Source organism: Gorilla gorilla, chromosome 9, assembly GCF_029281585.2.
Source record: "Gorilla gorilla gorilla isolate KB3781 chromosome 9, NHGRI_mGorGor1-v2.1_pri, whole genome shotgun sequence".
NCBI lineage: Eukaryota > Metazoa > Chordata > Mammalia > Primates > Hominidae > Gorilla > Gorilla gorilla.
This window is the reverse complement of record NC_073233.2, coordinates 96,247,273-97,400,705: the sequence shown is the minus strand read 5'-3', so window position 1 is coordinate 97,400,705 and position 1,153,433 is coordinate 96,247,273. Positions and strand designations below refer to the sequence as shown.

General features: G+C 35.9%; 3 protein-coding genes, 2 long non-coding RNA genes and 2 pseudogenes across 12 annotated transcripts; 4 read left to right on the top strand and 3 right to left on the bottom strand.

The window, feature by feature from the left end:
- Window positions 1-38,156: 38,156 nt before the first annotated feature.
- NOX4 (NADPH oxidase 4) lies at window positions 38,157-203,543 on the top strand. Of its 5 annotated transcripts, none has more exons than XM_055356620.2 (18): window positions 38,157-38,643; window positions 39,283-39,378; window positions 77,754-77,864; window positions 80,140-80,224; window positions 85,410-85,507; window positions 88,926-88,953; window positions 97,062-97,134; window positions 107,910-107,990; window positions 127,307-127,523; window positions 129,471-129,635; window positions 129,771-129,833; window positions 156,413-156,473; window positions 174,821-174,902; window positions 187,703-187,822; window positions 189,718-189,826; window positions 192,373-192,441; window positions 193,943-194,043; window positions 203,010-203,543. In XM_055356620.2, the coding sequence occupies exons 1-18, from the start codon at window positions 38,587-38,589 to the stop codon at window positions 203,128-203,130; spliced, it is 1,737 nt and encodes a 578-aa protein (XP_055212595.2). In that variant the 5' UTR covers window positions 38,157-38,586; the 3' UTR covers window positions 203,131-203,543. The 5 variants fall into 5 exon arrangements, with proteins under 5 accessions (XP_055212595.2, XP_055212596.2, XP_055212594.2 ...); XM_055356619.2 differs by lacking the exon at window positions 38,157-38,643 and adding an exon at window positions 38,860-38,983; XM_055356621.2 differs by lacking the exon at window positions 187,703-187,822.
- Window positions 203,544-234,124: 30,581 nt separating this feature from the next.
- TYR (tyrosinase) lies at window positions 234,125-352,633 on the bottom strand. Its single transcript, XM_031006243.3, has 5 exons — window positions 351,736-352,633; window positions 339,115-339,331; window positions 301,183-301,330; window positions 244,942-245,123; window positions 234,125-234,741 (listed from the first exon to the last, which is right to left on the bottom strand). Exons 1-5 carry the CDS (start codon window positions 352,552-352,554, stop codon window positions 234,518-234,520), a joined length of 1,590 nt encoding a protein of 529 aa, XP_030862103.3. The 5' UTR covers window positions 352,555-352,633; the 3' UTR covers window positions 234,125-234,517.
- Window positions 235,585-236,147, top strand: LOC101149212 (chromobox protein homolog 3-like; annotated as a pseudogene).
- A 70,359-nt stretch (window positions 352,634-422,992) lies between the features above and the next one.
- On the bottom strand, window positions 422,993-464,247 carry LOC129525591 (uncharacterized). Its single transcript, XR_008669989.1, has 5 exons — window positions 464,145-464,247; window positions 463,432-463,567; window positions 461,034-461,237; window positions 460,127-460,297; window positions 422,993-423,166 (listed from the first exon to the last, which is right to left on the bottom strand). It is a non-coding gene; the product is annotated as an uncharacterized lncRNA (long non-coding RNA).
- Window positions 464,248-464,256: 9 nt separating this feature from the next.
- On the top strand, window positions 464,257-1,018,599 carry GRM5 (glutamate metabotropic receptor 5). Of its 4 annotated transcripts, none has more exons than XM_055356614.2 (10): window positions 464,257-464,476; window positions 482,018-482,878; window positions 673,432-673,681; window positions 869,128-869,363; window positions 915,793-916,039; window positions 923,438-923,606; window positions 930,076-930,202; window positions 952,767-953,706; window positions 995,934-996,029; window positions 1,011,793-1,018,599. In XM_055356614.2, the coding sequence occupies exons 2-10, from the start codon at window positions 482,218-482,220 to the stop codon at window positions 1,012,697-1,012,699; spliced, it is 3,633 nt and encodes a 1,210-aa protein (XP_055212589.1). In that variant the 5' UTR covers window positions 464,257-464,476; window positions 482,018-482,217; the 3' UTR covers window positions 1,012,700-1,018,599. The 4 variants fall into 4 exon arrangements, with proteins under 4 accessions (XP_055212589.1, XP_055212591.1, XP_055212593.1 ...); XM_055356615.2 differs by lacking the exon at window positions 464,257-464,476 and adding an exon at window positions 466,576-466,751; XM_055356616.2 differs by lacking the exon at window positions 995,934-996,029.
- A 79,468-nt stretch (window positions 1,018,600-1,098,067) lies between these two features.
- On the bottom strand, window positions 1,098,068-1,152,559 carry LOC134756468 (uncharacterized). Its single transcript, XR_010129172.1, has 3 exons — window positions 1,152,469-1,152,559; window positions 1,101,833-1,101,943; window positions 1,098,068-1,101,046 (listed from the first exon to the last, which is right to left on the bottom strand). It is a non-coding gene; the product is annotated as an uncharacterized lncRNA (long non-coding RNA).
- On the top strand, window positions 1,116,170-1,117,212 carry LOC101147409 (glyceraldehyde-3-phosphate dehydrogenase-like; annotated as a pseudogene).
- Window positions 1,152,560-1,153,433: the final 874 nt, after the last annotated feature.

Below are 1,153,433 nucleotides of genomic sequence, written 5' to 3'. Positions count from 1 at the left end.
TAAGAATTTGTGTATCTCCTTTGGCCACAGTTTATCTTTTTTTAAAAGTGATTGTTGGTTGATATTTCGTCTTCTGTTCTTTTGCTAGCTTCTTCAAGAATCTTTAGTTTATAAACATCTCAGGATATACCTGGAATAAAAATGAAGTAAACTATCCAAACATCATATGTATGGCTTTTTAACAAGTAACCTTGGCTTTAGGGCTGTCTAGGATCTGTTCCCAGGTATTTAACTACTTAAATATCTTCCAGTATTATTGCTTATATGGTACAGTGAAGGTCTGTGTAATCAGGCTACTTCACTGAGTTTCTCAATGCATTCCTTTCTTTGCTTACTCCAACATCCAGTTTGGTTTTAGTTAACTAGATTATGATTATAAATTGAACACATTTATATTTCCTTTTTCCTTCCTTAAAGCTAGTCTTATTACAAAGTCATATTAAAAATAAACACAAATATACCTGCAAAAACCCCTGAAAAGGAATGTAAATGATTACTGAGGTTGTCTTGAGGACACTGAGAGAGGGATTAGATGGAACATCAGACACAGAATTTTCTATCAATCCCAGTTGTCTATTCATTACTACCCCTCAAAAGTCAAATTTATGACAGCCACACACATTTCTTCCTCATCTTTTTTTTAATTCTTTCTCTTTCTACACTTTCTGGGGATTTGATTTCCTCTGTTTGTATTCTTATCTTCTACCTGTTCACAAAACAGAAGTTGTCTTTATTGGATACCACTCTTCATAGAAAAGGAGGGAGAAGGGACTTGTGAGAATTGTTGCTTAATATTTTGTCCTATCACATAATAATAGTATCCAGCATAATTCAAGTTATAGTGATAAAGATAGATAGATAAATTGATTGATTTGTCAGTCAGTCAATAGGTAGATATATTGGCTGGCAGATAGATAGATGGATAGATAGATTATATTAGTCCAATTTCATCCTGCTATAAAGAACTGCTCAAGACTGAGTAATTTATAAAGGAAAAAATTTAATTGACTCACAGTTCGGCATGGCTGGGGAGGCCTCAGGAAATTTACAGTCATGGCAGAAGGCAAGGAGGAAGCGAGGTACCTTCTTCACAAGGCAGCAAGAAGAAGTGCTGAGTAAAGAGGGGAAGTGTCCCTTATAAAACCATCAGATCTCATAAGAACTCACTTACTATTATGAGAACAGCATGGGAGAAATCAGCCCCATGATTCAATTACCTCCACCTAGTCTCTCCTTTGAAACATGGGGATTGTGAGGATTACAATTCAAGATGAGATTTAGGTGGGGACACAAATCTGAACCATATTATTCTGCTCCTGGCCCCTCCTAAATCTCATGTTCATTTCACATTTCAGAACCAATCATGCCTTCCCAACAGTCCCTCAAAGTCTTAATTCATTCCAGAAGTAACCTAAAAGTCCAAGTCCAAAGTCCTGCCTGAGACATGGCAAGCTGCTTTCACCTAGGAGCCTGTAAAATAAAAAGCAAGGTAGTTACTTCCTAGATACAAGGGGGGTACAGGCATTGGGTAAATACTCCCATTCCAAATGGAAGAAATTGGCCAAAACGAAGTGGCTACAGGCCCCATGGAAGTCCAAAATCCAGCAGGGCATTAAAATCTTAAAGCTCTGAAATGATCTCCTTTGACTCCATGTCTCACATCCAGGTCACACTGATGCAAGAGGTGAGTTCCCATGGTCTTGGGCAGCTTCATCCCTGTGGCTTTGCAGGGTACAGCCCCTCTCCCAGATGCTTTCACAGGCTGCCATTGAGTGCCTGCAGCTTTTCCAGGTGGACAGTGCAAGCTGTTGGTGGATCTACCATTCTGGGGTATGGAGGATGATGGTCCTCTTCTCAGAGCTCCACTAGGCAGTGTCCCAGTGTGGGCTCTGTGTGGGTGCTCTTACCCTCCCTTTCCCTTCCACACTACCCTAGCAGAGGTTCTTCATGAGGGCTCCATCCCTGCAGCAAATTTCTGCCTAGACATCTAGGCATTTCCATACATCCTCTGAAATCTAGGCACAGGTTCCCAAACATCAATTCTTGACTTCTGTGCACCCTCAGGCCCAAAGCCAAATGTAAGCTGCCAAGGCTTGGGGCTTTCAGTCTCTGAAGCAACAGCCTGAGCTATATGTTGGCCCCTTTTAGCCATATCTGGGACACAGGGCATCAATTCCCAAGACTGCACAAAGAAGCAAGGCCCTGTGCCCAGCCCACAAAACCAGTTTTCCCTCCTAGGCCTCTGGGTCTGTGATGTGGGGGCTGCTATAAAGACCTCTGACATGCCCTGGAGACATTATTTCTGTTGTCTTGCTGATTAGCATTTGACTCTTCATTACTTATGCACATTTCTGCAGCAGGCTTGAATTTCTCCTCAGAAAATGGGATTTTCTTTTCTATTGCATTGCTAGGCTGCAAATTTTCTGAACTTTTATGCTCTGCCTCCCTTTTAAAATTAAGTTTCAGTTCCAAACTATCTTTATGTGAATGCATAAAACCGAATGCTTTTAAGAGCCCCCAAATCATCTCTTGAATGTTTTGCTGCTTAGAAGTTTCTTCCACCAGATACCCTAAATCATCTCTCTCAAGTTCTAAGTTCCACATATTTCTAGCGTAGGGGCAAAATTTCACCAGTCTCTTTGTTAAAGCATAGCAAGAGTCACCTTTATTCCAGTTCCCAAAAAGTTCCTCATCTCCATCTGAGATCACCTCAGTCTGGACATCATTGTCATATTACTATCAGCATTTCCGTCAAAGCCATTCCACAAGTCTCTAGGAAGTTGCAAACTTTCCCACATCTTTCTGTCTTCTGTTCCAACCTCTGCCTGTTACCCACTTCCAAAGTCACTTCCACATTTTTGGGCATCTTTATAGCAACACCCCACTCTCTCCAGTCCCAATTTACTGCTATAAAGAACTGCCTGGGACTGGGTAATTTATAGAGGAAAAAGGTTTAATTGACTCACAGTTCAGCATGGCTGGGGAGGCCTCAGGAAACTTACAATCATGGTGGAAGGCAAATGGGAAGCAAGGCACTGCTTTACAAGGCAGCAGGAAAGAGAAGTGCCAGGGAAGAGCCCCTTAAAAAACCATCAGCTCTCATGAGAACTCACCCACTATCATGAGAACAGCATGAGGGACACTGATTCTATGATTCAATTACCTCCAGCTGCTCTCTCCCTCAACACGTGGGGATTATGAGGATTATGATGATTACAATTCAAGATGAGATTTGGGTGGGAACAGAAAGCCTAACCATATCGTAGACATTCCTTATATAAGACTTGAAAATTGATATTTTCATCTCTGTTTTATAAAGAAGGAGATCAAAGTTCAGGGAAACATGTTCAGTATTAGGAAGTAGCACTGCTTGTGGTGATGTTTATCCCAGTTATCCAGGTTTGATCATTACTCATTAAATGCTTGCATCAAAATATATCAGATGTACCCCATAAATGTGTACAAATATTATGTACATATAAAATTTTAAAAGTTTAAATGCAGTACGTTTTTAATTAATTGACAGATTCTAAAATGTATATGAATGTTCAAATGACCCACATTAGTCAAAAAAATTTTAAAAAGAAAAGCAAAGCTGAAGAACTTATACAAGCTGTTTTCAAGACCTACGATAAGGCTGTATTAGTTATGACAATGTGTTATTTACATAAAGATTCATGGGAAGAATAGGTGGCATCTGAAATAGACTCACATATATATGGTTAATTTTGGAAAAAGGTGTAAATGTAACTGAATGGAGAAAGAGAATCTTTTCAACAAATATTTCTATAAAACTGAATATTGATATGGGAAAAAGATGAACATCAATCTTGACCTCATACAATACAGAAAATATTAAATTGGAATAGATTATAGACATGAATATAAAATCTAAATATAGAATTTATAGAAGAAAATGTAAGACAAATTCTTGAAACCTTCAGGTGGTAAATATTGCTCATCTAGCACACAAATATTATAATCCTCCATAACGGATAAATTTAACTTTTAAAACAATTAAAACTTTGGCTCTACAATGGACATCATTAAGAAAATAAAAAGACAAGTTACAAAATGGGAGAAAAGATTTATAAAACATATATATCTGTGAAATAACCTTTATCCACAATACATAAAGAACAGTTATAACACAATAAGAAGAGAAACAACCCAAAACAAAAATGAGCAAAAGATTTTAAGAAACATTATAAAAGAAAATAAACCAATGGCCAATGAGCACAGAAAAAGTGCTCAACTTCAGGGAAATGCAAATGAGATACATTGCATTACACATTACAAATGAGATACATTACATATCCATTAGAATGGCCAAATTAAAAAAATAATAATACCAAATATTGACTAGAAGATAGAACAACGGAACTCTTATTCACTACTCCTGAAATTTAAAATGGTACAACCACTTTAGAAAACTATTTGGCAGTTTCTTATAACATTAAACATACATCTACAATATGATCAAGCTATTCCACATCTAGGCAGCTATTCCACACCTAGGAATTTAAAGAAAAGAATAAAAAGAGATGTTCACTTAGAGATTTGTATACAAATGTTCATAACAGCTTTATTTGTAATAATTCCAAACTGGAAACTGGGATGAATCTAAATATCACTCCCTAGGTGATTGCATTTTTAATCATGCATTATATTCATAAAATGGATAACTACTCAACAATTAAAAAGCAGAAATTTTAATCTGCATAACAGTTTGTATTAATCTTGAAATCATTAAGCTGAATGAAAGAAGCTATACACATAAAATATGATTCTACTCATAAAAATGCAGAAAATGGAAACTATTTTATAATCAAAGAAAACAAACTAGTTACTGACTAGGGCCAGGGTGGGAACAATTAATTGGAAATAGCACAGGGAAATGTTGTGTGGTGTTCTCACCACAAAAATGTTAATGTGAGGTAATGCATTTGGTAATTATTCAGATTAATCCATTTCACGATGTATTTATATATCAAAACATGTTGTACATGCAATTAATACACATAATTATATCTGTCAATTAAAAAATAATAGACTTTTTTTTTAAAAAAAGAAAATGTTCTGTATCTTCCTTGTAATGGTGGTTGCATTAGTGAATAAATTTATTAACTCTTCTTGGAATGTGCCCTTAAAGTGGGTGAATTTTACTTTATGTGAACCTCAATATGATAATTCAAATCTTACATAGGAGTATGAATCAATGGTCTGATATGGTTTGAAAGCCAGAGAAAATTAGGTAAGCTTTCTGAGCCTTGATGTTTCTCACTTACAATGTGGATTAATTTACAACTGTCATATTGAAATAAATGATATAACCAAAGTATTATACCTAGTAGGTACTCAGTACTTATTAGTTCCTTTTTCCTTATATTATTTTAACTAATTACATAGTTTTCCTTTGATAGGCCTTAAATTAAAAGAATCATTTCCAAAACTATTCCAGAAAGGATGCTAGCTTAAACCTACTTGACGTTTGTAGTAAGCAGGCATTAAATAGTGCTCTATGTTGTATTTAAGGTTAACACATTTTCAGAAACAACTTGTTTTATAATGGACTTTCTTGAGGGTAGAACTTATGGAGAATAAACAGCATCTACTTAAAGTGTGCATTAGAAAGATTTTGACAGATTTGTATATCCATAAACCACCACAGCTAACAAATACAGAACATTTGCATCCCACCATCTTTCCCATTTCCAAAAGTTTCCATGACCTCAGTGCAGTTCATTCTCCTTCTGCCTCTGGCCCCAGGGAACTGCTGATCTGTTTTGTTTTGTTTTATTTTTAAATCGCTATGGATTAGCTTGTAGTTTTAAATTTTTATGTAAATAAAATCATGCTATGCATATGTTTGTGTGTCTACTTTCTTTTATCCATATAATGATTTTGAGATTATTCATCCATGCTGCTGAATGTACTAGTAGTTAGTTCCTTTTAAATGATGAGTAGGTTTCCTTGCATGAGTATAGCATGTCTTGTTTATCTCTTCACTCATTGATGGAGTATTGAATTGCTTCTAATTTGAGGCTATTGAGAAGAAAGCCACCATGAACAGTCATGTGTAATTTTTTAGTGTGGACATGTTTTCATTTTCTCTCCATTAAATACCTAGGATTGGAATGTGCGATAAGAATCTCTTTTAATTCAATTTCTAGAGAGAAGAAAAACAGAGTAGGTCCAAATAATGAACAGTTAAATAACAAAGCCTGGTTATGTATCTTCTACACAGTAAAATATGGTCATTTAGATGGCAGCTTTTAATCCATCTGTTTCTGTACCAGCCTTTCACCCTCAGACTACTTTACGTTTATATATTCTCATTTATTTTTATTCTCTCATTGCTGAGCTTTCTTTTGCCCTTCCTTGAAGTTATCAATATACCTGCTATTAAGAGTTCTGTGCTTTCCAGCCAGGCACCATAGCTCACGCCTGTAATCCCAGCATTTTGGGAGGCTGAGGCGGGAGGATTACGAGGTCAAGAGATCAAGATCATCCTGGCCAACATGGTGAAATCCTGTGTCTACTAAAAATACAAAAATTAGCCGGGTTTGGTGACACGTGCCTGTAGTCCCAGCTAATCGGGAGGCTGAAGCAGGAGAATCACTTGAACCCGGAGGTGGGGGTTACAGTGATCCAAAATCGCGCCACTGCATTTCAGCCTGGCGACAGAGCAAGACTCTGTCTCAAAAAAGAAAAAAAGAAAAGAAAAAAAAAGCGTTCTGTACTTTCCCACTTACTGGGTCTAATCAGTTAGCCTGGGAGTTTGTATAGCTGAGTGAGTTAAGTTTGTTGTAAGTGATGGTGAAACACCGAATGAGACCTCTCTACCATGAGTCCTAGGAATACTTAGTTTGATTTATTAAAGGGCTTTGTTTCCCTTTTGCCTTCTGAATAACTGTGGTTGCCTGGGAAGTACTCTGCAATAAAATGTAGATAAACTCCTAAGGACTAATTCTACTTTCCTTGGTAGATACAATTTTTATATTGAAAACAATTAAGTTTACTTTTATTTTATGAATAACCTTATAAAATCATCTGAATCAACCTCAAACATTTCTCAAATTATTTTATTTTATTTTACACTTTTATTTTGGATTCAGGGGATATATGTGCAGGTATGTTATCAGGGTGTATTGTATGATGTTGAGTTTTGGGGTACAAATGATCCCATAAACCCAGTTACTATGTGTAGTATCCAATAGTTGGTTTTTCAAACCTTGGCACTCCCAGTAAACCCCAGTTTCTACTGCTACCATTTATGTTCATGAGTACCTAATGTTTAGCTCCCATCTATAAGTAAGAACATGTGGTATTTGGTTTTCTGTTCCTGTTAATTTGCTTAAGATAATGGCCTCCAGCTGCATTCTTGTTGCTACAAAGGATATAATTTCTTTTTATGGCTGCATAGTATTTGATGGTGTATCTATGTCACATTTTCTTTACCAAATCTACCTACACTGATTCCATGTCTTTGCTATTATAAACAGTGCTGCAGTGAACCTGCAAGTGCATGTTTCTTTTTGGTAGAACAATTTGTTTTCTTTTGGATATATACCTAGCAAAGAGATTGCTGGGTCAAATGGTAGTTCTGTTCTAAGTTCTTTGTGAAATCTCCAAACTGCTTTCCACAGTGGCTGAACCAATTGACATTCCCTCCAGCAGTGTATAAGCTTTCCCTTTTCTTGACAGCCTTGCCAGCATCTGCTGTTTTTGGTTTCTAACAGTAACCATTTTGACTGGTGTGAGGTGGTATCTCATTGTGGTTTTGATTTGCATTTCTCCAATGATTAGTGATGTTGAGCATTTTTCATGTTTGTTGGCTACTTATATGTCTTCTTTTGAGAAGTGCCTGTTCATATTTTTGCCTGTTTTTTTAATGGGGTTATTTGTTTTTTGCTTGTTCAGTTGTTTAAGTACCTTATAGATTCTGGATATTAGATTTTTGTTTGATGCATAGTTTGTGATTATCTTCTCCCATTCTGTAGGTTGTCTGTTTACTCTATCAGTTGTTTCTTTTGCTTTGCAGAAACTCTTTTGTTTAATTAGGTGACACTGGACAATTTTTGTTTTTGTAGCAATTGCTTTTGAGGACTTAGTCATATTTTTTTTTCCAAGGCTGATGTCCTGAATGGTTTTCCTAGGTTTTCTTCTAGGATTCTTATAGTTTGAAGTCATTATTTAAATCTTTAGTCCATCTTGAATTAATTTTGTATGTGGTAAAATGTGGGGGCCCGGTTTCATTCTTCTGCATATGACTAACCAGTTATTCCAGCACCATTTATTGAATATGGAGCCCTTTCCCTGTTGCTTATTTTTGTTGACTTTGTCAAAGATCAAATGGCTATAGGTGGGTGGCTTTATTTTAGTGTTCTCTATTCTGGTCCAGTGGTTTATGTGTCTGTTTTTCTACTGGTACTATGCCATTTTGGTTATTGCAGCCTTACACCATAGTTTGAAGTTGGATATTGTGATGCCTTTGGCTTTGTTCTTTTTGCTTAGTATTGCTTTGGCTATTCAGGGTCATTTTTTGTTTCATATGAATTTAAGAGTAGATTTTTCTAATTCTGTGAAAAATAATATTAAGAGTTTGATGTGAATAGCATTGAAACTGTTGGACAATATGGCCGTTCTAACAATACTGATTTTTGCAATCTATGGGCATGAAATGTTTTTCCATTTGTTTGTGTCATCTATTATTTCTTTTAGTAATGTTTCATAGTTCTTTTTGTAGTGATCTTTCACTTCCTTACTTAGACGTATTCCTACGTATTTTATGTGTATGGCTATTGCAAATGGAATTGTGGTCTTGATTTGGCTGTCAGCTTGAATGTTATTGGTGAATAGAAATGCCACTGATTTTTGTACAGTGATTTTGTATCCTGAAACTTTACTAAAGCCATTTATCAGTTCCAGGAGCCTTTTGGCATAGCCTTTAGAGTTTTCTAGGGATAGAATCATATCATCAGTGAAGAGAGATAGTTTGTTCCTTTTCCTATTTGGATGATTTTCTTTCTTTCTCTTGCCTGATTGCTCTAGCTAGCACTTCCGTCCTATGTTGAACAGCAGTAGTAAGAGTGGGAATCCTTGTATTGTTTCAGTTCTCCAGGGGAATGTTTCCAGTTTTTGCCCATTCAGTGTGGGGTGTTGGTTGTTGGTTTGTCATAAATGGCTCTTATTATTTTGAATTTCAAGCATTTTTAAATATCCACATTCAAAAGTTCTAATAACTTTTTATTTCTTAGCGTTTTTAAACATCTTCATACTACATTTTATTTAGAGAATTCAAACTGTTCTTTTGCTCCTTGAATGTGTGTTTGTGTGTGTGTTTGTGTTTGTGTTTGTTGATAGAGTGAGGGATATATGCTTTGAAGTATAATTCCTAATATTTTGTTTTGGCAAGGTTGTGGAAAGAAACATTATGGAATCTGGAAATTAGTGGGAATCATTAGTATATTTCTTATAAATTCAGTAAAAATGACATGACATTATACATCTTTACATATAGCAGAGGAGGAAATAAGACATTTTACCTTTTTTTTAGCCTCTTCAGGGCAATAGCTGTAGCACATGTCTCATTGTGTACCCAATATCCCTCTTCCATATTGGGGAGCTACGCCTTCCCCAACCCTTTTCAGTTCTAATGGGACTATCAAGCACTGTTTGCTCCCTGACCACAATGGTACAAACTCATGCCTAGTCAAGCAGCTTACCTCATTTTACACTTCATAGTAATTGGTCCAAGTAATGAACATAGAAATGGTAGGGCACTTTATTATATCCAATATATAAATATTATGAGAGAAAGAGAGAGAGAGAATGATGCTTTCTTATCTGTGTTGTTAAGGTTTAAAGATGTTGCCTTGGTTCTGCCTGTAGCAGAAAAGAGTTAGGTCAACATTCACAGAGGGCAGAGATAATGAAAGTCAAGAAATGAAAAGAGAATCAGACAGACCTGATATTGGTGAGACTCTGAATATAAATGTTATATATTTGAAATACACACTCTTGTACTGCTTATATATGTAAGCTAAGATAGTTCCGTTCTTCACTGCAGGATTTTAATGACTTTATTGGCTGCTCCCTATCTCTTGAAACTTTGGCTTCATTGATCTCTTCTTTCTGAACTGCTTCTTCTTATCCGATGAATACCAACTTATATACTGATAGTCTCCTTACAGATACCCTTAATTTATTTTGTTGGAAAAAATGTTCACCTCTTTTAAGATGATAAAAATTCTCATAGATCTTACAAAACAATTTTAGATACATCAATACATTACTTCTTATATATTTTTAAACTTTTTATTCAGTACCTCATTTACCTGCATTTTGTCTTCTGTTCAAAACTATAATCACCTTAAAACCTAGGGTTGTTTGGTTACATCTGAAAATTTCTCTACAGTATACAGCACAATTTCATATTCATAGGAAGCACTCAGTAAATGGAGTCAAAAATAAATAAATTAAAATTTAAAAATACAAGATATTTTCTACATGAACAACTTTCCCTAACTCCCTGAAAACCATGTGAAGTGACTTTCTTTTATGCTCTCAGACTACTTTTCATTTGCTTCAATCATAGCACTTCTCACATTGTTTAGAATTTTTCTGTTGACTCATCTTCCTTATTTCTTTATAATGTAATTGAAGACTTCACAGGTGGTGTTTATTATTTGATACCAACAACCTAACACAGTATCTAAGAACATAATGAACACCGAGTAAGTACTTTTTGACTTATGAATAAATGCAATGTAATGCAGTCCTATGTAAGGACTACAAAATATTCTTTACCATCTAATTTTTTACATTAACTCTATTGCTCATCTTTTCAGTGATTTTTTTATCATAATCACAGATAGATCTTTAAATGGAAAATTATTAAATTAGAAATTAAGAAATTTTAAAAAATAGAGTATATTTTAGGTGTCGTCCTTAGAGCACTGTGGATCAGAGGTCTGGTGAATTACTCCATGTCACATGGTTCATTAAGGACCAACCTTATTTCCTTTCCATTATTCTTTTATTATACCATACAACTTTTCTATTAGTATTGGATTATCCAATTTGGCAAAAGTGTAGAGCAGTGATTTTTCACATATTTTTCCTTAAGGGAGGAGGACCTGTTGTGGATTCAGGTTTTAGTTACCAGAATGTCAAAGGAATAGAGTTCACCCAGACCAAATGCTCCTGACATGCTCTTGCAAAGAACATGCAGATGACTATTGCAGATCATTTTTAAAAATAGGAATTACTACGATAGAATCCCTAAATAATCATATTATTTTAGTCTGAATAGATACTAATTCTGATCATGTTTTTCTTGATTTTATTGTTTTCTTTATAAGCAAGTAGCATCTTTGTCCCCCTCCCCAAGACTTTCTGCAGTCATTGTAAGAACTTTGATAATTGAATTCCTGTGGTCATTTTTTATAGCTGTCCATAAACCTTTTCCAAATTTTGGTTGGTATGAATTAAGGTCTGTTCCTGTTAAAGTACAAGCAGTTTATTTGGATTGAATGATTGTCTCTTCCAAAAATAGGTTTAATTTTTCTTTTTATTTCTATTCTTTACTTGTTACTAACTGCAAATTCTTAAGTGTGTTTCAACTTTTATGTCAATGTTTTTCAAAGTTGAAAAACCCTAGCTCTGTTTAGCCAATTTATTTAATCTTCATTATTTTGAGATTTAATTTGTGTGTTTGTTTTCCGAAGAGATTTAATGTAAAAGTGTCTATACTAACGGTGCTTTTTTGAAATTGCTTTATTAAGGCTAGATATAGAGTTTTTAAGTTAATTAAGTCTAGTTAATATAAAATTTTACAAATATTCCTCCATAGATTTCACTTTATTTATTCAGTAAACATTTATTAAGTACTTGTTGTTTTCTAGGCTACACACTGGGAGCTGGCCTTACAGTGGTACACAAGATCAACATAATCCTGATTTAATGGTGTTTATTTCCTCATGAGAAAAGTATATATTAAAGAAATCACCCAGCATTTTGGCATGCTGAGGTGGGAGGATTGCTTGAGGCCATGAGTTTGAGACCAGCATGGGTAACATAGTGAAACTTTGTTTCTACAAAAATGTTTTTAAAATTGAAAAAAAAAAACTAGCCGGCTGTGGTGTCATATACCTAGCTACTCAGAAAACAGATGGGAGAATCACTTGAGCCCAAGAATTCAAGACTGAAGTGAGCTATGATCATGCCTCTGTGCCTCTGTACTCCAGCCTGGATGACACAGCAAGATCCTGTCTCTAAAAATGAATAAATAAATAAATAATAAAGGAAATAAGCATTAACAAAGGGTACAGGGTGCTTTTGAAGCACATAGAAAAAGTAAAGGAAGGATTGCTTGGTCAAGTAATGTTTAACCAGATATCAATATATTGATGAGTGGTCAACCAAATAACTTAAAAACTTGATGAACTTAAAAACTCTATAAACCAGACCTTAAGAAATATAGCAGGACATTTTACATTACTTTTAATAATCCTGGCCAATGAAATAAAAAGTTTTTAGAAAAAGGTCCTTGTTAGAAACACATTTTTAAATATGTCTGACATATACTCTTAGATATAATACAGTTATGACTTGAATAACATCAAAGTGACAAAAGTGAGAGTATTTCTGGTAATGGTGGAGAGTGGTCATTTAAGCCCTTTGCATATTTCAATTACGCATTGAACCAAATATTAAAAATAATTATTCAACATCTTAGAAAACAGAAGAATGAGGAGGAGAAGAGCAGGAGGAGGAGGAGGAGAAGGAAGAGAGGAGGAAACTGCAGCCATCACTGCCATTGAGTTTGTTTTCGAAAAACTGTAGCTGAAAGGGCAAGCATTGCATGTTTAAGGCTTTCTGGCAGAAAGCACTCCCCAAATACCCACGATGCTATCAGGCAAGAACAGCAGACACCCCTAGACTTACTGGCTCAAAGTACCAAAGAATTGTGTTTATGACTGAAATAACAGCTGAAAGTTTAAAGGAGAAAAATCCGTCATTGAAAGAATTTCAGGAGTAAGACCCAAAATATGACTATAAACCCTGCACAAATACCACTTTGACAGCCAGACTTTCCATGCAGATAAGACCCTCAAGGATCCTAGTAAGAAATGCAGTCAGAGATCAGACAGGAACCTACACTTGAAAAATAGTGCTGAACCAGGTAAGATATGAGTTTACTACTTTTTTAACTGAGCGAATTCCTCAACAGTATGGAGTTCAGAAAGCTGAAGGCATCTTATCTTGAGATTTAAAAAAAAGCCTGAGATTGTCAAAGCAGCTGAAATTTAGAGAGGAATCTAGAATCAGGAAACCATAGTTAGTTTGATGGTAGTATACCTTGACAGTGTTTTTCTTTGTGTTCATTTGATTAGGGCTTGTGAAGCATATCGAGTCTCTAATTTCTATTGATCTATATTCAGTTTTACTAAATTTCTTAACTCTTTGAATTTCTCTTAAAAGATATAGGACTGTTTAAAACCAAAACTGTAACATTGTATTTTGAGGTTTATAATGTATGTAGATGCAATACATGTGATAGCACAGTACTAATAGGGAAGTGAATGGAAATGTATTGCTGAAAGATTCTGATTTTTTTTTTAAGGATGAAGAGGAATGACATCATATGGCAACTCAGATCTAAAGAAATTAATAAAGAACATTAGAGATGCCAAATAAAAAGTGAATATATAATACATAAGAAATATCACTGTAGAAATTAAAGGAGAACAAACAAAAAACCAATGCAAATTGTTAGGTGTAACAACAAATTTATTGGATGAACTCAACAGTGGAATGGAGATGGAAGAATATGTAGTCAATGCAATAAATGTTTTTCAAGAAATTTGGGATATTTTCAGGTAATTTTTTTGCAACAGAATAAAAAGTCTAGGAATAGCCGCACATGTATATGGTCAACTGATTTTCAACAAATTACTTTTAAGCAAATATTGCTAGAACAACAGGATTCTATCTGGAAGAAAATGAATATCTATTAATCGTCCCATGCCATACATAAAAATAGATTTGACATGAATCATAGACCTAAGTATATATGCTAAAATTATAGAATTTCTAGAATAAAAAAGATTTTTACAATCCTGGTATAGGCAAATATTTCTTAAATAGAACAGAGAAACATAACTATTAAATATATTAATTAATTGGGATTTACAAACATTACACTCTTTTAAAAATACATCATTAGGAACATGAAAAAACAAGACACAGAATGTGAAAAAAATTTGTTATGCATGTATTTGAAAAAAAATACTTGAATCCAAAATATATAAATGTATAACAGACACACTGCAATAAGAAGATTTTTTAACTAAAACAGTAAAGAGGAGAAAAATTTGAACAGATATTTTACAAAAGAAGCTATATAAGTGACATAGCCATAAACATATGAAAAAGATGTTCAGCATTATAAATACTTATTAGAACTGCTAAAAAAAACTCACGTTAAAAAAATTGGCAAAGTTGTAGAGCAAATGGAACTCTCATATACTGCTGGTGAAGATTTTAAAGGGTACAACTACTTTGAAATAGAATTTATCAGTGTCCTATTGAAGTAAATTTTTATGAACCAAATGGCTTAGCAATTGCACTCCTGGATATTTACCCAAGATAAATGAAGATAACTGTTCACACAAAGGCTTGCACATGCATATTCATAAAAATTGTGTTTATTCTAGCCAAAACTTAGAAGCAAATTAAATGTCTATTAACAAGTGAATGGATGAACAGATGTCATGTCATTTTCATTCCATGGAATAATACTCAGCAATAAAAACAAATGAGCTATTGATATATGCAGGAGCATGCATGAGTTTGAAAAATATTATGCTGACCTAAAGAACAGAAACAAAGGAGAACATATAAAATGATTAAATGTATACGACACTCAAGAATAGGCAAAATTAACATATACATTTCATCCAAGGAATGCAAGGTTAGTTTAACACACAAGAATCAATGTAATGCATCATCATAATAGAACAAAAAACATGATCATCATAGGAGACACAGAAAAAGCATTTTATAAAATTCAATACCCCTTCGTGATAAAACAAACAAACAAACAAACCCTCAACTTAAGGGCACCTATGAAAAACCCAGAGCTAACATCATAAGAAGTACTCAATGCTCTTCCCCTATGATTAGGACAAGGTTATCTGTTCTCGCTAATTTTAATAAACATTTTACTAGAGTTTGTAGTCAGAAAAACTAGTTATGAAGATAAAATAAAAATTATAAAGAAATACAAATTATAAAGAAAGAAGAAAACTATCTTTTTTGTATATTAGTTGATTACGTATATTGAAAATCCTAAGGCATCTGTGAAAAACTGTTAGAGTTAAATAAATTCAGAATTTTTAGAATAAAATATCACTTTACAAAAATTAACGGTAATTCTATACACTAGTAATGTCAATATGAAAATGAAATTAAGAACACAATTCCATTTACAACAGCATTCAAAAGAAAAAACTACTTTAGAAATAAATTTTATTTAAAAAGTGTGATATTCATGAGCTAAAACTACATAAGAATCTTGAAAAGTTAAATAAAATTTAAATAATTGAAAACTCACCCCATGATCATGAAGCAAAAGAATTAATATTGTTAAAATGACAATATTCTCTGTCTTATTTCGTTCTGTGCTGCTTTAATAGAATATCATATACTGGGTAATTTATAATGAATAGAAATTTATTTACCTTGTGTTTCTAGAGGCTGGGAAGTTCAATATCAAGTGGCTGCATCTGGTGAAGGCTTTCTTGTTGGGTCATAACGTGGTAAAATGGGTAAAGCTTATTAAACATAAATTGTAACCCCATAAATATTATTTTTAAAGATGATATTAGTAACAGGAAAAAATTGACTAGTAGAAAGAGATACGGATTTATGTTATGGTTTCCTTGCACATTCATTCAGTGATCTTCAGCAGATTACTTACCCATCTCAAACTTGTATTCTCCTCTATAAAAATAAAGATAATAATATATACATCACAGGTTTGTTCTGAGGATTAAATAAAATATAATTTTTTCAAATGCCATATTTATGTCAAATAGGAGTGTATTAGGGTTCTCTAGAGGCACAGAACTAATACGATGGATTAAAAACAGGAGTTTTTAATCTGCATTTCTTCTGGAGGCTATTTTTTTGTTTGACCCAACTGTATTGCAAAGATTATTTTGCTTATGTTTGAAAAATTATATTATAAATAAATACCTTGATTTCTGTTGCATATCATTGCACATTCTCTATAGCTAGAGATTTTTTCATTGCTTTGGATTTTTGTTATTTGGTTTTCAATGAGATTTAAAGTCAAGTATTCCATAGGATCTAGTGAGTTAAGACAAAGCTCTGTTGGAATTCCTTCTATGAATGTGATTTTTTTTTTTTTTAGACGGAGTTTCACTCTTGTTGCCCAGGCTGGAGTACAGTGGCAGGATCTTGGCTCACTGCAATCTCCACCTCCCAGGTTCAAGCAGTTCTCCTGCCTCAGCTTCCCGAGTAGCTGGGATTACAGGCATGCACCACCACACACAGCTAATTTTGTATTTTTAGTAGGGATGAGGTTTCACCATGTTGGTCAGGTTGGTCTCGAACTCCTGACTTCCGGTCATCTGCCCGCCTCAGCCTCCCAAATTGCTGGGATTATAGGAGTGAGCCACTGCACCCAGCCGAATGTGAAAATATTATAGTTTCAGAGAGTTTCACAAATATTCCTCCAAAGATTTCAGTTAAATAGCTTACTTCCTCAACATATTTTCAGAACTGAGTATGTTCTCAGAACTCTGCTAGATGCTACTCATACAGTGGTGCACAAGTCAAGATAGAATCCTACTCTGAAGTTCTTTCCCTATCTGTGTTGCTACATACAGACCAGTAACTGCAAGTATAATCAGTGGGCAAGAACCACAGGATGTTTTAGAAGTGTATGGCAAAGGTAGGGGAAGAATTTAATGGTCAAGTGATGTTTAACCTAAGATTAAGATTAATCGCAGCATTATTTACAACAGCCAAGATATGGAAACAACCTAAATGACCATAGACAGAAGAATGGAGTTAAAATATGGTAAATACATACAATGTAATATTACTCAGCCTAAAAGAAGGAAATTCTGCCATTTGTGACAACCTGGATAAGCCTAGAGTATGTTATGCTTAGTGAAATAAATCAGTCACAGAAGGATGAATACAGCACGATTCTACTTACATGAGTTACCTCAGAAGGTGAAACTCATAGAATCAGAGAATAGAATGCTAATTATCAGGGTCTAGAGTGAGGGAGGAGAAATGGGGAGTTGGTCAAATGGTATAAAGTTTCAGTTGTACAATATAAGCATATTCCAGAGATCTGCTGTAAAACATAGCACTTACAGTTAATAATATTGTATTGTACACTTGACAATTATTAAGAGAGTAGACCTATATCAAGTGTTTTATTATAAAAAAGGAAAAGGAAAAGGACACAGCAAATTTTGGCAATGATGGATATGTCTATTACCTTGATTGTGGTTCGTAGTTCCATGGGCATTTGCATATGTCCAAACTCTTTAAAATGTACACATTAAATATGTACACTTTTTTGTGTATCAGTAATACTTTCATAAATGTGTTAAAAAGATTAATGTATTGGCTTCATTAAGAGGAAATGATGCAATATATAAGGCAAGCTCATAACATATCAGGTAAAAAATTCAAATAAAAATGTTCTATTGAGCTCAGAGCCAAATTCAGCAATATAAACACCTACTAATTACATCTGTAATCTGCAAACAGAGAAGATTGATGGCCCAAGTGAGAAGTGTGTTTCTTCAATATGTTTATTATTTCAGTAAATTGTCCTCATCTTAAAAGACATAGGCCTTTTTGTAAACAAGTATTGTGTGAGGTATGTGTGGACTCCAAGAGAAATCTGGAGAGTGGCTCTTCTCTTTGGAAAACTTTACTTTGTTCAGGTAAAGGAAAGCTCCTGAAAACAAGAAGCCTGAAAAATAATTTAAGTGATTCTAAACCCTTAAATACACTCCAAAGAAGCAATTTTAGGAAGCTTCCACTTTGGCTTCAAGAGTTGGCCAAATCTGATATTATTTAAAAGAGGAAATAGACTGTTTCTGACACACAGATATTTGTAATCAGGATCCTATTTTTGTCATCGGAATTTCTGTTAGCAATTAGATGGTTCGTTGCCTTCAACAATAACCCCTAGTTATGAAATACCCCACCAGTAAAACCTTCCCCAGTACTATGCATTAATATGTGGAATCTAAAGATGCTAATCTCATAGAAATAGGGAGTGGAAAGGTGGTTACCAGAGGATAGGGGGAAGAGTAAGGGTTGAAAAAAAGAGAAACATTGACAAATGGGTATAAAATTTTAATTAGACTGGAATAATCAGTTTTAGTGATCTATTGCACTGTAATGCCCACAGTTAATAATAATGTATTGTATGTCCCAAAATTGCGAAAAGAATAGATTTTTAATGTTCTCACCAAAAAAAATGATGAGTTCATGAGGTGATGAAAATGTGAATTAGTTGATTGAATCTTTTAATGATGTATGCATAGATCAAAACATCACATTGTACTCCATAAATGTAATATTAATAATGATTATTTGTCAATCAAAATAAATAAATTTTTAAAATTCATAAGAACTCCAAAGAAACAATGGTAGCATACCTACATATATCATGACACAAAGAATTATGTTTAGAAAAAATAATGCAATTCCAAATATTTCAGAAAATGTTTATCTGGGACTTTTGAAGCAGGAGGAAAAGAGATTGTGTTAAAATTAGGAGAAAATACATTATCTGTCCTTAGATACTGAGGAGGATGTACTACAAGACCAGAGGTAGGCAGTCTTAAGTAGATTTGTTTTAGGAATGGACACAGCTGAAATGCTAGAATGTAATTTTATAAATTAAGCAATTCCTGGATCCAAACCGATATTTCTCAAGTAATATGCGTAGGTACCATGTAAGCCAGAAGCATGTTGCTGCTAAAATGGAAACATAACCCTATTTCAAAAAAATTTATCAAACATTTTAAGCTTATAAAAAGTTCTTGCTTTTTTGTTTTCTCTGAATTTTTCTTAAACTATTGGTGTCTGCTATTATTTATCTATTCTACACTCAAGTATAGAGTGTCTTCTGATTCTGTAAAAATTACATAATTTGTTAGTAATTAAAAACATAGTATTCCACATTCTTTTGCAAGAGTTTCTGTGACTTTGTCTTACTGTCCCATCTGAACAATATTGAGAACCATTGATTTGGAACTGTAGTAGTCTCACTCTATCATATTCGTAGTTAAGCCAGAGAAGATCTCAGAAATGTGGAAGAGTATTTTGTAAGTTTCATATTTTTGCCTAGGGTGTGTTCACCTATCTCAGCTAAGGCAAATAGAAGCTATGTCCTGGGGCATGTTTTAATCTCTAAATAGAAAATATAAGCTTCTTTGCTCTGCATGATTTATGAGGAATTTTCTTCACCTTCTTAATAAGTAACTCAGGCTGTCACTCTGTAAGATCTGAATGAGCAGGGTACCTTCTAGGTTACGCTTGAAAGTGCTATCACTTTGGAAAGCCTGACCATCTCCTTCCTGCCTAGATGTCTAACAGGTGCATTTCACAGTAGCCTTTTTATGACTTATAATACAACAAATATCTAACTTTTTCGAAAGAATCCACAGATTCCAAAGAAGAAAGCAGGAAGTCATCTATTTACCACTCCGTAGGTTCAAATTACCTCCATTAACGGAGGTAATTGTATAACGGAGGCTGTGTATATTCCTACTACCCATCATTACCCGGTCATTTCTTTGTCTTGCAATACCTAACAGTGCCTGGCATAGAGGAGGTAGAGAAGTTTGAGTGGACATTTTTCATCTTTATGTAGAGTGCTATCAGAGCCCTTGAGTTGATTACAATCAGTGGACACGGACACATCGTGTTTTAGTTTTCCTTCCAACCCCTGATTGTTGTGTGTTATAAGGCAGGTTATGGCACCTTGCTAAATCTAAATGGTTTACTTTCTGCCCCTGTGGTTCTTTTTTCTGTGCTTTCAAGGCTGATTAATTTCTTCTCTGATATACTCTTTCGTCAGATGTTTGGCAAAATTTAGTTTAAATTCATTAACAAATACCATTCTAAAGGTCATGATGGCTTTCCTAAGTCTTTATGTATTTATCTTACAATCACTACTCATTTTCCTAGTGTGTAACTTGTTGATGGCTCCCAACTTTTATCTCTATCTAAAGTAAGTTGAGTCTTAGAGATAGGCAGAGGCAGCACGGGACTGAAGACTTTGTCTTCTTTGTAATTTCAGACAATTGCTGCCCCTGCAAGTACCATTATAAATGGCAATTAGAGCTGGGCAGGACAGGGAGCCCAGAGAGACCCCTGACAGTATATGACATTGCCCTTTTGTTCCAATGAAGTCAATTCATATTCCAGATTGAGATTATTTTCAATTAATCGTGCTAGTTAATGTCTAAGAGACACTATCTATTATGTTAGTAATCAAGATATATTGTTTCTTTTGAACTTCCAGTATATTTTGGCCATGCAATTCTGTTGGAAGAAAAATGGTAATTAGGTTTGCTCAGAATGATTTATTATTTACAAGTATATTGGTATATTGTGCTTATTGTTTCTGATTCTATTTTTTTGAGGAACAGAATTATGATATTCATTATTTAAAAAATAAAAACATTTTAAGAGTCATATCTTCATGAAGTTCTCAGTGACATCATGATTTGAATTGAGAACTAAATTATGTTTCCTGAATAATAGGAAAACACCATTTTTTTAAAAAATCTCTGTGCTGAGTCTTTCTGACTGGACAACTGTGTGCAATGGAAACTTTGCAGCTTTACAAACCTGGATTTAAATAACAACTCTGTCACTTTGTTGCTTTGTGAACTTGACAAGTGGCTTCACCTTTCAGATCCTCAGTTTTTCAGTCTGCAAAATGGGGTTAATTATAGCTACCTGAGAAAGTGTTGTGAGTACTACGTAACACAGCATCGAGAACAGGCCTGGCCTGGTGCCGGGGAGATTGTAGGCACAGAGTTAATGTTAGTTTCTTTTTTACTCCCATCCTCTCTCCATGACTTCCTCCTCATATCCATCCTCTCCAAAAAATGTCCCTGTTTGGGCATTCTCTCACCATATCAAAAAATATGAAAAGTTATGACATGTCATTTGTCACATGATTATGTTCTATCTCATTGCTTAGAAGCTGGCACATTCAAAACACCATAAATAGTTTTTAAAGATATAACTGCCTTTATTTTCTCAACACGAGTGATCTTAGAAAGGCTCAAGAAAAGAAATAGTTCAGAGTTACTGGTGATTAAAATTACCATCAAGTGTACTGGCAAGCTCTGAACAAAAGTACACTTCTGACCTGGGCTGTCTGGCCACAGGTCAGTCAAAGAGTGACACTTGTCAGAGAGCTGGCGCTCATTTACAAGACATCACACCTGTAGTACAGACATACTGAGTGCGGTGCTTTGGGAACTTCACTTTTGAGGATGTTTGTTTTTCTACCTAATGCAAGTATGAATTAGGTAGCCTATAAACCAGTATGATATTAAGATTCTCATAGCTAACAGTATCTTGGAGGGTTACAAGAAAGTCAGTTTACATACCAATAGTTTTTGCATTATATTATTTTTAAAAGCGTGTTTATTTATTTGATCTTCCTGGTTGTATATATTACCAATGAATGGGCGCTTCGTATAAAAATAAATCTTCTATATAAACTATGAGGGCAAATATAACTTTTGAATGTGTTTAGCTGAAAGAGTGTTTGGCTATTTGGATTTTAATTCCTATTTGTTTAGATGCTTTGACCTTTAAATGAAACTTTGACTTTTCTAAGAAATTCTTACGTTTTTAAAGGCCCATCACTGCTATTCTTGGTGGTAAATAGTAATTCCCTTTAGCAGCTTACCTATCCTGAACTCAACTTTGAATTAGCTAATATTTACCATGTGCAAACTACTAGGCTGGGTACTGCAGAAACATAAGAGTAAAAGAGTCAATGAAAATAACCATAATGAAGCAGAATGTTATACAAGAGATATTCTAAAGTGGAATAACCACATTCATTTTGGATACTGAATTGCCCCATGGGATAGATTTGAGAATAGCTTTTAGCAAAAAGTCATTTATATACCTATATACACACACATAGTTTTAATCTTCATTCAATATATATGTATATATTGCAATGTATATTATGTAAGTCTGTGTGTATATGTGTATTACATTATTATATATTATTATATGACATATGCGTTATATATTATGTGTATTGTGTATTATTATATATGGTATGTATTACCTATTATGTGTATTATTATATATTATGTATAGCATATCTATACATGGACATATACACACATGTAACTTTACTGAGTCATAGTTAACATTAAAACATCTCACAAACTGCATTTATGTAAAAGGTACAATTGGATAAGTTTTGACATATGGATACACCCATGAAACCATCACCACAATCAAGATAATGCACGTATCCATCCCTACTAAAGGATTCCTCAATCTTTTTTGTAATCCCTCTATAACATCCGTTGCTATCCCAGCCCACCCCAGCCACAGAAAATCTTCATCTACTTTCTATAAATACAGAATATAGTTTTTATTCCCTAGGCATTTGTGAAAAATGGAATCATGCAGTACATATTTTTATGTCTGATTTCTTTCACCCAGAATAATTACTTTGAGATTCATACATGTTGTAGTATGTATCGAGAGTTCATTCCTTTTATTGGTGAATAGTATTGCATTGTATGAGTATACCAGTTTCCCTGACACCATTTAAATGGTATTCCCTGACACCATTTAAAGCCTTTTTAATCTTAGCCATTCTGATAGGTATGTAGTGCTATCACATTGTAGTTTTAATTTGCTTGTTCTTAATAACTAATGGTGTTTAGTTATGTTTTCCTATGCTTATTTGCAATCCATATATCTTCTTTGGTGAGGTATCCGTATTTTTCATTGGACTATTTGTTTTCTTATCATTAAGTCGTAAAGGTCTTTTATGTATTTTAGATACAAGTTCTTATCAGACATATGAGTTACAGATATTTTATTCATGTCTGTGGCTTCTGTTTTTATTCTCTTAACAGTAACTTTTGAACAACAGAAGTTATATATTTTAATGACCTCTAACATCAATTTTTCCTTTTATAGATCATTATTTTGGTATCATATTTTAGAATTTTTTGACTAATTCAAGGTTACAAAAATTTTCTCCTATATTTATTTCTAGATATTTTATAGTTGTAGGCTTTACATTTAGGTCTATGATCCATTTTGAGTTAATATTTGTGCATGGTGTAAGATATGGATGAAAATATTTTTCTTCCTTTATTTTTTTCCTTTGTTCCTTTGTTCCTTCGTTCTTTTTCTTCCTTTCCTTTCCTTTTTTCTCTTTCTTTCTCTTTCTTTCTTTCTCTCTTTCTCTCTTTCTCTTTCTTTCTTTCTTTCCTTTTCTTTCTTTCTCTTTTTTTCTTTCTTTCTCTCTCTTTCTTTCTTTCTTTCTTTCCTTCTACAAATGGACATCCAAATGTTTTAAAACTGTTATTAGGAAGACTACAGTTTCTCCACTGAATCGACATTAAACATTATCACAAATCAGTGTCCATATGTGTGTGGATCTATTTCTGCAGTCTTTAATCAGTTTCATTGGTTTATCTATACTTATTTTTATATCTATGTTTATCAATACCATAAATATACATACTGCCTCAATGTAGAAACTCTCTCAAGACAGTAGCAGGAACAATCATAAACCTCACCCTACTTGTTTTCCATTTTTCAGGGATCACTATTCTTCATCACTTCATGTCCAATGTCTTGAAAGCCATTGTTTTACATATTTTGTCTGTTTTTATAGTTAATTTAGGAGGAAGACTAAATATATTTCTGGCTTTACTATTCTTTCTGGAAGCAAAAGTCCAATTAATGGTACCATAGTATTTTATAGTAATTACAAATAATGTACTTATTTCATCGAACTGATATCAGTCAAGTTTCTTTTACATTAGCAAATTATCCAGCTTTAAGATTCCTGTTTTCTCCTCACATTACACTCCCATCAAATGCCACAAGATGTTTAGTCTCTTTGCCGCACATTTCCTCCAGTTGTCCCCTCAGTAACTGCACTCTAGCCATATCAGCATACTAAATTTCAGAGACCTCTCCCATACTAACTACTCCTCTGAGTAGTATCTGAGACTCCTCTGAGTCTCAGCTTACATATCAGGTCCTTAGAAAGGCCTTTCCTGGTCCTCACACTCTCATTAAAGTTACGCTTACTTTTAATGGCAAAAACTGCAATAACTTTTGCACCGATTAATGTTATTATTTGTACAGTTTCTAATTATATGTTAATTTATTTACTCATTTAACAACTTATCGGGCTCATTAGAACATGATCTCCTCATAGACAGTGACTTAGCTTGTCTTTCCCCACTGAAGACCAAATTCTCTTAATGTATTTTGTGTCTAGCAGGGAAGACAGACATTAATGATTTCTAACGTAAAAAGTGCTATAAAGGAGAAAATTAATAATATTTAAGAGTTTATCATGAGGGGACCTAATATTCCTGTGTTAGGGTTCTCTGGGAAAGTAGTCCTTCATCTGAGACCTAAAAGGTAAATAATAGCTAACAAAGAGTGATTAAGGCAAGAAAGCAGAAATTCCTACACTTAGCTTATAGAAAAGACGCTTGGTAAGAGAGAAAGATGGGGCTAGAAGGCAAGGTGGCAACCAAAACCCAGCTTGACATGTTTTAACTGTTGCCATACCAAAGAAGAACTAATCATATTCTCTATTGCTTTGGGGATCGGAGGTGAGACGAGAGAATTAGAACAACAATTAAAGTCAAGGAATTTTGGCACAGTATCAGGAAGATCTTTCTAACATTCAGAATTGTCCAAAAACCAATTGTCTTCTTTAAAATGCAATAAATCCTCCGAAACTGGAGGTGCTCAAAGTTTGTATGATCATTGATTAAAGATGCAGTAAAACAGATGTCTGTATTAATTCACAAAATAATATTCTACTTACAAATATCCTGATGTATAATTCACAATGGAACTTAGACTAGCAGTTGAATACAGAATCATCTTTGATTCATCACAATTTTGGTAGACCCTAGTTTCCAAATATGTAAAAAATCTATCCATTTCTTTCCATTGTAACTATAACAACTCTGATAAAGTCATTGTCTCTTATCACCTATCTACTTCAGTAGCCTCTGTTCTGTTTTCCCCATACCCTCTATTGCCACATCCTGTCTATTCATCCATGACAGAGTGATGTTTTTAAAAGAGAACTGATAACACTGCATCCCTACTTAAAACATGTCTATCTTGTCCCATATATTGTATTTTTGTATGGAGTGCAAAATGTATATTGGATTATAAAGCTCCAAGTGAAGTGACACTGTCTGTCTCCCCAGTGTCATTTTATACCACTTTCTCTGTCACCCTGTGTGTTCCAGCAACACTAGCTTGCTTTCAGCAACTTAATTGGGACAAGAGTTCTCTTCCACCACAATGAATTTGCTCATGCTATTTCCTCTGTCCGGACATCCCTTCTGCTGCCACTCCTCCTTGTCTGGCTATTGTCCTTCAGATCTCATCTTAAAAGTTTATTAATCAGATATGATTCCATAGCACTCAAGACTACGAAGGTTTTGTTATTTTGTACCCCACAGCATTGTGTACCCTTTGTGTAGAACTTTCCTCAAATACAATTAAGTGTTTTGTGTTGTAATTATTACCATAGGCTATGTCTTTCCACTTGATAGTAAGTTCCAGAAGGATAGGGATCATGTCTATGGTGGCCATTCATCTCAGCTTTGATCTAGTGTGATGTCTAACCCAAAGTGTATTGCTCAATTAATATATGTTGCATGAGATTTCAGTGTTATAGGATGGATTGGGAAATTTGTAGAATCACAAAACTCTAGAACCAGAAAATACCTTAGATATTGTCTAGCCCATCCCATTAATCTTATACATTCAGAATTTGAAGCTTAAAAGTATTAAATTACTTGTCTAAAGTTAATAAAAAGATTAATGGCAGAGCCAGGGTTCAGTGGAAGTCAGGAATTCCAACTCCGAATTCACTGCCCTGTCCAATATATCAGAATACCTCCCTAACATGGCATTTTCAATCTCACAACCTGATTTTTTTACTTATTGAGTAAAACAACAGCATGTCCAGTATTAATGAGCTGAAAAGAGGAAATGTAATTTGATCATCAATAGTAGAATGAATGGCAGTTTTTTTAACATTGTGTTGAATATTATACTACAGTCATATTATTCCAATGTTCCCCATGCGTATTTCCTGTTTGTATTCTGCTAGAGACCTTATTAATGAGTGTCATCACTCAGATAATTACCATAAATAGAATTGGACTCTTTTGTTGTTTAAATTAGTCTGTATGGGAGAGTCTAGTTGAGGACTTATCTCTCTGTGACCCCAAGATATTTGGGAGTAATATCAGTAGTATAGAATTTGCAACTGAAAATTTGGCTATGTGATTCCAAATATATAAAAAGGAATTTTAACATATTTTGCTAACAAGTGCCTGTCCACATTTATCAAACACTTAGTCTACTGTTGTTCTTCCAAATTTGCTGTTAAAATAAATGATTTAAATAGTCTAGGACAAAGAAATAAAGATCAAGGGTATTTTTCATTTATATAGGCCAGATATGATGAGTAATAATTCAACTCTTGAGGAGAAGGTACAAAGCTAGACCCTAAGGTGACAACTACAATTAATAGTACAGGGAAAAGAATTGTGTTCATTTTTGAAGTATTTGAATCATACAATCATTCTTATTTTGCTATTTTCATTTTGTGAATTATTTGACTAATTAATGAAAGAAATATGGATTCATTACAAAGTCAATTAAGTCTAGGAATATGAATATTAAGATATATTCCCTGAATTATCAATAACTTGTGATGCAAACATTTAGCATGTTAATATGGCTGTGTTTCTCAACATCAAAAATATTCTTCTGTCATCAATTCATATTGTTGTAATTCAATTATAGCATTTAGAGTATTGACTAAGTTACTGTAACATGAAAATTCCAAAAACGATGGTGGATTCATCAAAATGATAGTTTTATTCTCCCTCATATAAGAGTCAATCCATTCTTGGCTAACAGGGACCTTTGCTCCAGGAGGTCATTTAGCAATCCAGTTTCTTATTGAGTTGCTCAACTATCTCCTAGAGCATAGTCTTATTTGGTCAAAGAGAGTTCATCAGCACATTTGTGTTCCAATCTCATGAATGGGGAAAGAGAGAAAATGAAATACAAGCAATTTTCTCTTTAACCAATAAGACTAGAAAGTTTAACCCATTACTCCTACTAATGTAGTCTCATGCCCACAGCTACCTGAGTAGGTTGCAAAATGTTGCATCTAGCTGAGCAGTTCTGTGTTCAGATAAGACTCATGGGGTTCTATTAGTAAGTGGACTAGGGGATAATTAATAACAATGGATAGGTATCAGTCTGTCAGTTTGCCCTTCTAACAACCCAGGTATCCATGCACCCTCATCTTTCTTCATATATACACTCAAATCCTCTTCAAGAGGTCCCACGTAAAATCTTATTCAGTTACTGCTGCAGCTGAAAATCCAGGACTGGAGTGAAATATAGCCTTCTCTTTCAGGTCTGGAAGTGGCTCCTTGTGCTCTGGCATCAACTTACAAACTTACAAACACAAGTTACATATCTTCCTTTGTCCTGATATATAATGGTGGAGTAGGGACAGGATAACTGCAACAAAAACTCCCATTCAGAAACGTAAAAACTGAAAAGCACCCAGCTGTTTCTGGCTCACAGTAAATCTCAAATTCTCCTGGGTAGAAATCGTGAATACTCTCCATCCTGCTGGTGTATTAGTTGTTTGGGTTAACCAACCTCTTGTTCTGCTCTCAGTGAGTATTTTCTTCGTCGTCCATTGCCCCCTGCAGCTTTGACTTTACATATTTGGGAGGTTCTTCTTCATCCACTGTCCACATCAGAAGGTGGCAAGAGTGAGTTTTCTCTCCTTGGTTCAGCTTGGAAGGACAGAGGATTGTGTCAGAGAGCTAACAACAAAGGTCGTTGTATACCAGCCTTGTGGTTCTTGTGATAATAAAATTCTTTCAGACCCTTCGTAGGATTCTTGCTTATTTGCTTCCAATCACTTCCATGTGGAGTAAACACAGCAAAAACAATCTTTTGAGCAATGTCTATAGAGTCTATAGATGCTCCCCTTTTTATTATCTTCTCTTCTCTGCTCATTTTTCCTTCCCTTATCTTAATATAAGCGACCTTAATACCACCCAAAACTACCGCTCTTTACCTCTGAGCTGACTCTGAGGGACAATCTAATATCATCCTCGTTCATGCTCATTGGGATATGGAAACAGTTAGCTTTTCTACACTCTGAAGTCTCAAATTAGGGGAATTTTAATCTATTAAATTGCAGATCACAGGCAGAGAGATTTTCCATTAGCAGAGCTTTCTTTTCTTTTCCATTAGCAAATGGGCCACTTCTTGCCTAACTTTATTTCATGTCTCTTGTAACATTTTGCTGAAAGTTCCAAGTAGCAGCCAAAACATACCAAAAATATGACATTAAAAAAAATCCTGTTCCCCTAGGGCTACAGCTTGGTAATAATGCAGTATGTTTCCAAGTTGGCATATGTTTTGTAATGGCATGTCAAAGGACATCACTTTCTAGCCTGCAGGTCCTTTCTACCTGCCCCCTAATGTGCTAAACTAATGTCATGTATTTTGGTTTTTATTATGGCAATGTCCCACTTGCAGGAACCAATTTCTATAATAATAGGCTATAATAAGTTAAGCAGCTATAACCTAAAATACAGTGCCTTGAATAAAGCAGTTTATTTCTCATAACATTAAAGAAGTGAACCATATAAGTGGGTAGCTACAACTCATTTACAAGGTCATCTAAATTTTTAATATCTTATTTCTTCATTATTCTTCAGATAATATCTTTCATTATCCTTCATTGTCCTTAAATTCATGCTTAAAGCATATTTCCAGCCTGTGAAAAAGAAGAAAAAGGAAAATGTGGAAGAAATTTCCTTTGTAAAAGGACATACACATCTCTTCTGCTCACATCTCATTTGTAGAAACATGGTCAATGTCTAATCTTGACTGAAAGAGAGGCTAAAACAAGTAATGACTAGTTCACAGCTATAATCCAGCTGAAACTCAGGGTGTTTTGTTGCTAAATGAAAGAAGAGCAGAATGATGGAGAACTTGCAGGCTATGTGCTCCTCCAGTGAAATTCCACTGATATGAAGACATTTGGTTGACAAATAATTGCATCACCATACAATAATTGAACACATACAAATTTTAAGAAAGGACTATGAAAGACCACAGGAGGCATAATGCTGCTTTCTGTAGGAGACTGAATCAAAAGGGTCTCCAGGCAAAAAATTGACAGAACTGACAGAAATGGTAAAAAGGAATAAGGTACAAAACTTTCTTCTTAACCAAAAATTTCAATAGTAGAAAAGAATGCAGAACCCTAAGATGCAAGATTATTCTCCTTTTAAACATTTGATCTTACACAGTAATCTTTCAAAGATGTTGAATAGTCCTGATAAGCTAGGCAACACATAATAGAATACATTACTTAGGGGAGTGAATTCTTAGGAGGAATAGTAATGAAATATGACAGGCATAACATCTGAAGTACAGATGTTACATTCTATGCCATGTAGGTAATTTACCTTTCTAATAGAATCTTATTCCTATAATAGTTTTTCTCTCAATGTAACACAGTATTGAAGTCCAAGGTTAGAATGATAAATAATAATAAGAGAGGTGCTCAAGCATTATTTTTAAAAAATTAAATATCCACTGATTAAATAATGAACCAGGCATTGTGCTAGGCCCTGGGATTACAAAGATTAATTCCAGTTTCTTTGACCGGCAGTTGTCTGATTCCCATGGGGAAGACAGATAAACCAATGTATTTTACAGTGTGATATGCACTAACATTAGAGACATTTAAGCTATTAAATCGATATAAGTAAGAGTGATCCAATTGTGAGAATGGAAACAAAAACAAAAAATACTGTGAAATTCCCAGCCTTAAATTTTTGGAGAGTAGGAAAGTTTGGCTGAAGGCTAAATATCATGCCAGATTGTTGAGGAAGAAGACAAGACAAATGTCAAGTTTATTTGTTTATTTATTTATTTCTCTTATTCCTGAACTTCTTCTTTAACAAGTTCTAACCTAAAACCTTTGCCACACTGTTGGCAATTAGAATATTTGGTGAATGCTGAGTTTTCATTTTGAAAATAACCTAAACTGGTTTCACATGTTAGACATTAATTTATTTATTCATTTGTTCATTAAATATATTTTGAGCACTTACTATGTGCCAGGATTTATGTAATGAAGAAAAATTTCTTGCTCTAACACCAGTGCAGCCTCTAGTTCACTGAGCTGCAGCCAAAGGACAAGGGGTGTAAGTAAGGAAATCTCTATTCCATGGCTCCTACAAAGTGGACTGCTTGCAAATGACCCATAGTAAACTGCCCAGGAAGCAACTAGCTAAAAATAACTAGCTACAAATGCCTCTTGCGAGTGCACCCTCTACCGGAGGGGTAAAGAAACCTCACCGAATGCTACAAATGCCGCTTGCAAGTGCACCCTCTACTGGAGGGGTGAAGAAACCTCACCGCAAGCCTTATACTGTAGTGCTTCATGAAATTAGATATTATGAAAAGCCCATTGAACTTCTGATTCAAAAACTTCTTTCTAGCATCTGGTGTGAAAAATTTCTCAAGACTTCAAAATAGGTCTGGGCTTCCAGAGTGCAGCTATTGGTGCTTTGCAAGAGGCAAGTGAAGACCTATCTAGTTAACCTTTTTGAAGGCACAATCCTGTGTGTTATCTATGCCAAAAGTGTAACAATTATGCCAAAGGGCATTCAACTAGCATGCCACAAACATAGAAAACATGCTTAAGAATCCCCTGTGATGGGAAACATTTCATATCCCTCGGCCCTCCTGCCGAATTCTTTTCTTCCTATTATTAGTCATTCTGAACGTTATTTTTTTCCCATGGGGTCCAAAGGTACCCAAATATATGCTTGCAAGTGGAAAAATAGGGTACAGAAATCAGTTATTTGCAGTTTTTCTATTTTCATTTGTATGTGAATTTTTAATATAAACGGGATGTGAAGCATTAACGCAAGTCAACATACTTCGGTGAACAAGTTTCAGAAATTCAACTTTATAGCAATTATAAATAAACCTGTTAAGTTATTCTTGACATTTGGATTGACGTTGGGTTGGCAAGTAAATTTTTTACTGACAGCAACTAAATGATGTTTATATAATTTTTATCATATAATAGATTCTATCTTTTTACTATACTTTTCTAAGTTATCCCACATGCAAATACATGTTTCTAATGTTATCTATCTTCTGTGCTGTGCCTATAAGTTTGTTATTAAAATACATTAAACAACAACATAAACTTCTTTTCCTCAAAGTACTTCTAGTCTAGTTGGAGAAACAACCTAGAAAATGCACCAACAAATGTGGCACAATAACTACTCTGAGAGAGAGTGGCACACAGTGGACGCAAAGAAGAGGTTCCTGATGCAGCTGGGAAGAGTCTACATGGGCCTCTAGCAGGAGAAGATACTGGTCTTGAGTTTGGAGACTAAGTAAGCATCTCCAGGTAAGGTGTGCCGTGAAACAAGAAAAGCATACACATAAATGGAAATGTGAGAAAACAGGATATGTTTGGGAAATAGAAAGAATTAAAGAAGTACAGAATATCATATTAGTGTAAAAAAGAAAATGTCGGTGTGAAATAATTATTGGAAGAGAAGTCAGGAAATTTAGATTCTCCTACTGTCTTTCATTTCTTTCATTAAAACCATTACTGAGCCCCCACTGATGTTCCAAGCCCTGTGTGTGGCTCTGGGAAAATAAGAATGAACAAAACAGACATGGGATTTGCCTTTGGGAATTTCACAATTTAGTCAGATATAGACAGATATAGTCATTAATCAAAGAAGCTCATCAATAAATGTATAAATAAATACCCTCCAAGTGTGCAAAGACGCAGTAGCATGAAGGTGCTCGGTGAGCTCAAAGAGCTGAGAAAAAGGCTTTAATTTCCTTTCTGTAACTAAAAGTTATGATGCTTTCCAAAGCCTCTTCCAATTCCAATGTTTTTATGACTGTAAAACTCGTATTTTTTAATGTGGATTCTAATAGTTTGAGTTTAAGATTTTCATAATATATTCAGAAAGTGAAGTGAGACTATAGAAGTCCAATCATATTTCCTCAATACTTTAAAGCTGTTTGAAGATGCAACCAGAAAACATGGATTCGGGTATTAAGAATATTTTTTCAGACACTTCTGTTTAAAACTTTAAGAACAGTAACATTTCACACACATACAGGAATTACTGTGTTAATAGATGTGTTCAGGAAATGCCATGCAAGATAAAGCACAAATGATATCATAAACAATAGACACAACAGTCTTTGGAGAGTGTGCACTGTCTTGGCAACACAAAGGCCTGCTGGTAAATCTCTACACACCTGGGATGACTGGGGAAAGTTGCCAACCACAACTGCATTTGTGGCCTTCAGCATTAGAACTAAGAACAGGTAGAAGTCCTGGTTCAACAATGACTACATGAAGTAGAGGAAGGAGCAGGGGTATTCGCTCTGGAAATCTACTACTTAATATCATGGTTACTTTGGGCAAGGTAGTTCAAGTTAGTTACTGTACATATGCCTCAGTTCTGTCATCTATAAAATTAGAATGAAGAAAATAATGGCCTTACCTACCTTCCTACCTTATAGATTTGAGGAACAAATAAAGAAAAACAATAAGAGGGTTGCTGTGAAATGACAGAGAGAAACATAAAGAGAGGAGAGAGAGACCTTCTTTGGAAGCTGAAGGCAGTCAGTATTTCTTACATTTATTTTGTAAAAAGTGAATTTTCTTTAATAAACACAGAAGCGAATGTATTTTTGTGACTGTTGTTTTCAGTTTGCATTTTAAAAATTGCCCTAATTGCAGCAAAATTTGACTAGTCTGTGTTGGTTCGTATTTATTTTTTCTCTTTTTTTTTTTTACAGCTCTATTGATCTATCATTGGCATATAAAATTTTATATATTTAAGGTGTACAATTTGACGTTCTCATATACATATACACTGTGAAATGATTACCATGTTTTTTCTTCTTGAAATTTTATTGGTCTATGAAACCTAGAAGGTTGGAAAAGTGTTTAATGTAGGGCAATTCTAAACAAAAATTCATTATTATTCAGTTTTATTCAACAAGCTTTCATTGAACATCTTCATTTTGAAGTTCTTAAATTGCCTTCACATTTGTAAGCCTTATTTTCCAACAAAGTATCTGGTCCTTAAGGGCATAAGGACCTCTCCAACATCTTCAGAATTTCTCAAGGAGCTAACCCAGCCATGTGGGTGCACGGTAGACATTCCTAAATGACTGAATCAGATGATGGTCTACACTTGTTTTTGTATAGAAATGAGAATGAGTCACTGTCTGGAACTTGTCCCCCGACTTGGGAATGTTAAGCCTTTGGACCACTTTTCCCTGGCTCCCTGGTGGGCCTTTCATCCTTGCAAGGGCCTCAGGGACATGATGGAGTTTCCTTTTCTCTTTAATGTCCCTTTCGGTTACTCAAACCTCTAGGATTCTTTTACCCACTCTACCAGTTTATGCTGCGTACTGGGATGGAGCTTCCCTAGGTTCCTCTTTTCTCTTTCTGAAAAAACACACAGACTCTTTTTACACTGAATTTTAATACTAATCCCTCCTGGTAATTAGACATGAAATAACAAAAATGGTAAACTATATCAAATTACAATGGTTAAGAAATCTTACTGAATTCTATCAGGCATGTTTCCTGGTCTATAATTTTTGACTTCTTGAGGGAAATGCTAACTAGGAGTCCCAAACATTTAATCTTTAAGGTAAATTTCTCCAGAAGTCTTATTCTAAGGCTAGCATATCCAATCAGAGAAAGAAAATTAAGATGATCTAGGTTAATTAGGTGCTATCCTAGGCTAAATAATAGCCACCTAAAGATAACATATCCTAATCTCAGGAACTTGTAAAGTTACTTTATAAGGAAAAAGGGACTTTGCAGAAGTGATTAAATTTAAGTATCCTGCATAGGGATATTATCCTGGATTATCTGGGTGAGCCCTGAATACAATCACAAGTGTCCTGGTAAGAGAGAGGCAGAGGGTGATTTGACACACACACAGATTGAAGAGGAGGAGGCAATATGACCACCAAGGCAGAGATTAGAGTGATACAGCCACAAATCAAAGAATGTCAGCAGCCACTGGAATCTGGAAGAGACAAGGAACAGATTCTCTTTAGCACATCAGAAAAGATGGTGCATTGGTCGCGGTGGCTCATGCATGTAATTCCAGGACTTTGGGAGGCTGAGTCTGGTGGATCACTTGAGCCCAGGAGTTCGAGACCAGCCTGGGCAAAATGGCAAAATCTCATCTCTACAAAAACAAAAAACAAAACCAAACAAACAAAAAACAAACAAACTAAAAATGAACCAGGCGTGGTGGTGTGCACCTGTAGTCCCAGCTACACTGGAGGCTAAGGAGAGAAGATCACCTGAGCCTGGGTGGTCAAGGCTGCAGTGAGCCATGATTGCACCACTCCACTCCAGCTTGGGTGACACAGCGAGATCCTGTCTCAAAAGAAGAAAAGAAAAGATTGTGATCTGGTGAACACCTTGATTTTGAACCAATAATACTGATTTCAGACTTCTGACATTCAGAACTGTGAGACGATAAATTTCTGTTGTTTTAGCCCATGACATCTGTAGTGATTTGTTAGCACAGCCATAGGAAACTAATAGAAGGGCCCACTTGTCTTAAATTCCTATCGTTTAACCTGTGGGGTTGGTAACATCCATTGTACGGGGTTCTTGCCCCGTTTCTTTATCTTTTCTGGTCATTAATTGTCAAGCTGAGCAGAAACTATTTTTATATTACTGGAGAGTTATGCTTGAGAAATTGGGATTTGAGAAAGGCACGGAAAGAAAGATGATATACTTAACCACTATTCCTTCATCTAATAAACATTGTGTAAATTCCTACTATGTGTCAAGCTTTGTGCTAAGTCCTAGAATAAAAATGGAGTAAGACAGGATTTTTGTCCTTAAGAAGTTCAGTTGAGTAGGAGAATTAGACACACACATACGTATAATTAAATTAATTTGTGGAAAATGCAGTAATGATTATGTAGAAAGAGTATTGTATTTCCCCAGTGCATCTCATATTTTGAAAAACACTGTCTACAAAAAAGTTTCTGTGTTTAAGTAATATATAATAGGTCAAGAACAGTTCTAACTGCCAATAGGTTTTATAATTAACATAGGAAGATCAGTGTTATACTACTAGCTTACCATTATTTCAGCCAAAAATCAAAGGTATCTGTCATTTGAGTTTTATTGTAAAGTCTGTTCCTGGCAAAAGTGTGAATTTTCTTATAATATTTTAAATACTGTTGTAGCTACAGAACTCTCTCCCCATTACTTTCAAGAATGGCCTTTCCTAGTTTGGGAAATACAGCAACTATGTCATTAAACAATCTGGTTGGCCAGGCACAGTGGCTCACGCCTGTAATCCCAGCAGTTAGGGAGGCCTTGGCCGGTGGATCACCTGAGGTCAGGAGTTCAAAAGCAGCCTGGCCAATGTGGTGAAACCCCGTCTCTACTAAAAATACACAAATTAGCTGGGCGGGTTGGCACATGCCTTAATTCCAGCTACTCTACTTGGGAGGCTGAGGTGGGAGAATTGCTTGAACCCAGGAGATGGAGGTTACAGTCATCCGAGATTATGACATTGCACTCCAGCCTGGGCAACAAGAGCAAAACTCCATCTAAAATAATAATAATAATAATAATAATAATAATAATAATAATAAAAACAATCTGGCTTAGAGAAAATTGTATTGCAAACAATCTTATTAATGAGAGTTCCTGCGTAACAGGACACTAGCCCCCTTGGGGATGGCTTGGAGTACTGTTTCCTGGTAAAGCAACATAAACAGATCTCAGGCCCCTCTTACAGAGTTATGAAATAATAGCCATAAGTAATAACCAACATTTATATAAGCATTCTATCATTTTACAAAATAATTTTACAAAAGTACCTGATTATAGGTTGTTTTAATTGGAAGCAAACCCAGTTTCATTACCTCAAGCAAACTTCTTCATCTCTTTTAGCTTCCGTTTCTCATCTCTTTTTTTTTTTTTTTTTTTTGAGATAGAATCTTGCTCTGTCGCACAGGCTGGGTGGGGTGCAGTGGTGCGATCTTGGCTCACCGCAACCTCTGCCTCCCAGGTTCAAGCAATTCTTCTGCCTCAGCCTCCTGAATAGCTGGGACTACAGGCGCCTGCCACCACGCCCGGCTAATTTTTGTATTTTTAGTAGAGACGGGGTTTCACCATGTTGGCCAGGATGGCCTCCATCTCCTGACTTCGTGATCCACCCGCCTCGGCCTCCCAAAGTGTTGGGATTACAGGCGTGAGCCACCGCGCCCGGCAGTCCGTTTCTCATCTTTAAAGCGAGAGTGCTAACACGCACATGGAGGGCTACTATGAGAATGGAGTGAGATTTTGTATATGAAGGAGCAAAGACAGAGCCTGGGACTTAGTAGGTACATTATTAAGAGTTGGAGCCATTTTTTAAACCTTTTGTCTTTTTGTTATTTTTGCTGTTCTGAAAGTCGCTAAGCTTTTAAAAATGGTCTCTTATTTTACTATTCTTGAATTGTTTCACGCTTCTCAACTCATGACAAGAACCTATTCTGCCAATGAACCTCCTGCCCCCATCTATTGAAATTAAAGCTTAGGAGCACCAGTGCATCCCAGAATTTGACTTCCCTCCAGTGGAGAGACTCCTTGGGTTTTTCGTGTGCTCTTTCCCTGATCCTTTAGGTGTCACATGGTCAAAAAGAACATAGTATTATTTATAAATAATATGCTTTCTAACTTCAGAAAGATTTAGGACAGCTTTCTGGATTTGGTCATGCATGAAACAGGAAAAACAGGCTATTAGAAAATTGTGTGAAGTCTAGCAGGGACTTGATATGAATTCATTTTGATTTTTCAAACTGAGGACTGCAATCATTAATCAGCTCATTAAATTAATTGGAATAAGTATATTGCATGTAGTGAGAGTAGTATTACTTTTTGAAATTTTAGTTTTAATTATATCCTATGGCCTGTGTTGTAAGATTTTTTTTTTAAGAGTTTAAAAGCCATTCGATTAAGCAACTAGTAGTAAACTTTTCTGTCTCTCATTAGTGGTTAAATCTGGAAAAGTTCTTGGTTTAACAAACCTTTATTGGATATCTATTGTGCATCAGATTTTTTTCTACATGAATGACATTTTTTTCTCTCTCTTTTCCAATACTGATTTGTTGCAGTGTCGAATAGGTACCTGGGTCAACTCCACACCCTTCTCACTCTTCACTGGGCCTCTGGTACAAGATTGAGAGGATTCCTATTACTTACTAAACAGACTAGGTATTAAAACAAAAAGATTCCCGAATAGAGTGAATCTAAGTTCCCCTAGAGCCCCTAAGAATTACATCAGCTTTAACCATTAATTCCCTGGGTTCTTCTTATTCAGTAATGTCTTAAAACCTTTTTATCAGTATGGGATGGGCGGGCAAGGGGATAAAGAAACTGGCGGCTGGTGGCAAGCCTTAGGTAAGCGCTGTCAGGGGGCCTTTAGTTTGGGAGTGGGATAATTTGCTGAGGAAGGGTGGGAGAAACGTGAGCTAGTACACAAAAGGCTGTTTCCGGCTCAAATTTCGTTACCAAGGCTCTTTGAGATGAACTTTTTTGGGGGAAAACAACCAGTCTAAAAGAGCTGTGTGTGTTTGTGTGTGTGTGTGTGTGTGTGTGTGTGTGTGTGTACGAGGGGACGGCGAGGGTCCCCACTTTTAGTATGAGTAGCATTGTTCACATGTTTGCCAGTATTTTGGAGCCTGGCAGGCCTGGCTAGAGGCTGCAGGGGACGCCTCCAAGTTCCCACCGGGACATCCTGAACAGCAGCAGCCACAACAGGCTCGCCCCTAGACAAAGGGGCCGGCGCGGCGGAGCAGACTGGTGCAGCCTGGGCCGCGCACTCGGAGCGCTGGGCGTCTGGGCAGCTGAGTGGGCAGAGCTGACCCGGTGCGGGTGGGAGTCAGGGCGCCCGGAAAACCCGGCTCTGGGTAGCAGACCCCGCCCGGGCTGGCTCGGCGCCGGGCCTTCGGGCTTCCACTCAGTCTTTGACCCTCGGTCCTCGCTCAGCGGCCCGGCAGGCCACACAACTGTAACCGCTGCCCCGGCCGCCGCCCGCTCCTTCTCGGGCCGGCGGGCACAGAGCACAGCGCAGCGGGGCCGGCGGCATGGCTGTGTCCTGGAGGAGCTGGCTCGCCAACGAAGGGGTTAAACACCTCTGCCTGGTAGGATGGCGGGCTAGGCTCTCCTTGCGTTTTCTCTGTCCTGCAGTGATTTTGATTCATTCTCTGAGCGTGCACGGGTGGGAAGCTGGAAGTGGAAGTTTTGTCTTAATTCGAACATTCTCAACCTACAAAACTTTATGCTGGAGATAACAATGAACACTCCCCCTCCCACCCCCTCGCATGTCCCCCAAATGCATGAGAATTTTTCTGCACATTGATGGGAGAGGAAATGTGGAGGAAGAGGGAAGAGGTCATTTTCAGTGAATACAGCTTTTCTTTTTACCCTTTAAACATTTTTGCTCCCTTTGTTCTTTTCCCAGATTACTTCTGTTTGCGTGGGGTATGGTGATGTCATTAATTTCTTGATCTCATTTTGTACGGCAGGGGATAGCTGTAAATCATTTAGGAAACCTATTTGCAACCCAAATGCTTAGTCTCAGGTGAAAGGGCTGGGTAAAGTCAGATTTGTTTTCCTCTGAGTGGTTTTCAGCTTGCTGGTTAATTGAAAATGCTTTCTGCAGTTACTGATTTAGGTTCCATTGAAAGCACTGTGTCCAAGAATTTACCTGTGGTTTCTATTCATCAGGTAATAATTATTTTCAATTTTTGTTTTCTGTCTCTCATGTCTGATTGGTTTAGTTCATCTGGCTCTCCATGAATGTCCTGCTTTTCTGGAAAACCTTCTTGCTGTATAACCAAGGGCCAGAGTATCACTACCTCCACCAGATGTTGGGGGTAAGTAAGCTGAACTTGGATAATCTGGTGGAATGGGTTTAACACTGGCAGACATTGCTACAGGTTTGGTCAGTTCCATTCATTAAAGAAATGTGCACTCTTCACTTTGAAAACCTTTGTTGTTCTCTAAAGTGGTCACATTTTCCTGATTTATCATTTACACTTGTACAAGTTAAAAAGATTGACTCTCTCAAGAACCAAAGGTAATATCTGCTGAAGTGAAACGAATGAACCTGCCAGACCAGGTTATTGGTGCCTTAAAAAAATTGCTACTTTTTGCCAGCTGCTAAGTACCCTGAAGGATCTGATCCACTAGGAGGATCAACCAATAACAAGCTTTTAGTTTATACTTATCAGTGCTTTTAGCCTGCTCATGAGCTTATCCAGAGGATTTCTGCACTGTTTGTTTTTACTGACAACTCTCAGAAAATATGGGTCTAATGGGGTTATTCATTTCTGGGCAGTTCTCAGTGCTTGCTTTGGGTTAGTGGCTGATGATATTCCAGTGTTCTACTATAATGTGAGAAAGATACTGGGCAAAAATTTTTTCTGATTTATTTTATGTTAATATTTTTCTCTTTTCTATGATGTTTCTGATTTCATTCTTCTGTTCCATCTCCTTCTTATTTGACTGCTTAACAGAAGATAGTGTCACTGAAGGCATATTACTTTGCACAAGGAGATTGCGTTTTCTTTTTCTTTCTTTCTTTCTTTCTTTTTTTTTTTTTTTTTTGAGACACAGTCTTGCTGCAATGCCCAGGCTGGAGTGCAGTGGAGTGATCTCAGCTCACTGCAACCTCTGATTGCCTGGTTCAAGCAATTCTCCTGCCTCAGCCTTCTGAGTAGCTGGGACTTACAGGCATGCACCAGCACACCTGGCTAATTTTTGTATTTTTAGTAGACACAAGGTTTCACCATGTTGGTCAGGCTGGTCTAGAACTCCTGACCTCAAGTGATCCGCCTGCCTCAGCCTCCCACAGTGCTGAGATTACAGGCGTGAGCCACCATGCCCGGCTGAGATTGCATTTTCTAAGCAACAAGCAAAAAGTGTAAAACCCTGCAAAAACTTAGGGAACCTGAAAAAATAGATTTTGCATTTTGGTGGGTGGGTGGGTGCAGAAAAAAACACATTTTGCCTTTTTATTTTTTTTCATGGTTTAATGACTACTTAAAATTAAGACGAGCTCAGACAAATTCAGTGGAACCAGCTCTCCCTTCTATGTTTTACATGGACAGATTTTATTTATCTGTAATTCTCAGTACCCAGACTAGTGATTGGCACATATTAAGCCTGCAACAAGTTGCAGTTGAATTAATTAAATAATCTTTATACAACAAAGTAATATCATAATCTTGATCACACACTTTATAAAGTTTAACTTCTAGGTTTTAAGCCAATGGGTTGAAAAAAATAGTCTGTAAAGCTAAACCCATTTCATTTATTTATTTCATCCATCCAATCCAGGAACTGTCTTGAAACCTATACATTTCAGATGGGCACCCAGAGAGTAAGACCTCACCTTGCCCCTCAAGTTGCTTACAATATAATGGAAAAACCAACAAATAAATAATTATAATTCGATAAACAAGAAAAGGTTTCTTCTAATAAACACATGAGGTCTGATAACTTTTTGGTTTTGTTTTCTAGTATTTCCCCATTAGGTGTAAGTTAATGAATAGGACGTTTTTCAGTGGAAGCTTTATCTCATCTATTACATAACTTGATGAACAACTTGGAGAAAACTCTTTAGATATAGAATGGTAAAATTTGCTCTGGATCACGAGGTATTTGTATTAATATAAAAATCTAAGAATTGGAAATTTATTGCAATAACCTAGAAAGCCATAACTGAACTTTGGATTTTAGCTTTGTGACATAGTATAAGCTAAAATAACATCTTATTTCTTAAAAAAATAATTATTTGGAAACCAACTCATTAATTTTCATGAACTTGGATACTGTATAACTGAATTTCAAATTTAATTTGGTGGTAAGTCAGATATGATTAAGATCACATATGCACAGAAACATAAACCAACAAATTTGGAAAACATTTAAACTATGTTTCACCTCTCTACTTCCATCCCACTTCACTGCTTCTGCTTGAATAACAGACAGGCTAATGAGCTTCAAGGACTGCTGACACATAGGGCTCAATAAATATTGATCAAGGGAATGAAGAAAAAAAATGATTAAAGGACCAAATGGAAGACTAGGAGCAAAAAGGATAAGAAACAGATTCAAGAAAGGAGAGGTTGTTATAAATTAGTTTTCAAGAACACACAAGTATAATTATAGTGAGTTGATATTTGAGCTATCTGGTAAGTATTCTCCATTTTACCAAGAGTCATTGTGGACAGGAATGGTCTTTCTACATGCTGAGAGATAAAATATGACTTATAAACTTCTCAGTAATTACCTGTTATGAATTTTCCAGTCATCAATTTATCTAAGCTATTTTGGCATAGGTATTTTCAGTCTGTATATTACCTTTTATTGGAAAAGAAACTCCTTGTACAGTTTTACTATTTATGAAGTAGTGTTTAATTTTATGTCCTAGGCTTATCTTTTCTAATCTTATAATGAGTGTTGCATTATTTCATAGAGTAACAATTTGCAGGCACTTTTCAAATTGCAAAGAAATGTAGTATAACAAAGAGATAGAATTAATTTTTAAATAAATATTGCTGGTTCTGATGTTTTACATTTTTAAGAACTATATGTTATTAACTTAGCATCTTAGAGTGATGCATCTTAGAACTTAGCAAACACTTGGTCCCACTGGTATACGCATGTGGGATTCCTGAAGAGAGTCAAGGTATATTATAAGTCTCTTTTAGGTGGATTTTAGGTTTGTAAAAATCATGATGTTATTTCTGGAAATGTATTTCATTGTACCATTTAAAACACAAATAGAAACAATACTTTCATGGCTGAACATTTTGATAATAGTATTGAGTATAAAGTTGCTGTCATTCGTCTGTAAAATATAAGGTAATAACAAAGTTGTACTAGTGTTATAGGCAGGAAGGACTCACAGAATATGGTCCATTTATTGGAAGACACAGACAATGAGAAACAGTTAATTCTTAGTAATTGCTTGAAAATCTCTATTTTGTATTGAAGAATGACTTTTTATTCAAATGTTTACTTATACCTGTGATATGCCAGGAATTTTACAAATGTTTTGTTTAAGCTAGGAAACTGTTCTCTCTGTTTTACATACAAGGAAATATGGGCTGAGGAAGCTGTATGACTCACTCAAATACCTTTTAATGGTCAGTGTCAGAGCTAGGATTTGAATACAGCCCTGTCTGACCTCTGCTTTTTAGCCATACTACGTAGCTTTTCTAAACGACTTCACTGGTCCATGTCAGATACTTATACCACTGGTTAGTATTAATTTTTACCAGTGCTGCCCAACAGAAACATAAAGCAAGTCATATATATAATTTAAAGTTTTCTAGTAGCACATTAAAAAAAGGAAAAAGAACCCAGTGACATTTATTTAATAATATGTAGCCAACTAACCAGGCTGTAAAAGAGACATCAGGTCATGGGTAGTCCTCTTGCTCCTCCTCTACTAAGCAGGAATTGTCAAAGGATGGGAAGTTGTGGAACTACAAAAATTATTGGTTTGGGAGGCCAAGGTGGGAGCATTGCTTGAAGCCAGGAGTTTGAGACTAGCCAGAGCAACAAAGTGAGACCCCATCTTTACAAAAATAAAAAAAAAAATATATATATATACACATACACACACACACATATATATGTATGTGTACATATGTATATATGCACACACACACACACACACACACACACACACATATATTAGCTGGGCGTGGTGGCACATGCATGTAATTGCAGCTACTTGGAAGGCTGAGGCAGGAGGATTGCTTGGGCCCAGGAGTTTGGAGGCAGCAGTGAGCTATGATTGGGCCACTGCATTCCAGCCTGGGTGACACAGCTAGACCCTCCCTCTAAAATAAATAAATATATAAATAAAATTGGTATAGAACTATAAAAATCTCCCTGACTTCTGTCTCATCTTCTGAGTTTTCTGAAGGTGGGAATCTTTGAGAATGAAGGTGAAAGTATTTACTTCTCAGAACTAGAGTATCCACTTTTATTTCTGGGTTACTATTCTCGAAATAAAATTAAAGAGTAAAAAAAGTACATATGAATTGATAGAAAAAATAAGATCTTAATTGCTAGAAGATAAAATAACATTGGGATTAATATGTTTTATTGGGGGTTCTCATCATGATTATCCTTCCGCAGACTGGTCTGATCCAGAGTGGAGGCAACGTGGTCATGGCTGGTTTATGCCTGAGTTAATGTGCTAATCAGACTGTGCACTTCCTAGGAGATGTTTAATTGTGACATGTCATGAGTTTCGGAATCTTAAAATTAGCTAAGAGGAAAAAAAATCTATTGAGAGAAGCCAAAATGAACACCGAAACAAGCAAACCAACAAACCAAACAATAGCCTGCTCCACTCCCCCATGGCAAACTTTTAAATAAGGCACTTCATTGATTGCTTAAGATTAAATCCATTTTCATTTATTTATTTTCAAGAATGGAAAATGTAGTTGCTTGAACTTTATAGAAATTAGTAACAGGTTGTGTTCAACTCTCAGAAATGTAGTTTTCTTTTTTTTTTGGAAATATTGGAGCAGTTTAACTCAAAACACCATTTATAGGAGCTCTTGAATTCATGTTTACCTGTTTTGAGTTGCATTTTTTACATTTTAATAATTAAAGAATATCATGTAATTCCCATAAACATTTTAACTTGAAAAGAGAATGATTTTATGATATCAGATTCAATGTGTCTTAGTTATATATATTATATTTTTCCTTCCAAACTATTCAATTTCAAACTAGTTATTCACATGGTGTCAGGATGAGATTTTAATTTTTATTTTGCTTTTATTCACAAATATTGTTTTAGATCTGCTGCATGATCTTGAAGCTTTTTTTTAACTTTTATTGAAATATCTATGCTCTTGAGCATTCAGATTCTTTCTAGTGAAACACTGGGATTATCTTTCTTTAGTCAATCATTATCCATTAGAAACATTAACTAATTTACCCTCTCAAGAGTCCTAGAAGTTATATCGTAACATTTTACAGACACAGAAATCTGATGTCATGTGAATTTCTTAAGGTCAGAGACTGGAGTCTCTGGACAAATGGATCTAGGATTTTAAGTCAATGTTAGTTTCACAGCTGGCCTGGGCAGCTTCAATTCTGCTGAGAATGAATATATGATCCCTGTTACTTTCAGAAGAGATTTGGTCATTAAATCCTAATTATACAGACTGTAAAATCACTAGCTAGAGTTGCTCAGGCACATGTTACGATAACAATTCAGGGGACATTTTTAGATGAGTGTTATTTTGCTTATTTGTTTTTATTCTTAACATTCTGCTATTTAGACACAATTTTCTTGTTTATTGACAGGTGAAATGGGTTATATTTCTTTGATGAAATTATATTCTTTATCTATTTACAATAGACACTGATTCATAGAGTTTTAGACTTGGAAGGAAACTTTGATATCTTTACTTAACTTTTCATTTTCCAAAATGGAAAAATGAGATTGAGGTGATTTGTTCACTATCACCTACTGAATTAGTGACTTGGTCACTATTTAGTCTATTGTTCTCCTTAGTCCAATATTAGCCGCTATAATGAACAGCTGTATGAACACACACAAGAACATTTTAAACCCCACACTGTATGGACTACTAGATTTACATTTTAGGTGAAATGATACTTTAAAATGTCTAGCAATTTAAGAAGCTAGCGAAAATGATTGATTTACTCCCAAAATAAAATATATTTTAATATTATAGTTGTTTGAGACTTGCCAATAAATTGTGAAGGAATTATGAGAATTTTTATTTAAATTTATTCTGATTTCACAATACTTTTCAGAATTCTAAGGCTCAATATTTAACCTCGTTGTGATATATAGCTAAATGCTAGCTGCATAATTCTCCTTTATCAATATCATCCCAAACAGCATAGAATTGGAAGTTAGAATGAATCTCAAAGATAGTCAAATCTTTATTTTTTAATAAATGATATGAATAATATCAATAACAGATTGTGCTCAGTGATAACTGGCTAATACTAGACATTAGTCTAAGAGCTTTGCACTGATTAATTTATTTAATTCTCTCATCCATAGTATGGAAGGCATGATTTCAAGTTTTTGTTTTGTAGCTGAGAAACTGAGTTAGAGGGGTTCTATAACTTGCTAGTGAGGGACAGAAGCAGGACTCAAGCCCAAAGATGCTGGTTCCAGAACTTGTATTCTTGTTTTATAAAATTTTAATTGACAAATGCCAATTGTATTTATTGTGTACCACATTATATTTTGAAATATGTGTATATTGTGAAATGGCTAAGTCAAGATAATTACCATGTATATTACCTTACATGCTTATCTTTTTTTGTGATAAAAGCAGAAAATCTACTGTCTTAGCAATTTTCAAGAATATATTGTTATAAACTATAGTCACCATGTTGTACAATAGATCTCTTGAACTTATTCTTCCTGTCTATCTGAAATTTTGTATCCTTTGAATAACAGCTACCCAACCCCCTCCCACCCCCACCAGCACCTGGTAACTACCACTCTACTCTCTACTTCCATAAATTCAGTTACATTCTTTCTTAGATTACACATATAAGTAACATTATGTGGTATTTGTCTTTCTGCGCCTGGCTTATTTTACTTAACTTGATGTCCTTCAGGTCTCGTTTCATGTTGTCACAAATGGCAGGATTTCCTTCTTTTTTGTAAAGCTGAGTAGTATCCCATTATGTATATATACCATGTTTTCTTTATGCATTTATCTGTTGACCAAATTTGTATTCTGAGCCATTGTGCTCTGTTGTCTCTTTGCAACATTAATATTAGGTTGAATCATATAGATTGGTAGATCAGAAACAGTCAAATATCAGCCAGTTTATATGGCTCAACCTAATAGCAACTGTTACCATTTATTGATTATATATGATGCGTCAGACACAGTTCTTGGCCCCTTTTATAATCTCATTTAATCCTTATATTTAATTGAATCCTTGTAACAACTGTAGAATATAGGAATTATTGATTTTTACAGAATTAAGAAGCTTAGATTAGGAACTATTTGCTTTTTACAGAATTGAGAAACTGAGATTCTGAGTGGTTCGGTAACTTTCTGAGTAGTTAGGTTACATAGCTGACTAGTAGAGAAGCCCAGGTTGAGCCCACACCTGTCTGAAACTGAACACCATGCTCTCAATCACTCTGCTTTCCAGGTGAGGTTCTGAAACAGGTAGTGTTAGAACCTGCAATTCTCTGCTCTTGTCTAAGGTCCTTATACATTTTGCCATGGTGGTGCTGAATATACTGTTTGTGTTTCCCTCTGTTTGCTGTTTGCATGTTAGTGTGTTTTTTGTATCTGTTAAGAAGTATTTGATCAGAAGTAAATGCAAGCATGTATGCATTATTCTTATATATGAGGTGGACTTGTATAACTAATACCTACTCTGTTAGTTTGCTAGGGCTGCCATAACAAAGTACCACAGACTGGGTGGTTTAAAGGAAAGAAATTTCTTCATAGTTCTAGAAACTAGAAGTCCAAGATGAAGGTGTCAGCAGGGTTGGTTTCTTCTGAGGGCCTCTCTCCTTGACTTATAGAGGGCTCTCTTCTTCCAATGTCTTTGCATGGCCTTCCTTCTGTGTGTATGTCTTAATTTCTTCTTATAAGGGCACCAGTCATATTGGACTAGGGCACATCCCAATGACCTCATTTAACCTTAATTACCCCTTTAAAGATTGTGTCCAAATATAGTTACATTGTGAGTTAAATTCAACTTGGTACAAATACCAACTTTGTCAGTCTTCCTCTGGAAGCTAAGCATGCATTTTGAGAAATTAATTTGAAGTTAATGTAGTTTTTTTTTTTTCTCCTTAATTGTAGAAGCCCAGCCGAGCACTAGCATTCCAGAATGACATAGCAAAAGGGTCCTTCCCAGGCCTTTTTAGGAAGGTGTTGTAATGTTCCTCCTTAGAGGTTTGTCGAGCTTTATTCTTAGCCCTACCCTACAACTATTTTAAACATGCTCTTACACAACCCTTTATTCCCTCCATTACCTCAAAGAAGAAAATCAGATAAATTAGCACCTCTGAGGAGTAGCATCAATATTTTATTTTGATTTTTTAGATCTTGGCATCAAGAGTATGAATTCAGGGAACTGACTCCCAGAAAAGGAAGTAGGGAATATTGAGGAACTACTTTACCTTGCACACTACTGAGGCCAATAATAGTAGCAGTCGTCGTAGCCCTAGTCCTAGTCATAGTTGTGTATACTTTCTTCTGGGCAATGCTCAGCCTGGAGGGAGAGGAGCCTGTAGAACTGTGGACTGTTCTAGTCCATTTACCCTGTTTGATGGATGAATTTCATATAGTTAAATGCTTTCTTTATGGACTCAGTGCAAAGCTGAATGTGGACTGTAGGTCCTCTATTTCCTGGTCAGTGTTTCTTCATGTCTATCATGCTAAGCATGTGTTTATCATAAAACTGATTTTAAAATTGCCTAAGTAATTCTGGAGAGAAAAATAATTATAATTTCTTACTGAAAAGGTCATGGGCTTTGGAGCCATATGGATATGAATTTCAATTGTGGTTAAGCATTTCTCTCCCTTTGTGATTTTGACATACTATTCTCTCAGCCTAGGTGTAAACCCTGCTCATAAAATAGGGCTTAAGCCCTACTCTTAGTTTAGATGGAAGGACAGCATGAGAAAATGCAGGTGAAGTGCTTAGCACTTGGTACATAGGCATTCAGCAAATTGATAACTATTACAATAAATATTAAATAATGGTAATTAGCATTAATGGCATCAATATTATGAATAGAACCAAATGGTAATATTGTACTGTGTATATATATACACACACACACACATATATATATAACATATATATATATGTTAAAAAGAATTCAGAGACATAAAAATGGAAGTGATTTGCTGAGCATACAGATGCTGAGCATATGAGATGACACCTAGGACAGAGATTTATCCTTTGATCTATTATTTCAGTGCTCACAAGGGTGCTTAATAAATGGCTGTTTGATGATGAGGTTGTATCTTTGCTCGTCAGTAGGAACATGTTACCTTCAGTTGTTTGGTTAACCTTTGGCTGCCTCCCTGATCCTCTGGAGAGAGGAAGGCTATTTACTGCTATTTGCTATTGGCAAAAAGTTTGTGGCAATTTGGCTATGATTGTTGGGTGGAATTTTAGTTTGAGGTGGAGCATATTTCATTCAACAAAACATTACTTAATACTTTTTATTAATCTTCACTGAATCTTGGAATTTCAACAGATAAATAAGATAAATTACCTATCTCAGATTACTGTAAATTTTAAAGAAAATTAAAATAAATAATAATAATAGCTAGAGCTAGCTTTCATTGCAATCTTTTCATGGGCCTGACATTGTGCCAAGTTCCTGTTATGTTCTTTGCTGCAGTCTCCACTATTCTACAAGGTAGGTTCTATTCATGAGAGGAAGCTAAAGAACAGAATTTGTAAGCAATTTGCTCATTGATTATAAGCACCTAACATGAAGTCTATTCCATAATAGGAGCTGTAAAAATGTCAGTCGTCTTCTTTCCTCCCTCTGCTCTTATCCTTCACAGCCTCACAAAATAATTCACCTTTCTGTTTTATACCCCAGGAAAACATGATGGAAATATTCTACTTATCTCAGAATATTGTGCTGAGCATTATGACTTAATACATAAGAAAGTAGTTTGAAGAATTAAGTTTCACAGATGTGGAAGACTGTTGTTATGTAGTGTTTTTGTCTCCTATCATTTCACAAAGCTTTTAAGGCTCCAGTCATGGTGCCATGACATTGTTCCCCTGGACATCATTAAGGAAAGTTTGAAGAAAGGAATGAGACGTTTGTCTTCATGCCAAAAAAAATGGCAGTCAACCCTTAGCATGCAATATGCTTTACCTTTGCAGTGTGACTGTTGAAGTGGGATCGTGAAAGTCTGCGACATGTTGTACTTAATAGCAAAACAAGTATATACAGTTGACTCTTTAACAGCAAAGATTTGAACTGCGCAGGTCCAGTTACATGCAGATTGTTTTCAACCAAATGTGGATTTGCAGGATATGAAACCCGCATATACTAAGGACCGACTTTTCCTGGAGGCCAATTCCATGGGGCCCACTGGGGCACTTGAATATTCACAGATTTTGGTATATGTGGGGATCCTGGAACCAATCCCCCACATATGCCAAGGGATGACTGAAAGAGCAAATTACACAGGTAGTGAGTGAGTCTATGTGATTCCTAGAATTACATCCTAAAGCAGCTTTGTGATATAATAAAACCCGAGCAATGTAGTAAAAAGTTAGTGTCTAGTGAAAAGTAGTTTACTTTCAGTTCTGACAATGAGACTAAAGGAAAAGTAAATAAAGGAAAAGAAGGACTTTGTTCAATCAGTAGAAATTGTGTTCATCTTTAGAAATTAGAAAGTTGAATTTGACAATGGCTCTCATCTCTAAATGGAAACTATCAAAGGTTTTCATGGATATGGGAACCCATGAAAGGATTGTTCAAGGTCTCCAGACACATATCAAGACTTTCAGAGGTCTGATATATTTTAAGGGAAGAAGAGATGAGTGATATAACCAAAGTATAATAATTTTATATAGCTGAGTGTTTTTTTTCTAATGGAGGCATTTTAACAATAGGGTATAATAAAGAAAAGATTATATGGAATGCCTTTCTGACTATATCTCTTTTCTTTATGATCAAATTTTCAAATACCTGATTTCAAATTGCAAATAATCTCATTAATGTGATCATAGAAAGCTAAGGTCCGGTGGGAGGATCTGGAGTGGCAGTGATCCAAACAAGTTTCTTTTATCCCCATGCTATACTTTTGATTCTCTTTGTAAGCTTCCTTTTCTTCCAATATGTCTTCCTTTATGTGCTTTTCCTTTAGCATCTTATACTGAATAAAATCCCTGCTACTCCACCCTATATGGAAGCATAGACTTCAAGGAGGGTGAAGATCTCATAAGATGAGAAAGTTGTAGAACAAGAAAATAACCACCTATTGAGAATACTTAGGAGATAAGGTGATGAGATTACTTTTGTTTCTCACTGATTTTCCTCGGCCACATTTCATTTTTTTTTTTTTTAAGATGAAACAAAACAGGATCTCATTATGTTGCCCAGGCTGGAGTGCAGTGGCTATTCACAGGCATGATCATAGTGCACTACAGCCTTAAACTCCTTGGCTCAAATGATTATTCTCTGGGGTTGCAGATGGGCTTGGACTGTGTAAAACCCATCACTGAACTAACTTTTACTATTTTGATTTTGTACATTTTTAAAAAACATAAGAGTGAAAGAATGAGTCAAACGTAAATCTTGGAAGAGTTTAGTTTATGGGCTGAGAATGGATCTACAAGGTTTCTTTAACTTTGATCTACTTGAAGAAAATTGGTCTTAGACTTGTGCTGGGTTTAAATGAGTGTGTCATGCTTGAAGAAAATACATTTTGTTCAGTGCACAAATTTTAGGTATATGAAAGTTAATTCGTTAAAGTCCTTTATGACCGTCATTCTGATTCTTGATAAAATCAAGTGTCTGCTATCACCTTTTCCTGAGCACATAGTGTCTAACAGCTCAAATATCAACTATGGTAATATTTGTGAAAAGTCGACAATATCAGTGAGAGTGGCATGATGTCATGAAAAGAACATGGATTTTGTGGAAAATTGATTTAAGTTGAAATCTCAACTTCACCTCTTACCAAATAATACCTGTAAATGATTTATTAAAATTTTGAAAGCCTCAGTTTTCTCAGTTTTCAGTTGAGATTTATATTATTAATTGAGCTACATGAAAATTTCAATAGAGAAACATTTTGACTTACAAAAATGACAATTTAGGTTAACCTGTGTTTAGTTTAACCTAATATATCACTTATAAGATTTTTTTTGGCAGGGGAGAGGGGCAGGGAAAGAGAGGAAAAGATTAACCAAGGTGAGGAAGAAATGAGTGTAAGACTCTCAAAAAGTGTTAATTCCCTTCATCCTAACGGCAAGTTATAGTAGACCAATTTATGACAATGCTAAGACTTATCTATTTCAGAAAACATCTTTGGAATTAAGAATGTTTTGAAGTTTAAATTTATTTATAAACATTTGTTAATGATTATAAAAATTTCCAACAGTTAAGAGAAAATACCTTCTAGTTTAGAGCAAAGCATGCATTTTGAAGTGATATGAAAAAATATTTTGCCAATGACAGTATATATTATTTTCTTGGTTAGAATTTCAAAAATATTTAAGCTCACAGTTAATTGTTTTCCAGTTGGCTGTGGTTTCCACATTTTAGCTCCCAAATTCTTGGCCTTTATAAAACCTTCTGTCAAGCAGCTCATAAATTGATATACGCATGAAAAGGACCCATTTTATAGGAGAGTAACAGTGAATCATTTCCATAAAAACAAAAAGGTTTTAAAAACTTTTTTGATATCAAGTACAGGATATTTAATTAAACATATACCTCAGTTCATAACACTATCCTCATGGGTCTGTGCCAGACTTCCTTTTACTTTCTTCTTCATTCATTCATTTATTAATTTATCAATGTAATCATTCTCCATTATCCAATCCCACTCTTTCAGGGGTCCCCAGTCCCCAAGCCACAGACAGGGACCAGTTTGTGGCCTATTAGGAACCGGGCCACACAGCAGGAGGTGAGCAGCTGGCAGGCAAGCAAAGCTTCATCTGTATTTACAGCGGCTCCCCATTGCTTGTATTACCACCTGAGCTCCAACTGCTGTCAGATCAGCTGCAGCATTAGATTCTCTTAGGAGCGTGAACCTTATTGTGAACTGAGCAGGAGGGATCTAGGTTGCAAGCTCCTTATGAACATCTAATGCCTGATGATCTGTCACTGTCTCCCGTCACCCCCCAGATAGGACCATTTAGTTTCAGGCAAACAGGCTCAGGGCAATCACTGATTCTACATTGTGGTGAGTGGTATAATTATTTCATTATATATTACAATGTAATAATAATAGAAATGAAGTGCACAATAAATGTAATGCAGTTGAATCATCCCAAAACCACCACTGCCCCCTCCATCAATCTGGAAAAATTGTCTTCCCCAAAACCAGTCCCTGGTGCCAAAAAGGTTGAGGACCACTGCATTCTCCGCCTTACAGTAGCAGTCTTTCTAATGTGCTTGATGTTCATCCTTTTTTGGGTGTTTTATGTATATGTATCTTCTAATTCACAAAAATGGCATTGGATCATAGGACTTATTTAGTTTCCTAATTTTTCTTATCTGTTATTATATTTTTGAAGTCTATTTATGTGGCTGTGTGCTTCTTTTGTTTCTTGCTACCAACTGCTACATGGTATTCCATTGTTTGCATCTACCACTTTTTATATATCCATTCTTCCAGGCATGTAAACTCAGATTACCTCTAATATCCTGCTGCTTCAAATAGCATCATCATGAATATAAAGGATACTGTTGTAATATAATTATTATATGGTATTTTGTTGGATCTGCCTACTAGGTTTTCTTTTAAAAAAGGAGCACAAATAAGTTGTTCATTTTGTTAAAAAAATAGCGTTTTTTAGTTACTTGTTATAGGAGTTGGATTTAGTCAGATTAGGATAAATATGAAAATAATATCACCATGTGGAATGAGTTTACAAATATTAATATATTTGATTTTAATAACGTTTTCAGCAAGAAAACTAAAGTATATTGTGTGATGTAGGGAATGAACGTAGTGAGTATTTTAAGTATGATTTAACTTCTATATATCTTTCTTATGAACTGCACGTAATAGTAACCATTTAACCAAAAAAATGCTATATATATATAGTTACAGTAAAAACAACAAGGCTGACAAATATAACATCAAGCTTGGGAGTACTAGGCAATGGAATAAAAAATATAAAAGAGAACATTTAAAGAATAGGTGCAAATAGTGGAATGGATTTTTTTAAAAGACAGGTAAATAAAAAAGTAGAAAACAACTCACCCTAACTTCCTGAACTGCAAAGTACAGTATAGCAGATAGCTTGTACCAACCCTAATGAGCAATCGTAGGTTAGGAAGGTTGTGAGATGGAATATGAGTGGAGATGTTTTGTTTTGTACATGGCAGGATATTAGGATTTTCTTTATTAAAATTATAGTGTGTGTTAAAATACTTTTTCCAAAATTGTTTGCTAAATGTCTTAACAGCACACAAGAAAAGCAAACCATAAGAAATATAGTATGGAAATATGATATCACCAGCGAACCAGAGGTTGGATAATACTTAATGTTTGGGGCCAGTTAGTAGTGTTAAAGGGTCAGGAATTTTTGTCCCTTGTGCCCTCCCAGTGCCTCAATATTTCTTCCCTATATTACTTGGAATCCCTCTTATTTCTTAGATTGCTATAGTATAATATCAATTATTATAATTTTATCTCTTCCCTGTTCCTATTCTATTGTATTCTGTCCTGTCCTGTCCTATCCTGCTCCATCTCATCCTAACCTATTCTGTTGAAGCCTGTGCTTTACATTAATATATCCTCAGTTATCAAAAGTCTAGAAGAAAAGGGATCAGCAGCTTAATACCCTTCTGAAAGATTCCATCCTAAGCCATTAAATATTTTCAAGGTAATTTTTAGAAGTTTATCATGCATTTTCCAGTATGAACATAATGCATACCATTAGGGAAAAATGAAAAATGCACAAAAGTAGAAATGGAAAATTTTTAAATATTATCAATATTTGAAGACAATATTATTCTTCAAATTGTATTTTTAAGACTTGCCCTACCTTATTTTCTTAAGAAAATAATTTTTCTTATAACTGTTTTATATTTACTAATTGTTTTCCTATTTATTGTAGAAAATAGGGGAAAATAAAAAAATGTTATATATATCATCACTCACACATAACCACCATTAACATTTTGGTGCCTGTCCTCAGTACAAGTTTTTTATTTTTTTAAGTAGCAGTGTGATCATTCAGAATCAACAGTTTTGTTTCCTACTGTAAAATGTAGCATAAATATCACATTAGATTTATCTCTGTTATCACAAACTCGTTAAGCATATGTTGTTTATTTTTAATATTTCACTGAATAAATAAAACACAAAACTTAAACACTCCCATATTTCTGCAAATGCAATTGGCTTCTGTTATTTACTGACCTATAAACTGCAATGAAAAACATCATTGTACAGAATACCCCCTCAGTTTTCATATGTCCTTTGGATATATTATTAGATTTTCAAAGTATATTAACCCATTTAATTTCTTTTATTGTGACTTTGTACTGCTTATTTATCCATTGAATTCTTGGTACTTAATTATTAAAATATATTAAATGTCAAAAGAAATACCTGATTCTGTATATTAAACACTGATGATACAATAGAAAAAAATAGAAACTTCCCTCTACATCTTAGAAGTAACAACCTGAATCGCTTTCATTTATGTTTATGTCTATATATCAATGACTGTACATATGGATACACATATATACATGTGCATATTATTCAGTAATCTGGATGGATATTACTATTTCATTTCTATTATGTGAGGCTAATTAATTTTATCTTTAATGACTACATAGTGCACCATAATGCCATAATGTACACCATAATTTATTTTGCATTTCTCAATTGTTGGACAACTTTAATTCCTTTTTTTTGGTATTATAGATCATATGGCAGTGAATATCCTTGTAGAAATTTACTTGTACAATTAGAAAAATGTTTCTGTCTGTCATTTTACTTTTTAAAGAAATTCCAAGATGTGATGTATTGATCTTACTCAATATTAGTTTTTTAGAGAAAAAAAGATTAAATTTGAATTGCATTTCCTTTGTCTTTGTAAAAATGTGGCACTAATGCTGTAAACCTTTTTTTGTAACATTTGGAAACTATGCAGTGATTGTCAATTGGAGAAAAGAGGACTACAAATACATCATCTTATGTTTGATTTAATTTAATAGGTTGGCGCAAAAGTAATTGTGGTTTTTTCCATGGAAAGTAAAAACCGCAATTAATTTTGTACCAAACTAAACGTTATTTTCCCAACAACTGAACTAGTGTGGTCCACTGCATGTTGGCCAATTAAACTCTGTGAAGAGTTTGTCAGAAGAATCTAATGCTTTAACATGTATATATCAGGAAATTTAGGAAAATAGTCTGTACCAAATTATCCATTCATTTAGTCCCTCTTAACTGAGTACCTACTGTGTTAGGCATTTTGGCTCTTTCTTTACATACCGAGTTCTTTCTCTTTGAATTGATAGCTTATTTTGGAGGCAGTGTTTTGTTTTGTTTTTTCCCCAAGGAAAGACTGGAAGAGAATCGACTGCATTCAAAAGTTGAAAGTCACAGTTAAAAGACATGCTGAGTTAGCTAAGATTGCTAGTATTTTGAGGACAGAGATAGAATTTAAAAGCAATTTTATAGATTCAATTAGTAAAAGTTAATAAGAAATAGGATTGAGTTCAGGAGGAGTAAAATAGACAATATGTTTAAGTAGGCTATGCTTAGGAGACATGAGAAAAAAATCTTTATATTGAATATCCTATATTCACTATATGAGTTTTAATATATATCATTATGGATAGTCTGATTAAAATTCTAATAAATGAAGAGGTATCATTGTCATGTGTGTTTTCTCTCAATTTTTTTTTGTTTGTTCAGGCCACCAGTATATCTGTTTTTTCTAATTTTCAGAGGAATGTTGAAAAATTAAAAATGGTTTAAACATAAAGAGGAATGAGGCAACATTTTGGAATGATTGTTTTTGATGAGGAGTAGATGAGAGGTAACTAAACACTCAGTAATTGTGATCAGATGTGCTGAACCCATGACGCAGGAGACACAAGGCCTGTTTCAGTTATCTAGTCAACCATGATCTCTGCAAAACACCTTCAACTTCTCCATGCCTTCTCCTGTGCACAGATAATTTCTGTAGAGGGAGGAAAATGTAAGAGTGACATAAAATCAAATGCTCTGTAAGTTTTGAAACCTTGTTGTTGAGACTTAGAAAGGTGTATAGAATAAGAGATGGGTATAAATATTGATAGGAATTTAATACATGAACCAAACAATATTTCCACTTCAATAATGTCTTTCAGCCAAAGAGGTCAAACCTTTTTCACTTGATTCATTTCTATAAGGAAAAGTGAAGGCAGTGTTTACTATTGTTCAAATTCTTCAATTCTAGGTTCTGGAGACAAGTGGCCTTGGTAGAGGTCACAGGTATTAATTGTGATTAAAATTTCATAATCATTTACACCTGGTGAACTGTTCACTAGACAATATTGTCTTTAGAAACCCCTGGCTGTGTTCATATGCAACTCTGAATGCCATTTATGTTGAAGTTTAACTTTGCCAGACAGACACAGAGTCTAGAAGTGAATGTTTTCTGCCCTCTGTGCTTTTGGCACTGGAAAGACAAGGTAGACAAAATTGGGACAAAAATATGTTATAATACTGCTTTCTTCTCTCTCTGTAATAGCTATGTGTCCTTCTGACTTTTAATAGCTTTTCTAGGGAAAAACCACATTCCCACTGAAAATGGAAGAATGTCATTTTTAGAAAGCGTAGATAAAAAATGATGACATAAAACAAATAGAAAAGATTTGAGTTTAGCATAAGGAAATCTGAATATAAAGTCATGATGAACTGTATATTTTTGGTAGCCCCTTTAGTTTTATGAAAAAAAAATTACACCTTTTTTTTCTTTAGAATTGATAGCTTCTTTTGGAGACAGTATTAAGGAAAAAAAAGCAGATTATAGATGAGAAGATAGGTCAACTTGAGTCAAAAATTACGTCATAGTTAAAAGTCTCCAGGGAAGCTAGTTAACAGAAATTAGCTGGGATCATTTGGAATGAATTATAGTTTATTATGGCATTAAGGTACATACATGAGCTTTTGGTTATACCCCAAGAGCGCTGAATTGGTAGTTTATTTTCAGAATTTTTTTTAAAAGAAATGATTGCTTCAATTATTGTTCATCATTTTCTGGTTACTCATGACATGTTCTTCATCATTGTTTTCATATGAAACCTTATCAAAATAACCTTATCAAAACAGTTAGGTAATAAAGGCCAGGTGCAGTAGCTCATGCCTGTAAACCCAGCACTTAGGGAGGCCAAGGTGGGCAGATCACTTGAGGCCAGAAGTTCAAGACCAGCCACACCAACTGGTGAAACCCTGTTTCTGCTAAAAACACAAGAAATTAGCAGGGTGTGGTGCTATGCACCTGTAATCCAAGTTGCTCAGTAGGCTGAGGCAGAAGAATAGCTTGAACCCAGGAGGCGGAGGTTGCAGTGAGCTGAGATTGCACCATTGCACTCCAGTCTGGGTGACAGAGAGAGACTGTCTCAAAAACCCAAACAAACAAACAAACAAAAACAATCAAAAAAGTTAGGTAATCAGCTTTTTAACCAGTCCTTCACTGAAATGTCATTTTTTATTCTTAAGTGCAGTCTTGTTCCCATGGAATGCCTACTATATTCAAAATTTATATTCCCGTTATAATTTATTAACGATATTAACCTAATGATATTAATTAGGACTACAGTTTTGACTTATAGGCATAGGAAAAATATTTTTTTTTCCGATTTTCTGCCGTAGACCTTTTTGATTACTATATAGACCATAAAAATATGCTTACCATAGCTTTGAAAAATTGTATAGCCTACTTTATGTGGTTTCTCTTTTTGTTCATGTATCTGTCTCATGACTATTTTTTGTTGACTTTCGTTGCTCAGAACATATTTTCCCCAAAGAGTACTTATTAGAAACAATTTTATTTATTAATAACCATGCATTTTTGAGGTCCTCAAAGGTAAGAGGCAGTTTGGGCTTTGCCACTTGCCTGTGCAGCCCCTTGCTAGCTTTATGTGGGAGACAAGGAGATAAATACATAAACCATTATAATAGAAAGAATTAAGTGCTCTAGGAGAGATATGGTGAAAGGCAAAAAGGAAACACGGAGAAAGATGCTCCAGATTTGTCTAAATATATATAAAAGTGAAAATTTGGAGAGTTATAACTGAGGGTAGAGATAGGGATATGGGCCCTAGCAAGCCCTTACAGAGAAAGTGACACTGGGGCACTTTCTTCACTTTCTTCTGTGACTGAAAGATTAATAAAGAGTCCATCTGGTAGTTATCATGGGGATTGGAACAGGTACAATGCCAATACAAATAGAAGGGGTAGCAGCAGTCTGAGCTGTGGATCTGTAGTGTCAACTGAGATAGGTAGTAACAATTTGGGTTAGCTAATCTTCATAATGCATCTGGGAGCTAAACTGAGGCATATAATGTAAAAGTATATGTAGCCAAGTAGCCTAATGGTATCATCAGTTAGGCCTGTTTACCGACTTGGAATATAAGTTGGGACCAAAAAAAAGGAGGTTGGACTAGATCATCTACACAGTCTCATACAAAAGCTATAGTGGCTTTGAAACTTTTCTTTAATTGGGTGCTGTTCCAGAGGCAATCCCAGCCTCTGAAGTGGTGGAATAGAGAGTGGAGGGTGGAGGCAGAACTGCTGAGCCTGAGCAAGAGGATGGAAAGTGTATGTCCTGAGTTCTGATTCCAGATCTTAACTGGATTTCCTGGGTAATCGCTTTTGGTATTCTCTTTTTCTAAAATAAGGGCATTGAAGGATCATCTCTTAGCCTCATTCATTCATGCATTCATTCATCCACCATATATTTATAGAACACATAGTTGCCTAGAACTTTCTTTGAATTCTTTAGATCAGATGAGTGAAATAAATCTCAGTTTATATAACTACAATGAGAATGTCACTTTCCAAAGCTGTGGCTGGAAAGGCAGCCTGGAGATTTGCAGGAAGCCATGCCATAAGTTCATTTAAATTCTGAAACTAGTTTAAATGTGTGGATGACAAGGGACACTAGGATGATGATAATAACTTCTGTTGACTTCTTACTATATGTCAAGCACTGCATTAAATACTATATATGCTCACTTAATATATACAATAACCCTTTGGGGTAGGTATATTATTATTATTATTTTCATTTTGCAGATGAGGAAAATGAGACTGAAATAAGTCACATAGTTACCAAAGACCACACAGCTAGTTAAGGGGCTTCATATTCAGGTTTATGTGACTTCAAATTGTCCTCTAAATCAGTGAGTGCTGATCCTGGCTTAGAACTCCACCCGAGACCTAAGGAATAAGAACTTCAGAAGTGCAGTAGTAGAAAGTGGTTTATTTTAAAATAGCCCATCAGGTAATAACTATGTACAGTCCAATATGAGAAGCCTTTGTCAAGATTTACATAAAATGAGAGGAAAATTTGTTGATTGGGTAACAGTATAAGCAACTGAAAGAGTAAGAAAGTATAAAAATACGGAAAGAGCACTAGGCAAGGTGTCCGAATTTGCAACTCTGTTCTGGGCAGTGATGCATTGCAAGGGAAGTGACACAGATCATGAAGAGGAGACTTGGGTTCCCATTCTTGCAGCTTTATGAACTAGCAGTGTAAACAGAGGCAAAAAGAAGGTTGAACTGGATGGTTTGTAAGGCGCCATGAGAGAACTACAGATTTTTTATTCTAAAGCGCAAAAGAATTAGGCTTTGTATGGGCATCATTTGGTTTGATTAAAATTTTCCTTAGGATAGAAGAGTCAATAAAATTGATCACAATGAACACAAATTTACATATTTTTAGACAAACACCAATGCCAAATCAGAATTTTAAAATATTTTATCACTTTAAGGTTTCGTTATTTTTAATTTTGTTTTCCTAATTGTTGACTCACCAAGAAGCACCCAGAAAAATGACCAATTATTCAAACTAACCTCTCTGGCTTTTTCAACTCCCTTTGAACAATAGTTTAGTATACATATTTACATGTAGAATATCATCTTATGTTCCCTTAATTTGTTCAGAAAATTTCCAGTTGAGAACAAAATGTTCATTTGAAAGTTAATTTGCCAAAACAGGTAGTTTGTAAGTCCTCTCTAGAGTCAGCTATTTCATAGGATTTGGTACATTTTAATAGCTTTGCCAAAAATTTGGATGAAGATGTGAAAAACATAAATGTAAAGCTTTCAGGCCTTGTGTGGTGGCTCGCTCCTGTAATACTAGCACTTTGGGAGGCTGAGGCTGGAGGATCACTTGAGGCCAGGAGTTTAAGATCAGCCTAGGCAAAATAGACAAAAATAAAAGTAATTAGACAGGTGTGGTAGCATGCACCTGTAGTCCCAGCTACTCTAGAGGCTGAGGTGGGAGAATCAGCTAAGCCCAGGAGCTCCAGGCTGCAGTGAGCTGTGATTACACCATTGGACTCCAGCCTGAGTGACAGAATGAGACTGTCTCTAAAAATAAACAAATAAATGACAATCAAAATTTCTAGCTGAGGCAAAGATGAGAGGGAAAAATATAAGAATACAGAATTCACAACCAATATAATAGAATAGGTTAATTCTTGCATTTATGTACCTTCTCTCACCCGCTCCCATTTTTTTCTTTTGAGTATAGGATAAAGGGATCATTGTTTACTAGGAAATTCATGTAAAGAAAACCTATACCTTGGAAACTCAAGATAAGCCTTTATGTGACATAATTTCCATAAAAGATAACACAATCTTAAAATTAGCAGATAGCATCCATAGTAACAGAGACGATAGTCTTCAGCACTGCTCTGTGCAATGAGCTTTTGTCAAGAATGTGCTGAATATTGGTGCACAAAGATGATGGAGTCTTAAAATTATATCAAGAATTGTAGAAGCAACTAATTGTATTTAGCATGGAGAAAGCAAGATTGGGTTAGGAAGTTATACCACTTTTATCTTCAGTTTTTGAATGTCTGTCTTAGGAAAATTATTATGCAGAGTAGCTCTGTGGGTGGAAGTTACAGAGATACAGATTTCATCCTAGTGTAAGAAAACAAAATAGAACAGTGGAACAGCCTGTTATGTGGAAGAATTCAAACACAGTGTAGGTTACCTTTGGTTGGGGACTGTCAGAGAAGGGGTTTAGACAGTGGGTGGGAGGTACAGTATGAGCTAGGCCCTTTCAGATTTCCAGTTTTAGAATTATATGTTTTAGTATTTAGCAAAATAAATTTACTGATAAGTAAAATATTTAGTCACAACAGAATCCCTCCTATATGTAACTCACAGATAATTAACTTGAAATGTAGTCCTTGTCGCTAACAAAATTTTACTGATGCGATGATTAACTATACAAAGTAATGTAATTGCCAAAATTACTTCCTTACCATCTGTTGTCCACACTTCATTGAGAATAATCATCGCCAAATACGAATCTCTTCATGCCACTTCCTGACTTAAAACACAATCATTCTGTGCTATGGACTGAATATTTGTGTCCCCCCAAAATTCATATGTTGAAATCCTCACCCTTAAGGCAATAGTATTGGGAAGTGGAGCCTTTGGGTGACTTGGTGATTAGGTAATGAAGGTAAAGCCCTCATGACTGGGATTAGTGCCTTTATAAAAGAGGCTTCAGAGCGCTAGTTAGCGACCACGTGAGGATGCCAGCAGAAGGCACTGTCTATGAGGAAGTGGGCCCTAACCAGACACTGAATCTGCCTTGACTTGAACTTGTAGACTCCGGAATGGACAGAAATAAATGTTTGTTGTTTATAAGCCACCCAGTTTATGGTATTTTCTTAAAGCATCCAGAGCAGACTGAGAGAGATGCTCTGCACTAATAAAATAAAATAAAACGATAAAGACAATTTTTTTTTTTTTTTTTTTTTTGTGACGAGTCTGGCTCTGTCACCCAGGCTGGAGTGCAATGGTGCGATCTGGCCTCACTGCAAGCGCCACCTCCCGGGTTCACACCATTCTCCTGCCTCAGCCTCCCTAGTAGCTGGGACTACAGGCGCCCGCCACTAGGCCCAGCTAATTTTTTTGTATTTTTTAAGCAGAGATGGGGTTTCACCGTATTAGCCAGCATGGTCTCTATCTCCTGATCTCGTGATCCGCCCGCCTTGGCCTCTCAAAGTGCTGGGATTACAGATGTGAGCCATCGTGCCCGGCCGATAAAGACATTCTTAATGTAACCTACAAAGTCCAGCAAGTTCAGCCCGATCCGCTTCTCCAGCTTTATGTTCCATTACCCTTCATTTCCAAACGAACCATATTGGCCTACTATTTATTTATTACATATACACCATGTTTTCATTTGCTACACATCATTTCTCATGCTGCTTTTTTCCCTGCATGGATGTCCCTCTTATTTCTAGCTGACTTCTAGTTTTATTCTTCAGATCTCAGTTTCCTTTATACTTTTCATTAATCAAGGACGGCTGGCTGATCTTCCCATTTAGATCTGATTTCCTGTTACATGTATTCATACTCTGTTTCTCATTGATCACTGTTACAAATTGTATTTGCTTATCAAGTTATTTGATTAATGTATTTCCTCTACTAAAACATAAGCAGCCTAAGGGAAAGGGAATTTTATGTTTTTAGTTCACTATTGAACTCCTAGTGTCCCAAAATATGTGCTGATCACAATAAATATGTGTTCGATTAATAATATAAGTGGAACAGATAGTACTTACTTTAAAAGTACAGACCAATGTTTAGTGAAAGGATGTGATCCAGTGACCCTATGGCAATAAGTTAACTCTATATACTGCCTGCATTTTTTAGACTGTTTTTACTTTTCACAAAAGCCCTAACAGCTAGGATTATTATATTTGTTTTATAGGTAAGGAAATTATATCCCTCTCAATTAACTATTTCAAAATTAATATTTATTAAGTAGGATATTTAAGATAAGAAACTGAGATTTTAAGAAAATAACCATGTACTTGGTATACCTAGATATTATGCTCTTCAATAACTTACTTTAAATGGCATTTAAAATATTTTTCTATAGGATTGTCTTGGTTCAGGCTGGTATAACTAAATATCATAGACTAGGCAGCTTAAACAATAAACATTTTTCTGTTGCTTGGGAAGTGCAAGACTACAGTGTCAATAGATTTAGGGTTTGATGAGGGCCCTCTTCCTTGTTGACAGATGGCTGCCTTTTTGCTGTATCCTAAACTGGTGAGAGAAGGAGAGAGGGTATTCTGGTGTCCTCCTCTTCTTATAGAGGCATTAATCCTTTTGCTGTGCAGAAGTTCTTTAGTTTAATCAGATCCCATCAGAGTGAACAGGCAACCTACAGAATGGGAGAAAATTTTTGCAGTCTATCCATCTGAAAAAGGGCTAATATCCAGAATCTACAAAGAACTTAAACAAATTTACAAGAAAAAAAACCCATCAAAAAGTGAGCAAAGGATATGAACAGACACTTCTTAAAAGAAGACATTTACACAGCCAACAGACACATGAAAAAATGCTCATCATCTCTGGTCATCAGAGAAATGCAAATGAAAACCACAATAAGATACCATCTCACACCAGTTAGAATGGCAATCATTAAAAAGTCAGGAAACAACAGATGCTGGAGAGGATGTGGAGAAATAGAATGCTTTTAGACTGTTGGTGAGAGTGTAAATTAGTTCAACCATTGTGGAAGACAGTGTGGCGATTCCTCAAGGATCTAGAATAGAAATACCATTTGACCCAGCAATCACATTACTAGGCATATACCCAAAGGATTATAAATCATTCTATAAAAACACATGAACATGTATGTTTATTGCAGCAGTGTTAACAATAGCAAAGACTTGGAATCAACCCAAATGCCCATCAATGATAGACTGGATAAAGAAAATGTGGCACATATACAGCATGGAATACTATGCAGCCATAAAAAAAGGGTGAGTTCATGTCCTTTGCAGGGACATGGATGACGCTGGAAACCATCATTCACAGCAAACTAACACAAGAGCAGAAAACCAAACACTGCATGTTATCACTCATAGGTGGGAGTTGAACAATGAGAACACATGGACATAGGGCACACAAACTGGGGCTTGTTGTGGGGTGGGGGGCTAGGGGAGGGATAGCATTAGGAGAAATACCTAATGTAATTGATGGGTTGATGGGTGCAGCAAACCACCATGGTAACTGTATACCTATGTAAAAAACCTACACGTTCTGCACATGTAGCCCAGAACTTAAAGTATAACAAAAATGTTTTTTAAAAATAAAGGCATTAATCCTATCATGGGGACTCCATTCTCATGACTTCATCTACATCTAATTTTGTATCAAAGGCCGTAACTCCAATACTATCACATTGGCGACTAGGGCTTCAACAAATGAATTTTGGAGAGAAACAGCATTTAGTTCATAACAAAAACTAAACTTTGTGTTGTTTATACATCCTCATTTTAAATCTATTTGTAGTTTTAAAAATTACATATGGAATCCTCAGTTAATTATGTAGCTTAGATACCTTGACAGGTGGGACTTGTAACTTGAAAATAACACTTCCATCTAGTGACAACAAACCTGATTAAATTAAAAAAACTCTGGAGTAGCTGGGAAAGGTAAAACAAATCATTCACGTAGAATGGACTGGCCACATAACTTAGAGCAGTCATTTTTAAAAAATAAACACCTGAAGTAACTGATGCTTGTGAAGCTTATGGATTAATAATGATCAAAGAAAACAATCTGTTTAGCTAATAGAATATTGCCCATGTAGTAACTAGATAAAATGTTTTCTTATAATCTTGCCACTTAAAAATGGGTCCATCTCCATTTTCCTCACTCCACTGCTTCTGAATGAGAATGTTTTGTACTCTGAAAACCTAGTAAAAAGAAGTTTTCTTCTTAGTTTAAAAAACTAACTATATTCAGGAACAAACATGTATGAGAAAGTGGGTTCTTGGTAAAATTTCCAGTTGGGTCTTGCAGAATCGTAAAGAAGTTGATGTTAAAATAAGCTCTATTTATCCCAAGGGGACACTTAAATCCACTTTGAATTAAATTACTGTGGGATTTAATATAAACACAATAATAAAACACTTCTAGACATGCAATACATAGTTAGACAATGAAGATATATAAAAATTTTCTTTAAAGCATTGAATCTCAAAGGAAATATGGATGATTTATTTGTATCTCTTAATTCCTGAATTTTTGTAATAGATTTTAGCTGATATATTTTAAATTAACTATTGTTCAGCTACATTAAAACTACAAATGCAATTGTCATATACAATCGTTTGAGCTAAAATGTTCTTATCATATGCAAATGCAAGATCAAAAGAGATAATTATTCTATTTCTCTGGAAGCCTATATAAACAAGAAAAACCTATCACTCTCAAATGATAATTATTTTACTGATTGAGATAGAAAATCATATTTAATCTTTTTTACATTGTCCAGAGAGTATTATATCTATTTGTCCACTTACTGGTATATCCATTAAACTGTATCCCTAAGGTGTTCCAACTTAAGATGTAGAAATAACCTAACTGGACATATTAATTGCTTTTTATATCAGTCAATGAAAATTACTGCTTTCCTGAAAACACTATTTATTATCCTGTCTCCCTTTCAGGAACTATATTTCATATGCTGACAATAAACACAAAGGTGACATTTTGCCAACAGTTAAGTTGGCAATATCAAGCACGTGAACAAATTCAAGATAAGAAAAGCATCTGTCTTACACATATTCTTAGTCAGTGTCATTAAAATAGAGTTGTTTTGTGGCCTACTTCAGGAAAAATATATAGATATGACCCCATCTCTTGTTATATTTGTATACACTATTCATATAAAAAGTGTGGCTTGTACCAGACAACAGATGACAAGCTAGCAAGAATACGATTCAAACTTGTTGCCAAAACATATTGCATCAATACCAAAGGGAACTGATTCTTTGAAAATTATGTTGTGTCATGTGATTGTAATGAGCTTGTATGAAGCACAGCTGATCTGGGATGTAGAATTCAGCGGTAATCCAGAGAATAGTGTTCCTATGATCATTAATAGGAATTACTGCTATATGACAGGCATTCAATTAAATAATTTACATACATAATGATTTTTATTTGTTTTTATTAAATGGACAGAATCTGATTACTAATATTCCTCAGTTCCTATCCCAATTTGTTAATTTAAACATGATCCTCCTTTATTTATTTTATACAAATTACTTATGATATAATGAATATCCATACATACACCTAGAATTAGAACATTATGAGTAATTTACATCTATGTATTTGGTTATCTTACCATGTATCTATCTTTTTCTTCTCTCTTCCTGAAAAAGATTACCACTATGGTGAATTTTGAGTTTCTCCTTTCTCTAACATTGAAAAAAAATAGTTTTATTTTGCCTGTATATTTAATATGTTACTTGTTTTGATTCATTTCTAACTTTTTATGTCTTCAGAAATCCATACCTATGCTAATGTCCAAAAGATTAATATATTATGTTCTATTAAAAGTTTTGAATTTTGATTTTGATATTTAAGTTCTTAACTATTCAGGAACTAATGTTTTGGGGTGGTTTGAAACAAGGATGTTACATGATTTTGTTTCCGTATGATAACCAATGTTTTCCTTCATCGAATAGACTCTTGTTTTCCCATTAATCTGACATGCCATCTATATATGTATAGTTGATACGTATATAGTTGTTTATGGGTCTTTGTTTTGCTCCGTTGATCAGTTTATCTATCTATACATAAGAAACACATTCTGAATTACTGTAACTTTATAGTAAGTTCTATTATGTGAAGGCCAAATTATTTCTCCTTTTCTTTTAGTGTTTTACTTTGTTTCTGCTGTTTTGCATTTCTGCATACATTTGAAAGTCGGCTTGTCAAGTTTTATGAAGAAAACCTATTGGAGTTTGACTGGAGTTACATTGAGTTTGTAAATCAATTTTGAGAGATTGACATCTTTACAATATTAAATCTCCCTTCGTGAAACATGGTGTATTAATTATCTACTTAGCCTTTCTCTTACGTTCCTTTAGTTCCTTGTTTTTACATGTGTCTTGTGGTTTTTTTTTTGTTGTTAGGTTTTTTACTAGACAATGTACATTTTTTATCACTTTCATGAAATAAAATCTTTAAAATAGGTTTTTAAAAATATCTGTCACTGTTATATAGTAATGCAGTTAGCTAGCTTTCTTTCATGCTTCTTACCCTCCCTTGCTCCCTTTCTTCCTTTTTTTTTCTTCTTTCTTCCCAAAAGTAGAAGAATAAAACAAACGTTTACTAAGGATTGCATTTATTGAATAGAAAACATTTTAGAGTCATGTTACAAGTAGTTTGTGGCTGAATTTCCTCACATAGTGGTATTATGTTCTCTCTTGGCAGATGGGTAATGCAAACATTAGAAAATTCAAATAATTTTTCCATAACTTGAAAGAGATAATAGTGGAATTTTACTGGTCAATTTTACTTTAAGACCTGTGACTTACAAGATGTTCTGCAATGAGATTTTGTTCCCTTCATTCCACTTTCTTCTGCTCCATAATGTTAATATTGGATTTAAATATTTTCTTCTCTTTCTTATTTATTTATTTATTTATTTATTTATTTATTTATTTATTTACGTACTTACTTACTTACTTACTTACTTACTTACTTACTTACTTACTTATTTGAGACGGAGTCTCGTCCTTTCGCCCAGGCCGGAGTACAGTGGTGAGATCTCGGCTCACTGCAAGCTCCGCCTCCCGGGTTCATGCCATTCTCCTGCCTCAGCCCCCCGAGTAGCTGGGACTACAGGCGCCTGCCACCACAACCGGCTAATTTTTTTGTATTTTTAGTAGAGACGGGGTTTCACCGTGTTAGCCAGGATGGTATCGATCTCCTGACCTTGTGATCTGCTGGCCTCGGCCTCCCAAAGTGCTGAGATTACAGGCGTGAGCCACCGCGCACGGCTTTATTTATTTATTTTTTAATTAATTTATTTTTTGTTTCATATTCTTTTTTTTAATTATACTTTGAGTTTTAGGGTACATGAACACAACGTGCAGGTTTGTTACATATGTATACATGTGCCATGTTGATGTGCTGCACCCATTAACTCATCATTTAACATTAGGTATATCTCCTACTGCTATCCCTCCCCGCTCCCCCCACCCCACAACAGGCCCCGGATTGTGATGTTCCCCTTCCTGTGCCCATGTGTTCTCATTGTTCAATTCCCACCCATGAGTGAAAACATGCAGTGTTTGGTTTTTTGTCCTTGCGATAGTTTGCTGAGAATGATGGTTTCCAGCTTCATCCATGTCCCTACAAAGGACATGAACTCATCATTTTTTATGGCTGCATAGTATTCCATGGTGTATATGTGCCACATTTTCTTAATACAGTCTATCGTTGTTGGACATTTGAGTTGGTTCCAAGTCTTTGCTATTGTGAATAGTGCCACAATAAACATATGTGTGCCTGTGTCTTTATAGCAGCATGATTCATAATCCTTTGGGTATATACCCAGTAATGGGCTTGCTGGGTCAAATGGTATTTCTAGTTCTAGATCCCTGAGGAATTGCCACACTGACTTCCACAATGGTTGAACTAGTTTACAGTCCCACCAACAGTGTATAAGTGTTCCTATTTCTCCACATCCTCTCCAGCACCTGTTGTTTCCTGACTTTTTAATGATCGCCATTCTAACTGGTGTGAGATGGTGTCCCATTGTGGTTTTGATTTGCATTTCTCTGATGGCCAGTGATGATGAACATTTTTTCATGTGTCTGTTGGCTGCATAAATGTCTTCTTTTGAGAAGTGTCTGTTCATATCCTTCGCCCACTTTTTGATGGGGTTGTTTTTTTCTTGTAAATTTGTTTGAGTTTTTTGTAGATTCTGGATATTAGCCCTTTGTCAGATAGGTAGATTGCAAAAATTTTCTCCCATTCCATAGGTTGCCTGTTCACTCTGATGGTAGTTTCTTTTGCTGTGCAGAAGCTCTTAACTGTTTAGTTTAATTAGATCCCATTTGTCAATTTTGACTTTTGTTGCCATTGCTTTTGGTGTTTTAGACATGAAGTCGTTGCCCATGCCTATGTCCTCAATGGTATTGCCTGGGTTTTCTTCTAGGGTTTTTGTGATTTTTAGGTCTGACATTTAAGTCTTTAATCCATCTTGAATTAATTTTTGCATAAGGTGTCAGGAAGGGATCCAGTTTCAGCTTTCTCCATATGGCTAGCCAGTTTTCCCAGCACCATTTATTAAATAGGGAATCCTTTCCCCATTTCTTGTTTTTGTCAGGTTTGCCAAAGATCAGATGGTTGTAGATGTGTGGTATTATTTCTGAGGGCTCTGTTCTGTTCCATTGGTCTATATCTCTGTTTTGGTAGCAGTACCATGCTGTTTTGGTTACTGTAGCCTTGTAATATAGTTTGAAGTCAGGTAGCGTGATGCCTCCAGCTTTGTTCTTTTGGCTTAGGATTGACTTGGCAATGTGGGCTCTTTTTTGGTTTCAAAAGAACTTTAAAGTAGTTTTGTCCAATTCTGTGAAGAAAGTCATTGGTAGCTTGATGGGGATGGCACTGAATCTGTAAATTACCCTGGGCAGTATGGCCATTTTCACGATATTGATTCTTCCTACCCATGAGCATGGAATGTTCTTCCATTTGTTTGTGTCCTCTTTTATTTCATTGAGCAGTGGTTTGTAGTTCTCCTTGAAGAGGTCCTTCACATCCCTTGTAAGTTGGATTCCTAGGTATTTTATTCTCTTTGAAGCAATTGTGAATGGGCATTCACTCATGATTTGGCTCTCTGTTTTTCTGTTATTGGTGTATAAGAATGCTTGTGATTTTTACACATTGATTTTGTATCCTGAGTTTTTTTTAAAGTTTTATTTTAGGATCAGTGGTACATGTGCAGGTTTACTATAGGGGTAAATTGTGTTTCATGGGGATTTAGTGTACAGATTTTTTTTTCACCCAAGTAACAGGCATAGTATCACATAGTTTGTTGAATGTCACGCTCCTCCCACCCTCTACCCTCAAGTAGACCCCTGTGTCTGTTGTTCCATTCTTTCCGTTCCTGTCTACTCAGTGTTTAGTTCTCAATTTGTAAGTGAGAACATGTTCTCGGTACTTGGTTTTCTATTTTAGGATAATCATCTCCAGCCCATTCATATTTCTTGCCAAGGACATGATCTTGTTTCTTTTTATGGCTGTGCAGTCTTCCATGGTATAGGTATACAACATATTTTCTTTATCCAGTCTGTCATTAATGAGCATTTAGGTTGATTCCCTGTCTTTGCTCTTGTGAATAGTGCTGTGATGAATGTATGTGTGCATGTGTCTTTATGGTAGAATGATTTATATCCCTTTGCGTATATATTCAGTCATGGGATTGCTGGATGAAATGAAAGTTTGGTTTTAAGTTCGTTGAGAAATTGCAAAACTATTTTCCACAGGGGCTGATCTAATTCACATTCCCATGAACAGCATGTAAGTGTTCCCTTTTCTCTGCAACCTTCCCGGAATCTGTTATTTTTTAACTTTTTAATTATAGCCATTCTGACTGGTGTGAGATGGTATTTCATTGTGGTTTTGATTTGCATTTCTCTAATAATTAGTGATGTTGAATATTGTTTTCGTATGCCTGTTGGCCACCTGAATGTCTTCTTTGGAAAAGTGTCTTTTGATGTTCTTACCTCACTTTTTAATGAGATTGTTTGTTTTTTGCTTGTTAATTTGTTTAAGTTTCTCACAGAATCTGTGTACTAGGTCTTTGTCATATGCATGGTTTTCAAATATTTTTATCCATTCTGTAGGTTGTCTGTTGTAGTTTCTTTTGTTGTACAGAAGCTACTTAGTTTAATTAGATCTTATTTGTCCATTTTTGGTTTTGTTGTAATTGCTTTTGTTGTCTTCATCATGAAATCCTTGCCAAGGTCCATGTCCCAAATGGTATTTTTACCAGGTTATCTTCCAGGCTTTTTATAGTTTTAGGTTTTACATTAAGTCTTTCATTCATCTTGAATTAATTTCTATATTGCTTTATATTTAAGTCTTTCATTCATCTTGAGTTGATTTTTATATTGCTTTAAGGAAGGGGTCCAGATTAAATCTTTTGCAAATGGCTAGCCAGTTATCCTAGCACCATTTATATTATTATTGTAGTCTTGTAGTATAATTTGAAGTCAGGTAATGTGAGGCCTCCAGCTTTGTTCTTTTTGCTTGGTACTGCTTTTGCTATTTGGGTTCTTTTTTGGTTCCATATGAATTTAAAATAGTTTTTTTTCTTATTCTGTGATGACTGGCATTGGTAGTTTGATAGGAATGGTATTGAATCTGTAAATTGCTTTGGCCAGTATGGCCATTTTAACTATAATGATTCTTCCCATTTATGAACATGGAATTATTTTTTCATTTGTTTGTGTTATTTCTGATTTCTTTCAGCAGTGTTTTGTAATTCTCTTACAGAGGTCTTTTACTTACCTGGTTATTTGTATTTCTAGGTATTTTATTATTTTTGTGGATATTGTGAATGGGATTATGATCTGGATTTGGCTCTCAGCTTGAACATTGTTGGTGGACTGATGTTCCTTTAGTCTTTGAAGTTACTGTTCTTTGGATGGAGTTTTTTACAATTGTATTTTCTTTGATGCCTTTGGAAGTTTGGTTGTGGTTTGAGGTAGGTTCAGTAGACTGTCTTTATTTCTGGAAGGTTTTAGGGGGCCAAGGATCAGCTTAGCACTCCTGGACTGCCTGTTAACTCTGGATGGCTGTACTAGGCCCTCAGCTTCGGTCTCTGGCCCTTTGAGGTTAGGAATCTGATTCACTCGGGGGGCTGAGGTGTCCCAGTCTACTGGCCACAACTCTACAAAGCTGGTGCTGGCAGGGTTTACTCCTACTGGCTTGGGTGGCGCACTGGTGGGAGTGAGCCTGAAATGGTCCTGTGTATGCTCATGCCTATGGCAGTGGCAGTGTGGCTGGTGCAGGGCGGTGGCAGAGGCAGAGTTGCCAGCGTCCGTGTACGCATTTGTGCTGTTGGTGGCAGTGTAACAGGGCACTCCTGCATCAGCAAGGGTTTGGACAGTTAGCTCTGTTTGCATCATCTGTGGTGACACAGTGGGATGCATTCACACACACGTACTGGCTGGGTAAGGGAGGTGAGGTCTGCCCACATGGGGAGAGGGAGACTGTAGTGGGTCAAGGCTGCAGGTTGGCTAGTGTGCATCGTCAGGGGCTGGTCTACTGGAGCTCTTCAACAAACAGACACAGTCTTCCAGTGAAGGAGCTATGATGATAACCCCTGGGAAGCAACTTGGTTGGCCATCAGAGGCTGTGCTTCGAGCAGGTACATATAGCTGTACCCAGGAGAGGCCAGCAGACAGAGGATGTGCAATTTGGACTGGTCCCATCCCATTTGCAACACCACCATGTTCTGTCCAGGTCCAACAGTCTCTCAAAGGCTGACGTCACTTAGAAGGCCATGGAGAGTCTTTGGGGATGGGCACCCTAGTTATACTCCACTGCAACTGTTCCTGTGCCAAACCCTGTGGGCTCTGCACAGGCTGGAATACTGTTTCTTCCACCTCTCTGCCAACTCTCTCTGCCAGCTCAAGTGTCCGTGGGAGTCATGGGCTGTCTTGTTGCCAGGATTTTTGGGGATTCCTGGTGAGGACAGACCACTCCTCACCTGTTTAGCTCATTCCGCAGGAGTTGCTGGGGTCCAGGAACGAGCCCCAGTGCTCAGCAACCCCCTACAGGGCTCCCAGCTTCCTCCTCAAGTTCAGCCCACTGTCTGTCCTCACTGCATCCACTCTCAATGCTTTCCTGCTGAAGATCTGCTCAGAGTTTGCTAGTCTTCCCCATGTCCCTGTCTCTCAGTGTGAGATGTTCCTCCTGGCTGTATCTAGTCAGCCATCTTGGGTCTTGTCCTACTTTCTTTTCAGACTAAATCTTTAGTCCTTTCAAAATCTGTTAATAGAAATATTTGTGCATTTATATTTGTCAAAATATATGTATTCTAAATGTACTTATTATTTATTTCTATTCATCCATTCATTTATTCACACAAGACTTCTTTTTGAAGCTTGCTTAGATTTACCTTCTTAAACAATTTTAATTTTTAATTATTATAGTAATTGTATATATGTATAAAATACACATGATATTTTGATACAAACATGCAATGTGTCATAAGAGTAGCTGGGATATCTATCACCTCAACCATTTATCATTTCTTTATGTTGGAAAAATTGTAATTCCACTCTTTTAGTTATTTTGGAATATACAGTAAATTATTGTTAACTATAGTTGCCTTATTGTGCTATCAAACAATAGATATTATTCCTTTTAATGGGTACTGGGTTTATGTACCTGTTAACCATTGCCTCTTCATCTCCCCACTTCCCACTACTCTTCTCAGCCTATTCTCTGTCTCCATGAGTTCAATTTCTTTTTTTTAGCTCCCATATGTGTATTCACTCAAGATTTATTGATTACGAAATTTGATGGATAGAGTTGCCTACAGATTGTGGGAGTAAGAATAATGTAACTAGGAATTTTCTTGAAGTGCCTGCTTTTTGTTTCATATATATATATATATATGACTTCATCTTCTTGATAACAGTGGGGAGTTTTCAGTGACCACTTCATAATATTTTCCATGATACTGCAAGCTGTGCAATTTAAAGTTATTGGTGGACATACAAGCTTTGTGAATAAAATAACCACAAAGATTGTAAATATTTGAACAAACTTGAGAGTTGTAACCAAATAAAATGCTTATCAGAGCATGGTACCTGTGTTTAAAAATTCAGCTCAATTCAACAAAGATTTACTGAAAACTACCACTGTGTTAGGGCTGAGGATACATAGCTGTAAAAAAAGGATCCTGCTTTTGAAAAACTTAGTGCCTGGGTGCAGGAAAAGAGTAGAAAGGAGGAGTAAGCCAGATCCTAGAGTTGAGAGGCAGTTATAAGGAGAAATGAGGTACCTTTGGGGTTTCTGCTTCTCCATGGAATGTCCTTGTGATAATATATAAGAATCAAGGTAATGCATAGAAAGTCAGAAAAGTTTGAGGTATTATAAGACACAAACACATTAATTCATATACCAACTAAAGAGGAAATGGTGCTGGCTAGGACTATAGGGGTAACTCATGACTAAGTAATAAACTAATGTAGTCATGCTTGATGGAAGATGAAATGCAAGACCTGTGTTTAACTAACATACTTTACTGGCAACTAAGCATAATGTAAATGGCCTATAGGAGCCATTGGAGTAGGCTTTTCTCATGTCTCTCAATTTAATATTTATCCTTCCATATCCTTCAGTACATTTTTTGCCTTAGTTTTAACCCTGAGATGAAAAGACTCATAGATTCCAGGGTACAGAATTCCTTTTCAACTAGTTTGACTTTTGACAAGGTAAACAGCTTCTAAGATCCTTATACAAGTAATCTGTAAATTGAGTATAATAATTCTTACTTTACAAGGTTTTTGAAAATATTTTCAGTGATTCATTAAAAACACTTAGCCTAGCGACTGTTCTGTATTGGATGATAAAGAGATGGTAAACCTGTTAGTTGTACCTTACTATGTCAGCTTTCTGTAGATGAGATCTTTATTGTTCTTGCTTTGCTTTTTATTTATGCCCAGACTATTTACTTTTGTATTTTTAATATAAAAAATGCTATTTTTAAAGCTACATTTGGCCAGTAAGTTTGGAAATATGCAATTACACTTACTTATTATAATTTAATGGTTGTCATTGTTTCATAACTTGTAAACAGTACAGTTGGCTAAATAGTGTTAGGTAGTGGTGTTCAACCCAGGTGGCATGTTAGAATCATCTGGAAAGCTTTCAAAAATGTCAATGTTCAGACACTACCCAAAGTCATTGAATTCAGGATTTCTTGTGGACCTAATTATTATTATTTTGTAACAGCTCTTCATCTCCAACATGGCAATAATAACATCTACTCAGCTTGTCAGAGTAGATCTGATGATTACATTAAAAATATATTCAAAAGTGATTGATAAACAGATAATTAAAATAAAAATGTAGGGTAATACTAAAACATTTTAGAAATATTTACCCTGGTCTTGAGGTGTTTAATATTTACTTAGAGAAAAAGGTTAAAACATAAAAAATTCAAGGTAACATGTCACACACTAAATGGAAGTAACAGAATAATTATGCTAGGAATCCCATCCTAATCACACTGTGTAGGCAATCCTTAATGTATATGAGGCTGTGACCTTGTCTAGTACTTCTCAAATATTTATACCTGGGCTTTCTTTAATGGTAAAAGAACAAGAACAACAACCTTTTTGGGGCTGGAGAGGGTTACTAGGAGGGAAGTCTTATCTAGGGTGGTTGTCTAAAACCACTTACCTCAAATGTTTGTTCATTCATCAAGTCATTCAACAAAATGTTTATTACCTAATATGTGCCTTCTGGACATTTTCTTTTTAAAGGCAATTTAGCAGCACGATACAGTGGGGGTTAATAGTATAAATGCTGGAGCCAGAATATCTGGGTTTGAATTCTGGCTCCACAACTTTCTGATTATCTTATGTTGGGTAAATTCTTAACTTCACTGTGACTCAATATTCTTTATTTTTTAAGAAGGAAGACAATATCGTTAATTACTTCCTAGGGTTGCAGAAAGAGGTTTAATGTATTAATAAGTGTAAATTGATCCAAACTATGTGTGGCTAATAGTAAGACATAGGTGTGCTTTTGCTAACATCTCTGCATTTTTATTCCGTTATATTCTTCATTTGTTTTAGTATGAACATAATGTTTTCAGTGTGAACATATGAAGATAATGCTTTAAGTTAGCTTCACCAAATGAAAATGGTTCTCAAGAGAATGGATATATCCTCCTCCTAAGACAGAGTCAAATATATGAATCTCAATTGTTCAAGGCACCGTCTTATTTAAGATTGGTCATTTTCAACAACATGGATTATCTAGAGGATGTTATGCTAAGTGAAATAAGCCAGGCACAGAAAGACAAATACTGTATGATCTCACTTACATTTTGAATCTAAAAGAGTTGAAATCATAGAGGTAGAGAGTAGAATGCTGGTTACCAGCGCGTGGGGATGGGAGTGGACAGAGTGTACAAAGTTTCAGTTAGAAGAAATAGGCCCGGTAATAGGCCTGGAAATATGCCTGTTGTTGCACAACAGGGTGACTATAGTTAATAATAGTGTATTGTAATTTTCAAAATAGCTAAGAGTGTATTTTAATTTTAATTTTTTTATTTTTTGAGACAGAGTCTCGCCCTTTCACCCAGGCTGTACTCCAGTGGCATGAACATGACTCACTGCAGCCTCAAGCTCCTGGGTTCAAGCAATTCTCCTGCCCCAGTCTCCAGAGTAACTGGGACTACGGGTGCATTACACCATGCCTGACTAAGAGTGGATTTTAAATATTCTCACCGCATGGCATGCATCTGTAGTCCTAGCTACTCAGAAGGCTAAGGCAGGAGGACAGCTTGAACCTAGGAGGAAGGGGCTGAAGTGAGCTCTGATGGTACCACTGCACTCAGCCTGGGAGAAAAAGTGAGACGCTGCCTCAAAAAAATTAAAAAATAAATATAAATAAATATATTTACCACAAAGAAATGATAAGTGTTTTGGGGGATGGGTATGTAAAATAGCTTGATTTGGTCATTTCATGACGCATACATGTATTAAAACATCATATTGTACCCATACATATATACAATTATTATTTGTCAATTTAAAATAAAATAAAAATTTTAAAAAACATTAGAAAGGAGGTTAGAGACATAATCAGGGAAGTACAGAAAGCAATGAATGCTTGTATAGCAGTGGGTTCTCTCCTAGTTTCCAATCAGGGAGGAACTCTAGAAGAATCGTGCTTACTATGTGACCAGAAAGATGAGTAGAGTTAATGATAAGCAGAGCTTGCAGAAAAGCTGTGGTGTGTAAATGGGTGGGTTGTGTGGAGACTGAGAGTGTTCCAGAGAGAGAGAACATACGAGAAAAATGTCATTTAAAACTGTGACCTTATCAGTGAATAAAGGGTCCAACACCACATAAATGTGGAGGTGCAGTATATATAGAAACTCTTAAGGCTCTTAACAGCCAGAATAATGGGGTAGGGGCAGAACAAGAAATGGAGTTTCTGTGGAAACATTGTTTTCAGGTGACTGTAACATCAGCATTAATGAGAGGAGTAATAAGTTTTGCAGCAGTGCAGAACAGAAAGAAGTCGTTCAAAGGGGGTTTTAGTGAGAGGAAAAGGGAAAACTATTCAAGCCTCTTGAAGGAGCTGGTATTTGGCATGATTCTTAAAAGAGCAATAGGGTGAGACCTGTAGCTTCTAGAGCCAGGACAGGGCTTTACTGCTGTCCTTAACTGTGTGCTGACCTTGCCTTATTTGTTCAGCTAGGATTGTGTCTAAGCAGAGCCTCGGCATCTGTTCTTAACCTCAACTGCAGCCTTATCCTTTTACCCATGTGCCGAACACTCTTGGCTTACCTCCGAGGATCACAGAAGGTAAGAAAAAACAGTCCTACTTTCAAATTCCAGCATAAAAATCAAGTGTAACAGTCGCATGTTAGTTTGTTTACTTTTCATAGTCTGACTTTTGGCTGGAGTGATTTCTTGTAAGATGATGGTAAAAGACATGTCACCTGCCAAGATGATCTGTGAGTTATTCTGCAATACCAGATAAGGGCAGAGGATAATAGTAATATTATTAACAGGGATTTCCAGCACTATGCTTAGTGTTTCACATACGTGCTGGAGAATTCTTACAGGGATTCTACAATCAGGTATTGTTAGTTTCATTTCACACACAAGAAACCTCAGGCATAGAGGCTTTGAGTAACTTCGAGACCAGTGAATGACAGAGCTAAGGTGAATCCTAACTTGAGTTCTTTCCATTATGTCTTGTCTCACTGAGATTCTGTATTTTCACTTAGCTAAATCCAGGTGAGCAAACTAGAGTCCTTTAGATTCTGAGCAATACATGAAATGATTGCTGGTGTTGGCCACAACTTATCTCTGCTTAACACATAGACTCATTTTGAAGTGTGTAATAGGCTTGAGAAACATGTCTTTTTTTATTATACTTTAAGTTCTAGGGTACATGTGCACAACATGCAGGTTTGTTACATATGTATACATGTGCCATGTTGGTGTGCTGCACCCATTAACTCGTCATTTAACATTAGGTATATCTCCTAATGCTATCCCTCCCCGCTCCCCCCACCCCACAACAGGCCCAGGATTGTGATGTTCCCCTTCCTGTGTCCCTGTGTTCTCCCTGTTCAATTCCCACCTATGAGTGAGAACATGCGGTGTTTGGTTTTTTGTCCTTGCAATAGTTTGCTGAGAATGATGATTTCCAATTTCATCCATGTCCCTGCAAAGGACATGAACTCATCATCTTTTATGGCTGCATAGTATTCCATGGTGTATATGTGCCACATTTTCTTAATCCAGTCTATCATTGTTGGACATTTGGGTTGGTTCCAAGTCTTTACTATTGTGAATAGTGCCACAATAAACATACGTGTGCAGAGAAATATGTCTTGATTAAATAGTGATGTCGGGGGCAGGGGGGAGGCATAGCATTAGAAGATATACCTAATGCTAGATGACGAGTTAATGGGTGCAGCACACCAGCATGGCACATGTATACATATGTAACTAACCTGCACATTGTGCACATGTACCCTAAAACTTAAAGTATAATAATAATAATAAAAAAATAGTGATGTCATGTGTTATATGCAGTGTTGTAAAATGAAGTATGTAAGAAAACAGAAAAACACTTAGTCATTCTGCTAAAACTCAACAAAAATTCTTTTTAGTCTTTGACTATTTTTGTGTATATGTGTGACTATGTGTGTGCGTGTTGATTCTTCTTCCCTAAGATTCACTAAGCAAAGCACCGCTGGATAGATATTGATATTTTAAAAGGAGTTGTTAACTTGAGATCACTTTGATGTTCTACGAATTTAATGTGTGCAGATTTACTCTAGGAAAACTTCTCAACCCTTTCTACATAATTATATTTAGAAACTCTTTCCTTTTAATGCAGTAATCTGTGAAAATAACTCTCTCTAGGTTGCCTACCATTTAAACTGCTAGGTTTTGATCCCTGTGGTTGGCTATTGGTTTGGCTTGGAGAAAGAGAAGATAAGTGGCAGGGAATAAAAAGTTCCCACCTAAGTCTCTCAGTATTTAATCATTCTTAAAGATTTGCCCTGAGTGTGAAACAGTGATTCAGAGGTGCTTGACATTTTATTTTGTTATAATATCAAACAGGCATTTCAAACTATAGATGAGATTGCTTCATTTTAAAATAATCTTATTTTTTTGACTGTAAAAGGAAATCATATATATTTTAAAACTTAAACATTCCAGAAATATGCAAAATGATCAGAGAAAGTTTACCCTAATCTTATTCTGCCAGAACAGCCACTGATGACAATTTGTGGTAAGTGCCTGCAGATACATTAACATCTAATGCCATTAGTGTTGATCAATATAAGATCACAGTGTAGTTTTTTTGTAACTTTTTTTTTAACCTAACAATGTGTCTTGAACATCTTTCTATATCAATATTATGGATTTCTCACATATATTTTTTAATGGTTTAGGTGTCCCATTAACTAGATAGATCATAATTCATCTCACCAATTTTTGATTAATAGGCTTCCGCCATATTTTAAAAATTTTGACATAATGAACAATGCTATACTGAAAAACTTTTATCACATTTGTTGCATTATTTTTACCATATTAAATGATTTTTGTTTAGGTTCCAAGCAGGAGAACCAGGAGATTGTTGGATAAAAGCAGAACATTCCATATTACCTGTGGTGTTACTATCTGTATTTTCTCAGGTGAGAAAGCCACAAGATATTAAATAATTTGTTAGAATTACACATTTAAATGTAAACATTCCAGACATACACAGAATGATCAGAGAAAGTTTTCCCTAATCTTATTCTTCCAGAACAACCACTGATGACAATTTGGGGTAATTGCCTGCAGACATATTAACATATAATGTCATTAATGGTGAACAATGTAAGATTGTTGTGTGGTTTGTGTTTTAAACCACACGTAAAATTACACATGGAAAATGTGTGATTTTATTGTTCTGTATGTTATCTGCTGTCAGCAACTTAAGATTTTCTTATTAAATAGCTTAGTAGTTCTTTTCCATGTTTTTAAAAAGGGTTGTCTACAGGGAACTACAGAAAATGGATGTGTCTTGTGATTTTTACATTATGATATCCAAAAGTTGGCCCCCAAGCTGATAATGACTATTTCCTGAAAGTAAGTAATTTCATTCCAGTAAGAAATACTGGAAGAAACAGACTAAAAGTTTTCAAGCTCTGAAAGTGATGATGTGATATGAGTTTAAATGCATGAACATTTTATTTTTTATTTTTTTGAAACAGGGCCTGGCACTGTTGCCCAGGCTGGAGTGCAGCGGTACAATCTTGGCTGACTGCAACCTCTACTTCCCAGGCTTAAGCCATCCTCCCACCTCAGCCTCCCAAGTAGCTGGGACTACAGGCGTGTGCCACCATGCCTGGCTAGTTTTTGTATTTTTTTGTAGAGACGGGCTTTCACCATGTTGCCCAGGCTGATCTCGAACTTCTGAGCTCAAGCAATTTGCTTGCCTCAGCCTCCCAAAGCTCTGTGATTATAGGCGGGTGCCACTGTACCTGGCCAAATGAATGAAAATTAGAATGTGAAATACTCATTAGTAGATTAGGATTCCATCCCAAATTATATGTGATCAATATTTCTTTGATATTAATATTTGGTAGAAAAACCAATGTCAAAATTTCTAAAGCTTTATCTTGCTCTTTTCCAAATTAAGAAATAAAGCAATGATCTTTGTGCTATTATAAGCCTTTTTAAAATACATTTTGATCCTGAGCTTTTAGATGATACTTTTCAAATTTTTGGAACAGAAGGTAAGAAACATAGTGATGAAGTACATGGATTCCGAGGAGTCCATGAGTAGGTTCTATCCTCAGTTGACCTTCTATTTTAATGTGTGATGTTACCTCTCTGATCCTCAATTTGCTGTTGTTGTTGTTGTTGTTGTTTTTAACTGTAAAATGGATTGACAGCAGGACTTACCTCATAGATTTAAGGCTAAAATGAGAAAATGAATAGAAATTTTTAGGATAGAATTCGTAATTGTAATTTACAGTTGCAAGGGTTAATTATTCCAGTGGCATAGCACCTGGTATTTTCACCTGGCCGTTATTTGATGACATAGCTGTTTTGATAGCAGGGCCATTTTCACTAATGAATGTTTTGACACAGCTATTGCCAAGAAATTATTTTACTTTTAACTTGGTAAAAAAATTGCCAAGCATTGTCGAAATGGGTAACTTCATTGTTTTATCTCTGAATGTCTTCCAATTGGTAGTCCCACCTCTGCAGGTGTTAGATGGGGAGAGGCTCAGGGATAGGATTAGCAGTTCAGTGAGGATGAGATAAGGACCAAGGGTGTAGTAAGGGTTAGAGATAGATTAGGGAGAGGGAGAGTGAAAGGTCAGAAATGGAGGAGGATCAGGAAACCAGCATATTCATGACTCAATTTGTTCTAAACTATAATCATGTCCAAGTATTCTGGTTCAACTGGAGAGCAACCAAGCAACTGAGCTAGCATGAGCTTGTGTTCCAGAGGGTTTGCATTCTGCCAGTCACTAGTCTTCTGACTTTGGCTACATTACCCTTCTTTAACTTCAGTTGTCTGTAAAATAGGGATGACTCTATCTACCACATTGTTTTGTTTTGAGAATCAAATGAGAAAATCTATGTAAAGTGCTTGGTTTAGCTGCTTCCTTGCTGCCTAAAATTAGAAGCCCTGAATTCTTTTGACCTAAGAGGTCCTTTAAAAAGGTGAATATATCCCTTAATTATGTATTTTCTATAGCTGTTACCTACAACTTTTTTTTCAGAGAAATTCAGAAAGAATAGTAATTCTTCTATAGATGACTTTGCATTTTTTAGCCATAGAGTATGTAGTTAATATATAAGCTTTTAATTTTATATCAAAGGATTATTTTACTATACATTTGGGTATTGATGAAGCTATATGACACAGAGTTTTGTGTAAATAACATTTTATACCTGTGCCATAGCTGTGTCACACCTAGACCCCCTTTGTTTTACTACTTTGGAAACTTGTCCTTGCTTGTTATTTAACTCATTTTAGCTTCCTGTCCATTTTTTTTCTCTTAAAAATTTTTAAAGACTATTTTTCTGTAGGGCAGATTTACGTTCACAGCAAAATTGAGAGGAAGGTATAGAGAGTTTTCATATATCATTTGTCCTCATGCATGTATAGCCTCCCCCATTATCAACATCCCCTGCCAGAGTGGTACAAGTTTTTACAATTGATAAATTTACATTAATTGACATATCATTATGACCTAAAGTCCATACTTTACATCAGGGTTCACACTTGATGCTATATATTCTATGGGTTTGCACAAATGTGTAATGACCTGTACCCACCATTATTGTATCATGCAGAATAGTTCATTGCCCTAAAAATCCTCTGTGCTCTGCCTATTTATCTTTCCTTTCCCACTAACGCCAGACCACCACTGATTTGTTTTTACAGTCTCCATAATTCTGCCTTTTCTAGAATGTAATATAGTTGGAATCATGCTATATGTAGTCTTTTCAGATTGGCTTCTTTCACTTAGTAATATGAATTTAAGTTTCCTTTGTGTCTTTTCATGGCTTGAGAGTTCATCTTTTTATAGTGGTAAGTAATATTCCCTTATCTGGATGTAACACAGTTTTTTTTTATCTATTCACCTATTGAAAGACATGTTGGTTGCTTCCAGATTTTGACAATAATGAATAAAGCTGCTGTAAACATTAATGTGCCTGTTTTTGTGTGGGCATACATTTTTAGTTCCTTTGGGTAAATATCCAAGAGTATGAGTGCGAGATCATGTGGTAAGAGTATGTGTAGTTTTTAAGAAACCACCAAACTCACTTCCAATATGGCTGTACCATTTTTTGCATCCCCCACCTGCAATGAATGACAGTTTCTGTTGCTGTGCAATCTTACCAATATTTGATGTTGTCAGTATTCTGGATTTTGGTCATTCTAACAGGTACGTAGTGGTAACTTGTCATTTTAATTTGCATTTCTCTGATGTTATATAATGTGGTTCATCTTTTCGTGCTTGTTTGCCATCTGTATATCTTCTTTGGCGAGGTATCTATTGAGATGTTTGGCACATTTTTTTAATTGGGTTGTTTGTTTTCTTGTTATTGAATTTTAAGTGTTCTTTGTATATTTTGATAATAATCCTTTATCGATATGTCTTTTGCAAATGCTTTTTCCCAGTCTGTGGCTTATCTTCTCATGGTGTTCACAACGTCTTTTGCAGAGCTGAAATTTTAATTTTAATGAAGGCCAGCTTATTAATTCTTTCTTTCATGGATCATGTCTCTGACATTGTGTCTAAAAAGCCATCACCAAACCCAAGCTCATATAGACTTTTTCCCGTGTTTCCTTTGAGGAGTTTTATAGTTTTGCATTTTACATTTGGGTCTCTGATTCATTTTCAGTTAATTTTTGTGAAGGGTGTAAAGTCTATGACTAGATTTATTTATTTAAATGTGAATGCTTCCTTGTTTCAGGTCCATTTGTGACAAAGGCATTTTCTTCTTTGTATTGCTTTTGCTCTTTTGCCAAAGATCAATTGACTGTATTAATGTGGGTGGACTTCTGGGATCTCTATTCTGTTCCATTAATCTATTTGTCTTTTCTTTTGCTAATACCATACATTCTTGATTACTGTAACTTCATAGTAAGTCCTGACTCTTCCCCTACCTCTAATTTGATTACTTGAAGGGCCTTATAAATCCTTTAAGTAACTTTCAGGCATTTTAGCATTCTAGTCCTCTCTCACTTTCATTATTATTTTTTTTGTGTGTGTGTGTGAGTACCTTAGAACTCTAAGCCCTCTACATCTTACATTATGGGTTGTGGGAAATTATAGACTTTTCTAGATTCCAGGCTATGTCTTCTTTTGAACCATTGCACGACACATACTGTGAACTATAATGGTTTACTAAGCAATTTCAGATCACTTATCTCATTAAGCCTTTCGTTTCTGTCACCATCATTGTACAGAGAAGTAAATTAAGGCCCCTGAAAGGCAAATAATATGGCCAAGATCACAAATTTTCCAGCGAGTTACCTGTTGTATTTTCAATACGTTAAAATGTGGTGTTAATTCACACCTTATTTTGCCTACAAGCAAAGCTTAAGCAAGGGGGGAGGTGTGATGGGCCCGTGCACATCTCAATTTCTCCTTCCTTACCCAACCTCCTCAAAATAATTTTTATTACCCTAGCTTTGCCAAAATGAGTTCATCTTCACATCTCTAGTAACTTCCTAACACTGCTATTATTTATGTGAGCTCTAAGTCAGTCGAGCCCTTTGTTTATTGTGATTATTGTTTTCCTGAATTTTGTCCCATGAAGTGATTCCCAACACTTTTTCTGTTGGGTTAAGAATATTATGATTTAAATCTGTGGATTGTGAAAAATTTCTACTAGTTGAAAGTCTTTCAGTGGCCTATAATTTACGTTATGGGGTAGGGAAGTATGCAAGATATATATTAATAGCAGATTTGGAACTATGGAAGAGGTGAAAGATGTTGGAATACCTAAAATATCAGGGAGGTGCTCAAGTAAATAAATACTCATATCATTAGATGCATATTTATGTGTGCGTGTGTGTGTGTGTGTGTGTGTTACGGGGAGGATGTGTGTGTGTGTGTGTGTGTGTGTTTCTCTTATCCCTGACTTACTAGGGTTGTTTCATTACAGCCTTTGAAAATTTGGTACACTGTCTATAGTTCAGTTTTTTGTGTCTTTAAAACTTCACCTTTTAATGTAATATTTCACTGTCCACATAGCTGTCAAAGTTTGGCCCTGTATTTACTTAGGGAGAGGAAGAACTGAGTCCTTGACATAGAGCATATATGAAAATCCCACTAACTTGCCCCTGGTGTAATTCTGTAGGCGTGCATGTGGCTGCCCATCTGGTGAATGCCCTCAACTTCTCAGTGAATTACAGTGAAGATTTTGTTGAACTGAATGCAGCAAGATACCGAGATGAGGTGGGTGGTTTCTGTCTTCCCATTTTTCTTTCACTTGTCATGAGATGACTAATGAGGGTCTGTGATTTTTCCCTGAAAATTTGTACCTTACTGCTCCTTTTGAGTGCTTTTAAAATGCAGTTGTCAAGTTGAGCTTGATTCCTTTTCAATAGAAAATATAAGTAATTACTATTTCATAGTGTCTCCTGCTGAAAGTGAGAGTTGGTAGAATGTCTACTTTTTTATACTGCAATGTTCAGATGGTTGCCACTCAGGTCTGCCTCTGACTCTCAGCAGCTTTTGTCTAATTCCTATCATTCAGCTGAGAGTGTTGACAGTGCTGTTACAGGGTAAAAATACTTTATAACTCACATATTGGGTTTTGGGGAAAAGGGAAGAAAAGTAGATTGATTTTTTGTGAATCCTGGACAAATCAATTTATTTGACTTAAAAAATGTTAGTGAGTTTTCATGATTCATTCATTTAAAAACATTCCTCGAATTAAGTGATGTTGAATTCAATTCTGTAGCAGGCAATATCTGACGTAGAGTGCTTTTCTCCATGTGAAGCCATCCATGAAATGAAATTATATGTGCAAGGTGCAGGCCAGAGCCTGATGAACAGCACATGCTCAGCCAGTTAGGTCTCTGTTGGTTAATGCTTTCATACAGTCCTCAGGCTGCCTTTGCTTCACCATGCCAAGACTACATCAAAAACAAACTGTTCTGTCCCATTTAATCAGCATCCCCCCACCCTCATTTTCCTATTCTGCAGACTAAGTTTGGTAGTGACTTATTAACTTTTTTTTCCATCTTCCCCACTTCTTTTTCTCCTCCACATATCACCAGAGTTTTCTAGGTTTAATACTGTTGTGTTCATGTGTTTGACCTCCCTCTCAAAACAAAACTGAGGGAAAAGTAACAACAAATTCAGAAACAAATCACAAAACCAAAATAGCCAGCAACTTTTGATATAGCCCTTGTCTCTACTGGTATTTTAAAAAATACCAACATGATCTAATTGGTCTTGGATGGGAGGCAGGCATTGATAATTTGTAAAAGTTTACCAGGCTTGTAGAGTGCATCCAGCACTGAGAACCACTGAAAAATTCCAGCTCCTTAGCAGGCCAGTGACAGCTCTTCACATGTAATTTCAGACCCAGCCTCCACTTCTGCTCATCTCACTTCCACCTGCTTCCCTTTCTCCTGCTGCCCTCTGCTCAAATCACTAGCTACTTGTTTCCTGCCCCTGTTACGACATTTCCTTTGTTTCTCTTTTCCTTCTTTTCTTCTCTTTTCAGAATTCATGTCTTTAATAACTTTAATGGTTTTCTCATTTTAATGGAATAAACTTTTGCTTAAGTTCCAATATTTTTAGTGATTTCAAAATTTTCAGTTATTAAATTTATTTTCTTTGAAAAGTTATACATGCTCAATATAAAATATTTTAAAACTCTCAAGTAAATGAAGTTAAAAGTGAAAGCTTATCCTCCAAAACAAGCCACAGTTTATTATATTTTTTTCTGATATTTTGAGTGGCACTTGATGGTATATATTCCTTGGCAATTTACTTGTTTCCATAAATATACTTTTATAGCTTATTGTATCAACATATCTTAATCTATCTCATTCTCTCCATATGACTATGCCATAATTTATTTTTAGTCTTTTTCTTATTCAGACATTTAGGTTGATTCTAGGGTTTTGTTCTGAACCACACTCCAGTAAATGTATTTCTTTGTCCTCTTCTACACAGATCTGTAGTTGTAGAATTTTGGTTTAAAAGGTTGCACATTTTTAGTTTTGATGGACAGTGCCAAATTCCTTTTTAAAAAGTCTTCTCCTGTTTTCACACTTCTAACTAATATTAGAATGCCTATTTCTACAACTCATCTCTGTTTTTTTTCCCCAATCTAAGGGATGAAAATGGCAACTCAATGTTTTAAGTTAGTATTTCCCCTGCCTTTATTTCTTCTTGTATTCCTTCTTTCATGTCTCTCTTTATGCTTTTTTCTCTCTTTTTAATAAATATGTATTTAGCATCTAATAGGTACAAGGCAATGCATTAGATGTAGATGAAAATAAGTGTATATATACTTACATATTTAAATATTATATAAATAAATATATGGCATATCTATTATATATAGATTATATTTTATACATTGATGTATTTATATATTGATTATAAATATATATATATATATAATCAACACATATGTTATTTTGTGAAGCACTTTTGAAAAAGATGGTTTTGTGCCAATATACCCTATTGCTCTTCTTTTATGCTTTTACTCTGCGTGCAAGGACTCACCCTCCAGCTTGTGACTGCTGCACTTCCTTGATAGCCCGGCTAAATCTGCCTCATCTTGCCACTGTGAAAACATCTCTCACTCTCATGTTTCATTTTCTTTCTCTAGCAATATTAATTGTTCCATCTTCTGGGTTTTCTTAGGTATTTATTCACATTTCTATTCTTACCACTTTGTTCAGCCCATACGATATTTTTATGGGTTGTTTATATATTCAGTTTTCTTAGATCACCCTATAGCCATGTTTCTAATAGTTGGAATAGAAGTGAATTGAATTAAGCCAGGTGATTAGCTATTCCTAAGCAAGTGGTCCTTATTCAAAGACCCCCAGATAACACTATATCAGTTGTTTCCTTCGTAGTACATAGTCTGGCCTGACCCCAGATTCAATGGAGGAACACAGAAAGGAATTCAAAAGCTTGTGAAATATTAAGCACCATGGGGATAAAAAATAAATCCACAAATCTAGTGGGGATTGGTTTTCCAGAAGGTAGAAGGGTGCTGACTATAACCATTAGAGCATAAGAGATGTAGTTTAAAGGAAATCATACAATATTATAGCAATATTAATGTTTCATATTTCTAAGTAGCAGAAACTGGTCTTTATTTGAGTATCCTCACCACTTTTCACTATATTTGAAACACAGAAAGCTCTCAATTAGTCTTCTTCGTACTGAGCTTACAATGCGCAAATCCCCTACATATTTTATTGGTTTTTAATTCTGTCTTCACATCTTGTGATGCAGTTTCACAGTTTTGGTAGACAGAGTATATAATAATACTTTAACATCATGGCTAAGATATTGAGTTTCAAAATGGTCAAAGATGGGCTTAAAACCAGTGCCACCAGCTTGTAGGTAACCATTAAGAATAATTTCTGGACCTTTTGAGTCATCCAGTATTTTGCCTCAGATGGATAGATTTCTCTGAATTGGGTTTTTACTTGTTGTAATCTCCTCTAGCATTGTGAAAATGTTATGAAACTTAATCGAGTCTTTGTCACTTCCGTTGGATGAACAGTATTTTACATGACAAGTATGTGGTTTGTAGATCCTGCATACTCTTTATAGAATTATATATCATCAGTGCTTTAGTTTTTAATCATTTATTTTTTTTACTTTTTCTCAGGATCCTAGAAAACTTCTCTTCACAACTGGTAAGTTGTTATTCTTAGCCTTTTCTTTAGGTTTAGGAACATCTTTAAAAGTAGGCATTATCGGACTGCGCGCAGTGGCTCATGCCTGTAATCCCAGCACTTTGGGAGGCCGAGGCAGGCGGATCACCTGAGGTCAGGAGCTCGAAACCAGCCTGATCAACATGATGAAACCCCATCTCTACCAAAAACACAAAAAATTAGCCGGGCATGGTGGGTGGCAAGTGCCTGTAATCCCAGCTACTTAGGAGGCTGAGGCAGGAGAATCACTTGAACCCAGGAGGCAGAAACTGCAGTGAGCTGAGATCGCGCCACTGCACTCCAGCCTGGGCGTGACAGAGTAAGACTCCGTCTAAAAAATAAAAATAAAAAAAAATAAAATAAAACTAAGCATTATCAAATTACACAACAATTAGATATATGTTACAAATATAACATATGGACAATTTGCATGTAAGAATAAATATTTGGAGTTAAAGGATAAGGTTGCAATGAGAACAGACAATGCAAACATTGGGGTGTGAATAAATGGAGAGTAAAAATAAGCAAATACATTTCACTGTCGTATATTCTTCCAATCAAAACAATGTAACCGCATTCTTATTGAGGGCCTGCTTTGTGCCTGCTGCTGTGGCAAGTGCTGTAGGAGATAATGCATGTTTAACAGGCTCCTGCCCTCAATGTATGGGAAAGGAACACCAAGCACTGTGGGTATCCATGGAGTTCTTATAATTCAGTAATTTAGTGCAACTTTTTTTAATCTTAAAATATACAACAAAGAGGAGAAACAGTCATTAAAATAAGTTATTTCTTTGAAATGTGTCTCCTATTTCATTTGTAATTTATTTTTCCTTTTCAAGCTTATTGTCCATGAAATCTCAGTCTAGACTATTAATTTGTCAAAGCACGTTTGAACATCTCAAAATTTCCCCTGATGTTAAACAATTTTTGCTAAAAGTCTTCTTTTTCCCAACCTTAGATTTATAAAGATGAAAGAATAAAGATGCATTTGGGGAATTTTTAGCACATATTTCAGGGACAAGGATGATTGCATAGTTGAGATGCTCTATCATAAATTGTTGGGTGTAATACCCAAATAAGTATTGGAATTGCACGTGGGACTGAGGCACATTACCCTGGCAAATGCATTGTTTTTCTTTTGAATCAATTTTATGATGAAACATCACAATAATTCTAGTGCTTTCCCCATCCATGTCACAGCTATATATTTAGATTTATAAGATACATTTTACTTTTGTCTATAGAGTTATAATACTTACCACTTGCAAAGTATTTCACAGTTTTCTCTTTAGGAACACAATTTAGTTTTGCTTTCAACTTTGCTCATTGAAAACATGTTTTCATTTAGGCCTGAAGAATTGGATGAGAACAAAAAGTACAGAAAAAGAAAACCTTACGTATGAACCAATGTATTTTTTGGTTTACAGTTAATTCATATAAGAGAGAGAAACAAAAGCTTTGTTTAATATTATTTTCTAAAACATAAAGTTTAATTGAAGCTTTGGAACCTTTAAAATGCTTTGAAAAGTTTAGTTTACAAAGACACAAAGAGATTTGTTATGTGACTAAGATATCACATTAAGGCACTAATATTATTATACTATTAGTATTATTATTATTAGTATTGTTACTATTAGCACTATTATTATACTAATATTACTAATATATTAATAATATAATAATAATATATAATTATATATTATATATTATTATATTATATATAGTATAATATATAGTATATATAATATGTATTATATATAATATATTATTATATATATTATATATTATACACTATATATTATATTATATATAGTATTATATATATAATATACTATATATAGTATACTATATATAGTATTATATATATAATATACTATATATATAGTATTATATATACTATATATAATATAATAATATATAGTGTATAATATGTATTATATATAGTATTTATATAGTATATTATATATATTATATATAGTATTATATATAGTACATAATATATAATATATAGTATTATATATAGTATATAATATATATTATATATAGTATTATATATAGTATATAATATATATTATATATAGTATTATATATAGTATATAATATATAGTATATATTATATTATATATAGTATATTATTATATATAGTGTGTAATATATAGTATATATAGTATATATTATATATGCTATAGATTATATAATACATATAGTATATATTATAATTATATATATTATATAATATATAGTATATAATTATATATACTATATATAAGCAAGTTTAACTTCTCAAAATATTTTATATATAGTATATATTACTATATATTATTATATATAGTAATAATATATTACTATGTTATACTAATATACTAATAATACTAATATTATTATACTAATAACTAATACTTCTTATAAGCAGGTAATCTCACTACCTAGCATGCAACCCCATCATCCTATGTCCTTTCCCAGAGGTCCCCATGAGTGGTGTTGGACTTAGTAGAGAAGACACTTAATACAAATTTCCTGGGTCTACCTTAGTGTGTCTCTGGGAGAGACTTGGCAAAGTGTTTTACTAACCTTCCCAGGTACTTTGGGAGCTGCTGTCCTGTCACTACTGAACATCTCATCACACTCTTGAGCATACCGTCTCGCTACTACCTGCCTTTTGTATTAGGTGTTTATTGTAAGTAACCGAGAGATAATTTAAAGTATGTCAGAGGATGTGCACAGGTTATGTATAAATACTGGAGCATTCTCAAACTTGGTATCTGTGAGGGGTCCTGGAACCAATCGCATGGATATTGAAGGATGACTGTAAAAATACTGTGTTGTAGAATAATTTATTTCCTTACATATACTGTCTTTTCCACTTGTAGGTGAGCTTCTCTTGGGTTGGGAAGGGCTGCTTCTAGAGTATGCAGGGTCGTAGATAAACATTTTTTTATGGCCTCTGGCAATAAAAACAATTTGACTCACCCAATTCAGCAGATTAGCACCATTTTGGTGGCCCATTCTCACATAATTTCAAGAAAAGAAATACTATGCTGGCCAGCAGGAGGCATCCACTTCCCAGGTCATCAGTCTGGAACTGGACTCAGACACAGGGCTCCCTAAGCATGAGTCTGGAGCTCCTAAGGCATCTGTTTGTCCCCACTGAAGACTAGCAGGTGACAGTGCAAAGTAGAGTCTAAGGAGGGTAATGGCATGAAAGACACCTTTTTCTATCAGTGAACTTAATCCAACTTTGTATCACTAATGTTGACTAAAACTATTCCACAGCCATCTCTGAATGTTCTCAGGCACAGCATCTAGGAAACATTGCCTCAACCTCCCAAGCAGCTGGGATTACAGGTACCCGTCACCGCGCCCGGCTAAGTTTTTTGTATTTTTTTTTTAGTAGAGATGGAGTTTCACTATGTTGGCCAGGCTGGTCTTGAACTCTTGACCTCATGATCCGCTCGCCTCAGCCTCCCAAAGTGCTCAGATTACAGGCGTGAGCCACTGCGCCCAGCTGATAAGGAATATTTTTATTAGTTAATAGATTTCATGGATTTTTGTTTGTTTAATGTTACATAGAGTCTTCTATCTCTGTGTATTGGAATTTTTTTCAATGGAATCTAGTATTGACAAATTAAGATTGTCTTGTAAAAAATAAAGTCTTTGGTTATACAAGTGACATAAAATATAGTGGCTAAACTTACTACATAAGAAATGTTATAAACATTCCAATTAAGGATTTCTAAGGTAAGATTAATAGATTGAATTATTTAAATGTTCATTTAAAAATGCTTACTATATATCTCCAAATTTGGTAGTAGCTTTTATGGTGAGAATAAAATGGATAATATCTAACTTTACTTTTAAAAACCCTCAGAAACAAATATAATTATGTTTCCAATTATGTTAGGAAAATAGGATAATGAATAGATAATGGTATATTTCTGACCACATCTGGGTATGGATGAAAATAATCTCTCAGGTTCATCTAGAAATTACAATGTCATGCAATTATTCATTTTAAAAGCTACTAATTAATAAATTTAAAATGCATAAATATAAAGCCATAAGAATAAACATGTAAACATGTATTTTGCTAAGGAAACTAGTATAGGTTTGGCTTCCTAACTTGAAGGACCAAAAAAATTCACAGGAGAATCAAGGTACTTCACTTGGACAAGCAACTTTGCGCAGTGAGCTTAGACTAGCCCAGTGATTTCCAGCCGTTGTTTTCAGACTCTTGGACTGTGTTGTAATAAGACTAATATATTGGGATTTAGCTGAGCTGTCAACCAAGGCTAGCTTAGGGTGCCCTTTGATATGCCCTGAAAGCACTCAGTGCTTAGCTCTCTTTACAGCACTTAATGCCCTGTGTTGCAATTTCCTGCTTAACTTGTCTGTCTCCACCAGTGGACTGGGAATTTTTGTAGAGCAGAATTTATTTTATCTCTAGCATTTAACATCTAACAGTACACTGTATATGCCTACAAACTGTTCACTGAATGAATAAAAGTCATTTGTTTAACTCTTTTATTTGATGCATAGATCTTCTTGTAATATCCCAGATAACAGGTTAGCCAGCCTCTGCTTGTTTGCTTCCAGTGGGCTTCTTAAGGTAGTTACCCCTGACTTTTTGATCACTCTGATTATAGTATGCTTTTCTGCCCTTGCTAATTGTAAGTTCTTCTTCATTGATCTGAAATCTATTACTTTATTAATTGTACACTTTGGTCTTTTTTACTTTTGAGAAATAAGAAGGAAAAACAAATTCTTTAGATAAAAGAGATAACTTTATAAATCTGAAGGAACATGGAAAATCTTCAGATTTATTCTCCTTAGTTTGCAGATGATATTCAGTGAGATTGGAGTTTTGTCTAAGGGACAGTAACAAGAGAATAATCCCAGACCATACACATCATTGGCTGGGTCGTCTGGCCCTTCTACTTTATCCTCAAATGACTGAAGTAAACTATTTTACTTCCTCTAAGTCTTTCCAATATGTTTTCATGTTCTGACCTAAAAGCAGTACTCTGATCTAATAAGTTTAAGAAAATGTTTAAGTTTAATCAGGTTTCTTGAATTTAATACTTCTCAGAGACTTTTATACATTAATGTACCCTGTGACTTTTTAAGGAATGGTTATAGTATTTTTAGTAATAGAAACTAATATTTCAAGGAATTAATTTTCAAATAATACACTTTGGAAATTGTGTCTCTATTCTAAACATACTCCATTTTTCCAGGTGTTCTTTCGATGAAGTAATTTGCAGACATCTCATGACTAATCTTGGCATGTTCAAAACTATATAGGAAACTGTATGCAGACATAGAAGAACACTAATAAAGGCCCAATAAAATATTGGAAAGGCCCCTCTAACTATAATTTCACACTATGTAGCCATCTGGGATTCTATCATTTAGTTATTCATTTGGACAAATAAAGGTTTTCTTTTTTAATACTTTAAAACAGTGAGACTGACCTCTTCTTTTTTCTCTCAAATTTATGAAATTAAAATTGAAGTACACTAATTATGCACATGTATACAATTTGGTTGGTTTTGATACATCCATATATACACATACATACACAATAGTGGAACCATCATCAAAAGTTAGATGATCAATATTTTTATTATCACAGAAGATTTTTGTGCTTTTATAATGCATCTTGCCCTCTACCCCTCCTAGCAACTGATCTGCTTTCTATCACTGAAGAATAGTGTGAATTTTCTGGAATGTTATATACAAGGAATCATAGAATTTGTACTTTTTCAGGACTGGAGTGGTTTAGCTTGTTTTATTCAGTCTAACAATTTTGTGATTCATGTATATTGTTGCTTATCTATCAACACTTTATGTTTTTTTTTTTTTTTTTTTTTTTTTTTTTTTTTTTTTTTTTTTTTTTTTTTTTTTTGAGACGGAGTCTCGCTCTGTCGCCCAGGCTGGAGTGCAGTGGCGCGATCTCGGCTCACTGCAAGCTCCGCCTCCCAGGTTCACGCCATTCTCCTGCCTCAGCCTCCCGCGTAGCTGGGACTACAGGCGCCCGCCACCACGCCCGGCTAATTTTTTGTATTTTTTAGTAGAGACGGGGTTTCACTGTGTTAGCCAGGATGGTCTCGATCTCCTGACCTCGTGATCCGCCCGCCTCGGCCTCCCAAAGTGAACACTTTATGTTTTTTTATTGCTGATTAATTTTCCAGGTACAGATAAGTACCACAATTGTTTATCCATTAATCTGTTGATGAATATCAGAGTTGTTTATAGACTTTGACTGTTAAAAATAAGTAGCTATGAACATTCTTAAACAAGTCTTTGCATGGATATATGTTTGTTTCTTTTGGGTAAACACTTGGAAGTGCAATGGCTGGGTTACTTTGCAGGCATGCTATTTTTCCAAAATAGTGTATTTTTTCATGCTGCTAGTTCTTTAGAGTGAACTAGGCTAGTTATCTTGCCATCTCTTACAACTGGGAAGTAAGCACTCACTGTAGGAAATGGAAAAATCATGAAAAAGGAAGTACTCTTCCTCTAGGAAGGAAGCGTAGAGAAGAAATGATTTGGATTAGGTACATTAGGGAAGGGCACCTTTTGTTAGGCTTCTAAAACTGTCTACTAGTAAAGTGAGGAGGTGCGAGTACTCAAGTGCTGAGAACCCATAGACTAATTCTCTTATTTTTCATGTGGTGCTTTATAAGTGAAATTTGTTTCTACTGTACTGAGATTTCGAATGTTGTTATTTTCCAGTGATTCTAACTCTGGAATCCTAATGATACACACCTGTGTTGCTCTTACATCGTACACAAGGTGTCTGCTTCTGCTGGTGGCTCATGGTCCATGACAGCCCTTCTATTTCATAGTAGTTTTCTTGACAAGGAAAGAAGCAGAGGAATGTCACTTTTCCAGATGGAATTGTCCCAATAGCTTTTCTTTGTAGTCTGATTTAAGATTATCTCAGATGGGATATTCAGGACTTACTGTTGCTTGTGAGAGTAAACAAATGTAACTTATTGATAGGATATTTAATTTTGTAATAACACAATACTAAAGGAAACCATTGACACTTTAGCTGTTTAGGATATTGTTTTTCAGTTAGCTATTCATTTTGGACATGCTATATGTGCTGATGTTGGATTTGTAGCAATCTATCCTGCCATTATAATTTTGACAATATATTTGCACATTTTCTTATTTTTAAAAAACAAATGTTATGCCATAACTGAAGCACTTCATTTCAACATATTTTTCATACTAAGGAGAAATATGTCTGCAAGTATTTTTAAAACATCAACATTGTAGGTTATTCTAGAAATCTACAATTTTTGTTCTGAGTTTTGTGGTTTTTGAAAACACTTTAGGCTTTATTTTTTGTTTAAAATTATTCTAGTTAGTGAAGCCTAAAAGCAGTTAATTGAAATTGAAACTGAAGGCACTGCTTAGTTTCATAAGAGGAAGGAGAGCAAAAGGGAGATTTAGTACTATGGTGGTTAAAACCAAAACAGAAAGCGTGCTGAAAGTTAACCCTGTCCTGTTGCATTAATTACTGATGTGTAGTGTATACCTTTAGAAGTAAGTACCTATTTACCATTCTGAGTAGAATATTTGGGAATTAAAAAAAATGGAATCTTCTGTAAAATAGATAAAAGATCCTGATTGGTCTAAAAGACTTTGAAACTGTACTGATTTTAATAAGTTCTGGTGTTCTGTACCACTGTAGAATGACTATAGTAAGCAATAATATATTATGTGCTTTCAAATAGCTAGAAGAAGGATATTGAATGTTCCCAACACAAAGTGATAATAAATGTTTGAGATGATGGATGGATATGCTAATTACTCTGATCTGATCACTTTTACTTTATATGTATGGAAACATCACTATGTACTCCATAACTATGTACAATTATTATCTGACAATCAAAAATTAATTTAAAAAATAAAAAAGTAAAGGGCTTGTTTGAGGGAGAACATACATGTAGATATGGGATTTGAATTAGGCTTCCCACAGACCAGCACAGTATTTTGGATTCTAATGTAATCATTTTTTGTACTTTTTTCTCACTATGATTTAAGTAAAAACCTACTTGTGTACATTTTTATAGTTCCTGGCCTGACAGGGGTCTGCATGGTGGTGGTGCTATTCCTCATGATCACAGCCTCTACATATGCAATAAGGTAAGTGTCAGAGTCAATTATTTTGATGTGTATCTGTCAGGTTATTTAGAAAAAGTCTTGAGTAATCAAAATGTTTAACCATTGTAGTGTCCTGGTTAATGGACTTTTCTGGGTAAGTAAGAGTGAAGTATAGCTGTTTCTATACATGACTTCTTGTTTCTGAAAATTCTCTTGTATTAGCAAATTTTCTGGATTGGTAAGAAATTGTGTATGGAGACTGCATTTGATGATCAAAAGAATTAAGAGTTCTTCAGAATTTGAGTATCTTTCTGAAGCATAGTGTATCTCTATGGGACACGGGATTGAAATCAATGTGTACATATGGGGACCTTAGAAATTCCTAGGAATATGTGACTTAAAATTATTTTATTTTATTATTTTATTATTTTTAAGATTTAACATTGTGATTTTATTTTATTTTTTATTATTATACTTTAAGTTCTAGGGTACATATGCAAAATGTGCAGGTTTGTTACATATTTATACATGTGCCATGTTGGTGTGCTGCACCCATTAACTCGTCATTTACATTAGGTATGTCTCCTAATGCTATCCCTCCCCCTCCCCCAACCCCACAAAAGGCCCTGGTGTGTGATGTTCCCCTTCCTGTGTCCAAGTGTTCTCATTGTTCAGTTCTCACCTATGAGTGAGAACATACGGTGTTTAGTTTTTTGTCCTTGTGATAGTTTGCTGAGAATGATGGTTTCCAGCTTCATCCATGTCCCTAAAAAGACATGAACTCATCCTTTTTTATGGCTGCATAGTAATCCATGGTGTATATGTGCCACATATTGTTAATCCAGTGTATCATTGATGGACATTTGGGTTGGTTCCAAGTCTTTGCTATTGTGAATAGTGCCGCAATAAACATACGTGTGCATGTGTCTTTATAGCAGCATGATTTATAATCCTTTGGGTATATACCCAGTAATGGGATGGCTGGGTCAAATGGTATTTCTAGTTCTAGATCCGTGAGGAATTGCCACACTGCCTTCCACAATGATTGAATTAGTTTACAGTCCCACCAACAGTTTAAAAGTGTTCCTTTTTCTCCACATCCTCTCCAGCACCTGTTGTTTCCTGACTATTTAATAATCACCATTCTAATTGGTGTGAAATGGTATCTCATTGTGGTTTTGATTTGCATTCCTCTGATGGCCAGTGATGATGAGCATTTTTTCATGTGTCTTTTGGCCACATAAATGTCTTCTTTTGAGAAGTGTCTGTTCATATCCTTTGCCCACTTTTTGATGGGGTTGTCTGTTTTTTTCTTGTAAGTTTGAGTTCTTTCTAGATTCTGGATATTAGCCCTTTGTCAGATAGGTAGACTGAAAAAATTTTCTCCCATTCTGTAGGTTGCCTGTTCACTCTGATGGTAGTTTCTTTTGCTGTGCAGAAGCTCTTTAGTTTAATTAGATCCCATTTTCAGTTTTGGCTTTTGTTGCCATTACTTTTGGTGTTTTAGACATGAAGTCCTTGCTCATGTCTATGTCCTGAATGGTATTGCCTAGGTTTTCTTCTAGGGTTTTGATGGTTTTAGGTCTAACATTTAAGTCTTTAATCCATCTTGAATTAATTTTTGTATAAGGGATCCAGTTTCAGCTTTCTACATACAACTAGCCAGCTTTCCCAGCACCATTTATTAAATAGGGAATTCTTTCCCCATTTCTTGTTTTTGTCAGGTTTGTCAAAGATCAGATGATTGTAGATGTGTGGTATTATTTCTGAGGGCTCTGTTCTGTTCCATTGGTCTATATCTCTGTTTTGGTAGCAGTACCATGCTGTTTTGGTTACTGCAGCCTTGTAGTATAGTTTGAAGTCAGGTAGCGTGATGCCTCCAGCTTTGTTCTTTTGGCTTAGGATTGTCTTGGCAATGCAGGCTCTTTTTTGGTTCCATATGAACTTTAAAGTAGTTTTTTCCAATTCTGTGAAGAAAGTCATTGGTAGCTTGATGAGGATGCAACTGAATCTATAAATTACCTTGGGCAGTATGGCCATTTTCACGATATTGATTCTTCCTATCCCTGAGCATGGAATGTTCTTCCATTTGTTTGTGTCCTCTTTTATTTCGTTGAGCAGTGGTATGTAGTTCTCCTTGAAGAAGTCCTTCACATCCCTCGTAATTTGGATTCCTAGGTATTTTATTCTCTTTGAAGCAATTGTGAATGGGAGTTCACTCATGATTTGGCTCTCTGTTTGTCTGTTATTGGTGTATAAGAATGCTTGTGATTTTTGCACATTGATTTTGTATCCTGAGACTTTGCTGAAGTTGCTTATCAGCTTAAGGAGATTTTGGGCTGAGATGATAGGGTTTTCTAAATGTACAATCCTGTCATCTGCAAACAGGGACGATCTGACTTCCTTTTTTCCTAATTGAATATCCTTTATTTCTTTCTCCTGCCTGATTGCCCTGGCCAGAACTTCCAACACTATGTTGGATAGGAGGGGTGAGAGAGGGCATCCCTGTCTTGTGCCAGTTTTCAAAGGGAATGCTTCCAGTTTTTGCCCATTCAGTATGATATTGGCTGTGGGTTTGTCATAAATAGCTCTTCTTATTTTGAGATATGTCCCATCAATACCTAATTTATTGAGAGTTTTTAGCATGAAGGGTTGTTGAATTTTGTCAAAGGCCTTTTCTGCATCTATTGAGATAATCATGTGGTTTTTGTCTTTGGTTCTGTTTATATGCTGGATTACATGTATTGATTGCATGTGTTGAACCAGCTTTGCATCCCAGGGATGAAGCCCGCTTCATCATGTTGGATAAGCTTTTTGATGTGCTGCTGGATTCAGTTTGCCAGTATTTTATTGAGGATTTTTGCATCGATGTTCATCAAGGATATTGGTCAAAAGTTCTCTTTTTTGTTGTGTCTCTGCCAGGCTTTGGTATTAGGATGATGCTGGCCTCATAAAATGAGTTAGGGAGGATTCCCTCTTTTTCTATTGATTGGAATAGTTTCAGAAGGAATGGTACCAGCTCCTCCTTGTACCTCTGGTAGAATTCGGCTGTGAATCTGTCTGCTCCTGGACTTTTTTTGTTGGTAGGCTATTAATTATTGCCTCAATTTCAGAGCCTGTTATTGGTCTATTCAGGGATTCATCTTCTTCCTGGTTTAGTCTTGGGAGGGTGTATGTTTCCAGGAGTTTATCCATTTCTTCTAGATTTTCTAGTTGATTTGCGTAGAGGTGTTTATAGTATTCTCTGATGGTAGTTTATATTTCTGTGCGATCGGTAGTGATATCCCCTTTATCATTTTTTATTGCATCTATTTGATTCTTCTCTCTTTTCTTCTTTATTAGTCTTGCTAGCGGTCTATCAATTTTGTTGATCTTTTCAAAAAACCAGCTTCTGGATTCATTGATTTTTTGAAGGGTTTTTTGTGTCTCTGTCTCCTTCAGTTGTGCTCTGATCTTAGTTATTTCTTGCCTTCTGCTAGCTTTTGAATGTGTTTGCTCTTGCTTCTCTAGTTCTTTTAATTGTGATGTTAGGGTGTCAATTTTAGATCTTTCCTGCTTTCTCTTGTGGACGTTTAGTGCTATAAATTTCCCTCTACACACTGCTTTAAATGTGTCCCAGAGATTCTGGTATGTTGTGTCTTTGTTCTCATTGGTTTCAAAGAACATCTTTATTTCTGCCTTCATTTCGTTATGTACCCACTAGTCATTCAGGAGCAGGTTGTTCAGTTTCCATGTAGTTGAGAGGTTTTGAGTGAGTTTCTTAATCCTGAGTTCTAGTTTGATTGCACTGTAGTGTGAGAGATAGTTATAATTTCTGTTCTTATACATTTCCTGAGGAGTGCTTTACTTCCAGCTATGTGGTCAATTTTGGAATAAGTGTGATGTGGTTCTGAGAAGAATGTGTGTTCTGCTGATTTGGAGTGGAGAGTTCTGTAGGTGTCTATTAGGGCCACTTAGTGCAGAGCTGAGTTCAATTCCTGGATATCCTTGTTAACTTTCTGTCTCGTTGATCTGTCTAATGTTGACAGTGGGTTGTTAAAGTCTCCCATTATTATTGTGTGGTTGTCTAAGTCTCTTTGTAGGTCTCTGAGGACTTGCTTTATGAATCTGGGTGCTCCTGTATTGGGTGCATATATATTTAGGATAGTTAGCTCTTCTTGTTGAATTGATCCCTTTACCATTATGTAATGGCCTTCTTTGTCTCTTTTGATCTTTGTTGGTTTAAAGTCTGTTTTATCAGAGACTAGGATTGCAACCCCTGCCTTTTTTTTGTTTTACATTTGCTTGGTAGATCTTCCTCCATCCCTTTATTTTGAGCCTATGTGTGTCTCTGCATGTGAGATAGGTTTCCTGAATACAGCACACTGATGGGTCTTGACTCTATCCAGTTTGCCAGTCTGTGCATTTTAATTGGAGCATTTAGTCTATTTCCATTTAAGGTTAATATTGTTATGTTTGAATTTGATCCTGTCATTATGATCTTAGCTGGTTATTTTGCTCATTAGTTGATGCAGTTTCTTCCTAGCATCGATGGTCTTTACAATTTGGTGTGTTTCTGCTGTGGCTGGTACGAGTTGTTCCTTTCCATGTTTAGTGCTTCCTTCAGGAGCTCTTTTAGGGCAGGCCTGGTGGTGCCAAAATCTCTCAGCATTTGCTTGTCTGTAAAGGATTTTGTTTCTCCTTCACTTATGAAGCTTAGTTTGGCTAGATATGAAATTCTGGGTTGAAATTATTTTCTTTAAGAATGTTGGATATTGGCCCCCACTTTCTTCTGGCTTGTAGAGTTTCTGCCGAGAGATCAGCTGTTAATCTGATGGGCTTCCGTTTGTGGGTAATCCAAGCTTTCTCTCTGGCTGCCCTTAACATTTTTTCCTTTATTTCAACTTTGGTGAATCTGACAATTATGTGTCTTCGAGTTGGTCTTCTCGAGGAGTATCTCTGTGGCGTTCTCTGTATTTCCTGAATTTGAATGTTGGCCTGCCTTACTAGGTTGGGGAAGTTCTCCTGGATAATATCCTGCACAGTGTTTTCCAACTTGGTTCCATTCTCACCGTCACTTTCAGGTACGCCAATCAGACGTAGTTTTGGTCTTCTCACATAGTCCCATAATTCTTGGAGGCTTTGTTCATTTCTTTTTACTCTTTTCTCTCTAAACTCTTCTCGCTTCATTTCTTTCATTTGATCTTCAATCACTGATACCCTTTCTTCCAGTTGATCAAATCGGCTACTGAAGCTTGTCATTCGTCACGTAGTTCTCGTGCCATGGTTTTCAGCTCCATCAGGTCATTTAAGGACTTCTCTACACTGATTATTCTAGTTAGCCATTCATCTAATTTTTTTCAAGGTTTTTAGCTTCTTTGCAATGGGTTCAAACTTCCTCCTTTAGCTCAGAGAATTTTGATCGTCTGAAGCCTTCTTCTCTCAGCTCATCAAAATCATTCTTTGTGCAGCTTTGTGCTATTGCTAGTGAGGAGCTGCATTCCTTTGGAGGGGGAGAGGTGCTCTGATTTTTAGAAATTTCAGCTTTTCTGCTCTGTTTTTTCCCCATCTTTGTGGTTTTATCTATCTTTGGTCTTTGATGATGGTTACATACAGATGGGGTTTTGGTGTGGATGTCTTTTCTGTTTGTTAGTTTTCCTTCTAACAGTCAGGACCCTCAGCTGCAGGTCTGTTGGAGTTTGCGGCAGGTCCACTGCAGACGCCGTTTGCCTGGGTATCAGCACTGTAGGCTGCAGAACAGTGAATATTGCTGAATAGCAAATGTTGCTGCCTGATCATTCCTCTGGAAGCTTTGTCTCAGAGGAGTACTCAGCTGTGTGGGGTATCAGTCTGCCCCTACTGGGGAGTGCCTCCCAGTTAGGCTACTTGGGGGTCAGGGACCTGCTTGAGGAGGCAGTCTGTCCGTTCTCAGATCTCAAATTCCATGCTGGGAGAACCACTACTCTCTTCAAAGCTGTCAGACAGGGATATTTAAGTCTGCAGAGGTTTCTGCTGCCTTTTGTTCGGCTATGCCCTGCCCCCCGAGGTGGAGTCTACAGAGGCAGGCAGTCCTCCTTGAGCTATGGTGGGCTCCACCCAGTTTGAGCTTCCAGGCCACTTTGTTTACCTACTCAAGCTTCAGCAATGGTGGGCGCCCCTCCCCAAGCCTTCCTGCTGCATTGCATTTCGATCTCAGACTGCTGTGCTAGCAACGAGTGAGGTTCCGTGGGTGTGGGACCCTCCGAGCCCTGCGTGGGATATAATCTCCTAGTGTGCTGTTTGCTAAGACCATTGGAAAAGCACAGTATTAGGGTAGGAGTGACCCGATTTTCCAGGTGCCCTCTGTCACAGCTTCCCTTGGCTAGCCAAGGGAATTCCTTGACCCCTTGCGCTTCCCAGGTGAGGCGATGCCTCACCCTGCTTCAGCTCATGCTCGGTGGGCTGTACCCACTGTCCTGCACCCACTGTCTGACAAGCCCTAGTGAGATGAACCTAGTACCTCAGTTGGAAATGCAGAAATCACCCTTCTCTGCATTGCTCACACTGAGAGCTGTAGACTGGAGCTGTTCCTATTCGGTCATTTTGGAACCTTTGTTAAAATTATTTTAAAGCTATTTTCCTGATATGAGTTTATCTTGCTGTAAATTAACATGATGTTCTATACAAAACTTTGGAGAAATTGTTGGTTTGCATCTGCTAAAATAACAAATTATCTGCATTCATATTGATTCTTATAGTTAAGAGATTTTGAGCAAAATCAGATACACATTATCAGGAGCACTTTCACACGTCCTTTCTAATGGACACATTCAGTTTTTCAGAATATTTATAGTGTTGATGCTTCTGAATAAACTTTTTAGTTAAAGAAAACAAAAAAAGAAATGTAAGACATATTTCCTCTAATCTTCAAGAATCTCCAATTGTTCTACTTGTTCAGATGTGAAATTTAACAGAAACACAGATATATATATGTATATAAGCTTTGAAAGTAATTGCCAAGTAATATACTTAAATGAAACTGTCTTTATACTTTTTAACCTTTGTGCACACACATACATACACCCTAAAATTTCACAAGTCTACTCACTACCCAAAGATTAATACTGTGCATATGTAGTGTATTTTTATAGATTAAATCCTTCTTGCTCTTCTTCACTAATTCCCCTCCTCCTACCCCCAAATCATTTTTTCTCTGTTATATACGTATGTTTTTTACCAAAAATAGGACCATATAGAGTATTACTTTTAATTCACTTTTTGCCTAAATTTATATTATGAACATTTTTACATTAATAAATATTCTGTTATTATTCTCTTTACTGATGGCACAGCACATCGCAATATAGGTTTTTATACATTATTTCCCCAGACCCATATTACTAAATGTTTTGGGTAGATTTTTTTTTTTTTTTTTTTTTTGGTATTTGAATTTTGAAACAAACACCCCCATCCATATGTCTTTGCATGCTTTTTCAATGATGTCCTAAGGAAAAATTCTTAGATGTAGAATAGCTGAGTCAAATTGTAAGAACACTTTTAAAGCTTTTCATAAGAATGAAAAATTGGTGTACAGAAAGGCAACTCACTAACATTAGTACATGAGGGTGCCAATTTTGTGGGAAGCAATTTTATTTTATTTAGATAGAGGAATCATTAAAAAACCTCACTTTTTCAATTTTAGGAATTCTTGAAGGAAAATTAGAGCATCTGACATACTTATTTTAAAATCCTTGAGGTACACTTTTGTCAAATGGAATAAAAGGATCAGCTTCAATCCCGAGCTGAGCTTTTATATTTGCTCTCATAAACAATTTAAGCACTTCCTAATCTTCAGTGTTTTTTATTATTTGTTTAAAATTTGTTTAAACAAGATTATAACACCTGGTTTGCTTTTCTGTTTTATTGTTAGAATCATGAAATTCTTAAATGAATCATGGAGACAGATATCTCTTTTATTTTACCTTTTATTTTTACCAGTAAGAAACTAAAGCATTAGACAAATGAAGTGAATAAATAAGTCCCCAATGTTTGATTTCTGATAGTGAAATGTAGCCTCCTAATTCAAGGAGAGTTCAATATGGGTCAATCTATTAAAATAATTAATGTATCCCATTATCAGATGACAGGAATAAATTTTCTCATCTCAATTGATTTTAAAATGGCACTTACTAATATGAACTCAAATTTTGACTTAAAATAATCAGAGTAAATAAGCTAAAAATTAAAATTATTTACATTGTAGAATTAAAAAATATAAAAGCCAGAATTGGGGTTATACTCAACAGTGAAACATTAGATGTATTCCTAAGAAAATCAGGAAAAAAGCAAAAGTATTTTTAATTCTACCAATATTTACATATAGTAAAAAATGAAACATTTGGAATTATTAGAAAAAGTGCAACAATAAAATACCATTATTTCCAGAAAATACTTTTTCTGGAAATAATGGTAATTATTAGGTTTCTAAGAGAATCCAGGAGAATTACGGAAAAATTTGGTGTTAACACCAAGTAAAAGAGTTGAAAAGGTAATTGAATATAAATCAAATATAAAAATAATCCTTTTATTAACTATAATTAGTTTGAAAAATTGAATAAAATAAAAATATACCACTTATGATTGCAGCAAAACATATAATATCTGGAGACAAAAGAAATATGTTCACTGAGAGAAATATGTAGAGATTTGAATAAAGACTGTGTATGTAAAGATATAGTTCTTCCTTAATTATTATATATATATATTTTTTGAGACAGGGTCTTTCTCTCTCATCCAGGCTGGAATACAGTGATAAGATTACAGCTCACTGCAGCCGCAACCTTGACCTCCCAGGCTCAAGTGATCCTCCCACTTCAGCCTCCCTAGTAGCTAGGATCACGAGCACACACCACCATGCCTAATTTTATTTTTTTAATTTTATTTTTTTTTTGTAAATTCAAGGTTTCAATATGTTGTCCAGGCTGGTCTCAGACTCCTGGGCTCAAGTACTCCTTCCACCTCTGCCTTTCAAAGTGTTGGATTACAGGCATTAGCCATCATGCCTGACCCCTCAATATATATATATTTTTAAGGAGTGTTGCAATTTCAACAACATTCTCAGACAGGTTATTTTGTTTGTTTTTTTTAATTTAGCAAAGTGATTCCAAAGTTTGTCTGGGGTACATCCAAGTACATATTTCAAAAGAGGAGTAAAAGGAGGGATGTGCCTTACTAAACATTAAATTAATTAAACTTCAGTAACTTAAAAGAGAATGGGACTTACTTGCAGAAATGACTAACACATTGAACCAAGGGACAAAGTCAGTAAAAAGCCCTGTAAATGACCTTGCAATATATAAGAACCTGCAGATAATAAAGGTGGCATTACAAGCTTATGAGGAAAGTAAAGTTTAAGCAAATGTAGGTCTAGCTAAATTACACATATTAATTAAAAATACTCTATAGAAATGGGTAATGATTATAAACAGAAAGGTCACAGAAGAATTAAAAGTGAGTAACACACATATGAAATAATAGCCCATCCTACTTATAAAAAATAATGAAAATTTACAAAATTTAGTCTGAGTTTTTGGGAAACAGGCACTTCTAGCCTACAGTTGGGTTTGTAATTAATAAATATATTTTTAGAGGGCAATTGGCAGTGTGTATTAAAAGCATTAAAAAGATGTATCCCTTAATTTTGCAGCTCAAATTCTAATGGTTTTGATTTAAAGAAGGGTCAGAGGGCCAAGCATGGTGGCTCGCACCTGTAATCCCAGCACTTTGGGAGACTGACGCAGGTGGATCACGAGGTCAGGAGTTTGAGACCAGCCTGGCCAACATGGTGAAACCCCATCTCTACCAAGAATGCAAATATTAGCTGGGCATGGTGGCGAGTGCCTGTAATCCCAGCTGCTCAGGAGGCTGAGGCAGGAGAATCACTTGAAACTGGAAGGTGGAGGTTGCAGTGAGCTGAGATTGCACCACTGCACTCCAGCCTGGGCGATAGAGCAAGACTGCATCTCAAAAAAAAAAAAAAAAAAAAATCAGAACTTTGTATATGTTACAAGAGATGGTAATGATACTGTTTATGATACCAAATACTATGAGTGGAGTAAATGTAAAGCAATTGCTTGCTGCTTAAGTAAGGGTTTCTCTAAGAGTCTATGGGAAGCATCAGATTAATCTAGGAAGCTTTTGTAAATATCTGCCCTCTAATTCTAATATTCTAATATATAAAATCCACCCTGGATATATGAAATAAAATAACTGTTTCTCTTTTACTTCTCTCAAACATTCTGTAGATTATGCTTATCATTCCCCGTCTTTTCAGTGTCTTTGTCCTCCCCCAGAGCAATAACATTGACGTATCATTCTTGTTACACTGTCCAGGAAAAAATATAACACTTTGGTCGTCATCTATTTCATTTATCTCTTTTTGAGTTTCCCTTGAACTACTCTCAAAATATGTATTGAAAGAGGAGCTTTGGTTGTTTTGGAAATTATTTGAAAACTGAGAATATTGATAAAATAATAGCCAAAGTACATATTAGCAGACTACTCTCTGCTTCTTAGACTTATATCATAATAACTTGAAAATAAACAACTTATTTTTATTATTTCCATGTGTCTTTATTTGAAATACAAAGAACTTACAAAATGATAAAATCTTACTCATAATTTTTGTCAGTTCTCTCTATATATTGTGTTAATACTTTGGTATTAGTAGATTAATATTATGTACTCATGTTTTAGCTTTCTTAAATTGTGAGATGTTTGAAATGATACATGGTATTTTTGATATTTTTAGTAAGACGGAATGTAAAGTAGCATTAAAATGAGTGTATTTGTTTTTGCAGAGTTTCTAACTATGATATCTTCTGGTATACTCATAACCTCTTCTTTGTCTTCTACATGCTGCTGATGTTGCATGTTTCAGGGTAAGTTTACAAATATGTGTATTAAAAACCATTTGTGCCCCAAAATGGGGTAATGAAAGAAAACTCTATAGGAAATTTCATAGGAGGTGGTAAAAGTGTCAAGAGTGAAAGAAATAGTTTCTCCACTATTGAGGATAGTGTCAAGAATGGAAGAAATACTTCTATTTTTAGCATAGCATATTGTAATGAAACCAGTATAAAGTATACTAAATTTAAAAGCTAGAGTTACCTCTCCAACAACCTTTTAGTTTCTAAATCTTCCTATGGATATATCCTAATATCTTCTAAATGAAAAAATTTAAGAATGAAGAACATGAGGAATATATTTTAGTATTTGTATTTCCTGAAACTGTCCTGCTAAAGCAAGATTTATAAGAATGGAATTTCCAGTTTTTCATTTTAAAAGTTCTACAGGAAGTAATACTTGCAGACAGAGCCAAAGATTTAAAATAACCAAAGAAAAGGATCTGTCAAAATCACTAAAGGAAAAAAAACCATAAAGTGAAAAAATAATGTATCCTAAGCTTATTACAAAGACTATACCTAAAGTATTCCGAAAGTATGTGTACCCAAGCAGTATACTCAAAAGCATGGTGCTTAAAACAATACATGAAGATAGATGAAGAAAATAATGTATTTTTGTACATGCATATGTCTGTATGGCCACCAGCAGTGAACTTGATGGCTTTGGCATGACATTCACACCTGCATGACATAGTAAGTCTGGCAGCAGTTTTACCTGGTTTAGCAAGATACAGGGCAGGACACACAGAATGTCAACAGGATAATGTCAGGTGCTTATTAAGTAGGAGTCCCTATATTTGCTCAGAAGCATTTACCCCACTCCTTCATGTAGCAACTCTAAGATAAGAAACCCATGTGGGTAAGCATGGTCTACCTTGCATTGGGTAAGGCTCATTCGTACTCCACAGGAACCTGTATCTTGGGAACAGCATAGGTCCCCTCAAGGGATGCCCTTGGGCTCAAGAACACACTGTACACAAGGAGGCTGAGGTCTGGGAGGTCCAAAATGATTTCATAGTTCAATCACAGTCCTTTCTGTCCAGATGCATTTCACCGATAATAAACAATGTTGCTGGTAACACAGCTGACAACCCCTATTTTTCTTAACCTGAAATATTTCCAGGGAAACAGTTTGAAGAAAGGTTCAGACCTTTGTTTAGTTCTTTCTTCAGAATGTTTTATAATGTAATTTATCAGTACAGTGGGTCATTTACATTGATCATATATTTATTTCAGGGTACATATTCAAACTGTTTCTTTGGCTTTTTTTCCCCTGATTTTGGAGACTGCTGGTTAAGACAGCAGTATCAAATATCCCATAAGTCCTGGTTAGCTTTGTTCAGTAACAAGGTTCTAGAACACATAGTTGTAGAGCACTGGAAACATGGCCACACATTATAACTAATTCTCTGGAGCCTCAGGGCACTGAGAAAGCCCTTGGTAGAGAAAAGTCTGCTTTACATTCTGCTCTTTAAATGGGATTGGTTACCTGTCCAGGGCTATGCTCCTGAAGAGGACTATGAATAACCAGATACAACTAATGATAATAACAGTAATCTAAAATGCTTCACATACTTTATGTTATTAAATGCTCAGAATGTTATGAGAATAAATACTGTTGTTAAACCTCTTTCAGAAGTGGGAACACTGATGTTTAGAAAGATTAAGTAGCTTGTTGAAGTTTACTTAACTGATGGATCCTAGATTCAAACCTAGGCATTCTGATTCAGAAACTCCTAAGTTTTTACTACAAGGCTTTATTTTTTTGGAGAGGTCTGTACTTCTGAGAATTTGATCTTAGTATTTGTTTAAATGCCTTTATCTTTACTGCTTTGAGATTGTGATCTGTCTATTCATCTATGTCCGTATATCAGATAGATATAGAAAATAAAAATGCAATCATTTATTAGTATAATTATATATTATTTTGCCTTTATGTTTTACTAAATTAAAACTCTGAAAAAAAAACTATTTCTTTGTAAGTCAAAATAGTGTCTTTTTTTTTAAAGGATCAGCAGTTCAAACAGTCTTCTTTTTAAAGAGGAGGATTTCATTGAGAGTTCTTTACTTTTTTGGAAGTAAAAGGAATGCATATTTAAATTTTGATTTTTACTTTTATAGAACAAGTGTCATAGGAAGTGACTTTAATTTATACAGAGAAATAGTAGGCATCTATAGGATGAATTATATATAATCAATTATTAAACTAAATATGTATTTATTTATTGTGGGTAGAAATGAAGAAAGCAATTATTCTAATTTTGAAACATGTCATGCAACCCATACGTAATACAATAAGCATTCTACAGTGCACATTTTTTCCAGGATATTTAATTTTTAAAAAAGCAACATAGATATGCTTCTGGTATGAGAAATGTTACTACTGATAACATTTTACCATTTTCTCAAAATTAAAAAAAAACTGTATTGATGAAGGATTGGCTTATAATTAAGTCTATTTAAGTTATTTGTGCAAATGTTGGAAACAGACATATTTTAACTTCTGAAATACCTAGATAACTTTGTTCTTCAACTTTTGGTTATACAAATAAAGTACAATTGTTCAAAGTAAATTTCTTGGATTTATATTGAAATTTCTGTTCAACAGTATGCTTTAGGTCTGAACAGAAAATCACTATTTGCTTAGCATTAGCTTCTCTGTCCATCAATGTGGTAAGTACCATAAGGTAAAGAAGAGCAATATATTGCATGATGTCTAGTCATCCAGCATTGATCATTGATTTGGAATTTTGAAAAATCAATTGGAAAAGCTAGACATATTATAAAACTGCATATTTTTAAAATGTAAACATTCATGTGTTATTTACATGAATGCTAGCAATTCAGAGAATTATCAGTGTGGGCTAGAAATTCTAGAAAATATTAGGCTTCAAAGATGAGGTGATGAGACATTGTTGACTGGTTTTTCTACCTAAGCAGACTTTTACAGTAAGAGAATTTGCTTCATATGATTTTCTAAGGTCATTTTTTTCATAGAATCTTAAATTTTAAAGGAAGCTGAAAAGATATCTTGACCAAGCCTCTTTTAAGCTCCTCTACAATTTATCTACTAAGTCAATGCCTAATCCTGAAGATGTCTATTCTGTCTTAGGGGAAGTTCTAATTCTCACAATGTTCTTTCGTTTTTGGTTGGAATTATTTTACTGTAATTTCTGTCTAGCTATTTAAAAGTCTGTGATTCTGGAGGCCATGGAAGTTAAGTCGCCCACTTTTCTAAATTCTATTCATCTGTTTCTCACGTTGTGATATTTCAGATCTCAATTTTCTGAACTGTCTCTTCGAATATATTAACAATTAATATTAATTGAATGCTTCTCTTTTACTAACATTTGCTCTCATTAAATCCTCCTAACAACCCTGTAAATTTTTTATTACTATTATTATTATTATTGTTATTCTCAATGTTCAGCTGAGAGAATAGGAGCAGTGAGAGATAAGTTGCTGAGGGCCATGGCTAGTAAGTAGATTTCCAGTTTGAACCCAGGTATCAGGTACCAAAATTAACATTCTTAACCACTAAGTTATGCTGGCCCCCGTTTGGCAACACTTCTCTGTATCCCTTTTAAAACTTACACCAAACTAAATGTTCTTGGAGCATGTGATCTGATTTTGGCAGAGTGAAAGTCTCACTTTCTTCACTACAAACATTGCAATCGGTATTATTTAGGACCCAAATTTTTTGTTCTGTGATTATCTGTGCCTTTGGCTTAACCTGGTTTTCATTCTTGTTGTATATTTTAGCGATTTTCTTCATTTTTTATAAATAAATCTGTTGCATGCCACCCTAAAAAGATGACATTTCATGTACACTAAACTAGATGTTTCTTTTTAGTGTTAAAATACATCTTTAAAATACATTAATTTTCTTCTCCAAGATGTTAGTATAGCATAGAAGTTAAAAGATACATCACTTAATACCCATATGAGCTTGTCAGATAATTTCTCCTTGCTTTTTGTTAGCAATTAAATGGGATTAATAAAATCACTTATATCATAGTGTTGTCTTGGGTTTAAAGTAATGCAGCAAAGTAGGCAGAATATAGACATACTCAATAAATGTTAGTAAGAACAAATTATACTAGTACCAATACTTATAGCTTTGTAAGAATGACACTCCACATTTAACTTTGAAAAATCAGATTTTTTGATAAAGACACCACACTTTTGAAAAACCCAGATTTTCTTATCAACAAAGTAATTTGATGAACGTAGTGAAAACTGCTTAGCAGCTCAAAGGAATATTCCTTGATATGGCAACAATTATAATATTCTAAGATCTCTAAAATTCTATTGATTTTTAGCAATAAAGGTTTATCTTTGCAAAACAAACCTTCCTCCTGAGGAATTTTTTGTTTTGATTTTTAATATACCTTTTTGGGAGGTTGCTATTGGTGTGCTACGTTAAAGGTATTCAATTCCTAAGATACCTGGTGAAAACGAAACAAAACAAAACCATTTCCTCTTTACAAACATGTATAGAACTGGGTATCTCTTTCCTCATTTTCTTTTGAAAAACTCAGAAGGAGATGCATACTGCTATTCTCACTTACTGATAAAAAGGATATAGGAGGGAAAATAAATTACGAATGTCACAGCCTCTGCTTAAGAGCCTAACCCAGCTCCTTTCGAAGAAATGTGGAGGGAATGCATTGTAAATGAGATTTGGCACCTTAACTTCTGCAGTCTTACCATAGTCAACACTCCCACTGGCTTTAGCTTGGAGAGTGCTGTGTGGGTGGTGATTGTATTTTATGTCTTTATTTAAGTTAGTGAGAGAGACTATAATGTGATAATTCTGGAAATGATAGAGGGGAAGGTCCTCCTCAAATGTTTAGATGGCAATGACAGCACATTAAAAGTGTAAATTTTTTTTGTGCTAGCTCTGCTGCACTTCTCAGATCTTTTTATTATATGAATGATACCTGAATTATTCTTTTAAGCAGAGCTCTTTGCCATTTGGTACTACTTGTTAGCAAGAGTTAATCATAGAGCATAATTTATATTCTACTTGAATCATTTTTTTTCTAGGAAATCTAAAAGGAGTATTTTTATGTGCATGTTTTTAAAAACATTTATTCTTTATGCCAGGGGAACACAGTGTGCAGGCTTTGTCAACAGTGACATTAATGAACCCCCGGCAGTGTCATAGGTGGATAGTTTAACAGGGAGCATCACAGGAGTTTAGACTCAAGATGTTAACCAGAGTTAGACAGATATTGTGGGGGTCGGCTTATTGTGCTGACTGGAAAATAACCTCCCTCTATTATGTCCTCGGGCCTCAGGAGGAGGACATTAAGGATATACTGTTAGAGGATAGAGATATTTGTGCAATGTAGTGAAGTGTTAAGGACTGCTGATACCCAAGCATCTTCTCTTCTAGAAGCCACTTTCGTGGAAGTCTTCCTTCACCCACACTGATGTGGGAGAGGGAAAAGCTTGGTCATCTTGCTACTGGTGGGAGGCACTTGCTCCTCTTAGAAAGTCAAATTGCATTTTGAATGGAAGGCCCACAAGTTGTATTTTAAACAATCCTATTCTAGTACTGAGGGAGAAAATTTTTACTTTCCTCTACGTTCTTTTCAGTTTCCCATTTCTTGCCTGTACATTTGCAGTGACTTTGTAATTTATTGTCCAAACCAGATACTTTTGAGAATGAATGGGGATGCTATTGATAATTCAGCAGTGGCTATAGAAAAACCAGGTCATACAGGTATTCTACCTATTCCTAGGCAGTGGGGAAAGTTTTAAGAGAGGCTAATGCACTGTTTTAATGTAGACTTTGAGTTAGAGCCACAAAAGGAGTCCTTACCTTGAATAGGGGCTCTGTGTGTGTATTTGAGAAACAGAACCTTCAAATAATACACACTGTAGGTTTGCCTAGCTTTGTCTCACTTTAGAGATTGTAATTAGATGTCCACTACCATGGTCATTAGAAGGCTGAGGATTTGGGTGTTCATGACAGTGGGTAAAATCTTTTATAAACTCTCTGTCACTGATATAGATGACCTGTTCTAATACTTCCTAGATGCCTAGTTTCTAATGAGTCTGGCATACTTTTTATCAGCTTGGTGCCCATTACTTCTATCACAAAATTCTACTTCTCTTTCCATAGGATAGGGGTTTTTAACATGGCTCCATAATCCCTAGGACTCATTGAATGGATTCAGGGATTCATTAATTCCTGAAATACATACACTCATATATCTGCATATTTATGTATAAGTTTAATTTTGAGACACATATGTATATTTTTGTATAAAACAAGTTTCTCAACTTTCATTAGATACCGTAAAGTTTGTGTGGTCAAAAATGTTTCAAAAAATATGGAACTGAAGTTTTTAAAGCTAGATTTTAACCAAAGAGCTATAATATCTAATATCACATTGACACATTTTATATAGCCTACTTCAGTTTTATTTAGAGTTAGAAACACTGCATTGTGGGAAAAATAAAAGCCACTGGGGCATTTTTTTTCTTCCATGAAGGCTACTGGAAAGAGAACTTGACAAATATAATGAACAACTTAACAATTGCATTATCATTTTAGAGGATAATAATTATACTGTTCATAATAATTCCCTAGTTTTAGATAATGTTGAATATGTGACAGGGACTATTCTTAGCACTTTACACACACACACACGTTAATTTTTTGTTTGTTTTTAATATGCACAGTACTATAAGTTCTTCTATCATTTCTATTTTACAGATGGGGAATTGAAGCATGAAAGATTAAATTAAGTAACTGTCCAAAGTCACACAGCTAATAACTGAAAAAACTAAGATTGAGCCCATGAAGTTTGACCCCTGAATTTAACTTCTACCCTTTTCTTGAATTATTGAATTATTTATTTGTCATTTAGAAAGTACCCTTGCTTATGAATGAAAAACATTTATGTATTGTAAAAATCTAGGATATATTTTTCTATTTGTCCATGTAAGTTGGTGAGTATATATACATATATGTTTGCCTGTTTTGAATCAGAAGTTCAATTTTGATTCAGGGTACATAGAGTTCAAGGTTTTGAAAGTGAAATCTAACTAGCTCCCAGAAAATGGAGTAAGAAGAAAATGGCTTCTTTATGGTGCTGCCTGATAAATGTTTCCTAAAATGTTTGACCTTGTTAAGATACATAATAATATGATAATTCTATAATATAATGTAATCATTTTATAATAAATCTAATAATAAAATTATATTTATGTGATACTTTACTTGCCAGAATTCTTCCATGTAACCTGAAAATAACAATGAAGAAGACTAGGATTTAGACTGGAGCAGATAAAAATGCTGTGGAAGAGATATTCTTACCAGTATTTTATTGCCAGTGTGTCTTTATAAAAGGATTAAGTCAAAACATAGCAAAGAAAGCAATGGGGAAAAGATATTATTCATCATATAGAAAAATCAATTAAGTCCACAGATTTCCAAAACCCATACCTTTTAGAATTTTGCTATGAATTTTCTCTAAATATTAGATTACCCATCCAGTTATTATTCAAATGTGAGGGATGAATTTGATAATGGAATTCCAAAGTAAATACATAAACGAACCCAAGTAAGCATGCAATTTGTGAATTACCATAGTTTTGCTATCCCACACATTTTGGTATTTTGACTTTAAAAATAGTGAAACAAATGCCCTGAGTTATAATAGTGAAGAAACAGGATTGATTCCTAGAAGATCACTAATCTTAGACAAATCAGTTTTCTATAGAGCTTCCTGATTTGTGCAATAAAGAAAAATAATTGTATCTCCCAGACCTATTAGAAGAGAAATATTAGCTATCATACGTAAAATTGACACTATACACACACATATATATATACACATATATTTTTATTGTTGTCTATGTAATGTTCTTCATTTAAAAAACTTTTCTATTTTTAATTTTTATGAATACATAGTAGGCATATATGTTTATGGGATACATGAGATATTTTGATACAGGCATACAATGTGTAATGATCACATTTGCATAAATGAGATATTCATAATCTCAAATATTTATCTTTTCTTTGTGTTACATACAAATTGTACTGTTTTCATTATTTTTTAATGTACATTATTGTTGACTCTAGTCATCTAATTATATTTTTATAACCAATACTCATCTCCACTTCTCCCCATCTCATTTGCAGCCTCTGGTAATTGTCATTCTACTCTCTATCTTCACGAGTTCAGTTTTCATTTTTAGCTCCCACAAATAAGTGAGAACGTGTGAAATTTGTCTTTCTGTGCCTTGCTTATTTCACTTAACACAATGACTCAGTTCCACCCACGTAGTTGAAAATGAGAGGATCTCCTTCTTTTTGTGGCTGAATAGTACACCGTTGTTATATGTAGCACATTTTCTTTATCCATTCATCGGTTGATCGACACTTAGGTTGCTTCAAAATCTTAGCTATTGTGAATAGTGCTACAATAAACATGCAAGTGCAGGTATCTCTTCAATATACTGATTTCTTTTCTTTTGGGTATATACCTAGCAATAGGATTGCTGGGTCATATGGTAGTTCTGTTTTTAGTCTTTTGAGGAACCTCCAAAGTTTTCTCCATAAGGGTTATGCTAACTTACATTCCCACCAACCGTGTATATGAGGGTTCCCTTTTCTCCACATTCTCACCAGTATTGGTTGTTGCCTGTGTTTTCAATATAAGCCATTTTAACTGTGGTGAGATAATATCACATTGTAGTTTTACTTTGCATTTATCTGATGATGTGATGTTGAGCACCTTTTCATATACCTGTTTGCTATTTGTATGTCTTTTGAGAAATTTCAATTTAGATATTGTGCCCATTTTTAAATTTGATTGTTAGATTTTTGTCTTACAGAACTATTTGAGTTATTTATATATTTTGGTTACTAATCTCTTGTCAGATGGATAGTTTGCAAATATTTTCCCCCATTCTTTGGGTTAGATCTTTACTTTGTTGATGTATCCTTTGCTGTGCAGAAGCTCTTTAATTTGATGTAATTCCATTTGTCTATTTTTGCTTTGATTGTCTTTGCTTGTGGGATATTACTCAAGAAATCTTTGCCCAGTCCAATGTCCTGGAGAGTTTCCCCAGTGTTTTCTTTTAGAGGTTTCATAGTTTCAGGTCTTAGATTAAGTCTTCAATCAATTTTGATTTTTTTAATTTAGGAAGAGATAGACATCTAGTTTTATTCTTCTGGTATGTTGTATTTCCATTATCATGCATTTCAAAAAGTTTTAAAATTTCCTCAATAATTTCATCATTGACTCACTGGTTATCAGGAGTATATTGCAAAATTTCTGTGTATTTGTATAGTTTCCAAAATTCCTCTTATTGATTTCTAGTTCTATTCCATTGTGGTCAGGAAAGGTGCTTGATATTATTTCAAGTTTTTGAATGTTTTGAGACTTTTTTGTTACCTAACATATGATCGTTGAGAATGACCCATGTGCTGAGGAGAAGAATCTGTGTTCTGCAGCCATTGGATAAAATGTTCTGTAAATATTTATTAGGTCCATTTGGTCTATAGCGCAGATTAAGTCTGATGTTTATTTCTTGATTTTCTGTCTGAAAGATCGGTCCAATGCTAAAAGTGGAATGTTGAAATCTCCAACTATTGTTGTATTTAAGTCTCTCTCTCTCTTTAGCCCTAATAATATTTGCTTTACATTTTTGTGTGCTGCAATTTTGGGTGTATATATATTTACAATTGTTATATCATCTTGCTGAATTGACCCCTTTATCACGTTATGATTTTTTTGGTCTCTTCTTATGGTTTTTGTCTTGAAATCTATTTTGTCTGATATTAAGTATAGCTTCTCCTCTTCCTTTTTGGTTTCCATTGGCATGGAATATGTTTTTCCATCTGTTTATTTTCAGTCTATGTGTATCTTCATAGGTGAAGTGTGTTTCTTGTAACCAGCAGATCATTGGGTCTTTTTGTTTCTCCATTCAACCACTGTAAGTCTTCTGATTGGACAGTTTATTTCATTGACATTCTATGTTATTGCTGATAAGTATGGCCTTTCTTGTACCATTTTCTTATTTGCTTTCTGCTTGTTTTGTGGTCTTCTCTTTCTTCTTTCCTTCCATCCTGTCTTCCTTTTGGTGAAGGTGATTTTCTCTGGGGGTATGTTTTAATTTCTTCTTTTTCTATTTTTTATGTATCTGTTGTATGTTTTCTGATTTGTGGTTACAATGAGGCTTGCAACCAATATAACCCACCTCAGGCCCACAGTGAGGTACTGCGTAGCTACTGCCTATGTTCATTCAAGGCCCAAGGGCTCCTCAGTCAGCTTGTAGTGAATGCTTCCTGGCCTGGGACTTTTACTTCAGGATAATGCATTCCCCTCTGGCCCAGGGAGTGTCAAGAAATGTCATCTGAGAGCCAGTGCCTGGAATCAGGGAACCTTGCTTGGTGCTCTATCCCACTGTGGCCGAATTGGTATGTAACCTGCAAGACAAAGTCCCATTCACTCTTCCCTTTCCTTTTCTTATGCAGAAGGAGTCCCTCTCCATAACAACCACAGTTGGGAATTTGCTGGGTCACACCTAAAGCCAGAACATCTCTCAGTCTCACCCAAGGCCCATGGCGAGTACTGCGTGGGTACCACTGCTGGTTATTCAAGGGCCAATGGCTCTTTAGTCAGAAGATGATTAATCTTGCCAGAACTGGGTCCTTCTCTTCAAGGCAGCAAGTTTTTTGTTTGCCCAGGGTGTGTCTAGAAATGTCATTCGACAGTTAGTGCCTGGAATCAGGGCCTCAGGCCTCTGCCCAGGGCCCTATCCTACTGTGGCTGAGCTGGCATCCCAGAGGCAGGACAAAGTCCTCTTTATTCATCCCTCTCCTCTCTTCAAACAGAAGGAAGAGGTCTCTCCCAGAACTGTGAGCTGTGTTGCCTGAGCTTGGTAGAGAGGTGGTGCAAGCACTCTCTTGGCTGCTCTGGCTAGTGTCTCACTGGGGTGTGTGCCCCCCACGTCACTGGCTGTGAGTCCTGCACAGCACCAGGACTTGCAGGGAATTTCAGTCCTTTAAACCTAGACTGCCTTTCAAGTTTTTTTACAATCCCAGAGCACTTTAGCCCAAAATGGCAAGGCTTGCTGAGACTTAGGTTTTGACTGCTAGAATGGGCAATTCCTTTTTGGCTAGTACTGGGTCTAAATGCTCCCTCTGTGGGCTCTGGCTGAGTTCTTCCTGGTGTTGCTTTTCATTGTGACAGGGCAACACTGAGTTCTCTTCTCCCTAACCTCCTTATGTATCTGTGAGTTCCAACCCAAAAAAGGAAAATAAAATAGAACATTGTGCCATATTCTAGGTAAACTATAGTGATTCTGGGGATAGGAGTGTTTATTACCCATCTTTATGCAGGGAATCCCTTTCACATATCACTCACTCAGTATTTACTGGATGAAGCTGAATTGCATTAATTAGTTTAAGCTAGGAATGTGTTGTCCTTCTAGGCTCTTCCAATTTTCCTCAAGTATCAAGGCATTACAGATGACAATAAAGGATAATCTCTAAATTTGTTTAACTATAACTTGGACTGTCATTTTGTAACTATCATTTATATTTAGTCTTATCTAGGTAATTAGTTATTATGGCAACTAGTATATTGATTCCTATGCCAAAGGAATTAGCTTTTAAATCTTAACTATTTTGATTATATTGTAGACTGGCACATTTTTGTTCAGGGTCTTTATGCATCTCTGTGGCTAAAAAATCTGAAAGAAAAGAAAACCCATGCCTCTTATTTTATTTTATTTTATTTTATTTTGAGACATGGTCTTTCTGTGTTGCTCAGGCTGGTCTCAAAAGTCTGGCCTCAAGTAATCCTCCCAGCTCAGCCCCTAAGTGCTGGGTTTACAGGCATAATCCAGCATGCTCAGACCCAGCTCTCCTGATTGGTTTTATTTCACTTTTTAGTTCTTCAATTTTTCACTTAAATACATGGGGTGAAAAATATTATTGAATAATTAGATCTCTCTTAGATGGAATCCAAATTCTTCTTCTCCATAATATTTACATATTTTCAATATGTTAATAAATATAATGTCCTATGTAACTATGATCTTTAAGTTATAAAGTTTTTTTACCTTTATATCTTTTGTTTGCCAACTTCCAATTTTGTTTGCCAACTTCCAACTTTTTATTCATTGGATTTTTAAATTTTATGTAAAAAGTAGCATTTGTCTATAGTAATTATGGACTAAGATCTTATGGTTTATTCACATTTGTTGATATTTTATGCTGTAAGCCAGTTGGCAGTAGGGATTGAGGTCATGTGATATTTTCCCCATTAAAGATGCCTTATATTTCTATAGTTTATATGTATATATGTCTGCGTATATACATAGATATAGTATATACAGAACATTTTATGTACATGAAGTCATTTATGCTGTAAGTTGTATATATTAATGGATTTTCTTAAACTTACAAACTGCGAGTTTATTTTTTCCCCAGTTTTGGAGATAGACCAAATACTTTTTCACATAATTTTTATCTCAGTTTGTCTGCAGGGAACTTTTTTATATTAGCCAGTGTTCACAGCTGGTATTACAAGATGAGAAAGTTGGGGGAAAGGAGGAGGAAAAAGCACTGTATTTATTTAAGAAACATTTTCAGTATAGTACTGTCTTTCTGAAACATGAAATATTTTATCCTCCACTGTCATTTTAGTGAAGCATGAAAGCTGAGGAAATACTAAGAAGTAATGGATGCTTACATTTTTTTTTCTTTGCAAGGGGTCAAAGCTCTTCCCTTTTTATACCCGTGAAGTACAGAGGAACAGGTACTATTTCTCTTTTTCAGTTAAGGAAACTTAGGGAAATGACCTATTTTACTTCAGGTACTCAAGGAAGTTGTAAATGTTGATCCTAAGCCCTTAAGACCCTAGGCTATACATTAGTCAGCTGCACAGAGATTGTGGCAGAATCAGCTACCTAATTTGCAGGGCCCACTGCAAAATGAAATGTGGGATTCCTTGATCAAAAAATTATTAAGCATTTGGAGATGATGACAACAGAGCAGTAAACCAATAGCAGGGTCTTTCTAAAGAACAAGGTCCAGTACACCTGCACAGATTACAAACACATGATGTTATTCCTATCTTGTAAGCTTGGACCACCCCACCAGTAAGAGCTAGACACAATTCCTGCTGTGGTTAAGCTGCAGATGACAGTACTCTTAGCTACCAAAGGCAAGAGCCAGGAAAGAATGCAGAGGCAAGAACTCTATTAGGCCAGAGAAACAAAGTGGGGGTGGGAGTAAAAGCTTTGGTAGGGTGGGTACCCAGATACTTAGGATTTCCTGAGGCACACTGGATCTGTAGTTTAGGAAAGCACTCTACTTCTAAATGCACCTAGCAAGTAGACTTTACTCTCTTGATAACTGTCTGTTACTTAATGTTACTGTCTGTTACTTAATAACTGTCATGTTACTGCATGCCGTTTGCTAAAATATAGACCTCCTTTTTGAAGGTTGAAAATGAGCTCAAATATCTATTAAAACCAGATGACTCCCCAGTCAAGTGTTTCAACAACAATCACAACAAAAGTTGTTTATACACTTCTGGTCACTAAGTTAATCAATGAATATTTATTGAGCACTTATTATAAGTCATAAGCACTATTTTAGGCAGTAGAAAAATAGCAGTGGAGCAGGATAAACCCTTGACTTTAAGAAGTGCACGTTCTAGTGGATTCTACAGAAGTTAGAGAACTGCAATAAATTTTAAAATATACAATTTGGTTTTATTTTTTGAATTAAACTCTTTTTCTTTGTACTTGAAGCAAAATAAAAATAACTGTCAGGATCAAGATATATTTTTACCATAAAGAAAAAAATCATATTATAAAATATTAGGAAAAAAAGTAGGTTCCTAAGGGATAAGAACTTTTTTTCTCCTCCTTCAAAATAGATTAAAATACCACAAATATAAAGGTCACATAAGTGACACTGCATTTGTGGGATATTTTTAACATGAAATTAAAGTAGGGATGATTCTGGCATTGTCCTTTTGTCAGGTGTGGTATTTTGTAATATTTATCTTTTGCCATAAAATCATGTTTTGATTGCCATAAAATCATGTTATTACTTAGTAGGATTCATTTAATGTATTATATTATTTTATAAGACTTTGTCACAGCCGGGTATTAAAAAGAAAGAAACAAACAGAAAGCAAAACAAACAACAAAAAAACCCAGATAGGATAATTATAATGCCTTTTGAGGGAAACAAGGGAAAAAAAAAGAAACCCACAACTTTGAAACATGGTTGAAAGTTTGATAGCACGTGTTAAGATCCTTTTGAATGCAGAAACAATTTTGAAACTCCATAAAATCCTTTAATTCTCATGATAGGAGAACACTAGACATTCCACAGATACTTCAAAATTTCTCCTTGGAACTTCATACAATGAAACTTAAAAAATTAATAATAAACACTTATATTTCCACATAGTCTGTGCACCTCCTTTCCTCATCCCTCACCATGTCATTATAACTTGGCAAGACTCTCTGTTTACCATTCACTAATGTCTTTTTCCCTTCTTGTTTTTTGCTTTAAAATTATTTAGCATTTATTTATGAAAGCTACAACAATACATACAAGAATGCTGTCTTTTTGATTCCTACATGATTTTCTATATTAAAACAAATTATGTGTTTATTGTTTGCTTTTAAAATCAATTCACTAGAAATGCATTCGAGATCTATTATGTGCAAGAAAAGTATTAGAGGGATGCTGAGGTTTGGCAGTGGGTATGAATGTATAAGGGATAAATGTATAAGACATGATCCCTTCTACTTATTCAGGAATAAACCAAGTACCTTTGTGCATATGGCTTCCTCATATTGGAATGTCATTCTCCTATTCTCTAACCCCTGGAATCTCTACATCCTTCAGCTGCCTTCTTCTCTGTGAAGTCTTTCTGGAATTTTATAATCAAAGTTCATTACCCATCTCTACTCTCAAGAGTTTATCGTATGTTTATATGGCATTAATCATTTTGCCCTTTTTAATTTATCATTTTTGGTTTTATGTTTGATTTGACCCATTATATCTGTGCTGTGGCTATTCAATTTAAATTAAAGTGAAATAGTATTAAGAATTCAGTTCTTCACCTGTACTAGCCAAATTTAATTGCTCAATAGCCACTTTTCTCTAATAGTTACTATGTTGGTCATCAGAGACTTAGACCATTTCCACTATCACAGAAAGCTCTATTGGACAGTGCTGCTCTAGACTGTGCATGCCTTTGAAGGCAGTGACCATAATATTGAAACTAATAAGGTTCCAAAATTAATAAAATAATATGTCTAAATGAGGTATATCACAGTGGCGATATGGGGCAAGAAGCAGGGGCAGTATTGTTTGGCAAATAGACACAGAGCTTTGTGTTATCTTCAGTGGGTTCTGTTACATTTGAGAAGATTTCATTCTACTTTAAAGAAAGGCATGCATCTAAAATAAATAAAGGTACCAGGAATTTAAAACACCATAAAAATCATATAGAACATGTGCCTCAAATTTTAATAAATGTGGCCACAGTGAAGTAAATGGATTAGAGAGATAATATCAGATTTTTTCTATCAATCCAAATATCTTTAATATCTAGTCTACATTCCTTTTCAATATTATTTAGAAAAAAATGTTATAATGGCCTTCAAATATAAGAATTCTAAGAAATTCTGCACTAATACCAAAGAAATGAGCACTTTTACTCTTTACTCATACAATGAAAAAGTAAGTTATTGCATTCAATTGAGCTTGAAAAATAACACATAAAATTATTGGTTTGATAAAACATGCTCCCTCCGTTTCTAAGTCTATAGCCATATAAAGCCATCAAATTTTGCTCAATGTATACATTGGTCTTCAATTTAAAGATTGTCCATAAAGTAGTGTGGATATTCTGCAAGGGGAATAGGCCTGGTACAGAGGAAGGAGCACGGACTTTGGAATCAGACTAACTGGGCTTTCAGTCCCAGCTCTGCAGACTGACATTATTGTGTTGGGAGATACTTAAGTACTCCCAATCTAAGGCCACTGATCTTTACCATACAAGTTTTTTTTTTTTTTTTTTTTTTAACCAGTAGGTGGCCTTTCAATACTGAGTTAAAAACCTGCCTTCCAGTGAACTTTCAGTACCTTCACCACCTAATTACAGCCAAATGACCTGGGATGTCATACTTGAGTTTTTTTGATGAATGATTTTATCATTGTCTGTCTTTAGATCTTATCCATATTTCTTTGGTGGCAAGAGTTACAACTAAGACAAAGTAATCTGAGCTCTCTATTCTGTTTGTTTTTTTGTGGTTTTATGCATATACCATATTGTTTTTATTACTATAGTCTTGAAATAAAGCTTGAAATCTGAAAGTAAAAAAGAAGACAAAGTAAGGACAGTTTTAATGGGATTTTAGGACAGAGATGGCCTATGCTATTTAGCTTGAGTGTAGCTGAACATAATACAAAGCTCTCAAAATTAAAAGGAATTTTAGAATAATACGTGCCACTTTATGTGCCAAGAACAGCACAAGTGTTTGATTGGGCTGGCCTGAAGAACTTTACTGTATAGTAACAACATTCACTACTCTAAGGACCTAGAGCATGGTAGAGTTATGTCCACTTGAATGTTATGACAGGAGAAGGGATTAACGACATTTATTTGCCTGGTGTTAAGACCCTAAATTATAAGCAGCCCCATTCCAACACACACACACACACACACACACACACACACACACACAATCTGACTTTTGTTTATTTTGAACCCCTTTTACAATGCCTACCTATTTAACCATCTGATTTGCTTTGCGTGACATAGGGGCATGGAGTGAGCTAGGTAGGTTTCTGAACCCTATGCTTTGACTGTACTTAGTTAATCTCTTACCTGAATGAAAGCCTTAGGTTTCTCATCTGTGTAATATAAATAAAAACACTTACCTTGTATGATTATTTTGTTTTGAAGTTTAAATGAGAAATAGATGTTCTAAAAATTACTGATATGATACTTTCTTAGCAAGTATTAATCTTCCCCCTTCCTTACATTTCTCAGAGTTATGTTGTGAGGATTCAGTGAATTAATGTGATATATCATGAGAGGTGAAGAGCATAGAATTTGAATCAGATCTGAATTCAAATCTTGGCCCTGGTACTTATCAACTATGTGACACTGGGGTATTATTTCATCTTTTAAAATACTTTTATTTTTAAATTTTAAAATGGGAATAATGATCCTAGTTCATGCAGTTTTGTGAGGATAATGTAAAATGCATATAAATTTCTCTGGGCTAGACCTGGTGTTTTCCATACATTACTAAGCTATTATTAAAACACTACTCCAGTTACTATCTGTAGTCTCACTTATGTTCAGCTTCTTTGAAGATATCTTCCAAACTAGATCATGAGTTTCTGGAGTGTTAGGAGCCGGATTTGACTCTGTTGAATTCTGAAGAACCATTGGAGTAGTGCTAAGTGCATTATGCTCATGTCTGTTCAAATTTTGGCCAGTAGAATAAATGCTTGGGGTTTTTTACCTACTTAGCTATCAGTCACTATCCTTCCAATGGCCAATAGGAGCAAAAAGGTTTGGGTAAATTATTAATGTAAAGGAAGCTGAATCAAATTCCTAGGTTGTCTAAGTATAATATCCCAGCAATTGTATTGTGTGACTAGAAACTTATAAATGATTAGTGACAAAAATTTGGCTCAATTTTGTATAATATTTATCAATTTATCTCATACATAGGCTATATCTACTGTATTACTTTAAAAAATGTATGTTTGTGTGTGGTCTACTATGATGTCATGTAATGCATGCCCCTGACATGTACTGAATGCTCCCTAATGACTTCATGATGACTAGTTTTAAGGAAGAAAATAAAATTTAAGAAAGGAAGTGAGCATAAGCAAAGAGGGAAGAAAGGACAGTGATCAGGACGAGGAGATGGTGAATACAACCAGAGACTGGCCTGGTCATTGCTTTCCTAACCTTCATATATGGATCTCTTAGTATCATTATACAGTTTTTGTTTAAAAATATTATTTTTGTAAAAGCATCATAGCTGTTATTTATTTATTTTTGAGATGGAGTTTCGCTCTTATTGTCCAGGCTGGAGTGCAATGGTGCGATCTCAGGCTCACTGCAACCTCCGCCTCCCGGGTTCAAGCAATTCTCCTGCCTCAGCCTCCCAAGTAGCTGGGATTACAGGCATGCACCACCACACCTGGCTAATTTTGTATGTTTTTTAGTAGAGACGGGGCTTCTCCATGTTGGTCAGGCTGGTCTCGAACTCCTGACCTCAGGCAATTAAACTACTAAAATTAAGTATTTGGGAGCATGAAAGATAATTTAAAAAGCATGTACTGTAAGCCAACCAAAAACATATAATCTTGGAAATAAATTTTTCCTTAGTATTCTTTAAAATAATAAAATATACTGCAAAATTTTCAAGCATTTCCAAATCTTACTTTGTCATGCAATACTTGCTTATGCAGCAGTGACCTTGTTGATGCTGTGTACAATCTGTCATTTTATGGATTATCCCTGCGAGGTAGATGTTAACCACTTCTTGACAAGAAAGGCAGGACACAGAAAGTTGAATGGTTTGTCTTGGTTTCTCACAAAATAAGAAATAATCAGAATGAGATTTTTATGGTGTGGGCTCTCCTGCCTGATTTATTATTTTGAACTTTTTATGTGGTTCTGTCTATGGAGAAATTGAAAAGTAAACAGATTTAGGGACTGATTGCTGTATATACATTGTTTTCAGACCATAGGAGAGACAAACTTCCATTTCCAGTTATTTCTGTTTAACATTTCTCTGCAAATCAGCAAGGCTTGTTTTATCCAGGCTTGGCCAAGTTAAATATGTTCCCTGTATTTTTCCCTTATGTTTGGAGATCTAGCAAAATATTCCTCATTATACTGTTTATTGAAGTGAAAACTTGTATGTGATTGTATGAATGCCTAATAGTCTTGAAGTAAAGGCCATCAAATTCAATAATGCCTGGAGAGATTGCATGTATTCTTCTCTACCACATATTTATAGCATTTGTTTGGAGTGCCAAAATTTTTGTTTTAGTCCTATAGATAAGAATTTCTCAAAATTTTTTAAGATGTTTCAATTTCTCCTAAACATAATACATAACGAACACTTTTTGGATAAATGCTGTGTAAAGTTAGCAAACAAAAACAAAAACAAAAACATTATTTTCTTTTACCGTGTCCCCTGATCTCAAATCTTTTCATTTCTCTGTTTGTTTGTTTTAAATGTAATTTTAGAGGACTGCTGAAGTATCAAACTAATTTAGATACCCACCCTCCCGGCTGCATCAGTCTTAACCGAACCAGCTCTCAGAATATTTCCTTACCAGAGTATTTCTCAGAACATTTTCATGAACCTTTCCCTGAAGGATTTTCAAAACCGGCAGAGTTTACCCAGCACAAATTTGTGAAGATTTGTGTGGAAGAGCCCAGATTCCAAGCTAATTTTCCACAGGTCAGATTAATTTTGTGTTTGATTTCCACAAAGTTTGTTTCCATTTGACTGATCAACATCACATATAAATGTGTTTTTCAAGCTATATATTCATACATAATAGGATATTTCAGGATGTTTCAACAGTAAGTTAGTACCTATTATTCCATTACAGGTACCTGACAGTTCAATGCAAAAGGTCTGTGATATTAGAGGATATATAACATTTCTACTTAACTGATCATATGACCTTTGCATACAACAGCATTGGTGCTTGCAGCCAAGAGATGACAAATATTTTTCCCATCATTTGAGAAAAGCTGATTGAATAATAAAAATAGTAGTAAAAAAAAAACCTGCCACCAATACCACAAATTATTATTTTATTGTATTATATTATTATGTATAATATTGTAAATAGTAAATAGCAAAATCAGTTTATTGAATGCTTAATATTATCTGCCAGGCATTGTGCTAAAATGTCCTGTATGCCTAATACAGAACACTTATTAGACATACAGAATGTTTCTTGCAATATTCGCAATGACTATTTGAAGTAATTAATATCACCCTCGATTTTCTGACAAAGAAATTGTACTTACCTTGATCAAAATCTCCAAACCAGTAAGTGGCAGAGGAAGCATGTAAACCCAGGTCTTTGACTAATATGCTTGCTCCTGGTAAACGTCCATAAGTATTCAGCAATTAGTTCAATAAGGGCCCTTATCTTCCTCTGTGCCTGTGAGAACTGCCCCTGTGCAAATTACACCTTTTATTCCTCACCTATAAAAAGTGGAAGTAGGAAATAGTGATGTCAAATGTCTCTATTGGAAGAGAAGAAAGAGAAGTCAAAAGCTAGAATGAATTTGTAGATGACTTTGGAATAGTGTATTAGTCATGTGTTTATTATTATTAATAATAATCCTCTAGATCCCTATTAGCCTCTATAGTTTTCAGAACTTTTCTGAGTTTCACATAATATTCACAAATATTAGGGCAGGTATGGCGACTCCCATTTTGCTCATGTGGGACCTGACACTCAAAGAGTAAGTGATTGTCTCAAAGGTGCGAGGCTGCTACATTGCAGACCTTGTCTTGCAATGCTACTCATAACACAGCGTGGGGCTAAATGTTATTATATGCAGAAGAGGCATGATCTGTCTGCAGGAAAGAAGGAAGATTTGAAACAACTAAAGTGAGGCTTTAAAAAGTGACCATTAAGACAAGTTTTAGTTGGAGGCCTCAAAGGGATGTGAAAGATAAAGTGTGTAATTTTAGGAGAACAGTAAGCCACATAGGCTTCTACACTTCCCAAAGTTTGCATGTATCCTGGGATCAGGGTTAACCATGCAACACATATTCAAAATTGTCATGGTTTCCAAATTATAAATATTATTTTATGTGCTTATTATATTATATAAAAGTAAGTGGTAAACAACATGCCTAGCATATTGCATCTTTAAACATATGTGCTATACATATTTAACATATATATATACATATTATATGTATGTATATTATGCATATACATTATGTATATTAAAAATCTAGGGTTTTCTTATTTAATAAACATTAGACTGTTACTTTATTTCTAAAATTATCCCCAGATTTATCAGAGATTGTTAACTCCCCTTTATTCTTTTATTAAATATATTGTGTATATACATTACATATCCGTAGGCATAGAAAGGTGTATGAAACAATATACACTTGTTTGTTCATGGATAGTTACACCCAGAGCATGAGATTGAGGGTAGGGTCTTGATATTACTTTCTGTTTTATTTTATACTTTTGTTTGTTTGAATGATAGTAAGCATCTATTATTTTTTACTCATTTATTATGTTTTCTTGTTTAAAATACAAATTAAAATACTATTACTGTAATGTATGCAATAAGCAGTTGGGCAGGGTGTAGATTTCTACAATATGAGTATTTCTTGAAGTACATTTTCAAAAATTTGTCTTAGACTTGGCTTTGGATTTCTGGACCTTTGTGCCTGTACTGTGCCGAAAGACTTTACAGGTATATCCGGAGCAATAAGCCAGTCACCATCATTTCGGTCATAAGTCATCCCTCAGATGTCATGGAAATCCGAATGGTCAAAGAAAATTTTAAAGCAAGACCTGGTCAGGTGAGTCAGTGGTCAGCAACTTTTTAAATAGCCATTATCCTTATGTAATTTTTGGAATTTAGCAAACATAGCATCATTGAAATAGCTGAAATTCTTAATTGGTCATTTAAAACTTATCTGTTTGTTGCTTTTTAGTATATTACTCTACATTGTCCCAGTGTATCTGCATTAGAAAATCATCCATTTACCCTCACAATGGTAAGAAACATATCTCTTGCTTTTTCACATTTGTAGAGTGCTATGCATATTTTTCTTTTTTTGTGTCCTGTCTCATTCTAAAAGGTATTCAAGGCTGTCATAATATTCTTGATGTTTAAGTAAGCTATCTTTTTACAAGGAAAATAGTTATCTGCTCAAGAACTTTGTAACTACGCTTTATTATTTTTTGACACCTTGCAATTCAGGAAGTAATGAATTAAAACGTATTAAAGCTTGTTGATTCAAAATATAGGCCAAGCACAGTGACTCAGGCCTGTAATCCCAGCACTTTTGGAGGTCAAGGTAGGAAGACCACTTGAGCCCAGGATTTCAAGATCAGCCTGAGAAACATAAGGAGACACTGTTTCTACAGTAAATAAAAAAAAAAAAAGCCAGATGTGGTGGTACACACCTGTAGTCCCAGCTACTAGGAAGGCTGAGGCAGGAGGATTGCTTGAGCCCCAGTGTTTGAAGTTTCATTGAGCCTTGATCCCACCACTGCTCTCCAGCCTGGGCAAGAGAGTGAGACCTTGTCTCAAAAAAGAAATATATATATATATATATATATATATATATATATATATATATATATTTAATTTCTTGAATATTTACTTTTCTCCTTTTATGGAGTATTTTAATGTATATGGAAATCTTATATATGCACAATTTTCTTTGGAGATGGAATTTAGGGGAAATACGGATACTCTGGGTTGAGGTGGAAGCATTAAACAAAACAGGCAATGTTTAGAAAAGGTAAAATCCAGTGTAATGGGAGAGAGAATGGAAATAAAATTAGAAAAATCAAATGGAGTAAATAATGGCATGGGAGGGCATCTAGCTAAATAATGGACACCATCAAATATGATTAGCTAGTCAGCATATCACTTAATATTATTATAATTATAAAAATAGCATGAGTTCATTATAAACATTTAGACAATTCACAGATATAAAATAAAATAGAAACTTAAAAAAATTTTTCCCCACTTTCGAATCCTTTTCTCTACTGTTTGACATTTGTCTTTCCAGATATTTTCCCATATGCTTCTGCATACATGAGTTTCTAACATTTATTTGCTGGATCATATTGTTTTGTAACTGGCTCCTTTCACTCAACTACATGTGATGGACATCTTTCCATATTACTGTATGTGCCTCATTCATGTTAATGACCGTATAATATTTCACAGTAGGAAAGTACTGTAATTTATTTAATATTCTCATTGATGTTGGATATTTGGACTTTATTCATTTTCTAAGAAAGATAATTGAGAACAGAGACCACATGTTTAAATGTATACTTAAGAAAGATAGCAAAACTATTTTATATATATGGTATGTATACATGCAGACAGATGGGAACATGTTGTAAAGCATGTTGTAAAACATGTTCCCATCTGTCTAAATCTATACATCCCATATACATGAAATTGGTAACATGAAAATAGAAGGGAATAATTGAAAAGGGAGAAAATACACAAGTCAGTTTGTCTTTACTTAAATAACTTAAGAAGTTTTGCCTAATCCTGAGTTCATAAGAAATTTACTTCAGATTGCCCTGGCCAGAACTTCCAACACTATGGTGAATAGGAGCGGTGAGAGAGGGCATCACTGTCTTGCGCCAGTTTTCAAAGGGAATGCTTCCAGTTTTTGCCCATTCAGTATGATATTGGCTGTGGGTTTGTTATAAATAGCTCTTATTATTTTGAGATACGTTCCATCAATACTTAGTTTATTGAGAATTTTTAGCATGAAGGGCTGTTGAATTTTGTTGAAGGCCTTTTCTGCATCTATTGAGATAATCAAGTGGTTTTTGTCTTTGGTTCTGTTTATGTGATGGATTACATTTGTTGATTTGCATATGTTGAACCAGCCTTGCATCCCAGGGATTAAGCCAACTTGATCTTGGTGGATAAGCTTTTTGATGTGCTGTTGGATTCGGTTTGCCAGTATTTTATTGAGGATTTTTGCATCAATGTTCATCAGGGATATTGGTCTAAAATTCTCTTTATTTGTTGTGTCTCTGCCAGGCTTTGGTATCAGGATGGTGCTGGCCTCATAAAATGAGTTAGGGAGGATTCCCTCTTTTTCTATTGATTGGAATAGTTTCAGAAGGAATGGTACCAGCTCCTCTTTGTACCTCTGGTAGAATTTGGCTGTGAATCTGTCTGATCCTAGACTTTTTTTTGGTTGGGAAGCTGTTAATTACTGCCTCAATTTCAGAGCCTGTTATTGGTCTTTTCAGGGATTCAACTTCTTCCTGGTTTAGTCTCGGGAGGGTGTATGTGTCGAGGAATTTATCTATTTCTTCTAGATTTTCTAGTTTATTTGTGTAGAGGTGTTTATAGCATTCTTTGATGGTAGTTTGTATTTCTGTGGGATCAGTGGTCATATCCCTTTTATTATTTTTATTACATCTATTTGATCCTTCTCTCTTTTCTTCTTTATTATTCTTGCTAGCAGTCTATCAGCTTTGCTGATCTTTTCAAAAAACCAGCTTCTGCATTCATTGATTTTTTGAAGTGTTTTTTGTGTCTCTGTCTCCTTCAGTTCAGCTCTGATCTTAGTTATTTCTTGCCTTCTGCTAGCTTTTGTATTCGTTTGCTCTTGCTTCTCTAGTTCATTTAATTGTGATATTAGGGTGTCAATTTTAGACCTTTCCTCCTTTCTCTTGTGGGCATTTAGTGCTATAAATTTCTCTCTACACACTGCTTTGAATGTGTCCCAGAGATTCTGGTATATTGTGTCTTTGTTCTCATTGGTTTCAAAGAACATCTTTATTTCTGCCTTCATTTCATTATTTACCCAGTAGTCATTCAGGAGCAGTTTGTTCAGTTTCCATGTAGTTGAGCAGTTTTGAGTGAGTTTCTTAATCCTGAGTTCTAACTTGATTGCACTGTGGTCTGAGAGACAGTTTGTTGTGATTTCTCTTCTTATACATTTCCTGAGGGTGCTTTACTTCCAGCTATGTGGTCAATTTTGGAATAAGTGTGATGTGGTGCTGAGAAGAATGTATATGCTGTTGATTTGGGGTGGAGAGTTCTGTAGATATCTATTAGGTCCACTTGGGGCAGAGCTGAGTTCAAGTCCAGGATATCCTTGTTAACCTTCTGTCTCATTGATCTGTCTAATATTGAAAGTGGGGTGTTAAAAGTTCCCATTATTATTGAGTGGGAGTCTAAGTCTCTTTGTAGGTTTCTAAGGACTTGCTTTATGAATCCGGGTGCTCCTATATTGGATGCATGTATATTTAGTATAGTTAGCTCTTCTTGCTGAATTGATCCCTTTACCGTTATGTAATGGCCTTCTTTGTCTCTTTTGATCTTTGTTGGTTTAAAGTCTGTTTTATCAGAGACTAGGATTGCAATCCCTGCTTTTTTTTTGTTTTCCATTTGCTTGGTAGATCTTCCTCCCTCCCTTTATTTTGAGCCTATGTGCATCTCTGCACGTGAGATGGGTTTCCTGAATACAGCACACAGATAGGTCTTGACTCTTTATCCAATTTGCCAGTCTATGTCTCTTAATTGGGGCACTTAAAGGGTATTCAATTGGGAAAAGAGGAAGTCAAATTTTCCCCGTTTGCAGATAACATGATTGTATATTTAGAAAACCCCATCGTCTTAGCCCAAAATCTCCTTAAGCTGATAAGCAACTTCAGCGAAGTCTCAGGATACAAAATCAATGTGCAAAAATCATAAGCATTCCTATACACCAATAACAGACAAACAGAGAGCCAAATCATGAGTGAACTCCCATTCACAATTGCTTCAAAGAGAATAAAATACCTAGGAATCCAACTTACAAGGGATCTGAAGGACCTCTTCAAGGAGAACTACAAACCACTGCTCAACAAAATAAAAGAGGACACAAACAAATGGAAGAACATTTCATGCTCATGGACAGGAAGAATCAATATCGTGAAAATAGCCATACTTCCCATGGTAATTTATAGATTCAATGCCATCCCCATCAAGCTACCTATGACTTTCTTCACAGAATTGGAAAAAACTAGTTTAAAGTTCCTATGGCACCATAAAAGAGACCGTATTGCCAAGACAATCCTAAGCCAAAAGAACAAAGCTGGAGGCCTCATGCTACCTGACTTCAAACTATGCTACAAGGCTACAGTAACCAAAACAGCATGGTACTGCTACCAAAACAGAGATATAGACCAATGGAACAGAACAGAGCCCTCAGAAATAACACCGCACATCTACAACCATGTGATCTTTGGCAAACTTGACAAAAGCAAGAAATGGGGAAAGGATTCCCTATTTAATAAATGGAGCTGGGAAAACTGGCTAGTTGTATATAGAAAGCTGAAACTGGATCCCTTCCTTACACCTTATACAAAAATTAATTCAAGATGTATTGAAGACTTAAATGTTAGACCTAAAACCATAAAAACCCTAGAAGAAAACCTAGGCAATACCATTCAGGACACAGGCATGGGCAAGGACTTCATGACTAAAACAGCAAAAGCAAAAGCAAAAAAAAGCCAAAATAGGCAAATGGGATCTAATTAAACTAAAGAGCTTCTGCACAGCAAAAGAAACTACCTTCAGAGTGAACAGGCGACCTACAGAATGGGAGAAAATTTTTGCAATCTACCAATCTGGCAAAGAGCTAATATCCAGAATCTACAAAGAACTTAGACACATTTACAAGAAAAAAGCAAACAACCCCATCATAAAGTGGGCAAAGGATATGAACAGACACTTCTCAAAAGAAGACATTTATGCAGCCAACAGACACATGAAAAAATGCTCATCATTACTGGCCATCACAGAAATGCAAATCAAAACCACAATGAGATACCATCTCACACCAGTTAGAAAGATGATCATTAAAAAGTCAGGAAACAACAGATGCTGGAGAGGATGTGGAGAAATAGGAATGCTTTTACAGTGTTGATGGAAGTGTAAACTAGTTCAACCATTGTGGGAGACAGTGTGGCAATTCCTCAGGGGTCTAGAACTTGAAACACCATTTGACCCTGTGATCCCATTAGTGGGTATATACCCAAAGGATTACAAATCATGCTACTATAAAGACACATGCACACGTATGTTTATTGCGGCATTATTCACAATAGCAAAGACTTGGAACCAACCCAAATGTCCATCAATGATAGAGTGGATTAAGAATATATGGCACATATACACCATGGAATGCTATGCAGCCATAAAAACAGATGAGTTCATGTCCTTTTTAGGGACATGGATGAAGCTGGAAACCATCATTCTGAGCAAACTATCACAAGGACAGAGAAGCAAACACCACATGTTCTCACTCATAGTTGGGAATTGAACAATGAGAACACTTGTACACACGGCGGGGAACATCACAAACCAGGGCCTGTCATGGGGTGGGGGGCTAGGGGAGGGATAGCGTTAGGAGAAATACGTAATGTAAATACGAGTTAATGGGTGCAGCAAACCAACATGGCACATGTATACATATGTAACAAACCTGCACGTTGTGCACATGTACCCTAGAATTTAAAATATAATAATAATAAAAAATTACTTCAGAAATTAACCTTCCCTTGTGTTGGCAACTTTATTTTGAAAATCATTTCTTCACCATAGCATTAAATAGAAAATATGCAATAAGAAAAGAAATCAGTTGCTGAGTGTCAAGTACAGAGCAGCAAGAGTTTTGTGTTGTTGTTTTTTAAACTATTTTTCAACATAAACAAAAGTAGAGAGAATAGTATAATGAATCCTTGTATTCATAACAAATATAGAGGTTAGTTTACTTTTTAGTATATACTCAATCACTGAAAACTTTTTTGCTTTCTTAAAACAGTGTATCAAAGAATTTTTCACCTATGTTCACACTGAAGAGAGGCTTCTAGATCAATTTCTTTCAGCAGGCCTAGGCCCTTTTCACAAGGCAAAGGGAAAACACAAAAGAAGTAGTGTGTAGAGCTGGAAGGGCTTTAAGTAAGTCCCTTCTATGGCCTGGCCTGCTTCTTAAGATGTGATTATGGTAACAGATGTGATAGCCCTGTGGCCAGCTTGAGGCAAAGATGGGAAGAAAAGGAAGAGGAGAGAAGGGAATGTAGGTACAGACAGAAGAAAAGGAACTGGAGGTAGAAGATGGTTGAGAAAGGAAAACTGAATTATATGTGAAATAAAATAGTAGTAACTATTCAGACAAAGGGCAAGGATTTTAGAACTCAATTCCAGATCCCTCACTTGTTACTTCTGTGTCTGTGACTGTATCTCTCAACCTTGCTAATGCTCAGTTTCATCATCTGCAAAACAGTGCTAGTGATACTTACCTGGAAGGGCATCTTTGATATTGTCAATATTAGTTTATAAAATAATGTGTATAAAACCCTTGGCACATCATTAGTGGTCAATACTTGGTAATACAGATATTATTATTACTTTCATAATCTTAAAATACCTGGTTTTAACTTGGATTATTACTTTCATTTCTGAAATTATGCTTTTTTTGAGAAGCAAGTACAAGACATGAGCATGTGGCTTTTTAACTTGAAAATGAGAAACTGGGAATGTGAAAGTAGTCTCAGGTACTGAAAATCTGTCATGTGGGTGAAAGATTTGATTTTTTTTTCCTTTGGGATCCCAATAGGCAGAAAGTTTTAGGAAAATACATTTTTATTTAACATAATAAAGACATTTCTAACAATGAGACTAGTCTAGAAATTACAAAGAGCTGTCTCACAGAAGTGTTTGCAAGGATTATTGCACTAGATCAGGATTTTTCAATCATGGCAGTATTGACATTGGATCAGATAATTCTTCAATAGGATGTGTTGTTCTGTGTATTATAGGATGTTTTGCAGCATCTTTAGCCTTGACCCACTAGAAGCCAATAGTATCCCCCACTGTAACTTCCAAAAGTGTCTCCAAATGTAGCCAGATGCCTTTTGAAGGGCAAAATCACCTACAGTTGACAACCACAGCATTAGATCGATAGTTGTCCAACATAGCTTCCAGTGCTAAAGGGCTTCAGCACTTTAAAGGCCACTGTGAGAAAGGAGAATTTAAGCACAATAGAGAATTTGAGGGATGGGAGTGCTTATCTTGTGTTCTGGGGACACCAATCATGTCAGTGAGAACAGCTCACTTCCAAATGGTCTCTGTTATGAGGATTCTGCTAAAGTACTCATATAAACATCATCAACTAAAAACATATTTTGCTTACTCAACTTGAATCCTTTTTGGAATTCCATGAAAATTATTTTGGTTACCATGAGCTCCTGAATACTTTCATGTCATGTAGACCTTTGAAAGATAATTTGATTACTTTTAAAATTCAGAATTCTCTTTTTTCATATTCACTGTCATCAATGCCCAAATAACAGTTTGGATATGAATCAAAAGGAAAAGTGGGATAGCAGTATAAAACTCTAACAAGTTCATCAATAATTAAAATGACATGAGGATAGCCTCATGTACTTGATATTTTTGTCATATAAATGAAAGGTTTGTTCTTTCCCCCTGTGGAATCTCAAAGTGTGGAAATAAGAACAGTACATTGTTCTTGGAGAACAAATATTGGTTTAGTGACCACTTTGGGAAATAATGTGTTTGGGTTGGTGAAAAAAGACAAGAGAGCTTTTCCTCACCTCACGGAAGCTCCATTAGTTATATGAGGCTCTGGAGCCTCCCCATGGGTTGCCTTCTACAGCAAAGGACATCTCACCCTGGGCCTTCACTCTTGAGGTGGCCGAGGGAGCCCTCAGTACGAAGGCTCTGAGTCCATTGCAGGCTTGTTTCAGAAGATTCAGGTTCAGAAGTGCAAGAGATGAAGATAAAGAGGTTGGATGTGTACAGTCTATATCCATCATAGTTTTTCTTTTCTTTTTCATTTAAGAAGAAAAATTGTCTTATGTCTTCTGGTTCTGTAAGAATATTTTACCAAAATGACAGAGAGGAGAAAAAAGGATAATTGTAGTAAAGCAGGTTATTGGAGACCACTTCTTCCATTCTTTTAAAGAAAGATTGTTCTCTGGAAATTATCCCAGGTCGGGAGAGGGGGCACAGGAGGAAGGAAGGAAAGAAGGAAGGAAGGAAGGAAGGAGAAGGGGAAGGGGAAGGGGAAGGGGAAGGGAAAAGGAAAAAGGAAGGAGAGAATGAAATAAAATACATTTTTCAATGGCCTAGTTTGGAAAATGCTGATTAATATGTATTTTAAAGTGCATAGTGCCTACTAATGTATTAATGGTTTTGAGGAGTTCTTTAATATATAATCTCATTAATTTTTTTTCTTTCCTTCTTTTTTTTTTTTTTTTTTTTTTTCAGACAAGGTCTGCCTCTGTCACCCAGGCTGGGCAGCAGTGGTGTGATCATGGCTCACTCCAACTTTGACACCTGGGCTTAGCCTCCTGAGTAGTTGGGACTACAGGCACATGGCACCATGCCTGGCTAAACTTTTTAAAAAATTGTGTAGAGATAGGGCCTCGCTATGTTGCCCAGGCTAATCTCAACCTCCTAGCCTCAAGCAATACTCCTGCCTCAGCCTCCCAAAGTGCTGGGATTATAGGCATGAGCCACCCCATGCCGCCAATCCCATTAAATTTTGTTCACTCATTTAGTTAATGCTTTCTCATTTTCCCACTTTTGGGTCTCACCCTGGGAACCAACCTCATTTTATTCCATGTATTCACACCTTAAACTCCACCCATTCTCTTTGTCTGGGAACTCTTACTCATTCTTCACATCTCATCTTCATATCACTTCTGCTGAGGAGCCTTCACTGACCCTTTCCTATTAGATTAAGTTTCCTGACCTTTCCTTTTATGAGCATCCCATGTACACTCTTCAACACCAGTCATTAAATTATTTGTTTAATTAATATCTGTTCTCCTCATAGACCATAAGCTCCATGAGCCCTTTGAAAGATGAATTCATAGCACAGTATGTGGTGCATAATCAATGCATATCTGTTGAAAGAGTAAAAACCACCTAATATATAGAGTTCAGGACCTAGCTTGAGAAATGCTTTGTAGACAGAGCCTCCTTCCCCCATCTCTTTATAGCACAGTCTTCCTTAGAGGGTGCAACTACAGAAAAGGAAATGTTGGAGGGATAAAGAAGAAAGGAGAAATATTTATTTCCAAAGTGGCTCTCATTTGGAGTAGACTGAGTCAGAATAGAGTATTTAATTAAAGTCTAATATTTGAGATCATGGTGCTTATTTCTCTCTAACAAAAGAGGAGGGGAAAATGTACCTATGGCAAAGGTCTTTAGAAAGAACCACCAAAGACAAATAGATGCAATTTGTGGATTATATCTGGTCTATGATGAAGTCATTTTTCACCTCACCTCCCTTATTCTCAGCACAAATAATAACAGAAAATTACTTGCTCCTAATTCTGTGCTTATCTGACAAATGCCATCAATATTTCTTGGATTCACCTAGCACCTTGTAGGCTGAAATAGAACTTGACTCTACAAGGTTAGGTTTTTCATTCACATTCATTCATATTTTAAACATCAGTTTCTGTATGTTTTACTTATGCTTTATTAAATCTCAATTATAAATACTGTTTTCTTAAAACCACTCTATCTCATTGATATTTTAAATTAACAATAGTTGGCTTTAAATAAAATTTTAAGGCAAAGGAATTATTTTTATCAGACCATCTGTTTATCATGTAGGCTTAGGAAATGGTTTATAGCTTCCCCAGATTTGGGGGGTTACAAGCTCGCTCATTTGTACTATCCCCCAAGGAAGTTTTTGTTTTCGTAAGTGGAAAATAGGCAAACTTGCTGCTACCTAGAAATGAATTTGAGTAGGGCAAATATTTCTAAGCTAAATTTTACATTATGCTATTATGCTAATTTACAGTCTCTTCCTGCCATTTCCTTCTCTGTGCAATTACTTCTATTTGGCACTTAGAAATGTAAAATGCATGCTTTCAAACATTTTCACTGCATCGTTGTCTTAAGAGTTCCCTTGAAGTAAAACAAAGCAATTTCCCATATGGTGATTCCCACTAAACAGTGAGTATCACATCTTTGTCAAAGATAATTGTACCTACTAATTAAGTGCCTAAGAGGTTCTTTCATAGCTTTTGCAAATATTATATTATTTAATTCTTATTATATTCCTATGAGACATGTATTGTTAACTCGGTGACGCAGATAAGAATGTGGCTCAGCGGGACTAAATAGCATGCCCAAAGTCACACATTTAGTTGAGGTAGAGGTGAGATACAAACACAGACCTGTCTGGCTGAAGGCATGTTATTAACTGTTCTGCACTGTCTCTCTCCTGCCACACTATCCGTCCATGCTGAGGGCTTTCATATTGCTAACACTGCTCTTACTTTTGGACATCTATGTTGCTGGAGTCAGAAAACAAAAATAAGTCTAAAATTACCATTTAGAACAGAGGTTTATTGAAAACACAAATATGTGTTTTCTATAGTAATGTGAAAGCTTTCGATTGTCCATACTACTAAGCTCTTCTAATAGTGTGAAGTGGTGAAATTTGAATAAATCCCGCTGTTTTTAAAAAGTCTAATACTTATTTTCATATACTGTGCCAGTTAGAAACAATCAAATCAATAATATATACAGCTATTACAAATTCAGTAGTTTGAGTTTTAGCTCACTTTTTAAGATGGAGATGAAGCTTTTCACACTGAAAGTATAACTTCAAAGTACAAAAGACAGGGCACAGAAATACTATTTTGGTGAAGGTAAAGCTAAGCTTTAGCACTAATTTATTAGGAGGGCAAAGGTTGGAGTTTTGATTATTTAAAATGCTTCACTATTTTTCATACATGTCATTGACTTCCCTACACAAGAAGGATATCCTGATTTGATGGGTTTTCCAAGGAAATTGTGATTGTTTCTTGCTGTGGTACACCTATATTTTCTCATGGTAAAATCTCACACACATGTTTGCTGACAAGATTGATGGAAATTACAGGACCTTGTGTAGTATCAGATCGTGGAGTTTGGAATACTACAGCTTGGGATGGAGACCTGTATGCTCTACTTCCTAGTATTATGACTGTGGACATGAAAATTAACATAATCTTTTGTTTACTTCTTTATAAAAGTGCAGTTAATGATAGCAACTTCTCCATGGAGTTACTCTGAATATTAATCCAAAACATATAATTAAGTGGTATGTGTGGTGCTTGGAATATAGTAAACTCTCCATAAGTGGATTTAGTTATGGTTGTTTCAGATAGTGACTAAGGGACCAAAGACATGGATTAAATTAAGATTTTTTGCCTCGTTCTTCAGTATGTAGTAACTGACTAAGCTGTGGCCACATATTGGTTTAGAAACAGTCATTTGGGGGGGAACTGATGACTTATTTGCCTTTTATGGTCTTCTAGCCTTAAGGATGAATGACGTTTTAGGTTAGGTTTCCTTGAAAACAGGCTGGCAGGCATATTGCATGCAGCAGATTTGTTGGGAACTATGCTTAGGACAACAATCAATAACGATTGACTAAAAAGGCAAGGCAGAACTTGAACTATGTGATACAGGTCCATAGAGGTCTCAGAAGATCTGACAGGAGCTCTGCAGATGAAATGATAGCTTACAGTGGTCCTGTCTTGAAGTCAGGGGGCCAAATCTTTGTAACCCCCAATTGACCAATCATTGGATTTGAGATACCTCCATGGTGAGGCACTTAGACATAGGCAAGGAAGCTTTGTTCTGTGGATAGCTATTCCTGGGGCAGGTCTCAGTGGTGAGCCCTCCCAGGCAACCTTTTCAGAAGCTGGAAGAATGGTGAATGAGTGTGTTGATCCTGGAAGTTGGGCAGAGGTTGGGAAGGGAAAGGGTCTGAGCAGTGCAGCACAGTGTCCATTAAGTAGCTTTTAAAAACATAGATCTTTTATGAGATAATTCTCCATTTTTAAAACTAGAAATTAAATTTGAGGTACATATAAATTCTAGTTTATCTATACTAATTGAACTTTAAAAATCTGTTGTCCAAACTACAAATTTATTTACATTTGAGAAGTCTAAAGCATAGACTGTTGAAGTGACCAAAGTAATCAAAATGATACAATCAATAGCTGGAACCCATTTGTTGACTCTTCTCCTGCTTCACACCTTTACTGATTTAAGACCTGTGTAGAATGTAACGTTTTGTTCTTCAAGTATGTAATGGATGTCTGCAAGTATTTTCCAGCTGTGCTCTGTGATTACCAAATTTAAGACTTTCTACCAAATCAAATCCTTTATTAAGGTATGCTCTCACCTAATTTACCTGTATAAATTAGAGATGATTGGAAAAAGCCCTAACGTAAGAGAGCAAGAAACCTAGTGCTTCCTACAAAATGTAGCATCTTTTCATATTTAGCTGAGGTAGACATTATTTTCATACTAATTTCATGGATTCTCAATTATGGAAATAATGCAGAATCTGCCTTTTAAATAGAAGTAATGAATTGATGTTTACATGAATACCTCTTTATTCTTCTGTTATTATTTTTATTCAGGAACAAACTGTCACAAGCATCCCTGTGAAGAGACCACCAAACAGGCTTTGTGAGAGCAATAAAGCTTTTTAATCACCTGGGTACAGACAGGCTGAGTCTGAAAAGAGAGTCAGTGAAGGGAGACAGGGGTGGGGCCATTTTATAGGATTTGGGTAGGTAATGGAAAATTACAGTCAAAGGTGGTTGTTCTCCGGCGGGCAAGGGTGGGGGTCACAAGGGGCTCAGTGGGGGAGCTTCTGAGCCAGGAGAAGGAATTTCACAAGGTAATGTCATCAGTTAAAGCAGGAACTGGCCATTTTCACTTAGTTTGTGACTCTTCAGTTACTTCAGGCCATCTGGATGTATACACGCAGTCTTGGGCTCAGAGGCCTGACATTCCTGTCTTCTTATATTAATAAGAAAAATAAAACGAAACAGTGGTAAAGTGTTGGGGTGGCGAAAATTTTTGGGGGTGGTATGGAGAGATAATCAGCGATGTTTCTCAGGGCTGCTTCAAGCAGGATTAGGGGCGGCTCGGGAATCTAGAGTGGGAGAGATTAAGCTGAAGGAAGATTTTGTGGTAAGGGGTGATATTGTGGGATTGTTAGAAGAAATATTTGTCGTATAAAATGATTGGTGAGGGCCTGGATATGGTTTTGTATTAATTGAGAAACTAAACAGAAGACACAAGGTCCGAATAAGAGAAGGAGAAAAACAAGTATTAAAGGACTAAGAATTGGGAGGACCCAGGACATCCAATTAGAGAGTGTCCAAGGGGGTTCAGCATAATTACTTGCTTGGTTGGAGAGTTTTTGGGGCTCTATCCTTGAGTTTTTTTATGTTGTCATACAGCAGGCCAGATTGATTTAGGTAAAAACAACACTCTTCATTTAAAAATAGAGTCCTCTTTTTTTAGCAGTGAGTAAGTCGAGGCCTCCACGATTTTGGAGGAAAGAGAAATGCAAAGTCAGCAATTGTTTAAGAAGGATTAGAAATGGCTAGGAGAGAGTGAGGGAGACTGATAGTGTGGTGGGGACAGTTGGGGAGAGGTAGAGTGTGGCATAAGAATGGGAACAAGAATAACAGTGCGTATAAAAGTAAAGAATAGGACTTCATCAGGGTGAAAGTATTGGAGGGTACCCTGTCAGCAAAGATCATCTATCCTCTTTAAGAGAGAGTTAAGGGTGGCGGTTTGAGGTAAAACCAGGAGATATCAGTTATGATGGTTTGAAGGAAAATTGTAAACTGGCAGTGTAAACAAGGGCAGGATATTTACGAGTAGTTGAGAATGATGAATAGGAGTGTGACTAGACAGAAGATAGTAGGGATGACAAGTTTTTGGGGTGCGGTTCAAGTTGGGCTGGTGTCTAGAATGAGACTGGGGCCTAATAAAAAGGAGCATCCATACAGGAGCTCAAATGGGCTATACCCTGTAGCATCCTGAGGACAGGCCATAATTCTGAGAAGGGCAAGTGGTAAAAGTATTGTCCATTCCTTTTTAAGTTGGAGGCTGAGCTTGATGATTTGTGTTTTTAAAAGACCATTAGTCCATTTTACCTTTCCTGAAGATTGAGGACAGTAAGCGGTATGAAGGTTCCACTGAATACCAAGAGCCTGAGAAACTGCTTGGGTGATTTGACTAATAAAGGCCGGTCCATTATTGGACTATATAGAGGTGGGAAGGCCAAACCAAGGAATTATGTCTGACAGAAGGGAAGAAATGACCACGGTTACCTTCTCAGACCCTGTGGGAAAGGCCTCTACCCATCCAATGAAAGTGTCTACCCAGACCAAGAGGTATTTTAGTTTCCTGACTCGGGTCATGTGAGTAAAGTCAATTTGCCAGTCCTGGTCAGGGGCAAATTCTCGAGCTTGACTTGTAGGGAAGGGAGTGGGCCTGAAAAATCCCTGAGGAGTAGTGGAATAGCAGATGGAGCACTAAGAATTGATTTCCTTGAGGATAGATTTCCATGATGGAAAGAAAATGAGAGGTTTTAAGAGGCAGGCTACCAGCTTGTAACCTACATGAAAGAGGTTATGAAATGACGACAGAATAGAATGAGCCTATGAGGCTGGAAGGAGATCCTTGGTCCAAGAACAATTTGCCTTGTTTGGGAAGAGATTGATAGTTGGAAGTTTCAGTGGGGGAGTAGGTGGGAGTGACTGATGAGAAGGAGAAAAACTTCCATGAGGAACAGAAGTTCGAATGCTAGCTGCTTTTTTAGCTACCTTAACAGCATAAGCATTACCCTGAGTGATGGGATCTGATGCCTTTTGATGACCCTTGCAGTGAATGACTCCAGCTTCCTTTGGAAGTAAAGTGGCCTTTAGAAGTGTTTTTATTAAAAAGGCATTAATGATGGAGGACCCTTGCATAGTGAGGAAACTTATTTCTGCCCATATAACAGCATGGTGGTGAAGGATATGGAAGGCATATTTAGAATCAGTATAAATATTGATGCATAGTCACTTTGCAAGAGTGAGGGCTCCAGTTAAGGTAATGAGTTTGGCTTGCTGAGAGGTAGTGAAGGGGACAGAGCGGTAGCCTCAAGGATAGATGTGGAAGATACTATAGCATAGCCTGCGTTTGCTAATGAGTGGCAATTAGGCCTGGTGGAACTGCCATCGATAAACCAAGTGTGATCAGCGTGAGGAACAGGAAAGAAGAAAATATGGGGAAATGGAGTGAATGTCAGGTGGATCAGAGAGATACAGTCATGGGGGTCAGGTGTGGTATCTGAAATAATGTGGGGGCCAGCCTAAAACAGTAAGGTCAAGTTGTTTGGACAGAAAGGCTACAGGGTGCGGTCCCAGCTCTTGTGTAAGAATTCTGACTGCACAGCCCTGTACTTTGGCTGTGTGTAATGAAAAATGGTTGGGATGAGTTAGGGAGAGCTAGTGTGGGAGCAGCTTTAGGGATGTTTTTTAAGGAATGGAAAGGGGAGTGGGGAAAGGATTTAGGATCTGTGGGGTCACCTAGATTTGCTTTGGTGAGTTTATATAATGGTTTAGTCAGGATGGTAAAAGTAGGTATCCAAAGGCAGAAGTAGCTAACCATGCCTAGGAAGGAAAGGAGTTGTTGTTTTGTAGAAGTGGTTGGGGTTTGGGAGATTAGCCAGACATCATCAGCTGGGAGAGCATGTGTGTTTCATGAAGAATTATGCTGAGATAGGTAATGGATGAGGAAGAAATTTGGGCTTGACGGAAGTAATGGGGGCTGTCCGTGAAGCCTTGTGGCAGTACATCCCAGGTAATTTGCTGAGCCTGATGGGTGTCAGGGTCAGTCCAAGTGAAAACGAAGAGAGGCTGGGATGAAGGGTGCAAAGGAATAGTAAAGAAAGCATGTTTGAGATCCAAAACAGAATAATGGGTTGTAGAGGGGTTGTGAAGGGAGGTATTGCAGATAGGAGAGTATATGGGTTTGGCACCATGGGGTGGATAGGCAAAACAATTTGGTTGATAAGGCACAGATCCTGAACTAACTTGTAAGACTTGTCTGGTTTTTGGACAGGTAAAATGGGGAATTGTAAGGAGAGTTTATAGGCTTTAAAAGGCCATGCTGTAACAGGCGAGTGATTACAGGCCTTAATCCTTTTAAAGCCTGCTGTGGGATGGGATATTGGTGTTGAGTGGGTTAAAGGTGATTAGGTTTTAATGGGATGGTAAGGGGTGCGTGATCAGTCCCCAAGGAGGGAGTAGAGTTATCCTATACTTGTGGATTAAGGTGGAGAGATACAAGGGGAGGATGTAAAGGAGGCTTTGAGCTGGAGAAAAGGGTGGCAATGAGGTGTGGCTATAGCCTAGGAATAGTCAGGGAAGCAGATAATTTAGTAAAAATGTCTCATCCTAATAAGGGAGCTGGGCAGGTGGGGATAACTTAAAAGGAGTGCATAAAAGAATGTTGTCCAAGTTGGCATCAGAGTTGGGGAGTTTTAAGAGGTTTCGAAGCCTGGCCGTCAATACCCACAACAGTTATGGAGGCAAGGGAAACGTGTCCTTGAAAAGAAGGTAATTTGGAGTGGGTAGCCTCCATATTGATTAAGAAGGGGATGGACTCACTTTCCACTGTAAGAGTTACCCAAAGTGTCTGTGATGGTCCAGGAGGCTTCAGAGGCGATCAGGCAGCATCAGTCTTCAGTCACTAAGCTGAGAAGACCTGGGAAGGAGTCAGTCAGAGAGCCTTGGGCCAGAGTTCCAGGGGCTCTGGGAGTAGCTGCCGGGCAAGTTGGACAGTTCAATTTCCAATGGGGTCCCGCATAGATGGGACATGGCTTAGGAGGAATCCTGGGCTGCGGGCATTCCTTGGCCTAGTGGCCAGATTTCTGGCACTTGAAGCAAGATCCTGAGGGAGGAGGTCCTTAAGGAATGCCAGACCGCTGTGGCTTAGGCGTTTTGAAGTTTTTGTGTGCTACAAATGTGGCTGGGGTTTCTCTTACAGCAGAGGCAAGTAATTGCAACTCCTCTGTTATTGTACATCTTGAAGGCGAGGTTGATTAATTCCTGTTGTGGGGTTTGAGGGCCTGATTCTAATTTTTGAAGCTTTTTTTTTTAATGTCAGGAGCTGACTGGGTGATAAAATGCATATTGAGAATAAGATGACCTTCTGGCCCCTCTGGGTCTACGGTGGTAAAGGGTCTAAGAATTGTGGTCAAGTGGGCCATGAACTGGGCTGGGTTTTTATATTTGATAAAAAAGAGCCTAAACACTAACTGATTTGGGAGAGGTTGGATAAAGAAAAAGGAGCATTAACCTTGACTATGCCTTTAGCTCCAGCCACCTCTTTACGAGGAAATTATTGGGCAGGTGGGGGAGGGCTAGTCACAGAACGAAACTGTAAACCACACTGGGTGTGAGCAGGGGAGGTGATAGAAGAATTATAGGGTGGGGGAGTGGAGTCTGATGAAGAATTGGAGCCTGATTCAGCCTCGCAGGGAGTGACCTGAGGAGGAGCAGTCTTGGGAGGAGGGGAGAAGTCAGATGGGTCGATAGAAAAGGAAGATTGAAAAGACTCAGCGACGCTTGGGGTTGGGACTGAGGGGACAGGTGGGAGGGAAGGAAGGATTTGGGACGAGTCGCATTGGGAACAGAGACTAGGGAGGGACCAATGTGTAAAAGAATGCCTGGATGTCAGGCACCTCAGACCATTTGCCCATTTTACAACAAAAATTATCTAGATCTTGTACAATGGAGAAATTGAAAGTGTTTTCTGGCTATTTGGAACTATTGTTGAGTTTGTATTGGGGTCAAGTGGCATTGCAGAAGAAAATAAGGCATTTAGGTTTTAGGTCAGGTGTGAGTTGAAGAGGCTTTAAGTTCTTGGAACACAGGCCAAGGGAGAAGAAGGAGGAATGAAGGGTGGAAGGTTGCCTATAGTGAAGAAGGCAAGCCCAAAGGAAAGAAAGGGTAGGGACATGGAGAGAAGGGGTGGGGGGTACCTGCCCTTCCCCCCCCCCCCAGGAAAGTGGTACTTGCCACTAAGGTGAAGGATCAAGGCAGGCGTCCCTGCGGTGATCAGACACCTCTGAAACGTGGGTGAATAATCAGGCAGGTGTCCCCACAGTGATTAAACACCAAGGGAAAACTGTCTTCCCGAGTCCGTGACTGGTGCCGGAGTTTTGGGTTCACGGATAAAATGCATCTCTTCTGTCTCTACCAGAAAAGGAAAGGAACTGAAATTAAGAGAAGGGAGAGATTCAAGGGTGGCACCAAGATTGAAAGGAGAAAGAGGTTGAGGGATAGTGAGAGAGGCTGGAGAAGAGTAAAAAGAGCCTGCTTACCCGATTTAAAATTGGTGATGTTCCTTGGGCTGGTTGGTCTGAGGACCAGAGGTTGTAGGTGGATCTTTCTCATGGAGGAAAGAGCAGGAGGACAGGGGATTGATCTCCCAAGGGAGGTCCCCCGATCCGAATCACAGCACCAAATTTCACTCATGTCAGCATGAAAAGACCACCAAACAGGCTTTGCTTAAGCTAAGCAATAAAGCTTTTTAATCACCTGGGTGCAGATGCGCTGAGTCTGAAAAGAGAGTCAAGGAAGGGAGATAGGTTTGGATCCATTTTATAGGATTTGTGTAGGTAATGGAAAATTACAGTCAAAGGGGGTTGTTCCCTGGCAGGCAGGGATGGGGGTCACGAGGTGCTCAGTGGGGGAGCTTTTGAGCCGGGAGAAGGAATTTCACAAGGTAATGTCATCAAAGGCAGGAACCAGCCATTTTCTTTTCTTTTGTGACTCTTCAGTTACTTCAGGCCATCTGGATGTATACGTGCAAGCTTGGGCTCAGAGGCCTGACACAAACATGCTTTCCTGACATCTGTATTCTAACTTGTGTGATTCATTGTTTTTAAGCTTGAATAACCTGATTTCACATATTTTTCCATGAGTCAGAGGCATGTCTAGCTGTTAGTTTGTTATTGTCTGTACTTTTACATAGCATGCCTGCACTAGCCATCATTTTTCTACTTTGTGTTTTTAATCTTTTAACCAGTCACTTTGGGAAGAGTTTTTCCAGGAATAGTTTTTCCCGTTTTCAAAGAAAACCAGGCAAGAATGGCTATGGATCTCACAAAGACTGGCAACATTTTATTGCTATTGTTTATTTAATTTAGTGGGTTTAAATAAAACCAGGACATCTGCAGCAGTTTTGATCTCTGGTCTTGCTCTCAACTATTTAAATCTTAAAAATTGTTTTGCTCTATGTTTTCATAATTTTATTTCTTGTCAAAAATCAGCTGGGATACATGACAGGTTAGCATGGTGACAATGTTATCTCAACCATAGATGAAGCAAAGTGGTGAAAATTTCCTGAGAAGATGATTAATGTTCATGAAAAATTAATAGGACATCTGAGTTTCTTGAGATGCAAACATCATCTAACTGCTCTAGTTTGGCTTTTTTCCAAGGGAAATAAAAATATTCCCTTAGTGTCTAATAAGAGTCTGCATGATAAGTATGAACTTTAGAAGGTTAGTGTATTTAGGGTAAATCTATTGAATATTGAGCTTAATTTATTCAATCCTTATTTTTGGGTGCCTCTTTTTACCTAAGTACCAAAAGGAAACGATCAATGAAAGTTTCTTTCCTGACTCACATCCCTTCTAGCTACTGCTCCCTCTCTCAGCAATCCAGTTCGTTTCCTCTCATTCTCTTAAATCAACCATCTTTTGCCCACAGCACACTACTAAAAATGTCCAGGTTCAGCAGTGACCATGTTATTGTTCAGTTCTCACTCTTCAATGGTTTTGACCAATAAGCAGCTCTTAATACAGCTGATCATTCACTTTACTGAAACACTTTTTTCCACTTACCTGTTTTTCTCCACATTTTCTGGCTATTTTTACTGTCTATTTTTGTTGTTCCTTATCATCCCCACAAGCTCTAAGTATTACAACATACCAGTGTTCATTTCTTCAACCTCTCTTTCTCTCTAGCTGTACACATTTCTCTGGTAGTCTCTCTCATCTTATTGATACATCCATATGCTTCATGTCCCAAGTTTATATTCCTAGCCCAGATTTTAACTCTGTAATTCAGGCTCATATATCCAGAACATTTAGGCCTTTGGCTTTTACTTTGATTGACACAGGAGCTGTGGGAGAGTGTGAATGGAGAAATGACGTGATATGGCTTACTTTTCAACAGGATCACTCTGGCTGCTGTGTTAAGAGTAGATGAGGGAAGCAAGTGCAGAAACAGGGAGTCCAGTTAGGAGCTGTTGCAGTCATCTAGTCGAAGTATGATGATGATTTTGACCAGGGTGGTGATAGTGGAAGTGGTGAGAAGTGGTCATATTCTGAATATATTTTAAAGTTAGAGTTAACAAAATGTATTCCATGGGTTGTATATAATGTGAAAGGAAGTGAAGTCAAGGCTGACCCCAGAGTTTTTGGTCCGAGCAACTGGAATTTCATTAACTGAGATAGGGAAGGATGGGGTTGGAGAGGAGCTTCTGATGGAAATTTGTGCAACTCCACTTAGGAAGTGTTATTTTGAGATGACACTTAGAGTACTTTCATTAAATATTTATTGAGCAAATGACTGGCATCTCAGCCCTGCCTTCCACGACCAGTTATTTCTATACATAGAGGCTTTGTGTTTCACCTCTCCTTGTCTTTGGGTTTGTGGAGTAGTAGTTACGTGGCTGGTGATCAGAGCAAAGTGAGTCTGGAGACAAAATTACCCCATATACAGACACAAACAGATTTTTTTTTTTTAATGATGAGCCCCAACTCTAACTTCCTCCTATTACACTGAGACCTGGGTTTTTCCAGTGTTGTGATCAAAAGATGGGCTTACTTCTCAAGGTAATCTCTGTTTGAAGGCAATGAGACTTTGGTTTCATATGTTTTGTTTAGTCAGTTCCTAAACGGCTACCTCATCCACTTGTCACTTTTCAAAAATGTGTTGACATCTCTTTATTGTTCTTATCACTCCCCATATTATTTTTGCCATTGTGGCATCTATTTTTATATCTCTAAATTGTTATTTTAGTATTCTGTTTGCCTAAGGGACCTGAGATAAATGCACACGTTCAATCCAAGTTAATAAAAATTCCACTTGCATATTCTTCCAGAATCTTTCTTTTTAATATTGAATATATTTTTCATTCAAATATACAATTAAACACTTTTTTCTTTCATACAAATGCAAAAGCATTAAAGTTTTAATTTGTCAAAATGTTTACTGTCATGAAGTTGCATTAATTGTGGGAGATTCGGTGCTCCGCGTGATCTCCTCTCAGACATTTAGAACAATCTTCACTTGTGAAATTGCATGAGCTCCTAGCATAATAGTCTCTGGAGTATTTTGGACACTAAATAAATATTTCTTGAGTGAATAAATAAATTCTTGAAGAGCTGCCCACCTTTGACGTTTTTATTCTCCTATATTTTTATAGGAGGTTAATTCTCCTGTATTTTTCTTCCTATATTTTTCTCCTGTATTTTTCTTCCAGTATTTACTATTCAATTGATATTATAATATTTATTCAACTGATACCTTCTATGTGTAAGGTGCTGTGGAATATATAATACTGATTTAGAAATAGTTCTTGATCTCAAGACATTTACAGTTTATTAATACAGAAAAATCATGTAAAAATAAAGAGCTAGACTGTAATAAGGAGCATAAGAGTCATACTAATAATTTAAGGGTTCAGGGGAGTGAGAATTTTCTTGGCAAGAAAAATTAGGATATCTTTATGAAATGATGGCTTTAAGATAAACCTTGAACAGTTACTGGGATTCAACCTAAGAAATGGAAAGGAAGTCACTCTAAATGAGGAGGCTAGCATGTGTGAAGATGAAGGCACGAGAAAATGTATTAGTTGGTAAGTATTCGTTTAGCTCGATTAGAGTAAAAAAAGGAGAAACATGGAATATAAAGCCAGAAAGAATTTGAAACAGATGTGCTTGGCCATAGGCAATAGGACAGAAAGAATATGGGTGTTTTTTCACAGGGTGACACAAAAGGTTAATCCATAGGAGATTGCTGTGATCAGACATTTTCTTTGGGAAGCCTGTTGGAAAGAAATGAAAGGTGATTGAATGCTGGCAAGAGAAATAAGTGGTATCAGAGAGATCTGAGTCTCTGAGAAGGATGTAGGTTCTATTTCCAGATATATGGGAATTAGGAGAAGATAGTTTTATGTAGGTTCTATTTCCAGATATATGGGAATTAGGAGAAGATAGTTTTGGAAGTATTAATAGGATAATAGTAATTTTAGATATAGTAAATTTAGAGTGAATTTCAGGTATAAATGTCTAACATGCAGTAGAAAATATGAAACTAAGAACTTGGGAAGAAAGGGTTAAAATAAAGACTTAACAAAAATGATTAAAGAACATCATATTATGTGATCACTTTCTCAGGTTTAACACATTTAGTTATTGAAAAGTTGCTATTTTGGAATCATTTTTGATTTTTATTAAAAGGTGCTTCTTTACAAACAAAAAATGCAGCTTATAATTTTTTATATTGAATAAATTCATATTTATTTAAAAATAATGTGCAGTTACATCATTTTTACATTGAATTCCCAAACATATGACAAGTTACAATATCTTTTTATATTTTGTGGGACTGTTATAAAATTATTAGTCATTTGTGCACATTAAAAACCCAATGCCATATTGAAGAAATAATTGGAAGGTAAAGGTTACATTTTCTCCAGGATATTAAAATACATATTTCTCCAGATCTGTTGTTACAGTCAGATTGTCACTTTTTATTTTTCTTATGCTTAGACTTAGGTGAATGTGTATTCTAGAATTTATATTAAGGTCGACATGATCCAAACTTTATTTTTATGTCAAAGGAACTAGATAGATTCAGCAACATTTTAATGTTTACAGTTAAATTAAAATTTCAAAATACTTAAAATTATTATCATAGCAAAGGCTTGTGATAAATTTTAAAGCATAGATGTGTATGAAATGATTATAAGAGTTCTTGTTTTCTCTGTCTTCAATTATACTTCCCAAGTTAGTATTCCTAAAATTTGATTATATAATCTCTTCAATGAGAAAAAAAGCACAAATATCTGTCTTTTTATTTTATATGTGTGTATTTATTTATTTATTTTGAGACAGAATCTCACTGTGTCGCCCAGGCTGGACTGCAGTGGTGCGATCTCAGCTCACTGCAACCTCTGCCGCCTGAATTCAAGCGATTCTCCTGCCTCAGCTTCCCAAGTAGCTGGGATTACAGGCACCTGCCACCATGCCCAGCTAATTTTTGAATTTTTTATTTTTATTTTTTGAGATGGAGTCTCGCTCTGTCACCCAGGCTGGAGTGCAGTGGCGTGATCTCAGCTCACTGCAACCTCCACCTCCTGGGTTCACACCATTCTCCTGCCTCAGCCTCCCGAGTATCTGGGACCACAGGCACCTACCAGCATGCCTGGCTAATTTTTTGTATTTTTAGTAGAGACAGGGTTTCACCATCTTGGTCAGGCAGGTCTTGAACTCATGACCTTGTGATCCACCTGCCCCAGCCTCCCAAAGTGCTAGGATTACAGGCGTGAGCCACCGCGGCCAGCCATGTTTTTATTCTAATATTAATATGTGCTTAACTACACATATTATACTGTAACTTTTTAACTGAAAAATTGCCATAAGCATATCTTTTAATTCTTGTTTTAGGAGGAACGATAGAGCTGTAGATATCAATACTTGTATTATTTCTTCCCTTTGAGATGTTTTCTAAAACAAAAAGACAGTGAGAAAACAATGAATCACCACAATGTGATCTAGGCAATATTAGTGAATCTGGATATTTTTTATGCAAAGATACTAAAATGTGATTCTAAGATCTTCATTCACGTTTTCAAACCACATATACTGAATTCATTCTTTATGTTATTCTGTGAAGCCTCCTTGCAAATATGAGGTTACATGCTTAAAGACTGTTAAAGTCTGTCTTAGTTTGGAGAAGTATCAGTGACTTATAAAGACCTCATTTCCAAGAGGTTGAGAGAAACAATATTTTGTTTTATCCATTCAAAACCAGACTGGCATTCGAAGATATATTGATACCTTGGACTGGTACTTAGAAGGGAGAAGTTTACAGTTTCCTATGAGACCCAATGAGGTATTAAACATTGTGTGTAATTACCTTTTACAGTATCTGCTTTGAAAGAATTGAATAGAGATATGAATATTTGGCAAAATATGTATTTTATTTTAGAATGCATTATGAGATTAACTCAAGCCACATTTACTCTCAGGCACACAAGGACAAACATTCTTTGCCTTCCATTCTGATATCTTCTTGGCTATAGGTCATCTTTTCATAACCTGAGATCTAGTTCACAGTGAAGGACATCCAGTGACATGTGGACAATCAGATTGGTAGCTCAGATCTCTGTTGGGTATCTTGCGTTCTGAGAGCTACAACTTTTATTATACAGAGACTCTGGTCAGCCTTCAGTAGTATATAGTTAAATCGTGGGTGGTTTTTGCAGATAATATTTTATTTGGAGATTTACTGATGACAAAACTGTTTGCTTTCAGAGTTATTAAAAATCACAGTGTGGGCTGGGTGTGGTAGCTCATGCCTGTAATCTCAGCAGTTTGGGAGGGTGAGGTGGATGGATAATATGAGGCCAAGAGTTTGAGATCAGCCTGGGCAACATTGTGAAACCCAAACTCTACTAAAAACACAAGAAAAATAGCTGGGCATGGTGGCACACACCTGTAATCCCAGCTGCTTGGGAAGCTGAAGCAGGAGAATCGCTTGAACCTGGGAGGCAGAGGTTGCATTGAGCCGAGATCATGCCACTGCACTCCAGCCTGGGTGACAGAGTAAGACTCAACTATCAACAACAACAACAACAACAACAAAAGTTACAATGTAAATAAAACAATTAAGTACAGAATCACACTTATAAATAAAATAATTTTAATAATACAAATGTTTAAGCAATGTTATTTAAAAATATTTCAATTTTAATATTTTATACTCTGTTAGCAGTAAAAATCCTATAAGAAACACTGATTGTAAAGTAGTAGCTTGGACATTCCATGGTACATTAATTCCAAACCTTGGACATAGATTATGTGCTTTTAGTTTGTTCATAATTTATTATGAATCAATGACAAATACCTACCTCTATATTTAGTGTTTTCACTGATTTTTCAGGCTACCATTCCTTTTTGCCTAATGAGTTGTTAACATAAGATATGGTACTTTTATCTTCATTTATTTCTCTCCTTATAGCAGCCCTACAAGACCTACATTAACTAGTCAACACAGTGAGCTCTGAAGTCTTGGACTTGCTTTATGTAACCCAATCGCTAATCACAGGGCCCTTCCACTGCCGTTTTCTTTCACCTGTGCCATAACTTCAGCCCCTATTTCCTTTTAATTCATATTGTGGCATACCAATTCTACTAATGATCAACACATGCCTTTTTCCCTCCTATTTCATTTGATTTCTTATGCAACTCTCACCCATTTTATGTATCTTTGCTTTAATAGAGACAGTGACCTGCAATAATTAAGAATTAAGAGACCTGGATCCAAATTTTGTCTTGTCTTTTTATTGGGCAAGTCAATATTTTAAGCCTTAATTACTCAATTTTCTTATCTATAAAAGACAACTCTGTAAAGTTATTGTAGATTTTGAAAATAAATCACTTAACACTTCCCGTGACACATGGTACTTGATAAAAGCTGGGTAGTCACAGGCAGATGGTCCCTTACCCATAGCCCTTAGTTTAGATGCATTTTTAGAATTCAGAATTTATGGACTTTAAAAGGTATGCATATTTCATATCGCACTTAATATATCCAACAGGATATTAGTCAGCATCTCAAACAAGTTGATAATTCTGTAGGACAATGCTTATGTGTGAATTTTTACACAGAAATATTAGCCTCCCATTAATTCAAGTCAGGTATTGGTTACCAAATGAGTTATGAAAAAACCATTATTCAAATTTTGGAATTGAGGGTAAGTGAGTAGGAATCCAGAAAACTAGAAGAAATTTTTCATTTTTCTTAAACTAAATTTTATTCTTTCATTTTGACTACCTGGATGTTTTCTAGGTTTCCTAAATATGGGACCATAAGCAATTTTTTTACCTACACTTCCACAACTCATCCCTTTCCCCAGCTACCCTCACCACTCCAGATGTCTTCTGAGAATTAAGGGAGGGAATGAAATAGAGTTATTTCTGTAGGAGCATAATTGTTGGGCATGGAAAATTAATGTCACATTAAGAATTTTTTTCTCCCTGGAATTTGTTAGGGTAAGTATATATTATCTAGGGAGAAAATGACACAAAAAAGCATTAGTTTTTGTTTCTTCCTTTGTGATTAAAAGCTGGCTTTTCTTATATATATTTTAACTTAGAAGATGTTTTAGCAAAATTTGTAGTTGAATGAAATACACTAGCAATTTTAACGTGTGTAATTTATTGTTTTACATAAGTATTTTTGGGTTTTAGAGAAATGTAGATTGTCTTACTGACCTGTTGACATTGATTTTTTTTTTCTTCCACTAATAAGGATCTGTATAGATTTTAGTCTGTTCCTTCCTGGTATCTATTGATATGGGGGACTTACTATCAGGATAAAAGTTGTAATTGAATTATAATTTCATATTATGTAATTATTAATCACAATTGATTCTAGTATTTTTTTTTAGTGTCCAACTGAAACCAAAGCAACATTTGGGGTTCATCTTAAAATAGTAGGAGACTGGACAGGTATGTAGAACATACAGTTTTAAGATACATTCTTTGAAAATAGTGGAATGTAATAATTTGAATGTGTTTTAATATAACTACTGTTTTAATATAACTACCAGCATGTATAGAGATGTGTATGTGTTTCAAGCTGTTCTGGGTTTTTTTTTTTTTTTTTTGCTTGTACAGTTTTGACATCTGTGTTTTCTCTTTTAAGATGCATTTTTGCAATCAGAATACCTTTGATATCAGTAATTATTAATAACATATTGTTCAGTGTGCTTGCAAATCATAGGTTTCTACCTACTTGTCAGGTGTGCTGGCAATAGTGGGAATGCTGAAATGTGTTTCTTAGAAAACATGAGTCAAAATAATCAACACCTGATATTGAGATCACACAAATCTTCCAGTTCTTGCATGACATTTTTTGTGGTGTTCCAGTATATAAGGCAACTTCACAGTAACTTTGGAATAGATATTTTTAACAGCAGGCCTGTTGGTGATACTTTACTTGTCTTCAGTAAATACTTTTTATTACCTGAGAGATGCATTGTAGTAAGAGCTTTGAGTAAATAAAAGAAACATTATTCTCTCTTATATTAATATTTCCTTGACCCGCCAGAGTAACTGACAAGTGAGTACTCAGTAAATGTTGGCTTGTTAGTTGGTTGGTTATGTTGTTGTTGCAGGAAAGAATGCAGATATAAACATGAATGCAAAAGTAAATTTAAATATTCTTATACTTAGGTGCTAAATGAGGAGTTGGTAAGTAAAATCTGTAGGGAACCAGAAAAGTGTAGATTAAATGTGGTCTAGGGCTGTAAGAGAAGCTTCACAGAAAAGACAGAATTTGAACCGAAGCTTAGAAGTCAGGCAAATGAAGAAAGATGTAGGTAATTTAAGTGAAAGTCACAGTGTTGTCAAAAATCAGGAAAGGCAATGATTAACTCTCTTTGGAAAGGATGAATCCAATCAGTCTTTAATCAATTAAACAAAAGCAAAGTCAATCAAACAAAATGAAACAAAGACAAAGTCAATCAAACAAAAGCAAAGATTTTGTTCTGGGTGGTAGCATAGAAAAGCCATTTAGGGCCAGCTTGGTGAAGATTATGAATGCCTCAGCAAAATATTAGAGTAACCAAGGGACTTTAGGGAATTTTTGAAGCATTTGAAGCACTATCATGAAAATGGTATTAATTAAGTTGCTAGTTGGACAGATTAAAATCAAGGGAAGACTTGAAGGTACTTAAAGGCAGAGGGGAAGGAGGCAGTGGAGGGGTGGGGATGGAAATTGGAAGTAATGGATTTGTGAACACAAGTTAAGAAGGTAGCATTAGAAGGAAGAACCTAATATCTGTAAAAACCAGGGAAGGATAAGATGTTGGATAATAAGAAAGATGTGTTTTGAAATGAGGAGAACAATAGTTTATATAAGGAGGTTATTTCATAGAGTAAAAAAATAATATTGGTATGTATAAAATGTAATGTCTTTAGAAAGGGTAGCCAGCTTGGAATTGGAGACTTAAAAAAAAGGAAGGAAATCTGCAACATAGGATTTAATTGGCAAACATCTAAGTGAATTAAAAAGATCTTTGAGCAGTAATAACTCATTCAGAGTCATGAAAAACTAGGCTTACATGGATAATTTTCAGATGGTAGCATTCAAAAGAGATCATGGTCGTCCTCTGATAGGTATACACTGGTGGAGTATGAACATATGAATAATCACAATATGCCCAATATAAGTTGATATTATCACAGTGTTTTTTTTTTCTACTGTTTTGGAAATAAAGAATAAGGAAAGTTCTTTTCTGGTGAGAATCCCAATATAGTAGGAATTAAATTCAGTCATGAATGGTAAATTGATAGAATTCTATATCTGAAAGAAAACATGCAATGAAAACATAATTTAATTCATAAGATTAAGCAGAAACTCCTGATGGTTTATTATTAGCTATTGTTACCGAGTTGTTTCACAAAGTTATTTTCTATTACCAGTAGCTCATTAAAATAAATGATGTCTTACTATTTTAATCATCTCTATTAGGAACACTTAATAGTGTTAATTTTATTCTCCCTTTTTAATGTACTATGTCACTGAGAGAAACAAGATCATTCTATTCAGAGAGTTCAGTTCCAGTCAGATGCTTTTCAATTAATAGACCTTCTTTGTTGTTGACTTGAAATATTTGTTGACTTGGAAAAAAATATAAGCAGTCATGCAGAGAACACCTAAATAGTCATGTCATTTATCTGACACTTTATTTCAAAGAGATTTAGCTGCCTTACAACAATGAGATTACAACTATTGAAGGAAAAGTAGGAGCATTACCTTCGAAATCAAGAATCATTGGTTTTTATTCTAAAAGAATTGATTAAAACTCGGTATTAAGAGCAGTAGGTATAGGAAATACCAAAGAGATACCTAAGAGGTTGAATATCAAAGGTTTATTTTTTTTAAACTGACTTAGAGATATTTAATATGACTTTTTATTTGCTGAAATATGTTCTGCATTGGCAGCATACAGGGACTAAATAGCAGGTTTAAAATAGCTCCATAAATGATCTCTCCAAGACTAATCAACTATACCTAGCTATAGAGTGCTGGAGGATCAAGGGAAGCAGCTATGTGGCACAAGACAAAGAAGCACCAAGTCTCATATTTGTTGTCTAGATTTTCATTTTCACCAGACCTCTAATTGCATCTCCTAGATACGTGGAAGACCTGTTAAAGTTTAGAAGACCCTTAAAACATTTTAGACATGATTCAGCGTTTTTTCTTGAAATGATGCTAGTACAGTAGATGGAGTGGATTACCCAAGTAGATTTCTCTTTTAATTGAATGAACACCTTATTGCTCTTCTAGAAGCAGCCATTCTTTCCAGTTTCAAACATATGGTCAGAGATTATTGACTTGATTATCATTTTAAGTGTACGAAAATGTTTTGTTAATTTCATTACATATGATTAGTATTGATTAATGTCTGAGATAATGCTATACCCTTGCTTATTTTGGTGGTCTAAAAAGCCACTTATTCCACAGGTGTTTGTGTTGTGCCACAACAGAATTAAATATATAACATCCACATGTAATTAATGTAAACTTTCTGCCGTTGATCCCTTCAGCAGTTAATGAATTAGCAATAATTGTGAGTAAATATTCAATAAAGGACTTGTAGCATGTATCACATGATGTTTCTATGAATCTTGGGTATAAATTCCCATGTTGTCTACTGGAAAAGTTTTCTACAGTGAGAAGATATGGTTATCTTTTAGGATTAAAAATGAGAAGACAGGGCCATATATTATTGTGGATTTGCCTCAGTCACATAATATATTGGCTTCTCACAGTGCAAGTAATCTTAAATATAGGTTTAGTTAAGGACTGGGCCACAAAAGAGTTGATAACTCTCTTATTTGTTTCTATATCACTGTAGGAGCCAGTCGTGTTATAGGCTTTATTCAGATTTTTCATGAAAAGATTTAAACAGAACATGTGTTACGTATTTAAAGTATTTTTTTTTCATTTTTGGAAACTCCTTGTAAGTCAGATTATAACCACACTAATTTATATTAATGTTATTACTTTATTATGACAACATATTTTAGGCCAATTACATCAACCACCTTGCACTAGATATCACTGTGAATGGCTTTTGGTTGCTGCAAGAAGCCAATAAATAAATAAATAAATAAATAAATAAATAAATAAATAAATCATATTTGGATATATGGAATCTCACAGATTTTACATAATTCATATTCGTACGATGTAAACTTTAAGCTTATAACAAATATTCATTATCAACTGCTGTATACCCAAAGGAGTGCCTCGAAGTACTCTTTTTGTTGTTACTGTTGCCATGACTAGTGAATTACAACGATTAGTCATTTGTGGAAGATAATATTTAAACTATTAACTTTGGCTAATAATCAAATGTATGTTAAACAGCTACTGTGTTCCAGACTGTTTATTAATCACTGGAGATACAGCATTGAACAAAAGTTACAAAGTCTCCGCTCTTATAGAGATTGTGTTTTGGTCCATGGGGAGTTTATCATTTTTTTTGGAGATGTTTTGGTGTGACTCTGTCTCCTGCCACTTAGCCATGGTTTATAGATTGTAGTAGCCTCACCTATACCCTATGTCCTACCAGCCCCTGTGGATGGTAGTAATTTTCTTCCACTCTTTGTATTTTTTCACCATCTTCAATTTGGCTTCTCACTTCTTCCCTCACGTGAGTCATTAGTTCCCTCTAATGAACTTCTTCCACTTAACTTATGCAGTCATGTTTCTGCCTGGATCTGCACTGTTACACAAGGTTGGAAAAGCTCTCTGAACAGAGCCCTGAATAAAGAGGAGAAATATATAGGGGAATTGCATTTGCAGCATACAAGGACTAAAGAACAGGTTTAAAATAGCTCCATAAATGAGTTATTTTAAAAATATATATCTTAAAAAAGTTTAAGAGATAATAAAAGTAAGAGAGTATTTTATATCTATAAAAATATATCTTTAAAAAGTTTAAGAGGCAATAAAGTAAGAGAGGATGTGGAGTTGGTAAGTATAGACCAATCTGGCAGTATGCTTGGGTTACCTCCTAGGGCTTGAGAGAAGTGCTTCTCTTCCCACCTCCATAGTCAGTGAAGTCATGTCTGATAGCTTCCCATCGCTCACAGTGATAGCAGTTATTCCACAGAAATTGACCAACATCATTCCCATGGTGTGAATGTGTCCCCTGTAATTCATATATTGAAATTTAATCACCAATATGATAATATTAAGAGGTAGGACTTTTAGGAGATGATTAAATCATGAGAATAAAGCCCTCATGGATTAGATTAGTGCCTTATGAAAGGGATTGAGGGAGTTGATTGACTCTCTTCTGCTCTTCTACCATGTGTGTTCCTCCCCCTTTGCTCTTTTGCTCTTCTGTTATGTAAGGACACAGCAGTAAGGCACCAGCTTAGAAGTGGAGAGCAGACTTTACCAGGCATCAAAGCTGCTGGTGCCTTGATCTTGTACTTCCCAGCCTTTTGAACTGTGATAAATAAATTTCTGTTGTTTATAAATTAACTAATTTGTGGTATTTTGTTATAGCCGCTCTCTAACAAAGACAACCATAAAGTAGGTCTTATGTATTTATCTATCGTTAGACCTGGCTATTAAACATTTGCCAGAATACCACTGGACAAATTCTAAGAAGTTTGTATGTAAAGTGAAATAAAGAAATAAGTCAGCAGCTGAAAGGAGGAAATAAGGACAAAGAAGATATAAGTTAAAGATATATGATTATTTTATAATAATTATAACAATATACTAATTATGTTATAATATATTAATACACTTATTTGAATGATGGGAATGAAGTGGAGAGAGGAAGTTTTATATTGCTGGAGAGATTTAGGATATAGTTCCAGGAGCAAATGGAAGATGTACAAGTTTCTGGGAAGAAAACTTGGGAGGCTTTCTGGGTCAAACTGAGTGTTGGAGATATATAGAACTTGCCTAGAGTGGGGGATTATTCCACGGAGAAAAAATAGCTTGAATGGCTCAGAAGGGTGAACTAGCTTGGAATGTCAGGAAAATGTCATGCTATTGGGAGGCCTGGCTGGGGTGGCATCCAAATATTAGGCCAAGGAAGAGCTTGTAGATCTTGCTATGAAACTTGGTCTTGTCCCAAAAGATGCTGGTGAAATACTGAGGAGTTTTAAACAGGAACTGAAATCAAATTTGCCTTTATATGGGTCTCCCTGCCAATGTTATATCAAATAGAAAGGAAGAAGACTAGGCTGGAGGCAAATACATCACATTAAAGATTTTTTAGTGTCAAGCAAATGGAAGACTTTATCTTTTGAGTTTTGAGAAAGGAGTGATCTATGATTGCTGCAAAAAGCCAATAAGTAAATAAATAAATAGGACTGAGCAATATCACTGTTAGCCTCATAAAAATCATGTCATTAGGGAGATGCAAAGGAAAGGTCTGGCGATGGTACATATTGCTGTGAGTTACTGAGGGCATTGGAGACCAGTAAGTGGAGAGAGTTAGTGTACAAAAAGAGGCACATAGCAAATGGGCCTATTGCTAAATTCTTCCTGTTTCTACATTTCCCCAGAACTATGAGAATGATTGATTTTATACTGATCTGGCTTGTGATTAGCAGCAGAAGATGAATGGCAAATACAGATGTAACTACCTGTGTATATATCTAGATGGATCTGTGTCAGGGTGAGGATTAACCTATTATATCTTAAAGTATATATGCTTTGTATAATGAAACACTGTAGTTCTGGCCTCTTGTGAGTCTATGTGGAAATCATTTAGGATAATGATGAAACTTAACATGGCTTATTTACTATCACAATATAATAAATCATTCAATGAATGTGAACTGGGCATAAATTCTACAGCCTCAGAAATCAAGGAAATTTTTTTATCAGGAAAATGAGAGGCATATTATATGTGTACTACAATTTAAGTGCCCATCCGTTCTCAGGAAAGAGGATAAATTGTTTTTCCCTTGGTTTCTCATTTTATGAATGTTAAATACATGCTGACATGTTTTTTAGTAGGTGACAGGTCACTTAAAATACTACAGAAATATAAAAATTGCTTAGTAAATAAAGAATTCACCAGTCATTAAGTTTTATTCATTCCAGCCATTTTACAAACCCAAACATAGGAGTAAATACCAATTTTTTGTTTTCTATCCAATTTTCACAATGTTCCTTTTTTTTTTTTTTTTCTTTTCAGTTTTTAGAGACAGGTCTTGCTGTGTCTCCCAGGCTAGAGTGCAGTGATATTGTCATGGATTACTGCAGCCTGGACCTTCCAGGATCTATGGAAGGATCTATGGATCCTCACATGTCAGCCTCCTGAGTAACTGGGACCACAGGCTCAGACCACCATGCCTGGCTAATTTTTATATTTTTTGTAGAGGCAGGGTTTTGCCATGTTGCTCAGGCCAATCAAACTCCTGGGCTCGAGTGATCAGCCCACCTCGGCCTCCCAAAGTGCTGTGACTACAGGAGTGATCTACTGTGCCTGGCCAAAATGTTACTTTTTAGTTTTGAAAATAAACAAATCATACAATTACTGGACCTGGAAGTAGAGTTATTATGGTGAAGTGGTTTCTTTTTATGGATTGTTATATTTTTATTAGAATTGTTCTGTTCCTAAAAGTTGCTTAGAGTCTCTGTTATCCAGTATTTTCTACTTGATTTTACTATGTAACATGGAAGAAAATAAGAATTATGAGGGATTTTCTTGGTAACATAATGTATTAATCAATGTCAAAAACACCACATAATGTACTGAATGGCTAAGAAGGCATATGTCAGTTTGCCAAATGAGCCTAGCGTTAATGGACTAAGTAATTTCAAAGGAAGCAAAAGGACAGGGGTTTTGTGCCATTATCGTTATTATCAGGAACATTTTTAAGTACTCATTTTCTTGATACACTTGCTAATCATTTTATGTATTTGCTTGTTGTTTTTCCCTGATCCATAGTCTTGGTCTTCGGCCAAGCCATCTTCTATTTAAGAACAGAGAAGACTCACTACATGGCTGTTTTCTATTGGCTTTAAAGGCCCATATATTGCATGACATTGATTTTATTTGCTCGGTTCTTTAGATTTGAACTTCATAAAACATAAAAGAAAATCTCCTGTTTTTTTTTTTTTTGTGGGGGTGGTCTTGGTCTTGAATAAAATGGCGTGTTTTTTCTTGAATATACATCTAAGATATGTTCAGTTTCTGCAGAAGCCAGGAACTGAATTAGTATGGAGCTGAGTCTTGATCAGTCTGAGGTGTTTCTTTTGATGAAAGCCAACATTGTTAAAAAAAAAATGCATTTGATGTGACAAATGAAAATATAACATTTTTCTTAAAAGGTGGATTGTAGAAAGCTTAGTAGCAATAATGTGTTTACCCAACAATGTCTGTTATTTGCCTTCACTTTCTTTGAAACTGTTTTTTTTTCCCCATCCTCTTTCATTTTTTGTTATAGTTTAACCTCTGTGGCAGTAAAAGACAATTTATATTTTATAAAAAATCCAGTTCTAGGCGTTGATTCATTGATGTATTTAGGGGCCAAGAAGTCTGTCTGTAGTTCTTTCAAAAACTGCTTTTGATTTTTTTAAAATAGTGTGTTAAACAAATAAGAAGCAAAATAATGAGTATCACAGAAATAGACTTTTATCATTCTGCTCCCCCTGGAAATAAAAGGATCCATTAAATAATCTTCCTTTGTGTAATACTGCATTGTCTACCTTCAGACCTTACAGTATTTAAAAGTACCAGATGTTGAGGCATGCAGATGGCATATGACCCTGCTAAGCTTTCTCTTATCCTGTAATCCTTAGGCAAGAAGAAAGTAAAAGGAGGGAGGGGAGAAAAGGGAGTACTGTATATTCTCGGGAGAGAATAAGGCAGTATGACGGCAGTGGAAAGAACCCTGGACTGCGTGTGTTTTTGTTTTGTTTTTGTCTTTTCTTTAAGTATCTTTACCTCTTTCTAGCCATGTGACCTTGAGACAATCAGCCAGCTGGTTGGTTTTTAGTTTCCTTGTCTACAACATACCAAATTGAGGGAGTTGTTTCCTAATTTCTCAGTTCATTATTGCTGTAAAGTGGTATAATTATTTTGAAAGAAAGAAATTCTAAGATACAGATAATTCAATTCCACATAATGTGTGAATGATAGTAGATAAATTTTGGTATAGTTCAGAAAATATTACAGGAATACTATGGAGAATACATGTCAAGTAGAGGATTTTTATGTTGCTTATTTTGTTTTCCTATTAGTGTTCTTATTCATTCATTAGCTCTGGTTGTACATACATCTCATCTTCTGAAAATTACATGTATGGGTTTAGGGATTTTTTTCCCCTTATGTAAGACAGTATAAAGTTCTGTTTTTTATATTGCTTTGACATGGCCTTAATATTTGCAAAAAAGATAGTTTTATATAACCAGAGCATGCAAGTGATAGGGTTTTTTCTTCTGGAATTGTAAATCATTTTATTTTCTTCTAGAATTATAAATCATTTTCATTTGAATCCTAGAATCTTATGACACAAGATTTGTCTACATACGTAATATATATAGGCAAATATATATGTGTGTGTATATATGTATGTGTGTATGTAAACATATATATACACACATACAGAGAGAGAGAAAGAGAGAGAGAGACAGGGTCTCACTCTGTCACCTAGGCTGGTGTGCAGTAGCATAATCATAGCTCACTGCAGCCTCAAAATCCTGGGCTTGAGCAATCCTCTTGTCTCAGCTTCCCAAGTAGCGAGGACTACAGGTGTATACCACCACATCTGGCTAATTTTTTAAACTTTGTTGAAGAGCAAGGGTCTTGCTGTGTTGCTCAGGCTGGTCTCAAATCCCTGGCCTCAAGCTTTCAAATATTGGGAATGTAGCCATGAGCCACCACACCTGGCCTGCCTATATCTTTAATAAGTTGCAACTTGATTTCCTGGTTTATGTAAAGTAGTACTAATTTGAGAGCCTCTCATGTTTATCTGAAACCAATAGTTTAAATAGCAACATTGTTACTATTATATTGTTACTATTCAGTTACCATGTATTACTATGCATTACCATGTATTATTATTGAGTTACCATGGTAATAAAGGACATTCGCTTGATTTAAACAAACTTTTCAGTAGGGAGATGTATGCTCCATATCTTTCTAGTTGGTATGGATATACTCTAAGTTTGCCCTTTAATTCTTCTTTTTAGAAGGAATTTGTTTTTCTAAGATTAATATGCATATTTCTAAGGAAAATAAACACCAAATTTTGACAAACCATTAATTTCTTTAAATCCCTAGAAATAATGTGCTTCTTTCCCTTTTTAAATAATTTTGTAATTACATTCTAAATTCTTTTCAAGTAGCTATAATGGCATTGAAGTTCTTTTGTTGTCCTGGCATTTTTTGTGTGTGCTTAATAAACAGAGCTGCCTTGGTGATAATAATTTGTTTTATTCACAGTATGTGACAGATGATAGGTACTCAATAAAAGTTTGTTAGATGAGTGAAAAAGTGAATAAAACATGCTTTAACTGATGAAATTCTGATTATCCAAAATATTGATTTTATTTTCAATTCTAAATTTTCTATCATTATAGATTATTTATATATATGTAACAGAGCAAAAATATTCACCTTATCTAGTACCATGGCTCAAAAGGACTTCCTTTGTTGGTTTGTTTTATTTTTTATAAAACCTCTCCGCTTCTTTTGCTTTTTATTACCAGCATATCCAGGCTAAGTTGACTGTTCTATTCCAAACTCTCAGAGCATACCTTTAGCACTTATTTACTTGTAGCGTTTGTATATTTTGATAAAGAATTTAGAATGTAATTACAAAATTATTTAAAAAAGGAAAGAAGCACATTATTTAGACCTCTTCTCTGCTAAACCTTTAGCCCATGAAGAACCTCAGTTGGTGCCTGACTTACAGTGCATGCTCAGAAATGTTACTGAGAAATTACTTATTTTAGGTGTTCACATTTTGTGTCTACATATTTAAATAGTAATTCCTACATGTTGTGAGAAAACTCATTTGTACCTTCTATTTCAAGCATCATGTGTGTGTTTGTGTGTATTGTGTGTCTGCGTTGGTGTGGTGTTTTCCTTGGTAGGTGGAGGAGGGGTAATACTCCAAGATCTATAATATGGGGAGTATGAATGAATGACAACTACTCTTGAAGATATGTTCATGTGTGGTAGTGTGCACATCCATGCCCTACATCTACTCTTTAAATATATATCTATATATACACACACACAGGTATAGATAGATGATTGATCGATTACTTTTAGATAAGTACTGAAAACTAAAATTCAAACAAATCTAAAAATTAAAAATTCAAACAAGATATAGATAAAATAAAAAGCTATTATATATGATCAGGAGCCAACAGGCAATACTTAACTGATAGAGTCAAGGTGGGCATGATCAAGATACTGGACAGCATGGCTGGAAGAGTAATCAAAATGGATTGACAGTGACCGCCTGCACATGCCACAGAGGTGTTATTTATGTAACATCTGGAAGGTTCTGGAAAAAGAGAAATGATTTCTTGCTGATCTTTATTCTACTTAAACACATGCACATGCATCACACCCCACAGTAGCCGAGAACTTGGTAGAAGTTCTCAGTACAAAGTGGAGATCTATGAAGCACCTGTGTTTCAGGTTGGATTAGCTAGAAGGTGTGTGTGTGTGTGTGTGTGTGTAATGTAAAATGCTTATTAGGGATCAATACCCATGACAGGAAAGAGAACAAAGAGGGTTTGGGGGAAGGAAGAATTTGAAACAAGGCAGGTTCAACAAAGCCCAGCCAAATTGGTGGGAAGATCTAGAGCAAATATTGCCCATCAGAGTTGCCTGTGTAGTGCAGAAATATCCTTGCCTTGTTGAGTCACTGGATGTGAGCTGCTCTGTGAGAGGTATTTGCTTTGCATCTGAGGCCGACCCTGATGGAACTGACAGATGGAGATTGCCTGCCAACTGCGCTCTCCACAGCTGGGCAACAAGTTCTTCACTGAAGAGGCACTTGGGGGATACTTCTCTGTATCAACTACATGACCCCTAGCTTATTTTCTTATTAATATTTAATTAAAAATAAAATCTCCTGTAAATATGAAATGGAGCAGGATGCTAGGACAGCAGGTATAAACCAGAATAGTCTCAGTCAAACAAAGACATGTGGCCCCACACCCTTTCAGTGACTTTAATTAAGATTTCTTTTCATTCCTTAAGCAAATATTCTTTTTTGTTTTGTTTTGTTTCAATAGTTTTTGGGGTACAGGTAGATTTTGGTTCCATGTATAAATTCTTTAGTGGTGATTTTTGAGATTTTAGTGCACCCATCACCCAAGCAATGTACACTGTACCCAATATGTAGTTTTTTATCCCTCACCCGACTTCTAACATTCCCGCTCCAGAGTTCTTAAGGTTCATTATATCTTTCTTATGTCTTTGAGTCCTCAAAGGTTAGCTTAGCTCTCACTTATAAGTGAGAACACAGGATATTTAGTTTTCCATTCCTGAGTTACTTCACTTACAATAATGGCCTCCAGCTCCATCCAAGTTGCTGCAAAAGACATTATTTTGTTCCTTTTTATGGCTGAGTAGTATTCCATGTTGTATATATACCACGTTTTCTTTATCTACTTGTTAGTTGATGGGCGCTTAGATTGGTTCCATATCTTTATTGTTGTGAATTGTGCTGCTGTAAACATGCATGTGCATGTGTCTTTTTCATGTAATGACTTCTTTTCCTTTGGGTAGATACCTAGTAGTGAGATTGCTGGACTGAATGGTTGTTTTACTTTAGGTTCTTTAAGGAATCTCCATGTATTGCCTATAGTCATTTGCACTAATTTACATTCCCATCAGCAGTGTAAAAGTGTTCCCTTTTTACCACATCCACACCAACATCTATTGTTTTTAGACTTTTTAATTATGGCCATTCTTGCAGTAGTAAGGTAGCATCTCATTGTGATTTTAATTTGCATTTCCCTGATGATTAGTGATGTTGACCATTTTTTCATGTTTGTTAGCTGTTGTATGTCTTCTTTTGAGAAATGTCTACTCATGTCCTTTGTCCACTTTTTGATGGGATTATTTGTCTTTTTCTTGCTGATTTGTTTTAATTCCTTGTAGATTCTGGAAACTAGTCCTTTGTCAGATGCAAAGTTTGAGAATATAAGCAAATATTTTTTAAGCAACTCAAAGTTAAAAGGTGGCTTAAAGATCACTGAACTCATCTGACTCAGTTGTGAGTTCAGAAAAGGAATTAAGAATAGAGGCAGACTAAGGTCAAGAACTCAGGCTCTCTGACAACCAGTTGAGTGTTGTTTCTTTTATTTTTTCTTTTTCCAAGAGAATTTCTTTTCTGCTTTATTTAGGTATAATTGACAAGTAAAATTATGTATTTTCAGGGAGTACATATCTGTGGTATACATATGCATTGTGAAGTGATTACCACACTCAAGCTAATTAACGTATTTATCACCTCAAATAGTTACCTTTGTTGTGTGTGGTAAGAATACTTAAGATCTACTTGGCAACAGTGTCTTTTCTCTTATGACCTGTTGCTGCTAAATACTGCAGACTGTATGAGTGAAGAAAGATTTGTCCTTTGGTATCTCCTTTCTCATGTATACTCTCTGATAATATTTCCTGCATTAAGAAGTAATCCTCAGCCTATATTGCCAAAAAAATGTGAAATAATATTGATATTATGGTGCATTCATCTTATTGACCCTTTTTGGGGTATGAAGTACTGTCTGATTCCTTGCAATATAACTTCTAATACTATTAATAGGTTACAATATACTAGGTGTTCTTAAAACTAAGGTAAAGACTTTAATAGAGTCTTAATCTTTAATGTCCCTTAAGGATTTCGTTCTGATGACATTTAAAAAAAATTAAAACTGGCAAATTAGTATAATGTGAGCATTAACAGAAAGGTAAAAAAATTAACCTATTAATAAAAATGCAAAGAACTTCTGTTCAAGTACCTTTTGTTTAGGGAAATACTGTCTCTCTTGGAAATATTTCATATGACTTTTTTTATTACCCTGAAAAATCTAATACTCAAAACAGTTAAAATATTCATTTTTATAGAGGAGGTTATAGAGAGGCAGTTAGGGAAGGGGGATTACCTGAAGGAAAACGATGATTTGGAATTGGCAAAACCTGTCTGGGTCTCTCTAGCAAACAATAGCTCTTTCTTAGGTTGCTGTTAAAAAAACTAATTATGTGACAGTGATCACATCTCTAGATGCAAAGGATCTTTAGGTTATACAAGAATAGCATTAATCATTGTTACTTTTGTTTTTTTTATATTTTTTTCTTTCTTTTTTTTGTAGTGGTAAGAGGTTTTATTTTCTTCTCATCCCAGGAATAGGTTTGCATACTGCTAAGTTGCAGTGAGCTGAGATCATGCCACTGCACTCCATCCAGGGTGACAGAGCAAGACTCCATCTCAAAAAAAAAAAAAAAAAAATGCCTACTGCTTTTTATTGTTATGTAAATCCTTATTGCATTTGGTATATTCTGCATATTGGGGTGGATTAGAGATTGGTCATTTTCTGCAAAGGAGAAAATGAAACATCTTGGTCACAAAAAGATGTAGAAAAAGTTTCAATTAGAAATGGAAAGAGGATTTTAATTTTCTCATCTTTGTTTGCAAATAATTAAGTATATTGCGTCACAGTTGATTAACCAGAGAATGCAAATTAATGTAATTGTGGCAGTATGTCATCCAGGTCTAAGGGCCTCATAATCTTTTTGTTGATTGAATGGGAGAAAGAAAGAGTGGATGAAGGTCTACAAAAGCTTGTGTTAATTAAGATATATCTCCTACTGGTAGAAAATCACGTTCAGACATTATCACATCGTTAGTCAGCTCATCACAGTATCACTTCCCAGAAAATCCTGTTTTTTTTTTTTTTCCCAGTGGCTTTAATGAATTTCTTCTAAGAAGTCCTGTGAAAGGACTGAGCTGTAGTATTTGGATAACTGTGCCATTTTCTTAAGAAACAGTTTGAGCCTGCTGAGAAAGTAGATCATCTGGTTTGACATTTTGCTGCAAAAGAAGTAGCATTAATATATCTTTTTTTTTTTACTTAACAAATAAAACATCAAATTATTATGGCCTTTTCCTCATAATCAAATAGACAATAGGATGCTAATTAAATAACTGATAGGCAAAAATCTGTGAGACTAAAGAACTAAATAATTATAAATAATTTTTCCATTTACTTGAACTCTTCTAAGGATAATTGTTATCATTTATCTATTTTTATAAAGAAATAAATGAATAATCAGTATGCCTTTATAAGATAAAATTAATTGTTCACATTTAAGAATTTATTAATATAATGATAAAAATAAAATTTTTTTAAAAGACATGCTTTTAAAGTTCTGTGTTTACTTTCTGTTTATGTATATATGAACCCTTTCTTTTCTTTTCTTTTCTTTTTTGAGATTAAGTTACACTCTTCTTGCCCAGGCTGGAGTGTAATGGCATGATCTCGGCTCACTGCAACCTCTGCCTCCTGGGTTCAAGTGATTCTCCTGCCTCAGCCTTCTGAGTAGCTGGGATTACAGGCACCCACCACTATGCCCGACTAATTTTTTGTATTTTTAGTAGAGACAGGGTTTCACCATGTTGGTCAGGCTGGTCTCAAACTCCTGAACTCAGGTGATCCACATGCCTCAGCCTCCCAAAGTGCTGGGATTATGGGTGTGAGCCACCATGCCCTGCCTATGAACTCTTTTTGACAACCACGATAGCTATTCAAGATGTTTGCTTGGTATTCTTTGTATTTATGATAATCTGATTAAAGGATGTTCCAAATATAGGAACATTAGTTATAGATTTCCTTATAGCTTTATAAGTGGTGTCTTTTTTGCTGCTTTTGCTCTATGTGTGTGTGTGTGTATGCACACACACGTGTGCATCTGTGTATGTGTTTTTAGTCCTGTCAATATGTCATCTGCAGAGATTCTTTTCTCTGGAATTATTGTCATATGTCCTTTCTGGTTATGTAAAAAGAGAAAAACTTATTGCTGTGAAAAGGATGTATTATAGTTGTGTGCATTAAGAATTCCGATTTTTGTTTGCTTTTAACAAGTTTGGGAGAAATTCACTAAACTTTAATTTATACTATTACCTTTCAAGGAATATCATAACACATATAGCTGTTTGATTTAACAGTTCTTTACTTGATATGTAAAGTTCTTGTTTGCTGTTGGGTTTTGGCTTGATTTTTCAAGACTCATTTTAGGAAAAGGCTAAGTGGGAAAAAAATTGAAAAGATAGAGCATTACACGTTACTCATTTAATGAGTACTGCATAAATTGGCAAGTAGACTGAAAACCAAGGGTTATTTATCATCAGAAAGTTTACTAGTCATTTGATTGAAAGAAATGTTAATTTTATAAATTAAACAGAGTAATATCAGCCCAAATATCAGCCAATAATATAATATTTAAAAATGTGAACTAATATTAAAGAGTATAATTCGAGAAAAACACAGAGTATTTTTTTGGATTTCTAGACTTCAGAGTGTAAGCACATCTGTGTTTGGATCTCATTAGTTCCTCCTCACCTGTGTTGTAAGAAATGTCAGAATTTTGAGAGAAAAAAAAACAGTAGAAGCCAGTTATGTATCTCTGATTCAGTATGTTTTAATAAATATGAAGATAAAATATACATTCTGCTTCTCAGGAAGCACTGGCCACTTTGTGACTGCCATATTCCAAATAATTTAACATCTAGTTATTCATAAACTAGGAAATGGCAATTGTCATCAAGTGTATATTTTCATCATTTTGTGGAAATGCTCACCTTCAGTTAGTGAAGGATTTACTGCAGCTGGGGAGTGTTAGCTTTGCATACTCTCTAAGCCTGACTGTGCGACCGTGTCAAGACAGGAGTATGGGTCCACTTGCTGTTCATGGTTGATATATGACCGTTTGGTCTCTGCTGGGAGTTATTATGATTAACCTTAACAAACAGTTTTCTCCAGTAAAAATAGATATTGGAAATATTTCTTCAACAAATATTTATCCAACACCTTAATTATGTATCAGATAATGTTCTGTATCTTGGTGGCACAATACTCGTCTGCTAGAAGAAGAAAGAGGGATAGAGAGATAAATACATATAACAATAAAACATAGTGTGATAAACTCTGTGAAGGTGGAAGCACAAGTTGTACTGGGAATATACAGTAGGTCCAGCCTATTCCAAATTGGGCAGGAGGAGAGAACAAAAAAGTAATGGAGGGATCAAGGAAGCCTTTCCATAGGTATGACTTTAGAGGTAATGCATACCTATTCCTGAAAATGTGCATACTCTATGCCATGCAGATAGCTATGCAACGTAAGTATTTCCAAGGTAACATCTAGGATTTTTTCCTTTGTCCTTTTTTTTCCCCCTTCCTCTTCCCCTCCCCCTCCTATTTTCTCTCTTTTCTTCATTATGAATTCATATGCACTGAAGTTTACTAAATCAATTCTTAGCTCATGATATGCAGTCATTATTTGTCTTTTCCTGGCCGTCATTCACTTATTTATTTATTCATTCATGATATTACAATTAATACATATGAAACACCAACAATTACTTACATTTACCCTTTTGCTTCTCTCCTATTTCATCCCCCTACCTTTCCTAAAAGATAGTCATTATTCTGAATTGTGCATGTCTTTCCTTTTTAATTGGTTTGCTTTATTTCATATATATCATACTTAAATAATACATTGCTTAGTTTTTTAAGTCAATAAAAATTATGTTCTGTTACATGCAATCTGCTGAGATTTTATTTCACTCAACATTATATTAATATGATTCATTAGGTTTTTATTTGTAAATAAAATCATTCAGTTTCACTTCAGTTAGTACTTCATTTTGTGAATAAGCACAAATGTCCATTCTCTCATGTCAATGAGCAACTGAGCTGCTTCCATTCATGTTGTTCTATGAGTGGTGCTACTGTGAACATTCTCATACTTGCTGTCTAAGACACATGTGAAAGTTTCTGCAGGGTGTATCCCTGAGAATGGAAATATTGGGCCACAGACTTTGCAAAAGTAAAACTTAAATGATAATGCCAACTTGTCTTCAATAGCTATTATACCAGTTTGGACTCCCACCAGCAGTGCATAAGAGCTTAGGTTGATCAACATCCTCTCCAACAGTTGGTCTTGGGAGACTAATTTCTGTCAACTGAATGCTACATGATGTAAATGCTAGTTAATTGTGTCTGGTTTTGATTCACATTGCATGGGTTACTAAAGAGACTGTGCATCTCTTAGTATGTTTATTGGTCATGTATATTTTCTCTAACCTTTCAATGATAAGATTTGATCATAAAGATATATGTTACCATTAAGGAAAAAAATATATTTTTATATTTATATATGAGAAATATGTATATGTAGAAATGTATATATTATGTATATTTATAGGATAAATATAACTATTTCAAATATTAATCCAGGCTTAATTTTATATATTTAAAATAAATATATATATATGAATATATATTATTTATATATTTATACCTATTTATCCTTAATGGCTACATATATATTTATGATTAAAATATTATAATCCATCCATATATATATATATACACACACACATACATACACTATATATATATATTAGTAATACATAAAATGGTGGGTAAATTTCTAATAAAGGATGGATATACAGTCAAAATGTCTTACAAAATAAACCAATAGGAAATACTACCATTTTGAAATTATTTTCATGACTTTTATCTTTTCACAGCTTGATGTTTATTTTTCTTTTGACAGAACGATTTCGAGATTTACTACTGCCTCCATCTAGTCAAGACTCCGAAATTCTGCCCTTCATTCAATCTAGAAATTATCCCAAGTAAGCAAAAGGAGTTCACTGGGTTTTGATGAGGCAATGGGCATAGTGCTGGGAGAGATTTGGGCAGGCAAAAACAAAATGTAATCTTTCTTAAGATTTCTGAAAATCTTGAATAACTTACCCTAACTAACTAAGACATCTTCTGCAATATAACGTCTCAGGCTCCTTGCAGCTGGGTCATAGAAGAAATACTTACTTGTAATTGCAACCCAGCTTTGACTGAGGAGCTGCCGCACAGTGCAGACAACATGCTGTGTGCATCTGTGTCTGGTTCTTTTTGCTTGATGTCATATCAACAGGGACAGTATTTTGTCAGTGATACCTCATCTGGTTTTCTATTTACTGTCCTTTAAATGCAAGGGTTCATTTATATTGTAGCAAGTCATTTTCAAAATAGCCATGGGCTAGATATGATTTTTGACAATCTCTATATATTCTTATTTATCATATTGAAAACTGGGGAAGTGAAATCTTCTGACGCTTTGTTATGTGAAGCAGACCTTTCCTTCTCATAGATGCCCCAAGCGTATGTCCTTGTTGAAGGAATATGCCTTCATCTTCCCGAAGGTTAAGGAAATACCACGACTCTTATAACACATCTCCTTCCCTAAAGACTGATGCATGCTGAATCTTGATCATTCCTGTGGCGTCTTGGGGCCTCCTGTATGAGTGTTTAACTCTCTTTAATTGTTAGTGTGCAACAGGCTAAAGAATAAATAAACTAATATCTGAAATAGAAAAGAAAGACCATCAACTTAAAGGAATAGAATTTGGTTTATACATATTTCATCTAATCACTATGCCAAATTCTTTCATTGCTTTGAGAGTTTTTTCAAGTATTCATAAACTTTGCTTTCCGGGGAAATTATTTTCCCTCTAATACTTAGCTTTGATAATACTCACTTAATTATGATCACAAAAATAAATGCAGAATCCTAATTATATTGCTTGTGCATTGTTTCAAATTTTAATCCAGGCTTAATTTTTAGCAATAAACTTGCAATCCCCTGATAACACACACAAAGACATACACGTGCCTATACAGCCTTGAATGCATACTTTGCTCTATATGTACATGTTGACCAGGAGCATGAATGTGCCTAAAAGGATTGGTGCACACCTATTTGTATTTTTACTTACAGTGGCTGTTGGCAGAGGCTGATGATGCCTGCTTTTCTGCCTCTTAGGCTTACAGTTTGCCTAATGCCTTTGCTTGAAGAGGGTAGTCATAGTAGTTTCTCAGGTGGTTATCTATTTGCAGCTACAGGAATACCTCAGAGATATTGTGGGTTTGATTCTAGGCCACTTCAATAAAGTCAATACTGCAATAAAGCTGTCACACTTTTTTTTAAGTTTCTCAGTGCATATAAAAGTAATTTTAACAGTATTCTGTAGTCTTTTAAGTGTGCAGTAGCCTAGATATGTTTAGAAATAATATGTACATCCCTTAATTAAAATATACTTTATTGTTAAAAATGCTAACAATCATCTAAGCCTTCAGCAAGTCATAAACTTTTTGCTGGTAGAGGATCTTTCCTCGATGTTGATGGTTGCTGACTGATTAGGAAGGTGGTTGTTAAAGGTAGGGGCACCTGCGGCAATTTCTTAGCATAAAACCATGAAGTTTGCTGCATCAGTTGGCTCTTCCTTTTACAAAAGACTTCTCTGTAGCATGTGATGCTGTTTGATAGCATTTTACCCACAGCTTAACTTCTCTAAAAATTGTACTCAATCCTCTCAAACCCTGCTGTTGCTTTATCAAGTAAATTGTCATTTCAGCATTTTCATAGCCTCTTAACCAGGAGTAGATTTTATCTCAAAAAAACCACTTTCTTCCTGTAATCCCAGCACTTTGGGAAGCCGAGGCAGGTGGATCGCCTGAGGGCAGGAGTTTGAGACCAGCTTGGCCAACATGGTGAAACCCCATCTCTACTAAAAATACAAAAATTAGCCAGCTGTGGTGGCACACGCCTGTATTTCCAGCTACTTGGGAGGCTGAGGCGGGAGAATTGCTTGAACCGAGGAGGTGGAGGTTGCAGTGAGCTGAGATTGTGCCACTGCGCTCCAGCCTGGGCAACAGAGTGAAACTCCATCTCCAAAAACAAAACAACAACAAAAAAAACAACAAACAGGCAACAAAACCAAAACTACTTTATTTGCTCATCCATAGTAAGCAACTTTTCATTTATTAACATTATATCATGAGATTGCAGCAGTTCAATCATATATTCAGGCTCCACTTGTAATTCTAGTTCTCTATTTATACTATGTTTGTAGTTACTTCCTCCTCTGAAGTCACGGACCCCTCAAAGTTATCCATGAGGGCTCAAATCACTTCTTCCAAACTCCTATTAATGTTGATATTATGACTTCCTCCCATGAATCATGAATGTTCTTAATAGCATCTAGAAGGTGAATAATTTTCAGGATGTTTTTAAATTTACATTGCCCAGATCTACCAGAGGCATCACTGTCTATGGTAGCTATAGCCTTATGAAAAGTATTTCTTAAATAATATCAGTTGAAAGTCAGAATTTCTCTTTGATCCATGGATTGCAAAATGGATGTAATGTTAGCAGGCCTGCAAACAACATTCATCTCCTTGTACATCTACATCATAGCTGTTGGTTGACTAGGTGCATTGTCAATGAGCAGTAATTTTAAAAATTTATTTGTATAAATTTTTGTGGTATGTATGTAATTTTGATACATGGATAGATTGTGTAGTAGCCAAGTCAGGGCTTTTAGGGTATCCATCACCAGAATAACATACATTGTATGCAGTAAGTAATTTCTCATTATTCACCCACTTCCTAGCCCCCCTGCAACCTTTCAAGTCTCCACTGTCTATCATTCCATACTCTACATCCATGTGTACACATCATCTAGCTCCCACTTTTAAGTGAGAACATGAAGTATTTGACTTTCTGTGTCTGAGTTATTTCATTCAGGGTAATGGTCTCCAGTTTTATCCATATTGCTGCAAAAGTCATTATTTTGTTCTTTTTTTGTTCCTGAACAGTATTTGATTATGTGTATATGCAGTATTTTCTTTATCCAGTCATCCATTGATGGACACTTAGGTTGAATCCATTTCATTGTTATTGTTCTGGTGTGAGCTTTGCTTACTGCCTATGTGAGTAGTAACACTTTGGATAGAATCTTCTTTTTTTTTCTCTGGTGGGCTTAAAATATTCAGTAAACCATGCTATCTATAAACAGATGTGTTTTCGTCTGGACTTTGTTCTTTTATTTATAGAGTGCAAACAGAGTAGATTTAGCATAATTCTTATGGGCCTTAAGTTTTTCAGAATGGTAAATGAGCATTGGCTTCAACTTAAAGTGACCAGCTACATTAGTCCATAGACAAGAGTTAGTCTATCCTTTGAAGCTTTGAAGCCAGGCATTGACTGCTCTTTTCCAGCTGTGAATACCGTAGATGGCGTCTACCACTTGATGGCTGTCTTGTCTACATTGAAAATCTGTTGTTTAGTGTAGTCACCTTCATCTATTATGTCAGCTAGATCTTCTGGATAATATACTGCAGCTTCTCCATCAGCACTTGCTGCTTTGCTTTGAACTTTTATATTATAGAGATGGCTTCTTTTCTTAAACCTCATGAACCACTTCTTCTAGCTTCAGACTTTTCTTCTGCAGCTTCCACATCTCTGTCAGCCTTCATGGAATAGAAGAGAGTTAAGGCCTTGTTCTGGATTAGTCTTTGGCTGAAGAGAATGTTGTGTTGTGGCTGGTTTAATCATCCAGACCACTAAAACTTTCTCTGTATCAGCAATAAGGCTGTTTTGCTTTCTTATTATTCATATGTTCACTGAGGTAGCACTTTAAATTTTCTTCAGAAACTTTTTCCCTTGCATTAGCAATTTGGCTCACTGTTTGGCACAAGAAGCCTAACTTTATGCCTATCTCAGCTTTCAACATGCCTTCCTCACTAAGTTTAATCATGTCCAATTTTTGATTGAACTAAGAGACATGCAACTCTCCTTTCACTTGAAACTTAGAGGCCATTTTAGAGTTGTTAATTGGCCTAAATTCAATATTGTTTTGTCTCAGGGAAGAGGATGGTCCCAGGTAAGGGAATAAGAAGGAGAAATGGTTGGTAGTTGCAGTCAGAACACACACATTTATTCATCATTGCAGATTACTGAAAGTCAAAGAATTTGTAGCTTTGTAACATAAAAAAAGTTCTGTAAAGTTGAAAAATGAGTCAAACAATTAGAATGTATTTCATTCACAACCACTGTTGTAGGTATCTACATTGAGATTTTTTCCTCATTTTTCTGATTGAAATATGTTTTAAGACCTAAAATATGGGTTACAAAGCAACTTCCTTGCCCTATAAAATTATACCATATCACAGAGTATTTACAGATCATTGCATAACCAACATAGATCATAACATCACTAACATGGACTCATTGTGCACTGGTTAGTGTGAGCTGTGGTAGTTTGGATTTGGACTTGGGTTTCTATTCAGTCAACACAGTGTCCGTATAATCTTTAACTTCCTGTTACCAAGAGACATCTAACAAATAATGAAATATGGAAATGTATGTCCTTTATATAGGTGAAAAATATTCATGAAGAGAACTGACTAGTTCTGAAATGTATATGTGTATGTATGTATATGTTTAAAGGAAAGGCATTTAAAAAATATCACCTGCAATGGTGCTTGGGAACACTCTTCTAAAATACAAGAATGTTCATTAATCAATTTTTACATGTGTGAGCTCTTATTTGACCCACTGCCAAAGCCAGGGCATCCATTCTCATCAGGATGTAATTGTAGACATTGCTCCATGAAAATTCTCAGAACGTGAATAGGTGTGACAGTCGTCAGAAAGAGATAGATGAGTGGAAAGGAATAAAAAAAGAATGTGCATCTAATACAAAATGCATATTGTTGATTTATAGGTTGGAGGAAACAAATGGAGATAAAGAAACAAGTTTTATTGCTAATAAACTCTGAAGGATTTAGGTTCATAACATATGTAGACTAGAGAGTAGTTATAATATATTTTTATCCTTGTAAATACAGCTTGGACATGTAAAATGGTTAAGTACATCTGGTATAATTTTATCCACAAATTACTTGCAGCCATTTTGGCAATTAAACCAGCAAAACATGACCCATTGGCTCTGGAAGTTTTAACCACAATATATGTAAAAATATTGTGAAAATACAAGAATAAACTGTTTCTACTTGGTTCTCATAAAGATCAAGTTCTCTGAGCTTCCTAATATCGGAACTGTTTAGAGAGAGGCATATCATTTATGACAAATTTTAGAGCTGTTCTTTTTTGACTTGGTTTGCTGCCAAAGAACAACCTTGATTGTTTGGACAATAAAAGCAATGTCCTACCTCAATCTCATTTCTAATGGGCTACGTAAAAATGACTTCAAATGGTGATTTTGGGTAATACCCTTAAACTGCAAAGCCTCAGATGACCTTTCCATAGTCTGTTCTCCAGCTTATCCTCCTTTCTCTTTCCTAGCCAAGTTTTGAGTTCTTCTTCAAGACATCATCTATCTTTAATAATTTCTGTTCAATCTGCATGTCTGTAATGTACTTGTCATCTGATCCTGAGCCAAGTTATTTTATTTTATTTTATTTTATTTTATTTTATTTTATTTTATTTTATTTTTTAGACAGAGTCTCGCTCTGTTGCCTAGGCTGGCGTGCAGTGGTGAGATTTCGGCTCACTGCAAGCTCCGCCTCCCGGGTTCAAGCGATTCTTCTGCCTCAGCCTCCTGAGTAGAAGGGTTTACAGGTGCTCGCCACCACGCCGGGCTAATTTTTGTATTTTTAATAGAGACAAAGTTTCACCATAGTGACCAGGCTGGTCTCAAACTCCTGACCTGGTGATCTACCTGTCTTGGTCTCCCAAAATGCTGGGATTACAGGTATGAGCCACTGTGCCTGGCCCAAGTTATTTTTGTTTATAATAGTAACACATAATGAACACTACACATCCAGGAATTGTGCATTATATGCATTATTAATTTAATTCTTACTATTCCTCTATAAGTTAGGTAGTACTGTTTCCCTAATTTTACAGATAAGAGGACTGAGATTCAAAGAGGTAAATGCCCTACCCAAAGTCACATGGCAGAGCTGGGTCTCCAATCCAGATTTGTTTGGCCCCTCAAATTATACTTAACTTAGAAGTGGTGGGTCATTGAGGGATTACTCCCAGGTGGCTGAAAACTGTGTATGTGTGGAGCACATGTGTGCATGCATGTGCAAGCACACATACACTTGGAGTCAAGGTATAAGGAGAAATGTGGACAGGGCCTAGAATACCCTTTGTTTTCTGAGGCAAGGTCTCACTCTGTCACCCACGCTGTAGTGCAGTGGTGCCAGCACAGCCCACTGCAGCTTCAACATCTTGGGCTTAAGTGAACCTCCTGCCTTGGCCTCCAGTGTAGCTGGGACCACAGGTGTGTGCCACCAGGCCTGGCATATATATATATATATATATATATATATATATATATATATAATTTTTTTTTTAGAGACATAGGTTTTTTTTTGTTTTTTTGAGATGGGGTCTTACTCTGTTACCCAGGTTGGAGTGCAATGGTATGATCTCTGCTCACTGCAGCTTCTGCCTACCAGATTCAAGAAGTTTTCGTGCCTCAGCCTCCCAAGTAGCTGGGCTTACAGGCATGTGCTACCATGCCCAGCTAATTTTTGTGTTTTTAGTAGAGACAAGGTTTCACCATATTGGCCAGGCTAGTCTTGAACTCCTGATTCTGGTGATCCGCCTGCCTTGACCTCCCAAAGTGCTGGGATTACAGGCATGAGCCACCACACCTGACCAGAGACACAGGTCTTCTCACTTTGTTATCACAGGCCTGGTCTTTGTTGCACAGGCTGCTCTTGAACTCCTCGCCTCAAGCAATCATCCCACCTCAGCCTCCCAAAATATTGGGATTACAGATATGAGCCACTGCATCTGGCCTGGACTGCCACTTAAATGACCTTGGACTTTGTTGTAAAGACAATGAAGACCCATGAAAGGATTTTAAGCCAAGGAGAAAGATAATTAGACTTACATTTTTATAGATTTCTCATGAAACTAGAGAGGTACATGAGCTACCGCATGGGGCCAGCACACTAGCTAGTTGGCAATTTCATATTCAGGCAGGAAATGATAATGGTTCGTACTGTGGTAATAGTAATATGGAAGATCAGATAGATGTCTAAGGGTGTTTGGAGGCATAATTAACAGAATGTGATGACTATTATGCAAGAAGGAGAGGAGGAGAGAGAGGGAGAAGGAAAGAGCTTTGGGTGGCTTCAAGCTTTTTCCCTTGAGTCACATTCTGGTTTAAGTCCTCATGATTGAGGGAGAGTGGCAATCTGAGCATCTTTATGTTGACTTTTTGTTCTGTATTACAAATGATGATAATGGAGATACCTTCCTTCTAATGTTGCTTTGAGGAATGCCCAATGCATGACACAATTCTTTCTTGTAAGTCTTTGTGATATTTAAATAAAATTATAGGAAGCACCTGGCCTCTTGCAAAAGTGAATTCTCATCACCATTCTTGTTGTCAGCTCTGTTCTGCCATTTCTCAAAGCAATTGCTTGCCTCAGGGCAGGGGGAAAGGCTCTGCCATGTGGGCTGCTTTTATATCTTCAATCCTTTCTAAATCCTGTCAGAAGAGATACATTGTCCTGTCTGGTAGAGGTGGCTCTGGGTGATATGCTCTGCTTAGATTAGTCAGGAAGGAGCCCTTTCCCTTGTGTGTCTGCCTATTTGTGGTAGTGGTTATTCCAGTACAGTTTCTACAAGCACAGTAATTCATAAGATTTTCCACAGTATACATAATGTCTTTCATTAAAGAATTACTGCCTTTCATCTTCTAATCCTTAAATTTAGGCTTTCTTTTATATAGTATGTGAAATTCGAATACCTGGATGGCAAGAGATCTAAAAGGTAGTATTCTGACTAGAGTGTGGAATGTAGATATAAGAATGCCTAATGCTACTGATGTTTGCAAAACTAGGCAAGTAGGACGTCCGAAGGACACTGGTCTATCAGCAGGTAGTGGATCCCAACCCCTGGGCTGGGATTCACAAGGCTAAACCCTGTCATCAGGACTGTAAAACTGAGGCACTGCTTAAATTGTAAAGATTTTGGCTCAGAGATCTAAGTCAAGAAGCTGTGTTAGCGCAAGACTAATGAGCAAGCAATAAACAAGCCTTAGTGCTGACTGAGAGCACAACTCATTCCCGACTCAGATAAGAATTGGTTGAAGGATAGGGCCAAGCCGAGTCTATAGCTGGAGGTTAGGTGGCTAAAATTTCAGAACAAGTTGGGGATGTAGCCACTTTCTGGAGATAGATTAAGCACAGGTAATTCTCCATCTAGTGCCTTTGAGACCCATTTTCTTTCTTTGTTACCCCATCCTGCATTCAGCTGCCATACATCTTTTCAGACTCTTTAGTTTTTAGGTTTGAGGGATTTTTGTTGTTTATTTGGGTTTTTTTTTTTTTATTTTTAGGCAGAAATTGTCAGTCGACAAAGTAGCCTGAAGTCCTTTCTTTCTTAAAAATCTTATATTAAATGTATCCATTCCTAATGGTTATTGGAGCATAATTTTGTTAGCATGATTATTTTATGGGGACTCCTTGCCAAAGAACTTTTATCCTTACAGACTTTAAATTAATTAATTTGTAAGGCCTTGACTGAATCATTCAGAATTCCAAGAGATAAACATCAAATTGTTTTTTTTTTTCAAACCATGTTCCTTTTAACATGAGATTGCATTAGATAATAGTTACAAATTATTGTAAGTGGGCTTGAGTTCTTGATTTGGCTCTCAGCTTGAACATTACTGGTACATGGAAATGCTGCTGATTTTTGTGCATTGACTTTGTATACTGAAACTACTGAAGTCATTTATCAGTTCTCTTGGCAGAGTAGGTTTTTCTAGGTATAGAAGCAAATCATCAGCAAAGAGAGATAGTATGACTTCATTTCTTATTTGGATGCCTTTCCTTTCTTTCTCCTGCTTGATTGCTCTGGCTAGGACTTCCAGTGCTATGTTGAATAAGAGTGGTGAGAGTGGGCATCCTTGTCTTGTTCTGGTTCTCAAAGGAAACACATCCACCTTTTGCCAATTCAGGATCATGTTGGTTGTGGGTTTGTCATAGATGGCTCTTATTATTTTGAGGTATGTTCCTTATATGCCTAGTTTATTGAGGGTTTTTACCATAAAGGGATATTGGATTTTATCAAAAACTTTTTCTGCATCTATTGAGATGAAAATAGGTTATTTGTTTTTATTTATGTTTACTGCAAAAACAGAAAACTAAACACTGGGTACACATAGACATGAAGATGGAAACAATAGACACTGGGGAATACAAGATGTGGGAGGGAAAGGTGCAGGGATTGAAAAAATTACCAACCTGTATTGAATGCTGCTGTACACTGTAGAGTACAGTATTGGTTGTTTAAGCTCATGGTCATGTGTCTGGCTGGAAGCTGTGGCAGCTGCCCAGCATCATGAGAGAATATTGTACCAAATACTACTGGTACAGGAAAAGGTCAAAATTCAAAATTTTAAGTACAGTCTCTATTGAATACATATTGCTTTCACTCCGTCATAAAGTCAAAAACATTTAAATTGAACCATCCTAAGTTGGGGACCCTCTGTAAAATCACCACCTGTACCAGCTCACTCCTGATCCTCCTTACCTGCTCTATCAGCAAAATCAGCAGCTCCTGGGGGAATGGTGAAAACTACAAATGCTCAGACTTCTGACTCAGCAAGTCTCGGGGTAGGGCCTAGCATTCTGTGTTTTAAGAAGCCCTACAGGAAATTCTGATACACAGTAAAATTTGAAAGCTATCAAGGGAGAACCATAATGGGCTTTTTAAACTCACTCCTTTTGTTTATTGTTTCTATTGATATGATTATCTCCTGAGACTAGAATGGTCTACAACTGCCATACCATCCTCTCCTGAGGAATAGTTTATCACACTCACTTTTTTCCTACATGAAGAGAGAATTGTTAGATGATAATTGTCCTGGAAACTTTTTTTGTTTTTACCTTTATATAATACCCCTCACCAAAATAATTGGTAATTGTAAAGATTATTATCTGATTATTAACAAACTAAGCTTTGGAGTTAGACTCAGAATGAATTTAGTAAAAGTCATCCCCCTTAATATAAGTGTGACCTTAAGAAAATTATTTAACCTCTTTGAGTTTTAGTTCCCAGTGCAATAAAATGGGCATTATACTTTCCTATGAAAGTTGTTGTGTGGATTAACAGTGAAGGTATACGTAGAACATTCAGTACCAACCTTGGATTAAATGTTCGGTGAAGAGTATCCATTGTTAATATAGCTTATTTTAGGTTTCTGAGGTAAGAGTCTCAGGCATGTCTTGAAAAAGAAAAAAGTTTTGGACACTGAGTTTTACTCTGTCACCCAGGCAGGAGTGCAGTGGTGTGATCATAGCTCATTGCAGTCTCAACCTCCTGGACTCAAGCCATCCTCCTGCCTCAGCCTCCCTAGTACCTGGGATTACAAGCATGTGCCACCATGCCCAGCTAATACTTAAGACAAGGGTCTCATTTTGTTGCTCAGGCTGGGCCCAAAATTCTGGCCCTAAGCCATCCTCCTGCCTCAGCCTCCCTAAGTGCTGGGATTACAGGTGTGAGCCACTGCACCAGACCCTTGAAATTTTTTATTAATTAAAAGAACTGTTTAAAGTGACAGATGATCAGAGAAGATTTTAAAAGGCAAATATTTTTCAAAAATTTACACTTATATGAACATTAAATGTTGTAAATTACAAACCTTTACTTTTAATAATAATATAATATTTATTATATTATTAAATATCTAATATTTATCAGGTTCTTACTATGTTCAGGCACCATGTTAAAAGCTTTAACAAGGATATTCACATTCAGCCACATAAAACAGAAATGTAGCTTGAAACTCATTAACCTTAATAAAAGATTTAAATCAGTTTTTTTAATGTAAATAAATTCTACTTTCAAAGGAAAAACTTAAATGTCAAAAAATGTTTATATACTTTTGAGTGGGTCAGGGAGGAAGATATCTCTTATTCTTAGAATTATCTTAGATACACAATCCTTCATAAAGGATCTTTTCATTAGTTATCAACAGAAATTTAAAAATATATGAAGTTGATTTCATCTCTACTATGTTATAGCAAGACTTTAAAGAGTTGCCTTTAATTTCTACAGTCTGGTTACATATATTATCATAATAGCAACATAACATTCTTTTAAAGAACATGTACTATGATAGGGAGAAAGTCACTGCTCATAAGTGAAATGCAGTGTATTTCACACATATTAATCAGATTAAATATGTAAAAAAAGTGATTTAAGTAGTTTCCGTTTCCATCTCCCTCAAAAAAGTAGATGTCATGAAGTAATCAAATACTAGTAATTTTATCTTCTTATTTTTTCCAAGAAAAGCAAAATTTTCTCTCTCCTGGTACAAAAAAAAAAAAAAAATCAAATGAAAAACAACTGATTCTCTAAGGGCCTTGAAATCAAATTCCCACCTACATTTCCCAGCTCATACTGGACTTAGCCCATTTCTTGCATCAATACTGGGCCTCCCAGAAGGCCTGTCAGTATACTGTAGGCACTCATTGATACCGTTAACAAAATGTATTTCTGATATTTGTGTGGCCCTCTACAATTCTTAGCACACTTTTTTTCTGTAGCATCCCAACTTATTGACCCTTTTATAGATGAAAGAAATCCAGTTTAGAGAGGAAAAGTTATTTGTCTGGAATCCCAGCCTTAGTAAATGACTAGAACGCTGAGTTCTAGTCGTCCTGTCCAAAGTTATTTCAAAACACCAAAGAGTAGCTTTGTGGGGAGTGGGGAGGGTGTGTGTGTGGGTGTGTAGCTCAGAAAGCAGACATGTAGGAAGGAGGGGGCAGTGGCCAAAATATAGTCACACAGCCAAAACAGATGCAGGGAGTCTGAGAAATGTAGTATTTTGGCTGGACTTTTTGCTTCCCTGAATAAAATTAATTGTCTGTTACTAAGAAAGAATGGGAGGATGAATATTATATGAACAATTAGCATTTCTATTGCAGTTAAGAAGGATTTCTCTATGCTCTCTCTCTCTCTGTCTCACACACACACACTTGAATATATAAACATGAGCAGAGTAATTAGAGCTGCAGAGCTTCCTTTGTGATTGTCCTTTACAGCTAAAGAACTATCAGTTTGTAAGTAAAGTTCTATACTTATGAACAACCAGGGCAAGAGGAGGGACAGTGTTAGATTCTTTTCCTTACTCCTACTATTTTTCTGTTCGCATAGTAAATGTTTAAATAAGTATTTCCAGTACTGATCTAGCCATTGAAAAAATGTTTATTGAATTTAGACACAGTAAAGCAATTGTTACTTTAATTTAGTCATATATAGTCTAATATATGACTATATTAGACATATAGTCTAATATGATCAGAGCTTTAACTTGTCCTTAGCTACCTGGCATGATCGTATTTACATTACCCTATACTTTTAATTAATGGTTCCCTCAAAAAAGGCACACTTAGAAACAGATGTATTTATTTTAATCTTGACACTTCATAAACAACATTTGCTACTCCTTTAGGCTAATCACTATGAGAAACCATGAAATAAGGCCTGACCCATCACAAAATCTAGAGATTGCATTCAGCATGTTTGCTATATGGTACAGAAAATTAATTTCACTTATTTTCATTTTTTTCCCACCTTTTTCTGACTGCTCTACAGGCTGTATATTGATGGTCCTTTTGGAAGTCCATTTGAGGAATCACTGAACTATGAGGTCAGCCTCTGCGTGGCTGGAGGCATTGGAGTAACTCCATTTGCATCAATACTCAACACCCTGTTGTATGTCATTTTGATCTATTTTGTTAATCCAAATAGAGAACTGCCAATATTTCCGATATCTCTCTTTTTAGTATAAAATAATTCCTTATTGAATTATTCTACTTGTTGATCAAGGACCTCCATTTCCTGATTGGTGAGGGGAATAATTCAGTGATTCTCAACATGTGGTCTGTGGCTGCTAGCACATTCTCTTGTAGAAAGATGTCATATCACAGTTATGCACTTCTCTGTCCTTTTCCTCTGTTAAAAGTCATTCGCCTCCATCCTTCATTTTCTATGTCCTCATCAGCGGTAAGTGGTTCTACTCATTCATTCAGTCAACAAATATTTTTGAACACCCATGTGCCAATAGGTCTTACAGGTACTGGGAAGACAGCAATGAATGAAAACAGAGTCCCTGCCCTTAAAAAGCTTACATTCAAATGGGGCAAGTAAAAAAGAAAGCAATGAGAAATGTAAATAAAATTATTTCAGAAAATATTAGAATTATGACAAAAGGTAGACATTAATGGATATGGAAATAAAGGGCTGGGTTTATTGTTGAAGTATGGTCAGGCTTTTCTGAGATGACAACTGAACACATCATTCCTTCATTTATTACTTAGCAAATTTACAACAGACTAAAGAAAGTAACTTCAAAGGTGAAATTGTGGCCGGGCACATTGGCTAACACCTGTAATCCCAGCACTGTGGGAGGCCGAGGTGGGTGGATCGCTTGAGGCCAGGAGTTCAAGACCAGCCTGGCCAACATGGTGAAACCCTGTCTCTACTAACAATATAAAAATCAACCAGGCATGGTTTTGCATGCCTGTAATCCCAGCTACTCCAGAGGCTGAGGCATGAGAATCTCTTGAACCTGGGAGGTGGGGGTTGCAGTGAGGGGAGATGGCGCCACTGCACTCCAGTCTCGGTGACGGAGCGAGACTCTGCCAAAAAAAAAAAAAAAAAAAGGTGAAATTGTCTGACCAGGAAATACTAAACTAAAACTTATTTTAGTTTCAGGATTATAAGCAAAAGTTAATTGATTGATATTCTTATGAAAACAGAAAGCAAAATGAAAGTAGAAAGTTATTCTCAAATCTATTCCATTTACTATTTTTTTTGCAGAACCCAAAAAGCAATAATAAATTTAAGTGATGTGTTTGAATGATATTTTATTTCAGTTTTAAATACTAGATGTAAATTTGGTACTTTCTGGCGGTTCTTACAAAAATGATCATGCTCTAAGCCAGAAATAGTTTGTTTCTGACAACACATTACAAGTTATTTGGACACCTAATGTTATGAAAAAGGAAGAAAATTTTCTTAACCTCAAGCCTACTTTATAAATGGGGATCCAGACTTGGAATTATGAGTTGCTGGAATGCATTACATCGTACATGATTGTGAAATCTCTTTCTTTAATGATTTTTAAGAGGGGATAAACAACCAAGTTTCTGGAATGGTTTTGGCTCATTTTGCCAAAAAGCCAGGGAAAGACTGAATGACCTTTGGAGCCCTACTCAGTCTGTGATAGAATTCACTGAAAGTTGAAAACTTGTTTTTTTCTGAGATGCAGAGCCCAATATTATTCTGGTCCAGTTCAGTTATGGCCTTCAACTGGAAATGGATGATACGCATACTTGTGAATATTATTCACACTTAAATTCATTTAACACTTAAACACCTAAATTCATGAAGTATGTCGTATCCTTGAGTCAGTATATTGCATATTAAATTCATTTAGGTCTCGTACTATCAGACGCTAGAATGTAAATGACTGATTTTTCTGTTGGTTTCTATTGGATATTTCTATTGGTTGCTTACTAATGAAAAGGAAACTTTCAAAAATATACAAATTCTTTAATATTTGTGTTTGCCATCCTAATCACTATCATGTTATTTTCATTTTAAAGGGATGACTGGAAACCATACAAGCTTAGAAGACTATACTTTATTTGGGTATGCAGAGATATCCAGTCCTTCCGTTGGTTTGCAGATTTACTCTGTATGTTGCATAACAAGGTAACATTAGGGTTGGTTCTAGTTTTGCAATTTTTCAAATTAAAAATGTTATAGCTTTTATATTACAAAAGCAATAAATGCTTGCCATAGAATAAACCATAGAAATTATGCAGGTAAGTAGCAAGGAAAGAAATAAGCCTCTTAAACATAAAAAATCAGAGATAATATCTGTTAGCAATTAGGCACACATCTTTTCAGATATGGATATTTGTGAGTATGCATATATATCTAATATATTTTAACGTAGAAACATTCATTTCTATGTTTTAACATAGGGTGTTTCACATAGAAATGTATGCATATGGCTAAAGGTGGTGAGGGAAGACAATAGAGGGAAATACCAGAAGGCTGTAACACCTTCCATCCTTTGTTCTGATAGCACTTACCCTTGATTGCCATCTTTAATACTGCAAATCACCAGACTTTTTGGTATACTATACAAATCTCAACAATCCCAAATTTTGTGTTTTATTTTTTGCAGAGATAAAGCAGGAATCTTTTCCTACCCTACCTGTGACATTTGACCTATTTATCTTTATTCACATTATACAAGTGATACACATATGTATCCTTGCTACAAATATTTCAAACAATTCTGATAAAGTAAAATCCTCTCTTACTACCTTCCCTACCTAATCTATGTAAACAGAGGTAACTCTTAAGTGTTCTATAAATTATATCATACTATTTATATTGTTTATGCAAATTCCTTTATTAATTGATTACTATATCTTGACTATTTTTTGGTATTAGTGCATCTAGAACTACCTCATTGTTTTTCCCTGTGCCAACAATTAGAGATGATAGACCCACCTGATTCTTTTAGAGTATTTCATTGTATAGATATATCTAGTTTACTGAACAATTCTCTAATGTTAGATACTTTTTTTATTACAAAGAATGCTGAAATGGATATCATTATATATACCTCTTTGTGCATGCATTCACTCATTCAGTCAGTCATTCTATCATTCAGTGTATATTTATTAACTGCTTACTATCAATCTGAAACTATTATAGGATCTGAAAACTCATCAGGTGGCAAAATAAAACCAAGTGTCTGAACTCATGTGGTTTACATTCTAAGGGGGCAAGATAGACAACAACCAATAAATACATCAAGCATCAGGTTCTGAGATTCGGGTTAGGACAAAGAAGGAAGGGAAAGTAGCAGTAAAGCAGCGTAAACAGTAGAGAGTGTGTTAATTTATATTGCATGTTCAGGAACAACCATCAAACAAAATGCTATAATGCCATTTAAGCAGACTTGACTGAAGTGAACGAGCAGACTAGACACATATTTTGGAGAAAAAAATCAAGATAGAGAAACCTAACTTTATAGGCAAGGGCTCTGAGGCAGCAGTATGCTTGGTGTCCTGAAAGAAGAGAAAGGAGATCTGTGTGGATGAAGCAGAGTAAGCAAGAGAAAGAATAGTAGGACAGGCAATTAGAGAGGTAGTGTCTGTGCTTTTCTGGGAAGAGGTGGATTATGTAAGTCCTCCAGACTTTATGCAAAATAAATAAATAAAAATAAATGAAAACATTGGTTCTGGGTATGTACCTAGAAGAATTAAAAGCAGGGAATTGGACAGATATTTGTATGCCAATGCCCATAGAAGCATTATTCACAACAGCCAAAGGATGGAAACAACCCAAATATTCATCAGTAGTTGAATGGATAAACAAATTATGATATACACATACAATGCAAAACTATTCAGCCTTAAAAAGGAAGGAAATTATGACACATAGTACATGGATGAACTTTGAAGACATAATGCTAAATGAAATATGCCAGACACGAAAGCACAAATATATTATGCTGTCACTTATAGGAGGTCCCTAGAGTAGTTTAATTTGCAGAGGCAGGAAGTAGAATAGTCTCTACATGTGCATCCTTGCTAAAAATATTTCAAACAATTCAGATACAGTAAAATCCTCTCAGGTTGCCAAAGCCTTCGGGGAGGGGGAAATGAGGGGTTGTAGTTCCATATTTTTTTCTAGACTATTTATTTTTGCAGGTATATTTTTGCCTCGTGCATTTTTGTACAAGAGAAATCAGAGCCCATTGCTGAATAAGCGGAAGGCAGGAACAGGAAAAAGTGTCTATTTGTTTTGTTTTATATTTGCTAGCATGCATAAATTAAATCACTATTGTCTTTTTTTCTCAAGAAAATCATGTTCTTGATGAGTAAACTGGTATAATTTTGAGACTCTTAAGGAATAAAATAAGGAGTATTTCAGAAGGACTAATATTTGTATAGCATTTAGCATGCTAAATTTTGTATCTATAAAGATAACAGAAAATTATTCCCTACCACTACCACCATCAGAATTAATTAATACCAAGAGGCCAGATTATTAATGTTAGAATCTGTTATATATATTTTTGTGTACGTATGTGTGTGTGTATTCATTTTCTTATAGATATTGACTATGATAAGCTAGGTTGTGTTAAATTCTAGAATCACATATGTTAGAATAGGAGAAAATCTGAGTATACCCACAGAATTGTAATAAGTCTATGCCTTTTTCTGTCCTCTCAGTTTTGGCAAGAGAACAGACCTGACTATGTCAACATCCAGCTGTACCTCAGTCAAACAGATGGGATACAGGTATGTGGTTGATGTTATCGTAAATTAAACAAGCCTCTTGATAATAGATTTACTGTAGGAGCTGTGGTGGAAGAAAATTCCTGCAGGTGGTTCGAACAGAAGTTTCCTAGAGGAAAGCCTCCTTTGGAATATGTCCAGGAAAGTCATAGCTTGTCCTTGAAGTCAACCACATTATGCCTTCCATTTGTCCTTCTCACAGGGAGCTTTTGAGTCTGCCCCTCCCCTCTTCACTATCGCCTCAAGTTCTTCTAAAATTCAGACTACACATGAACAGCCTTGTGATTTCTTTTTATTGAGGGAATGTTTTATGTGGAGAGAGAAGATGAGTTCGTATACAGTTAAGCTTATTTCTAGACAAAGAAAACTAAAAAATAATGATAGCCATCATGCATTATTTATTTACTGTTCTAGGAACTATGCTAATAATTTCACATATATTAGTTTATGTAATTAAAACAGAGTCAAGCAGTAAATGTTATTCCCATTTTGCAAGTGATGAAACTAATATTTGAAGACAACATTGAAGAGCTGGACTGGTGTATAAATCTAGGCATGAATGCATTCACAAATTTTATTTTAGTACTTTTTGTCATACATTTTCACAATACTTGGAATACAACATTTGAATGTGTTCAGTTACCTCAAAACTAATCTAACTCTAAGTTTTCCAGTCGTATTTCTACCCTACTTCGTATGTAAAAAGTATTTCATTTTACCAGTCTCACGAAGTAAGTCAATATCACTTTTCCTCCTGGTATTGCGATAATTAAGGTATGAAGCATAATTTGCATTTTGTTCTCAGTTTGCCTGCCTGGGACTCAGATACTTCCTCCTTTCTCCGCAGTTCACTCTGACTCTTCACATTGATTTAGATCTAATGCTCTGTTAATTGCAAACAGGAGCCTGTTCACAGCCATTTGTTGATAGACCCAATTTTGGAGTTCTGCTGTCTTGAGCTGTCTTGTCTAGGATTATTTCCCCAAATTTACGATGACAATTTGTAGTATTTTACTTATATAATGAGCCAAATATGACAACTGTATTTGTGGTGCCAAAATACTTCAATGTTGAAGTCTATGTGCTGAGCCTTTTTGAGACTGACCAATTAGAATTCATTCTTTGTCTTACACTGCAGTTCTTTAAAGATGAAACAACTAACTGAAGTCTAAGAAAATTAGCCATTTGTCAGAATGGCATTCAAGGAGATTAGTGCTAACAATTGATTCATTTAAAAATCAAATTTTTCTACCTTTTTACCAGAATAGATTTTGTTTGTTTGTTTAAAAACAAACAAATGGAATTCAAGGAGATAATGAATTTTAAAAGAAAGAAGAAAGGAAATGATATTTTGAAATAATTGTACGTAATAGGTTGCCATTTGATATTTACACTCTTTATATCACAGCAATTTAGTGGGAAGCCGCAGCACCAGCAGAAATGATGTTAGAGAACTGGGTTACTTAACTAAATATCGAATAATGTAGTGCTTTCTTTTTGGCAGAAGATAATTGGAGAAAAATATCATGCACTGAATTCAAGACTGTTTATTGGACGTCCTCGGTGGAAACTTTTGTTTGATGAAATAGCAAAATATAACAGAGGGTAAGTACTATACCTCAAACATTTGATATGTGGCTAATAAATTAATTAAAATATTTTCAAATAATTACATGAAGTTTGAAAATGAATTGGCGATGAGTTTACCAATGACAAATTCACTGAAACACTCTTTCACTATCAAAGGAAGAAGTAAGGCAGGTATCATCCTACATTTTTGTAATTCCAAATAATTAAAGTTTGGCTTAGAAATAGTCTACAGTGTATTTATGAACTAAACTCTCCTATCTGATTATAAATTTGTATAGGCCTATATTAAAAATGGGTATTCGCTCCCACAGCATATATCAGGTGATCCTAGGAAAAGTTTTCAAAATCATGTTTCCAAACAAAGAATTTTACAATTAGTTCTAACAATGAATTCATTTAAAAATCACATTTTTTGTACCTTTTTATACCAGAATGAATGTTTTTTGTCTGTTTGTTTTTCAAAAAACTCTCTGCATTGTAATATGCAGTCTTTAAACCTAGAATATTTCCAAAAATATTATTTAGAAACTATAATTTTATAAAGAATCTTGTTCTTATGGACTACGTGTCTATGATCTGAAGAAATTACTAAGAAGGAAAGCTTCCATTTCAGGGCACAGACCAGCCAGCCCATTTGTCTTTTGTAAATTTATCATAGTGCAGAGCACTGATCTATAAGAATTCTAAGAAGATTTTGAAAACTATATAACCACTCACGTATTTTTAGGTTTACATCTAAATAGTTCCATCATAAGTTTACACAGTTGTAAAAGATGTGATTTCTAACATATTGCAGATATTGACATTTTGTAATTAACATAATTTCTTTAAACATATCCACTGGAATATAAATACAGCTAGATGATACTGTCATTTATTACAAAAATACATAAACTCTTCTTTTAGCAGTTGGATGTTTTACATCATTCTTTTTCTTTCATTTAAGTTGTATTTCTGTCCCATTAACCCATATAATTTTATCAAAATTCAATTTATTTTTACATTTGAACTAATCATATTTTTATTGCTAACCTAATCCTAATCATACTTCTGCAAAAAGAATGGACATAAATTAAATATTTATTTTAAAATTGCCTGTAATCATAAGACTCTAGTGTTAATTTTTACTTCTGGCTTGAGTTATCATTTCGATTACTTTATATAGTTGAACACTTCATAATTTTTAAAATATATTTTTATAAACATCAAAAGGATATTTGATTATAAATGTACAGGCCAGCTTATTAAATGGATATTTTTTTAAAAATCCAATTTAGGAAATCATGGATGAATATTATTTATTGAAGAAATCACTGATTCAAGATGATCCCTATCTCTACCTTCAAAGATTTTGTTTTAGAAGTTACAGAATGGAGGCTGGGAAGCAAAATTTATGAAGGAATAACGTTACCCATGTGATTCAGATTACAGTCATGTTTAAAACACTTTTGTAGTATTACCCTTCCCTTGATGAAGTAGTTTTGGGATGAAGATGTAAGCATGATTTACAAAGCAGAACTTTTTTGTAATATTCAGAGTTGAAATTTAGAAAAAAATGATTTCAACCCACTTTTGGCTATCTTCCTTTCCCATCTTTCTCCAGTATCACCCATCTTAGATGTGCTAATCTTGTCATACTCATCTGTCTCTTGCTATGCATTGCAGACATGTTCCTCTTTAGTGCCATTTACTGACTTCTGACAAGAATTTTTTTGTTGATTTTCACTGTATATTGCTGAAAACTGATAGTTCTTTGGCTGAATTCAGAAACCAAATCCCTAAAGAGCAGATTATTTACAGGGAAATAGATTGAGGCTGTTGGTTCCTATAGTTAGTTCTCAAGAAGTCTCATTTGTTAGGCTGTTTGTGTTTTAGAGCGATTTGTGTGTGTGTGTATATATTTGGTAGTTTGTTCTTTTTCTGGAAACAATGGAAAACTGGTTTAAGAAGAGCAAATGTGCACCATCTGCTGTTGACATTTTGTACAACACTTTGACTTTGTGTATTGGTTCTCAGGCAGGTGCCTGAAATGTGTTTACATTTTCTGAAGGATTTTTATGTAGCATACTTAGGAAAAGAATGGATCAACATTCTTCAGGTCTCATTAACTGGACAAAGGCACTGTGTAAATGGATGGTTTCATTTACAATGTAGCATTTTGATTAACCTCATGCACACAAATTGCTGAAAACATATAGAGATAACAGTAGGGAAGACAGGCATATAAGTTAAGATTTTAAAATATCATGGGTTGGGCAGCACTTTTTATCTTTCAGAAAGTGATTACTTATTAAACCAGTAGGCATTAGGTTAGTATACTATGTAGAATACAAATTTAAATTGCATTAAGCCCTTCTGGCCCAGAGGTAATGATTGGTAACTCTTCGTTATGTATTCTTACAGAAGCTTCTGTAAGTTTGTGTGAGAGTGTGTATGTGTACTTATGAAAGTATATGTAAACATATGTTTGTATGTGTGTGTGTGTGATATATATTTAAAATCAAAACCTTAGTTTTTTCACAAAAATTGAATCTATGAAAAGTAATTATTCAGCTTACTTTGTTGTTTTTGTTGTTTTATTTTTGCTTGGCTTTGCTAGGAAGAACCAACTAACTTTTTAATGATGTGCTTCTTTTGATCATGGACAATTTCTGTGTAATTGTACCTCAAAGTATTCTAGAGTATGAATAACATGACTCCTACTACCCTAATTCTTTATATTTAGATTACTTATATTTCTTTACAGTTAAAAATAGTGCTGTGGTAATTATCTTTGTACATACTTTCTCATGTGAGAGTATTGCAGTAGATTAAGATCTTTGAGTTGGAATTGCTGGCTCAACAGGTATACACATTTAGGTACTGTTCTACAAAAACTAAAAGTCAGAATTAATTTACTTTCCACATGTGTGTGACAGTCATTCCTTTCTTTTGTTGTTTTTTTTTAAATTCAGAAATTGAATTATATGATGGTATTATATGATCATGGAAATTGAAGGAGCTTTGGGAGTCAACCTGCCTTCATTTTTATTTTACAAATGAAGAAGCTAGGACCTCAAAATATAATGACTTATCAAAAGCCATGGTTAATGAGCCAGAATGCAGATATGAACACAAGTCTCCTGACTGCAAGTTCATTGTGCTTTACAGCAGGGCATAGTCAGCTTGTCACAGATAAAGAGTGGCAATCTTATTTTACCATGTTCCACTTAGATGGGAGGTAGGGAGGTGCTGCAAGAAATTCCCATGTTTACTATGAATGCTGTAGCAGAATGTTAACTGTAACACTAAAAGAATTAATAACTAATTTTTTTGAAATAGAGATATTCTAAATATTACATTGTAAACCATTTAGTATTTAATAAACTATTAGAAAATTATTTATTATATCTAACCCAAACTTGGTTTCCTATTGTTTGTAATTAAAATGTATATCCTGTTTTGAGCTGTGAAGTTTATGCATGATGCAAAGAGAGAAAGAAAAGTTGAACTTTGTTTGGCTTTTTGAGTAGAGAATTACTACTCTGGGATTGGGTGAAATCTTTGAGATTATATCTTTATTTTACTGCCGTGTAGTGTTTTCAAACAATACAATTTAAGAATAACCAGGTTTAGTCTCTCACATTTACTCCTGTGACCCTGAGTCAAGTGACTCAGTTCTCCTGGATCTGTAATACAACGAGTGAATAAGCTCTCCGGGGTGATTAAGTTCTCATTATGTAAGATCCTGCGTTTACAAATCTACATGAAAAAGCAAGTATGAACATTTATAGAACTAGTTTCTAATGTCTACCCCCAAACCACATTTTCTACTTAGTACCCGAATCTACCTCCACTCATTCCATCAAAGGTCTTGTAGACAGGTCTCCAGATAATTGTTGGATTGCAGCATTCTAATGCAAATTTAGTACAAATGAATTGCAAAGATTCCTTGTAGAATTCGAAAAAGAAAAAAAAAAAAGTAAGATTTCATTAAGTTAGTGAGAGTGACATTAGGGAATCCTCAAATCGCACACACACAGAAAGGATATCAGAGAGTTAAGCTAGTTAATAATTGCAAAAGAAAATGTTAAAGAAACACAAAAATCATAATATCCTGTGTGATTTAAAAATAATGATTTTTATTATTATTTATTTTATAATTAATACTTGATTTTATTATCAAGTATTTAAGAAGGGCCTTTAGGAAATCTGAAAGACTTGCCAAACTAACTCTATAATTGCCCTGTCAAAGCCAAGCAAGAAAATAATGGTATCTTATTGCCATCATATGGTGTTGACAGAAAGTTTATACAAAGAAACAAAATGACTCAATTCTCTTTTCATTTTAATGGAAGGTACATTATGTTTCAATAGTAATTTAAATTTTATTAAGTATAACATCATTTATTTTCATATATTTTTATTTCTTTTGCTCACTTTGGGTTTAATTAGCTTTTTAAAATTTTTACTAGTTTCTTAAAACGGAAACGTAGGTCATTGATTTCAGACTGTTTTTCTTAATAGAAGTGTTTAATGCTATACATTTTCCTCCAAACACCACTTTTGCTAAATCTTATACATTTTGATTTGTTTTCATTTTCATCTCATTCAAATATTTTTTATTTTTTATGTTTTTTCTTTGACCCATGGGTTATTTTAAAATGTTGTTTAATTTCCAAAAATGAGGAAATTTTCCAGATATCTTTTTGTTCTTAATTTCTAGTTCAATTGGGATTTGATCTAAAAATGAACTCCTTGTGATTCTAATCCCTTAAAATTTATTGACACCTCTTTTATTGCCCAGGATATGTTCAATCTTGGTGAATGTTCCATATGCACTTAAAAAGAATTTGTATTCCATTATTGTTAGATAGAACATTCTACAAATGCCAATTAGTTCCAATAGGTTGATAGTGATGTTCAAGTTTTCAATATGCTTACTGAATTTCTGTCTGCTTGTATTAATTACTCAGAGTATTGAAATAATTAACTATAATTATGAAATTGTCTTCACAGTTCCATCAGTGTTTGCTTTATGTTGAAGCTTTTTAGTTTCAGTGTTTAAATCATTTACATTTAATTTAATGAAAATACAGTTGGCTTTAAATCTAGCAGTTCACCATTGCTTTGTACTTATCTATTTGTTCTTTCTTTGTTTTATTTTCTTTTTTTACCTTGATTTGGGTTGAATTTTTTTTATAATTCCACTTTTTTCTCTAATGTTAGCCATGCCTCTGTATTTTTTTTTTTCTTTTTAGTAATTGCTTTAGGTTGTTGGTTCCTGAACTGGATTCCTCGGACCAGCATCAATTGGAATCTTGTTAGAAAAGCAAATTCTTGAGCCCTATCCAAGATCTGCCAAATCAGAAACTAGGGATGGGGAGACCTAGCTATTTGTGTTCTATGAAGTCTCTAAAATGATTCTGATGAAGCCAAAATTAAAGAAACATTGTTCTAAGTTTACAGTATACATCATTAGCTTATCACAGCCTATTTTATTTTTTATGTTTATGTTTATGTTTATTTTTTGGAGACAGAGTATTGCTCTGTTGCCCAGGCCAGAGTGCAGTGACATGATCTAGATTCACTGCAACCTTGAATTCCTGGGCTCAAGAGCTCTTCCCACCTCAGTCTCCTGAGTAGCTGGAACTACAGTTGCATACCACCATGCTTAGCTAATTTTTAAAATTTTTTGTAGGAATGGGATCTCACTCTGTTGGCCAGGCTGGTACTTTGAATAATATTGTAACACTTCATGTACTTCCACTTCTTCCGTCCGTTTTGCTATTTTTGCATTCATCTTACATATCCATATGTTATAGTTCTCATTACTAGTATTTTTTGTTTTAGACATCTAGCATATATTAAAAATATTAGAAATTAGACAAAATAAATATTTTATATTTACTGACAGATTTTACTATTTTGGTGTCCTTCTTTCCTTTGGTTGATTCAAATTTCTATCTAATTTTATTTTCCTACTTCTTGAGTAGTTTTCTTTAGTGTCCTTTATAGTGCTGGTTTGCTGACAATTCTTTCAGCTTTTGTTTGTATACAGTTTTTATTCCATCTTCATTTCTGAAACATTTGTTTGGCATCAAATTTGCTTGATATATAATAGTTGATGTCTTGATTTATATTTTAGTACTTTGAAGATATCACTTCATTGCCTTCTGACTTGCATAGTTTATGACAAAAAGTTCACTTTCATTCTTATATTTCATTCTTATATTTTCTGTTGATGATTTGTAATGTGTCTTTTCCCCCAGTCTGTTTGGTTTTATGTTTTTCTTTTTGTCACTTGTTTTTAGTATTTTATTATCAATTGCCTAGGTATAGTTTCCTTTGTGTTTATTCTTCTTGAGATTTAATGAGATCTTTTATTTTTTTTCTTCTCCCTTGGTCTTCTCTCATGTTGGACTGCAGTTACATGTATTTTTGACTAGTTGTTTTGACTAGTTGGTATTGTCCCACAGGCCACTTATGCTCTGTTGTTCTTCTTCTTTTTTTTTTTTTTCAGTTTTTTTTCTCTGTGGGCTTCAATTTGGATAGTTTCTAATGCTTTTTCTTCAAGTTTACTTTTTCTTCAGCAATGCCTATTCTTTTATTAACTCATCTAGTATATTTATCATTTCAAATATTGCATTCCATCTCTAGAATTTATGTTTGGGCCTTATAAAATATTCCATTTATCATCTCATCATGATTATGCTTTTCTTTGAATATATGAAGCCTGTGTATCATCACTGTTTCAGTGACCACGTCTGTCATCTCTATCATTCTGAGCCTGTTTCTGTTGAATGCTCTTTCTCCTTGTATTAGTTTGCTAGGGCTACCATAGCAATATACCACAGACTGGTGGATTAAACAACAGCAATTTATTTTTTCATAGTTCTGGGGGCTGGAAGTTTAAGATCGAAATGCAGGCAGGACTGGTTTCCTGAGATCTCTCTCCTTGACTTGCAGATGGCTATGTTCTTGATGCCTCTTCGGGTGGCTTTTTCTCTGTGCATGCACTTCCCTGGTGTCTCTTTTTGTGTTCAGATTACTTCTTATAAGTACACCATTCAGATTGAATTAGGGCCTACCCTAGTACCTTCATTTTAACTTAAATTGCCTCCTTTAAAGCCTTATCTCCAAATGCAGTCACATCCTGAAGCACTGAGGATTAGGACTTCAACCTATGGGCTTTGGATGGGCAGACTTCAGCCCATAACACTCTTAGTTATATAGTTCATACTTTCTTGCTTTTTGAATTCCTGGTACTTTTTTGTTGATTTCTGTACATTTTAAAGTTTAAATGTTAGGTGCCAAATTTTGATTTATTTATTTTAATAGCGTTGGACTTGTTCTGACATGCAGTTAAGTTACTCGGGTTCAGTTTGATCTTTACAAGTCTCACTTTTAAGATTTGTTAGTGGAAGTCCAGAGCAGCCTTCAGTCCAAGGCTAATTTTACCAATATCCCCTCTACTCCTTGCAAATAAGGTGATACATTTCTGAGAATACAACCCATTGCCCTGTATTTATAGGACTTTCTATTCTGGTGTGTGTGAATACAAATTATTTGCAGTCCTGTGTAAACTCTGGCAATTATTTGTCCTGTTGATCTCTGATAGCTCTTTACTCACATTCATGAAGTTTCTTATCATATATGAACTGATTATTAATCAAAGACTTGAGGATTCTCCTCTACCAATCTCTGAGGCGTCTTTCTGTGGATCTCCCTTCCCTTCCATATTCTGCTCCACAAATTCCAGCTGTTTGGGCCTTAATGAACTCCGTTCTTTGTCTCCTCAGTGTAATCACCAATCTTTGCTGGAGTTTCCCCTGTCTGCTGCAGCCAGTAGATTGCCTCCAGGCAATAAGCAAAGAGAGTGACTGTGCTTAGCTTGTTTTCTTCCCTTTTCTCAGGGATCATAGTTCCATGCTACCTATTATTCAGTGTCCGAAAATACTTATTTCATCTATTTTGTTTGCTTTTTTTCTAGATTTTTAATGTAAGAGGGTAGATCTACTCCCTATTACCCCATCATGGCTGCAAGTAAAATTCTATTTTCACAGCTTTTAGTTTCGTTTTTCAAGGTAAAAAGTTTTAATAACTTTTTTTCAGTATTTACTATTAATTTTTGGTACCAATTTTAATGGATTCAATGTCTTTTGTTCAGTGCGAGTTATTCTGACATAATTAAGACATACTGGATTTTCCCAAGATATGAGATGAAATATTAATCATTTTGACATCCTAGGAAGAATCAAATGCAAATCAAACTTGGAAAGAAGGTCAATTTGAAATATTATTTATTTCCTGGGATTTATTTAGTCTATTTGTTAGAGATACGTATTATTTAACTACTAAAATTTTATATTAGAGAATAATAAAAACTGCTTGAAATTTGTTACCATTATTGCAGTGCATAAATAATAAAGAACTAGATGAATATGTTTTTTGTTTTACTGTGAATATAAATTAGCCACTTAAAATTATTATTTCAAATTGGTAATATCTTTTTTCTTTCCTTCCTTATTCATCACTGCTTTTGCAAATCCACGTAGGAATTTTAGATAACTATGTGTAAAGTGTCTAATAAAAGAAGAATGTACATAGTCCAGTGTGGACTGAATATCTATTCAGAAGTCACCTGTTTAGCAATTGACATCTATCAACTGCTGCTCTTAATGAGGTTGCTGGTTTCACCAATGACAAGTCATGAAAAGACTAAGGCAAACTGTTAAATCTCTACCTGATAATAAGCATATTTGTGCTCATAGGTACATTCTTTGAATTATCCTAAATTCTAGAATGAAAAGTATGAGGTAAATAAAATATTTTCCTGGTTGACATTTACATTTGGAAATAATTAGAAAATTGTTTTCAATATGTAAAATAGCAAGAAATCGACTTTGTTAATACTTTAAACCATGCTCATAAAGCATACTTCTTGTCATGTTCTGCCTAATTTTACACCTGATTTTCCATTTTCTCTGCTCTTGTTCTAGGAAAACAGTTGGTGTTTTCTGTTGTGGACCCAATTCACTATCCAAGACTCTTCATAAACTGAGTAACCAGAACAACTCGTATGGGACAAGATTTGAATACAATAAAGAGTCTTTCAGCTGAAAACTTTTGCCATGAAGCAGGACTCTAAAGAAGGAATGAGTGCAATTTCTAAGACTTTGAAACTCAGCGGAATCAATCAGCTGTGTTATGCCAAAGAATAGTAAGGTTTTCTTATTTATGATTATTTAAAATGGAAATGTGAGAATGTGGCAAGATGACCGGTCACATTACATGTTTAATCTGGAAACCAAAGAGACCCTGAAGAATATTTGATGTGATGATTCACTTTTCAGTTCTCAAGTTAAAAGAAAACTGTTAGATGCACACTGTTGATTTTTATGGTGGATTCAAGAACTCCCTAGTGAGGAGCTGAACTTGCTCAATCTAAGGCTGATTGTCGTGTTCCTCTTTAAATTGTTTTTGGTTGAACAAATGCAAGATTGAACAAAATTAAAAATTCATTGAAGCTCAAATTCCATTTTCTATGTTGTGTATAAACAGAGTAGCTTTAATTTGCAAGCACTCCAGGCAAATATATTAGATGTTTGAAAACACAGCACAAGACTCTGTATTGATACGGGTACTTTGTGTCAATATCTAATCGTCTCCACTACTTATGCTAATACCTCTATTTGATATCTGAAGACTATATGCTAACTGAACCTTCCTCAAATGTTGTTATAGTATCTATTTTTATATATTTTTTTCTTTTTATTCCTCTCTCTAGGGAAATATGCCTTTCCTTAGCATGTAATAGACATAATGATTTAATAGGTCCCTTTCATCTTCATTTAAATCTATCACTATTGCATGGTAATGAAAATATTCCTACTATAAATTATAAAGGGATATATATATATACACATATATATACATATATACTAATAACTTTTTCCTTTTTTCAGCATTTTTGTCTCTATTATTATTATTGTTTTTTTCCCACGTAGGGTTTGTCTTAGGCTGTAGCCTCTAAGGATAGTTAGTTAATTTGCACTTTGAGACCAAAGGACATCATGTGTGTCAGTAGGGACTGAATATAAGATTTATCTCCTTTGCCACACATTGGTTTATGATGGAGATATTGAAAGTCTAGTCATATTCCTGAATAGTAAAACCTGTATTTTACCTTTTAAGTAAGAGGAAATATGATATTCAAACTTAAGTTTAGAATCCAGAATATTACTGTCGCACTTTTTGGTATCCTGAGTTTCCATAGGGAACTATTGGGTTTAAAGTCACCGTTGGAACTACACTGTGTGATCTCATAAACTTATGTTCCCTGGCTATCATATTCTTGGCTCAGAACAATATTTCCCATTACTATCTTAAGAATTAAGGCATTCATGGCTCACGCCTGTAATCCCAGCACTTTGGGAGGCCAAGGCAGGTGGATCATGAGGTCAGAGTTCAAGACCAGTCTGACCAAGTTGGTGAAACCCCATTGCTACTAAAAATACAAAAATTAGGCGGGTGTGGTGGCGGGTGCCTATAATCCCAGCTACTCGGGAGACTGAGGCAAATAATCGCTTGAACCCGGTGGGCGGAGGTTGCAGTGAGCCAAGATTGCACCACTGCACTCCAGCCTGGGTGACAGAGCAAGATTCCATCTCAAAAAAAAAAAAAAAAAAAGAATTAAAGCATTCATACAGTTTAGTGATTTTGTTTAGTAGTCAGCTATCAATTGCTATCAAATATAACACTGCTGAAATCAGCAGTGTGACTTACCTTGCCATTGTTAAAATGTTACATAAAACATAACATGATAGATGCTAAGGCCTTTTTTTGCTATAATTCACCAATAGCAATCAAGCATGCTAACCCATACTGAATGATATTTACTTGTAGATATTTCTTCCTTTCCTTGAAATTCTCCTTTCTGTGGAAAGAAGATGAACCCAAAAAAGTGATAGGAAATGTGGAATGCTCATGCAGATTTAGCTCTGAAGGCATATTTAATAACTAGTATGTCTTGACAACAGTCTTTAGATTAAAAAGAATTTTCATGGAAACATTTAACAGAAAGAACTAGTAAAAAGACACTTTGAGTTAGTCCAGGCTTAATGTGCAATACTGACTCTATACTGATCATAATTTATTTATGCGATTATATTAATAGACCTAATTTCATTAAAACAGGTAGAAGATTTTTCAAAAGAAAGATGATGTTTCAAAGCTGGTCTGCCATTCTAGATGAGCCTCCTTGCTTATTTAAGTTCCAGTAGGTGTTCAAATGTTAAATGTTAAACATAGGTCATCTTTGCTTCTGCAGGGCTTCATCTTGCATGTTTAAGAGAACTTTGTTTTATTTTGAGGGATTATTTCTCTGGGGATCATTCTTATAATACAAGCCTTAAATCACTAATTTTAGTAGCAATAAATGTTAAAATTGAAATGGTGTCCTTGAAATTTCTATAAGCTCACTATAACTTTGGAAGAAATAAAGCAGCAACATTTGTTCACAAGATGATGCAAGTTTAGGAAACACACTCTGCTTGTCAGGAATTAGCATTTGCACCGGCCATGGTGGCCCACACCTGTAATCCCAGCACTTTGGGAGGCCGAGGCAGGTAGATCACTTGAGGTCAGGAGTTGAAGACCAACCTGGCTAACATGGTGAAACCCCATCTCTACTAAAAATACAAAAATTAGCCAGACATGGTGGTGGGTGCCTATAGTCCCAGCTACTCGGGAGGCTGAGGCATGAGAATCACTTGAACCGGGGAGGCAAGGCCGAGGTTGCAGTGAGCCGAGATTGTGCCACTGCACTCCAACCCTGCCCTGGCAACAGAGTGAGACTCTGTCTCAAAAAAAAAAAAAAAAAAAAAAAAAAAGGAATTGGCACTAGCATGAGAAGCCTTAGGAATCTGAGTTCTGGAACTATCAATGTTGTCGCAGGCTAATGGTGTAACTAAGTCAAATTACTTCTCATACATAGACTAAAATGTATCATTTTATTAATTTTTGGATAGTGTATCCTTTTGAGAATCTGATTAAAATGCTTAGCATGACATACAGCACATCCCTACAATTTTGGGGAACCTACAAACACACTCCAGAAAGAAGCACACCTGTTTAAGAACCTCTAAACAAAATGGCTATTGCTATAGGTCTTTCTACTCATACACCTCTTTTCTTTTTCTTGTCTTTTTTTTTTTTTTTTTTTTTTTCTGAGACAGGGTCTTCCAGCCACACTGGCATGCAGTGACGTGATCTCAGTTCACTGCAACCTCCACCTCCTGAACTGAGGTGATCCTTCCATCTCAGCCTACCAAGTAACTGGGACTACAGGCACACGCCACCACACCTAGCCAATTTTTGTATTTTTAGTAGAGACAGGGGTTTCACAATGTTGACCAGGCTGGTCTCAAACTCCTGGGCTTAAGTGATTCTCCCACCTTGGCCTCTCAAAGTGCTGGGATTACAGGTGTGAGCCACCACGCCTGCCCCAAACTACCAATTTCTATAGGATTATACCAAGATATTTATTTTGTGGACAAGGGCATTCTCTTTATATGTTCCCAAACAGAGAATTCAATAGGACTTTCCATCGGTTTTTAATCTTGCTGTATCACCTGATTTATGCAAGGGAAGGCTATAATTTTTAAATATAAATAATTCTTAAAAACTATGATTCATACACACACACTCATACATATATACTACATAAATCCTTACATATACATACATACAATTGGGACTTCATTTGCTTTTTTAAAAATTTCAAGTTAAAAGTGAAATGCTTGATAGTTCTTCATTCAGTGATGTTAAAATGCCAGTTGGGTGACTGTGGTAGTATAGGCATTTAAAACAACAGCATAAAAGCAATGTAGACAAGGAACAGGCTGAATCAATTTAATCTACACAGCCATGTGATTGATAAACCCACAAATCAGTGTTTACTTGGAGCATTCACAGCGGGTGATGGATTTAAATTATGAGCCATTGTTAAAGAGATTCACTGGAGGCAAATGGACTGTTGTCATTAACAGATAATGCTAGTGATGCAGAATACTCATTATATAAAAGAGAAGAAATTTTAAGAAAAAATGTTTTGATTCTTAAGGATGGTTATACTAGCCAAAAAGTGAGTTGTCTAAACAAACCAAGGGGAACATTTTTAAGTTGCTATTCACTTTAAGAAGTTTCCTTTTCTTATGCTAGCTAGGACTTTTTCCATATACAGTTATATTGTTGAATATAAAATACTGAAGGTAAGAGTAGTCTTATTTTACGATTGGGAAAACTGAAGTCCAAAATTGCTACAAGTCATCTATTGAGTTTGTAGCAGAGCTGAGACTGGAATTCAGTTATTTTTATTTATTTATTTATTTATTTATTTTTATTTATCTATTTTTTTTTTTTTTTTTTTTTTTTTGAGGCAGAGTCTCGCAGTGTCGCCCAGGCTGGAGTGCAGTGGCGCGATGATCTCGGCTCACTGCAAGCTCTGCCTCCCAGGTCCACGCCATTCTCCTGCCTCAGCCTCCAGAGTAGCTGGGACTACAGGCTCCCACCAGCACGCCCGGCTAATTTTTTGTACTTTTTTTAGTAGAGATGGGGTTTCACCGTGTTAGCCAGGATAGTCTCCATCTCCTGACCTTGTGATCCGCCCGTCTTGGCCTCCCAAAGTTCTGGGATTACTGGCGTGAGCCACTGCGCCCGGCCTGGAGTTCAGTTTTTTTAATCTCTTCTACCGAAAGGCTCTTCACCTCCCCATGAAATCTTCATCTAATAAAAATATCTTGCGCTGTGAGTTTGAATCTCCCTGTTAAACCCTATTTAGTGCCATGTGGAAAACATGATACTGAGTGTTAATTCCAGATTCAGATTCAGAAAATTATACTCTTCCTACGAATCTATCTTCTTATTCTAAATTTGTTAGTCTTGTATGTTTTGCCTATTAAAAACCATTTTCATATACCTGTTTTTAAGTATGATAATTGTGGTAAAGAGATTGTGATCTCCAGAGTTTTGCATTGGAGAAATCTGTAATAGTGTAGTTTCTAGGAAATGCTAATAATATAATTTTAAATTCAAGTTCATAGATGAAAATTATAACTTCGCCAGCTTTCTAACCACCCAGGAAAAACTGGTGTCAAAACAAATGTCTATTGTTCACTACTCACATGACCATAACTCACTTTTTGTCCAGGAGAAAAGAGTCAGCATTTTGTAAACTAGTGAGACAGGAAATAAATGAAATCAAATGTAATGAGATTGGCATTTACTTCAGCCACCTCAGGACAATGAGAACTCACTGTTATTTCTCTTCTAAATATCCTCTCTATTGCGCTAACTTTATTATTCTATTCTGTAAGACTCTTTATTCTATTCTTTACTATTATATTCTTTATTCTCAAAGGACAGAATTGCAAAGACTAGCTAAACTAAGTTTTCTAAAGAGAAAAAGCAGAAAGCATCTAATTAGGAAAGAGGGGTTTATTACAAGAGAAAAAAAAAGGCCATGTGGATCTTTTATAAAAATTAGCAGAAAGTTTAATGTTACTTTAGAACGGAGACCAACAACCTGATGCAAAGTGTTAAAATTCACATTTTGGAACTAGGAAGGGCAAGAAATATCTCATAGGAGGAATAAAAATTGTCAGAGAAAGCAAAATCATTTAACACATCAGGACGTAATAATGTTTTTCCTTTTATAACTCAAAAGATGCTTAAATACATGGTAAACTGGCTATTTCTCTGGTTTGGAAGAATGTGAAAGAATGTGATGTTTGGCTAGATTTTAGGGAACTTTTCACATTTTCACTGACATTAGAATTTTAGCAAGAAACTTTATCTTAGATTAAAATTACATCTAGATTCTTTAAGAAATAAAGCATTGACGAGCTGCTATTTCACCTAGAGAAGACCCCGACACTTAGATGAGAGCCAGCACTGCAAAATACTCGAATATACATAGCAATAAAGAAGGCCAGGATGCCATGCATTGCTTTAGTCACATACACAATGCATTAAAATTCTGTGATTGCAAGGTCATATTTCACAACCGTTATCCTTTCACCCAGGGAATGAAAACCTTCTTAACAATTGTAGACATTGAGATACACACATTGTCTCTGTTGTAACATAAAAGCATATATATTTACTTATAACAGCATATTCACTTGAACCTAGTATCAATTTAATATGACTATGTAATTCATTTTAGTGGTGAGAAATATCCACAGTGCATAAAATGGGAGCTTTGCTTACTGGCTTAAAAATTTACTGCAGCCAACACATTGGCTAAAGACAAAGCTGTTAAATTTTCTAGGTTTTTATCTGCAGCTGAACCTCAAAGGAATGTAAAATACCTTACCGCATGTATGTTGGAACATGACCTGGGACTTACCCTACACTCTGTGATTAGATGTGCTGCACAGTTTATTCTTTAGATTCCCAGGGACTAACAGGTTTAGGAAAATACAATCTCTTCAGTCAGTGTGGCATGTTTAATGGCAGAACTGGGTGCCCACCAGGTGCAATTACACCTTTATTTAAATATGACAATTATCTGCTTACCAAAAGGCGTTAGCAGGAGATTATCTTGTTTTCTCTCTCTCTTTTCATTAAAATTTATTTTAAGGCCAGGCACTGTGGCTCACGCCTGCAGTCCTAGCACTTTGGGAGGCTGAGGCGGGCAGATCATCTGAGGTCAGGAGTTCGAGATCAGCCTGGCCAACATGGTGAAACCCTGTCTCTACCAAAAATACAAAAATTAGCTTGGCATGGTGGCAGGCAGCCGTAATCCCAGCTACTTGGTAGGCTGAGGCAAGAGAATCACTTGAACCTGGGAGGCCGAGGTTGCGGTGAGCCAAGCTTGGCCATTGCACTCCAGCCTGGGGGACAGGAGCGAGACTGGGTCTCATAAATAAATAAATAAATAAATAAATAAATAAATAAATAAATAAATAAATAAAAATAAAAAAATTAAATTAGAGGTGGGAAAAGTAGAAATCACTTTAAAAATTAAGCATACAATTGGATGACATGCTGTTCTACCCTGAGAGCGTGCCAGTGTTACCATTCTATTCAGCCACATTCAATGGTTATGGAGTAAATAGGCTTCTGAGAGAGAAATCAGAAAATTTGGAGCCTTCATCCCTGAAATATATTAGACCACTTACAAAAAATGGGAATAATATCTACCAGGGATGTAGTGTGGCAAAAATGTGGAAGAGGGAGGAGAAGTGTGGTGAAGAGAGAGATTTCCTAGGCAAATCTCCCTTAGTAGACTTTTGATGACAGAGTAAAAATCAAACACTGTTGTAAGAAAGTAAAACTCAAGCTTTTATGAGTTGCAGTCCATTGTACCTGAAAGATTGATTATTTAATTTTATTTTCTGGGCGAGTAGAGAAACACACACAGCAAACCAGCACCACTGTCTGTCTTCGTTCTGCTCCCCACAAAGAAAGTCTTTTGTTAAATCTAGTATATGCTTTCTGAATTCCTCTTAGCTAGTTTTGGTCGGGCCCAATATGGCTAGAGATAGTTGTACTGACTTATGAAAATTAAGTTAGGAATTGCAGAGGGTAGCATAAGTTATCCCACTTATTTAAGATTTAATGGAGGAAAATTTAGATGTTTATGAGATGTTCTACTGAATTAAATTCAAGACCTATGTCTTATCACTAGAAATCCTTCTATTTACAAAAATGCAAGACGTTTTATCTGCTTTTTTTTTTAGATGGGAATAAAGTAAATGTATAGCTTTCTTACTCTTACTGGAGGTATTTTACATTATGGGTTTTCATCAAATCTCATGTTATTTTGTAGATTTTTATATTTAAATAATGTGTGTGTGCATGTGTGTATTTTTATGGTGGATTATAAAAAAAACTCGAGTGAAAATGAAATTCTAGAATAATGCTTAGTAACACCCTCCAGCTTTCATAGCATTCAACAATTTCGGGTTTGCAATTAGAGAAAGTGTAGTCCTCCCACCCAAGTGTGAGATGCTCAGCATTCATTGTATAATGTGTGGCATTATACAATGCTGAAGAGAAAGCACTAAATCAAATTCAATATTCATAAATAATTGAAAATATGCATATATTTATATATAATCTTATTCCTATAAAGTCATAGTATGTATAAAGTCATAGTATGTAGGAAAACCTTTATTGCTTTAGAACATGACACAGTGCTTACAACTGAAACAAATAAAATTTGTTCAAACATACTTAAAATCTCTTTTCATTGGGAATTACGCACTTTTGGCAATAATAATCAAGAATTTTCTCTAGGATTTTGAGAACAGCATAGTGTTGTTTTCATCCTAAAGAAGGATCAGTCTTACATGTGAAGATAATAAAAAAGTAGTATTTAAGAACTGCTCCTTTGAAACACTTTGAAAGTGTTCTAATTTCTAAGCCACTCAATGCTTCTGTAATTTTCCTTACAGCAGGATATGTAATTGGGAATGATAGGATTCTGATATTTAAATTTAACATGCTGGGTTTGGGATTTTGGTTTTATTTTTGGTTTGTTTTTTGTTATTATTTTTAAATCTCATAATTGTGCCCAGTAAGATAGGAACATTAAATATTTATATAATTTTAAAATATTAAATATATATATATTTGCACAGAAAATTAATAAAACGTACTATGTTCATTATGAAGTTTAAATGTTGAGTGTTTATGTTTGACCATTGAGGAGTCAATTTTACCTAAACATTGAGTATACCGTACATATTTACACACATGTAAAAACTCCTGCTTACAGATTTTTGTTTATTTTATCCAGCACATCATAATCTCCCTTTTTTGAAATCTTCAAATTACGTAAAATAAAGAATAATAGTAGAGTTACTGTCAAGTAACATTTACCTGACATTTACCAAGGTGGGATATGAACCATTTGCCATAAGCCCTGTCCTAGAGACCAGTGTTCTGATACCATCTGAAAACTACTTTTCCTGTCAGTAAAATGCATATCAGACTTTTTTCTAAAAATGCTCTCTGAGAATCATTATAGCCTGTGTTTCTATGTTGACTTTGACTCTCAGTAGAATTGATAATTTTATAGTGGATAGGATGAGTAAAAATGCTTCAGTATATAGGACTGTGGGCACCTTTAGGTCCTAAGATATGCCTAGGCTATACCAAGTTGAAATGCATTCCTGCATCAGCAGCATGAACATATATTTGCTGGTTGGGCATGGTGGCTCACACCTATAATCTCAGCACTTTGGGAGGCCAAAGTGGGTGGATCACCTAAGGTCAGGCATTCAAGACCAGCCTGGCCAACATGGTGAAACCCCATCTCTACTAAAAATACAAAATTAGCCGGGCGTGGTGGTTCACGCTTGTAATGCTAGCTACTCAGGAGGCTGAGACAGGAGAATCACTTGAACCAGGCAGGTAGAGGTTGCAGTGAGCTGAGATTGTGCCATTGCACTCCAGCCTGGGCGACAAGAGTGAAACTCCATATGAAAAAAAAAAAAAAAAAGAAAAAGAAAAAAGAAAATATATTTGCTTCAGAATACAAGACATTATATTATTGATGTTTCTAAATATATGCTCTTTACATTAAATTATTAGCCATTATTTTCTTTTAGAGTCATTTATGGATTAAATTAGATGCCACTGAGCTCTAACTTACAGAGCTTTTAGAAGTAGTGACTTGTTTTGTAGGGTTTAAGCAGGTTACTTCACTATGTGGTACTGCATTTTTCTCAATCAATTCCTACCATATTGCAGTCTTTCAAGTGATTTATTTTCAAAGAGTCTGCTTTCCTGAGATGGTGTCTTGCCCCATGTATTTCGCCAAGCTGTCATACATTCTGTAATGGGTATTTCAATAGGTCAAGTTCAAATGCATTTAAAAGGCAAGATTAGCAGTTATGTGCTTGCATTCGCTATGTGCACTATTTGCTTTGTGTCACAATGGGGTCATGAGTGCATGCTTTAATAGCACAAGTGTTGTAAAATTACTCGTCAGCAGCAGCCAGCGAGAGAATAACACAAAGGATAATTGGGGAAAAAATATTTGAAGGATGCACAAATCAGAGAGGCATTGATGCAAATCTCAATTCTGAAGACTAACAGTTTCTCTGTAATGTCTTCCCTTATTCGTATTGATTCACCTGTCAGGAATGTGTCTGCTAGGGCTAAAAAATATGAAAATATGTGACAGTAAAAGTTTCTCATCAGACTTTTTATTAGGCAAGAAAATCTCTGAGAAATCTTTACAAGTGGCTTGTATTGCAGAGGCCAAGTTTTCAGCTTGCTGATAAATGTGTAATCAACTGGGAGATGTAAGCATACATGCCAGAATTGGCTTTGCATTTCAGATATAGACCCAAATATAGTGTGAAAAAATACACTTAGAGTAACTGCTAATTATGACAGATTCCAAATGCACATGCATTTTGACAAGGTGATTTCTGAAATTAAATTTGTGTTTTATTTGGATAAAAGACTTTAATGGAGGTTTTGACTGGTAAATAAACTCAGATTTCAAGATTTCTAAATAGCAGCCTCTGTGCCTTGGTTTTCTCTTACAGTGATCATAGGAAGTGGTTTGTTTAGTTATTTATTTTAAATATCTAATGGGACACTTGGGAAATATTGAGGGCATAGTTACCTTATACCTGTTTTCCAAAGCAGATTGAAACAAAATATCTAGTAATATATATTATGACCTTGTGGGCATTGTTAAGCCTTGTCTTTTGGGGCAGTTGCCCCTTCCCTTTAACCCTTATCTACCAGTAACAGGAAGAGTGCTTCAAATTAGAACTAACAGACAGACAGAGCCCTGAGAGCCACAGCTATACCGTGAAGTTGTACTATGACTACATCTTTTGTTTTGTTTTCTAATATAAACTCTTTTCCTCACCTATTTCCTGGAACCTAACTTTAACCTTGAACCTTGTTTTTCCCTGTTGGTTAATAACCCAGCTACAGACTTTAAGACCCAAAGTTCACTGCCACAATTGGCAAAAACCTATTTGTTTGGGTTTTTGAATTAATCCAAGCTCTGAGTTTGTCTGTTCCCAATTCAGCGCTTGAATTAGCCTATTATCCTTGATTCTGAGTTTTTCTCTGCCCCAGGGCTCAGAGGAGTCATTGAGGCACTGGCCCTGCCCAGTCACAGCCCCTTCTGTGCCCATGGTTGCTATAGCTCCCTGACGTGCACAATGTGCTGCAGAACCCGGTGACTTTATGGTAGATAGTGGTTCTTTGTGTATGAAGTGATGTTTGAAGTGGAGTCAGTTCTCATTATTTATGGTAGTTTTGTTCTATAAAGTTGCCACACAGACTGAATTAGTGAATAACAAACCATTACTCTCAGATAGGCTCCCGTGAACCTATGATCAAATTTCCATCAACCTTTTAATATATAACCTTGTGTATGTGTGATTCTTTTTAAAGACACCTTATTTAATATATATTGTTGATTAATTAACATTGAACTCATCCCTGGACAAAGTTTATCTACCATATATATATATATATACCATTATATATATATACCTATATATATATATATATACCTATATATATATATAGGTATATATATATATATATAATCCACAAGACAAGGAGATAGACTTTTTGTTTTATTCTGACAAAAGACTTTAATGGGAGGTCCTTAGGAACACTAAACAAAACTTCACTACACTTGGGGCTCAGCTGGGAATGTCAACCTGGAGAGACAAATGTTTGGCTGCTCTGCTCATGGCTGCAAATAACCATGAAAGTGCAGCAGGTATTAATTTGGGGGGGTCACAAAAATTTTTAGCAAGCAGGTGATTTGCAAATATGGAATCTGCATGTAATGAGGCTTGACAGTATCTATTTTTTCTAGATGTGGTAAATGGGAAGGAAGATTCTGTGACTTTTTATATCTTTAGTTTTTATTCTTCACTTACTGGTTTTGAACGAACTTTGGCATTTCTGTAGGAGACAGAGATGCTTTTCTATTTTGATTTGTCGGCCTTTCCTCTCGTCCCTTTCTTTCTTCTTCCTTCAAGAATAGAGAACAATAATTTGGACAGGGTGTGAAATTTTTATTGGTCCACATTTATTAATAGCTATGATTCTTGTGTGTAAAGGATTACACATATATCTGTGTGCAGAAAAAAATTAATACACCAGGCCTGAGCCTGATATCCTCCTTAGAAAAGTGTGCTTGCAAGCTTGTCTCTTGGCTGGCATTTGGGAACTTGAAATTTCAGGACAATTCTGATTACCCTAAATGATAACAATGACTGAATGTTACAAAACTTTTGTGCAAACAATAAGGTTTATACTGAACACCTGCTTTTTTTCTGGGACTCTGGAACTTTGATAAGTGCTGGGCAAGATGCCTATGTGATGAACCTCCAATAAAAACCTTGGGCACTGAGTGTCTAAAAGAACTTCCTTTATAGACAACACTTCATGCATGTCACAACTTGTTGCTGGAGGAATTAAGTGTCTCCTGTGCGACTCTACTGAAGAGGACTCTTGGAAGCTTGTGCCTGATTTCCCCTGGACTTCACCCCACACACTTTATCCCTTTGCTGATTTCACTTTGTATTCTTTCATTGTAGTAAATCATAGCTGTGAGTAAAACTATACTGAGATCTTGAGTATCCTTAGAGAATTAGTAAACCCAGGTGATACTGGGCACCCCGACACAGTTTGCATGCCTCTTAGTACCTTCATCTCTCATTGTCTTTTGTCCCTGGGAGAAAAGTGGATGCAGGACCTTATCCCATATTCTCATTCTCTCTTCCATTTCTTCTATGCCATACATATGCTAGACTGTCAATGAGGTTGCTTTCATCTTTGCTGTACTTCTTTTCTCTCTTTGCCTTCCTTTCACAATTTGATAGACTAAGGGTGGTAAGTGCCCCAGATTTGGAGTCATTCTTTTCTAACCATTGAAAGTTTCACTTGAGACTATTGCTTAAGTCTTGTGCACCAACCTAGCTTTAGCAGAGAACACCAAACTAAAGTTAGTCACTGACATCGCTGTTAATAGAACCTTCTCTCCCCTTTGCATATTGTTTACTGTGTATTCCTCTGTCAGTTCCCTAACACAAAACAGAGGTGATTGGCAGGGCAGAGTTAAAACATTATAATATCACCAAAGCCCTAATATTCCTTGCTTTTTTCTCTGCTCATTTTTCTACTCAATCCATCTCCTCCCATCTTTTTCCAAAGTGGATTGTGGTAGATGTCATCTGTGTTGGTAGAATTAGCTTTTCCAAAGTCTTCTTTCTTGTCTTAGTAATCTTTCCTGCATTCTCCAATCTATCTCATTTCACTGAATCTCATAATTCCAACCTTAACCTAGACAACAGGTTATATTCCTAGGAAAAATAGAATATACCTCATCAGCTGTTCTTTATGATGGTTTTATATACTACCAGTGATGAGTTTTTCTTCCAGTCTTTATTTTTTTAAATTCAGAATAAACAGTTTACCGGAGACAGCAATTTTAAGGTCAATACATGACACAATGATGCTGCTTCAATTGCTTGTCCAGGAGCTTTTAGGTTTCTGTCAAGATGATGGCTGATGATTTCTTTTAATTGACTTTATAGATTGATATCTTTCTGGACTTATTGAATTCCAGAACTGACCATATAATGTGGTGGTTACAGTTTCTTCTGAGACAAACTCTCTAAAATGTAAAGTCATACTGCTTGAGTTAAAATCCTGCCTGCATCAGTGTGAGCTCTGTTACCTTGGACGATGTTTTAAAAATGATTATCAGCTTTAGTTTTTTTATGTGTAGAATGAGGGTTACATGAGTCAATAAGATGTAAGGTGTCTAGGGTCACAAAGTAAATTCTAAATGCTATTAATAATGATAATTTTACTAATTAGACAAAGATGAATTTGAAAGTCAAGGAAACAGTATGGATAGCACGAAGGATGAGGATGTAAAATCAGGAATGTATGATTAAAAGTCCTGGTCTCTCCATTTTACTAGTTGTGTGACTTTGGGAAGTTCTCTGTTCTTCAAGTGTCCTCCTTATTAAAATTGAAATAATATACTCATGTCCAGTGTGTATATGACAACTATATGTCAATTATATAGTAATAGTGATTGAATTATGTCTAACATAGAAAAGATAGAAAGGCATCTATTATAATAATTATGAAAGAAATTGGGCCAACCTGAGGAAATAATGTAGTGAACTATGGATAGTTTATTTTTTCTATATTATGAACTTATTTACAAAAGTGTGTTTTTAAAATATTTTTCAGAAGTGATTACATTTTCATTATAATTTCATAGGTATTTATCAGCTTGCCTGTCACCTCCAGTAAGTGTGCGTTTCTTCAAAGTAGTACATGGTTTTAGAGTCTTAATCATCTTTTCACCCCTGAGTTCTAGCAAAATTTCTGATTTTCAATAAGTTCTCAGTAACTGGTAAATTAAATGTAATTCTCGTTGTGTTGTTATACCTAAAAGCCATGCCTAATAGGAAATATTGAGTATTGTTAGGGGTACTTAGAACGATAAAAAAGAATCTTAATAGTTTTCCTTAAAAATATTATAAAGAAAAACTAAATAGAAACAGTTAATTATGTATATGATCAACACGTTACTTTTTAGTACTTAAAAATTAGGTAATAGTCTATTTAGAGAAAAGACTAGTTATTGGTCTAGTTAAAAAAAAAAGAAAACTTAGGGAAAAAACAGACTTTCAAGTTGAATGTGAATTTTGATTTTTCCTCTCTATTATTTATGTCACTAAGTCCTCTTAATTTTCTCATTTTGAGGTTTCTCACATCTGTCCTTTTCTCCTTCGATGGCCACCATCCTAGTTTTAGAGATAATTTAACACCAGCTAGTTAATTCATTTCCTAATATAGAGCAGCATTAAATTCAAGACTACTAACATTAGACTACTAGCAATAAAAAACGTTTTTTCCATGGGTACTTGTAAATGTTTTTCATAAAAATTTTAATATCTATAGCTCCTGGTCTTCTTTTTTACTTAATGTCTGTGCCTACACTCAAAATATTTTTAGGCATCAGCTAAGTATGTACCTTAATGAAATTTTACAAGATGCACACCCCGGTGACCTGTAGTTGTTTGACGGGCAGGAGAGCAGGGTTTCTTTTCTAGAAAAGCTACATTATTATCAAAGGACACAAACTTAAAATTCTCAACACACTCTTTTGGTGTTGGCCTTCAAACCTGGATTTAAGATACACCAGTCATTTGAATAACTAGAAAGATCAGTTTAAATGTAATTATTTCCTTGATTTTTCCTTGATGCTACTACCAGATACATATACACACATTAAACAATCACACACACCTGGCGGTAATCTATACCAACACGGTATATTGGAAAATCTATGAACTATGAATTAAGCCGTAGGTTTGGATCTCAATTTCATAGTGGCAGCATGACTTTGGGCATGCTACTAAGCCTCTTAGCATATCAGTTTCTTTATCTTGCAAGTGACGATAATAATAAATTCACAAAATTTTAGTGACAATGCAATGAGATCAAATATGTAAAATACCCAGATCTTGATACATATTATAAAATCCTCCCTAAGTATTAAGTCCATAAAATCTTTCATCTTTCATAACTCTTCTTCTATAGCCCTAAGCCAAATCTATCATATTTTTATAGGTTGGGAGTATAAATATTTCTTATATTTCTTCCTAGGCTGAAACCATCTTAAGGGCCAGAACTTCTTTCTAGTTACTTCTGTAGCCCCACATATCTTAGCCTGGTATTCTAATTTCAACTCATGTTTTGTCCATTGATATCTGAAAATAATTTTTTTGAACCAAACTATTTTTATGAATTATTCCAGTATTGCCTATTATTAATAACTTTTCTTTATGATCTAACATGCTATGGAAGCTCTGATGGAAATGTTCACCATCTCCATCTAAGAACATTGTCTTTTAGAGTCACTGAAAGATTTATCACATCAGCATGCCTTCAACTCGTACTGAGGATTTTTCTATAAGTAGTTCCCACTTCTCAGTGTCACCATGTTTACCAGTTTGGGTTCTGTATTTCCTTTTAGTTGAAGTATTACCTAGTTTAATGCAACCTGGACTTCTTTCAGAGCTATCAGCAATCTTCACTTTTTGGAAGTCCTTGACTTACTGAAGTGAGGGCTAGATCTTATTGTTTGTTAAGCATAAAATATGTTTATTCTGTTTTTACTTTTCTCTATTTGCTTAGATTTAATTTTTGATGAGTTTCACTGTCATTCTTCTGTTTAATATTTATCCTATTCTTACTATGGACCAGACATTGGGAATATAATTTCTCAAAATTAATGCAGAATTTATCTTCATGAAATTTATTTTCTAGTGGAAACGGATTCATTGAATTTACTTGCCAAAGTACTGAAAGTAAGTTGCAGAATAGCATGAAATAAAACTGGAAAGGCAGGCAGGGGCTAAAACAGGAGGTCTTTGTTGAGGATTTGGAATTTAACTGGAGAGAAATATTAAGCTTCTGAAGTGTTATAAGCATCTTTTTAAATGGTCACTTTAATTGCTCTGTGGATTAGAAGAAGGCAAGTGGGGGGGAGTTAGAATTAAGTTAAGTGGCTATTGCAGTAGCTTCAACAACAGAAGATTATGACTTAGTCTAGAACTGAAATAGAGAGATTGCTGTGATGTGACAGTGAGGGCACGTTAGAATGAAGTAGAGACATGCCAAAGTCATTGCATATTGCAGGCAGAAATAGGACTACTGCAAATAGATTAGATGTGTGGGAAACTATATCTGAGAAGACTTCCAAGTTTATTGCATGAGAAATAACCTGGGTACAGGTGCCATTTATTAAGTTGTGGAAGTTTGGATGAGAAAGTAATTTTTTTCAATAATTTTTAGGGGTACAAGTAGTTTTTGGTTACATGGATAAATTGTATAATGGTGAAGTCTGGGTTTTAAGTGTACCCCTCACCCAAATAGTATACATTATACCCAACAGGTAACTTTTTTATCCCTCACCCTGTTCCCATCCTCCCACCTTCTGAGTTTCAAATGTCCATTACACCACTCTATATGCCTTTGCATAGCATATGGCTTATCTGTCATTTATTAGTGAGAGCATATGGTATTTGGTTTGTTCCTGAGTTATTTCACTTAGAATAATAACCTCCATCCATGTTGCTACAAAAGACATTACTTCACTGAGAATTGATATTTAGGATGATAGTAAGAGTTCACTTTTAGATGTGTTCAGTTTTAATTCATGTAAAATATTTAAGTAAATTTTTAAATAAGCAATTGGATATGTCAATCAGAAGCTCTAAGATGAAGCTTGGACTAGAAATATAAACTTGGGAGTCATCAACAATTCTGGAATTTTAGAAAAGAATACTTTAGCAGGAAGTAGAATGGAAAGATGAGAGTGATAAGATCATCCACGTGTAGTGGATGCTCTGCTATACTGAACAGATTGTTCCTTAAGGACCAAAGCATTCATTTCCCCCAGCTACTGTTACTGTTGGCTGCTGATTGCTCATAGCTGAGTCCCTCTTCAAGAACTGTGCTCACAGAAGGGAGTCTCTGGCCTGAGTCTCTTGCCTGGGGCAGCTCAAATGCAATGGCTAGACAATGTGGGAAAACAAATACTGAAGCTCCTGGCTTTGATGTGGGACAGTTCTAAAAGACCATCCCAACTGCAGATAGCTGTTGGATCACCTGAGACTTCTGGGGAACCTGAAGACTACTGGTGCCAAAAGTAGTATTAGGAAGCATTCTCTGAAATAGGATTTTGCTGCTGGATAATCCACCAGTTAATTGGCAATGAAAACTCCATCACTAGTAGTAGTTGGAATACGGATAGCTCCTAGCATGACATAGTGGGCAATTGTTAAAAACTTTATCAGTATTAACTAGAATGGGCTTATAGAAGAATTGAATGCACCTGTAACTAAAGCATAATTTAGGGATTTGGGAAGTTCAAAGGAAGTGACTTTTGTTGAGTGCTATTGATACATTGATGCTGAAAAATGACAATGAAAGTTTAGGGGTGACTAAAACGAATTGTGAACCCAAGGGATCTACAATTTAAGCTGAAATGTGGAGCTTAATCCATTGGAAAGTCTTTTAAAAAGGGGTTTGACCTTTCTTTGTCAAAGAAACTCTCACCTGTGCATTAGCTCATGTCCTTGAGGTTCTAGTTTCAGTCAGCTTATCTTCCCTTCCTGTTTGTTCTACAAAATTCAGACTGGTTTAGTCAACCCCTATAATTATGTGAGACAAATTTCTTATAAAAAGTTTATACATATGCTTATATGTATGTTTATATGTTTGTATATATATTCATATTTCTCGTAGCTGCAGAGCTCCCCATAGGGTGGGCTGAAGCCTCTACTACATTGCTTTTTCTCTTCCTTTCACTCCATACTTCTCTTACGCCATTAGAGATATTAGTTCTGCAAGCATTTTTCTTTTTCTTCTTTTATTATTTCCTTTATTTGAATTTTTATTTATTTATAATCATGGAATAGAAGTGCAATTTTTGCTACATTGACATAGTTCATTGTGGTGAAGTCAGAGCCTTCAGTGCATTCATTACTGGAGCAATGTGCATTGTACCCACCAAGAAACCTGCCATTGTCCATCCTCCTCCCACTCCTGAACCCCGTGGATTCCTCATTGTCCATCATTCCAAACTCTGCGTCCATATGTACACATTATTTAGCTCCTACTTATGAGTGAGAACAAATTTTACAAACACTTTCTAAAAACTACCTGCATGCAAACATCTGCCTTAGAGAACCCAAACTGAAAAACCTTCAACATCTAGAGATAGAAGAGTTGAACCTTTTGGAAATGCCAAGAAGGAAAAAGCAGACAGGAAGAAAATGCCTACAGGTGAGTTACTGCTCAGAAACCATAAGGAAAGAGTGTTTATATAGAAGAGAGAATCAAGTTAAATGAGTACCAAAAATGTCATCTAATTTGTCAGTATAGACACCTTTGGTGACCATGGTAAGGAAAGTTTCCATAGAGAGGCAGAACAGAAAACAAATTGAAGTGTGTTAAGTAGTCAGTAAAAGACATAGCAGTAAAGACCACAAATATAATCATCCTTATTAAGAAGCTTGGCTATAGAAAGAAATAGGGCAAAAGCTGAGTGGAAACTCAGCTTTTTTTTATTTTGGCCTTTCTTGGCCAAAGAAACTCTCACCTGTGCATAACTTATTTTAGCTCATGTGCTATTAATGGAGAGTGATTTTTCTTTTTTAAGTTAAGCATATCTGAATGTTGAAGCATTAAGGACCCTACAGTATGGGAAGGGTTGAAGACACAGGGAAGAATGAGGAAAATTAGTGAAATAAAAACTCAGGAATTTCAGAAGGGTTGGGTTCCTGAGCTTACAAAGAGATGGGTGTTCCATAGGAAGGACACTTAATGGCAACAGTGAGTGATATGGTTTGGCTGTGTCCCCACCCAAATCTCATCTTGAATTCCCACGTGTTGTGGGAGGGACCAGTGGAGGTAATTGAATCATGGGAGAAGGTCTTTCCCATCCTGTTCTCGTGATACTGAATAAGTCTCATGAGATCTGATGGCTTCATAAGGTGGAGTTTCACTGCACGAATTCTCTCTCTTCCTGCCACCATCCATGTAAGATGTGATTTGTTCTCCTTGCCTTCCTCCAAGATTGTGAGGCCTCCCCAGCCACGTGCAGCTGTGAGTCCAATTAAACCTCTTTCTTTTGTAAGTTGCCAACTCTCAGGTATGTCTATATCAGCAGCGTGAAAATTGACTGATACAGTAGGGAATAAAAAGAAGATCAATAAAACAAAAATCTAGGAAATTTGTAGATTTTCTGGCAGAAAAAATATTTAAAATTCCACATACCTTATTCATATAATTCAGTGTGTGTCTGTGTGTGTATGTATGTCTGTTACTATATCTATATCTACATATCTGCACCAAAGCACTTTATATCTTTAAAATAAACTGGCAAAACAGTAGAATAACAAAAACCCTAATCAACTATTGTTTTCTCAGTTGTTAAGGTGAAGCTTTTTTTCATGATTTTTTATCTACATTGATCTATCTTCACCTAATCTGAATTTTTCTGATTTGGTTTATGCCAGGTGTCAGCAGACTTTTTCAATCAAAGGCAAGATAGTAAATACTGTAGGCTTTGGGCCATATGGTTGCCATTGCAACTACTTAGCTCTACCATTGTAGCATTAAAACATCAATAGACGATATGTAATGTAAATGAATGAGTTTGGCTGTGTTTCAATAAAGCTTCATTTACAAAAACAACTGCCAGGCAGGATTTAGCCCATTAGCCATAGCTTGTCGGCACTTACCTTTGCTCATGTTATCATTTTGCTCAGATTATCGATCACCTCATCTACCTTGTGAACTTCCGGGAATACCATTCAATTATTAGCTTTTCTTTGAAATCTTCTATAGCTCCCCTGATGATACTGTACCCCTGCAGTATTAATTATATTACTTCTATAAGACATGGAATATTCCTTTATGATGGTATTTATAATTTTGCAATGATTTGCTCATAGGCTTTTTTCTCAGAGTACTGTGATTTCACTGTGAATAGAAACTAAATCTTATTAACATTTGTATCTCTAGCAAAGTGCCAAGACAGAGTAGGTGTTCTATAAAGACTTGTTCCTTGAATGAATGAGTGAATGATTAAAAGTGAACCAACACTCTCTAGTTCAGAGGAGTTTATCCTGATAGGGACTCTTGGCCAAGGATGTGCATTGGGTTCAAGCCCTGTACCACATCATAGGTGCTTTAATAGCCAACTTTTGTTTATGAGCTAGAAGTCTATGTACTTGCATGATTAATACTTCTAGTCCCCAAATGTTTCTCTGTCTTAAAAGTACATTTATCATAATATCATTTTATTAAATAGGTACATTACTATTCATGGTTTGCAAAATTATTATTGAAAAACAAAATGTGTGGTTATATTTTTATCTTTCTTTCTTAAAACAGGTAACATGTTGAGTTAACATACTCTATGAGAACTTGCAAAATAATAATGAATATTTATGCACTACTGTAAAGGCTTTAGATTTACTCTTCAGGACATGCTGAGGAAAGTACTATTATTACATGCATTTTAACAATGATAAAACTGGGGCACACAGAGGTAGGATAACTCACAGAAGGTTATACAGCTAGTGAGAGATTGAACCAGGAATCAAATTCATAGAGTCTGACTTGAGATCCCACATATGTTAAAAATTTTCTCAAATCCTTAATGCACTTAATATCACAGCCTATGCCATGTTAAATTCACATGAAGTTAAGGCTCTAACTTAAATAAGGCTCTTCAGTTCCCCTCAAAGATAATTGCAGCATGTCTTCTTTCTTCTAAGTTCTTTACCTTTTAATTTTCTCATTTATTCTTTCTGATGTCCTGTTTTTTAGACTCTTTTCTTTGCATTTTTAAGTCCACACAACCCTTTTCAAAAGCTCTGTGGCAGTCCATTAGAAAAGTTATAAAAGTATTCATGTGCTTTTACCCAGAGAACCTACTCCTGGAAAATAACTTCAGATAAATAAAATGGTATATGAACCAAGGTATGCATTACAATATTAAACAAAATGATGACAACAGCTAAATCAAAACTATTGAGTAGCAAGGAGTTGGTTATTACACTTCAACATAATTGAGTAAAATATAACAATTAAATTTATAATAAGAAGCACCTAGGAATAACTAAACTCAAATCCAAGATAAATTGCCTAAACTACTGAGCAGACATGTAAACTTGGGAAGGTGTTTACCCTATTTCAGCCAGTTTCCTCCCTTGACAATATGAATAGTGCTTATTCTCATGTTGGTAACATGTCGATTGTTAAATGAGTTAAAATACATGAAAGTGCCTAGCACAGTTCTTTGAATATCACAACTACTGACTAAATTGTAACATCTTTGTTACTTATTTCTAATTGAAAAACTAGAAATCATAAGAATATGCCTTATAATCATGATTATGAAACATAAAAATAGGAAGATGAACATGAAGTCATAAGAGTAATTTCTTACATTGCTATTAAGAAAACTCATAAAACAATAAGATAAACATGAACAATATAGAATTTTGGCAAGCCTTTCTTTAAAAAAATACTTAAATTCTTCCCATATTGTTTTAAATAGGTGAACAATTTGAAAGCTCTTGAGGTCTAAGTGGTTTCCATAGCCAATTTTAATTTTCATTACATTGTACAAAATGGCAAATGATTTTGAAAATAAGCAATAAAAAGTTTATTAGAAAATCAAAACTCTTTTCACATTTGCATTTCAGCAGCTTTCGGAAGGCATCTAATCAGAGGGGGAGTGGAACTTTGTTTTACTGACATGTCCTCCAAAACAAGCTCACAATAGGTGGCCCCAGTTAGGCCGTTTTTATGATGACAAAGAAATCCCACAAAATCAAAGCCTACACAAACAAGGAAAAAGCTAAAAACATCTGCCACTAATGCCAGTTGTTAGCCTGCTGGAGACACTGGCTGAAATGACTTGTGCCAATTGCAAATGTGATTTCTACAGATGGAGAATTATATATTTGACGTGTTGGAAAGGTTGGATACTAAAAATACTTTTTTTTTTTTTTTTACAAAACACAGAAAGATTAAAAAAAGAGTAGCAGCTGCTTATTTCTCTTTTTTTTCAACAGAATGTGGCTTATAATGTAGCAATGGAAAATAATCAGAGCAGAAGCATAAAATGAAGCAATTTGTAAAGGTCTCAGTAAAAAACAAAGCCATAGAATATAATGTTGATTATAATTTAATGGAACTGTCAGTTTGAAATATCAGTCATGTAATTTCTGTGCCATATTGGGAAAACCATGGAATTAAAGTGATGATGGTTTCATCATAGATGCTGCTTTTATACAAATAGACACCTCAAGCCTCTAGAGAAACAAAATGATGTTCTATATTGAGGTGCGGTGATGGAGGGAATTGCCTGTGACAAAGGAAAAAAATGACTTTATATGGCTCCCTCTCAGTAACAACGACAATTTCTTAGGTGTACTTTTATTCAAAATGTGTTGCAAAAATGATTGAAACATACCACCCTGGACTAAAATCTTGCCTTCAAATCATTCCTAGATAAGTGACCCACACGTAGTTGTTTTGCAGTGTCCACAACACCTTGGCCCCTGTTAGGTAAGCCAGACCCACCCACACGTGTGATCTGTGACTAAAGGTGCCCCCAATCACCGTTATTCCTTCTTCAGGGTCTTCTACAGACTATTGTGCAAATTTCTTTTCCCATTCCTTCTTGCTCTTCATTTAACTAGCTTCAATTCCCATCTATAATTGACTCTAATCCTCAGACACCATTGTTAATGATCTGCTTGAAATCTTTTTTGCTGGTTATGTACTAAGTTGAGGATATACTCCCTGGTATTTATCGTTTCCTCCCACAGACTTCCACTGTGTCCATGTGTGCTACTCCCCACTTTTTGCCAGATTTTCCTGCAGTCAGTATCAGAAATCAGACATGCTGGCTTAAGTCTGACAACTAATGAGAGTCAGAAGATGACTGCTGCTCTATTACCAAGTTTAGTAACTGTTAGGAATTTCTGATAATTAATAAGATAACTTCAGAAATAATCGTAAATTTTTCCTTATTGTAGATTTTATTTTTTTATTTTTATTTTTTTTATTATACTTTAAGTTTTAGGGTACATGTGCACATTGTGCAGGTTAGTTACATATGTATACATGTGTCATGCTGGTGTGCTGCACCCACTAACTCGTCATCTAGCATTAGGTATATCTCCCAATGCTATCCCTCCCCCCTCCCCCCACCCCACAACAGTCCCCAGAGTGTGATATTCCCCTTCCTGTGTCCATGTGATCTCATTGTTCAATTCCCACCTATGAGTGAGAATATGCGGTGTTTGGTTTTTTGTTCTTGCGATAGTTTACTGAGAATGATGGTTTCCAATTTCATCCATGTCCCTACAAAGGACATGAACTCATCATTTTTTATGGCTGCATAGTATTCCATGGTGTATATGTGCCACATTTCCTTAATCCAGTCTATCATTGTTGGACATTTGGGTTGGTTCCAAGTCTTTGCTATTGTGAATAATGCTGCAATAAACATACGTGTGCATGTGTCTTTATAGCAGCATGATTTATAGTCCTTTGGGTATATACCCAGTAAAGGGATGGCTGGGTCAAATGGTATTTCTAGTTCTAGATCCCTGAGGAATCGCCACACTGACTTCCACAATGGTTGAACTAGTTTACAGTCCCACCAACAGTGTAAAAGTGTTCCTATTTCTCCACATCCTCTCCAGCACCTGTTGTTTCCTGACTTTTTAATGATTGCCATTCTAACTGGTGTGAGATGATATCTCATAGTGGTTTTGATTTGCATTTCTCTGATGGCCAGTGATGATGAGCATTTTTTCATGTGTTTTTTGGCTGCATAAATGTCTTCTTTTGAGAAGTGTCTGTTCATATCCTTCGCCCACTTTTTGATGGGGTTGTTTGTTTTTTTCTTGTAAATTTGTTTGAGTTCATTGTAGATTCTGGATATTAGCCCTTTGTCAGATGAGTAGGTTGCGAAAATTTTCTCCCATGTTGTAGGTTGCCTGTTCACTCTGATGGTAGTTTCTTTTGCTGTGCAGAAGCTCTTTAGTTTAATTAGATCCCATTTGTCAATTTTGTCTTTTGTTGCCGTTGCTTTTGGTGTTTTAGACATGAAGTCCTTGCCCACGCCTATGTCCTGAATGGTAATGCCTAGGTTTTCTTCTAGGGTTTTTATGGTTTTAGGTCTAACGTTTAAATCTTTAATCCATCTTGAATTGATTTTTGTATAAGGTGTAAGGAAGGGATCCAGTTTCAGCTTTCTACATATGGCTAGCCAGTTTTCCCAGCACCATTTATTAAATAGGGAATCCTTTCCCCATTGCTTGTTTTTCTCAGGTTTGTCAAAGATCAGATAGTTGTAGGTATGCGGCATTATTTCTGAGGGCTCTGTTCTGTTCCATTGATCTATATCTCTGTTTTGGTACCAGTACCATGCTGTTTTTGTTACTGTAGCCTTGTAGTATAGTTTGAAGTCAGGTAGTGTGATGCCTCCAGCTTTGTTCTTTTGGCTTAGGATTGACTTGGCATTGCGGGCTCTTTTTTGGTTCCATATGAACTTTAAAGTAGTTTTTTCCAATTCTGTGAAGAAAGTCATTGGTAGCTTGATGGGGATGGCATTGAATCTGTAAATGACCTTGGGCAGTATGGCCATTTTCACGATATTGATTCTTCCTACCCATGAGCATGGAATGTTCTTCCATTTGTTTGTATCCTCTTTTATTTCCTTGAGCAGTGGTTTGTAGTTCTCCTTGAAGAGGTCCTTCACATCCCTTGTAAGTTGGATTCCTAGGTATTTTATTCTCTTTGAAGCAATTGTGAATGGGAGTTCACTCATGATTTGGCTCTCTGTTTGTCTGTTGTTGGTGTATAAGAATGCTTGTGATTTTTGTACATTGATTTTGTATCCTGAGACTTTGCTGAAGTTGCTTATCAGCTTAAGGAGATTTTGGGCTGAGACAATGGGGTTTTTTAGATAAACAATCATGTCGTCTGCAAACAGGGACAATTTGACTTCCTCTTTTCCTAATTGAATACCCTTTATTTCCTTCTCCTGCCTGATTGCCCTGGCCAGAACTTCCAACACTATGTTGAATAGGAGCGGTGAGAGAGGGCATCCCTGTCTTCTGCCAGTTTTCAAAGGGAATGCTTCCAGTTTTTGCCCATTCAGTATGATATTGGCTGTGGGTTTGTCATAGATAGCTCTTATTATTTTGAAATACGTCCCATCAATACCTAATTTATTGAGAGTTTTTAGCATGAAGGGTTGTTGAATTTTGTCAAAGGCTTTTTCTGCATCTATTGAGATAATCATGTGGTTTTTGTCTTTGGCTCTGTTTATATGCTGGATTACATTTATTGATTTGCGTATATTGAACCAGCCTTGCATCCCAGGGATGAAGCCCACTTGATCATGGTGGATAAGCTTTTTGATGTGCTGCTGGATTCGGTTTGCCAGTATTTTATTGAGGATTTTTGCATCAATGTTCATCAAGGATATTGGTCTAAAATTCTCTTTTTTGGTTGTGTCTCTGCCCGGCTTTGGTATCAGAATGATGCTGGCCTCATAAAATGAGTTAGGGAGGATTCCCTCTTTTTCTATTGATTGGAATACTTTCAGAAGGAATGGTACCAGTTCCTCCTTGTACCTCTGGTAGAATTCGGCTGTGAATCCATCTGGTCCTGGACTCTTTTTGGTTGGTAAACTATTGATTATTGCCACAATTTCAGCTCCTGTTATTGGTCTATTCAGAGATTCAACTTCTTCCTGGTTTAGTCTTGGGAGAGTGTATGTGTCGAGGAATGTATCCATTTCTTCTAGATTTTCTAGTTTATTTGCGTAGAGGTGTTTGTAGTATTCTCTGATGGTAGTTTGTATTTCTGTGGGATCGGTGGTGATATCCCCTTTATCATTTTTTATTGTGTCTATTTGATTCTTATCTCTTTTTTTCTTTATTAGTCTTGCTAGCGGTCTATCAATTTTGTTGATCCTTTCAAAAAACCAGCTCCTGGATTCATTGATTTTTTGAAGGGTTTTTTGTGTCTCTATTTCCTTCAGTTCTGCTCTGATTTTAGTTATTTCTTGCCTTCTGCTAGCTTTTGAATGTGTTTGCTCTTGCTTTTCTAGTTCTTTTAATTGTGATGTTAGGGTGTCAATTTTGGATCTTTCCTGCTTTCTCTTGTGGGCATTTAGTGCTATAAATTTCCCTCTACACACTGCTTTGAATGCATCCCAGAGATTCTGGTATGTTGTGTCTTTGTTCTCGTTGGTTTCAAAGAACATCTTTATTTCTGCCTTCATTTCGATATGTACCCAGTAGTCATTCAGGAGCAGGTTGTTCAGTTTCCATGTAGTTGAGCGGTTTTGAGTGAGATTTTTAATCCTGAGTTCTAGTTTGATTGCACTGTGGTCTGAGAGATAGTTTGTTATAATTTCTGTTCTTTTACATTTGCTGAGGAGAGCTTTACTTCCAACTATGTGGTCAATTTTGGAATAGGTGTGGTGTGGTGCTGAAAAAAATGTATATTCTGTTGATTTGGGGTGGAGAGTTCTGTAGATGTCTATTAGGTCCGCTTGGTGCAGAGCTGAGTTCAATTCCTGGGTATCCTTGTTGACTTTCTGTCTCATTGATCTGTCTAATGTTGACAGTGGGGTGTTAAAGTCTCCCATTATTAATGTGTGGGAGTCTAAGTCTCTTTGTAGGTCACTCAGGACTTGCTTTATGAATCTGGGTGCTCCTGTATTGGGTGCATATATATTTAGGATAGTTAGCTCCTCTTGTTGAATTGATCCTTTTACCATTATGTAATGGCCTTCTTTGTCTCTTTTGATCTTTGTTGGTTTAAAGTCTGTTTTATCAGAGACTAGGATTGCAACCCCTGCCTTTTTTTGTTTTCCATTTGCTTGGTAGATCTTCCTCCATCCTTTTATTTTGAGCCTATGTGTGTCTCTGCACGTGAGATGGGTTTCCTGAATACAGCACACTGATGGGTCTTGACTCTTTATCCAGCTTGCCAGTCTGTGTCTTTTAATTGGAGAATTTAGTCCATTTACATTTAAAGTCAATATTGTTATGTGTGAATTTGATCCTGTCATTATGATGTTAGCTGGTGATTTTGCTCATTAGTTGATGCAGTTTCTTCCTAGTCTCGATGGTCTTTACATTTTGGCATGATTTTGCAGCGGCTGGTACCGGTTGTTCCTTTCCATGTTTAGCGCTTCCTTCAGGAGCTCTTTTAGGGCAGGCCTGGTGGTGACAAAATCTCTCAGCATTTGCTTGTCTGTAAAGTATTTTATTCCTCCTTCACTTATGAAGCTTAGTTTGGCTGGATATGAAATTCTGGGTTGAAAATTCTTTTCTTTAAGAATGTTGAATATTGGCCCCCACTCTCTTCTGGCTTGTAGGGTTTCTGCTGAGAAATCCGCCGTTAGTCTGATGGGCTTCCCTTTGAGGGTAACCCGACCTTTCTCTCTGGCTGCCCTTAACATTTTTTCCTTCATTTCAACTTTGGTGAATCTGACAATTATGTGTCTTGGAGTTGCTCTTCTCGAGGAGTATCTTTGTGGCGTTCTCTGTATTTCCTGAATCTGAATGTTGGCCTGCCTTGCTAGATTGGGGAAGTTCTCCTGGATAATATCCTGCAGAGTGTTTTCCAACTTGGTTCCATTCTCCGCATCACTTTCAGGTACACCAATCAGACGTAGATTTGGTCTTTTCACATAGTCCCATATTTCTTGGAGGCTTTGCTCATTTCTTTTTATTCTTTTTTCTCTATACTTCCCTTCTTGCTTCATTTCATTCATTTCATCTTCCATTGCTGATACCCTTTCTTCCAGTTGATCGCATCGGCTCCTGAGGCTTCTGCATTCTTCACGTAGTTCTCGAGCCTTGGTTTTCAGCTCCATCAGCTCCTTTAAGCACTTCTCTGTATTGGTTATTCTAGTTACACATTCTTCTAAATTTTTTTCAAAGTTTTCAACTTCTTTGCCTTTGGTTTGAATGTCCTCCCATAGCTCAGAGTAATTTGATCGTCTGAAGCCTTCTTCTCTCAGCTCGTCAAAATCATTCTCCATCCAGCTTTGTTCCGTTGCTGGTGAGGAACTGCGTTCCTTTGGAGGAGGAGAGGTGCTCTCCGTTTTACAGTTTCCAGTTTTTCTGTTCTGTTTTTTCCCCATCTTTGTGGTTTTATCTACTTTTGGTCTTTGATGATGGTGATGTACAGATGGGTTTTCGGTGTGGATGTCCTTTCTGTTTGTTAGTTTTCCTTCTAACAGACAGGACCCTCAGCTGCAGGTCTGTTGGAATACCCTGCCGTGTGAGGTGTCAGTGTGCCCCTGCTGGGGGATGCCTCCCAGTTAGGCTGCTTGGGGGTCAGGGGTCAGGGACCCACTTGAGGAGGCAGTCTGCCCGTTCTCAGATCTCCAGCTGCGTGCTGGGAGAACCACTGCTCTCTTCAAAGCTGTCAGACAGGGACATTTAAGTCTGCAGAGGTTACTGCTGTCTTTTTGTTTGTCTGTGCCCTGCCCCCAGAGGTGGAGCCTACAGAGGCAGGCAAGCCTCCTTGAGCTGTGGTGGGCTCCACCCAGTTCGAGCTTCCCGGCTGCTTTGTTTACCTGAGCAAGCCTGGGCAATGGCGGGCACCCCTCCCCCAGCCTCGCTGCCGCCTTGCAGTTTGATCTCAGACTGCTGTGCTAGCAATCAGCGAGATTCCATGGGCGTAGGACCCTCCGAGTCAGGTGTGGGATATAGTCTCGTGGTGCGCCGTTTTTTAAGCCGGTCTGAAAAGCGCAATATTCGGGTGGGAGTGACCCGATTTTCCAGGTGCGTCCGTCACCCCTTTCTTTGACTCGGAAAGGGAACTCCCTGACCTCTTGCGCTTCCCAGGTGAGGCAATGCCTCACCCTGCTTCGGCTCGCGCACGGTGTGCGCACCCACTGGCCTGCTCCCACTGTCTGGCACTCCCTAGTGAGATGAACCCGGTACCTCAGATGGAAATGCAGAAATCACCCGTCTTCTGCGTCGCTCACGCTGGGAGCTGTAGACCGGAGCTGTTCCTATTCGGCCATCTTCGAGTGTCCTCGTAGATTTTAAAATTAACCAAAATGTGTGGTTAGGACATGTGTGTGGTTAGGACATGTGTAAAGTAGGATGATATTTGCCTCTCTTTGAAATCTAAAATGGGACTAAATAAAAAGTAATCATTTGAAAATTATGTGGTCTTGATTTTTAGGTCAGTCTTATACAGATAAAGGTGTTTCCAAGAGCTCAAATTTTTCAGCCAATTTATTTTTAAATGCATTTATAAACTATCAGAATGCTATGCTGCAGAACTTTTAGTAGTTATAGAATCTTGTGACTGAAAGGTACCTCAGAAAAACCTGTGTGTCTCGTCTTAGCTACCTTCCCAGAGATGTAGGGCTCAGATGCCAGACCCAGAGAGGTTTCTAGGAGCCTGGATTGAGTAGGTCTGCCTTTAATATACCACCAAGGGACAGAGAAAGTATGGTATTCAAAGAGGACACTGGAAACAAAAGTAGTCAAACTGAGATACTATTTGAAAATCCTAAGCAGACAAGCACAACTAGGTATAAGGAAACTGAAGAGACTGGGAACACCTGGACAAAGTAAATTAATTTGGTTGGAGGCTGAAAGAAAGAATGGTGAAAACCCCTAAAATAATGTGGAAGAGTAATAGGGACTTTTTATAGAGCATGGTTAACTTTGCTTTACAGTGGGGAGAGTTGGTAAGAACCCTGAGCCAATTTAAATAAAGATAATATAGACTCACTGCTTAAATTTTCTCTATAGATTCCAAATCAAATTAGCCACCCAATCCAGTATGTTAAGACTTCCAGTGATAACCACTTATTATTGTCCAAAGGTGTCCATTTTGATTTTGTAACTCTGAATATTGAACAATGTTTCCCCTTATTGAACTAAAATGGGCCCACTATAACTTCTTCCCACTGATCCTAGTCTTTTATGCTATGCATAGCCGTAATACAAATGCAATATCAATTGTACTTTTTTTGGAAATCAATAGGGCCCCAAAATTTAAGTAGTAGGATTATCTGAACATTCTAATTTGAAATCTTAATAGGCGAGGAAAATGGAAATGAGTTATTTTACTAGAACTACAGAAAGGCTAATATTCAGATAATTGTTCAAACTTCAAATGTTTGATTGCATTTTAAACTTTCTCTAATAAGATACTTTTTAGAAGGTGAAAAGATGTTAATGTAGTTATCATCATTAAAATATTTAATGGACACATCTTGAGACAGGCACTTAGCTGGATATGTTATAGACGCTGGGCCCTTGTTCTCAGTGACCTTAAAAAATATCATCAGAGCTATGACAGGAAAGAGCTAAAGGTTGTTTTCTATTTGAAGTCCATAATGTGTTTTGGAGCAGAAATGTAAAATATAGGGGAATATCATCCTTTCTGAAGAAAATAAAAATGTGTTTCTGAAGCCTAAAGGAGTCAGTTAATGTAGATTTCTCACTGTTTTATTAAAATAAAGAAGGGCCCAATAAAACATATATATATCTTTAAATAATCAGAAGGCAAAAATCAAAATTATTTCAATTTTTTAAAATAAGAGCACTTTAATTCACATACAAATAACAGTTCCTCATTACCAAATAGCATCCTTTCCTTAGACATATGGGCTTAGGGGAAAATGTTAAAAGGGCTGAGTGAAAACAGCAAGACAAAGACAGGTGTGTTCTACCTGAGTTGGAAGAAGGCTACACTTTGTATTAGGTTACAATTTTGCAAATGGTCTTTACAGAAAAATACCAGCAGATATTCTCTGGGAACCTGGACATTACTTTGAGTTAGAGTGAGGTCAGGCTTTTTGGCCCTACTCTATTGCCTAAGCCTTTTATAAATGGCTCTGATACAAGCTGTGGTAATCCTCTTTCTCCATGAGGAGTGGCTGCGTTTCTTCAGGAAGCTGCTTTCTCTTGTGACGACACAGCAAGCTCACAAGCCCTGCCAGCAGGGCAGTGAGGACGGCCCCTACCATCGCCGCCCCAAGGAGCCATGACCAGATCCGACTTGCTTGTTCCAAATAGGACTTAATGTAGTCTTGAAAAGAGTCTGGGTCTGAAATAAAAAGACATCCCATTGGTTTTATTGTTACCACCATTGTTTCGATCACCATCATCTTCATCCTTTCACAGTCCTTTGGAGTAGACACCTGGGTTTGAAGGCCAGCTCTACTACTTATTAGCTGTAAGAGCTTGGGAAAGTTACACCTAATACTCCAAAGCCTCAGTTTCTTCATCAGAAAAATGGGAAAATAATACCCCCTTGTTGGAACGTTTGAATTTTATAGATAACATCCGTAAGTGATTCAGAGCCTGGTATATAGTGTGTACTCAATTAAATGTTAGCTGTGATTTTTCCATCTTTTTCTGTGAAAGGATGTTGTAACTATTCCGATTATCAATAGAACACTGTTATATCATTAACCATTCACTAATCCAGTCTTTTAATTATTTGACAAACATTAATAGTAATGTTGGCAAATGCTCAGCAGTCTTAGTAGCCTCCCAAGAACCCTAGGGCATTTGAACAATCTCTGTATTCACAGAGGTCACAGTCTTAAATCTTGAAACAGATTTTGGCGCATAGGCACCGTCCCTCTGTCCTAAGGCTTCGGGGGTGGGGGGCGCTCTTGGTTACCGGGCCGCAGTGGCATAGGAGTGGGCCCTGTGCCGCGGTACCCTGGAGCGTCCGCACTCTGGGCCTTTGTTTCTCCTCAGAGACGTACTCCCTGCTGGAGGGCAGGGGCCTGGCCTTTATAGGCCTCAGGACTCTGAAAGTAAAGCCTGGAGGGGCGGGGCTTAGGGGAGCCGATATATGTAAGAATAATAGCCCTTCAGGTCTGCCAAAATCAAACAACAGCAACCAAAACAAACAAACAAAAAAACCCCAAAAGCCTGAAATGAAACTACAGTGCAAAAAATAAAAATAAATAATTTTAAAAAGGGAGGAAAAAAGAAAACAGAATGAAAAGGGTAAAAAAAAGTCGAAGAGGCAGAGCCTGAAGAATTTGTGGAAAAACTACTGGATCGAATTACAGCAAAAGGGAAGGTGGAGCATTTCCTGAAGTTTAAGGGACGTCAGATGTTGACAGTACTTGGGAACCCGCAGAAAATTTAGATTGTCCAGAGTTAATTGAAACATTCCTTAATTCTCAAAAACCTGGTAAAAAAAAATTACAAAAAGAAAGAAAGTCTTTATCTGACAATGAATCTAATGACAGCAAATCAAAGAAAAGAGATGCTGCCGACAAACCAAGAGGCTTCACCAGAGATCTTGATCCTGAAAGAATAATTGGTGCCACAGGCAGCAGTGGAGAATGGATGTTTCTCCTGAAATGGGAATATTCACATCAGGCCGACTTGGTGCTGGCAAAAGCGGCAAATATGAAGTGTCTTGAAATTGTAATTGTTTTTTACAAAGAGAGACTAAGTTGACATTCTTGTCCAGATGATGAAGCTTAATTGTTTGCATTCTGATATATGTATCTGGGTCTTGGCTTTTAATTAACTAGTGTGGAAAAATAACTACATTCTAATGAAAATCAGTTTTGATATGTTCATTTTAAAAGTAGTATTGGGAGAGTTGGGTTTTTTTGGTGTGTGTTTTTTTTTTTCAATACCACTGGTTACTTTGAACAAATAAAAGCTTTCTGTAGTTGCTTCCTTTATCATAAAAGAACATTTGATATCTTATTCTTCTATGAATGTATTCATAAAATGATGTATTATTTCCTCTGCATTAGAGAACAGCATTTCTAAATGTCGGGGAAAATTTCCATAGTCATTACTCAATCAGGACTTGCGTTTATCCTAAGGACCATTCTGGGTTTTGTGTGTGTGTGTGTGTGTGTGTGTGTGTGTGTGTATGCATAAAATGTGTACATAAATGGCTTTTTGTGTTGTTTTTAAACATTCACCAAACAAAAATCATGGGTAAGCCCATGTTTTTGAGATGCCATCATTCTGAGCAACCTAAGAAATAAATCACATCAAATTAAATTCAAAATTTTCCTGAAGCCATACATTTCAAATAAAACAGATGATTCTATAATTAGTTGGACAATTTAAATGTATCATTTAATAGTAGCCATATAAGAATCCCTATCTACACCTTTAGTCATATAAATGAACAGTTTGTTTGTAAAATTCCTAAAAGGAATAATTTTATTACTACCAACAACCTCCCCAACCAGATGAGGGAACTAGACAGATCCTGCTGTGTTTTAATTATCTAAACAAGACTTAATTTAATGGACATTTAAAGATTCCTCTAGCAGGCCATTCCTTTACAAAAAGTTGAAATCCCTGTGCTATACTGACTAAAAGGTAATGATTCATGGGATGTCTAAGACTTGGCTTTAGGAACCCAATCAGATGGTTGGAGATTTGGCAGTTTAGAATCTGCTGCCATAAATGGATGAACAACTTTTGTAATGTATTGACTTGCGTATTTTTTCTTTACCTTAACTCATTCCTTACAGGTAGACTCAGTCTTTTCAATATTCGATTTTCTGGTTCAGCAGAAACCAGGGAAAACAATAACTTGGTAGTAATCAGAATGTTATCCAATTGTATATTGATTCCTTTATTGTAAATAAAGGTGAATAGTGGTCAATCGTTTTACATTACTTTAAAAAGCAACAACAGATTTTGACCACATATATTGAAACAATAATTCTGAACAAGGAAAAGTCTTTAGCCTCCTGATTATTTATATTCCTTCAAACCACATAAGAACATGGCACTGGGGAGAGACAGCATCCAATATGTTACTGGCTTAGCATTTCCTCTATTATCATACCCGTCACATTATATTCCAGTTATCTATTATATGAATATTTTTTCTATTAAAATGACTCATTGAAGGCCAATAGTATATTGTCATCATTGATATAATTCTAGAATCTGGTATAGTGTCTGAAACACATATGAGAGAATGAACATGTTTACTGAATGACTGAATGTGTTATTGGACCCAGAAGATATGGTGAAGGAATGTCCCTGAATGGCAGCTGTGGAATGAGAAGGGCAGACATATACAAAAGGATGTCACCCAGGGAAAAAATTTATAAATTACTCATATTTCACTATGTTATGAGGTAGTATTTACAGTTCCTTTTAAAATTTGGTATAAACAGTGATGGGTGCTTTAAAATGAAAAAAAAAAGTCTTAATTCCAATAGAAAAGTAATGCAGGAAAACAAATGTAATCATAGCATACTATTTGGTTGAACTGTAGATAATATTGTAGTAGTAGTAAAAACAATAAAATTCCTAGATGTGGATTTGCCCCCAAATATGATAATACTATACTGAGAAGATGAATGAAAGAGCAGGGAAGCTGTAAGAGAGTTAAAATCATTATTTAAATATGAGGAACTCCAAAGATAAACTTGATGAATTAACAGATAGTAATATTTCCCTATTATTTAGAAATACAGGGCAATATAGCAGAATAAATAGGTAAAAGGGTTACAGTAGCTGATATAGGGGCATAAACCTTTTGTTATAAGACTTGCAGCACTCTTTGGCTTGTAAAATAACATGCTTATAATATTTGATAAAACAAAATTAATTAAAAGATATGCTTAACAACTTATGTGTATATGGAAAAAAGTATAAGAAAAAGTACAAAGGAGACTAAAATAGCACAAGTGATCAATCTAACAATAAGATTACAGTTGATTTTTATTTTTGGTTTATTCTATTAATTTTCCAAAATAAAAAAAAAGTCTTTTTACTGATACAATTAGAAAGCATGCTACTAAAAGTACCTGATGCAATTAATAGATGATATAACTATATATTTAGGAAATCCATAATCAGATAATGCATAGTAAAAAAATAAAATATGGCTAGATAAGTATTACATAAATTAAACTTCCCTATACATCAACAATTAACCTATTGTTTCTATTAAAATGGCTCCTTGAAGGCCAATAGTGTGCTTTCATCATTGATATAATTCTAGAATCTGGTACAGTGTCTGAAACACATATGAGAGAATGAACATGTTTACTGAATGACTGAATGTGTTATTGGACCCAGAAGATATGTTGAAGGAATGTCTCTGAATGGCAGCTGTGGAAATGGGAAGGAAAGATTTGTTTTAATGAAAAACAAATCTCATTCTCACAATCAACTACATATTTAAGGCACGTAGCAGTTAAGGAGAGATGTTTAAATTTTATGTAAATATAACTATAGAATCTATTTAGGAGACTATTAAGATTTGAGTAAATGAGGAAGTCCGTACTGAATATCTGTTCAGTAAGAGCAAATGGATTCTTTGTAACAAAACAATTCCTTTATAGAAGATGCTCTCTATAATGCATATAGAAGATATGTATGTAGAACATACACAGAAGATACTATAAATTTACTTTTTGACATAGCAGAAAGAAGAGAGTGCATCCTGGGCTTACCTTGCAGCAAGTCATGGCTATGTGACTCAAGTCTAGAGCAAAGATATATGTATAACTTTGGGGGAAGTTCCCTTAAAAAGAAAAGAATATATCTTTGACCATTTACCTTTTCCTTTCTGACTAGCTAGAATACAGACAGGTTGTTGGTGAGCCATCATGGACTATATAATCCAGGGTAAACTCTAGACCTTGAAAGTTACTGTTTTTAATATGTATTAAAATTATTTTGAAAATGGGACTACAATACTTAGCTTAAATTGCTGTTAGTGGCTTCAATACATAGTACATTTAAAATGTCCAAAAAAAGGCAGGATACATAGAGGCTACATAATAAATATTTTCTTTTTTGTTAAAGGCTTGGCTGAAGTGCTTTCACAGCTTTTAAATACTATTTCTATGTCAGTCCTGTTCTCCAGCTTCTCTTACTATTGCTCCACTTCAATTCATTCCAAGTGGTCTCAATTTTTATGTCACCAAGGGACTGTCTTTGAGATACTTTTATTTCTCAACATCCTTCAAATTCAGACTTTCTTTCTAAGCCATCTGCGTTTGAGCCCCAATAGTGCACCTTTTTGTTCTGTCCCAATATCGTAATTTTTTGATCATCTTTCCCTCTGTGAAGTCCTATTTTTCTTGTCATCCATTCTTTTCAGAATAATTATGTAGATTTTTGTTTTATGCTCTATCATTTCCAAAGTGCATTAACATGCCCATTTATTCACAAAACAAACACATGAAGTAGTTAGGGGCCATTACTCAAATGAATTAGGAGTCTGCCTGGAGCGATTAAACTAGACAATGTATGTATAGCCCTTGGTACAATGTCTACCATATAGAAAACAATTTACAACTGCTGTTGATTCTTATCATGATAGAATGATAATTTCATCAATATTTCAACTAAATCAGCTTACGATATGAGTTTTTCTTTCCAAACTTGCTTCAGCTGCTGACTCAGCTCCATTCTCTTCCGGATTCTCGAACTAGTTTCTTTGCTGCCTTGTGACATTTGGCACAAATCTCCATTTATTATAATTATATCTATTTATATATGTCTTATTTTTCAAGCTTGTCAGAAACTCTCAAGAGCAAGTATTATGTCTTACTTGTTTTATCTTTCTTCAATTCATTTATTAAAATATCACTTATTCATTGAGATACACTACCTGTCGGCGGGGAGTTGGGGGGCACTCTGTCTCATTTACCTTTTCACCCTCAGCACCTGGCAGGTAAACAAATCATTTCGAGAGTAATGTTGTTCTGATGAAGATACAAAGGGATCATGGAGAAAAGACTTCCTACATCTCTGTGAAGTCAGGGAAGGCACCCCAGAAGACTGTCCCACTGAGTAAAAGAATGAATTAGACTCTGAGCATATAATGTTGATGGCAATCCATCCTAGGCAGAAAGGAACAGCATGCACACAGGTATACACAGCCAAACAGAGCTATTGAACAAATTCATGAATGATAGAAGTGTCATCAAATTCCATTGGCAGAATGGGGCACTGCAGTTACTGTGAACAGTGTTTCCCCTTCTCATTTTTGAAACCAAATTTCCAGGTCTTTTGTAATGTATGGGGAGAAGGAAGCTCTCAACAGAGTTTTTCTGCTACGTAGAAAGTAAGATTACATTTATCAACAACATTGAAGACATAACCCTTCTTTGCCAAAGATTTTTGGCCTCCCGTTGTAAATTAGTTATACATATGAGAAAATCACCTGCTACTCAATTTTCTAAAGAATCACTAAATTCAATTATAAGAGAAAAAGTTTGATAAATGGCAGACATCAGCTGCCTTTTTACAGAAACCACTTAAGTAATTATAAACATGAGTACCTTGTTGATGAATAATAATCCCCTTGAACAAAATTATATCAAGAAATCTTAAATAATTTTTTAGTAAGCTTAAAATTTAGCTATGAATAGAGATAAATTTTAAACTCCTTGAAAGTACAACAGAGGCAACAATATGGAAAAATTCATAAAATAGAAAATAGGCAATTGGTGTTACTTAGTTTAGCTGTTTTGTTTTGCTTTGTTTTTAGAGATGAGTCTTGCTGTGTTGCCCAAACTGGCCTCACACTCCTGGGCTTAAGAGAACCTCCTGCCTCAGCCTCCCAAGTATCTGCTGTTGCTTATTTTAAAGTCAAACTTCTCTAAAATTAACTTTGTAAATTCAAAGCTGTGTGAAAATTACTCTAAAGCATTTCAAATAAATTGTTTCTTTAAATTTAATTGGAAATAAATACCTTCAAGCCTCTAATATGACTCATTGAGCCTCTTCTCCCCTGGCTCATCCAGGAAATTTTGTTGCCTTTGTAGTAAAAAGTATCCATTCGGACACTAGGGAAGGAACAAAGAGGTGGAGCATATGCGTAGAAGACAATGTAGGGGTTAAAGGGAACCCTCTTCTCTGTGCAGTGATGGAGTGATGAAGTTTTGGATTCAGTATTTGACACTTACTAGCTTTGTAGTTTAAAATTAATCACTTTATCTTTCTGAGTCTCAATTTACTTACCTGTAAAACAGAATAAAAATCACCCTTCCATGGGGTTTTAAAAATTAGCTGAGTCAATAATTTATATGCTGATGTCTCTCGCATTAGGATCTGAGGGCCAGACACCGCTTTTGAGTTTCAGGCTGTGTATCCAACTTCTCAAGAGACATTCACCTTGTCGTCCCATATAACTTCATTTCACTGTATAACAAAACCATAAGCTTTCCTCCATGTCTTTCTTTGCTCCTCTTGTTATTATATGAGTGAATTATACTACCATTCATCAGTTTCACAGGCCAGAAAGGGTAAAGCCATTCCTAATCTCCTTCATCCGGTATATAAATAATTTTCCAAGTTCTGTAAATTTTGCCTTCAAAATAATATCAAATTAATCATGCTTTCTGTCTCCCTTCCTGCCACCACCACTGCAACTTAAACTACCTTTACCTCTTCCTCAGACTCTTATAATAGCATTTTCACTGCCTTTCTGCATGTGCTTACCAACTACTAAAATTTTTCTGCATACTGAAGCTGCAATAATCTTTTGAAAATTCAAATTTGATTATAACCTGCTTAAAATTTATCAGTGGCTTGCATTTTTCTAACAATATGGCCCAAATTCATAACCATGTCCTCCTTTTCAACTAGTTAATTCTACCTGTCATATTGATGTCATCTGAAATATCACTTCATTGACCCCTGGAGTTAGACACATCTCTATATAAATGAGTTTTTCAGCAAGCAGTTATGATCTTTCTCTTCCATGGTAAACTTTGTGAAGATAGAGACTATGTTGTTTACCATTGTATCCATAGTATCTAAGGCAATGTGTTATTCAAAGTACTTATTCAATAAATGTGTGTGTAAAGAATAAACAACTCAGTACAGACACATAAAAAAAAACCTGGCGTGATAGAATACTTACAGTGTTTTAAAATATATATCCCAAAGTGACCAGAGTATTAAGAGGTGTGGCATTTTTCTAGAAAACTTCACTTATATTAGTTAAGAGAAATGACACTTCATGATAAATATCACTTGTACTCAAACTGATTTATTGATTTCAGTCCATACCAGATACAATGTGATGCTTAGAATGGAGAAGCTTGCAAGATAAATTCTGATCTTGGGGGTTTGGGGAAGAATAAAACCCAGGACAGATTCATACATAGAAAGAAATGCTATGTAACTATGAGAAAGGCATGAGTAAACATCACTATAAGTATAAAATGATTTTTATATCTGAGAGTTTGACAAATGGAGAAAGAGAGTCAGAATTCAGGCAGAAACAATAGCATATTTAAAAGCATGAACCCATGAAAGTCTAGCATGTTTTGGAAATGGAAACAGACACTAAATCATAAAATCCTAAATGGAAAATCTTTGAAAAATAGTTACCAATAAGTTCCCTTTTTTATGTACTGTGGTTTTCATAGAAGAAAGAGAAGACATGTCACTTGAGACTTACAGGAAACCCCTCCTCTTACCACACCTCCACCCTTTGCAAATTTCTCTGTTCTTAGTGATCTTAAGATTTTCCAAAAACTGATCTCCTTTGTCAGCTGTGTTAGCATTTTGTGCATTGACTACAGTCTTCAGATAAAGCAGAAAAGTTCAATTAAACCCATATCTTTTCAATTAATCATCCCTCAAAGGGCAGAACAAGGTTGATGACCTATAGCCTCTCCTGTTAGCCCCAAATTGTGTATATATTATACCATATACTAGTTAAGTGGCCTGGGAAAATCAATTTATACTCTTTATGACTCTGTTTCCTCATCTATGAAAAAGCAAAAGAAATAATGATACCTACTTCATAGAGTAATTATGAAGATTTAAGGAAGTAATGCATAGGGCACATTGAGAAGAGTTCCTGGCTAATAAAAAATACTTAGTATGTGTGAACTATTATAAACTGGGTCAACTTATTTTCTTCATGTCCTTTTCCACTGTTCATACTACTCAAATAGAATAATTGAGCATTTCATAAATATGCTGTACATTTTCCACCTCTACTGTTCTTGCTATTCTCTTTGCCTAGCATATCCCCTGCCCTTTTCTATCTGCCACCTGCTTACTCATTCTCAAGGCCTTGTTTTCTCTTTTTAGGTTGAACCCTTCAAAAGTCATGGCTTTCTCTTCAGCACTGCTGTGGGATTTTCTTTATGACTCTTTTACTGCACATAACACAGCCTGATGTTTTTTACTTCCTTGCACAATTGTCTTACTTCCACACTGGAGCTTCTTCAGGTATGAAACTATGCTAGTCATGTATCACTGGATTTGAGCACAAGAGTGAGAGGGTTGAGTTTCATTCGTTTATTTTATATATTTATTTATTTATGTATTTATGTGTCATTATCAATGATGCAATGAAACATCGATGCTTGTTAAATACCTCCTACCCATAAGCCACACTGTTTTTGATAATTAACCCTCATGCGTTAGGTGAATTACAGTGTGGTGAGATGAGGAGGACCTCCTAGAATTGAAATCTTGCTTCTCCACATTATTGGTATTTGATTTTGAGAAAGTCACTTAAATTCTCTGGGTATCAGTGTCCTCACCTTTATCTTAGAAGAATAAAACTTACCTCCTATATGGTTTATTAATAATACATGTAAAGAATATGCATGTAGTGGACTTTCAGGTAGAAGGAAACACTACTATCTGTTCCTCATTTTGTCAAGAAGATACTGACATGGTTCTATGCAGGAAGATTATTTAGAGCTCAAATCTAATTCTAATCCTGGGGTTTTATATTACTATCATCATCATAGAGCAATAAACATTATAATAGCTATTATTATTAACTACACTTAAGTTCAAGATTTCTACAAATTTTCTTGGTAACCCTAGCAAGAAACTTCCAAAAATGATTCCAAAACTGCTGGATGTTTACCCTGTGTTACACTGTACTAGGCTCATTAATGTATCATTCTAAATAATTCTTTAATGTGTTCTGGTCCCAGTATTTCAGGTGAATAAACTGAGATTCAGGGATGCAGAGCGAATTTCCCAGGTCACGTTACAGTCAGTTGATAGAGTCATGTCTCAAAACATTTTTTTTTCTTCTTCTTCTGATTCTACTGCTCTTCACATGGTTGCCATGTACAAAATGGCCTATGTTAAGCAAAATGACCATGACTTTAAAGATCCTCAGAATTTGATTCCTGTGATAATAAACTGGTAATAAATTAAGGATTATAATGCACTTTCAGGATTTAAAGCGTTCAGGAATAACATTGTCGAAGCATAAAGTTTTGTGTTATCTCAAAGTAAATTGGTAACACTAGATTCAGCAATTCCTCTGAAAGAAAGTAAACTTTACCTGAATCTTGTAGATAGCTATAGTCATAGCCCAGATCTTTGGATGAAATAAAGAAATCACCATTTCTGTACAGTGGTATAAAAGGAACCATGTAGGATTCCCGGTTATGTCCAATGGGTGCATTGGCTTCTGGATAAACTTCTTGAAGAGGACGGTGCCTTCGGAGCCACTGCTCAAAAATACTGAAGAGGAAAAGGTTATTCAGACTAAGAAACATATTGTGTATAAAAGAAACATTTGAAAATTTTTAAAGTAAAATAAGGCATATATTAAAATCTGGAGACATGGAAAGATGTTGAATATATTCTTTATACTTCAAAAATATTTCGTAAAGTATCAGTTTATTCTTTCAGGCCTTGAAGTTCACTCATTTAAAATAAATATTGAGGCTAGCTTTGAGAAAATAATTTCTTAGCAGGTGAATAAAACTTACACATTGAGTTTTGAACCTCCAGAATGCTGCAAAATAAAGGTAACTATTGGTTGAGTGACAATTGAGTCATAGTTGTAAATTAAATATATTCCCAAAGAAAGACCAGAGAAAGAACGTATAAAACTAAATTGGAAACAGTGCTAGAATTTGGTCATTTTTTTGGTTCTGGTGGGAGGCTTTCAATGATTTAAACATTCATGTTGTGATAGGTGAAGTGTGGGCTTAATGAGTCTTGATGGGAGACAGAGCTTATCTCCAATGACAATGGTTTAGATACCTAAACTTTGTTTCTCGGCTTTTTCTAAAGTTAGAGTATGACCATATGATAAATATTCTGCCAATCTGACATACTCATTCATGACTTCGAAACAGGAGATAGTGACACAAATAAGCAGGGACAATCAGAAACCATCCTAGAAATGGGCAGTGGCAGTTGATATAACAATATTTAGTTTTCAGGGGCAGCAAAGCCAGATGTACCAGCAAAGGAATCCATTGCCCAGCAAGTGCCCTGTGTTCTATAGCATGGTTTTGGCAGCCGTCTTAGCTGATGCCCTTCTTGCTTATTCTCACCTATTTCTGAACCTGCTGCTCCATGATTTTGTGAGCTACTCAGTAGCCTCTCAGCAAATTCTTTTCCTACTTAAATCAGGCAGAGTTAGTTTCTATTTCATGCAACTAAAAACTTTGACTGGAAAAAAACTAAAAAATTAAAGGATTGAAAAAAGTCCAGTAAGAATGGAGTAGAAACTCAAGTTGTAGAGTAATTTATAGAGAGCCATTAACAATATGACAAAGAGAATGGCTTTGCATTATCGAGTCATATGACATAGAAGAACACAAGAGCTGGAGTTGGGGAACTCTTCTTGAGGCCTAGCTCTGTGTTTTCATCTGGCTGTATAACTTTAAGAAAATCACTGAACTTGGAGAATTAGCCTCCTCATCCTTAAATAAGAGTAATAATATCTGTCCTACCTGTTTCCAATATGATAGGTTTTGTGAAAGTACTAAATAATAAGCTATCGTTACTTAGCTGTACATTTTAAGCTAGCAGGTCAAAGGTTGGTACATGGTAGAAAAGGTGGTATTGAAAAAGAAGTGATAATGCTTCAAACAAAATGAATACAATTTTAGAAAACCATTTTCAACATTTTGAAGCACAATAATGAAGGGAACAAGGAAGCCAAATGGAAGAAATGGTGATCATTTTTTCCATGACAGAAAACAATTCTGTTTATTAGAGGATCTGAACTTGAACACACTACTTGTGGTCAAAGTTGGTTTTCAGTTGTGAATTTAGTGAGGAATTGGCAGTCCACTGATAAACACTAAAAATCTGGTCCATGCATACCAAATGCTTTCTAAATTAGTTCAATTATTAAACGAATATTTACTGAGTATCTACTGTAGGTCAAGTTACACAAAGAACTGTGTAAAAATCTGAGTTCTATAGGTTGCGACAGGGAAGATTTGTAAAATTGTATCTGTTTGATCTTCTTTATTCTACAAAATGGGAATTATATTTATGTCATGAAGGTAATGTAAGGATTAATTAAAATAACACAAAATACACAGTTAAGTGGTACATAAAAGCTATTATCTTTCTCACAGCTCCTCTCTTCTCTTCTTCCCCCTCCTAAGTATTATGACTATACTGGAAAAACTTTAAAATTGATGAGACATAACATATGCTGTTTTAGAAATGCCAAAGCCTTGCATATGTGAGCAGTGCCTTTAGTGATGGTTATTATTCTGATAGGCAAAAATGAGAAATTAGAAGATTTAAGAAGATGAGTTTTTCTGTGCTTCAGTTTCCTCAACAGAAGAAATTAGAAACTGGCTTGACAATAAACCCCAAATTTTATTAAAGTCCTATGATTTTATAAACTAGTCCTTTTGTTTTAACTTTTATGGTTTTCTTCTCTTTACAAAAGCAGTACTTGTTTGTTATGTAAAATAGAGAAAATACAAACAAAAAGGAGAAAAGAAAAAATCACATGTAATTGCTGTATGCTTTTGTTATATTTAGTTTTTAAAATATGCATCCACAACACTCTACCTGTATTTTACCAAAAAAGGAAATCACATTATAGATAATTTTTAGTAGGCATTTTATTCGTACTAACCATGTGTTTTCAATTGGTAAATTAATTTTTTAAAATGAGAAGGAAGCTGTCTGATAATCCCTCCACCACCCCTGTCAAATTTTGACTGATTTTGGAACAGCCTGATATACAATGAGCCACTAAATAAGGGCTTGAGGCAAAAATTGTACCTTTTGTCAATTGAGAAAAATTACTTCTATAGTTCAATTTATAAATAATCTTGTTTCTGCCATGAAATAAAAATTCTTTACCTAAGTAGGACAAGGACATCAATTCTCAGCACCAAAAGATTTAATGGATGAAACCATTAATGTGCTCACCCACCTCATCAACCTTTTCAAATGAAGGTATTAATCTTGATTAAGTTCTTCACTAGTGATTCTCAACTTCAGTTAATTTCACCAAACCATGACTAGAATAGCTCACATGGGAATATTAATGTTTAACTCAGATAATTACATTGACATTTGGGGAGGAGGGGGTAGTCATCTTTTTAGCAAAACTTAATTTGAACTGAATCTAGATAGTTTTTCTGAAAATCTGAGTGACAGTGAAATTCACAACAGAAAAATTAGAAAAATGTAAAGATGACCACAGATGGAAATATGGAAAGATGTGTTTTATAAATAAAAGCTGGCATGGGACCTCTGATTTCAGGTCAGACCTGTAAAGACTCTGGTCACCCTTATCCTTAAAATAAGAAAAAAATAGACAAATTAATAATCAACAAATTTTCTTGGACCCATGAGAGAATTGAAGTTGCGGGGCAAACTGCCATCCTCAAAAGTGGAGAGATGGGTTCATCCAGAGGCACATAGCTGAGATCTGCTTACCAGGGGCAGGAGCAGCTGAATTCCTAAAGTGGTAGGAACACTGAAACACTTCGATGAATGGCTGGAGACTGAGTCTAGACTAGTGATGATAGTGGGAAATTCCTGGGTGCTGCTGTCTTAGGGGAACTTCCACATGTTTGGGGCTTTACCTCCAGGAACTCCACCAGGTTTTTATGGTGAAGACCTCAGAAAGATACTCTCCTTACTCTGTTACAGGGAGGAGGAGAGTGACCGTTGTGAAATATGCCCAGGACATTCTCCATATCAAAGCCCTATGATCCAGGGGAAATTGTTAGAGCCTTATCCCAGTTTCAGGAAGAGAATTCCTTTCAGTCCAGCCTCTTTCAGTCTTCCTGTCTCACCTAAAGGGAAGTAAATATAAGCCACGGGGGTCAGAGTTTCAAGGAAATAAATAGAAATACTGCAACCAGGGAAGCAAATAGAGGGGCAGAGGCAAAAGAAGAAAAAGCTGTATTGTGAAGCCCCAATGCACTGGCCTACTAAAGCACTAAGATTTAATTAGAATATTTTGAACACTCCCCTCTCTCATACTTTACCAGCATCCAACAAATCTCCAGTATAACAACAGTGGATTACAGCTAAAAGAGCTGAAATACATGAACTATCTCTGAAGAAGAGTATGTAGGGAAACCCAAAACCAAGAATAGAGACAAAAACAAATACACTAGAGAAACTTGAGGCCTCTCATCTCAAAACTGTAACAACTAGGACAAACATTTAAACATTGTGCAACTCCTTGCCAGAGTAACATAAATTTGTACACTAAAAGCCCATTTACCTCAGTTTATCTTACCTAATAAAACATATGGCTTTTAATAAAAAATTACAAGTCATGGCAACAGAGAAGAAAAAAAATCTGAAGAGATAAAGCAATCATTAGAATCATTTATATCATATTAGATATGATATAAATTTTGGAACTATGAGACATGGAATCTGAAATAATTGTGAATAATATCAATTTTTTAAAAACTATACATAATATAAAATTAATAGAATAACATTTCTAATAGAAAAAGTAAATAATATGCAAAAAATCATGAATAATGAAAGCAGAAAGACGGAAACCCTAAGAAAAAATTGAAAGAAAGCCTAGAAATCAAAAACACTCCAACAGTGTTGTATATATCACTAACATTGATATGGCCAAGAAAAGAATCAGTGAGCTTGAGGCTAGGTTAGGAGAAACTTCCCAAACTGAAATGTAAAGAGAAAGAATAAAAAATAATTAAGAATTATGGGATAATTTCCAAAAAATGTAACATATGCATAATTGGAATGCCAGAAGAAGAAAAAGTAGGCAGAACAGAAGAAATATTCTCCAATAAAGGGAACTGGGGTTCCTCGAAGGAGCGGCAGGTTCTAGGGCTGGGGTAAGAAATATACAAGATGAATGTCGAGCATCTTTTAGTGCCATAAACTAAGGATATGTTCAAAGAAACGACAACCACCCACAATGTTAGAGATATTTCAAAGGAACAGAGTAGTCAACTGAAATCACTCCTAAAGGCTAAAGCTGGAAGAGTTTGAGCCACAAAATAAAGTCGTATAAAATAAATATAGAGGAGTCTGTACAGATATAATCTATAAATATACAAATTAATAAATGGAGAGAAATATATAAATCTATCATGTAAAAGAATTCAAATAATTATGTAGATACTCTGTCTTGAAGGTACTATATATAACTCCCCACTCACTAAGTATGGGATGCACACAGTGACTTCTTTTCAAAGAGTACAGTATAAAAACATGGTGAAATCATTTAACAGTTTGAGAAACTTGACCAACACTACCTCTGCCAGGTGATCAAGGTTAACATTCACAATGGTAAGTTACGTTAATAGCATGGCCCTTTTTGGGTGATAGAGGTGTGATAATTGCTCTCTACCCATCATAAGGGTCATGGCCAACACTCCTATAACAAAAGACAGATTAACAAAGAAAAGCATAATAATTTAATCAAAGTTTTATATGACATGGGAAACTTCAGAAAAGAAGAGCCAAAGACCCAGGGAAAATTGTTTATTTTATGCTTAGATTTTATGCTTATGGCCAGTGTTGCAGAAATTTGGACAAAAGAGTATGATCTAATGTAATAGACTGAGAGAAACAACCCAGTAAGCCCTGTCTGTTTGTATTCTTCTTGACCTCTCTGTGCAGCAGTCCCTCCTCCTACGTATAGGGCAGGGCCTTAGCAATGAAGGTTTTATGACCTACTATCAAATAATGTAGGTCAGAGTATTTCTTTATGGCCAGCTGCTACAAAGAAAGGTGGGAGAAGATGATAGTAATATTTTTAGGGTTTATGGCTTGTTTTGGAAAAGAAAGGTTCTAGTTTTTATGATCTTGGGGAAGAGGGAGTCTAGTTTCTATGGTTTATTTCACAGGAGAAAGAGGGGCCAGAGACTTTGCTTCTGAGGCCTTCCAATCTCCTTTACTTCAAAATACTCAGCATCACAAGGCACCATACTTTGGGGTACATTTTTGAGTCCCTATACACCTTTGATATGATGTGAAGAGAATGGTGCTTTACCTCTAGGGTTGTCCATCCCAAAACACATATCCCAGTTTAATCATGAGAAAAAAATCAGACAAATATCAACTGTGGGACATTTTACAAAATACCTGAGCAGTACTCCTCAAAGTTGTGAAGGTCATCAAAAAACAAAGAAAGTCTGAAAAACTATCACAGGCAAGAGGAACCTAAGGAGACAGAATGATTAAATGTAATATAGTATCCTGGGTGGGATCCTGGAGCAGAAGATATTAGGTACTAAGTAATCTAAAGTATTGACTGTGGTTGATAATAATTATATCAACATGGTTCATTAATGTCCACTAATGTCCCATACCAAGGGAAGATGTTAATAATAGGGGAATTGGGTATGGAAAATGTAGGAACTCTCCGTTCTATCTTCACAACATTTTTACAAATAAAATAATTATAAAATATTTATTTAAAAAAAGAACAAACAAGGAAGCCTTAAGATAGTTGGATATTTGGGAACTGATTCGTTGTAACACATCTACCACCACCATGACCACACACAAAAAACTTACATACACGTATGCAATAGAAGACCTTTTTATTTATTTATTCATTCATATATTTAAAAAATGAATGAATATATTCTAAATATCTATAATAAACTGGCTCTGGGCCCAGCATTGGTGAAGTTTTCTGCCCTATAGTATTTGGAGTCTAGTGGTGGAGATAGACAGTAACTAGCAATTTCAGAAATCAACCTATAGTTATGGACTGGCAAATATGGAAGAATGTAACATGGTAACAGGATTTAATGGGGAAGCCTCATCTTGTCTGTGGCCTGAGGAAAAGTCTTTGATGGTGCATTCTTCAAGAGTTGAAGAATGACTGTTTAGAGAAATGGTAGAAGAATATTTCTGAAGGACAGAATGGAATTTGGAAAGAATCTTTGATTGGAAGTATGCGACAAATTCAAGGAACTAAAAATTGACCAATATGTCTATAGGGATCAAGGAGCAAATAGCTCCAGATGAGGCTAGGAAGGTGAACTGAGGCCAAATCATGAAGGGTAGCAAAGGCCATGTTAGGGAGATTTGTGTTTTTTTCCTAACAGAAAGTCACTGTTTGTATCTGGGAAGGTGAGTGATAACATGAACAGATTATCATTTGTAAAAGACCACACAGATTTCATTGCAGAGAAGGGACTGAGGAAGAGTAGGAGTTGGTGGATATGCAGGCATCAAGGGGGATAAAGAAATCAGTGAGAAAATTATGTCCAGGAAAATAGATGATGTCCAGAAATCCAAGCAGTACAACTGAGGGGCCAGGTACCACGGAAAATGCCTAGTTTTCTGGCTTATGCTACTGAGCAAAGTGTTTGTATTACCAGATACAGAAACCCCTGAAGAAGTGGAATATTAGGGGAGGATGTTGATGTCATGATTCTAGATGAGATGTGCTGTAAGATGTTTTTGAGACATTTCAGTGGGGATGTCAGGTCATTCGCTAGATATCTGGGTCTGGATTTCAGAGTAAGATTAACTTTGGAAACACAAATTGAGAAGTCACCAACCTCTAGCTAATAACTGAAGCCATGGGAATAATGAGATAATGAAAATACAAGAGAATCTGGAGTTATTTTTCTTGGATATCATCTTTCTGAAAGGCCAGGACAGATGACGTGACAATCACACTCTCTTTGAGAACTGCAGCTTGAGATGCCTCCAGCCACTCGAATTTCTAGTCACTCAAAATTTATTGAATTGCAGTTGTATAATAGCAAGGCCAGTGCATTCCTATATTTTTTATTCTTTTATTATTATTTATTTCTTCATGTAGTACTTGTTTTGAAGCAGTTACTTGTTAAAACAAACTTGTAATTTTTAAACGATAGTAAACATTTCCATTTAAACTTAATCCAATAAAACTCTCTAAGCCTCAGTGTGCTCATTTATAGAAAAGGGATGGTACTATCTATTTTAATGTATTTATGAGAACAAAAATAAAATAAGGAAGTGAAATGTCAAGTAACAATAGTTAAGGATAAAATGAGACAATATAAATGATTGGCTTAGTTCTGAAAAAGCAGTAATTTGTTTTCTTCCCTTCTAAACCCCTCATTTTACAGAGGCAAAATAGAATTTGAATCCAAAGGTCACAGTTAACGGTACAACCAATATTGGAATCAAGGGGTCTTGGCTACCACTCTGTTACTAATAATAGTAAATACCCTGTTCTCTGTGTGTTTACACAGGATGACAGGGGTGTTTCTGCAGTTGCAAGTATGCATATGCTTCTACCAAAGTCTGATGTGTAGATTTTCTTTCTCTTGGAAGACGCTCTGCTTGACCTTCATCTTGAAATGTAAGCTGTTTATCCAACAGACACCTGCATTAATTAGCATTAAACACCTTAAGTGTTCCTTTTCTCAGAGGACTCAGGACTCACACACTTTATACTCAAGAAGCAGCAATGAATACATTACAAGATCAGGAAAAGATATGTATTAGCATAAGAAATACAACGAAGGGGATAATGTGAAATCATACTTTAAAAAAAAAAAGGCAGAGAGAGAGAGAAAGTAGTGAACAAAGTTGGTAAGGGACTGAGTTAAGATGAGAACCCAGTTCTTCTGCTTCTTTCTCTGACACTTTAGTGTTCCCTATCTAGGTTTCTGTTCTTTCCTTCCTTTCTCTCCGTGCGGAGGTTTCTGTTACTTTCTGACTAAGCTTTAAGCGATGCAGATGGAGGAGAATTTGTCAACAGGGTGGGAAAGGTACAGAAAACAGATGCTAGATTGTCAGTTAAACATGCTCCTTATTTCAGAAATTCAGGATCACAATCACTCTTTTTTCTTTCACTGTGAGGGAACAAATCCAAATAGAGGCAGAGGCATTGTTGTTTTCAAAGCAGGCACAAGTACATTGGAGGAATATCAATGCTGCCAACCAGCTGAAGAACAACAGCTTTTTATCTTTTGTTTCTCAGTGCCTTGCACACAGATTAGGTGCCAACTATCTACCCAATAATCTTGAGTTTATAATCTAACCCAGATGACAAAGTTAGCAATAAAGCAATTTCTATAAAATAAACTCTTAATATATTGTTAAATCAAGTTTAGCTGAAAGTTGTCTCCTACATATTTTAAGTTCAGCCTAAAGGTTTCTCTGTACATTGTGAACTGTAACCTAAATGGAGCTGTAAACAGACTATAGTCTATTCTTGTGCCAATCACCGAGTTTTGTCTAATCAAAGGTGGCCAGCTGTTCAAACCATGTTCAAATAAGTCAAACACCAAGCTATAACCAATCCGACTGTTTCTGTACCTCACTTCCATTTTTTTAACGTTATTTTTCTTTTTCTGTACATTAATCTTCTTCCACCAAGTGGCTGTGCTAGAGAATCTGAGCCTACTGTAGCTCAGGAAGCTACCTGGTTCATAAATTGTTCTTTGCTCAATTAAACTCTTAAATTTAATTTGGCTAAAGTTTTCCTTTGAACAATATCTTGCTTAATATTTTATTGATTCCATTTTACACAAGAAAAAATTGAGTCAAAGAGTTTAAGAATTTGCCAATAGTAACTCAACTAGAAAGCAGTAGAAGATCTGGGGTTCCATTTTAGATTCCTGTGACTTTTATTATAACACCCAGCTGGCAGAGCTAGGACCAGAATCAAGGTGCTCTGTTCCAAGTTTAATGCTTTTCCACTAACATGCAAGAAATTAGTAATTAGGAATTAAAACAGAAAGGTGGACAAGGCTTTCATGTTTTGTTCCAAGCATTAGCAGGCCTTTCAAAGCTATACACAGAAGTGAGAACTAGGCATCTTCTGATTTCACCTTACGTGACAGAATTTGATTACAAAATCTCTCAGAGTATGTAAGAAAGGGTGACGGCACAGTTGTGAAACACTAATAACAGTAGTCTAAAGACATATGATTTATCCCTGTAGAATTGAAACCCTTTTTTATTCACAGGCTATGAGGAGCCAAAGACCATCACTGGCTTAGTAGGGTATGAGGCGGCAACAGATAAGTAGGTCAAAGAGGATGCCATGAACATGAGATTCTGGATCTGGGCCTAGATGTATCTATGATGACTAACTTAGAATACCCTCCTGAGGAGGGCCACAGAGTACTTTGGAGGTGACTTTAAGAGTGCTGAAAGGGACCTAAACAGCTCACATTGACAACAGGCAGTGAAAGTGAGGGGAATTGGGGAAAGCCGTACAATATATCTTGTTATGAACATAGGAAGAACCTGCCAGATGAACACACAAGAGGGGAAAGTCCAATTTCCACAAGCACAAAGGCTTATACAAGGCATCCTAACTTTGGCCTTGGGATGTGGGAGCAAGAAGAGAAGTCAGAAATACAAAACCTCCTCATAAGAAAACTTGTTTCAAATTCCTGTTATTGATTTTTGTGAGGAGAGAGAAGATAATCTCTGGAAGTCTCAGTTTATTCATCTGTAAAATGTGGATAATAACAAACTTCAAAGAGCTGTAAGACATAAATGAGATCAGGTACACTAAGGACAGTGCTTAACATGCAGTGAGTTTAGTTGTGGCCATTATACTTGCACAGAGCAGAAACCATTAGTTCTACAGCTTAATATAGGAGCCAATTTAATTTCCTTAGAAAAGACATTTTAAATATTTTCTATTTGGTCTCTCATCCAAGTACTAACCAGACTAGACCCTGCTTTTCTTTCAAGAAATTGGTATGCCTATGGTATAGACATAGGCAAATTTTTGCTATTTGTGAATTATGGTGTACCACAAATTAAAGAGTTGTCCTAAAAATTAATTCAATAGGTCTATGAATTTTATTTCTTATTTTAAAATATAAAAAGAGAATCATACAATCTAAAGGTTAGCCTCACAGATTCTGGAGCTAGATGATTGTGATACTTAATAATTCTGCAAACTGTGGCAAGCTACTTAACTTCATGTGCTCCACTCTTCTTTTCAGTGAAGTGGGGATTATAACATATTATGAGCTAAACTGTGTCTCTGTAAAATTCAAATGTTTAAGTCCTAACTCTTAATACTTCAGAATGTTACTTTATTTGGAGATAAGATCTTTAAAGAGATAATTAAGTTGAAATGAAGACATTAGTAGGCCAGAATCCAATATGAATGAAGTCCTTAGAAGAAGAGGAAATTTGAGCATGGGCAGGGATAGAGAGGAGACTATGTGAAGACACAGGAAAAAGATGACCATTTACAAGTCAAGGGAAGAAGCCTTAAAAGAAACCAACCCTGGTGACACTTTGATCTCAGACTTTAATTTTCCAGAATTGTGAGAAAAAAAAATTATGTTGTTTAAGCTACCCAGTCTGTGGAACAGGTATACCACATTTTATTGCAATTCGATTTATTGTTTTATGCGGATATTACATTGTTTACGAATTGAAGGTTTGTGGCAGCCCCACATTGCAGAAGTCTCTCAGTGACATTTTTCCAACAGCATGTGTTCGTGTCATATCTCTCTCACAGTTTGGTAATTCTCGCAATATTTCAAACTTTTTCAATATTACTAAATCTCTTATTATGATCTGTGATCAGTGATTTTTGATGTCACTCTTGTAATTGTTTTGGGGTGCCACAAACCACATCCATATAAGATGGTGAAGTTTTGTGTATGTTCTGACTGCTCCACCTGCCAGCCATCCTCCTTTCCTCACGCCCCCATCACCAACAGTCCTCCTCCCTCTCTTCAGGCCTCCCTATTCTCTGACACATAGCAATATTGAAATTAGGTCAATTAATAACCCTACAGTGGCCTATAAATGCTCAATTGAAAGGAAGAGTCACTTTAAATCAAGAGGTAGGAATAATTACCTAGAGGTAGGAATAATATTAGATAAGTATTAGAGGTAAGAATAATAATGAGGAAAGCATGTCCAAAGCCAACATAGCTAGGCCTTTTATGTGAAATACAGTCAAGCTGTAAATGCAAAAGAAAAATTCTTGAAGGAAATTAAAAGTGCTACTCCAGTGAACACATAAATGATAAGAAAGTGAAACAGCCTTATTGCCGATATGGAGAAAGTTTTAGTGGTTTGGATAGAAGATCAAACCAGCTACAAACTTCCCTTAAGCTAAAGCCTAATCCAGAGCAAGGCCCCAGCTCTCTTCAATTTTATGAGTCCTGAGAGCAGTGAGGAAGTTGAAGAAGAAAAGTTTGAATCTGGCAGTTGTTCAAGAGTTTTAAGAAAAGAGCCCATCTTCATAAAATAAAAGTGCCAGGTGAAGCAATAAGTTCTGATGGAAAAGCTGCAGAAAATTAACCAGAAGATCTTGCTAAGATAAAAGATGAAAGCCATTACACTAAACAAACAATTTTCAAGGTAGACAAATTGCCTTCTATTGGAAGATGCCATCTAGGACTTTCTTAGCTAGAAAGAACTCAATGCCTGGCTTTAAAGCTTCAAAGGATGGGCTAACTCTCTTGTTAGGAGCTAATGCAGCTGGTGAGTTTAAGTTGAAGCCAGTGCTTATTTAGTTGAAGCCATTCCAAAAGTCCAAAGGCCATCAAAAACACTAAATCTACCCTGCCTGTGCTCTGTAAATAGAACAATGTTTAGATGACAGCACATCTGTTTATACCATGATTTACTGAATATTTCAAGTCCACTGTTGAGACCCACTCCTTCAAAAAAAAAAGATTTCATTCAAAATATTACTGCACATTGACAAGGTCACCCAAGAGCTCTCATGGAGATACACAAGGAGATGAATATTGCTTTCATTACTGCCTACACAACATCCATTCAGCAGCTCATGGATTAAGGAGTAATTTTGACTTTCAATTGTTATTATTTAAGAAATACATGCCATAAGGGTATAGCCGACATACAGTGATTCCTCTGATGAATTTGAGCAAAATAAATAGAAAAACTTTTGGAAGGGATTAACTATTTAGATACAATTAAGAACATTAATTTTCATGGGAGGTGGCCAAAATATCAACATTCATAGAGTGTGGAAGAAGTTGAATCCAAACCACATGGATGACTTTGAGGGGGTTCAAGACTTCAGTGGAGAAAGTGACTGCAGATGTGGGGGAAATTGCATGAGAACTGGAGTACAAGTAGAGCCTGAAGATGGAAACAAATTATTCAATCCCATAATAAAATTTGAACGAATGAGGGGTTGCATCTTATGGATGAGCAAAGAAAATAGTTTCTTGAGATGAAACTTATTTCTGGTGAAGATGCTGTGAACACTGTTGAACTGACAACAAAGTACTTAGAATATTCTATAAACTTATCTAATAAGGTACCAGTAGGGTTTGAGGAGATTGACTCCATATTTGCAAGAAGTTCTACTGTGGGCAAAATGCTATCAAACGGCATCACATGCTACAAGAATATATTTTTTGAAAGGAAGAGTCAATCAATGTAGCAAACTCTATTTTTTTCTTGTTTTAAGAAATTGTTGCATCCACTCCAAACTTCAGCAGCCATCACCCTGATCAGTCAGCAACCATCAACCTGCTAGACCTACCAGAGGTCTGACCTACCAGAAAAAAGATCACAACTTGCTGAAGGTTCAGAATATTCCTAGCATTTTTCAGCATAAACTATTTTTAACATAAGGTATGTACATTTTATTTTTAGGCATAATGTTATTGCACCATAAATATACTACAATATAGTGTAAATATAACTTTTTATATGCACTGCGAAATCAAAATATTAATGTGACTAACTTTATTAGAATGTTTGTTTTATTGTGGTGGTCCGAAGCCAAACCTTCCATATCTTAGAGTTATGCTTGCACTGTATTATGGAAGCCCTAAGAAACCAATAGGTAATAGTACTTACTACAAGGGATTGTTTTTAGCATTAACTGAATTAATGTATGTAAAATCAATTAGAGTAACGTGTAGCATAGAGTAAGTATCGATGTTATTATTATTGTTATTAAAATTATAAATACTTTGTTTTGGGATTTTTCTTCCATAGGGGCTCTTTAAACTTTTATATTCTCCTACATCTTTTGCCCCTTTAAGATTAGCTCAATGGCTACATCTATGAAAACTTTTAAGAGTTGACATATTCCTCCTTTGATTATCACATTTGTCATATTGCATTGCAGTTATTTGATCATGTGTAATTTTTTGCCTATATGGGAAATTCACTGAAAGCAATGATATTGCCTTATTGGTCATTACATGTCCTGTGTCCATTACAGTGCCTGCCAGTTAAAAACAATATGAATTCAACCAGGAGACTGAATTCATATTATTATATTTATAAAGTCTCGTAAACCATATATAAAATACATAGGAATTGTATATTTTGCCCTTGAGAGTCCAAAATTTTTTCAAATTGTTTGATTAAATTATTTAAGATTAAATTCTTTAAATTATTCAAATTATTTAAGTATTTTATGAATCACTAATTTAGTGTTTAGATATCAGAACTTGGAGAAGAAAGGATCTAAGAAATGTTGATGACTTTGGGTTGAATCTTGGTAGATTTTACCATTCATTAATCCCCATCAGTTAGGACAGTGCCTGGCACATAATAAGCATCGCACTGAGTGCTGGAAATAGAAAGCCAAATGAGGAAAGGTGCTTGTCTTACAAAGAGCTAAAAGCTGGTCAGTAATTCAGCACAGTACAGTGTGAATGCCAGCAGAGAAGGGCCCTTCATGCTTTGGGAAAAAAGAGAAAGAGGAGTTAGTATCCTCTTGGATGAGGGTTGAGGGGTGTCGGTCACGGTGCCCCTTTGGTGACACTTGAACTTAAGTTTTAAAAAATGAATAGCAGAGATCTAGGTAAAGTAATAAGAGGGAAAAAAGCATTCTAGTAGGAGTAAAGCACAAGCATGAAGGAAAAGAATTATGCTTCTGGGACCCTGCAAGTAGATCAGATGGATTGAAAGGAAGGACATTATGTGGATATCTGTAGGTATCTGTGGTTTAACACAGATACTGTAGGGTTTGCATGAAAGGTAATTAGTCAATATTAGTTTAAAAGCTGTGAGGAGCCATTGGAGGATTTTAAGCCATGCAGTGACATAATCGTGCCTAGTTACTGTATAATTCAATGGACCAACAGCTGAGTTTGGGAGCTCAAAGGGAGCAACACGGTAGTAGATAGACAGCCTACTTTTACTGAGACCACTGGGAAAAACTTGGAGCATCTACCTGGGTTTGAAATAATAGCATCCCAGGAGCTCTATTTCCTCCTGATTCCTGGCTAATGTTGAAACACATTTGAGGAGTATCTGGAAATTTTCACTGAAAAACAGCCCCTTTAAGAGAACTCCACACTTGAGTAGAGATTGTCAGGAATAAATAGCTTCAAATGAAAAGCCTGTTATATAGCTAAGAAATTCAACTGTGGCCAATCTCAATTAACTACAATTTTAAGTATATAGTCTAGAAGTTCTTAACTTAGTTGAAAAAAAGGGGAAACAAACCCTTGGGGAATCAGTAAGGCAGTTAAAATCAGATTAAAATACTTAAACTAATGATGAAACTTGGAGAAACTTAGTATAAGAACCAAAAAGGCCTAAATAATTAAAAGTTTAAGAAAGAAAGGCAGTTTCAGTGTTTTTTTTCTCTCCTTTTCCAAAAAACATTTAATATCATTAAGTAGCAGGCACCCTGCTATGAATAATTCAATGTGCACTCAGGATTGAGAGACACTGCATTAGGCAGAAATTGCACTCAAATAAAATGAGCCAGGCCACACTGGCCACAGTAGTCAAGATGAATCTAGAAAATGTCTCCTAACAGACCTGCAGACAATGCTGGGTGTAAATGGGAGGTCTGCTATTCACTTGGCTTTCAATAGGAATTACTGATGGGCCTTCAAAGCCTCACCCCTCTTACCTGTGAAGTGGTGATAACAAAACTTACCTTACTCACTTCACTGAGTTGTCCATTTATTTATTCAATAAATATTCTATCATGTTAAGAATCATGACATGTCAAGCTCCAGTGATGTAGAAGCATAGTCCCTATCCTCATTGATCTCCCTCCATGTTGTGATAAAAGCATACATATAGTGTTAAGGTAATGTAAATGATGCTTTTAAAGATGTGTATAAAGCCTATGGGATTACAGCAGAAGCAGCTAACCAGATGGGGAAACAAGAAAGTGGTATTTAAATTGGATGAGTAAATTATGGGAAAGCTATCACATAGAATGTGTAGACTGACAGGGACCCTGGGCACTGATGTAATTGAAAAAATAAAAGTGATCTGGTGTGGGATGCAATGTAGAGCAGTGCGGGATCAACAACAAGTGAGCCCAGAGAGGTGGAGGTGGGTCACACTGTGAAAGGCCTTATGCATATCAGGGTGGGGAGTCTGGGCTTGATCCCAAGGGTTAACTTGAACCTAAGTGCTTTAGATAAGAAGTAACCGTTCCTGGATTTTAATTTTAGAACTATGATTATAATGGATGTGTGTATTATATTAAATTATAATAAATCAAAATGTAATACTTCTGTTTAGTGGAGATCATAGTATGCCAGGGGAGCAATAGTGACTAAGACAACTTCTACATATGACAAATAGCTATTACTTTTCTTAAGATGGCTATGCTACCTCTCTTTCTTCCAAAATTTCTCTTCATTTAACATAAATTATTGTTCTACTATTCTTCACTAGAGTGATGCTTCTGAGGCTCTTAGAATAATAAAAAATGACTGATTGCTTCAGTAATAATTTCAATTTATTGGATGACAGTCATGCATCCAGTGCTATGCTGAGAATTTTGATATATATATATATATATATCATATTTATTTCTCCAACAAAACTGCAAGAAATGTAGTATGGTAGCAGTAGTGAGAGTTAGCTCATATACCACTGTATGCCAGGTATTATTCAAAGTACGTCACATACAGGAACTCGTTTGAACCTCAGAACAACCCTATGAGGTATGTTATACTTGTATTTTACAGATGAGAAAACTGGAGGACAAAAGGGATATAAAACTTGCCTAAGGTTACACAGCCAGTAAGTGTGAAGTGGCAGAATCAACATTTGAAACCTGCAGTCTAAATATGATAAGTGTTCTTAGCCTTAATGAGGTATTTGTACAAAAGTACTCCCATTAAAATACATATAAAAATAGGCAAACAAACAAAAAGTGAGGGTTTAGGCAACTTTCCTCTATTTAGTTAGTAAATGGAGCAGTAGGAATCAAACCTGAGTCTTTTGTACTTGGCACTTTCCAGGACACCAAGTGCTTCCAATTGTGTATTCTGCACACACACACACACACACACACACACACACACACACACACGAGTAAGCCTATATGACTTGCCCATTTTCTAAGTTAATCAGGAAAAAGAAAAACATTGAAAAAGATCTTTGAGTGGAAAACTATGTGACATTTTACATTACAAATAAAAACTTCATCTGTTCACTGCTATGTCCATACGAAAAGAGAATCGTGCCTGTACACAGTTGATAATAAATATTTGATAAGTAACTATCCCAGAGGGTTTTCAGAAGTATCCCCTGGGAATGAGGAGAATATATTATATGTTTCTTCAAAACATATATTCAGAAAATAGATACTAACAAGCTATTACCTACAGGCAAGTACAGGAAATGTATGTAGTAAAATGGGAGATGAAAAGCTTCAGAAAGCAGAGTCCTTCCCTTAAGGAATTTTCAGGGAAGAAAGCCACTTAAACCATTTATATCTATTTATCTCTTTTTATATCTTTAATCATTTATATGATTTTTATATCTTCAGTCAAAGACCAAGAACCTGTATCTAATGGAGAAAGGCGTCCTCAAGTGCTATAAAGTAAAAGTCATTATTCAAGGTAATAACAGTTAAGTAAGTTCAAAGTGAACATATGTAGTACAGGCACACTTTCACATACCCAACACTCTTGTCATAGCAGACAATACTTTCTGGTTTCCAACATCCTCACTGAAATATTCCCAGTACTATATCCCTAAGCCCTAAGCATCAACTTTCATGTGACATTAATAGCCTTACTGCTCTCCCCAACTGTGGTAGATTTCACTTGATTCTGAGAATTACAGTGGAAAAGTTTATCATATATCTACTATCTGTACAGATATAGAACTCCTTTATTTTGAATGACAAGTCTTTCCCCCAGATAAAAGGATATCATTCCTATTGTGCATAAGGCCCTTCAGACACAAACTCTAACACTTGTAGCCTCCCCAATAATTGACATGGTTTGGTAGGAATCCAGAGGAATTATTCTTTATGTAATAATCTACATGATAATCTTCATGTAATAACCTACATGATAATCTGCATATGAACAGGCAAGGTTTCCACCTCCGCTTCAGCAAATGAGAAAAATTAGTGCTTAGTTTGGTGCTTATAGACTAAAACAATAGTAGAAAAGTGGGCAGCAAGAACAAAATAGCAAAAATCTGTGGGTATCATCCCAAAGTGTTTGAATTTATTCTGTATGTAACATACATGCAGTGGAAGACTATTGCCCTTTGAAGAGTGGAATTGTGTGAAAAAATAGTGCATAGAAAGAATTATATGGAGGTGTTACGCAGATTGGAGTTTGTTGTTGTTGTTGTTGTTGGAGAGATTAGAGGCAGGGGACCAATACATGTGATGGGGCTAAGTACCTATGGCCCATACTAAATGTAAGAAAAATCAGAGGTAATATCTGTAGATAAGACAAGAAAGCAAAGAAAGTAAAAAATATGTGAACACAGAGATGCCATCTAAAAGAAGCAAAATTCTCTATGAATTATCTATGAACTCAAATGCTTCTTTCCAAAGAACAGCAAATATTCTATGCATGACTAAGAGTATTTATGGTTTACAATTATAGAAATATACAGAACACCAATACACAAATAATTTATGCAAGAATAACACTAATATCATTGGCAATTTAGATAAGAAAAAGCATGATGTGTTAAAGTCTAGTCTAATGAACAAAGAAGATAATGTAAAACATTCTTCAGAGAGCAAATTCAACTGAAGCTGACAACCTGACATCTTAATCACAACAAATGATCTGGACTTCTGGAAAAAGGAGCCCAAGAAAAGATCGATCAAATGCTAAAAAACAGACTATTTTCTTTGTGTTTTGCCCAAAAATAGTAGTTAGGTATCCTCCCATGTACTTACCATTTATTTCCTTCTCCAGCCAAAATTTTTATTTACATAATATTTCTTAGTTTTTTTCCTTTTCTACTCTTCTAATCCTCTGTTCCAACTGGAAAAATTGACAAACTAAAGTATGTCTTAAAAAAGCTAGTGATCTGAGCATCATTCGATCTGGAGTTAAAAATATTAATTGCCACTTTCAAGAAAGGAAAAACTGATTATTTTATTTTTATTAAATCTCCACTATGGAAAGGGAGATAACATGAAGGAAAGAATTCCTATTTCTTCTGCTAACAAACAATTTGTGGAAGAGTGAGAGACTAGTGAAACCCCCTCTGAGAACGAACAAATAACAGAGGGTAGAACATCAAAGGAGAAAACTCAGAAACATATCAAGAAGACTCCAGAATATAAACCAAATGGACTTGTGATAGTGAACATTTTGAAATTTCTATTAAAATCCCTAGTTGATAACTTATTATCTATTTTCTCCAAGTGATTAGCAGTAAAATTCATGAAATGAGAAAGGCCCAGTTAAGAAAAATCAAGGGTAATAGGAGCTATGAAGACATATTTCACTCCACAGCCAAGTGGCGAAGGCAGAGGAATTCTGAGGGGTGGAGTGGTTGTGACAACTCTTAACAGCAAGCTCCTCTTTGGGCCCGTCTGACAAAGCTTATCCTTTTATCAAAGGTCAAAGGAGTAAACTCCTTGTTTGAAGGCTTTCCCCTACCCACTTATATATCCTTGGACAGTGAGAATCATTGTTTTTATCTCCCATATCCCTGAGTTCTTATGATTTGCTTATTTACTTTTAAAAGCATCAGTGAGGGTCCAATTTATCATTTTTTGTTGTTGTGCCCAAAACATTTGAGAATCTGTAGTTGTCTAGAAGTTGTTATTAGGTATACTCATTGAAAAAATATGAGCTTCTCAGAGGCCTGATTACCTAATGGGCTTAGACTCAAAACTGATGTAACTGTCAATAAAGCTTAAAAGAATTAAGTATGCACTAAATACTTAGATATCATTTACTGAGAAGATAAGGAAAAGTGAACAGATTTCCTTGAAGGAGTGGAAGAGAAGTGGCACTTAAGAAAAGCAGTTTTCCTTACAAAGGAGAGAGGAGAGTTCTTAGATATATAAATAACATATTAGACACTTCACAAATATTAGGGCTTGAGAGAACACTGCTCATCCATGTCCCTGCAAAGGACATGATCTCGTTTTTTTTTTTGTTTGTTTGTTTGGCTGCATAGTATTCCACGGTGTATGTGTACCACATTTTCTTTATTCAGTCTATCATTGATGAACATTTAGGTTGATTCCATGTCTTTGCTATTGTGAATAGTGCTACAATGAACATATGCATGCATGTTTCTTTATAATAGAATGATTTATATTTCTTTGGGTATATACTCAGTAATAGAATTGCTGGGTCTTATGGTATTTCCATCTTTAGGTCTTCAAGAGATTGCCACACTCTCTTCCACAAGGGTTGAACTAATTTATACTTCAACCAACAGTGTACAACAAACTCCCATGACGTTAGTTTACCTATGTAATCAACCTGCACATGTACCCCTGAACTTAAAAGTTAAAAAAAAAAGAAAGAATACTGTCATCTAATCCAAGGGTTGATAAATAAGTCATCTAGAGTCCGTGAAATATTTGAGAACTTGCCACCCAAATGGACTTCAGAGACTTTACCCCAATCACAATTAGAACAGTTCTATTTGTATCTGTTTTACATGCTGAAATTACATTCAGTGTAGGAATTTTTTTAAAAAAAGGGTTTCTGGATTTCCATTTCTGGATTGGCAGTGGGAGAAGCTTCACGGATCTTCTCCTTTGCAAAACAAGCGTAACTAGTAACAATTATGAAAAAATAATACTCCGCCACTTAAAGTCTCTAGAAGTTATTCTAAGGGTACACAGCAAATGCTGAAACATTTATTCAAGAAAATCTACTACAACATTAAGAGCAGTGAGGCTCTGTGACATTTGAATCATGATCTTTTAACTTCCTCTCATTTGACAGAGACTGTGTTGAATTTATAGACTTAGAAAGTATTGTCATGTTAATGATAGTTAAGTCTTCCAATCTGTGAACAAGGGGGGTCTTCCTGTTATTTTATTCAGATCTTTATTAATTTCTTTCAATAGTGTTTTATAGTTTTCAGTATATAAGTCTTGCCCTGATTTGGTTAAAATTATTCCTAAGTATTCTATTCTTTCTGATATTACTAAAATTGTTTTCTTAATTTCCTTTTCAGTTTGTTTATTGCTAATGTTTAGAAATACAACTGATTTTTATATATTGATTTTGTATCTTGCAATTTTTCTAAACTCGTTCAAACTGTTTATTTGTAGCTTCTTTATGATTTAAGACACTATTATCTGCAGAAATAGTTTTTATTTTTCCTTTCCAGTGTGGACAATTTTTATTCTTCTTCATGCCTAATGGCCCTGGCTTAAACCTTCAATACAATGTGAAACAGAAATAGTCTAAGCAAACATCTTTGCCTTGTTCTTTACATTAGGAAAATTATTTGAGTTTTTTTTTTCAGTTTTTAATAAGTGAGTATGATGTGTTAGCTGTGGCTTTTTCATAGGTGTTATTTATCAAAATGAGAAAGCTCTTTTTTATTCCTAGCTTGATGCATGTTTGTTTTTTTAAATCATGAAAGGTACTGTCTTTTTCTGCACCTATTGAGATGACCATGGGATTTTATTTTCTCTTTATTATATTGATGTGGTATAATAAATTTATTGATTTTAATATGTTGAGCCACCTTTGTATTCCTCAAATAAATCCAATTTGGCTTTGACATAAACATTTTTATATGCTGCTGGGCAGTTTTTCAGTATTTTGCTTAGAATTTTTTTTCCATTTGTATTTGCAAGTGTTATTGTTCTGTAGTTTTCTCTTGTGATAGTTTTGTCTGACTTTGCTCACAGGATAATACTGGCCCCATAGAGTAAGTCAGGAAGTGTTCCCTCCTACTCTACTTTTTTTGGAAGACTTTAATTGATGTTCTTTAAACATGTGAGAAAATCAATTAATTAAGCTATCTTGTCCTGAGATTTTCTTTGTTGATTCTTTTTTTTTTTTTTTTTTTTTTTTTTGGATGAGTAGCTTGTATCTTTACTTACTACAGGTCTGTTTAGATTTCTATTTCTTCTTGAGTCTGTTTTGGTAATTTGTGTGTTTCTAGGAATTTATTTTATCTACTTTATCTAGTATCAGTTGCTGCCATACAATTGTTTATAGTATTCCTTTGTAATTTTTTTCTCCTGTAAAGACAATAGTAATGTCCCCTCTTTCATTCCTGATTTTAGTAATTTGAATCTTCTTTTTTTTTTTTTTCTTGGCCAGTCTAGCTAAATGTTTGTCATTTTTGTTGATCTTTTCAAAGAATCAACTTTTGGTTTCATTGATTTTCTCTACTGTGTTCTTATTTTCTATTTTGCTTATTTCTACTCGAGTCTTTACTATTTTTTTCTTCTTATTTGAGTTTAGTTTGATCTTTTATTTTCTTGTTTCTAAGGCTGGTGGTTATGTTATTAATTTGTGATATTTCCTTTTTTAATGTAGTCATTAATAACCATAAATTTCAGGCCAGGCACAGTGGCTCATGCCTGTAATCCCAGCACTTTGGGAGGCCAAGGCGGGCAGATTACCTGAGGTCAGGAGTTCAAGATCAGCCTGACCAACATGGTGAAACCCTGTCTCTACTAAAAATACAAAAATTAGCTGGGCCTAGTGGCAGGTGCCTATAATCCTAGCTACTCAGGAGGCTGAGGCAGGAGAATCACTTGAACCCAGGAGGCGGAGGTTGCAATAAGCTGAGATGGTGCCGTTGCACTCCAGCCTGGACAACAAGAGTGAGACTCCATCTCAAAAAAAAAAAAAAAAAAATTCCGTCATTGCCACTTTTGCTATTCTCCATGGCTTTGGTATATTTTGTTTTTAATTTATCTCAAAGCATTTTCTAAATCTCTTGTGATTCTTTCTTTAATTCAACTATTATTTAGCAGTATGTTGCTTAATTTCCCCATATATTCATAAATGTTTCAAATTTCTTTTTATTATTAGTTTCTATTTTTTTTCCATTGTGGTTGGAGAATATACCTTGTATGATTTTAATCTTTTCAAAGTTTTGAGACTTGTTTTATGGTCTCACATGTAATTAATCCTGGAAAATACTCCATGTGCACTTGAAAAGAATGTGCATTCTGTTGTTGGGTAGAGTGTTCTATAAATATCTGTTAGGTCTCATTGGCATATAGTATTGCACAAGTTTTTTCTTGCTGATTTTTGGTCTAGTCCTATCCCTTACTGAAAGTGGGGTATTAAAAAGTCTCTATTATAGTTGACTTGCAAATGTTTCCCTTCAGTTTTGTCAGTTTTTGCTTCATGTATTGTGTGGCTCTGTTGATAAGTGCATACATATTTATAATTCTTGTATCTTCTTCAGCAATTGACCTTTTTATTGTTATATTATGTCTTCTTTTGTCACGCTAAAATTTTTGTCTTAAAGTCTGTTTTGTCTGGTATTAGTATACCTATTCAAGCTCTCTTTTGAATATTTTTTACATAAAATATCTTTTTCTTTTCAACCTATCTGTGCATCTAATGTGAGTCTCTTGTAGACAACATATATTGAGGTCATTTTTAAAAATCCAGTTAGCCAATTTGTGTCCTTTTATTGCAGAACTTAATCTACTTATATGTCATGTAATGGCTGATAAAATGTCATTATTCTTGACATTTTTCTATTTGTTTTCTATACATGTTATGTCTTTCTTTATTGTTCCTCAGTTCTTCCATTACTGCCTTCTTTTGTGTTGAATACATAATTCCTAGCTGTTCCCAACCTTTTTGGTGCCAGGGGCTGGTTTCATAGAAGATAATATTTTCATGGATGGAGGTTGAAGGGATGGTTTTGGGATGAAACTGTTCCATCTCAGATCATCAGGCGTTAGATTCTCATAAGGAATGTGCAACCTAGATCCCTCACATGCCCAGTTCACCTGCCGCTTAGCTGACATGAGGCAGAGCTCAGGTTATACTCACTTCACCACTCACCTCCTGCTGTGTGGCCTGGTTCTTAACAGGCCACAGACAAGTAGCAGCCCATGGCCCAGGGGTTGGGGACCCCTGTTATATGGAGCATGCTCTCATTTTTATGCTGTTATTGTCCCACATTTTATCTGTATACACTATATGCCCACCAACCTGGATTTATAGCCTTATATATTTTCTTTTAAATCAGATAGAAAAAATAAGTTACAAACTCAAAGAGCATTTTTGTAGTCTTTTAAATTTATCTATGCAGTTATCTTTCACAGTGCTCTTTACTTTTCCTGGTGGATGAGTCACTGTTTAGTGTCCTTTCTTTTCAGCTTGAACTGCTTCCTTTAGCATGGTTGGAGGAAGTCTACCAGCAATGCAATCTCTCAGTTTTTCATTTATTGGGAAATTTCTTTATTTCTCTTTCATATTTGAAGAATAACGTTGCCAGATATAGAAATCTGGGGTCACGGTATTCTATGAGGGATCCAGGGTCTAAACATGAACATTCGAGGAATTTTATGAACTGTGGTTTGACTTTGGCTTACTATTTTATTTCTTGGTCCTATTTTTTCCAACTTCTGATAAATTTTTTTAACCTAACTACATTAGCTACTTCAGAGTAGTAATATTTGATGTTATTTCCAAAGGGACCTAATTTAGTGTGAGATCTATTGTTCAGAAACAGGTGGTTGAGGTTTTAGCTTTGGGTAGTCTGCCTGCTTGGCATTACTTTCTCAGTGATAGAAGTTTAAATAGTGTCAACCTTCTTGAGAAAAAGACTAAAAAGAATAAGGCCAAATACTAATGTTCTAGCCAAATATTCTACACAACAGGGCAGAATTTGATTCTCAGTATGAGGAGGAAAGTGCTAAGCTTGCAAGGAGGATGTCTTGGCTGTGTAAAAAAAGAGATTAGGAGAGTGCTATAGTCATCGTGTTCTTAGAATTCATTTTTAGCACATCTGTGGTTACGTAAATGTTACGAATTCTAGACTCATTCATTTTGGGCATGAATGCAATGGTTCTCAACCCATTATAATACTGATGCCCAGACTTCCATATCTGTTAATTCAGAATTTCTGTGTTTGGGGCTTGCATATGGGTATTAAAAAAAGACACCCACTGATTCGTGCAGCAAGGATTGAGAAATACTTTTGCAATAGATTACCTATTCCGGTAGGTATGACTTAGAAAATGGATGAAACAGACATAATAACAATGTATTGAGTAACTCCAGCTGAGTGAGGGTGGCAAAGGCACTGGCTGCTCCCCACTCTGCTCTGAAGGAATGGTGTTTTATCAGAGCCTCATAGTTGGTCTCTGGTATTAGATTTGGCCCTGTATAGTGGGAATAGATAGGTCAGTCTTTGGAAGGAAGAAAGCCGTATTGTTGAACCTATGCAAAGGCTTAGAAAACAGGCCAGTGCCTATTTACATTGTTTACAATTAAATGTACAATAAAAATACTTTGTTTTTCTTAAATTCACCCAATATCTGTCCACTTATCGTATTTGTTTCTTCATAATTTCATGGGAATTTTTTCTCATATATTCTGTGATGCACATTATAAAAAGTGTCAAAGAAGACAATCATAAATCCTCATTTTTTCCAATCTAACACCTAACTTTAAAATCTTTTCATACTTCACACTGAGCCAGAAACAGCCCCAACTTATTTCACTTTTTTTTTTTTTTGCACATTTTCATTTGGCCAGATGTTGCCATATAGGTAATAAGAGATTTCCTTTATTTTTCCTTTGAGGAAAAGTTGTTACATCCATCAGGCTTCTAGCAAAAAAAAATCTATTTTCTTTTTTGTTCTTGCCTGATTTGATATAGATAGCTAATATGGAAATACAATTTTTTTCCTTCACTACTTTCAAGGTATCAGGTATCATAATTCCTCAAATTATAAATAGTTAAAAGAAACATAAAAAAAGTTTCTCATCTGTGTTCAGATAGAATCCATTTGAGAAGAAAATTTTTCGTCTTTCACCATAGCAATCAATATACACTCCATTGTCATAATGCCACACCTTCAACATGAATTTAAAGGCATAAAAATAAGTGTTGTGGAATCAATTAGCACAATCTTTTGGGACTTTGCACCAAAACACAATTGCACATTGTTAAGTTTTATGAAGAACATGCTTTTTTTAAAAAAATCCATATTCTCAAGATACATTTGGGGTGTTGCTACATAGTAGTGCGGGAAAGACTATATGCATGAAATTCAAGGCCTTCTTTGAGGAATTTTTAGCATTTCTGTGTTCAATAATTTAATGGAAGACTACAGTAACCAAAGAAAGGTGAAAATCACTCAGAATTCAAATTCTCTGGGAAAGAAAGTTTGAGTCATTTGATAGGTAGAGAGCGTTGGCTAGCTGAAATGCTGGCTGAGTGCAAATATAACATTTAATGGGTAGTAAAAAAAATACATAAATAAAATGAGGTCTGCAGCAGCTATGCATCTTTTCTTTCCTGGTCCTTCTGTGTTTTCACGTATAACCTAATTTGTGTCTGTCTGTGTGTATACATATACAGTATTTTTATATATTAACATTTCATGTCTCATTATTTCATATGTGTGATCAACGGTATTTAATCTTATAATTCCCTCTTTAGAGTACAGAATGTTTATATAAACCATGACAAAATTTGAAGTTTATATAACATCTCCCAGAGACGGATAATATGGCTATTAATCAGGAAGGAATAATTAATCAGAAATGGCTTTTGGGACATTAGTTACCTCTTCATGGAGATAGAATGAAATAATCTTCATTTGAAAAAAGTACCTTAAGTTTGTTATTGTTATTGTGTGAAATTTACCTATGTATGGGAGGGTAAATGTGTATCAATGCCTGATAGACAAGAGGTGGACTGTGCCAGTTTTTAAGCTGTTGTTTCCAGCACCAACGATGTCCTACTATATTCTACTTTGGGATACTGGGGCTGAGAATGTGTAAGCTGCATTTGTCTTTTGCTAGTTGAACCCCTGATAGACACTACATATAGGCTAGAACAGCAAAGGACTTGTTCCTTCTTGTTTATTTCAGTGACTGTTCTTGACCCTAGGCAGAGCAGTAGAGTCTAGCTTCTAGCTTTCTTATCAGCACACAAAGAATCAGCATTATCATTCCTCTTAAGAAGTTTCAACATGCTTTAGGCCGTATTCCCCATTCCCTCACACCCCTACCTCCCTCTCTGCTCAAAAATCTGAGATCTAGTTCTGTAAAGCACTAGTATACTCATGAGCTATCAGTACCAGTTGACTAAAGCCTCCTACTCAGGAGTTTGAATTCCTGCCCTGTGAGGCTCCTCCTTCAATGTCAGGTGATATGAGATATCACTACTAAATAAACAGTGTCCCCTCTTCAGAAATCTGAGTTCAGGTTTTTGAAGCCCTTCCCAAACTATTAGATTCTAATATCTCTTACTACTTTGTTATTTTTCCCCAGTCCTAGGAGTGGTACTGCTTCCTCCAATGCCTATCTCTGTAATTTTTCAGTTTCTTTTCCACTTTTGAATTTTCAAATATCTATTTAAGCTATTATTTATTATTATATAAACAACTGACATTATTAAAACAACTAGCATTGTTTCTGTTTTTTCTCATTGAATCTTGACTAATATGAAACATGAACACACACATATACACACACACACACACATACACAAGTACCCACACATACCTCTATCATTTTGTATAAAACTATAGAAAACAAAGTTCTTTATAGCTAGTCGAATGTGGGTTAATGTGATTTTTTTCAATACAAAGTTAAGAAAAACCTAGTAATTATAGAGTATACATTGAAGGCATATGACATAGGACAGTATCAGAAATACTTGGTGTGTATTTAGAATTCATACATTTTACAGGCAATAACTTACATTCACACATCCAAGTTGCTCTAAAAATATTTGTAAGTTTTTCAATAACAAACAAATACCTGATTTTAAATTAAAGTTTAAAATTGTATTCTTGAGTTTTATTAACAATATTTTAAGTGCTCATTAGCCACATGTGCAGATATAGGTCATTGTCTTTATTACTCATATTTCACCCTGATTCTATAGCAAACCATATGTAAAATTTTTGAACAATATATGGCAGTTTAATGATGTCAAAGATGAGAACAGAAGTAAAATGCCACTGTTTAATTAAAATATGTGACTTATTTTGTCAGAAGATACTAGACCAGCAAGTAATAACAATAATAAATATCAAAAATTACTGAAATGTATAATGGAAAAACAATAGAGACAATCAAGTAAACTAAAGCTGCCTCTTAAAAAAAGACAAATAAAATGAACAAAGGTCTAATTAGGCTGGTTATAAAAAATTAGAAGAGATAGAAATTACCACCAACAAGAATGAATTAGCGGCATCACTACAGAACATACAGATATAAAAAGGATAAGAAGTAGACATTATGAATTATTGTATGCCACTAATTTGACAATTTAAACAAAATGAACTACTTCTTTGAAAACCACAAACTACTAATGTTCATTCAAGAAGAAATAGATTGGTTGGGTAATATTAAATTTATTAAACCAATTGAGTTTTAATTTTAAATCTTTTCTACAAGGAAAATTTCTAATCTAGCTGACTTTATTGGTGAATTCTGCCAAACATTTAAGAAAGGAATATTGCCAATTTAATACAAACCCTTCCTAAAACTAAAAGAGGAAAGAACATTCATTTTATTTTATTTTATTTATTTAATTTATTTTTCACTAGACAGATCATCAAGACAGAAAGTCAACGAAAAAACAATGGATTTAAACTATACCCTAGAACAGATGGGCTTAAGAGATACTTACAGAACTTTCAACCCAACAACCAGAGAATATACATTCTATTCATCAGCACATGGAACTTTCTCCAAGATAGATCATATGATGGGCCACAAAACAAATCTTAATAAATTTAAGAAAATTGAAATTATATCAAGTACTCTCTCAGACCACAGTGGAATAAAATTGGAAATCAACTCCAAAAGGAACCTTCAAAACCAGGCAAATACATACAAATTAAATAACCTGATCCTGAATGATCATTGTATCAACAGTGAAATGAAGATGGAAATTTAAAATATTTTTTGAACTGAACAATAATAGTGACACGACCTATCAAAACCTCTGGAATTCAGCAAAGATGATGCTAAGAGGAAGGTTTACAACCTTTAACATCAAAAAGTCTGAAAAAGCACAAATAGACAATCTAAGGTCACACCTCAAGAAACTAGAGAAACAAGAACAAACCAAACCCAAACCCAGCAAAAGAAATAACCAATATCACAGCAGGACTAAATGAAATTGAAACAAAAGAAATACAAAAGATAAATGAAACAAAAAGCTTATTCTTTGAAAAGATAAATAAAATTGATAGAGCATTAGCAAGGTTAACCAAGAAAATAAGATAGAAAATCCAAATAAGCTCAATTGGAAATGAAATGGGAGATATTACAACCGATGCTACAGAAATACAAAAGATCATTCAAGGCTACTATGAGCATCTTTATGCACATAAATTAGAAAACCTAGAGTAGATGGATAAATTCCTGGAAATACCAACCCTCCTAGACTAAATCAGGAAGAATTAGAAAGCCTGAACAGACCAATAACAAGCAGCGACATTGAAATGGTAAGGAAATTACCAACAACAACAAAAAAAGGTCCTGGACCAGACGCAGTCACAGCTGAATTCTATCCGATGTTCAAAGAATTGTTACGAATCCTACTGACACTATTCCACAAGATAGAGTGAATTCTCCCTAAATCATTCTATGAAGACAGTATCACCCTAACACCAAAACCGGAAAAGAACATAACAATAACAACAAAAAACTACAGACCAATATCCCTGGTGAACATAGATACAAAAATGCTTAACAAAATACTAGCTAACTGAATCAAACAGCATATCAAAAAGATAATCCACCGTGATCAAGTGGGTTTCATACTAGGGATGCAGGGATAGTTTAATGAACACAAGTCAGTAAATGTGATATATCACATAAACACAAGTAAAAGCAAAAATCACGTGATCATCTCAGTAGATGCAGAAAACGTACTTGACAAAATCCAGCATCCCTTTATGATTAAAACCTTCATCAAAATTGGCATACAAGAGACATACCTCAATGTAATAAAAGCCTATCTATGACAAGCCCACAGTCAATATAATACTGAAAGAGGAAAAGAGGAAAGCATTCCCTCTGAGAACTGGAACAAGACAAGGATGCCCACTCTCACCCTTCCATTCAACATAATACTGGAAGTCCTAGCCAGAGCAATCAGACAAGAGAAATAAATAAAGGGCATACAAATTGGTAAAGAGGAAGTCAAACTGTTGCTGTTTGCTGATAATATGATCATACACCTAGAAAACCCTGAATACTCTTCCAAAAAGCTCCTAGAATTGATAAATGAATTCAGCAAAGTTTCGTTATACAAAATTAATGTACACAAATCAGTAGCTCTGCTATACACCAACAGCAACCAAGCTGAGAATCAAATCAAGAATTCAGCCCCTTTTAAAATAGCTGCAAAAATAAAATGAAATAAATTACTTAGAAATATACCTAACCAACGAGATGAAAGACCTCTAGAAGGAAAACTGCAAAACACTGATGAAAGAAATCATAGACAACACAAACAAATGGAAACACATTCCATGCTCGTGATTGGGTAGACTCAATATTGAAACGTTCATTTAAAATGGTCAGCATTACCTAGATACCAATACTTGGCAGGGCTGTGTGTTACCTGGAAACGAAGTATTATGTAAGAGCAGAACTCAACAATACTAAATAAATACCTCAATAAAAACAGATATTTGAAAAAAATCTTCAAGCAGTTAACATTTGTAGTTGGCAAATTCTTGTCACCTGTATGCAATGCTTATAGGCTAAGAAGTCTACTTTTGCAATAGGTACTGACTTAACTATAAAGGAAGAAAGTGAAAGGATCTTTCATTGACAAGTAAAGAAAGAGAGCATAAGAATTAAGAGAAATTCTAATCCAGCTGAAATGAGTTAGAATTCTGAAGTTTAAATTTGGAGGTATGACTAATTTGCTTGCTATGTGAAAGAAGAAATAAAGTCATGTAATATAGAGAAATTAACCTGGATTTGGGATCAGAAGATTGTGATTCAATTTACCACTTAACCACGTTGTACTTCAGAAGCACTTTTTCAAAATACTCTATTTATTTATTTTAAAAACAAATGGCTGTATGAGACTGTTTCTATAATTAAATGACATAACAAAGGAGTATTTCCTGAATGTTGCTTTCCTTTTCATGTTGAAGCATGAAACTCCTTAAAATGATCCTCAAGGAGCCTCATTACGCCCCCAATCTTATTCTCCTGTACAGTCTCCCTAGTTTACAATGGTCCAGTTATTCTAATCAATCTGTTCCTTGAAATTCTTAGTTTGTTTTAATTTCAGAGGTTTTGCACTTGCTTTTTCTGAATCAGTACTTTGTTTAATTTCAAAACACAAAACTTATGTGGAGTGCAAGCACCAGGTTTCTAATTTTTCAGGGAATTATTTTACTATCCAGGTCTTGAAGGCTAAAATCTTCCTTTGACTTGTAGTGGATTTTGTTTTTCTACTATACTCATTCATGAATGATGCAGATTTCTAGGGTCTTTGATTTATGTGGACATTTTGATCCTAGCCTTGGGTGGGCTCAAGTCTTTCATTTCTGCCCCATTATGGGCTTTAAAATCTTATGCCCTAGGTTATTGAGACCAAAACCCCAACAGCCAAGGTAAGGTACAGGCTAGCTTCCTAGATCAGTACTCCTGTTTTAATTTATTTTTTCTTTCTGAATCTTATTAGCCTTACTGTTCTGAGAGATAGATATGCATGTAAAATAAATTTTCCTATTATATTTTTCTGGCTTGGTACTGATCGTCTCAAGGGAATTTTCAGATTCTCATAGTCTAATATCTCACTAGAACAGAAAGCCATATATCAACTTTAAGAATTGCACATAAAATATCTTAAAAATAAATCAAATATCTTCCTTACTCATAGAACATGAAAAAATAGAAGGACATTGGAAATCAGAAAAGCCAATGTCCTCATTTTGTAGTGAGGATAAAAGGAAATATATGGGGATGGCATAACTGAAGGCGACACAACTTAAGAGTGACACTACTACAATAAGGGCTTTTCTCAAGGCCTGCTTCCCTCACCTCCATACCTCAACACTGAGTACTAGAGGTAATTACATTTCAATGATTTAACTGATATGAGCAACTGTCTGATTAGCATCAAGGCACCTCACAGAACAGGGATCATTGGTGTTAAGGGATTTCAAAGATGTTATTTCCGTTCTCAAAAGGAATTGATTCCTGGTTTGGTAAAAGAATACCCCATCATGTGAATCTTGAAGCTTTTTCTCCTGACTTTTTTTACCTGACGTACATGAGCTGTGCTGCTTCTTTTTCTCTTGGGAAAGCACTTTTTCTAAAAAAACAGAAACAAAACTTTTTTCCTTTCAATAAATATGCTTTGTATAAGGACACAGCTACAGAAAACTTTCAGCTGCCACTTCCTCTTTGACTTTTTGAATTTAGTAATATTTCTTCCCTGAGTATTCAACAGATTCTTATCCTTATTGTTATTCTAGATTGTTGGGACATTTTGTACTTGACAAGATATATCTTGGGCATGCTTTACTTTAGGATAAAAATAGCATTTGTATTGTCCATGCATGTTATTATTTGTTTTCTGCTGTGGCAATCCGACAAGCAGAAATTTGTTTTGATACTTCAGGAAACCCTTATGTCATCAAAATTACATTAATAAACAGTCATATGATAAACAGATATGTTATGAATAATTTGGTAAAGGAGGTTTTCAAAATAGCATTTCTTATAGATATTTTATACATTAGTTATTGTTCTTTAATTCATTTTTCCTTTGAGGAAAATCTGAGATAGTTTCCCTACAGAATATCTTTTGGAATTAAACCCATATGTTTTATAGTACCTGTTTAAACATTTCAACATGCTTTAATGTTTTCTCTCTCATTTCTTCAGCAAATTTCACTTAAACTATAGATTCAGTCACCTGTATCTTAAAATAAAAAAACATTCTAAAATACTATTTTCTTAATTCTTGCTCCCTTCAAATGATTTGTTTTCTTATTTCTCTATTTTATCATCACAATTTTAAAAGCTAGGTCTGATTTAACATTTTCAACTTCAAGTCTGTCATTATTCCACTACAGTTTGACTTTCATTCTCACTACTTGTAACAGGCTGAATTGCTTCCCTGCAACATTTGTATGTTGAAGTCCTAATCCCAAGTACCTCAGAATGTGAGTGTATTTTAAGATAAAGTTTTTAAAGACCTTATTAGGGTGAACCCTAATGCAATATGACTGGTATCTTTATATGAAGAGAAGTTTAGGACACAGACACACAGACAAGGAAGACCCTATGAAGACATAGCAAGAAGATGGCCATCTACAAGTCAAAGAGAGAGGCCTTAGAAGAAATTAATTGTGCAGACACCTTGATCTGGGATTTCTAGTCCCCAGAATTGTGAGAAAATAAATTTATGTTTTTTAAGCCACCTAGTCTGTGGTATTTTGTTATGCTAGCCCTAGAAAACTAATATACCACCCTATAAATAATGTTTTTGATATGATTATCAGTTACTTCCTAATTGATATAATGACAGAATCAAAACACAGGGAATTTCAAGTAAGACAGAAGTGAGTCAAAGTCCTAATTTTAGTCAATTAATAGTGCTAAAACTTCGGGCAAATTATTTAATCTTTCTTTGCCTCCGCCTTCAGACTTTAAAAAAGGAAACAATTAATATTCATTTTTAAGGATTAAAGAGTATGGTTACATGGAAATGCCTTGTGTAATATCAAGCAGATAATAATGAAACTCATGACACTATAGTTCTTTCCTGTTGTCCAGACCAGCATGCTTCCTAAATTCAGACCACTGATTTATTTAATGACATAAATAATGGATGATTTGTCTAATATTGTTTTCTCTAACTTACACAAACTCTTCCTTTCTAATTTTCATTCTCCTAGTCAGCCCCCAGCCCCTTAAGAACTGATGACCTCCCTTCACACTTGAATCAGAAAATAGAAATAACTAGATCAGTACACCCTAATTTGTCCAAGAACAATACATGCATCTATACTCTATCTTGTGTCTCCATTCAGGCATAAAGGAAGCTTCCTTCCAACTCATGGCAAAGGCTCCTCTCTCCATTGGGCTTTAGATTTCACATCTCCAGTACTTTGCTGTGGCAGTTTTTTCCTTTTTCTCCTATGTCTTTTTCTCTGAATGTTTTCATTTTCAACAACATATAATCATTCTCTAATACATATCCTCTCTCTTAAAAAGAAAATCTCAAATCCTCCTTTCTTGTTCATATCCCCTTTCCTGCTTCCCACTTAAAAATGCTCCTTTTTTTGTGAAAACTTTTCAAAAGATTTGTTTAGAATCTGCTCCAGTCTGGCTCCCGAAGCTTCCATTCTACTGAAACTTTTCTGTTGCCAAGGGCATGATCATCCTTGTATTTTCAGACCCAATAGGTACTTTTCTCTCCTCATTTTATGGATCTCTTAAGAGTACCTGATTTTTCCACTTTTTTTTTTTTTTTTTTTTTTTTGGCTACATGGCTTTTGTGGCTTAATGTCCTTTTTTTCCTTCTTCCTCGCTGGTCAATGACCCTCTGTCTTCTTTGCTTTTGCTGACTCATCTGTATTGGCTCATCCTTTTAATGATGGGGTATGCCAGACTGCTTCCTTTTCTTCTGTGTTTATACTCAATTCCTGTGACCTCATTCACTCCATTTATTTTAAATAATGCTAAATAATTAAGTTTTAAAACTTAAATGATTAAATAACACGAAGTGATTAATGCTAAATAGATAAGGCTAAAACTACCAAATACATGTATCTAACCTGGTTCTCTCTTTTGAGCTTGATAATCCAAGATTCAACTGACTACTTGGCAGCCTCTTTCAGGTATCTATTTGCCCTATCCTAAAAAGACCCAAAGATGTTCAAAGAGAACTTTAGTTCATTTTCTTTGCTAAATTTATTACTTACCCATCCTTTCTACTTCAGTAAACATCTCCACTCTTCTCTCTAATGCTTCTAATTATTGGAGTAATCTTTGATTACTCTTTTTTCTTTATTTTTAAAATTACTAACTACATCTATATTATGACATAGTCCATTAACAAGCCCTGTTGCTTTTACCTCTTAAATACACATGGTTCAGTTTTCTTTTTCCTAATAGCTCCATTGTCACCTCTGTGGTTGAAATCACCATCATTTCTCATTTAGACCAATGCAATAGAGTAATCCATGTCACTTTTGAAGTTTTCACTCTAACAGTCTATTTGTCACAATAGCCAAGACATCTTTTAAAAATGTCAATCTAAAAATTATTTCAACACCTGGATTAAAATAATTTAAACTCTTTCCTCTGTACTGTACTTAGGGCTCTATTGATCTCTGCTGATCTCTTCAATCTCATATTGCACCAAGTTCGTCTTGTTTACTGTATTTAGCTTTTCTAGTCTCCTTTCCAAACCTGAAGCAAGACAAGCTGTTTTTTGCCATGGGACCTTTAAATGTGTGCCTTCTGCTTCCTAAAAATCTTGTCCCAGAGGGATTTCTATGGCTACCTCTTTTCTGTGGTCTCAGTGTCAAATTATAGGTCATTTCCTCAGAGAAGCCAGCTATAAGTAGCCTATCTCAACTGGAACCTTCTCCCAAGTAATTCTTTCTAAAATATATAGATATTATATCACATCATAGTGCTTAACTGAATTTTGTGCTTATTTATTTCTTTTCTGGTTTGCTTATGTTTCTCCTCACTAGAATGCAAATATTTTAATAGCAAGTTCCTTGTCTATCTAGTAATTGTGTGCTAAGAACATTGTTACATATATATTTTTACAATATCATACTAAAAATCAAAGCTGTAACTTTAGATGGCTACAAATATTAGCACCATTTTATGGCTGAGAAAAAGAAGGCTTAGGGAAGAATAAGCAGCTTGCCAGAGATTATGTAGCTAGATGTAGCAGCTTTGGGATTCAAAATGATGCATGTCTGATGCTAAAATCTATGATCTTAATCACGTGATTTACTGCCTCTTAGTCTCCTGATTTCTGGGCTTTTGATTTACGTTAGAGCTCTGTTCATCCCTTGGATCTGATATTTGGTGCTATTTCAGTGGGTCTGACATTTGGCTCTCGAAATAATTATAGTAAAGATCTATCCTACAGTCATGCTGCTTCTGTCTGCCTAAATATCCTCCTGCTATGTTGAGTATATTCCACATTGCCCCCAGGATCTCCTAATCTGCAGGGCAAGAGGTTGACACACTTCCCTCCGCTTTGCAGAAAACTGTGTGCCTTTGGGCACATCATCTTCTCTGGGCCCCAATTTCCTTATTTGTAAAATAAACAATTTGAATTATGATCTTGAAATTCTCTTTAAGATTTCAGCAATAATGACAAGTCATGTTTCTTTTTCCCCCTTCCTTTAAGCTTTTTAAGTTATCAATATTTTAATTTAAGCAATTTAACTTTCCTAGTACTAGAATATATTAATCCTACAAAGAGCAGCTACATTGTTGTAGGAACATTCTTTAGGTTGTTAGTTATAGTACATGATGTCTTCATCACTTGATAGAAAGCAATTCAACTCTCTTAGATTAATATTTCACTCCCCAACAAAATGCTACTGATAACCCAGTCGATGGCTGCCTGCCTCAGAGTTATCAATTATACAACAACTTAGTCTAATAAGTATGTAATGAATGTCTCCTATGTACTAGGTTCCGTGCTAGGTGCTAAAAATGATCGATACATAGATGCTGTCTGCCACGAACCCATGATTTAGTGGGAGAGATGGACAAACCATGAATCAATCTAACAAGCGCAGAGTGGTATAAGAGCTAAATCTAACAATATCAAAAAGAAAAACAACTGTCAGAATATAGACAGGTATGACTATAATGGTATAACTGCTCTTTGTTCTAGGGCATTGATTCTGCTTTAGAGAACAAATCAGGGAGCAGTTTTTAAAGCTGGTCACAATCCAACAGTGTGAAAAGAAACCCAGAAACAGACAGGTCCCCCTCTGCCATCCCATCTGATTGCTAGAATAGACTTTAAGACATTTTTCTGGTTTCCAAGCTTACCTACCCCCATAACCCTGAGATTTCTGCCTTTCTGAGCAAGCTTCAGCCTTGCAGTCACCAGCAGGGAAGCAATCTGCTGTTCATTCCTGAAGCCCCAGGGACCTTTCTTACTGCCACCCTTCTGGTTGGACTGTTTCTGGGCTGCCAAGTTGGCAAGGCCTCTGGTTTGAAGGCATGTGGGTTAGGACAGTCTTCTTAGCAGGATGGCCCAGGGGAGGCTTGGGGAATAGAGTAGAAGGGAAGCCTCACTGGAAAATACAGCCAAAATGTCACTCCAGAAGATGTAATTAATCTGTAGCTAAGGAGGGAGGCAGGCTGGCCATCCCTGGAATGTATTGTTTCAGGTTTGCACCTAAACTAGATTCCTACACATTTAAGAGACACGCTAAGGGAGAATCAGTGAGGTGATGCCAATACTGGAGAGCATTTAGAGTACAGTGAGTAAAGAACAAAAGCATTGAATATTTTTTTAAGCCCCTTATACTTTAGCTCTTTACAGGAGCTAGTCTTTGTTAATGTGTTATAGTTTATAAAGTATGAAGTCAGGTTCTTATGAGGAAAGTAGTATTATTACTGCCTTTTTGTAAGTGAGAAAAATTAGGCTTGGAGATCTGCAACTTTCCTAAGATCACACAAAAGAAGCAGGAAGTAGACCCAGGACATAATCACAGAACTTCTGACTTCAGGTTTCATGATCCTTCCACTACAGGATTCCTCTTCACAGTTAGAATTTAGTATCTAGACTGTGAGCTCCTAGTGGTGGATGTCATGTCCTGCCTTTTATACCTCGGTCTCAGTTCCTAAGCTAGTGCCTGTCCAGTCAGGTTGACTCCTATGAGCCCCAGCCACATAGGAGTATTTAAGAATCAGTTAAAACTGCTGGCCCAAGCTTCTGAGCATGCTAAATGGCACATCTCCCCACCATTAAATTTTGGCCCACTGTTTGTTCCTCTTCAGATTCTGTTTTTTTTTTTGTTTTTGTTTTTGTTTTTTTGAGATGGAGTCTTGCTCTGTCGCCCGGGCTGGAGTGCAGTAGCGCGATCTTGGCTCACTGCAAGCTCCGCCTCCAGGTTCACTCCATTCTCCTGCCTCAGCCTCCCAAGTAGCTGGGACTACAGGTGCCCGCCACCACGCCCGGCTAATTTTTTGTATTTTTAGTAGAGACGGAGTTTCACCATGTTAGCCAGGATGGTCTTGATCTCCTGACCTCATAATCCGCCTGCCTTGGCCTCCCAAAGTGCTGGGATTACAGGCGTGAGCCACCACGCCCAGCCTGTTCCTCCAGATTCTTCTTAATCCTCATTTCCCTGTCTGCCTGACCCAACTGAGCATGCTAAATTTTTTATCAACTTGCTTTGCTTGGAATGCCTCCTGCAGCAGTAACTGCAGTGCTTGACTAGTGTTCAAAATAATCACTTATCCTGATAGTTCCTGCTCCCTTGTTGGAGGAAGAGTATACTTTCTTTGTCTATATCCAATATACACTTTCCTTCTATTAAGCCTCCATCTAAACCCTTTATGAAGCAGCATTTAGTACCGGTTACTTAACCTCTCGGAATTTCAGTCTATTCTTCTGTAAGTATTGATTGAATGAGTCAATTCATGTGATGCGCTTAGAATTTGGTGTATAGTAAGCACACAATAAACCTTAGTTTTGTTTTTAGTATTTTTGTAATGTTGTAACTATTGACTGTTTTCTGAAGTTTCTTTCAACCACATATTTCTATACCTTTTTGTTTTGTTCTCTATATATTGACTGTTTTTACACGCAAATGTCACAAGTAAAAAATCTACTCATTCTTCATAGAACCACCAGTCATAAAATTGTATTCCAAACAATAGTATCAAACAGCTATTCATTGACTATCTTATGCTAGGCATGGTGATAGGTGCTGCAGATTCAGGGGTTAAAGAGGACTACTCCTGTGGTCCCCGTTCTTTGGTGCTCTTTTTCTCACTTCCAAATATCCTGTCCTATTGAGCCACTATTACTGCAGAGTTATGTTTTGCTTTACATTACTTAGTTGTTGACATATCTGCCCTGGAGGAAACTAGTTGGAGAATAATAGTATTTAGTAATCACTTCATCCCCATGGTCTAATACAACACATGACACATAAAGGGTACTTAATGTTAGCTGAATTAACAGATGAAGGAATGCATATGTGCAGAGGTGTGCTTGTTTTTTTTTCTGTATAAGCCATTCTTGAATGGGAATGTGCAAAGAAGGAAATATTTCTAAAGCCCCTTTTTTGCTGTTCTGACATTTATCGAAGGTGCACCATCTAGCACCAACCCTTTACTTTCCTCCTGGGAAAGCTATGCACATAAAAGCTTCCAATCTACTGCTAAAACATGGACAATGTGTAGCATAAGACAAAATAGGTCACACAAAAGTGAGACATGGATTTGCAAGAGTTAATTCCATGAAGAGAATTACCAAAAGGAGAATTTGAAGACTTGCAGAAATAAGGAGGAGCCATTGAATACATGGTTCTCGCCATAAGCAGGCCATGCTAAGCTGAAAGGGCATTTCAGAAGCTGGAGCTGGACAGAGAGAAATACAGAGTGTGTCAGGAAAAATGCAGAACCTGGAGCTCAACTGCCTAGTAGATCTCTTTATTCAATCAATCTATGAGAGAGATAATTCTGGAAAATATGAGTCACCAGTAATTACTTTAATAAAAATAGATAAAAGGAAACAAACACAAGTTTAAGCAACTTTAAGAGTATAGGCAAATGATAAAACATCCCTCTCTACCCTTTTGTATGTTTGTTTGCTTATTTATCTGTACAGTTTTGGAAATAGCCTCTATTTTTGATATTATTGCAAAAATGTACATATCCATTGCAAAAAAATTTTAAAATTTGTAAAACACAAAGGAAATAAAATATATGCATAATTCTACCAACCAGAGGTCCATTACCAACATTTTTATACCCTTCTCACCTCTATTAATAGATATATTTGCATTTGAATATACATGCATATGCTTTTGAAATGGAATATTGTTAAATATCCTATTCTATAACCTTCCTTATTTAATAATAAATAATAAATATTTTAAAACCCAACAATTATAAATACACATAATTTTAATGGTTACTGAATTTTCCATTGTATGCAAGAATTCACTAAATGTATTTATAGAGTGCTTTGAGAAACGACAGCAGAGAGTATATTTCAACTACATTTCTTAGCCAGTTTGCTAGTTAACACACTGCAGTTGGACATTGTTATACTTTATTAATTCAACTAAACATTGTGTGCTGGGAATTACCCTGAGCACAGAAAACTACAGATACAAAGATGTGATAGATAAAATGAGAATTGAAATTATAATTCAAGATCTTGCTAGGTAAACTGGACAATTATAATATAATTCATAATAATACAATTCTAATACAATGTCTTAAGCTTGACATAAAAGGTCAGCCCCCAAATTCTTGGAGACTCAAAAGACTGGAGTAAGGACCTTGGGGAAGTGGAGAAAGCTGCACTGACAAGGTGATGCTTGAACTACCTCTTGACTTATAAATATAGGTGGAATCCCCATTTGCATGTACATTAACATGCCTGTTTAGGAAGAATGCAGAAGCTGAAGTGTCCAGTGAGTGGCCCACACATGCTAAATAAGTATTTATTGAATGAATGTAGAATGAATAGATAAAACAATAAAACGGAATCTTCTAAAACATTAATACTACCCTGTAACATTTATATCAACTTATTGGGACCTCTAAACCCCAATAAAGCACTGTATTCCTTTGCCATGCCCACTCTGGAATAATGCAAAACCTATAAACTTTTGAGAATAACAAATTTTTGAAGAATAGGCATTCAAATTGTTGGAGAATGATAATTATTGTAGCATCTTATTATTCAGTATCACCTAAGTGTTATTTAAAATACTTCCAACACCCTGACAAAGGTGGAATTATGTGATTTCCATTATATAGAGCAGAGGCTCCGTGATTGAGTGGTTAACTGACTCATATCTCAGTCGAGGTCTCTCTGACTCTTTAATTCATTACCACACTATGCTCCCTACTCTTTATAGAGAGCATTTTAGATACATACCTTCTTTGATTTCTATAACTTCTGAGTTGGTCAAGACCTCTTTAGAGATTCCCATTTTAGTGATGAAGAAAATAAGTCTCAAAAAAGCTACATTATTTATCTGAACTCCCAGGGATACTAATTAACAGATTCTAAATGTAAAGAAGTTTTCTTCCATTGGCCTACACTGCCATTAGCCACTCCTGACACAATGTTCTATATGGAAAAATTTCTGAAACGCTAGTTGTCAGAATAGAGCCCTCCAGTTTATCTCCAAGATCCAAATGACCACCTTCACCAAAGTCCTTCCACACTAGCAGGTCTATGTGCTATAAAGTCAATAAAGAAGCCAGGCACGGTGGCTCATGCCTGTAATCCCAGCACTTTGGAAGGCCGAGATGGGTGATCACCTGAGGTCAGGAGTTTGAGACCAGCCTGGCCAAATGGTGAAACCCTGCCTCTACTAAAAAAAATGCCCAAATTAGCTGGGCGTGGTGGTGGGTGCCTGCAATCCCAGCTGCTCAGGAGGCTGGGGAAGAAGAATCACTTGAACCTGGGAGGTAGAAGTTGCAGTGAGCTGAGATTGCACCACTGCACCCCAGCCTGGGCAACAGAGAAAGACCCCATCTCAAAAAACACAACAAACAAACAAAGATAACCCAAAAAACAAAGTTAATAAAGAGCCAGAGAAGTCCCTTCTGAAATTTTATCCTGGACACTCATCTTTCTCTGAAATAATAACATATCTTTATCTTCTTCAGAAGTGTATCCACACCTGGCTCTTTCCATGCTCTTCACTATGCCAAAATATTTATGATATAATCTATGGTGGGAAACAGTATAATGGGATTTAAATTGCTCAAAAAATCTGGGTTCAAAACGTGGTATCATCTTTTAGTATCCATTTAAAGAAAAGTGAATTATTTTTTCTTTATCTTCAGTTTTCTCATCTATAAAAATGGACTGCAATACATTACCTAATTGTAGTGAGATAATTTCACTATTATATTAATATGAAATATATATATTATATGTATAGTATATATTATATAGTATATAAAATGTACTATGTAATATCTATTATAGTAATATATAATATAAAATATATTAATATATTAAATTATATTAACATCTATACAAATGGACTGCAATACTTTATATAATTGTAGTGATACAATTTTAGTTAATTGTAAGAATTAACTGAAATAATATTGATAATAACTTAAGCTTTTGAGGTTTTTGTTCACTGCTATAACCTATTGCCTAGTATAGTGTCAGGAGCTCAATCAGTATTTTCTAAATGAATTAATGAGTGAATAGATTCATTGAATTAATAAATATGAATGAATGATTGAATATAATATTTAAAGGGCTTAAATATTTATCGGACACATATCATATTTGTTGACATTTTGTTAGGTCCTAGCAATAAAACTATGAACAAACTAGATATGATCCATGCAGAACTATTGGTGAACACTGTTAAGAAAACAGGCAAGTAAGCAGAGTACAGCATGATGAGGATCCACAGGGTAGACAAGAGTACATACGAGGGTAAATTTAAGTGTATGAGGCAGACATTTCTTCCTGAGGCAGGTCACATCTATAGAAGTAACATATGAAAAATTTCTGTCACAAGACCTGGAACTTAGTATGTTCTTAAATAGTTCTTCATGCTTTCTACACCCTCTCCCACCATCCAAGTTGAAGAGCATTTACAGACACCATCAGCTTTGCTTGATGGCTGTTGTAGTGTTAGGCTGATTTAATGACCCAGATGCCCTTGTCTTTAGTTTTTCCCAAATCTGATATTTGTGTAGAAACAGAATAAACAACTCTTCAACCAATTCTTTCTTTTGGAGTCTTCAACTTCCTCAAACTTTTCAACCCCATCTCCACGCCAGAAAGTTTTTTGTTTGTTTGTTTGTTTTTACAAACCTGAGAACAGCTTAGAGTCCCTTGTCAAACCTTAAACTGAATAGAGGAGAAAAATAATTTTAACTATAAATTGAACTTCTCTATTTGTAACTTACCTATTAATCATAACTAAAAGCATGATTAAGCTGTAACTAAAAATCCCAGTAAAGACCTGCAACTGTACTAATGTATTACTGTCATTTCTTCAAAAAGAGATTATCCAGTTGTAAAGTCCAGAAAGGAAATTAGAGATTTAGAGCAATTCACTCTTTTTACAGATAGTACTACTGTATAAGAAACAAATGTTCATGACCTTAAAGCCATGAACAAACGACTGAATTAAAAAGAAACCATATGAAAAGGAATAACTTCTGAATAGCAAAAAAGTACCATTAAAACATTAAAAGATAATAACCAAAAAATATTTATAATGTTTATGACAAAAAGAACTAATTTTTAAAAATTGTGAACAACCTATACAATGCAATAATAAAACCAAAATGTAATATAAAATAGCAAAGGAAGTAAATAGAAATTTCACAAAAAGAAAATGTAATTAATTTTGTTATTTTGTTTCTTTCTCCACTTTTTGTATTTTCTGAATTTTTTTAGGTGATAGGATAGGTTTTAGATAGTTTTTACCAATTGGATCCTTTATGTTTTATTTTTATTTTTATTTTTTGATTTCCAGCTTTCATTTTAAGTTCAGGGTACATGTGCAGGATGTACATGTTTGTTATGTAGGTAAACGTGTGCCATGGTGGTTTGCTTCACAGATCAACCCATCAACCCGGTATTAAGACCAGCACCCATTAGCTATTCATCCTGATGCTCTCCCTCCACCCCACCCTACTCAATAGAGAAACATAGGGCTTACACCACATTTTAGATCAAATGGACCCAACAGATATATACAGAACATTCTAACAGCAACAGAAAATGTGCATTATTGTCACACACATGGTTTATCATAAGGATACATCATATGGTTAGACACAAAACAAGTCTTAACAAATTTAAGAAGACTGAAATAATCAAGTATCTTTTCTGACCAAAATGGTATACAACTAGAAATCAACAATAGAAAGAATTTCAAAAAATTCACAAATACATGGAAACTTAAAAATATGTTTCTGAACAACAAATAGATCAATGAAAACATTAAAAAGGAAATTTAAAACCTTTAGAGAAGAGAAAATGGAAACACAAACTACTAAAACTTATGGGATGCAGCAAAAGCAGTTTTAAGAAGGATATTTATAACAATAAATGCCTACATTAACAAAAAATATTTCAAATACATAATCCAATGCTGTACTTCAAAAAACTGAAAATAAAGGTCAAACTATGCCTAAAGTTAACAGAAGGAAGGAAATAATAAACATCAGAGAAGAAGTAAATGAAAATAGCACAAAAGATAAATGAAGCTAAGAGTTGGTTTTTAACAAGGTAAACAAAATTGACATACCTTTATCCAGAATAAGAAAAAAAAGAAGATGCAAATAAATAAAGTCAGAAATGAAAGAGGAGACATTACAACAGATACCATAGAAATACAAAAATCATAAGAGACTACTAAGAACAACGAATTGGGTAGACTAGAAGAAAATAGATAAATTCCAAGAAACACACAATGTCCAAAACTGAATCATGAAAAAATAGAAAATCTTAATAGACCAATAATGAGTACACAGAGTGAATTAGTAATAAAAATTATTCCATCAAAGAAAAGCTTAGGACTTGATGGCTTCAGAGATAAGTTCTACCAACATTTAAAGAACTAATACAAATCCATCAAAAACTCTTCCAAAATATTTAAGTGGCGAGAATACTTTCAAACTCATTTCAGAAGGCCAGCTTTACCTTGATACCAAAGCCAGACTAGGAGAGTATGACAAAACAAAATTACAGGCCAATATTCCTAATGAACATAGATGCAAAAATCTTCAAAGAATACTAAAACACTGAATTTGACAGTGAATTCAACAGAAGGCTGGTTCACTATCATCAAGAGGGATTATCGCAAAGATGCAAGGATAGTTAATATACAAATTTCACAGTTATATTTGTGAAAAATCACATGATCATATGATCATTTTAATAGCTGTATTAATAGAAAAAAGTATTCAACAAATTTAACATCCTTTTGTGATAATACTCTCAAAAAATTAGGTATAGATGGAACGTACCTCAATACAATAAAGTTCGCATTTATGACAAACCCAATGCTAACATCATACTTCATGGCAAAAAGTAGAACTTCTTTTGTCTCATATCAGGAAGAAGACAAGGATACCCACTCTCACCATGACTAATCAACAAATACTGTAAGTCCTAGCTAGAACAATTAGCTAAGAAAAAGAAATGAAATGTATCCAAATTAGAAAGGAAGAAATTAAATGGTCCCGGTTTGCAGACATGATTGTATATACTGAAAACCCTAAGAAATCTGCTAAAATTCTATTAAAAATTAAAAAATGACTTCAGTAAGGTTACAGGATACAAAAACAAGATACAGAAATCAGTAGCATTTCCATACACTAACAATGAACTATCCAAAAAAGTGAAGGAAACAATCAATTTACAATAGCATCACAAAAATGTATAGATCAAAACATCACATTGTACTTACTAAATATATACCATTAGTTGTTAATTAAAAATAAAAATTTTAAAAATTCTTAGGAATAAATTTAAACAAGGAAGTAAAATAGCTATACACTGAAAACTATAAAACATTGATGAAAGGAATTTAAGGAGATACAAATAAATGGAAATATAACTCTTGTTCAGAAATTGGAAGAATTGGCTGGGCGCAGTGGCTCAGGACTGTAATCCCAGCAATCTGAAGTCTGAGATGAGTGGATCACTTGAGGTCAGGAGTTCGAGACCAGCCTGGCCAACATGGTGAAACCCCATCTCTACTAAAAATACAAAAATTAGCCAGATATGGTGGTGTGTGCCTGTAATCCCAGCAACTCAGGAGGCTGAGGCACGAGACTCGCTTGGACCTGGGAGGTGGAGGTGGGAGTGAGCCGAGATCACGTCACTGCACTCCAGTCTGGGTGACAGAGCGAGACTCTGTCTCAAAAATAAATAAATAAATAAATAAAAATAATAAAACACAAAATTTGGAAGAAAGAATATTATTAAAATGTTGATACTACCTGAAGCAATCTGCAGTTTCATTGCAATCCCTACCAAAATTCTAATGATGTTTTTCACAGAAATGAAATAAACAATTCTAAAATATTTATGCAACCACAAATGATCCTGAATAGCCAAAGCAATCTTGAGTAATAAAAACAAAGCAGGAGAATCACAGTATCTGACTGCAAAATATACTACAAAGCTGTAGTAATTATCACAGAATAGTACTGGCATAGAAACAGACATATTGACCAATGGAAAAGAATAGACATCCCAGAAATAAAGTCAAGCATTTATGATTGATTTTCAACAAAGATGCCACAAATACACAATGGATAGGCTCATCAATATATTGTGATGAGACCACTGGATAGTCACATTCAGAATAATGAAATTAGACACTTATCTCACACCATATATAAAAATCAAATCAAAATGGGTTAAAGACTTAAGTGTAAGACCTGAAACTGTGAAACTGCTAGAAGAAAATGGGGGGAACGCTCCATGACATTGGTCTGGGCAATATTTTTGGAAATGATCCTCAAAGCACAGGCAACAAAAACAAAAATAGACAAACAGGATTGCCTTAAACAAAAAAGCTTCCTGCAGCCAAGAAAACAGTTAACAGATGAGGAGATAAAAATAAAAAGATAATTGATGTGTCCAAAATAAGGGACATAAAAGAATGTGCTGTGAGTTAATAGATTAGAGCAGTGGTGTGTTGGCCATTATTTTAACAACTAGGTCTTTTGGAATAAAAGCCCTGATGTGTACCATTTGCCAATTTCATGGTGTAAATACTCTCACCATGGCTGATTTCAGGCTACCGACTTGAGGTCACTGAATGCCAAGTTGGGAAATGGTATTCATAATTAGATTTTGGAGTGATAGTTATAGACAGACATGACCTGGGCATAGTTTATGGAGGAGGTCAAAACTGAAACTAGTCTTGAAGATTGTGTACAAACTAGATAGGTCAAGAAAAGTAGGCTACAGATTTGAGGAATGGTCTAAGCAGAGCCCAGAAATAGGAATAAATGTGGAATGTTTAAGAAAATACACTCAGTACATAGTTTGCCAATAAATATATTTGTGCATAATTGAATGGCAGTCAATAGACCTGTCTGATGGGAAAAATGAGTCTTCATAGGTAGCAACTTGAGAGGATTGCTCAGGTGCCACACAATGTTCTGTGGTAACCCACAGTTCTCTAGCTTTCTGTATAATGATAATTGAATCATCAGAATCTTCATCAGCTTTGTTACAAAGGCTCAGAAATTACCTTGATCTTTGCTTATTATTTTTGAGTTATTTTAATAATTATGCAAATGTCTAATAGTAAAATAGAATTAATAGAGAATTCTAAGGGAGCAGAAAATTCTAATTTTCAAAGGTTGCGGAGTGGCTTTTCACAGCTACATATCTACAGAATGACATTCTCTCTACTAAACAAACATGCCTACAGACATTGAATTTAATGATAGTACTTTCTTTAAATATAGGTGGGCTACAGAAAAAACCTCTTTCTCTTGTCTGGTGTGTGTGTGTGTGTGTGTGTGTGTGTGTGTGTGTGAGTGTGTATGGAATTTTGTGGTTTGGCAGGGATCCCCAAACTTTTTCTGCAAACGGCTAACTATTAAATATTTTCCGCATTGCAAACAAGGTGGTCTTGGTCACAGCTACTCGACTCTGACATTGTAGCCCGAAAGCATCCATTGACAATATGTAAATGAATATCATGGCTGTGTTCCAATAAAACCTTATTTATAAAAACAAGTGGGAAACATCAAGGCATCTAGACAAATTGACACTTTTAAAAATTTTATTTTTAATTGACAAATAATAATTGCATGTATGTATGGGGCATAATGTGATGCTGATATATGTATATATTGTGGAATGATTAAATCAAGCTAAAATAGCAATCACCTCACATATTTATCATTTTATTGTGGTAAGAACATTTAAAATCTACTCTCAGCAATCTTAAAAGATACAATATATCATTATTTACTGTAATCATCATGCTGTGCAGAAGACCAGTAGAACTTACTTCTCATGTCTAACTAAAACTTTGTACCCTTCAATTAACATTTTCATTGACCCTATTCATCCCCTTCCACTCCTGCACATCACCTTGTGATACTATGATTCTATTTCCTACTCCTACGAGTTCAAAGTTTTTAGATTCTGCATCTAAACAGATTATGTGGTTACTTGTCTTTCTGTGCATGGCTTATTTCACTTAATGTAATGTCCTCCAGGTTCATCTATATTATGATAGATGACAGAATTTCTTTTTAAATAGTAAATAGTATTTCATTGTGTACATATACTGTATTTTCTTTACCCATTTGCCCAATTATGGACACTTAGTTTGATTGTATATCTTGCCTATTGTGAATTATGTTACAACAAACATGGAAGTACAAATAACTCTTTGACATACTGATTTCACTTCCTTTTGATATATAGTCAGAAGTGGAATGAATGGATCATATGATGATTCTATCTTTAGTTTATTGAGGAAGCTCCATGCTGTTTTCCATGGACTAATTTACATTCCCACCCAAAAATGTGCATGTGTTCCATGTTCTCCACACCCTCTCCAACATTTGTCTTTTATCTTTTTGATAAGAGGTATTTGAACAAGTCAGAGGTGATATCCCATTGTGGTTTCAGTTAATATTTCACAGGTTATTAGTGATACTGAGCATTTTTTCATCTGCTTATAAGCCATTTATGTTTGGAAATATAAATGTTATCATTTTATTGTGGTTTGCTTTATTGTGCTTCACAGATACTGCATTTTTTTTTTTTTTTTTTTTACAAATTGAAGGTTTCTGACAACCCTGTGTTTAGCAAGTGTATCACTCCCATTTTTCCAACATGTGTTCACTTTATGTCTGTCACATTTTGGTAATTCTTGCGATGTTACAAAGTTTTAAATTATTATTGTATGTGTTATGCTGATCTGTGACCAGAAATCTTTGATATGACCATGGTAATTGTTTTGGGACACCACAAGCAGTGACAATGTTAAAAAGGGGACTTTAATTAATAAATGCATGTGTTCTAACTGCCCCACTGACCAGCCACTCCTCTGAATCTCTCCCTCTCCTTGGGCCTCCCTATTCCCCAAGACACAAAAATATTGAGATTGGGCCAATTAATAACCCTAAAATGGCCTCTAAGTGTTCAAATGAAAGAAAGAGTTGCATGTCTCTCACTTTAAATAAAAAACTAAGGATGATTGAGCTTAGTGAGGAAGGCATGTTGAAAGCTCACATAGGCTGAAAGCTAGGCCTCTTGTGCAAAAGTTAGTCAAGTTGCAATTGCAAAAGAAAAGTTCTTGAAGGAAATGCAAAGTGGTACTCCAGTAAACACACACAATAAGAAAGAAAAACAGTCTCACTGCTGATATGAAGAAAATTTTAGTGGTCTGGATAGAAAATCAAACCAGCAACAGCATTTCCTTAAACTAAAGCCTAATTGAGAGCAAGGCCCTGACTCTCTTAATCCTATGGAGGGTCAAAGAGGTGAGGAAGCTGCAGAAACAATGTTTGAGGTGGCAAAGCTTGGTTTACAAGATTTAAGGAAAGAGCAGTCTTCATAACATAAAACTGCAAGGTGAAGCAACAAGTGCAATGGAAAGCTGCAGCAAGTTATCCAGAAGATTTAGATATTAGATGAAGGTGGCTATACTAAACAACAGATTTTCAGTGTAGACAAAACAGCCTTCTATTAGAAGAAGATGCCATCTAGAACTTTCACAGCTACTAAGGAGAAATTAATGCTCAAAGGATAATAAAGGATTAAGCTTCAAAGGATAGTCTGATACTCTTGCTAGGGGCTAATGCAGCTGGTAACTTTAAGTAGAAGCCAGTGCTCATTTAATAGTTTGAAACTCCCAGGACCATTATGAAATACTCTAAATCTACTCTGCCTTTGTTGTTTAAATGAAACAACAAAGCCTGCATGATAGCACATCCGTTTACAGCATGGTTTACTGAACACTTTAAGCCCATTGTTGAGACCTACTCCCTGGAAAAACAATTCCATTCAAAATATTACTGCTCATTTATAATGTACCTGGTCACCCAAAAGCTCTGAGGGAGATATACTAGGAGATGAATGCTGTTTTCATGCCTGCTAACACATATCTATGTTGCAGCCCATGGATCAGAGAGTAATCTGGACTTTCAAATCTTATTTAAGAAGTGCATTTTGTAAGGCTATATATTCCATAGATAGTCATTCCTCTGATGGATCTGGGCATAATAAATTGAAAACCTTTTGGAAAGGAGTCACCATTCTAGATGCCATTAAGAACATTTCTGATTCATGGAAGGAGAACAAAATATTAACGTTAACAGGAGTATGGAAGAAGTTGATTCCAATTCTAATAGATGACTTCGAGGGGATCAGGGTATCAGTGGTGGAGATAACTGCAGATATCATGGAAATAGCAAGGGAACTAGAATTACAAGTGCAGCCTAAAGGTATGAGTGAATTGTGGCAATCTCATGATAAAACTTGAACACGTGAGGATTTGATTTTTATGGTTAAAAAAAGAAAGTAGTTTCCTGAGATGGAATCTACTCCTGGTGAAGATCCTGTGAATGTTTTGATATTGTAACAAAGTATTTAGTATATTAGATAAACTTAGTTGATAAAGCAGCAGCAGGCTTTCAGAAGATTGAGTCCAATTTTGTAAGAAGTTTTACTATAGGTAAAATGCTATCAAACAGCATAGTATGCTACAGAGAAATCTTTTGTGAAAGGAAGTATCAATTGATGCAACAAATTTCATTTTTGTCTTATTTTAAAAAATTGCTGCAGCCACCCCAGCTTTCAGCAGCCATCACCCTCATCATTCAGCAGCCATCAAAATCAAGGCAAGACCCTCCCCCAGGAAAACTTTGACTTGATGAAGGCTCAGATGATTGTTAGCATTTTCTAGCAGTAAAGTATTTTTAAATTAAGGTATATAAATTGCTTTTTAGGCATAATGAGATTATACCCTTAATAGTCTACAGTAAAGTATAAACATAATTTTAATTTTTATTATTTTTTTTCAACTTTTATTTTAGAATCGGGGGGCATGTGTAGGTTAGCTACAAAGGTATATTGCATGAGGCTGAGGTTTGGGTATGATTGAACCCATCAACGAGGTTATGAGCATAGTATACATTATACATTAGGTAGTTTTTCACCTGTTATGCCCCTCCTTCTCTCTTCACTCTAGTAGTTCCCAATATCTATGGCTCCCATCTTTATGTTCATATGTAGCCAATGTTTACCGCTCACTTATAAGAGAAAACATGCAGTGCTTGGTTTTCTGTTCCTGTGTTAATTTACTTCAGATTATGGCCTACAGCTACATCCATGATGCTGCGAAGGACATCATTTTGTTCTTTCTTATAGTATTCCATGGTGTAAATGTACCACATTTTCTTTGTCCAATACACCATTGACGAGCACCTGGGTTGATTCCATAAACATAACTTTTAGATGCACTGGGAAACCCAAAATTTTGTGTCTCTCTTTACTGAGATATTCACTTTATTGTAGTGGCCTGGAACTAAGCCCACAGTATTTTGATGTGTGCCTGTATACATACATTGTGAATGACTAATTCAAACTAATTAACATTGCATTACTTCACGTACTTACTTTTTACTTTTCATGTGCTAAGAACAGTTAAAATCTACTTTCTTAGCAATTTTCAAGAATGCAATATATTGTCATTAACTTTAGTCATCACGCTGTACAACAGATCTCTTAATTTACTTTTTTTTTTTTTTTTTTTGAGATGGAATCTCACTGTGTTGCCCAGGCTGGAGTGCAGGGGCACAATCTCAGCTCACTGCAACCTTGGTCTCCCAGGTTCAAGCGATTCTGTTACCTCAGCCTCCTGAGCAGCTGTGATCACAAGCGCACACCACCATGCCTGGCGAAATTTTTGTATTTTTAGTAGAAATGGGGTTTTATTGTATTGCCTAGCATGGCCTCGAACTCCTGAGCTCAGGCAATCCACCCATCCCAGCCTCCCAAAGTGCTATGAGTACAGGCAATGATCAACTGCGCCCAGCCTACTTCTTATACTTAACTGAAATTTTGTACCATTTGTCCAACTTCCCTCCAACCCACACCAGCTCCAGCCCCCAGTAACCATCCTCTACTCTCTAATTCTAGGAGTTTAAATTTTCTTTTGACTCCACAAATAAGTGACACCACGCAGTTTCTGTCTTTGTGTGCTTGACTCATTTTATTTCACATACTAAACTCCAGGTTCATCCGTGTTGTTGCAAATGAGAGGGTTTTCCTTTTTTATGGCAGAATAGTGTTCCATCGTGTATATATACCACATTTTCTTAATCTATCCATCGTTATCAATATTTGGGTTGGTTTTGTATCTTGCCTTATATGAATAATGTTGCAATGAACTTGGAAGTTCAGATATATTTCCCTTTGGATATTTGCCCAGGAGTGGAACTGCTGAATCATATGATAGTTTTATTTTTAATTTTTTAAGAAACTGCTATGTTTTCCCAAATGACTATATTAATTTACATTCCCATGAACAGTGCACAACAATTCCTTCCATTTTTTTTTTTTTTTTTTTTTTTTGGGGACAGAGTCTCACCCTGTCACTCAGGCTGAAATGCAATGGCATGATCTTGGCTCACTGCAAACTCTCCCTCCCAGGTTCAAGCAATTCTCATGCCTCAGCCTCCCGAGTAGCTGGGATTACATGCATCTGCCACCACGCATGGCTAATTTTTCTATGTTTAGTAGAGAAGGGGTATCCTCATGTTGGCCAGGCTGGTGTCAAACTCCTGACCTCATGATCTGCCTGCCTTGGGCTCCCAAAGTCCCTCTTTTTTTTTTCTTTTTAACATAGTCTCTAATACTTCTTGTCCTTGTCTTTTTATTAATAGCTGTTCTAAAAGGTGTGAAGTAACATTAATATTATCTCATTGTGATTTTGATTTGTGTGTCCTGATGATTAGTGATGTTGAGCATCTTTTCATGTACCTGTTGGACATTTGCATATCTTCTTTTGAGAAATGTCTATTTACATCCTTTGCCCAATTTTTAAAATTAGTTTTTCTATTTTCTAACTATTGAATAGACTTTTTAATATAGTTTGAATATTAACCCCTTATCAGAGGTATGGTTTGCAAATAAATTCTCCTATTGTGTAGGTTGTCTGTCTATCATGTTAATTGTTTTCTTGGTCGCTTGGAGATTTTTAATTTGAAGTAATCCTATTTGTCTATTTTTGTGTTTGTTGCCTTTGCTTTGGGGCTCCTCTCCGAAAAAATCATTGCCCAGACCAAAGTCTTGGAACTTTTACCATATGCTTTCTTCTAGCAGTTTCACAATTTCTAATCCCTATATTTAAGTCTTCAATTCATTTTGAATTGGTTTTGGATATGGTGTTAGATATGGGTCCAATTTCATTCTGCTGAATGTGGATATCCAATTGTCCCCAAACGACTAATTGCAGACACTGTCCTTTCCCCATTGTTTTTGGCATCTTTGTCAAAAGTTAATTGAATGTAAATTATTGGATTGACTTATGGGCTCTCAATTCTGCTTCAATGAACACTAAATCTGCTTTTATGCCATTACCATGCCATTATAATTACTATAGTTTTGTAGTATATTTTGAAATCAGGAAGTGTGATGCTTTGTTCCTTTTGCTCAAAATTGTTTTGGCTATTCAGGCTCTTTTGTAGTTCCATATGAATTTGAAGACTGTTTTTCTATTTTTGTGAAGAATGTCTTGGTATTTTGATAGGATTACATTGAATATGTAGATTTCTTTGGGTAGTGTAGTAATTTTAACGACATTAATTTTTCTAATCTATGAATACAGGATATCTTTTTATTTATTTTTGTGGTCTACAGTTACTTTTATCAATATTGTATAGTTTCAGTGTACACGTCTTTCATTTTCTTGGATAAACTTACTCCTAAGTATTTTATTTTTTGATGCTGTCGTACATGGGGTTGTTTTCTTAGTTTCTTTTTCAGATAGTTCATTCTTAGTGTACAGAAACACTACTAATTTTTTGTACGTTGCATTTGTATCTTGCAAGTTTACTTAATTTATCAGTTTTAACAGTTTTCCAGTGAATTCTCAAGCTTTTCTGTGTGTAAGGTCAGATCATCAGTAAACAGAAACAATATCCTCTTCCTTTCATATTTTGATAGTTTTTCTTTTTTTTTTTTTGCCTAATTGCTAATTGGGTAGACCTTTTAATACTATATTGAATGGAGGTGGCAAGAGTGGTCATACTTAAATCTTTAGAGTTCACTGGGTAGTTCTAGATATTAAAAATGGCAAAAATTTACACCAAAAAGTGATATAAAAATGATTCTTTAAAAAGCGTTCAATTTATCTTTTCTGATAACATTTTATTCCAGCACTATGCTTTTCTCTCTTATGTATGGGTATAGGTGGTTGTGATGTTGGTATTGACACCAACACTTTGGTGTTCATACATGTTCTTATACACTGATTTCTGAATAAAACTTAACACAGACTGTTACTTAATTCTCATTATATGAGAGTTGCCATGAAGCCAATAAAAATCTGCCTAATGATTTTCCTGGATAATGGTCACTTTCTTATGTGATTTTATGTCCATGTTCCTGTGGACATGAATGAAGAGAAGATTTTGGTAAATTAAGTAAAATCTTTAATTCTCAGTTTCAGTTTCCTTATCTTTAAAACACGAAAAATAACTCCTCTTATTTTTACCCAAGAGGATGATAGTATTATCTTAATGGCAGGTATAAATCTGTGCCCTTTATTCATTAACTGTGGTGAGAAAATTACTGTAGAGGGGACAAAGAACACTCCACAGCATTTGTCAGTCATGATTTGATGCTTTATTTTCTCCTTTCTTCTTGAAAATTTCAAGAGTAGACAGCTGACCTTCCTCTGAATACTTTCTTTTCTGCTATCATCACCTACAATTAAGTCTAAAACCTAATATGTCTAAGACATTACACATGTAATGGAAGAAGGCTAATAAGGGAAATAAAAGCTCCAAGAGAATTAAATCACATTAAATAGGACAGTTGGGCCATAGTGCACTCTGTCTGGAGAATTAATCATATACCGTTCAGGCCAGTGGAAGAGATCAGTTTGTACTTTCTTATATGAAAGTGTGTTAGGTTCAAAAAGAGAAGAAATAACAATACAATTTCCAGAAGGAAAGATATATTGATGACAGATGTAGTAGGTTAGTGCCAGGCCCACATGGCCTTAAATTCCTGTAGCAGTTCTGTGTGTCCATCCTCCTGCTTTTTCATTCTTTGCTCTTAACAACTTTCTCCTGAAGCCTTTAGAAGGCTGCCCTTGGGTACTGGGGCCACAAAGCCTATCTGGACTCAAGCTCCTGGGAGTTTTACATCCCCTACCTCAGGGCAACCTGTAGCCAATGGCTATTTAGCATGGAAGTACAAAGACTCATCTGTTTTTTTTCTTAAGGTAGGACAAACTAGGGTATACTTTACCTTCTACCAGGATCTAGTGGAGTCTTGGATTTCAACTGACATTGTACCCTTATTTTACTTTTCTTTCTTTTGTATCCTGTCTAATCCACCTTCTTATTAATTTATCTTTATAAACACTTTCTTTATTATACATTTGCATGCAAATTCTTAGCCTAAGGTCTGTTTTGGGGACAACCTGATCACAGACAATAGACTACCATAACTTCTTAGCTTTTATTTAATAACTTAAATCACATTTGATAGGCACCCTCTATTTAAATCCAATGAGCACATAATTTATAAAGAAATATTAACCAACCTGTCAACAAATGCATGGTGAAGAAGGAAGATGGGATCGTTGGCAGATCCCTGTACCTGGGACATTGTTCCATTCATATAGATGTGCAAGGCATTGTGCATGCTGCTTTGAGAGGCATCTGCTATCCCAGTAAGTGGACTAGCAAATCCTGTTCATTAAAAAAAAATGAAAAAAATATGTTTAATGACTGAAAACATAAGTGATTATCCCATTTGATTTATAACTATAACTTGAAGACTGTTTCAAAATATAAAATCAAAAATAAAATTCATTCCGTATTGAGACTCTTTACATTCTGGATACCCAGTGTGTATTCAATAAATATTTGTGGAATTAAATGGCCTAAATTTGGGTACAATGGACAGCTTAACCAGGTAAAAGAGGCTGAGCCAATTTGTGTTCCCTCCTGTTCATTCTGCCTATAATTTCTGTTTCAATATGGACAAGTCGTAGGAACATTTTATAATAACCAGCAGTCACTTTCACTTCAGTCTGTAACAACACTCATAGCAGATCTTTTCAGCCTGTTATGTGTCCCTTTGCTTTCCAGTTCTGGAGAACACTTTAAGTTTGGTTTCTGGTTCCAGAGAAAGCGTAAAATTTGTGACTCTTCACATTTCAATTCCTCTTTCACAGGAACATCTTTCATATCAGTTTGTAATGTGTCGATTTTACAAAACATTCATTTCAAAAATAATCAGAACTCCAATAAATATTTCCATTTATTGCATCAGCAACAGTAATAATGGGAAAAATTTTAATAAGAGCAATTATTTTCTAAATGTTGAGTATGCTAAATGTTTATTGTGACATATGTTCTTCAATCTTTACAGTAACTCTGTTGGTTAGAAATTATTATCCCTATTCAAAGAAAACTGAGGTTCGGAGAAGTTCTGAGTTTACCAAGCTACCCAGGTAGAGTTGGGATTTTAATCCGTATCAATTAGACGCTAAGATATGAGCTCTTGGAATTTTGTGTTCTCTCTCATGTGCCCATTAAGAAGAGGAAGAGGAAGATAACTTTTTAGTGCCCACTCAGGCAAAACTGAGAGTTAGGACCAGAAAAAGAAGTTTGAATAACAAAATTGAATTGTAAGCAGGAACGAAGTTGGGGGAACACGACGAAGGGCATATTATTAAATTTCAGAATTAAGAAATATCAAGCAAGCAGAAATTGTGAATAAGATCATAATGTAAACCAGAGTTATAACAGAAACAGTGAAAAAAATAGAATTTAGGCAGGGAAGTTCTAGCTTTATTTCATACAAGTAGAACTATTTTATTGGCAATATCTTCCTTATTAAAGGTGCAGTTCTTAATTTTTGCGTCACATGCCTTGTGCTCTCCCACTATTGTGACTGATAGTATTTCTGCCCCTTCAGGTAGTGATGTTTTTTCCCCCTTTTACCTCCTTTTGAACTTATTTTATTCATTCTGGGAGACCATACCAATCCCTGATCCCTCTGGAAGATTAGCCTAAGAACATGCACATCCCTCTCCTTTACACAGTTTTGTCTATGACAACTTCTGTGAATATACATACATGACAGTTAATCTGTGTAGAAATTTTTCTAGATCTTGACATAATTTTATGTGACATTTAGAAGGATCTGACCAATTAAGTACCTACATTATTATAGAAATGGAAAAAAGGGGCTTAGAGGGGACAAAGAACTTGTCTAAGGTAAAATAACAAATTGGACATTAAGGTTAGAGCAGATGCCTGTTTTAGTGTAGAACTTATGCTCCTAAATACAATGGTTTACTTCCTTTGCTATGTAGCAATAAATCATGTAACTGAGGACAATGTTCTTCATAGAAGTTGTTTTCAAGATTTTATCTTTGAGTAGCACCAAATGAAAAATTTAAAACTCTCACACTTTTTAAAGTGTATACTCTCACACTTTTTAAAGTAGGTCCCAAACTGATTTTTTTAATTTAAAAGAATTTTTAAAGTTTTATATTTTTCATTGATATGTAACAATTGTACATATCTTTGGGGTACATGTGATATTTTGATGCCTATAATGTACAAGGTGTAATGATCAAATCAGAGTAATTGGAATATCAATCACCTCAATCATTTATCTTTTCTTTGTGTTGGGAATCTTACAAATCTTCTATTCTAGCTATTTAAAAATATACAATAGAATAAATTGTTGTTAACTATAATTTTCCTACTGTACTATCAAATTGTTTTAATCATAATCATAAATAGTTTCAGAGGATATAATAAAAGGATATTGCAAATAGTGTCAATTTAAAAATGAACATATAATATTACTTTCAAAAAATGTATCCACCATAATTATTTGATTCCATCATCCATATCAAAAACAACTTAAACTCTTCTTTGATAGTCTGTAACTTTCTGGAGTTACCTTTTTATACTTGAACTTGTATTTGTATACTATTTTTCTACACAATTATATCTAAATGTTATGTATGTTATGCTTAAAATATTTGAAAAATATTAGTGAGGATTAAGGAGATGTTAGTCTAAGGATACAAATTTTTTGTTAGATAGGAGGAATAAGTTCAGGAGATCTATGTCTAAGGATACAAATTTTTTGTTAGGAGGAATAAGTTCAGGAGATCTATGATACAACATGGTGATTATAGTTAATAATAATGTATGGTATACTTGAAAATTGCTAAGAGAGTAGATTTTAAATGTTCTTACTACTCAAGTAAGTATGTGAGGTAACAGATATTTTAAGTAGCTTGATTTAGCCATTTCCCAATGTATACATACATCAAAGCATCATGTGATGCACCATAAATATATACAATTTTTATTTATAAATTTTAAAAAGGGAAAAGAATAAGTAGCCTACCAAAATTCTCTGTAACAAAAATAGGTATATCCATTTTATTCTAAATTTTAAAAAAATAAATAACTGCCAAGAAGCTTTGTTCCCATAAATAACTAGATAAGGGTAAAGACATTTTTATTTAAATTTTACTTACCTTTTTGAACTCATTTGAGCTAAATATGCTAATAATGATACAATCCGGCAAAAAAAAAAAAATAGTTTTTACAATTTGATCCATCAACTGACAACTCAAGCAAGAATTATTTGATAAAAGCAATTTCACAAATGATGAATTTATTTATAAACTACCCAACTTGTAAGAAGTTTGTTGCCTAGTAATTAAAGTTATACATGTTGGCAACACTAGCACCAATGTTTTGGATTCCCCACTTGTTAAACACTCTGGAAGTTTTTCCCATTCTGGGAGCAGACTGTATTGAGAATGAATTCAGGATATGTGGAAGATAGGCTCTTCTGAAACATCGGAGAAGGGAGATTTTGAAAGGAGAGTTGGTGAAGAAGAATCTTCAGGAGTCTTCTCAATCAGATTCATTTAGAAAAGAAGTATGCTTGGAAGGATGAGCTAAAAATAAATTTTCTTAAAACTCTCTGCACCATGTACCCCTTAGAAAGTCTTAGTGAACCTGCAGTAGTGTATCTATGCCACTTTGAAGATACTGCTGTAAAAAAGATTTTTGAACTGAGTAGAACTTGGCTTAAATTCTGTGTTACATACTGGAAGTATAATTCTTGTCAAGTTATTTATATTTTTTGGGCTTCAATGATAAGAGAGGAAGCAAATAATGTCCACTTATCAGTTGGTGGCAAGGATTAATTTTGATAGCAGGTATAAAATCACCTAGTACAGATCTGGTGCAAAGTGAATACTTCCTGAGTAGTAACTAGTATTTCTATAATCATGTTGCATGTGATAAATGGTTGCTGCTAACCAAGAATATGGTGCACTCTCAATGCAAAAGTATCTCTTTTGCTGCAACCATTAGGTACCAACCTAGCATCACGCATCTCCCTCCTTCCTAAACTTCATTGTTCTGTAGAAACCTGCCTGCTGCCTGCTCTCGTCCTATATCAGGTGTTCTTAGGTGTCTTAGGAAGTAGAATGGACTGACATTTTAAGAGCGTTTTCAGCCAGGCTGGTATTTCATTACTCACTACTATACTGACCTGACAGATGTTGCATCTAGAAAAGCCTCTAATATTACTAAGAAAAAAAAAAACAGCTAAAGAAAAAGCACAAGGAGTTTGTCAGAATACATTGTGATATGTGCTTAGAAATAATGTAAAGGCCCAAGTTGAACCAAGATTCTTTGTAATACATACCAGATTAATATAAACAGTTGTAAACAGTTTTATTATAGTAACAATTTTAAATAATGTATATATTGTCTCTTCAAATAGACTAGAGACACCTCAGAATTAGAGATCAAATTGTTTGTTTTGATTTCCGATAATCAAAATCAGAGACTTGAACACCTTCATATTTAAAAGATAAACAAATATAAAATACTCTCAATCTTTCACTTATATATCCTACAGAGATTGGGAATAAGAGAGACAATTTCCAAAAAACCTGCGAGGGAATTTTAGAGAGCTCTACTCTGGCACCTGTCAAGTGACAAAACAGAGAAAATGTTATGAATGACAAATAATATAAAAATGTGAACAGACTATTTTCTATTTTATCTTTTCATAGAGTTTATTTTCTTGGTTGGTGAAGTCAACTTGAAAAAAAATAGAAATAATTACTCCAACATCAGTAGCTTCTCTGGCTGAGATTTGACTCTGTTATGGAAGAATAAGTCAAAGAGGAAATTCTAAGTACCCCAAAATAGTGCCCATATATATCCAGCTTTTCAAATATCTTTCATGTAAATAATCTCATTTGAATCTCAGGGCTACTTGTGATATGAATATTATCATTACCTCAATTTTACAAATGTGAAAACTGCAGCTTATAGAAGTTAAATAACACATACATTAAAGCTAGTAGTTGGGGAATCAATGAACTGAATAATTGATTCCAATTCCTGTGCTCCTTTTTGCATATACAGTTGGGTAGTGTGTGTACTGACTTACCCTTGGAAATTTCTTTGCACTATACCCCTGCAATGAATTTGTGGACTTGTCATTTTTAGCTACCAAATTACAGCAAGGTGCAGAATGTGTTATTATCCCAACCTTGTCCAGGAATTCCTCATGGAAAGAAATTTTACTGAGCCAGTAGAGACATGTTAGTCACAGATGCCAAAATAGCTCAATGTTCTTTGTGAAAGGCAGTAAGAGTTCCCCCAAGTTAAGCTATGCCTTAATATTTGCAAGCTACATTCCTATAGGAAATTAATAAACCCAGTTTCAGGTCAATGGCAACAATAGAATTTTTTTTTTTTTTAAGATGGAGTCTCACTCTGTTGCCCAGGCTGGAGTGCAGTGGTGCGATCTCAGCTTTCTGCAACCTCCACCTCCTGGGTTCAAGTGATTCTCCTGCCTCAGACTCCAGAGTAGCTGGGATTACAGGCACAAGCCAGCATGCCTGGCTAATTTTTGTATTTTTCGTAGAGATGGGGATTCCCCATGTTGGCCACACTAATCTCAAACTACTGACCTCAGGTGATCCACCTGCCCTGGCCTCCCAAAGTGCTGGGATTACAGGCGTGAGCCACCGTGCCCGGCACTCAACAATAGAAAATTGCAACTAGTTGATCTCTTTTTGCTGTTTTCTTCCCTAATAATACTCTGAAAAGTTTATGTTTGTTTCTTTTTAATATTGATGCTTATCTCTCATACCTAGAGATTCAGATATAACTGGTTTAGAATGGGACTCAGGCACTTGGAGTTTGAAAACCACTCTGGGTCGTTCTAACATGTGCAGGGTTGCACTGCACTGAATTAAGCTGGATTGATCTCCATTCTCTAAACCTGAGCTCATGCTTCAAAAACTTTACCTGTGAATATATGATTTCCTTGATGTGAAATTTTCACCTTCTATATTCTGACAGTCCAAAAATCCTTCTGCCTTTAAAATCTTACACTATAAACCTATGCCTTGACATATTTTCTTCCTGGTAACTGTTGCATGTTCCTTTGAAAATTATGATTTAAGAAATTGAGCAACTACTATGTAACAGTCACTGGCTAGGCATTGGCACATATATCATCTCATATAATTCCGTATCTTTCCTTTTAGGAAGATGAGTTACAGATGTTGCACTTTAATCATACCTGCTAAGAGTCTGAAATATGAAAAGGTGTGTAGTTAAATCTTCAGAAGAATAGAGCACATTTAATTTATTGAATTTCATTTAAGTGCATTTTTAACCTATTTTAACATTTCATAGTGTTTCAGAGATGGAATTGGAGAAGAGGAAATAAAAAGAAGATAGAAAATGTACATTAGTGCATCTGAAGATTTTTTAAAAAGTGACTTAAGACCCACTGACTTATATTCCTCCAATTTACTCTCCTAATGTGCAACTTGATTGAGGAATTAAGTACACAGCTTCAAAAGGTTATGCACAATGGTTTTAGGAGGCTGTATTTGATGGCTGAATACTTTGAAAAGGCTTGTAATTTAAACTACTTACAGAAGAAATACAGAATTGCAGATCAAAAAACATTTTTGGATCTAAGCAAGTCCCTAGATACACGAAAAGCATTAACTTTCAACCAACTCCCAAACGAAGCAACAGTTACCAGGAAGAAAATATGTCAAGGCATAAGTTTATAGTGTAAGATTTTAAAGGCAGAAGGATTTTTGGACTGTCAGAATATAGAAGGTGAAAATTTCACATCAAGGAAATCATATATTCACAGGTAAAGTTTTTGAAGCATGAGCTCAGGTTTAGAGAATGGAGATCAATCCAGCTTAATTCAGTGCAGTGCAACCCTGGTCACATGTCAGAACGACCCAGAGTGGTTTTCAAACTCCAAGTGCCTGAGTCCCATTCCAGTTTGCTCAAAGTGCTAGCTCTACAGCCATAAATGTAATTAATTAGCATTTATGTTTATTAGAAAATACTTTTAATTTGACTCAGGAGATTTCTTTGATTATGAGGAATAGAGTAATGAAGCAAATGAAGTGGTGCATGAGTGTTTCATACGATGTAATTATTACAGCAGAGCCCAGGGCACAAACAGTCCACATATTTTGTGTTTTTCAAAAATGTGGTCCCAGAGTTAGCAGCATCACCTGTAAACTTGTTACAAACACAAATCCTCTAACCCTAACAGTGAATCACTGAACAGAAAGTCAGGTGGGGACCCATCGTGTGTGTTAACGAGTTCTACAGGTGATTCTAATGCACAATAAGGTTTGAAAACAGCTGCTCTCATTCTTTTCATTGTTTGCACAAAGACGATGACAAATCACAATGAATTATAAGTCATTTCCATAAATTCAAGAAAGTTTTTTGTGTTATTAAAGTGTTTATTATTTTAAGTGGGCTTCTCTACTTGTTAACCTCGGTGTTTGTGTTTTCTCTTCTCTACTACTTAATTGCCTCTCTACAACAAATATTACTGCTATTACTACACCTTCTATTCCTATGTGGTAGGTGCTAGGCTGCATTTCCTTAAGTTTTTATGGAACTTCATCTTCATAGTAACTCTGTTTTTGTTTTGTTTTGTTTCTGAGTTTTGTCTTTTTGAGACGGAGTTTCGCTCTTGTTGCCCAGGCGCTGGAGTGCAGTGGTGTGATCTCCGCTCACTGCAACCTCCGCCTCCCAGGTTCAAGCGATTTTTCTGCCTCAACCTTCTGAGTAGCTGGGATTGCAGGCACCTGCCACGCCCGGCTAGCTTTGTAGTAACTCTGTAAAGAAGATATTATTTAGCAAACTTTCAGGTGTTGAAACTAAGTCTCAAAGAGGATAGGTGGTTTATCTAAGGTCATTCAGTAATGATATAGTTTGGATATGTGTCCTAGCCCAAATGTCATGTTGAAATGTAATCCACACTTTTGGAGGTGGGGCCTGGTGGAAGGTGATTTGATCATGGGGCAAATTTCTCATGAATAGTTTAGTACCATCCGTTTGGTGCTGTTCTCACAATAGGGAGTGAGTTCTCGCAAGATCTGATGATTTAAAAGTGTGTGGCACCTGCTGCCCTGCACTCTGGCTCCTGCTCTGGCCATATAATGTGCGTGCTCTCTCTTTGCCTTCTACCATAATTGTAAGTTTCAGCCTCCCCAGAAGCCAGGCAGATGTCAGCACTGTGCTTCTGGTACGGCCTACAGAACTGTGAGTAAATAAAACCATTTTTTTTTTTAAATTACCCAGTCTAAGGTATTTCTTTAAAGCAATGTGATAACAGCCTAATACAAGCAGATAAGTGGCAGGGTCAGAATTTTGACCAATTATCTGCCAAACTTCCAAGCTTTGCTCTCAATTATTCTGTTACATTCTTTCAGTTAATATAAAGCCATTAGTTGCAATAAAATTTAAAACAGACAATAGATGTTCTGTTGCAGTTATGATAGTTCCTTTATTTCCTTTAATTCTTGTCATATCCATTGGAATAAAAAGCTGAAACCCAGCTTTTTCACAAAGTACTCTCTTGGGGTAGAAAAGGCCCTATCATGCTGGTTCTTACTCTCTGGATGAAAACCTCATCAGCTTCCTATCACAGGACTTTAGGGCACATAGTCAACTGGATCAGAGAAGGCAAGAATTTTTGGTAGTGTCACCAAGATATTGTATAAGAACCAATACCCACATACTTACGGCTAATTTTTGTTCTTATCAAATTTAATTTTTTTACTAGATTGTAAGAATTTGTGGAAGGACATAATTTCATCCTAAGAGTTGCTTTTAAAAGCATTCTATCAAGCCAGGCACGGTGGGTCATGCCTGTACTCCTAGCACTTTGGGAGGCCGAGACGGGTGGATCACTTGACATCAGGGTTTCAAAACCAGCCTGGCCAACATGGTGTCTCTACTAAAAATACAAAAATTAGCCAGGGGTGGTGGTGCATGTCTGTAGTCCCAGCTACTCAAGAGGCTGAGGCAGGAGAATCGTTTGAACCTGGGAGACAGAGGTTGCGGAGAGCCAAGATCGCTCCACTGCACTCCAGCCTGGGCAATAGAGTGGGACTCTGTCTCCGCAAAAAAAAAAAAAGTCATTCTATCATTCTGCTGCTCTTTACACTTTGGATATAAGTTTAATTTAGGACTAATATTTTCCTGAAACAATTTTTGTCCAGTTTGAGTCTCAAGTCCTAGTCTATTGTTTGGAATTTGGCTTCTATATAGGGCTTGAAAATTACAGTGTGTGCATCAGCATGCAAGACAGTAACTTTAAGGAACTTTCATTATTGCAGTAAAAGGGTAGTTCTGAGTAATTTGCAAATACTGACTTATGTAATCTTCACAATAACATATGAGGTAGGTATTGTGATTATTATCACTTTGTAAGTGAGGGACCTCAGGCAAGGGCAGGTTAAATTTACAAAAGTCATTTAACTAATAAGTGATAGTACTGGAATTTAAACCCAGGTAGTCCACCTCTTAACTGCTTTTCTCTAGCTGCATCTAAAACTTGGCTTTTCTATTTGGAACACTTGAGGACATGATCTCCCTTGCTAATGATCCAAGTTTTCTACCTGTTAGCTCTGTAACATTGTCAGTTGGAGAAATTATCAGAATCTCAGTTTCCTCATTTATAAAGTGTGCATAATAATAAATATGGTATAAGGCATTTAAGAGGAATAATTAAGATAATGGATGTGAAAGGTTTTTAGAAAAGTAGGATTGTAGTGATGTTAACTGTTGTTATTAATTACAGAGGCTATCTGCTAATTTGTAAGGTTATTTTGTAAAGATGTAGGAAAGAATTTGTCAATTTTCCTCCTTTTCTTCTTTGTACTTTACTGAAATTATTCCAGCTCATTCTTGGTGATATCAGATCATCCATAAAAATTTCTTTGACAAGAAATATTTGGTTAGCTTCCTTCATTTAATGACACTTAAATTTGCCTCTTTTAATCATTTATTTTCTTTGGATTATAATTAGTTTTTCACAGTCTAGTTCTTAATTATATTAAGTTTCAAGAGGGCAGAATCTGTCATTATTTATTCCTAGTATATTGCAAAGTATCTATAAATGTTTTTTAATCAATAAACATGAGGCATATATTTCTCTTTCTAAAACATGTAGCTTTAGTTGCTGGCATAATTTTAAAATCAATTAAGCTAACTTTTTTGAAGATTCCTATAATGTTCTAAGGTTTATGTCTTTGGGTAAGATTGATGATGGCTTTGAATTTAACCCTGATGTTTTTATGTTATAGGCCTTTCTCTCAATAGTCTCCTGATGGAATAATTAAGTGAATAGAGAGAAAGCCCTGAACAACCTACATGAAAAATAGTTTTGGTGTTGTTCAGCATGGAGGGGATAACAGTAGATGTTAAGATAGAAGAGGTAGGTGATTCTTCACTCTAAAAAAGTAGTTAATAGAAATAACTATTCACCCATAAAACATGGAATAATAAATTTTTGGTTAATACCATGGGGAAAAAAGAATATATAATGATTATGGAAAACAGAATAGCATGATCTTTTTCCATGTGGTAGAAAATGGGATAACATGGGAAACTATTTCAGAAAGAGTACGGCAGCAAGCAATGGTAAGAAAGAGAAAATTATCTATTCTTTCACAGTTAAGAATTGAGGCTTCAGTGAAAATGAGGCAGGCCAGCCCAGGCCAGAACTAAAGTTCAGGAATTACTGGATCCTAGAAGGAAGAATAAAACAACGAAGAGACTCAAACAGAAACACCCAAGACACATCCATTCACTGTGTTCAAAAAACCACTTTCCCTTAACTCCTGGATGCACAACGAACCTCACATTTATATGTGGCCCTGTGAATAAGTAGTGGTCAATGACATGTGGGCAGAAGGTATGTGGGCCACTTCAAGGCTTGGCCCATGTATTTCTCATGTACAATTCTCCATACATCCTCATACTCAGTCTCCCAGGAAGTTGGAGAAGATACATCAGATAAGTGGGGGACAGTAGACTCACTAACATAGCCATAGGGAAGGTCATTCCCCAACCAGAAACATCCAAATTGGATTTTGGATGAGCAAGAAATTCATTTTTATTGGATTACGTCACTAAGATTTTGGCATACGTTTGTTAACACTGCATAGCATTACTTACTCCAATATTCTCTACTTCCTAAGTTAGATAATAAATGTTCACAATTTTCATAACTTGAAAGGTCTGGAGTTGAAGAGAGACTTTAACACTTCATTTACCACTACAGAACTAATGTTGTTTTAAATGAAATTTAAAACAACACTGTGACAGAATATTATGGTAAGAGTGCTTGATTTTTGTTTTAAATATTTTACAAAACACGGGTAAAAGATTGTGACAGAGACTACTACTTTTTTCACAAATACTAATTTTTTCTCTTTTTCCTAATAATAATCTAAATGTTGTTGGACACATGGCCACTAGCGGGAGATAACATCTTCCAGTTTAAGCTAAATGTTACCATGTCTGTTTGATCATGATAAGAAACACTTCTAAATAATTCCTTTAAAGAAAAATAGTCATACACTATTCTTCCCACTTTCACCCTTTCGATTAGGGTGAAAACATTAGGATGAAGATCAAGAGATGGAAGCTGTGAGTTAAGGATGACAGAATTGCACTACCAGATCTTGAAGATCTAACTTCATATTGTTTCATAAGAGCAAAATCAACTTCTTTTTCTTAAAAGGCATATTATCAACTTCTTTTTCTTAAAAGGCATATTATTTGGGTTTACCTTTTTTTTTTTTTTTTTTTGGAGATGGAAGTCTCCTTCTGTCATCCAGGCTGGAGTGCAGTGGCGCGATCTCGGCTCACTGCGACCTCCGCCTCCTGGGTTCAAGCGATTCTCCAGCCTCAGCGTACTGAGTAGCTGAGACTACAGGGGTGCATCACCATGCCTGGCTAATTTTTTGTATTTTTAGTAGAGATGGGGTTTCACCATGTTGCCCGGGCTCGTGTCAAACTCCGGAGCTGAGGCAATCAGTCCAACTCAGCCTTGAGTTTTCTTATGATACCATAAAGTGGGCCCCATTTAATAGAAGGTGAAATAGGCTAATTCCACAATATTCCATGAAATGAATGGCAGATAGAACCTCAGAAGGAATAATCTGAGCCACAGTTGCTTTTAGTATACATACAAGTCATATTTCTTACTCTGCTTAAGTGCCATCCTTTAAGTATTTCACCTATAAATCTGATGCTTTTTCTTACTGCATTTTCTTCTGTTTATTTATACACTAAAGTCACAATTCCAGGTTCATAAGCTTTCACCAGGTTCATAAGCTTTCACACCTTCTATTGGTAAGTGAAGTCACTCACTGCACAAAATGTGAATTTACTGCAGGATGAAAAAGAAAAATAAATATGGTTTCAATTAAAATTATTGATTAAAGATACCAAAATCCTAGTATGTTGTATAAATCCTAAAAATTATTTTCTTCATTATAACAATATAGTAACAGAGGTTTTCTATATTTAACAAACATTATCTTAGTTGATAATTACATAAACAGATAGAACAGAAATATTATCTTCACTTTATAAATAAAAAACATAAGCTGTATGAAGTTAAATGACTTACGGAGGGTCTTGCGTCTTTAGTATTAATGATCTCTCTCCAAAAATGGTGGGATTCTTATGACATTTCTAAACATTTCTTAGTAACAGTATGAACACTATTTGATTGACAGGTGCACTCAAAGCCCAGACTTCACCACTGTGCAATATATCTGTGCAACACAATCGTGATTGTACCCCTAAATCTATAAAAAATTTTAAGTTAAAATAGATTATTTTAATGGATTGCTTAGACTCAAATTTTTAAAGCCAATGGGATATAGCCATTTATTTTTTGCCAAAGCAATAATTTTTATTTTATTTTATTTTTTATTATTATACTTTAAGTTCTAGGGTAGATGTACACAATGAGCATGTTTGTTACATAGGTGTACATGTGCCATGTTGGTGTGCTGCACCCATCAACTCGTTATTTACATTAGATATTTCTCCTAACACTATCCCTCCCCCAGCCCCCCACCCCCAAACAGGGATGTTCCCCATCCTGTGTCCATGTGTTCTCATTGTTTAACTCCCACTTATGAGTGAGAACATATGGTGATTGGTTTTGTGTCCTTGTGATATTTTGCTGAGAGTGATGGTTTTCAGCTTCATCAGAGAAGTCAGCTATAAGTAGCCTATCTCAACTGGAACCTTCTCCCAAGTAATTCTTTATAAAATATATAGATATTATATCACGTCATAGTGCTTAACTGAATTTTGTGCTTATTTATTTCTTTTCTGGTTTGCTTATGCTTCTCCTCACTAGAATGCAAATATTTTAATAGCAAGTTCCTTGTCTATCTAGTAATTGTGTGCTAAGAACATTGTTACATATATATCTTTACAATATCATACTAAAAATCAAGGCTGTAACTTTAGATGGCTACAAATATTAGCACCATTTTATGGCTGAGGAAAACAAGGCTTAGGGAAGAATAAGCAGCTTGCCAAAGATTATGTGGCTAGATGTAGCAGCTTTAGGATTCAAAATGAGGCATGTCTGATGCTAAAATCTATGATCTTAATCACATGATTTACTGCCTCTTAGTCTCCTGATTTCTGGCCTTTTGATTTACTTTAGAGCTCTGTTCATCCCTTGGATCTGCTATTTGGTGCTATTTCAGTGGGTCTGACCTGTGAGTTCATCCATTTTTATGGCTGCATAGTATTCCATGGTGTATATGTGCCATATTTTCTTTATCCTGTCCATTATTGATGGACATTTGGGTTGGTTCCAAGTCTTTGCTATTGTAAATAGTTCCGCAATAAACATACGTGTGCATGTGTCTTTACAATAGCATGATATATAATCCTTTGGGTATACCCAGTAATGGGATCGCTGGGTGAAATGGTATTTCTAGTTCTAGATCCTTGAGGAATCGTCACACTGTCTTCCACAATTGTTGAACTAATTTACACTCCCACCAACAGTGTAAAAGTGTCTCTACATCCTCTCTAGCATCTGTTGTTTCCTGACCTTTTAATGATCGCCATTCTAACAGGCATGAGATGGTATGGCATTGTGGTTTTGACTTGCATTTCTCTGATGACCAGGGATGATGAGGATTTTTTCATATGTCTATTTGCTGCATGAATGTCTTATTTTGAGAAGTGTCTGTTCATATCCTTTGTCCACGTTTCGATGGGTTTTTTTTTTTTCCTCGTAAATTCAAGTTCTTTGTAGATTCTGGATATTAGCCCTTTGTCAGATGGATGGATGGCAAAAATTTTCTCCAATTCTGTAGGTTGCCTGTTCACTCTGATATTTCTTTTGCTGTGCAGAACCTCTTTAGTTTAATTGGATCTCATTTGTCAATTTTGGCTTTTGTTGCCATTGCTTTGGGTGTTTTAGTCATGAAGTCTTTGCCCATGCCTATGTTCTGAACGGTATTGCCTAGGTTTCCTTCCAGGGATTTTATGGTTTTAGGTCTAACATTTAAGTCTTTAATCCATCTTGAGTTAATTTTTGTGTAAAGTGAAAGGAAGGGATCCGGTTTCAGATTTCTACATATGGCTAGCCAGTTTTCCCAACACCATTTATTAAATAGGGAATCCTTTCTCCATTACTTGTTTTTGTCAGGTTTGTGAAAGATCTGTTGTTTGTAGATGTGTGGTGTTATTTCTGAGGCCTCTGTTCTGTTCCATTAGTCTATATATTTGTTTTGGTACCAGTGTCATGCTGTTTTGGTTAGTGTAGCCTTGTAGTATAGCTTGAAGTCAGGTAGCATGATGCCTCCAGCTTTGATCTTTTTTGCTTAGAATTGTCTTGGATATGCAGACTCTTTTTTGGTTCCATATGATCTTTAAAGTAGTTTTTTCCAGTTCTGTGAAGAAAGTCAGTGGTATCCTGATGGGGATAGCATTGAATCTGTAAATTATCTTGGGCAGTATGACCATTTTCACAATATTGATTCTTCCTATCCATGAGCATTCAATCTTCTTCCATTTGTTAGTGCCCTCTTTTATTTCCTTGAACCATGGTTTGTAGTCCTCTTTGAAGAGGTCCTTAACATCCCTTGTAAGTTGGATTCCTAGGTATTTTATTCTCTTTATAGTAATTATGAATGGGAGTTCACTCATGATTTGGCTCTCTTTTTGTCTATTATTGGTGTATAGGAATGCTTGTGATTTTTGCACATTGATTTTGTATCCTGAGACTTTGCTGAAGTTGCTTATCAGCTTAAGGAGATTTTGGGCTGAGACAATGGGGTTTTCTAAATATACAATCATATCATCTGCAAACAGACAATTGGACTTCCTCCCTTCCTATTTCAATATCCTTTTTTCCTTTCTCTTGCCTGATTGTCCTAGCCGGAACTTCCAATACTATGTGAATAGGAGTGGTGAGAGAGGGCATCCTTGTCTTGTGCTTGTTTTCAAAGGGAATGCTTCCAGTTTTTGCCCATTCAGTATAATATTGGCTGTGGGTTTGTCATAAATACCTCTTATTATTTTGAGATACGTTCCATCAATACCTAGTTGATTGAGAGTTTTTAGCATGAAAAGCTGTTGAATTTTGTTGAAGGCCTTTTCTGCATCTATGGAGATAATCAAGTGGTTTTTGTGGTTGGTTCTGTTTATGTGATGGATTTACATTTATTGATTTGTGTATGTTGAACCAGCCTTGCATCCCGGGGATGAAGCCAACTTGATTGTGGTGGATAAGCTTTTCAATGTGCTGTTGGACTCAGTTTGCCAGTATTTTATTGAGGATTTTCACATCGATGTTCATCAGGGATATTGGCCTAAAATTCTCTTTTTTTGGTTCTATCTGTGCCAGGCTTTGGTATCAGGATGATGCTGGCCTCATAAAATGAATTAAGAAGGATTCCCTGTTTTTCTATTGATTGGAATATTTTCAGAAGGAATGGTACCAGCTCCTCTTTGTAACTCTGGTGGAATTCGGCTGTGAATCCATCTGATCCTGGACTTTTTTTAGTTGGTAGGCTATTAATTATTGCTTCAATTTCAGCACCTGTTGTTGGTCTATTCAGAGATTCAACTTCTTCCTGGTTTAGTCTTGGGAGGGTGTATGTGTTGAGGAATTTATCCATTTCTTCTAGATTTTCTAGATTATTTGCATAGAGGTGTTTATAGTATTCTCTGATGGTAGTTTGTATTTCTGGGGGATCAGTGGCGATAACCTCTTTATCATTTCTTATTGCATCTATTTGATTCTTCTCTCTTTTATTAGTCTTGCTAATGTTCTATCTATTTTGTTGATCTTTTCAAAAAACCAGCTCGTGGATTCATTGACTTTTTTGAAGGGATTTTCGTGTCTCTGTCTCCTTCATTTCTGCTCTGATCTTAGTTATTTCTTCTGCTAGCTTTTAAATGTGTTTGCTCTTGCTTCTCTACTTCTTTTACTTGTGATGTCAGGGTGTCAATTTTAGATATTTCCTGCTTTCTCTTGTGGGCATTTAGTGCTATAAATTTCTCCCGACACGCTGCTTTAAATGTGTCCCAGAGATTCTGGTACGTTGTGTCTTTGTTATAATTGGTTTTAAAGAACAACTTTATTTCTGCCTTCATTTTGTTATTTACCCAGCAGTCATTTAGGAGCACGTTGTTCAGTTTCCATGTAGTTGTGCGGTTTTGAGTGAATTTCTTAATCCTGAGTTCTAACTTGATTGCACTGTGGTCTGAGAGACAGTTTGTTGTGATTCTGTTCTTTTACATTTGCTGTGGAGTGTTTTACTTCCAATTATGTGGTCAATTTTACAGTGTGATGTGGTGCCGAGAAGAACGTATATTCTGTTGATTTGGGTTGGAGAGTTCTGTAGATGTCTATTAGGTCCATTTGGTCCAGAGCTGAGTTCAATTCCTGGATAACCTTGTTAATTTTCTGTCTCATTGATCTGTCTAATATTGACGGTGGGGTGTTAAAGTCTCCCACTATTATTGTATGGGAGTCTAACTCTCTTTGTAGGTCTCTAAGAACTTGCTTTATGAATCTAGGTGCCCCTATATTGGGTGCATGTATATTTAGGATAGTTAGTTCTTCTTGTTGAATTGATCCCATTACCATTATGTAATGGCCTTCTTTTTTTCTTTTGATTTTTGTTAGTTTAAAGACCAGTATTGCAACCCCTGCTTTTTTGTTTTGTTTTGTTTTCCATTTGCTTGGTAGGTCTTCTTCAATCCCTTTATTTTGAGCCTATGTGTGTCTTTGCACGTGAGATGGGTCTGCTGAATACAGCACATCGATGAGTCTTGACTATGCAATTTGCCAGTCTGTGTCTTTTAATTGGGGCATTTAGTCCATTTACATTTAAGGTTAATATAGTTATATGTGAATTTGATCCTGCCATTATGATGCTAACTGGTTATTTTGCCCATTAATTGATGCAGTTTCTTCATAGCATTGATGGTCTTTACAATTTGGTGTGTTTTTGCAGTGTCTGGTACCCGTTGTTCCTTTTCATGTTTAGTGCTTCCTTCAGGAGCTCTTGTAAGGCAGGCCTGATGGTGACAAAATCTCTCAGCATTTGCCTGTCTGTAAAGGATTTTATTTCTCCTTCACTTAGTAATCTTAGTGTAGCTGGATATGAAATTCTGGATTGAAAATTCTTTAAGAATGTTGAATATTGACCCCCACTTTCCTATGGCTTGTAGGGTTTCTGCTGAGAGATCTGCTGTTAGTCTGATGGGCTTCCCTCTGTGGGTAACCCAACTTTTCTCTCTGGCTGCCTTTAACAATTTTTCCTTCATTTCAGCCTTGGTGAATCTGACAATTATGTGTCTTGGGGTTGCTCTTCTCGAGGAGTATCTCTATGGTGTTCTCTGTATTTCCTGAATTTGAATGTTGGCCTGCCTTGCTAGGTTGGGGAAGTTCTCCTGGATAATATCCTGAAGAGTGTTTTGTAACTTGGTTCCATTCTCCTCATCACTTTCAGGTACACCAATCAAATGTAGGTTTGGTCTTTTCACATAGTCCCATATTTATTGGAGGCTTTGTTTCTTTTCATTCTTTTTTCTCTAATCTTGTCTTCTGACTTTATTTCATTAATTTGATCTTCAATCACTGATATCCTTTCTTCCTCTTGATTGAATCTGCTATTGAAGCTTGCATATGTTTCACGAAGTTCTCGTACTGTGGTTTTCAGCTCCATCAGGTCATTTAAGCTCTTCTCTACACTGGTTATTCTAGTTAGCCATTCATCTAACCTTTTTTCAAAGTTTTTAGCTTTCTTGTGATGGGTTCGAACATCCCCTTTTAGCTCAGAGATGTTTGTTATTACCCACCTTCTGAAGCCTACTTCAGTCAACTTGTCAAACTCATTCTCCATCCAGTTTTGTTGCCTTGCTGACGAGGAGCTGTGTTCCTTTGGAGGAGAAGAGGCATTCTAGTTTTTGGAATTTTCAGTCTTTCTACTCTGGTTTCTCCCCATCTTTGTGGTTTTATCTACTTTTGGTCTTTGATGTATGTGACCTACAGATGGGGTTTTGCTTTGGATGTCCTGTTTGTTTGATGTTGATGGTATTCCTTTCTGTTAGTTAGTTTTCCTTGTAACAGACAGGCCCCTGAGCTGCAGGTCTGTTGGAGTTTGCTTGAGGTCTGCTCCAGACCCTGTTTGCCTGGGTATCACCAATGGAGGCTGCAGAACAGCAAATATTGCTGCCCAATCCTTCCTCTGGAAGCTTCGTCCCAGAGGGGCATCTGCCTGTATGAGGTGTCTGTCGGCCTCTACTGGGTAGTGTCTCCCAGTCAGGCTACACGGGGTCAGGGACCCACTTGAGGAGGCCGTCTGTCCATTATCGGAGCTCAAATGCTGTGCTCCAAGAGCCACTGCTCTCGTCAGAGCTGTCAGACAGGGACGTTTAATTCTGCATAAGCTGTCTGATGCCTTTTGTTCAGATATGCCCTGCCCCCAGAGGTGGAATCTAAAGAGGCAGTAGGCCTTGCTGAGCTGCGGTGGGCTCCACCCAGTTCTAGTTTCCCTCCTGCTTTGTTTACACTGTGAGCATAGAATCGCCTACTCAAGCCTCAGCAATGGCAGATGCCCCTCTCCCTGCCAAGCTCCAGCATGCCAGGTCTATCTCAGACTGCTGCACTAGCAGTGAGCAAGGCTCTGTGGGCACGGGACCTGCTGAGCCAGGCATGCGAGGGAATCTCCTGGTCTGCTGGTTGCAAAGAGCATGGGAAAAACATAGTATTTGGGCAAGAGTGTACTGTTCCTCCAGGTACAGTCACTCACAGCTTCCTTGGGCTAGGAAAGGGAAATCCCCCAACCCCTTGTGCTTCCCAGGTGAGGTGATGCCCCATCCTGCTTTGGCTCACCTTCCATGGGCTGCACCCACTGTCCGACCAGTCCCAATGACATGAATCAGATACCTCAGTTGGAAATGCAGAAATCACCCATCTTCTGCATTGATCTCCCTGGGAGCTGTAGACCAGAGCTCTTCCTGTTCAGTCATCTTGGAAGCTCTCCCAAAGCAAGAATTTAAACTCAACTGAAAGTTGAGCAAAAGGTCTTACCTTTGTTCTTACTTTACAATAACATAAATAGTGGCCATAAAAATTGATTGATATGGAAAATCTTTTTTTATAAAGTAAGCAACAAAAATAAAAAGCAATTGCTAATGCTGGTGGATAAATACAAACAAAGTAAATACGTCTAAGAAGAATGATTACAAAGATCATTAGATATGTTTTAGAAGTACTTACAAAATTAGGGATTTGGGTATATGTTAGTGATTAAAGTTATGATGCATATTTTAAGGAGATTCTCTGTAAATGATCCATAGATTCAGATGAATTGCATACTCACTGAGCAATTATTTTATTCTCTGGCACAATAATTATTCATCTCAAATTGGCAGAAAACAAAGTGATAATAGCTGCTTGTATAATGTAAAATTTAGAATAAAATATATATTGGAAGTCCTCCCTAAGTCTTTTCTCACATATATTGATAACTGTTGATATTATCTTGGATGATGTTACACATTGGTTCTCTTGATGTTTATGCATCAAGAAAGGTCAATAAATAAAAGTAAGTATTGCTCCTTGCTTGACTGAAATAGGGTTCCGAATACTGTCTTTTATCTCATCTATCTATTTAAATGTAAATTTCAAATATTTGCCTTAAAGAACTTTGTCTTTTTAAAAACTTTTTTTTTTCTTGAGACGGAGTCTCACTCTGTTGCCCAGGCTGGAGTGCCGTGGCGCGATCTCCACTTACTGCAAGCTCCGCCTCCTGGATTCACACCATTCTCCTGCCTCAGCCTCCCGAGTAGCTAGTACTACAGGTGCCCGCCACCACATCTGGCTAATTTTTTTTGTATTTTTAGTAGAGACGGGGTTTCACTGTGTTAGCCAGGATGGTCTTGATCTCCTGACCTCGTGATCCTCCCGCCTCGGCCTCCCAAAGTGCTGGGATTACAGGCGTGAGCCACCACCCCTGGCCTTAAAAACTTTTTATTTTGAGCTAATTATAGAATTATATGCAGCTGTAAGAAATAATAGAGAGAAATCTGATGTGCTCCTTATTCAATTTCCCTCAATGGTAACCTTGAAAAAATATTATGTAGTATAGTAGAATATCACAGCTAGGATATTGGCATTGAAAAGGTCAAGATACAGCATATTTACATATTGAAGCAGTTTTGTATTTTTGGAATAAATTTCATTTGTTTCAATGCATAAAACTCTTTTTATATGCAGCTGAATTATATTCGTCAATATTTTAAGAATTTTTACATGTATGTACATGAGGGATATTGATCTGTCTCATTTTCTTGGCATTCTTTTATCTGGTTTCAATATCAAGGTAATACTAGATTTATAAAATGACTCAAAAATGTTCCCTTCTACGTTCTGGAACAGATTGTATAGAATTTATGTTAATTTGTTAAATTCCTGGTTGATTCTCAAGGAAAACATTCTGTGCCTTAGGATTTCTATTTTGGTAGTTTTAAAATTACCAATTCAATTTCCTTTACATTTATAGGGCTATTCAAGTTGTCTATTTCTTATTGGGTGAGTGGTATAGTTTGCGCTTTTTTAGGAATTAGTTCATTTCATCTAAGTTGTCAAATGTTATGTACATAAAGTGCTCATAGTACGCTTTTATTACCCTTTTGATGTCTGCAAGATCTGTAGTGATATCCCTTGTTTGATTCTTGATATTGGTAATTTGTGTCTTTTCTCTTTTTCCCTTTTCAATCTTGCTAATTCGTCAATTCTATTAATATTTCCCAAAAACCAGCTGCTTGTTATATTCATATCCTGTATTGATTCCTGTTTTTAATTTCACTGCTTTCTGCTCCTATCTTTATTATTTCCTTCATTCTCAGTGCTTTGGTTTTATTTTGCTCTTCTATTTCTAGGTTCTGGAGTTTGAGTTTGTATTACTGACTTGAGACTTTACCTCTTTCCACATGTGTGCATTTAGTACTATACTTCCCCCTCTCAGCACAATTTTATAGTATGTCCGACAAATTTTGGTAAGTTTGGTTTTTAATTTTATTTATTTAAATGTATTTTATTTTCCTTAAGTCTTTCTCTTTACTCCTTGGGTTATTTAGAAGGGCTTTGTTTAGTTTCTAAGTGTTTGAAGATCTTTCCCTCATGTTATTGATTTCTAGTTTGATTCCATTGGGGTAGGAGAACACAATCTGTATAATTCCAATCTTTTTAAATTTGTTGATATTTGCTTTATGGCTCAAGGGGCAGTCATAAGTTTAGCATATGTTTTATCAGCACTTCAAATAAATGAGTATTTTTTGTTGTTGTTGTTGAATGGAATGTTCTATCAATGTTGATTAGATTCTTCTGGCTGATGGTGTTGTTAAGTTCTTTATCACTGCAGATGTTTTGCCTAGTCCTGTTGGTTAAACAGCAGTATTGAATTCTCCAACTGTAATTGTGAATTTGTCTATTTCTTCCTTTTAGCTCTACCAGCTTTTGCTTCACAAATTTTAAGCTTGTTTGGTGCATACACATTTAGGACTGTGATGTCTTCTTAGTGGATTGACTCATTAATCTTGATAAAATGTGCCTCTCTTACTCCAATAATTGTTTTTTCTCTGAAGTCTATTTTATTAGATATTAATATAGCCACTTTAACTTTGTTTTGATTAATGTTTTATGATATTTTTTCCATCCTTTAACTTTCACAAATATTGTTATATCTAAAGTGAATTTCCTCTAGGCTGAATATAGGTCATTTTTTAATAAAATCTAGTCTCCCAATCTCTTAATTGGTATTTTTAGGCTATTCACATTTAATATAAGTATTATATAATGTTACGGCTTAAACCCATTTTTTTCTTGTTTGTTACTTTTCTGAATTTTTTGGTTCATTTTTCCTGTCTTCATTTGAGTTGCTTGAAAATGTTTACAAATTCCATTTTTATTTATCAAGTTTTTTGAATGTATTTCTTTGTATCACTTTATTGGTGATTTATCTAAGTATTACATTATTTTTACATAATTTATCTCTGCTGGCATCATCCTTCAACTAGTTCAAATTAAGTGTAAAACCTTATTTGTCTTAAATATTTATCTTATGTTCATTTAGATGAATGACATAAAATTTTATTTTTGTTTCAACCGTTAAACCACAATTTAGAAAACTCAACAGAAGTCTATTTGAATTCCCTATATTTTTGCTTAAGAAAGTTTATCATTTCCCTTCTTCTTAAGAAACTTCTATTAACCATTTTTTTTTTCAGGGCAGGTCTGCTTGGTAGTGACAAAATCTTTTCATTTTACTTCATCTGAGGAGATCTTGAGTTCTTCTTCATTCCTGAATATTCTCCCTGGGCATAGAACACTGGGTTAACAGTTCATTTTTTTCAGCATTTGAAAAATGCAGTGCCACCTTCTGGCCTCTATAGTGTCAAAGGAAAGATCTGTCATTCATTTTTTTCCACAATAGATAAGATATAATTAATTTCTCACTACTTTCAATATTTGTTTTAGTTTTTAGAAGTTTAATAGTGATATATTTTGATGTGGATTGCTATGGGATTTATTAAATTGGGTTTAACTCAGATTCTTTAATTTGTGGTTTCTTTTGCTAAATTTGGGAAGTTTTCAGTCATTATTTCATTGAGTTCTTAGAACTGATTTTTCTCCTCTCTTTCTAGGACACTAATAACACAAAAGTTCAATCATTTTCATGTAGTTATTCTACTCTTTGAGCCTTTTTAATTTTTTTTCCAGTGTGTTTTCTGTTTTTCAGATTTGGTAATTTCTATTTTTCTATCTTCCAGTTCACTTATTCTTTCTTCTTTCCTCTCCATTCTGCTGTTGAACTTAGTATTGAGACTTTTACTTTGGTAACTGTGTTTTTTAGTTCTAATTTTATTTTGTTCTTTGTGATATCTTCCATTTTCTTGCGAAGTCATTCTATTTTTTTCATTTGTTTCAACTATGTTTATAATTATTCATTGAGGAATTCAAAAATGACTGTTTTAAATCTATTAAATTGGTACAAAAGTAATTGCGGTTTTCACCATTCTGTTCAATGGCAAAAACCACAATTACTTTTGCTTCAACCTATTATTTGAGATAATTTTAACATATCTGTTACTTCAGTGTTACCGTCTGCTGTCTTTTTTTTTTTTTAATTCAAGGATTTAACTTTTCTTGGTATGATAAGGGATTATTTTCTGTTTTCATCCTGGACATTTTGGGTATTTTATGAGACTACAGATCTTATTAAATCTTCTGTTTTATAAAAGTTTATAATCTCAGCTGGGCGCAGTAGCTCACACCTGTAATCCCAGCACTTTGGGAGGCCAAAGTGGGTGGATCCCTTGAAGCTAGGAGTTGGGAGCTAGCCAGACCAACATAGTGAAATCCTGTCTCTACTAAAAATATAAAATAATTAGCCGGGCTTGTTGGTGGGCACCTGCAATCTGAGCTACTCGGGAAACTGAGGCAGGGGAATCCCAGCTACTCTGGGAGGTTGAGGTTGCAGTGGGCTGAGATCACGCCACTGCACACCAGCCTGGGCAACACAGCAAAGACTCCATCTCAAAAAAAACAACAAAAAAATGTATAGTCTCCTGGATTTCTCTGACTCAGCTCCGGCAGAAGGGAAACACTGCATTATTACTTTTAAGTAGCAATAGAAGTCCAAGTTCCACACTGACCTGGCTCCCCACTAGGCCTCTACTGATGTCTTCCTTGCTAGGAGAGGTAAGAATACCCCTCATTACTGCTCCTCAACTACTTTCCCCTAATGCCATGGATTGGGTGGCCTAATTACCACTAGACAGTGCTAGAAGACCTAACTCTCCAGTAGGCCTCCTCTGACAACAATCCAGAAGGGAAGAAAAGATTCCTCTTTTTACTGCCTGGTGGGGATAGAATTGCAGGTCCTCCACATTTCCTCCGTGTAAAGTAGGAAGAGTGGTTAATTCCTCCCTGGTTGGAATGCAGACTGAGCCTTCTCTTACATCAGCCTGGAAGGGAATTGAGGAGGCACCTTGTTATAGCCTAGTAAGGGTAGAAGTCTAGTCTCCCCAATCAACTTTTGCTGACTTGGGTGGGGATTGTGCCTCAGTTTTTCTGTTTTTGAATTTGAATGAAATAGAGTAGTTACTGTTTAAAACTTTTCTGCACCTTTCTTTGTCATTTGACTAGAGAGAGAAGGCTTTTGTTGGTGTTTTTTTCTTTCTGTTGTGTTTTGTTTTACTTTTGTTTGTACCTCTGGGTGTTTCTAGGTTACAAGCTTCTTCAGCTCCAAATCTTGAATATATGAGGAAAATCAAACCCAGGGGACTCACCATCATACCGTGAGATCCCAATATTCCTAGCTGACCTGCCTTCTTCTCTTCACTATTTACATTCTTTCTGTTTCTTTTATATACCATGTCCAGAGATTGTGGTTGTATTTAGAGGGACTAATAGAGAAAAGTGTACCTACTTTACCTTCCCAGAAGTAGAAGTCTGTGTTGTATACTTTTGTTATTGACAATCATGTTTCTGTTTTCCCACCAAAATTTCATTGTTTCACACAAGAATTTCTTTTGGATACCTACTCTGAGCAGAGTGGTTAGTGTTGGGTCATATACCAGAGGCAGGGTTGGGAGTTTATCAGAGTCCTCAGCTTTACTTTAGCAGTCTGAAGAAGGCTTTGTAGTGAAGTGGAATTTGTATCAGCCTTGGAGTCAGATGAATTTGGAATAGTAGACTTAACTGTGGTTGTTATCAACCATGTGACTATCAGGTTCCCTATCTGTAAAATCAAGGGAAAACCTGTCTCATGGTGTAATTGCAAATTTTAAGTGATTTATTTGAAAATGTACAAGGTATCAGGTGCTCAACAAGTGCTAATTTTGTTTTCTCTGTTGCTCACTTGTAATGTGGAAATGCAAGTATCTATTACTTTCTTACTTTAATATAGCCAAGCTTTTTAGATGTCAAAGAAGTCTATTTATGTTATATGAATCAAAGGCTAATGATCAGACTTGCAAATTGAAAATAGGCCACTCCTTTTACACTAGAGATTTTACTAAACAGAAAAATCTTTTCATAGACACAGCATCATTTTTTTCTGTTCTTGAGGTAAGAGGAGCTTGCAATGAAGAGAAGTATAAGCCATGAAATAGTGAGTTTTTATAACCATATTTCTACAGTTGATTATAAAATCTGCTCCCCCTCCATTAATTATTATGTCTTAAGAAAAGAAATGTGAATATAGTAACCAGCTATAGAGCAGAGCTGCCCTGTATGCCTGATCATAAAAATCACCTGAGGCATTTACTAAAATTAAAGTTTCCTAGGATCCAGCTATAGAGTGTGTGTGTGTGTGTGTGTGTGTGTGTGTGTGTGTGTGTGTGTATTATGAAAATACATTCTAGTTTTGGCCATGAAACATTATCAACATCAACACGTTAGGACTGCCAAATTGGCATATATGTAAAACCCTAAAACCAAGTGAACACTAATCACCTCTGGAATCAATATATGTGCCAGATAATTTGTAATAGCCAATTAGATCACGTTTGGGAAACACAATGACCTACTATTTACTATAAAAAAAAACTGCTTCATTTTCATAGCTCAACAGTGTGTGCTTTTACTGTGCGATTTTCATGCTGTCCCTCAACTTTCCAAATACTAGAAGGTTGTGTGTGGACCTCATTCTGTTGAGGGCCCTCAGGATGCACCCAATCCACTGTAGACAACCTCAACAGCCACCAGAGAGAGAAGCAAGGTGACTAATGTACCATTGCAGGAAAACACCTTTTACCCTGCCCCCACAAAAATAAGTGTGTGGGTGTGTGCTCTTTGTATCGATAATAAGGTTTAATATATAAATACAAATATTATGTGATATATCTATATCTCCACACACACACATATATATAACATTATTATATAAGTCACTGTGGCTCACTGGAGGTCATAAACACCCCCACTTCCACTGCCAGACCTACTGAACCAAAATCTCTAGAGGAAAGTCCTGATAATGTATGTTGTTAGCCACCATCTCTTTGGATTTCGCAAATGTGCCTTTAGATGTCAACATTCTTTGACATTTCATCCTGAAAATGCAGAATTGTATTTGAAATTAATAAGGTCTTCCCAGATGCCCTTATTTTTAAAAAAGAAATTATTCTACAATCCCAAGATTTTATTGCTTAACAAAATGTGGCCAACAGACCCCTTGAAGCCCCTGAAACTCTTTCAGAGGATTTGCAATGTCAAAACTATTTTCCTAATGATACTATGATGTGATTTTGCCTTTTTCTGTGTTCACATTTGCACTGATGGTGCAAAAGCAATGATGGGCAAATCTTCTGGTGTCTTAGCACAAATCAAGTTAGTGGCAACCAAGTGTACTATAATTATTATATTCTTCACCAGCCACAGACTTGCAGTAAAAATGAATAAATGCTAGTTTCACTTAATGTCCTTAATGAAGCAAAACAATTTTTCAAACTATCTTTTTTTTACATGCCTTTTTAATTTTCTGTTTCACAGAATGGAACCTACATATGCACTATTTATGCTGCATTCTGAAATATGTTCATCTAGGGAAAAAACATTTGTGCCATTATTTGTGTTGAGAGCTGAAATAATCATGTTTCCCACAGGAAATCATTTTCACTTGAATGTAGGATTCAGAGATAAACTAGCTATTTAGACAGGCATTTGGCAGACTTCTTCTTATGCGAACAAAGCAAGTCTGTCACTTAAACAGAAAAAAAAAGCTAATGGTATTTTTTCTTTTTTGCCAATGCTACAATTTGAGTTTTCAAGCAAAAATTTAAATTAAGAAAAATTGATAACATCATTATGAGCTTGACAATGTCTTCATACTTAAAGATATTTCTGATGAGATTGGTGGTGATATTAATAATGTGATTTTGAATATTGTATAATGAGATATTTTAACATTTCGAAGATCACTTAACTGAGTATTTTACAAATGACCAATGCATGCTATTATAAAATCACTAATGGGTAAAATACTCATTCATGATGCTAGACAGATCAACGGACTTTAATGTAGCAAGGACAAAAAGTTCATTGATATGATTTCAGATTTGACAGTGTAATTAAACTCTGAGGAAATTACCACTTGTGAAGTTTTAGTATCAAAAAGAAAGGATCTACAATTATCTGAAAATGTTTTTGAAAATACTTCTCTCTATTCTGATTACATAGTTGTGTGAGGCTAGATTTTCATCAAGTTCTTCAACCAAACAAATTATAATATATTGAATGTAGAAGTAGTCAGATGTAGTGATTTTAAAAAATATAAAGTAGTCTCATTCCACTTAGTATTTTTGAAATCATTAAAATTACATTATTTATACTATCACATAACAAATTAATTTTTAAAATAAATTAATACAAATATGCAAGATCTTTTTATTTCAGTTTTACAAATGAGAAGTAGTCATAAATATAACCCACATAAATAAAAGCTGGCAGAAATTTTTCATATATTGTAAGAGTTATAAATGGATTCTGAAACCAAAATACTACAAATCATTAGTGTAGAAGATTACAAAGCAGTCCTATGTATGCATCAGACATTGTTAATTTGTCTTTGATACCTTGAAGTTAGGCCAGGTGTGGTGGCTCAAGCCTGTAATCCCAGCATTTTGGGAGGCTAAGGTGGTGGATCTCTTGAGGTCAGGAGTTTGAGACCAGCCCAGCCAATATGGAGAAATCCCATCTCTACTAAAAATACAAAAAAATTAGCGAGGCATGGTGGCACACAGCTATAGTCCCAGACACTCGGGAGACTATGGCTTGAGAATCCTTTGAACCCGGGAGGCAGAGGTTTCAGTGAGCCAAGATTGCACCGTTGCATTCCAGCCTGGGCTACAGACCAAAACTCCTGAAGTCTTTTAACTCATATTTGTTTAATAAATGCATAAAATAGAGTTATAAATTTTATTTGCAATATGTATTGCTAATGTGTAGTGATATTTTTCCCAAGACTTATCCCAAGGAAGTGAAATGTCTATATGTCTTAATGCCTGACTCTATACTTAGAAAAGGTGTATTATTATTTTGCTCCATAAAGATCTTCTAGGACCCTCAATTGAATTCTTGGAAAATGACATTATCCCTTTTAAATAGTCATTTTCCACAGCAGTGAGTTCAAATCGTGAAAAATTAAACAAAAGCTCTTTAGCTTGGATAAATACACATCACGAAGACTGATAGCCTATGCTAAATTATAAGAGAAGTTGAGAAGACTATTGAAGATTACAGAGAAGGTGGCAGGAGAAAAAGGGAAACATTTTTTGTGTATGTAATAGGAGCTAGATGTACATAAATTCTCATAATAACCTGAGCATGTAATTATTGAAGAAATTTTATAAATGAGGAAGTAGATGCCCAGAATTTTAGAACTGATACTGAAATCCAGTTCTATATGTCTTCAATATCAGTGTTTTCATTGACCCTAAAGGACTCTGCACTAATCTGGGAAGTTTCTCTCTTTCTCTCTTTCCAGTGAATCTTCCTAAGACAGTACTTGCCATAAGATAATACCTGCACCTTTTAATTCAGAGTGAAGATGACACAAGGCTTACATAAATTCTCTTTACTTTGTCAATATTCATATTTGGCAAGAACAATAAATTGCATATGCCAGTACAACTAGAGGAGTAGAAGAAGGAATAGGTAGAAGAGTCATTTTAAAATGCATAAATGTATGGGGACGAATGTTTTTTATTTTTGTTTACAGAGAGAGCCCCAGCAATATCATTATTGCACTTACTGCTTGAAAGTTACTGAGTATCAAGCAATAATACCTTCAAACTTTAAACTATTCTAAGTCCTCTCTGAAAGAAATTAGAAAACAGTGACTTTCAACCACTCAGATGTCTCAACAATGTTACCGGTTATAAAGAACTCTGTCTCTGCAAAAATTAAAATACCCCCTAATCCTCAAATAGTCATTATTTCTAGTAGGCTATTACTGCATGCTAACTAGAGAATTTCTGTAATAACCAGATGTGATAAACACATTCTTGTCCTCCCAACCTTCTGCTTTGGGAAATAAGACATTGATTAAGAATTTGACGGGGATTTTCATATGTAGTAATTACACTTGACTTGTGTGTGTGTGTGTGTGTTATATGTGTGTGCACATGTGTGTGGGTGTAGATGGGTGTGTGAAACTATTAAATATTAACTCTTCCCTGAGAGCAGCTTCTGCCTTTGATAATTTAAAATATACATAAATATCTACAAAGCTCTTATTCACAATAGAACATTTCCTATTTTCAGAATTTTAAAAACAGTAATGTTATTTTCTGATTAAATAACTACATTTAAAGCAAATACACTTGGAAAACAGTATAATTGTCACTTGTTGAATTCCCTACATGTTATAGGAAGGATTCTATTTGCTCTGAGAACTTGAAGAAAGAGAAAAAATTTGGTATCTCATTGTGGTTTTGATTTGCATTTCTCTGATGGCCAGTCATGATACCATCTCACACCAGTTAGAATGGCAGTCATTAAAAAGTCAGGAAAGAACAGGTGCTAGAGACGATGTGGAGAAATAGGAACAGTTTTACACTGTTGGTGGGACTGTAAACTACTTCAACCACTGTGGAAGACAGTGTGGCGATTCCTCAGGGATCTAGAACTAGAAATACCATTTGACCCAGCAAGCCCATTACTGGGTATATACCCAAAGGATTATAAATCATGCTGCTATAAAGATGCACACGTATGTTTATTGTGGCACTATTCACAATAGCAAAGACTTGGAACCAACCCAAATGTACAACAATGATAGATTGGATTAAGAAAATGTGGCACATATACACCATGGAATACCATGCAGCCATAAAAAAGGATGAGTTCATGTCCTTTGTAGGGACATGGAAAAAGCTGGAAACCATCATTCTCAGCAAACTATCACAAGGACAAAAAACCAAACACCGCATTTTCTCACTCATAGGGGGGAACTGAACAATGAGAACACTTGGACACATGGTGGGGAACATTACACATCGGGGCCTGTTGTGGGGTTGGGGCAGCGGGGAGGGATAGCATTAGGAGATATACCTAATGTAAATGATGAGTTAATGGGTGCAGCACACACCAACATGGCACATGTATACATATGTAACAAACCTGCACGTTGTGCACATGTACCCTAGAACTTAAAGTATAATAAAATATATATATATATAGAAAAGAGAAAAAAGTTACCTTTTGAGTAAAATGAGTGGAATGAGCTTATAATGTAAGGACAGAGACTGTCTCCTAAATTTATTGGAATAATTACTTTGCTGAGAATGGTGTTTTAGTTTAATCAATGAAATGTCCTAGGACTGTTGTGAGGACTAAATAAGATAACATGTGAGAAGTATTAATGTCTGGCACATAGGAATTCTTATTGTTATTATCAGGATTATTGCCTGATCAGAATACCAATGTAGTTATCAAGGTGGTAAATCTGGGGGATTAATTAAAACAGACCCAGAAAGGTTTTCCTGGTCTGGCAATCATTTTTCAAAACCTTCTGCCTCTCTCGGAGTCAGGGTACACCAAACTACTGAGTTTCTGATTCCCTCAGAATTAGTGAGGAAGATACTAGGGAAATAGTTTAGCCTTCCAATTACTAGAATGTGTCACTCCATGTTAACTATCTCCTTGGCTATCTAGTTTATACAATTAGTGTCAAATGAATTTATTTTTTGAATCTGTGTGACCTTTTTTTTGTTGTTGTTGTTGCATGAACTAAGGAAGTCCATTTCTCAGGCAGGAAGACTGAAAACTAGATTACCTATGGAGGCTTCATTGTAGTTTTCCAGCTGGCTTTTCTCTGCAAATACACACACTATTCTTGTTTAAATGTCATTAAAAATTTCAAAACTTCCATTGTTTCTCATTAAAGCCCACAGCTCATTTACCACTCTGTAGATTGCGCCTTAAAAAATCCTTGCATGTGAAGTGGTGAAATAGTTCCTAGTGAAGTGTTTGACAGTGACATTGAAACAAAAAGGGCTGAAGGGCTGCGGAAAAAAAGTTAATGTTCTAGAGAAGCATAATATCAGGTTTATAAGTGCTGTTAAATGAAGAGAAATTACATTTTTAAAATGACATATAGCTTACTAGCACAAAAACAAGGACCAATTGTTAGAAATCAATCACAGATGTGTCAGAATCATCCTGAACTTGTTGCTTTCCTTGCTGCCTTACAGTCAGTCACCGAGAGCTTCTGATTCTGTACACTAACCAACTCATCTTCATACTCATTCTCACTACTTTAGATCAAGCTCTCATCCATGACTCCCCCCAATAGCTCACTGATTATCTTTCTGCATTCTACTAATGCCACTAGCATCATATCTTTTGAAGTGTAGGTAGGATAATATCAATTCCCTGTTTAATAACCTATCACAACTACCCTTGTCAATGGCATGTTTTCAAGGCAAATTTTTCAGACATACTTTTGAACATAAGAATGTTATGGTTTTTAAACATTGGGTTTTTATGGTGATGACAGCTAACGTTTAATGTATTACGAATGAATTTATAACTCTTTAAAAGTGAAGATTTGAAAGAATCTTAGAATAAACTTCAGTTTCTTAATTCTCTAGGGATTTGTGAACATATTCCCAGAGGCCTATAATGTGTTTTTTTCCTTCGAGAAGATTGAGAGACACTGGTATACACGGATTTTTCTAAACTCCTTACATCTCTTGTTATTTCCCACTACAAACTCAATATTCTAGCCACGTAGAACTTCTCATTTTTTGGTAACTCGTCTCACACTTTCACACCTCTGTGTCATTGCATATGTTGTTCCCTCTGCTGGAAATGCCTCTCCTCCTCTTCTCTGCTCAGTGAGCAGTTACTGATATTTCAAGATCCAATTCTATTTTCACCTCCTTGGGAAATATTTCTGGTGTATCTGGGTTCCTACCTCATTTTATGTCAATTACCATTTTGTGTATTTATGTGGAGTTTCTTCACTTGATGGTGAGCTTTTCAGTGAGATAAACTGTGTAAGTCATCTTTATATTTTTTTGTACTTCCATAGTATACCATAATACCAGGTTCATGGATGGCTCTATTTAAGTTGAATGGAATTAGATTTTGGTTTAGCCTAAAGAACTTCATGTTTTCCCTTGTGGGGTAGGTTTTCCCTTGATGGGTCACATGGTGGTGTTATCCCAATGGGCATCTTAGCATAGTGTGGGATGTTGGACTGAATATACTGAGAAGTCTCCTCCAATAGTAAGTTTCCATAGTCATAAACTGCATTTGTTAGAAGGGGGTGGTTTGAAACAATATATGATCAACCAAGATTGACTTGGTCATACCTATGATTAATTTGATTTTACACTATTCTTGGTATATGTAAGTTTTTACAATGAAGGTAGTTTTCTTTTATTCATTGATTTTTCAGTCTGTCAGCCAATACTTAATGAGCACCTACTATAGGCAGCCACTGTGCTGAGTTGGAAACACACCATTAAACACCAAGAAGTTGTTCCTTGTTCCTGTCTCCTTCTTCCCTTTTGGGTAACAGAAGATACCTTTGTTCCTGCTGTCACCTCATTTTTGAAACTTGCCCTGAAATCCTATCTGTCTCCAGAAACATTATTTATTTTTGGGTCTATCTTCATGAATTTTCTTTTCCATCCTCCCCTTTCCCTTATTTTTCCACTAAATGTAGGCCATTATAATATATTTTCTCAGAACTCACTGTAAACTTACTTTGTTAAGCTAATTGCCAGAGAAGTTAATGATTGCTAAGTTGTCAGTAACTAACCACAGCTTAACACAATACTGTTGTGCCCTTTGTTGAAAAAATGTTCTAACTACCTTACATGTATTACATCATTTAATTCTTTGAAACTTATATATTATTATTGTTATCCACATTTTACAGATGGTAAAACTAAGACCCAGAGAAGTTAAATAATATACCCAAGGTCACACATCTAGGAAGTGGTTGAGCTAGGATGTAATCCTAGTCAGTTTGATTACTTTTAAACAATTCATTGAACTTTCAGTCCCCATGTCCCATTCTCCAACAGTGCTATTAAAAAAATAAATAAAAGAAAAAGCAAACAAAAAAATCTCTTGTAAACTCTGAAATACAGGACATAATGGATAGAGAGTTTCATGAGAGAAAATTTCTGTTTTAATGTGACAACTGACACTGCACAGGGTCCCCTATTTAACCTAATCAGAAAACTGCTTATAATACAGACTTATTTTTCTTTGCTTTATCTAGAAACATGAGGTTTTTATTTTATTTTTATTTATTTATTTATTTATGGGAAGAGTCTCACTCAGGCTGGAGTGCAGTGGCATGATCTGGGCTTACTGCAGCCTCTGCCTCCTGGGTTCAAGCGATTCTCCTGCCTCAGCCTCCCAAGTAGCTGGGATTACAGACATGTGCCACCATGCCTGGCTAATTTTTGTATTTTTAGTAGAGACGGGGTTTCTCTATGTTGGCCAGGCTGGTCTCGAGCTCCTGACCTCAGGTGATCCACCTGCCTTGGCCTTCCAAATTGCTGGGATTACAGACGTGAGCCACCGCACCAGGCCATGAGTTCTCTCTTACACAATTCACAAATTACACATCTTCACTATTTCAGCAATGAAATCTAAGAGGAAAGCTGAGTTTACTTAAATAACTTCAGTAGACAAAAATACAACAGTTCCTTTGTCCTAGCAATGACTATGAATATTTTGTTCCATGGGAAGTGCATTATACACTTCTCACGAGACCAAGAAAGAAAAGGAAGCAATAACTTTGAGGTATAATCAAAAGTAACAATTCCATTTCATATGCATTTATTGAGAGAGCAGAGTACAATTTTGACATTTGCTCTCCTCTCAATTCCTACTGTCCTCATTGCTATATTCACTTGTGTACTCCTTATAGACCAAGACACCCGACATCCCTGTCCTATTCATGATGTGAGATAAAATGTGTCTCTCTGGTGAGAAAAACTTGCTTCCGAATCTTGATCTTGAATTTCCTTCCCAATGAAAGAAAAGATTACTCCTTGGAGTCATGGCTAATTTCAGGCCTGGAGCATTGTAGGTACACGATGCTCTAGAATAATTTGCTTACCAGAGAGACAGTGTGTTTTAAAAAATGTGTATATGAAATGGAGACATAAGAACCAGCTTGAAGGTGTACCATGGGCAAATTCTGGAACCATTGGAACACAAAGATAATTAAGCACATCAATGAGTTATACACTATCAAACAGTGGAAAGCCTTTACTCTATACCATTAATTAGATAGATAGATAGATAGATAGATAGATAGATAGATAGATAGATAGATAGAAAAAATGGAGGATTTTTGCTAATAGTAGAATCCTGAATATTGGCTAATAAATTTAAAAGCAGTGCTGAAGTTGAAAAATCATAAATTTGTAACCATCGATGATGCCAACTGTAGAAGAAATTGTGATAAGAGGTGATGTATTTGCATAGTCTTAAAATGTCTCCATGTAGACAGTTTATTAAACAGGGGGAAGAAATAATTATACAGTGGGAAAATTGGACCACATCTGGAGTAGGTGATTAACATCACCAATGTGAGACAGATGGTCATGATGTGCCTCCAGATGTGACACCATCTCAGAAAGATGCATAATCACCTATGTGGAATTTTGGCTAAAACTGCATTACCTGGATCTAGTCATAAAGAAATATTAGATACACTCAAAATGAAGAATATTCTATTAAAAAAATGAGGAGGAAGAGGAGAAACTATATCCTCCAGAGCTGTCAAGCACATAAAGACACATATGTACAAGGTTATGGAAATATTTCAGACTAAAGAACCATGAAAACTAAATGCTATTTGATCCTAGACTAGATTCTATTTTGGAGAGGAAAAATACTGAAAAGGATATTATTATATCTATTTTTAAAAACTGATATACAGTAGATTTGATAAAAGCATTATATCAATATAGAGTTTACTGAAGTTGAAAACTGTTCTGTGGCTATGTGAGTCTATTCCTATTCTTAGGAAATACACACTAAAATATTCAGGGGTAAAGAGTTACAGTCTATGCAATTTACCCTTAAAATGGCTCAGACTGGGAGAGAGAGAGAGAGAAACAGGATACAATATAAGTAAGTTTGGGTAAAATATATATTCATGTTTTTTGTATTGCTTTTATTTTCACAACATCTCTGTAAGCTTAAAATTATTGCTGAATACAAATTTAAGAAAAAATAATTTTAACATGTGTACCTGGTAAAGAAAAGTTCTTCTTAGCAGCTGAGCTTAATGGTTTCTCACATTTTCTCTCATGACATGGACTTCATACAACAGGCATGGATAAGGTAAGTGGTGGTTTCGATGCAATTTGAAGGATTCTAGCTATTATTTACATACTTGGTTATCAGATACTTACTGAACGACTGTGTGCCAGACAATATGCTATGTTGCATCTGTTTGCTTCTCACACACTTTGCGTACTAAAGTGTGTAAGAATGAGAATAAATTATGGGAAAAAATAATTTACAAACATAAATTATTTGTAGTAGCAAATTATTTGCAGTAAATCTGCTGTTCCCTCCTCGCCTGTGTGTATTAGACTCTCACTTGAAAACCACTGGCTGAGTTGAAACATCTTGAGCCACTTTTTTTCTTTGACTTGAGACCCTAGACGAGTGATGTTCCCCTGCCTTATTTCTGCAACCAACTCGTGCTTCTTAATAATAAAATATATGCTTTCTCACTTATGGCTGAAAAAACAGCAAAATGCTCCAGTTTCCTTAAAGATGTAGCTTCGCTTTGCAATGTCATTAATATCAGCATTCTGAGTACTGTTGTTAATCCCTGAAGAGTCCAGTGGGTCACCCAATCCTCCCAGATGGTGACTTTGAAATTGTGTACCTTAGATTTGTTATATAGGCTCTGAGATTGCCTGGCATTATGTCTTGCCTTCTTATGTCAAAAGACCAAACTGGTATTGTCCACTTTAAAGAAACTCTCAACCCACTCTTGATTATCAGAGTGCAATGGAAAGAACTTGGACTTTGGTACTTGATAAAGCTGGGGGCAGATTATCTCTGCCACTTTTCAATGGGAATCAATAACCAAAAGATGAATATCTCTGATAATGTTTCCTCCCTTAAAAGTGGGAATAATAAATACAATCTTCCTCAGGGGATAGTTATTAGAATTGAGTGAGTTAATGCCATACAAAGTGTTTGACATGGTGTTTTGGATACGGTGATTACTTTAAAAAGTTAATCATGAATATTGCTATAGAAGAATAAACCTAATTTCTATTTTCATAGCTGGAAAACAGAATTCATCTTTAGGATGAGACTCTCCTTGCTTCAATTGATTCTGGATGTAAGACCCTGAGATTATGGTTTTGAATAAAACAGGGAAATGAATGAAACAGTAAAACCACTCTGCATAGTACAGTAGTAAAAGTTGGGGTGTAAAACAATGACAAAAAGGAAAAAAAAGAACAAGTCAAGGAGAAAGGATTACAAAAGAGAGGAAAGTTTTTCTACATGTTAAAGTGTCACAGGCCTTTTACGAGCTGTGATGTCTAGTGTTAAATTTTGAGTTGTCTGCCTTGCCACAAGTCAGTGCCTATGTCTTCCCCAAACTCCTGTTAAATTTGTGACTTGAATGAGTTTTTTTTTGTTTGTTTTTGTTTTGTTGTGTTTGTTTGTGATTTTGTTTTCCTAATGCAAATTTATGTGAGTGAAATGGGTTTCATGATTGGGTCAGCTATAAGCAGAAAAGAATGAATCGATGTTTGAATGCAAAATGCAAGCAAGATGAAAACATTTGTAGGAGAAATATTTAGGAGTTAGAGAAGATCATGAGATGTAATCTCTGATGAAGAACAGAAAACTTAAGGGATAATGAGAGGGAGGCTTGACCTATGTGCTGCGTCCTTATTACAGTTAAATGAATGAACTTACCTCAAAGAACCCACTGCCTAGAATATTTTAAACAGGAGAAAACTGAAACACTAAAACGTAGGAAAATACTATCAGTCCATAGACTTATATCTGAAATTCCACAATACAAAATGTTCTGGAAATGAAATTACTTTTTCTCTTTTAATGGAAAAAACTGACTTTACTCACCATTAGGTTGCCTATTGCCTGTATTTATTACCATGATGAATATATTCATATATTTCACTAAAGCTGCTACTGCTGCTGCTTCTGCTTCTACTGCTGCTGCTTCTTTCCTCAGAGTCTCTCACTTTGTTACCGAGGCTGGAATGCAGTGACACAATCATAGCTCACTGCAGCCTGAAACTTCTGAGTTCAAGTGATCCACCTGTCACAGCCTCCCAAGTAAACTGGGATTACAGGCATGAGCCACCACGCCTGGCTCCTGAAGCTAACATGTTGAATTATAACTTGCTGACCAGTGTCAGCTAGGGTCATTGTCGATATAAGTATATACAACACATATTCTTGGTCAACTCAGAAAATTCTGAATTCTCAAACACCTCCTAGGACTTTGGATAAGAGACTGTAAATATGAATTCAGAAAAAAAATTAAAAGTGAAAAGAAAGAGATTACCTTCCAGTGTATTTCTGAAGCTGAAATTGGCAGCTTTATCCATGGAACCAGATTCATATTGGGTCAAACTCAGGCAAAATTCTACATCAGCTGAAGAGGGGAGCCTTGGGGTTCTGGATTTGTCATGGTTTCCAGGATTACGCTGCAAAGGTCCCTCGGGCGTTCCATTGCATAAAGACTGATGGCTGTTGTACTCCTCCAATCGGCTACAGACAATCTGTACAAAACACCCTCATGTTAAAGAAATTGTCACCACCACTGAGTCAGTAGGAGAAGGCAGAAATGTTGGAATTCCTAATTATCATTGTTAGACCTCTCCTGAGGAGATTACTACAATCATGTGTCTTTAATGACAGGGATATGTTCTGAGAAATCCATCATTAGGTGATTTTGTCATTGCGTAAACATCATAGTCAGTGTACTTGCACAAACCTAGAATGGTATAGCCTACTAAACATCTTGGCTGTTTGGTAAAACCTACTGCTCCTAGGCTACAAATCTGTCCAGCACATTACTGTACTGAATACTATAGGCAATTGTAAGATAATGGCAAGTATCTATACATCTAAACCCATCTAAACATATAAAAGATACAGTAAAAATACAGTATAAAAAATTTTTTTAAATGGCATACTTGTATATACAGGACACTTACCATAAATGGACCTTGCAGGACTAGAAGTTGCGTTGGGTAAGTCAGTGAGGGAATAAGGAGTGAATATAAAGGCCTAAGATACTACTCTACACTACAGTAGATTTTATAAACACTATATATGTATAGGCTACATTAAATTTATAAAAATATTTTTCTTTTTTTAATGATAAATTCACCTTAGCTTCCTGTAATTTTTTAATTAATTTTTTAAAACTTTTTGAGTCTTTTGATAATAGCACTTAGCTTAAAACACATATTGTACAACTGTAGGAAATATTTATTATATCCTTAGCCTATAAGCTTTATGCTATTTAATTTTTACTTGTTATAAACATAATTGAAATTTCGTTAAAAACTAAGACACAAGCATACACACTAGCATAGGCCTACACAGAGTCAAGATTGTCAATATCATTGTCTTCCACCTCCACATCTTGTCCCACTGGAAAATCTTCAGGGGCAATAGTACACATGGAGCTATCATCTCTATAACAATCTCTATAAAACATCCAGGCGTTTTCTGGAACACCTCCTGGAGAGCCTGCCTGAGGCTGTTTTACAGTTAACTTACTTTTTTATAAGAGGAAGAAGTGCATTAGAAAATAATGATAAAATATAGATAGTAAATACATAAACCAGTAACATAGTTGTTTATTATCATTATCAAGTATTATGTAATGTACATAATGGTATGTACTAGACTTTTATACAAGTGGGATTTCAGTAGGTTTACACCAGCATCACCACGAAGACATGAGTAGTGCATTGTGTATAATATTATGACTGCTATGATGTCACTGGGTGACAGGAATTTTTCAGCTCCATTATAGTAGTGTGGGACCTCTGTCATATATGTGGTCCATCCTTGACAGAAATGCCATTGTGCGGCATATGACTGTATTTTAGAATTAGCTTTTTGAAGGTTACAGAATGAGCCATAAAAGTTAAAACCTGGAACAGGATTCTAGTGTTGCATCTACCACTTAAGAAAATGATTTAACTGTCTAGGCCTCATCTATCAAATGAAGATAATAACAACTACCTCACATAGTTATAGAAAATAAAATATTTATTAAACACCTATTATATATTAAGCACTGTGCCAAGTGCTGAGGCTGGGGTTGGTAACAATAGAGATAGGCATCTTTCTGTATATAAAGCCCATAGCACATGGCATGACCAACAGAAAACACTCAATAAACAGTAGCTTTAAAAACATTAATCTATATTATATTCAGAATGTCAAGGACTAGAAATAGTTTCACTTTGTGCTTTTCGTTCATAAAATATCCTATTATTGTCCCTTTTTTTTGATGTGCAGTACAATACTCGTGGTTGATTATGTTTTTTAAGAAAAGAAATTTCTCTGATCCTTTAGCTAGAACCAAGGTGATTTTCACTGTACAAATACCATCTTAAAAATAAGAATTTCTCACCTTTCTATAAGCAAAACTTTTTAAGAAAACATGGCACATGCATTGTTTCATTTACACCACAAAACAATACATTTCGCTTCACAAATAGGGAAAATGAGGCTCAGAGAGGGTAAGTGGCATTTCTCAGGTTATACGGCAAATAAATGGCAGTGTTGTGATGGCAACCCAAGTTTTCCAACTTCATCTTTAGTGTATTTTGTGCTTTTATAACTAGTCTAGCAGAACTCAACATTAAAAAATTTTTAAAAGTAGGTTCTAGGTTAAAATAAAATAGAGAGTTCTAGTCCTGTATCTCAGTTGTGGCTGACAACAGGATGTTGTTCTTTGTTGGTTTCCCTAAAGCTTGATCAAATTTTTCTAAATAAACTGTCTTAATATAACTTGGTTTGGGTATCTATTTCCTACTGAGATCCTGAATGATGCAAACATTATTTCCTACTGATCTTTCCCTTTCCCTCTCTTCTATAACTTCACTGGCCTCTTTGCACTTCCCAAAACTCACCAATCACTCTTATGCAACATGTTCCTGTACTGGTTATTTTTTCTGGGTAGACTGTTTTCCCTTGATACCTGCTTGGGTTATTCATATCTTCATTATCTTAATGAAATCTACACTAAACATCTATTTAACATCATATTCAGCCTTACTCGCCCACTTTAGCAGTGTTGTAGAGCTGGTTAGCACTAGCTAGCAAAAGTTCAAAGTGTGTAACCCTTCTCAATATTAGAATGTTCAGCAGTATCCCATCGTTAGATGGAAATCTACCATTGTCAGTATTTACACCACAGCAACTGGCAAATCAGAATCATCTCTCCCTACTTTCCCACTCCTCCATTGAGAACAAGTTATTAAACATTTACTGTACACCACTAATTTCTGCTTTATCTGTGCACTTAGCACCTTCTAACAAACTATATAATCAAAAGAACTCTCATAGAATAATTGATTTATTGTTGCTGCATTTCAAACCGAAGTTTTAAAATGTCTATGTGTCAGGCATTATACCAGAACACAAGAATACATATTGAACACGATAAACATAGTTTTTATTTTTATAGAGTTTACAGTCTAATAAGTATGGTCATGAAGATTTAATGTCTATACCATATTGCCTTATTCATTGACTTAAACATTTTTAATAAGTATTAGCATTTTAAGTATTGAGTACTTTATGTAACTTACCTTCTAGTGGAGTAGGTCTAGGAAGTGTGAGTGGGTGAGACAGTAAAACAATATATATAACTTATTATATTTTTTAACTCCTTTAACTTTTTTAAATAAAATATTATATATAATGTTTTACTGTCTCACCACACACACTTACTAGACCTACTCCACTAGAAGATAAGTTACATAAAATACTCAATACTTAAAGTGCTAATATTTTTGTAAATGAATTTTTAAATCAATGAATAAGGCAATATGGTGTATATATTTAATCTTTATAAACATACCTGTTAGGTGATAAACTCTATCAAAATATAAACTGTATCCTGTTCACTATGTATTATTGTGTAATGGTATGGTGCCTGACACAAAGACATTTGAAAACTTTGGTTTGAAATTCAATAACAGTAAATCAATTATTCTATGAGAGGAGTTCTTTTGATATTTCCATCTCATCAATGAGAAAACAGGCTTATAGAGGTTAAGTGACTTCATCAAACACATATAGTTTATAAAATGGGGGGAGTTAATATTTGAATATAGACTACATGATTTAAAGCTTAAATCTTAACAAGTATCTTAAATGAAAATTCCATTTCCTGGCTACCCATTCCCACATAAAGGCACTCTAGTCATCTTCCCCTGTCATCTCTTGACCAATGAATTTGTTATGAACCTTCAAAGACTCCATATTATAAAATCCAATTATCCCTGCAAGTCCCCATGTTAAGATAGCATTGGGCACAGTTGACCACTTTCATTTTCACAAAACACATTCCTCTATGTACTGATTTCTATAATCACATCCCCTTTGATTTTTGCCTTTCTCTCTTGCTGTTACTACTTGGGTGTGTCCTACTAGCTCTTCCTCGTCTGTCTTACCTGTAAATATTGTGGTGCTCTAGGCAGGACTGGCTATGCAATTTGCAGCACCAGATAAATGTTGAGGCCTTGGCTGGGGGTAGGGAAATCAATATTCACTTTCTCAATCTACAGGGAATAGGTATCCCACAGTCTCAGTCTATAGTGAATAGGTGACTCCCTAGGGATTGAAACCTCCATGCTAAGACTTGTTTGAGTAGGTGGGTAGAATAGTTCGGGCTGCCATAAGAAAATACTACAGACTGGGTGGCTTAAATAGCAGACATTTATTTTCTCAAAGTTCATGAGTTTGGAAGTCCAAGATCAAGGTATCTGCTGAGGCCTCTCTTATGTCTTGCAGAGGAAACCTTTTCTCTGTCTTCACATTGCCGTTTCTCTACGCATACACAAAGAAAGAGATGGCTCTGTCTTTTTTGTCTTCTTATGAGGACATCAGTACTGTTGGATTAGGACCCCACTGTTAATGACCTCACTTAACCTTAATTACTTCCTTAAAGCCCTACCTCCAAATAGTCACACTGGAAATTAGGGATTCAACACACACGTTTTTGGGAGACACAGTTCAGTCCATGATACTGGGTGAGAGGTCTATATGTAATCACCTGTGCACCATGCTAAGGTGCAGCCAGCCTCGGTAGAGAAGGCCTCTGTTTTACTCTGAACCAACAAATCATGGGATCAACACCCAACCTCACGCCTCTTTTTGCTTGCACCAAGGACCCCACCAGGGATGGAGAGTGACAGTGAAATGTTGACCTCTTTCCTCCCACCAGTGGCCTTGGGCAGAGGGTGAGGAGGTGGAAACTAGATAGGGCTGGTGGATGGGTAGTGGTAGCCAAGACCCATCCCAGGAAAACAAAGAACAAAAGGTCTGCAGGATGCATATGAACCAAGCATATGCTCCATTGTCCCTATAACTTCACTTATAAAGCACAAACCCAAAGATAAGATTAATAAGAATTTCAACACCAAGACCACAGATCATTAAACCTCAAATGTAGGGTCTGCTTCTGAGCATGGAGCATTGTGCGATGGCACTGCTTTTATATTGTCAATTCTACCTCCAAAAAATATCTCGAGTCAGGCAACCATTCTCCATGTGCTCACATCCTGTGTGATCCTGCTGCTAAAGTCAGATGGCCTACTTTCTCTGGACACTGCTTGTGTTTCTCCATTCCATGACTCTGATTGTGGCTAAGCATGCCCACTCTTTGCCATGCATCTAATATCCTACCCATTCTTTAAGGCCAAGGCAAATAATTAGTAAAAACAGGCATTGTTGACTCTGACTTAAAAAGTAACTCAAAAGGGGCTGACTCTGAATGTAAAAACATTTCAAGAATCCTTCACCAAATTATTTTTCTTGTAGTTTCATTTATATGTAGGCAAAAGAATAAACTATGATAAAAATATGTGACTACATAAGCCAAAAAGGGCTTTTAAGATAAATATATTTTTTTATTTTTCTTAGTGGTACATAAATTAATGCATCACTTAAATTCATTGATACCTTAGATTTAATAAAATAGAGTAATTAGGTAGTGAGAGATAAATTCGAAGCAAAAGGTGAAATTCAGGAGAGTCCACCCTGCCATCATTGACTGTTCACAACAGGTGCACGCTTCCGTGGGAGGCTTGGGGCCACTAGGGAGATAACATTGTTCTTTACCCAACTTACACTTACTCATTTTCGTCTCTAATAAACAATGATTGTTACATCCCTTATAAAAACGCATCCTTCATGAAGACACATTTATTTTTACATTGTTGTTTATTTCTTTTCTCTCAGAATCTAGTACAGCTTCTAGCACCCTGTAGATGTGCAATAAGTATTTGTTGGATGAATGAACAGAGTCAGTGGATGAGCCAAAGAATCTCCTACAAAAAGTATGTGTTGAGTGCTCATTTTTCTTGGTCATGTTGTTGGTACCACCTCTACCATAGAATATATTTCTAGAACTTATTTTTTTAAACCTATATTGAGTCACTACTCTGTCCTAGGCCATAAGGGAGATATCTCCATATACATTAAAATTAGAAATTCTCGCAACTACCCTGTGGATTTTTATGATTTTATCTCTATTTTCATGATGAGGATACTAAGCCAGACTGTGGAAGACTACAAAAGGCTAACGGGATATAAAGACCCATGTAATGATTTATAATTTTGTGAACAGTAGGCGAGACGTATAGAATAATAATTTAAAGGTAAAGTGTCTTCCCGGTCAACTGTTTGCATCACATTTGAAAATAATCAAGACTATTTTATTGGTCCTCCTATCCCACTGAATTTGCTATCTATAAGCATGTATAAACAAATTTAGTCATCTCAGATAGAATTGAACGGGCAGTCCCCCACCATAGATGGCTGCTACTGTGTTAGATAAGAAATGCTTAGAGAACCTACTCTTAATTTTTGGTCACTAAGACATAACTTAAGAATTTCTGCATTGTGTGGTAGAGAAAAAATTGGGCTCCGTAATACAGGTAGATGCAACTTCAATTCTGGCTAATTTTCTTACTGGCAATGAACATGTTTTTTAGACTTGCTAAATCTCAATTTTTTTAAACTGTACTATGACATAATATACGAAAAGAAACTATTCAACAAATAATTTCTGTTTCAACAAATGCCAGTTTCTAGTTTGCCTTATACCTCACAACATTCCTAAATCCTTTTATCCATATATAATTGAGAACTAGAACTGTTGAGTGACTTGTCTTAGGGTCATATGATATTTAGAGTCAAAACCAAAGCACTGAAACACAAGTTTCCTTATTCTGAAGCAATACCCACTACATTAATTATGACGTGTTAATGGCTTACGAATGGTTGAATAAAACTAACCTAACTTTTACATTGAAGGTAATACGTTGGATGCTTTTATAATTTGGGTTAACTGGACGCTACAAGTATATAGACTAAATTATTTTTATTCCTCTTTGAGTAATCTCAGGATATTTTCAAAAGATCCTGCTGCCTTAAAGACTCCTACAGCCAACTCAGTTAAATTAGAGAGGCTTGAATGAAACTATTTTTGCTGAAATGCCAACTGCCAAGTGACTAAGTGTTCGGATGACTGGAGGTATTACTAACTAGGAGAAAATCTACCCTGGTTCCAGAAATAATTTGAAAAACTCCAAACCTTAGTCTTTACACTGCATACAGGAGAGGAGGCAGGCTAGGAGAAATTATATTAGTATTGTGCTTATGATCATGAAGATTCTAGTCAGAAAGACCTGGTTTCCAATACTGACCCTATTAGATACATGGCCTTGGGCAAGTTACTTAAGCTCTCTGGGTATTAAGTTTTTTCATCTGTAAATGGGAATTATACGTTTCTGTCAATGATCAAATAATCTAACATGTATAAAGCACTTAGCATAGTGCCAGGTGTAAAGTGTTTAATAATGACAACTATCATAATTATTTTTGAAAACAAGACCATTGGGCAGGTCACCAAATTGTTTTTAACTTTGGGTGTATAACACTGTTTGAATATTCATTATTATAATATCTAACTTTGATGTATCATTTAAAAATATATTATTTCCACACATGAAACTCAAACAATAGGTCAGATCCTAAACAAACCATATAAACACATCTTATTGAATCCCTTCACAGTAATGCTTTAACCTATATTATTCTAATTTTAGGGACAAAAATCGTCTCAGAATAATTAAGTAACTTAGGGTCTTGTAGCTAAGTAAGTATGAAAGTTCACTCAAATTCATGCTGATGTGACTGAAAAGACTATACTCTTTCCACTACATTATTCTGTTTTCCATTCCATTTAATCCTCCTATTAACACACACAAAAAAATATATAGATGGTAATTCTACCTCATTTTTTTTCTCCTTGGAAAAAACAAAGGTCAAAGATTTTAAATAACTGGTCCAATGTCATCTACTAAATGGCAGGGGTAGAATTTGAGCCTGGATGTTCTGATGATGACTCTGTTCTTTTTCTATTTCAACACGAGTGATTTATAACATATGCTGGGGGGAAGATCAAGTGTTCCAAGTCAAAGAAAAAAGGGGAGATAGAAGAAATAGATATATTAATGAGGAAGGTGAACCTAAATACTGTTCTCTTAAATTTAAAGAAATAGCAATAAACTGCCAGCTATTAAAAGCTTTTGGGAGCAAAGATTTTGTTATAGCAGTAGAGGTTTATCTGGGGAAAAAATGTAAACCATATGACATTCCACAAAATCTTTTTCATAAAGAAAAAAGAGAAGCTGTTATTTCACTGAGCTGTCGTCATGGTTACCTAAAACCCATGACTCTCTGCTGAAATGTGACTTTTTTCTTCTGTTTGCTTCCATGTGATGTGCTTTTCACCTGATGAGTGAATTCCCTGGTCACAATTCACTCGTGTCTATCAGCTAGGAAATGTTTTTCCTCTTTGTTTCTGTTCATGATGACACCTATTCCTGATACCCCTTTTATTTTTGTGGCTAGCTGATCTGTTGGTTGCATAACATTAGATCTAATTATATTCAGCATGGGTAGTTTGTACTTAAATGTTATTAAGCAACCCTCCACCTCCAAATATAATGAACTATTTTAATTGATGATAAACATGGCCCCTACTTTAAAGCTTTGGGCGTTAAACAAATGAGCAAACAACAGACATGAATTAGGAACACAATATTTCCAAATAAATTAATTGCCTGATTTTAACATATTTAACAGAAAACTCTGACCAATAAATATTAACTTCATTTAAATCACACTCAGCTATGTTGCAACTTGCCTCATCTTCTCTCTTGTATTGTCTTTCTTTGCATGCACACACAGACATACATATGGAACTACCAGAGAGAACGACACAAGATATATTATACCCAAATTTGAGTAAGTGGCTACTGTTGACATTGTTGTATCCTTGGCATTGGGAATCCAGTGCTATAAAAAACTGCAGTGAATGGTCCTAGAAATCTACCCATGCAGAATTTAATATTTTATGTATGTTAGCATTGGAGCTAATGTTTCTTTGATGTTAAATTCAGCATGTATTTATAAAGCCTGTTCCATGTGTATATTATAGTCCTGTGCTCTGTGAATACAAAAATATTTAGAAATGATCACCACCTTGGAGCGGCTGACAGGCTGGCAGATACAGACAGGCTGGAAAACCATTACATGTAATGAAAAGTTACAAGTGCTATGATACAAATCTGTATAAAGTACAATGACAGCACAAAGGGGAGAGGGTCAACTCTACCTGAGTAACAGAGGTGGATCAGTAAAAGTCTCAGAATATTTTCATTATGATATAAATTAAAAGGACTACATCACTGTGTCTGCCTATGTTGTCTGGGGCAGGACAATTTTAAGGGAGTCAACGTGATTACATGTCAAATTATACCCCCAGAAATTAGCGGGTTACTTGACCCCTTCTGAACCTAAATGGATCCTTATAAACAAGAAATAACATTGTTGACTTAAAAAGCACTGCAGTCAGAGCCGCTTGATTTTAGTCCTCAGATGTGTGACTTTGGACAATCATCCTACCATTTTAGACTTTTCTATAGTTTTCTAATAAAATGCACAGGTTACCCTAAATAAAATTGAAGATCTCTCAGCTCAGAGTTAATAAATGATATCAAATCTCTAAAATCTCAATTTTGGGGTCAAGTAAAATGATATCTGAAACCAATAAAAAAAGAAGGCTTTATGTGAAAGGTGCATCAGCCTAGCTAATTTGGAAGGTCTTAATTAACTCAATCTAGAAAGTATTTGATCTCATCTCACACAAATAGTCTAGTTCTTAATTTAAGCATTCAATTTGGGCAAAGGCATTCAAATTAATGGTGTGTTTATTACAGAACCTGCGTTTTTGTAAAGTGAAAGTAAAAAGATATCAAAACAATCTCCATTAACTCAATGATTCTCAGTGCTGGCTGCACATTAGAATCACAAAATGAGGGTTTAAAAATGCAAACACTTGAAGGCCCAGCTTGATGGCTTTGAGGTCAAGAGTTCAAGACCAGCCTGCCCAATAGGGTGAAACCCCATCTTTACTAAAAGTACAAAAAATTAGCTGGGAGTGGTGGCGGGCCCCTGTAGTCCCAGCTACTAGGGAGACTGAGGTAGAAGAATCACTTGAACCTGGGAGACAGAAGTTGCAGTGTATGGAGATTGCACCACTGCCAAAAAAAAAAAAAAAAAAAAAAAAAAAACACACACACACTTGAACTTTACAACCTCACAGGAGACCACCTGAATCTGAATTTCTGGCAAGAAATTAGGTGCATAAAAACCTTGCAACAGTTTTTTATTTTTATTTTTTAAATGGTTTTTTGGAAGCTTCCTAGGTGATTTTGACATTGAGAACTCTGAATTAAAGCAATGTAAGCAATCAATCTCAACTATTTTAAGGACTTTGTAACCAGAGAGGCTGTGTGAAGGAATGGAAACAGCCAATGCGAGTGGGGTTTGACTGTCACCTTTGCCACTAATAAGCCCTTGACACTACTAAAACACAGTAGGTGAGCAGCAAATGTTCATTTCACCTTTCTTTAACTGTGATTGGCTTGTTTCTCTTCAGTCATCTTCCTTCCACTCTGTTTTCTAATTTTATTTTTGAAACATGTTTCTACACAGCAATTTAATCATAGAACAAGGTTGAAGTTGATAATTGTAACAATTTCAGTTCAGGGCTTACTGACTTGACACACTTTTTTTTTTCTAGAGAGTATTAAAATTGCACACATTCATGAAGAGAGAAAAAGGGAAAAGTTCCACTCGACAATTAATAAGTAATTAGGAAAATAATACTCATATAGTTGTGGATAGCATCTGGTATTACACATCTCAAGTAATTAAAAATCAATGTGTATCTATCTATTAAGATTTCCTGTGGATGTTGCAGCTTATTTTGGTAATTTAGACAGTCCTCCAACCTTTCTGGGTCAAGTTAAGCCACATAGTTAAATAAAGCATCATAACTGACTGAAAATCCCATGTCCAATCCTGGCAGTTTTTTTAAACAGGAACAGAGGATATGAGAGCTAGATGAGAGTTTGCACATTATAGATTAAGGTAGGAGGTCTGAAAGCTTATTGAAATAGGTTTTTTTCCAAGCACATTTTTTTCTAGCCTTTCCTGCACAAAACCCATTACATTTGGTGAATAGCTGACTAATAACACCAGAAATTATACAGTGGCTATTTTTTTAATGAACTTCAGTAGACTCCATGGGGATGGGGTACAAACTTGGTTGGGCGGAGAAGGCCATCTACATTTCAAAACTGCAGATTGTGGGAAATTGAGTGCAAGATTCTTCCCATCCCATTCACATATTGGGCTTAATTTCATAGAGCGTTGCTAGTCAAAAGTGCTGTATTAGAAATTTTTGAAAGACAGGCAGAAAAGCATTCCTTTAACATATGGTTTTAAAATGATAAATAATTAAGCACATATTTCTTTGGTTACCATTTGCCCCTAATTCAGAATGAAAAATTCAGAATAGATGAAATAGGAATTCAATTCCAGATAGTAATCCTTCATATTTTATCTAAAGTTTTCAAGGACTGAGAAAGAAAGCTAACTTCTAATGCAGCCTAAAGAAAAAGTAAGAATGAACCAGATCCTTTAGCTAAAGATATCACAGCAGTCACATCCTTGGAAATAGGATACAGTAGTCATACAGCTGGACTATTAGAGAATAAATGTGATGTTTTTTTTTGCTGCTTATTAGCTGTATGATCTTATGCAACTTACCTGATACCTTTATAACCTCTAAAATAGGGAAAGACTGATAAGAGCATGAAATGAACGAATGCACAAAAATACTTGCCACGGGGTTTGCACATGCTAGATGTTCAATGAATATTAGCCATCTTCATTATTTACCTGTTTAAGCCTCAGGATCTTCATACTTTCAAAAATGAAGATCTAATCCAATAATTATTTCTCAAACATTCCTGATTAAAAGAATCACCATAGACATTTAGTAAATTGTGCCTTCTCAGGACTCTCTCCTGAAGATTCTGACCAATTAGTCTGGGATAGGGCCAGGAATTTGCATTTTTAATTTGTACACCATATGAATCCTGTTGTGAATAATAATTTTATTTTTCAGAGACATTAGTGTATATCATTTGTTTTTTTAATCATCCAGATATGCATTCATTCACTCGTTTATTCAATTCACAAAATACATAATGCACTATTGCCATTTTTAAAGGTACCATACTATGTTCTGGGAAATGCAATAATGAATCAAGTACTCTGTTCATTGCAGTTTAGAAACCTAGTAGAAGTCATTAAACAAATAATTACACAAATATCTAAAGTGTGCTATAAAGGAAAAATACAAGATACACTGAGAGTTCTTAACAGGGCACCATTTCTGTCCTTGATGGGGGCTGCAGTGAGTGTTCAGGTGAGAAGTTTATACCCTGCCTGAAGAAGTGATTGTTAAGGTTCCTTCCTACTCTGACATCGTATATCTAGCATATCTTACCTGCCAAGAGGAGAAGAATGATGCTGGGCTGAGTAAGTTAGGATTTGTGGGGTGCTGACCTCCCATGTACTCATCTGTGCAAATGTCACACTTTTCTGCATCCCGCCAGTCCCAATATGGAATAGTGAAGTTTTCATCTCCTGTCAGCTTCTGGATTTCTTGTTCCCACCGCAACAAGAAGAGTCTATGCCAAGGCAGAAAAGCTGGTGCTTCATGGGCAAAATCAATGTCTCTCCAGATTTCAGATCCCCCAAGCAGTGCATCCATTGACACATAATAATGCATCCAGACAAAGAGGTCATAAATATTGATGTCGTTAAACATGGGTGTTGATCCATTTTTCATTTGGCCATAGGTCCCTATGGGGATGACGTAGTCTGAGCTGATGGTATGCTTTGCTAAAGTGAGGTAGGCAAAAAATTTGTCCTTCTCTGGGGCACTCAAATCGAAGATGTTTCTTCTCACCAAGAGTCGTCTCTCTGTGCAGTTTGGTCCCCAAAAGCCAAACTTGCAGTTTCCACAGTTGAATCCCATGAAGTTGCCAGAGCACTGGCAGGTCCTATTATAAAAGACGGAAGGCCACGACTCCCGGTCATCCACCCCTGTGAAGGGAAATTGAGGCCCAAGTGGTGCATTGGACAGAAGGATATTCTGACAGGAACCTCTGCCTGAAAGCTGGCCACAGGGACTCCTGTCCCCGCTCCACGGTGGACAGCATTCCTTCTCCATCAGGTTCTTAGAGGAGACACAGGCTCTAGGGAAATGGCCAGCGGAGGTCTGGAAACTCCACAGCAGGCAGTACAAAATAGCCAGGAGCATTCTTCCTCTAGTCCTCACAAGGTCTGCTGGAACTGGCTAATTGGAGTCACAGACTTCTCTTTCCAGCTACTACTGCAGTGATTATCACATGTCTTGGCTGAGACCTATATAATACCACTCCCACCTCCAGCATCAAACACTTTTAGTCTTTATCTTAAGCTTTCATCCTCTGAAAAGCACATGACTGACTTTTCTTTGGAATTGGCTCGTATCCCACCAGTGGGATAGGCCTATGTTAAAGTGAAAAACTCTATTCACCATTAATAGTTTAATTCTTATGGTTAGAATATTAACAATAAGATTAGTAATAATAATGCCTGACCTAAGCAAACCCAGTTAATAGACTACAAAACTAATGATGATTTGACCTTGCAAATGAGAGGTAGTGTCAGGAATAGAGCTTCTCTTATTAAGAAAGTTTAGGAAGTATTAAAGATTATGGGTTTAAGGTAGTTACTTCTCAGAGACCATAAACAGGCTACAATGTTTGAAGAACTCAATATGCAGAGAGAGATTGTCTTCAGAGCCCAGAGAGAATTCCTTATATGTTATTGAATTTCAGTTTGTTTATTTTATACAAAGTATCAGGAAAAAAAAATCTTTCTGATACTTTTCTCTGATAATCCTGATGCATTTTCTGACAACTCCTAAGGATAGCTCACTTTGATAACTGGGCGATTTGCTTCATTGTGGGGATATCTCACGTAAAAGAGCTTTCTCTCTCTCTCTCTCTCTCTCTCTCTCTCTCTCTCTCTCTCTCTCTCCCTCCCTCTCCCTCTCTCTTCCCTCTGTCCTCTCTCTCTCTCTCCTTTCTCTCTCCTCTCTCATTTCTCTCTCTCTCCTCTCTCTCTCTCCAATGCTGTAGCCATATTGTTTTTCCTATCAATTCTAGAAATTAGGAATTTTTTTGAAAATGTTTTTGCAATGTGTTTTGTGCAAAGACATTCTCAATTAGTGAGTGAATGAAAAAGGAGAAATATATTTCTTCCGCAAATATTTTTTGATCATCTCAATTATTTCAAAAGTTCCTTCTCTGTGTATAGTGAGCTAGGGAAACTGAAATTCATGGCTAAAAATACAACTTAACTATGTTAGTTTTCAAATGAGTAGTATAGATAATTAAGTCAAACTTTTAATGGAAGAGATGTATTTGTGGGCTGATATTAGAATTGCATAATTTTGGATAATAATATGCAAGTGTTATCAAGGGAGTGCCTTGATTAATATCTCAAAGAGTGGGCATAAGTTGGACAGACAACTGAGAATATATACAACACCTGAGACAGGGGAAATGTGTAGAGGTGGGAACTGTGTTTCATCTATCAAGTTGGAGCATTAAACTGAGGCCTCCACACATCATAGAAAATTAAACCTGGGACCAATCTATGGAGGGGCTTAAAGACTTTGTGTTTTGAACTAAAGTGAGCTCTTTTGTGAACTGAAGAGTGACAAAAAGAGTAGTCAAATCAAAGTTGCCCCTCTGAAGCTTCCTTCTTTGTCCTCCTCCATACTTAAAGTTGGGGGGTCCACTGAAATTAATGAAAAAGTAAAAGAAAGTGAAAGCTTTGAGGAGATCATTAGTATTTGGGTCCTTAGCTGAAGCATTCTAGGAAAAGCCATCACTATTTCGATGATGCCAGAATGTCAGACTGCTCTGCTTTTTTCTCTTTTTCTGGAGTTTGTCTCATTATTTAAGAAAAAAAAAAAAAGTCACGGCTCCTCCAAACAACTTTTTTGAGACAGAGCAGGCTTTGCAGGTACATGGAGCAGTGTGTGGGTGAAGAGGAAGAGAAGTTTCCATGGAAATGCTGCCTCTGGCTGGAATCAGGAAGTCATCACATGATCTCCACAAGGAGGCTTAATCTTTTCTCTCTCTCTTTCTTTCAGAGCCACAAAGAGATTAACACAAGACTTCTTGTCCCTGGGGAGCCTTGGGTCTGCATTACTTGTAACCACATGTGGCATTTCATAATTCTTTTCTATGTACTCGCAGACAGAATTTAACTTCTCATGTTCAATTTAATTAGGAATTTTGCCTTACACTTGCCCCACTATCAGGCTTCCAGTGAAATAACTTAGAAAGTCTTCATCGTGCTCTTTAAGGGCTTTTGTGTCTGCTGTCCCGTCTATTTTTCATAATCTTTAGAGCCTGCTTAGAGGAATTACTAAAATGTACTTAGTCCTATTAATTTCCTTTACAGGGTTGATTTTCTTAAATAGGACAGACCTCTTTATTTGTCCCCAGTATAGGCCACTGTCTCCTCTGGCCTACATGTGTTGTAGTCTTCAGTCTTATTGCCAGTCTTGGGTTCCTAAATATTAAATCCCATTTAGAGTGCTTTCTTCCTGACTCTAGATGTACATTCTTTAGGTATCTTCAGTTGTGGGATTTGAAAGGGTCGTATCCTATTTTGGGAGATTATTGTATGACCTGACATGAAATTACTTCAATGCTCTATAAAGTAGAATTAGGGGTTCAGTAAATACTCTGCAAGTATTTACTTGCAGACATGGGGAGAGATGGGAATGTGATGGTAAGCACAACAAAAATCTCTATCATCAGGAAGGATATTGCCTCTTAAAATACTATTTTAATTTTAGTAATTTTAAATAATAATTTTAACTACATTACTTTAAATAACTTTTTTTCTGGATTAAATTACTTTTTAGGTTGCTATAAGAGAAAATTAAAGAGAGAAATTAGGGAACATGACAGAAGGGCCTTTCTAGTCTCACAAGAGAAGGGATAGTCAGGGATAATTTTATGGGAGAAGTGACATTTCAAGTGACACTTGAGGGATCACTAGAAGTCTGTTTGATGAAAGGGAGAACAGTAGGAGTGTGAGCTTTCCAGGCAGAGAGAATAGCATGTGCAAAGTCTCCAAAGTGGAAGTAGGTTGGTATATTCAAGGGATTTAAGGACAGTTAAGGTGGCTGCAACCCCCAATATGGTAGAGGCATGATATAAGAATGAAGGTGTGTGTATGGACCAGCTCATAGTCCATAAAGGCTTTGTAGCAAAATTTTGGATAACGATACATGAATTTAAAACTTTTCACTCAAGCTACTGAGGTGAGAACAGATGTGGGGTGGGAGCTAAATTAAATGTGGAAATTACTGTTAGGATATTATTGATGTAAGTCAGGCAAACATGACATTGCTTAGACTAGAGTAATGATCTCTGAGATGGACATAAGTTAATGAATTTGAGAGATACATAGGTGATAAATTCAAGAGCAGTAAGAAGTGAAGGGAAAGAAGATTTAGGGCTATGTGCTAGGTTTTTGGCTTGTGCCATTAACTAAAATAAGAAACAATAGAGGATAAATGTTTATGGGAATTGAATATAGGCTCAATTTTAGATAAGTTGAGTTTGAGTATAAACTAGCCACAATCACTGGTCCTCTATTTCTGGTATTTGTATAGATTATTCAGCCACTCACTTGTGTTAACCTGGTCAATTTTCCTCATTTTCCTCACTCAGATCACTGGTATTTGCTCTTTTATTTGGTAGTAGTTTGAATCCATTTTCTGTCTTTGTTTCTCAGCCCTCCTTTAAATTATAATAGTAGCTACCATTTATTAAACACAACTAATATAATTATCTCAGTATCAGTAGCTACCATTTAAAGAAAAAAATTTACTGTGGAAAGAAGTATGCTCAAATCAGTAAAAAATAATATAATAAACTAGCATTTACTTACCTCCAAGTTTCAACATCCAGCATTTTTCTGTTTTGTTTCTACTAGTTTAAAAATTCTGGAATGTTTTAAAACAAACTCAGATAGCATATTCTACCTCTAATTTTGGTATATATAGCTAACAATTAAGAACATAAAAACAAAACCACGTATCTCACACAAACACATCTCAAACAAAAAGAGAGAACAATAATTCTTTAATATCAGGTATCAAATTTATGGTTAATTTACTTTAATTATCTCAAAAGTATTTTTGTCAAGATTCAAACAGGTATATACACTGCATTTTGGTTGATCTATTTTATCAATTTCTATTAATTTATAAGTTTCCTTTTTTTAAAAAAAAATGCAATTTATTTTTAGAGGAAACTGAGTTTTTGCCCTACAGGATTTCTCACATTTCGGGGTTAACAACTTTTATCTCTATGAATTTAACATGCTCATTATCCAGTATTTTCTATCATTTTATACATTTTCAATAATAATATCTTGCATTTTCTACAATCAGGGAGTTAGATCTAGAGATTTTATTATATACAGGTTGAATTTTGTTATTGCTTTTCTTAACAATTACTTCACAGGCATTGTTAAGTAATACTTATTTTGATATACTAGAGGACCATATTATCTGGTTTTCTCAGTATTTGTTTTTAAAATTTATCAGCAGCTTGAAGTGATGTCAGACTGTCCTTTCAATTACATAATTCTCTAGCAAACTTTTATATGGTTTTATTTTCACTGATAAGTATATCCTACATTTGGTATTTTATTAAAGGTTGCAAGAATGGTTATCCCCTTTTTTTTGTAAAGAATAACTTTCTTCATGAACTATTTAGTTACCCTGTACAAGAAAAGCGGGGCAAATGTTTGATTCTTGTCCTTCATTTTTCAATTTTCAGAATAATAATGTGGCTACCTAACAACCTCTAAACATGATATATTTTTAACTGTAGTGAAGACTTCTAAAGTTTTGTGTATTTAGTGCATTTCTTTTGGGAGACAAATTGATGCATTTGTGTTCAATATTTTGCTAATTAGTGGATATTAGTCAACCTACATTATGATTTGTGAGTCAATGATCATTATGATTATGTTTGTGTGTGCATGTTTGGAGTTCAAGAAAAAAATATGTAGCCATCAACTCTTTATATTTGAAGTTTACACTTACTCATTTGTTCAATACATATTGAACATCTATTATTCCTAACACCTTATAGTAAATACCTGGGGCATAAACAAATTGTATAAGTCACTGACCCTTAATTTGATGTTATGAAGTCAGAATCTCTGATGTAATATCCAAGGACTGCCAGTTATTAGTCTCAGGCCCCATGGCAAGAGAAAAGGAGGAAGAGAATTAGCATATACTTAAGATTTGTTCAGTAATTTCACTTATCACAACCTGAGTGTGCTCAACTCTACTAGACAGGACTATTTGGAGTTTTAAATAATTTAATAGATATTAAACACTCAATATAAGGTCTGACACATATTAAGTACTTAATAAATGTTCACCATTTTCGTTAAAGACCATAAATTGGTGCTGTTAGTGTTTATCACTATAATGCTTTCAATACTTTTAGGCTATTTTTGGTCTAGAGAGCTAGGGAATAAGTATTTTATTGGATATAATTAAATATCATTGTTTTAAATTGGTCTCTCCTTCTCACGTTAGCAACCTCAATTGCCTTTTTTTCTCCAATTAAAACCTTGTTCCTTAGGATACTGAACTTCTGCAATAACACTGAGATATCATACTTCTATAGAATTTAGAAATTAGCACATATTCTTTCTCTTAACAAACAATGTTTTTCTCTTTTATTCACTTGCATAATTTCTACACATACTGTAAGATACATCTCAGGTGTCATAGCTTCAAGAAAGCATTTTCTGATCTACAGACCTTCTCTGAGGATAAGCTGGAGGACTATCTTGCATTTTCTCATTCTACCCTCAATTCACCTTTGTCATTGCACTCACCACAATGCATAAAATCTACTGATATTTCTCATGCCCTTTCTATATCATGAATCCTTTAAGAGTAAAAATGTGTTTCACACCAAATGCCTAGAACATTGCATGTTAAAAATATCTTAGGAGATGGAGAATGGATGGATGAGTGAATTAACAGTTCAATTTCTTCTTTTGTTTTCTTTATTTTGTAAAATACATGTTCTAAAATATTTCAAACATGCAGAAAAACATAAACAATAAGCACTCATGAATTCATTACTTATTTAATAAATTTTAAAATTTTAGACGAATGGATGCACTTTTAAGATCACATAGTATCATTTCGGACACACAAAAAACAGAGCTAGAGGAGGAAGGGTAAAAGTATGAATGAGACTAGCTCTTATATTGAATGAAGTGTCATGCAGGGCAGAACCCATCCATACATTCAGCATAGAGCAGAGAAGATGAGAAGGCCTAATATGAGAAGAGACTCACAGAACAGAATTAGGGACGCATTATACCAGGACCTTGGTGGAAGTCTAGCTAGAAGGAGGAGACAAGTGTTTACCTAGAATTTATTCAACTATCATTTTCATTCCACATTATTTATTGGATGTCTACTTTGAGATAGGCATTTTGCATGCATTTTTTTCTGATTCAGTCTTCAAAACAAGACTGTGAGGTACATATTGTATCCCTTTATAGTTAAATAACCTGATGTTTATGCTTAAGATTAAGCAACTACTAAACTGCAGAGCCATGTCTTTCTGCATACTTCCATGTCTCACAGATATTTTCATTGTGTTATCTTCCATGCTAATGTTAGTTTTACTTGCTGATTGCATTTGACTATATTAATCCTGCTTCTAGTTTTAGACTTCATACTTTTCATGTTCTATATTCTCATATCTGTTCTGAATGTCAGCTTTAGTTACTTGGCTACATTTTTTGATAGGCTTCTAGAATACAGATGTGTCTTTAGCCACCCTCTGCTCCAGTTTCAAAGTGTTCTTTGTAAGTGACACAACGTCAATCATGCGCTAAAGCCCCTCCTAAAACTGATCCTCATAGGTTGTTGAAGTGTTAAGAAAATTGTGGTCACCACAATGTTGAATGACTTATATATATTTTTTTTGCTTCAGTTGAACTGTCTATAATTATTTTAATGGCAGAGGGTATTGATCTCTGGGAAGCCAATTTCCTGATTACATATATTCTACTACATGCAGAACTAGTTTTGCTATCACTTAATGCCTATACCACTTGTAATTAAAATCTATTAAAATTATTTAAATAGCATTACCAAAGAGCAAAATATGCTTTATAAGAACAGAAAGAATAATCTAAGACACATTATGGAGAAAATGGGCTAGCAGGAAAATATAACTGTAGAGTTGAAGAATGGCTGCTGAGAGACAGCACAACCTCGGATGAATTCAGAACAGAACTAGCTGATGAACCAAAATGTAGAACTAAAATGTACAACCTTCACAAGTTTAAAAAACCCACTCATTTTAATGTCAATAAACTGTGCAGATCCTCTAGGAGAAAGCACATGGCTTTCAATATTTATTGAATATAAATAATGACACAAACTGTCAGTAAAGTAATTCTCTTATCTCAGAGCTCAGAACATGATACCCCCAAAGGATGACTTCCTGGTGTGCTGAGTATTTTCAGCTGAAGGAGATTGGGAGTGCCACGGAAACAAGAAGGTCTCTCTGCCCTTCCCCTGGCCTCTTTTCTCCCTTGAAGTGGGTCATAGAATCCGGAACTCCCCAAAGCAAGCCATAAAACCTGGGAAGGTCATTCTCTGACCTGCTTCCTTTTCCCCAGAAGACCTTCATGTGACAGGTGGGTCTTCAGGGGGAGAAGGCCTTGCTTGTTTAGATTCTTCTTTACCCCAGGGGCCTAATTCTGAGCATTACAATCTCTGTATCATAGAGATAATTAGACATTCAGGCACAGTAGGAGTTGCTTAGGCATAGACAAAGGACAACAGGTTTTGAGTAGACAATCAGAAATTGTGAATTGTGATAGGGACTCAGATTTGAGAAGAAGTAGTTTCAACTCTCAAAAGTTTAAAATTTCTACCAAATTAGCAAAATTAACATACCTCCTATGATGAAAAGAAAATAATCTCAGTGATTAAGCTTCAAGTGATATCTTTTCAAATAGATGCACCAAATATTGTTACGCAAGTCAGTGGTTGAAAAGCATATTTACCTAAATTATCAATATCATGCTTATTTCTCACTCACCTTTCTCCAAATACTTACATAAATTACCAAACTAAGTCTGGGTTTACAGAGATATTTGCCTGTTAAATTAAGTTTAGCTTAAAGCTGCCTCCTTACATATTTTAAGTTCAGCCTAAAGGTATCTCCCTACAGGTAAACTGAAACCTAACTGGATGTGTAAACAGACTGTAATCTACTCTTATGCTAAACACCATGTTTTGGCCAATCAAAGGTGGCCAACTGTTCAAACCGTGTTCAAATAAGGCAAATGCCAAGCTATAACCAACTGAGCTGTTTCTGTATCTCACTTCCATTTCCCATACTTCACTTTCCATTTTCTGTGGCTGTACTGGAGTCTCTCTGAGCCTTCTCTGGCTCAGGAGGCTACCTGATTTACAAATTCATTCTTTGCTCAATAAAACTCTTAAGTATAATTTGCCTAAAATTTGTCTTTTAACATACCTGATGTCAACTTGTGTGCCTCCCTTAGAGTTCAACCTGCCCTGCCTATCCTCCTAAGCTTATTTAATGTGGCACTTAACCTGATGGCCTGTTGATTGCTCACAAGATTAATTTGCCCTGAAACATTCCTTTTCATCATCTCACACTCTTATTTCTTAACAAATTTACATCCATTATAGAAAATATTTATTTAGACACCCAGTATGAAGTACCACATCCAGAGTTCAGATAAAATATAAGGCAGTGACTATTTTAAGGTGTCAGAACAATATGCATTACTTCCCTTCCTTCATTTAATCAAACAATTGTTTATTTAATGTTAATTTTTGTGCCAAGCCATGTGCACGACAACAGACGATAACAGTGACAGATGAGCATGGTCCTTGTCCTGGAGTGGTTCACAGCCTGGTAAGGAAGTCAGAGAAATCAAGAGACAATTTCAGGACAGTTTATTAAGTGCATATTGTTCAAAATATGGAATGTGGTATCAGTCAGGGCCCTGGCAGGAAACAGCTGACACACTGAAGCTGCTTTTTTGAGAAGGGCTTAACAAAGAGACTATTTACAATTTTGGGAGTAGGGTTTAAGGAATCAAACAAGTAATCATGCAGTACACTGGGAATGAAGGGCAAGGGCAATGAACAATTGAACTGAAACACAGAGAAGATCACTGTATCGACTGAGCCAGCTGGCAGGAACTATGGCCTTACAGAAGGATGCAGGCAACCACTGTCTACATGGCAAAGAGAGATTTGAGAACTAAATATCCTGACCACAGAAGTCACTTTCTTCTGCCCTCTGATCTTCTAGTCATGCACCTCTGGGGATGAAGCCAAGCTCAAGCCAGAGGAGCAAGAAGCCTATTGATGCAATTCTTACAAGTCAGCCTCATGGGGCACAGAACAAGGTGGAGAAGGGAAAAGAATAGGTCCAGGGGGCCAGAGGAATAATATCTAACACAAATGCCTACTCTATGCTTTTTATATAATGTTATTCATCTTTGCAACTACCCTGTAGGAAATGGTTATTTTAATTTTGCAAATGAAGAAAATGAGGTTCACAAAGTTTAAGCGACTTACTCGAGGGCATGCAACTAGTAACTGGTGGATTCAGGGTTTGAACTCACCAGTGTGGCTACATCTCCAGGTCTGTGTATTGAGATTTATGTGCAGGAAATGATGGGACCACAAGAGAAACATGTAGCCCATACTATCTGCAAATGGGCCAAGGGAGGCAAGATTGCCATGAAAGGCTTCCTAGAGAGAGATGATGCCTGAACTGAGCTTGAAAGAAGATTGGTGTAAGAAAATAGGAAAAAAGGGACAGAAACTGTTGCCCAGGTAAAGGGGGCAGCCAAATATAGAGATGACAAATTCTTTTAGGACTTCAAGTAGTTGATTATGTTTGAAACAGAGAGGGCAGAAGTAATGAGAAAATATGATCTCTATGGTAGCATTGTGAAAAATTAACATAATTTAGGGACATTTAGATGAGTTAAAGATTGTATGGTTTATGTCTCACTGTGTGTACATATTAAGGTTCATAGGAACAAATGAATAGGATTATTTTAGGTGAAAATAAGGGAGATAGAAAGATTTTTACAACAAAGACATAATGTGCTTGCTTATTACTGAAACCCATCTTTTTCACCGTTGGCCCTCAATTTATCACTTTTGAGGTCTATGCCAACAATTTACAGAAGTTTTATTATAAAATGTATAACTGTTACTGCTGCATACAATATAATTTGTGCCATTGATGTGGCTCACAGCTTCATCATAAATCCTGCATATGTAAAAATGTCGATCAATAATGCAAGGCTACAAAGATATTATGAAGACTTCTAGAAATTCTATAATAGTACATTTGTTATAGTGTGGTCCCCATATCACTTACCTATAAACTCTACTGTTTTTGTCAAACATGCCTCTTTTATCCTACGGCCAAAAATACAGCCTTTTATCTAGGGACAATCATGATACATAGAAATATCAAGGAAACAAACATACACAAAAATGGCCCTTGAAACAAAATAGATCATCATACAAAACTAAAGTTTTGTCTTATATAAACCATCAACTTCATTTGTTCCTCAGTTTCTCTTTAAGTAAAATAGGGACAGTAAAATCACCTCATAGCATTACTGTTAGAATTAGATAATGTCTTCATAAAAGAAAGCTTCTACTTCCCAGATCCCCAAATAGTCTATATACTTCACTTCATATTTTATACATCTCCTTTCTGGAGGACATGTCATTACTTGACTTAGGAAGGACAGGGAAAACAAACAGATGTGGAATCCTATTTCTTTGAAGAATGCCATTGGTATTTTTATGGGATTGGTAGTATTGACATTTTAATGATATTAATTGGAATATTATTCTAATCCATGACATGGAATATCTTTCCAGCTTTTTGTGTTCTCTTCAATTCCGTTCGTTGGTGTTTTACAGTTTTTTTTGCAGAGCTCTTTTAACTTCATAGATTAAATTTGTTTCTAAATATTTTATATTTTTGAAGTTATTGTTAATGAAGTTGATATCTTGATTGTTTTTCAGATGTTCGCCATTGACATATATAAATGATACTGATTTTTGTATGTTGATTTGGTATATAGTCACTGTTGTGAATTAGTTTATAAGGTCTAACAGTTTTTTAGTGGAGTCCTTAGGTTTTTCTAAATCTAAGATCCTGTCATCTTCAAACAACAGTCATTGATTAATGGATTAAAAAAACAGGTAGAAGAAATAAAATCTAGTGTTCCATAGTTCAGTGTGGTGAATAGAGTTAACAATAACTATTATATATGTTAAAATAGCTGGAAGAGAAAAATTTGAATGTTCCCAGCATAAAGATAAATGTTTGGGGTGACATATATCCCAATTTACCTGATATGATCATTACACATTATATGAACCTATAAAAAGGTCACATGTACCCTGAAAACATGTACATCTATTATATATTAAAACAATTGAATTTTAAAGATATAGAATCAAACTATATCCAGTTTTCTTCTTATAGTAGCATTTCTAAAAAAAGTTAGGTAATGAATATAAAAGAATATACAGAATTTTGAATTATGAACTCTTTTTCCATCACCCATTGTATCAATTTATTAATTAGTAATCTATATTTGTGCTACTAAGATTCTATATTATTTTTATTTTATATGCTAGGTAAACAGGCTGAGGGATTAAGAAACTTTTTCTTGATGCTTTGAGAGTTTCATAGTTGTAACGAAATTCCCAGGCCTAGAATTCTCAATTCATTTTGATCCCTTAATCCCCTAAGGATCTCACAGTTGTAAAGTCTTTTATATCATCAGATGAAAATTGCTACTGTACAGGAAGACATATTTATGTCGTATGATCAATGGCACTGAGAAATAGAGAAAACATGTTTCATACCATAAGAAAGCAACTCTGATGTAGTATGAACTTTTTGCCTTGTGTCAGTGTAGAAGAAGCTGGAGAGCAGGCAAATGCCCTCACATCTCATTTATTTTATGATGGAGGTCTGGGTAAAGAGAAACTGGGGAAAAATCCAGGTTTCAACATCTACATTCACTGTCCATCTGTCCAGAGAAGCAAGAACTCCTACCCACATCATGTTATATACAACTTCAGTTCCTCCCAATAACTATAAAACCAACCTGCTTCCCATCTTTTCCTCTGTCAAGAGATGATAGTTTATTATAAAATAGGAATATATGAAGCACTGATATACTTCTATGCATTCAGATATACTTTTATGCTAACTGTATGACTCAGTTTCACTTTGTTGAGGTATAATGATTAAATACAAAGCTTTAAAAAAGGCTAAAGTGTACATAGGGTGAACTAAGGAAATCAGGGCTATTTCAGAATGACACAAAGGGAGGCTTTTCTTTGATTTGACAGCCTAGGCCCTACCTCAAAATTAGGCTACCTTGTCAAAGCTGTTATTTAATGCTTTTGAATTTTTCCATCCAAGAGCTGGCTAGCAGACTTATTTTCTTCATAAAAGTTATACAATCTTCTTTTAGCAGCTACATTATGAATGCGTAAGAGAAGCTATCAGATATAAGCTTATGGTTATTAAACTCCTTGGAATTCATGTGATTCTTTCTTGTTCTAGATTATAAATATAATATATATTTACAGAAACATGATCCAGAGAGAAAACTGGTCCAGACTCTCACCATTTAAAATAAATTTAGCTTCTGGAAAAATAGTTAAATATTAACTATTGAAAATCAAATAAGAAAAAAATTCTTGGTTCTGGAAATGAATTAAATTAAAGCCAGTGCATTAATCTTCCAATCAATCTGATGCACTTAGTTTCTAGGAGGTTAATAATCCAGATATAGACTCTTGATGTTGGGATATGAGACTTTAACGCTCATCAGGAGATTTGGTCCTAGGCGTGTAAGAAAAGGAGAGCTGAAATAGAAAACCTTGCATAAACTTGGCAATGTAAAAAGGCTGCTCTTACAGGAAGAGTTAGATGGGAAAAACATCCACCAGAAGAGGAAAGTTACAGCTGCAAATGATATGAACTTTTATAGAGTCATAGAACCTGAGCTCACAATTTAAGACATGGTGAAACCCTGTCTCTACTAAAAATACAAAAAGTAGCTGGGCATGGTGGCTCATGCCTGTAGTCCCAGCTACTCGGGAGATGGAGGTTGACATATATATATATATATATATATATATATATATATATATATATATATATATACACACACACACACACACATATATATATATGTGTGTATATATGTGTGTATATATATATATGGTTTTACTATAATGTTTTAGCAGTATATACATACTGCTAAATGATATATATACTGCTAAAACATTGTAGTAATATATTACTATATTATATTATAATTAAATATTATAGTAATATTATAGTAAAACCAAAATAAAACACAAATCTTAGAAACCTCACAGAAAAAACAGATTATTCCTCCCCACCCCCAAATTAGACAATTAAAAATATAATAAAGGAATATATCCAATGTACTAAGAAAAAGTAGCATCAAAACATAGAATTTCAGTTTAATGTATTATGATTTAAGAATGGAGTTAAATAAAGGTATTTTGAGGGGAAAGGCTGCAAATATTTACCATTCACAGCTTTTCAATGAGAGAATGACTAAACCATGTACGTGATTGTGGAGGAAAGAATTCAGAAACAATAGTGAGCAAAAATAACTAGTTAAAAACAACCTGTTTCCCCTTCCCTCATCTCCTAGCAACGAATCACTCTAATTTCTGTTTCTGTGAGGGTTTGAATATTTTAGGTACCTTATAAGTGGAATCATGCAACATTTTTCTTTCAGAGGCTATTGGCTGGTTTGTTTCATTTAGCATAATGTTTTTCAAGTTCATCCATGTTGTTGCAATTGGCAGGATTTGTTTCATTTTTAAGACTCAGTGGTATGCCACTGTGTATATATACCACATTTTCTTTATCCATGCATGTCAATGGACACATCAGTTGATTTTATATCTTAGCTATTATGGATAGTGCTGCAGTAAACATGGGAGTACATGTGTGTCTTTAAGATACAAATTTCATTTCCTTCGTATATATAGGATTGTTAGTAGCAGGATTGCTAGATTGTATGGTAGTTCTATTTTAACTTTTTGAGGAACCTCCATACTGTTTTTTCATAATGGCAGTATCTTTCTACATTCTCAATGTTTCAGTTATGCAATATGAAACAGTTTTAAAGATCTGCTATACAACGTAGTGCCTACAGTTAATAATACAGTATTATACAGTTAAACATATATTAAGAGAGCATATCTTAGATTAAGAATTTCTACCACAATAACAAAACAAACACACACATACACACAAAGGGACATCAAGAAACTTCTGAAAGTGATGGATTTTTTTTTTTACCCCCATTGTGGTGATGGTATCCTGAGTGTATATAAATATCTATCATCTTAAAATTGTATACATTAAACATGTGCAAGTTTTTATTTTATATAAATAATATCTCAAAAAACTGTTTAAAAAGCAATTTATAGTTTCACTGTCAGGAAAATGGTGTGTCCACCAGGCCTTCTTCAATTCTATGGTTTATCTATTTAAAATTCCTTGAAAGAACTGGAATGGTTCTCTTTGTAGTTTCCAGCATTCATCTGTTTTTTCCTATTTTTAATTTGATGTTCATGTCCATGGAAACTAATAGGAAACTTCACATTTATATTAAATTTTCTTGTATAAATTTTAAAAATAACTAGATAAAAATGTGAGAAATACACTGACCATAAAAACAAGAGTGATCACAAATAATTTCAATGGTTTAAAAATGATGTGAAACTAGAATATTATACATAACACAAAATGACTTTAAGCTAACATTGTTATTAAGGATTAAAAAAAGCTGTTATTACAGATGGAAGAACCAATTCATTTACCAGATAGCTAAACATTTTCTAAATTTGCGTATACCTATTTATTGCCCCAATCTAGAATACAAACGTGAATATACCAAAAGGTTAAAAGTATAGGGATAGAAAAAGAAAACCAGGAAATTATTAGCCGAGCTAAAGCTGTTATAACTTTGATTATCACATAAAATAGTCTTTAAGCCAAAAATATTTTTTAAAGATAAAATCATTTCTTGACAAGAAAAGCAATAATTCTCTACCATACAAATTAAATGCTCTTAAGATTCAGTAGCATTTTATTTTTATGCAAAATTTTAATTATAGTTTCTGTTGTTTGATTCTAAGTATTTTACAATTTTGTACCAGAAATATACAATTCCCTAAATATTTTTGCTCCTATCAATAAAGCTACAAAATTGGACATTGATATAGAAGTATCCTTAACTGTAACACAAAATTTTAATGAATCTCTCAGAAAGTGATACATCAAACTTTGTTTAGTAAAATATGAAATGTTTTAATAAACAGCCATCAACCTAGCCAAAAACTAAATATTAAAAAATACTGAATAAGCAAAATTATCCAGATGTGTTTTCTGGCCATATCGTAATAAAAATATAAATTAATTGCAAAAAGCCAAAAACCACAAATGACATATTTGTAAATGTATAAATTATAGAAGAAGTAAAAATATATCTCACCTTATATTTATTTATTTATTTATTTTATTATACTTTAAGTTCTAGGGTACATGTTCACAACGTGCAGTTTTGTTACATATGTAAGACTTGGAACCAACCCAAATGTCCATCAATGATAGACTGGATTAAGAAAACGTGGTACATACACACCATGGAATACTATGCAGCCATAAAAAGGATGATTTCATGTCCTTTGTAGGGACATGGATGAAGCTGGAAACCATAATTCTCAGCAAACTATTGCAAGGACAATAAACCAAACACCGCATGTTTTCACTCATAGGTGGGAATTGAACAATGAGAACACTTGGACACAGGGTGGGGAACATCACACATCAGGGCCTGTTATGGGGTGTGGGAGAGCGGGGAGGGATAGCATTAGGAGATATACCTAATGTAAATGACCATATATTTATAATTGAAAAATATAAGCTTTATATATCAGAACTTGGAAGATGAAGAAAAAAATGGCTTTTTGATAGGAACTCATAGCTCAAATAACATATATTACAATAGAGGTAAAACTGTAAAATTTATTTTTTTAGATGTTAAATACAAAATGTTAGAGAAAAAAGAAAAATAGAACAAAATAAAAATAAATGTAAGATTAGTAATTTTTAAAATATTTTAAAGAGAATATATTTTTGAGAACTAATAAAATAGGTTTCTGAGAAATTTAATCAAGAAAACCAAGAGAAAGCACAAATTAACTCTTAACTTGTAAAAGCATTATAACTATAGATGCAGTGGTCATTAAATAAAATCATAATTCGACCAAAAATTTTATGAATAAAATTATAAATCTGGGATAAAATGTATATATTTAAGGGAAAATACAATTCACAATGTTGACTTATAAGAAATAGAAAATCTAAGTAAACCAAAATTACTAAGGAAATTTAGTCAGTATTAAAATGTCTATTTGAAAAAGTAACATTTCCTGATGGTTTTACAATTGTGTTTTGTCAAAATACCTAGGAACATATATCCTCTATATTAATCTGTTACGGACAATAAAAATGGAAGACATCTCTGTAACTAATTATATGAATCCAGTTTACTTTATTGCAAAACCAAATCAAGACAACAAGATAAAACCATAGGGGACTATCACTAATGGACATGATGCAAAAATCTCAATAAAATTTTAGCAAACAAAACTAGCAAAGAAATTAAAAACCTACATGACCAACTAAGATTCATCTGTCACTCTTCTAGTTATGATATAAAATTGGAAAATTCATTAATAGATTTTGGTTAAACCACTTAATGTTACTTTCTGCTAAAGTTAAACAAAAACACATGATAAAGGTGATTCTTAAATGAATAAACTCACAAGGACATGCCTAAAAGAAGAGGAGATCATACCCATCTGGGAAGGTGGGATGAAAAGAGTGAATAGTAATGATAGCCGTACTGATCAAGCTGAACCCTGCACTGGAAGAGTGGACAGCAACAAAGCTATGCAACGTGCACTGCAGAAATTCTGAAAGGCTCAGGAATTGAACAATGTACCTCTGGAATGGGTGTGGAGGGAAAACCAAAAACAATGTGCTTATTTTAAAGTCTTTTTAAGATGCAGTTTCCTTCCGGATCAAACATCCCAGTTTCTGCAAAGGTAGAGGTTGTCTCCATTGCAATAAATTGCCGTCAGAAGCACAGACATATTCTCTAAGGAGTACCTCTGCAGTTTCTGCATTGAAAGACACAAGACACAGTGTAAGGCTTTGAAAACAGAGGAACTGGAAAACCCTCCATTGACAGTTGAGCTGCCAAACGTCAATCTTCATCCTCAACTTAGTTCCTAGATTTCCGGAAGCTGTTATTTATTTATTTATTTATTTATTTATTTATTTATTTATTTTCCTGTTAGGGAAGAGATTGGAAGTTTTTTTTCTGAGAAGTCTGACCAGCCCTAGAAAACAAGTAACTATACAAATTAGGAGTGGGGGTTCCCAGTGAAATCACTTCTTCAGACCTCTCCTTGATTAAGCTTGTAGATTACAGTCTACAAGACTCTTCCTTACCAATAAACTTTATAGTGATTCAAGTTTAAGTATGAGCAAACATCACCCAATTCCTGAAGAAATTTCCAACATTAAAAAAAAAAAAAGCAAAGATGTGCCAGAAACTGTAAACCCTAGCTGTTACAAACAATAATCTATTTGGACAGAAACTCTTAAGTCAGAATCTTTCTCCATCAAAATCTAAAGAGCAATATCCACTGACTTCAGACATTTGGTTCTACAGGGAAATATGAGGCCAACCTCATTTTTATTTATTTACAGATAACTTATTTTATCTGTTTGGATTCTTATAATTCTTCTTCTCTTTATAGGAAGGATACGAATTTCATAAAGATGTTGCAGGGGAGGGGAGGGGCCAAGATGTCCAATTAGGAGCAGCTGCGGTCTGCCGCACTCTTGGAGAGGAACGAAAGGGGCGAGTGAATAACAAAACATCTTTTTAAAAAGTATTATTTATCTTTTCTAAAAAATATTTTTGATACATAAAAAATTATAATGAAGCTATATAATAATTTTGAGATTATTAGGTTGAAAATGTGATTTTGTCTTTTAGTGAATTAACTATTTGTATTTCCTTTATTCTTTTTTATGGAATTATATATTTATATCCTCTGATCCCATTGCTTTAGAGAAATTAATATTTTTAACAGTAATTAATTATATATATCAATTTACTTACTTTGCTTTTATTAATACAGGGTTATTTTCTAAACTAGGGCCAATAAAATTCACATATACTTGCTTTTGACTTTTTGTTATTTGTTAATGTTTTGTTATTTGTTATTTGACTTTTTGTTATTTATTATTTGTTGTTATACTTGCTTTTGACTTTTTGTTATTTGTTATTTGTGTATTGTTAACTTGCTTTTGACTTTTTGTTATTTGTAATTTGTTATTTGTTAATTCAAATAACAAAAAGTCAAAAGCAAGTATATGTGAATTTTATTGGCCCTAGTTTAGAAAATAACCCTGTATTAATAAAAGCAAAGTAAGTAAATTGATATATACAATTAATTACTGTTAAAAATATTAATTTCTCTAAAGCAATGGGGTCAGAGGATATAAACATATAATTCCATAAAAAAGAAAAGAAGAAATAAAGGAAATATAATGTCACTAAAAGACAAAATCACATTTTCAACCTAACTAATAATCTCAAAATTATGTAGCTTCATTATAATTTTTTATGTATCAAAAATATTTTTTAGAAAAGATAAATAATACTTTTAAAAAAGGTGTTTATGAGACGGTTGTGAAACAAGCTGCCTTAAATACTGCCTGGGGAAAGATATAAATTGTCTGAACTTACTGAAAACAATCTGTCAATTAGTATGACAATTAGTATGTCAAACAAATACTGTTAAAGTCTCTGTAAAGGTATTAGTCATTTTTAGAAATACATTCTAGGAAAATAAGAGATGAAACTTATTTTAAATTTTTGGTATTTCCTGAGACATGATGATGAGGCAATTCTGGTGACCACACTTTTAGGAATAACTGCTTTAGAGAAACTTTGTATTTCTACCTAAAGACACATACAAGCTTCTTTACTACAATACTGTTTGTTACAGATGTAAAAATTGTAATTAAAAATAAAATACCAACCATAAAAAGATGGGTACTAGGTTGGAGTATAATTATAAAATATAACTCAGCTGTTAAGAAGAATGGACTAGGTCCTGAAACAACGTTGTGGGATCTTGAAAGTGCACTGTGAAATAAGCAAGTTTCAGAGGGATACATATAGTATGCTATTTATCTAGCTTTAAAAAGCTTAAGATACTGTATATGATTTACAGGTACACAGCAGCAAATGTAAAATAAAATGACTGAAAGATAAGAATAAAATTCATGGCAACTTTGCCCCAGAGAAGGATTTCACATTAAGACTGGAAATGGAGGCAAAGGTACTTAAACTTTATCCATAAATACTTCCTATTATAAAATAGGATTTGAAGCAGATATATAAAATGAGCATTTTCAAGACTTGGTGTTGGGAATAGGACATTAATTTATCATTACAAGTAATATTTAGCATCCATCTACTACAAGCAGGCAGTTTTCCAGGTTCTGGGGATATATAAATAAATACAATTCAGTTTAGATTCTAGCAGACAGAGACAGTCAATAAACAAGTGAGTGTAGTAACTAAACATCAGATGAGGATTAAGTACTATGGAGATAAAAGCAGAATAACAGAAACAGAAAATTTAGAAAGAGGAGGATAGGAAAAGAGTTAATGTATTATTTAGGAGAATTAGGCAGTGACAGGGATATTTGAGAAAGGGAGAGAGAGAGCACAGGATCACTATGTAGAGGAATAGCACTTGCAAAGGGTTTGAGACTTGTATGTCTGAGGAAGAGCAAGGAGCCTTATATAATTTGGGTGGACCTATAGAGCGAGCGAGGAGAAGGAGATGAGGTCAGGAAAGTAATAAGTCATCAAGTTATTTTTATAATTAACTTTTAATCAAAATGTAGCACATATGGATATAAGTGAACAAATTATAAGTGTTTGAATAGATGAGTTTTCCAAAGAAGGACATGGCTATAGGGACAATATGGCCAACTAGACATAGCAAGGAAGTGCCACTCCCACTGAGATAGACCAAAATATCAAGTGAACCAACATACTTTGAGCAGACCTCAAAGAGAAAACACCAAGAGTGGATAAAGAGGTACAGACTCTGAGGCTGAAGAGCAAGGAAGTTGGGAACACTGCATAGGATATCAGAATGGCTCCTAAGGAAGTGGTGAGTGAAGGGACTGACAGACTAATTTTATCATGACCCTCTAGGATCCTAGCTTTAAGGAGACCCTATGTCTCCCATGGACCCATGGACATTTGAGCTGGCAGTGGAATTAATGGCTAAATTAACTGGGGAGTAGTCAGAATCAGGGTTTCAGCTGCCCTGGAGTCCAGGGGCTTTTAAAATTTTTTTGGTGTGGAGCATCTCTGATGGAGCATAGCCATAAGTGCCCATCCCCCAGGACTCTTCATGTCTTTCTGAGACACTCTAGCCCCAACTGACTGCCAGTTTGGAGATTTCTCAAAGAACTTTAAACAGAGCTACCATTCAACCTAGCAATCCCATTACTAGGTATATACCCCAAAGAAAATAAATTGTTCTACCAAAAAGACACTTATATGTTTATTGCAGCACTATTCACAGTAGCAAAAACATGGAACCAACCACCTAGGTGCCTATCAGTAGTGGACTGGATAAAGAAATGTGGTATATACTACATAGCCATAAAAAGGAATAAAATCATGTCCTTTGCAGCAACATGGATGTAGCTGGAGGCCATAATCCGAAACAAACTAATGTAAAAACAGAAAACCAAGCACTGTATGTTATCACTTTTACATGGTAGCTAAACACAGTACACATGGACATAAAGATGAGAACAATAGACACTACAGGCCTACTGGGGGGAAGTAGAAGAGTGGAGCATAGATTGAAAAACTACCTATTGGGTACTGTACTCACTACCTGGGTGACAAGATCTGTACCACAAACCTCAGCATTATGCCGTATTCCCATGTAACAAACCTGCATATATATGTGTGTACATATATGTATATATGTGTATATATTGTATATATGTGTATATATATCTGTGTGTGTGTATGTATATATGTATATATGTGTATATATGTATATATGTGTATATATGTATATATGTGTATATATACATATATATGTGTATATATATGTATATATGTGTATATATATACGTATATATGTGTATATATACGTATATATGTGTATACGTATATATATACATATATATGTGTGTGTGTGTGTGTGTGTGTATATATATATATATATATATATATATATATATATTTACCCTGTCTGTAAACTAAAAGTTGGAATTATTTTTTTAATGAAAACTCATCAGTGTACCACTGGTAAAAGAGAGAGGGGAAAGAGGAGAGGGGGATGGTGTGGTGGTTAATACCAAGTGTCAACTTGATTGGATTGAAGGATGCAATATGGATCCTGGGTGTGTCTGTGAGGGTGTTGCCGAAGGAGATTAACATTTGAGTCAGTGGACAGGGGAAGGCAGACCCACCCTTTACAGGTGGGCACCATCTAATCAGCTGCCAGTGACTATAAAGCAGGCATAAAAACTTGAAGCTAGGAGACAATGGGCCTAGCCTCCCAGCCTACCTCTTTCTCCTGTGCTGGATACTTCCTAAGCTCTAACATTGCACTCCAAGTTCTTCCGTTTTGGGACTCTGACTGCCTGTCCTTATTCATCAGCTTGCAGACAGCCTATGGTAGGACCTTGTGATTGCATAAGTTAGTACTTAATAAATTCTTTCTTTTTTTCTTTTCTTTTTCTTTCCTTTCTTTTTCTCTTTCTTTCCTTCTTTCTTTCTTTTTCCTTCTTTCCTTTCTTCCTTCCACCCTCCCTCCATTCCTTCCTTCCACCCTCCCTCCCTCCCTCCCATTCATCCATCCATCCATCCATCCATCTATCCATTCTATTAGTTCTGTCCTTCTAAGAGAACCCTGACTAATACAGATGGGGAGGGAGAAAGGGAAAAAAAGAGAAAGCGAGATTGAGAACAGTGCAACACCCAAAATCTCCTTCTATGCCTCTTACCAGTCATTTGTTACTAACCTTAGAACAGGTAACCACTATCCAAACACCATCAATTCATTTCGGCAGTTTCTGATGTGGTAGCTCTAGTTCATTCATTTTCATGATGCATAGTAATCAAAGACACACACACACACACACAGTTTTTTCATTCTGCTCTTGCGGCTTTTATGTTCATTGTTCATCTGAGGAGGAGAACCTTTTCTAGTTTTTTACCACCGTGAATAGTGCTGTGATAAACATGATTTTTGTGAACAAAAGGGGCACATTTCTGTTGGGACTATACCTGGGATTTACATTGCTGCAGCATACTGTTTACATGTTTCAGTCCCACTTACTACTACTTTTTTTTTTTTAATTATACTTTAAGTTTTAGGGTACATGTGCACAATGTGCAGGTTAGTTACATATGTATACATGTGCCATGTTGGTGTGCTGCACCCATTAACTCGTCATTTAACATTAGGTATATCTCCTAATGCTCTCCCTCGCCCCTGCCCCCACCCCACAACAGGCCCCGGTGTGTGATGTTCCCTTTCCTGTGTCCATGTGTTCTCATTGTTCAATTCCCACCTGTGAATGAGAACATGCGGTGTTTGGTATTTTGTCCTTGAGATAGTTTGCTGAGAATGATGGTTTCCAGCTTCATGCATGTCCCCACAAAGGACATGAACTCATCATTTTTTATGGCTGCATAGTATTCCACGGTGTATATGTGCCATATTTTCTTAATCCAGTCTATCGTTGTTGGACATTTGGGTTGGTTCCAAGTCTTTGCTATTGTGAATAGTGCCGCAATAAATATACGTGTGCATGTGTCTTTCTAGCAGCATGATTTATAATCCTTTGGGTATATACCCAGTAATGGGCTTGCTGGGTCAAATGGTATTTCTAGTTCTAGATCCCTGAGGAATTGCCACACTGACTTCCACAATGGTTGAACTAGTTTACAGTCCCACCAACAGTGTAAAAGTGTTCCTGTTTCTCCACATCCTGTCCAGCACCTGTTGTTTCCTGACTTTTTAATGATCACCATTCTAACTGGTGTGAGATGGTATCTCATTGTGGTTTTGATTTGCATTTCTCTGATGGCCAGTGATGATGAGCATTTTTTCATGTGTCTGTTGCTGCATAAATGTCTTCTTTTGAGAAGAGTCTGTTCATATCCTTTGCCCACTTGTTGATGGGGTTGTTTGTTTTTTTCTTGTGAACTTGAGTTCATTGTAGATTCTGGATATTAGCCCTTTGTCAGATGAGTCAATTGCAAAAATTTTCTCCCATTCTGTAGGTTGCCTGTTCACTCTGATCATAGTTTCTTTTGCCGTGCAGAAGCTCTTTAGTTTAATTAGATCCATTTGTCAATTTTGACTTTTGTTGCCATTGCTTTTGGTGTTTTAGACATGAAGTCCTTGCCCATGCCTATGTCCTGAATAATGCCGCATATCTGCAACCATCTGATCTTTGACAAACGTGACAAAAACAAGAAATGGGGAAAGGATTCCCTATTTAATAAATGGTGCTGGGAAAACTGGCTAGCCATATGTAGAAAGCTGAAACTGGATCCCTTCCTTACACCTTATACAAAAATTAATTCAAGATGGATTAAAGACTTAAATGTTAGACCTAAAACCATAAAAACCCTAGAGGAAAACCTAGGCAATACCACCCAGTTACTACTTCTACCAGCAGAATATGAGACTCCCAATAGCTTTACATTTTGACTTACACTGGAATTATTAATATTATTAATTTAAGCCATGCTGGTGGGTATATAGTGGTATCTCATTGTGATTTTAATTTGCTTCCTTCTGATGGATGAAATTGAGCACTATTTTACATTTATTGATAATTATGACATCTTCTCTTAAAAAGTAGATAGGCAAATCATTTCCTTTTTTTTTCCTTATTTGGTTTGTAGCTATTCTTTGTATATCTTAAATGTGTTATTTGTCAGATACATGTGTAAGAAATATAGTCTCCTATCCTTCTACTTGTCCTTTTTACTCTCATAGGAATAATTTGTTGACCAGATAACTTTAATGTATTACAATATATTGCTCGTTTTCTTTATTAGTAGTACAGTTTGTGACCCTTTAATAGATTGTTGCTTAACTCAAGACAATACTAATATTCTCCTATATCATCATCTAGAAGCTTTGCTGTTTTACATTTCACTTTGAAATTTAAAATCCACTTGGAATTGTAGTAAAGTAGGAATCAAAGTCTATTTTCTCTCATATAGTTATTTAGTTGGACCCATATAATTCATTTAAAATGTCCTCTTTTCTTTTAATCATTTGCAGTTTATCTTTATCAAATATCAAGTGACCGTCCCAGTAAATCTTTTTCTGGACTTTTTAGTAAGTGCTAGGGATCTATTTAGCTTTTCTTGCACCAATGTCACACTGTCATAATTAAAGTGTCTTTTTAGTAAGTTTAGCAAGTAAAGTGTCTTTTTAGTAAGTTTAGATATCAACAAGAATTAAAATTTTTTTTCTTCACATATGTCCTGGCTGTTCTTTGGGCTTTATATTCTCATATAAATTTTGGAATAATTTTGACATTTTCTATAAGAAAAGCAGCTGGGATGCTTTCCTGGGGATTATTTCAAATCTAGAGAACATTTGTAAATTGATAAATTTACAATTCTAAGTGTTTCTATCTATACACAGGGCACATTCATTGAAATACTCAATCTTAGTTATCTCAATCATATGTTGTAGTTTTGTGTGTATGGAGCTTTGATTTATTCTGTAAGTATATGTGGCCTTTTTACACTAATGTAAGTGTATTATTAAAAATAGTTTGCTCTATAGTCTTAAGTTGTGTGTCCCCCTAAAATTAGTATGTTGAAACGTAATCACCAATGCAATAGTATTAAGAGTAGGGTCCTTTGGGGAGTGATTAAATCATTAGGTCTCTGTCTTCATGAATGGGATTAGTGCCTTTATTTTTTTATTTTTTTATTTTTATTTTTTGAGACGGAGTCTTGCTCTGTCCCCCATGCTGGAGTGCAGTGGCGTGATCTTGGCTCACTGCAAGCTCTGCCTCTTGGGTTCACACCATTCTCCTGCCTCAGCCTCCCTAGTGCCTTTATTTTTTAAAAAATATATATATCCTTGTAAATGAGAGCAATCTTGCTCCTTCACCATGTGAGGACTAAGAAACAGGCCCTCACCAGACACCAAGTTTGCTAGTGCCTTCTCCTTAGACTTCCCAGTCTCCAGAATTGTGAGAAATAAATTTCTAATTTTTTAAATAAATTACCCAGTCTCAGGTATTTAGTTATAGCAGCCTGAATAGACGATGACAACATATTATTTTAATATTGATCTTATATCCACTGATATTGGTAAATTCAGTTATTGTAATTGTTTATATGTGTACTTTTTTGTAGTTTTCTAAATAATGGTTTTTCTATGAATAATGACGTTTACACTACTTCTCATACAATTTTTATATTTCTTTTTATTTAATGTGCTGGCAAAGACTTTATGCAGAATGCAACCTATAAGCATTCAAAATGGGTCTCCTTCACAGGGGAAAAGTTTTTACTGTATCACCATTAATTATGTTCTTCAATTTGATTAGACAGTCTTCATCAGATTGGAGACATTTCCTTCTCATTCTAGTTTGTTAAGAGGTTTTGGGTTTCCTTTCTTAAAATGAATGCAGTTGTTACCCATTTTATCAAAATACTTTTCTGCTTCTATTGACTTGAATGTTTTTCTCTTTTTTCTATTATTGTGATAAATGACATAGTTTACTTTTTAAAGTACAGATTATTGGGAGGCCAAGGTGGGCAAATCACCTGAGGTCAGGAGTTCAAGACCAGCCTGACCAACATGGAGAAACCCCATCTCTACTAAAAATACAAAAATTAGCCAGGAATGGTGGCACATGCCTGTAATCCCAGCTACTCAGGAGGCTGAGGCAGGAGAATCACTTGAACCCAGGAGGCGAAGGTTGCGGTGAGCCAAGATTGCGCCATTGCACTCCAGCCTGGGCAACAAGAGCGAAACTCCTTCTCAAAAATAAATAAATAAATAAATAAAGATTACTTACATAGAAAAAAAATTACGTTTTAAAGGTATGTAATTTGCTGAATTTTTAAAAACATTCACAGCCATGTAATCATCACTATAAACAAGATTATTTTTATTACTGCTGGAAGTTCCCTCACATCCCTTTGTAGTGAGTACCCTCCATCACCCCACTAACCTTTAGGAATGGCTGCTTGTTTCATTATAGTTTGTCTTTTCCAGAATGCCATATAATTGAATCGTATAATAATTGTACATTAATCCATTCAAACCTGGCTTTTCCACATAATATATTTTCAAGATCCATTTATGTTATGTCATGTATCAGCAATTCCTTATGATGTAGAAAAATTGTTTTTTACTGGTTGATGAATATGGGGTTGTTATTTTCTGACTATTATGAATAAAATTGCTATAAACATTGAGGTACAGGTCTTTGTGTGGACACAAATTTTTATTACTCTTGGATAAAACAAGATTGGGATTGCTGGGCCATATGTTAAGTATTTGATTAAACTGGTTAAACTACTAACCTGTTCTCAAAACTGGCTGCGTGACTTTCCATTCCAACCAGAAGTATATGAGATCTTTACAACTAGACGATCTATTCTGTTCCATGGAAATCTATATCTATGCTATGCCCATGCCACACTGCTTTAATTGCTCTTTTCAAATGATGCCATGAAGTTATATGAGTTCTCCATATTTATTTGTATTTTGAAATTATTTTGACTATTTGAGGTCCTTTGTTTTCCCACATAGTTTTTAAATTGCCATTTTCTAAAAAGTCTAATGTAGTTTTGATTAAAATTATGTTGTATCTATAGATAGATTTTGTGGGAATTGATATATCACCTATATTGGGACTTTCAATTTGTGAACATGGCGCATTGTTCATCATCACTATAAACAAACAAACAAAACAAAAATTTTTGTTTTTGATTTCTCCCTTCAATGTCTTATAGTTTTCAGCACAAAAATTTTGTACATGTTTCTGTACATATTTTGTTAGATTTATCCTTAAGGATTTTATGCATTTTAATACTATTTTGCAAATGATATTTTTATTATCCAAGTAATTTTTGTATGTTTACTTTGTATTCTTTTTATTTATTTATTTATTTATTTTTATTTATTTATTTATTTTTTTTTTAAGATGGAGTGTCACTCTGTTGCCCAGGTGGAACTGCAGTAGCGTAATCTTGGCTCACTGAAATCTCTGCCTCTTGGGTTCAAGCAATTCTCCTGCCTTAGCCTCCCAAGTAGCTGGGATTACAGGCACCTACCACCATGCCTGGCTAATTTTTGTGTTTTTAGTAGAGACAGGATTTCAGCATGTTGGCAGGGCTGGTCTCGAGCTCCTGACCCCAAGTGATCTGCCCACCTTGGCCTCCCAGTGTGTTGGGACTACAGGTGTGAGCCACCACTTCCAGACAAATTTTTAATTAATATTTATAATTTTTGTGGTTCTTTGGAATTTCTGGTATGTTGTATCACGTCATCTGGTAAAAAAAAAGAGAAATTTTATGACTTCCTTTCTAACCGTATGTCTTTACTCTCTGTGCTGTACTGGCTATAATACCTGGCACAATCTTGAATATGAGTGGTGAGAGAAGAAATCATTGTCTTGTCCCTGATATTAGGGGCAAAACATTCCACCTTTGAAAATTAATTATGATGTTAGTTATAGGATTTTTGTAGATACAATTGATCATTTTTTGGAAGTTTTCTTCTATTCATTGTTTTTTAAAAGTTTTCTTTCCTTATTGTGGTTATCATAACTGGATGTTAATTTTTGTGAAATATTTAATTCTGCACTGAGATAATCATATGATTTGTCCTTTTCAGTCAATGAGTGTGGTGAATTATAATGTTTAATTTTTAAATTGTTTTCAGACCATATATTCCTGGGATAAATTCCACTTTATGATGAGGTATTATACTTTTTGTATGTTGCTGTATCTGATATGTTTATGTTTGTTAGAAATTTTTGCATCCCTGTGATCTAAATATGATCATATGCTTTATAGGCTCAATATTTTAAAATAAGATAAAGATAGAATCCTGGGCTAAATTTTGGCTCAGAATCTGGTATATGATTCTGAGCCCTTCTGGTATATGATTCTGGTATAAGCCATCACTTGACTTTAACAATATTAATAAAATATATGTATTATCAATTTACAGTTTAAAATTTTTTCATAAGCATTATTTTATAATATCATTACAATAATCCTGCAGAAAAATATAATTTTCTTCATTGTTTAGATAAAGCAACTGAAATGGGGGAAGATAAAATGCCTTGCCCAATTTCTCACAATTTATTAAGTTCATTATTAGCACTTAGAGGTCTGCACTTTAATATAGCTATTATCCTGAAATATAAAATTTCTACCTCCAGATCAATTTTCTGATAACTCCTTGCAAACAGCTTGACTTTTAAGCTCCACTAGATATTGTGGAGTTTATAAGTTATTTTTATGCTCCTACTCACCCTGTTCTGTACCCTCCTTTTTGTCACTTCTTATCTCCGGTCCTGCAACCCTGGCTGTTTAGGGTCTGCATAATCTGCATACCAAGTCCTCCACACATACCCCAACACATCTCAATCATCACAACTGTTAGGCTTTCATTCACAGCATCATGAAGAATTATATTTTATTGAATCTGAGATACCATTAATTATTAGATGTACTGATTATAAATCGAACCATTAATTTATGTACTGTTAAGAGAGAAAAATGTTATTGCAAATGACACTGAAATATCTTCTTACCACAGTCATTGTAATTCCACTAGTAGAAAATTCAAAATATGAAAAGGTTGTTTCAATTATCTATTACTGTATAACAACCCACCCACAACTGAGTGTCTTAATACAAAAAAATATATATATCTTTCATGGTTCTATAGGTTGACTTGGCTAAACCAAGCCATTCTTTCTTGAGTTTTCTTAAGCATGTTTTTTCATTGATAGAAGTGATAGCAGGAATTGGAGGACACCAGGATAGGCATCCCATAGATGGCAATTGATGCTACCACTGAAGGGGAGCTTAGCTGGAGCTGTTGAAGACATTGCTACACAAGACATTGCTATATGTATAGACTTCATACAACATGAAAACTGAGTTCAGAGAGGGAGCTTCCAAAGCACGTTCTGAGAAAGAGGAAGTAGAAGTTGTCAGTATAATGAAGGGCTGGACCTGTAACCAGCATAGCGTTTTTTCGTTTAACATCTTTTAATCAAAGAAGTTACAGGGTCTCCTGATTCAAGTGAATAGAGAAACAGACTGCATTTTGATGGAAGTCTGACAAGTGCAAATATGTTAAGAATAGAAATATGCCTCTGTGAGTTCACAAAAAATTGAAGTATACATATTAACGTTGTTACTTGTGATTGCCTCTGGTTCTAGAGTATTGAAAGAGCTAAAATTCTTTGTAGGATTAAAATTTAAAGGTTGGAATTGAAACAGATTTTTACTTTTTACAGTTTTCTCCATATTTTTGAGTACATTTTAAAGGGTATTAAAGAAGTATGTTTTGAATCAAAATTGACTAACTGCCCTTTCCCAATTTTACCAAGGCTCCTCAAAGGATAACAAAAGGGAATAACTACTATTGGCATAATTTATCTGGACATTCCTCAATTCTTTCTGTTTTTCTAAAAATATTTCCTTTAGAACACCACTGCTGTATTTTCTTCTTCACTCCTACACAGGAAAAACTCTTGTAATAAGAGGTTGCTTCTCTAAATTATAGTCCTCAAATTTTTGGTAAAGGAATAATTCTTGCAAAGATAAAGGAAGGCAATGGGACAAGTTAGGTTTAAACATTTTTTAATCTTTTGTATTATGTGGGATGATGAGAAGAGGCAGGAACTGTGGGATACTGGTTGTAGTATTTTGCTATTTCAATGTTAACTCTTAAGCAGTGAAATCTCTCCTTACAAAGCAAGGTCATGCATCAGTAAAAGTTCCTAAGATCTGCCAGACAAATGGCTTCCACTTCTTTCTGTATTATATTTTCACGTAAGAATACCTTGATCCCTCAAAAGGCCACATCCATTAAAAAGGGAAAGGATGGTGTGGGTAACTATAACAGGAACACTATTGATTCCTAATTAGTGGAAAACATAGTGATGATTATTTCTGTGTGGACACTATAGGCATCAATAACTACTATTAAATTTACTTTAACTCCTCATCACATTTTTAGCAAAACTCCATGGGGTGAAGAACAGTAAATTGCAATTGAGACTTTTGCAGACTTCAAAATGAAGTCTCTGAGAGTTTGAATATTGACATGCTCCAAATCTGTCATTGAGGACTTTGTAATTACTCCACCTATGGGAGTAATTTCATCTAAATGCTCTCTCCTTGGGCTACACTACCTTTTGAACTTCTATTCAAACATGCTATAACAGTAGACACTGGACAAATAAGAAATGGATTTTGCAATGTTTACATTTAACTTCTTTCCTGATTTCCTCTGTGTCTATAAAACTTCAGGAGTGCCACTTATCTTTTTATAGATCAGATTGACACTGAGTAAGGTATACCTAGGGTTTGAGCCTGAATCTGTTATGACAGGCAATAAATCACCTAAAACATCTTTTTGTATTTGTTGAGCAGTCAAAATCACTTATAGGAAGCTGATGACAGAGATTATTTTTTTCCCTCAGTTGGCCCAAGTTTTCACACTCACACCAATTTTAGAGTTGTTACTAGACTAATGACCCAATTCAGTCAGAAGCTTATGATATTTTTTGTCATCAGTTTTGTGATCATGAAGAGGATGAAATGTTAATAGTTCTGACATTTGTTTTTTCATATCTTTTAGTACACTGCTAAAGAAAAAAATTCTCACTAATATTATAGAGACTTCTTTTACACTGTTTTCTATTCAAAATAAGTGAGAAATTCAGTAATATTTTTTAATAACATTTTTCTCCTAAATTCCCAGAATGTCACCACTAGGAAAAGGACATCTTAGGTAAATATAAGACAAATTTGTTAAACTTCAACTGGACCTTCGGTACTTCTATTGAGTTTTTTCCACAGTAGATGCTCGACACCTATCTCACATGCTTTCTTCTTCTTGGCAGATAATCTGGTGTATTAGTTAAGGTTCTTCAGAGAAAGAGAACCAATATGATGTATATGTATGTGTTTTTATACACAGATCTGTATATATGTGTACCTGTATATACATATGTGTGTGTGTGTGTGTGTGTGTGTGTGTGTTTATACAGAGAGAGAGAAAGAGATTTTTTTTTTTTACTTTAAGAAATTGGCTCATATGATTATGGAGGCTTGGCTCATCCAAAATCTGGTAAGAGTAGGCCAGAAGGCTGAAGACTCAGGAATTAGTCACAGTTAAAGTCCAAAGGCAGTCTACTGGTTGAATTCCTTCTTGCTCTGGTAGAATTCTAGATCAGTCTTTGTTCTACTAAGGCCTTCAACTGATTGTATGAGATTATGTAGGGTAAACTGCATATTTAAAATTTACCAATTTAAATGTTAATCTCGTCTCAAAAGCACCTTAACAGAAACATCCAGGATAATGTTTGACCAAATATATGGACACCATGGGCCAGGCAAATTAATATATTAAATTAGCCATCATACTTGGTGTCTTACTTTTCTAAAAACTTTCTGCTGCTTCAGAAGGAGACTTTCTACCCTTCAGAAGCTAATACTCTCTCTACCCTTACCCTTATTTTTTGATTTCTCTTATAACTTGTTCTTTCATCTGTCCTCCCAATCCCCACCTCCATCCCCTTATGACACCCTACTTCAGTCCTTTCAGTCTTCCCAGAAACTGGTCAGGTCTCTCCATTGATAAACTTTCTCTTGACCTTTTCAGGGTTGCTGTTCCTTGCCCTCATTTCACAGCCCAACTCCCAATTTCCCATACTTCCATTCAGCATAGGAAACACAACTCTCACAGGTCAGCAGTAGGTTCCTAGTGGCTAGAACAATGAGTTTTTCTTTCTTCTCGTTCTTTGACATTTCTCTGTACCCCGGTCCTGTTATCTTCCTCTTCCCCATTGAATATCTCCCCATTTTGGTTTTCTGTGGTTTTGTCATTCTCTAATCATTTTATCTGTTTCTCCTTCACTTGCTTTTCTTCTGCTTGTCATCCCTTATGTAGATGTTTCTCAAGTTCTATTCTCTGTCTTTTCCTTTAATTTCTTTATTTTTTCTGCCTGGATAAATATCTAAATTTTAATAGTTTTAAATATCTACTTTAAAAAAAACACGATTCTAAATGTATGTCTTCTAAATTATTTCATTCTCCTGTATTTTAGCTTCCTGAACTAAAAATCTGGAAGCTATATGTAAAAATTTTCATTTTGTCATTTTTCTCACTTATACCAATAAGCATTCTAAGCATTCCAGCAAGATCCTAACAAAGAAATACTTCTTCTACTTGAGTCATTTCCTTCATCCTTAGTGCCCAGCCATAATTTGAAGCTTCATAATCACTTCTCTGGTTATTTGGTAAGTCCTGCTGACCATTCCCACCTCTAGTCTCTCTTTTTTGTATCTATTTCTGTAATTTGCTGGAGCCTTCTTTCTAAATATGTGCCTAAACATGTCTCTCCTTGGTCTGTAGTGATTTTTGTTATGTCTCTTCAAAATGTGCTCCATCCAACATAATATCTATTTCTCTTTCAATTTATTATTGCCATGTGATAAACCAATGCGTACTTAGTCATTTCTTAAATTAGAAAAATGAAACTTGAAAGACATGAGTCTGTAGTTGCTCTAATATCTGAAGATAGACCTGCAAATATGATTATAGTCCTGATTTTAATTTTTTGCTTATCATGCTGTTATACTAATTCAAACTAAGACAGCTTCTAAATAAATAAATAAACAAATAAACAAATTCCATTGGCATCTGTCATGAGAAATGAGTGCCTATTGAGTAAAGGCAGTGATAATTCAAAGCAGTAGTTGTCAACCTGGCTAGATTATTAAAATCCCCAAGGGAGTTTAAAAAACGCTGATGCATAGGCATCACCAGAATCTCTGGAGGTGGGAATCTTACGCCAGAATTTTTTTGTTTTTTAAAAGATCCCTAGTTGAGTCTAATCAAAAGCAAATTTGAGAACCAGCAGTTTCCCTTGCTATTTGAAGTGTACATATTTGAAAGTGGTCTATAGGATGTTATAAACACATATGTTTTTTAAAATCAAATTACTTAAAGCATAACAGAAGTGTTTAATTCTTTACCTATGCAAATGTATGAATTTCTCTTAGGAGGAAGTATAGTATTCAGAATTGGCAAACTAACTTATTGCAGAACAGTATCTTTGTTTCCCTCCCAGCTTTTTTGTAGTATGATTGACAAATAAAAATTACATGCATTCATGGTGTACAAACTGATGTTTTGAGATGCATATACATTGTGAAATAATTACCACAATACAGATAATTAACATATTCATTATCTCACATAGTTACCGTTTGTGTGTATGTGGTGAGAATACCTAGATCTACTCTCAGCAAATTACAAACATACAACACATTATTATTAGCTCTAGTAATCATGATGTACATTAGGTCCATGAAATTTATTTATCTTTAAATGAAACTTTGTGTCCTTTAACTAATATGCCCCCTTTTTCCTCAACACCCCCCCCAGCCACTAATAATTACCAATCTACTCTCCGTTACTATGAGTTTGACTTCTTTATAAATTCCACATATAAGTGAGAGCATGCAATGTTTTTCTTTCTGTCTGGCTTATTTTACTTGACATGGTGTCCTCCAGTTCCTCCATGTTGTCACAAAAATAGAGTTTCCTTTTTTCAAGCTGAATAATATTCAATTGAACAATATATACCATACTTTATCCATTCAGTTGTAGATGGGCTTTTGTCAATAATGCTGCTATGAACATTATAGTGCAAATATCTCTTTGATACAGTTATTTTAGTCCCATGGCTATGAACTCAGAATTGGGATTGCTAAACCATATAGTAGTTCTAATTTTAGTTTTTTGAGGAAACCCCATACTGTTTTCCATTATGGCTCTAAACAATTTACATTCTCACCAACAGTGTTAAAGGATTCCCCTTTCTCCACATTCACCAACACTTGTCTTTCATTTTTAAAAATAATAGCCATCATAACAGGTGTGAAGTAATAGCTCATTGCTGTTTTGATATGCATTTTCTTGATGATTAGTGATTTTGAACATTTTTATATATACCTGTTGGTCATTTATATGTCTTCTTTGAAAAATCTTATCAGGTCCTTTGCCTATTTTAAAATTGTGTTTATTATTATTCTTGATATTGAGTTGCATGTGTTCTTAATATTTTGAATATTGGCTTTTTATCAGATATATGATTTGCATTTTTTTCTCCCATTCTTTTGATTGCCTTTTTGTTTTGTTGATTGTTTCCTTGGCTGTGAAAAGACTTTTAGTTTGCTGTAATTCCACTTATTCATTTTGGTGTTTGTCCCCTGTACATTTGGTGTAAAATTGAAAAAAGCATTGCCAAGACTCATGTTAAAGAGTTTTTCCTTATGTTTTCTTTTAGAAACTTTATTGTTTCAGTTCTTACTTTTAAGTCTTTAATTTATTATGAGTTGATTTTGTGTGAGATGTATTATAAGGGTCCAGTTTCATTCTTTTTCATTTCAAGGTATAATTTATTGAAGAGGCTATTCTTTCCTTGTTGTGTATTCTTAGCACCTTTGTCAAAAATTAGTTGACTATATATATGTGGGTTTATTTCTGGGTACTGGTTTGTTTTTCAAAGAATTCCTTGGGACTAAAATGCTCCCCAGAACACTTTGGTAAATATTGATGTAACAATTTGTCTCATAGGAGCACTGTTGGCATTTTGAATGGGATTGTTATGATGCTAGTTATTGCTAAGGACCTTCCCTACATGTTTCAGGAAGGTTAGCATTTCTGAACCCCGTTTAGTAAAATGCAGCAGCACTCCCCAGTGATTTCAGTAATTATACACACTCCCATAAATTACCTAGCACTTTCAAGTCAGTGATGCCATCCAAGGTTGAGAACTATTTTGTAGCTGGTCACTAGGCACAAAGAACAGGATGATTAAGTTTGTCAATTGGGAATGTTATTCACTGCAACTCTCTGAGTCTAGATCTTCCCCATTGTCTTTGGCCTATTACATAAAGCCTTGAACTCGGCTGGTATCATAGCTAGATTTGTCAAAGACTCATTCAGAGCATTACCAAAAGCTACAGAGGCCCAAAGTTGTCAGAGAGGTTCTGTCTCGTGAAAATATAAAACCTCATACCTCATGGGGACCATTGTACCAGTGATGTAGATGAAATTGCCTGGGCCAGAAAGACTCTGTGATCACCTCAACTTTAGTTTTTCTTTGTCACATTTGAAATGGCCACCAAAGATATTTTTTCTTAAATCACTCATCATATTCTGTCATTCCTCTACTGAACATTCCTTTATTGGTTTTCCATTGCTGAAGATTAAGATATAAATTCTTAGTATGACATTTAAAATAACCACATCATAATAACAAGTAGCCTTCTTTACATACCTCGGCACACTCACAGGCATACACCACCTCTCCATTTCTCCTTCTCTATCAATTCCAGTCACATGACCATTTTCTGACTGAATCTCGTTATTTGCTAAACAAGACATATAGTTTATATCCCTAGGTTTTTGCTCTTATTACCTAGAATGGTCTTTTTCATTTGACAACCTGATGAAAATCCTACTTAATTTTTATAGCTTCTTACAATTGTTACCTCCTCTGCATAAAGTTCTCCAACATTTCTATTTTTCAGTCACTTTTCTGTTCATGGCTGCAGACACTGTTATACAACCTGTCATAGAAATCCACCTTAAAATCTGCAAAGTGCTGTGTATGGTGGATGAAATCTTTTTCCTTTTCCTACATTCCTATCTGGGCTCTCAGAGGAGAGCACTTCTCTAGACCGTGTGTCCTCTGGCATTATGCTAAGAAGGCAGTTTCCATCTTCTAGGAATCTTTATTGTCCCTGCTCATAAGATAAAGAGTAGTTAATATAATTTGTGAAACACAGATGTAGAGTGAGCAACATTGGAAATATACTTTACCATTCTCCTTGCTCTGACCACCTCATAGATGAGGAGGAAGATCAATGTAAGGACTCTTCTCTGTTTTCTGCTTCCATGTGGTACGAACACTTGGGTCAAAGTCCTACAGTTGCTTTCTAAAGGCAGGCCAAATATCCTCAATTACCCACCCCTCATCTCTCTCTCTGTCTCTCTTTTTACCTGTCTCTATCCCTTCATCTGTTCTGTGTTTCTCTTTGTCTCCTTTCTCTTTCCCTATCTTTGGATGGGTTTTCTGTCAGTTTCTCTCATTGTCTTCCTCTCTCCTTTTCCTGTAAGTAACTGGTAAATGTGGAAGATCTGAATTATTTGTACCTGGCAAATTCAGCTCCTTCCTTAGGTTGAGTGTTCCAGACTATAAACATGGGTGAATATATAAGGATCCTGTTTGATGTCTATCTAAACCACATTCTTAAATCCACTTTTACCATGAACACCATGTGCTTTGGGGTTAGTAGGCATATGCTTTGCTGATTAAAAGGTTTTCACTTTGTTTTTATTTTCTTGTTTCTAGTTTTCCCATCAAATAGAACCAGTAGGACACCCTCCCTCCTACCTGATCTCCAGCATATTTGGTGTATTGGAGGGAGGTGGTTGCAGAGTATTGGGAAAAAGGCGGTAGCAGCCATTTTGTGGTTATATTGATTCAGATTCTTCTAAAAATGCAGAATAAATGAGAAAGTTTGAGTCTTCCAGAGGGCAACTATTACAAAGGAAACCAGATTCCATTTAAATAAGACTCTTTTTGGATTAGACCAAAAAAATTAAATATTGATGGGCGAAGTACACCGTGGGGAGGAAGGAGGCCTCAGTAAGACTTGGTGTCTAGATGTGACATATTTGCAAATGTTTAAGTTTTGAAAGAATATAAGTGCATTTCAGATTCTTTACATGCCTTTGTTTTTTTCTAATTCCCATTTTTCCAAAATACCATCCAGATGTCTTTGCTATGGTTTTTTTTAAAATGACGATCTAAACTCTTTTAAGTCCTAGTTTCTGAAAACAAAATCCTGCTTAGCATAATTTTTTAAAGTACTATAATTATTTTTGCATTTTTTACAGAGAAAAAGCGTGTGTAGTTGAAGAGATAATTTGTGATATCCATCTAAAGATGCTGAAGGAGTCAGAGTTGTGCAGAGAAACTCGGATATTATTTGAGAGAAATTCTTTGGGTGGAGACTGAGCATACTAAGATATTAAATAGTTAAAAACGTCTGATTTGAATGTCTTTTAACTATAGTCAGTCATTTAATTTTTTCAGACTTAAATTTTCTTATTGAGAGGTTTGATTTTTTTCCCTATGTACTTTTTATATTACAAAAGTTATATTATTTTAAATCCTATTTTTTTTATGGATTTGGGTTGGGGGGTGGTCTCACTTTTTTGCCCAGGCTAGTCTCTAACTCCTGGCTTCAAGCAATCCTCCCACTTCAGCCTCCCAGTGTGCTAGAATTATAGGCATGAGCCACTGCACCTGGCCGTGGAATACTTTCATTCCACCTCATAGTATTGGTTGTCCTATATCCTCTGACCAGACACACTGGACTACATGACAAGGAAAATTTAAGACAAAAAATAAAATAATATATAACTAAAATCCCTTTATTGTCAATTTTAGACTTATCTTATTATAAACACTGAACCACCCATGCCTCATCCTAGGATAACACAAAGGCTTACTGGTAGTAGAGATTAGGGGACAACATGATAAAGGGAACTTCAGAACAACCATGATTTGTTGTAGGTCTTTTCGCCAATGTATGTGTACACACACACACACACACACACACACACACTCCTGGTTGACCATAGGTGTTGTCATTGTCTGTTGGGATAAAAGAACAATATTTGAGGAATGTTGAAGGTAAACTTTTGTCTAATAGTCTCACTTTAGCTTGTCTGAAGAAATACTTAAGGAAATTTCTGTAATATCTTGCTATCCCACCTTTCCCCTTACTTTTCCTTTTAGCAATAAGAACAAATAATTGGACTGGTGAGAACTTGTCAATAGGCCATGTTTCTCCTACTGGTGGGTGCGCTGTATTCAGAAAGTCACTGCTCATGTAAGACATAGTCTCTTGTTTGAATTATGTTATATTCACTCTCCAGTGGGTACACATATTATCTTATCTTCTCCAATATACATTGCATCCATGCAGTTAACACACCATCAGAAAAAGACAGATCAATTCCCTGACCTGCCATAATGTAACCTGTCATTCCCTCTCAGAATTTCACTTGGCATTCTTGAGCTGTCCACTTTGCAGGCAATTTGGTGCATGAGCAGGTGCCTGGCAAAGTAGATGAAACTTGTGATATCAAACCGTGGTCCCCATCAGTATGCTTCAAGGTTTAGATTCAAGGAGAGAGTAAGATGGTCCATTGTAATACCAATTTAAATCCATACTCTCTAATTCATCATTCCAGAAATCCTAAATTTAGGGATAATTGAACATTTTCTTAGCTGTTAGTAAACGTATTCTTTGATCTCTCTTTAGACTGCATTTGTGTTTATTGTCTTCATTATCTGGAAACTAGATGAGAAGATGATTGAAGACAGGCTCTTGCTGTTCTGTCTGTCTGTAATGATTATGTCCCAGATATTACTCATTCTGTCCTTTATTCAGATGTCCATTATTCAGAATATCTGTATCTGACAATCCCATCTCAATTTATATAATTATTTCTCTCTGGCTCCTTCTTTTGTTCTAATTTTTCTCATAGCACCAATCATACTACCTAAAATTGTATTTTATATTTATTTGATTATTATGTCTTCATTTTTAAAATATGAATTTCAGGAATTCAGAATCTTGTATTTATAGCTGTATCCACAAAGCCTAGACAAAAGCATGACACATAGAAAACACCATATACATATTAACTGAATGATCAAAAAAAAACCTTTTGATTATGTATCTGTGTGATACATCATCAATACTTAATATTTTGAATTTAAGTGCAAAATGCTAATGCTCTCATTCATTTCAGGGAAATTTATTTAACAAAATTTGTGGTTTAAAAATAATTCTAATTATTGAGTTTTTTTTTTTCCACGCATCTGATATAAGGAGAGCTACTGACTCATTTAACATGTTTTAACCTGTACTTTGTAATGGTGTGCTAAATCAGAAAACCAGATGTGGTCCCTACTCTCATAAATTTTACATTCTAGCAAAATAGTAGCTCAAATAACTGTACTATAAAATCAACTTATGTTTTCTTAGTGTGATTCTATGTAGGTGTGATTCTATGTAGATTAAAAAAATTTTGATCACTTACCAAATTATACAATTGATAATATTTTTTTAAATTCAAGGACAAAAATAAATAGCAAATATTATATTCTGCATACTTGAGAGAGATGATCCTTGTCATTTTCCTTTAAATATAGAATGATTTTCAGTCTAACTTATTTAAATGTTATCAGAATGTTTTCTGAGGCAGAGAAGAATCATATTACTAAAATATGTTAAATCTATACATCCTTTTGTTCAAGAAACAAACATTTTCAGAGAATTACATTACCCTCATTGTTAATTATATTGAGTATGTTAACAATAATGGGACTAGAGAATTTAGTGTGATTACATGTCTGTCTTTCCACCTGTTCAGTCTCACATGTGGTGGCTAGTGACAAACCTTAGACATAGTCAAAATAAACTTTGAAAGTCCCTAAGAAAGGTATATTCAAGGAGATGATTATCTTGTATCTCAACCCCAACAAAACTAGTACTTTCCAAATATTAGATGTCTCTTTTGTGAGTAATGAATGATGTAGTTAATTTATGTTCAGGGTTGTGCAGCAGATTTAAATTTCATTATATTACCCTTGCATTATCAACGTCATTATCTGGTCTTTGAAAAATGGTCATCCTTCAAGTCTCTTTAAGTTCTACCCAGAACCGAGCTATCACCACTAGATTGTTCTATCACTTTGTATGTTTTATCTTTTTGTTCCCCTCAGACTGTCCAATTTCTACACTCAAATTTTGTTTCTGGCTTAGGCTTTTTCTTGGATAGCTTATTTAGAGTCCCTCTCTGCTTTAGGAACCTTGCCTGATACCTCACCCAATTGACTCTCATCCCTCTCTACCCCCTTGGTTTTGATATCACTCATATCTACAGTCAACAATACTTATCTTCTGATCTTTCTCTCTCCCATTGCTTCTCCTGCCCTGTTTTCCAAGAAAGGGATTGGACACACATTGTCACATTGTAATTGTTTTCATAAACATTCTGAATTTGAGTCTCTATCTCCCCACTGTTGCCTCAAAGGAAGGTCACGATCAACACAGAAAAGACAACTTCTTATTCCTGAGATTAATCTTTAAAAGTTAAGATGGGCAATGATTTGAACTGGGATTTAACAAGCTGGGAGCCCAATTTGAAGCGTCATGTTGCTTACCATTAGGGAATTCAGAGTAACTGACCTGTCCAGACAGCTGGTATAGCCGAACTGCCAAGGATCTATTTGTAAAATGCACTCAGGAAATTTATGGAAAATAACTCATTCCAAGAGCAAAGAGGTAATCTGATAAGCTAAATTCATGGACAATGAGGAAGGTAGTTATAATTATGAGAATATGAGCTGCTCAGATTCCTCAAAGGCAGTATAAATAACAAGATATGTGTAGGTCTAATGATACCTTAAATATGCTTGTCCTAAAAAGTCTTTGGCCATTGCATCATTGTCCTTGGCTTTCTCTCCTCTCCTTCTATTAAATTTTCCTCGAATCCTATCTTTCTGTTCATTTCTAATGTATGCAGTTTAACTGTCTTTTTTGACGTCTTGTCACTTACTGTCTACCGATGCCTTCAATGTCTCATCATACATGCCAAGTGATTTTGAAAATGATTTCTTAACACAAGTATAATTAATTCCTTAAGAGGAAATATGTTGTGAGCTGTTAAGATCATAACTCTTTTTCAGCCTGATGAATAACCCTCTGAAGTTTTTACCCTGTGTATTCTCTACAATACCAGACATGCTGAACAGTCAATGCAGAGACCTCATCATTATCACTCCAGGTTGACATGGTCTGTTGAAATGCAAGTACATATTTTATGGTGACTATGCTGTCTGTTTGCCTGAGTGAAAAGATGTCCATGGTAATAGCTATTTAAGATTATTGCTGGATGTCTATAATTCATTTATTATAATTATTATAATTCCTCAGGGAAACATTACTTATAATTCAGCAATTCACTTTATCATCTGAATGTTTCTAGGCTTGATTAATGGGCCAATTTTGTATAGTTATAGTATGGCATTTTCTTTATTTTGTTCACATAAGTATATAAAACATATAGCCTTATATACCCATATATATGTGTATATATGTGTGTATATATAAATATATGCTCAAATGTGTGTGTGTGTGTGTGTGTGTAATAATCTCTTTAAAGTTAGTGATACTGCCATGAGATCATCAGATCATCAGATAATCATTTTGGAAATTATAACAATTCATGCCCAAAGCAGGATCTACATAATGTCTTTGGGCATAGTTCTCAACTAAAGTCTAATTGTCATATTTATATTTGCATTTGTATTGATATTTGTAGGTAGATTGCAACATTTTTAGGTATTATATATTATATAATGTACTATATTACATTTCTTATATGTTTACTTTATCAGATATATAATAATGTATCTGATATAAATTAGTCTTCATCATAGGTCACTTTTTTAGATGTAATGCTAAATATTTTAAAGGTTTATGTTATTCTCATCAATTTTTAATTTTTATTTGTCATCTCCCTCTGTGTCTTAGCTAGTTCTTTTGGTTTTATAAGAAATTATAGAATTTTAGAGCTGGAAACCCTTACTGAACATCAAAAGACTAGAGCCACTTATCTTTGAAGCAGTCACATGTTTTCTGACTTGACCACAGGCTCTGTTCACTCAACCTGAGTTGTCTGACTGAATCATGGGGAAGGCTTTAATTCACTTTTCTGCCCTACTACCCTCCAAAGACTGTTACCTCCTCTATATTCTGGAGATGGAAAACAGAAATAAAATAAAATAAATGGAATACAAATTCTTATTTGTGTAAATTGTGATGCCAAGCACTCATATTTTCTCAACCAAGTTGTCTTTGCTTTGCCGACTTTTAGCAGCTATTTCCTAGTGACAGCTCAAAATTTCTGTATAGCTTGATTTTGGGAGCAGCAGTCTGGTGGAAGGGTCAGTCAAGGCAGTTTTAAATCTGGATGTGCCTAGAAGGCACTCTCTTTTTATTTAAGTTATATAATACAAATAAAAAGAGCAAGTACACCTTCTAAAATGCTTCTTTTTGGTTTTATGTAAAATTTTAAAAATGTCAATGTGTTTATGAAATAGTACTACTTTATGAAACTATTTGATTTCACCTTTGGATTTTATGTAGATTATTTAGGGGCAGGTGCTAAAGCTCCCCACAGACTATTTCTAGGCCTTATCAATAACCAAGCAACTTAGTTTATTTGAAAATAGTTTGTTTTATGTACAACAAATATTATATGTACATATATGCTGTTTTTAACAAATACATGTTTTAACATGTATATGCTGTTTTTAAGTGGTATTTTTAAATAAATATGTACATATATACTGTTTTTTAATGACTTTTTTTTTTGCAGTACCAACTATCAAGGCTTGAAAGCTAAGGGTATTCAAGATTAACATTATTTTTAAGTAACATTTTGTTAATGGGAAAGTCATTCTTCCATTATACCAATGATTCTTTTATTTTCCTCCCTCCCTCCCTTCCTTCCTTCTTTTGTTCTTTTATTTTTGATTGAAAAATAATAGTTGTGTACATTTATGAAGTACAATGTGATGTTTTGATCTATGTATATGTCGTAGATAAGATTCAATAAAGCTAATTAACTTACCTATCAGCTCACTAACAGCACCATTTATCTGGGGTGAGAATGTTAGAAATCTATTTCTTTAACAATTTAAAATTTACAATACATAATTACTAACTGCAGTCACTGTGCAGTACAATAGATCACTAAAAGTTATTCTCTAGTCTAACTACAACTTTGTATTCTTTTATCAGCATCTCCACTTTCCCTATCCCTTGGCTTCCCCTAACCCCTCCTCAGTCTCTGTTTTTATGATACCAACTTTTTTAGATTCTACGTACATGGGAGACTATAAGTAGTTATCTTTCTCTGCCTGCCTTATTTCTCTTAACATAATGTCCTCCAGTTCTATACGTGTTGTTACAAATGACAGCATTTCATTCTCTTTTAAGGTTTATTATATTCCATTGTGTGTATACCAAATTTTCTTTATCCTTTCAATTGTTGATGGACACTTACGTTAGTCTCAAATCTTGGCTATTTTAAATAATGCTGAAATGAAAATGGAAGTGCAAATATCTTTTTACCATACTGATTTCAATCTCCTTGGAAACATATTCAGACATGGGATTGCTGGATCATATGGTAATTATATTTTTAGTTTTTTGAGGAACCTACATGTATTCTCCAAAATGATTGTACTGATTTACATTTCCACCAATAGTGTACAAGAGTTCCTTTTCTCCACATCCTCATCAACACTTATACATCTTTTTTATAGTAGCCATTCTAGCAGGTATGAGGTGATATCTCATTTTGTTTTTAATTTGCATTTCCAAAATAGAGATGTTGAGCATTTTTTCATGAATCTGTTGGCCATTTGTATGTCCTCTATTGATAAATGTATATTCAGATCCTTTGCCCATTATTAATAGTTTTTTTTCAATTGAGTTATTTGAGTTCTTTATACATTTTGGATATTAGCTCCTTATCAGATATGTGGTCTGCAAATATTTTCTTCCAATCCATTTGTTGTCACTCCACTCTGTTGTTTACTCTGCTATGCAGAAATATTTTAATTTGATACCATCACATTTGTCTATTTTTGCTTTAGTTGCCTGTATTTTTCATGTTGTATCTATGAAGTCAGTGCCAAAACCAATGTCATGGAGATTTTCTCTATGTTTACTTCTAGTAGCTGTGAAATTTCAGATCTTATGTTTAAGCATTTAAAAAAATTTTTTCCATAAGTTATTGGGGTAGAGGTGGCATTTGGTTACATTAGTAAGTTTTTTCTTTGTTAACATTAAATTTTTAATGTTTCTTTAAACATACCTCTGATAAAGGTCAAACATTAAGAAAGAACTGTAAAAAGGTAAAATGAGCCTTGGTACTGTGTTCAGAAATGCCTCCTGTTAACACAGATAATGGATTTATAGGTTGGAAGTAAAATTTTTTCCAAATGCATTAGCACAAATTGTTAAAATGGTGAGGACTTGGGTATACCCCAACAATTTATTAAATTGAGTGTAACTAAAACAAGGGTGGGAGGCAGCCAATAAATGACTGACATGGTGCTTCCGCCAACAATACAAGAATAATTATGATGTAAATGTTGCTATCAAGTCAAAAGATAAAATTAACAGTAAATAACTACATTTCCAGAAAGAAATCACTTGGGGAAGTACTGCTTTTGTACCTTTAAGGCAATAATATTACTATTATTAATAAAAATGACTGAGCACTATGTGCTGTGTTTTTCTGAAAATAAAATTATAAACAATGAGGTATGTTTGTAAGGATCAGCATTTTATTTTATGAGTCATTTTAAATGTTAAATTTAGATACATTCTTCAGTGACCCATAAATGTAACATTATTTTTATATTTTCAGGAGTTTTTGTAACCACATACCAAAGCTGCTTCATTAGCATATGAATAATTACCTTTGTATAGAGGAAATTAAATAGATAGTGAGATCCTTTCTTTACATTAGTAAGTTCTTTAGCAGTGATTTGTGAGATTTTGGTGCACCCATCACCTGAGCGGTATACACTGCACCATATTTGTAGTTTTTTATCCCTCCCCGCCTCTCACCATTCCCCCCAAGTCCACAAATCCATTGTATCACTTTATGCCTTTGTATCCTCATAGCGTAGCTCCCACATATTAGTGAGAACATACGGTGTTTGGTTTTCCATTCCTGGGTTACTTCACTTAGAATAATAGTCTCTAGTCTCATCCAGGTTGCTGCAAATGCCGTTAAGTCATTCCTTTTTATGGCTGAGTAGTATTCCATGGTATAAATACACTACAGTTTCTTTATTCACTCATTGATTGATGGGCATTTGGATTGGTTCCATGATTTTGCAATCGTGAATTGTGCTGCTATAAACGTGTGTGCAAGTATCCTTTTCATATAATGACTTCTTTTCCTCTGGGTAGATACCCAGAAGTGAGACTGCTGGATCAAATTTAAAATCCATTTTAAGTTTATTTTTGCATATAGTGTAATAGAAGGGCCCAATTTCATTTTTCTGTGTGTGGATATCCAGTTGTCCCAACATACTTTATTGAAAAGACTGTCCTTTCTCCACTGTGTGTTCTTGACATCTTTGTCAAAAATCACTTGGCTATAAATACTTGAGTTTATTTCCAGGCTGTCTATCCTGCTTCATTGGTTGATGTCTCTACTTTTATGGCAGTACCATGTGTTTTGATTATAATATATTATAATGTCTTAAAATAGCTTTATAATATATTTTGAAAAAAGAGATTGTGATGCCTACAGCTTTGCTCCTTTTGTTCAAAATTTCTTTGGCTATTCGTGGTTTTTCTGGTTCCATACAAATTGTAGGATTTTTTTCTTTATTTCTGTGAAAAATGACATTGGAATTTTAATAGGAATTTCATTGACTCTGTAGATAGCTTAGTTTGCATGGACATTTTAAGACTTTCTCCACTTTTATTCAACATAATACTAAAAGCTCTAGCCAGAATATTAGGGAAGAAAAAAAATAAAAATAATTCATTCAGGAAGGGAAGAAGTAAAATTGTCTCTGTTTGCTGATGACATGACCTGATACATAGAACATTTTCAAGACTCCACCAAAAAACTGTTAGAACTAATAAATTTAAGTAAAGTTGCAGGTTACAAAATCAATATACAGAAATCAGTAGCATTTCTGTAACAAGTTGTCTGAAAAGGAAATTTTTAAAAATTTGATTTACGATAGCATCAAAAAATAAAATAGGAGAAAATTTAACCAAGGAGGTGAAGATTTATACACTGAAAACTATAAAATATTGATAAAAGGAAGTGAAGAAGATACAAGTAAATGCAAAATATCCTGTTCATGAATTAAAATAATTAATATTGTTAAAATGTCCATAGTACCCAAGGCAATTTACAGATTCATTAAATCAATGATTTCTAACCTCAGATTCAAATGCAAGTGAATGGACTTCAGCAAGGAGAAGAATACCCAAAAATTTAAACAAAATTCACATGGATACACACTTTATTGTAGAAAAGGCCTATAATTCATAGAGGCATACTGGATTATACTAGTACGTATGAACTACATATGCTTAACCGAAACCCCCAATTCTGAAATCTTACTGTGATAGCAATTTATTTCTTCCTGACATAAAATTTCAGGGTAATATGTAGCCTTACTTTCTGAAATGGTCTCATGTTCAGTTTTCTAAAATTTTTTTCCCACTATCTTATGATATTTATTGCTAGGTGGCACATAAAAAGATCAGCATTTCAGCCAACATAGAGATGCCACTCCTTTAAAGGCAAGTCCGAAAATTGTACCACGTTTTCAATGAACTCCCTATTAATTAGAACTTAGAAATGAAATCCTCATTCTGTGTGGCCATGTGTTGAGGATAAAGGATTCTATTACAGTAGAGGAAGTAATTAATAGATATTAGGGAAAACCAGCACTTCCTGGCACAAACATACATTGTAAAGTGCTTACAGGAATACCTGGTAGATAATAAGTACATATTAAATTTTAGCTATTTTAACTGTGGGTCTTTGGTATAAAAACTGGAAAAATTTGGTAGTAGCAGAGAAGTCAAGGTAATATGATTTATAAATTAATTGCCTCATGTAATATTGTCTTAGTTGTTTTATATGTAATTTGTTTATATTTCGAGTGGATTAAAATAAGCAAATCTAATAGATATAAATTCATGAGTATTTTTCCCTCAGTGCTTGGTATACAATAATAGAATTGTTAGTTTACATAATTCCTGTGAGATAACTTTGATTTGTGATCATCGAAACAACATTTTATCTGGTATGAGACTTTAGCCTTAGGTATTATTTCCCTACACAGGAATACATATTCTAGATTTGAACTAAAAGAACAATTGTTCTGTAGTGATTATCTTGTGCCACTCACACCCCACATTGTTCTATTCAATGCAAGAAAAAGGGTTTTGAATATTAAAAAGAAATCTTATGCCAAGTGAAATGTATTTTTGTATACCTGAAAGCACAAGTCTGGGATATAATATGTCAATATTTCTAAGCTGTCATAAGAGTGAATGTTATTACATAGATATTATTATTGATGTTAACTATTTCTACGTGACAAATTTGGTAGCCAGCCATCCAATCAAGACTATGGAGCATCTTTGATTTTGAACTTTGTAAAATCTATTTATAAACTCCATAGGAAACTAGATCCATTACTTTATACAACTGCCGCATGCCTAGAACAAAACAGCATTACTATTTTCCTCATTTGGAATATTTAGAATTAAATATCATTTATTTTTTCCATCAAGATGGAAGGCAAGGTGTTATAGTAAATATGACATATTAATTTAATATTTTTTATCAAGAGGATTCAAATATTAGACTGGGAATTAGAATATGTGAGTTTTATTTCTCCCTTTTACTCCAAGAGGTAATTTATATGTTTTTTTAAACTAATTTATAAGGGTTGGTTTCTAATTCTAATTCTATTTATAACTGTGTGGTCATGGAAGGGTGATCCAGATTTCCAATTCTATAATGTCAAATAATCCAGTTCTAAAAATATCTAAGATTTATAACCACACTTAATCTTTGTGGATATTACTATGAAGGAAAAATTTTTTTTTTAAGAAAAGGTATTGACCAAGACTTTTACATTTCAGTTGTAAGTTATAGGAAAACAATTTGAAATAAATAATTATTAATTGATTTGAAATAAATTTATTATTTATTTGAAATAAATAGATTATTAAAATTGGGAGAAGTTTTTTGGAAGGCAAAAAAAGCATCTATCTTGAAGACATTTCATGACCAGATGAATCATAGTGCTAGGTGCAGGAGATAACATGATCAGTCAGTCTTTGGCATATGTCCACTCATGTGCTTGCAGTTCAAGGGGAAGCAGAAAATAAGAGTCATTAGACAGATGCCAACAGTAAAACTAAAATTAGTTTCTAAAATGGTTTTGATCAACAACTGCATCATTGGTGTGAGTTATCTCCTCTTACAAGGATAAACTGAGTGAACATTTGCAAATAGAAATATTTATGATATAATACAAATACATTAAGATTTTATATAGTATTTGTGAATTTTGTGTTTTTGTAAGTCTAGATAATTGTCCAAATAAAAAGTCACACATTCATTTGCTAGGGCTGCCATAATAAAATTCTAAAAATTGAGTGGCTTAAAACAACAGAAATTTATCTTGTGGTCCTGGTGGTAGAAGAAGTCTGAAACCAAGATGTTGATGTGGTTGGCTCTTTCTGAGGCCTGTGAGGAAAGGCTCTGTTCAAGGTCTTTCTCCTTAGCTTGTTATGGCTGCCTTCATACTCACATGTCATTCTCCCTATACACATTTATGTGTCAAAATTTCCCTTTTATTATAAGGACATCAATTATTTTGGATTAGGGTTCACTCAAATAATCTCATTTTAACATAATTACCTCTATAAAGACCTTATCTCCAAATAAAGTCATATTTTGAGGCACTGCAATTTAGTTCAACATATTAATTTGGAGGGGGGAACAATTCTACTCATAACAACTGGAATGAGACCATATAACCACAGGCTTAATGGATTTGATCTATTCTAGTAGTAGCCTTTTTATTCCTGGTGCCATTTCTTCCATCACTGACATATGTCATTGTTGTAAGAAGAACGCCCCTGCCCACCCCCCCCCCCCCCCCCACACACACACACACACATATAGTGAGGATGTTCACATTGTCCACTACTCCAGTAGCTCCTCTACTAGTCAGGCAGGACTTACTCAGGTTATGGAAGGTAGGGCCAAAAAAAAAAAAGTCTTCCCCAAAGTGTTATGCTTGGTGGCCATATGGACAGTTAGTATTAGTGGCCATATGGACAGTTTGGTCTATCAAACTGATTGTCCCTGAGCAACTCATGCTGATGCACATCCCTCCACAGTCTGTGGCAACTCTTATTTGGAAAATGTCCAGAGGTGCCCTCTCTGTGGTTTCCAAAATCACTGTTGTTTTTTTTCGGCATTATATGCTAAATGACTATTTCCATATCAGCCCCTCAAGACCAAAGTAACGAGAAACAGAGATTTTCAGCCTTTTCCACACATTTTTTTGGATACTTCTTTCTCCATGACCACACAGCTCTGGAAGTAAGCCTGATTCACCTGCCCAGACTATTCCAAGTGAGTATCCCTTGGATGACCTTGATTTACTTTCTGCCAGCATTCCTCAGCCTAGTTGACTTCAAGCCATGAGATCAGAGAGATTTTACTGAAACTGAGTCTCAAAAAGAGAAAGGTTGACCATAAATATATATACCTACAATATACCTGCAAAAACCAAGTATAAAACAAATTAAAGAAAGGTTGGAATCTAGGACCTGTATTTTTCTCTGAGGCCACTTGGTTTCTATGTAGATATTTTGACCCACTCATCAATGATATTAAGTAAATACACATTATCAATTAACCACCACCACTTACCAAATATAATCTATTCCACACTTTTTTGCTAGAGTACCAAGGACCATCTTTCCTTATATGACCTTAGCTAGATAGAAACAATCAAGAGATTTTTCCTAGAACAATAAGATGAAAAGGCCCACTCCATCAAAATATAATTTAAAAAATATTTATACAGATGGCTTTCATACAAGTATATATTGAACACATTTCAAAATGTATTTAATTCTCTGAGGGAGCCAGCAAGATGGTAAAGTAGGTTCAAAAAACATTTGTACAGATTTTTGCCATCAGCCAGAAAAGAAATGTATAAATACATTTGTCAAGTTAAAATACAAAACTGGCTAATATCCTACATGCCAATTATACTATAACCTTTGGGGTTATCTTTTCTACTATACAAAAATAATCTCCATTTTTTTCTAAAAAAATTTGCAAGTTCAGAATGTTTTTTTAGTTTAATGAATTCACAATATTTATAGAATCTATGAGTAGGGTCCTAATCAATAGCAAGAGAAATTTACTTATGAGTACATTCACCTTAAAAACAAGATAACCTTTAATTATGTGTTTTATTTAGCAAACCATTTTCACGTTACTTTTTTTAGTGGTTACATAACTTTGCATTTTTAAATACTCTTGGAAAATTTGGATAGGCTTATTAGTGCTTGAGTGTGGCACAGAAAAACATAAAATCATCTTTTTGTGTTGTTTCCATATTTTAGATATTTTTTTCTTAACTACTCTAAAGTTGTATGCCTGTCATAGCTTCATGAGAAAAATCAATCTTTAAAATTGTTTTCTTATAAAAAATTAAATTTTTTTCATCACCTGGCATTCAGCTATATGTTAATTATTATAAGCAACTAAGGTCTTACAATTTATTATCCACTTGTATGACCACTTTATTTTAGCAACGTAGTGGACTACAAAAAAATAACAAATAAAAAGAGGAAAAGTGACATCGAGATGACACAGTAGAAGGCAATGTGCTCAAATTCCCCAACAACAAGAATTCTGTAGCCATTCACAGGTAAAAGTCTCTCTGCAGTGGCCTTGGTATTTAGGTAGGAGTTCTGTGAAACCCTGGTAAAGCACAGGAACCAGGAAGACTGTTTTGAGAATGCAGAACAGCAACCAGGTTGCGGATCCACTGATGATGTTCTCAGGTTCAAACCCAGAATCAGTTCCATTCCCCAAAGGCTTTGGCTACAGCACCATTTGGCCTTGAGCCTACAACTAAAACCATTTGCCAAGGGAGCCAGAAGGAATCATGAACACCAGTGTCTCAGCAAGAAAAGATCATTTTCCTGCTGACATTGATCTCTGCAATGGAACTGAAACTTGTCCTGTGGCTCAATTCCAGTCCAGCCCAGTTGAAGTTCCAGCTTAGAACTGCTCACACAAGGACCACAGAGAGACTTTCCCATATGTTGCACACAGAATCTGAGCCAAAATTAGGGGCTTACCAGCCTTCATCCCATAGCAGATCTTGAGCAAGCCCAGTCTCACCTCTGGGACCTCTTGTTGCAATCAGAAAACTATCCCACCTGTGCAGGGACCCACAAGGATATGTGCATCCAGCTGAGCTAATGAAACAGAGGCTCACCAGCCTCTGTCTCACATCATATTCTGAGGGTGCCCTATTTTCTCTCCAGCTCCTCGCACTATAGTCCATGAACTATTCTGCCTGTGCAGGATCCTGCTGGGAAACACATGCCTGCCTTATTACTCAGTGAGATGGGCTTGACAGCCACCGTCTTACAGGAGGGCCAAAAAGCCCTTTTATCAGCTCCATTTTCTCCTGCTGCAGTCAGAGACCTATCTTACCTGTGCCAAGACCTCCTGAGAGACACACACCCATCTGAACCAAGGAGATGGACTCCCAACCTCCATTTCACAACAGATCACCAGGAGGCCCAGCTCACCTCCAGCCACACATGCTGTAGTCAGGAACCTCTCCTGCCTGTTTGAGGTGCTGCTGAGATACATGCACCCATCTGAGCCAAAGAGAAAGGGTCACAGTTAGCCATCCCACAGCAGATCCCAAAGGGGCCCTGTCTCAGCTCTGACCCTTTGTGCTGCAGTTGGAGACCACTCTCACTGGTGGAGAGACATGCTAGGAGATACATACCTATCTGAGCCAAGGAGATGGGTGCACCAACCTCTACCCGACAGCAGATTCTGAATGGGCCCTCATTCAGTTCCAAGCCCTTTCACTGCAGCTGGTGAACTATCCCACTTCTGCAGGGAGCTTCAGTGAGATGTATGCCTGGCACAGCCCATGAAACAAGTCACCGGCCTCTGTCTCATAACAGATCCTGAGGGGGCCCAATCCCTGCTCCAACCCGTTTCACTGCCGCTGAGGGACCATTCTGCCTCTAAAGGAGTAGTGCTTGGGGGGTGTACCTGTCTGGGCCACTGGGAAAATCTCTGGCTCAAGTTTCTGGCCAGCTTTCCCACAAAGCCAAGGTACCCCCACCTTGAGTTTTCCCCAGGTCCATTTGGGCCAGAAAAATCATGCTGACCACAGAGCCCTTGCAAGACTTGTGGCAAACCTGTGCTTAGAGCACCAGAGCACCCTCTAGGGTTTAGATGGCTGCAGTGGTGACAGGCTCTGGCAACACAACAATCTGGTTAAAACCTCTAGAAGGCCCAATGAGGAGAATGAGCACAGGCAAAACCTGATTCAAGAAAACACAAAGAAATAGTCCAGAAACTCATCAGAGAAATTCAGTAGAGACAATAAAAAACAGGATATTGGAGCTGAGAAAAACAATGAGCTAAATGTAAAATACAATAGAAACAATCAACAGTAGAGTCAAAAAAAACAGAAGAAAGAATCATTTAACTTGAACATAAGCTATTTGAAAATACATACATGTTATAATCAGACTCTCAAAGGTCAAAGACAAAGAGGATTCTGAAAGATGTGAAAGAAAAGAGGCAAACATATAAGAGTGTTCAAATACCCTTGGCAACAGACTTCTCAGCAGAAACCTTGCAGGCCAGGAGGGAGTGGGGACATATAGTTAGGGTGCTGAAACAAAGAAACAGAAAACACTGTCAACCTCTAGTATAGCACCTGGGAAAGCTGTCTTCAGAAATAAAGTAGCAATAAATACCTTCCCACTCAAACAAACTAAAGGAATTTATTACTATCAGACCTGTCCTACAAGTAATGCAAAAAAAAAAAAAAAAAAAAAAAAGGGTTGGGGGAGTTCTCTAAACTGAAAAAAACGATGCTATCATGTAATAAGAAAACCTGAAGGTATAAAAGTATACCTGAAGACATAAAAGCCATTGGTAAAATAAGGTATATAGACAAAATATATTTACTTTAATACTTTACTATTGCAATCATTGTTTGTAAAGCATATCTTTAGTATAAAGACTAAATACAAAACTGCTAAAGTATTTACATTAATTTGTTATGAAATAAATAAGAAAATATAAAATGTAATATCAAAAATTTTAAAGGACAAAATGAAGTTCAATATACATTTTTTTTTGTTATTTGCTTTTCTTTGCACTCAAAGTTGTTACCAGTTTAAAATAAGTTGCTATGACAATAGAATACTTTTTGTAAGCCTGATGATAACCATAAAACAAACACCTACAAAAGACACTAAAAATAAAAAGGGAGGAAATGAAACATACCATGTGAGAAAAAAACACTTATGCACAAGGAAAGACAATAAGAGAGAAAGGAAGAAAGGGTTTACAAAAGTACTAGAAGACAAGTAACAAAATGGCTGTAGTGAGAGTTCTTACCCATCAGTAGTTACCTTGAATAGAAATAGATTAAATTCTCCAATTAGAGGACATACAATAGCTAAATTGATTTTTTAAAAATTACATGCTGTCTACAAAAAACTTACTTCATCTGTTAAAAACTTTGAGACTAAAAGTGAAGAAATGGAATAAGATATTCCATGCAAACAGAAACCAAAAGAAGGTAGAAGTAGCTGTACTTATATCAGGTAAAATAGACTTTAAGTCAAAAACTGTAAAAAGAAACAAAGAAGGCCATTATGTAATGATGAAGGGGACATTATAGGGAAAGGATTTAGCAATTATAAATATGTATGCAGTCCATATGAGAACACTTAAATATATATAGAAAATATTAATAGATCTAATGACAGAGTCAGACCACAATAAATAGGGGATTTTAACACCCCATTTTTAGCAATAGATCATTCAGAAAAAATGTCAACAAAGAAAGATTAGTGTTAAACTACACTCTAAACACAATAGAACTAATAGACATTTAAAGAACATTCCATCCAAGAGCCTCAGAATGCACATTACTCTCAACAGCACATGGAACATTCTGCAGAATAGACCATGTTAGACCACAAAACAAGTCATAAGGAAGTTTAAAAAATCAAGTTGTATTAAGTATCCTCTCTGACCCCAGTGGACTAAAGTTAGAAATTAATAACAGGAGGAACTTTAGAATCTGTACAATACGTGGAAATAAACAACATGCTCTGCAATAACCAATAGCTCAATGAATAAATTAAGAAAATTGACAAAAATTTTTTGAGACAAAAAGGGAAACACAAGATAACAAAACCTATGGGATATAGCAAAAGCTCTAAATGTATAAATGACTAAAAATGTACAATGATATGGTTTGTGTCCCCACCCAAATCTCGTCTTCAGTTCCCACATGTTGTGGGAGGGACCCAGTGGGAGGTAACTGAATCATGGGGGCAGGTCTTTCCTGTGCTGTTCTTGTGAAAGTGAGTAAGTCTCACAAGATCTGATGGTTGCTGTAACAGGGAGTTTTCCAGCACAAGCTCTCTTCGCCTTATCCACGTAAGATGTGACTTGCTCCTCCTTGCGTTCTGCCATGATTCTGAGGTTTCCCCAGCCATGTGGAACTGTGAGTTCTCCACTAAACCTCTTTCCTTTGCAATGTGCCCAGTCTTGGATGTGTCTTTATCAACAGCATGAAAATGGACTAATACGATCAATGAAGCAACAAGTTTGTTGTTTGAAAAGATAAACAAAATTTACCAGCCTTCTGCTAAACTAAGGAAAAAAGAGAGAATACCCAAATAAATAAAATCAGGAATGACAAAGGAGTCATTATAAATTATACCATGGAAATATAAAGAATCATGAGGGACTACTATGAATATATATCAACAAATTGGAAAACCTGAATGAAGAAGGCAAATTCCTGGACACAAACAACTTACTAAGATTGTTATGAGGAATTGAATACCTGAACAAACCAATAAAGAGTGCCAAGATTGAATCAGTAATAGAAAAGTCTCCAAAGGAAAGCTCAAGACCTAATTAATGGCTTTCCTGCTGCATTCCAGCACACACCTAAAGAAGAACTAATACCAATTCTTCTCAAACTATTCCAAAAAACTGAAGGAGAGGGAATCATTTGAAATTAATTCTAAGAGCCTAGCATTGTCCTGATACCCAAACCAGAAAAGAACACAACACAAAAAGAAAAATATAGGCCAATATCACAATCCTCAACAAAATACCAGCAAACCAAATCTAACAGCATATCAAAAAGATTACTCCCCTCGTAAAGTGGGATTCATCCCAGGGATGCAAAGATGGTTCAACAAATGCAAGTTAATAACTGTAATACATCACATTTACAGAATGAAGGACAAAAATCATATGACTAATAGACAGAAAAGGCATTTGATAACATTAAACATCCATTTCATGATAAACACTCTCAACAAATTATGTATAGAAGGAACATACCTCAGCATAATAAAGCACATATATAACAAATCCACAGCTAATATTATATAAGAACAGGGAAAAGTTGAAAACTTTTCCTGTCAAATCTGAAACAAGAAAATGTTGCCTACTTTTACCACATTTATTTAACAGAATAATGGAAAGCCCAGCCAGACTGTTAAGCAAGAGAAATAAATAAAGGACATCCAAATTGGAAAGGAGGAAATCAAATTGTCCCTGTTTGCAGATGACATAATTTTATATAGAGAAAAACCTAAAGACTACACCAAAAAACTGTTAGAATGAGTAAACAAATTTAGTAATGTAGAAGGATATAAAACCAACATATGAATTTCAGTAGCTCTTCTGTATGCTAATAGTGAACAATCTGACAAAAAAATAAAGCAATCCCATTATGATAGATATCAACAAAAATAAAACATATATAAAAATTTAATCAAGGAAGTAAAAGATCTTTGTGATGGAAAGCTACAAAATATTGATGAAAGAAGTTGAGGACACAAATACATGAAAAAGATACCATGTTCATGAATTGGAAGAATTAATGTAGCTAAACTGTCCATAATTTCCAAAGCAATCTACAGTCACAAAACACCCAAGACATTCTTCACAGACACATAAAAAATCCTAAAATTTGTATGAAACAAAAAGTAACCTTGAATAGCATAAGCAATTTTGAGAAAAAGGAACAAATCTGTAAGCATCACATGATCTGACTTCAAAATATAGTACAAAGCTATAGTAACCAAAACAAAACAGCATGATACCGGCATAAAGACAGCAGCATAGAGAACCCAGAAAATCCATGGATTTACAGCCAATTGATTTTTGACAAGAACAAGGATGGGAAAAGTACAGTCTCTTCAATAAACGGTGCTGAGAAAACTACATATCCACACACAGAAGGATGAAACTAGATACCTATTACTCGGTACTTACAAAAATCATCTCAGAAAGGAATAGACTTAAATGTAAGATCCTAAAGTATGAAACTCTTAGAAAAAAAATATACACAAAACATTTATTTTGTGATATTTGTCTAGGCAAGTTTTTTTGATAAAACCTCAAAAGCACAGACAACAAAATAAAAACAGACAAATGGAATAATATCAAATTAAAAACCTCTGCACAGAAAAGGAAAAAATAAACAGAGTGAAGAAATAATCTACATTATCTACATAATGTGATAAAATATGCTCAAACTATAAATCTGGAAAGGGTTAATATCTAGAATATATAAGGAACTCAAACATTTCAATAGCAAAAAAATCAAATAATGACTTAAAAAAGGCCAAAACATATGGATAGACATTTCACAAAAGAAGACATACAAATGGCCTACAAGTATATTAAAAAACGCTCAACATTAATAATAATTAGGGAAATATAAAAGCCACTATGAGACATAATCTCAGTCCAGTTAGAATGATTGTTATTAAAATGACAAAAAAAGTGACATGAATGTGGAGAAAGGGGAACTCTTGTATACTATTCGTGGGAATGTAAATTCATACAGCCATTATGAAAAATAGTATGGAGGTTTGCCCCCAAATTAAAAATGGAACTAACATTTGATCTTGCAATCCCACTACTGGGCGTACAAATGAAATGAAATTGGTTTGTCAAAGAGATATCTGCTCATTTATATTCATTGCAACAGTATTAACAAGAGTCAAAATATGAAATCAACCCAAGTGTCCATAAATGAATGAAAGGATAAATAAAATATGGTATATTTACACAATGAAATACTATTTAGCCATAAAAATAATGAAATGCTGCCATTTGCAGCAACGTGGATGAGCCTGGAAGACATTACATTAAATGAAATAAACTAGGCACAGAAAAACAAATACCTCATTATCTCACTCATATGTGAAATCAAAAAAAGTAGAGAGTAGAATAATGGTGACCGGAGGCTGAAGAAGTAAAGGATATGGAAGGATAAGGAGAGGTTGGTTAATGGGTATAAAGTTACAGTTACAAAGGAGGAATAAGTTCTAGTGTTGCATTACACATTAGAGTGACTATAGTTAACAATAAAACATATATTTCAAAATAGCTACAAAAGGATTTTGAATGTTCTCACCAAAAAGAAATGATAAATGTCTGAGTTGATGTGTAATTAGAATATTTTTATGGGGTACAGTGTGATGTTTTATTACATGTGTACATTGCACAGCATCAGCAATATGTAATGTATGCATGTATTAAAACATACTGTACCCCACAAAATGTACAAGTATTATGTGTAAATTTAACCTGAAGTATGTGCTGAACACAAAAATATGCCTATTTATCGTGGTAGGAGTTTTATACAACAAGTTGGCAAGGTTGTTATTTAATGCCACCACTAATGCACTGAAGTATTAAGTGATTGGTCCTAATCACTAGACCTGTAGGTGATGGAACAGGACCATTAGCCCTGCTATCTAGGCTCCTAAGTCCACAGTCTTTTCCCAATACCATCTCAAAAATACCTTCTTGACAATTCTCAGGGGAACTTATTAGAAGAGTTAAATTTAATGAGGTAATTATCAGGAGTTTGGTCAAAAACTCTAATAGGATGAAAGTAAGTCTGTTTGAAATGACTAAATGAGCATGAAAGAATGCCAACTATTCTAATTCCATGTAATGGAAAAGGATTGTCAGCTTCTTTTGTGTTTTAAACTGCACAATAGATATGACAAATTTGAAAAACAAAAGAAAGAAGGAGATGCCCTTAGGGTCAGAGTTAGAGTCATTGCAACTGGTTTGAACAGATGATTGAAATTAAAAAAAAAAAGCTGGGAAGAGAGTGTTAGTGAAAGAAGTACAGCATAAAGATGCAGGATAAATCTGGAGTCCTTGATTATAATCATACTCTACCACCAAATCTGTATGGCCTTAGCAGATTAATGTGCTTCTATAAGCTCCAATTCCTTAATGTGTAGGTTTAAATTGTTGAGCTAGATGGTCTCTAAGGCCCATTATAGCTTTAATATTCTTTGAACTCGTTTAGGAGTCAATAATAGAGGACTAACAATATACACACAGTAACATCATTTTCTTGCTTAAAAATTTGCAGTCAGTCTCTATTGTAGTATAGCACTGTCATTAAGAATTTGCTTAATTTCCCTGAGTTGTAATTTTCTTCAATTTTGTGAATATTTAAGATATTTATAAAAGTATATCACAATATTCAGGAAATGGTAAGCATTCAATAAACATTGTCTGTCACCATTTCTTGCCCTATATATCATACTGAAGAAACACAAATTGCTTATAGTTATATTCTGTCCTTTATATATATATATATATATATTTTTTTTTTTTATTATACTTTAAGTTCTAGGGTACATGTGCACAATGTGCAGGTTTGTTACATATATATACATGTGCCAGGTTGGTGTGCTGCACCCATTAACTCATCATTTACATTAGGTGTATCTCCTAATCCCCTCCCCCTACCCCACAACAGGCCCCAGTGTGTGAGGTTCCCTTTCCTGTGTCCAAGTGTTCTCAATGTTCAATTCCCACCTACGAGTGAAAACACGTGGTGTTTGGTTTTTGTCCTTGAGATAGTTTGCTGAGAATGATGGTTTCCACCTTCTTCCATGTCCCTACAAAGGACATGAACTCACCCTTTTATGTGGCTGCATAGTATTCCATGGTGTATATGTGCCACATTTTCTTAATCCAGTCTATCATTGTTGGACATTTGGGTTGGTTCCAAGTCTTTGCTATTGTGAGTAGTGCTGCAATAAACATATGTGTGCATGTGTCTTTATAGCAGCATGATTTATATTCCTTTGGGTATTTACTAAATAATGGGATGGCTGGGTCAAATGGTATTTCTAGTTCTAGATCCCTGAGGAATCGCCACACTGTCTTCCACAATGGTTGAACTAGTTTACGGTCCCACCAACAGTGTGAAAGTGCTCCTATTTCTCCACATCTTCTCCAGCACCTGTTGTTTCCTGACTTTTTAATGATTGCCATTCTAACTGGTGTGAGATGGTATCTCATTGTGGTTTTGATTTGCATTTCTCTGATGGCCAGTGATGATGAGTATTTTTTCATGTGTCTTTTGGCCACATAAATGTCTTCTTCTGAGAAGTGTCTGTTCATATCCTTTGCCCAGTTTTTGATGGGGTTGTTTGTTTTTTTCTTGTAAATTTGTTTGAGTTCTTTGTAGATTCTGGTTATTAGCCCTTTGTCAGATGAGTAGATTGCAAAAATTTTCTCCCATTTTGTAGGTTGCCTGTTCACTCTGATGGTGGTTTCTTTTGCTGTGCAGAAGCTCTTTAGTTTAATGAGATCCCATTTGTCAATTTTGGCTTTTGTTGCCATTGCTTTTGGTGTTTTAGACATGAAGTCCTTGTCCATGCCTATGTCCTGAATGGTAATGCCTAGGTTTTCTTCTAGGATTTTTATGGTTTTAGGTCTAACATTTAAGTCTTTAATCCATCTTGAATTAATTTTTGTATAAGGTATAAGGAAGGGATCCAGTTTCAGCTTACTACATATGGCTAGCCAGTTTTCCCAGCACCATTCATTAAATAGGGAATCCTTTCCCCATTTCTTGTTTTTGTCCGATTTGTCAAAGATCAGATAGTTGTAGATGTGTGGTATTATTTCTGAGGGCTCTGTTCTGTTCCATTGGTCTATATCTCTGTTTTGGTAGCAGTACCATGCTGTTTTGGTTACTGTAGCCTTGTAGTATAGTTTGAAGTCAGGTAGCATGATGCCTCCAGCTTTGTTCTATTGGGTTAGGATTGACTTGGCAATGCAGGCTCTTTTTTGTTTCCATATGAACTTTAAAGTAGTTTTTCCCAATTCTTTGAAGAAAGAACATTCCATGCTCATGGATAGGAAGAATCAATATTGTGAAAATGACCATACTGCCCATGGTAATTTATAGATTCAATGCCATCCCCATCAAGCTACCAATGACTTTCTTCTGTTCCTTCTTATGCTTTCATGAAATAAAGGGCATAGAAAATATATAAAATACATATATAAAAGCAAGAATAAAGCTTTCATGAAATAAAGGGCATAGAAAATATATAAAAATGACCATTCAAAGGCCCAAAGTGATCCTGGGTCTTTGTTTCTCATTCTTGACAAGTTAACATAAAATTTCTTACACTGGTTTTCCTCTTTAGTCTAAAAATTTGGCCCATGAAGTTGTGTTGAGATGCGTTATTGTAAATATTTATGTGGCATTAAATAAAATCTTCGTAGCAAATACACGTTATTTAATGACACCATTTGCATGGAAAAATCAACAAATCTTACAGTAATAATCTCTTTACACAAATTTTACAAATATTCTTGACTTCACTGACACTTTAATTATCAAGTGGTATGTCTAGTCCCAAAGTAGAGAGTATGCATAATCAGTCAATTCACTTCATGTGTTGTCACTAATCTTAATACTGTACTCCACAACTTCAAAATCTGTCCTCTACCATTGTGGAGAGCAAGATAAAAGGTTTAATATACTTATCATTTAACATTTTGACTAATTTATTTTCTGGTGAATTTAAAACTTAAGGCAAATTTTTTGAAGAAGGATTTTTCATTTGTTTTAACAGAGGTATCGATATCAGCATTTAGATATCTTTGACTTCTTCCTGTCAGAATAATCAATTAGCTTGATTTTACCTTTCATGGTCCATTTAATTTCATATTGAAATATTTCTTTTCTTGCCCCCCTACTATGCTGCTCCTTGCAGTGATTATGTCAAGCAAGCATCTATTTTTCTATTTCTGGACACCATAAGACTACAAAGTTATTTATTTGGTTGATTGTTTGATGCTCCATCCCCCTTCAAGCCCCGCCGAAATGATATGATGTAGCTTATGAGATTATTTAGGTGTAGTGGATCTAGCCTTGGAAACAGCATTTTTTCCCCATAGAACTAAATTTCAAGAGGAATTTAATACATGGTCCATTTGAAATGAACAACAAAATAGAAAATACAGACATACCTTGGAGATACTGCAGGTTTGGCTCCAGACAACCACAATAAAGAAAAAGTCATATGAAAGTAAGTCACACACATTTTCTGGTTTTTCATTGCATATACATTTATCTTTATATGATACTGTAGTCTATTAAGTGTTAAAGTCTTTAAAAAGTACGTACGTTCATTAAAAATACTTCATAGCTAAAAATGCTAGTGATTAGCTGGGCCTTTAGTGAGTCATAATTTTTTGCTGGTGAGAAGTTTTGCCTCAATATTGATGGCTGCTGACTAATCATGGCAGTAGTTGCTGAAGGCTGGGGTAGCTGTGGCAATTTCTTAAAATAAGACAAGGAACTTTGCGACATTGATTGACTCTTCCTTTAACAAAAGAGTTCTCTGTAGCATGTGGTGCTGATTGATAGCATTTTACCCACAATAGAACATCCTTCAAAATTGGACTCAATCCTCTCAAATCCTGTCCTTGCTTTACTAAGTTTATGTAATTCTCTAAATCCTTAGTTCTCATTTCAACAGTTTTCACAGTATCTTCACTGGGACTGAATTCCATCTCAAGAAACCACTTTGTTTGCTCATTCACAAGAAGCAACTCCTTATCCATTCAAGTTTTGTCATGACATTGTAGCAATTTAGTCACATCTTTAGACTCCACTTTTAATTCTAGTTTTCTTCCTATTTCCATAACACATGCAGTCACTTCCTTCATTGAAGTCTTGAATCCCTCAAAGTCATCTATAAGGGCTGGAGTTAATTTCTTCTGAACTCCTGTTAATAACGATATTTTAACATTTGCCCATGAATCACAGATGTTCTTAATGGCATCTAGAATGATGAATCCTTTTAGAAGGTTTCCAATTTACATTGCTTGGATCCATCAGTGGAATAACTGCTATCTATGGCAGCTATAGCCTTATACTATTTATTTCTTAAATAATGACTTGTAGGTTAAAATTACTTCTTGATCCATGGGCTGAAAAATGGATGTTGTTTAGCAGGCATGAAAACATTAATCTCCCTGTACATCTCCATCAGAGCTCTTGCTTGGCTAGGTGCATTATTGATGAGTAGTAATATTTTAAAATAAAATTATTTTTTTCTGAGAAGTAGGTTCCAATGGTGGGTTAAAAATATTCAGTAAACTATGCTGTAAACAGATACGTTGTGATCTAGGCTTTGTTGTTCCACTTATAGGCACGGGCAGAGTAGATTTAGCATAATTCTTAAGGGCTTATAAGGGCCCTAGAATTTTTGGAATGTTAGCAGGGCATTGGCTTCAACTTAAAGTCATCAGCTGTGTTAGCCCCTAACAAGAGAATCAGCCTATCCTTTTAGCCTTTTAAATCAGGCATTGAATTTCATCTATTCTCTTAGAGCTTCTGAATGTCTGAATAACTTGCTGCAGCTTCTACATCAGCACTTTCTTCTTCACCTTACAATTCTATGTTATGGAGACAGCTTCTTTCCTTAAACCTCATGAACCAACTTCTAATAACTTCACACTTTTCTTCTGCAGCTTCTTCACCTCTCTCAGCCTTTGTAGAACTGAAGAAAGTTGGGACCTTTCTCTTGATTCGTCTTTAGCTTGAGAGAATGTGGCTGGTTTGGTCTTCTATTCAGATTACTAAAACTTTCTCCATATCAGCAATAAGGCTGTTTTACTTTCTTATAATTCATATGTTCACTGGAGTAACACTTTCAATTTCTTTCAAGAACTTTTCCTTTGTTAACAGTTTGAAATAAGAGGCCGTTCTTTCATTATTTATTGGCTTTCTTCATGCTTTCCTCACTAAGCTTAATCATTTGTAGCTTTTGATTTAAAGTGAGAGACGTCCAACTCTTTCTTTCATCTGAACACTTAGAGGCCCTTGTAGGGTTATTAATTGGCTTAGTTTCAATACTATTTTGTCTCAGGGAATAAGAAGTCCAAAGGGGAGGGACAGTCGGGGGAAGGGCTGGCTGGTGGAGCAGGCGGAACATACATACACAGCATTTATCAATTGAGTTCATGGTTTATATTTGGGCGTGATTTGTGATTCTCTAAAACAATAATAGTAGCATCAATATCACTGATCACAGATCACTGTAACAGATTCAATATTAATGAAAATGTGTGAAATATTGTAAGGATTACCAAAACGTGACATGAGATGGGAAATAAGTATCTGCTGTTGGAAAAATGCTGCCAATAGACTTGCTCTTTGCAGGGTTGTCACAAATCTTCAACTTGTTAAAAAATATATACACACACAGTATATATATCTATATAGATATAGATATATGGTGCAATAAAGCAAAGAAAATGAGGCATGCCTGTACCAAACACCTTAATCTAAACAACCTATGTTTCTGCCATGACACGTGTGAAACAAACCAATATTGCAGGAATGAATATCTCAAATTTCTTCTTTGCCTATCATTTGGCTGACTTATCCACTCCATTTTTTGGTTGTTGTCAACTGAACAAGCAATTGTATCTACCATCAATGAAGAAGTAAGTAAAAGTTATTTTGAGAGACAAATGTTTAGATGTTCATACTCCTTCCATTTACACACCCCAAGAAATGATAGGTTCCATGCTCCAAATTTTGTCTTAGTATTAAAGCACAGCCTTGAATTTCATGTGCTGGATGCTCTTGCTGGATAAAGCTGAACCCCTGACAGCCATGCAATGATGTACAGAATAAAATAGTATTCAGGAAGTACTTCAGTACTGACAGGACCATCAAACTTAAGATGAGTATTTATTTTGTGTCAAATTATTTTATTGTAAAGTAATGAAATCACTTGATTGCTATTTCTCAGTATTTCTAAGAGGATATCAGAGGACTCACATGGAGTGGAGTGAAGTGAAGGGAACAGGTAAGATGTTAAATTTTGGGCAAACTTTATAGCAGTGTTCCAGGAGCAAATATAAACTTGCAGAAGACATTTCTCTAGGTTGGTGATAAGAAGGGAAATCTTAGACACATGAGATGTATGAAAGTATGTGTTAATCTAAGTTGACAGAAAGTTCACAAGAATAGAAAAACAGGCAGAATAGAGTAGAATGCATAAAAATAGACCCAAATTAATATGGAAGTCTATCGAGTACAAAAAAGCGGCACCTCAGATCACTGAGTCACAATTGACTTTTTAATAGACGGTACTGGGACAATTAGTCATTTGGAATATAATTTTGATCCATCCTTTGGCCCGTCCTTAAGAATGCACTCTGAAAAGATCGGCAATGTAATAGTAAGACATCACACCATGAAGGTAATGGAAGACAGCAACATTTGTAAATGTTTTATTCACCTTTAAATAAAACAGGTTAAATTGCAGTGCATTCTTCTTTACATAGGTGTAGAGAATGACGTTCTAACTGTAAATCAAATTCCAGATACAATTAAAAAATTGATAAATTTGAATACATGTAATTTCTAAAAACAGTTTTCATGAACAAAAACAAAACCCACTACAAATGAAGTTAGTTAAAAGACTGACAAACTGGGAGAATACATTTGCAACATAGATATATATATATATATGTATGTATGTGTATATATACACACATATATGTATATATACACACATATATGTATATACACACACATATATACATATACATATATACATATACATATATAGATACACACATATATACATATATACATATATACACACACATATATACTTATACATATATATGTATATACACATATATGTATATATACACACATATATGTGTATATATGTATGTATGTATATATATGTGTATATATATGTATATATGTATATATGTGTGTATATATATGTATGTATATATATACACACATTTATATATATACACATACATACAGGTGACAATTGAATAACACAGGTTTGAGCTGTGCAGGTCCACTTATATGTGTATTTTCTTCTGCCTCTGCCATCACCTAGACAACAAAACCAACCTCTCCTCTTCCTCTCCTCAGCCTACTTTATGTTGATAACATTTGTATTAGAAAAAGAGACGTCAGAACACAAACACACATCTGTTCATTTGCATGGAAACAAATACAGGAAAAGTAAACAGAGTTTGATAATTTGGTTGTTTCTATGTTTTGGTTAATAAGAATAAAACTGCTGTGAAATTTTATATACAAATCTTTGGGTGTTTGCTTTTATTTATTTTTTTTTTAGGTGAATCCTACTAATCCAATGGCTAGAATGCATAGGATGCTTATGTTTAACTTTTGGAAAAATAGAAAAACTTTTTCTAAGGGCTTATATCATTTTATATTCCAATTTGCAGTGTATTAAAGTTCCAGCCTGTCACCAACTCTTGTCACCATTCAACTGTAGGTACGTTAGCAGTTTGTGAAGCATTAACTTGTTGCGGTTTTAATTTGCATTTTCCTAATGGCTGATGTTGAGTGAATTTTTACATACTTATTTGCCATCTTAATATCTCCTTTTATAAGGTGTCTGTTGAAATATTTTTCCAGTTTTAATATTGGCCTTTTTTTACTTATTATTGAGTTGAAGTGTTCTATTTAATATACTACAAATGTAAGTTCTTTGTGAAATGCGTGTTTTGCAAATATGTTTTTTCCAGTCAATGGGTTTCTTCTTTCTCTTATCTAATGGAGTCTCCTAAAGGGCAAAACTTTTACATTTTTGTAAAGACCTATTTATTCTTTTATGTCCTATTAAAACACCTTTGCCAAATCCAAAATCTTCTGTTGTTTAAATCTAGGTGTTTGATGGTTTTAGCTTTAGGTCTGTAATCTATTTTCAGTTAATTTTCATACATTTTATGAGGAAAGGTTCAAGAGTTACTTTTTTATATATAGTTACTCAATAGTTTTGGGGCAACTTATTGAAAAGGTTATCTTTTCCCACATTGAATCACTTTAGTACTTTTGAACAAAAATCAGTTGACCACCAGGCCTGCTTTGCAAGAGCTCCTGAAGGAAGCACTAAATATGGAAAGGAAAAACCATTATCAGCTACTACAAAAGCTCACTGAAGTACACAGACCAACGACACTATGAAGCAACAACATAAACAACTCTGCATCATAACAAACCAGCATCATGATGATAGGATGAAATTCACACGTAACAATAATAATCTTAAATGTAATTGGGCTAAATGCCCCAATTAAAAAATTCAGAATGGCAAACTGGATAAAGTGTAAAGTCCCATCAGTGTGCTGTCTTCAAGAGACCCATCTCACATGCAAAGACACTCATAGGCTCAAAATAAAGGGATAGAGGAAAATTTATGAGCAAATGAAAAAGAGAAAAAAGGAGGGGTTGCAATCCTAGTCTCTGACAAAACAGACTACTCGCTTTCCAAGACTTGGTCAAATCTTGAAGCATGGATTTTTATGCTACAGGAATAAACAAACATATCTTGCTGGCAAAAATGTGTTGATTATAATCCTTCCTATTTTGATTAATAAAGATGTGTTTGAGCCTAGTTATAATGATTTGAAATTCATGGTTTGAAACCTCAATTATGTTTGCACCAACCTAATATAATCAGTATTTTCCCCTTAAATGTTAAATAGAATTCACTAATGAAGCCCCCTGTTTTCTTTGTGGGAAATTTACACACACACACTTAAGTTATTCCTTTACTAAAATTTGAATTTGATTTTTTTCAAAGTGGTTGAAATTAATAAATGACATGAAATTTTTACCTTTCAAAATATTTTCCTATTATTCCTTTAATGTTGATTTTTTTTTCTCTCTCTCTCTCTCTGCAGTCTGGCTAGGGGTTTATTAATTTTATTTATTTTCTCAAAAAACTAGCTTTTGGTTTCTTTGATTTTCTATATTGTATAACTGTTCTTTATTTTAATGATTTCTGCTTTTCATTGTTTCCTTTTCTCTACTTATTATAGGTTTAATTTGCTCAACTTTCCAAGTGTCCTGAGGCAAAAATTAAAAAGTCATTTTCTGAGACTTTCCTTCTTATTTAACATAGACTTTTAGTGCTCTAATTTTTCTCTGATTACTGCTTTAGCTGCATCTACAATTTTTGTAATGCCATGTTTTTATTTTTGTTCACTTAAAAATACTTTCTAATCTCTATTTTTTTATTTTTCTTCAAACCATGTGTAAGTGTGCAATTTAGTTTCCAAGTATTTGGTAATTTTCCAGCTGTCTTTCTATTATTGATTATGGTTTAATTTCATTGTAGTCAGAATATACACATTTAATAAGGTTTGTTTAATGAACCAGAAGATGGTCTAATTTTGTAATGTTTCTTATGTACTTGTATGATACACATATTATGATGTTGGATGAAGAGTTGCATAAATATCAAATAAATCAGGTAAGTTGATAGTGAGGTTAAAGTTATATATATCTTTGCTAATTGTCTGTCTACTTGTTCTGTGAAATGTTGAAAGATATGCTCAAATACATTTTGAATTTATTCCTCCTTTTATTAGTATAAGATTATGCTTTCTGTCCTGTGAAGTTCTGCTATTAGATGCATTATTATCTTCTTGATGAATTAATTCTTTTTAATTATAAAATTATTCAGTTATTCTTTCTAATAATTTTTACTCTGAATTATACTGTGATATTAAGTTTGCCATTCTACCTTTCTTTTGATAGTGTTAGCATGATATAGTATTTCCTATCATTTGATTTGTCTTTATAATTAAGATGAATTTATTTTAGGCAGCACAGAGCCTTGATAACATTCAATCTGATTTTTCTGCTTTTTGATTGGTGTTTACATCATTTACATTTGATATGATTACAAATATAGTTTGGATTACATCTTCCATCTTGCTATTTATTCCCATTTGTCTCATTTTTACTTTATCAATATTTTTCTCATTTTCTGACTTATTTTAGATTAATTCAACATTTTTAACTATTTTGCTTTATCTTCTTTCTTAGTTTATTAGTTTTACCTATGTATTAATAAAATATGAATAGTTATTCTTTAGGATTTATAGTTCTTTTAGGATTTATAGCATACATTTTTAAATTATTTAGTGATATACTCTCTGTACAATGGTAACACCAGAGCACTTTATTCTGAAATTCTTTGTAATGTTGTTAATATAAATTTTATTTGTACATATTTCATAAACTCTATATAATACATTGTTATTGTTTTTGTATTGTCAATTATCTTCAAACATATTTTTAAAAGAGAAAATATATTCATTCACGTATTTGCCATCTATTATTTTTTTCTGTCTGAAGGACTTTCTTTAAAATTTGTTTTAGTGAAAACCTGTTGTTGAATTATTTCAACATTTTATATTTGAAAAACACTTTATTTTATCTTCATTTTTGTTAGACCTATTCATTGGTCACAGAATTCTTAGTTGACTGTTTTGTTTGTTTCCAGAAGTTTCAGGATACTGCCTCATTGTCTTCTGACAAGCCTTGTTTCTAACAATAAATAATTTCCTTGTCATTTTTACCTCTGATTCTCTGCACAAAATATCTCTGTTTTATCTCTGGATACCCTTAATATTTCTCTTTACCAATTTTTAATCAATTTCATTATGATGTGTATTGGCAATTATTTTTTCATGTATTTTAATGCCTTTCTATGGCCCCAGTTATGCATAATATGAGGCAGAGTTAGTTTTTTTCCATAACTCTCTGATGCTATGATTTTTTAACTACTTTTACCTATGTGTTTCATTTTAGACAGTTTCTTTTATTATGCATCAATTTCACCAATATTTTTTCCCAGTGTGTCTATTCTGCTCCTTACCCTCTTTAGGATAGTTTTCATCTCATTCAATTAGTTTTTATCTCTGGAAATTCAATTTTGCATTTTTCTGTCTTCTATGCTTCTCTTTAAAGTGGTCATGGTTTTGCCTACTTTCTTTACCATATGGAATGTATTTTAACTCTTTTATGTTCTTGTTTACTAATTGTCACCTGCGTCTTTTTGTTTTTTATTGATTTATTTTTCTCCTTATTAGTGGTCATATATTTTCTGCTTCCTTCACATCTGTCAATATTTTATTAGATGTCAGGCATTGTGAACTTTAGCTTGATGAGTACTAGGTATTAGTTTCCTTAAATATTCTTGAGCTTTATTCTGTGGTTCTGTGGTGCAGTTCAATTTCTTAGGATCAGCTTTTTCCTTTGAAGCCTGCTTTCTTAGCTTTCTTAAGTTGGTCTGGAACAGTGCCGTTTTTTTCCACCCTATTCAGGTGATAGCCTCCTGAGTCCTCTACCTGATGCTTCATGAATTATGGTGACATTTTTCACCCTGTTTAGTGGGAACACAAACTGTTTCTGGCCATTTGTGAGCTTCACAGCTTCTTCCTCTCGCCTCTTTGTGGTGTTTCTTTCCTTGGTCTTGATTAATTCATCACACTCATGCACAGCCATTACTCAGTGGAAGATTCACGTGGAACTCTATATAGATCTCGCCTGCTTTTTATGTAGGCTGTAGTGAATTCTTGTAATTTTATGTCACCTTGGTATCCATTTTGAATATATGTTTAACTTTCTCATACCAGAAGCAAGGCTTAGCTACTCTTAACACAACTTACACTTTTCTGCTTCCTCCCAGTTTTTCATTATAAAAGACAGATATGTGCCTTATACAACTACAGCTGGTGATCACCTCCCTGTGGGATTTAGAGATACATTCTACTTGACTTGCCCTACTGACTCCCACACTCCACATGGACTGCATAGATATCTCTTAACGATTACCTCTTAGTCACAGTATGGCCCCACTGAATGCTTGTTTTAAACCCATGAATTAGAACTCTCCACAGGAAAGTTCCTTGGATAACACCCCGGATCCCTGTAAAGGCCTTGGCCCATAGGTCCGTCTGTCTCTCCGGCTCCTCACTTTCAGGTTGAACACATGTCCCCTGCGATCTTTCCATTGGCCCTTGTTGGTACTTCTCTTTTGATGACCTGTAAATAATAAATGGCTTCTGTTATTTTATGTGTTTTTGTTCTGTTGACTCCTCTGTGTCTCACCTGACTTACCCACATGGACCTAACTTTTCTCCTGGTCAAGGCTCTCCTTAAGAGTAGATATGATGGTAGAAATAAACTGGACAAGGGTAAGAAAAGATATACACGGGTATATGTGAGTATAAACAACACATTTTGAGAGGAACACCTGGTCATGGGTCAGATACTTAGGCATTAGGTTATTCGCCAGGATAAAAAAAGTATCCCCCAAAAGGCAAACTGCAAACATTCAAAACCACATCCCTTGGATCCCCATGAGAGTAAAGCTGCTGATTATAGTCACGATCCAGAAAAACACCTCGAGGCCAAATTAGAGCAAACAACGTAGTTCCCTCCACTGTATGCCACTCTCTGCTCTGGTACCTGACCCCAAAATTGTAGCCACCACAACCTCTTCATATTGCAATCCTGTCACTTTGATAGAGAGAAAGAGTGCCAGGCTTTCTCAGGACTCCAATTCCCATGCTAAAACCTGGACATTATCCAGAAAGCAACCTGGCATAATAGTAGGGCTCACCTTGAAATTTCCCATATCTTGGTAATTACTTGTCCTAAATAGTGGTTGTGAAATAACTGAAAACTATTTTTGCATATATTACGCCCATTTTTTAAGTTCAACAACTTAAGATGAAAAGGAAAACCAGTCCCTATTATTCTATAATGGTTGTAAATGAAAAGTTAGCTGTATGGTTTAAACTAAGTTTCTCAAATTTTCATCGCTCTATTTTCTGGAAGTGTAAAATGAGGGATATTATCATTACCTTACAGTGTTATGGTAAGGATTAAATAATATTGACCTTGATACAGACATGGTACAATGTCTCTACTTTTTAAGAGTTTTATCAAATTGTTAGTTTCTCTCTTCCACTCATTCTCCTTAATCAAAAATAAATTCCATAATTTGAATATGCACTTTAGCCCATAAGGTAACATAATTTCTTATTTTATGAGGAAGAAATAGAGGATAATCTATCCCCTTAAAAGAATTGTCTGAAATGTGTTACAGCAGAAAATACTTTTTACTATGTTTTATCAGATTAGACTCGCAGCTCCCGCCCTTCCCCCTCCAAATTTTATAGAAATCAAACAGAATTAACCTGCTGAATTAATTACCTGTGTTTTCCACAACAGATATAAAACCGCTTCTTTCACATATGAAAGCACTGAAGGTAGAGACTGTGACTATACCCACGCATAGTTGCCAGCCTCTAAGATGGACCTCATAGATCTTCCTTCTGATGCTCATTCCTTTGCTTTGTTGCCTCCAAAAATATATCAGGGCTGGTCTGTGTGTCCAATAGAATAAAGTAGAAACAAAGAAATGCCAGCTTGTGATTCTGGAGACCTTTCTAAAATAACTTACTCTGGGAAAAGCCAACTGCCATTGTATGAGCAGTCATATGGAGAGGTCCATGTCACAGGGAGCTGAGGCCTCCCACCAACTGCCATGCAAGTGACTTGGATTGGCTCCTCCAGCCCCAGTCAACCTTCCGGATGACTACAGCTTCAGCATATATTTGGCTGCAACCTTCTGAGTGATCTTGAGCCAGAATCACTAGCTACACTACTCAGTTTCCTAATATTTAGAAATTATGTTAGATATTAAATGTTTAATCACTGAATTTTGGAGTAATACTTTATGCAGGCTAGATAAGTAATACTGATTCTGCTACTGCAATGTGGGTATGCTATCATAACAAATATCTAAAAACTTGAAAACTAGGAAGTGGTTACAAGCTGAAATGATATTAAGAAGAGTGTTCATTGAAATGTTGAGCATGTGTTCTTTTTTTTCCTGCTACTTATAGTAAATGAGAAATGAGAGAAGTAAATAAAACGAAAGGCTAATATATGTGTAAAAAGTTGAGATTTCATAGTTTTAAATTTTTAAGCTTCCACAGGTAGCAAAAGATTTTAAAATTAAGACATGGCCTCTGAACAAAGAGCAAGGAAAACAAGGTCCAAAGATGCAGTAAATACCATGTTTAAAAATTATGTTTATCTTAGATAATTTGAAGATGGTACTTCCACATACACCATTCTGTCAGGTAAAAGTCCTTCCAGACAGACTGGGCTTCTAGGAGTGTTATCTGTAGAGATCCAAGGTAAAGAAGGGCTTATTTTGGAGAAATTTGTGGGTGTGGATTTTACCTAACGGAATGAACTGCAAGAAGATTCACAAGAGATTTAAAAAGTTTTTAAGATAATATATCAATAGAAACAGTGCCAGCTTGGATGAAAAGGGACAGAAGGAGTACAAAATGAAAGGCCTTTGGGCCTGCCAAATTTCTCCTAGCAGGAAATAGGCTGAAAGGACTACTTACCTGGAAATACATACTACATCTCCTATAAAAGGAAGAGTGGTTCAGTGGAAACAAGAATCCAGAAGGGAAAGCCAAGGGCTATGACTTCTGGGCAGAAGCAAACTGAGACTTAATCAAAGAACTTGCTACATTTTCCCAGTTGGATCTCAGAATTGCTAGAAACCAAGACTAGTATGTGCCACTCATTTCTCTCTTTTATTGAAAACGAATTGTAAATGTATATAGAAGTGTGTGTTTCACATGTGGGAGGTATGCATATCATTACAGCCACAGGGCACACTGTGGTAATAATCCTGTAAGATACCCCCAACTAATCCCCACCTCCTAGTACTCATGTCCTTGTGTATTTCTGTCCCACATTCTATTATGGAAGGTCTGTGTGTCTGATAGAATAAAACAGAAGAGATAGGGTGACACTTTGGAATCTATAGGACATAAAAGATATTGAAAATTCTCTCTCTCTCTCTCTCTTTCTCTCATTATAAACCTATACAATTGATATTTGAATCACATTCTGTAGCCCATGTCAACCCTCCAGATGATTGCAGCCCCAGCTGACAGCTTGACTGCCACCTTGTGTGAGACCTTGAGTTCAAACCCTTCACAAATCTGCTCCAGGATCCCTGATTCTCATAAACTATTAATATGAATAAAATGTTGATTTAAGCTGATAAGTGTTGGGGGTATTCTACTCATCAAAAATAGATAACTAATACACCACATGTCCAGAATAATGGTATGTGGTGAAACTGATCTGAGCATCACCCTGTCTTATTGTCTCACCTGATAAAAATTGAAGTGGAAGGCCGAGAGTATGGCTCACACCTGTAATCCCATCACTTTGGGAGGTAGAGGTGGGTGGATCACTTGAGGTTAGCAGTTCAAGACCAGCCTGACCAACATGGTGAAACCCCGTCTCTACTACAAATACAAAAATTAGCCGGGTGTGGTGGTGTGCGCTTGTGGTCCCAGCTACTTTCTGGGCAGGAGAATTGCCTGAACCTGGGAGGCGGGAGGTTGCAGTGAGTCAAGATCGTGCCACTGCACTCCAGACTGGGTGAGAGCCAGACTCTATCTCAAAAAAAAAAAAAAAAAAAAAAAAAGGTAGAATCCATATGATCGCTAAACAACAGTAGTATCTAGACATGGTTTCTGCTACTTAATTTTCCCTGAGCTCTTGTCTGCAGAAGGACTGAAAGCACCTTGAACTGGTATGTTGTACAATGACTTATTGAAAACTTACTGTGTTAACTTGGCTTTTACACTCCTTTGTTGCCATTCATACTTAGCACACATATGATTATTTACATTTCCCCAAAGTGTCACATTTTTTAACATCTTTATATCTAATTTTTCCTTCATCCTATTACCTCCTTGTCTATCTGATAACATTCTTATCCTCCTTCAAGATGTTGTTCACATAATTTCTATAATGCCTTCCATACCACCCTAATGAACATCAACTCCTTCCTTTGCCTGTTAATGTGCCTTGAATATGATTCTTCTTAATAGTTATATTGAAATATTTTTATATTCCCAGTGTCTTATACAGTGACATACACAGAATATGTTATTAAATACTTTATGGGTAAAGGAAATAATTAACAGATGAGACAGCACCGTGAAGACACCTGATGAATATTAGATATATAAGAATGGCTCTAGAGTAAGGAGATGTCATGTGCAACGAGATAGGGACAATTATTATTACATTGATTCTAAAAGGATCAGTACCTTATAAATTACAAATACTTCGTGTACCACAAAGACAGACTACTTACTTGTTTTATAGAATTCTCAGATTCAATTCTAAGAAGCTAGTGGGCAGGATCCATGTCCATTATTAAGCACCAGCATGCCATAGGTGTTTAGTAAATGTGTGCTGAGAAGTCATGAAGGGGGAAAAAAGGCTGTGTTTTTTACTTTATAGATTATTAGTGAGAACAGCTGAGTATAACAGTCATTGACTTACTGTATTCCTATTTATATTTCCAAAAATCATAAATTATGTTTAATGACTAGCGTATCTAGTCAAAAAAGAAGCCAAGCAATAGGACTTAGCCAAAGGAAATCCCAGCTTCAGCATACTTTTTAAAATGGCACTGAGAGAGTTTAGGTAGCAAGTAGCAGGACCAGAGGAGAGGGGTTTCAGCTGACTTCTCAACACACATTTACTAAACACCTGCGGCATGCTGGAGCTTAATAATGGACATGGATCCTGCCTACTAGGTTCTTAGAACTGAATCTGAGAAATAAGAAAGTGTGGTAAATGACTAATAGAATAAAGAATACAGTGCTGTAAAAGATGTGACAAATACATAGCAAATGAAAAGAGGGGAAAGGGAATTTGAAAGTGTGGTGGGTTATGAAGGGATTGATGTAGAAGGAGACACCTCAAATAGGCTCTAAAGGTTAGATGCATAACCATATATTCAAGCCCTTATCTACTGATTGTAAGAATCAGCATAGCACAGGATTAAAAACACCACATTTAGAGCCAGAAAGAACAGAGCTGCATTCTTGCTTTTCATTATTACTAATTATAGGACCTTGACTATATGACATTACTTTTCTGTGTCTCAATTTTATAATATGTAAAATGAGGATAGTAATAGTGCCATCTCATTTTATTATAAGAGTTATGTGAAAAACTATAGAAAAATATTACACAACCTGGCAAACAGGCAGCAACAAATGCATTGAAGTTATTATTATGGTTATTATTGTTGTGATTTTAGCTACCTGGAGACCCACAGAGATGAACTGATCCCTTTACTCATTCTTACTGCCATGAAAATATGATACTTGAAATTGGGGCAGCATTCAGGTCACCATGGGAAACAGCAAAGAGAACAATATAATGTTGGCTCAGCTTTCACTGAACCTTTCAACCACACTGGCAGCATCTTACTGCCAGACTGCTTGTTATGTGAGAGCTGTAATCCATGTATCTTAAGTCATCGTTTAACAGGTTTTCTTTACCTGCATCGCCAAACACTCCTAACTGATACATTAATAATCCAACAAGGCAATTTTAGAGTGAATAAGACATAGCAGGCACTGTAAGACATTATATGATTTTGATAGGTGGAAGTAATTTCATATTTGTTCTAGACGATAATATTTCAAAGACCCACTGGATCCCAGATTGAAAGGAAGCCAAGAACTTCATACACTCAAACTGAAAGCCCATACCTTTCATTCCCAAAATATCCATGACCATGACAGAATCTGGGTTTCCTCATTCATAAGATGAAAGTAAAGAATAAATACTTTATAGAACAGTTGTGAGGATTAAATACAATAGTCTATGAAAACTTTCTTTCATCATGCCTGGCAGTAGAAATCACTGAGGAATTGGTATCCATTTACATTATGAAAGCAGCATATTATCATTCCCTAGTGAATTTTCTTGAAAAAATTCTGTTATTTAATATGTAATAAATTAGTCTCTTCATTCGAAGCATACATTCTTCCTGGATAGGGTTCAAATGTAACCTTTATTTTTAGTCCTTTCTCCTCATCCCCAGTGCCACAACCAATCACAGCCCAACTCAGAGAACATACTTATTTTTTGTTTTGTTTTATAGAAACAAGATCTCACTATGCTGCCTGGGTTAGTCTGGAACTCCTGGCCTCAAATGATCCTCCCGCCTCAGCTCCCAAAGTTCTGGGATTACAGGTGTGAGACACCACAGCCAGTCACAGAGGACATGCTTATTGAAATGAACATTTTCAAACTAGCTGTAGGTACAGAACCATCATTATCTCTTTGCATATGGAGGCTGCTTCACACTTCCATTATATAGATGCAAATAACCTGAGCGTTGTTAAACAATTCTATAATACCAATTTGTCCTTGGAAGTCAACATTTCTAAAAGCTAAATAGGAAAGCCTCACCTAAGCTTTTCCTTGACATATGCATTTGGTTCCTGGGTATAATGAAGAGAAACTTGCAAACTGTGAGATAATTTCATTGAAATAGCTCATTTTGATTATAATTTAAGTGGTGATAATAAGGAAGCATCCTAAGCAATGGCTTTATTAGCATAATTTTTGGAAGTCTTGTTAACTCTATGTGACAGAGTTGAATATAAATCAATGAATAATTTAGAGATAAAAAGTTTCTGCTATAAATTATATTTCCAGGTTCTTGAAGTTATGAAGAACAATAATTAAGGTCACAGGCACTTGGATCAGATAGACCTAACTATTCCCAGCCTGATTCTATTTCCTGTGGGATTTTGAGAAAAAATTAAAATCTCTAAGCCTCATTGTTCATTTATACAGTGTTGATGATCATTGTATTTACTTAATAGAATTGTGATAATTAAAAATGTATGGAAAATGCATTAAATAAGGCTGGCATACAATAATTGCTCAATAAAAATTGACTAGTCATCTTGCGATTTTCAAGTATAATCTATATCTCAGTTAGGCTCTCCCTACTTCTTAATTTCTGCATTGCATTAGCTTGAACCCCACGTTCCATACTTGAGTTTCTCTCTGATATTGCTGACATTATGAGGAAGGTCAGTTCTCATAGTCATGTTTCAATTTGGATTTCAGGTCTGTCAAAGGATCATTCTTTGCTATTGTGGGAATTTCCCTTTATTACCTCCTGGTATTAATTCAGGTAAAACCAAATGTATCCCCCTAATTTTCTTATGTAACTAATTTAATCCTTATAAGACCCTATTGCCAAAGTAAGCACTAACGTTTACTTTTTTTTTTTTTTTTTAAACAACCCAAAACTCATTAATTCACTCTGCCAAACAACTGGGCCAATTCCACCTGGTCTGTATTCTTCCTCTACTTATCTGATAATAATGATACTAATGCTATCCACAACCTCCCTCCCCAACACAAATACATGAGAGAGCAGTGGGGACTGTGATTAAATGATAATGTTGATTTTTGCTTCCTTTTCTGCATTTTGAATAAAGAAAATGCAATTTTTGTATAAGTTTTTACTGCCTTATATATGCACAAGTTTGAGTTGCAGTTAAGCACCCATGTAAGACTAAAAGCACAGATTTCACCTTGCAAAGACCTGCTTTTGGCCTATTCTTAGGTTATAATTTAAGCAGACTGAATCGTTTTGCAAGGGGGGCCCATTTGTTCAAGGAAGACCATATTTATAGTCAAAATTCATGTGTTCTTGTTATGACTTCAGTATCCTTATCTGTCCAAAGATAGAACTAGTATTTTATCTGTACAATAGGGTACTTATGATGGATAAGTTAGAAAATCAATGTTAGCACACTTTGTAAATTATAAAACACAATACATGAGTTACACTAAATTGAATTGAGGCAACATGGCAGAAGAGAAGCAAACAAACAAACCTGGGCTCTGAAATGAAAAGACCTCAGTGGCTGACCCAAACAAGCCTTTTTACGTCCCTTTATTTCACTGCCTCTCAGAAATGAGGAAAATGATAATAATTAAAATAATACATTTTTACAGGTATCTTATAAAGGTTAAGAAAGATAAATGCTTTGTCTTATTTTGTTCATTTTTACAACATTGTCGGAAAGGAAAAAAAAAAAAACCTCAATCCTTATTCCTTTCTCTGTTTTATTTTTTCGGCTTTAGATGGTAAGAATATTGTGTGGCTTTTAAACCAGAATTCCTGTTAGTTTTGTTGTGAGAGAGATGCCGGCAAATCTGCTGCAGTTGACAGGTGGCAGTGTCCTGGCCCTGAGGAACACAAGGGACAAGGATGACCTCTGGGTTGGTTTGAACCAAGGGTCATGGGTGATGATCATTTTAAGAAACTACTGCTTCCCTCTAATACATTTTCAACTTTATCTGCTTGATATCACTGTTAGGGGACTGCTCAAAGCATTCAATATGTGGGAGGCTTCCTGCTAGGTATGCCTCACAGAGGAGGTATTATTATCTGGTTTCTGCAGAGCACAAGGTAGAAATAAAATTTGTCATCCTGCTGCCCTTTTAAGAAAGAAGAACTGTAATAATTCCCATTTGTGTTAATTACCTCATATAATAAACTGATTAATTTTTGCAATAAAAATTATTGAGTGTTTATAAGGTACCAGGTACTGTGCTAGTCCCTGGAATTGCAGCGATAAACCCCAGAGGTGGTCTTGGGTCCCACCTTCATGTTATTCCCAAATAAGGGAATGATCCGAGGCTTCAGTTTTACATACCCAGTTTAAGCAAGGGACTTGAGATTAATAAATGTTTACTTTGGAAAGAAAGAAAAGTACGGTCTGAATCTTGAGATCTCATGGTATGCTTAGAAGCCATTGTGTTCTTCATTGGGTGGAACTTAACAGGGGCTGAATGGGTAGGAATGACAGGAGAGGAACCTGAAGAATAGACAGAGGCCATAGTAGAGTAGACATTCATGTTATGGGATATACTTTAGGGATCTATATTATCTAAGGGCACTAGAATCGTCTCTGATACACTATACTCCCTATTTCTTCGAAGGCATGTGAAATTCAAGACCAGTCCCAGCTCTTATAAATAACATTCTTCTCAGGCCATTGCTTTAGCCAGTGAACTCACCTCTTGACTGACTATATTAGTCATTTGTTGGAAGACAACTTCATTCTTCAGTAGGGGAAGACCTAGGCCAGCAGCAGCTCTTACTCTGCAACCCTCTGCTACCCTCTTCTGGTGGTAGCCTGTCACTGCAATTAACCCTTCAAATCCAGGTGAATCTATTCTAAGTGTGGTTGGTAATGGCCAATTTAGGAAAAGTGACATGGGGCAGAAAACATAGCCAGACCCAGCTCCTGGCTCTAGAAAACCAAGTCCATTCACGGAATCTGACATCTTAAGGCTATGGCAAGAGACTTCATGTGGTGGGCCAGGCAAGCAGGCTGTATGAGGCCAGGGACATGCTAAATTACTGTCATGCTTCCAATAAGAGGGTAGGCATGTCAATAACAATGAAAATATTACTTTTCATTCAGCAATATTAGAAAGCACAAGCAGCAGCAGGTAAACCAGCACCTCCTCGTGTGGCCTTTCCTTGTCATCTTGCTTAAAATATCTTCAAATTTCTATGTCCATCCTTGTTTCCCTTTTCTCTTTAATGCATTTTTACCATCTAACATGCTATGTTTATTCAATTTTCTTAGTTGACTGTCTATATTATTAAAAACTAAGCTCCAGGAAAACATGTTTTGTTTGTTTTTTCTTTTGTCACTGCTATATCCTCGCTTATATTAGGACCTGACACCCACTAGTTGACCAATCAATACTTTTAGAATTAAGAGATATCAGTAGGAAACAACCCTCATCATGGGGCTGCAGGTTTGAGACAAAATCTGCATAGTAAAAATACAATGAGGTCTCCCAGTCCTGCTGCTTAGATAGTGAGGATCAGGAACAGGACAGTAGGTATGAATTGGGTTGCCAGAACTGAGCCCAAATATCATCAGAGTTTTGGAAAGTGTGATTGTTGGGTTTGGCTAAAGTTCTCAAATGTTAACAGAGCATAAGAATAACCTGGGAGGCTTATTTAGATGAAGATTCCTGAATTCCTACCTCCCCAAATTATAGTTCAGTGGGTCTGGATGGACGTTCAAAATCTGAATTCTTAAGCACCCTCAAAATAATACAGAAGGCCCTCTGATGACACTTTTAGGAAAATAAAACCCATCATAGTTCAAGGTTAAAATTGTTTTTGGAGGTTAAGGGAGATTGTGCAGGTGGGAATTTTGCTTGTGGAAAAAAAAAAAAAAGAATGGAGGCAGAAGGTGAAAACAAGTGAAGCCTAGGGGCGTCAGATGATCATTGCATGCCCAATTTCAATGCTTAATAAATTGTACTTTCTGCAATTATATTCTCAAAGATTAGATTTTAATATATAGCAAGTGATTCTGACACCAAAAGCACAGAAGTCATACCGTAGAAATGCTGGCATAAAGGGAAGGGAAGGGAAAATATCTTACTTTCTATTATGTATATGTGCCAGACACTGTGCCAAGAGAACTTTACAAAGAGGTGAATATTATTAACCTTATTTTACAGATGAAAAAACATGAGAATCACACATGATATACCACAGAATCACTGTGCCAAGACAACTTTACATGGAGGTAAATATTAACATTATTTTACAGATGAAAAAACATGAGCATCACACATAATATAACTCCCTGAGGTCACACTGATAAAATAGAGGTGAACTGTGACTCAGATAAAAGGACCCCTGAATCTATTCCCTTAGGTTATTCTATTACGTACAATGATTGTCCTGCAGCACATACATTAAGATTTGTTGAACAGATAAATGTGAGGATGATTTAGTGAACAAATGAATAAGTGATAGCATAGTGAGTGTTAAAATAGGTGAATGTGAGAAAGCTGATAGTGACCACGTGGTATCATTCTAAACCAAGACATTCATTTGAATCACTAATATAGTAATCTGATGTGATTAATCAATACTAGGTTTTATGCAATTCATATTTCTTCATTGACATATTTTGCAGATGAGGTCAAGTTTATTGATGTTCAATGTGCACAGAGTATATACTCTTTTAAATAATTTAGTTACATAAATTTGGCCAGCTGTATGAGGTTTTGTAACCCCTACCATAGTCAAGACATAGAATCTTCCCTGGTTTAATTTTGGAATTACTCTTCCCCAACCACTAGCTCTTACCAAAACAAAACAAAAAAAATCTGATTCTACCCTTATAATTTCAACTTTGTATCTTATCTTACAGATTCATCACTAATTATTTTAGGGTTTTGATGGTACTGCAAACATTTTTAAAATTTTAATTTAAAATTGTTCCTTGCTAGTACTGCAGCCTTGAAAGTGATTGCCATCCTAAATTTTGTGTGCTAAGCACCTCTTTTGACTTCTCTTAATAACACCATGGATAGTGTAAAAAAATACAACTACATTTTGCATGTAAACTTTCTGTTCTGTGATTTTGTTAAACTGATTAGTTCTAGTAGCTTTTGAGGGGTGTATTTTGTGGGAATTTTTACATAGACTATCATGACATCTATAAATACTCATTTATTCCTTTCAAATTCATATACATTGTCTTTATCTTGTCATATTGTTTTAGTAATGATCTATCTCCAGTACAATATTAAAGAGATTTTAGAAAGAAAAAATATTTTTGACTTGTTTCTGATTTTCAAGAGAGAAAACATTTAATTCTTCACTCTTACGTGAGTTTTTTCAAAGATACACTTTAATAGTTTGAGAAAATTCTCTTCAATTCTTACTGTCATGCAAGTTTTTATTACGAATAAATTTTGAATATTTGTCAAATATTTGTGTAGGTCAGTTGAGATAATTATTACTTTTTTGTATTTTGTTTATATACTTAATTAAATTACTCTCCAGTAATTTAGTCTCCACTGACATAATGCTGGATTTATAAAATTAAACTTGTTTAATAATGATATCTTACACTTTTGAAAATATATGGCTGGATTCAATTTGCAATGACATACCAGGCAAATATTAGCCAAATTATAATCAAATTGACTTCGGAATAAGAGACAAAGGTGGTTATGTGGTTATGATGGGTTAAATTCAATAAGAATATGTGATAATCCAAAATGGGTATGCGAAGAATAACAAGGTTCAAAATACAAAAAGAAATAGCTAATAGAATAAATAGAAAATACACAATTATATTTGTAGAGTTCTATGCTTCTCTCAAAATAATTGATAAAATAATTAGAAAAACATTTGTAAGGATATAGGAGATCTGCACTAAGCTATCAGCCAACTTGACCTAATTGTTATTTATAGAACATTATAGCCAACAAAACATATAAAGCATTATTTCACATGTGCACAGAACACATCAAGATATATATCCTGGACCTATAAAATATTAATAAAATGATTATAATCATGTATGCACATCAAGCACAATGGAACTAAACTGAAATAAAGGAAGAAATGAGAAAATCTTCAAATATTTGGAAATGTAAGTAACACATGGATAAGAAAGAAATCTCAAGGGAAATTTTAAAATATAAATGAAATAAGTGGAAAGAAAAGTACAATATATTAAAATGCTAGATATAACTTAAAGATAAATTTATAGCACTAAATATTAATATTAGAGGGGAATAAAGCAATGAATCAATGGTCTAAGCCTTCAACTTAAGGAACTAGAATAAGAAGAGTAAGCGCTAAATAAAGAGAGAAAAAATATAAGGGAATAAATTAATGAAATAGAAATCAGTACAATAAGAATAGGAAACTAAAAACAATCGAGAAAAGGTGACACTGAAAGCTGTTTCTTCAAAAAGATCAATAAAATTAATCTCTGTTCAAAAGGATCAATAAATACAAATTACTAATATTAGGAAAAAAAGACACTGCATATATTAAAGGTACAATATATTATATGAAAAGACAAAAAATCTAAATAGCCAAACAATTTTAATAATTTTTATTATAGTAAAACACATGACTGAATTCAACATTGCAACCATTTTTAAGTGTATAGTACAGCAGCGTTAACTATATGCACACTGTTGTGCAACATATTTCTAGAATTTATTTTTATTTTGCAAAACTGAAAATATATACCCATTGAACAACTCTTCCTTTCCCCTCCCCCAGCTTCTGGCGAACACCATTATACTTTCTGTTTTTAAGAGTTTTACTACGTTAGATATGTCTTGTAAATTGAAACAGGAAATATTTGTCTTTTGTGACTGGTTTATTTTGCTTGGCATAATGTTCTCAAGCTTTATTCCTGTTGTAGTATGTGACAGGATTTCCTTATTTTAATGCTGAATATTCCATTGTTGATGAACACTGAGACAACTTCCACCTCTTGGCTAATGTGAACACTGCAGAGTAAACATTGGTGTGAAAATATTTCTTCCAGACCCAGTTATTAATTATTTTGGGTACATACCCAGAAGTGAGATTGCTGGATTGTATGGTAGTTTTATTTTTAATTTTTTGAGGAACTTTTATACTGTTTTCCGAAGTGCTGTACCATTTTACATGCCTACCAGTACTATAAAAGAATCCAATTTCTCTGCATCCTTTTTGATCCTTGTTATTTTCTGGTTTCTGTTTCTGTTTTTTATAGTTACCATTCTAATTGGTATAAGGTGGTAACTCATTGTGGTTTTGATTTGCATTTCCCTGATGATTCGTGATGTTGAGCATCCTTTCCTATAGTGATTGGCCATTTCTACATCTTTGGATAAATTTATATTTAAGTCCTTTGCCTATTTTTCCATCAAGTTATTTGTTTTGTTGCTGTCATTGTTACTGAATTGTAGGTGTTGTTTTTATATTCTGAATATTAATGCCTTATCAGATATATGCTTTGTAAATATTTTTACAGATTCCATAGGCTGCTTTTTTAGTTAGCTGATTGTTTTCTTTTTGGTAGAGAAGTTTTAAAATTTGATGTAGTTCAGTTTGTTAATTTGTTCATTGTTGCTGTGCTTTTAATGTAATTTCCAAGAAATCATGCCAAGTCCAACGTAATAAAGTTTTTTCCTAAATTTTATTCTAGGAGTTTTATAGTTTCAAGTCTTATGTTTAGGTTTTTAATCCATTTTGAGTTAATTTTGGTACATTATATAAGGTAAGGGTTCAACTTCATTCTTTCATATGTAGATACCCAGTTTTCTGATACCATTTGAAAAAGAGACTCTCCTTTTCACATTGTGTAACCCTGGCATCCTTTTCAAAGATCAATTGACCATATATGTGTGGGTTTATTTTGGGGCTCTCTATTCTGTTCCATTGGTCTATATGTCAGTCTTTATAGCAGTACCACATTTTTGTTACTGTAGATTTATGATATGTTTTGAAACCAGAAAGTATGAGATCTCTAGCTTTGTTTTTCTTTCTCAAGATTGTATTGGGTATTTGGGGTCCTTGGAATTCTATCTGAATTTTAGGATTTCTATTCTAAGAAAAAGGTGCCATAGAGATTTTAATAGGAATTGTATTGAACCTGTAGATCACTTTGGGTAGTATGAATATTTTAACAATAATGATTATTCTAATTCATGAACATTTCATTGTATTTATTTACATCTTTAATTTTTTCATCAATATTTTGTAGTCTGTAGTGTGCAAGTCTTTCACCTTCTTGGTTAGTTTATTCCTAAGTAATTTACTCTTTTTGATACTATTGTGAACCAAATTGCTTTCTCAATATCCTTTTGTGAATTGTTCCTCATGAGTATATGAAATTGATTTTGTATCCTTCAACTTTGCTGAATTTATTAATTTTACTAAGTTTTTTGTGGAATCTTTAGTATTTTCTACAAGTAAGATTATTTCAACTATAAAGAGATATAATTTTGCTTTTTCCTTTCCAATTTGGATGGCTTTAATTTCATTTTCTTGCCTGATTGTTTCAGCTAGGACTTCCAGTACCATGTTGAACAGAAGTCACAAAAGTAGGTATTCTTGCCTTCTTTCTCATCTTGGAGCAATAGCTTTTTGTTTTAACTGTTGAAAATTATGTTAATTGTGGGTTTTTCCTATATGGCCTTTACTGAGAAAATTTCCTTCTATTTTTAGTTTTTTGAGTGTTTTTATTATGAAAGTATGCTGCACTTTGTAAAATGCTATTTTTTAACATCAGTAAGATGATCATGTGGTTCTTCCCCCCATTGTTATGTCTCTTTTTACAGTTTTTGTAACAGCCTATTTTATCTAATTTAAGCATTGTTGGTCCTGCTCACTTTTGGTCTCCATTTATTTGGAATATCTTTTTCCATCCCTTTACTTTCAGTCTACATGTATCTTCAAGGATAAAGTGAGTCTCCTATAAGCAGCATATAGTTGTGTCTTATTATATCCATTTAATCTATATCTTTTAATTGAAGAACTTAATCAATTTACTTCAATGTTATTATTGATCAGTAAAAACATATTCCTGCCATTTTGTTAATTATTTTCTGGTTCTTTCATAGATTATTTATTCCACTCTTCCTCTCTTATTGTTTTTGTCTGTGGTTTGGTGGTTATTTGTTGTGCTAAACTTTATTTTCCTTATATGTATATCTGTTGTAATTTTTTTCTTTATACTTATCATGAAGCTAAAGTCTTGTAGTTACAATAGACTATTTTTAACTAATAAAAATTTTACTTTGGCCACATAAAAATACCATTTAAATTTTCTTCCTCACACTCCACAATTTGTATTTTTGTTGCCTTCATTTACATCTTTATCTACTATGGGTTCCTTAGCCACTAATTGTAGCTATTGTTTTTGATCATTTTGACTATAAACCATGATACTAGAGGAATACAAGATTTACATGGCTCATTACAGCACTAGGGTGTTCTGAGTTTGATTTTTGAACTTATCTCTACTTGTGAGCTTTATACTTTCACATGTTTTCATGATAGTAATTACCATCCTTTCATTTTTGGTTGTAGCACTCCCTTAAGCATTTTGTGTAAGACCAGTATAGTGGTAATGAATTTCCTAAGATTTTGCTTGTCTAGGAAGGTGTTTATTTCCCTTTCATTTTTGAAGACTAGCTTTGCTGAATATAGGTTCTTGAGTACCATGCATTTTCTTTTACCAATTTGAATATATCTCTCTATTCTTTACCAGCCTGCAATTTTATGCTTGCAGAAATCTGCTGACAGAGTAATAAGAATTTGCTGATATGTAACTAGATGCTTTTCTCTTGCAGCTTCTAGAATTCTTTGTTTATAACTTTTTTAAAAAGTTGTTTTTAATTGAAACATAATAGTTATATGTATTTATGGGGTAGAGAGTAATATTTTGATACATGAATACAATAGGTAGCGATCAAGTCAGGGTAATTAGTATATCCATCATCTCAAACATTGTGTGTGTGTGTATGTTGAGAACGTTCAACAACCTCTCTTTCAGCTATTTGACAAATATAATACATCATTATTAACTATAGTTACCTTATGGTGCTATAGAACCTGAGAATGTATTTCTCCTATCTACGTGTAACTTTATATGTATTAATCACCTCTCCCTATCCTCCCCTTTCTTTTACTTTTCTCAGCCTTTAATAAACATAAATCTATTTTCTACTTCTATGAGCACAACTTGACTGCAGCACTATTCACAATAGCCATGACATCAAATCAACCTAAGTGTCCATCAACAAACGAATATACAAAGAAAATGTTACACACACACACAATGGAACACTATATCTGGAGATATATACACACACACCCACACAAACACACACACACAATGGAACACTATCCACCATAAGATGAATTAAATGCTGTACTTTGCAGCAAAATAAATGAGCCTGGTTGATATTATGCTAAGTGAAATAAGACACAGAAAGAAAAATACTGCATGTTTCACTCATATGTGGGAGCTAAAATTTGTCTTTGAAAAATGACATTTTGATTATAACATGGCTTAAAGAGAATCTTTTTACATTGAGTCTAATTGGGGAATTTTTAGCTTCCTGGATTTGGATGTCCATATCTCGCTCAAGTATTGGGAAGCTTTCAGTCATTATTGTGTAAAATAGGTTTTCTGTGCCTCCTTCAATAATATGATGCTCCAAATATTTGTTCATGTAATGATGTTTCATAAGTCCTGTAGTATCTCTTTATTCTCTTTTATTTCTATATTTTTCTGACTTTGTTATTTCAAGGGACTTGTTTCCAAGTTCAGAAATTCCTTCTTTTGTTTGAGCTAGTCTTTTGTTGAAACTCTCAATTGTGTTTTTTATTTCATTCATTGAATTATTCAGCTCTAAGATTTCTGCTTGGTTCTTTTATATGATGCTTATCTTATTGTTGAACTTCTCATTCATATCATGAATTATTTTCTTGAATTCATTGAATTGTTTGTCTGTATTTTGTTGTATCCTGAGTTCCTGTAAGATCATTATTTTTATTTCCTGTTAAGGCATTTCATAAATACTTTTTTTTTGGAATCTGTTTCTGAAGACTTATGTTCCTTTGGGGTGTCAAATTTCCTTGTCTTTTTATGTGTCTGGTGCCCATGTGTTGATATCTGCAAATCTAGTAGAACATTCATTTTTCCCCTATTTTATGAGTACTTTTGTAAGAAAAGACTTTTCCCTGAAGATGGATCCTAGGATGTCAGTTGGGTATGGTGCATTGCCTTTAGCTGTGGATGGATTCTGTAGTATGATCTCCATGCAGTTACTTCAGTTGAAATCCTTGTCCATGATATCTGTCATTGCCTCTGTGGTCTAGGCTATAGGAGTCTGTGATGGTGGTGGTGTGGTATTGCTTGAGGTTTTTTCTCTGGGCTGGTCATGTTGGGTGCATATGAGCACAATGTGCCAACAGGCTGTGTGGTGGGCTCTCTGGAGGACTGGGCTGTCACCACATTGGCTGTTGGATTAGGCACAGGCATAGGCACAAGCATTTTTCTTGAAATGGAGAGAAAAGTGAGGTGTTGCCTGTAATCCCAGCACTTTGGGAGGCCGAGGCAGTCAGATCACAAGGTCAAGAGATCGAGACCATCCTGGCCAACACGGTGAAACGCCGTCTCTACTAAAAATACAAAAATTAACTGGGCATGGTGGCATGTGTCTGTAGTCCCAGCTACTCAGGAGGCTGAGGCAGGAGAATCGCTTGAACCCAGGAGGTGGAGGTTGCAGTGAGCCGAGATCACACCATTCTACTTTGGCCTGGTGACACAGCGAGACTCCATCTCAAAAAAAAAAGAAGAAAAAGAAAAGTGAGATGTTATCTTCCTTCAGATCTAGTAAAGAGTGTCCCAGGAGAATCTCTAATTAAGAATGGGTTGGTTTATGAAAAGAGGATATTGGTATCTTATTAACTACCTGAGTAGTGGTGATTGAAAAACAAATTATCTGGCCTGTCAGTCTGGGGCATGGTGACATTATTTTTGAGGGAGCTTGACCTAAAGTGTAGGTATACATATGAAGATAGATATATTTGGTATCTATTTTTAGTATAGGCATATCTTAAATCTAGAGCCTTCTAGAGCAAGCTAGGCCAGCAGAACTCTAAGATAAAATATGGTGTCTGAAGAAAATATGGTGGTGACCCTACAACATTTTAATTCTCTGATGATCTTGGAAGTGCAGAAGCAGGCTCCAGTGTTCCAATAGCTCCACATAAAGTTAATGAAAGTTAGCTGGGAGACGTAATTTAGGAAGCATCCTAGCCAGCTGACTGGTCAAGCAATAAATTGCCCAACCTAGAGAAGTGGTTGACAGCTATATCTTTGGTGACATTGTTGAGGAGCTTGGCTGTATTGTATGAGTGGGTTCTTGAAGAGACATAACTAAATGAATCTGGATACCATCGGAAAACTAGGCTCATCAATAATACAGAATCCAACATATCCCTGGAGCATCTGAGCATCAAATTGAGTAAGGTCAGGGGTACCTTCTCTATGCTACCATATCAGCAGCCACAAAAGAGGATTATTTTTCTCTCAATTCTTCTTCTTTGCCTCAGTGGTAAAGTAACAAGAAACTAGGATAGTGAGAAAACATGAAGGACGTTTAAAGGCAAAGTCATCTACTTCTGTTCCAGGTGCTAAATCAGGGAAAAATGTTCAAAGAATAAATCAACCATCTTTGTCCTCTACTATTCTTCAAATTTCAAGTCTTTTCTGAATAGAATGGAGAGAATGAGGATTCTGATAAGAAAACTATGTTTTAAACTGAAAAGAAATGTCTTAAGAACCCAGTGTAAACAAAGTAATTATGTATTTAACATAAGCTTCCTTGAAGGGTTCTGCCACCTTATTGGGAAGCAATAATTTTAATAAATAACACAACACATTGGGAAACATAACACATTAAGAAGCAATAATTTTAATAAATATGTGTTTATGTTAATACTTCAAATATTGGAAGTTCTCCAAGAAACCAGTGGCACTATTTGTATGTTATTGTTCTCTGAGAAAAGTATGACCTTGAAGCTAAACTTTTGGATATGTATACTGAGAACTTTGAGGAGAAATAATTTATATGCAACTTAGCTAAGCAGTTTAAACATGAAAAATGTATTAACCATAGTTCACTTAAATGGTTAAACCATAAAGGAGGACACAGAATACCTTGATTATACTTCCAAGGTGTTGGTATTAGATTGTTTCAGATAATTGTACCTGCATCTTATTTGTCCTGACAGGGCACAGATTATTCTTTTGCCTAGGTTGATAAACTGAACTGCACCTTTATTCACAGTATGACCTATTCCTTCAGCAGAGTCTAGACATTTTGTGGCAATATTTCAGTGCTGCTTACTTATACATATTTGGTAGTTTCCTTGAGTGGACTAAATCTCCCTTTTTAGTCCTTGCACTCATACTCCTTATCTGAAAAAGGAACAAAATACTTGTTGAAATCTACTTGGTCACCTTATTCTGAGGGTCTAGTCGTATGACCTGTCTTTCCATCTTCTCTCAGTAATTTAGAGGAAAGTCCCTATCCATATAATCTGTCAGATAATTCTTAGACAAAATTTAGACATTTCATCTCTGATGACCACTAGGTAGAAGCTCCCCTGCCGTCATGTTGGTTTCATAAATATCAGTGTTCATGCTGTGTGTGGGCCGATTCAGAGCTTCCATACACCTACAGTTCTATGCTAAAAATAAGAGGAAATCATTTGTTTCCTAGGCAACAATTTCATGGAACATGTATAGTTCTCCTTTGAAGGTGTCCTAAATGGTGAAGTTTAGTATTTGCAATATTAACATGTTCAGTTTTTTAAAAAACTATTAATAATTTGCTTTAACAATCATAGATTGCTAAATTAGGCAACTATTAATAAATGTTGACTAAGTTCAAACTTGTGCACAAGGAGGGCTAGGTGTTCTCTCTGTATAAACTCTACATACAATATATAAAAGGGGATAGGGAGTAAGAACAGAAGGAAGGAAGAAAGGTAGGAAGGGAGAGAGAGAAAACAAGAGAGAAAGAATCTACAAATAAACACCAAACCCACAGGAAGATTTTCAGATTAAAACAAAATGCTTAGTATGATGATTGGTAGGTATTATATGTTCAGTCCATGGTAGCTTTTAAATTTTGGTAAAATAAAAACAATCATTTCTGTGTAAAATACTTAGGAAAGCACTGGAGTGTTAAATGTATCATGAAATATAAGTTCAGTGTTTATTATAATCAGGCCAAAGATAACAATGAAGGCAAGACATTGATAGATCAGGAAAGGCAAGTTCTTCTTTTGTTGGCTTAAATTTATATTAATATGTACAGATATACAGCCTATGTAAATTATACCCACATTTGCAAACTATTTAGCACCTCCTATGTAGAAGGTTTTATATAGAGTATTCATATGCATTAGCTCTTTAAATTCTGAGAACTCTAAAAGAAAGCTATCATTGTTGATATTTTAAAGATACGAAACAGATGCTCAGAGATTTTAAGTGATCATCTCAAGCTTGCGCAACCAGTAAATCTAGGATCTGGAATTCAAATTAGGTCAGATCCTTGATGTTCAACCACACACTAATCCAGAGGTCTTTGTTCTTTCCCTAGGAAAGTAGATCTAATATTTCCATAAAAGGAAAAAGTAGCTAACAGAACTTGACAAAAAGATGTTTAGATAAATCAAGCTATAATTTATCTAATAGAGAAAGGAATCAAAAACATCTGATGCCCCAGGCTATGAGTAGCACATAAGTCAAAATTATAAATTATTTTGTTACTGCTTTTTCTCCAGAGAAATTTAGAGCTAGGTTAAAAACACAGTTTGATAAATACATCTAATAGTGATTCATAGTATTATTATTTCAAACCTGAAACTTTCCTGGACTCATACAGATGCCTAAGAAACACAGCTGCTATAGAATAAGTTCATTGAGTACTCCTGGGGAAAGCCATATCCTGTCCCTTTTATTTCTTCCTTCATCTCAAGTCTCTTTAAAAATAAGCCCCAGGAAATGATCCATTAAAACAAGACATGAAAAATAGCTCTTAAGTGAATTAAAACTTAACATTCAGTTAGTTGTATAAAACTGTAAAATTATTTCATTACATTTACAATAGGCTTTCTTATTTTGATATACTTGCAAATTTTACAGGAAAAAGCTTATAATAAATTTTAGCTGTTGTCTTGATTTATTTTTAAGGTGTCAAAACCTAATTGTTCTTGTCAATTAAAAGTATATTTTCTTTTATTTTTCTAGAGTTGGGTGTCCTCCTCCTACAGGTTGGTGACATTGTGAATGTTTTCTGTTAACAACTGGCTTGGACACAGGCATTCAACTGGTTCAACTTCTCCAGCTTACTCTCTTAGATAACAGAAGTAAATGTCTCAGTTTCCTTTGTCAGTTTATACACAGATGATTAGGGTCATGCTGACAAATAAGATGCTCTGCGAGTTTCAGTTGATTTGATTCTGAGACTGAAAATACTTTTGCTGAAATTGATTGAATATTTATGCCCTGTTAACAGTGGTTTGGCCACATTACTTTGTGTGAGGTATTGTGAGGGCAAACACAGATCAAGAGAGATAAACTTGAAAGAGTTATAGAGTTTTGTTGCTCATAGTTCCCTAGGGAGAACACAGCATGCCATGCAGTGTCACTCAAGAGGACATACCGGGACTGGTGTAAAATACACACACACACACACACATACACACAAATATACACACATACATACAAAAATATATACACACATATGTGTACATACATATACATGTAAACATGTATGTGTGTATGTATATACACATACACATATGTATACATATACACATGCATGCATATATACATATACACATATATGTATATATGTATATATGTACGTAAATAAAATATGTAAAATTATATAAAGTTTTCTTTGTTTCTATTTAAATTCTTTAGACCTCCTTCTTCATTATTGTGAGAAATAATTCATTTTGTTAAGGGAACAAAGACAACCAGTTCCATTCTTCATTTTTCCTGCTACTGAGACTGAGCCAGCCAAACCAATATCCTTGCCATCTCTCACAAAGAGCTTATGCTTTCTCCGTGCACATACAAATATCTCTCTGCTCTTTCCAAGTCACATTTTGCTGCTCCTTCAGAAGGTAAAGAATAATTTTATGAAAAATTTTATGTCACTCTGATCTAGTAATTAGATCTGTAATTTATTACTCTGTACCATTTGGATGCTTGTGTAGGCTTCACAATCCCCAGATTGGAGCTTACTCAGAGTAGACATGTAATAAGTATTTGTTGAATGGTTTCAACTCTACTTCACGCAAGTGCCCTGTGGATACCCAATCATGAATATTTTGAGGGTAAAACCCTAACTGTGTGGTTTGTCTCACATGCCTTAGTCCAAAACTGTATAGTTGATGGCTACCTCATTTGTTTAACTCTATATTGGATTGTGACAGATATAATAATATATTGATACTATGATATATTAACCAGGGTCATGTCTAGCAAGAGAAACATATATAAAGAAATGACAATAAACATTCTTATTTTATTTCAATTGAAAGAGTTGCAGAAGTAACAAATAGAATGTAATTAGTGTATATTAACATGGAGATCTAACTTGGCCTGAAGAGCTATGGTTTCCCTGATAAAGTAATCATTTAAGCTGAGATCTGAAGGATAAGGAGGAAGGAGTCAGTAAATATTTTCACTTTACTTCAGTATTGTTCACCAAATTTCTAAATGTGATTTCAATTTATGGACATTCACATGATTATTTATTAGGTAAATCCACCTGGGGCATCAGATGGTTTTTAAATTTAAAAATGTGACTCTAGAATGAAAACTAGAATGCTATGCAGGAACACAATGTTTGTATTCTAAATTTCTTATTATTTCCAAAAAACTTTCATCCAAAGACTACATGTAATTATTTATTTGCCTTGTTTTGTAGGCAATAGAAAAGAATTTTGGAAAAGTTAGCAACATCCATAGTAGTGTTACATTGATGACTATGATATGCTAGTCCTGAAGTTGTTAAGCTTATAAATTTACAGTTGGTTTTCAAAGAAGTAGTTAAGTAATAAATATTTATTTTATTGCACACTGTCTAAATATGAACATCTGCATTGTAATCAGTTACATCATATGTACTAATAGGGACTGCTGTTTATGATAGTCATTGAATATGTCCTATGGGTACTCTCTGGAGATTCACATAAGATAATGAACGTGAAAGAGCCATGGAAAGGATAAAGCATTAGGCAAATAACATGTTATATATGTGACATTCTTTTCCAATTTTCCTGTTGTTTAAATGTAAAAACATAAGAATTTTAAAGTGTTTCAAGAGAATACTTTAATGATGGATCAAAGTTAACAAGAAGGAAAGAAAGAAAGAAGATAAAAGATAAAACTCCAAATAAGATAGTTTGAAAAAATTATCAGCAATGCACAGCTTAAAGATTCTATTAAAGTTATGAGTAGCAGAGTAAAATTGTTTGGATAACTCAAAAATGTAAATGTAACCAATATCACTGAACATTTAAAAATGGTGAAAATGATACATTTTATGTTATGCATACCTTACCACAATATAAAAAGATAAAATGTCAATAATATTTTATTACTGCATTAAAATGCATTAATATTTTTATCGTTATGCATACTTTACCACAAAACATTTTTAAAAAGCTTAATAAACAGATTCTAGAAACATATTAGAAGTATAATAAATCATTACCAGCTACAGTTTTCCAGGAATAAAACAATGTTTTATTATTGGGTAACCTATTAACAAATTTCCCTAGGAATGACAAATCACAATAATCTCAAAAAAGTTTATAAAAATTGTCAGAATTTAACATTTATTTTGTACAAAATAGCAACAGTTAGAGATATATTACGCTTGTTGGAAAACAGCATTCTCATTAAAGCCAGAAACAAAACAAGGAAACTCTTTATTACCACCACTATATAGTATTGTCTGTGAGTTATAAGACAGTACAATTAGATAAAGGAAAATAAGAGGTATAAAAATTAGAAAGGATATGAAATTATTCTCTGGAAATCTTGTAATTGTTTACTGTAAAACAAAATTTTTTCAAAACTTAGTAGAGTCAAAAATATTTATAAAGGATAAAATAATTAAGCTGAAAATTAATTTATAAAAACCAATTAGTTTAAAACAAAGAACACTACAAAAATATCATGAAGGTGAATTCCCATTTCAAATGAATGTTAAAAGGTAGTAAATATAACGAGCACAGGAGGACTCAATAAAGAAAATTTTAGAGGACAAAAGGGATACAAAAGAAGGTGTTGAGTGCAAATAATGATTTGAAATAAGAGGTGTTAAAATATAAAGACAGCGATTCTCCCTAAATTGTTCAACATTTAACACCATGTCAACAAAAATGCTTTGAGATTTACTTAGTAGCTTGGGGTGTAGGGAAACATTTTTTTTCTTTTTTTTTTTTTTGGTAAAGTAAACAATCAGTAAAAACCAGGATTTTTTTTTTTAAATAAAAAGATACATACTGAGGAGAGAATAGCCTTATTAGATGTTGTATTAGTCAGGGTTCTCTAGAGGACAGAATTAATGGAATATATATATATATATATATATGTATACACATTCTATTTATATATATATTCTATTATATATATACTTAATAAATTCCTATTTTTTCTATTTCCCACAAAATTCTTTTCTATTTCCTACAAAACAAGACAAATAATTACATGTAGTCTATATATATTATAGGAGTTTATTAAGTATTAACTCATATGATCTATATATATTATAGGAGTTTATTAAGTATTAACTCATATGATCACAGGGTCCCACGATAGGCCATCTGTAGGCTGAGGAGCAAGGAGAGGCATTCCAAGTTCCAAAACTAAAGAACAGGGTCTGATGTTCAAGGGCAGGAAGCATCCAGCACAAGAGAAATGTAGGCCAGGAGGCTAGGCAGTCTCTCATTTCACACTTTTCTGCCTGTTTATATTCTAGCCATTCTGACAGCTGATTAGATGGTGCCCACCCAGATTAAGGGTGGGTCTGCCTTTCCCAGCCCACTGACTCAAATATCAATTTCCTTTGGCAACACCCTCACAAACACACCCAGGATCAATAGTTTGTATCCTTCAGTCCGATCAAGTTGACACTCAGTATTAACCATCACAGATATTATATCAGAAAACTGTAATAGTTTATACTGTATGATATAAACAAACAGATCAATGGACCAGAATATAAAGTCTAGAAGAGTAGTGAGTAACTAGAACATTAGTAAAGTCTTAGCACTTTAGGGATGGATAATTCTTTTTTGTCAGATGCTGTCTGGTACATTGTAGGATTTAACAACATCCATGGCCTTTACCCAAAAATGACAATATCTCTCCCTAGTTGTGACAATCAAAAACATCTCCAGAGACTGCCAAATGTCCCCAATGGTGCAAAGTTGCCGTTATTTAAAACCTACTGATATAAAAATATATCCAAATATAATTGGCTATTTATATACAATAAACACGATCTTCAAATTAGTAGAGAAAAAATAGATTATTTAATTTTATGGTTGGTAAAAGTGGATAGAATTCTGGAATAAATCAAAATAGATCTATACCTCACACTTTAGAACAAAATAAATTTTGATAACTCACACAATGAAGTGGAAATAGACATGAAATATAAACTATAAAAGTCTTAGAAGAAAATAAACAATTTGATTATTCAAAATAATATTTCTAAATAGGAACAAAACTCAGAAGTCATTAGAAAAGATTGACAAGTTTGATCCCTGAAAAATTTTTTTAAATCTCATTTTATCAACAAGATAAAGTCAAGAGATAAATGGGAAACTAGAAAAATAATTTCAACTTGAATCACAAGGAGTTACTTTCCTTGTTAAGAAAAGATTACAAATCAATAAAGAAAACAGGATGAACTCAAAACAAAAAGTAGTAAAGATTAGGAGTGGTTGACAGAAAAATTATAGCTGTTTCTTAAGCATATGAAATAATATTTTCACATATTCATAAAAAAGAAATGCAAATTAAGATCATATTGATATATAATCTTTCTTATGTCCTGTTTGCCAAGATCACATGTGTGATGACATGCTGCATTGGTGGGTGTATGAGGAAGTAGCTGATCTTGAAAGATGGATATGTAGTTATTAGGAAAAGAAGGAGATAAAATTATGAGCATTTCAAAACCAAGTAATTCCTGTTATGTGTAAATTAAAACAACTACAAAGGAAGGAATTTTGAAAATATACTTCAAAACAACAACTGAAAATACCATTTGGACATATTCTAGAACATATTCACAGTTGTGCAAAATGATATATTTAATAACGATATTTGTTATATTATTGATAATACAAAAATTCTGGAATCACCTTGTTTATAGGCACTGGTAAAACATTACAGTACATCACTTCAAAGGAATGCTGTACATTCATGAAACCACTATAGTTGTACTGAAAAATAAGGTGTAGAACAGTGTGCTTAATATGCTATACTCAATTTATATAAAAATGAACACATAAACATTTCAGATACATCTGAAAGGACATAAGAAAACAGGAGGTATACTTACTTTTACTCATTAATGTATTATATATTTTAAATGATATATCATGTGCATTTATAAGATATTCACAATGAGTAAATACAATTTTTAAATGCATTAAGGACATAGTGACAAAGCATCCACAGTCAGCACACAGGTATATCCTACGTGACTGCCTCTGTTGACTATTGAATGGAATTACCTATCACAGAATCATATGTTACCAATGGAGGTGTCACAATTTTAGCCTGGGTTCAGCAGTAGGAAGGGACTGGCTAGAATTAGTTTTGGCATCTTACACCTACTACTGGGCTACTTAAAGGGCAAACTAATCACAAGTGTTGCAAGAGCATGAAAAACATGCACTACTTTAAAAAAGATTTGCTGTTTTATTCTTGCTATTTGAAAATAAATATCGAAGCATCTATCATGGGGATAAATCAAAACATTGTAACACTTTTTGGAACATTTTAAAAGATAATTTTAAATTTTCTTTGAATTTTTATGGGGGTGAACCTTAAGCATTTTCTTTCTTTCTTTTGTTTGTTTGTTTGTTTTGAGTGGGGAGATTTAGGACCATTATTCATCCTAAAATAAATCTGTCCTGGTGTCCAATAGATCTCATTCACTATATAACATTATTTTCCTACACCTTTATGTCACACTAACCATATACTATCCACACTGCCATTTCTTGCTAGGATTGAATGTTACGAACCTCAGCAGACCTTTCTCATAATGAAAATGGCATAACCTGGGCCTGATCATTTCCACTAGGGGAAAACAGGTGTTTGCTACTCTTTAGGGCCCTGGCAGGTCACACACTAGAATGCCTCCATCTATCTGACTTCAAGGATCATCAGCCACCTCGATGCCATTGTTATGTATGTACCAGCCTGCTTCTCAGAGATGGTGATGCCCATTTGAACCCAGTATAACTTTGCTACCGTGTTTTGCATACTGTGAGCAGAGATTCTGGTTGCATTTCTTCCTTGAAGGAAGCTCTACGACTTAAGTTATTTTCCATAGTCCCTGTAAGTTTGAGTCTTAACTGAGATAATCTCCAGTAGACCAACCGTTAGACAAAGTGAATTTGAAGCAGAGAGGATAAAGAATAACTAAGGGGGTGAGGAGTTATTCACTCATTTATTCTAAAAATATTATTACATACTAACTCAGTATCAGGCATTGTGCTAAGTGCTAGAAATACTGAGATGTGTAAGGCTGAGTTGCTGTTCTTAGATACTCAAATATTATTAGGGTAACTTTCATCAAAATTACTTTCAAAATTTCATAGAAACTGCCGGAGGCTTCATGTACTAATGCTTTCATGCATCTTAAAAAATTCATCAATAGCTACGTTGTATTAGTCTGGGTGTTGCTTTTTGATGGTGCTTCTTTGATATCTACTGTAATTAATTACCACAGGATGTAGGCTCTTTGATTTCACAATTCAGCTTAAAGAGGAAAAAGGGCGTTTTCAAAACACCTGAAAGAATTTTACCATGGCCCTCCACTATAATCCCACTCTTGTATGCCAGTTGTATGTTTTTGACTTCAGTATATGTAGCTTCATATTGTACTATGGCTTTCTAACATTTGACCTCGAGATCTTAAATTTGTGTCTTGTGAATGCGTCCAAAGTGCTTGTAATCTGCTCTCATGTAGCAACTGGACATAATCTTGGCACCCATCAGATCATATTACCACTGTTTTCCCCGCAAAGACTCGCAGTTAAATTTGAATTTCAATAAAACAGCCTTATTTTTAGTGTAAGAATGTCCCATGAAATCTTTGGGGCACAGAGTTATGCAATTTTCATTATGAATGTATCCTTTAAAAAATTCGTTAATCTGAAATTCAAATTTAACAGCTTCCTGTATTTTATCTGAAAACTCTACTCTAAAGATGTATCATAGCCTGAAGATTCTATAATTTTATCTTTAAATAGCACTTAATAATAAAGGACATGATTTAGTCCATAGCAATCAGAATTTAAAAAAATTAATCAACCCTTTTATCAAGTACTGTAGTCTGGGTTATATTCTTATATCTATATCTACATACATATGTATTTTATATGTATATTATGTATGTATAAATGTAATGTGCTGCTAATTTTTTTCTGTTAGCTAAAAGTTTTTCTTTTTTTAAAATTATACTTTAAGTTCTAGGGCACATGTGCACAACATGAAGGTTTCTTACATATGTATACATGTGCCATGTTGGTGTGCTGCACCCATTAACTCGTCATTTACATTAGGTATGTCTCCTAATGCTATCCCTCCCCACTCCCCTCACCCCATGACATGCCCCGGTGTGTGATGTTCCCCACCCTGCGTCCAAGTGTTCTCATTGTTCAGTTCCCACCTATGAGTGAGAATATGCGGTGTTTGGTTTTCTGTCCTTGTGATAGTTTTCTCAGAATCATGGTTTCCAGCTTCATCCATGTCCCTACAAAGGACATGAACTCATCCTTTTTTATGGCTGCATAGTATTCCATGGTGTATATGTGCCACATTTTCTTAATCCAGTCTGTCATTGATGGTCATTTGGGTTGGTTCCAAGTCTTTGCTATTGCAAATAGTGCCGCAATAAACATACATGTGCATATGTCTTCATAGCAGCCTCATTTATACTCCTTTGGGTATATACCCAGTAATGGGATGGCTGGGTCAAATGGTATTTCTAGTTCTAGATCCTTGAGGAATCACCACACTGTTTTCCACAATGGTTGAACTAGTTTACAGTCCCACCAACAGTGTAAAAGTGTTTCTATTTCTCCACATCTTCTCCAGCATCTGTTGTTTCCTGACTTTTTAATGATTGCCATTCTAGCTGGTGTGAGATGGTATCTCATTGTGGTTTTGATTTGCATTTCTCTGATGGCCAGTGATGATGAGCATTTTTTCATGTGTCTGTTTTGAGAAGTGTCTGTTCATATCCTTCGCCCAATTTTTGATGGGGTTGTTTGATTTTGTCTTGTAAATTTGTTTAAGTTCTTTGTAGATTCTGGATATTAGCCCTTTGTCAGATGGGTAGATTGCAAAAATTTTCTCCCATTATGTAGGTTGCCTGTTCACTCTGAATGACTTTGATGAGTTGAGAGAAGAAGGCTTCAGAAGATTGATAATAACAAACTTCTCTGGGCTAAAGGAGGATGTTCAAACCCATCACAAAGAAGTTAAAAACCTTGAAAAAAGATTAGATGAATGGCTAACTAGAATAGACAGCATAGAGAAGACCCTAAATGACCTGATGGAGCTGAAAACCATGGCACGAGAACTATGTGACGAATGCACAAGCTTCAGTAGCTGATTCGATCAACTGGAAGAAAAGGTATCAGTGATTGAAGATCAAATGAATGAAATGAAGCAAGAAGAGAAGTTTAGAGAAAAAAGAGTAAAAAGAAATGAACAAAGCCTCCAAGAAATATGGGACTATGTGAAAAGACCAAATGTACATCTTATTGGTGTACCTGAAAGTGATGGGGAGAATGGAACCAAGTTGGAAGACACTCTTCAGGATGTTATCCAGGAGAACTTCTCCAACCTAGGAAGACAGGCCAACATTCAAATTCACTACAAAACACTACAAGCCAGAAGAGAGAGGGGGCGAATATTCAACCTTCTTAAAGAAAAGAATTTTCAACCCAGAATTTCATATCTAGCCAAACTAAGCTTCATAAGTGAAGGAGAAATAAAATCCTTTATGGACAAGCAAATGCTGAGAGATTTTGTCACCACCAGGCCTGCCTTACAAGAGCTCCTGAAGGAAGCACTAAACATGGAAAGGAACAACTGGTACCGGCCACTGCAAAAACATGCCAAATTGTAAAGACCATCGATGCTAGGAAAAACTGCATCAACTAACGAGCAAAATAACCAGCTAACATCATAATGACAGGATCAAATTCACACATAACAATATTAACCTTAAATGTAAATGGGCTAAATGCTCCAATTAAAAGACACAGACTGGCAAATTGGATAAAGAGTCAAGACCCATCAGTATGCTGTATTCAGGAGACCCATCTCATGTGCTGAGACACACATAGGCTCAAAATAAAGGGATGGAGGAGGATCTACCAAGCAAATGGAAAACAAAAAAAAAAAAGCAGGGGTTGCAATCCTAGTCTCTGCTGTTAATTTTTTTAACCATAAATCTGAATAGGTCTTCATTTCAATTTTTTTCTCGTGAATTAATGAGTCATTGAAGTAAATGAAAGGCAACTTTAAGGATGTCAATTCATGTATTCATTCAGTAAATATTTATTAAGTGGCTAAAATGTGGCAGACATGTTCTAAGCAGAGACGATGACATGATAGAAAAAAATGAACTTTCATAAAGATAAAATTGGCCATATGTTCATAGAAATAAAATGAAATCATTAAAATAAATAGTAAATGACTATATACTGTGAAATTGTGTGATTATAGAAATTTGTGGGACTTTGGGACAAAATCGACCTGATTCATACTTTAAGGAAGGGAATTTGTCAAGATGTATGAGTGAGGTGGAGATTATTAAGCTTATATCAGGAAGCCACTAGTGTTTACTGTTATACATTAATTCAATGTATTATTTACTTTTGCTAATTGGAAATTGATTACTGTGATACAAGATATATAATGATCAAATAGAAAAATAATAAGGTTAAAATTTTGAACTAATAATTATGGATCTGACAAAATTGAATGCTCACGTTTAGATAGCACATGTTTCTGGTTGAATAGGCCAAGGTTTCTAGGGAACTTTCTGAATTGTATTTTTCAGATTATTTAATGAAGGAGAGTAATATTTAGACTTTGTTTCATATAAAAATCAAAAGCAGTTATTGGTTATTAACTTATCCCCCAATAGCAAAACTTATGCTCCAAATATGTTTCTGTTTTCTTGCTAGCTCTTGATTAGTTTACAAAGTCCATGTTTCCATGAAAGATGGAAATCTAAGTTTATAACCATTTACTCAGGAATAAATACAAGGCTATATTATTCTATCTATATATCTCTAAATATTTAATTTATGGTGCTCAATACCTCTTGTTCATTTCTCTTCCTTCTAATGAGCCATTGATAGTTTATACCTAACTTAAAGGTATTTAAGTTAAAGACAATTTTCTTTGGATTGCTTCAGGAATGGAGGAAAGATTCGGAAAACAAGTGTTGAGAGAAAATCAATTTTTCTCATTTAAAAGGCTCATGAAAACGGTCACTATGGAAACAAGGCATGAGTCCATGGAACATCAAGAGATCAGAAGAGAGGTCTTGAGCTGAGACTCTCAGTCTTAAATTTGGAAATTTGACATAAATTTTAATCCTCATTTGATGATAACTTCTTTATAAATTCTGAGGTTTATTTTAGATTACATAGCCCTTGGATTTTTAAATTTCTGCATAATTCTCTGTGGCATTTGTTTTCTCTTCTTCTTCCTTCTTACCTTCCTTCCTGTCTTCTTCCCACACTTTATTCTCACACTCTCTCTTTTTTCTTCTTTCCTTCCTCCCTCCCTCCCTTTCTTCCATATCTCCTATTTAAATGTTTTTTTCTCCTCTTTCTTCTTTTCCTGCCATTGTTCTTCATTGTTCTGAGTGACAATGTGACATTCAAAAAGAAAGGAGATGACAGAAAACTTTCTTGGCTTTTCCTTTTTTATTTTTCCAACTTCTTATTTTTTATTTTTATTTATTTAATTTTTGAAATTTCGTATTTCTTGACCTAAAATTTTATAGTATTCTGTCTCTGTTTGCATACAATGAAGATGCTTATGAAATACTGTCTAAAGATTTCCATTCATAGTAACAGTGGTCAGCTTCTGGATATGTGCAGAAACCAGTGTTAATGAGAGAAAAAAGTTAGAAAGGTTTTTTTGTTTGTTTGTTTATATTAACAAAAATACATTTAACAACTTGGTCTTTGGAGGATGTAGGATGGAGGGAGGCCATCTATTAGTATTCAGGGAAAAGGACAGGTGTATTGCTTCTAATTTTTCCTTTGAGGTTGTCTGCCAGACTAATTAATGTTAGAGGTAGCAAGGGGGTAATAGCCCTAATAGAGAACTCCCCATAATGGATGGGGGCTACCACCATTACTGACCTCAGTCAACTGACCTAGGCCTCTAGTCATTTCCCTAGAAATGAGATAATATACACCCTCTCTCAAAATCACATTCAGAAAGGTTTTTTATAGCAATCTAGTTATTGTCATTCTTTAGAAATAAAGCACTTTCAGTTCAATTCACAGGGTGACTTGGCTAGTAGAGAGTTCCAGCCACATTCCCTTCCAGAGTTCTATGATCTACAGATAAGCCTACAAATATCTTGGCTTTTCTACACTCAAAATATTACTAAGAAGTGGGGAAAGCAATAAATTCTATTAAAAATAGAAGTGTGAGCAATAATTGGAAAATGGATTGCTTAAATATTCTAGGTAGTTCAGAGTAAACTCATAAATAGGTATGAGCTTAAATGTACATTTTTTTAATTTTAACACTTGCTTGAGGATATCCTTATATATGAATAAAATCAAAAAATATGTAGTTGAAAATAATCATTAGCCACTGTATTTACAAATATAGGAAATAATTTAGAAAACAATTTCAAGTAAAACAAAAGCTAGGATTTTGTGTATAATGTATATGCAACTAGACTTTCAGAACCTTGAGGTTATTGCTCTTTGTAACCTCTATACATAGCACAGGGTGTAGCATATAACAACTGCTCAATTAATATTTGCTTAAGAAGTACATGGATGCACAGAAGTACAAATATATATTAACAGTTGAAAACAAAATGCAAAAAATATTCACTTAATTTTGAATTTACTGGACAATAAATATTTGTCATCCTATTTGTTTTCACATAAAATATTGAATAAATTATCTTGTAATATTTTGAACATTTTAATTCCCAATATATTTTTATATCATGAATTGCTAATATGACTTTTCTTTTAAAAATTTTTCTAGAAATGCTGTAATGTCTACTTGAGATTTTATAACAAAAATATTTTACTCTGGTACATGTGAATTAAGTATGTCAATATTCAAGATTTACACAGTTTAAGAGTCAATGGGGAAGAGTGTTTACAGAGTTAGGATGCAGCATAAGATAACTGGAAATAGCACAAGTTTGGGGTTCTAGGATATGATTGTACATATTAGAGTTGCTATTTTAAAATTGTATGGTAGGCGGGGTGTGGTGCCTCATATCTGTAATCTCAGCATTTTGGGAGGCTGTGGTAGGAGAATCACTTGAGGCCAAGCGTTCAAGAACAGCGTGGGCAACATAGCAAGACACCATTGTTACAAAAAAATAAATAAAATTAGCCAGGTGTGGGGATTCACATATGTAGTCCTAGCTACTGGAGAGGCTGAGACAGGAGGATTTCTTAATCCCAGGATTTCGAGGTTACAGTGAGCTGTGATTGCCACTGCATAGCCTAAGCAACAGAACAAGAACCTGCCTCTTAAAAAAAATATGATAAGTGCTAACAACTTCACCTCTTTGGGTCTCATCAGTTACTTCCCATAGTTGATACGAAGAATATTTGAGAGATATGTCTATTTTTGACATAAAGTATGCCTTAAAATTTTTACAAATCTGAAATGGGGGTATCCATTGGAAAAAAAATTCTCATTCTCAGAAGGGGTAAACAGGGCATTAATCATATAGAAGCTCATTTATTCTCATGTTGACAAATTGTGCTTTACTTGATAAAATGGCAACTACACTCATATCTATGTCATTTGTACCAAATTAATTTAAAATAAACACAAAGGATGTAAAAAACACTGAAGAGTGGTTCTGAATCTTGGCAGTACATTAGCAACATCTGTGAAACTCTTTAAACATTCCTTGAGGCCTCACCTGATAGCAAGTAAGTCAGTGGTTTTAAAAGATCTCCCACGTGATTCTAACATGTAGCCAAAGTTCAGAATCCTTGCACTAAAAAGTCTATGTATCTGAATTACTTTATGCTACTTTAGAATCTAGCTTGTGAAAATCTGGATTAATTGCTAGAACACATTAATTTATTTGTTAAAAGTGTGTTTGGTAACCACTACATGCTAGACACAATAGCCAGTACAGAGAATGCATAAAATAAAATGCCTAAGAAGAGTTTGCATTATATAAGGCAACCTGATGAGGCAGGAACCTAATGAATAATCGCCATATAATATGATACGCTAGGGCTTTTTAGCAAAGTTTTATGGTAGCTGAAAGACATGGTGTCCAGTCTTTCAAGGGAGTTGGGCAGGCAGGGTTTCACTGGAGTTAATCTTGAAGGGTAAACATGCATTCATTAGAGGGAAAAAAAGGAGATTAATATTAAATGTCTTTCAAAACAATAAAGAGTCATGATAAAAGGGAAAAAGGGGAATTAGAGATTAGTGAGAACTTCTACTCTTTCTGAATATTCTGAAGATATTCATTCCAATATAAGGTTTAGAAAGCCCAGTGTTTCCTAGTTCCTGGGACTTGAATTATCAGGTTCAATTTGATTATAGGACTCATTTAAGTTGAATGATGCCTGGATCTAAAGTGCTGACTAAATTATTATAAGCTAATAATAACTAACATTGTATGATTACTATTAGCAAGGCACTGTTCTGATGGCTTAGCAGGAGTTAACAGTTAATACTAACAATGGCTTTATGAAGTAGTTGTCACTAATCTTTCTATCTACTTATAAATAAATAAACTAAGGTACAGCAAGCTTAAATAGTCAATACACAACTAGTAAGCAACACAGCCAAGTGTCAAATCCATGCAGATTGTCTTCAGAGATCATGCTTTTACTCATGTGCTACAGTGTGTTAAATGCTCACCATGTACCAAGCTCTGCACTTTGCAAGTGAAACTAATTTAGTCTTCACAATAAGTTAATAAGTTACGGAACTAGCATTTTTTCCCATTTTACAGATAAAAACACTGAGAAAGAGAACTGAATGATTTACTGCTTCAACAAGCACATGGGCTCTTGGTCTATCCATCAACGTTTCTGATAGATCTGTGTGTCTAGCCAAGCTCAACATTCTTACTTAATCTTAAAGAGGTATAAAAAGCAAATATTTAGTAACATAAATAAGCTCTCACCTCATCAATTTTCAAAATTCTGGCTTTCATTGCTTACTACATAATTTAAAATAATTACTGGCTTTAGCTCAATGAATTGCTTCTAGGAAATGTAACACTGAAAAACAACATAAATTTCCAAAGTCACTAGAGTTATAGTGTGTTAAACATAATGTTAGATTTCAGGTGGCTTAGAGTCCTCAAGACTAAATGTATTATAAATAGTTGCAACTGCTATATCTAAGCCATTAAGAGCATAATTGTCTCTTATATATATAGTGAAACATTCCCAGCAATTCTATTAAGCAATGAGTCTGAAGTTCTGTTTGGAATGACAAAAACTTCTGTATACCCTTGGTCATTTACATGCAGTTCAGAATACTGCTGCCATTTTACTTAACCTATTTTTTATTGTAAGTGAAAAATTTTACTATCTTTGCCAAAAGTATTGATGAAGAATTACTACAAGACCTGGTCTTATAATTTAAATATATTTACAAAGAGATGAGCTCTACTAGACTAGAAAGTAGTTTTCAAATTTCCAAGTATCTTAAAAAGTGGACTTTATGTCCCAGGCTATGTTTAGTGTCTTGGTCATGCTAATGTGGGATGTAAATAACTGGAAATTAAAATAAACCAATCCTCATTCCCATCATCATCATCATCACCACCAAATACCCTGTACCTGCCACATTTCAAGGACTGTACAATTGCTTCACATCTATTATTGTTTATCTTAGCAACCTCTACATAGGTACTATTATTCACATTTTACAGAAAAAACAAAACAAGAAATTTCCTGTCAACATAAAAACAGAATTTAGAAAAGGATTTTCTTTTGTTATACATGACCCTTCCTAGTAATCCAACACCGTTATTGAAATTCTTGCCTATACATCACATTGTACTGGAACAAAGAGAGCCATATTGTGAGGAAGTGTGAGGGAAAAAAGGACCACGATTTGCTGAGACTTTATAGCACTTTTGATTTCCAGAGTGACTTTATGTATAACAAAGGAAGTTAGGTATTTTTTACATTACCTTTTTGATTTTCCCATTTCCAGATAAGGAAAGGAAGTTCCAAGGTTCAGCAGCTTGTCCAAGTCCCCTACTCAAGAAACAGCCAAAATTCGATTTCCAAATGCAATCAGTTAGGACTGAAATCCAGTGGACATTCTGCCTCACCCTTGGATAAGGGCTCTGTGTCTTCACCTGGGATATAAAGGAAGTCCTTTGCCCCTTGTGATGAGACAGTTACACACACACACACACACACACACACACACACTATATTTTGTGCACCCAGAGTGAAGATGAATATCTCTGTGTTTGCCATACATGTGTCAAGAGTCTGCTTGGACAGAGGACTTCATCTTGGAAAACACTGTCTAAAGGAGTTGTAGTTCCAAAGCACTAAAAGACTAAATACATTTCTTACTGTATTTTTTACCAAGTATCATAACAAAAATTAATTCACAGGGCTATATTTATAGGTCTGTCCTCCCTGAAAAATAGAGAGATGAATAAACATAGATTCATAAATAACAGCTTCTTTGAATTAAATTTCCATGGTTTGTCTAGATCTTAAATTGAAGCTTTATATAAGAGTGCGTAATATAAAAAAGGTTCCTTTTTTGCTATAAAATCCCTGTTGAAGACATTGAGTTTTTAGGGACCATGTATATAAGGGTCTATATAATAGTACTAGCATTTAGTAACAGCAGCAATAATAAAATTCTTTCTATGAACAGATTAAATTTCTTATATTAGATAATGATATAACTAAATATTTTCTGGTAAACCACTTTAGTCAATATGATAGGAGTATTTGTCATTTCCTTTTTCTGCATGGCTTTCATTTTCCATTCTTAATAACATATATAATTGACTCATTCACATCTAGAAAGTTTGCAGATTAAATTTAGTAAATAAAATTAGATAAAATTACCTTCATTTGGGAGTTGAACAAGCTGAGCTATAGTTAAGGTTTGTCAAGCTCTACTTCATCTAGCCCGATGTCTTTTCAGTTTCTAAAGCACAGCAACCGTTGTTCTGCCTCAGAGCTTCCACATATTGTTCCCTCTGCCTGTAAACCCCCTTAATTTTCTTCCCACTCTTTGATCAGCCACCCCTTGTTGATCACATCTCTTAACTCAAACAGAAACATAGACACATGTCACATTTTTTGCATAATAATACACTTTTTTAGGTCTTGATTTAATATTTGTCTTAGAATTATTTTTAATGTCCAATTAAAACAAGATACCAGGCCCCCTCCTCATGTCCTGCTATTCTTTATAACTGTACCTTGTTCTTCATTGTATTTCCCATAAATTGTGACACATCAGTGAGTTTATTCACGTGCTCCTTACTTTAAGCCTCACAGGACAGGAGATGAATTCTATTTCATCCATCATTTTATCTACAACACCTAGCCATTCCTGGTACATGATAGTTTAATAAATATTTAATAAATGGTATGAATGAATAAATTTAAACACATATGCACTCACACACATGTATGTAATAACTTTAAGTTTTCTAAGGCCAAGTAAGTATATGTTAATATTTTGTGTATCATTCTATTATAGTGTTTTGTACAGTAACTGGCAAAAAACAATAGCAATAATAAATGTTTAATGAGTGTTCATTAAATTGATAAAAACATTCAAAAATTTTTAAGCCACTTACAACCTTTTATTTAATGAGCTCAGATAACCACATACTTGCAAAACGTTTAGAATTTGTATAACCTCCTTGAAGTCTAGAACATGAGCCAGCTAAGTCTGAGAATCACAAATGCAAAAACACAATTTAAGAAGTGGGTAAGTGTGCCCATATTCGGAAAAGGTGCTGTCACTCAGTAGTCTTTCAGACCTCCTGCAAACATTCACATGATTTACCATCAGTGTTGCCAACTTGTACAATGAAGGGCAGCATATAACAGGTATACCTCTATTTTCATAAATATTCATTTAAATATTCTAAATATTTATTGAGAGGACTTAGGCTTTTACTCAGTGAAATCAGTTGTTACTGGAGAGATTCAATTTAAGATAAATTCTTTAAAAGATCACTCTGGATGCTGTGCTGAATGTAGCCTGTACTAGTTTGGAATTTATTCCCGTAAGGCAGGTAAAAGATGATAGTTGATGGATTCAACAGGTTCTCTTTGAAGGTGGTTAGAAGTGGTAAGATTCTAGGATATATTTTAAAGGCAGAGCTAACAGGATTTCATGACAAATTCTCACATATAAGAAAGGACAGAAATAAATGGAGATTTCGAGTTTTAAGCTTGATCAATTCTGAGAATGACTGTGTTTTCCATTCTTTTTTTCTACTGTTCTACATAAGAATTAAAATATTTTGTTCATTAATAGCTCATCCTAAGGCAAAATTTATACCCTTGAGCAATTTATAATCAGAACTTACTATTGGAATGTAAAACATTGTTTCTATATTCCTTTTAATTTTAATTTTGCCTAATTCAGCACTTTACAATTATGAGATGAAGCTATATTTTAAAATGTCACTGAGCAATTTTAAGATTATATAATCACGTTTTCCTTCTCATCTGAAAATTTTACTATTGTTCAACATGGAGAATGTCGTTCACATTTTAGCCTTTAGAGCATAGGAAGTCGATATTTATTGGTAAGTAGGTATTACATTTGTGGAGTGCTTTGTCATTTTCTTTGACATGCTTTGACATGTCTTATGTCATCCCACTCTCATCATAACACTGGAAGACAGGAGAGAAGGAAATTTGTGTAGGAAATTGAAAAGTTTAAGTCACTGAGTGGCCAACATGATATCTCCTCCTTTCCCATTCACTAATGTATTTTGATCCAGCTCCAACTGATGGAGAAAAACTGGGAGCTTGGAGTGCCCTATGCTCACTCAAAGCTAAATGTCTCATACAAAAACCCAAATTTGACCTTATCTTTATTGTTAACGCCTCAGAAAATTGGATAAACAAATCACTGTATTCATCAGACTTAATCACATCACCAGAGTCATCTAGTCATGTCACCCTCCATTTTCTTGCGAACTCACTATTTTTTGTATTTTCTCACCTATGCCATCTTTCTATTTTCTCATCTATGCCATCTTCCTTTCTTTCTTTTTCAATTAAGGAAGCTCACCCACAGCTTTCCTGGCCTCTCTCCAAAGTACTAAAACTTGTTTTGTGAATTGCAGTCAAAGAAATACAAAAAGTAACGATGATCCCATCAGTAGATGTGAAAATGCGAGAAGAAAGATGCCATTGTAAAACTCAACAAGGTGTGGTAGATACATCTCTTTTTCTTGTTGTTAAATCCTGAAGCTATCAAACAATAACTTACCTTATTGACAAGGGTCTGGTGGAAAATCTAATGAGCATTAGTAATGAATGCATCAGCATCAATCCCCTTGACTTTAGTGCACCCATCTTTTAATATTTGACCCAGCTGGTGCAAGCACCTGGTTCCCAAAATTCAGCTAGGGAAATACAATGGGAATAATAATCATATTACTGCAATGTCTTTCTTTTCTTTAAGCTATGCAAGTAATTTATACCAATCTCCTTTTCAGAGGCAGAAATGAAGTCTGCTTTTGTATTTAAAGATAACCTCAGCATAGCTGACAATCCTGGGCAGTTATGGGGGTGGTAAAGGAAGGGAAGCAAAGTCATTTGAGAAAGTAATTCAACTGCCAACGAAGAATAAATTTTAACGGATGTAGGAAGAATCGTTTGTAAGAAGTGCAGAAAATGCAAAATGGTATTATTAATAAGTGACATCATTAGAGGCCGTTCTTTCTAACCAGTCACACCTCTGAATCATCTCGGGCTTCCCTGACTTCCTAGCTTTCTGTACCCTCCAGCAGTGACGCCCCTTCTCCCAATCATTGTCAGGGGTTTCAGTGCCATCGTCAAAAAGAACCTTATTATCTACCTGCTCCCCCAGCTTCTCTCTGAGTGACACACCACCCACGCCTCCTCCGCACAGCTTTCCTCCTCCCATGGCTCCCAGAGGGAACGTGAGGAGCAGGAGAGAGAGACCAAGGCTACCCTCACCTGAACCCCGAAACGACGAGGCTTTAAGACCCTTATTCACCCACTGAGTCTATGCCCTGGCCGTTCTGCCAACCCCCGCCGCGCGCTGCGGGAGTATAAGCCAGCCCTGCGCTGCGCTTCCAGCTGCGTCTGCCCGAGCGCGGCACGTGCTCCCGGCGCTGGCGCGAGAGAGCGAGCGCCACCGCCGCGGGCCCCGCAGCCGTTCTGCCTGCTGTCACCGCTGCCTCCATCGCCGACACTAGCGCTCCAGCTGCAGCCAAGGCCGCTACGAGAGCGCAGGAAGCCCTCGAGGAGCGGCTGCCTGGGGGCGCAAGGCTCAGGGCGCGCACCTGGTAAGCACAGCGCCTTTTTCTTTCTCTTGGCTGTAGTTACCACGGTTATAGGATACCGCTGGAGCCCCTCCCCCAGTGCAGGGATGGAGAGCAATCAAGCAAGGGGCGGGAGCTGGGGCTAAAAAGACCCAAGAGGGCAAGTGGTGGGCAGGTGGAGGGCTGGTAGAGCCAGGAACGCTACGAGGTCCTGCAAGTTTAGAAAAGTCACCCTGCAAGGACGTGTGCTGTGTGAATCAGACATAAATTTAAGTCAGGAGCCTGGGCTACCGCGGTATCGCTCCAATGGGAGGTTTATGAAGATCATTTTGCTTTTATTTGCATAAGTGAGGGATTTAAGTGGGCTTGTTTCCATAGAAAACGAACTAAAAAAAAAATCAGAGGAGGAAAAGATAAAGATCCGAGCCAAAGGATACGTTTGGATCTCTCTCTGTGTGTGTCTGTCTCTCTCTCTCTCCCTCTGTGTGTGTGTGTGTGTGTGTGTGTGTGTGTGTGTGATGCCAATACATGTGCACGAAAAGCAAGGATTTAGGAAGGGAGATGGGCTCTTCTATCTTTGAGCCCATTAGGTGTTTGGGGGAGCTAATAGCAGTTGCTGGTGCTTCACCCCAAAAAGAGGCAGCGAAGAAGGGACCCGATTGGGTGTAAATGTCAGTTTTCCATTTCTAAAAGGACTACAGTACTAGGAGGGAGAGGTTTTTTGGAACTGTGGGTCATGTAAAGATGGTACACCTGCAACTCTGGACCTATAAACTCAAGTTCATATACTCCCAGTGGAGCTTGGAAGACATGTTTACTCTTGGTTCCTTTATGGAACTTTGGCAAAAATAATATCTCTCTCTCTCTCTCTCTCTCTCTCTCTCTCTCTCTCTCTCTCACACACACACACACACACACACAGAGAATATGAAAAACGAATACAGGGAAGAGAAGGGAGCTGAATATGCCTGAATAAGCTGAGTGGGGTAGTAGAAGGAACAAGAACAGGGTGATCGGGTTTGGCATCACTGCGTTCATTCAGTTCTACCCTAGGTAGTTCCTGGGCAGATCTCTAGAGAAACATGACCTTGAACAAGCCCCTTAACCTTCATGTACTCAGTTTCTCTATTGAACAATGTAGAGGATCTTCTGCATTTGGGGACATGAAGGTCCCATGCAGTAGTGTCTATGTATGTGTTTGAAGATCTGCATACTAAGAAGTAAGAACACTCATAAAATATGGATAAAGGAAGCTTCAGGGGATTCTTCCTCAAAGTACTAAAGGCAGTTGGCAAGATCCTGACTGTGCTGTTGGGATAATGCATGCTGAGAGGTCTGTGGAAATGAGTGAGGAAAATCCAACCTCCAGCCTGTAGCTCAGTGAACTTGGAGTTCTGAGAGCTGTTTAGAAATGTTCAGATCCAGAGAGCCTAAAGTCATATGCTATTTTTTTAGTGTTTTATTGTTTATTTATTTTTATTATACTTTAAGTTCTAGGGTACAAACCTGCACGTTGTGAACAAGTCATATGCTATTTTTAAGGTTAGTATTGAGGAAGAAGGTTTGGTGGCAAGGAAAATAAGTGCCAATCCAGTTTAAAGATTAGGTAGTCAGGGCAGCAAGAAGAAGGTTTTAGAGTGAAACATAAATGCAATGTAATCTGGGCAGAGGGGTAAGGAAGAAGAAGATAATGGATATTCCCCCTGAGACAAGGATGTCTACACTCCTAGGAGACAACTGGGACCTACCATGTCCTTGACACTCCTTCCACCTGTCTGAGGAAGGCACAGGTGCCCTTTCTCACTCAATACAGGTTTATTCTTAGAATTTAGGGATTTGTATCCCAGGTGCTGAGATATGATGGTAAACATGTGAAAAGTAAGTCCTGGGAGTGCCTCCACCTCCCTTGCCATGTGAGCATCTGTTTGCAGAGCTGGTCTACCCATCCAGATTCACCCAGCAGTCTATGTTCCTAAAGGAACTCACTGTGCCACTTGGTGGCACCAAAAAGTTGCGCAAAGAACTCTGTTCTCTATAAATACAAACTACCACCCCTCCCTCCTCCGCTCTCTCCCCTTCCCCCCATCCCCCCTTTCTCAGTAGTGGGGAGATTGCTGCACACGCCGCCCTCAGCTCGGCTGTTCTGCGCACGCTGAGCGGAGGGAATGAGCTTGAGATCATCTTGGGGGGGAAGCCGGGGACTGGAGAGGCCGGCTCTGCCCTGCTGATCCCCGTGGCCCAACTTTTCGGGGGGCTAGCTAGACCGAGTCTCACTGCTCGCTGCGCAGCCAACAGGGGGGTAAGCTTGCTAAGTGTCTGTGTGCCCAAGTGTCCCCTGGCCAGAGAAGGATTTAGGATCTATAGGCTTGCTGAGTAGCTCATAGTGTGGTTTGGGGGAGGGGGACGCGGGTGGAGCAGGGGTGGCCAAAGCCGACAAGATTCAAGTCTGTTCCATTTGCGAACAGCCTTAATTAAACCTGTTGGGGAAAAAGGCGCGAGCAATGGGGTGAAGGAGGGAAGAGCTGCAAGGTTTGAAAAGGAGATTCTGCATGCCTTCGCATCCGAGTTCCCGCTCTCTAAGGCCAGGTGCGCGTGGTTTCGAATGCAGAGTGTGCTCCCACAAACCACCCGAGGGCTCGGAATTGTGAGAAGCAAAGGTGGAGAGGAAAAGAGGACGGAGAATTGCTTTTCAATAGATCTGTTAGGGGCAGCTTCGTGGCGCCTGCTGCAGGAAGAGGGGGGACAGCGGGTGGTGCTGAAAGCACATCTCTTTCACTCAGGCTATATTGCCTCTCTTTGAACACCAGCCTGAGCCCTCCCGCTCTTTCCTCTTCCATGGATTTTTCTTTCCCCTCGAACACAAAGCCTGCTAGTTATCCCACGGCGGGAGCATGAGCGGCATGCCAAGGAGGAAGCCCAGGCTACAGCGACTTAGGGAAGAAAACCCAGGGCAGGCCCATGAGTGCGGAGGCTAGCCGGTGGCCCGAGCCCAACGTGCATTAGGACCTCTCCAGGGAAGTGACAGGTCCACCTGGAGGGCTCTTTCACTTGGTACTCAAATTTACAGCTGCCCTCATTTCCTTTCAGAGGAGTTGCTGTGTGGAAGGGAAATTTAGGAGAGGATAACAAGCGCTTGTGCTTATTTAGACACAATCTTGATGCTTCCTTAGCTGGACTGTTAACATCGAGTAACCAGGGAGATAGGGTCTCCAATACTTTACTTTTTCAATAAGAAATTGATAAAGACCAGTGAGAAGGCAGCTTCTCCTTTTCACCTTCTTCTCCATTCGCTACATGGGATTTTATTGTTCAGAGTTTCTCAGGACAAAGCTAGAGCTAATTTGTGTCTAATCCTGGGCACTGGCCGTTTGAAGCAGCCAAAGGTGCATTGACCAGGACTACGTGCAGCCCTTCCTCCAGTGGGACATAAGCAGGGGTTTTCTGTGGAAGTCTTAGTTGCATGACATTCTACTGTCAGCTGTGGAGTGTTCAGGTATGCTGCCTCTTGTTAGGTGTGCTTTATGCTGTTTTCTTTATGGAGTGCGGGGAGTTTCCTCCTTTAATTTCTCAGTTACCTCAATGTAATTACACATGTAAGAATCAATTGTGGCTATTTCTGTCCTTTATGCATGTTTATTTCCATTTAAACATGCCATTGGTTTAGGACTTGAAAATACTGCGTCCTGAACTCATTGGGTTAGTAGTGTGCATCCCATCAAATTTCCAGCCTTCTCCCCGTGAAATCTTGTCAGCACTCTGGACAGATCTTTCAAGTTTCTTAGGAGAAAAATGTACATAGCACTTCCTAAATAACAGCTTCTCTTAAGAGAAAAAGCTTTCCCTAGTCATTTACACTCCACATGACAAAATATACAATCTAGATATTTTAATTGCACCCCCTAGAGGTTTGTGCTATCACATGGGAATGTTTTGGCTGCGGGCTACACACTCACAAAAAGCCCAAACTCTTCAATGTTCACTTATGAAAGGATGTGTCGAGATTATTTGGGAGAGGGAGTTGGTATCTGAATAATCCAAGTTTTTCACTTTACTTCCATAGGTAGACACAGGCCTTTACTATCACTTTATAGTATACCTTATGGACATGATGACAAACACCCAGGGGGAAATTGAAAAATTCACTCATATCTATTATATCCAACCAGCAAAAACTATCCAGACTTTGGGAATACTTGATTAACTACATACCATTTTTAATTTTGGCTCTGATTATTAACATTGTTGTGTTTCACGTTAAAATGACTTACCTCATCAAAGGTGCTCACTTTTGTGACTAAAGCATTTTAATAATTCTACTTTTCTTATTTCTTTCTAAAACTCATTTAATATTTTATAGGAGTCTTACTATATTGTCTTTTACAGAATGATCATTTTGGTTAGAGAAACTAAATTGTGTCAATAAAATGTAGGTGGTACTACAAGTAGAAAATGTGAGATGAGGTTGATCATTAAAAATATTGTGTTTATTTGTATACCAATTTTATCCCAGGTTTTCTATCCTCATGGGATGAAGACAGAACTATATACAAATGTTTTATCTTACACATTCTTATTGTATTATGTATACATACATGTGAGGTACTTTTATGTGTATCTCGATATAGATAGATAGATCATGTATAAACCAACTTTATAAAATATTAGGTACTACTTTTTATATATGTTGATATATATATGTTATATGATAAAGCTGATTTGGCTGGCTTAGAGGTTGGATATATTGAAGATGTATTATTACAAAGCAGGAAGATTCTGCACTTTAGAAATATGTGTTATGTGTTATATTCATATTCAGAGAAATATTAATTCTAGTCATTTTAGTCAGTGAGTGAAGCTTAGGAGAACATAAGAAGACAGGAGCATCAAAAGAAATATTTTTAGTGCATGATGTATTTATATAACCCAAGAAAAGAAACTTCAATTTTTAGTTTTGAATTTTCAATTATTTGTAAATGAGATAGTATCTTGGTATTCCTTTATCTTAGTTGTTTAAAATGTGTTTCTAAAAAACATTAAGGCATAGGTTTGCTTTCATTTCCTTTAAATTCATAGGAGATGAAAATCTATATTTTACCTTTCTGAATCATCTTTTAACTATATATAACTTTTGTCAGAAGGGCCATCAGGCAAAAGTCTTGGTGCAGACTCATCCCTGCTCCAGTAACTACTATTTATTAAGCACATCAGGCATCATGCTAAACAGTAGGTATGTTATTTTATTTAATTATCATATCAACAATACAAGGCATTATTTGTTTTTCCTTTTCAGTTATAAAAACTATGTTTTTTATTCTACTGTCAAAGAACAGTGCATAGTTTATGCAGTGTTCACTGTGGGTCACTTTATTTTTATTTGTGCAATTAATTCATTATACTTATTCAATAACATGTACTGCCATAACCCATCCCCCATTTTGAAAATAAGGAAACATATATTTCATTCATATATGTGTGTGTGTGTGTGTGTGTGTATACCATTTACCATATATGTAAAAGACAAAAATAATGGAAATATATATACATACATATGCAAAAGAGAGAGATTTGATTTGTTTGGCACTAAAATTTACCCTGTTTCCTTTGTATTGAGCTGCTTTACTCTGTGGTGTGGCTAAACAATAAACATTATGGGATTATTTTATTATGGTTTCCAGTGAGTTGTAGTATGATTGGAAGTACAGGCTCTGGCTTCAAATTGCCTGGGTTTGAATCTCAACTTTGTGGCTTACTACTTGTGTGACCTTAGGCAAGTTACTTAAATTTATGTACCTCAGTTTCACTATTTTCAAATTGGGGGATGGGTTATAGCAGTACATGGCATGGAGTGAATATGATGAATAAATTGCACAAATTAGAAAAAAACAATAGGTGCAGAAGGAAAACCACCATGGCACACATAGACATATGTAACAAACCTGCACATTCTGCACATGTATCCCTTTTTTTTAGAAGACATAAAAAGAAAAATAAATTTAAAAAATAAAGTATCTGACCCATAGTGAACAGAGCGCAAACTATCAATCCTACCCAGGCCTTTGGATGTCGAGTTTTCTGCGTTTCCTATGTTATTACATTTAATGTTCAACTGCCCTATGGATTGTGTCTTATTTTTATTTTATGACTTTAATGATAAAACATAATACTAACATAGATTAAATACCTTGTCCAATGTCCCACAGTACAAACAAAGGTGACAGAGCAGGTATTTAAATCTAGGATCATCTGATTTCCAAACTTTTATGATACTGACCTACAGCTTACACACATATATCAATTTTTTTGAATTCTACTAATTTTGAGTCAGCAGCCCTTCCTCTGCAAGGGAATGTGCAAATATCTACTTTTCTCATATATTCAAGAATATTTTAAAATAAACATGCAAATGCTTGAAGATAATCAGAAATCAAAGTAATACATAATTGCTATCTCAAATATCTCCTTTTTTAGTCAGACTGTAGAAGAAGTGTAAAAGAAAGACTTAGATGCAAAATATATGTTTTCTGTATATATGATTCTATTGGTCTTGCAAATATATCAGATTCAAGAAAAATTCTCTAATGATTAGTTGTTCACAATAATGCTGGTTCAGGCCATGGGTTTTAAAATTTTGAGTATAAATGTTCTGAGGAAAATGAAAACTTGTAATCACGGTGATAATAGTGAGCACTTTAATAATGCAACCTTCTTACATTCATTATATTTTACAGAAGAATAATCAAAAATATTTTTTGAAAAACAATTTGTCTAAATGCATAGTAATGTAGAATTATTCAAAGACATAGAAGTAAATAATACACTATTATATCATTTGTTTAAAAATAAATAAAATGAAAAATCAACGTGTAAATTAATTTATAAAGTTATCGTTATTGTTGTAGTCTTGTTAAAATTATAATAAACTTTGCATTTCCTATCAAGAGCAGCCTTTGAATTTGGGAAGTATATCGTAGGATACTCTCCTCACATTCATTTCTTGTAATTGGTGATACTTAGAACTATGCATATTTAATGTAAGGTAATATCAACCTTGACTCTTAAAGCTTAAATTTGTCTTTCTCAAATTGAAATTTCTACCTTTTCAACAAGATAATACAGACAAATAACTACATAAACATTGAGTGAGGCAAGCCTACTTCAACCGTCTCTCCTTAGCATTATTTGGAAGTTTCAGGTAGAGAATTTCTAAGACTGATGGGTCCAGATGATTGGCTCTTAGGTATGCTCTTCTTTCATGATTATGTCGACCTTGCCAGGATTAACTTTCACGTAAATTAGTGTTTTTCAACTGGAAGTGACTTTGACATACAGGCGACATTTGCTAATATCTGAGGACATATTTGTTTATCAGAGCTGGGAGGGGATGGCATTGTCGTCTAGTGAACAGAAGCCAGGGGTGCTGCTAAATAACCAACAGTGCACAGACAACATCCGCCCACAACAAAAGATTATCCACTCCAAAATGACAATAGTGCTCAGGTTGAGAAACCCTTATCTAAATGATGCTAGGAAACAGAGTTTCCTATATTTACTTGATTTGTTTGTATGCTCTCTGATGAATTTATGTACGTTACATAAGAATTTAATGGAAAGCAGAATCTCCAAAATGCTTTGCAATCAATGCATGAGGTTTGAATAACCAATTCACTTGTTTTTTTGTGGGGAGACCTCATTATTTGTTTATTAAGTTTGGGCTTTGGAGCCAAATATAGTTGGATTCATGTCCTGGTTCTGCCATTTATTGTAGGTTTGATACTTTGGAGAAGATTCTTGACCTCTAAACTTCGATTTCTAGAGGTAGTAACATAGGTAGTAATTATACCTACCTTACAGGGTTATTGTGAGTCTTACATTAAATAATTATTATACATTATTTAACAGAAAGAAGGCACTTTATAAATATTATGTATTAATAAGTAAGTGGAGATCATGTTATGGAAATGTAAAATCACAGTCTCAAGCATTTAATGGTGTGTAATGTAATATATAAATAATGCTTTACAGTCTTCAGAGGTATACCCTTAATAACAAGAAATCAGCTGAAGGCTACAGGATGGGTAAAAGTCTAAAATCCCTGCTTTATAATTAAACTGAGACTAGTTAACAGTGGACTGCATCATGTTGATTGCTTTGCTGCAGAAGGCTGTTCCAGGTCTTCATAGACTGCTAAACCACTTGTTTAAATGATTTACAATGATTTAGTGAGCTCTATTGAACTGCCAGAACTTTTTAATTAATGGATAAAATTACAGATTTCATCTTTGTACAATAGTGTTTTATGGCCCTTTTTTTGTTGAGGGGGTTTCAGTTAAAATATGGCCTATACTTTGTGGGGCTAAACAGTGGAGATGCTGCATTTTCTTGTTTACAAGGTCACAAATGTGTGATTGAGATAGTAATGACAATGGAGCTTTCCTCAGACTACAGGGTTCTCTGTATCATTGCACCTCAGACTGTCTCTTATCTGTGGTATGCACTTGTTTTCAGAAAAATATATCAGATGCATTGATGGCATGTGCAATATTGACACCCCTGACTGTTTGTGATGGGGCCACTGATCAGGCAGAAGAAATCATTTTAGTGTTTATGTCCTGAGCTGTGTGATTTGCTTGTGTGGAGATTAAGTTATATAAGAGACATCTGTGCCAGAAAGATGGTCAGTATTTTAGAAGATTGTTGAAAATAAAGGACAATGTGAGCTGTGAATCTGATTATATAGTGTAGATTGCAATTTATGGCAAAGTTTATCCATCAATATCTCTTTTTCATATCATTTAGGATATAATATGAGAGTGTGTGGTTACCTGATGTGAAATACTTTTGTATGTATTTAAAATATGTCCATTGTTTTCTATAATGTGCTAGTAATTAATTTACTATGCTAAGGACCCACAAATATAACACTGAGTAAAGCATACTTCTGAAAATAGGTACTTGAACTAATATACTATATAATCAAACTATTAATACATTTACCCACTTTTTAGTGAATTAAATGTCACCATATTATTAGAGTGTAGATCATAACATTTTAAAAGCTTTTTTATCATTACAAGAATTAATGCCTCCCCATTATCTACAGGATAAACCTGCCCCTTTATTTCTACTGACATATTATCCCCACCATCTAAAAGCTATAACCTAAAGAAAATAATTTATTTTACTTGAGACTTTGTTTCCTAATATAAGAAATTGGTGTCCTTAGACATTTCTAGAAGTATTATTTTTAGGTAGATGTGAGATCAAGAATGAAAAAAGGCTCTTTACACTGAAAATAAAGTATTGTGGTATTTTTCTTCATCTTTTCTTTTACTAGACACTTGTTAAAATAATGAATGAATCTTGTGGTGAGGTTGCACAGGAGAAATCTCACCACAAGGAGAAATGGCCTTACTCACGAACTTATATAGAAGCAAGAGAGAGTAGATCCTCACAGAAAGAATATTGGATAGTTCTCAGAATTGATGATGTTAATGAGACAGATCTTGGAGTGAAGTTGATATCATCTTTTATATTCTACATTCATCAATTGTAAACTATGAGAAACATTTATGCCAGAAATATCATCTTTAAATAATTGTGCTACAAAGATACTTTCAAAAGCAAGCAAAATGCAACATTGTTTATGATATTAAGACAAATCTATAAATAACCTTAATATCTAACAATAAGGAATAATTAAATATTGGTACACACATATAATTGAATGCCATGCAACTGATAAAATTAAATAAATGTTCTAAATGTGACTCTTGGCTCTGCTACTACCCACTTGCTTGGGAATCTGGGCCAAGCCTCTGTATCTCTCTGAGCCTCAGTTCTTTTCTCTGTAAAATGTGCATACATAACTTATTTTACAGTTTGTATGACAACTAAATGTCATTTCATGTGAGATACTTAGCAAAGTGAACAACACATGATATGCCCTCTGTATATTTTAATTGTTGTTATAATTGTCCCCATCATCCAAATGAACTGATACGAAAGATATTTATATTATACAAAGAAAATAAAAATATATTATGAGAGAGATTTCATATTAAAATTTTATTTAAATAAAAAATAAAATATTATAAGCTTAGAAAATTATATAAGAGCTGATACCAAGTTGTAAACTATGATTAAAATTGTGTTTTGAGTGACATTTTGTTGAATTCAAGTCCCAGGTCTGCTATGAATCATTTGCTTTCCATGGATCTCAGTTAAATGGAATCATCTCCAGGGCCCTCTCTAGTTTTGTGATGCTATTTTCCTTAAACATCCTACAATATTAGCTTGGTAATGAATACTATAAGAAAGTATAAATAAATTGCCATGTGAGCTTGTAGGATAGAGCAAACACTGCCAGGTGAGGGATATGGTAATAATTTAGGAAGGGACTATTTTTAAATATTAGCTTATTCAATACTCACTAAAACTCTTTGGGGTAGGTACTGCTGTCACTCCAATTGCCAATAAAGGCATGAGGTTCAGAGAGGCTAAATGCCTAAGGATACACCGCCAATAAATGGCTGTGCCAGGATTCCAATTCAGGTCATTGGACTCCAAGCCCATGCTCTTAACAACTCTGCCATGAAGACCATTGGAACAACTGCATATCAGGGATCAGAAGCAGCATGTGCAAAGCCACTGGAATAAAACAGTGTATACTTGGACAAGAGCCTAACTTGACTAATAGGCTTCCAAGGAGGAATGGATGGAAGGAGATAAGGTCTCAAGGGAGAAAGTTGCAGAAATTTAGAAAGCATATCCCTCAGTTCCAAATTAAAAATACTAATGAATAGTAAATATGTTGTATTATTATATTTATAAATTTAGAAAACACAGATGAAGACAAGAAATAAAATTAAAAGTACTATATTTTTACTACCCAGAGAACACTCTATTAATCTCAATGTATACGTTTCCAGTCTTTATGCATACATGCCCACCTATAATATTTCTTGAGAAAATCAAAGCATACCGTCCCTTTATTTCTGCATGATACAACATGAATACTTCACATTTTACTGCTTCTCTCTCCTCACTTCACAAAAGGAAGGTTCTATTCAAAAAATCGTTCAGTCTCCTTTGCTGATTATTCCTTACCATTGAACCTTGGAATTCCCTGGGGCACAACCTCTGGAACTAGTTTCTTTTCTCTTTCCACTTCCTCGGTGATTTAATCTAGTTTCATGGCTTACAAAAAGGATTTCTGTATACTCACACCTTCCACATTTTATCTCCTGTTCAGACCTCTCTTCAGAATTCAGCCCCTTACATCTGCCTGCTCATTCAATGATCTCTTCTTGAGTTTCTAGTATGTGCAACTTGATATATCAAAATTGAACTTATGTTGTTTTGTTGTTTCCATCCACATCTTTGCTGCCGCATTCTCCACCACAGCCAATGCGACTCCATCCTTTTTGTGTTTGGGCTGAAAATCTTGGCGTCCTCATTGATTTTTCTCTTTCTCCAACATCCCACGTCAGCTCTAATAGCCAATTTGTTCACTCTACCTTCAAAATATATTCAGAATCCCAGCAGTTCTCACCACTTGTACTTACCGTATCTCCAATCCAACCATTATCATCTCTCTCACCTAAGTTAGTGCAAATTTCCTAATTGCTCTTCATTTTCTGCCTTCGTGCCTTATTCTTGTTAAAATTTTAGGTAGAATGTGTTCCTCCTCTGTTGGAATCCTCTCAGAAAAACGTTCTCATGAAATGTTAAAGCCAAAGTCGTTTAAAGTCCAAACAGGCTCAACATCACCACATTACCTCTTGTTCTCCATGTCTTCCTTTCTCTGCATTTTAACTTTTCTACAGTCACATGAGCCTGTTTGCTACTCCTCAGCACACTAAACATTAAGTCTGTCTTAGGGGCTTTGTGTTTGCTTTATCCTTTACCTGGAATGTTGTTTTTCTAGAGATCTGCATGACTCATTCCTTTAATTCTTTTAGCTATTTACTCAAATGTTATTTTTTCAGTTTATGCTTCTTTGGCCACATTACTCAAAATTTCCTATATCTCTGGCACTTTCTATACTGCTTCACTGCATTTTGTGTTTTTGCTTTTAAACACTCAGCACCATGTAGCACACAATATTTTACGTATTTATTTTGTTTCTTGTCTCGCAAACCCTCTTCGAGTATAGGCTCCATAATGATGTGACTTTGTATCTATTTTGTCCATAACTGGATCCTTGGGGCATAGAAGGGTGTGCTACTCAATAAACATTTATAGAAAACACATGAGTGATGCTGATAGATTTGATGTATTCCTTTCAGGTCTATTTGGAATTTATACTCTATGAATTTCTTGTATTTTGATTGCACATAAGATGACTTTCTATTTAACCTTATAATAATCTGAGTAATGGCACAGTTCTTTCGCATTTCTATGTCATAATTTTTTTAAAAGTATATTCCAGGTATCTAAATTCATAGCTAATATCTGCCTCATCAGATTAGGCTTCATAATCTGATGAGCTATAATTTGGGGTGGATATCCAGGCAATGTAAATACACTTGTACTAGATAACCTACACACTGTACCTTCTGTGTCTCTATGAGTTGAATCATCTTTTCCCTGGAATGCTCATTACTGTATAGTTTGAAAGGCAACTCCTGTAAGATTCTATATCTCTTGGATGTTCAAATTGTGTCTGGGTGGCCCTTCTTGTTTTCATGGACATTGGTAGTATCTTTCATTTTTTTGGTAGGAAGGGGCTGTGAGGCAGTAAGGAATAGTTAAAACAATGTGTTATAAAGTCAACAGGTATAGACATAAATTCTAGCTCCATTATTTTCTAAGTGATCAGCTAGTTTTTAACTTATCAAAACCCATTACATCATTTGTAAAATGAAGGTAATAAAATAATACAGTTCAAACATCTCAAATTCAAAAATTAAAAATCTGAAATGCTCCAAAATTGCAGCATGTTTGAGTACCCATGTGACACTCAAAGGAAATTCTTATTGGAATATTTCCAATTTCACATTTTAGGATTTGGAACGCTCAAGCAGTAAGTAAGTGTAATGTAACTATTCCAAAATCTGAAAGATTCTGAATCTGAATTTTGGTCCTAAGCATTTTGTGTAGGGGTTGTTCAACCTGTACCTACATTTTAGGGTTGTTATAAGGATTCTTGGTATACATATGCCACACATACAGACACACTCAAAGACATAGCCATTGTGTCAGAAATCTTCAGTGTATAGAATGTACATGGAATATAGTATCTTCCATGTGAATCGGATACGTTTTTCTCTGAAATATATAAGTCTTGCATATGTCTTTAAAAATAAAGTACCTAAAACATTCTTTTTTGCCCTCTATGACGTCATTTACTCTCACTTTATCTTCTTACTTTTTGGGTTGACTCCTTTTCATAGCTGGCTTTTCCCAAATCTGGCCCCTCAGCAGAGCTTATTTTTTAGCTGTACCTTTGCAATATTTATACTTCCTCTCCAGGCGATTTCATGCATTCTAAATATTTTATATATTGATGACCCTCAATTTGCATGTCTAAACCAAAACTCTCCCCTGAGTCCAACCTTACATATTCACTTTCCTGTTTGACATCTTTACATGGATACCTCCAAGGCATCTCAAATTTTGCATTTTCAAAAGAAGATCATTAATTTTCTTCTGCCCCTCACGTGTTTATGTGCTAGTCTACCCTATCTGTATTAATGCCGTCAAAATGCACTAGGCTGTCAAACTAGAAGCTAGGAGTAGACCCTGATTCCTCTCTCTACCTTACTACTCACATCTAGTCTATCAGCAAATACAGTTGATGCAACTTGGAAAATATATCTGACTGTGACCACTTTCCTCAATATCTACTGTCACCAATCATAGAGAAGTCACCATCATTTCTTGCTAGATTATTACAGGTTTCTTTATAAGATTTCTTCAATTGATTATCCAGGAAAATGAGCAGCCAGAATAATCCTTTCTAAGATTGAATTGTTCCAGTCATTTACTTAAATCTCCTCAATGGCTTCCTGTTGTAATTAACATTATTATTATTATTTTTTCTTGAGACGGAGTCTCACTCTTTCACCCAGGCTGGAGTGCAGTGGCACAATCTTGGTTCACTGAATCCTCCTCCTCCCAGGTTCAAGCGATTCTCCTGCCTCAGCCTCCTGAGTAGCTGGGATTACAGGCGTGCACCACCACATCCAGCTAATTTTTCTATTTTTGGTAGAGACGGGGTTTCACCATGTTGGTCAGGCTGGTCTTGAAAGCCTGACCTCAAGTGAACTGCCCGCCTCGGCCTCCCAAAGTGCTGGGATTACAGGCGTGAGCCACCGCGCCTGGCCAACATTAAAATTTTTTTTTTTTTTTTTTTTTTTTTTTTTTTTTTTTGAGACGGAGTCTCGCTCTGCCGCCCAGGCTGGAGTGCAGTGGCGCGATCTCCGCTCACTGCAAGCTCTGCCTCTCGGGTTCACACCATTCTCCTGCTTCAGCCTCCCGAGTAGCTGGGACTATCTTTTCTTTTTTTAACTTTAATTTTAAGTCTTTAAAATTAAAAATTCAGGGGCACATGTGCAGGTTTGTTACATAAACTGGTGTCATGGGGATTTGTTGTACGTATTATTTCATCACCCATGTATGAAGTCAAGTATCCGCCGGTTATTTTTCCTGATCCTCTGTCTCCTCCCACCCTCCAGTAGGCCCCAGAGTATGTTGTTCCCCACTATGTATACATGTGTTCTCATCATTCACCTCTGATTTACATGTGAGAACCTGCAGTATTTGGTTTTCTGTCCCTGTGTTAACTTGCTAAGGTTCATGGCCTCCAGCTCCATCCATGTCCATGCAGAAAACATTATCTCATTTTTTATGGCTGTATAGTATTCTGTGGTGTATATGTACCACATTTTCTTTATCCAGTCTATCACTGATGGGTATTTAAGTTGATTTTATGTTTTTGCTATTGTGAGTAATGTTGCAATGAGCATATGTGTGCATGTGTCTTTATAATGGAATGATTTATATTCCTTTGGGTATATAGCCAGTAATGGGATTGCAGGGTTGAATAGAATTTCTGCAGTGGGAGTACAAATTAGTTCAATCATTGTGGAAGTCAGCATGGTGATTCCTCAAAGACCTAAACACAGAAATACCATTTGATCTTTATTTTTCTTTGTATTCACCAGGTTTCAGCTAAAGTTACCCTTTAGAATACAAATATGTAAGGCCCACAAGTATAGGGAGCTTGTATATTTTGCTCATTCTTGAATATTCAATTCCCAGGACAGAATTATAGCATATACATACCATAAATATTTGTTAAGTGAGTTAATGAATAGATGGGGCATGTTAGGTGCTCAATGAAAGATAATAATGATACTTACCAATGTATATTATTACAGTTCTTTGTTACACTAGTCTCTTTCACTGAATAGTTAATAATTTTTTGTTAAATAAGTAACAAACTTCTCATAACTTCAAAAGGCAATATCTTAGTGTTTTAATATGTATACTGTATCTCAATATGTAGGGGTTTCATAAAACAACTTAAATGAATAAAATGCATGGGATTGATATTTCAGCCACACGAGCCTAACAGGACACCAGGTCTCTCATATCACTTTGATGTTCTTTCATAAAAAATGAGTCGTGTTTTGTTATTCGTTCACTCGCTAACATTCTGATTTAATAAGAAATTGTGCTTTCTTTAACTTTAGATATTTCTTTTTGTCTGCAGCAGAATTCACATGACCATGAGAATAATTATTTTAAGCTTGGGTCTAAGGAAAGTGAAAGAAAGGTTTGGTAATATTCAAATGACTTGCCAATGAAAAATCTAACAGTCTTCATTTCTTCCTCTGTATCTACAATGCCAACTTTTGTACCAAAACTATTTTTTTCTATATATTCCCAAATGTCTAGTTATTCTGGAACATCTGGTTATTTGATGAAATATTAAAAAGTTTAGCTTTTGTCACTGTACAAAGAAGACTTTCTCTGTTGCCATAGGAAACAGTAGAAGGAAATAGTGAAAATGATGGTAGGAGTGATTAGAAACATGATTCAAATTACATTCATTTTGTGTCTGGACTTAACTTTTTGTAGATTTGATGACCTTTGAAACCATTAGTATTCTTGTAAAAGTGTGATATTTACATACATTCCTGAAGAAACATCACCTGTTTTTGAAAGTTGGTGCTTAGAAAGTTAGTCACTTTAAAATAATTTGAGATCCTTGGCTGGCAGAGTTGATAACAAAATAAGTCTCTTACACAATTCCCCTAAGTGATCAAATCACTAATTTGTCAGTTCTCTTTTATAAATTATGCTAGAATTTGCCATGGAAAATTTGGGACAAAATTTCTTTCTTCCCAGGAATTTAAATTGAAATAGATGATGACATTCATAGCTATACTAAATTTCTACCTGGCAGAATAGTTCCAAACATACATCCTTTTAGCCTTTGAGCCTTAGTGATGTGGAATTTTTTTCTGGATCAGGGCTAGAGGACTGATTACTGTGAACTGTATTGCAAGACTGTGTAATTACTTTGAAGACTCTCTGGAGGACCAAGTAGGTTGCCAGAGAATTTTCTGTCTTCATGACCTAGCCACAGAATGCCCTTGAAAATTTAATAACAACAAGATGTTGTTTTGAATATATATAGCACTTTTTAATTTGTAAAGCGTTTATTTCATTGATATCTTGTATTGATTCCCATAAGGGATAGCCTAGCACATAGTATCCCCATTTTTCAGGTGAGCAAATTCTGGGACCAAGAGGTTAAACAGTTTACTAATACTTCTTAATATAAGAACAGGGATTGAAATGTGAATATTCTTTTCTCTAAAAATTGGTGCTAATTTGACTCTTCCTTGTAGCCTATTTGGGGGATGTTGTACTCTATAATTTCCCAACCTTTTCCTTTCTCTTCTACAGTTTATTTAACATGAAACACCCACCTTTCTTCATTTGTTTTTGTTATATCTTTGACATTAATTAGACAATACTTATTTATTCCTGAGAAGATTATTCAACTTGCTGGACATTGTATTTAGAGAGAGAATATGTGGGATATTTTTGAAAAGATAATTTTATTTTTGTAATTGCTTAATTAATTACATGCTCAAGGCTAAAGATTTCAAAAGAAAAGAAAGCCTAATGAAAATTTAACAACAGTTATCCACACTTTCATTACCAAGAGATCACCAATGTTTAATATTCTGGGGTGCATACTTCTTGAAGTTTTCTGTTCATGACGTAGTTTTGCTTCTAGGATGCTCTGTCATCTCTGCCTGAGATTACAATACAGTTCTGCCTGCCACACACAAGATTTGGTTTTGTGTATTGCAGGTGAACAAAAAAAGACTATTAATCTAAGCAAGGCAGGGTCAAGAAGCTACATCAGCTGCTTCATCAAATCACAAAGGAAGCAGACAAAGGAAAGTCAGAAACGTTTTTGAATTATTTTTTCTTTGTTATCTGCATCATCAAAATGTTTTCTCTGCTAACATGGATTATAGAACTTCCCCAAACTAGTTGCCTTTATGTTTGTTAAAGACCCATGTTATTTTTTTTTTTCAGGTTTAGAAGATCATGACCACATGGATCATCTAACTAAATGGTACATGGGGACACAATGGTCCTTTAGAAAATACATCTGAATTGCTGGCTAATTTCTTGATTTGCGACTCAACGTAGGACATCGCTTGTTCGTAGCTATCAGAACCCTCCTGAATTTTCCCCACCATGCTATCTTTATTAGCTTGAACTCCTTTCCTAAAATGGTCCTTCTGTTGATCCTGTCAGTCTTACTTTTGAAAGAAGATGTCCGTGGGAGTGCACAGTCCAGTGAGAGGAGGGTGGTGGCTCACATGCCGGGTGACATCATTATTGGAGCTCTCTTTTCTGTTCATCACCAGCCTACTGTGGACAAAGTTCATGAGAGGAAGTGTGGGGCGGTCCGTGAACAGTATGGCATTCAGAGAGTGGAGGCCATGCTGCATACCCTGGAAAGGATCAATTCAGACCCCACACTCTTGCCCAACATCACACTGGGCTGTGAGATAAGGGACTCCTGCTGGCATTCGGCTGTGGCCCTAGAGCAGAGCATTGAGTTCATAAGAGATTCCCTCATTTCTTCAGAAGAGGAAGAAGGCTTGGTACGCTGTGTGGATGGCTCCTCCTCTTCCTTCCGCTCCAAGAAGCCCATAGTAGGGGTCATTGGGCCTGGCTCCAGTTCTGTAGCCATTCAGGTCCAGAATTTGCTCCAGCTTTTCAACATACCTCAGATTGCTTACTCAGCAACCAGCATGGATCTGAGTGACAAGACTCTGTTCAAATATTTCATGAGGGTTGTGCCTTCAGATGCTCAGCAGGCGAGGGCCATGGTGGACATAGTGAAGAGGTACAACTGGACCTATGTATCAGCCGTGCACACAGAAGGTAAGTTTCCTTTGCATACATTGAGTATATATTATTATGCACTCAACAGTTAAAATTTCAGGTTTGGGAAGAGTAAACTATTCCTAATTATTTTTGATATTTTGAATTGTCCCAGTTATACCAGTACTATAAGAACAGACTGGATGGCACATATCTAGAGAGACATAGACTTAAACTACAGAAGGGTGTATGTGGCCAATATTTGGTGAAATATAATTTTGTTTTAATTGTGAATTACATTATTTACTTCTGCTATACTGATGCTATATTATACTTCTGCTATAATGATTTTTTATATTCATTACTAGAGGTTTTTAAGTCTCTATATCTTCATTGAACACCTCACATTTTTGTCATTTCACGATTGTTCTAGGTGCCTATTGTTTCTAATAGTTAAAGCAAGGTACACATAAATACACATAGGACTGAAGGTAGTAGCCAGTTCTAACCTAGGTGTGTTGTTATAGAGAATTACCAAAAAGTTTAGTCTTACAGCTATTTTTTCAGAAGAATTCATGGTCAAATCCAAAATGGAGATAAGAATAAATTAATTTTATCCCTGTATAGAACATATTTGAGAAGTATAATTTTAAATAATTCAACATGTTTGCTTTAAAATTTATTGCTTCTTTGTGCTCTAAGAATAGTGAGGAAAGAAAAATCTGACTGATGTTTTATAATAGTTAATAATAAGTAGCCCTTTGTTTTTTATGGTGTTTTAAAAATCATTAGTTCTTGACCATGGCTGTTTGGAAAAAATTTGTTTTGACCTACAGAGGTTGTGACCCAAATGGGCAGACTCGCTTGTTATGCAGCTCTTCTTCTAGAAAAACAAAATGTGTATATTAAACACTATAGAATACTGAAGAAGATACAAAATACTTTTTATAAATCATCAAATTATTGTATTTGTTGAGATTCTTAAAATTCTGCATTAACATATCAATATAGTCCAAATATTTCGGTCTTGTAAAATGTGGAATTAAGTTACTAACCCCACTTCAGAGGTTAGGAATATATTTACACAACACATATTATGCACAAATACATATGCAAGGCTCTCTGACCATCCTGTGAATGATAGCCCTTTGTTTTCTATATCACAGACTTCAGTGGGATTGCAATCTGGCAAAGGAGATGAGGCATGCACAAATACTTACATAATCATAATTCAAAATGACACAATGTTACAAATCTGACTCTAAAGGAAATTGATGGAGAAAAAAATCACCTCCTCCTCTGTGGTTATGGGGGTCATGGTGGGAATCTTACAGAAGGAAATGGAATTTGACAATTGAAATTTAACAAGAAGAATACTGACAATTGGTGAAAATTAGCAGGGATGGCTTTCAGTGAAAAGCATAAGAAAATATGACTAGGTGAGAAAGTAAAAATGTGTTTGAAAAGGCCAATTGTAAAGGTATGTTTTGGTTTACATCAAATAAATCATGCATTTTATTAGGGACTCCCTTCTAGCTTCAGAAGATCAGGGCTTGGTCACGGTGTGGCAAATGCTAATTCAATTGTGCCCCAAGGGAAACTCTTAGTCATGACCTTTGGCTTTTACTAGTTTAAACTGTTGTTTTATCCTGAATTTACCCCAATAACAATCTAATAACCTAAGAAAATAAGTTATGATGTATTCAAACAATGCATTATCATTTAGCTATTAAAATAAATGAGACATTCTACTAGGTAATGATTATAATTTCCAAGATCATCTTAGGTGAAAAAAACAAGGGGCATTTCTGTATATATAACATTTTATTTTTTCTAAAAGGGGTTTTTATACGAACAATTTGATTGGATCTTCATAGAATTGTTCTCAGAGAAGAGCAAAACTACTAAGAGTTGCTGCTTCTGAGAAGAAATCTAAGTTAAGAAATGAGGTGGAATATTTTATGCATAATTTTTATATACATACACTTTAAGCTCTATATTAAATACATAATTTACCTACTGAAATATAACAATTACATGAAAACATTCTATTTGTGGGCAAACAAAAGACAATAGAAATTGCAATGCCAAATTCAGGCAAAATATTTAGGTTGTACCACCAGGATTCAGGAGAGAACAAACCTTGGAATTGGACATTCAAAGGTTGGAAGAAATACTCCTTTGCTTACTCTTTATGTGGTTGTGTCAAGAAATATTTATCTTGCTTTGATCCCAAGCAAGTATGTGGATAACGAGGTTATGTAGTGTTAAGTCTTATGATTTATCAGTACAAGAATGGCATGGTAGGAATTTTCATAAGGTGAAACTCACCTCCAGGATCAGAAAAGTGAGAGTCAAACAGGATACAGCTTTGTTGGGTACTGTGGGAACTCTCTAAGGTCATGCTTTTTTTCCCTGCCCCCCACCCCCCACTTGGTTTTTCAGAAAGTCTTGGTGGGATCTTCCATGAAATGATAGTGTCAGTTATCATCCAGTCTCTTTCTCTCACTGGATTGAGGTGATTTTCTCTAGCATTAGGAGAATTAATCCCAGTACTTGATAATTTATCTTCATATTCTTATAATTATTCTCCTTTGTTCCATCAATATTCTCTTTCTTGAAGAGTATGGAAATTTCCAAATACTTTCACATGAACCATTAAGGTCTGTGAAAAGATGTGGTCCTATTTTCAAAAAACGTTTTTTCTCCTAATTGCTTATGTGTTTTATACTTAAACCTAACTGTACTGTGTCACGGGTACCACAAGATGTTCCTTCAAGAAAGTGTATGTCATCACAGAATTCCAGAGGAGTGTACAAGGAAAACTGGGTTTCAGCTTCGATGTTAATCTCTTACACTTGCTATTTCCTGTGATTTATGGCTTTAGTAGGCTGTGTGACTGGGTATTTACTGTGGCTTGTTCCATTACACAGAAATTATGCCTGGATCTTCTAGGCAAAGAGATTCATAGTATAAAACAGAAGAAGAAGAAAAAAAAGAATTTTTTAAAGAGCAGATCAAACTAGCTCTTCAACTGGGCAGAGGAAAGGAATATGCAATGACTCAGAAGAAAAGTAAAATCACTTCTTTTAATGGAGTAAGAACTCTCTCCGCACTAAGGAAATGTAAAGGGTCCTTTGCCTTAGTACTTTTCCAAACCTTGATACATGTGCCCACGATGACACAGGATTGATGGTGCTTGCCCATTTAGCAGTGTGACAGATTGCATTGATGACTTCTACTAATGGCGCTTCTGTATTCACATCATTTGCTTTTGACTTGATAATTCCCTTTTACTTTCATGTAGCACTGGCCTTCTGACACTTTGACCAATAGCACTTGGTTGACATGAGAACTTTCTTCCTAGTTTGTGTTGGAACCCTATTGTCACCCTGTGAAGTATGAGAGCACCCAGGTTTTCCAAATGAGTGCATCTTAGACCAGTTGACCTCAAACATGTGAGAGCGTGCAATGCAGATCAACAAAATTGCCTTTCCAACCCACAGCTAATTGCAATCACATAATTGAGCCCAGCTGAAACCCTCAACATTACCCAGCTGACTCTTATTGTTAGCAATAAAAAATGCCTTCAGGATGGAGTCCAGTATAAACATACTCATCCCTTTCACTTTAGTTTCTAACGTCCCTTCTCCCAAATAAGATATTACTGCTTAAACTTCAAAAGCAAAAAAATAAATTAGCATGCATTAATATTCTTGAAATTCGAATATGAAATAAAACAGAATATATGCTGTGGGCAAGAAGGAATATTTAAAATGCTTTGCCTATACTTCTGTGGCTAGAGATGTGATAGTTCCCTTAAAGTCTGAATGTTTCAAATAGTTAAGCACTTGAATATATTTCATTATTATATTCTTTACCTTGATCTAGTTCAACTTCATTGAGAAAAGTAATTATTGCATTGCATTTTATACAAAAAAAAATTTTATATTGTACTTCCTGGGTGATTGACAAGATTTCACACTTCACTAGTTTTCCTGACTTTAGTTGAAAATCTACAGCATATCCACAGGGCCTATTAGAGTGCCCATCATATAATATGTGCTCAAAGACTATTTGCTGAATAGAGGAATTTGTGTTAGTAAAGTACGTAGCTCACTATTTATATAGTATGTGGATAAATAGCAGGCACTTGTAAGTTCTTAGTTTTGCTTCTTTATAAAAATGAGGTGTCAAAATGATTACCTTGATTAATTGTAAAATCCTGTTCACGCTACACTTCATTTTTTGTTTTCACTGGTTCTTGAATTTATTATTTCTGCCTAATGACAGGAATGTTAATTTGTTACAGCAAAAAACAAATCAGTGATGTTCTGGGGAGAAAAATGTACCAATAAATTGTACTAGTAGCATACATTATTAAAGATATGGTCTTCAGGTTAACCTAGAGATTGCAATTTCAGGTTATAATATGACTTCCCATCAGTTATTTACTTAAAAATGTATAACAATCCAGCTTTGATTGAAGGACCTTCAGTATGATTCGTAGTCTATATGCTTGTTTGACTTCTAAAAACTGGGAGTACACTTTTCCCATCTCAGCATTTCTACTAATTATCATTACACAAGACAATTTAGCTTGGAAAAATAATAAATGGCACTGTGGAAGCCACTGAATAATTTTTAAAAGGACTTTACTTTGTTTCTCCAGGAATTGAATAGTGCTGAGAGTTAAAACAAATTTTGGGATGATCATGGTAATAATAAAGACACATAAATTACTATTCATTCCATAGAATGTTAACACTGTATCTCAGGCCAGCATTTAATCTTCTGTATTTTACGGTTAAGGAAATTAAAATAGAAAGGTCACATAACTCTACCTTGCATGTCAGATAATTAGTTGCAGAGTTGTGTCTTGGAACTCAAGATTTCTGTCCAGAACTTGGTTTCCGAAACATTGCTGGAGATTATTAGTCAGGTTCCTTTTTGCCATTTTTCTACCTCTCCATTGCATCATTTTATTCACTCTCCCTTTATCTCAATGGCACCAATATTTCTAAACAATTGGCTGAAAGTGTTAATAACTATCTGAAATAGTAGAAGGGACCACAAATGAAATAATTCATCTAAAAATTAGCCTTGACAGGAGAATTGCTTGAACCTGGGAGGTGGAGGTTGCAGTGAGCCAAGATCACGCCATTGCACTCCAGCCTGGGTGACAAAAGCAAAACTGTCTCAAAAAATAAAAATAAAAATTAGCCTTGAGAAATAGCATGATCAATTTGCTGTTGATCTGTAAATTAGATGAAGTGCTCCTTTTCCTGGGTCGTATCGAAGGTTTGCGGAAACTCTGAAAGATTTTCCTTTGCTCCACAAAAATTCTGAAAACATGAGATCCCCAGAAATCTTTGAAATTATGGATTGATTGCATAATTATATTGGTTACCACTGACTTAACAATATATACAATTTAGAAGATGCAGAAACTTTTAGGGGAATTCTTTAGTAAGTTGGATCTGGATCCGTAATCTGGGAAACACAGTGGGCAACTCTAATTGTAAAGAAACAGTTTTTCATATTTATATATCACTGTCAGAAACTTCATTGCTAACAGTGAAAAAAATACAGATAGCTCCGGAAAGAGCGTTTAGAGGGGCATTCCCTCCTCTTCCCTTCCAGAAGGAACAGCCTATGGACTCAGTAAATAATTTCTAAGAGAGTTATTATTGTCTCTTTCAGAGAAAAATATAGAGCTTGCTGACATATCCACATGTGGTTTGGGCAGTGTTTCTTCTATATTCAGATTCATTTCTAATGATACAATTTCTGGCTTAGACTCTGGCTCACCTATAAGAGACTAATGCCTGGGATAGCTTCCCACCTTCCTCTCTCTTAGGCACCATTGCTGTCATCAATTGCTGAAAATACTAGAAAACTCCCACAAATACTCCATGTCCAGGATGACTAAGCTGAGTTAAAAGGAATTTTGTTTTCAGTGGATTTCACTGCACTGCTCCCCCATAATGCAGAAATATCTCTGGTGATGTGCAATTGTGGACACTTCCACAGTTCTAAATAATCAGATGCTTACCTAAATGTAAAGATCATCTCTTAGGATGTAGCCTATCAGGTATTCAGTATTTACCCATCTTATGGATGGCAGCTGCACACATGCATGTTTTCCCTTGGTCACTCTTATTCCAGATGTCATTAAAACCTTTTAGCTTCTAGGTTTATAGTGTTCAGCCACTTCTGTTGAAGTTGCTTCTGCATAAGGAATGCTGGGGAATGAGAGGGCATGCTGTGAGATGTTTATGTTCCAATGTACAGCTTGAAACACATAAAACACAGAATGAAAAGCAAATTATGCACAGTAAATTCTGCCCAACATAAACTAAGCAGGCATGTAAGAGAAAGCAAGAATAGAGATCCTCAAAACTCTAGAGGGAGTATCTTGAGAATTTTTTTTCTTCCTTCTCTCCTCCTTTTCTTCCATCCTCCTTCTCTTCCCTTCCTACCTTCCTTTATAACTTCTTACCTTCCTATCCTCCTTCCCTTTTCTTTGTCTCTCTCCCTTTCTCTCTCTCTTTTTTATTCTTTGAGACAGGGTCTCTCTCTATTGCCCAGGCTGAAGAAGAGTGGTATGGTCATAGATCACTGCAGTCTCAACCTCTTGGTCTCAAACGATCCTCCTGGTTCAGCCTCCCAAGTATCTGGGACTACAAGCACATGTGACCACGTGTGAATAATTTTTATTTTTTAATTTTTTTGTAGAGATGAGGCCTTATTGTGTTTCTCAGGCTGGTCTCAAATTCCCACCTGCCTTGGCCTCCTGAAGTGCTGGAATTACAGGTGTGAGCTACCACAACCGACATTGTCTTTCTTTCTTATTTATCATTTTTCCTCATCTCTTTTTAACTGGAAGCATTTTTGTTTTGTTTTGTTTTTGTTTTTGCAGGCTCTTCTGTAAGTCTGGTCATTATCCTGTTAATTTGATAGTGAATAGATAAAATATGAAGATTACATTAATACTATCTTGGAGTTGGAAAAATAAGTTAAAATGACTAACTGTGCTAAAAGTAAGATAACTGACATGAGAACTAAGGATTTTACTCTGTGACTCCAAGAAAGTCACTTCAAATCCTTGCATCTTTTTTTTTTTTTATACAAACAGGCACTACAAAGAATGTTCGTACAGATTTCTTTCAAGACTAAGTTTCTGTGACTTGCTATGCTCAAACTTCTGCAGACTACAGATGGGCTACATTAAATGTTGGACATAGGGTGGGCAACATAATAAGGCTCTATCTCTACAAAAAGTAAAAAAAAAAAAAAAAAGAAAAAGAAAAATTAGCTAGACATGGTGGTGTGCACCCAGCTACTTGGGAGACTGTGGCAGGAGGATCACTTGAGGACAAGAGGTTGAGGCTGAAGTGAGCCAAGTTTGCACCACTGCACTCAGCCTGGGTGACAGGGCAAGACCAATATCAAATGCAACCAAGCAGGGCCTGTTCCAAGGAGAGTAGCCCAAATGGTTATGCAATTTGAAATCATATCCTCAGAGAATAAATTTAGTAGAGAGAAGACAAGACATGGCAGGGCCCTGACTGCTACCTTTAGGTATCTGATATATTTACATGTTTTGTTTATTTAGATATTTGTAAATTCAGGTGGAAAAGAGCTAGATTCACTCTGTTTGGCCAGCAGTTGACAGAGACAGCTAATTACTAAAATACAAGAGTAATAAAGTATGGTTTAATTAAAAAAATTTTTTTTGTTTATTAGCAGAACTGTTCAATAAAGGAATTGCCACTCTTAGGAGATAGTGAGTTAATTCTCTGTAACTCCTTGTGCACGAACGTGCAATGGACAATCACTTGGAGGACTCTGGAAAAATGGACTTAAACCTCAGTTGAGGAAAGAACGATGTTGGACTATTTGTTCTTCTGATAATTCCCAATGTTGACAATCAGTTGCCATTGGGATCTTACTACGTTGTGAGTTGAAACATAATCACTTTATATATATACATATATATATATATATATATAATTTTGAAATGGAGTCTCAGTTTGTCGCCCAGGCTGGAGTGCAGTGGCGCGATCTCGGCTCACTGCAACCTCCGCCTCCCAGGTTCAAGCAATTCTCCTGCCTGAGTCTCCCGAGTAGCTGGGATTACAGGTGCGTGCCACCGTGCCCAGCTAATTTTTTTGTATTTTTAGTTGAGAGGGGGTTTCACCATGTTAGTCAGGGTGTTCTTGATCTCCTGACCTCATGATCTGCCTGCCTTGGACTGTCTGCTGGGATTACAGACGTGAGCCACCGCGCCCGACCATATATACTATATTTTAAATTTGGTTAGTTTGTTTATTTCATAACACAGTCTGATAAAGTAACCATTTTAGTAGAATGGACAAGTAAAGAGTGATTTTTTTCTGCAGCTAAAGTTAGTGGCAGAGCAAGGATTTAGATCGAAAGCCAACTCCTTTGAAACAAATCTAAATCTCATTCCTTTACATTGGAGTAGGTGTGGCTCCAAGGAAAAGTAGAATGGACATCACCTGGTTCTTTTTCCTTCCCTGGGAAACAAAAAACCCTACTTGTTTCTCCACTGAGAGTATCTTTTGAGCATATTTTTGTGTCTTTTTATCTAGCTTTGAAAGCAGCACCTTTCCTTGTTCCCATGGAAAGGGTTAATTATAGTGAAAAGAAAACAAATTAAGGAGGAGGCCTGTGGTAACAAGTTGACCTCACAGAAGACCTCTTCGTGAGTCTGATGAAAAGCACAGACTGTGCTTGGTTATTTCTATTTACATCTCCATCACAGGCTCCACACTCTGTCCTTCAGATGCCGATAATAGCAGGAAGCAATATGGTACAGAATTTTTTAAGAGCTGGAAGATATATTGTTAAATAATGTAGCCTTATATATGAAAGGCAATTCTTTGGAATTCATCAGGGTTGTGGGTTATGAAATCTCATTTTGGCACATTTGCAAATACTCCAGAAAGATTTATCAAACATTCAAATGTTGAATTGAGGAGATGTTTTGGCAAGAGGTGTAATAGTCAAATACATTTATTTTAGGGGACTTTGTAAAGTGATTTCAGCGCAATGTTACATTTACACATTGATTTTCACACACACACACACACACACACACAATGAGATTCTAAGGAAAGATTATCTAGTCCGTGTTTTTCTTTTTTTTCAAATAGTGGATAACTCATAAGTTATTTGCAAAACCAATTTAGAGGGTTGAAATCAGAATTTAATAGAGAATACATTAAAATAGACTAGAGTAAAATATAAATATCAACATGTATTACATCATAGGTTAGATATTTTATAAATTTCACCTTAGTTACACATAGCCATAAATAGCCTGTGGGTTACCATTTAAAATATATTTCTTCTGTGTCTTGAAGCTAAAAAATTAAAAGTTTAAAAGTGACTTACTCTACTTCTCTTTTTCATGTTATTCCTAAATACCTTTCTAGAGAAATGTAACCGATACACATGAATTTATTATTCTCTGACAATGTCATTTAATTTATATTTTCTGGAGTGATGGGTTTTAGGTCTTATTTAAAACAAGCAAAAATTTCAGGGCACCCATGGTAGGAAATGATAGAAGCATTGAGCAACTATCTTTTAGGGCAGGTATTTTTATCTCAATTTGATAATAAGGAAATTAAATTTACTTGTCCAAAGTCCCTCAACTAGCAAGACTATTAATCAGTATTTGTACTCAAATTTGCCTGGATTCATCCTACTACTTAAATGAGAATTATTTCAAAGGGTCAAAAATCAGATTCCAAATATATATTTGCAACAAACTGTGAATTTAAGTTATTGCACTGCAGGTTACTCATTGAACAATTATACCAATTATGTAAATAATTGGTATAATTTTGGTAAATGGTATACTCATCAGGATAAGACAATGGAGTGGATACTAGACAAGGAGGTCAGGGGAGTTTCTAGTCCTAGTTTTTATCAGTGATAAAGACAGGCTGGGAGCATTTTAATTTTTAATATCCCAGTATAGTACACTAAGAAATAAATGCCAAAAATATTATTATTTTGACATTAAACATTTATATTTAACAAATTAACATTTCTAACTCCCCCCCCCACACATACACAGAGACATACAGGTACAAGCACATAAAATATAAGGCATTTGTGCCATTTACAAGATAACTTTTTGGCTATATAAACAAGTCATAGTGCACCACATGTGCACTATGTGTAATAAGCCACAAGTTTAAATATATAAAGTGGCAATCTTCCACTATTCTCTGAGTGTCCCAAAAATTATATGAATAATTTCATTTGATATATACTCAAGTCTGAAATTTAGACTTCTTTTGAGAATGAGAAGCTTGGACCAAATACTATGGATAAAATATAGTATGGTAATATATGAGAGTGTGCTTTTAAAAGTATTATAAAAGTAGTTTAATGAAATAAGTAACCTACAGTGCAATAACTTAAATTCACAGTTTGTTGCAAAAATATCTTTGGAATCTGTTTTTTGATGCTTTGAAATAATTCTCATTTAAGTAGTAGGGTGAACCCAGGCAAATTTGAGTACAAATACTGATTAATAGTCTTGCTAGTTGAGGGACTTTGGACAAGTACATTTAATTTCCTCATTATCAAATTGAGATAAAAATACCTGCCCTATAAGATTGTTTTGAAAACTAAATATAAAGAACTTAGTATCAAGCTTGGCACATAGAAAACATTGAGTAAGTATCTTCTAAATTTTCCTGCCAAGAACCTGTCTTGCCTTATCTTGGCCTTGAAGAAAAAAACCATAAATGATGTTTCAATTCATCATTGCCCAGTTATAATTGACAACATAATGGAGTGGAGAATTGGTCAGGAAAGTTACCAATATATGTAGTGAGTTTTAGACTCTTACTAATTTTCACTTTAGAAGATAAGTTTGCAATTGCACGAAAAAGGTAGGGTGCTTATTGCTTTGGCATAAGTACAAATACACCCCACGCTTTCCTCCTCCAATTGGTGATATATGTTGAGAGGCATTATGCTGTGGTAAGATGAGCAAGGCCTGGACAGTTCCAGAGCTGTGAACATGGTTATCTTTGATGTGCGTGGGTGTAGGAGATGAAACTAGAGGGGATTAAAGATGGAAACTTAATGCTATACTTCAAGTACTTTTGAATTCTTTTTTACATTTTCAACAAGCATAAGCAAATTTTATAGTGAAAAAAATAGGTACAAGCAGTAGATAGATAACTTCTTTGTAAATTTCAAATTGGACATGCTCATGTGCCTTTACTTGTCCAACTAGAAACTTCGTTATTAGAAACAAGTTGTAGCACATTGAGATATGCCATGGGCCTGAGGTTAAAACCAAAAAAAATAACATGGACCCTAGGAAATAGGCAGATTACATTTAATTGCTGCATTAGTTTGAAAACTAAATTAAATGCTCTGCCAGATTGTTGTAGTTCCAATTATAACAATGAATATATAACTTATTTATGAAGTGTTTATTTTCAGAAATTGTCAAAGTTCCTTTATTCTATAAAGTGATATCAAGGTAGATTTTCGTGCTGTTATTAATATATTATTAATACTACCTGAAAGTCAGTAGTCTCATTCATAGCTGCAATGAAAAGTAGATAGAATAAAAATAGAATGAAAAGATATTTCTGCATTCCTTTCCTCAAGAACAATAAAAATATAATTATTTGTGTTTTTAATGATTTCTTCAGAAACTGTCTTCATATTGCTTGGTTATATACCCTCTTTTCAACTGTCATATATTTGACCTTCACTAGATTTGGGTTAGGATTTCAATCCTTGACTTTCCCTAATAAAGTTAGAGCGCCATTTTTGTTAATGAAAAATATATTACTGAATGACATATGATAGCATTTTATCCTTTGAGAAGCTGAAAAAATATAAAAGTTAAGTAAGACATACTGAAGTACATGTCAGTTTAATTTCAGTTTTATGGAATTAGTGCACATGTACTCTAGAGCTTAAAGTATAATAAAAAAAGCTACAAATGATGTTGACAATATGTTTTTATGGAAATGATTTCATAAAACAGGAAATACATGAAGACAGAGAAATATTATACTATCTGGTTATATTATTTGTAATAAAATTGAATTTTATTGTTTTCAATTCTCAATACGTTCATTCATTTCTTATAATTTGGATGATTGAGAATAACTGATATTAATTTTTTGCTCAGAGGATACACAAACATGTAAATAACTATAGATTCCATTATATATTATGTTAAAACTGTAGGTTTTATTAAAATACATATGCTAAAAATCAAGCTTGCAATATTATACGACTTTGTATTTACATAAAATTGATAACAGCAAAGCCTCTTATACCTAATACATTCCCTCCCCCCAAAAATAAAAAGGATTTGAGGGCTTGGTAGTACTTTAATTTGACAAGATTTTGAACTTATACTAATAACCTAAAACTTGTGCTTTGAGAGAAATCTTTGGACAAAATATAATTTTCAATGAAATACAGATATTTGCATTTCAATGCAAATATATAGTCCATGAAAGCACACCAAATAGAGCTTGAGGTCCATGTGATACTACCACAAATAAATTATTTTATTCATTAGTCTACAAATATTTATTGGGTAGATACTCTGTACTCAGCTCTGTGGTAGATACTGTGAAAAAAGTGAAATGGAAGCACTTGCTAGCACATGAGTTTTCTCAGATATATAGAAAGCCATGGCTGCATAAAAATAGAACATTTCCCCTCATAGAAAGAATATGTTCATATGTAAGCAGAAACTCACAAAGTTATCTATATGGCAAGAGATGAATAGAATATGTATGGATAGCTTTGGTTGAAGTAAAAAAAATTGTGTCGTGTTTTTGTTTAATACAATGTTATTTTATATCATTTAGAGCACCGTAGATGGTGTAGTAATTCCTTTTTGTTTATGCTATTGAATGGCTCTGATTCAGTATGAAGATCATCAGTACTGTTCCCTTTGAGATAGGAAGTCTGAGTTGCACACCATTAATATCTTTTTTTATAAAAGAGTGAGATTTTAAATCTTCCACACTGACAGATATAGCATACAACTTTAAACAATAACCTATAAAATCCATAATAAGTAATTAAGATATTCTCTGGCTTATTTAACAGTGAAACAATTTATTTTTAGGACTATTCGACCTCTCACAATAATTATCTAATTATCTGTGCGGAACTCTGGAAAGACTTAAATAAACACTTTTTATATTTTAACCGTGCTACATTTTTCTTGGTATACATTTAACATCTTTGACTGAATTGATTCATAATCTCAAATGTTTCTTGGTATCTGTCTCTTTTTTGAAATTCTCAATCTCATTTTTATTCCTGTTTTTTTCTGAGTCTTAGCCTTTTATTTTTTCTCTTCTTTTGAATAATCAATATAATTGATGTTTGGATTGAATTGCTTTCACGTATTTGGAATGTACCTTTTTTAAAGGAGACTGCATTATTTGTGACCTTAGAGATTAGTAATTTGAGTTTGTTTGGCTGGAAATTTTTCTCCTGGCTTCAAAACCTGTTACATACTTTTGCTTTTACCTTCAATCTATCAATACATGGAAAATTAATGCATACAATTTAAAAATTTGAAGAGGCTGAAGAGAGTATAACACTTGTGCCATTAGCTGGATAAAAAAATGTCCTTTAGAAACACAAAAAAGAAAAATTTAAAAATTCAACATTTTATATATGAAATACTAAAGTGGACATGAGTGGAGTTTTATAGATTGTACACAATTTCTAATCATAGGCAACTGAAATAAATTTTAACCATTCCTAAGAAAGAGCAGAAATTAATGCTGAAGTAATTCAGCTTGAATATGTAAAACTTTGTTTCTGATACTTTTATAAAATAAAAACAATTTGGTTTCAAGGTCAGTGGAAAGAGTATTAATCTTGGAATTGCTCTGGAAACCATATTTTATTTTCCACTTTGGGATGACCTTGGGCAGCTCACTTAACCTTTATAAATACACAGATCCTCATTTGCAAGATGACAGATGGCTGTACCTGCACTTTCCGTACTAATGTTTTGTTATGATGGTCAGTTGAATAATCAGTTAATGCACTTTGTAAGTGTAAGACTGCCTGATAAATTAATTATTAAATGAACACTCACTATGTGCCAAGATCTATGCACTTGGACTAGGCTTTTAAGTTTTCTTACAAAATATTGAGTGCAGTACTTTGAAAATTAGGTGCTAATCAAAGACTTCATTAATGATGTCTTTATAACAGCAAAAACAGTGAGATATTGATTGGCTGGGGGAAGAAGTTAAACTCCTTTTTCACATATTTATACTCCATCAGTAATTAACAATATTCATAAAGTTTCAGATCTGGAAGGGACAGATCTGAGAGTTCTAACAGTGGGAGCTCTGAGTAGTCATCAAGAAAGAGTGCAGACATTGAATTCAGATACACTTGAGTTTAAATACCAGGTGTTATCTTATTTGCTGGTCCATCACTATTTGCTGTGGAAATGAGGCAAGTTCCCTATGCCTAAATTACCACATTTCAAAAAAGGGATGATTATCAATATTGTTGGCTCATAGGACAGTTGTGACCATTAATTTAGCGTAATACTTGGCACACAATGAGGGTTCAAAAATGTTAGTTCCTGCTAGTATTTGTTCTTTTTTAACCTCCTCATTTTTAGAAAAGAAACTCAGGTCTAGGAAATTTGAACAACTTGTCTAAGGTCACAGAGCTGGTGAGTAGGAGTGCTTGCACAGAACGAGGCTCCTGGTGCCAGGGTACTGTTGGGAAAATATGCTTAATATTCAGATAATATTTATTTTAAGGCACTCATTCTCACAACAAATGTATGTTCAATTATAATTGAAATATGTATGTATATATATTATATGCTATTTTTAGTTTACTGTTTTTATCACTGTGTTTAAGGACATAGATCTAGACTCTATGGTTAAATAAACTAGAATTTGAACAACTTATTTAACCTTTGTAAATCTCAACTTCATCAATTTTAAAATGATTGATGCTGCTACTGCTAGAAAACAATTACATGAAATTTATCAGGTGTCCAGGCAGTTTTCTGAGCACATTGCATTAATTAATTTATTTAAACCAAGTCACAGAAAATGAAAATAATGGTAAACAAACATAAAATATTTATGCAAATTAAATTAATAGCATTTTTAAAAATATGTATGCAATATTTATGATATGTAGTATATAATAGGCAGTCAATAAGTGCTATCTGTTAATACTATTTTTCTTATTTTTGTTTTGGCCTAGCCATGGTTTCAAGTGTAACTTCTCGAGTCCTTTCTTTGCATTTTGAATTATTCTCCTAATATTCTGGTGTCTGAGAACAACTTAAACTATATATATTAAGTGAAAATAAGGAGGATGCAAATAATATATTTTAAAAGATACATGATTTCCAAATATAAAAGTGATTTAATAGCTAGGTATTATTTAACATTTAGAAAAGAAATAAGAGAAGAAAAATTTTTTAATCACTAATATTGCAACAGAAATAAAACCTTTTAACATTTTATCATCATTTCTAATTATCTTATGCACAATTTAAAAAAGCAGCTATATACATAATATTGGATGTTTTTGTTTGCATTTTTTCATTTTACTGAGCATTGTAAGGAGCACATTTTCCCTTGTTATTCATACTTTTTATGGACATTGTTATTCGTGGCATTATGATATCCTATCTTTTCTCCACAACATTGCCAGTTTGGGAGCCCTCAGAGTCTTTTTTATTTTTCACAATTCCAAAAAGCACATAAAGGAACATAAATATGTGATATTTATCTCTGTATTTAAAAAATCTAATTAAATTAATAACAACAAAAACAAAAATAATCAAAAAGATTAAATTCTTGTACAACTTGAAAATATATTAATAGTTTTTAAGGTTTATTACTTATAATAGCAATATTGTAAGTGTTTTAAATAAATAATTGCTGGCATAAAAAGTTTAGGTAGTACAAAAACACTCATCTTACTACTGGCTTAAGAAAGAACACATTATGCCTATCCCTTCCCATGGATAACCCACTTTAAGTTGTTTTTGAAATAAAGTTTTTGTCCTACAAAATATAATTTTGAAGTTTTAAATATATAATGTGTCCATATATCCAGAGTAAGATTTTTACTAAACTTTTGTTAGACCCCAACTCTAAGGTAAATCATCCTTTAATCTTTCTTCATAAGTTCTACTCTTAACTCTACAAGTAATTTTTATTTCAACTCTTCCAATAATTTTTTAAATCATCTAATTGGATAAGTTTTCCCCTCCTAGACACATTTATATTTAGAATCATGTTTAGTTTTACTTCCACCATGGACTAGTTAGTCAAATACGCATGTAAACTATAGGGTGTTTGTCCATAGTATTAGAATATTTTACCAATAATTCAGTGTTCTTAAGTATAATAGGGCATAAGATCATAGAATTTTGAATCAGATCATCTGTTCATAAGATTCTCAATTTTATACTAACTTGAGAACATCAAACAACCCATCTTAAGGACTTTGTTTTTATATATTTTTAAAGAGTTATTCTTTAAATATATGATTACTTTTATTGTCATAGCTAATACTAACTGCTTAATATGTTCCAGCCATTGTGGTTCTATTCTATTTAGTCCTTACAATAATGCTATGAGTTAAGTACTTTTAATTACCATTTACCAGATGAAGAAATGAAGGCACAAAGACATTAAATAAAAGAACGTATTTATCAAAGTGCTCCCTGAGAAAGTCAACCTCACATGGCCTTATGATTGTTTCTGTCTTGCTTTTTCTCCTTTTGCTGGAGAAAATACTTCCCCAGGATGGATGGTGTTGATATTTTGAGATTACCACAAAGCTCTGTAACCACTGATAAAGCCAAAGAGACACAATATATTGTATAAGAAAAAAAGCATTTGGGCTCCCTTATAAAGGCCAATCATTCTGAAGACACTTTTATTGAAAAAGAATTTTACTGGAAGAATTAGGGAAGAAGTCAAATATCCAAGTTTTATCATTTAGGAAATACATTAGGGTCAGCTGATCAAAAAAATACGTTTCATAATTGCACCCACTGTCATTGTATTATTTTGAAAAAAGATGAATTCTGGTTAATAGATTTTATACTAATGTCATGCTTTGTGTATTGTTATTGGTGTCAATTTTAGAGTTCTTAAAGAGAGACAATGTCTCCCAGAAAGAAGGAAAAAGCAAGAATAACAAAGTATAACAATATAACAGGAGTAAAAAAACAACGTTGTGTAATGTAACATCTACAGCTTTGGTTGTCTCTTTTGTTGCTTCCCGTGGCACTGTTTCCCTGGAAACCCAGCATTCCTTAGTGTCTACTACCCAGCTAACCACCTTACCGTGATTATTCAGCAAGGAAGTTTTGTAAACAATTTAGTAGGAAATCTTGAATAAGAGATGTAAGGACTTTTTAATATAAGGCATTTAGGAAATAAAAAGTTTCAGTAGGCCTCATCCTTACCAAGCACAACCACAATGACTCCTGTAAAATCTCATTAGGGATGCATCTGGAATAATAAAGTATACAGCATTCTGGTGTTAAGAAAACTTGAAGAAAGCCTCAATAAACTCGACGCTTAAATTTTAACATGTGTAATGTTAATGTTCAGAGTGCTTGTGATAGAAAACTAGAAAAGCATTCTATAGATTTATTGAAATATATGCTATACGTATGTATATGTCCTGCTATCAAATTATACCAGAATCTGAAGAACGAAGCACTAGTATTAAGGAGACTTAAGTTTTCTATCAACCTTCTCACTAAGTACGGTTGAGTTAATTTATCTGATTTTGTTATGTCACTAATTATCACAGCTTATTTCCTATTGTATTGAATGATTCCTTCAAATATTATACTGACAGAATAATCCAAAAAGTTTTTTAACAGTGTTTCTACCAGATAACTTGTAGTTTTCCTTTTCTCATTAACATGTTAAGCTTATTTGTGTTACAAATTCTATAATGTTTTGGTTAGAAAAATGCCCATCAATGATAGACTGGATAAGGAAAATGTGGCACATATAAACCATGGAATACTATGCAGGCATAAAAAAGATGAGTTCACGTCCTTTGCAGGGACATGGATGATGCTGGAAACCATCATTCTCAGCAAACTAACACAAGAACAGAAAACCAAACAATACATGTTCTCACTCATAAGTGGGAGTTGATCAATGAGAACACATGGACATGGGAAAGAGAACAGGGAGGGTACGTAGGGGGGTGGGGGGCTAGGGGAGGGATAGCATTAGGAAAAGTACCTAATGTAGATGACGGATTGACGGGTGCAGCAAACCACCATGGCACGTGTGTGTATACCTATGTAACAAACCTTCATGTTCTGCACATGTACTCCAGAACTTAAAGTGTAATTAAAAAACCGAAAAGGTTAATTTAATTTTCTATTACTAACAAAATGAAATCAACCAATTCTTTTAGAGACGTACTGAGGCATCTTTCCTTTTTAAGATCATTACATTGTGTGTTTATTAAGGGTTACCAAACACTTTCATCATGTGATGTATGGCTAAAAATTATAATACTTCAAATGTGTTTTGGATTTGTTTTTGTCTTTCTGACAAGGTCTTATTCTGTCACTCAGGCTGAGTACAGTGGCATGATCATGGCTCACGGCAGCCTCGACCTCTCAGGCTCAAGTGATCTTCCTGTCTCAGCCTCTTTCTCAGTCCCTGATCTAGAACTACAGGTGCACACCACCACTCCTGGCTAATTTTTTATTTTCATTTTTTGTGGACACATAGTCTCACTATATTGCAAAGGCTGGCCTCAAACTCCTGGACACAAGTGATCCTCCTACCTTGGCCTCCCAAAGTGTTGGCATTACAGGCAGGAGCCACCATGTCTGCCAAAATTTGATACTTAAATTATTAAAAAAAAAACAGATAATAAAAATTGGGATAAGTGCTGCGTGGATGTTAGTTATAATTAATGAGGATGTAGGCTTCTTGCAGTAAGGGTTTGTCTTAGTTTGTTTTGTGCTGCCATACCAGACTACCACAGACTGGATTATTTATAAACGGAAATGTATTGGCTCACAATTCTGTTGGCCGGATAGTCCAGTATCAAGACGCTGGCAGATTTGATGATTCTAAGATAGTATCTTGAATGCTGTGTTGTCCTCCTTGAGGAAGAAATACTTCATCTCACATGGCAGAAGATCCAAGGAAAAGAGAGCAAATGGGGGCCTAATTCATTTTTTTAAAATGGCATTAATTCTACAAATGATGGGAGAGCCCTGATGGCTCCATCACCTCCCAAAGTCCCACCTGTTAACACCACCACAAGGGCAAATTTCAACATGTGTTTTGGAGAGGATATTCAGACCATAGCAGTGGTATTAAATTTCTTTGACATTGTTCATAGCAGTTGCCATAGTTCTGAGTACATGGAGGTCAAATAAATACATACTGAATTATATTTATTCAATGTTGAATTTAAATACGTTCATATGTCCTAATGAAAACAGAAATGCTAAATAATACGGAAGTGTTTCAGGATTTAGATGTCACGGTCTTATTTTGTAGACTAGACCAGGGTGACTAATTTATGAGAGCTTGGTCAGTACTGCAACCCCAGGGTTAGGATTTTTTACTTAATGTAGAAGTGTGAAAATCAGAAGCTTTGTCATAAACTATTTTCATCTAATAAACCAAACTTCCTAGTCTTCCTTGTTTCAGTAGCCTGTTTGGCACTGTAACTTAGTAACTAATTCCTTCAGGCTTTGAAAAATATCTGAGTGAGTAAGAAAATGCCGGCCAGGTGCAGTGGCTCACGTCTATAATCCCAGCACTTTGGGAGTCTGAGGAATGTGGATCATGAGGTCAAGAGATCGAGACCACCCTGTGCAACATGGTGAAACCCTGTCTCTACCAAAAATACAAAAATTTGTTGGATGTGGTGGCATGCACCTGTAGTCCCAGTTACTTGGGAGGCTGAGGCCAGAGAATCGTTTGAACCCAGGATGCGGAGGTTGCAGTGAGCCGAGATTGCGCCACTGCACTCCAGCCTGGCAACAGAGGGAGAGTCCATCTCAAAAAAAAAAAAAAAAAAAAAAAGAAAGAAAATGTGGTACGGCTTTGTGGGGGTGGCCAGTGAGCAAGCATCCAATATATAAGAGAAGGCAAACACCTGGAAAGGAAAACTTGTCTCTGTCTCTTGAGAAGATGGGATGAAGCCCTTTTTCTTCTGTCCCATGTACAATCATTTGACCATTCCTTACTTCAACACCTCCACTTCGTCACATGGGTTACTTAAAACATATGACTTCAATAGGTTGTGAAATACTGTGAGAAGACAGAAATAACTAGTCATAAGATTAATTTTCCAGGGTGACTTTCCCTGTTGCCCTGTGGAGTTCTCTTTTCTTAAAAGTATTCCATTTAAAGGTAAAGAAAGAGTGATTAATCTAATGTATTCCTTTTCCTTCCTTCCAGCAGGGCTTAGAATATGAGAAATAATAGTAGATTGCATACACTGAATGACTGTCATGTGTTAGTATTTTCATATGTAGAATCTCATTTTATTTTCACATTGTCTTACAATGCACATATAATTCTTTTATAGGAACCAAGGAAACTAAGGTACAGAGAAAATAAGTAATATTACAAAGTCACAGTAAACTTGAGACAAAATTTTATTTTAGATGTTTCTCACTCCAAAGACTCTTTCTATTATACCATGCTATCTATATTCAGTGTTCCAAATGCAGATGCTAAAGAAGTATAAAATGTCTATATGAAACCCTGACCCTCAATTCTACTCATGGAGTCAACTACTATTGGCAGTTTCACATTAAATTTTCTAATTTTTCTCTAAATTTTTTCCCCTTAAGTTTTACTTTAGGTTCAGGGGATACATGTGAAGGTTTGTTACATGGGTAAATTGTGTGTTGTGGGTGTTTGGTGTACAGATTATTTTGTCACCTGTGTAATGTGCATAGTACCCAGTGGGTAGATTTTTATTCTCTCCCTCCTCCTACCCTCCACCCTCAAGTAGTCCCCAGGGTCTATTGTTCCCTTCTTTGTGTCCATTTGCTTTCAATATTTGGCTCATCCTTACAAGTGAGAACATGCGGTATTTTTCTATTCTTGAGTTAATTTGCTTAGAAAATGTGTGTTGCCAAAAAGGGCATGATTTTGTTTTTTTTTATGGCTGTGTAGTATTTCACTGTGTATATGTACCACATTTTTTAAATCTAGTCCACAGTTGATGAGCATCTAAGTTGATTCTATGTGTTTGCTATTGTGAATAGTGCTGTGAGGAACATATGTATGAATGTATCTTTATGTTAAAACAATTTATATTCCTTTGGTTGTATAACCAGCAACAGGATTGCTGGGTTGAATGGTAGTACTGTTTTAAGTACTTTGAGAAATCACCAAACTGTTTTGCATAGCAGCTAAACAAATTTATATCCCTACCAGCAATGTAAAGTATTCTTTTTTCTATGCAACCTTGCCAGCATAAATTTTCACAATCCATTTCTTTCCTCCTTCCCTCTCTATCTTTATATTTTATTAAATCATATTTGAACAAAAATTGAGATTGATTTTTGCACCTTCCTTTATGACTTAATTTAAAAAACAATAATAATATATCATGAACATGTTTTCAATTCCATCTGATGCATTTTGTAAGCGTAGATCACTTCCAAGTTATTGCGTAGTTCCTATTATTGCATGCTCCTTTATAATTAAAGAGTGTAGAGTATATTGACTCTACGCTCCTTATGTCTGCATTAACCTTTCTCATATTTTCACTCTCACTGAAGTCTTCAGCAATATGACCTATCTTTACCTTTCCATGTTGTCTCTTGTTGCCATCCTTAGCAACTTCCAAACATAAGTTTGCTGTCCATCTGAGCCACTGAGCTTACAATTTATTGTCAGCCACCAGGGCAAATCCAGTCTAGTGATATCTCTTGAACAGAGTTAAGGTTGCTTCCTGGTAGGTAGAGACACAAATGGAGGTTTTCTCTTCGGACTAGAAAAGGATGGTTCATAACATTTTTTTCCTTATGGCACTACTCCCACATCCTCACATTACAAGATACAGAAGAAAAACTGAAGCCAGTATAACGTGAAGATGACTTTCTAGATTTCATTCTTACCACACCTAATTTTCAGCTTCTCCTGCTAACTAACATTGTATAGATTTGTGGCTCGAGGCAGACATTAAGAAGATATAAATAAATCTTTTTTAGTGGAAAAATTGTCTATTAGTGGTGTAGAGCTCATTTGATTACCTGTCCTTTGAGATATTCACTTGTTTAAGAGTCAGTTATGGATATTTAGAGTCTACTATGAAGCAATTCTGGGCCAAGGTGTAGATAATTTGTTAGCAGACTGTGAAGGTCCAATATTATATTGCAAATCTTGATTCATACTTCAAGCTTATTGGCCAAGGTATTAGATTTGTTTTTTTCCAGTAATACATATAAGAATTGAAAATATGTCATTGAAAGTTGGACAAAGTAGAAAATATTTGTTTTCCCGATATTTTTGGTCATAATATATTGTAATAGAATACAAATATTTTCTGTTATTTTGATCTTGAGATCTTTGAGCTAAAGAGGTGATAAGATATACATAAACATCCCTGCCAGTATTTTATGTTTAATAAACTCTATCTCAATTGAAAAATTATATTATTTGAAGCAAATTAAAAATGAATTTAATGCCAAAATAAGCTTCTTCATTAATTTGGTAGATGATCAGAATTATTTTTGCTATGAAGATCCTGATATAAGAGTCTGAAATTAAAGGATGCTGCAGATAATTTAGTGATGGTGCAGTTGAGGGATCATTAGGCATACTCTCCTCAGTGTCTCTGGCCCGGCAGGGCTAGCTGTCTGAACCTGTATTTATGTAATCTTTCAATGAGTATCTTTGGGATTAAAAAAGATACTTGGTATCTGATGAATAACTTTATTATTTATTTATTAAGATAGAGTCTCACTCTGTCCTCCAAGCTGGAGTGCCGTGGAGATATCAACTCATTGTGACCTCTGCCTCCCAGGTTCAAATGATTGTCCTGCCTCAGCCTCCCAAGTAACTGGGATTATAGATGTAGACAACCACGCCCAACTAATTTTTGTATTTTTAGTACAGACGGGGTTTTACCATGTTGGCCAGGCTGGTCTTGAATTCCTGACTTCAGGTGACCCAAGTCCCAAAGTGCTGGGATTACAGGCATGAGCCACTGTGCCTGGCCTCTGATGGACAACTTTAATATTAAGATCATTATTTTAAAATTTGTTTTTATTTATTTATTTATTTATTTATTTATTTGGAGATGAAGTCTCACTCTGTTGCCCAAGCTGGAGTGCAGTGGTGTGATCTTGGCTCACTGCAACCTCCGCCTCCTGGGTTCAAGCAATTCTCCTGCCTCAGCCTACCAAGTACCTGGGACTGCAGACATGCGCCACTATGCCTGAATATTTTATTTATTTATTTATTTTTAGTAGAGACGGGGTTTCGCTACGTTGGCCAGGCTGGTATTGAACTCCTGACCTCGTGATCCACCTGCCTCGGCCTCCCAAAGTGCTGGGATTACAGGCGTGAGCCACAGCCCCTGGTCTTAAAATTTCTTAATTGACCCACTGTAAGGTAAAATACTAAGGAAATGATGAACACACATGGCTGGACAAGGAAAGACCCTGGTATGTCTGGGACTAGAGTTGTGATCTACTCTGTATTACTTTGAGACTACAGAGGTTCTAAGGACCCCAGCAGTTTTTAATCTCAACTTGATAGCAATACTCCATTGATTTAACATTATAATAGGTAGGATGCATCTGGGAAGTATGGAGAAGAGAGCAGAAGAGTGTTTGGGGGTCATGTTGTGTAAGATGGAAAGCAGAGACAAAAGAAAGGGATAACAATTACCCCCCTGATGGTGTATGAGAGATTCTTCATCATTATTCTGATATTTTCCATGTACCCACACAATGAACGCACATGTGCATGCACGCGCGCACACACACACACACACACACTTTGCATATACTTCATTCATGCCCCATAATAGTACAGGAGGGTGCAGTGATACAGTAACTTTCCAAGTATAATACATCACTGTTTGGAAAAAACATAGCTGGAAACGTGCATGAAAATTACCTGGGAACGTGTCAGAAATACACATTCTTGGGACCCACCCCCGATTTTGTGAATCAGAAACTCTGGGGATGAGACATTTTAAACAGATTTCCTACAAAGCATTTGCTCCTACATTTTCATTTTTAAATCTAAGACCTAGTTCAAAACCCATTTCCTGCTTGAACCCTCCTCTAGCCCCATGATAAGTGATCCACTTCTTGACACAGAAAACATTTTATACTAAAGGACCTTATAATGCACTGTCGTTTATTGCAGTTCTATTTGAGCACATTTTACCTCCCAGGCCAGACTAGTAAGGAAAGTAAAAAGTAGTAAAATACTCTTTATCCATCTATCTGTCTCTCTGTCTGTCTGTCTATCTCTTTATTTGAGATGGAGTCTCCCTCTGTCACCCAGGCTAGAGTGCAGTGGCAAGATCTCGGCTCACTGCAATCCCTGCCTCCCAGGTTTAAGCAATTCTCCTGCCTCTGCCTCCTGAGTAGCTGGGATTACAGGCATGTGCCACAACGTCCGTCTATTTTTTTTTTTTTTTGTATTTTTAGTAGGGACGGAGTTTCACCATATTGGCCAGGCTGGTCTTGAGCTCCTGAGCTTGTGACCTGCCCCCCTTGGCCTCCCAAAGTGCTGGGATTACAGACATGAGCCACCGCGCCCAGCCTATTCTTTTATTTTTAATCTTGCATAACTTCTACCTTGTGGTGGATCATATTCATATTTAAGTAGTTGGTATATGATGAATATGGAGTAAAGGTTCTATAATATCAAAATAGTTGAAGTTACGGTTAGTGTGTATAGTGAATATTGGCTCCTTTAGGCTACAAAAACCAGCTTTCACAAGTATAGAAAGAAAATGCATGAAATGAGCACTTACTAGAGTCCAGGCATGTGTTTAGTTAAAATGTAAATGGAATAACTGCTATAAACCAGGCCCCATGTGATATCCTGGGGAAAAATATTTCACCAGCCCCTCCCAGAATACGATCTATCACAAAACTCTGTTTTGTTTTGTTAAGAACGTTTGTTATCATCTCAAATTCTCATGTGGTTTAACTCATTCTCTTGTTTATTGTCTGCCCCTTTCCCAAATCCATGAGATAGACTTTGTCTAATATATTAACAGTTGTATCCCAAATGTCAGGGGCAGCCTGGTACATAATATCTATGGAAAACAATACTTTTGAATGAATGAATGACTTAAAGAGTGAGTAACATTGTGAGGAAGACGTTATAACCCCATCATAGACAAACTGAGACTCTGACAACTTAAGTGACATGCCCAAAAAATATAGAGTTTAAAGCTCAATTCTTTCCAATTCTAAAAATTGCATTTCTTAGCTCTACCGTTCATCTTCACATGATTTTTCCCCTTTTAACATATCTGTCTCCAGTTTTTTCAAGGGATCACGGGAATTTGAGCTGCAGTTTTTTAGTACTGACTGCCTGCACTTGAAAACTTCTCAAAATTGTGCTGAGCTGTGCAGTTAATCATTTTCTTGAGTTGAAATGAATACTGCAACGTTACATACCACCTGTTCTCCCAATAATTTTGGTATATACAGCCCCAGCTTTTGGAAACTTCCTTGAGAATCAAGGAAGCAGAAAGATAGGATTAAGGAAGCAGTTATCCAATGAGTTGCCAGTCCAGTGAGCTGACAGCAGGAACCTTGGCCGTGGGCTGATTTTAAAGAGGCTTGTGCAGGTGATGGAGTGACCTTGTTAGTGATATTTTCTTTTTTATTTCTTCCTGCACATTTTGCTTTCTGTTTATTATATTGAGGGAAGCAGAGGACTTCTGAGGAACTTCATAAAGCTTTTTCTTTTTCCCAGGACTCCAAATATCCACTGAATCCCTTCTGTTCTTTTTTTCATTAGCTTCAAAATATTGAGTATCAGACTGTTGTAATAACAAATCCATTCAGTATTCACTAATGAAGTTGTATAAAGATAACTATAACCTGGAATTTAGATGGTGAAATGAGGGGACTGTGGTCAAATGTATTATTTATCATTCTTCACGGAGATTCTCACAGGGTATTGGAAAGGAAATAGCCTTGGTAAACAGAATATCCTGGATTTGAGCCCTAATTCTGCCACCATTAGAAAGCACTAATCTCACTAAGCCAGTTTTTTCTTTTTCCTGCCAAATAAGATTCATTGTGATTACATGGAAGGATATTTGAGAATTAAATGAGATAATGATTAATACAGCCCTAAGGATCATGCTTGGCACATAGTATATATTGCATAAATGTATGTCACACTTATTATTTTTAACATAGAATAATATGTAATGAATGGTCTCACAGGGATAATGGATCATTAATTCATCAAAAACCGGATAGGCATGAAGCTGGAATCAATGGTTCCTCCAGTTCTGTGTCTAGGACATGTAGACCAGATTATATGGAGTTTTTTAAGTGGACTACCTACTAGTGTAATTGAATGAGGACCATCATGGCCATAATTTGGCTTGTTTTTACTCCTCTAACAGTGTTATAGTTTTAATTCTCTGACTGTCAGCACCCACTGATCTTTAGCAATTCCAACAGTCTATCACTAAATTCTACTGTGGTCCACATTCTTAGTATGGACTTTTACTATTTCTCCCATTACAGGAAAGATGATGACTTAGCTTAAGAATGTTTCCTGTAAGGGAGCATGCTCTGAACAATTTGTGGTGGAAAATGGATGTGACATATTATTAATGTTGGATTGTTGCCTAAAATGTCTTTTGATGCTATAAACATGAGATTGGAAGTCCAAACACCTGGGCTTAAATTCCAATTCTGCACTTACTATTTTGTGTTATCTGAGACTTTCACTTGTACACTATAAATAGGACCGGAAATGCTTAACTCACATGGTAATTATGTGGGTTAAATTAAATTAGATAAGGTATATTCAGCACCTGGAATAGTGAGAATTAAAATTGGTAATGCTTTGGCTTACCTCCCTGGCCTTCCATAAACCATGCATGGCTGAACTCACCCTGTCCCTGCCCAGATTTTGCACTGTTGAAATTATGAAGTACTTCCTAATGGTTGCTGCAGCTGCAGCCCATAAAACAGAGCTCTTTGTGTGTGTGTGAAGAAAATCATAATAAGAGGGGCCTCCAGAGCCATGTCACGTCTCTCAGGCAGTACAGCCTCTTTCATTGAATCATATGAATGATTAAACCAAAGGTGTCTGATTTGTCTTCCTGTTTTATTGCAGAAACTTTTCTACAGGTTCTGGCATCAGAAATAATCCTTCCACTCCAAAATTTGGGAAGTATTGGAGATGCAAGGGTATGTTTGTTGTTGTTGTTGTTTGACAGAGTTTTGCTCTGTTGCCCAGGCTGGAATGCAGTGGCGGTGTATTCTCGGCTGACTGCAGTCTCCACCTCCGGGGCTCAAGTGATTCTCATGCCTCAACCTCCTGGGTAGCTGGGATTACAGGCACCCACCACCACGACCAGCTAATTTTTTTTTTTTTTTTTGTATTTTTAGTAGTGGTGGGGTTTCATCACGTTGGTCAGGCTGGTCTTGAACTCCTGACCTCAGGTGATCCACCTGCCTTAGGCTCTCAAAGTGCTGGGATTACAGGTGTGAGCCACCGTGCCCAGCTGAAAGGGTTTGTTCTTGATATGACATTTTTCTGTACAAAGCCTAGATAGTATGGAATGGTGGAAAAAGCTAACAAACACTAATACCAGGTGATCAAGTGTAACATAAACAATGATAAGAGTATGATGACAGCACATAACCTCAATATGATGTAAATAAGAATGGCACTTTCTTCTGTGATCTTCCTCCCCAAAACATACAACCCCAATGTAATCAGAGAAAAACATCAGACAAATCCCAATGGAAGGACATTCTACAAAATACCCTATTCGTGCTCCTCAAAACTGTCAAGGTGATCTAAAACAATAAAAACATATAAAAACATCACAATCAGTCACAGTTTTGAGGAGCCTAAGGAGGCAGGACAACTAAATCTAGTGTGGTAACCTGGATGTGATCTCAGATAAGAAAAAGGATACTAGGAAGACACTAAGGAAGTCTGAACTAACTATAGGCTTTAGTTAATAATAATGTATCAATATTAGTTTAGTCTTTGTGACAAATGAACCATATTAAAGCAAGATGTTAGCAGGAAAATGTGGGTATGCAGTATATAGGGACTTTCTGTGCAATATTTACAGTGGTTCTATAAATCTACAACTATTCTGAAATGAAAAGATTATTTTAAAATATTATTATTATTATTTATCCTTCAAAATTCTGGGCGCTCTTTTAGGAAGCCTAACCTTTTATGTAATCCTATAATCCCATAACTTCCCACTATCCCCCATCACCATGGTTTGTATCAGCCCCTCCTCTCTAGTCCTTATTGCATTGTATGACCATTTTTTCACAGAACTAAATGTTCTTCAAGGACAGGTCTTTAATTTCCGTATCCCAGTGCCTCTCATAGCATTTGGGATAGATAGCAGATAGATAAATGTCCAAGACATAGTAGAATAAATTTTTAAAAATATTGAATAAATCAATGTTAGAACAAATAAATGCATTTTTTTATGAATTAGTAACTGAAGGGGCAGAAATATTAAGCCCAGCAAGTGACATCAGCTGCCTTTGTACTGATATGATGTTGAAAAGAACAATGACTGAGGGATCTTGCCACAGTACCTTTCACATATTATTGCATCACTGATGACATAATTACTGACAAGTGGCTTGTTTCTGAGGGGCAAGGCTCTATTCTGGGGGTTGGATTTGGTACACAGATACTGCTTGGTGTTAAGCACAACTATTTGGCCTATAGACACTACATGTGCCCTGCATGTGAGCTTCATTCACTAAATCATTCAACAAATGTGTAATGACAATGACAACAATAACTACCCTTTATTAGATAATTATGTGCCATATATTGTGTCAGATGCTGTATTGTACTAATTTCATCCATGCAACAAACCTGAAATTTAAATTATCCTATTTTATAGATGACGAAATTGAGGCAGATAGTTTAAGTAATTTTATTTAAAGGGCCTATCATGTGCCAAGCAGTGGATATACGACAGAAAGAGTAGGAGGGAGGCACTGGAGAAAGAGGTTGTAAGAAGTGAAAACAAAGTGCTAGTGATGGGCATATTGACCTAGACTTTTATCTAAATGCTTGGGTCACTTATGACCCTTTCTTTGTAGGAACTGAAAACTAAACATTCTGTAGATTTTCTTCTAAATCTGTTATTTTCCTTCTGGAATAGAAACTCTATGGTGAGTACTCAACGAATAACAGGAAGCAACAGTGCATCTGATATAGTACTTGTGAGAAGAAGCATATTGTGTTAAAGGGTTCAAGCTTGGAATCAGATACACTTGGACTGAAATCCTGGGTCTGCCGTTAGTAGCTCTGTTACCTTGGCCAGTCAGCTTCTGCTTTCTTTTTTGTAAGTGGGAGTTATCATTCTTCTCTTGAAAGGTTGTTGGAAGGATTAAGTCGTAGGTATCAAGTACTGAGAGCAGAGTAGGTATTTATTTGATAAATGGTAAGAGGCATTTTCATTACATCTGTGGAGAGAAGTAAAACACAGTAGCTGGTGGAAGGAGGAGGTGTGCTGAAGGCCAGCTTTCAATTTCTGTACATTATGCTATGCCTTGTTTGTTTTTTAATTTTGTTGAATGAATCTGTCTCAAGAATGACATTCTCAATAAAGTTTATTTTGTAGGGCATAAACTAGTATTAACAGAAGAGTCTACTTATCTTTTATTCATTGAGCATTGCTACAGACTAGCGCCAAGGTAATACTCAGAAGTCCATTAGTTAAACCTTGGTGGTCTGAGGGTCATACCAGAACAAGGATGCACTGATGAATTTCGTATTTTTAATGGAGTCAAACATTTGCTTAGTTTATATATAGTTTATTCTACGGTGACAGAATGTTAAAGTTTGGAAGGACTTGAGAGCTCATCAAATTTATTCTTATATCTACCTCTGTGTAGTCATAAATGAGAGAATATGAAGAAAGCTTCTTGGTGTTAATTATAGTGCTAGCCTTGCTACTTGTATTTGGTAGTTAAAATATATAGCTTTTCTTTCTACAAACAATTTAAAGTACTCTCATCATGTACTCCCATCAAAAATTTTGTCTGCAGATGGCTGTTATCCAGTTTGCAATGAAAAACTGAGTGGAAACAGTATTTACTTTAGGAAAATATCTTCCTGACTGTTTTATCCTATCCCACTAGAGGTAGACCTTAGTATGCATATACTAAATTTCAGGAGCCAACATGGTCTTTATTGACTTGGCCTCACAAAAGAAGCATGCCCACTAAAGTACACCCAGATGTGTAGAAACAGCCACATCATAATGGCTTACTGTTATACTTGCTAATTGACAATAAGAAAATCACTCGACTTCTCTAAATGCTAATTTCATCCTTTCTCAAACAGGAGATAACAATTACTTTTCAGGGACACTTAAATAACAACAGACAGTGTATATAAAGGATTATGCATTGGTTAGCAAATACCACCACCACAAAATATTGGAAATGTAATATTAATTTCTTTCTATAAGACTATTATTAAAGACAATAAGAATATTGTTATTCAAAGTCCTTATATAAAGACATGTCAGCATAAAAATTACTTTTGAAACAAATTTTATGAAAATATCTCTCTATATGAAAAACCGTTATTCCCATGCACATAACATGTACATATATGTATAATGTATATATAATAAATATGAAAGATGAATATATATTATATATGTTATGTGTTATAGATAAGCACAAATATGTTTTATGGTATATATAAATAAATATATGTATAATACATAACATATATAATGGTTCTATATATTTTATAACATATTTATATATAGACATAATTTACATGTATTTAGTTAGTTTTACCTTAACACTAGAAAGCTCAGAACTAAAATAAATTTTTGAATATAGTGTTTTTTTCCCTGTAGATCACTGATATCTTCTCTTTCCTTTCAACTGGGTTTTGATTGTTTCAATATCTGCAATCTGCTCTACTAAAAACCACATTTGATCACTTTTAGAAACAGGGAGGACCTCAGGTGGCAAATATATCATACCTTCTAGATCAGGAGAGAAAACAAAAGCAATGAGGTTAAATGACATGCCCCCTAACTCACATTGTTAGCTAATGGTAGAGTCAAGGTGAGAAGAGCCAGGTGCTGCCTGGTAGTCTTCCAAGTTGGTTTGTGTAATCACACTCAAAGGTATAATGAGATATGAAACTATTTTCTGTCAGATAACTCTTATCCATTTGGGAAGCTTTTCTAATGAAAAGTTCAATGTACATCCTCCAAAGTACTTGGCACACTTCCTGGGAAATGGTATTTAGTGCTACCTGGGCTTTTAAAACACACACAGAATAAAGTGTTTCACTCTGTGTAGCTTTGGATTAAAAAAATGAACTGGCCATTGCCTGATGAAGTATGAGGCCCTGAGATATCCACGAGGGCAGACTACTATCCAGAAAAAAATTTTTTTTATGAGTGACTACCTGTATTACCTAAGGAATATGTCTTTCAAAACACTGCCAACAGACACCCATTGATTTCTTCTCAGTCATGAGCACTTGAGTGGCAGGAAGAAGCCCAATAAAATAGCCAGCCAACAAATACCCTGCGAGTGCCACCAAGGTGATATCATGTGTTACTTCACAGTGAAGGGAAGCAAAAGTAGTGAAATGTCTGCCTATAAATTTTAAATTGTGTGATCTGGTATCACTGACTTTTGTATGAGAATTCATAGTTTATAAAATTATATAAGGTAGCAATCCTATGAAGTAGGCTTATGAAATTTTATGAGTGGATGCTCATTTCACCAATAAAGGATTTGAAGTTCAACCAGGCTAAGTGACGAGTCCAAGTTCAAATAAATATTAAGTTATGTAATATGTAAACTCACATCCTTTTGACACCTGTGCTCTTTCAATGAAACCATGTTATATTGTGTTTCATATGATTTCACTGATTTATGTAAGCAGCAAGCTATGGTTCTAAATAGGGTTCTGGCCACCCTATGAATCAGCCCTAGTGAAAGATGGATGAGTGCAGCTCACTTGAACACGTACAGTGGGCACTATGCCCACAAGAAGTAGGCGGTGCCAGAACCAAGCATTCAAGACTAATTGAAGCAAAGCTTTTAAAATTTTTAAAAAATTATTTTTAAGACTTTTTGTGGGTACAGAGTAGGTATATATATTTATGAGTTACATGAGATGTTTTGATACACGCATGCAATATAAAATAAGCACATCCTGGAAAATGGGGTATCCATTCCATCAAACATTTATCCTTTGAGTTACAAACAATCCAATTGCATTTTTAAGTTATTTAAAAATATACAATTAAGTTATTCTTGACTATAGTCACCCTGTTGTGCTATCAAATAGTAGGTCTTATTCATTCTTTCTATTTTATTTTTGTACCCATTAATCATCTGTGCCTCCACTTCCCAGCGCCCCCACTTACCTTCCCAGCCTCTGGTAACCATTTTTCTACTCTCTATGTACATTAGTTCAACTGAAAGAGGCAAAACAACAGCCCTATCTTTAGGGGAAAATGAATTGAAGTAATAGCATTGAAACCAAGCTCAGCTCAGCTCAGCAAATTGTCTTTGTGCTTTTATGATGAGCCAGCACTGTTGACAGTAACACAAATTCTGTTTTCTGTACCATGTGCTGTGATACTAATGGTCTTGGTAGATCTCTATGATCTCTACAATTTTCTTTCCTTGAGTAGTCTAAATTTCTATTAAGAAATAGAGGTGGAGTTACTAGCAACAATTGTGAAAAGAAAAGGGAATATACCTGTAGTGTTGTATTTGTGATTATGTGTTTGTGTGTGTATTTGACACATGCACAAACATATATATGTATGTTTGTGTATATGTATGTGTGCATATGATAATGGATATACTTGTGACTATGTAGCAAATATCTCCAGAATACCTGATTTACTAATGTTGGGCACACTGTCTTTTCTGAACTAGAATAAAAAATATAAGCCTTAAAGATTCAAGTCTTTCCATACTTTTCAAAGGTAATGTACTTTATAAGAAGTGGGAGGCTACATGAATAAGTGTTACCTAATCTCTAGCCACTAGGCATTCACTTCTAGTCAATGAGCAAGGTGCATGCTCAAATAATTTTAATAACTACCTGGTAGGCTGTGATAAGTGCTATAATAAGATTAAAATTGTTAAGGGATCACAGAAGAGGTAGCATTGGATTTGGATTTGGGTTGTAAAAACCATTTCTCAGTAGAAATGACATTTCCCTGAACCTCTAATAATGAGCAGGGAGTTGACATGAGAAGATAAATAGCTTTGACAGTTTACAACTATTTTTGCACCGAGAAGCAAGATAATTCTTCCCTGATAGTAGTATGGGGCAAGTCTGTCCTCATAAAGATTTCGGAGTGCTTCAAAATACACAGAATTGACAGGTGTGAGAGTGAGGCTTGACGCCTGAATTTGTATTATTCACTTCACCATCAGGATTCTGACCAATATATGATGCTTCTAATGTGCAATGCAGAGATCTGTAAACCAGCTTGATACAAGCCATACATGGAGAAGGAAGTAGTACCCTCCCTCTTCTTGTGCTTTTAAAGCTATAAAATGAAAAAGAAGTTATTTGTTTCTTTCTAATATTCCCATAAAGACAAGATTATTTGTGGACATTTGTTCTCTGTGGACCAAGTCAGGAACATGAGCAAGGAAAGCCTAAATATTTCCTCTAAAATAGTAATTGACAAATGCAGAAAAATAAAACATATGCTTAGCTTCCAATATTTGTCATCTATCACATTAGACTTACAGAACTCTTACATGTAGCAACACAACGTGCTATCTTAAAGTCTGATCTTAACTGTATTACAAAGGGAGTACCTATCAACTTTGTCCGCAAGATCTTAGATTCAGTGAAATATGGCAAATAGATCATAAAAAATTTGAAATGAAACAGCTAATGAATAATGAATGTTCCGTTGCTATCTTTGGGTAAGCGTCTGCAAACATATGTTTTTTTCAGAACTTTAGAGGATGTTGATTTTATGCAAACTAGAAATTCTCTACCATCTGTAATAGGAAACAAGTTCTCTGTGCTATAGCTAATAATAGATAGAGCACCGAGTGAATTTAGGAAACTATTCAAACAGTATGTAATGATTCCTTCACATTGTTCTTTAGCATTGCTTTCTTGCTCTTTGACGATTTGGGCTGGCTGGAATGCTGACATGGTGAGGCTCTTTTAATGTTAATGTTTAGTCAATGTAGGGCCTTGAAATATTGTTCAATTTTGTGAGAGCTTTAAGTCTATGTCTCCTTCTGTTCATTTACTTCTTCTTTGTATTAGGACATTGGCTATCAAAGGTTTCTGTGCAGCAGTTCTTGATTCTCTTAGTGGATTTGATCCTAGAGAGAGAATAATGTATGCATTCAATGTAGAGTCATAAGGTAATTATATTTTTTACACACATTTTCCCCAAAAATACCCCTATTTGCAACAATAAAGATGACCAAATAGACTCTCTCACCATGCTAGGTTAAATGGTTCAGACTCTGCTCATGGGAGCTTGATGTCAGAATTCGCTGGATTAGGCCAGGATGCTCTGATGTAAGGAGTGCGAGTCAGCTTCCTCCTGCTGGGCACCTACTTCATTGGCATGAGGAATTCCTGCTACCCCTACAGATCTCTATTTGCAAGTATTATATGCAGATACATTTTACCTTCATTTCCAAAATCTCCATTGCAACAAAAACTCTACTCTTACTTTGCTGTTTATTTTTATCTTCAATGTCTTCTCCTCTGATTGTCGATTTTCTACTTCTAAATTATTTGTTTCTTCTTTTGTCTCTTCCATTCTTCACTCACTCCCTCCATTCTCTCTTTTTCCCACCCTTTTTTTCTTTCGTTGTAATTTTTTGATCATTATAAAAAATGTATCCATTAGCCTATGCATTATTGCTATCAGAATGGGAAACGATGTAACTTGATAGTTAATGGAACTAGCTTTGGAATCAAGGTAATTTGAGGTCAAATCCAGACTTTCTTCCCTTAATCATTCTGTGAAACGATCAAATTTTTAATTCTCCTTAAATGCAAATTTATTCATCTATGAAAACATCTATGAAATAACATTGCGATAATGTAGATAGATTAAGAGTAATTGCATCTATATAATAGCAGTCCCATGAAGGTTACATAAAATAATGTATGCAATGTATTTAGCAGACTGTCTGGCCCCTAATAATCAATTCATTTAATGGTCAAGATGCTGTAGGCTGCTTCATGGTTGGTGGTGGTGGCAGAGATCAATTTTTATGCCTTATCGAGTATATCATCTCAGTTTCTTTGAAAGTACATTGCAGATTTCACATAATCAGTGTTGAGATGCCACTATGAATGAAAAGGCAATTTTGTGCAAAGCTCTGGTTTTCAGTAATCAGTTAGGATTAATTCTTACTTGTGGACAAGCTGAAGCATTCCTTAGCAGCTCCTGCCAACTTCTCTGTAATATAGACATTTTCAACTAGACACCACTGAACTAATAATGAAGATGTCGTCTCCCTTATAAGTTATTCCCACAATATTCACAACTGTTTTAGCCTGAACATTTTGATGAATAGACCTATTTGTTTTAAAATTGTTTCTTAAAATCCCTCCACCATCAATAAAATTCAAATTAATATTGCAATACCATGTTAAAATAAGATTAAGAAACCTCCCCATAAGTTACCGAAAGTAAAGCTCATGAAGAATTACAGACGTTTTAAAAGAAAAAAAAAGAAAACGAAAGAAAAAAGGGCTAGTGCATTAGGAAAATTAAGCAGATGCACTATGAACATTAATTACAGCTAACTGAGGTTTTGTTTACTGAGGTTAGCAGATTCTAACTCATTGAGTTTCCTTAGAAAATGACCTGAGTTATCCTTGCACCGTAAGTTAATAAAGCAGCAGATATTATTTCTCTCTACAAATGGAACCACATTAAATTAAATATAGCTTTTCTTATTACTCTTTTGGAAAGCAAAGGAGGAAGTTACCTAGAGTCCATCAGGATGCCTCAGACCACTAAGGCTTCTCATTTTCTCATAATCATGTGCCATCCTCTGCAGATATTAGCTTTGCTTTTGCAAGCTCATGGTGTGGCTTAATACATATGGCACCATGACATGGTCAGTTGAGGAGGGAAAGGAAGGAAGAAACCTACGTTCTAATAACTATTCTCCCATTATCCAGTTGTATGGTTCTCCACAGTCACTTTGGCTCTCTGTGTTTCCACTTAGTCATCTAAAAGGTTGTTTATATCAATAATTTTTAAACTTTTAACAATTATAACTCCCTTTAAGAAAAACACGTTGTCTATAATTTTAATTGGCATAAACATGAAATTTTCACAAAATACAGCTATATATCATTTTAACAATTCTGTGCCACCCTAAATCCCTTACAGCTGCATGAATTCTAGGCTAAGGACCCTAATCTAGGTGGCCACATGATACCTTCATAATTCTGTGATCCTTGGGCATTTAAATTCCTTGTCAAATAGCTTATACTCACAGGGTTTATTGGGAAGCAGGGGTTATGTATATTTTACACATTCTCTAGCTCTGAATTTGCTGTAAGATTTGACCAAGTTACACAGTTTCTGTGGGCCATGTTTATAGGGTAGTGTCGTGATAAAATCTTAGACTTTGGAATCCAAAAGATCTCAATGCAAATCATGGTTATGTCATATATTCACATTCTAAGGGAGAGTAGTCTGTGGGCATGCTTTTATTGCATGTAATCCTGTATAATAGGCCATGATCTTAAGACTTTGAAAATTTACATTTAATAATCATTTGCCCAATATTTGCCTCAATCCTTTGTAATGTATATGCTCATATACATGTGTACACATATACATATATGTTAATATACATGTATACATATAATATATATCTATATTATATATAATATGTGTGTATATACATATGTGGAGTTTGTAGCTAATTGATGTTTCAATTTAAATATATTTATTACAATTGTAAACATTTTGATTTTTTGTTTTTATTTTATGGCTTAGAGATCATTGCTCTTAGATCTTAAACACTTTTTGTATTCTGCACAATTTCATACATACTTTATTATATTACTTAATGAATATAATGGCCACTATGTGAGTCCTAGTTTTCTCATCTGTTAACTTGATAATCTTGGGTAAATTCCTCTATTTCTCTGAGCTTTAATTTTCTCAATGGGCTGCTAAGAAACTTAGGTCAATTAGTGGTTAAAATAAAGCTGGATGTAATTATCTAATTCTCAATTCCTTTTTTCAAAATTGAAATTAGCTCCTTAAACTTGAAAAGGTTAAGGAATACCAAAGAAGGAAAAGAGGTATGAATAAACTCTGTGTAATTACTTGATTTACAATTTAATGACATTACATCTTGGTATGCTAATATGTCAACTTACCTTTGTGTTAACAAATTAATTCATTTATACACTTAAAATTAACTTATAAAACCTGTGCTTATCTTATACATCTTAAGATTTTTTATTTTTATTGGTAGGTAGAGGGACAAAGAAGGAAGAGATGCGTAAGAGGGATCAGACAATGATGTTATCTTTTATGAGGTGTGTAAAACAATAGGGCTAAAGGTAAATTAGGCTCCTAATTAGTTGTAAGTAAAAAGTTATCACTTGTCAGTTATGTTTTTAAAATTATGCTAAAATGCCCTTACTTAAGAAACAAACTAAAGAAATAACAGAGACAAATGAAAATGCAAGGATATTCTTCAAAAACTTATGCATATTTATTGTTCCTTCTATCTTCTAAACATGATTTTTCTTGATTGCCTTTTACTGTAAATCATTACTTATGGATGGTAATCATATTTGTAGTGTAATGTGAAGAAACATTTTTTTCATGAGTTTGAATTAGAAATAGCAGAATATATAAAGACAATAGAGTAGACCAAACTATTTTCTCCCACAGAAGTGCCTAGTGATGAAATTTTGTCCTGGAGAACTTAACCTTACGATGAAACCAGTAACAAAATGATTGTGTTCTTTGAGTTCAATTATAACAAAAGTACTAACAACTAGTGAACCATCACTTATCATAGTTTTGGATATATATACTATTATCAAAATCAAATTTAGATAACCTTGATGTCTATAGAAACATAGCCATGAAGAATAACATTTTAGATGCATAAATACAGACTGTAGTAAAACAATTTTGCAGGAATAGTCCTTGTCTATTTACATATAATGGAGAGAAATAACACCAGAGGAAATTTATGATTTATGATAGAGATCTGAGCATACTTAAATTTAATTTAATTTTGAATATTTGCTTGATTATCCAGCTAACCATGTCTTTTATTTTGGTTAGTAAAGTAAATGGTTTAAGTAGTAAACATTATATATCCTTGAATTCACATGTCAGCACTGCATACGAATTCTTTCCAGCATAGGTTTTCAAAGAAGAAATTTTGGTCCAAAGAGACTTTTTTCTTCTTTATGCCATACTGTTTTTTCAGTTTCCTTTTAAATCAAGACTCAGAAAAAAAACATATAATTGTATTACATATTTCTCCTCTTACAACAAAGATAGTTTCTTTCTGAGTACATACAATGGTATTGAAGTTTGGAATTCTAATTTTAAGTATTATCCAGGACTGTGGTTCTTTATTTGAAGTTATATTATAGATACATTAATATGGTGAGTGATTAAACAAGGAATGAAAGGTTGCCACTTTCACCAATCATGTGAAGTTATTAATGACACAGCGTTAAACACAGGAAGATTAGAAAACTACAGAAACTGAGGATTCACAGTCTTCATTCAGTACTTTTACTTCTCACCTTGATTTCATAAGAGTCTTCTGACTGCTCTCCCTGTCTTCACTTCATAGTTGTAATTAATTTTTCATTCTGCCACCAGAGGTTCTTAAACATTGAGCTATTCATCATGCCCTTCTGCTTAAGCCCCTTAAATTCTTCCTCTTATACACTTGGATAAAACCCGTATGACCTAACAAGGTATAAAACAAATAAACCTTTATTACCTATCTAGCCTCTTTGTACTTCCCCCAGCATCACTTTTCTCCCTTCTTGTCTTGCATCTATGCTCTATTTATAAAAACCCTAAACATAAACTAGCAGCAGAATGATAATGGCAGTAATGAAAATCACTCTTGTTGATTGATTATTAACAATGTGACTAATCACCGGATTTGAAGTTTCATCTATTCCTCCACTCAAAAGATGCCCCTGAACACATACTATATACTTGGCACTAAACATAGCAGAGAGATATGCTGACATGAAAAGAACAGTGGTGTTACAGTACAAGAAAAAACAAATATTCACTACTCTCCTGGGGTCATGGTCTGGTTGGAAGGATGAAAATTATCACTTAACAAATGCAAAATGTTATCTTTGCTGTGTGCTAAAAAGTAAAGGAAGCAAGTCCTGGGAGATCCTATGATAGGGGCATGTGGCCTAATAAATAAGGGTGGGATAGGCACACTTGATGCAAGATTTTAAAAATGATTTGGGCCGGGCGCGGTGGCTCACGCCTGTAATCCCAGCACTTTGGGAGGCCAAGACGGGCAGATCACGAGGTCAGGAGATGGAGACCATCCTGGCTAACATGGTGAAACCCCGTCTCTACTAAAAATACAAAAAATTAGCCGGGTGTGGTGACGGGCGCCTGTAGTCCCAGCTACTCAGGAGGCTTAGGCAGGAGAATGGCGTGAACCCGGGAGGCGGAGCTTGCAGTGAGCCGAGATTGCGCCACCGCACTCCAGCCTGGGTGACAGAGAGAATCTGTCTCAAAACAAAACAAAAAAAGATTTGAAATTATGTAGGCAAAGTGGGAGAAAGAGGAGGACAAGGACAAGGTAAAGGTAATATGCAAAATACAAATAGCAGGAAGGGGCATGGATATGTGTAAACTCAAAGAAGGCCAAAGTGGCTGGTGCACAGAGAGTGAGGAAAGCAAGGCGTGAAAATGACTTTAGTGAGACAGTCAGGGGACAAATCATGAAAGATCTGTTAGCCCATCATTAATAATTTGGTTTTAGGAGCAATGGGAAGTCATTGGGGGCTTTTAAGTGGGGATGTGACTTGATCTGGTGTGCATTTAGGTTCTTCAGCCTGGATGGTGGAGAATGGGTTAGGAGCAGGGGTCCAGGTGGAAGCAGGGAGAGAGTTAGAGTTAATGACTAGAGTCCAAAAGAAAGGAAGACTGTCAGCTCATTTGGAAATAGTGGGTATAAAAATAAATACTTTTCTGAAGTAAATGCATAGCTTATCTCATTTAAGCCTCACAACTATGCCAGGGTAGGGTAGATATTATGAATCTCACTTTTCGGATCAGTACTTTGAAACTTAGATAAGTTGTATCAATTTGCTTAGTCCTGTGGCAGTATATGGCATAGCCAGGCCACAGAAACCAGGTTTTTTAATTCTAAATTACGTCCTCTTTCTGCTATACTGTTCTCTTTCCGTATTCTGCAACGCTGTGCTTTTTACATGTTATAACTTTTCATTTGCTTTTTTCTCAACTTGAAATATGCTTCCATTGTTTCAAACCCCTGGACGCCTTTTTCAACGACTGCCCGTTTATGCTTCCGGTCTTTGCTAATATCTGTCCTTTGTGCTTTCATAGCACATTTTGTTTTCCTGTTGTTTTATTCTTTCTCTACTAGACTATGCACTCTTAAATACAAGGAATAGGGCTTTTATTTGTATAGTTCCAATACCTTGCAAAATGACAAGAATATGGTAGGTGAGCAACAAAATTTAAATTAAATGAATGCTTGTGATAACCATTTAAGTCAAGCCCTCAAACATTCCCTATATCCTTCGTACAACATTTCTGGCCAATGATCACTGAAGGCATCCACCGTTACATTACTGGTAATACCTTACTGATCACCTCCTAAATGCCAGGCACAGATATAAATACTTACTAATTTGCCATATTTAATACTCACACAATCTCTAAAAATAGATATATTATAGCTGAGGAAAAACCGAGTAACTTATCTAAGGTAACATACTCCAGAATTCAACATTAAAGGCATTCTGAATCCAGAGATATTCGATGTAGATTATAATATATCCATTCCCATTACTGTTACCTTTGTTTGGCCCTTTATAACTATCCATTGTTAGACGGAAAATTACACCTTGACTTTCCTGACCCTAGCTTGACAAATTGGATATTTTCTCCAAGCCAAGCCAACCTAATACAAGCAAGTGGTTCTTCCTGACTCCTGTTATTTCTGCTCTTTCCAATTCCTTCCCGATATGAAATGTATAGCCTGCTTTTAGTACACAATGTAATAAATTTGTCAACTTCTGCTTAAATAAGGAGTCTTTCAACAAGCTCTGACAACTTCAAATTTCTTTCTTTCATACTTACATTTAAACACATAAAATTTAGTAAAATATTTTAAAAACCAGTTGCAGAATCTTACTTGTCAGCATAAATCCAAAGATAGATTTCATCTATGTAAGAGTTTTGCTAAGTTGGTCCTGCTCCCAGCTGTGAAATCCCATAGTCAGAGAAGTCAGTAATGTCCTAAGCCTAGAGGCAGTCTGGTCTGCCAAAATGTATTCCAGTTTTGGAGGTGGAATCATTGAGTTTTCAATTGCGTGTAACCCATATGCTGTTTTTCCTGGTTTTAGAGTTCTTGATTAGACTGAGGAACGAAGAAGAGTTCTGTTTGAAGGACAGTGTCTTTAAATAGAAGAGAGGCTTCTAGTCTCAAAAACATAAATATTTCATCTATTTGCATATGGGATTAAATAATTGTAGATTTAAGTTCATGTAATCAAATTCCCTTTCTCACCAACCTTGCAAATGACTTCCTCAGAAATGCTTCAGAAAGAGGAAAATAATTTTTAGTAAGATAAGTAACTTGCCCAAGTCACAAAGCTACATTTCAAATGTAGATCTAAATGATTCCAGAGCCTAAATTCGGAACTATTTAGATCTTACCTTGTGCATGCCCACTTTCAACATCTTAGGATTGCTAATTTTTTTCTTTTTGTTTCAGGTTAAGCATTCTCAAATTCCATAAGCTTTCCTTATATAATGTGCCCAAACTTTGTACTCACCAGTGGTCCCCAATCCTGGTTAGTAAGAAAGTATTTTAAAGAAGGAAAGCTCTTTGATCCAAGTATAAGAGATTTTTGACAGAGGTAATCAAATCTATAATAATTTGAGAAGTTCAATGTCATTTAAATTCCAGCATATAAATGTCAATATTAGAGACTTTTAAAATATTATTTGCGTTTAATAATCTACCCCCCATAAAATCATACAGCAAGCAATTTAAACTTGAATGAAATGAAAAACCTACCTTAGACATCTCTCTTATAATTTATCATAGAGGATAATAGATCATTTGGTCCAGCCTCTTGCATTTAAGAGAAAGTTGTAAAGCATTCATTTGAAAACATAGCATTTAGTAACTATTAATTTGCAAAGACCTCTGCTATTTGATTTATTTTGAATTATACCTCTTCAACACCCTGAACTCCAATAATTCTTTGATCTCAAAAGGATCTACAACTCACTATTGATCTAGCCAACCCTTCAATGTTCATTATCCTTCTTAAGCCTTCACTCCGACCTTATTCAGCTTGTATTTCCAGTTCAGCCTTATAATCACTTATTGGGATATCTCTATATTCCCTTGTACATTGTACCTGCCACTATACTTGACTGGAGCAACTCCAGCTTTGGCTAATTCTCCCTGTCTGCCTAATTTACACCTGTGCCTGGGCCACTCAACAGGGCTGGATCAAACACAAAACACTACTGACTGGCTTTACTTAAATTTATTATCACAAACCTTATATAGCTTCAATTTACTTCTGGCCAATACCACAACTACATTTTATTCATCAATTTACTCTCCCACTCTCCAAAATAATAATAATAAGTTGTTTAAATGTTCAAAGACGGGGTCTCAGCAGATTTCCTTTGAAACTCATCCTAGCTTTATAATTTAAAAAGCACTATTAAAAATTTGCCATTAATCTTTTAAGACTTGGTTCATTGTTATTCTTAGAGTTCTCCAGGCCATCTAGCTAGTCCTTTTTCCATGCTTTAAGAATCCCCATTTTTTGCATTCATCTCAATGCATGCTATATTGCATTGCTTTTAAAAGTTTTTCTGTTTATTTATCTTCCCCCCTCACCCTGCTCTCTCTTTTAAATGGCATTCCCTCATTAGGTAATTAGATTCCTAAGGATAAGAGTTTCAAGGACTGTGCTGTGTTTTGTTTGTTTTTATATCCCAGGGTTTTTCAAGAAGCCCGACACTATATCCCATATTGTACTGCGGTTATCCGTCCGGTTTTAATACCTTCCTCTCACCCCAACTGCAATATTTTCCTCCACAGTGAGACCTGTGAGAGCAAGGGATGTGTAGCATGTAGTTAATTCCACTGCTAGAATTATGCCTGGTACATTATAAATAGTAAGCAAGTGTTTGTAGAAAGCATAGCAAACCAACAAAAACGTAAGTTCTTCCATTTAACATGTTTTTGTTGAGCATATATTCTGTTCTTGTCATGAGAAAAATTTTTGGGATAGTGCAGTGAACAAGAACACAAAAAAATTCCTATAAAGGAAATGTAAAGATGGACAGTAAGAAAAGTAAATGAACCCTAAAATGTGTTAGAGCGAGATAGGCTAAATTGAATATTAGATAAGGTTCTCCGGGTGAGCCTTACTGAGAAGAGGACTTTAGAGCAATGATCTGAAAGAGATGAAGGTGCTCCCTAGGTGGCTCTCTGGGGGGAAAGCATTCTGAGCAGTGGGAATAGTGTGGCATCCTTCATAAAAATGGAAGCCTTTGGAGGGTTTTGAACAGAAGGATGAGGTTCTCTGATTTATGTTAAAAGACACAAGTGAAAATACAGGAGAATATAATCAGTGGTAAAATGTCCTGCAATAGATTATTAAACACTCATCTCTACTGGTTCTGTGCTTTAGTAGTAAGTGACCCATGCAAAGTAAAAGTTGCCCTTGTTGCAGGTAACATATTTAGTAGATGAATAAATGAACTAATGAACTTGAATGACAGGTTGCCAAGGGGATAACCTATCAGGATTCATTACAAAAGAGGCTTGTCTTTATGTGGGAATCAGGGGCAACAAATCTAGTTATTAGCATTGGCAGCCTCTTATTTTTGAGTTTTTTTTTAGGAAGCCAGAGCTCCCAAACAGGATTCTTCTGTGCACTTTATCTAATGTTCTTGAATAACAAGATCAGTGCATATCCGGTTTGCTAAATATATCCACTAGCTCTTTCCTTGATGCAAATAACTTACACATTTTAATAAAAGCATGTTAGCTCTTTGTTATGACTTTATTTAAATCATAATCATCTGGAATTATTAATTACCATTACTTTGGCATGTTACATTTTTCTTAGCCTAGATACTGTTTGGAAAACATGCCAAAAATAGTTAAACTTAAAATAGAAATGTGTTCAATCCAAGAATCTTAGAAGACAATATGAGCTCCAGGCGCTCACTTTATGTCCTTCCACGTGCCTTTTAAAATGTTGTTATCAACCATATTTCCGGCTCTCTAGGGGGAGAAAATAGCTCGCATATAAGAAATGTAGGTGCTTTTTGTTTTAGTATAAGTAAAAATTACCCTTCAGTTAGAGCATTAAGAACAAATAAGATTTAGTATTTTTGTTTTAAAAATGACAGTCTGTTTAAAATATATGTACCTTGTTTTTGTTGACATAATTATGATTAATGTGATATGAAAGTCTTCGGGTGACATTTTTAATAAGCCAGGTTGCTGATGTTAGGACCCTTTTAAAGTAAACCCTTTATTTTGAGATAATTGTAGACTCACATGCAATTGTGAGAAATATATAGAGAGGTCTCAAATACTCTTTACCAGTTTTTCCTCAAATGGTAACCTTTTACAAAACTATGTACAAATTATAGCCAGTGTAGTGACACTAATACAGTCAAGAACAGAGCAGCTCCACCACCACAAAGATCCTTCATGTTTACTTTTTATAGCATTCGCTTCCCTACCCACTACGTCCCTGACCCCTGACAACCACTAATCTGTTCTCCATTCCTATAAATTTGTCACTTCAAGAATGTTCTATAAATGGAACTATACCAATATGACTTTCCGGGTTTGGCTTTTTCACTTAGCATTATTCTCTGGTGATTTATATAGGTTGTTGGCTGTATCAATATCTCTGTCCCCTGATATGGATATACCATCCATTGAAGTTTAAACATTGACCAATTGAAGGATGCCTGATCTGATTCTGGTTTTTGATTATGACAAATAATTCTGCTGTGAACATTCTAGCACTTTTTGTGTGTGCAAGCAGAAGTTTTCATTTCTCTAGGATAAATGCCCAGGAGAGTGATTGCTGTATTGTGTGATAGTGGAAAATGTAGTTTGGCAATTTTTTTTCCACCAAGAAACCTTAACATTGTCTCCTGGAGTTATTTAAAATAACCTGCTAGGTTATTTTACATTTTCATGAATAATGTATAAATGACTGCTGGTGGTTTTATTTATTTATTTATTTTCTCATTTTAGCCATCCTGCTAAGGGTATAGTGCTATCTCACTGTGGTTTTAATTTGCATTTCCCTGGTGGCCAATAATGTTGGAATTTTTTTATGTGCTTTTTTTTCATCAGTATATTCCCTTCAGTGAAATGTCTGACCAGGACTTTGCCCATATACTAATGAGCATTCTTTTTAAACATTGAGTTTTAAGTCTTTCTATATTCTAGATAGTAATCCTTTGTTGAATATGTGGTTTGCAAATATCTTCTCCCAGTCTGTAGCTTATTTTTTGTTGGTTTTCTTTAATTCTTTTAGGGTCTTGTACAGAGCAGTTTTTAATTTTGTTGAAGCTCTATTTATAATTTTTTTCCTTTTATTAATCTTGTATTTGGTGTTAAATTTAAGTGCTCTTTGCCTAGTCCAAAGTCATGAAAACTTTGTTCTATTTTTTCCTAAAATTTTAAAATAATTTCAAGTTGTACATTTAAGTCCATGATCCAGCTTGAATTATGAGGTTTAGGTTGAGATTCCTTTCTTTTTTCTTTGCCCACAGATGATGACTTACTCCAATATCACTTACTAAAAAGGCTATGAATTGAATTATTTTAATACCTTTGTCAAAAATCAGTTGGGCATATTTATGTGGTTTTGTTTCTGAGTTTTTTGTTCCGTTCCATTGATCTGTGTCTGTTCCTCTGCCAGTATAACATATTGTGGACTACTGTAATTATATAATAAAACTTGAAACCAGGTAGACTAACTTATTTTTCCTTTTCAAAATTGTTTAGCTAGTCTAGTTCCTTTTTTTAATTATTGGTATACTTTAAGTTTTAGGGTACGTGTGCACAACATGCAGGTTTGTTACATATGTATACATGTGCCATGTTGGTGTGCTGCACCCATTAACTCCTCATTTAGCATTAGGTATCTCTCCTAATGCTATCCCTCCCCCTTCCCCCACCCCACAACAGGCCCCAGTGTGTGATGTTCCCCTTCCTGTGTCCATGTGTTCTCATTGTTCAATTCCCACCTGTGAATGAGATCATGCAGTGTTTGGTTTTTTGTCCTTGCGACAGTTTGCTGAGAATGATGGTTTCCAGCTTCATCCATGTCCTTACAAAGGACATGAACTCATCATTTTTTGTGGCTGCATAGTATTCCACGGTGTATATGTGACACATTTTCTTAATCTAGTCTATCATTGTTGGACATTTGGGTTGGTTCCAAGTCTTTGCTATTGTGAATAGTGCCACAATAAACATACATGTGCATGTGTCTTTATAGCAGCATGATTTATAATCCTTCGGGTATATACCCAGTAATGGGATGGCTGGGTCAAATGGAATTTCTAGTTCTAGATCCCTGAGGAATCGCCACACTGAGTTCCACAATGGTTGAACTAGTTTACAGTCCCACCAACAGTGTAAAAGTGTTCCTATTTCTCCACATCCTCTCCAGCACCTGCTGTTTCCTGACTTTTTAATGATCACCATTCTAACTGGTGTGAGATGATATCTCATTGTGGTTTTCATTTACATTTCTCTGATAGCCAGTGATGATGAGAAATTTTTCATGTGTTTTTTGGCTGCATAAATGTCTTCTTTTGAGAAGTGTCTGTTCATATCCTTCGCCCACTTTTTGATGGGGTTGTTTGTTTCTTTCTTGTAAATTTGTTTGAGTTCATTGTAGGTTCTGGATATTATTAGCCCTTTGTCAGATGTGAGTAGGTTGCAAAAATTTTCTCCCATTCTGTAGGTTGCCTGCTCACTCTGATGGTAGTTTCTTTTGCTGGGCAGAAGCTCTTTAGTTTAATTAGATCCCATTTGTCAATTTTGGCTTTTGTTGCCATTGCTTTTGGTGTTTTAGACATGAAGTCCTTGCCCATGCCTATGTCCTGAATGATATTGCCTAGGTTTTCTTCTAGGGTTTTGATGGTTTTAGGTCTAACATGTAAGTCTTTAATCCATCTTGAATTAATTTTTGTATAAGGTGTAAGGAAGGGATCCTGTTTCAGCTTTCTACATATGGCTAGCCAGTTTTCCCAGCACCATTTATTAAATAGGGAATCCTTTCCCCATTTCTTGTTTTTGTCAGGTTTGTCAAAGATCAGATAGTTGTAGATATGTGGCATTCTAGTTCCTTTACCTTTCCATATGCATTTTAGAATAATCTTGTCTCTATATAGAAAAAGCCTGTATACTTTGTAGATTTGTATACCATTTTTCAGTGATTGTAAATGGTAATTTTTTATTTTCAATGTCCATATGCTCATTGCTAGTATATAAAAATACATTTGATTTTTATGTTTATCATGAATACTGAAGCTTTGCTGAACTCACTTGTCAGTTTTAGGAGTATTTTTGTAGATTCCTTGGGATTTCCTATTTAGACTGCCATGCCATCTCCTAATAGAAACAGTTTTATTGCTTCATCTCTAATCTTAGTTTTACCTTTTATTTACTTTTATTGCCTGTTGCACTGGCTAGAACATCTAGTGCTATTTTGAATAATGGGAAGATTGGTCAGCCTTGCCTTGTTCCTAATCTTAGACTAAAGCATTTGGTCTTTCAACATGAAGTATAACATTTACTGCTGGTTTTTTGGAGATGCTCTTTACAAGCATCAAGTTGAGTAATTTCTCTCTATTCCTATATTCCTGAGAGTTGGGTTTTTTAAATCAATGAATTTATGTTGAATTTTATCAAATGGTGTCTCTGCATTCATTGATATGATCATGTCATATGGTATATTACATTGATTGATTTTCAAATATCACTCCAACCTCACATCCCTGGAATAAACACCACTTGGTCATGGTGTATAAACTGCTGAATTCGTTTTTATGTACTGCTGAATTCTACCTAATAATATTTTGTTAAAAATTTTTGTGGTTATATTTGCAAGGTAGTTTCTCCCTCCCTCCCCCTCTTCCTTCCTTCCTTCCTTCTTTACTGCTCGCTTCTCCTCTCTCTCTACTATTTTTCTTCTCTCTCCCCCTCTCATATTTTTCTTCTCCTGCCCCCTCTCATTTTTTTTTTGTTATTAGTTTTCATACCAGGGAATACTTTCTTTGGTTTTGGTATCATGAATGTACTATATTCATAAAGCATATTGAGAGATATTCCCTACTCTTCTCTTTTCTGAAAGAGAATGTATAAAATATATTTGAACTCTTCCTTAATGCTTGATAAATTTCTCCAGGGAAATCATCCTGGCCTGGAGATGACTTTTTTGAGTTTACATTATAAAGTCAATGTTATTAATAGTTATAGGATGTAGAAGTTATCTATTTATATTTAAGTATTTGAGTAAATTGTGATTGTCTATGCATTTTATGGAATTGATTAATTTCCTCAAAGTTTTCAAGTATGTGTTTGTAGAGCTATTTTTAGTATCCCCTTACTATTCCTTTAATTTTTGAAGGCTCTGTATTGATGTTCCACATTTCACTCATGATGGTGGTAATTCAGGAATTCATGTCCTCTCTCTCTGTGTCTCATTTTTTTCAGTCTTCTTAGAGGATTGTCAATTTTACTGATTTTTTTAAACGAAGTAACTTGATTTTCTCTATTTTTTATTTTCAAGTTTATTAATTTTTGTTATTATATTTATTGTTTTCTTTCTGTTTGCTTTGCATTTATTTTCTCTTTCTTTTGAGGTGAAAAGTCATGCTACCGATTTAAGATTTTTCGCTTCTTTCTTTTTTTTTTTTTTTTTTTAATTTTGAGACAGAGTTTCACTCTTGTTGCCCAGGCTGGAGTACAGTGGCTCAATCTTGGCTCACTGCAACCTCCGCCTCTTGGGTTCAAGTGATTCTCCTGCCTCGGCCTCCCAAGTACCTGGGATTACAGGCGCCTGCCACAAAGCCTAGCTAATTTTTTTTGTATTTTTAGTAGAGCTGGGGTTTCTCCATGTTGGCCAGGCTGGTCTTGAACTCCTGACCTCAGGTGATCTACCCGCCTCAGCCTCCCAAACTGCTGGGATTACAGGTGTGAGCCACTGCGCCCGTCCAGAGATTTTCTTCTTTTCTAATAAAATCATTTACTGCTATTCATTTCTCAGCACTGTATTACCTGTGTTCCACAAATTTTTTATATTGTCAACTTAGTTCAATGATTTTAAAAAGTTCTATCTTGATACTTCCTTTTTAGCATGTAGATTATTTAGCAGTGTATTGTTTAATATTTATGTGTTTGAGATTTTCTTGGTATCTTTCTGTTACTGATTATGTTTTGATTCTGTTGTGGTCAAACAACACATTCTGCATGATTTCAAGTCTTTCAAGTTTGTTGTGGTTTGTTTTCTATCTTAGTGTATGTTCCAAAGGCACGTGAAAAAGAAGAACGTATTCTTCTCTTGGATGGAATGTTCTATAAATGCCAATTAGATGTTTTACTAGATATGTTTGTCTATATCCTTACTGATTTTATGTCTAGTTCTATCAATTTTTGAGAGAGTGGCATGGAAGTACCCCACTAAAATGTGGTTTTGTCCCTTTTTCTTTTAAATTGTATCAGCTTTTGCTTCACATTACTAGAAGATTTGTTGTTGGTTGCATATAACTTTAGGATTGGGTTGTCCTCTTTTTTATCATTCTATAGTATAATGACCTGATGTATCATCATTCAAATTTGGCAAGTAATTAGTTGCAGCCATAGATAGTGTCAGAATTGTTATAACTTGATTTGTGTTGCATGGGTTATGAAGCCCAAGTACACCAAATACCATTTCTTCTCTTCAGAAGTGCTCAGAGATGTCCTTTGGAAGTTTATCAGTATTGTTCTTCTCCAAAGGAAGATCATATTTCTCATGGATTTCAGAGATAAAGACACAGCTGTAATCAAATTGTGTGTATAGAAAATAGGCCATTTTGTAGTAAAATTCTCCCACAGGGTTTATCATGCTGAGTTGAACTGTGAAACTAATACATTGGGTGATAATTAAAACTGTCCTAAAAAACGTGAAGCTGTAAGATCTCATACAAGCATACATTTACTTTGACTAGCAGCTATATACTATTGTTTCTCTGTGAGGTTTTTCTTTTTTTTTTTCTTTTCTTTTTTCTTTCTTTGGTTATGGTTTTGATGACCATTTCTGAGGGAGATGTCAATTTCTGGAAAGTCTTTGGATGAAGGGTTCAGGTGAGGAAAGCAGCCATATGGTTCTTCCTCTTTCCATGCCCAGAGCCCCAATATGTAATCATTCTTCTTATACATTTGTAGATATCTTATTTGGGATTTCAAGATTTGAGTTTTGCTGGGTACCCTTCACATGTTTGATACAAGCTATATACCATTTTTGAATCATATTATTAGAAATGAGAACTGATATTTAGAAAATGTCAAATGATTTACATCCTACAGATTGCAGCAGCCATCATAGTTGTCAAGTCCAGAGAATCTTTAATTGTCCTTGCCCAAGAATATATTCTACAACATTAGTTCACACCACTTCAGTACCTTATACCATGTACATCACTGGCCCTTTTTTTTTTTTTTTTTTTTTGAGATGGAGTCTCGCTCTTGTCGCCAGGCTAGAGTGCAGTGGCATGATCTCAGCTCATTGCAACCTCTGCCTCCCGGGTTCAAGTGATTCTTCTGCCTCAGCCTCCCTAGTAGCTGGGACTACAGGTGCCTGCAAACACGCCCGGCTAATTTTTTGTATTTTAGTAGAGATGGGGTTTCATCATGTTGGCCAGGATAGTCTTGATCTCCTGACCTTGTGATCCACCTCCCTTGGCCTCCCGAAGTGCTGGGATTACAGGCATGTGCCACCGTGCCTGGTCACTGGCCTTATTTTAACTCATATGTTCACTTTTGCTCTGTACAACCAATTCTTGCTGGATCTCTTATTTCATATCTTATTACATGTGGGTGCTATAACTGTCTCCTATTCTCTCCTCAAATTACCCTATGATTTTTAAAGCTTAGTTTCAGTATCATCATTGTTCTGGGAATTTTTCTAAGCAGACTCATGCTCACAATTCTCAAAGTTTAGGAGCTCTACAGCTAGACCATTTTGCTCATTTCTTTATCTCCAGGGTTTGGCAATTTATAGGTAAGTAATAAACATTCTTTAAATAATTTCATTTTAGTTATGGTTATGGGAAGGAATGAAAGCATGGGTAAATGTTATGAGGATAAACTAAGAGGCAAGCTATAGGTGAAGCATTCCCTAAAACAATTAAGATAACTAAAACCATAATGTACAGTAACAGGGAAGCTCTATAGATATCAATAGAACTTCACCCCCCACCAGTCCTTGGATCTTGATCTTATGGAACCTCATACACACTTGAGACAATGATTTTGTAAAAAAACAAAACAAAACAAATCAAAAGGAACTTTCTGATATAAAGTAAATTAAAATCTTAATCTGAGTTAAATCCAAATCATCCCAGGAACACCAACAAAGTGTTTTACTGTTTTTTTTTTTTCTGTAATGCTTTAATTCAGTGGCTTTCAAAGAATGACCATGGCTAACTCTGGTGTCTCCAAGATTCTCTCAGAGGATTCACAATGTCTATATTATTGTCATATCAATACTTTGCAGCAATTGTAAAATATATATATATATACACATATATATACATATATATACATATATACACATATATATACATATATATACATATATACACATATATATACATATATATACACATATATACACATATATATACATATATATATACATATATATATATAAAATCAGTTAAAGTGATAAGTAATGATAATGGGTTTTTGTGTCAGGCACCTTACCAGGTACTTAAAAATACTTTCTCTCTTTTTGTGAAAAATGCTGTTGAAATTTTGATAGGGATTGCATTTAATGTGTAGATTGCTTTGAGTAATATTAACATTTTAACAATATTAATTCTTCTAATCCATGAACTCAGGATATCTGTTAATTTATTTGTGTCTTTTTAAAATATCTTTCATCAGTGTCTCATTGTTTTCCTTGTATGTATCTTCTACCTCCTTGGTTAAATATATTCCCAAGCATTTAATTCTTTTTATAGTTTATTCTATTGTAAATAAGATTATATTCTTATTTTTGGGGGGGTATAGTTCATTGTTAGTGACTGAATGCTGCTGATTTTTGTATATTGCTTTTATATTATAAAACTTTACTGAGGTTGGTACAGTGCTTTGTATCAGTAATCCCAGTACTTTCGGAGGCCAAAGAGAGAGAGTTGCTTGAGCCTAGGAGCTTGAGACCAGCCTGGGCAACATATGGAGGTAACTACAAAAAGTCAGAACAACTAGTTGGGTATGGTGGCTCATGCCTGTCATTCCACGTACTCAGGAGGCTAAGGTGAGAGGATCACTTCATCACTGCATCTCAGGGCTGCAGTGAGCCATGATTACATCACTGCACTCCAGCCTGGACAACAGAGTGAGACCCTGTCTCAAAAAACAAACAAACTAAAAACACCAGAAATAAAACCAGAAAAAAAGTTTACTGAATTCATTTATAGTTCTCATATCTTTTCAGTGGGGTCTTTAGGGTTTTCTATATATAATATTACATTACCTTTACACAAAAACAGTTTATCTTTGAGAACCAAAAAAGACTCTGAATAGCCAAAGCAATTTTGAGAAAGATCAAAGTTGGAGGCATCACATTCCTTGATTTCAAACTATATTACAAAGCTACTATAATTTAGAAAGTATGCTACTCAGTTGAAAACAGACGTATTTACTAATAGCACAAAATAGAGAGCCCAGAGTTAAACACACATATATGGTCAACTAATCTTTAATAAGGGTACCAAGAACACACAATGATGGAAGAAAAGTCTCTTCAATAACTGCCACTGGGAAAAATGGATATCCATATATAAAAGAATGAAACTGGACACTTTTTTTTTTTTTTTTTGAGACAGAGTCTCGCTCTGTCCTCCAGGCTGGAGTGCAGTGGCACAATCTCGGCTCACTGCAAGCTCTGCCTCCTGGACTCACGCCATTCTTCTGCCTTAGCCTACGGAGGAGTTAGGACTACAGGCGCCCGCCACGATACCCAGCTAATTTTTTTGTATTTTCAGTAGAGGTGGGTTTCACTATGTTAGATAGGATGATCTTGATTTGACCTCTTGATCCACCCACCTCAGCCTCCCAAAGTGATGGGATTACAGGCATGAGCCACCACGCCAGGCCTGGACTCTTGTCTTACATACAGAAATTAACTAGAAGTGGATTAAAGACTTAAATGTGAGATGTGAAAACATAAAACTTCTGTAGGAAAACTAGAGGGAAAGATTCTTGAAATTGGTCTTCCCAATGATTTTTGGGGGAGGATATGATACCAAGAGTGCAAAAAAAAAAAAAAAGCAAAAATAAACTCATCTGACTATATTAACCCAAAATTTCTGTACAGCAAAGGAAACAAGCAACAAAATAAAAAGGCAACCTACGGCTTGGAAGAAGATATTTGCAAACCACATATCTAGGAAGGGTTTAATACCCAAAATGTGTAAGGGACCCATACAACTTAGTAGCAAAAAACAAGTAACCCAAATAAAAATGAGCAAAAGAGTTGAATAAACATTTTTTCCCAAAGACTTCTTTCCAAAGAAATATAGAAATGCAAAATTATAGTATAAAATCACCACCAGGATCTTGACATTAATACAGTTAAGAAAGAGAAGTGTTCCATCACCACTAGGAAACCTCATGTTATCCTTTTATAGCCACACCACTTCCTCCATTTTCTCTTTTTTCTGAACCTTGTCAACCACCAATCTGTTCTCCATTTCTAAAATATTGTCATTTCAAGAATGTTATGTAAATTGAACCATACAATGTATGACCTTTGGCTTTTTCACTTAGCATAACTCTCCAGAGATTATATTAGTTGTTGTATATATTAGTATCAATAGGTTGTTCTTTTTTGTTACCTAGTAGTACTCCATGAGATGGATGTACCATAGTCCTTTAAACGTTCATCCATTTAAGGATATCTGTAATAAGCCTGCCATAATCATTTGTGTACACATTTATACGTAAATATAATTTTTCATTTTTTAGGATAAATGCCCAGGACTGCAATTGGTGGGTTGTGTGGTAGTGGAATGTTTATTTATTATTTATTATAGTTAAGAAACTGCCAAAATGTTTTCCAGAGTTGGACATACCATTTTATACTACTATCAGCAATATATAAATGATTGATGTTGTAATTTTGCATTTTAGACACACTAGCAGTTATGTTTTGATAACTTACCCTGATTTTCACTTGTATTATTTTGTTAGCTAACCCTATTGGACATAGATTGATGTGCATACTTGCATCTGCAAGCGTCCATACAGTAGAAAAGGACAAAAAATGCTTTAGTGTTGCTATGATAATAATACTGACATTGCAGATCTTCTGAAAGTGTCTTGGGGACACCAAAGGCATCCTTGGCCATGTTTGAAAACTGCTGAATTTAAACTTAATATGGAAAAGTGAAACATTTGGTGTTCTTGGTATGATTAGGACTTCATTTTGATTAATAAATTTTTTATGTCAGAAAGTGTTGTTTATTAAAACATAGTCTGAAGCATACATGAGTTTTCATGAGATCGCTATACGAGGACTCATGGGGTAAGCTCTACTGAGATCCACAGACAATAAATTGTGCCTTTAGTTATCTTGATTGCTTTAGGGAATGCTTCTCTAATAGCTTGACTCTTAGTTTATACTCAGAAGAATCACCTATAATTTTATCCATTCTCTTAATTATGACTAAAATGAAATCATTCAAAGGATTTTTATTATGTACCTAAAATTTGCCAGAGTCTGGGGAAAAATAAACAAAATTGGTTATATATGTAGGAGCATGAGTTATGGCATCTAACCTTTAGAATTGTGGGTATGAAAATAGTTTTTCCAGAGAAATGATGATACTGCAACCAAATCTTAAAAAACATGGTGAGATTAAGAGAACTGGGTGTGAGAGTGGAATGGCAGGCTTTATTCCTTTAGAGTGGGATTTATGGCTCTTGTGTATTTATTTCTTAGACTGGACCTGGTATCAAAGGACTTAATAAATGATTAAGTGGAATGGGGTAAAATTGAGTACCAGATTGATGATACACATAATACTGTGATTAGAAAAATAGTGAGTCAAATTATTAAAATGGAATTTAAAAATATCATTGATAACAACATAAAATTTATTTTCATGATTTGCCAGGTGTGTGTTCTTGAGATTTGAAGAAATTAGATGGAATGATTCTTTAGTATATGATGCCCTGGAAAATGAAAACATCCAAGTGCTCTCTCTCTGTTTCCCCAGCAGTGCTGTAATTCAAATAAATACCTTTCTTTCTCCTATAGCTTTAATAAACCGTTTGAATGTTACATAAACTTTTAACCCTTTTTGATTAAAAATATATAGGTCTTACAAGTTTAAAGTGAATATCATTTATTCTAGTTTTATAATCTTTATTTAAATTTAGGAAGGTAATTCTCAGAGTTAAGATAATAAAGATATTGCTAATTAGCTGCATAATATACATTTATAGTCATATGTCACTTAACAATGGAAATACTTTCTGAAAAATGCAACATTAGGCAGTTTCGTCCTGTGAACATCATAGAGTGTACTTACATAAACCTAGATGGGATAGCCTACGCTACACTTACGCTATGTGGTATGGCCTATTGCTCCTACGCTACAAATCTGTACAGCCTATTACTGTAGTGAAAACTATAGGCAATTGTAACAAAATGATAAGTGTTTACATATATAAACATAGAAAAGGTACAGTAAAAATACAATATAAAAGATAAAAAATGGTACACCCGTATAGGGTATTTACCATGAATGAAGCTTGAAAGATTAGAAGTTACTCTGGTGAGTTGGTGAGTGGCAAGTGAATGTGAAGGCCTAGGACATTACTGTGTACTACTGTGGACTTTATAAACACAGTAAACTTAAGCCATACTAAATTTATTAAAACACCTTTTTTCAATAATAAACTTTAACTTTTTTACTTTATAAACTTTAAGTTTTTGATTATCGTAATAACAGCTTTAAACACAAACATATTGAAGAGCTGTGCACAATTATTTTCTTTATATTCCTTTTCTATATGCTTTTTAATATTTTTTAAAGTTTTTATTTTTAAACTTTTTGTTAAAAACTGAGATAGAAACACACACATTAGCTTCGGTCTACAAAGAATCAGGACCTGTAAATATCACTGTCTTCCACTTTTCTCACTGTAAAATCTTTAGGGGCAATAATGTGCATGGGGCCATTACCTCCTATGGTAAAAATGCCTTATTCTGGAATACGTCCTGATGGATTGCCTGGGGCTGTTTTACAGGTAACTTTTTTCACAAGCAGAAGGAGTATACTCTAAAATAATGATAAAAAGTATAAAGTATATTATCAGAAGTACATAAATTAGTAACATAGTGATTTATTGTCATTAATGAGTGTTAGGTACTGTATGTAACTGTATGTGTTAGATTTTATGAGATATTAAAAAAAGACTTTTGTGAGACTGGCAGCACAGGAGGTTTGTATACCAGCATCACCACAAACACCAGTGATGAGTTGCACTATGACATTATAATAACTATGACATCACTAGGCAATAGGAATGTTTCGGCTTCATTATAATCTTACGGGATCACCTTTGCATATATGATTTTTTGTTGACCAAAACATTCTGGCAGTAGGTGGTGCATAACTGTAGTTACTATGCACATGAACTCTTTAGGTGCCAATTAAGATAAATTTGAGAATCAACTAAGGAGACAATAGAGTTTTATTTGTGTGTGAATGTAAAGTAGTAAGAGAATTGCTATGAGGAAGAAACAATTGTAATGATATAATCCAACAGATTTATGTCAGTGGTCCAGACTTGTCTGTTATTGTTATAGCATACACTTAAAAAATGTGAATTCGAATGCCTGGCCAAAGAAACACTGAAAAAGGAGGCTATATCATGCCTGTAAAGATTAGCTAAATTTTGTGTGTGTGTGTGTGACGGAGTTTCACTCTCGTTGCCCACGCTGGAGTGCAGTGGCGTGATCTCAGCTCACTGCAACCTCCGCCTCCCAGGTTCAAGCAATTCTACTGCTTCAGCGTCCTGAGTAGCCGAGATTACAGGTGTGTGCCATCATGCCCAGCTAATTTTGTACTTTTAGTAGAGACGGGGTTTTTCCATGTTGGTCACGCTGGTCTCAAACTTCTGACCTCAGGAGATCCACTCGCTTCGGCCTCCCATAATGCTGGGATTAAAGGCATGAGCCACTGCACCCGGCCAACTTCTATATAAGATGGAAATCAGTACAAATGTACTGATTTTAACAGTTAAAAATTAATATTCCTCTATAATTTGTATTTTCATTACATTTCTTTCACAAAATTTAATTATAATGTAAGATATACTTTTAAAAATTTATTGTGTGTGTATAAAACAAAAAAAGATAAATTGTGTGTACAGATGCATGTATATATGTGTGTGTCTATTTCCCTGTATTTTAAAAACCTGAACAGTATTATTCTCATAAATAATTTAGTATTAAATTGATCAAAACATTATATATTACAAATTAAAACAATTATTGCACATAAAATAATTTGGCAATGACAAATTTTTATAAGATGGGTGGAGTTCTTTTTCCAAATGATTCATGGATCCATAGATAAATATTACTTCCTATTAGAATTGAGACTTATGTAAGCAAAAGGTTTATATATCACTTATTTGTATTTTTTAGATTGTATTATAAATGTAAGGGCTATGAAATACTGTTCACATAAATGAACAAGTAGGCTAGAAGAAATTCTATTGCAATGACATTGAATGTTTTTAATTCTTTCTATTTTCCAAAAATCACATGATGAACATGAGAAAATAATTTTAGCGACCAGCTGATCATATGTTGAATTTTCCTTCAATTTTGATAGAAACAAAAAATTGGAATCTATTTGACTTGCAAAAATATTGGTTACCCAATACCAGCAGCGGGATTTTGAAATGTCACTTTGCTTTCCGTAAGGTTTTTTACATGTTGGAGCAATACATCATAATAAATTGAGGATAGAAAATTCAAGTTATCTTGCATTGTAGGAATACAAAAGGGAAGAAAAAACTAACATGGCTGATCAATATTAAGATACAGCTCAGGTTCAAAGTTAATTCAGCCTCCTAGATGCCAATTTCTCCTGTAGGCAATTTATTTGCCTGATCTAATTTAACCCTTATAGCTATCGGTGATATAAGGACTTATTCTAATTCTTCAGATGAAGGAAGTGAGGGCTATAGAAGGTAACCAGAATTTGAGGGCAGAGCTGAGATACGAACTTCAGTTCAATGACTCCTGATTCTGTGTTCTTTTCACTTAAACATCAATTAGGTATTTCAATTTTATAATCTGAAACTAAGAACCCAGTTGTTTATGGCAAGGTGGGGGGTAGAGAAATAATTTTTTTGTATATACTATTTCTGACTAATAAATGTCTAAATCAGCCAGAACGAATGACTGTCTCTCCTTGACTCATAGTTTGGAGAGCAATCTTTTGGTAATCCATTCCAATGTTTTGTCTGTAAATAGCATAAAGATCACAATTAACTAGATTAAGCTTCCATGTGAAATTTTTGCCGTTTAAAAATTTAACTTTAAAGTATACTGATTCATTATTATTATTTTAATCTGGACAGTTTTAAGTCTAGGTTTGGAAGTCACAGACTTGTACATATTGATGTTTCATTGAATATATGTAACACTAGATAAATTACCTAATGTCTCTGAGCTTCAGTTTCCTCATGTTTAATATTTGGGTAAAAAGGTTCATATAATGTTTGAATGCAGTGGCCTATCTAAAATATTAACAAAGTGTATGGCATAGAACAAACACGTGCATATAGTGATGAAGCCAAATGCAAGAAAGCATTGATGAAATGAGGTTGAAGAGGCAGAGATCACAGAGTACCTTGTATGCCTAGATTAACATCTTTATCTTTGAGAAGAGAATATGTGCAAAAAATAGTTCCTAACCATAGATTTTTTTTAAAAACTCATTTTTTTTTCTGATTAGGGACTATTTTAGTTTTAAGAAAAGTTGTAGAAATGGTACAGATAATTTCTATATATCCTTCCCTCAGTTTTCCTTAATGATATTTTACATCACCATTTGTCCAAACAATTGGTATGATACTATTAACTAAACTACTACAGGTCAGGTCATATCCTTTTATTTTTATTTATTTATTTTTTTTGAGACAGAGTCTCACTCTGTTGCCCAGGCTGGAGTGCAGTGGTGAGATCTCGGCTCACTGCAAGCTCTGCCTCCTGGGTTCATGCCATTCTCCTGCATCAGCCTCCCAAGTAGCTGGACTACAGGCACCTGCCACCACGCCTAGCTAACTTTTTGTGTTTTTTAATAGAGACGGGGGTTCGCCATGTTAGCCAGGATGGTCTAGATCTCCTGACCTGGTGATCCACCTGCCTCTGCCTCCCAAAGTGTTGGGATTACAGGTGTGAGCCACCGCGCCCGGCCAGGTTATATCATTTTTATAATGGAAAAACTACTAGAAAAAATAAGAACACTTTTATTTAATTAAACTAACTTTTTAGGAGTGCATTTCTTAGATCTTTCTTAGATTTTAGATATTTCACCAACATGAGGTAGTAATTAGGTTGAGGACATCAATAGTTCTCTCTCCTGCTTAATGTTCAGAAACCACATTCACTTAGGACTCTCTTAATTTCATTAACAAACATTGCCTAGATATAATTTATTTTTTGTTAACTAATCAGAACACATTTACCAAAATTTGAATGCTTATTTTTAGCCATTTTAATTGAGTAGGTAATAGAGATATTGTATTTCTGATTAATATTTCCAAAATTTTCAGCTGTGTTTTTTCAATTACAAAACTAGGAGGCAATTCTAAAAATATGCACTGAAGAATTAGTCTGTGGATAGAAGTCTGCAAAATCCAACCTCCGCACACTAAGACTCTATTTATCTCCCAATGATCATATCTTCAGAATCTCCCACATTTCTTTACCTCCAACATTTAAAATTGTATAGTCCTTTTTTGGGTAAATAGCCCATGCAATAAAATGCCTTAGATTTCCAAGCTTTTTGCCCTGGTTAGGCCAATGTGGGGTCTTCAATAAGAATCTGGGAATTAGAAAGGACCATGACTCAACAGCAACAGTGTTTAAAAAAAAAATGTTAATGTCTGTCTCACATGTCTGCTCAGTTACTCATTGATTTCAGCTCAAGCCCCTATTAGGAAGTGATTTTTTTTTTTTCCACAAAGAAAGGAGTATAAAGTATTCCTCTCTCTACTGCAGCACAGGAGAGCCACAGACAGGAATTCACAGAAGCATCAGACCTAAGCACAGAGAATGTCAGAACCAGAATATTAAACAGATGAGGCAAAAGACAACTTTGGGCAAAGCTGAAGGCTTTTCTACAAATAGTAAGATGGGCCCTGAAAAAAAGCAAATGGCATGGTATACTCACAAAACAGATCAGCAATAATCAGACATCTCTAAAGAGTCTTGACACAAATAAGATAGTCTCCTAGAAAGGATTAATATTTTTGTAATACCTGTAAGGTAATGACTTGGAAATTTATGTCAGACTCACAGAACATTTATCACTTGATATGTGTATTAATATTTAAGTTAGAGAATAAATGTGCAGTTTCTTATTCCAGGAAATATTTGGTTCCAGTGTTTCAAAAAATCATTTTGTTTACATTTTGGAATCAAAAGTTCAATAAACCCTCCCGGCGTTATGAAATCATGATAGTGAGACTAGTTAGACCCTCCATGACTTGAGAGGCTCCTGTTGTTTTAAGACTGGTTTCTCTCAGGATAAACTAATTACTCATCACAGGAGAATTCCAAGGCCCCAATTCTCCTTTCACCTGCCTGTGACTTTCCCATTGTTCATTAGGTTTAGATTATTTAAGAGTTAATAGCGTCAGGAATGAAACTGCATTGCTGAACGAGAAGATGAAAAATTATGGCTCTTTGCGAAATGAATTTTTCTTAAAACTAGGTCTGTTTTAAAGATGGTAGGAGGTGTATGAAGGATTTTGATACACTCTATAGTATTTATGTCTTTTCTCACACAGTAAAGAGTGCAGTCTTAAAGAAATATAAATTGAAGTTAGGAATCCTGCGTTCAATCTCGGCTCTTCCACTCACTGAATGTGTGTCTTTGACAAGTTTCCTACTCTGAGCATCAGTTACCTCATTAGCAAAATGGAGATAATAGATACCTAATAGAGAATGGGAGGATTCTATGACGTAACAGAAAGCTTTTTCTATGGTTACTGGCACATGCAAGGTGCTCAAAATATTAGCTTTTTTTTTTTCTCTCCAACATCAACATTTTATCTTTTCAACATTTTTAAAATTTAATTTCTTGACATACAAAATACTGTACATCAAGCTTGTCCAACCCTTATCCTTGTAAGCCACATGCGACTGCAGCCCAGGACGGCTTTAAATGCTGCCCAACACAAATTCATAAACTTTCTTGAGACATTATGAGTTTTTTTGTTTGTTTGGTTTTTTTTTTTAGCTCATCCACTGTTGTTAATGTTACTGTATTTGATGTGTGGTCCAAGACAATTCTTCTTCCAGTGTGGCCCAGGGAAGCCAAAAGAGTAGACACCCCTGCTGTACATAATTAATGGATACAACTTGATGAGTTTGGAGGTAAATATACACCCATGAAACCATCAGCACAACCAATGCCATAAATATATCCATCATTTGCAAAAGTTTCTTCCAGCTTTCTTGTTTATTATTATTACTTTTTGTGACAGAACAATTAACATAAGATCTACCCTCTTTGCAAGTGTTTAAATGTACAATACAACATTAACTATAGGCACTATGTTTGTACAGTAAATACCTAGGACTTATTTATCTTGTATTTTAGAGCAGGCTAATTGTGAGGAAGGTTGGCTTCAAGTGGAGCGGAAACTGATCTACTACAAATGAAAATGCGCAGTTTTCTATATGATACCCAATAAAGTAGATGATATACTTAAGGATGTATAAGCAGAAATGCTGAATGAAAGGATAATAAAACAATTTTGTGCAAGATTACTATGAGTTTGTATGTGTTGACAAGGGAGGTGTGTTGATGTGCAAGAGAAAGTAATTGTTCTCTCTACCTGTATTTACCAGGGCATTGTGATGCCAAATAACATTCATGTCAATTGTCATAAGCAGCACAGAATTTTGAGGTAATTCTATGCATGTTACATCTGTCTTTCCCTCTATAGCAAGTGGCTTCTCCTTGAATATCCAGGGCAACAAAATATGAAATCTTGAATTAAAATATTAATCTTTCACTTGCAGAAATGTGCTTCTTACCTGCTGTGGTCACTTATTTTGAGCTAGTCTCAAATTCTTGCATATGACACCACTTCAAATATTCAAGACCTTCATAGCTGATAGCAAGTAGATAATACTTTGGAAATTTAAATTTCTGCGTTCTGAAGGGAACTTTATTTTTGTTAATGAACTCAGTTTTTTAAAGACTTTGGCTCACGCCTGTAATCCCAGTGCTTTGGGAGGCCGAGGTGGGCGGATCACAAGGTCAGGAGATCGAGACCATACTGGCTAGCACTGTGAAACCCCGTCTCTACTAAAAATACAAAAATTAGCTGGGTGTGGTGGCGGGCGCCTGTGGTCCCAGCTGCTCAGGAGGCTGAAGCAGGAGAATGGAGTGAACTTGGGAATCGGAGCTTGCAGTGAGCTGAGATCGTGCCACTGCACTCCAGCCTGGGTGACAGAGCGAGACTCCATCTCAAAAAAATAAAATAAAATAAAATAATATAAAATAAAAATAGAAACAAAAATATTTTGTGTTAAATCACCTGGGATGAATTTCTCAAATTCATTTAAAAATGTTCTTTCATTTTGACAAAGACTTGTTTTAATCTCTTCAAATGAATCTATTATTTGAGAACAAAATCTTGCTAGACTCTAAATCTCCCCACATGAGAAATAGAGGTTTATTTGATCTATTAGAAAATTAAACTGAGAGTTTCTCCCTCAGTATTGACTAGTTTACTAGGGATGACATTATTCATTTTTTCTCTTTCCAACAGTATTATTTAAGGGTAATATGCTAAGTATACAGGAAAAATTAGCGTATCTAAGTATTTTTTTGTATTTATAGAAAAGAGTTGGAGGAAGTTAGGTCTTCACTAGCAGCATAAAAGAACTTCCATTTTTATCTCTGAAAAAACAATTTGTGTGTGTGTCAGATTTACTGCTTAATTGCAACTACCACAATATAAAAACTTACTCTGGATGCTCAATTCAGCAAACAATTATTGAGTTTTGCTTCTGTATATAATAGAGTGCCACTAATCCTAAAGAATACAGTGTTGAAAAACTCAGCATCATCAACCTCCTCCTCAAATCTATTACAGGTAAAATTTACATAATAACAGCAATTATTAATTCATTTTTTTTGCCAAGCCCTGTGTTCAGCACTTGGATTTTTAAATTTTCTTACAACAACCCCATGTACTAGATATATCATATCTATTTATTGGATAAAGAAACAAAACCTTTGGAAGATAAGATTCAGGCTACCATAGTTCTATTTGAGAAATAAAAAAAGTGGCATTGAAGAAAGGAGAGGAAATGGTAGATTCGCAAGATTCACGAGACCGAAGTACACTCCTGCCAGCTCTCAATTTTTGTTTTAATTACTGTCACAGCCACAATCCGATTCTCTCCAACTTGGTCACAATTTTATATCAGTTTTTAAATATTCATTATATTTAATCAGTCAGTATCTGCACACACTCAATGTATGTATTTTAAGTTGTAATTACCTAGGAATCAATTTTATTTTCCTCTTCTTGAGGTTAAAATCAATAATCATTAACTGGAATCATTTCACTTAAAGCATCATTAAATTTATCAAATTAACTAATCAAATAGGTGGAACCAACATAACAAATAAGCAATTTCACAAGCAGCCATGTGCTAGCTGCAACCTGAATATTCATGTGAAAGTGTAAAACCAACGTGAGACCATAGCTCTCTGTTCAAATGGAAGCTAGGCACATTATATTCATAACATTATTTCATTCTTGTTATAACCAAGGGAGGACACTATTATGATCTCCATTTTATACATGGGGAAACTAAAGTTAGTGGAGGCACAATTGACTTATCAATGTTTGGCTTCAAAGCCTAATTTTTTACCTCATAGTATGTTGAAATCAAAATGAGACCAACATTGTCATTTTAACAGAAATGAAACAAAATGTTATATAATACATTTAGATGGCAGTGCTTCACAAACATTCGTGCCCATATGAGTCAACTGGGGATAATGTTAAAAGGCAGTTTCTGAGTCAGTAGATCTGGGTTGGAGCCTAGGATTTTACATTTCCATCAAGCTCCCAGGTGATGCCAATGTTTCTGGCCCATGGGCCACACTGTGGGTAAGAAGGTTTAATTTAGAGCCTTGAGATATAATGAAGGGTGGTCCTAGGTGGGAGGCATCAGCATGATGTGAGAGTTTGTTAGAAATTCAAACTCCCTGGCATCCTTTCAAACCCCTTGAATTAGAATATGGAAATAGGACCTGAAAATCTGTGTTTTAACAAGGCTTCAAGATAATTTTTGTTCACACTACAGTTTGAGAAGCATTAATGTAAATTGCATATTGAATTTGTATCAGAAAAAGAAATGATGTCTTCTCACTCCCTTCCTCTATACCAGATTGTTTCTCCCAGTGCTGGAATTGGCTGCCATCACGGTTTGTGAAACGTCAAGATTTTATTCATAGTCCTCTTTCTTTATACTTTATATGATATATTTGAGAAATTTTATCTATTCACAAGCTTTAACTAGAACCTACCTCAGAAGAATACCAAACTTATATCTCTTGTTCTAACCTCTCTTAGTTTAAGTCCTAAACATCTAATTCTCAAATACATATTTATCTGCACAAGTATGTCCCACTGACACGTCAGACTCCTTATGTCTAAAACAGCACTCATCAGTTTTACATGATAAGTCTTCTCAATTATCTTTCTGTGTTTGATATTCCCATCCACTGCAATTATTTAAGACAGTCTTCAGAATATTGATTGACTACTTATGAATCACTTCTTACACCTAATTATTTACCAAGTTTTGTCTTTCCTATTTTTCTTTCTAGTATGTTCCTACTTACTTACCTCATTTAATGGGGTGAGAGAGAAGACATTAAAGAAATGAGAGATAAGAGATTTTTGTAACAATTCATGCTAAAAGTTGATATGGTTTTAATGTAATACCATAAAATTGGGCACACAAAAGAAAATCTAAGACAAAAAATCATGATGGAATGTAAAACTTACAAACTGAAACACAAATGATGGCCTAGGGTGTTAAGGTATTCTGAAATGATTCTATATTGGGGACTATGCTCTAATAAAGCTGACATTTATTCACATGGCTAATATAAACTTGGAATATAAGATTCTTTAATTCATCCATTTATGATTTATTCATACATACACCAATTAATATTATAAGCATTTATTGAATATATATTTAAAGCATTGTGCTAGGCTCTCTAAATACAGATTATCTATCTATCTATCTATCTATCTATCTATCTATCTATCTATCTATCTATCTATCTATCTATCTATCTCTATTGCCAGGGAGATAACACTGTTTGTTAGCCAACTTAACAGATGTTTTTCAATCTTTTTCTCCATTTTCATATCTACTTCAGAAGCTGGGAAGGCAAATGCCCACCTTCACAGCTTCCCTCACAGTTGGGTATAGTTCTGGCTACCGAGATTTAAACAAATATTTTCTGGAGATACCTAAAACAACGTCTGCTTTCTTGATAAAAAGACACAGGTTCAACTGGCATGAACCTTTATCATCTTTCTCTACTCTCTTTCTGATCTTGAAAACAAATATGATATCTGTAGATACTATAGCCACTTTAGAACTAGGAAATAAATAGCTTTAGGATAAAGGCCAACATTTTGAGAGGATAAAATAGTAGAATATTTAGTGTCTGAATCCCTCTAGAAAGTGTTGATTTTCCTCCCATTTCATGTTATCCCGGCAATAGCTTTTAACCTTTACTTAATCTTCTAATTTTTAAATTCTTAAAAGCATTATTTGGTAATTTAAAATTTACATAGAAATTGAAAAAATATAGGGAGCTGTTGTATAACTTTCACCCAGATTTCCTTGTTAACATTTCTCTTGTTTTGAAAAAGTTAAGAGTAAGTTTCAGTTATGATACCCCATTACTCCTTGTATTAGTTTCCTGTGGCTGCATTAACAAATTACAACAAACTTGGTGGATTTAAACAACAGAAATTTATTCTTTCATGGTTCTGGAGACCAGAAATCCAAAATTAGCCTCATTGGATTGAAATCAGGGTATTGGCAGGATGGGGGTCTCCTCCAGAGAGAGATCTGTTCCTTGCTTCTTTCAACTAATGTTGGTTATCAATGTTTCTTGGCTTGCCTCCATATTAACCCAATTTCTGCCTCCATCTTAACACTTTCTTTTCCTCTTCTGTCTGGATTAAGTATCGCCTTGCCTCTCTCTGATAAGAGCACTTGTGGTGGTATTTTAGGGCCCACCTGAACAATCCAAGATAATCTCCCAGTCTCAAAATCATTAACTTACTCACATCTGCAAAGAACCTTATTTGTTATATGACAACACTTAAACAGGTGTAGGTTTCAGAACCTGATACCTTTAGGGGCTATTATTCTTCCTACCATACCTCTTAATTCTACAATATATATTTCCTATGCACGAGAACATTTTGCCACATAGCCACAATGTTTCCATCAAAATCAGGAAATAAGTATTGATGCAATATTATTTTCTGGTCCACAGACCCCACTTACATTTTCCTAATTATCCCAGATATACCCTTTTTAGGCCCACTAGCCAATCCATAATCAGTGGTTTTATTCATTGTCATATCTCTTTAATACCTTTCAATCTGGAATAGTTCCTTATTTTTTCTTTGTCTTTAATGGTCCTAACATTTTAAAAAATTAGCGTAGTTACTGTGTAGAATGTGACTCCATTTGTAATGTTTGTTATATATAAGATTTGTATGTTTCTGGCAAGAATACCACAGAAGTGATGCTGAGCTCTTTGCAGTGTGTATATCAGAAGGTATACATGCTGATTTTGTTTCATTATTGATGATGGTAACATTTATTATTTAATTAATGGTGCCTGTGAGATTTCTACACTAGAAAGTTAATAAGTATGTTATCAATAAATAATCATTATGCATTTATGGAAAGTTACTTTGAGACTATGTGAATACTCCATTTTTCATCAGTCTTTTACACACCAGATTTGGCATTCATTGATGAATTCTGCCTGAATGAGTTTTCACTGATGATTATCAAGTGGTAATCTCCTAATTCCATAATTCTTTGTAGATTGATTAGTTGGCCTGGAAGAATTCCCTTCCAATTCCAGCACCACCCCCAATTTATATATGTATCCATTTATGTTAGTAAAATCTCATAAATTCTTATTTTACTCAAAATATTATAACTGGTCATTATTATTGTTAAGAGTTAAAGAGAAAAGAAACACAAAAAGTGGCTCAACAGTCAAAGACAGGTTTATTTTGGAGAATAAACCTGAGAGGGGCTTCTGGCCAATTTCATTCAGGAGTGCTCTCTCTTATAGACTAAGAGTATGTATTGGTTTTAGGGTGACGGAGCTTATTACAGACTTGAAATGTTTCTGTGTGGGGGAGAAGTTTTATGGCAGGGTTGGAATGTCTCTGGTTGGAAGGGAGGTTATCTCAGGGCTGGCTTGTCTCTGGTCGGGGAGAGGTTTATATTACGGTTCGAATGTTTCTGGTCGGAGATGTCATTTATGGTTTATGGTCATGCTAACCTTAGCCATTAGGCTGATGCCCTTTGGATTTAGGCAATTTTTGATCAAGGGGAACTTTAAGATGGCAGTGCTTGTCCAAGATGGCGATGCTCCTGCCGTGTCAATTATCACTTATTTCAATTTGTCCCAGACTTGACTAGTGGAAGCTCCTTCAACTGGTTCTTATGTCTTTTGCACATGCCCGTAGAGTACCTCTGGCACAATAGGATGTTACCAGATCATCTTGTATTTTCCCTGCCTCAGCCCTGGAGTCAGGTACTCTTCCCCAGGAAGCTCTGGCTCCTTAGTATCTATAAAAAAATAATAGGACACTATATGTGCTCCTCATGGCTGCGGTGTAATTACATGTATGTCCTCTAAAGAGAGTCAGATGAAAAAATCTATTTATGCACTATTCACAGTGAAAAAGACATGGAATCAACCTAAATGCCCATTAACAATAAACTGGATTTTTAAAAAAGTGGTACATATGCACCATGGAATACTATGCAACCATAAAATATAAAATGATCGTGCCCTTCACAGCAACATGGATGGAACTGGATGCCATTATCCTAAGTGGACTAACACAGGAATAGAAAACGAAATGCCACATGTTCTCACTTGTAAGTGGGGGCTAAATATTAAGTACATATGGAGGCAAAGAAGGGGACAAAAGTCACTGGGGCCTACTTGAGAGTGGAGTGTGGGAGGAGGGTGAAGATCAAAAAACTATTAGCTTCTATGCTCATCATCTGAGCGATGAAATAATCTGTACACCAAACTCCCACAGCACACAATTTACCTATATGTCAAACATGCACATGTGCCAGTGAACCTAAAATAAAAGTTAAAAACAGTTAAATTTAAAAAAGCAAATCTGTGTATACAAATAATATGCACATATGCGTATATCTATGTTTTTATATTTTAATTTTAACTGGAGCTCTAACATATTTGATCATTGTGCACACTGGTGCTTCTACTTGCATTCCAAAACTATCTCCTTTCCATATTTAAAAGTCCCATTTTCAACAATGAGAAATATGTTTTCCACTACCCTAAATAAATTTCCTAATTTATTCAGTCCTGCCAGTGTTAACAAACTCCTCACCATGACAGCAGAAAGCAGTGTCCTTGACTCACATCCATATTGGGTGTACTGGCTAAAAGCTCACACAAAGGAAGGGGAAAAGTAGGGAAAGGAAGAAGGTAAAAGAGGGCAGGAAGAAGGGTGAAAAAAAGGAAATTTAGAAAGCACAACCCCAAAATTTCATTTCCCTGTATTAATATGCTAGCTCATAGCTGGGCCCCTACATACCACTGCCCACTGCCCACATATTGTGTACAACACCTGAAAGCTGAACTTTCAAAAAGGGAAAGAGAAAAAGGAAGAAAAATTTATCAGTTAGAACTGTTGATTCCAGATATGTGACACTCATCATACCAATGCGTTGGCCCAAAGTGGGCCCTGACATGCTGTTCTCTGTCCCCACTGGGCATGCCTACCCAAAGCTTGACTAATGTAGTAGTTTAATTACTTTCAGTTTAACGTTGCTGCTAGCTGTCCAAGATAAATCAGCGTTTCTTCTTCCTATGTACAGAGTAAGGCTCCATTTCAGCTTCCTTTCTAGCTACTTGAGGCCAAATGATGATGTTTTAACCACTGGAATGCAAGTAGAAGTGATATGTGCCATTTCCAGACAAAGACGTTTAAGAAGAAGCTATATCTCCTTCACTACCTCTTCACTCTTGCCTGATGGATGCAGATTTCAGTGAAAATCTAGGGGAAGCAGGGGCCATAGGATGGAAGAAGCAGAGCTTCGTAAGTTATGCTATGTGAAGCAGAGCCACCCACGTTGAACTATTAGGTAGTTGAGAAAAAAGCATCCATTTATCTTGGAGCCACTATACCCCCTATGATCTATTTGTTACAGAAGCTTATTCAAGTTACACAAACACACACAACATCTTAAACTAATATTATCTTTATAATATTATACCTGTTGAATAGTTATGCATAGTATATCATATGTACACTGAATAAGGTCACTTAATACATGTTAGATACAGAAGAAAATCAAGAAACGTTTCCCACAGGAGGTAATACCTACTTGAGTATTGGAAAAAATAAGTATTAATTAAAGAAGCAGGAAATAAGATTATGTTCCCATTAGAGATAACATCATGTATAAAAGTACGGCAAATGAGGCAGTGGATATTGTGTTTAAGGGAAGTCAAGTTTCTTGAAATGACTATAACTCAAAATGTATGAAGACAGTCATGGAAAGATAAAGCTATATATGTCATGCTGAATTTCTTTCTGTGCACGAAATTTAGCATTTCAATGGAAAATGCAAAGTATATACATATTCTTTCTTTTTGACATCAGTTTATTTCTTCCCTGTTAATGATGGTCTCATGTCTAAAGCAAAAGATGTAAAATACTCATACAGAATTCTTACTGCTATAAACATCTGAGCCTTGATGGAGCTATTAACATGAAGCCATGTTAATAAACATTAACACCTTTATATCACATATTTGATAAAGTTAAAAGTAATTTCAGCTCATTTGCTATACTCTATTTTGTTAGTACCCAGGAGTATTTTCTTAATAGGAGTTCCAAGAGGTCACTGATTGGTTTCAGTAAAGAAATCACTGACATAAAGATGTTCTTTTGATGGGGAAATTAGATTTGATGCATTCTGCAAGAAGCAGTTAGATCTTAATTTAGAGGGTAATTTGGTACCTAAAACTACCTGCAGAAGGTTTAGTTTGGGGTATAAAAATACTGTCCCCAAGCATTGGGTAGTGTTTCTCACATGCTTGGATACTTGCATCTTATTTTTCCAGCAAGTAAATATATACATATATATATATATATACGTATATATATATATACATATATATATATACATATATATATATATATATATAATCAGTGACAGAAAAAATATAAAAAATTTTTAAAGCATAGGTGTTTTAGGTCATCTCTTAGAATGCACAATTGATGGGAACAAAAGTTAAATGACTGAAATGCATTCTTATATTATCCACTTAGTTTTCTCCTCACCTGTTGTTCATTACTTCCATTCTGTATTCATTGCTATTGCTCTTGTTCAGGCCCTTATTTCCTCCTGTCTATGCTAAATAATTGTCGTACTTTCAGGATTGTCCTCTGTCTATAATACACCTTCCACACTGATGCTGAAGTTTTCTTTTAAAAAATCTAATCTTACTGTTACTACATCTAAAAAAACCCGATCCTGGCTATCCACAGCCAAGAGAAATAATTAAAGATTTCTTGTCATATCATCTAAACCCTTTGATTATCTGACTCTTACATACTTATTTTTTAGTTTGGTTTTTATTTTTTAAGTATACAATTCAGTGGCTTTTTAGGGTATTTTCAAAGTTTGAAATTACTTATACTGTCTAATATTAGAACACTGTTATCACCCTAAAAAAAATCTTGAACCCTTTGTGTTATTTTTTATTTTTTAGAGACAGGAACTTACTCTGTCTCCCAGGCTGCAGTACAGTGGTACATTTATGGTTCACTGCAGCCCCAAACTCCTGGCCTCAAGCGATCTTCCTGAGTAGCTGGGACTACAGGTGCAAGTCACCACACCCAGCTAAGATTTTTATTTTTATTTTTGGTAGAGATGAAGTCTCTCTTTGTTTCCCAGGCTGGTCTCAAGCTTCCAGCTTCAAGTAATCCTCCTAAGTTGGCCTCCCAAACAGTTGGGATTACAAGCATGAACCACCATGCTCAGTCCTTGAACCCTTTAGCAGTAACTACCCCTAGTTCCTGGAAGCCACTATTCTACTTTCTGTCTCTCTAGATTTGCCTATTCTGTACATTTCACGTAAATGAAATTATACAATATATTCCTGCCTGTTTAAGCCTTCTCTCTTTTGTAACTCCATCTTTCATATTCTTCCAGCTGACCAGATCTAATTGTAACATACTGTATTAATTTTAATTAAGATACAAATTGACTGCTGTATTGGACATTCAAAATTAACAATGATTTTAGTATGACATGTATTTCTTTCTGTATAAGCCTGAATTGGGCTTTTTCACATAAAATTCTTCATTAAATTTTTAGCAGTCCTAAATCTCTCTATTCTGTTGCTCCACCATCAATAGACATCACATCCAAATTCGAATTCAAAGGAAGGGGAAGGCCTAACCATGACTCACCTGTAAATTTGATGGTCACTCTATTTTTGCTCTTAGGTGTAGTCTTCACTTTTTCCTTTTCTGTTGTATCATCCAGTGGATGACCTTGGTAGGTTAGGTATTTCCTTCCTCTTGGTCTGTCTTGGGTGCATCTTCCGTAGAAGCTGCCTTTTCTCTGTGCCTCTAGCCTCAGACAAATGGCCCATACTCTCATCACTCAATTCTCAACATGCATCCATCAGCAGGGAGCTTTAGCTTTTGGACTCATCATATTATCTGTTGCTATGACTTGAATATGCCCTCTGAAACTCATGTTGAAATTTAATCCCTAAAGAGTGTTGATAGGTAGGACCTTTAAAAGATTATTAGAACACTAGGACTTTGCCCTCATGAATGGATTAATGCCATTATTGCAGGAGTAGTGTCCTTATAAAGAATTAGCTGAGCCCCTTTATTGCTTGCTCTCTCATGCATGCACTCTTGAATTTCAGCTGTAGGATTACATGGCAAGAACGACTTGCTAGATGTAGGCCCCGTAGCTTCAGACTTCCCAGGTGCCAAAAGTATAAGAAATAAATTTCTGTTCCTTATAATTTATCCGTGGTTTTCTGTTACAGCAACATACAATGGACTGAGATATCCCTCTATCCCTATAAGTGGTAGCGGCATCATTTTGTTTTTAATCTTTAATAGATGAAATACTCTTCAGAAGATTTTATATATATATATATATATATATACACACACACACATATATACACACACACACACACACACACATATATCTTCTTTAGTGAGTTTTGATAAATTGTGGCTATTAAGGAATTCATTATGCTTGGCTTCTTGGATTGTCTGTCACTGTGTAAAAATGTCTTCTATAAAATATCATCTGATTGAAACACTTAGATTGGTCTCAAATTTTATTAGATGTACTATGCCCGATGGGGTGTATGACATTGAATTCCACACATACATTTTGCATTTCTCTTGGCCTAGCTGCATGGCCACAGCTAGCTTTGAAAGATGGTGGAAAATACAGTCTTTATTCCGGAGGGCCATACACATAGCTAAAGATTATGCTTCATGTTTATTCCATGAGAGGAGAAAACACTTGATATTAAAGGAAAACCAGAATTATCTGCCATAGTATGCACCTTGGTCAGCCAAAATCATCTGTGTACACTTCCTTCCACATAGAGAAAGTATTCATCTCATACCCAGCGGGGAGACTTCAAAGTCTCATTCACGAAAGTCCATTGAAGTCCATGAACTTGAGGTTATGAGTACTCACCTTTATTAGGTCTATCTATGGTTCTTCATGATCCAGTGGCCTATAACATACCCAAAATGCAACAGTAGAGTAGGAACAGTATAACCACACTAAAATGTCCATCTGACTTGTCAAATTTGTGGATATAGAGTTGCTCACAATTTTCCCTTGTTATTTTTGTGTCTGTGAAGGTATGTAATGATGTCCCTTATTCAATTCTTGATATTGGTATTTATGTCTTTTCTCATTTTTGGTTGCCAGTATGACTAGAGTTTTATTTTTTCCAAAAACACAGCTTTTTTTTTAAACTGCTTTTCTGTTTTTAATTTCATTGATTTATGCTCCTAGTTTTTCTATTTGCTTGCTTTGAGTCTGTCTCTTAGTTCTCTAATTTGTTAAGCTAGAACTTGAGTATTGATTTAAGGTCTTTATTCTTTCATAAGCATTTAATGCTATAGCGTTCTCTCTAAATATTTATTTAGCTGTGTCTTACAAATTTTGATGTCTTATTTCCATTTTCATCCAGTTCAATATTTTTACCTTGAGACTTCTTTGACCTCTGTGTTACTTAGAAATGTGTTGTTTAATTTCCAAATACTTAAAGGTTTCCCAGATATATTGCTATTATTTCTTCCTATTTAAATTATGTTACGGTCTAATATACTTTGTATGATTTTTACTTTTGTAAATTTAAAGTCTGTTGAATTTCCTATTCTATGTTCTGTCGTGATGAAAGTTTCATGTATGCTTGAGGGAACAATGCATATTCTGCTGTTCTTCAGTAAACTATTGCATAAAATGTCACTTAGATCAAGTAGTAGCTAGTATTTTTGAGGTCTTCTGTAAGCTTCCTGACTTTTTGTTTCCTTGTTCTGTGAATTACTGAGGAGTGTTGATGCCTCCAAATCCACTACAATTGTGTGTTTGTATATGTCTCCTTTATGTACCAACAGATTTTATGTATTTACATATGTTGTTGGCTACATACCAAATTAAGATTTTAAAAATACCTTCTTAGAGAAATGACCTGATTGTGTAGCTTTTTACTCCTGATGATATACCTGGTTCTGAATTCTACCTTGTCTGTTATTAATATTGCTACTCCAGCTTTCCTTTGTTTGGTTTGTGTGTTTGTCAGATCTCTTTCCATCCTTTTACTTTTATCATACATAAGGCTATATATTTAATGTAGTACAATGGACTGAATGTTTATGTCAACCCAAATTAATATGTTGGAAGTAGGGTTTTTAGAAGGAAATTAGGTCATGAGCATGGAGTTCATGACCTAATTCATGAATGGAATTAGTATCCTTAGAAGAAAAGGCCAGAGAGTGAGCTAGCCCTCTTTCCTCCATGTGAGGATAGAATGGGAAGTCTGCAACCTTGCAAGAGGCCTCTCACCAGAAATCAACACACTAGCAACCTGATCTTATACTTCCAGCCTCCAGAACTGTGAAAAATAAATTTCTAAAATTTATAAGCCACCCTGTCTAAGGTATTTGTAAAAGCAGCCTGAACTGAATAAAACAAGTACGTTTCTTGTAGATAGAATGTAACTATATGCCTTAGATTTTTATTCAGTCTAACAATTTTGTTATTGGTGTGTTTATAACACCTATAGGAAATGCTATTATTGATGTAGTTGGATTATAATATACAGATCTGCTAGGTATATTGTATTTGTTCAATATGTTGTTTTATTGTTCTTTTTCTGACCACTTGAGTTAACTTAGCAACTTTTTAATGCAATTTTCACAGTTTTTCTTTCAGCACTTTAAAGATGTCATTCTATTATCTTTCAATTTGCACAGTTTCTGAGAAGTCTTATATAATTCGATATAATTCTTTTTTAATATACAAAAGTAGGCCAAGTCTATTGCTGAGAATGGATATAATTCCTATTCTTATTTCACTGTATATAATTTGACCTCATTCTTTGGCTATCTTGAAGAACTTCTCTCTGTCTTTGGTTCTCAGTAGCTTGAATATGATGTGCCAAGATACAGCACTTTTGATATGTATTATGCTTTTTGTTCTCAGCTTCTTGGATACATGCTTTGTTGTCAGTCAATAATTTTGGAAAATTACTGTGTTTCACTTCTCCCTGCAGGTGTCTGTCTATTTGTTTATTGGTGGACAGTTGGTTGTCCTGTGACCACAGCACTCAGATGGGCTCAATAAAATTTGTGAACTTGCTGTTTGCCTGGCTTTTTAAAAATGTGCATGTTCTAGTTCTCAAAACTACTGAGCAAAATATAGAATTTAAAATAGTTTTAAGTCTGGAGAGTCTAGTCTTTAAAAAAAAAACCCTCTGTGTCCTGCCTATTCTACTGTTACTCTCAGAAAAATAAAATGAATGCTATCTTTCGAGTCATCTAAAATAATATGTTTGGATGGGAAGGTAACATCCTTAATTAGATTTTTGCTATTGTGGTGGCTCCAATGTCTCACTAACAATTTTTAATTGAAAACACTTGGTGCCATATTCTATTCTCCAGGTAAAGTACTATTTCAGGGCTGCCTACTATTATTTTTCAACCTAAGTTACAAAGTCAGTTCACTTTTTGGATATATAAGGCCCCAAATTATGAAATTTTCAGTCAACCTAGATTACAAATTGCACATAAAGAGTGTGTCCCTGCACTGATCTGTAGAGTCTCCAATCTGTGTAAACTAAATCTCCACCCTAGTGTCCTTCATCTCTTGTGGGCCTTTACTAAAACATAAAATAAGAATAAGAATATTTCTAAACATTTCCTCTTGAGCATAGACTCTCACAGGAAGGAGTTTTCTTTCCAAGTATTAGGACAAGTTTTACCAAATATTGGCCATAATGTACTGAGAGTTTTCAGCTTTCCAAGATGTGATATCTGTATCTTCACAGCCTCTCTTACTGTCTCAAAGAGAATGCCACGTATTTTATATTCGTTTCGTGAAACAGTCCATTGTATAGAATAAAGGGTCACATACCATAAAACATCCAAATTAAGAAATTACAAGTGGTTTAAACAAGATAAAAAAAGTAAAAGCCAAAGCTAGAAGAGGTTGACCGGCACAATGTCATGGGGTCTAGAATTTTTCCATCCTATAATTCTGCCACCTCTACCAGGTTGCTTCATCTGCATGGTCCAACATGGCTAAATAGCATAACTGTATTTCAGCCAGAAGGAAGATAAAAGGGATAGCAAGTTTATTACTTCTTCTCCTTTTGAAACATAACACGGATGTTGCAAACACTACTTCTGCTCACATTCAGCGATCAAAACTAACATAAATGGCAATACCTAACTAACTGTATGGTTAGTGAGGCTGAAAAAGTAAATTTGATTCTGGGCAACTATTTTGCCTAGCTTTTAATTTGTAATTTTATTACTATTAGAAAGGCATAATAAATATTGGGGAATGACCAACAGTATGCCACATATATCCTGTTATTTAATGTAAATTTGCATCTGCTTTACCATTTCCCATTGTCTGAAATGTTTCCTTTGTTTTCCAACTTGTAAACCTCTCTGTTTCTTTTAAGCCTGCATTTGTATATCACCTCCTTTGGTAAGTTTTTGTTTGTTTGTTTGTTTGTTTTGAGACAGAGCCTTGTTCTGTCACCAGGCTGGAGTGTGCAGTGGCATGATCTCAGCTCACTGCAACCTCCGCCTCCTGGGTTCAAACGATTCTCCTGCCTCAGCCTCCTGAGTAGTTGGGACTACAGGCGTGTGCCGCCATGCCTGGCTAATTTTTGTATTTTTAGTAGAGACGAGGTTTCACCATGTTGGCCAGGATGGTGTCTATCTCTTGACCTCGTGATCTGCCAGCCTTGGCCTCCCAAAGTGCTGGGATTTCAGGCGTGAACTACCGTGCTGGGATGGTAAGTTTTTATTGAACTGCTTCTCTCCACACAACAAAGATATTTTCTCCTTTGCCTCACATTATTTTTTTCTAGATTATTTGAATCAGACTGTAAGATACTGTAGGTTAGAGTACATCTTACTCATTTTAGTGTTCCTTGTATCTAGTAAGGGTTTGCTACAAAGAAGATACTTAATAATGGTAATAAATGGATATATTTTAATAAATAGTTGAATAGGTGATAGAATTAATGGATAGATGTCAGGAATTATTAAATTAATGAATGAATCAGTGACTAAATGAATAAATCAACAGATTGGTAATGGTTTCAATATACAGATATGTTAGGGAATAAATGCATGAGTTAGAAAATAATTGGATGAGTAGATATATGAATGAATTATTTAGTGTATGAGTGAATGGTTAGTTGAATGCATGAAGAGAGTGGTGGAATGGATGACAAGGTAAGTGAACGGAAGAATTGAAGAATGGATACGTGAATATAAGAACAAATGAGTGTGTGGATGGAAGAGTGGATATTTGGAGGAAAGGTGGGTGGCTGGTTAAATTATTAAACTGATGGATAAACTGATGCATAAGTGTATTGGTGAGTGCATGGTGAATGGATCCTACATACATATACAACTGAAATGACACTTCTGCCATTCTGCACTGATTTGAGAGTTAGAACAGTGTGGATTTTTATCATACCTCTGCCACTGACTTTCTGATTTTTATGCACTACTTATGCATCTCAGTTTATCTATGCATCTCAGTTTCCTTGATTCTAAATTCATATTATAATAAATGCCTTGCAAGTTTTTGTGGGGATAAAATAAGACATTATATAATGTGACTGGCACAAAGTATGTGCTCCATAAACAGTAACTGCTATTACAGTCATCATTACCATCATCGAATTCTCAGCCAGCTCTAATTTCCTGCACAGCATTTCACTGATCACCGGGTGTACATGGAAATATATATGTAATCTTGGTTCTGCCTTCTAGGATCTCCTAGTAACTCTGGGTAGACAGGCCACATGCATAAAAGGATTATCACCATTAAAATGAAGGGAATGCTCAATGCCAGATGACAAATTTATGATAAAATTGAAAAAGAAAAGGATCGTGAATAGTCAAGTAAGTCTTGGAATGTTATGTTGAAGTTTGGGAAGTAAAGAAAGGAAGAATTTAATTAGCAGAGAGAAGGTGATAATATCTTGCCCATACTTCTCATTAAATTGCAAATTATCTGAAGGATCTCAAAGGAAAAATGGATAAGTAGCAAGAGTTCCATTTATCTGTGAGACAAATGAGGTCTCAAAACATTTGAATGAATGGCCCAAGGACAGACAGTGACTTTGACCCTGGCACAGTTGCAAATGGCAGCCTCAATTCTTGGCTGCTGTGTCTCTTTGGGTTTGCCAGTGTTTTTAAAACAAGCAAAAAAAAAAAAATGCTGTAACATTTTTACTGAGGACAACTTGGCTGAGTTATTTTGACAAAACACAAATCACTGGGAACAGCTGAGCTGCTTGTACATTGCACCCATTTGTTTACCCACCTGTCTAGATGCTAAGAACAATATTCTAAAACAGTGAGTTCATATATGGTGCCTACTTTTGGTGTTCTCCTTTTACCCCACTTGGATCCAGTTAAGCCTCCTTGAATTATTTAGGCTATTCTTGAAGAATTTCTCACCTAGAGAGTCACAAGACCCCTAGCAACTATAAATTAAAGAGCCAGTGATATAATCTAGCGGTTATTTTAGGCCCCAAAGTTGAACACCATTGGATTGAAATCCAGACTCTATCAGTTATTAGCTATGTGTTCTTCAGTATACATGCTTCTTTCTGAACTTGTTTTCTTATCAATATCATGGGAGTGCTAATATCTGTTAAAAACCGCTTCATCTAGAATATTTTTTATATATAATGTAATCAGAAATAATGGTTGACTTCACCTGAATTCATTTTTGGCTTACTGTTTATACTAAGGAAAATATCTTACGGTCATTTGGTTTCAGATCTGTGATGTTATTTTAGTGGTCTCCTTTATTTCCATTTCTGTCAACTGCAGCTAACTCTACTAGGTCACCAGCAGTGATGGGGAATGTAGGATAAATCAGCTCAAACATGTTCATCTCACACATTTTTCCAAGTTTCCTAAAATTTCTGGGTATTGTAAGCTTCCCAACTCATCTTCCTGCTTCCACACTTGCCCTACTACTATCTATTCTTAAGACTATCTAATGTGATTCTTTTAAATTAGATATTAGGTCTGTTGCACCAAGCATTAACCAGCACTCACTCAACTTTAGTTAGCAATGCATGTTCCTTCCTAGGAAATATTTGTCTTTGCCCAAAGGTGGTTTAGAAAGTCAATCTGAAGAATTTCACAAAGCCCTTTTAATATTTAGCAATATCCTTTATGTGCCTACTTCATAGTTTTTTTTGTGTGTGTGAGGATGACACAAGCTTATATAAAGTACTTAGAATAGAGCCTGACACACAGTAATTGTAATATGTGTTAATTATTGGATAATGTCTCTGTTCTTTTTACAGCCTTCCAGTCATTCCCAAATTCATTCATTCTAAATATAAATCGACCTACATAATCAGTTCCCTACTACTTCTCTGACTGCATGCCTTTCACTTGCCCCATTCATCCATCTTACTCTGGCCAAATGGTCTCCTTGCTCTTTCTCAAACATTCTAAGCACAAGTCTGCCTCAGATCCTTTCCAAGTGCAGTTTCCTCAGCTGAGAACATGCTTTACCCGGAGTCTGCATGGCTTGCTTCCTCCCTTCATCCAGATGTCTACTCAAATGTCATCTTATCAGCGATGACTTTGCTAAACACCATATGTTAAACTGAGTTTAAAATGTTCTATGGAAAACAAGAAAAGAAAATCTTTCCAAAGTCTAGCTGTATATATACTTTCTTCTGTCAAGAAGACTTTGTTTGCCTTCATGATTTATTCCATCTCATCTTATCTAAACATAGATAGGAGTGTGATTTTTAGCAATACACTGACCTCTTATCACATTTCCCTCTTCCTGGCTAGGCAGTGGTTCTAACCCAGAGCTCTGTGTCTCTGGCTGACTCAACTAAGGTCAATATCTGAACATTCTCTCAAATAAGAGGTGAAACTGTTACGTGGAGCAGGGAAGGAAGGGTGTTAGTAGTCTCTTATTTGTTCTTGAAATAGAGTATCTCAAAACTGCTTTAAAAAGAGCTGTAACTGTCAGATGATTAGTATATTTTTATCAATTTATACCTGTAGAACTATGTTTACTTTAGAATTTGACATTTTAAAATCTAAAATGCAGATAAAAATAAAGTTATTTACAAACTTTACATATATTAATGTATATAAAATTAATTATAATATGTTTATATTTTATGTTCAGCATCTGAACATTAAAAATGACAAAATCTGGATTATTAGTTCAAATTTGCATAATATTAATTTCTTAGACATATCTGTCTCTGATGGAGTCACTGGTATTTTTATGAATATACTTATTTCAACATGACATCACAGTTTTTATTTTTTCTATAAATTTGCTACAATCATCTTAAAATTTGTATTTTCAGTTACTAAAATTTAAATTGTTTACACTTCCAATTGACATTTTCCTGAAGAGCAGAAATTACTAATATGTGATCCAAAGACACCTGGAGATTCAGAATCCTTTCACAGGTCCTGTGAGGTCAAAACTATTTTTATACAGTATTAGAATGCCATATATCTCTATTTCTCATTCTCTTATGAATATATGATCAAATTTTCTGTAGCCTTTCTGACACATGGTATCACAGCATTTTAAATGCGATAGCTATAAAAATCCAACTATCTTCTATGAAGTCTGACACTTTGCAAACTTTTTAAAAATAAAGTAAGAAAAAATGCCACCCTTCACACTAAAAATGCCACCCTTCACACTAAAAATATTTCTATATTTTCTATGGAAATATACAATTTTCAATAAAAATATTTGCATTAACACGTAATAGGTTATTTAAGATCAATGAATATTTAAATTTGTGTTTTAGTTTTTAATATAGTAAATACCAGTGGATATTACCCACATAAACAAAAGTCATTTGGAGCATTCAGTACTTCTTAGGAGTGCAAAGGTGTTATGAAACTTAGAAAGTTTGAGAATTGCTATTGTAAACTATAATAGTTTATCTTAAAATACCTTCACTGCAAATACTGATTTATCTAATAGGTATCAGAACAATTTATGCTAAATGAAAGATGTCTTTAGTTATATTTTATATTGAAATGTGTGAATATTTAAGCCTAAGCCTTACAGGAACAATCATTTTTATTCTCTTTAGAATATTTTCTTTGGCAGATATTTCATAAGACAAAATTTATTGAACAAGTTGTTTTTGTAATTCTTTTAATTTTTTTATGTTTCAAAAATTGATTTTATGTAATTTTTATATTATATTTTCAGGGTATTTAAAAGCAGAAAATGATAATTATGATTTATTTATCTGAGAGGTGAACAGGGTACTATATTATGTGCAGTAAAAAGAAAAATTCATTTACATTATATATATATAAAATATTTTTGAAAGTGATAAACATTTATTCTGTGGTTTTCACAGCATCAGGAAGGGAGGGGGAAAACTGGAGAGGACCTGTGTGGGTGCTGTAGGGACTCCTGAAGGCTTCTTTCTGGTGGCTGGAGGGCATAGGTTGGGGAAGTAGTTGAGTTAAAGTGTTGTCCTGGAAGTTAATTATTTTGATAATTTTAGATGTTGAAAAATTCTATACCTTGTCAACTTCAATCTTTGGTAGTATAAAAAATATAAATTTCTAAAATTAAAAATAGTTCTTAAAAAGATTCTACAATTTGAGATAGGATAAAACACAATTATAGAATTTAAAAATTAGAACACTATGCACAGTTTGAGATTTCTAATCTTCCCTTTCTGCTTTTGTGGGATAAATTTGGATACTTTTTTTGTAAACTCTATTTAAATTTTAAAATGAATGAAATATTAATGAAGATTATTTAAAGTAAAAATAAAAAATATTGTCTCTATGGGGGAAGATCATTTCAAAGCATGAACTAATCCTGCAATATTCTTCAATCTAATAGAGAGAAATTATCTTCATTCTTTCTGATATGATCCTGTTAGTTTTCCAGCAATAAATGAAATATATTTCTATGTCCATTTTCATTATAGTAAGTTGGTGAAAAAACAGGAACATACTTTCTTCTGTGATTTTATAGTGATGTCTCAATCTCCATTACCAATCATTACACCATTTTAAGACATCCTCATTTATTTCTTATCTTCATCCCCGTTGTTTAGAACTAAGTTGAAGATCTTGTCATCTATGTCCTGGAACTGTTGAGATAAACTTACAGCTTGTTTTCTCATTTAATGCTTCAGCACTCTAAAGTGTATTTCATCCCACACTGCTTTTGGTAAAATGGAAAGACATCCACAGTCCTCCTCTTCTGAATGTTTATGAGATCTCTTTGTCATGTTCTTTAGTCTCTTCTCCATCCGCCTTCTGCTTTAGCCATACTGTGCTGTTTACAATTCTCTTGTATATATTCTTCTGAGGATGTGTTTTTCATCGGAAGCATCCATTCCTTTCTTAGTGATGTCACCTGGAAAATTCCTACTCATCTTTCAAGTCTTTCAACAATCCTCCTCTGAGAAGGCTTCTCCAACTTACGTTGACAGAATGAGGTCCCATCCTCTCACATTTGCATAGTATATTCTATTTTCCTTGTTCATAGCACTTTTCACCTTGAACTGCAATTATTATTACTGATAATTACTGAGCATTTATTAAATTCCAAACAATGGACTAAATACTTCATGTATTTGCATACATTAGCTTCCTAAGTTGTCACAATAACCCAGTAAGGTATGTAATTTTAGTGTCTCCATTTTACAGATGAAGAAATAGGCTCAGATTAGTTGATCAAGCTGAGAACAAAATAGAAGTTATTGTACCGACACTTTTCTTTTTCTTTTTTTCTTTTGGCGGAGTCTCATTCTTTCGCCCAGGCCGGACTGCAGTGGCGCTGTCTCGGCTCACTGCAAGTTCCGCCTTCCGGGTTTACGCCTTTCTCCTGCCTCAGCCTCTCGAGGAGCTGGGACTGCAGGCCCCCGCCACCGCGCCTGGCTAATTTTTTGTATTTTTAGTAGAGACGGGGTTTCACCGTGTTAGCCAGGATGGTCTCGATTTCCTGACCTCATGGTCCGCCCGCCTCGGCCGCCCAAAGTGCTGGGTTTACAGGCGTGAGCCACCGCGCCCGCCCCGTTTTTCTTTTTAATATACTACATACTGTGCCTTTCCTAGGAGACTATGAATTCTTGAGAATAGGAACAATGTAATATTTGTATTCAATCTCTAGCCTAGCAGAGTGCCTAGCGTATGATGTATGCTTAATAAATATTTCTTGGATAAGTGAATAAAATACTTGCAACAAAATAATTCACTTAATTAGAATCAGTGTACCATGATAAATATCGTCTATTACTAAGATTTTAATGTTATTCTCTGACTGCTCTACTTTGGAATTTTGTTAAGGGATTTGCATTCTGAACACTTTAGCTTTTACGTGCAAAGAGTGTGAAGGCAGAGTGTTAAGTGATTATTTATTCCGACAAAATTTTCAAGCTGAGGGGATTCTGTGCCAATCTGCTACTCTAAGCTTTGCACTTTCAGATTCTCACTTGTGAATAGTATCAGGAATGCCTGAATAGAGGTTTGAGTTTCTGATGCTGTTTTGTGAAACTGATCTGACGTTAGCAAGACAAAATACAAATGCTGTTTCACAATTGGATTTTTAAAAAAAAAAATTTGTAACCAGCATTATTTAAGAACCTATCTTATAGGGACTTTAAAGAGATTCAAATGGTCTTCAACTCATGGTACATTCAGACTACTAACTAATAACAAGGCTTTCAGATAAATATCTATTGTGCAAAGTATGAGATCAAGGTCAGAATTGCTAAGAAAATACTGAACAAGGAGTGATGAATTCTGATGAGAGAAAAGACTTTCTGTAGTGGGAGGCATTTGATCTAGATGCTGAAAAATGTTAAGGTTTAGTAGGTGGACAAGTGGGAAGAGCACTCTGAATGAACAGAACTCCACACACAATGGAAAAGAAGCAAGAAAGTTCAGGATACATTTGGGACAAGGACAGGAACAAGGTATGATCAGAGTGTAGATGAAATGTGAAGAAATTAGAAAAAAAAGCATTTTAAGCTAACGAAGAAGTTGAGAGTGGAGAAATAAATATGGCAAATTATTTTCTGTATGCTGTGGAAATGTAGATTTTTTGTTAATTTTATAATTACATAAGTTTTATTACGTGTGCCTTCATCAAGAGTTAACATACATGGTTTACAAAATTTACCAATTTTCAAGAGGTTATAGTAAGGCATACGTAATCATCATTAACTGTTACCATTGAACCTGAGTAATCACCATAAGATCTTTTAGTGTCATTGTTTATACACATTAGTGATTAATGTATGACTCTAAAACATAAGCTGAACTGTTTGAAATATTTTATGTAGCAGATTGAAAAGAATTGTCCCAGCTCTTTTTATTCTTGAAGAATGATAACAGTAAACTCCTTCTGGTTCTGTAACTGAACAAGTTACTCACCTTATCTTTGCTTTTGATTGTGTGTGTGTACAAACAATACAAAATTACTTGCTTGTTGGCTTTGTATTACCACTATTAATGCCAATGGGGAAAAAACACGTGAAAGTGTTGGACAGGCCATAAATCATTATAGAAATTGTCCATATCATTTTTCAGGAACTTAGTAAATGGGAAAGTATCCCCATGTATTTTATTATTTTGGAAAGATAAATAGATCTAAAAGTCTTTTACATTCAGTCTTTTACATTTTAATCCTTAGCCCTTGCCATTGAAGCCTTTCTACATTCACCCATCCGAGCACCTGTTCCACAATGTACCATACCTACCACCAGGCTTTAAGGTTAGAACAATTACAGCAAGCAGACTAAGCTTCCCAACAATGGTAACAAAATCAGCCGGGTGATTACAGGACAGAACACAGGGGGAATGACTAGAGCTGTGCTGTCCACTACAGTGGCTACTAGCCACATGTGGTTTCTTAAATTAAAATTAATTAAAATTAAATAAATTAAAAATGCAGTTTCTCTGTTGCACTAGCCACATTTCAAGTGCTCAATAGCCACTGGTATCAAACAGCTTAGATTTATAGACCATTTCTATCACTGCAGAAAGTTCTATTGAGAAGTGCTGGGCTCTCACGTTAGACCTGATTATATTACTAAATTGTTAAATAAACGTTTATCCTTTATTTAGTCTGTCTGGTCTTGTTTTTCTTTATACAACATGTGATAAGAATAATAACACTCACTTTACTTACCTTAGGGAGCACACAAATGTTAAGCAAAAACACTTTTTAGCATTCTCTCTAGAAGAACACTACAAAATGTCAGGTATCTCTGTATTATTTTTGGAGGGCTCATGAGGTCAATGAAAAGCTTTTGAATTCTTAACTAATTTTCTTTAAGATATGCAGCATTTCCATCTTAGGTGGAACAGTTTTGATACTGTTGATGTAGAAGGCACCACATGACTGGTATTGTGCTTTCCCAACTCTTCCACTGGGAAGAAACAGCATTTTAGCTAACCTATGGACTTAACATTGAATAAAACTGCTAAGAAATGACCAGAATATGAACCTAATTTTAATGAAAGGAGAACAGCAGGTTGATAACCATTCTTTGAACAGTAATTTTATCTACACCATTTATGAACCAAAAGACTGACATGAAATATAACGTGTTAACATAAAACATAATATGTTCTTTCAGTGGTGTTTACAGAAGCTTATTCTCCATGCAATGGTCAGAAGACATGCACATTTAGGTAAAATACTTCTCTTAAAACATTGTAAGACAAGTTGCTACATTACAAAAGTCATATGAAAATGACTGCTTGAAATATCTTTAGCAGCATAAAGCACTCAATTGTATGATTCTTTCACAATTTTTCTTTCTCCATTAAATGACATTTTGATTTTTTTTCACCATAAATTACGTGATTCAGCAGCATGGATGTTAGAATTAAGTATCCAACATAGGCAATGTTGATATTGTGGATACCAAGGAGATGTGCTTTTCTGATAGCGACTGGCCACAGCGCCCCATGGAGCACTGTGGTAGTGCCTATGGCAAGGACAGAGGAAACAAATGAAGGTGGAGGCTCATGTGGTTTTATAGTTTAGAAGGGGTCAGCCTATGTGACTTTAACAGGCCATCAGAGTGTATATATTTGGCTTACATTTCTGCTTCATGTACCTTCTTTTGCTTCTTTGAAGATACTGACTTAAGAAAGAAAAAAACATGATAAAGTAGGCTGTTGCAATTTAAAGAAACAAATTAGTCATTCTCCAGGTCTTATTCTGAGAGCCTATTACCTGCCCAATTCTATGGTATGGGATTTTAATCTACTGGCATAGATGTGTGTGTATGCATACAAGTGTGTGTAGATGTGTATACACTACAATGAGTGCATGAATTTTTAAAAAGTGGAATGTTGATAATTGTGTCTTGATCCTTTCTCTTTCCTCAAAACCCTCCATCCGTAAACAATAAACACGAGTCTTACAAATTGCAAGGTACTGTAATAGGCTGCAATAAATTTGATCTAGAACATCAGGGTTTTTATTTCACTATCTTTGCAGAAGGATAAATGAAGGTAATTCAGAAACATGGTTGCTTTCTTCACTCTCTATTCATTTTATTCATTGCATTAAAGATAGTTTAACATTATAGAAAGTTTAGAAAAGAGAGGGGAAAATCCTCCATTATCCAAACGCTCAAATATAATAACTATTAAATTTTTATTTTTCTTGCTGTCTTCTCTATATTCCTTTTAGAAGATGTTTTACAGATAAAAACAATTATGGGATAATGGATGGAAATAGACATCTGTTCCTGTTTTATTTTCTCTTTTTTTCTCATTTAAGAAATGGAAATGATTGCCCAAGGCTGAAAATAAATTGTTCTGATTTATTTTTAAAATGGATACCCATTGTTTGATTTCCTCTATACATACATATTGAGAGAAAAATAAAAACACTGACATCATCAAAAACCCTGTGACTTTCCACATTAGCATTCCTGGGGATTTTAAAAAAAAAGCTCTCTTTCTGCGTTCACCTTTTTAACTTACTATGGAATTTACAAGAGGTAGTAGGCGGTACTGAGAAGTTAATAGTAGAAATTTTTCTTTACGTTTTGGGATATGAATTTTGCATCAGAACATTCAACCAACATTCATTGAATGCATACCAATACCATTTACTCTACAATTTACCAGCTATGAGACAGTGGAAGAGGGAGAAAAACCCCACTCTCGTGCAGCCTTCAGGCTAGTGTATGAGACATACCAATTAACAGGGATTACAATCTATACAATGCTACTGAGTAACAGTTGGAAGTTCAGAGAGCTATATGGGCACATTAGAGAGTCCAGGAAGTCATAAAAACGTTTCAATGAGGAAACCTGAAAGACGTATAGGAGATTTTCAGAAAAGTGGCAGAGACTGGGTATCCCAGGAAATGGGGACAGGGTGTGAGTTAGCTTAAAGAAAAAGCAAAGAACATTGTGCATTATAGCAATGTGTGAGTGTGTGTGTTTGTGTGTATGTGCACATGGTGGAAGAGAGCGAGACTTTGCTGAGAGCTGACACCTGAGAAGTTGGCTGGGACATGAGTTATATGGAGAAGAGTGGCAGGAACAGAACTGCATTTCAGAAAGATATTCTGCCTGAAGTATCTTCTTTGTATCATAAACGAAACAGTGACCAGAACAGTCAATATAGAGCAGTCAAAAGCAAATAGACTGAATGAAACCCATGCTTGAGAAGTGAAGTAATGCATAGTTTCTTTAATAATGTATAAATACACATTGCACACATACATACACATGCAAACAGACATCCATGCCAGAATCAGTCCGTTAGTAACTATGATGACATTTATTATGCACTTAATATGTGCCAACAATTGTACTTAAAATATCTTTAGCCTCACAACATCCTTGCACTATAGAAGTTGTTGTTTACAATTTATAGAAAGAAAACTGAGACTCAGAGGGGATAAGCAAGTTGCTACTGTTTCTCCTCTGTTAAATAGACAATATTTCTCTGAACGAAAACTCACAGTGTGTCTACCATACTATGCTCTTTCTCTATTGAACTGTCAACCCAAGGGAATAATATAAGCCATTGTTGAGATTGATAAATTGGAAAAGCAAACACAGGACACATCAGCTCTTACCGTCCAACACAAAATAGAGAGTTCAGCAGGCTCAATGGCAGACAGGCCATATAACCTGCACACTTGCAAGGAGGCCCAGAGCTTCCCGGTATGCGAAAGTTCTTCCCCTTTAACTTCTCATATCTCCCAAAATCTAATTTGTCAATATCCCATTTAACCCTAGAATAATTTTCTTTTACTTCAATCTTAGTTCTTACCTCATAGTTCTTCAGTAAAACATTGTAAAAGCAGAGACTGTTCTGGAAATGGAATTGATTCTGAAAATGTTAACCACTCTCTTTCAGGTTTGAATTCAGCACAGTTTTTCCTGCATAGCAGAAATGAAATACATAGACCTCTGTTCATTGCTTTAAAAACTAATGCATATACTCTCTGTCACACACAGACACACACACACACACACACACACACACACTCTAATCTGCCATTTGAGAAAAAGAAATTGTCAAGTAAAAATTCCTAGACTGATTTTTCTCTGCTATATAAATTCATTTTCTGGTTTCTAGTCTTGGTTTTTCCCAACACTGATGGTCTCATAAAACTGGAGTATAACTGCATTTGATTTATACATTTATACATTTACAATTTCTCTCACAAGTAGTATCTCCCTTGATCCTAACGACAAACCTGTGAATTAGAATCACACTGGAATTTGGGTCAGACGTGAGGCAAAAATTCTGTTCAATGATAACAATAAAACTGGTTTTGCTACAAAATAGCTTTTTGGGTAGCTACTCTCACAGCAAATAATGACAGAAGTAGAGCGTTTTCTTGCAATAAGGAGAGGATAATATTTTGGAATATCTGGGAGGACTCCCTGACAGCTTTTTGAAGTATTTTTTCTAATTTCTTAGTCTTGCACTTCTTTTTGCCATTCTAATTGTCACATGTCAAAGGATCTCACTTCATAAAAACTTGTATTATTTTCAATAGTTTTCACATTATTTTCTAGTTCTGTTTTTTTATTCTTATCATTAACATTTTAGTGCAAAAATTTAAGAAGGTATTTCTGAGTGAAAACAAAAACTAAAATTTTCCCAGAGAATACCATTGGTATTGTCTTGCTCTTTTTGACTTATTTCCCTCTCTGTGCATATGTTACACACACACACACACACACACACACACACTCTCACACACTTATCTCACAAATATCTCTTAATAGGTTCTGTTTAGAAATATTTTCATTTACCTATTTTTTTTCAATTAACAGTACAGCATAGAACATATTCCTGGTATTTTTCTAAACACAGATACAAAATGTAAATAATAAAGAGTAGTTGCCCTTAATGGTGTCTAATAGATAACAAGGAAATTCGGCCGGGCGTGGTAGCTCACGCCTGTTATCCCAGCACTTTGGGAGGCTGAGGCAGGCGGATCACGAGGTCAGGAGATCGAGACCATCCTGGCTAACACGGTGAAACCCCACCTCTACTAAAATACAAAAAAAAAAAAAAAAAAAAGGGCTTGGTGCATGTGCCTGTAGTCCCAGCTACTCGGGAGGTTGAGGCAGGAGAATCACTTGAGCCCGAGAGCCAGAGGTTGCAGTGAGCTGAGACTGTGCCACTGCACTCCAGCCTGGGCAACAGAGCAAGACCCCACCTGAAAAAATAAAAGTATTGCATATTGATTACATTGATGTATATATCATTTTTGGCTCCTAAAATACTGTTTCTAATGATTGTATTCTTATTGTATAGTATGGGTATTGAATAAAGTTTTTGCTGTTTAAAAATATTGCAATGAGTATCTTTGTAGATAACACTTTTTATGCATTCATAATAATGTTCAAAATAATATATTTCAAAGATTTCCTTACGTTTTGCTTTAACTTTCTTTAAAAATCTATGCTTTATTATTTTTACATTTGGTATATTTTAACAACTAAACTCTTACTTCATAAATTGCCCATGGAACACTGCCTCAGTCTCAATCATTAATCTGGTCAATTACTTGAAGTGTTTCTTCAACTAGGATAATATTTCATGATTGTTTTATGGTAAAATATGTTCACTTAACAAATATTTATTTAGTATACCTACTGTATTTCAAAATGACACACAATGGGTATGTAATGGGAATCAAGTAGAACAACGTATTGCCTTCATAAGAATTACAGTAATGAAAGAGACATACTGAACAGGTAAGTGCAGTATAGTGTGAGGATTCTATTGATGGAAGATATCCAGAGCTGTAGGAACACAAAAGTAGAAGAGCACAACAATAAAGGTGAAACAATTGGAAGAATGTGAGCTCATGGTGAAACAAAGTTGGCTCCCTCTGGACAACACCTGGACTAAAATCAGGGTTTGATGCCTTAGGCACTGTACTTTTATTATATAATCCTACTCTTAGTGGTCAGAAACTGCTTGTTCATCTAGGGGAGTGGCTTCAGAGCACAATCAGAAAATCAAGTATCTGCACATCAACCTTCTATCTAGACAGTAAAGAGGAAACAAAGCAAGCCATTCTGGGCTTCATGTTTAGTTGGGGCACACAGTAATATCTTTCCAGATGTAAAATTAGGAAGTGACCATTTTTTGTTTCTCATCTGTCGCCTCTTTTGAACACAATTGCTCTTCATTTCTGCTCTTGTATTACTTTATTTGCACTTGCCTTTAATTGCTCTTCTTCCTTATTTGTATTACTTTCTTAGGTCCATATCTTATCCTTTTATTGTGCGTTTTGAATTGTTTTCATAATTAACTTTATTTCTTTGGAAACTAATATTTGCACATAATAGGAGAGCAATAGCTTTCTTGATTTCATATTTTCTTTTGGAAATTAGTTTATTTCTAACAGTGAAAATAAAAAGGGTGTGTGCATGTTAGCTGGACAGAATACAGGAAAACAGGAATGATCTCCATGTACCGTCATAAAACTTCTAGGAATTTTATGAATTCTCAAACTTGAACCCTTGCATTTAGCCAGGTTAGACCTAAGTTAACTGGGAAACATAATGCTTTCTTCTGTTAGGTGAATTTCATAAAGTTGTAAAAGAAGGATATAATGTGACCATTTCATTTTTCAGTATCATTGGTAAAAATTTATTTCGAGTCATTAGATAACAGTGGAAACTGAAAGCAGCATGCCATCCTTGAGCAAAGCAGTGAAACTGTAGCCACCTGTCTTTTGTGAACCACACTGGGAGCTTAATTAAAGAAACCTGCACCTGACTCAAACTGGTTTGAATACCAATAGCTGATTCATTAATTGCAGAATAAAGTTCTTAATGCTTTAAAACACTAATATGGGCAGTAAGAATGTTTATACCAGTAGTTTTCAATTAACATACAAAAAAGCAGCTTTTTTGTTTTCTTTCTTTTAAGAAAAGGACGGTCATACAGAAAGCCAGTATGTAAAACAGATAAAATCGGGACTTCTGTGGCTGAGATTAGGTTAGGTTGTCCCAAGCTCCCCTCCCTTCTCCTCCACCTATCCTTTTGGCCTCCATTTTCCTGCCACTCTCCCAATCACCTCTCAGGCATTTCCGTGAAAGCTCTGTTTCTGCTCATCACATTTGAAAGCCAACGGCTACACTATCTGATTTGCGACTTCTGACTCCAGAGCTTGTTCTTACAAGTAAACAGTTGTTTCCAAGGGACATCTTTACACTGCGGAAATTATTCATATTATTAATAGTAGTATGAGGAAAGATGATAAGACTTCTTGAACTTTAAACATAGTAGATATTTATTTACTGCTTTTCCTTTAGCTCTGAACAAGGTTGTTCAATAAGGGGAGAGAAGCCCTGGTGAACCCTCTCCCCCCACCCAGTAAAGTGGATTATTTCTTCCAGTCATAATGGATTATATTATTTTATTAATCAACTAAATCTATACCAACAGATAAGTGGGTAGTTAGCAAATATAATACTTAAAGCCAGAGATGGTGTTTGAATAATGAGTTCACCAGGCAAAGATTAGAAAGGGATAATAGGGAAAAAAAAAAAAACTAACAATGCAAGGACGCAATGGTAAAAAGAACACATTTTAGGTACCTAAACCTCCATGATGTGTATTTGTAAGTACAACGTTTGAGTCAGGAGGTGAAGCTTGTGGGTGACTTTTTTGTCCTAGTGAGGATTTTGCATTTATCCCTATGTGGAAGGCATTGGCAGGCAAGTAAATATGCTTTTTGGAAATGTTGTTTAAAGTAACCAGAGTTAACTCAGCAAATATTTCAACAGAAAAAAATGAGCATACCAAAATAGAAATTTCTATAAACATTAACATGCAAGAACAGCAAAATATTAATGCAGGAGGTCGGATAAAATGGGGAAATTATTTAAGTCATGTGAGGCCTAATAAGTGATACAGTAAAAGGGAATCTTTTTTTTCACAATTCTCATTACAACCTCTCATTTACTTACATTATTAAAAATTTGGTCTCTAATATGTTTCCTAGTTCTTTGTTTAAAAAATTCAGTATGTTCAATCCATTTTTAAAGCCAAAAAGCTTTCTACTGATAGACTTGTTAGATTCCTCAGTGAGTCTACCTATGCAAAGATTTTCCCCATAGGTAAACATTCTCACTGATTAAAGCACAAAAATAATAAAGCAGTTAGAGAATGGCTCCAGGAGATAATGTTTCATTGACTGGCGTTCTGTCAGTAATATGAATGCCATCCTGTTCTCTTTTTCTCCCTGAACCCTGTAGGGAGGCCAGATTGAATAAGTAACCCCCACAAAAGAAAGAATTTCTGAAAATGTCAAAAACACAAAACATAATTTGGTCTCTAAAATAATTGATTACTTTGCATGGACAGATCCAGAAGAGAGGACATAGAAAATTTTTCAACTGTTTCTCCCGTTCACCCCTACTCTAGTAGTCCTCTGTTTCTATTATCGCCATCGTTATGTCAGTGGGTACTCAATGTTTAGCTCCTACTTGTAAGTGAAAACATGCAATGTTTGATTTTCTCTATTTGCATTAATTTGTTTAGGATAATAGCATCTTAGCTGCATCCATGATGCTGCAAAGAACATAATTTTAATGGGCACCTGGATTGATTCTATATCTTTGCTAGTGTGAATAGTGATGCAAAGAACATGCAAGTGCATATGTCTTTTGGGTAGAAAGATTGGTTTTGTTTTGGATATATACCTAGTAATGGGAGGGCTAGGTCGAATGATAGCTCTGTTTAAAGTTCTTTGAGAAATCACCAAACTGCTTTCCACAGTGGCTGAACTAATTTCCATTCTCACTGACAGTATATAATAATTGCCTTTTCTCTGCAACCTTGCCAGCATCTTTTGCTTTTTGACTTTTTAATAATAGCAATTCTAACTGGTGTGAGATGACATCTCCTTGTGATTTTGAGTTGCATTTCTCTGAAGATTAGCGATGATCATTTTTTTCATGTTTGTTGGCCTCTTATATGTCTTCTTTTCAGGAGTGTCTGTTAATGTCGTTCACTCACTTTTTAATGGGGTTATTCATTTATGCTTGTTGAACTGTTTACATTCCTTATAGCTTCTGGATACTAGACTTTTGTCAGATGCATAGTTTGTAGATATTTTCTTCCATTCTGACAGGCTGTCTGTTTACTTGGTTGATCATTTCTTTTGTTGTGTGAAGCTCTTTTGTTTAACTAGGTCTGACTTGTCAATTTTTGTTTTTGTTGCAATTGTTTTTAAGGACTTAGTCATAAATTCTTTCCCAAGTTTGATGTCCAGAATGGTTTGTTCTAGGCTTTTTTCTAGGGTCCTTATAGTTTGAGGTCTTACATTTAAATCTTTAAACCATCTTGGTTAATTTTTGAATATGGTAAAAGGTAGGAGTCCACTTTCATTCTTTTGCCTATGGCTAGCCAGCTGCTCCAGCAACATTGATTGAGTAGAGAGTCCTTACCTGATTGCTTATTTTTGTTAATTTTGTTGAAGATTAGATGGCTGTAGGTGTGCAGCTTTATTTCTGAGTTCTCTTCCGTTGGTCTATCTCCCTGTGTTTGTAAAAGTACCATGCTGTTTTGGTTACTGTAGCATTGTAGTATAGTTTGAAGTCAGAAGATGTGATGTATCTGGCTTTGTTCTTTTTGGTTAGAGTTGCTTTGGGTATTCAGGCTCTTTTTTTGTTCCATATGAATGCTACAAAACATTTTTCTAGTTCTGTGAAAAATGACATTGGTAATTTGATAAAAGTAACATTGAATCTATAGATTGCTTTGAGCAGTATGTCCATTTTAATAATATTTATTCTTTTAATTAATGAACATGAAATGTTTTTTTCATTTGTTTTGTGTCATCTATGATTTCTTTTAACAGTGTTTTGAAGTAGTTGTCCCTGTAGAGGTCTTTCACCTCCTTGGTTAGATGTATTCCTAGGCATTTTGTGTGTGTGTGTGTGTGTGTGTGTGTGTATGTGTGTGTCTATTGTAAATGAAATTGCATTCTTGATTTGGATTTCAGCTTGAATGTTATTCGTGTGTAAAAATGTTCCTGATTTTTGTACAGTGATTTTGTATCCTGAAACTTTACTGAAGTTATTTATCAGTCCCAGGAGCCGTTTGGTGGAGTCTCTATGGTTTTCTAGACATAGGATCATCTCATCCACAAAGAATAATAGTTTGAGTTCTTATTTTCTTATTTGGATGCCTTTTGTTTTTCTCTGTTGCCTTGTTGCTCTGGCTAGCACTCCGTTCTATATTGAATATGATTGGTGAGACTGGGAATCCTTGTCTCGTTCTAGTTCTCTAGGGGGATATTTCCAGGCTTTGCTGATTCAGTATATTGTTGGCTGTGGTTTTGTCATAGCTGGGTAATTGACAAATTTTAAGCATCCTAGTGAATTTCAGTCTTTGTTTTAAGCCCTTTGTAATCCAGTGTATTTTTTATAAGCTGCACACAACTGTCTTTCTTTAAAAAAAAAAGGGGGGGATCTGGAGATCTAATGTACTGCATGAGAATTATAGTTAATAAAATTGAGTCATAAACCAGAAATTTGAAAAAAAAGGCACATAGATTTTAGGTAATTTTGCCATACACACACAAAGGGTAACTATATGAGATGATGGATATGTTATTAGCTTGGCTATAGTAATCATTTTACTATGTAAATATATATCAAAATATCATGTTTTAAACTTGGAATGTATTCAATAAAATAAAGGAATAATTTAACAACTATTTAATTCTCCCACTGTGACCCAAACACACTCATGCACACACACAAAACTCCATTATGTTTCTCTCTTACTTATGAACATTTATTGGTTCTCTAGCATCCAAACTTCTTAGTTTGTCATAGGAAATTCCTTATAATCTAGCTTCTCTCTATTTTTCTGGCTTCAAGTTTAGCCTGTTTGCTTCTACATCATTTATTCTTTCAGAGTAAAATTCTCATTTCCCCCGCCTAATAAAGTCCTTTCATGAGGTCATAGCAACAACCAACTTATCCTTCAAGATGCAGCTCAAATGCATCTCGCTTTAGGCAACACAACTTTAGGATCATCTATTTTCTGCCAAACACTATTAAAGTGCCAAGCATTTGACATTGATTATTCATGTTTACTATTTACAACTTCTTGAGGTAAGGCTAGACATCTCCATTTCAGAAAAGAGAAACAAAACTGAGGGCCAAAACTATTAAGGATCTGTGCTCGGTTGGTTGAACATGTAGTGAAAATGTGAATTTGTAGCTATGGATGCCAAGACCCCTATATATGGACCTCTACATTGCATACTGTAGTTTATTAGAACAAAAAGAGAGAAATCTGGATATATGAATGATATTGAAACCTATATGTTGAGGTAAAAGCAAATTCAATGTTATTAAGATCAACTCCTGTTCTTTTGCTATTTCTCCTATACTAAAGCTACTTTTTGTTGCTGGTGGGAAGGAAAGGGTAAAGTCCTACAAGGCATCAAGAGTTTCCACTTGGGAGCTTGGTGTACATCATTAACTTATAAGGAAATTACAGAAGAAGGTTTATTTTTAGGAGAGGACCATAAGCTTTGTTTTTGTTTTGGAATGTTATGAGTGAGTAGTAGCAGTATGCTTCCATAGATATGTACAATAGAAAATTAGCCATTACAGTCAGACCTAGACTTTCACATTTCAGAATTGGGAGCATTTCTATGTAGAAGAAATGGTGAAAATGATTATCTGAAAAAGATTATCTGATTGCTGCTAATTGTGAAGCTAATGTATAGGAGAGAGACTTGGATAAATTTTGTGATGATTTCTAGATGTCTGGAGAAATGTTCTGGAATACAGTCTTCTCAAATGAAAGTTATGTTTGATTAAATGACTACTTTAAATTGTAAAACGGCATAGACATCAAAAGGAATTGCCTAACACATGACAGAAGACATAATGTTGGTCTTAGAGTTCAGTGGTTCTTTCCTAACGACACCTATATGAAGCCCTGTTAGGCAGAGTTCATCAGTTAATCTCTCTAAGCCTCAGAGTAACAACAGTTATTAATAACAACAACAATAATGTACTCATATGGGACCACTTGTCCTTGGGCTTCCTAGGGGATTGGAAGGAATAAAGAAATGGTGCCATATTGGGAGAACAATTGAAGTTGCTTGCTTGATAGACGTTGTGCTCCAAAATTTTTGGTCTGGCATTCTACTTTGTATCCCGTAGATTATTAGAACAAAATAAAAGTGATAGATCTGAGATAACAATGATGTTGAAACATATTTGTTGAGGTTCTATAAAAGCAAATAAAATATTGTTAAAATCAATTCAACTCAAAACTTCAAAGTAATTTGAAACTTCAGTTGTGTCCCATTTTTTTTTTTTGAATTTAAACACTGTCATTTTACAGAGAAAATGACAAATCTAGGTCATTATATTATCAAATGAAAGCTCTTAAATGCTTTACTATGCTTAAAAGTCTTCCCATAGGGCAATAGAACCATTGAAAGTATTGTTGGGTGAGAGGCTTATGTTTAATTTATGAATATATAATTTTAGGAAAACCTTTGAGGGCCATAAGACTAGAAACTGGTGTTGGCAGGAAGCAGGAAGCCAGTCCCCACTGCAATTTTCGTGCCCAGAAGAAGGAATGGATGCACTTATCTGGGATTTAGGATGAATGAGACTGGTCAAATTGTGTTTCCTGCTGTTCTATTTGTTTTTAGTTTGAAACAGACAAATTACACTAGAAAAGTTGAAAGAATGGTACAATATATACTCATATATCCCTCACCAAGCTCACCATTTGTTAACATCTTACCACACACTTCCCTCTTGCCAAATCATTTGAAAATACACTATAAATGTCATGACATTTCATCAATAAATATTAAAATGTGTATATTCTCAGAATGATAAAATTTTCTGACACAGCCTGAGCATACTTACAGCACAAGTCGACATTAATTTACTATCATTATACACAGCCCATACAAATTTCCCCAGTTATCTAAAAGATGTCCTTTGTGGCTGTGTTTTATGTTTTGTCTTTGCATTTCTGTGTTTTGTTTTTGTTTTTATGTTTAAAATCCAATTAAGGTGTATATATTTGCATTATTTCTTCCTAGTCTCCCTTCATGAAGCAACTGTCTTCCTCATGTGAATTTTTTTGTGTAACATTGAATTATTTGAAAAGTCCTGGTCCGTTGTCCTGCAGAATATCTTATAGTATAGAAAGGCCTATCTTCTAATGAGATAAACTTACACCTAACATTTCAAGCAAGAATATATTATTGGTGATGTTGTATGTCTCCCACATCATCGCATCAGTAGGTATATATGTGCCATTATTTGGTTAAGATTCTGACCATCAAATATCTCCATTGTAAAGGAATTTTTAAACTTTGTAAAATTAAAATTGATATTATGTTCCCTAACATTTGTTAGGCCAAATAATTGACTATAGTTGTTCTACATTTACAGTTGGCATTCATTTTTGTAAGGAAGCTTTTTCCCGCTTTCCCTCCCCTCCCCTCTCCTCCTCTCCTCTCTCCTCCTCTCCCCTCCTCTCTCCTCCTCTCCCCTCCTCTCTCCTCCTCTCCCCTCCTCTCCCCTCCCCTTTTCTCTTCTCTTCTCTTCTCCCCTCTTCTCTTCTCTTCTCCTCTTCTCTTTCTCTCTCTCATTATTATGTATATATGGCTTATTTCTTTAAGTTCAAATGTGTTATATTCCATTAGTTTCATGATTATTTTTGATATTCAGAGTGTTCCAGTTTTGTTAATGGGGTCGCCTTTAAACTGACCTCTGTGTCTTTTTCACATGTCCCCATTAGACTTTGAGCATTTCTTTATTTTCTGGCACATTAAGGTGCTTCAGGCTCACCTTGTACTTTTATTTGCCTCAGTATGAAATAAGCAATTTTCAGAAAAACTTTCTTTCTTATTAGTATAAAATGACTTATACTAATTAAAATTAGTATAAAAGATCTTTGTTTAGAAACAAAGATCTAAGTTTGGAGTGTTTGTTGCCTCTTGGTTGTTTCATTGTGCTTTGGCCCTTTTGATGATAGAGTTGGGGGAAAACTGTGTGTGTGCACTTAACACATTGTCACATATGAGTGCACATGCAAGTGTGTTCATACTGATTGCCTCAAATGAAATTCAGCATTACAAGGTTTTGTTTCTCATCTTCTTCCATTTGATATTTGTATTTCTCTGTTTCTATAGTGAATATTCTTATTTATCAAAATATGTATGTTTAGTCACTTTTTTTCAGTATACTCAGAGTAGCTTCAGAATTGCATCACCAAGACTATTATCGGGAAATCAACTAATCAAAGTTCAATATTTTTTCAGTTTTTATTTTTATGCTATACTTTCCATAGGTTTATAGTCAACATGATGTATTTCAGAGTTACTTGAATTAATTTTTCCATATGTTTATGGAATTTAATGTTCCATTAAATTTTCCGTATGTTACTATTTTGCATCATATTAGGATTATCTGTATTTATTTTTATTAAATTTCAGTTTTATTTTTTATATTAATTTTGAGTAGTAAGACATTATTGTTCAAAAGATAAGACTGTATAATGGGAGCTCTTTCTCCCATCACCATTCCCATTAAAAAGTCCTCTTTTCCCCAAGCAAATGACAAAAAAAAGAAAAAAAGAAAAAAAAGAATAAAAAATTGTCCCTGGAGGCTGAATTGCTTTTAAAAGGTCTTCCAAAAAAAAAAAAAGCATGAACCTGGGATGAGATCACACTATGTGAGATGATTTCAAATCAGGAAAAAAATGGGCCACTTAAATAATGTTGCAAATAGATGCTAGAACACAAAGAAAATTAAAATTGGTTTCTTCTTCAGAGTTATGGAATATATCACCTAAGGCCTGGGCACTAATAGAAGACTGAATCTGATTCATTTGGGCAGGCATATTTAATTTTGTGTTAAGAACCCTGAAGTTTAAAACTAGGCCACTAAGGTGTGAGAGAAATCAGTAAGCTTCACTGAATGATATTTGGGCAAGATAACACATAATATAAAAGACATTCTACAATCTGATTCCTTTTATTACTGAATTCTTCACTCTTCATGTTATATACTTTGATCTTTCAACTACTGGCACCCCAGCCTATGTACAGTTATTTGCACATGGTCTGCTGCTTCTCACTTCTGTACTTTTAGCCATTGTTTGCAATGCTCCTCTGACTTATTTTTTCAACTAGGAAGCTACTACTTCTTAATAGAAGTTTTTTTTTTAGACATCAGGTACTTCTTTCCCTTTTCTATTTCTCAACATTTGTTTATTCATTATGTACTAAATGTCAGGTGTGCTCATATTGCTTCACCAAACACGTGCACACATACGTATTAGAATATTATTATTCTAATCATATTAGAATAATTATTCTAATCTAGTGTTGTGTTTGCTTATCTGTTTTTAAAATGTGAGCTACTTGGTTTAGGATAGTGCTGTACATGGAGTTATCCAGTAAATATCGTTAAAAGGCCAAGTGAGAATTACTAAAGAAAAATGATCATGATTTCTTCCTTTGTTGCCCACATATGCAGCTAAAATACACACATTACAACTTTTAAAAGTTATTTGCTTCATTTGGCCTATTTTTCTCTACTGTTATCTTCAGGAGCCATGATAGGATAACGTTGGTGCATCTGGTATGTTTGGGTTTCATGAAAATACGATTAATGTGGGCACCCTTGTATTACTTGATTAAAAATTATTTTGCATTATAAAAGTATTCTAAAGTAAGCACACCGGGTACCAAAGTTCTGGTAGTTAAAAACAAAACAAAATTGAGTAAACAATTAGGCCTTCAGTGGTGACATTTAGAGAATGAAATTTGAATATATATTTGGTGATCTCAAGAGAAGAGAAATTATTTCAGATGTGCCAGAATAAAACAGAATTCTTGAGTCATCCACAGATGAATTAGTCATAAACTAAAAATATAGAATATGCAAAGAAAAAGGAAAATTATTGCAGAAGATAAAAAATAGAGCAATTGTGAATTTAAAATATACTGCAATCAAGAACATTTTAGGCAAATATCAGTAGTGCAGAAAACAGTACAAATTCACAGTTATGGAGAGAAAAGAGAATATGGACTAGAATCCATCCTGGAACATGTTAATGGAGACTGTTTGATATCATCTTGAAAGATGCAAACCTTATATAGCTTAGGAAATCAAAAATATATGTAAGCTTTTCTAAATTTGGTGCTGATATATAGATGTAAAAACATAATCCAATTTTAATATTCGTTAAAAAAAGACATTCAAATGATTGACCTACTTTTACTTGAACCCTGTTATGTGGAGGTGAGATAAGAAGACAGTGAGTAGATAAACAGTGTTTGTGCAGAGGACCCAGTGAATGAGAATGACTGGATTTGGTTCTACTACTTGCTGAATATGTAACTTTATACAAATTACTTGACTTCTCTGGGGTGTACCTTCTTCTTTAAAAAAAAAAATGAAGTTATACCTCATAAAAATATTGTGCGAATTAAATTAGAAAGTGTATAAAAAGAATTAGTACACTGTTTAACACTAAATACAGACCCAATAATTATCTTTTTCTTTTTCTTGTTGAATATCAGGCTCTGTTTCTTAAGTAAATTTTCTAAATAATGGATATATAGTCCTTCGTGTATGAAAAATATAAAAGATGTCTCTCCCATTTAAAATAACAATGTATTGCTTTAAAACACAAAAATCAAAGTCATACTAAATACTTTCTTCTCTTCCTAAGAGAAGTAAAATGTGATAAGGCTAAGAGCTTCTTATCCAGCATACTTCTCATTATAAATATTTGGTTCCTCCCAGCTTTATTGACGCACAACTGACAAATAAAATTTTATGTATTTAGTGTATAACATGATGTTTTGATATATTGATATATGTACACATTGTGAAATGAATAAATCAAGTTAATTGACATATCCATCACCTCACATAATCATTTTCCTTGTTGGTCGTGAGAATATTTAAGATCTAATCTTATAGCAATTTTCAAGTATATAATACATTATTTTCAACTCTAGGCATCATGCTCATTATGAATATTTGTAATCACATTTTATTTTAATTCAACTGTGCTATCTAAAGTTATTGAATCATTACAATGTTTGCCTCTTTAGAAAATGACAGTGATAGTGTGAGATACAATTTCATGCATTACTTCTCCTGTTTGCCCACATATCCACTGGCTTTGCTCACAAGTATTAGTATGTGAATATAACAAACACCTCTTCTAATTTTCTACTTCTATTCTGCAGTCATCTTGGAAACTGGAGGACTGAATTTGTTTAAAATTTGTCTATAAAATAAAAGATCCTCTACTGTATTTGAGGGCCTGGTGGGCTCTCTTGAAAAAGACATGCAGAGTCCAACAAATTTGTGTTACAGAATTTGTTTGGAAACATTTTGTTTCCTTCTAGTTAAAAGACTGTATTTTGTGTAAATATCCAGCCATGTGAATGCTGGATAAGAGAAACTTTACTATAATTGTTCTTATTTGGTTTATATGTTATAATACTACTGATAAATGAAGCTATGCAAATTGTTAGCAGAAAGAATGAAGTCTGTGTTGTCATTGTTTAGAAAATGAGAAATCTGTCAGACTTCAAAGTCATTATAAATGTTGAAAGAAGACAAGTAAAGCAAAGATAAATACTGTATTACTTTATCAACTTCTCAAACTGTAAGTTTTTTATACTCTATACAGAGAATATCATTACTAATATCATTTACTATTTATTTGATTTTAAGTACCATAAACGCCAGTATATGTGGTAGCATGTTTTATCCAAGAAATGATGAGAACATTTCCACATATTAAGGTCAAACCCAGCTGGTCCCTCTGAGCTCAAATTAGGCTCAATACTCACCTTTCTTAAAGATTCCAGACTCAAATGAACATGTTATAGATCACTTTGAGTTTTAGTGAGTTTTTTTAAATTACTCTCAACAATGCTACTTATTTGTTCTATAATAAATTGTAAATTATACCATAGCCAATATTGGAACTTCTCTTTCTTTAGGAATCTTCCAGCTTCTAATCTTTCCATCCTCCACTTCCTATACTTCAAAACCTAAAACAGCTAAACCTAAAATACCATTAGCATTCAAAGTGATTACTGTTTCATAAACTATGTCCAGGCTTTGCTCCTTTCTCAATGTTGGGCTGTTCAATTTTAATATTTCAATTGGTCCAAACAAAACTAACTGAAAGGGTAAAGTGATTGGGCTTTTTCAATGCCCTTATATCTTGGTGTTTGTTTATGAATAAATGGGTTAATGATATTTTTATTAACGTTCATAATGACTGTTTAAAGTTATCAGTTTAAAAATATTACAGGTAGGTATTTTAAACTTAGCTTTTTATCCAATTCATATTTCCATCCTTCATATCAAGTATTTGTTCTTACCATGTATCTTGTTTAGTTTTATCAGCTTTCATTGGTTTATGTTAAAAGATACTTTATTTCACATTGTTTTCCATGTTTTCACAGCTTTTCTTTATTTGACATAGTAGTAAACATACTAGTAAACAGAAGAAAGTATGAGAGATTATAATGAGAAAAAGCTTGATGACCCAGATAAATCTTACTGGTATTGGCCTAATAGTCAAGCCTCTTTTTTCCTTTAATAAATATTTTTATTTGTTAAGTTTTCACTTAGGCTTAAAACAATATGGTCATCTGGCTAATAATAATACTCACCATACATTGACTTCTTGCCAATTCTAGGCCTTTGTTTAAATATTTATGTTGTTATTTTAAATCTCTTACAACCATCCTGCAAGGAAGATGCTAGTCAGATTAGCAACCTAAATCTTAGGGAATTTAATTATCTTGATCAAGTCACATAGCTGCTGTTGGCTGAGACAAGATCTGAGCACAAGTCTTTCTGACACACTTTTCACACCTGCCTGTAGTCTTGTACCTGACTCCATTAATCATCAGCATCTCCTCTTGGCTCTCTATTAATAATTAGAAAAATGAACTGTGGGATTTACTTTGTAGAATAATATGTGACAAAAGCATTAAAATAGATTTATTCTTGATGTCATCTAAATGTTGTCAAAGGGACTAGGATTAGTTGGGATTGTATTTAGTTTAATTTTTAATTAGTGTTACCCCAAATAAATTCTATACTAATGAGGCAATATTCTCTTTTCAGAAATGTTTGACTGTATCTTTTTAAAAATATTTTAACAAAAAATATAATTAACGGGAAATAATATATGAACAACCTAAAATGTGTGGTTTATATATGAAATATATCCATCCTGTAAAATATGTATTCCTTTGAAGGTCTTCAAAAAGAGTATTTCCCTTTTCATTCATCCGTTGAAGGAGTGAGGCTGGAACGCGAGTCTCATCCTGTGCCAAGCTGCCTTTTGTTGTAGTGAGGGACTTTTGACCATCACACTCTTCCTAATGGGGGAAGTTTACACCTTGCTCATGGATTTTCCTAAAGAAATCTCTATTTAGAATCACAGTTGCTCATATTAACTAGGGCGCTACCTTTGGGCCTAAGCAAGCAAGATTGATCATTCCTTCTCTGCCCCTTTTTAGCAATGTAACTTGCTCAGCCTCATTTCCTTATATGCAAAATAGGAAGTCAGTAATTGGAAGAGTGATGATTTTTATTTATATATAAATTATACACACACACACATACACACACTATTTTTTTGTCTTCATCTGTGTGATCTTTCTTCACTATTCTAAACATTCTTGTCACCTTATACATTCTTTTATTTTTGTCACTTTCTAACCTGAAAATTGACAGCCAACACAATTGCTTTGGAAGAGAACATGGGGTTGTGGAGAAAACTAAAATCAGGGTCTAAAAATCTCAGCTTTGTTGTTAATGAAGTTGAAAGCTTGGTGACGTCGCCAAATCCTTATATGTCCTAATTTTTCTGCCGTGGTATGGGGATATTAACAGTTTGATAGCAGATTTATAGTGTTCATGTGAGAATTAAATGAAATTGCTAATCACAACAGTACCTAGCACAGTGCTTGAGATATAATAGGCCCACAGTAGGCAATTGACAGGTATTAATTTGCCCTTTCCTGTTGCTTCACGAAAGCTTTAGATCATAGAATTTGGCAAACCTTATTGTCTATTGGCGGCCTGTTTCTATAGTCCAGTGTTTTTCAGACTTAACTTTCAACTCCTTTTAAAAGAAAAACATTTGCCTGAAATCCTGCCACTAACTTATGCATTTTTATTATAATCATATTTAAAATATAAAACCATTGCATTATGAATTAGACCCTAATATTTATAATGTATATTCAATTATAAGACCAGAGCAAATTTTCAAATAAGGTTTGAATACAATTAAAATAAAATAAAATTCAAATAAAATCATTAAGTTAATGTGATTGAGGATGTTATCTTTCTGAAATTAAATCACAATGTACAACTGAATGTAGTACTGGATATACTTTTGCATTCATCATGCTTCTACCTCACCATGTTATGTGATGACTTGAGTCTCTTTTCACTTAAATTATTCAAATTTTTTATTTCAGCGTTGGGTCCTGGTATGATTTAACCCTCACCTGGTGCAAATGCATCATGTAAATTTTGAATAGCCATTTGTATTTTCCTGAAAAATAACATGACAAATAGAGCAGCTTTGGGCACTAAAGATGTGCAATACTTAGTTATTAGGTTATCATCCAGAAGATAAGAGTTATTAACCTTGTTAGGTTATCTTTGAAATCAATTGACTGTTTGACACATTCTTAGAGCTCATTGTGAACTCTATTATCAAAAAATAGAGATCACAGCTTGAAAATCTTTCTGTATTGAAAGACCAATACAGGAATCAAGAAGAAGGCCTCTAGTAATTGTTCTGATGATTGTGACATTATTAAAATAGTAAAAATTAGAGAAGTGAGTTGTGTGGCAGTGTGAAATGAAGATTTTTTGTTTCCTTTTTTTTTCTTTTTACTTTGATGATGTTGAATCCCTTTTAAAAAGAAAGAAAATTATCAGCAAGACAAAAACAGATCTTATTATCTGTCCTTAAAAGTCCTTTTTTTTTTTTGCTAGTTTCTTAGGGTATGTTTTAATTTTAATAGGCCCAGGTCTGGTTCACTTTTATATTTCCTTCAGTGTCAAACATATGTAAGAGATGTTCCAAGCCCTTTACTGAAGAAAGGAGTAATTTTATTATCTGCAGAATATTTTAAAAGATACTTTATTTTTACCCCTTGGAGTGATTTAGGTAGCCTATGTGTAAGCAAATGAATGAATTAAGTAACATTCTCAAGTGTGTGATTTCTTGGTTTCATTGATTTGAATCTAGATCAGCAGTAAGTAATGGATAGAATTAAGATAGTAAAAGTTGACTTATGCAATTGTGTGGTGTTAGATTGATTTACGACTCAAACGAAATAGGTCTTACAAGTAAGACTAAATTGAATATGTGACATGGAGTGATAAATTGAGAACACTACTGAAAGTATTTAAACTTTTAAAAATTGAAGAAATCTGTCCAAAGAGTAGCACCTTCATAGATTTTACAAGATAAGATAGAATACATGAGCAGTTGAGATTGCTTTTAAGTTGGTCTCAATACATCAGTTTGAAGTTTAGATGAACAGTAAGTCAGGAGAGTCCCAGCTGATGCAGCAAAGACCTTTCACCAATAGAGGAACTCCAGCTTATGTACTTTCACTTACACCTTCATTGCTGTTATTATTATTTTTTAATTATGAACCCTGCAGTTAGTTAGATGTTACTTGAGGAGAAGGATAACACAATTCTGTTCCACTGGCAAATCAAACATATGCTTAGCAAAAAAAAAAAAAAAAAAAAAAAATGCCCCAAATATTTGAATTGCAGACCTGAGGTATTTTCTGAAAACCTCTCAATTTTTTGGAGTTTATTAAAAGATAGAAAGTAATATAAAGTTTAAATGTAAATTACTTATGAATGACCTTTCTGAATTGCCCGTTTGGAAGACTTGTCTCTGAGATGATTTAAAAGAATCTCAGATAGTGTGTTTTCCAAATAAAATTGATTTGTTAAAAGGTCATACACATGATTTAGAGATATGTGGGTCAAGGAAAGAAGATAACTAATTTCAAATAAAATGTTTACAGTTTAGGCGGTCTTTAATGAAATCCTACCAGGCATTTCGGCAACATCAGACATTAGAGACTTTATTTAATGAATCAACAGGGAACTGAAGCTTCCATGTTACACTGTTTTGTCTAGAGTGAATTTTAATTTGAAGTGAGCCAATGTGATATAGAAATATTGGTAATCTTGGAAAATGTCTACAGAACCCCTTCTTATTCATAAAAAATGATTTTTAAATTACCAAAATATCATGTCCTAAATATAACAACTCTTAATAAGTTGTTACATATATAACTATTTATCTCTCTATGACCATTCTGTATTTACAGATATAAAACCAGCTTGTTTTTTATATATTTATGTAACATCTTATTAATAACAGACACAACAGCAGATATAATAACTAAACTGGATTAAGTGCTCACTATATATGAGGAACTAGGCTAAGCATCACTTACACATATTATGAAAATTTCCATATCACTAGCTAACTATGTGCATATACACTGTAAGTTTTGATAGCTGCATAGTGTGTTATTATATGATTATAACTTTTTTAGCCAATAAACTATTGTTAGGCATTTATGTAATTTCCAAATATTTGTGTTTATATATACTAACATAAGATTCTTTTTAATTTGTGCATCCAAATTTATTATGTCAGGATAAATTGTCAGAAGTATAATACCCAAACCAAAACATTTACATGTTCCTTTGAAATTTCATTATTTAGCTGTTGTATCAAAAGATAAAAAATAGAAAACAGGGAGGTTTTTGAAATGGATTGTTGAACTATAAACTCAGTAATCCCATGCTCGTCTATACACCCAATAAAACTTTGTGAGACTTCCTTCCCTACATCCTTGCTGACTCTGGTTTTATGTGTTTTAGTCTTTGATGAGACTGGTCAGTCTTAAAAACAGTCAGGTTTATTTAATTTATGGATGCACTCAATTGCTACTCTTTCTCCTAATAGATGAGATCAAATATTAGGATATCTTAATTGATGAACCATGCAGTGTGTTTTCATGACATATATAATGTGTTTATATATCAGAGACAGTAGCGAAGATATAAATAATACTATCATTTTAGTTCAAAGGTGAACCATGAAAAAGCTTCAAAAATATTTCAGTCCACTTTCTTCATATACAGAAATAACAAATGGCAATATAAATAAGAAATAAGGTGAGATGTGACATCATCCACAATAAAATCATTCTCAGTTTATGATATAGAGCCGGTACAAAGGAAAAACAACAACAATAGCAACTGCATTTTATCTCTTTTAGAGCCCTGTGTGGGGCTAGATATTCACAAGTCTCTGTCTTTGCTCATGCTAGTTCCTCAACATGGTTTTCCAGCCCTGCTATTGGTTTCTTCTTTGCCTGTTTACATTGTACTTATCAATGGGACCCAGATCAAAGGCTAGTGTCTGTTTGCACCTTCCTTAATCTCTCTAATTAGGAGGATTTTTTTTTTTTACTTCGGTTCTTTCAATATGCTTTCTCTATCTTTGTGTTCATTTTAATTTTGCATGGTTAGGTGTTAATAAAGTCATTTCTCTCATTTTTATGCGTATTCCTTAAAGTGGTATATATTTTACTCAATTGTGTAGCATAATCAGAACTCAATATTACAGTGACTGGCAAAGTACATAAAATATTTGTTGAATGAGTAAGATAAAGTGTTTTATTTGTAATGCTTTTCAGATAGCATATAGTATTTGAAAATCATTGGAGAATCACTAAAAATGGCACTCAATTATTTTCAGGAGAAGTTTTAAGCTTTTCATTTGAAAATAGTCATGTATTTATCTATAGCACATATAATGGCATTTAAAAAAAACTCTCATTAAAAGAATGTCCTCCATTTTTATATACCTGTATATAAAATATAGTTGTATAAAGCATGTTTTATATACTTTCCACCTCTAGAAATAATAAAATCAGCAACTACAATCTCCCATTTTTTTTAAAGAAAGACCTACTACACTTCCCTTCATCTAGAATTGAAATGGTTCATATATTTACTTTTGTTCTCTACCATTAAGGAGTTGGCAATATGAGGCTGAGTGTGGTGACTCATTCATGCCTGTAATCCCAGCACTGTAGGAGGCCAAGGTGGGTGGATTGCCTGAGGTCAGGAATTTGAGACCAGCCTGGCCAACATAGTGAAACCCCATCTGTACTAAAAATACAAAAAATTAGCTGGGTGTGGTGGCGGATGCCTGTAATCCCAGCTACTCAGGAAGCTGAGGCAGGAGAATTGCTTGAACCCAGGAGGCAGAGGTTGCAGTGAGCTGAGATCTCACCATTGCACTCCAGCCTAGGCAACAAGAGTGAAACTCCCATCTCAAAAAAACAAAGAAGTTGGCAATATGAGGTAAAGTTGTATTTGAGGGCCACATGATAAAAGTTGCTTTCCTTTTTTCCTTGAATAATGCATCAGATAATTTACTTACTTATTTATGTATTTATTAGAGATGGGATGTTACTTCTGTTGCCCAGGCTGGAATACAGTGGTACAAACACAGCTCATTGCAGCCTCCAGCTCCCGAGCTCAAGCAATTGTCCTGCCTCAGCCTCCTGAGTAGCTGGGACTACAGGCATTCTTCACTATGCCAAACTAATTTTTTTTTTTTAAATTTTGGTGAACACTGGGTCTCACTATGCTGCTCAGGTTGGTCTCAATCTCCTGTCCTCAAGCAATCCTTTCTCTTCTGCCTCCCAAGTCATTGGTATTACAGGTCACTGCACCCAGCGCAAATTATTTTTTGTCACTTTTCTTTACTTACATTAAGACAGATGCTCCTTTTTTGGCATGTCTTATTTTCTTTGAGCTTGAGAAACATAGGCACCAAAAAACATTTGGAGAGATGACAGTTTTTTTCTGCCTAACAAATTTGACTGTGTACATTTTGATTTATTTCTTTGAAACACCAGTCTGATCCAATAATCTTACTTTAAAGCAAAGTTGGGAAACAGCCAAACTAGGATCCTTGGTGTGCTTAAACAAAACCCAAGTGTTTGAGAATAAAACATATATCACTTATGCATATAGTGACTCAGTCCAGATGAACTGGGAAAACTTGTTCTCATTTTTTTGAGGCCCCTCTTGACCAAACTATTCATATGTAATTAGAAGCCACATATAGAGCTTCACTAATAAGTAATAAATGCATTTAATTTCATATTGTTACCTATTTTAAAAATGAAGAATTTGGGGGTCTCATTGACAAACATAAACTTAAGATTACAAGATAATAAAATACCTTTGAATAATAACACAAAATGCTTAGTCATGTAAAGGAACATTAAGAAACCCAAATTCTGTTGCCGGACTTTTCGTTAGTATTAAATAGGCCATTAGACTGAACAAAAGCTTTTCATGATAAATTAGAATTGCCTTAGAGTTTTTATCTTGCTTTTGGATACATATAGGATAGTTAAAATATGAAAAACTAAATTTCCCAATTAAACATATTAAATGTATTTTTAATTTATTTATTTCATTCATGTTTAATAATAAAGAAGATGAAAAGTAAATTGTATGTTGTTAATTGTTTAAATCTTGCTTTACAAAGCGTATTTTTATTATTGGGCTTATTAATATTTAACTAGTTTAATAGTTTAATAAATAATTTTCTTTAAATGATAATTGAAGAACTTTCTTTAGTCTTAGCTGGGTACACCTATCCATGGGAGTGCAGGCTGACCAATAAGCCAGAACCAAGGACCTATCAGAGGTAGATTGTAGGCTCTAATTTTTGAACAACAGTAGTGCCATGATTTGGTTATTATTATTCCAATTTCACATGATGAATTTGAATTTAGATATGTCTATTTACTTGACCACTTTTTTGGTGAGAGAAAGAGCAATGTTATGACCTTAAATTTGTCTAAAACTAAATCTTATATTCAGCAGCCAAAGTACCAAAGAAATAAACTCTTGAGTGTGTGTGTGTGTGTGTGTGTGTATATATATATATATATATATATATACACACACACACACACACACACACACACATAGGTACAGACCTCTCTAAAAACCAATAAGGGAAAAAAATTTCATCCATATTTCTTACTATCCATTTACTGCACTGATAACAAACAGTGTACATTTTAAAAATATGTTGGTATATGTTACACAGAAACTATAAATTAAAACACAAAATCACAGACCCACATTTGGAATATTTAATAAAATATCTAAACATTACACTTATTGAGCTGGACACAGCTTAGAATTGTTTGAACTAGTCCTTCCAATGTGTTTTGGCAAAACTTATAATTGTCATTTTATCAGTGATTGATTCAGAAAACATGTAGTGACCAAAAACTACAATAAATTTAAGGATATTTTAAAATGCTTTTGTGTTCTTGTAAATCACAGTAACATCACCACTCATTATGAATTAATAGTATATATATATACACACACACACACACACACACACACACATATGATAGATTGTCAATCCACAGATGAAGCTTGGTACACTTATGGATTCACAGACCCACAACTACTCTTTGGAGTTGCAGTTATTGCAACCCACAAGTGTGGAACCACAATGAAGTAACTGGGGCCCACAGTAACCACAGATGAAGTAACTGGGGCCCACAGAAATGATTTGCCTACAATTATATAACTGGTAATCACCTTATTACAATTAAAACCCAGAATTCCTAAGTGTTGGTCTTACGTACTTTTCCCTACACCAAAATTTCTCATCAATTTTGTTGATGTCTCCTTTGAGAATCAGCTGCCTTTTACCCCAGGGAAATGCATATGTGCCCATCCATGTGAAATGCTGCACATAATCCTAAGAAGGTTCACAAACCTTTTAGGGTCTACTCGTGAGCCCCTGGTAATAACACCTGCCGAAGCTACCACCTTAATTTCTATGTTAAAAACCAAGGAGAGGGTGGGCTACCGGGCCCTGCTTCTGAAGTTAAGTGATTGGGGGAGCTTTTTAAATCATATTTTTAAGGTGTACCTTTCCCTCAATTTTAACCAGGATCACTTGATCATCATAATGTGCATGTATTAATGGCTTTATTTGAGCTATTAATAATGTCCTTAAAAATATTTTTAAGAAATCTGAATCTCAATGTTATTTCTTTAAAATTAATTGAACACACACACAAACAAGAGAAAATAGAAACTTAAAATCCTTCCTGTCTATACTGGTGGCTTAACTTTGTGATGTTTTCAGTAGTAAAGCCAGCCTTTAGCTAGGAGTTCATAAATATTGAGAAGCATGATCTTCCTCCAGGGAAAGTGCCTACCAATTTGTGTGGATTCTGGTTGCCAAGAGACAAAGTTTAGTCCATTCAAATTATGTTCAATGGTCTAAAAATTGCCAATTTTATGATAAAATGCTACCTTTTGTGGTAGAAAATGTTTATTTAAAATATTTAGGCCTTTAACGTGTACTCTTCTTTTTAAATAATGACAAATATGTGCAACTTTGAAATTGAGGGTTTTCTTTTACTTTATCTTTTTCATTTGTTTGTTTCTCATTCACATTGCAAATTCAAATTAATGATGCCAAACAGTCAAAAGAATCTAAGTCTGAGGTTTTACTTCTAGAATATATTCTTTCTGCCAGACATTCCAAAGGCTTTAATTTTAAATTCTGGGGTATTTGGCTATGTGTAAATAGCCCTAGAAGAATCGAAATAAGGCCAACAGGAGGAGGGAGCTTCCTGAACTATATTGACTTCCTTCTTTTTGGTTCACCTTTAGTTTTTGAGCATTCCGCTAAGTTCATCCAAACCACCCCAGGATAAAGAGGGTTTTCTTTATTTAAGATGTCATGAGGCTGGCAACAAATTAGCATTGCATGCATTGAAGTTTTAGTCTCCTGAAAAGAAAGGCTACAAGAAAAGAAATTGGTCATAGCATTTTCCTGTGAATAGTTCAAACATGTAAATAGTTGAAATGTAAATATTTAACTGTTAATTAAATAGTTGAAATATAATTATCAAATAATTAATTTATGTAGTCAAAATAGATGGACTAGATTCACTCAGTCATTGAACAAGTATTTGCTGAGTAGCTCCCATAGATGTAAAGAGCCATTCTAGGTATGCGATAAACAATGAACAGAACACAGAACTGCCCTCATAGGGTTAACATTTTGGTGGATCTTAGATTGATATCATTTAAGAAATAGATTTCTCTATGATTTAGAAGTCTAGTTCCAATGGAGCATACTGTAAGATCTGGGAAAACAAATCAAAAACAGTCATTTTGAAATAAAATTAATATCGATTTGTAGAGATACAGGTGAAAATTCTAGCGCCAATGAACCAAAAGTTGAGTTGCTAAATAGACAAAGTAGTCTTTAAGCAAATACAAAGGTATATGTGAAGAGATAAAGACTGAATGGATGGAAAGGTCAAGTTTTATATGAACACCATCAGTAGATATATACATAAGTTTTGTATGAACACTCTCAGTAGATATAAACTTAATGCCTGGATGATATCTGTGGCTATCATTTTAAAGCAATAAGTACTTATTTTACCCATAAAATGCTATCTTTCAACATGCTAGTGGTAATCACAGTGAATTTGTACTACTTTTCACAACTCACACTGTAGAAAACAAAGTATAATTTGAAATTTGACTTTAGAATAGCATCCAGGGGAGTCAGCCTGGTTTTTGACTTTAGAAGGATTTGGTTTTGAATATGGGCTCTGCAGACTGCTGCTTGTGATCTTATCTGTAAGACACAGAAGTAATGCATACATTGAGAGTTTAGGGAATCAAATGGGAAAAGGTGCAGGAGGCACCTAACATAGTGTTGTGCGTATAATAGCTGGTCAATCAGTGGCTGGACATTTGTATTTACAGGACCAGAATTTGGATTTCATTTGCTTGATTTAATCCTGTGCTCCTTTAAGAGTGTACCTAGCTGCCTCCAGATATAGTAAAGGGGAAAGTTTTAATGGGCAGGAAAAGAAGAAATGTGCCTCACTTTTTTTTTTTTTTTTTTTTTTTTTGAGACTGAGTGTTGCTCTGTCACCCAGTCTAGCGTGCAGTGGCACAATCTCGGCTCACTGTAACCTCTGCCTTTCAGGTTTAAGCTATTCTCATGCCTCAGCCTCCAGAGGAGCTAGGATTACAGGCATGTACCACACCCAGGTAATTTTTGTATTTTTAGTAGAGTTGTGGTTTTGTCATCTTGGCCAGGCTGGTCTTCAACTCTTGGCCTCAAGTGATCTGCTTGCTTCAGCCTTCCAAATTGCTGGGATTATGGGCATGAGCCACCACAGCACCCGGCCAGTGCCACATCTTAGAACACTCTTGAGGTGCTTTTTGATTTTTAGGTAAGTGTTTAAACCCGTGTAACACATTACAATTGACTCAGTAAACTATTATCTATGCCTTGAAATTTGGATTAGGAACCCCTGATGGTGAATAAGGTTATGTTGTAAGGATGTGATATGTCAAATATCAGAGAGAAATACATGACGGGTCAGCAATTGAGTTGCTAATGGGGCCAAGCACAGTACAAAGTAAAGGTGGAGGATGAGGTGGGACTTTGGGAGATGAAGCTAGTTTCTAAGGAAAAGGCAAAAAATAAAATAAAGCAGCAAAATGTAGTCAGTATCTCTGATCTTTTCCTCAACTCTGAAAGAGTAATAGCTCCTTTCTTGAGCACTAAAACCACATTGAGACACAGTGGCCATTTTATAGGTGTCAGTTATTTTATCATTATTATTTTTATTTAAATCATGACACTGTTGAGCTAATTAAATCCTTCCTGTCTATCTTGAGGCCAATCGATCATTTCTTTGCTTTGGTATCTATCTATGTTTCAACAACACGTGTAGTTATATACAACCACATAATTTTAATAAAAACACATGATCCTTATAACTCTTTAGGTTTTTTCCTAGCTGAAGTAAAACATCTGTGAGATGTTTACAGCTTCCCTCCCCCAAAATGATTTTTTTTAATTTATTTTTATTGTGTATAGTTAATATATACAAAATGATATTTTGATAAACATATACATAGTGAAATGCTTACTATAGATAAGCAAATTATTATACCCATCACTTTCCATAGGTGACTTATGTGTGGTGAGAGTTCCTAAAATCTATTTTCTTAGCAAATTTAATTATATAATACAATATTATTAACTGTAGTTAATATTATAATGCTGTACATTATAATATTAGATATCTAAACTTATTCATTTTACATAGCTGCAAGTTTGTACATTTTTGACTTACATCTCCCCATTTTCTCTTCCTCTGTGTCCCTGGTAACTAGTGTTCTACTTTCTGTTTCCATTTATTTGACTATTTCTTACAATCGACATGTAAGTGAGATCATGCAGTATCTATTTTCCTGTGTCTGGCTTATTTGACTTAGTATAATGTCTTTCAGATTCATTATATTGTTGCAAATGGCAGGATTGCCTTCTTTTTCAAGGCTGAATAGTATTCATTTGTATGTATATATAAAATAACAATTTATTTATCCACTGATGGACACTTGAGTTGTTTTCATACCTTTGTTACTGTGCATGATGCTGCAATAAACATGGGAATGTAGATCTTTCTACAAGGTGCTGACTTCATTTCCTTTACATAGATACCTAGCAGAGGTATTGCTGGTTTTACAGTAGTTATATTTTAAATTTTTTAAGGAAGCTCCAAACTATTTTCCAAAATGGTTGTACCAATTTACATTCCCAGAAACAGTGTACATGAGTTACCTATTCTCCACACCCTGGCTAACAATGACTATTTCTTATTTTTTTTTTTGATAATAGCTATACTAACAGGTGTGAGGTGATATCTCAGTGTGGCTTTGATTTTCATTTCCCTGATGATTAGTGATATTAAACATCTTGTCATGTGTCTGTTGGCAATTTGTATGTCTTCCTTAGAAAAATGTCTATTCAGACCTTTTGCCCATTTTTAGTATTTATTTATTTTTCCCTTTAATTTTTTTATTTTAATTTTTATGGGTATATAGTAGGTATATATATTAATATGTATGTGAATATATATTCATATGTATACTCACATAAATACGTATATATATGATATATATATTCACATATACGAATATATCTATTCATGGGGTACATGAGATATTTTGATACACGGATACAATGCATAATAATCAAATCAGAGTAAATGAGATATTCATCACCTCAGGCATTTATCCTTTCTTGGTGTTATGGGCATTCCAACTGTACTCTTTTTGTTATTTAAAAATGTACAATAAATTGTTGAGTGTAGTCACCCTGCTATGCTATCAAATACTAGATATTATTCATTCTATCTAACTATATTTTTGGACTTATTAACCATCCCCACTTTTCCTCTACTCCCCACTACTCTTCCCAGCTTCTGGTAACCATCATTCTACTGTCTACTCCATGAATTCAATTATTTCAATTTTTTGCCCCTGCAAATGAGTGAGAACATAAGTATGTCTTTCTGTGCTTGGCTTATTTCACTTAACATAATGTCTTCCTTCCATCCACGCTGTTGAACATGACAGGGTCTCATTTTTTTATGCCTGAATAGTGCTATCTTGTGTATATGCGCTACATTTGCCTTATCCATTCATCTACTGATGAACACTTCGGTTTGCTTACAAATCTTGGTTATTTTCAATAATGTTGCAATAAACATGGGAGTCTAGGTATCTCTTCAATGTACTGTTTTCCTTCCTTTTGGGTACATACGAGTAAAATTGCTGAATCATATGGTGGTTTTACTTGTAGTTTTCTGAGGACCCTCCACACTGTTCTCCATAGTGGTGGTAGTAATTTATATTCCCAGTCTTTTATATCCTTGCCAGCATTTGTTATTTCCTGTCTTGGATAAAAGCCATTTTAAATGGGGTGAGATGAAATCATATTGTAGTTTTGATTTGCATTTCTCTGATGATCAGTGATATTGAGAAACCTTTCATTTACTCATTTGCCATTTGTATAACTTCTTTTGAGGAATGTGTATTCAGATATTTTGCCCATTTTAAATTGGATTATCAGATTTTTTACTATTGAGTTGCTTGAGCTTCTTATATATTCTGGTTATTAATCCCTTGTCAGATGTAGAGTTTGCTAAAATTTTTCCCATTCTATGGGTTGTCTCTTCACTTTGTTGATCATTTCCTTTGCTGTGAAGGAGATTTTTAACTTGATATGATCCCCTTTGTCCATGTTTGCTTTGGTTGCTTGTAGTTGTTGGGTGTTACTCAATAAATATTTGCCCAAACTCATGCCTTAGAGCCTTTCCCAAATGTTTTCTTTTAGTAGTTTTGTAGTTTAAGGTCTCAGATTTCAGTCTTGAATCCATTTTGATTTGATTTTTGTATGTGGCAAGAAAAGAGTATAGTTTTATTCTTCTGCATATGGATACCCAGTTTTCCAAACACCATTAATTGTAGAGACTGTCCTTTCCCTAATGTATTTTCTTGACTCTTTAGTCAAAAATGAGTTCACTGTTGATATATGGATTTATTTCTGTGTTATCTATTTTGTTACATTGGTCTATGTGTCTGTTTTTGTGCCATCACCATGCTGTTTTGTTTATTATAGCTCTGTAGTATAACTGGAGGTAATGTCATTCCTCCAGTTTTGTTCCTTTTGCTCAGGATAGCTTTGGCTGTTCTGAGTCTTTTGTGGTTCCACATAAATTTTAGAATACTTTTTCTATTTATGTGAGAAGGTAAATGGTATTTTGATAGAAATTTCTTTGAATCGCAGATTGCTTTGGGTGTTATGGGCATTTTAACAATGTTAAATCTTCCAATCCATAAATATAAAATATTTTCACCTTTTTTGTATCATCTTCAATATCTTGCATCAATGTTTTTTAGTTTTCATTGTAGAGATCTTTCACTTTTTTGGTTAAGTTTTTTCCCTGGGATTTTATTTTATTTGTAGCTAATGTAAATGGGATTACTTTCTTGATTTCTTTTTCATATTTTTCACTGTTGGCATATAGAAATACAGTTTTTTTGTATTTTTATTTGGTATTCTGAAACTTTACTGAATTTATTCTAAAAGGTTTTTGATGGCATCATTAGGAGTTTCTAAATATAAGTTATCATCTACAAATGCAGATAATTTGATTTTTTCTTTTACAATTTAGAAGCCATTTACTTCTTTCTATTGATGGCTCTTACTAGGACTTCCAGAATTATGCTGAATAACAGTAGGGACAGTAGGCATCCTTATCTTGTTCCAAATCTTAGATCCAAGGCTTTCAGTTGTTGTTATGTTCCTTCTAAGCCCAGTATTTTTTTTTTTTTAATGGAGTCTCACTCTGTCTCCCAGGCTGGAGTGCAGTGGCACGATCTCAGCTCACTGCAAGCTCAGCCTCCCAGGTTCCCACCATTCTCCTGCCGTAGCCTCCAGAGTAGCTGGGACTACAGGTGCCCGCCACCATGCCCAGCTAATTTTTTTGTTTGTTTTTTACTAGAGACGGGGTTTCACCGTGTTAGCCAGGATGGTCTCAATCTCCTAACCTTGTGATCTGTCCGCCTCGGCCTCCCAAAGTGCTAGGATTACAGGCATGAGCCACTGCGCCTGGCCTAAGCCCAGTATTTTGAAGATTTTTACCATAAAAGAATGCTGAATTTCATCAAATGCCTTTTTAGCATTGATTAAGATGATCATATTGTTTTATCCTTCATTCTGTTGATATGGTGTATCACATTGATTGATTTGTGTATGTTGAACCATCCTTGTATCCCTGGGATAAATTCCACTTGGTCATGGTGAATGATTATTTTTAACAATATTGTTTTTAATCACACTATTTTTAATACAGTGAGATTTCACTTTATTAAAAAAACGCAGTGGTCTTTTAAGTGTGGAATATTAAGATATTTTCAGGACTGAGGGTACAATAGATTCTATTAATTTGCTGATATCTCATTCACTTATAAGGAGGCCAGCTTTGAAAGCCATTATAACCTGCACATATATGCTTTTAAAAAATAAAAATAAGAATGCCATACACTTATGTAGCACTTTGCCTGTCAAAGTAGATTTGTTCCTATTTTCCATTGGGTAATGTGAGGTGAGGCAGGTATTGTCACTGGGCTCTCAGAGAACAAGGGTTGATAGGTGCAGCAAACCATCATGGCACATGTATATCTGTGTAACAAACTGGCACGGCACATGTATCCCAGAACTTAAAGTAAAATGAATGATGTTTTTAAAGCATTGGTGAATTTGGTTTGCTAGTATTTTGTTGAGGATTTTTGCCTCTATGTTTATCAGAGATATTGTCCTGCATTTTTGTTTTTTTGATGTGTCTTCGTCCTGTTTTGGTATCAGGATATTACTGGCCTCATAGAATTAGTAGTACTTCCAATGAGTTTGGAAATATTCCCTCCTCCTCTATATATTGGAACACTTTGAGTAGTATTTGTATTAGTCCCTCATAAGTGTTTGGTAGAATTTAGCAATAAATCCAGTGGGCCCTGAGGTTTTTTTTTTTTTTTTTTGGCTGGGAGAATTTTTCTTATGACTTTAATCTTCTTACTTGTTATTGGTCTATTTAGGTTTTAGATTTCTTCATCATTTGATACTGGTAATTTGTATGTGTCTAGGAATTTACCTGTTTCCTCTAGGTTTTCCAATTTGTTGGCATATAGTTGCTCATAGTAGTCTACAATGATCCTTTGGATTTCTGTGGTATCAGTTGTAATATCACCTTTTTCATCTGATTTTAAAATTTTGATCTTCTCTCTTTTGTTTTTAGTCTGGCTAAAGGTTTGTTGATTTTTTTTATCCTTTCAGAAAACCAACTTTTCATTTCATTGATGTTTTGTATTTTCCCCTGTTTCAATTTCATTTACTTCTGCTCTGATGTGTATTATTTCTTTTTTTCTACCAAGTTTGAGTATGCCTTGCCCTTATTTTTCTAGTTATTTAAGATGTGTTATTAGGTTTTTTATTTAAAATGTATATGCCTTTTTAATGTAGGCACTTATTGGTATAAACTTTCCTCTTAACATTGCTTTTTCTGTATCCCATAGATTTTGGGATGTTGCATTTTCATTTTCATTGGCTTCATGAATTTTTAAAATTTTTGTTTTAATTTCTTCATGGGCCCACTGGTCATTCAGGAACATTTTGTTTAATTTCCACGTGTTTTTATAGTTTCCAAAGTACCTCTTGTTATTGCTATTTAATATTATTCTGTTGTTCTCTGAGAAAACACTTGATATGATCTCATTTTCTTTTAATCTTGTGAGTCTTGTTTTGTGGCCTAACATATAGTCTATCCTTGAGCATGATGTATGTGCTGAGGAAAAGAATGTATATTCTGCAGTTGTTAAATAAAATATTCTGTAAATATCTATTAGATCCATTTGGTCTATAGTGCCTATTAAGTCTGATATTTCTTTATTGATTTCCTGTCTGGATAATCTGTCCAATCCTGCAAGTGGGATGGTGAAGTCTCCAACTATTATTGTATTGGGATCTATCACTCTCTTTAGCTCTTATAACATTTGTTTTATATATCTGTGTTCTCTAGTGTTAGGCGCATATATATTTAAAATTGTTATATCCACTTGCTGAATTGACCTCTTTATCAATATATAATGACTTTCTTTGCCTCTTTTTGTAGTTATTGTCTTAAAATCTATTTTATCCTATATATATATATCTGATATATATATATATCAGATATATATATATCAGATATATATATCTCTGATATATATATATATATATAGCTACTCCTGCTGTTCTTCGAATGCCATTGGTGTGGGATATCTTTTTCCATCTTTTTTTTTCAGTGTATGTTTTTATAGGTGAGGTGTGTTTTTTGAAGGCAGCATATTGTTGAGTTTAGTTTTAATGCATTCAGCCACTCTATTTTTTTTTATTGGAGTGTTTAGCCTATTATATTTAATGTTATTATTGATAAATAAGGACTTACTACTACCACTTTGTTATTTGTTCTCTGGTTGTCTTGGGGTCTTCTCTTCGTTCTGTCCTTCCTGTCTTACTTTTTGTGAAAGTGTTTTTCTCTGGTGGTATGTTTTAATTTTTTGATTTTTATTTTGTGTGTGTGTGTGTTTATATTTTTTAGGTTTTTTGATTTTAGGTTACCATGAGGCTTGCAAATAACATAACTCATTACTTGAAATTGATGACTACTTAACTCTGATTGCAAAAACAAAGAAAAACTAATAAAAACTCTACATTTTAACTTCATACTTCTTGCTCTTTAACTTTTTGTTGTTTCTATTTATATCTTCTTATACTATGTATGTCTTTAAAAGTTGTTGGAGTTATTATTTCAGATAAATTTGTCTTTTAGTCTTCCTACTCAAGATATGAGTAGTTTACACACCACAATTACAGTTATAGTATTTTATATTTGTCTGTGTACTTATTTCCAGTCAGTTTTGTACTTTCAAATGATTTCTTATTGCTCCTTAATGTCCTTTTCTTTCAGATTAAAAACTTTCTTTAGGAAAGATCTGGTATGGATGAAATCCCTCAGGTTTTTTTTTTAATTAATTAATTTATTATTATTATACTTTAAGTTTTAGGGTACATGTGCACAATGTGCAGGTTAGTTACATATGTATACATGTGCCATGCTGGTGCACTGCACCCACTAACTCGTCATCTAGCATTAGGTATATTTGTTTGCCAGGGGAGTTTTTTTATTTCTCCTTCATGTCTGCAGGATATTTTCACTGGATATACTATTCTTGGATAAAAGATTTTTTTGTTTGTTTGGTTTGTTTTTGTTTTTTGTTTTTCCTTCAGCATTTTAGATATGCCATGCCACTCTCTCCTGGTGTATAAGGTCAAGACTTTAAGTCTGCTGCTAGATGTATTGGTGCTCCTTTGTATGTTATTTGTTTCTTTTTTTCTTGCTGCCTTTATGATCCTTTCTTTATTTTTGATGTTTGGGAGTTTGCTTATTAAATCTCCTGAGTTAGTCTTATTTGGGTTAAGTCTGCTTGTGTTCTATAACCTTGTTGTACTTTTAAATATTGATATATTTCTTTAGGTTTGGAAAGTTCTCTGTTATTTTTTTCAATACGCTTTCTACCGCAGTCTCTCTTTCTATCTCCTATTTAAGGTCAATAACTCTTAGATTTTCCCTTTTCATGCTATTTTATAAATCTTGTAGGCATGCTTCATTTTTTTTGTTATTGCTTCCTCTGTCTGTGTGTTTTCAAATAGCCTGTTCAAGCACACAAATTCTTTCTTCTCCTTCATCCATTCTGCTCTTGAGAGACTCTGATGCATTTTTCTGTTTGTCAGTTAATAGGGCTGTTCCAGAATTTCTGCTTGAGTTTTTAAGATTATTTTAATCTCTTTGTTAAAATTATCTGATGGAATTCTGAATTTCTTCTCTGTAATATCCTGAATTTCATTGCGTTTCTTCAAAACAGCTATTTTGAGTTATCTGAAAGGTCACATATCTCTGTCACTCTGGGATTGCTCATTTGTGCCTTATTTAATTTGGTAAAGTCATGTTTTCCTAGATGATCTTAATACTTTTGGATGTTTGTCAATGTCCGGACATTGAAAAACTAGTTTATTCTAATCATTGCAGTCTGAGCTTATTTATACCCATAATTCTTGATAGGGCTTTCCAGGTATTTAAAGGGAATTGAATGTTGTTCTAAATCTTTGGTCACTGTGTGCATTAAGGGGCACCCCAAGCCCAGTAACACTTTAAGTCTTGCTGACTCATACAGGTGCCACCTTGGTGATCTTCAGTAAGATACAAGAGAATTCCCAGTATTACCAGGTAAAGTCTTGTTCTCTTTACTCACTTTCTCCCAAGCAGTGTCTCTATTTCTCTTCGTACTGAGCTGCCTGAAGTTGGAGAAGGGGTGTCACAAGCCCTCCTGTGACTACCATTGCTGGGACTCTTCTTGGTCACAGCTGAGGCTAGCACAGTACTGGGTCTTGCCCAAGGCCTATGGTGACTAATGTCTGGCTATGGCTGCTGTATATTCAATGCTCAAGGGCTCTTTAGTCAGAGGTAGTGAATCCTGCCACGCCTAGGTCTTTCATTTCAGGGCCGCAGGTTCCCTTCTGGCCCAGGGTGAGTCTAGAAATGTCATCTGGGAGCTATGTCCTAGTATTGGGGTCTTTATGGATTAGATTTGTGCTTTATTGTACTACGGCTGAGCTGTTACCGAAGTTGCAAGACAAAGTTCTCTTTACTCTTCTCTCTCTTTTCCTCAAGCTGGAGGAATTCTCCCAGAATTGTGAGCTGTGTTGCCAGAGTTGGGAGAGGGATGACACTCCCTTTGCTGCTCCAGCTGGTTTCTTACTGAGTTACATGCACCCCAAGTCCACTGGCTCCAAGCCCAGCAAAGCACCAAGACTGCCCAGGAATTACAGTCCTTGTGGTCTAGGCAGCCTTTCTAATTTATTTAGGATCTCAGGGCAATTTAACTTGTGGTGGTGCTAGCCATGGCTCAGGTTCTTACTCCTCAGATGTGCTATTTCCCTTTGACTAGGGCTGGTCTAAATCCCTCCTCCTTGGAAGCTGGCTGAATTCTGCCTTGCATTACTTTCCCTTGTGACAAGTCAGCACTGAGTTATAATGCGAAGTCTCAAAATCAATGCACTCTCCCTCTCCCAAGCATACAGATTCTCTGTCCTACTGCCTTGTGGTGAACTGGGGGATGGGGGAGGGGTGGTGTACACAAATAAAGACTGTCTTTCCTACCTTCTTTCATACCTGTTTCCTTGATATGAGGTTAAAGGCATACACTGTAATTGCTAGCTTGATTTTTGGTTATGGAGATGCTTTCTTATGTAGACAGTTGTTCAATTTGGTGTTCCTGCAAGGGGAACAATTGTTGGATGCTTCTCTTCAGCCATCTTGTTTCTCCTCCTACCAAATGAATAATTAAGAAGAATAAATGGCACAGCCATTATTTACCTAATTCTCAAATTTATCTATTATTATCTTACCTTATAAGAAATTTATTGTGACCATAGCCTTTCAGGATTGTTTGACTATTCTGTGGTAGTTTTTGTTTTCTTTACTTAAGTAAAAACTTCATTTTCTTCAGAAGATAAAAGACTATTCGGCCTTCAGTTTTGTAGACAACCATGAGACTAAAAAACTGTTCTTAAGGAACATAATGTCTGCACAACAAAACCTCTAGTTATCAAGCCTCTTCCTGACTGGCAGATCTGAAGTTAGAAGATGTTGGTAGTGGTGCTTTGAAGATCCTCCAAAGAAACCTGTTTGCAGCCCATACATACTGTCAGATTACTTCCTAAGAACTGAAGAAATGGATTGTCAAATAACTGTTGAAGATCCAGGTCCAAAAGCCTGTCACATAAGTATTAATGGAATTTTAAATTAATTAATGCATTATATATTAATAATATATTTTTGATTAGATAATGAGAGAATATATGACCTTTGCAAGAAAATTGAATTTAGTCTTGGATAGCTACAACAGCTGTAATAGAAACAGATACTCTCCATAATGGGGCAAGGGAGCAAGAACTTATCCCCTTCCCCTTATTTTCAATTAATTACATTTCAGCTCTCCACTAATTTATTCTAATATGACCTCGATATCACTGGTTTTTGAATCAAACTTATGCTGCACATTAAAAAAGTCTTACAATTCAACAACAAAAGATTGTTGCATTTTGTTTTATAAACCACCAACCTTGTTACTTTAGGAAGCTCTATCGGGCAGCTTTATTTCTGGGGAACTACTTCATAGTATATTTATTGATGTTTTCTTTTCTCCTCCTCCTCCTCTCTGTCCTCCTCCTTCACTGAATTTCTCTTGCTCTCAGTATAACTAAAAATTAGATTTTTTTTTATTCTACAAAGAGTAGGCAGAAGTAGTCAAACCTAGTGCTCAAAATAGTATAGTTATTGATTATTCCATCTTCTGGAAAATGTGACCTTTTTGTTTTTGTAAAAGTTACTAACAAAACCATTAAAAGTCTTGTTAAGGAAACCTTAATTTTCTGAGTATTTTCTTACCCACACCTGAATACTGAGGCAAATTGAAGATGATAATCCCCTTTTTCATTTTAGATAATTTTCTATGAATAATTCAATGAGCACTTTCATTTGACTTTTAATTTCTTTCATAGTCCCCAGGAATATTACAACATTTTTCTTTACATTTGAGAAAAGAAGAAAAATACCTATTATGATTGCTAAGAAAAAGGGAAATTATTTTCCTTGAATGTAAAGTGGATATTGTTGACCTTTAATTCACTATTCAGTTATTCACAAATTGTTTGTAGTAAGCTGGTAAAGTACAGGATAAGATATGGATCCTACCTTGGGATTCAATGGAACAGAGAAACAGGGCAGCAAGGATGTGTGCTGAGTCACAGAATAACCTTACCACCTGCTGCCACTGCCTTAGTCCAAGCTGCCATGTCTCCTCACTTGTATTATTCTAACTTCTTGCTGCCTCTCCTGGATTCTGGCAGTGTATTCTGAATACAGCAACCAGAGTAAAACTTCTAAATTAGGCCAGTCATGTTATTTAGCTTCTTAGAGGCCTCTGGTTTATATCTTTGATCTCTCACAAGAATCTCACTAAACTCCATTAGGATAGAGAATTTGATGTGATTGGTCACTACTGTATCTCCAGTTCTTGGGAGAGAGAATGCTTGATGTGTAGGAACTATTTCTTCATATTTTTGAATTAATGATATTCTGGAAGCATGATGTCTCAAAGATAGAAATTTGAGCACCCTCTGTCACTCTTCAGAAGGTGATTGGAAGTGTGGAAGGAGACCCTAGATCAGGGACTCAGTGAAGCAAAGAATGTCAACTTCATCCTTCTAGAGAAATGTCCAAAATGTATGCTAACTGGAGACATTAAGAGACATATGACACCAACATGCTGAGTGATTTATCAGAGCATTGGCAAGGTACAGAATTTACCCCATATGGTTCAAATGAAGATGGTTCTATGAAAGGAATGCATATGGTATGTGATCAGGATTAAAGGAGCAGAAGCAGCAGGAAACCATTAATACCCACTAGGGCTGAAGGAACAAGGAGAGAAAACAGTATTGTGTGACCAGTGAGATATGGAACTGTAGGCCACATGGCTCACACCTGTAATCCTAGCACTTTGGGAGGCCGAGGTATGTAAAACACTTGAAGTCAGGAGTTCGAGACCAGCCTGGCCAACATGGGGATATCCCGTATCTACTAAAAATACAAAAATTAGCCTGGCGTGGGAGCACATGCTGGTAATCTCATATATTTGGGAAGCTGAGGCAGGAGGATTGCTTGAACCTGGGAGGCAGAGGTTGGAGTGAGCCGAGATTGTGCCACTGCACTCCAGCCTGGGTGACAAAGCACGACTCCACCTAAAAAAAAAAAAAAAAAAAAAAAAAAGAGAGAAGGCAAAAAAAGAAGATATGGAATTGTAAAAGAGGGACCAACCAGTAGGAATTCTCATCAGAGAGGGATGCAGTTTTTTACCACAGAGAGGGACGCAGCTCTGAGACAGGGGAGGGGAAGGAAATACCCTGAATTCTCTCTTCTACATTGCCATCCCCTATTGCCTTCCATTAACCCAGCTGGATGCCAGACAGGAAGGGATCTCAACTGCTACCCTCTGCATGAGTTGGCCTTCTTGGGCTCAGAGCAGGACAGAGAATTGTCGAGAGACTGGATCTTGAGCGGGTGAGAATAGAGAGGCACAGGAGATATCACCATGGGATATAATCGCGCCTCTGATTTTCTCACTGATCAGACCACACCTAGAGCACTGTGCTCAATTCTGGCCATTACCTTCTAACATGGTCATTGACAAACAAACCTATTTAATACCAATGATCATGAACAGACACTGTAGGAACTGGGGTTATTAAGCTTGAGAATAGATGATTTAAGGATTATGCATAACCGGCTACATAATTTGCAAGGCCCACTGCAAAATAAAAATCAGGGAGCATTTGTTCAAAAGTTATTAAGAATATTAAAATAGCAACAGGGAGGATTGAATCAAGCATATTGCTACTCAAATTTGCAATCCCAAGTTCCATGCTCATGTATGTAGACCTGGGAACATGTCAGCCTCCATCAGGCATTTAAGGGACTGGCATGAGGACAACAGGTCAATAGGTAAAGATTAGTCTGTGTCTTAAGAGAGTAAAGCTCACATCCAAGGAATGGAATTTTATCAAGTGCTTTTGTTTGTTTGTATTAAAATAAGTTCAGCTGTTTCATAATGGAATATACTTTCTACTACTGGAAAATCTTTAAGAGATACTATAGAAAGATTGAATGTTAGCAAGGATGTTGGACAAAATGACTATTATGGATGCTTTCAACTCTAAAGATTGAGAAATCTGACATTTTTTAAAAACTTATGAACTGAGATATTATTCTTCATTATGGACAGGTTAACCTGAGCCCTCCCCCCTCCCACCAACACATACACATGCACGCATATACATACACAGTATATAATGATCTCCATGGCAAAAGTGTGACAATGCAGAGAAAGAGAGAGCAAATCAAATGCATAGAGGGCAAATGCAAGCCTTTACCTGTGCACTTTAGGAAGCCAAGACCAGATGAGAGCCTTGTTTTCTAGTCTAATGTTATTTCCATGAAATACGAGAGAATAAAGTTCCTTAGGATAAGTCAGCCCCTTTAAGAAAGTAGCAAACATCAATTTGTTTGATGGCAGTAAATTGAAAAATGTTGCATTATCATTATTTTAGTTATACCAAAGTATATACATTTTTAAAAATGTATTATCTTGATGCGGAATACCTACTGAAAAATAACAATGTTATTTTTGAAGCAATACTCCCGCTTCACAATCTCAATTTTTGAATGCTCTAATGCTCTTCATTTGGTCATTTTAGGAAGTTATACAGATACACGTTCCTCTGAACTTTGCCAATACTTACAGTATTGTACAATACTTATTTGTGACTTCTCATCGACACCCCAACTGGTTAGATGCTGTTATTTTTACTGGCTGTATATTAAGACAATAAATAATCTCATACTTGGGTAGCAAAGAATTGTTACTGACTAGTTCATATTTCTAGGTTCCCCACCACCATTTCCAAAAGAGGGACTTTTTCTTCTTCCCAAATAAAACTGTGCACGGATGCCAAATGCATAAGGCAAATGAAAGTAAAACCACTGTATTTAAAGTAAGCACAGTGAGCACAGAGCCCTACTAATTTACTTCCCCCTCATTTCCAATTTTAGCTTCTGAGGCAATACAATGTGTAAACCAGTGATCTGGTTCAACTTGCTCAATTTACGAATAAGGAAACATAGCCTAAAGAGGTTTAGTGACATATTCAAAGTCAAACAGCTTATTAGAAGTAGAGTCAGGATAAAAACAAAGTCTGTGAACCCTAATGCTGTTTTCTATACACTGTGCTACCTGGGTGGCATACGAATTAAATATACTACCCATCATATGGATAGAAAGGTGTTTAGAGTATTCCAACAGTGAGGGAAAGTGTCACTTTTGAGTACAAAAAATCTATATGCTTTCTCATTTGTTTGTTTTAATTTGTTAAATTTGTTTAATTTGTTAGCTTATTTAATTATTCATTTTTCACAGGAAATGAACAGGAAACACAGGATAGATGAATAAATAGAAAATGATAAAGATACAGACACCACACAAGCTATGCAATTACAGTTCTGTGTAGGCGAAGGACATGTTAAAAATGAATCTGTTCTCTTATGAGTGCCCAGAGACTCCAACTAGTTATCCTTCTGCCTGGAGCAGAGCTTTATATACAGTGGGGACTAGTCCCTTTTTTATTGTTTTTAGATGTTCTATGGTAAATATTTAATCTTTTTCATCTTTTGGGAACATGTGACTTGCATGGAAAAATCAAGAAGTGACTAGGAAAAAATATATTCTTATTTACAAAGCAACATTTTTTTTTCCAAACATGACTGGACGCATTCGCTTGTTATTTTAGAGCATTTCAATAAAAGATTTAAACCTTAAAATTCAGGAGAACTTTGGATTTGTTTTTGTTCCCATTCTCTAGCTACTGAAAAGAGATAGAGACCAGCAATTTAAAAATATTTCTTGAATTTTGGGTTGCATATTTTAGGACTTTATCTGAAACAAACAAAAAATATGTTCTACATTTTGTGTTTTTAAATATTGAGCCCATTTCTATGGCTATATATTGACGTGAATAGACATTTCACCTACTGGATTCTTGCTTGAAATATATTTTAAATGTATGGTTTATCATGTTCTTGCTTAAAAGTGCTGCTGATTCAAATCATATAGGATATCCCTCTTTGTCTAACCATTTGACAATCTTAGACATATATAGTCTAAACATATATGTCTGAGAATTGTTCAGGTTTTTGTCTAATTCACTCTGTCTTCACAGCCTCAGCTAAAGAAAGAAAGCCAATCAAAACTATACCCATCACAATGTAAAATGATGTAACTGCTGTGGAAACCATTTGGTGGTTCCACAAACAGTTAAATGTAGAGTTTACATATGAAACAAAAATTCCACTCCTAGGTATTTGAGAACTCCTAGGTTCTCAAAGTATTGAGAACAGAAACTCAAACAAATATTTGCATATCAATGTTCATAAAAACATTGCTTATGATAGCCAAATAAACTTGGTGTTCATCAGTAGATAAATAGATGAACAAAATATTGTCCTGTATATTCATACAATGGCATATTTAGCCTTAAGAAGGAATGAAGTCTGATACATGCCACAACACGGATAAACCCTGAAAACACTAGACTGAAAAAATAAACTAGATACAAGAAGACAAATATTGTATGATTTCAATTATATGAAATATCTGGAATAGATACGTTGATGGAGATAGAAAGTAGAGTAAAGACTACCAGGGACTGGGGAAGTGGGAACTGGGGAGTGATTGCTTAGTGGGGATGGAGTTTCCATCTGAGGTGAAGTGATTTTGGAAATAGTGCTGATAGTTACTTAGCACTGTGAATGTGTATGATGCCACTGAATTTTACCCTTAAAATGGTTAAGATGGAAAAGTTGATTATATGTATTTTACCACAATTAAAAAAAGTATATACTCATAATCTCTAGAGGAAAAACACAAGTAGCAGGAAAAATCATATTTGTCCCCAAAATGACTATTATTGCAGTAGGTGGGCTTCATGTTCCAGAGCTTTGGGCACTAATATTAGATGAGAATGAATTTGTTATTATTGTGCTTCTCATTTGTGCTAGACACTGCTATGGTAACTGGGGTTACAGAGGTGAGTAAGAAAGGCACACCCTCTGCATCTTGGAGATACCAGTGAGGATGGCCAAGAAACAACAAGCAAACATAGAAAGAAGCAAATTTAAGTTATAAGTGCCATCACGGAAACAAGCAAGAGATGAAAATAGAAAATGTGTGTGTGTGTGTGTGTGTGTGTGTGTGTGTGTGTGTGTGTACTGGTGAGGATGAAGAGTTTGGGAACATCCTGCTTTATTAAAAAGAAGCATGAGATTCAGAGTAAAAAAAAAAGTAGACAAAAATTCAGAAAAAAAAGGGATGGCAGTGTAGTCTGGCCATTGATTTACCTGGCAGTGGAAAGTAGAAAAGAATAATATGAACGGGTCTGGAGGCACTTTTTACCTTAGACACCAGCCACTTTGAGGGAGGAAGTATATGAGTAAGAACAGGATGGCAATTTTGCTAATATACTACGTGTACGATAAGTTTTAGATTGCTGTTAAATGTTGTTTGGCTAGAGAAACCCAGGATTAATAGAACCATGCTTTATAAATCATCTATTTCCCACAAGGCTTCCAAGGCAATAATATACTCAAGGAACAAGGACAAATGAGAAATGAAAGTTCCACTTTAATTTTAGTTGGGGCAGTGCCTGTAACTGCCAATTAAACGTTTTGAAAAATCTGGATTCAAGTACAATATATAAATTTGGACTCAACGTCTCCAAGAAAGGACTTCGGCCTCGAAGTCCAAGTCTTACCACTAACAGGCTGCCAAGTTCAAAGTGATTAGGGTTTCTGACCATCAGAGTACTAATACAAGGCCACTAAGAATGCTAGAATAACGGGTTTCCTTGCAGTATGGAGAGAAGGGACCACCATATGCATATAGGTAAACTCACACTTTGTAAATGTGACTCATTCACTGGGCATTCTAAAATCTGAACAAACAGTTTAATATCTGCTTTTGGTGAAGTTTTAGGTTGAACTGAGATATTAAAAGGATTTTCACAGTCGAATAATGAGGAAATCATAATTCATGTCAGTCAGAGAGAGAAAATGACCCCAAACTTGAAGACTGTATTCCAATATACCTAGAAAATGAGATACTTTGTTAAAATAAGGTATAATAGGATAAGAAGCTGAAAATAGAACTTAAGGCCATACTACTTTTAAAAAACAGGCAAAAAAAATAGCCTCTTATTTTTATGCTTTGAGCAGTCATTTTTAAGCTTGTGGAAAGATAGTTACCGAATCTGGGTTTAGAAATATATATTCTGGGGGCTATATGTGAAAAAGGTGGTGCAGAGGAAAGAAACTCCTAGCAGGGATGGTAGTAAGCATGCAGTCACTACTTACCAAACCCAAGATGATCATTTTTATTCATATTACTAGAAAAGAGACTAACAAATTTTTTCCATCATGTAAGAAAATATGGTGAATTATGACCATTATTTTCAAAATATATCATGCGATCATAGACTTTTCAGGAGCAATACCTCCTATTACAGTTCCTAGGTAGAAGACAGGGGAGAGTAGGTTCGCAAGATGGACGAAGTTGACAAGTATTTTCATGGCACATATAATTTTCTCAAATATGGAAAACATGATGTTTGTATGGAATGCTAAAATATGGATAAGTATAGATAAGAAATATTGCCTCATATTTTCCCTCATTTTAATAACCATAGTCAATATTTTAGGGCATATTCCCATGTTTTCTGTGGAATTGTTTTATAACCACTTTCTCCAAAATTGTCTTATGCTGCATTTACTCTCCTCAGATAATATTTTTTCTAATCATGGTGGGATTACATGCAAATTATATAAATTACACACAACAGACAGAAAAAATTGTTTTTAAAGCTACCATTTATATGCATCACCACTGCCAAATTTTCTGCTATGAGATTCTATAAATATATACATGAGAATAAACAATTTTATTTAAATCTTTAATAATTCTGAGGAACATTTCTGAATTACTAGTTTTCAAATTAAAACACTGAGGCATAGAGAAGTTAAATGACTTGACCAGCTAGTAAACAACAAACCTGGGATCTAATCCTGCTTTATTCCAAAGCTCTGGTGTTCACGATTAAGTTATTCTGCTCTTCCACCTTGTAAATGGTAAAACCCTAAACAAATGTTCCATGTAATTATAATAATTTCTAATATTCGCATGAGTAAATACTGCTGCAGAGAAATTGTGACATTTTAAAGTCATACAAATATTTAGTGAGAAGATAGAGCACTAGAAGCCTTCCAAACTCTGCTCTGTTTTGATAAAATAGCATTTTGTTCTGTTTTCAGAATTCTCTCTCTCTTAGTCTTATTCTCTCAGTCTTGCTCTCAGTTTCTATGTCCTTGTGTGGCACTACTACCAGTTTTGGACAGAGTGGGGGCATGGAAGGCAAGAGGAGGAGACTCTGTGGTCCCTCTGTGAGACACTAGAGTGTGGCCAGCTGTGGCCTCCCAGCTGTTGGAAGGCTTTCAGGAAAACTCAGTGTTGATCGCTACTAGCTAACATCCACAGGGCTGACATAACATTCCAGACAAGCCTCTAAGCACTTTACAAGTAGTAATTTATTTTTCATAACCATCCTCATTATATAGATGAGGGCATGTGGCCCTGAAAAGTCAAATAATCTACCCAAGGTGTCACTTCAGGCAAATAGAACACCGAGAAATTGAACTTGGGTATCTGCTTCCAGGCCAGGATTCTTTCCCCGTTAGCCAAACTGCCTCAAATCCTCAAAGGAACTCTTTTTAACTGCTTTGAATAGCTAGGCAAAATATAACCTGTTACTAGCAGTACTAGATGTTCAAACTAGTAATTATTTAGTATTTTAAAAATTGATAATGGTAATTGATTAACTCCTTAATTAGCCTTTTCTGGCGTGGATTCCTTAGCACTTTCAAATGTGGCATTATGTTTTAATTCACATAATGGCTCAATGGAGTTTCCATTATTTACTCAATTTTTAGCAGGTGAATATGATGTTAGTAAGATTAAGTGACTTGCACAAGGTTACATAGCTCATATTTACTAAAACTCAAAATTTATGCCTTATTTTCCAACTCTCTGTTGAGTATTGCATTCATTACACCGTAATTGTGGTTATTTCTGACACAGAGAATTTCCTATATTTTGACATATATGTATTTTCCAAAACCTTACCAACATCTATTTATCATAGAAATGTAAGTTTACTCCTGTCTAGAAAGTAAAATAGAAATGAAACAAATGAAAACAGACAAAAATAATCCAGGGCTTTTGAACTTTTTTTTTTCTCCCAGATGAAGTAATTACTTCTACGATGGTACAAATATTTAAGTAAGCCATCTGGTGAGATAATCTCATGAAAATAACTCTCAGATTTATGTACGAATGTCCTCAAAATTTGGGGAGGGCTAATAAAGTAATAATCTATGTCTCACATCCTAGAAAAATCACCTGAGGAACACTCTTGTTTTAGTTGCCCTCTGTTGTCAGTCTTTCATCAAAATAGACCAATATAAGTGCTGAAAACTCCCCAATGACAGAAACAAGAGTAGATGAAATTAAGAAGCCAGTAACCATAAATGCTTTTGATTTACTTGTCAATAAATATCAATGGTTTTATCTGGCTAAGAGAGACACTGTAAAATTAGTTTGCGTTTACAAAACAGAAGGTAACCAATATAACTCAGCTTTCTCTTCTGTTATACACTAAGTAAATTTAAGGGTACTTAAATAAATTTGAATATAATTTTAAAGTCCTTAACAGTTTTCAGATCTTGCCCTTTATTTGTTCTGACTTCCCCTCCTGTTTTATTCTCTAAAATATTAAAGTATAATAAGATTTGAATGTAGAGAATGCATATGTTTCTCTTCCTTGTCCCCCACCACTGCCTCCTGCCTTGCCACACTCCAGGGTTGATGTTCTCTAGAGTCAGAGACTTTTATTTTGTTCATTTGCTCATCTCAGTGTCTGGCATTTAGTAGGAGACTCAGAAATGTCTTTCAAAATGAGCTTTGCAGAGACACTGAAAGAGACTCAAAGTCAGGTATCACTAAGACCATCCTCCAGGTGAACCAATCTAATAAGAGGTCCTACCCCGTTTAATAAAGTAACCTTGTCCAGGCATGGTGGCTCATGCATGTAATCCCAACACTTTGGGAGGCCGAGGCAGACAGATTACTTGAGGTCAGGAATTCTAGACCAGCCTGACAAACCTGGCGAAACCCCATCTCTACTAAAAATACAAAAATTAGCCAGGTGTAATGGTGGGCACCCATAATTCCAGCTACTCGGGAGGCTGACACGAGAATCACTTGAACCCAGGAGGCAGAGGCTGCAGTGAGCTGAAATTGCACCACTGCACTCCAGTCTGGGTGACAGAGCAAGACTCCGTCTCAGAATAAGTAAATGAATAAATGAATGAATTAATGAATAAATAAATAATAAAATAAAGTAACCTCTTGTCCACACGGGCCTATCTTTTGCTCTTTGGCAGGCTCCTGCTTTCTGACCCCTCATCAATATGGCCCTATCATTGGGAGCATGTACTCAGAGATGGTTAATTTCCACATTCTTCCCTACCTCATGATCTTCTCTCCAGTGAGAGTGACTTATCTGTAAGGGTAATATTCTTTACTTACAAAGTTTCTGAAAGATAAACACATATATTATATAGACACATCTGAACTGAATCTTCTGATTGGATGAAGATGTATGACACATTCATGCCCCAAATTAAATTCACAATTCAGCAGCATAATCATATATCAATAAGAAATAAAACAACTATTGACTAGGTAATAAGTGCTTCTGTTTATGAGATCTTTTATATTAATATAATAATCTTAGATGTTTAACAAATAATGCAGCCTGATAGTTCTCCTTTCCAATACACATTTTTCCAATAAATACCTCTGCGGTGAATTGAATGGTATTCCCTACAATGATAAGTACACATTCTAACTGTGTAAACCTGTGAATATGACCTTATTTGAAAGCACTATATACACAATATATACATATATTCTAGAGATAAAATGCATTGTGTGTAATACATGCACATATATGATGGAATATGTATATAATGGTTTTGTAAGATACACATTCTGTCTGTAGGTTTACATGAGTAATTTGAATCCCATACTTATGGTTCAGAGACTCCTGGGATTCCACCGAAAAAGAAAAGAGAGTATACAAGCTAAAGCTATTTCCAGTGTTTAAAAGAAACTAAGGGATAGAATATATTAATTGCAATAAGGCAGTACAGGTTGATGGAAATCATAGGTTCATTTGCTCTTGGCTAGAATGGTGACTCCAGGAGAGGATGACATTGGTTTGCTGTCGCCCATTGGAAGTTGAGACTGAGGTTACTTATGGCTTTGAAAAAATATGATGGCGTGAATTAATTATAAATAAATTATCTTTGGTTGAAAAAATGTTTTTAAAGTATGGGGTCCTGAAGGAAAATAAATAGTCAAAAGAGCTGTAGGCAATGAAAGCTTGACAAGTGGACCCATATATGTACACATACAAATTGACAATTGTGCATAAATCACAATGCCTTTGTCTTAATTTTCTCTTTTGTGAGGTCAGTCTAGTTTTACTTCTTAACACCTCATTTGTCAATTCTCTGCCCTTCCCCGAATGTTATCTTTTTAATGCATCCTCTAAATCAGTTGGCTACTATACCCTTACTTATCTGAATCTATCTTGAGACCCTTTAATCATTTATTTCATTCTCAGTGAGAGCATCTTCAATTTGTTTCATAATGCTATCCCAAACCCTGAAATTCCTTCCATCTCACTTAGCATGAAATCTATAGTTTTTACTTGGCCAACAATCCCTAAAAATCTGTCACACCTTTTTTAATAAATACATGGAATGCAAGTATAATTTTGTTATATCCCTAAATTGCACAGCGGTAAAGTCAGATCTTTTAGGGTGTTCATCACCCAAATAATGTACATTGTACCTATTAAGTAATTGCTCATAATCTGTGCTCCTCTCCACTACTCAATCTTCCTAATCTCTATTATCCATCATTACACATTCTACGTTCATGTGAACATGTTATTTTAGTTCCCACTTATAAGTGAGAATGTTGAATTTGTATTTCTGTGTCTGATTTGTTTTACTTAAGATAATGGCCTCCTGTTCCATCCTCATTGCTGCAAAAGACATGATTTGTTCTTTTTAATGGCTGAATAGTATTCCATTGTGTATATATGCCACATTTTCTTTATCCAGTCATCTCTTGATAGACACTTAGGTTGATTCCATATTGTTTCTATTGTGAATAATGCTGTGATAAACATATGCGAGCAGGCATCTTTGTGGTATAATGAATTCTTTTCCCTTGGGCAGATAGCCAGTAGTGGGATTGCTGAATCGAATGGTAATTCTATTTTTAGTTCTTTGAGAAATCTCCATACTGTTTTCCATAGAAGTTGTACTAGTTTAAAAATGTGTCACACTTTGATGCTCACTCTCTTCTCCTAACATTCTCCCTCTTAAACATCCTCTCATATCTCCTCTTCTACCAAATCAGTCCTTTCTCTTGCTTTTCTTTGATGATGACAGAAACCCTCTAGCCTCAGGGCCTTCGTATTTGCTTCGCCCCTGCCCCAACCCACAGAGTTACAGATCTATCCCTCTTTTCACTCAGGTGCACGAATAAATATTATCATAAACAGGAGTATATCTCTGGCTACCTTATCTAAAATAACATTTCCCCTGCTGTTGCTTGTCCTCTTACTCTGCTTTCTTTTCTTTCCTTTTCTTTGCTTTTTTTTTTTTTGTTTGTTTTGAGATGGAGTCTCGGTCTGTCGCCCAGGCTGGAGTGCAGTGGCAGGATCTCAGCTAACTGCAACCTCCGCCTCCTGGATTCAAGCGATTCTTCTGCCTCAACCTCCTTAGTACATGGTACCACAGGCACATACCACCATGCCCGGCTAATTTTTGTATTTTTAGTAGAGACAGGGTTTCACCACATTGGCCAGGCTGCCCTGGAAATCCAGACCTCATGATCCGCCTGCTTCGGCCTCCCAAAGTGCTGGGATTACAGGCGTGAACTACTGCACCCGGCCTCTCTGCTTTATTTTCACACATATTTATTTTTCTGTTTGGTGTCTTTCTCCCTTTGAGAGAATGTAAGCTCTAGAAAAACCAAGGAGCAACTTGGATGTGCTCTCTGCTACCCTTCCAGGTCTTAGAAATGGGTCTAGCACCAATAAATATTTTCTGAATGAATAATTACATTCATTTTCTTACCCTTCATTTAACATTTGAGTACCTAATAACAATATAAAGGTTTTTGAATACTCAGTATGTACTAGATACCATGCCAAGTGCTTTATTTACATGGACCACTTAATCCTCACAAAAGCCTTTTGAAGTGAGTTGTTGGATCTTCTCTTCCCAGATAGAATGTGAGTCTGGGGGAAATTTTTAAATGTTCCCAAGTCCACATGACTATTAAGTAGTAAAGGTAAGATTTAAACCTAGACATCCTAACTACAGATCCCAAGTTCTTCCATCCTAAGTTATACTGGCATTGCATCAGGTTCAAAAGATAAACTCATTAAAAAAACAAACAAACAAAAAAACGAAAAAACTTTTCTCTGCCCTTAGGCAGTCTGCAGCCTAAGCCAGAAAGAGAAAAGCAGCATATAAAGTTAACACGGGGCATTTTGGGACCTTCTCAGGGGATCGTCTAAACCATAAAGAATAAGGAGAATTTAGCCATGCTAAGAAATGTAGAAAAGGATGGGAACCACGCCCTGAAATGGGAACTACTTATATAATTCCAGAGTTATGGAAAAACCTGGCTCAATTATGGAATTTATTTTGGCTGTTTGCCTAAGAGATGGGAAAACAAAGTTGAAGCATTTGGCTTTTTAGCCCTAAGTTTGAGATGCATTAGGAAAAGGCAGCTTCAAAAATGTTAAGTAATTAAAAATAAACAACTTAGAAGAAATGAAAAGAAAATATCAGAGGCTATGGGAAGACTTCTATTGAGAGCAATCAAGCAAATGATCACTTTTCAAAGGACAAGGAGTGGATAGGCCTCCCTCCTAAACTGAGGAATATTGTTGAAAAGTTAATGTGAAGACTTGGTGGCAAAATTCCCTGGCATTTTCAGAGCTCATTCACCATAATGCACAAACATGAAGGGACATAGCCTAGGTCTTTGATTTCCCTAGCTCTGCTGTGTTGCCATCACAGAAATTAGGGAAACATTCCAAGATACTTCTGGGGTCTAAGAACATGGAGGCTGGAAACGACTCCAGGAAATGTCTAAGAGATTTGAGTCAGAAAGAACTAGGTTGGAATTCTACCTCAGGTCTTTCCTAACATTGAAATTGTATATAGCTTACAATTATCTCAGATTTATCTAATATAAAAAGAGAAAGAAGGATATCAACTTTATAGGATTGTTGTGAGAACTAAGTGAATTAATGTATGCCAAGGGATATAACAACATCAAAGTCAATCAATAGATATTAGCTATGATTTTATTATTATTATCCACCCCAAACCATTATTTTTCCATTGATAAGGAAACCGACATACCAGAAAATGACTTGCCTAAGCTCACACACGGATCTCACAAGTTACCCAATCCATCAGCATTCCTCTAGGGCTCTCTCTACCTGTCCACGTCAGGTAATATGTTTAAGTTCCATTAAAGATCTGATAACTGGCCTAAAAGTTCTATCTTATTTTAAGCCTCTGTTTACCATCCCCACAAAATCATGGACCTGCTTTACCTTCAACAAAATTTATAGAGATCACTTCAAATATGGGATCGAAGTTGTAGTTGGCAATACTAGGAATAACTCTAAAGTAACAGAGCCTGCGTTTCATAAGGTGGTTTTGACAACATCATTTTCCCAGAAAACCATCCCAAACAAGACTGGGCTAAATGGCTCTTCTCTGTACTGCTGGACAGATGCTTACCTCTATCTTAGTATTTATTCTTTTATGTACTGGAATTATCCATTTGGTGGCCCTTTTTATAATTTAAAAATAGAAACTAAGTCCTAGCCATCTGTGTATCTCCTGTCCATAGCACAATGTCTAATATACCGTAGATGATCTCTAAAATTTTATATAATTGAATATTTATTACAATTAATATTAGCTCCATACATAAGGCCATTATACCACGTTTTAATAGCATCAGTATAATTATGACTGTGTAGATTTAGATATTCAAAATGATCATTTTAACCAACATGCTTTTAGGTATATAATATTTTCAGTTTTAGTTAAAAATTCACATATATTCTTTGCTTTCGTATCTGTTAAAATAGTCATCCACTTTACATATCTATATGTAAGCAGCGGTGTGTTTCAATTTGTCACACTGACTTTCAAGAGTTGTGTCCATCTCTTCCCAAATCTATGTTCAGTGATTTCACATTTGTGGCTTGAAACTGGTCATGGTAGGAGTGCTTGTGCCATGGAAATCAACTAATGTTAGAAAGCAGAGATTTTTTCTTCCTCAGAAACCAGGTTGTTATACACTTACCAGTACATCACTATACATATAGTTTTTAATACTATCCACTCTAGTCTGTGTAGTTCTGCATTTATGGTTTTTATCAATCTAAGGTAGAAGCTACGTCTAATTTTCTGTCTCTGCTTCATTTTTTATGCCACCTGGGTACCCATAAATAATTACCAGCAGAGTTGTTTATGTATTTAGCAGACACTCATAAAATAAATAATTAATATGAGATGGTCTCCATATCTAACCAGTTATTCCTAATATATCTTTTAAAGTCTTCTTACATTTTATTAAATGAAGTTGGGAGGATCAGCTTTGTGAGTGAATCAAACTCAAATTTCGGTGGACTGGACAAAAATATACTGTGGAACTAGAAAACAATGTCTTACCAAAATTGCATATAAATTTAATCAGCTGACAAAACTTTTGCACTGCCTTATTTATGCAAAGAAATGTGGAAATAAGGCAGTTATTCAGACTTTTCTTAAAAGATGTAAGGCTGAGATTGTTTTACACACATAAATGAGGTGTGGGTTTATTCCCACTTCAGATTTTGTTTTCAGGATAATACAAGATTATTTCAGGCCATTCTAGTATTATAAATAATTGGTTCCGGACACTAAATGGAGCTTAAATTTCAAACTGTAGGTTATTATTATAAAGTAATCTTTGGTGGTAAATCAGTCCATTTCCTCTGTAGTTACTTAAGGGTGGAAATATTCAAGAACATGGATATATTTTAAAATTACTGTTCTCAGTTCTTTCCCTCATAAATAATTAGTAAGTCTACTAATTATTTTCTTCCAGAATTATCCACTTCCTAATTATCCACTATTTTTTTCTTCCAAATATAGTAAATGCGCAAGAAATAAGTTTTATTTTAAAATGGTTATATTACTCTCCTATCTCAGGGTATATGAGATAAAATTTAACAGAGATTGATGGGCGTCCAAATTTTAGCCAACTTATTTACTGATGAGACTTCTCCCTATACCCTCTGTTTGATGGAATGTTCATGTTGCTCAAGATGAAATAACCTAAGACAGCAATAAATTATTTTGGCAGATATTCTGAAAGAAAGCTCCTGGGAAACTGCTGTAGATGTCATTAGGATTTTAAAAATCTAAGTTTGTAGGCTAGTCAAAAAAATCTAAAGATCACAATCGGAAACCTAGGAAACTGACAAGTAACAATAATGAGAATGTACACAAACATATACCAAAAGCAAAATACGTATATCCCTTTGATTCGTTCGAATACCACCTAAACTCTGACCCACTAAGAGAAATTCAGGTATAAAGGGCATTTTTGGTAAGCTGTAGTCATGTTCATCCATCCATTTTTCCATTTAGTCCTTTACTTGATAAGTAAATTATTAATTAGTAAACAAAGTTAGGTATCAATCTAAAAATTACTGCAACAGTTTCTAATATCAAAGTAGTAGCAAGCCAGATAGATAAATGGATATATAGTTCAAATATAATGTAACGAATGGAAAGAAAAATACATCATGTTTTGTGTGAACACCAAAGAGACCTAAATACCTGGGAGAAAAGGGAAAGTTTTATAAACACACATATACAAATCTGTGTGTTTATGTGCATGTGTGTATATATGACACATATGACTGGATAACAGGGTACCCGTGTATATATTTGAGCACCTGTGATACAGCAGCTGCTATACTAGTTGGTTTTCCATAGTTTATTTCTTAGTCCATTTATTTTCATCTTTCAATTAATGCTACAGACAGTCAGTATTATTTGCATTCTACATATAAGGAAACTGAAGTTTTGGGAAATTAAGCAAACTGGTGTTTTGGTTGAATTATGTTCCCGCCTCCAAAAAAGGGATGTGAAAGTCTAAATGCCCATTACTACAGAATGTGACCTTATTTTTAATAGGGCCTTTACAGAGTCAATCGAGTTAAACATATTCTGAGTTAATTATTATTATTAATCGAGTTAAACATTACTAGTGTGGGCCCTTATTCAATATAACTACTTTCCTTACAAAGGAGGGAAATTTGGATACAGAGACAGACATGCACAGAGAGAAGGCCATGTGAAGATGGCCTATGTGATGCATCCATAGGCCAAGGAACACCAAAGATTGCTGTCAAACCCTCAGAAGCTGGAAAGAGGCAAGGAAGAATTTCCCTACAAGTTTTAGAGGGAGCATGGTCCTGCAATTTGTTCTTCTAGCCTCCAGAACTGTGAGACAGTATTTCTGTTGTTCTAAGGCACCTGTTTTATTGTATTTTGTTATAGCGCCCAAGGAAACAAAGTTGGTCAAACATGGGGCTAGTAAGTAGTGATGCACAATCATCCTTTCCTGGTTCCAAAGCTTACTTGTTTTCTCCTTTACAAAGAAAATTATCTTCACCCAAACCTTTTAAGGATGAATTAAAGCTTATAAGGTAGAAGGGAAAGGAAAGTACCTCCTTTTATTGGAAAATTTTGTGAGTTCAGGCTAACTCTAAAGGCCCTCAACCTTAGCAGTATTGACAGTTTGAACTGAATATACATATATTTTCAGGTGATCTTTCCTATGCATTGTAGAATGTTTGACATCATCTCTGACCTCAACCTACTAGATGTCAGCAGCACCTCTTTCAGCTAAGACAGTAAAAAATGTCTCCAATTACCAAATGTCCCTCAGGAGGCAAAAATGATCCTGCAGAGAACGACTACCATCAGTAACTTGCTGATGTTCACCCAGCAACAGTATTGCAAGCAAATTTATTTCATGCATCTTACCTGATTAAGAATAGTTGCCCAAAACATGGTATTGAGAAGGAATAATAGACTTTTTGCAGATTAAAGAAAAAACGTTTCATTATGAATTTTTTGTGTCTGCTGTGGGCCCAGGAGGGGAAATATTGCGCTGTCCTTTATAAATTCTGACTTCTAGCTAGAAGTGCTAGACAGAAGAAAGGGGATGAACCCTATGAATATTTGTATCAAAATTTTAAGTTTGGTAAATGTCAGTTTATCCAACTGCATATTTTTTATTGCCTGTTAAGAGTTTCAGAGGAGTTTGAATTTCCTTTTGCAGTTCCTCAACTTTGTCTTTTTTAGAAGGTTGATTTCTTGCAGACATACGGTTATTATTAAGGAATAATTTTTTAGGTTTAGCCATCCATGATTGAACTGATGATTCATCCTGTGTTTCAGAACACTAGTTGGGCAGTTCGTTTGATTAGGGTATTTTGTCCTGGAGTTCAGGGTCTGGGATGTTGCCCTAAAAGGATCTGCAAGCTCAGACATTTAACAAATTTTGCACTTTATGATGGTTAATTTTATGTGTCAACTTGACTGGATTGCAGGGTGCTCAGACATTTGGCTGAATATTGTTTTTGGTTATATCTCTGAGGTTGTTTCTGGAGATTAGTATTTGAATCAGTAGTCTAAGAAAAGCAGACTGACTTTCCCAATGTATGTGGCCATCATCTAATCTTTTATGATGCCCAATAGAACAAAAGATAGGAAGGGAGATTCACTCTCTCTGTTTGATTTGGGACACCATTCTTTCCATTTTCTCAGACTAGGACTCACACCATTGGCCCTCTGGTCCTCGGAACTGCACCACGGGTCTTCTTCAGTCTCAAGCTTGCAGATTATGGGATTTTTTTGCTTCCATAATTGTGTAAGCAAATGCCCTACAATAAATAAACCTCTCTATATTAATAGATAGACAGATAGATAGATAATAGATTCTCCTATTGCTTCTGTTTCTCTGTTGAACCCTAAAATACTCTCATTTCCCACTCTGTCCCATCTCGACTCTTGTTTTTGATACTTGCTATTGTTTTATTTCCTCCTTTTTTTCCTATCCCTTTCTACATATCTTCCTTTGGAAATCTTTGTTGTTATCTTCTTATTTATGATACGATGCCTTTCCGTTTTGGAATGTTCAGGAAAGTTTGAAATGCTTCTCTGATAATTGCCTTATTTATGTATGTCAGTGATTAGATGCACAAGTGTTGGAAACAGGCAAGCTTAGATTTGAGCCTTGGCCTACCCTCTACTAGATGTAGTTACCTCATCAAATTCATTAAATTCATCTATGAAATGGAGTAGTTATTGTGTAAGTGATATATTTGTTGCAAAACTTTCAATACATATTACCTTCTCTCTAATAGGCAGTTAATAATACAATTTGAAATGCCTTGTCCATTTCTTTGCCTGGAGAACCTCCTTCAAAATTCTAATTTTATCCTAATGTTACTTTTCTCAATTCTAGTGCTGTTTCTTCTAAAATATTATAAAAACTAATCTTTTTTACTAGCAAACATACGTTTTTAAACTTCTGCATCACAAGCACCTAACATAGTGACTAACACTTAGAAGATGCAATAAACATTTGTTGAATTACACTTGATCACACAGACCTTAATTCTATAATTGATGTGAGAGGCATATTATTGCACAGTGTATGTCAATAAGCAGCAAATGTTTTCATAGAAAAACCAATTTAAAATAGTTCACATATTGACATTATTGTTTAAAAATAGCATAGATGTTAAGAAACCAAGTGATAATTATATGGTGGACTTGTTTTTTTCCATTTTTGCCTTTACAAATAATCAGATTAACTTGTGGGAAAAAATAATGAATACCAATAGTAATAAATTCTTCAGAGTTTATAAATATTTTCACAGTCCAATTATGATAGTTAATACTCATTGTTGATTGTGCAAAATGTTTACTATATTATTCAATTATAATGGTTTAAGATATGATCATGGTTATTGTTCCCTCTTTACAGTTAAAGAGACAGCCTAAGGTTTAGTGATGCACTTGAAGTCACAAAGCTACAAGTTGAGGTTAAAAATTCCAACTTGTCTACTGCCAAACTTATATTCATCATTCTTTATAGCCTAACTAGGATGTAGGGTTACCTCCACTTTACTGATGAGGAAACTATTTCAAAAAAATTGTAATTATTTAATTATGTTTTACAAATCACTTTCCCCCATCCAAAACAATTGAATTCTACAATGAAAAATCAACTCAGTCTTTTTTTAATTAGTTTACTTATTTAGTTATTTTCTTAATTGTTTCAATAGGGCTTACAATATATATCTCAATTTATCAGTCTGCTTCAAATTTACACTAACTTAATTCCAGTAATATGTATATTTTAATCCAGAGTTACCACTGTTGTAAACTCTCTTAGTCAGTTCAGGCTACTATAACAAAAATAGCACCAGGTGGCTTCAAAAACAGAAATTGTTTTTTCTCACAGGCTGGAGGCTGGGAAGTCCAAGATCAAGGTGGCAGCAAATCTGTTGTTTGGAAAGGCTTCACTTCCTGGTTTGTTGATGACAATCTTCACATTGTATTCTCATGTTGGGGAGAGCAGAGAGAGAAAAAATGTGTTCTTTCTTTTCTGTTTTTATGAGGGTACTAATTCATTCATAAGGATTCTGTCTTCATTACCTAATATTGTCCCCAAATCCCCGTTTCTTAATACTCTCACTTTGGGGATAGGATTTTAACATATGATTTTTTGAGGGGAACACAAACAGGAATAGGAACAAACAAGCAGTGAAGATAAAACCGATTCTGCCATTAAGTTCCAAGTTCAAGCACACAGCCAGAAAAAAGTTCTGAAATTCTGAAGGTTAGTGCGTGGGAGGCACTAGAACACAGGTTAGAAAATTGCAGTGGTGGGACCAAAGAGAAAGTACCTTAGTGCCATAGACAGACCTCAAGATGAAGCAGCTACATTGTCTGTGGTATAAACCCGGGGTTCGTTGTCACCCGCCAGGAAAATTTAGGACACGGACAAACACAAGCAGTACAGGAGCTGAGGTTTAATAGGCAGAAGAGAAGAGAAAGATAAACAGCTTTCTTTATAGAGAAAGGGGTTTCTGAGCAGAAGGGACTGGCTGACAGCAAATGCACCAAATTTTGTAGTCCAGTTTGAGGTGGCGGTGTCTGATTTACACAGGGCTTATAGATTGGTTCGATCATGTATGATGTTTACATAATGCACAGGGAAGTCCGGTCTCCCCACCCTAATGTTATTATGCAAATGGGCTGTCCAGTTGATCAGCACCATCTTGTCTGCTCCTTAGAGTACACATAGCTAACAGAGAAGAGAAGATGGAGCCACCATCCTGAAAATGTCTAGTGCTTAGTTTCTGCCAGCATTCACCCACGCAAACTCCCAGCTTGCTTGTCTATGTCTGCAGGTCAACTTTACAGGCTACTCTTTGTTAGTAAATGATTTGGGGCTGTGTTTCGTTAAAAAGAAAAGCATTACCAAAGACTGTTACACCCTTGCTATCTGCCTAAGTGATTTCTTCTTAACTCCTCTATCATTCCCCTCTCTGGAGTGGTAACCCTAACTGCTGTTAAGGGGTGTTGGATGATGACTCTTTCTGGCTACTTCCTACTGAAAAGGGACATCATGTGGGGAACAGCAGCTAGGGCTCCTCTTGGTTCGATCTAAGGGTTCCTGGAAGAAAGATGCATCCATGTGTGGTTCAGTCTAAAGCTCCATTTGGAGTTTAATTGCTGTCAGTCATTCCAATGGGTTGTGATAGTGGTTTTCCTCCACCAGGTGCTGCTGAAATATTAATATACAAGTAACATTCTTTTTTGAATAAGTGGTATTGGATTTGGGTAGCTAGAGTAACTTTAGTGTTAACCTTGGCTAAATCTTTCCTGTAATTATTAATTCCCTCATTACTTCAACAGACCATCTAAGATGTGTTTAAACTTGTCCTAACATCCTTCTTTTTAAACGACCAACTATTCTTTTTAGGACAGGTATTTACCATCCTTGTAATCTTTTCATGACTTCCACAACCATCTATAACATGCTCAAACCTTCTGACTTCTCCTAAACATCCCTCTTTTAAACAACCAACTGTTCTCTTTTGGAGAAGTATTTATCATACAAGATCCTTTCTTATGTAAAATATTTTTCCTTTATAACCTTTGTATATAGCCAGGGTGTGACATTACCAAACCCAATAAGAAGTTCTAGCAGATTCAGTGATAGTAAAACTTTCATACTTCTTTTTTCTTTTTTTTTTTTGGTAACTATTATCCCTCCTGTAAGGATAATAATTAAGCAAAATACTATAGCAGTGGAAACTCTCTGTCTGATATTCCAGTTAGAAGGTGCTATTGTGTATAGCCCTACTGCGAATAGTAGAGGGAGTATAGCAATTTCTGCAAGTGTGGTGTAGTAGATAATTTTCATCTAAAGTTGTACCTGCCAAGATATAGAATTTCCCTTTGGGGAGTCTATGAAGTTTCTTGGCTTTATTTTCCCAAACAAATAAACCTCTGGGTTATGGGCACCCTACTCACTTTCATTACCTGGCAGAATTTGCAGAATAATTGCCCAGAACTAGCATATTTATCCAGATTTTCATATTACCCATCTCTCTTTGTTTCTTCCAAGCTGCAGGAGATCACCACTTGATTCACAGAAATAAGCAGGGTTAGTCTAAAATGTAGGTAAAAAGCTTAAAAACAGTTATTGTGACTAGGATTTAATGACAAATATATGATAAGCTTTGGAGCACAATTTCTCTCTCCATTGCTCATTTTTGGTAAAAACAAATTATGATAGGACTGTGTTCCTTGTAGAATAAACTTTAGCCTTATACTTGGCGTGAATATTTGCATAAAGTGCAGCAAGAATAATTATCCCTACATAGGCCTTTTGGGTTGGCTTTGATGGAACTCTGTTCCATAAGGAATCTCAGATAATACCTCTTCAAGCCAAGTTCATCAATGGGTTTTTATCCCCAAATACTTTACACTTAAGGTCCCAAGATAAACTTGGAGGTCCTGGGCATGTTAAAAAGTGACATTCTTTACTGACTACAGGTTAAGAAAACTGTCCAGGGACTGTGTAGACAAGGTATGAGGCCAGTCTTCCCCAAGGTGCTTTTATCAGCTCTGCAAGCTGAGATTGACTCTTTAAAGGGGGAAGCATACACTTCCTGTCAAAGCTTTGATAAAATAACCAGTTTTTCTAATTGCGTCTTATTGAAAAAAAAAAAAAAAGACTTCTTGTGGCACTGATGCAAACAACTATATTGCCGTAAGTTAAGGTTACTCACAGATGGTTTCCAAATACTAGAGGAACCAGGTACAGAGAAACAAACCTGCTCCGAATTTTGTTCACAAGAGTATAACTTACTTAATTATTAAAGGCTGCACATAGTTCAAAATAAGTTTCCTTGACTCTGAAAAACAAAATAAGGATCAGCAATATTCTAAGCAAAAGTCAAAAAGATTGCTTTAGCTTTCTGAGTACAATCCATTTAAGTCAACTCTTGTTTCACTTGATATTCATAAACATTTTAGTTCTTCATGAGTCCTGTACATTTTTTCCAATGTTACAATCTTCAAAGCTATTGGAAATCTGCATTTGAGAACAGCTGTTAAAGTCTTATAGCTTGATTATATCCAATCTTTTGAGAAGGAACATAGCAAGATAACAATTGTCTGTAAGTGACAAAATTTTCAGGGTAGTTACAGTTAAAAACATGACTGACAAAGAAGTTTAGTTATCTCCATGGTTTACAATAATTTTAAAATTAATTATGATTGATAGCATATACTTAGACATTAGAATTTTAGAAATCCCATACAATTTTGGAACATATATTAGTATTATTCACAAAAATATAAGTTAAGATTGGACATCATTTTGGCAATCCCAATGTGATTAAACATGTCAAATAATCCTGTTCACCTATTTTCTGAATGTTTCAGGGGCCCCTGAACAATCTAGAAAGCCACACATCAGGAAGACAATTTTGAAACTTGAGGTTTGATTTTGGTATGTCTGTTAAATGTTAGAGGTTTAAAACAGTTGATGTTATGAAATAGAATTCCAGATAGTCATAAATTACTTATTTTGCCAAAATGATGACTCAAAAGGCAAAAACCTTTCATTAGCCTTTACTATTACATAAAAATCCTGCTCAAAGCCAAATTTTACCTTTGCATTAATTTATTAATGTTAACCCCAATTTGATTAAATGCCACCCTAAAGACAATTCCATCTAATCTTAACCAATTTGACCATGTGATGAAATCCTTACAAAACCTTTTTATAACCCATTTTGCTAAAGGGCAGATTAGTGGCTTAAGACAGCCTTGCAGTGCTTTTATTTCAATGCTCAATTTATGAAAAGACCATCTTTCCACAACATGCTTAAACCTGTAGCTTTATCTTATCAAATTTAAGATAATTCCTCATCCCTGGGCAATATTTACATTTCTATGGTTTCTTATAATCCTTTACTAAAAAACACATTTTACTGTTTTTATACACCTTGCCTTTAAAACTGTTCAGTGATCTCAAATACATGCTGCACTGTTAACTCTTAGCAACTTTTACATCTGGTGAGAAACCTGGTTAGTAAGCAATTTTAATTATGTACCAGGCATGGAGCCTAGGACCCAGGCAGAAATGCATATAAGATCTGACTCTTTCTAGCATCTAACTCCATGTGTCCCAGGCCTTACTTATCTGAAAATCAGGCAGTATACAACCTTTGAACATTTAGCAAACCTAGTATCTGTTTTACGATTTAGACCACCTGTTTGGATTTTGATGACCCTTGCGTTTTACCAATAATCCTTACGATTATTTTTATTTCTTAAAAATTAAAGTCACATGAACTAAAACATGTTTGATTTAAGCACTATTTTTTAAGCCAATTAATTAGAGCTCTTATTGTAGACATTACACACAACACATATATAGCAACACAAACAGAATATTCAGCACTTGTAAGAGTTTTCATTTGTCAGTTTCTTAATTGGATTACTGGCTTCAGGGTGGAGCCTTTGGTGGAACTGGGCCAGGTAGCATGCATTTTTAGGGCCTAATAAGTAGGCACAGCTGAAGGCAAAGGCAGATCCCTAAAATTAAGTGTGCCATTTTATACTAGATTTTTGATCCCCTAAAGGAGGGAGATACTATGGGAGAAAACAGTGCATTGCTTCTACCATGTATTTCATTGTAAGGCAACCCAAAGCTAATCAGCTTTATCCCCCATGGGAGTATCATCTCTCAGTCAGGGGTGGGGATGTTTCCATATCTTTCAGGTGGCCAAGAGCATGCTTCTCTGATTTGTAACTACTATTTGCCATCCCTTAAAGTGTATTTTGTGCCTACTTATTACACATCAAAGCTCTCTCCTAATGTGAAGTATTTTGATACACCCAAAACTCAAAATGGTCAGAACACACAAAGCAAAACTGAACAGAACCTTTAATTTTGAAAGGGCACTATCTGCTCTTAATTCCTGGGGTTTCATGAGGAAAAGAAAGGTTTTTTTTGTTTGTTTGTTTGCTTTTTTCCCCACAATGGGGTCTGTGGCATCTCCTCTGTTTTTCCCAAGGACTACCAGAAGTTATCTTAGGGCCTCTCATGCATGCATTAAGAGTGTCAAGAAATAAAATGGAGAAAGATGATTTAGTCAACTGAGAAAAATAAAAAATTTTTTCCAGAAAACAAGATCCAAGAAGAGAAAAATATAAAGGCCTTTTAAATATATTTATTACTTGAATACCCAGTTTTAATTAAGCTGAGCACTCTTTAACAAAATCCCTTTAAATCCACTGTTACTCAACTTTAGCTATGCCAAGCAGTTAAGATTTTCAGCTTCTGAACTTTACAAAAAGTAACCTCACAGGTGAAACCAACAAGCCTTAATTATGTTACGATGTAACAGTGAGTGTACAAGGTGTTTTTAAAGGGGTGATAAGCAGCTTTTGAAACTGTCATCGCAAAATTGTGACTGAGACAGTGAAAAAGATCTGACCCAAAGAACTCTATTTTTTTTCAAGCCTGCAAGCTGTCCTTGTCCATCCCTGGGTGTAGGCTGAACCAACTTTGGGAGGCACCTGGTTTACAGTTTAGACTCTAAAACAAAGATGATATCAGCCCTTTATTAAAATATACTTTCCTCTTGCCTGGGTACCAGACCAAGAAACTAGCCACAAGATTAAAATCCATGGCTTAGGAGTCACACAGCTGGAGGCTACAAGGTTTTGACCATCTCTTAACTTAGCCCTCAAGATTAGTGCTTAAGATATTTTGTAAACCCTGCCCTTGATCAATCAGCTGGCAGCTCCCTGATTGACAAACTGGCTTATCTGATTTTGTGGCCGTCACCCAGAAACTGACTTAGCATAAGAAGTTAGCAAACATTGTAAAATGGTGGAGACTAAAACAAATTATTCGCCACATGGTTACAGGTCATGTTCCCAAGGATAAGAAGCAAGATGGAGGCCTTTAGCCAAGTTTGTTACTGATCATTTTGTTGGGCTGGCTTGAACAGCAGGCTTAGGGGGTCCTGGGTCTGCATCCTAACCTAAAGTAACTTTTCTTTGGACAGAACCATACAGAAAGACACACAAAGCGCACCAGATTGTCTACAACTTAAGGCCAACCTCACAAATCCTTTCTCATTAATTAAAACTTTTCAGAGAATATAAACAGTGATCCTTATTATTTCTTTTGCCGGTTTGCACAAGGATAGAGAAGCCAAAAACCCAACTAGTCAAAAAAACTTTTTCCTTTTTGCCGGCATGTCAGGCTTCTGGGTTTTCTTTCTCCCCCAGCTCAACTCTAAGCCAAGCATTTTAAGGTTTGGGGAAATTAACTTCTCCCAGGTTGAATGAACATCATAAAAGGGCCATTGAAAACAGTGGAAAAAAAGAAAAACAACATAGAAGAGTCTGGGGCTTCCAATTAGGGTTTCAAGAGGTATTGCCTCTCTTCCTGCTGGGAATGGTGTTTCCCCTATTTCTTGACTTTCTCTATCTTCTCTTTTCCCATTTGGCCTACTAAAGGAGACCTATTGCTCACCTCAGAAATTCTCTGCTGCTTGCAGAGCTGTCTGTTTTAGCCGCAGTTAGGGTTTGGCTTAGGAGCAACATAACATCCCTCCATGAGAGGTCAAATACCTGAGTTAAATTCTGGAAAACTTCTATATGCCTTTCTGGGTCATTAGAAAATTGGCCTAAGTCTCCCTTTAATTGCCTGAGGTCCTGCAATGAGAAGGGTATTTGAATCCTGGTGGCATCACCTCAATTATGTATTTTCTGTAGGGGTAAGTGAGAAGGTGATGGAATGGAAAATTTTAGAGATGGTGGAGGTAGAAGAACTGGTGGCGTGGTTGGAGGTGGCCCCGGTTAAGGCGGACTGGAAGGGCTGGTACACACAATAGCTGCCTCAGATGGTTCCCCTGGAAGTTGCTTCTCTCATTTTGGGGGATTATTCTCTTTCGGCCTGCCTGATATGATTGCTAAAAGAGCTGGATTCATTTTGCAGTGCTTGCAAGGATCTAGTAAAAAGGCCATGCCCTTGTGCAAAAGAAAATGAGCTGCTTTTTCTTTAAAGTCTCAGGTTAAGAGGAGTCCTTGTGCTTCACAATGGACTCCAGGGGAGTGCAGGCTGAATATGGTACCCATCTAGAAAGAGAAATGACAAAAAAGCATCCCTTTAGTCTCCTTCCTTTTCGTGTGACACAGAGTGGAGAGGAAGACAGTGGGGGCATTCCCCTTGCTATATTCCCTCCATGGTTCCTGGGTCCTGGCACCTTGTTGAACATGCCACCCATGGTTGCAGGCATGACTGCCAGCTATGGAAACAGAGGCACTTAGAGATTGGGGTTTGTCACACTCACCCAAGTGGCTCTAGTCCTCCGTCCTCTGCCTGTGATTTCCCTTTGACTTCCTAGACTTGTGTGACCTGTCTGGCTCCCTGAAAAACAGATCTCAAAAGAAAACTACATAATAGTTGGGCAAGCCCTCTTTAATGGAGGAGCTACACTGAAATCTATACCTGATATTATGGGCTGTACTAAAGCGTTTTCCCTTAGAGAATGGTTCTGGTTAACTTCCAGACTTACAATCCCCTTACTAATTAAGTACCATTCTAATTGGAGGCAGAATAGGTGCCTTAAAAATGTAGGGACTAAATGGCCATTTTCCTGCTGATGGGACAGTATCAAGAACTAACATTTGGTTCCAGAGGACATTTTAATCCTAATTGTTGAAGCTAGAGTTTTCCTGTTAACAGAAGCAGCGTAAAGCATGATGTCTAGTAGAGGGATGCAAAAAGGGAGAGAATTGGTTAGCTAGAGTGTTTTGGTAAAGGACCAACGATGTGCCTCATGGAAAAGATCCCTATTCCACTAGGTGGGGCTGTTGGCCTTGAAATGTCATGTGCTTTTCAGACCAAGGGCAGAGAGAGATGCTCCCTGCGGTGAGGGTGACCCTCTGTTCCTTGAAAATCATAAAGATGCCTTCCCTTGAGCTATATCCCTGGTTACTATGACATTCCCTGATCTTGCCAAACAAGATTACCTCCCTGAACTATAAAATTTCCCATACATTGCATACACAGGATGAAATAGATATGATGATCGCAGACAGGAGAGGAGGAAATTATGATAAAAAGTTGGAGATTCTGTTGCCGACATCTCATCAGGGTAGTCAGAGGCTGGGGTCCGTCCAAATACCTTTGGATAACAATGGTGGTAACCCCGGCCGGAAATCCTCAGGTACACCAGGACTTCTTCCAGCCCCACATGACAGCTAAGTCCTCCATAAAAGGAAGCTGGTTCAAACAGGGCCAGTATGCCCAGTGACCTATGGGTACTGGGGGATGCTCCATGTTCTCCCTAGCAATCCTGTCCCCCAAGTCTTGTAAGGCTGGCAGCCATGCTAATCATTTTTAAATGGCTGAAAGGGGCCCCGTATTTGGTTTGATCTGGTTCTAAAATGGAAGCCAAGGGCCTCAGAATAAAAGGACAGAGTTGGAGTCTGCTCCTCTACTCACCATCTCAATGAATGTTGTATGTTGTTATCCCGGACGAGCCCCCATTATAAAGCAGCTATGTCTGGGGTGTAAACCCAGGGTTTGTCGTCACGCACCAGGAAAATTTAGGACACAGACACATAGGAGAAGTTTACGAGCAAAGGTTTAATAGGCAGAAGAGAAGAGAAAGAGAAACAGCTTTCTCTATAGAGATACAGGTCTCTGAGTGGAAAGGACTGGCTGGCTGCAAATGCACCAAAATATATAGTCCAGTTTGAGGAGGCAGTGTCTGATTTATATAGGGCTCATAGATTGGTTTGATCAGGTATGATGTTTACATAGAGTGCAGAGAAGGCTGGTCACCCCACCTTAATCTTATTATGCAGATAGGCTTTCCAGTTGATCGGCACCATCTTGTCTGCTCTTTACAGTATACATGGCTGGCAGAGAAGGGAGGAAGAATGGAGCTGCCATCTTGAAAATGTCTAGTCCTTAGTTCCTGCCAACATTCACCTGTGCAAGCTCCCAGCTCGCTTGTCTACCTCTGCAGCTCAAATTTCCAGGCTGCTCTTTCTTAGTAAATGATTTGGGGCTGCTTTTCATGAGATAAAAAGCGTGACTGAGGATTCCCAAACCCTTGCTATCTCCCTAAGTGATTTCTTTTTAACTTCTATATCAAAGAGACTGGAGATTTTTTTTATGAGAACTGCATATTGCCTCTTTGGTTTGGTTTGTTTTAAAGGCAGGTTATCTGTGGAAACCTTATTTATATATTAATTTGTTTCTCTTACTGGAGCTGAAAAACTTTTTAAGGAGGGATACTGTACTATTTAAATACCTTTCTAAAGTCCCCTAACTCCCAACTTCAAACACAGCTGGTTTACCAAAAAAAAAAAAAAAAAAAACATGGTAACTACTATAGAATTCAGAAATTTTACTAATGATGACTGTAATTTAAAAATCAAAGTTCTCAATGGATTTTTCTATAGAAGGATTTCTAATTATAATGAAATTTAAGTGGAATAATCATAATACTTTTACTGAGTTGCCACTTGTTGTGTCTTTATAAAACATATGCTTCAGAGGATTTAATCTTGATTTGTATTTTTTTCCTTTCTGCACATTGAGTTGTGGTTCAGTAGATGGAAGATCTAAAACATAACAATTATATATTTAAACTGATTTAAACTAGAGCCTAAAAAATAGGATAAAACAAGAATGGGATGTACCTCATTTTATAACATATATAAATTCAGAAACATTTATAAACATATATAAATAAAATGTTATTTTAAAAATGGCTTCTTTTCAGATCTTAGGAATGAGTAATTCAGTTAAGGCAGTAATGTGGAAATTTTGAAATGTGGAAATATTATTCAATTTTAAGGACAAATATGGTATATTAGTCTGATCTCATGCTGGTAATAAAGACATATCCAAGACTGGGTAATTTATAAGGAAAAAGGTTTAATGAACTCACAAATCCACATGGCTGGGGAGGCCTCAGAATCATGGCGGAAAGCAGAGAAGGAGCAAAGTCATGTCTTACGTGGCAGCAGGCAAGAGAGAGAGCATGTGCAGGGGAACTCCCCTTTATAAAACCATCAGCTCTCATAAGATTTATTCACTACCACAAGAATAGCATGGGGAAGACCCACCCTCATGATTCAATTACCTCCCACTGGGTCCCTCTCATGACACATGGGAATTATGGGAGCTATCATTCAAGATTTGGGTAGAGACACAGCCAAACTGTGTCATTCTACCTCTTACCCCTCCCAAGTCTTATGTCCCTTTCACATTTCAAAACACAATCATACTTTCCCAACAGTCCCCAAAAGGTTTAACTCATTTCAGCATTAACTAAAAAGCCCACAGTCCAAAGTCTCATCTGAGACAAGGCATGTTCCTTCCTCCTATGAGCCTGTAAAATCAAAAGCAAGTTACTTACTTCCTAGACACAGTGGGGTACAGGCATTGGGTATATATACACATTCAAAATAGAAGAAATTGGCCAAAACAAAGGGGCTACAGGCTCCATGCCAGTCCAAAATCCAATAGAACAGTCACTGAAGTTCCAAAATGATCTCCCTTGACTCCATGTCTCACATCCAAGTCATGCTGATGCAAGAGGTGGGTTCCTATGTCTTGGGGCAACTCTGCCCCTGTGACTTTGCAGTGTAGAGCTCCAGATCTTGTCATGAGCTGGCATTGAGTATCTGTGGCTTTTCCAGGCACACAGTGCAAGCTATAGGTGTATCTACCATTCTGGATTTCTGGAGGACAGTGGCCTTCTTCTCACAATTCCACTAGGCAGTGCCCTAGTGGGGACTCTGTGTGGCGCCTTCAATCCCACATTTCCCTTCCATAGTGCTGTAACAGAGGTTCTCCATGAGGGCCCTGACCCCATAGCAAACTTCTGCCTGGACACTTGGGCATTTCCATACATCCTTTAAAATGTATATGGAAGTTTCCAAACCTCAATTCTTGACTTCTGTGCGCCCACAGTCCCAACACCATGTGTAAGTTGCCAAGGCTCGGGGCTGCAGATGAAACAGCTGGGATGCAAGGCACCATGTCCTGAGGCTGCCTACAGTAAGTGGGCCCTGGGGTCTGCACATTAAACCATTTTTTCCTCCTAAGCCTCCAGGCCTGTGATGGGAGGGACTGCCATGATGGTCTCTGACATGCCCTGGAGACATTTTCCCCACTGTCTTGGTGATTAGTATTTGACTTCTTGTTACTTATGCAAACTTCTTCAGCTGGCTTGAATTTCTCCCCAGAAAATTGGTTTTTCTTTCCTACTGCATCATCAGGCTGAAAATTTTCCAAACTTTTATGCCCTGTCACCTCTTGAATTCTTTGCTGCTTAGAAATTTCTTCCACCAGATACCCCAAATTATCTCTTTCAAGAAAGTTCCACAGATCTCTAAAGCAGGGACAAAATGCCCACAGTCTTTTTTCATAGAAAGAGTGACCTAGTTCCCAACAAGTTCCTCATCTACATCTGAGATCACCTGAATGGGACTTCATTGTCCATATCATGATCAGCATTTTGGTCAAAGCCATTCAACAAGTCTTTAGGAAGTTCCAAACTTTCCCACATCTTTCTGTCCTCTTCTGAGCCATCCAAACTGTTCCATTGTCTCTCAGTTAGTCACTTCCAAAGTTGCTTCCACGTTTTGGGGTATCTTTACAGAAGTACCTCACTCAACCAGTACCAGTTTACTGTATTAGTCTGTTCTCACACTGCTATTAAAGATATACCCAAGGCTGGTTAATCTATAAAGGAAAGAGGTTTAATGGATTCACAGTTGCACGTGGCTGGGGAGGCCTCAAAAATCATAGCAGAAGGCATAAGAGGAGCAAAGTCACGTCTTACGTGTTGGCAGGCAGGAGAGAGAGCATAGGCAGGGAAACTCCCCTTTACAAAACCATCAGATCTTGTGAGACTTATTCACGGTCATGAGAAGCATGGGAAAGACCCACCCTCATGATTCAGTTACCTCCCACTGGGTCCTTCCCATGACACGTGGGAATTATTTGGGCTACAATTTGAGATTTGGGTGGGAACACAGCCAAACCTTGTCATATGGAAATACAAAATAATTAATAATAATAATAAACATGACATCAGCTGTTTGATCTTGAATTCAATGAAACTATTGAAATTATTAGCTATTTATAGGCTGACATATTTATTAATATAATAAATAAATTGTAGTCGCCACACAATTTTACAAGGGGCTGAATGAGAGGTGAATTTCATTCTGTCAATTCTTTTTTTTTTTTTTTGAGACAGAGTCTGGCTCTTTTGCCCAGGCCGGACTGCAGTGGCACTATCTCGGCTCACTGCAAGTTCCACCTCCTGGGTTCACGCCATTCTCCTGCCCCAGCCTCCCGAGTAGCTGGGACTACAGGCACCTACCACCGTGCCCCGCTAATTTTTTTTTTGTATTTTTAGTAGAGACGGGGTTTCACCGTGTTAGCCAGGATGGTCTCGATCTCCTGACCTCGTGATCTACCCACCTCGGCCTCCCAAAGTGCTGGGATTACAGGCATGCTATTTTTCTTTTTATTATTTATTTATTTACTTATTTTGATTCAGCGTGTCACTCTGTTGTTCAGGCTGGAGTGCAATGGCAGAATCTTAGCTCATGGCAACCTCCATCTCCTGTGTTCAAGCGATTCTCCTTCCTCAGCCTCCTGCATAGCTGGGATTACAGATGCTACCACACCCAGCTAATTTTGTATATTTAGTAGAGATGGGGTTTCCCTGTGTTGACCAGGCTGGTCTCAAAGTCCTGAGCTCAAGTGATCTGCCCACCTTGGCATCCCAAAGTGCTGGAATTACAGGTGTGAGCCAACGTGCCCAGCATTCCATCAATTCTGATTTGTATTTTGTATAGAAAACGAAAAATTTCTAAGAACTCCAAAGCCTCAAACAGTTTTATATAAGTACTTATTATGCCATTGGATTCTTTCTTAAGTAGGATATGATTTGTATTCAAAATTTTTAAATAATTAGTTTGTAATTTTCACAGAACAATAAGGATTTTTTTTTCTGTTTTGTGTTTCACAAAACCTGAAAGTCTCCCATAGGAAATTGGAGTATTGAAGCTGAAGTTAGCAAGAGCAAAACAAATGGCCACTATTTAAATGAGAACTAGAAAAGTCTAAGAGAACTGAGTTCACATGATTTTCATCCTTTGTTACTACAGTCTCCATTTATACTTGAACTCGGTTTCATCTTTTTGAAGAGTTACTGCTTTTCTTCTAGTGAAGAGAAAATAAATACGTGCTTGCTTACTTGCTATTCCATATAACTAAAACCAAACTAACTTGCTTTTTAAGTTTTCAGATTCTTTTGATATATTATAGTTTAATATCATTATTTTATCACAGAAGATGTTTATCTTTTGCCCTCTGCCAAGTAACTTTCTACAGTTATTAAATCCATCAAGTTCATCTCTTGTTGATCATCATAGTTGAAGAAATCAAGGTGACAGTTTTTTTTTTCTTGAGGCCTATTATGGTTGAGCATGGTAACATTTTTAGAGAAATTGTTTAAAATCATTATGATAGTCTCAAACTTTTAAAGTCTCAAATTCATTAAAAATTAAAGTTTTTAAGAGGATTCCTTTAAAAGAAAATGAGATGGAGTTAACACAGTCTTATTTCTAATAATTTTTTTTTTTAATTTGAAGCTTACACTGAAAAATACATGTCACTTAATGTCCTTCCCCTGACTATATAAATCCTACTAAGGGATCAAAGAAAATGCCACCTTCATTTAGGCTTTCCTGGACTTCTCTAATATACAATGTTATTACCTTTTACCATAATTCCTGTCATTTATTGAGGGTCAGTGTTGTGTCCTTCTTGACCTATATTAACTATTTAATTTCACAACAATTCTATAAGATAGGTATTGCAATTTTTTTCCCCAGACAGTACACTGAGTGTTAAAGTAATTTGTGTAAAGTTACACAAATAGTATGTGCAGAAAGAGAATTGACCCCAATCCAATAAGACTTTAAAGTCTAGACACTTCCCAACACACTTAATTGTTTGTACCTCTCCTTTGTCAGTAAATCTTGTTTCCTTTAAAACATTCTATTTGCTTAAGATTTCCCAATAGGATAACAAATTTTTGAAGCCACATGTCTTGTCATGATATAAGTCAAATGGTTTTGTGGGAAACACAATGGACCAGGGTCAGAAGACCTCCTACCAAGTTCTTGCTCAGTAATAACTTTAAAGTAATTCAGAAATTTCAAATTTCAAATGAGGAAAGAATTGTATTCCAGGGTTGTTGTTTAAATATAAATATAAGGAAGGCTTTTTATAAGGTTAATTCAGTGTATGTTATTCTTATATAGAACTATACCAATTTGGGGTCCTATTCACAAAACAGCTGACTAATACATATTGTTAGAATGAATGAATAATATGAGTTAGAGAAATATACAAAATGTACAGATTTTACTCACTTTTTTCCTATTGCCATAATTTCTTCAATGCATATTTGCAATTCCATTTTATTTATTCATGTGCTCTACCTAATATTTACGCATTGCTTGCTCTTCACATTTTTATTTCTGTTAAGACCTTCTTTTTCCTTTATTTCATGCTTCTTTTCTCTCTCTTCCCTGCCTTATAGCGTTCTTTGTTGGCAATCAAACAGCCAAAAATTGCATGCTGTCTGTTTCATGCCTAGCAAAAGATGCTTCTATTCTTGTCTAAGACTTGGTTGGCTCATGTCAAAATTCTCATACCATCTCCTCTCCAGTCTTTCATATTGAAATCTCAAGCATTTCTCCAGAAATTCCCTGTGTACCCAAACCACTTCATTAAAGGCTTATTCATTTTCTTCATTAAATACATGTATCTATTTCTCTATAATAAGGCTGGTGTTTAGTTTTGTTTCCTCCCACCCCACCTTCCATCCTCATGGAAATATTAAGTAATATTTAATAAAGACTGAAAATTTGCTGCAAAGAAAGAGCTGTGATTTCAGCTCTATAGGCAATCTGCTGAGAGCCTCATAGTACTAAAAGCAGATTATCTGATAATGCTTGCCATACTGATCATTTCATCTATCAAGGTAGATGAAGGGTAGATAAAATAAACAGGTAAAAAATATTTGCTCAGGAATTGTTTCATATTAATCGAGGAAAAATATGCTCATATAAATATAGAAAGGTGATGAAAATCTTGGAAACATATGGCTGACATTATAAAAGAAAGAAAGGGAAGGAGACTGGTTACAGGTAGATTTCTCACCAGCTTTTTTAATGTGTGTGTTTTTCTTACATTTATTTATTACTCTAAATTTCTCTTTTGAAATTTGCTATTGTCCATTATTCATTTTTCTACTAGCATTGCCATTTTTTATTAGTTATTAATATTAATATCTAACTTAAAGACAAGCTCTTTTATGGTATCTCTATTTAAAATTTTCCCAATTTAAAAAATTGAATTGTTTATTTTCTTGTTGTTGAGTACTAAGATTACTTTCTATATTCTGGATACAAGTCAGATCTGTGATTACCAGATACTTCCTCCCAGTTTGTTATTTTTAAGAGAGGAAAATGTTACATTTTAATCTATTTAATCTATTCACTTTGTACTCATAACCCCTTTTATTACATTTATATTTAGAGTCCTTCTCAGTTAAATATTTATACAAAATTTTTCCTCACATTTTATATTTTATTTGCAATTTCCATAGTATTTCTTATCCTACAACTGACATCTAAATTTATATACAACAAAATCCACTTTTTGAAAAAATTCTCTCTTTATTGCTTTTGACAAATATACACATTTTTATCACCAAAACTAGGTACAGAAAAGTTTCATCAACCCCCCCCCCCCCCGCCAAATTGCCTAAACGTAATTTGTGCCAGTCTCTTTTATCTTCTGCAATTGCTGATCTGATTTTTATTCCTATAGTTTTGTCTTTTCCAGAAAGCCCTAAATGGAATCATACAGTATGAAACCTTTTGAGTCTAATTTCTTTCTCTTAGCATAATACATTTGGAATTTTTCCAAGCCATTGCATGAACTACTAGTTTGTTTCTCTTTATTGATGATGAGTATTCCATTGTATGGGTGAACTACACTTTGTTAATTCATTCATGTTGGAAAAGACAGTCTCATGAGTACAGTCTTTCTCCTACTTAGACACCTAATGGATTTTGGGCCTGGAATACTTTCTTACCAAGGTAAAAAGAGTGCACAACACCTGTGCAGGGCCTATTGTCTTGTGTGAGAATATCTTTCTCCATTGCCAGCCTAGTATATGTCCCTTTGTTCTGTTTAAGCAAGTGTATCACTTGGCACTTGGCCAGCTCCACTGTGGAGAGGGAATAGGGACCTTCTATGGCACTCAAGGAGTGTGCATGGACAATTACCCTGCATTCATTGCTGGGAGAGACTCCCTGGCCATGGGGTATTGAAAATACTCTCAGAATGAATTTTTCTCTGTTTCCTCTCTATGTGAATAAAGAGTTGTTCCATCCAGTGCTTGACTGTGTTGTGATTCCCATGATAACTGCAATACTAAAATGTAATGGGCAGAAATATTTGGAGTCCTCTCCAGGGATTGGCAACTGGTGCGTGATGTTCTGCTTAATAATTCACCTGTTGAAGAACATCTGTGCTTTTTTGCTTTTTCCAAATTTGGCAATTTTATATACCTGGAGTAAATAAATAAACCTTGTGTAGATTTTCTGTGAACATAAATTGCTATTTCTCTTGGATGATTACGATAAGATTGCTGAGTCATATGGTATATTTTACTTTCCTTCTCTTTCTTTCCTTCTTTTTTTTATTATTATACTTTAAGTTTTAGGGTACATGAGCACAATGTGCAGGTTAGTTACATATGTATACATGTGCCATGCTGGTGCGCTGCACCCACTAACTCGTCATCTAGCATTAGATATCTCTCCCAATGCTGTCCCTCCCTCTTTCCTTCTTTCTTTCTTTCTTTTTTTTTTTTTTCTTCCACAGAGTATCTCTGTCACCTAGGCTAAAGTGCAGCAGCAGCATATTGGCTCATTGCAATCTCTGCTTCCAGGGCTCAAGTGATCCTCCTACCTCAGCCTCCCAAATTCCAAGTAGCTGAGACTACAGGCATGTGCCACCATGCCCAGCTAATTTTTGTATTTTTTTTTTTTTTGTAGAAACAGGGTTTTGCCATGTTGCCCAGGCTGGTCTTAAATTCCTGTGCCCAAGCCATACATCCATACATCTGCTTTGGCCTCCCAAAGTGCTGGGATTACAGTCATGAGCCACTGGGCCAGGCTGATATGTTATATTTCTTAATGATAAACTGCCTTAATAATAATAAACTGCTTAATGAAAAAGATAAATATTTCTCTTCCCCAAATATCTATACCATTTCGTATTCTCACCAGTAATGTATGAGTCGCCCTTGCTTCACATCTTTGCCAGCATTTAGTTTCTTTTTTTCACTGTAGTCTTTCTAATACTTGTGTGAAATTATCTAATTGTTTCTAATTTGCATTCTTCTAATGTCTAATGATGGAAATATTTTCATGTGCTAATTTACCAGGGTAATTAGCATATTATTCACTTCAAATACTTGTCAAAATCATCTCTTCTTGCTACTTTGAAGTATATAATACCTTATTCTTGGCTATAGTCACACTACTGTGCAATAAAACACCAGAACTCATTCCTCCTATCTAACTGTAATTTTGTTCCATTTGACTGACTTCTCCCCTCCCCTCTTCCCTGCTACTCTTTCCAGCATCTGGTAACCACTGTCCTACTCTCTACTTCAATGAGCTCAACTTGTTAAGGATCCGATTATGATTGGTATCATGCATTATTAGGCCTTAGGTGCGTGACTTCTTTAACTTAACATAATGTCTTCCAGTTTCATCCATGCTGTCACAAATAACACCATTTCATTCTTTTTTTATGGCTGAATAGTACTCCATTGTGTTTATATACCACATTTTTTATCTGTGTTTAGGGAATCCCAAATCATGCCCATCTATGTTGGTGAACTTAATCAATAAACGTTTGTGTTCTGACTGCTCCACCAATGGGCCACTCTCCCTTTTGTGTCCTGCTCCTTGGGGCTTCCCTGTTGTCAGAGACAGAACAATATTGAAGTTAGGCCAATTAATCATCTACAATGGCTTCTAAATTTTCAACTGGAAGAAAGAGTCACATGCCTCTCACTTTAAATGAAAGCTAGAAATGATTAAGCTTAATGAGGAAGGTGTGTCAAAAGCCCTGATACACTAACCAGTCTAGGCCTTTTGTGCCACTTAGTCAAGTTGTGAATGCAAATAAAAAATTTTTGAAGAAAAATTTAAAAATGCTACTCCAGTGAACACACAAATTATAAGAATCTGATACAGCCTTATTGCAGATACAGAGAAAGTTTTAGTGGCCTGGATCAAACCAGCCACCACATTCACTTAAGCCAAAGTCTAATTAATAGCAAGGCCTTGAATCTTTTCAACTGGCTCAAGGCTGAGAATGGTGAGGAAGCTTCAGAAGGAAAGATTGCAGCTAGCAGAGTTTGGTTAATGGAGTGTAAGGAAAGTAGCCATCTCTATAACCTAAAAGTGCAAGGTAAAGTAGCAAATACTATTGTAGAGGTTGCAGCAAGTCATCCAGATATAAGATAATTGATAAAGGTGGTTACACTAAATAATACAGTTTCAATGTAGACAAAGCAGACTTGTATTGGAAGAAGATGCTATCTAAGACTTCCATGCTAGAGAGGAGAGGTGAGTGCCTGCTTCAAGGCTTCAAAGGACAGGCTGACTCTCTTGTTAGAGATAATGCGGCTGGTGACCTTAAGTTGAAGCCAGTGTTCTTTTATTGTTCCAAAAACCCCAAGGCCCTTAAGACCTATGCTAAATCTACTCTGCCTGTGCTCTAAAAATGGAACAGCAAAGCCTGGATGACAGCATATCTGTTTATAGAATGCTCTACTGAATATTTTAAGCCCACTGTTAAGAACTACTCTTAAGAAGAAAAGCTTCCTTTCAAAATATTACTGCTTTATGACAATGCACCCAAGAGCTCTGATGAAAAATTACAAGGAGATTAATGTTGTTTTCATGCCTGCTAAGACAACATCTATCCTGAAGCTCATGGATCAGGCAGAAATTTTGGATTTCAATTCTTATTACTTCAGGAATATATTTCATAATGCTATAGCTGCCACAGATTGTGATTCTTCAGATTAATCTATGCAAAGTAAATTGAAAATCTCTTGGAAAGGATTCGACATTTTAATTACCATTAATAACATTAGTGATTCATGGGAGTGGGTCAGAATATCAATATTAACAGGAATTTGGAAAAAGTTGATTCCAACCCTCATGGATGATTTTGAGGGGTTCAAGACTTCAAGTAGAAGAATTAACTACAGATGTGGTAGAAGAGTAAGAGAACCAGAGTTAGAAGGTGAGCCTGACAATGTGAATTTATACAATCTTATGGTAAAACTAGAGTGGATGAGAAGTTGCTTCTAATAGATAAGCAAAGAATGTGCTTTTCTGAGATGGAATCTGCTACAGCAAAGATGCTGTGAGCCTTGATGAAATGAGAATGATTTAGAAAATTACCTAAATCTAGTTGATAAAGCAGCAGCAGGGTTTTAGGGTATTGACTCCAATTTTAAAAGCAGTTCTACTGTGGGCACAATGTTATCCAACAGTATTATATGCTACCAAGAAATCTTTCATGAAAAAAAAAACAGTCAATTCATGTGGCAGACTTCATTGTTATTTTAAGAAATTGCCACAGCCACCCAAACATTCAGCAGCCACTGCCCTGATCAATCAGTAGCCATCAGTATCAAGACAAGATCCTCTATCAGCAAAAACATTATGCCTTGCTGAAGGCACAGATATTCATTAGCATGTTTTAGCAAAAATATTTTAAAATTAAAGTATGTCCATTTTTTATACCTAATGTTATAGCACACTTCATAAACTACAGTGTGGTATTATAACTTTTATATGCACTGGAAAAGCAAAAAATTGTGTGACTTACTTTACTGTGATATTTGCTTTATTGTAATGGTCTGAAATCAAAACAGCAATATTTCCCATGTATGCCTATATATTCTTAATTTTAACGCCTTTTCAGGTGCACAGTTTGCAGATATATTCTCCCATTCTGCAGGTTGTCTCTTCACTCTTGATTTCTTCCTTTGCTGTGCAGAAGCTTTTTAGTTTGATATAATTCTCTTATTTGTTTACTTTTTATTTGTTGCCTCTGCTTTTCAGGTTTTATTGCAAAAACCTTTGTTCAGATCCACGTCATAAAGCATTTTTTCCTGTGTTTTCTTCTGGTATCTCATAGTTTCAGGTCTTACATTTAAGTCTTTAATCCAATTTGAGTTGATTTTTATAAGTGATAAGAGATACGGTTATAGTGTCATTCTTCAACATGTGAGTATCCAGTTTTATCATCACCCTTTATTAAGGAGACTGTCCCTTCCCTAATGTGTGTTCTGATACTTTGTCAAAAAGCAATTGGCTGGAAATGCATGGATTTATTTCTGGGTTCTCTATTCTGTTCCATTGATCTATATGTCTGTTTTTTATGCAAATACCATGCAAGCATAAATTTACAAGGATTCCTTGTACTTCCTTTTTTTTTTAATCATCTCAGAAAGATTGATATTATTTCTTCTTTAAAAGCTTGATAGAATTATTTGGCAGTGAATATATCCAGTGCTGAACTTTCCTTTCTGAATATCATTACTCATTATTGGTCTGTTCAGGTGTTCAGTTTTTCTGTGTCTTCATTATTCAATCTTGGTAGGTTGTACATATCCATAAATTTATCCATTTATTCTAGGTTTTCTAATTTGTTAGGGGTATAGTTGTTTATAAGAGTCTGTAATGATCCTTTGTATTTCTGTGGTATGTTTATTTTTAGTCTATATTCTGTTTATGCTCTGATCTTTATTATTTCTTCACTCTGTTACTAGTTTGGGGTTTATTTTGTTCTCATTTTTCTAGGTTTTAGAAATGCAACTTTTGCTTATTTCTTTGGAATCTTTCTACATTTCTGATATAAGTGTTTTTGCTATAAACTTTCCTATTATAACTTCTTTTTCAACATCCCATAGGATTTGGTATGTTGGGTTTCCATTTTCATTTGTATCAATATTCTTCAAAAATGTTTCTTCACAATTTCTTCATTACTCATTAGTTGCCCAGGAGCATGTTGTTTAATTTTCATTTATTTGTACATTTTCCAAGGTTCTTCATGTTATTGATTCCTAGTTTTATTATATTTTGGTCAGAAAAGTTATCTGATATAATTTTAACATTTTTAAATGTGATAAGACTATTTTTTTTACTTCACATATGGTCTATCCTGGAGAATGTTCCATGTGCTGCTGAGAAAAATACATATTCTGAGGCTGTTACATGAATATTTCTGTAAACATTTATCAGGTTTATTTGGTCTACATTGTGGCTTAACTCTGTAAATAAACTGATATTTCACTATATCTGGATGATCTGTCTATTGCTAAAAGTGGGGTGTTGAAACCCACCGCTATTATTGTACTGCAGTGCAATCTCTTTCTTTAAGTCTATTAATGTTTTCTTTATATATTTAGGCAGTCCTATGTTGAGTGCATGTATATTTATACTTGTTATATCCTGTTGCTCTATTGACTCTTTTATCATTGTGAATGTCTTTATCTTTTTACAGTGTTTGGCTTAAGCTCTATTTTGCCTAATGTAAGTATAGCTACTCCTGCTTTATTTTAGTTTCCATTTGTGTGGAATATCTTTTTCATTCCTTACTTCACTTTCAGTCTTCATGTGTCTTTATAGATGAAATGAGTTTCTTGTATGCAGCATATAGTTGGGTCTTTTTTTTTTTAATTCATTCAGCCTTTCTGTTTTATTTTGATTGAAGAATTTCATTTACATTTAAGGTAAATGATAGGTAAGGGGTTACTACTGTCATTTTGTTACTTGTTTTCCAGTTGATTTGTTGATCCTTTTTTCATTTCTTCTTTTACATTTGTTCTTTGTGATTAAGTGATTTTTTCTAGTAATATGCTTTGATTCCTTGTTTTTTATTCAATACCTCACAATTGCTGTGTTTTCCCTCTCTAAATTCCCAGAGATGCTCTCTGTCACTGCCAGGGTGAGGAAGGGGTGGTGTCAGTGATTCAGGTCTGTTTATTAAAATCTCTTATTCTAGTTTCTATTTGTGTGAAATATATTTTTCATCCCTTCCTTGCAGTGGGAGAGGGAAGATCTTTGTAGCTTTCTATTTGCCATCTTCTTCTGCCTCCCTCACAATTTATATATTTTTAAATATTGCCTATCTCTTAATAATAATAGCTAATATATAAAAATATAAAGGTCTTGAAGGAGAAATAACTGCAGCCTCACCTTAAGTTATCATGAATTTATCTTTTAGAAGGCTCACTTTAATAAAATGTAAAATTTAAATGATTACTAATTTGCATCACTTCTTTGTATTATAATTTTTAGATGATTGAATTTATCTTATTACATTGTGTTAGTGCCTTGTTTCCTGCATCTTAATATGCTTCTTCCTTGGTGATTAATTTTATATTTCATTACTCTGTGCATTTATGATAATATGATATCTTCTGAAACATGTAGCTTTCATTAGTCTCACAAAAATTTCCAGGAATACCTTAACAATGCTTAATAATGTTAATTTGTTCCTCTCTGTCCATCTCATTTTGTTTCTCACTAAAAATGTAGGTTTTTCTATTAGTTGAATGATAATTAGATTTACAGGTTTCTGTGTGATATAATGGAAGCAGTACTTGATAAAATTCAGCAGCCTGTTTTTTTTCCTAACATTTATTAATTTCGTGACCTTCAGTATGTTAATGAATTCTATTGAACTTTTTTTTCATCTGTTTATAGGGTATAATTATTTCTAACCTATTATCTCCTTTTTGTTATGGGATTACAAGATATTTAAGAGTCTAGTAAATAACTTTAATAAGTTATGTAGTTTGAAATTACAGCAATTTGTTCAACACCTATAAATTCCTTTTCAGTACACACAGTATTTTAAATAACTCTGAATAATGAAAATATTACATGAATAAAGTCTTCCTTAATATGCTAGGGTCTTCCTTGCTAAAGTGGATTTACCTGACTTAGATGGATTCTCTCCTTTCTTTCATTTCCATACACTAGAATTTGTATTCCATAAATATTCTTTTTAACTCCTATTCTTCATCCTAACTTTGCACTCAAGTCTGATTTATGCTCTACTGCTTCACTAAGACAGTGCTGCTACAGGTTACTAACCACCATGTCTTGCTGCCTTCTTTCAGTCCTAGTTATCTTTATTTGCATTATGGCATTTAACACTATAGGGCACCTTTCCATTCTGGAATCATCATCTTTCTTAGATGCATGTAGGTCTCCTCTATTTCCAGTGACCTCTTTTCTTTCCTGCAGTAGGTTGAACAGGCTTGTGTATAAATACCTAAGCTTTGATATTAGAACTGATTTTAAGTTCTTATTCTGTGTCCCTTTAATAGTTATTTGACCTTGAGTAAGTTGTTTAATCTCTCTGCTGTAGTTTCTTCATCTGGGAAATGAGGATAATATTTCATTCCAGTCTCACTGGGTTGTTTTGAACATTCATTGAGATTATGTGCATAAAAGCTTACCCAACTCTAACTCAATAATGTTAGATGTCATTGATACATTTTTTCAACATTTTTAAATTTTATTTTTAATTGACAATAATAATTGTACGTATTCATGGAGTACATGGTGGTGTTTTCAATACATATAATGTATAGTGGTCACATCACACTAATTTAGCATATCCACCATCCAAACATATAGCATTTCTTTGTATTAAGTGGGAGCATTCAATCTATTATTATTATTATTTTCAAACAACCTTTCTTCCCTTTAATCATTTATTTAATTCTGAGCAAAAGCTCTGGCGTAAGCTCTCTGTTCTTTCTCTTCACTCAGTTTCTTGGCTTTACCTCTCATTTTTACACGTACACCCATATCTCCCACTGCCCAGACCTCTCATGAGAGCTCCATTATTAGGTTAATTTTTGAGTCCAAAATGTCGTTTTGTAGATTCCTTGTGGTAATCCATGTGTCCACAATGGAACACAACATTCCCTGTCAAACATCAGCTTCTACTGCCTGGCTATCCTATCTGTTAGTTGGTCTATCAGACTACAAACTATGAAATCATTCTTAACTCTTTCTTTTTATGTATTACTTAGCCCTAGACAAAATATGGTACCAAACACCATGATTTCTTTGTAGAAGTGGCTTTATGATTAACTCTTTCTTTGCTTTCTGTTGTCTGTGACCTATTTAAAGTTCTTGTCATGTCGCAATTGGATTTTTTCAGTAGCTTCTCAATGGATCTCTCTCACACACCATTTTTGCCTCCAGTCACCCTTATGAACCATTGCCAGAAAAATATTTTTAAATATTATTTTCATTCTATAACTTTCATGCTTGAGACATAAACTGTCTGCATTGCCTAGTGTATTACTAGGTTGCAACTCTGTCTGACTTGGGGACTTCTCTTTATTTTAGTGCTTTCTCCCATTGTTCACCCATATGGGCCCTATGATTCAGAAAAATCTAATGACAACCAAAAACATAATTTATATCCGTATCTGTCATTCCACTCCCTATAAAGTTCTGTCCCATATCTAGAATATCCTCTCATATAGTGAAGTATTTCTTCTTTTCTACCCTTTCTTTGTGGCCTAACTAAAGTTCTAACCTCTCCCTAGAATTATTTCTTCCCTTATATTTTTTCTTACTTCTATTAGAAAGACAGGATGCTATCACTGTAAGTTATGGAAATTAAAATCAAGAAAAAAGAATCTACTTGTTTATGTAATTGTGAAAAAGCAGGGATATAGTAGGGGCCACTAAAAAAATATAACCAGGGATTTTATACTGACAGATTCACCTCCTTACACCTATTAATTTCCCCTCTTTTTTGTAGAGGCATTGTTCTCTCTTTTCATTTCTTCATGAGGTTGGAGCCATGGCTAATGACTGCTGTTGGCTCACATTTTTGAAGAGAATAAAAATATTTTTCAAGGAATAAAGTGATTCTCTATTAGCTTGAGTTTGAAAAACATAAGCAAAAGGCCCGATAAGCAGTTTAGGTAACATCTCAGTCCTTTAAGCCAATAACTGAGATTAGGGGCTTGAAGAGTTATAAATCTAAAATAAAATTATACTTTATTAATATAAATTATTATAACACTTTTAAAAATTTATGCCTTACAATTTATTAAGTAAAGTGGATCATGTACACACATCAAATAAACAGAGAAACAGGGATCTATTTCCAGGAAAAGGGATTATGAACAGTAATTGCATTGCTGGAGTTCTTGGAAACTGGACAGGTACCATTTTTGTATCAATAATAATGAGTTTTTAATTAAACTTAAAGCACATCCATGATTATTTCCTTTTTTCCATAGCTACCTACACAATTTCATAAACTCATGACCCAGTGTAATCCTGAGTCCTTGAAATGTTTCTAAAACTGATTCACCCTTTCAGTGAAATAGGAATAGATAGGACTTCCATTTCCAGGATTTTTCTTAGCCAGAAGTGTCCCCTGGAGGCTTGGGCAGAATTACAGATATCTTGAGATTAAAGGAAAAAAAGGAGCCACATTGGCTGCTTCCATCTGCTTCAGAGCAAAACTTGCTATTCCTGTGTGTTAGGTAATCTCAAATGGTTTTTACATTCTGATATCTCAAAGGTATGATTAAAGGATTAGTGTGGAAGGAAAACAGCAGACATTAGTGCAGCAGAGTTGAAAAAAGCCAATACTTTGGTACTATCCTGGGATTTCATCAGCAGCAAAATGAGGACAGGAGAATTAGACCATAAGTGATTTTATTAAAACACTAGGGGAATCCAATCAAGGTGCTTTAGCTATTAAGATCCCTGATTACAGGGGTTATATCTGTTCTAATTTGCTTCGTGAGGTGCCTACATAGGCAATAGAGACAAGGACCATGTTTTTAAGAAGTACTAAGATGTTGTTACTTTGGAAAAACTACTGAATACTCAGTGTATATCTAATGAGCAGTTTTAGTTTTAAATTTCTAGGAAGAATGCTTGGCAATAGAATTAACATTTGCCAGGTATCTAACTGAGAATATAAGTTAGGAGCCATAGGTATTAGTGAAACATGGAGAATAGATGGTTTTCATTCAGGAGTGTGTCATAGTTGTGACAAACACCAACAACTAAGAAGTTAGTAGCAAAATAAGAACTCATAAAAATGTGTGTAATTAATATTAAAAAATACTACTCTAGCCTTATTTATATGTCAGGCTCTGATATAAGCACTTTCCATGCAAAATCGCATTTAATCCTCATAACCACCTTATGAAAATGTTATAGATGAGAAAACAAAGACTTAGAAAGATTAGGTAACTTGCTCAAACAACCAAACTAGTAGATGTCAGAGCCAGGATTTGAAATCAGCTTTGATTAATTCAAATGAAGTTCAAATTTCATCTAATTTCAGAGCCATTCTCATAAGAGCTCTTTATGATTGCCTACTGAGAAGAAGAAATTATGAGAGAGCTAAGACAGAAACTAAATTTTGTTGAGTGTCTATCCTGTGCCAGACTTTGGTCTGGTGATTGGCCTACTGTATCTGATACGATTAAAGAAACTGAAGCTCAGAGACATTTAAATAACTTGTCTAAGGTCATGTATCTAGGAAATTGTGGATACAGGAATCAAACTCAGTCTATATATGGCAAAGGCCAATGCCCTTTCCAAGTATTATGATCTCTATGACAATAAAATTAATTTCATCTAGCCTAAGGATTTGGGTACTTTTTGTGACTGCAAGTTTTGGTCAGCTGCAGAGGACTATATTAGTTAGCTTGAGATACTATAACAACAAACCCATAGACTCAGTGGTTCGTAAACAACAGAAATGTATTTCCTTATAGTTTAGAGGCTGGAAGTCCAAGATCAAGGTGTCAATAGGCTATGTTCCTTTTGAGGATCTGTCTCCTTGGCTTGTAGATGCCATCTTCTCCTTGCACCTTCACATGATAATGTGCATGTCTATTTCTTAATCTCTTCTTATAAGGACCCCATTCAGCTAGATTAGGGACTACCCATACGATTTTTTTGCCTTAGTTTCCTTTTTAAAGACCCTGTATACAAACACAGTCACATTCTGAGGTACTTGGGGTTAGGATTGCAACATAGGGATTTTCTATAAGACACAGTTTGGCCTATAACGAAAGCCAGCTGTGCTCTGACATGACACTAAGAAGTTAATATAAACTTCTTATGAAAAAAGACGCAATAAAACATCCTAAAACTGAACAGCCCATATATGATATATTCTTTGCTTTCATCACTTTCTTTCAAGTTACTGTTGTTTCTCATCTGGACTCCTTACTACATTAGCCTCTAAACTAAGCTTCTTGAATTTTCTCATATTCAACCCCAAATGAAGTAACAGTTTGCCAGTAATTTGTAGATTCAATGCTATCCCCATCAAGCTACCACTGACTTTATTCATAGAATTAGAGAAAAAACTACTTTAAATTTCATATGGAACCAAAAAAGAGCCTGTAGAGCCAAGACAATCCTAAGCAAAAAGAACAACGCTGGAGGCATCACGCTACCTGACTTCAAGCTATACGACAAGGCTACAGTAACCAAAACAGCGTGGTACTCATATCAAAACAGATATATAGACCAGTGGAACAGAACAGAGGCCTCAGAAATAACACCACAAATCTATAACCACCTGATCTTTGACAAACCTGACAAAAACAAGCAATGGGGAAAGGATTCCCTATTTAATAAATGGCGTTGGGAAAACTGGCTAGCCTTATGCAGAAAACTAAAACTGGATCCCTTCCTTACACCTTTTACAAAAATTAATTCATGATGGATTAAAGACTTAAACTAATACCTAAAACCATAAAAACTCTAGAATAAAACCTAGGCAATACCATTCAGGACATAGGCATGGGCAAAGACTTCATGACTAAAGCACCAACAGCAATGGCAACAAAAGCCAAGATTGTATAGCATAATTCCAAAGATCATTATTTACTTTGTCAGAAGAATGTCAAACTCTACCCAATTACATTAAAAAGTGGCCTTGCATATTGTCAATGCTTCATTTCATGGTAAACATCCAAAATCAGGCCTTTGTTCATTTTATGTGCTTTTATTTTTATGTATTTATTTTTTATTATACTCTAAATTCTGGGATACATGTGCAGAATGTGCAGGTTTGTTACATAGGTATACACATGCCATGGTAGTCTGCTGCAACCATCAACCTATCATCTACATTAGGTATTTCTCCTAATGCTATCCATCCCTAGACCCCAATCCCCTGACAGGCCCCAGTGTGTGGTGATCCCCTCCGTGTGTCTATGTGTTCTCATTGTTCAACTCACATTTATGAGCGAGAACATGCAGTGTTTGGTTTTCTGTTCCTATGTTAGTTTGCTGAGAATGATGGTTTCCAGCTTCATCCATGTCCCTGCAAAGGACATGAACTCATCCTTTTTTATGGCTGCGTAGTATTCCATGGTGTATAAGTGCCACATTTTCTTTATCCAGTCTATAACTGATGGACATTTGGATTGGTTCCAAGTCTTTGATATTGTGAATAGTGCTGCAACATATGTGTGCATGTGTCTTTATAGTAGGATGATTTATAATCCTTTGGGTATATACCCAGTAATGGGATTGCTGGATTAAATGGTATTTCTGGTTCCAGATCCTTGAGGAATTGCCACACTGTCTTCCACAATGGTTGAACTAATTTACACTTCGACCAACAGTGTAAAAGTGTTCCTATTTCTCCACATCCTCTCCAGCTTCTATTGTTTCCTGACTTTTTAATGATCACCATTCTAACCGGCCTGAGATGGCATCTCATTGTGGTTTTGATTTGCATTACCCTAACGACCAGTGATGACGAGCTTTTTTCATATGTTTGTTGGCTGCATAAATGTCTTCTTTTGCGAAATGTCTGTTCGTATCCTTCACCCACTTTTTCATGGGGTTGTTTTTTTTCTTGTAAATTTGTTTAAGTTCCTTGTAGATTCTCGATATTAGCCCTTTGTCAGATGGATAGATTGCAAAACTTTTCTCCCATTCTGTAGGTTGCCTTTTCACTCTGATGCTAATTTCTTTTGCTGTGCAGAAGCTCTTTAGTTTGATTAGATCCCATTTGTCAATTTTGGCTTTTGTTGCCATTGCTTTTGGTGTTTTAGTCATGAAGTCTTTGCCCATGCCTATGTCCTGAATGGTATTGCCTAGGTTTTCTTCTAGAGTTTTTATGGTTTTAGGTATTACTTTTAAGCCTTTAATCCATCTTGAATTAATTTTTGTAAAAGGTGTAAGGAAGGGATCCAGTTTTAGTTTTCTGCATAAGGCTAGCCAGTTTTCCCAACACCATTTATTAAATAGGGGATCCTTTCCTCATTGCCTGCTTTTGTCAGGTTTGTCAAAGATCAGGTGGTTGTAGATTTGTGGTGTTATTTCTGAGGCCTCTGTTCTGTTCCATTGGTCTATATATATTTGTTTTGATATGAGTACCATGCTGTTTTGGTTACTGTAGCTTGATGAGGATAGCATTGAATCTACAAATTACTTTGGGCAGTATGGCCATTTTCACAGTATTGATTCTTCTTATTCATGAGCATGGAATGTTTTCCTATTTGCGTCCTCTCTTATTTTTTTGAGCAGTGGTTTGTAGTTCTCCTTGAAGAGTTCCTTCACATCCCTTGTAAGGCTGGTTCAACATATGCAAATCAATAAATGTAATCCATCACATAAATAGAACCAATGACAAAAGCCACATGACTATCTCAATAGATGCAGAAAAGGCCTTCGATGAAATTCAACACCCCTTTACACTAAAAACTCTCAATAAACTAGGTATTGATGGAATGTATCTCAAAATAATGAGAGCTATTTATGAGAAGCCCACAGCCAATATCATACTGAATGGTCAAAAACTGGCAACATTCCCTTTGAAATCCTGCACAAGACAGGGATGCCCTCTCTCACCATATTTAACATAGTATTGGAAGTTCTGGCCAGGGTAGTCAGCCAAGAGAGAGAAAGAAAGGGCATTCACATAAGAAGAAAGGAAGTCAAATTGTCTCTATGCAGTTGACATGATTGTATATTTAGTAAACCCTATCATCTCAGCCCAAAATCTCCTTATGCTAATAAGCAACTTCAGCAAAGTCTAAAGATACAAAATCAATGTGCAAAAATCACAAGCATTCCTACACAACAATAATAGACAAACAGAGAGCCAAATCATGAGTGAACTCCCATTCACAGTTGCTACAAAGGTAATAAAATACCTAAGAATACAACTTTGTTCATTTTAAACTCTGTCATTGTAATACTCTATTGTATCCTTCTGGAGTGCCACTGTACTCTCTTATCCTATTATTGCCAGTGTAGTCTTACTTGCAGTTTAATTCATGTTACCTGCCTTTGGAAACCTCTTCTATTGCGCCTCTTTATGTATCAAGTTTGGGCCTCCCCCTTGTAATCTTAGCCTACTTGCCCTCCCATTATATAGCCTCAACCGTAGGCAGACTGGATCTTGACCACATACTACCCACTTTAACCTGCCTATGCTCTGTTTACTCCATCTAGAATGCCAAAGTCAACTCCTTCTGCAGGGTCAAATTTAAATTATACTTTATGAACAGACCTTTTCCTAGTACAGCAAAACAGAAATAACAATATTTTCCATTCTACATCAGTAAACGTTCACCTTTATTGTACTGGATCTTTATAAAAAGGGAGTCTCTATTATAGCCAGTTAAGTCAGTGGTCCCTTCAAAGTCATGGAGTAACTGAAAATATGACAGAGATCATTGACTAGAAGAATTTTAGGATATTTTATTGGCATAGTCCAGTGTTGTGCTGGAACCAGCTCATCTAGGCAATTGTAAGAGAAATGTTAAATTTTTAAGTGTCTGTTGTTAAACACAGCCATTATTAAAAATTAAATTCTATAAACAATAAGCTATAAAAATTAAAAGTTAAATATCAGACAATTCTAATTAAACATAGTTCCTTTTAACGTATTTTACAGTTTTCTATGCTCTTTAGGCTATTTTCAGCTCTACTGTCTATGTGGTCAACATAATGTATATGAGTGTGTTGTTCCCCTCCCTGTGTTCATGTGTTTTTATCATTCAGCTCCCACTTATAAGTGAGAACATGTGGTGTTTGGTTTTCTGTTTCCCAATTCATTTGCTAAGGATAATGGCTTCCAGCTCAGTCCATGTCCCTGAAAAGGACATGATCTCATTCATTTTTATTGCTGCATAATATTCCATGGTGTATATGTACCATTTTTTTTTAAATCTGGTCTATCATTGATGGACATTTGGGTTGATTCCATGTCTTTACTATTGTAAATAGTGCTGCAATGAACATACACATGCTTGTATATTTATAATAGAATGACTTATATTCCTTTGGGTGTATACTCAGTAATGGGATTGCTGGGTCAAATGACATTTCTGACTCTAGACCTTTGAGGAATTGCCATACTATCTTCCACAATGGTTGAAATAATTTACATTCCCACCAACAGTGTAAATGTGTTCCCATTTCTCCACAACCTCACCAGCATCTGTTATTTCTTTACTTTTTAAAAATCACCATCTGACTGGCATGAATTGGTGTCTCATTGTGGTTTGGATTTGCATTTCTCTAATGATCAGTGATGTTGAGCTTTTTTTCATATCTTTGTTGGCTGCATAAATATCTTCTTTTGAGAAGTGTTTGTTCATGGCCTTTGCCCACTTTTTAATAGGGTTGTTTTTTTCTTGTAAATTTATTTAAGTTACATGTAGACTCTGGATATTAGACCATTGTCAGATGGATAGATTGCAAACATTTTTCCCTATTCTGTAGATGGTCTGTTTGCTCTGATGATAATTAGGAAGAGCATCAGGAAAAATAGCTAATGCATGCTGGGCTTAATACCTAGGTGATGAGTTGATAGGTGCAGCAAATACCCATGGCACAGGTTTACCTATGTAACAAACCTGCACATCCTGCACATGTGTCCCAGAACTTAAAAAAGATGAAAAAATAAAATCTTCCCTATAGATACAATATCAATACTACACAGTCCTTGTCACACTAGTCACCATACAGTAAAAAGACAAACATTGAATTTTATAATTAGAGTAATGCAACTATTGGCACCATAGAAATATGCAGTGGATATATCTATTGACATTTATTCTATTTGAATTTAAAACTGAGGATTTTTAAGTGTTTGTTATTCACTTACCCTGCATGTTAACATAAATAATGTTTTTATGAAAATGACTATATTTCCCCAAAAAACAATAAAGTCTGCTAAGTGAAATAAACTAGTCACAAAAAGAAAAAAATATATATAACAAAACAATGTAGGAAGCAGGTCTAAAAATCCACTCTCTAAGGTTTCTTAGAATACATATAATGTTGTAATTGAGGAGACAAATTTACATAAAAAAGGTAAGCCATTTCCCAAAAACCATGTAAATGATAAATCAAACAAATAGATTTTCAGTCACTGTCTCCTCATTCTGTCGAGGGCACTTGTGACTAAGCTGTGCTGTCCTTGATAATATATCTTATCTTAGCCCAGCTTAGTGCTTTTATATCACAATGAATGCAGAGTAGCTTCAATAACAGAAGCTGCTATACACAATGATTCATAGTGGATGCTCAGTAATTTACTTATGAAAAATTGCTGCTCATTTTCTAAAATTTATTTATTCAACAAATACTTAGGTTGCCTAAGCCCTAGAGATAAAGGGGGTAATTAACCCCTTTGTTTAACTATCTCACAGTCTTTTATGGAGTAAGACAAATACGTAATTACAATAAAACATAAACAATATCCTATGACATTGGAGGGGAGTTGAGCAATGACAGCACAGTGGAAGATATCTGTTTATAACTGTGGGCCAGGTGTGGTGGCTCATGCCTGTAATCCCAGCACTCACTCTGGGAGGTTGAGGCTTCCCAAAGCCTCCTGGGATTGCTTGAGCGCAGGAGTTCAAGACCAACCTGGGCAACATGGAGAAATTTAGTCTCTACAAAAAAAATACGAAAATTATCTGGGTGTGGTAGTGTGTGCCTGTAGTCCCAGCTAACCGGGAGGCTGAGGTGGGAGGATCACTTGAGCCTGGAAAGTTGAGGCTGCAGTGAGCTGTGATTGTACCACTGCACTCCAGCCTTGGTGACAGGGGTGAAACCTTGTCTCAGAAAAAGCAACAACAACAACAACAATAAAAACTTAATTTAGAGAATTCTGTCACTTTCAGCCGACTCTTGAAGGATGGGTAGGAATTAGCTAAATAGAAGGGTATTCCAGGAATAAGAGAGATTGTGTGAAATTTAGAGATGTAAAAAAGCCTAGTGTATTTGATCTGTGTATCCTTTGTTATGGCTGGAGCATGTGCTGTGCCTCAGGAAAAGGCAGGCAGTGAGACTGGAGAGAAGAGTCAAGCAGCAGATCATGAAAAGTTTGGATGCCATTAAATATCCTAAGAAGTTTGAATTCTACCCTGAAATGTATAGGATCTAAATTTCTTTGCATGCCTAAAGTGGTACTGTCTAATAGAAATGTAATGCTAGCTATATTTATAATTTTAAGAAAAAGTAAAAATAAATGATATAAAATTTAATAATACATTTTATTTAACCCAATATATCCAAACTTCTATCATTTTAACATGTAATCCACATATTAATGGGATATTTTGCATTCTTTCTTTTGTATTAAGTCTTTGAAATGTATTTTGTGTTTTACACTGAACATCTCAATGTGGCAAGTGGCTATTAACTGGACAGCACAAGTCTAAATTATAGAGGAAAGTCACCAAGGCTCTAATGCCTGAACACAGCATAGTTACCCACTCTTAAATGAGGCTCAAAATTTGGCAACAATGACAGCGCAGCCATTATACTACATTTTAATTCTTTCTTCTCATTTCTGAATCCAAAGTGAGTTCCTCCTCTCAGTACTTTGTTTAGACACCAAGTCCTTCCAAAGGGAATCTGGCTACAACAGAACCCAGACAGCACAGATCTAAACTGGAGAAGGTAGCAACAGGCCAGGGAGCTGCTGTCAAAGAAGCGACTTTTTTTCAGCAAAAGCTGTCAAGCATGAAGAGTTTTGGCTGCGCTGTAGAGGATTTTCTGCCTTCAGCTGGTGATGGGAGAATTTCTGCATTGTCATTAGATCCAGTTAGAATCAAGGATCATTGGTGACTAGTGAGCTAAAACAGGCAAAATAAATAACTCACCAATCCACCCGACCCATTGACACACAGCTCCGTATAGAGTTTTCTCCGTTCCGTGGAAACAGAATTACTTTTAATGAGACATGCACCGAAGTCTTCAGCTGTGAATTTGACAGCTTATAAAGAAAGCAGAAAGAAGTTGAATTCTGGAAGCTTAGAGTGGGAATCTGGGTCATAACTTCTGTCTCAAGTTTTTATTTTCCTCTAGGAAGAATAGCCAGAGGAAAAAAATGAGGACGACTCCAATATTTTTAAGAAGATTAAAAAAGTGATTTTTTTCATTATGCAAATCTCAAACCATTTTAAAAAATAATAAAAGCTTGGAATATTACAAAAAATTTAACACCAAAATCACTGTTTTTGTCATTTTCTATGGTCCCTCTGAAGTTTCTCCCTCTTCAGCAATGATGTAGTTAAGTAACTAATACAAGATAATATGGTATGTCTATTTTCAAGAGCCCCTTCTTATTTTACAGGACTTTGTCCATAGAAAAGCTATGATTAAGCGTTGTGTATTTTGTAGAAAGGCTGTGAGATTTAAACACCAACTATCAGCAACATGAGCACTGAATCATTTAGTGCTAAATCACATACATCTATAATCTTTTGGAAATTAAGCAAAATACTTACATATTAAATAATATGTTTGCTGAGACAAATTCAATTCAATAGCATTTGGAATTAGTTTCAAATGAAACATTTAGTAGCAGGCCTTTGGAAGAACCACAGGACTAAATTGAACAATTTTTACCCAGTGTCTTAAGAGTAACAATATATGGAGGGCAAAGAGCATGGGCTTTGAAATTTGACAGAATGAGGGTTGAAATTTCAGCTCTTCTATTTACTAGCTGTCAATTATTTGGCAAATTCTTTCAGCATCAACACCTTCTTTAGAAATGTGGGAAATAATAGCAACTTCATTAGGTTGGTTGGTTTTAATAATAACACATTTGGAGTGAATAGTGCAATAATTTGTTCATATTATTATTAACCTTTTACCAAATAATTTTACAGGATCTAGATAAATGTTGAGGATGGTGATGATGATGATTATAAAAAAATCCTGTATTCAGTGCTTACTCTGTTCCATGCTCTGGGCTAAGTACTTTACCTAAAATAACCCCTTCTTAATATGAGCAAACAAAACTTCTTGAATTTCCAGATTCTCTTCTAATCACCACCATACTCTTAGCTCTTGTTCAGTGCCAAGTGTCTCAAAAAAGTTGTATAAATATATTGTCTTCACTTTTTTTACTCCCATTCACACAAGCCTACTCCTATATATCTTCTACTATGTTGCCAGAATTAGTGGATTTTTTCCACTACACATCTTACTTTAGTTTTCAGCAGAGTAAGTGTTTTAAAAAAAAGAATGTAAAAACAGTTTCTTTTCCTGATTTCCATAAGAATATATTATCTTGGTTTCTCTTCTTCTTCATTGTCTTTGTCAGCTATTCCTTCTCAGTTAATGCACACATATTTGAATTCTTTAGGGTATAACTCAGAGCTCTCTTTCCTTCACTTCCTACACTTTTATCTATTATTGTTGCTATCCATATTCTGAGGACTCCCAAATAGTTCCAACTCAGACTTCTATTCTCTTAGCCAGAATGTTCTTATTTAATTTCCTACTTGGCATTTCTACTTGGCTATTTCACAGAAATTTAAAAATTTCTTTCCAAATTTGGTTTTCTTTCAATTATGTTTGTATCAGTTCATTCAACCGAATTATATGAACTAGAGTTGCTGGAGGGAGTAGATACATGTTGAGAATCAACTTTTGATTCCAGGGCTCAGGAATCTACCAAACTATATATGACACTCAAACTTGTTGTCCTCAACATGTATGGCAGTTAAAACTGTCACGTATTCTTCTTTAAATAATCTGATTTCCTGTTTTCTACCATATCTAAATTTATTTGGTCAACATGTACCTTTGCTCTTAAGATCAAACTTCTTTCTCTAACTCCATACTTGATAGCCAGAAGAAAATTCACCAACTCAGCATACCACTCAGCAAACCACTTGGCATATACTTTTACGGCAATATTCAGTATCCCTGGTTAGTATTCCTTTAAATAATGTTTTATACATATGGTTTAAAATCCACGAGTGGGGCGATGCATAGTTATAAACTTATAACTTATCTACATTTGTTACATAATTATACTAGCAATTTGTTTTCTGCTTAATTTACTGTTGAAGAGTTCATCAAATGTTACTACATAATCCATTCCTAGAGTAATAACTAAAGCAAATTTTCTAAATGAGATCCTTCTGGTACTTCCAATAATAAACACCTTGGATGAGATTCAATAATGCCGTGCCTTATGCTTAATGCTGTGGTATATGGGTCGTGTTATAGAAAGACTCCAGGGCAGGATGAGAAATAATTGGGCCATTGTTCAAAACTTGGAAAACTGTTTGTTAGCAAAGTTTTTGTATCCATGACATTTATAATTCAGGTACCTTGATGAAGGTGCATGATAAGGATAACTTTTTATTCCAGTCCTTTGGCTTTAAAACTTTCACATTAATCATATGTCCAGGTTCCTAAACACCTAAATCTCAATTATATAGGAATTTTTAGGAATATTTCTTGGATCATTTAACTTCCTTCTTTCTTTCCATAAAAATATGTATACACATTTCTTGCATCATTTAACTTTCTTCTTTATTTGCATAAAAATAAGTATATACAATGTTTTGTTGTGAAGATAGAAATATCTGCATTAAAGGACACTGTCTAGTAACAGGAGATAAATATAAACAAATGAGTGTAATACAGAGTTTAGAATGCCACATCCATTGCACATATGGCTGTAGTGGGAAAAATGGCATCAAACAAAAGAACATCTTTATGAAACTGTTGATAAAATAAGAAGAGGTGCTTCACTGTCAAGCTTTTCCCACTCCTGGCCATTTTGGTTAATCACTAGTTTAAGCCACAACCCTGTCAATATGGGCAGTTTGGGCTAAGAGCTCTTGATGAACACTTCTAATTCACATTAAAGGACACGAAGTGGAGACTGGACACTGCTTATATGTATATTTAGGGGATGATATCATGCCAGACTAATGTCACAACTCACATGAGAAATGACTGAGTTTTATTTTTTATTTTTTTGAAAATTAAAACAACTCTCATTTATTCAAGCAATATAGTGACAAAAATTTAAGAACATGTCAATAACCAGTAATGGTGAAGGTATGGAGAAACAGGCATTCTCATATGCTTCTAACCAAAGTATAAATTGGTGGGAACTTGTTGGAGAGCAAGTTTGCTAAAATACTAAATAGTTACACTGTTTGACCAATATTTCAAATTTTGACCAAGAAATTTCATTTTTATTTCAGGATTTTACTTTATGGAAATGAAAACAATCAAAGATGGAGGAAATTTGTTTCTTGTAACAGTGTTCAAAATCATGAAAAACTATGCACAACTTAAGTATCATCTATACACATACAGATGTGAAAAAGGCCATTGGAGTGAAAAAGATCAGTATGCATGTTATACAATCAGTCTTTGTTGTTTGCTCATTCCCTACTTGCAAATTTTAGCAAATTAAAAGTTACATGCCATATAATGATGTTTTAGTTAATGACAGACTGCATATGCCACAGTGGTCCCATAAGATTGTATATGGATCTAAAAACTTCCTCTCATCTAGTGATGTCATAGCTATCGTCATGTCATAGCAGAATGTATTACACATGTGTTTGTGGTGATGCAAATGTAAACAAACCTACTGTGATGTCCGTTGTACAAAGATACCGCACATACAATTATGTACAGAACATCATACTTGATAACAATGATAAATGACCATGTTACTGATTTATGTATTAACTATACTATATTTTTATCATTATTTTAGAGTGTACTTTTTCTACTTATATACATTTAAAAAATTCACCATAAATTAGCTTCAGGCAGATCTTTCAGGAGGTATTCCAGAAGAAGGCATTGTTATCATAGGGAATGACAACTTCGTGCATGTTATTGCCCCTAAAGGCCTTCCAGCGGGCAATATGTGGAAGTGGACGTGAAAGGCAGTGATATTGACAATCCTGGCCTGTGTAGGCCTAGGTTAATATGTTTGTTTGTGTCTTTACTTTTAAGAAAAAAGTTTAAAAAGTAAGAAAAACAAAAACAACAACATTAAATAGTAAAAAGCTCATAGAATAAGGACATAAGGAAAGAAAATTTTACTTCACTAGTAGTTGTCAGTAAAATGAACTGTGTTTACAGTAGCAACAGGATATTAGTAGTTAAAGCCACTTGAAATATACTTTAAAATAATTGTTTATATTGGGAATCTTAATTTCCTTGTGAGGAAAAGATAACTTGGACCAACTAAGATGGAAAATAAAGTTCTATTGTAGAAGGTTACACTTATTCCTTTTCTTTGCAAAGATTTAGTATTTCCTGAAGTGAGTACTTTCTGAAAAAGTATTTTCCACATTCTTTTAGCATCTGCTTGGTGTTCTGCTTAGAAAAATGTATTTACTCTTCCAAAATTTTTTTTGCCTATTTTTCTGTACTACTTTTCTGTACAAGAAATACGTAAGTACCTACCATGTGATGATATGTAGTTAAATAAAGCGTTAACTACCCTCTATGGGCTCACAGTTTTGAAAAGAAGGATATGTAAATACATCAAAAATATAATGAATATATGCAATAGGCAACATATATAATACAGAATATCTATTTTAATTTATTATAATACTTAGTACCTTAACTCATTTCCTGACTCTGAGGCATTTTAGAAATCCCATGATAAAACACATTATTTAAAGTGAGTTATGTTTCCTAAGAAAAAAATTCAACATCGTCGTTTATATTTTTAACCAAGTTTTCAGCATCAAATAAATCATGAGTATAATCAGCTTTGTTATAAAGGTGAAGGATCCACAATTATAAACTTTTTTAGCAATTACAAATTACAGAGATTATACAAATACCGTAATTAAATAATGGAACTATGGAGAAGATGTAGTCTCCAGCCTAAAGGAATCTAAGGAATTGAATTTGTACAACATGGAAAAAGGTATTCCATGTAGAAAGAACAGCATTAGTAAAAATAAATAAATGAGAATATGTGGGGTGTCTGTGATACATATGAAAGAGAATAGTAAAAAGTACAAAACAAAAAAATAGTGGTTGATAGGGTTTGGGAAAATGAAAAATAAGAGATGATAGATAAAATAGTATACAAGCTTCTATGCAGTGAATCGGGGTCTGATTTATGGAAAGAGAAGTAAAGATACTATGAAAAAAGAAAAGTATCAAAGAAAACAGAATTACTTGTATCTTTACTATTATTATAATATTTGATTTTGATTCTAATGATAGTTTTCCCTAACACACGAGATTGATAAATTGAAACAATATATTTAATGGCTATTTTGCCAGAAAAATGAATATCTCACTAGGTATACCTTGTCTATGCTGTTATACTTTATTATCTTTAAGTGGCCAGTGTAACACAGTTGTTAATGATATTGAATTTGTACCATCTGAAATAGCATTTACCTATGATTACAAATTACTTACTAAAGTATGCTTTGGTGCCTTTTAATATACAGTTCAAATAAAACATTTTTCCTGGTTAGCAGAAAGTTTTTTATTTTATAATTTAATGTAATAATTTAATTTAATTTAATTTAATTTAATTTAATTTAATTTTATATCCAGGGTGTTCATGTGCAGGTTTGTTACATGGGTATATTGCCCTTTGTTGGATTTGAGGCTTGTAGTGTACCCATCACCCAGATGTGAACATTGTACCCAATAAATAATTTTTCAACCCTTACTCCCTTCCTACCCTCTTCCCTTTTGGGGTCCCCAGTCTCTGTTACAGAAGAAAGTTTTATAGTTACTCTTTAACAAATCCTGTTTCCAATGTGTGCTTTATAGGGTCAATGTAGGCAGATACTTCCAGATCCCAGCTGATGAAATTCAGGTCAAATAGTATTAGTGAAAGCACTAGCTTTAAACAGTATTTGAGGTTGAATTATTAAAATCTGTTATGATCTGAGGAAAAAACTGGGGTCCTCAGGGTAAATATTTTGATTATTGTGCAACTCTGTTCATGTTTTAAGTGAAATATTTTATAATAGCTTATTAGAGTGGTGCCCCCTAGACACAATATGGCAATCCTGATTGCTGGTCACATAGTTGGGAAATTATTTTAATCTGGAAATAGACATTGATTATTTTGTACTGCTCATTCAATAATCTATTTCTTTATTCAACATGTGTTAGTTATCTAACAGGTCCCATTAGCGGTATAAAAAATGAATAATATACTGATGTTGCAAATGGCAGAAATTTTTCTTTTTAAACCCATTTTTTAGGGTTTTTAGGCTGACTAGTATTTCATTGTGTATATATATATATACACCACATTTTTTAATGCATTTATCTGTTGATGGATATAACTTGGCTTTTGTAAATAATGCTGCCATGAACATGGGAGTGCAGTTAAAATTAGCTGGAAAGGTAGCCAGAGGTAGGGGTGCTATATCATATGATAATTCTGTTTTTAGTTTTGTTGAGGAACTTCCATGAAGTTTTCTATTAATGGGTGTACTAATTTACATTTCCACCAAGAGTAGCATATAAAGAACTTCTGTGAGTTTTATCCCTAAAACAGGATAAAATGATAAAGCAGAGAGAAGACAATTACTTTAAAAATTATCTGCATCAACTCTCTCCTTTCAATGACTTTTAAGTATGCTAGTTTATTTTTTTATTAAATATATATTTTCATATTTTTAAAAGTCAAATGGTACAGCAGAGCTTAAAGTGAAAAAGAGTGTTTTAGTTTTTCATCCTTTTATTTTCACCTCCATATCTCTAATATGAATATGTCTTTTTAAAAAGTAACTACTTTTAAATGACTATAGACATTATCTCTTACCTTGTACATCTTCTTATTCCTTCTTTTAATATAATTATCTCACTACATTAGCTGCCTCCTGATTATTTTAGCATCAAATAATTCCCTTAATCACATACATTTTATTTTCTGTATATCTTGACTTCCAAATTGGGAGTGAGTGACATTAATGGCCTTCCTCTTCCCAACAACTTTCCCTGCATCTACCTCTCAGACTTCATCATCTTTCTCTTTAATTGTCATTGTAAAAGTTGATAACAAATATATTTTATTGCATAATGAGTTTTTCCATTTGTCTATAGGTGGATTCTTAAGGTTGAAAATCAATGATTGACATTTGCATCATTATACCTGTAAGTAGCGTGAGCTACGAGTGAAGACATTGGGCTATGATTACATTTTCTCCACATAATTCCAAGTTGTAAACCCTCTGCTACCTAAAGAAGAACGTTCTATGGATTCTGTCTTACTTCTATTTATTTAAAATGAAGTCACATGTTAGTTTCATATTTTATACCACAGCTTTCTTTCTCAGTTACTTGTTTCTCTCTATTGGAAAAAGTAATAGTTGCTTCCTTAGCTTTTTCCTCATTCTACATATTACTTGAAATGTGTTCTATTTTTACTTGAGAAGCCTGTAGACTTTTTTTGCTGCATTTTTTTCATTATTTTAAAATGTATAATTATAGAATACAGTGTTTCTATCAACTACCAGAAAGTCTCAACACTTCAGTCTTTTCCATTTTATTGGAAGACATATTCTCTTTGTCTCCCAGCTTGCAAAGGATTTCTTTTGTTAAATCAAAATTATATTCTGTAAAATTTTTATGTCACACATGTATTAAAACTGTTTCTTATTTAAATGTTTAAAGTAAACTTTCTTTCTTAGAGCAGTTTTTGATTCACTGCAAAATTGAGTGAAAATTTTTCATATACCCCCTGCCTTTTTTAATTTTAAAGAGTACAGCTTGGGATTTGCTCTGGGAAAATAATACTTTATTCTGCTAGTGTAAGCTTAATTTTTTAGTCTAGTGTACAGTAATAGTGCCATTTTCTCCACTGTTTTGTTTTGGATGCTCCAGTAAAGAGTAGCTAAACTCTGTCTAGAATATTCTTTATAATTTCAGTAGGTTCAATTAATTGGGTTCAGGTGACCTACCAGATAGTTTACATACATTAAATATAATATTAAAATATCTGCAGTGTTACTTCAGAAAGCTGAGATTAAAAAGACTATATAAATTGAAGTTGAACTCAGGTTTCTCTAATAACAAAGTTCTCTCCACTATTTCAAGCTGCTTCTCTACAACATATTGTATAAACATAAACAGTGTTAAAGCTGTTAGGAACAAAATGCTAAATAATCTGAATTTGTTAGATGTCTTTTCTTGTTTAACAGTGAATGTATTGAGAATAAAAGTAAATAAATAATGTGAAATTCTCAATAAATTCACATCACAATCACTTACCTAATTTCAAATTATTTATGCAAATACTTCTGCATTAAATCAAAACATGAAATGCAAGACAGTCTGTTGAAAAACAGAGTTAGCTAAAAATAAATCAAAGAATAATAGATTACTCACATTAGTGTAAAACTGGCAGTAATTTAGGCCCTTTGGCACATTTTTCAGAAAGTGCCCTTTAAACTTTGTTAATTGCAAAATAACTAGATTGCCCACCTGCCATCATGACAGAGGCTTCTTGTTGCTTTTAATTCTGGAGAAGGAGGGAAAAGATGCAGCTGGCCCACCAGTATTTTTGGCTGAGACTCAAGCTGACCTGCTCTGCTCTGCCCTTTGCAGTTTGTTCATGGAGATAAAACTTCACCAAAATCCACCCTCAAAGTTAACAGATTTCATTTGCAGCAAGGTACCTGTGGTATGGTAGCACCCACATCAGGACAGGAATCAGAGATTTATGTTCAAACTGAGATCCTGACACCTACTATCTGTATTTGAACTTCAGTTTTATCAGCCAAGGGAAGAGAACATTAACCTTTATCACAGAGTTGTTGTAAGGAGCAGTGAGCTAACATATATAAACTGACTTTCCCAAAATCAAATTGTTGTGGAGTTGTATTTATTGCAGTTATAGACATGTAGTGAACCCTATGCAACTGAATGTCCACAGTGCTCCTTATTAATTTGATATCTACTCCTCTTGATGAGATTCCAGTTCCTAGGTCAAGTTGATTTTTAGGTCAGTTGCATCCTTATATGTTCTACAGCTTGGTTATCTTGTAATAGCCTCTTGTATTCTTCAAAGCAATCCCCCTCGTATATCTAATATTTTGAAAATTCAGAATATGAGCCCTGTATAAAATATAGAGCCTTAAAATGTTCCAAAAATATCTAAAATTGGAGAATTGTCACTCTGAAATGGGAAAGAGAAATGCAGATGTAATTAGAATTCTGAGACTCCTAAGAGTCAGCCTTAGACAAGTAGAGGGAGCAGAACCTATGTTATTAGATCTGTGAATGAGTTCAGCCCTCCACTTACTGCTAGTGTAACTCAAGGTAAATATGGACCTAACTGCTCTATCTGTTTTCTGATCTATGTATGGAATGGAGCCCATAATATCTACATCAATATTTTATTGTGAGTGCTAAATTAGATCACATATATAAAGGCCCTTGTGTCCTGGCATATAGCTGACTGTCAATATTAATCCCCTTTTCATTAATTTTAAAAGACTAACATTTGTCCTTAGTCCCCAAATTTTGCAAAAGACTTTGAACTTTTTATCCTTATCAATAACTTCCCCATGGTTGTATAGGATAAAACTGTAAATGTTTTTCATAAGTTTACACATTCACCTGAGACAAGACTAAATCTTAAGCAAGGATCTCAGTTTTTCAATTAAGACCAAACCATAACTTCTCATGATTATAATTATATAATATACTGAATATTATATATAATATAATACTTTATAAAATATTTATATGGCAACATCTATACTATATAAACTACATGTATTACTTATATGTCCATATCTTTAAATACAAAAATCTCAGTGGGATGAAATTGTCATCAATGAGAAGTAAAGGGAAGTGAGATAGAATGCAAAAAAATAGCAGATAAATATTTCCAACAATTCATATTTAGAATAAGAGCTATTTTGAGTCATAAAAGGATGATGAATTGCTTATACTTTTTATATTATTCTCTCCATCACAGTGAAAATATAAATGATCAATGCATATATAATGTGGTTCAATTGTAATTTGCCCAAAATAAGCAATTCGGCAAAAGAGCAAAAACCAAAATTCAGGTCTTCAGGTTGCAAGTCCCATACCAATGACTTTCATGCTCCTAACACCTGCATTCTGATTATACCCAATTAATGCAACACTCTCATTTCACTGTCCCTCTGCTTATCTATGTTTTCACACAGGCAACTATGGAGAAAGTGGGATGGAAGCCTTCAAAGATATGTCAGCGAAGGAAGGGATTTGCATCGCCCACTCTTACAAAATCTACAGTAATGCAGGGGAGCAGAGCTTTGATAAGCTGCTGAAGAAGCTCACAAGTCACTTGCCCAAGGCCCGGGTGGTGGCCTGCTTCTGTGAGGGCATGACGGTGAGAGGTCTGCTGATGGCCATGAGGCGCCTGGGTCTAGCGGGAGAATTTCTGCTTCTGGGCAGGTGAGTGATAATAAGAAAATTTACATGGAGTTAATACCAGGAATTTGGCAGCACCGAAGGGTAGCTTTTAGTGTATGATAAAAAATTCTTTCAAAGCTTAATCTGTGCAGTGGAAATAGAGCTTAAATTTCATAACGCACCTGTGCCTGGAGAAAATCATGGAAAATAATTAGATCTGCCATGTGCTGATTAATAGTAACAGGAATCAACAAATGAAGATGATGCATCTTTAAGTCCTAAAAACCATGACTGTAAGGTAATGAAATGGATTTTTATATGCTTGAGTAATTCACTTGGAAAGCAAACATGACTCAAACTCATAGTTGCTTTTAAAGCTGATTTTGAGAATGACTACATGAGCTTGGTTTATAATGTTGAATCATAGAATTTTGGGTTTGAAAATGAGGGATTGCTTTCAGAGCACATTTTTAAAGCATTAGAAAATTGGCTTCTTATTTTATATCACAAAAATGTAGGTGCCTGGTGACCTACATTGTTTCTAGACAAGATACCAAAATACCAGCTTCTACAGAGATTGACTTTAATTATCTGGATAATTCACTTGATTGACACAACTCAGCACATTCCCTGTTGTTGTGGCTGAATCAGTGTATTAGTCAAATTCTCCAGAGAAATAAAACCGAAAGTATATACATATATAATAAAAAATATGCATATATGTGTCCTGCACACATATATATGTATATGTATAAATTTGTGTGTGTGCATATACATATGTGTGTATGTATATATATATATATACACATATGAGATTTACTACGAGGAAGTGGTTCATGTGATTAAAGACCCAAGAGAGCCAATGTGTAGTTTCAATCCAAGTCCAAAGGTCTTAGAACCATGAAAGTTGATAATATTAAGTTGCAGTCTGAAAGTTGGTAGGCTTGCAATTCAAGATGAGCCAATGTTTCAGTCCAAGTCTGAAGGCTGAAAAAGACCAATGTCCATCTCATGCTATCAGGCAAAAAACATTACCTCTTAGCCTTTTAATACTATTCAGGTCTTCAGTTGATTGTTTGAAGTCCATCCATATTAGAGAGGGCAATCTGCTTTACTCAGTCTACTGCTTCAAATGTTAATCTCATCCAGAACACTCTCACAGACACAGGCAGATTAATGTCTGTTAAAATGTCTGGGCACTCATAGCCCAGGCACTAGACACATAAAATTAACTATCATGATTAGTAAGACAACATCGTAGTTTTGAATATGTGAATGAGGTGCGCTTCTGAGATGGTAACACTGGAAGTTATAAGTGGTAGGGAAGCTGCTTCTTCATTGCATACCTTTAAAACATTATGTACCATATATCTTTTTATTAACATGTAGCCAATGTAAAGAACAGCAAAAACCTTAGAATCCACTGCATCTTTCTCAGGATTTCTGCCCCAAATAGAGAGCCAAGTCACTTGTTATTAACTTTTGATGGCTTATTAAGGGAAACGTACTTCCTTCATTTTCCAAATGCTTAAGTGACCGTCTGTGATCAGACTTAGCTCCAGCTGGGATGCATTTTATGACAGCCATTTTATGTACCCAATTCTTTTTTGTCCGATCTGATGGCAATAGATTGATGGGGCTATTTTGGTATGAGGCCACACATCCTTCAATAAAAATGATATTGAGTGAGATTCCTTTTTTATCAATGTCGTACATTTTGTCAAAATCATCACTAGTTGGCAGGAATGATGTACCAGTTAGTTTCATACAACCCACGAACATGCCAACTGCCAATATTCTTATACTGTATTCTGAAGTGCAGTGTTACCACTGCAGTAAAAAGAACAGAAAAGAAAAAAAATCTGGCTTTAAGTAGTTCTGTTTTTCTGATAGGGAATAAAGAATTCCACGATTCCTATCTGCTCCATTTGCCAGCATTAATAAGAAAAATCAGCAGCATTTGTTTTCAGTCATATGGTGTATTTGCCAAAAAGCAAATGTTCTTTGATCCCATGTACACTAAGTAAATAGATTGATTTTTACAATATTTGCCATTTTCCATCTATGACTTTATTTCCAGAAGCATTGCAAAATTTTATATTTTGGGTATTTTAAAATCTATTTTGTATATGATAAACATAGAGTTCTTTCCATATCGTTTAATTCATGGAATACTAAATTTATAGCCTCTAGTTAGTTTTTTTATCCCCCCATTAACTGGCTATTTAGTAATTCGACATTTACTTGAACATCAGTTCATTTCATTTTTGAGCAGTTTTGTTAGGTCTTCCTTACTCCAAATTTTAAAACTGTCTCCCTGTAGTTTCTGCCTCTTGGCCCATGTTTTTTTTTTTTTTTCTTTAAAAGTAACATGTGATGCTCTTTCAAATATTTGGGAACAACAATGTGGTCCTCAGTACTCTCCAACTTCTCTTTGAAATATCCCAACTTCTTCCAACTATCTTAGTGAGATGGCACTGTGGGTGTTAATAAAACCACTTATCAGAACCATTTATAGGACCATTTATCAAATACTTTGTGCCAATTACTGTGCTAAGCACTTTACATGCATTGTTTCATTTAATCATTATTTTAAAAATGTTGAGTGTTTACTATATGTAAAAGTGCTTGAAATAAATCAATGAGCAAAAAAACAATAATTATTGCCCTTATGATACTTACAGATAAGTTAGATAGAAGGTCATATAAGTGTTATGAAAAAACCCATATCTAAGAACAACCTAAATATTAAGTACTATTCTATTTTATACACAGGAGTTCTAAGTAAGACTCAATAAATATTGATGTGTGAAATGGAACAGAAAAGCAAAAGTTAATAGTTTGTAGGAAAAAGTTTACATCTACTAACTCTAATTTTACAAATGAGGAAACTGATACCTCCAAAATTTGGATGACACAATTACCCAACTACCATAACTTATAATCCAGTGTACTTTTCTACTAACTTGTCTTCTGTAGAGTAGAAACAGAGGGAAAGTTATTATTTGATAGCAAACCCTAGGTTCTACATAGAACCTGAGTTTATTTTTTAAAAATTTTAGATAATTCAAATTTTTAATTTTAATTAGTATTTTATATCAGTGCTACCTCCTGAAAATTTTTATTTAGTTCACGCTATAACTTCTTTCAGTATTCTAGTGTTATTTTGTTTACAAATATTCTGAAAATCTCTCTTTTTGCTCCTTCTCTTCCCCAATTCAACTTGAATGAATGGCTTTAGGAACTAGAAGTCAAAGCTATGTGGAAAAAAAAAAAGGCTATATTTAGAGCCTACTAGAAGGTCCACATTTAATAGCTGTAGTTACTTATAAATATCTCCAACTGCCTTAGGTCAACCATGTTTAATAGGTCGTTCAACTTAAGTGCTTGGCAGGACTAAGACAACTCTGCTGCTGAGACAACCTCATCCATCAGCACATCTCACCATCTGCGCTGCACATCAATAGAATGTTAGAATGATACACACCTGGCCACTAGGTCTTTCCATTTGAGCTGTGGGTAATCTGCTGTCTCATTGCCAATAAAAATATCCTGTTCAGGTCCCTGAAATAGTCTTGCTAAACACTTTGGCTCTGACAGCAGGCTGAGATCAATAATCTGAACAGTAATGGCATTTCTTAAGGGGCTTATTTTCTAGAATGAATACACTGTCTTGTTCTAGATCTGGGAAAGAATTACTTGAAATACATTATTTAAAAGTTAGAAATTTAAATAAAACTTGGAAACAACTAGTTTTTAGCAAATTAACAACTGAAAAGATAGTTTCATTTGATCTATAATTAACTTTATTTGAATAATTTGAGAATATTCTTTAATACGATGATTATTACAAAGCCACAAAAAGGAAATGTACTTAAATTTCAAAAGTACTTGAGGATTATAAGAAGCATTTCTTAGAGGTCAATCTACATCAATATTTTTCAAAATGGAAATGATAAGAACTTACTGTAAGAAATATCCTTGCCAATGAAATTACAGTTTTTCTAGTCAAACTATGATAGTGGCTATTCCCCAGAGGTAGATATTATTCTTTATCTTTACATGTAGCAAGAATGTCTATTCCAAATTAAGTCATTTTCAAACAAGTATTCAGGCATTCCTTGGAGAAAATGTGCGTTTGATTTCAGACCACCACAATAAAACAGTATCACAATAAAAATCACACAAATGTTTTGTTTTCCCAATTCATATAAAAAGTGGGCCGGGCGCGGTGGTTCACACCTGTAATCCCAGCACTTTGGGAGGCAGAGGCGGGCGGATCACGAAGTCAGGAGATCAAGATCATCCTGGCTAACACGGTGAAACCCCGTCTCTACTAAAAACACAAAAAAGTAGCCGGGTGTCGCGGCGTGCGCCTGTAGTCCCAGCTACTCTGGAGGCTGAGGCAGGAGAATGGCGCAAACCCGGGAGGCAGAGGTTGCAGTGAACTCAGATTGCGCCACTGTGCTCCAGCCTGGGCGACAGAGCAAGACTCTGTCTCAAAAAAAAAAAAAAAAAAAAAAAAAAAGTTATGTTTACACTGTAGCCTAATAAGTGCACAATAGAATTATGTCTAAAAATATATAAATCTTAATTCAAATATACTTTATTGCTAAAAAAAAAAAAGCAAGTGATCATCTGAGCCTTCAGTGGGTTAGATTCTTTTTGCTAGTTGAGGGTCTTGCCTCAATGTTGATGGCTGCTGACTGATTAGGGTGGCAATTGCTGAAGGTGGCAGTGACTGTGGCAATTTCTTAAAATAAGACAACAATGAAGTTTGCCACATCAAATGAGTCTTCCTTTCACAAAAGGAAGTGGTATTTATTTGTAGCATGAAATGTTGTTTGATGGCATTTTACCCGCGTTAGAACTGCTCTTAAAATTGGAGTCAGTCCTTTCAAATTCTATCACTGCTTTATCTACTAAGTTTAGGTAATATTCTAAATTCTTTGTTGTCATTTCAACAGTGCTGATAGCAACTTCACCAGAGTATATTCCGCCTCAAGAAACCACTTTCTTTGCTGATCTATAAGAAGCAATTCCTCATCCATTTAAGATTTATCATGAGATTGTAGGAGTTCAGTCCCATCTTTGAACTCACTTTCTAATTCTAGTTCTCCTGGTCTTTTCACTACATCTTCAGTTACTTCCTTGACTGGAAGTATTGGAACACCTCAAAGTCATCCATGAGGGTTGGAATCACTTCTTCCAAACTCCTGTTGTTGATATTTTGACCTTCTCTCATGACTCATGAATGTTCTTAATGACACCTAGAATGGTGAATCCTTTCCAGAAGGTTTCCAACTTACTTTGCCCGTATCCATCTGAGGGATTACCATCTATGACAGTTATGGCTTTATGAAATGTATTTTAGAAATAATAAGACATGAAAGTCAAAATTACTTGTTGATTCATAGGCTGCGGAATGGATATTGTGTTAGCAGGCATGTAAACAACACTAAACTCCATGTATGTCTCCATCAGACCTCCTGGCTGGCCGGGCACATTATCAATTATTAGCAGTAGTATTTTGAAAGGATTTTTGTATACATATATATATATATGTGTGTGTGTGTGTGTGTGTGTGTGTAGTAATTCTCAAAAGTGGACTTAAAATATTCAGTAAACCATGCTTTAAAGAGATGTGTTGTCACCCAAGCTTTGTTTTTTCATTTTTGGAACACAGTAATACATGTAACATAATTCATAAGTTTCCTAGTCTTCTCAGAATGGAAATGATTGTTGGCTTCCACTTCAAGTCACCAGTTTTATTATCTCCTCATAGAAGAGTTAGCCTGTCCTTCGACAATCTGAAGCAAGGCCTTGACTTCTCCTCTCTAGCTGAGAAGGTGTTAGATGGCATCTTCTTCCAAAAAAAGGCTGTTTTGTCTACATTGAAAATATGTTGTTGAAGCTTCTCTATCAGTCTGCACTTGCTGCTTCACCCAGCACTTCGATGTTATAGAGACAGTTTCCTTCCTTCAACCTCGTGAAATAACCTCTGCTAGCTTTACACATCTTCTGTAACTTCCTCCCCTCTCTCAGCCTTTATAGGATTAAAGAGAGTTAAGGTCTTGCTCTTGATTAGAATTTTGGTTTACAAGAATGTTGTGGCTGACTTGATATTCTATCAAGACCATGAAAACTTTCTCCACATCAGCAATAAGGCTGTTTTTTATCATTTCTCTGTATTCACAACTTGGCTGTTTTTTGCCACAGGCCTAATTTTTGGCCTATATTTGCTTCCACCTTACCTTCCTCATTAAGTATAATCATTTCTAGCTTTTGATTTAAAGTTAGAGACTTACAATTCTTCCTTTCACTTGAGCATTTAGCCATTGTAGGGCTATTTATTAGCCTAATTTTAATACTGTTGTGTCTCTAGGGATAGGGAGGCCTGAGGAGAGGGAGAGAGACAGAAGTACAGCCAGTGGGTAGGACAATCAGAACATACCACCCTCATTACGGTCTTATATGGACACAGTTTGTGGTGCCCCAAACCAATTACAACAGTAGCATGTTCCTAACACAAAGAAATAATAAATGTCTGAGGTGATGGATACGTTTATTACCCTGATTTGATCCTTATATATTGTATACATTTATGGAAATATCGCACTGTATGCCATAAATGTGTACAATTATCATGTAAATTGAAATAATAATATAAGCAAAAAAGATCGCTGATTACAGATCACCATAACAGATACAATAATAATGAAAAAGTTTGAAATATTGTGAGAATTAACAAAATTACACAAAACGAGACCATGCCATTGGAAAAATAGTGCCAACAGATGTGTAGGACAGAGTTGCCACAAACCTTCAATTTGTAAAAAATGCAATATCTGTGGAGTTACAATAAAATCAAGTGCAATAAAAAGGCATGTCCATAATTTTTTTCTACTGGGCCATTCAGTGTCATTAATTTGTAATGTGGGATAAAAGTTAACAATAGGAATGACAGTACCTTTACTGAGGTCATTGGGAAATGTCAGATATGAAGTAAAGAGCAGATCATGAGTTCAGTTTTGGATAAGTGGAGTTCAGGTACATTTCAAAGATAAAATAGTCTACTAGGTAGGAGAATATGTAAGTTGAGAGCTCAGAAGAGATATATAGGCTGTAAATAGAACTGACAGAATCATCAGGATAATAGCAAATCAAGGACGTGTTTGTTAAAATTAAGAGAGGAATTCAAAGAAATTATCTTTGAGGGACCTCAGCATTTAGGTTGAAAAAAAAAAGATGAACTCTAAATCGGAGAAAGGAACAGGCAAATCCAGAGATGTTGATGGGAAACCAAGAGTGTTGTGTCATCCAAGCCAATGGAAGAGAATATTTACAGGCAAGACCACCAGTGTCAACTGAATTTAGGAGATCAAGTGAAAATAACACTGAAATGGCCATTTGGATTTATTGAGGTGGAGAGAATTGGCAATTTAACAAGACATGGCTGAATAGAGTAATAAAAGCAGATTTACAATGAAGTAGCTAAGAAGTGAGTAGAAGGTGAGAAAATGAACCCATGACATATAAGCCAGTATTTTGGAAAGTTGAACTAATAAGGAATGAAGAATGAAATCTACAGTTCACCCTTGAACAACATGAGTTTGAACTGTGCAGGTCTCCATTTACATAGTTTTTTCAGTTGATAGGTTGAAATTTATTTTTGAGATTTGCAGTAATTTGGACAAACTCACACACAAACCATTTTGCCTAGGAATATTTTTTTAAAAATAAGAAAATATGTGTGATAAATGAATATAATATTTACATATACTATTTTATCATTTACTACCATAAAATCTACACCAATCTATTATAAAAAGCTAAAATTTATCAAAACTTTTGTGCACACTTGTGAGCCATTCCTGATTAAGAGAAAACAAAGATTTACTATTAAATCATAACTACATAAAATTAACTGTAGTACATGTTGTACTACTGTAGTAATTTCAAAGCCACCTCCTATTGATATTGCAATGATCTCAAGTATTGTGAGTATCTGCTTAAATCACAGTATGAGGCTAATCATCTCCCTGTGAACTGTTCATTTCACCACTAAATCACACATTACAGTGAAAAGTGATTGTTCCTGATTATTGCACATTTTTTATCATGTCTTTTGCAATACTGTGAACCTTAAATAACACCATGGGAACAAAAGTGTCAGTAGCGATGCTGAAACTGCTCCCAAGAAGAAGAGAAAAGTCATGATATTACAAGAAAAAGTTGAGTTGCTTAATATGTACTGTGGATTCAGGTCTGCAGCTGCAGATGCCCTTCATTTCAAGATAAACAAATCCAGCATAAGGAAAGACCAACGTAACAAAAGAAAAGGAAACATATGAAGCCATCCCTGTGGCTACACCAGCAGATGTGAAAACCTTGCTCTTCTGGGGAAATACCTTTTTATGTAATTTTGAAAATGCAGCTTTTATGTAGGTGTATGATTGGGTATAAGAAAGGCATACATTTAGAGTCTAATATTATTCAAGAAAAAGCAAAGTGATTAAAGGATGACTTACTCAAAAGGAAGGTGAAGGATCTAAAGCTGGAGAATTTAGTGTTAGCAAAGGATGGTTTGATAATTTTACAAAGATATTTGGCTTAAAAATTGTCAAGATAATGAGAAAAACAGCTTCTGTTGCCCAAGAAGCAGCAGACAAGTTCCAAGACACCATTAAGAAAACCACTGAGAAGAAGGAATATTTGCTGCAACAGGTTTTTAATGTGTGTCAAAGTGCTCTATTCTGTACAGAAAAATACCACAAAGAACACTTATTAGTAAAGAAGAGAAGTGAGCACTAGGATTTAAGGCAGGAAGGAGTAAGCTAACCCTCCTGTTTTTTGACAATACAGTCAGGTTTATTATGATCATGACTTTTCTTATCTACACGGTTGCTAATCTTCTAGCAATGAAGGGAAAAGATAAACATCAGCTACCAGTCTTTTGGTTGTACAAGAGGAAGACCTGGACATTTAGAGCTATTTTCCTTGATTGTTTCCATCGGCACTTTGTCCCTGAAGTCATGAAGTACCTGGCTAGGAAGGACTACCTTATAAAGTTCCTTTGCTATTGAGCAATGCCTCTTACCGCCCAGAACCTCATGAGTTCAACATGGAAAGTATCTACTTGCCTCCAGACACAAAGTCTCTAATTCAGCCTCTAGATTAGGGGTCATATGGACCATAAAGGCTCATTACACACAGTACTCTATGGAAAGGATCGTCAACTGGTTGAAGAGGATCCAAATAGAGACAACATCATGAAAGTCTGGAAAAATTATACCACTGAAGGTACAATTGTTGTTATGGAAAAAGCCCTGAAAGCCCTCAAGCCTGATACAATAAATTCCTGCTGAAGAAAACTGTTTCCAGATCTTGTGTATCACTTCACAATATTTATGATAGAGCCAATCAAGGAAATCATGAGATCATGGGTATGGGAAAAAAAAGGTGGGGGTGAAGGGTTTCAGAATATGGATCTTGGAGAAATTCAAGAGCTAACAGACATCACACTACAAGAATTAACGGAAGATGACTTTGATGGAGATGAGTGCTTTTGGACCAGTGCCAGATGAGGAGGAAGATGATGTTGAAGAAGCAGTAACAGAAAGCAAATTGACATTAGATAATCTGGCAGGAGGGTTTCAGTTATTCAAGACTGCTTTTGACTTCTTTTATGACATGATCCTTTCTATGATACAGGGACTGAAATTAAAGCTAACAGTGGAAGAAGGATTGGTACTGTATAGAAACATTCTTAGAGAAATGAAAAAGAAAAAAAAGGCAAAAATGCATTTCCTTAAATGTGTTAAGTTAAACTAAGTGTGCCTGCCTCTCCTGCCTTCCCTTCCACCTCATCCGCCTCTTCCACCACTGCCACCCCTGAAACAGCAAGACCAACCCCTTCCCTTCCTCTTCCCCATCAGCCTACAGTATGAAGACAATTAGGATGAAAACCTTTATGATGATCCACATCTACTTAATGAATAGTAAATATATATTTTTCTTCCCTATGATTTTCTTGATAACATTTCTTCCTCTTGCTTACTTTATTATAAGAATACAGTATATGATGCATACAACATACAAAAATATGTGTTAATCAACTGATTATGTTATTTGTAAGGATTTGGGTCAACAGTAGGCCATTAGTAGTTAAGATTTAGGAGAGTCAAAAGTTACATATAGATATTTGACTTTGTAACATGATGTTGCATCTAACTCCTGCATTGTTCAAGGGTCAACCGTATATTTTAAGGGAAAATGAGGTAAAGAGAGATTTTTTAACATTAACATTTTATTTCTCTCCAAAGATGTAATTTATAATCATGAAAAATAATTTAAGTGGTGAACAAAATGTATAGTGAAAAGCACTTGTATTTCTGTGTCAACTCATGGTATTAAATCATTTGCACTTTGATAATATTATGAATGAAAATGGCATCATAATGTTTTAATTTGTAGTTTTAAAATTATGAGTAAGATAGTAAATATTATCTTATGTCAATATTTCCTAAAAGCTACCTATCCATGTACTAAGATAGTAAATATTATCTTATGTCAATATTTCCTAAAAGCTACCTATCCATGTACTAAAACCATTTTTTTGTTTATTTTTCCTTATTGATTTCTAAAAACTTTATAACTTAAGGAAGGTAGCTATTGGAATATGCTGAAAATATTTTTACTCTTGTCATTTAATTTAGGCTTTATGATCTTCAGACAATGCCAAACTTCATAATTTTTAGATTTTTAAAATTTTATGATATATAGTATCTGTATCTTGCATGCAAAGATCAGTTGTTTATTTAATTGGTTAATTTTGGTACCCAGGTAGGATAGGTGATTTAATTAATGAAAAGAGGGTTACGAATAGTATAAAATGCATAAAAATGTGGGAAGGGGTGGCATTTAAAGTCCAGGTGGAGGAAACCAACTGAGAAGATGTACTACAGAACTAGAACAGAAATTTAAAAATGTGTTGGGGCAGATATAGCTTAAAAGTTTAGAAATAGAAAAATCACTTGATGGCCTTTCTTCCTAAATTTGGAGACAAGTGGAGAAGGAAGTTTGTGTGTGTGTGTGTGTGTGTGTGTGTGTGTGTGTGTGTGTGTGTAGCATAAGGGGTGTGGCAGTGGGTTGAGAAACAGTCAGTGGAGATTGGAAACCAGGAAACCTATACTGCTAATAAGTGGTTTCATTTATTATTTTTGAAAGATATTACTCCATCTGTTATAAACAATGAGGAGAGAAAGATTTCATTAAACTATAATGCAAGATTTTTTAAAGTAACACCAAATTTAACATTTGTAACAGTAGAGTCACATAAAGTATTATATTAATTTCTCACTGTTAGGGATTTAAAGGTTCATTAAATAATAGCCCTTTCCTCAAATTAAATACCAGCAAGAAGTCATGGAGTTAGTATATATTAGCTAAATGAAAACCAAATCTTTGATCTGTGACCAAATATTCTTCTCCATCCCCACAGTCACAGACAGGGCTGAACAATCACAGGGCTTGCTTGCTTTAATAGGTAGCTTTCAGAAGGACGACAGAAAAACTCTTAGGTTCAGAGAACAGACTGCTCCATAAAAAGAAGAGATGGAGTCGTACACACTTAACCCCTTCTCCAGTTTCACCAGACAGGTGAGTCACTATCCCCAGAAGGGATAGTAGGAAGATAGTGGAATGAAGCTGTGTGTTTTCCTTCCATGCTTTTCTCTCCTGGAGCATAAAAGTTCCCCTCAAACACCCCTATTAAAATGTAAAGAATGAGATATTTCTTTTATTTCTCACAAGTCCCTTCTGAAGTAATATTAACCTAACTTTATAGATGAAGAATCTGAAACTCAGAGACGTTACTTATGTCTTTTTTTTTTTTTTTTTTTTTTTTTTTTTTTTTTTTTTTGAGATGGAGTCTCGCTCTGTCACCCAGGCTGGAGTGCAGTGGCGTGATCTCGGCTCACTGCAAGCTCCGCCTCCTGGGTTCACGCCATTCTCCTGCCTCAGCCTCCCAAGTAGCTGGGACTACAGGTGCCCGCCACCACGCCTGGCTAATTTTTCTGTATTTTTAGTAGAAACGGGGTTTCACCGTGTTAGCCAGGATGGTCTCCATCTCCTGACCTCGTGATCCACCCGCCTCTGCCTCCCGAAGTGCTGGGATTACAGGCATGAGCCACCGCGCCCGGCCGACGTTACTTACGTCTTTAAAGGCAACTCTGCTTGCTAGATATAAGCTGAAATGTAAATAAGACCAGTTGACGTGGGAGGTGCTGTAGGTCTGACAACTGAAAATGAACAGGGGCTTTTGATGTTATTGGATGAAGAAGTATTCCTACGTCCAGGATGAAACCAACCCAGGACTTTGAAGCCCTCTTCTAATACTAGAGCTTGTGCTTTAAAGTAATCTGCATCTCAAAGTGCGCTGGTGGCTTTGAGATTGATTGCACTGCGAACATTTGTTTAGATAAATATTTAAAACATTTTGATAATAATCACTTTTTATAGAGTGATCTTTATTTAGCAAGCACTGTTCTAAGTGGTTGATCCTCATGTATTAATTTATTGACTTTTTATAGCAATTCTATTTGTAAGCTATTATTATTAACTTCATTTTATAGCTGAACAAACTGAGATACAGAGAGACAACTAATTTTCTCAAGGTCCCACAGGCAGTAAATGGCAGTGAGGATATTAGAAGGTAACCTGTATCCTAAACCATTCTGGAAAACCATCTTTGGATCTTTGATAATCCTCAATTTCAGTAATAAATTTTGTCCTTACAGTATAAGATAATGTTTTTCTCTATTTTCAAGATAGATAATTTAAACAAAGGAAAATGTAGAATTAAAGGTGATTCTGAAAATGTTTCTTCTTTAAAAAAAAAATAAGATTAACAAACCAGGAGCAGTTACACTTTCTGTAATCAAGAAAATTTAATAATTAGATGGACTATTCAAACTGCACTTCCATTTTCCGAGGAAACTAAACTTTTTGATGAAACTTTGGTTTTTAGTAAACAGAAAAGTTTGAAGTTGCTTTATAAGTGTGTGTAAACATCCACAGAGAAACAGAGGCAAACTGAATATTATTCTGTGCTGAATCCCAGTCAAAAACATTTGCTCTTTATTGTTTTCTAGATTTGTTTTTTGTTTGTTTGTTTTTGTTTTTTGTTTTTTGCTTTTTTTTGAGACAGAATCTTACTCTATCACCCAAGCTGGAGTGCAATGGTGGTATGTCAAGTCACTGCAGTCTCTGTCTCCTGAGTTCAAGCGATTCTCCATCCTTAGCCTCCCAAGTAGCTGTGATTACAGACATGCACCACCATGCCCAGCTATTTTTTGTATATTTTTTATTAGAGATGAGCTTTGGCCATCTTGACCACGTTGGTCTCAAACTCCTGACTTCCAGTGACCTCAGCTTCCCAAAGTGCTGAGATTACAGGCATAAGCCACCGCGCCTGGCCTGTTTTCTAGAAGATTGACATGATTTGGTGGAATTAACAGAAGATGTGAACTATCATACATATATATACACACACACACAGATTTATATACACACATATATACATATGTATATTTCTATTAGTTGACAGGCATTGTGATAAATCATACTAAAAACAGTGACTGATTAACTGAGGCCCATCAGCTGAATTCTATTTTTGTACGATAGTTTCACTGGAACATAGTCGCATTCATTGACATAATGTCTATGGCTGCTTTGGGGCTATAATTGCAGAATTGAACAGTTTTAATAGAAGTCATATGTCCCATAGATCCTTAAATATTTACTATCTGACCCTTTACAGGAGAGGTTTGCTACCTGATCCAGAGTTTTTTCATCTGTGAAGATGAATATGCCTACTTACATAGCAGTATTAAGATTAAGTTTTCAATATTACTCAAAAGTAGTCATGGTTTGCACATAAACTCCACTTTTTTTTTCAATCCTTCTTGAGGTTTAAGGGCTTCTGATGGGTTATGAGATCGGAGAGTCTTAGTAGTGTTGGTTGGAGTTGAGGGTACAGGCTTGAATGCCGTGATTCTCAGTGGAGAGGAGACCCAGAACAAAGGAGCTTTTTTTGACTTCAACATCCTGGAACATAATGTTCAAAGCAATTGCAACAGGCAATGCATTTGAACTACCTCCTCATTCAACCCTAAGTGATTTAATTTTACCTAAAATAAAAGAATGTGCTAAGTTTAATAAGAAATGTACTCTTTGGGTATAGATATTAGTCTTTTTAATACAGTTATTTTTACACCTCTCATTTGCTAAATCGTATCAATAACATGGATTAAAAATGCTTCTTTTCTTTTTTCGTCATCCCATCATCCCCAGTTTCCTCAGAGTTTTTCTTTCTGTAAAACAAACGTAATTGTGTCATCCTTCTGCAAAATGATCTTAGTTGACTCCCCTTTGCCATCATATTCCACTCCATAATTTGGCATACACTACATGGCCTAAAATCTGCCAATCACTTCCTATGATACTCAGAGGTGAGATTTAAAATATGTAACAACTAGTAAGATGTGGATCCAATCAAAACAGATGCAAGTCATAACCAATGGGTTAATTCATGCTGATGCATACCAGCCGAATATCAGAATTGACACACTTCTGCACCTTCCCACTGCTGTATCTTCACCTATTCTATCTCAAAATGCTTACAATTCTCTGAACATATCTAGCTTACAGTGTAACCTACACTGTTTTGTCCCTGGAATTACTTCCCTGTCTGTTACCTATATACTCAGGTTTATGTATCAGGTTTATCATGTAAGACATTTCCAGGCAGTTTGGAAGATATCCTGAACTCCAGTAAGACTTCCACAGACTCCTTAAATATCCCTGGAACTTTTCATTTTTATTTTTCTGTTTTCTTCTTTTTCCTCTTACACTAGAATATAAGCTCCTTGAAAGTGTGGGTAAAGGTTTATAAATCTTCATACCTTTCATACCTAACACATTGTAGATATTTTAGAGTGGCTGAAACTGCAGGGGGAAAAAAATTGGCAGTAATAGAGAGGCGGAAAAACGATTCTCTTTAACTCAGTCAGCCTAAGTCAAAGGCAGGATTCTCAAACCCTAAAAGTGAAAAAGTAGACTAAATATATGTTTCTCTGCAAGTAAGCCAGCTAAAAGTCTCCTGGTGGAGAACAGAGGTGACTCCCTAGGACACCCTCCCCATGAGTTTATGACAGGTCTATTTCATAGCTTTTCTTACTGAATGGTGAATTTCTGGCCTTTGCAAATCACATCTGAAGAAATGAGCACTTTCTATGAGGCTTAAACATGCATTCAACTAATCAATCACTTGCAATAGGAAAAGTCAAATTATTAGTAAAGTGGTGAGACAGGGAAGACCAGATACATTCTTGGACACATGTGCTGTTTTAAAGGAAGCCTTCATAGGTTTTACTTCCTTTCAAAGGCGGGGAAAATAGATGTAGTTGCTTCAGTACTCTGACTTCATATTATTAGACTTGCCAGCTAATAAAGTGAATATTGATTAGATATCATTCAGTCATTAGTTCAGAATATTTTAAAGCTTTATTGTTTTCTAATAGCTTATCAAGTCATGAATACAAGTCTTTATGCTTCAAGATGATTTATAGAGATTCTCTCAATTTACATTTTTGTACATGCCAAAATCTGTTTTCTTACTTAATTTTACTTTAAAAAAAATTGGCAATTTTTTTACAAAAAGTAATTTTTTAAATTGCTTTTGTCATGGATACATATTTGTACATATTTATGGGGTACACATGATTTTTTTATAGTCATAGAATGAGTAATGATCATGTTAGGGTTAGGGTATTTACAGTATCCATCACCTCACGTATTTATCATTTCTATGTGTTGGGAACATATCAAGTTCTCTCTTACAGATATTTTAGAACAAACAATATATTTTTGTTAATGATAGTCTACTCAGCTAACAAACATTAGAATGTTTTTCTTCTATCTAATTGTACAATTGTTTTTACCCATTAACCAACCTCTCTTATTTACGCCCTACCCAGGTACACACCCTTCTCAGCCTCTGGTATCCACTTCCATGCGAAAACCTTTTTTTTGGTCCCACATATATGAGTGAGAACATGTAATATTTGTCTTTCTGTGCCTGGCTTATTTAACTTAACATAATGAACAACAGTTTCATCCATGTTGCTAAAAATGACATGATTTTATTATTTGTTATGCGCTAATAGTATTTCATTGTGTTTATATATACCACATTTCTTAACAATTAATCCATTGATGGATACTTAGATTTATTTCATATCTTGCTTTTGTGAATAGTGCTGTAATAAACATGGAGGTGCAAATATCTCTTTGATCTACTGATTTCCTTTTCTTCAGATACATACCTAGTATTGGAATTGCTGGCTCATACAATAGTTTTATTTTTTCTTTTTTGAGAAACCTTTATACTGTTTTCCATAGTGTCTGTATAAATTTACATTTTTACCAACATTGTCTTTTCCTTTTCTTTGCATTCTGGCCAGCATCTTTTATTTTTTGTCTTTTTAATAATAGCCATTCTAACTGGGGTGATGATACCTCATTGTGGTTTTGACTTACATTTCCCTGGTGCTTATTGATGTGGAGCATTCCTTCATGTACCTGTCGGCCATTTATACGTCTTTGAGAAATGTCTATTCATGTCTTTTGCCCACTTTTTCATGCAATTATTTGTATTTTGAGGGGGCAGTGGGAGTTGGTTTTTTTTTAAGCTGTTAAGTTCCTTGCATATACTAAATATTACTCTCTTGTCAGATGAAACATTGTGCAAATATTTTCTTCCATTCAACAGGTTATCTCTTCACTCTGTTGATTGTGTTCTTCACTGTACAGAAGATTTTTGGTTTAAAACAATCCCATTTGTTTATTTTTGTTTTGGTTGTCTGTGTTTTTTAGGTCTTAGCTATAAAATCTTAGCCTAGCCCAATGTCTTCAAGTGTTTCCTCTATGTTTTCTTTTAGTAGTTTTATAGTTTGGGGTCTTACTTTGAGTCTTTAATCCATTTAAGATGTTTTTATATATCATGAGAGATAGGAGTCCTGTTTCTATCTTCCACATATGGATGTCAAGTACTCCCAGCACTATTTATTGAAAAGGATGTTCTTTCCTCATTGAATATTCTTGACAACTTTTCCAAAAATCATTTGGATAAAAAACGCATAGATTTATTTCTGGGTTCTCTATTCTGTTCTGTTGGTCTACGTACCATTTTTCCTATCATGCCATATTGTTTTGGTCACTATATTCTTGTAATATATTTTAAAGTCATGTAGTGTGATGTCTCCAGCTTTGTTGTTATTACTTAGGATTGCTTTGGTTTTTCAAGCTCTTTTTTGATTCCATATAAATTTTAAGATTTTTTTTCTTTTTCTGTGAAGAATATTATTGGTATTTTCAAAGGAATTACATGGAATCTGTAGATTGCTTTGAGCAGTATGGTCATTGTAACAATGTTAATTCTTTCAATCTATGAATATGGGATGTCTTCATATTCAATTAAGTTCTCTTAAATTTCTTTCATCAGAATTTTGTAGTTTTCTTTGTAAAGGTCTTTCGCTTCCTTGGCTAAGTATACTTATAGATTTTTTTAATAGCCATTGTAATTGGGATTGCCTTCTTTATTTTCTCCTCAGCCAGTTCATTATTGGTGTATAGAAATACTACTGGTATTTTAGTTTTAATTTTGCATCCTGCAACTTTACTAAATTTATTAGATCTACAAGGTTTTTGGTATAGTCTTTAAATTCTTCTAGATATGTAAGATCATGTCATCTACAAATTAGTATCTGTGGTATTGATTGGATAGGGCACTTTGGCTCTGAGTGTGTGCAGTAGTGTAGTTTTTGTATGATTTCTTTGGGTATAGGCAGTGTCTGTGATTTCCTTAGTAGCTTCTGGTACAATTGGTAGTGAAATCTGTAGTGATGTTTTGCTGGAGACAGGAACATCCACTGAGATAGTCCTCAGGCCCCAGTGGTGGCAATGGCAGGCTAAATGTGCCTGGGTCTCACCAAGCACAGCATTCACTGGCACCAGTGTTAACGGGCTCAGGCTAGCTGATTCTTTGGCCTCCAGACAGCTTGCTCAGGTGCTGGTAGTGGCAGCTTTGCATTGGGCAGGTAGGTAGATACTCAGGTCCCTGAGCAGTGGGTGTTGTGTTGGTGATGGGAGTAGCAGTGGCAGAACAATCCTTTGGATCCCAAGCAGTCCAAGCTGGTGTTATCAGTGGCTGCAATCGCTGGCCCACAGTTGGTGTGTGTGGATAGATGCCAGCTGTGGTGGTAGTGGCAATTTGGGTGGGCTCATCCTCAGCACCATGAGAGGTGGTGGATGGGGCAGAGAGATTGCCAAACCCCCAGATGCCAAGTGACATGTTCAGGCACTGGGTGAGGGATACTTGAATGGGGTGTGACTGTCCTGAGGTCCCAAATAGGTACATGCTGATGCTGGCTGTGGTAGGCATGGGCTGAATGATGCCCAGATTCCTGGCAGAATGCTTGGTTAGGGAGGCAGCGGCTGCACTGTGGCCCTGCTTCTGGGAATGGTGGAGTTGCTTTCAGTGGCAAAAGCCATACGCAGGAGGCTGGGAGTTCAAGCTTTAGCCCCAAGTGGTGGCTACAAGTGAGATAGCCTTTCTTCATGGCACTTTTAAATGCATGATGGCCCTGCTACTTGTGGCAGTTGGGGTTGCTGCCAATGGCTTGTACTTGGCATTGGCCATAGCATCTGACAGCAGCATCCACCTGTGATCAGGGGATGTCAGTTTTACTCCAGGAATAAGGAGATGCAAGATACAGACTGGTGGTGACTGGGCTCTCAAAATGGTACCTCACTGTAGTTGTTTAGGGCTTGAGATGTGTGCAGGATCCAGCGTGATATGGTTTGGCTGTGTCCCCACTCAGAACTCATCTTGAATTCCCATGTGTTGTGGGAGGGTCTCGGTGGGGGGTAATTGAATCACGGGGGTCAGGTCTTTCCCATGCTGTTCTCATGATGGTAAGTCTCATGAGATCTGGTTACTATAATGGGGAGTTTTCCTGCACAAGCTCTTTCTTTGCCTGCTGCCATCCATGTGAGACCTGACTTGCTCTTCCTTGCCTACCTTCGTGATTGTGAGGTCTCCCCAGGCACGTGGAACTGCAAAATCCAATTAAACCTCTTCCTTTTGTAAATTGCCCAGTCTTGGGTGTGTCTTTATCAGCAGCATAAAAACAGACGAATACACAGCGTGACCTCCCTTTCTTGAGCCATGCTGTCAGAGCTGTCTTCCCGTAGCTCTCTGTTAGTCTCACAGCCAGTGTGGGTAGAATGGCTCTGGCAAGTATTGCAGGAATCCGTGGTGGGGATATGGACCATTAGGGGTCACTCACTTACTCTTTCCCCACATTGGGAAGTCTCTCCTGGCTCCTGGCAGAGAAGGATGCCTCACTTCCCTTTCCTTTCTGCCTTAGGTGTTTTCTGTTACTTCTCTGTTGAATTTCAGCATTCTTTCTAAGGCAATATATTCAAAGTGTGATTATCCATTTGCTTGGAGATTTTTTACTTTTGTTTTTGTTTTGCGGAGGAGGCAAGTACCAGATACCTTCAGTCAGCCATTTTGAAGTCTCTCTCTCTTACTTTTATTTTAAATATATTTTAAATATATTTTATTTAAATATATTTTTACTATATTGCTATAACAGAATGTCAGAAGAATACTTTCCAAAATCCAATCCCCAAATCAAGTCTTTGTTTTCATTTGCCTTTTCCTCTTTGATGCTTTGCAATGTGTCCATTCGTCCTTTTTAACATGTAGCATTAATATAAGTAGACATTATGCTAGTGCATATATATTTTTTATTTTTCCATTATTTGTTTTGTTTTCTTCTTTCCATTATCTCTTTTGGTTTTTTGTGGTTTTGTTTGTTTGTTTGTTTCTCCTTTTGTCTACCTTCTCCTCTCCCTTCTTCCTGTCTCTTCTTACTTTCTCCCCAGGTAACCAGTGTGAATATGGACATTCTCTTCGTCACATTTCTCTTTGGCTTTATAATCATTGACATACAGATTTCCCCTCAATATATACTTTGGTTCTAGGATATTGATTATGCTAAATTTGCCGTTTTTTGCTTGTACATAATCAAATACATATTTAAAATTATTTTATAGCTTCTTCACTCCTCTTTTTGATCCAAAAAATTTCTCTGAAAACTGGCAAAGTTTTGTTTTCTTGTTTTGTACCTTTATTCATTTAATCCAACTACAATTTTTTAAATTAAAATTGGTGCATTGCGAGGTCCTTTGAGATAGATGATCAGATGTGCCTGCATGATTTAGTAAATAAAGAATTCTTTCCCACTGAAATAACAACACTTCTTCATATTTCATTAAAATTGTACATATTTTAAATTATATATTTTCTGTATACTATTATATCATTTTAGATACTCTCTTTGGTACTATTGTTTTATTTATCTTTCTTTTGTAGCAGCATAGTAGGTGGATGTTTGTTTGTTTGTTTTTGAGACCAAGTCTCACTCTGTTGCCCAGGTTGGAGTGCAGTAGCACAATCTCAGCTCACTGAAGCCTCCACCTCTCAGATTCAAGCAGTTCTCTCGCCTCAGCCTCCCTAGCAGCTGGGATTATAGGCATGTGCTTCCGCGACCCACCAAATTTTGTATTTTTAGTAGAGACAGGGTTTTGCCACATTGGCCAGGCTGGTCTCAGACTCCTGGCCTCAAATGATCTGCCTGCTTTGGCCTCCCAAAGCGTTGGAATTATAGGCATGAGCCACCAAGCATGGCCAACATAGTGTTTTGATTACATTGTTTTTCTATTATACTTAATACTTGTAAGTCATGCCACTCTAATTATTTTTAGTTTTCGTATACTAATTTTGTTTTTCTCTTAAATATTGTTGGTCTTTAAGAATTTTTTAAGATTATTTTTCTAATTATAAAATTAGGTTTTTAAATATTAATATTTAGAGGGCTGAAATTTTAATGATATTAAATATTCTAATAAAAAAGAGAAGACATTTAATTCCTATGTTTACATTCTGCCATAAAGACAGATTGATTTATAAATATTTTGTGTTTTCTTGAATTATTACCACCCTTTGTAATTTTGTTAGTATATTTTTGATTTCCAACTAATTGTTGCTAATAATGAGAAAAGCCACTTAATGTTTGTATAATTCAAAATTCTTATTTAATATTTGTAGTTTGCTCCAGAAGTTTTGGATTTTATACATGCACAATAATTTTATTAACACAAAGTATCTGAGTCAATTTATCTCCAATCCTTATACTAATGATATTATTTTCTTGATTTATTACATTCACTAAAATTTTTTAATCACTGGTGTATAATAATTGTGATAACAAGTATCCTTTACTTTTTATGGGATTGGTTTGTTATTTTACTATTCAGAAATAACATTTTATATTTTTGTCTTTATCAATTTACTTATTTTCTTCTTCTTATATTGTCCTGTCATGATCCTGGGTCCTCATATCTCCAGTTCCAAATAAACACTTTAAAGAAAAATACATGTATGCCCAAATTAGAACAAATAAGATTGGATGGGAATTAGGATCCTAAGTTGTGAATGTACAATTACCTATATCTCAAGGAACACAAAACAATTATATCTGGATTCTGGTTTAGATGGTAACTAAAGTATACAAGTTTATCTTTTTTCTCCTCTAACAATCCATCTAATTTACTTGCCATTTATTTACAGTAAAACCCACAGTCTTACACTATGTTACCAGATTAACACATACCTCTTCTGCCTTTCCCATCCATGTCCTATTGCTCCTCCCCTGTCCCAATTCACTTCAGCCACAGTGGTCTTCTTGCTGTTCCTAGTCTCACTTCCACCTCAGGGCTTTTGCACTTACTGTTCTCTTTGCCTGAAACAACCTTCCCCCAGATATCAACATCAATAGATTTGTCACGTAAAATCTTCACTCAGATGTGACCTTCTCACTGAAACATCTCTGACCATCACATTTAAACATGAAACATACCCTACCATTGATAGTCTTTACCCCCCACCCACTATATTTTTGTCAATAATATGTATTGCCTTATAACATGTAGCACATTTGCTACAAAATTTCTTATTTATTTGGCTTATTGTCTCTCTAGTCTATGCTAGAAGGTAAGCTCCATGAGGAAAGGGATTTTGTTTACTGCTCTATCCTATGTCACTATAAAGAATACGTGGTACAAAATAAGCACCTAATGAAATAAATAAGCTGAAGAAACCTTAATCCATATTTTAGCAGATAGAATTTTTTAAAGTTTCTCATTTAGAATCCTGGAATCATCTGAGATCAAAATAGCAGGTCTGGAAGAAGCAGCAGGATTCAAACAACCAGCCAAGTGAGTAGTTTTATGTTCTGGTACAAAATAAGCACAGTCAGCTGTTCAAAGAGTGTTAGGGTGAAATGAAAATGGCCTAAGCAGGGGAACTAGCTGACTCTTCATTTGTCCTAAAGCAAAGTTTACATAGCAAGAAGAGCATAACATATTTGTAGAAAACTAAAAACTAAAAGATCTAGAAATCTCCATGAAATATGAGGTCTAGAAATGTCTGTGAAATATGAGTATGCATGTAAGGATGTGTGACTAGACATCCAGAAAGATGAAGTGTGCTGGAAGATTAAGGGAGGAAAATGTAACATTGCTGATGTGGAGTAGTGCCAAATGAGGTCAGTAGGTGAGGGTGATGGAATTACAGGAGAGGTGAATGGCACTGCCCTTAGCACATTGATTAAATTACTTACATAGGTCTTGCATTTGAAGTTATTTACATAGGGGTTTGTAAATAACTGGTGTTCAGATGTCCTCATTTCTCAAGCAAAATAAACACATTTGTCATTTGTACAAATTGCTTATTTAGCCAGAGAAGACGGTGCTGTTTAAAAAAAATTCTCCATTACAAATAAACCTCTTGCTTCCTACAATAGAATCGTGCTCTAATGATATGCCAAGAAACTTTCAAGATGTATTTACATGTAATATGACATCTCAAGAGATCGTTATAGCCTGACACTTCCACTTTTCCATTTTTGAAGTTTCTATAGCAGGCTGGATTATGTAGCAAAACAATTGAAAAAGTTGGTGATTACCACTCCTATGGGAAAATTTTATTCCTAAAAGTCTACATAGTCTTGTGATTTTTAAGTAGATAAAGGGAATTTTTTTCAGCTTAGAATTTGTTACCATGCATTCTGAGGCAATATCATAACCGTAACAGTACTAATTCCTTATATTTATTTAGTGCTTTAAAGATTACAAAATGCTTTTTATGGGCATTATGCCATTTAATCCTTCTTGTCCAGTAAATATATGACAGTCACCAGTGACAATATGTCCAGATGGTGGAAAACGGACATCAGTTACCTAATACACATTGGACTAGTGGCTACCAGATGCTGGTCCATTGGCCCTTGGAAAGTTTTAATGAAATTTTCAAAGGTCCAAAATAAAAGAAAAATAAATAAATAAAATAATTATATATATAATTATTTGTACATACATGTGTGTCTGTGTATTTGTAGTTGATGATGGCCTTTATTTTAAAAATGATTTTTCATCACTAATTCCTATAGAACTTAGGGTCTAAGAAAAATAGCAAATATGTACTAAATATTTAATACTTAATTTTGGTAAGTACAATGAAGAAACTGTTTTTTTTATTTTGGTAAGTAAAATACTCTTTCTTGTATTAGATGACAGTAATTTATGGTAATTTGTTTTGCTTAAAAATTGCTAAAACTGAAAATTGAACTGTCAATACTCTGTTGGCCTTACATTATTTTGACATCATAATGGTCTCTGCGAACTACCATTCAAGGCCTCCCCCATTTGTTCATATACCTTTAAGGATATTATTCTAGAAGAAAACACCTCTTCACACCAGCTTAACACCTAGAGTGAGATTCATCATTTTCTTTTATATAAAAATAATTACTTCTTCCTACACAACCCAGTGACTGTCCAAAAAAATATAATGCATTTTATTTCTAACTTAGAACATGGAGTTTGGTTAATGTTTAGAGTAATGTTTGGGCATGCCTTGTGTTAACAGGTGAAATGAATTAAGGAGAAATGGAAATATTAAAGAAAACATGTAGTGTTATTTGCACTAAAACCCAAGCCACCTTAATTTCCTTGAGGGTTCCTTCATAAATAGGCAAACAGTGATAATCTCTCTTGTGGTTAGAGCCAGTATTTGCCCTAATTTATTTTAATTCTAAAAGCTGTAATCATTTGAGTCCAGCTTGTCTTTCCACTTTCATATTTTGAGAGATTTATTCATATTTAAAACATAAAGCAGCTCTCTAGCATTAGTTGTATCCCACTTGTGATTTGTGTTGTCAATTTCTTTTACAAGAGACACCCACACTGTATGTCAAATATCTATTCCCTCATCTTGATAAAAGTCATAGAAAATGTTGATTTGCTGATTTAAGACATAATTCATTTCTCAATATAATGAAGATGGTAGAGTGGCAAGTAAGGAAAGTAAAGACTGCCTCTGGTATTTCTGAGCAGATTGGGCTAATGTAAATATAGTACCCCTAGAGGAAAAACTGAAGGCAACTGATAATATGGATGAAATAGCAAAACTGTTTCAATCTTATTTGAGGGGTGTTCACAAAAACAATATACATCAACAAAGAAAGAATTCAGCAGTACTTAAGAAAATAACAAACCTTAACTCAAAAAAAAAAAAAACTTCAGGATCCAGTGTAGTTGATTTTATCCTGTTAACTGAAATAACTGAGATGATCCTTAGCATAAATTAAATAGCCATCAGATAGGTAATAAAAATAAAGACTTGCACATGAAAAAGTAAAAAAAAGAAAACACGGCAGACCAAGGCACTAAGAAATGTGTAGGGTACTTAGTTGCAAACTTCGTGCTTAGTGAAGTTTTCACATTAGCTCATAAATATGAACTCATCTGTGTTATATATCTAAAAACACATGTTTAGATTTACAAATATGACTATGCATGTAGTATATGTTACTCTGAAAATGAACATGCAATACGAAATATGACTCATAAAAGATGACGGTAGTTAAGAAACCTCAGTTTGCCATATACATATGCATACCCGTCTACACACACACACATACCCATATGTAGGTAGTGGTAAATTATTTAGAGCAGGGGTCCCCAACCGCCAGGCCAAGGGCCAGTACAGGTCTGTGGCCTGTTAGGAACCAGGCAACACAGCAGGAAGTGAGCAGTGGGCAAGTGAGCATTCTACCTGAACTGTGCCTCTTGTCGGATCAGTGGTAGCATTAGATTCTCATAGGAGCGTAAAACCCCTATTATTAACTCTAGATGCAAGAAATCTAGGTTGCGTACTACTTATGAGAATGTAATGCCTAATAATCTGAGGTGGAACAGTTTCGCCCTGAAACCACCCCCCTGCCCCGCCCCACTGTCCTGTGGAAAAATTGTCTTCCATGAAACTGGTCCCTGGTGCCAGTAAAGTTGGAGGCTACTGATTTACAGCTTTCTAAATAAGCCACAGTGCTTGTGTACAGGATGGTGGGGAGGAGAGCAATTCATATAGCGATTCCAAGGGATAAAAGAATCTTTCCATGTAATCTAGCTCTGGTAGTTCCTTATATGTTCATCAAAGACTGCTAATATCCTCAGTCCTTCTCCCCCACCACCAGAAAATTCTGTGAAGCCCACAAAAGCCAATCAGAACAACTTCCAATAATGACAGCACATTGAACACTGACATTTAATTTCAGGGTTTTTTTTTTCTTAATGCTTCCAAATAGAATAAAGAAACATTGCCCTTAAATCTTACAAAGACTGAAGGAATGCAAGAAGAGATGATAGCAACACAAATTTTAAAATGGACAAGTAGTAACTAATTTACAAAGAAAGCCAAATTCTCAGCCAAGGAGTAATCCAATATGCAGTATAGAACCCTCCAAAAGCTCGGAAATCTGTGATAGCAGTTACTTCTGGAAGATGGAATGATCGTAGGACCAAAAGAAGCAAGAATAATAAAAAGTTTGTTTAAGCAATAAGCATCCCCAGAATCCCATCTAGTTAGCCAAAGAGTTGAAATGTATCCAGAGTACAGGGTGAAAAAGAGGATCTCTGGATTGAAGGTCCCAACACCAGGTGAGAGGCAAGGCACTATACTGAAATGTGGAAATAAGAAAACTTTTACAAACTAAATGTTGATAGCCCAAGTTCTCTTCTCCAGTTGGGATCCTAGAATGCAGGTAGCCAGAAGTTTCTCTCTATGCAGGAAAGTGGGAGTATCTCCTTCCCTGAGACCCATGAAACCAGCTCAACATGAGTGATCAGCCAGAGAGCAGCCTAGTCAGTAGTACTTCCTGATGTAAAATCTACAATAGACAGGCCCCACTCACAGACACAGTCTCTAGTCTTTTTTTTTTTTTTTGAAATCCCCTAACATTAATTATGAAGAGACCATTTCACATCACTAGTACATCTGAGGAAAACTTCTAACACTGAAGACAGAGCACAAAACCAATAAACTTAAAATACTGAAGGATATGGAAACTCTTCAGGGAGGTGGAAAGTTAAAGAACTAATAATAATATCCTCAAACACAAAACAAAATATACAGCATCCTTAAAAGAGGAAGGAAACGCTGTACAAAGGAATATAATAAGGTCTTAAAATGAAAGCATATGTAACAAATAAAACATCTAATAGAAGGGTATGAAGAAACAAATCGAGGAAATATCTAAAAATGTAAAACAAAAAGGCAAAGGAATAGAATAGAGGAGAGAAAACACAAGAAAACTGGAGAACTGCTCTGGGATTTCCCAGCATTTGAATAAGAAAAACTTGCAAAAGAATAGAGAAAATGAATTGAATAAATTATTAAAATCATGTTTTAAGAAAAATCCTCAGAACTGAAGAACATGAATTTCAAGATTGAAATTACCCTTTTAATTCCTGGATGGTTGAAAACTATTGAGCTGCGTTTTAGTCACACTTCAAAAAACTGGAAAGAAAGAAAAGATACCTCAAATTTCCAGAGAGAAATTGGGCGACAAAAGGGGAGAGAGAGAAGGAGGAAGGGAGGGAAGGAGAGAGAGAAAGAGAGAGAGAAAGAATATGGATTGAAAGGTTGAAAAGCTTGGCAAGCAATGTCACCGAGAAGAAATAAAGACTTAAAGGGAAAGATGTACCACCCGGAAGAGTCAATATTCTTAAGAAGATAATTGTATTCCAGCCCTGTGTGCTGCCACACTTTCACATCTTTTATCAGCTGAACTGAATTTGTTTGAGTTCTTAAAATATGCCAAGCTTTTCTCTGCCTCCGTATTTGCACATGCTATTCTTTTAATTGGAATGATCTTCTTACAGTTTTAGCTCAGCTAATTCCTACTCATCCATCAAATATCAGTGTAGATGTCACTTCCTCAGTGAAGTCTTCCCTTGCTACCTAAAATAACTTCACCTCTTTTGCATTATTGCTTATTATCCTGCATCTTAAAATCATTGCCTTTATGTAATTTGTGATTAAATATTATTCGGCATTTTTATCTATATATCTCTTATTGGCAAGATCATAAGCTCAACTATGTATAGCACAGTGGCTATAACACAATAGGTCAATATCAAAGTATGCATCATCCTGTACAGAAATTATTCATTTAATTAATTCTCTTTCCAACTAAGATATAAATTCCAGAGGACATATATTATATCTATTTCTTTACCATCATATTCTCAGTGTCTGGCACTTGGCAGTTGCTCACAAAATATATGGTATATGAAGTCACTTAAATGATTTGATCTAAACAATAATCTGGGAAAGTAATCATCTCTTCTCAATTCAAAAAATAATGTATAAAAACTTCCACTGAAATGATTTTCCATGAAAGAGTCAACAAAAAGAATTAAGCATAAGCTGCTTCATGATAAAATGTAAGTAGGAAATTGGGAACTCCAGTATTCAATAATTCATTCTTCACCGAGAATGTATTGAGGGCCTAGCTCTTGTCTCTCATCTAACAGGGACAAATGAGTTCATGGTTTCATGAGTTAAGGGTGTTTTTCAAGTTTTAATTTTTTGTGGCTAGAGAAGACTCTGGAAACATGGGTTCAAAATTTGAAGTGATTTATTTTCCAGACTAAACTTTATCCTGAAAGCAGTAGAATTATAGAAGATTTCAAGCAGGGGGAATTCAGGAGCAAGTTTTGTATCGAAAGGATCACTCCAGGAGTAATATGGAAGTGAATCAAAATGAAAATCAGACTAGAGCTTGGGAATTTCAACTGACCTATCATTGCAATAGTCCAGAGAAGAACTGCTCAGGATTGAAAGCAAAGTAGTATTGGAGAAGGAACAGAGAAACTAAGGATATGGCTTACAAATCATGGAGGAAGGTGACATCGAAAGCTGAGCTGCTCTTTGTCTGGGGATGGTCTGGAAATATTTTGGAACTATGACCCTTCCTCCTCCTACTTTATGCCCACTGCTTTTTTTTTTCTTTTTTCTTTTCTTTTCTTTTTTTTTTTTTTTTTTGGCTCCTCAAGCAAGTGTTCAAAGATGCAGAGAACAAAAAATAAGGGAGTTACGATCAACCCTTTTAATAGAAAACAGGAGGCCAGTGAATGGAATAAGCCCACATTCTCTGCTTTCACTTTTCTGTTTTTAATGGTTTGCTCTCAGAAACTTAGAACACCTCTTTCAAATAGATTCTCAGGACAGATAGTTAATTATCTTCTTATCTATGGCCGTTTTAACACTGATGTAGAGCCCTTTCGGGAATTCAACTGAGGTCATTGATTATTACCTTGGCTTAAAAACTTCCTGGCTTCAGTGATGTGTATCTGTAGGCAACACCCTCCATTTGTATATATTTCTAAAATGATGTCTTATACATCAGAATAAAAATAATTTTTCTTTCCTTGTATGAGGCTATATTTTCCAGTGCCCCTAAAGAAAATCACTTTCATCAGGAATAATTTTTGTGCTTTTGTTGGCTTATGCAAATTTTAGAAAAACTATCTTTTAGTGCTCACTGTATTTTCTACTTGTATTATATGTTTAGGAATCCATGCCTCCAAAGGACACACTTAGAAATACTTCATTCTGTTTCACAGAGGAAAGTGAGATGATAACAAAACAAGACATAGAGAGGTAACATTTGGAGTTAGACATTTACTAAATATTTTGTATACATTATTTCCTTTAATTTTCATCACAAATTAACAAATCAAAAAATGTTTTCTGCATTTCTATCAGTTAGCAATTCAGTGCTCCGAGAGGCAAAGCTATTTGCCCAAGATTGCAGGGTTAATAACTGTAAAAGCCAGGTTCATCAGTTTTTCAAATTATAAAGTGCTTTTATCTAATACTTCTCTGCAAAGACCAGCAAACCAGTATACACCTTATTTTCAAAAGGTACAGGGCTTGAGAAAGAATAGCAATAATGGAAAAATAATATTACTGATATTACTGATTATATTGGCTTTTTTTTTTTTTTTTTGAGATGGAGTTTTGCTCTGTTGCCCAGGCTGGAGTGCTGTGATGCCATCTCAGCTCACTGCAAGTTCTGCCTCCCGGGTTCACACCATTCTCCTGAGTAGCTTGGATTACAGGTGTGCGCCACCAAGCCCAGTTAATTTTTTTTTTTTTTGTATTTTTTAGTAGAGATGGGGTTTCACGGTGTTACCCAGAATGGTCTCGATCTCCTGTCCTCATGATCTGCCTGCCTTGGCCTCCCAAAGTGCTGGGATTACAGGCATGTACATTGGCTTATTTTTAAAAATTAATCTGCTATGATTTGAATATGTCCCCCAAAGTTCATGTGTGGGAAACTTAATCCCCAGTACAACAGTGTTGAGAGGGAGGACTTTAAGAGGTGATTAGGTCATAAGGGCTTTGAGCTCATGAATAGATTAATTATATTATAATGGAAGCGGGTTACTTATGGCAGGAGTGGGCTCCTAGTAAAAAAGATGAGTTCAGCCCCTTGCCTTTCTCTCTCGCACACATATTTGCTTGCCTTTTTGTCTGCCAACATGGGATAAAGCAGCAAGAAAGCACTTGCCAGATATGGGTCCTTGAACCTTGGACTGCCCAGTCTCCAGAACTGTAAGAAACAAATCTGTGTTCTTATTAAACCACCCATTTTCAGGTATTGTGTTATAGCAACACAAAATTAACTAAGACGAAGTCCTTAAAAAGGAATTAAGTGAGCCACAGTAACCCACAAATATTTGCTAAAGATGATTTAAGAAAAAGTAAACTTATTTTCATTTTTAACAAGAATTAATGACAAATCATGGTATTGCCATTAACAACATGAATTCTTTCATTTTTGTTTCAAAAAATGACTACTGAGATAACAAACTTAGCAAGATATCTGGGAAAAATCTGTGCAGTTATTGTCTAAGGTTATATAAATGTGTGAGTTTAGATGAATTAATAGCTACATGTTAATTTAGATGGATTCATTATTTAAATAATGTTTATTAATAGCAACTGAAAAATATTCTTCAGTAGCATATCTACTGCACAATCTAGACAAATATGTAAATTTATATAGGCATTTTCAGTTGATAAAGTATCTTCATATCTTGATACATTTTCTCTGCTTCAGAGGAGAAAGCTGGAGTTCACAGTGTTATGTGATTTGGCCAAGGTCACAAGCTCAGAAATTATGGCATCAAGCCTCAAACCTATTTATTTTGATTCCAAGACCTATGCTCTTTCCACTCTATTAGGACTGCCTCTCTCTCTTTGGAAGCATTCTTGTTAGTGATTTGTATCAAGTCTTGAAAATGTTGCTTTTGAAATTTGTCCTTCACCTAGAGCTGGAAGTTTAAACCCATGTGACTAATTATAGAATAAGAATTGGAAGGAAAAAATCCTTTCTGATGGAAAAACTGGACATATTCTAGAAAGTTGAAATTTATTAAGGACAAATATAAACTCTCATAATAGATTCAATTAATAGATTCAATGACTTTGGGGGTTCTGTCCAACCATAACAACTTTTTGAGTCTATACAATAATGCTGTCTTTTTTTAATTTCCCTTTGCATAAAATTGAAATCTGCATTTACTTTTAGTGTCTTCTGCTGATTTCATTGAATATTTATATAAACTGTGATTTAGAGACATATGTTTATTAGTCAGCTTTGTTCTGCAAATGAACTACTTTATTAGAGCTACTTTCAGAATAATAATTTGAATGACAGGCATGAATAATGCCTTCTGCAAATATAATAAATATATTGGTCTACTATCACTTGCAAAGCAATAATTTCTATGTAATAAGTGTTTAAAAATAATAAGAAAATTATACAAGTATCAAAGCAGTCCTACATTTATAAATCTAATCTTGCTACTAGAAAGAACATGACTTATTCACATCTTAAAGATGTATTCATCATTCTACTTCTCCAAGTTTACTGAATAAAATAATTTTTCTTATTTTTATAGAGCCAAAAGTCAGCATATCATCATGTATATAGTTTTAAGATACAGGTTGGGTAATACGTTTGCACAGAATGGAGGCATTTGAGGAATGTCACAGGCTGATTATTTTTCTGTCATAATCATGATACAACATATTACTGAATAAAGCCAGCAATAATGGTGGCAAGTAAACCAAATGTGGTGTCCCAACTAAGACATATAAAATTTCATCTGTCCTCCAAGGCATTATAAAAATCAGGCTTTCACAGATCCTTTAGCCAGTTCATTCATTTTTATTTTTTCTTTTTTATAATAGAGGTAGATTTATAGTTTTTTATGTTTATATTTTATAAACTATCTTTTCATACCAAAAAGGAACTGAGGTTTAGATTAAAGTAATGAAAATGTTAGCAATCAACTTTCTCAACATGTAATAAGCATTCTGTGAGTGCTTACTGCTTCTAAGTTACAATGACTATAGAAATGAAAGAAACAGACTTAGGGAAGCAGTGTAACATGTTGGCTAAAAATATAGATTTCAAAGTTTAACAGAGCTTGTTCAGTTCTTAACACTGTGGATTATCAGCATGAGATCTCAGCCAAGTTACTTAATTTATTTAAACCTCATTTTTCTCATGCATAATGATGATTATAAATTAATCTCACATTTTTGTAGGAAACAGAAAAGATATTTAAAGGACTTAGTACCTGGCTGCCATAATGTTAGCATCCAATAATTTAATAAATAACTCAGTGTTATTATATTTCCCTCAAGGAGCATTCAGTTTGTTTTCTAACACATTCAGAGTGAGTTTGAATTTTTGTATGTTGATTGGTTGGTAGGTAATAAAAATACCTTACACTAGTTGATGGTATTTTTATAAACATTAGTCAAAGAAATTAGAAATCAATGCAAAAATTTAAGTATGGTTAAATATTAACACTTTTTGAGTTGATATCACATGATGACATGAAACTGGAAAATAAGTTTTCAGGGTTTGGGAATTGTATCAAGTACAGCTGAAAATTGGATAGGTCCACAAGTTCAAACAAAGAAGTCTGGTGGAAAAATAATCAATAGAAAAAAAAAAGAGAAATTTAAATTCTGTAGTATCTAATATTAGAATTTCCTAAATCAAAAGGGCATTTTATGTACTGTTTACGTGTAAACAGTGGCAAAATAAGCAAACGTATCCAAAATTATTTGTGTAAAATATCCATATGTGTTTCTACTAAAAAATTCCAAACCAATTTGAAGATATTTTACCACTAATCAACTATATGAGCCAAATTTTGTTCTCTTCATGGAGTGATATTTTGGTTCTTTAGTTTAATTATGTATTTAATAAACCAATCTCAAATTATTAAAATAAACTCAACAATAAAATATGAAGTTTTTTGCTTGTTCATTTGTTTAGTAAAAAGTTACACATTGATTTTTCAAATTTATGTAGATAGATAGATAGACAGACCGACAGACAGATATATAGATCTGTTAGAGTTATCTGTTTCTTCCAGAATTAATTATGAAGGAACTTTTCTATTTTATTTAAATTGTCAAAATTGTGGGCATAAAATTGTTTACGCTGTTTTTTTATGATCCATTTAATATTATATAATTTGTAGCAATATAACTTCTCTAAAAACTCATATTGGTTATTTGTGCCTTTTCTTTCTTTTTTTTTTTTTTTGGATCAATCTGGATAGAGATTTATCAGTTTTATTGATTTTTCTCAAATAACTAGTTTTTTGATTCACTGATTTTTTAATTGTTTTTCTGTGTTCTCTTTCATTGATTTTTTGCTTTGATTTTTATTTTCTATTTTCTGCTTATTTTTATCTTCATTTGTTCTGTTTCCAATTTCTTTTTCCTTTTTTTTTTTTTTTTTTTTTTTTTTTTTGAGGTGGAGTCTTGCTCTGTTGCCCACGCTGGAGTGCAGTGGCATGATCTCGGCTCACCACAACCTCTGCCTCCCAGGTTCAAGTAATTCTCCTGCCTTAGCCTCCTGAGTAGCTGGGACTACAGGCACGTGCCACCACGTCCGGCTAATTTTTGTATTTTTAGTAGAGATGGGGCTTCACTATGTTGGCCAGGCTGGTCTCAAATTCCTAATCTCATGATCCACCTGCCTAGGCCTCCCAGAGTGCTGGGATTACAGGCATGAGCCACTGCACCCAGCCTGTTTCCAATTTCTTAAGGCAGGGGCTGAAGCCTCTGATTTGTGACCTTTTTCTCTGGTTTGCATGTTTGTCCCCCAAACATTTAATGTTGAAATTTGATTTCAATGTTGGAGGAGGGGCCTAATGACAGGTATGTGGGTATGGGAACCGATTCCTCATGAATAGATTAATGCCCACTGTCAGAGATGAGTGAGTTCTCACTCTGTTAGTTCCCACAAGCAGTGGTTGTTAAAAAGAGGCTAACACCTCCCCTCTTTCTTTGTTTCCTCTATCACCATGTGATCTCTGCTCATACAAGCTTCCCTTCTGTTATTTTCCACAATAAGTGAAATCAGCCTGAGACCCTGACCGGATGCAGATGACCAATCTTGAACCTTCTATACACCAAAATTATGGGCCAAATTAAGCTTTTTGCTTTATAAACTACCCAGTCTCTGGTATTCTGTTATAGCAACACCAACTCAATTAAGAACCTTCTTTCTTTTCTAATATAGCATATAATGCCCTAAATTGATAACTCACAAATTTTAATATGTTGTGTTTTATTTGTATATGCTTCAAAATACCTTCTGATTTTCATTTTGATTTTTGTCCTTGACACATGAGTTATTATAAATGTTTTATTTAGTTTCCAAATATTGAAGATTTTTCAGATATCCTTCTGGTACTGATATATAATTTAATTCTATTGTGGTCAAAAGTATACTTTGTATGACTTGAATTGTTTTAAATTTATTAAAGCTTGATTTATGGCTTAGAATATGGTCCATATTGGTAAGTGTTTTGTGTGTCCTTGAAAAGAATGTATATGCTGCCATTGTTTGGTGGAAAATTCTATAAATTTCAGTTAGCCCTTGTTGAGTGATGGGTTGTTCAAGCCTACTATATTCTTATTTTTCAGTTGACTTGTTTTGTCAAGTTATTGAGAGAGGGACATTTAAATTATGACTGTGCTTGTGAATTCTTTTTATTTTTACAGTTTCATTCATTTTTGCTTTATGTATTTTACAGACCTATTATTAGGTGCTTACATGATTAGGATTATTCTACTACTTAATGAATTGACACTTTGATCCATGGTAATGTTTATTTCAATTCTGGGAAAGTTTCAATTACTTGTTTTTTTTTTTCATTATTGGTTGTTTTTTTCCCACTATTCTGTATGCCTGGTAGCTTGTTTAAATTGCAATTCAGATATTGTAAATTTTACTTTTGTGATTGTTGTATTCTTTTTGTGTTTATAAATGTTTTCAACTTTGTTCTGGGATGCAGTTCAGTTAGTTGGAAGCAGCTTGTTCTTTACTGCTACTATTTTATAATTTGTTAGGTAGGACTACAGCTGTGTTTAGTATATATATAGAAATATTCTCCACTGCAGAGGCAATAGCCTTCTGAGTATTCTACTGTGTCTGTGAATTATAAGACTTCCTACTTAAATTTATGGGTACAGGCACTATTCCAGGTCCTGTGTGTATCCTGAGTACTGTTCAATCCAATACTTTCAGACTGTATGTTTTGCAGGCTCTAATGGCTAACTCACATTCAGGTACTGATAAATTATTTGCTAAATACTCAAAAAAGGCCCTCTGTGGATTGCCAGAGTCCTCTTCTCTAGTCCTCTATCTTGTAGATGTTAGAAGCCTTTGTGTCCTCAGGCTCCTGTTGCAATGGCCTGGAAATTCCCTTGTGGCTATGGGCTAGGGCAATTGTAGGGTTCATCTTGTTTGTTTCTCATTTCTCAGGGATTACTCTCCTACATTGTTCAATATTGTATTTCTTGAAAACTATTGTTTTGTATATCTTGTCCAGTTTTTTAATTGTTTCACATAGGATGGTATATCTGATTTCTGTTAAAACATTATGGTCAGAAGTCAGAGTCCAATAGTATTAATTTTGGAATCATTTAGTAATTAAAAGTACTATTACATCCAATAAGCAACTGGAATTTAGAAAGCTAAGTCTTTTTTTTTTATCTTTTGAATTAATGGTTAATCAGGGAAAGTATTATTGTAAAAATTGTTTTTAGGATATATAGGTGGAGTCAAATGAGATGAAATAAAAAGATAATATTTCTTTTCTAAAACGTTATGAGCCACTTTATTCAGTATTGTATATTCCTACCCAAGCCTGAAATTCTCCAGATGATTCAACATTTTATATGAATCTTTATATGTTATATGTAAAAATATATGCATACTCATCTGTGTATCTACTTCGCTTAATTTCTAGAGATACTATGGATCAGTACAAAAGGTTCATAGTCTGTTTCACTTTCTCATGAAACTGTTGTGATATAAAACTGGGGCTTTTTGAGATATGTTTAGAAAACTTGCACTGGAAGAAGCTGGGAAAACTAGAAGTCATTCCACTAACATGAGCCCAAAAATGTTTCAAGCATATGGCAGAATTTTCATTGGCATTCTTTTTTTAAATGAGTTATAGAAAATTGAAGTAAAGTAGATGGTGGTAGAATAAGTCGCACTCAGGCTGACTCTGAAGTGGTACTCAAGGAATACTGATTGAGACATCTTGGCAAACCTAGTGAGAGAACTAAAAAATCCCAGCCTGGGGTGCTCCCCTTTGTGCTGTTCCATTAATCATTCATGCACTTAGCAGACAGCATTTAGTACCCCCTACCTGCAAGTCACAGGGATACAAACATGAATAAAATGTCAGCAACTTGTTGGAAGACTAAAAGACGGTATTTAAAAGATTTATTTGTGATACAAACCTGGTAAGAATCACCAATTTCTTTTCAAGAAATCTAAATTTTGGAGGACATTAGAATACTAAAGCAATGTACTGAAATGCACAAAGAGAAAATATTAAAATGAGATAAACACTAATCTTCCCCGGAGTTAAAACAAAAATCAAATATAAATATATGAAATTCAGGATGAGTGATAGGACAGAAAGATAAGGATTTACCAGAATTCAGGTGAGAAAAGCTATAAAATATGAATGAAACAAGCATAGACAGAGATTGAGAGGCCTTTAAGTAATTTTCTAGCTGTGAAAACTATGTTCAAAACATTTAAAATATCTGTTTCTATTTCCCTACATGCAAAATTGGATGTTTAGTATTCTAGCTTCAAAAAGAGTATTTTAATTCTTGGAGCTCAAAGTTTTCTGTGTTAAAACCTGGGTTTGGGGAAAAAAATGAAATTTCGTCTTTTATGATGAAAGGTTTTCATAGGTGTCTTTGCATTTTATTGTGATACACTTTAAGGCAGAGAGTGTCAGCCATATTAACATCAACAGTAAGAGTTTGTTGATTGAAAAATATTTTTGTCTTTTCCACTTACTGAACAATGCAGAACAAATAACATCTCCTTTTCTTAGTTGCTTTATCTCTATAACAAATGCATTAGAAAAAAATTAAGTCAAAAGACCTGGTTCAGAACCATCTCTTCCATTTCTTGGGCAATCCTAAGCAAATAATTTAACATTTCCAGGTCTTAATTGCTTTATCTCTTTGATAAATGTGTTAGACAAGATCCTCTCCAGTTGGAACATTCTATAATTCTAAGATTCTTATTCAGGCATAACTGAGCAGCTCTCACAAATATGGTTTTTGCAGTTGACGTATCACGTATAATTATCTCAATTTTTTGGGACCTCTTCAGAGCCTCATCACTAAAATGGCTTTTCCTGCTGAGCTAACTTCAATATATATGAATATTGGGACTATTTCTCTTGGATATTTATGAAATTATCAAAATATAGTATTTACTTTGGCAGCAAATGGTTAATATTGAATGTAGGTTATCATTTCAATATTGTACCCTTCAGACTTATAAAACAGAACTTCCGAAGCCAGGGAAATTAACTTCGCCTTCCTCTTGTAACCACTTGAAGGCAGAAACATTAACAATATCACTAAAGTGGCCCAGAGTGTACTCGTTTAATATGAGTCTTACATAACTGACCTAATTCTACCCTCTACACTGCAGAGAAAAGTCTTTTTTGGGAAGAGTATGTCATTTCTGGCTGTTATCACTGATAGGTGCTGTAAATTTGTACCACTGAGCTCTGGGTAAATTGGCGCATGGTACCCCTGGAAGAGGATATGCATTGGATCTGGAAGGGCAGGGTGTGATTGGAGAGGGAAGGAAATCACCATATATTGTGTGCCTGTGGTATGCTTTATGTAAGATATCTCACTTAATACATACAACAGTACATAATTTTGTATCATTACTTCCCATCTTGTCATACATATAGTTTGTCCTATGGGTATTAAATTATAGAGACCGTTCTCCCTAATTTTGAGAATTCATTCTACTTTCATTCTACAGAGTGAGCCCAATCTGCAAAAATGCTCTAAGGCTGATATCAGACCAAAAAGCAAATGTTCTTCTCTACTTCTAAGAGAGACCTGCTGGAATTATTTTCTTCTCTCTGTATCTAAAAGAACCCAGGGTCATAATTTTTCTACAGCACAGAATAGTAGAGAATACTGTGGATTCTACAACAGGTCTTTGTTATAAAATATTCAAACTGAGTTTCTGTTTCCTGGTTCAGATTCCCAAAGTCCTTGTTTCCTTATATTTTAGATTTCATATCCCGCTTTTAATGCTCTGTATCTTTTTTCTCCAAACTGTCACAAAGTCTATCAAAATGTGTTCAGAATGTTTTCCAAAAAAATCTTCTGTTATTTGTCCTCAAAGGCACCAGCTTAGTCTCTGTCCTGCTGGAAACAAGTATTTGAATACTTGAATTGTTGTCCTTCTAAGTGATCCACCCCCAGTGTTGTTAAGGCATAGCATCTTGAGAATGGAAAAACAAAAAAACAAAAAAAGGTGTTCCTAGAATAATGGCTTTTCCATAGGAGGGAACTTAGAATATTAGAGCTGAGATAATCTTTGCCCAAAACTTATCTAATAGAATCTTTATACTTTTTCTCTGAGATAGTCTTGTTCCCGTTTTACAGATGAATAAACTCTGTTAACTTGTTAATAGCACAACCAGATTTCCTAATTCCAGTTCTGTTTCTCTTAAGTAGTGACATAGTTTTTTGAACTCTTTGAGCACAAGGAGACTATCTGCCAATATTGACTTCCTCTTTGGACATAGATGGCAATAAATAGATTAAACAAAACTCTTTTTTATTCGATGATCCTGGTTGGCATTGGTCATCTTCATACTGACATACATATTTATACTTCACAATTAATTTAACTTTGAATATTTAATATGATAAAATATCAATGACTGACACAAATACAACTTCTCAGTAAAAGCTGTTTCCCTTCCTCCTATGCTGCATGTTTGTTGGAGCAACGAACAGGATTCATTCTGCCTGTTGATGCCTTCTGCAGGATGCTTACTCTAACAGCTCCCTGACCAATCTTCAGTATCTACTCTCTTCCTAATTTAATCTCTGTCTTGCTGGGCCCCACCATACCTTGCTAATCTTATTTATGAGCATTTACTTTTTTCTCAGCTGTTTCTTCATGTAATATTTATGTAGCTACAGATGTTTGTACAGAATTGATATTTGAAAAGGACTCATTCCCATGTTTTATTTTTACTAATGCCACCAGAGACTAATCCTCTTTTACTCCTCTTCATATACTCATTTTTCAAGAGCCAGCCCAATTATCCGAACCTAATTATTACTGGCTTTTATGGATCTCAGTGTTACTGCCATACATAGCACCCTTCCATTATCTCAAACTTGCTAATCTAGGCTGCAGTTTTTCCAAACCATTTTACTCTTCAATCTTTCTCATACTTGGGGCCTAATCTCCAAGAATGAAAGTCATCATATTAGATGCATAATCAAAGCACAGAGGTCCTACTGTAACAGCTTTCCCAGTTCCTGTCCTCAGTAGTAGAGGCCTCTCTAGCCTTTATTTCTTATAAAGGAAAGTCCCTGAGTAGGGCAGTTAGATAAAATACAAGACACACAATTAAATTCAAATATCAGGTTTAAGAAACACATTTGTTTAGTATCAGCTATCCCTAAGATTGCATGGGATATATTTATGCTAAATTAACTAGTTTTCTAAAATTCAAATTTAACAGATATTTGATATTTTTATTTGCTAAATCTAGCAACCCTATTCCTGAAGAATCTCCTCAACTTTTTTTTTTGACATATTAACTGCATTATACCTGGTCTCAGTTCATCTTGATTGAATGTCCCTATATGATGTCATATCTTACATGTCTTTAATGCTGCCTTGTTTTCAAAGTACATATATTATTTTATTTCTTTCCCCAAATTGCCCAAGTGTATGTTTATTATCTTTACCAGTCATTAACTTGGTTGTTTAATATCACTGGGTTTCCATTTTCTAGAATATAGCAAAGTTAATCATGCCTACTTTGATGAACAGTAAAAATAATAATCTTTACAAAGATTAAATGAGATGAACTACATAAAGCAAAGTGCCTGGCTGACCAAAGGAAACAAATGACCAAATGAATCTATATAACCTCTACACTCCTCTGCCACCATCCTAACTGGCTTGCTTAAGATTGAAAAGCCAATACATGATGAAGCTGAGAGCTTAAACTTGAATAAACTGGCTACAGTTAAGAGCTTATTAGAATAAGCCTCTAACTTGCCCCTTAGAGGGGAAAGAAGTCTGATGAAACATAAGAAAATACAGTGACTTATCACCTCCTCTCCTCCAGCTGGATATTTCCCTCTCTCCACGATGAGATTATTTTTCAATTAATTCCTCCCTTATAAGAAATATATGAGATAATGCTTTGTTCTTCATTTGAATCAGTTGCTCTATGCTTTTTCTCAGTAACTTGTGAATTAAAAAAGAAATAAAATGCTTTTAAAGAGTCTAAGGTTAAACTAATTAACAGTCTCCAAACAGAAACAAACACGTTGTTAAAAGATAAAGGAAGTGGATTGTTAGATTCTGTCTGTTCTTCCCCATGGATATACAAGGATGTTAATTAGTGGAACATGGATGCCGATAAACTCCAAACAATTATTTCTCATAAATATTTGTGAAATGTGAAAAATAAAAATATATCCTGGGAAGCAGAATTAATTCATGTTAAGGGATCATATTTCAAAGTACATTATTAGTATCCATGAACATGGAACGAGCAGAATTCAGAGATTTCTGCCAAGCCAGGAGTTCATCTAGGAAGACTAAGAGATTGAAAAAAGAGAAGCTGTTAAGGTAGCTAATTTTGATGCCATTTTTATTATCTTTCTTGCAATGATATTTTACATTCCAATATAACACGATGACACTGAGAAGTGTCATATGTTATGGTCACTATATTACAATGTGGCTTTGAGAAATTCTCACCTCTTAATAATATCTGTGGAAATATACTTTTTCACTTCACTAAAGTGGTTTTTCACAAATCCATGCTATTTAACTATAAAGATCCATGCCATCCTCTGCTTATCTGTTCCTGTATAGTGGAAACATTAAAAATGATAATCTAAATGCAAACACATTGTTTAATATTCTATTTATTTATATGACCATCTGTAAATTATTTTAAATATACAGTTTACATGGTAAATACATACCCTGCATGCTGCAACTAAAATTCTATGACTGTAAAGTACATGTATACAGTATCTAAGGACAGCCAGATTTTCTTATATCTTGCTATTATAGTTAGAGATTAGAAAATAAAGTCATTTCAAAACTTATATTCTAGTGGAAAATTCAAATATGAGATAGGAAGTAACAAGGCTTAAATACACATGTCTGTGCATTCCATACATATACTATGTAAAATGTCTCTTCTATAAATAATTGCCAGTATGTAATATATATACCATCACATACACAATTATTGAATAGTAGATATTATATAGTGTAATCAGTAAACACCCTATTATAGATTAACCAGCATCTAGAAATTTATAAATGAATATTCTATGAAAACATATGCTATAAAATGTCTAATATGCCTATTTTGGGGATTAAAATTATTCTATAAATGATAACAAATACTGAGAAAGAAATGTTCTAAAGTGTCATAAAAACTACATGGCAAATGAGAAGCAGCTTGTTAATTGACTAATACGTATAACTCAATTTCTCTTAGCACATTTTTATTCAAATTGTATAAAACATGTTATTTGAATTTTGCAATTCATTAATTTCAGATGCCTAAAAAAAAGTAGTTTATATGAAGAAAATCTGCCTGCACTCTGTTTTTTGAAACACTAAATGCAATTTGAATATCAGATCTCTCTTTTGGTGACAGACTTGCTTAACAGACAGATTACCAATGATAACTTGTAGTTCGAAGGTTTCTCAAAAAGATGGCATACCATCAATTGCTCGACTCACAGGGCCCAGCAGTGAGCGCTTACCAAGTGGGTCCTTTTCTTACTCTCCCACTGACACCAATCTAGTTTCAATCTTAATTGCTTCCCATTTGAGCAAAAGTCTCCTAACCAGTTTCTCTTTTTGCTTTCTCTTCAGATTTTAAAATAACACTCCTGTTGTAGATAGGATAAGCTTTCTAAAATAAAATAAAGTGACAAGATTTTATTGAATGGACATTACAGGCTAGGGACAGAGTTGAGTCTAGTATAGGTTTGTAGGTAGGGTACAAATTCAGTAATATGCTTCATTTGAGAGGATTCCAAAGATCCCCTTTCTAAGGTTGCCTGAAGGTTTAAGACAGCTTTTAAACATTTTTTGAAATTCTGACATTTTCCACCCATTCATTTGTTCAATAAGCATTTTTTAATACTGTCTATGTCAAGGTTTATGGCAGACAATGCAGATATAGAGGTAAAAAGGCAATGCCTTTACCATTAAGAGATGTAGAGTCCAGTGAGAAATCCATGTCAACAGATAATTTGTACAACATAAAATAAAATGCAAATACAGCCTAGGGAAAGTAAAACCTTGTTTTGCCTGGGCAAGTTAGGGAAGACTTCACAGAAGAAGCAATATTTGAATCAAGTCTTAAAAGAAGATAAGCATTGTCTTGAAGTTCTCTTTTAAAATTTAAGCAATATCTTCCAGTTTAGGGGTAAAGAAATGAAGATGTGGAGAGGTAACAATACTATCTGGGGATCAATTAGTGTATTAGAACCTTAACACATTGAAAGAATACAAGTATAAAAAGATGGGGAAAGTTTCACAGGACACCAAAAAAAATCCTAAAATACTGTATGCCCACATGATTCCCAGGATGAGGGTGCTGAAGGGAATAAAAAGCACAAGAGATGAGCTTGATCTACTCATAATTAGGTATAAATCTAGCCCCATGTAAAGTAACCTCAGTATTGTCAGCCACAGAGCTATCCTCTCTAGCATTAGTCAATTCTTGAAAGCTAGTTATTTTCACAGTTGAGATCAACTGCCTAAAACATTCTATATTACTTTCTTGCCTCTAGAACTTGATTAACTATAGGCAGAAACCAAAGGAATTCGAACTCATTTGTTAATAATTAAGTTGACCATTAAAATCGATGATTAATGGAATAATTAAAATGAATTAAGTCAATGTTGAAACATCTACTGTATTTCTTCCAAAGGATTTAAAATAAAAAGAACACACCATATCTTTAATAAATTCTTGCAAATAAATGATTGAGAATTCCTGGAATTTCTGAAACTACAGACTGTGAAATTTGTGGATCATTTTAGAAAAACAGACATTTTCTTGCTCTCCTCCTCCCTGTGGACCTACTGAATCAGAATCTCTTTGTATCAGTCTTGGCTTGTGTATATTTAATAGAGGTCCATAGATGATTTTGGTGAGCACTTCTAGTTAATAACCACAAAGTTTTTTCTTTACATTGTGCAGATGAGAAAACTGAGGTCCAAAGGGATGAAGCAAATTGTTCAATGCCATGCAACTAGTAGATGCAGAATTGGGATTTGAATTATTATCTTCCTTTCCAGTGCTATTGGCAGTACTTGACAGCTGCCTCTGGAAGAGTCTGACCCTAGAGATCTGGGGCAGAGTATCAAAACTAGTTATAGAAATAGAAGCCTTGATTAGAAATTTAATATGTCAGTGTCAAGGAAAAAAATAAAGGGACGATTCCTACACCCAAAAGTTCAGGTAATTGTCAATTAGGGGAAAAACGTCAGAGAGATATATTTATTCATGAGATTGATGGGTTCCCTTACTGAGAAAACATTATTAAGTACATATTATGTGCTAATCACTGAGAACAAAAGGAAGGAGAAGACAAAACATTAACCATAAGACATACTCTCTAAGTCTTTAGAATTTTTAAAAGAATGTTTGATTAGAAGAGTGAAGATTCATAGTCAAATCAATACCGTTCCATTTGCATTGAAATTTCTTTTTGCTTTGTATTAGTAAAGCTATGAAGATGGTTAAACTGCTCTATTTTTTTGGAAATCAACATTTAACATATTAAAAATCAATGTTTTCTCTTTTTAATAAGTATACGGGCCGTGCGTGGTGGCTCACACCTGTAATCCCAGCAGTTTGGGAGGCCAAGGCGGGTGGATCACAAGGTCAAGAGATTGAGACCATCCTGGCCAACATGGTGAAACCCCATCTCTACTAAAAATACAAAAATTAGCCGGGCGTGGTGGCGCATGCCTGTAATCTCAGCTACTCAGGAGGCTGAGGCAGGAGAATCTCTTGAATCCGGGAGACGGAGGTTGCAGTGAGCCGAGATTACGCCACTGCACTCCAGCCTGGCAACAGAGTGAGACTCTGTCTCAAAATAAATAAATAAATAAAATAAATTAAAATAAGTATATGGAGAAATATCAGCACTCATGAGTTGATGCATGTGAAAGTTAATACAGCAGAAACTCTGGCTCCAGGTCTTTAACAAACTGCCTACTAGGGTTGCAACAATCTCTCCAACACATGCATTTACAGGAAATAGTCTGTACAAAAATTACTAAATTTATTACAATCAAGCTTTTGGCATAAGACTTCTCTTTCTCTAGTTTTTTAATTTGTTCAATTTAAAGGATATAAGTGCATTTTTTACATGGATATATTGTGTAGTGACGTCTGAGATTTTAGTGTAACTATCACCTAATAAGGTACATTGTACCCATTAAGTAATTTCTCATCCCTCATCCTCTGCCACCCCCCTATGTTTCTAAATCTCCAATATCTATTATTCCCCACTGTATGTCCATGTGTACATGTCATTTAGCTCCCACTTACAAGTGAGAACCGGCAGTATTTGTTTTGTTTGTTTCTTTGTTTGTTTTTGTTTTTTTATTTTATTTTATTATTATTATACTTTAAGTTTTAGGGTACATGTGCACAATGTGCAGGCTAGTTACATATGTATACATGTGCCATGCTGGTGTGCTGCACCCATTAACTTCTCATTTAGCATTAGGTATATCTCCTAAAGCTATCCCTCCCCCCTCCCGCCACCCCACAACAGTCCCCAGAGTGTGATGTTCCCCTTCCTGTGTCCATGTGTTCTCATTGTTCAATTCCAACCTATGAGTGAGAATATGCGGTGTTTGGTTTTTTGTTCTTGCGATAGTTTACTGAGAATGATGATTTCCAGTTTCATCCATGTCCCTACAAAGGACATGAACTCATCATTTTTTATGGCTGCATAGTATTCCATGGTGTATATGTGCCACATTTTCTTAATCCAGTTTATCATTGTTGGACATTTGGGTTGGTTCCAAATCTTTGCTATTGTAAATAGTGCCACAATAAACATACGTGTGCATGTGTCTTTATAGCAGCATGATTTATCGTCCTTTGGGTATATACCCAGTAATGGGATGGCTGGGTCAAATGGTATTTCTAGTTCTAGATCCCCGAGGAATCACCACACTGACTTCCACAAGGGTTGAACTAGTTTATAGTCCCACTAACAGTGTAAAAATGTTCCTATTTCTCCACATCCTCTCCAGTACCTGTTGTTTCCTGACTTTTTAATGATTGCCATTCTAACTGGTGTGAGATGGTATCTCATTGTGGTTTTGATTTGCATTTCTCTGATGGCCAGTGATGGTGAGCATTTTTTCATGTGTTTTTTGGCTGCATAAATGTCTTCTTTTGAGAAGTGTCTGTTCATGTCCTTCGCCCACTTTTTGATGGGGTTGTTTTTTTTTTTCTTGTAAATTTGTTTGAGTTCATTGTAGATTCTGGATATTAGCCCTTTGTCAGATGAGTAGGTGGCGAAAATTTTCTCCCATTTTTTAGGTTGCCTGTTCACTCTGATGGTAGTTTCTTTTGCTGTGTAGAAGCTCTTTAGTTTAATTAGATCCCATTTGTCAATTTTGGCTTTTGTTGCCATTGCTTTTGGTGTTTTAGATATGAAGTCCTTTCCCATGCCTATGTCCTGAATGGTAATACCTAGGTTTTCTTCTAGGGTTGTTATGGTTTTAGGTCCAACGTTTAAGTCTTTAATCCATCTTGAATTAATTTTTGTATAAGGTGTAAAGAAGGGATCCAGTTTCAGCTTTCTACATATGGCTAGCCAGTTTTCCCAGCACCATTTATTAAATAGGGAATCCTTTCCCCATTGCTTGTTTTTCTCAGGTTTGTCAAAGATCAGATAGTTGTAGATATGTGGCATTATTTCTGAGGGCTCTGTTCTGTTCCATTGATCTATATCTCTGTTTTGGTACCAGTACCATGCTGTTTTGGTTACTGTAGCCTTGTAGTATAGTTTGAAGTCAGGTAGCATGATGCCTCCAGCTTTGTTCTTTTGGCTTAGGATTGACTTGGTGATGCGGGCTCTTTTTTGGTTCCATATGAACTTTAAAGTAGTTTTTTCCAATTCTGTGAAGAAAGTCATTGGTAGCTTGATGGGGATGGCACTGAATCTGTAAATTACCTTGGGCAGTATGGCCATTTTCATGATATTGATTCTTCCTACCCATGAGCATGGAATGTTCTTCCATTTGTTTGTATCCTCTTTTATTTCCTTGAGCAGTGGTTTGTAGTTCTCCTTGAAGAGGTCCTTTACATCCCTTGTAAGTTGGATTCCTAGGTATTTTATTCTCTTTGAAGCAATTGTGAATGGGAGTTCACTCATGATTTGGCTCTCTGTTTGTCTGTTATTGGCGTATAAGAATGCTTGTGATTTGTGTACATTGATTTTGTATCCTGAGACTTTGCTGAAGTTGCTTATCAGCTTAAGGAGATTTTGGGCTGAGACGAGGGGGTTTTCTAGATATACAATCATGTCATCTGCAAACAGGGACAATTTGACTTCCTCTTTTCCTAATTGAGTACCCTTTATTTCCTTCTCCTGCCTAATTGCCCTGGCCAGAACTTCCAACACTATGTTGAATAGGAGTGGTGAGAGAGGGCATCCCTGTCTTGTGCCAGTTTTCAAAGGGAATGCTTCCAATTTTTGCCGATTCAGTATGATATTGGCTGTGGGTTTGTCATAGATAGCTTTTATTATTTTGGGATATGTCCCATCAATACCTAATTTATTGAGAGTTTTTAGCATGAAGGTTGTTGAATTTTGTCAAACGTCTTTTCTGCATCTGTTGACTTTCTGTTTCTGAGTTGTTTCATTTATTATAATGACCTCTAGTTTCATTCATGTTTCTGCAAAAGACATGATTTTATTCTTTCAATGGCAGAATACTATGTATACACTATAAATAGTACATATACATTTTCTTTATTCAATTATCTGTTGATGGATACTTAGGTTGATTCTATGTCTTTGCTATGTAGAACTTCTGATTTTTGTGAGCTGAGCTGGACCTCAGAGTCTTAAAGCCTACACCAGAAGAAGTGTTTTTCTTAGTTCTTTGTCTTTATGACCCTACTCTTTAATGTTGATTCATGAGTTCTCATCACTGTCACTGCAAGATTTGAAAGCAAGCGTAAAATCAAAGAAACCCAGGAAAAAATAGAACCTAGCTTCCTGAAACTTAAAAGAGATATTCTAAAGCATTTCTCCACATTTCCCTCCCCCACGCTTGTTTCTGCTTGGTGCAGAGAAGGGGTTTCCTGCAGCTTAGGAATATTCCTGACCCTTATTGCATCATCCACATGGGTGTAACCAGAAAAGGGTTAACCTCTGCTCAGCATACTAAATTCTCTGGCTCCTGACACCATGAGGAGCTTTTCTCCTCATACAGGTTATAAAATTTGATAATGTATAACTAGTGAATAGCAGGACTAGAATTGAAATTCAAACTTAAATGGAGAAATGTGTGCCTTTGAAGCAAATGTGCCTTTCATTTCACTATACTTACTATCTCTGTGAAAGAAGTCACATTATTCTAGCATGTGGGTTTCTCACCTATGCCTCACTCTCACCTGTGCCTCCCACATTGTCCTCTTAATACACTCTTTTAACTCATACAATTTATGTTTGTGGGTTTTGTTAAGATTCAGTTATTCCTTAATTTGATGCTAATAACCGTTGCATGGATGATTGTTTACAAGTAGATATATTTGTCTCAAATAAGTAAATTGTTCTGTGCAGTTCTAGCAGACTGCTGGCAATATGGAATTTAACATTTACAATGTCTCCTATACTAGAAGAAACCCAGAAGCATGAACCATGTTAGGCTGGTGCAAATTACCTTTGAGGGTGCCTCTCAAAAAGTAATTACATTACTTTTAATGGCAAAACTGCAATTACTTTTGCACCAACTTAACAGTAATTTATAGCTTCAGTGAGACACAAATAAAAATCTCACATCTGGAGACATATAGGAACAAATCCTTTGGCCAGCTTCTCAGTATCTACATGGCAATGTACTTTTCTTATTCCCTACCAGCAATTATTTATACATTTTAGGAGAAAATTTTGGAACTTAAAATCTCTACAAGTTTATGGAATCCCCAAATCTGTGGATGCATCACTCAAAAGTCAAAGGCTTAATGGTATGCCTCTGGGCTGTCATTACCCCAGTACAATATAGCCAATGACTTTGGATTTCTATAAAACATACCTGAAGCATATAGCATTTATCAGTAGAAACAATCCTATATATTTTATTTTACTGTAGTGGGCATTGTATTTGAACGGTATGCCCTGAAAAAGCTAGACCCTGTTTAAAAGCCCCCCACACATATTCCTTCCATTCACGTAATAATTTGCTATTAATAAAATTGCTGTTACTTTCACATTTATCACAGTTGATCCTCATGGCCACACTGGAAAGTAGCCTAGCAGGTATGATTTCTCCCAACTTATGAATAAGGAATGTGTTGCTCAGGGCAATTGAAGGTGTCATTGCCATTAGGAACTGATAGAGGAGGGACTTAAATCCAGGTGTCACCTATCAGAACTTGCTGTTTCCATCATATCATAATGTCCCTTGGCTAGTCCATTAGGAGTGCCTCTCCTCACTAGTGAATCTAATGAACAGAATAAAACAATCATTCATTTATGGAACATTTGCTGAGTACCTGCTATATTTTGTGCAATGCAATTGGCACTAAGGATTTAAGGTAAACACAATATGATTCTTGTCCTTCAGGAACACAAAATTTACTACTGGAAATAGATAAGCAAAAATTTTGATATTGTTTTGCAAGTAATCTAGAAGGTTTTTTTTTTTTAAGTACTGTAGAACCATGAAAGAACTACATAACTCTGCCTGTGATTGTCAGAAAAGGAATTGCTATGACAATCTCTCTTTGTCAAGAAAATTGCATAGCACACAAAAACAGTACTGTTTTGGCTGGAGAGTCCTACATAAGAACTGCACTAGGTTAGGAATCAGGAGATTTGACTTTATAGAACTAATTTTTAGAGCAACTTTGGCAATTTGCCCTCCTTTTAAGCCTCAATTTCTTCATCTGTGAAATGAAAGAATCAAGCTAGATGATAGGTAAATTCCCTGCCAGCCCCGAGGTTTTGTTTATTTATTTATTTATTTTTTACTTTTCTCACAAATGTGCATAAACTCCCTGTGGGGCTGTTTCAGAAATTGCTTCTTAGATTTTTCTTTCAAGTTAGGACCTCATTCATGATGTTGGTTTCTCTTTTCACTGGGAGGTTGATTCTCATTTCCATTGCCTATTGGCCCACAGAGTCTGTTGTTTGCCAGGAAGTCTGGGATCAAAGCCCAGACTGTTTCAGTTGGGATTATTGATATGTGCTTTACTGCATTATCCAGTATTTAGTTTGAGCTGAGAACTTTCTAAACTATGAATGCCATTTTCATTTCTGTAGGTGAAGGATAAGAAAAAGGAGAAATCTTCTGACTTTTATTATCGTAGAACTGCTGTGACCATGGATACACAAAATAGCTAATGTTGCTCTAGGGAAACTCGAGACTGGGGGCCGTATATATCCATATTTAAACTTAGACTGAAAGCATATCTAGTTTCCATTAAAGATGATGAGTGTGTTATTTTAACTTTGGGATATCTTTGCTGTATGAGTTTCTACTTCTTTGTATTATTTATTTCATTGTCTACTTATCCATATTATATATAACTCCACTGCACTCATAATAAAACATAATTTGTTCATATGCTTCAAAAATTTCCATGCACTCACATACCTATATCAAAATGCATCACATGTATAATAATGTGCCTAATTCTCTTGAAGTATACATACATAGATAGTTACAAAAAATGATATTAATACTATATATACTGTTTTGTAGTCCCTGACTTAACTATTGTTGATAAATTGCTATGTTAAATGGTTAGCTTTAAATCTTCATTTTTAACGTGTTTAATCTTTTTAAAGTTCTGCTGTAAGTTATTTAGAAAACTAATGCAAATCTAATTTTCGTAATTATAAGCAGCAATTCAATGAAAATTCTCATATAAAAATATGTGAACATTTTCTTAGTAGCTTTTAAGAGAAATTTCTAAAAGTGCCACATACTTTTTAAGTTAAAGGCCATGTACTTTTTAGAACTCTTTATGCGTATTATAAAATTTCCCTTCAAAAGGGCACAAGAGTTTCTGTTTTTCACATCTTTACTAACTTGGGATACTAAACAGAGATTTATTTATGAAAACAAAAGCTTCTATTTTTTCTTTATACCTTTTTAATTTAACATACATCTAGATCTAGCTTAGAATAGGTGCCAAGGTTTCATGCTTTACTCCTTTTGAGTCTTCCCTGGATTGTCATATAAAATAAGCTCCACTGTTGTAGTTTTTTTTTTTTTTTTTTTTTTTGGTGTTTTCATTAGGTAGCAAAGAGTAGAGAAACACTCATGACTTTGACTCAGTGTCAGGGATTTCAATCCCAGCTTTCTCTCAAATGCTCCTATCCACAAAACAACAATTATGACCATGATAAATAACTTTTACAACACCACAGGCTTTCCAAAAACATACCTATTTATTTTGTCTTTATTTTCCAGACCAATATTGTTAAACCTGGGGAAAAGACATAACTTTTAAACTTAATGATGTGAGATGAAGATGGTTGCTCTTTGTCCTGCCTTGATCGCTGCCCCACATTCACCAGCTTTTCATTTAAGACCTTTTCTTAAAATAAGCCTTGTAGAATTTCCTTGATGTATTATAAAGTCCCATTTATTCATTCTACAAAAGTGTTTTCTGTGTAATATACTGAACTTAGGGCCAAGAATTTCCAGCAACAAATACAGTGCTTTACACATAGTAAATATTTAATAAAAGTTTTGGGACTGATAGATGAAAGATTAATTGGACATAGTGCCTGCCCTCAAGGCATTTTTCAGACAAATGAAGAGGATAGGAGAAAAAAAATTGAACGATATTGTCATATCCAATGATAACATTGATTGAAATCAAAGCTAAATATCACTCGACACTGATTTAGGTAAAAGGGAACATGTAGTCTCAGAAAGATAATTTCCATTAGAAATTGATACTTGACCTGGGACTTAAGGAAAAAAGAGGAGTTTGCTATTTGCTAAGAGAAAGGAGAAAGAGCAGACAGGAGAGCATGAGATTCCAGTCAGTGAGAGAGAAGCATGGGATAAAGGAAACATTATAATATGCATGGAAGGAAAAATCAGCATGGTATTTTACCATGTGTCGTGATACTTATGACATATTAAGAGTTATTATTTTCTATGTTTATTCTTAGCTCCCCAACTAAATATAAAGGGAGGTGAGGTGAGAGAGAGAGAGAGGAAGAGATCAAGATCCATAATGCTTTTTTTTTTTTTTAACAACAGCAATTCATGAAAATGTTTAAAGGGATGCAGTAAATAATATATTCAAAATCTAGTTAGAAATAATCAAAACCCTATCTTAATTATCTTATACCAAAATAGGATCCTATATTGTGACAGGTAAGAGAATCCAACAAATTTAGAACCTATTTTAAAAAGCAAAAGAAAGAAGAGATTATTAGCATTGTAAAATTAGTGATGCTGGACTTACTAAATTCTAGTTTCTGCTGCTTACGGTGTCTTAGTATCATCTCAAGCAAATTAGAATAATTTAATAGTAAGATTATTTGTGCTATTGCTTAGGTCATTTAAGATATGCTTATTATATCTGGCATTTTCTCAGGATTTTTTTAAGTGAGTTTATAATTAAAACCCAATTTTGGGCTGGGCACAGTGGCTTACGCCTATAATCCCAGCACTTTGGGAGGCTGAGGCGGACGGATCAGGAGGTCAGGAGTTCAAGACCAGCCTGGTCAACATGGTGAAACCCTGTCTCTACTAAAAATACAAAAATTAGCGGAGCGTGGTGGTGCAGCTACTTGGGAGGCTGAGTCAGGAGAATGTCTTGAACCCAGGAGGCGGAGGTTGCAGTGAGCCGAGATTGCACCACTGCACTCCAGCCTGGGTGACAGAGCAAGACTCTGTCTCTAAAAAAACAAAAACAAAAAACAAAACAAACAACAACAACAAGTAAAAGAATCCAGTCTTCTCATGTTGAACACCTAGATTTTGCAGAGATGATATCAATGTTTGTACAGTCTCTGAAACTAATTTTGTATACATTAATTCAACAGCAAACATTTCCTGTTTGTCCACTCTGTACTAAGAAATTACCCAGGTTCTAAGAGTGTAATAAAACTATGCTTGTTTCTGTATACACACACACACACGTGTGTGTGTGTGTGTGTACTTTCCTTTCATCTAGGTAATCACAAAAAGAAATACAGGCACCTGTTTCTTTCCACATCTTCCCTAGAGAACAATATTGCTTCATGATCTTCACAGAAGTCAACATGTGACAAAGAAGAATTATGTAAAGATCCTAAGATCCTAAGATCTCAAGAGCATTTTTATCAGTTCATGAAGTTCAAATCATTTTAGCCTATTTATAAGACATATATAATGCAGGACCCATGGCAGATATGACTTCCCATGCTTAGTGAAAATCAGTCATGAAAATATCATGGCACTTAAAAAATAATTGCATTCCTTACCATTTGTTCCTGGCTTTTTTATCATAAATCTTCACAGAAGTAACCATACAGAATTGAAGTCAAATATTATGTTCTGATCTAATCTTCACTAAGTCATGTTGTGAGTGTCATATGTATATTTTAAATTATGTCTTTTGTAAAATTTAAAAGAAAAGACACTTTTTATAAAAATTTAATTCACTTATTCAGCATACATTATTAAGGATCTTTTATTCCAAACAGCATACTAGGACCCAGAAATATGGTATTAAATAAGATAGTAAATTTTCTATTAAAAAGGTGTTTAATAGTTATTTTAAATTGATGATTCATAGGAACAAAAATATAACAGAATCCTAATTGCTGGAAACAGTTCAAATACTGACCTTGCTTTGCTTTCATTAGCTAACCACATGGCTGATTCCTTGAAACACATTGTGTCCATGGATCTTGTCTCTCCCACTACTTATTTTAAATTACGTTGGAAATGCAAGTGGTCCTGAAGATCAGTAATAGTGTTTATGCTAGCAGTAATAGTACATTAGGCAATTTAATTATATCCTTCAGAAGACTTTTCTGAACCAATTAGTTGAACCCATTTTCTCTGAGTAATTCATTGTAGTCCATTTCAAATTACTAATACATTTCATTAAATAAGTAACAATCCAGATGATTAGCTAATTGTTTTTCTTTTTTTATCAAGAAAGCCTCTAAAATGTCTCTCCAGGGCTCTCCTACACAATAGGGACATATGCAACTATTAAACTCGTTGTTTTCTCAGGCTAAGGGATCCACTATGATACCCACATTAGCAATATGGCAAAATGGTTATGAACATAGGCTGAATTCTGGGACTCAGTTCAGCTGCTTACTACAGAAATGATTTTTGGCAAATTATACAGCCTCTTTAAGACTTCATTTATGCATATGTAAAATGGAGAGTGCTAATAATATCTCATTGATAGGGTTGTCATGATATATTGAACACTCATCACAGAAGCTTGCATTAAAAAATCTGTTCAATATTGTAGGTATTATTGTTATTATTAACAGTAATTAGTTATTTCTAATGGCTTCACAGATACCTTCAAATGGAAAGCAATCCTTTCACTATTATATTTGCCCTTCCCTAGTATATGATCCATCCTAGTAGAGTATCTTTGTTCATGGTCAACTTATTTTCCCTTCTCTTCCAACTGCATAGTCCACTTCAAGCCTTTCCTTTATGATGTCTTTGAGGTAGTCACAACACTGCTCCTTGGCCTTGGGTAGCCACTATTATGTAGCATGGAGGTCACTGGGCTGTGAATCTGAAACTGGATCAGAATCTGTAACCAGCTGTACGACTTTGGCCAAGTTGCCTGCCCCTCTCTGGGATACTGCTTTCTCGCTTGTGAATTAAAGGCCCTTTCAGTTCCATATGCCCTAATATTTGTAGAACTTCTACATGTGGAGATCTCAATCCCTCTCAATATAGTCTCATGTTCATATAATGGGAATTCTACCATTTTTCTACATGTTCTAGCTCTGATTGTTAAAATATTCTTGTTTGTTCTTATCTGAAATTTCTGTAAGTTCTACTTATTGCATTTTGGTCTTTCATTGGAGGCACACAGTGGAAATTCTTTCTTATGTAATAGATAGTGAAGGATGGTAATCACACCGTATCAGAGATCTCTGGGCTTTACAGCCATAGCTATCTTAGCTATTTTTTTGCACTAACTGGTCTCATGAAGAACATTGGATGCTATGTGTAGCCCATCTAGGAGGAAGATTTATTATGAAATGTACTATTTGGCCTAATTCTTTATCCAAGCAGACAAAGTAACTATAATAACCCTCCAGTAACAGGATATGATGCTTCACCTTAACACTCGTTCATCATCATCTTCTTTATTGCTCAGGTTTGAAGCTATTTAATATCAAATACATATACTTTATTTTCAAGTTCCATTAAACTTACCTCCATGATGCTCCTCACATCCATGCCCATGGACTCACCTTACTTTATGTTCCTAACATGTCAACTGGAATAGATTTCTAACTGATAATTTTGCCTCTAGTATTTCCACCTTGATTCATCCTCTAAATGTCTAACAGAATATTTTTTAAAAAAATAAAAAAAACAGAATTTATTCAAAGTCTGTGGTCTGACTGTAACCCAATTTTCCAGGCTGACTACACTCTCACAGATCTGCCAGGGAATTTTAAGCCATGGTAAATAATTCAGATTGATAAGAACAAAAAGTGTCCACAGAATGGTGTTACAGAGGAAAGTGAAATGACTCATGTTACTAGAAACATTTTAATTTAGTGCAAATAGTGGCTTGAACATGGGGTAAGATTAGAGGCAGGTAGACCATTCAGGAGGTTATTGCACTAGTCCAGGTGAGAGATACTGGTCCCCTGAAGCAGAATAGTGGGGACGGGAATGCTTAAGAACATGCATGTTCCAGGTATATTAAGGATTCCAAACCATTATATTAATTATCTCTCACCTTCAATCCCAGCAATTTTCGAGGCTAAAGGCTGAGGCAGGCAGATTGCTTTAGGCCAGGAGTTCAAGACCAGCCTGAGAAACATGAAGAGATCCTTGTCTATATATAAAATTAGCCAGGCATAGTGGTGTGTGCCTGTAGTCCCAGCTACTCAGGAGGCTGAGACAGGAGGACCACATGAGCCCAGCAGGTTGAAGTGTCACTGAGCTGTGATCACACCACTACACTTTATCCAGGGTGACAGAGCAAGACCTGTCTCTACAAAACAAAACAAAACAAAACAAAACAAAAAACAGTCTTCTCTGTTGTTTCCTTTCCCAACCTATCCCTGCTTCTTTCAGATCCTTCTTTCTTACTTAACTTCTTGAGTGCTTCCTGACTCCAGTATTGGCCCTCCCAGTAGGTTTGTTCTGAAACTATTATAGTTCTGGAAAGTTATGTAATGACTATATCATAAAATATAAGCTTTACTGAGAATCCCAGAAACACATCTTAATTTTTATATCCACATTAGGAATGTTATTCTTAGATCGAATTAAAATTCTTCCCAATACTATTATTTCTATTTCTGTGTCTTATAAAAAGAAGAACCTTCCTCAGAATATGCAAAAATATACCATACCTTAAATGCCAGATTGATACTACGGTTCTACCATCAATGAGTTATTCCCATGTTTTTAAACCTGAGGTCCAGAAATACCTAGCAGTCCTTAGATGTTCACTATAAAATCCATTAATTCTCTCGAATTATATGTCAAATTTTTATATATGTGTAAATCTGGAAAGCCCATAGCTTATACCACAGGTTAAAATTAATTGAAACAATGAAAAAATACAGTTCATATATATGCTTTCTTGTTCCTATAGAAATTCCTACCTTAGGTTTAAGTTTGGGCTAGATTATATATTTAAGTGCTGTTGTGCTTTCAGTTAGGATTGATATGAGTTATTCAGTTAGGTGGCAACTGCTCTGTAATACATATCATCAATTTGGAGATAAGAGTCTGAACAGAAGGGTATAATCTGTAACTATAAGAATGCATAGTGATCATAAACATAAGGCTAGTGCTATACTCTAAATAGTATCAGAAATAGATCATGATGATGCATATTACAAGGCCCGTCTTACTCTGAATAGTATCAGAAATAGTCTCTAAATAGTATCAGAAATAGATCATGCCCATCTTACATGGGCCACAAGGCCCATCTTACATGTTTAAAACTTTGTAATTTTTAAATATTTTTCAATAATACTTACACATATTCTAAGTGTATGTAAATGCAAATGGTTATGGTATCATTTCATTAAAAAAACTAATAATTGGTTTAAGAAAAGACAACTTAAAAAGCAGTATTTCACCTCAGAACCATGTCTTATAGTTTTCATACCCCTTCCCAAATACCTCAGTATGTTGGGTGGGACACACAATATGTGAAGACTAAATATTGATTGAGTTGTATAGAAAAATTCCCATCTTTAAGAACTGTTTTACAATGGAGAAGTAAGTTGGAGCCTTATCAGACCAATCTCTAGAAATATCCCCTAGTTGTAATGTTACTGTCATTTATTTGATACCAGAAATAATAGGAGTCCTGTCATAAACATGTTTTGCTTTTTGAACACAGTATGTTAATGGAAACTCATAAAAAGAGTAGTTTTCTTGGTCACCACATTACCACATATGTTTAGCTTTTTGTTTTTTCTATTTAGAGATTGGGCACCAAAGATGCTAATTCTGGCCTATAAATAGCCCAAATTAGAACAATAGAATAAATGTCCTAAGTTCCTCATAACTGATATTGCCCAGGTAAGATTCATACCTGCAGACTCATCTGTGCATGAAATGGACTCTTTCTAGAGCAATAATATCTATGAGATATTTTCAGGCCCCTACTAAGAAAACAGGGCTATTGATTTTAGTGTAAAGCCCAACTTTCTAATGTCACTACAATATTTTTTTTAAAAACTAGGTTGTTGGTAATAAAATTGGGTGCTGAGATGAAATAACCTAAAGAGTGAATCTTATTCCTGGGATTCCATATTCTGACTAACATGCTCTCCCAACTTTCTTTGGTTTCAAAACATGTTCTACTACCTAGCTTTTACATTGACCTAGGTAGTACACTGATCAATGCCATAAAATCCATTTTACTCTTTTTTCAGCTAAGCTAAAATGGGATGTTACAAATTATTGAATAAGAAATTAGTGACATAAAAGCCCAGAGAAAACCAAATGAATTTACAGAATTCAAGGTAAACACTGATTAAAGGAAAGAATATAAACCTCTAACTAGAAGTCAAACATGAATTAGAATTGATTTCATTTCAATACTGATTATGCCACAAACTTGTATGCTTTTAAAATATTGATAGAGTATCTTAAAATAATTTAAATGTCCTTTATTTAATAGCACTTGCCCCATATACTTCAGTATATATTGTAATGTTGGTCATTTGTCATGTATTCATATTTTATATCCTAGAACCTATAATAGAAACAAAAAGGGCTGTCCTTGTCCAAGTTATCAAGTTATCAATGAAATTTCCATTTATTGAGTCCCTATTATGTGTCAGGAGACTTGCATCTATTAGTTTTCTAATCAAGGGAGGTTGGAAGTGGGTGATAGTATCAGTTCAACATTAGCAGTAGCAGCTCAGCATTTGCTGAAGGTTCAGTCTTTATGTGTGGAGTTGAGAATAAAGAGTAAACAAGACAAAGTTGCTCTTCTCAAGCATCTTATGTTTTCCTAAATGTATGTTTTCAACTCACAATTCTCTCCTAACGTATTCACCTGCATATTCAGCTGCTTATATGACATTTCCAGTGCATTTTTCATAAGCATCTCAAACCCACCGAGTGCATTATCTTACCATTGACACTTCCTCCTGTCCTCCTCTTGGTTTAAGTCTTGAAAACAATGAGAGTAGATATAATCTTCTCTTACAACTTTATCCCTAAATTTTAATTAAGGAATAAATCCTGTTCATTCTACTGGTTTAACTTCTTTCCTATGTGTTCATTCCTCTGCGTTCACACTGTCACTGTTTGCAGACTTTTGTAATTTCTTACCATTCCAATTGTCTAGTATTTTCTGCTTCCATTTCCTCTCCTGTGCTTGCAATTCATCTTCCACATTGCTGCCAGTGATCTTTCTAAAATTTAATTCTAACTGTTATAAATTTCCAGAGGCTCCCCATTGCCTGCAAGATAAAGTTCAAATTATTTGTCATTGCATTTGCGGCCCATCATATGCTAGCCGTTGCCTTCCTTTCTAAACTTATCTTCTACTGTGTTCATTTTTACTCCCAAATGCTCCAGATTTACCTTTCCAAACTACAGTATATCATGATATTTCCTACTTTCAAACCATTACCTCTGTTGCCTAAGATACCCTACCCCTTGTCCTTATTCCTGATTTGTACTTCATGCTTTTTCTCTTCCATTCTAGGCATCTTGTCCTCTCCTACTATCCTGAGAGTTGATCTATCTGTCACATACATCGAGCCTCATATATTTATTTTTCAAATTAGTTATTATACCTTCTCTCCTAGTACTATTCTATATATTAAAAAAGAAGAGTTTCATGCTTCATCTGAAGTTGTAACACTCATATGGTAAAATTTTTCATAGAACAAATATTTCCAGCCAAAGTTGCTGTTATGGAGTATCTTTAAAATTAATTCATGCATAGTTTTTAAAAATTAATTTGCTTATTCAGCAAATATAAGCAAGACAGAATTATGTTACTCAAGTCAAAGTTTGATGGGAAAAACAAAGATTGATAAACACAGTGCAGTGTGTGATGTTCTGTGTTTGTAAATAATATGACTCATACATTATGAATGAATTAATGGGTAGATAGAAGAAAATATGGATTTAGAGCAAAAATAGCATACAGGATATGGGAGAATTCTTAGAAGTTGCTTGTACGAGCCAGGTGCAGTGGTTCATGCCTGTAATCCCAGCACTTTGGGAGGCCGAGGAGGGTGGATCATCTGAAGTCAGGAATTGAAGGCCAGCCTGGCCAGCATGGCAAAATCCCATCTCTATTAAAAATACAAAAATTTGCCAGGTGTGGTGTTGCATGCCTGTAATATCCCAGCTCCCAGCTACTTGGGAGACTGAGGCAGGAGAACTGCTTGAACCCGGGAGGCGGAGGTTGCAGTGAGCCAAGATTGTGCCACTGCCCTCCAGCCTGGGCAACAGAGTGGAACTCCGTATCAAAAAAAAAAAGTTGCCTTGTACATTGTAGATGTTCAATAAATATTTGTTGAATTTTAGGAAGCTGCAAGTACATTAATATTGGTACAGCATATAATTTACCGTAAGAATAAGTGGAAGGAAAGGTCATTTGGACTGGTTAACTTCATATTCACTAGCTATTCTGTAGGCTTTGGAATGCCACTGGTGTGTGGTTTGAGGAGTTAGAAAATTTCCTTTGCATTTTTAATATGGTACCACAAGGGAATAATCAAGAGACTTCTATCATTGTAAAAGATAAGGTTCATAAAAGGATTTTATGAATGTTTATAAATTCCCTGAGTATTAAAAATATCAAAAATGGCTAAATATAGTGTACTTGAACAAAAAATGTTCAATTTATAACAAAAATGAAAATCATTATATATTAACAGGTACATTAACTTACAGATAAGCCTTACTGAAATAATTCATTCTTAAATTTTCACTTAAAGTTTTCTTCTCTTTCTTTTTTTCTTTTTTCTTTGCTTTTATGTTATTTAAATTGAACTTGGCCTCCAGACCTTGACAACTGATCTCATCACCCACAATTTCCTTCTTGTTAAAGGTATTATCCTCTACTTTGTGGATTGCCATTCACCTGTCACTCACAGATTAAATGACTATAGGTAAAAGGAACTCTAACAATTATTTCACTCATATCCAGATGCTGGAATTGGAGACCAGGGAAGAACTAGCTTTCCTAAGTTCATATCTGGGTCTGGTTTAGAACACGATTCTCCTAATTTTTAGCCTAGTGATCTTTCCCGTAACTATATTAACATTATTGGTCCAAAAAGATCTTAGCTTTTCTTCCAGGATTACTCACCTTCCTTAAGAATACATTCCCCAAGAGGACAATGAGAACATTGCTGCCTTCTAAAATAGCAATGGTTCATGGTAAAGGAGGCACAGAATCTCTATCAAACTATCAATTGAGGAGGCGTTCATCCTTCACTTAGGATTTCACATGTTTTCTTGCCTATGAAAAGTTTTATCTAACTACTCACATCTTCCACTTAATGTATTTTGGAAAATAGCTTTCCATATACAATTTAATAGCCCCCTTTCTAGTTTCCCTAGCAACTGACAGAATTTTGAAAACAGCATAGTTTCTTGAAACAGAATTGGAAATTAAGAAGCATTTATGTTTTAATCTACTTCCATCAGATAGTCACATTTCTAAATATCTCAAATATTTTAACATATTTTTAGTAATTTATCCTTACAACTTTTAGAGCCAAGTTGGACTATGTTTCTGTTCTCAATTAGAAGAGATGTCGTGTGAAATATATACCCTGTGGAATAAAATATAAAATGATAATTTCAATACTTTTGGTAAATGGAATTATTGGATAACAATATGATCTGCTTGTTCATAAAAATTCTTCCTACCATCCCATTTTTTTCCATGTGCTTTAACACCTTACATGGCCCATGGCTTCCTTTGACTTTATTACCGCTGTTTTCCAATCCCTCTCAGGATCCCTGAGTCTAAAATTTTTCATATTTCCTCTTACAATATTACTATTATGATTGATCTGCTTTGTTTCTTCTAAAAATACACCACCTAGCTTATTGTGTTATATCCAAAGGGCTTGTCAGGTCTATTTTCAAAATGAAGTAAAATATTTTTGAAAAGTTATTCTGGAGCTAACCATTTATATGCAATGGCCTGTTCTGATCTAAGGAGCAAAGAAGAATAAGGAGATGTTCCTCCCAAAGCTAGAGTTCCCAGCGTGTCTAGCTGGTAAGCCCAGCAGGATATAAAGAGACTAGTCTTTTAGGGCAACATTTATAAAACAACCATTTTGCCAACTACTGACCTAGGGACGAATACAGTAAAATATCTTCCCTTGGGAAATTCATTGTATAATGATGAAGACAGGCATAGATCTAGCCTATGTATTGACCTGCCTACGTGACATCTCCACTTGGATATCACATAAGCCTTTCAAACTTAACATATCCAGAAATAAACCAAATTTCTATCCCTTTTTTATCCCTTTTTTCCATTCATTTCCCTACATTCCCTATCTCAATAAATGATATTATTTTATTACCAAAGCCAGAAAATGAAGAGTTGTTTTTCCTCTCTCTCTTTTCTTTACCTCCTAAATGCAATCCAACACCTAATGATCTATCCTTAAAGTCAATCTTAAACATATCCATGCATCACCATCATTAATATTCTTAACCCAAATCATAGGATCTCACCTGGATGGCTATAAGAGCCTCCTATTATTCCATTTCCATTCTTTTCACAGTCCTATTCATGCACTACGCAGGATCTTTAAAAGAGAAGACTCTTTAAAATCTATAGGAAATCATGCCATTTCCCCAATTAAAATCATTTGATACTTTCCAAAAACTCTTCAAATAAATCCAAATGCCTTATCATGTCTCCTACAACCTTGTGTGGTGTGGCCTCCACCAATAACCCTTGCTCATTCCACTGTCTTCCACATCCTCCCCTTTTTAATTTTTGTGATATAAAAAAATTTCATTTCTTTCCTGCCCTGGATATTTAATAGTTACTCCATCCTCTGCTTTGAATAGTACTGACCTCTGCTCACCAACTCTATAAATGAGTGCTGCTTGGATGTCGGATCTCAGCTTATCTCTTCAGAGGGGCATTTTCTGATTGTCCTGGTTTAAAATACACACACACACACACACACACACATATACACACTTCATATCATATCACATATCATATTTTTAAATAAAGATATCTGCTTGTTTTGTTCATTCTATTAACTACAATCTGTAATTAGTACGTTTTATTTACTTATTTACTTGTATATTGTCAGTCTTTTCCACCTAACAGCCATCTTCAAAGGGCATCTGAAACATAAAAACTTACTGTGTATTCTGAATAATACATACATTATTTCAGTTTTAAATCATTCTACAAACATTTATAGATTGCCTCTTATGTGCCAGAAGCTCTTCTTGTCCTAGAGTCCAGCAATTAGCAAAACGAACAGAAGCCCCTGTCTTCATGAAACTCATATTTAAGTGGAGCGAGGAAAGGGGATAGATAATAGACACAGAAAGATATGTAACGTAAAAAAATAAATAAAGCAGGAAAGGGGCATCAAAAAAGTGTCTGTGGGAATGATGTTTTAAAATAAGGTAGTCAGGAATGTCCTTAATGAGAAGATGATATGTGAGAAGACTTAAAGATGGGGCAGAGGGAGCCATGTTGGTACCTATGGAAAGAGCTCTCCAGGTTGAGGGCACAGCAAGAACAAAAGCTCAGAAGTAGAACATGTTCCACACATTGCGCAAGTAGCAAAGAGTCTAGTTGGCTGAGAGGAGTTGAAAGAGATGAGTTCAAAAAGCTAAAGAGAGTAGATTGGTTAATGTAAGAACTATAAGCACTTTGGCTTTTGGAAGCTTTCAGAGGATTTGTGATGTTAGCTAATTGTATCAAGTTATGGCAAAGCAATGCATTAAGAATTCTTTGAGCTCAAAGGTACCACCTCAAATTCATTCTGGGTGGTGCAAGGGAGCAATGTCAACAATGACTTATTGGAGAAAATTATAGCTGAGATGAAATGACTCTTACCTATCAAATTCCTATTCACATTCAGAACACATGCCCAGTGTTACCTCCATCACCTGCTGCTACATCTTATGGAGAGTTCCATTTCACTATATTGTATGTTTATCATCTATTTCTCAGATCACAATTCTCTTTGTACTAGGGACCATGTCATATTCATGTACCTGGCACAGTGTATGACAAATATTTGATATCTCTTGGACACATGAGTATAAAAGCAGAGAACAGAAAATGTATGCTTCCCCTTGGTAGTCCTGAACTAGCAGATTTTTACACTAAGTGAATGGGCATCCTATCTAATGTGTCAATATATGAATAGGTAACATTTATTGTCTTTGGAACCCGAGCAAAGCAGGAAAGTGCTCTTACACATCAAGGTATCAGCTTGTTTTCTTTCCAGTAGTTTACTTTCCACCCTGCCTGAAGATAAATGGTGCATAGTCACTACTATTGTTGCTAACCATGTCAAAAATGGTAACATATGGATACTCTTTATTAACTTCTTTAATTATAGAATGTTCAATAAAAATTTGAGGCTTCACCTCATCAGTCACAACAGAGTTTTCCTAAAATTTGCAAATACCTGTAGTAGAAATGACTAACTAGGCCAAAGAACTGAATGCTTTGACTGCATGATGTTGTGTCTCCGAGGATAATACATCATCTTCTATCATGTTTTTAACATCGTAAGTACACAAATATTCTTAGATATGATTGTTCATCTGCCTAATTATTTTAACTATAGATGTTTTGAGGTCATAACTAATAGGACAAAATTCTTTATTTCATCTTTTTCAATTTATTTTTTGAACAACTTACGTCCATTTCTTCTTGATCTATTCATCTCCAAATCAAGTTTCAGTACAAACTAGACTTTCTTCTTTAAAACATAAAAAAGCATTTGGAGAGGAAGATCATGCCCACTACATTTAGAAATTTACCAGAATAACTACCAAAACAGAAAGAATGAAATTCTGCCAAAGTATGTAATTAGTTCTCAAAACTATTTATTTGAAGGCTGCTAATTGTAAGGGAACTTAATTGCAATTTTAATGTTACTAAGTAACCAAATGCTTACTGTGGGATCATTTCAGTTGAGATAGAAAGATAATTCCATACACTCCACCTCCACTGACAAGCCTCTGCAGAATACATTTGGAATATTTTAAGAGGTCTGTTTAATTCTAGTAATTGAAATGTCCTGTGGTTTTAGTGTGTTCGTTAACATAGTGTGCTAAACTGAATATAAAATTTTATACCGCAACATCTCTTGAGAATGATTTCAAAATGTTGGCTAAATTCAGCTCTTGGTCTATGATTTATATGTCATATAGAGAGCTGTAAATATATTTCATGATAAATTTACAAGAAGAGATTATGTGATGGATAGAACAGTTAAACATTTGCAACATGTGACCAGAGATTAACATTCCCAAAGACGGGCAGCCCTGTATCTGCTAATCCGGTTTATGGACTTGCTTTTATTTTGTAATTCTATAGGGAGAAATGAAATCCTGCACTTATGGAATCAAGTTTTAAAAGCCTTCATTTCATAATCCCTCAGTTACCTTCATTTATAAAATGAATAATTTCTACCCATTACAACACAGTATTTATTCAATAGAATGGGAAGGGATAGAATACACTGATGAAGAACACAGGCTCTGCAGTCTGTGTTCTAGCCAGTCAATCTCTAACACAGCTCTTCAACATTAGGTCCTTTACTTAGCCTTGTGAGCCTTATTTTATTCCTTTATATTAAGTGGTGGGTGATACCTATCAAAGAAAATTACTTGCATGATTAAATATGATTTGTATTCAAAGGACTTAGTGTAATATGTGGCACAGAAATATGTGTAAACTCAGTGAGAAGAGTGTATTGATCAGTTATTCCTATGGTGGGCACATAAGTGGAGAATAGGAAAAGTGTGCTTCCTACTGGTATTTCTGAACTAGCAGATTTTCACTCTAAGATATTGAAAATCTCATCTAATGGATCAGTATATAATTAGGTCACATTGCATTGTCTTTGACATCTCAGCAGAATATGAGGCTGCTGCCTAACACAAACAAGATACATGCTTGTTTTATTTCCAGTAGTTATTTTCTAACCTATCTGCTACTAAAAGATTCCCTAGAGGACAGAATATGGAAGATAAATTATGGCCATGGTGGTATAGTGGTAAATTTATAAAAATTGAGCTTAATTTTTAGCATCATTAGAAGCTGGGAAGAAATTAATGTAATCGGCTCCTATAAGCTGGTATGAGGCTGTCATCAGTACTCCACTGATAATGGGGAATTATTTTTTCTTCTTTGTACAGAAGGACTGACTGCTAGCAGATTTATGGGATCAAAAGATGGAATGTTTCCTATGTGCCAGTGTATAGATGCTTTGCAGGTACTAACCTATATAATCCTCCCAAAACCCTGAAAAGTAGGTATTTTCATTCATTTTCATAAGAGAACTAATGCTAAGATGTTTTCTAAGTGCATACAAAAAAGTAAGACACAGAAGTGCCCTTTTGAGTCATTCATATATCATCTGTGCCTCAGTCACATGGATGTTCTAGCATCCAAGATGAGTATGGGTAGAGTTGCCTTCATTTTCCAGAGAGAGAGAGGGAGAAAACAAAACATTCGAATTAAAAGTCAAACTCTTGGAAAATCATGGTTATTGTTTAATAGACCTAACTATACAATATGGTTGCTGCTCAAACTATGACATTTGCTTCTATTGTTTCCCTTGTCTTTGCATTGATTCCAATTACAGCTCTGACACACCTACCTACCTGCATTATTATTTTTTTCTTTTTAGTGTGCTAGTGCCTGTAAAATTTTAAATAGCCATCTTGTATGTGATAAATAGCATCTAGAGTGATAAAATATTATTTCACAGCAGTTCAATGATAATGTGTATGGACAGTGAGGAAGATACCCAAAATTTAGTGTTTGATTGTTTACAGGATTCTAAAGATTCAGGTCTGACTATAATTCATAAATCATTTGAACACAAGTCCTTTATGTTGAGTTTGATTTGAAGATGTCCCAAAATTACTGTAAGAGGGGATAGTTAAACCCCTAAGATTATGGGAAAATGTTTTCTCTCCCTCTTAAAAGTGTAGACACAAACAAAATGTTTAGGAAATAATTGATTTAAATACCACCAGTTAGCATAGTAATGTAGATTCCAGCCTTTAAGTCAGGCAGACTTTAGTTCTGGATCTAGTTTTGCCACAATCTAGCATGGTGATCCTTAGCAAATAGCTTAATCTCCAAACTTCAATTGTCATCTGTCAGAAGGAAACAATATTAATTTTTAACTAATACATTTGTTGCCGGGATAAAAGTAAATAATATCTGTGAAGGGCTTAGCACTCTGCTTGGCATATATAGTGAGTGGTCCATGAATGAGTTCAGCCATTATCACTATCGATGTTTCCTCTGAAACCTGCCAGAACAACAACCCGTCAGCTTTGGACCATGTGAATTGATATTTTAATTATTTGGGAATTATATTCACAGAGACAATTTTTCTTCCATAACATGGTGAAACCTAAAGCTTTCCAATTTTCAAAGAACAGAGACTTAAAGCTTCATTTATAACAGGGACAATCTTAAATAAGCCAATATATATAAGGTGATATGGAAGTTTATGTCAAAAAAATATGCAATTAGTAAAAGTTACCCATTGATATGGTTTGACTGTGTCCCCACCCAGATCTCATCATGAATTCCCACGTGTTTTGGAAGGGACCCCGTGGGAGGTGATTGAATCACAAGGGCAGGTCTTTGCCGTGCTTTTCTTGTGACAATGAATAAGTCTCATGGGATCTGATGGTTTTAAAAATGAGAGTTTCCCTGCACAAGCTCTCTCTTAGCCTGCTGTCACCCATGTAAGATGTGACTTGCTCTTCCTTCCTTTCCACCATTATTGTGAGGCTTCCCTAGACACGTGGAACTGTAAGTCCATTACACCTATTTCTTTTGTAAATTGCCCAGTCTCAAGTACATCTTTATAAGCAGTGTGAAAACAGACTAATACAGCAATTATTATTATTATTGTTATTATTATCACTGCTACTTCTAGAAGAATTGTCATTTTCTTATTAGAAATTCATGTTTTAAGAGCTTTTGTAAAAAAATTAGATTTAATAATATACATATTAATAAATACCATGCAATACGGTAACAAAATCTGTAGAGAATCCAAATTATAATAAAAATTGTAATTTTATGAATCACAATACTTTTCAATGAATAAATGCAAAATTTACACCCATGAAGGATAGCATGTGAGGAATGCTTGGAAATCAAGTGTGCGAATTCACTACTGTGTTAATGTGATTCTCAGTCACCTGCTGTCATGCAGCAATGCTGTGGGCAGCCCCATTGCTTGTAATGCTTCTGCTCAGCATGGGATCTCAGCTTTGTTGGCTTGTCAGTTTCAACAGGTGTCATTTAGCAAAGAAATGATTTAATCCATGATGCTAGTTTCCCTGTGGTGGCCAGAGGAGATTGTGGTCAGCACATTAATGTCTTCCTGCTTTGTTCATGCTTAGCAGGAATCCAGGAACTCTTCGAAAAGTCACAGAGCAGCAGAACAAGCTAACTACTTGCCTTACAAATGGACCTGATGGATGCAACCAGGGAACCATTTGTGAGAATCAAATGTATTTATGATGACTGGAATCATAGCCAGGACAATCAGCCTGCCTGGAAATTCTGAGCAAAGTACTGCACCATGCCTTTGCCTCCTTTAAGTGTACATCCAGACATAAATGTGGGCATAGAGGTGTGAATACAGTAGTTTGGGTCCTGAATATATCTGTGAACAAATGAAAGATGTGTACCTGTATAATTAGGATGCTTGAATGTATCTTGTGAGGTCCATCTCCATTTATGTAGTGTTTCCAGTTCTTTGCTGCTGATTCTCAGAGCATATTTTAATACTCTTTAGAGTCAGACATGCCCAGTTATGATAATCACATACATGCATCTTACAGATGTTGAATTTTCTCTTTCCCTTCATTCTTATCTTCTTAAACACTTCCGCTCCCACATGCTCTTCAAAATAAGCCTCTGCACAAAAGGATACACCAAATATATGTATATATATATATACACATACATATATATATATACATATATATGTATATATATAAAACACAGCTTGGTTGCTTCTCTATTGTCTAATTTATGTGTTTTTCCAGCTCTATATGCCATATGTACAGTTACTAAGAAAGACTAGGATGAGCCTGAGGTTATTTTCAATAAGTTTAAAGATTTCTTAGTGGAAAAAAAAGCCATGTTTAATGACTACAGAAATGAAATGTATGAATAGATCAAAGGAGGATGCAAATTTGTCTCACACTTGAGAGCTGTTTCCCTTGGTAATTGGAATTTGCTTCTGAGAAGTTATATTGAACACTTTTTCTATAGGAAAAATATACAGGGTCTGGCATGGTGGCCCGTGCCTGTAATTCCAGCACTTTGGGAGGCTGATGTGGGGGGCCAGAAGTTTGAGACCAGCCTGGGCAACATAGTGAGACCCCCCCCATCTTTACAACATTTTTTAATAAAAATAATGAATAAATAAATATACAGATATCCCTGAAATGTAAATTAATATTTGCCAACTTTCATGGACATTTTGTTTGTACCCTGAAGTATATTATCTGAATTAACTTTCATCTGTATATTACCTGATTTACTTTTATCTGTAAAGCTCTGAAGTGTTCAGTACTATTATTATCCCCATTTTTCAGTTGAGAAGATTGACTCACCCACAAGCTAAGGTACTCTCCCAACATCATAAAACTTAACGGCAGCTTGATCAGCCTTATATAGGGAGGCTAAGAAGAGGAGTGTTAAGTCATGACTATAAACTCATGTTCTCAACCATCTATAATGGGAGTTAGAAATAAATGAATAAGCACTTGTTGCATTTATAAATATTTTAGAAAATTTCAAAGATGCCCCAATGGAAGTAATACAGGAAATTGTTTATTAGAAAAAAGCAGCACAGTGTAGTATAAAGCAGCCCAGCATAATATTTAAGGGCATTCCAGCAGGGAAGACAGCTATTAAGGATATGATTGTACAATTAATTGTTATCATTGTAAGTGCCACAAGGAAAACAGGATACCATGAGAGCCTATTAAAAGAAGACCTCCCTCATCTGTGCAGGTCAGGAAGGGATTCTGCAGAAGAGTTGAGATCTGAAAAATTAGTCAGACTTAGCCAAAGAGGGCATGGGGAGAACATTCCAGGCACAGGGCATAGCTCTCGATTCTGAGGAGATTAAAGAAAAACAAAATGACTGGAACATAGTGAACAAGAGGGAGATGGGGCACTAACCCAGGAAAAAGGAATGGGACCAGTGACTAGGGCAGTTGCCATGACAAAGAACAGGGGAAGGATGCAAAAAGCATCATGGAGTTGGAATTCACCGACCTTAGCAACAGTGTTGATGTACGAGGTGAAAATGGATCATTTGAATCAGATGATTTCTGGTGTTTGCTTTTTGGTGACTAAGAATCCAAATAAGGAAAAAATTTTAGCTGCAATATAGAACTTAGGAGGAGGAGCAGCAGCTCCAAGGGTGATGAATCTCCTGTATAGCTCTGTGCGTGGGTGGGTATGAGGGTGTGTGTGTGAGTATATTAATTTCTTTAATTCTGAAATTAGAAAACTTTGATGTCATTTCCTCTGTTTCTGAAAGAGCACAGAACAAAATTCTGTTATTGAAATTTTCAGATAATTGGGGGTTTGCTAAACAGCAGGAAAACTGAGCACTTATCTAGACTCAACGGTGCTCCTTCCTCCTTAACTTCTGTTGCAGTATGATCCTCTAAACCCAGCAGAGTCTGATGTATTCCAGGCACCAGAGGAAAAAAATATGAGAGATTCTTATTTTCTTTAGAGCAAATATTACCATGCTAGGTTCTGCCAGATGAAGAATTGAAGGAATATCAACTTCTTACTAATCCCAAACAGCTGTGAAAGGCTAAATAATCCTTACAGGGTTCCTATCGACAGCTGTAGCAGCTTACACAAATACTTCATGTGTTCAGAAGCAGTTGAGAACAGTGGAGAGAACACAAGCTTTAGAACAAGAACCCCTTTTAAATACTATGTTTACCACATTCTGATTAATGTGGTTGCTTAAGCAAATTGCTCTCTGAGCATCAGGTTCTTCATCTATAAAAGATTTTTGTGAGAATTAAACTCAATAATAAATTATATAAGCTATTTATTATACAAATTGCAGCACTGGTCTACATGGCGTAAGCACTCAATAAATGGTAGCTCATTTTATTTAACCCAGAAGGGCAGTAGGCCAAGATCTTCCTTGAGTAGAAAACAGTGAAAATGTTATGTAAAATATATTTGAACTTCATGAAGCCTAAGTGAAAATTTTCTTAGTGATAGATAACTTGAAACAACTCTTCTCCCCAGTTAAATAGAGAAACATTTTTGTTTAAAAATATCCAGATCACTTAAAAACAGGACCTGGCACTGGTCATAAGTTCTCTGGGCCATAGGTTCTTTCTTTACATAAAAAGCAACTTAGACTAGACCAATGTTGTCTAATAAAACTATAGTGTGAGAGGACTCAAATATAAGCCAATTCATAGTTTTAAGTATTTTAATAACAACATAAAAATGAAGAGCAGTGGGCATTCCAAGATGGCCAAATAGGAACAGCTCCAGTCTGCATCTCCTAGTGTGATCGATGCAGAAGACGGGTGATTTCTGCATTTCCAACTGAAGTGCCTGGTTCATCTCACTGGGACTGGTTGGACAGTGGGTGCAGCCCACAGAGGGTGAGCCAAAGCAGGGTGGGGCATCACCTCACCTGGGAAGTGCAAGGGGTTGGGGGATTTCCCTTTCCTAGCAAAGGGAAGCCGTGACAGACTACGTGGAAAAACGGGACACTCCTGCCAAAATACTGTGCTTTTCCCAAGGTCTTAACAACCGGCAGACAAGGTGATTCTCTTCCATGCCTGGCTAAGCAGGTCGCACGCCCACGGAGCCTCTCCCTGCTAGCACATCAGTCTGAGATCACTCTGCCAGGCTGTAGCCTGGATGGGGGAGGGGTGTCGCCATTGATGAGGCTTGAGTAGGTAAACAAAGTGGCCAGGGAAGCTCCAAATGGGCGGAGCCCATCACAGCTCAACAAGGCCTACTGCCTCTAGACTCCATCTCGGTGGGCAGGACATAGCTGAACAAAAGGCAGCAGACAATTTCTGCAGACTTAAACGTCCCTGTCTGACAGCTCTGAAGAGAGCGGTGGTTCTCCTAGCATGGCATTTGAGCTCTGAGAATGGACAGACTGCCTCCTTAAGTGGGTCCCTGACCCCTGTGTAGCCTAACTGGGAGATATCTCCAAGTAGGGGCCAACAGACACCTCATATAGGTGGCTGCTCCTCTGAAACGAAGCTTCCAGAGGAAGGATCAGGCAGCAATATTTGCTGTTCTGCAATATTCTCTGTTCTGCAGCCTCCGCTGGTGATACCCAGGCAAATGGGGTATGGAGTGAAACTCCAGCAAACTCCAACTGACCTGCAGCTGAGGGACCTGACTGTTAGAAGGAAAACTAACAAACACAAAGAAATAGCATCAACATCAACAAAAAGGTAATCTACACCAAACCCCGTCTGTAGGTCACCAACATCAAAGACCAAAGGTAGATAAAACCACAAAGATGGGGAGAAATTGGACCAGAAAAGCTGAAAATTCTAAAAATCAGAGCGCCCCTTCTCCAAAGGATCGCAGCTCCTCGCCAGCAATGGAACAAAGCTGGACATAGAATGACTTTGACGAGTTGACAGAAGTAGGCTGCAGAAGGTTGGTAATAACAAATTTCTCCAAGCTAAAGAAGGATGCTGAACCCATTGCAAGGAAGCTAAAAACCTTGAAAAAAGATAAGATGAATGGCTAGCTAGAATAAACAGCATAGAGAAGACCTTAAATGACCTGATGGAGCTGGAAACCATGGCATGAGAACTATGTGATGCATGCATAAGTTTCAATAGCTGATTCAATCAGGTGGAAGAAACGGTATCAATGATTGAAGATCAAATTAATGAAATAAAGCGAGAAGACAAGGTTAGAGAAGGAGTAAAAAGAAATGAACAAAGCCTCCAAGAACTATGGGACTATGTGAAAAGACAAAATCTACATTTGATTGGTGTACCTGAAAGTGAGGGGGAGAATGGAACCAAGTTGGAAAACACTCTTCAGGATATTATCCAGGAGAACTTCCCCAAGCTAGCAAGGCAGGAAAACATTCAAATTTAAGAAATACAGAGAACACCACAAATATTCTCCTCAAGAAGAGCAACCCCAAGACACATAATTGTCAGATTTGCCAAGGTTGAAATGAAGGAAAAAGTGTTAAGGGCAGACAGAGAGAAAGGACAAGTTACCCACAAAGGGAAGCCCATCAGACTAACAGCAGATCTCTCAGCAGAAACCCTACAAGCCAGAAGAGAGTGGGGGCCAATATTCAACATTCTTAAAGAAAAGAATTTTCAACCCGGAATTTCATATCCAGCCAAACTAAGCTTCATAAGTGAAGGAGAAATAAAATCCTCTACAGAGAAGCAAATGCTGAGAGATATTGTCACCACCAGGCCTGCGTTACAAGAGCTCCTGCAGGAAGCACTAAACATGGAAGGAAACAACCAGTACAAGCCACTGCAAAAATGTGCCAAATTGTAAAGAACATCGATGTTATGAAGAAACTGCATCAATTAATGGGCAAAATAAACCAGCTAGCATCATAATGACCGGGCCAAATTCACATATAACAATATTAACCTTAAATGTAAATGGTCTAAATGCCCCAATTAAAAGATACAGACTGCCAAATTGGATACAGTCAAGACCCATCAGTGTGCTGTAGGCAGGAGACCCATCTCACATGCAAAGACACACACAGGCTCAAAATAAAGGGACGGAGGAAGATCTACCAAGCAAATGGAAAGCAAAAAACACAGGGGTTGCAATCCTATTCTATGATAAAACAGACTTTAAACCAACAAAGATCAAAGGAGACAAAGAAGGCCATTACATAATGGTAAACGGATCAATTCAACAAGAAGAGCTAACTGTCCTAAATATATATGCACCCAATACAGGAGCACCCAGATTCATAAAGCAAGTCCTTAGAGACATAGAAAGAGACTTAGACTCCCACACAATAATAATGGGAGACTTTAACACCCCACTGTCAATATTAGACAGATCAACAAGACAGAAGGTTAACAAGGATATCCAGGACCTGAACTCAGCTCTGAAACAAGCAGACCTAATAGACATCTACAGAACTCTCTACCTGAAATCAACAGAATACACAGTCTTCTCAGCAACACATTGCACTTATTCTAAGATTGACCACATAATTGGAAGTAAATCACTCCTCAGCAAATGTAAAAGAGCAGAAATCACAACAAACTGTCTCTCAGACCACAGTGCAATCAAATTAGTACTCAGGATTAATAAACTCAGTCAAAACTGCTCAACTACATGGAAACTGAACAACTTGCTCCTGAATGACTACTGGGTAAATAACGAAATGAAGGCAAAAATAAAGATGTTCTTTGAAACCAATGAGAACAAAGACACAACGTACCAGAATCTCTGGGACACATTTAATGTAGTATGCAGAGGGAAATTTATAGCACTAAATGTCCACAAGAGAAAGCAGGAAAGATCTTAAATTGACACCCTAACATCACAATTAAAAGAACTAGAGAAGCAAGAGCAAACACATTCAAAAGCTAGCAGAAGGCAAGAAATAACTAAGATCAGAGCAGAACTGAAGGAGATAGACACACAAAAAAACCCTTCAAAAAATCAAAGAATGCAGGAGCCAGTTTTTTGAAAAGATCAACAAAATTGATAGACTACTAGGAAGACAAGTAAAGGAGAAAAGAGAGAAGAATCAAATAGACGCAATAAAAAATGATAAAGGGGATATCACCACTGATCCCACAAAAATACAAACTACCATCAGAGAATACTATAAACACCTCTATGCAAATAAACTAGAAAATCTAGAAGAAATGGATAAATTCCTGGACACATACACGCTCCCAAGACTAAACCAGGAAGAAGTTGAATCTCTGAATAGACCAATAACAGGCTCTGAAATTGAGGCAATAATGAATAGCCTACCAACCAAAAAAAGTCCAGGACCAGGAGGATTCACAGCTGAATTCTCCAAAGAGGAGCTGGTACCATTCCTTCTGAAACTATTCCAATCAATAGAAAAAGAGGGAATCCTCCCTAACTAACTCATTTTATGAGGCCTGGCAGAGACACAACAACAAAAGAGAATTTTAGACCAATACCCCTGATGAACATCAATGCAAAAATCCTCAATAAAATACTGGCAAACTGAATCCAGCAGCACATCAAAAAGCTTATCCACCACGATCAAGTTGGCTTAATCCCTGAGATGCAAGGCTGGTTCAACATACGCAATAAACCTAATCCATCACATGAACAGAACCAAGGACAAAAACCACATGATTATCTCAATAGATGCAGAAAAGACCTTCGTCAAAATTCAACAGCCCTTCAGGCTAAAAACTCTCAGTAAACTAGGTATTGATGGAACGTATCTCAAAATAATAAGAGCTATTTATGACAAACCCACAGCCAATGTCATACTGAATGAGCAAAAACTGTAAGCATTCCCTTTGAAAACCGACATAAGACAGGGATGCCCTCTCTCACCACTCCTATTCAGCATGGTGTTGGAAGTTCTGGCCAGGGCAATCAGGCAAGAGAAAGAAATAAAGGGTATTCAGTTAGGAAATGAGGAAGTCAAATTGTTCCTGTTTGCAGATGACATGATTGTATGTTTAGAAAACCCTATTGTCTCAGCCCAAAATCTCCTTAAGCTGATAAACAACTTCAGCAAAGTCTCAGGATACAAAATCAATGTGCAAAAATCACAGCATTCCCCTACACCATGAAGACAAACAGAGAGCCAAATCATGTGTGAACTCCCATTCACAATTGCTACAAAGGGAATAAAATATCTAGGAATCCAACTTACAAGGGATGTGAAGGACCTCCTCAAGGAAAACTACAAACCACTGCTCAATGAAATAAAAGAGGACACAAACAAATGGAGAAACTTTCCATGCTCATGGATAGGAAAAATCAATATCGTGAAAATTGCCATACTGCCCAAAGTAATTTATAGATTCAATGCCATCCCCATCAAGCTTCCAATGACTTTCTTCACAGAATTGGAAGAAACTACTTTAAAGTTCATATGGAAGCAAAAAAGAGCCTTCATTGCCAAGATAATACTAAGCCAAAAGAACAAAGCTGGAGGCATCATGCTACCTGACTTCAAACTATACTACAAGGCTACAGTAACCAAAACAGCATGGTACTGGTACCAAAACAGATGTATAGACCAATGGAACAGAATAGAGGCCTCAGAAATAATACCACACATCTACAACGATCTGATTTTTGACAAACCTGACAAAAACAAGAAATGGGGAAAGGATTCCCTATTTAATAAATGGTGCTGGGATAGCTGGCTAGCCATATGTAGAAAGCTGAAACTGGATCCCTTCTTTACACCTTATACAAAAATTAATTCAAGATGGATTAAAGACATAAATGTTAGACCTAAAACCATAAAAACCCTAGAAGAAAACCTAGGCATTACCATTCAGGACATAGGCATGGGCAAGGATTTCATGACTAAAACACCAAAAGCAATGGCAACAAAAGCCAAAATAGACAGATGGCATCTAATTAAACTAAAGAGCTTCTGCATGACAAAAGAAACTATCATCAGAGTGAATAGGCAACCTACAGAATGGGAGAACATTTTTGCAGTCTACCCACCTGACAAAGGGCTAATATCCAGAATCTACAAAGAACTCAAACAAATTTACAAGAAAAAAAACAAACAGCCACATCAAAAAGTGGACAAAGAATATGAACAGACACTTCTCAAAAGAAGACATCTATGCAGCCAACAGACACATGAAAAACTGCTCATCATCACTGGCCATCAGAGAAATGCAAATCAAAACCACAATGAGATACCATCTCATGCCAGTTAGAACGGCAATCATTAAAAAGTCAGGAAACAACAGGTGCTGGAGAGAATGTGGAGAAATAGGAATGCTTTTACACTGTTGGTGGGAGTGTAAATTAGTTTCACCATTGTGGAAGACAGTGTGGTGATTCCTCAAGGATCTAGAACTAGAGTTATCATTTGACCCAGCAATCCCATTACTGGGTATATACCCAAAGGATTATAAATCATGCTGCTATAAAGACACATGCACACATATGTTTATTGTGGCACCATTCACAATAGCAAAGACTTGGAACCAACCCAAATGTCCATCAATGATAGACTGGATTAAGAAAATGTGTCACATATACACCATGGAATACTATGCAGCCATAAAAAAGGATGAGTTCATGTCCTTTGTAGGGACATGGATGAAGCTGGAAACCATCATTCTCAGCAAACTATCACAGGGACAGAAAACCAAACACCGCGTGTTCTCACTCATAGGTGGGGATTGAACAGTGAGATCACTTGGACACAGCACGGGGAACATCACACACTGAGGCCTGTAGGGGTATGGGGGGCTGGGGGAGAAATAGCATTAGGAGAACTACCTAATGTAAATGATGAGTTGATGGGTGCAGCAAAGCAACATGGCACATGTATACCTATGTGTCAAACCTGCACATTGTGCACATGTACCCTAGAACTTAAAGTACAATAAAATAAAAAATAAATAAAAATAAAGGGCCAGATAGTAAAAAAAAAATTTAAAAAGTACATGATTGATATTTAAAAGAGTTTTCAAAAAGGAATGTAAGAAATAAAGCAAGTCTGCAATGAGGCAAAGAAAACAGTTAAGAGCTTCTTACTGCCTTCATGTGTATTTGAGGGTCAGAGGAGCGAACCCACATTTTGTTTCCTCTCTTTTACATTTTTTCACTTTCATTTTTGTTTTTACCAATCACATATTAGTCCTGAATTTAAACTAAGAGCAATAATAATGTTTCAATAGATATCTTTATGTTTAAAACAAAATGTTAAGAGTTTCAAGATACAGTAAGTAAAACAAAACAAAATGTCCTTCAATGGGTGAGTAAATAAACAGTGGAATATCCACACAGAATACTGCTCAGTTAAAAAAAAAAGATTGATAGGCGTTGATACATGAAGCAACTCAAGGGCAGTATGCTGAGTAAAAGAAGTCAGTCTCCAAAGGTTACAAACTACATGATTTCATGTTTATGACATTCTCAAAAAGACAAAACCATAGTGAGGGAGAACAAACCAGTGATTGCCATGGGAATGGAGGGAGATGTTCAGGGAGACGAAACTTTTCTGTATACCGATTATATAAAAATTATTGAGCTATTTTGCTTTCTCTTTTGGTACTAAGTCTTCAAAACCATGAGTGTAGTTCACACTGACATAATTGTGATTATTAATGTTAGCTGTCACCTTGATTGGATTGAAGGATGCCTACATAGCTGTAAGTATTGTTTCTGGGTATGTCTGTGAGGGTGTTGCCAGAGGAGATTAACATTTGAGTCAGTGGACTGGAGAGGAAGACCCACCCTCAATGTGGGTCTTCAATGTGGGTCTTCAAGACCCACCCTCAATGTGGGCACCACCCAGCGCCCATTAGAACAAAGCAGGCAGAAGAAGGTGGGAGAAGCTGGCTTGCTGTCTTCTGGCTTTCGTCTTTCTCCCATGCTACATGCTCCCATCTGTTCCTCTTGCCCTTGAACATCAGACTCCAGGTTTTTCAGCCTTTGGACTCTTGCACTTACAGCAGTGGGTTGCTAGGGACTCTTGGGCCTTCAGCCGTGGAATGAAGGCTCCATTGTCAGTTTCCGTACTTTCAGGCTGTTGGACTTAGACTGAGCCCCTCCTGCCTTCTTTTTTCCTCAGCTTGCATATGGCCTATTGTGGGAATTTACCTTGTGATCATCTGGGCCCACTCTCCTTAATAAACTTCCTTTCATATATACATATATCCTATTAGTTCTATCCTTCTGGAGAACCCTAATACAAGCATGTCTTAATTCCTGCTAGCCACATTCAAGGGGCTAGAAACTACCATACTCGACAGGCCAGGGCTAGGTGATCTCTAAAAATATTTCCTTGTCTGTCTATGCTATTAGCTACATATTAAGACATTTGTTTTCTGATTTTATCAAGTATTATTTTTCTTAAGCACATGGTTTGCCATGTAGTAAGGGATGCATGTCTGATTTAAGTGACTAAAAAATGAGGAAAAGTCATTTAAATTTCCTGGCTACTGCTGAGTGGCAATATGGTCATATCTGTCCAGGAATCCATTCTGACGCTAAGTGACAAATGCCCCTTTGTTATTCTGTTTCAAACTGAATACATTATCACATGATTATATTTAGATTAACGTTCTGACAAATTCTAGTAATACATGTGTCATAAAAGATTTAAATCATTAGATGCCCCCAAATTGTAACCCATATCAATTTCTGTCAAGAATACATTCTTTTCTGGAAGCATATTCCTGTTACTCCTTTCATGTGATAAAATTCTGTTCAGTTTTGGTGACACATACCATCCATCACATAGTGATAAATCAAATATATAACCAAGCCAACAATTTCTGCTTTCCACAAGGTTAAAACAGCAACTATTTAGTTATATTATCAATTAACCAAAAGCAACATTTGTTCAATTGATTTTCTATGAATCAACTTCATTTTTAAGAAAAGTTTTAGATTCACTAAAAAATTGAGCATATAGTACAAAGAATTCCTACATTACCTCTCTTTCCTTGGACATACACAGAGTTTATTATTAACACATTACATTAGTGTAGTATATTTGTTAAAATTAATGAAACAATATCAATACATAATTATTTAGTAAGAGAATATTTATTAAGAAGTCCATAGTTTATTAAGATTCCCTTTGTTTTTATCTAATGCCCTTTTTCTGTTCTGGGGTCGCATCCAGTATACCATATTACATGTAGTTATCTGGACTCCTTAGGCTCCTCTTGGCTGTAACAGTTTTTCATACCTTACATACTTTCAATTACTTTGAAAGTTTTGATGAGTATAGTTCAGGCATTTTTTAGAATGTCTCCAAATTGAGATTTGTGTCATGGGTAAATTAGGGTTATGGGTTTTAGAGAGGTAGATCACAGAGGTAAAGTACTATTTTAATCACATCATATCCAGGGTGTATACTATCAACATGATTTATAACTGTTGGTATTGACCTTGATCACCTGACTGAAGTAGTGTGTGCCAGGTTTCTCTGCTGTAAATTTACTATCTCCTCCCCACTTCCATACTTTACTCTTTAGAAGGAAGTCACTCTGCACAGCTCATACTTAACAGTGGAGAGTTTTGCTCTCCCTCCTTTAGGATGAAGCATTTACATAATTTATTTGGAATTCTTTTGCATGGTTGATTATTGTCCTCCATTTATTAATTTATTCAATTTTTTATTCAAATCAGTCTGGACTTGCAGATGTTAATTTTATACTTAGAATTAAAATCCAGCACTATTTTGCTGCTCAAATTGTCAATCTTTGTCCACTAGGAGTTCTTTCAGTTGATTCTTGTGCCTTTTTGACATACTGCCATCAATGTATTTTGTTCTTGCTGTTGCTGTTATTGTTGCTTTGTGAGGGCTTCCTTACCTAATGGAACCACAACATGCTCCAGGCTCATCTTTTATATTTCCTGCACCTGAACCAGCCATTTCTCCAAGCAACACTGGTTACTTTCATTGGAAAATAATAATAGAAATCAAGATCTGGATCTGGGTGTTGCATATACTCATTACTGCTCTAGTGCCATTTCTTTTAGACACTTACAGTTGGCAAAACAAAGAAATAAATCTGTGTATAATGACCTGTGTATATACACATGTCCATAAATATCTCTACATGTAACCATCTATATCTATATTAAGTTGAACATGAGTTCTTATTGTTGTCTCCAAGACTAAACAATTACCATATGGATCAATCTCACCTCCTCACCATGCCAATCCACAAATTCCCACTCCAGAAGTGGAAAACCTGGCTGCCACCATGAGCTATTCATTTGCTTCCTTGCTTAAGGAATATTTATATATTAGAATCAGAATTGTTACCCCATATCCCTATGGGAAACAAATTTATTGACTAGAGCGCAGTACTTACATGCAGTTTCTTTAGCCTAGTCTTACAGATTCCATTCATTTCTAAAGTTAACTTAGGCCAGCAACTCCTTGGTGAAGCTATTTTATTCATGGAGGTTTGAAGGGAAGCATAAAACAACAAAATTTTATTCTGTTACATTTCTGGAGGTCCAGTATATAAAGTGAAGGCGTCATCTGGGCTACAAACCTTCTGGAGCCTTCAGAGGGAAATCTTTTTTCTTGCCTTTTTCAGCTTCAGAGGCTGTCTATATCCTTTGGTCCATCTTCAATAACTCCTCATCACCCCTTCACGTGGCCTTTTCTTCACATCATGCCAACTTCTGTCATCCCATCTCTCTCCCCATTCACTCTCTTGTCTCTTTCATATAAGGACCAGTGTGATGACCTTTCAGGTGTGGCTATTTTTAAATTATCTCTTTTTTTCAATTTTTATAGGTGGTTCATACATATAACAAAAATGGATCATATTCAACATTGTTAAGTGTATGGTTCACTGGTATTAAATTCATAATGTTGTGCAAACCTTACCACCATCTATCCCCACAACTCTTTTTATCTTGTAAAAGTGAACCTCTATACCTATTAAACAGTAACTATCCATTCTCTCCTCCCACCAGCCTCTGGTAACCACCATTCTACTTTCTGTCTTTATAATTTTGACTACTCAAAGTACCTAATATTAAATGGAATTATACATCATTTGTCTTTTCTGTGATTGGATTACTTCATTTAACATTATCTCCTCAAAGTCATCCATGTTATAGCATATGAAAGAAATTCCTTCTTTTTAAGGTTGAATAATATTTCATAGTATGCATATATTATGTTTTCTTATCCATCCATCCATCCATCAGTGGGCACTGGGGTTGCTTTCACATTTTAACTGTGGCAAATAATACACTTTGAACATGGGTGTAAACATTATCTCTTTGATACCTTGTTTTCAACGTTTTGGGTATGTACCCTGAAGTGAAATTTCTGGATCATATGGAAATTATATTTCTAATTTTTTAAGGACCCATCATACTGTTTGCCACAGCAGCTATACTGTTTTATACTTCTATAAACAGCATACGAGGGTTCCAATTTCCCTACATTCTTACCAACACTTGTTATTATTTTTTTCTTTTTATAGTGTTGCTATCCTATTGGGTGTAAGGTGGTATCTCATAGTTTTGATTTGAATGTCCCTAATGATTAATTATGCTAAGCATCTTTAATATTTTTTTAGGTTCTGGGGTACATGTGCAGGTTTGTTAATATAGGTAAACTGGGTCTTACAGGGATTTGGTGCCCAGATTATTTTGCCACTCAGGTAATAAGCATAGGATCCAATAGGTATTTATTCTGATCCTCTCCCTCCTCCTACCATCCACCCTCAAGTAGGTCCCAATGTCAGTTGTTCGCCTCCTAGTATCCATGTGTTCTTGTTGTTTAGCTCACACTTGCAAGTGAGAACATGCAGTATTTGGTTTTCTGCTCCTGTATTACTTTGCTTAGGATAATGACCTCCAGCTTCACACATGTTGATGCAAAGGACATTATCTTATTCTTTTGTATGGCTGCATAGTATTCCATGGTGTACATGTACCACATTTTCTTTATCCAGTCGACCATTGGTGGGCATTGAGGTTGATTTCACGTCTTTGCTATTGTGAATAGTGCTGCAATGAATATACACATACATGTGTTTTTATGGTAGAAAATTTACATTCTTTTGAGGATATGCCTAATAATGTGATTTCTGGATCGAATAGCAATTCTGTTTTAGTTATTTGAGGAATTGACACACTGCTTTTTATAATGGCTGAATTACACTCCCACTAGTAGTGTATATGTGTTCCCTTTTCTCTTCAACTTCACCAGCATCTTTTATTTTTTGAATTTTACATAATAGCCATTCTCGGCCAGGAACAGTGGCTCAGGCCTCTAATCCCAGCATATTGGGAGGCTGAAGATGGGGTTGCAGTGAACTGTGATTATAACACTGCACTCCAGCTGTATCAAACAAGAGAAACAAATTAAATAGCCATTCTGACTGGGGTGAGATGGCATCTCACTGAGTTTTTTATTTGCATTTTTCTAACGATTAGTGATGTTGAAGATATTCTCATATACGAGTTGGTCACATGTATGTCTTCTTTTGAAAAATATCTGTTCACATCCTTTGCCCATTTTTTAATGGGGTTGTTTGGTTTTTGCTTGTGAATTTGTTTAACTTCCTTATAGATACCGGATATTAGACCTTTGTCAGATACATAGTTTGCAAATATTTTCTTCCATTCTGTAGGTTGTCTGTTTACTCTGTTGATAGTTCCTTTTGCTCTGTAGATGCTATTTAGTTTAATTAGAATTGTCAATTTTTGTTTCTGTTGCAATTGCTTTTGGCATCTTTGGTCATGAAATCTTTGCCCGGTCCTATGTCCAGAATGCGATTGCCTAGGTTATCTTCCAGGATTTTTATAGTTTTGGGTTTTACATTGAAGTCTTTGATCCATTTTGATTTGATTTTTGTGTGTGGTGTAAAGTAGGGGTCTAGTTTCAATCTTCTGCATATGGCTAGCCAGCTATCCCAGTACTATTAACTGAATAGAGTTCATTCCCCATTGCTTCTTTTTGCTAGGTTTGTCAATGATCAGATAGTTGTAGGTGTGTGACATTATTTCTGGGCTCTCTATTCCATTCCGTTTGTCTATTTGTCTGTTTGTGTACCAGTACCATGCCATTTTGGTTATGGGAGCCCCGTAGTATACTTTGAAGTCAGGTAATGTGATGCCTCCAGCTTTGTACTTTTTGCTGAGGATTGCCTTAGCTATTTGAGCTCTTTTGTGGCTTCATATAAATTATAAAATAGTTTTATCTAGTCATGTCAAGAATATCATTGGTAGTTTGATAGGAATGACATTTTAATCTACTAATTGCTTTGGGCAATATGGCCATTTTAATAATATTGATTCTTCCTATCCATGAGCATCTTTTCATGTGTGTATGGACCATTCAGATACCTTCTTTGGGTAAATCTCCATTCAAGTTCTTTGCCTTTTTTTGAATCAGAGTGATTTTGTTGTTGAGTTTTAGGACTTCTCTATATTTTCTGGATATAAGTCCCTTATATATATAAGTTGCAAACATTTTCTCCCATTCTGTGTGTTTCCTTTTTATTCTGTTGATAGGGTCTTTGTATACACAATTTTAAAACATATTCCTGAAGTCAAATTTGCCTACTTTTTGTTGTTGTGCCTGTGCCTTTGATGTTATATCCAACAAATCATTCCCAAATACAATGCCATGAAGCATTTTCACTAAGTTTTTTTTTTCTTTGAGTTGTATTATTTAAGAATTATATTTAGGTCTTTCATCCACTTGAGTCAATTTTTGCATATGGTGTTAGGTAAGGGTTCAACCTTATTATTTTGTGTGTGGATATCCAGTTATCCAAGCATCATTTGTTAAAGACTGCCATTTTCCCTTCTCAAGAATGGTCTTGACACCCTTCTCAAAAACCATTTGACTGTATATGTGAAGGATTGTTTCTAGGCTCTCTGTTCTATTCCATTAATCTAGATGCTAAAACCACACTGTTATGCTTACTATGGCTTTGTAGTAAGTTTTAAATTGGAAAGTGTGAGTCCTTCCACTTTGTTTTTTTTTTTTCAAATTGTCTTGGCTATTTGAGCTCACTTGAAATTCCATATTAATTTTAGGAAAAGTTTGAGAAGTATTGGTGTTAGTTTTTCCTTAAACAGTTGGTAGAATTCACTCATGAAGCTATCAGACCCAGGGCTTTTCTTTGTAGGGAGATTTTTTTGATTCCCAGGGCTTTTCTTTTTTGGGAGACATTTTGCTTACAGACTCAATATCCTTACTACTTACAGGTCTATTCAGATATTCTATTTCTTTATGATTTAGTCTTGGAGGTTTTGTGTGTTTGTAAGAATTTGTTCATTTCATCTAGGTTATCTAAATTGTTACTGTACAATTATTCATAATACTCTTTTATAATCCTTTTTATTTCCCTAGAATTTTTCATCATGTCTCCACTTTTATTTCTAACTTTAGTAATTGAGTCTTCTCTCTTTTTGTTTGTCTATCTACCTAAAAGTTATCAATTTTGTTGATCTTTTGAAAAAACCAAGTTTGGTTTTATTGATTTTCTCTATAATTTTTCTAGTCTCTATTCCTTTTCTATGTAAGTTATATGTGCTCTAATCTTCATTATTTCCTTCCTTCTTCTATCTTTGGGTTTAGTTTGTTTTTATTCTAGTATCTTAGTTTAAAGTTAGGTTGCCGATTTGAATTTTTCTAATTCTTTAATATAAGTGTTTATAGCTATAAATTTCCTCCTTAGCACTGCTTTTGCCGCATCCCACAATTTTTGGTATATTGTGTTTTCACTTTCATTCATCTTTAAGTATTTTCCAATTTCCCCTGTGATTTGTTTTTTTGATTCATGTATTGTCTAAGAATGGTTATTTATTTCCCACAATTTTGTAAGTTTTCCATTTTTACCCCTGTTACTGATTTCTAATTTCACTCTTGTAGTCAGAGAAAATAACTTTGTATGACATCTATAAAAAAATCTATTGAGACTTAATTTGTGGTAAAATATGTATATTTTATTCTGGAAAATGTCCCATATGCACATAAAAACAATGTCTATGTTGTGTTGTTTGGTAGAGTGTTCTTCTGTACATGTCTGTTACATCTAGTTGGTTTATTGTGTTGTCTTTATTTCCTTCCTTTTGTCTTGTTGTTGTAATCATTATTGAGAATGAGGTGTTGAAGTCTGCAACCGTTATGATAGGACTATTCTCTCTTTAAATCTGTTCATTTTTGCTTCATATATTTTGATTGTCTGTTCTTGTGTATGTGGATGTTTATATCTTCTTGTTGTATTGAACATATTTTCTCAATATGTGATGCCCTTCTTGTCTCATGTGACACTTTTAAATTTAAAGTCTCTTTTTTCTAACAGTAATATAATAATATTTTCTGTCTTTTGGTTTGTATTTGCATGGCGTATCTTTTTTCATTCTTTCACTTTCAGTCTATTTGTACCTTTGAATCTCAGTGGGTCTCTGGTAGACAACATAGATTTGGATCAATTGTTTTGTTCATTCTGCCAATCTCTGTCCTGTAATTGGAGAAATTATTTACATTTAAGGCAATAAATGATAAGGAGTGACATTTCTGTCATTTTGCTTTTTCTTTTCTGTATGCCCTCATTTTCTGCATTAATAACTTCCTTTGGTTTTATCTGATTTTTTATCGTGACAAATTTTATTTTTGTAGATACTCTATAGTTATCTTATTTGTGGTTACCATGGGGATTACATTTAACACCTTATACTTTTAACACCATAATTTGAATTTATACTTGTTTAACTTTAATAACTTTAATAACATATAGAGATTCTGTTCTTTTAACAACTCTGTCCTCACGCCTTTGAGCTGTTGATTTTACCATTACAATTTTACACATTGTGAGCCCAAACACATATGCTAATAATACTTTAAACACATTTGTCTTATAAATTATGAGGAAAATAAAATGTGGATTTACTAACCAAAGTTAATCCTAGCTTTAAACTAATAATTTTACAGTGTTTGATTATGTAATTTAGTCATGTAGAGAACAAGAAGTGGCATTGTAAACCATTGTTACAATGGTAGTAATTTTTATGACTGTGGACATATTTACCTTCAGTGACATTGTTATGTCTTCTTATGGCTTTGAGTTATTATCTAGTGTCCCTTAATTTAACCCTACAAGAATCCCTCAAGGCCTATTTCATGTATAAAAGATTTAGTGCTAATTAATTCTTCCAGCTTCTACTTGTCTTAGAATGTCTTAATATCTCCCTCACTTTTTAAACTTTTATTTTAGGTTCAGGGGTACATGTGCAGGTTTGCTATATAGGTAAACTCGTGTCATGGGGGTTTGTTGTACAAATTATTTTGTCACCCAGGTATTAAACCTAGTACTCATTAGTTATTTTTCCTGATCCTCTCCCTCCTTTCCCGCTCCAACCCCTGGTAGTCTCCCACGTCTGTTATTCTCCTCTATGTGTCCATGTGTTCTCATCAGTTAGCTCCCACTTGTAATTGAGAACATGCGGCATTTGGTTTTCTGTTCCTGTGTTAGTTGGCTAAGGATAATGACCTCCAGTCAATTACATGTTCATGCAAAAGACATGACCTCATTCTTTTTTATGACTGCATAGTACTCCATGGTGCATATATACTACATTTTCTTTACCAGTCTACCTACCACTGATGGCCATTTAGGTTGACTCCATGTCTTTACTATTATGAATAACTTATATGTGCATGTGTCTTTATGATAGAACAATTTATATTCATTTGAATATATACCAAGTAATGAAATTGCTTGGTCAAATGACACTTCTGCTTTTAGCTCTTTGAGGAGGTACCACACTGCTTTCCACAATAGTTGAACTAGTTTACACACCCATCAACAGTGTGTAAGTTTCCCCTTTTCTAAGGAACCTTGCCAGCATCTTTTATTTTTTGACTTTTTAATCATAGTCATTCTGAGTGGTGTGAGATGGTATCTCATTGTGGTTTTGACTTGCATTTCTCTAATGATCAGTGACACTGAATGTTTTTTCTTATGCTTGTTGGCTGCAAATATGTATTATTTTGAAAAGTGTTCATGTACTTTGTCCACATTTTAATGGGGTTGTTTGCTTTTTACTTGTAGATTTAAGTTCCTTATAGATGCTGGATATTAGACCTTTGTCAGATGCACAGTTTGCAAAAATTTTCTCCCATTCTGTTGGTTATTGGTTTACTCTGTTGATAGTTTCTTTTGCTGTGCAGAAGCTCTTAAGTTTAATTAGATCTCATTTCTCAGTTTTTGATTTTATTGCAATTGCTTCTGGTGTCTTTGTCATAAAATCTTTGCTCATTCCTATGTCCAGAATGGTATTACCTAGGTTGTATTCCAAGGTTTTTGGGGTTTTACATTTAAGTATTTAATCCATCTTGAGTTGATTTTTTTATATGGTTTGAGAAAGGGGAACAGTTTGAATCTTCTGCATATGGCTAGCCAGCTATCCCAGTACCATTAATTGAATAGAGGGTCCTTTCTCCATTACTTTTTTTCTTTTTTGTCAGCTTTCTCGAAGATCAGATGGTTGTAAGTGTGGCATTTTTTCTGGGTCCTCTATTATGTTCTGTTGATCTATGTGTCTGTGTACCAGTACCATGCTTTTTTGGTTACTGTAGTCCTGTAGTATAGCTGGAAGTCAGGTAGTGTGATGTCTCTGGCTTTGTTCCTTTTGCTTGGAATTGCCTTGGCTATTCGGAACCTTTTTTTGGTTCCAGATGAATTTTAAAATAGTTTTTTCTAGTTCTGTGAAGAGTATCATTGATAGTTTGATAGGAATAGCATTGAATCTATAAATTACTTTGGACAGTCTTGTCATTTTAATGATGTTGATTCTTCTTATTCATCAACATGGAATGATTTTTCATTTGTTTGTGTCATCTCTGATTTCTTTGAGCAGTGTTTTGTAATTCTCCTTGTAGAGATCTTTCACATTCCTGGTTAGCTGTATTCCTAGTTATTTTATTTTTAAGGGAGAAGTTGTGAATGGGAATGTCTTTCTGATTTGGCTCTTGGTTTGATGGTTGTTGGTGTTTAGGAATACTAGTGAACATTTTAATGTTGGTTTTGTAGCCTAAAATTTTGATGAAGTTGTTTATCAGCTTAAGGAGCTGTTGGGCCAAGACTATGGGGTTTTCTAGGTATAGAATCATATAATCTGTACACAGGGATAGTTTGACTTCCTCTCTTCCTACTTGGATGCCCTTTATTTCTTTCTGTTGCCCGATTTCTCTGGCCAGGACTTCGAATACTATGGTGAATAGGAGTGGTGAGAGAGGGCATCCTCATCTTGTGCTGATTTTCAAAGCAAATGCTTCCAGATTTTACCCAGTCAGTATGGTATTGGCTGTGGGTTTGTCATAGATGACTCTTATTGTTTTATTTTCCTTCAATAACGAGTTTATTAAGGGTTTTTTTAACATGAAGCAGTATTGCATTTTTGAGACTTTTCTACATCTATTGAAATAATCATGCGGTTTTTGGCTTTAGTTCTGTTTATGTGGCTCATCATGTTTATTGATTTGCATCCCTTGAACCAACCTTGCAGCCCAGAGATAACGCCTACTTGATCATGATGGATAAGCTTTTTGATGAGCTGCTGGATTTGGTTTGCTAGTATATTGTTGAGGATTTGTGTATCAATGTTCATGAAGGGTATTGGCCTGAAGTTTTCTTTTTTTGTTGTATCTCTGTGAGATTCTGGTATCAAGATGATGTTGGCTTTGTAGAATGAGTTAGGCAGGATTCCCTCCTCAATTTTTTGAAATAGTTTCAGCAGAAATGATACCAGCTCTTTTTCGTACATCTGGTAGAATTTGGCTGTGAATCCATATGGTCCTGAGAATTGTTTTGGTTGGTAGGCTATTTATAACTGATTCAATTTCAGAGCTTGTTATTGGTCTGTTCAGGGAGTCAATTTATTCCTGGTTCAGTCTTAGCAGAGTACGTGTATCCAATAATTTACCCATTTCCTCTAGATTTTCTAGTTTGTGTGCATAGAGGCATTCACAATATTTTCTGGTGGTTATTTGTATTTCTATGGGGTCCGTGGTAAAATCACCTTTGTCATTTCTAATTTTATTTATTTAGATCTTCTCTCTTCTTTATTAGTCTAGCTAGCAGTCTATTTTATAATATTTCTGAAAAAACCAACTCTCCAATTCATTGATCTTTTGAATGTTTGTTTGTTTCTTAATTTCCTTCAGTTCAGCTCTGATTTTAGTTATTTCTTGTCTTCTGCTAGCTTTGGGGTTGGTTTGCTGTTGATTCTCTAGTTATTTTAGTTTTGATGTTAGGTTATTAAATTGAAATCTTTCAAACTTTTTGATGTGGGTATTTAGTGCTATAAATTTCCTTAACATTGCCTTAGTTTGTCTCAGAAATTCTGGTATGTTGCATCTTTCTTCCCATTAGTTTCAAAGAACTTCTTGATTTCTGCCTTAATTTCATTATTTACCCCAAAGTCATTCAGGAGCACATTATTCAATTTCCATGTAATTGTATGGTTTTGAGTGCATTTCTTAGTCTTGATTTCTAATTTGATTTTGTTGTGGTCTGAGAGAGTAGTTGTTATAATTTCAGTTCTTTTGCATTTGCTGAGGGGTGTTTTATGTCTGATTATGTGGTCAGTTTTAGAATATGTACCATGTGGCAATCAAAGAATATATATTCCTTTGTTTTGGGGTGGAGAGTTCTGTAGATGTCTGTCAGGTCTATTTAATGCAGTGCTGATTTTAGATCCTGGATATCTTTGTTAATTTTCTGCCTCAATGAGCTGTCTAATACTGTCAGTGAGGTGTTGAAATCTCCCACTATTATTGTGTGGGAATCTAAGTCCCTTTGTAGGTCCCTAAGAACTTGCTTTATGAATCAGGGTGCTCTTGTATTTAGTACATATATATTTAGGATAGTTAGCTCTTCTTGTTGAATTGAACCCTTTACCATTATATAATTCCCTTCTTTGTTCTTTTTGATGTTTGTTGGTTTAAATTCTATTTTGTCTGAAATTAGGATTGCAATGCCTGCTTTTTTTCTGTTTTCTGTTTGCTTGGTAGATTTTTCTCTGTCCCTTAATTTTGAACCTTTGTGTGTCATTGCCTGTGAGATGGGTCTCTTGAAGAGACCGTACATTGGGTCTTGCTTCTTAATCTAGCTTGCTACCCTGTGTCTTTAATTGGGAGATTTAGCCCATTTACATCCAAGATGAGTATTGATATGTGTGGATTTGATCTTGTCATCATGATGTTAGCTGGTTATTATGTAGACTTGTTTGGTTGCTTTATAGTGTCACTGGCCTGTGTACTTCAGTGTGTTTTTGTAGTGGATGGTAATGATGTTTCCGTTCCATATTTAGTTCTTTCTTTGGGAGTTGTAAGGCAGGTTTGGTGGTAACAGGTTCCCTCAGTATTTGCTTGTGTGAAAATAACCTTATTTCTCCTTCACGTATGAAGCTTAGTTTGGCCAGATATGAAATTCTGGGTTCGAATTTCTTTTCTGTAAGAATGTTGGCTTCAATCTCTTCTGGCTTGTAGGGTTTCTGCTGAGAGGTCTGCTGTTAGCATGATGGATTTCCCTTTGTAAGTGACCTGAGCTTTCTCTTTAGCTGCCACTAATGTTTATTCTTCCAGTTTGACCTTGGAGATTCTGAGATTATGTGTCTTGGGGATGATCTTCTTGTGAAGAATCTTACTGGAGTTTTCTGCATTTCCTGAATATAAACATTTGCCTCTCTGGCTAGGTTGTAAAAGTTCTTATGAATGATATCCTGAAATATGCTTTCCAAGTTGATTCCATTCTCCCCAACACTTTCGAGAACACCAATGAATTGGTCCCTTTACATAATCTCATATTTTTCTGAAGTTTTGTTTGTTCCTTTTTATTCTTTTTTCTCTATTCTTCTCTGACTGTCTTATTTCAGAAAGCCAGTCTTAAAGCTCTGAGGTTCTTTCTTCAGCATGGTCTATTTTGCTTATTACTTGATAGTACTTGCAATTGCATTATGAAATTCTTGTAGTGTGTCTTCCACTTCTATTGGGTTGGTTACATACTTTTCTATACTGGCCATTTTGTCTGTCAACTCATGCATCATTTTACTGTGATTCTTAGCTTCCTTGGATTGGGCTTCAGTGTACTACTGCCTCTCAGTGATCTTCATTCCTACCCAATTCCAAATACTACTGTAATTTCAGACATCTCAGCCTGATTGAGAACCCTTTGCTGGAGAGGTAGTGCAGTGATTTGCAGGAAAGAAGGCACTCTGCCTTTCTGACTTAGAGTTCTTGTGCTTGTTCTTTCTCATCTTTGTAGGCTGGTGTTCCTTCAATTTTTGAAGTTTCTGTCCTTTGGATTGGTTTTTGTTTTTTTTTATTTGAGGATTTGATTGTGGTATAAGGTGGGTTCAGTTGATTGGCTTTATTTCTGGGAGATTTTAGGGGGGCAAGGCTCAGCTTCCGTCTCCTGGACTGTGCCCTCAAACTCTAGGGGACTTGCGAGTCTGACTTTCCTCTCTGGCTCCTCAAGGTTAGAAACCAACTACAATCGGTGGGCGGTTGGGGAAGCCATGGTGCTCTTGGACCACTGGTCCCTAAACATCAATGGGAGGTGCCCAAGCATTTTGTAGGGCTATGGCAGCAGGATCCATTCTTGTTCACATGTGCCAGTGGCAGAGGTAGCATGGTGGGGTTCACACTCATTGACTGCAGCAGGGTGCTAGCGGGTGCCAAGATTCCTGCCTCTGTATTGCATTCGTAGCAGTGGGGGAGACAGCATAACTGGAGGAGGGCATCCCTTATTGGTGACTGTGTTTGTGGTTCCACTGGTGGTGGTGTTAGCAGGGGGGTGGGACATTGATGGGGGTGAGACACTGGTGGGCACAAGTCTGTGTGCACCCTCTGTGGCTGCTCAGAGCAGGCAGGGGTGGTTCCACCATCATCCATACTAGTTTCACTCAGTGGCAGTGTTGTTGCAGGAGCACAGCATTGGTGGGGGTGAGGCTGGCAGACTCTGTGTTCACAAAGGCTCCAACTGCAATGGCAGTAGGGTAGGGGAAGTGGGGTGGAGTGCATTCCACCAGCAGCAGAGGCATGGCAGAGTGCACATGCACACATGTGCTAGCAGGACAGGGAATGCAAAAATCTACCTGCATACATGTGCACTGGCAAAATGATGTGGAGGGTGGCTGCAGTCCCGAGGGAAGCTTGCAGTGTATCTCCCGAACTTTCAAAGGATATTTTTGCCAGATATGGAATTCTCATTTGACAGATTGTTTTTTTTTTTCTTTGACTGCTTTGAATGTATATTTTCCTCAGCTCCTGGCCTCGAATATTTCTGGAGGAAAAATCTGTTCATATTATTTTTGAGGACCCCTTGCATGTGATGAGCTACTTATTTCTGATTGTTTTCAAGATTTTCTCTTTGTGTTTGTCTTTAAAAAGTTTGATTTTAATGTATCTTGGTGTGAGTTTTTTTGAGTTCCATTTAATTGGAGTTCATTGAGCTTCTTAGATATTTATATTCATGTCTTTCATCAAATGTGTGAAGTTTTCAGCCATTTGTTCTTCAAATATTCTCTGTCATCCTTTCTCTTATTCTTCTGGGACTGCCACAGTACATAGGTTATCCTACTTGATATTGTCCTACAGATAGGTCCCTTATCTTTTTACTCTTCTCCTACCTTTTTACTTTTTGTTCCTCAGACTCAATAATTTCCATTGTCCTATCTTCAATTTTGCTGATTTTAATGTGTAATATACAATGTATAATTTATAGTTTATAGTTTATACAACAAAGTTATAGTTTATAATTTATAGTTTAGAGTTTATATAACATAGTTGCTATATAATTTTTTATATGTATTCATCATTTACATTTTATAGAAACTCAAAAAAATCATATAGTACTATATGAGACATATTAATTCGACTTTATATTTTTTATAAAATCTTGTCATGCTGATGTCTTATCTCTTATTTTATAACTACAAATGCCATGTGAATAACTGCCTAGTGAACTCTTGCTGACTGAATATGACAGCACAGATGTAGAAAATGAAAAGATCTGAGACCCTAAAATCTTGAATTATAATGTAGACTCTTCTACTGATTTTCTGTCTTTGGACGGAGTATTTCTCTGGGTTCTAGTCTGTCATCTGTAAATTTGAGTATTGGAATACATGATTTATATGATCTCTTGCATTTATGACCACTCATGACTAGTATTTCTTTATTCTAAATGGCAATTTTATTGAAGATGAAACTGGAATAACACGAAACAGAGTCAGACTGTTAGAATGCTAAAGTAAGGCTGTTTCCATGTCTATTGGAGGCAAAAATTTATGGATCACCAATCCCTAGATGGGTAGAATGTAGAGATAGAAAATGGCTGCTAGGAGCAGATACAAAGAGGTAAATATAAGCCTTGTTCACGGTGAGGACAATCAGTCCCAACCTCTGTTTTGTAGAGTCATATTTTTTATGGCTTTTGTTTTAGTAAGAAATTTAGGGAAAACATCACTGGGCCTGTCGTTAGAAAACCTGGCACAGTATCCTACTTTTGGCATCCATTTCCTGTGTGACTCTGTGTAAATCTTCACATTCCCTAAGGTAGAAAATTCTCACCTTGACAATAAAAGTGCCAGATTCAATATTCTCAAGGGCAGCTTCTAAATTCAAAATTATTTAATTCTCTGTTTGGAGGCAAATGGGTCCTGGTAAATATTAGAACCACTTAAAGATCATAGAGGCCATCTTTGGGCATAGAAAAAATTTGCTGTGTCTCTGACTCAAAAACTGCCTAGGCATACTACAATTCCATAAATTATTTTAATTATGTGTGTCTTAGCAGGGGTGGATATAGAGAGTTTGCAACAAAATCATGCTAATATCTGTTATTGCAATGTAAATATAAAATGAAAATACTGATTTTCTAGGTACTTACATTTCCATTGTGATAGGACACTGTTCACTTAAAGAAATTCATTTTTTTCCTACCATATGATTAAAAACTCTTCCTAACCTACACAGATATGGTAGGTCTCATCTTTAAACCATAACTTTATATGAAAAAATTAATTTGGTCAAGTTCATGTTAATATTGACCAAGTTGTTCTACTTTATGTTTTTTCCCATTTCAGATATATTAATTTACAGCATCTTATACCTTCTCTGAGACTCTGTTTTCTGAAACTATTGGGAGAAGCTAGTTACAATTCGAGCTCTTGAGAATCCCCAAGCTCTTGTCTTTGATGAGATATCTTCTATTTCCAAATGCCTTATTGAAACATCTAAATACACATTCGCTTCAGTTTCTTATAAGGATTGTTAATCCATTATATTTCTCTAGTGTTTAGCAGGATTACAGAGTGTTCTTCAATATAATATTTCATTTGAATCTCAGTAATTCTGTAGAGAAAGTGGGGATTATATATCTCTGTTTTGCATATGAGGAGAGCAAGGCCTACAGAAGTGTTGTGAAATTGTTCAGAGCTGCACAGCCTATGAGTGATGACCCAAAAATAAGCTGAAGTCTTTAGGAGCACTTAGGCAGAGCACAGAGACAATCGATTTGGAGAACAGACCAACCCCAACTGTAGTATAACTGCAGAATTTGATGTCAGACTTTGGCAAGTTATAGTTTGAGTTTCCCCATCTTTGAATTTAGGAGGGGATAAAAAGGTGGAAAAATACGATGATGATGATAGTTAATATGTATGAACACAGATACATACAGACCCTCACATATGCACTTATAATTCTCAAAAAATGTAATACCCAATAACTGTAAATTTTTTATAGAAAATGTAGGAATTGATAAGGATACATCTGGGAGTGTAATAACCACCTTTGAGAATCTCAGATGTATATTCAAGTGCCTACCTTTGAGTATTGGTTCCCTTCCATTCTGGTAGAATATTCAATGTTGTTTTCCTGCCACACCTGATAGAGTCAATATACCTACATTATAATGAATAATTAATTTTCTTCTTCAACTTTTAAGTTCAGGAGTACAGGTGCAGGATGGGCAGGTTCATTATACAGGTAAACAAGTGCCATGGTGGTTTGCTGTACAGATCTTCCCATCACCTAGGTAATAAGCCTTGCATCCATTAGCAATCCCTCCACCAACCTCCCCAGCATTCCCTGACAAGACCCAGTGTGTGTTGCTCCCCTCCCTGTGTCCAGTGTTCTCATCACTCAGCTCCCATTTATAAGTCAGAACAGGTGACGTTTGGTTTTCTGTTCCTGCATTAATTTGCTGAGGATAATGGTTTCCAAATCCATCCATGTCCCTGCAAAGGACATGATCTTATTCCTTTTGGTGCCTACATAGTATTCCATGGTGTATGATATGGTTTGGTTCTCTGTCCCCACCCAAATCTCATCTTGTAGTTCCCATAATTCCCACGTGTCGTGGGAGGGACCCAGCAGGAGATAATTGAATCATAGGGGCAGGTCTTTCCGTGCTGTTTTTGTGATAGTGCATAAGTCTCATGAGATCTGATGTTTTTAAAAACAGGAGTTTCCCTGCTCAAGCTCTTTTTTCTTGTCTGCTGCAATGTGAGACGTGCCTTTCATCTTCTGCCATAATTGTGAGGCCTCCTCAGCCATGTGGAAATGTGAGGCCAGTAAACCTTTTTCTTTTGTAAATTGCTCAGTCTCGGGAATATCTTTATCATCAGTGTGAAAATTGACTAATACAGTGTATATGTAACACATTTTCTTTATCCAGCCTATCATTGATGGGGATTTAGGTTGATTCCATGTCTTTGCTACTGTGAATAGTGCTTCAATGAATGTATGCATGCATGTATCTTTATAATATAATGGTTTATATTCCTTTGAGTATGTACTCAGTAATGAGATTGCTGGGTCAAATGATATTTCTGCCTCTAGGTCTTTATGGAATTGCCACACTGTCTTCCACAATGGTTGAACTGAGCTACATTTCTACCAACGATCTCACCATCATCTGTTATTTTTTGACTTTTTAATAATCACCGTACTGACTGGTGTGAGATGGTATCTCATTGTGGTTTTGATTTACATTTATCTAATGATCAGTAATATTGAGCTTTTTTCATATGTTTATTGGCCACATGTATGTATTCTTTTGAGAAATGTCTGTTCATGTCCTTTGCCCAGTTTTTGATGGGGTTGTTTTTTCTCATAAATTTGTTTAAGTTCCTTGTAGAATCTGGATGTAAGATTTTTGTCAGATGGATAGATTGCAGAAAATTTCCCCCAATCCGTAGGTTGTCTGTTCAGTCTGATAGTTTATTTTGCTCTGAAGAAGCTCTTTAGTTTAATTAAATACTATTTGTCAATTTTTGCTTTTGTTGCAATTGCTTTTGGTGATTTCATCATGAAATATTTGCTCATGCCTCTGTCCTGAATGGCATTGCCTAGATGTTCTTCTAGGGTTTTTATAGTTTTGAGTTTTACACTTAATTCTTTAATCCATCTTGAATTAATTTTTGCATATGGTGTAAGGAAGGGGTCCAGTTTCAATTTTCTGGATATGGCTAACCAGTTCTCCGAGCACCATTTATTAAATAAGAAATCTTTTCACCATTACTGTTTTTTGTCAGGTTTGTCAAAGATTAGATAGTTGTAAGTGTGCAGTCTTATTTCTGAGTTCTCTCTTCTGTTACATTGGTTTATGTGTCTGTTCTTGGACCAGTAGTATGCTGCTTTGGTTACTGTACTCTTGTATTACAGTTTGAAGTCAGGTAAGGTAGCATGATGCCTTCAGCTTTGTCCTTTTTGCTTAGCACTGTCTTGCCCATTTGGGCTCTTTTTTGGTTTCATATGAAATTTAAAATATTTTTTCTAATTCTGTGAAAAATGGCAAAGGTAGTTTAATGAGAATATAATTGAATCCATAAATTACTTTGGGCAGTATGGCCATTTTCACAATATTGATTGATTATTACTATCCATGAGCATGGAATGTTTCTCCATTTGTTTGTGTCCTCTCTCATTTATTTGAGCAGTGTTTTGTAGTTCTCCTTGAAGAGGTCCTTCACTTCCCATGTTAACTGTATTCCTACGTATTTTATTCTTTTTGTAGCAATTGTGAATGGGAGTTCATTCATGATTTGGCTTCTGGCTCGCCTGTTGTTGGTATATACGAATGCTAACAATTTTTGCACTTTGATTTTATATCCTGAGACTTTGCTGATGTTGCTTCTCACCTTAATAAACTTTTGTGCTGAGACTATGGGGTTGTCTATATATAGGATCACATCATCTGCAAACAAAGATAATTTGACTTTTTCTCTTCCTATTTGAATACCATTTATTTCTTTCTCTTGCCTGATTGCCCTGGCCAGAACTCTCAATACTATGTTTAATAGGAGGTGTGAGAGAGGGCATCATTGTCTTGTGCCAGTTTTAAAGGGAAATGCTTCCAGCTTTTGCCCATTCAGTATGATATTGACTGTAGATTTGTCATATATAGCTTTTATTATTTTGAGGTATGTTCCTTCAATACCTAGTTTATTGAGAGTTTTTAATATGAAGGGATGTTGGATTTTATCACAGGCCTTTTCTGCATCTATTTGGATAATCGTGTGGTTTTTGTCTTTAGTTCTGTTTATGTGATGAATTACATTTATTGATTGGCATATGTTGAAACAACCTTGCATCCTGAGAATGAAGCGAACTCGATTATGGTGGATAAGCTTTTTGATGTGCTGCTGGATTCAGTCTGCCAGTATTTTATTGAGGATTTTTGCATTCATGTTCAACAAGGATATTGGCCTGAAGTTTCCTTTGTTGTTGTAGCTCTGCCAGGTTTTGGTGTCAGGATGATGCTGGCCTCATAGAATGACTTAACGGGGAGTCACTCCCTTTCAATTGTTTGGAATAGTTTCAGTAGAAATAGTACCAGCTCTTCTTTGTACCTCTGGTAGAATTCAGCTGTGAATCTGTCTGGTCCTGAGCTTTTGTTGGTTGGTAGGCTATTTATTACTCCCTCAATTTCAGAACTCATTATTAGTCTATTCAGGGATTCAGTTTCTTCCTGGTTCAGTCTTGGGAGGGTGTATGTGTCCAGAAATTTATCAGTTTCTTCTAGATTTTCTAGTTTATGTGCATAGAGGTGTTTATAATATTCTCTGATGGTTGTTTAAATTCCTATGGGGTAAGTGGTAATATGCACCTTATCCTTTCTGATTGTATTTATTTGATTCTTCTCTTTTTCCTTCTTTTTAATCTAGCTACTGGTCTGTTTTATTAATTTTTTCAAAAGAACAGCTCCTGAATTTGTTCATTTCTTGATGGGTTTTGCATGTCTCTATTTCCTTTATTTCCACTCTGATTTTGTTTTTTGTTTTTTCTTTTTTGGGGTTTTTTTTTTTGTCTTCTGCTATCTTTGGGGTTTGTTTCCTCTTGTTTCTCTAGTTCTTTTAGTTGAGATGTGAAGTTTCTAACTAACTTGTGATCTTTCTAGTTTTTGATGTGGGCATTGAGTGCTATAAATTTCCCTCTTAACCATGCCTTGCAGCATCCCAGAGATGCCTCTTTATACTCATTAGTTTCAACAAACAACTTTTTGATGTCTGCCTTAATTTCATTATTTACCCAAGAGTCATTCTGGAACAGGTTGTTCAATTTTCATGTAGGTGTGTGGTTTTCAGTGAATTTCTTAATATTGAGTTCTGATTTGTGCTGTGGTCTGAGAGACTGTTTGTTATGATTTAAGTTCTTTTGCATTCGCTGAGGAGTATTTTACTCCCAATTATGAGATCAGTTTTAAAGTGATATGTGGTAGTAAGAATGTATATTCTATTGAATTTGGGTGGAGAATTCTGTAGATATCTATCAGGGCCACTTGATCCAGAGCTAAGTTTAGGTCCTGCATATCTTTGTTAATTTTCTATCCCAATGATCTAATATTGTCAGTGGACTGTTAAAGTTTCCCATTATTATTATGTGGGAGTCTAAGTCTCTTTGGAGGTCTCTAAGAACTTGCTTTATGAATCCAGGTGCTCTTGCATTGGGTGCATATATATTTAGGATAGTTAGCTCTTCTTGTTGAATCGAAGACTTTACCATTATGTAATGCCCTTATTTGTCATTTTTGATCTTTGTTGGTTAAAATCTGTTTTGTCAGAATCTAGGATTGCAACCACTTCTTTTTTCTGTTTTCTATTTTCTTGCTATCCCTTTTCCTCCATCCTTTTATTTTGATCCTGTGTGTGTCTTTGCATGTGAGATGGGTCTCTTAAAGACAGCATTACAATGGGTCTTGGCTCTTCATCCAGCTTTTCATTCTGTGTCTTTTAATTGGGTCATTTAGCCCATTTACATTTAAGGTTAGTATTGATATATGTGAATTTGATTCTATCATCATTATGCTAGCTGGCTATTTTTCAGATTTGTTTGTGTGGTTCCTTCATAGTGTCACTGGTCTGTGTACTTCAGTGTGTTTTTGTAGTAGCTGGCAACGGTTTTTCCTTTCCATATTTAGTGCTTCCTTCAGGAGCTCTTGCAAGGCAGGCCTCATGGTGAAGAATTCCCTCAGCACTTGCTTGTCTCAAAAAAAAATTCTCCTTACTTATAAAGTTTAGTTTGTCCAGATATGAAACTCTGGGTTGGAATTTCTTTTCTTTAAGAATGTTGAATATTGGCCCCAATCTCTTCTGGCTTGTAGGGTTTCTGCTGAGAGGTCCACTGTTAGTCTAATAGGTTTTCCTTTGTAAGTGACCTGGCCTTTCTCTCTGGCTGTCCTTAATATTTTTTCTTCCATTTCAACCTGTGAGAATCTAATGATTATGTGTCTATGGCTTGATATTTTTGTGGAGTATCTTACTGGGTTTCTCTGTATTTCCTGAATTTGAATGTTGGCCTGCCTTGCTAGGTTGGGGAAGTTCTCATGAATGATACCATGAAGTATGTCTTCCTACTTGGTTCCACTTTCCCCACCTCTTTTTGGTACCCCAATCTGTCATAAGTTTAGTCTTTTTACATAATCCCATATTTCTTAGAGGTTTTGTTAATTTATTTTAATTCTTTTTTATCTAATCTTGTCTGTCTGTCAAATTTCAGAAAGATAGTTTTCAAGGTCTGAGATTCCTTCCTCCACTTGATCTATTTTGCTATTGATACTTGTGAGTGTGTTGTGAAGTTCTCTTGTGTTTTTTATCTCCATTACATCAGTTATGTTTCTCTCTAAACTGGCCATTCTGGCTGTCAGCTCCTTTATTGTTTTATCACTTTTTCCTTCTTAGCATTGGGTTACAACATGCTCCTTTAGTTCAGCGAAGTTCGTTATTACCCACCTTTTGAAGCCTACTTCTGTCAATTCAGCCATCTCAGCCTCAGTCCAGTTCTGGGTCCTTGCTGGGGAGGTGTTATAGTCATTTAGAGGAGAAGAGGTACTTTGGCTTTTTGAGTTTTCAGCATTTTTGTGTTGATTCTTTCTCATCTTTGTGGGCTGATCTACCTTTGACTTTTGAGGTTGTTGACCTTGGAATGGGGTTTCTGTGGGGTTTTTCTGTTGATGTTATTGTTGTTGTTTTCGGTTTGGTTGTTTTTAACAATCAGGCCACTCTACTGTAGGGCTGCTGTGGTTTGCTGGGGGTCCACTCCAGAACCCAGTTGCCTCAGTTTTTCCCATACCTGGAGGTAACACCAGTGAAGGCTGTGAAATAGCAAAGATGGCATCCAGTGTCTTTTCTGGAAGCTTGGTCCTAGGGTGGGTACTGATCTGTTGCCAGCCTGCATTCACCTGTAGGAGGTGGCTGGAGACCCCCATTGGAAGGTCTCATTCAGTCAGGAGGAACGGGATCAGGGACCTGCCCAGAGAAGTAGTCTGGATGCTTTCTGGTAGAGCAGGTACACTGCATTGGGGTGAACCGTTTCTCATCCAGACCACTTATGTTCTCCACAGCCTGCAGGCTGGAGCAGCTGACTCAACTGAACCACAGAGATGATGGCTACCCCTCCCCCTGGGAACTCAGACCCATCTCAGGAAGACCTCAACCCACTGCTGTTGGCTACCTGGGATTCCAAGCCAGTGGTTCTTAACTTGTGAGGTGACATGGAAGTAGGGCCTGCAGAACAATACTGCTTGGCTCCCTGGATTAAGCTCCCTTCCTAGGTATAGGTATGGTTGGCTTTCATGCCTTGCTAGGAATCCCAGGGCTGGAGTATGTAAAACTCCCAGTCTCTGTGTGTGCCTGAGTGGCTGTTCTGCTGAGACTCCACACAACTCTGTTTATCAGACCCAAAGCCCTGGTGGGGATCACCTCATAGGGATCCCCTATGGGTTGCAAAGATCCATGGGAGAGGTGTGGTTTCCTGGGCAGGGTTGTACAATCACTTACCGCTTCCCTTGCCTGGGGATGGGGGTTCCTTTGGCTCTCTGCCACTCCAGAGTGGAACATACTTCACGTCTGACTTTTCTTCCTTCTTCGTGGGTCAGGTTGTTTGCCTAGTCAGTCCCAATGCAAGAACCTGGATATTTCAGTCGAAGGTGCTGAATTCACTCGCCCTTTTATATTCCTCTCCATGAGTGCTGCAGACCACAGCTGCTTCTAATTGGCCCTCTGGGTCAATGAATAATTAATTTTAATAAAAAATAACACAAATCAGTTTCTAAGCAGAAGGTGGTCGAACAATTATTAAAATGGTATTTCTATATGTTTTTAGTCGATTATTCTGTGTCACTCCTTGTTACGTGATCTTTTTTTTTTTTTCCTGGATAGCTGGTTAGACAAACTGCACTCACTTTTTCTTACCACAAAATCTGAGAAATAAAGTATGTATATTCTAGTGAATTCTTCTTATCTACCTGCATGTTAGATATGGAAGAACTACTTGACACCTTTCCATTTTTAGGAAATCACTCTGTAGTCCTTACACTTTACTGTGTGTATCTATCATCTAGAGAGGCTTTTTAAAATTTAGAGTTACACGTACAGCCTAGAGTTCAGAAATATTCTAGTGGGGTCTAGTGATCTGGTAGTTTAACAGGAACATAAGTAAGAAGCTTCATGTTTATCTAAATTCAGGCATTTATCTTCGTTCTATATCTACTCCAAGTCTTAGGTCAGTTTCAGTCATAATCTGTTTATCTCCGATGCTTAAGTCTAAGGAATGTGTTACCCAGCTTGTTATGCTGTATTCACATTGACATGGTGAAAACCACATGCATCTGAATAAATCGTTAGAGTTTGTGGAAAACAATTTGAAATTGTTCTCTAACATGAGCTGTGTTTTTGAAAATAGTTTTGAAGCCTTAACTTGTCACTACCAGAAAATGGGAAACCAGGTTGAGAGCCTTTGGTTTTAGTGAGAAACAGAAGGTTGTTTGTTAGAAATGGAATATTATCTCATTAAAATAATTGGATAACGGGGTGTCTTCTTTATGCAATGACAATATTATACTCACAGTATACTTACTTTGTGAATCTTGTTCATTTCAAAGTAAAAAATAATATATGACATTTTTAAAAATTCTGTTTAAATTGGATATTCTGTATACCTGAAAGTTTCAGAAAGAAACACAAGGTCTAAACGATATGCTTCATTGATTTTTGGATTTTTTATGGTTAGGTTTCTTGACTCCATTAAATTTTTAAATTTTGGTATTGGCAACAGCAGCCATACTTCTTTATTCCCAACTTCTTACATGCTACTTTTTTTCTGATTAGAACCATCTTTGATGTGTGAATATATAGAAAATAGCTATTCTAGCATATTAACAGTCTCTATCTTTGGCTATAGCAAGAAGTCAGAAACTCAGATAATTTATTTTCATTTAATAAGCAGTTAGTATATGATGAATGCAGGTGAAAATAAATCAGCTCGTATATTGGAAAAAGATGTTAGCTTAAGCTTATTTTTTTTTTTTGTCTCCAGAATCATTGAGGCCAAATTGAATCCCATTTCTGCCTCAAGAAAATAAATTGTCCACTATAGTCTCCAGTATAGGAATAATTTGTTTGTATATGATATCTGGGATTAATTCAGCACAAATGTGACACTTACTAGGCTAGAATCACACTAAACAAAGATACCTTAGGCACCATCCCTGTTGTCAAGCATATTATTGCCCAGTAGAAGGAAAAAGGAAAATTAAAGGGGAAAAACTACTTTACAGTGTTGTAGAAGTTATTGTGGAAGTCTATATATATTTCAGAGGAAACACACAAAAAATGTATTATTAACCAAGCCAGAGTTGTGGGAGTAAGAATAATGATGATGCTATTCCTAGAGAGACAACACCTGAGTTAAGCTGTTTGTTGGGCCGTGTTAAAGAGGTCAAGGAGGAGCAGAGGGATTCCAAGGATTATCAATCTAAGGATTATTCAAGGGTGATTAGCAAAGGTTGGAACCAAAGGGGGCCATAATGATCAACATTTATTGCGTGCTTATTACATGCCAGTCACTCAACAAAGAATTATTTCTTCTAATTTTTACTCAAGCTTCTGAGATATGTGATCTTAGGTTCGTTTTAAAGATGAGGGAACCAAGACACAGATGGACTAAATAATATTCCCAATGTCACTTAAGTAGTAGATGGGGCTTTTCAGAAATGCCTACTTCTTGAATGCCTCAGGAATTTCTCAGCATGAGCAAAAAGTGATTGAATAAAAACACTGAGGTGGATTGGCTGCTAGAGGATCTATCACTACAGCCTACCAAAAGCAGCTCCTCTCACAGATATCACTATTGACATTTTCTCTGCCAACAATCTGTGAGGTCTCACACTGGGTGTTGGAATTAAATAGAGAGACACTTAAGTTTTCCATCTTTTTGGAGACACAAGACTGGTACAGAAAAGAAACATAAAAGTTGGAAGTTACAAAATATGAAGAAAATAAAAGATAGATAGAAGTTACAAGATCTACAAGGCCAAGGTCCAAACGAACTGCTCAGCCTAAGAATGTTATAGTGAAGAGTAAAGAGTATCAGGCTGGGCATGGTGGCTCATGCCTGTAATCCCAGCACTTGGGGAGGCTGAGACAGGTGGATAGCTTGATCTCAGGAGTTTAAGACCAGCCTGGGCACAATGGTGAAACCCTGTTTCTACAAAAAATACAATATTAGCTAGGTGGGGTGGCATGTGCCTGTAGTCCCATCTACTTGGGAGGCTGAGGTGGGTGGATGGATTGAGCCCGAAGGGTTGAGGTTGCAGTGAGCTGTGATTGTACCACTGCACTCCAGCCTGGGTGATAGAACAGAACAAGATTCTGTCTCAGAAAAAAAAAAAAAAAAAGAAAAAGAAAAAGAAAAAGAAAAAAAAATTAGGAGAAGTGAGTAGTAGAGAAAAAGCAAAAGCTTTGGGTGACCATAACCCTGGGTTTAAAATCTGGCTTTTCCATTTCTTGACTATATAACTTGTGAAGTCACTTAACAATTCTACGGTGTATTTATTTGTTATCTGTAAAATATAATAATTATAATTGAGTATCAATTAAAATAGTCTAGTATACAGACAGGCATACACTGTCTCTTCAATCAATGTCAGTCATCATTTTTAATCAATGTACTCTACTAGACTTCCTTATTTCTGAGTAAGCATATAGATACATATTCTGGAGTACGTAGGACTTACCTCAACCTTAAACTCAGTGTTTGCCAAATGTTTTCACTTTTTAAATGGTTCTTGGATATTATTTTTTAGATTCTCGAAAGTACCTCTGATAGAGTTGTTATGGGTTGATTCCTGAGTCAGGATTGGATTCTAATACCAGAGCAGTGCTGGTTCACCAAATGAGCCACCTTTATTTTCTTTTTAGAAAGGCATCATGGTGCAGTAGGACACGCCCTACCATTTCTGCTGTGAAGCGTTAATTTCCTAAAGCATGACTTGAGACCAGTGACACCTGCCTTTCAAGGTTCATGTAGGAATTGAAAGGTGGGGTGTGTAAAAGGCATAGAAATGTGCATTTTCATACCATAGGTGCTCGATACTGGTTCCTTTCCTTCTCTTCCATTCCCCACTCCTGGGCTTCAGTTGCAAAAGCTATAAAATAAAGGGGTGAGGTTTTAAGATTTCTGAAGTCCCCACTAGCCTATTATGCAATGACTGCTGAATATCTACTTAAAGCAAAGGTGACCTTGTCATAAATAATGGTTTGCTGCACAGAATGTCTAGCTGTTAATGTCTCCCTGTCTGTTTGTAATGTATTGCTATTAGGCCTCGGTATAATTTTCTTTCCTGTCATTTTTTCCCTCTGGCGTTTCATTAATATTATTCACTTGAAAATACTTAATGTAAATCAAATTGCTTTCATTTGGCTTTCCACCGCAAGAAGACGCAAAGTTATTTATCTAACTATGGTCCTAGATTTTTAAATTTAGACCTTAGGAAATGGGAGGTATATGATTAATCTGCCCTTAAAATTGTGATATAGGATGGAACCTTACTAGTATGCTTCTTACATTAACTTCACAAATCTGTGGACCGTTGCCTTGTTCAGCAACCTTTGTATCATTTCAATATTTTCTTGCAACAGCTTTGAATTTTGCTTTTGATGTTTGCCTAACTAGTCAATACAAGCTTCATTACCATTGACAATTAACTGCAATTACTTCTAGCATGTATAGCCAAATCTGTATGTGTGGTCAATCATCTAGAGCTAATTAGAAGTATCTGCTGCTTATGGGGCTACAATCTGCCATTTTTGGTGAGTGATTACTTGTGGAAAATTATTATTAGGTTTCTGATATGATGCAATGTGATTGTATTTGCCTCAAATCTCCTCCAGCCAGGCTGTTTGGTTCACTGATAATTTGGATCCTGGTAAAATGGCCTAAGGCTTATCCTGAGGCTTTGTAATCAGATCTCTTTCACTGGCTCTGAATCCTGCAAGCCCATTCAGCCTGTGAGAGTCCACAGAAGAAAAGATACAATGCCTTCTATGAGGAGGTCACCATTGAGGGTCGTTATGAGAAAGGCCTGGCTCTGTCATTTCCAGTCACCCTAAACTTAATCCAGCAGTGAGGCAAATTATTTGGCATGAGAAGTGTGGATGTCCTAGATGTTTGGAAACTGAGATTGAGATAAAGTTCCATTATACTCAGGTTATGAAAATATCATCTGCTCACCACTTTCCCCTTCCCCCTAGAATCTTGTACTAGTAAAACCTGAACATAACATGTAGTCTATTGTGTACCCAGTTTGGTGCCAAGTAGTGGCAACTTGAGTAGATATTTTCTCTTGATATTTTCCTCAGAGCTTTACACATTTACTTGCCTACTGGATTCTTACAGAAGAAGTGAGATGGTCCATCACCCTTTTCCCTTAAAACTGTGGGTCCTGCTGTAATAACCCATGCAAGAACAGACATGGGGTTTCTATAAAACAGGGCTAAATGGCAATTCTGTTGGAAGGAGAGCCTAGGAGAGTCTCCTTGAAGGTATATTTTCATAGCAATCTCGCTGTTTTTAAATGCATCTTTTCAGAAGTTGATAGAATTTGTGGGGGGCTATATCCTCTCTAATACTAGTCCTTGATGCTACTTCTGCATGAAGAGGAGCTGACTGGAGCTTCCTCCTCGTCTTGTTTCTGCTTCATCTATTCTGACTGGGGTAGGGGGTCTTAGATGGTAGAGCCTACCAACACTCTGTAGAAGCAGTTCTGTAATTACTTTTACAATTCCCAGATGGCATCAATATTCCCAAATGGGCTTGTTAAAAATGCATTCCTCACACCCACAGATTCTCAAATAGAAAGCCTGAGGTAAGGACAAAAATATTCCTTTTCTACAAACTGCCAAAGAGAAACTAAGATAGGTGTTCCAGAGAGGTCGTACTTTGAAGGACTTTCTCTGTGTAACATGATTTCTCCCTCTCCTCATAGGCTCTTCATAGCAAGGAACAATAAATACCTGGAGAGTCACCAAGAGAGATTATGAGACTCCCAGTTGCTAAGTATCAGCTCTCCCTTGGTTAGCAAATTAAAGCAGGTGGTATTATGGAAAGAACATTGGATAAGAGGTTAGAAATCTGGGTCCTAGATTTGACTCCACTCCCTAGTGTTATCATCTCTAGCCATTAACGTAAATTTCCTACCGTCTTAAGTTTCCTTTTCCAGGAAATAATAATTTTGATAATATTATTCCTGCTTATTTCAGAAAATTGTTTTTTATAATTTTGATGATATTATTCCTGCTTATTTCAGAAAATTGTTTTGAGGAGCAAATAAGATAATGGCTATGAAAGTGCTTTATAAAGTATTATGCAAATGTAAATAATTATTATTACACCTTTCTAGAATTAGAAATGATCAGAGATTGAACTACATGACCACCTAGATCTTCTGCAGCTCTAATCCCTATTATTAGGAAAGGGGTTACACAAATGTCATTCAATGCCACGCTTTTACAGCTATTTAAGAGTCTATAAATATCTGTGGCACAGCCTAACCTTCCTTCCACTTCACCACAGCTGAACATGGTAATCAGATGGCAGTGGGGGTGGTTTTCATGAATTTCTTTTACTGGGGTAGATATCTTGCTGGGCCACTTCCATATTGTTTTAAATGTGTTTGCTTTTATAAAACAGGTGTATGTTCCTGTTGCTGCTTGTCTACATTTCTCTGCCTCCATTATCCTCACAGGTGGATCTATTTCCTCCAGGAAATCCTCTCTTAACCTTCCCACCCACACACACCACCAGAACTTTGAGCCACTACTGCTTTCCATGTGTGCTCAGTACTTATTAGAGAACTACCTCACTAGAAAATAAATTACTTGATAGTATAGATTAGTATAGTATAGATTATGTCTTGCATATATTATTGAAGAACTACCTTACTAGAAAATAAATTACTTGATGGTATAGATTAATATACTATAGTATAGATTATGTCTTGGTCATGGTCTAACCCCTGCACATTTGCATGGCACATTGTATGTGTTTGATAAGGAGTGAATGCATGAATGTAAGAATAAATGTCAAAGGAATCCCATGTATAGGTTCAAATATTTACAGTTTTTGAGTTGGAACTGTAAAGACTTTCCTGGCAGGAGCAATAAGAATGTCAGAAGTCTCAGCCCCATCAAATGAAGTTTAGCAAGAAGTCTAATCACTCTAGGCCTAAACCTGGGAGTGAGGTTACTGTGTTGCTGCACCTACTGAAGCAGGTGCCCTATTGCAACCAAGTTGCAATATTTCATTCCCCTACTGTACTGGTCCAGTTGCAAAAGTGAATTTTTGCTTCATTTCTGTACTCTGTAGTTTGCCTGATTATCTTCATGGTATTCCAGACCAGTAATGTCAGCTGGTCCTGACTAGCCACCCTGATATTTGTTATTTTCATCATAAATATAATTTAATTACCTACCAATGAACTCCTCTTAAGCTGTGGTTGCCGCCTAGTTTCCCAACTCTTGGTCTACCTTCTATATTTGACTAATTAATTGCTATAGGTAAAGCTGTTCTTCTATCCTGAACACATAGTATACAATCCTAACCTACTGTAGCAGTGAACATAGCAGGAAGATACCACCAACGGATCCCATGTGGGCTATGATGGGACTGTATTCTGGTATATGTCAGATTGCTCCGCCATCCTTACTAGGACTTACCTCTGCGGCTAGATAATCTTCCTCCAACCTGCCAAATCCTTTACTCTTGGAAGCAAATTCTGCTTAATCCTAGCTTCCTTCATCATCTCCTGGTCCCATGATGCTGAGATCTGAGCATGCCTTGTGCACATACTGGCTTTGGTTGAAGATGTGCTAATGATGAGAGAGAGAAAAACTACTCCTGAGTCTCATGAAGCCTTATTAGATTAAATTGATTATTTTTGTTAACAGCATGGACTCTAAAGCCAGATTGCTGAGGTCCTAATCTCAACTCTGTCACTCTGGTGGAGTAATGTGGGAAGGTTACCTAATTCTCCTGTGTCTCAACTTCCTTATCTTTGAAATGAGTATGGTAACACTACCAACTTCTGATGGTTACTATGACAATTAATAGTTGAAACAAGTGGAATACTGAGAACAGTACCCAACTGAATCTTAAACATATATTCTCTAAAAATATATGTACTGCTCCAAGATATATTTAATAGTCTTATTAAAATATTAGTTGAACAAACATCCATGAGTCAATAATAAGAAAGGTAAATAACTAAATATAAAGAAATAAGGGAGGCAATAGAAAGCTATTATTCCCCATGGCAGAATTTGAATTAGTGTGTATAGAAAAAGTTAAAAAGATGGAAAAAAATTATCCTGTGGTAAACACCAAAATAATAGTTTCAGTAACCAATAACTGCTAAAATTAGTGTGTGGAATTAATGAGAAATAGGATATTTTCATATTCTGAAAGTATTCTACAATGTACTTAGCCATTACAAAGTAAAAATAGTAAACTTATACTGGAGAAACTTGATAAAAGTAATGTTAGCCAAGTGATCAAATTGAACACTAACATAATGAGACAAATCAGTATCATGAGCTTCTTTATATAATGTCCCAAGAAGTCTCAAAATAACTTCTGTTGTGTTCTTAGTATAAATGCCTAATCTACATATTAAATATAATCAGGAGTAATATGGACCAAACCAAATTGTGCTATATTCTGTAAAACAATCAGCCAGTGTATTAGTCCATTCTCACACTGCTATAAACAATTGCCCAAGACTGGGTAATTTATAAAGGAAAGAGGTTTAATTGACCCACAGTTCCACATGGCTGGGGAGGCCTCAGGAAACTGACAATCATGATATAAGTAGAAGCAAGTACCTTCTTCACAAGGTGGCAGAAAAGAGAAGTGTGAGCGAAGGAGGAACTTGCCAAACACTTATAAAACCATCCAGTCTTGTGAGAATTCACTCGTGATCATGAGAACAACATGGGACAACCCGCCCTCATAATCCAAACACTTTCCACCCTCCCCACGTGGGAATTACAATTCAAGACGAGATTTTGGTAGGGACACAAAGCCTAACCATATCAGCCATTATTCTTCACAAAGTCATCAAAAACAAAGAAAGGCTGAAAATCTGTCCTAAATTAAAATAAATGTAAGATGATACAATAAGTATATGGAGTATATGATCCTGAATAAGATTTTTGCCTATAGAAGACTTTAGTGGGGCAATTGATAAACTTTGAAAAAGGTCAATGGATTAGTTAATAGTTTAGAAATGGTGTTCCCTGGTGTTGAAAAACTGTACTAGTTTATGTAATATGTCAACATTTGGTGAATTTGAGTGAAGAATGCATAAGAATTACGCATTAGTGAGATTTTTGTAAGTCTTGTTTACCATATGCCAAGGAGAATAGTAGTTCTAGTTCTAAGAAGGTTACAGAAAGCAAAAATAGGATTTATAAGTCCAAGTGCTTATAGTCTAGTAAAGGATATAAAATGACAATGTAAACAATGCTATGTGCTATGAAATACGTAATTTTAATTTTATGGAAATTTTGGAAATATAGAAATGTATTCTAATGGAAAGTGAAAAATATACTTCATGACCAAGGCAGCATTTTAGCCACACATTGAATGACATCTGGAATTGGAGCATGTAAAGATAGGCGAAGAAGAGAGTGTAAGAAATGCATGACCAAGAGCCAAGAGCAGTTGATTTCAATGAAAGGTTCAGGACTGGAGCATTGGGTATTTGTAGAAGGCTAGCTTGGCATGAGTATTGAGATTTCATTAGGGAAAGTGTTGAAAGCAATGACAAAATGTCATGATTTCATTCAGTAGTCCATAAGAAGCCATGGAAGTTTTTTGGGCAGGATAATGTCAGGATTGGTAAACAGAGATGTGTAAGAGTGACTGTGTTAGATGAGATGGAAGGAAGGATCAGGGCATATCCATTGACCACTTCATGTGATTTAAACATTCAACATTAAGAGAAGAAGAAGTATTCCACAGGTATTTGCATTGCTTTCTTAACTGTGAAATAGTTGTTCATGTTTAAATGGACTGATTGATTAAGAATCATGAACTCAGAGCTCTTCACATTTGCAGAAGCAGATGGTGGAATTAAAGAGACCTCTTAATACATTTTCTACCCAGCTTTTCCTACAATAGATGGGACAGTTTTAAATAAAGGCTTGGATGTGCATACATATTTAATTATAACAAAATTTAGGAAATGCAGCATTTCAAGTGAAATTCTGTAATCTGAAGACAACATTTTTCTGTGGTTCTGACCATTGATTTTTCCACAACATTTATTAAATATTTATTTATTTCACAAATGTTGAAATGTGTTTCTTAAGTTACCAGTTTATATAATCTTTTTTCACTTTATTCTGCCACATATTATAATAAAAATAGATTTTATAATTGTGCTAAAGTACAAATAATAAAATAACATAAAATACAGAAACATTTCAAAAAATTCTTGTGATTTCAATCATTTAGCCAGACTCAAACTGTCTTGCTTCAAAAATACTCTCTGAATACATGAATTTTAAAAATCTATTTTCACTAGATGAAATTTCACAACTGTCTTTATTCTAGTTTATTCATTTTCACATCTATCTTTCAAAAACATTGTAATCATGAATTGTATATTTGTTGGAAAGGTTCATGAACATGATAATTATAGGATTGTATAACTGCTCTCATAAAGTTTCCAAATATAACTTGATGACATTTAAAAAGTTATTTTAAAGCTAAATTTCAGTTTGTCTTTTAAATCTGTTTAAATGGATCATGCATATTGTAGTATAGATAGATGTGAAAGAAGATTAGATGTGATAAAAATCTACGGCCAAGATGAGCCTGCTTAAAATCATGACAAGCTCCTTCCCTTCCTTTTTATTTTCTAAATATATGATGAAAAAATATCACAAAATGTTCTGTCCAAGAGTCTCATGTAACTATTTTGTTGTTGTCTCCATACTGGCATGTCAGTACAGAGGACAGATCACTATACTTGGGCTTTAAAAATCAATAATTATTGTTCCATTCATAAGCATTATGGACTCTCTGAGGTTCAATGTTCTTATTTTTGAATCAAGAAATTACCTGTAAAAACTTAGCCCATAAAAGATGTTTAATACATGTTATACAGTCCTGAATTTCATTACTTTTAATCAACATTTAAGTAAGTGTTCATTGAATACCTACTAGATTAAAGCACCAAGCCTCCCAGAGAAAAAACACTCTTCTTGACTTCAACATAGCTGCGGAGGCTACACATGCAGGGACAATTCAACTCTTACCTCTGTCTGTGAAAAGGTTGAGACCTAGATGTGTGCTCTGATAGCATTATACTGTTAAAGGAGGCATCCACAATGAAATCTGTGTCTGAGCATAAGAAGCAGTAACTTATGAGAATGTATCATCTTCATTGAAGACATGAAATATTTTCACAGTGTGAGCTTTAAGTTGCAGGTACACCTAGGTCTCAACACAGTATGTGTGATTCAGTTTCTCCTTCTTCCTCTAGTGACCTCCTTCTTCCTAATCCTAGATTCTATAATCAATTTGTTTAGATAACTTATTGGTTTAGCATTTAATCTGATCTATCCACTGCATGTATTTCCTAGATGAAGGGACAGACTTGGAGGCTGTGTGACAAGGCTGCTGAGGCACAGCACGGGAACCTTAGCATAGGGGTCAGACCTTTTCCAACACTTTTCTTGTCAAACTGAGCTGCCTCATTTTTTAGTATATTGATAAACAGTTCAGTGTCCCTAGTATAATGGCTACTGATACCATGAAAGTGGCACTTTAATCTTGTCATGGTGTATTACAGTATTTTCATGCAAGGGATTACATGGCAGAGAATCAGTGAATTATCCAGAATCCCCTTCAATTCCCATCCTGCAGGGAAATGTGCCTGAGTAGACCAGCTGGAGGCACCATGAAAAGTGACAGCAAAGCAGGACCCCATGCCCCTCACACTCACATATTTGTAACAAAGTTGGAAAGGAAATCAGGGAACATTAACTCTACTATGTAATAAGAGACATTTGTTGGTTGAGAAAATAGCCTTTTTAGTAAAGGGGGGCTCCAAAATTCAGTTGCTGGTATCAACCTGCCCTGTTTTTGAGTTGACTAAGATATACACATCTAGCCACTTGCAAAGAGATACAAAAATTTGGGAGAAAACAAGCCTCCAGGACCTTCAGAACTTACCCTTCTTTACCTGAGTAAGGGTTGGATAATCACAAAATCAATTTGCACATTAAAACACAAAGATCCCGCAGAAGTCAGTTTCTGTATCCAAAAATAAAGTTAATTTCATGTAAACATTAGGCATCTGTTACTTTCAGGAAAGTTTTTTTTAGGTTTGTTGCATTTCTGTGTACTTGAAGCTGACCTTATATTTTGTAAATGTTAAAACTGAAATTGTCATTAGAAATCATAGTGTTCAATCCCTTTAACTGAGACTAAAAGAGGTGAACAGGTTTTTCTAAGGACATAAATAGGTTGACCACAAATGATTATCTAAATGATTGTCTAAATGACCACAAATGATTGTCTAACTTCGAGAGTGCTCAGAAGTGTTGTAACTCTGGGAGAACAATCATAAAAGGAAATGTCACAGGAAAACATAGGCCATATGGTTGCTCCAGCATAGAAATAATTAATAATTACATCTTTTGAATTTGGTTATCAATTACACGAGTACACCACTTCCTGATCTTGGGAAAGAGCCTGTGGCTGGCTGTGCATGTAGTGTATCAGTAGTGTGAAGGACAGTATTAACGCAGTCAATGTCTCCTGAACGGTCTGACATTTTGACATGACGACTTCACAGATTTGAGATTAAAATGAAAGGATGTTGAATTATTTTCCAGTTATAAATTAATGGGAAGACAGAATGCACAGACAGATGTCAATGCAAGTGTGTGGCATTGTTCCTAGGTACACCCTGGGGCTGCCTACCTGCCCAGGATATCAGGCGTGAAGGCAGCAGACCCATTTCAGATCCTGTTTACCAGTCAGTGGGAAGGAAGCCCCAACCTACTTCCAGAATTTCCTTGGCTCAGAGACTGAGGACTAAGCTCACTCCTGGGGAAGTTATTATTGCAGATTGCTATGTGGAGAGAAAGTTGGCAAAGATGATAGCAACAGGAACAAACAAAGTTTTACCAGTGTGAAACCAAACAACAAGGTAATGGGCACAGAAAACGTTTATCCTGAAAACTCGTTTTATTTTATTTTTCAGCAAAATGAATGCTGGCAAAGCTATATTTTTAGACAAAATTTACTGACCACAAAGTGCCAGAGAAGCTGAGAGATTTCATTTCACTGTTAAAGTAACAGCTATCTTTGGGCAAATGAAGGAAAAGCCCATGAGACAGGAGCGAGAATGTGGTGAATATCATCATTTTAAAAAATAAAACTAAACAATGTATTTCTTCGAGTTATATAAGATGATTTTATTAAGAATGAATAACTCAAGTGTTAGAAAATCAGGACTAGCTTAAGATCTTAAGATAGGTTTATTTTGAATTGTAAAAATCAAGTGTGCAATCTCAATAAGATGAAATGAGTTTATGAGTAGATTAGAGAACTTATTTATTTTAATATGTTACTATCTAATTAAAATACTAATTTAGCAAACCCAGAATCCATCTATGATGTCTCTCCTTGGTCAGCTAGCACAGCCATCTGTTACCAAATATTGTTGACTCCATCTCTGGAATCCATTTCCAATTTTCCATATTCATTGTCAATAACAAACACTTAATAAATCCATAATTGGTTGTCTTTGTTTAGCACTTACTGACCAAGTGTTATATTTTGAAGAAAAATGATACACAGAATTTTGTTACTAGCATCTGTGACAGACAGAAAATGATGAAAATGTTCTGTAATCTAAAAAGTTACAAAGTTACAGCATGTTAAGTAACTGTAACCAAGAGAATTTACTATTTTGCAAGAAAAAAATTTAAAATAGAAGATATTTGGATCAACTTATGTTGTAACTGTTTCCTGAACTTCAGTCATTCATTTATTGGAAATAATTGGCTATAGTGAATAATGTTGCAAAAAACATGGGAGGGTGGGTCTCTTTGAGATCTTCATTACAATGCTTTTAGATATATATCCAGAAGTAGGATTGTTGTATTATATGGTATTTCTGTTTTTCATAGCTACTGTACCATTTTCCATTCCTCCCAACAGTGTACAAGGGGTCTAATTTCTCCACATTTTTGCCAACACTTATCTTTTTAAAAAATAATAATAACAGGTGTGAGATGATATCTTATTGTAGTTTTGATTTGCATCACTCCGTAATTTGTGATATGGAGGGTCCTTTCATATACCTATTGGCCATTAGTGTGCTTTCTTTGGAGAAATGTTTATTTGCTCCTCTGTTATTTGGGTTATTTAATTTTTTGCTACTGAATTGCAGGAATTTCCCCTCTAAGTGAAAAAACAGCGATTTTATAAATATAAGTTAATTATAAAAATGCATGACTATTGAAATAAAAATATTCATCAATAATGACCTAAAATAATCTTGTATATTCCAAGCATCCCTTATGCCATACTTTGGTAAATACTGTTCATGGTCTTAGAAATGCCAAGCAAGCAGACAGCAGGAAACTAGTGATCTAGAATCAGCAAGAAAGAAACCTCTAAGGTAAGGGTGGGATTGGTCATAGGCCCTCTTTTTCCCTATTTTTCTCTCACTACTGCATTTTGTTTTCATGAATGCCAACTGCCTTTCTCTAAAGTTTATTAATGTCCTTGCACTACCCTAGGACAATAAACAGTTACAAGAATAAAATTTACACATGTTCTCGAGAAGTTTATCTGCTATTGTATAACATAAAGAAGCAGAGAAAATGTCTAGACCTGTGGGTCAACTCTCAGAAATCTTAATATGTAACCACAAAGACTGCTATTTTCAGCTTCTTAATTTTCACTTGTTAATGTGTCTAAAACTACCATAGCTTAAATAATAGCTTGCAATTTCTGAAAACAGAAAATCTCATAGAAAATTCGCTGGGTTTTCAAGGTATGCCATATTAAGACAACTCCTAGCCTCCAACATGCTTAAATTGAAAAGAGATAATTCAGAGTCCGGAACGTGGGTTCCATCCCTCACAATGCATAGTCTGAGAAGTATTTGATTTCACTGAGTCTCATATTTCATATATATATATATATATAAAATGGAAAAATTATTTCTTATCTCAACCTGTATATTTTTTTCAGGATTTCCAGAACCTTCCCAAACAGATAAGAGGATGATATATATTTTAAGTTATTCAATGACTGACTCTTTTTAATTGGCAGCTGTTATACTCAAAATATTATCTTAGATGCTGGGGATAAGCAGCTAAGTTAAGCTGAATTTGTTTCCACTTTCAAAAAGCTTCTAATCTAGTGAGGAGAATAATGCATCAATACTCAGAGAAACTACACGTTATAGTACAAGGTAGAGTTCTATCCTATAGAAAATGAAATTTTCCATTTGCTGTTATAATTAAATATTGATAAATAGATTTATTGGGTCATGTCTATGAAATTCATTTAGCAAGATCAATAGATTGTGCTATAATAAAAGTACTAAGGAAATTCATAAACAAACAGAAAATGCACTGAAGAAATCATTGCTTTGAAAGTCTTCTTTGGCAAGAGTCTTAATTTAAGGCGTCTATCGCTGCCACTCAGTCCTGGAAAACTATAGCCAGGACAGGACATCCACAGTCTCTAGGGCAGAATGATTTCTGTCTAACCAGAGGGGTGGGCAGGGGACAGTCAAGTGGATGGAAGGAGACCTTGTAATCTGAGCCAATAAAATTTTGCATGGTAAAGAGTATTTTTCACTCCACTAACCCTTAATCAGAAATCTCTTTATCTTCTTTCTTCATATATTCACACTCATTCTCAGTATTTTTCACTTTAAGTCATATTCTCTGAACAGCAGGAAAAGAAACTTTGATATCAGAATTATCTTAAATTTATAATCCTTTTCTCTAAATTCAAGTGTCCTCATCTGAAAAATAAGGCGATTTTATTTACAAATTTATTATTGTTGTGAAGGTGTGACAAGATAACATTGACAAAGTCCGTCGTGCCCAGCACAGTGTGTGGCACATCATAGAAGTTCAGCAAACGTCAGTTCCTTCCCCAGAGTCAAGGTTAATTATATCTTGTTTTCAAATATTGCAATTTTTTGTTTTATATATTTATGACATTTATTAATAACACTACAACTCAACTAATTCCTTTGGACATAGGTTCATTGGTTCATTCATTCGAAAAACATTAATTGATACGTCCATGGGCTAGCCACTGGATTAGATTCTTGAAGTGTAGAAATTAATAAAGTAATCTTGCCTTCAGGGAATTTTCAGTCAAACAGGAGACTACATTTCAACAATTGGTTTTAGTTTAGTTTGCTAAGTGCTATGATAGAGACATGTACAGTGTGTAGTGGGGCTCAGAGAAAGGAGTGGTCAAAGTTGGTGGTAGGCAGGGATGTTTCAAAGAGGGATTGGATGAATAATTATTGCCTCAATTAGTGAAAAGGACACTAGAATGTAATCCAAGAGACTCTGGACGAATCTTACTTTTGTGGTCATTTTTGCAAGGCATCATTTATACTGAGCATTGATTCAATGGTCTTAGGTCAGCTCAGCCTGCAGCTGGAACACACCCTTTTTATAGCCTAAAAGGAATAAATTCTGATAGCTGTTCAGAAAGTCAGAAAATTCAATTTTAAATAAACTATTAGGTTATCTAGGATGAACAAAATGGATGCTGTGATTGTTTCGGTAAACTAATCTTGAGCAAATCTGACACATCTTAATACTGGTTTACCTTGATCTTTCAGTTAATTTCTGTAAATATAGGTCAGGTGGCTACTCCATGCCAGGCACATTGTAAGACACTGGGGATATTGCAGTTAACAACAACAACAACAACAACAAAATCCCATCAATAATGTCACTCCTAGTCTCAAGAGTGATAGGAAGATAAACCAAAATATTCCAGTGATGTTGGTTGAACTTGGCAAGTGATTCACTTTCTTCCATTAAACATTTGTTGAACATTTGCACCATGATGTAGGACTACACAGAGTGATGTGACAGCATAGAGATATAATTGGTCTGCACTGGTGTTCAAAGAAGGCTTCTTGAAAGACGTGAGGTCTAAGGTGTATCCAAAGAATCAAAGGTGGTTTGTCAGGCAATGGGAGTGTGCTTTTCAAGCAGTAGAATAATACTAAGCAATGCCATGGAGCTACAAAACAGCATGATGCCTGTGGGTATTAGGAAGCAGTTTAACATTACTAGAGACTCATGTATAAGTAGAAGTGGTGAATTATGAAGCTGGAGAAGTGGGCAGGAATGAAGTCATGAAAACCTTGTCCATATGATAAGTGTGTATCATAAAGGACTTTCTCAGCTTTCTGGAGCCATTAAAAAAATGGCATTTTTTGTGGATAATAGAAGTTTCTGTTTGCAGTAGTGCATTAATAAATTGCTCTTAATTCATAGTAACTACTATCCAGAATGGTAATATTTATTTTTTTTATTATACTTTATGTTCTGGGATACATGTGCAGAACGTGCAGGTTTGTTACATAGGTATACACGTGCCATGGTGGTTTGTTGCACCCATCAACCCATCATCTACATTAGGTATTTCTCCTAATGCTATCCCTCCCCTAGCCCCCGACTCCCTGACAGGCCCCAGTGTATGGTGTTCCCCTCCCTGTGTCCGTGTGTTCTCATTGTTCAACTTCCACTTATGAGTGAGAACATGTGGTGTTTGGTTTTCTGTTCGTGTGTTAGTTTGCTGAGAATGATGGTTTCCAGCTTCATCCATGTCTCTGCAAAGGACATGAACTCATCCTTTTTTATGGCTTCATAGTATTCCATGGTGTGTATGTGCCACATTTGTTTATCTAGTCTATCATTGATGAACATTTCGGTTGGTTCCAAGTCTTTGCTATTATGAGCAGTGCTGCAATAAACATATGTGTGCATGTGTCTTTACAGTAGAATGATTTATAATCCTTTGGGTATATACCCGGTAATGGGATTGCTGGGTTAAATGGTATTTCTGGCACTAGATCCTTGAGGAATTGCCACACTGTCTTCCACAATGGTTGAACTAATTTATATTCCCACCAACAGTGTGAAAGCATTCCTATTTCTCCACACCCTCTCCAGAATGTTTCCTGACTTTTTAATAATCGCCATTCTAACTGGCATGAGATGGTATCTCATTGTGGCTTTGTTTTGCATTTCTCTAATGACCAGTGATGATGAGCTTTTTTTATATGTTTGTTGGCCGCATAAATGTCTTTTGAGAAGTGTCTGTTCATATCCTTCACCCACTTTTTGATGGGGTTGTCTTTTCCTTGTAAATTTGTTTGAGTTCTTTGTAGATTCTGGATATTAGCCCTTTGTCAGATGAGTAGATTGCAAAAACTTTCTCCCATTCTGTAGGTTGCCTGTTCACTCTGATGATAGTTTCTTTTGCTGTGCAGAAGCTCTTTAGTTTAATTAGATCCCATTTGTCAATTTTGGCTTTTGTTGCCATTGCTTTTGGTGTTTTAGTCATGAAGTCCTTGCCCATGCCTATGTCCTGAATGCTATTGCCTAGGTTATGTTGTAGGGCTTTTATGGTTTTAGGTCTTACATTTAAATCTTTAACCCATCTTGAGTTAATTTTTGTATAAGGTGTAAGGAAGGGGTCCAGTTTTAGTTTTCTACGTATGACTAGCCAGTTTTCCCAACACTGTTTATTAAATAGGGGATCGTTTCCCCATTGCTTGTTTTTGTCAGGTTTGTCAAAGATCAGATGGCTGTAGATGTGTGATGTTGTTTCTGAGGCCTCTGTTCTGTTCTATTGGTCTATTTATCTGTTTTGGTACCAGTACCATGCGTTTTGGTTACTGCAGCCTTGTAGTATAGCTTGTAGTCAGGTAGCATGATGCTTCCAGCTTTGTTCTTTTTATTTAGGATTGTCTTGGCTATATGGGCTCTTTTATGGTTCCATATGAATTTTAAAGTAGGTTTTACTAATTCTGTGAAGAAAGTCAATGGTAGCCTGATGGGGATAGCATTAAATCTATAAATTACTTTGGGAAATATGGCCATTTTCACAATATAATTCTTCCTATCCATTAGCATGGACTGTTTTTCCATTTGTTTGTGTCCTCTTATTTTTTTTGGGCAGTGGTTTGTAGTTCTCCTTGAAGAGGTCCTTCACATCCCTTGTAAGTTGGATTCCTAGGTATTTTATTCTCTTTGTAGCAACTGTGAATGGGAGTTCCCTCATTATTTGGCTCTCCGTTTGTCTGTTCATGGTGTGTAGGAATGCTTGTGAATTTTCCCACATTGATTTTGTATCCTGAGATTTTGCTGAAGTTCCTTATCAGCTTAAGGAGATTTTGGGCTATGATGGTGGGGTTTTCTAAAGACACAATCATGTCATCTGCAAACAGAGACAATCTTACTTCCTCTCTTCCTATTTGAATACCTTTTATTTCTTTCTCTTGCCTGATTGCCCTAGCCAGAACTTCCAATACTACGTTGAATAGGAGTGGTGAGAGAGGGCATCCTTGTCTTGTACTGGTTTTCAAAGGGAATGCTTCCAGCTTTTGCCTATTCAGTGTGATATTGGCTGTGAGTTTGTCATAAATAACTTATTATTTTGAGATACGTTCCATCAATACCTAGTTTATTGAGAGTTTTTAGCATGAAGTGGTGTTGAATTTTATCGAAGGCCTTTTCTGCATCTATTGACGTAATCATGTGGTTTTTGTCACTGGTTCTGTTTATGTGATGGATTGTGTTTATTGATTTGCATATGTTGAACCAGCCTCGCATCCCAGGGATGAAGCCGGCTTGATACTGGTGGATAAGCTTTTTGATGTGCTGCTGGATTCATTTTGCCAGTATTTTACTGAGGATTTTCATGTTGATGTTCCTCAGGGATACTGGCCTGAAATTTTCTTTTTTTGTTGTGTCTCTGCCAGGTGTTGGTATCAGGATGATGCTGGCCACATAAAATGAGTTAGGGAGGAGCACCTCTTTTTCTGTTGTTTGGAATAGTTTCAGAAGTAATGGTACCAGCTCCTCGGTGTACCTCTAGTAGAATTCGGTTGTGAATCCATCTGGTCCTGGGCTTTTTTTTTTTTTGGTTAGGCTATTAATTATGGCCTCAATTTCAGAACTTATTAGTCTATTCAGGGATTTGAACTCTTCCTTGTTTAGTCTTGGGAGGGTGTATGTGTCCAGAAATTTATCCATTTCTTCTAGATTTTCTAGTTTATTTGTGTAGAGGTGTTTATAGTATTCTCTGATGGTAATTTGTATTTCTGTGGGATTAGTGGTGATATCCCCTTTATCATTTTCTATTGAGTCTATTTGATTCTTCTCTCTTTTCTTTTTTATTAGTCTGGGTAGTGGTCTATTTTGTTAATCTTTTCAAAAAACCAGCTCCTGGATTCGCTTATTTCTTTGAAGGGTTTTTCATGTCTCTATCTCCTTTAGTTTTCCTCTGATCTAAGTTATTTCTTGTCTTCTGCTAGCTGTTGAATTTGTTTGCTCTTCCTTTTCTAGTTCTTTTAATTGTGATGTTAATGTGTCGATTTTAGATCTTTCCTGCTTTCCCCTGTGGGCATTTAGTAAATCTCCCTCTAAATACTGCTTTAGCTGTGTCCCAGAGATTCTGGTACGTTGTGTCTTTGTTCTCATTGGTTTCAAACAACTTATTTATTTCTGCCTTAATTTTGTTATTTACTCAGTAGTCATTCAGGAGCAGGTTGTTCAGTTTCCATGTAGTTGTGTGGTTTTGAGTGACTTTCTTAATCCTGAGTTCTAATGCACTGTGGTCTGAGACTGTTTGCTATGATTTCCATTCTTTTGCATTTGCTGAAGTGTGTTTTACTTCCAATTATGTGATCAATTTTAGAATAAGTGTGATGTGGTGCTGAGAAGAATGTATATTCTGTTGATTTGGGGAGGAGAGTTCTGTAGATGTCTATTGGGTCTGCTTGGTCCAGAGCTGAGTTCAAATCCTGAATATCCTTGATAATTTTCTGTCTCATCGATCTCTCTAATATTGACAGTGGGGTGTTAAAGTCTTCCACTATTATTGCGTTTGAATCTAAGTCTCTTTGGAGGTCTCTTAGAACTTGCTTTATGAATCTGGGTGCTCCTGTATTGGGTGCATATATATTTAGGATAGTTAGCTCTTCTTGTTGCATTGATCCATTTACCATTATATAATGCCCTTCTTTGTCTTTTTTGATCTTTGTTGGTTTAAAGTCTGTTTTATCAGAGACTGGGATTGCAACCCCTGATTTTTGTTTTCCATTTGCTTGGTAGATCTTCCTCAATCCCTTTATTTTGAGCCTATGTGCGTCTTTGCACATGAGATGGGTCTCCTGAATACAGCACACTGATGGGTCTTGACTCTTTATCCAATTTGCCTGACTATGTCTTTTAATTGAGGCATTTAGCCCATTTACATTTAAGGCTAATATTGTTATGTGTGAACTTAATCCTGTCATTATGATGCTAGCTGGTTATTTTGCCCATTCGTTGATGCAGTTTCTTCATAGTATTGATGGTCTTTGCAATTTGGCATGTTTTTGCAGTGTCCGGTACTGGTTTTTCCTTGCCATATTTAGTGCTTTCTTCAGGAGCTTTTGTAAGGCAGGCCTGGTGATGACAACATCTCTCAGCATTTGCTTGTCTGTAAAGGATTTTATTTCTCCTTCACTTATGAAGTTTAGTTTGGCTGGATATGAAATTCTGGGTTGACAATTATTTTCTTTAAGAATGTTGAATATTGGCCCCCATGATCTTCTGACTTGTAGAGTTTCTGCCAAGAGATCCACTGTTAGTCTAATGGGCTTCCCTTTGTGGGTAATCTGACCTTTCTCTCTGGCTGCTCTTAACATTTATTCCTTCATTTCAACATTGGTGAAACTGACGATTATGTGTCTTGGGATTGCTCTTCTTGAGGATTATCTTTGTGGTGTTTTTGTATATTTCCTGAATTTGAATGTTGGCCTGTCTTCCTAGGTTGGAGAAGTTCTCCTGGATAATATCCTAAACAGTGTTTTCCAACTTGGTTTCATTCTCCTCATCACTTTCAGGTACACCAATCAAACACAGGTTTGGTCTTTTCACATAGTCCCATATATCTTGGAGGCTTTGTTCGTTCCTTTTCATTCTTTTTTCTCTACTCTTGTCTTCACACTTTATTTCATTAAGTTCATCTTCAATCTCTGATATCCTTTCTTCTGCTTAATTGGTTAGACTATTGATACTTATCTATGCTTCACGAAGTTCTTGTGCTGTGTTTTTCATCTCCATTAGGTCATTTATGTTCTTCTCTAAACTGGTTATTCTAGTCAGCAATTCCTCTCATCTTTTTTCAAGGTTCTTAGCTTCTTTACATTGGGTTAGAACATGCTCCTTTGGCCCAGAGGAGTTTGTTACTACTCACCTTCTGAAGCCTACTTCTGTCAATTCATCAAACTCATTCTCCATCCAGTTTTGTTTCCTTGCTGGCAAGGAGTTGTGATCCTTTGGAGGAGAAGAGGCAGTCTGGTTCTTGGAATGTTCAACCTTTTTGCACTGTTTTTTTCTCATCTTCGTGGATTTATCTACCTTTGGTCTTTGATGTTGGTGACCTTCATATGGGGTTTTTTGTGGACATCCTTTTTGTTGATGTTGATGCTATTCCTTTCTGTTTGTTAGTTTTCCTTCTAACAGTCAGGCCCCTCTGCTGCAGGTCTGCTGGAGTTTGCTGGAGGTCCACTCCAGACCCTGTTTGCCTAGGTATTACCAGCAAAGGCTGCATAACAGGAAAAATTGCTGCCTGTTTCCTCCTCTGGAAGCCTCATCCCATAGGGGTACCCACCAGATGCCAGCTAGAGCTCTCCTGTATGAGGTGTCTGTCGATCCCTGATGGGAGGTGTCTCCCAGTCCAGAGGCATGGGGGTCAGGGACCCACTTGAGGAGGCAGTCTGTCCCTTAGCAGAGCTTGAGTGCTGTGATGGGAGATCCACTGCTCTATTCACAGCTGGCAGCCAGGAACATTTAAGTCTGCTGAAGCTGCGCCCACAGTCACCCGTTCCCCCAGGTGCTCTGTCCCAAGGAGATGAGAGTTTGATCTATAAGCCCCTGACTGGGGCTGCTGCCTTTCTTTCAGAGATGCCCTGACCAGTGAGGAGGAATCTAGAGAGGCAGTCTGGCTACAGCAGCTTTGCTGAGCTGTGGTAGGCTCTGCCCAGTTCAAACTTCCTGGTGGCTTTGTTTACACTGTGAGGGGAAAACCACCTACTCAAGCCTTGATAATGGTGGACGCCTCTCCCCCAACCAAGCTTGAGTGTCCCAGGTCAATTTCAGACTGCTGTGCTGGTGGCAAGAATTTTAAACCAGTGTATCTTAGCTTGCTGGGCTCCATGAGGATGGGATCCACTTGGCTCCCTGGCTTCAGCCCCCTTTCCAGGGGAGTAAATGCTTCTGTATCATGGCAGGAAGGCATCACTGGAGTATGAATAAAAACTGCAGCTAGCTCTCTGTCTGCCCAAATGGCCACCCAGTTTTGTGCTTGAAACCCAAAACCCTGGTGGCATAGGCACCTGAGGGAATCTCTGGTCTGCGGGTTGTGAAGACTGTGTCAAAAGCGTAGTATCTGGGCCAGAATCCACCGTTTCTTACAGCACAGCCCTAGCCTCCCTTGGCTAGGGGAAGGAGTTCCTCAACCCCTTGTACTTCCCGGATGAAGTGATGCCCCACCCTGCTTCAGCTCACCCTCCATGGGCTGCACCTACTGTCTAACCAGTCCCAGTGAGATGAGCAAGGTACCTCAGCTGGAAATGCAGAAATCACCCACCTTCTGCATTGATCTCACTGGGAGCTGCAGACTGGAGCTGTTCCTATTTGGCCATCTTGCCAGCCACCTATGTTTGTTATTATCCATCCATCCATGCAGTAAGTACTTATTAATATATTACAATGCCCCATCACTATTACTGGTCCAAAGAATAAACTAGTGAGTAAAATAGATGCAACCCTACCATCACAAAACATACTATCTAGAGAAGAAGATAAATATCAAGTTGAGAACTGTGCAGTAACACCATGGAGGGCACTATTAGGAAGCAAGTAACTTTAGGACACAGTGTAAGCAGAGTGCCAGGGACGGACGGCCTCTTGAGAAAAGGTCAGTGCAGAGGAGACCTGAAGAAAGAATATGATTTTAACAGGTGAAGATTGGGTAGGAAAGAAGATACCTTTCCACTATCAGGGATGGTATGTGCTTAGGCTCAGTGGCAGATTAGTAACTAAACACTCATGTGGAATGAGAAGGCAGCCAATAGAGATGAGTTAAACTAAGCAGGAAAGAAAATGGTCAAAGATGGATCTGGAGGAATAGGTAGCTACGAGCACATGTAAGTCCTCATAGATTATATTAAGGATTTGAACTATCTCCTAAGAGAGTTTAAATTTGGATTTTCATTTTTAAAAGGGCATTCTCAGTACCTATTGAGTATAATGTTCACTATTTAGGTAATGGATATCCAAATAGAAGCCCAATCCCCAGCAGTACATAATATGCCCATATAGCAACATGCACATGTACTCCCTGAATCTAAAATGAAACAAGATTTAAGAAGTAAAAAATAAACAAATAAAAAGGGCATCCTGGCTGCCAAGTGAACAAAGAGCCTGAAGTGATGCTACAAGAGTAAACATGAGATTAGAGGGTCCTGATACCTGGCTAAGATAGGGATCATGCTAGGAGCTATGAAGAGTGATGGAGTGAGTACACAAAGGTTGACACTGCTGTTTAAAAACTCAATGATAAGGGCAAGGAATGTTCCACAGTGAAAGGTTGTTATCTAGTTGCTTGAGTGTTTAGAGGTTTCCCACATCTTTTGTAGAACTCATGTAGCTTAATGACCTCTTCCATAGTAACAACCATTTGTTTGAGAGACAAGCAAGAAAAAAAGCATGGAGCAACAGGAAGTCTCATTCATTGCTTGTGGGAATTCGAAATGGTATAGCCACTTTGGAATACAAACGAACAAACAGTTTCCTACATAACAAAACATACTCTTACCATACTATCAAGCAATCATGCCCCTTTGCATTTTGCCAGTTGAGCTGAAAACTTATGCCCACACAAAAACCTACACATAAATATGTATTCATGAATTTATTCATAATTGCCAAAACTTGGAAGCAACCAAGATGTCCTTCAGTGGGTGAATGGTATAAACTGTGGCACATTCATACAACAGAATAGTAGTCAGTGATGAAAAGAAATGAGCTATCAAGCTATGAAAAATCATGGAGGAGCCTTGAGAGCATATTGCTATGAGAAAAAAAAAAGCCAATCTGAAAAGACTACATACTATATTATTCTTAATATATGACATTCATTCTGAATAAAGAAAAACTATGGAAACAGTAAAAATATTAGTGGTTGACAGGGGTTTCAAGGGAGGGGGGAGCAGGAGAAGAAGGATGAATGGGCAGGGCACAGGGGATTTTTAGGGCCTGAAACTATTGTGTATGAGGCTATAATGGTGGATACATGTCATTATAAATTTGTCAAAAGCCATAGAATGTACAACACAGAGTGAACCCTAAAGTAAACTATAGACTTCAGTCAATAATAATGTATCAATATCGATTCATCAATTGTAACAACTATTCTATAATAATACAAGATGTTAATATTAGGGGAAACTGGGGATGAGGCGGTATATGGGAAATCTGTATTTTCTGCATTATTATCTTTATAAACATAAAACTATGCTAAAAATTAAAATCTACTTATTAAAAAAATTATAGCATAGCCATGAATTGCTGGAAAATCCAAACAAAACAGACCATTTTGTTATACAGTAAACAATAGTATATGTCTAGCTTTTTGTCCAGGTATCTCCCTTGTCTTAGTATATAAAGATTGATTGTGCCAGTCCCTCCTGGACAAATCTGAGAGATCTAGGAAGTAGAGCAGCTGTACTGAGATTTCTGCATGTTATGGCTTCTGAAATGTACAAAAGTTACCGTAAAGTAATTCCTCTCACTTCCGAGTTCTCCCTCTGCTCAACACTTAGAGAAGTGTTGAAAACGCAGTCACAGCAAGGGCCCTGAGGCAGGTTGGAGTTGTGTCAGAAAGCCCAGCAGATTCCCTGAGAAGCTACAAATGGTTGGAGGCAGATTTCACACCAGGTCATCAGGGCATCCTTACAGTGATACCAATTCATTTTTCCACAGTTTTAGAGGAGTGGTTTAACAGTATAATTCTGCTATTCCACCCTCCAATAAAGGCTAAAACCAAACATAATGCCAAATATGGTTGCAGGCTAAATGCACAGGTGTTAATTGTTAGTAATTCTCAGCCAGGCAATGAAATTTTGACCAAATGTGAACCAAGAGAATATTCCATTATTTGTTATTTCCTTCTCACTGCTTTGCTAATTAATTTAGAAATGTGAATTGACCAAATACCCAGTGTCGGGCCATGTGTTCAGTTTGTGAAAATTAGATATCACTAGTCATTTAGTCACACCTTATATCCCCAGTCTGTTTTTCTGGAAAGAAATTAAGAAGTAATGAGGTATATCTTTATAAAAGTGAACAGTCTTTCAGATTTGCATCCAGTACTGTGGAGAACAAAAGCTGTCTTTTCCTTTGTCAATTTCTTTTCACATATTTGATGATTTCAGTAAAAGAGGATGCTCTTATCTATATTCACCTTGGAGGCATAAAAACTTCATTACTGAAAGTGAGTTCATAGATAGGATGTTTTTCACTTATTTCCAACCATCAGTGACAAGATGGAGACTTACCCAAATGGCACAAAATCAAGTTATGGATGTGCATTTGTAACAGTATGAATCTGGAGATGTTTATTCTTGTTTGGAATAATTATTAACATTTATATTAACAGTATAAGCATGTATGATTAAAGTCACTTATGAAAGATAATGCTATAAACTGTAATATTAGACTGTGTTTTTGTAACCACCAGATACTTGGTAAACATTAGAAATTAAGAAGAGTGGTCCAACTTTTGCACAGTTTGCAGTGCTATATTCTTCAGTTAATAGAATCAATAAAATATGAAATAGTGCATTCTTAGTTCAAATTTTCCAATGATGCAGGGGTGGCTTTAATGACAAGATGCTACCTCTTCCAGGGACCTTTCTCAACCTTGCACTCCCACCAAAAAAGATTGAATTTCTAGAAAGGAGAAAAATTAGTTGCTCTTTTCATGATGAAAATATTCACTGTCATAGCCAACGATTGTTGAGTGTGCTTTGTAGCACCATCGTGGTGCTAAATGTTTACATGTATTCTCTCATTTAATCTTCTTAAGAATCCTATTTTAAGGTTGTATTATTACCATATTTTTGCACCTGAGGAGAATAAATTTCAGGAAGGTTAAAGAATGTACTTAAAATCACACAAGTGGTAAAGTGGTAGAGCCAGGGTTTGAAGCCACATGTAGAAATGCTACATGATGGCTATCCCACATTAACCACTGTGTATTTATTTTTAAATTATGAAAAAACACATCTGCGATACTGTGAACCTTACTGGATTTTGTTGCTCTCGATAGGGACTGGTTTTGTGCCAAGCAGTATAAATTCAATACAGGCACTCACACACACACACACACACACACACAGAGTAATGATTTTCCTACAAACCTGTGTGAGTCTGTCCATATAAATGGCTTTTGCACAGGGCACATAACAATTTGAATGGAGATTAGACAGAAAGACGCTCTCCAATATTATTTTTAACTTTTTCTAAAATGTGTTCATTTTGGATAAGCTGAATATGTCTCCCTATTACAGAGAAAAAAATGTGGCCAGTAGCTGTTTTTCTCTGCATTAAGAGTGTTTTCAGCTAAAACTGTTTTGACTATGATTTGTGGGGTAAAGCTTCACAGCCTTATTCACCCAGTTGGTATGAATGGCAGGATCCTGAACAGGATTTTAAGGTAAAAGGCTGGCTCGCAGGCAACTCCTCTCCCAAGTTACCTTGTACCAGAGGCTGAGAGTGGCCTCTTAGCAGATTATTTACATGTAATACAATGATGCTCACTTCCACCTTCACTTAATTGTCTGCAAGGGAAAACATATCTGCACTCAGTCATAAGTAGAAACACTTTCCACTCAAAGCTTTTTCCAGAGTATTATCTTAAAAGTTCACAGCCACTCATTTATTGTCAAAACAATATTCAAAAAAGGGCTTAGATGGTGTAGAGTAGAGACCTTCCATTTTTCCTGTCTTCCATGCATATCTCTGTGATTTTGTACATGACATGGATTTGTTCAACAACTATCAATTGGATACCTCCTAAATGCCAGGTTCTGTCTTCATGGGACTTATATTTTAGGGAAGAGAGTCAAGCAATAAAGAGTTTCTGCACAACAAAAGACACTATTAACAGAGTAAACAGACAAGCTACAGAATGGGAGAACATTTTTGCAAACTATGTATCTGACAAAGGTCTAACACCCAGTATCTATAAGGAACTTAAACAAATGTACAAAGAAAAGACAAACAACCCTATTAAAAAGTGGGCAAAGTACCATGCTGTTTTGGTTACTGTAGCCTTGTAGTATAGTTTGAAGTCAGGTAGTGTGATGCCTCCAGCTTTGTTCTTTTGGCTTAGGATTGACTTGGCGATGCGGGCTCTTTTTTGGTTCCATATGAACTTTAAAGTAGTTTTTTCCAATTCTGTGAAGAAAGGCATTGGTAGCTTGATGGGGATGGCATTGAATCTGTAAATTACCTTGGGCAGTATGGCCATTTTCACGATATTGATTCTTCCTACCCATGAGCATGGAATGTTCTTCCATTTGTTTGTATCCTCTTTTATTTCATTGAGCAGTGGTTTGTAGCTCTCCTTGAAGAGGTCCTTCACATCCCTTGTAAGTTGGATTCCTAGGTATTTTATTCTCTTTGAAGCAATTGTGAATGGGAGTTCACTCATGATTTGGCTCTCTGTTTGTCTGTTGTTGGTGTATAAGAATGCTTGTGATTTTTGTACATCGATTTTGTATCCTGAGACTTTGCTGAAGTTGCTTATCAGCTTAAGGAGATTTTGGGCTGAGACAATGCGGTTTTCCAGATACACAATCATGTCATCTGCAAACAGGGACAATTTGACTTCCTCTTTTCCTAATTGAATACCCTTTATTTCCTTCTCCTGCCTAATTGCCCTGGCCAGAACTTCCAACACTATGTTGAATAGGAGTGGTGAGAGAGGACATCCCTGTCTTGTGCCAGTTTTCAAAGGGAATGCTTCCAGTTTTTGCCCATTCAGTATGATATTGGCTGTGGGTTTGTCATAGATAGCTCTTATTATTTTGAAATACATCCCATCAATACCTAATTTATTGAGAGTTTTTAGCATGAAGCGTTGTTGAATTTTGTCAAAGGCCTTTTCTGCATCTATTGAGATAATCATATGGTTTTTGTCTTTGGCTCTGTTTATATGCTGGATTACATTTATTGATTTGCGTATATTGAACCAGCCTTGCATCCCAGGGATGAAGCCCACTTGATCATGGTGGATAAGCTTTTTGATGTGCTGCTGGATTCATTTTGCCAGTATTTTATTGAGGATTTTTGCATCAATGTTCATCAAGGATATTGGTCTAAAATTCCCTTTTTTGTTGTGTCTCTGCCAGGCTTTGGTATTAGAATGATGCTGGCCTCATAAAATGAGTTAGGGAGGATTCCCTCTTTTTCTATTGATTGGAATAGTTTCAGAAGGAATGGTACCAGTTCCTCCTTGTACCTCTGGTAGAATTCGGCTGTGAATCTATCTGGTCCTGGACTCTTTTTGGTTGGTGAGCTATTGATTATTGCCACAATTTCAGATCCTGTTATTGGTCTATTCAGAGATTCAACTTCTTCCTGGTTTAGTCTTGGGAGAGTGTATGTGTCGAGGAATTTATCCATTTCTTCTAGATTTTCTAGTTTATTTGTGTAGAGGTGTTTGTAGTATTCTCTGATGGTAGTTTGTATTTCTGTGGGATCGGTGGTGATATCCCCTTTATCATTTTTTATTGCATCTATTTGATTCTTCTCTCTTTTTTTCTTTATTAGTCTTGCTATTGGTCTATCTATGTCGTTGATCTTTTCAAAAAACCAGCTCCTGGATTCATTAATTTTTTGAAGGGTTTTTTGTGTCTCTATTCCCTTCAGTTCTGCTCTGATTTTAGTTATTTCTTGCCTTCTGCTAGCTTTTGAATGTGTTTGCTCTTGCTTTTCTAGTTCTTTTAATTATGATGTTAGGGTGTCAATTTTGGATCTTTCCTGCTTTCTCTTGTGGGCATTTAGTGCTATAAATTTCCCTCTACACACTGCTTTGAATGTGTCCCAGAGATTCTGGTATGTTGTGTCTTTGTGGTATGTTGTGTCTTTGTTCTCGTTGGTTTCAAAGAACATCTTTATTTCTGCCTTCATTTCGTTATGTACCCAGTAGTCATTCAGGAGCAGGTTGTTCAGTGTCCATGTAGTTGAGCGGTTTTGAGTGAGATTCTTAATCCTGAGTTCTAGTTTGATTGCACTGTGGTCTGAGAGATAGTTTGTTATAATTTCTGTTCTTTTACATTTGCTGAGGAGAGCTTTACTTCCAAGTATGTAGTCAATTTTGGAATAGGTGTGGTGTGGGGCTGAAAAAAATGTATATTCTGTTGATTTGGGGTGGAAAGTTCTGTAGATGTCTATTAGGTCCGCTTGGTGCAGAGCTGAGTTCAATTCCTGGGTATCCTTGTTGACTTTCTGTCTTGTTGATCTGTCTAATGTTGACAGTGGGGTGAGTAACCAAAACAGCATGGTACTGGTACCAAAACAGAGATATAGATCAATGGAACAGAACAGAGCCCTCAGAAATAATGCCACATATCTACAACTATCTGATCTTTGACAAACCTGACAAAAACAAGCAATGGGGAAAGGATTCCCTATTTAATAAATGGTGCTGGGAAAACTGGCTAGCCATATGTAGAAAGCTGAAACTGGATCCCTTCCTTACACCTTATACAAAAATCAATTCAAGATGGATTAAAGACTTAAACGTTAGACCTAAAACCGTAAAAACCCTAGAAGAAAACCAAGGCAATACCATTCAGGACATAGGCATGGGCAAGGACTTCATGTCTAAAACACCAAAAGCGATGGCAACAAAAGACAAAATTGACAAATGGGATCTAATTAAACTAAAGAGCTTCTACACAGCAAAAGAAACTACCATCAGAGTGAACAGGCAACCTACAAAATGGAGAAAATGTTTGCAACCTACTCATCTGACAAAGGGCTAATATCCAGAATCTACAATGAACTCAAACAAATTTACAAGAAAAAAACAAACAACCCCATCAAAAAGTGGGCAAAGGACATGAACAGACACTTCTCAAAAGAAGACATTTATGCAGTCAAAAAACACATGAAAAAATGCTCATCATCACTGGCCATCAGAGAAATGCAAATCAAAACCACAATGAGATACCATCTCACACCAGTTAGAATGGCAATCATTAAAAAGTCAGGAAACAACAGGTGCTGGAGGGGATGTGGAGAAATAGGAACACTTTTACACTGTTGGTGGGACTGTAAACTAGTTCAACCATTGTGGAAGTCAGTGTGGCAATTCCTCAAGGATCTAGAACTGGAAATACCATTTGACCCAGCCATCCCATTACTGGGTATATACCCAAAGGACTATAAATCATGCTGCTATAAAGACACATGCACACATATGTTTATTGCGGCATTATTCACAATAGCAAAGACTTGGAACCAACCCAAATGTCCAACAATGATAGACTGGATTAAGAAAATGTGGCACATATACACCATGGAATACTATGCAGCCATAAAAAATGATGAGTTCATGTCCTTTGTAGGGTCATGGATGAAATTGGAAATCATCATTCTCAGTAAACTATCACAAGAACAAAAAACCAAACACCGCATATTCTCACTCATAGGTGGGAATTGAACAATGAGATCACATGGACACAGGAAGGGGAACATCACACTCTGGGGACTGTTGTGGGGTGCGGGGAGGGGGGGAGGGATAGCATTAGGAGATATACCTAATGCTAGATGACGAGTAAGTGGGTGCAGCGCACCAGCGTGGCACATGTATACATATGTAACTAACCTGCACAATGTGCACATGTACCCTAAAACTTAAAGTATAATAATAAAAGAAAAGAAAAAAAAAGTGGGCAAAGGACATGAACAGGCATTTTTCAAAAGAAGACATGCATGCAGCCAACAATTATATGATAAAATGCCCAACATCACTGATCACTAGAGAAATGCAAATCAAAACCACAATGAGATACCATCTCATGCCAGTCAGAATGGTTATTATTAAAGTCAAGAACCAATAGATGCTGATGAGGTTTGGGAGAAAAGGGAACCCTTATACACTGTTGGTGGGAGTGTAAATTATTAGTTCAGCCTTGTGGAACTCAGTGTGGCAATTCCTCAAAGACCTAAAGACAGAAATACCATTTGATGCAGCAATCCCATTACTGGGTATATACCCCAAAATATGTAAATTATTCTGTTATAAAGACACATGCACATGTGTGTTCATTGCAGCACTATTAGCAATAGAAAAGACATGGAATCAACCTAAATGCCCATCATGATAGACTGGATGAAGAAAATGTGATACATATACACCATGTAATTATATCCAGCCATAAAAAAGGATGAGACTGTGTCCTTTGCAGGGACATGGGTGGAGCTGGAGGCCATTATCCTCAGCAAACACAGGAACAGAAAACCAAACACTGCATGTTCTCACTTATAAATGGGAGCTAAACGATGAGAACACAGGGACACAGGGAACAACATATACTGGGTGTTTCAGAGGGTGGAGGGTAAAAGGAGGTAGAGGGTTAGTAAAAATAACTAATGGGTATCAGGCTTAATATCTGGGTGATGAAATAATCTATACAACAAATCCCCACGACACAAGTTTATGTAACAAACCTGCGCTTGTACCCCTGAACTTAAACTAAAGTTAAAAAAAAAATAAAGTATGTCATATGATAATAAATACTAAGGAGAAAAATATAAGAGGGAAGGGGAATAGTGTTTGACAAGGGATAGCATGAGGCAATTTTAGATAGGGTGGCCAAACATGCTTCACTGAGAATAACAAGGAGAAGACAAAACATTTAATCAAAAGTCAATTTCTCAGTGAAGTCTTTTACAGAATCTGTGACTTCTTTGAGAAAGGATTCCACGTTCATGTTCAGTTGTTAGCCAATGTATACTATGAGTTAAGCCTTTAGTCTATAAAGGTGATTTAGACTTTGTGCTTTCACTCACATTATAGAAAATTATAGAAAAATTTCATGCAGAATGTGTAGATATAGAAGCAAAAATCAAAATGGAAACTAGGAAGATAGAGAAGTGAACTGAGCCTATGAGGAATTCAGGGAGGCTTTAGAAAAGAGGCAGTCTTTGAACAAAGGATTAAAAGATGACAATGCCTAATAATAATATCTCAACTTTACTTTTCTGTCAGAGAACATTTTAATAAAATATGTTTCCTCCTCTTTTGATTTTAAATTATATAAGTAATATATGAATATATTTGCACTGTAAAACTTTGAAACAGAAAGCATAGAGTAAATGTGAATGTTATACACCACTCTTTTAATTCCACTGTCTCTAAAGCCTGGATCATCTAATCACTTTGTTAAACTGAAAATACAGGGAGGAGTAGGTGAAAGAAGATCACTTATTTGCTCTACAAATATACATTTTAAAAGCCTTACTGTATTGTAAGTACTGTGTTAGGAAAATTGGATGCCAGAGTTAGGATGATATGATCTTTGCTCTCAAAAACATTATAGTTTTGTGATTGCAGGCAAATGGAATCACATATATAGGCATTGACTTGTGAAAGAATATAGTACCTTCAAGTGATATGGTAAAATCAGGAAGTAGAATATATCTTACAGAGAGTTTTAAGAATTAATTCTGGAAAGGTAGCCAGGGGCTAGATTACAAAGGATCTTGTACGATAACTCAGCCATTTCAATTTTTAAAATATTTTCTATGATGAGCCTGTCAAAATTATAAGCAAAAGAATTATATTTTTGCATTTTCATAGTCTGTTGCCTAAATAAAAGCCTTCTCATTATTTTGATGTATTTCCTTATAATCCTACTACATTAATAGATTCTATTTTAATTATTAGTATGTAATTATCCTTCTAACTATAAATAGTTATTATAGAAAATATGAAAACAGAGATGTTTTGAGCAGAACACAAGAGTACATATATAATTCAACCATTTAGTGAAAAATGTGAATGTTTCGATGTATTTCCTTGAAGTATTTTCCTAAATGTATATATACATTTCCTTGATATGTGTCATACACCCTTACTCTTGTGCTATGGACATTTTCTCATGCCTTTAAATATTATTCAGAAACATAATTAAATAGTTGTAGAATGATATTTTGCTATATGAAAAGATTTATTTACTTAGAGCTAATTCAGTGATGTGTTTCAAAAGATGGGCTGAAGAGTTAAACCAAATTAGGCCTTGCACTAAATTTACTAGCAGGATATTTAAAGGAATTCAATCTTTGTAAAATTTAATTTCTTCATCAGTAAAATGGAGATCAAAAGAGATCTAGTATATAGGGTTTTTATGAAAATCAAATAAAATATGGAAAGCATTTCAAAAGCCTAATGCTTAGATACAATAACCATTCAATAAATAATGTTAGCCACTATGATCATTAACATGATTAACAAATGTCATTTATCTGTAATAAAACATTAACAACTGTTTGCCTATGTTTTAGTGTTTATAAAACAACCCTAGCCTACACAAAGACTAATAAATGGCTTTTTTTAAAGCATATAACTCTCAATGGCCATTATATTATCTGTAATGAAGAGAACTGATTCCTATTTAAGTGGCTTTGTCTAGAGAAGGTGATTTTGTACTGAGTTTCTTTTTTCTAAAGAAGGAAAACAGTTGCATTCTTTAGCTTTGCTAATAAGGTATAGACATACATGATAATTTACTATCTTACTAAGAGAAAAGCCATTGGAAGTACAAGCAACAGGGCTGGCTTATTCTTCATAATTAGTTTAAGTCCCTTGAGTTAGCCACACCTGAACTAAAGTGCAAAGCAAACCAAACAAAACAGTGGGGCATTCTAGGCCTTAGAAAAAATGAGTGAATTTATGGTCACTAAGGCATATGCTAGAATAAAAACCATCATAGTGATTTTTCTAAGTGACAGTTAAAAGAGAATGGTAAGTACTTCTCAACTCAGCCTGAAGTTTAGACCATGGCTTTCACATAACCATGGGTTAAATATAACTGAGTCTCAGTTTCCCTACTGGAAAATGAGACTAATGTCACCTGCCTCAGTGGATGAATCTAAGCATTAAATGGTTTAACATGCAAGCCACTTTACAGTATTTGGTACAGTGTGGGTGCTCAAGAAATACTAAGCCTCTCCTGATTTCTTTTATTATATTTGTATCTTAACATTATTGACTAGCACTCTGAAAGCATTAAGCAGTCAATACAAATCACCCACACACTACATAGAATGCCTAGGGAATGCAGCTTCGTTTGTCTTATTTAAAACCTCCTTTGGTTATTCCTCACTGGGGCCAGTTCAATCTCCTTTCTAACTGCTGATCAAATGTGGGTGCTTTCCTATCTCAATGCTCAGCCTAATCACCCACCCACCACCCTAATAATAATCATTGCTTAAGCAAAAATTCACTGACAGTTCACTATGTGCAATACACTATGCTAAATGCACTCATTTAAACCTTCCTGGCCTACTCTTTTGTACTTTTCACTACCCCTCCAACATAATCCATGCTATTTCCTATCAAGTACCTAGGGAATCTACATCTGGCCTGAACCATTTAGAATTTGGGCTGGTGCTGGCCCAAGCTGCCCTTGACCTTACAGAACAAAATCTCCTCCTTACAAACTCTCATCCTTTTTAGCCTTAATGCTCTGTTGGCAGAAACATACATTTCTTTTTTCTCCCTATTTTTGTGAGAAAGTTCTGTAATGATAGAAAGTCATAGAATTCAAAAGCTGGAAGGGATTCTAGCTTGCATCTAATTCAGTGTTTCCTAAATGTGGCTGTGCATCAGAATGATCTGGGGCTCTTGATAAAAATAGAAATTCCCAGACCCAAACCCAGATAGTCTAATTCTGTTCTTTCAGCAAACACCATGGGTTATTCTTATATACAACCAGGTTTTAAAAGCACTGATTGGATTTTTCTTTCCACCAAAAATAAAACTGAGCAAATTCAGGCAGGAATTGTATCTTTTCTCCACTATATCTTCCTTTTCTAATACTGCATACCCAAAGCAGGAAAACATAGTTGGCACACAGTAAATACCTGTTGAAATGAAAATGAAATCACAGTACACCGTCAGCATTACTTATTTGTGTGATTATGTTTTCTCATCCTTGTTCCAAAAAAAGGATTTGAGGCAGCTGACAAAGATTCGTGTAAAATCTGTCTCTATTCTACTGATCAGGAGGGGAGGATTTCGTTGTAGAATAATCCAGGGAGGTCAGCAGCTCTGCCTGCTTCATAGATAACTTAGAAATCAGTAACATCCACCTTATTGAGAATTATATAGTTTATTTTTTTCATGAAAAAAATGCCATCAGGGAAGGATATTAAAATATAGTTGAAAAATCATATGTCTTGCAGTCAGATAGACCTGCATCCCAATCTGAGTTTTCTCCCTTCCCACATGCACCATGCCTTAGCCCATAGTCTCTCTGCAGGTCGTTCCTAAGAAATGTACTTAACTTTTCTTTACTACTATTTCTTCAGCTACAAGATTCAATTCAATTACTCTTTTTCACAAATACTAATTGAGCATCTATTATAGTATGTAACAGGTACTATTTTAAGCACTGACAACAACCACTGCCCTAGTAATGCTTTTATTTACAAGGCATAATTATGTCTATTTCAGAAGATTTTTATGAAGGCAAAATATACATAAAAGCCTTGTATATTTGCAGTCATTCAATAAATGTTAATTCCCTTCCCCATCTTTCATTTTCATCAAGTGATGTACAGACCCCAAAATATCTTTGTGAAAATAATTCTATGTCCCTTTTGAAAACATATTCTAATTCTGAAGAAAACTCAGTCAGAGGTTAGGGTCCAAAATAGGTCTTTGGCCTGTATCTAGGCTCTCATTTTTCATACAGTGCTAGTGGAACTTACAGTCTCATTTGGGATTTTTCACATTGACTTGTCCTCAGGAAGAACTAGCAGTTTGCATCTTCACAGAGTTGTGGATGCAGCTGTACTACAAATGAACTCAATATGCATCACAGGAAACATGAGTCCAGACTAATTCTGATATGCATGAAGCTCCTTCACAAGTGTGTTTAAGGGCTTTATGAAGTGACTGTAAATGCACTTGCAAGCAGCAGAGGCAAATTCATTACCATCTAGGAAATAATCAAACTGCAACTACATCTCAAAGAAGAGATTATAGGGATTTGGAGGACTGTCCAGATTTGTAATACTATATGGTTATACATGTAAACTATAATATATGCTTCAGGTTTCCATCACTTTTTTAAGAATGTCTCTACCACAATAATTTTCCTCCATTTTTACCATGAGTGAACACAATGCTTTCCCAAAGATGGATGTAGATGTCACATTTTGCAGCTGGCCTATCTGCTGATCCCTCTACCCACCACCTTTATGCATGCCTGACATCAGGGATGCCTTTACTGCTCACTGAGAAACCTTCCTACCCCTCCCCTTTCACCTACCACTGCCTTAATGGGCCCTAAAAACCCAGTACATGGCCTGTATCCTTTAGAAAGAAAACCACAGCCTACTGTAGCCTGTTGTGACTTCCCCACCTTCTAAGTTTCTCCAAAAGTTATTCTCTATGCCACTTTGTCACTGGTTAACTGAAACAGCAAAACAAAATCCTAAAGTATATATCAAATTAGAATTGAAAGATATGAAAGCTAAAATCTATGTTCTTTGCACAGAAAAACATCCACCTATTTGAACTCTAAAAGATTCTTGATAAGTTAATTATAGCCCATAAGATTCATAAATCTTAAAATTTTACAAAGTGTCAATCTTGTTTCTGCATAGTCCTTGAAAAATATTTTGCTTTCAATTGAAAGCAAAATATATGATTTTCTTAATTTCATGAAGAACAATCAAAATTTTGGGAAATTCCTAGAGATAATTGGAATATTTTTTTCTTTTGTAGCATTTTAATCATTTAGGCCCCCAAATGAATTTAAGTCTCCTAAAATATCCCTTCATCAGAGAGTACCTGTATATGCTGGCAGGGACCAACAGAAACACACATATTTCCCACTGGAGAAAAAATACTGTTTTTCTTTCTATGATTTCTGCAACATCATATTCATGTCTGTGACACTTTAATATTTGAGTGTACAAGAAAACATGCCTCCACCCTGGGAGAGTAAAAGAAGATGGGTAAATATTCTTCATATAACAGCATGATTTCTGTCTGTCACTATGTAGCAATTATAGAGAGATCTGTTTCTTTGTGTGTCCTTCCTAATAATAAACAACTAGTCAGCATTAGTTCAGCACCTATTACATGACATACAATGTATTAAAGCTTTATAATGACCAAACTTGTTTCATCTTCATAGAAACATTAAGTGGTAGATATAATTATCCATATTTTACACATGATGGAAATGGAGGTGTGGAGAGACATCAGGTTATCTACCCAAAGTTCTTACTCTATATCTGCACTGCACCGTAATAAGCCATGAACATCCCTAGGAAACAGCAAATTGTATTAATTTTTATTTAGAGACCCCTTAGCTAACGCAGCACCTGACTTTTAATACGTGATTAATAAATATTTGTTTTTTTAAACTAAATGTTCACTGTGACTAAGAGGCACAGTATAGCAGTATGCTTTCTGGTATGCAATTGCAAGCTGTGAATATTCCAAAATTTTGCCATAAACCTGCTAATATCTACCCAAATCTAGAAGGGAATAGAAGGCAGTTATTCCTTTCTCTAAACTGGAGCCTACCTGCACTTGTCAAAGCCCCAGGCCTTGACCAAACGGAAGAAACAAACCTCACTGAATACCAAAGATACCACATAGGAAAAAGAATGTATATTTGTCAAATACAGTAAACAGAAGAATAATAACTTTGGCTTTACATTATTCTTTATATTATTCACAGCATGTTCACAGATAAAATTGCATCTGATTCTAATGTCATTGCTGAAATGGTGGCAAGGCAAGTTATTACTCTGAATTCACATGTAGCCAAATTGACAACTATTCAATGTTTAGGAAACAACTGTCCGACTATCAATGACATGGCCCCTGTCTCCTGACTCCTAGTCTATTTTCTGTGTGGTTTTATGGGCATCTAACCATGAACAGTATTCATTATAAGACCATTTTAACCCTAAGATGACTGAGTTGCCTCTACTATAATTTAAGAATCCTACCTTATTTCCATGCAAGTAAGATGTTAAGATGATCACCTTGGTAATACACTTTCAGACTCAATTTCACAGAGAAGCCCCAGGCTGTCGTCATACTTTCAGTGCAAGATGAAATAAATAAAACGCCAATGAGACCACTAAAAGCATATGTTAAATAAGACATCATTTCTCTACCAAACCATAACAAACACCCTAGACTGCAGAGAATGTTGGCTCTAACATGCTCCTAAAAGATATAGATCATCTCTGCTTGTAGGACATACATGGGATGTCCTGGAGACGGGGCTACTTTAGAAATGGTGATTCAAATATTCAGCCAAAATAATGGACCTCAGAGTAATCATACAATATGTTAATTTTTTACAATATATTACTGAATCTCAGTTACCTTGTTGAAAAAGCCAAGTTATATCTTGTTATTTATAGAATTAGTTATACAAGACAAGAGAGAAGGATTTTAGACTTGCAAGGGAAGTTCTCCTCTGTCCTCCAGTAATTACTTCTGTACCTTCTGTCAATGTGCTTTATATACTCATTCATCAAACACTGTCTGAGAAAAAATTCGTATACGTAATGGGTTCCTGAGATGCAAAATGAACGAGACATAATGCTTGCCTTAAAGGAATTCACAGTGTAGGAGAGTGGTCAGGGAGAGTGTAGATTACCGTTATTAGACTTGCTATTTTGAAGTGGAATCTATCTCTCTCTCTCTGAGTTCTCACAATGACTAGTTATATGATGTTTTTGGAAAAGTCTCTAAACTTTTGTTCCTTATTCTTTGAAATGTCAATAATCTGAGTCAGGAGAGGAAGCATTTTTGTAGTGCCTACTATTTGTCAGACACTGTTTTACGTGTTTTCCATGTATTATTGCATTTATCCTTTCAATAATCCCAATCAAAAGTTACTATGGATATTCATATTTTATAGATGAAGAAACTGAGAGATGATATGACTTGTTTATGGTTACTTAGCCAACAAGTGCTTGGTACAGGCCGTCAACTCAAGCAATCAGAGTGGAGAAGTACCTGTCAGCATGAGAACCATGGGTGCTAGAAGGCAAAGGATTTTGAGGCTAGAAGCTTCTCTTTGCCATTTGATTAGACATATTCCTTTAGAAAGAATGTCCCTTTCATTTGTTCCTCCAGACCCACTCTCCCTTTTTCCTTGCCCTGGCGAGTGCCTTGGGAGCTGACACAAGTGGATCATGGCATCAGTATGCTCTTTTGCCTTTGGCTGCGGTAGAATTCAGTCAGTGGAAGGTACCAGCAAGAGGATAGACAGAGGAAGGCAAGTGAGGTCAGAATATTTATGGCTTTGTTGAGTTTCCTTCCTGTAGGGCTGTCTGTGTTCCTTTCACAAACTCTACCGTCAGAGCCCTTCTTCATTCAAACTTTTGTATCCCTGGGTCTCTTCAAGGCCATTGCTCCCTCCCATTATCCATTTGTTTTAGGTCTGGTAAGTAGGCCCCAATGGTGCACTATCACTAGTGATTTCATTGCACCTTGCTGACACCTTTATAAACAGTCCCTTTATTTATCTTCCTCAAATTTCCCTAAATTATTTTAACCTGAGTGTCCCATCTATTCCCTCCAGGGAATGAGATAAATACCAGTTTTATAAAGCACTAAATGATGAGCATTCCTGGTCCCAACTCACCCTGTATAGTCTAATTTTTCTAATTCATTTTTCAGCATTACTGTCACATGAGCCTTTTTAAATCCTCAAACTTGGATGCACCTTCTTTTTGTAGAGATTTTACGTATCCTGTTTCTTCTACCTGGAATGCACCTTCTCAATCTCACTGCTCCCCTCACCCCAACAAACACGCATGCATGCACACACACACTCAACAAACCTACCTGCCACATATAATAGATCTCAATATTTTTCAAGTTAATTCACAGAATTAAAAGCCGGAGACTGCCTTCTTCAAATTTTTCTTGAACAATTTTTATCCTTTAGAGTCCTATTATTATGGAGCAGTTTATAGTAGCATATTATATTTTCCTAACACATATTCTGTGGGAGTGGAAAGCTGAGTTCTGAGTAACTTAAGTGACTTGCTTAAAAAGAAAAACTTAAGTAGTAAGTCACAGTACCATGATTTAATCCCAGGTCTGCTTGAATTCATGCCTCTTGGGCTCTCCCTAGCGAGGCAGGCCCAGGCAACACTATTCTGCATGCTGCTCAACAAAGGTTTTCTGTCAGGCCCTAAAAATACAAGGGGCTTCAATAAAATATTTAACGGATGTGGTGGAGACTATTTTTTTCTAGACCTTTCTTTTTCTATTTTGTTGTCAATATGTTCTTTCTACCGACTACTTTTATGAAACCAAACAAAGCAACACTTTCTGTGGTGAACATGATTGCAATTTTGCAAGTGCCTTATTTTTGAACAGATGAAGGAATAATGGCTGTCTTCAGGAAATCTTATTTGAAACCTCTTAGATTGCACTGAGGCACAATAATGAGATACATTAGCTCAGGTAATTCAGCTCCTGGGGTAGTTTAATTTGAAACAATTGAAGTTGTGAATGCAAATACCCAGCATTTTCCCTCTGGTTTGTGGAGAGAGAACCAAAGGGGCCTTCAACAGGAAGCTGGAAGAGGCAGCTTGGTAGGCAGCAGAGCTGTGACTTGCTTTCTTTCCAACTTCCTCCTGCCAACTCCAGTGGCATAGTTGTTTCCGATTGAGAACAGATTCTGTTTGTTCAGTGCATATTTGTGAAGAGAGAGATTTTCAGACACTCAGACATAATGGGGCATTCACACATTCAAAACTCAGCTAAATTTGCCCCCAGGGCACATGGAGATGATGCCAGAAGCACAAGCTTGCCCGGAAATGGTGATGGAAATACAGCCTCTGTTGACTTAGGGTGAGTCCAGGCAAACAGCCCAGCCACCCAGTGCCACAGATTCATGTCTAGAGCATGCTGGCTCCTGCTCTGACCCCTCAGGATGACACTGAGGTGACCTCCTCTCCAGAGCATTTCCTTGATTAGTTCACTTCAGAGAGGTGGGTTGGATTTTGATTTCTGATAAGTCTCTTCCTCATTTTGCTCCTCAATGTCGTTGCCTACTTTCTTCCATGCCAGTGACCCAGTGAAATCTATGGATATTGCAAATCAAGTCATCCCAGATCCTTGCTTAAAGGATTTCTTATTCTTCAGAAAAAAGTCCAGATCACTTACCCTGGCTCTCCATGATCTGACCTATAACTCACCTTTTATCCTCATGGTCCATCCCCTCATTCTCCCCTCATGCTGCTGCTGCACAGAATACTTCATGGGCCCTGAACATGATCCCTTACATGGCTATGTCTTTGCACATGCCACTCCCTTTCTTGCCAATTTCCTCCTCCCTTGGTCCATATCACTAAGCAACTCCTCCTTTGGAGTGCTTTTTCTGAGGTCTACTTTCTCCTGCCCTGCCAAGAGCACCAGAAGTCCAGGGACTTCTCTCCAAAATAGTACTTACCATTTTCATCTTTACAAGATGGCATCAAATATAAAGCACATTTCACATAAATGTGAAAATATGAAAAAAAAATGGGCTAACCAGAACTGATTAAATATGGTATTATAATTTTCTGTTTACTTGCTTCTGCCATTAGACCTTTTGCCGACAAGTGTTTAATCACTCACTTCTGTAACTTAGTTCCTACCACAATGTCTGGTTCGTATTAGGCTCTTAGGAATTTTTTTTCCAATTAGCAAAAGAGATATTATGGGTGATGAACCAGGTGGTATCTCTAGAGTATTCAGATATGATCCAATATAGAATTAGGAAAGCAAGTCTTTACTACTCCTAAAATCTTGGGAGCTGGATATAGAAAAAGCTAATTTTCCTATATAAATTTTAAATAAATTTAGAAAAAGTAAATTATTTACTAAACCCTGAATGTTTGAGGCTTAGTGTGGGAGGAACTTTTACATACATTGTCTAATGTGATTGTCACTAAATCCCTGGTGTAGATGTGGTCTTCAATGTTTGGAGATGGAAACAATCTCAGAAAAGGAAAATAGTTTGTAAGATCAAACTACAAGTGACAGAGACACAATTCGAAAACAATACTCATACCTCAAAGTCTTTAGTCTTTATATTATGTTGCTTTGCTTCTTTCCTATTCCTCTCAATATTTCCCAAAATGTGAGATGTCTACAAGAGATTTATGAAAAGAAAAGGCACTAAATACCACTGAATCTCATGCTGAAAAAATTATTCCCTGTTTCATTCAGCCTTTTAGATCAACTCTAGAAGACAGTCTCCCTTTGGTGCTGGGACACATTTACTTACAAAAAATGTGCTAAGGTATTTTTGCAATAAAAGGGGAGCAAACCTGGGACTCAACATGTTGGCAAGCAGGAGTATCTGCTTAATCACTGTTTTCTTGTCATCATATTTATTTTTAGGCTGTCTTCTATTTATGATAAGCTAAATGGCAATTTTGTTCCTACATTTATAGTAGTGACATAGTGTTTTCTTTAAACAAATTTAAGTTTTCAAATATGGAATATAAAGAAAACTGAGGAAAATTGTAGTGCAGGTGGTTCTCAAATAAGGTAAAATCCATGAAGGTGATAAAACAAAGACCATAATCTGAAAATCAGAAATGCCTTCCAGTGATGGTAACAGAGTAATTATAAGTTTGTAGGCTACCTGATCTTTCTTTGATCTATCGCTACTTAATGCTCTTCAGTCAATAAAAGCATATGGTTTTAATGATATAATATGAGATTAGTTAAAGGCACAAAGAATTTTCAAATCTTGTACTGCTAAATGTCCTTTCTCTCCAAATCATCCTAAAGAACTTATATATTAGATGGAAAGTAACACTTTTCATTAGCTGGCCACAGTCATCCCTTGGTATCTACAGAGGATTGGTCCCAGGATTCCTACAGATACCAAAATCCACAGATGCTCAAGCCCCTCATATAAAATGGTGTAACCTACACACATCCTCCTGTCTACTTTAAATTATTTCTAGATGATTTAAACCTCAAAATTATATTATCTGCTGGAGGCCCCGTGGCATAGAAACTTGAAGTGATGACCAACACACTCAGCCAGATGCAGAGAAAAATATATGGACAGGTGTCATATATGAGAGAAGTGGAGTAGTTATGGATAGAAAGACATCTCTATCTCCCCTCATGTGGGTGGAAAAGAGAAGAATGCCTTTATGTTTACAGTGACACTATCCATTTATTTAATTAGGATGTACTTATATAGAACCTACCCAATCCCAGGCACTGACCTAAGTATTTTTAGATATTAATGCACAAAATTTCTATATGTGATAGGTACTGTAATATTTTACAGATAAAGAAACTGAATCACAGTTAAGTAATCCACCCAAGATCACACAGCTAATGGGAGGAGTGAACCCCATACACTCAAGTACCAATACCACACTCTTAATCACTAAGCCAGGATCAATCTGATCATCCACAAGTGTTCTCCTGGAGGGACTCAGAAATGAGTTGTGCAGAGCGATGCAGAATCATTCCTTGGAGCACTTCCAGCAGAAATAAGACACAGAAAGAAGGTTCTACTTCACTGATCCTCAAACATTGCAATATGTGTACATGTCAATCAGCAATAAACTTAAATATAAGACCGTCAACTTTAAGAACTTTTCCTCAACAACGCCATTCATTTGTCATTTTAACAAAGTACCACCTCCTTTAACAAGATACTGATTCCATTCAATTACTAATTCTTACACTAAGCTACAAGCAAAGGTGTAGATGTTGAGGAATTATAAGCATTCATATCTTGGAGAATTTGTACAATCTGACTCACAAAATAAAAAAAATACTTAAAGGCAGAACATTTTCTGTATTATTTCTGAGAGGATTTGGTAGACAAGGCATTAGAAAAATCACCTTAGAAAGCAGTTTTAAAAATAAGGTGACCATCCATCCGGGTTCATACCTATCATCACAGGAAAATTATTAATAGCACCTTCCAAAATTTCCTGGGTTAGATGATAAATTGTATCGCAATACCACTAAAAGAACATTTCATATTGGGGACTTCACTCTTCAGTGTGGTGGAGGATACTAATACAAAGATAAAAGACATATTTGCTGCCTTCAAGGATTTCACAGACTGGATTTTACTCTGATTTAAGGGAGATACTTTAATAGAAAATTACAATATAGTGCAATAAATGCCAGAACACAGATGTTGAAACAATGTGCCTGGGTAGTAGAGAAGAAGCCCTAAATCTTGAGTGAGGAAGGGTGAGGGCTTAGGGACTGCTTCCAGGAATGGTAACACAACTGGACCTTCAAAGATCACAGATATTGATCAGTACTTGAAGATCTGATGGAAGATAAACATTCAAAATAGAAGGAAAACAAGTGAACTTTGATGGGTTATGTAAGGCAGGTAATAACACATACTCATCAAGAAGCACAGGATTTGGGAAAAGAATGTCAGATTTTGAATCCCAAGACTATGAAATTCTAGCTGTGTGTCTTTGGGAAGTTAGTGAATCTCTGTGAGTCTTAGTTTCTTCATTGGTACAATGGAGAATAGTGATAATCTAACACTTAGGGTTGTGGTGAGGCTTCAGTAAATTAATACATTTAAGCACTCTAAAAAGTGTGTGGTACATAGTAAGTGCTTTAATAGATTGGTTTAATAAGTTTGATATATGTATTATGAATGTCATAAGTTGAAAGATGGAGACAGATTCTTGGGTGACATACCCAAGAAGTTTGCATTTGATCCTAAGGGAAATAATTATTGAAGGGGAGAGAAACATAGAGGAGAGATAAGATCAGATTGGATTTTTTAAATATTAATCATTCTTGGCAAGTGTGTGGAAGATGGAATAGAGATGAGATTAGCAGAAAGCAGAGAGAAAAGATGTTGCAGTCGATGATGAATGGCAGCAAGGTAGGAGAAAAAAAAATTAAAAACCCTGCTCTACTCAGGAAACATTTTATGCAGCACCACCTAACTCCATGTCAAAACCTTCACCTTCACCATGCTATAGTGCATCCTCACCACAAAAGCTAATTAACCAAAATAAGGTGTGGGGATGAAATGTGGGCCTTCAAAACAGTGATACTTCTAGCATCTGTTTTTAAAAGATACATTTAGAGGTGACTGAATCCTAAAGCCAGAAAATACCTAAAGGAATGGTCCAGTCCAGTGGTTCTCCAGCCTGGCTGCCATTAAAATCTCTTGGGGAGATTTTTCAAAATAGCAATCCTGAGTACTCACACTTTGTCAATTAAGTAAGGGTCCCTGGGAGTGCAGCTCAAGCACTGCTGAGTCTTCAAGCTCGTCAGGTGATTCTAATGTGCTTCCAGGCTGAAGAACCCCCATTGATCTCATCCAATCCCACACTGGACAGAGTAGAAAGTGAGTCTCAGATATTCTGCTTATTTTATGATATGGGTAATTATTGTGTTAACTGTCTTACCTATAACATATGTAGTTTCTTACACACTTGTAACAAGATTAGAACCTCTTGAACAATTGATATAAAATCATATGTTATGTTTATGCTGATGCTAGAGATGGTGAGATAAAATAAGAGATGAAACGAAAATTACAAAATAAAGGAAAAGAGGTAGAGGGAGAGTTTATGCAAACAATATGAAGTGAGACCATGCATTCATTTCACAGACCAAGGGAAGACAAGGCTAACTATCATAGGAAAAACTAGCTTCCTTCCAGAGTGAATGGGGAAATGGTAGTTAGGAGAGAACAGAAAAAGTATAGAGCGAAGAAGAGGAAGAAAAAAAAATCCTCCATGAAAGCAAAGGGCTGTGCCTAATTTGTTCATTTTCCATCCTCAGCACCAAGGACAGCACTTTGCAAATAGACTAGTCCCATGTTTTATTTAAGGTCTAAATAGATGGAAGAAAGGCAGGCATGGAGAGGGCAAAAGGGTCAAGCAGTTACTCATCTGCTTTTTCTCCTTGGTCCATTAAATCTGGCTGAACAGTCTCAGAGATGAGAGCATAATGTTCAAAATGTTCAGTTCCTCTTATATGCTGGGCTTATTTTTCTGGAAGAAATGGCTTTGAGTTTCTTTGGCAGAGGAATTATCAATGGTTCTCATCCTAGGTTTGGTGTTCTATGTAGACATGACTTTTACTGATGTTCTGTGTGTAAGAATGTGGTCTCAATGGAGAGTAAGTTCTGGTTTTAAAATCAGGCCCTGTTCCTTACCACCTAACTTGGGGCAAGGTTCTTCACTGCTTTTAGCATTAGTTTTCTTAAAATAGGTACTGCTATGGACTATTGTTTCTGTTTCCCTCAAATTCATATATTGACACCCTAAGCCCCAATGTGATGGTATTTGGAGGTGGGCTTTTGGAATATAAAGAGGATTAGATTATGTCATGAAAGTGGGACCTTATGATGAGATTAATGCCCTTATAGAAAGAGAAAGAGACAAGACATCTCTTTTCCTCCATATGCATGCACCACAAAGGGGCCATCTGAAGATATAGTGAGAGGACAGTAAACCAGGAAGCAGGCCCTCACCAAACACCGAAGCTACTAGGGCCTTAATTGTGGACTCCCTAGCCTCCAGTACTATGAGAAATTAATGTTTGTTGTTGAAAAAACCCAGTCGCTGGTATTTTGGCAAAGCAGCCCAAACTGACTAAGATAGGTATATTCCAGGTATTGGAAGGGTTGATGAGGTTGATGCACATGAATTTATTAGGACCTTAGCATATTGTCAGTGCTTATAAAAGTTAGACCTTGTATTGTGGTACTGCATTTATTGTATTATTATTTTAATGATTATAGTTTGATCCTTCCCATTTCACACTGATGACAGCAAAAAGCCAGGATGTGAGAAACCACACAATTAGGAGTTGGTAGGGGTAGATGCTGATTAACACAAGAATAGCGTGAGGGTAACCGCCCCTATGATTCAATTACCTCCCACCAGCTCCCTCTCATGACATGTGGGGATTATGAGAACTACAATTCAAGGTGAGATTTGGCTGAGGACACAGACCCAACCCATATTGCTTGTCATTTGCCCAACCTTTTGTTTCAAACTAAAAACTCCTAATTGAACTAGGTTTGGTTTGACCCATAGTCCCACTGTGATCACAGATTGGGGACAAAGTGTTTTAAGGTAACATGAGATGTCTACATACCATCCCTCAGGTGTCCAGTACTATCCCAATGTGACAAGTTTCTTTGCAAAAGATTGCAATTATTATTCTTTAGAGTATAGTAAAATAAATAGGAACTACTGTGATTGAAAAGAGAATTATTCTTTCTTTAAATATTTGTCTTAGTGATCTTGATTATTCCATGGAGGTGTAGAGGGTTTACAACATGGGACAGAAAGGGGTTATCTGGGGAGAGGACCCAGCCCTTTCTCCAGGTTACAGACATCTACCAATGCTTTAGAGTTTATATATAACAACATTTTAGACTGGATTCTTCATTTTGGATTGCACATGTTGAGAAAATATTTGCTAATTAAGTCAAAAAAGATATAATATCCCCCAATTTAAAGCATGCTTAGGTATTAGTTTGCTAGGCTGACCTAACAGAATATCACAGATCGAATGGCTTAAACAACATAAATTTATTTTTCCATAGTTCTGAAGGCTAGAAGTCTATGATCAAGTTGGTTAGCAGGGTTAGTTTCCTCTGAGGGCTCTCCCATTGACCTACAGATGGTTGACCTCAAGCTGCCTACTCATGTGGCTGTCCCTCTGTGCATGGTGCCCCTGGTCTATATTTCTCCTCTTATAAGGACATCAGTTATATTGGATTATGACCACACAAAAACAGCCTCATTTCAACTTAATCACCTCTTTATATACTTCTCTCCATATATGATTACATTCTAAGGTCCTGGAGGTTGGGCTTCAACATATGAATTTTGGGCAGTCACATTTCAGTCCATAACACCTTATCAATGAGTCTTCAATGGATCATATGATTGTGATCATATGAAATGGTCCTAAAATATCTTTCATATTACTGTCAACTACATGTTACCTTCCCAGAAAGCCAAGTAAACACCAAACATTTAGGAGTAGCTGAATTTCTTTTTGGGATCACAACAAATATAGGGGTTTTATTGGATAGTAATTTTGGTGACACCTGTGAGAGCTGAGCGAAGCAGGACTGGACAGAAAGAGAAGCTGCACTGTGAGGCAGTTGCAACAGAGATCTTTCACTGACCATTTGAAACTCTTGAGCTGGATAACCTTTCAGGGTAGGCCCAGTTTGAGGTATTTATTCCTTTTTGTACCTCTGTATTGGAAGATTGCTGCCATGGATGGAGAATACCTCAGATAAGGCAGATTCCTTGTATCTACCACAGGCTATATGGTAGATATAGTTACTTCATAGTAACTAGATAGTGTGTAAACTAAAAATGAAATCCTAACCAACCCCCAACCAACAGACTGAATTAATGCCCCCTTGGCTAACGGGACACCAGACAACCTTAAAACTGAATTCCCTACCATAATAGGAAGGGAGGTCAAATATGACTCATTTTATCCCTTCCTTTTTGGACTTTAGACACAACAACTGGCCAGCATTAATGTTAGAATAGAGATCATGAGACTAACAAAAGACACTCATTTTATAATAAGATATCAAATTATAAACATTACCTAAGTATGCCAGACAAGAGTTAAGTCATGTAACCCTACAGGTCATGCTGACCCAGTACATTGGTTAACAGCCTTCCTTGTCTTAACCTAAACATTCCTTTATTCTCACTCCAAGTTTTTAGAAAAGTTTTACTCCTGTAACTAATTGCAAATTAAAGAACACATTTATGACCTGTAAGCCCCTGCTTCAAGATGTTCTACCTTTCTGGGCCAAACCAATGTAACCTCCATGTATCGATTTATGACTTTGTCTGTAACTTCTACTTCCCTAAAATGTATAAGACAGAATCATGACCTAACTGTCTCTACTAGAAATAGCTGCTCAAAGATTCTGGTTGGTTTCTTTTCCAGGGAAAATATACAAAGCAAGTTTGGTGGAACAAACTACAGGCCCCACCTCTGAAGCTGACCTTGAGTCCTCAGCTGTTGCTATTCTTATCCTCTCTGGTGCATTCTAAAGTTCCCTCACTCTTCCAAGAACCCTTGACTATGCTTGTCTTGATCGCTTATCTAATTGTGACCCAGAATGTCATCCCTGAGAGGTCTGACTTCCTGATCACCATGTCCTTCTTAGTCCATGACCACTGTACTTGTCAATTTTCTGTCAAGATATGGCAAGGAGGTACCAAAAGACACCCCAGTGATTATACTCTTCCCTGTCATGGTAAAAACTGTGTATCTGCAGCCCCACTGCTCTAACAAGATGGTGGTTTCTTTCCTTGCTTGTTGACTTCTTCATTCAAGAAGTCTACAGTGGCTAAGTGGCAGCTAAATCTAAAAGATTATTGGGAAACTCACTGTGTCCCTTGCTGGAAGCATTCCCTCCTTGGGAAGCAGGACCTCTGGAGCCACAGAATCCAGATTTGTAGGGATGAAAAGCACAGAAAACCCAAATGGGACACTTGGAGTGATGGTTAAGTGGGACCACTCATATATCAATTGTCTTATTGCTGCACAAACGTATTCTGCCTCCTAGGGACACAGAAACACTGTATTGGTTAAAGCTGTCTATTTCATCTTATAAAATGGCACCCCATCCGTGCAGGGCATTGTACCTAAGCCAGTATCTCAGTTGTACCTTGAAGAGCCTGTCCCATTGCTGTATATGTGTAGCAGTTTCTGGTAGGTGCCAAATGTGTAGGACCAGTGGGTCCCATCTACATGTGACCACTGTCACACCTCCTTGGCTGTTCTGTGAGTCCCTTTGTCTAGTGCAACATTATAAAGGATGCCATGGTGGTAGATTACTCTATGAGCTGCCATAGTGGTTCTAGCTGAGACCCTGTGAAAAGGAACAGTAAATCTTCACATGGAAAATACTTTTGATTTCAGTCAAAATAAGTTATTTGCCCTTTCAAAGTAGAAGTACAATGCAGACAACACTCCACCAAATAGCTGGTTGGTCTCCTTGAGCAGTTGTGCCACACTGGGGACCCAGCTGTTGTCTCTATTGCTTCTAGGTTGTAGTTTTGAAAGTGGCAGTAACTATATCAATTCTGAAGAATGAGATCCCATGCTTTCAGATCCATGTATCACCCATAGCTACTCTCTTCTTGAGCCCATCATGCTAGCAATGGGATGCCTGGTAACAGAGGATAGCTAATATTAAATGGTTGTTTGATACCTCCTGTGTACTAGATGCTGTCTGATAAACCTTAACATGAAATACAAAGATCTTCACACCCTGGCCACTCCCATAGATTCACATACATACCTTTTCCCCAGTCTTTCCGGTTGATCCTGGTTACCTTTTATCTATTTTATTTGCAGGCCTTTCCTAATCAATCAGCCAAGCCATTCAACTCTGTCCATTAATTCATACTTACTCACTTTGGGCCACTTTTCTTCCCACATGAAGTAGACATTCACTAAAGTTTTATCCATTGGGAGGATTTCCTGTTACCATTATCTTTCAGGACTCCCCTAAGGTCTATGGTATAGAATGCCTCCAACTGCACAGTGTCATCCTCAAATCTCTTTTGCTATAAACATACACAGAACTTGCTCATTCATGAATCAAGCTTACCTTTTGTCTCCTCTGACATAGAGTCATAGGAGACTTCTCATGCAGCCACAGGTGTTAGCTCTGGGAGAAATGCTGATATAACATATTTAAATCAATATTTAAGTGAATGGCATTAGACCTGGACTCTCTGCTCATGCAGCAAATTAGTGTCTACTAGTCTTGCTCATGCTTGATCCACATATATCACATTTACATCTTATAATGAAATTCTACTGCCCCCTCCAGAGTTGTCTCTATTTGAAGTAAGAGGGCAGCTTTTATACTTGTACATATACCCTTCATTGGAAGCAGGCTGCCCCCATGGAATGGGAGTGCCTAGGGTAAGGCAGCTTCCTAGCTGCTCTTAGATGATGGAGAGGCCCAGACAGAGACTCAGCTGTGAGTTGTCAGCAATCAACACTCCTGGCAGCCAAAGGAATGATTGCCTTGGTCCTGAAGAGAAATCTTTATGGCACCTCACAGCTTCTACTGCACACATTTTAAAGGATAATAAGAAAGAGATAAGGCCTAGGAAATGGGAGAAGTTTGGAAACTCTCAACCCTGCTTGGGATCTGATTCCATGATGAGTTTTTCATTCATATGCTTTTTTAAAAAAATGCTGTAGTGAAAAGTTAGGTTCAAAGCCTCTGTCTCTACCTACAAGTCTAAGTCACTTTCACAGCTGACCCATGTAAAGAATGTGAATATAGAACACATTGTCATTCCCAAATTTCTTAGAGGCCGTAAGTAAGAAACACCCTTAGAGAATAACTCGGTTTTTTTTGTTTGTTTGTTTTTTGTTTTGTCAGAATGGGAGACTAATGCAGAATTGTTCGTTTTCTAAGTCTCAGTTTTCTGCATCTGTAACTGGAAATGGCAATAGTCCTTACTCATAGGTTGTAACCACTTGTATAATCTGAGACCATATAGCTAGAGAGCAGATGGAAAGGGCATTTGATCTCAAGGAAGATGGTTGTAAATTCTCCACTTTGTTCAATCCACCATACATTCATAATTTCTACTTTTACAAATATTATGCTTAATGAAGGAGACCATTTTTTCGTTCGTTCAGTCTGTGCATATGGATGTCTTCTCTGTACCAGGAGCAATGCCAAGACCTGAAAATTTGACCATTAAGAATACTTCCCTTCACTGAGCCTGTAGTCTAACTGGAAAGATTCACATTCATCAAATTATTAACAAGGAAATAAAAACATATTGCCACAATGGGGACTCAGCTGTGATCTCTGTTACTTCTAGGCAGACCCTTTGATGGTGGCAGTAACTAGATCAGATCTGGAGAATAAGATCCCATGCTATTGAATCCATACGTAGCCAATAACTACTCTCTTCTTGAGCCCATTGTGCTAGCAATGTAACAAGTTCTCTGAAACAGAGCATATGGTTTCATGAATTTGTATAATAGTGGAAGTCATGGAAGATTTTGCTAAAGTAATATGTGCAGCATATAAGAAGCACTAAGAGTGAATTTGTAGAAAAAAATGTTTTTAAGTATTTCAGGCAGAGGAAACAATACATGCTGAGAAGCTTTGGTAGAAGAGGACATGACACACATAAAGAATAAAAAGAAGGTTATTCTAGCTGGAATAGAGAGACCAAACAAGAGCATGGCATAAAGAGAATCTGCAGGACAAGCAGGGCCCGACCATATAGGGTGATGTTCAGGACTTTTGTCTTTACCCTGAGAGAAATGGGAAACCACTTTTTATTCAGGGGAGTTAATAATCAGATCTGCATTTTTAAAAGTTTCCCTAGCTACCCTGTGGAGAATGGATTGGCAGAGGACAAGTCTGAATGACAGTAAAGAATTTTGAGTCTATTGCTGTTTTCCTGATGAAAGATGATGATAGCATGGATTAACTGTGCTAGCAGAGCTGGAGAAAAGCAGATGGATTTGAATAGAATTTAGTCAGTAAAGTTGACAGCACTTGATACTGGATTACATATGACCAAGAAGATGTCCAGTATGACTCTCTGGGTTTTTGGTTAGCACAATTGAATGGAAGTAGTGCCAAGATATAAACATGAAAGCATTCTTAGGCAAAATGTGATTATATATTTAAAGAGTTCGCTTGTATACAAAGAGAAATCTATTACTTAGCGCTTTCGTCAGTGTTATGATCCTTGATTTTTGAATTGTTCGTCCTTTAGGAAATTAATAAAAGTTATAAAACCTCTGTCTAGACAAAAGCACTTTCCTAGTCACAATTGTGCATGTATTTTGTGGGTCTGCTTCATTCAAGTAAGTTTCATATCACATGGCATTTGTGTAGTCCATGGATCTGAGGCTAGGAAACCACTAAACCTTTATAATGTGTACCTTGTGGCTGCACTTGTACATTGTAGTAAACAAACTTGGAAGATAAAGAACATGATCTTGCATTGCTGCTCAGGTATCCATTTGTAGTATTTTACTGTTGGTTAACAAATGAGTATTGAGTGAGCACTTGCAAAGCACTATCCTAATCTGTGGAAGGAATTGCAAAACATAAATGGTCCTCTGGGAACCCATACAAAAGCGCATCAATCCTAGTGACAGAACCAAACACAAGGGTCGCCGTGGCACTACTGTCAGCAAAAAGTGCCGCAGAGAAAAACTGCCTTCTGTCAGCTGCTCTTCACATTTATGGCTTTGTGTGACCTTAGGGGAAAATAAAAAATTTCCTTCCCCAGGGAAAGAGTCATTTGGATGCAGCTGCATTTGAAAGAGAATTGCTGACTTAGAATCTAATTCCATGATGAACATTTTATAAAAAATACTATATATAGCAATTATATACACTACATACTGTATACACATGAGACATAAATTATGTGCCAAATCAGCTCTTGTGCCAATCTGGAAATATTGAAAAAAGGATATGTGCTTAAGTTGCAGCTGGTAGGCTTACAAAGAAAAATTTTTTAAAGGAAAATCACATACACAGAGATATAGCATCACCTTCTCCAAAGATTCTTTTAAAATTACACAATCATATGACACGAAATTTAGTCTTTTTTTGGAGTTTAGTGATAAGTTATCAAAGATTTCTTCCATTTATCTTATTCAAAGGTAATAACACCAAATTACATGTTGAGGGCTTACTGCATGCCAAATACTGTGCTAGCACTTTACATACTTCGTGTCATTTAATCTTTACAACCATTCTATGAGATAGGTAACATTATAAAACCCATTCTGCTAAAAAATAAACTAGAGTCAGAAATGTTACATAATTTTCCCAGCAGGGCTTCATTATCAAATATCAAATGTCAGAATCCAGGTGTGTCTGACTTGGAAATCCCAATTATTATCTTACAGATGACCACTTCACTTAAACCACATACCCCACCAAGGTAGACATAATGATTATTTAATGTTCAAATCACATGTCATTCTTAACCACAGAAGGGAGGCAGGGAAGTGCTGGGTAGAGAAGGGTGGGGTCCCTGACAAAGGCTCCACCCTCAGGTCTGTGCCCACAGACCTAAGTGATAACAGGCACTCCTGTTTTTGTGCCCAAATGTTGCATTTTCCAAGACCACTCTGGCCTGCCATGCCCCCATTCTGTGCCCATAAAAAACCCGAAACCCTAGCAGGCACAGACACAAGCAGTTGGACATGGAGAGGAGCAGAAGAGCACACCCACAGACAGAAACCAGCAGACGCTGGCAGACCATCAACAGTGAAGTTCAGCCAGGAGCAGTGGGAGGAGAGCCCTACCGCTGGGCAACCGGACTCCAGAGGAACAGTACCTTCCCACTCCATCCCCCTTCTGGCCTCCCCATCCATCTCACTGACAGCTAATAAAACTTTGTACCTATCCTCCAAGCCCAAGTGTGTCCCAATTTTTCTGGTACACTAGGGCAAGAATCCAGGATACAGAAAGCCTTCTGTCTTTATGGTAAGGCAAAGGGTCTAATTCAGCTGATTCACACAAGTCGCCTGAAGAGGGCAAAACTGAAAGAGCAAACAGTAACACATGCCCACTGAGGTTTCTGGAGCTGCAAACACTCAACCCTGGACGACGCCGATGGGGTGGGAGCCCATAAATGCTCCACACAACCTACCCTTCTGCATGCTTCCCCTAGGGCTTCTAGCAGCAGAGCACGGAAGAAGCGAGCCACACCCCTGTCTCACGCCCTGTGAGAGGGATAAGGGAACTACACTCCCGTTTCAATAACACAACTACCAAAAATAGGTGTTGATTCCTTGAAAACTCAATTACAAATATCCTTTCAGGACCATTGTATTTGGAAGGTATAGAAAAGCCCCAGGAAATATTCAAATATAAAAGTGAATTTAATCTAAGTCATCTTGTTAGACTCATATGAGTGTTTCTTTGGCAATGGGAAAGATAAAAATTACTTGGGATCTAGAGGACTTAGTCAAAAAAGTCATAGTTATTTCCTAAACATACTGACCTGAGGCCATTCAAAGCAGTAAGTAATATCACACAAAGTAGAAATGTACCTTTGTGTGAAAAGTTCTTTTTAGTGAATTTCAGTATTTTGCCTTACAAAGCAAGTAGGACAGCTCCACTATATAAATAATGGAAGTACATACTTGGAAGATGGCTCGGTTAAGAAATGATCAAGCAATCTTTTTTTTTCAACATCTAAGAACTGCATATTATAAAACAAACTTATTTCTACATGTTATGTAACTATTTCTAGAGGTTATTAAATTTCAGAGACAACTCCTTTTGGTCTCCTTCTGAAAATATATTTGATGGAAACGAAAAGACATGCAAGCTCTTTGCTATTTTCTTTCTCTCTCCTTGTCAGATGTCATACCTAGAGAGCTGTGAATAAACCCTCTCAATTATTCCATAGCTTTTGATCCACATGCATAACTTATCTCTCTTGCATCAGTCATTAAATTGGTACAAGGCCATGTTTTATATGGTTAAGTTCAGAGCTCATGTGAGAGTAGATGCTTCACTGAGGAGTTTAAAAATGCTTCCATTTGAAGATGTCAGTTTTTCATGTAGTCATCTTCTTCAAAAATTATCTGTGTGGTAGATGTCCTTTAGCATCCTAGCATATACATATACAAGAGAAATAATCTGTCCCGAGAGTACCATGTAATCAATAACCTAATGTGATACTGCAGTCATAAGCAATCATATCTATATAATAAAAGAAAAACACCCATAACATTGCTCTCTAAATAACCAAGAAAGTACATTCTTAAATCATCTTCAGTTATATGGTCATGATAGTTTTATGATTGTCCAATCATGCATTTAAAAGCATCTGGGACCCTGAAGAATTAGAGATATCATTTTTTGGTTCAGTTTAACACTTTTCAAGCTCATTGGCATGGTCTCATTAAAAAAAAAATAGTTCTCTAAGAAGGATGGAGCTGGAAATGAAGTTATGCCTGCTGTTCTTTCCACCTGTATTCCCCTTTGATAGTCTTCATTTAAATTCACACCACATCACTTACACTTTGTCACATCCTTGCATTCACCTCTACGTTTTGTTGTGTGCTATTCATCGTACCTGCCTATGCTGCTCTCTCCTGTCCCCACAATCCATACCACTCTCCTCCTGTACTGATATATAATAGCAATATAGGAGACCTAACTGTGTGTAAAAGGTACAGTTCACTTCAAGAAAAACACAATACACAGGAATTTGATCTCACCAAGCTGATAAATTAAAAGGAAATAGATCATTTAATAAAACTTAAAATTCCAAAATTAATTTGTAAAAGAAGTGTCTGATTATGCAGCATATCCCCATGCTCAATCACGCTGGTGGTTAGATATTATTGCAACTATTTATTGAGTTCTATGAAATGGGTACTATTATCTCCAATTTGCAGATTAGAAAACCAGGCCAGAGCATTTAGATGACTTATTCAGATCAAAAAAGAGTCAAGATTAAACCATGTCTGTTTTACTACAAAAAGAGTGTTCTTAATCATGACATTTTTCTGTCTCCTCAGGACTTGCTTACAAAGTTCACATTTATCTATTACCCAGCCTGAGATGTCCTTCCTTCCCTCTCACCATTAAGATCCTATCACGCATTAGGAATGTATTTTTCCCACACCTAACATTTCATTCCTTAGAAGGAGATCAATTAGTGTGGCTCTAGGCTTTTCTCAGAGGAGGAGGAGTGACTTATTTGGTAAGTTTCAGAAGAGTAACTAGGCTCAGCTCATCTTTACCTTATTTCCTTGGGGACTGAAAATTCTTTTAGAGAAAGAGCAGTCCTGGGGTTCTGAGTCTTGCATGGGCAGCCCATCCATATGGACAGGTGAGCCCAGTCTCCCAGTACCGTGATCTGTGGGTAAGTCTGCCTATTTTCAGGGGTCAGTTTCAGCAAACCCACTTGACATTAGACTAAGCTCCCAGCCTAGTGTCATCAGTATTTATGGTGAATACTTTTTTTCCTCCATCTTTCGTTTCTCAACATTTTCAGAATCAGACAGGAATGAGGGAGACTGTTTGAGAGCCTGCCCAAAATCCCAGGTTCTGCTTCCTCGAAAGGCTTTTCCCAGGCCCCCAGTCAGAAATCACCTTTCCCTTTCCTATCTCCTCACTACTTTGTATTTCCATACTAGCCTTTATACATGTTCATTTATATTAGTAGAAAATTGTACAACTCTGTATGAAACTGCAGAAGCTCAGAACTATTTCTCTCACCCATTTATAAGTGCTTCTCCCATAGTACCTAACATAGTGTTTTGTAGATAGTAGGACCTCAAAAACACATGTGTTTAATTGAATTGAATTGAATTGAATTGTTTCTGTGCTATGTAACCTTTGTGTATAGCTTTAAACTTTTTTTTTCCATTTATATTTTCCTTAATTCTGCAGCCTGTTAAGAGCCGTAGGAGATACAAACTCCATTTTCTCCTCTCTGCAGTAGACCACTCAGTGCAGTGATTCAGGCACAGTGGAGAAGCTATAAAATTGCCAGCCTTCTGACTGACAGTGAGCCAGTTAACTGTTCCCATTAGGAGAATTGCCTGTTTGTTTCTCCTCACGTTGACTATGATTACCCACCCTGTGCAGGCCTCCAGGATGGAGGCATGGAGGGTGGCCCTGAAATTAAGAGAAGGAACTTCGAGTCTCAGAAGTGGCAATACCCCCATGTTTGAAGCTGTGACATCTTCAGGAGTAGCTGGGAGCCAGCTGCCATTAAGTCTATTTTAGGCATGAGGAAACCTAGCATTTTTAACAGAAAATGGAGTCTTGTTGCATATCTTACAGTTTTATTCCAAATGACTATGAACATGACAGTTTTTCTGAAGCAATGAATTTAACACCTAGCATTTTAAGAGCTTGAGCTTATTGCTGAAGCACTAATTAAGCTTTACAGATGAGAAACTAAGTGACTCACTAGAGGTGACAGAGAACATCAGTGATAGGACTTTTGGATGTCATAAGGGCCTGTGGGGGGGTTGGAGTCTGTTCATTCAGCATTATTCTTTATTTGAAGCTATTCTGTAGCTAATAATAATCTAGTTCATTCATTTACTGACTCATTCATCCATTAATGCATCTATGCCTTAAAACATTCAATAAGCTTTTATTGGGCACTTACTCTGTATAAAATCCAATAGGAATTGCTAAAGACAGGTATAGGCAAATCATTGTTTCTGCCTTTAAGGAGCCCACAATGAATGACAGATCAGAAAATGAATTAGTATAGTACCTAGTGATAAAGTCTATAATAAGGTAAGGGAGCTAAGAAAGGACAAAAGAGAGGTTCTAACTATCCTGGGGTCTAGAACAATCTCATAAAGGATATGAGGTTTGAGCTGAACATTGAGACTTCAGCAGGCATTAACAAGAAACAAAAGAAAATGGTGTGCAGCTTCCAGTGTTTCTGGGGAAGAATATTTCTCTGGAGAGAGGTATAGCAGATTAGGAGAACTGAGCACCAGCTAAGGCCAGATTTTGAAGAAGCCCACAGGCCATGCTAAGCAAGTATTTCAGACTTTCCTGTTGCTCACAGGGAGCTGCTTCAAAGGGGAGGATCATATCATAAAATTTACATTATAAAAAGTTTATTGTAGAACCAGATTGTCGATTGTTGTCGTATTCCTTGTCTAATAGGAAAAGACTCCTGTTTAAGAGATTTTTATGGTAGAATAACTGAACAGAATCCTGATTAAATGCCTGGTTTTGGGGCGTGTAAGTCATAGAAAAGAGACAAGTGGGAACTCAGGATAAACCCTAAAATTCCAGCTTAAATACATGAGTGGATGCACATCTATCACAGTGTTAGAAAATACAAAATGAAAGTAGATGTTGAGATTGAGGTCTGTAAAATACCCAGATGGCAGAGAGCAGACATAGCAAAGAGAAGGTGAGAAGTATGATCAGGAGGTATAAAATAGTCAATGATAAAGAGATATTGGTTGAAACTATGGATGTAGGTGAAATCTTTGCTATATCCAACCATATTTCTAATTGCTTTGGCTGCATAGTGATTCGTACTTTTAATAAGAAGGTCACTTTAAGTTTATTCTACATGGCTGAAGTAATTATTATTTTTTGAAACACCACACACCAAAATTTTGACACATTTATACATTATTCTCACAAATATGGGAAAATGACTACATGGATAAATACAATAATTAAATTATGTAAAAATGTGACCCTTTCTCCAGTGATCAAGAAAAAAATAAAACTATGGTTATGGTAGAAAAAGTGTTTGATTTAAGCCTCTGTTTAGCTTTATTAGAAATATACTATCCTCTCCTACACCAACTTTTGTGCTGCTCTCCTCATCCAGCTCCCTTTCCAGCCCATCACTCTCTGCAATTTGAAGGGCTTAACGTTAGTTTCCACCCTCTCTTCAAGTGTCAGTGGAAACTTATTTAGAGAAGACCTTAAAGGCAGGGAGCCTCTTTGTGCTTTATAAACTTCACATATCAGACTAAAAAATTGATCCATAGGCTGGTTTTACATTGCTTCTTCTCCAAACTCTACCTATTTAGGTTCCATCTAAAGAGCTAAACCAAACCATGAGCAGAAAGACGAAGAGGTGAAGTCGAAATTGAATGTGGATTCCACAATTATAGAATTTCCTTTTAATTCTCAGTGCAGGTTGTACCTCTGGCCAAGAAACCTTGTATGGCCCCCTCTTACTGCCAACCCAACCTGATTTATAATAAAAGAGCACTTTCCACACCACATCAGAACAGCTTTTATCTGTCTGTGACTGAAGTGACAAATCCTTGAGGGGAGGGACCTTGTCATTCATTTGAGGCATCTCCACACGTAGTGTGACATCAAATCCAAAATAGGCACTCTCAGCAGTTTTTGGAACTTAGTTATTTACCTATCAATGCCAAATTATGATGATCCTTAGGAATTAGGAAATTTTTAAAATTAAATTGTAATTAATTCATTTCAGAACTCATTGTTTTTTTAAAAAAATAAAGCAGCATGAATAAAAATATCACTGTGGAGTTGTGCATAATATCCTATTTTAATGAATGAATCTATTTCATGATATTACTTTTTTGTTCAAGGTTTATAATAAGCCTTCCCATAATGATGGAGTTTCTTTTCTCCCAAAAAGCAAATGGATTTCTGTTCAAAAACAAAATGTGGACAATTAAGTTAGAATCAAATATCTGAAATTCAGGGTAAAGCAAGTTTCTCATATTGTAAAACCATTACTGTAATAAAAAGAGTTGATTTAATCATAAAGCAGAAAATAATAAAACTGTGATGCCTCTGTTATATATGCTCAGTTGTATTCTTATGTATCTGAGTTTAAAAAAATTTACTACCAGATAAGAATCATCTCTGTGTTATAGACATTTTCATAGATTTTTATCAGTGCCTCCCTTGCTATGTTGTGTATTTGGTTTTATGTTATTTACCGAGTTGGAGAACAAGCTCCTAAAGGACAGTTTATTTTGATTCCCCAGTACCTATGACAATGTCTGGCATAAGGAAGGAACTTTAAATATATCTCTTCAATAAAGGACAAAACAAAAAAAAAGTGTTCTTTTAATTTTGGAATAAAGAGATCAGGCCTGTTTATACCTCCCTGGCTTAGTCTTAGATAGTGTCTGCTGGTTATTTGTATCGCTATGCTCCACAGCCAAGCCTCTGACTTCTTGGCAAGAACAGTGCACAGGTAGGAAGTCAGTGAAGGTCATGAACTGACGTCAGACACCAGAAGGCATAGGCGTGACCTTAAAGCTGAGCAGGTAGAAGAAAAACAGAGCTGGGGATCAGAAAGTGATCTGCTAAAGCTGAATCCAGATGAAAGGGAAAACAACAGTGTCTTAGGGACTGTCTAAGATCAGCATCTAAAGAAGTTAATGAGTGACAAATTAAAAAAATTAGCCAGTTTATCTGCAGTATACAAGTTCTTCACACCAAAACCACACGAGCCCAGAATAAGCCATGCTTTCTTAGTATTTATACTGTTCCTTTCACCTATAACTTACTTTCATCACTTCAGTTCTTCTGCCATTTTTGTATGGCTTATACATCTCAGTTATTCTCTAAGAAGTCTTCACACCTCAAAACTACACTGGGAACACTTTCTATAAGGTCATATTGTTCTTTGTGCTGCCAAACCCATCATAGTGTCTAGAAATAGTTCATTCAGGGATGTGTTTTACTAATTTTTCTGAAAGTTGAACTTATTCCCAGTAGCTAGAGCTTAACACAGTGCCTAATACAGAGCAGGCATTTGGTAAATATTTGTTGAATGAAATAAGGAGGCATGTTTTGTTTTTACAAATGGGAAGGAAACTATTGAAACATTGAGTAGCCTATTTAGTATCACAGTTAGCAGTATCTAGTATTTATTTATTCAACAAATATTTATCAAGTTCCCAGGTACTGTACTAGATTCTGTGAGCATTACGTTATTAATTTTTTAATCTTACAATGACCCCTTTCATTTCGTGTCTGTTTTATATGGGTGCTTTTAGTATTTTAACATTAATGATAACAATATGTAGATTTGGTTCTTTTGTCTCACATGTTGCAGCTAATGAAAGCACGTCTCATGGAGGTTAACTAACTGTTCCAGTTAGTTAACAGTTAGTTTCCACTAACTGGTGGAAGAGAGGGTGGAAACTGCCCCATGATTCAAATTATCTCCCACCAGGTCTCTCCCACAACATGTGGGAATTATGGGAGTACAATTTGGGTGGGGACACGGAGCTAAACTATATTGGAGTCTATGCCTCTAAACCTTGCTTCAGCACCAGACACTTCCACCTCAGTTATGTTTCTACCATGCCTTCTTCAAGCCAAAAACCTTAAGCTCACCCTTTGCTCCTCTCTATTTATAACTCCGCACATCCAATCCAACAGCAAATTACATTGTGTTTACCTTCAAAATATATTGCTAACATTTGCACTTCTCAATTCCAAGCTATCTTCATCCCTTACCTGGATTAGCATATTAGATTCCTAATTGATCCTCTAATTTCATTTTAGATCCTCTCTAGTACATTTTCCACAGAGTACCTGGAATAATCTTTAAGCGTAGATTAATCATATAATTCCCCTGCTTAAAACATTCCAATGGTTTCATATAATATTTAGAATAAAATGATTTACAAATCAAATGTGATTTTGTTCCTCTCTACCTATTCAAAGTAATCTCTTACTAGTCTCCCTTTGGCACATTATGCTCCAGCCCCAATGTTCTTCCTTCTATTCTTAGAACATACCACTGCTTATTTCTGCACCAAAGCCTCTTCATTCATTGTGTCTTCTTCCCAGGACATTGTTTTCATAGACCTCCATATGACTCTTCTAATTTTTTTGGTCTTAGTTCAAATGCCACCATCTCAGAATGCAATTTCCTTACCAGTCTAGCTGCAGTGCCACAATCCCCTCCAGCATTATTATCTACTCCATTGCATTTTACTGTTTTATTTCAGCATGTATTGCTATCTAAATATATTATCTATCTATGAGTATGTGTGTATTTTTTTTCTGCTAAATTCTCTAACAAAAGCCCCATAAAAGTAAACACCCTTCTTATCTCTTATCATATATTGCCAGTACCTAGACATGTGCTTGACACATATTAGCACTTATCAAATATTTTTAGCTGTTAAATTATTTTTTCCTATATAATAAATTTACATTTACCTAAAGTAGATGTTGAATTTTACACAAGAGCAGAAAGAGTTACTTTTAAACTACCAACTATAAATTAATTTATACGGTAAACTGATTTCCAAATAAGGCTTTTCAAAATATTCTGAGGGAATATTAGTGAGTTTTGAAGACAATGAGAACTGACAGATTCATCTGAAAGTTCCATGCATAGCTTATCACATTATACCCAAAAAATCATTAACATGCTTTAGCCTAGCAGAAGGAAAATCAATTCATAAATAAAATCAACAGGTGCAATATAAAATGCTAAAGTAATAGAATGTGACTATGTGCGTAGTTTACATGATGTACCACTAGGCAGTGTTTTCGCTGGTGACAGCATAGTGGGAATGACTTTTTGGAGAAGGAATAGAGTGCAAACCAAGTAATCAGGAAACATCAGGGATTCACAAACACCCATACCCCATGGGGGCATTGACAATACCATTAATGAACCACAGTGTGAAATTAATGCATTGCCTTGTGGGGACAATGATCCCCTGAGACCTGCCTGTGGTGGCATTGTAGCTATGACTCATTGTCAGCAACTATTAGAAGGAAAAGTGCCAGGAAAAATAGGATAGAAATTTTATTAATAACATAATGCTGATATAAGCTGGGAGGGAAGTATCTTGTTTTCTGTTAGGAGTTAAGAAATTAACTACTTAAAGTTGTAATGAAATTGACGTAAAATGTTTAATATGAAATGGTTGCCTAAAATGTCAGCTGATTACTTAAAAAAAAAAAACTATTCCGTTTAAACACCAGTAAGCTATTGAGCACCTATAATGAGCCAGACATTGTGGGAAATACAAAGAAAAAAAGAAAGAATGAAGGTGAAGAGAAAGGGAAGAAGTGAGAAAGGAGGGAAAAAGTCCATATTTCTTTAATTCATAGAGATCAGAAATTAGCTGTAGCATGCACAGGTAAACACCTAAATATACCCTGTCTTACTATGATTAGAGAGAACTGCATTAACAGAAATATAAACAAAGCATCATAGGCAGATATATGAAAAATAAATTCATTATTGAGAGAAGGGAGGATTGGGTAACTGTCAAAAAGTAATTAATGCCAGAATATATCCTTGAAGGAAAGTAAGATTTAAACAGAAAAAAAAAATGTTTCAGTTGCTGAGTAACTGATATTCTGGTGATAGTTGTCATATAGCTAAGTAGATAGGTATCTCACTGTCCTGTGTATTACTGATATACATGGTTATATTCAACAACATAACCTGATTATAGCCATTGTTTGCTTTTTTCTGGTTTGAATTGTAAGCTCAGCACTTAAAATCATTATTCCCCAAGGCTAGGTAGTTGCTAAATGTTTATATTCTATTCACAAAAAAGTTGCATGATGCTGCTTTACATCTCACAGGCCCTGCCTCCTTAGTTCAGCCACCTTCCTGGTGTCCTAAATAGGCATATACTGATACATAGAGAGTAGATGAGTCTGGAGCTCAAGCAGAGAGGTCTGGCCTGGATACAATAAATTTCAGAATCAATATCAATAGAGATGATTGTCAAATCCATAGCGAAGTAAGTTATCTATTGGAGGCCCTGACTCTCAGTTACTTAAAATCAGTTTATTGGATTTAAATCAAACAGTAACCATAATTTTTAAATTGTACTACAAGTATTGGTAATCTTGCTATCCTAGGTGAACACTATATTTTTCATAGCTAAATGTGTGGTAGTATAGTCGGTGGCTACAGTTTGGATCATTTAATGAGTAGGACAAGGAATAACCATGAACATGGTTTTCCACTTTCACAAAAAGAAAAGAGCATACAACATGAATAACAAAAAGAGGGCTGGGCACAGTGACTCACTCCTGTAATGTCAGCACTTTGGGAGGCTGAGGTGGGTGGATCATAAGGTCAGGAGATCAAGACCAGCATGGCCAACATTGTGAAACCACGTCTCTACTAAAAATACAAAAATTAACCAGATGTGGTGATGGGCACCTGTAATCCCAGCTACTTGGGAGGCTGAGGTAGGAGAATCGTTTGAACCCGGGAGGGGAGGCTGCAGTGAGCCAAGATCACACCACTGCACTCCAGACTGGGCGACAGAGCGAGACTCCATCTCAAAAAAAAAAAAAAAAAAAAAAAAAGGAAGAACTCAACCTCTTGAGTTTATAAACAGTAGGGGAAATATGATCCAGAAATGAAAAGGAAAAATAAGAATTCAGAAGAGTAGTTCCAAAACAAATAGCACTGGGATACAAAAGCTAAGAGAAGAAGGAATTTCAAAAAGAAAGGGTTCAAGAGAAGTCAAAGAGCAGAAAGTAAATTGCAAAAAAGAGTGTTAGCATTTAACAAAGCAATTTTGTAGGAAGTTTTGAAGAGAAGATGACTTTCAGAAGGCAAGGAATTAATAAAGGAGTGGAAGTATAAAATGTGCTCCATTAATACAAGTTTGAAAGTAAACAGAAAGAGAGAAATATCACTCAGGAGGGGATGAGAGCAAATTAAGACTTCTTTTTAAAAAAAGATTTTGAGAATTGTGTAAATTTGAATGTCCTGGAAAGGGTGAAATGGTGAAATTCAATGAGAAAAATTGAAATACTGACAAGAGTTCTGAGAGCAAGTCCATACATGTGTCTTGAAGGGAAAAATCTGAGGTGTAGAGACAATGAAGACATTGACTCTGAGACACAGAATGAGTCATGAGGATATCTTACAAAAACCACAGAATATTGCATACTTCCTACTGTAATTGTCTCTCATCTATACTTCTCAGCTATCTTTCTCACATAGTATTTGACGCTGTGATGAATTACAGGGTGGATCTCATATTGTTACTCCTCCTTCTCCATATTCCTTATGTAATTCTTTCAGAGTGCTTTATAGACCATCAGGAAAGCCCTTGAAGGAAAACAATAAGGGTGATGTAATAGAAGGTGGGATGTAGACATGATGAAAAATCAAGGTGTGAAGTATTAATTTGATGTTGGTTCCAAGTCTTTGCTATTGTGAATAGTGCCACAATAACATACGTGTGCCTGTGTCTTTATAGCAGCATGATTTATAATCCTTTGGGTATATACCCAGTAATGGGATGGCTGGGTCAAATGGTATTTCTAGTTCTAGATCCCTGAGGGATCGCCACACTGTCTTCCACAATGGTTGAACTAGTTTACAGTCCCAAGAACAGTGTAAAAGTGTTCCTATTTCTCCACAAAATGTCCAACAATGATAGACTGGATTAAGAAAATATGGCGCATATACACCATGGAATACTATGCAGCCATAAAAAACGATGAGTTCATGTCCTTTGTAGGGACATGGATGAAGCTGGAAACCATCATTCTCAGCAAACTATTGCAAGGACAAAAAACCAAACACCACATGTTCTCACTCATAGGTGGGAATTGAACAATGATAACACTTGGACACAGGAAGGGGAACATCACACACCGGGGCCTGTTGTGGGGTGGGGGGAGTGGGGAGGGATAGTATTAGGAGATATACCTAATGTAAATGTCGAGTAAGTTATTGGGTGCAGCACACCTACATGGCACATGTATTCATATATAACAAAGCTGCATGTTGTGCACATGTACCCTAGAACTTAAAGTATAAAAAAAATTTTAAAAATTAGTTTGATGTTGAGAATGTCACAGAATTAACCCCCATAGATTACCAGCACAACAGCAGAGAATAGACTACATTTGGTGTAAGAGAATTAGTGGTTTAATAATTGAAGTTGTTTCAACTCTCAGGCGTTTTTGTCTTATTTGTTTTTATTAAACAGATTAAGAAGATGAAGAATGAAGAAGGTGAAACTAAGGTTTAAGAGAAAGTGTATTCATAAATAGAATGGTGCCTTATTTAAAATCGATTTGTTGAGCATGTGGTAAAGCTTTTGTCTTACTGAATTAATATAAATCAAGTATGGTGAAGCTAAGTGACAGCAACAGAGATATTGCTGAGAATAATGACACATGCTGTTCAACTATTCACCTTCCAGAATTGCCAAATTCAATCTAGCTTCCTCTCAGCTTCTAAATTAAAGGGACTCATAAAAGTATAAAAGTATTTGAGCCCCAGGATATTATCATATGTGAAGCTAACTTAGGAGTCAACTTTCTAGTAATACAAGGCAATAAAATCCAAATAGACTGATAGATAGATAATAGATGATAGAGGAATAGATAGATTGAATATACATACTATATATATACTGCAACCAAAAGAGGCTTGACTCATCATTCTCAGATTCATATTTTCAATGTAAAATATTTGAAATTCTAAAGTAGTATATGTAATGTTTCTACTTGAATATCAAGTCACTATACTGAAAATAAATCTCATAATCTTGTTCCCAAAGCTAGTTATTCTCTGTGTTCTTTTTCTTAATGGTTGTTTAAGCAAGAAATTTAGAAGTCATATAATCTTCTGAAAATTCCATAGCTCCATTCCTCAGTATTTCTTAAATGTCCTCACTCTTTCCCATCTCCATTGCCATGATCCAAACTGCAGTGTCCTCTCTCCTGAATCAGTGCAACTGAAACTTAATTTGCAATTGCATCTTCCACTTTTGCCTCTGTTCTGTAATTTTTCATATTGTAACTAATATGTAGAAAGTTGTTTCTAAAATATAAATCTGATCCTCTCATTGCCTATTTACATTTCATGTATTTTCATTGAACTTCGGATGAAAACTAAACTCTTTAAAATGGCCTGTGATTTCCATATGATGTGGAGTTTGTCTTTTGCCACTATCCTCCTCATTCACTGTACTGGCTTTCTTTCACTTTTTTTTTTTAAATGAGTCAAGCTTCTTTTTACCACAGAGCTTCGAATGGGATACTTTTTCTTCCTGGGATATTGATTTACCTGGCTAATAATTACTGGCATATTTCTTCACCTAGTTAATTACCACTCATCTTTGGAGCTGAGATTAAATGTTCACTATTCGTGGAATTCTTTCTAGCCTCAGAGTAGATAAAATCAGTTTCTTCATTATATTTCTTTCCATTGTGGTCATCAATTTGTAATGGAAAAAATATCATTTAAATTTGGTATTAGCATTTTTCTTAACTCTTATGGCATCAAAGGTATATTCAGTGGGTATTTTGTACCTGAGTTCAATGACTGGCATACAGGATATGCTAAATAAATGCAGTTGAAGAGATGAAAGAATAAATGAGAAAATTATGGAGGAGAAAGTATGAGGTAATTGCTAACCTATGTTGAAAGGTTGAAAATGAGTACTGATGGTGAGCAGATGAAAGAAGTAATTATGTAGATGGTGTGGTCCAGATAATGGACAAATAAGGTGAAGTTCAAGATGGACTAGAGCAGTTGAAAATGCAACATGGCTGGGGGCCATGGCTCACATCCATAATACCAGTGCTTCGGGAGGCCAAGGCAAGAGGATTACTTGAGCCCAGGAGTTAAAGACCAGCCTGGCTAACATAGAAGGACCCCATCTTTACAAAAAAATTAACAATTAGCTGAACATGGTGGCACACCTCTGAAGGTCTAGCTACTCTGGGGACTGCAATGGGAGAATCACTTAAGGCCAGCAGTTTGAGGCTGCAGAGAGCTATGATTATGCTACTGTATTCCAGCCGGGGAGACAGAGTAAGACACTGCCTCTAAAAAAAAAAAAAAAAAAAAAAAATTCAGAAATTAAAAATGAATAAAAATGCATCACATTTGTAATCTTACTTCCACTTTATATATTGTGATTTTTAATTTAAGTCAAGTCAATTTTCAATACTATCTATTAATTTCAACATTTTTAAATGTGTACAGCCCAACTGTTGGTAACTAATTATCTGAATATAGTAACAGCATTCCATGTATTGTGGTAATATGCATTATCAAGCTAAAATCTTGCCAATTTCTAATATTCAATAAGATGTCTCTTTCTTATAATTAAATGTTTAATGTAGCAAATCAAATGGAAAGATGCAGCCTAATGATTAATGAGAAATTGATAATCACATCTCAATTTAACACCTCCTTATAACATTTAATATTTTTGTCATTGATGTAAGTAATGGACAATTCATTGTAGATTGGTTTCAGCATTAAAGAGGATTTATTAGCTTATGTAATTAAAAAGTTCAAAGTGGTCAGGCTTAAGGTATAGGGTGATCAGGATTCTGGCTCCATTTCTTGGTAATTCTCCATATTTCAACTTCATTCTTGGGCTAATTTCTCTTGCAGAAGAATCACTGTAGCAATCACCAGCCTTACAACCTCATATGCTATTGTCCAGTGAGAGAAAGAGAATATCTGTGTCCCACATTTCCCAGGAAATGTTCTGAGTAGGCTAAGAGAAATCTAAGTGCTAAACAGCTTGACTAAGTTTACCTAAACTAATAACTAAAGCAAAGAGAAGAATTACTCTGGTTGACAGAGACAAGTCTGGACCCTCTAGAGTTAAAATATGAATTTACTACAGGAGAGGACAGGAGTGAATATTGGAAGAAAAACATTACCCATTATATTAAAAGTCAGGGCTTCCAGATAACGCTGTAAATGTACAACTGAATAAAAGTTATTACGTGTTGTATATATATCTTCTAGTCACATAAATGAATATAGTAAAATTAACTTTACTGGACATTAACGTAAATACAAATATGAAATTATAGATGGCCCATCAAAGAAGTGTAGAGTTCTTAATTAATTTACCATACAACCTTTCATCCTATTACTCTAACCATACTTCCACAGTTTTCAAGTATTTTTTCAAGCACTTAGGTAATCAGAAGAGATTATATTTTTATTTCTCATATAATTAGCTGTTCTACAAATTCAGATGAATTACTGAGTTATTTCAACAAAATGACTTTTTCTTGTCCCCATTTGAGCACAAGCATTAAATGCAATGCCTTGCACGCAGTAAGTGCTACATAAAAATGTGTTAATTAAATGAATGAATTAACTTCAAGTTTTGAAGATGCATTAACTTATTAAGACTATAATTTTTACTTTAAAAGTATTTTCATTATATAGCATCTAGAAAACAATGGAGTATTTGAATTGAGGGATTCATAGTGTCTCATACACTTATTCATTCCAAAATTTATCAACACAATTGAAAATCTCTCTGAAATATATTGTGCTAGGCAGTAAGTATTCTTCATTTTATAGTTTCTATAGCATCTTGCGCATATTTAAATCATTGTATTCATAATGTTTAAATTGTCATTCATTAACTTAATAAATAATTATTCAATGTTTACTATTTGCCAAGCACTGGAATATAAATATATTGAATATACAATTCCTGCCCCCAAGGAACTTCAAGTGTGTATGGGGTGGTGGTGGAGGTAGAGGTGAATAAAGAATGGCTTGTCATTGTATCTCAAATGATAGCATAGGCATATAATAGGTGCCTAATAAATATTTGTTACCTTTACAAATAATGCATGTGAAACTGAATAAATAATGTCCTTTGAAGAACTTTACAACTCACTCAGTTTCTCTGAAAGTGCTGAGAGTGGGGCTCCAGTCAATCATGGTTAAAAAATTGATCAATTAGGAGAATAAAACACTGAATTATAAACTGAATTGTTTGAGAGTGTTATAATAAAATGCAAGACATTAAATTATCTTTTATAGAATGATGGTAACTTCCCTAAAGGATAAAATACTTTGACTTTCCTAATGATCCCTCTTGCTGAGTTCTTTATTATAACTAGCCTTAGGGTTTTTATCCAAGAGTTCATGAAACCAGAGCTGCAGTTCCCAGCATTGGATGTTTATCACTCTACAAATACTATGATTCTCTTATGTGTGAGAATGCTTAGACTCTCAGTATGGCCATCTGTTATTTCTGTACTTCCATATTCAATCCTGTGTTTAACCTTCTACATGGCCACACTGGACTCCCAATTCTTGCTTGTTGCTGATTATACAAACATTTATAGAATGCCTATTACACATCTTTGACTCTGTGAGAAACATGGGACAATGAGTCCAAGGTTTTGGGTTAGGATGACGTGACGGAAGTCCAAACAGAGCAACTAACTGGGGAGAAAACTCAGTTTAAGTCTTGTCTTTTCTTTAAAGCTTACTCTCCCTACTTTTATTCCTATAAATAACCTTACAGTTCAACTCCTCTGAATGCGTACATTATAATAACTGCCATTTGCTTATACATAGCTTCGGGTTGTTCTAAGTTGTTTTCTATATCAAAATTTTGTTAACCCAAAATACTCTAATTTTCTTGAAGACAGAAATACTCTAATTTTCTTGCAGACAGGCTCATATCTTCCTTGAGCCTAAACCTCAGCATAACCTCCAAAGATCCTTACTCATTTAAATTGCCAGCATATCTTTCTCTTTCTTCTTATAATAGTCTTTCTTCTCTAACAATTGCTTCACTCCATCCATTTACTCAATATTAAAGACACCTTCTTTATTGACAAACAATGAATCCAGTGAAGTGCTAGGACAACGGAATGAAATAGTGTCTTGAAAAAGAGAAGCACATAACAATTAAAATTACAATGTCATTCATGCTAAGGCAGAATTAAGCACACAGTGTTTAAAGTACAAAACTGCTCTTTCCCACATGTAGGATCACAGAAGACTTAGAATAAAAGGCATCTGAAATGGGGTTAGAAAAACAGCCAGAATATAGGAAAATGAAAAGAAAAAGCATTGGACTAAGTGAACATGAAGTGAACATTGGTACCATAGTAGGGATGATTAATAAAAAATGTGATATCTTGCAGGCACCTACAGTAATGTGGCATACAGAAAGAAAAGGGGAATGCAAAGAAAGACTACTGAGAAATTACAGGATAAAGGATCTTACGTGCCTCCTCGAGGAGTTTGGACTTTATTTAAAGACAAAGAGAGCCAAATTTAAATGTTTAAGCAGAGATGTAATATTATTACATTTGTGTTTTAGAAATCTCACTGATAACAGCAAAGGGAGAACAGTAGCACTTAATTCAAGTGAGAGATAATAAGGTTCAAAATAAAGCCATCACTGAGACAGTCAAGGGAAAAAAATAGCTTCCCAAGACACTGAGTCAATGGAATCATCATGACTTTGTCTCTGGAAGGAGCAGATTCCTGGTAAGAAAGAGTGACACTGCCCCAAACCTATAATCCTTGTTTGAACAATTAGAGGAACAATGGTAGCATTCCTTTAGAGATATATGGCAGAAAGGGCAATAATTTCTACTAGTGAAATGAACAGTACTGATATTTTAGGCCAGTTTTATTGGAGGTTCCTCTGGAGCAAGCTGTCTAGCAGGTGTTGAATATTTTAATCTAGAGCACAGGAAGAATAACAAGGCTAAAGATAGATATGTAGAAGTAATTAGATATAAATGGTAATTGGAGTCATAGGATAAAATCCAAAAGGGAAACTACCCAAAAGTGCAATAGAAAAATTTCAAAGACAAAGCTCTAGGAAATACCTAAACTTGGCATGTAGGATGAGAGACTCACCTGGAGGATAGAGAGGAAGAAAACAGGGTGGCGAGAGGAGTGTTAGGAGAATTTGTTACTATAGAAGCCATGGGATGAGATTTTCCAGGAGAAAGTAGTCAACCATCTCAAACGCAGCAAAGGTCAGTGACTCCCAACACTCCCTCTCACACCTAAATACAACCCTGAATGATTCTTCACTTTACTCTGACACTGACATTTCTTAGATCCAGCATACAAATGAGATGTGTTGATTCTTCCCTCGTACTTGTTTGAATCCTCTCAGTGCTTCTCTATATATAGGTCTAAGCTTCACCCTCACATCTGCTTGTTCCAAACACAACCTACAACAGAAATGCTTGGTAATTATACTCTACAGTATGTTTTTTTTTTTCCAAAACAGTGTCACATCCCCTGATCTGAAATTACAGATACTGAACTATGAACCATTTGGCACTGCCTGTTTCTCTACGCTTCTCTTATAGCCTGGGTTCATGTTTTCTACTCAATACATCTCCCTAAACAGATTTTTATCTCTTTCTGTCTCTGAGATATGACTTATGCTCTAACTGGACATTCAAGTATGAACAGCCAGTACAGTTAAACCATTTGGGGGCAATACAAACTAGAAAAGAAATTTTGTCAGACTAAAAAATTATAACAAATGAATTTCTCAATTGCTTGTAACATGCAGCATCCTCATTGGGTGATCACATTCCCTTTACCAGTTCTACCAAATATAGATTTATTGATAATATCTGAATTAAATATCTCAGGCCAGACTTCTCTACATTTCAGATTATATGTGTAACTGCATTTGTGACATTCACTTGATTGTTTCACAAGCGTTTCAAAGTTAACATATTTAAAACTAAACTTCCCCAAGAAACGTATTTCTCTTTAGTAAATGTTACTAATCACTCAAATCAGAAAATTCGGTGTCATTCTAGATTTGTTTTCCTTCCTCATACTCCATAGAATATTAGTCACAAAACCCTGCCTCTTTGGCCTCATAAATACAGTATTTCTTACTTCAGTTCCTTATTTTCCACCCTATAATCACTTCCTTGTTTCAAATCATCACTTCTCACCTGACTTATGGAAATGGCCTCCTAATAAGTACTTGAAAATGGAAAACGTTTAAATCCATTTGCAAAGAAGAGTCATCTATAAAATAGTATAAATTAGACTGTGTCATGTTCATGTTTTAAATTTCTGTGAAAATTAAGTGGCTGGAATTTTCCCTACATAAAAAAATGTGGATTCATGCCTCTTTGCCTTTGTTCATGATATTTGCAGTGCTGCAAATGCCATCTCCATTTTTATATCTGACAATTTTGCAAAAACTTCAAGACTCAATACAGCAACTTCTGTCTTGATTACCACTGTACCCTCAGCATATAATAAACTGCTTCACATATAATAGGCACTTAATATGTATTTGCTGATTAATTTATTCTGTCTCAATCATGTCCATTTTACTTTTTAGTACCTTTCAGTTTTTCCAGTTATTAGCAATGTCTTTTTATAACATTATTGCTGTAATTATTATGTATTATATAAATATGGCCTAGAATTTTATATTTTACTTTGAACATTTGTTTCCTGGACCATAGTGTTTGCTCCTATCACATTTGAGTAAAAATATTTCTGCTGTATTCAGCAAGAGAGTTTTCTCAAAATTATCCTTACTTTTGTACATTTCACCAATTGTCAGCTCTTTGACACTTTAGATTTGAGACCAGATATCAACTTATAAAAAATAAAATAACTTTTCTTCAAGACATGGGCCCAGTTTCTCGTGTCTCATTTTGTATAGGTCTTTGTTATACATATTATTCAATTGTATTTAAATTATACTTTTCTGTAGTCTTTCCTTCTTCAAGTCTTTCTTTCTTCAAGTCTTCCACCAGAGTATAAGCTTGATTTAGGACAGATATAATATGTTTGTCATCAAATTTGACTTAGGCTTGGAACATAGTAGATACTTAATAAATGTTGATGTACTTGGACTGTACTGAATTTGGTCCACTATTTTCAGATTCCAAAAGGATTTTCTAAGAATTACAAATTTCAGTGTTTAAGCCTAAATATGGATAATATTACTCAATGTTAGCTATAATCGGTTTTATCATTATATCACTGGATTTTTGAAAAAGTGATGGCCAAGGACTCCAAGATAGTCTTAAAGATGCCTGAGCATTTGAAGACTCCTAAGAATGAAATGAATTAATGATGAATCTCCTTTAAGCAGAATTTGCTGCTGAAATTTTACGTCAGCATTATAAATTTATTGACTAATCAGAAGTTAAGTTTTAAGTTTTCTGTTTAAATAAAAATATTTTAACACATTGTAATATACAACCAAAAGAACACAGAAACCATGATGTGTAGTACATTGAATTTGCATGAAATTAACAAGCCCATTTAAACGCCAATCAGATCCAGAAATAAAACTTTACCAGTGCTCCAGTGAGCAAGGTCCCAACGTTCCAGCTTGCTCATTCCAAGTCTAACACACTCTTCAAAAGGAACCAATGTTTTAACTTCCAATATTCTGGGTTATTGTCTTCTTCAAAATTTTATGCAAGTGGAATATGTATAATCTTCTCCTTTCCGTATATTTTCTTTAACTTGGTATTATGTTTATTATATTATTCATTTTCCTTCATATAACAGTAGTTTGTTCATTTTCATTGCTGTCTACTACTGTATTATATAAATAAACTGCAATTCATTATCCTTTCTACTGGTGATGAACATTTGGGTTGTTATTAAAATGAGACTATTTCAAATAGTGCTACTGTGAATGTAAGAGTTGAACAAAGAGGAAACAAACACTAAATGCAGCTGGCAGTTAAAGACAGGTTTACTTTAGACAAAACCTGAGAGGTGCTCCTGGACGATCTTGGTCAGGGGCACTTTCTCTTGCAGACTAAGACTATATATTGGTTTTAGAGTGAGCAAACTTATTACAAGCTTGGAATGTTTGTATATGTGGAGAAGTTTATGGCAGAGTTGGAATCTGTCTGGGAGAAGGGGAGGTTATCTTGGGGCAGACATCTTTCTGGCCTGGACTGGGGTTATCTAGGGTCTAGCATGTCTCTGCTTAGGGAGGATTTTGGAATGTTTCTTGTTGTTGGAGATGTTATTTTTGGTTTATGGTCGTGCTGACCTTAGCCACTAAGCTGATGCTCTTTGGATTTAGATGGTTTTTTATTAAGGTGAACTTTAGAATGAGGGGCTTGTCCAAGATGGCGATGCTCCTGCTCTGTCAGTGAACATTCTTCTGTATGCATTTTGGTGTGTATTTAATAGCATTTCTGTTAGAAACATACTTAGGGCCAGAATTGCTGGGTTATATTGTATGCTTATATTCAGTTGTAGGAGATATTGCCAAATAGTTTTCCAATGCAGTTGTACCGACCTATGCTCTTAAAATCAATGATTGAGAATTGCAGTTGCTTTTCATTTTATACTGAACTATGTTGATCGTTTTTAACTTTTTGCCATTTTGGTCTGTGAGTAGTGCTATTCGTAGTGGTTTTAGCTTGTATTCTCCTAATGATTAAAGTTAACCATTTTAAAAACATTCACTGGTCATTTCAGATCATATTTTGTGAGGTGTGAAGTGTTCAAGCTTCCTGACCACTTACTTTTCTATAGGATTTTCTATTTTTATATTAAATTATAGAAATTATTTATATACTTTAAATATGAGTCGTTTTCAGACTATCTTTTTGCCTATCTAGCTATCATTTTGGTATCTGTCATCTGTATACACAACACACACACACATACACACACACTACAAGATCTTCTCCTAATTTGTGGCCTACATTTTTACTCAATTAGTGGTGTCTTTCGATGAAAATAAGCTATTAGTTATATTATAGATACGTTTAACAATTTTGACTTTAATAGTTCTTTCTATGCCCTTTTTGAGAAATCTTTCCTATTCTGTGGTGAAAATATCTCCTTTTGTTATTATCTAGAAGATTTATTATTTTATCATTCCTATTTATGTCTACAATCTATCTTGAATTTTGATTTTTGTAAACAGTGTGGATTAAGTATCAAGACTCTTTTTTCATAAGGACATATGATTCACCTAGAATCTTTTTTATTAGAACATTTTTTCCTACTTCTTTGCAGTGTTGCCTTTGTTAGAAATTAAGTCTCTCTATGCATGTGGGACTCTGTTCTATTGGTCCACTTATCTATTTCAACAAATTATGTCTAATTTTCTAAAACCTTAATATCTAATACTACATTTTTCAAATAAATTTTGTTCTTTATTAAGGTTATCATGGCTATTTTTGAACTTTTACATTTCCCTATAAATTTTAGAACCTACTTGTAAATATCCTCTCCACCTAAACCCCACCAAGGAAAACTCACTGGAATATTGATTGAGATTACAATCCATCTGTAATCGACTTTAAGAGAATTAACTGTACATTACTCATTCATCCAATTTATGAATACAGTATAACTCTTTATCAAGTAAAATCTCCCATAATTTATCTTGCATGCATGAATAGATCTTGCACATATTATTTAGGTTTATTTCTTTGTATTTATTAAGAGGTTTTTAAGTAATATATTTAAATTTTTAATTTGTATTTGTTTTGGATATATAGAAATTAAATGTATTTATGTATGCCAAACTAGTATGCCCCAATTTTCTAAATTCCTTTGTTATTTGTAATAGTGTATCTGTAGTATATCTATAGATTATTTCAGATCTTCTAGGTAAATAATTGCATTATTCTTGGCTAATGACAGTTTACTCCTTTTTATTTCTTTTCTTTCCTTATTGAACTTGCTAGAACCTTCAATAAAATATTGGGAAAAAGTAGTGAGTGAAGACATCTTTTATTTATGCTGGATATCAGGAAGAAATATTTCAACATTTTACTGTTGTGTTATCTTCACTGTAAAGACTCTGGCATAGATTAAGGAAGTTATCTTTTTTAGCTAGGTTGCCAAGGTCATTTTATCAGAATGATGTTGAATTTGTCACGTTTTCTTTAATTTATTGACGGCATTATGTTGTTAATGTGGTAAATTAAGCTGACCAGCTTTCGAAAATTAAAATAATTTTATATGTATATACCACATTTTCTTTATCCATTCATCCACTAATGAACATTTAGGGTGTATCTACATCTTGATTGTTGTGAACAATGCTGCAATGAACACGAGGGTGTATATATCTCTTCAAAATAAATACTCAGAAATAGGATTATTGGATCATATGGCAATTCAATTTTTAATATTTTGAGGAAGCTACATACTGTTTTCCTTAGTGGTTGCACCACTTCGCTATGGATAAACTGTGAGAACATTATGCTAAGTGAAATAACATAATATTTGCCAATCACAGGAAAACAAATAGTTCATGATTCAACTTAGATGACTAAAATAGTCAACTTGATAAAAGCATAAACTGAATTGTGGTTGCCAGGGGTTGGGGGGATGAAGGAAATGGGGAGCTGCTATTCAAGAAATACAAAGTTTCAGTTCTGTGAGATGAATAAGTTCTAATGATCTGCTGTGCAATATTGTGCTTATAGTTAACAATATTGTACTGTACAGTGAAAAATTTGTTAAGACAGACCTCTTGTTACCTGTTTTTACCACAATAATAACAATAATAATTTTTCATTCCTGGGGTATACCAAATTTGAATGAGTATTGGCATTTCTATACATTGCTGGACACAGTTTCCTAATATGTTATTTGAGATTTTTCATTGATATTTATAAGAGTTTGGCCTACATTTTGTCTTTATTTTGAAATCATTTTAATATTTAGATATTACTGTTTTTCTGGACTTATAAAATGAAGTTTTCCTCTTTGCTTTTTTTTGAAAAACAATTGTTGAGTATTGGTGTTATTTCTCGTCTAAAGGTATAGAATAATTTGTAGTGAAGTTGGTGGGCCAGACTGTGTGTGTGTGTGTGTGTGTGTGTGTCTGTGCGAGTTTCTGGGGATGTTTTAAATAAACGTCCACTGATTTAAGAGATATAAAATTATTCTGTTTTATGTTTGTTTCTGTTTCATAATTTAATACGTATGTAGGGATTTTTCTATTTTATCTAAATTTTCAAATTTATTTCCATAACATATTTCACAATATTCTTTTTGGCTGCCCTTTTACAATTACTTTTTAGTGTATAACTTGTGCATTTCTCATTTCTTTCATTGTTGCCAAGTGTTCATAAATGTTCATCAGTTTTATTAGTCTTTTCAAAGAATCAATTTTGACTTTAACATTTTTTTCTTTTTTTTTTTTTTGATAGAGTCTCCCTCTGTCGCCCATGCTGGAGTGCAGTAGCTCAATCTCGGCTCACTGCAGCATCCGCCTACCAGGTTCAAGCGATTTTCCTGTCTTAGCCTCCCAAGTAGCTGGGACTACAGGCACCTGCCCCCACATCCAGCTAATTTTGTGTTTTTTTAGTAGAGATGTTGTTTCACCATATTGGCCAGGGTGGTCTTGAACTCCTGACCTTGTGATCTGCCTGCATTGGCCTCCCAAAGTGCTGGGATTACAGGCATGAGCCACTGCTCCTGGCCTAACTTTTTCTTTCTACTATACTTTTTTTAAGCAATTCTCCATAAATTTTTATTTTTCTATGACCTCTAGTTTTGGAGAGTTTAATGTGCTTCTTTTTCTCACTTCCTGTATTTTACTTTCAATAACTTTGCCTTTCATTTTTAGCAGCTTTACTATGATAAACCTGAGTGTGAATTACTTCATATTCATTTTGCTTGGATTCATCATACTTATTAATCTGTGTTTTGGTATGTTTCGTACTGGTTGCACATTTGGTTTTGGAAATACTCCATCATTATCTCTTCAAATATGATTTCTACTCTATTCTCCTTTTTTCTTCTCCCCCTGGAAAACTAATTATCTGACTTAGATGTTTTCATCACATTTTATACTTTTCTATATTCAAAAATTGTGTTTTTCCGTGTTTCAGTCTGGATATATTCTATTCCTCTAAGTTTTCTAAACTTCATTTTTGGTCGTGTTTATTCTGCTGAAGGTGACACATCCATTGAGTTCTTCAATTTTTAAATGTTTAGTTTCTTAAATTTCTCTTTTTAAAAAAAATTACTGCTTTCAACTTACTTCTCTGACTTTTCATCTATTCTCTTGAATATATTATTCATATTTGTATTTAAATTCACTCTATTGATTCTAATGATTGGGATGGGGTTGATTTCATTGACTGTTTTTCCTGGTTTTCAATCATTTCATTCTTTTTCTTTAATGCTTTATATGCCTGTCCATTTACTACTGAAATGATAGACAACATGTATAAAAATTGTAGAGGTAATCTAAGGCTACATCTGGTTGTATGTTCATCCAGAGAGAATTTGCTGTTGCTTGTTTATAGCAGTTAAAAGAGAGGAAGACCATTTTAAGCTAGCTTGATAGTGAGAGGATTTGAAGCAGTTTCCATTTTTGTTGGAGCCTATCACTTTCCAGTTTGTCTTTACAACTAAAATATAGCCTCTAATGATCCCAAATAAAAACTCAAAGTGGTTACTATCTGCAATGGTTTGTTTGTTCTCAATAAAACTCAGGCTGGAATTTGATCCCCCCTGTGATGTTGTTAGGTGGGGCCTAGTGGGAGATGTTTGGGTTATAAGGGCAGATCCCTCATCAATGGCTTGTTGCTCCTCTCTCCTCCTGAGTGAGTTCTCACTCTTGAGAGACTCGATTGATTCTCATGGGAATGGATTAGTTCCTGGAAGAGTGAGTGATCATAAAGTCAGAACACCTCTCAAGTTTCCCCTCTTTGCATGTGTCCACTTCCTTTTCCACCTTGTTGTGATACAGCACAAAAGCCCTCACCAGAAGCTAGAGGCATGCCCTTGAACTTCTTAGCCTGCCAAATAAAAAGTAGAATAAACCTGTTTTCTTTATAAATTACCCAGTTGTGGGCATTCTGTTATAAACAACAGGAAATGGACTAATGAACAATTACAATTCTTTTTTTCTTCAATTCAGTATGACTGCCTAAAGCTCTTCTCATCTGTCCAATCTCTTAGCCACTTCTGACATTTTCAGTAAATGCCTACAAATTAGCAAAGAATTCAAGGGAGGAAATAATATCTGCTTCAGATATCTGTGCTTCTCTTCCCTCCCAGATATTCACTGATAAGATTTTAAATGTAATATTAGCCCAGAACTCAAAAATGTTCAAAGCTTACCTGGTGCTTCTGTCCCAACTTCTTAGCTTCTTATCAATGAGTTCAACTTGAATGAATTGTCACATACTTCAAAGGGAAAGTCTTTCCTCAGTCTATTTTTTTTTTTTTCTCCTGGATCATGGACCCCTCAGTACTGGCTGACTAGACAGCTTTCTGACAACTTAAACAAATTAAAAAAAAATATTCAGCCTTTCTAGTTGTCTTCAGAGGAGGGGTTGCCTAATCTATCACAGGCAAATGTGGAAGTAGCTGTTCAGTTTCTATTATGTGACTTAAAATTTAAGTCTACTTGGATTAGTTATTGGGCATATGATACCTAAATTTTTCAGGAACTTAGGTTTTGAATTTTGTGTCACTTCTTGTACAATGATTATTTCTAAAACTTAATCTGAATCCCAGTGTAATTTTTGATTATTTACTCTTCCTCTATACCTATAAGTTTTATTTGGAAACTATATTAAATAAATGTGAGAAGTTCACAATAGGTTTCTGAGTGTCATGGGGATATTTTGTCCAGGAAAAACATGTTGCCTCAAAGTGAAATGTGAATGGAAATGAGCCCATTCTGTGTTTATGTACAGAAATCAAGGTCTCTTAAGCATCTTCTAATTGGTCTTTTCCATGTTATTAGAGAGACTCTTACTAACAATGACAGGGTACTGAACAATACAGAGATAGACATTTTATCAGAATATTAATTTAATGGTTTAAGGCAGTTCTCTATTTGACGATTCAGGTAGAAGGAAAAAAAAGAAAGATATTCCAAGAGGGATGTGTGTGTGTGTGTGTAAATAAATTAAATTATCTCTTCTATCTACATTTTTATGTATATACCTTTGGACACAGATTTGTATTAAAGATCACATTTAATACATTGTTCTAGTTCAGTTTTAATGTCTAGATTTAGATAGAGTGGCTTTAAATATTGTGCAACCCTGGGCAATTTGCTGCTTTGCAAGCTACAGTTTCCTCATGTGGAATGTGAACATGTAAAATTATGTACTTCAGTTTCATACATATAGTCTTTCCTTAGTATCTGTGGGGGATTGATTCTAAGACCCTCAGTGGATTCTAAAATTCGTGGTTGCTCAAGTCACTTTTATAATAGCTCAAATCATTATCATATAGTATATACATACTCTTGTACACTTTAAATAATCCCTAAATTACTTATAATACCTAATACAATGAAAATGCTGTGTGAGGCTGGGCACTGTGGCTCACACCTGTAATCCCAGCACTTTGGGAGGCCGAGGCAGGTGGATCACCTGAGGTCAGGAGTTTGAGACCAGCCTGGCCAACATGGTGAAACCCCGTCACAACTAAAAATACAAAAATTAGCCAGGCGTGGTGGTTCACACCCGTAGTCCCAGCTACTGAGGAGGCTGAGGCAGGAGAATTACTTGAATCCGGGAGGCGGAAGTTGCAGTGAGCCAAGATCATGCCATTGCATTCCAGCCTGGGCAACAAGATTTTTACGATTCTATCTTTAAAAAAAAGAAAAAAGAAAAGAAAATGCTATGTGAATAGTTGCCACACTCTATTGTTTAGGGAATAATGACAAGGGAAAAAAAGTCTGTACATGTTCAGTACAGACACAACCATCCATTTTTTTCCAATTTTTTTTAATATGGGTTGATTGATTCCACACATGTAGAACCCAGGGATATGGAGGGCCAACTGTATATATAATATTTAGCAGAATATAAGCATAAGCATATATTGCTTAGGACAATGTTTGGTAGGAAAAAAAACACTACATACATTATCATAGTTATCATTCAAGTAATTTTTTTCATTTACCTGACTCTAAGGTTGAAGGGAATGATAATTTTTCTTCTCTTTATTCCTCATATCCAGCACTCTGCAGAGAACTTAGCAAGTACAATGTTACTTGTTAGATTTTACTAAATGAATCAGTAATGTTAAATAATGCAGGAAGTTTGAGGAAAGTATGAGGAAAATATAGATTTGAAATTATGAAGTCCCTAGTGACCTGTTATGATATAAAAAGAAATAAAACAAACTGGGAGGTGAGGTTTATATTCATTGATATCCTCTTGAAGCCTGTCTTATTGCTTAGGTGTTCAATAAAAAAATTACTGATTTAATATTGCACTTAGCACCGTGCAATCACCTTGATTGTGCTCTCAGAGGCTGTTTGGACTTCATAAAAGAGGCAATTAAGAAGAGAAGAAATATTTTTGAAAAGGTGTTATCCTAACACAGTCATGTAACAGGAAACTCTAAGCACTAGTCCCACTGATAAAAATTTACAAGCTTAACAGAAGGAATTAGTCCAATTCAATGGAAGAAGGGTTTATAGCATGAAAACTGGAAGATCATCCTAAGAAAGGAAACTTCATGAAAAAACAGAAAAGGTTATATAAAGCTATGGATACAATAGCTCATTCAAAGTGTTTTTTCTGTTGAAATGGATCATTTTGCTTACTAAATTGTTGCACATTTTATACAATAGCCTCAATTTTTGCATTTCTCCAAATGGCTATAATATGATGAGAGAAACAAAAGATTGGGTAACACACAATGTAATCAATCTATTTATAAAGATATTTATCAGCTTCTCCTATTTAAAGCATGCATATGACGTGGAAGCATCCCTGGAGCCACAAGACATTAAACCAGAGGAGATAATGCCTGCCATCCTAGGACCAAAATCAAGACAGGATGGATATTCCAATTATTCTAATAGGTTTCTCTTACTATCTGTTATTTTCTGTAATCCCACGTCTTTGTAAGTCAGTCTATACTGACCACACCCAGAATTAGGTCAGACTGCCTAAGATTTTACCTCTTCAAATACTAACAGGCATTGGCCTTCCAACTGAAGAAATGCAGAATAGAGTTGGGAAGTGAGTATTAACTTCATATTGCTGTGTAACAAATTATAACAAAATTAGCAGCTTAAAGCAAAATGCATGTATTATTTCATACTTTCTGGATGTCAGGAGTCTGGGTATGGCAACTGGGTTCTCTGCTCAGGGTCAGACAGGCTGTAGTTAGGGTATTGGCGAACTGCATTTCTTTTTGGAGGCTTTCTGGAAGAATCTGCTTCCAAATACATTCAAGTTTTTCGCTGAATTTGGTGGTCTGTGGGTGTAGGCTTGAGTCTGCATTCTGGTGCTGGTTGTTTGCTGGAGGCCATACTCATTTCTGAGAGACCACCTGCATTCCTTTCCCTGTAGCTCCTTCCATCAGGAAAGCCAACAGTGGAGATTCTCCTCTAGTTCTCTCATGTCAAGTCCCCCTCATTTGAATCTTTTTTTAAATCAGAAATCACCAGTCCCTTTTAGGACTCACCTAGTTAGATCAGATTTATAGAGGGCAGTATCCCTATTTTAAAGTCAGCTTGTTTGGAACCTAAAATACATCTTTAAAATCCTTCCAGAGAAGCACTTATCTAGATGAGTGTTTGACTGAATAACTAAGAGAGGTGTGTATACCCCAAAGATCAGAGATCTTGGATGCCATTTTAGAATCTTACCTACACATTTTCAATATACAATCTGATCCCTGTTTTCCAATACATGTCTCTTAAATAAAATTCATCAAGACACAGTTCTCTGCTGTCATTACTGTATGTCATTACTTAGCAGGTTTATGAAGTATGAGATATGCTGGAGTTTTGGAATTAGCAAGATCTGAGTTTATATCCCCTCTACATTTGTCATGGGGTTTTGAGTAGGTTATTTAATCCCTCAGATTTCCTCAGTTATAAGGCTAGTTAATCCTCCAGTTTCCTCAGATGTAAGAACTAGGGCTAATAATTATCTCTAAGGCCTGCAGAACTTTAGAAAAAGTCATACAGTGGAAATTATCTTATGATATACAGGTGGCAAATTTCAAGTTCCTGACTTTTTCCCTTCTTTTGAATGTTCTGATATCACTCCTCCAATCTACCTCTACTTACTTTTTATGAATCCTTTGAAATGAGAAATATTGAGATTTATACACCTCAGAAATAAGTTGATTTTCAGTTGATAACATTATCTTTTTCTCAACAATTCTAAATTTTGATTCTTTTTGGAATTAATTCATTAGTGTTGGCTGGGGTATATTCATAAGAACCTTAATTTAAAATTTCAAAGCCAGGTACAGTTGCAAAGGCCTGTAGTCCTAGCTACTCCAGAGGCTGAGCCCAGGAGTTTGAATCCATCCTGGGCAACATAGTGAGACTGTATCTAAAAAATAAATAAAATAAAATAAAATAAAATAGAGTCTCAATATTTTTCCTTGATTTTCACTAGTGTGTAGAGATTTGATACTTTCTACTCTTCCTGGGGTGCACGGAGCAATATTATGTGAAAACAGCCAAGTAGTCTGTAGACTCCCACTATTAGAATTTTTTAAAATCCCAAAATATCTGTTAAAATCTATTGGTAAGAGATTTGGCAGGATGATGATTACATGTAGGTAGAACAGCAGTTTCCATAATAATTATGTGGGTTGCAAACAGATTTTGAAAAAAAAAAATACTGAGATGCAGCCTAATGAATACATTCATTAACCTTAATAACATCAGGTAGATAACAAGAGGACCATTCTGCACGGGGGAATCAACTCAGCCTTTCAGAGTCATTTATAAGGCACATTTGACAGTGTTGTTTTCTCAATTAACAAATGAGTAGATGTAGTTATCTGAAAAGAAATCTGTGTTACTTGAAGTTTTCCTTTTAAAACCTAATTTTTAAACAAGTTATATTAAACATTTCTTGAGTATTTGGTACGTACTGAGCATTATAATAAGCATTAAGGATACAAAGATGTGCAAAGTATAAAATTTGTAGTCTACTTTGGGGAAGCAAAAATAAATGTAGCTATCTTTAATACAATGACAATTGCAAAACTAAAAGCATCATGTTACCTCTATGAGAGCAGAAATCTTGCCTTCCTTGTTCACCACTATATCCACATATTTAGAATATTAGTTACACAATACTTGTTCAGTAAATAAAGCAATGAATGTCACTGTATTTTAGAAGCAGAGCAGAAGGAACCATTAAGCCCAGAGGAGCTTTTTGATAAGTTGCATTCAAGCTAAATCTGTCTGCTTGATGAATTACATTTTATCAAATCAGAAAACATGTGAGAAGTTAAAAGAATGACACTCTGTGCAGAGGGAATAGCACACCCAAAGGCTTAGGAGTGTGAAACTATTAACATATCTAAGGAATAAGAATCAATGTTCTATGTCTCCGATGAACAGGATGTATGAGGTTCGTCTTAGCAGTACCAGTTTCATCATGATAAGCATAACTAATGATTTCAGTGGGCAGGAATAACTGTGTGGCCCTAGCATGCCCCACACATAGTTATATTTCCTGACACAAGTTTAATGACCACTAACTTCTAGGAATATTCATTCAGATTCCAACATTTTTAGATTGGTATTGCTCCTTTGGGTACAGAATGTACTTATGTTGTTTGCCTATGGCAGGTAGCACCATGGGATGCCTTCCAAAAATCTCCATGGAGTTGTAGTATTAATAAATAACCATGTTGCCATTTGAGAGTTCAACTAGTGAAAATCCATGCCCATTGTATATAATTAGTCTTCCATATAAATAAATCAAGAGATTATAAATGTAAGAATTAAGAATTTGGAAATATCCAGAATACTAATTGAGGTGATCAGAGAATAATCTTAGGCAGGCAAGAAAGGAATGTGATTTTCAGTAAATGATAATTCAGTGACTGGAAATCTAATGATTTCTACTGTTTATGGAAAGATTGAGTAAAAAGGAAAGGGAATGTTTAATTTGAAGGATAAGTGAGAAAAACCCAATGGACTGGAAGCTGGCAATGCCCATTCAGGCAGGTCATGCTTAATGGACTGTTGACTCCTTGAGGGCATGGCCTGGAACCTACCAGTGTCTGGCACAGAGGAGGCATTCAAATGTTTAGTGAATTAATAAATTGAAATGAATAAAACATTGAGACTGTTACTAAAGGATCACTCAATGCAATTTTCAGGGCTACGTGTATTTTTCTGTTTTCCATAGCAATAACTTATAACATATATTGATAGGAAATGAAGAAATAAAGAAAAAATTATATTGTCTGCATTTTATGGATTTAGATTTCATTAAGGGAGATAGATTTTTAAATTATTTGGCATCGCTGCCCTAACATTCCATAATCCTTAGACGTTTTTCTTCATAATTTTCTAAGATTTATTTTTATATATTCCTGTTAGCATATAGCTCTCAGGAGGTTTCACATTCTAGCAAAAATAGATTGTGATATTCTGCCTATTGGTTGTTAAGTCCTATCGTAATTATTTTATAACTATAACTATTGGTCTGCTTTATATTTCACAAATTTAATATAATGAATGATAGAAATCATTATAAAGTTAAAATACTTTTAGTATAAGCATACAATGGTGTAATGTATAAATCTTTACAGATGTATAATTACCATTTTTCTCTCATATTTTTGAGTGCCAACAGCTATTGCACAGCAAACAAAAACATACATACAATAATACAACAGAGTAGGTTATATCATACTAGAACCACAGCTAAGAACATTGTTAACTTGCATTTTTAACATTCAAACCAGTTGCATATGGAGAGAATATGTAGAAATCCATGAGAAAAAGAAATGTGAGAGATCGTATAAAGATAAATCTGAACATCACAGATCCCAACTCATATTCATTTTCTTCCTTTTTCACACAAAACCTGTTCTTTTCCAATACTGTCCAGCCTAGGACATGGAGCTACATGCAATGTTGTTATTCTCCTCCCACGAATCATTAAAATGCTCCTTTACCTTCTATGCCCCACAAGTTTGGAGGTTCTACATTAAGATTCCTTATAAATATGGCTCTTCATTCTTACTGCCACTCCCTTAATTCAATTCTCCATTGGTTTCCTTGACCATTGCAACATATTTTCTAGCTTGATTCCCTAACCTTCATCTCCAACAGCTCTAATCTGTCATGTAAGCTTTTAGCAGAGTTCCTCTACTTCTCATCATGTCTTTGTGTCATTTCCCACTTTAAAAGCCATCACTGGTTCCCCACTACCTGTATGACAAAGTTGGAAATCTTTAGGATGGCACAAAAGAACACTCACAACTGATTCTCTTCAGCTCACCCTCTCATTACTTCTCTGACCTGTGCACCCTACATAGCTGCAATGCTCCACATTCACTATTCCTTGATTAACAATTTTTTTCAGTATATAGAAAACAATATTTCAAAATGCTGGTATCACTCTATTATCCATACTTTTCAAACTTAGTTCAACTCTTATCTCCCTAAGAAGTGTTGGTCAATTATTTATTGATCTGCTCTCCCACTGCTTTTAGGACATGCCCATAATAATCATTTGTATGTGGCCACTTATTTATATCTGTCCTCCTTTCTCATCCCTCCACTAGACTTGTGAACTGCTGGAGCAGAGTCTCTAAAACCTATTTAACTCATGTTTTTTCTCAGTTTCAATACAATTTCAACACACAGTGATGCTGTCAATTGCATTTTCTTCAAAATATACACTGCTCCTCTCCATGGGAAAAACCATGGATGTCTGTCCCATTCAGGTCAGGTTTAGCCATGTGATTTGTTCAGTCAGTGAAATGTGAGCAGAAATAACATGTGCCACTTTTAAGCAGAATCTTAAGAACCATTGTATGATTCCCCTATCATCTGTTTTTCCTTCTACAACAGCGGTCCCCAATGTTTTTGGCACCAGAGACTGGTTTCATGGATGAAACTGTTGCATCTCATAAGAAGCGCACAACCTAGCTCCCTGACGTGTACGATTCACGATAGGATTCACCATCCTATGAGAATCTAATGCCTCTGCATTAGATCTAACAGGTGACAGAGCTCAGGAGGTAATGCTCACTCACCCAGGGCTCACCTCCTGCTGTGCAGCCAGGTTCCTAACAGGCCACGGACAGGTACTGGTCTGAAACCTGGGGTTTGGGGACTCCTGCTCTACAAGATTGGTATGTCCCAGAACAGACTATTCTTTTAGACTTCAAACTCAAAATGAAGATGACATAGAACAGAGTTATAGGCCATCTGCAGTGAACATAAAGGCTGAAATAAACCTCTGTTCTATACCAGTGAGATACTGGGACTATTGATTGTGACAAAATAATTTAGTCTAAGATGGGTAGATATTTAATAAATGTTGAAGAACAGAAGGAAAGTTATAGAGACCTAGGAAAAAAAATAGCAGGGTAATTCAAGAGTCAATTTTGTTTTAAACAAGAACTGTCTGTTGAAAAGAAAGAAAAATTAAGCTTTCATGAGTTTCTCTTTATGAGAAATCATAGGAATTAGAGTTGAAAGGAGAAAGGGGAAGAGTAGATATAGAGAAAGAGAGTATATTTTTGGTAATGCAATCTTGGGAAGAAAGTGAAAGTAAATTCTCTCTAGATTAGCATGTCCTTAAGATGTCTGCAGGGAATATTTAAAGGATCTAAGTATCTGCTAGTGAGGTGTTTTGAGAATCCAGTACATATGTATAAAGAATCCTCCTTTAGTTAAGCCAAGCTAAGTAAGTTAAGAATGATTTTTCTATTTTAAATGTCCAAGTTATTCTGATTCCACAGCCAAAGAAAGGCTACAAACTTGACTAAAACAACATCCAGATTAAGACTATATGTAATTACAGCCAATTCTTATCATTCACAGTAATGTTCTATAAACATGCAGCAAACAGTAAATTAGTGAGTAATGACCATTACTCCTGGAGGAAATACAAGCTTAGGTTGCTGTGAGCCTTTAGTCACAACGTGTTCATCAACTAGTCAAAACATAACCTTGTTTTATGTGTGTTCTTCTTTAAAGACACCTTATTTAATATATATTGTTGACTCACTAACATTGAACTTGCAGCAACAGCACTTTATTCGTGCAACTTATTTAACATATGTATTGTCTATATACAGTTATCCCTAGTCCCTTGATATTTGCAGAGCATTGGCTCCAGGACACTTCCTCCCCTCACCCCACCAATACCAAAATCTAAAGATGCTCAGGTCTCTTATACCAGGTAGCTTAGTTTTCACATGTAACCTGTACACATCCTCCATTATACTTTAAATCATCTCTAGATTATTATCCCTAATATAACATGCATGTTATATAAATAGTCATTATACTGTCTTGTTTTTTATTTGTATTATTATTTTTCCAAATATTTTCAATTAATTATTGATAAAATCTGTGAATATGGAACCCACAGTTATGAAGGGCTGACTGTATTTTCTATGTATATTACAGCCATCTTGTGCTTAGAAACACTAGATAACACATCAGCTTTATTCTTGGAGGCCAAGTTAAACACTGAAATCACCAATAAAAAACACGAACATGCAAAAGATGGCGCTAAATAGATACTGTAAGTTTGTAGTATGAAAACTGAAACAAGAAAGCAGAGTCACCTTTTTCAACCTCAGATAGGGACATGAACTTCAGTAGTCTCAAATGTGTACCACTCTCTGCATGCCCATGAATGACTGCAAAAATGCCACCAATATTGATTCTGGTATTGCAAATAAACTTCAGCAAGTAGCTAAATTTGTAAATGCAGAATCTGTAAATAATGATGATCAACTGTAAATCCAAACAACGGAAAAGAATAAAATGGATTCTGAGGAGTTGGGCAAAATGCCCACCAGTGAGAAGAGGGAGAAATTGGACGGATGGATAAATAATAAATCTAGTAAAGTGCCTTAAATGTGGTAGAGTTTTAGTAAATGTTAGTTTCCTTCCCCATCTTTATCCCTTTGTTTTCTCTTGCTTTGGTAAAATACACGTCACCCAAAAAATTAAAGTAGTACAAGAATATTGAAGGACCACTCTATCAAAGTAATAGAAAGCATTAGGTGGCAGAAAGGTTTTTTCTTAGCATTTCATTTTACTGCTGAATTTATTGCATCATACTTAAAGATGCCCTATCATCTTAATGCAAATCTTAAAAGCATATTTATATAAAAATGTTAATGTTTAATAAGCTAAAGTCAATACAGCACCCTCTAATTTAGCCAGTGTTAAGTTGTCTTTTTTGGGATTAACATAGCAGATATTATCCAAAAATTTAAATAGAATGACCCTGTTTTGTACATAGATATTGGGATTTTCTGTTTCCACACTATCTCCTTTATGATTTATATTGTGCTGTTAATTGGAAACATCTGAAACAAAAATTATTTTAAACTCACAACTCTAACTTATAAGGCTAATAATAAAACATCATAGTTTTCTAAGTTATTAAACTTACAGAAAAGATATATACCTCAAAAAAAAAAAACAGAGAAAGTACATGATGAGAGATCAGTAAATTATCACTCTCATCCTGACAGTTTTCTTTTATGGAAATATCACCTGAAAAAGGTTTATCAAGACAAACTTTTTACAATCCCTGTTAAATTCAATGAATGAACTGTGAAGGGTAAATTGGAGCCATTATAATCTTACATTTCTTATGTAATATTCATAATCATAGTGTTACATAAGAGCGAGCTAATGTTAACAAAAGGAGCAATTTAAATTCCCACTTCCTTGGAGAATGGGGCTCTGCTTGACAAACAGAACTTCCTGTCCCATTTGCAACACGCCCATGCTGCTCCTCGAGTGCCAATGAGACCCACACTCTCATCTCAGTGATATAATAAATCCTCCAAAACAGAGGAGAAAATGAGGCAAACAAGCCCACTTCATTTCAACTTGTCAGCTTTAAATAAAATCTTCTGGAGCTGAAAATGGGAAACTTGAGGGAAGATAATGTGTGAAGTAACCAAATTCAACATTGGGACAAAACATACTACATTACTATATTTTTGTCTTGATCTGCCACAAAAGTTTTTGAAATTTCACTATAGGTAATTTTTAATGAAATATCTTTTTGTCATGGAGGACTTAGAGAAAAACAGTGTTCTTTCTGTTTATTTTTTCCCTTCTCTCCACCCACTGATGCCCTAGCTAATATCTCAAGTCATCTCAAGCCCTTATGATATCTGAATAAGTAATATATGACATGTGGAATAACTCCCAATTATCAATATTTATATCAAAGTTGGCACCGCACAGCATACTGAAAAAAGTGCATGCTTTCTGTATAATTTAATTACTTACATAATACTTTCTTGGCACTGATTTTTTATGCAAAATATTGGACCATGCTTTCTGCATAGGAAAAAAAAAATGTTAAGGGCAAAAATGCATTGAAAGGAAAGTAAAAATAAATTAACATTCTGTTAAATGGAAATATTTGAATATCACCGAGGTAAGCAGTGATTGGTAGTGTAAATCTCTTCCCGCGGCCTCTCCCCACTACCCACTGCCCCTACTCCCAGCTCACCTCCTAACACTTTTTCCTGCTTTGCATTTAGGAGGCTCTAGTCTGTTCTTCCCCTTAAATCTCTCTATATTCCTTCTCTTCTCTCTTTGAGGTTACTTGTAATTTAGTCAAATTTTCCCTTTCCCCATACTTCCTTTACAAGCACTTGCACTTCTTCCAGGGAAAGACAGTACCACTGGGTTCCAGCAGACATACAGCACAAACTGTGTATATACCAATGGCAGTGAAGAGGGACAAGTCACTTTCCTTCTTCCTTAGATGCCCTAGGGTGTATCCAAATTGTATACAAACATCTTTTTATGCCTTTTATTTTTATTTCCAATACAATGTTTCATGTATTTTCCAAATCATTGTAGAAGACTTTTTCTTATTCTATTATACTCTCCTCTAGCATTATATTATGAGCCCTCTGATTTCAAAAACTTTTATCTTAAAATTCCTAAATAACTTTGAGTGAGCAGTGCATAGAATGGTAGTTATGTTGAGGAGTATGATCCCTTCACCACTTTTGATGGCACATTGCTCAGAAGTTCTTTTGGGCACTCTAATATAAAATGTGATTTCAGATGTACATTTTTAATGTATTTTAGAGATTCCATGGGATAGAAAATAGTGTATGGACTATGGACTACAAAGATTTCAGTTCGAGGCTTGGCAAATCAACATTTAATAGAGTAACCATAATCAGCAAACGGTTTTTTAAACCTATTATTCATTTGTAAAATTTAAACAAAAATGTTGTGTCACAGGATGATTAAATTAATATTAGGTATGTTGGAGAATATTTTTAATTCTTATTTTATGATCATTATGATTATTATTATAAAGCCAAAGAAAATAATGTATTTAAAGTTAACTTTACCTGGCTATTAAATGTCCATTAAAATGTGAATGATGATATTATGCAGCTTCCATGTATATACTATATTTTGCAGCCAGTAAAATTGTGCCAGAATCTCCAGGTTATTTTCTGCAGTTTAAGGTAAGTGAGGTTAGTGCCTTTTAGCACTCTTAGGCCCAAAGTTTCCATGGAGTTATTGCACTTTTTATTCTAACAAGCTTCTATATCAATAATCACGTCGGTGTAATATAGGACCATCATGTGGCCTGAGGTATCCATTTAATGACTAATCTTGTCAAAAGGAAAGCAAATGGACTCATTTGCTTAGGAGATGTCTGTTCTAAGCTGAGGGTTTTTTTATTTCCCCATAGTGATGGCTGGGCTGACAGGTATGATGTGACAGATGGATATCAGCGAGAAGCTGTTGGTGGCATCACAATCAAGCTCCAATCTCCCGATGTCAAGTGGTTTGATGATTATTATCTGAAGCTCCGGCCAGAAACAAACCACCGAAACCCTTGGTTTCAAGAATTTTGGCAGCATCGTTTTCAGTGCCGACTGGAAGGGTTTCCACAGGAGAACAGCAAATACAACAAGACTTGCAATAGTAAGCAGATTTATTATTTCATTTAAAATGCATAAGGCTAAGGTTCCAATTTAAGTAAACCATGTCATGGGGATAGTGGCTGTAATATGTTACAAGGGAGGATTCTTACATAAGTAGAGTGGATATTGTCACTTATGGTGATAAACAGGTTTTAGTCTCATTAGGAAAAACATATCAGAGCAAGTATTTAGTGATATTTTATGTGATTAGATCATTTCTATTTGTATCATTCAAAAAATTGAATGTATTTCCATAAGGCATTGTGCTAAAAACATCACATGAGCTCCAGAATGGAACTATTTCTGACATCCTTGAATGCAGTGACTACATTCTGCTCATTTCTATTATCCAGAGTAGTTAGCACAGTGGAAGCACATAGTAACGGTTTCATATATGTACAAAGAATGAATAAATGAGTGTTGAAGGACAGATCGAGTTGCTACTTCCATCGATAAACCATAAAATAGTACCAGGGATTTGCTATATAAAATTGTGATGTTTCAGGAAACGTAACCTATGTAGAGCCATTCATTCAAGCATTCAACAAATACTTATAAGATGCCAAGAATGTACCAAATTTTGCTTTAGTTGTAAGGATACCAAGATGGAGAAAGCTAGTTCCTGCCCTCAAAGGTTTACTATCTTGAAAGGGAGATAGTAATGCCAACAAAAATTGCAATTGAAAATTATAAGTGATATGATAACTAAGTGTTTAAAATAAGAGCTTGGGTTAATATTATTTGTAACATGTCCAAAAAGAATCTTGATTCTAATAACCAGGTAGAGCCAGCATATACTTTATCTATCTATATCTATATCATCTGTCTATCAAATATCTGTGCCTGCAAAGGTTAAAGTTTGTAAAAATTGACAAAGGATTTTTTTTTTGGAACTGACTTATCCTACATTGTGTTATAAGAAACCCATATGCATTTGCATTGCAGGAAAATGCAAATTGAACATGAAACATTGTTCAAATTTTTGAATGATATAAATAGTAATAAATTATCTAAAATCTTACTAGAGTAAACACTTGCTCTGATAAGTTTTTGTTAGTTCGTGGTATAGATGCCTTTACCCATGGTGCTGGAACACCAGAATTCAGTGGGGCAGTGGGCTTGAAATCCTGGTCCATTACCCAATTCTAGTCCACAAAGAGGTTGTCACATACCAGCAATAAAATGATAAAAACAGAAACAATTTAGTGAGCTATTCATAAAGATTTCTCCCTCTGAGGTCATGTTCTTCCTAGGTTTCTGGTATCAGTTTGTTCTTTTGGGAAATGATGGAGATAGTCAATGGTGGTTTGTGATTGTTTTTAAATGTAATTGCTTCATAAAACAAGAACCCAGCAATCTCAAATCAGTTCCTATTTGGGTAGAAGGGGAAGGGAGGAATGCTGGAGTGTGGGATAATATATCCGTCAATGAAATCCAGAAATCATTGCAACATAGTGTGAGAGTATGTTTGCTTCTCTCCAACTTCAGATCCTTGTAACTCTGACCAAATCTTCAAATGCTTACTCATTTCCTTTGTTTTCATTTTTTATGGCAAAATATGTGAGAAACAATAGCACTGTCACTTATGGCTCACAATTTCAAATTTGTAGCTAATTTCATATTTTAACAGTTCTATCTAGTTTCTGAAGAAAACAGATTTCTTTTCTCTCTTGAGATTTGGGGATCATATGTCCTTCTGTGGTCTGTTCTATGTTTGTATAATTATTACTATGTGTAGCTTCATTGAAGGAGTTCTGAAAGGTAAGCAGTAGCTCTGATCTCATCTTTAGCTCCTCTTTATGAGGAATTAGTGACAACACTAACCGGTATATTTAAGGGAACTTTTCCAGTTGGCCTGTGCCCTCTTTCTTTATTAATTTCTTCTTTTCCCACTGTTTTTTGGTCTGAAATGCCTCCTCTTGAAAATAGTTATTTGTTTCTCTGACTCTTTATTTGCTGGAAGTCCTGCTTAAATATAGCCTTGAAAACTTTACTTGATTTCCATGAAAATATTATTTCTATGGAAACCATTCTGTAAAATCCTCCCTTGACCTTGCTGCTGTAGCTCTCTATCTCTCATGTGAGCACCTTGGTGTGATCTCTGCTCAGAATCTGTTCTTTACTGCAGTCATGGAAAGCAACACTTAGTCCACCCCCTTGGAATCTCGTCTGACAACAGATGTCATTTGGTACATAGGCATGGACACTTTATATGTACTGCGTTTGTTATTCTTCTTAAAGAGAGATGTATAATATTATCCTCATTTTAAATATAACAAAAGCATGATTTAGAGAGACAAAATAAGTTCCTCCAGTCATATAACTATTAAACATTGGAACTTAAAATTGAACTCAGATTTGTCTAGAGTTTAGCCAATATGCTAAATAAATTAAATATAACAGATTAAAAATCACCATCAAATCTGCATTATATAATAGTCAACATATAGTTCAAAGATACAAGGAAAATAATTCTTAGATTTATGTCTTACTATGAAGTGCAATAAAAGGTACTCAAATATTCACTACCCGCTACTTTTGACCCTAGTTTCTTATGTAATCCATTGTCAATTGAACATTTCTTCCCTATCATGTATGAGAGTTTAAGTTTTTCCACACCCTTGTTAATACCTGGTTTTTTCTTCTGTATTTGACAATCTGTGAGTGTGTAGTTCTATCCTACGGTGATTTCAATTGGCTTTTTCATGATGTATTTCAAAGTTAAGCTCCTTTTCATGTTTTTGGAAAGCTAGTATCCTCTTTTGTGTCTGTTCAAGACTTTTGAACATTTCTTTGAGTTTATTATCTTTTTAATATCTATTGGAAAAATTCCTCATATAGTATGGACATGAGTCCTTTGTCAGCTATATAAATTGTAAAATTGACAAAACAGAAGTTTGGCTTTTTTATTACCTTACCGTATCTCTCATTTACTACTTGTTTTCTTTTTGTCCAATTTGTTATTTAGCTTTTTATTCCTCTGTCTTTTCTGCTTTGTTTTGTATTAATCAATAATTTTTATTATTCCCTTTCTCTTAACATTTTTGTTTCATCTCTTTGTATAATTTATTTGGAGTTTTCAACAGAAATTACCAGCTGAGTCCTTAGTTTAATATAGAATATTTTAAGTTGGTTCTTATCACATTCAAGAAGCTTGCAAATATTTAAATCTATATATCCCTTCAGAATTTTTTTTGCAGTTGCCATATAGTTTACTTTTATATGTAGTCTGTATACCACAGGACTGTGTTATGATTATAGTCATAGATGATCAATAGTTTTATATTTATTGAGGCTATTGTTCTTCATTCCTTCTTGTACTTCCATGCTCCCATCTATAATTCTTTCAGCCCAAGGAAATTTCTTTAGTATTTCTTGTATATGCAGATATACTGCCAGGAAGTTGTATTAGTGTATATTTTTCTTAGAACATTTTCATTTCACCTTTTATTTTTAAAAGATATTTTATTTTTAAAAGATATTTTCACTGAGTATAGCATTTGATATTGGCAGGTTTTCTTTTGTTTGCTTGCTTCATTCTTATTTTTTTCTTAAAAAATGTCATTTCATTTTCTTCCAGATTTTGTGATTTCATTGAGAAGTTAGCCATCATTCTTAATGTGTTTCCCCTGGTGGCAATATAGCAAATAAAATTAGCAAATAAAATTTCAAGAATTTTAAAATTACATATATATAATATATGTAATATATAAATTATATATAGTATATGTGTAATATATAATATATAATACATAATATATGTCATATATAATATATAATGCATAATATATGCAATATATAATATATAATACATAATATATGTAATATATATTATGTATAATATATGTAATATGTAATATATATGTGTTACATATATATGTAATATGTAATGCATAATATATATGTATTACATATATGTAATATATAATATATATTATATGTAATACATATGTGTGTAATATATATACTGTATATAACATATATATGTATATGTGTATATATTATATATAACATATATAATATATACATACACCTGTATGTATATATGTAATAAACATATATTACACATATAAATATATTACATATATAATATATATTATATATTTTAATATGTGTATTATATATTATAATATATAATATATATTATGTATATTAAGTTTTAATGACCATAATGAACTTTGGTGTTATTTCCTTTGTATATTACTTTCTTAGGGTTTGCAGAGCTCCTTAAGCCTGTAGAATAAAGAATTGCATCAGTTTAAAAATTTCCTCTTAAACATTCCTTCTGCTGCATTTCTCTCTCCACTCCTACTACCCAATTACACCACTGTTAAGCCATTTTACCATGTCACACATATGACTTATTATCTGTGTAGTCTTTTCTTTTTTCTATGATTCAGAAAGAAAATTTGGCCTATATCTTCAGGAAAAGGCCAACTAAAGTGTGAGAAGTCTCCATTCCTCAAGTGAGCTTTTCTTACAAATATTACAAAACAATGAGAGATTTGAATCTCTCTCTTGAAAATCTTGAGCCTCTCATGTAGCCCCCAGAATCAGCAAGTGAATCATGGGAGAAAATGGTTACCATACTTTTGGGGCTCCTGGAATTTATAAAGCGTCATCTTAATAACCAAAAGCATTACTGGTTCTTCTTTTTTTAAGGAGTGTCTTATACTTTTTTTAAGGAGTGCCTTATACTGGGTTGAATTACCACTTGCTACCTTTTCCTCAATTCATGTCTTTTGCCAGAACATCAAAGTATGATCTTCTTTAGAAATAGGCTCATTGCAAGTATAACTAATAAGGATGAAGTCATACTGTAGTAGGGTAGGCCCCTAATTCGGTATGATAGATGTCTTTATAAAAAGAGGGGAAGAGACATACAGACAGAAAGAGAGACAAGGAGGACATCATGGGATGACACAGGCAGTGATTGGATTGATGCAGGAGCAAGCCAGGGAATATCAAGGATTGATGGTCATCACCAGAAGTTAGGAAGAATTCTACCCAGAGTCTCAGAGGGAGTATGACATTGCTGACACCTGATTTCAGACTTCTAGCCTCCAGAACTCGGAGAAAATAAATTTCTACTGTGTTAAGCCAACCAATTTGTGTTTTTTTTGTAATGGCAACCTTAGAAAATTAACATTCCTTCATTTTAACCAAGAGAGATCCTCAAACTGAATTCTGCAGTCAGAACCTGCAAGTATCCTAGGCAACAAAAGAAGCTGATGACACCCTCCTTCTTTGCTGCTCTTCTCTTTGTGTTAGTTCATTTTGTCTTTGTTGCTTCTATATATCTTCACTGCCTTTAAGATTTTTGACTTTCCCATTTCTTTCACCTTTTCAAGTATGCAGTAAAGGAATTTTCATTTGCTTCCTTCTCCATCCTACCTAACACCAGTTCTTCCTCCACTCTTTATTCTTAGTTGTTGCTACTTTCTGAAATCCTAATGCTGTTGTATAAATAAAGCTTGTCACTTATAATGTCTAAAGTGTTTGTAGCCTTGTTCATTTTTGTTTTCCTTCTAAGCATTTATAAACTTAAATCAAAATATTACTATGGCCCTTAAATGTTTTAACTACTTGGTATTATTTGAGTCCAGAAATATATACTATTAACAGTGAGCCTGATTTCAGTATGTTTTATTTAAATGGCACAATTATGGAAAACATAAATTATAAGTCGAATTTAATAATAAATTAAAAGTAAGAAGTGTTAAGAGTATAATTTTTCTCTAATAGTATATTTAACAGTAATAAAGTAAGCTACAAATAATTAAGTTAAAACTGTTTCCTAATAACTATGCTATTCTATTTTTTAAGGATGGTTTCCTTTACAGCCATACTGTCACTTGCTGGCATTCATTTATTGTATCTTTTCTATAATTTCTCCCTGTCATCTCTAGTAGTTTCCAGGAGTGTCACTTAAGACAACAAACAGACATTTTCACCTAAATTTCCTAAAAGCATCTCAAACTTAAACATCTAAAATTAACTTCATTATAACTTCTATAACCACCACCTCAAACTTTAGGTTCCTCCTTTTTATATCCCTAGTTGAAGTAAATGATACACTCATCCATGCTGTATCTCAAGGTGTAGGAGTGAGTAGTCCTCACCTCTTCCCTCCGCATAGCCAACTGGTGACAAAATAGTGTTCATTCTATTGTTACACCATTTTATACTTCTGTTCCCTCCTTTTCATTGTTACCTGAATTCACGTCTCTGTTCTGCTGTTTTCAGTATAATTTTTATTGTCCCTCACCTTAAATATTAAAATCCCCCTATCTAATGTTTTTGATAACAGCTTTTTCCTTCCCCATTTGATACTAAAAATTAGTTTCAAAGGTCTTCACCTAAAGAGCAAATCTCATCAATGTTACTCCCATTCTTAAAGATCATCCTTGTTTCTACAATGTCTACAAAAGGAAGCCAAACTCTGCCTCAGTCAAAACTCTTCAAATTGGTCATTTATATTCTTTATGCCTCATCTCCTATTTCTTAAACTCATGAAATCTGTGTTCCCACCATTTCATGAATTGTGATCTTTCATTTTAAAATTGCATGCCCAGTTAAGCTCCTGTGTTTCTGTACATGCTAAATCTTTCTCAGTGAAAAGTCCACTTCAAGACATGTATCAGTTCCAATGAATTTACATTCTCATGGTTTCTAATCGCTCCAGTTTTCTGTTCTTACTTTGACTTTAATTTTCTCACTTTTCACCTCATTTACCTTTTGTCTTCTTTTTGCTACAAGGGAATCCAGACACTGAGCACAGATATACTTCCCCATTTTTTGTTCCCCCAAGGAACTACTCACACAACCATCTCTATGTGTACCAAACTACTGTTAATTAAATGAAGATTAAATGAACGGGTTCAGAGCAATGTAAAAGTACATTGGCAACGAGATTTCTCTGGGTTGTAGCAATGTCATTTATTGATTCAGTGGTGGTTATCAGGGTGTGTTTATCTTAACAATTCACGTACCATTGTGGTTTTTGAACTTCTTTACATTAATGCTTTACTGTCGTAAGTGTTTACCTTAACAACCACTCCCCTATAAAAGTGACCCTTTGGTCACTAATGTAGTGACCAAAATAAATTTCTTTCCCTGCAACATTTCCCCACAGTGCTCTCCTGTACACACTCCCACTCCTCTACAAGCTTTTTGCCACCGTGGTGCTTAATTCTCTCCCTTTCTTTCTCTGTAATCTTTCCCTCCTCTCTTCTCAGTATTTCTACACACTAACACAAGTTTCTCTCCACTTCATGTGTAGAGCTATTTAGCTGTTTCTTTGTTTCCTTGTATTCTTCAAAAATTCTACCCTTGGACAGAGATGCTCACCTTTTGAACCCAAAACTGCTTTGGGATAAAGTTACTTTGCCACACAGAAAGTAATTTACTGCAGAAAGAAAAATGATACCATCCACAGATGCTGAAGTAAATACAGTCAATAGAATTTTTTCTTGCTGTATTACATCAACAAATAAGTAGAATTTTTCAAATTGTTAGACCAGCATGCAAACATTTTATATTCATCTTTCTCCATTAAATTATAAATGCCTCAAGGAGAGGCGCTATCTTTATCATCTCTGTTTTCCAAATGCCTATCACAATGCCTTGAATATAAGGCAAGCATTTTATAAATGTTGTTAGATAAATGCTGCTTTATTTCTCAGAGTGTTAAAAAGCTAGAGGACCTAGGACCGCAGTCCCCAATTTGTGGGATGCAGGGACTGTGGGTCACTGTAGATACTTTGCCTGGGTCTAAAATCCTCATGTAACTGACCATTGTTCATGGACTGAAGTATGCCTTGCATATTCTCGTGTGTATGTACAAGCTGTTGCCGTTACAAAATCATAAATTAAGAATTATTGAAATCATAGTTGTTTACGGCCATTATGTGCTCTCTAAATCAAAAGTACTAAAAGTACAAATAATATTTGTAGAATGTGTGCAAGTTTTTCACATTCAAAGAGTTTATATTCGAAAAGGTTGGTCTCACTAGCTTAGAAGTGTTTCTTCTCTTAAAGTAAGTTTCAATCTAGAGTTGTCTACAATCTCTCTGATGAATATGTCTCACTAGTATTTGAAGTGGGTTGTTAGAGGATACTTCCTTATGCATCAGAATGTTGTCTTCTGCCATCTTTTATGCCCTTTGAAATGTTCATTAATGGCTTAGCCATAGCTCAGAACACTTGAGCATCTCTCAAACTGAAAATATGACTGGGGAAAATAAAAAAGTCTACTGAAAGAAAAGAATTGCTTGGGAGAGAGTAGCTAGAATACAGAAATAGTACTTTAAGAGCCAAATAAAATTAAATTAAATAACTGCTACAGCTAACACCCAGATTTGAGATTCCTCATCCTTGCACCACATTAACATTTTCAAGACTGTATTTGGAGAGAACAGTAATCTAGTGTGAGAAAAGGATTCCATGGTTACATTTTTGGGGATTATTCCCTAATCTTATTGTAGATCATAAGATCTTCCTTCAGAAGGGATCATGTTCCATATTCTAGAGGAAGGAATGCTGCACAAAAAGGCTGATATAGTTTGCATATTTGTTTCTGCTCAAACCTCATGTTGAATTGGAATCCCCAGTGTTGGATGTGGAGTCTGGTGAGAGGTGATTAGACCATGGGGGATATGTTCTAATGAACAGTTTAGCACCATCCCCTTGAGGCTGTTCTTGCAATAGTGAATGAGTTCTCACCAGATCTAGTTGTTGTAAAGCATGGCACCTTACCTCTACCCTACTCTATCTTTTGCTTCTGCTCTGGCCATATGATGTGCCTGCTCTCGCTCTGCCTTCTGCAATGAGTAAAAGCTTCCTGAGACCTCCCCAGCAGCAGGTGCAAGTGCTATGCTTCCTGCACAGCCTGCAGAACCATGAGCCAATTAAACATTTTTTTCTTATAAAGTACCCAGTCTTAGGTATTTTTTAATAACAATGTAAAAATGACCTAACACAGGAAATTGGTATCAAGGAGTGGGACATTGCTATAAAGATCATTGAAAATGTGGAAGCACATTTGGAACCAGGTAACAAGCAGAGGTCAAAAGATTTGAGGGGGCTCGGGAAAAGACAGGAAGATAAGGGAAAGTTTAGAACTTCTTAGAGACTAGTTAAATGTTAGTGACCAAAATGATGATAGTGATACGGACAGTGAAATTCAGGCGGATAAAGTCTCAGATAGAAATTAAGAAGTTATTGGGAACTAGTGAAAAGGTCATCCTTGTCATGCCTTAGCAAAGAGCTTGGCTCATTTTGTTCATTCCCTAGAGATCTGTGCAAGTTTGAACTAAAGAATGATGATTTACAGTATCTTGCTGAGGAAATTTCTAAGCAGCAAAGTGTTCAAGATGTAGCCTCACTGCTTCTATCTGTCTGTGCTCAGATGTGGGAGCAAATAAATGACCTAAAATTGGAACTTATATTTAAAAGAGAAGAAGAATATAAAAGTTGGAAAAATTTGCAGCCTGACTGTGTGGCAGAGAAAGAGATCTTTTTCAGTTGATAAATTGAAGCAGGCTGTGGAGCAACCACTTGCTAGAGATATTTGCCCAACTAAAAGGGAACCAAGTGCTATCCAAGATAATGAGGGAAAGGCCACTTAGGCATTTCAGAGACCCTTGTGGCAGCTGCTTCCATCACAGGTCCAGAGGTCTAGGAGGGAAGAATGCTTTTGTGGGCCTGGTCCAGGACCCTGCTGCCCTTTGCAGCCTCAGAATGTTGTTACCCACATCCAGGCCACTCAAGCTCTAGCTGCGGCTCAAAGGAGAACACATACATCTTGCACTGCCACTTTGGAGAATGGAAGTCATAAGCTTTGGTGGCTTCCACATGGTGTTAAGCCTGTGGGCATGCAGACTGCAAGAGTGAAGAATGCCTGACAGCCTCTACCTAGATTTCAGAAGCTATATGAGACAAACTGGGTGCCCAAGCAGAAGCCTGGTGCAGGGTTGGAGCCCCAACAGAGAACCACTACCAGGGAAGAGTGGATAGGAAATGTGGGCTTGGAGCCCCCACAAACAGTCCCCACCAGGGAACTGCCTAGTGCAAATGTGAGAAGGGGGCCACCATCATCCAGACCCCAGAATGGTAGATCCACTGGCAGCTTGCACCCTTCATTTGGAAAAGTCACAGGCACTCAACTTCAACTCGTGAGAGTAGCCATATGGGTTGAACCTTGCAAAGCCACAGGGGCAGAGCTGCCCAAGGCCGTGGGAGCCCACCCCTTGCACCCACATGCCCTAGAAGTGGGACATGGAGGCAAGAGAGATTATTTTGGAGCTTTAAGACTGAATAACTCCCCTACTGGGTTTCAAACTTGAATGGGTCCTGTAGCCCCTTTCTTTTGGCAAATTTCTCCCTTTTGGAATGGGAATGTTTACCCAATGTCTAAACCCCCCATTGTATCTTGGGAGTAAATAACTTACGTGATTTTACAGGTTCATAGGTGTAAGTGACTTGCCTTGTCTGAGATGGGATATTGGACTTGGGACTGTTGATTGGGTTGATGCAGGAATGAGTTAAGACTTTGGGGGACTGTTGAGAAGTGATTGTGTTTTGCAATGTGAGAATATGAGACTTGAGGGGCCAGGGGCAGCATAATATATTTTGGTAATGTGTCCTCTCTAAATCTCATGTCAAATTGTAATCCCCAGTGTTAGAGGTGGGTCTTGGTGGTAGGTGATCGGATCATGATGGAAGTTTTCTAATGAATGGTTTAGCAGAATCCCCTTTGTGCTGTTCTCACGACAGTGAGTGAGTTCTTACAGGATCTAGCTATTGTAAAGTGTGGCACTTGTCCCAGCCTCCACTCTCTCTCTTGCTCCTGCTCTGGCATGTGATCTGTGTGATCCTGCTTCACCTTCCACCATGAGTAAAAGCTTCCTGAGGCCTCCCCAGAAGCACATGTTTGTACTATACTTCCTCTACAGCCTGCAGAACTGTGAGCCAATTAAACTTCTTTTCTTATTAAGTTCCCAGTCTCAAGTATTTCTTTACAGCAATGCAAGAACCCCCAACACAGAAGCCAAGAAGAATCTACACTTTTTGTCCAATCATATTTTTACAGTATTGTCAGTCATGTCTAATTAATGGCATCTCTATAAATTACAAAGAGAGAGGGTTCAGATGGACTCCCAATAGCTGAACTAATGGAGGTTCGTGAGGATGATGCACCCAGGGAGAGTGTGGAAACTCCACACCCCTCCCCCATACCTCAGTGTATACATCTCTTCATGTGTATCTTTGTAATATCTTTTATAATAAACTGGTAAATGTAAGTTTCTATGAGTTTTGTGAGCCACTCTAGCAAATCAATTGAACCCAACCAGAGCTCATGTGAATGTTACCTTCAAGCCGGTTGGTCACAATTTCTGGAGGCCCAGACTTATTACTGGTGGGAAGAGGGAGGGTGGTCTTGTGAGGACTCCATTAACCTGTGGGATCTGATGCCATCTCCAAGTAGATAGTATCAGAATTTAATTGGAGGACACTCAGCTGGTGTTTGCTGCAGAACTGATTGCTTGCTTATTCGTGGAGAAAACCCCACACATGTGGTCACAGAAGTCTTCCGTGATGATTGTTGTTGAGTGAGAGAATAGAAAAAGTACAGTTCAAGTTTTTACTCTCAGAACTCTGAACTCACATTATTATTTAACACTGATTAGCACCATACTTTAGGAAAGACTATACTAGAACAATAATAACAGACATTGAAGAAAAATTTTGATCACATGATACTAGTGCATGTAGTAAAATATCCCGATCAGAAGCCCATTTGTGTCTTCATATCAGACAAAATTAATTAGAACTTCATGTGACACTATTGGCTTAATACCCATTCTTGAATTATTTATATTTTGATATGTTTCATTGCCAAAGGAATGAAAGTTTGTCCATGTTGGAGTCAGCATTAAGGAAATAGAACATAAAGCCATATCAAAGCCCCAGCTATGAAAGTTTTGAGAGAAATAATTTTACACATTTCTTATTTAAATTCCAGAGTTTAAGAAATGATTGTAATTATCCACTCAAGTAAGTGTTTAGTGCAGGCAGTTTTCAATGATGAATATCCACTCTCAAAAAATACTCAATGAGATCCCAGAAGAAAGCCCTTAATTTAAAAAGACCAATTTTCTACAAACTCCTAAGGCACTAGAATTTGAACCCAAGGTATGTTAAAGATATTTAAAATTCACCACATTGAGACCTGATAAGCTTGTTGAAAAATACAGAAAATTAGCTGGGTGCGGTGGCAGGCACCTGTAGTCCCAGCTACTCGGGAGGCTGAGGCAGAAGAATGGCATGAACCTGGGAGGTGGAGCTTGCAGTGAGGAGAGATTGTGCCACTGCACTCCAGCCTGGGTGACAGTGCGAGACTCCATCTCAAAAAAAAAAAAAAATGAACTTGCAGATTATCATGAGGCTTAAATATGATGATGTATGGGAAAATGGCTGCTTCTTTTGAAGATGAAGTAATAAAAATGGAATTTACTCTCCTGCTTGAAATAACAACAGCAGCAAAACCAGACAAAATTCAGAAAACAAGTTTGCAAGACACTGGACCTCAAACAATGAAGGCAATTATTCTCAAGAGACAAGAAATAAAAGATGTGACCCTTCTAAAGTGAGAAAATGGAATTGAGTTCAGAGAGATCAACAAAGCTAGAGTTTGTAGAGCACAGAATCAGAGAGGAAAGAACTGCATGAAGAGAGAATGCTGGAGATGTGTAGAGGCTCCCTCCTGAGCATTCAGCTGAGTATTCATCAAACACGCATGACCCGGGACAGAACCACTTAAAACAGAACACTGTTCCCAGCAATCATATGGTAACGGAGTCAGAATGGAAAAAACACGTAGTTCAGATACCTCAGACAATATTTTAAGGACATATTCTAGCATTACATATTAGGAAAAAAAAAACACAAACCAATGGCCACAGCTTCCACCTCAAGAAATTTGTAAAAGAAAAGCAAATTAACCACAAAGTAAGTAGAAAAAGGAAATAATAGATCAGAGTGAAAATCAGTGATACAGAAGACAGAAACACAACAGAGAAAATTCAATAAAATTAAAGCCTGTTTCTTTTAAATGATCAATAAAATTGAAAAACCAAATTGATCAGAAAAAAAAGAAAAGAGAAACAATACAAATTACTAATATCAGGAATGGGTGAGGCAACATCACTACAGGTTTTATAGATATGAAAAAGAAAATAAATACTATGAGCAACTTTATGACTTAATTTAGATAAAATGAAAAAAATTCCTTGAAATTAACATTCTACCAATGTTCACTGGAGGATAAAGAGAAAATATGAATGGTCCTATATTTGTTTAACTGAATTTATAGTTAAAAATTTTCCCACAAAGAAAACTCCAGGCCCAGATTGGTTTCACTGGTGAACTGCTGCCAAACATTTAAGGAAGAACAGACATCAATTCCATGTAAACTCTACCAGAAAAGTAAAGAAGTAGAAATACTTCCTAATTCAATCAATGAAGACGGAATTACTGATACCAAAACCAGACGAAAATATCTCATGGAAAACAAAACAAACAAACAAACAAAACAACTATACCCCAATGTACCTCGTATAGACCTCATGAACATTGATGTAAATATATTAAACAAAATTTTTTAAATCAAATCTAATAATACCTTTTTTTAATTTTATTATTATTATACTTAAAGTTTTAGGGTACATGTGCACAATGTACAGGTTAGTTACATATGTATACATGTGACATGCGGGTGCGCTGCACCCATTAACTCGTCATTTAGCATTAGGTATATCTCCTAAAGCTATCCCTTCCCCCTCCCCCCATCCCACAACAGTCCCCAGAGTGTGATGTTCCCCTTCCTGTGTCCATGTGTTCTCATTGTTCAATTCCCACCTATGAGTGAGAATATGCAGTGTTTGGTTTTTTGTTCTTGTGATAGTTTACTGAGAATGATGATTTCCAATTTCATCCATGTCCCTACAAAGGACATGAACTCATCATTTTTTATGGATGCATAGTATTCCATGGTATATATGTGCCACATTTTCTTAATCCAGTCTATTATTGTTGGACATTTGGATTGGTTCCAAGTCTTTGCTATTGTGAATAATGCCGCAATAAACATACGTGTGCATGTGTCTTTATAGCAGCATGATTTATAGTCCTCTGGGTATATACCCAGTAATGGGATGGCTGGGTCAAATGGTATTTCTAGTTCTAGATCCCTGAGGAATCGCCACACTGACTTCCACAAGGGTTGAACTAGTTTACAGTCCCACCAACAGTGTAAAAGTGTTCCTATTTCTCCACATCCCCTCCAGCACCTGTTGTTTCCTGACTTTTTAATGATTGCCATTCTAACTGGTGTGAGATGGTATCTCATTGTGGTTTTGATTTGCATTTCTCTGATGGCCAGTGATGGTGAGCATTTTTTCATGTGTTTTTTGGCTGCATAAATGTCTTCTTTTGAGAAGTGTCTGTTCATGTCCTTTGCCCACTTTTTGATGGGGTTGTTTGTTTTTTCCTTGTAAATTTGTTTGAGTTCTTTGTAGATTCTGGATATTAGCCCTTTGTCAGATGAGTAGGTTGTGAAAATTTTCTCCCATTTTGTAGGTTGCCTGTTCACTCTGATGGTAGTTTTTTTTGCTGTGCAGAAGCTCTTTAGTTTAATTAGATCCCATTTGTCAATTTTGGCTTTTGTTGCCATTGCTTTTGGTGTTTTAGACATGAATTCATTGCCCATGCCTATGTCCTGAATGGTAATGCCTAGGTTTTCTTCTAGGGTTTTTATGGTTTTAGGTCTAACATTTAAGTCTTTATATCATGAAAATGGCCATACTGCCCAAGGTAATTTATAGATTCAATGCCATCCCCATCAAGCTACCAATGACTTTCTTCACAGAATTGGATAAAACTACTTTAAAGTTCATATGGAACCATAAAAGAGCCCGCACTGCCAAGTCAATCCTAAGCCAAAAGAACAAAGCTGGAGGCATCACACTACCTGACTTCAAACTATCCTACAAGGCTGCAGTAACCAAAACAGCATGGTACTGGTACCAAAACAGAGATATAGATCAATGGAACAGAACAGAGCCCTCAGAAATAACGCCGCATATCTACATCTATCTGATCTTTGACAAACCTGAGAAAAACAAGCAATGGGGAAAGGATTCCCTATTTAATAAATGGTGCTGGGAAAACTGGCTAGCCATACGTAGAAAGCTGAAACTGGATCCCTTCCTTACACCTTATACAAAAACTAATAATACATTTAAAAAGTATAACACATTATTACCAAGCGGTGTTTATCTTGAAATGTAAGGTTGGCTTAATATTCAAAAATTGATCCATGGAATTGTATTAACATATAATATTTTTTAATGAGAAAACCTATTATAATAATTTTTGATGAAATGACTGACAAACTAAAAATAGACAGAAACTCTTTTTTTTTTAGACAGTCTGGCTCTGTCACCCAGGCTGTAGTGCAGTGGCACAATCTCAGCTCTCTGCAACCTCACCTCCTGTGTTCAAGCCTCTCAGGTTCAATCAATTATCCTGCCTCAGCCTCCTGAGTATCTGGGATTACAGGAGCATACCACCAAGCCCAGATAATTTTGTTATTTCTAGTAGGGACAGTGTTTCACCATGTTGGCCAGGCTGGTCTCTAACTCCTGACCTCAAGTGATCCACCCATCTTGGCCTCCCAAAGTGCTGGGATTACAAGCGTGAGCCACCGTGCCTGGCAGAATCTTTTTCAATCTACTAAAAATATTTTTCCCTGTGGTCAGGAAAGGAGGTTGGCTTTCAATTCTATAGGTTCTAGTCAGTGAAATAAGTCAAGAAAAAAATAAGTGATGTCCAGATTTTAAAGAATGGAGTAAAACTCTATTAACAGATGGTATAATTGTCTTTCTAGAAAAGCAGTGGTGTTTACAAACTAAGTTCTAGTGAATTTATTACATTTTTGTAATAGAAGATATGAATTATACAAAAATGAATTGTATTTCTATATAATAGCAGTAAATAATTAGAAACTAAACTTTTAATACATTAGTATCATTTACTGGATATCCACATGTGGAAAAATAAAATTAGACCCTTACTTCACACCATAGACGAGAATCAACTCAACATGAATTAAATGCTTAAACATAAGACCTAGAAACATAAAACTACTGGAAGAAAACATATGGAAAATCTTCCTGATAGTGGCCCGGACGATGATTTTTTGGGGGGTGTGACCCCAAATGCATAGCAATGAAAACAAAAATAGACAAGGAATTTAATCAAACTAGAAAGCTCCTGCACAGCAAAGGAAACAATCAACAGAGTGAAAAGACAACCTAAGGAATGGAAGAAAATATTTGCAACCATATATCTGATAAAATTCAAAACATAAAACAAATGCAAACAACTCAATAGCAGAATTAAAACATACACACACAAACACAAATAATAACATATCTAAAACCTGGACTAAGGATTTGAATACACATTTCTCAAAAGAAGATATACAAATGTCCAACAGATATATGAAAAGTGCTTAACACTGCTAACCATTAGAGAAATGTAAATCAAAACCACAATGAAATATCATCTCACACCTGTTAGAATGGCTACTATCAAAAAGATGAAAGAGACGACGTGTTGGCAAGGGTGTAGAGAAAAGGGAACCCTGTATACTGTTGGTAGAAATGTAAATTGTTACAACCATTATGGAAAATAGGATGGAGTTTCCTAAAAATATTAAAAATAAAACTACGTTATGATACAGCAATCCTATTTCTGGATATATATCCAAAGGAAATGAAACCAGTATATCAAAGAGGTATCTGTACCCGATTCTCATCACAGCATTAGCTGCAATAGCCAAGAGGTGGAAATAATCTAAATGCCAAAGGATAAGCTTTTTAACAAATGCTACTGAAAAATTTGTATATCCACGTGCCCTTCCTCCCCACCAAAATTCAGTCTACACCTTGCAACGTAGAGTCATGTGCTACATAACGATTCAGTAAATGATGGTCCACATATACAACAATGGTCTCATAACATTATAATGGTGCTGAAAAATTATTGTTGCCTAGTGATGTCATGGTGCAACACATTACTCATATGTGTGGTGATGCTGATGTAAATAAACCCAGTGCACTGCCAGTTGCATGAGAGTATGGCACATACAATTATGTATACCACATAATTTTGAAAATAATAACATGTTTATGTATTTACTATTATATATTTTTATCATTACTTGGGAGTGTACTCTTTCTACTTATAAGAAATAAAAAGTCAACTGTAAAACATCCTCAGGCAAGTCCTTCAGGAGGTGTTCCAGAAAGTATTGTTATCATAGGAGATAACAGCTCCGTGTGTTATTGCCCCTGAAGACCTTCTGGTAGGATGAGATGTGGAGGTGGGAGACAGTGATATTGATGATCCTCACCCTGTGCATGCCTAGGCTAATGTGTATAGGTATCTTAGTTTTTAACAAAAACATTTAAAAAATAAAAAATAGGAAAAGATTATGGAATAAGAATATAAAGAAGAAAATATTTTGTGCAGCTATACAATGTGCTTGTGTTTTAAGCTACATGTTATTACAAAAGAGTTGAATAGTTAAAAATAAATTAAAAGTTTATAAAGTAAATGTTACAGTAAACTATGGTTAATTTGAAGAAAGAAAAATAATATTTTTTATAAAGTTAGTGTAGCCTAAGGGTGTATTGTTTATAAAGTCATAGTGGCATACAGTAATGTCCTAGGCCATCACGTTCCCTCACCCTCACTCACTAACTTGCCCAGAACAACTTCCAGTCCTGCAAGCTCTATTCATGGTAAATATCCTATAGAAGTATACCATTTTAAAACCTTTTATGTCACACTTCTACTGTACTTTGTCTACATTTAGATATACAAATACTTACACCTTTGTATAATTGCCCACAGTATTTAGTACAGTAACATGCTGTACAGGTTTGTAGCTTAGGAGAAACCAGCTATATCATATAGCTTATGTATTTAGTAGGTTGTGCATAACCACCCTCTAAGATGTTCAAACAGTGATGAAATTGCCTAACAGCACCTTTCTCAGAACATATCCTTGTCATTAAGTGATGTATGAATGTATATAAAAATTAACTAAAAATTAATTTTAGCTAGTTATGGTGGCTCGTGTTTATCATCTCAGCACTTTGGAAGGCCAAGTCAAGAGAATCATTATAGGCCAGGAGTTCAAGACCAGTCTAAGCAACAAAGTGAAACTACCCCCTGCCTCTTTACAAAAAATAATAATAATAAAAATTAGTCAGGTAATTGGGCACAGTAGTGCCTGCCTATAGTTCCAGCTACTCGGGAGGCCAAGGCAGAAGGATTGCTTGAGCCCAGGAGTTCAGCACTGTAGTAAGCTATGATTGCACCACTGCACTCCACCCTGAGTTACAAAGCAAGAATCCATCTCAAAAAATGAAAATTATAGATATAAATGTGAAACCTAAAACTATAAAATATCTATAAGAAAACATGAAAAACCATTCATGACCTTATGTTAGAAAAGGTTTCTTATATGTGACAGCAAAACACGATCAGTAAAAGAAAAAATGACTGTGTTGGACTTCATCAAAATTAAAAACACTTGCTCTGTAACGAGAATGGAAAAGAAAAGGCACAGATTGGAAGAATTTCTATATAATTTATCTATAATCGGGGTAGATGAGAAATTCTTAAATAATAATAACAATGCAGTTTTTAAAATGAGCAAAATGAGAAGCCATTTCTTTTAGTCATTTTTAATTTTTGTGGTTTATGTGTTTATAGGATACATGACCCAATAAGTGTATAGTGGTATCTTATTGTGGTATAAATGTTCACTTTCCTAATGATTACTGATATTGAGCATCTCCTATACCTATCTGCCACCCATACATCTTCTTTGATAAAATGACTATTCAAAACATGCTTGTTCAAAATATTGATGAACACTCATTTCATCAAAGAAGATATAAGGATTGCAGATAAGTACAGGAGAAGATGTTCAATATGATTAATCATTAGGAAAACAAAAATTTATACCACAATAAGATACCACTATGCACTTATTAGTATGGATAAAATTATAAAGCCTGGTCATATCAACTGTTGGGAAGAATGTTGAGGAACAAATATTCTCGCGTACTGTTGATGAGAATATAAAATGCTATAACCATTTTGGAAAATAGTTTGATAGTTTCTTAAAAAGTTAAACATATACCCACCGTGTGGTGCAGCCATTCTACTCCTAAATATTTAAGGAATAATGTTCAAAATGATGTTATTTGTAATAGCACAAACGCCAAAAAACCTAAATATTCACCAACAGGTGAAAGAATACACAAACTGTGATATATTCATGTAATGGAATATTACTCATCTACATAAAGGAATGACCAATTAATACACCCAACAACACAGCAAAAATCAAAATAATTATGAGTCTAAGTAGCCAGAAAAGCCAAGGCAGGAGGATCACTTGAGGCCAGGAGCTCCAGATCAACCTGGGTAACATAGGGAGACCCCGACTCTACAAAAAAATAGAAGCATTGGCCAGGTGTGACAGCGCATACCTGTAGTCCTAGCTGCTTGGGGGTCTGAGGCAGGAGGATCGCTTAAGCCTGCAGTGAGCTAGGATTGCACCACTGCACTCCAGCCAGGATGAAGGAGTTAGATCCTGTCAAAAAAAAAAAAAAAAAAAAAAAAAAAGTACATACTGTGTGATTCAATCTCTAGGAAACTTTAGAAAATGCAAAGTAATCTAGAGTGACAGAAAGCAAATCACTGGTTGCCTGGGGATGGGAACAGGGAGTGATGGATTACAAAGGTGTGGGAGAAACCTCGTGGAGGTGATGGATATGTTAAGTACCTTGATTTTTGTGTGGTTTCATGAGAGTATACATGTGTGAAAACTTATCAAAGTGTTCAGTTTCAATACGTGCAGTTTATTCTATGTCAACAGTACTTTAATAAAGCTGCTCAGAAATGTATAAGGACAGATATCTATTTGTCCTTTTATATATATATATCTATAAAACATAAAATAATCCTCTTTCAGACTTATTTCTCAGCCTTCAAAGAATTCTAGCAAATAACCAAGTCCCTTATCTCTCATATCTTTTGTGATTTTGATGTCCGTAACCAAATGGAAATTTACTTTACAAAAGGATGTTTTTCTCCTCCTGCTTTTAATCCCTAAGCTTATCCCTTTTGAGCTGCTCAGTGATTCATTCTCTCCCAGTCTCTCAGATGGCTCAGGTAAGCCATGCTGTGAAATGAACAGGAGTGAGAGCTTTGGAGTGATCACTTATGTTAAATTCAGCTCCACCATTCACTCACTCTGTAACCGGGGGCCAGTTACTTAGCCTTGCCTTCTTCATTTATACAATTCAGACAATAATTATATTTTAGAGTCATGATGGGGATAAAATGGCATCATATAGGTAAAGATCCTATGAAAGGATCTCAAGAAATGTTATATTAAAACTTTACACTTACAGTCGATTGTGCTTTAGAAAATATTTGCATTTAGGTTATTGTGGAAAAGAAATACAATATGTGGTATTAGTAAATATATATCCCAATAATATCTAGGCTAGGAATGATGATTTACAGCATATTACTAGAATATAACATTTAATATAAAAACAAAAAACAGATGTTTCCTCTGCCTATTCATAACCTTATTCTTCATATGCATGTAGGTGTTTTGGTACGGTATACCTGTTTTATAACAGGTGCCATTCTCTAAGACATTATAAAAAGCTAACTTTAATTTCAATTTTATGGCTGAGTGTCAGATGCTATATATGAGTTTGCCCACATCACCATGACAACTATGTGGGAAGGTTTTTGCCACAGCCCTCATGGTTGGCCTAATGTTTTGACATTTCAGTAATTGCCAGTGTCACTACCTTTAAAAATTACAGAGAACTGACACCTAGTCCAGATGGCTACTAAATAAAGAAACTGCTGTCCCCACAGCTGTGACGTGGTACTGAAGACAGGAGAGCCTTCTATCAAAGATATGGTCACTAAGAAATGATGTGAAAGATCTTGACTTATAAAATACAATAAATGGCCGGGCACGGTGGCTCTTGCCTGTAATCCCAGCACTTTGGGAGGCCGAGGTGGGCAAATCACCTGAGGTTAGGAGTTCGAGAGCAGCCTGACCAACATGGAGAAACCCCGTCTCTACTAAAAATACAAAATTAGCCAGTCATGGTGGTGCATGCCTGTAATCCCAGACACTTGGGAGGCTGAGGCAGGAGAATGGCTTAAACCCACGAGGCAGAGGTTGCAGTGAGCCAAGATCGCGCCATTGCACTCCAGCCTGGGCCACAAGAATGAAACTCCATCACAATGTGTGTGTGTGTGTGTGTATTACATTAGTAAATTATTATTAAGCCCTTTGCAACATTGGGCAACCCTGGAGTGGAATACAAGGAAAATATATGATCTAGTACTTAACTTCAGGGTCTCTACATTCTGCTAAGGAATAAAAGATATACTAAAAGATTAAAACTAGAAGAGTCATTTATCCCTTCAGCAAATACTTATTGAATAACTACTATGTATCAGTAGGCATTTTAGATACTAGAATTACAGAAGTAAACAAAACAGACAAAAATTCTTGCCTTCGTGGAACATACATTCCTGTTAGGGGAGACACAGTAAAACAAAATAGATAAGTGAAATATATATTACATTAGATGGTGATAATTGCTAGAAGAAAAATAAAGCAGGGAGATAGGATTTAGAGTGTTGGGGAGGGTGACCTTACTGAAGAGAGAAACTTTGTATAAAGCCCAGAAAGTGAGGAAGGTGTGACCCAAGTCGTTAAGGGAGAAGATGATTTCAGGAGAAGGAAATCACAGGAATAAAGCCTGGAGAGGTGTGGGAACTGTCATAGGTAAGGAAACAGATGGGAGACCAAAGTGGCTGGAGCAAAATAAGTTGGGGAAACAAGTAGAAGATAATGTCAAAGAGGTCACAGAAGGTGAGATCTTGGAAAGCTGTGTGGGCCACTGTGCTGACTTTGGCTTTTACTCAATTGAGACATGAAGCCACTAGAGGACTTAGACAAAGACAGGACTTGAACTGGCCTTTTTTGTAACAGATAACATTGACTGCCATGGAGCTGTAAGCAGATTGTCTGATTATCAAGCATCACTGGAATGTGTGAGTCAAAGAGTAAGTCATGGAAGTCTGTGGACAGGAGAAATCAGTTCAGGTCAGAGTATCCAAGGGCAATTGGAGGAGACAGCATGGGTATCCTGTGGGTAAGTGTGTGTGGTATGGGTAAGTGGCCAAGTAGAGAGAATAGCCTGAGGAAATAGGGAAGTGGAGCTGGAGTAGAAGAGTCCATCATGAAGAGGTTTTCTATTTGTCCGTGATCAATAAAGAAGGCATTCTAATTCCCAAAACCCTGTACCTCTGGAGGGGGTCTCAGAATTTGCCTGCCATGTTCACAGACAGAAATGGATTAGGAAGATTAAAACAAGGAGAGAAGACACTATACATAGGTAGAAATAAAGTGGGATAGGTAAGGTGCAGCTGACTATAGATATGTTTGGCGCATAGCTGACATATTTGAGCTAGAGAATGAATACCAATGCAAAGTTGTTGGGTATTACTGAGCATAGCCCTGCCATGGAATTCTACTAAAGAAGGTCTGGTTATTTGAAGGAATTTTATGTTAAAAGAATTTTGCCGCTACCAATAGACCCAGTGCAAATGCCTTTTCAGGGTCCTTCTTCCAGAATAATAACCATCAGATCCAGATATCAAATTCCTTCAGGTGCTGAAGCTTTGGTATGGCAAAGATAGGCTAGATGTTCAGCAAATCCATTTCCTTTTCCTGAGCACATAGGAAAGCACCATTTACAAACCTACTTTGCAGTACCTGACTAGAATTAGTCGATAGAATATGAGCTAAAGTGATGTGTGCTACTTAGAGGCCTGCGTTCTAAAAATTCACAAAAGATCCTGGTCTCAATCTCCCTCCTAAATTCATGTGACTAGAAAAAAAGGGATCCAAAGATGACAAAATCATGCGTTAGAAAGAGCTTGGCTCCCTGAGTCACTTAAAAGACTCAGGAGCACTTCACAATCTACATTAGATTGTGATATAAGCAAGAAATAAACTTTTATTGTATTAAGCTACTGGTTATTTGAGTCTGTTGTCATAGCAGCTATTGTTAATTACCCTGACTTGATATACCTTTCTCCTGCTCCTGATGGACAGCAGCAGGCCTTTGTCACGATATGTAAATGCCAATCTACACCAAAGTGACTACAAGAGTTAAAGGATCCATCTGTTACCATAGTGATTCCCACTGACCCTGCCAATTCAGTTTATTCTGGAATAGATCCAGGATATTTGAGCTGTTGCTTGGAAAACATTTTACTGATCAGCTCAAGGGTTCATGACTATCAGAGCAGATATTAAATATAACCTAAATGGCACATGATTTCTTTCCAATGAAGTATTGATACAAATTCAAGGCATGAATTAAATTTCTTTCTTATCTTCTTTATCAAATTATCACTTTTTAACATCCATTAAGCAAGATCCTGAACTGGTTTTAAGAGTTACAAGAGAGGAGGCCAAGAATAGTTAGTGGTTAATCTCTTCCATCAGGTATTTTATAATTTATCTGGGAATACCTTCAATACAAGGTTATACATGATAAGTAGAAAATAGTTGAAATGTGACTTAAGGGCTCTAGGCGTTAGAGAAGTAGAGAATGCATGCATCTGGGGAAATTAGGGATTAATGACATAGCTAGTCTTTGAGTTGAATCCTGAAGTTTAGTTGGGCTGTAAGACAGGGAGTTGGAGGCAGAGTATTTCAAACTTAAACAGCTTGGCAAACTGAATAATGGAGTTGAGAAAATACATGTCCTACTCAGTGTCATAGATTGTAACAAATAAGGCTGGGAATGCAAGTTTGAAAATATTTTTTTAATCATGCATGCCAAACCATGATTTGGGGAGTTTTCTTCTATATCTTAATTGTTGAAGAATTTTGAAGAAAACGATGTAATCAAAAACCATATTTAAAAATATTAATCTGACAGTATAATTCAGAATTTGTTGGGTGAGGGAGAGATTACCTTTATTTTTTTAAGCTGCTGGGAATTTGAGGGTGTCACAGAAGTTATTGTTAGGTGACAGAAGAGTGAGATAAACTTGGTGATCCTCTGCAGGGCTGAAGGAAAGGGAGAAGGCAAGGGTGACTTAAAGGATTCAATTTTAGGTGATTGAGAAAATTTTGTAAGTAGAGAAATAGGGAAAGGGGTGAGATTGAGTTAGAGAAGATGAGTTCTGCTTAAAATATTTCAAATTTGAAATATGCACATGTGGCTGTTGTACAGCCAATTAGGAGGAGTATATCTGACATCTTAATGACATGCAGTGGTAATGAAGAATCCCTGGTGCAAAATTACTAAGAGTGAATAGAAGGCTAGAAACTATCCCTAATGTGCATCTTTCAGATAGTAACTGCAGGAAGAGCTGGGTCCATCAGACCTAAAAAAATGTTCCACAAAGAAATATAGGGTAAACTCATGTATCTCATATTAATAAATGTGATAATGTGATTAAATTGATTGATTTGTGAGTGGTGGGTTTATGGAAATGAAAAGTTATGCACACTGAAGGCATCACAGTAAAGTGGTTTTGTACAAGCTTTGGCATTTGACAGGCTAGATTTATATCCTGGCTCTGCCACTTAATAGCTCTATGACACTGGACAAATTGCTTAAACTCTCTTTCTTCACTTTCTTCAGTTGTACATTTGGGATAATATTAAATGCCTAGCAGATAGAGATATTATGAGAAGAACATGGAATAGTACCTGTGAAGCATTTAACATAGTATTAAGTCAGCTTGGGCTGCCATAAGAAAATAACATTGACACAGTGGCTTAAACAAATTTTTTTTTTTCACAGTGCTGGAGGCTGGAAGCCAGAGATCAGGATGTGAACATAGTTGGGTTCTGGTGAAGGCTCATTTTCCAGCCTACAGACAGCCTCCTTCTTGCTATGTCCACACTTGGCAGAAAGGGAGAGAAATTTAGGGCATGAATCAAATTTTTTTTGTATCTTCTTTATCAAGTCACTGGTATCTCTTCTCTTAAGGACATTAATCCTATCATGAACAGGCTACCCTCATTAGCTCATCTAAACCTAATTACTTCCCAAAACTTCATCTCCAAATACCATCACACTACGAATTAGAGTTTCTTCAACATATTGAGGGTATTTGAGGGGACGTAATTTAGTCCATAACACATAGTCTCTGGCATTTAATAAAACTCAATAAATTACAACAATATTAGGAATATTTCTTCTGCACTTTTTTTCTAGCAATTTCACAGAGCCAAGAATCGCAACACTTCTGAACACATAAAAGAATGTAAATCTAAGAAAGAATTCAACCAAAAATTACATTGTATGGAGAAATGAAACTCAAATAAACGGAAGTCAGAAATCTCTATGAGTCACAGTGGAGAGATTTGTGCATTTATAAACTAAGTGCAAACTCTTATTGCCAGAAGGTTTCCGATTAGACTGTTTTATATATTCTGCTTTAATTGTCAGGTTTTACATCTGTGAAATTCTAGCAAAATATAAAAGCAACGTTTAAGAATGTTTTATGGTCTAAAACCTCTTATCTATACTATAGCTATGTAATCCATGGCATTATACAAAGCTGTGTGTAGCAGTAGTGCTTCTCTGCCATTTTCTATATCTGTAACCTTGGGCAAGTTGTTAAATCTCTCTATATTTGGTGTAACCTGTAAAGGCTGCTCTCAATTTACAAAATTTTTGGAAATATTGGCCAAGAAGTATGTCTGTGAAAGTTTAGTGTGAGGTAATCTGGTAAAAAAAAATAAGCTAGTCACTTAAGACCTGCTCTATATGTGTGACATGTCTTAGAGCTCACTGCCTGTTGCCTCTGAATTCTACCTGGAATTTTTGTGTTTTGCCTAGACTGTGGCACAGGAGAAATCATTATAGCTTTCTCCTTTGACCAAAGCTACAAATTATCTCTTCTTTTCTAGGAAGAGTTTGGATTTGTGTTGTTGCTGTTTGTCTGATTTTTTTGTTGCTTTTATTTTCATTTCTTTTTCAACTCTTATTTTAGAATTGGGGCTATATGCACACATTTGTTACAAAGGTTTATTACATGATGTTGTGGTTTGGGGTGTGGTTAGACCCATCACCCAGGTAGTGAGCACAGCAGCCAACAGGTAGTTCTTCAGCCCTTGCCCCCCTCCCTTTCTCTCCAATTAAACATTCCCTCTAGGTTACAACATCTTAAGAGTAAGTTGCATGGCCTATTCATGCCCACAATTCTATAGGATAATGCCGGTACGATGCTAGTGCTTAATAATTTTTAAATATGAAGGTCAAATTGTGACCCCTGGAGAAGAAAATCCAGCAAATACTTCTTTTCTAAGGATTTTTCCTTAGAAAAAATTACTCTTTGTATAATAATTTGGCTAGATTCCAGGATACTTACTGGGCCACCTGTGATAGAGTGCAGAGGTACTATGGATTCAAAGTCAGGGACACGGGTATAGCCTTTTCTCTCTTTCCTCATACACTCTTGCTATGGAAATAAGTTGAAGTGGGGCACATTTTTATCCGGAGGCAAGCCTGGCCATTTTGTTCCCTGTTCTCTGAATGAGGTAGAAATCCTGGCTGTCTGGAACTTCGGCACTCTTGAGTTCTTTAACCTGTTCCCTGTAGAGCTGCCAAATCTTACTATTGTAAGATTTGCATCTGAGGCTGAGGAATAGGTCCCTTTGATGTAAAATTTAGGTTTATTTCATTCCCAATGACCATGTTTTGAATAATAAGGCATTTTAATTTCACATATGAGATACATTGTTTGGTAAGACTGTATCACATAAGTAAACCTCCTGCAGAACAGTGGCTATAGTTTTATAGAATTCTGTATTCCTAGATCCCCTAGCAATAACACCATCTTAGTTGTATCAAAATCTTACCTCTGTCTCTAGCACAGAGGAAAATTAAGTCTGAAACATAGTAAATAACTTCAAAGGGGGATTTTTTTTAAATCCTGAATAGGTATTATTGAACATCACATGGAAAAATTTAGAAAGCAAAACATATGTTTTAATTGATTGTCTAAGAAGCACATAGCAAATTTTCTGCAATAAGGGTTCCCTTGATGCCTGAATTTTTAAATTTTTATTCTTTACAGACAGGGTCTTGCTCTGTTGCCCAGGCTGGAGTGCAGTGGTGCCATCATAGCTCACTGCAACCTCAAACTGCTGGGCTCAAGAGATCCTCCCGCCTTGGTCCCCCAAAGCACTGGGATTAGAGGCATAAGCAACCATACCCAGCCTGAAATTTTTAGTTTCTTGTTTCAGTTTCCCTCTTGTCATTGTTCCTTCCTCCTATATTTATCATTCTCTTTGGAGTACATACATGAGTACGTCCATAAGGCATGGCCCCAGGTTTTCTCTTATCCTCTCAGGCAATATTTAATTAAGTTTATTCAGCAGACAAGAAAAGGAAGAAAATTCATCTGGTGATTCTTTCTCTACACAGAATTACTAGATTCAAATAGTCACAGATAATTGGAAGGTATTCTCCCTTGTGAAATCAGGTTCCAGGGTGCAAGGCATATGCTATTCCAGATCAGGAGAAGCCAGTAGTGAACTGAATTTGATGTTTGCATTTTCTTTCTTAAATAATTTGGCTCAGGAAAACTTTTGGTCCATGGTTCTACTTTGATATAAAGTTGAATAATTTAATTCTCTTGGACTATAGGCCTTCATACAAGCCCATCAAACACTGAATAGAGCCAAGCCACTAATTATTATGAAAATCAATAGGTGAATTGGAACTTAAATAATTAGTAAATATATATCCAGTTGATTGAAGGTTGCTTTTCCAAACAACATTTTGACTCATGACAGAGATTTTGTTGCGATCACTAAAAACCAATTTTAGTTTGACTTTTTTAGGATAAATAAATGAAGTAAATAGTGTTAATTTAAAGAATATTGCCCACCCCTACCACCTGGATGTACTAGTAGCTAGAAGACCAAGTTTGGAAAGTTGGCCCAGGTCCAAAGGATTCCAGGCAGCAGGAAACTCTGATTTTAGCAATTTGGCCAGAGTATGACTACATTTGCACCCTATCATGAACTTGATTGCAAATAAATACTAATCATTCTTTTGCTGTACTTAGCTTTCTCCAGATTCCTGGAATACAGCTGCCAATTTACTAAGCCTGGGTTACATTCCCATTGCTTGGCAGTCAAGTAAAAGGAATACAGGAGAATAAAAGCTACTTCAATTTCCCAAATGAAAGAATAATACAGTTTTCCATAATCTAGGTAAAATAAGGGGTCCATCAAAATTAGAAAAGCAATTTGTATTCTATGCAGCCCAATCATGAAGATTTCTATAGCTTAATTTGATAATTGAGGACAATATAAGTGGTCTCTGGCCAGGCACGGTGGCTCACACCTGTAATGCCAGCACTTCGGGAGGCTGAGACGGGCGGGTCACCTGAGGTCAAGAGTTCAAGACCAGACTGTCCAACATAGTCTCTACTAAATATACAAAAAATACAAAAAATTACAAAATACAAAAATACAAAAAAATACTAAAAATACAAAAAATTAGCCAGGCATGGTGGTGGGCAGCTATAATCCCAGCTACTCGGAAGGCTGAGGCAGGAGAATTGCTTGAACCTGGGTGGCAGAGGTTGCAGTAAGCTGAGATTGTGCCATTGCACTCCATACTGGGCGACAAGAGCGAAACTCTGTCTCAAAAAAATAAAAAATAAAAAATAAGTGATCTTATTACATCATCATTATCATAATTAACACTTAACAAGCAGTTGCTTGCTAGGCTCTATTCTTACCCACACTTTCCCTATACTATCTCATTTTATGCTCCCATCAAATTTTATGACATAATTACTATTAGTGTCCTTTTAACAAAAATCCAATAATGTTTAGACAGAGTAAATAACTTGCCCAGGATTACACAACTAGTAAGTGGCAAAATAGTTTCAAACCTAGGTTATATGACTCCAAATAAGCTAAACCATATGCATACGCATGAGACTAATTCCTCTACTGCAATTTTACAGATTTTAGGACACACTAGATTCTTAACAAATATTTACTGAAATCTCTGTTAACTAGAACACCCTGGCACACAGTTGGTGCTCAATACATACTCGTTGAATAAATACATGCATATATATCATGTTTTGATTAAAAGATCAGATGTCAGAAGGCAGGTGTCTGCTGCCCCCACCCCTTCCTCGTAGCTCCCTCCAGCATGCAGCTCCTGAGCTATGTGCTGAGCTGGGTGATCCCATAAATCAAAGGAATTGAAGTCTGGGTTATAATGAAATAAATGTGTATTCATAATGGTAAGGTGGATAGTGTATTTAAGCAGTTTCTTATCTTTGTTACTTCTTTCTAAACATGATAATAATTTAGAAAATGTTCCTTTTAGGTATACTGCAGAAGTTTAGGTATACCGCAGATAGCATAGTCGAAAGAGTCAGATTGAATTGGGTTTGAAATTCTCCCCAAGTATGTTTTAGCTTTATGTCATTTAGCATTTTATTCTAACTCTTGGATCTCAAATATTCTCATCTAAGCAAGGGTAGAAAATGATGCTTAGCTTATGTGTTTGCTGTGAGGGCTACATGAGGTCATGAGTGTGTAAAGCATCTAGAATGTAGCACCTGTGGTGATACTTTCCTCTCCTATCTCTTCTTTAATGGCTACCTTTGAAATATTTGAGAATAAAATGGCTTATAGAAAATAATTATTGCCATGGTTGAAAATAACGTTGTGATTTTAAAGGAATATCTATGTCCTACAAAATTTGTACCATTGGTACGATAGCCACTACACTCAGAAGAGGGAGCTTCATAAATACTTTTTGATAAAAATGATTCAATATTAATCATTTTATATAGATCTACTTTCTACCCTAATCAAATCTCTTGTATTAGAGATGATGATTAATCTCTCATGTGTGCAATATGTGAACTCTGCATTTTCTGGTTCAATTCTTTGTAGGTTTACATACTGCAATGTAATTCATTTTTGCAATTTTCTACTTCATTTCAATTACAGTGCTTATTATAAGAGATGGAATCTTCATTTAGCATGCTCATTATTTTTAATTAGAAATAAAATCTTGAAGGAACTTAAATTTTTTGCATCTCTTATTGTCAGAAGCATAAACTCTAGAACACTGTGTGAATAAATAAGCACAGTAATTCTCAAATTTTCAAAGATGGAAAGTGTTAATTATGTAAATATACTAATAGTGATCTTGTGTATGTAAATTGTACTAGATGTACAATAACAATTAGCAAGTTTCTAATTATTTGGTACCTGTTGTGGGGTCATAACTTCCACATGTATTATCTCTAATTCTCACAACTCTAAAAGAAAGTATTATTTTTCTCCTTTTCAAAGTGAGGGAGCCCTGAAAAAAGAATCATTTTCAATTCTGCCTGGGAAACGCTATCAAGGATTCATCGTAGAGTGACCACTAGATTGTGTTTTAACGTATGATAAGAAGCTAATTGGACAAAAATGAGAAAGCCACATCTTCAGGAAACATTATAAAACACAGTTAAAATATAACTCATTGAAAAGAATGGTGGCGATGAAGATAAACAGACAGGGCCAAGTGGGAAAAGTCTGGTCTAGGAGTTTGATCTTAGTATAGTAAGAAGACTCTAATGCTATGGTTTTTGCCACACAATCTTTTAAATAATATCATAACCATTAGCCCTCATGTCCCTGTGGAATTCTTCTTTCATTTACACACCATATGGAAGTTCTGCAAAATACTGTAATGTGAATGAGAGATATGGTATCTAAAATAATATATCCATCAGAGGGCTGCCAACTGGCTGTTCATGGTGAATCATTTAAATTTAAAATTTGATGTTCTGCACGTAGAAGTGTGCAATCCCTGTTGAATTTTTGAAGCTCCCTGAAGAAGCCTCTTCTTTCTGCAGCTGCTGTGTTCATTTGCATTTCAATATGAGCATTCAGAGGTCAACTGCCTGTATTTCGGGCACAAAATAAACTGGAGACACTGCAAATATTATGAACTGGTGTCTCTACAGGCATGTGGATACAGCTCTGGGTTTCCAGTATTGCCATGCTGCCTGACAAAGAATAGGCAGTATAGTGTTAGGCATAGGATGAATGATTTATGTGATGTCATCAGTTACTCCAGCCTTTTCATAGACTATTTGTTTTCTTCCCTACAACACCAGTCACCGCCCAAGCCCTAAATCAATAGCTAGTCATTTGTTTTATTAAACTTGATCTATGTTCCCAAAAAGCTACGTGCACCTTCATTATAACATTCATTTCTCTGTTGGGCCCACTTTATGTTAGATTCCATACAGTAAGTCTATTCCACCTTCAACCATCATACGTATGATCCCCTGGTATATTCCTGACAATGTCGAGCAGTGTTCTGGGTGCTGGAAATACAATGATAAACAAGATCAATCTGTGTCTGATCCACATAGTGCTGATTTTCTACTCTGAAGTAATCTCTGAATCCCATGATATGTTTAGAGGCTTTTGCACAGAATAGGCATTTAGCAAATGCAAAATGAAGAAATGGATTGCCTAGTCTAAGCCATGGTGTTAGAAACTATGGAAGATCCAAGATAAACATGACAAATGTTAGCCTTCAGGGAGTTCCTACTCTGTGGTGGGCATAGACAAGCACATAGATAATTCTAATGCATGACAGAAAGTATTGTGTGTTGTAATAGAGATATAAACACATTTCTGTGGGAGCATATAATGGCAAAAGATTAATTCTGGCTTGGAGGGAGGGATGTTCTGCCCTTCTGTCACAGCAGAAAAAATATGGTATCATCCACTGTGCATAACTGAAATCCGTTTTCCATATGCATAAAGAATGAGTAGATTCACAAAATAAATGACAGTAGGGAGAATTTGATTCACTGCAGTTTTTTTTTTTCATTGCAATGTTATAGTATGTTATCCAGTGGTGTTTTCCAGATTTATAATCATCTTCCAAGAAAATACTTGGATCCCTTCCCTTATATCTTCCTTCCTTTTACTATCCTTTCCTTACTAATGGGTACAGAAGAAACAGTGAGGACAATCTGAAAGTGTTTTAGTACCTAGAATAAGAACTAACACAAAGATTTAACTCAAGATTTTTTAAAAATAAACTGCTGCTTGTTTTATTACTCTATGGTCATGAGTTAATTTGCCAAATCATTCTTAAACAATGGTTCCTTAGCCTCACATAATGAAAATAACACTACCCAAGAAATTAGGAGGCAAGTATTCTGAGGCTAGCTGCTACTAACTAAAGGTATGACTTTAGGGAAGTCCTCTTGGTCTTATTTTCCTTATCTTTAAAATTAGTTTATTGGACCAAATTAGAAGGTCTCATCTTGGATGAGACAGGGTCCAGAGCATTTGCCATGTGAGAATATGGAGCCAGTGTTGTCACATCTTCTGAATTATCAAGAGAATCCACAAAGCTTGATATTAATGTGAGATTTCCATAAAATGACATTTAGGCCAAATAAAACATATCTAAAGGCCAAATTCAGCCCAAAGGCTTCCTTTCTTCAGCTTGTAAAGTAGATGCTCTCTGAAATCTCTTGCATCTCAGACATTCTTTGATTCTGCACTGTTAAGACAGTCTGATTTTCCTTTGTTTAACAGCTACTTCAAAGTTCCAGTTTCCCTGATGAATTAAAGAACATGTTTTGAGCGGCTGTAAAGTTAAATTATAATCACAGATTGGAGAGTTGTAGTTTCTGCTAATCCTTTTGGAGGCTTCTGATTTGTTTAAACAATATGAAAATTAGGAGTGAATGTTAAGTGGTCTAAGTCAAGGATGTAGTTTTGAATAAAGAAAAAAAGAAGGAAGAGCAGCCCTTTCCTGCTTCCATTTCCTCTCTACATGCTGCTGTGAGGCAGATCCAGCCAGAGAGCACCTGGCAAGTCAAGTCGGCTTAGTACAGAACCTCATGGCTAGGTTAATCCTGGCTCACAGCAGACCCTAAAAAATAATCGTTGAACAAAGTAAATACTACTGAATGAAGTCCTGTTCTTTGGTGCACTATCATGCCAACTAATTAACATGCCTACCATTTACTGGATAAGAAAAGAACTTTGAATAAAACAAATCATTTTATTATGTGCACTTAAGACTTTAAAGTTTGCCTAATAAGATGAAACTCCTTTGGTCCCCACAGGCTTCTACCACTGAGCCCATACTTTATATGTTGAATCGTTGTTTTTTTGTTTGTTATTTTTTTGAGGACACAGATTCATCTTACTTATGTTTCTGTCAGCAGCATCCAGCACAGTGTCTGACATGCAGTAAGTACTCAATAAATGTCTTTTTAATCAATGACTTAATCTCTGAATGAGTCAACTAATAAATTATTTAATGAGCCAGAATTTCTCTCTAGGGCCAAAGCAGCAAGAAAAAAGAATTGAATATAACTCACTGAATTCTACTAAATCATTTAAAGAAAGATGGTATCAACAGTCTGAGTTTAAAAATGAAGCCAGAAGATTAGTAAAAGTTTCTGGGCTCTTTACATCACTACGAAATAATTGTATACAGTTGCCATATTCTGGACATTTCAAATATAATGTTATGCAATCTTGGGTGCTGTTTAAATCTAATGGAGAATATTGATTTTTTTTTAAGTATAGGCAAACAACCTGGTTAGTTTACTCTGTAAGTTCCCACTTACCTTCTTAGGCTGCGCCTCCAACTGTCAGTTTTCAAAGCCTTTGCAGTGCTATCAAAGTTTGTCAAACATATGCCTCATTGAGTGGTCAGTCTTTAGCCCTGGGCATTGTTCCATCCCATAGTTGAGTTCTCAAAAGTTGGTATGCTGACCAGAGTCAAATCAATGCCTATACAACTTAGGGGGAAACTAAGAGTTCATACTCAATGCTATAGGACTACTTTCTTAGCACTCCCCACCTCACTGCCCTACTGTCTCCCTGTCCCACTCCAGGTTCCAGCCTCTCCCACCCACCTCCTGGTCTTCTGGCTAGAAATCTGAGACTTTAGTTTTCACCTCTGCCTCTCACTTTCTGTTCCTGAGATTACCCTGCCATGGGAACAAAGTGGGGAAAGGCTAGAGAAAGGAACAAACCAACAGAGAATTTTCCTCCACACACTGTTGGGATACAATTCCTTTGGTCACAGAGAAGGGTTTCCATCCTTAGAGTTATAAGCATCCACCCAGACACTGTTGCCTTTGCACCCACCACCTACTATCATCACCTTGCCAGGGTTACCTGGGGGCTTAACTAGAAGAAAAGAAAAAACAAAAATAGAATTTTCTCCACGCTGTCTGATTTGTAGGGTGTCATTTTCTTTTCCTCAGACTGGAAATAAACTTCTGTTGGAGCTTTTTCTGCTTACATCTGGTGCACAGTTCCATGATTTGGCTGCTTTTGAGTCTAAATCTGAAGATATTGGGGAAAAAGTTCCAAGAAACTCATGCATGATTCAGTGTTGTTTTGAGTTCTGTTATTTTTCCCCAATTCACTTATTACTACTTATTTTTCAGAGTTCTCAACTAGCTTCTCCAGTTCTGTCCAGGATTTTTAGCTGTATTCAGTGGGAGAATCAGAGTGTGCTTACTCCATCTTGATTGGACCAAAATTTTTCCCATGTAGTTTTATTAGATGGTGAAAATACATAAGATTGCTTAATGGGATTGTCTGGCCCACCTAACAGATCCTGCTGTAAATTGGCATTGCTATGTTTAGTTTTGTTTAAACAAGTGCTGTTCTACAAAGGAATGCTTTCTGTCTGGTAAACTGACTTGACAATCTGAGAATGAGACCTGTTATTTGATCACACTCCTTGAGGCACCCTGTCATACCTTTGGCCTCATTCATGTGCTTAACATATATTAATAGAGCCAATTGTGTGTCAGGTGCTATGCTAGATACAAGGGCTACATCTGTGAGGAACACAGAATCCTTGTCTCTAGGGAGCCCACAGTGTCCTGGAAATCAGTGACAGATCACCGCCAATGTTACAAGACAGCAAAACTGAGCCTCAGATCCAGCTTAGAGATAGTTATGTAAACAGGCAATTTTTGTATTGAATGTTTAATATATGATAAAAATCAGTACCAGTATTACAGGAAAACAGAACAGAAACATAATTATGTATTAGTGATTTCTCACTTCTCAATTAATGACACTCTAATCCGTCTACTTACTTAACTGAATACTTGGACTCATCCTTCATTCTTTATTTTTCCTAACACTCCACATCCTATCCATTAGTACATTCTATTCTCTATGCTTTCAAAATATATTCAGAATCCTACCCCAGACTAAGCTACCATAATCTCTCAGCATTCTGTCACAGTATTTCCTGTGTTTCCCCCTTTTCCCACTCTTGTTCTATTTTCCATGCAGCAAAGTGAAAAATTTTTAATGAAAATCAGATTGTAATGTTTCTCTGGTAAAAAAAAAAAAAAAAAAAAAAACACTCCAAAGCCCTATCTTATCCAACCCCCATCTCTCTTGCCTCATATCCTATTTCTCTTCCCCTTGTTATGTTTCAGCATTTCTTTTATTCCTCAAAGAACATATTAGGCATATTTGCACTTGCTAATGCCTCTGGCAACAAACTTCTCCCAGATCTTTATATTTTGAATGTGAAGAAATCATATTATTATTAACAAAACTTGGGTCAGGGACCAGGTAACATAAATCAATTTATTTTATCAAATGCTTTGTTAGTATAAACTTGTTAAGTATCATCTCAATCTGCTAGATACTATTTTTAAAACCATTTTTTTCAGGCACAGAGAGGTTAACTAACTTGCTAGTAACAATGAACAGCAAGAAAATGGCAGAACTGTGATTATAACCTTCTGTCTACCTCCAGAATCTGTGCTCTTATATGCTATGCTCTGCTGCTCTTAATAGTTGAGAGGCATTCTCTACACAAAGTGCGATGTCATCTTGCATATTCACCCCGTTCAGCCATGTATGGAATTATGGAGGGAGTGAAGATAGATGGGGACCTAAACCTGGAGAGATAAGAGGCAAGAAAATTCCCCAATTTGCCAATATATTCACCACATCTATAATATTGAGACTAACGTATTAACAAATGTCTCTTATAAATGTGGATACCAACCACACCTGGCCCCAATTTAAAAAAAAAGCTAAGCTTGCCAGCTATTCACAGTAACTTTGATTTTTTTTTTTTTTTTTTTTTTAGTTTCTTAATCTATAGTGGAAATAGCCCCTAGCTGATTGGGTTTTATGAGATTAAAGCATTTTGTAAAGTCCTGATTTTGTTAGCACACATTTCAGTGGAGCTGTCTCAGCTACCTGAAGAAGGTGAAAGGTCAGCCATGTGCTTCCTTCTCTGGTGGAGGAAGAAGGCTGGAAAGTAGGTGAAATGGCACAGGCAGAATTTAAACTTGGATTTCTATGACTTGAAGTCCTGATGCCTCATGAATGCTAAAACAAATCATGATGTCTTTCTATAAAATATATAAGCATCAAAATGACTTAATAAGAAATTACAAAAGTTAAACTTCTATTTGTTCTCTTCTGGTATTTTGTTGGTTTTCCAATTATTATTATTTTTATTATTATCATTTTGAGGGGGAGGAGTTTGCAATCACTTGGGCCTTTGGGTGATTAGGAAAAATAGTCACCAGGCACTTCTACAAGATCCTAATGCTGCTCAAATAGGCCAGTTGTTCCCAGATGCTCAATAATAACAAATGATTTAATGAACTGTGAACAAACATGTACATCCATCAGCTTTTAAGCTCTTGCTTTTGATCGGCCCCTTCTGTACATACCTGGGCCCAGGTCTTGAGCAGTGCTAGCAGGCATTGTCTGAGAGAACAGACACATGGAACTGTGTAGGAAAAATTCAATATCGTTGCCATTTGTTTTCCCTAAGTTTATCTCTTATTTAGAATAATTTTTAAAAAGGTGATACAAGGATTTCTTCTTTCCAATGAATAACAATATAGTATGACAAGAAAACTAGTCATGACATTACAAATTTCTGTCTACTTTTGATTTTTACCACCTGAGTGACCACGGAAAATCGACTTCACTTGTCTACAGCTTAGTTTCTTTATATATACAGGGTAGATATTTTCTGCTGTGCATGTCTATCTTGTAGTGTTTAGGCACATATTGGATACATGCAAAATTATGTTGAAAAGTGCCAAGCAAATGCAAATTGTCAATATTGTCCCCATTCAATGCAATAAACAGTGTAGTAAGCATGCCCTAACCACTGTGATTTAATTTACAAATTAAAAAGGCTCAAATTTGCCTTTGCGCCAGTTGCTGTCTATTGTGGACAAGGCATAAATCAAAATCAGAAAAAAAAGCTAAATAGTGACTGCCTGAGAGTCTAATGGGCATCCCATCAGGTGAGACCTTTCACTTACTTTTATACTCTAAAGTCTTGACCAGAAATATATAGTGACTAAAGGTTATTATGATTTACATTTTGACACAGTTACTACTTATGAAGCATCTTGTGCCAGGCTCTGTGTGAGGTACTTATGACTTTTCTATAACATTTAATTCTCATATTATCCTTGTAAAAGAAGGGTCATCATTTAGCAGATGATTAAACTGAATGTTAAGTAATTGAAGTAACCTGTCCAAGCCACAGAGCCAGGAAGACACATAACAGGATTCAAACATAGATCTCCATACCCTGTTCATAAGAGAGAAAAATAAAAGAATGAGACTCAAACCCACCTTTTATAACAGCCAGAAAAACATGTACTGCTGAACTCTGATAGTGGTTGGGAGGCAGAGTTGCAGAACATGGCTTAGGGTCAAGGTAAAGCATATAAGTGTGGCCTCAGAGATTGTCACTAAATACCCAATCTTCTGGAAATAGAATTAATCGTGTGAGTAACCTCTTCTTTACTTAGCATGTTAAATAGGGAAAGGTAGGTTATAAGACTGACCTGGGAAATGGATGTTTCAAACCCTGCTCTCCTGAAGTATTCCCACAATTCTATAATAAGGTATATAGAGTGTCAGAGAGAGGTCTAGAGAAAATGATCCAGAGTTCAAAGTGCAACTTAATTTTAATATCTGCAATCATGGTGGTCTTCATGAAGGAAGTGTTCTTGGATCCTTTAAAAATGGTTAGCAGCTAATAGCACAATAACAGGATCAAATTCTCACGTATCAATTTATATCCTGAGTGTAAATGGGCTAATGTCCCCACTTAAAAGGCATAAAATGGCAAGTTGGATAAAGAAGCAAGACCCAACTGTCTGCTAACTTCAGGAGACCTATCTCACAAGTAAAAACACCCACAGGCTAAAACTAAAGACATGGAGAAAGATCTATCAGGCAAATGGAAAACAAAAAACTGCAGGGGTAGCTTTTCTTATAAACCAACGATAATTTTTTAAAAGACAAAGAAGAGCATTGTATAATGGTAAAAGTTATAATACAAACAAGAAGACTCAACTATCCTAAATGTATATGTATCCAACAATGGAGCACCAAGATTCATAAAACAGGTTTTTAGAGATCTATGAAGAGATTTAGGAAGCTACACAATAATCTTGGGGAACTTCAACACCTGACTGACAATGTCAGACATATCATCAGGGCATAAAACTAATGAAGATATTCTGGACTTAAACTCAAGACTTGACCAATTGGAGCTAATTACACATCTACAGAACACTCCATCCAAAAACAACAGAATATACATTCTTCTCGTCTGCACATGGCACATAATTCTAAGATGAGCACGTGCTCAGGAATAAAGCAAGTCCAAGCAAATTCAAAGACATTGACATCATACCCAACACACCCTCGGACCACAGCACAATAAAAATTAAAAATCATTACTAAGAAAATCTATCAAAACCATACAGTTACATGGAAATTAAACAATGTGCTCCTAAATGACTTTGGGATAAAAAAATGAAATTAAAGCAGAAATCAAAAAATTCTTTGAAACTAATGAAAACAAAGGCATAACATACCAAAATCTTTGGGACATAGCTAAAGCAGTGTTAGGAGGAAAGTTTATAGCACTAAATACCTACATAAAAAAGTTAGAATCATCTCAAATTAACAACCTAACATCACACCCAGGAAAGGAAGAAGAACTAGAAAAACAAAAGCCAAACAACATCAAAGCTAGCAGAAGATAAGAAATAATCAAAATCAGAACTGAAATGATTGAAATTGAGATGTGAAAATCCATACAAAACATCAATGAAAACAAAAGTTGGTTTTTTGAAAGATTAAACAATATTGATAGGCTGCTAGCTAGGTTAATAAAGAAAAAAAGAGAAGATCCAAATAAACACAATTAGAAATGACAAAGGGACATTACAACTGACCCCACGGACATACAAAATATCCTCAGAGACTATTGTCAGCATCACTATGCACACAAACAAGAAAACCTAGGAGAAATAGGTAAATTTCTGAAAACACCCAGCCTCTCAAGATTGAACCAGGAATAAATAAAAATTCTGAACAGATAAATAACAAATTGTGAAATTGAATCAGAAATAAAAAGCCTACCAGCCAAAAAATGTCCTGGGCCCAATAGAATCAAAGCCAAATTCTACCAGATGTTCAAAGAAGAGCTAGTATCAGTCCTATTAAAATTATTCCAAAAATACAAGGAGGAGGTACTCCTCCCTAACTCATTCTACAAAGCCAGCATCATCCTGATATCAAAGCCTAGCAGAGACACAACAATAAAAGAAAACAACAGGCTCATATCCCTGATGAACATAGATGCAAAAATCCTCAAAAAATACTAGCAAACAGAATTCAGAAGCACATGAAAATGTTAATTAACCACCATCAAGTAGGCCTTATTCCTGGGATTCATGGTTGGTTTAACATATGCAAATCAATAAATGTGATTGATTTACCACATCAACAGAAGTAACAAAAACCAAGTGATCATCTCAACAGATGCAGAAAAAGCCTTCCATAAAATTCAATATCGCTTCATGTTAAAAACTCTGAACAAGTTAGGCAACAAAGGAACATACATCAAAATAATAAGAGCCATCTATGACAAATCCACAGCCAACATCATACTGAACAGGCAAAAGCTGGAAGCATTCCTTCTGAGAATTGGAACAAGACAAGACTATCCACTCTCTTCATTTGTATTCAATGTAGTACTGGAAGTCCTAGCCAGAGCAGTCAGGCAAGAGACAGAAATAAAGGGCATCCAAATAGGAAGAGAGGAAGTCAAGCTACTTCTTTTTGCAGACGATATGAATCTATACCAAGAAAACCCCATAGATTGCACCAGAAGGCTTCTAGAACTGATAAACAACTTCAGTAAAGTTTCAGGATACAAAATCAATGTACAAATATCAGTAGCATTTTTATAAACCAGTAATGTCCAAGCTCAGAGCAAAATCAAGAACACAATCTCATTTACAATAGCCAAAAATAATAATAAGGAATAACTAGGAATACAGTTTACCAAGGAAGTGAAAAATCTCTGTAAGAATTACAGAACACTGATGAAAGAAATCAGAGATGACACAAACAAATGGAAAAACATTCTATGCCCATGGTCAGGAAGAATCAATATTGTTAAAATGGCCATACCACTCAAAGTAATTTACAGATACATTGCTGTTTCTACCAAACTACCAATTTCATTTTTCACAGAATTAGAAATGTGCATCCTAAAATTTATACAGAATCAAAAAGATCTCAAATCAAGCAAAAAGAACAAAGCCAGAGGCCGGGCGCGGTGGCTCACGCCTGTAATCCCAGCACTTTGGGAGGCCGAGGCGGGCGGATCACGAGGTCAGGAGATCGAGACCATCCTGGCTAACACAGTGAAACCCCGTCTCTACTAAAAAAATACAAAAAATTAGCCGGGCGTGGTGGCGGGCGCCTGTAGTCCCAGCTACGCGGGAGGCTGAGGCAGGAGAATGGCGTGAACCCGGGAGGCGGAGCTTGCAGTGAGCCGAGATCGTGCCACTGCACTCCAGCCTGGGCGACAGAGCGAGACTCCGTCTCAAAAAAAAAAAAAAAAAAAAAAAAAGAACAAAGCCAGAGGCATCACACTACCCAACTTCAAACTATGCTACCAGGCTACAGCAACCGAAACAGCATGGTACTGGTAGAAAAACAAACACATAGGCCAGTGAAACAGAATATAGAACCCAGAAACAAAGCCACACATTTACACTCAACTGATCTTCAACAAAGTCAGTAATAACAAACAGTGGGGAAAGGACTTCCTATCCAATAAATGGTGCTGGGATCACTGGCTAGCTGTATGCAGAAGATTGAAATTGGACTCCTACCATTCACTATATGCAAAAATTAACTCAAGATGGATTAAAGACTTAAATGTAAGAGCCAAAACTATAAAAACCCTAGAAGAAATCCTAAGAAATACCATTCTGAACATTAGCCTTAGCAAAGAATTTATGACTAAATTCCCCAAAGCAACTGCAACAAAAACAAAAATTGACGCATAGAACCTAATTAAGCAAAGGGCTTCTGCACAGCAAGGGAAACTATCAGCAGAGTAGACAGACAACCTACAGAATTGGGGAAAATATTTGTAAACTATGTATCCAACAAATGTCTAATATCCAGAATGTGTAAAGAACTTAACCAAATCAGCAGGCAAAAAACAACCCCATTTAAAATGGGCAAATAATATGAACAGACATGAATCCCACTACTGAGTGTATAGCCAAGGGAAAAGCACTCATTCTATGAAAAAGACACATCCCCTTATATGTTCATCACAGTGCTGTTCACAATAGCAAATACATGTAATCAACCAAGATGCCCATCAGTGGTGGACTGGTTAAAGACATGGTACATATGCATGCATGGTACCATGCACCATGGTACATATACACCATGAAATACTACACAGCCAAATAAAATCATGTCCTTTGCTGCAACATAGATCAAGCCCAAAACCATTATCCTGAGTGAACTAATGCAGGAATAGAAAACCAAAAACTACATGTTCTCATTTATAAGTGGGCGCTAAACATTGAATACACATGGACATAAATATGGAAATAACAGACACTGGAGATTGCTTGAAGAGGAAGGGTGGTAGGGAGCTATGGTTTGGAAGGCTACCTATCAGGAACTATGGTCACTATCTTGGTGACAGGATCATTTATACACCAATCCTCAGCAACACAATTTACCCATGTAACAAACCAGCACATATACCCCTGGACCTAAATAAAAGTAAGAGGAAGAAAATGGTTAGGACTAGTATTAGTGTAGGATTAGGGAGAAAAAGTAAAATAGAATGGTAGTCTAGAGAAGACAGTTTGTTAATTTAATTCATTCACCAAATATTTATTGGTGGCCAACTGTATGCCAGAAATTGTTCTAGGCATTGAGTAAAAAACAAAAAAGAAAATATCCGGGCTGGGTGCGGTGGCTCACGCCTGTAATCCCAGCACTTTGGGAGGCCAAGGGGGGGGCAATCACAAGGTCAGGAGATCGAGACCATCTTGGCTAACACGGTGAAACCCCGTCTCTACTAAAAATACAAAAAAATTTACCCGGGCATGGTGGCAGATTCCTGTAGTCCCAGCTACTCGGGAGGCTGAGACAGGAGAACAGTGTGAACCCAGGAGGTGGAGCTTGCAGTGAGCCAAGATCGCACCACTGCACTCCAGCCTGGGCCAGAGAGTGAGACTCCATCTCAAAAAAAAAAAAAAAAAAAAAAAAAAATCCCTGTTTTCATAGAGCTTATATTTTAGTGAGTGGTGTTTGAGACAGCCAATAAGCAAGATAATAAGATAAATTTATAAAATATGTTAGGTGTTGGTAAAGTGAAAATAATGTCACAAAGGAAGATAGGGAGTGTTGGTGGGGGGAGTAGAGATGCAATTTAGACAGGATATCCAGAGAAGGTCTCACAGAGAGGATTATGCCTGAGTAAAGTCATAAATTGGGAAGGAAACATGCTCTGCAACTTGTGACGCAAGCTCACCATGTGCTGGTTACCAACTTGTGTGACAGAACATACTCATATGCAAGTTATGGGAAATGGGTTTATTAGTTACAGATAGGCAGCAAAAAACATCAGAAGCCTAGGACTCATTGTGAGCTGCTCCCCCAAGGCTCAGAAATCTGCCTAGGGTGGATGGAGTCTCAATTGCCTGTAACCCACTTGCATAGCAGATAAGGGACCCTGGAAAGCAGCCTGCCCTGGGTGTTATATCCCGGGGTCACATGACTTACTGTGCTAAATCATTGAAGGACATGCTGTTCTGGTGAGACTGAAACAGAGCCTAGGCTCTTCTAGCCAGTCTCTCTCTATCTCAGTGAGTTACATTATCAGACCATCATACAGTTACTGTTGAGAACTACAAGCAAGAAAGGGAGAAAAACCTGGTCAGTCCAAGGCCATTTGGAGAACTGTCCTGCACAAATCTTGTGGGCAGAGCATTCTAGGCAGAAGACACAGCAATTACAAGGGCTCAGAGGCAGGGGCATGCCTAGCATGTTTGAAGATGTGGGAGAAGGTCAGTGTGTCTAGGGCGGAATAATTTACGAGAAGAGTATTAACAGATTGAGTCAAAGGAATAAGGGGTGAAATACCATGAGGCACGCTCCTGTATGTCTTTGAAGGCCATTGCAAGGACTTTGGCTTTCACTTTTAGTAATGACAAAAAAGTCACTGGGAAGTTTGATCAGAGGATTGTCATGATCTGACTTCTAGTTAAGGCTATTGTGCTAAAAACAGGCTGGAGTGCAGGGAAGATGGGCAAAAGGAGAAAGTAGAAAACCAGTTAGAAGACTATTGCTGTAATCTAGACAGGAGAGGATATATACTGAGTCTGGTAGAAGTAGATTAGTGCTAAGTAGTCTAATTCCAGATAAATTTTGAAGATAAATCAAATAAGGGTTGTGAAGGTATGAAGGAAAAAGAGGAGTCAAAAGTGATTCAAAAGTGTTTGACTTGGCAACTAGAATAATGGAATTTCCAGCAGTGTGAGGTAAAATGTGGAAATATGAATCCAGTCTGTGTGGGGAAGGAAATTGTAAGATTTGCCTAGAGTGTACCCTGGGACCATTGTCTAGTCCTGAGATGGAAGCAGGATTTCCCATCTTATATTATGTCAGAATGCACTATGCCAGTTTCTCTAGGTAGACTCTCTACTGGGGAAATTTAAGGTGTCAGTATTTGGGCCAGCAATAAAGATGGAGATGATAAGCCTCTACAATTTGGGAAGCCATAAAGCAACATACTATCTTTGGAGAGTTGTTGTTGTTTGTTATTGTTGAAAAAAAAAAAAAACACCTTTCTTAAAGAAAACATTTCTTCCAAAATGATAAGCTCTGGCTTTACCTCAGCTCTTTCTTTTACCTATTTTTTTTTAACCACACTCTTCCTATATGTCTTAACCCTATTCATTCTACAATCACCAGGCCTGGAAATAGATTTCACTTCCTAGACACCTTTGCCATAATCATGGCCTCTACCACAGGCAGGAACATTTTCTTCTGTCATTGGGATCACTGCATTCCCTCTTAATGAGTTTCCCTGACAGTCCTACTCCTACAGCCCTTTAAACCTTTCTCCACAATGTAGCCAGATTGGTCTTTCTAAAACAGAAATCTGATCATGTCCCTCCCTAGCTTCAACACTTCAATGGATCCCAAAGCTCTTATCATAAAATGCAGTAATCTTTTTTGGTTGTTTGTTTTGTTTGTTTTGAGGCTGACTGACTTTCCCTCTTGTTGCCCAGGCTGGAGTGCAATGGCGCCATCTTGGCTCACTGCAACCTCCCAGGTTAAAGGGATTCTCCTGCCTCAGCCTCCTGAGTAGCTGGGATTAGAGGCACCTGCCACCACACCCAGCTAATTTTGTGTTTTTAGTAGAGACAGGGTTTCACCTTGTTGGCCAGGCTGTTCTTGAACTCTTGACCTCAGGTGATCCACTCGCCTCAGCCCCCTAAAGTGTTGGGATTACAGGCGTGAGCCGCCGCGCCTAGCCAAAAGGCAGCAATCTTAACATGGCTTAAGCATCTCTGCCTTCCTCTACCATTTCAGCTCTCTCTTTTCTCCTACCTCCTACTCTGTGCTGGTCATTGATTTCCTTAAAGTCTCCCAAACATAGCATGCTCTATCTTATCTGTTATTCTTCAGAAATGCTTGGACCACTCTTTCTCCCCCTTCATCCGATTGATACTTAGCTTAATGCTCAGCTTCAGAGAGCTTCCGGGTCTGATTCACTATTCAGTCCTGTCTCAGCACTTATCAAAACACATTATAATTGCCTGCTTAGATAGATGCTCATCTGCCCTTAGACTCTAAGTAAATGAGAGCAAGAATCACTTCTATCTTGTTCAGCATGATGTCCCTCACTCGGAGCAAGTTCTGAGCAGTTAGAAATAACAGGCACTAAGTCCATATTTGTCAAATCAATCATCAATAACAAATTTTAGTTCCTTTAGTTCCTTAGTTCCCAAGAACCTTCTATTGGAAGGGATATTTCTCACTCCTTTGGGCCTCTATAGATTTTACCTCCACATGTTTTACAGATTTATTATATTCTACCTTTCACTGTATTTACATAATTCATCTCTGTTATTGGACAAGTTTCTTATGTACAAGCTCCATGTTCAAATCATCTTTTTTTCCTCTAGATGATAAGTTACACAGCTTTGTGTATATTCTGACTCTAATAAATGTTTACTGAATTAATTAATGAATTAAAGGAGTTTAAATGTTATATTTTATAACTTTCAAATAGGCCAGTTTATAGAGAGCATATGCTTTGAGATTAGAAGTACTGGGTGATAAATCTGAATAGGTAAATTTATATCAGATGGTGGGATATCTAGTATCGCCAGGTAAGAGAACATAATAGTTTAGAAACTGGAGGTTTGTTGAGGATTTCTGAACCAAAAAGGTATATTATCACAGCTCATACTAATGAAATGAATCTGTCCTTAAGATACATTTTATGGTACAGAAATACAGTTCTATCCTGCATTCGTACTTAGAGTTTGGTTTTGGAAGAAAGTGGATCTTGCTACTGTTGGTGATTCACAACTTTTTTCAGAGTTTTGGAAGAAAAACCTGAATACAGAAGATAACTATCAGGCCCATTATGTTGGTACTGTTTCTCAGTGTTACCCATGGTTCTAACTCTGACAAAATTGCTCCAGTGCATTCTCTAATTACAGGTAACCCATTATGCAGTACCCAGGAATGTCACGAGAGTAGATTTGTATCTCAAAGCTATGCTTAATTTGTTTCCCAACAGGTTCTCTGACTCTGAAAACACATCATGTTCAGGATTCCAAAATGGGATTTGTGATCAACGCCATCTATTCGATGGCCTATGGGCTCCACAACATGCAGATGTCTCTCTGCCCAGGCTATGCAGGACTCTGTGATGCCATGAAGCCAATTGATGGACGGAAACTTTTGGAGTCCCTGATGAAAACCAATTTTACTGGGGTTTCTGGAGATACGATCCTATTTGATGAGAATGGAGACTCTCCAGGAAGGTATTGTTACAATTCTCCTCTGGACAGTAGAGACTGAATAACAGCCAACTCTTGATCCTGAAATGTCTCTTTCTCTCCTTTGTGGTTAATCTAGTTTTCCTGGTAATGTTTCCCCTTCCCTGACATCCCAAATGAGCAAAGATAGAGAGAAGAAGCCCCATTTCCTGTGGCCAGGAAAAAAGCATTTGTGCTGATGTCCAAAATGTGCTTTGCGAATCATCACATTTCAGAGACCTAAACTAAGAGGCAGGAAACTCACATGATCATAGATAAATAAAAACTGTCTCTGTGGTTTCTCTGTACATGCTTGTCATGTTATTCCCCGTATTCGGATATTTTCTTGTGTAATAGAACTATTCTGAAATAGGAACAATTTGATTTCTGGTAATCCAGAAATAGGGCTGAGGTTCTGTTCTGTTGTTTGCTGTACCTACAGCAAGTGAATTATAAGTCATATTTTATTTTATTATTCTCCAGCTGGATCACTTTCTTCCTTGTTAAGGACTAAATTGTTTTTTTTCTCTGAAATTTTACCTTTTATTATTTGTAGAGGAACTTGAGGAACATAAACTCATAAGTATAGGTCAGTCCCCAGAGAAATCACTAAGTACCCAGAACTTACCATAATTCACATTTATCTTCTCCAAATTCTTAAATGACTCTACATAGTCATTTAAGACTTATAGACACTTTTAATCTATAAGGAATAATGCCATTGAAATGATATTTTGAGTTGTAGCAGGGCTGTCTTCACTCAGCCTTGTATCAAAACAATAGGGTCCTTTGGTTTCTCAGTACCCTTCTAGCAATAGTTCATACTTAACAACTGTGCTTGGAAAACTGTCTATACATTCTGTTTGTAGTTGACCCTGCCAAGAGGTTTCATGAATCCTCAACAATTCACACCACACGTGCCCACACATTCTGTCAGCAACCTTGGTTTATCACACTTCTACATTCTAAGATGAGCTGGAGTTTATCCCAAATGCAGCCGTTACTATTTCACATGCCAGACTTATAAGTGATAGCTAGTTTCAGGTCATACAGCCAAGTGAAAACCCAGTTTTTTTTTTCTATTCCAGAGACTTGAAGAATATTGCTATAACTAGGCTGTTTGCCAAAATAAGCTGAATTTTCACATGTTGTTTTCTACTTTTTGGCTCTTCCGCATATCCATGAAGGAAAAAAATACAAGCATTTTCTCAAGGCCAAACAAAACTTCACAGTTGTAAATCTTTTAAGGGCAGGCTGACCAATGAGCTCAGTCTTTAGGCTCAGGTCAAGGCCTGGGCTCAGATATCTGCACAGGAATTTATTATTCCCATGTGCATCTCTAGAGTTCTGACATCAGCTTAGGACTTGCTGATAGAATCTGATGACTGTAGCTCCACCAATTCAAGAGTTTTTATATCAGGTACCCAAACCATTCCACAAACCAGGGAGAGAGGAGATGCCTCAGAAGGTCCAGCTCTACCTTGATGGATCTGGCAGAACATCACTACCTTATTCATAATCATCCAAATATGTTGTAAGGGGTTCTTAATCTTTTTTTGGAACAATCATCCCTTCAAGACTCAGACAAAATGTATAGATATTCTTTCAAGAACAACATACTTAAAATTTTGCAAACAACTTCTGGGAATTCAGGATTGCTTTGAGTCTATCCTTGCACTACTAGGTCTGAGTTTAACATTAACCCATGAATAAATTATCAGAGTTGGCCTCTAAGGGCATGAAGCAGACTCAGGAAAAGGTGATTTACCACCTTTTGTTTCTCCAAATAATCCAGTTACTTTTACAGAAAAAATTATAACTAGCATATACTGAGTGTATGTTCTGAGCCAAACACTAAGCCAAGTGTTCTACTTTTTAATCCTATGCGATAAGTAATGTTACCATTCTTTTTTCCAGCTAAAGAAAACCAAGGCTTACAAAAGTTCAATGACTTACCCAAAAACACAGTCTAGTAAATGATAGAGTCAAAATTTTAACTCTGTCTCCTGGGCTTCAACTTCTAACATTATAGAACAGCCTGACAATTAATCAACCAGGATCAAAATTTTAAAGACGCTATATTCTGAGAAAACTTATTTGTAGACATTAGGTTGTTATTTTTGTGGAGCAAAAGCATTCTGCCAGATCAAAGGCATTCCCAGCTGAGTGAGAAAGCAAAGGATCCTGGGGTGATTAAGAAATCCTCTACAATTCCAGAGTTAAAAGTGGAGGATCCTAAACAGAGGAAGCTGAGAGAGATGGCAACTCACTCTGGCACACACTTGCAGACTGTTAGAAAGCACGTTTTAATCATTGTTTTTAAATCTCTCATCTGATTAGTCTACTATCAATACCCAATGCTCTAATGAAAACCATGGTGCCAGGTGTTACAGAACCCAGAATTTTTGAATTAACAAAAGCCTAAACAATTATATAATGTCCCTAACATAATATGTAATAGCACTCCCTAATAAACACATTAATATTTCTGCAGCAAAACATACGAATATTCACATTGTGATAAACAAGACTATAAATAGCCTCATTTAGTTCCAGTCACGTTTCATCCCTAGATAAAGTTCAGGTAATGTCATGTTTCGCTATCAAGTGAGTTACAAAAAAAAAAAAAAAAAGCAATTTTCAGAGGTCTAAAGATTTCACAATTACCGATAAGAAATATGGACCTTTACTATTTTACCTTTAACAGACTAGATCACCAGTCATCAGTCATCGAACTGTGATCTGCAGACCACATGGAGTCTGCTGCTTGTTTTTATAAGAAAGGTTTTTTGGAACCCAGTCACATTCATTTATTTAGGTGCTATAGCTGCTTGTACACGACAATGGCAGAGGTGAGTAGAAACCATCTCAAAGCCTAAAATATTTACCATACATCCCCTCACAGCAAAAGTTTGCTAATCTCGGGTTTAGGGACTCCATTGAGAATTAAAGTTTAAGATGCGTGGCTGCCACCCGGAATTGACCATAATAGGCAGAGGAAACATGGACACCCAATGTTAGACTGAGTACAACTAACTAATTAAAGCAAAAAACTAAAACATTATATTGTGGGGTTTGTAAGTACATGGGTGCAAAGTATTTGAAAACAACGGGAAAAATGAAAAAGAATTTGAAATTGCACAGTGCCAAATTTCTTATATTTTACATTAAGTGACTCAATATTAAGTAGAATAAAAATGCACATTGTAATCTCTTGAGCAACCACAAAAATTTTAATACAAAGAGGAGTATTTAAAAGCCAATAGAGAGATAAGAAAGAACAAAAGAGAGAGAAAGAGAATGAGAGAAAGACAGAAAGAAAAGAAAAGAAAAGAAAAGAAAAGAAAAGAAAAGAAAAGAAAAGAAAAGAAAAGGCCCAAAATAGGGCAGGAAAGAAAGAACAGAGGAGCACAAACAGATGCAGTAAATAGAAAATACGAGGCTAGAATGGTAGAAATGGCAGATAACAACTTTGTGTGCACGCAGATTCTTGATATATGTCTCTGCTCATAGAAACAGATGTTCTGCTTCAATGTCCAGATTTTCCTGGTAAAAAATCTGTGTCATAGAAAGAAAGAGACATGTCCAAGGTTGCATAGTCAATTAAATAACAGGGCGAGGACATATGCAAATCTCAGGCACAATCATCAAGTAAAAATTTACCTTCTTTTTTTTTCTTATATTACATTTGAAATGGTTCAATGTATTAACATATAGTATAAAAGTGTTGCATTATTAGGTGCCATTCACATTTTTGGTCTAACTAACTCTGTGATCTCTCATTACTCTGTGATTGTCCAACCCCAAAGGCACAGATCATTGTAATTGCTTTGTTGTATGGACCAGGGCTTGGGAGTATCTATTATGCCAACCCACAGATAATTTAGCACACATTTAAGAATTTTTAACAAAAGCACCTTAGCATCGGAATTATAGATTGAAAGAGCCTTAGGACCCACATAAATGTAATACTCTTCAGTCTTCTCCAAATGATTTTTCACTTTCTCTAACAACAACCCTGTTTCAGCCCCTTGAATAAATCCCTCATTATCATCTGAAGACAATCTTCTCTAATTTTCAGAGTTCTAGCCATTTAGAAAGTTCCTTATTTCTGTTCAATTGAAACCTGACTTTCTCTAGTTTACCTTAAATGCTTTAATAGAACTTTTTGTTGTTGTTATTGTAACATAGTTTGTTTATTTTGATTTTGAGCAATATATAAAATTTATTTTTAAAATTATTTAGAATATTCTAGGTTTAAATTTTTGCTGGTTAAGGAAGAGCAGACATGAGGAGTTAGAGAGTAAGGGGAAGGAAGGGACAGGTATTAAAGAAGATAAATTACATATACAAACACACTGTGCTGAGAAAAACATTTCAGAAGCAGAGAAATATAGAAACCAAGAGGTGCAATGAAAAAGAAAGGCCAGGGGAGGGTGAGGGAAGGGGAGGTAGAGGGGGAAGGGGTGGGGGAGAGGGAGAGGAAGAAGGAGGAAGAGGAGGAGGAGGAAGGAGGAGGAGAAGGATTGAGGAAGAAGAGGAGGAGGAGGAGATAAATGGGAGGAAGGAGATGGGAAGGAGAAAAAAGAAACTGGGCTGGAGATTTATATTAAAGTGTCTTATGATTGGAATGACACACTAATCTTTGCTTCTGACACTGAATATGTGCAAGTTGGATCTTTACTAAAGCCATCAAAAACAAAGAGCACACTGAATTACTGTTTTTTTGTTTTGTTTTGTTTTGTTTTGAGACAGTCTCACTCTGTCACCCAGGCTGGAGTGCAGTGGCGTGATCTAGGCTCACTGCAAGCTCCGTCTCCCGGGTTCACGCCATTCTCCTGCCTCAGCCTCCCAAGTAGCTAGGACTACAGGCGCCTGCCACCACGCCGGGCTAATTTTTTTTATTTTTAGTAGAGACGGGGTTTCACCATGTTAGCCAGGATCGTCTCGATCTCCTGACCTCATGATCTGCCCGCCTCAGCCTCCCAAAGTGCTGGGATTATAGGTGTGAGCCACCGTGCGTGGCCTCCTGTTATTTTATTGGAAAACAAAATACAGTCTTCTAGATTGAATCATGGCTAAAGATTGCAAGAAGCCATTATGTCTTTTGATTCTTAACTAAAAGTTACATAAGAGTATGTTTTAAACACTCACTTTATTTTCCTTTTGTTGGAGAATAAAAGCTATATTCTATCTCTGAAAATTAAAAGGGCTCATACCAATTCACAAGTGAACGGGAGAATATTCTTTTGTAGAGACATATTATCTATTTCCTTTTTTAGTGTACTAAAAAAAGATTTTTAAAGCAATGTTCTATTTTCACAGCTTAAGCCGTGAGTGATAATATCTTTGTGTTTGCCTTGTATTAAGAAACAATGACCAGAAATCTAAAGGCTAATTCCAAAGGGAGGGTTCATTGTCTCTAATGTAATTATAACAAGTTTATTGAGTTCAACTGAAATTAAGGTTTAACTTTCCTTAAAACAAGTTCCCTGTCAAATGCGATTTTCCAATCTATAGAGTTTTCATGTTTATTTTTCAAAAACTGGATCTCTTTACTTTTTACCATTTGTCATACATAAAACAAAGAGGCATGGATATAGAGATAAAAGCCTTACAATATAAATTGGTTCAAATTTTTACAATATTTAAGCAAGGAAAATATGATCTCTTAGCTCTACCCAGGATCTGGAGCAGTACCCAGGATTTGGAGCAGTCTAATAAGGAAGAAGGAACTGCAGACTTGAAATCTAAAGGCTTGGTTTAGGTCCTAGCTCTGATGCTTACATACTCTGTAATCTGTACTAATTAACCTCACTGAGCTTCAGTCCATTATCTGTAAAATTAACAGTGTGAACTAAACTTTTCAGACTTAAGAACTGCTAGAAACAGAGTTGACAGCTCATTTTTGAGTAAGGAATGACACCCACATATTTCTTCAAATTATCAGCAGCAAAGAAACAAGTCTGACACTGACATTTCTCTTTCTCCCATCCTAGAATCTTCAAAGGTTATTTGCTCATAGAAAGTCACCCTTTGAATACTTAAAGCTCATATATTTGAAGTAGCCAATGACATAGCACGTGAGTTCTTTTTACCTCAGTGCTCTGTGCTCTAATATCTCAACTCATTGCATGCACAGAGGCCACAGGATAATTGTGACCGAGAGGGAAGGAAAGCATCCTATAAATTGGTATTTTTGATTTAGAAGTAGAATTTAGACAGTTACACCAAATTGTTACTGACTGCAGGAAAATTCTCAAGTTACTGAACAACCAACAAAACAAGAATGAGGTAATATTCTGAAGAAAAAAAAAGCTACAGTAAAAAATGTGACTGGGAGTGAAAACAGAATGGCATCACTTTATAACATAAGTTTCAATAGATTGATGCCAGTTTTGTTCTCAGTATTTCTGTACAGAACATTGGTTTGTGTATAGTAATCTCATCACTTGAATCCAAAAGCGAGAACATTTTCCATTCATATCAATTTCCAGATAGCTACACATGCTGAGCATAGGAAGTTGGAGGAGGCATTTATATGTCTATCTGTCAGTACTATAAGTCCTGAGGGGGTAAACAGTATAAAATATTATGTGAACACAGTGTGTACCTGAGACATACCTGTAGAAACTGAGATAGTGGTGATATTGCTTATCCAATATCCTCAAATTGGAAAATTATTTCAGAGATTCTTCTCTAGAAATGAGCTTACTTATAAGAAAAGACTTGTAAGTTAGCACATTGATTTTCTCTTTTTACATTTCTATCCACATACTCAAAAAACAATAGCTAGCAAAGGCTGAGAACTCACAAGGAACTACTCTCTTCCAGGATGTTTACACTGCAAGAGGTGCTTTAGAAGCTGTTTTCAAACTTTTTTAAACATCATTCTCACAATTATCTTTGTACAATGAATTTAGCCATTGATAATGGGCAAAGTAAGAAAGGTAAAATGAGGCCCTCTGTAAGTTATCCCTATATCCCCTAAAGCTGAAAATAAGATGAAAGATTTACCAAATTTCTCACTTGGTTAGTAAATGTAAGTTTTATCATTTTACTTGAATACAGACAAAAACCTTTCTATCTTTTGTAGAAGCCTAACAGTACTCGTTTAAACTTCTTGAAGTTATTTCGAAACTGTCTTTCATCCTGCTGGGGTCAAGTCACCTTCTCACATGGGATTACTTTCTATTTCAGGTGTAAGCTTGAAAGCACAAAAATGGTCTCTGCAGAGAAAGTAAAATAGACAGATTTTTTTTGTTATTCTAAGTGTACTGTCATGGAAAATTCCAGTGCTACTTATATGACAAGAGACACATTTTTGGGAATAAAATATATTGCCTTTTCAAAGCTGAATATTTACATCTTAAGCTGCATAATTATCATATTCTTATTCCTAAGGTATGAAATAATGAATTTCAAGGAAATGGGAAAAGATTACTTTGATTATATCAACGTTGGAAGTTGGGACAATGGAGAATTAAAAATGGATGATGATGAAGTATGGTCCAAGAAAAGCAACATCATCAGATCTGTGTGCAGTGAACCATGTGAGAAAGGCCAGATCAAGGTAAAATGGAATCTATGTTTCTTTCATTTTCGTTGTAAATTCAACAGTGTTAATTATCATTGGCTATTTTTAAAAATTTTAGACACTTATTTTACTTTTTATATTGTAAGCTCCTAATGTCAGAAATTCTCACTCATTCCTTGTGAAATCCCATGTGCAACTCACAATAGTCTTATTAGTTGGTTTGATTGAACCAGTTGATGAGTCATGTTTGCCCGCACCCTTTCTGCTCATACAAGCCTTTAAAGACATGACTTCCTGGGAATAAAGTTTACAGTTAGAAAAGACACTAATTCTAATTTATTTAATAAATATTCATCAAATGTTTATTAATATAATAGTTAATATTGATTAGGCAAAAATAAATGAGACACGCTTTATTGTCAGAAGACTTACAGTCTATGTGAGAAAATATCATGGACACAGATAAGCAATATCATGTAAAATGTGATGATTTTGTTAAGAAAGAAAAGAAGAGGGCTATATAAGTTTGTACAAAAGGGATAGAGATATTTCTACTGAATAAAATGTCAAACAATGGACCATAGAAAATGAATATGATTTCAGGGAGAGAACATTCATATAGAAAGAACAGTAAAAGAAAAGGGACAAAAGTGGTCAATTGAAGAATGTCCAGCAACAAGTGAATAATCTAGAGTGCAATGCTCTAAATGGTTATTATAAAAGAGAAAGTTGAAATAAGTTGAACCCAGATTTGTGGAGAGTTTTGAACATCATACTAAATACATTGAACTTAATTTTTATTAAACTGGAGTCAGAGAATAATTTTGACCAAGATGCTGGCATAAGTTGAGCTGTGGTAAGGAAGATGAATAAATAGATTTATGAAACAAGAAAGAAGAGACAAGTTAGAAGGATGCTGTGATAGTGGTAACAAGGCCTTGAATTAGGGAAGAAACAGAATGAAAAGGGGCCAGAAGACACATTTGGAGAAAACATTTGTAGATTCAATCAGGCTGACAACCAATTTGATGCCGAGTTGTGGAAGATAAAGAAGTCAACACAATCAACTGAAATTCTAAGTGTTAGTAACTAAAAGGTTGCATTTCCAGGAATAGAAAAATGGGGATGGCTTTAGAGAAAAGGCGATTGGTTAGTTTGGGGGCTTGTTGGTTTTAAAATAGCCATCCAGTGATTAAAAGCTTGGTCTAGAGCAATGAAAAATAAAGCTAAGAATACAGATTTAGGAATTGATTGAATAGAGTTAAAGTTGAAGCTATTAAAATAAATAAAATTGCAGAACCTAAAAGTGTAAATAAAAAATAAATACGGACCAAGAATATACCTTGGAGAATTTCTGCTTTCAAAGTACAAAAAAGGAAGAAAAGGTAGAGGCTGAGCAGCAACAGGTACAGAGAGATAGACAACCAGAGAGCACACTGTCACATAAGATGGTAGTCAGTGGAAGAGAAAGGTCAAAGAAGAGGAACAATGAGGGAAAGGCATGAAAATTGAGGATTCACCCTTCATCTGGGCCTGCCAGATTGAATAGAATGTAATGGCAATTGAGTATCAAGATGAATGGATAAGGAAAATGTAGTTTATCTACATAACAGAATACTATTCAACCATAACAAAGAATGAAATCCTGTCATTCACAGCAACGTAGACAGAACTGGAGAACAGAATGTGAAGTGAAATAAGCCAAGGACAGAAAATTAAACATCACGTGTTCTCACTTACATGTGCAATATAAAAAATGTTGATCTCACAGAAGTGAAAATTAGAACAAAGCATACTAGAGGGTAGGAAGGGAAGGAGGAAGAGAGGGATAGGAAGAGCTTTGTTAAAGGAAGCAAAATCACAGCTAGATAGGAGGAATAAATTCCAGTGTTCTTTAGCACTGTAGGATGAATACAGTTAAAAGTAATCTATAGTTTCAAATAGCTAGAAGGAGGATACTGAACATTCCTAACATGAAGAAATAATGAATATTTGAGATGATGGCTATGCTAATTACCCTGATCTGATCACTATACATTATGTGTATCAAAACATCACTATGTAACCCATAAATATGTACAATTATTATGTGTCAATTGAAAAAAATAAAGAGTATAAGAAAAAGAAGCATGTGATAAAAAAGCATGTAAGGGATAATTTGGTAATTTGAGGACATTAAAAAATTACTCTTAGGCTAAAGAAGATGTGGCCACACTTACAGGAAATGAAAATTCAATGAAGGAAGAGAAGACAAAGATATAATAAAAAGGGAGTTAGGGCAGCTATCGGTATGCAATGCTGTAGGGAAAAATGATATCAAAATAATTTATTTGCTAATCAAACAGTTCTTGAAGCACTACCATACCACATTTCAGGCAGTGTATTCCTAGAGCCATTGGACTTGGTGTTTTCAATCAACCTTACCTTCACTCTGTTTAGAAGACATTTCATGTGTTTTTTCATCTGTGATTAAGACTGAAACTGAAATATTTTAATACTGATAGTAAGGCCCTCAAAGGGTAGGTCTGAAGATTTGGAAAGCATAAGACCAGAAAGAGGAAAGATAAGGTAAATGCAGATAAAAATAAATTCATTAATGTCTGCTAAATGGCTCAAAATATTAGATATCTGAAATTTTCTGTATGTCTTGTTATGATAAACAGCAAGAGCTGGTAAACTATGGCCCACAGACTAAATCTGACCTACTACCTGTCTTTGTAAATAAAGTTTTATTAAAATACAGCCACTCTCATTTGTTTATATATTCTCCATGGCTACTTTCCTGCTACAGTGGCAGAGCTGGATAGCTGAGTTGCTGAGTTGCAATAGAGACTGTATGGCCCAAAGCCTAAATATTTACAATTTGGTCCTTTGTACAAAAAAAAGTTTGCTAACACTTGTTATATCAAGACAAAAGAGGTTTTCATCTTGGCCAATTATCTTGCAGTTAAACTTTTCATTGTGAGGGGTTTAAATTCATGTACAACTATTTACATATCCACCAAGAATATCAATATTCATAATTTCCAGTGCTTCCTGCAGAAAGATTACACAGTGTAAATTACCACATAATTTTTGTTTATTTTTGACCCTTCACAGCAATACATTTTGAAAATGTAACTTCTAGGGCTGGGCGGGGTGGCTCACGCCTGTAATCCCAGCACTTTGAGAGGCCTAGGCGGGCGGATCACAAGGTCAGGAGATCGAGACCATCTGGCTAACATGGTAAAACCCCGTCTCTACTAAAAATACAAAAAAATTAGCCAGGCGAGGTGGCAGGTGCCTGTAGTCCCAGCTACTTGGGAGGCTGAGGCTGGAGAATGGCGTGAACCCGGGAGGCGGAGCTTGCAGTGAGCCGAGATGGCGCCACTGTACTCCAGCCTGGGCGACAGAGTGAGACTACGTCAAAAAGAAAGAAAAAGAAAAAGAGAGAAAGAGAGAGAGAGAGAGAAAAGGAGGGAGGGAGTGAAGGAGGGAGGGAGGGAGGGAAGAAAGGGAAAATGTAACTTCCACATGCAGAATTTTTTTTTTTTTTTTTTTTTTTTTTTTTTTTTTTTGAGACGGAGTCTTGCTCTGTCTCCAGGCTGGAGTGCAGTGGCACAATCTCGGCTCACTGCAACCTCCGCCTCCCGGGTTCAAGTGATTCTCCTGTCTCAGCCTCCAGAGTAGCTGGGATTACAGGTGCGTGCCACCACGCCTGGCTAATGTTTTTGTATTTTTAGTAGAGGCGGGGTTTCACCATGTTGGCCAGGATGGTCTCGATCTGCTGACCTCGTGATCCGCCCACCTCAGCCTTTCAAAGTGCTGGGATTACAGCCATGAGCCACCGCACCCAGCCTATTATCGTATTTTTAATACTGGTCATTTTGTAATAATATTTGCTTAGTCCTTTTTTAAAAATCCCAAACTCCATTTTCCTAACCAGATGTCATTTTTACTCTATTAAATGTACAATTTACAAGATTTTCTTAATATGGTTTAACAGCAATTTCATTCATGATATCAACATCTCATGGCATTGTCCAGAGTTTGTAAACTTAGTTTCCATGAAAGGATTTAGTCTAGTAAAGTTTCAGATATGTTATATATTGTTATTCATAAAGAAAGCACCACTGGGTGGGTGCAGTGGCTCATGAGTATAATTTCAACATTTTGGGAGGCCGAGGTGGGAGAATCCCTTGAGCTCAGGAGTTCAAGATCAGCCTAGGCAATTTAGTGAGACCCCATCTCTTCAAAAAAAATAAGGAACAAAAATAACTGGGCATGGTGGCACAATCTGTAGTCCCAGCTATTCAGGAAGCTGAGGTGGGAAGCTCTCTTGGGCTGGGGAGGTCAAGGCTGCCTTGAGCCAAGATGGTGCCACTGCACTCCCAGCCTAAGCAACAATGCAAGACTCTGTCTCAAAAAATAAAATAAATAAAAAAGAAAGCACCACTACTTCCAGAATGTTAAATTGCCATGAAAGAGAAATGTCACTACCTCGTGTTCAAAATAGATGTGAAACAGAACATAAAATATGAAAACATAAAACAATTTCTAAATTATCAGAGGAAAACATATTAAGTTATCACTATTGATTCAAAAAGAGATTGTAATATTGGAATTCTTCTTGGAAAAGGGCATGAATTTATTTTAATAAACACCTGAAATTCACAAACCAATGAAAACTGAACCATAAGAAATCAAGGTATTTCTAGTGGGGGGAAATGCAGCTGCTTTTATTTGCTAATCCCTGCTAAGTTCTGAAAGACACTCCTTCAGCTTTGCAATATGCCTGTTTGCATTACAAAATCTAATAATTGTTCAAGGATAGTTTTGCCAAGTGTGGTATACCTTGAAAATGAAATTCTTCATTTCTGTATATGGACATTTATGTGCATATTATTAATGAAATAGGTAACATTATTACAGTGTTCTACACTTTACAAATCACTGTGTTGTTTTATTTAATCCTAAGGAAATCCTATAAGGTAGATATTATTATCTTAAAAGCAACAGGTCCCGGTAAAAGAAACTGAGCATTAGCTGCAGGACTACTCAAGGCTGCACAACTACTTAGTGGCTATAAATAAGACTAGAACCCTGGTGCTACTTGATTCCCAAGCCAGTGCTCTTTCCCCTGCATCTTTCAAAATATCACGCAGTCTATCTTCCAATAAGACTCAATGTTTATAAGCATGAGCATTTGAAGTCCAACATACATTGTTTGATCCCTTATTTACCCTGACATGCTATGTGAGCTAACTTTACCTTAGTTTTCTCCCCTAAGAAAATGAAAAAAATAAACCAGCTACTTCATACAGAGCTGTTCTAATGTTTTAATGGGATAACAGTATGTGACCAGTACTAAAGAGCCTGGAAATAGTCGATATTATTATAAAGAATACTTTAATCGGGTCTAAGGAACAATTTTGCCTCACTTATTTAGTTACTTTAGGGAAAAGCTATTTCAGGCCCTTTTGCCATTATTCCCTGCTTGTATTTTTGTAGTTTTAAGAGTCAACACAAGAAATACTACAAAAATGTAACAAACAGTTGTCAGCTTACAATTATATTTGGCTATAGGTATCTAGCTGATGTTATTATCAAAGGTCATTACTAGAGTCAGCATCTAAAACTAGAAATATAAAGTGTAATCATTACTGTGTCTGGTCATTGCTGAATATTAATCACAGTTTTAATTATTTAAAAGAACATTTAATGAATGCTGTCTATTCCGGAGAGGCTTTTCATGCACCAATGGTGGGGAAGAAAAGGTACATCTATTTCGAAAGAATAACATCTGTGACTCTTTCAACTGTTAAATTATTTCAATTATTTTCCATTACCTTAAAAAAGTCAAATAGATTAAGAGGTATATAATAGTCTCAGTGACCTCATCTACCTTCAAACAAAACAAGGCTACCAAAATAGGAAAGAATGGGCTGAATTGTTGAATCAGATTTTTCGTAGAAGGAGATCAAGAGATCATCTCCAGGAAAATCTTAATCTTTTGCTATGTTCTACCCAATACAAATTCCTAATTATTTTTATCAATATGGATAGATTTTAGAAGATTAGGAAATATACAATGTTTTTTGCTCACAGTTATTCAACTAATGGAGGGAAGGAAGCTAAGGTAAATCCAGGGAGCAGAAGTTCTTAACTTAAGGAAAGGAGAAGCAGAGTAGATCCTGGGGTGAATTCAGTTATGTGTATCTACATATGAGCACAAGCACAGGTACTTAATTAAATACAGGTTTCCAAGGCTAATTATCCAAAGACTTGCATTTAATTTAATTCTTTATCCTGCCACAAGCTAACTTTATGACGCTGGACTTGTTTAAACTCAGCCTTATTTTCTTTAATTATAAATTAATATTAAAAATTGTACTGCTTATCTGAAAACATTTAAAATAATGTATGCAAAAGGCCTTTCTGCTTTGCAAAACAGCACATTGGAATATAGAATTGTTGGATTTTTATCTATGCAAAAAAAAATCTAAATTTCAAATATTTGCCTTAGGTGATCCGAAAGGGAGAAGTCAGCTGTTGTTGGACCTGTACACCTTGTAAGGAGAATGAGTATGTCTTTGATGAGTACACATGCAAGGCATGCCAACTGGGGTCTTGGCCCACTGATGATCTCACAGGTAATCTATCACAATCTCACCACATATAAATTAACTGAAAAAAGGTGCAGACGTGGGAGAGGGGGGTCACATCCCCAAGCGTTACTCATCTTGGGTAGTCTTATTTATGGAACAAATAATTTCCTTGGGAACACAAGCTTCCCAAAGTCTGAGCTACTTATTCAAATCTTCGGATCTCTGGGAGAGATCTGCCTATATGTCTGTCTTCACTCCAAAATTAGATCAGTATTCCTAGCTTGTCTACTGGGCATTCTTCCCTCATGCCCAGGACATTCCCAGAAGTTCCTAAATAAGGTCCCAGTTATGTGTGTCATTTTAGGTGAAGAGAAAGAAGTTTTAGCCAGTGAGGAAAATATGTCGTGACATATCCAAGAACAAAAAGGTATCACCGAATTGGGCAGAATGTCATCTAAAGTTCTTTTCTTCTCTTAATTGTTTTTATTAATTGAAATCAGGAGTCTCCAACTAATAAGCTTTTAAGTATTGTTGGCACAGGACAAGACTTGATTTTACTTATATTTTTCTTTTTTGTTCTGTTTAACTTTTGCTTCTTTGTGCCAACAGATGTCAAAGAATATGTCATCATGTTCTCCTGTCTATATTTCATAGTCTTTTCTAATTTTTACAATATATAAACAGAATATGATTCCTTTCATACTGTCTTCCAATTTTTCTTCAATAAACATTTATTAAATGCACTCATGTGCTTATTTTCCTACCACTAAAATACAAATATAGAAATAAAAGTACTACCTCTATCTTAATGAAGTTCACAGATTAATAAAGGAGGCAAAAAAGTAAAAATATGATTACAATATAATAAGAGGACATAGATTTATAGACATGGGAGCATGAGGAGGGCACCCATGAACTGAGTATGCAAGAAAAAGAGGAAAAAAGCCTTGCAGGCAGAGAGCCCTCTATGTGGTATGTCAGGTTGTCTAGTGGTTTTAGAATTCAGATGGATTTAGCACAAAACTTCTAGAGGTTAGAAGATCATAAAGTCATCAGTATTAGACTCCATCCCTCCCAGGACGAATGATTTTACTCATAGTAGTTGTATTCACTTATTTAAAAAGTCTGGTTATTAAAAATTCCATGATCCTGGGTCTTTCAAGACAGCTCGCCTTTTTTTGGTGATTGGTATGTATACAGGAGACTTTTGCTTTTCTTAAAAAAAAAATCTGATTTAATAAAACATCCAAGTGCCTTTTGATCACATTTGAATCTTATTTTCACCATTAGACTGTGAGCTTTCTGATGCTCTTATTCATCCTGTTTTCCCCAGTTCTAAACACAAAGCCTTAAATAAATTTTGTTGAATAGATGATCTATAGTGTGCCTGTGTGCACACACACAGTAAAAATGCCAAAAAGAAAAAAATACTATGATTGGTTTTCTTGAAGAAGAGTGAGGAGCAGTATTCCTATCTTTTCTTTATACTATTTATTTACATGTTTTTCTAATTTTAAACTCAATTATTGTGAAAATAAAAAACTGTCTTGCATCGTCAACTAACTTGCATGGCTAAGCACCTTGTGAATGAATATACAGATGTAACTTTTTGTCTCATGTTCTGTAAGACTATGATATTGAGAATGAACACACACTTTCATTATTTCAACAGATAAATATTTTATCATTACTATTTTCATTATAATATTAGGTACTTGAGAAATTGAGGTGGAAAAACAGCAATGCTTCCTGTGTCACTTGTTGCCTATATCCTGGTCCTTATACATCTTACCATCTTGTGGGGAAAGAGACATAAAACAACACATGCACATGGCTAGTCAGCTCTTTGTTTGCTAATGGGCTATTTGTGTGCCTCACTGACAAATTGTATATGAAGTCAAAGAACAGGAATAAAAACATGGAAATATCCGAGAGGTCGTAATTTAAATTTGTGGTCATATAATTTCTCTCTGAAGAAGTAAAAATTAACTGCGACCTAAATTATAAATATAAATATTTAGCAAATAATAACTAAGAAGAAATTTCAGTCTGGGGTAACAGCACATGTGAATGTCTGTATATGGGTAAGCAGGTAGGAGAACAGTGTCAGAAGAGGTGTTCTCATCATCTCATATTTAAATATTGCAGTAACTTTCCAATTTATTCCCTTGCCCCTAGATTTATGCCACATGCCTCTTAATTCACTTTTGATCTTGCTATTTTTTCAGGGAGAATTCAGATCTTTTTTTAATGACAGGAATTGCACAGTTTATTATTTTGAGACAATTGTTGCAGACATAAATATTTAAAATTTCCTAAGCAAGGTGCTTTTATCAACAAAAATTTTTAAAGTTGGAAAGAGCCAATAACTTAGATCATAGCTCACACAGAATTCCAAATTAAAGTGTACTCCATTATCTCCCTAGATTTTGCAAACAATGCTTTGTCTAACACTTCTTTAAAACAACAAAGGAGACAGCAAGCTGAAACTTTTTCCAAGCACACAAGAAATGGTGTCATCACATTACTTGAAGAAGGTGCTGACAGGAGAAGATGATCTTGCTACTGAATAATGTATCCAAAATACAGATCTGTCTTTTTTATTTCCTTGCTCATGTAGGAGAAAGTAATTATCATTTCTTCCCAGCCTAGGTTTGTGGATTAAATCCTTGGAACAAAACACAAACTAACAAGAGAAAAGCATGTACATTTATTAAATATAAGTTTTACATAGGGAAAGGAAAACACAAAGAAACAGGAAAACTTGTGTATTTTTATGCTAGGTTTGATAGAGAAGTGGTAAGTCATTGAGGAGTATGACTGGATTAAAAAAGCATGATCTAATGATAGCTGGGGAGAACTCAGCTATTCGTGTTTGTTCAGATTGCTGTCAGTGACCTTGCATTTTTAGAGATATACAGATGATCACTTCCTCTGGGTACAGAGAGAGAACCTGTCAAATGAGAGTTTTATGACCTGCTTCAGGGGAGAATGTTGGGGGGAAGGTGAGAGTTACCTTCCTGCTTCTGCTGTTTTCTCAAATGCCAAGGTGCCACACTTCAGGGTAGTGTGTCCTGAATCCCATCACTCAAAACTTACCACTGGTTTTATAACTCTGTATGATATATTCCAAGCCTTCAACATGACATACAAAATGTCCTCTTTCCCACCCTCCTATGATCTTTCTAGTTTCAATCACCACTGCTTTCCATCTTTCATTTTACATTCTGTTGTCAAAGACTGCTCATAATTCTCATCCACACAGAATGCTATTTTATTCCTCCCTGTCTGTGTACATATTGTCTTCTCCACCTGGAATGTGCTTACCCCTCTTTCTTTACTTGAGTAACTCCCACTTACCCTCCCTTACTCTGTTCAGGTGTTACTTTCTCTATGAAGCTTTCTTTGATATACTTAGACTGCTAAGTTTCCCCTTCTGTATTTCTAAAACAAATTCTGCTTTCACCTTTAAATCACTTTGCAAACTAGATTTTAATGATCTGTATACATATCTGCCACTCCTACTGAAATGTTAGTCTCTCATGGACATAGCTGTCTCTTAAACATATTTGTAATCTCAGCACCTAATACAATGCCTGACATAGAGTAAGCTTTCGGTAAATATGTGTCAACCTCCAATAAAATGATGGAGAGTGTTACAAATGAAGATTAAAGTAGGTATTAAGGCCAGCCTGTGAGTAAAGCCTTTAACGAGTTTGGAATTTATCCTATATAGACAGTGTGGGGCCAGTGGCGGTTTTCAAACAGAAGAATAAAATGATTTGTCTCTGGCTAGGTGCATACATGTGAGTGTGTGTATGTGTGTGGGTGGTCTGGGTAGGGGACAAATGCCAAACCTAGAAATGCCTTTGCGTTGATATTATGTGTCAGTTTAACCTTTAACGGGAATCTACAGCACTTTTCCAAAGAGCCTATAGCTGTGTGCAAGCCCACCTCAGTGACTCTGATTCAAAGTAACACATCACTCGGAATTGCTAGCTAGAAGAACATCCTGATGGCTTCAGCTATTCCAAAGCCTGCCACAGAAAGGCTTGGGGCCAGTTTTAGGAAATATTGCAAGCCTTTCTTATATGCACTTGGCTTATAGTTACCTTACTTCAGCCTATAATGTGACAGCTCAAGTTACCTTTGGGTCGGTGCCTTCATTGTGATAATAACAATCAGTACATATATAATGCTTTCTATGTGACAGGAACTGTTTGCAGCATCTTGGAAATGTTATTTCATTTTATGTCAACACAATCCTATAAGATTATCAGCATGGCTAAGAGATCTCAGCCCACCTGGAATTAAACAGTTGTTCAGAAAACAACTTAAAGTAGCAATCAACTGACATTAATGTCTACCTATATATTTAGCCATATACTTTTTGTATGTGTATATATTTTTTTCATAGAAATATCCTAAATGAAGGCTACCTAACGTTAAGGTGTTTACAGGTGGTAGGATTACAGGTTCCTTTTTTTACACATAAATACATGTGAATATGTGTGTGTGTGTGTGTGTGTAAACATGTATGCAGAGCATTGAATGATATTATGAGAATGTATCTTCATCAATAAAAATCATTAAAATGATGTTTAAGCCAGCCATATTCTCAATAGCAGTCATAAATTCTTAGGAACACCAGAATTAGGTAGACAAATAAAGAATCTGGTATGAAAACCAAGAAGACATGAAAGAAATGAGAAATAAATGGAGGATGAGGTCAGAACATAGCCCATGTCCTCAATTCAACTTATTTTCATTGAGGACAGCAAGCAGTTATTCCTTTGTCTTATAATTAACAGGTACCTATGCTAGCAGTAAATAGGATAAAGAGGATCCCTGCCCTCATGGAGATTATTTTTCCAAATATTGACAAGTAATAATAAGATACTGAGTATTGACAACAGAGAAGGCCAGAATGGTGTGAGAGCCCATAACAGTAAAAGCTAACTTAGGTGATATTTAAAATTGTCTCTTCAATGAATTGCGGGCATGCAAAAATTGGAGTAATGATGGGAGCTGGCCAAACTAAAATGAAAGAGAAGAGTGTTGTGGACACAGAACACAGGAACTGAAATGGAACTGAGAGTATAAGGGAGAAATGAGACAAGAAAGCAAAGGCCACCTTTTGGGGAGCCTGGTAAACTATGGTAAATATTTTAAAGTTTATCTTAAGGGAAATTTAAAATCATTTATTCATTCAGTCATCTAGTCATTCATTCAATAAATGTGTATCTAGCACTTTCACTGTTCCAGTTGCAGGGGAGGAAATATATATTTTCCCTGTATCCATCTTAGGTTCATTGGCTGGGGCCCCTGTAACTAAAAATAGATTAACAAAAGAAAAGCATACACATTTATTTAATATAAGTTTTATGTAACACTGGAACCTTCCTAAGGACCTGAAGAAGCAGTTAAACCTGGCTGTTCGTATGCTAGGTTTGATGTAAAATGAAGAGTTGTAGAGAAAGAAGATAGGACAAAGGGCATAAGTAAACTCAGGTAAACTTAGCAAGGCCTGTTCCTTCAGACTCCTCTGAGATAGGGATGCACCTTCCCTCCAGGTCTAAGAAGGGCACCTCTCACATGAGGGTCTTATGACCTGCTTCAGGGGTGAAGGGTGGGAGAAGGACATAAAGTCTTTCTGCACTTGCTGTTTCTCAAATTCCTTCAGCTTAAAAAATTCAATATGCCAAAGTGCCATATTTTGGAGTAGAGTGTTGTGAACCCTATCTCAGGCAATGTTCTAAATGCTGAAAATATTTCTATGAATAAAACCAGTAAAATTATCTGTTCTTATAATGTTTACATTCTAGTGGAGAGAGTAGTTTTAAGCAAGGTGATTATCTCCAGGAATATTCAAAAATTGAATATGAAAGAAAATGTGCCAGGTGCAGTGGCTCATGCCTGTAATCTCAACACTTTGGGAGGCTACATTGGGTGGATTACCTGAGGTCAGGAGTTTGAGACCAGCCTAGCCAACATGGCAAAACCTTGTCTCTACTAAACATACAAAAAATTAGCCAGCCACGGTGGTGCATGCCTGTAATCCCAGCTACTCAGGAGTCTGAGGCAGGAGAATCGCTTGAACCTGGGAAACCTAGGAGGCAGAGGTTGCAGTGAGTGGAGATCATGCCACTGCACTCCAGCTTGGGTGACAGAGCGAGACTCCATCTCAAAAAAAAAAAAAGAAAAGAAAAGAAAGAAAATGCAATCATGATGGGCTGCTTTATAAATATTATTTACATAGTCACAATGTGAAGAGTAGATATTGTATAAAAACATGAAAAGGAAGGATACAGATTTCAGAATAGCAGTATCATCTAGTAAGAGAAGAAAGGGAGTTAGATGGGAGTTACAAAACAGGTTTTAGTTATAGCTTTAGCGTGTGTGTGTGTGGGTGTAATTTGAAACATATGACAAAATATTAACATTTTTAATATAGATTTTATTTGTTCCATACCATTTATACTTTTCTCTGCATATTTAAAAATTTTATAATTTAAATGATTCCATACTATTTGCGCTATTTAAATATTTAACACTAAAAGATAAGATTTTAAAATATAAGACTAAGTTGGGAATTATAAAGAGAGGATAAGGGTAAGAAAATTTTGCAAAAATCAATGTGAATCTACCAGTGGTTTGGGTAAGGATAATGTAGTGTGAATCAAAAGCAACAAAGATTTGATTAGGAATTAAAATCAATAGAACAAGGTAATTAGTTCTCAGAAAAATGTAGTCTGGTTTGAGAGAGAAAGGAGAAAAAGTAATAAAAGGCAACAATTTGAGCTAGACGATCAGAGAATTATCTGAAAAGCATTTGCCAAGACACTTTTTCTGGGACACCATTTCCTGCCACATATCTGCAAAAACTGTCCTAGAAAGAATCTTTAATTTGTTTTGTATCAAAGAATTTAGGAGGAGATATAAGTAGTAAGAGCTCTAAAGATCTTTAGGTCCCCAGTCCAAAGCCACAGAAACACTTCCAGGTGGGGCTTACCAGATGCTGCCAACCTTCCAATAAACTAAGTAAAAGGAAAGAGCAAAAATAGCCTGTCTTTCAAGAAGTAACCAGGTGGGAAGTCCTATGACAGGAAGTTAGCATTATCTCCTGCTTTTCAATCATAAAAGAAATGTATCTTACGTAAGTCCAAAGCTGTAAAACGCTTCCATTTTATTCCATCCAAGGCAATATGTATCAACAGCTTAATGTCAATAGGGACATTCTCTAGGAAGTTCCTTTGGTTCCCTGAGTTACCCAATTGCTTTGGAGGTTGGAACATTTGTCTCTTCACTTAAGAGGAAAAAAGCCGCAGAGTTAAACAAAGAGATGTTGGTAAGAATCAAGGAGGGAGCAGAGGATGAGCTCCAAGAGGTGTAACCACTGGCAGGTTTTATAACTCCCACATTTGAATTGCTCTCTTTTTACAAATGTGCATTTAATTTGTGTTCCTCAGCTTGTCCTACTTTTCTTGGGACTTTTTTTTTTTAACTTTTAATAAATAAGCACATTAAATAAAAACATGGGGAAGATTTCTTTTCATTTCCAATTATTATAACTATCTTAAGCATTATCTTTTTTAATCCTTTAAGGTAGATATTATTATTCTACAGTTGAATGAAACAAAACTCAGGAACATTCTTTACATGGACAAGACCACAAAACTGGTGGAAAAGAAATCCCAGGTGCTATGATTCTGGGGTTTTTATGCTATACTACCTGTCTCTCTCCACAATCACATTTTAGAGCCCCATATTTTCAGGAAATTATAGAAGGAAAAAAAAATCGGCTTCAAGCTGGTCACATGTTAATTATCTCCAGGCTGCTCTGATATTTTTTATTCCAAATGTGCTTAAAATGTGCTATTTGACTATTATAATTAAACTTAGATGAGGAAAGGAGGGAAAATTCTTGGCATCTATTAAATATTATTTGTTTCTGATTCTTCAGGGGAAATTTCTGATGAGTTTTGATGAGAAATAAGTTTAGTTTATTATTACAATTTTAATAAATATTTCTTGTTAGTATTGAAACTGGAATAGCTTTCAGAATTCTGCTATCTAGCTTCTTGGTTTCTAGGTTAGATAGTAATCTGAACAGGAGCATATGCTATACAGCTGGCTATCTATCATTCATTAATTCATTCAGCAAAAGATTTTATCACATTCCTACTCTTTTTTTAACACTGTGCTAAGTTCTGATGATACAAATATAAATGGAAGGTACCTAACCTTACTTAAATAATTGCATTAAATTATACATATAATGCATACAATAGTTAAACCACACACCAAATGCAGTGGTGGCACAAAGGATGAAATTATTCATTAGCACATATTTGAGTTCCAACTAGTGCCAAACATAGCACTAGATCCAGTATTGGGCACACAATGGTGATTGAGCCCCACTTCCTACTCCCAAGTATCGCAGAGCCTAGGCAGAGACATATGCAAATAAAGAGGCAATTTCAATACATTAAGTATCCCTGCCATAGTGTAGGAACCAATTTAATGTTTGTATAATGAAGGAATAAAAGAGAGGGGAGGAAATGAAGAAATGAATGAAGAAAGGAAAGAAAGTGCTAGGATGGGAGTAAACGTTGATGAAAGGAAATTAACCAGGTCTTGGGAGTTCAGAGGTAGCTTCTGGGTGGAAAGGGAATTCATGTATGTGAAAATAAGATGCTAACCAGGTAAAGCAGAAATGAATTTTCAGGCAGAAAAAAAGACCATAAGGAATGATACATGTCATATCTAAGGAATGTGTGTGTGTCTCAAAATATTTTTTCCAATATAACATTCAGAGCAAGTACACCACCATTTCACGGTCGCTTTTTCATCAAAGCCTCTATTATGGGAACTATCCTTTCCTAAATACCAAACATCATAATGGTGATCAGCTGTAAAAGAAAGTGACTTTTGTTTAACAATAGAATTCCCAGGTCTCTAAGCACTTTTTAGGTTTCTCTAGATAAGTTCACTACATTACACACTCACCAGTACAATCTAAGGAAGTTGAATTTATGGCAAACGTAGTGTAACAAAGTACAGCTGAGAATTTGTGCTGCATAAAATACCAATCTGCAACAATTCATCTTTATTTTCTTCTAAGAGTGTAGAGGTTTAAATCAAAAGGTTTTGGAGTCAAACATGCCCATGTTCAAATTCACACTCCACCAGTGACTCATTGTGCAACTTAAAGCACGGAAATTTTTATCTGTGAGTGTCAGCTTTCTCTTCCATAAAACTGAGATAACAGTAGTAACTAATTCATAAGATTAGTAGAGCTATTTTATAGCATACAGAAAGTTTCGTACGCATTAACTGTTCAAGAATACTATTATCACTCTACTGTTAATAAGGTTTTTAAAATATAGTGATGAAAAATGAATAGAGAGGTAGAGGGATTGATTTAAGAATGAATGAAGAAGAAAATTTGGGGAAAGTTTTAACCTGTGTTTATTTATTTATTTATTTAAATGTATTTATTTATTGAGATGGAATCTTGCTCTGTCGCCCAGGCTGGAGTGCAGTGGCATGTCGCTGTCTCAGCTCACTGCAACCTCTGCCTCCCGGGTTCAAGCAATTCTCCTGCCTCAGCCTCCTGAGTAGCTGTGACTACAGGCGCATGCCACCATGCCAGCTAATTTTTTTGTATTTTTAGTAGAAACAGGGTTTCACCTTGTTAGTCAGGACGCCTCAGCCTCCCAAAGTGCTGGGATTACAGGCGTGAGCCAGTGTGCCTGGCCTAACATGTGTTTATTAAATGTCTTCTACATTTGAAAGTAAGATCCCTTTAAGTCAATGACTGTCTAGCACAATCAATGGCAGAGAGTAGACAATTTTTATTTGTTGAATTAAGCTTACTGTTATAAACATCTCTTTTAACTTCGTTTAGATTAGCTTCATAGCCCTTCTGATTCTAAATGAATAAATTGCAGAAGTTTAATGGTGACTTGGAAATCCCAGAAAGCCATAAGCCGTGACAATACTACACGGCACCTGCCATTTGTTTTTTTATCTTATCATTGTCCCTGATAAAAAAGGTTTCTAGTTTCACTGATCACTTCATTATACACTTTTGATATTTTCCTCACTGGCAAAATAAAAATAAAAAAATAACCTTCCCAAAAAGGATCTAGCATCTATTGCCACTGATATTTTTACATTTATGAATTTCAAATAAAATGAAGGCTATTGTGCTGGAGTGCTCCAGAGCTCAGTGTTGATCCTCTTTTCTGTCTACACTTGCTTCACTGGTGATCATACCCAGTTTCATTCATGTCATTAAATATCATCTACAAAATAAACATTTCGATGTAAAGTATCTTGTCCAGATCTCTCACCTAATCTCCAGACTTAAATATTCCATTGCCTACTTGACATATTTATTTGAATATCTAATAGATATCTTAAATTCTACACTTCCATCACTGAAATCCAGTTCTTTACCTTCTTAATCTCCCAGGCTGCTTTATCCTTACTATTACATTTCATCTGATGATAAACCCATTCTTTCATTAGGTAATACCAATAACTTTGGAGTCAATCTACTGACATCTTGCACATCCTTTAGTCAGTAAAGAAATCCCATTGGCTAATCCTTCATATCCCAAATTCCACCACTTCTCACTACCTCCAGTAAAAGTGCCTAACAATCATCATTAATCATCTTTCTTCTGAAAATAACCTCCTAACTTTTCTCCTTGATTCTACCCTTGCCCCTACTTACAGTCTCTCCTCAACATTCCAGGCAGAGATATCTTTTTACAAAATAAGCCAGGTCATGTTACTCCATTGTATAAGAATCTACAATGATTTCCCATTTCATTCAAAGTAAAAGCCAAAGTACTTACAAATTACTGTTTTGTATGACCTGGTCTTCTGTCATGTGTCTGACCTACTTTTCCCTTCACTTCATCTGGTTCTTCCTCCCAATACATTGGTCTTTTTGTTCTTCCATTAAAAGGTCAGAAAGGCTCTTATCCCAGGGTAATTTCCCTAGCAGTTATCTGCCTGGAAGGCTTTACTGCAGATAACCACATGACCACTATTCTTTCCTTCCTCAAGTCCTTGCTCAAATGTCTACCCTGAGCAACCTGTTTAATACTACAAACTAACCCCCCTCATATCCAGTTCTACCTCTTCTTTTCTCTACCTCTTATATCACCTCATACTATTTTATATTGTTTATGTGTTAATGTATTATTGCTGATCATATACTGTTGATCCTTCAGCTAGGATATAAGCCAAAATACAGTAACTTTTGTATATTTTCCTCATTTGAGAATACCAGGCTGCTAGAACACAGTAGATATTCAATGAATATTCACTAAAGAAGTGAATACAGGATGGAAAAAAGGTAAGAAATCCCCATGTATTGAGTACCTGTCACCTATCAGAATAGGAAGTTTGTGTTCTATCACCTAATCCTCCTGACAGCTCAAAAAGGTTGGAATCCCTACTAGGTACCCATAAAAATTAAAATTATAAAAATAAACTTTAAAAAAGATTGGAATCATGATTTCCATTTTACAGAAAATTGAGTTTGAAAATTGAAAATATCCATGCTCATGATCACACAGTAAGCAGGAGAGTAAGGCTCAGACCCTGTTCCATCTTTCTGTAAAACTAGTGCTTTTTCCTTGAGATGATGCTGCAGGAAATATGGAAGTGACTCTGAATCACTGGATTCTTTCTAACAGGATCTGTAAAATGCAATGAAAAATTTTGTGCACTGTCTTTTTTTTTCAAACAATAAGCTTGATAAAGTTGTTTCAGTTAGCACTAAAAACAACAATGTTGTGTTTTGGTTCTTTTAAAATGAGATTCCAGGGCTTACACATTGATAAATTCTAAAATGCCTTCTTACTCTTCCAATTTCTCAACGTTCATTAACTTTTAATAATTTTCTTCCTACAAGATGAGTCAAAAAGGCAGTATATTTAAACTTGTAAACGCCACTGACTAAAGAAGAAAAAAAAGGGCTGAAAGCCCCTCTCTTAGTGGAACTTATCAAAACAGGTCCCTGAAAAGAACATAAACCAGTTTTTGTCTTGCCAGAAACCACTCGATGAAAAATGTTCACCATGTTCTTCTTCACAATGATAAATTTGTGGTCTGACCAAAACAATGGTATTGTGGTCAAAAACCACTCTGACATGGCCAGACTGAAGACAATAATGTGATTTCATTGATTTCAGTTTTTGGTCAATGTAGCTTACCCAAAATAAATTATCACATTTTCCCCTTAGAACAAGAAACATTATGATGCAGTGCTAGCTATTGCATTATCTAACCTACTTGGAAAATGCTTCACAAAGCATTGATATATTATATGAGTAATATGAAGCAGATAAATTCCTCCTATCTTGACACCTCTTAAAAAATGACATTAATTGAGGTGATGAAAAATTCAAAGCATTATGGGCTGTCTTGTACTTACAAACAATTTAAGACAACATAATACCATTTACTTGGGGCAACATATACCTAAACAAGCTAGAGAGAGAAAGTAGCCTGGCTTTTCCGCAGAATAATAAAGGATAATCTAATAAAACAGGCACTTTAGCAGATGTTAAGTCACACCGTTTTGTATATACACTTCCCCATTTCCACTTTCTCTCACTTCATAGTTATTATGCCACTGTTCAATTTATTTTATATGGTCCTCACACTAATCCTTGAGATGTAGGCAGATAGGTATTATCACCTTCCCTCCTAAAGCTTTTGCTAATTTCCCATCTGAACTATCAGCAATAATTCCCAAAGACATTGTAATTCTCTTGATACATTACTATGCTGTAGAGTTTTTTCCTCTGCATATCTGACTTTTGCATTTTGGCTGTTTGCTTTACATTTCTTCTGCTTTTCTCTATGTCTGTGTTTCTCTTTCTATGGTTCCTTTCAAATGCTCTTTAGTTCCAACAGAAAATAGTTTCCTTAACTGAAAATGGAAGAAATAATGGTCCCTATCGCATGAGGAACTTGTAGGTATTAAAGAAGGTAATAAGAATAAAGTGTTCAATACAATGACTAGCAGAGTAAAGTCACAGAGCCTGAGCATTTGGTCAATACATTATTTTAAAGGAACAAACAATTACCTTTCTATCACCATAGTGTGGACCAAGTGGTATGAATGGTGTAGGTGCTCAAGAGTGAAATGCTGTAGCTGTGCTGTGTGAACAATATTCAATCTCTTTAATGGGTGGGATGAGGCATTAGTCTTTCCGCTTGTACATTTTTCTTACATGTGTGTACTTTGTCCACATATTTTCTTTCTGTAATAAACATGAGCATTTGAATAGTTAAATGTATGCCCATAGCTCAACTGGAGAATACTTAACGATACTTAAAATTTAGGAACAAATAGGCTTGGAAAGAGAAAAAGGAGGTAAAATCTGTGGCAGAATATGCATACAATTTTGCAACCTTCCTTAGGAAAGGTAATGTAATTTCAGGTCTTAGAATAGTCCTGGTATGCCTCAAAGGAAAAAAAAAATCAAGGGTATATGGGAACACAGAAGGAATATAGTGGGGCCTGGAGAGTGGTTGCAAAATTCTGAGTCACAAAATCAGAAAGTTATTGAACATTTGGATGGACGACCAGCTACAGGAGGAAAGTGCTTTTTAGTATGCAGCTTATTTGCAAAATAAGCAATTTTATGAGTCTGACTAAAACTGCAGGAAAGGGATCTTGACAAGGGTCTGGCAAGCTAGCAAGGATAAATAGAAATGAATCGTAAAACCCAAATTATAGCTCCTATTATGTGTGCAAAATTCCACTGATACCCTATCGGTTTTAAAATGATGAGTTTAATGTTTTATTTCAATAAAATACAAAAACAACTTTAAGCATTTTATAAATTTATTTCTGAGAAATTGCTTCACTGACCTTTTTCAGGTCATTGGTCTTTAATTTCTCATCTGTGAATTCTTCTGCAAGGGTTTCTCCAGATTAAAACCCTAATTATAGATAAGATAAGTCTGTATTATTTTCATTTTATATATGAAAAAATTGAGACATAGAGTAAAAGGCTCATATTAATAGGAAATATTTGTGTGCAAGCTGAAAATGAAGCGCATGCCTCCTTATTCCTTACTTGCCCTCTTCTTTGTTAATCATTCATTCATTCATTAAACTTATTTAACTGCCTATTGTGTGCCAGGTACTATGACTAGCACTAGAAATACAACAAGCAAAGAAACAGTCTCCTCCTCTCAAATTGCTAAATCTACCATTTCAAAGAGACAATACTAATACACAATTAGTAAGAATGCAAGTGCTATGACGGATACAGGCCCAGGGAGCCATTTGACCACATGAAAGGAACCTGTCAGTCAGCTTCAGGGAATCAGAAAAGTCATACTCATCAAGGAGAATCTGGAAAGTAGAAGAATAAGGAGAAGTTAGCTAGTAAAAAGGGACTGGAGAAAAGTAGAAAGGGAGGGAATTATTCCAGTCAGCACACTTTATTATTTAAATTCACATGCTGTGTTTTTCCACTCTTATTCATGTGCAATATGACCGAAAGTCATATTTTTCAAAGCTATTTCCTACAAATGTGCATCTGTGATCACATTTCCCTTTAGTACTCTGCAGTACTATTAAATCATTCTTTATGTCTTAATTATAAAATAAATCTTTGCACACAATTTCAAATTCCCCTATAAAATATAACCAATTGAAAAAACAAAAATAAAAACTATAGCTCTGAATTTTCAGCTCTGTGAAGGAATTCTATTAAGGGAATCTAAAACGAGATGTGTAATAAACCTTGAAGGTTGGGGAATAGGCTAGGTCCAATGACAAATGGATGGCTGTGAGTCTACTCTGTAGCAAAGTTGGGAATGTCCCATGAATGATCATTCAGAACATTTTCTATGCTAGAAAACTTTAGGAACCCAAGAAAAACAACTGACCAATCAGTGTCTCTGGCAGCAACTCTAAGGACATATAGCCCAGAATGAAAATCTTGCTGAAGGGTTTGAACCAATGAGATTTATCAAGAGGAAGCATGGATTTATGTCAAGATAAAGCTATCAAATATTTATGCCACCACTAGCCCCACCTTGCCCATGCAGACATTGTTAATTAATCATGATTCTGTTTCCTACTAAATAGACTCAGGACTTCTTTCAGAGGAGTAACTGGCCAAGTTGCCTCCCCTGATGTAGCAAAGATAAAATAAATAAATAAGTTAGTAGATAACCACAGAGTTTTAATCTCAGTCCCAGAAAGTTAACATATCTAATTAAACTTCATATTGCCCCCTCTGAAAAATAGAGATAATGATATTTACCTCATTTTTTATTATGATGATTACATAAAATTGCTGGGATAACACATGATATATAGTAGGCATTCAATAAATGTTAGTCTCTTTTTTTTTTGATACTGACATAAAGAGGAATATGGCAGCTTCCTGTTGAGGCAGTTACCAATAAAACTTGCCTAACACCTTGGATAAAGACTCTATTTTTATTGGAGAAAGCAATCATGCCATGTTTTGTTTCGTGCTAAGGTAATGGTAAAAATCAATCAACTGTAGAATATGCCTTCCTTGAAGAAAACTTGGGAACTTTTCTATTTTTTTTCTATGCTAAAGTAAAAAAAAAAAGAAAACAAAAGTTACAATTAACAGCCTCATTAAGAAAAGTACATCTATCTGACCTTCATAGTTGGATGGCACTTTTTAAAGAATGACTTTACTGGTTACTGTCTCATTCTTTCCTCTATACATACTTCTCAGATCCAATGAATTACTCAAAGTTAGATTAATCAGTCATAAAAAATGTCCCAAATGACTAGTCAGCATGAGGAATATTTCTTTTTCTTTGAGATGGAGTCTCACTCTGTCACCCAGGCTGGAGTGCAGTGGTGCAATCTTGGCTCACTGCAACCTCCATCTCCTGGGTTCAAGCGATTCTCCTGCCTCAGCCTCCCGAGTAGCTGGGACTACAGGCGCCTGCCACCATGCCTGGCTAATTTTTGTATTTTTAGTAGAGATGGAGTTTCACCATATTGGCCAGGCTTGTCTTGAACTCCTGACCTTGTGATCCATCCACCTCGGCCTCCCAAAGTGCTGGGATTACAGGCGTGAGCCACCGCACCTGCCCACGAGGAATATTTCTAATATGAAACATGTCACATCCCTAGGCAGAAGTAAGTTTTTGAGCTTCTTATCTAGTTTTTCCCTCTTTGGGTTCCAGAAACTAGACTCAAATTCAGGTGTAGTGAATTGATTTTAGACTTCTGTCTAAAACACTACATAATAGTTCTGTAACTTGGGACTTCCAAAGGCAACGCAAAAGTTTTTTGAGAATGACTTATCCATGCACTAGAATTAGAATTCTATATTTAATTGTATAGAAAATATATTAATTTGTAAAATGCTATATTAACCATATGAGTGAGGCACTGTGCTCAGTACTGAGGACCCATATGTGTGCAAAAGAGACAAACTCTCTATCATCAGGGTGCTTCTAGTCAAGTAGAGAAGACAGACCTTAATGATATAGTCAATCAAACTCCCCCTACCACAAAATAGATTATAAATACAGTAAGTGCTACAGAGAGAAATGAGTTTCCTCAATGTCTCACAGCACACACAGACACCCACCACTTCAAATTCTCTGAATTCTGGAAGTGATGAAAAACTTTAGCTCAGGCTAAGTAAAGAAAAAATATTAAAGGATCAGGGATATGAACACTAGAGAAAGAATTCTGATTCTGTATCACCCTGTGATCCCAGTTCAACATCCATGAGATCCAAATCCAGAGAGGTAAAGAAAGAAGGAAGGGCAGAAAGACGGCTTATTGGTTAAATAGATGGAAAGCAAGCATGATGTTGTTAGTCACCAGTCAACACCTTGTGCTCTGGGCAGATCTGTTGCTCAAATATCAGAGAGGAAACCCACAACAGCCCCTTGTCAGTTCTGTATCCCCATATTAGTTTTAATAGATCAGTTTTTTATAATCTATCTTATATCTTCCTTCTCATTGTATACCTGAAATGACCTAACCAGCAGCTGAGAGCACATACATCTTATTCTCAGAGATTCTAAACAGCAACTTCCTTTATCCAAAATATACGGGAATGTAGGAGCTTGGTAAGGAGCTCTTGTTCAGCCCAATTTACAGAACATCAGGCAACTCTCCCTGAAGAGACACTTGGAACAGGGTTTGAAAAATGCGGCAATCTAGAAACTAGTAACTACAGGAATATTAATACTGCAAAACTAACAATCTAAGCATGAGTACCAGCTGTGAATGAGGAGTCACATCATTTGTAGGGGTCCAGAAAATCAGCAGATCATCCATTCTGCTGTTAGACTTATGGGAAACACATTAGTGAAGTAATAGAATGAATGTGGACAATGTAGTTTTGGCAGCTCACTTTCCTTCTTTAAAAAAAGAAAAACTTGTCTTTTCAATATATGTCAGTTCAAGCTTCGAAAAGATGGATTATACAAGAGAACCACAGACTTACGAATCAAGTATAAAAGGGAAGAAAAATTAAAAGCGAATAGCTACCTAAATAGATGTTATTAGAAAATGGACCGCAGTTTTCTAATACATGTTTCATCTGCATTTCTAGAAAATAATATAATGCTGTGCATTTTCTGAGAACCAGAGAAATGGCAATATGCTTGTTAGGAAGGAATTTCACTGACATGATCAAGATTATTTAATTTAAAATATAATAACATATGCTAAATTGATTAAATTCATAATAAAACTATACATTATATGCGCTTTAGACTCTTAGGTAACCTCTACATACACTTCCAGTAACTTACCATTACAGTAAGGATGAAACAGGGATAAAAAATACAACCATTGATGGAAAAAATGCCCAGTGATTAGAAGAAAATAAGGAAGTTAGAAACAATAACTCCACAGATATTTGTACAACAGTGCACATAGTAAGGGTAGTTATCACTGAGAATTTAAATTTATATCATAATGAGGTTAGCATTATTTCAAGATTCTGAGATTTGGTAGACCTTGTTTCATGTTAGAAAGTATAATATCCCTTATTCAAAAGAAATAAATCTAATACTAGTGAAGGGAAAAAAACATATAATTATCAAATGTCAGAAGAGATATCTGTGAACCTGAAGCTTGAAGGTTTGTGCAAGCTATTTGGGTAAGAATTTTAAAAAGTAAAACAGAACTGATATTGTTAGAGGAGACTGTGGTGGGCCATCCAATTAATACTTTCCTTTGGCTTCTGATACACTTCCTTCCTTCTGTCTGATGTTACATCTTCCCTGACATATTCTCTCCCTCTCTCATTCATTAGTATTGGTGTTACACCAGACTGCTAGGCTCTGCTCTCATCCACATCTAAGAATTTCCTCATTGGTTGTGTTTATTTCCATGTCTCTTGTTTTCAGCTTCTATAAAAAGATGATTCCTAAAGATGTAACTTCCACACTGATAGCTTTTCAAAGCTCACTAGGTCAGACCCAGTACAAACAGCATGCTCAAACTGGAGCAAGATATCATTCCCATGAAATGTGACCCTTTGCTTCCTAAGCGCTCATCTTAGTTAACAGTATTGCTATCAGCTACGAAGCCTTTCTTCTTGATTCTTCTATCTTCTTCATAATTTCTTTCAATTCCAGTTCTGAAATGTCTTTACCAACTAATTGTTTTCTCTAGTACAGTTACTTAGTTTTTGTCTTTATCATCCCTGTCTCCTTGTGATAGTCTTCTGACTGGTTTCTTCATTTCCAGTCTTCACTTGCCATCACAACCTCCTGCCTTTTCAATCCATCTCCCCACGCCACCACCAGTCCTGCCCTTGAGATGATATATTTTATAAAAAGCCTTAAGTAAGGTTAGGATGATTACATCTTGGAGTTATCATATAAGGCATTTGCACAATGGGTAAGAATTTGGCTTGATAATCTCTATGGTTAAATTGCACCAAAGACTAATATAGCATAACTGAAGTTGCTTATTCAAAACAAAGATTCCTTTGCCCCACCACAATGTACTGACTCAAAATCTTCTGAGTTTAGACTCCTGAGTTACAGTTTTGTAGGCTTCCCAAGTGATTGTGATATGCATCCATTTTTTGGAAACTCTAAGATCTTATTCAATTATAAGATTCAGTGATTATAACCCTTTAATCAGAGTCAAATTTGCTATTCTTAGAGAATAGTTACAACAGTATTTTTTGCAATGAAGCCATCAAACTAAATGTAAGACTTTCTAAATGGTTTACATTAAATAAAAGAAACATTCATTTAAATATATAAATCCTGAAAGATTTGTGAAAATAATTACATCACGTTAGAGACAAGCCTCATGTACATTTTTAACACATATATCTAATGAGTTTTCTTTAGTTTCACACAGATGTTAATAAGCTGAACATGAAGAGTTCAAAAATATATCTGATAAAAATAGTAGTAAATGTTATTCTATGCAAAGTATTTAGAAATTAAACTTAATTACATTAAGATGAAAACAATTAAGATTTAGCAGAACAGTAGGAAAAACTGGGGTAAAATTAAGTGTTTAATTACTTTTTCTAGCTCATTCTTTTAGGTAATGAAAAGATTCCTGCCCTATATACAAACATAACGTTTCCTATATAAGTAAATTGCTATGGACGTTAGCAGCACATGACCTAGCAGTAGAAACAGACCTCTATATATTTAATAAATTTTATTGTCAAATCATTGCTATAAATGAACTAATATAAAATAATAAATATAGGAATGGGATAGGTACAGTGGCTCATGCCTGTAATCCCAGCACTTTGAGAGGCCGAGGAAGGTGGATCACTCAAGGCAAGGAGTTCGACCAGCCTGGCCAACATGGTGAAATCCCGTCTCTACTAAATATACAAAAAAATTAGCCGGGCGTGCCTGTAATCCCAGCTCAGGTGACTGAGGCACAAGAATCGCTTGAACTCGGGAGGCAGAGGTTTCAGTGAGCCAAGATCACACCACTGCACTCTAGCCTGGGCGACAAAGGGTGACTATGTCTTAAAAAAATATATATATACATATATATATATACATATATATATATGATTAATATTTTTTTTGTAAAACAGCCTCTCCAAGGAGCAAATTTGTAAATATAAGCCTAAACTCTATGGCATACTAAAGTATCAGAGGTTGAATTCCAACTATATAGGAAGCACATGGGAACGTAGATGACTAGAAATACGGATATAGGTATATTAATTAGCAATGAGATATGTATTTTTATACTTAATGAGGTCATATAACACAACTGTTTTGTATTTAGTTATATTTAGTCTGAGCTATCCACAATTTTTTAAAATTTAAAGCCCTTTGTTTCAATATTAAATGCACAATTATTTAGAGTAAGAATACATTTTCCCATAGAAACATTTTGCAAAGTGTGCTGAGAATCCCAGGCTAGCTCATAACTCCTATTAAATCCATTATGACTTTAATTATAGTACTAATAGTACTATCTGAAATGTGAGATCTTAAAGCAAAACAGCAGCAGGGCAGAAATAAGGGGAAGAATAATTCCCTTCCCTTCCCTTTCCCCTTCCCCTTCTCTTTCCTTTGTTTCTTCCCTTCCCTTTCTACAACGAAGCTACCCTTAGGCATATTTTGAAAGAACTACATGCTTCCTTGCTGTCATTACTTGTCGTTGCCTCCCCTACCTCCCAGTAACCATTGATATTCAAAGCCACTGACTGCAACACCCTTGATCATGGGATAGGACAAGTTAATAGGAAAACTTTACTCCTTATCAATGAGGATTTGTTTTCCCTGCATATATCAAGAAAATAAATAAATGAAAGGAGCTTAAACAAAGAAGATGTGGATATGCATAGTCCACAGGTAGTGGGGGGTCCATGGTTCTCAGGGAGTGGAGCCCCCTCTATTTTTCTCTTCCAAACCCAGAACACATTTTCTGTCCTTCAAGTTACCTTAAAGTCCAAAACAACTGCTGGAGCTGTAGCCATCATGTTTATATGCCAGGCAGCAGAAGAAGAAAGCAAAGAAGGGAAAAAGGTTACTTTCTACCATGAGTCATTTTCCTTTAAGGAATCCTCTGCGTACATGTTATTGGCTGAAACCTATTCCTATGCCACATTTCACAGCAATGGTTGATGAAAACTGTAGTGTTGTAACTGATGCCTTTACCATCCCAAATGAAATTAGAGGTCTATTGCTGAGAATGAAGGGGAGAATAGATATTGACATGCAATTAGTCATTTCTGCTACATTCCTCAAATGCCCAATGCTCCAGATTACTTGCCTCCTTTCCTACTTACTCAGTGAATCTATCTCAAGTCCATTTTCTTTAAAGTCTAACTGACAGGAATGATCCTCCTAGAACAATGGTTCTCAACTTTGGTTGCACATTAGAAGCACTTGCAGTATTGTTAAAAAAATCCTGATGCCCATGTCACACTCAGACAAATTAAGTCAGAAGCTCAACCAATGGGACACCCAGGTCTCAGGATTTTATATATGTGTGTAAATATGTATATATATAGTCTTGGTGATTCTAGTGTGTAGCCAACTTTGAGAACCACTGTCCTAAAAAATTGTAAAAGACAGATAATCCAAATGATGCTATATTCTGTCACTATTTTTCTGCTGTATAATCAAGGAATAATTTAAAAACTCCATATCATAAATAAAGAATAAGGAATGATTTTGAGAGTGGTGCACTTCCCTTGCCTGCCAACTGTTTGCCTTTGGGGTCAGTTTTCTTATAAAAATGAACATCCTCCTTTTTTTAACAGAATCTTCTAAAACATCTAAACCACAAGATTCTCTGAAAATTCCAACTCTTCTTTACTAGTGTTGGTCGTATTTCATATCTTTTTCACTTTTCACACACTCCCACATCCATTCAAACACTCTATATGGCTCTAAAATAAGTCTTAAATGTGTGCACACCTTTATCTCATCCAAAACCCACATAGAAACCAAAGAAAGGTTTAAAACACACACGCACACACAAATCTGAGCTTGTCATTGCTCTACATAGATCCTTAGAATAACTTCCTACTGATCTAGGATTCTCTAACCTGCAAGACCCCCTTCCTGCCTACCTCCCAGCCTCATCTTAGGCCACTTGTTACACTGTCATATGGTGGTTTCCTTTCATGCCTCTCTTCCTTACAGTTAATGTAGTTTAACTGTAAGTTTGCCAAGCCCATGAAATCCCCAACTCCATCAAACCAACACATTTATTTGCTCATTCCTATTGTAGGAGGCCTTTGCTGCTTCCAGAGACTGCTTAGAACCCATGTTATACCTCTTCATGACCCTTATCACAGTTACAATTGTTTAAAAGGCCACTGATTTTTTTTATGAGAGCAGGAAACATGTTCTGCATTACTTTGTTTCAGAACCTAGAATAGTTCCTATCACAGACCATGTACATGTTCAGTAATATCATCATTAACGTTTTCTGAATGAATACATGAAACAATGAGTAGCATGAGATTCTGAAATTAGAAAGGTAGATGGGGAACAAACTGAAATGGTCATAAACAGCTGCTTGTAACTTAGGGATATGTGACCCAAGTCAACATCTCTCCCTCCTCTACAATATGTGTTTCTGTCTCTGCAGGTTGTGACTTGATCCCAGTACAGTATCTTCGATGGGGTGACCCTGAACCCATTGCAGCTGTGGTGTTTGCCTGCCTTGGCCTCCTGGCCACCCTGTTTGTTACTGTAGTCTTCATCATTTACCGTGATACACCAGTAGTCAAGTCCTCAAGCAGGGAACTCTGCTACATTATCCTTGCTGGCATCTGCCTGGGCTACTTATGTACCTTCTGCCTCATTGCGAAGCCCAAACAGATTTACTGCTACCTTCAGAGAATTGGCATTGGTCTCTCCCCAGCCATGAGCTACTCAGCCCTTGTAACAAAGACCAACCGTATTGCAAGGATCCTGGCTGGCAGCAAGAAGAAGATCTGTACCAAAAAGCCCAGATTCATGAGTGCCTGTGCCCAGCTAGTGATTGCTTTCATTCTCATATGCATCCAGTTGGGCATCATCGTTGCCCTCTTTATAATGGAGCCTCCTGACATAATGCATGACTACCCAAGCATTCGAGAAGTCTACCTGATCTGTAACACCACCAACCTAGGAGTTGTCACTCCACTTGGATACAATGGATTGTTGATTTTGAGCTGCACCTTCTATGCGTTCAAGACCAGAAATGTTCCAGCTAACTTCAACGAGGCCAAGTATATCGCCTTCACAATGTACACGACCTGCATTATATGGCTAGCTTTTGTGCCAATCTACTTTGGCAGCAACTACAAAATCATCACCATGTGTTTCTCGGTCAGCCTCAGTGCCACAGTGGCCCTAGGCTGCATGTTTGTGCCGAAGGTGTACATCATCCTGGCCAAACCAGAGAGAAACGTGCGCAGCGCCTTCACCACATCTACCGTGGTGCGCATGCATGTAGGGGATGGCAAGTCATCCTCCGCAGCCAGCAGATCCAGCAGCCTAGTCAACCTGTGGAAGAGAAGGGGCTCCTCTGGGGAAACCTTAAGGTAAAAGTTGTGGGGGCTTAGAGGGATGCTGGCCCCTAAAACTGGAGCAGAGGCATGTGTTTCCTGGGTCTTTTAAATGGGAGAAATCTGGGTAAATGAAACCATGTGAGGCAGGGTGACTTACGGCATGGACCTTCTCATAAAATGGTATTTATGGGGTTAATGGGATGTGGGTCCAATTACTTAGGCCAAGTCTAGAAACATGGAAGTCAAAATCTCTAATAAAGCAGAGTTACAGCATAGGGGGAGTGAGGTCAAGAGGGCAGACAGAGCAGAGTTAGCTCACAAAGCCAAGGCAAGGACCCTCAAGTTCTGAGGGGACAGAGTTACATTGTGAGTTAAATTCTAGTTCACCAGAACAGAGTAAAAATATATTACTAACAAAGATTATACTGAGAGCAAAATGCCAAGAACTCGACACATCAGACTGCACTTGCACGTGCCTAAACCTTATTCAAGCCAGAAGAGTGCTTAAATGCCCATCCAATAGAGGCACAAGAATGTAGGATTTATATTTTACTTCTTAATGGGCAAGATGAAATCTTTAGGAGATGTCTAAGCAGCTGAAAAGGGCAAAACAACAAAGTGACTTTGCACATAAAAACAACCAGTCATTTTCCCAATTCTTTGTTGCCTATAGTCTCATCCCACCCCAAGTTCAATATCACAGGTAGTAGTTATTCGACCATTTCAATCTGAAAAGAATCTAAAGCCAGAAGCCAATGATTTCCCCCCATATAAGGAACTTCCTTATGTGATAAATGATCCCAAAGCACTTCAAAAGACAAGATCATGTTATCAGTGGCTTGGGAAAAATGTTGAAGTATGAAAAAGGCAACACCAATTGTTGATAACTGGGACTAAGTATCACCTCTATTTAAGAAGTGTAATGTGTAATCAAAAGAGCTAGTCAAGACATCAGCCCTGCTAACTCTTCTGAAATTTAACAGTATTTCTAAAATCTAGATAAACAAATGGAAGATATGTAGATTTCAAATGGAAGCTACATATCTAAATAACATTTCTTGAACTATTCTCCTATACTATCACTTAGCCTGCAGGAAAGTCCTACTTTTCTGTCAGCCCTAAATCTTCAAAGTATGACTTCTTATGATGGTAAAGATACTATGTCTGCTGAGGTTTGAAAATAAATCAGAGGATAGTTGAATTTTATCCACAAGGTCCAATTCGTTTACATTATTAACTTGTACTCTTACCTCTTTCAACTCTTTTCTACTTGTTTTACACTTCTCATCTCTTTCTATGTACATTGTACAAGACATTCAATTAAACTGTAATTCATGTCTTCTTTTTCAATAAATCCTGGCAATGTCATGGTCTGTACACAGCAGGCCTTTCATATATCTAACCTGCTGGCCTATTTTCCATCTGCCTTCCTGACTCCTGTATGAACCATTCTTTTTCTGAAATTTCTGCAAGATCAGCCTTTCCTTTTGGCTAAGAAAATTTATTTTTCAAACTTTTGTTTTATCAGCTTTTCTTCAAGTCCTATCTGTAAACAGAATCTCCCAGGAAAGCCTGGTATATAAAACAAGCATATTGATGGAGGAAGGGAATTGTGAGTCTATGTCTGAGCACGTAAAAAACTCACTAGAGAAAGCCCCTTAGGGAGACAGCATGGAGTGGTGGCAGAGAACACTGGCTGCCTAGCCAGATTGTTTTGGGTTTGAACAACAGCAGTGCTACTTTGTCTCTCTGCACCTTATTTCTATCATCTGACAAACTGGATTGTAAAAAGTGAAGGAGATAATGTGTAATGGCTGGCACATAGTAGGCACTTTATTGAAGGTAGCACAGTATAGTGCTAGAGAGCACTGGGATTAAATACTGGCAGCATCACTTAGCAGGTGCAGAACCTTAGGCAAATTCACTTAACCTCTCTATGCTTTGATTTCTTCCTCCGAAAAAATGGAGATAAAGAAATGCATACTTCATAGACTGGTTGTGAGGACTGAATAAGTTAACATGTGTATAGTGTCTGCCACATAGTAAGCCCTTCTTAAGTATTTGCTATTTTGATTAACTAAGTTAACCACTGTCAGTCTTCTTTTACTCATGAAAGTTACTGTACCCAATACACAATCTGGATGATCTTAATAACAAAGACAGCACTATAAACGGCAGCACAAACCTATGGAGACATTGATTATACAGTCTGAGTTTTACAGGGCATCTCGATCTTCATGTTGTCTAGCTCTTTGCCATTCTGTATAGCACATCCTATCTTCCAATTTAAGCACAGCAAGCTCCTTAGGGATGGAGGCCTTCTTTACCTTGCTCATCACTGTGCCTCCAATACCTACCTGTACCTTGAAGGGTGCTTGGCACATAGAATATGCTCAATAATGATTTCTGGTATGTTTGTTGAATGAATTTGGGATGGTATTAATGTGGTAGGTACTTTTTTGCTTGTCTTCAAATGTGCACACTCTTACTCCCTAGCTGTACTATTAACTTTTATAAGATTAAGGCAACAGTGCCCTGTATTACAGATATCTCTCTCACTCCTGTGGTCATCAGTCTCTGCTCTAGAATCAGATTACTGATCCCTTGCTTTAGTATACTTATAATGTTTCTTTAGTAACATTCAATAAATATTTTCAACTGTTTTGTTTCTAATTTAATAAACAAAGGGACAAACAAAAGCAACAAATTTTACTGATAGTGCCAACCACTAGAAAACGAAAATTCTAAAGATTTTTATTGCAATATTTTAACTTGTTTTTCCTACAGGGCCATGTAGTTTTTTACAATTTTGAAATCTGTGCATTTGGATGTTAGAATCTGAAAGAGGGTAAAGAGAGACCTTTGGCAAGTGTTTGGTCTTCTTTCTGCAATCTTCGCAAATCTTGATCTGTCTATGTGATTATAGCTGACACAGGCCACAGTCTGATTATATGGAGATTTCTTTTTTGACATCAACTGGCATATTCAAGCTAGAACCTGCTTTTGATATGGATAAGAAAAAGGGGCAGGGAAAGCAATAATTCTTTTGTATCACATGCATCTGATATCTGCTCTCCTTTTTAACCCACAGTCATTAGAAAGAGATGCAAACTAAAATTCCTTTCCTCTATAGCTTCCATGAGCTCCAAAACTAAATATTTCTTCTCTGTGATACAAAATCAAGATGTTTAGCATATTTATTACACTATAGGATATAGCTGGTTATGCAGGGATTCAGCTCCCATTTGATAATTACTTTTATAAAAAGTGTATAACACATGGTTCACCGCACTTCAGCTTAACTAATGGGAAACAAATAAATTCTGGTATTTCTAATATTTTCATATTTTCTTCTAAATTGCTTCCATGAGTTGTGCTTCTCAGGCTTGAAAATTTTAATATGCTATTGAGCCCATCTCTTCGGATGTCATGTGGGCTTAAATAGGTAAATCAAGTCTCTGGATGTAGGTCTTTGGTGGAGAAGCATCTGCCATGCTCGGCCCAGCCCTGTTCTGCTGTCTTCCGTCAGGTGTGTGAAGAAACAGGCTGCTATAATCTGAGATTGGGTATGCCCTCTGTTTCTGGATGGAGCTGTGTGTGTCCCTTCCACATGGAATGGCAGATGGTAAGGGCTCTCTATCTTAAAGAGGATACTAATTGTGTACCTCAAAATGAAGACTATAATAATATCTAAGATTATGGTAACTATGTCTCCAAAAGTTTGTACAGGCTCCTGGAAAGGTGTATGTACACAGATGGAAAATGCAAAGGCAGCATACTAGTTTAGAGTTCTGGCTTTGGAACCACACCTGGATTTCAATTCAGCTATGAATTTGAATAAGGCACTTTAGTCTGTTTTCTCAACTGTAAAATGGTAGATAATAATTCCTATTTTGAGTAGTAAATGAGGTAATATGCATTAAGTGTTTAGTACCAGCACGTAGAAAGTATTCAATAAATGCTACCTCAACCTTTTAGAATTGTGTCTGCAAGTAGCAGAAAGCCTGTTTTCAAACACTTATACTCTTTGGAGTTCATTTTCCTCATGTTATAAAAATTGTGGAGGGAGATTTCTTCGGGTGTTGGTTCAGTGATGCAAAGGCAAACACTTCTACCATTCTCTAGGCCTTTTACTAATGGTTGTAATATAGTTGTCATGGTTCCATACATTGTGTACTTTCATTAGGGAAAACAAAAGTCTTCTCAGAGTCCCATAAGAATTGCCCTTGTGTCTCACTGGCCCAAACTGTCTAATATAAGAGAATATGGGAAAGTGACATTTAGCCTCTTCCATCTCTATCATGGAAATGGAAAGAAAAAATGGTGTGTCAGGTGTTTGTTAGATAATCCAGTGCATAGTGCCTAAAATGTTAGCACCTAGTAGTAGTCATGGTGGTAGTAGTCGCAGAAGGAAGAGGAATGGAACAGAGAAGAGGGCAAAAAAGAGGAAGGAAGATGAAGTGGAGCACAAAGTAGGAGACTGGAAAAAAGTTTCAAATCAGAGTAGTCCCCCAAATGGTTCATTTATTACCTACCTACTACGTTCTGCCACCTTACAGAACTTTTCTTAGGTATAACTAGTCTAACATTTCTAATTGTCATAAAATACTGCAAGTTGAAGCAACAATCCTCCCATTTTTCAGATGGGGAATTTGAGGTCCTGCACGGTGAGAATACTTGCCTATTGTCTCATGACTAATGAGTAATGGAGCAGTTTTTAAATTAAGGTCTTAGCTGATGATTACTAGAGCTAAGCATATATGGACTGTTTTCTTTGGAAAATTAGTGTATTCTTTGAAAAATTAAATAGCTCCATGAAAAATAAATTATTTGGTCAAAAAGGTGAAAAAACTCTATTCTCTTTCTGGAGATAAACACTGAGAAGTCTTGCACTGTAGAAACCTATCATCTATTTGTTAACTCTTTCTGTCATTTTGCAAACATATACACAAGACCATTTTTTTCCAAGTAAACCTCTTAACATTCTGAAGAACTGATGCTCCAAAGAACTTACTTTGGAAAACATCATCATAGACCCAAGAGAAGACATGTTTATGGGGCCTGAAGAGTAGTTCATATCTTTAGTGAGAAGGGGGCTAGACGAAGCAAATTTCCACCTCTCATCATGGAGAAAGAATCACTTTGAGCTCTCTGAGCACCTAAGGAGACAACAGAGGTAATTCTAACAGATCCAACAATTTTCTGTGAAGTTAAATTGGCTCAACCTAGAGCACAAATAGAAAAGGGCCCGGACTCAGTCATTCAATTCACTGAAATAGCAAAGGGAGATTTTTATTTAAATGGAAATGAGTCACTACAGATTTTTTTATATGGAAACATGCTATTTATGCCATCAATGTATAGAGGTCCCTGTGATTAACATTTTGGTTCTAGACACTAATTTCCAGCACAACATGGTGCAGCATCAAATCATTGTCAAGCAGATAATGCCAGGCTTCCGTTTAAGGCATTCACTTCAGCTGCAAATTGACAAATGAACACAAGGCCAGTTCTGACCTAAATAAAGCATTGAATCTGATGAATCTAAAGTTCTAGCTCTGCAAGATTCAGAATTTCCAGGCACATGGAACTGGGGTTCTAAAATGCAATGGGCCTTTCATGGCTAAATTGATGACAGAGACCTACAGCTGGAAGTTATAAATTTTCTCAGAAGGCAAAACCCTCCCCTGGGATTCTAGTCAGGGGGCAGAATCATTAGTGTTGCCTCCACCTTAACTGAAATTTAGAAACTGCCATTTGCCACTTCTGTTTTAATTAACTAATTAACTTTGCTTTAATTAGCATTGTCATGAGGGCCCACTTTGGCTGTCTGCTAAAGCAACTGCTGGTCTCCCCACATTCATTGGCCGAATTACAATATGCCTAGAAAACTGGTTCATTTGTGTGAATTCCAATAGACTCCAATTGTTATCAGAGCTTTCATAATTTCCAATGGGTTATATTTCCTTCAGGCATTATTAGTCTGCATGAAGTGATGTTCATGCTATTTCTCTTTCTTTAGAGTCCTCCACCTTTTCCTTCTATCTCTCCAGATCCTACTCATCTTCCAAGGCTAGGACACCTCAATGAGACCCTATCAGATTTACCCATCTCACAGATTTTCCCCCATCTGGACTCTTGGAGCATTTATTATGTATTCCATATATTTCACACATATCACTCACCCTTTCTTCACTTGTTATTTATTCACAGACATTGACTGAGGACTGAGCAATACCACCACTGTGCTAGGCCCTAGGGATATTGAGTTTGTTTTGTGTACATATGTAACATTTTCACAACTATCTAATGCTGTCTTCAGCGTATTTATATCTCCCTTGGTGCCTAGCACAGTGCTTGCCAAGCAGTGATTAATAAAGAGCACACAGAAGGACAGGTGGGTTAGAGATCTGTTGGGCAGCACCTCATGCAGCTCACACTGCCTTCAGAGTGAACAAGATTACTCACTTTGCTGACTTGATGGGCCAGATTTTATCTGATAATGCTTTGTCCTAAAAATATAAGAAAAAAAATGCTTTCTTTCTAAAATCAGCTTTTCTTTTTAAAATCAAGCTTCCATTGAATGCCTACTCAGCAGCATCAGTAACTGTTCCAGATCCTAGGGATACAGAGATAGATAAAAAACAATCTTTGAGAAGCCCTCAGTCTCCCAGGGAAGGCAGGATTAGAAACAGTAAGTTCAATAAAGCAATACAGTGCCATGATAGGAGCCTATAGAGAAACAGAGGGACCCAAAGGTAGAAGTAGTAAATTCTGTCCGAAATTAGAAATAATGTTTAAAAGATACTAATTCAAACAAGAGAAACTATCTAAGTGTTTTAAACCCTGTTTAGAAGCCTTCAGGGCTTCTCCGCCCAGTAGGACAGGATAGAGCCATAAATTTCTTTTGCATAATAGGAAAGGCCCTTGCTAATCTAACTCCTTCACCCTTAGCTAGCCTTGCTTCTGGCCACCCCCTGCCTGACTTTCCACACTGATCCTTATACAATTTCCTTGCTCTAGGGCCTCTAGAGAGGCAGCTACTTTGGTATGAAATACACCTACCCTATCTCACCCTCAACTCTCACTTGGCCAACTCATACTCATCTTAGATACCAATTCTGCTGGAAAGCCTCTCCTGGCCCTCTGAGACTGCATTAAGTTCCCCTCCTTATGATCCAAATGAGCCATGTGCTTCTCACTACAGAGCATTTATCATCCCACGTTAGAATTGTCTGTTTATTTGAAAGACTCTTTTGCACCATCATCTCTAGCCTCGCCACAGACACACACTATACCATGAACTTATTAAAGAGAGGAGCTGTATCTTACTCATTTTCTGTATCATTTGCACCGTGCATAGTGCCAATCACATACTCAATACTCAAAAAATGTTTGTTAAATGAATACATGGATAAATAACTAATGTCTGAGCTGCACTGGCATTTGCCAGTGAACAAGAAAAGGCTGAAGCTAGGGAGTAATAGTTATTGAGCACTTGCTATGGGCCAGGCACTGCTCTAAACCCCTTAAATGTAATGAATCTTTTTATATCCACAGCAATCTATGGGGTAGGCATTATTAGCTCATTTATTGTACACATGAGGAAACTGAGGCAAACAGAAGCTAATTGACTTCCCCATTCAGATAGTAAGTAGAAGAGGAAGGATTAGAATAAAAGGAAGCTAGCTTCATAGCCCACTCAGGCAACCTTTAAGCTGTGTTCCTTATTCCAGCCCTTATGACAAACATGGCAGCCCTAACTGAGGAAAAACTGAGATTAATGAGTGAGGAGTAGAACTCCCCGCCAAGGAATTTCCTTGAAAACTGCTCCCTGCATCTTTATTGCACTGCACACTTCTGATTCCATCATATCCTGAATGAACCTAATTTGATTGTGAATAGAGTACACAAAAGCTTCTGAGATAAAATTTAAACCTTAAGAACTGCCTGAAATTTGGTGGTGATTTTCAAATATTTGTATAGATTTTCTTTATGAGAATAAAATCTGACTGACTTATTTTTATTATGTATAATATTTTTACAGGAATTGAGAAGACTTACACTACTTTTTGGTATAATATTTTTAGTTACAAAGTTTTTATTATAAACTTTTATTATGAGCTCTTTATAAACCACATTTTTACTCTGCTTCTATTTACTAATTTTTCCCTCCAAGAAGTCCCACAAACTTAAAAAAATAGAACTTTATAAATATACTTTGAGAATTATGCTGTTTTGTTTTTGTGTTGTTGGTTGTATTTTTTTTTTTTTTTTTTTTTTTGAGATGGAGTCTCACTCTGTCGCCAGGCTGTAGTGCAGAGGTGTGATCTGGGCTCACTGCAACCTCCACCTCTCAGTTTCAAGCGATTCTCCTGCCTCAGCCTCCCAAGTTGTGGGACTACAGGCGTGCACCATCACACCCAGCTAATTTTTGGATTTTTAGAAGAGATGGGGTTTCACCATGTTGTCCAGGATGGTCTCGATCTCTTGACCTCATGATCCACCTGCCAGCAGGTCAATGTTTCAAGTCATCTAACCCTTTCCCACTCTCTCCCCTTAGAACAAAATTACAGGAGTGCAGCCTGTGAAATCTCAACAGCAGAAATTGCAACCCTTTTCCAAATCCCACCTATCCCTTAGCACAGTGGCATTCAACAGGTGCTTACTTTGGATAATAACAATGAATGAGGAGCTGCAGAAACACTGACTGGAATGACAGCTCCCAAAAGCAGTGAGAACAACAAGCTGGGATTGTTGTTTCGAATGTGGTGCTGTATTTACAAACTCACCTGGCCACAAATCGCCAAGAGCTGAGTCACAAACCCTGATATAGTTACTTTTCTTTGGAGAGACTACCTAATCTGAAGTGAAATGAAATAGGCAAAGGATCCTTATGCTTCCCACCTTGGTTCAGTCCAGTGTAATTCAACCAGAGTTTTTAGAATAATCATTATATACTGGGTACATTGCTGAGTTCTGGGAGAATAAAGATAAACAAGACACAAAGCCTGCCCTTTGGAAAAGCTCACAGAGTAGTGGGGGAGAACAATTCATACACAAAGCAATGTTTTAGAGTATGAAGTGATGAGGGAGAAAAATGCACAGAGAAATCAGAAGTCACTGAAGAATAAACTGAGTCCAATTTGAAGGTTTCTGGAAAGGTGACACTTGAGTTGAATCTCAAAGGGATAGCATTAGGAGAAATACCTAATGTAGGTGATGGGTTGATGGGTGCAGCAAACCACCATGGCACATGTATACCTATGTAACAAACCTGCATGTTCTGCACATGTACCCCAGAACTTAAAGTATTAAAAAAAAAAAAAAAAAGGATGATTAAGCCACGTGAAAACCGTGGAATACACCATACTGGGAAACAACAGGAGCAACAGCCCAGAAGTATGAAACAACATGGTGTGTGCAGGGAATCACAAGCATGTAAAATGTGTGTCAGCAGGTAACAGGAGATGAAGCTGACAGGGAAGGGGCAGAGGAGGATCCTCTATTGTTTCCTTATAAGCTTAGCCTCAAGGAGCCATCAGCCAACCACCTTCCAGCTTTCCCAATTTCCTTTCAGTTGCCTTTTCCCTTCTTAACACCCACTTTAGACATCCAATTCCATAATACTCATGGCTACCTCCCCAGCATCAACCTGATGCCTCCACACACCATATGCAATCAAAACTTCCCCTCCTCTCTGCTAGAGAACAGATAAATTAATCTGTGCTATGATGATAAGGATTAATAATGGCTTGCTTCATCCTTTATGCAGTAAACACTTAATGAGCAACTACTTTATGACAGATACTGTGCTAAGTACTTTTATCTGTTATCTCATTGGATCTTCACGTAGTATTTTAAAATAGAAACTATCATCGCCTATCCACATATAAAGAAAAATTAGTAACGGAAGCACATAGAGGCCTAATAGCCTTTAGTTAGTGAACTAATAGGTGGTAGAACCAAAATTTAGGATTCAAACGCAGGTCTATGTATCTTCAAAGCTGTTTTTCATTCCAACATTGCTTTACTGGTGGATTTATTTTCTCAAGTATGTATCTCATTTTGTTCTTGTTACTGTTGATAAATAAGGTCATGATGAATGTATTTCTGCCACATATTTTGACACAGATTTTTAGTCTCAGAGAAATAACCCTAAAGGCAACATTTTTTTTTCTTTTTTTGGTATATAGGCAAATCAGTCCAAGTGACCCTGATGGAACAAGGTAGCCGTCGGTGTCTCTCATGTCATAATTTGACAGAAGTAGTGTGGTATAGGGAAGTGAGCCTTGTCAGCGAAGACATGCATTCTAATCCTGACTTTGACATTTACAAGCCAGGACCCTAGACTAAGCACTTAAATTCTCAGAGCCTCTAGAAAATAAGGACAAAAATATTCATTTCACTCTGTATTGTGCTCAAAGGTCCACTGTGAACATAATACAGAATGTATCCCACAGGGCCACGCATGGTGGCTCACGCCTGTAATCCCAGAACTTTGGGAGGCTAAGGCAGGCGGATCATGAGGTCAGGAGTTTAAGACCAGCCTGACCAACATGGTGAAACCCTGTCTCTACCAAAAATACAAAAATTAGCGGGGCATGATGGCGGGCACCTGTAATCCCAGCTCCTTGGGAGGCTGAGGCAGGAGAATTGCTTAAACCCAGGAGGTGGAGATTGCAGTGAGCCAAGATTGTGCCATTGCACTCCAGCCTAAGTGACAGAGCAAAACTCCATCTAAAAAAAAAAAAAAAAAAAAAAAAAAGGAAAAGAATGTGTCCCACAGTTCAGATCCATGAAATGTGAGTTTTCTTTTCACTAATCCTGGGGTCATCTCATGACCCCACCTAATAGACAGTCCTGGTGACAATCTAAGAGTAGGTTACATGACTTTATTCTTTAGAATGCTACTGACATGGAAATATTTGACTTCAGGAATCCTGCCTGAACTACTAGGAAATCATTGCTCTATCCTGGGGATCCATGGCCCTCCAAATTTTCATTACATCCTTCGGTGGCAAGTTAATAAGTTTCTGCTTAACTGCTTTTCTAGAAGTCAAACTTTCCTCAGGGTTTAAAGGCGGTTTGTGAGTTTTAGCCATTTCCCTTATTCCTGTTGTGGTTTGGCAGTGCATTTATCATTCTTCATAAAAAATATGAGTTTTAACTTGGCCCAGAACATGTGGATCCATCTTTACTTAATTACATAGAAACTAAATGATGAATCACTGCAGTAAATTTTATGCATCATATAATATGAAGCTGTATTTGGTGAGGCATGTGTGCGCTTATGTTTTTCATGTATATTTAGTGAAAAAGTTTAAAAAAGCAATTGAAGAAAATAGTCACAGCATCTCTCAGGTGCATAAGCTTTCTGCCTAGCCTTGCTCTGTGGCATCACGACAGCACATTCTGGATAAAGAAGTTGACAGAGTGCGTGACTCCCCCTCTGCTGAGTTAAAACAGCACAGCCAGAAATACAAACTAATAATGCTGTTTCTTTCATTTATTTATGTGACTTTTTAGTTTGAGAAAAAAGAGAGACCACAACTTGGTAAACAAACATAAATCTGTCATTGGCCATGCTCTTCCAAAACAAACAGTAACTGAAAGGCAAAAAGCAATGGTGAATATAATGAGGCTCCCAGTGAAAAGAATAATTACAATCAGCATTTGTTAAGTAAGTCCCAGTCATGTGAGACACTTTTCCATGTGTTTTGCATACTACTATTTTATGGGGCAAGACTTCCCAACCCAGAGTTTCTGATTCAGTTGGTCTGGAGTAGGGCCAGAGAGATTGCTTTGCTAAGGAACTTCCAAGTAATGATGACATTCCTGGTTTAAGAATCACAACATAGATTCACTTTGAGAACCACGGACTTACATATTCTAAGCTCACAACAGTGATATGAGTCAGATATTATTAACTCTGTTTTAAAAGTGAGAAACTCGAAGCTGAGGGAGGTTAAGTGATCTAAGATTACGTAGCTGGTAAGGGACACAAATGGTCCTGACATCCAAGGTTGTCTGAGTCCAAACAGCATGTTCTTTCCACAGTACCATGATTGGTAAGCTTTCAAGAGGATATGTCAAGTGGGTAATTGTTCCCTCCTTCCTGTTTGCTCCATATTCAAACTTTTGTTTTGCAGATTCATTAAACTCTAGGACATTGCTGGCCCACCTGAGGGTAAGATAATAACACTGCCATTATAAGAGGCTTGCTATTGGTTATTAAGCATACTCTCCACTCTGCCCATCTGGTAAATTCCATAGCAGTCTCAGAGATTATGTGAAGAGTCTTCACCCACCTTCTCCACTTCTGGTTGAGGGGAACACTTTTTCACCTCACTAGGAGCCAATGTCCAATCCAAAAGACTATTTGCCATTCCCCTACATTCAGGTCCAAACAAACAACTGCATCAGTGCCAGATGCAGGAACACAGTTAATTAACAGGGAATTAGAAAAGAACTTGGGATATAAGTTGGCTAGTATCTCAGCATCATCATGTAGAATTGCTGTAAAAACAAAAGCTAAATTAAACAAAAAAATCTTATTACATCTTCAATAGCATGAATAAAACAAGGGAAGTAATAGGATAGAATAATATCAACCTGGAAGTCCTCTTTAGTAGCCAGATGATGGCCCCCAAACATGGTCACATGCTATTCCCTGGAACCTGTGAATATGTTATCTTACACAGCAAAAGGGACTTGCAGGTGCAATTATGTTAAGGAAAGATGATCCTGGATTATCCAGTGGGCCCAATGTGATCACAAAGATATTACAAGAGGGAAGCGGGGTGCCAGAGTCAGAGAGACATTTGAAAGTGCTATTCTGCTGGCTTTGAATGTGGAGGAAGGGTATAGAAGCCAAGGAATGCAAGCAGCCTCTAGACGCCGAAAAATACAAGGAAATGGATTGTCCCCTACAGCCTCCAGAAAGGAATGTAGCCCTACTGACACCATGATTTTAACTCAGTGGAAGCCATTTCAGCCTTCTGATCTCCAGAACTGTAAGATATTAAATTTCTTTTGCTTTAAAGCCACTAAATTTGTGGTCAACTTTTAAAGCAGCAATAGAAAACTAATACACCCTTCATAAGATCTGGATCCCAGATGAATGATCCTTTCCTAACCACAACACTCCTTGAAAGGTAGACTATCTTGGATTAGGCAAAAGGAGAGGAGATTTTGGTCTTCCCTACCCAAAACTCCTGTGAGGTTTTATGACATCTTACAAGGTTTTACTTTGGTCATACATATCACACAGAAAGTCACCGTATTTTTCCCCCCAACATGCATGTTCTACCAGAGATCATTGAGGACAAGAATATATTCATCCCTAGGTTGGCTCTGAGTAGATACTCAGTAAATCACTGTCGTGGTAATACAAGGTGTGAAAATGAGAGCAAGTCCTACCAATTCCCCCTACTTATATTCCTCAGGTATAAACAAGCTCCTGCTGTGCTATGCCATCCATCTTAATTTTCCCCTATGCTGTGGCCTGTTCACATTACTCTGGATCCCACTGGAGTCTTGATTAGAAGCTGAAGAGAGCAGGACCACACTTGGCCCATTAGTGAGAGTCAGGCACACCAGACATTGTGCTCTGACTCAGGCAGACACATTATGACAATGCAGAAAAGGCACAGAAGGAACATCAGAGGAAAACGAGGGGGAACAGGAACTCTGAGTGAACTGTGGACACATCTCTCAGGAACTAACTAGCTACTGGATACAGCTGAGTGTACAGCTTATTGCTGGAGAATGGACCAGGACAAAAGTAGACTTTTCTCGTCCATGCACAGAGCTAGGGCCTGCCAGCATAACAAAATGAGAACCAAATGTTCTAGCCCAAATGGACTAGCAAGCACTTTTCCCTTTCATTGATTAACTAATAAAAACTCAAGAAAAATTGATTTCATCATTCACTCACAACAGAAGCCCAACTTCAGGACTTGTCTTAATCTAAAGAATGTTTAAAATGTCCGATGGTACTTGAGAAAAACTGAGCAAATTGACTTTAGTGAAAAACTTTATTAAAAAAAAGACATGTTAGCAGAATGCTAATGTGATGAACTGGAGCTAAGCAGTTGCAGACTTCTGATGTCTTGGCTGTCTTTTTCACCTTCAAACTCCAAATCCCTACATCAAAGCACATGTTATCTAATTTCCCCTTGGAAATTTTTAGAGGCTTTTGTTTAATTGCATTCACTGTACAGACACTGCTCTGTGACTGTATCTCCAGGGAGAATAGTGCCAGACAGACTACGAGTTATGGGCTGAGAGGAGCAGACAGCCTTTAAACTCCGGGGCATTTCTGACCATCCTCAGTAATGCTAGAGAAGAATCAGACCTTGTGTGTCAACAGTCTATGGACTGTTTTTCCTCCTCCTTTTCTTCTCCCCTCAACCCCTAACCTGGCCCCCAGCAGTCAGTCGACCAGGTCCCTTTCCTGGCCAGTAGGTGGCAGGCGAAGTTCTCTGGGCAACTCCAGTGAGAAAGCCTTTCTGCCCAAGATGCATTCAGCTTGTGTAGCAATAATCAAAGACTACCACTGTGGGTTTGCACAGAGAGCTCAATGTAAGCGGCAGAGACAAACTTTTACAGAAACAATGGTAAGAGTAGAGGTGCTGATTCCCAGATGGACCAACTGAAGAAGATTCCTAATGCAAATTTCTAAATTTCATCTCTTGGCTTCCTGATTATCATTGATATCACATTTCCATAACCATAAAAATGATATAACAGTCCAGCCATGATGGCTTATGCTTATAATCCTAGAATGTTGGGAGGCCAATGGGAAAGAATCACTTGAGGCCAGGAGTTCAAGACTGGCCTGGATGACATAGCAAGACCCCATCGCTACAAAAAAATTAAACAAAATAGCTAGATGTGGTGACAGACAGCTATCATACCAGTTACTCAGGAGGCTGAGGTGGGAGAATCACTTGAGCCCAGGAGTTTGAGGCAACAGTGAGCTATGGTCATGCCACTGCACCCCAGCCTGGGCAACAAAGATCCTGACTCAAAAAAAAAAAAAAAAAAGATGTGACATTTAAAAGTTGGAAAAAATGAGCTGTAGCTGTTTCCTAGAATGTTGATGCTAGATTTTAAAAACATACACCTCACACACCATAGAAGAAGCCTTGCCTAAATATCCTCCTACCAGTCACTTTTGACAGTGAAAATGCCTTTAAAATTCAATGAGTTCTGCTTCCAGGGTTAATTCTTCAGAGTCAAACTACCATGATCTTCCATTGATTGGTGATGTACCATGTGCCCATGTGTACTCTCTGTTTAATCTAATTCACTTCTTACAATAACCCTGTAAGAAAAGTTTATTAGACCCCTATACTGATGAGGACACTGAAGTGTGGAGAGGGAAAGAAACTTGCCCAAGGCAGTGAGTGGCTAAACTAAGGTTTGAATTCAACTGTTGAGGTTAAGAACTTTAGCTCTAAAATCTACTAAAATGTATCAATTTCTCTAAAGCTTGACCTTGTGAATAAGAATCGAATCTGCCTTGTCACATGCTTACTCATCCCATTTCTGGAGGGGGAAAAAGAATTGTGAAGCGGCACATAGCTTTTTACTATCAGGGAAAATTAGTATGTCAGAGTCTGCAACATTTTATACCTAAGTAAGTGCTCAATGCAAGTGTGAAGAGGTTGAGTTCTGCTGGTGGGAGGTAGATGAGAAAAGAGACCAAGAATGAAGTCAGACTGTTTTTGCAACTATCACAGGATTTAAAGTCAAGTTCTTAGACACTCCAGCTGAAGTCTAAATAGGCAGAACCCACAGAAGGGAAAGTGGAGTGTAGGATGTGGAAAGGGGATGATAGGGGCTAATGATAACTAACTTCAATGAGCATTTATGATGTAGCAGGTACTACTGTCAGTACCACATAGACATTCACTGAACCACTAAAACAACCCCATGAGACAGGTAACATTACTATTCCCATTTTATAAATAAGGAAATTGAGACATGTGAAATTGAGACTGACAGTAGCAGGTACTACTGTCAATACCACATAGATATTCACTGAACCATTAAAACAACCCCATGAGACAGGTAACATTAGTATCCCCATTTTATAAATAAGGAAGTTGAGACATGTGAGGTTAAATAAATTGCCCAAGGACAAACAGCTGGAAAGGATTGGACTTTAAATTCAAATCTAAGCAGTTTGTCTCTAGAGTCCATTAGCTTAGCTACCAGAAATTATAAACACTAAGATTATATTTGAAAGACTGGTAAAGAATTTGTAGGAATCAATGAAATGTCAGTATTGAGAAAGACATTTGGGAAATTATCATCATTACAACTTGATTTCAGTTGGGAATCTTCCTATTTAAGCCTCTTGATAAACTGAATAAATGACTATCCATTTCCCTGTTTTCTTTTTTTATTCCCCCACTCCCTTATCAGTTTCTCTTTCAGAAGATATAAAGCCACGGTCTGAAGTACTCATCTGTATTATAATCCAGTCAACATCTGAAGACAATATGGTTTGGTCATGAAAGCAAATGTACACAAGAAGCACATTTAAGTTTCTTAGCTGAAATGTCTGCATCATGCAAGCAGGGCTGACTTGAACTAAATTGGTACAAGGAGTTGGATGTGTGTCCTAAAGACAGATTCAGATGAAGTACACGGTTTCATTTTATCAGTTTTATTTTTATTTCCTTTCTTCAAATGAAGACTACTTCTAAAGTTGTTGTGGAACATACATTTTAGAAAGTGGTCAGGTACAGTTCAATTTCATCAGCTATTTCTTAAGCACCTACCTAGTAGAAATACTTAAGTCAATTTTTAGAATTAAGTGTACTTGACAATCTGGATAATTTTAATGTTTAAATCAGATCATTAGAAGAAAATACTATTTTGACCAAGAAATTAAGTGATGATTTTATCATCACTTCTCCAGACCTTGATTGAAGTTTCTTCTTCTTCTTCTATTTCTTCTCTGGATAAAAGCTGCAACTTCAACTAATTGCCCAAACCTGTGTCATCCTTAACATTTTACTTGCTCTGACCCTTCACATCCAACCAGTCATTTCTCCTACTAATTTTACCTTATCTTTTGCATTTTCACTGATATCTTCATGGATGAGGTCTTCATAACCTATTGTCTGAACTGCTGACATAATTTTCTAAATCTCTCTTATTGATCCACCACCCTGTCCCAGCAGCTACCAGAGTAATCTTCCTAAAGTGAAAATGTAATCACATTATTCAATACTCAAATTGATTTCAGTGGGTATACATGCCTTACAATATAAAAATCTAAAACTCTTTCACATGGCTCACAGAGCCTTAGTGACCTGGCCCTTGATGACTTGGCCTTCCCAACCTTGGATCCAGCCACCAGTCTGCTACATCAAGCCTCTAGAGCCCCCACCACCAGTGCCATACTATACCTCCAAACACATACTATATAGCCATATAGTATGGCTATATAAAATGTATACCATACTATATAGACTCCAAACACATACTATAACATGGTGCCAAACTGCATATAGTTCCCAATTTCAACAATCCTTGGACATTTCTTTTGTTGTTGTTGTTTGTTTTCTAGGGGGTTGGGGTTTGGTTTGTTTCGTTTTGTTTGGGTTTTTTTTTTTTTTCTTTGAAACAAGGTGTGGCTCTGTCACCCAGGCTGGAGTGCAGTGGCATAAGCAACGTCCATGGCCTGGGCTAAAGTGATCCTCCCAAGTAAATGGAACCACAGGTGCATGCCACCACACCTGGCTAATTTTTGTATTTTTTGTAGAGACCAGGTATTACCATGTTGCCCCCACTTGGTCTTGAACCCCTGAGCTCAAGAAATCCACCCTCCCTGGTCTCCCAAATTGCTGGGATTACAGGCATGAGCAACTGTGCCAGGCCTCCTGGCCATTTCTTTGGTATTCTTCCTGCCTCTACTAATGCCTGAATTTATCTCCCTTTCTATTACCAAGAAAATGCCTTCTTACTCTCCAATTCCTAACCCAAGTGTTTCACTTATTTTATCAACTGTTATTTCCATTAGATTCTCTAGATCTCCTATAAAACTCATCAGGTTATATTGTACCATTGATTTGCATGTTTTTCCCCTGTGCTTGACTGTAAATTTCTTGCAGGCATTGCTTTCTTTCCCTCCACCCTCAGCAACTAATTTGGTGCTTGTTTTTAGCAAGTTATCTGATAAATATGTGCTGGGTGACCAGCAAAGATTCACTTCTCTAGTCTCTGGTGAAGGCTTAGCTCCTCCCTTAATGTGAATCAAGATAGTAGTTCATTTTCCAAGAGAATAAGTCAACTTTCCAAGTGCTCCACTAGTGCCTAGTAATATACTTTTTAAATATATTAATGTCTCTCACTGGAGATGTAGAAGGTAAATGCTAAGAAGATTTACATCTGGCAGGTTGTAATGTTATGAATGATATATTTTAAAGTGTTTTATTTTGAGGGAAGAAATGCTTTGTAGTGATTAATTAAATGGTTTGGCTCCGTAATAATTGAAGTATATTTGTGGAGCTATTAAAGACTATGTCTGGATGATTTTGATGAATTGCATCTAAAACACTCCCTTTGCATAATGAATTGATATTTTTAAGTGCTGTGATTACAGTGGATTTTTTAAATTTGCATGTCATGTTAGTGGCCTTATTTGTTACTACTTAAATTTGATTGAAATGTTTTTGATTAATTGTTATAAATTCTCTGAATGGTAAGGTAAACTAAGCAGTTTTATTTTCAAAATTCTGTCTCAAGAAATGTTCCTTTTATTTACATTAGTCCTGCTTAGAAGTGGTCTTGCTGCACCGTATCCGGTGCATGCAAACCATATTTCCTTCAGAACATAACACTTAATATCAGAGAAAAGTATGCCTCAGGCATAATTCTGTGAGTTAACAACTCTCTTCTCCCAAGCAGCATTCCTTTGGTAACAAGGAAAGAAATTAAACAAGAAAAAGATAGGAATATCCTTTTCTCTAGCCCTTTGGCTAAAATAAGTTTTCTACCTTTTCTCAATCATTTGGACACACATTTTTGGTCTCACCTTCTATGTCCCAACTCCTTCCCTTCCCCACCTCCCACAAGGCATTTTGTAGATCAAATATTTCCATTAGTTGGTAGGCATAGAGATATAACTGGTGGCTGGTTAAAGAAGAAAACATATTTATCAAGTTCCTTCAAAGTACTGTGTGCTATTTCATATTATATCTTATTTCATTGTACAATAGCCTTGTAAAATAAAAATACGCTAATTTTCATACTTGTGAAAGTTGAGACTCAGAGAGGTGAAATAATTTCAGCCTGTATGCCCAGCTTGTTATTGAGCTGATATGAACCCATGACTGCCAGCCTACTCCTTGTGCTCTTCATACTATGCCTTATTATAGCCTCCATTATTCTTTAGCTGAAAAATATTTGCCTGTCGGTCTGAAAAGAGGGAATCAGGTATAGAATTTCAACTCTCAAGTGATCTATTAAAGGAACTCATAGAGGAGATAGCCTTGAGTACAAGAATAATAGGAGTGTTTGAGTTGCTTATATAGGGAAGGCATTCCAGCAAGAGATAACAGCAGGCACAAAGATAAGGTGTGGGGCTACTTGAGGCAGTCTCCCATCTCCTAACTGAGGGTATTCCCTAAGGTCAATCTGTGGTCCTTGAGTTCTGTCTACTTTTGTTCTCTTCTTTGGAGAATTCAACCATCCCATCACTACACTTTCAATTCTCGAGTATTAGTCTTCCTTGAGTTCTGGTTGTGAGTCTACAAATGACAACTAGATAGCTCCACTTTCATACCTGGGATCACCTCAGCCTTAACATATCCAAACTCACTTTCTTTTATATCAAATAAATCCATTTGTAATAGTTTCTTTCTTCCCAGGTTTCTATTAAATGCAACAAATTTTTCTACTTCCCACTCTGAAAATGTAATCATGTTTAATTTTTCCTGGTCCTCAATTTACCCATTTTTAATCAGATATAGGTAAAACAGTTTTTTAATGTTTTGATTTTGTATCCTCATTTTAATTTCCACAATTGCTATACAGTTGAATATCATATATCTATACATCTTAATTAATAGAAGAATGAGAAACCAATACATCTGACCAACTAAAAAATATTCAATACCTCCCTATTTTTGTTGAAAAATACACTACTGGCAATTCCTTATAGTATCTTCAGCTTGCTCTTCTTACCTTTTCAATTTAACCTTATGCTTCTCCTCAGCATTAATCTTCTGCATAAACCAAGCTCCCTCAGCACTCAAATTGTTCTTGTACATTGCTGTTTCTACAAAGTAAATTCATTGAATTTACAGAAATTCATTTACATGAATCTCATTAGCATGAAATTTATCCCCACGCATCAAGCTTACACCATGTACAAAGTCTTTCTTCACTATCTAGTCTACAGAAGTCTTGACCACATAGGGCCCATATTAAGACTTTACCATTCACTGAAATGGCTATGATCATATATATGTGTATACATCTTCCTAAAAGAAAACTCCATTTAGCCAAATTCCAAGCAAACTGCAACAAAAGTTTTAACATATATAATTATTAAACATAAAGCAAAGCAAAAGTCATTGTAATAGAGGACAATTCTGGGGAACTTTAGCTATAATTTAATATCTTGACTTTACTCATTAGCACATTCAGTAACTATTCATTGAGAATATGCTGTGTGCCAGCAACTGTTCTATGCTTTGAGGGTAAAATGAAGAACAACCTAAAATCTCAGCTCTCAAAGAACTTCAACTATAGTCAGAGAGAATGCCAATAAAACATAAACAAATACATAGTATTAATTGCCATTAAAAAAAGAGAAGCAAGATGAGGTATTACAGTGAAATTGATTTGGGACTAATTTTAGATATGTTTAGATATAGTGTCATGAACAGCCTTCTGAATAAGTTAAAGAGAAGGAAGAATGAAGTGAGAAAATAAGACACACAGAGTTCTGGGAGGTGGAGGTATGTATCCCAAGCAAAGACAGCAACAACCAAAAAGATCTTAAGGCAGGAAACAGATTTTCATTTTAGGGGACTAGCAAAAACTCCATTGTGATTAAAGTAAAATGAGAAAAGGAGAGAATGACAACAGAAAAATGTGGACTGGTATTTGGGGATCAGACTAGGTGAGGTATAGATTTTGTATATTGTCCTGAATGTGATAGGAAGCTTCAGAAGCCTTGAGAAGAGGAGTTACATCATAAGATTAATATGTTCAAGAAATCTTTCTGGTTTCTGTAGATAGAATAAAATTTAGAGTGACAAGAAGAGAAGAGGGAAATCAGATGTCCATTGCAACAGGATAGGTGAGAAATCACGATGGTTTCAACTAGAATGTATAATGACGAAACTTAATAACTGATTGAATGTTGTGTATAAAGAAAAGACAATACTTAAAGATGGGTGCTAGATTTTACCTTTGTGAATGGAGGATTTGGACCTGTGTAATTCAACCTCAAGGAGAAGAGGTTTGAAGGGTAAAATCGATAACTAAGTTTGGACATGTTTATGTTATGTCCTATGAGCTCAAAGAAAGGTTCAGGCTAGAGAATCAAAGGGTGGGGGAGGGGGGGCCAACTGCGTTTGATAATAATAGGACTAAATTAGAAATAATTTGGATTGGGGTGGGTAAGGTAAAAGAGAATAGGTTTGAAGAAATATGTATTTGTTTTTGGAACTATTAAATTTAAAATTTCTAAGAGACATCTAAGTGAACAAGTCCAGGAACCTGCAAGAAAATTGGACCAATAATTAGGAGAGTTTGGGGTTTGTTTGGAAGCACAATTTGGAAGAACCAAGAACAGAGCCCAGAGACTAGATAAATAAAGAAAGTCCAAGAACTGAGACCCAGATACAAGTGATAGCATGACAGGAAAAATGTGTTTCAAAGATGAAGAAGTAGTCAATAGTTCCAGTTGCAGATGAGTCAGGTTAGATAGAGTTAAGAGTCATCATTGGGTATGGAAACCAGATGTTGGTTGAGGGTTTAGCAAAAAGCAATTTCAGGTCCCAGCTCTTTGAGGAAGTTTTTTGTCTCCCAAAGGCCCAGGCAAAGATGTAAATCAATGTTCATTCGTCAAATAGAACATTCTCATTAGTTGGCTACCAGATTCTATAGTGCAAACCTTAATATAATGTGCAAACTATCAAGATGCAGGTGTGATACTCATCGCCAAGGATTTCGTTGGTACCAAGAGCACTGAGACCCTGTGGTAGCCTCTTCCAGCCTCCTCTTGTAATGAGTTTCAGTTCTTGACAGACTTCTTGCTTGCTTATGCCCAAGTTTAATGTTCCTAAATCAACTGCATTATATAGCCACACATTTTATACTGGGGACTGTAGGAGCAGGAAAAGGAGCACTGAGGCTTCGCAGCACTGTCATGACACTCCTACACTAGGACTGTGTTGCCAAGTGCAGATCCAACTGGGCCCTGAGAAGTGTGTGATGAACAAGGCCCCCTAGAGGGCAGCAGAGCCTCACAGGAGTGGGGAGAAAGCCCAAAACAGAGGTTAGTGGGGAGTTTCACTCAAGGAGACACAAGGAGGCAATGCACACATTTACGGAGAATGAAGTTAAGCTTTGTGAAATGAAGGAAGTCTGTAATACAAGGAGTAGAAAAGTCTAAAATGTGAACCGGAGAGCAAACACAAGGCTGGGCTAGGAAAGAAAAGAGTGACCAGAAGTCAGTCACAGGAAAGCAAGGCTGTCTGCTCAGTGAATGTTATGACCCAAGCAATCGTAATAAACAGGTACCATTTCACCATTTTCCTAGTCTGTTTTGTGTTGCTATAAGAGAATACCACAGACTGGGTAACATTATTTAAATGAAATTTATTTCTCAGTTCTGAAGACTGGGAAATCCGAGACCATGGCACCAGCATCTGGGGAGGGTCATCCCATGGTGGAAGGGCAAGAGAGCATGTGTATGTGTATGTGTATGTGTGTGTGTGTGTGTGTGAGAGAGAGAGAGAGAGAGTGAGAGCAAATGGGAGACAAACTTATCTTTTTACCAGGAGCCCACTCTCCCAATAACTAACCCACTCCCATGATAACAACATTAATCCATTCGTGAGGGCAGAGCCCTCACAACAATCACCCCTAAATGTCCCACCTCTTAATACTGTTACATGGCAATTAAGTTTTCAACACGTGAACTTTTGGTGACATTTTCAAACTATAGCAACCATGTTCTCTGCTATGGGCTAGATGATAGGTTAGGCACTGGAGATATAAAAATGAATACAATACCATCCTTCCCCCAGATAACTTTTCTCTTCATAATAAATTCAGAGTCATAAAAAATAATGTTAGTAAAGAAGTATAGATAACTCGATCCTTTGTGGGTATACAAAAAGGGAAATAATTATGAGAGAGGACAGGAAAGGCCTCAAAAAAAAAAAAAAGGATAACATGATGGTATGGGTCCTGGTTGTGGGTTTTTTTTTTTTTTCTCTTCTCTGATTTCTCTATGTCTTCCCTGAAATAATATTTTTCTTTCTCATTTATTTATTCTCTCATTCAGCACTTTTTTTATTATTGAGTCTTGCCAGGCCCCACTCACCGTTGTGGGCACTGGGATACATACATGGTCCCTGCCTTCAGAAACCTTCTGCTATTTTATTTGTGGTGAACGTGACAGTCACAAGCAAGGCAGTCAGCTTGCACCCATTTGTTTCCTCCAGTGACACATTCTGCACCCTGCCCTCTTTCTAGGCTTGAAAGAGAAAGCTTAAACGGTCAGCTCTACAAGGCCCCATGTGAGAAAGAAAGGTAACAGATAAAGAATATCATGTCTTTTCACTTAATCAGCTCTTATCACTTATGCAGTTAACAAATAGTTGTGCACAGTGTGCCAAGCTTGTGCCTCTCAGGCCAGGGTAAGTTCAAATTACACCATGGCATTTTCCATTTTAGTTCTAGGAGATTTATTTTTTCATTCTAGGATACCTAGGTGTTATTATCTTTTTCTGAGATGAAGCCTTGTTCTGTCGCCCAGGCTGGAGTGCAGTGGCCCAATCTCAGCTTACTGCAACCTCCACTTCCCGGGCTCAGGTGATTCTCCTGCCTCAGCCTCCTTTGTAGCTGGGATTACAGGTATATGCCACCATACCTAGCTAATTTTGTATTTTTAGTAGAGATGGGGTTTCACCATGTTGGCCAGGCTGGTCTCGAACTCCTGACCTCAGGTGATCCACCAGCCTCGTCCTCCCAAAGTGCTGTGAGTACAGACATAAGCCACCAAGCCCGGCAGGTGTTATTATCTTTACCATGAGTTTAGTGTGCTCTATTTGTTTGTCTATGACAGCCAATGTTTGTCATCCCCATTGGATTCTAAGTTCCTTGAGAGGCTGTGAAATGTATTTTCTGGATGTCAAGTAGAAAACCAAGAACTATGCCAGGTATCTAGAAAATACACAATATACGTCTAAGTATATCATTTACAAACAGAAGAACCTAGCTTTGAATTCCAACATCAACATTTATAAACTTTGTGACCAATAGATCTCTTTTAAACAGGATCATCAATACCCCTCCCCAGGGTTGTAAAGAGACAATGTTTGAAACAATGTTTAAAAAGCTCTGAGTATAGTGCCTGTTACATATGCTTGCTCTTCCTCTTTCTCTTCTTTATTCTTTGCCCTCTACTTGATTTTTGTTTGTTTTTTCTGTTTAGTCATGCCTTTGGTAATTTTGGTTATTTTCTTTAATCTAGTGTTCTACAATACAAGCCTCAGTGTTCAACAGCCCAAATATGAGTCCTGGCTTTGCCTCATCTAACTGTGTGACTTTCAGCAAGCTACCCAGCCACTGTGCCTCAGTTATTTTTATCGGTGAAAGGGGGATAATAATAGTACATATGTCATAGTGTCTGTATTCGTCCGCTCTCACCCTTCTATAAAGGTACTACACGAGATTGGGTAATTTATAAAGAAAAGAGGTTTAACTGACTCCCAGTTCCACATGGCTGGGGAGGCTTCAGGAAACTTACAATCATGGCCAAATGTTAAGCAGGCACCTTCTTCACAAGGGAGCAGGAGAGAGAAGAGAAAGCTAAGGGGGAAGAGCCCCTATAAAACCTTTAGATCTCACAAGAAGTCACTCACTATCATGAGAAGAGCATGGGGGAAACTCCCCCTCACGATCCAATCACCTCCCTTCCTCCACACATGGGGATTACAGATCCCTCCCTTGACATGTGAGAATTACAATTTGAGATGAGATTTGAGTGGGGACAGAGAGCCAAACCATATAAGTGCCTTAGTGAAATTAAATGCTAAAATCTACATAAAACATCAATCCTGTAAATTACGTAGTATTTCTTCCATTATGCGAAAAGAAAATTTGAGAAAAAGTTATAGAAGTTATTCATAACAATATAGCTAGTAAGTGGTATTGCTGAGAATAAAATCCATGTTAATTAACTCCAAATCCAGTACACTTAACTACCATAATATATTGCCCATCTCAGGCAAACTAAAGCCCAGTCAAGTTAGACAAATCTGAAGAGCTATGGTATATCTATCTATATGTATGTTTATATAGGTATAAGTGTGTGATTGTATGTGTGTATATACATGTATCTGTGTCTATATATTTATATATGCTTATATACTTGTATGTATACAGATGATACTACTTAACTTCATGCATTAGCTTATCACACTCTGACATGATAAACTCCTAATATCTATAACAGATCACAATGAAACTCCTAGCTTAGGACCTAGCAAATACTAAGTACTTAAGAAACATCAGTAAATGTTTCTTTGGATATTTTGCATTGTGAAATTAAAGTAATCTCACTTTCCTTTATTGTGATAGACACTCGGCAGTGTGGAAATCTGCTTGGAAATCACAGAATTAGGAAATCCATCTGTTGTAATCATGTGTGATTATAATTAACCATAAAACGTTATCCTAACACCAGGAGAAATATAATTACCTTTATTAGAATAATACTCTTAAGACAATGTGATGGGGCTGGGCGCGGTGACTCACGCCTGTAATTCCAGCACTTTGGGAGGCCGAGGCGGGCAGATCACGAGGTCAGGAGATTGAGACCATCCTGGCTAACATGGTGAAACCCCATCTCTACTAAAAATACAAAAAAAAAAAATTAACCAGGCGTGGTGGTGGGCACCTGTAATCTCAGCTACTCAGGAGGCTGAGGCAGGAGAATGGCGTGAACCCAGGAGGCAGAGCTTGCAGTGAGCTGAGATCACGATCACGCCACTGCACTCCAGCCTGGGTGACAGAGCGAGACTCTGTCTCAAAAAAATAAAAATAAAAAATAGAAATAAAAATAAAGACAATGTGATGAAGAACAGAGGAAGTGGAAAGGTAATCTCTAGTCACAGACTTGTGATTTTAGTTCCCTCCTCCCCGTGTCATGAAGTGGAGATGATTCTTTTGATGGCCATGTAAGTGCACAACTTACACTGGCTACCTGTAATTGCATGCCCAGGACTTTCCAGAACTGCTTCTCTCTCCCTGGGTGTCATTCCCACTCTTGGGCAGCTGCATCTATCAAAAGTTAGCATGATTCCCCTCCCTTCAGTCTTCACCCCTCGCATGTATATAGGCAAAAGAAACATCCCAATCTCCTTCCTCCACCCCATCTCATCTTGTTCCTGTGAAAATCCAGTTATTTTAAATCCTGAAATAAATGGAAACTAAGCTTCTTGGCAAAATGTAGAAAGCTTTTTTTGTTTCTAAGTTGTCCAAAGACAAAGGAATGAGGGGAAAAAAGACAAGTTTTATGCATTGAGATAGGACAGGAGGGGTTAAAAGGGCAACAAAGGTAAAGGAAGAAGGCTAGAGGAAGAAAGGAGGGTGGCAAACGGAATGATTTAGTTGAGACAAGAACTGGTGAATGAACTTCTGTGTATGATAGAAGGGGGAGGCTAGTTTTGATGTAGTTAGATTTAGATAAATACTACTGCCTTGCGTTTCATAAATGTCCCTGCTTTTACCATTTCACTTGTTGAGTTGCTGATCTATACTAGGCCCTATCCTAGATGCTTGTTAAAAGAACAGACGTGCCCAGGTAGCCTTAAACTTTATGGTGTAGTGAGAAAGACAGTTACTAAACTAGTAGTCAGGCAGATATTTAATTATAATTTGTAATAATTGGTATGAAGGAAAAGAATAGGCCCTACTACAGATTAACAAGGGAGACAGGCTGAGACAAAGTAAAGAGAAGAGCATCATTTGTCTCTATATCATTTTCAAATCCAGCCTAAATCGCAGCAGCATAAATTAGGGTATGTGGGAGCAAACAGATCCAGATGGAAGTAGGTCCAGATGGAGGTAGGTCCAGATGGAGGTAGGTCCAGATGGAGGTAAGAAAATCAAAGATGCATTAACTTAAAAGAATTAATGGAGATTATATTGGTTATGTCTCGTATGAGGAAGCACTATTTCATAAGTATTAGGGGGTGTGTGGAGGAAACAGGACAAATATTTTGTATCAGAGCTATTTGGGAGAAGCCTGCCTGGTTATAGGAGTTATTAGTACAGAAGAAAATGACAGATATGAAAGGAACATTATGAAACAACTATAAAATCAAGCATTTTACATGAATTGTCTTACCTGATCCTCAATATTTCCATTGTATATATGGAGAAATTGTAACTCAGAAAGCATAACTAACCCTATGAACATAAACACAGTTAGTTTATGATTCCCTTATGGGTCAAAGGCAAACTCTGGTAAACAGGTAGATCCAGGCTTTGTGAGACCTAAAGTTCCTTCTACTTGGGGAGCTTTATTTAAGAAAAAGATTACAAAATGTGAATACAAAAATAGAAACAGGGCCTTGCCAGGGGCATCCGTGAGTGAGGGACCCTGATACTCCATCAGCTTTAGAGCAAATCTGCTTCCACCGAGCACTACTGAGGTTTAAGCTCCATCAGTCCCCAGACTGAGAAAATTTAGTTGCTGGTGCAAATTTTAATCAAAGTTAGTATCACAGAGGAGTCAGTCTTCCTATCCAAAAGGGTAGAAAGGGCTCAAGTAAAAGCATAGGCAGTGGCTCAAGCCAAGGAGATTATGGGAAAAAAAAAATGATAAGGTTTGAAAAATAGTACAGTTACCTGTATCCCTTAGGCCATCTAAAGACAGAACTAGGTTTAACAAATGGCACAGCTGCTATTTGTAGCCAGCATTTTAGTGAGAAGCAATTTACCTCACAGTTGACCATTCTAGTAACCTGGGCAAATCACTTGATCTCCTGTGTCCTAGTTCTTCATTTGTAAAGTAGGAATAATAATAGTACCTAACTCAAAAGACTGTTGTAATGATTAAATCAGTAAATTCAGGGACTTAGAATTGTGTCTGGAATATTCCAAGTGCTCAGTAAGTGATGGCTCTTATTACATTTATTATCTAGCTTCATCTGACTTCACTGCATTTCCAATTGTTCATGTATAAAAATGTGAGGAAAAATCTCTGTTGGAAAACTACCTATCTCTCTTTAGAAATAGTAAGTTATCTGTCTGAAAATTCCTCAGTCCTATAAGATAGAAACTAGCAACTTTTAATTAATGCCATAATGAAGTGTTTCCTATGGAGACCCTTCTTATAGTTAACATTTTGTTCCTCCCTGAAAAGTTTTCCCTATTGAGGATGTTGTATAAAGCTTGTAAAGCACCTTAGGATTGGTTTTGAAATCTGTATCTTCCTGAATTTCTATTGATTGTGTAACAACTAGTAATGTTGAAGGAAAGTACACAATAAAATGGCAATGACTTATGATGATTCATATCTGAAAACAAGCTCTCATCATAAGTAGGATTAAAATACATCCTTTGGGAATTCTTCAGAAGCTAAATGAAAGGCTTTACTCAATACAAAATTTAACACATTTCCATAATATTGCTATGCTGTAATTTATTATTCTCCCGTGGTTGGTTTGTTCTTTTTTGTTGAGGTTTTTTTTTTCTGTTTTCTATAACATTGAAGGAAAAAATCTTTGTGCAGAAACCTTTGAGCTTATGTTGAATTGTTTCCTTAGAATAAATTCCTAGAATTACTAAGTCAATACAGCTGATTTTTTACTTTTTAATTCCTTATTTGCATTGCTTCCCCACTTTTCAGCTTTTACCTTTCCATTATTTTCACAGAACACAGTGAAATATGTTACCTGGCAATTTCTCAAATCATTTTGCAACTTATGTTCACTTTGCCATTAGTTTCTGGAGCTATTAATCATGCTCAATTTTTGTTTTTAATCTGATTTATCTGAAGGAATCAAGTTGACATTTCAAGTCTGTGCAAAAGATGTTTTTCTGCACATGGAGACCACAAGATCTGATGGAATATCTAGTAAATCATTCCAATATATTTACATATATAGATACATAGAAGGTTGAGAGATGATATTGAAGAAAGGAATTACCTTGCAATAGTACTGCATAATATTGATCTTTTTAAATTTGGCTTCACTCTTTCCCTCTAACCTAAAGATCCATAATGACTTCCCTTCTGCCTTCATCTAGAATTTTCCTCTGATCAATTAGACTTGGAAGGCTGACTTGGGCTTTCCTTCAGCTCTCTTTGTAACACTTTGAAGTTGTTAAAATATTCTACCATCTCGTCCCTGTCTGTCTTCTGCTATCACACTGTATCCCACACATCGAAACTGATTGTCAGCTCTTCTCAGTGATGCCTCTTTTACAGCCTTCAGATTTTTGGTGTATTTCTGTCTAGGAAAACTCCAGCCAGAGAAATGCCAATCTGTTTGCATGTTAACAAGGGGCCAGAGGGTGATTTATTCCACTTGACCATTATGTAGTCAAATTTGACCTTTTAAAAAATAAGCGTATATTGTGCTCAAAGCCTAACTCCACTAAGTATACACTATTAACTTCATGTACGACCTTTTCAGTCTCTCAAATGTGCCATCAGACTATTTAAATAACGGGTTTTTAAGCATGAAATAAAGAAAAAAGTAAGTTGTTAATGAAGAGCGTGAGATTTGGAGGTAAAACATCTGGTTTCTAGTGGCACTTCTGAGACTTACAAGCTATGGGGTCTTGACCAAATTGTGAAGCTTTCTGAGCCAGTTTCCTTATCTGCTGGATGGGGATAATTACATTCCTGAGTTTGTTAAGAAAATTAAATGATATAGGGAAAGTTTTTCAACAATAATGTGAATGCTATTCAAAAGTATATTACACCATAGTTTCTCTCTTCACTTTATGACTGCCAAGATCCAAAATTAGGATGGTCCCAAAAGGAACGTGGCAATAAATCTGTAGAATAAGATGCAATGTGCAGCATTCTACCTCATATATTTTCCCTACGATGTTTTAAAATTATAAACTGTGTTTCTGGGTGATCACTAAAGATATCATCTAGAGGTAGATGTTTGATCCAAATTTCACGTGAGGTCAAAAAGCTGAGGTCTTGGCTGGTGTTCAAGGAACCAACATGGGAACAGAATTGAATGTGCTCAAAGCTGTTATAAAGCTTTGTGTTGGTACAAAGGGGGAGTGGATACAATAACTACAGCAAAGTCAAGATTAAAAACTAAAGTCAGAAAAATTCTGTCTCAAGGCAGGGAGGCAAAGGGAAAGAGAGAGCTAACAAATAAAAACTGGCTCCAAAATTTGCTATAATTGGTCTCAAAGAAGATGGTGGCTGGAAAGGAACTCCTAAATCATCACTGAGTTGAGTCAGGACTACTTGTATATGGATCTGTCACTGACTAATAAGGAATAAGCACATAAGCACACTGAGGTTCATTTTCTTTTTTGTGTGTGTGACACTTTCTTATTCAAATTACACAAAAGATAATTGCAAACAATTTTTGTTAAATATGTATAAGCCCATGCCAATTCTTCAATATATGTGAACAAAAGCGTTTTCAGAGTAGTTATAAGGCTTCAGTACTATGAGGTGAATCATTTCCCATTACCTAATCAGTTTAAGAATGTAACGCTAAACCCACAGTAACTGGTTATGACTGTAACTAGCATAGCTTTCAGGAAATGAACAAGGGTATTTCTTCCATGATTATAAGGACCAATTGTTTAGGCTTTCTCTAAGTGTGGATTACTGAGAAAATAATACTTTGTTTTACCCAGTCGATCTCTCTCTTTTTTGCTCCTTAAAAATCTAACTTATTAACTCTCACACTTATTTTATATAAATGGTACATATAGAAAGGGCATGGAATACTATGCAGCCATAAAAAATGATGAGTTCTTGTCCTTTGTAGGGACATGGATGAAAGTGGAGATCATCATTCTCAGTAAACTATCACAAGAACAAAAAACCAAACACCGCATATTCTCACTCATAGGTGGGAATTGAACAATGAGATCACATGGACACAGGAAGGGGAACATCACACTCTGGGGACTGTTGTGGGGTGGGGGGAGGGGGGAGGGATAGCATTGGGAGATATACCTAATGCTAGATGACAAGTTAGTGGGTGCAGCGCACCAGCATGGCACATGTATACATATGTAACTAACCTGCACAATGTGTACATGTACCCTAAAACTTAAAGTATAATAATAAAAGAAAAAAAAAAGAAAATGTGGCACATATACGCCATGGAATACTATGCAGCCATAAAAAAGGATGAGTTCATGTCCTTTGCAGGGACATGGATGAAGCTGGACACCATCATTCTCAGCAAACTAACACAGGAACAGAAAACCAAACACCGCATGTTCTCACTTGTTAAGTGGGAGTTGAACAATGAGAGCACATGGACACAGGGAGGGGAACATCACACACTGGGGCCTGCTGGGGGTTGGGGGTGCTAAGGGAGGGATAGCATTAAGAGAAATACCTAATGTAGGTGATGGGTTGGTGAGTGCAGCAAACCACCACGGCACATGTATACTTATGTAACAAACCTGCACGTCCTGCACATGTATCCCAGAACTTAAAGTATAATAATAATAAAAAAGGAAATATAAAAAAGAAAAAAAAAAGAAAGGAGCATTATTTAAAAGAACACAAACATCTAAGTAAAACTAAAGTATTTGTTAGTAGTAACTTCTTTAGATTCATCATATATATACACGCACACACATGTGTACACACACAGAGAGACACACACAGTATTTATAAACAGTCAAACCTAAGTAAATGCTATAAACAATTTCAGAAATTCTTAGACTCAGTTTTGGAAGAAAAACTAATGAAACCAAGTATAGCAGATAGGAGGATTTCAGCCTCAGAAAGTCTATAACCTAACTCAAAGTGGCTTAAATGATAACAATTTAATCTCACATAAAAAGAATTTCTGACACTAAAAAGGCTAATTCAGTAGCTCAAAGGACACAATGGCTCAAGGACCTACTTATTTCGACCTTTCCAGTCTACCACTGAATCACTGGACCACAGTTTTTGAAATGTTGGCTTAGCTTCTCTCATGCCTGCCACATGGTTGGAGCATTGTCAGGTATCACATCCAGACCACTGTCCACAGAAAAAGAGACTATGTTTTCCAGTGTTTTATTAATACTAAACAAATCGTTCTCAGAAGTCTCCAGAAGACTCTCTCCCATGATCATTGGCTAAAACTGATGAGTAAAGTGGCAAGTGAATCTGATAATTACTATTATCATCTTAGTCTAATCAGTGTCTACATCATGAAGGTAAGGATGGGATGGCTTGTTAAGAAGAATGTGACAATGCAAAGGAAAGGCAAATATCTTAAAAAATAAGTATCTTCCATGTAACTGTATTAGTTCATTTTCATGCTGCTGATAAAGACATACCCGAGACTGTGCAATTTACAAAAGAAAGAGGTTTAATTGGATTTACAGTTCCACGTGGCTGGGGAAGCCTCACAATCATGGCAGAAGGCAAGGAGAAGCAAGTCCCGTCTTACAAGGATGGCAGCAGGCAAAGAGAGATTGACAGCCAAGCAAAACAAGTTTCCCCTTATCAAACCATCAGCTCTCGTGAGACTTATTCACTACCATGAGAACAGTATAGGGGAAACTGCCCCTATGATTCAATTATCTCCCACAAGGTCCCTCCCACAACACATGGGAATTATGGGAGTACAAGTGAAGATGAAATTTGTGTGGGGAAACAGAGCCAAACCATATTATTCTGCCCCAGCCCCTCCCAAATCTCATAACTTCACATTTGAAAACCAATCATGCCTTCCTGACAGTCCCCTAAAGTCTCAAATTATTTCAGCATTAACTCAAAAGTGCACAGTCCAAAGTCTCTTCCAAGACAAGGCAAGTCCTTTCCACCTATGTGCTTGTAAAATCAAAAGCAAGTTAGTTACTTCCTAGATACAACGGGTGTACAGGAATTGGGTAAATACAACCATTCCAGATGGGAGAAATTGGCCAAAACAAAGGGGTGACAGGTCCCATGTAAGTCCAAAATCCACCAGGGCAGTCAAATATTAAACTTCCAAAATGATCTCCTTTGACTTCATGTCTCACATCCAGGTCACGCTAATGCAAGAGGTGACCTCCCACGGTCTTAGGCAGCTCCACCTGTGTGGCTTTGAAGAGTACAGCCTCCCTCCCAGCTGCTTTCACAGGCTGGTGTTGAGTGTCTACCGCTTTTCCAGGCGCACAGTGCAAGTCGTCAGTGGATCTACCATTCTGGCATCTGGAGGACAGCTGCCCTCTTCTTACAGCTCCACTAGGCAGTGCCCCAGTAAGGACTCTGTGTGAGGACTCCAACCCCACATTTCCCTTCTGCACTGCCCTAGCAGAGGTTCTCCATGAAAGCCCCACTCCTGCAACAAACTTCTGCCTGGACGTCAGACGTTTTCATACATCTTCTGAAATCTAGGTGGTTCCTGAACCTCAATTCCTGACTTCTGAGTACCCACAGGCTCAACACCACATGGAAGCTGCCAAGACCTGGGGCTTGCATCCTCTGAAGCCACAGTCTGAGTTCTATGTTGACCCATTTCAGCCATAACTAGAGTGGCTGGGATGCAGGGCACCAAGTCCCTGGCTGCACACAGCTCAGGGACCCGAGGCCTGGCCCACAAAGCCACTTTTTCCTCCTAAGCCTCCAGATCTGTGATGGAAGGGGCTGCCTGAAGACCTCTGATGTGCTCTGGAGACATTTTCCCCATTGTCTTGGGGATTAACATTTGGCTCCTCATTACTTATGCAAATTTCCTGGAAATTTATAATTTAATTTTCCTTTTTGTCAGTCATTCATGCATACCTCATTCAATAAATATTATTACCTATACTATCATAGGCACTGGGAAGATAGCAGTGAAGCATACAGTTCAGAACCCATGCCTTCATAGAGCTTGCATTCTATCACAGATTCCACTGGAGGAAAACAGAGAATAAATAAAATAAATAAGTATGCTGGGAGGATATCTGGTGTCTTCAAGCAACAAGAAGATCATTGTAGATGAAGCAATGTGAGCAAGGGAGAAAAAGTGAGTTTTGGGATCAGAGAGATAGTCAGGGAGTGGGAGATAAGTGTAGGGATTTGTAAACCATGATAAAAAAATTTCATAATTTACTCAGAGAAATGGGTAACTAACAGCGTTTTGAGCAGATGAATGATATGAAAAGATTTCTATTTTGACAGGATATTCTGCTTGCTGGGTGGAGGTTGGAATGGGTTTGGTCTGGGTTGGGGAAATTTAGTAACAGACAAAGCAGAACCAGTTTGAGAAACTGTTAAAATTTTAACAGGTATTGGTGGCTTGGGCCAGGGTAATAAATACTGGTGAGAAATGGTCAGATTTTAGGTATGTTTTGCAGATGGAGCCTGCAGTATATGCTGACTGATTACAAAAAAGTCTGTTCTTTCCTCCTTTTTTCTACAATTACTTTATTTCAAAACTCTGTACATTAGTTACCACTTTCTGTAAACATCTTTAATATTTTCCATCTTCCTTGATCTCTTGACCAACATGTACAGAATGTCTTCAGTTTGTATTTATTATTAAAAACAAAACAAATAACAACAGCAAATCTCATTGGAGATTTGATCATCCCTAAAGTTACAATTCCATTTTATTCATTTATTCATGGAGGTATTCCCTCAGAAAATGTTGGTTGAGGGCTTACATAATGGAGGCACTGTGTTTAGGGTTTATTCACATGGTCATTTTTCTTTAAGTCTCTGCACTTCCATGTTTATGCTCAAGCTTAGTCCTAAAACTCTGCCATCTTTACTCAATTTTGGTATGAAAATCCCTTATAGGATTTTCTGTAACATTCACAGTGACTTGTCATATGACTATAGTTCAAATGTCCCTCATTCAATAACTTTTACTATTTTTGGCACTTTCTTGGCCAAAAAGACTCTTTTCCTCCCATATTGTTTTTCTCTGCTCATACCATACTTCTATTCTAAATAATAAAAAGTAATTGAGGAAAGAGAGAATTTAAATTTGCTTTGTAAATGGGATGCATCTATATTGGTTTAAATGAGAGGTTTCCTTGAAGAACACACTCCTACCCACTTACTCCCCAGACTTACCCTCCTGCCTCATTAGTGCCCATTGCATATTGAGTTACTAAAATTTACACATAAGACATATGTGAAATATGCAACATTTTCCAACTCACTTTCACAGACTTCTTAGAGAAATCATGCTGTTTTTTTTCTATGAATAGTTTAAAGCATTATAGCATGAAGTAAAATAGGTATACTGTGGTTTCTACACATATAAGAAAATATCTCCCTGTGGTTTTCACTAAGCTGAATGACAGCTAGCTTAGGAATGGAAAACGAGTTTAAGTGCTCACAAGGCTTAGCACAATGCTCCTTCAAGGGGAAGACTGTGGGCCATAGTAGATGTCAGTGTGAGAGAGAAAGTGGCGAAAGAAAATTATTTTTTAAGACAATTTTATCTATTGGAAAGAACAAAACCTGGAGCAGGATAAGCCTATGACAAAACTGGAGTAAGGGAAATGTGCCTCTGGTGCCTTTAGCTTTCTTATTTGCTGTGTTTGTGTTTTTTCCCCTCCATTCTTGAACTCTCTAGGAAACTTAGGCTCTTTCTCCACTCATTTTTAACCAAATATGTTCTCAGAGGGTCTGCAATATCTATCAGAAAACATGTCTCTAAGTATGCCATGGGATACTCACAACAGCATTTGCATCTTGAGTGTCCTCACTCATACAGGATGGAGAACATTTGCTCCTTGGCATCAGAGAAAAATGAGGAAAGAATTCATCAATGGAATCTTCCTAGCATCTCATAAGTTGTAGCACATTTGTAAATTCTACTTCTATATATTGCTTTTTGCTTCATCCACTGACCTTTCCCTTCCAAACCATATAGAGTCCCTGTCTATATAATTCCTATTTAATGATTAAACCCCCCTTCTTATTCAACTGCTTCACTAAACACTCCATTTACTGTTGTTTTCTTAAATTGAAACCCAATTCCCTCCTAAGGACATTTCTACGCCATATCTCTCTCAAGTAAAGTTTCTTATTCTTCCATATCACGTGTTTCACAGGACACAGAGATGGCGGTCAGCAACTCAATGCTGCTTCCAGGCATATTTCACACCCTTACATACAAAAATGTGAAAATTAAAGCTCTGACTGGATTTAGACTCATGGAATCTAGTTATCCCTCTATCTTTTAGCTTCGTTTATAACTACTGTTTACTGCCAACTTCTGGATAAAGAACTTCTGTCTATCCCAAGCCCGGCTATCATTCTGAGTGAATTTAGTGCTTGTATAAAGGACAGATGAGTACCAAGCTTCCTTCTTCCCCCCAGTTCTAATACATTTTTATGTTCCTATTCCTGGTCACTTACTCAAACTTGATCAGCCTCACATAAGGCATCATTATTTCCAATATCAAAATCTCTCCTTTTCTGCCAGCTTCAGGCACAATTCTCCATCTATCTGCTACTTCACCTAATATACACATTTATTATTTAAACTTGTTTATTTTCTTCTAGTCTTTCACTTCATTCTGTACTCATTTATGCATTCTGAATCACATAGCCAATATAGAAATTTCAGTAATCCAATATTCAGTAGATATTGGTAGGAAAGAGGAATTGAGGTGAAGAAATGAAATTTTTTATCCAAATAATAATGGAAAATTACATTTACTATCTGATCCTAAGTTATTCTTACCTGCACATCTTTTAGATTTACCAGATGAATATAGGCTCTTGTAGAACTCAGTACAGAAGAGCTAGAACTTCCTGGACAAAGAAGGTACAAGAAGAACAACAACAACAACAAAAATCTTTACAGAAGATAAGCAAAACTTATTTCAGAACAAGTCATTCTGAAATTTATTACATCTATTGTGAGAGTTTTTCATGCCAAGCTTCTGGCCTATAAACTAACGTGTCAAAACTGTATTAGGCATAAATCTAGAAATCCAGAGTTTATAAGAAAACTTACAGGTTTACAAGATTGAAGAGCCTTAAACTCCATGTCTAGCATATACAAGGCACTCAGCAGATTTTTTTTCCAGTAAATGTTTTAAGGGAATGCTTACACTAACAGTGTTATAAAAGTTTTTGGACAGGTAGCATGAGCATGGCTATTCACCTCTTCTTTCCACTGTCTACATAGTTTTCCTGTTCTGAATATTATCAACCATTCTCATTGTATTTGTAACCATCGGTATGCTGAGAGCTCCCCTGTGTATAACAATCCTCTAACCTCCAAATGTTTATACTCATGTGTCTGCTGAACATGTCCACTTGGATGTCCCACCAGCATCTCAAATCAAATATTCCAAAATGAAGCTTTTTACTTCCTTCCCCAAATATACTCCTTCTCTTGAATTTTCTTAACGTAGTTAACTGCACCATCCAACACAGTAACTGGGGTATCATTCTATACTTCTTCCTATTATACTCATCATCCAATAAATCCTACTCATTTTTGCCTCCTAAATAGTCTTGAGACTGTGCTCTATTTTTCATCTGTATTATCACTACCCTAAGCATTAGCTTATCATCTCTCACATGCATAACTGTAGTAGTATTTCTCTATCTCTCTAGTTTTGTTCCTTCAAGTCCATTGCATTTTATCCAAATGTCAACTCTGATCCTGTTTTATGTAGCATAAGGATTCCACAATGACATCTCATAATCAACAAGCAAATTCATCATTTTTATATACTTCTCCATCTGCTTTCCCCTTTGACCTCCTATTTTATACTTCTTACAATAAAAATTACTAAACAGTGTTTCCCAGTATACACCATGCTGCTAAACCTCTCTACATGTTTGCACCTGATTTTCTCTTCATGGTGCATGTCTGCTCAATTTTTCAGATTTGTCTTACGTATCATATCTCACTAAAGTGTTCTCTGCCAATCTAGTATGGGTTAAGTAACCCTTCTTGTATTTGTTTCTATAATAAAACTTCTTACATTGTTTGGAAATTATCTGTTTACATTTCATCTTCTCACTCAAGACTGTGACCTTATCAATGACATAATCACCCATATGCTCCTTATCACAGTGCCCAGCACATGGACTATTCAGTACACGGTTTTGAATGATGTAAACTAAACCTGCCTGGTACAGGCATAGAGACCTAAATGAAGTAACAAAATTTAAAGTCCTATCACTAGATTCTCTACTGCCTGTACTTGATAACTCTGCTACTTATTTGCAAAACGGGGTCAAGAAGAGAAAAGGTAAATAATAAGCTTTTCTAATTTTGTTTTTAAATGTAGCAACATTGTTACTTGGAGGAAAAATTAATGGAAATAGCATGAGCTTTAGAATCAGAGAAACCTGATTTTTAACCTTGGGCTCCCTGCTCATAAACCACATGAGGTTGAGCTTACTGACACTGATCCTCAGTGTCTGCCTCTTCAGAATGAGAAAAATAGCAGCTGCTTTGTATGGCTGTTTTAATAATTTACAATAGTGTACAGCAAACAGCCTGGCATGCTCAATATTTTGTCATTATTACTTTTTATTATAACTTTGAATATAACTATAGTAAATTAAACATTTCATTTGAAAAGTGAGTTAATACTTGCAAAGCACTTGAAACAGTGCCTTACAAGTATGAGTGTATGGGTGTTTTAGTGTCTGATATATAAATTTATTATGTAAAAGAAATGAAATTTTAAAATTGATATTCCATGAGCTGTAAATTCTGAAAAGCTCAAACTATTTTTAATTGACAATTCCATATTTCTAAAATAAACTCAACTGGAAAAAAATGTTGAGTTTTTAAACTCAACAGTTGAGACTATTAAAGCTATTAGTAACTTTGAACAGCATATTACTGGTAAATGGGATAATAAGTAAGTGAATGAATAAAAACATGATCTATTTAAATATCTGGTGAATATAATTACAGGTACAGACAGGCAAGTAGGGTCCTATCTGAAAGCAATGATGAGTTTCCCATTCTGTATTAATGCCATTTTCAGCTTGTATTGAATACAAAAAACTGCTTGAACGTTCCAAAAAGTCTAAGATATTGCTCACATTTTTAAAATGAGTTTTGTTAGTATTGTTTGTTTTGAATTTTCATTATTTTGTTTTTTATATGTCAGTGAAAGCTTTTACCAAAAGCAGTTAGGTTTTGTTTTTGTTTTTTGTTTTTTGTCTTGTTTCTATGGTTTTTCTAAACTTTTAGGTTCAGGGGTATATGTGCAGGTTTGTTTTATAGGTAAGTTGTGTTTTGCAGGCGTATAATGTGCAGATTATTTCATCACCCAGGTAATAAGTATAGAATCTGGTAGGTAGATTTTTGATCCTCACTCTCCTCCCACCCTCCACCCTCATGGAGGCCCCAGTGTCTGTTTTTCCCTTTGTGCCCATGCGTACTCAGTGTTAAGCTCCCATTGATAAATGAAAACATGAAGTACTTGGTTTTCTGTTTCTCCATTAGTTTGGTTAGGATAATGCCCTCCTGTGCTATCCATGTGTAAAGGACATGATCTCATTCTTTTTATGACTGCATAGTATTCTTTGATGTATATGTACCACATTTTCTTTATCCATTTTACCGTTGATGGGCATTTAGGTTGATTCCATGACTTTGTTATAGTGAATAGTGCTGCAGTGAACATATACATGGTTGTGTTTTTATGATAGAGAGATTTATATTCCTTTAGGTATATGACCAGTAATGGGATTTCTGGGTCAAATGGTAGTTCTGCTTTAAGTTCTTTGAGAAATTGCCAAGCTGATTTCCACAGTGGCTGAACTAATTTCCATTCCCACCAGCAGTGTGTAAGCATTCCTTTTTCTTCACAGAGGTTAGAGTTTGATAGAATAGGATGCTTAGGATCTATTCCATATTTCATAAACAGAGGTCACTGGCAGAGTGTGTGTGGTCATGAGAGAAAGAAAGAAAGAGAAGAGCTTATAAGCATGAAGACTGTAGGTTTCTTAACTCATCTGTGAAATATTTAATGATTAATTCACAATTAGCCTAACAGAAGATATTCAAAAATATGTTAAGGATCCCTTTGTAAGGAAGTGAATGACCACCAATAATTTATTATTCTATCAATATTCTTTTAATTTGAGCTGTAGAGCAGTATTTTGCTTGAACAATCCAATTCACAAAGCAGCACAAAATACTTTGCATTGAAACATTGAGCATCATTTGGCCATTGGTACTTCTAAGGTATTTTCTTGGTAACATTAAGTCTACTCAATCTAGCTTGGTCTGATGATTTACCTCCTTTAACAAAGTCCCTAAGTTCTTTTCCTCTCTTCTTTATGCCTACATCTAAAATTACTTGTGTACGTATTTCTTATTTCCTTCCTTCTCCTACTGTTAGGTAAATTCTAACAGGCGGGGCCTGCAGATTACTTATCTTTACATCTGTAGTGCAAAGTCCATTACCTAGGATTTAATAAATGCTCAACTAATGTCCGTTAAATAGGTAATCCATTAAATTCATTTTGCTTGATGTAATAAGCCATTTTTCTTCAAATACTAGATACTTTAAACATTTTAGAAGGGAAAAAAATTAAGAGGAAAGCCTCTGCCCCAGGATCAATAATGATGTTGACTTTGTTGCATTTTATTTTATACTACTTTTGAAACAGCAGGAAAATAAACTAAAAAGAGTGTGACTGTACTGAGATAAACAAGCCTTATTATAGTAACTCCCTTTATCATAGCCTACTGGATACCAGGAAGGTGGATGAAGTGGTGTTATACCAGGCTCTAGTTTAATTAGGGAAAAGGTAATAAAACCTTAAGAGCTTTGGGCCCCTGCAAGCTCTACCGGTGGTTATTCTCTACTGATGAGGCTTGTGACTTTCATGAAGTCAGTTAAGTAAATCTAGCTTCCTCATCTGGCAAATGGAAATAACAGTTCTTTTTTAAAAACCTTACAGAATCGAACCAATGAGTAAAAGAGGTTATTTCTGTGAAATCATGTTAGCTCAAAAAACTGTCATTGAGATACAAGAACTCATCTTGATGCACCACGTAGAAGAGTAATATTGGGAATCTCATCACTTATTTTAGATGAAATATCTGGTATCTTCAAAGGGCGGTGAACTGCCAATTATAATACAAAAATAATGGCGGCATCCCAATACTGACAGTAAAACTTCAGCTTAATGGTTACAGAAACTTTTAATATCCAAAGAACATGTCTTCTCTCCTCTGTTATTACCAATGTCTAACAACATCCAGAATGGTATCACTCAATGAGGGCTTGCTCAAGATAATAATTAGCTTAAAAACTTGATAATGGAAGGCAACACATTATAATGGCTGAAGTGTGGGTTCTAAACTTAGATTCCCTGTATTCAAAATCCAGCCCAACCACTTACTTAATTAACTAATCTTTGATTAATTTGCTTAACCTCTATAATCTTAGGTTTCTTCATCAGTAAAATGGAAATGATAACAAAGCCTCTGGCCCAGGGCTGTTGCCAGGATACAATTTAGGTAAAGTTCTAGCATAGTGTCTGACACATGGTAAGCACTGAATAGATTCTAATGTGTTGATTGATATTCATCTTTTTCTAAGATGCTAGAAATTGCACACCTTTACCATTGACTATTAAATGTGACATATTCAGTTTAATAGGCAATGTGAAAGAATGGGTTACATGTGGTTTAACCAAAAAGTAACAACGTCATCCCTGATGTTGTCCGTATGCCATCACATTCATCTAATAAGTATCACAGTTCGGTCATTGCACTGAGAAGCAGGAACCCCCATTTTGGCACAGAGTGACCATCTCCACAGTCACGGCCGTTCCTCAGCCTGGCAGTTAAGCACACAATCACGTCTTTCTGTTTGCTCCTGTCCTTGTTCATGCTCACCAGGTACAAAGACAGGAGACTGGCCCAGCACAAGTCGGAAATAGAGTGTTTCACCCCCAAAGGGAGTATGGGGAATGGTGGGAGAGCAACAATGAGCAGGTAAGCAAACTATGAGTGGCCTGAGGTGGTGTGAAATAAATGTATGCAAGCTAGAGGAACATGTGGCTCCCTGGTCTGGGTCCTCACTCAACTGTGCAACTCATACAGTGTGTCCAACCCGGGCTACTACTGGTTTTCTATGTGTGTTTGATTTGCAAAACCTATGACGCCCTCATGTGTAGTAATGGGAGCCTCCTGTCCCAGATGCTGCTGTTTCCCAGGGTTGTGCGCTTTGCATGTCTGAAGCCTTAGCTCACAGTCAGTCCTCCTCTGGGTTTTAACTTATTGGTCAAATGGTTCTGGAGTTTGCAAAGTGGAAGAGATTGGAGGAAACTCATATTTCAGGGCTATCCAATCACTTAATAAAACAAATACAAAGCTTAGAACTGGTTTTAAGGAAAGGACTACAATTGAAGGAAGACTCCAGCCCCTGATCCTGGACAAGCCTGGAAATTAATATACCTTACTTTGAATGTAACATCATCTCACAGCCAAGGGCAAATGCCTTGCCAAACTAGTGGACTGTAGAGACAAGTGGCTTTTCTCAAACTGAAATCAGGAAAGCTAATCCTCCTCTAGCTACCATAGCTTTGCATCTCCTTTGCTTCCTTGTGTTTGGTGATGAACATTCTCTGTCGCTGTGCTGTGCATGTTCCTTTATACTAGGCACTCCTGATTGAGTTGTACCTAGTAAACCGGAGTATTTGGAAGTATAAGCATTAACTAAGCTGTGTTGCATGAAATAAACGTGCTTTATTGCATGGGATTTGGTTTTAAGAAAAGGGCCCTGGGGCCGGGCGCGTTGGCTCACGCCTGTAATCCCAACACTTTGGGAGGCCAAGGCGGGTGGATCAGCTGAGGTCAGGAGTTCAAGAACAGCCTAGCCAATGTGGTGAAACCCCGTCTCTACTAAAAACACAAAAATTAGCCAGGCATGGTGGCACACGCTTGTAATTCCAGCTACTCAGGAGACTGAGGCCAGAGGACTGCTTGAACCCAGGAGGCAGAGGTTGCAGTGAGTCGATAACATGCCATTGCACTCCAACCTGGGCAACGAGAGTGAAAACTGTCTCAAAAAAAAAAAAAAGAAAGAAAGAAAGAAAAAGAAAAAAGAAAAGGGCCCTGGAGACAAAGTCAAGATTGACATTAAACAGTTCCAGAATGTTGAAGGAGCCTTCAGTTGAGGAGTCACTTGCCATGACTTAACTCTTCACTTCTAATTTGTTGTGACATTTCTCAATCCATCTGTGGTGTAGAGGTATGGAAGGAAAACTTTTGCAAATCATCCTGGATTAGAGAAAAGGAAAAATTCAATAAGTAGAGTATGTGCATATGCGTGTCCATGTGCTGAGAGCAGAGCTTGAGACCTAATTGCATAACAAGAAGATAATCCTGTTGAAATTTCACCGCAAACATTGTGTTTGCTTCCTCAGTGGTGGGCTCCTTCCTATTTTCAAAATAATAACTAAATTTTTCCAAGGCCCACCATATTGCACAACTGCTGGTGGACTATTCACATTGCAGTCTATGAAAATGGTGCCCAGAACTGTTCAGCATATAGTTTGAGCAATCATTCACAACAGCCCTGGCCAAGGGCTTGGCCAACTTTGTCTATGGTTCTCAGAGACAAGGCAATGATAGTGTGTGTACATGTGTAGGCATATATGTGTGCACTTTGGTGTATCTGATGGCCTTATGCCTACAATCCCTTTATACAGCTATCTTTGGATCTCAGTGCATCTGCGAAATGAGTCTCAGAGGATCATTTTGTGGAAGTAACTCAACAGAATGCTATTGGGGCTCCTATTTTCCTTCCACTTAGATATAACGAAGTAGCATAATTCATGTCCTTGAAAATTAGGCAAAAAGCACCAGAGTAAGCTGGACAAGGTTAAAGTGACTTCACCAAATGAGTGCTCAAGGGCTCTTCCCAGAGTGACTTCTAATTTGAGGTCTAAAACTGGAGTTCCCAAACCTGGCAAACTTAGCTGACTATCAAACAGACTGAGGCAAAATATTGGGCAATACAACTTAGGAATCTGTCATGTAACAAGTTTCCTAGGTCATCTCAAAGAAGCCAGTGCATGAACTGATATTTTAGAGTAATCCATTCATGTAGGAGATGACATGGAGCTGTTTGTGGCAAGCATTTGGTCTCAATTATGCAATTTGATGCTCTTAGCAGTGTTTAGTCAATACTTAGAGCTTTAGATCTGATCATTCCAGAAATTAAATTTGCTTAAGGCTGTCTTAATTGAGATGAGGGGAAAGGGACAGAGAGGGTAGTACACAGAGAGTAGGAGATCCCAGATAAACATACCAGGCTTCCTTGGGTCAGGTCCAGATCTACAAAGGTATTCACTTGATGTATCTCCAGCAAGAATGGTCTGAGTTTCTCTACAACAGCAAGATATCATTTAATTTTTGTTTCCTCACTTGTTTGGATATAGCCAAGATAATAGAAAGGCTTATTACACTGATATATCCTGGTGGAGGAGAGGGGAATAATGCATCCTACAATAAATACAATTGTGTTAGATCATCCACCTCAGCCACACAGATAAGCAGAGTTAATTGGGAACAAATGATCTTCCCTTCCTAGTATCTCTTCCTTCTCATTTCTTTAGCACTATATAAAAACTGACACACACACACACACACTCACAGAGAGAGAGAGAGAGAGAGAGAGAGGAAGAGAGGAAGAGAGAGGAGAGACCTGCCATGCTTAAGCTTTCCCTTAGGGAGTAGAAAAGGCCTAGAGACATATGAAAAGAGGTCAAAATTCACAAGGTCTTGGTATCTTTTTTTTCCAACTTCACATTTGTTCACATAAGTACAGACACACATGCCTGCACACACATATTTATCCAGGAGAAATAAGTTTAAAATGAACATTAAGAGAAAGCTGTCAGAGAGCAGATAACTGTGATGGAAGCTGTTTCTAAGTAAGGGGTTGAAGTAGTTAATCCAAATTTGCTTACTCAGGAATTGAATAGAAGGGCTGAAGAAAGGTTAACTCTATGTATGTGAGACTTTTATAGGTACTTTTAGTGTCAACCAATAAGGCCTTTCTTTGTAATTCATCCCTACTCCACCCCCTATTGCTTCCAGGAGTCAAAGCCAAGCATCACATTTACTCTGCAAACATCTGGGACTCCTCTGTGGCCATTATTGAATAGCTAGTTCCAGGGAGGGGTTAAGGGGAGCTCAAACAACCACAGAAAACCAAGAGTGTCACTCTGCATCTCATTTGCCTGTTTTGTATAATGAAGCTGTAGAATGGACAGTACTCTATGAATTCATGCCTAGGATGATTATCCCAGAACCAAGTTGCCTGGTGGGGAAAGAAAGAATTCCACAATGTTTACAGTTGAAGCAGAGCAGAACACTATTTTCTGATCTGTAACATTAGCAGGGCCTTAGACAGATGCTCCCTTACTTCTGCCTTCCTCCCTCAACCCTCATGCTGGGAAAGGAATGAGAATATAACATGTCCCCATAGCACACTAGCTTCCTGAAATATGTTGCTGTTTTCCCTTTATGTGAAGAGGCTTTTTTTTAACCTCATGTCTGAATATAGTATAACTTGTCATCTTTTCATATTTTCACAGTGGACAGTCTAAGTGTGATTCAGAGCAGAATCCTCCTGATTGCAGGAGAAGTAAAAGAGAGTCCTAAACAGGGAGGCGGCTCTAAGAACTGAAATTCTCTAAACCCTGTTACCATGTGAGTTCCTAGCAAGATGGTCCAGCCTCAGGAATGACTGAACGACTGAAACCTCAACACTGAATGTTATTATCTTCTGTGTCAGCAGGGGCATGGCATTGGAGTACTTGGAATCTGCTTGCTTGCTTTTTTTTTAGTCAGAGTCTGCACTGTCGCCCAGGCTGGAGTGCAATGGTGCGATCTTGGCTCACTGCAACTTCTGCCTCCCAGGTTCAAGCGATTCTCCTGCCTCAGACTCCTGAGTAGCTGGGATTGCAGATGCCCGCCACCACGCCCGGCTAATTTTTTGTATTTTTAGTAGAGACGGGGTTTCACTATGTTGGCCAGGCTGGTCTCGAACTCTTGACCTTGTGATCCACCCACCTAGGCCTCCCAAAATGCTGGGATTACAGGAGTGAGCCACCACTCCTGGCTGGAATCTGCTTTCTGATGTGCTCATGATGTAGGCCACGAAGGAGAAACAAAGACATTCTGAGCCTCCTAGTCTCTCTTTGAGGAAGGGCTCCGTCAGTCAAATGAAATAGACAGCTCTCTAGTCCCCCTCCAGTGCCAGAAGGAAGGAGGGTGGGATGGGGTTATTTTTGAACAAAAAGAGAATTATTATTATTACTCTTTTGTGATATAAGCTATGCAAACTATTAACTTTCAATTAGTTGAGTAACTGATTTTCTCCTGTGATAGGCAGCATCTAATTTTAGTAGGTATACATGTTTAATAAAGCCTTGGAGAATTTGGTAAGAGTCATGTCATAACAGTCCTTGTTAAATGAGTAGGACCTCAGATAGCCCCAAATAAAATGTCTAGTGTTAGGATTGCCTTTCATTCATTCAATTATTTCTTCCTTCAGGTAAAGCTCATTTATTAAGCACCTATTATGAACCAAAGACTCAAAAGACTCTAGAGATAAATGGATGACCAAGATATGACTAATGCCCTTGAAAATCTGCAGTATATTGAGAAACGGGCAGAAAAACAGATAACTGCAATGCAATATAAAACTCCTCTAACACAGGGGAGTTTATGCCTCAGATTAAGTCCCCATTTCTTACCACATGCTATAGTTTGTACCAGTACAAACAGAATTAAAAGTAATAGAATAACACATAATAACAGATGTAAATTGAGTATTCAGAAAGTGTAAGGCATGTAGTTATATAATTTAAACTCCATAGATAAGAGAAAGATTCTGCCTTTCCAGTACAGACAATAGAAGCCAGCTGGTTTTTGAGAATAGATTAGAATTTCTACAATAACCTTCACTTTATTTATCTCCAAAATCAATTCCATATTAATATTCTAACATATTCTAAAAAATAAGAAGAAGAAGAATTAGTAACATTGCTATGATTACGATGTATCCCACACTATACTAAGTCCCTTCATGAAGGTTCTGCATTAAGTTCTCCCAAGAACATATAAAGAAGGTATAATTTTTTTTCTTTCCATGCTACACACAGGAAAATGAGGATCAGGGAAATAAAATAACATACACAGTAGAGCAATCTCATGAAAAATCTAAAATCAAAGGAACTTCAATATCTGGTTCTGGCACTAGCCAATGTGTGACCTCGGAGTGTCATTTCAACTCTTTAATATCAATTTTCTATAAATGTCAGATTATATTATAGCACTTATCTTACTGTGATGCTGTGAAAATTAAATGGAATTATATAAGTACAGCACTTAGCATATTGCCTGACACACAATAGGCATTCAATAAGTTTTAGCATGTGCTGTTACTATCCAAGGCCACCCAGTTTAGAAAGGTTGTTTTTTACGTATTTACTGTTTTGTCTTGTCTTTCTCTACCCTGCCACCATGGTTGTTTGCTCAAAAATCAATTCTGGAAAAGTGAGTAAAACAAAATCTAATGATAACAAAAGAATAAATTCAATGATATAATTTCCCTGTTTTAAAATTCATGTTCTCCCATGTTTACCTATAAAAGCAGCCAACATTTATTGAGTACTTAGATACATGAGACACTGTGTCAAATGCTTTATCTGCATGATTGCTCATTTAATCTTCCTTAAAAAATTGGTAAAGCCCATATTAGAGCCCAACTCAGTCTGATTCTGCAATTCACACACTATAATCACTATGTTATCAGCCACCCAGGAAAAAAATACAAACTCATGCACTCAGAATACAAGGTTCTTCATAAACTAACCCTAACCTAACTATTTGACCATTATTCCTTCTGCTTCTGTACATATGTTCTCCTTTCCAGACATCCCAGATATACAAGTCTCCAAACATGCTAACTATTTTCTACAACAGCACATCTTAAGACTTAAGACATGCTGTGTTTCTATCTGGATTATCCTTCATTTCTCTTTCTATCCATCTTCTTCCAGGGAGAAGGAACTCCCATTGCTGCTCCACCTAGCAAACCTACTCAGGTTTCAAAACCCAACTCTAATGTCCATTCCTCCTTGATGTGTTTAAAAGTCTTAGTCTAGCTAAACTCTGCCCAACTTCATAATTCTAATGTATTTTACCTTTACATCTGATATTTCATATTATCTAGTTGCCTGTGTCTTCTCATTAAACTTGAGGTTTTTAAGGCCACAAAACAAAAATGTATTGTTCACTTTTACGTCTTCAGTACTCAACAGTGTGAGAAATCTATTGATTCAATCAACCACTCAACAAAAGTGCCTGGATAATTTTTGTGTATATAGGTAGCATTGTTTTAGGGACCATGGGGTGTTTGGGGAAGTATAAAATAATCTCCACCCTAAAGGAAAAGACAATCTTAATAAAGAAATAAAACTCGCTCTGATGGAACCTGCAAGAGCAATAGTCTACATTAAAATTTTAAATCTGTGGTACCAATAATAAGGCCAAGATTTGGATGGTGGTCAGGATTGGAGGGAAGCAGGGATGACAGTATGGCTAACAATAATGGAGCCAACATATATGCTCGTATGCCCTTCTTGGAAATTCTCAGTGAATAGTTACATAAAAAATTGATAAATTCATCAGAAATTAGTTTAATTTGTTTAACTTATTTAACCCTGAAACCATTTATTTGACCCTGAAACCATTTATTCATGAACCATCTATTGTCATTCTTACTTTCTATACCATTTGCCAATTAATTTTATAAAAAATTAATCAAAAAACATAGCATCAAAATTATGTATGATGAGTAGCTTATAGTAATCCTTGAAATCTTATTATAAGCATTTTTCCAGATAAGTCCTTATAAGACCAGCAAAAACCAAAAAGATTAACTAATGTTTGGTGACTGGAATTGAAATTTACTAGCTTTATTAAATACCACAAATATTAACCAGATTTCTAATTATCTTTTCTTATTTTTCTGAAAGAATTACTAACTACTCAGAGTATATTCTATTTTTATATTACTAAATTGAACATATTCTATTTTTTATATTATTAAATTGAACAGTCTCTTTTCTTAGCCTGTAAAAAATGTAATACAGAAATGTAACAGGAATACTTGAATTCTATGACTCTCTCATCTCTGTTTCAGCTCAATTCTCTTCTTATCTAATGCTCTTTTTACTGAAAAAAAAGGAGGAGCTGGTCAAAGCCTTGTGTGAGGCTGCTGTTCTTGCCTGTGAAAAACATTTTGTAAATAGACATATATATGTACACACACATCTATATGCACACATTTATGTACAAATGTATAGTTTTTGTAGATAATTCAGTAGTTATATACAATATATATGCATATATTTTATCTGAAACAATAGATTTGCTAGCTTGTAATTTTCTGTAAAAAAGGAAAAAGGAAATCAAAATCATTTCTAATGGAAAATGCCAAGCCAAAATGGGAACAGCCTGACATGTAGTCATCAAGTCCAAACTTGTATGCTCTTGAGAGGGAAGTGAATTTTAAGGAATACTTTCTACTTTTAGTCTCACCTAAAGATATGGATAAAATTTGGGAATTGTGTCCAACTAATCTTATTGGCATATTCCCATTATGTATAATGGTAATATTGAAATGTAGACGAAAGTTACCCAGCAAAGCTGAGTGCTCTGAAAATTTAAATCAATCATTTTATCTAATCCCATGTTTAATGAGTTAGTTTGAACTGATTCTTCAACACAAATGTTATTTATTATTAATCATTTTTTAAAACTTTTTTTGCCACTGTGTCTCACATGCCTTCAAAGCACACTAAGCTTTTACACACACTGTCTTCATTCTCTAAGAATCAGTAGCTCATCAAAAATCTTGGCTTTACCAAGATGTTTATACCTTAAGTATTTTCTACTTTTATGCACACAAGTTCTTTGAACCTCTCTAATCCTCAGTTTTGTAGTCAATTTAATAGCATGCATATGACAACACATATGCACAGATATTTTTAAAGATTAAAAGAATGTAAATGAGGGGATCAGAAATGTGTGTGTGTGTGTGTGTGTGTGTGTACAGAAGCCAATATATTACAATTGTAAGAAAAAAGTAAACATTAATCAGGAATAGCTGTATGTTTGTGTAACCAATTAATTGGGTACACAATCTAGAAATATTAAGGAAATATCTTAATCTGGAAATATTAACAAAATATCTTAATCTGGAAATATTAAGGAAATATCTTAATTAACCTACCCAATTAATTTTTAAGGGTCCAGAGAAAGGAAAGATTTCTATTGTCTTTGAGGAAGCAACAAGATTGACATTAAGCAAAATAATGGTGTCCATGGTAGATTTAAATTTGTTTTAATAGTACAAAGATACAGTGCTCAGCATCCCAAGAATTCCACAGGAAATGGAACTAGGACTGACAGATATAAGGCATGTGCCCATTTTATCCAATTAAAATAAAAACAACCAGGATAATCAAGAAACTTCCTTCTTAAACCAAGAGACTTCACTGACAATAAACATATTGGTGGTGAATCTGCACCCAGGATTCAAGCCTCATAACTAACATCCCCTTCGTACATCAGATTTAAGTCACAAGCTTCAGCTGAGGTGCTCGAAGACAGAAAGGAGTCTTTTGCCTAAACAGGAATTATTTTCCCAGCAACCATTCTAAACATCCTGGGACAACTTTTATCTTACAGTCCCCCAGGATTTATCTCAGCAATGTTGATGCAGAGCTTTAGAATTTATCAGGTTATTTTATGGGCAAAACCTGGGGCACTGCCATCTTGGATGCTCCACAAGGGTATGTCTTGTTAGCCCCTTGGTTCCTGTGTGTATCCTGGCACTCAGTACACAGACAATGGGAATGACTCTGGATTTAGCATCAGATTTGGGGCACTGTCCTGCCATTTACTTTGACTTGGTCGACTTAGTTAAGTTCCATAAGCCTCATTTCTCATATCTATAGTGAAGGTTAATAATACCTGTCTATATCAAACATTCAAGATCATATAGTTCACTTTATTTCACTAACACTCCTCTGCACTACTCTGCACCAGATACCATATTAAGCACAGGAGATACATGTAGCATCTGCCCTTGGAATGCTCTAGGTTTAGTGCAGGAACAGACTTGTAAATAGGTAATTAAAAAACTATCTGATAAATGCTATCCTAGACAGCTGTTATGAAGGTAAAATATGATGCCATGGGTGAAAACACCTTGTGAGCTGAAAAGTTCTATTAAAATGGAAACTATTACCATTCCAGGATTCTCCTCTCCTTTGCCACCAATCCCAATTCCATGTTTTATTCAAGGTTTAAATCAAGCTGAATTCCTCCACAAAATCTTCCTGACTGCAGCAGCTTCTAGACACAAAACAGCTATGTCTGGCTTTGTTCTCTATTTACTAAATTATAATTGAGCTTTATAGTAATTGCTGGTAAAAATCATTTCCTGTTTTGAAAAAAAGTACAAAAATCTAAAATTCTTGCTAATCGCTGTTAAAGCATCTCAGCTAAGACCTAGAACTTAAATGTCAGGATGAAGAGTAGTTTAGTGAGATTTTTTTTTATTTATTTTTAGTTGACACTTAATAATTGTACACATTTATAGGATACGGAATGCTTCCTTACATGTATACCAAGTGTAATGACAAAATCAGGGTAATTAGCATAGCGATGACCACAAACATTTATCATTTCTTTGTGTTGTGAACATTCAAAATCCTTTATTCTAGCTTCTTGAAACTATACAACAAATTATAGTTAACTATATTCACCCTACAATGCTGCAGAACACCAGAGCTCATTCCTTGTATCTAGCTGTAATTTTGTATCACTTTACCAACTAATACCAGTTAGAGTAGTTTAGTTTTGAAGCTGAGTCCAGGTAACAGAATTGTGGATCAAAATAAATAGTTTGATTTGAGAAGGAAATATCTGTGATGACTCAACACAATTCCAATGCTTGGCATATGCTCCCGTGTCATATTCTCCTTTGTTAAGGTGCTTGCTCCTTATGAGGACTCAGGGGAAGTAGCGACCGTACTAGTACCATTAAGCACTTTAATAATCCACCGTGAATGAACATGTAGCTTCTGAAAAGGCTTCCTGTTGCTGTTAAACCAAAGACTAGTTAAGAGAGGATCGAGTGATTCTCCTCCCACCAGGAATTTATTAGGGATTAAATGCCTGATAAGAAAGATTCTCTGGGGGAATTATCGTGGAAACATGTAACCACTGCTACTTAAGAGAGAGGTGAAAATCCACGTCACTTAGGGCTGTTGGAGGAGTTTCATGGGATTAGACATGTAGAATTAGTTTCCTTTCCATATATGCAATACATGTATTAATTGAGATTTGCTTATCCATGCTATTTTAACATCCCCAAGCTTTAAGGCCTCGTTAATATCCACTTTATTTGCAAATCCTTCCTTGAAACTTCTTTCCTCTGTGAACAACTTTTTCTCTGAATTTTTCTAATCCTGATAAGAAAAACCCAAAGTCTTTTTTTTTCCACAGTAGTTTTCATGTCAGTACATTCCTTTCCATCCTCATTTTTGTCACACCTGTGAATACCTTAACACTGTATTCCTGTATTGAATTATAAATTCCATTGACTTTTTTGATGGTCAAACTTTTTTTTCCTTTATTAATGTTTGCTTCCTAATGATGGTGTACCATGGCAGAATACTCTAACATCTGCAGGTTTGAGCAGAGGAATAGAGAAACTGGGTGAGGTCATTGACATGACATTCAGAGCCTGCTTGAAAATGAATAAATTTGCTAAGTGTCTGATATGGAAGGGAAAAACAGGAAAAATAAACCTCTGAGAATAAAGATAGAAAGTGTCATTTTGGCAGACCCAAAATGTAAACAAAAACTAATGAAACGAATAAACAAAAAACTTAATCCTCAAATAACATTATTGATATGCTGCTTTTTGTTTTTCAGAAATAAAGAGCAAATAATTATAACAGAGAGAACATTAGATGGCATCATATTATATTTTGCAAAAGGGTTAAATGGTACCTGGAAGAGAGCAAGAAGTTACTTTTGGCCCCCTCCTCAGATGTGGCAGATCATTTCATCTTGTCCCTTTCTCCTTCATTCTTCTTTCCCTCTCCTTTTCTAATGTCCAAAATATTCAGTGAGGGAAGCTGACGTGCCATAGATGGGTAAAGAAAAGTTCCCTTTCATTTTTATTACTTCAGCCCCCAAGGACAAACATATAACCTGGATGCTGAAAAAAAATCTCAGCCTAAATAATGAATACAACATCTTAGCTCAACTGAATAGAAGATTTAATGTTAATGAATAACCCCTTGCATTTGCAGAAGGGCTATGCTCTATAAAGTACCCTCATATGTATTATCCTTTTGTTTTTTCCCAGACATCATGCAAGGTGGGCAAGGGAGGTTTATTTCTTTTCTTTTCTTTTCTTTTTCCAATAAAGAAAGAAGCTCAAAGGTGGCAAGTGATTTGCTCAACATCATTCTGAGTTAGATCCTGGACTGAGAATCTGGGTCCTTTCTCTCTTTCCACTATCACTACTGCCTCGATAAGATTTCACCACTGAGCAATTTTACTAAGACAGATATGAGTTATAAAGAAGTAATTATTTGTGATTTTCATGGCAGATATCAAGCTTTGTATTTTCATATTTAATGAAATTTTTTAAATATGTAGACATTGAGTACTATTGATTAAAGGGAGGTATATAAGAAGTAAAAGTAGATCCATAAGGCAAAATAGAGTTTCATTAACACTGAATTATTTTAAAAACTTAATTCTAACAGGAAAACAATTCAGTATAAATTTTAAAAATAAACTGCATTTTATCTACTCAATCATTGGCCCAAAAATATTACTGAGCACTACCATGTTCTAAACAATGCATGGGTACTACTGGGCATATAGGAAAGAGCAAACCCTCCATCTGTGCCTTCATAATGTCCCATCAAGCAGGTGAGATAGACATATAGCAAAGAGTCATGATATGCCTGAATGCAGGTGCCATAGGAATCTAGCCTAGCAGGGTCAGGAAAGCTTTCTTTAAGACAAGACAATTAAGGTAAAATAAAATAAGAAAAAAAAAGGATACAGTTAAGCAAAAAGGAAGAAGAGGATGTAGCACAATGAGAAAGCATTTGAGGAAAAAGGTTAATTTGGAATTTAATGGGGTAGAGGTGATCACCCAAGGAGATAGTTTAGGGTGTGAAGAGGCCACGGATCATGGAACTCCAGGTCAGGTAAAAGAGAAAGAACCTGAAAGGTTTTATGGCTTACCAAATATTTTACTTTGCACTGAATTCTCTGTTCCTTAAACCAGGGTTCAAAATGGCATTGAGTATACTTTTTATTTTCTGAAATGCTGTATTCACATGAAATACAAAAACTGAACATCCTTAGACACCTTCTCTTTACCAGCTCTTTTCAGCTACATTGTCTCATTTAATCTCAAAACAACCTTAACCAAATGAGACACTGTCTGCTTCTTACCGAGGCTTAAAAAGATTATTCTTTTCCAAGTATCTGGGATGGCAGATCCAGAATAAGAACCGGATTTTAGGATCTCTATTCTATTGCACCTTCCATGACACCCCACAGTGGCCCTGTTAACTTAAAAATCCTATTCATCCATCAAATGCTTATTAAGATCATGCTGAGTGTCGCTGAAAAAGATAGATAAGATCTGTGTCTTCATAGAATGTAAATTCTACTAATAAACAGAATAATGTCATGAGTAGGGAGTTTGTTTTGTTTTTTTTCTTAAGAGTTCTCATTTACTTCAGGGAAAAAAAAGCTTTCATGTTCAAAAGAATGAAATGAAGTACTCACATTTGGACTCCATTTCTCTGGGTGTCTGGTGTTTCCTGTGTCCAGTTTCACGTTATTCAGATGGTCTGGTGCTCTTTCTCCCTTATGGCCATGGGCACTGTAAGCAAAGGCACAGCCAGGAAAAAGATGTCAATACTTTGTACAGAATTGGTTGATTAGGATGGTTTCCTCATCACACACTCACCTAGAGGTTTTGCAACATGCTATCATGTTTTGGGGCATGGCTACAGGTGATTCCAAAGACTGTTACTGCTAATATCCAAAGTTATGTTCCATCATGTTCAACTAAAGGCATTCGAGAGACAGAGAGAGAAACTTTTTAAAAGCTAGTGTTTGCAAAACCTCTCTGTACTAGGAGCAAGAGTGTCCCTAAGGTAAAAGTTGGTGGAATAAATCCAATTAGTCTCCTGATTTCAAGTCCATGCTTTGTATTAAAAGGGGCCTTGGTGACCTGAAGTAATACTTGTACCTTTCGAAACACCTGTTTCTTATCCTTCTGATAGGAGAAAGGGTGTAGTTGGCAACCATCCTCCCAATCAAATCTCGTAAATAAACTGGCCCATTTCTTCTCTGCCATGTTCCAGAAGCTAGTGGACACCTGGGAAAAAGAATTGTAATACACGTAAGTCAGGCTAATGCAAAATTGAAAAATAAATCCTGAAACTACTAGAAAGGAACACCAACTGTTTGGCAGTGCCCCCTCTGCTACTATGGATGCACAGCAACCTCCAAACCTGGAAATGGTTCATTCATCCTTTCCAGGAAGAGCAGAGTGGGGTGGAAGAAGCTCATATTCCAGGATTCTGAAGGACATGAGACTACAATATATTGGGTAGATTACACGGAAAGAAATTTCACAGGAAAGAGTGGAGAAAGAAAGACCATGAAGTAGAAAGGAACAGATAAAGAAATGGGAAGCAGTGTGGAAAGAGGCAAAAAGCATGTCATTAAAGGGGATGCAGAAATGGCAGTCTGTTACCAAGGGAGTGGGTTTCTCAGACAGAGTGGATCCTTCAGGGCCAGTCAGGCAGCCTCAAGGCTGGTGGATTCCAAATGAGGTACACGCCCCAGCCCCTCAAAGGCAAGCCAGCCCTCCAGCAAGGGGGCCCAAGGGGAGCGATGGGGATTTAGAAAAAAAGGATGGCTTTCTGCCAGAGTTTCTCAGATTGTGAAAGAATCTGAGAAACAAAGTGCTTCAGAATTACTTTGGGAGCAGAAGAACAGAATGCTTGTCAAAAGCATAGATCCTTGGAAGCCAATCCAGACAATCAGACTCTCCTCGGGTCACATCTTATATCTTTGACAAATGCCCTAGATGAGTCTTACACAGAATTTAGTTTAATAACCATAGTCTGTGATGATAAAACTGTAGTCTTCAACTTCTTTTGTCGTCAGGCTGCTCAAGGCTATCCGTTGGTCACAGCCCCTAGAACAGAGCTGTCTTGACTGAAAATAACAGACCCCCTAGTAACAGAGATCTTGGATTACTTTGTGATGGGAAACTACACCAGAATCTCTTCATATAACATTCCTGGCCAGATGCGGTGGCTCATGCCTGTAATCCCAACACTTTAGGAGGCTGAGGCAGGTTGATCACTTGAGGTCAGGAGTTCTAGAACAGTCTTACCAACATGGTGAAATCCCGTATCTACTAAAAATACAAAATTAGCTGGGCATGGTGGCACATGCCTACAATCCCAGCTACTCAGGAGGCTGAGGCAGGAGATTCGCTTGAATCCCAGAGGCCGAGGGTGCAGTGAGCTGAGATGGCGCCACTGCACTTCAGCCTGGGCAACAAGCAAAACTCCGTCTAAAAAATAAAAAATAAAAAAAAAATCCTGAGTGTCAGGCCACATTCTCTGACCTTTGTAAAGTTTCTGAAAGAACGTCTGCAGCTTCAGAAGCTACTGTGTCAGCTTTTAGTGGTAAGGAGAGGTACTAGGGCGCTGAGGCTGAGGCACCAATCACGTCTTGAGAGTGGCTTTCAGACCCCATGGTGGAAGTGCAAAGGAGAAAGAGAGAGAAAGGCCTTTAAAAAACTTGTCAGTCCCACAATATTCACCAGGATCCTAATTTGAGATCACTCTGCTAAGTGCCAAAGGCATTATACAGCACTCTCACTCATTGAACTGTTATTCAAGTATAGAACTCAAAATACATTTGTGAGGTGAATTTCTGTGAAGTAAAGAAGCTCTCATTAGAAATGTGTGTTCATTAAATTTTTATTTTCCAGCAGGTAAGGCAGCCTAAGTAACACTATGTTCAAAATCAGGGGTTCAGACAGAAAACCCTAGTTATATATATACCAACTTCCAGAATAAAGGCGGAACTGGAACCACTGACTACCTCCTGGTAATCCCTGACTCTCTTACCCCTTCCCTCCTCTCTGATGATTGTTGGTGAGTTTGGGTCCTAGTGGTGATGTTTTCCTTCAGAGGCCACTAACTCTAGGAAGCCCCTGTCCTGTACCAGGCATTTGTGCACACAGCCGGGACACTGCAAGCCCTTGCATCTGTGTGCTGCTGCACTCACAGATGGGCTCAGAACTCCCGCAGAATCCTAATAAACACTCCTTCATCCTGACAAGCATCCCCTTTGACACATTTTCACGATTATGATAAACTGAAGCCCTGATATAGAAAGCAGTCTTTAACTCAAAACAAGCAAAGGAAAGCCACTTCCAAGGTCTCTTTCCATGATGTCCTTTTGATGCTGTGTTTCTTGAAAGAATGGGAAAAGTCCTCCCCAGTCCGGGGCCCATGAGCAACCACCATTGGGGAAGTGGCATCCAAGCCCCCTGGGCACCTCGCTGAGTCACCTTTCCTCTCCCTTCTCTCCTCAGTTCCAATGGAAAATCCGTCACGTGGGCCCAGAATGAGAAGAGCAGCCGGGGGCAGCACCTGTGGCAGCGCCTGTCCATCCACATCAACAAGAAAGAAAACCCCAACCAAACGGCCGTTATCAAGCCCTTCCCCAAGAGCACGGAGAGCCGTGGCCTGGGCGCTGGCGCAGGCGGGAGCGCTGGGGGCGTGGGGGCCACGGGCGGTGCGGGCTGCGCAGGCGCCGGCCCAGGCGGGCCCGAGTCCCCAGACGCCGGCCCCAAGGCGCTGTATGATGTGGCGGAGGCTGAGGAGCACTTCTCGGCGCCCGCGCGGCCGCGCTCACCGTCGCCCATCAGCACGCTGAGCCACCGCGCGGGCTCGGCCAGCCGCACGGACGAGGATGTGCCGTCGCTACACTCGGAGCCTGTGGCGCGCAGCAGCTCCTCGCAGGGCTCCCTCATGGAGCAGATCAGCAGTGTGGTCACCCGCTTCACGGCCAACATCAGCGAGCTCAACTCCATGATGCTGTCCACCGCGGCCCCCAGCCCCGGCGTCGGCGCCCCGCTCTGCTCGTCCTACCTGATCCCCAAAGAGATCCAGTTGCCCACGACCATGACGACCTTTGCCGAAATCCAGCCTCTGCCGGCCATCGAGGTCACGGGCGGCGCGCAGCCTGCGGCAGGGGCGCAGGCGGCTGGGGACGCGGCCCGGGAGAGCCCCGCGGCCGGTCCCGAGGCTGCGGCCGCCAAGCCAGACCTGGAGGAGTTGGTGGCTCTCACCCCGCCGTCCCCCTTCAGAGACTCGGTGGACTCGGGGAGCACAACCCCCAACTCGCCAGTGTCCGAGTCGGCCCTCTGTATCCCGTCGTCTCCCAAATATGACACTCTTATCATAAGAGATTACACTCAGAGCTCCTCGTCGTTGTGAATGTCCCTGGAAAGCGCGCCGGCCTGCGCGTGCGGAGCGGAGCCCCCCGTGTTCACACACACAATGGCAAGCATAGTCGCCTGGTTACGGCCCAGGGGGAAGATGCCAAGGGCACCCCTTAATGGAAACACGAGATCAATAGTGCTATCTCATGACAACCGACGAAGAAACCGACGACAAATCTTTTGGCAGATTTTCTTCTAGTGGCCTTAGAAAACATGGGCTTTTAAGAAACACGGCTGATATCTTTGAGGGCTGACAAGGCGTCTCTTCAAACAGTTCCATACCAAGTGCTTTGCTCTAGGGAAGCAGTGCGTGTGAAACAGCGTAACGGAGGGTGAAGAGCATAGTTAATAAGCAACTGTAAAAAGTTTCATTTGTTTACTTTAATTCTTTTCCCAGAAGAGTCTTTGATTCACCAAACATGAATGTACATTTTCTAACAAACTCAAAATCTGGGACCAAAACATCAACTTTTTTTTTCTTTTTTCTTTCTTTTTGTTTTTTCTTTCCTGTAAAGACCTTGAAAAGCAGTAACTTGGGTCCAGTATTTACGGAGGCGTTGTGAATGTGTCCCATGCATAACACACTACTGGATAGTGAGTGCTGCGCTAATATACTACGTAGGGCTTCTACCAGAGATTTTCCTCTCCAACTGGGTTGTGAAATACTCTTCCAAAAGCCTGCATCGGGGATTCCACCTACTTATTTCAGATTCACCTCCATTAACCAAGAAAACCAGTGGAAGATTTCTTGACTATTTCACCATGTTGCCAATCAATACTGGAGTAGCAAAAAAAATATTTTCTGGAATACTGTTTTGTAATTCCCTCACTGGGGTGCATTGTAGCTGGAAATTCTCTTTATAATAATCATTCTTGAGCTCCAGCCTGGCTATCTCTTTCAAGAAACATGGCCACTCTTTAGGAATGCTGTTCCGTTTGCATTGCCAACTAAAATATTAAAATATGCATTGGGGCTTCTTCATTCCTTTATTTTGAGAACCTGATGCACAAAGAGCTCCTTTGTTCTTTTCGAGTCCCACCACTGGAAGAGTGCTCCATAGACCCCATGAAGACATTGTCATGATTTGAGAGACTGTTGTTGAAAGGATTAACACAATCTTAATACATTGAAAATTTTAACTGTGTCAAGTCAGCTTAGTGGAGATTTAGCTATGCCAGTGAGCAGTGATTTTAACTATTCTTGGCTGCTTAAACAGGGCAGCTATGAACTATGACAAATGTAGATTTTTCAAAGCAATACAAAATACTAAAAAAGAGGAACCTTAATGAATATTAACCACACAGTCTTTCTTAGCCATTCCAAAAAGAGGCAAAACAATTCTTATTTTCTTTTTTAAAATAATGATTAATATGATTTTGTGCACTTCATACTGTCACTTTTTAAAACTGCAGAAAAGAGATTTAGAGTATAACAGAAACAAGTGTGCTTTGATAGTCTCAAATAGGTAGAATTCATAGTTCAAGACCTGAATCCACTGTCATCTCTTTCTTCCTCCCATTGCAGCTATCCTCAGGTACCAAATGTTTTGATTTTTAAATAAGGATAGTAATAAATGGAGGAGGTGTCCTATAAATTTAAAGTTCAGTTGACCCAGCCTTATACTTAAGATAGCCTTATGAAAAATATGTGCTGTGAGGCAGAAGTATATTTTGGCAGAGAGAATAATAAATAAAACATTTTCTTTTAGCTCAATATCCTTACTTTGGTAAGTATTTTTTTTTTTTATTTCACATCTACTTAACAGAAAATAAACTGATAAATAGAAGTCAGTCCATTGGCATAATTTATCATTCTTCACTTTAAAAAATTCTAATAAATATTCTGCTTGAGTTTTCTTTTCTGCTATTTGTTCTTACTTGCAACTTTAAGTCAAACCTCCCAATACAAAACATTAAAAGCTAACATTAATGTACTAAAGTATTAATTTAAAAGAAATCGAACCTCCCATGCTAGATTTGAAAATAACATCATCACAGCACCTGATCCCAAATATTACACCGAGGCTTTAAAAATGTAAGTGAAATCTATCTAAGTTTCTAGGTTTCATTAAAAGCAAATAAATGTCTGCCTCTATCTGAAAAACAAATGGAAATCTTTTGAGGTGTTAATACCCTTTGGATCCTCATCAAAAGGATGACATTCACCTGAGGATTCCTATCTTGACTTCTTAGGTATTAAAAACCTTTCTTGATATGCTCTACATTTTAAAATTTGTTTCATAAAATCCTTATGTTGATTTTCATTTCATTCTCAAGTACAATACCTTTCACTCTAGACCAATTGAAGAACATGTTTAAACTTTGTTCATGGTCAAATTCATTTTCTATTTTTTAGTAACATATCTCTTAAAAAGTACACTACCTTATAAAAAACTTCATAAGAAATTAAATTTAATGCAAGTAAATTGCCATCTGATACTTCCACATGCTATCATAATCAACTGTAATAATAAAAATGATTTATCCAATTAGAAGAGAACAAGATATATTTTTCTCCGTATTTCTATAACTTTTGCCACTCCATTGAATACATTTTATGTTGGACATAAGATTATTAGTAACGCATTCTTGAGATCTTTTATTTTGGAATGATGCTAACTCTGTCTCTTTGCCAATTCTAATACCAGGTTCCAAGTAATAACTCTACAGTACAAAGAGAACTGAATATTCATTCTAGGGCTATAGGATATGAACTTCACAATTCATTTGGGTACATTCTCATTGAATTTCCTTCAAAACAATCTGTTCCTGGTGCCCAGTGATAATTCAGTTGGGACCAGCATGACTAAAAGGAAGGGGATATGCTAAGGCTCAGCAAAGTGACCCTAAATGGGAGATATGTCCCAGGATGGAAAGAAGAAGACGTGGTTTAACCAAGTTATACTGACTAATCTAAGCAGTCCACTCATCCTTCTATTTTGGGAAAGGAGTGGGGGCAGCCTAAGAAGAACATATCTGGATTGGGAAGAACCGTCTTTCTGGGCTAGGGATGGGGAACAGAAAGGGAGTATGGAAAGAAAAATTATAAGAGATTTGACTGAAGCAAGGAAAAAAAGCAAATCCCCAAACGTACTAATCCTTGAAAGTAACTATCTTTCCCAAACTACTGCTGTTACCAGCAAGTGATCAGGAAGACTAGGAGCTATTTCTGACTGTAAATGAATTGTATAATAGCTCTGCTGCAGTTCTGTGACTTCCAAGCCAGGAATTAAATGTTCTTTTTAAGAATAACAAAAAACAAAAGCATTTCCTATGCTAGTCTCCCAGTAAAATGTACATGTTTTGGAGACTTCAAAGGTATTATGTGAGTTCACATTTAGCAACAGCTTATTAATAACCCTCAAGCTGTCAGAATCTCTATAGTTACCATTTACAATTTTATACTGTGAAAAAATACAGATCAGTGAAAGCATAAAGACAAGTCAGAATTCACTTTGAAGAGGGTCTGAGGCCTGGGAGAGTCTCTACTGTCTATTGAAGAATGAGGCATGTATAAAATAGTTGGTTGAATTTCACTGATCTTCCCAATGTGAACAAATATACTATGTATATTGTGTGTATTTCTAGAAATCAATGGCAGCTGCTGATGGTGTTGTAATTAGAAATCTATATAGATTATAGATGTTTTAGAAAGATGGTGCCAATCCTAAAAGATTTGTGTGGGCTAAAAGTGCTTGTACTTACTTTTTTCTGCACTTATAACTGATTTGGTTTTAAAATTGTGTGCGTGTATCTGTTCTTTCTCTGTTGTGGCAGCTTGTACTATTAAAATAATAGAGAATGTTAAATTATTTTGATGTGAATTGCAAATGATTTTTTTCATAAAGTTTAACATTTTTATCAGCATTGTTTTGCTTTGTACTTGTATAAATATGTTTTATTTTAGCACTTCAAAATATACTTGCCTGTTTCTCAGTTGTCTAAATCATGTTGTACTTGGTGTTTGTGAAGCCAGTTACTTTTCAAAAAAATTAAAAAACCTATAATATGATTTTAAGATTATTCCCCTCAAATGTTTAGAATGTTGTCTCAATAGTGTTTTCTGAGATGAAAAGAGCCATGATACTAATTAATCTTGAATACTGGATGATCTATACATTTGAATTATGGGGTTTACAAAGTAAGCAGTGGACTGTATAGATTTAATTGAAAATATAAACCAACCACAAACCAACCAGAGATGTTGTCCCCAAACACATCTACAAACAACTGTTACATAAAGAAGTACTTAAAAAAAAGAAATATAGGAAATATGCATTGTTTATGTATCTAGACATACAAATTATAGAAATAGTTTCATGATTATATGTGTTGATAGAGGTAACATCACACAGATAAAATAGATTATTTGTGTGTGTATAGATGTGTGTTTACAAACATACATATTTATATAGACATTTGACTTTTGAGTCCATCTGCATGTGTGTCTCTGTGTATATGTGTGTTTGTCTGTAGATGTATGTGCATATTACATAATTTTTCCAGAAAAAAAAAGTTTTACTTTGACTGATTCTTAAGCAAATATACATTCCCTGGACACAAATTAGTGAAAAACTAACAGCAGAATATAAGGTAGATGCCTGATGTATGGAAGAGAAAAACAAGGTATATTTAAAAATATATTTGATTTATGCTTCTGACATTGTATTAAATGCATAATGATATATATACATATGTAGATACATATATTATACAGAATGTGTTTGATCTTAACAAAGAAAGCCATTTTATCTGTTTTGTCAGACTCTTCCCTTCAGTATCTTTTATTCTAACATGATATGAATGGTAATATGTTCACATAAAATTGAGGATGAAGTGACATATACAAACCAGGTACAGGAAATTACCTTCTAAAAATCCAAAGAGCCTTATCAGACTCCATCAAATTATGGAAGGCCATTTAAAACCAGCGGATGCAATAGAAATAGCATTGAATTAAAAGCCAGGATCTCTTACCCTGTCACCAACTGACTTTGGATAAATCACTCTGATTTCTCTACAACTTGTTCCTCTTGCTTTAAATGCAGAAGTGAGTTATAATAATCTGTGAAGTTTCTATCATTTCAACATTCCTGATAAATGCTCAATAGTAGCTATTATTAGTGGCAATGTAGTATTTAGCATACAGTTAATATTCAGCAGGAAGCTTAAATTTGTTATATCAATGTTATTTGTGGAGCTTAACAAGTTCCTGTCCAACTTAAAGCATATATCCTGGAGGAAACCTATTGAGGTTTGAACTCATATGCAACCTTGGAACTGTCTATCAAGGACAACTTAGTAAATTGATATTGAACACCACAGAGAGAATGCTTTTCCTCTGTTATAATTGCTGCTGAATGCTGGCCAAGTTTTTGGTTATGCTGTACATGAATGATCAGTTTTAGAACATAAACAATTTGCAAATATTTACTTTGTATGATAGCTAGGCAGAAAGGTAAGTAAGTACGTAGATAGGCAGAATTATATTAATGAAATTATCTCCTTAAGCAAAAGCTTGGTATTTACATTTTCTCTCACAGTATTTTAAAACTCAGAATCAGTTATTACATCTCACTCTGTTTATTATTTTTAGGTTATTATGTTAGTAAATAAGTTCTATGAAGAGAATGTTTAAACTCATCTTCTCCAGCCACTCTTAGAATCCTGAACCAAAAGTTTCCAGGAACACTTAACCTCCACTAGAATAAATGTTTTAAATTACTGTTACAGCAGGACAAAGACATTTATTTTTGCCAGGACATAAGTCTCTTTGAGGTATGATCTATATACAGGATAGCTATGTGATATACGTATCAGACACTTTGGCTTATTTATGTATAGCTTGTATTTTTATTCATTGACATTAAAAATAAAAATTTTCATACTATCAGATTTCTATGATGAGACAGATGTTATATTTTAAATTATACAAGTTCTATGTCCATGAAAACCACATAATATAATAAATTGTGGCTTTTCTGAACTGCTGAATAGTAATAGATGATTCATAAAAGTTCTTAGAGTCTTAAAAGTTTGAAAAATGTAGTAATTCCAAGTTAAATGGCTATCTTCACTTCGGAAGTTACCAATTTATAGTATTCTTTTTTTTTTTCTTTTTTTTTTTTGAGACGGAGTCTCGCTCTGTCGCCCAGGCTGGAGTGCAGAGGCGTGCAGTGGCGCGATCTCGGCTCACTGCAAGCTCCGCCTCCAGGGTTCACACCATTCTCCCTCCTTAGCCTCCCAAGAAGCTGGGACTATAGGCGCCCACCACATCGCCCGGCTAATTTTTTGTATTTTTAGTAGAGACGGGGTTTCACCATTCGCAGGATGGTCTCGATCTACCGACCTTGTGATCCGCCCACCTCGGCCTCCCAAAGTGCTGGGATTACAGGCTTGAGCCACCGTGCCTGGCCCAATTTATAGTATTCTAATATCCATTAACTTTGCTAATGAAGCTGTCTCCTCAGAGTAGAGTTTCATGAAAAGAATTTTGGAAATGCTATGATATAAAAGTTATAATTTATACACACTTTTTCTTTTAGTTTTCAAAATTCATTGCCATTTCCATGATGATCTCCTTAGGCCTTTAGAGAAGTAAACACAGATTGATAGAGTTATAACATTGTCTTCATGAGCCATTTTACTGAACCATTGGAAGTCTTGCTCAATTTTATTATTCGTTCTCTTCCCATTTTTTGATTTCTTAGACCTCTGTCAGCACATTTACTTTACTTTCACGGGTCAAGCTGAGGGATTTCTTTTAGAATTTATGTTCTTTCATTTTTGTTCAAAACGTTTTGAACCAAATGAAATTAAGTTTCCTTAACTTCAACAGCCTCAGATGAAGCAATATGTGAGATACAGCATTAATAGATGTTGCCTAACCAGTGAAATGTATTTCAAAAGCAGTAGAAGTCTATCAGCTTATTATCCAGAAGCTATTTTTAGAAACTCTTTCTAATTTAAAAACATAAGAGCAAAACTACATGAACACATCTATAACACATACCACATAAATGCATTTCTACTCTAGCATATTTAACATAATGACTTTAGCCCTTTACTTCCCTATATGTGTGGTACTCTCTATCATATTTTCTGAAGAGCTTAAATCCCATCATTAGCCCTAATAATTCATCTTACTCTTCAGAGAGGAATGAAACAATCTAAATGTATACAGAGAAAAAAAGATCTTGTTTTGGGAAGACAAGTACCCACTCTAATAACCTGAGACAACTTAGCAACAAAATTAGGAGAACATCCTAGCTAGTTCTATCCAGTCAGTATGAAAGAAGCCAGTGGAAATGCTTTCTTATTCTTTGAATGGCTATAACAAAAAAGCACCAAAGTTGGTCGGGTGACCCATCCCAGCACTTTGGGAGGCCAAGGCAGGCAGATTACTTGAGCCCAGAAATTCAAGTTCAGCCTTGGCCACATGGTGAAACCCTGCCTCTACAAAAAATACAAAACTTAGCTGAGCCGAGATCATGAAACTCTGTCTCAAACAACAGCAACAACAACAACAAATAGAATGAAAGAAAAAGAAAGACAAGCACAAAAGTCAGATCCTAAAGAATAAGACTAAGATACAACCATTTCTGATTGACAAAGCACAGGTCAGGAGCACAAGAAAAATGTGAGTGATGACCACAGGGCCAACAAACAGACTTAAATGCCCAAATAAATTAAAGAAAGTTAAGAAGCACTCAGAAAAAGAATAATGCAACCATGTCCTTAAGTGATGGTATTTGCTGAACCAGCACCATCAGTTAACCAGTTCCGATATATACAAAGCATTTAAAGGAGCAAATGATAAACAAAGGCAGGTGTAAGAATATTAATGTCCAATAAGAAATAATTAAAAATAAAAGCCATTAAAAGGATTAAAAGAAATATTTAAAATTGATAAAAAATCTACACAGAAGATAGAACAGTGATGAACCTATATGTGCTTAAAAATAGGGCTTCAAAACCTATAAAACAAAGATTATTGGAATCACAAGAGGAAAAAAAATCCACAATCACAATGACTTGCTTTAATATATTTAACTGGCAAATACATCAAGAAGGCAAAAGAAAAAAAAATCTATGTAATTAAGTAACACAAATAGCAAGAATAATCAAACACATCTACTTAGAGGTTTGTTCCTATTAACAGAGGACAGACATTCTCTTTCTCATCATTAAAACATTCATAAATATTAACCTTGGATTAAACCAGGAAGAAAATTTTAACAAATTCCAGGAAACAAAAATTAAACAGGCTACATTCACTGACTAAAAGAAATCTTAAATTTAAAACAAAAGTTATCCAAAAGAAATACGTTTACTTACAATCTCTTTTAAGATAGCTTTCTGGAATGAAGAGAAAAACTTAACTAAAATCACATCCTGTTTATAAATGAACATTGGTGACAGTTCTGTATATTAAAATCTATAGAACAGCCAGAGTACTCAAAAAATGTTTTATCATAAATGTATATGTTTTTAAGAAGACTGAAAACAAACATTCAACTGAAGATGTTGTAAAATAAATAAAAATCAAATACAAATAATTAATATTGAACAAATGAAAGTAATACAAGCAAACATTTTAAAAAATTAAAAGTAACCATTAAAACCAAAGTCATAGACTGGATAAAGAAAATGTGGCCGTGTACAACATGGAATACAATGCAGCCATAAAAAAGGATGAGTTCATGTCCTTTGCAGGGACATGGATGACACTGGAAACCATCATCTCAGCAAACTATCACAAGAACAGAAAACTAAACACCACATGTTCTCACACATAAGTGGAAGTTGAATAATGAGATCACATTGACAGAGGGAGGGAAACATCACACACCAGGGCCTGTCAGGAGGTGGGGGACTAGGAGAGGGATAGCATTAGGAGAAATACCTAATGTAGATGACGGGTTGATGGATACAGCAAACCACCATGGCCCATGTATACCTACGTAACAAACCTGCACGTTCTGCACATGTACCCCAGAACTTAAAGTATAATAAAAAAGAAAAAAAATAGATTAGACCCAAGTAACCACGATAGCTCTCCTTCCCTTTTGATGGAAATAAAAATTAGGGCAAACAATTTCGGTCTTCTGAAATAAACATTACAAAAACTAAAACAAAATGAAATAGTGTCCAAACACAACTAAGGCTCAGTAATAATAATTCAGTGTGAGAAAAATTATTGATGTTATTTATCACATGAAAATACACAAGCACCTCAATAGATTTGGAAGGGAAAAAATAAATTTGATGCAATTTAAAAAAAAAAGTCATCTATTTGAAAAGACCCACATGTTAACATTCATAAAATCTAATTGAGTAAAAGAAAACACAAACAAATTATAAACATAAACAAAATTAGTAATAAAAAATATATACATAGAAATATAGACATATCAAATTTCTAAGTAGAAGTTTATGCTAATACATTTGAAAATATAGGTAAAATGAATATTATTCCAAAAAAATATAATTACCAAACTGAAATAAAAGTAAAAAAAACCCTAGACCATAATGATAGAATATTGTAAAAGAGAATTTTAAAATATCTTACTCTAAAAAGTACAAGCCTAAATGTTTTACAGGTAAATTACACCATAACATATAAATATAGAAGATGAAAAAATATGGAAATATTTAAAACTTATTCATGAGGCTTTCATAACTTTGGTACACAAATCAGACAAATATGGAAATAAAAGGAAATTATAGTCAAATCTCATTTAATCAAATTTCATTTGATCAAATATCAAATATATGTCATTATTTTTTAAAATACTAAAGAATTTATATATAACACTATAAAACCTAATAAACTATTAAATACTTTATGAAGGAGTATATTTTGCCTTTAGATTGTAAGTTTTATTCAAAACTAGAAAAATCTATGAATATGGTTTACTCCATTAACATATTAAAAAGAAAATGTAATATATAATATAAAAACATTTGATAAAATCCAACACTAATTTCTGACTAAAACAAAATAAATTGGCAACTAAAACTAAAAGAAAACTTTCTGAAGGTAGGGAAAAAAATCAGACACCTATAGCAAATATAATACTAATAACAAAATATTAGAAGAATTCCCATTAAATCAGGTGTAAAAGAAGTATGTCATATATGCACGATTTCTAAAGTGAATATGTAAGCTTTGTCCAAAACAGGTCATTTCTGAGAGTTAAATAAAGTGTTAGTGGTATTTGGAGAATGGCTTTACCTGGGAAAACTGCTTATATCTGGACTCTTTTGAATAAACTAGGACATAAGCCCACTTTATTACTATTCAATAAATATTTAACCTTTTAGATAAAACTCTATGAAGTGCCTAGCATAGCATGGAACATACAGTATGTTTTTTCAATGCTAGCTGCTTTAGTAGTAATACTACTAGTGGTAGTAGTAGTAGTAGTGGTAATAGTAGCAGTGTTAGAAGTTTAGATCTAACTAATAAAATATTTAAAATATAAAACATAAAACACGAGTGGCAATATTCCCATGCAAAATTAGTTATTGCTGCTTATATTCTTGTGTATATATGTATCTTTCCCTAACCACTGAAACACACAAAAAAATACTAATCACTCGTATTGTTGCAACAAATATCAGAAGTAAATATAAGAAATGAGTTGATATAGCCATTTACAACCAGATTAGATTAAATGAAAAAGTGAATGAAATTGTTTCTGCTTAGTAAGTAATGAAAATACATAAAGAATACTTAATTACAAAAAAAAATGGGAGATGTTGTGGCAAAGGCCTGGTGTTCGAATCAAAATACTTAAAACTGGAGAGAGAGAAAAAAAGAAACTTTAGAAGAATATAAACTGCATTATATATGACTTCCGTGAAGAGACTTCTTCAGTTCTGGAGTCGCCTTCATTCAGGTAAGCCCCCTTCTGTCCATCTTTTTTCTTTTATAAGTTAAAACAACTGTCATACTTAGATCAGTGTTACCAAAAATTTCAGTTATTCTAAAACTTTAACACCATTAAGGCAGTATAAACATACATTTTAACTTCTCCTTTCTTTTTATTGTGGTAAGAACATTTAATATGAGATCTACCCTTGTGAACATTTTTAACTACACAATACATTATTGTTAACTACAGACACAATGTTTTACAGCAGATCTCTACAATTTACTCAACTGCATAACTGAAACTTTGTACCCTTTGATTAGCAGCTCCTCCTTTCCCCCTAACCCTTGCTCCTGGCAACCACCATTCTACTCTTTTAGCCTATGAGTTTGACTGTCTTAGATACCTCATATAAGTAGAATCATGCAGCATTCATCCTTCCATGACTGGCTTATTTCACTCAACATAATTTCTTCCAGGTTCATCCATGTTGTCACATATGAAAGATTTCTTTTTTAAATAGTATTATTGCTGTATATTACAATAATAATCCATTGTATGTATATACTTCATTCATACACTGATGGGCATTTAGGTTGTTTCCACATCCTAGCTATTGTGAATATATATATATTTAGATAACTATATTTATATAACCAAACCAGTGGTTTGGTTGTTTTATATATACTCCTTAATTTATATAATTAAATATAATATACTTCTGATTTGGTTATATTTGTATAACCAAACCAGCGGTTTGGTGGAACTGAAGTACAGAGATCTTATAAGATCTATATATCCATATGCAGAGATATATAGAGAGATATATACATAATATATAGATATATACAGATATATATTATATATAGATATATATATTATATATATAATATATAGATATATATAATATATATCTATATATTATATATATAATATATATATCTATATATAATATATAGATATATATTATATAGATATATAGATATATATTATATATAGATATATATATCTATATTATATATAGATATATAGATATATATTATATATAGATATATAGATATATATTATATATAGATATATAGATATATATTATATAGATATATATAGATATATATTATATATAGATATATATTATATATAGATATATATAGATATATATAGATATATATTATATATAGATATATAGATATATATAGATATATATTATATATAGATATATAGATATATATAGATATATATTATATATAGATATATAGATATATATAGATATATATTATATATAGATATATATTATATATAGATATATATTATATATAGATATATATTATATATAGATATATATTATATATAGATATATATTATATATAGATATATATTATATACCTATATTTATATAAATATACAATATATACACACATGCACATATCCACATATATCAATGAATAAAGATAATATAGGAGCAAATCTTATGTAATATGTAATTGTTATATATATAGATCAAAAATAAATTTTTAAGCTTAAAGTTACTTCTTAATCATTACTACCTAAAAATTATGACCTTTTTAATCCTAAGGGATGTTGTGAGATTACATATCTCTATGAAAGGGGTTCACTAATCAAAGACTGAATAATACTTTTTTATATTATCCTTATAGTTAATTTTAGCTTAAAAATCACTGAACTTTATAATAGAAATGGAAGCTTTAAATTACATCTACCTGAGCCATAATTTTCACAAGTGAAAAACAGACATTCCATGTTGTAGTTGAGATAAGCTTGATCAATAAATACCTCCATCCTAGCTCTGGCTCAAAGGCAAAGTACAGAGCCAGTTTCACTAATACTCTTACCGCAAACTACCCCATTAAACTTGGGGACTCAACATCACTCTTAAGCAAGCTATTTGTTGGTATAACACTCTCCAAACTTTTCCTTCTTGAAAAGTATGCAGCTGGTCAGCAGAAGACCTGGGATTCAAAACTATCTCAGACTCCAAGATCCATCAATCATTCTAGCACATCTTACACCATGAGACATAAATAAGATGCTTCCCTCCAAAACAGCCCACATCTGAATCCTACGCCTCATTCTGTAGCCAGGAAAGAGATAGGACCTTAAGGAGAAGAGCAGGCATAAGTGTTCTGGTGTTCACGGGGCATAGAGCAGGACAAAGTGGTGGTATTTCATCCAGCAGAACACAGAGCACTTTGCCCTGGGGCATGCCATCACCTGAAGGTAAGGAGCCATTGCAACAACTAAGAGGCACCCAGACTAGTTGTTGAGGGTTATCTAGGGAAGTTTTCTAGAGAAGGTGATGCTAGAGGTAGGATTGAGGGACTACTACCCACAGGATATTCTGGACAGTGGAAACAGCATGTACAAAGACATGAGTCTGAAATGCAACTATCTGTAATAAACAACCAGTGGTTTGGTGGAATTGAAGTACAGAGTTCTTATAAGTATTAGGAAAACAGCAAAAACAGGTTAAAAAAAATTTAAGGGCTTATATGCTTCGCCAAGAAAGTTAGACTTTATCTTTAAAGTGATAAGGAGACTTCAAAGGGTTTTAAGAGTACATTTGCATGTGTAAATTTTTTTCTAAAATATGATTTTGATAGTCATGAAAACAAAGAAATAGTGGATGAGAAGTCAGGCCAATGCAGATGATAATCTACTGGACTTGGGAACTAATCAGAGCAAGAATTGTGCAGATGGTGAAGAAGCAGTGAATTTAGAAAATTTTCTGAATGAGGATTAATATAAATTGATATAAAAAGAGTGAGATGGAGTGGTCCAAGATGCCACCAGCTGTCTTTTGACTAGCAGAGAATAGCATCAATTGCTGAGCTGAGGAGCAGGTTTGTGATGAGTTCTATACTGGATTACAGAGTTGAGATGACTGTAAAACTACAGTCAATATGCCCAGTAAACAGTGGATAAAGGGAGTAGATCTCAGGAAAGAGAAAGCAAATGAGCAGGAAACAGCACACCCAAAATGATCATTGAAAATGTGTTAATGGATACACTAAAATTACAAAGACAGGAGCAGGGTTAGGAAACTAACTAGGGATTAGCAGAACTAGTAACAATATGAAGTTGCCATGATCCCCAGCCCTGAATGGGTAAGGGAAGAATTCACTTAATGGATAAGAGCTGCAGCTATAGGAGAGGGCCACCTAAAGGCGCTGTGGTCTTGGAACTGGGAAATGTCATATTCCCTGTCTTCGAAGTTGCCCTCACATCTCAGATGGGCTGCCTAGAAGTATGGCAGTTGAGTGCATGAGATATGCTTACCCAGGAGAGGGTAGTCATTAAACTCTCATAGCTTGTTCCTTGTATCAGCCTAGGAGACTGCCCATTACCAACACTTTAATCAGTCACTCTTGGATAAATGCAGTATTATATTTTTTAAGTAACACTGACAACTGTATGTCTATGTAATCCTAATTTCCTGATAACCAGGAAAATCAGTGTTTTAGTCCATTCTTACACTGTTATAAATAAATACCTAAGACTGGGTAATTTATAAAGAAAAGGGGTTGAATTCGCTGATGGTTCTGCAGGCTGTACAGGAAGCATGGCTGGGGAGGCCTCAGGAAACTTACAATCATGGCAGAAGGCAAGGGGGAAGCAGGCTCATTTTACATGGCCGGAGCAGGAGAAAGAGAGAGAAGGGGGAGGTGCTACACACTTTTAAGTGACCAGATCTCACAATAACTTACTCACTATCACAAGAACAGCACCAAAGGGGAAACCCACACCCATGATCCAATCACTTCCCACCAGGCCCCACCTCCAACACTGGGGATTACAATTTGGCATGAGATTTGGGGGGGACACAGACCCAAACCGTATCTGTAAAACCTACAAATCATGAAAATTAGGAAAGACCATGGAGACCACCTACCACAGCTTATCAATTCCACATCTCTGAATATTCGTGTAACTAGGAACTAACACTGTGATGGGGACACATGAAACCAGAGAATAAACACAACTATAAATTAAGGCATTCATTGTATATTAAACTTATATATTTAAAAAAACCCTAGCATTGTGCTTAGCAATATTGCGTCTGAATATGTATTTGTTTAATTTTCATGTCTTTTTTAGTTAGAGATGAGGTTGCAGAGAATACTAATTTGCCCAATGCCACCATTAATTCATAAAAGAGTCACGACCAGGAAGAAGGATTGAGCACCTGCTATGAGCCTGTAACTCGAAATGGAAGACATAAAGTGTCATTTTTCTCATGCAAAAGCCATTGTGGATTAGACTGGTACCCATTTCCTAGCTCTCATTCTAAAGGCTTTCTGCTCCAGCATGCTGTTTCTCTTTGGTTTGGCACCCTGCTTGTTCAATGTATAATTTCATTAGCAGAAAAGCCCACGGAGACATTTACATCTAATTTGCCCTCTTGCTGTAGCCTTTCTCCTGCTTGCCATGCTGACAGGTGGCTTGAAAACCATAAATGGATAGGATTCTAGAGAGGCAGAACAGAGCAGCTGGCAAGCCAAGGTCAGGATGACATCCAGGTTCAAATGATTCTACAAAATTGGAATCAGAATTGGAACTCTTTCTTCCTTCCAAATTCTTTCCTGGAGAGAGTAATTCAGGATGGTCCCAAATAAGTTCTCACTTTTTTAAAATAAAGAATATCATGCGTTCATGCAATTGCCAGTTTAGAAACATTTGCAGCAAAGGAGTGAGACAGGGTATAGAGCAGCATTTCTCTCAGCATTCTGCAGAGATGAGTCTGATACACTTCTGGCTCAGAAGCCCTGGCCAAGAGATTGTAGCCACTGCTAACATCACCTATCTGTGTGGACAATATGCTAAAAATCCATTCTTCCAACAGATAGGCAATGTTGCATGGGATAATGTCGAAGTGAAAATGGTTGCTTTTCAAGATTATACCTTTCTTTCCCTACTCAGTCCACTTTGATTAATTTATTTTAACTCAATCTCACCATCACATGCCCCTCTGCTGCTCAGGAAGGACATGCATAGCATCAGAGGCATTCAGAGTGCTAAGAGACATGCCATTATCTGAACCAGGCAAATAACTCAATATAAATTCTCCTTGCCATACATCTAGCCTTGACTGAAGTGACAAACTGTATCTGGACAGAGAATGCACAGAGAGGTAGAAGAGGGAAAGGAGGGGCTCAGCAAGCTTTTAGATAGCATTTTTATTTTATTATTATTTTATTATTATTTATTTATTTATTTATTTATTTATGTATTTATTTATTTATTTATTTTGAGACAGAGTCTTGCCCTGTTGCCCAGGCTGGAGTGCAATGGCGCGATCTTGGCTAACTGCAACCTCTGCCTCCCAGGTTCAAATGATTCTCCTGCCTCAGCCTCCCGAATAGCTGGGATTACATGTGCCCGCCAACACGCCCAGCTAATTTTTGTATTTTTAGTAGAGACGAGCTTTCACTATGTTGGCCTGGCTGATCTCAAACTCCTGACCTCATGATCTGCCCTCCTCAGCCTCCCAAAGTGCTGGGATTACAGGCGTGAGCCACCGTGCCCAGCTGGTAGCATTTTTATTTTAAAGTTTTAAATAGGTTTGTGAATTCTAGTCAAAATTATTGGTAAATGAAATAAAGAGAAGGTTGACCTAGGTTTTCCAGAGGACTAAGAATGGGAAGGTTCATACAAAAAGCAATGGATTTGTAATCTCCAAAGATTACAAAGTAAGAAGCTCTGCTTCTTACTAACATTCTCAGAATCCTTACCAGTTGGAAGGCCTTCTTTGCAAGATAAATGGTGGTTGAAGCAAAATAACGCTTATGATCAATGTCATATGTTAGTTGTTAATTATTGTTAATCTCCATTATAATGAGCTCCATTCTAACTAAGATTTGCATTAGCTTTTTGTTAGGAATGTGATCATATATCCAGTATGTTCGAATGCTAAAACTTGAACTAGATCTTCTAACTTCTATCCTGATGTAAGGACTACCTTCGCAATACCACATTTTCTCCTCCTTTTTATTAAACTCTGCTATAACACAGCATTTGTAAAGGAAGTTGCCACTTTCGGGTCACAAAGAACATGGCTAAGTATGTTTGTTTCAAAGAGAAGCACAGTCACGCAGTTTAACATTCCTCTTTCCCTTCACCTTGTGTCTGCATCTCCACAGAATGATATTAGATGACAGCTGCTTTGATTACATAGGTTGGAATATAAGAAAATAGTGTGAAAGTAGAAATACTTTTAGCTTGAATAAATATTGGAGCAATAGCAAATTAAGAGGCAAACAGACAGACAGTGACCTAGATTTGGTTTCAACAGACCTGGGTTAAAATTGGAGTCCATTACTAACCAGCTGTGGGATCTTAGGCCACATAATTGAATTTCCCTGAATCATAATTCTATTTTCTGTAAAATGAAGAAGCTAATTGCATCCAGCCTATTTCAGTGTTGCTTTGAAGTTAAAATAATTTTATAATGTGTACAAATGCCTTTGTAATTATAAAGGACTATGAAAAATACTAGCTGTTAGCTGTTATACTAAGCACTAAAATATTGAAATGTTTCTGTTCAATCTCCTATCAACTCGATTCTAGTTGCTTAGTCAAAATCTAACCTTGACTTCATTTTTCCTTTCTTCCTTTTTCATGTCTTCATAGCTCTCATTTAACATCAAAATATGTACAGAATCACGCGAATTTACTGAATTTATTTATTAGTTCTGAGAGTTTTTCAGTGGAGTCTTGAGGGTTTTCTACATATAAGATCAGGTCATCTGTAAACAGGGACAATTTCACTTTCTCCTTTTCAGTTTGGATGCCCTTTATTTCTTTCTCTTGCCTAATTGTTATGGCTAGGACTTCTAGTACTATATTGAATAGAAGTGGTAAAAGTGGGCATCTTTGTCTTGTTTCTGACCTTAGAATAGAAGCTTTTATCTTTTGCTTGTTCAATGTGATGTTAACTATGGGTTTCTCATACATGCCCCTTATTATGTTGAGGTGCATACCTTCTATGCCCAATTTGTTCAGAATTTTTATCATGAAAGGATGGTGGATTTTGTCAAATGCTTTTTGTCTGTTGAAACGCTTGTATTGTTTTTGTCTTTCTTACTGTTAATGTGGCATATCGCATTTATTGATTTGCGTATGTGGAATTACCCTTGCATCCCTGGGATGAATCCCACTTGATCATAGTAAACGATCTTTTCAATGTGCTGTTGGATTTGGTTTGATAGTATCTTGTTGAGAATTTTGCATCTAAGTTTCATCAGAGATATTGGTCTATACTTTTCTTCCTTTGTTGTGTTTTTGTCTGGTTCTGGAATCAGGGTAATCCTGGCCTTGTAAAATGAGCTTGGAAATATTCCCTCCTCTTCAGTTTTATGGAATAGTTTGAGGAAAATTGGTATTAGTCCTTCTTTAAATGTTTGGTAGAATTTTGTGGTAAAGCCATCAGGTCCTGGACTTTTCTTTGATGGAAGACTTTCAATTACTGATTCAATTTTCTCATTCATCATTAGTCTGTTTAGAGTTTTTATTTCTTCATAATTTTATCTTGATAATTTGTATATATCCTGATATTTATCCATTTTTTTCTATATTATGAAATTTGTTTAGTTGTTCATATTAGTCTTTTATGTTTATTTATATTTCTATGTTAACAGTTGTAATGTCTCCTTTTTATCTTTAATTTTATTTGAGTGTTTTCTCTTTTTTTCTTAGTCTAGCTAAAGGCTGGTAGATTCTTCTTTTCAAAATATCAGCTCATCATTTCAATGATGTTTTAAAGGATTTTTAGTCTCTATTTTGTTTTCTCTGCTCCGAGTTTTATTATTTCCTTTCTTCTACCAATTTAGGGCTTAGTTTGTTCTTGTTTTGCTAGTTGCTTGTGGTATATTAGAAGTCTTTCTTCTTTTTGAGGTAGGTGCTTATCACTAGAAACTTCTATCTTAGAACTACTTTTGCGATGCCCCATGGTTTTTGGTATGATGTGTTTCTATTCTTCTTTTTCATGGGAATTTTTTTTAATTTCCCCTTGGTTTCCTCATTGAACCATTGGTTATGATCCAGCAATCCTAATACTGTATATCTCCAAAGGAAATGAAATCAGTATGTCAAAGATGAATCTACACTCCCATGTTTATTGCAGCCCTATTTATGATAGCCAAGATATGGAATCAACCTAAGTGGTTAAAAATGGATGAATGGATAAAGGAAATGTGGCATATATACATAATGGAATATTATTCTATTATATAAAATAATGAAATCCTGTCATTTGTAACAACATGATTGAACCTAGAGGGCATCATGTTAAGTAAAATAAGTAAGCCAGACACAGAAAGACAAACACCACATGATCTCATTCATATGTGAAACCTAGGGTGAAAAAGTTGATAATAGAAGTAGAAAGTAGAAAAGGGAGAGGTTGTTCAACGGGAATAAAGTTATAATTAGGTAAGAAGAATACATTCTGGTGTTCTACTACGCAGCAGGGTGACTATAGTTAACACTAAGGTGTTGTATATTACAAAACAGCTAGAAGAAAGGCTTTTGAATGTTCTTACCACAAGGAAATGATAAATGCATGAGGTAATGCATATGCTAAGTACCCTAATTTGATCATTATACAAGATATAAATCTATAGAAGCATCAAATTGTACCTCATAAATAAGCACAATTCCCATGTGTCAGTTAAATGTGTGTATGTGTGTGTGTGTGTGTGTGTATACAGAACCAGAACACTTCACACCAATCCACTCCCAGCTGGTTCAAAATACTATTGTCTTTTGTCTGAATTTCAGCAATAGCTTTTTAAAGGGTCTCTTTGCTTCCACTTTGCCTCCCTGCTCCTTTCCCCAGTGTATTTTCAACATAATAGCCAGAATGATTTATTTAAAATATAAGTCAGATCAAGACACTCTTTTGCTCAAAAGCTTCCTAGACTTTTATGACAGTGAAAGCCAAAACTTTTACAATAACCTCCAAGAAGCTTTTATTTCTTTAAAGTTGTCTAGCTAATGAGTCAGAACATATGTGTCAACACAACTCCTGGTCTCTGAAGACTACCTAAGAAAAAATGAAACCGTTTACCTCCATCTCTGACAGGGCTTGACCTAATCTCAAGCCAGTTCCCTTTCTGCTGTTGTTTCCTTGCTTCTTTACAAAATTTGGCTTTAAACTAGGATCTCCAAGATTCAGAAACCAACTTTTCAACATAGGTGCCACCTGGCATTCACCTGAAATTCTCCAAAAGTTAGGGGAATCACCTGATAGTCAAGTCAAGAGAGGAAAAAATGTTGACTTTTATTCTAAAACCAAAAGAGACCATTCTACAATGTTAGGCCTTTATGTCTATGCACACAGTGTTCACTTTGCCCTAACTGCTTTTCCTCATCAAAATCCTACCCACTATTTAAGGCCGAGTTTAGATGTCACTGCCTTCCTGGATCCTCACCTAATCCATCCAGTCAGTTGTGGTTGTTCCTTCCTCTACCCTCTACCCCCATAATTTGTCTTTCCAGTTTAGTCTGTAAGTCATTTTCCACACATCTTAACTCACTGGGTATGTCTGCTAAGTACTGATGGACTCCTTGAAGACAAAGTTAGTAAGTGTCGCTCATTATAACATTTTTTTCCAAACAAATAGAAAGTAGGTCCTTCAGAACTTAAGGATGAAAGTTGAAGGAGATGGAAGAAGGCAATACTTTTCTGCAGAGTAAAGTACCCTTTCAGAGAGATCTTGGCTATCCCTTTCACATCTCCTTCCTTCTCTCTCTCACATCAATGTATAGACTTCATTAGGATGTTGAAGTCATAAGCTGGCTGGGTGTGATGCCCATGCCTGTAATCCCAGCATTTTGGGAGGTGGAAGTAGGAGGGTCATCTGAAGCCAGGAGCTTGACCAGACTGGAAAATATGCTGAGACTCTATCTCTACAAAAAAATCAAAAATTAGTTGGGCATGATATCGTGTGCCTCTAGTCCCAGCTACTCAGGAGGCTAATGCAGGAGGATCTCTTGAGCACAGAATTTTGAGGCTGCAGTAGCTATGATCGTCTTACTGCACTCCAGCTGGAATGACAGAGCAAGATCCTATCTCAAAAAAGAAAATTGTAAACTAGCCTAATGATTCCCAAAAACAGATTTAAAAGAATTCTTCGGCAGAATCATCTGGGGGAACATTTAAAAACATAAGTTTCTAAGCTACTTCTCTGGAAGTTCCCAGAAGTTCAGATTAAGTGGATCTGACCAAACACCTAGGTATATGACACAGTATTAAATGATCAAAAATTTTAGAAATAATTTGCTTAAGGCTAATTTTAATAATTTTAGGGGAAGACAGAGGCTTAGATGATGGGGGAAAAATAAAAACTGATATAGAAAGTATCACCTCAATATAGTACACAAAAGATGATGTAATCAGATGATGCAATTTCCAATGTAAGGTCATTTTATTTTATTTGTTTTGTCATTATATTCACTAATAATCCTCACATAAAATTTTGAGTTATGCTTAGGTCACCATCATGGAATGAATATCTTGGCAAAAGGTTACAGTATCCTTTCCTTTAGAAGTTATGCTTCTCAGTGTAAATTAATAATTGACATCCTAGTAACCATACATCAATCTCCATGTACTTGTTTACTGTGAGTTTGTTCTAGGAGACACATTCACAACCATATATCAACAAAGTCAGCTTTCTGAACCTGTAAACCTCCAGGTCTTGAGAGGATCAAGTATATGTTTACCCTATTAAAGACTATATATTAGCCTCTGGTAAATACTCCACTACTTTTTTCTCATTCATCTTTAGTTAATACATGAGAAATGAAATGTAGAGGGGATCTGGAGTCCTAGACGTAAGTTTTGACTCTGTGACTGATTTGCTTTATAATATTTGTCAACAGTAATTATCATTTATATGTTCTATTATTATGTTCCATACATTGTCCTTGACATCTTACACACATCATCCTGTTTAATTATCCTACCAACCCTGCAAAAAAAGACGTAATGTATGGCAACTATTTCTATATTCCTCCACATTAGCAATTCTCTCATTCATCCTTAGAAAAAGAATCCCAGTTTCATTAAAGGGTATTGATGCATAGAATATATACAAAATAATTGGAGCTCTAACAGCTGCCTTGGACTGTAGAGTGATTTTAAGTATAGAAGTCACTTGCTAAGGATGCAGAATAGGAATAGCTTGGATTCCTGATGATAGCAGAAGCCACTATACCTTCCCTGGCTTTTCCACCTCTGTAAGTTTTTTACGTAAGAAGGAAATATGCCACTGTTATTTTGGGCTTTCTTTGTATATTCCAAACGTAACACAAACTGCTACAGAATTGGATTTATTTTAAATTGAGGAAACAAGGTACAGAAAGATTATTTAACTTAAGATCACACAACTAGCATGTACTGAGCAGCAATGCTTGGCCTGGCAATACTATTCTAAAACCAAAATTCTTTGTCATGTTTTATGACCTCAAAAAAGATACTAATACTTTTTATGCTTTATGTTTTGTACAGAAGAAAACTTGTATCTTACTGACACTTTTTATGTGTCAGGCATTGTGTTGGCTATTGTCACAAGGATATACATTGCCTTGTGTATCATTTAATCTCAAGATTCCCTGTGTCTAAAATTTAAGTGATATCTAAAAATTTAGAGATAAAATATCTCTTTTCATCTCTGTGAAACTAAAACCAAAAACCTCTTTGTACAATCTAGTAGGGAACACTTGTCAATATGCAGCCAAACATTGACTAACATATTTTCTCCAAGTTAGGCCAGCTCCACCAGAGAAAATGATCTCTTCAACTTTGATAAACCCTCATATACAAGATTCAGAACAAGTGAACATCACACTTGTTATTTTCTTCGGATTCCTTTTCAAAGTCACTCTCACACTGTAAGTGTTATTATTAGAACCCTAAGACCCATTAGAAACAGGATAAAAGAAAATAGAAGTAACTAGCTCTCCTATTGGGATAAGAGATGAAACAAGAGAGAGAAAGTTTTGTTCTCCAAAGCAGCAATTCCACATTATGAGATTATATAAAGAAGAAACACACACACTCACATATACACCACTCACCACACACACACACACACACACACACAGAGAGAGAGAGAGAGAGAGAGAGAGAGAAAGGGGGGTGGTGGAGGAACACAGAAAAACAACAGAGCAAGGAAAAAAATTAGAACATTTTGGAGGGAAGGGTTCCAGATGGCAGCCAGGAAGAGCCTCTGCCACAAAGATGAACCAAAATATCAGGTAAACATTCACACGTTGAAAAGATTTTTTGAAAGAGAACACTGAAATTCAATAAAGAGGCAACAGAAGACACCATGAGTGAAGAGAGAGGGAGCAGGGCTACCTGCTCAGCATTGCTGGGTGCCAGGACCAGCCTCCAGACCTGGACCCAGGTCCAAGGAAGGGATGAGTGAAGGAACCTCAGGGCATAACATTCCTGCCATAGACCTCTGAGATCCTAGCTACAGGAGAGTTCCATGACCCGTGTAGACCTTTAGACTGGCAGACAAAGCCCGCTCGTGGCGATCTTGAGTCAGGGAGGAACCCCCCATCAGAACAAAGAGAAAAGTGTAGCACAGGTTCATGTAGTGTCATGGGAGATGGGTACCCCTCCCTTCATAAGACTAGACTGGGAAGGGTGAGGCCTGATAGCCATGGTTTCTGTTCAAGGGAGTCTCACAGCCCAAAACACCTGGAATGACTAAGTGATCTGAATGCAGATAGCTTGAGTCTAGCCTAACCATTTTGGCCTGCTGTCAGCAGCAGAATGTTGGAGGGAGACCTGCTGCACCAGGGGTGTGGGAGCTGGGCCAGTCCCACTGCTGCCTGCTGGGCTGAAAACCCCAGGCCACCCAATTTGCCTTAAGCAGACTCTGTGGTACAGGGGAGGCACGTCAGCCCCTTGGCCCCAGCTGCCTGAGACTGTGCCTACAGCCGTGCCAGGATTAGGGCTTGTGCTCGCCTCAGAGAGCATGGTCACAGGTTTGCCTGTCCCAGCCCCACCCAGATTTGCTTCCTCCAGCTGCCTGGGTGGCAGAGCACAGGACAGGAACCCCTGGAAACTCCAGGGTCCAGCCCATTGCCAAGGATACTCTCGTACTTCCCCTCATTAACAAAGGTCAAGTAAAATTTCCACGGCCACCACCACAACTACCTCCCACCTGCAAGTGCCACCTATTAGCCTGAAGGTCAACCTATGTGTGTCATCACAACTTCTCCTGACACCATTATAGAGCACTCAGGCAGCTCATACTTGAAAGTGCCACCTACAGGCCAGTAGAGTGAACTGCAAAAGCCAATATAATTCCTGCTGACACACATGCACAGCACTGAGGAATAAAGTTCCAGAGACCTCCACCTCCCATCTCTGTAAGAGACAACAAGCCTGCTCACACATGTAGTACACTGTTGCTACAATCTACAAACAACCAGCATTTAAGAAAACCACTACATGAAGGCTATCTATAACCAAGGAATTTATACAGATCTTTGGCCCCCTAAAAGCACAAGAAGCAGAGAAAAAGAATGCTACTCAACATACACAACAGTCACACACTCAAAGTGGAAAAAATCTCATCCAAATGAATGTAAACTCACAGCTTCTCTGGAAAGAATTTTGGCAATGGCTATTTTCCCAGGAATTAACACCAAAATTTATATGCAAATATGTTCATTGTCTTCTTATTTACTGTGTGACCTTTGGCTTTCTCTTAAAATAAAAGCCACCTTTAATTTATAACGTTTAATTCCTGTTAAAAATATTAATTTAACAAAGTCTGTGACAGGTTTTCTTGCCTTCCATAAATGATTTAGTAATACTAAACTCATCAGGGGAAACGTGAAGTTTCCCAAAGTTACTACCTGTAGGTGCTCTAAATTCTTTAGAATGTGAATATTCTCATATGATGACTAGGACAAGTGTCTCTCTCATTCATTCATTCATGCATTCATTCATTCAACAGATGGTTTATGACTGCCTACTATGTGTAAGGCACAGTGCTAGGCACTAATGATGCAATGGTGAAAAGAAACATGTAGTTGTCACTCTCTTGGGCCATCTAATCCAGGAGGAAAGATGAATCAAATAATTACACAAACAAATAAGAAAGCTGCAAATGTAAAGATATGTTTTGAATATCAGCTGTCAGTCAGGGAACAGACAACATAAAAAATAAGGTAATAACAAATTTTTATTTTATTGTGAACTTAGCAGAAATTTTATTTTCACAAATTTTACAGTCTTGGCTTTAACTATTCCATGATATACTTGAAAACCTCTTATACTTAGCTAATGAATGAACCTTCACCTTGGCTTTGTTGTTCTCTCTTCAAACATTTGAAAATTTGTGAAAATCTCGGGACTTGTTCCTCATAAACCACAAGAGTTTATCCTACAGTCAGTGTTTCTCCCAGGATTGACCTACCTGGAAATTAAGACTTTAACTGCCTTTAGTGCTATAAGATCAGGATTTGTTGTATTTAGGGCTATATCCTCTGCACCCAGTATCTACTATATAATGAGTGCCCAATACATGATTGTTTATTGATTGAACTGCTGGGATAGTTTGTTTAGAATAAGTAAAAGGAGGCTCTTAGAAAGTGATGCATGACCTTGCCTACTTGTCAGAACCACCTGGTGAACTTAAAAAAAAATAAAATCCTTGTTGTTCTTTCTTGGCAATTGTGAAAAGGAATAACCAGCATAATTTTGATAGTACCTACTGTCACTCTCAAAGTGTACCAATTTGGTTGGTAAATTATGTGAGACAGATATATATATATATATATATGCATGAATATTAAATATAAGAAGACAATAGAAGTCAAAGATGGGTGTCATTGGATGTACCTCTACCATACACAGACTTTGGAGTCAGACAAACCTACATTCCAATCCCTGCTCTTCTACTTACTAGTGGTACCATGAGTTAAGAAAAAAATCTTAAACTGGCATCTGTGGCAAGTTACTTTACCTCCCAAAGACTCAGTTTCATCAACTAAAAATGCAAATAATATTGGTTTCTTACTCATAAGGCTGTAGTGATTATTAATAATGTGCAAAGAATGTTGGTATGGCACAGAGTAAACAGCAGGTGAATAAAATGGTTTCTCCCCAATACATACATGCAGTGGGTTCCCAACTGTCTTTTTCCCTTAAGTTAAGAAATGAGACCCACACCCTTGAAGGGGACATAGATAATGGTTTGCACATGACACACTTAATGACTTGTGGAAAAATACTTTCATTTCACATCACTATTTTGTTCAACATATCTGGATTATAGTTTCTTTCCAAATAACTAGCTGTTGACTTGAAGGATGACACATGCACAAAGCCTTCTCGTTATTCAGGAGGAAACAAGATAATTTAAATGGTCCAATTTTTACCTCTTTGTAGCTTTCTTTTGTGATTTGTTTGGGGATGTTAAAAAGGCCAAATTCCTCAGTTGTAGCCTTTCAATAACATGTCAGTTTACATTATCTGTGAGATGAACTCTACGTCTTATACAATGTCTGCAAGTTTTGCCGCCTAACAGTGAGAAAGCAAAAGACAGCAAGAAAAATGGGATGTGCTAGGAACATCTTTCTTCCCAAGTTCTGCCCTCCTCAATCTGCCTAAACATTCTGCAAGGATTATTTCTTGTGAGACAAAGTCCTTGATTCAGGCTCATGGAATAAGTAGGATTGTGATAGGCAGGAAAGATTCCAGAGGGAACAAAGATATCAAGATACAGAAGGACTAGATGGATTTAAGAAAAGTGAATAATCAGTCTAATGAAAATGGAGTATAAGTGATGTCAAGGATAAATTGGGAAATGAGAACTGAATGCTGTGTGGGGTCCAGATTATGCAGAGCTTTGAACTCTAGATTGAGATTAGATGCTATTCTCTAATTAGAGTTTGTGGGGAATAGGAGACATATTTTCTACTTGAAATGGACAGCTCTTATTCAGATAGGGCAGATCAACTGCATTCTGCAATGCAGTTCAGAGCCTATAATCCTTTACTTTGGGAGGAGTGTAAAAGACAGCTAGACATGTGGGCCATCCAGTGGGCCACATATGATGAAATGAGGATATATAGGACAGAGCAGTAGCAGGGGCTCCCAGTGCAAGAATCAATAGGACTTAGTGACTGATTAGATTCAGAAAATTAAGGGAAAAAAGAAGTCAGATGACTGACTGAGATTTTCAAGTTGGATTGCTTGGAAAATGAGATGTCCTAAAACACTTTAGTTGCAGACCATTTTGACCTAATGTAAGCCTTAAGTGGGAATTTATTATAAACAGAGTAACAGCTACTAGTTATTGAACATTTACATTGCCAGGAACTATTAAGAATGCATTATAGCTATTATCTTATTTACCTTCTCTTCATAGTACTGGTAGGGTAGGTACTATTTTCATATGAGCAGAGTATTTTCATATCACCAGAGGTTTAACCAAAGTCGCATAGCTGGTAAAGGAGAGGCATAGCATTTGAATCCAAATAGCCCAGTCCAGAGGGCTCTTAATCAGTAGTCAACATTACCTCCCCATGGTTAACATTAGCCTCGCAAAATACCAAACCCTTAAAAGGAATGTAGCCAGCCTTTAGGAAGGGATGAAAAGAAAAATAGGAAAACGGGTGGCAAATAAAGCAGTATTCAGCTTTGATCTCTCAGTTCTGCCTCACCAGCCACCTGGTGGAGTATGGCAACCAGAGGAACATGGCAACCCAGAGTTCCTGAGTTTACACAGTTGAGTTGTAGCCCCCATGGGTCTCTCACTCTTTTTATCTCAGTTTTATCCTTATTTATACTCTTATTCTCTATCTAATGCCAAATCCCTAGAAAGGAATTGTGACTGAAGTGTGAGTAGATGCCCAACTCGGTCCAGTCATTAGGGTCTAAGGTCCCCACTAACAACAGCTACTGGAGGGATCATCTCTGATATAAGAGGCAGTTATTCCTTGGCAATGACTGTAAATTGCACAGTCTACCCAAATTTTTATCATCAAACAACCTTGGACTTGAAATTGAAAAGGCCTAAACTTAGATTTGTGTTATACAACTACCATTAACCAGTCACTTGTTCTCTCTGGGTCTTGATTTCCTTGAAAATAAGATGCTCATAATTATCCTTGCACAGTCTACCTCACAGGGTGATTATGAGGGCCAAATGGAATAACTGCTTTCAAGTATAGCTAAAATTAATAAAGTGCTTATCATGCATGAGCACTATTTTAAGTGTTTGGTATATTACAGACATTAACTCTCTGCTTGACCCTATGATATAGATGCCAATTTATTCCCATTTCACAAAAGAAGAAACTGAGAATCAGAGAAGATAAGAAAATGTGCCCGAGCTCACACAGCTGTAATCAATACACTATGAAACATAGCTTTTGAGTCTGTTTTTAACCACTCCTTACATGGGTATGAAGGGACCTAGTAACCTACCAATCACTATCCAAACAAGAGAAATTGTTACTACTGTCAACCACTGCATTTAACAGCAAAAAACAATGTTTAATCTAATCAAATGAAATATGATTGGGCGTTTGGATTTTTGTTCCTACAAGATTTAGTACTCTAGTTTTGCTCTATTTCAGTCTTTGTAGGGAAGATACATATTAATTTTGTCTTTAATTTATTTCATGGGAGTCTTTTGGAAAACATTTGGTTTGACTCTCACGACAAATATGTTGAAGGCTCCATGATAAATTAATTTTTTGTGTTCATTTGATTTTATGGCTCATGAAATTTGTGTAATTTATTGCTGCCTTGGGATGTCAGTCTCACTCAGTTCTAGTTCCAAAGTAAGGTCCTACAGAAAAAGAAAAGGAAAGCATGAGAAAAATGGTGAGAATGGCTGAGTCAAAGAATAAAAAGCCAAAAGATCTAGACAGAGGGCCAGGGAAGGGAGGAAAATCTTGGTCACTTCCCAAAGGAGTATGTTCTCTAGGAAGAGATGTTAATAAGTAAGGCCTTATTTATAGCTCAGAAAAAATGAAGGGAGGTGTGGTTAGAATATGTTGGGGCTCAAAAAATGTTAGTACAGGACATTTGGTGTAGCTGGGCATTCTAGGAGCTGGGGCTAGAAACCTTAGTAAAGGGCAAGAGTCTTCTCCAGGAGGCCCACCATTTTCATAACTCAGTAGTTGTGTGTGCAACAAATTCACCTCTTTTTTTCTACTTCCCCCTAATGCAATTTATCAATGTATGTAAACCAAATGCAAATTACAGGTTATCTTTTTGCAGCAGTTGAGATAGCCAAACTTTGATTCAGATGTTTGCTTGGGTCTGATAAACTACAAGGGAAGATTCAAGGTGCCTACAGTGTTTACTTAGCCAAAACTATGTGCAAGAGTATATTATAGGAGAAGAGAGTTTGACTTGGGTAGACACACCAAATTATCCAATATCATTCACTAGTCCTGACTAATTGTGGACTTACGAAAAAGATACAACATAGCCCAAAGTAGGTAGTTTTTCTTCACGAAGTTTGAGCTCACTTTTGAAATATCAGACTATCCAAATAAACAATAAAACATATAAAACTAAAAGAGAAATTGGTGTCTAATGAAACACTTCATGGTGCAGTAAATACAGCCAGTGCTGTATAAACTCAGAGAAAAATGAGCAGCATAGAAGAAGGTTCCCTGGAGAGCTTGAATGTCACCTGGGCCTGGAAAGATTGCTGGGTTTGGATTGGGATCAGTAAAGGCCATTCCATAAGGAAAGATTGGAAAGGGGAGGTTTGATTCACAGATTTATTTTAACTGAAACTCTCTTATGTGCCAGATCTCACAGTTGAATGGGCTTGAGTGTTCCGTAAGTTCCTGACTAATGAACAGATGGAGAGTCTGCATAAATAAGAGAGATGTATTAAGTAACAGTAAAAGGTAGAAAATTGAGATGGTCCATATTATAGAGGAGCTTGAAAGCCAGGTGATGGACTTTCAGAGACAAAACTATTAAAGGAGCTTAAATTAAGAAATGTTATAATAAAATTGACATTTAAAGAAGATGAATTGAGCTGAAATGTACAGCCAGGAGGCACTAAAGACAACCAAAAGAATATGGCCACAGACTAGGTGTGAATTATTGAGGACCTGGTCCGAGTTGTTGCTAGAGCACAGAGAGGAAAACTGACATGAATGATTGTCTTAGTCCACTTAGACTGCTGTAACAAAATGCCTTAGATGCAGTAATTTATAAATGACAGAAATGTGTGGCTCAGAGTTCTAGAGACTGAGGAGTCCAAGATCAAGATGCCAGCAGATCAGTGTCTGGTGAGGGCTTGCTTTCTGCTCCATAGACAGCACCATTTTTATTTATCCTCATATAATACAAGAGGCAAACAAGCTGTTGGGCCTCTTTTATCAGGGCAATGATCTCGTTCATGAGGACTCTAACATGAGCTAATCACCTCTCAAAGACCCCACCTCTGAATATTATTTCACTGGGGTTTCAACATGTGAATTTTGGTAACATACAAACATTCAGATCATAGAAACAATGTCCTAAAGGAAAAAGACAGAAGAGAATAAATAAGTGGTATTTTTGAAATCTTCGTGCTGGAGCTAGAGGTGATGTGTTAGAGACAGGGAAATTGGGAAAAGAGTATACTTGAGTATCTTCCTAAACGCTGAATCATCCTGATGATGATAGCAAGTAGTAAACTTGTAGAGCCCTCATTATAACTCTATGAATGACATAGTCAGGCCATTTATTTTCTTGTCCTTTTCTATTTTTTCCCAGACTTTCTCATTTCTTACACCTGATTTTGAAAGGACACAAAGAAACAGGTCTTAATATCAAGCTTCCTCACGTCTTCAGTGAATGACAAATCTGTACTTGGCAGTCATTGTTAAGAAAAGGATGGTCGTCCCCAAATTGAAAAGCACTCCAGCATGGCATGTAACAGCTGGCTGTTTCCCCTAGAGTACATGATTATTTTATTGGCACAGTGTTTTACTAACTGGGGCTTCTTTCAACAGAAGCTGCCACACTGAGTTAATGGCCCTGGCTGAAGAGGTGAGAGAAATGGGGACAATGCCCAGTTACCTAGGACGAATGCCAGTCTCATTTTACCCCACACCAAGGGAAGCAAGTGCTTGTATGTTTTTCACCTACAGAGTAAGTTGCGCTCTGAGAGTAGAGCACCAGGGACATATATCCTGATTATAGCAGAAAAGCTCACCTGGACCAAATGACTTAAAAAAAAAAAAGTGTGTGTTTGTGTGGGGGTGGGGGCGGTGGGGGGCTGGGGGGGGTGGGGGGCATATATTATTCACTGTAAAAGTGCTATTCTTCACTCCTAAGAAACAAGAAACATTTTCCCCTCTTAAGCCTCTTTATTGCACCAGAGTAGAAGACTGAAACACGCTATTCCTTTTGGTCCCTGTTTTAAAACTCTTGGGTTTTGTTGTTTTTTTTTTTTTTTTTCCCATGAGAAGGTTGAGTGTCTTCATAAAGAGCCTGACCCAGAAAAACCGTGCCAGAGGCAGTATCTGGGAGACAACAAGTGATTTGTGTTAGGATTTTCCATGCAGCTCACTGTCAGTGGTTTTTTTTTAACCTTTTGAGCAGAATAGCTTTAATCCAAACAGAACTGGGAAAGCATGACAGCTGAGCTGTGGTTGATACTCAATAAATCTGATTGAAAGATGGGAAATGTAATCCTGCTGATGTCAAATTTCTACATTATTTCTCTCAAGTGGGATTCTGGGTCCATAAAGTCAATGCAGCTTGGGGGATGGTTTATTTTTTATTTTATATTAAAGCCTCACTCAGATTCAACTTCATCGTTGGAGTGAAACAAGAACCTCCATGATGCCATATCCATCTTCAGGTGTTCTCCAATCTTAATCCATCCTCAGTGCCCGCATTAAGTGAAACTCTGCTTAACAGCTCAGCAGGGCCTAAAACACAAAATCTGAACTTTGCCATTTGAGAACCTCCATAAGCCTACCCCAGCCTAAATCTTAACTCTACCTGTCCCCAGCACACAGGCTGTGTCTCGCTACCTCTCTGCACTGCATATCTTCTTCCTGATACCTGGAAAGCCCTTGCCTTTTGATTCCAAATATTCACATTTAATCTTTATTTTAAAATCCAAAGTGTGGAGATGAGGGAATGGGAAGAGTCAGCATTTACTACCTGCTAAATTCTATGCTATTAATATATATTTGATATAATTATCCCATGTAATCTTCCTAATACCACAATGTTGGCATTATGATACCCATTTGAGAAAAAAGGTAGATGAGGCTCATTGAGTTTAAGTAACTTTTCCTTGATATAATAGTTAAGATTTGAAGCCAATTCATCCAAAGCTTCAACTCTTATTCTCCGTCATGCTGCTTATTTGACTTTTATTAGCCTGTGCCCAGGATCATTAGGATCAGCTCTCTCACCTGGCTCTGCTGGTGGTTGCTGACTGCATGCTGACTTTCCTCTGCACTGCTACACTCCTTCCTCAGCAAACTCTTTGAACACAGAGCCTCTGCAGAAAAATCCTTTTTGCTTACACTCCCTATAGAAGTTTTAGAATCTTCTCTTCTTACCAGTATCCCCAGGCTTCCAAATGAGGTCATTCTTACTACTTCCTGGGTTTGTGCTCTTTGAAAGGCCAACCTGAAGGAAGCCCCAAATTAAAACATATCTAACCATATTTTTTAAAGTTAATAGCCAATTAGTGTTAATTTCATGTAGCATCAAGCACATAGTTTTCTAACAACTTTCTATTAAATATAATAAATACAGAAAAGAGTACATACCAGAAGTGTAAGCTGAACACAGATGAAACCAACACACAGAAGGGCCCCTTCTGTTTCCTTTCTGCCTCTGCCTCCGCCTCTCCCAAAGACTAACCACTCTCCTTACTTCTAACATCCTATATGGGATGTGTCTTTTTCTATGCTCTCTATAAATGGAATACAATTTATACTATTTGTATCTGGCTTCTGTCACTCAACATTATGTTTGGGAAATTCATCCATATGTTTGGAGCACTTGTAGATTGATCACTCTTATTGCTGTTTAGTTTTGTGCTCTCTCGATTTGCTTAGTTGATCTCAGAAATTATGAAAATGACTCACTTCTAAAAGTTAGAATTCCACATAAGCAATGTCTTTGGGGAAAAGAAGCCTAAAAGTATATAACTCGTTAGGATTTATAGGCCAGTTGATCCAATATTTTTCAAACATTTTTGCATCCAACCCTTAGTGGTGGTGCAACCACAGACAAGTCAACTGACCTTATCTGTAAAATAGAGATGATACCTACTCCAGAGAGTTGCTACCCAGATTACATGATGTGATATTTGTACAAATATCCAGCAGTATGCCTGACATACTTGAGTAAGAACTTGAGTAAGAACTCAAGTTTTTTTATATTTTAAATTGAATAGGTAGTTGTGTTTCTATGACCAACCTGAAGCAAGACTTGCAGCCATCGCTGTAAACTAGCAGTCAAAAGCTGGGGGGCTACATGGATGTGTTATACAGACAATTGCTCCTCATTTCTGAACACCTGGATTCTATTACTAACCTCCCCTCTTCCTACCTAAAGTACTTTAAGGCTTAACCATTTTAGCCTCAATGGTCTCATCAGTTAAATGAGGATATTATATGTTTGTGTGTGTGCTCTTGTGTATGTGTGTATATATATGTATGTATACTTATACATCTCATGGGATTGTTGTGGTAACATACTATATTCAGAGGTACTTTGTAAAATAAAGTATTTTAAAGTCCAAATGACGCATATTGCTATAGAAAAGACCCATGAACCACCTAACAGTTTTCACATCACAATTATCATAGAGAAAAAGCATCATGGTATCGCTTAGGAGAGAAGTGAAGAGGTTTTAATTAGATTCTTAATAGCTACACATTGTAGAGAACCTACAATATGCCAATCACTGCTAAACACTCTACAAACACATACACTGATTTCCTAATTCCTCACAATGACCAGGATTTAGTATTACTCTCTTTCTCACATGAGGAAATTGGGGTTCAAATAAGTTAAGCATATTATCTAAGGTCACTTGGTAATGGGTAAGACCAAGGCACAAGCCCAAGTTTGTCTGGCTCCAAGGCCCATACTCTTGGCACCACATGGCACTGCCTCAGCAATGTGAAATAACAGATGCTGCCCAAATTAAAACTACATGGAGTTATGATTAGCACATTGGCACGGGCTCTTAAGTGGGCAGGACAGATGCTGAAACTAGGCAGAAGTAAGTGTACCAACTGATGGGAACCAGGACAAACAATCAAAGAACATGCCTATGAAAAAAAAATCTGTTGCTCCCAAAATGTTAAAACATTTTTGTTTAAACAGAATCCTCATGTCCTTGTTATGAGGAACAGTCAGAGATTTAGTGAAATATTCTCAGTGAGTCAATCAGGAATGCTGTTAAAAGTTACAGTGTGCCTGGTTCTGGGAAGACTGCATAGGTATAATGTGACCTTTAAATGGAATTTATAAAGTGTGATCCTTCAGTCCATCCATGTCCCTTTTGGCCATGCTTTTAAATTGCTTACAAACATGTCACACAGATTGTTAAAGGAAACACACAGGAAACTTTCAATCTTCTTGGGTAATATGATCATGAAATACCTCAGGGAAAAAAAATACAGATGTTTTATTTGGAAATTGTGTTCTTTCTTTTTAATAGGAGTAGAACTACAGCAACTTTGTTAATTTACCTAAGGTTGAATTTGAAAGGAACAGAGAACGTAGTCAGTTCTGTCCTTACTACCTGGTTAAAAAGTCCTTTCTGAAAATACCATCAAAATGGACATTTTTAAAAAATGACAGAGATCCTCTAATACAATCTGTGTTGCATCTCCCAAGTAAATATATGAAGGAAGTAATTTCCTATCCTTTTCCAAATATTAATTCAGCCATTTTGTGTTTTGTTCTAATCATAAACATAATGTATTCTTGCAATAAATATTTTAAATGATGCCAAAAATGATGTAGAAAAATATGTCATTACGCAGACGTGAACATTGTTAGAACTTAGATGAACATTCTTCGACAGATGTCTCTTCTCTGTCTCTATTTCTTTTTTTCCTCTCTCATGCACACCTCACACACATCTGTGCATATGCATACATAATCTTATATAAATAAAATCAAATACAATGAACATTTTATTAATCTTCTTCTTTGAACATTTCCATAGATATTTTTTCCAAAGTTTCCATCATCATGTTTAGTGGCTGCTTAGCATTTTATTTTATGGATGATAAGGCAGACTGATAGTATTGATTAAATATCCTGGAATCAGAGACAGCAGTTTCTGTCAATACATAACAAGTCCCTTTCTCTCATAAGATCTTAAGTTCCTTACTTGTAAAAGAAGGTGACTGAAGTAGGTGGTTTACTTAACACCGGCATTCCATAGAGGAGTATTCTATATCCTAAATTGAATTGTTCTTTCCATTTTCATGGGCTCCATCTTCCCTATACCCTAGAATTATTTACATACAGTACTATAAATGAGGTGCTGTGATAGCACAAGAAGAGAGAGCAAGAGATTACTTAATTTAAAACTCAAAATATGTTTATGGAGGAGAGCTTTAAAAGAGGAACTTGATTTTGAGGAACCAGTAGCACTGAATATGTGGTATGACATAGAAAAGGCATTCCAAAGCAGGGAACAGCACTGATACAAGGTACTGAGGCAGGACAGAGCACTTTATCAGATGAGACCGATCAAAGGAGCTACTTGAAGGAAAGTGACAATAGCTGGTCGGGATCATATTATAAAGGAAAGGCATATATTGGGAGAATTTTGAGCGGAGGAAGGAAAGGGGTAGGTAATGAGAGTGTCTGAAGGTTTTAAGCAGGAGGAAGATAAAATAATAAGAACAAGATAATTTTTTTTTTTTGTGTGCTTCCCTTCCCTCCCTTTACCCCCTTTTCCCTTTTTGATGGTTTGGAAAAGGAGAGTTACTAGATGCAGGAAAGACCATCTGGGCTATTAACAAAGCTGAATCATGTTGGTAGTACTACAATGGGCAGGCAGCAGGAGGCAACACAATGCAGTCACTAAGACCCTTTAGGACCAGAGTACCTGGTTTTGAATGCTTTCTCAGGGTTAAATAGCTTTGTGGCCCCAGAGAGTCACTTGATTAAATATGTTAATGTCTGCATATACTGAGCCCTATCCATGTTTGATTAAAGTATTATAAAGATGTGATGAATGAAAGAGACATTTCACAGATAAACTCAGTGGGACATTTAGGGGAAAAGCTTTGATGCTGTGAGACAAAGAAAGTAAAGATGATTCCAGGTTACTAAGAAGGAGAAGAAAGAGAGCTGGGGAACAAGGGGGCAGCAGGTTTGCACAGGGAGACTGACTGGTGTCAGGTTTATGCTAGGTAGATTTTGAAGTACAAAAAGGAAATTCACACAAAAAAATATGCAACTGAAGATTTGAAACAGAACATGGCACTCAGGAGCCCAAGTAGAGGTATAGATTTTGGAGTCATGAGCTTCACATATCATTTGGAGTGATTGTTGGGTTGAGATGTAGTAAGGTGATAATTCTAGGCTTACAAGATATATCACATGTATTTATCCTATAAATATATCTAATATGTGCATAGAAAATTATCATTTTAACATTGGTCCTGTATAACGGGAATCCATTTGTAACATAACTTAAAACTCTGTTATTACCTCCAAGTAAACATTGATGATACTGTGTTTCTCACACCCAACCAGTCTGTTAATATAAATTCCAAATGATTTTTTCAACAGCGCTGCATAAAACAGTGACAAATCCTCTACTTAATGAGCCTCAAAGCAATTAAGACACAAATACATTGGAGAATCCCATTGCATTTAATCATCAGAAAAAGAATAAACAAAAATGCACTCTGATGATGAAATAAATTTTACAAATCAATCATAATTTAATTTCCTGAACAGATTTTGAAAACCACAGATCTCTGATATGACATAGTTATAGGTTAATTGTTAAGTACTGACAGAATTACAGGAAAATAATGGGAAAAGTACTTGGTCAGGATTTAGAAAAACTGGGTTTTTGTGCTCTTCAACTGTTTTCATCACTTTGGTCAAATCATTATGCTTCCCTGAACCTCAGTTTCCTTATTTATCAAATTCCACTAAAAATATCTTTTCTGATACTATGATGAAAATAAGAAAGATACTGCAAGTAGAAATTACAGTAGTCCTCCCTTACTGGTGATAATGATTTTTTTATGGTTTCAGTTACCCTTGGTCAACCTCAGTCCATACTAAATGGAAATACTAAACGGAATACTCCAGAATTCCATTCTAAATAGAACACTCCAGAATTCCATTCTAAATGGAACACTCCATTCACTAAATGGAATATACTAAATGGAATACTAAATGAAAAACTCTAGAAATAAACAATTCATACATGTTAAGTTACACGCTGTTCTGAGTAGAGAGATGAATGAAATTTTATGCCGCCCTGCTCCATATCACCTGAGATGTGAATCAAACCTGTCCAGGGCATCCATGCTCTATATACTACCTGACCATTAGTCCCTCAGTCAACTTGGTTTTCACATAGAAAAACATAGTGTATATAGGGTTCAGTGGCTTCAGGCATCCACTAGGGTTTTGAAATGTATTCCCTGAGGATAAGGGAGGACTACTGTATTTTAAAGTCTGCTGACCAGTTTTGCTAACACATGCAGGTACAAGTTTAGATTGGTCTTTGGCATTTGCAGCAAAGAGAGTGGCCCTAAGTGCCAAGAAATCCCGTCACAGTTTCCTTATCACTTTGATGTGTTTAACTTATCATGCATCACAGTCTGGACCTCAGCTTTGCAGGCTCAGCACAAGGAGGGCAGGTCCATTTCTCAGCGGTAGACTCTAATATATACAACTGAATAAAATGGGAAAAAAACAAATTTTCAATGTTCTAATCTGTAACAAGATATAATAATCCGAGAATTTAATACTTAAAATAGAAATTCCGTCACTTTTTCTCTCTTCTGACAAACTTTCATGAGAAGAAAGATGTTGACTGTATTATTTAAAATATGGAATTAAAGATGTGAGGAATTACAGCTGGTCCTCTAAATCTAAGGGTTCCGTATCCACAGATGCAACCAACTGCAGTTGTTTGGGGGAAAAAAACAACAACAAAAATAACAATACAACAATAAAAATAATACAACTTTTAAAAATACTGTATAACAACTATTTGCATAGCATTTACATTGTATTAGGTATTAGAAATCATCCAGAGATGATTTAAAGTACATAGGCAGATATGGATAGTTTATATGCAAATACTATACCATTGTTTATAAGGGACTTGAACATCTGTGGATTTTGGTATCCATGAGGGTTCCTGGAACCATTCCTCCATGATACTGAGGGATGACTGTACATCGAATCAGAAGTGTAACTGCATGATACTATATGCAAACCTGTTATAGGCGCCTCATAATAGAGGAGGTCCTGTCTTGGTGTAAGACTTCTACTCCCTTGGATGGCATTAGATGGCTGTGGCCCAAATTTCACATCTGTGATTTTACTTGTCTAAACTTTAGTGATAGAACAAACACCATTCTAAGAGCTCACCTTTGCAATCACAGTTTACTATAGCCTCAAATTCCAAACTCCTGGGTTCAAGCGATCCTCCAGCCTCAGCCTCCTGAGTAGATGGAACTACAGCCCAAATAATTTTTTATTTTTAAGAGAATGAGGTCTTGCTATGTTGTCCAGGATGTTCTGAAACTCGTGACTTCAAGTGATCGTCCCACCTTAGCCTCCCAAGTAGCTGGGATTACAGACATGAGCCACTATGCCCAGCTAGACAATTTTTAATATGTATCTGAGTCAGGACTATCCAAAAAAACAAAACCAATAGGAAAATATACACATATATATATACACACACACATTTTTACATATATATATAAAGAACTTCATATGCAAGATATTTTTATACATTTATATGTTTATGTTTATATATTTATATATTATAGATAGAAAACAGTAAATATATATTAAAATATATGTAAAATATATAATATATATTTATGTATTTATATAGTTTTTTAATATAAAAACATGTGTATCTATATATGTAAGATATATAGATAAGAAACTATATATCTTACATATATAGATGCACATGTCTTTATATATAAAAATGTTTATGTATATATGTAAATACAGATATATATATCTTTATATATATAAATATCTTTAAAAGTATATGAGTAATTATTGAGACTGAGAAGTCCGAGATCTGCTCTCTGCAAGCTGGGGCCCAGGAAAGTCTTTGTTGTAGCTCCAGTCCATACTGGAAGGCCTGGGGACTAGGGGAGCCAATATCGTAACGTCCCCGTCCAAATCCAATGGCTGGAAACCAGGATCACCAAAGTCCAAGAGCAGGAGAAGATACATGTCCCAATTTAAGTAAAGAGAGCAAATTCGCCTTTCCTCCACCTTTTTGTTCTATTCAAGCCCTCAACAGATTAGATAATGCCCACCCGCATTGGTGAGTGCAGATCTTTACTCAGTCTATGCCTAGACTCAAATGCTAATGTCTTCTGGAAAGATCTTCACAGACAAACCCAAGAAGCATGCTTTATCAGCTATTTGTTTCAAAACTTAACTACTAGTACCCTACTATTGACCAAAACCCTTACTGATAACATAAACACTGATTAACTCATATTTGTATGTTATATGTATTATATACTATATAACAACAATAAAGTACGCTAGAGAAAAACGGTTATTAAGAAAATCATAAGGAAGAGAAAATATATTTTTAGTACTGTACTGTATTAATCAATACCATAAGTTCATGTCATCTGTTTACAAAATGAATTGTCTGAAGTGGCCGCAAAATGCAGCTGGCAACTCTGTCAAGTTAACATGTAAAATTAACCATCATAACAATTGTTATAATACTCTCTGCATCTTCTAGATTTTAAGGTTTTTGTCAAAGAGTTGCACATAATATTCTTATATGTGTTTGCTTCAATTTCATGAGGAAATGTATCTCTGGATGTACAGTTGACCCTTGAACAACATGGGTTTAAATTGTGCTGTCCACTTAGAGGCAGACTTTTAAATAAATACATTGAAGGGGTTTTTAAAGATTCATGACAATTTGAAAAAACTTACAGATGAAACATGTAGCCTAGAGATACTGAAAATATTAAGGACAAGTGATGCATGTCATGAATGTATACGATATATGTAGATACTAGTCTATTTTATCATTTACTACCATTACATACACACAAATCTATCATAAAAAGTTAAAATTTATCAAAACACACACAAGATCACTCACAGACCATACATGGCACCATTTGCAGTTCAGAGAAACGTAAACAAATGTAAAGATGCAGTATTAAATCATAACTGCATAAAATTAACTGCAACACGTACTGTAACACTGTAAAAATTTCGTAGTTATCTCTTGTTGCTATTGCAGCGAGCCCGTGTCCTGAGTATTCACTTAAAATACCATGTGACACTAGTCGTCACGTAAGCATCTTGTCTCTCCAGTAAATTATGTATCACAGTAAAGACTGATCTCCTACAGTTCTCAGAAATTTTTCATTGTGTTTATTGCAATATTGTAAACGTTGAATAACCACCCATGGGGCTCAACAACGTGCCACTAATGAAGTTAGAACTCCTGAGAAGCAGAGAAAAGTCACGACAAACAATGAAAGTTGAATTGCTTGTTATATACCGTAGAGTGAGGTCTGCAGCAACAGTTGGCGGCTGATTCAGACAGATGGTTCATCTTGTAAACAGATGACAAAAACTTATGGTTTTGACTAATACAGTACAGTATAAAAATGTATTTTCTCTTCCTTATGATTTTCTCTAGCTTACTTTATTGTAAGTATACAGTATATAATAGATATACAGAATATGTACTAATGAGTGTTTATCTTATCAGTAAGGCTTCTGGTCAATAGTAGGGTATTAGTAGTTAAGGTTTTTGGGGTGTCAAAATTTATACATAGATTTTCAAGTGTGCAAAATTTTGGTGCCCCTAACCCCCACATTGTTCAAGGTTCAACTGTATATATTTTTTTCATTCCTAATTTCAACTGTTTTTTTTTCTCTCACTGTTTCACTTAAGCATTATATATTTTACTGGCCTTTTCAAATGACAACTTCAGAATTCATTTTTCTAATATATTTATTTTTAATTCTGTTAATTTGAAAAGTTATTGATTATGCTACTTATATTTTGGATGATTTTTAATTGCTTTATCTTCTAAATTAGCGTTATACATATTAGATTTCTTGATTTTAGTCTTTTTGTTCTTTAATAATGAAGATATTAAAAGTATGCATTTTTGGCCAGGTATGGTGACTCATACCTCAACCCCAGTATTTTGAGAGGTCAAGCCAGGTGGACTGCTTCAGCCCAGGAGTTCAAGGCCAGTCTGGGCAACATGGCAAAACCCATCTCTATCAAAAGAAAAAATAAGTAGCTGGGTGTAGTGGCTTGCATGTGTATTCCCAGCTACTCAAGAGGCTGAGGCAGCAGATTGATTGAGCCCCTGAGGTCCAGGCTGCATTGAGCTGTGATCAAGCAGCTGCGCTCCAGCCTGGGTGACAGAGGCCCTGCCTTAAAAAATAATAATAATAACAAAATAAAATTATGCATTTTTTCTGTTAATTGCTCTAGCTGTCTCCCATGGGTTTGGTTTGAAGTGTTCACATTTTGTCTTTTTACAGGAATAAAGTAATTTGATTTTTATTTCTACCATGTTCTAAAGGTTACAAGTACTTATGTTATTTTATTATTTATTTCCAATATGTTAGCTTTCTATCAGAGAATGCTTTTTCTACTTTTAAAAAATTAAATATGTTTTATAGCTAAGTACATGACTACATATGTTAGTTATATTAATATGTAAAAACGTATGTGTTCTCTTGAAAGGATGAAATGAAGCATCTGTAATGTGCTAGTTACTTCTATGAGTACTGCAGAAAAAGCAGAGAACGCAACAGACGAAAGTGTCTGACTCTAAGGATCTTATATTCTAATTTACAGAAAACCACAATAATATACAACAAATAAAGACAACATGTATTAACTTAGAAGGTGATAAGTTGTATGGTATTAGAAATATTTAATAACTGGTAGAGATATAGAAAATTCTAAGTCTAAAACATTAAAATTTATTTTCTAAGTCAAATACTAAATGATACAAGCTATAGGAATAATTATCTATTAGATCATTCTTGTAATTTCAAAATAATTAGTTTATTTTAGAAATTGGTGGTGGGTGTTTTTTGATTGATACAGCTGTTAGATAAATGCCTTTTTCTGTGTCACATTTTGACAGATTTTAACAGAGAGCACCATATTTGTATTTTTAATGAATACTTCCATTAAAGATGTAACCTCAACAAGTTAAAAGTCTCTTAACAAAGATAACATTGTTCATAGTGCTGAATCCTCTCTGAGTATCTCTTAAACAATAATTACATTCAAAATGTTTTTATACTCTTTTAGTATTACATGAGAGTTTAATATACTCAGTCTCAAACTATAGTAACCAAAACAGTGTGACACCAGCAGGAAAAATAGACACACAGATGATTGGAGCAGAATAGAGAACCCAAAAATAAATCTACACATCCAAAGTCAACTCATTTTCAACAAAGGTGCCAAGAACATACATTGGTGAAAGGACAGCCTTTTCAATAAATGGTGCTAGGAAAACTGGATATTCATATGCAGAAGAATGAAACTAGACTCCTATGTCTTGCAATATTAAAAAAAATGAATTAATGACTTACATCTAATTCTTGTAACTGAAACTTCTAGAAGACAACAACATTGGGGAAACACTCCAGGACATTGGTCTGGGAAAAGATTTCTCGAGTAAAACTTCAAGAGCAAAAATGGATAGAAGGGATTCACATCAAGCTAAAACACTTCTGCACAGCAAAGGAAACAATCAATGAAGTGAAGAGACAACTCACAGAATGGGAGAAAATATTTGCAAACTACCCATCTCACAAGGGATTAATAACCAAGACATATAATAAGCTCAAACAACTTAATAGGAAAAAGTAATCTGATCAAAGGGCAAAATCTGAATAGTCATTTCTCAAAATAAGACATACCAATTGCCAACAGATATGTGAAAAACGCTTGACATTACTAATCATCAGGGAAATGCAAATTGAGACTACAATGAGATATCATCTCACTCCAGTTAAAATGGCTTTTATCCGAAAGACAGGCAATAACAGATGCTGATGAGGATATGGAGAAAGGGGAACCCTCATACACTGTTGGTAGGAATGTAATTTAATACAGTAAGTATGAAGAACAGTATGGGGGCTCCTCAAAAAACTAAAAATAGAACTACCATATCACTTAGCAATCCCACACCTTGATATATATTCAAAAGAAAGGAAGATGATATATCAAAGAGGTATCTGCACTTTCATGTTTATTCCAGCACTATTCACAATAGCTAAGATATGGAAGCAACCTGTGTCCATGAGTAGATAAATGGATAAAGAAAATGTGGCATAGTTAGACAATGGAATATTATTCAGCCATTAAAAATGAAATACTGTCATTTGCAACATGGATAAAACTGGAGGACATAATGTTAAGTGAAATAAGCCAGGTAGAGAAAGACAAATATTGCACATTCTTGCTAATAAATGGAAGCTAAAAAAAAATTGAACTCAGAGAGAGAGTAAAATGATGGTTACCAGAGGCTGGAAAGGGTTGTAGGGAGAGAGTGAGAAAATAGGGATAGTTAAAAAGTACAAAAAATGCAGTAAGATAGAAGAAATAAGATCTAGTATTTGGTAGCATAATAGGGAGATTACAGTTAACATTAACTCATTGTTATACTTTCAAATAACGAATGAGTGGAATTGGAAAGTTCCTAACATAAAGAAATGATAAATCCTTGAGGTGATGGATATCCCAATTATCCTGATTTGATCAAAACACATTGTATGCTTTTATCAAAATATCACATGTACCCCAAAAATAGGGTACAATTTGATAAAAGCATACCTTATTTGGGGGTACATGTGATATTTTGATACAAGCATACAACGTGTTATGTGTCCATAATAATTTAAAATAACAAATTAAAAACATATATTCAATCTCTCTACTTTTTACTAAATGAGGAAAATCATTTATTAGATTTTGTTAAGTATTTACTAGAATGTGATTTTGTTATCTTGATTTTATTACTATTTTTGTACTGCTATTTCATAATGTTTCGCACTTATCTTTGCGCCAAATTTCAGGACTCAACAAGTTGAAAGGAATGGAAAATTTTATTTTGAGTTTCATGTTTATCATCTTACAACAAGCGCATTTTCATATAACTTGTAGACAATCTCAATCTAAGCCTTTAGAACCGTTACTTTGTTTTGCTTCAAGGAGTATATTATGTTTCTTCATTTCTAGTTTCACTTCTCTTTTATGAATCCTTTGTTTTGTTTTATACGTTCAATTACTTGAACTGTTTATCTAATTAATCTATCAGCTTTATTAGTGATACGTCTTTTATGAAAGGAAAGGGAATACTGGCATCTCTGTCAAATATATCATTTAGAAAAACCAAACCTAGCTAAAAAATTAATTTTCAAATATTTAATGATTTCCATTTTATAACTTCCATTAAGGTAAATATCTAAGACCTGATACAATTTACAAACCATTTCTGCAGCTAGAACACAAGAGATGCCAATTTGGCTGTCACAAATATTCTTCCAATTTACAATTTCTAATTCCTCAGACATACTATTTAATTCACCTTGATATTTATGTGTTGACTAGAAGTAAATATAAAATTTACTGAGAAAATATAATTTTAAAATGATTAAAATGACTTACCTAATTATTACATTGTCCAGAGGAACTTTTATTTGGAGACAGTACCAATGAAAACATCAAACAATGTTCAAAATTTTGGCTGAAACTCTAGTCTCTTTCTTTAGTATTATATTATACCATCTGCATGAAGATTTAATAGTTTTCAAAGTTCTCAGTAGTCCCTCTTTTCTCAGTCATAAATAATAAAACTACATATATTACTTTATATAATGTCTATAACAGTCCACAAGATAAGCATAAACCACAAAAATAATTCAAAGTCATGAATTTTACATTTTAATTTTTTAAATAAGTAAAACTGTTGAATAGTTGAAACATTGTTGATGATTGAATTTTTAAAATATTTTTGAAACAGTACACAGAAAAGTACACAAATTATAAATTTGTAGCTCAGTAAATTATCATAACAGAATGATGTTACTGACATTTTTTGGAAGTCTTCTCTGACTCTCCAACATGAAACAGAAAATTCAACCTAAATGTCTCCCAACAACCCTGCTTCATTTTTCTGTATGACACTCACTGCCATCTGACACAGAATATATTTCCTTCTTTATTTGCTTAGATTCTTAAATTTGCCATCTAAGTCTACCTGCTTCCAGTCATACTGTCTTGGTTCTTATGTTCTCAGAACTTCATTTTAACAGTTCAGTACTGAAATAGCCACACTGCTTTTTGTTGTTGTTGTTGTCTTTATAAATTAAGACAATTTCATATCATTTGGTAACTAATAGAATTGTAATTGTGCTAAACAGCAAGATTAATAACAAAGAATTATATTCATTTCATTGGTTTACACTGATTCTTTTAGGATGCCACAGAATACCACTGGGGCATTAGATTGCTATCATGGCAGCATCTGCCAAACAGTCATGGTTCTGTCTTACAGTGGGCCTGAGTTATGGTCAGTCACAAGGCTAATCTGAGGATTGTTTATGAAACACTTTGTGCTTTAGAGGAAGCACTGGTTTATCATTTTCCTCCAATTATGTTTTGACTAATACTTCTGCATTTCAATGAATCTTCTAAATCTATGGGAGAAAAAAGTACATCAACAATGAACCACAGTCTAGAATTTTTTTTGATAGTGTGCAAAAGTCAGAAAAGCCTGGAATATCGATGATGTGGAAGAGTCAGAAGAAAGCCAAATTGACTATTTCAACCAAAAAAATCAATGAGTGACATATTATTGCTTGAAACATAAAGGTTTGATGAAAATGACACTAGAAAATTGTAGCACAAAGCCTAAATGTTTGAGGTGATATATACCTCACTTCTCCTGATGTGATTATTACATATTGTATGCATGTATCAAAATATTCCACATACCTCATAAATATACATGCCTACTATATAACCACAAAAATTAAAACGTAAAGTTAAAAAGAAATATTTGTCATTAATAATTGAAAGTGCTAGGTATTTACATATTTCTATCAGAATGGTACTCATGTTCTGCCTAAAGTTCATGGTTCAAATAAAGAACATATACAGTTATCAATGAGGAAAATCTCTTAAAAGACTGTGAAACGATTTCATATTAAAGCAATTAAAAATAGAAATTTGGGAATTATTCTTAATCAGAGTGTTTACAAAGAAACAAAATAGGTTTATGATTTTTGGGACTCTAGCCAAGATGGCTGAATAGGAACAGCTCCAGTCTACAGCTCCCAGCATGAGCAACACAGAAGACGTATGATTTCTGCATTTGCAAATGAGGTACCGGGTTCATCTCACTGGGGATTGTCGGACAGTGGGTGCAGGACAGTGAGTGCAGCACACCAAGCATGAGCCAAAGCAGGGCGAGTCATTGCCTCACACCAGGAAGCACAAGGGGTCAAAGAATTTGCTTTCCTAGCCAAGGAAAGGGGTGACAGATGGCACCTGGAATATCGGGTCACTCCCACCCTAATACTGCGCATTTCTGATGCTCTTAGCAAACAGCACACCAGGAGATTATATCCCACGCCTGGCTCAGAGGGTCCTACACCCATGGAGCCTCACTCTTTGCTAGCACAGCAGTCTGAGATCAAACTGCAAGGCAGCAGTGAGGCTGGGGGAGGGGCTCCCACCATTGCTGAGGCTTGAGCAGGTAAACAAAGCAGCCAGGAAGCCAGAACGGGATGGAGACCACCACAGCTCAAGGAGGCCTGCCTGCCTTTGTAGACTCCACCTCTGGGGGCAGGGCATACCCAAACTAAAGGCAGCAGAAACCTCTGCAGACTTAAATGTTCCTGTCTGACAGCTTTGAAGAAAGTAGTGGTTCTCCCAGCACGCAGCTTGAGATCTGAGAACAGACAGACTGCCTCCTCACTAGGTCGCTGAACCTCGAGTAGCCTAACTGGGAGGCACCCCCCAGTAGGGATAGACTGACACCTCACATGGCCGGGTACCCCTCTGAGACAAAACTTCCAGAGGAACGATCAGACAGCTACATTTGCTGTTCACCAAAATTCGCTGTTCTGCAGCCTCTGCTGCTGATACCCAGGCAAACAGGGTCTGGAGTGGACTTCCAGCAAACTCCAACAGACTTGCTGCTGAGGGTACTGACTGTTAGAAGGAAAACGAACAAACAGAAAGGACAACCACACCAAAACCCCATCTGTACATGACCATCATCAAAGACCAAAGGTAGATAAAACCACAAAGATGGGGAAAAAACAGAGCAGAAAAACTGAAACTTCTAAAAATCAGAGTGCCTCTTCTCCTGCAAAGGAATGCAGCTCCTCACCAGCAATGGAACAAAGCTGGATGGAGAATGACTTTGATGAGTTGAGAGAAGAAGGCTTCAGACGATCAAACTTCTCTGAACTAAAGGAGGAAGTTTGAACCCATGGCAAAGAAGTTAAAAACCTTGAAAAAAGATTAGAGGAAAGGCTAACTAGAATAACCAATGCAGAGAAATCCTTAAAGGACCTGATGGAGTTGAAAACCATGGCATGAGAACTACATGACGAATACACAAGCCTCAGTAGCCGATTTGATCAACTGGAAGAAAGAGTATCAGTGATGGAAGATGAAATGAATGAAATGAAGTGAGAAGAGAAGTTTAGAGAAAAAAGAGTAAAAAGAAATGAACAAAGCCTCCAAGAAATATGGGACTATGTGAAAAGACCAAATCTATGTCTGATTGGTGTACCTGAAAGTGATGGGGAGAATGGAACCATGCTGGAAAACACTCTGCAGTATATTATCCAGGAGAACCTCCCCAATCTAGCAAGGCAGGCCAACATTCAAATTCAGGAAATACAGAGAGCGCCACAAAGATACTCCTCAAGAAGAACAACCCCAAGACACATAATTGTCAGATTTACCAAAGTAGAAATGAAGGAAAAAATGTTAAGGGCAGCCAGAGAGAAAGGTCGGGTTACCCACAAAGGGAAGCCCATCAGACTAACAGCGGATCTCTCAGCAGAAACTCTACAAGCCAGAAGAGAGTGGGGGTCAATATTCAATATTCTTAAATAAAAGAATTTTCAACCCAGAATTTCATATCCAGCGAAACTAAGCTTCATAAGTGAAAGGGAAAAAAATCCTTTACAGACAAGCAAATGCTGAGAGATTTTGTCACCATCAGGCCTGCCCTACAAGAGCTCCTGAAGAAACCACTAAACATGGAAAGGAACAACTGCTACCAACCACTGCAAAAACATGCCAAATTGTAAAGACCATCGAGGCTAGGAAGAAACTGCATCAACTAATGAGGAAAATAACCAGCTAATATCATAATGACAGGATCAAATTCACACATAACAATATTAACCTTAAATGTAAATGGGCTAAATGCTCTAATTAAAAGACACAGACTGGCAAATTGGATAAAGAGTCAAGACCCATCAGTGTGCTGTATTCAGGAAACCCATCTCACATGCAGAGACACACATAGGCTCAAAATAAAGGGATGGAGGAGGATCTACCAAGCAAATGGAAAACAAAAAAAGACAGGGGTTGCAATCCTAGTCTCGGATAAAACAGACTTTAAACCAACAAAGATCAGAAGAGACAAAGAAGGCCACTACATAACGGTAAAGGGATCAATTCAACAAGAAGAGCTAACTATCCTAAATATATATGCACCCAATACAGGAGCACCCAGATTCATAAAGCAAGTCCTTATAGACATACAAAGAGACATAGACTCCCACACAATAATCATGGGAGACTTCAACACCCCACTGTCAACACTGGACAGATCCACAAGACAGAAAGTTAACAAGGATATCCAGGAATTGAACTCAGCTCTGCACCAAGCGGACCTAACAGACATCCAAAGAACTCTCCACCCCAAATCAACAGAATATACATTCTTTTCAGCACCACACCACACCTATTCCAAAATTGAACACATTGTTGGAAGTAAAGCACTCCTCAGCAAATGTAAAAGAACAGAAATTATAACAAACTATCTCTCAGACCACAGTGCAATCAAACTAGAACTCAGGATTGAGAAACTCACTCAAAACCACTCAACTACATGGAAACTGAACAACCTGCTCCTGAATGACTACTGGGTAAATAATGAAATGAAGGCAGAAATAAGGATGTGCTTTGAAACCAATGAGAACAAAGACACAACATACCAGAATCTCTGGGACACATTTAAAGCAGTGTGTAGAGGGAAATTTATAGCACTAAATGTCCACAAGAGAAAGCAGGAAAGATCTAAAATTGACACCCTAACAACACAATTAAAAGAACTAGAGAAGCAAGAGCAAACACATTCAAAAGCTGGCAGAAGGCAAGAAAAACTAAGATCAGAGCAGAACTGAAGGAGATAGAGACACAAAAAACCCTTAAAAAAATCAACGAATCCAGGAGCTGATTTTCTGAGAAGATCAACAAAATTGATAGACCACTAGCAAGACTAATAAAGAAGAAAAGAGAGAAGAATCAAATAGACACAATAAAAAATGATAAAGGGGATATCACCACTGATCCCACAGAAATACAAACTACCATCAGAGAATACTATAAACACCACTACACAAATAGACTAGAAAATCTAGAAGAAATGTATAAATTCCTCGACACACACATCCTCCCAAGACTAAACCAGGAAGAAGTTGAACATCTGAATAGACCAATGACAGGCTCTGAAATTGAGGCAATAATTAATAGCTTACCAACCAAAAAAAGTCCAGGACCAGATGGATTCACAGCCTAATTCTACCAGAGGTACAAGGAGGAGCTGGTACCATTCCTTCTGAAACCATTCCAATCAATAGAAAAAGAGGGAATCCTCCCTAACTCATTTTATGAGGCCAGCATCATCCTGATACCAAAGCTGGGCAGAGACACAACCAAAAAAGAGAATTTTAGACCAATATCCCTGATGAACATTAATGCAAAAATCCTCAATAAAATACTGGCAAACTGAATCCAGCAGCACATCAAAAAGCTTATCCACCATGATCAAGTGGGATTCATTTCTGGGATGCAAGGCTGGTTCAACATATGCAAATCAATAAATGTAATCCAGCATATAAACAGAACCAAAGACAAAAACCACATGATTATCTCAATAGATGCAGAAAAGGCCTTTGACAAAATTCAACAACTCTTCATGTTAAAAACTCTCAATAAATTAGGTATTGATGGGACGTGTTTCAAAATAATAAGAGCTATTTATGACAAACCCACAGCCAACATCATACTGAATGGGCAAAAACTGGAAGCATTCCCTTTGAAAACTGGCACAAGACAGGGATGTCCTCTCTCACCACTCCTATTCAACATAGTGTTGGAGGTTCTGGCCAGGGCAAACAGGCAGGAGAAGGAAATAAAGGGTATTCAATTAGGAAAAGAGGAAGTCAAATTGTCCCTGTTTGCAGATGACATGATTATATATCTAGAAAACCCCATTGTCTCAGCCCAAAATCTCCTTAAGCTGATAAGCAACTTCAGCAAAGTCTCAGGATACAAAATCAATGTACAAAAATCACAAGCATTCTTATACACCAATAACAGACAAACAGAGAGCCAAATCATGAGTGAACTCCCATTCACAATTGCTTCAAAGAGAATAAAATACCTAGGAATCCAACTTACAAGGGATGTGAAGGACCTCTTCAAGAGAACTACAAACCACTGCTCAAGGAAATAAAAGAGGATACAAACAAATGGAAGAGCATTCCATGCTCATGGGTAGGAAGAATCAATATTGTGAAAATGGCCATACTGACCAAGGTGATTTATAGATTCAATGCCATCCCCATCAAGCTACCAATGACTTTCTTCACAGAATTGGAAAAAACTACTCTACAGTTCATACGGAACCAAAAAAGAGCCTGCATTGCCAAGTCAGTCCTAAGCCAAAGAACAAAGCTGGAAGCATCATGCTACCTGACTTCAAACTATACTACAAGGCTACAGTAACCAAAACAGCATGGTACTGGTACCAAAACAGAGATATAGATCAATGGAACAGAACAGAGCCCTCAGAAATAATGCCACATATCTACAACTATCTGATCTTTGACAAATCTGAGAAAAACAGGAAATGGGGAAAAGATTCACTATTTAATAAATGGTGCTGGGAAACCTGGCTAGCCATATGTAGTAAAGCTGAAACTGGATCCCTTCCTTACACCTTATACGAAAATTAATTCAAGATGGATTAAAGAATTAAATGTTAGAACTAAAACCATAAAAACCCTAGAAGAAAACCTAGGCAATACCATTCAGGGCATAGGCATGGGCAAGGACTTCATGTCTAAAACACCAAAAGCAATGGCAACAAAAGCCAAAATTGACAAATGGGATCTAATTAAACTAAAGAGCTTCTGCACAGCAAAAGAAACTACCATCAGAGTGAACAGGCAACCTACAAAATGGGAGAAAATTTTCGCAACCTCCTCATCTGACAAAGGGCTAATATCTAGAATCTACAATGAACACAAACAAATTTACAAGAAAAAAACAAACAACCCCACCAAAAAGTAGGCGAAGGACATGAACAGACACTTCTCAAAAGAAGACATTTATGCAGCCAAAAAACACATGAAAAAATGCTCACCATCACTGGCCATCAGAGAAATGCAAATCAAAACCACAATGAGATACCATCTCATGCCAGTTAGAATGGCAATCATTAAAAAGTCAGGAAACAACAGGTGCTGGAGAGGATGTGGAGAAATAGGAACATTTTACACTGTTGGTGGGACGGTAAACTAGTTCAACCATTGTGGTAGTTGGTGTGGCAATTCCTCATGGATCTAGAACTAGAAATAGCATTTGACCCAGCCATCCGATTACTGGGTATATAGCCAAAGGATTATAAATTGTGCTGCTGTAAAGACACTTGCACATGCATGTTTATAGTGGCACTATTCACAATAGCAAAGACTTGGAACCAACCCAAATGTCCAACAATGATAGACTGGATTAAGAAAACGTGGTACATGTATACCATGGAATACTATGCAGCCACAAAAAATGATGAGTTCATGTCCTTTGTAGGGACATGGATGAAGCTGGAAACCATCATTCTTAGCAAACTATCACAAGGACAAAAAAACAAACACTGTGTGTTCTCACTCATAGATGGGAATTGAACAATGACAATACATGGACACAGGAAGGGGAACATCACACACTGGGACCTGTTGTGGGGTGGGGGGAGAGGGGAGGGATGGCATTAGGAGATATACCTAATGTTAAATGACAAGTTATTAGGTGCAGCACACCAACATGGCACATGTATACATATGTAACTAACCTGCACATTGTGCACATGTACCCTAAAACTTAAAGTATAATTTAAAAAAAAGAAATAAAATATACTCATACGTAAAGAGCCATATATACTAGCATTTTCAGACACAATATTTAACATTTCAAAGATACTAACATAGATATGAACATATTGCAATCCAAGTTAATAGTTTTGGTATTCTATTCTGAAGTTTGTTTATTTAAATTTAAATCAGCTTTTTTATTTAGTATTTTTAAGTGGAAAAATACAAAAATAGAGAACAGTGCATAAAACATATATTTAGAGCAAAATAAACAATTATAAATTAAGGATCATATCTAGGTCAAGATATATAAAATTGTCAGCATACCAGAGTCCTCATCTATATTTTCTGATCATATTAATTTTCCTCAGCCCTAGCATTAACTGAAATCCTGGCTTTTACCAAAAACTTTAGATGTTCTAGTTGTTTTTATTTGCTCCAGTTTTTATTTTTGCAATGATAGCAAACCACCCTACACTTAGTGGCATAGAACAACAGTCATTTTGTTATGTTAATGGATTCTGTGGGTCAGGAATTAAGCAAGGACAAAAAAAGAACAGGGTAATCCCCACTTCATAATATATGGGGGTCTCAACTGGAAAGACTCAGAGTGTGGGGTGACTTGAAAATTGGAATCTGAAATATCTAAGACCCATTCATTCACATTTCTGATTATTTACACTGGCTAGCTGCTGGGACATTCGCTGGCCCGTTTTGCCAGAACACTTATGTATAATATCTTCATATGATTACTTAGGCTGTCTCAAAGCATGTCAGCTGGGTTCTGAAAGTAAATGTCCCAAGAGAAGTAGGTAGAAGCTATATTGCTTTTTATAACCTTACCTTGAGAGATTCACTTCAGCCATAAAGACAAGCCAACCTAGAATCAAGGAGAAGCAACATCTCTCAATGGAAGGAGCATCAGAGTTATGCTGTAAGAATATCACATGTGATTTAATGCAGTCATCATTTGAAAACACAATCTGCCATAATCCCTTCACGGATCACAATTAATATATTTCCCACATGCAAAACATACACAGCCTCTCTTGCCAAGACCCTCGAGTCATCCCATTACTGCATTAGCTCAAAGCCCAGGATTTTATCATCTTAATAAGGTCCACATATGGATTAGACTCTTCAGGTGTTGTTCCTCAGTTATAATTCCTCGAGTATTGTTGTTTTTTATTTGAAAACCAGTGATCTAAAAAGACATGTTGTCTGCCATTCTTGCATCAACATGCAATGGAGAAACAGGCATAGGATAACTGTTAAACTGTTACAAAAACTCCTGTTCAAAAAAGGGAAAAACAGGAAGCACACAAGAGTTACCACTCCATAGAATTTCTGAAATCACACCTTGCTTGCTCCTATTAGGCTTCAGTACTACTACTTGGAAGATGTTTTCTGGGGCTCTTGGTTTTACCTCTCAATCATACACCTTTCACATAATACATCACCTGTGTTTGTAACTGAGAAGTTTCCTCAGCCTGACTGCTGGAAATTGGAATATGAAGTTCCAAAGGCCTTTTTCTTTCATTTTGTGTGCTCTCTTTCTCTGTCTAAAATGATGAAGAGGGAAGAGGAGGGCAAGGGGAGGGGGAGGCGGAAGGGAGGGGAAGGGGAGGGGAGGGGAAGGGGAGGGGGAGGGGAGGGGAAGGGGAAGGGGAGGGAGAGGGCAGGGGAAGGGGAGGAGAGGGAGAACAGAGAGGGAGGGGGAGGGGAGGGAAGAGAAGGGAAGGGAAGGGAAGGGAAGGGAAGGGAAGGGAAGGGAAGGGGAGTTGTGGATTTCTTGTATGTGAATTTAGTGAATATGTAAGTCATGTCATCAGACAAAAGCCATACCTAAAAAAAACTTTTTGAGATAAGCTCTTCTCCACCTTATCATACCATAAGACCTCTATCAGACAATGCCTTCATAATTTTTAGAAACCCTACTGGAGAAGATCTTCAAGGCATCCCATTCAGAGGGTCCGTCTGTCTCAAAGGTTCTATAGGATATCACCTTGCATCATTTTGCAGTCTTAACAAATGATCCCACAGCTCTACCCTAATTCTGATCTTTAACTAGAACCCATTTCTTAAACTCAGAATTGCTTGATTTTTGGAGAAGTTGGAAATGATATACAGTTACATTTTTGAACTATGCAAATCCTGGCTCATTAAGACTTGGCTTTTTTTTTTTTTAGGCTCATTTCTCTTCCCTCATATTTCTCAAGGCAGTGAGAGAAAACCCAATGGCACTTTCAACAGTCTTCCTAGAAACCTCCTCAGCTAGATCATCAAATTCATTAGGTGTGTATCTCATTTTCCCTATTGCCACAGGTGATAGTGTTGTTAAACTTTCCACTCCTAAATAACAAGGGTCCCCCTTCCTCCAGCTACCAATAAAAGGTTACTTACTTGCCTTCAGGCCTTCATTGATAGCCTCCTCAAAACTCTATTGTCTTCATGAACCCTCTTTTTAAAGACCTTTTGGCTTTTGCCTGGTATCCAGTCTCAAAGTCAATGATAACCACTTAGGTTTTTGTTATGGAAGCATCCAAATTCTGGTACCCAAATCTCTCTCAGTTACTCTTTTTCTGTATAACAAATGACCTCAAACTTAGTAACAAAAAACAACCATTATTTTATTATACTTATGGATTTATATACTGAACAGAGAGTAAAATGAAAGGAATAAAACCAAGTATTATCAGTTGTTACAGCAAATGTGAGATGGGTCTCATTAGAATGCACAGCAGTGGGGAAAAGACATATTTTTTGATAAATTGGGAAATTCAGAAAGGGTATAGTAGGGACAGATTGTTTCTAGTCTATGATGCCTGGGGCTTCTGATGGAAGACTCAATGACTAGGGATGACTCGGTAGCTGAGATCTGGAATCTGAATGTTTACTCACTCACATCTGGATTTTGCTGGCCATGTGGTGGAACCTCATACCTATATATAACCACCTAGAAACGATCACTGAATACTGCTGATTAGGCTTTCTCATACACAGTGACTGAGTTCCACGAGTGAAAGTCCCAAGAGAAGAAAGATGAAGCTATGTCACCTTTTCTGATCTACCTTCAGAGGTCAAATAGCACCGCACAGTTGTCACAGCCCAACCAGTTTCAAGGAGAAAACATAAATGTCACCCATCTATAGGATATATGTAGCATTGTAGGAAGAGCATGAGTGATGAAAAATATTTTTGTGGCTATCTTTGGAAAATACAATCATCGACAATAGTATTTCCAAACTAAATGTACCATAATTTTGACAATCGAATCTGTTAGGAAGCCAGCAGAAAGAGGTGATACATATAAACTATAGAATTTGAGAAGAGTTTACTACAGATTGTTTACAATCATTTGATAGGAGTACGGGAATATTATGAGAGATAATGTATTATCCAGGCTACAGTACTGTTTCCATCCTTAAGTCTGAAAAGCACACCTTGTTTTGAATCATACCATATGCATTATTTCTTTTCCCTCTTTTCAAAAATATGTTGGCAAAATTTGTTCATGTTCTTGCATGTAACTCAAGTTTAGTCTTTCTTATTATTATATAGAATTCTCTTTTATGAAAACACCACAATTTATTTATCTACTTTCCTGTTGATGAAAACTTTCTTTCTTTCCTTCATTCTTTTTTTTTTAAAGTTGTGATCATTGTGAACAATGCCATTCTAAACATTCTTGATGTATCCTAGTGCTTTAGGGTATATACCAGGAGCAGGATGACTGAATCACAGATCATGAGCATCTTCAGCTTTACTAGATAATGTCAAACCATCATCTAGAGTAGCTGAAATCATTTACACTACTACAAATGGAAATAAGAATATATTTTTATCCACATCATTGATAATATGTAGTATTGTCAGACTTTTCTATTTTTATTATTCAGGCATGGTTTGGCTTAAGTTTTTCTGATTCTGTATTTTTTTAATGTTTATTGGCCATTTGAATTTCCTATAGATGTTAACAGTACAAATCTTCTACTTAATATTCTATTTAGTCTCCTGTATTATTATCACTTTTTCAGATGTCTTCATATATTCTGGGTACAAGTTTCTTGCCAGTTATACATGTTGCAAATATCTCTTTATGTCTTTTTTCACTTTCCTTAAGGTGTTAATATTTCACCCTATGGTTAATTTTTCCCTTCTCTCCTTATGCAAAATGACAATAATATTTAATTTTTTAAATCTTGAGCTGCCACTAGGTCATAATGATATTTTCTTATGTAATCTTCTGAAAGCATTATAATCTTCTCTTTCACATGTAAGTCTACAAACTATCTAAAGTTAGTATATTGTTCCATAAGTGGTAAGCATCTAATTTTACTTATTTATTGATGAATACTCAATTGTCTGAAAGTATCTATCAAAAATATATGTATTTTCCCCATTGCTCTGTATTTTAATGAGACCCGTCTCACATTTGTTGTAACAACTGATATACTTGGTTTCATTCTTTCTATTTTACTGTATGTTCACTATGTAAGTTTTCCCTATTTACTTTTCCAATTCAGTTCAATTATAGTAGGTTTTTATTCATAATTTTTCTTTTTATATTATGTGAGATTTGCATTCTTTGAAACAACTATTACTCTCTATTTCCTGAAACTTAAATACCCATCTCTATAAATCTATGATTTCACTATTATAAAAAAGAAGATACCAACAATCATCTTCACTTGCATTCCATATTCCATATTACCCTTGACATATTTCCAATTGTATTAGGATAAGCATTTTGTACTAGGATAAACATTTTAACGTATTTTACTACCCTAAGCTTTATCTTACTCCCTGGATAAAAAGCTTAGAAACCTTTAACATTTCTACCTTGTCTACTACTTTCTGAATACCTATATTTCTTAAGATAATTTGGAAATTTTAATGACAAGTGATTATCAACTTTCCCTTAGAGTATGCCTATATTAGTTTAAGAGTCATTCTTCAAGTTTTTTCTTATTCATTACCAGGCTACAATTATCCATTTACACACATCCTTACATGGAAGTAAAGAATGAGAGAGAGATTGATTCGTTGCTCACCACCTCATTTTCTTCTATAACTCATTGATCTGTTCTATTTCTTGCCTCATTAGAACCCTTTAAACAATATTTTTTATTAAATAGATATATTCTGCAAATCTTTCAATATCTCCAAATGATTTCCTTTTATTCTGACATATAAATAATGTTTTAATTGTGTATGAGTCTAGTGTAGCAGTCCCTTTGTCATCTAAAAATGTTATTCTTCATATTCTAGATTCTACTACTTCAGACGAAGCGTCTAACACACTCCAATGCTATTTTTTTAATTTTGTGACTTTTTTATATCATAAAACTTTTAAATTTTTATCTTTACTCTTAGAGTTCACATATTTTACCAGAATATGTGTATGTGCATATCTTTATTTCATCAGTCTTGCCAGGAACTTGATGAGGATTTTAAATTTGAAGATTTAAATGTTGAGAGATTTTCTTCTATCATGTATTTAATCATTACCTCTCTTACATCAGCTGCTTTTTCTCTTATAAGTACTATTGACAGCAAGTTAAATCCTTTGGTTTTTTTTCTTCCAAGTCCTTTATCTTTGTTTTCATTCCTGCCATCTCCTTATATTTTATGTTTGGACATATTTTCCCCTTGATCTTCCAAAATAATAATCACTGTCTCAAAGTGTCCGCTTCTTCTCTTCATCTAATTTTTAAATTTGAAAAATTAATTTTTGGAACCAGAAATATGTGTATGTACTTTCGGTGAATTTCCATACAGGCTCTTTTTTTAACTTCGAGTTATCAGTGGTGGCCTACCTCAATTGTATTTTGCTACAAATTTCCCAGTCTGAGCATTTTAATTTTCATCTTCTATGTGGCTTTTGGCTCCCTTGAGTGTGCGATTTATAGTTATTTAGTTACTCATGGTTAAATCTTGAGCTCAAATACAGCAGAAGCAAAATAAGCATGGTCACATTATATTAGTCTTTATCTCTGGACCAATATTACCTAAACTACCAATTTGTCAGTTGTCTACTAAGGCACTAGGGAGAAGGCTCTCTGCTTCACGGTATACTTAGAAGAAAATTCCAAGACTCCCTCACCCTTCTGAGTAGGGAAATCTTAGCTACCTGTTCAAATTCCCATGTGTTCAGCTGGTGAGAAGGGGAAGCAAATATGTATTCACCTTAATATTTGTAAAGCTCAGCACCATCTTTTCTTTAATAGATCATAAATCTCTACACAATAAGCTTTTTAAAAAAACCTATAACACTCTGACCTTTAATTCTGAACTGTTCACTGTTGATCACTAGGCTGATTTATGGCACTACACCAACATTGTCTGTTCTCAATGGTAGATATGAAGATCTTTACCAAATATTCTAGGCTCTGCTTGAAAGCTCCAGCATTTGTTGCCCAGGAAATGTGACAGATGGTTCATTAGGGTACAAATTTATTAGCTTAGTTTCACAAATGCCTTCAATAACATTTACTTTTCGGCTAACCCAGTGAGCTCTGTGTAAAAGGAGAGAAAGAGGAAGAAGCTCTGGACACAGAGGTATGCAACAAAACAGACCAACATTCAGGAAAACAAAAAGTAAGACAAAAAATCCATGTGATCTAGAGGTTAAGGATTTGCATAAGCTTAGAGTAGAAATTCTTATTAGAGAATACAGCAGCCAAGCAAGAGAATGAGTTCAACCTAATGCATCACCATAAAAATAAAAATTAGTGTTGTAAGTATAATAATAAAAGCAAGATTAAAATGCTAAAGTATTTCAGAAGGAATAAATTACTTTCATAGAGAATACAGGTGGAAAAGACTTGGGAAGTCTTCCTAGAAAGATGGTTGTATTAGTTTCCTGTTGCTGTTGTAATAAATTATCAGAAACTTAATAGTTTTAAAACAACACAAATGTATTTTCTTACAGCTCTGGAGATGAGAAATCTGAAATGGCTTTACTGGGATAAAATCATGACGTTGGCAGACCTGTCTTGCTTCTGGAGACAGTAGGGGAGATTCTATTTATTTATCTTTTACAGCATATAGAGGCCATCTGTATTCCTTAGCTTGTGGTCCCTTCCTTCACCTTCGAAGTCAGCAGGGCAACATCTTCAGATATCTCCCTGATTCTTACAGTCTTGCCTCCCTCATATAAGAACACTGTTATTACACTGGGCCTAACTGGATAATATGGGAATTTTTTCCCTTGTCAATATGTTTAGCTTAATCAAATCGGCAAAGTCCCTTTTCTCATGTAAGGGAACATATTCACAGGTTTTGGGAATTAAGAGATAGATATATTTGGGGACCATTATTCTGCCTATGACAGTCCACACTTTGGCCCCCAAAGCTTCACATTCATCCCACGTGCAAGTTAAAACACACCCATGTCAACATCACCATAGGTCTCAACCCACTACAGCATCAACTCAAAGTCTAAAATCTCATCTAAATGTCAGTTAAAATGTCCCAAATCTTATCAACTAAATCATCTAAATCAGGTATGGGTGAGATCCTGGGTATAATCACCTACAAGCATATTTCTCTCTTTTTAAAAAATTTTTAATTTTTAATTATTGTTGATGACATAGTAGGTGTGTATATTTATGGGATACATGAGATAGTTTGATACAGGCATACAATGTGTAGTACTCACATCAGGGTAAACAAGGTATCTATCACCTCAAGCATTTATCCTTTCTTTGTGTCATAAACAATCCAATTACACTTTTTCAGTTTCAAAAATGTACCATAGGCCGGGCGCGGTGGCTCACGCCTGTAATCCCAGCACTTTGGGAGGCCAAGGCGGGCGGATCACAAGGTCAGGAGATCGAGACCATCCTGGCTAACACGGTAAAACCCCGTCTCTACTAAAAATTCAAAAAATTAGCTGAGCGTGGTGGCAGGTGCCTGTAGTCCCAGCTACTCTGGAGGCTGAGGCAGGAGAATGGCGTGAACCCGGGAGGCAAAACTAGCAGTGGGCCAAGATTGCGCCACTGCACTCCAGCCTGGGGAGAGAGTGAGACTCCATCAAAAAAAAAAAAAAAAAGTATGATAAATTTTTGTTGACTATAGTCACTCTCTTGTGCTATCAACTACTAGATCTTATTCATTCTTTCTAACCATATTTTTCTACCCATTAAACACCCACCCATCTCCCATTACCCTTCTCAGCCTCTGGTAAACATTGTTCTACTCTCTAGCTCCGTTAGTTCAATTGTTTTAATTTTTAGCTCTCACAGATAAGTGCGAACATGCAAAGTGTGTCTTTCTGTGACTGGCTTATTTCACTTAACATAGTGACCTCCTCTTTTATCCATGATATTGAAAATGACAGGACCTCACTCTTTTTTATGCCTGAATAGTACTCCATTGTGTATATATGCCACATCTTCTTTATCCATTTGTCTACTGATGGACACTCAGGTTGCTTCTAAATCTTGGCTATTGTTAATAATGCTGCAATAAAGATAGAGTGCAGACAGCTCTTTGATATACTGATTTCCTTTATTTGGGGTATATACTTAGCAGTGGGGTTGCTGGATCACATGGTAACTCTATTTTTGGTTTTTTGAGGAACACTCAAACTGTTCCATAGGGGCTGTACTAATTTACATCTCCACCAACAGTGCATAAGGGTTCTCTTTTCTCCATACCTTTGCCACTATTTGTTATTGCCTGTCTTTTGGATAAAAACTTTTTTAACTGGAGTGAGATGATATCTCATTGTAGTTTTTATTTAAACTTCTCTTAATCTATTAACCTGTGAAGCCCAAAAAAAACAAGTTTTCTTTCCCCAAAATAGAACAGAAAATGGTAGTAGGAAAAAAAAAGTCACTGGTCCCAAGCTACTTCGAAATACTAGTGAACAAATTTCTTTAGGATTTAAAGTGTGGGAATTATCCTCTGTGGTTTGTGTTAGGTTTTCAAGGGAAAGCAAGGGTTAAAGAAAGACACACACACACACACACACACACACACACACACACACACACAGAAAGAGGGCAGCTCAACAGTAAATGCAGGCTTTATGCCCAGCATAAAACCTATAGAAATGGGGAACCAGTCCAATGTCAGATCCCACTGCGGCTTACAGGCTGGGGCAATTTATAGGTATGGGTGGGAGGGGTCTGGTCAGTATAGCTTGCTGCCCGGCAAGATATTGATAAGATGTTCCCATAATGAAGCAGTTCTGGCTCTTGTTCCAGCGGAATGTCATCGTTGTGTTCCTTGGACCTTTGTCCAACAAGATATGATAGGGATGTTTCTTTAGTTGGGACTCTGACTACCTTGTGGTCAGGTGGTTAGGCAGGATGTTTCTCAAGGCCCGAACTCCCATGAAACATTTCCCTCTGACCAAGGTCTGCAAAAGAGCAGGCAGCTTACAATATGGTGCAGTTTGGTCTAACAGTTTTCAGCTCTGCCATCTGAGCTCCCAGCTCTGCCCCAATGTCATCTTTTCCTTTTTCATGAAGGGTAGCATGTGTTTGCAGCAGAAGCATTTTCTCAGCCTGTTTCTTCTTGCAGAATTTAGGGAATATAACAGCCTTCTTGTATTTTGTCTTCCTTCTATCTTTTTCAGTTCAAGCTAGCTGTTTCTGATGATAGAACATTTTTAAAATCCTTGGGGGACTCTCATGTATGTCTCAGAAATTCACTCCATTAGACAAGAGGCTCATCCCACAGCTCTTTCCTATATAATTCCATCTCTATTCCTGACTTCCACTTATATGGCTGAGGGGATCCACGAGTCACATTCCCAGTCTCTTCTAAGAGCCTACCATGTGACTGAATACTCTGACTTTTTTATCCTTCCAAACAACTGGCAAAACGTTGATCATCGATCTGCACACCCTTGGTATTCTGTCCAGAGCATGCTTCCCTGCCTCCCTTTTTTTTTCTTTCCTTTTTTTTAGCATGCTTTCCTGACAGAGAATCTCCTAATTTCAGCATCTTTTACAATTTGGATAAGCTGAGAACTTCCCAAATAATAAAGTTCTGATTCCTTTTTCCTAACAGTTCTTCTTCTCAAGCTATTTCTTTTCCCTTTTATTTTACTAAGCAACAAAAAGAAATTGGTTCATATCATCACCACTTTACCTGGAAATCTATCTCGGTAAATAACCAGTTTCATTACTTACAAGTTATGCTTTCCATGTAACTATAGGACACAATTCAGCCCAGCTTTCTGCCACTATAGAATAAGGTTCTCTTTTCGTCTAGTTTTGAGTAACAAGTTCCTCATTTTCTTCTGGCCCCTCACCAGCAGCACTTTTAATGTCATTTTTCTACCAACAATCTGTTTATGATGTCTCTAAGACAATATAGGTTTTCACTACTGTGCTTCTTACTTCCTTCTGAGTCCATAATAGCAGAGTAGTCAATATCCATATTTATACCTACAGTCTATTTAAGGCAATCTAGGTTTTTGCTATCATGCCCCTCAAAATTCTTCCTTCTTCTGCCCAATGCCCAATTCCAAAATCACTTCCACATTTTCGGTATTTATATAGCAACATCCCACTTCTAGATACCAAAATCTATATTAGTTTCTTATCACTGCTGTAGCAAATTATTTTTAAAAACAACACAAATTTGTTATCTTACAGTTCTGAATATTTTGAAATCAAGTTTCCAAATATCTGGGTACTGTGGTTTGGCCTAGTTGGCATATAAAATTGACCATCACACATAATAAGAGATTTCAGGGATTAGGAAATGAATATCTTTGTAGAGCCATTATTTTGTGTACCACAGTGATGGTCTACAAATGCAAAGAATAAAAGGAGTAAAATAAGCAGACAAAGTGACATGAAGGGGAATGTGAGGTATAAATAGAGTTGTAGAAAGGCATTTCAAATAGATATAATTTGCAACAGTGTGGAGGGGATAGATGGGAATGCAGATCTCAAAAAAGTGGCAAGAAACATAGCTGTAGAGATGGCAAAATTATACACATAAGGGGTTCATCTTCATAAAAGACTTTGATTTTTACCCTAAAGTGAATCCTTAGGTATGGATGATGAGAATACCTATACTGAGTCATTGATGAGTTTAAGTAGGGAAAGATGAGCTCATCATTGTGTTTGAGAAAGACCATTCTGGTGCCAGTGGAAAGTCCTGACTTCTATGGAGAAATATTGAGGATAAGGAAAAGACAAACAGGGACTGAACCAACACTGTAGCAATGGGACGGAGGGAAGGAGCTCAAGGCATAATCTATAAGACTTGGTGACTGATTAGTTAAAGATGATAAATCATTAAAAATATGCCTACAAGCATTTGAAAGTTTATGTTCATGTCTAAGACAGAAATGTTATTATAAGGACAATTGATTGCATTATTAAAGACAATGTAGGCATCTGGCAATGTTTTGTTAGAGTGATGATATTTGATTATATTCTAGGAAAATGTCATGGTTGATTGGTAGGACATGATGGTGGGTTCTCACTACTAAAACGTCTCAAGGGAATTTTAAAGAGTCTGTAGTTAAAAGACCTCTCTTTGGAGTCCCAAGGCAAGAGTAGAAAGCAGCATTTAATGAGGACCCTAAGAATAAAGTGGAAGCTAGAGAAGTCTCCCACCTTATAAGAGAGATGAAATGAGGGGGAAACTCATGGTTAAGATTAAAAATCTTAATAATAACGACAACTTATATTAAGCATATTGCCAGGCTCCAGCAAAAAAATATGTATACATTTATGGTTTGATCTTCATATATACCTGGTATAGTATATATTTGCCATCAGTATTGCCATACTAATGATGAAGTGATTGAAGTTTAGAAACCTGACATCTTACCCAAAGTCACACAGTGGAGAAAGACAAGTTCAAACTCAGACCTCTCAGACTCCAAAAGCTGTTCTCTTAAGGAAAGAGAGGCAGGTTCCATCTCTCTTTATTGACACTCTTACTCGGCATAAGCATGGACCCAATAGCAGCTATGGTATCATATACAAGATGCACATTACAAAGAATGGAACAACAGACACCGGGACATACTTGAGAGTGAAGGGTGGGAAGAGGGTGAGGATAGAAAAACTACCTATTGGGTACTATGCTTATTAACTGGGTGACAAAATAATCTGTACACCAAACCACCATGGTGCACAATTTACATATATAACAAACCTATACCTGTACCTCTGAAGCTAAAAGTTAAAACAAAAACAACTGTAGAGCCAAGAGACTCAGAGTTGCTACTCCAAATGCCCAGTGGCTAGCTATGTGACACTGAGCAACCCTTGACTCTCTCTGTCCGATTTTCCTCATCTGGAAATTAGATCCATGTTTTCCACCCACCAACCAACGAACCAGTACAGCAAATTCTTTAGCCTTTTGTGATTATTCTTTTCACCATTCTCCTCTGTAGGAGTTTGGGGCTCAGATTCCCCTTCTTCTGTCCCACATTCCTTATCCCACCTGGTAGATGGTGACACTGATGCTGACGTATGATTTGATTTGCAAACTATCAGACACAGGACCTCTGAAGTCCCTTCTTGATCATGAAGTCTACTAATGAGCTGCAGCTGATAATACTTACTTTTTTTTTTTGAAATTGTAAGTATATTCATCTGTGAAAAATAAATTCTATACTGAGATACTTTTGAAGCTGCATTTCATTTTGTACTAAGGAGAAATTTCACTGAAAGAAAAAAATAAGGCTGGGGAGAAATTTTCTCTGTGGGAGAGGTTAAAGAAATACTAAAGAGTCTTAGCAATGGCATGTAAACAACATAGAATCATTCCTGAACTCTGGGACACCTTCAAACTCTGAAATTAGCTATAGACAGTGGATTTAAAAAAAAAAAAGAAATATTCCTGGAGTGAACCCAGACAAAGCAATTTGACATTCACAAAGCTCTTTAGTCCTGAATCCCCCCCAAAAACATATTGTTTATTTGACTTAGAAATTTAATTTAACAACAGTTGCCAGTTACATGGAAGTAGCGGGTGGACTTTTAAAGGTAAACAGTGCAGTACAGAAACTATTATGTGTGGGAATCGTACTCTGTGACTACTAAAAAGCAGTATCTTCCCTTAGTAGAAGTGTATGACAGGGTTTGGTACTGTTAAAACAACTGAAGTTCCTCATAATTGGGAAATTGCCTCTTTTGCACAGTCCATCAGACACCCACTTGGCTGTACTTAATGGAAGATGCTGATGGAAAGCCACAAAAGTGTCACTGGGGTGACATTCCATTTAAAGTCACCCCAACCAGATATTGTGAGCTTTCCGAGGGGAGGCATAAGCGCCAGGCTGGAAGCAGGCGGGATGATAACACAAAACAACTCAGGAGAGAGCTCTACAGCCCAGTGACTGAGGGATGAGGCTCTATGGGTGAGTAGAATCTTTGCTACTTGTAGATGGATTTTGTTTCTCTCTCACAAGACCTTTCTAAGTCCTGCCTGCTCCCTGGAGAAAGAGCTCAGAATGTGAAAACAATGCATACTTTTATTTGACTGAGAATTTATGTAAGCAAAAATAAGGAGTAGAAAGAAAAACAAAAGCCCTGTATAATGGCATGAAAACTACATTAGAAAACAGGAGAACAACTGTATTTGTGACCTCTGACAATTTTAGCCTCTATTTTGTCATCAGCGAATGAAGGGCCTTAGATGATGTCAAAGTTAGCTTTTAAGGTTTATTTCTGTGAATTAATAATTGTTTATTTTAGTTGAAGAGAAGAATTTAAGAAAAAAAAAGAAAAAATGTAAATAAATTAGTAGGTCTTTCTAAGAAGTAAAAGGGAAAATTGGCCTAAGTTGATTATGATGATTGTTGATAACAGGACATTCTACCTACTGACTGACCCCTTTAAAAATAAATAAATAAATTTAAGGGGTACAAGTGCAGTTTTGTTTCACAGATATATTGCGTAGTGGTGAAGTCTAGACTTCTAGTGTAGCCATCACCTGAATAATGTACATTATACCCGTTAAGTAATTTCTCATCCTTTAGCCTCCTCCTACCTTCCCATCCTTCCCAGTCCAAAGTCTATTATTTCACACACTATGCCCTTGTATACACATTATTTAGCTCCCACTTGAATTTGTTTCCCTATCTCCATTCTGTTATCTGTTCATCACCTATACATTGTCTCAACCATTAAAAAACTTCCCCGTGGATTGTCCTGCCTCTATTCTTATCACTTGCCAATTTGTTTCCATTCTGCAGCCAGAGACATATTTTCCAAAATACAATTCTGTTCATGTTACTCCCTTGCTTACAAATCATAAATAGTTCACTGTTGGCCTCAAAACAAAATTCAAACTCCCTAGCATGCTGCATAATGCATTTTGTGATATGGCCCTAACGGAGTGCCACTCACAGTTGCAGGACTAGAGAACAAGCCTCCAAGGACTGAGGTGCTCTCAGAAAGTCTTCTTGGGACAGAGAACAGGAGTCATGTATTAAAAGAGGTGCACAGAAACTAGCAGGAATGCATAATATCAAATTTTAAGGGTTGAGAACAAAAGCCTGAGGCCCAGAAATAAATTCAAAAAGTCTGAAGCAGAACAAACAGAAATGGTGCAAAGACTGGGTAAAGGAGACACTTTGGACAAAGATAAAGGTGGAGTTCTTCATAAACTTGCTGCCCTAGTGTCTTCTAGGGGACAGGAGTAATGACGTAAAGGAGCCAGGAGGACTGGAGACTGCACCCCTTTCCAGCATCAACTCTTGCCACTTGCCTTCATCTATGCTGTCCTCTAGCCATGCTCAACTCCTCTGTGGTCACTGAAAAATACTCCAGGCTCTTTCATATGACTTTACCCATGCCTTCCCACTCTGGAATATACCTTTTTCTTCTGCCTAATAAACTCTTATTCAATCTTTAAGACTTGCCATAGATTTCAAACACTGAATAGACCCTTCCAGAGGCCCTGAAATAGTTCATTGTTCCTTCCCTATGTCTCCACAGAAACTTGTACATACCTAAAGGGTATCAAATAGTATATACAATTATTGTTTGTTAATGTGGCCATATCCACACCAGATTGTGAGTTTCTGGAGGATAAAGACATGCCTTATTCAATACATTAAGCGTAGGAGAAAGAGATTGACAGACTAAGATCCATTAAAGACATACATCTTTCTCATAAATGAACTTGAGAAATTAAAATAGAGCTCTATATTAAGTAGTATTATTTTTCTGACTTCAAGTGACCGCGGGGGATATTTTATTCTGATTAAAAATAGCTGTACCAAAAATATTCTTTCTGCCTACCCATAAGAGGGACACCTGTAAGGGCTAATACCCAAAATCTACAAAGAAACAGATTTACAAGAAAAAAACAACCCCATCAAAAAGTGAGCAAAGGATATGAACAGATACTTCTCAAAATAAGACATTTATGCAGCAAACAAACATATGAAAAAAAGCTCATCATCACTGGTCATTAGAGAAACGCAAATCAAAACCACAATGAGATGCCATCTCACATCAGTTAGAATGGCAATCATTAAAAAGTCAGGAAACAACAGATGCTGGAGAGGATGTGGAGAAATAGGAACACTTTTACGCTGTTGGTGGGAGTGTAAATTAGTTCAACCATTGTGGAAGACAGTGTGGTGATTCCTCAAGGATCTAGAACTAGAAATACCATTTGACCCAGCAATCCCATTACTGGGTATATACCCAAAGGATTATAAGTCATTCTGCTATAAAGACGCATGCACAAGTGTGTTTATCCCGGCACTGTTCACAACAGCAAAGACTTGGAACCAACCCAAATGCCCACCAATGATAGACTGGATAAAGAAAATGTGGCACATATACACCGTGGAATACTATGCGCCATACAAAAGAATGAGTTCATGTCCTTTGCAGGGACACGGATGAAGCTGGAAACCATCATTCTCAGCAAACTAACACAAGAATAGAAAACCAATCACCACATGTTCTCGCTCATAAGTGGGAGTTGAACAATGAGAACACATGGACACAAGGAGGGGAAAACTGGGGCCTGTCGGGGGCTGGGGGAATAGGGGAGGGATAGCATTAGGAGAAATACTTAATGTAGATGATGGGTTGATAGGTGAAGCAAACCACCATGGCACGTATATACCTATGTAACAAACCTGCATGTTCTGCACATGTATCCCAGAACTTAAAGTACATATATATATATATATATATAAATATATATATATATATATATATATATATATATATATAAAAGAACCAAAATCAAAATACTAGACATGTGGGCTAAACAGTAACTTGCTTTAGGCATCACATAGAGTTTAAAAGTTGGTTTTCGGCTGCTTCCCAGAGCAAGATGACATAAGCTGCCTAGTCTGTCTTCCTGTGAATTTTCCATTGGTGGGGTAGGGGGGATAAACAGTAAAGAGAGCTGGAGTTGGATCTGGCACTGCTTACATCACACCAACACTTTCCTTTGGATGAGAAGCTACATATCTAGAAAGCTGGATTTGGGGAGAGAAAGCATTTGGAAAGACATGAATATCAAAATTCCTAAAGTTGATAGGTTTTTCATTGCTCTATTATCTTTCTGGGATGAGAAAAACACTTTGCTGTAAAAAAAAGAATTCAATTTAAGTAAATTCAATTCTGCAAATGTATATTAGGTTTCTGCTGGGATAAAAGGTCCTATGCTAAGTTGAGGAAAATCTCAACTTGAACACAAAAAGACAATCAAAAGACATAGAGATAAATCTGATGTTGAAATTATTTAACACAGATATTAAAGTACATATAACAAAAATAAGAGCATTACAAATAGTCCTATAACAATTAAAAATAGAAATATTACCAAAGAAATGATATTAAAAAAACATTTTAAAACTGGAAGATACAAAAACCAAAAAAAAGTGTTCACCACTCTTATTTAACATATTAATAGTATTAGAAATTCTACCCAGCATAATATGGTAAGAGAAATGAATAAATAGCATATAAATTGAAAAAGAACAAGTAGTACTATCCTTATTCACAGAAGACATGCTTGTCTACATAGCAAATCCCAAGCAATCTACCAAAAAAATATTAAAAATAATGAGCGAGTTCACCAAGGTTGCAGGATACAAAATCAACACACAAAAGTTAATTGCATTTCTACATACTAGCAAAATTAAAAACAAAATGGCATTTACAAATGTTCCAAAGAAAACAAAATATTTATACTTGGGTATAAATATAAAAACCTTGTACAATATCTATATGATAAAAATTATAAAATACTAATAAAATAAATAAAAGATGACCTAAACAAATGAAGAGACATACTGCATTTATGCATTGAAAGACCGAAAACAGTAAAGGTATGAATTCTCCCCAAATTGATCCATAGGTTTAGCAAACTTTCTATTAAAATCCCACTAAGAACTTTTGTGAATATAGACAAAATTATTATAAAACATATACAGAAGTTAAAGGACCTAGAATAGCTAAAACAATTTTGAAAAAGAAGAATAAAGTGATAGGAATCACCCTACCTAATGTTAAAACTTATTACACAACTACAGTAGTGAAGACAATGTAGTTTTGGCAGAGGGATAGGCACATAATTCAATAGAACACAACAAAGAGCTCAGAAAGAGCCCCACACAAATATCATCAACTGATTTTTGACAAAGGTCCAAGAGCTAATTTGATGGAGCAATTATAGTCTTCAAAAAAATCATGCCAGATTAATTAGACATACAGATTGGGGGGAAAAATGCATGTCAATTTAAATAAGAAAGAAAAGAAGAAAACATACACAAAAATCATCAGGACCTAAAACGATACAAAGAGTTCCTATTCTTAACACAAAACCATGCTCCATAAAATGTAAAACTGATCTCTTTTTTTTTAAGTAAAAACTTTTTCTCCGCAGAAGACCCTGTGAAGGAGATAAAAAGACAGTAAGATCCAGGCTGAGAGAAGACACTTAGAAACCACATATCCAACAAAGGAATAGTATCTAGAATATGTAAAGAACTCTCAAAACACAACAGTAAAAAATTACAGAATTCAACTAGAAAATGAGCAATAGACATGAATAGATGGTAATAAGCATAGAAAAAGATGTTCAGTATCTTTAGCCATTAAAAGAAGACAAATTAAAACTGCAGTGAGAAACCACCAGACATCTATCAGAATGACTAAAATGAAAACTTGTGATAACAAGAAATCCTGATGATGCAGAAAAACTGGATCATTCGTACAATGCTGGTGGGAATATAAACTGGTACGACCGGTCTGGAAGAATAAGGCAGTTTCTTATAAAACTAGGTGAAAGGTACATGAGATTTCTTTGACATTTTTTTTTTGCAATCTCCTATACATTACTACAAAGCAAAAAAATTTAAAATACATATTTACTGTTATCTTCTGTGTGATCATATTTAAACATTCTTAATTGACTTCCTATTATGGAAAATGAGGATTTTAACTTTTTTAAATTCTCCCTTTCCCTTCATCCCTCTCTTCCCCCATTATAGTTATTATGACAAGTATTGGTTAAATCTGTGTTTAGTATTTGTATAATTATGGTATTATAAATACTATTCACTGATGAAACAGGTAGCCTATTATCAGTACATTTCTTTTCTTGAATAAATTTCTACTTACACTGGTGTTAAAACCTCCTCTTTTTCCCATTCGTTTAGAGTAAATATATAGCTATGCCTTGGCCCTACTTTTTCGACAACTATACACAATTTTATACACAGAACACCTGTCAGATAGCCAATTCCATTTCCCCCTCAGAGACTTTGCTGAGATTCCCTGTCCTGTACTTTGCTCCGGATGCTGGTCTACATAAGTCGTGCTGCATGGTGGAAGACCTGGAAGTTCTGTCATCATTCTGGGAATTCTCCTCACTTGTTTCCTGTGTTTGGTTCCCTGCTTCCTCAATTCGATGTTGTCCTGTCTTGGTTTACTCCCTTTTTTTTTTTTTTTTTTTTTTTTTGGTGGTGCACATATCTAGCAGCTTCCTGAGAAGGCATGCATGCAGACAAATATTTTATATGGCTGAAACTATTTTAAATTTACCTTATACCTGATTGATTAGTGAACTGGGCTATGATTCTACACTGAAAAAAAAAAAATTTCTTCTCAAAATTTAGATTAGTACATAATAAAAAATTAATGCATTTATCTACAATTTTTTATTCTTAACATAAAGAATCTTAAATTTTATACATCTTAATCTTTATATATACTGTTTTTTACTACCTAGATCAATTTAAAATGAACCTTTATCATTGTAAATTTATGATTATTTCTTTGGGTGAATTCTCAGTGGGCCTTTTCCACCAGGAAACTCCTAAGAATTTTTCTTTTATCATTTCTTTGACAATTTCCTTCCTTTCATTTCCTGCTCCTTTTGTTCCTAAAATCCTTTGGTGAAACAACACCTTCTAAAGTAATGCCCTAAATTTTATTTTATTTTGTTTGTTTATTTGTTTTGAGACGTTGTCTCGCTCTGTCACCCAAGCTGGAGTGCAGGGGTGCTATCTCAGCTCAATGCAAGCTCCGCCTCCCTGGTTCACGCCATCCTCCTGCCTCAGCCTCCCAAGTAGCTGGGACTACAGGCACCTGCCACCACGCCTGGCTAATTTTTTGTATTTTTTAGTAGAGGCCGGGTTTCACCGTGTCAGCCAGGATGGTCTCGATCTCCTGACCTCATGATCTGCCCTCCTCGGCCTCCCAAAGTGCTGGGATTACAGGCATGAGCCAACGCACCTGGCCTATTTCTTCCATTTTTATCTCTGCCTTTTTTGCTGTACTTTGTGGATGATTTCATTGACTTTATATTCTAAACATTTTACATTTTTAAAAATTTTGAATACCATATTTTGTTTTCTGATAATTTTCTTGCTTTCTGATTGTTTTTTAAAGCACCTGGATTACATCTCACCAATACAATATCTTCCCTTATCTCTGTGGCTATTAATTATAATTTCTTTCATATTTTCTTCTACTTATTGGATTGTCCGTAATTTTTCTAAGTTCCTCTTTCATTTCTGTTTGCTTTATTTCTGTCTTTCATTTTAGGTATGTCCCACAATATTCAGTGATTGTTTCTTATTCATATTTAAAAGTGAGACCCTAAAGAGCTTATTGAAAGTTCTGTGCATATATTCAGGGCTTCTTAATTGGTATATATCACTCTAAACTGACCAGGAAGTATTTTAGACTTTTTTTACACTTCTCCAAATTTCAGTATATGTAGGCCCCTTCTCTGAATCAGTTGTGTTTCTTCCACTTTTCCTCCAGAGGAGAATCCTTTAAACTTCTATCAGCGGATATAAGCCCAGCTACTGACATTTTGAAGCTAGTTGAGCAAATGGATCTGGGATGGGAAATCTTACCTTCAATATAGACTTTAATCTAATCCCCCTGACATGCTTTGGATGTTTGTCCCCTCCAAATCTCACGTTGAAATATTACATTCAATGTTGAGGGTGAGACTTAGTGGTAAATATTGTATAATGGGGGTGGATCCCTCATGAACAGCTTAGCACCATCCCCTTGGTGATGAGTTCTTGCCCAGCTCACACTCAACCTGTTTAATAGAGTGTGGCACATCCTCCCTCTCCTTCTTGCTCCTACTCTCACCATGTGATATGCCTGCCTCCTGCTTCACCTTCCACCATGATTGTAAGCTTCCTGAGGCCCTCACCAAAAGCTGAACAGATACTGGCACCATGCTTCCTGTACAACCTGAAGAACCATGAGCCAAATAAACCTCTTTTCTTTATAAATTATTCAGCCACAAGTATTTCTTTATAGGAATGCAAAACGTGACCAATACATACTGTTTTAAGTACAGAGCTTTACTGTTCTGTTGAGTCTCCCCAAATCCATAGCCTCTCTCAGTCTCTCAAGAAAATATATCTCCAGTTTTTTTCACTCATGAAGGAGTGGGCTAAGTCCTCCTATGAAGACTTTAAAATAGTCCTTCAATTGTCAGCCCAGCCAGAAATCTCAAGAACTTTTTTTTAACTTGGAAAAGAGAAAGAAGAATGCAATTATTAACTCAGTTCCCATTATGTCTCTGACACTATGTTGCCACCATATTTACATTATCTTATTTAATCTTCCATACCTTATAAGATATATTATTCCTATTTTACAGAAGAGGAAGCTGAAACTCAAGTGGCTAATTAAGTTTCTCAACATCACACAACTAGTAAGAGTTCAACATAATTTATTAATAATAAATTTGATATAATGTATTGTTGGAGTTCTTTACTATTTTATCGAAGTTTGTGTGAAAGTTCCAAGGTAGGCACCAGAGTATTAGGAACGTCCTTGTGTATCAGCCGATACAGATGGCTTCTTAGATGTTCATGGACCTAACGTACATGATCCTGCCTTGCTGATTCCCTAGGGCACAGGCATCTTTTCTAAGTTGGGTAATGGCAATGGCTACCATATGGATAGCATACAGCTATCCTTAGCTGCTCCACACAGGCATATGCTCTATGGTGCTGAAAACACTCTGGAGGGTGAATCATAATGGGACATGAGAACTTGCTGTTTTCAGAACCCATCAACCTTTATCTGTTTCCCAGGCTAAGGAGATCTCTCAAAAGTATTTATATCACTGTCATCTCTACTTTTCAGGGACATGAATAGCATAATCTCCATAAGTTTTAAGTCTTTTACAGAAAAATAAAGAAGAGTGACAGATCTAAGAAGCTTCTGTTTCTCACTCTAGAGAAAATAATGAGGCAATGAATTAGCCTGATGAAATATTTTTTGGAATGGGAGACGGAAAAATAAAGGTAAACAAAACAATTTAATATCTGATCAATTATTCTGACATATACATACTACTTTTAAAAATCTGGCCATTTCAGCAAACTCTCTGTATGACACCACTGGTTTTTAAAATCATGTCTTTTTGTTGTTGGTTGAAGCCACTTGCAATATACAATGTGAATTGCTTTTTTTTTTTTTTTTTTTTTTTTAGAACTTTCCTATTTCTCTAGTAGACTTCCCTTCCAGGTGTCTTATGATGCTGTGTCATTACTGTTTTTTCTCCGAATTTCTTGAAATCTGATTCTTAAAGCAAACTTCAGGCTATGCTTACTGTTTCCTGTTCTCACTATTACAAACTAGCAACATATGGCAGCTTTCTACTCACAGGCAAGTCTCTTTCACTTCACTATATGTTTAGGCCTCAAGTGTCAGTTCCCCCTAGATACTTTCTCTTTCTCAGGAACAAAATCATCACAAAGTCAAGAATCTGTTACTCTTTTAGCTGAAGGAGTGTTTTTTGCAGATGCTGAGGGATTGGCTTTGTGTGCTTCTTTGGTTGGTGTATGGCAGATGCACCTGATGGCAGTAACAGCATACCCTGAGAATGCCCCTATGGTCTAAGAAGAATGTGTGTTCAGAGTTTTGAGCTAAGGAATCTGGGAGTGGCCAACCTGGAGATTTATGCCTTATGTATGAGGAACATATGAACCCTCAGTCCATCACATGGAATACAGGTCATACAGAGGATCGAGGCCCTTTGTATGGGCTTAAATGAAGATTGCCAGGTGGAGGTTGTGCTAAGGGGAGGGTGCTAAGTGAAAATACTATATAAACTTCATACTTTTTACAAGTGGTTGCAGTTCTCCTGTCTAGCCTGCTACTACTGGACCACCTTGCATGTGAGTCCCCTCAGTAAATCCTATGTCTTATTCACTGGCTCTAGTTCTCTTCTTTGGCCTCTTATACGTGATGCTATCCCTACTGAAGGAAATATGGGTCGAGCATGACAGTTGGGACATGTTTTCTCATTTCTGTCATGGGTATCTGCTGCTTGTATGTACAGCTACTATGATGTCACCTCTGTTCCTCTCCTGCTATCCCCACGAAAATGGACTCTAAAATCTAATGTAAAGATTTCCACAGTATACACACTTTGATATACAGTAGAACCCTGCCCCCCTGTAAGGTACATGGATGTGCTTTGGTCAAGGATAGGCCGGGGTGCATATCCAGGCCTACATGACTCAGCAAGTTTGAGGCACAGGCGCACACCTCCATCTGTTATATCACCTGTTTTTGTAAGTTCATGCTTGGCTCTGAGCCACTATTACCTATAAAAGGTATAATTGCCCTGCTAAAGCTGTACAGGGGCTCTTGGGGCTCGGCTTGGTTCAACATGGATCTTGTGCTGGTGCCCAGAGAGAGGGCCAAAGCTGCCCCGTCTTGCAGATGCACAGAGGGGAGCCACAGCACTGCTCACGCTGGTGCCCAGATATAGAGTTAAGCTACTCACCGTGAAGGCAAGGGGGAGCCAGTGGTGCAGCTGCAGGCTTGAGGGCAGAAGGAGCCATAGAGCCAGAGCAGACAGCCAAGATAAAGGTGCCTACTGTAAAGTAGTGTAAGTAAGCTGTCGATGACAGCTGCTGCTGAATAAAACCATATTCACCTGCCTACAGCCCCCTAAGTGCTCTTTCTACCCATCCACCCTCTCCCCTCAGACTGCAGCATGGGCTGGACCTGGACCCCACAATCTGACAATTGACAATGTGGATGGGAAGAGGTGGGCAGATCTTCAGTCCCTGAGGGCTCCCTGGTTGGCTATGAGGCTGCAGCATGAGCTGTGGTACCTGGTGGCAGCGGTGCTGCATGGAGGGGAAACATAAATGATAGTGGATGGGTCTCCCGGGAGTGTGGAGAAGGCGCTGCATCACCTGGAAGTGCAAGCATTGACAAGAAGCATGCCTTTACAAGCAGAGTCAGATGGCCATTTGTGACTGTGCTGTAGGGCGTGCATGCCCAGTCCTTGCAGGACGCAGCGCGGGGAGAAGGAAAAACCTCCATTGCAGGTTCACCCAGTGATCCACCTGAAAATAGAGCATGAGCAGCTGTCAGGCCCCAAGGGTGGGCCAGACCCCACTACTGTGGTGAAACACATTACCTTTGTTGCCTGTGTCCCCGCTAAGTTGTGGGAGTTAAGCAAGTAATGTCGGCAGTCACGTACAGACTTAGTGCAAGTCATTTGGGAGAAGGATATTGCTTCACGGCCCAGTCCTGCCCTAGGGTTCCACTTCAAAGAGTACCTGCTGCCGTTAGCGGGAGTGTAAAGCCTTTTCTGTTTGATAAGAGAACTGGTCGAGATGCGCGGCTTTTGGGGGCGGCACCAGACAACCAGAGCTACCTTTGGACTTGGCAATCTACTGGTCCCTGAACCTGGATAAATTTCCAGGCAGAGCTGCATTTATTAATGGCTGTGAAGACCAGTCAGTGAAAGTGAAAACCTGTGTCTTTGCATCTTGGCTTGGGCCGCTTGGCTGTCTGTGTATGCACTGTGTCTCTCCCATACCTGATGCATTCTGGGGCTGAATGTTTTGCATGGTTTGGTAACTGTGATGTCTGTTACGGGCTTGATGGACCATTTGACAACAGAATAGGGACAGTCCACTGAGAGCCAGGAACAGTTTGCCTTCATGGGAAGGCAACAATGAACTTTCACAGTGTTGCTGCAGGGCTATTGTATGGCCCCAACATATGTTGTGATTTTGTTAATAATGTAATGTTAACCTCTGATTCTCTTGCAGGTTGAAAAGTGGCAGTGCCCTTTCTTGCCTGGAATTAGGATGATGAGGCTAAAACAGCCTTTCTGTGTAGTAAATCAAGGGTGCCCATTTATACTAGATGTACATCTAACCACAGATAGTTTTGGCTAGGGCCTATAGCAGTGCATGGAGTGATTGGAAGTGCCAGTGGGCTGTTAGTCTCAGCTGTGGAAGGGAGTTGAGCTCTGGTGTTAATAGAGAAGCAGTTAGTAATAGCAGGATGGGTGTGTTCCTGGGTAACCAGCCCCCGGACTGGGAAAGCAGCTAGTGACTGCATGCTACTCTCCTCGCTCCGGGCCCATAACACTTGGGGGTAGCTAGAATGAACTGTATCCGGCATCTGGTTCTTACTTGAGGGCCATAACACCCAAAGTCGCCCACACGTTCCCCTTAAATAAGACATCACGATGGATCACAGGTCTATCACCCTATTAACCAGTCACGGGAGCTCTCCATGCATTTGGTATTTTCGTCTGGGGGGTGTGCACGCGATAGCATTGCGAAACGCTGGCCCCGGAGCACCCTGTGTCGCAGTATCTGTCTTTGATTCCTGCCCCATCCCATTATTTATCGCACTTACGTTCAATATTACAGGCGAGCATAACTACCATAATGTGTTAATTAATCCATGCTTGTTGGACATAGCAATAGCCAACGAATGCGCACGCAACCGCTCTTCACACCAATACTACAATAAAAATTTCCACAACCCTCCCCCTCCCCCCACCTCTGGCCATAGCACTCAAAAACATCTCTGCCAAACCCCAAAAACAAAGAGCCCTAACATCAGCCTAACCGGATTTTTCATCTTTTGGCGGTATGCATTTTTAACAGTCACCCCTCAACTAACATATTCTCCTCCCTCAACTCCCATCCTACTAACCCTGCCAATGCAACTCCTACCCACCTTACTCAACATATACACCGCTGCTAACCCCATACCCCGAACCAACCAAACCCCAAAGACACCCCATACGGTTTATGTAGCTTACTTCCTCGAAGCAATACACTGAAAATGTTTCGACGGGCTCATACCGCCCCATAAACAAATAGGTTTGGTCCTAGCCTTTCTATTAGCTCTTAGTAAGATTACACATGCAAGCAACCCCGCCCCGGTGAGTCACCCTCTAAATCACCACGATCAAAAGGAACAGGTATCAAGCACGCAACAATGCAGCTCAAAACGCTTAGCCTAGCCACACCCCCACGGGAGACAGCAGTGATAAACCTTTAGCAATGAACGAAAGTTAAACTAAGCTATACTAACCCCAGGGTTGGTCAATTTCGTGCCAGCCACCGCGGTCACACGATTAACCCAAGTCAATAGAAACCGGCGTAAAGAGCGTTTTAGATCAATTTCCCTCAATAAAGCTAAAATTCACCTGAGTTGTAAAAAACTCCAGTTGATACAAAATAAACTACGAAAGTGGCTTTAACGCATCTGAACACACAATAGCTAAGACTCAAACTGGGATTAGATACCCCACTATGCTTAGCCCTAAACTTCAACAGTTAAATTAACAAAACTGCTCGCCAGAACACTACGAGCCACAGCTTAAAACTCAAAGGACCTGGCGGTGCTTCATATCCCTCTAGAGGAGCCTGTTCTGTAATCGATAAACCCCGATCAACCTCACCACCTCTTGCTCAGCCTATATACCGCCATCTTCAGCAAACCCTGACGAAGGCTGCAAAGTAAGCGCAAGTACCCACGTAAAGACGTTAGGTCAAGGTGTAGCCCATGAGGTGGCAAGAAATGGGCTACATTTTCTACTTCAGAAAACTACGATAGCCCTTATGAAATTTAAGGGTCGAAGGTGGATTTAGCAGTAAACTAAGAGTAGAGTGCTTAGTTGAACAGGGCCCTGAAGCGTGTACACACCGCCCGTCACCCTCCTCAAGTCTACTTCAACGAACATTTAACTAAAACCCCTACACATTTATATAGAGGAGATAAGTCATAACATGGTAAGTGTACTGGAAAGTGCGCTTGGAAGAACCAGAGTGTAGCTTAACAGAAAGCACCCAACTTACACTTAGGAGATTTCAACTCAACTTGACCACTCTGAGCCAACCCTAGCCCCAGACCCAATCCACCTTACTACCAAACAACTTTAACAAAACTATTTACTCAAATAAAGTATAGGTGATAGAAATTGTAAATTGGCGCAATAGATATAGTACCGCAAGGGAAAGATGAAAAATTATAACCAAGCACAATACAGCAAGGACTAACCCTTGTACCTTCTGCATAATGAATTAACTAGAAATAACTTTGCAAAGAGAACTAAAGCTAAGACCCCCGAAACCAGACGAGCTACCTAAGAACAGCTAAAAGAGCACACCCGTCTATGTAGCAAAATAGTGGGAAGATTCACAGGTAGAGGCGACAAACCTACCGAGCCTGGTGATAGCTGGTTGTCCAAGATAGAATCTTAGTTCAACTTTAAATTTACCCACAGAGCCCTCCAAATCCCCCTGTAAATTTAACTGTTAGTCCAAAGAGGAACAGCTCTTTGGACACTAGGAAAAAACCTTGTAAAGAGAGTAAAAAATTTAATACCCATAGTAGGCCTAAAAGCAGCCACCAATTAAGAAAGCGTTCAAGCTCGACACCTATTATCTAAAAAATCCCAAACATACAACTGAACTACTTGCACCCAATTGGACCAATCTATTACCTTACAGAAGAACTAATGTTAGTATAAGTCATTTCAGGCCCATAAGAGCATGGCAGGATGGGTTACAGTCATCATGCAGGCAACTTGCCCTGTAGCTGGATGGGTGCATTCGTGGATAATGAGCCCCTGGACAAGGATGGTGCAGACATCCATTTTAATGAAGTAGGGTGCCTACTTAGAGCAGCAGAGTATGCTGAGTACAACTCCCTTAGCAGCAGAGTTACAAGAGGTTTTAGGGCTTGTAGTCCTAATGCAAGATAAGGCCATGGGGCGTGAGGCACCCCTAGACCCTGAGCCTTCACCATTAGGAAGGGTGTCCCCCCATTCCTAATAGGGCATGGTACACAGCTGGGTCTAGCTGGGGTGCTACTGCTGCCTGGACTGCTGGTGCAGCCCAGCCTAGTACTGACACCATATGGTTTAAAACCAGGTGTAGGCAAAGTTGCCAATAAGCTAAACTCAGGGCAATGTGGATGGTAATCACCAAGGAAGTGACACCTACTGTAATCTGCGCCAATAGCTGGGCAGTTTATCAAAGCTTGTATATGTAATGGGCCTGCATGCCCAGAAGCTTATGTATGTATCAGGCCTGTGTGCCCAAAGCTTATGTGTCAGGCTTATGTGTCAAGCCTATACGTATGTACTGGGCCTGTGTGTGCAAAGCTTATATGCATAACCTGTGTGTCCAAAACCGATGTCTCTCTTGGCCTAGGGGGTGGAGTGTAAGGTACATAGATGTGCTTTGGTCAAGGATAGGCCAAGGCAGATATCCAGGCCTTCATGACTCAGATAGTTTGGCACACAGGTGCAAGCCTCTATTTGTTATATAACCTGTTTGTATAAGTTCATACTTGGCTGTGAACCACTATTGTCTGTAAAAGGTATAATTGCACTGCTAACACTGTACAGGGGCTCTTGGGGCTCAGATTGGCTCAACATGGCTCTTGTGCAAGCTCTGGTGTCCAGAGAAAGAGAGAGAGCCAAAGCTGTCCATCTTGCAGACAAAGGAGAGCCACAGCATGGCCCGCACTGGTGCCCAGGGAGGGAAAGAGTTAAGCTGCTGACCCTGAAGGCAAGGGACAGCCAGCCATGCAGCTGCAGGCATGAGGACAGCAGGAGCCACAGAGCTGGAGTAGATGGCCAAGATAAAGGTGCACAGTGTAAAGAGCTAGTGTAAGTAAGTTGTTGATGAGAGCTACTGCTGAATAAAACCATATTCACCTGCGTACGCCCTCCTCCACCCTCCCGCTGCCACCCCACCCCCGGCCCCCCCGTGTGTTCTTTCTACCCATCCACTCACTCCCCTCGGACCACAGCATGGGCTGGACCTGGACCCTGGGATATGACACTCCCACACTACAAAAATGTACTGTTTTTGGAAAGAGCTTACCCTTAAGCCACCATTTTCCAAGTTTGAGCTTCAACCCAGAAAGTCTCAGTAATTTTAATAAATTTGTATTGATTGCCTGATGTGCTAATCTCAATTTCACATATGAATATGAACATATACCCCTTCTGGTCTTCTTTATTATTTTCTTTTTTTTAGAGTTATAAAATACTTGATGTTTTTCTGTCTTTACTCTGGATCTTAAAGTATTTTCTCTCACCTTCTCCATAGTTCAGTGCTGTTAATTGACAAAAAAGCTATCTAGTAGGCCATATATTCTCAAAACTCAATGCATAAGGAGCACCTGTAAAGCTAATTTACAGAAGCTAACTCAGTGTCTTCCAACCCCCTTTTCCTGCTGAGCTCAGTAAGTTAGTGATAAGGCCCAAGAATTGGTATTCTGCAGACCACATATTGAGAAGAGCTATTCCAGACAAGCAAGTGTCCCCCACTTCAGTGAGATGAGCTACATTATCCAAGTTTCATCATTCCAATATCTTAGGCCATTGTCCAGAAATTCAGATGATTGCCAATACCATCTGTGGAGCCAAATGTTCAACTGCATGATCATTTTTCTCTTTTAAAGTCTTCTGGATAGGAGAAAATGTTGAACATACCACCTGGAATCTGTAGTGTCCTTACTTCCTTCAACTTTCTACCCAAACCTCAGAAAGCATTATATTTTCAAATGCCACCAAGTGAGAAAGAGCAAGAAATGGTTAACTCTTTTGCCAAAACTTATCCTTCCCCTATACAATACATGCTTTGGAAAAATAGGACATCTCCTGAAGGATAAAGATGTTTACATTCATTTGCATCTAAATGAAGCAGTAGAAAGTTACTAATCACTGATAAGGGCTACCTGCCTCCTATGTTCAAAGGCGAGACTTACTTTACCTAAAATTATTTGAAAATTATTCTTACTGGAGCATGTGTTTCCCAAGATCTAATTTATCTCAATCAGTGGTTCTAAACCAAGTGCAATTTTGACACCAGGGGACATTTGGCAAAGTTTGGAGACATTTATGTGTGTCATGAGTGAAGAATGGGGGAGCTACTGACATCTCGTGAGTAGAGACCAAGGATGTTGCAGTACATAGTACAATGTACAAGACACCACCCCACCCCACCAAAAAACAGGAAATAAATGTAAATAGTGCCCAGATTGAGAAACCCTGCTGTATATGAAACAAGCATCATACCTACCATGAATACACAGTAACTACCATATGCTATTTGTATTCTTATTAAATATATGCATCATGTTAGATCAGTGTCATAACCTTTCAAAATTCATTCTGATCCCTCAGCTTTTGGCTTTCTTATATAACTTTCTATTCCATATATTACTTTCTATTTTTTCTGTATTAGAGGCATTATCATGAACATCTGTGTTTTTGTATCCCCAGCAACTCTATCGGAACAGCATCTCAGCTGCTGCGTGTGATTACTATAAGCCAGCCAATCATGAACTCCCAAAAACCCTAAGCACATGGGTGATAACAGGGCCCAATGCTAAGCCGATCTTTTCCTGCTGGGAATGACACACTTAAGTGAAGACACACAAGAATACAAGATCTTTGTAACTAAGTCATCCAGTGGTACTACTCTAAAGAGAACGGTTACACATTTCTGCTGCTGCAAGCTGCGCTGAGTTCTTTACCTTTTAATTACTCAGAATATTTTCACTTTTTGTTTGTTCATCATCATTAAAGACTGATACATGTTGCTAGTAGCCAAAGAACAAGAGATAATAAACTTTTTTTTTTTTCTCGCACTGTCGCCCAGGCTGGAGTGCAGTGGTGCAATCTCAGCTCACTGCAACCTCAGCCTCCTGGGTTCAAGCACTTCTCCTGCCTCAGCCCCCCGAGTAGCTGGGATTATAGGCGACCACCACCACGCCCAGCTAATTTTTGAATTTTGGTAGAGATGGGGTTTCACCATGTTGTCCAGGCTGGCCTTGAACTCCTTACCTCAAGCAATCCACCCACCTCGGTTTCCCAAAGTGCTGGTATTACAGGCGTGAGCCACCGCGCTCCGCGGGATAAATATTTCTTTATTGTTGATCTGCTGACACAGCGAAGAGAGATTCTCCCAGCTGCTTCACTTCTTCCTTTTGAAAGAAACTAGCCTGAATGTGTTCACAGTTATTTGGGACTTACCTCTGGTGAAGAAAGCAGTATACATCCCTTGAAGTTCTGAAGCCCTCGCCTGAGCCCACTCAATAAACAGAATATTTTACAACAGTGTTACTTAAAAGGTGGCCTGCCTTCCAGGAGTACCTGCAGCTTATTAGAAATGCAGATTATGGAACTCACATGACAGCAGGTCTCAAATTTCAGCCTGCATAAAAATCACCTGGAAGGCTTGTTAAATGAAGAGGCCTAGCTTGCCCCCGCAGAGATTCAGCAGGTCTCAGATGGGGCCCAAGAATTTTCTTTTCTGTCCAGTTCCAAGGCAGTACTGCTATTGCTGTTGTTCTTCAGACCACATTTAGAACAGCTCTGTGAGAACATGTCACTTTTTCTCCTTTTTAATCTTTATCTTATCTGACATAAAGCGCAGTTGCTTCAGTTGCAAATAAAAGAAACCCACCTCAAACTGACTTAAATAACAAAGGGAACTTATGTCCTGATACAAATTGCAATTTAGAGGTTTGAGGGTTTCAGCTGTAGCCCAATTATATTGCCAACTGCCTGGTTCCTTCCAAGTAATATTCTTTTTGAATATTGCTGAAAACTGTGAAGCTGTCAGGTCTGATGTGGATGTGTTTACTAATGTGGTCACTACTCAAATTTATCTTTAACCATATCCATATAGCATTTTTAGCATATTGTAGGCCTTCAATGAATAATAAATACAGATCTCTGTCATTCCTTCTTCTTTGAACAAGCTGTTGTCTACCTGGAAAATAATTTTTTATCTACTCATATATCCCTTCCTTATATCACAATAACTCCCAAATATCAAGAACCCTTACATGCTAGGTAGAGAAGCGAGAACAAAACAGCCATAGTACTACTTTAAAAAGCTTTAATAACTTTCTAAGAAGCTTTCCTAACTTCCTACCCTTATTCCCATTCCCTAAGCCAACTTAGGAATACTTGCTAGTGCCATCCTTCCCCTCATACTATGTACCCCATGATATTGTATATATAAAGTAAATAGAAAAACATAAATAAGTATAAAGTGTAATAGATACAATAAAGTAGAAAGAGATGACTGGGGGAATGTGACAATGTAGATATAAAGGCCATGGGGATTTTGTAACTTAGATCAGGATCATCTCAAGTGATCTTATTACGATGCTCTCATTTTGAAGTGTGAAACACACAGGGTAATAAACATTGGGAAAGCATAAAAAATCCCATAAAAGAAATTACATTATGTTTTATTAAATCAGAGTTTAAAAATATCTGATTATGTCTTGAAAAATCAATAACGTTGTATTCTTTTTTAATAATACTCTTCTGTCTTGGGATAGTTAACTGTATTTACTGTTATTTTTCCACATAAGCAGAAAAAATAAAGCCATGAGGGAGTGTATTGGAGATGTCTGCAGTTGAGTCAATCCTGTAGAGTACAGAGTTGATTTATAACTCCATTTGATCCATTTGCTTTACTGATGGTCTTTTCTCTTCCAATCCAGCATGGTAAAGATCTGTCAGAGAAAACAAATGACTCAGACTCCATGTGCTGTGTCAGTGTGCAGTTTATCCGTCGTCCTTCATGTTCTTCCCTTATGCACATCTAACAATGTCTCTCAAGGTTAGTGAAAGAGTGAGCATACCTGCTAAGCAAATTGGAAATAAAATCAGAAATGTTTTTTGGAGAAAATGCAGCAAAGAAGCCATCTCCTGCCTCCTGCCCCAGTTTATCATGTCTTTAAGATTTTCTTTTTTGTCTTCTTCATCTCTCAACTCATGAACTTTGGCATTGACATAGCCAAGATGATTTTTTTCTTTCTTTCTTTCTTTTTTTTTATTTTTATTCTTTTTTTTTTTTTTTTTTGGTTGGAGAAGGGGTTATGCTTTGCTGCCCGGGCTAGAGTGCAGTGGTGTGATCAGAGCTCACACCACTCACACTACTGGGGAGTAGTCCTAGCTACTCCAGAGGCTGAGGCTCAAATGATCCTCCCACCTCAGTTGCTGGAGTAGCCAGGACTACAGGGATGTACACCAGGTCCAGCTAATTGGTTTTTTATGTTTTGTAGAGATGAGATCTGGCTATGTTACCCAGGCTGAACTTCAATGCCTGGCCTGAAGTGATCTTCTCACCTTAGGCTCCCAAAGTGCTGGGATTACATGTTAGAGCCACCATGCTCAGCCCAAGATGACTTTTTATGGTTGAATTTTCATGTTTCTATAAACAATAATGATGGTGATGGTGATCTGGTGGCTTTGTCAAAGGTCAAGAAAGTTCCAGGACTGTTGAGTTAGAAATAGCGTGTGGTGTTGTTTGGGTCATTCACAGCTGACAGATGGGCAAACCACAAGCAAAGGAAATGAAAAAGACAGCTGCTGGGCAATTCTGTAAAAGACAGGATCAATTTTTTGTGGGATAAAGGATTCTTACAATTTTGGACACCACACTAAGAAAAAAGGAATGCAAAGTAACAAAGAAATTGTATGAAAAGTGTTTAGAAAATGAAGAAAAGAAATGGGAAAAATTTACAAATATAAAAGTGCTGATGGATACCACAAACATCACAAAATTCAGAAAAATAACAATATTCATATTAATAAACACTATCTTCTTTTCCATTACATACTCCCAATTGTAGATGCTATAGGGCACTTTTATATATAGCAGAATAACTCTGGCCCTGCAGGTTCACATGATGATACTAGGTAAACTTCATGGCGAGCAGTTAGGAATAGAACTGACAGTCATTGCTACACTTAACAATTACTTAGCTATTTACAAAAAGACTGCAAAGCTCATAAACTCTCACTAAACCCAAATAAAATGTACTCCCATTTCAATTTCCCCTTTTCTATATCCTAAAGTTGCCACAGGCTACTCTAATGCCCCTTTATAGGAGGCAGAGTATGCCAAGGGGTTGCAGTGGAAAGGGGCAACAGATGGAAATGATGTGGTTTAAATGTATTACAATTGTATATTTTACAAAGGCATAGAAGCAAGTTGATGATGATTCTGGAAGAGGACCTGGAAGGAGCCCCAGCAGGTGATGAGCCCTGAGGCTTAAGATTCGTCAGCTTTATAGTAAATCCAACCATTGTACTAGGTGTACGTATTGAGGAACTTGACTATAAAAATTCAGTAAATGTTTTGAGAACCTGTACTAGACAAATTGGGGGGATTTATGATGCACATGGTATGGAGGAAGGGAACCTATTTATTTATATTTTCATCTTGGGATTTTTATCTATGTGACTATATTACCTGTTCAAAAAAATAAGTAAATATTTTTAAATAGAAATTTTAAAAGAAACCAGTGAGACATGGTTCCTATTCCCAGCTTTGATAAGCTTTCTCAAATTATGCAGGGGTGAAAGAAGAAAAAATAACTGAGAGGTTCAAGAACCCTCAGGAATGAACCAATATATATAAGAATACCTATGAGAATATCTATATCTATGAGAATATCTATGAGACTATTGGAGCATTCAATTCAGACTTAATTCTGAGCAGGAAGGGAAGAAGAATGAAACCACATAGAGTAGAAGGGTATGCAGGCGGAGCCATTGTGGCATTAGAAGTCTGGTGCAGTCACAAAAGTTCATTTATAAACTCTCGTGCAGAATGATGGTCAAGCCATCTCAGATGCTAAGTAGGAATTCAGAAACTGGAAGGCCAGGCAAGGAACAGTTGAATGGGCTGGACCAAAGTGACCAGAGGAGGAAGTCTGCCTTTAAGCAAACTCTCACATGCCCCTGTTTACCACACAGTCATTAAACAAGCCAAGTGGTCCATTACTTGTCTTTTCTAGGAGGTAGCCTCACACCATAGATGTGTGACAAGCTTCCTCCCTTAGCCCTTTATGAGCCCCTGACCTACACTTACATGAACATAATAAAATAATTGTCATTTTAAGCCACTACAGTTGGGCGAATTGTTACACAGAACTGTAGCCAGAACACTATTTTTCATCCATTTATTTTTGAAGCAAGATACTAAGAATGTTGAGTATAAATTATTTTGAACCAAGTTAGAACATTTTTGTTCAAAGGTCTGGAGGAATTCCCTCACTGTGTTATGGCATGTTGTTAGATGAGTAGATAGATAAGTAACACAACCTTCAGAGAGTAGCAGTTGCTGTAACCTCCAAGAAGCAGAGTGTGTGCCAGTCCTCCTGTACAACTGCATTCGAATCATGCTGAGCTCCCAAGGCCTCTGCAGCCTTGCTGTGCCCTCTTACCTCTAACCTATGTGTGTGCTATCCCTTTTGCCAGGAAGAGCGCTTTCTCCTTTCTCCTACAGCTTCTCGCATGCTATTTCCTTTCTACTACCTTTCATTCCTTCGATCACTTCCGTCCTCTCATCACCACCTTCTTCTTTATCTAAATCTACTTGGCACCACTTCCTCTAGCAAACATTCTGTATCCAACTCCATACAGGGTAAGTGAGCTTAGCTTCTCTAATTTTACAGCCCCCTGCTTTTCTCTTTGTGAGCAATCACCACCTGCAGGTTAACTGCCTATCTGCATAACTCTTTCACAAAATTATAAAATCCCTGAGGATAGGGAAAAAGGCTATTTTATTGTGGTACCACCAATGCTCTAACATGCACCTAGAATTTAGCTCATAGTGTGTGCTCAATATTTACTGACCAAAAGGATAAATGAACTATAACGTGTCCTTTAATACTGCAAGGATTCACTTAAGTGACTTTTTACCCCACTTCAGTTTTTGTTAGTATGCATTATGGACTAAATATTTGTGTGTCCCTCTCCCTGTCACCCCACTACAAATTCACATGTTGAAATCCTAACCTTCAATGCAATGGTGTTGAAAGGTATGGCTTTTGAGAGATAATTAGATTATGAGGTGAACCTCCTTAAATGGGGTTAGCACCCTTATAAAAAAAGACTCCAGAGAGTTCTCTTGCTCTCTTTCTACCATTGGAATATACAATAAGAAGTCAGCAGTCTGCAAACAGGAAGAGGGTCCTCTCCAGAACCTGATCATGCTGGCACTCTGTTGTTGGATTTCCAGCCTCCAGAGCTGTGAAAAATAAATTTTTATTGTTTAAACAATATAGTTGGTAGCATCTTATTATAACACCCCAAGCTAAGACAGTGTATATTGGCCAAATGGGACTGAACCTTTATTCCATTCTCAGAGAAGAGGAGGAACCATTCTGTGAACCAATACCAAGACTTGGGCCAGTGAGAGCCATTGGATAATCTCTATATTGACCTGGTTCCTAATATTCTATGACCAACTATGATGGGCCAGTAATAAAGTGATACCCCCAATTCTGTTGGAAGTGGTATAACTTCAGAAGGATCTGCCCACACTCTCTTTCAGGAGGCTTTTCAATTAAGCCTGGGCCAGTGTGGGCCATGCCCTGCCCATCTCCACAATTTAGACCTTCAGGTGGCTGTGGTAAAGGAGAAGGTCTGGCCTACAAAAGCATGGCCATGCTGACCCTGACTGAGGCTAGGCAAGGCTGTTCAGAAGCATGGGAAGGATGCAATCCTTAGTCAAATTACCTGGCCCAATTTTTGCTCTGCAACATATTTCCCATGAACAGGTAAAGCTGTACTCACTGATTGCTATGGTCTGAATATTTGTGTCCTCTCCAAATTCACAGGTTGAAACTTAGTCGCCAATGTAATGGTGTTGGGAGGTGGGACATTTTGGAGGTGATTAAGTCATAAGGGTAGAGCCCTAGGGAATGGGATTTTTTCCCTTATAAAAGAGGCCCAAGTGAGCTCTTTCACTTCTTCCATCATCTGAGGTCACCACTAAAAGGCATCATCTATGAACCAGGAAATGGGTCCTTACCAGGCACCAACTCTGCTGCTACCTTGATCGTGAACTTCTTAGCTTCTAGAACGATGAGAAATCAATTTCTGTTGCTTCTAAGGTACCCAGTTTATTATATTTTGTTATAGCCTGAAAACAGATGAAAAAAATTAATAAAATGAAGAAAATGGTAATAGCCACATCACTAGAATGTTCTTGAGATAAATTAGCTGATAAATGGGTAAAATGTAAAGACTTAACGAGGTATGGATAAGACATGGTAAAAACATCAGTAAAGGATGAAGGACATCATCTCTATTAATACAGCAAATAAGTGGCTCAGCCATTTACCCATGTCGTTGAGCAAGTCACTTTATCATCTTTGCACCTTTCTGCTCAAATGCAAAATTGAAGTAAAAGTTGTATCTACCTACATATGTTAATAAATGTAAAATGCTTAACCCAGAACCTAGCATGCACTAAATTCTCCTTAAAGATTAATGAAACACTTGTATGTATTCTTAAACGCCCTTTGAAAGTTTAGGAAGGTTTTGTTTGTTTGTAAGAATTAAAGAAGGCTTCATGATGAAGGAGGTATGTTGTCTGTGTTTTGTTTTGTTTTAATTTATTTTATTTATTTATTTATTTATTGTTTGAGACAGCCTCACTCTGTTGTCCAGGCTGCAGTCCAGTGGTGCGATCTCGGCTCACTGCAACTTCCGCCTCCCGGGTTCAAGTGATTCTCCTGCCTCAGCCTCCCAAGTAGTTGGGATTACAGGAGTGCACCATCATGCGCAGCTAATTTTTGTATTTTTAGTAGAGATGGGTTTCACCATGTTGGCCATGCTGGTCTTAAACTCATAGCTTCAAGTTATCCATCCGACTTGGCCTCCCAAAGTGTTAGGATTACAGGCGTGAGCCACCATGCCTGGCCTGTTGTCTTTGTTTTAAAAAGTAGGTAGCATTTGGACATAGAAAGACAAGGAGAAAAATCTAGGAAATTTTTTCTAACCTAGAGAATTAAACAGGTGCACTTTGCCGGCCGGCACTATGGCATATGGTAGGCAAGAAGCAGTAGGGGTGGAAAGAAGAGAGAGGTAATCTGAAGACTTCTAGTCAGTCCAACCCTTGGCATTTCACAGACTGGGACCCATAGAGTCAATATAGAAACTGAACCAGACCCTTTATTCTGGAGGAATTTCCAGTAGATAATTAAAATTCACTTTTTACTGCTTGGTCTAGTCTGTTAAAAAAAAAAAAAAGGAAAAAGTCAATTTTAAAATTGTTCATCAAATTATCTGCTCTGTTTTTTACAATTAGAAAGATAATTACCTTTTCTAAGTCAAGGTCTTACACACACACACACACACACACACACACACAATTTTACCTAGTAATTAATACAGAAATCCTATCCCACCTTTTTGACTTTTCTACTCCACCCACATCCCCCTAACCCAGGACAATTTCAGCCACTACAAACAAAAAAACTAGCTGATAGAAGTGTAACCAAAACAAATTATTAACAACAACAGCAACAACAATAACATAAATGTTTATTGCATATCCCAATAGGCTTAACCAGCATTAAAATGATAAAGAAAACCTCATTCTGTCTCATTGTCAACTGTTCTACTCTAAAAAAATCTGTTAAAGGTAAGAAATATTTTTTAGAAAGTCAATAAAAAGAAAAAAAAAAGTTCCCTGGAGGGTATTAGAGTGTTTACCACTGGGAGAGAGCTGCCCTCTGAAGAATAAAGCCAAATTACTGGCTTTTCTGAGCCTCATTGATGGGGGGAGAGAGGAAGAATTAAGACAGCTGTTCTTGTCTTAGTTGGAGAAGCTGCGAAGAGGAAACTGTGGGTGGTATGTCTGCTGAGTAAGACTTCTCAGAAAAGTGGTTCCTCCAGTTTTCAGGTTCCTGGAGGCCACATGACAGGCTACTTCCTAGCACTCATTCTGAAGACTTTGGGGTCAAGAGCAGCCCTGGCCCCCTATCCCTACTACCTACTGCTATCTCATATTTCCTGTGCTTTGGGGCTTTTCACCTAATAAATAACTGTCCTTTAAGTAAAAACACACCCTCCCAAATGCCAAATATATTTTAGTGATGAACTAGTGCAGGAATGGCCCTTTGAAACTTACAACAGGCCTCACTGAAAAATAGTACATTCTTGTGACTTTAACCTAGGGTCTTCTATGCTAGTTCAGCTTAAATCCTCTGTTATCTCATTATGGAAAACTCACTTTTGTAGGGTTCCTCTAATTTTCTGCAAAAGCTTCAAATATTTGTTGTTTTAAGTCCTCCTTGTCCATTGAGTCTGACTATGAGAATGAAAAGAATCTTATTTTTAAGGTAGTCTAGCCCTTAGACTAGTCCAGATTTGACTTCTCCAAGCAACATAATTCAGAGAGCTCTTCAAATAAATGATGCTATGATCCTATCTGGGCATCACCCCAGGAGGCAAGTGTCAGAGGTGCCTCAGACTTCTGGACCCAGGCTCTTTGCACTTACTGCAAAGCCTTACTGTCTCCAGAACACTTCCTTTCTGTTTTCCCTCTCCATCTTGTATTAGGATTCTCTTATCCGTACCGACATCCCATCTCCTTCATGTCCACCAAATCTTGCTAGCAGGAAGGCTGAGATCAATCACTTATGGCTCAGTTTGAATTTGAATCCCTACACTCACTGTAAGGAAGGAGAAGATTTGCTCTTGACTTGGAGAATTTTAGATTCTTCTTATTTATATGACCAAGAAGAGAAGTTTAAGGGAAGCCTCAAAATTATACCACAAAAACATTTGCTCACTTAGCCCAAACATAAGGCTGATATTGAATATGGTGAAACACGGGCTGGAAAGAGTTGCAAAATTCACTCCCCCCTATGCCCTGGGTCCCTCCTCAGCAGGGACAGCCAAGTTGTTTCCGGCTGACAGCAAACCAGTCCTGATATCCTGTTCTCATGACACACTCAGGCCCTTCACTGTTTCTGTTCATTCCTGACTATCTTTATGCCAGTTGGAAATCCTGCTGCCGCAGAAACTAAAAATGACTCAAAAGTACTCCCTCTCTTTCTTCCAAAATTGTGTCTCTGCACAGCCTGTTCTGTGACCATCACATGACTCCACATTTGCTCATCTGTTCTTATCTGCCATCAAGTCCTGCAGGTCTTTCTCTGGAATCCTGTTCCCAACTCATTGCTCTTTCTCGTCTCTCCACAGCCTGGTTCTGAGACAGACGGCAGCAATTTCTCATCCCAAATGCCTCGTCTGGGCTTGCAGAAGTTAGTCCAAAGACAGACTGTGAAATCTTCATTGTCAGTTCTTGGCCTTCCCATCCCCTTTGAGACTCTTCTTCCAGTGGGAAAATTACGCAGGCACGATATGTACGCATACAAGTATTCTTTTATGTGAGTTTTGGTGTTACTAATTTAGCCACACAGTATGACCTAAGCAGCATAGGAATTAAGCCCCAAATATTTCCTAATCATCTGTAAAATATTTTTCTCCATTCCCAATATATTGTCTTAGTTCAGGCCTTCATCATCTTTTTTTTTTTTTACCTGAAACTGGTTTCCTGAGGAGTCTCCGTGCTTCTCACCTGCCTCTAACCTCTTCTTTGCCCATATGTCACACTACCACTGCTGTAATCTACCAAAAATGCAAGTATGACTATTAGTGAATCCCCTGATTAAATGTCTTAGCATCAGTAGGATAGAATTTAAGACCCCTAGCATGATATTCCCGATTTCCTCGGGAGTTGTCTCCTGCTCTACCCCAAGCTGCGCTTCAGGTGACAGGAACTATATACACATGATAGTGTTTCTTGACCACTCCATGCTGAGCCTCTACTTCTCCTGGGTCCTCCTCCTAGAATGGCATTCTGTAGGTTCTTTCCTGCAAAATTTCTATTCATCTCTACTCTGGCATCATTTAATTCTGAAAAAAAATTTTTTTTACATAGACCCATAATGTCCTACATGTAATTCCTTTATAGTATTTGCTACTTCATATTTTTATTAAAATGTTTTCAGTTATTTTTCTATTGATAAAGTGTATTTATAGCAGGCGATTTGAAAAATACAGAAAAATATGAAAAAAGACAAAGGAAATTATTCAGAGAGAAATGTACTAACATTTTGAGGTATATTTTCCAATGTTTGTTTCTATGTATATAGTCACACTTTTCTCTATCTTCTTCTCTTTCACACAACACACCTATATAAACACAAATGTAGGTATGCAAAATCTTATGTATTTTGTAACTACTTTTATATTTTACTTAAAAATATGAGTGTTGTTATAGCCTTAAGTGTTCAGAGAGTAAGCTCTTTGAAGAACAAGAAGTGTGTGTGTGTGTATGTGTGTGTGTAAATATGTGCGTGAGAGAATGTGTAAACAAATACATAAAAACATCCAGCTGAGTGAATAGTATATAATAGACTCTAAATAATTATTCATTGAACTAATTTATTAACAACAATGAAAGAGACATGGGAGAAAGAAAGAACATGAGATAAGCTGGAACACATGCAAGGTAAAGAGATGAAGAGAAGACAGCCCACCATTTGGAAAGCATTTATGACTTTTAAAGTTTTTATGTACTCTATAGTTGATGCCCACAATAGCCTTCTATTTTCTTTTATTTTATTTTTAATAGAGACAGGGTATTACTATGTTGCCGAGCCTGGTCTTGAGCTTCTGGGTTTAAGTAATTCTCCTGCCTTAGCATCCCAAACTGCTAGGATTACAGGCATAAGCCACCACGCCTGGCCACAATAGCTTTCTGAAGTAGCTATAGCAATTATTTGCAAATCAGGAAAGTGAAACTCAGAGAGGTTAAGTGACCTGCCCTAGGTTGTTCACTTTATAAGTGGCAGAACTAGTTTTTTGAATTCATAAACTATGTATTTACATTACTTTACACAGCTTCTGGGGGAAAAAGGGCAGCAACATGATCCCTACCAAGGTCTGGGAGCCTGAAGTGGTATCCACACTGCCTGGCATGGTGCCTGGCACAGAGTGCTAAAACAGTGATTGTTGAGCACAACTAAAAAGCAAACGAGAGAAAGAACAAACAGTAGACAATAGTGAGTATACAGGGTAAGGCACCGCAATCCACTTTTCTCCATCCTCACGATGCTTGTTTGATCTGAAAAAGCCTCCTAAATGATCTGCCTCCTGCCATTCAACACCCTTTTCATCTGTCTTCCATAAACACAAATTGATCATGACAAATGATGTATTGGTTCCCTTTGCTCTTGGGAAAACATTCAGAATATTCTCCTAGCTTAAAAGTTTCTTCAGGAAGGAACACTTTTTTTCCATCTTGATTTCTCATTTTTCTTTCTCTTGTACATGCCACTCAGGCATATTCAACACCTCTAAATCCCTGAAAGTGCTGAAACATTCTTTTTCCTGCTATTCCTGGATTACTGTTATTTTGATAAATTTTTTTTTACTAGTTGTTATTAGTTTTCTATTGCTGTGTAACAAATTACTGTGCTGTAAAAATGTAGCACTTTTAAACAGCACAGATTTATCTCACTATTTCTATAGGTTAGAAATCTGGCACAGTATGGTTGGTTTATCTTTTCAGTGTCTCATTAGGCTAAAATCCAGGTAGTATCCAGGGCTGCAGCTCTCATCTGGGACTTATGGTCTTCTTCCACACTCACTGGGTATTGGCAGAATTCAGTGCCTCATGGTTGTGGGACTGTGGTCCCTATTTCTTTGCTGCATGGTCCTCTTTCTCTTCAAGCCAACAATGGTGCCTTGGTAATCCTCGTGCTTTGACTCTGATTTCTGCTTCTGCCTTCTGTTTTAAGGATTCATGTGATTACATTAGGCCCATCTGGATAATCAAAGATACTCTCACCATTTTAAGGTCAATTGCTTTGTAACATTACATCTACAAAATCTTTTTGCCATTTAATATAACCTATTCATGGATATAAACACCAGAGAGTGAAGTCCATGGGGAGCCAACATTCTGCCTATCACAATTATAGCATCAAATTTGGCTGAGGGGCCCTTCTTATAAGATTCATGCTCATTTATTTCTCTGCCTCCATTTCTAGAGTATAAGATTCATGATGTCAGTGACTATGTCTACTGCACAAACCTGATGTGTTGGAGCTGGCTTGTACTAGCTAAGAAGTGCTTATTATTAAATTTTCAGGAATTTTTCAATCTGTTTGTTAAACATAGCTATTATTTTAAAAAACAAATTATGTTCTCAAAACACAATAAATGCTCTAATTCATTTCCTGTTTATTGTCATAGTGTTTACTACGATTTACTCTCTTGAAGTTATTTTCCCCGATTCAATCCTTATGGTGGAAATACTATCTATTGATGGACTACCGCACATCTTTTCAACTTCCTGTTCAGTGCCATTATTAGGTGGGTGCAAAAGTAATTGCAGTTTTTGCCATTACAATACATTATGTTGGTAGCTTGAAATTGACAATAGTGGATGTATTGATACCAAATAGATCAGCAACACTAGTTGACATCTTTTTTTTTTTCCAGATGGAGTCTGGCTCTGTTGCCCAGGCTGGAGTGCAGTGGCGCGATCTGGGCTCACTGCAAACTCCGCGTCCCTGGTTCACGCCATTCTCTTGCCTCAGCCTCCAGAGTAGCTGGGACTACAGGCGCCCGCCACCACGCCCGGCTAATTTTTTGTACTTTTAGTAGAGCCGGGGTTTCACCGTGTTAGCCAGGATGGTCTTGATCTCCTGACCTCGTGATCCGCCCACCTCGGCCTCCCAAAGTGCTGGGATTACAGGCGTGAGCCATCGTGCCCGGCCTAGTTGACATCTTGATGTATTGTTTATTTGATTGTTTAGACTTGAGAAAATGATGGTAAAAATGTTAACAGCACAGATTAAGCTTAAAGCAGGTCATATCTATAGCCATTCCACAAAAATTTAAAGAAATATTATTCTTCCAGTATCTAAAACCTATGATTCAGCAAAGAAGCAGCTCATGATATTGACAAACAAAGGAAGTTACAACTTACTACCTAATTTTACTTTAATCTTATTAATACAAAAGAATCAAGTAATATTCTTATATGAACTATATTCATTCATCAGATACAACCATAGCTTGGCTAAAAATACAATAGTTTAGCAAAAAATAAAATAAAAAAATTCTGTGGAAACAAAATGGCTATATTACATTTAAAATAAAGAGTAAATTGTACACTATACATTCTTTACATTAATGTTTTATATTAAAAAGTATACATTTATGTATGTGTGCATAAACATACATTTTTACACCATCATGAAACATTTACCAGCCCACCACTGAATGCATTGAATATACTGCTAGAGCTCATCACAATGCCTAGTACGTATGGCGTGCTCAGTAAATGTTTGTTTAATGAATGAACGGATAGAAGCCATGGTCTACATGATTGACCAGAGAACACAGGCTAAGTGGAAAGGGAATAGAGGCCAGAAAAGAAGCAACAGTTTGGGGAAGTTGGGAGGATTCCAAGAACTAGAGGTCAGTTGAGAATTTCTATAAGATTCTACAGAAGTTATAAAGTAGGAGACCAAAAAATAATTAAAGGAGCTGTGACAAGACAAAGCATCTTAGGAGTTAGAGAAAGCTAGGGACTAACCTTGTGCAAGGCCCTGCACTGTTAGTCCACTTTAAGTTAATCTTTTATAGTACTCACAAAACCTTCATTTATCCTCATTCTATAGGCAAAGAAACTAGGTAATTAAGGTTAATCAACTGGCCCAGACTCATTCAGCTAGTAGAGGGTAGAGGCCAGAGTGTTCTAAACACAAAGCCTGCACTCTTGAGGGCTACACCAAATGGAAGTGGGAACAAGGCTGTGAGGAGTTGTAATTCAAGAGCTTACTACTCACAGTGTGTTCTGAGGAACAGAAGAGGGGATTTTTGCTAGAACATTGATTCTCAAGCCCTACCCCAGATCTACTGAATCAAATCTGTGTTTTTTTTTCTGTCTTTTACAAGATATACTGGAAATGCCTATGCACCTTGACATTTGAAAACCACTAGTTTAGGAGGCAGTTGTATCAGCAGGTAACCACATTGCAGATGGTCATTAAAGTGAAAGAAATCAAGAAGTACTATCAGGTATATTGTAAGATTGAACTTGCGCAAGTAAAGTGAGGGTGCTCCTTCTAGCATGTGGCATATTAAAATCACCTAGAGACCTTCGTAAAATGCCAAGGCATCAGTACTTTTAAAGTGATTCCAATATATAACCAAGGTTGAGAACTTATCAGGAGCATCACATTAGTCATGCCGTTCCTCTCAGATGTGAACAGTAGCCCCTACTTATCAAAACAAACAACGAAGCAAATGTCCGTGGATCTGACTTGAGAGGCTGAAGCATCTCCTCCCCAGGATATAATTGCTCTTCTGCCTCACAGTGGTTTTCTAGCCTTGCTCTTTACACAATAGCCCTGCCTTCCAACCCCAGAAACAGACTGGCTTATAGGATTTCACATTTCATGTGCCCCTCACCTGGCACACCCTCTTTTCTCCTTGCCACCAGGCCACATCCTTTCCTTCCTCCAGCCCACATTTATTTCTAGACCTAAAATGATTTCTTAATGTCAACCTTTTATTCTGCTCACATGGCATCATACCCCTCACCAGGATTAAACTGTACCAAAGATACTTGGAAACAAATTGTACAAAATAAACAGAATTTTAGGGAGGCTACACAGTTCTATTTGTTCAAATCAAGTATTCTCCTTTTAAAAAAAATGCCACTAAAGCTAGTTTCCTCTCTCTGGATCCTCTGCTGTGCAGTAACAATACAAGGCCCACAAAAGAGGGCTGAGTTCCTTCCCACATGCACTGCTTTTTCTCCAGTAATAGACTGCATTTTGGATGACTGCCAGGCAACAATAGTTGACTCATGCTGGCCAGCTCTCAACATAGGTCTCCGAAGAAGCTGGGGAACAGGGCAAATTGACGCTTCTAGTTTTCTCTCAATAATCCCTCCCCAGGGTTCAGGTTCACATGTGGACTTCTGTTACCAACCTTGTTTGATCTCTTTAAATAGGTCCCTTGCCTCCATTTGGGTGACACGAAGACTCTAAAAGAACAGCAATAGGAATGCTTAACATCTTCTTGTCACATGATAAACAGACTGATTAGATCTTCTGGTTTAGTGACTTCCTCTTCACTCTCACCAGCTACTGAAAGTGTGGCCGGTCGCTTTGATTGGGGATGTAACTGATTCTTTGAACTTTGCTCCATTCTTAACAGTATTCCAATACTGTAATTAGATAGTGGGCTGTATAGACGGAAAAATGGTTTTGCTAAGTGTAATGGGAATTGTTTCCAGGTTACCCTTTCATCATAAGAATTCACTAAGGCATGGAAACCAATTTCATTTATTTCTTCTTCTGTTTCTCAGAAAAGGGCCTTTTTTAGCAGAGTGGTGGTGGGGAGGATGGTGATAGCTTATAGAAATTCCAGAAAACAAGGGATGGAGATGAAAGATGTTTAAAATAAGCAAACCAAAACAGTCTCTAAGAAGGAAGTCAAACAAAATTCTTTTTGATATTTGAAAAGCTTTAGTTTTGATTTATGCCCAGACTTGTACTCTGTTACTTAAAATTCCCTGTATTTAGGTTATAACTTCTAGGAGCATAGATACTCATCTTCATTCATTGATTCATGCATACATACATTTAATCATTAATTCATTCATTTATTCAGTAACATTTACTGGATATTTGATAGAAACAAAGGGTTCAGGATAAACAAAAATAAGACAGGTTCCCCAACCTCAAGTAGCTCAGAATCTAAAGGAGCAGAAAATTTCTAAATTGTCCAAAACTTATACAGGTGCTAAAATGTAAATCTCTAGAAAATACAGTGGGAACCCAGCAAATACCATGATCGACTCTGTAGGGGCAGCAGTAGCAGGGTGGAACTTTTTTCTTAGTAAAGAAAGAAGAAAATTCCAGAAAAGAAAAAAAAAAGCTTCAGAACCAATTTTCTATAATCAAAATAGAGGTGCTCAGATTTTGTCTAGTGCTATCTTTTATATGAAACTCATGTGTCAATTGGGGTAAGGCTTCCACTTAAGCTAAGGCTACTTAGAACCCCCAGGCCATAGTCGAAGCTTTTTCTAAGAGTTCTATGAATCTCTGGAGGATCTGGGTTTCTATTGTTACTTCTAGTTCTGAGCTCCTGCTCCCATAAATCAGTTCTATTTATGAATTATTCTATCTTCCTTGAATGTTGCCCCTGACTTACACCACTTTCACTCAGGTATGGACTTTCAGGTTTTTTCCTTGATCTTAAAAAATATCAACAATATCATGCGGGTATGGTGCTTGTAACTGTAACATCAGTGTAGGGAGCAAAGAACCGAATCCCTGTGTGAACCAATCCTCTATTTGAAACAATCCGCCCCTTGTCTTTTGTTCACCCAGGCACACTGGTGTCATGGGCTCTTTCTTTATCTCAGTGGCTTCTCTCTTTCTCTTCCCTATGATCTTTTTTAAAGTGGACTTCCAGGATTGCTCCTAGCAACTCCAAATGCTTTGCATGCCATGCTGAGTAATGCAGTTCTCACCAGCTCCAATCCCAAAAGTCAGCTCAAAGGACATTTTTGCTTATTCAAAATCCTCTGGTGTTTAAATAATCCTTGGATGGTACTTTTGTTCACAGAAGAAATGCTTCTGCTATGAACAGACACTTCTCAAAAGAAGACAACCATGCGGCCAACAAACATATGAAAAAAAGCTCATCATCACTAGTCATTAGAAAAATGCAAATCAAAACCACAATGAGATGCCATCTCATGTCAATTAGAATGATGATTATTAAAAAGTCAGGAAACAACTGATGCTGGCAAGGATGTGGAGAAATAGGAACGCTTTTATACTGGTGATGGGAGTGTAAATTAGTTTAACCATTGTGGAAGACATTGTGATGATTCCTCAAAGATCTAGATACCATTTGACCCAGCAATCCCATTACTGGGTATATAACCAAAGGATTATAAATCATTCTATTATAGAGACACATGCACAAGTATGTTTATTGCAGTACTATTTACAATAGGAAAGACTTGGAACCAACCCAAATGCCCATCAATGATAGATTGGATAAAAAAAATTGGCACATATACACCATAGAATACTATGCAGCCATAAAAAAGAATGAGTTCATGTCCTTTGCAGGGACATAGAGGAAGCTGGAAGCCATCATTCTCAGCAAACTAACACAGGAACAGAAAATCAAACTCCACATGTTCTCACTCATAAATGCGAGTTGAACAATGAGAACACATGGGCACAGGGAGGGGAGCATCACACACTGGGGCCTGTTGGAGGGTGAGGGACAAGGGGAGGGAGAGCATTAGGACAAATACCTAATGCATGCGGGGCTGAAAACCTAGATGATGGGTTCATAGGTGGAGCAAACCACCACGGCACATGTACACCTACGTAACAAACCTGCACATTCTACACATGTATCCCAGAACTTAAAGTAAAAAAAAAAAAAAAAGAAAGAAAGGATGCTTCCAATACAATCTACTTTTCTTAAAAAGTGCTTATCAATTTCCTCCAAGCAACATTACAACATTACTATTCATCAAAACCCACTTTTGGCCGGGCGCAGTGGCTCATGCCTGTAATCCCAGTACTTTGGGAGTCCGAGGCGGGTGGATCACAAGGTCAAGAGATCGAGACCATCCTGGCCAACATGGTGAAATCCCGTCTCTGCTAAAAATACAAAAATTAGCCGGGTGTGGTGGGGGGTGTCTGTAATCTCAGCTGCTTGGGAGGCTGAGGCAGGAGCATGGCATGAACCCAGGAGGCGGAGGTTGCAGTGAGCCGAGATCATGCCACTGCACTCCAGCCTGGTGACAGAGCAAGACTCCGTCTAAAAAAAAAAGAAAAAGAGAAAGGAAAAGAAAAGAAAAAAAAACACACTTTCTTTTCTTCCTGCTTTTGTTCTGGTATTCTTTGGAGATGGTTTGCAAGAAATCCACTTCCATTACTGTAGAGCTATGCCTCACTTTGAACTCTAAACACTGTTAGTCTGATCACAGTTTTGTTAAATCTGGATGTCTTAAGCCTCTAAAAACCCCAAACACCCCAGGAACAAGTATTACTCACCAATTATGGTATTAAAAATGAGCCACTGTCTCTGAGTTCACTTACTTGTTCTATAAACATTAATCATGCACCATGCATTAAGTTAAGCTTTGTTCTGCTCTAGAAGAGCTCACAGTCTAACCAAATACAAGTTCCAAAAAAGCTTTAAGGAAAGGCAACATCTTTGGAATTCATTAATAGCCTCTCAAGGGGATGGCTTTAATGGGCAATCTTCTTTTGGAGCCTATTTCCCATTCATTAGTTAAAACATTGATCCTATGCTTTGCCATTGTGCCTCATACATGTTCTATCTCCTGCGATATAATGGCAGTAATTTAGGCGCATCCCCAGAAAAGAAAAAACATTTGTGGAGATGTAAGTTATAAGACTCTTTTCCCCAAATTCTGACTTATAAATTCCTCTTTCATATACTCATACAGCCTAGAGCATTATATAGTATGTTATAATTATATTATAATTTTGCAATTACTTATCTGTCCCCTCTCCTAGAAGTGAGCCCCTGGGGCAGGTTATGATTTATCCAAATTCAGTTCCTAGTATAGTGTTTGAAATTGTCGGTGTACTCACAGAAGACCTGGGAAAGAAAAGGAAAAGGAAGGGAGAGAGAAAAGGAGAAGGTAAGGATGATGACTATCGTTAGTGTGAGTCAGATTATTCTGCACAATTTCTTCTATTTGGCACCTGGGAGGCTCCCCGTTCAAAGGTGTGGTCAGTCTTCCACAGAATTTGCAGATGGCTCAGCACAAGGACCTCAGCTATCAGCTAAATCAGGATGAATATTTTCTAAAAACTGGGATTAAATGCCTTTTGTTAGATGCGCAAATGATACTGAAGTCTCGTTAATATTTTATGTTAAATTCTATGACCTGATACTCCATAAATATCATAGCTGCTAGAAATAATACTGAGATTCTAACCTTAGGTTTTGCTTTGTTTTTAATTTAAAATGTTATCAATTTGTCACATCATAGTGCTGAATTTTGTGCCCGCAAAATTCAGATGTTGAAATCCTAACCTCAGTACCTCAGAATGTAACTGTATTCGGAGATAGGAACTTTGAAGAGATGATTAAAGTAAAATGCTGTCAGGGTGGGCCATAATCCAATCTGACTGGCATTCTTACAAGAATTGGAAATTTAGACAAATGAAGAGAAGCCAGGTGTGTGTGCATGCAGAGGAAACACCAAGGGAGTGGTCAATGAGAAGGCAGCTATCTGCATGCCAAGAAAACAAGCCTCAGAAGAAACTAAACCTGCTGACACGTTGGTCTTGGGCTTCTCGTCCTTAGAACTATGAAAACAAGGCCAGGCATGGTGGCTCATGCCTGTAATCCCAGCACTTTGAGAAGCTGAGGCAGGTGGATCAGCTGAGCTCAGGAGTTCGAGACCAGCCTGGACAACAAGGTGAAACCTTGTCTTTACTAAAAACACAAATTTTAGCCCAGCGTGGTGGCAGGCACCTGTAATCACAGCTACTTGGGAGGCTGAGGCAGGAGAATTGCTTGAACCCAGCAAGCGGAGGTTGCAGTGAGCTGAGATCATGCTACTACACTCCAGCCTGGGCAACAAGAGCCAAACTTTGTCTCAAAAAAACAAACAAACAAACAAAAACATGAAAACAATTCATTCCTGTTGTCTCAGCCACCAGCCTGTGCTATTTGGTTATGACAGCCCTAAAAACACTAATACACTTAGCATTGTTCTCAAGCTACAGTCATTGAGACTAATCCTGGCTCTTCCACTAGCCAGCAGTTACTTTTTAAAAATTTAACTTAAAAACTGGAATGAATATCCATCATGGATGACACTACTAAAAAACAAACAAACAAACAAAAAACCACAAAAATGAATAAATAAATGAATGGCATGAGTTATGAAGTACAAAGATCTAAAAAAAATTGCAAGTTAAAATTGAGAAGAAGTCTACCGTATGGTCCTGGATAAATCTCTTATCTTAGGAGGATCTGAGTTGTCTCGTTTCTAAAATAAGGCTGCTGGAAAAATAACTTATTTTATCCCTTAAAATTTAGGAGCTTGGAATTTACTGTTAAGCACATCACTGATAATGTTGGTGATGATGATGATGATGATGATGATGATGGTAAAAGGTAAAGAAATTAAAGCCAGAATTTTATCAGAAAGTATAAAAAGAAAGTAGAAAGTATAGGTTTTCTGCTCCTCCCATTTGACAGAAAGCCTCATCTTCTCGGGCATCACCAGCCTCATCCCTGAGACACCATGGTGAAGGTGAAGGTGGAAGTCAACGGATTTGGCCATACTGGGCGCCTGGTACCAGGGCTGCTTTTAACTCTGGTAAAGTAGATATTGTCACCATCAATGACCCCTTCATTGACCTCAACTACCCCTTCATTAACCTCAAATACATGATCTACATGTTCCAGTATGATACCGTGGCAAATTCCATGGCACCATCAAGGCTGAGAATCGGAAGCTTGTCATCAAGGGAAATCCCATCACCATCTTCCAGGAGTGAGATCCCTCCAAAATCAAATGGGGTGACACTGGGGCTGAGTACATGGTGAAGTCCACCAGCATCTTCACCACCATGGAAAAGGCTGGGGCTTACTTGCAGGGAGGAGCCAAAAGGATCATAATCTCTGCTCCCTCTGCTGACGCCCCCATGTTCATGATGGGCATAAACCGTGAGAAGTATGACAACAGCCTCGAGATCATCAGCAATGCCTCCTGCACCACCAACTGCTTAGCACCTCTGGCCAAGGTCATCCATGACAACTTTGGTATCATGGAAGGACTCATGACCACAGTCCATGCCATCGCTGCAACCCAGAAGACTGTGGATAGCCCCTCTGGGAAACTGTGGTGTGATGGATGCAGGGCTCTCCAGAACATCATCCCTGCCTCTACTGGTGCTGCCAAGGCTGTGGACAAGACAAGGTGCTGCCAAGGCTGTGTCATCCCTGAGCTGAACAGGAAGCTCACTGGCAAAGCCTTCTGTGTCCCCACCGCCAACGTGTTGGTAGTGGACCTGACCTGCCATCTGGAAAAACCTGCCAAATATGATGACATCAAGAAGTGGTGTAGCAGGCATCAGAAGGCCCCTTCAAGGGCATCCTGGGCTACACTGAGCACTTGGTAGTCTCCTCCAACTTCAACAGTGACACCCACTCTTCCATCTTTGATGCTGGGGCTGGCATTGCCCTCAACAACCACTTTATCAAGCTCATTTCCTGGCATGACAATGAATTGGCTACAGCAATAGGGTGGTAGACCTCATGGCACACATGGCCTCCAAGGAGTAAGACCCCTGGACTGCCAACCCCAGCAAGAGCATGAGAGGAAGAGAGAGGTCTTCACTGCTGGGGAGTCCTTGCTGCACTCAGTTCCCCACCACACTGAGAATCTCCCCTCCTCACAGTTTCCATGCAGACCGCCTGAAGAGGGAGGAGCCTAGGGAGCCCCTCCTTGTCATGAACCATCAATAAAGTCCCCTGTGCTCAGCCAAAATAAAAAAAAAGAAAGTAAAAAGTATAAGAAGACCTTAGAATCAACAGATGGCACATGTTTGCCTTGACTTAAAGATATGATTAGAAACCAATATTGTTAGTCTGAGGAGAGAAAAGTTGCAAATCTATAATGCAATTGTATTTTATCACAATAGGCTAGGTTGTACTACATTTAAAAACAATGTCCAAATCTCAGCATCCAAAAAATAATTGATTTACTTCTCTTTTTCATTGTAAATTTCAGGTCAGCACAGCTCATACTAGACGCAGGCACCCACTCTGATAAGGGTTTAATCTTCAACAATTACTTTGGCAGAGAAAGGGATGGGAGCAAATTAATCAGGGCTCTTAAAATTTCTGCTCAGAAGCTGCCATATGCCAATTTCATTCAGATTTCATGAAGAAAAGTGAAGCACATGAGTATGCCTAACATCAAAGTGAGTGGGAGTCCAATTTTTTCTGTGTGATGGAAAGGACAGGAATGAAATATTTAGCAATAGACTGGTGATGATTGACAGACAAACTGGTGAAGGATGCTCACAAAATTTGATTGTGTTTATGGGTGAACATAATTTGGAAATTTTAATCTATTACACCTAGGAAACTCCACTTGAAGCTTAAAAGAGTTAATTTAACCACAAGAACGAGGAGACGGAGAAGGAGGAGGAGACTTATCTCTTATATTAAGAAATAAATTCATGAAGTTCTTTACCTCAAGAGTTGCTACAGACTAAAAAATGCTTCAGAAAAAGTCTAAATTAGTACATGAAATTGTCTCCAAGTCAACTGAGAATTAAAAATTTTAAGATATCTCAACATTCCTAGTTGCTGAATCACTCAGTTGGTTTTTTATTTGTTGCTTTGGTTGGTTGGTTAGTTGGTTGGTTGGTTAGTTTTGTAAACAAGTAAGCTTGGTATTAACACAATGTGCTAATTTAGTGGTGACAACATTACTGGGTATCCGTAAAACAAATATAGTGTGTCTTGAAATTTGAATTTTCTGTCAGCCCATGTTTTACCTATTATATCTGTGAAAGAAGACAGTCCACTTTGTAGCCTAAAATACATTGGGGGTAAAAAATCCAGGGAAGCCACCCTCATCATTGTTTAGTATAAAAATTGCTCTGAATGCCTATTAAGTGCAGTCTCTCTGCTAGGCACTTTTCATACACTATCAAGTGTGCTCTTCTCCTCAACCTAGAGATGTAAAGTGCAGTGATCCTGAACTGTTCTCAAAGGCTTGTAGGGTCACGATTCACAGACATGTGACATGAAACCATCCTCCCTCTCCTGGAAAAAATTAAGTTTGATCAAGTCACTTGTGGCTCTAATCTCGAATATAGTATCAAAGCCTTTCCCAGTGATTACTTAGGTAACAAAGAAAGATTAAAAAAGCATAAGGTCATCTTGCCCTTTTGAATTACTGATCAAATCATGTCCATGAACTATGAACTTGGGCAGACTTCTTTTAGTTTCCAGTCCTCATCCTTAGAGAGGGAGGTGATCTTTTTAATAAGTCTTTCAAAAAAATTTTAAAATCTCAAGCAAAAGAAGGCCCAAAAAACATAAATAGGAAATATATATATGTATACACACACACACAGACACACAGACACAGACACACACACACACACACACATTTATCTTGAAATCCCAAACTTAAACCATTTGTCTTACAAAAAGAAAAAAAAATAATTAATTTGTGTGACAAAGGAAAAAGAGTCTCTTCTGATCATTGTTGAGGAATCCCGGAAGAAGTGTTATTGGTTCAATGTTACAGATGAAGAAAGCAAGGTCAAGTCATCAACACAAAATCCAAAACTGATCTCTATTCACTTTCACTTTCTGAATCCTCATCTCCCTTTTTACTTCTTTCTATCCAGCTCAAACGCCTGCCTTTTCCTGCTCGCTGCCAGAATTTCTGAATCCAGGATCAGGGAAGTCCCCAATGAGCTGCATTCTCAAGAAATACTTATACACACCTCCCCACCCGCAGGCTTTTCCCAGACCCTTCATTTATTTCCTAAGGGGTTCTGAGAGACCTTTACTTATTAATGTTTGTATCAGGATTTATATTTTAAAAGAAAATTTGAGATGGTGATTGCATTTGGTGAAACAAGGAATTCTTCGCGTTCGGACCAAGGAACTTCAATTGGAAAGGAATGTGAGTAAAGGCTTTTCTGGTGTCCTTGAAATCATACTACCACACTACCAGCCCTCACTGAGTAATGGCTTTACCCTGATTCTTCTAATTCAGATATCAGAAATCTACTATTCAAAGATGATTACCCTTGAGAAAGACTCATAAATTAGGAAATTTAAACCAAAAGAAAAGGTTTCAATAATATAGGGCACGCAGGGAATGAGTTCAGACACTTAATCCAACCACAGTGTTTAAAAGCAGAGAAAATCCATGAGTACTCCTGTTGTCATTGGCTCAGAGATGAGTCATCTACTTTCTTTGTTTTTTTCTGTCAGTCATTTAGCCTGTGGCTCTCCTCTAATTAAAACTCCCACAGATGTTTCCAGACTGGCTATTGCACTCTTTTGTCACAGCTCACTGAATCTCTACATTGTATAGAGTATGATCTCTTTTAGCTGGTGCTCAGAAGCATTTGAACACAAGACTGGCATAAGGATAACCAGAAATGCTCAGAGGCAAATCTGTAGCTAAAGAGATGATATCCAAAGGAAATCTATGCCTACCAAAATTTCCCCTATACTTCAGTTAAAGAAAGACAGGAAAACAAATAGAGAAGCTAGTTTCCAGCAAGTTTTGATCCTGCCCTCACTTTCCCATGGCTAATGTGGCACACCAACAACACTTTAGTTGAATTTCCTTGTTGGTACTTGTCTGGTCTCTTTTTTTCCCCAGTGTTGCAACTTGATTACCTAAGCCTCATCAACCCACTTAAACAAGCATAAATGGGAAATTCCACTAAACACATTTCCAAAGAATATTCAATATTGTTCATTGAAGTGAATTATCTAATGTATGAAAAATGAAGCAGCTGTGAATTATCTAATGTATGAAAAACACTAGTTAACCGCTTTCACTATCATCACCCTTCTATTCTAGCCTTTTAATGTTCAGAGAGATATTTAGAATATCCCTCTTTACTGAGAGCTCTACATACATTTAAAAAGCTAAATCAAATAGATGAATCTAGAAACTAAATGTGATGTGGCAATGGGACTTTTTTCTGCGGCTTCTCATTAGATGTCTGGGCTCTAGAGACTACAAGTTGACCCACAGCTTAATAAATTTACATAGAAATTTGTTGAAGAATCCTGGAACAAGTGTTATTGGTTCAATGTTACAGATGAAGAAAGCGAGGTCAAGTCATCAACACAAAATCCAAAACTGATCTCTATTCACTTTCACTTTCTGAATCCTCATCTCCCTTTTTACTTCTTTCTATCCAGCTCAAACGCCTACCTTTTCCTGCTTGCTGCCAGCATTTCTGAATCCAGGATCAGGGAAGTCCCCAATGAGCTGCACTCTCAAGAAATACTGATACACACCTCGCCACCCTCAGGCTTTTCCCAGACCCTTCATTTGTTTCCTAAGGGGTTCTGAGAGACATTTACTTATTAATGTTTGTCTCAGGGTTTATATTTTAAAACAAAACTTGAGATGGTGACTGCTTTTGTATGAGCCATTGCAATCGATGTATCATGGATACATGGATACAAAGGAGAAAAAATCTTAGTTCCTGCCCTTATGGTTTCCACCGTCTCTCATCACAGGAAGAGAGAAGTAATAAGTAAATTAACCTGTAACTCTACTGGTGACTCTAGAAGGCAGACACTTTGCCAAGTGATATTAAAAATAATCCTTAGAGAGGAGCATGAAGTGGACTGGTGCTTCCATGATGTTGATAATGTTGTGATTTTTTTTAATGTAGGCATGTTCAGTTTGTGCTTTTATGTGCTCTTTTCTGTATGCATTTCTATATGGATTTTGCCTGTATTCTGTATTTCTATATTCTTTATGCATTATTTTAATTTTAAAAATGCTTTAAAATCCCTTACACGAATTACATATATTTAGCTCTAAATCCAGCATTGTTTCCCAATAACATCTTAGTGATATATTTACTACTTACCTAAGCATGTTTTTAGACAAGGGGAGATAAAAACAAATGAACAGCAACCAAAACAATGTTTCCTTACTTAACTGCTACAGTATGCCATGCAATGATCAGGCATTATGCCTCAAAAGCCATAGTGAAGGAAAGAATTGTCTTGGCCACGATAACTCTCAGACTGAGACTTAGGGCTGGCTGTTCTGTGCTTTCAGGCACAGGGTTCACGGCATGAAGGAGTGAGGAAAGAAACAAGAATCTGAAGACATCTAGGTGAAATATGCTCTTTCCATTTAATTAGTAGCCCACACCATTTACTATTATTTTCTGCCCATCTGTTTCACATATTCTGCCCAACTGGACAGCCCAAGAGAGCATTCAAATTTCCCAAGCAGTTCTAGGCTCTTCTATTCTCACTGCTGCTCTGTGCATTTTAATCTTTCAGGTCAGCATCAAGCTGTATGAGGAATCACCAAGCAGCCTCCCAGATCTCCAAGCAGCTACCGCATGGTAAACACAAATCTATAGGCCAGGCTAGGTAGTGCCCCACATCAATAAAACTAAGAGTTAACTATCTTCTATTATAGAAACTATGGAAAGGCTAGTGAACTCCTCATTAACCTTTTAAGTAATCCCAGTCAGCACTATCATCCTTAGTGCAGCAAGTTGATCCAGAGCTCAACACATTTATAACCAAAGGAGTAAAAACAAAAATCATAACCAGTTTTTATTCTCTAGGATAAAATGGTAACCTTCATGTATTTCAGGAGATGATAAAATATTTTCCTTCGGTCTTATCCTTTTCATTCCTTCTCCATCCCTGCATCCTTACCTCCCTGTCCCAGCCATCTCCTCTGCTCCTGATTGCTATGTCACTGTTAATAATGCAGTGGTCCCTCGGACTATGAGGCATTCGATGACAGTGCTTTTGTCTTACTCATCTTGCCTGCACACTGCCTAACACAGTGCTCAAACCAGAGTCACTCAATAAATATGGGTTAAATAACGAAGAAAAACATATAAAGACCAAACTATATGAGATTAACTATATTCCCTAAAACATAAGAATTTAGTCTGCTAGAAACTTAGAGCCCAATGTAAAAGATTAGAAATGGAAATAATCTTATATCTACTTTAATATAACCCCCTTGTTTAACAAGTGAGAATGCAGATACCCAGAAAAGTCAGAGAGACAGCTGGGAAAAAGCCTCCCTCCAGGAGTCACACTAGGTTCACCACCCTAGGAGCAGTCTTTTCTGATTAACTTCCCATTCTCATCACTTGAAGTTTTGGTATTGCCTCAGCCAGCCACCCAAAATGTTCTCATGAATTTTTTCTCTGATTTGCTTTTTGTCAGTTAAGTAACTTTTGTTTTGCTTTGTTTTGTTTTGTTTCATGAGTCAGACTCCTCTCAATAACTGTAGTGACCTTTTCTCAGCCTTCCAGCTACTTCTCATTTGTTTAAACATTCTCTAAGTTGCCTACATTCCAACTGTTTATTCATGTTTAAGATAGAATGCTGTTAAAAACTGTGTCTATTAAAAGAGGGGTTAGAAGCCCTATCCCGAAATGTGATGTGAGTTAGTGGAGAAGGAAAAATGGAAGTGTCCCAGGCTGGTGAGGAAACTCACCAGAGCCTGGAGGATACCAAGTCAGACAGGACACACACAGGAAATCTTGATAAGCAGCCCCCAAAGACATTCTTTGCAAAAGAATAAAAATAAATGAATGAGACGGCTCATCTGGAACATCTTTCCAAAATGTAAGCAATGTAAAAGTGAAACAAGGTCTAAAGCTGGCAAATTCATTCAAATATTTATTTCTTCAACTAACATTTAGAAATCATGTTTATTTTTACCAAATCTCATACCAGATAACTGGGTTGTACTAGAAATAAGTCAATCCCCTCTTCAAGGAGTTTAGGTTAAAGGAACAAAGGAATGTTAGACAAAATTTCCCAGATGTATTGATGTTGAGCAAGGGTCTAGGTTTATTTCAAACTGTCAATAAGAGTACTCACTTCAAAGAAAGCCAATTCAAATGTTGCTTCTGCAAAGAGTGTCTTTCTAGTAAAAGCCAAAATAAATGAAAATGACAAAAAATTCTTATCTTGATAAGAGTGTTAGTCTAGGTACTAGAAAGGAATGTCTGCTGAAGTTTTTGATCTATTCACAAGATTTTAAGTTTGTAATACTATCACACATGTATCAGCTTTGTAGGCTAAACTCCAACTTCACTGATTGGGATGTTAATCAGAAGTATTACTAATTGATAAAGAACGATTCTTAAAGTATCAAAAAGTATTAATGTTTTTCTCAGGTTTGAGACATTTGTTTCTTTCTCACTACCTAAAATTTCTCCTATTAAACGGTGAGACATATATACTGAAATTAGAACACATATTTTCTATCATGAATACAGATAGTCACCAGAGCTTTTTGTGACTGATAAGAATTATTAGTAAAAGTGAAAAACAAAGGTATAAAGTGTTCAATGTTTGTTTCATTGAGTTATAAAGATACACGATCAGTGTCCTCACTGGGAGAACATCAATGGTTTTCTGTTCTTTGCCACAACCTAGATGAAATATTCTCTCAACTAACATATTCTCTTCACTCTGACTTTCATACTCAGGTATTATTTTCATCAGATATTCTTTTACTCTGCTAGTGGTGAAAAGTTCTGTGTGGTCAGAGAGACGTGGTTTTAATATCTGCCCCACCACCTAACCAGGTTTGGATATTGGAAAGCTATTTAAACTTTCTGAACATCTCTTTCCCCATTTCTAAAATGGAAATAATTTCCCATCAAATAGAATTGTTTGAAGGTTACAAAAGATAAGGTATATAATGTATTACTCTCACAAAGTAAGCATTCAATAAATTATAATTACTTTAATTATATCATCATTATCATTATCATCACCACCACCATCATCACCACCACCACCACCACCATCATCATCATCATCATCATCATCATCATTTTTTTCAGCCACTGTGAGTATTCTCTGCCCATTGCATGAAGCAGACATCAAAGAATCTTAGGTTTGATTCTTTGCTTCAAAACTTGGTAGCTTTGAAATGAGGTGAGATTATTTAATGTTCTCATTTGAATTTCTCATCTATAAAATTGGGATAAAGAAAGAACTACATCACTGTGTTGTAGTGACAACTAATTTAAATAATATGAGTGAAGTGTCTACTATCGTATGGAGTAGGTTTTCACTAAATGACATTTCCTTTACCCAATATTGGCATTAAATTTGTTGATTTGTAAGTTTCATTAGTGTGAGGCAGTCCCCTAGGGCCTGCTCATCTTTGGAGAAGGTAATCAAATCACATTACGGATCATGCAAAACTGCAGACAGGATCAGGGTCTCTCATTAAGATTTATTCACTTAAGAAGCTCCATCCCATGAAATAATTAAGTTCCTGGTTTAAACCAAGTGTAAATATATTAAAAATAAATGAAAATGACATATGTATATATAGTAACTGAGTTCCATGTGTATGCCTAAGAGGGGAAAAAGATAATGGTTTGAAAATTCCTGTGAATAGAGTCAAGGGGAGAGTTTCATTTGAGGTCCATTTGGCTGCTAATCACAAGACTCATTTCTCACGGGTACACATCCTCCCTCACCAATTCCCTGGCTCACTCCCACGTCCTGTGCATTGGGATCTCTGTTCCAGGCTCCAGCCATTATGAACTACCTGCTATTTTGTGATGATTTTGTGACCCTGCATTTCAATGTCTCTGTAACCTCTAGTCCCTCTGTCAGAAGTGGCTCTATACCCCTTTCACTTACCTTTCTTCTCTACCTACATACCTTTTACAACTCAGGTGAAATATCAACTTCCTCTAAAAAGACTTTCTTCTTTCATTCCATTAACCTCCTTCCTCTGTGTTTCTTTGTCCTCTATCTTGACCTTTACTATTGACATCCCATGCAACATATTTTATTCTGCAACTCTTCTAAGCATTAGAATTCTTTTGGTGTAGGCACTTGGTCTTATTTGTCCATTTATAATTTTTTTGGTTCTTCAAGGTGCAGCTCAGCTCAAATAACACAGCTCCACTGACACTTGCCTATGAAGCTTTTCTAAAATAACCAGATATCTAGGCTTTAGACTTGATTGTATATCCCAGGTCTTCCATTATTAATTTTCATCTTTGATTGGTCACTCACAGACTTCAAGGTTCTTTTTTAAAAATTTCATCTGTAAAATAAAGATATGTCATTTATCTTACTGAATAATTGTAAATGGCCAAAACAACGTATAGTGCAAATTATCTAGTGTCTAATAGAAGCTCAATAATCCTAATAATTATTTCTATTCTTCTCAGAATGTTTTTGGCACTTTTAGTGTATCATTTATTTAACATATTATACCACATTTTGCCTTGTATTATTAGTGTCTATGCATTTGTCCTCTCCCTGTCACTGGATTTTAGATTATGCTCAGATGTTCTTCCTTAAGCATGTGTCTCTGCATGGATGTATGTGTTTTTGTTAGTAGAATTTATCCATGGCATAAACCCAATAAATGTGCACTGAGGTTCTCATCAGAAAAGAGGGTGGTGTCAAGATTTAAGCTAAGGTAGGTAAACATGAGAAACACACAAACATTCAATAATCCTATATAAACAAGCACAAAATATATCTCAGTAAACATTAACATACTATATGAACTATAGAATGTTAGACAAACACTAAGAATTATTATTAGAAGTAGGATAAAATTTGAGTTAAAATCATGCCTGTTCTACAGTTACCATTAAGAGTTCATTTCATAACTTCTTCCATTTCTTTCTTTCTGTAAGAAGTGAGAAAGGATGACTTCCAGATGAGGGAAATTAAGCTCCTGGGTCAATTTTTATCAAGAAATTACGTGATAGAACCACACACAATTCTGTAACTATTATTTCCTAAACACTGTGGGGAAGCTCTAGGCATATCTGGTGTAAGCAAACAGAGACAGACTGCAGCACATGACGAATTATTCATGTATACTAGAGAGAAACTTGATTTTTGTCAAGTTCTAAATTTGAGGTACACAGCAAAAAAAAAAAAGTGGTCTTAAAATATTTTTTGTATTTCAGATACACAGATTTTTTCCATCCCACAGGAAATCGACAAAAATAAATACACCAAACTGTTTCCCTGTATGGTAGTTTCCTTTTATCTATGGTTTCTCTTTCTGTGGTTTTAGTTGCCTATGGCCAACTGCTGTCCAAAAATATTAAATGAAAATTCCAGAAATAAACAACTCATAAGTTTAAATTGTGCACTGTCCTGAGTAGAGTGATGAATCAGGGGCTGTTTCACTCTGCCCTACCCAGGGAATGAATCATCCCTTTGTCGAATGTTATCCACACTGTATTTGCTTCCTACCCATTATCAGATCCACTGTCACAGTATCAGGTTATCAGATCCACTGTCACAGTATCACAGTGTTTGTGTTCAAGTAACCCTTATTTTACTTAACAATACTTAACTAATAATAAATTTATTAGTTATTGTTGTCAACTCTTATGGCACCTAATTTATAAATTAAACTTTACCATAAGTATATATGTATAGGTAAAAACATAGTATATGTAAGGTTCAGTAATATCTATGGCTTTAGGCATTTAATGAGGATCTTGGAACATATCCCCCAGGGAAGAAAGGGAACTATTGTATGTAAGGTTCACCTTTGTGTTAGTATTAAGATCTTGTTCCCAAATTCGTTTCTCAGGAAGTTGAATTTTAGCTTTGAAGTCGTTGATCCTTGTGTGTTTCTAAGAAACTAAATGTTACCAAGTGGTTACTAAGTAGAATTAAGAATTGGGACTAAAATAACGAATAAAGACAACTAAATATATTTCATGCCCTCATTTTTTTTGAAGCCTTGAAGCTAAAAGTTGCTTTTTTAAATAAAAGAGTTCGTGTTATGACCCTAGTTGAAAATACTTCTATCATTGCCATTTTACTCTGCAGAGCATTAAACTAACATGGAAACTAGGTTGCTTCTAATTATATAAAGATGGGAATAGACAGAGTCTTTTCATGTTTGGAGCTCTCCTGCCTGCTCTAGGGATTTCTATTTAAACAAAATGCAAGAATATTTGTGTTAGTCCATTTGTGCTGCTATAAAGGAACACCTGAGGCTGGATAATATATAAAGAAAAGAGATTAAATTGGCTGAGGTTTTGCAGGCTTTACAAGCACAGCTCCAGCATTTGCTTCCAGTAAGGGCCTCCGGAAGCTTACAATTATGGCAGAAGACAAAGGAGAGCAGGCATGTCACATGGTGAGAGACAGAGCAAAAGAGAGGGAGCGGGGAGGGGCCAAATGCTCATAAGTAACCAGTTCTCCTGTGAACGCAAAGTGAGAACTCACTCATTACTGCAAAAAGGGCATTACTGCAAAAAGGGCATGTCCCATGACTCAAACACCTCCCGCCAGGCCCCACCTCCAACACTGGGAATTACATTTCATCGTGAGATTTGGAGGGGGTGCCCATCCAAACAATAGCAGTATTCAAAAATGTTTATTTCTTAAATTAAATTTAAAAAGATTCTAACAATCAACCCTAACACATCTAGGGCAAAATGTGTCTGCAGAGTACTCACTCTTTACATATATAAACTCTCATTTCTTCAATAATAATGACATATGAAACATCTATTATATGTGAGGTACAGTACTAGTTACTTTACAGATTATACCTGTTGGTCTCAGTGCAATTCCCCATCTCCCTCTCTCACTGGATACACACACACACACACATACCCATAAAAATTCTGGAACGAACAATCTTAGAAAAGATGTAGCCAGCTAAATCTACCACCCTGTTTTTCCTAATAATGTCCTGATGAAACCCATCGCACGGGCAGAGACACACATAGGCTCAAAATAAAGGGATGGAGGAAGATCTATCAAGCAAATGGAGAACAAAAAAAGGCAGGGGTTGCAATCCTAGTCTCTGATAAAACAGACTTTAAACCAACAAAGATCAAAAGAGACAAAGAAGGCCATTACTTAATGGTAAAGGGATCAATCCAACAAGAAGAGCTAACTATCCTAAATATATATGCACCCAATACAGGAGCACCCAGATTCATAAAGCAAGTCCTGAGTGACCTACAAAGAGACTTAGACTCCCACACATTAATAATGGGAGACTTTAACACCCCACTGTCAACATTAGACAGATCAACGAGACAGAAAGTCAACAAGGATACCCAGGAATTGAACTCAGCTCTGCACCAAGCGGACCTAATAGACATCTACAGAACTCTCCACCCCAAATCAACAGAATATACATTTTTTTCAACACCACACCACACCTATTCCAAAATTGACCACATACTTGGAAGTAAAGCTCTCCTCAGCAAATGTAAAAAAACAGATATTATAACAAACTATCTCTCAGACCACAGTGCAATCAAACTAGAACTCAGGATTAAGAATCACACTCAAAACCGCTCAACTACATGGAAACTGAACAACCTGCTCCTGAATGACTACTGGGTACATAATGAAATGAAGGCAGAAATAAAGATGTTCTTTGAAACCAACCAGAACAAAGACACAACATACCAGAATCTCTGGGACGCATTCAAAGCAGTATGTAGAGGGAAATTTATAGCACTAAATGCCCACAAGAGAAAGCAGGAAAGATCCAAAATTGACACCCTAACATCACAATTAAAAGAACTAGAAAAGCAAGAGCAAACACCTTCAAAAGCTAGCAGAAGGCAAGAAATAACTAAAATCAGAGCAGAACTGAAGGAAATAGAGACACAAAAAAACCTTCAAAAAATTGACGAATCCAGGAGCTGGTTTTTTGAAAGGATCAACAAAATTGACAGACCGCTAGCAAGACTAATAAAGAAAAAAAGAGAGAAGAATCAAATAGACGCAATAAAAAATGATAAAGGGGATATCACCTCCAATCCCACAGAAATACAAACTACCATCAGAGAATACTATAAACACCTCTATGCAAATAAACTAGAAAATCTAGAAGAAATGGATAAATTCCTCGACACATACATCCTGCCAAGACTAAACCAGGAAGAAGTTGAATCTCTGAATAGACGAATAACAGGATCTGAAATTGTGGCAATAATCAATAGCTTACCAACCAAAAAGAGTCCAGGACCAGATGGATTCACAGCCGAATTCTACCAGAGGTACAAGGAGGAACTGGTACCATTCCTTCTGAAACTATTCCAATCAATAGAAAAAGAGGGAATCCTCCCTAACTCATTTTATGAGGCCAGCATCATCCTGATAACAAAGCCGGGCAGAGGCACAACAAAAAAAGAGAATTTTAGACCAATATCCTTGATGAACATTGATGCAAAAATCCTCAATAAAATACTGGCAAAACGAATCCAGCAGCACATCAAAAAGCTTATCCACCATGATCGAGTGGGCTTCATCCCTGGGATGCAAGGCTGGTTCAATATACGCAAATCAATAAATGTAATCCAGCATATAAACAGAACCAAAGACAAAAACCACATGATTATCTCAATAGATGCAGAAAAGGCCTTTGACAAAATTCAACAACCCTTCATGCTAAAAACTCTCAATAAATTAGGTATTGATGGAACGTATTTCAAAATAATAAGAGCTATCTATGACAAACCCACAGCCAACATCATAGTGAATGGGCAAAAACTGGAAGCATTCCCTTTGAAAACTGCCACAAGACAGGGATGCCCTCCCTCACCACTCCTATTCAACATAGTGTTGGAAGTTCTGGCCAGGGCAATTAGGCAGGAGAAGGAAATAAAGGGTATTCAATTAGGAAAAGAGGAAGTCAAATTGTCCCTGTTTGCAGACGACATGATTGTTTATCTAGAAAACCCCACTGTCTCAGCCCAAAATCTCCTTAAGCTGATAAGCAACTTCAGCAAAGTCTCAGGATACAAAATCAATGTACAAAAATCACAAGCATTCTTATACACCAATAACAGACAAACAGAGAGCCAAATCATGAGTGAACTCCCATTCACAATTGCTTCAAAGAGAATAAAATACCCGGGAATCCAACTTACAAGGGATATGAAGGACCTCTTCAAGGAGAACTACAAACCACTGCTCAAGGAAATAAAAGAGGATACAAACAAATGGAAGAACATTCCATGCTCATGGGTAGGAAGAATCAATGTTGTGAAAATGGCCATACTGCCCAAGGTAATTTACAGATTCAATGCCATCCTCATCAAGCTACCAATGACTTTCTTCACAGAATTGGAAAAAACTACTTTAAAGTTCATATGGAACCAAAAAAGAGACTGCATTGCCAAGTCAATCCTGAGCCAAAAGAACAAAGCTGGAGGCATCACGCTACCTGACTTCAAACTATACTGCAAGGCTACAGTAACCAAAACAGCATGGTACTGCTACCAAAACAGAGATATAGACCAATGGAACAGAACAGAGCCCTCAGAAATAATGCCACATATCTACAACTATCTGATCTTTGACAAACCTGAGAAAAACAAGCAATGGGGAAAGGATTCCCTATTTAATAAATGGTGTTGGGAAAACTGGCTAGCCATATGTAGAAAGCTGAAACTGGATCCCTTCCTTACACCTTATACAAAAATCAATTCAAGATGGATTAAAGACTTAAACGTTAGACCTAAAAACATAAAAACCCTAGAAGAAAACCTAGGCATTACCATTCAGGACATAGGCATGGGCAAGGACTTCATGTCCAAAACACCAAAAGCAATGGCAACCAAAGCCAAAATTGACAAATGGGATCTAATTAAACTAAAGAGCTTCTGCACAGCAAAAGAAATTACCATCAGAGTGAACAGGCAACCTACAAAATGGGAGAAAATTTTCGCAACCTACTCATCTGACAAAGGGCTAATATCCAGAATCTACAATGAACTCAAACAAATTTACAAGAAAAAAACAAACAACCCCATCAAAAAGTGGCCTAAGGACATGAACAGACACTTCTCAAAAGAAGACATTTATGCAGCCAAAAAACACATGAAAAAATGCTCACCATCACTGGCCATCAGAGAAATGCAAATCAAAACCACAATGAGATGCCATTTCACACCAGTTAGAATGGCAATCATTAAAAAGTCAGGAAACAACAGGTGCTGGAGAGGATGTGGAGAAATAGGAATACTATTACACTGTTGGTGGGACCATAAACTAGTTCAACCATTGTGGAAGTCAGTGTGGTGATTCCTCAGGGATCTAGAACTAGAAATACCATTTGACCCAGCCATCCCATTTGTGGGTATATACCCAAAGGACTATAAATCATGCTGCTATAAAGACACATGCACACGTATGTTTATTGCGGCACTATTCACAATAGCAAAGACTTGGAACCAACCCAAATGTCCAACAATGATAGACTGGATTAAGAAAATGTGGCACATATACACCATGGAATACTATGCAGCCATAAAAAATGATGAGTTCATGTCCTTTGTAGGGACATGGATGAAATTGGAAATCATCATTCTCAGTAAACTATCGCAAGAACAAAAAACCAAACACCGCATATTCTCACTCATAGGTGGGAATTGAACAATGAGAACACATGGACACAGGAAGGGAAACATCACACTCTGGGGACTGTTGTGGGGTGGGGGGAGGGGGGAGGGATAGCATTGGGAGATATACCTAATGCTAGATGCGGAGTTAGTGGGTGCAGCACACCAGCATGGCACATGTATACATATGTACCTAACCTGCACATTGTGGACATGTACCCTAAAACTTAAAGTATAATAATAATAAAAATAAATAAATAAAAGAATAATGTCCTGATATGGTTTGGCTGTGTCCCCACCCAAATCTCATCCTGAATTTTAGCTCCCACAATTCCCATGTGTCATGGAAGGGACCCAGTGGGAGGTTATTGAATCATGGGGGAGGGTCTTTCTTGGGCTATTCTTATGATAGTGAATTAGTCTCATGATATATGATGGTTTTACAAAGAGGGGTTCCCCTGCACAAGCTCTCTCTCTCTTTGCCTGCCACCATCCATGTAGAGGTGACTTGCTCCTCCTTGCCTTCCACCGTGATTGTGAGGCCTCCCCAGCCATGTGGAACTCTAAATCCATTAAACCTCTTTTTCTTCCCAGTCTCAGTTATCAGCAGTGTGAAAATGTACTAATACAGTAAATTGGTACCAGTAGAGTGGGATGTTGCTGAAAAGATACCCAAAAATGTAGAAGCAACTTCAGAACTGCAGAGGTAGAGGCAGAGGCAGAGGTTGGAGGTTTGGAAGGCTCAGAGTAAAAGAGAAAAACGTGAGAAAGTTTGGAACTCCCTAGAGACTTGTTGAATGGCTTTGACAAAAATGCTGATAGTGATATGAACAATAAGTTTCAGGCTGAGATGGTCTCAGATGGAGATGAGGAACTTGTTGAAAACTAGAGCAAAGGTGACTCTTGTTATGTTCTAGCAAAGAGACTGCAGCATTTTGTCCCTGCCCTAGAGATTTGTGGAACTTTGAACTTGAGATAGATGATTTAGGGTATCTGGCAGAAGAAATTTATAAGCAGCAAAGCATTGAAGACATGGCTTGGGTGCCGTTGAAGGCATTCCATTTTATAAGGGAATTAGAGCATAAAAGTTTGAGAAATTTGCAGCCTGACAATGCGATAGAAAAGAAAATCCCTTTTTCTGAGGAGAAATTCAAGCTTACTGCAGAAATTTGCATAAGTAATGAGGAGCAAATTTTAATCCCCAAGACAATGGGGAAAATGTCTCAAGGGCATGTCAGAGGTCTTCATGGCAATCCCTCCCAATACAGGATCAGGCCTAGGAGGCAAAAGTGGTTTCCTGGGCCAGGCCCAGGGTCCCCGTGCTGTCTGCAGTCTAGTGACTTTGTGCCCTGTGTCTCAGCTGCTCCAGCTGTGGTTGAAAGGGGCCAATGTAGAGCTCAGACCATGGCTTCAGAGGGTGCAAGCCCCAAGCCTTGGCAGCTTCAACATAGTGTTGAGCCCGTGAGTGCACAGAAGTCAAGAAGTGAGGTTTGGGAACCTCTACCTAGATTTTAGAGGATATATGGGAATGCCTGGCTGTCCAGGCAAAAGTTTGCTGCAGGGGTGGGGCCCTCATGGAGAACCTCTGCTAGGGTAGTGCAGAAGGGAAATGTGGGGTCAGAGCCCCCAGACATAGTCCCTACTGGGTCACCACCTAGGGGAGCTATGAGAAGGCCATTGTCCTTCAGACCCAAGAATGATAGATCCACCTACAGTTTGCACCATGTACCTGGAGAAGCCACAGACACTCAATGCCAGCCTGTGAAAGCAGCCAGGAGTGAGGCTGTACCCTGCAAAGCCACAGAGGTAGAGCTGCCCAAGACCAGGGGAACCCACCTCTTGCATCAGTGTAACTGGGAGGTAAGACATGGAATCAAAGGAGATCATTTTAGAGCTCTAAGATTTGACTGCCCCACTGGATTTCAGACTTCCGTGGGGCCTGCAGCCCCTTTGTTTTGGCCAATTACTCCCATTGGAATGGCTGTGTTTAACAATACCTGTTCCCCCATTGTATCTAGGAAATAACTAGCTTGCTTTTGATTTTACAGGCTCATAGGTGGAAAGGACTTGACTTATCTCAGATGAAAATTTGAACTGTGGACTTTTGAGTTAATGTAGAAATGAGTTAAGACTTTGGGGGACTGTTAGGAAGGCATGATTGATTTTAAAATGTGAGGACATGAGGTTTTGGAGGGGCTGTGGTGGAATGATACGGTTTGGCTGTGTCCTCATGCAAATCTCATTTTGAATTGTAACTCCCACACTTCCCACATGTAGTGGAAGGGATACAGTGGGAGGTAATCTAACCATGGGGATGGTCTTTCTCATGCTGGTCTCATGATAATAAATAAGTCTTACAATATCTGATGGTTTTATAAAGAGCATTTCCCCTGCACAAGCCCTTTCTCTTTGCCTGCCACCATTCATGTAAGATGTGACTTGCTTCTCCTTGCCTTCCACCATGATTGTGAGGCCTCCCCAGCCATGTGGAATTGTAAGTCCATTAAACCTCTTTCTCTTCCCAATCTCTGGTGTGTCTTTATCAGCAGTATGAAAACGGACTAATACATGTCCCAAGATGTAAAACTCTTTGTTCAAATGTGCTTTTAAATACTGAATTACTCTCATCCATCTCCTCATCCATCTTTCCATACAAACATCCATCTAATAATTGAAGCTTTTTAAAAGTATGCATACAGTACTTGCTGTAAGTTAGGCACTTCCCTGTGGGATGCAAAACATACATGGCTCCTTTTCTTAGAGAACTTGCAGTTGGATAGAGGAGATAGACTTAAATCAATTAGTTACCTAAATACTTATATAATTATACATTAAAACATGAGCTATTGTAGAAAGGAATCCTGTGCTATGAGAAAGAATAACAGTAAAGTCTAGTTTAATTTGGCAGCTTGGAAAATCTTTTCAAAGAAATGGCTTTTAAGTGTATCTCTAAGAATGGTTAGGAGTTTGTTAAATGGGAAATGGCAGGAAGAGAATTCCAGGAAGGAGCTCTCGAATTGCATGAAGTTGAACAACATTGAACAAGGTGTGAGCCTTGGTGAAATTGAAGGAGGGCTAGTGGGGTAGGAATATAGTAAGTTGAGGTAAATGTAGAAGGAAGCAGTAGCCAGGTCATGGAGGAAACACAGTGCCTTTGAGAAGATTTTAGGTCTTTTGGAGGAACCAAAATATCCATTAGTAGTTTTAGACATACTTCATTGACCTGCCCTCTGCCTCCAATGTGGATACACTCCTCACTCCACTCAAGCTACAGTACCTTCTACTGCTCTGGCCCTACCATAAGGACATCCTCTTCATCCAATTCCTACTCCAGCACCCTGTGCTAGGCCACCTCCCTCACTCTTGGGCTGTGAGGCCATCACTATAGCATCGTCCTATAAAAATGCCTTCCCATTCCCTTTGGGCTTTGTCTCCCACTCTGTGCCACCACGGGTGTCCTCCCAGGACAGACATCTACAATGTGTGCCATGTAATGTTTTTGCACTGAATGATTTATGAAATAAAAAAATGAAAGAAATAAAATGAAGAGAAAAGAAATGAAGTAAAGTATTGAGGAAAAGAAGAAAAATAAGAACATTTTAAAAAGATGAGAAAAATTTAGGCTTTGGGAAAACAATACTAAAGTCATATGTTTTAAAGAGACCCTAAAGAGTACCCAATTTAGTTATCCCTAAAGCTGGCAAAATATTGGAATTACCTGGAGGACTTTTAAAAATTAAGAATCATGAATGACCTGATGGAGTGGGTGTTATTCAACCTCTGATAACCTGTTAATGATGCATTCTGGTGCAAATGTTTTCAGTCTTCCCTATGCAGGACCCTGCAGTTGCCTTGAACTTTAAGAGACTTGTGTGTGTGTGTGTGTGTGTGTGTGTGTGTGTGTGTGTGTGTGTGTGTGTGTGTGTGTGTGTGTTTGTAAGTGGGAAAAGTGTGGGAAGGAATACATCTAATAAAATCTCTCCACTTCCACTGCAATCAGGACAAAACAGAACTCTGAATATATTTTCTGTACTTATTATTCATGCAGTATTTTACTAGAAGGTTTTTCTGTTTTAAAACAGTGTGAAAGCATTGCACTAGAGTATTTGGGTTCCCTTAATCACACATAGAAGATAAAAAGGAAACTAGAGAGTCTCACTGCATTTGGTCTTCACTATAATGAAGGCAAATTCTGAAAATACTCAAGGATCTTTTTTGAAATACAAGTATTCTTCAGTGCAACAGAAATTACTTCAATTTGCCAATCTCCTTTAATATTGTATCTAATAATATTTATCATTTAATAATAGTTTAAACCTACCTAGAAATAACTTTAATTCTTTTATAGACAGGGACAATTCAAAAAACTCATTTATGCTTCTGAAAAAAACACCCGACACTTTGGAAACACAAATATTTACAAAAGATTTGCTAGATAAATTATGACAAATATTGTAGCTATAGTTACTTTTTGATCACTGGGCAGATTAAATACAAATACATATGAAGGTTTTTCAGGTCACAAGGACATTCATTTGTTACCTATTTATCATGAGCTCTCAGTGGGTTCAGCACCACGCAAAATAATTTAAAAATGGTCAGATCTCTAAAGAAGGAGTTCATATTCTATCTGGAAAGACACAAAGAAGAGAAAAAATAATGCAATGATATTTGTACAAGTATAAAGATAAAGAGAGAGGGTTCTGTGGAGCCCATAAAAGGGCACATAAGCCAGTGTGGGAGTTTTAGATAAAGCTTTCTATAGGAGGTGAGGTTAGAGCTACAAAGCTTATTCCCATTGATTATTTTAAAACTGCCTTTTGATGTGGCCTAGATGAACTTCAGCCTATAAAGTTCCCTTTGTTGCATTAACCTCAATGCAAGATCATCTAAAAAGCTCTATGCCTTATTTAGATAAGCATTAGTGGTCAGATTTTTGAATCATGTCATCATTTATTCCTTCTACACCTCATTTAATAAGCATTAATGGTTTTGTTTTTGTTTTTGTATTTTTTCATGTCTGTTTATTATAAATATTTGGGAGCTTTCCTGTTATAGGAGAAGGTAGAAAAGATCTGAAGTTCGTCTAGATTTTAGAATGGGATCTTCCACTTATTAGTAACTTGACCTTGGCAATCCATGTAAATATTTACAGTTGCTTCATTTGTAAAATTGACATAACATATCTTTCTAGCTAGTTGTGTATCATAGAATTAAGCAATATATGATCATATCTTTGTCATGTTTAATATGTTTTCTAGATGTTGAAACTCTTTGATAATGAAGTGCATCTTTCTGTTATGTTTAATATGTTTTCTAGATGTTAAAACTGTTTGATAATGAAGTGCATACTTTCTCTCTCTTTTTTTTTTTTTTGAGACGGAGTCTCTCACTGTCGCCCAAGCTGAAGTGCAGTGGGGCGATCTTGGCTCACTGCAACCTCTGCCTCCCAGGTTCAAGCAATTCTCTGCCTCAGCCTCCTGAGTAGCTGGCATTACAGGTGCCCGCCACACCACGCCCGGCTAATTTTTGTATTTTTGGTAGAGACAGGGTTTCCCCATCTTGGCCAGGCTGGTCTTGAACTCCTGACCTCATGATCCATCCGCCTTGGCCTCCCAAAGTGCTGAGGTTATTAGGCAGGAGCCACTGCACCTGGCCAGGTGCATACGTTCATCATTTTAAAATAATGAACTTTTTTCTCAAAGTGGTGACAAGCTGGTTCTAAGTAGTATTATAATGCATCTGTCCTGGCAAAGTGGTAAGTGGTCAATCTATCCAAATGTTATTCGCAAAGGTAATACAAATCTAGTATGCTTCTTATATGAGAAGTGTGAGAGATGAGCCAATATAAATAAACTAATAGATCATCATTTTATGAGTTTGAAAATGTGCAAATCATTCCAAGCTAGAGGAAATCAGAGAAAGCTTCATGGATGAGTAACATTTGTGCTGTAAGGTAGATATATTTTCAACCAATGGAACAATATAAGAAAGACATAGGGATAGAGTAAGACGTCTTTGGTTGTTAGCAAATTCTCATTGGAACACACAGTTAATGGAAGAGTAGATATTTACATATGAATTAGGGTCTGAGCTGTAACGTTAGGTCAAGAAGCTTAGATTTTGTGCGAATGATAATATAAGAGCATATTTAAATAACTGAGTGACAGACTTAAATCTGAAACTTAGGGGAATTAAAATTATTCTTGCAAGAGATTTGGGGAGAGGAGAAAAACTGCGGGATTGGATAAAATTGTCAAATGCAGACTACCTACTAAAATCTACTTTTTAAATACTGTTCACTCATTCAATAAACTTATATTAAGGATCTCTTATGTTCCAGGCAAGTTGTAGGTTAATTCCTTATTATCAATTTGTTTCATGTCATTTCCTAGTTTATGGGTATTATTTTAAAAATAAAAATGACTGCCCATATCTTGATTTCTAAATACCATTCTCCATGAAATGAAATGAGCACTCACTGGAGAAATGACTGGCTCATGGGCTGGAGCAGAGAAACTACAAGATGAATCTAGAACATCTTTTAGTAACAGAAAGTACGAAGAGTCTAAATAATGATAGGGCTTGTCAAAGGACACAGGGGCCAGCTCTAAGCAGTTCCCTTGGGCAAACCTAGAAAAACTAGAACACTGCCAGGCCCAGTGGCTCACACTTGTAATTCCAGCGCTTTGGGAGGCTGAGGCGGGTGGACCACCTGAGGTCAAGTGCAAGACCAGCTTGACCAACATGGTGAAACCTCGTCTCTACTAAAAATACAAAATTAGCCGGGCGTCATGGTGGGCACCTGTAATCCCAGCTACTTGGGAGGCTGAGGCAGGAGAATTGCTTCAACCAGGAAGGTGGAGGTTGCAGTGAGCCGAGATCGCACCGTTGCACTCCAACCTGGGCAACAAGAACGAAACTCCGTCTTAATTTAAAAAAAAAAAAAAAAAGAACATTAAAATAATGATAGCAAAGGATTATAGCCCATGAATAAAGAATTCTTAAGTTCACACTAATATAAATAAAATATGTAAATATATACATTTAAAAAATGGAAAGTTTGTCCTCCCAGTGGATAAGGAAATGGATAAGGAAATATAAAATTACAAAATTACAAGTTGTCAACCATCATAATAATTGATCCAGGCAAAATGTGTCAATACTTGCTAAAGCTAGTGCATAAAATTTGGGAGAATATAGGATATTTACAAATATACAAAGTATTTCCCCATAGCAACATTATGTAAAAAGTGGAAAAAATGTAATTTTTAGTTCGGAAGTGTAGCAATCAAGGAATCAAAGTTAACGTCACAAGTAATGTGATTAATAGATGCCATATACCATGCTGACACACAGAAACATATGAAACACCCAAATTGAGAGATATCTACAATTAAATGATCTATATTCTTCAAGAAAATTTCAAGATAAGCCAATTAGGATATAGAAGGCTGAAAAATCACATCACTTTCACCCAATCAATGAGAAAAAGTAGAAAAAAGTCTACAAATTGTAATTGTATTTGAGCCAACCAGAGAACTGAGATCACAAAGCAATCAAGGAAATGGAATCCTAAGGAGTGATGGGTTCCTGATGAGAGATGGGACACATGAAATATGTTACATTTGGGAGCACACAGAAGGAAGAGATGATCATCGTAAAAGCAGTTAGAAGAATACAACTGGTATTTTAATAAATTTCTAAAAGCTAGATGTAGATCAGTGTGAGTTAAATATCCTGGGAGTCCTAGATACATGGGAAGCCCATTCTTTCTCACTAGTTTGTTTGTTTCACTGCCCCTTGCAGAGCAGGGATACCCCACAGGCAGTGTGCCCAGAGTAGCCCTCACTAGTTTGTTTTTTTTTGTTTTTGCTTTTGTTTTTCTGTTTTTTGTTTTTTGAGACAGAATTTTGCTCTTGTTGCCCAGACTGGAGTGCAATGGCACAATCTGGGCCCACTGCAACCTCCACCTCCCCGGTTCAAGCAATTCTTCCACCTCAGCCTCCCAAGCAGCTGGGATTAGAGGCATGTGCCACCATGCCCGGCTAATTTTGTATTTTCAGTAGAGACCGACTTTCTCCATGTTGGTCAGGCTGGTCTGGAACTTCCGACCTCAGGTGATCCGCCTGCCTCAGCCTCCCAAAGTGCTGGAATTACAGGCATGAGCCACTGCACCTGGCCTCACTAGTTGTTTTCCATGTGCATCCATCACGTGTTCATGAGAAAGGTGGGGACGGGGACAGAGACCTGAAAGAGCTGCATTAGTGACATGGGATGCTGTGCCCGGCTAGGTGTGTGGGTGGAGGAGGAGCACTTGGAGAAGCCCATTTTGTACTCTAGGCCCTGCATGAGTATAAGGTGGGGATTGGCTGCCACTTGGGAATAGAAAGGAATGCTGAGGCTTCTGTGGACAGGGACTAGGACAGGGACTATGTAAGTTTGAGGCTGCAGCAGGAGAGCCAAGAAAATTCTGCTCCCGCCTTACTCTCAGTAACAAACATCACCAGCCTATCACTAAGGGAAGGGCAAGGGCGCAGAGAGAAACCACCAATGTGGTTTAGGAGTGCAGGCCTACAGAAAGCCAACGGTGGAACAGGAATTCTAAGAGAAAGCCTCTAGCACTCTGGGCCATGCATTAAGCACAAGATAGTGGTGGTTTGCACTAAAGGAATTTGAAGTCTGTGGCACACAGAAGGAACCTAGCAACCAAAAAGCCCAAAACCAGCTCAGCAACAGACTAGATTTACTCAACCCTTCCCTTCAAATTGCCTGATAGAAGAAAAAACTGAAAACTTCCAGGCATAAATTTTAGTCACCTCGTCTCAGTTTTATTCATCTAGTTTCAATTTCTTCCTTTTACTAACAAATGACATTTATCTAAACGTTATGGAACACATAAAGCAAGTAAAAGGACATATGCTCAAGAAAGAAAAGAAATGAAGAGAAGCAGTCATGGAGACACCTCAGAGGTTGACAGTCAGACAGGGAGCTTAAAATAACAATGACTAATACGCTGAAGGAATCGGGTAGTGGAAAAGGTGAATCCATGCATGAAAAGATGGGAGATATTCAGAAGGAAGGAGGAGAGTTTAAAAAGAATCAAATGGAAATGCTGAAAATAAAAACACAATATCAGAAATGAAGAATTACTTCAACAGGCTTTTCAGCAGAATAGTCAGAGAAATGGAAAGCAGCAATAACTTGAAGATAATTAAAACACAAAGAGGAAAAAAAGAGCTAAAAGGCAAACAGAAGCATGGAAGAGTTGTGAAACCAGACAAAATCATTTAATATACACATACTTGGAATCTCAGGAGGAGAAGAAAGAATGAAGCAGAAGAAATATTTGAAGAGATAAAGGCCAAGACTTTTTCATATATAATGAAAGATAATAAACCAGAGTTCCTGAAGCTTCAGAGAAACCTAAGCAGCAGGACAAATTTATTTTAAAGAGATTTCAATTATATATTAAAGATATTTACAAATATTAAATCTGTTCTATACACCCACATTGTAAATTATATTTTAAAGGCAATTATATTTTAAAGACATTTAAAAAACTAAAGTCTGTTATATTTACCCACATTATTACTGTGTCCAAATGTCTTTGTGTGTCTATGCATGTGCATGAGTGTGTCTATGCATGTGCATGAGGGTGTCTGTGTGTTTTCCTTCAGAAGTTCATCTGATATCATGCTCAGTTTGCCAGATCTTGCTGTAACATCTCTTTTCATGCAAATTGGCTGGCAATAATTTATCTCAGTTTTTGTCGTCTGAGAAGCACATTGCTTTCTTATTTGCAAGATGTTTTCACAGGGCATCATTGTAGGTGGAGAGCTGCTGTTTCTGTGTTTGCTTTCCATATGTCAAATAAGTAACTTTATTGTCTTCTGTTTGGCCTCGTTTCAGAAGCCAAGTCTGCTATTTCATATCTTTGCTTCCTGGTAGAAATTGTTTCTTTTCTCTTTGATTGACTTCAAGATTTTCCCTTTACCTTTGTTTTCTTAATCATTTGACCGTGAAGAGCTAGAGTTTTTCTTCATATTTATCCTGAAACTCTGAAATTAGTATATCAGATAACGCATCTCATTTATTTTTTGAGGCCAGCATTGTTCTAGCAGCAAAACAAGATACTCTTAAAAAAAGATTAATATTAATAATTTAAAAAAATGAGCAAGTCAAATCAGAAATGTATTTTAAGAAAGGAAAATATATCATGAACAAATAAGGGATTACTATAGAATTCAAGGTTTGGGACCTGGTGTAGTGGCTCACACCTGTAATCCCAGCACTTTGGGAGGCTGAGGCCAGTGGATCACCTGAGGTCACGAGTTGGAGATCAGCCTGGCCAACATGGCGAAACCCTATCTCTACTAAAAATACAAAAATTAGCCGGGTGTGGTGGTGCATCCCTGTAATCCCAGCTACTCAGGAGGCTAAGGCAGGAGAACCGGGAAGCAGAGGTTGCAGTGAGCCCAGATGGCAACACTGCACTCAAGCCAGAATGACAGAGTGAGACTCCAACTCAAAAAAGAAAAAAAAAAAATTCAAGTTTTGTTTATTATTTGAAATCAATCAACCAGTAATTTCTATACTATTATTGGACTGAATAAGAAAAGCCATAAGATTATTTCATTAAATGCAGAAATAACAATTGACAAAATTCAACATACCTTTAAGATAAAAAAAAACTAAGTAAAGTCGATACAAGGATATATGGGTTATTTATTTATTCCTGGTGAAATTTGTTACTTTGTTCTTTTAAAGAATTTGTTCACTTAATCTATGTGGTGAAGTTTTTGACATAAAGCTGTTCAAAATATTTTCTTATATTCTGTTAAATTTAGAACAATATATATTTATGCTTCCTCCTGCCCTTTCATTTCTGATATTAGTAAAATGTGCTATCTCTTGCTGTTAGAGATTTACCAAATGTATTGAATTTTGACAAGAAGCAGTTGTTGGTTTCACTAGTTTTTCTATTGGTTTTCCAATTTAATTTTATTCATTTATTTTCTTGTCTTTATTATTTGTTTCCATTTCTTACTTTGGGTTTAATTTGTCCTTCTTTTGTTAGTTTATTTTAGATAGCATTATTGAGGTATAATTGATATACAATAAAATGTATATATTTAATGTATACAGTTTATGAGTTTTGACGTAGCATATGCTCATGAAACCATCATCACAATCAATGTAATGCACATATCCACCATTTCCAAAAGTTTCCTATGTCCCATTGTTTTATTGTTTGGTTGTGGGTTTCCTTTTTGTGATAAAAACACTTAACATAAAATTTACCCTCAACAATTTTTCAGTGCATAATATAGTATTGTTAACTATAACTATTATTCTATATTGCAGATCTCTAGAACTAATTCATCTTGCATAACAAAAGCCTTATATCAGTTGAACAACAAGTCCACAACTCCCTGTCCCCCTGCTCCTTGGTAACCACTATTCTATTACCTGTTTTTGAGTTTGACTATTTTAGATACCTCATATAAGTGAAATCATGTAGTATTTATCTTTCTGTGACTAGCTTATTTCGCTTAGCGTAATGTCCTTCAAGGTCATCCATGTTGTGGCAAATGGCAGAATTTCTTTCTTTTTTAAGGCTTAATAATATTCTACTGTATGCAAAAAAAACACAATTGTTTTCTATCCATTCATCTTTCAATAGGTATTTCAGCTGCTTCCATAATTTAGCCATTGTGAGTGATTTAATAAATACAGGAGTACAAATATCCCTTAGAGATCCTTCTTTCAATTCTTTAGAGTATATGCCCAGAAGTAGGATTGCTAAATTATGTGATAGTTTTATTTTCAATTTTTTGAAGAACCTCCCTACTGTGTCCCATAGCAGCTGCATTATTTTACTTTCTCACCAACAGTGTAAAAAGGTTCCAAGTATTATACATTCTCACCAAAATTCAACTTTTGTTTGTTTGGTGGTATGAGGTGATATCTCACTTCAGTTTGATTTGTATTTCCTTGGTTGTCAGTGATGCTGAGCATCTATTCAGATAACTGCTGACCATTTATTTGTATGCCTCTATCAGAAAAAGTATCTATGCAGGTTTTTGACCATATTTTAATTAAGTCATACTTTTTTGCTATTGAGTTATAGTAGTTCCTTGTATATTTTATATACTAACCCCTTATACATGGCTTGCAAATATTTTCTCTCATTCTGTAGGTCACCTCTTTACTCTGTTGATTGTTTCCTTTCTTGTGCAGACAACTTTTTGTTTCATATAGTCTCACTTGTCTATTTTTGCTTTTATTTCTTGTGCTTTTGGTGTCATAGCCAGGAATCATTGTCAGGACCAATGTCATGGAGATTTCTCCCTGTGTTTTCTTTCAGGAGTTACACAGTTTCAGATCTTACATTTAAGTCTTTACTCCATTTTTAGTTTATTTCTGTGTACAGTGTAAGATAGGAAGCCTATTTCATTATTTTGCTTGTTGACACCCAGTTTTCCCAACACAATTTGTTAAAAAGACTATTTTTTCTCCATTGTGTATTATTGGTACTCTTTCAAATATCTGTTAACCACATACGTGTCGGTTTAATTCTTGGTTCTATATTCTGTTCAATTGGTCTTATATAACTGTCTGTATGTCAGTACCCTAGAGTTTTAATTACTGTAGTTGTGTAATATATTTTGAAATCAGGAAGTATGATAACTCTAGCTTTATTCTTTCTACTCCAGGGTGCTTTGGCTATTCTGGGTCTTTTGTGGTTCCATATGAATTTTAAAATTGTTTTTTCTATTTCTCTAACAAATGCCATTGGGATTTTGATGGCAATAGCATGAAATCTACAGATTGCTTTGGGTAGAATGGGCATTTTAACAATATTAAGTCTTCCAATCCATAAACATGGGATGTGTTCCCATTTGTTTGTGCCTTTAATCTCTTTCATTAATACTTTGTTGTTTTCTGTGTATAAGGCTTTCACTTCCTTGGTTAAGTTTATTCCTAATTGTTTTAGTCTTTTTGATGCTATCATAAATGAGATCGTTTTCCTAATTTTCTTTGTGGATAGTTCATTGTTACTGCCTAAAAATGTTACTGAGTTTTTTAGGTTAATTCTGTATTCTGCAACTTTACTGAATTCATTTATCGGCTTTAACAGTTTTTTGGTGGTCTTTAGGATTTTCTACATATAAGATAGTATGATATTCATATTATCTCCATTATTAGTTCATTAGCTATAACTTTAAATTTCTTAGCAGCTGTTCTGAAGATTATAATAAACATTTATAACAGTACCACAAAGTATTAGAGAAACTATATGAAAATATTCTGCTGTAAATTTCTTTCATTATATGTGAAGTACAAAAACATCATTTAAAGATTAATCATGATAAAGATACATACTATAAACCTTAGTGCTACTGTTAAGCAATAGCAACACAGGTGCTGTTTAGTCCTACGAATGTTATCTAGTTTCCTCTATTTTGACAATTTTGAGACCAGCACCCCAGTCCTATTCTGCTAATATGCAATATTCTATGCATATTGTTTTGTGTTGATATTGCTATGACTCAATTGTGCCTCTCAATAAACATGTTGAAGCTCTAACTCCCAATATGATGGTAGTTAGAGATGGAACCTTTGGCAGGTAATTAGGATTAGATTAGTTTATGAGGGTAAGGTCTTTGTGGTTAGGATAGTGCCCTTATAAAAAGAGAAAGAAATCTCTCCCTTTCTCTCTCTCTCTTCATCCTCATGCACACAAAGAAGTGATGAGGGCACACAGCCAGATGATCATCACCTACAAGCCAAAAGAAGAGGCCACAGAATGAAACCTACCTTGCCAGCACCTTAATCTTGGACTTCCCACCCTACAGAACTGTAAGAAATAAATTTTTGTTGTTTAAACCACCCATCTACGATATTTTGTTATGGGAGACTAATACAGGTATTAACAGAAATCTTCTTAAACAGATGGAATTACAATTTACAGAAAATCTCTCCATGTTACATAAGGCTAAATATAGATGAATGTAAGAACCTTCCTTATGTCATTTGCCAATAACTACAGAGAATAATGTTAAGGAAGAAAATACTAGTAAATGTAAAATTAGCAAAAGATTTTTAAACATTAAAATAATAAAGAAAGCTATTTAACACAAGCATAAACCACTGGGCTTCAAGTTTAGGAGCATGTAAATAAAATTGGCTACAGGAATTACATGTGTAATGTTGCTCTAACATTCTGTATGGTAGTATAGAGAAAGAAAGTCCATTATTAGAATTTAATGTTGTTGATGATTTAGAAGGATAAGAATTTATATTGTATTTATGTTTCCTACAATACTTAGCATAGCATTCTGCATATTTTAACTGCTCGTTAATATGTTAATTCTATTTAATTTTATTCCTTTCGATTACACAATTACGCATTGCTTTCACCTTGTAATCTTTTTAAAAAGCCAAAACACTGTATTACAATATAAGAATATGGAACAATAAAATGAGAACACACTTAAGATAACAGACCTTGGATGGATTCCATTGTGGAGAATGTAAGCAGGTCATTTCACCTCTTTAGAGTTCTGTTTCATCTTCAGGAAAACAACAGGGTTGGCAGGGTGATCCTATAATCTCATGCATTTATTCATTAAATGACACTGTTTTTTGAGTACCCATTTTATTACAAACATTAAATTAGGCTCATATAATAAATCTCTGGCTTCATGAAACTTTATGAAACTAGCTTTATTTAGATTTTTTCCTTTTTTTTTTTTTTTTTTTTTTTTTGAGAAAGGGTCTTGCTCTGTCACCCAGGCTGGACAGGCTGCAATGCAGTGGTGTGATCACAGCTCACTTCAGTCTCAATCTCCCAGGATCAGGCCATCCTATCACCTCAGCCCTCCAGTAGCTGGAACTACAGATGCATGCTACTACACTCAGCTATTTTTTTCTGTATTTTTTTAGACGGGGTTTCACCTTTTGCTCAGGCTGGTCTTGAACTCCTCAGCTCAAGTGATCCATCTGCCTTGGCCTCTCAAAGTGCTGGGATTACAGGCATGAGCCATCATTCCTGGCCAGAATTTTTAGAATTATTATTTCATCCCATTGCATCATCAGAAACCTTAGCATCTTGCAATACAGTATATGTTGGGACAAAACGATTATGGTATATAGGATACTGTGAAGCAGAGGCTGGAAAGCTGAAAATCACATTATCCAGATTCCCTTGAAGCTGAGATTCTGGATATGTTTATGTTTCACCAATCAGATGCACAAGAGTGAAATCTGAATTTAAATTGTTTTAAGTACAGAGAAAGGCCAGGTGTGAGACCTCTATTTTGCTGGTGTGGGTCACAACAAAACAGAGAGGGTATGGAACTTTCTGTAGCAGCAGCTTCTCAATTCAACAGTCAGATTCCTGATTATGATGGAAAGAGAAAAACCCTTAGAGACACAGTTCTGTTATGTGGTTTTCCAAGTGATTTTTGGAAGTTCTGCTTAAAAGTCTGTTATTTCATTTATTCCCCAAATTCTGTTAGCCATTTAGCACACATTTATAATTTATTTCTCCTAGAATTATCTACAGTAGAGTCAGTACTCTGCAACCAAACACTGACTGACAGAATCAACTAATACAAGAGAACATATACTTGGGAATAACTGTATAATAGTCCAAGTCAAAAGTTTCCTGGCTGATCTGAAATTATTAGTGAACTGAGAGATGTTCTGCATAAGTGTTTAAGAATAATGGATTTCTTTTCAGTAGGACTTCTGAACATTTTTAAATGGTTAATTTATCTTTTAAATCACACTATACAGCATTTCCTCCAATGTATTTGACCAGGAAATTAACTGTTCATTTCAGGGGAAATCTATTATCAGCTGGAGAAACACAGAGTTTGTGAAACATTGGTCTCATGTATTGCCCAGCAATCTGAGCCAACAACCTTTGCTTTTGTTCCAAGTCTATTTGTTCCAAGCAATTTATTTAGACTTTTATTTTCCATACATCTTATTGTCATGCTACAGTAAGTATTTTTCTAAATAGGAATGTCAATCTCCAGCCAGTTGAAAACAGTATACATTCTTTCATTATAAGTTGATGAAATTATTTGCTTGAACAAATAAATTCCTTTTCAGCCTGCATAAAATAATAAAAATTAGATGTAAAGGCAAAACCAGTTTATTTCAAGAGCTGACAGAAATAAAAGGGAAAATAATGAGAAGATAAATAGATTTTGTCTTTATTTTCCAGTTTTTTTGTAGATTTAAATGAGTTTAATGGGGGTAAGACTTGTAAAAGTCAGAAGGAACTCTGAATGTGTTTGAGATGAGAAAATATTTAACTACTAGAAAATCTTGGGCACTGAGATCATCCTTAGCTATACAAAATTAATGACATCGTTGTGTAATGTGCTAAGTACTATCATTTTCTAGAGTAAAGAGAGGAGTAATTTTAGCCTACAATGGTAAGGAAAGCAATCGCAGAAGATGCGATGTTAAAGTTCCAGTAGGCTTATTACAGCTAGAGTTGACTAGGGTAGAATAGAATGTAAACAAGATGATTGAGGGTGGGTCAGTGTGATTGCAGACCTGGATGTAATTTCTAAAGATCTAATGAATTCTGAAAAGCATAATCAAGTCTCACTACTTGACTATGTATCATAATGTAAATCAAATGCTTAGAAAAGTGAAATAAAATCTGTGTCAGTATTATGATTAACTATCATGAATAAACTTAGATGATATTGTTACAATTATAAAATTATAAAATGTTAGAATTAAAAAGAATTTTTGAAACTATGTTATTCAAATCCTATACCCATCTTTCCACCTAAAATTTAATTCAGTTCAAAAGAAGAGGGGAAAAAATGGTAGCCATATTAGACTAAGTTGGCCACAATAAAAAAGTTAAAAAAAGATAGGCTAAAAAATACTCAAAGAAATAATGGCTGAAAATGTCCCAAATGTGGCAAAAGACACAAACCTACATATTTAAAAAGCTGAACAAACCCCAAAGATGAACATTGTATAATAGAGGCTGTTGATGTCCTGCCAATATTCTCTTTGCTACCCACTGCCCTGACCCCTCCAGTTGCTGGAAGTAGCAGTGTTGTCTACCACCCACAGTTTCTCCCTTCTGTAAAGAACTGTCCTTGGTCAATGGCAGCCTCGTGGCTCAGGAGGTCAGCTAACCTCACTGTCCATCCCTTTGACCTTGGCAAAAAAAAAAAACCCCAAAAAAAACAATGACTAATGGAGGAGTACCAAAGGCCACTGCCTTACTCCAAGGGGATATTTACACTGTAGCAGACTTTTCTCCAGAGATTCTGTGAAATTAGAATGAAGCTAGTCTCAGTCTGAGACAATATTTTGTTAGCTTTTTTCCCATGCCCATCTTGCTGTCTCTACTCACCTCTTCATAAGAATATGGAGAAAAGCTAGAACTGTATTAATGAAGCAGTAGGATGCTAACTACAATAGTCAGGGAAGCCCTCCTGGGGATAAAATGTTAGGCTTCCATATGAATGAAAAGGAACTAGCAGGAGCAAGTTCTCTTTCTGTTCAAGAAAAAAACACAGTGTTGTTGAAAAACAGTGAGTAAGAGGAAAAGTGAAAGAAGTTATGATCAGAGAGGTGGTCAGAAGCCACATAGACCACGGTAGGAAATATATATATATATATATCTGTCTGTATGTAAAATATATGTATGTGTATATATATATATGTGTATGTGTATTATATGTGTATATATATACATATACACACACACATATAATACATATATACATATACACACACACACACATATATAACGCACACACACATATATATATATATTTAAAAGTACATTGCCTCCTCTGTGAGGATGGAGTTTAGAAAAGCAGGAGTTGAAGCACAAAGACCAGTTACGATGCTAATATGATAATCCAAATGGCTTGGATGCACATAGACATGCTGCAAAAGGAAAGATTCAGAATATACTTGAGAGGTACAAATGATGTCACTTGCTGCTGCATTGGGCATGGGGAGTGAGCAGAAGAAAGCAATCAAAAACAACTCCTAAGTTTTTGGCTTGAGCAACTGAGCAGATAATGGTATCTTTTACTGAGATGAGGGAGTTTATGGGAGAAATAGATTTGCTGAAGGTGGATGAGAGTTAACAATTCTTTTTTGGAAATGATAAATTTGAAATGCCTATTGATATTCAAAGTGAAAATGTCATGAATTTAGTTGTGTATGCAAGGCTGGAGCTCACAAAAGATGTCCAGATGGAAATTTGGAAGACATCAGCATACAAGCAGTACTTAAAACCCTATTACTGGAGGATGTTTTCTATAGGAAAAAATGTAAGAAGGCAACAGAAAGAAATCTGAGACTCAACCCTAAAGTACATCAACAGTTAGAGGTTGAATAGGATAATTTAAGCCAGAAAAGGAGACAGAATGAGGTCTCAGTGAGGCAGAAAAAGAAATGTGTGGTGTTAAGGAAGGCAGGATAAATAAATGTTTCAAGAAAGCAGGAGTGACTGCTGGTCAAGAGTTCTTAATAGGCTAAGTCAATGGCAGAGAAGTAACCACTATACTTGTTCTCTTGACTAGAGCTGATTGAGGGTAGTAATGGGAACAAAGACCAGGGTAGGTGTATGTTGAGGAGGGAGTCAGGTAGGTGGCGGGTGGCGGAGAGACAGGGAGTCAAAGAGGTTTATTTGTGCTTCTTTTTATGTAACTACTAGAGAGTCTAAATGATAAAGCAAATAATTTAATAAAGAGTAAAATAGCTGATGAGAGAGACAGAAACACACGAAGATTAGAGGATTCGTGAAAATATAAAAGAGTGGAATCAAGAGCTAAAGAAGAGAAGGGGCCTTCAAAGAAATAGCATCTCATCTCCCATAACAAAAGGAAAATAATAATAATTTCTAAATTATCCTTGCTAGTATGTAAAATTACCATGCATTTTTGTATACTGGCCTTATCAATCTTTTTTATTTTTATGTTTCAGTTTGAATAATTTCTATGGACATCTTCCAGTTTACTTTTTTTCTCAGCTGCATGCAGTCTGATTATAAATATTCAATATTATTTCCCTTATCTTTTTTTAATTTCTAGCAATTCCACTTGATTATATTTATTGTTTCTATCTCTATGCTGAAATTCATCTCTTTGTGCATGTCATTCTCCTTTTTCTTTAGGTCCTTTATTATTTTAATCATAGCTATTTAAATGTTCCAGTCGGAGAGTTTCAACTATAGTTTCAGCTATCAGACTCAACTCTGAATCTGATTTTTCCTGCTTCTTTTTTTTGTTTTGTTTGTTTGTTTGTTTGTTTGTTGAGATGGAGTCTCACTCTGTCACCCAGGCTGGAGTACAGTGGTGCGGTATTGGCTCACTGCAAGCTCCTCCTCCCAGGTTCACACCATTCTCCTGCCTCAGCCTCCCGAGTAGCTGGGACTACAGGCACCTGCCACCACACCCAGCTAATTTTTTGTATTTTTTAGTAGAGACGGGGTTTCACCATGTTAGACAAGATGGTCTTGATCTCTGGACCTCATGATCCGCCCCCCTTGGCCTCCCAGAGTGCTGGGATTCTTGCTTCTTATTCTTGACAATGGGGTCATTCTTTCTTGCTTTTGTGGGTACAGAACATAATTGTTACTAAATATTGGTAATTGTATGTGGAAAAACAGCAGATACAAAAGTAAATAGTATTTACGCTTGGAAATGTGTGTACCTCTACTTCTGAGTTGAGTCAATCTAGTTAGTAGTTAGACTAGATTTGGTAATTGTTTTTGCTATTGTTACCTGAAGTGTACCACACACTTCCAATTCCTCCAGTGATAGAATATGTACATTGTGCTTAGAGTGGTTCCTTGGGTACCAGAACATTTTTTTCAGTATTGCTGATCCATCCCCTGCTTTCAGCCATTCTCCACCACAGAAAGAATCTCTTACCACCCTTTGTCCTGGTCCCAGTTGGTAGACTATTATTGCTGGTTACTCAGTTTGAAGCTCTTGGAGAGAAGATGAGATTCTTGGCTCTAATGACCCAGTCTCAGTCTTAGGCAGATCCTATACACCCGGGCCTTGAAGCTTTGGCTTTTCAGCATTCCTGCTCCCCTTTTCCCCCTGGATCCTGCCCATACTCCAGTTGTAGCAGACCTCTGCTTTGTATCAGTCCAGGAACCTGGGCCCAAAAGTTTTCTTTCAAATTTCCAAGAGGTAGAGATATTTTAATTCTACCCTTCTCCCAGAAGGAATGGGTCTTTTTCTGGGTCCTGGAGAAAGAAGGTTTTCCTACCTTTTATGTTATCACTTTCATATAAGCAGAGGACCTTTTTCTGGCCCTTAATGTTGGAGTGGTTGTTGCCTCTTTCTCAGTGACTTAGTAATTTGTTTTATTTGAGACATGAATCCAGAGAAGTGAGTGGTAATTTCCAACTTACCCCAGTGGCAATCAGTCACTATCTGCTCATCTGCACACTGGTGCCACCAAGGGTCCTGCATCCAGTCTTCTGCATGAACACCTCTGGAAGCCTGTGGAAAAGAACATGTGAGTTAGGGTCAACTCCTTTTGTGTTTAGGTTCTCATGGTCATGAATAAGCTATCCTACACATTGCTTTAAAGAATTTGGTAACATTGTAACTGATTTTTAACATTGTACCTGCTTTTAGGACAGCAATATTTTTTCCTTTTATGTTCTGTCAGAAATGAAATAGTTCTTTTGTCCCATCCCTTTTCAGAGTAGTATGCCATTCATTGGAATTCAGTTGGTTTGCCTTGCAATGTCAGCTCTCTTATGATTTCAAAAAATTTTTTATGATTTTGTAGATTGTCTAACTTTTTCTCATTGTTAAGAAGGGAAAGACATTCTCTTGTCACGTTCTACATCTTAAGCAGAAATGGACATCCTCATCTACCAATTTTAGCATCAGTTGGTAATTCTTGCCTGAAAATCATTATGATTAAGGTCACACATTTTTCTAATTTCATTATTTCCACATTTATTAACTGACATTCAAAAGCTTGCGCTTTGAAAAAATACTGGTGAAAAAGGACTGTGGGAGTATCCACGAGTAATAAGGGTACCCCACACTACATTTCCTGAATTGTATGAACTATAAAATATTTTCCAGAAAATTCTAGTAAGTTTTCTTAATTCTGCCTCTTCATCAACATATAATTAAAATCCGCATTATTTCAGGGTTTACTAACTGCCTAACATTGAATTATGGACGATGCTAAGTTCTATCGATACAAAAGAAAATGATCTATTATCTGTTCTCAAAAAGAGTTAACCTTTACTCAACACTTACCATGTCTCAGGAACCCTTCTAAATGATTAATAAGTATTGCTTTACTTAATCCTCACAACAATCCTATGTGTTGTGTACTTATTACTTTTTTCAT

Excerpts from the sequence above, each read along its gene's own strand:
- NOX4 (XM_055356619.2), top strand. The coding sequence starts at position 38,861 with ATGGGAGAGGAAATGTGGAGGAAGAGGGAAGAGGTCATTTTCAGTGAA. Across the intron at positions 85,508-88,925 it reads CAGCAAGATACCGAGATGAG|GATCCTAGAAAACTTCTCTT; the intron begins GTGGGTGGTTTC and ends ACTTTTTCTCAG. Across the intron at positions 129,834-156,412 it reads ATCCATTTACCCTCACAATG|TGTCCAACTGAAACCAAAGC; the intron begins GTAAGAAACATA and ends ATTTTTTTTTAG.
- TYR (XM_031006243.3), bottom strand. The coding sequence starts at position 352,554 with ATGCTCCTGGCTATTTTGTACTGCCTGCTGTGGAGTTTCCAGACCTCC. Across the intron at positions 339,332-351,735 it reads CATTCTTCTCCTCTTGGCAG|ATTGTCTGTAGCCGATTGGA; the intron begins GTAAGATATGCT and ends TGTTTTGTACAG. Across the intron at positions 234,742-244,941 it reads TAGCTATCTACAAGATTCAG|ACCCAGACTCTTTTCAAGAC; the intron begins GTAAAGTTTACT and ends TTTTTATTTCAG.
- GRM5 (XM_055356614.2), top strand. The coding sequence starts at position 482,218 with ATGGTCCTTCTGTTGATCCTGTCAGTCTTACTTTTGAAAGAAGATGTC. Across the intron at positions 482,879-673,431 it reads ATCAGCCGTGCACACAGAAG|GCAACTATGGAGAAAGTGGG; the intron begins GTAAGTTTCCTT and ends GTTTTCACACAG. Across the intron at positions 953,707-995,933 it reads TCCTCTGGGGAAACCTTAAG|GTACAAAGACAGGAGACTGG; the intron begins GTAAAAGTTGTG and ends CATGCTCACCAG.